General features: G+C 41.0%; 1 protein-coding gene across 6 annotated transcripts; it reads left to right on the top strand.

Moving 5' to 3' along the window:
• The first annotated feature begins 471,928 nt into the window (after window positions 1–471,928).
• Window positions 471,929–1,042,858, top strand: fne (found in neurons). Of its 6 annotated transcripts, none has more exons than XM_067140918.2 (9): window positions 471,929–472,062; window positions 654,071–654,336; window positions 654,582–654,617; window positions 827,707–827,810; window positions 950,651–950,804; window positions 1,031,981–1,032,019; window positions 1,033,287–1,033,542; window positions 1,035,215–1,035,256; window positions 1,035,603–1,042,858. In XM_067140918.2, the coding sequence occupies exons 2-9, from the start codon at window positions 654,090–654,092 to the stop codon at window positions 1,035,925–1,035,927; spliced, it is 1,203 nt and encodes a 400-aa protein (XP_066997019.1). In that variant the 5' UTR covers window positions 471,929–472,062; window positions 654,071–654,089; the 3' UTR covers window positions 1,035,928–1,042,858. The 6 variants fall into 6 exon arrangements, with proteins under 6 accessions (XP_066997019.1, XP_066997020.1, XP_066997018.1 ...); XM_067140919.2 differs by lacking the exon at window positions 471,929–472,062 and adding an exon at window positions 652,423–652,578 and having other exon boundaries at window positions 1,033,287–1,033,515; XM_067140917.2 differs by lacking the exon at window positions 471,929–472,062 and adding an exon at window positions 652,423–652,578.
• The last annotated feature ends 110,575 nt before the right edge of the window (window positions 1,042,859–1,153,433 follow it).

Below are 1,153,433 nucleotides of genomic sequence, written 5' to 3'. Positions count from 1 at the left end.
AATTAGCTAGATAGGAAACCGAGGGAGATGACAGGTTTTATTTTGATTTTTATTTGTGTGAATTACGCATGTTATTTATTTAAGGTTTTACCTTTATTTTTTTATATAGTTGGAAGGATTAGATAGCTGAAATCATCAACATCCGGTCACACACTCGCAGCGTCGAGACTAAATATTTATTTAATTTTTATAGAGAGACTAGCAAGATACCCGTGCTTCGCTACGGTATTATACTGAAATTTAGAATTGAATGTTTATTTTTTTATATATAATCCGTCGAAATTCGCAATCTGACTCGTTTTCTGAGAGAATCCCCAACAATTCGTGATCTGACTCGTTTTCTAATAGATTACGGCAAGTTTCCTCCCATTTTTCAATCTTTCTTTCCAGCAATCGATTTCGTAATACGCGGGCTAGGTCCAGGTATTCCACCCGGTCCGTTGGGTCCCTATATCTTTGCCATCTTTCCCTATAAGCATTTTTAATGTGGATCAAATCCTTCAGGAGATCCAGCGTGCTGTCGTATTGGGTGCCTTGGCGGTACTGACCCCGCGGCTGGACTGCTTTCTTAGACATTACCCCTCCAGGACCCGTTTCCAGCGCGGTCCGCACATTTGACGACGGTCCAAAACATTATTATTATTATTATTATTATTATTATTATTATTATTATTATTATTATTATTATTATTATTATTATTATTATTATTATTATAGATGTTCTGGACCCCACAGCAAGATGCAAGACCGCTACTTGGCGGTAAATTGCATCTGCTGTCATTGTCATTGTTGACAATGTGACCAGCACCATTGTCGCGCGTAGGTAAGTATACGAGATTTCTGGCGATACGAATGACATACTTCCGTGCATTATTGACCTTATTATAGAGGTGAACAATTGGACTGTCAATCTCATTCCTATAGTTTACTTCAAAGGTGTTTACATTTTTTATGCCAGGAGAATCTACCGTAATCTAAGAACGTTCTCCGAAGGAAAAGATGGCTCTTGAAATCGAACCCAGGAAAGATTAAAAATGATCGGTTTATGATCAGAATAAGTACAACGAAAATCTACAGCCTGTTTCCAGTCATTCGACAGGGTCAGGAATGGAATGAATAAAGCCCCATCTAGCGGAGACAATAGGAATCGTGCCGCCAGCCGAAACCTGTCGCACTCCTCTGGGGCAATGATTAATGGATGGCAAATGAAATGAAATTATTTTGGACAGTGATGCTGGAATGAATGATGACAGGAAAAACCGGAGTATCCGGAGAAAAACCTGTCCCACTGAAGAAGACCAAATTTTGTTTTAAAAGAAAGTCCAAGTTATGCTGTTGAAATAGAAATTAATTGCAGAAGGATTTACAAACAAGTTTTCTTAGATTGGTTTGATCCAGTTTCAAAATTCTTTGTAGTAACTTTTGATGTAATGTCCTTATGCTTGTAGTAGTTGAATTCAGAAGGAACACTTTTACTTCTTGAAAGGAAAAAAAAAATTTCTAAGTCCACCAAATATTGTAGTTGAATTCCAAAAATGTAGTAATTGTTGTTATGAAATGTCCATGTGGCTGATTAAGTACATTCAAAGTTGATTAAGTTTGACGGCCAGACCAGCCGCCGCTGCTTGTGTCCAGAGGAGGCAGCTCGGACCCCACAAGTACCCTGAGATACCGCTCGCCCGCACCATGAGAGGGGTAGTGGTGATGAAGCACGCCGCACACGCGGCGAATGTTAACAGACCGCGGGCAAGAAGCAGGTGGTGCGCCGCACATCAGCCTTGGCTGGGAGGAGGGCTCCGGCTCGCCGTACACTGGTTGACCTCACTGAAGTAGATCGCGCCCGTGCTCTGCTCCAGGAGAGGCACTGCGCCGCGCGGCTGCGGGGGCACTGAAACATTAAGATCTCGGCGGCAGAATTTGTTGGACCGTAATGATTTTCGGGTACAGAACTTGTGGTGGGGCTGAGGGGCCAGCGGCGTGGAAATATTTATTTCATTTAAATAGCCACTGAGTGTAGTTAAGCAGGAGACGGGAGCGTGGTAATGGCCATGGTAAGGACAGGATGGCAGTTTAACTGGTCGGGGATGGTTTTACAATAAATGCTTAAATACAAAGAACCAGATTGCAAGGGCAGAAGGCCTCAAAATGAAACCCCCACAAAGAAGTATAACCTTCCGAATACTTTCAAAATGTTAAAACAAATATAAAATCAGCTACATTAGCGCGGAAGTTACACAGGTTTCACCTGCGACAGGTGAACCCTAAATATCCTCTCGGTGGCTGGATTGCTTAATAACAACGTAACCGACGTAAGAAAATCAAGGATTATGCACGGTCCATGAAATCTGGGGGCAAGCTTGACCGCGGGAACAAAATTCTTGACCATCACCTGGTCACCTACGTTCAATTTGGTGGGTCTCCGTCCACGATCATATCTTCCCCTAACCTTTTCATGAGACACTTTAAGATTGGCTTTAGCCTTCTTCCAAAGATCTTTAATATTATCAGGATCTATTGTCTCAGGTAGAATGTCACTCAGAGACCACAGGTTAGAGAGCGGCGTGTTTGGAACAAACTTGAACATCAAAGAAGCTGGAGTAAACTTATGGGATTCGTGAACCGCCGAATTCAAGGCAAAAGCTAACCAATGTACGGAAGTGTCCCACCTAGAATGATCTTCATGATGATAGGCAATCAACGCGGACCTCAGATTACGATTAACCCGTTCAGCCAGAGATGGTTGTGGATAATAAGCAGAAGTTGTCACATGAGATATGGACAGATCAAAACAGAATTTACGAAAGAGATTGGAGGTGAAAGCTTTAGCATTATCAGACACAATATATTGACACGGACCAAAAGAAGCGAAAATGGAATTTAAACAAGTGATGGTGGACTGGGCGGTAGCCAGTTTAGTTGGAAATAACCAAGAAAATCTTGTAAAACCATCTACACATACAAGGATGAACTTATTGGCATTCCCCTTTGACTAGGGGAAGGGTCCTACGTAATCGATGTAGAGACGTTCCATGGGGCGCGACGCTTGATGAGAAGACAAAAGGCCTACCTTGGTGGACATGGTTGGTTTACTAAGCAAACAAGATTTACAAGCTTTAACTAGTTCACGAATTTCACCGTCCATACCCTTCCAGATAAACATTTCACGGATCTTTTCCCGGGTTTTGAAGATGCCTAAATGCCCCCCTAATGGGGTCTCATGATAGTACTTGAAGATCATTGGCACAAGAACAGCTGGAACCACTACCTTCATCTCCTTATCATGCCTCGATGGGCAACATAGAACACCATTCCTCAGCACGTAAGGGACAACATGTTCCCCGGAAGAAAGGGTTTCCATAATGGAAGCCAGCGTCGGATCTTCCCGTTGATATTTCTCAAGATCCCTAAACAATATGGGAGCATCAGTTAAAATGGCATTAACCTAGGGCCGTTTGGACTCAGGAGGTGAAGAACTATCAACCGGTTCATGGGTCTCGACTTCATTGGAAAACATACGTCTGAGACCGTCTGCAACAACATTTTCAGTACCTCTGATATGCCTAACGTCAAATTGGAAGGCCGAAATTCGGATGGCCCACCGGGCTATACGACCAGTACGACGCGGCTGACCTAAGACCCAGCTTAAGGCTTGATTATCAGTCTCCAAGTCGAATCTAACATGTTCCAGATAGAGACGGAACTTTTCTAAGGCAAATAAGACTGCCAAACCTTCGAGCTCATAGATGGAATACTTGGCTTCTTGAGCCGATAGAGTCCTAGAGGCATAGGCGATGGGTCGCCTCCCTAGTTCAGTCTCTTGAAGAAGGACTGGAGCTACCGCCGACGACGACGCGTCGGTTTGGACGATGAATTTTTTGGAGCAATCGGGCATAGCCAGAACAGGGGCATTACACAGAGCTAATTTAAGATCTTCAAAAGCGGCTTGTTGAGAAGGTCCCCACTCAAATTTGACGCCTTTCCTACGAAGTAAGTTCAAGGGCGCCGCTCTATTCGCGAAATTTGGAATAAATTTCCTGAAGAAATTCACCATACCAATGAATCTGGCAATACCTTTGATGTCCTCGGGAGGCTTGAAATCACGGATGGCCTGTGTTCTAGAGTGATCGACTGCAACACCGTCGGGCGACACAATATACCCTAGGAATGACATTGAAGGCTTAGCGAAGGCGACCTTGGACAACTTCACAGTTAGCCCAGCCTTACGAAGGCGATTGAGAACTTCCTTTAGATGATCTAGGTGTTCTTCAAACGTTTCCGAAAATACGACGACATCATCAAGATAGTGGTACAAGTACTCAAATTTGATGTCGGAGAAGACCCTATCTAGCAGTCTCGTAAGTACAGCTGCTCCCGTGGGGAGCCCGAAAGGCACGCGGTTGTATTCATACAAATTCCAATCCGTGGCAAACGCTGTAAGATGTTTAGATTCTTCAGGCAGAGGAATTTGATTATAGGCCTGATTCATATGCAAGATGGTAAAGAACTTAGCTTTACGAAACCATCAAAAACAAGAATGAAGGTCAGGAAGGGGCACAGATTGTAACACCACCTTCCGATTGAGAGCCCTATAATCAATGACAGGCCTGAAGCCACCTTGGGGTTTCGGGACTAGGAAAATAGGCGAAGAATACGCCGACTTAGAGGGCCGAATAATACCGTCCTTCAGCATCTGATCAATGATTTCTTTCAGCGCCTTCATTTTAGGTGGAGATAGCCTATAAGGTGGAAAACGGACAGGAATCGAATCCGTGACCTCAATTTTGTATTCAATAAGGTCAGTAACACCAAGAGTATCAGAGAACACCTCTGGAAACGCCTGACACAACTTACGAATACTATCAGCCTGCTCCTCAGGTAGATGTCTAAGGTCTAATAACATCTCATCCTGGGTAGGCGAAATAGATGAACACGATACGGAATTACACTTTAACAAAGGGATTTTACCATTAGAAGCAAATTTGAATGTGCACGACCTGCTCTGGAGGTCGAGCACTAAACCAGTAAAAGACATGAAATCCGCTCCCAATATAATGGGGCAAGACAAGTGCTTTGCCACAAACAATCTAACTTTCCAAGTGAATTTAGAAATACGAATTTTGGCTTTTAAGGAGCCTAAAATTTCTAATGGAGAAGAATTAGCCGAAACGTATTGAACCGACGACGAACAATAGTCAGGAAATTTACAAACAGATTTCAATTTCGAATACCATGCAGCCGAAATAATGGAACAAACACTGCCAGAATCTAATAGAGCCGTTACAGGCTCATTATTCAATTCAATCTTAAGAAATGGAAAAGGTGCGGGGGTATCCGCCGCAATCCTAAGACATTCTTTAGGGCCTTCAAAAGCTAAATTTGAAGCCTGAGTTTTCCCGGAAATTTTGGTATGTTTACTTAGGGCTGAGCCTCGAGAAGAAGGGTTCGCCGACTCAGCCGACGCCACTAGTCACTTATTACTATTGGCATTGGTGGAAGTTGCACCAGAAGTCGAGCAGGAGGGGGTGCTATTAGAATTTGGGCAATTCTTGGCGATATCTGAAAACGCGCCGCATTTAAAACAGCCTCGAGATGACACTGCTCCATTCCTTGTCCCACTAGACTTGATTGATGGGCACTTGTTCCGAAGATGGTAGGGCGACCCACAAGCGTAACATTTACGGAGTGTGATGTGTCGGCGAGGTGGAGGCCGAAAACTACTAGAGGATGGAGGGGGTTCTTTCGCGACACGCAAGGTATCGGCGTATGTAACTCCTTCCGCTGAGACGGCCATAGCCTCTAATTCAGCAAACGTTTGAGGACGCGACGCAAAATACAAATATGACCTTTATGATGGAGAAATACCCTCCACTATAGCCTGAACAATCTGGTCTTCAGGAAAATGAAGAGCAAATACCCTAGTATAGAACTTAATATCTTGGATGAAATCTGCCAAGTTTTCATCCAACCGCTGTACACGATAATAGTACTTCTGAATTAGTGAGCACCTTGCCCTAGCCGGAATTAAGTTAGCTAGCAAGTGGGCGTGGAAGTCTTCAATAGATGATTGTTCAGCAATGGCTCTTACTATTTTGTCTGAGAGGACACCAATGGAATAGGGGTAAATTATCTGCAAAATTTGACACTGAGAAAGAGAAAAAACGAGGGCATGATACTGAAACTCAACCAAAAACCTTAAGAATGAAATTACGTCACTGGTAGAATTAACCGAAAACTTAGAAATACCTCTGAGCAACATTGTTAATGGATGAGGCAAACTGCTGAACCCTGGAGACATATTAGGTAAAGGTTTAAGTGGCGAAGAAGCTAATTCAGAACGTGCATTGTTCAACGAGGTACGACGCTCAGATTCGTTGTCTAATGGGGCGGAGATTTGTTGAGCTCCAACAGCTTTCCTATTTCCTTCTCCTTTGGAAGACTCTTCCTCTTGAACTACGTTTACCGTAGCGGGTTGATCAGTTTTGGGAGGAACTTCCCCAGTTAACAATTGGGTAACCTTACTGGACAATTCAGAAAGATTTTCAAGAACCACACTAGCTTCTTTCCTCTGAATGTCATTCAACTTCAGAGACAACAGATCGTTAACTCTATTAGAAAAATGAAATAACCTGGCTTGCACACGTTTAATTTGATTAGGAGAAGGGTCATTTTCTTCAAAAAAGGTAATCACAGATGCCAGCACAGTAGTATTATCAGTGATCGTGGAAAGAGAGTCGTCAATTTCTTTCTCTCCCAAGGTGGGGATGGAAATGGGCAAATCAAGGGACTCTCTAAGCTTATTGGTGTCTACCGCAACCGTGCCTCCAGATTGCACATTTCTAATTGTTAATTCATAAATCAACTCCTCCCTGCGCAAATAGTTGAGATGGAGGACATCGCGAGGGCCGGGCATGATGACCAGAATTTAACAGCTTTGAAAAACGAAAAAGAAAAGTCCAGCGACAGAGAAAATTGTTAGAGTTCGAAAGCAAAGCAACGTTTAGCCATCAAAAGGGGCTAATTTGAGACCCATTCAACCACGCTCTGCTACCACTTGTTACGGTGTATTGTGGATGTGCAGAGGTGAAAGAAGGTGCTGGGATGAACAGGTCTCAACTTACGAAATTAAAGTTAATTTAAAATTTTACAAGGTTATATTTTCTTTTCAAGATCATGAAATAACAAGTATAACAGGAACTTAGTTCTATAGCAACAAGGTAAGAATGTACAATTACAGTTTATTAATGTATTTTGGGCTTCGAGTTCCAGAAACACAATCCCTGAGCAATGAGCCCAACTTTGCTTATACATAAGGTTTAACAAAGGGGCAGAAAACCCCAATCATGCCCAGGAGCACTCGCTCCCAATTACTCGGTAAAGCCTACTTGAGGCACACAGAAACCCAATTTAAGGAAGAGCAACCGCTCTCAAAGTTCAAGCCTATCAAAGGCCACACCAAACTCCACTTTCAAGCTGACCTCCAAACACATGAAAACAGGGATAAAAATACCCAACCTACTGAGGCCTATTCAGTAAAGAAACAGGACAATGACATGGCCTCAAAATACCAACTTGAGAGGAGGCGTAACTGCACTCCTAATACACTTCTTTAAAACCTACTTGGCACTAGGCCGCTTATGCAAGGGCTAATCCCATACTACGGAGGTGACACGGTTGAAAAATGTTATGACATTACGAGTAGAAGGGAAACAGTTATAAAAACGTAGTCACCTCAAAACAAAATGAATGGGAGCTCGAGAGGGTTAGGCACTCTCTATCCCACTTTGTAATTAAAGAGACAGAATATACCAAGTGTCTTTTACATTTTAAATATAGGTTACAAGGGGAAAGTTTCGAACCCGCCCCGAGGGTTAAACTGCTGAGCTGGCAAGAAAATAAGTTATAAAACGGCCATTACCTGGTGGTTGAACAGCTGCCCGAAGAAAGAGGCGCTTCCTGCCCCCTGCTACATAATTACACAATGAGAGATGATACTGAAGTGGCACCGAGACCCGAAAAACAGCAGTTTATATACCCTCGCGGAAAATTCGAGACGTTTCTTGAATGAGAACCCACACCCCCCCTCACTTATTGGCTAGGGTCAAGCAACATATCCATATTGGAGAAGATACACCTGATTGGTCAAAAATTAATTAAAGAAATTCGGGATTGGCTAAATTCAAAACTGGCGGAACGAAAGGATTAACATTGCCAACTCAAACAATGATTGAAAGAAATTTAAAAAAGAGCAAACTTATACATACTAAATTTCTTTTAAAAAAAGTTCCTTCACTTCGCACTAGGGTGCACAATTGTAGTTCTTCAGTAGTGCCATCTGGAAGAGAATGTTCACACTTCTTACTACGGAGCAAACATAAATAAATCGAAAAAGACACAGTTCAGAACTCTTCAAAATTTATAGTAATGACATCTTCTGAGAAATCTTAGCATTAATGTGGAAGTTAAAGTTCAAGCTTCCTCCAGTAGAGGAGTTTCAACTGGCGCAATGTTTGAATTAGCGGCGCGGTACAATTATTATTATTATTATTATTATTATTATTATTATTATTATTATTATTATTATTATTATTATTATTATTATTATTATTATTATTATTATTATGTTCTGGACCCCACAGCAAGATGCAAGACCTCTACTTGGCGGTAAATTACATCTGCTGCCATTGTCATTGATGACAGTATGACCGGCAACATTGTCGCCCGTAGGCAAGTGCGCAGGACTTCTGGCGATACGAATGACATACTTCCGTGCATTATTGACATTATTATAGAGTTGAACAACTGCACGGTCCATCTTATACCTATCGTTTATTTCAAATGTGTTTAAATTTTTAATTATAAGCCAGAAGAATCTACTGTAATCTAAGAAGGTTCTCCAAAGGAAAAGATGGCACTTGAAAACGAACCCGGGAAAGATTAAAAATGATCGGTTTATGATCAGAATAAGTAAATTGAAAATCCACAGCCTATTTCCAGTCATTCAACCGGGTCAGGAATGGAATGAATAAGTCCCCAGCTAGCGGTGAGGATAGGAATTGTGCCGGCTGCCGAAGCCTGTCGCACTCCTCTGGGGCAATGATTAATGAATGACAAATGAAATGATATTGGAGAATGTTGCTGGAATGAATGATGACGGGGAAAACCAGAGTATCCGAAGAAAAATCTGTCCCGCCTCCGCTTTGTCCAGCACAAATCTCATATCGAGTGACCGGGATTTGAACCACGAAACCCGGCAGTGAGAGGCCAGCGCGCTGCCGCCTGAGCCACGGAGGCTCTTTATAAGTACAATTAGGAACAGTAAAATCAATTGGTCTCACCACCGTTTTCACCCCACCGCGGTTAAGTTGACTTACGCCCCCCCCCCCCCCTAAAAAGAAAGCGTGTTTCTTTATGTTTAAAGGAGATTCCAAATACCAATATTCACGTGTGTTACCTTCAGTTTTGAGATATAATTATTCCCAAAAAATAATTCACGTTTTTTCACTTACTTTCACCCCCCATCACCTTAAGTGAATTTTCCGACAAAAAGTATTTGTTTCATTAATAGTAAAGGATCTTCTAAATACCGATTATCTTCAGTTTTTGAGATATGTGTCCTCATGAAACGAATTCACCTCCTTTTCACACCCGTCCCCAAAGATGATTCTTCCCCCCCCCCCCAAACGCGTCGTTTTATTCTTAAAGAAAATTTAAATACTAATTTTCACGTCTGTAACATCTTTCGTTTTTATTGGATGTAAGTATCCTCATACAATTAATTCAATTATTTTTTCAATTTTTCACCCCCCCCCCCCCCCTTCATTGGATTTTCCGAGAATACCGGTTTCTTTGCTTTAACAGGAGATTCCAAATACCAGTTTTTACGTCTGTAACATTTTACGTTTCTGAGATACACTGTAGATATACTCTTTCTAAATATTCACTACAATTTGTCACTTCTGCTTAACCCCCATTAATTAGATTTTCCAAAAATAAAAAATAAATGTTTCTGTATTTTAAAGGAGATTCCATATACTAACTGTCTGGTCTGTAATATCTTCAGTTTCTGAGATATAAGTATCCTCATTAAAGACAATCAACCTCTTCTTCACACTTTTCACCCCTCCTATTGGGATTTACAGAAAACAAAAAATACGTGTTCTTTCATTTTTAAAGGAGATTCTAAATATCAATTCTTACATCTGCATACTTTTGAAGTTTTGATATATAGATACACTCATTTTAAAAATTCACCCCCACTTTCAACCCCCCACTCTTTGGATTTTCCAAAAACAAAACATACATGTTTCTTTGTTTATAAAGGAGATCCCAAATACTTATTTCCAGGTCTGTAACATCTTCAGTTTCTGAGATATAAGGATCCTTATTAAAGGCATTCAACACTTTTCACCGCTTTTCACCTCTCCTATTGGGATTTTCAGAAAACAAAAAAATACTTGTTTCTTTATTTTGAAATTAGATTGTAAGTACCAACTTTTACATCTATAAACTTTAAATGTTTTGCTATATGGATACACTCATTTTAAAATTTCACCCACTTTTCACCCCCCTAATTAATTTGATTTTCCAAAAACAAAAAGATACGTGTTTCTTTATTTTTAAAGGAGATCCCAAACACCAATTTTCAGGTCTGTAATATCTTCAGTTTCTGAGATATAAGTATCCTCATTAAAGGCATTCAATCCATTTTTCACCCCTTTTCACCCCTCCTATTGGGATTTTCCGAAAACAAAAAAATACGTGTTTCTTTCTTTTTAATGAAGATTCTAAATACCTATTTTTACATGTGTAAACTTTAAAAGTTTTGAGATATAGATGCACTGTTTTTAAAAATTCACCCCCCTTTCACCCTCCCATTACTTGGATTTTCCTAAAACAAAAAATACGTGTTTCTTTATTTTTAAAAGAGATCAAAATTACCAATTTTCAGGTCTGTAATATCTTCAGTTTCTGAGATATAAGTACCAGTACCCCGATTAAAGGCATTCAACCAATTTTTCACCCTTTTTCACCCCTCCTACTGGGATTTTCTGAAAACAAAAAATACGTGTTTCCTTATTTTTAAAGAAGATTCTAAATACCAATTTTTACATCTGTAAAGTTTTAAAGTTTTAAGGTATAGATACATTCATTTTAAAATGTCACCCCCCTTTTCACCCCCTTAGCGACGGAATATCCAAAAATCTTCTCTTAGCGAGCACCTACATCTTAGTATGAATGTATCCCCAAAATTTCATTTCTTTATGTCCAGTAGTTTTGGCTCGGCGATGATGAATCACTCAGTCAGTCAGTCAGTCAGTCAGGACAAGTTATTTTATATATATAGATTAGCGATAGACAGGCTGCTTGCATGAATTTCAGATGCTGTAAGACGTGTGGAGCTACATAGACACCGTTGAATTACAATACTCCCCACGGCACTTACGCACTTGAAAGGGCTTTGGCCTACCCAGCGACCGCTGCTCAGCCCGAATTACAATAGGATCCTTTAAAATGGATTGAAAACCTTTTTGGACAATGGTTAGGCAGGGAATCGAACCCTGATTTATAATGAAAGGGCTGATGAGAATACAGGATATATATATATATATATATATATATATATATATATATATATATATATATATATATACTAGCAAGATACCCGTGCTTCGCTACGGTATTATACTGAAATTTATAATTGAATGCTTACTGTCTTAGATATATAATCCGCCGAAATTCGCGATCTGACTCTTTTTCTGCGAGAATCCACCAAAATTCCCGATCTGACTCGTTTTCTATTAGATTACGGCACGTTTCCTCCCATTTTTCAATCTTCCTTTCCAGCAATCGATTTTGTACTTCCCGGGCTAGGCTCAGGAATTCCTCCCGGTCAGTTGGGTCCGTAAATCTTTGCCATCTTTTCCTATAACTTTTTTAATATGGATAAAATCCTTCAGGAGATCTGGCGTGGTGTCATATTGGGTGCCTTGGCGGCACTGAACACGCGGCCGGACTGCATTCTTAGTCATTACCCGTCCAGGAGCCGTTTCCAGCGCGGTCCGCACATTTGACGACGGTCCGGAATATTATTATTATTATTATTATTATTATTATTATTATTATTATTATGTGTTGCTGGAATGGCTGATGACAGGGAAAACCGGAGTATCCGGAGAAAAACCTGTCCCGCCTCCGTTTTGTCCAGCACGAATGCCACATGGAGTGACCGGGATTTGAACCACGGAACCCAGCTGTGAGAGGCCGGCGCGCTGCCGCCTGAGCAACGGAGGATGCTTATAAGTACATTAATAACAGTAAAATCAATAGGTCTCACATCCTTCTACACCCCACCGCCGTTAAGTTTATTAACCGCCACCCGCCCCCACCAAAAAAATTAAAAGAATGCTTGTTTCTTTATGTTTAAGGGAGATTCCAAACACCAATGTTCACGTCTATTACCTTCAGTTTTGAGATATAAGTATCCCCATAAAAATAATTCACTTTTTTCACTTCATTTCGCAATAATCCCCCCCCCCCCCGTCCTTAAGTGAATTTTCCCGCAAATAATACTTGTTTCTTTAATAGTAAAGGATCTTCTAAATACCAATTATCACGACTCTAACTTCTTCAGTTTTCGATTTATGTGTCCTCATGAAAGGAATTCAACTCCTTTACACTCCCGCCCTCCAAGATGGTTTCCCCACCAAAACGCTTTCTTCTTTGTTTTTAAAGGAGGTCCAAATAAGAATTTTCACGTCTGTAACAACTTTAGTTTTTATTAGATGTATGTATTCTCAAACAATTCAGTCAATTAATTTTTCAATTCTTTACCCCCTCCCTCCCCCCCCCTTCATTGGATTTCCCGAGAATACGTGTTTCTTTACTTTTAAAGCAGATTCCAAATATCAAATTTCACGTCTGTAACATATTCATTTTTGAGATATCAGTAGCCTAATTAAAAGAATTCAACACCATTTTCAGTCACTTTTACCCCTCCCCTCCGCCCAAGTGGTATTTCCGAAAACTAAAAGTACACGTTTCTTTATGTTTAATAGAGATAAAGAATACCATTTTTCACTTCTGTAACATATTAAGTTTTTTTAGATATACTGTAAACATTCTCATTTTAAAATTTCACCCCTTTTGAGTTCCCCTTAAGTGGAGTTTCCAAAAACAAATCACCTATATTTCTTTACATTTACAGGAGATTTACACCCACTCTTTACGTCTGTAACATTTTACGTTTCCAAGATATTCTGTAGATATAGTCTTTCAAAAAATTCACCCCAATTTGTCACTCCTGTTTAACCGCCATTAATTGGTTTTTCCAAAAACTAAAAAATACGTGTTTCTTTATTTTTAAAGGAGATCCCATATGCAAATTATCAGTTCGGTATTATCTTTCGCTCCTGAGATATGTGTATCCTCAATTAAGGCATTCAACCCATTTTTCACCCTTTTACACCTCTCCTATTAGGATTTACAGAAAACCAAAAAATACGTGTTCCTTTATTTTTAGATGAGATTCTAACTACCAATTTTTACATCTGTAAATTTTAAAGTTTTAAGATGTAGACACACTCATTTTAAAAAATTCACCCCCCCTTTTCACCCCCCAATATTTGGATTTTCCAAAAACGAAAAAATACGTGTTTCTTTACTTTTAAAGTAGATCCAAAATACCAATTTTCAGGTCTGTAATATCTTCAGGTTCTGAAATATAAGTAGCCTCATGAAAGGCATTCAACCCATTATTCACCCTTTTACACCCTTCCTATTGGGATTTTCCGAAAACAAAAGAATACGTGTTTCTTTATTTTTAAAGGAGATTCTAAATACCAATTTTACATCTATAAACTTTAAAAGTTTTGAGATATAGATACAGTCATTTTAAAAAGTCACCCCCTTTTCACCCCCCCCCCATTAATTGGATTTTCCACAAAAAGAAAAATACGTGTTTCTTTATTTTTAAAGGAGATCCCAAACACCAATTTTCAGGTCTGTAATATCTTCAGGTTCTGAAATATACGTAGACTCATGAAATGCATTCGACCCCTTTTTCAACCTTTACCACCCTTCCTATTATGATTTTCCGATTCAAAATATACGTGTTTCTTTATTTTTAATGGAGATTCTAAATACCAATTTTTACATCTATAACCTTTAAAAGTTTTGAGATATAGATACAGTCATTTTAAAATATTACCCCCTTTTCACCCCCCTTAATTGGGTTTTCCAGAAAAACAAAAAATACGTGTTTCTTTATTTTTAAAAGAGATCCCAAACACCAATTTTCAGGTCTATAATATCTTCAGTTTCTGAGATATAAGTAGCCTCATTAAAGGCATTCAACCCATTTTTAACCCCTTTTCACTCCTCCTATTGCGATTTTCCGAAAACAAAGAAATACGTTTTTCTTTATTTTTAATGAAGATTCTAAATACCAATTTTTACATCTGCAAACTTAAAAATTTTGGTGATATAGATTCACTCATTTTAAAAATTCACCCCCTTTTCACCCTCGTATTAATTAGATTTTCCAAAAACAAAAAAATACGTGTTTATTTATTTTTAAAAAAGATCAAAAGCACCAATTTTCAGGTCTGCAATATCTTCAGTTTCTGAGATATAAGTACTGGTGTCCTGATTAAAGGCATTCAACCCATTTCCCCCCATTTTTCACCCTTTTTCACCCCTCCTATTGGTATATTCTGAAAACAAAAAAATACGTGTTTCCTTATTTTTAAAGAAGATTCTAAATACCAATTTTTGCATCTGTAAACTTTTAAAGTTTTGAGATATAGATACACTCATTTTAAAATTTCACCCCCTTAGCGAAGGAATATCCAAAAATCCTCTCTTAGCGAGCACCTACATCATAAAATGAATATATCCCCAAAATTTCATTTCTTTATGTCAAGTAGTTTTGGCTCGGCGATGATGAATCAGTCAGTCAGTCAGGACAAGTTACTTTATATATATATAGATATACTGTATATATGTGTGAATTTTGTGCGTGCTGAAATATATGTGAAGTCAATGATACGGGCAGTGCGCATGCCTGGAAATATTTTTAAGAAATATGTGAAGTAAGAATCGGCCTGTGATTTCGTCATGGAGAAACATTATTGAGAATTTGAGATGCAGCGAAGGAAATGTCAGGCCAAGATATTGGGTATTACATATGTAGAGGAATATGCTAGCATGCCGGCAATGTGTACGTCTGAATGCGAGCTTCGACCGGTTGTTGAAATATTAGCTCACTATGAAGGTCAATTTATCAGCAAGAATTATTGCCTTGTTGTGAAGCGAAGAGTAGCTTCCGCAATGTAACCTTGTCAAAACAGTGACCAAGTTCCGAAAGTAGTCTGGTGTGTTAATATTCTTTACAGCTGATTGCCAAGCAGGAAATCTGGATTTGACGAAGGGCGTTAGCCTGCGCTCTGATGCAGTAAGATGAACGGGAGTGTTGTCCGTTCCTTTCCTTGTGTATATTGAATTATGTTGTTGGTTTCCTTTACAGGATTGTGCATTTGTGTGATGAATTGTGATTTTTGTGTGATGTCTTGTTGTCAATGGGGAACAGCCCGAGTCCTGAGTTGATGATTAAAGTCATTCTAGTTCCGACTAAATATTTGGTGAAACGCGTTTCAAATGTCGAGTCAGTGTAGTATGTAAGTTTTTCACCAACCTGATCCAGTGTAAATACTTTGATTATTTTAGCCCGTTATGACTGATGTATGTATAGAGTAGGATAATGCCACTAGTATTTAACCGTATTTCATAACGCCATGTCCCACTACTTACGGAATCAGATCTCGTGTAGATTAATTTGATTTTTACTTTGTGGATATTAGTATGGTTCGAATTATTTTGTGCAATAAACCTATCTTACCCTATATCAGTATTTCTCATTCGATATAAACCTCCATTATTCCCGTCATGATACTTAGAGATAAGTTTAGTCAGGAAATGGAGGCATCGTCCTAGAGGGTACCTACCCCTAGGTACGGTGCAATATATCCTTGTAGATGTGTGCCTTACTCTCCGAATGAAATCTTAATCGTCTCCAAATTCTCTAACACTATTCAAAACAAAATTTTCTCGACAAAGAAGTTTAAGTCAGTATTAATCGTTGGCTACGAAAATGAACAACGTTTTTCTATATAATGCGAGTCAAGTAAGTCCTTATATAAAGAATGTTTATAAATGATAAGTCGTCAAACAAAAGGAAGACAGTTCCATAAGTGCTCACAATGGAAACAAATCGTTCTCCTTTTCAGAATATTTCCGGCGTGACCAATATACCTGGCGATGACACAAGGCCAAGGCTTGTTTAGAGTCTTTCTTTAGCCTCCCATTGTGAGATGGATATACGTACAACCACTAAAAATAAAACACAGGGTATTATAAGTTCCTCTCAAGTACATTTTTGTCAGAAACAACTGAACCTACAGATATAGTGTTGGTTGTGGGTATCTAGAGGATTCGCATCTATGTAGGAGGTAAATTATACTTCGATAATTATTGAAATTAAGTCCTAGAAAGTATTACATGAGATAAACATACAATACTACGTGCTAAATAATTTTTACTACTATATATACAGGTACATAATTAAGGACTTATACTACTGTAAATGTCGCCCTACAGATATTCCCGAACGTAAATTAACTTGCATGATTATTTTCTCACTATTTAATTATCCAAATGAATAGATTACGTCATCTAAAATATATTTCAGAACTAAGGAGTTTTCATTTACATTACTGCTGGTATGGAGTAAGGATGGTTTGCTTGGAATTAAACACGTAGTTCTTATTAAACCGGGCGAGTTGGCCATGCGGTTAGGGGCGAACGACTGTGAGCTTGCATCCTGGAGATAGTGGGTTCGAATCCCACTGTCGGCAGCCCTGAAGATGGTTTTCCGTGGTTTCCCATTTCCACATCAGGCACCTTAATTAAGGCCAAGGCCACTTCCTTCCAACTCCTAGGCCTTTCCTATCCCACCGTCGCCATAAGACCTATTTGTGTCGGTGTGACGTAAAACCACTAGCAATAAATGTTCTTAATAAATTCTTTACGACGGAACTTTAACACTTAACGTACTGTAAAAAGGCATATCATTGTTTCGTACTTCTGCTTAAAGTGCCAGTAACCATATATCGTTGTATAACCAGTGCGCTTACCAGGTGCTTTTAGGGTGGTTATATTTTATGCGATGTCTCCACAGAGGAATGAAGGCATTTGCCAGCTGAAACACGTATACTCGTTTCCCCGTAGTGAATTCTTAAACTTGATATTTTTCACTGACTACGTAGCTTCCCTATAGTTCTGTGAGATGGTAGATGTGATTTTGCTGTTAATGATTTGGCTGAATTAGATGACAATATAGATGACTATGAGGACTGTGTAATCTCATATGAATACTTAATTCCTTCATCATACGATGAGGAGAAAGAAGACAAAACAGTGATAATAGCATAGAGTGATTGATAGTGACAACATTCCTTATTGTGTTTACGTTCAACATTAAATAACTTCCGAACAACTTAACATTCGAGCGTTTTATTTGTTGTGATTACCCTCTTAGTTGATTATTAGTTGGAACATTTTATGGAGAAATTAAATTTCGATAATCATTTCTTTATTCTTTTGAAGTTTTATTTTTCCAAATCAACAAAATGTTTTAAGTTTACTCATGTTTAAGATTGTGACTCCAGATAATTCAAATTCGGTTGTAAATTCACTCTTTACATCTCGTGGCTACAGTACATGTTGTACGTGAGGAACGTAATGTACAGTTCTTCTTATTCTTATTCTCCTTCTTCTCCCACTTTTACCCACATCTATGGGGTCACGGGTGCGAACTGAGTAGCACATGTGGATTTGGTCCTGTTTTACGGCCGGATGCCCTTCCTGATGCCAACCCTATATGGAGGGATGTAATCACTATTGCGTGTTTCTGTTGTGGTTGGTGGTGTGGTATGTGGTCTGAATATGAAGAGGAGATTGTTGGGACAAACAGAAACACCCAGTCCCCGAGCCACAAGAATTAATCAAAAGCGATTAAAATCCCCTACCTGGCCAGAAATGGAACCCGGGACCCTCTGAACCGAAGGCCAGTACGCTGACCATTCAGCCAACGAGTCGGACGAACGTAATGTAGACTGCTGTTCATTAAAAGCTCCTGGCCACAAATATTCATTTCAGGGAAAGAAATCAGTACAGCCTTTAGAACCGCCCAGTACCAGCTTACACTCTCTCTCCCTCCCATTGATCAGATCCACGCAGAAGCGTAACACATGCACACACCTGAAGAACAGGTGGACATGGAGACAACGAAGAACGGGAGATCTAACATGAACCAAACACGCGCAGAGGGGAGGGTACTTGCTTCCCCATCTGCCCACACGCACCCCAGGCTCGACCTTGAATATGTGCTAGAGAGGGGAATGAAGGGAGGAACCACACGGGCTCCTTGAAGGTAACGGATGTACTGCTGTATGCCAACTAATTGCGGGTCGAATTCTCTTATTTCTTTGTAATTATTTTAAACGAAAGCTGCCTGAAATGTCAGTGGTCTCGACCATGACCTTATTGTGGAATAGCATCAATTCAACAACTGTAAGAAAAAATGACCCTTATGACCCTTGACTCATTCTGCAATAATAATTTTTCAAGCACAATCAGAAAAAAATTATATATTTTGTACTAAAATATGTACGGATATCAAATTTCACTAAGAACATAGTAAAGCGATTCATGTTTCATTTAGAGACATACTCTTATACTGAAATATCCTAATATAAATATGGGAAATGGGAGAGAAATTACATGCAATAAAATGACGTAAAAACTAAAATACAGAGACAATGCTTACATTAAAAGACTTATAAATGAAGAATAGTCTTCACAATCCAAAGGATGAACAATGAATAGGCGAGTTTTAATAGATACAAATAAGATACTCTCACATCATTATGTATTAAAGAAAAAAAGAAGTGCATATTTAAAAAAAAGTAAATTAATATAATGAACGCTTAAGGCACACAAAATATTGTATCTGCATAAAATGTAAATTAGAGTATAGTCTTAAACAATGCACTACTTTTCCACAAATGTATTAATTTTATAGTCATTCAAATAATTGGAGGAAACTAATCTGTGTAAAAGGGAAACTGAATGGTTCTTCATTACTTTGTTAATAGGAGAGGATTTTCATCTGTGACTTCCAAAAAAACTGTCCTGCCCCTACTTGTCTTCTTAGGTTGCCCCTATTTTAAACGAGTTTTAAGCCTTTCCGTGCCCTCTTCCTGCTATCTTCTTATCTAAAACCAAACTTTCTTGTAAGTGATCGATCGCTTCAGCAATATTTGATATCGGACGACCACATTCCCACTTACAGTCAGTACGCATTCCCACTTATAGTCAGTACATCCTCTGGTCACCTCGGACGTATACGGTCGGTTGTGTCCGTGCCATCCCACTCCCCTTTCCCCTTGCCCACAGAATGTGAAGAGAGATGGCAGTAAGGTGGAAGAGTGAAAGCATTGAAAACTTACAACAGCCGCCGATTACCGAAGCATTTCAACGTCTGTATGCAACACCGGTGTTTTAGCATAATGGTAACACTGAATTATGTCAGATATCCGTATTCATGCGAGACGGATCATGATTAGTATTCCAACGGCTCGAGATGCTTAGTGCTATTATTACATTACCGCAAATATATTACAGCTCCAAAAGTTACTGACAGGCGAAAACGTGTTATGTAGGTCAATCTTTACTTTTCTCTCCGTTTATGTACACGAACTGCCAAGTGATATAAAAATATTCCTTGTTATTTTGACCATTTTTCCACCTTTATATCGCGGTTGAATTCTAAATAACTGATGGGTTTATTTCCATAAGGACCGGGCGAGTTGGCCGTGCGCGTAGAGGCGCGCGTCTGTGAGCTTGCATCCGGGAGATAGTAGGTTCGAATCCCACTATCGGCAGCCCTGAAAATGGTTTTCCGTGGTTTCCCATTTTCACACCAGGCAAATGCTGGGGCTGTACCTTAATTAAGGCCACGGCCGCTTCCTTCCAACTCCTAGGCCTTTCCTATCACATCGTCGCCATAAGATCTATCTGTGTCGGTGCGACGTAAAGCCCCTAGCAAAAAAAAATTCCATAAGGATCAATAATAATAATAATAATAATAATAATAATAATAATAATAATAATAACACGTTATCGTCAACAACCAAAGTAAAATCAGCCTGGCATTAAATACGTATGATCATCAAAGACACAAGAGATACAGTTCCTATGGAGTTATCATGAGCGCTCCTCAAACACTTCAAATGCCATACGTATTGGCGCGGGATTATACACTGAGTGGCGAAAATTCATGGGAAGGCACTGAATGTGATGTTAATAACGAGTTGATCCCCCGTGAGCCCTCAAATGGCAGCAATACGGCGAGACATCGACTCTACAAGGAGTTAGAATCGTTCTGGATGGATCTGGAACCACGCATCTTGCACTGTTACCCACAATTGATACACCGGCGTCAGTTGTGGGGTCATGTGAGGCGAAGGGAGGAGCATAGGTTACATAAGAGAATAACGGACTTGGTCATGGAGAGTAAGAGAAGTAGAGAGAGACCAAGAAGTATTTGGTTAGACTCAGTTTCTAATCATTTAAAGATAAGAGTAAAATAACTAAAGGAGTCCGGAAAATGAAGTTACAAATAGAGGATTGTGGCGGCGCTTAATAAATTCACACAGGATTGCAGACTGAATGCTGAAAGGCATAATATCGTACAATGAATATTTTATTTATTTATTTATTTATTTATTTATTTATTTATTTATTTATTTATTTATTTATTTATTTATTTATTTATTTATTTATTTATTTATTTATTTATTTATTTTCTGAAGGGTGGGATTAAAAGCATATTCCAAAAATGTTCACAGAACTGTATCAATTGTGGAGGAAGCTACTTTGAAATGAACATGGAGAAATGCTTCTATATACTGATCTCGCTGGTCATATGTACGAATACATGCATGTGCAATGGCAAGCTTGATTTAGAATTACTTAAACTCTAAAATACTTTTTCTTAATAAATCCTGATAAGATGACCACCGTCCTGAAATCTATAGAGTTCGCTATGTAAATGTTAAAGTAGCGCCGGAAAAGGAACAGTTCTGATTAGGTTCATACTTGCCCCAGGCTGGAGAAAATGTAAACTAATGATAATAAATCGCATTTACTCTGCTCCCTCCGCCAAACATTTCCCAGCTGACTTTCCTTCATTATCGCGTGGAAATAAGATAGCATGGAAATGAACGCTCCCGCGATATCCATAAATCTCTCCAAATTTCCAACTTCTCTCTTGCTCTGGTAAAGTGACGCACTCGCCAGTTTGTGACGACACTGAATTATCGCTGGGTGAAGCTGCGTGTTAGAGCAGCCCAGTTGCAACAAGCTTTCAGCAAAACGTGGTACTGGACGACTTCAGAAAACGTCGCACTTTCGGACCTATTTAGTCATTGCTGTTTAGGAGGTGGACATCTCACGTTCACTAATATGCGTGGAAAAATACTGCCTTTTAACTTCTTTTATGAAAAAGTTCTTCAGAGCTGGGACTACGATAAGGGTTCACTTGAAATAACGTAAAACCACAACATCTGATAATAATGCTACTAGGTTCTACGAGACGTTAAGAGCCAATTAACGTCTTACGGATTCGATGCCGCAATTGAACACAGGAGACGAGCGCATCTCATCTGCCCATGTTTACCATAGTAAAACATTCCCAGGGGAAATAGTGAACGACTGTGTGACAGACCACAGTCAGTGGGTTAATATCATAACTGGAACCCCAGATCTTCAGAGCAACGGTAGGTAGCTAGGGGTAATATTTGTAGCACCTGATGAGCTTTGCCAGTGGATGTCTTTCAAGTGCTTCACTGTGCATCGTACTTTAAAAAATCCTCACTTTCGTTCCATAAGGCAATAGGCATTATTTTCACGCTCATATGCCTGAAACGCATGCTGAGGGTTTGAAATTAACATTCTTCAAGATTTATTAATTGCAGAAATATTGCAGAAATAAACTTGTGCGCATAAATACCCAAACACAATCAAAGTTCCACGATAAGCATCTGATCACGAGACAGGTACCCAGTAACTTACCCGTGAAATGCTTAGTACAGCCTTTTCCTTGGTCCAAGCAGAGTGGCTTTTGACCTATCGAGCGTTCCAGCATCAAATGGCGTAATGGTATATCAGCGTGTACGGCAGCCCTACAATACACTTGCTCAGTTTCAAATGTCACATTGTTGCCGTACAAGAGTGCAAAGCGTCGTTCCTGGAACCTAAACGCATGGGGGACATGGAGAAGTGAAGAAAGTGTAGAGTTTCTGCTGCACTGATATTGTGTAGGAAATTATTTGAAGAAGAATATATCAAGTAGAGGGAATCATCTGAACCTCCAAGGCTGGTATTTGCTAGAGTCTGTCTTGTGAGGATGACGGTAAGTGGCAATTCTGCTTTATCAAAGTCTTTGGTACAGCTTGGGAAAACAGAAATACTTTATTCAAGTCAGTCCATCACTGCTTTATGTTTGATGCCTTCTCTCACGGCTTTTGTCGACAAATCATGATAAGCCATCCATACAGCAATGATACATGGAACGGCGGCAATGGTTGGAGGTAAACCAAAACATCGTGATTTCTTTTACGCGAACCTGATGGGCCAATCATCGTCAGACTATGACACGGTGAGTGGTCTCAATCGTGACTGTATTCTCACATAGTATAACCAGTCATGTAGATAGATAGATATGGTTTATTTTAACTGGCAAAGTTAGGGACACGTGTCCCTGTCTTACACTTAACCAGTGTCCGACTCGTTGGCTGAACGGTCAGCGTACTGGCCTTCGGTTCAGAGGGTCCCGGGTTCGATTCCCGGCCGGGTCGGGGATTTTAACCTTAATTGGTTAATTCCTACAGCACGGGGGCTGGGTGTATGTGTTGTCTTCATCATCATTTCATCCTCATCACGACGCGCAGGTCACCTACGGGTGTCAAATAGAAAGACCTGCACCTGGCGAGCCGAACCCTTCCTGGGATATCCCGGCACTGAAAGCCATACGACATTTCATTTACTTAACCAGTGAAATACATAAATAACATAAAAATATAGAAAACGCTGAATAAATGAAAAAAGAGACTGAAACAAATTACTATGGTATTGTGCTATCCTGCTGTACATAAAAATAACTATCATAATACACAATATAAATTAACATTTTGCTTCCTACGAAGAAATTAACATACAACATACAACGAATTCCAGTTTCAATAATAATAATAATGATAATAATAATAATAATAACAATAATATAGATAAACCTACTAATATTTACAATTAATTTGTCCAATTCCGGAAATATATCACATTGACGAATGTTACAGTTTTCGTGTGTTTACTGTGGGTGAAAGACATTGCAGGTCAACCCTCGAAAATTTCAGTGTGATATGTAATATCAAGTCACACGTAGCATCCTTCTTAAGGCAAAATAATTCCCCACTACCGCTAAATCACCACAATTGTCACTCACTGAAAGTATCTGAGACGTGATTAATTGACGGGTGCACCATTACATACAACTGCCATAAGAAATGATCAACAATTCCTCTGGATAATATTAAAGTATCATTTGCTTCAAGACGCAGACAATTGCACCTTAGGCCAATCACAACACTCATTGATTTCCTCAACAAATTGTATATATACGACAGATAAATGTAAATTATTTTATCAGTACTGGATGAAAACATGTCCTGAGAAAATTTGACTTGAACCTTCCCCGCTCAGAGTTGCATATTTAAACGTGCCTCTCCTGAGGGCACCTGTTCTATACTTTCCATACATTCACTCCAGGAAGCGATTTCTAGTCACTGATTAAGAGCTTAGTCAGAGTTTATCGATCAGTGTGGAACTCCACAATAATGCTAAGTGCTACCAAACGTTATAGGCATTCAGCGAAGAATGTTTGCCGTGATTTTAGAAAGTCTCCGACCGATGGGTGAAATGGAGTTACACTTTCATTTGATAGGTCAAGGATATTAGATTTCAAATTGGCATTCAATGGATTATTATAAATATCGATGAAGCTGGCAGAAGGTGAAGTCAACGCTAGCACCCTCCGACGCGAAAATGATTGCAGTTACTATTTATAGAACTCCCCCATTGTATCAAGTGTACAGATAAACTCACCTGCTTGATTCGCTATGTGATGTACTTGAAATGAGTCGATTTAAGTAATCAAACCAAAGCTCTGGGCTTTATATCCCAAGAGAACTTTCTACCTTCCTTCATAATGTATATTCAGTCTTCAGCCCTAAGGCTGGTTGGATCCTCAACAGCTCTGACATCAGCTGTCATAGATGGCCTAGGCATCACTGAAGAGGCGTACTAGGGAAATGAGGAGTGAGGTAGTTTCCCGTTGCTTTCCTCACCGAGCCAGAAGTTGCTATTACATATCAGTCTGCCAAGCCCACTGAAATGCATACACCAACCGACCCTATGAGCAACATTTTCACACCATTCATAGCAGGGACTGGCTGCACAAGGAATGGCATTACTAGCTTCGCTCATACCTCAGTCACTTTCCTTTTGTCAAAGCCAAGGATAAAGCTGAGACAGATCAATGAAAGTAACAAAATTGCTCTAGCCCATACCAGAAGACATAGTGCACTGTAAACACTAGGTCCCACCAGCAAAGGCACACCTTCCTTCATAAAGTGAACTATAACGAGGTTACAGCTCATCTGCACGGCACAATCATCGTGTACAAACCGCAGTTGTGTCTTGATATTGTAAATGAGGAACAGAGAATTGCGTTAAGGCGCTCTTCGCACAAGGAGGGACGTGACTGACGAACACAACAATCATTTATTGATTAGAGGCATTCAGCTTGCTTCGCGAGAGGGAGTCGTATCGCCCCAGCTAGTCGCTTTATTCACTTCTACTGGCGGTGCGTATTAACAAGACGGGTCCCATGTCCCGACACACTGATACACGCACCTCGCGATATACTGGAGAGTACACAACACAATGTTGCAGTTGTCCACAGAAACACTTGGGACAACTATGCAGACGAAACTAGACAACTTATGAAGTTCATTTTCCTTTATACGGTTGGTATTCCAGCTTCCCGCCCGGTTGCTAATGTTCGAATTACAGCTCTTGGGATTGTAAATAACCGAATAGATCCGACAATAGATCTTATAGAAAATATTATTGATAGAAGGGCAAAAGATGTGAGTTCATGGGATAGGGCTGCCAAGAAATAGTGGGTAATGCATTGAAGAATGCAGAAAAAATGAAGGAAGTAACAAAAGCATTAAATTCACATAGGAAGTTAGGGAACCTGATACAATAATATTGCATTTTGTAGTAAAGGAAAAGAATAGAGAGCACTATTGGTAAACACACAAAATATTTATGGCAAAAGAAACAAGCTGACAAACTAAACAGGGATTGTAAAAGTAAGGGCACTAAGAAAGTGTGGATTAGAATAAACGAATTCCGTAGAGAAGGAAAAAGCATAACACAAGTGAATATAAGGCGTGATGAAGGGATCAAACATTTCAGATGGATACTGAAAAGTTTATCATTATTAAATATTGCCGGGCTGAGTGGCTCACACCTGCCAACTTGGCAGGTTCAATCCTGGCTCAGTCCGGTGGTATTTGAAGGTGCTCAAATACGACAGCCTCGTGTCGGTAGATTTACTGGCACGTAAAAGAACTCCTGCGGGACTAAATTCCGGCACCTCGGCGTCTCCGAAGACCGTAAAAGTAGTTAGTGGGACGTAAAGCAAATATTATTATTATTATTATTATTATTATTATTATTATTATTATTATTATTATTATTATTATTATTATTATTATTATTATTATTATTATTATTATTATTATTATTATTATTATTATTATTATATAATTCGCTGGGGCCATCAAGGACCACGTTAAGTCTTGTTGCATTTGACACTGAACTTGGCCTTCTTTAGAGCCCAAATTTCCCTCATTCTTTGTGAGTGGGCCTGCTTACGCTCCTCTGTCCAAGGGGCACCGTGTCTTCTCTTCGGTTGCTCGTCTCGGTTTAGCCCGTTCGTCAATATTTTCTTGCGGAAGACATCTCTGTTAAGGGCGTCTTCAGCTGAGATATGTAGCATTTTCAGGTCTTCTTTGGTATTTCTAAACCAGGGAATTGTGGTTTTGGGGTTTGAATCAAAAAAGTGAAAGATTTCTTTAGTTAACTTTCTTCCGTCCATTCTTTTCAGATGACCGTAAAATCGCGCCCGTCTTTTTCTGATTGTGTCGGTAATTTTCTCTATTTTGCTGTAGACTTCCTTGTTGGATCTCTTTTGATGGATTCCATTTTTGTACTTTGATCCCAAGATTCCTCTCACAATTTTGCGTTCTCTTTTCTCCAGTTCTTCAAGGAGTCCTTTGTTGGCATTTAGAGACAGGGTTTCGGCTGCATATAGAACTACTGGCTTCAGAACTGTTTCATAGTGACGTATCTTGGTGTTTTGGGAAAGGCATTTGTTGTTGTTGATTGTGCGGGATGTTTGGTAGGCTATTTCCAGTTTGCGTACTCGCTCCTGAAGTGCTTCTTTGTCCAGTCCACTTTTCATGATGATCTCACCCAGGTATTTGAATTTGTCTACTCGGGTGATGTCCCCGTATTTTGTATGGAGTTTTGGTGGAGCCTCTTTGATGTTAGTCATTACTTCTGTTTTCTCAAACGATATCTGCAAACCAGTTTGTTCGGCAATTTCCTTTAAAATTTCAACTTGAGCTCTAGCGGTTTCTATGTCCTCTGAGAGAACAGCAATATCATCGGCAAATGCTAAGCAGTCTGTTGCGATCCCCTTGGATTTGGTTCCTATTCTCAATGGACTGTAGTTGGCTTCCTGTAATCTCACCCGCCAGGTTCTGATGATCTTTTCAAGAACACAGTTGAAGAGTATCGGGGATAGCCCATCACCTTGTCGGACTCCTGTTTTGATGTCAACGGAATGCGAGAGACATCCGTGGAACTTCACCTTGGATTTTGTATCGGTCAGGGTGGCTCTAATTAATGCCAGCAGTTTCAAATCAACTCCAAATTCATTTAAGATGTTTAGCAGGACTTCCCGGTCAATGGAGTCGTACGTTTTCTTAAAGTCCACAAAGACGGACACATACTGCTTGGACCTTAGTGTACAATATCTGATGATCGTTTTGAGATTTTGGATCTGTTCAGCTGTTGAGCGACCTTTTCTGAACCCTCCTTGGTATTCACCTATTTGATGTTCGACTTGTGCTTCAAAACGCTCCAGGATGGCAAGTGATAGAATTTTGTAAGTCACGGGTAGCAAAGATATTCCTCTGTAGTTGTTGATGTTCTTTATGCTGCGTTTTTTGTGTAGTGGATGGATCAAAGCTATTTTCCAATCTTCTGGTAGGGTCTCCTTGTTCCAAATTTCTTCTATTTGCTTTTGCAAGATATCAAGTGATTCCTCTGGGGCATATTTCCATAGTTCTGCTACTACTGAGTCTTCACCCGGCGCTTTGTTATTTTTGAGACGGGCAATGTGGCGCTTAATTTCATCTCTGTCGGGTGGTCTGGAATCTGAGTACCTGAGTAAGGGTTCCTTGGTCTCAGTGGCGCTTTGCGGTTTAGAGCAATTAAGTAAATTCTTGAAGTAATCTGCCAGAATGCTGCAATTTTCTTCATTTGACGTCGCCAGTGTGCCGTCCTTTCGCTCAAAGCATAGGGATGGTGGTTTATAGCCAGTGAGTTTGCGTTTGAAGGCTCTGTAGTACTCTTTGCTTTCATTCTTCCTAAAATTTTGTTCTATCTTTTCAATGAGAGATTTTTCGTATTTACGTTTCTCAATTCTGAACACCCTAGCTGCTTGGGCACGTTGGGTTTTGTAGGTTTCCCAATCATTTTCTGATTTCGTAGAGTAGTACTGTTTCCATGCATTGAGTCTTTCTTGGAGGACTGATTCGCAGGTACCATTCCACCAGGCATGCTTTTTGCTTCTCTTGATTTCTGCAACGTCTTTGGCAGCCTCAACAAGGAGACTTTTTGCGTTGTTAAAGTCACAGTCATTTGGTCTAGCCTTCTCCTGGAACTCCTCGACCCTTTCCCGAAGTTTATCGTTGTCGAAGCGTGTGATCTGTTTGCTTGTCTTCCTTGTATTTGCGGGAATTGGTTTGAATTTGATAAGAGACATATAATGATCTGAGGCCACACCTTTCTTTACCTTCACATTCATAATCTCAGGGCTGTTTCTCCTGGAGATTGCAACGTGATCAATTTGAAACTCTCCGAGAGCTTGGACGGGAGAACGCCAAGTCATTTGCTTTCTGGGTAGATGACGAAAGTGGGTCGACATGACCTGCAGGTTGTGATTTTCGCAAATGGACACCAGTCTTTTGCCGTTGGGACTGGTTCTTTTGTGAGCAGGGTAATTTCCTATAACTTTCTTGTACTTCTGTTCACGACCTAGTTGGGCATTGAAGTCGCCCAAAAGAAGCTTGACATGGTGTTTGGCGATTTTGTTTAATTTTTCATCCAGTAGGTCCCAGAAATTATCAACTTCGTCTGGATCAGACTTGTTCTTATCGTTTGTAGGAGCATGTGCGTTAACTAGGGCGTAGGTTTTGTTCGCGCATTTAATTGTGAGTATAGACAATCTGTCATTCACAGGTTCGAAATTTGCAACCGATTTAAGGATCTTGGTTCTAACAGCAAACGCGGTTCCAAGCATCACAGCTCCATTGAGGATTCCTCTTTGCGCTTTGCTCTTGAAAAATCGGTAGCCTTCGGATTCAAAAATCTCCTCATCTGGGTACCTTGTTTCCTGTAGGGCCATTATGGATATCTGATTTTCGTGAAGAGCTTTGGTGAGGGTTTTCAGCTTGCCAGTTTGTGTAAGTGAATTTATGTTGAAAGTTGCTAGAAAGGTTTTAGATTTTGGCCTGAGTTTTTGACTCTTCGGGGTACACTGAGACGCTCCGACTCGTCTCTTGCATGATGTCGAGTCTCCCCCAGAATCCGAACGAGACTCGTGCGCCGTGTCATTCACGACGAGGGATTTATCCGAAGCTTTACCCCCTGGGGTATGTTTCTTGAAATGTTGTGCCATCATGCTTTTTGACTTGACTTTGCTTTGGACGGGTACCCATCCTTTTACAACTAGGGTTGTTAGCCCTAGAGGTTGCCTCAAGATGTTTTCTGGCTTCTGGTCATTTACCAGTCTTCGCCGTAACCCTGGCAAGGGACCAGTTTTTTTTTCACGGTGGTATTTTATTTCCCTACTACCCTCTGACTCTGCTGGCGGCAGAGCCAGCGAGCTTCCCCAATTCCAATGGGACGCGCCCGATGGAGGTAATCGGTAAATCCCCACTATTATTATTATTATTATTATTATTATTATTATTATTATTATTATTATTATTATTAAATATTAAATACTTCAGACGAGGAAATTTCAGTTGGTGAAGATAATAGAGAGAATAGGCGAAAGGGAAAGGCAGGAAGAATTTTAGGTATCAATAATAATGCATTTTGGAAGAAAGTAGGTAATAATAACTTTATACCCGAAATCATAGTGAAAATATTCAATAAGATATTTGAGCCATGTGACCTTGTCGTGGTGGGGAGGCTTGCGCGTCCCAATGAAGCAGACAGCCGAACCGTTGGTCAACCATATCGGATAGGTATCTGTCGAGAGACAAGACTAACGAATTGTTCATCGAAAGGGAGGTTGCAGTCTTTCGGAAACTGCAAGGGTGACAGTCTGGATGATTTATTGATATGGCCTTGTAACAATATTTAACATGGCTTAGCTGTGTTGATACTGCTACAAGGCTGAAATAAACGGGAAACTACGGCCCTAACTAACACCGGAGGATATACAGCTCTCTCTGTGAATGAATGATGTACTTATGACGGCTTTATCCTGAGTAAAACATTAAGGAGGTAAAATAGTAACCCATTCGTATCTCCGTGTGGGGACTAAATGAAAAGGGGCAATCATCAGGAAGATGAATACTGACATTCTGCAAGTCGGAACGTGGAATGTTAGAAGTTTGAATCGTTGTGGTAGGTTAGAGAATCTGAAAACGATAACGGATAGACTAAAATTAGATATAGTCGGTATAGATGGAGTACGTGGCAGGAAGAGCAGGAATTTTGGTCAAGCAACTACAGAATTATCTACACAGTATCAAACATGGGAAATGCAGGAGTTGGTTTAATCATGAACAAGAAAATAGGCAGTGGGTAAACTACTACGACCATCATAGTGAACAAATTATTGTTGTCAAGATAGCCATCAAGCCAACGCCCACCACAGCAGTGCAGGTCTACATGCCTACTGGTTCAGCAGATGAAGAAATCAAAAGAATATATTTTTTTGCTAGTTGTTTTACGTCACACCGACGCAGATAGGTCTTACGGCGACGATTGGACAGGAAAGGGCCAGGAGCGGGAAGGAAGCAGGCCGTGGCCTTAATTAAGGTACAGCCCCAGCATTTGCCTGGTGTAAAATGGGAAACCACGGAAAACCATTTTCAGGGCTGCCGACAGTGGGGTTCGAACCTACTATCTCCCGAATACTGGATACCGGCCGCATTTAAGCGTCTGCAGCTATCGAGATCGGTAAAAGAATATATGAGGAGATAAAAGATTTTATAAAACATGTAGGAGACGAGAATCTAACTGTGATGGGAGACTGGAATGCAGTGGCAGGCCAAGGAAGAGAAGGTAATACCATAGGAGGCTTCGGACTGTGATGAAGGAATGAAAGAGAAAGTCGGCTAGTTGAATTAGGCACTGATCATAATTTACTCCTTGCTAATACTTGGTTCAAACATCACAAACGACTGCTGTATGTATGGACGAGGCCCGAAGACACAGGAAGGTATCAAATAGATTTAATTATGATACTGCAGAGACTCAGAAACCAGGTGCTGGATTACAAGATATTCCCAGGAGTAGACGTGGACTCCGACCACACTTGGTGGTCTTTAAATGTCATCTGAAGTTGAAGAAATTGAAGAAAGAAAGGAATGCAGGAAAATGTGATCTAGATAAGTTGAAGGAAAGGAGTGTGAGTGATTGTTTCAAATAACATATTGCACAAGGTCTAAATGAAAAGGCTGATGCAAACACAATGGATGAAGTTTGGACAGTATTGAAGTATGAGATCAGAATGGCTGCTGAAGAAAGTGTACGAAGTGAGGTAAGATCAAGTAAGAATCAGTGGATAACTCGGTAGATAATAGACTTGATGGACGATGCGTGAAAATACAAGAATGCAAACAATGAAGAGGGCAGAAAAGAATACAAGCGTTTAAAGAATGAAGTAGATAAATGACGCAGTTCAGCTATGGAATAATGGCTGAAAGTGAAGTGCAAGGATGTTGAAGGTTGCAAGTTTGTAGGAAAGGTAGATACTGCATACAAGAATATCAAGGAAACCTTTGGAGAAAGGAAAACTAGGTGTATGACCATTAAGATCTCAGATGAAAAACTGATTTCTAGGGAGAGAATACAAGCCAAGGAGATGGCAGGAACATATTAAACAATCGTATTAACGGAAAGAAGTAGATTATAAGGTTGTGGAACAAGAATAGGCTGTTGATACTGATGAAATGCGAGACACAATTTTGAGGTCAGTATTCGGCAGAGATTTGAGATACCTAAATGGATACAAGCCACCTCGAATTGCTGACATGCCTTCAGAATTACTGACCACCTTAGGATAAACCAGCATGATGAGATTATTCAATTCAGTGCCTAAGATGTGTGATACAGGAGACGTGCGATCGGATTACAGACAGAATGTTGTTATGCCTATTCGCAAGAAATCAGGTGCTGACAGGTGTGAAAACTATCCCACCGGTAATATAGTATCTCATGCTTGAAGAATTCTAACACTTATTATTTACTGGAGAATGAAACGACAAGTTGAAGCTTAGTTGGGAGAAGGTCAGTTTGGCTTCAGAAGTAATGTAGGAACACGTGAAGCAATCCTGACTTTACGTCTGATCTCAGAGGATGGTATTAACACATACAAGCCCACGTACATTGCGTTTGTAAATCTGTAAAATGCATTCGATAGTGTTGATTGGAGATTTGAGATTCTCAAAGCAATCGCGATCAGAATCCGGGAAAATAATGATTTACAAACTGTACAAAAATCAGTCTGCGGTGATAAGAACCAAGGGCTTTGAAAAAGCAGCAGCAATCCAGAAAGGAGTGAGGCAAGGCTCCAGTTTCTCTCCTCTTCTGTTCAATGTTTACATAAAACAGGCGGCAAAGGAAATCAAAAAGAAATTTGGAAAGAGAATCACAATCCAAGGAGAGGATGTAAAAACTCTGAGATTTTCCAATGATATTGTTATTTTATCTAAGTCTGTAGAGGATGCTGAATGGTATGGACACAGGAGAAGGAGCACAAGATGAAAATAAATCAATCCAAAACAAAAGTAATGGAGTGCAGTCGAAGTGATGCAGAAGATATCAGATTAGGAAGTGAAGTCTTAAAGGAAATAGATGTATATAGTTACTTGGGTAGTACAATAACTAACCATCTCCGAAATAAGGAGGACATAAAACGCAGACTAGTAAAAGAAAAGAAATTTGCTCACTTTAAATAATGATTAGAAAGATTTTATCGAAGAGTTTCGTCTGGAATGTGGCAATGTATGAAAGTGAAACATGAATGATATCTTATTCAAGAAGAAAGAGAATAGAAGATGCAAGGTAGGATGGACAGATCGAATCACAAATAAATAGATACTCACTCGAACTGATGAGAGGAGGACGATTTATGGAAACTTGACCAGAACAAGCGATAGAATGATAGGAGACATCTTAAGACAACCGGGACTTATATACTTAGTTTCTCAGGGAAGTGTAGGCGCTAAAAGCGACAGAAGTAGTCCAAGCTATGAATATGACAAGCAGATTAGTGTATATGTAGGATGTAGTAATTACGTACAATTGAAAATGTTAGCACAGGATAGGGTAGCATGGAGAGCTGCATTAAACCAGGCTTTGGACTGATACCCCCAAATAACAACAACAACAACAAATATGTTTGAAGGAGGAGAATACCAAAATCATGGCAGAATGGAGTTGTGTCAATTACCTCGGCTAAGTGGAAAGCATGTATTTGTAGAATCTTGTGGTCTCAGGATGATAGCGGGCTCTTCGTCATTTGCAGACGTGATTGACGGCATCAAGAAAGACCTAACTAATTCTAAGTAAACGCAGGAATACTCTAAGATTTATTGATAATAGAACAAAATTTATGAACAACGGAAAGGAATTTTAACACAAAAATATTGAATCAAAATTAATTCAATTACATTGAACAATTAACATGGTGGTCGCAAGGCTTCTCAAGGATCTCTGCCAGTTGGGTAATTTAGTATTTCCTGACAAAGGGGCTAAACAGCAAGATGGCAGCCACGCGCAACCACCTAGTGCTAGGGCTCCCGAGGCAAGATGGCCGCCTTATATTGGTTATATGTGACTAACATTAAGAAGCTGGGCTACGGGCTGATGGTGATACATAGTTCTTATAAACCTAACTTTGGAGAACTACCTCAAGGGCTCACAACTTATAACATATGACCTATTAGTCTTATCAGCCTAACTTCCGGGAACTGAGGCAAGGGATACTGGGCAAGATGGCAGCTTTACTCTGTTCGTATAGGTCTAACTAGAGAGCTACCTCAGTGGCTCACAACTCGTAATTCATGACCTTTTAGATTTATCAGCCTAACTTTCGTTAACTGAGGCAAGGGTTACAAATCAAGTTGGCTACTATACTCTATTCGTATAGATCTAACTCCTATATCAACGATCCACAACGTGTAACTTATGACCTATTAGTTTCATCAGTGTAATTTTCGGGAGCTGAGGTAAGGGGTATTGAGTAGGGTAGCTCCTATACTCCATTCTTATGGACCTAACTCCTACCTCAGGGGCGCACAACTTGTAACATATGACCTATTAGTTATATCAGCCTAACTTTCGGGAACTGAGGCAGGGGCTGCTAGGCAAGATGGCCGCTATACGTTGGCCTTATAGTGCTAACTCTGGGGGAGCTGCGTTAGGGCTCCTGAGGCAGGATGGTTGCTACACATTGGATTTATGGGACTAATGATCATAGGCATGGTACATCTTCCTAACAGCTTGCCCTTCCCCACACCAGACTGTTACGATCAATACTCCTTATTTGGTCTTATAGGACTAAAGCTGGGGAGTTGACACTGGGGTATAGCGGTTACGTTTCTCTAGTATTTGCAGTGTATCGCCTCGTTTATCATGGCTTAAGTCCGCCCTTACAGCTACAGGCGAAGTTGACGCCATAAGGATTGGAGGTTAGGAAAGACCCTATAACAATATAGCTACTAGATCTACCGTACGCTAGAAAAGGAGGACTTAGGTGAATGTGAGGGTGGTGGGTGGGAATGTAGGAGGGTGCTGTACTGTCGAGAGCGAGAGCTTATAGGTGAAGTCTTCATTTTGAGGAGCTATTACTCAATAATACACGCACGATGTAATTCTTGCTCTATAATAGATTGTGGCCCCCGGGGAGACTCTTGTGCAGCTCGACCGCAATACCCCAGTGTCAGCTCCCCAGCTTTAGTCCTATAAGACGAATAGGCCTTAAATAAAAAATTGTGAGCCTATGAAGTAGATATGTATTAGTACTTACATCACCTCCCATCTCCTATAAGAGCAATGTAACAGATACCCAAGTATAATTCCTTTTTGAATCGTGCTACAGGTAACTATTATTTCTTGAAAGATTATGTTCTAGTTTTTCTTGTTCAAGTTGTCACCCATGAGCAATCTGCACGTCTGTAAGTGTGGGGCTTTACCTAGGTTGGAATATAATATTGAAGATGGTACAAAAACCCGGTCCACGAGCCTGAGGAAGTAAGCCATGAAGGTTGAAATTTTTAATCGGGACCCTCGCATGCAAACAGCTATGTACCGATGGAGCATCAGGCTTGAGACTTTGACTCCACGCTATGATCCCAGTCTCATTATTCCATCTCCTCCTCCACTTCTACCTCCATCTCTATTACCCTTCCTGCACATCTGAAAACAACAACAAATTCCCTATAATCATAAGGCCTACATTCGATCGTAGGAGTTGGCAATATAAAGTGGATATGGACACGCAATGATACTACAATGGTACATGCCTTGCCTCTCTGTTGTTGCATAATGGAGCTGTGCGAATGAACGCGTGGTATGGCATACGGACATGAGAAGGTTCGTCACACTCTCTAATCCAGTGCATGTTATTGCGACACGACACAGAGGGAGCTGCAATAGAAATTTTACTGCAGATGAGAGATTGCAGAGGGAAGGATTTCCACTATGTCGAAGAGTCATTCAAAAAAACAGGAAATCGCCTGCAGCTGTCGATAAATTTTTGCCGCTTGTTACTTACATGGGCCACCCAATAACTAGGTTCGTGGATGCATTAGATGACTAAATTTTGGAACTTGTTTCCGAAACTTCGGAGATCGGAGTATGGGAATTAGCACGTAGACTTAATAACTTCTGTAATGTGGTGTTATCTCGCACAACGTGCTTCGCCTACTCCTGTGTTTCGTGGAGGCCGGCGGATGACACACATTACACGCACGCATTTCCTTCACCAGAAATGCTTCGAACACAGCCACTTGTAGGTATTGCGCGATGTTACCGAGTTAATAATTTGTTATCAAACTGCACATAACATAGAACATGGAACATTCGCGAATTTCGTGACTGATGATGGTAAAAAAATCAAATACGATGGGAAGATCAGCAGCAAGCAATGCTTACTGTACGAATTTTAGCTGCTCATAGTGGTAATTATACATGCTTAAGTTAATAAAAGAATAAAGAACTTGACAGGAAACTCGGCTATAAATAATAATGATCTACTCATTTTAGCTGCACTTACATAAACTTAAACATGTTTGTGAGTCTTGATGTAGAGATTTGTTAAGCATAAATTGTAAATGCCATTAACAACATTGGATGAATGATGCATTTGTGCATTTTGGAGTTAAGCAAATACAATATTCAGTGTCCCAGATAACAATGTCGGGAGCATCAAAGGCATCCCTTTCTACTGGAAATGTAGCTTTCTTCCAGGTATGCTTGATCATGTTTTTTGAAAATGGTGGCACTGAACTGATATGGATAGGCGCATGGAGATTGATGTTAGCGTCACGTTTTTGGAGAACAATATCACTGTTGTCGATTGAAACTCACTGCTAAAAACGTTTAGCGAACTTCCATTGATGAAAAAATCATACATGCAAAGGTTGAACAAAGGAGGTTGCAACAGATAGAATGCCTGTTATCTGTAAGTGTTTAACCGTATTACGAACATATTTTATTGACGGAGTGAAAATTAATCTATAACAACACAACATTTTGTTCCAACATTGGAAGGAAGACACCCCATTGCCTGATTTCTGACAAGTTATACACAGAGTGTTCCCAAACATGTGGGATGTAATCGGGGCGTGGATAGTACACCCGAACACAACAACAAATTCCCTATAAATATATGGCCTACGGTCAATCGTTTTCGAGTTGCAGATGTTTCAGCTTTGCACGGGAAGTGTTGGTAATAGATTTACCTACCGGAAAAATCCCATGTGTAGTGGCTGTCCCCATGTTGGTGTACCAGCAGGGATTCCGCATTCTAATATAAAAAGTCCTTAACATGTCCACCACGCACTTGAATGCACGCCTCATTGATTGTCGGACATACAACACTCCACGCATTGCACGTATATGATTGCAACCTTATTCCAAAGGCAGGCAAAGTACTGAATTGTCCGCACTCCTGACTCCACATTTAATCCTAAATACGAACTCTCTACCCATTACAGCTAATAACTAAAACACATGAAGCTCGTAAACGATCGACCGTAAGACATAATATGTTCATAGGGACATTTTGTGTTGTTTTGGGATACAGTCTCCGTCCCCAAATAACTTTCCACATGACTGTGAACACCCTGTGCTTTTTAGGAGATCGGATCATCTTCCATTACACTAGGGGAACAAATCTGCCACTTGGTTCTCGTAAGACAAAAGGAAGTGGTGATAGAAGTTTAGCCTCCATGGATACAGTGGGCTGAATTGTGTACGAATGTGATATTCCAGACGTGGATTTCACTCCGACAACCGTGTCCTCTTCTTTCACGTTGCTAGGTAATGTGCGGCCTCGGTGAATTTCAAAATGGTCGGTATTCAGAATTTCAGCTGATGAAACTAGTGCAATCTTGTCAGTGAACTCAATACCAAACATATTCGCAGAATTCTCAATCTCTTCTTGCGATTAAGCATGTTTGTAAGTTACAAAATGCGTAATTTTGCAACTAACAATCTTTTGAACTGCCTTGAAATTTCAAACCCAGGTCGATCTAGCTTTGAAATCAGTCAATCCAAGCGCTCTAGCTTTCGTGCGCGCCCATCGCCTTATATCAATATGATGCACAGACATTAGATTAGCCACTGCCTCTTGAAAATTAGACGACCGAGCTCGATAGCTGCAGTCGCTTAAGTGCGGCCAGTATCCAGTATTCGGGAGATAGTAGGTTCGAACCCACTGTCGGCAGCCCTGAAAATGGTTTTCCGTGGTTTCCCATTTTCACACCAGGCAAATGCTGGGGCTGTACCTTAATTAAGGCCACGGCCGCTTCCTTCCCACGCCTAGCCCTTTCCTCTCCCATCATCGCCGTAAGAGCTATCTGTGTCGGTGCGACGCAAAACAACTAGGAAAAAAAATTGAAAATTAGACGAGACCTACTCCGATATGAACTTGAGTTTCTCACGGTTTTTCCTTGTTATTCATAACATCTCTGCTAACAAGATATCTAGCTGTTTTCAATGGCTATCCTTCGTTTTTACCTTCAATTACATTCTTTACATAATCGAAAGGAGGATTATCTTTAGCTACATCACAATCCAAAGGCTCATAAACAGGATCAACATCGGTGGTTTTCTAGTTTTCTTGGAAGGCATTTGTACCAGTTCTTCATCCTTCAGGATGTCAGTGGAACTTGCGTCTTCAAGTTTCTTGACCAAACTGAAAAATGTTTCTAATATCTCCTTGCTCCTCATGTGCTTCAAGCTAGGGATGAAGACAGTAATTCTCTGGCTTTCTGCTGGGGAATGACCTCCAGCTGGCTACTCCCAGCTGATCCACCGCCCATCGGGCAAAAAGCCTGAGGAGTAGCAAGACAGCTAACAGCTAAGGAGGCCGGCAAGTTATTAGGTAGACCGGGAGATGGTCCAGTGGCGGGGGGAATAATTCACTTCCTCGTCCCCAAATTCTTAGCTGGACTGGAGGGATGGTCCACGGTGGAAAGCCCTCTACTCTCGAATTCGGTCGCTAACCTGACCGATAGGGCTCTTCCAGGGGAGCTTGTAAGTTAAGGCTAGCGATCATAGGCTAGGTTAGGTTATGACGTTATCATGGCATCATAAAATTGATGGGGGTAAGAGATCATTGACCTTGCACGCACGGGCAAAGTGCTAACTCAACAAAATTTAAACCGCCCACCGTGGTCTTGAACCAGCCTTGCTCCTCTACTGGCATGGTTCATTTCCTAGGAAGTGAGTCAAATCTTCACGAAACAAGAAGTTTCCCAGCAGTTTGCTTCCTTTAAAAGTAATAAGATTAACAGATATCTGTATTATTATTATTATTATTATTATTATTATTATTATTATTATTATTATTATTATTATTATTATTATTATTACCAAGCGGAGTGGCCGCGCGTGTTAACGCGCTATGGGTATGGAATCAATCATTGCATTCGAGAAACGCGTGGGTTCGAGCCCCACCTTCGGCTGCCCTGAGTGTTTTTCTGTGGTTTTCCATTTTCACTTCGAGGAAAATTCCTGGAAAATTCCTATTCATAGACCACAGACGATTTTTTCCACCTCCTTAGACACTTTCAATCACTATTGTTCATTTAATCTTCACTAGCTCCTCGACTGATAAGGGAAAGGTCCATAGTTTCACATCGAAATTGGCAACGAAATTCCGCAGAGATCACGAGGAGGCCCATAAAATAGCAATGTACATACATTTAGCTGCGATTTCGAACTAGAAGGTTTCGCAATCTTAACACAAAATTCGTGTGACAACGCAGCTTACTGGACAACCCTTGTTTCTTGCTGGCTCACGCGGCGCACAGCGGAATGGAGTTGTAGTTGTGCTGGAGAGAGAGAGAACGAACTGGCAGGCTGCCCCACGCCAAGGTCACTTTATTGTTAGGGAACGAATGTGAAACATAAATGAGGTGCGTTAATCGCATGATAAAAACAGAAATATTTTTGGCACCATGCACAACAAATATGCACTTTGAGGCCACATTGTGCTTCACAGTTATCTTTACTTGTTTGAAGGCAATATTTCGCAGGCACTTCGAACTCGAGAAATCTCTCCGTTGTTTAATTGGTTGCAAACTACGAATACTTTAATCATGTTCCCGAATCGTGGGGAAGAAAATTGAAAATGAATGAAGGACTGCATTTTCAGTATGCTGTTTCTCTGATAAACATCAGACTGAAAGTCTTCACAAGTCGACACAATGTCTGTTAAGCGGCGATACAAAGCCTTCCACTGCCGGAAGAAAAACTTGTCCAAGGGCTGTATTTTCCCTGTAGTGCCGGGAGGAATCTGGAGAATTTCTATACCGTTGTCTGGAGGAAAGTCTTCAGGACAGCCCTTATCACTATAAGTAGTCCAGGAATCTAGCAGTAGCAAACTCCTGCAAATGGGAAGAGGGGTTCTTTAAACCAATAATTTAATTCCTTTTTCCCCATTTACCCTGATTCTGTGGCTGTTACAATTATTTCTGGCATGAAACATTTCTTTGGAAACTCTCGGACCGAAAGTTTCAGTTGTCGCCTGTAGGACAATGAATAATTTCGGGAAAAGAGTTGCTAGTTTCTTTACGTCGCACCGACACAGATAGGTCTTATGGCGACGATGGGAGAGGGAATGGCTAGGAGTGGGAAGGAAGCGTCCGTGGCCTTAATTAAGGTACAGCCCCAGCATTTGCCTGGTGTGAAAATGGGAAACCACGGAAAACCATTTTCAGGGCTGCCGATAGTGGGGTTCGAACCTACTATCTCCCGAATACTGGCCGCACTTAAACGACTGCAGCTATCGAGCTCGGTCGGGAAAAGAGTACCGGCCATACTAATTGTAGGCATAATTGTGTACGAATGGGTGAGTGCACTAACCGATTGAGCAACTGTTTCTGTATGTTTCTCACCCACAAACGATAGAGTCCTTTTCGCTTTCATTTCGCGCACGAAACCACTCTGATCAGTATTATATATTGAAGAAGGGGTGTATTATAAAATCGCTCTGTAGTTGCTTCCACAAAATTTCTTTGCGACTTCATCTTTTTCGTCTTCTTCTTGCAGATACATACGGGATACAAATTTCGTAATTGTTCTACTTTTTATTCTGTACCTTTTCTTAAATCGACACAACCAACTAGCACATGCGCTGAAATTAGTTTGCCCCATTGAAAACTCTCTTGAAATTTCCAAGGCCGACAGTCGCAGGTCTTCATCGCATACATTCCGCTTCAGTCTTCTTGCTTCTGTGAAGCGAGAAAACAATTTTGTATGTATCAGTTTCCTGTGTTCAATGGGACCTACTGATGTAGATTCCAATTGGTTCCTCCACCGGTACAGTTGTAGTGATGTCACCTTACGACAAATTTTGCGGACAATGGTTAATAAAAGCCGCTTCTTACACCCCTTACTTAACCATAAATTTTCAGCTTTTCTCTTGTACGCAAGATCTACAGTTTGTTTTTCTTTTTTTCTGTGGACTGGAAGCATAGCTTGAAATAGTAGATTTGCTAGGTGACTGCGGTGTCTCTTCACTGGATTGACGGGAATCAGACTCGGGGCTCAAAACCGGATCCATAACACATCTTGCTCCTGAAAATGGTGTACTGCCTTCTCTTTCAGATAATGCAGATAATGCATGAGATGTCGCTGCTTCCACTATCACTTTCGCTATCACTCTCCGGACACGACTCCGAGACGATGCTGGCACGAATCAGTTCGATCACATGTCGACCCATCTCCCTTTCTTCCAAAGTTATTTCACTGGAAGGGGAAAACCTTTTTCTCGGAAATAACGAAAACCGGGTTACCTGGAACATTAGCCGGACTCATGACTGCTTTTTCACAGGAACATGTGTCAACTGGCCTGCGCAGAAAACTCAAGGTTAATGATTTTAATTTCGTGTGACTATTTCTTGCCGGGTACAGCCCTTGTAGGGCAGACCCTCCGATGAGGGTGGGCGGCATCTGCCATGTGCAGGTAACTGCGTGTTATTGTGGTGGAGGATAGTGTTATGTGTGGTGTGTGAGTTGCAGGGATGTTGGGGACGGCACAAACACCAAGCCCCCGGGCCACTGGAATTAACCAATGAAGGTTAAAATCCCCGACCCGGCCGGGAATCGAACCCGGGACCCTCTGATCCGAAGGCGAGTATGCTGGCCATTCAGCCAACGAGTCGGACAGTTGCAGGGATGATCTGGACAGCACAAACACCCAGCCCCTGAGCCATTGGAATTAACCAATGAAGGTTAAAATCCCCGGCTCGGCCGGGAATCGAGCCCGGGACCCTCTGAACTAAAGTCCAGAACGCTGACCATTCAGACAACGAGTCGGACAAGCTCAAGGTAACCCGGTCGCTTCAGCTGGTCACCAGGGCTGTCCACGTCGAGCTATACGCTAACGCGTGCAATTCTATTAGATATTTCCGTATCGATCTCAGGGCCTTACAGATCGAAATGGCAGCTGAATTTTTGTACATTGATTTATCATGGACCCCTCATCCTCTCTGCCAAATTTCATTGTCGATTTCGATATGACAGTATGGACAGTTCCCTTGTGAGATTGGCGTCAGGAAGGGTATCCATCCGTGAAAACATGCCATTTAAATTCATCTCACCTCATTCCATACCCCTTGTCAAGAAACGGGACCAATAGGAAGATATTATTATTATTATTATTATTATTATTATTATTATTATTATTATTATTATTATTATTATTCACTGAGCGAGCGAGCTGGGTGCGTAGTATGCGCCACATGGCTGAAAACGTGTATTCGGGTTTCGAACCCACCATTAGCAGCCCTGAAGAAGCTCGGGCTGTACTTTATGCTAAGGCACGTCCGCGTCCTTCCCTATTCTTGCTCATTCCTCTCTATTCATCGCAAGAAACCTTACTTAGTGAGATAGCAAGAAAAAATTCACTTAATTTTTTCCGTAGAAACAAATGTACCCATAAAATGAAACATCGTATGGCTTTTAGTGTCGGGAGTGTCCGAGGACGTGCTGGGCTCGCCAGGTGCAGGTCTTCCGTTTTGACGTCCGTAGGCGATCTGCGCGACGTGATGAGGATGAAACAATGATGAAGACGTCACATACACCCAGCTCTTGTGCCAGCAAAATTAACCAATGATGCTTAAAATTCGCGACCCTGCCGGTAATCGAATCCGGGATCCCTGCGACCAAAGGACAGCACGGTAACCACTTACCCACGGTGCCGAACGCAAATGTACATCATAATAGCAACATATGAAAGGGATACTTCGTACACCCCTGATATATAAAATTAATCCAGCGTTGCCATTGAACAAGAAGCTATTGTAAAGGATATAATCTCGCAGTAACCACTGGGATACAAATGAATATGGCTTTATTTAGAAGCCACTGAACTAGACGCCAGTGATCTCCGAACAATGGAGCTGCATTCTGACCTTTAATACGGGTAGCGTAACAAATTAACTGTATTTAGTCCAGTGAATTAGTTGGCAAATCAATCAATGTAATTTATACTCTGTTAAGCCATTACACAAATAAAAATACTCCTACACTAACAGTCACGTAAATGATGGCAGTAATAAATGACCAAGTACGACATTCTGTCCGCAGAATACAAACACGTAGGTGACGCACGGAAATATAGAAAGGGAAAACCAAGGCGAATTTCACGGCTTAATACACATCCAACATTCCATGTAGGGAAATAATAATAATAATAATAATAATAATAATAATAATAATAATAATAATAATAATACGGGTGTGGGAAACTGCGTGTTACCGTTGTGTAGATTATTGTGGTGTGTGAGTTGCAGGAATATTGGGGACAACAAAAACACCCGCTCCCCGAGAGTATGGAATTAACTGTTCAAGATTAATATTCATCGACCAAGCCAGGAATCGAACCCAAGGCTCCGAGGGCCGAAGATCAACACGCTGACCACTCAGCCATGGAGCAGGGCGTAGGCTAGTAATAGATAAGTGATGTATTTTTCCAATTATGTGAGTGACAAGTGGATAGATTTTGAAAATTCAGGCACCTTGCATCAGAAGATTTATTCACACCTCATTGTATTAAATGCCAATAAGAGACGTTAAGACGCCGGAGACGATTACAACAAGGTGAATCGCATTAAAACAAAAGCAGAATGATCCACATGTGTCGACATTAACGACTCCATTCTGCTTGAGGCTGTGAACTGCTTGAGACAAAGTGAAATTTTGGCATGTCTCTTATTTACTGTGAAGGTTGTATGGAACTATGGCACTCAAACAGGACGAACAATATTTTATTAATCTGTAAAGTTGCTTGCATATGCCGGCGACGTGGGTTTCGTAACTAGAATATCAAAGAAAGTTAAAGAAGCTTTCTCTGCTCGTATACGGTACTGCACTTTCAGCAGATGAAAAATCCACAGCCTGTTTCCAGTCATTCGACCGGGTCAGGAATGGAATGAATGAAGCCCCGATCTAGCGGCGAGGATAGGAAATGTGCTGGCTGCCGATGAATGATTAATGCAATTAAATGCTATTGAAGAGTGTTGCTGGAATGAAAGATGACAGGGAAAACCGGAGTACCCGGAGGAAAACCTGTCCTGCCTCTTCGTCCAGCATAAAACTCACATCGAGTGACCGGGTTTGAACCACGGTATCCAGCGGTGAGAGGCCGGCGCGCTGCCGCCTGAGCCACGGAGGCTTCACTTTCAGCAGAAGATATGGATCTAAAAGTTAGTCGTTATAAGACCAAGTACACGGCGTGTTTCAGGAGTAATAGTAAACATTTCGGGATGCAGTAATATAGACTGTTTCAAGTGAAAAGATGTCAGATAAACGTGTCCAACATGCAATGTATGAGGAATTACAGCTCTTTGTACGGTTCGCATAAGAATAGCCTTGCAAAGTATTATTATAGACACATTTACTCATGTGTTTTTTGAGCAATCCTACATCCTTTGAACAGTTCATATTACATGTTCGAGAACCCCACCATCGACTTCAATGTGTTTTTCAGCAATCCTGGTAATAGTGCGTGAAGCTCTTCGGAGGTCGTCTTGGTGTTCATATATGAGGGCAGAACTATCTATAGTCCGCCTCTGTGGTGTAGTGGTTAGTGTGATTAGCTGCCACCCCCGGAGGCCCGGGTTCGATTCCCGGCTCTACCACGGAATTTGAAAAGTGGTACGAGGGCTGGAACGGGGTCCACTCAGCCTCGGGAGGTCAACTGAGTAGAGGTGGGTTCGATTTCCACCTCAGCCATCCTGGAAGTGGTTTTCCGTGGTTTCCCACTTCTCCTCCAGGCAAATACCGGGATGGTACCTAACTTAAGGCCACGGCCGCTTCCTTCCCTTTTCCTTGTCTGTCCCTTCCAATCTTCACATCCCCCACCAAGGCCCCTGTGCAGTATAGCAGGTGAGGCCGCCTGGGCGAGGTACTGATCATTCTCCCCAGTTTCATCCCCCGATCCGATGTCTGAAGCTCCAGGACACTGCCCTTGAGGCGGTAGAGGTAGGATCCCTCGGTAAGTCCGAGGGAAAAGCCAACCCTGGACAATAAACAGATTAAGTAAAAAAGAACTATCTATAACGGATTGTGATTCCCATTACAAATTACTGTTTGATTTCCTGTGTACTGCTTGCAGCGTGGAGAGGAAGGGCTGATACGCTTCACCTGAACAACGGCGACACAGTGTACCGACAGAGTGCGCTCAATTTTTCTGACAGTATGCTGGTAGTATAAACTATTCTATTTTGACTAGAAATTCAAAATGCGTTATAGTGATAATGTCAATAAATTAATGTATACGAAAACAAAATTGTATAACATAGTTAAATCAAGGCAGCAAAAATGTTTGATTTCTAATTAAATTTAATTGACTTATAGTAGCACGAAACGTAGAACATTAACATATGCAAATAAGACTGCGGAACTTCTATAAATATACTTCAAGTATTACTGCAGGTGTTTTCCATTTGAAAACTGAGGTTTTATTTTTTATACAAACTGATCTCTTCAGCACTGCGCCCGTGAGTGTTCGCAGTATTAAAACTCTTCTGATCGAGCTCGATAGCTGCAGTCGCTTAAGTGCGGCCAGTATCCAGTAATCGGGAGGTAGTGGGTTCGAGCCCCACTGTCGGCAGCCCTGAAGATGGTTTTCCGTGGTTTCCCATTTTCACACAAGGCAAATGCCGGGGCTGTACATTAATTCAGGCCACGGCCGCTTCCTTCCAATTCTTAGGCCTTTCCTATACCATCCTCGCCATAAAACATACCTGTGTCGGTGCGACGTTCAGCAAATAGCAAAAAAAAAAAAAAAAAAATACTCTTCTGCTTACTCGGCCACACTCTTTCCGACTGACTGTCCCTTTCTTTCTTCAAAATTGTGCAGCTACTGTCGGCCATTGTCGTAGAGGCCATGAAGGTCCCTGGAGCACTGGAAGGTAGCCACGACATCAAATAATATAGTTATTTTTTGCCTGACCATCTATGCCCTAAGAAATAACCAGCGAGTTTGTAGGATGAGTGAAGACAAAAGCCATGTAAATCTCTAGATATAGCAGCATTGGCACCAAATTCTCGACTTCTTGATGGGGGAATCGAACCCACGTCCACCTGGATGAACAGAGCACTCCTTTATCGCCCCATCTAGGGTGACACCTGTATTAAATAATAATAATAATAATAATAATAATAATAATAATAATAATAATAATAATAATAATAATAATAATAATAATAATAATAACTGCTACGCAGGACACAAACGATCAATACAAGTGGCCACAAGCCACACTGAACAGTGTCTTCGATCATTTTAAGTCACACATTTCAGCGTTCTGAAACTGAAAGTTTCCTATTGCCGCATCACTTCATTCACCGGTCTAGGTGCCGCAACAAGGGAGTGGACTCGGAGATGACACCTGGCTGGCATGTTTCCTGCATGCAAGCGACGTTATCGCCTCCATGTTAGCATACTGGGCTAGGACAGGCTTCTTTGAGAGGTAGAGAGAAACAGATGTCACAAGTCAACACTGTGGGGTGTAGAGCAAAGATCCTAAACCTTGTTGAGCTTGTACCATGGGAAAGTGTCAAAAGAGGAAAGCTTTTTTCCTAATGTCCTGCGCCTTTCATTATGTAAACACGTTAGTTAAGATGCGAAATTGCCTTCGATGAGTTAATTAAATAATAATAATAATAATAATAATAATAATAATAATAATAATAATAATAATCCTCATCTGCACCCTCACATGGTGAATACACTGAGACAATTCTCGTTCTAATTGCTCCAACTGCCAAATCTACCCACATCTTTCGCTCATTTAGGAGCCTAACTGAAACTATGTTGTGTGCAGTAGTATTCCTGATAGACAGCCCTACCCCACACTCTGCCTTCCCTTTTTATCACCCGTCAAGTACACTTTATAATCTCTTCTCTTCCTTGTTATCTCCCCTTACCCGAATATCAGTTAATCCTAGCACATCGAGATGTATCTTCTTTGCTGACGCAGTCAGTTCTACTCTCTTCCTTCCATAAGCCCCTTTAATATTGATAGCTCCCCATCGAATTTCATTTTCGCCAAGTTGCTTCCAAGTAGTCCCTCGCTTGTCAAATGGCAGTGGAACTCCGTTACTCCCATAGGTCCGAGGCTTGCTTAAAATGTTCTGAGCTCGGTAAATTCGTGAAGCAGGATGCTACACTACTTACACATAGTCCAAGTGAAGATCTCCCTTCTAACGGGTTAGGGACCACAAGTGGATTGTATAGTCCTAGCCGCCTGAACACAATGAGGGCCATGACTCAGAGTAGGCCTACGTCCGAGATGCCCACTCCCATTCCACAGCAACTGGTATCCCGACTCTGAGAACTACTTATTAGGGCCATTCAGCCGTTGTCCATGATTCATGAACTAGGACGTGACTACAGTAACCCACACCATAAACCATCATTCCATGATTTCAGTAACATTGTTCTGTTTTGCAACAGATTGAACAATTATTAATGTATATGGAAAAAATTGTCTGGTCTAGAAAGCCAAAAATAACGGCCGACAGGATTCGCCGTGCTCACCACACGACACCTCGTAATCTGCAGGCCTTCGAGCTGAGCAGCGGTCGCTTGGTAGGCCAAGGCCCTTCAAGGGCTGTAGTGCCATGGGGATTGGTTTTATGGAAAAATTTGTATATGGTTTTCCAGTTTTATGCTTTCTGTTACTATGAGCGAATAAGAAAACGGCATTATTGAGTTCAGGTTAACTCGTGGCGTATCACGAATTTATCAATACACTGTGTATCATGAGTTTACCTGAAACATCACGGGATTATCTGAATGGCTACATTAATAGCGAAACTGTTTGTGCTGAGAAACATTCATTGTATTTCACCCATATATTGAAAATTAAAAAAGACTGAATAATGAATTTTCTTAGCTTAAACGAGGCAATCAACGTGAATATCATACTTTTGGAAGTATTCATTTGAATTTATCACTGTTTTACTCGTGTTCACTATAGACTTTTCGTTTTCGCTTTTATCATCAGAAATATGTGTCTCGTAACACGACGCGCGACAGATTTCTTGGCTGTTAACAACTGTTCAGATGTTGGTATCATCATTGTTTCCATGAATGGAAAAATTCATTCGAAGGGTATACAATTTACCAATCATGGCATGTCGTAATTAAATAAACCTTCAGGTAGACGATCAAGAACGCACACACAACGTATCAACCACGCTCTGTTGACATACAAACTTATTCCTCTTACTTGTGCAAGCTTTGTGTTCATTCTGCTGTGTCCATTGATACATTGTGATAAATACGATTGTTGAGACATTACAATAGATAACTCAAGAATAGGAAAGTGAACCGAATACTTTAAGGTATATTGGCTTGTTGGATGCAATATCCCCAAGTTGTTGAGAATGTTTCAACACATTTCAAAGAAGTGAGGAACCAATTAAATTAAGACATTTTCTTCAATTGTCAGTATAGCAACCTGTGTATTTGTGTTACTCTGCAACCTGTGCATACGATGATATTTACTATACCGTGTCACCATTATAGCCTTGGCCAATCGTTTCGTTAATGACAACTATGCATCTGTTAGAGCCTTCATCTGACTGAAAGCCACATGAGTAAAGACGAGTTAGGCAGATAGATTCTCGTTTTCATAAAATTATGGCCTTAGGATATATATATATATATTATAGTTATGGCAAATGCTAGTCTTAATGTGAATTGAAACTTTGGCATATGTATTGTACATTTGGGTCAGTAGATATCAGCTTTATTCTACCTCTTAAGAACCCTGTATGAACGTCGGGATGAAAAATGAATCCCCTAGACCAGGGCCTCTCAGGGCGCATGCGCTTGGTGCATGCACTGTGCACGGTGCAAAAGGCGACTTCGCTCGGTCGACCAGAGTGCAGACCCCCCACTCCTCGATTTGGAGCAATAGCGCTGTCTCTCTCTTTCCCCACGCCTGTCTCGCTCGCTCCCCTTGTCTCCCTCTTCCACACTCGCTCCCTAGCGCTGCAAATCCGAGCTGAGTTGAGCCGAGTTGAGCCGAGCTTAGCCGAGCTTGGCCGAGTAACCCAGAGACGAAGCGTTGGTCCGAGCGGAGCCGAGTGGGACCGACGCACAGTGCACGGAGCTCTTGCGCCTCGATTTGCACGCGTAAGATTTTGGGCGTTTGAGAGGCCCTGCCCTAGACGCTTCCAGATATTTATCCATTATCCGTAAGATAAAAATTATATCATTAGCATCAGTGAGACTGCACGAATTTTCGGAACCAAGTAAGCTAAATCTCAAATTGTAAAACGCTGCAGACCAGAAAGATGCCTGTTAAGCACAAGGCTATGCGGGAAGATTTGGCGGCATCCAAATATGCCTATAAAAACAGATCGTAGGAGGCTCTTTAGTCATTGAATCGCGGCCGCGTGTAGGCCTACTGTGTCTGAGGCAGTCATTATCTCGTTATTGTAACACTCCAGAAAATTGATACATGAAAACTTTTCGGCGGTGTTTAGTTAGAACTCTGAAGTTTGACAGAGTGGACAAGGACTCTGTTATATTTTACGAAATTGTTGCATGCACTTGTATTAATTCTCGAGGTGATATCTTCGGACTTTAAAAATTGTCTAAGTATAGCGTCAGGTAAGAACTTAGATAACTTCGAATGAGGTATTCAAGAGACTTGGAGTATTGTACGCACCAGTGATGAATTTTAACTTTTCATCTGTGATATAAGAATACACTTGGCTGAGAATTATATTCATTGTTGAAGACGTCAGCACAGTGAAGCAGGGGTAACAGATAGCGTTTAGCCAGACACATTTGTTTCAGTCGAGACAAAGTTGTCTTGGTTGAGAGGGGAGATCTCATTTTTTATTTCCTTTACATCGTACCGGCACAGGGAGGTCTTATGACAACGATAGGGGAGATCTTATCTGAAATGAGACACCTGGGTGATACACGCAAAACAGTTGGGGATCACTGTCCCTCCAGAAAGAACGTGTATAAGAACCTCGGAGAGTTTAGTAAATAACTGCACTATAAGACGATATCGTACTAAGGCGATCGCGAGTGGTAGGAGAATGTGTTTTATGATTAACCCTCGAGGACTCGCGTTCATTTTCATCACTCAAGCACTCGCGTGGCGCACTATGTGCTTCATTACGTATTGTAATGTCTCCTTCGAAGTTAATTAAATGAAATACCTAAATTCTACTTTACATCGTTGATCAATTCTTTAAATGTTTTACATAATATTAACTTCATTTTGCCTCGCTATATTATATAAGAATATAATATTATGTCATGGAAATTCACTAAGCTCATATTTAAAAGTTGTGTTTACCTCCTGAACTAACATTAACAAGTATATTTATTAAGGCAATGAGTGCATTCAGACCTAACGTCAGTGCAGTCTATTTCGTGTGTCAACCGTCAGAAGTATAATTATTACGGTATATTAGAGCGCATAAATTTAAATCTGGCTTCATCACAGTTCAGTTTTGTTCCGTTTATTCCGCATCAATGACAGCTGCACCCTTTCTGAGTTTATTTATTTATTTATTTACTGTAAATTATTTGCTCATTTTCAGTTTAAGAATTGTCATTTCTATTAACACAGTCATCCGTTATGTCGAAATCTGGATCATAATTCTCATATTCCACAGCTGTGGACTTGACAGATTTCCTACAGACCTAAATCAACGGAAATATTATAAGACACTTCCCGTAGAAGGCAACAAACAATGCACAGAATACTAATGGAAGACAATTCTATTGAAAAATAAAAATATACTTGCATGATGACAAGCGCAGCGTAACAATGTGAATTTCAGGCGCGGTTTAATTAGCTTCTGTTGGAGAAATATTTATTTGACTTCTCACGCAGATAGCTAGAAGTGTACTGAAGGAATAGCTAATAACACAGGTTAGCAGATTGCTGGCACAACAATGCACATCAGTTTTCTTTGTAAACATGGCGCACTCAGGGCGCCATCGCGAGTACTTGAGGGTCAAGGTGTAAATAGTAAGTGTTAAATATACCAAAATGAACATGAAGATGAAATTGTACCCCTCAAGAATGTGTATTGCGTTGGTGTATATGTTAAATAAATCCTATGGAACAGCCGGTGAGCTGTTTATCAAGATGTGTTTTTTTTTTGCTAGGGGCTTTACGTCGCACCGACACAGATAGGTCTTATGGCGACGATGGGATGGGAAAGGCCTAGGAGTTGGAAGGAAGCGGCCGTGGCCTTAATTAAGGTACAGCCCCAGCATTTGCCTGGTGTGAAAATGGGAAACCACGGAAAACCATTTTCAGGGCTGCCGATAGTGGGATTCGAACCTACTATCTCCCGGATGCAAGCTCACAGCCGCGCGCCTCTACGCGCACGGCCAACTCGCCCGGTTTTATCAAGATGATGGGGTCACCACATCCAAGGTCTAGTGTAATTTGATTTAGAAGTGTTGCAAGTTTCAGCGCATATATATCCAACAGTTTCATTTCGTCTCAGGGATGGTGTAAAAAGTAAATTCGAAATGAATAATCAGTTACACTAATAATAAGAATATATTGTGTCCCGTAAATAAGTGAATCATTCTTAAGGAAAAGGTTATCAAAGAATATGGAATTTATGGATTTCAAATGATGTCATTTGACATTAATTTGGGATGGATTTGAGACCCAAGTCTACGTATAGATGTTTGAATTTTTACCAACAAATTTGGAATTAGCGGTAGTATTACTTATTTGGGGGATCAGAGTTTCAGACATAGTTGTAATTGTTCCAGTGAAAGGATTTTTGTCCAGGTAACGCCTGCAATGCACCGGTGAATTTCAATGTGCGAACGACTTCTCGTATAGGATGTAGCGAGATTTGAGCCCCTTGTAGTATTGTACGTGTCGTTTACTTTGGAGTCTTACCCGTGGATAGCCGGGATAGCTCACGTAGATTTTGAGATGTGCAAGTTGATTTTGTAAGTTTTAGTCCCTGCTTCCGATATTACGTAATAACGAAGGTCCGTGAGACTTTCCCCACAATTCTAATTGTAGCTTAATGGATACATATCATTCTTAGACCCCAGTGATTTGAAATTGAAGGGAAGATGGAAAGATTTGTAATCTCTAATATTATGCCTAGTTTATTTACGATAACTTCATGCTGAGTTCAGTATTTCATTTGGGAAGTCGTAGGTTGATCCAAGGTCTTGTATGAAAATGAATGAAAATCCACAGCCTTTTTGCGGTCATTTGACCGGGTCAGGAATGGAATGAATGAAGCCCCCACCTAGTGGCGAAGATAGGAATTGTGCCGGCTGCCGAAGCCTGTCGCACTCCTCTGGGGCAATGAATGATTAATGAATGACAGAAGAAATGAAATGATATTGGAGAGTGTCGCTGCAATGAAAGATGACAGGGAAAACCGGAGTACCGGAGAAAAACCTGCCCCGTCTCCACTTCCTCCATCACAAATCTGGAGTGACCGGCATCCCACCGGTGAGAGGCCGGCGCGGTGCCGCCTGCGCCATGAGGCATCCAAGGTCTTGTACAAGGGGAGTAAATATTATGTTCATGGAAGGAGAGGAGACATCTGTTTTTGGATTAGTAGAGCTTTAGTTTTATAGCTTTCAATCTCACCAGTAACCAATTAGTTCATATTTTTGTATTCTTGCAAGTAACCGCCAACTTTGTAGGCAGATTGAATCCTCACAAGTAACCACCAACGTTGTAGGTAGGATGGATCCTCACAAGTGACCAATTGGTACTAAGGTCGATTTAAGTACCTAATTAATGATCGTGATGTCACTATCTACTGCACTTGTTTAGATTTCAGTTGCATTTAGTTGGACATTCACGCGATAGGACTGCCTTGGTCATTTTCTGGGTTTATGATTAGGCTATTATTATTAATTTTTAATATACTTATTCCAGAGTTTGTTTGTATAGTCCATGTGTTCTATGCTGTTAGTGTTTGCGCTTAGATCATGGAAGGATGTTTAGTCATGGTAGGTGTCGGAAACTAGGTCAGCTGGGGTACACATTCAGAGTATTGCGTAATCTACAGTAGTTAGACGTATTTATTCCTACCACATAAAATCCTATCTAATAGTGATTGGCTCTGACCAGTAGTAGACGCTTAGTGGTTTTTTTTGTCATATTCCGTTTTCTTTGCATTTTAAGGGATCAACTGATCTGACAGGCTGAGTGGTTCAGACGGTTAAGGTGCTTGCCGTCTGGCCCCAACATGGCAAGTTCGATCCTGACTCAGTCTAGTAGTATTTGAAGGTGCTCAAATACGTCAGCTTCGTGTCGGTAGATTTACTGGCACGTAAAAGAACTCCTGCGGGACTAAATTCCGTCACGCTGGCGTCTGTGAAAACCGTAAAAGAAGTTAGTTGGACGTAAAGCCAATAACATAATTATTATAGCTGATCTTGACGAATTTATGCTTAATGTTTATTGTTGGTTAGCGTTGTAAATATTCTGTTACATAGCATGTCGTTGTAACATTTCGAGTGCGGTTGGACTCGTTGGTCGTGAAGACTTAGAATACGTCCACTTGTAGAAAGTTATTTCATGTTGTATCTTTTTTTTTGTGTGTTACGGAACGTTAAAACGACAGATCTTTCAAAATAAATTTCTTCACACCCAGGAGTTCATAAATGGCGCCCATCTGCGCATAAAAAGTGAAACATTGCCTTGAGTCAACGTAGAATTTATAAAATGATATTCGAATGCTTATTTTAAGCGTATATTTTCAATTTTTTTCCTCACGTCATGAACCTGAAGATTTTCCTCTTATTATTAATTCAATAATAACAATATGAGAGTAGCTCAGAGTTTTGATATCGTTGGCATGCTCATTTCAATTTTTTCTTATGCTTACTTCAATTATTTTCATTTGACATGGTTACGATGTCAGTTTGTATTGCAAATGATGAAATTATTTTTGTTTTGCTTTTCGTCCTCAGTTATTTTAAACTAAAATTTAGAGCATTAGGCTTCTATGAGGAGGGCATTTGACTTAACCAAAATGTTGGCTACGAGTTAGCGATTGGTCCATGTTATATTGGAGGTTATGTCGTATCAGTTAATTCGGAACCTACTATCTCCCGGATGCAAGCTCACAGCCGCGCGCCTCAACGCGCGGGATACTACAGTAGGCTGTGAATCTAGCAGTCACAAAGGAACTTTCCGTGGTTTCCCATTTTCACACCAGGCAAATGCTGGGGCTGTACCTTAATTAAGGCCACGGCCGCTTCCTTCCACCTCCTAGGCCTTTCCTGTCCCATCGTCGCCATAAGACCTATCTGTGTCGGAGCGACGTAAAGCCCCTAGCTAAAAAAAAAGTTAATTCGGTTAATAAATAAATACCGTGATTGTCTCTCTTACCCTGTTTGGGAGTTTTAATCGGTTGACATCCTTACAATAGATGAAAATTTGGAGAGCGTCCAAGAAACCAAACGTTTACAAGCATACAACTTAACCTACAATTTAATTTGAAATCTGCTCTTAGTTTTCAAGTTCCTTCCTTTCATTCAACATTGGTGTTTAAATAAATGCAACCTCAGGAGGCCGTTGAGTTAATTAATAAGGATACAATGCATTATTTATATTCATTTCACAAAGAGTTTTCGTCGACACGAAACGTGATTTAACTTCATTTGTTTATTCCTTCTTTCTCTTTTGATTTTAAGGGGCCGATGACCTTCGATGTTAGGCCCCTTAAAACAGCAAGCATCATCATCATCATCACTCTTTTGATTTTCTAAATAAATATCAAGTCAGTAAATCTCTATTTCTTATTTAAAGCGGTTAATTTTTTCCCTATTACCCACTTGATCATAAGACGAAGTGACTACAGCTAACAGCAACCACCCCTGAGATGAAATGAAATGGCGTATGGCTTTTAGTGCCGGGAGTGTCCGAAGACATGTTCGGCTCGCCAGGTGCAGGTCTTTCGAGTTGACTCCCGTAGGCGACCTGCGCGTCGTGATGAGGATGAAATGATGATGAAGACAACACATACACCCAGCCCCCGTGCCATTGGAATTAACTAATTAAGGTTAAAATCAACGACCCGGCCGGGAATCGAAACCACGACCCTCTGAACCGAAGGCCAGTACGCTGACCGTTCAGCCAACGAGTCGGACACCCCTGAGATAAAAGAAAAAGACTCCGTGAGTTAGTGCTCACGATGCCGAGGTCCTGAATCGACAACAAGTAAATATATATATATATATTGCACCCATAAGCGAATTTACGTAATTAATTTACACATTAAAAGTTGAATATTTCGCATATTGGGATACTACAGTAGGCTGTGAATCTAGCAGTCACAAAGGAACTTTCTGGCGCCAGTCTGACGGCAAGGAAAATCCTCGAAACACTTCTTAGAGCACGAGCAACTTGTAAACCGCCCTGAGTACTGCATCCAATAAATTTTATGGTACCGCCTAGGAGTGGCGACTTTCTAGTTGTTTCCCACGAGAAAATCACGCGTTGAGGCCTGACCCACTTAGCAGAACAATGAGACAACGATAGCACCCACCAACCCTCGGGAGGAAATGGAAGCATCCACTCTGCGAAGAGCGCGAAAGTCTCAGCCAATCACAGAATTCTAAATTTGAATGTCCTGTCATAGCGGGAATCTACAGTCAGTATTTCGCTATCTGAAGCCCGGTGTAGTGGTGAAAAACAGTGTCCTGACTTCCTAATAATATTTGAAAATTAATCAGTGCGTGGGTGTGGTTAATTATTGGCTAATTAATAAAATTTTAACTTCACACGGAAGTGTAGTATCGCCCAGGAAATGAAGTGTCATGGCGGGAAGGAGCCATTCGCTGGAAGAAAATAACGCCGGTGACGCGCGCCGTCGTGTGAATTATCCTGTGATCGTTTCCCACGGCGCAATATAACAAGTAAGTCAGACCAAAATTAGGAAGATTTTGTACATAAATTTTGAAACGTTAACCTACGGATGTACGATAAAGCGCTCCCAAGGGCTCGATCACTACGCCACATCCCTTCCACAGAACTATTTTCAAGGTGGGGGGAGAACTCATTATAAAAAACCAGCGGGCAGGGTGCTGATTCTTCAGTTCTCAGTGACAGAGGCAGTGACAGTGTGTGACGGTGTGACTCTGTGTTTCACTGTGTATCCTGTATTCGTGGGTTAGTTGAATCTTCAGTGTGTTTAGAGTATGTCAGCTAATTCAGTTAGTCAGCTTTGAGCTTTACTTTTGGCTGGTAAGAAAGCGATCAGAGACACTTGTTGGCATTCCGAGTGAGCCATGTATTTTACTTGGGAGAGTAACATTTTAGAAATGAACACTTTAAGAAACTTTACTTTGCTTTGAATTTTATGCAGAGATGACAGGCAATAGCTTCACTTTCAACACTTGGCTTAAATGAACTCACATTACGAATCGAGAGGGACAAGGCCATGTTTTTCAGCGTAGCTGCATAAAACCTTTCTAATCCACGTGTAGTTTGACATTTGTTTGAAAGCTATTTTATTCTTCATTTTGGGAGGACGATCAGCATAAATTTCTCCACATCATTGGAAACTGTACTTTAGCTTGCTTGTACCACTTATAATAAACTGTTTTGGCAAGCGAGATGTTTGCGGGGAGAAACTAGTTAAGGCAGACAGGGAGGAGAATGACTTTTCTTTAATGAAGGCCGCAGTGGTAAAGACCTTGAGCAAACTGTTATGTTCCGAAGAGGTGAATAACCGGCCAGCCACTAGGTAAACAAAAAACTGAGAGAAGGTGTGCAGACCAGCAGGTGATTTCCAGGCAGGTAGCGGACAGGAACTTCCGTCTTCACGTCAGGAGTCCGTGCACTGCTATCGTCTAATCTTCACTGGAGTGCGAGAAATGCGAGTGTTTATGTTAATGTAAGCGTGTGTAACGCCATGATAAAAATGTGTCAAATTTGCGTGTGTGAAAATTTGGAATACCACATCAGCTTCAAGATGGAATTCTAATTCACCATGACCGAGCCCGGAGGGTGAAACAACATGCCTCCATCACCCAGGTATGAGCATCAATAAATAATGTAAATTAATATGTAGGACCGTGCCTAATCGATGATCAATGTAGCTTAGACTGTTAGGTAGGATTGTAAAGAATTCACATTTTAATAATCATTATGATAATAATAATAATAATAATAATAATAATAATAATAATAATAATAATAATAATAATAATAATAATAATAATAATAATAATAATAATAATAATAATAATAATAATAATAATAATTGTAATAATAATAATAATAATAATGTTGCACTATCAGCTAGGGTCATTTGCGTACATCCTTTATGTAGATGTGTTTGCGTATTGTTATGGATTATTCTGTAGTATGTCACTTTGACAGTTTAGGATGCTATATTATTTGATCTTATGAGTGTAATGCCGATTTATAATTATAATAATAATAATTATCATGTTATTATATCGTTGGTTTTGAGTGATATTTCTGTTGGCGTTGTGATCTTGTAAACGCCGCCTTGTTGATTTTAATGCTTATTTTGCTATTTTGCGCATTCAGCTTGTTTTATGTTTTGGAATCATCCTTCAGAGGATCGTTTCTGGTAGCTCTTATCCCGTGTATTTTGCAACGATTTTTGGGTGGACACGAGTATTTATTTCTGTGTAGTTGCGGTTACATATTCTTCAATAGTTGTGTTTTGAGGAGCAATCTCGTCATTTTAGTAAACAGTCAGTGACAGGATGCCATTGATGAGTCAGCTCTGATATTTTGTGATATGTGAAGCAGAGAATGATCGAGAGATCGAGCTAAATGAACAATATCCCTGATGATCTACGTTGATAATGGAAATGTGATATTTTGGACCATGTCGTAAGAAATAGAGATGTGCACGACAGTTATTTCGCCCGCCGGATACGAGCGAGGCCGTATTATGAAGTACTACGTCGAGATTAATGATGAGTAAATAGAATTGAGAGATGAATAATTTAACCAAGAGTGTTAAATATGTTGCGACATGGGTTATGATTGTAGGCAGAAGCCTGTATTGAACCCTTTAGGTCCTTATTGAGGGATACCTACCTTCCTTACCTATCAGCAAAGTTCATGAGATCTGTCTCTTGGGTCGTTTCGGGTTCTTCGTCACTTGCTGAGGTAAAGGTAGGGTTCATTAATTCTAATCTATCTACTGGAATGAAAGGTCTGTTTAAAAGATTCCTATTTATTCAGGAAATTCTGAAGCAATCTGTCACTGGTATCATAGAAGTCAACTGTATCCACTGGACACCACAATCATTTTTACATAATGGTCAGAACACTGGTGTGAGACTTTAACGTAATTGCCTGATGGGCATTCTTATTAGAAACCATTGTCTCAATTATTAATCATTTAAGAAAGGAAAGTCTGGAAATCCTTAAATTCGGCTTCCATGTGAGATCACATGTACCATCATAGTGATTCGTTATGGTCCAGCCCTCGTAACACGAACTCTGGACTCTGGTTATAATTAAGGCCGTCCAATCGGTGTGTGCCACACAGTGGTTCTACGGCATGGACCCTTAATTGAATCGATGTGACCTGCGTCTATGTCATGGACCGACATCTAATCTTCTAAGTTACTTTAAAGTCATTGTGGATGATGACCGCAAGGAAATGATGCTACAATGGCATATGGCCCTAATCTAAGTCACTGAGGTTGATGACCCCCTGACCATCCAAGTTTCTGAGCTGAAGGCTAAACACAATTAAGTTACATCGGTTGATGACCAAAGTTCCACTTTACTTATCCCCAGCACATTCACTGCTCAATCAATCAAAGTTCAATAATTACAACAACAACAATGCTCACAAACTTTGTGGCAGAAAATCCATTTCCTTCGGATATGTCCCTTTTATCTTTACTTTTTTTTTTAATATTCCCCAGACAACAAATTAAAATTTCCAGAATGCATCTCCAAGTTATTCGCTTGATTAAAGTTATTTCAAAATGCGGTTTCACTGAATTTAATAATTTAATAAATTTAAATGATTTATCGAAATGTTAAAGAACAGTAAATTTTATCTCCGCGGACTCTGGTTTCTTCACAACTTTCTACGCAGCTGTGATGTGAATTCAATATTGCGATGTTTATCTGGCTGGAAAAGAATTTGTTACATCATTCATGTCCAGCTATATATCTCATCTCGTGATATCACACTTTAAAATCTAATCTAACCCTAACCGTTATAAACACTTGGATATCCTAATAATCTACGTACAAACCAAACAACTCGCCATATAATTACGATGTCATATCTCGTCATTACCATTATGAATTTTGCACACCCCTCACAGACAAACCGATCATCATGACCATCGCTCTATATTTTGGACAACCCTGAAATTGGGTTACTCTGTTCCTTATACTCAAAGTTCATGATTTCAAATGTTCATTACGTCCCCATTTACAGTATTTCACAATACTTAGATCATTACCGGCTATGAATTTTCAACTAAATCCAGCATTTTAACGTTTTCCCTGGCCGAGAAATGCAGTACAATCTCGACTCCACTCCTATTCCCGTTATTATCCCCGCTGTCCGCTTAGGTCTCTCACCCCAAGCTCGCTTGGCAGTTACAGGAACCACCTGGTTTATTCACAGATGACTGACTTCTCAAAATGCTCCCTTTAAACTCTGCCGACATGATTCAACAAATACGATATTCTAACCAACAAAATGCACAGATATGCTTCAAGATGCCCACACTAATTATACGCGTCGCCAATTATACCGCTATGGATTTCTATGAATTTCTTTCCATTCTCAACATTATAAAATATTCCTCGGGCTATCATATCCCGGTTTCAATGACAGGACTCTAACCTGATTCGCACATCTCATCTCAACTCATATAAAACATTCCTCGGGCTTCAGTGTCCCGGCTTCAATGACAGGTCCAACCTGATTCACAAAACTAACCTCTGTTTCCCAGCTCCACAATTATCATTGACAAAGAACTGGAATAAAATCCTCACTAGAAATTCCGACATCTAATATCGCACAATGCATTACTCATGAATAACTTCGCATAAATGATATCGTATTTAATAACTTGATTTTTACGAGAAATGACTGAAACATTCTACTAGATCCTTTTATTGTCAGTCAGACACAGTTTAAAATGGGCATAGAAAAACGTTTCTCTCCGTGACCAAATTCATCTCCCTTGGCTCTCACCCGACAGCGCGCTTCCTCTCGATTGAAAATGAGTAACCATGGATTATTATTATTAACGTCAAATTGCAGACAGAAGAATTTTACATCGAATGAACATCTTACTTCGACATCACAAAATACAGGCAGTACACTCACACGGATGACGATCTACATTGGACGTGATATCACTTCAGAACCCTTATTCAATAACCTTTTTACAACATTATACGGCCCTCGCAAGACTTCAAAAATTTATCCAAGTGGAAAATAAAACAAATGACTCTTTTAGTCGTACTCTCACATTTACAAAACTTAGTAGGGCGACCACTGCGTCGTAAATCCCCATTCAAATACAAGAAATCACGAGACGAGATATAAGAGGTAGTAAGATGGAAAGCCACCTACCTCATGTCGTCACGCCAGTATTCGTCTTAGGGCTCACCTGTGACCCTGGCATTTTATTTAGCCATCTTTACATTCTGGCTGTACATCTCATTATGTTTCTTCAGGTTTCCTGGAATAAAGCATAAAAAAAAGAAATACCCTTCACTTGTTTGCGGAGCGCACACGATGGACTATAATTATTCCCGCACACGAATTACTTAATCACATTAGAATATTTCAGTACTTTGACCGTCCTATCTGATACACTTATTTCTCTCAAGAAAACTATCTCCCCATGGAGTCAAGACTTAGCCGCAATGGCTAAAATCTGCAGTCGAACTCAGTCTACTTTTGTTGGTTTGATTTCGCAGAGCAGCTCAACAAATTTTCGTCCGCTTTGTATCACAAATGCCGGAGAAGGAAGCTTCGTCATGGCGTCCCTTCATATTTATAGCAGTTACCCCCTCTCTTCGGATCTCTCCCTTTGCCGCCAGGAAAAATTTTATAAATTTTCTGACTTACCTAAACTGTAATTTCAAGAGTTTTGAAAGTGACTACATGCTTGCTACATTTCTGGCGGTAGTGTTCATGGACATTTAAAAATTTTACGGGTTCGATTTGTGAGATGATTGACCTCCTTTGATAGGCACTATATTTTTTTGACTTGGCGTGGTCACGCCGTGTACACGCGCTTTGAAATAGTTCATAAAAATGACTAGAGATTCTTCCGCCGTCGACACGTGTGGTTGACGTCACGTACCCCATAGCGTGGGACCGAAGGTAATCACCCCCTCGTCACGTGTCAAATCCATGCTATCAAGAACCCAACTTTTAGTTTAATTGTTACACTATGCATAATGTTCTTAGGGCACAAAGGTCATGGGTTCAGTATTTTGTTTCAAATAATTCCAGGGAAAGTAGATGCTCGGCAAATATGTTAGCCGTAGTACATGTGAGCAGAGCGACGAGTCAATGTGTTTTTTTTGGATAGTCATGTAGTGTCATGGATGACATGGAATAACAGTAATTATTGTCCATAAAGGTTAAATAGTATCATGGCCAGACATTTGTCGTCTGAGGTTAGAGATTGCCGTCAAATTCACAATATTTTTTTTTTTGCTACTCGTAGCGGGGTAAAATTTTCCTGTAAGCTCCGACATTTTGCGCATTTCATCTTTATTTAATTTAATAGGCAGCGACGTTGGGATCTAGTTTGTTTATTTGTTTTTCTTTCTAAGTGTACCTTTTATTACCGTTTATTGGTAGGATGTGATCGTATGTGAATTATTTATATTTGATTTGATGTAAATAGATAGGTGTGGTTAGGCTAGTTTTGATTTCTGTATTTTCTTTTGTTGGAGCAGTGTTTCTCCATTAACAGATTTAATTATGTAAATAAGATTTCATGTGTTAGGATAACGGATCATCGATTAGGTCACAGTCAAAACCATAGTAGTGGTATGCTCATACCAGGCATTCAGTAATTACCAAACCTTTAAAATCCACTACATTTTAATTAGGAAATGAAGCGATCTTTAATAAACCAGGTGTATAGAAATTGCCGCAAATGAATGAGGTAAATAAGATGGCATCTGCCTCCATCTAATAGTGGTACCACAAATAATGAATCCATAATGAAATACAGTCAGCGGCAAATTAAGTAAATTTTAATGTACAAGGATCGCTTTCATTTGAAATGTAAACATGAGGCACTTGGCCTAATGATTATTTATATTTTTTTTTAAAAGTCCAGGCTATCACAGTCATGCAGGTGAAGTTTAAATAATTAGATGAGTGGTTGTAACACTCAGGTTCATGTTTCAATAATTTCTTTGGTTTAATCACGAGGTGTTTGAATATGGCAGTGGTTACCTGGTAAATGAAGTACGATGTTCATGGCTGTTTTCTTTGAATTATTCCTTATTTGTTACACTTGGTTAGTGCAGTCCATGATTATTTTAAAGCTGGGTGTTTCCCAACTAACCACATGTTTTAAAGATTTGATAAACACCTCTGAGTCAGTGTTGATTTGATGACGTAATTAATTAATTAATTATTCGACTACATTAATTTATTTTTGAGTGACATTTTCTACGTAATACAATTCTGTATTTCAAATGATGGTGATATTTCTGACCAGAGTTTTTGATTTATTCACGTCATCGTCTTGAAGACAGTGTCGACATAGCCTGAATATTTAAAATTTTGATCGACTTTCAGTCAGTTTTATTAGGCAGACATTTGTGTTATTGTAAGGCAGATCTTCAATCTTTCTTTTTAATTTCATTTATTTCACTTTGTTTACATTTTCACCAGTTCAGTTTACTTTCATTTTTGGCACTTTGCACTTTATTCAATAAATCAGTTTGTTATTTAAATTTTAATACAGTCTTTGGGTACCGTCATTTATAGTTAGTTTACCCCTACTTTTCACTTCCTCACTCCCTGATCGACGGGTGGCCTATCTTCGGGGATATCCGGACGGTCCGCGACTGAGGAAGAAGAGTCTACATGCAGCGGTGAGTATCATTAAAATGTCATTTATTACAGGAGCAGCCGGCGCACAGAAGAAGGAAGAAATCCACCGCAGTTGTTGCCTTGAAAAGGGCACAATATATATATATACAGTGGTGGTCAAAATAATAGAGCCACCTGGCAAAGGTTTAGAATAAAGTGCAAATTTATTACTAGACATGTTTGTACTATGATGGAAACAAAATTTTACGTTGTACAGGAACCATTACAACAGAGTCACATTGTACCACAGTCAGTTATATAGATAACACAACTGAAACTAATCAATAATATTCAAAATAATACCAGACCACAGGGTCAAAAAATAGAGCCAATTGACACAAATATTTTGTACTTGATCTAAGTCTTATGAAATTTACAGGAACAGTCGTTTTTTCATAGGAGTGCATTAGTACTTTGTAGTGTAACCCTTATTTTTGAGGATTTCCCTGCACCTCTTACCCATAGAGTCGACTAAACGCCGGCATTCGTCGCTGCTGATCGCATACAAGGCTCTCTGGATTTCTTCCCAAAGTTTATCTAAAGACGTAGCTTTTGAGCGGTCAATTCTGTTGTCTACGATCTCCCATAAGTTCTCGATGGATGATGCGTCAGGGGATTGAGGTGGCCACTCTAATACTTCGATATGGTGATATTGAAAAAACTGCCTTATGATCCTTGCAGTATGCTTTGGATCGTTATCGTGCTGAAATTTCCATTTCAGCGGCATTTCCTCTTCAGCATAAGGCAGCATCACATTTGCTAAGATGTCGTTGTATATTTCTGCGTTCATTATGCCGTTGATACGGTGTATTGGACCAAGGCCATACCATGAAAAACATCCCCATACCGTAACATTTCCGCCACCGTATTTCACAGTTTTTAAAGTGTACTTGGGATTAAATTCCTGGTTTGGTGGGCGGCGCACATAGACTTTTCCGTCTGAGGCAAACCTATTATACTTGGATTCATCGGACCAAAGGATGTTCCTCCATCAAATATTGGGTTTGTGTTCATTTCTCCGGGCGAAGGCCAACCTTTTCCGAACGTTAGCTTTTGAAATATGTGGCTCCTGTCTAGCAATGCGCCCATTCAATTTTGCGGATCTCAGTCGTCTTTGAATCGTTGAAGTTGATGGTTGAACATCATTTTTGTCGCTAAACAAAATGGCTTTCAGTCGTGGTGGTGACAAAAATGGGTTTCTTTACTTCCCTCGTGATGAGTCTGTCTACGCGAAGAGTAGTTACACGAGGTCGCCCCCTGTTCCCCACCTGCGGCATTGTTTGTTTTGCCAGTCTAATGGCGTTCTGGACTCGTTTTCGCGAAACGTGTAAATCTTTGGCTATTTGATTCATGGATATCCCACTTTTGAACATCCGGAACATTACTATACGACCATCATTACTTGTATGGTCTGCTCTGCCCATCTAGAAGAATGTAAACAAAACCAAACGTCAGTTTACATACAAAATAATATTGAGTGGAGGTTTGTTGACAAATTATATCGCTAGCCCCCAAAACAACTGCAAAAAATCAATTTGAACGGGACTTCTGTAAAACGGCTCTATTATTTTGACCCATAAGATTCTTACCTTTATGCCTCTTTTCGAACGTCTAGCTCAAACGCTTCCTTTCGCACGACTACAGACAGCAGCGACGTCTTCCCTGATATTGTCTAAAAGGGACTGACAACACGGCACTCGTGGAGATTTTGCGAACTAGTAGATATCCTAGTTCTTAATATCGTCAATAGAGGTGGCTCTATTATTTTGACCGCCACTGTATATATACAATTTGCTATACGTCACACCGAGACAGATAGGTCTTATGACGACTATTGGATAGGAACGGGCTAGGAGTGGGAAGGAATGTGCCGTGGCTTTAAGTCTGGTGTAGAAACCATGGAAAACCGTCTTCAGGGCTGCCGACAGTGGGATTCGAACCCATTATCTCCAGAATGCAAGCTGACAGCATCGCGATCCTAACCGCACGTCACTTGCTCGGTTTTATTTATTTATTTATTTATTTATTTATTTATTTATTTATTTATTTATTTATTTATGCCGGCCCCGTGGTAGAGGGGTAGCGTGCCTGACTCTTACCCAGAGGCCCCGGTTCGATTTCCGGCTAGGTTAGGGATTTTTACCTGGATCTGAGGGCTGGTTCGAGGTCCGCTCAGCCTACGTGATTACAATTGAGGAGCTATCTGACGGTGAGATGGCGGTCCCGGTCTATGAAGCGAAGAATAACGGCCAAGAGGACACGTCGTGCTGTCCACACAACACCTCATAATCTGCAAGGCTTCGGGCTGAGGAGCGGTCGCTTGGTAGGCCATGGCCCTTCGGCGCTCTTGTGCCATGGGTTTTATTTATTTATTTATTTATTTATTTATTTATTTATTTATTTATTTATTTATTTATTTATTTATTTATTTATTTATTTAAAATATTCACGGACATTTTAGATTTTCTATCCAACTGCAATGCTCACGCTTATTTTCTTCTAGATTTTAGGTTAACTTGTATACAAAAAATGAGAACATATGAATAATTAATCATTTCACAAACAAGAACGAATCGACGTACTCCGCGATAATAAGATAATAATGTTATTGGCTTTACGCCCCACTAACTATATTTTCGGTTTTCGGAGACGCCAAGGTGCCGGAATTTAGTCCCCAGGATTTCTTTTGCGTGCCAGTAAATCTACCGACACGAGGCTGACATATTTGAGCACCTTCAAATACCACCGGACTGAGCCAGGATCGAACAAGCCAAGTTGAGTTTAGAGACCAGCGCCTCAACCGTCTGAGCTACTCAGCCGGGCCTGTGTTAATATCTCTACTACACTTCAAGGTATAAAATAAAAAGGCAATGTATAAAGAACACTAAACACAAAAATACAGTTGACATTTTGGCATCAATGTTAAGCCATAATTCAAAATGAATTAATAAACGTTATGTAATTATCTACTAGATGTAGTTTGTGGTTACTAGCCGCACTTGACGGCAATAACATGAGAGATGCTACGATGAGAAATAACTCCCGACACACCAATAACTCGGGAAAACTTGATGAGTGTGTAAATATCTGCCGATTTACCAATGTTCTAATTATTACCAGGTGAATTAATGCCCATAAAGAGAACTGGCTACCATTCAAGATAGCACTGATGAGAAAATGGAGCAGATCGCGTGTGTACCATCCGTGATACATGACCAGCCGTCGTATTCTACCAGTGCAACATGAAATATAGGCGAAAAAGCCCCGAAAATACAATCTGAGCCCTGTTCAAGAGAATGTATCCTTCTAATATATTCCACAAAATACGGAAGATGAAAAAATTTTACTTACAACAAGAGGAGGAGAGTAATATCGACCTATATCGTGCCGGTGTTAATGAATATCAGATATTTTAATATTTTTTAATTAATGAAAAATTAGCTGACCCTGTGGTTTAGGAGGCCCCGGATTGATTCTTGATCTGGAATAGGATTTTTACCCGGATCTGAGGGCTGATCCGAAGTTCACTCAGCTCACCTGAGAAGCTTTCTGACGGCGAGAAAGCGTCCCCGGACTAAAAATGCAAGCATAAAGGCTGAGAGGATTTGTCTGGTCGACCACGTGTCACTTCGTAATCTGCAGGATTTCTGACTGAGCAGTGGTCAGTTCAGGACTCTAGCAACATGGGCTTCGTTTGTATGTTACTTTTTCCTTGTTTGTTTGTTTGTTTGTTTGTTTGTTTGTTTGTTTGTTTGTTTGTTTGTTTGTTTGTTTGTTTGTTTGTTTGTTTGTTTGTTTGTTTGGTCCTTGCGTGGTTTCCCACTTTCACACTAGGCAAATGCTGCGGCTGTACCTTAATTTAGACCACAGTTGATTCCTTCTCACTCTTAGCCCTTTCCTATCCCATCGTCGCTAAATGACCTATCTGTGTCGGTGCGACGTAAAGCAGGTTGTAAAAAAGACCATTATTTGTTCGCTTGCATTCTTGTTTTTTCTTCCTTGCTCTTTGTGTGTTTTATCTGTCTTTGTTGGTTTGCTTGCTTACTGTAAGTTAGTTAGTTTGCTTGAATGTTTATAGAACAAATCCCCGCTTTTCCATACTGAAGTAGGTATATCATAGTCACGTGGATTATCAGACAATTCTAAACACACGAAGTACTGTTAACCACAGTTTCAATATCCCCTTACTGGAGCAAAAACAATCCAATTGAGAGGTTTTCATTCCCCTCCTCGATGGGTCACTCAGAAGGTGACGCCTTCTCTCTGACCAGGGCAAGAACAAGACTCATATGGGCAGTGTGAGGAGGTGCAGAATATACACCCTACATTTGCTACGTTTAACGCTGATACCGCTGACACAGGTTTTCCCCTGCTGTATCTAGCGCGAACGTATTCCGAGCCGTACATGAATGACTGAGCTGCTTTGAATGTTATCAGACTACAGCGCGAGGACAGAATGAAGTTGACAGCGCCAAGAAACAGTTCCTTGTACTATTATTGGATACACAGACTCGCCCAGCTCTGCTTGTGATGCGCACAATGCAGCCACGATTTCTCTTCGCTATGAAGGTCTTTACTATCATAGTGCATATGGAGATGTAGTTTATAATAATTTTGTGTTTGTGGTATGTAAGTACATACAAACACATCTGTCCTTATCTCTGATACTAGTAAACAGACTCGATCAATTTAAGGTATTCCATTGCACTTCTCAAACCTAGTTTCACCGACATTCTTAGCCCTCTCAGTGGATCAGTGGTAGAATGTCAATGTCTGCGGTTTCAAACCCAGCAGAAGTAGTTCGATTTTCGAAGGGAGGATATACTGTAAGTCAATTCCATGTGCGTTATTTGGTACACGAACAGTGACAGTCTTGATGAGAAGCCAGTGAGTATACCACTCGGTTATCAAGCTCCCCTTAAGTGACAGCTTTTTGAACATCATTTCTAATAGCGATTCACACTTGAGAATAGAAAAGCTTCTTTACTGACACGGATGGCAGGGTGAAAAATGAATGACCCCAATGCTTATTTCGATAGGGGCTACTGTTACCGTTGGAGGAAGTATTGCAGCTGGGGGTTTGCATCTGTTGTCTTAATGTTTCTCAATAAATTAGTGAAGTGTCTACAAACCAACCATGCACTAGACCAGGGCCTCTCAAACGCCCAAAATCTCACGCGTGCAGATAGAGGCGCAAGAGCTCCGTGCACTGTGCATCGCTGCCGCTCGGTATGGCTCGGATCAACGCTTCGTCTCTGGGCTACTCGGCTAAGCCCGGCTCAACTCGCCTATGCTCGGCTCAAGTCAGCCTGGATTTGGAGCGCTACGGCGCAAGTGGGGCAGAGGGAGACAGGCGGAGCGAGCGAGACAGGCGTGAGGAAAGAGAGAGTAAGCGCTATTGCTCCAAATCGAGGAGTGGGGGGTCTGCACTCTGTTCGACCAAGCCAAGTCGTCTCTTGCACCGTGCACAGTGCATGCACCACGCGCATGCACCCTGAGAGGCCCTGCACTAGACAATTAACATCATATTGGGCGCAACTGTGCAACCATATTAGCTACCGTACATCGAAAGATAGTGTTATCCAAACTGCGTTAGATGTAAGTACGGAAGGAGTTAACGTTAATATAACATCCATTAACCACTTGTTCAGTCTGGAACAAAGTGATGGAGAAATACTGTAGGAGAGGTTTTAAGGAAGATGTTTTGTTGAATAAGGTAGTGAATAAGAATCATTAATCTTTAGACTATTGTTTCATCAATAGTTTCATATATATTAATGTAAAATTCTGTGTGTAACTGGATGAATATTCATTTGAAGTTCCACAATGTAAATATAATTACTTCTTTTAAACGGCTATGTATTGCATACGGCTGCCTTTTCTTCTCTTAGGACGGGAGACAAGTTTTATACACTTAACAGACTGAAGGATGCTTAAATAAGCTTCAAGATATTGTAAATTTCTTCTATTGCACTATTTGTTCCTTTCTCCAAAATGTAGGCCTATATATTTTATTGCAATGCAAAGCAAAGTCACCTCCGTGCAGGCCATGAAGGCCCTTGGAGGAGTGGAAGGTAAAGGCTTCCATCATTGTTAACCTCGGTACGTGATGGGGTAAAGTGGTTAGCTCTACGCCCGGCCGCCTTTGCCCCCAGGAATTAACCTGGTACTCATTTTTGGTGTAGGCTGAGTGAACCTCAGGACCACATGCACCTCCAGAAGTGGAAATCTCGTTTCTTAAATTTGACGACTTCCTGACGGGGATTCGAACCCACGTCCTTCCGGGCGAACCGACCACGCCTTTACCGCCTCGACCAGGCAGCCCCTATATATTATATTGGGTCTATTGATATACCGGGTGGTACAGCTGCCCCTATTCACGCAGTTTTATGCAACCCGCAGATTATAGTCGAACCTAAAAATATTGACCTTGACTACTCACTACAATGTCTGCTCTTACAACGCTTTCCATAATTCGTTTATTCGTGTCAAGCAAATCAGCATTAATGATAAAATACCGATTGATGGTAAAGAATCGTGAAAATTATGTGTCGCAGAAACGTCCTGTACAGAGAATATTATTGGTGAATGACAACAGCAACACAACAGCGCTAAACAGCAGCACATGATAGCCGAGCTTGCTAAAAGTTAGAAAAGAGTACCGCTGTTCGTTAGTAGGCGGTTCGAGTCCTGTATACGACGAATATTTTTATTGCGTTGTTGATGTTCTTGAGAGTCGTGTTGTTGACGACAAATCTAAATCATGATCAGTTCTCATATTGCAGGTACTCAACTATGTTTGTTTTTTAAGGAGCTCTTAAAAGAGCTATTTGCAATAAAGTGAGATTGTACCGACAGCGGTGCGATGGGCTTATACATGGCCATTCGATTAATGAAGCAAAGGTTCAAAATGACCACCTGCTTCGTTAATGCACATCTGAGCACGGTGGAGGAGAGACATTCTTGCTTGCTGCAACATATGTGGTGGAATCTGCCTGCAGGCTTCCGTGATGCGCTGCCGTAAATGATTCGGGCTCTCAGGCTCCTGCTCATAGACTCTTTCCTTCAAATAACTCCAGAGGAAAAAGTCGAGTGTAGTAAGGACAGGTGATCTAGCCAGCCATGTGACCGGACCCCCTCGTCCAATCCATCGTCCAGGATATGTCCTATGCAAGTGGTTCCGTACTGCCAACGACCAGTGTGGGGGAGCTCCATCCTGCTGGAACCACATCCGTAACCGTGTCATAAGGGGCACATCCTCCAATAAGAGTGGGAGGTACTCACGAGGAAACTCTAGATAGCGTCGTCCCGTGAGGTTTCCTTCGAAGAAATATGGTCCAATTTTCTTGTAACCTAGTATCCCGCACCACACGTTGACGTCCCATTGTACCTGAAATCGAGCTCCCCTGATCCAGTGAGGATTTTCAACGCTCCAGTAATGGAAGTTGTGACGATTAACAGTTCCGTTGTTGTGAAATCTGGATTCATCACTAAAGAGAATGTCCATTAAGAAATTCGCATCAGCTTCAACTCTTTGTAATATCCATTGCGAAAATTCTATCCGTTTTGGAAAGTAATCTCCGTGAAGTTCCTGGTGCAGCTGTTGATGGAAAGGGTGGAATTTATGGCGGTGCAATATTCGCAGTACAGATACATGACTGATGTTCAGTTCATTTCCTATGGCCCGTGAGCTTGTGTGCGGGTTGTATGCAATTGCATTTTGAACAGCTTCGTCGTTATTTCCAGACGTCACTGGAGCATCCCGAACGGGGGGTAATGTATGAAATGACCCCGTTGCACGCAACCGTCTTTCAACACGTCGAAATGTATCTGCAGTTGGCAGCCTTCGTCCAGGAAATCGTTCTTGATACAAGCGTCTGGCTTCCCGTGCATTTTGCCTTGCTTCTCCATAAAGTAGTACCATATTCACATAATCATCCCGTGAATACATAATGTTTGCTTTCGTGCTAACCGTACAGTACGTGCTCACACGTTGCTGCTAGGATTACGATATGCTGTTTCATGTGCCCTACGTATGAAGTGTAGACCGCTGTTAGTTGGTCTTCGAGTCGAACGTACGCAGTTGCTTGGTTGAATGGGTGGGTCAGAATGTTGACAACACGTGCACTGTGCTTCAATCCCTGTAGTCATTTGCCATATGGAAGTCGCATGTTAATATTCCTTTCGTATGTATGCTTTCCTTGTAAAGGTGGCAAATTACTTTTGAGACTTAAGAATGTTAAATATTTATTACGAATGGCCTCACAAGTATAATATAAAAATAAAATTGAAAAGCTCGTAACTAGATTCGAACTCTAAATGCCTGCTAACACATCGTACGTTCGCTGCGATTGGTGCCATGTAGCCACTGCACGCGACAAAGAATTGGTCTCGTAGCTCTGTACTAATGGAATTACCGAGGCTATCGCTTCGATACTGATCGTTGATGTTAAAAGTTCAGAACTCGAATGTGCAAACACCACAGTGAACTAAAGAATCGCGTCTCTCTTACGCCCAGATAGTTGCAACCATTTTCTACGCGTTACTTGGTTGAATGAGTCCAGCGTTATGTTTCAGGTGGTATTCACAATCGGTGCGTATGTGGCGATATTTTTGATACCTGTTTATTATAACTTCCGTAGAAGAATATCGGAGACTTCAGAAAGGTCTTCGTAAACGATGCCTAGGCGAATACGAAATGACATAAAAAAATGCATGACTCAAGAATGGTTGGAACCCTTCCTGCTTCAAGTAACCTATCGAGGTACGTCTTCCATACGTAATTCCGCGCAGCTATTTGCAACGTACAAGCGCCATCCTTGTAACTCTGCATTCACGAGAAGAGCGGAAGTTCCCGCTTCGACAAGTTACTGATGAGTTACAGCCTTATGGTCCCGTTTTATGCCTTTTTTGATCGCTCTAACGGTAGTAATTACATGGCGTAAGCTATCACATCTGCTGTACAGCATTTGCGTGCCACAGATTATAAACTACAGTGCAAAACACGTTTCTATCAATTTCGATGTGATGAAACATTACAAAATGGTGGTGCATTGACATGTCTGTAATTGGTCTTCCCTATCACGTTTTCTATGATACCACGACCGCCCTTTCTATCAAAAGAAAATGGCCTCTTGGACCAATCAGGTGCACAATTCTCTACCGACAGCTATAGGCGTGTTTATGGTTTGTACAGTATAGTAACATTTCGTAAAAATTAGTAAAGTATTGGACACCGGTCTACATAAAATGGTACAGTGTTTTTGAGATGGACCTCACTTACTGCCTCTTGTACCATTTTTCCATTGTGCGGAGAAGTCTACATCGGGTTAACTGCACATAACATTGCTGTAAGGTGTTGCGCAAGATGGGACTAAGAGGCATTTACGTCCTAGCTGGTTGCATATATTCGGGAAAAAATAGGGGCAGCTGTACCACCCGGTATACTCACAGACAAAAGAACGTTAAGTTGGTCCGATGTCGACATAATTTCGTACACGTGCTCACGATCGGTGGGTATGTAAATTATTAGAGTTGCAATGATCGTTGACGGCTATAACGGCCACCAGAGTGCATTGATGTTGTCACCACGTGACCGTGTTATTAGACTTGATGGGGTATAAGTTATAAGGGGCGTGCTCAGCGTCACATGGTTAGTGAGTACTGTAAACGGTCACGGAGAATGCCGTGTGCTTGTGCGAGACGACATTACCAGCACTTGACAGATATTGAAATGGGCCTCATTGTGAATGCACATGGCTGGCTGCTCTAATCCTGCAGTATCCAGGTATGTGGAGCATTGAGGTGTGACAGTGGCCCGAATGGGAAGGTGAGGTATACCGCGCGCGTCAGCAAGTTTCCGGTAGACCAAGTCTGAAGGGAGATTTGCCATACTGTGCGCCAAGCTCATCGTAACAGGTAATGGACTCGCTCCAACACACCACGTCATCCCGGACCATTTGTCGGAGACTAGCAGATGCCGGACTACTGAATCGTCGTCCCATACGTAGGATGCCGTTAAAACCAGAACACATTCGGCTACGTTTGGAGTCTTGCCGAACGCGGGAAGCAAGGGCTGCTGCCGAGTGGCTTCGCATCATTTGAGCGATGAATCTCCGTACTGCACTGCTTCAGCTGACCATCGTCTGCGAGTATGGCGGCTCGAATGGGAGAGGGCACGTTCTGCCAGTCCGATGTTACTCCTGGCGTCATGGTGTGAGGAGCCATCGGGTATGACTGAAAGTCACCACTGGTGGTGCTCCAGAGAAATCTGACGGCTTGACCATAGGTCATGGACATCCTGGGTCCTCATTTGTTACCTCTTTTGAGACAGTATCTTGGTACCATCTTTCAACAGGACAACGCTCGTACACACGGCACGTGTGTCTGTGAAATGCCGCCTGATGTAGAGGTACTCCCATGGCCACCAAGATCGCCTAATCTGTCCCTGATTGAATATGTGTAGGTCCACCTCAGACGGCAAATTGTCCCAATGTTAATATCTATCCGAGATATCGAGTGTCATTTACATGTGTTGCGGATCAAATTGCCTCAGGAGATGATACAAAACCGAATAACTGCATGTATCCATGCCCAAGGGGAATATCCTACTGACAAGAGACCAGGATTGTGCTCGTACTGTCAAATTCGTTGTATGTTGTCCGGCGCCATGCCTAAATGGTTAGCGTGCTATCCCTTGGTCACAGTGGTTCCGGGTTTGATTTGTGGCAGGGTTGGGAATTTAACCTTCATTGGTTAATCCGACTGACACGGGGGCTGGGTGTATTGTAATCTTCATCAACATTTTATCCTCATCACGACGTGCAGTTGCATACGGGTGTCAAATCAAAAGTCACCTGACGAACATGTCCTCGGACACTCTCGTCACTAAACGCCATACGCCATTTCGCGATATGCACGATCATTAAGAGAATGTAGTAGGCAGGTAATAATGTCTAAGTGACTAGATTGTCAAAAGACCGATGATAATCATGATTCCGAATGTACTGGCGACATGTAGGCTACGTAACATGTTGTACGTACCGCGAAATATGAGGTATCTACTGACGTCGTCATGTTGTGTTTCGAATAACATTTAAATCCGTGAAGGAGCGTTTTCCTCAATGACGAACACTTTGCTCTCATTTTCTTCTAACAGCTGTCTACCAGTCCAACAGTATGTCAGAATTTTCGGTGGCATAATAGTTGCACCAGTTCTGGTTAACTTCATTGCAGATACCGTCCGTCTAAATCGGAGTCGATTGGAGAATTACAACCTGGAAACGGACAGTATCGCTCTGTGTACTGACCAGCCGGTTCCACGGATCTCAATCCAAATTAAATGTGTTGGAGCTCCTCTTACTGCAGGACGTTAAGTACGTTCATAAACATTTCAACAACCCGTTACACAGTATACTGCATTCCATATGCTCACATCGTGTTTATTCCTTACCGCACAACCCCACTTCAGTAGTATGGCATGGATCGTGTTAGAATTCGGCCTGTTCCAATTCCTCCACCATATACTGGAAATCTACAAGCAATCTCCAGTGTTGATATTTTCTGGAATTCAACTTGGCTGAAACTTAGGGTGAGGCAAATATAACATCCTGTAGTGCCACTCAAGCGATGAGTACAGTTCGTCGCAGTACAGAAAAGTAGTAAAGCGAAGACCAAGGCAACATAGTGTCACAGAAGTACGCATGCACCGCATCCAGAAGTTGAAACATGTGCATTTGCTCTTTTTTTACGTCAGGTACGTCACTTCATAGGCACTGACTAACTATATTCCGGCTTGCAGAATTGCATGAACACTTTTTGTAAAAGAAAGACAAATTAAAAACTATACAGTACACACTAAACACAATAACAACTGCTGTAGGACAAATCCTATGTGCAAAAATGATCCTTAGATTATTATTATTTCGTGTGGCTATTTCTAGCCGAGTGCAGCCCTTGTAAGGCAGACCCTCCGATGAGGGTGGGCGGCATCTGCCATGTGTAGGTAACTGCGTGTTATTGTGGTGGAGGATAGTGTTATGTGTGGTGTGTGAGTTGCAGGGATGTTGGGGACAGCACAAACACCCAGCCCCCGGGCCACTGGAATTAACCAATGAAGGTTAAAATCCCCGACCCGGCCGGGAATCGAACCCGGGACCCTCTGAACCGAAGGCCAGTACGCTGACCATTCAGCCAACGAGTCGGACGATCCTTAGATAAAAATACAATAGTATTTTTGTTGAAAGGGTTCACAACTTCAGAATGTCATCACAGATGACGATATAGTGGCCACCACATTCCCTGCCTTACATAGTATACAATGTCAGTGTGGCTGAAAGTAACATAACGATATCTTGGAAAAAATAAAGCCCACACACTGTCACTCGGGTCTTACCTAATATTTTAGAAACGATTAAAAAGTTATTAACTCCACGTAGGTTCTCCAATAACTTCTCCACTGACTATAAAGTGACTAACTCTATTCCGGCTTGCACGAGTGCATGAACACTTTATGAAAAAGAAAGACAAATTAAAAACTATAGAGTACACACTCAACACAATAACAACTGCTGTAAGACTATTCCTATGTGCATAAAATGATCCAGTAATAAAAACAGTGGGAAGCAGCAGCCAGGACTGAACTACCATTTGTAGGTAGCCCGATGACTAATAATTTACAATACCGATATATTGCCTTTAACTGTTTCTTTTTGTATTATCACAAATTGTAGACTCTCCCCAAGCCACATGATATAACACTTTTTAATGCACCTCTTTATACACTGACTGAAACACGTGGCTTAATTATACTTTCGCATGAGCAAACATACGCTGTTGATCTATGCCTTGACACCAGGCTGGAGATTACTGAATGTCTGAAATAAAGAACATAATCACCGAGATATTTGACAAAATACAGCAGCACACCATAGAACGTACTAGAACGCCATACAGCCATGAGACGTTGAAGACCAAGTACATGTACTAGGCCAGTACACTAGAATAAGAATCGTTTAAGTCTCAGTAAGTAAGAACGAGTAAGTAAGTTAGAAAATAATTTCATTGGACCGAGTCCTTCACACACATACAGAACCCATGATTTTGTGCCCTAAGAATTTTAAGTATGAAAAGTTACTACATTTCTGAAAATTTCTTGATATCGCGGGAGTGACACTTGGCAAGGGGGTAGCTACTTTCCGTCCCACGCTCTGGGATACGTGACGTCATCCGCACGTGTCGTACGTGGAAGGATACAGAAGAATGTTTGAGACTGCTAAGCCATTTTGGTGGGTTATTTCAGAAGAGCGCGTGTGTATAGCGTCCCCACGCGAAGTCGACAGAAAAGTAGTGCCTATCAAATGAGGTCATTTAACCGGTTAAATTAATAAATATAAATTTTAAATGTTCAGGATCACTACTGCTAGTGAGTTAACAAATACATGGTTACATCCAAGACTCTTTTAAATACGGTTCATTTAAGTCAGAAAGATTACGAAAATTTTCTTGGCGGCAAAGGGAAAATGCCTGGTGAGAGGGGATAATGGCTATAAATATAGAAGGGACGCCATGATGAAACCGCCTGCATGGTGTTATTGCATCTTGAGCGAGAGAGTGAGACTGTTCTGTAAATCAAGCAACAAAGTAGACTAAGTCCGACGAACAGATTTTGGCCGATGTGGCTGGGGTCTTGAATCCAAAATGGATTTTGTTTGAGCAAAGGTAGTCTTATAAAAAGGAGGTCAAGATATTGCAGAAGAAGTATAAAGCTGTAAAATATTTTTGTGTTGTATAAGTAATTCGTGTGCGGGCAGTAACTACCATCAGTCGAGTGCGATCAACGGAGACACGTGTGAAGGGTATTTCTTTTGTTATATATGTTTTATTTTCCAGGAAAATAAACAAATATGATGATGTACAGCCAGAAATGTAAAATGGCTGGATAAAGCGACGGAAGGTCACTGGTGATCCGAAGGATGGAATCCGGCGTCGATTTAAGGTAGATGCCTTGCCATCTTACCACCTACTCTATCTTGTTTTGTGATGTCAAACTTATGTGCATTTGAAATGGGTTTTTATGACGCAGTTGGTCACTCCTATGTTTTTTGGCGAATGTCAAAATGTGACGAAAGGTCATTTGATTTATTTTCTGCTTGGATAAATTTAAAATATTGTGAGTGCCGTGCGACATGTAAAAGCTATTAATGAGGGCTTCGAAGTGATATCACGTCCAGAGTAGATCGTCAATTCCGTGAATTTATTGGCTATACTTTGTGATGTTTATTGATATAATTTTATCTGATGTAAAAATGTTCTGTTTGAATGTTGACGTAAATAATGTAAGAAATCCATGGTTACCTATTTTCAATCGAGTGGAAGCGCGCTATCGGGTTGAGAATATAGAGTGGTGAATTTTGTCACGGAGTGAAACGTTATTCTATGTCCATTTAAACTGTGTCTGACTGACAATAAAAAAATAGTAGAATTTTGACAGTCATTTTGTGAAATCCAGTTTTGGAAAATACGAGATCATTATGCGAAGTGTTCATTATTAATGTATTTGTACGTATTATGCGTCGTGGATTCTAAGTATTTTTATTCCAGTCTTTTTGTCAGTGAGAGCCGTCGAGTTTAGACGAGAGTTCACACAGTTGTCGTATGAGTTGAGATAGGATTTGTGAATCAGGTGATTGGAAGCCTATAAATGTTCCGGGATATGTATAAGCCCGAGGAAGAGTTTGTGTAATGTTTGGGATGGAAAGTAGAACTAGAGAATCCATGCCGGTATTAATTTGCGACGTGTACAATTAGTGTAGAGCATTTTGAAGTATAATCTATGTGCATTTTGTTGGTCAGAAATATCGTATTTGTTTAATTATGTCGGCAAAGTTAAAGGTTTCATTCTGAGAGCCCAGTCAGGCAGGACGAACAGATGTTTCATATCACTGCAGGGAGAGAGTCGTGTCTCGATGCCGTCAGCTGATAGGAGTTCGCAGCTCGGGTAACGGGATTTGAGTGTGTTAGAATTGAGATCACATTTCCTGGCAGTGGATATTAATAATTACGAAATCTAGTTGACATTTTCATCCGGGAATAACGTGTGTGTTATTAGATACTGTAAATTTGTTTAATTGAGATTGTAATGTACATTTGAGACCACGAACTTAGAGTATAATGAATAAGGTTAGCCAATTTCAGGGCTGTCCAAAGTATAGAGTGATGGTATTGAGACTGTTTTGTTTGTGAGGGGCGCACAAAGCTTCACGGAAATTTTACGACAAGATATGACATCGTAATCGACCTTGTACGGCGAGTTACTTATGGTTTGTACTTAATTATCAGGGTTATCCAAGTAGTAATAATGGTTATTATTAAATTAAATCAAAGTGTGTTATCACGAAACAAGATAAATACTGGAAATAAGTGATGTAAATTTTTTCCAGTTACCGACGATAGACATCCAACATGATTAAAAATGAATTACGTCAAGACTTGTGCAGGGACATGTGAAAGAAACCATTCGTCCGCGGAGACAGAATTTGTTGTTCGTTAAGATCTCATTAAAACATTTAAATTTATTTAATTATTAAATTCAGTGGAAACGTATTTTGAAATAACTTTAAATCAAGCGAATAACTGGGAGATGCATTCCGGAAAACTTAGTTTGTTTTCTGGGGAATATGTAAATGTTAACGTAACGATTAAAGGGACATATCCGAAGGTAATGGATTTTACTGCCACAAAGTATTGTGAGCATTGTTGTTGTTGCATTATTTAACTTTGATTGATTGAGCAGTAAATGTGCTGGTGTTAGTGAAGTGGAAACTTTGGCCATCAACCGATGTAACTTAAGTGTGTTTAGCTTTCAGCTTAGAAACTTGGATGGTCATGGGGTCATCAACCTCAGTGACTTAGAGTAGGGCCATATGCCACCGTAGCATGATTTTCCTTGCGGTCATCATCCACAATGACTTTAAAGTAATTTAGAAGTTTAGATGTCGGTCCATAACATAGTCACAGGTCACATCGATTCAATTAAGGGTCCATGCCGTATAACCACTGTGTGGCACACACCGATTGGACGGCCTTAATTATACCCAGAGTCCAGAGTTCGTGTTACGAGGACTGGACCATAAAGAATCACTATGATGGCACATGTAGTCTCACATGGAAGCTGAATCTAAGGATTTCCAGAATTTCTCTTCATTAATTAATAATTGAGACAATGCTTTCTAGTAAGGATGCCCATCAGGCAGTTATGTCTAGGCTCACACCAGTGTTCTGACCTGTTCAAAATGATTGTGGTGTCCAGTGGACACGATTGGATTCTAATCATACCGACGATAAAATTATTAACTCTTCAGAGATTACTTGAATAAATAGGAATAATTTTAAACAGACCTTTCATTTGAGTAGATAGAATAGAATTACTGAACCCTACCTTTACCTGAGCAAGTGACGAAGAACCTGATACGACCCAAGAGACAGATCTCATGAACTTTTGCTGATAGGTAAGGAAGGTAGGTATCCTTCAGTGTGGACCAAAGGGTTCAATATAGAGCTCTTCTTCCTCCACTCCGTCTTCACATGCCTTAGCTCACTCGAGCTTGGCTATCCAATCATACGCGAAAGATTTGCCGCGCTTAGATACCAACATGGCCTCCCGCGACCACAGCTTGAATTGCAGCTTGCTATGCGGTCCGTATGCACGGGCTCGTCAGACTCAAGACTTGGCGATCCGTTGGCTTCTCCATGAGTCATCGAAACTTTCCAGTTTGTGTTTCCCAACTACCTGTACAAAATAAACTACTAGGATCTAATTGGTGGATCTTCCAGCTTCAGATATTAGTATATTCATTTTTGATAGAGCAATGTCATCCCCGTACCGGCCATGAAGGCACTGGGGTGAGGGTTGAAGGTAAAGACCTCCACTATCCGTAACCTCAACACTTACTGGGATAAGGTGGTTACCTCGGCCGCCTTTGACCCCAGGAATTAGCCCGCTACGCATGTTTGGTGTAGGCTTAGTGAACCTCAGGGCCGATCACTGCATGGTAATAAACAAATATAAAATGTAATAATATCTTAATAATGTCCGACTCGCTGGCTGAATGGTCAGCGTACTGGCCTTCGGTTCAGAGGGTCCCAGGTTCGATTCCCGGCCGGGTCGGGGATTTTATCTTCATTGGTTAATTCCAGTGGCCCGGGGGTTGGGTGTTTGTGCTGTCCTCAACATCCCTGCAACTCACACACCATACATAACACTATCCTCCACCACAATAACACGCAGCTACCTACACATGGCAGATGCCGCCCACCCTCATCGGAGGGTCTGCCTTACAAGGGCTGGACTCGGCTAGAAATAGCCACACAAAATTATTATTATCTTAATAATAATGCGTTGTAATGAATGTATCTCGGGGAAGTGATATGCGCAGCCTACTATCACAGTCTTCTTATTTCTCTTCGTCTATGACTTTTTCCAGACCATGTGGGGTCGCGAGTGAGATCTATGTTGCACTTGACGATTTGGACCTGTTTTACGGCCGGATGACCTTTCTGACGCCAGCGCTACGTGGAAGGGTGTAATCACTATGTATTGCGAACTTCTGCGGTGGTTGGCAGTGTGGTGTGTTGTCTGAATATGAAGAGGAGAGTGTTGGAACGAACACAAACATCCAGTCCCCGAACTAGAAAAGCTAATCGCACGCGATTAAAATTCCCGACTTGGCCGAGAATCGAACATGGGAGCTTATGAACCGAACGTCTGAAAGCTGACCATTCAGCCAAGGAGTCGAACATACATACTATCATAATGCCTTACTGAAAATGAAAACATACAACCTGTTTTCCAGTCATTGACCGGGTCAGGAATGGAATGAATGAAGCAGATATAGGCTATTAGTACGATGGTGTCGCCACTCCCAAAGTGATTTATTAATGACTGATAGATGCTATGAAACGAGAATGGAGAGTGTTGCTGGAATGAAAGATGACAGGGAAAACCGGAGTACCTGGAGAAAAACCTGACCCGCCTCCGTTTTGTCCAGCACAAATCTCACATGGAGTGACCGGGATTTGAACCACGGTATCCAGCGGTGAGAGGCCGACGCGCTGCCATCTGATCCACGGAGGCTCCATAATGCCTTACTAAATACCACTAATGCGTGTGATTTGTAGACATTCGTCCCTCAACTTTAACTTCTACCATGTCCATCCACAATATGTTAACATTTCTGGAAGTTCTGAAGACAATATAGACTAACACTTACGTCAAGAACCGTTACGCTGGGTTTGGAATTCAGCCCAGAAAATACAAACACTCGCGCAGTAAACTACAGTACATCCAAAAAATGCCATCACGCCTACTCAGAAGGCAGAATATCCTAATTTCTTTAGGTTAACGCTGTTTCGTATGAAAATAAAATTCCTCGTTAAAATCCCTTTTTACAAGTTGTTTTACGTCGCACCGACACAGAGAAGTCTTATGGCGACGATGGGACAGGAAAGGTCTAGGAGTGGGAAGAAAGCGGCCGTGGCCTTACTTAAGGTACAACCCCAGTATTTGCCTTGTGCGAAAATGGGAAATCACGAAAACCATCTTCAGGGCTGCCGACAGTGTGGTTCGAACCCACTATCTCCCGAATACTGCCCATGCTTAAGCGACTGCAGCTATCGAGCTCGGTCTTTAAAATCCCGCAACACGAATGGATGAAACGCAAAGATGATAAATGAATTCATGGCAAAGTTTGTAACCACATCTAGCAAATGATCTTGTTGGCAGTGCCCAATCTGGTTGGTTGGTTGGTTGGTTGGTTGGTTGGTTGGTTGGTTGGTTGGTTGGTTGGTTGGTTGGTTGGTTGGTTGGTTGGTTGGTTGGTTGGTTGGTTGGTTGGTTGGTTGGTTGGTTGGTTGGTTGGTTGGTTGGTTGGTTGGTTGGTTGGTTGGTTGGTTGGTTGGTTGGTTGGTTGGTTGGTTGGTTGGTTGGTTGGTTGGTTGGTTGGTTGGTTGGTTGGTTGGTTGGTTGGTTGGTTGGTTGGTTGGTTGGTTGGTTGGTTGGTTGGTTGGTTGGTTGGTTGGTTGGTTGGTTGGTTGGTTGGTTGGTTGGTTGGTTGGTTGGTTGGTTGGTTGGTTGGTTGGTTGGTTGGTTGGTTGGTTGGTTGGTTGGTTGGTTGGTTGGTTGGTTGGTTGGTTGGTTGGTTGGTTGGTTGGTTGGTTGGTTGGTTGGTTGGTTGGTTGGTTGGTTGGTTGGTTGGTTGGTTGGTTGGTTGGTTGGTTGGTTGGTTGGTTGGTTGGTTGGTTGGTTGGTTGGTTGGTTGGTTGGTTGGTTGGTTGGTTGGTTGGTTGGTTGGTTGGTTGGTTGGTTGGTTGGTTGGTTGGTTGGTTGGTTGGTTGGTTGGTTGGTTGGTTGGTTGGTTGGTTGGTTGGTTGGTTGGTTGGTTGGTTGGTTGGTTGGTTGGTTGGTTGGTTGGTTGGTTGGTTGGTTGGTTGGTTGGTTGGTTGGTTGGTTGGTTGGTTGGTTGGTTGGTTGGTTGGTTGGTTGGTTGGTTGGTTGGTTGGTTGGTTGGTTGGTTGGTTGGTTGGTTGGTTGGTTGGTTGGTTGGTTGGTTGGTTGGTTGGTTGGTTGGTTGGTTGGTTGGTTGGTTGGTTGGTTGGTTGGTTGGTTGGTTGGTTGGTTGGTTGGTTGGTTGGTTGGTTGGTTGGTTGGTTGGTTGGTTGGTTGGTTGGTTGGTTGGTTGGTTGGTTGGTTGGTTGGTTGGTTGGTTGGTTGGTTGGTTGGTTGGTTGGTTGGTTGGTTGGTTGGTTGGTTGGTTGGTTGGTTGGTTGGTTGGTTGGTTGGTTGGTTGGTTGGTTGGTTGGTTGGTTGGTTGGTTGGTTGGTTGGTTGGTTGGTTGGTTGGTTGGTTGGTTGGTTGGTTGGTTGGTTGGTTGGTTGGTTGGTTGGTTGGTTGGTTGGTTGGTTGGTTGGTTGGTTGGTTGGTTGGTTGGTTGGTTGGTTGGTTGGTTGGTTGGTTGGTTGGTTGGTTGGTTGGTTGGTTGGTTGGTTGGTTGGTTGGTTGGTTGGTTGGTTGGTTGGTTGGTTGGTTGGTTGGTTGGTTGGTTGGTTGGTTGGTTGGTTGGTTGGTTGGTTGGTTGGTTGGTTGGTTGGTTGGTTGGTTGGTTGGTTGGTTGGTTGGTTGGTTGGTTGGTTGGTTGGTTGGTTGGTTGGTTGGTTGGTTGGTTGGTTGGTTGGTTGGTTGGTTGGTTGGTTGGTTGGTTGGTTGGTTGGTTGGTTGGTTGGTTGGTTGGTTGGTTGGTTGGTTGGTTGGTTGGTTGGTTGGTTGGTTGGTTGGTTGGTTGGTTGGTTGGTTGGTTGGTTGGTTGGTTGGTTGGTTGGTTGGTTGGTTGGTTGGTTGGTTGGTTGGTTGGTTGGTTGGTTGGTTGGTTGGTTGGTTGGTTGGTTGGTTGGTTGGTTGGTTGGTTGGTTGGTTGGTTGGTTGGTTGGTTGGTTGGTTGGTTGGTTGGTTGGTTGGTTGGTTGGTTGGTTGGTTGGTTGGTTGGTTGGTTGGTTGGTTGGTTGGTTGGTTGGTTGGTTGGTTGGTTGGTTGGTTGGTTGGTTGGTTGGTTGGTTGGTTGGTTGGTTGGTTGGTTGGTTGGTTGGTTGGTTGGTTGGTTGGTTGGTTGGTTGGTTGGTTGGTTGGTTGGTTGGTTGGTTGGTTGGTTGGTTGGTTGGTTGGTTGGTTGGTTGGTTGGTTGGTTGGTTGGTTGGTTGGTTGGTTGGTTGGTTGGTTGGTTGGTTGGTTGGTTGGTTGGTTGGTTGGTTGGTTGGTTGGTTGGTTGGTTGGTTGGTTGGTTGGTTGGTTGGTTGGTTGGTTGGTTGGTTGGTTGGTTGGTTGGTTGGTTGGTTGGTTGGTTGGTTGGTTGGTTGGTTGGTTGGTTGGTTGGTTGGTTGGTTGGTTGGTTGGTTGGTTGGTTGGTTGGTTGGTTGGTTGGTTGGTTGGTTGGTTGGTTGGTTGGTTGGTTGGTTGGTTGGTTGGTTGGTTGGTTGGTTGGTTGGTTGGTTGGTTGGTTGGTTGGTTGGTTGGTTGGTTGGTTGGTTGGTTGGTTGGTTGGTTGGTTGGTTGGTTGGTTGGTTGGTTGGTTGGTTGGTTGGTTGGTTGGTTGGTTGGTTGGTTGGTTGGTTGGTTGGTTGGTTGGTTGGTTGGTTGGTTGGTTGGTTGGTTGGTTGGTTGGTTGGTTGGTTGGTTGGTTGGTTGGTTGGTTGGTTGGTTGGTTGGTTGGTTGGTTGGTTGGTTGGTTGGTTGGTTGGTTGGTTGGTTGGTTGGTTGGTTGGTTGGTTGGTTGGTTGGTTGGTTGGTTGGTTGGTTGGTTGGTTGGTTGGTTGGTTGGTTGGTTGGTTGGTTGGTTGGTTGGTTGGTTGGTTGGTTGGTTGGTTGGTTGGTTGGTTGGTTGGTTGGTTGGTTGGTTGGTTGGTTGGTTGGTTGGGGAACTTACAAATGACCTTTTACGGATAATTCTGGCCTGTGTAATAATTAACACATCCAAGTCAGATTATATCCTAATCGTAAAGGAAGTCACAAACACTAAAATGAAAAAATAATAGAGGATAATTGAAGAGCACGGCTAAGAACTTGGCCTAATTTTTAAAAGTTTAGAGGACACAAACAACTGAATAAATTCCATGTACAATAGATACGAACAACAGTTACATACACATTAATTTAGACATTACTTTACTCCTCTCAGTTTAAGTATACCCTCATTTCATTTCATTGTATATTAAACTTGATTTGTAATCACTGAAAGAAAATCACATAACGTATGAACACCGAGCGACTTGGCCGTGCGGTACGAAGCGTACACCTGTGAGCCTGCATCCGGGAGATAGTGGGTTCGAACCCCACTGTCGGCAGCCCTGAAGATGGTTTTTCGTGGTTTCCCATTTTCACCCAGGAAAATGCTGGGACTGTACCTTGATTAAGGCCATGGTGCTTCCTTCCCACTCCTAGCCCCTTCCTGTCCCATCGTCGCCATAAGACCTATCTGTGTCAGTGCGACGTAAAGCATGTACCAAAACAAACAAAACAAAGCTTTTATCTCAAGAAGGGCGGTATGCTTGACGAACGAAGCTGTACCACCACAGATCTAGCAGTGTTCTGTTATTTTGGCATTTCTATGGGTGACAATCATATCCAACATGTCCTCATCAAAAAGCAATTGCCAATATACACGTTCATTAGACTGAACTGCCTTTGCTTCCTCTCTGAGCTGAGCCAACTTTACCTTGATTATATTATGCTGTCTTGTTTTTGAGCAGCAAGGAGGCAGGATGATACATCTGAAACAATTATTACCGTAAAACATTTTCCCTTTGGCTAATGTAATATCTTTTGACACAGGACGTAACTCTGATCTATAATCCTGTTTATCGGTCTGTTCGGGGCATATACGTAGGAGGAGTTCATTGTTCTGTAAGATTTTCACTCAGGCGAAAATTACTGGATACTGGAAGTAACTGTGATATCTCATCAGCATCTTCACCCTGTATTTCTTGTTCACTCTCAGTATCATGCACACTAAACACACTTCCATCATCACTAAAATAGCCTACGTCTTCAACATTAAGCCAGTCGTCAATATACTTATCACTCATTGCGCATACATTCTGTTTAACAGCCAATTAAGAAATTAATTGACAAGTAGGCTACGTTCCACTACGTTCCACTCGTGACCCGATGTATTTGTCCAGCTCAAATCACAACTTGCTGAGACCGAATTCTGTTAGTAACTGATAAAGGAGACAATAAAAGAGGAATACCTGCAGCCACAACAATCTACAAGTAAATTGCACACAAATATAACACCATGAAATTTGATCGGGTCAATGCTGACCCGACAATAGTAGTTGAGGGTTTATTATTTTTTTTTTCTAGTGGGTTTACGTCGCACCGACACAGATAGGTTTTTGCTGTTTTGCTACTTGCTTTACGTCGCACCGACAAAGATATGACTCATACCGATGATGGGATAGGAAAGGCCTAGGAATGGGAAGGAAGCGGCCGTGGCCTTAATTAAGGTACAGCCCCCAGCATTTACCTGGTGTGAAAATGGGAAACCACTGAAAACCATCTTCAGGGCTGCCGACAGTTGGATTCGAACTCACTATCTCCCGAATGCAATCTCACTGCCGCGTGCCCCTAACCGCACGGCCAACTCGCCCGGTGGTTAATACTACTAACCATCAAATCAGTGGAGCTATCTAGTTTTTGCACAGAGAGATAAGCATTCGTTCATGAGAGCTTACAGTAGAAAATCGAAGTGGATCGAAAACTAGAGTTGTCTGGTTCTTGCTAAAGGCTCGCCAATTTAAGAAATGCCCCTTTACAAGGTACAATGCATTTGACTTCCACCTGCATAGTTTCCATCATACGACGCCTTCTTCTTATTATTCTTATTCTTGACCATTTTCTAATTATGTGCGGTTGGCACTTTATATGAATTTAGTCCAGTTTTAAGGGCGGGTGCCTTTCCTGATGCAAACCCTATATACGGAAGGATATATGCACTACTGCGTGCTTCTGTGGTGGTTTAGAGTGTGATGTGGTGTATGTAAATGGTGATGTATATTGGGCGAACACTAGTACCCAGACTAGAGGAATTAACAAGATTAAGTTAAAATCCTCAGCCTTGCCAGGGCCTCTGCCTATTCAGTGAAGGAGCAGGACCGTACGATGCGTTCTTCAGTACTGATTAAAGCTAATATCCACCTTGCCTCTAAGAACGATACAATAATACTTCTAAAAGGACCAAAGTGTATGCCGTGCGCGTAGAGGCGCACGGCTGTGAGCTTGCATCCGGGAGATAGTAGGTTCGAATCCCACTATCGGCAGCCCTGAAGATGGTTTTCCGTGGTTTCCCATTTTCACACCAGGCAAATCCTGGGGCTGTATCTTAATTAAGGCCACGGCCGCTTCCTTCCAACTCCTAGGCCTTTCCTATCCCATCGTCGCCATAAGACCTATCTGTGTCGAAGCGACGTAAAGCCCCTAGCAAAAAAAATATATGATGAATTCCTGGCGGTATGGCTGAGTATCGAGTGGTCATGGCTTGCTACAATCTGCTCCTGTGAAGCGCCAACGCTGGCAACCCGCGTTAGCGAAATGTGTTGCACGTTTCATAACATTTGAGGCGCTCCCCAGTTCTTCAGTTTGGTCATTAGCGAGTACCTGAACCGGTTTCACGTGCACTGGACGGTGTTATGTTAAATTGAGTCAAGGGGCATTCTTTAAAAACGGGAGTTAATGACACCGAAATAAATCTTAAATCACGCTCCTTCCTATGTCAGAGAGAATCATGCAGTACAGTATTTATATTATGACTTCCGTTAAAGAGATATTTTTTGCCGGGCTGAGTGGCTCAGACGGTTAAGGCGCTGTCCTTCTGACCCCAACTTGGCGGGTTCGATCCTGGCTCAGTCCGGCGGTATTTGAAGGTACTCAAATACGACAGCCTCGTGTCGGTAGATTTACTGGCACGTAAAAGAACTCTTGCGGGACTAAATTCCGGCGCCTCGGCGTCTTCGAAAACCGTAAATGTACACTGACTGACAGAGCAAATGCAACACCAAGAAGGAGTAGTTCGAAAGGGATGAAAGTTGGGGGAAAAAACAGAGACGGCACGGACGAATAATTGATGTTTATTTCAAACCGATATGCAGGTTACACAATGCGCACGGCATCGACTCAGTAGGATGTAGGACCACCGCGAGCGGCGATGCACGCAGAAACACGTCGAGGTACAGAGTCAATAAGAGTGCGGATGGTGTCCTGAGGGATGGTTCTCCATTCTCTGTCAACCATTTGCCACAGTTGGTCGTCCGTACGAGGCTGGGGCAGAGTTTGCAAACGGCGTCCAATGAGATCCTACACGTGTTCGATTGGTGAGAGATCCGGAGATTACGCTGGCCACGGAAGCATCTGTACACCTCGTAGAGCCTGTTGGGAGATGCGAGCAGTGTGTGGGCGGGCATTATCCTGCTGAAACAGAGCATTGGGCAGCCCCTGAAGGTACGGGAGTGCCACCGGCCGCAGCACATGCTGCACGTAGCGGTGGGCATTTAACGTGCCTTGAATACGCACTAGAGGTGACGTGGAATCATACGCAATAGCGCCCCAAACCATGATGCCGCGTTGTCTAGCGGTAGGGCGCTCCACAGTTACTGCCGGATTTGACCTTTCTCCACGCCGACGCCACACTCGTCTGCGGTGACTATCACTGACAGAACAGAAACGTGACTCATCGGAGAACACGACGTTCCGCCATTCCCTCATCCAAGTCGCTCTAGCGCGGCACCATGCCAGGCGTGCACGTCTATGCTATGGAGTCAATGGTAGTCTTCTGAGCGGACGCCGGGAGTGCAGGCCTCCTTCAACCAATCGACGGGAAATTGTTCTGGTCGATATTGGAACAGCCAGGGTGTCTTGCACATGCTGAAGAATGGCGGTTGACGTGGCGTGCGGGGCTGCCACCGCTTGGCGGCGGATGGGCCGATCCTCGCGTGCTGACGTCACTCGGGCTGCGCCTGGACCCCTCGCACGTGCCACATGTCCCTGCGCCAACCATCTTCGCCACAGGCGCTGCACCGTGGACACATCCCTATGGGTATCGGCTGCGATTTGACGAAGCGACCAACCTGCCCTTCTCAGCCCGATCACCATACCCCTCGTAAAGTCGTCTGTCTGCTGGAAATGCCTCCGTTGACGGCGGCCTGGCATTCTTAGCTATACACGTGTCCTGTGGCACACGACAACACGTTCTACAATGACTGTCGGCTGGGAAATCACGGTACGAAGTGGGCCATTCGCCAACGCCGTGTCCCATTTATCGTTCGCTACGTCCGCAGCACAGCGGCGCATTTCACATCATGAGCATACCTCAGTGACGTCAGTCTACCCTGCAATTGGCATAAAGTTCTGACCACTCCTTCTTGGTGTTGCATTTGCTCTGTCAGTCAGTGTATTTAATGGCACGCAAAGACAGTAACATTATTTGTTTGTGGCCTGAAGTTAGTAATAATAAACTTGATATTTCACAGGGAACTACCTACGAAAGAAAGTTGTTTATTCTTTTTATTTCGGCTACCGTTGTTTCTTATGGCGTGTAGTGTCAGTCCACAAAAATTGAAGGATGTCGAGTGTCTTCTAAAACTTGCCCGGACAGTACTTCCCTTATTTTATGATAAACCGAAAGCAATACCAGAGGGAACTGAATTAGAGATGGAAGATGATGGACTCGCTAGTGCAGATTAACCTGAGGTTTCATGACGGAAAAATGTACTTGACAATGTTCAAAGACATTTCAAAACGCAATTTAACAACACTATGACAGTTTTCATTTTCGTTTTGTTTGATTAGTAACCTCTTTGCATTGATAGGAGCAGAATATTAATACGTAACCCTCAAAATAACGGTAAATATGAACACTAATCCTCAGGCGATCTAGTTGGTGTACTGAGCCAACCACTGTCCGTTCCATTCTTCGACGTTCCAAACGCTCATTGTTGTGTACGTTTTTACCTCTCTATCTATCTCTAGATTGCTTGTTTACTCATGACGAGCTTGTAGAAGTCACACATTGATAGATATTGTAGTGTATCATTTAGTTAATGCTCAAGCCAACCACGTGATCAGTAATGTAATTTATCTCGTGTGACTTCCTTACGTTATCTGAAAGTTACTTGATAACAATTAGCAGCAATTTCTCACTTGTGCTGTAACTCGTTTGCAAGTTAAATTCCGAATATAAGTAGGCCTATATTAAGGACGAGGTACTGGGAATGATTTTTTCGACTCATTTAATTTATGACTTCAGTTTACCGAAACAAACTTTGAGTAAATACATTTATAAACTACCTGGAAGAGAAGACATCTGGTAACAGTATTACAACAGAAGAATAATCAACTTAATAAAAATAGAACGTCATGTTTCTCTCTTAAAATGACATCATCAGATTCTATCAAATCACGATCCAATATTTATTTCTATATTTTCTCATTCAGGTACTTTATAAACGTATTTACTCAAAGTTATTTTCGGTCGACTAATGAGCCTAACAATTATAAATGAATGAACTGGAAAGGTTCCTAACTGACGTAGATGTATAAAATCCCAGCGGAATAACTAATGAAGAGACTCCCATTGGTCGGATGGGGAGGAAAATAAAATAGAAATTAGTGGCCATAGTAGTGATACAGAAATATAATATGATCGTTGAGAGTGGAATAAAAATGATCCTGGAAGTGATGCCGAACGTAGTTTCTATGTCTGTAAAAACGGTACAAAACATCATCTAAAACTATCTAAAACTGCTAGAGGCATCACACAAGAAGTGGTAGCATTCAACAAAATGGTAAGTGCGTATATAATGATGATGCAAAGTAAACCAATTTACATATTCAAGGTATGTTATCTCAAAACAAGTATTCTAAATGACAGGGATGCAAAAGAAACGTATAGGGAAGAAACGTGCGGTATCACTGGAATTCTTCTTACGATTGGCTTGATGGGAGGAAACAAAACAAACGTTCAACAGCTATGGAGTAATATAATGGCGTGTGGCCTGCGGAGAAGCCTGACGCAGATCTTTCGATTTGACGCCGTATAGGCGACATGCGCATCTTTGAAGATGGGGCCCTACCTGGGATAACTTCCACTGCTGAAGAAAATACACACACTCAGCCCCAGATCCATCGTAATTAACCAATTAAGGTTAAAATCCCCGACATAACCGGGAATTGAACCCCCTGGACCAAAATTCACTATGCTAATCATTTAGGCATGGAGCTGGACACTGGTATGATGATACCTAGAACAAGCATATCATGTAGAAGGTTTCTATTTCTGATAAGAAGCGTGAGATTTGGCGATAAGCTGGCAAGACCTTACCGACAAGAAACAGAAAAATTAGCGGCCCTAAGATCATATCTGAATAAGCTTCTTCTAAACTGCGTTGGCAAGTTCATGATAATCCATGAAATGAAATTTAAAGCTTTGCAGTCTAATTACAGCACCTATAACACTATAACATACCTGGCAAATTACACACTAGTAAACAAAGAATGACATTTCTCGTTATTGAAATAAAATCATCATATTCTAACAAATCACATATTATTATTATTATTATTATTATTATTATTATTATTATTATTATTATTATTATTATTATTATTATTATTATTATTATTATTATTATTATTATTATTATTATTATTATTATTCATACATACATACATTCATTATCATTACAGACTGTTATGCCTTTCAGCGTTCAGTCTGCAAGCCACTGTGAATTTACGAAACGTCGCCACAATCCTCGATTTACAACTAGTGTTGTGGCCTCATTTAGTTCTATACCTCTTTTCTTTAAATCGTTATAAACTGAGTCTAACCATCGTCGCATTGGTCTACCTATACTTCTCTTACCCTCCATAGCAGAGTCCATTATTCTCCTGGGTAAACTATCCTCCTCCATTCGTCTCACATGACCCCACCACCGAAGCCGGTTTATGCGTACAACTTCATCCATCGAGTTCATTTCCAAATTAGCCTTTATCTCTTAATTCCCAGAACCCTCCTGCTATTGTTCTCACCTGTTTGTACCAGCAATCATTCTTGCTACTTTCATGTCTGTTACTTCTTCTAACTTATGAATAAGATATCCTGAGTCCACCCAGCTTTCGCTCCCGTAAAGCAAAGTTGGTCTGAAAACAGACCGATGTAACGATAGTTTCGTCCGGAAGCTCACTTCCTTCTTACAGAATACTGTTGATCGCAACTGCAAGCTCACTGCATTAGCTTTACGACACCTTGATTCAATCTCACTTACTATATTACAATCCTGGGAGAACACACAACCTAAATACTTGAAATTATCGACCTGTTCTAGCTTTGTGTCACCAATCTGACATTCAATTCTCTTGAATTTCTTACCTACTGACATCAATTTAGTCTTCGAGAGGCTAATTTTCATACCATACTCCTTGCACCTATTTTCAAGTTCCAAGATATTAGACTGCAGGCTTTCGGCACAATCTGCCATTAAGACCAAGTCGTCAGCATAGGCCAGACAGCTTACTATATTTCCACCTAACTGAATCCGTCCCTGCTATTTTATACCTTTCAGCAGATGATCCATGTAAACTACGAACAGCAAAGGTGAAAGATTACAGCCTTGTATAACCCCTATATGTTCCCTGAACCAAGAACACATTCTACCATCAATTCTCACCGAAGCCCAATTGTCAATATAAATGCCTTTGATTTATTTTAATAATCTACCTTTAATTCCATAGTCCCCCAGTATAGAGAACATCTTTTCCCTCGGTACCCTGTCATATCCTGTCGCTAGATCTACGAAACATAAACACAACTGCCTATTCCTCTCGTAGCATTTTTCCATTACCTGGGGCATACTGAAAATCTGATCCTGACAGCCTCTCTGTGGTCTGAAACCACAATGGTTTTCATCCAACTTCCTCTCAACGACTGATCGCACCCTCCCTTCCAAGATACCAGTGAATACTTTATTTATTTATTTATTTATTTATTTATTTATTTATTTATTTATTTATTTATTTATTTATTTATTTATTTATTTATTTATTTATTTATTTATTTATTTATTTATTTATTTATTTATTTATTTATTTATTTATTTATTTATTTTATTTAAGGTTCTGTAAATATGCATATAAAAAGGTCTCCAAATTTAGTTCTATTCTATTCTATTCTACTTGCCTGGTATAATAATCAATGAGATACCTCGCTAGTTGTTGCAATCCTTCCTGTTTCCTTGCTTATAGATAGGTGCAATTACTGCTTTTGTCCAATCTGAAGCTACCTTACCAACACTCCACGCTAATCGTACTACTCTATGAAGCCATTTCATCCCTGCCTTCCCACTATACTTCACCATTTCAGGTCTAATTTCATCTATTCCTGCTGCTTTATGACAATGGAGTTTATTTACCATCCTTTCCACCTCCTCAAGCGTAATTTCACCAACATCATTTTCCTCCTCCTCATGAGCTTGGCTTTTCGCAACACCACCAGGATCACTTCCTTTTAAATTGAGAAGATGTTCAAAATATTCCCTCCACCTCTCCAGCGATTCCCTGGGATCTATTATGAGTTCACCTGAATTACTCAAAGCACTGTTCATTTCCTTTTTCCCTCCCTTCCTAAGATTCTTCATTACAGTCCAGAAAGGTTTCCCTGCTGCTTAACCTAGCCTTTCCAGGTTATTACCAAAATCTTCCCACGACTTCTTTCTGGATTCAACGACTATTTGTTTCGCTCTGTTTCTTTCATTTACGTACAAATCCCTGTCTGCCTCGGCCTTGTTTGGAGCCATTTATGATAAGCCTTCTTTTTACGTTTACAAGCTGCTCTCACTTGATCATTCCATCAAGATATTCGCCTTTTCCCATCTTTACACACAGTTGTTCCTAGGCATTCCCTTACTGTTTCTACTACAGCATCCCTGTATGCCACCCATTCACTTTCTATATCCTGAACCTGCTTACTGTCTACTGCTCGAAACTTCTCACTAATCATATCCATGTACTTCTGTCTAATTCCCTCGTCCTGGAGATTTTCTACCCTTATTCGTTTGCAGACAGGTGTCACTTTCTCTACCCTAGGCCTAGATATACTTAGTTCACTGCAGATCAGATAGTGGTCTGTGTCATCGAAAAATCCCCGGAAAACTCGTACATTCCTAACAGATTTCCTGAATTCGAAGTCGGTTAAGATATGGTCTATTATGGATCTGGTATCCCTAGCCTCCCATGTGTAGCGGTGAATAGCCTTATGCTTGAATAATGTATTCGTAACTGCTAAACCCATACTAGCACAGAAGTCCAGCAAACGCTTCCCGTTCCCATTAGCTTCCATATCTTCCCCACATTTACCAATCACCCTTTCGTATCCTTCAGTTCTATTCCCAGCTCTCGCATTGAAATCGCCCATTAGCACTATTATATCCTTGCTGTTGACCCTGACCACGATGTCACTCAATGCTTCATAAAACTTGTCAACTTCATCCTCATCTGCACCCTCACATGGTGAATACACGGACACAATTCTAGTCCTAATTCCTCCAACTGACAAATCTAGTCCTAGCCGCCTGAGCACAAAGAGGGCCGAGACTCAGAATATGTCCGAGATTCCCACTCCCATTCCATAGCAACTGGTATTCGGACTCTCAGGAGCGCTTGCTAGGCCACTCAGCCGTTGCCCATTATTCGCGACCTAGGACGTGACTACAGTAACCCACACCATGAACCATTATTAGTATTATTATTATTATTATTATTATTATTATTATTATTATTATGTACGCCTCTGTGGTGTAGTGGTTAGTGTGATTAGCTGCCACCCTCAGAGGCCCGGGTACGATTCCCGGCTCTGCCACGAAATTTGAAAAGTGGTACGAGGGCTGGAACGTGGTCCACTCAGCCTCGGGTGTCCAAACAGGTACTTTCTTGACCAGTTCTTCAGACACTCACCCAGTCCAGGCAGCTCAAGGATGTTTGTCAGCAGGTACATGGTTCACGAATGGAATGTACTTATAGCCGTAGAGAGTCGAAATTCAGGATACATAGGTTGTAACGTATCCACGTCACAAGTACAGAAACTCGATAGCGGCAAGGTTATACCAATGGTCTTTAGCAATCACTATAGTGTCTTAATAACGATGAAGACAGCAAGGAGTAAAAGATGCTTTACTGGGAAGGAACGTGGAAGTTTAATAGGTCTTTTTCAGTAATAGTAAGGATGTTAAACGTTTCACAGAATGTTATTACAGATGAAAATGAGCGCAAAATCGACACAGTTGCGTTATGAACTGGTGGACGAGCAAACTTAAGCCAGCAATTATATCACTAGCAAGATCAATAGCGTATGGATGCAGCCAGGACACGAGTAGGAAAACAAAATTTTCTGACAGAGTATTTATGATCTACGTCGCAATGAACAGCAAGGCCAATATTAAGCTTCTTAATTAAACTCTGTAAAGAGAATTATTTTGAAGATTAAGAAAAGCAGCTTAGGACAACTCCATCAGCACGTGAAAGGCGCTTCCTTCTTAGAAAGAGAGAAAATCTCACTCTATCACATTGTCAAAATCAGATCAGCAAATAGACAATTTATAAATCGATGGTATGATGGGAAAGGGAACATTTTCAGTACAAAGGAACAACTACTGTACTTGAAGAAAGTGAGAGATACTTCCGTGAAATGTTTGCAGAAAAAGCATGTCAGAGTTGGACATTGACAGACACCTTCAGCACCTCCAGTGACTTCTAGAAGAATATGACATCACATAGAAGTGAAGCAAGCTTTAGACCATACTGCTCCCAATAAGACGGCAGGCTTCCGTATGAGTGGTATAAGGAATTCTGGAACATCATCGGTAGCGACATGACACAAGTTATTAATTGTGCCTTCAGTTACACCGTTGCACGGTAAATAGATGGAATTATCATTATAATTCATAAACTCTCTAAGGACACGTATGGATGGTCTAGAACTGTGTTGTTCCAAGTCCCAATTATCTCATTTTACAGTAGAAGCGATTTCATTCTAGGGCAGTCAATTTATACCTCATTTATTATCATGGGCTGACCTTGTGCCTTAACTAGTTTCCTATATAATTATAAGATATATTAATGAACAAACCCTTCCAAAAATTGGAAATTAATAGGCCACAGGATGGTGATAGTGATGGACATAGAACAAAATGGCACACAGAAATAGATTTATTTCAGAAATGAAGGACATAGAACATTCATATTAGTTATACTCATTTTAACAAATAATTGTTATACACTATTATTCTCAGTTTCTGACATCACTGATAAAATTTAACTTCAGCAAACAGTTTCATACCGCTTTGTCTACTAATGAGAATTATTTGTAAAGTGACTTAATGTCCTTTATAATTTTGGATCAATTTTATGGCTTGCAGTGCTAATTTTGGTGTAGTTAATTTCCTGTAGAATTAGACCTCGTCTTCGTGTGCACGGATATGTTAACTCCCTTAAAATCACTATCCAAAAATGAGCATTTGTATTTCAGAGAACTACTACATTTATCATATTGTATATGTGTACCGGGCGGTACACCTCCACGCCGCTAATTCAAACATTGCGCCAGTTGAAACTCCTCTACTGGAGGAAGCCTGAACTTTAACAACCATGTTAATTCTAAAGTTTCTCAGAAGATGTCGCTATTGTAAATTTTGAAGAGTTCCGAACTGTGTCTTTTTCGATTTATATTTGTTTTCTCTGTAGTGAGAAGTGTGAACATTCTCTTCTAGATGGCACTACTGAAGAACTACAATTGTGCACCCTGGTGCGAAGTGAAGGAACTGTTTTTTGAGAAATTTTGTGTTCATAAGTTTGTTCTTTGTTAAATTTCTTTCAGTCATTTTTTGGGTTGGCAGTATAACCCTTCTCTTTCCGCTGGTTTTGAATTTAGCCAATCCCGAATTTCTCTAATTAATTTTCGACCAATAACGTATGTCTTCTCCGATATGTATATGTTGCTTGATCCTAGCCAATTAAGTTGAGGGGGTGTGGGTTCTCATTCATGAAACGTCTCGAATTTTCCGCGATGATATATAAACTGCTGATTTTCTTGTCTCCTGGCCACTTCAGTAACAATATTCCTAGTGTGATTATGTAGCAGGGGGCGGGAAGCGCCTCTTTCTTCAGGCGGCAGTTCATCCATCAGGTAATGGCCTTTTAATAACTTCTTTGCTTGCTAGCTCAGCAGTTTAACCTTTGGGGCAGGTTCGAAACTTTTATCATGTAACCTTCCTTTAAAATGTAAAAGACACTTGATATAAAATTCCGTCTCTTTAACTACAAATCGGGATAGAGAGTGCCTAACCCTCTCGAGCTCCCTCTCATATTGTTTTTGAGGTGACTACGTTTTCATAACCGTTTTTCTTCGTTTCATAATGTAATAAAGTTTTCCTATCGTGTCACCTCCGTAGTATGGGATTAGCCCTTGCGTAAGCGGCCTAGAGCCAAATAGGTTTTTAAAAGGTGTATTAGGAGTGCAAGTTACGCCTCCACTCATGTTGGTATTTTGGGGCCATGTAATTATCCTGTTTCTTTACTGAACAGGCCTCAGGAGGTTGGGTATTTTTTTTACCCCTGTTCTTGTGTGCCTGGAGGGCAGCTTGAAGGTGGAGTTTGGTGTGGCCTTTGAATAGGCTTGAACTTTGAGAGCGGGTTGCTCTTTCTTAAATTTGGTTTCTGTGTGCCTCGAGCAGGCTTAACTGGGTAATTGGGAGCAAATGCTCCTTGGCATGATTGGGGTTTTCTGCCCCTTTGTTGAACCTTGTGTATAAGTAAGTCGGGCTCATTGCTCAGGGATTGTGAATCTGGGGCTCGAAGCCCAAAATACATTAATAAACTGTAATTGTACATTCTTAACTTGTTGATATACAACTGAGTTCCTGTTATACTTGTTATTTCTTGATCTCGAAAAGAAAATATAACCTTTGTTAAATTTTAAATTAATTTTAATTTCGTAAGTTGAGACCTATTCATCCCAGCACCTTCTTTCACCTCTAACTACCACGGATAACTCCGTAACAATATGTTTTAATTTTGAGTATGACTCTTTGATTAAATTTCATTTAAGAGGAACTGATTTAAAATCAGAAACAAAAGCATCTTTTGGCATAATTTGGCTAACTTTGAATTTCTTATTCGACCTACAGTTCAGTATAACCCTTATCACAGGCAATGGACTATGGAGTTCCATATTTCTAATGTGTAGTTCTATATCTGCATGCATTGAATCGACCTCTTTAACAGAACTATGACCAGGTTCATGGTATTTATGTTCCATAACGTTTATGTTACGGTTGTCGCTTTCCAAAAATTTAGTTAAGGCAATGCACATGGTGTGTCTGACATTACGTTGGTACTGTGATTCTTGGACATGGAATAGTATGGTCCGGAAGTTAATAAGAAATACGGGCATAGATCAAAGCGCTTCTGTCGATATCGGGTGTTTTATATGCATCTCCTCCCTCCCTGTAAATCAGAGCATAGCTCTGGACATGGACCATTCGCTGAGCTTCATAACTAATATTTTAATAAAAATGGACTTAGAACAGTATGGTTCTCCACCATTGGTGTAACAGTTACAGTAGATAAATTACAATATTTAATACGGAGTAGGCTATAAGCCATTGGCCAAGATCTTATCAAACATAATTAGAACCATTCTCCCTTTATTAATTAATAATTAACAGACTTGTACTATACCTGGGAAAACATACTGCATAATATACCGGCAATTTGCGATGTAATAATGTATCATTGAATTTGTGACAATGCTCCAGGAGCACTGGCTCTCATCAACCTCAGCAAAGCATTTGAAAAGATAGTATGCCCATACCTTTGGAAAGTAATTTTTAAGTTAGGGTTCCTAATAGTCTTAGCAACAACACAGCGAATATACCGCAAGGCCTCTTCACGAGTTATGATAATGGCTTCTTCTCATCAAAATTGTCAATATATATATAAATTAGGCAAGGATGCCCGTTATTCATGGCACTTTTTGTCCAAGCAATAGAACCCCTGATCCTTTAAGCGGACTAAATACTAACAACGAACGCTTCACAGTACGCGCATAACATCACCGTACTCTTAACCAGTGACGAGGTTTCTTATAATGCGCAAGAGACACTACAAGCCTTCTGTAAGGTGTCAAGGGTAAATAATAACAAATCCTCTTTATTAGGAAAGGCCTAGGAGCAGAAAGGAAGCGGCTGTGGCCCTTATTAAGGTACAGCCCCGGCATTTGCCTGGTGTGAAAATGGTAAACCACGGGAAACCATCTTCAGGGCTCCCGACAGTGGGATTCGAACCCTCTATCTCCCGGATGCAAGCTCACAGCCACGCGCCCCTAACCGCACGGCCAATTCGCCCGGTATTACCATTATTATTGATATTATTTCAAAAAACGTTATTCAAAATGTTGGTAAAGCTGAATGGAAAATCTAAAGAATTTGATGAGAAAATGGATATTAATAAAACAAAAGTCATGATGTTTAGTAGGAACCCACGTTCATTGCACGTGATGATCAGTGGTGAGCCTGTACAACGGGTAGCACAGTTCAAATACCTTGGCCAGATCATAATAGAAAACATTCAGTGTCCCACTGAAATAAAAACACGAATAGCAGTAGCAAAGCAAGCCTTCTGAGGTCAACATTCCTTTCTCTGTCAGAAAACAATGCCCCTCACCTTACGTAAAAAAATAATGAAATCTTACATTTTTGTCTGTTGCGCTGAACTGTGCTGAGACCTGGACGTTAACCAACAGCGATATTAAGGAGCTAGAAGCCTTTGAAATGTGGTGTTGGCGTCGAATGCAACGGTTAAGTTGGGTGGAGAAGAAGACCAACACTAACGTATTGAACATTGTCCAACTAAAGAGACAACTGCTGAGTCAGATTAGGAAAAGACAACTTTCTTGGATGGGACAGAGGCTTGGACATAGGAATGAGTTGATGGAAATTTTGAAGTGTAAAATACCAGGGCAACGCCCTCGTGGAAGACCGAGAAAGACATTCGTGATGACATTTCTTGTGAATTGTCCGGCTCCATAGTTAAATGGTTAGCGTGCTGCCCTTTGGTCGCAGGGGTCCCGGGCTCGATTCCTGGCAGGGTTGGGAATTTTAACCACCATTGGTTAATTTCGCTGACACGGGGGCTGGGTGTATATGTTGTCCTCATTATAATTTCATCCTCATCTCGACGCGTAGGTTCCCTACGGGAGTCAAATCAAAAGACCTACACCTGGCGAGCCGAACATGTCCTCGAACATTCCCGGCACTAAAAGCCATACGCCATTTCACTTTTTTCCTTGTGAACTCACGATACAGCAGCTATGCAGACGCTAAGCGTACTTCACAGGATCGACCCTATTGGATAATACTCTTGGCAATGGTAAACCTGTCATTAGACTGAATTACACAAAGATGGAGATTATTACGAAACTGCTCCATAAATTATGTTATGTGTAAAAGGTAAGTAAATCTTTCTTTTAGAACAGAGGTGCTCAGATGGGCGCCTGTTGAGACTAGCCCAGTGCGGTCGGGCTGGCCTTACGTAATTGCGGGCAGTTTACGTAACAAGCATACGTGACACTGAAGCGAGAGAGTGGACACATTTTGCAGGGAAGCGAGGGAGCATTGACAATGTTCAATTGTGATTACGAAGCTCTCCTCCACTACTCAGCGAAATGCTGATTGGGGTGCAATGTTTAAAATAAAGCGCTATAATCGCAAAAAGCCCTCACCCTTTCAAGATATTGCGATTTGATTTATACTGCGCTCGATATAAACAGTCAGGTTTATCTTCTTATATTCATTCGTTCATTCAAAGAAAACTAACACGTTATATTTTTTATTACAAGCCACAAAGGTACATGGTTTTAGCGTACAAGATACGATTCGCAATTCCTTGGATGGACATGGCAGTATTTCCGTTAAAAAAAGTAAAATTCCTGTTATTCATTACGCAAAAAGTAATATCTATATATATAAAATAAGAGTTTCGTCTGTACATTGCTCAGAATTTGAAAAGAATGGTATTTCTGTATCGGTCGTGTCCATAGTAGCAAGGAAATCCACTTTTTAATTTTCCGTAACGTCTGTCTGTCTGTCTGTCTGTCTGTCTGTCTGTCTGTCTGTCTGTCTGTCTGTCTGTCTGTCTGTCTGTCTGTCTGTCTGTCTGTCTGTCTGTCTGTCTGTCTGTCTGTCTGTCTGTCTGTCTGTCTGTCTGTCTGTCTGTCTGTCTGTCTGTCTGTCTGTCTGTCTGTACACGCATCATGAGAAAACGGCTGAAGAGAATTTAATGATAGTCGGTATGTAGTGTCCGGGAATAAATAAGAAATGGTAGTTTAGGGGAAGGCCTAAAATTGAATTCTCAAATATTTATGTTATTAGTGTTTCTACCTTAATGAGAATCGATATTCAAATTTTTGAAATAAGTCGCTACAGTCTAGGTCATAAATAATCGTATTCACGCTGAAAGAAATGGTACTTTAGGTGAAGGCCTAAATTTAAATTCTCAAATGTTTATGTTATTAGTGGCCGTATCTTATGAAAATCGGTATGCAAAGTCTGGAAATAAGTTGCTACAATCTTGGCCATAAGTAATTTTATTCACGCGGAGTGGAATGATAGTTTAGGGGAAGACCTAAAATTTAATTCTCAAATATCTGTGTTATTAGTGGTCCTTTCGACAAATACTACATGACTAAAGTTATATAGTATTAAATTTCCGATCATTTATGTCTTATACATTTTACCGTACCGGCTATGATAATAGAGATATTCATGAATTTGGATTTTTGTCGCTAAGTCCATATCAGCACCAAGTCACGAGAAAATGGGTAAACAGAATTTAATGAAAATCATTATTTAAAGTCTGGGAATGAGGAACTACAGCCTACGCTATAAATAATTTCGTAAGACGCCCTAACATCACAGAGTCGAAAGAAACCTAAATGTGAAGGTCTACAATACAGAAAACTCATAACATTGAACGACAATAACATTACATTGACCATTGTTTGTTGTGATATGCATTGTGTCTTCTGTTGCCATTCATGTCCGATAGATGGGATTACTGCTGTATACCGAGTATTTTTTTTTAAATTTGCTTTACGTCGCACCGACACAGTTAGGTTTTATGGCGACGATGGGATAGGAAAATGGGAGACCACGGAAAACCATCTTCAGGGCTGTCGACAGTGGTTTTCGAACCCACTACCTCACGGATACAAACTCACAGCTGCGCGCCCCTAACCGGACGGCCAACTCGCCCGGTCGTACCGAGTATAACAGCCTGTCTGAATATTGGCGGGAAGTAGCTGGGGAGTTACATAACTTTCTTCTTAAGCATGCCATTCCTTTGGTTTATCAATTTTCTGATACTAGTGGTACGTAACAAACTGGTTCATCATAGCATTCGAGCTATTCAATCCCTACCCTGAGGCACTGATTGGAATGAACAGTGTGTATATTTAACGGAACAATGGCAGAGGAGTGTTCACGGCTGTCTGCTGCCTGGTCATTCCAGCACTGGAACTTTGGACTGTTAGATCGACATAGTAGTACTGCTACATGTAATAAATTTCATAATGGAATCGTATTGAAGATGATATATTAACAAATTATATTATTTTTTATTTACGTACTATAATTCAATGAGTATATTGTAATGTATTGAATAGGTGGTTGTAAATAAAATAATTTTATTAATTTTAATAATCGTAGTACTGTTCGTTAAAGTGAGAAAATGTGCGGTTTTTCATTTGAGAGAGTATTTTATATGACAACATTGCTTTTAATCCCTACATTCCTACTGACGTTTTTGTAATGGCCTAAGTTAACTGTAGTTAGGGAAACCATAAAGGCAGTCTTTATGAGAATCCCGTAGCGAAGCACGGGTACATCAGCTAGTAATTACATAATTCAACAAGTCTACTGTTTGATTTTGCACAGTATTGTAGTACTGTGTCAATCTCTCTGTTCACTAAATTTCTGAACATAGTATTTAAAATTTAGCAGGCGTCCAAAGATTATAGCTAGCCTCCAACTGACGAGGGGTATTTTCATCATGGGCGAGGACACAGATATTTACTATACAGTATGCCTTCAAATAAGTAACCTAACAGATATTATTCGCTGTAAGCATGATATGATTGTTGGTGAGTTTATCAGATAATTTAAACCGAAACAGCCAGAAACCACAGCTTATCTACCTTAACTCTTTATCATATTAAAATGTTGCTAAAGCACCTGTTAAAATTATATTTGAGTTTGTAGACCTAACTTTTTATTGTATCCGGTCAAAATACATAAACTGAAATAAACATAAATAAGTTATTCCTTACAACGTAATTTGAAAATTACGTGGATTTCTGCTCTCATTCTTTCCTTATTTTCTACCTCAACTTCAAACTCGGGTAACCCAGCAGTGACTGGGAGAACTTGGCCCATACTTCACGGCCTGTGACGTAGCCACAACGTCACTGTGGTTGAATAGCGTACGCTCATCGCCTGCCAGCCTGCTGGGCGCCCGCGGGACGGAATGCCTAGCGTGAGCACCTCTGTTCTACTACTACAGCCATGCAATGGATTCATGCAGTTTGTAAATTAGATATAGGAATGCCCCAATATTTTATTAGTTTTTCTCGAAATCATGTTAATGCCACTTGGCTCTCAAAATACATTTTCAACTTATTAGGTTTTGAAAATTGTTTTATGAGCACCGTGAGAGCAACTGATGGAAAATCCGATCCAGAAAATGTAACTTTGCCAGTCTAGTAAACTGACATTAACGATGATCGGATCAAAGAAATGTTAAGTTCAGGATAAAATTCCCAAGCGGTTACCAGTGGGATCCGAACATACAATCTGCCAATTTCACGTACGGTGCCCTACCATTGAGCTATTTACTGAACGTACTGAACGTGTCCTATTAAGTTGAATATTTATATAGAGTAAAATGCGATCGTGAAAGTTAAATATTAATTTGGTTCTCTTTAGAGTTAGACCATTCAATTTATGTCAGGAAGAAATGCAACCGCACACAGCGTCTGTTCCCTTTCACGAAGCTTGGCTTAAGATTTAATATCAGAACGTCGTATCTTGTTAATGCTTCCCCTTCCTTCTGTGCATCTCGCGAATGTACACCCCCAAGGGTGCCTTGTATAGCTCGCATGTTTATTTTGTGGATCGATATTAGCGAGCGTCAGAAATAACAATTCATTCGTGCGCTGTTGTGAACGTGCAGGCGTGCTTCCAGAAGCAGAGTAAGGCTGGGTTCGAGAACCATGAGGGGCGTATTGCCTCCCTGGTATATATGCTGGACAGAAGTGTCATTAGTTACCGGCATTAAAAAAACTCCTTCGAGGTCTGAATTCCAGCACACCGGTAGGCGGCTAATGAAAGGATATTAAACACGTATAATTCCTTATGTATGTATGTTTAGTCATCAGCCCGAAGGCTGGTTGGATCCTGAACAGTTCCGCCATGAGCTGTCATAGATGGCCTAGGCATCACTGGAGAGGCGTACTAGGGAAATGAGGAGCGAGGAAGTTTCCCGTTGTTTTCCTCACCGAGCCAGAAGTTGCTATTACATATCAGTCTGCCAAGCCCACTGAAATGCATGCACCAACCGACCCTATGAGCAATATTTTCACACCATTCATAGCAGGGACTGGCTGCGTAAGGAATGGCATTACTAGCATCGCTCATACCTCAGTCACTTTCATTTTGTCAAAGCCAAGGATAAGACAGAGACAGATCAATGAAGGTAACAAAATTGCTCTAGCCCATACCAGAAGACTTAGTGCACTGTAAACACTAGGTCCCGCCAGCAAAGGCATTATCATTTTTTACAAACTGATATTCAATGCATCCATGACCCACGCCCTAGAATTTAGCCAGACTGAGAGAATGTATCCACATTAACGATTGATTGGTTTCATTAATAGCAAAGACATATGGAGTATTTGGAACAGAACATAAATGACACACATATTATCTTTCCATTTCTAATTTGAGATTGGTAGGCAAATATACCACCCACTTGGTATAATGATAAGTGAAGTAAGCTGTACCACAGGAAGTTCCAAATTCAATCTCCGGTTCTGCCATGACTTTATAACCAATCAAAAGATCTTGAAAATTGTTTAATCAGTCCAGTGAGAGCAATTGAACGACAATGTGATCCAAGAAATATAGTTTTCCCAATATAATTATCTGGCACTAGCTGTGATGGAATGACCACAATGCATCTAATTTTGCCTCACTGAAAGCATCCGTCATAAGTAGGCCCATTCATGAGCACTACAGAACAAGAAAATTTGAATGGGGTATACTAAATGTTAGTGTAAAATGTTTCCTATTATACTTTACATGGTATTGGAGCAACGTCCCAGCACGTTCAAGGGTCTTAATCATTGTCCCAGTATTATAATGGGCCATACACTGGCTACTGAGGTGAATGAAAGAGTTTGAAATGGGCGTATTTATTTATTTAATGTGTATCTGAACATTACTTATACCCATTAGACATCGGAATATGCATCCTTTTAATATTAATGACACTACCGGAAAGAGGTACGAATGTACTAAATTCTCCGCATCACAACAATAACCTTCCCACTGTTGAACCAATCAGCATTTGGGGTGTATTTTTCCAATGTTATTTTATTTTATAAATAATTTAATAAAAGTCTCCTTTCGCAGCAAAACCGTGTTCCCCTCCCTTACTGCGTTCACGAACAAGGTGACTCTAATATTACTGAATGTTACAATAGTAAAATATTGACGTGTAAAGACATAGGCTAAATAATAAAACATACTAAAAACCATAGACAGAAGTATGATTCCTTCAACTAATATACTTAAATCAGGAAAGTAATTTTATGACCCAGGCAATTCTTTATAATGGCAGTTCTTAAGATAGTACTTTACAGAAATTCAGCACTGGGTAGGGTATGAGCAACGAACAATATAATAATAATAATAATAATAATAATAATAATAATAATAATAATAATAATAATAATAATAGTAATAATAAAAGTGCACCTCAGTTATCGTGTGCAGTTATTGCTTTCTGAAGCCATTTAGGATACCTGCTTGTCAATTTCGATGTCGAAATACTGTATTTACCAGAGGACAGAGTAAATCGGATATCTGTAGGGCTCACTGCGGCTGAACTGTAATTAATTTTGTCGACATCGTACGACATGGAATTTCGAATGGAATTAATACCACTCGGCAAATGTCCGACGACATCTACTGAGTTTGAACCCGCTGACACCCTACCAATGACCAACAAATTGAGCCATACAGGAAAGTGCTTCATACCTTTGATCATTTTGATTTACACTTCGCTCATGATCTTAAAAGTGTTACAGTAGCTCCAACAAGAATTCGTCGCACTGTAACTACACACTGTAAGAATATATTTATTGAGAAGAAAATGTAGGTGAAGGCATGACGGTATCAAAGTGGGCGGTGGCATTCCTTTAACATTATGCAAAATGTAACTCATATATTCAGATTCTAGAATTGGTGCTAGCCTCTCGAAGACTAAATTGATATCAGTAGGTAAGAAATTCAACAGAATTGAATGTCAGATTGGTGATACAAAGCTAGAACAGGTCGATAATTTCAAGTATTTAGGTTGTGTGTTCTCCCAGGATGGTAATATAGTACGTGAGATTGAATCAAGGTGTAGTAAAGCTAATACAGTGAGCTCGCAGTTGCGATCAACAGTATTCTGTAAGAAGGAATTCAGCTCCCAGACGAAACTATCTTTACGTCGGTCTGTTTTCAGACCAACTTTGCTTTACGGGAGCGAAAGCTGGGTGGACTCAGGATATCTTATTCATACGTTAGAAGTAACAGACATGAAAGTAGCAAGAATGATTGCTGGTACAAACAGGTGGGAACAATGGCAGGAGGGAACTCGACATGAGGAGATAAAGGCTAATTTAGGAATTAACTCAATGGATGAAGCTGTACGCATAAACCGGCTTCGGTGGTGAGGTCATGCGAGGCGAATGGAGGAGGATAGGTTACCTAGGAGAATAATGGACTCTGTTATGGAGGGTAAGAGAAGTAGAGGTAGACCAAGACGACGATGGTTAGACTCTGTTTCTAACGATCCGACGTTTAGTAAATTCTCAGAGGCTTGCAGACTGAACGCTGAAAGGCATAACAGTCTATAATGATAATGTATGTATGTATGTATGTATGTATGTATGTATGTATGTATGTAGAATTGGTGCAATTTCGTAACAATTGTTACTATTCCATGAGAAACATGTAATTAAGTAGTTAAAATTTCATACTTTCTCTACGAAACAATTAAGGAATATAATGACACATGTTGACCTTCAATTAATTAAAGGATTATCCGAGAAGAGTATATTTTATTTTATTTTACCCTTCCAACGAAAGGGTCTCAAGAAAAGTGTGCTTTACAAACAACTTTCAACTTCATTTAACTCCGTATTGCACCCTTTGCACTCCTTCCTCTGCGTTGATTTCTTCTTTCTGGATCCTCCACGGCTGCCCTGTAACAAAATATACGCACCGCAGACGTCTCATCTCTCCAGGGTGTTGTAACGTGTGCGGCGCGATAGGAGGATGTCACGCTATTAGGCTACAGGCTAATCCATCCTACTGAAATAAATGAAACACTGGCACAGACTGAGTTTTAAATGTGTTCTAATTCAAAATGATTAATAAAATGAATCAAAAATTGAGGAATTCAAGTAATAACATATAAATCTTATTCAAGCATGTGTGTAACAACTGTGATCGTCACAACTCATTGTGAACATACGAAGAAAGGTGTCTTTATCCTCCAAATCAACCAATCTGATCTAATTAAAAGGGTAGCTCGGATAGACAGTGGCAGGAGAAACAGGAAGGGTGGTACAATAAGGATTGTGACGAGTTGCGAAAAATGGTTATCAGGACGCTAAAAGAGTACAGAATAAAAGGCGGGAGTGCAGAAAGAGCAGTTTTCTGTAATTTGAGGAAAGGATACAAAAGGAAAATTATGGAGGGGAAGAAATTATGGATGAAAGGACAAACGGAAGCTATAAATAAGGAGTGTAGGATGAATCAAATTGAGAAAATATAGGAGAGAATAAATAAAATTAACAAGGGTGGGAGGAAATTTGAGGAACCAAGTATCGAGTACGATCATTGGGTGAACTATTTTCGCAAATTACTTGGGGGGAGGAGAAATGGTATAGGAGGAGGAAGAAAAAGTTGTATGGAGAGATATAGAGATATCGATATCTGAATTGGACAAAGGAATTTCAAAAGAAGTAGTACTGGAAGTGATAGACAAAATTAGGGGCAGGTCCGCCCATGTGAGAGGCCGCTTAGTAGATTTAGTATGTATGATTTTAATTCTGTTTAGGGGTGGCGCCTTGCATATGGACTGGTATTCCACCCGTGTGGGGGGCCACCAAGTTAATTGTCGGTTTAAAGGGTTGTAGGGGTGGCCCTTAAATATGGCCTGGTTTTCCACCCATATAAGATGCCGCTTAGTAGGTTAATTTGTGTGATTTTAATTTTGTTTATAAGTGTTCAGTGTCGATGGTTGTAGTGGTTCTTTCTGTTTTATTGGTATTATGAACATGTATTTGGGAGAAAACACTGTAATGTTCAATAAATTACTCGTATTACTCGTAAATAACCCAACACCGTTAAATTAAAAAAAAGATACCTGAATACTAAAATTGATTTCATGTTAGACCGGAGGTTCAGACCGTCCTTTAATGTAAGGTTATCCACTGATTAAATACCAACGCAGGGTACCAGACAATCACCGAACGGTCGCTTAATTAAGACAAAATAACCTCCAGCTCAGCCTGGACCTGTCGTTAACTACCAATCAAACATCTGATAAAGTCAACTGTGCTCATCAATGAAGCAGAACATTCTGAAATTCAGTTTACAAGAACTGAAAGATAAAAATAATGATTGCATTACTTGAGTAAAGCTGACATCATGAATGTCCACGTCAAGATAAAACAAGCACAGGAACTATCTATGTTCAAAATGAACAAGTAAACGATTTACATAAGGTAAACTCATGTCCTCATCCCGAGGTGGTGCAGCTCTTTTCAGGCACTCCCCATTGGAGGCGAGCTGCATGTACCATTTCAACCACATGCCAGCCCTCCTGCCGTTCATAATTCCTGGCAGTACAGAGAATGGAACCCGGGCCTCCTAGAACGGCAGCTAATAGCGCTAACCGTTACGCGCTACGGAGGCGGATATCAAGCGACTTAAAAACTGAAAACTACCACTGATTCACGTTTAAATTTTAAATATAATTAACTTTCAGGTTGATGACAAGAATAATTAACTGAAAATATGCTTTAATAAGCGCTCGATTTTATGTGCGCAAAACTAACATTGACACACATAAGTTGTTCACTTTTAATTAACGGAAATTAAATTATTAACTCCTTGGTCTGGAAAAAATAATAATGCATATTTTTTGGTTTCTGCAACAAAAGGTTAATAAAACTTTAAACAAATCATCACATAAATCATTGCATGTGGACTTCTACTAAAATAAACAGCTTCACTGCTGATAAATCCAGCCGCATTCACATAACATACCACATGCAAAACAACGAAGGTTTCCAATTCCGACTAACAATAAACATTAATCACAAACAGTCAAGATAATCTATGACATGAAAATACAAAATAAATGAAATACGACTATCATCGTAGGCTAGTAGTCGAGGCCATTCAATGTTAGATGGGGCTTCATGTGCTTGAGATACCTACATCCGACCAGGTTACGTTGCGCTAGGTCGCAATGGGTATCCCAGCCGAATCAGTTAAGACACCTACCGTGATCATCCTTGACATAATCCAAACCAAAAACACATTGAATACACCAACAAATCCTTGGATAAGTAAATCTCAATAATTATAAAACGAGAGAAATATCTGGGCAGTCTTATTACATCTATGTCCAACAGTTTAAGTGAAAGATGAATATGAATGGTAACCGCACTAGTATTACGACACAATCACTATTCAAGGTGCAACCGATTTGCATTACAAATAATAACTCGTTAAGATCCAAACGAGCTACGATACTGATGGTTATTAGTGAAGATAAAAACGATCTGTGATACAGTTCATCAGTTTGTGAAGATCCAAACGACCTACGGCACCGATGGTTCCTAGTGAGGATGCAGACAATCTGTGATACAGAAAATCACTTCGTACCGATCAAGTGCCTGCATGGTTTGGGTCACGTAGACATCAGCTTGCATTCGGGAGATAGTGGGTTCGAACCCCACTGTCGGCAGCCCTGAATATGGTTTTCCGTGGTTTCCTATTTTCATACCAGGCAAATACTGGGCCCGGTTGTGTCCAAATTATTTTTTTAGTTCATAGACTGAATATTTGCATATAGGTGTGTTCAATATGGACTGCTACTGACATAAATATGAACTGAAATAGTTTAGTTCGAGAATGAGGGTGTGAGATTTACCGAAAATTTCACCAGGCAAGAATTTATGTTTTACTATCATACGTTGCCTTCTTCTTCTTTTACATTTTTTCCCCTCATATGTGGGGTCGCGGGTGAGAAATTTGTATGACATGTGGATTTGGCCTAGTTTTACGGACGAATGCCCTTCCTGGCTCCAACTCTATATGGACGGGTGTAATCACTATTGCGTGTTTTTTGTTGTGGTTGGTAGAGTTGTGTTGTCTGAATATGAGAAAGTATAGTGTTCGGAATTATGCCCACTCCCCGAGCCAGAAGAATTAATCAGACGCGATTAAATTCCGCAGCCCGGTCGAGAATCGAATCCGGGACCCCTCTGAACCGAACACCTCAACGCTGACCATTCATCCAAGGTGTTGTACACTAACAACGTTGTATATAGTAAACAAATTAGCACTTTCACATAATAATGGTTCCAGAAAACGAATATTTTGATCGCAGAACACGTAACTAGATCATATAGACAACACTCGAGTTCAGATTTCCTTTTCCAAGAACATTTTGTTCGGAGAACATACAAATAGATCACATAGCCAACACTAGAATTCAGATTCGTTCATCGTACCGAAAATTGCAAAACAAGTATTAGAAAAAGGAAAGTGCACATGCTTTACATCTACCATTACCACAAATTTTGAATCAGCCTGGGTTGGTCACTTTTTAGGAAATGACTATGATGCTCTTTCCTCTCGCGCTCGTTCGTAACTTCTATAGAAGTTGACCTCGTTCCTTTGGGTTTGTTCCTCATTTATACGGAATTACCTTTGTAACTTTTCGGGAAAAAATGAAATGAAATGGCGTATGGCTTTTAGTGCCGGGAGTGTCCGAGGACAAGTTCGGCTCGCCAGTTGCAGGTCTTTCGATTTGACTCCCGTAGGTGACCTGCGCGTCGTGATGAGGATGAAATGATGATGAAGACGTGCCACCGAAATTAACCAATTAAGGTTAAAATTTCCGACCCTGCCGGGAATCGAACCCGGGACCCCTGTGACCAAAGGCCAGCACGCTAACCATTTAGCCATGGAGCCGGACTTTTCGGGAGAACTACATACCATCTTGATGAATTCCATAGCTGTAATTAGAATTCAGGCATTATTCATGCAGAAATCCAATAAACAACATTTGCATCCACGTAATCTAGATAGTCATCATCATCATCATCATCTGTTTACCCTCCAGGTTCGGCTTTTCCCTCGGACTCAGCGGGGGATCCCACCTCTACCGCCTCAAGGGCAGTGTCCTGGAGCGTCAGACTCTTGGTCGGGGGATACAACTGGGGAGAATGACCAGTACCTCGCCCAGGCGGCCTCACCTGCTATGGTGAACAGGGGCCTTGTAGGGGGATGGGAAGATTGGAAGGGATAGGCAAGGATGAGGGAAGGAAGCGGCCGTGGCCTTAAGTTAGGTACCATCCCGGCATTTGCCTGGAGGTGAAGTGGGAAACCACGGAAAACCACTTCGAGGATGGCTGAGGTGGGAATCGAACCCACCTCTACTCAGTTGACCTCCCAAGGCTGAGTGGACCCCGTTCCATCCCTCGTACCACTTTTCAAATTTCGTGGCAGAGCCGGGAATCGAACCCGGACCTCCGGGGGTGGCAGCTAATCACGCTAACCACTACACCACAGAGGCGGACAATCTAGATAGTGCGGGTCGAAAACCAAACTTTTATCACGACCGCGAAAGATAAAGGGAGATATAGCATGGCATTTAATATCCCCTATTTCCCCATAGAAAGAGTATGATGTACTTCTACATTACTATTACTGCTGTTAGCTTTTCCACAATCTGATACTGAAACAGGAGGGCCACTGAATTCGAGAGGATTATCCAAGATGATGCTCTCGTTTACTGGTACGTACACCGTTAACTCTGCTTCAACTTGAAGCTAGACACAATTTAATCTATGGGATCTGCACAGTCTTCATCACCAGAAGCTGCATCTGTTTTCCTTGCTTTATCTTCTGGCAGTCATACAGAAATACTGAATTCAAAGTCCGGCTCCATGGCTAAATGGTTAGCGTGCTGGCCTTTGATCACAGGGGTCCCGGGTTCGGTTCCCGGCTGGGTCGGGAATTGTAACCATCATTGGTTAATTTCACTGGCACAGGGGCAGGTGTATGTGTCGTCTTCATCATCATTTCATCCTCATTACGACGCGCAGGTCACCTACGGGTGTCAAATCGTAAGACCTGTACCTGGCGAGCCGAATATGTCTTCGGACACTCCCGGCACTAAAAGCCAAACGCCATTTCATTTCATTGAATTCAGAGTCCGGGATACCTGAGAAATCAACTACTTCAAGCTCATCTAGAATTTCTGTAACCTTAGTTGTTTTACGCCGGCCTCGTGGTGTAGGGGTAGCGTACATGCCATTTACCCATAGGCCCCGGGCGATTTCCGGCCAGGTCAGGGATTTTTACCTGGACCTGAGGGCTGGCTCGAGGTCCACTCAGCCTACGTGATTAGAATTGAGGAGCTATCTGATGGTGAGATAGCGGCCCCGGTCTAGAAAGCCAAGAATAACGGCCGATAGGATTCGTCGTGCTGACCACACGACACCTCGTAATCTGCAGGCCTCCGGGCTGAGCAGCGGTCGCTTGATAGGCCAAGGCCCTTCAAGGGCTGTAGTGCCATGGGGATTGGATTGATTGATTAGTTGTTTTACTCGGCTATGAAAATCAAACTAGTCAGCAAATGGTAAGCTTATGCAACCCTTTGTAGGAGATTATGAGCAATGCACAGAGCTTGCACATCTTTCATCTATGATACTCTTGTTTCGACTATCAAACACTGCAAAGTCAAAACGGAAATGTTAACGTGCAGTACAAATAAGTCTCCTAATATTCTTCTTTCTAGTGCAGACAGCTGACAATCCATATTTATGGTATGAACTCCAAATTAACTTCGATAGCAACAATTAAACAGCCTCCCGCGTAATTATCATGAACAATTTGAAGAGGGATACTGATATGATCTAATTAGAGTAGACAATGCAACATTTTAATGTAATTATATTAAATAAATTGTATTAATATAATATATATTCGATGGGCCGTAAACGACCTACCTGGGCATAAAAGGGTTAATTAATTCCACGGTGGCTTCCTTCCCACTTCTAAACTTTTTCTGTCCAATCATCGGCATAAGGCCTATCTGTGTCGGTACGTCGTAAAGCAGAATGTAAAAAAGTCACTTCGTGAACATCGAAACTACCTACGGCACTGGTGGTTACTAGTGTAGATGCAAAGGATATATGATACAGTTAATAACGTCCTGAAGAACAAAACCATGAAACGAAAATTCTTACTTGATAACAAACATGTCCCAACCTTCCACAAAAGTCTGTCTCCTCATCTCATACATACAGTCTGACTAATCCATGACGTTCTGAAACGAAGCAATCAATAAACACGATGTCAAGAAGCAAATCTAGACATAATACCCAAAATAAACCTTCACTTCTAATCTCCAAAATTCAAACCTTTGGGGCCTGGGTGTTATCTGCTCTCAAAAAACATTTTTTTTTTTCAGAATCGTGGGACAGGTCTACCACTTAAAATCGTGGACTTCCGCCACGCGAAATATTTACAAAATGGGACCAAATTATTCTTCACAAATATCACTTCAGACATCTACACTGGCACTCTCGGCTCTTCCTGGATAAGGTTCCAAACTGCATGACACATAAAACACAGGGGCTCAACCTGGCTACACCCTGTACCACTTACGTGTACACAACATTGCAATATCAAAATCCACAGGGACACTTCACGGCTTTACCATGGGTAAAGTTCACTCAGTGAAACCTCACAGTTTTGCCTGAATAATCATTCGACAGTTCAGCAATAGTATAGCCTAACCCAATAATGATGACTATGACTTCTGATATTTTCACTTAGACTCTGGCCGCATATACATCCCAAATTAATGACAAACTCATTTTAATTCTCTGAATCCATTAACACCCAGTTCCTTAAGGATTATTCATTTTTTACCGGACAAAAATATGTTTTTACAATTAATGTTATAGATAATACATTTCAAAGTAACGTCTGAGACAATCCCGAAAATCACAAATAGAATTTCTGGACATAGCTGCTTTCAAATATTGCAACCGCATAGCAGATACAATTATTCCTGATGTCCACATATCAACTTCAATTCCGTAACGGAGATCCACTTGATTACATTATTTGAAATGTGGCGTCACTTAAACAAAAAGGAAACAAAACAGAACATTAAACAACAAAAATGTACACTTACATAATAGAACTGATTACACAGCTTTGATATGTGATGTTCCTTCAGGTCCTTCCGAATCCGCTGGCTGCCCCAAATGCCTAAGAAGCCATACCTATAATTCTTGATGAACTTCTAATATTACACATTATTAACGGTACATCTTATATTTTATATTCTCTACGATATTAAAATATTTCTAAGTTTTCACACATCGTTAACTTTTCTAAGTTCCAGTTGCTTAGGAAAACATTCAGAGTCTTCGCCACCGCCACACCGGTGAAAACTGTTCAAGTACTTTCAGATTTTTTAGACTAATTTGATTAAGTTCCAGGTTATCGATTCGAAATTATTCAGAGTCCTCACCACCACACTAGTAAATGTTAAAGTCTCGGAACACTCCGGCATTGAGTAACGCTGATTCCGTCTTCGCGACCCTTGATTATTGATATGGCTTCCCTGTAGCTTCGTATTTTTATGCTAAATGTTGCTCCCGACAAAACTTGTGCTATCTTTCGTTGCTAAAAGAGCATTTTCTTCCACCACATGATTTCACTGGATTCCTAAAATCGAGGTCATTGTACAGACATTGCCAGATAAATTGTCAAAGCAATATGAATACGCGAAACGTTTAAGGCAACACATGCAGTAATTTATGCCCTAGGGTTTGCCGGGCTGAATGACTCAAACGGTTAAGGCGCTGGCCTTCTGTTCCCAACGTGCCAGGTTTGATCCAGGCTCAATCCGGTGGTATTTGAAGGTGCTCATATACGTCAGCCTCGTGTCGGTAGATTTACTAGCACGTAAAAGAACTCCTGCGGGGCTAAATTCCGGCACTTTGGCTTCTCCGAAAACTGTAAAATTAGTTAGTGGGACGTAAACCAAATAACATTGTTATTATTGTATAGGGGCCCTTAACTGCAGCATCACCCATGACGAAATTTCTGACCACATGTTCATAGTGAACGGACATGCATGCTTTCTTCAGATAAGTTACATTACATTCATTACATTATCATTATAGACTGTTATGCCTTTCAGCGTTCAGTCTGCAAGCCTCTGTTAATTTACTAAACGTCACCACAATCCTCGATTTGCAACTAGTGTTGTGGCCTCATTTAGTTCTATACCTCTTATCTTTAAATCGTTAGAAACCGCGTCTAACCATCGTCGTCTTGGTCTCCCTCTACTTCTCTTACCTTCCATAGCAGAGCCCATTATTCTCCTAGGTAAACTATCCTCCTCCATTCGCCTCACATGACCCCACCACCGAAGTCGGTTTATGTGTACAACTTCATCCATCGAGTTCATTCCTAAATTAGCCTTTATCTCCTCATTCCGAGTACCCTCCTGCCATTGTTCCGACCTGTTTGTACCAGCAATATTTTTGCTACTTTCATGTCTGTTACTTCTAACTTATGAATAAGATATCCTGAGTCCACCCAGCTTTCGCTCCCGTAAAGCAAAGTTGGTCTGAAAACAGACCGATGTAAAGATAGTTTCGTCTGGGAGCTCACTTCCTTCTTACAGAATACTGTTGATCGCAGCTGCGAGCTCACTGCATTATCTTTACGACACCTTGATTCTATCTCACTTACTATATTACCATCCTGGGAGAACACACAACCTAAATGCTTGAAATTATCGACCTGATCTAGCTTTGTATCACCAATCTGACATTCAATTCTGTTGAATTTCTTACCTACTGACATCAATTTAGTCTTCGAGAGGCTAATTTTCATACCATACTCATTGCCCCTATTTTCAAGTTCCAAGATATTAGACTGCACGCTTTCGGCACAATCGGACATTAAGAGCAAGTCGTCAGCATAGGCCAAACTGCTTACTACATTTCCACCTAACTGAATCCCTCCCTCCTATTTTATACCTTTCAGCAGATGATCCATGTAAACTACGAACAGCAAAGGTGAAAGATTACAGCCTTGTCTAACCCCTGTAAGTACTCTGAACCAAGAACTCATTCTACCATCAATTCTCACTGAAGCCCAATTGTCAACATAAATGCATTTGATTGATTTTAATAACCTACTTTTTAATTCCATAGTCCCCCAGTATAGTGAACACCTTGTCCCTCGGTACCCTGTCATATGCTTTCTCTAGATCTACGAAACATAAACACAACTGCCTATTCCTCTCGTAGCATTCTACAGTTACCTGGTGCATACTAAAAGTCTGATCCTGACAGCATCTCTGTGGTCTGAAACCACACTGGTTTTCATCCAACTTCCTCTCAACGACTGATCGCACCCTCCCTTCCAAGATGCCCGTGAATGCTTTGCCTGGTACACTAATCAATGAGATACCTCGATAGTTGTTGCAGTCCTTCCTGTTCCCTTGCTTATAGATAGGTGCAATTACTGCTTTTGTCCAATCTGAAGGTACCTTACCAACACTCCACGCTAATTTTACTACTCTATGAAGCCATTTCATCCCTGCCTTCCCACTATACTTCACCATTTCAGGTCTAATTTCATCTATTCCTGCTGCCTTATGACAATGGAGTTTATTTACCATCCTTTCCACTTCCTCAAGCATAATTTCACCAACATCATTTTCCTCCTCCCCATGAACTTGGCTGTTTACAACACCACCAGGATGATTTCCTTTTAAATTGAGAAGATGTTCAAAATATTCCCTCCACCTCTCCAGTGATTCTCTGGGATCTATTATGAGTTCACCTGAATTACTCAAAGCACTGTTCAGTTCCTTTCTCCATCCCTTCCTAAGATTCTTTATTACTGTCCAGAAAGGTTTCCCTCTTGCTTGACCTAGCCTTTCCAGGTTATTACCAAAATCTTCCCATGACTTCTTTTTGGATTCTACAACTATTTGTTTCGATCTGTTTCTTTCATCTACGTACAAATCCCTGTCTGCTTCGGCCCTTGTTTGGAGCCATTTCTGATAAGCCTTCTTTTTACGTTTACAGGTTGCTCTCACTTCATCATTCCACCAAGATGTTCGCCTTTTCCCATCTTTACACACAGTTGTTCCTAGGCATTCCCCTGCTGTTTCTACTACAGCATCCCTGTATTCCACCCATTCACTTTCTATATCCTGAACCTGCTTACTGTCTACTGTTCGAAACTTCTCACTAATCATATCCATGCACTTCTGTCTAATTTCCTCGTCCTGGAGATTTTCTACCTTTATTCGTTTGCAGACAGATTCCACTTTCTCTACCCTAGGCCTAGAGATACTTAGTTCATAACAGATCAGATACTGGTCTGTATCATCGAAAAATCCACGGAAAACTCGTACATTCCTGGCAGATTCCCTGAATTCAAAGTCTGTTAAGATATAGTCTATTATGGATCTGGTACCCCTAGCCTCCCATCTGTAGCGGTGAATAGCCTTATGCTTGAAGAATGTATTCGTAACAGCTAAACCCATACTAGCACAGAAGTCCAGCAAACGCTTCCTTTTCCCATTAGCTTCCATATCTTCCCCACATTTACCAATCACCCTTTCGTATCCTTCAGTTCTATTCCCAACTCTCGCATTGAAATCGCCCATTAGCACTATTCTCTCCTTGCTGTTGACCCTGACCACGATGTCACTCAATGCTTCATAAAACTTGTCAACTTCATCCTCATCTGCACCCTCACATGGTGAATACACGGAGACAATTCTAGTCCTAATTCCTCCCACTGACAAATCTACCCACATCATTCGCTCATTTACGTGTCTAACAGAACCTATGTTGCGTGCAGTGGTATTCCTGATAAAGAGCCCTACCCCAGACTCTGCCCTTCCCTTTCTAACACCCGTCAAGTACACTTTATATTCTCCTATCTATTCCTCGTTATCTCCCCTTACCCCGAATATCACTTACTCCTAGCACATCCAGATGCATCCTCTTTGCTGACTCAGCCACTTCTACCTTCTTTCTTCCATAAGCCCCATTAATATTGATAGCTCCCCATCGAATTTCATTTCGTTCGCCAAGTTGTTTCCAAGGAGTCCCTCGCCTGTCAAATGGGAGTGGGACTCCATTACTCCCATAGGTCCGAGGCTTGCTTAAAGTGTTCTGAGCTCGGTAAATTCATGAAGCAGGATGCTACCCTACTTGCACATAATCCAAGTGAGGATCTCTCCTCTAACGGGTTATGGACCACCGGTGAATTGTATAGTCCTAGCCGCCTGAGCACAAGGAGGGCCATGACTCAGAATATCTTCGAGATGCCCACTTCCATTCCATAGCAACCGGCATCCCGACTCTCACGACCACTTACTAGGCCACTCAGCCGTTGCCCATGGTTCACGAACTAGGACGTGACTACAGAAACCCACAAACATGAACCACTCAGATAAGTTATCTAAATGATATTTTATGTATGGAATTTCTCATGAAATCTCACTATTATGCTGTTTTAACTTGGGCTTTAAAACGTGCCGAAATAGATTCTTTTTCCTCTAAAGAGTTCCCGAAGAAACGTAAACTCACGAAGCATCTTCAGTCATGTTGAGCTCGGAGAACGATGTTTCAAAGCGTTTCACTCGTCCAAGGAGATGGCAAACCATTCCCCTCTCTATGACGAGGGACAGTAAACAGATGACGGTCGGAAAAGTATTGATCGCTTACTGCTCTGACAAGGAAAAGCACTCGGAGAAAGTAATACCCTCCATAGAGACTATAATTATGACGCTCGTGCTTCAGTGACTAAAATTAATGGGTTCAACAAAGAGTTTAGTTATCAATATTCTATATTTACTTATCTATAAAACTTCCTATGTTTCTCTTGTAATTTTTGAATATTCCACCACCAAATTATAACCTTCATATCCGTTGTACTAAATATATCAGTCATTATGATTCTCTGACTTGCATTGTAAATTTCTGTTTATATTCTCTTTTTGCTCAAACAATTTATCAATGTTAATGCCTTTTTCTCGTTATATAATCGAACTATTTAGAGTAACATACTCACACTGGAAACATCCTCAAATTTCATTTTAAACATCATGATATTTGTAATGGATTGTAGGTAACAAACCTTCGCCTTTGCAGCAGTCTACAGTAGGAACTTTCGTAAGCAAACGTCTTGTGTTTGCAGAGTAGAGAGGGAGTCCAGCTACCATTGAAATTCTTCGTCAGAAACAGAGAGCACTCGACCTAACTTCCCATCCTAGGGCGTTCTCTCTAATGACGTGGAGCTACAAGAAACGTCAGAGCTGAGCAAGATAACTGAACTTCACAACAAAGCAATCCTGTTAGTAAGAACTGAAAATATTAGGCTGGATTCATCATCCAATTCGTGGTCCTCGTGAGCAATTAGCTCATTGTAAAGGTTCATTGATGAACCAGTTATTGCAGTCTTTCGAAGACGAATAGATGAAACTCTCCACAGCGTAGCAAAGCAAGAATTGTTCGCGCTAATTAAGAATGCTATTTTGTAGTCAATACCTGCTAATTAAACTTTCATCTTCATCCTTCCCTTCCTCGTGGCGCCTCCAGGCCTCAGCTCAGTTCTGGAATGTGCTATACGTCTCTATCGTTACTACTCGTGAGTAGGCTGGTGCATCATACAATTACTGTATATTATGAAGATTTATGTTTTGACGATGTATCTTAAAATAAGTCCTGCATCTTACAGAATTTCTTATAGTCCGCCTGGTGGCCGTGAACATGTCTCTATGATCTGACACCGTGGTTAGCCGGTTCAAGACCCCTTGGTGGAAAAAGTATTTACCATCAGAATGTTGGCTGGCAAGGTAGGAGCTGTTGTAATATAAAATGTCTGCGTACCAGAAGCCTGGGTTCAGTTCCATACTCTCCACAGTGAACATATGGAATGAGGGCATATGACGCTGCTGATGGTGATTCATCCGTCGGATGGAGACGTTAAGCCATGAGCAGGCGCCTCGGTGTAATTCGACAAAAGTAGGCTATGTGCCGGCACCGGGTTTCACCCTCTACCTTCCTACTATAATATATTAGTTCATTAATTTCATCTCGTTAACTCTTCTAATGAGGTTGACGACAAGAAAGGCATCTCATATCAAACCCGAGCCCATACAGAAGCGGGACAAGTGTTGGACTCATATGTTACAGTATTCCTTACCCCATACTTGTTTTATAATTATGCTAGGTCATTGTGAGATGAGCGGAGTATATGGCTAAGGAGCCAAGCTCTGTCGGCTGTCCTGAGAATGGTTTTCCGTGGTTTCTCATTTTCACTTCCAGGCAAATGCCAGGACAGCTCCTACTCATAGCCCGCAGCCGATTCTTTTCTCCTCCTCACCAAATCTCATTCACCATCATTCATTTCATCTTCGTCAGCTCCTCAATTAAGGTTGGTGTCAGGAATGGCATTCGGCCATAAAAACACGCCCTGTGATTTCACACCATCTCATCCCCGACGCCGCATCATGAAACGGAACTAGGGAGTAGATACACAATGCGAGATGTGTTTTGTTTCCTCGTTGTTTCCTAATTATTAGTCTGCATTCTGGTAATCAGCACTGAGTAAGTGTGGTTTATCCTTATGCTCCATTATTAGGACGTTTCTTAAGAAGAAGAAGAAGAAGAAGAAGAAGAAGAAGAAGAAGAAGAAGAAGTCATAAAGCGTATAAGTCATTGATTCCTCTGGCACGCCAAAACGATTAGTGTCCAGTCAGACAGCTTGCAGATATTGGAGTGCACGTGGCCAGCGTGACAAAATCCTTTGTCGTATTGCTTAGCTTCTGTGACCAGGTACGATACCTGTCGTATCAACTAGATCTTCTGTTGGTCACACGAGGTTGAGTGATTTTTCCACCCCTCACCCCGAATTACAATCTTTGGACTGGCCAGGAAACGACTCCCAGGCCTCCTGGTAAGCGGCAGCTGCACTACCCATACCGTACACCACGGGACTGGCTAATAATAATAATAATAATAATAATAATAATAATAATAATAATAATAATAATAATAATAATATCAAATGAATCAATGTCCCTTTAACAACTGATGGTCTTGCAAAGCGTCAGAATACGTTTCGGTTTTCTGGAAATGGGTTTCTGCTACATTTTTTTCGGATTTAAGTGCTCTGAAATGCAAACCAATTGCACGGGCATTTCATTCAGAACCATAAGCTCGGGATACAAGAGTTTAACCAAAACTGCTTCACAGTACCATGGTTTATTATTTGGATTAAGACTAGAGATACATATGACGTGTTTCCCCACCTTCAAGTAAAATACTACACGTACTTCCTGAAGTAGCCCAGCTGAGTGGATTAGACGATAGAGAAATGGGTTTCTGAGACCATGGTGATGGGTTCGAGTTTACGTCAGTCCGATATTATTTAAAGTTGCCTCGTATCGGAAGGTTCATCGGCACAGAAAAGAAATCTTGCGGAACAAAATTCCTGCAACTCAGTGCCCCCTAAAATTGTAAAAATAGTTAGCGAAACGTGAAACTAATATCAGTAGTAGTTATCCTGAAGCGATTTAGAGAACTAATTATACTCACAAGGGAAGTAACAGGTATGAGACGTCGAAAACCATCTTGGAACCTTGTTGACAAAATCTCTGTACTACACTGAAGAAAATGGAAATTGCAACACACGGAAGAAGTGGTGCTACATTGCTGCAATTGAACATGCAGCACGACTGTTCGGTTGTGCTTCGATGATTATACTTTTAAGTCCCTCTGACCGCAAGTTTGGACAACAATCAATACAAGATGTGCCCACCACGAGCTGCAATACAATGATGAATTCGTCGAGGCATGGAGTCAATAAGACAATGGATCGCTTCCTGAGGAATTGTGGCCCATGCTTGCTGCACTGCACGGGACAGTTGTTCCAGAGTTGTGGGTGGCTGAGGACGGTTGGCCAGTTGTCGACCCATCATGTCCCACACATGCTCAATAGGACTGAGGTCCGCGGATCTGGCGGGCCATTCTAAGGTTGTGATGTCGTGGAGAGCTTCTCTGGAGATGCATGCAGTGTGAACCCGGCCATTGTCCTACTGAAACATCCCATTAGCAATGTTCGCCATCATAAGGACAACCACTGGATTGAGTACCCTATCAACGTACTGTCGAGCAGTCATAGTGCAGTCAACAAGCACTAATTGTGATTTCACATTAAAACAAATAGCTCCCCAGACCATAATGGTTGGTGTTGGCCCTGTGTGCCTCTCAACAATAAGATCTGGGCGGCCCCTCTCCCCGGTACGTCGGCGCACACGATTCCGGCGATCACTGCGAGCAAGACAGAAGCGCGATTCATTACTAGTATCGTACATGTACATGTTGGTTGGCGTGGACAACCCTAACATCCCAGGTACGCAAGGCCAGTGATAACAGAGCCGCAAGCGCTAGTCAACTGCGGGGTGTTTTACTGCATCCAACAATAATATAACGGTTGTTTTGAAGAAAGCAAGACAGCGAAAATGAATTCCTCGAAGGAAGACGTTTTAAATCCTACTAACGCAGCGGAGTGTGTAGTGAGTTATTTCCGCCAAAAGGGTTTTCTTTTTCCGGAGAAATTAGCTCGAAAGAAAACGAAATGGCACAATATCTGATTGATTTGATGGAAAATAATTGTAGAGGAGTTGAACGTATTGAGGGAGTTTCTCTTGATGTACACAGTGCAGACAATGAAAGCAACTCAAGTGATTCCGTTTATCTAAACGTTTTGTCGATCGCAAGCGAAGTTCTGGGGCCGAGTTCAAAACTAGAATATGACTCCCCAGAATCTAGTGATGCAACGAGTGCGCCACCATGCAAATCGTCCAGTTCTAGTTATGTCCCTAGTCCCGTAAAATGTGTGCGAGAAAATATCAGTATGGTGTACAAGAGATAGAATGTAAAATTCTGGCCTAACAAAGGTGGTAAAAGCGGTTATGACGTTCACACGTCCGCAAATACTTTAGTGAAGCCGGAGCGATATATTGAATTGTGGAAGAAGCAGTTGGAAAATACGGGTATGTCGGCAAGTCTAATTGAACATAAAAGAAATATGTATTAAAAAACTCTATTCCCGTTTCCAGGAGGCAAGAAGTGGAAGGCGAAATGTAAGTGATGAAGATTTACGACTGTCGCCTTTGAAAATTGCACGTGTACTATCTATAAAAAAAAGTGAATTCTCCGCCTCTCGTACAAGAATCAGCCGTTTCAAGAAACAACACAGAATTGGGAGTATGAAAATTACGAAATGTGTATCCCGTTCGCATATTCAAGACGAAAATCAAAATAATAAGCCTGCAGAAGAATTTTTGGAGACGGATCGAGAGTGATTTCTCCATTACACGCCGCCCTCTATTTACAACACAGATCAAATTGCAATCAAAAGGGGTGCTATCTTTTGGAGGTGACAAACACACGCACACGATAGCCCAATTGGTTAGTTCACTCACACATTCATACACCATAATGCCAACAATCAGCATGGGCGGTTGTTTGTTCCCTACATTATTTATTGTACGGTATGAATCGACCGGAACCTTCGGTCCTCTAGTTTCAAAGATATCTTTAAAGTTGATAACATCGTTGTCACTGCCACAAAATCAGGAAAAATTGGGAAAACAGAACTGAAATGAAATGAAATGTCGTATGGCTTTTAGTGCCAGGATATCCCAGGACGGGTTCGGCTCGCCAGGTGCAGATCTTTCTACTTGACACCCGTAGGTGACCTGCGCGTCGTGGTGAGGATGAAATGATGATGAAGACAACACATACACCCAGCCCCCGTGCCATTGGAATTAACCAATTAAGGTTAAACTCCCCGACCCGGCCGGGAATCGAACCCGGGACCCTCTGAACCGAAGGCCAGTACGCTGACCGTTCAGCCAACGAGTCGGACAACAGAACTGAAAATGTGGTTTAGATAAGCCTGTTTCCCGTTCTCTCAAGACAAATGCGCCCGGCTTCTTGATTCGCGGACCCTATAGAGTGATACAACTTGTGTTGAAGACATCCCTTCACGCAAAACAGATTCTCCAGGTACCACGAGCATAATCATTTCTCAACCGTTAGGAAAATTCTTCTTCCGGCAGTGGAAATCCTTTTACCGCCGATTAACAGAAATTTTGACTTCTCGTAGTGATGTTAATGTTGAGCTGAACCCATAATTCTACGGTGAGAAAAATATTTTTTTTCTCCAATATTTATTTGGTATTAAGAAAGTACTTTTATGTTTGAAGGCAGCCATGTTGCGCTCCTACGAGCCCCGATGTCGCGTGGGAAGGTTCTCACTCACGGCGAGCTCGTGAATTGCCGGGACACCTCGGTGGGACTCGAGTGCCCGACAATTCTTTAAATTCATGGAATTCTGCACAACGAGGGATTTTGACAATATAGTAAATAAAGAAATAAATAAGCAAAATTATTCGTACACCCTCCGTGAAGACAGAGACACCAGGGAAAAACTTAAATGCAGTTAAGCCTAGGTACATGTTAGCGTGAGACCAGCGAACCAGCTACACGTGCCAAGGTCAGGGGAAGAAGAAAACGCGCGAAACGCACGGGCAGAAATAATTTATTTCCCCGGTTATGAGTGTAGAAAAATTATAAAATTAACACCTAACATAAGTGCAAGTCTGTCCGGAGTTCTGGGACAAGTCTCATCAAAATTGGTCTATTAGACGCAAATTTGGCAGATTACACAACCAAGCCTCATAGAGGGGATAGCGTCCTTCATGAGATTATAAAAGAAACCCCCCACCGTATAATTTTCAGTGTCGATCTGGAACTTGAAGCCGCGGGAGCTTGCGCCCGTCGCCATTGGAAATTCGCGCCAGATTGACCGACCAATAATTAAATACATGTCCGTGGCTAAGGTCCATATACCTGGTTAAGAAGAAAGTGATTGGAAAAGTTCTGAACGTTTGCCGACGAACTAGGAAAAGTGTAGGCTGGTTGAAATATACGCAGCAGGTTTTATTTATATCATCTCATGTACACTTGAAAGTGAAGCAGAGTCTTGGGGGAAGCTATTCAGAGTAGTTCTGCTCCCTTATCGGCCGAACACCTGTTTTATTGAGGTAACGGAGAGAGAGACCACTCTGGGAACGCATCGGACAGTTGTAGTCGACTGCAGGACGAGGGAAGTTCGTGGTGCAAGTTACAGAGAAAGTGCCTGATTTATATGGTAATTTTAATATCGTGTGTGTGAAGGGTAGTGTTTGTATGAGTGAGATTTTGGAAATGAAAATGTTATCTGTGAAAATGAGCGGCTAAGCACGAGGTTAGCTGCTGACGATGTAATCAGAATGCTGGGAATGTCACCATTGTGCAGGTCTGTCTATTTTATATTATGTTGTAGTTAGTTGGTTATTGTCTGTCCCAACCAACTTTTCAAGATGATTGTCGGGTTGATATTCGTAATTATCAGGCGAAAGGCGTTGTAATTTTTGGTCAGCGTGTGAAAATTTCAGTGTGTAAAGTTCATGTCAAGAACGGTAAAATGCGACGCTTAAAATTTTGTGTTGAATGTTCGATGAGATATCATTCAAAGCGTGGATTTTTGGAACGTTATAAGTGTAAATTTGTCGTGGCGAATATCTCAATCTCAGATGTCAGTTGAATTCAGAAACGTTGGTCGATAATAATAATAATAATATTAATAATATTAATAATAATAATAATAATAACAATAATGTCTACCACGGGATAAGGAAATTTTTCTATGTTAAAGTGCATTTAACCAGTATATTTTTACAAGGATCGCAGGCATATTTAGATGATTTCGGTGAAATTTGTTAGTCACAGTCAGTAATGGGGAGGAAATTTTGGGACATCGTGTATATCAATGATACGGAAAGTCGCTGGGTGCTCTTGGACTCTCGAGGTTCGAAAGTCGTAATAATAGTAAAGTAAGAGATGTGTTTAATAATGGTTGTCGTTTCCACCAGGGGATCGAAGTATGAAAAAGGGTCTTGAAGGAAAAGGAATTTGAGAGCGACGAATTTATATGTATGTGGAGATGAGAGAGATACCGCTGGAATAAAGCGAGGAGAAAAAATGTTGAGACAAGCTATATTTTTGTAGAGGAAGTATTTAGGAAACAGGCTGTGTTGAGGCAGGCTGTACTGTTTTCCGCAATCAATCCGAATTTGAGACGACTATGGTGTGAAGCATCGTAAATTCATAAAAAGATTCCAAGTGAAAACGATTCTAGTAAAATGTTAAAGTCTGGGTAGTACACATCCAGTGATTTTTGGTTACGGAAAGCCCGTATGGATAATAAGATAATGAGCGACCTCAAGGATCAAAGAGCACTTTGGACCCATGGTTGGATTGTATTGAATTTGTTCACTGGAGAGGTCATTGATAATATGGTTGGAATTGATGATAGACGATTTGAGAATTTCGAATGCGGTAGTGATGATTATTATTTTTGAAGGTATCCACTAAATGGTAAATATGTGTTGGGAATTTTCATTTGCTTCCCTAACACTTCAGTGCACAAGCTGAGAGTGTGTTCGAGGTGGAGAATCGTTCGTCACGTATATTTATTTTTGAGTTCATGTATTGTAATGGTAGAGACTTACTGTGTTTTTTTTTCGACTTGCATTCATTTGATAGTAAGAGACGTGGTTCCGTCGTGCGTATTTTGTCTGACCAGATTTAGTACTAAAAGTCAGAGTCTGTTTGAAATTGCTAGTTCGCCTGATATGTTAAGGGAGGCGTAGTACGACCCACCTTGACGCCCGACGATAGATTTAGGACGTCACATGTTATTCTTGGAGTTACTGATGATGAGACGTCCTAGGCCACGCCCGACGATAGAATTTGGAAGGCATCATGTACATAATGATTAGGGTTAGGGTGTACAGATTTCAAGTGAGCCCGACGATAGGTCTGGGATGGTAGCTGTACACACTCAAGTCTCAGTTTAGATGTTTCTTTTGTTTTTTGTTTGGTGAAGCGGCCTGGATGAAGGTAGCAGTTACAGTACGATATGATTTATGAAGAGGGTCAATGCGTAGCTCTCCATTGAGATAACGGGACAGCTGTTGACGAGCGAGGGGTGTCCATGTGTTGGATATCGGCTCGATATAGATTTATATTTTTACTTGATTCTTCGTGCGTGTTAAGCGTTAATGAATTCGAGATGTTAATTTAATTTACGGACTTTATTGTTTCTCGTTTTAAGGTCCGTTTTCGTTTGATAGTGTGCATATTGACACTCAGTGTATTAGTGTGAGACTTGAGTTGCGAATGCGGTTTCGATTCGTCAGCCAGTATTTATTTTATTTTCAATCTTGTCGTACTTTCATTTTTATTCATAGTTAAAGTAAGTAAGTAATCACTTTACAAGTAGTGTGTTGGGACAGACAGTAAATAGAGAGATCTGTACTGGTAGCATTGTTTTTCAAGGGAAAGAATTCCTTAAAGTGTAGTAAATTTTAGCGTGGACTGGTAATTTTATTAAGCATAACAAATCCATTTCTAACCTGAAAATCGGTTCGATAATAATACTTTTCAAGTGACTTTCCACTTTTTAATTAACTTCAGTGTTTGGCATTTCTTCTAAATGCATAATTAGTAATTGTTTCCTGCATTTCGCAGTTTTGTTCCTTTAGAACGACATAACGTAAGATCCTCTCGGATCATGTTGTTGTTGGTTCCTTCCGAACAGCTGTTTGGGGTGATGCACATTTAGCATCGGGATTACCTTATCACTTAAGGGTGTCATGAATGACAAATACATGGTGGGATTTTATTTCAATTGTGAATGATGCTGTTAACTTGTAGTGAACACCATGCTTTCCCATAATATTTCGCAACCTATCCAAAGCAACTGATAGTCAGTTTGGTTCGATTAAGGGTCCATTCGGCGGGTGTTCCGTATCCGTTAAGGGTATTCGACTGGTGGATAACCTTAATTGAGAGAAAATCAGGCGTTCTACTTGTTGAAAGTCAGATTTTCCACGGATCGTGTGGATTAACTCTCAGTTCTCGTTTGGAATAATAGGTGCCCGGTTTTCAGGTCTTCCCTTTTTCAGTTTTTCAGTTTCGTTGTCCACTAACATATTAGCTTCTCCGAAGCAACTCTTCGACATTGTAAGAAACAAAGTGACGTTATGTAATGTGACTGTGTTTGGAACATTCAAAAATCAATAATTTATATTTTTTTACCTTACAAGAATGCATATTAAATTAATGATGTTATCGTGCTCTTTCAATTTAATAAAGGTTAGTAAGCACATTTTTGGCTCCTCATTTCAAGTAGTTAGGCTCTCTTCTGAACCCCATCGTTTGGTTAAGATCGTGACCGAATTTACTCCCGCAATGACCCAAGATTTAAGAGTTCTAAATTGTTCTACTATAGCAGCCGTGGCCGACCAACGATGGAATGGTAAGTTCAAGGGTTCAGAGCGTCACCATAGAAACACAATCATTAAGCTGCAGTCTTTCATACATACATGATAACATTTTCATGGACCTCAATGAAATACACAATAGAGCGACCTTCCGAGTTCGTACTGGAGAAGATTATAGAAACGTGTGAAAAACCGTACGAAAATTCTCTTTGCTTGGTGTACTAAAGCTTGTGTTATCATCAAGCAACGGATACCCGTCGTTTCTGCTATACTTCTGTGAGTGACTGACAAGTGAGACTTCAGCTTCCTGTATAAAATACAACTTCAGAATTGGTCGAGAAACTGCACGAACATATGCCTCGATACACCACAACTGGGCCATCCATCATGCTTGCGTACCAGGTTTCCAATTAGTATTTCGGAGTATGTCAGTTAAATCCTGGAGGCCCACGCGCTATCATTTTACAGTACAACGAATTTTCAAAAAAAATTCAAGATAGGTTTCGACCTGTCTTACCTGTCCCTTCCCTTGCCAGGATAACGACCTATAGTGATGATGATGATTGCTCTTAGCGGACAAGAAGGTTTCCAATTTCCGTCCAGGAACATGGCTGAACGTGCAACCCTGTTGGTGCATGTATCTAGATATTAATAATAAGAACCTTCGGCATTATTTGAATTTGCAAAAGAAAAAAGGGTACCACTTTTAGAGGGAGTTTCACAGCTCCTTCTAGCAGTATGAGCCTTTCTAATTTGAAACAAACCCAAACAGAAGCTACTCATGTGCGTTCTGAATAAGAAAGCAGCACGTCCCTGATTCGGTGACTGATCTGTCATATCTCCACAGTCCATATAGAGTCACTTATAACATCTTCGGATACGTTCATATCGTACATGATCTGTGAGCGGTGGAGACTACTCAAGGCTTTGATCGATAGCGTCTGAGGAGATAGAGGCTTATAGTCTATGGTCTCTTCATTTCCCGCATGTCAAAAATTTGTGTGAGATGACGATATTGTACGCTGATCCTCTGTAGAACGACGTTCATACCCTTCCTGCATTACCATGTTTCATTAATTTACCCATTGTTGTAAAGCGTTGTGAAGTGTGAAGTGTATTTTAAAGACCAAATTTGTTCATCTCTCTCACATTCTTGGTTTATAAATTGCAGGTAGTTCGCAACAGAAGCAATGCTGATTCACAAAAACAAACAAAAAACTATTTCGTACATACAGCATATATCCTGAGTAATACGGTCATATAGAATGATTGTCAAGCAAAATGTATGGTTCCTATTAAATCAACGAAATTTTCATACTGACCTCATCTCTTTAATTCATTTGGAATTATTGCCTTATCTCATTTTTACGAAGTGACTTCAGCTTCCTGTATTAATGTCCTAATGTTAGACGAAATTATCGTTCTTGACATGGCTTACTTTATCTGGTTATAATTAATATTTTCTCCAGCGGTGATGCACATATAAGCAGTTCTCATTGTTCGCTCGAAGTCTGGGAAGTACGGAGCACGGTAGAGAGCTGCCTTATCTACAAAGCTGGCAGACTAAGCTCTGGCAAGGTCATGACATTGCTCGGCTTTTGTGATGGATAGGTATGGTGCTCGTGTATTGAAACATGGAAAAACTATTTTATCTGTACGTTCATGTTTATTTGCACGGTATTATTTGCTCAAATATCATATGAACTGTCAACTTGAAAAGAAGGCAAGTTATATAAATACAGTATCATTGCCTGCAGTACTTGCAATGATAACTAGCTCCTACGAGCCGATGTCTTAATCAACATTATTCTCAGTTACTGTTAAAGAAATTATAATATAAATGATAGTAAACAAATAACAGAGCAACGAGTGTGTGAGTGGAGCAGCAATGGGCAGCTGCGAGCGAGCGAGCGAGCGGATCACCAGACCTTCAACACGCGCTCTTGCTCCTAGAGCCCCATTTTGTGCGTCTCCACTCTACAGCACCAGTCAACGAATAGTTCTTCATTATGTCTGCACGTTGCATTAACGGATCAAAGGTTGAAAAGGTTATATTACATTCTAGGAAACTATTTGCTTGAGTGTGAACATGTACCTTTTATCACTCATTTACTTAAAGTTTTCTACCTTAAAAACCTCCATACTGCTTATGAATGAATTTGTTGCAAAAGTTATTACGAGATCCTTTAATTCCTCTTAAGTCAAATCAAATTACATTTGTTCCCTTAAGTACCTTGGATTTTTTCAGTAATAATTAATTTGTGTATTATGAAGCTCCTTCGGTGCAGAAGCTGAATTAAACTGCAGGAGCAGAGTACATGTTCTGCTGCGAAATATGATGTCTCTTTACTTTTCCCCTTCTGTCACATTTCCTCCATGAAGAGCTATGTCAACATTCCTTCACAAGATGTGATATCCTCATTGCACCTCACATTACTCGCCGTTTGTAGTTAGTCCTTTAAGAAAGCACGAAACTAATATGTGCCTCTCTCTACAGATTCGTTGGTTTACACTGGTTTCTTCCGCGCAGATTATATCCCAATAGCAGTATTAGACTAGAGTACCCGTGCCGCTCCTCAGCATTCCTTATAAATAGGACAGATATCCTCCTTGCACAGCGCGAGTATTTCTGAATGTGTCTTTTAACCCTAATAACCCCATGGCACTACAGCCCTTGAAGGACCTTGGCCTACAAAGCGACCGCTGCTCAGCCCGAAGGGCTGCACATTGCGAGGTGTCGTGTGGTCACCATGACGAATCCTCTCGGCCATTATTCTTGGCTTTCTAGACCGGGGCCACTATCTCACCGTCAGACAGCTCTTCAATTCTAATCACGTAGGCTGAGTGGACCACGAACCAGCCCTCACGTCCAGGTAAAAATCCCTGACCTGACCGGAAATCGAACCCGGGGCCTCCAGGTAAGAGGCAGGCACGCTAACCCTACACCACGGGGCCGGCATGTTTCTTTTAGGACCTGTATTTTCTGTTATTACGTGCCAAGTGAGTATTTCCAGATTTCATCATTGTGTCGTTGATTGATATTTTACGAACTATTTTGCAGCTTTAGAGTTATTGCTATGTGTTTAACTAAAAACTGTAGTTTAAGATATTTTTGTTTCGCGTGGAAGTTTGTTCCTTGTTACAGCCCATATTGTCTGGGAAGTAGCTGATCCTTTAAAATACACTGACTGACAGAGCAAATGCAACACCAAGAAGGAGTGGTCAGAACTTTATGCCAATTGCAGGGTAGACTGACGTCACTGAGGTATGCTCATGATGTTAAATGCGCCGCTGTGCTGTGCACGTAGCGTACGATAAATGGGACACGGCGTTGGCGAATGGCCCACTTCGTACCGTGATTTCTCAGCCGACAGTCATTGTAGAACGTGTTGTCGTGTGCCACAGGACACGTGTATAGCTAAGAATGCCAGGCCGCCGTCAACGGAGGCATTTCCAGCAGACAGACGACTTTACGAGGGGTATGGTGATCGGGCTGAGAAGGGCAGGTTGGTCGCTTCGTCAAATCGCAGCCGATACCCATAGGGATGTGTCCACGGTGCAGCGCCTGTGGCGAAGATGGTTGGCGCAGGGACATGTGGCACGTGCGAGGGGTCCAGGCGCAGCCCGAGTGACGTCAGCACGCGAGGATCGGCGCATCCGCCGCCAAGCGGTGGCAGCCCCGCACGCCACGTCAACCGCCATTCTTCAGCATGTGCAAGACACCCTGGCTGTTCCAATATCGACCAGAACAATTTCCCGTCGATTGGTTGAAGGAGGCCTGCACTCCCGGCGTCCGCTCAGAAGACTACCATTGACTCCACAGCATAGACGTGCACGCCTGGCATGGTGCCGGTCTAGAGCGACTTGGATGAGGGAATGGCGGAACGTCGTGTTCTCCGATGAGTCACGCTTCTGTTCTGTCAGTGATAGTCACCGCAGACGAGTGTGGCGTCGGCGTGGAGAAAGGTCAAATCCGGCAGTAACTGTGGACCGCCCTACCGCTAGACAACGCGGCATCATGGTTTGGGGCGCTATTGCGTATGATTCCACGTCACCTCTAGTACGTATTCAAGGCACGTTAAATGCCCACCGCTACGTGCAGCATGTGCTGCGGCCGGTGGCACTCCCGTACCTTCAGGGCCTGCCCAATGCTCTGTTTCAGCAGGATAATGCCCGCCCACACACTGCTCGCATCTCCCAACAGGCTCTACGAGGTGTACAGATGCTTCCGTGGCCAGCGTACTCTCCGGATCTCTCACCAATCGAACACGTGTGGGATCTCATTGGACGCCGTTTGCAAACTCTGCCCCAGCCTCGTACGGACGACCAACTGTGGCAAATGGTTGACAGAGAATGGAGAACCATCCCTCAGGACACCATCCGCACTCTTATTGACTCTGTACCTCGACGTGTTTCTGCGTGCATCGCCGCTCGCGGTGGTCCTACATCCTACTGAGTCGATGCCGTGCGCATTGTGTAACCTGCATATCGGTTTGAAATAAACATCAATTATTCGTCCGTGCCGTCTCTGTTTTTTCCCCAACTTTCATCCCTTTCGAACCACTCCTTCTTGGTGTTGCATTTGCTCTGTCAGTCAGTGTACGTAACAAAAATAAGTGTTAACTGTATGTACGTACACGTCGCGGTATGGATATTATATTCACGATTCCACCCGTCATTACCAATCAGCCTTGCGAACCCGAACACTGTGGGTTCAACAATATTCTCTGTCATTTTGGACATTTTATATTTCACCTCTTCTGACCCCCATGCCGATGGCATCCAAAGTCTCACAATTCACCTCAGTGACCCCGAAAACTATGGATTCGACTCTAATGTTTGTCCTTTTCGATTAATTTCACATGTCATTACTTCCCAGCCCACAACCGTAGGGGTGCTAGGAGTGTATTTCTTCTCCATGTAGTATTAATTCGTGTGTACCAAGTTTGGTTCAAATTACAGGTTTGCCTACAGACGCCTAATCGTTTAGCCTCGTCCATATCTTTACCTAAAGGTACGGTGTGCAACCCGCCTAGTGCAGTCATTTAGTAATTTGATTTTGGGATTATTCAAACCTTGAACTTAGAGACCTAGCAATGCCTGATGATTCACCGACAGGTAATTACGGAGAGAATAAAATAATTCGGGAGATAGTAGGTTCAAACCCCACTGTCGGCAGCCCTGAAAATGGTTTTCCGTGGTTTCCCATTTTCACACCAGGCAAATGCTGGGGCTATACCTTAATTAAGGCCACGGCCGCTTCCTTCCCACTCCTAGCCCTTCCCTGTCCCATCGTCGCCTTAAGACCTATCTGTGTCGATGCGACGTAAAGCAATAGCAAAAGAAAAGAATAAAAGAAATTAAACAAATCCGTCCAGTCGAACGACCTGACGGACTGATCAAAGCTGTTTTAGTAAACTTTTTGTATATATAAATAAACAGCGACTAATACCATTTACATTGGCGAAACAAGTACACAGGTATGGATTAATTGATTAATATAATCTTCTCCTCCCTTAATGCGAAGGACCGATACAATTTATGGCTTTCAAATTACTTCAGTGATAACACATTTATTATCAACATTTCAAATTGCTGTACTGTAAATGCAATATTGTGCACTTAGGCAAAAGGACTTGAATACACCAAAATGGAGTATATTGCTGAGACATCCATTTCATAACTTTTACCAGCTCTTCCAGCAATTCTGTCATCTGGAGCGCTACGTACGTATTGAGTCCTATTTTCTCTCTCAAGACTTATGGTAGCTTATATATGAGCCTTTGCCTGAAACATACGATATCATACTGCAATTTTGTGTGCGATAGCATGATGTTGGCTTCCCCTGTACAACGCAAAAACCGTACAAGATGCATTAAGAGAGGCCTACCTAAAACACTGCCCCCATTAATGTAGAGTGGAATCTACTTCTCTAATCATATTTACTGTACTGTACAAACCATATCCACCCCTATACTGCCGATGGGGAAACGCGTATCTGATTGCTACGACGAATGAGTTCTCAACGGACCGACGACATACACAATCAGGGAGGCAAGGAAAAACCACCTGATTATCATCCCATGCTGTTATGATAAACACGTGTTGTGGAAGCCAAGCAATACCAATGAAGTGTCATTACGCTGACCACGTGCCATTCCAGTACCTAGAGTCCATCTAATTGGGTAGCATCATCTTGACAAGTAGGTAAGGGTTATTCTGCCCGAAGGCAGGTCCGAACCTCCGCAGAGGTGTTCCTGAGCCGGAGTTTCCGTGCGGTATGGTGGCCAGTACCTTTCCGCTCCTCCATTCCCTTACCCCCCACCAACAGCGCGTGGCAACCCATCCAACTCCTGACCACGCCCAATGTTGCTTAACTTCGGAGATCTGACGGGATCCGGTCTTTCAACACGGCTACGGCCGTTGGCTCTTGACAAGTCTAAGGTCTTTAATGACTGCGCTCATTCCCTCTGTCTTACGTTCATCGGAAACAATAACAACCTTGAGCATTTAAAGATAGGCTACCGGCTCTCCCCAGCCAAATAGCTGATGTCTCGGGTCGTGTTGCAAAATATTCTTCCCAGTTCGGAAAGAAAGTATTCATGTAACTACTCAACTCCATTAAGCGTACATTATTGTTACTCAGACCATTAACATGTTAGTGGAGAATACGCACATGTGGCACAAGTTATAAGACTTTAGCATTGACTATGCAAATGTTACTAAGTCGTTTACACGTTCCTTGAAATAAAATTAAGTCCAGTCCAACTCTATAGACTTAAAACATTTGGAGTCCTGATTTCACATAACGAACGCGATACCGTGAACGATCATGAACACTGACAAATGAAAAATGACAAAGTAATGACTTTTCTCCCACGGTCGCTCTTTTGTAATAATCCAAGTGACATATTGAGCTGGCCTTCAACACAGAAAAATCTCCACTTTTCAGCCAAAAACTAGTTCGCAGAGCTCATAGTTCCGGAACTACAGTGTCTCACAACTCCCCTCCAGGCACATATCGTGTATATAGTGCATAGCACTGAAGATTTTGATGAAAACAATCTTAGTAATTATTTCACCACAAACGTCACCAAGACTGTATTTCGTTCCACCACTATGCGTTCCTTCCAGATGTTCAACATATGGCGCCTTAGATACGAAGTGCCTGCTCGATGTCATCTTTTTACACAATCCACGAAAGATGTATTCCTCGTGCCAATAAATTATATTAAAATCTTACTGGATTTGTGGCAGTGAAATTGTATTACATTTCTATTAAATAGCGCTATGTATGAGGATAAACAGTTCATACGCGAACAAAATAACATCAAGACTACTGCCACTGGTAGACCAAGCAAAGAGAACAGAATGTTGGATTTATTTAGACAGCCCAGAGAAAAAACAAAATGTTGCACACTCTCTTTCTTACAATCCATAGAGAGTTGTGAAATGAACTATGTTTTCTCTTGGTTGCAGCCCAGAGACATTTGGTGCAACACATGCATACAGAAAGAGAGAGAGAGAGAGAGAGAGACCCAGACAGTATACAGAAAACATGACGGAAATTTAAAAAAAAACATTTCTTTCTTAATAATGTTATTGTTTCTACGTCCCACTAACTACTTTTTCGGTTTATGGAGACATTTCCTTCTGGATGATACCAATATCAAAATTCTGACCAAGGTAAAAAAAAATATTTGATTTACATAGAAAGTAGTTTTTTTTCTAGGGGCTTTACGTCGCACCGACACAGGAGTAGATATTTTAACATGGGGTTGTCCAGCTCCATGGCTAAATGGTTAGCGTGCTGGCCTTTGGTCACAGGGGTCCCGAGTTCGATTCCCGGCAGGGTCGGGAATTTTAACCATAATTGGTTGATTCCCCTGGCATAGGGACTGGGTGTATGTGTCGTCTTCATCATAATTTCATCCTCATCACGACGCGCAGGTCGCCTACGGGTGTCAAATTAAAAGACCTGCACCTGGCTAGCGGAAGTCCTCGGACACATCCCGGCACTAAAAGCCATACGCATTTCAAACATTGGGTTTACGAAAGGAGGTGTGTGAAGCGCAGTTAACTTTTCCTATAAAGAAAATAAGTCATTGGAGACGTCACACTTAAGTTTCTGATGATTGATTTTCAAGTAAACCTTAAAATACTTCTTAACGACAAACAAGTAAATACATAACGAATGTTTAACGTCACTTATGGGAAATTAATATTGATGTGTATGCGCATAAGCACTTTTATTCAATGCAGTCTTGCCAGGCTGAGTGGCTCAGACGGTAGAGCAGTGGCCGTCTGAGTTCAAGATGGCGGATTCGGTCTCGGCTCAGTCTGGTGGTATTTTGAAGGTATCATATACGTCACCCTTGTGTCGATAGATTTACTGGCACTTAAATAACCCTGCGAAACAAAATTATGGCACCTCGGCATCTCCGAAAACCAAAAGGGTAGTTAGTGAGAAGTAAAAACATTAACATTATTACCGAATGCACTCTTGGTGTCCAAGGTATGTTGTTGTTTGTTTCAATACAATTTGCTTCACGTCGCACCGACACAGATAGGTCTTAAGGACACAGTGGAGTATGAAATGGCTTTATTAAGGTACAGTTTCGGCTGGGAAACCATCTTCAGGGCTGCCGACAGTGGGATTCGAACCCACTATCTCCCGAATGCTAGTTGACAGCTGCATGGCAGCATATGTTTTCATTTTGAGGAGTAGAGATGGCTTGTAAATAGTAGAGGAAGTGATTCAATGAAGAAAGATCTCCAATATTTGTACAATAACGTTGTTACTACCAAGAGATTTCACTTTGGGGTACGGGTCCTATAGCTGTTAACGTGTATTCGGAAGATGGTGGGTTCGAACACCACCGTCGGCAGCCTGGGAGACAGTTCTTTGTGGTTTCTTGTTTTCACAGCAGACAAATGTTGAGGGTATACCTTACTATATACTACTTTCTTACCAGTCTTAGTCATTTACCATCCCATGTTCCCGTGAAACTTACATCCGTTCAACTACAGTGACGATGAAGGAAAAGCCAGACTACATTCCTCCAGAACCCTACCGTTCCTTCTGCTGGAGACAGCCGCTGTTCTCTTCAACGGGAAGTAATTTGGAAACAACTTGATTATCATTTATTTAAACGTCCGATTCGTTGGCTGAATGGTCAGCGTACTCGCCTTCGGTTCAGACGGTACCTGGTTCGATTCCCGACTGAGTCGGAGATTTTAACCTTCATTGGTTAATTCCAGTGGCTCGGGGGCTGGTTGTTTGTGATGTTTCCTACATCCCTGCAACTCACACACCACACATAACACTATCCCCACCTCAATAACGCGCAGTTACCTACACATGACAGATGCCGCCCACCTTCGTCGGAGGGTCTGCCTTACAAGGGCTGCACACAGCTAGAAATAGCCGCATGAAAGTATTGTTCCAATAGCCGTTCTGTTTCAAAATTCCCCATAAATAAAAGTCATACATCCTGAGATCTGGAGATCGAGCTCTCCATAATCCCCCATTACTTATCTGATCACCGAACACATTTCTAATTGCAGCCATAGAATTACGTGAAATGTAGGCCGTAGAATTAACTTGCTGAAAGTAGGCGTAGTCTCTCTCTTCTTCGGTCAACATGTTAAAGTAGGGATGAAAAGGAGTGTCGAGGTAACGTTCGGAGATCAGTGTTTCATAAATAAACGTGGGTCCAATGATTCTTCGTCTGCTATAACTGTTCACCGAACACCTACGCTTGTGTCACGAAGAGATTCCTTGTGCATCGCATGGGGATTTTCAAAGCTACAGTGTCGAGTGTTCTCGGAATTAACGTACCCACTCAGGTGAAACCAAGCTTCGTCAGACATGATCAAAAGCGAAGGATCTAAATCTCTGTCATGCACGGATTGTGGTACCCACCGGGGAACATTTAACTTGGGCACTACGCAAGATTCTTATAGGGAATAAGTCTCAGAATTTTAAGCCCTTTTGGCATAGAGGAGGTCGAGATACCACACTCCTGTGCCAAACGGCTGGATGGTTTACAAGGGCCAACCTGATGTGTGGCTCGTATATCTTTAAGTTTTTCGTCAGTTAACACCCTCTTTTTATAATGTCTTTTTCTGTTTAAGGCGGATCAAGTAGCAAGTACGGACATATGGCATTGATGGTATAGAACGTTTCCGAAGTCAATGGCAGTACCTCCGCAACCCACACACCTATCGTATGACACATTCGTTGCTCAGTGGTTTAGTTAACCATGATGGTTAATTGTTACTGTGTCCGCTTCCGTAGTGTAACGGTTAGTACCATTAGCTGCTATCCTGGAAGGCCCGGGTTCGATTCCCCGTACTGCCACAGATTTAAGAATGGTAGGAGGGCTGGTACATGCAGCTCACTTCCTTGGGGTTGTGCCTGAAAAGAGCTGTACCACACGAATTTACACTTACGTTGTCACTGTGCGGTTTACAATCACAATCAACGAGCGCAACAAGAAAGTTACGTATCTCTTCTTACGACCGAGCCTTACAGGACTATATTTATAACTTGCTTTACGTCGCACCAAAACAGATAGGTCTTATGGCGACAATGGGACAGGAAAGGGCTAGGAGTGAGAAGGAAGCGGCCGTGGATTTAAATAAGGTACATCCTAGCATTTGCCTGGTGTAAAAATAGGAAACCACGGAAACCATCTTCAGGGCTGCCAACAGTGGGGTTCGAACACACTATCTCCCGGATGCAAGATCATAGCTGCGCTACCCTAACCGCTCGGCCACTTGCTCGGTCCCTGCAGGACAGAGGATGGGACAAGGAAGCTGTTGTCTTCAGCCAGATAGCTCCTCGCTCGCCCCTTGAATGTGGGAACACACTCTGTCCATTCCACCAGCACACTATAAGCACTTCGCTTGAGTTTGCAGTTAAATCTTGTAAGGTGGTCACTGTACTAGGAATAAAATATCATTATGTTGTGCTTTCTTATGATTTGGAAGACAGTAAACGACTAACGAAGAGACGAAATTGTCTCGACTTAAACTGATACACTAAACAGAACTACGCAGAAATATTTAAAGCTAGAAATGTAGATATTAGAGAATCAACATGAGACAAAAGAACCGAAATAACCTAAGCAGAAAATAGGGAATCAGTAAAGGGACTGGAGCGATATTTTGAGTAGGCCTACATATCACTTGAGACATTCTCTTCCTAGAGCCCAGGAGCCCACCCGAAATGTCAACAGGAGAAGAAATTGATTGCCTTCAGAGAATGTTTGCTTTGAGGAAGAGATGAAAATATAATTCAGCTGAAGTGGTTCGTTTGTGGCGGAAATGTAGGTTGCTAAAGAATCTTGCAATCGTTTGTGTGATAAACTACTAGGATACTTTTACACTTTCATTCTTAAAGTACTATTCTATTAATAAGTCACTAAAATTATTGGTAAATAAGTTAATCTGGAACGACAGCTGGATTAGAAAGTGATGGAAGCAACTAGAGGCAAAAATATTTAGACGTTTTGCTGATAGCTACTAAATGTTTTCATTCTTCCCCTGAGGGGGGGGGGTGAGGCGGCCTGTCGTTATTAAACCAGATGAACTTTATAGAGAAACTGAAGTGATAGTTAGTATAACTGGTCCTGAAGCTGTTTTTGTAGTACATAAAAGTAAATGCGATAGAAAGGAAGTTTATATAAGTAGGACTATCAGACAATACAATATGGATGATAAGAGAGGCATTGGGGAGGTTTTAAAAAGTGTATATGATCAATGGAAAATGGTTAATAAAAATGTAAGCAGCCTATGGGATTGGTTTAAAGCAGTTGTTGAGGAGTGTGAAAACAGATATATACTGTTAAAAGTCATAAGGAACTGGAAAGACACACTATATTACAACAGAAAAATAGAGATATTCAGAAGGAGATGCAGCTTAAAAAGAAACAGAGTTTAAGTAATAAAGGAAACTTACTAGAAAATGGAATGTAGTTAAAAGTCAACTAAGTACAATATGATGGCAAACACAGTTGGCAGTCATACGAATTTTAGTGAAAAATGGAAGGGTTCGTATAGAGCCCAGGAGATGATCTGGGAGAAACCACCACTGAATCTCTTTTAATATGAGAACCCCATGGCTTTGCTCACTTCTAAATTATCTTGAACTTCAAGATCCCAAGTCGGATCTCCGGGGTGGGAAAAGGTTTGAGTGAAGTCACTAGATCAACGCTAGAGTGAAAATTATCCCTGCGCGTTGTAAGAAAAATTTCAACATGGAATGTTTGTTATATAGAAAGAGAAATGAGCACACATGACCTGGATATTCCTGGACTTAGTGAGACTCACTGGAGAGGAAGTGGCCATTTTTTGACCCAAGGAAGGAACTCTGTGTACTTTTCAGGAAGTTGTGATAAATGCAGGAATAATGTTGTTATAGACATTCCTAGAAATCTGAACAAATGTGTTCTAAGTTACGAACCCATTAACGGTAGGATTATCTCCATCAATTTGGATGCTCTGTCTTGTAGACACAACATCATTCAGATCTATACTACTACTGCTGTAGCGCCGGACGAGGAGATAGCGGAGTTTTATGCTTAGTAAGTTCCCTAACAGAGAACAGGTAAAAATTCAAGGAGATTCCAATGCTAAAATTGGAGATAGTACTAAAGACACATATTTGCACTCTGTAGTTGGACTTTATGGCCTAGGTGAGAGAAATGAACGAGGAAGGCACTTACTCGATTTCTGTGTGAGTAACGACATGGTTGTCTGTAACACTATGTTCCAACATCATCCAAGACAGCTATATACATGACAATCACCTGGCGATAAATTCAAAAGCCAGGTTGACTTTATCTTAGTTCGAATACGTTGGAAGACTTCGGTCGAGAATTGTAAGACCTTTCTTGGAGCTGACTGTGGAAGTGATCACAATCTGCTGTCCATGAAGATGCAGATTAAGCTCAAACCTACCAAGAAGGGTGGAGAAAAACAGCTAAGACTCACAAACAAGAAGGTTCTTCGGTAATTTGGTGACCTTGCCAGACGGAAACTCCAGGACATCAGCCTTGATAATGGTGAACCAGTCTTGCAAATATGAGATCGAATGATAGAAGCCGTTTCTTCGTCTCTTACGGAATCAGAACAACGATCGATAACTGTAAAACAATCTTGGATATCACAATCCACATTACAATTAATTGAACACAGAAGCAGTCTCAAGATAACTGGGATCTACACCACACAGGGTCAAGACTTGTTGACGTGATAGAACAAAGTTCATTAACAGTACCTGTGAGGATAAAGAACTACACCAAAATCAGAATCAGGTACGCGAGCTATTCCAAAAACTTCAGAGCATCACCTGCAAATTTGAACCTCGTACGCTGGTGGTAGACGGCGAGAATGGCAACCCTATCGGCGAAGAGGAAGATGCTGTTGCAAGATGGAAACAATACTGCGAAGAGTTGTATTCTAGAGATAACAACGGTGCAGTACTCTGAAGAGTTGTATTCGGGAGATAACAACGGGACATATCATCTAGTAGATAAGCAACTTACATTGGATTCTGCAATCTTACGCAGCGAGACAGAGAATGCAGATCAATATCTGAAGAGTTACAAGTATTCCGGTGAGACGTTATATCTGGGGAGGTGATCAAAGAGATTTGAGAGGAAGGCGTTGATGTACTTCATTCACTGGTAAAAGATTATCGGAAACTGGGGAGTGGCCAGAAGATTGGTCTAAGTCTCCCTTCATCCCCTTGTACCCTCGAGAACTTTAGTATCTCGTGGCCAGAAATATTCATTCCACGCAAGAAATCAGTACAGCCCTCAGAACCGTCCAGTACCTGCTTACACATTCTCTTTAATTGATCACATTCATTAGACACGTAACACATGCACACATCTGAATATGAAGAAGAGGTGGAGAGAGTGAAGTGCGGGATATCTAGCATAAACGAAACACGCGGACGGGAAGGTACTTGCTCCCCGCTTGCCTGCACGTCCCCCTGGCTTGACAACGATGAGAGAGGGGAATGAGGGGAGTCCTTGAAGGCAACAGACGTACTGTGTATATCAACTCGTTGAAGGTCAAATTCTCCAGTTTTTTTGTAATTCTTGAGTGCGAAGGTGGCTGAAATGATAGCGGTCTCGACCATGACTTCATTATCATCGCACTCAACCATTGTAGGAAAGAATGACCCATATTTTCGTCAATATTGGCCCTATTAAATAAAACCACCTTAATACTCATGCAATCATTGTCAAAAGAAGAATTAATATTCCTTGCACCAAAACATACACGGATATCAAATTTGAACGCAAGAAATTAAGATGAAAGGAGGCAACTGTTTCATATGAAGATTTAGGGCCTACCATTTTACTGAAATATTATACCACCCGTTTTTCTTGACGTAATTATGGGGAATGGGATAGAAATTAAATGGGATAAAATGACGCATAAAAGTACAAGACAGAAACAGTGCTTACATTTAAAAGACATTTAAATGAAGAATATTATTCACAATCCAAAGAAAATAATGGTAGGTATTAATAAAAATAAGATATTCTCATAATATCACAGTAAAATGTCTTGAAAGAAACAAAGGAGTGAATTTTGTAAGAAAAATTTAAATGAATAAAATGAACGCTTCCTGCACACAAAAATAATTTTATTTGTGTAATCTTAAACAGTGCACAAGTTTTCCATAGAAATAATAATTTTCTAGCAATTAAAATGATTGGAGGAAACTAATTAGGGAAAAGCGGAAAGAAAGTTTCTTCGACACTTTGTTAATAGCAAGGGTGTTTGGAAAACCGTTCCTATGGAGTAATTGTCAGCCCTGATCAAATAATTAAATGCCGCACGTATTGGGGCGGGATTGCATCGAGCACATTTTTTCACAAGTAAATTACAGTTACCTAATTAATTATTTCCTTGATTAGGAGAAGCCAGTATTGCCAGAATATTTAACCATAGAAACATCTTAATCAGTTCCCGAGAAAATGGCATTGAGAGTGACCTCTGAGTGCGTAACGGGAAAGGCCACACCTCCTGGACGACGAACACATGTGACGTTGCCTTGTTTACTTGTTCTTCATCCTCAGGGTTGGCCAAAATCTTCGCCCTAACGTTACCTGTTTCCTTTTTCACCCGAAATTCTTGTGATCGCGATTGTACAAGAAACGGTCAATAAGGATCTGCTTCAACTATCCAACTATTGCAGTCATACCCCATGCAAGCAATATCTGCCTGTACATCTTGAACCAGCGTTTGAGGCTGTACATCCTACTTCACTTAACCACAACAAGCAGGTTTTGTTGAAGGAAAAGGAACTCGAGAACAAATATTTAACATAACACAAACAATTGAGAAATCGCGTGAATGCTGTGCCCCCGTTTTCTTCTGCTTCCTTGACCACAGGACAATCTTTGACTGTGTTGTCTGGGAAAAATTGTGGCAGTTGCTTATGGAGTTCGGTGTCCCACCACACTTCATAGCACTCATCAGAGGTCTATACAACAATCGCACAGTAGCTGTAAAGACAAGTGCCGGCACCTCCGAGGAAAGCTCTTGATGTATGGACAATAGGTATATCATTCGGTGAAAGAACTATTAATAAACTCCGATTTTCCTATGGCACTGTGCTTGTAGCCAGCAGCTAAGATTAACTTGCTAACATATTAACAAAAGTAAAAGATGTTAGTTTATAATATGGATTAGACATCAATCTTACCATGTCGATACTTATGATAATTGATCTAGGAGCATAGGTCCAACTCATAGATCGATTAAGGGACTTGGATGAGATGCATTCATCCGTGTACCTTATGCCAAACGTTTTTGGCACGGAAAATTGTGGAAATGAATAAGAGAACGGATCACGCTAGGACGGGTATCTATGAAGAAGCTCACCAAGATCTGGAAGAACAGGGTGATCACAAACAGTACAAAGATCCGCCTTGTTGAAACACTCGTGTTTTCCGTCTTCTTATGCGGTTGCTAAACTTGGACTTTCAAGGCCGGAGAGAAGCTGCAAATTTATGAATTCGAGCTTTGGTGCTGGCACAAAATGCTACGCATAAAATGGACCGAAGAAAGAAAATAATTTCATTGTCAAAGAACATGATATCTTCAAGCGCCTCTCTTCCCGTATCAGCCAAAAATTTCTCCAGTTCTTTGGACGTACTGTGAGAAGAGATGGAGAAAACCTAGAATAATGAATCATGGAAGGGAAGTTTGAGGGCACGAGACCGAGGGGGAGAACAGCGAGTAGGTGGATAGACCATGTCAAGAAGATAAGCGGTTTACCTCTTCAGAAGGCTTTAAGACAAACTGGTAACCGTTCGGGGTGGCGACCCATAGTTCATGGGGTCATGATGCTCAGCAATGTGTCGAACGACTTGTTACGATGATGATGATGATGATGATGTATAGGTAGCCAAAACAGTTTTGGGAAAGACACTCTAGGGATCATAAATGAAGAGGGGGAGTGTGTTTGTGAGGACTTACAGAGGGCAGAAGTATTCAACCAGCAGTATATAAAGACAGTTGGATATAACGATAATGTCCAGGAGGAGACTAGACAACTGTGCTTTACGTAGCACCAATACGGATAGGTCTTATGGCGACATTGGGATAAGAAAGGGCTAGGAGTGGGAAGGAAGCGGCCGTGGCCTTAATTAAGGTACAGCCCCAGCATTTGCCTTGTGTGAAAGTGGGAAACCACGGAAGCCATCTTCAGGGATGCCAATAGTGGGGTTTTAACCCACTATCTCCCGGATACAAACTCACAGCTGCGCGCCCCTAACCGCTCGGCCACCTCGCCCGGTGTGTGCAGAAGAGGAGGTTACTAACGCTTGCGAAGTACTGAAATACCTATGATAGTAGATATATTTACAAAAACGTAATGAAGTTAAAGCTAGAAAAGCAGCTGGGGAGATAAGGTTGATACGGTTGATAGGATTTCTAGAGACATGCTAAAGGTAGCGGCGGGTTGGGATATAGTACCAAATCTGAAATATTCGTTTGATTACTGTTTGCAAGAAGAAGCTATACCAAATGAATGGAGAGTTGCTATAGTATACCCAGTGTACAAGGGAAAATGTTGATAAACGTAAGCAAATAATTACAGGCCAGTCAGTTTGACAAGTGTTGCATGTAAACTCTGGGAAAGCTTTGTATCTGATTGTATTGGACACGTTTACAAAATTACCAATTGGTTTGACAGAAGACAGTTCACGTTTCGGAAAGATTATTCCAGTCAGGCCTAACTTGTGGGATTCCAGCAAGATATAGAAGGTATTTTAGATGCAGGAGATCAAATGTACTGCATCGCTATTGACCGATCTAAGGCTTCTGATAGGGTAATCATGAGAGACTGCCGAGGAAAACAAGGGCTATTGGCCTAAACAAAAGAGTGGTTGAATGGGTGGCTACATTTCTAGAAAATAGAACGCAGAGAGTTAGAGTAAGTGAAGCATTATCGAATCCTGCAACAATTAACAAGGGGTCCCATACCGTAGTGTTATTCGACCTTTATATTTTCTTACGTATTCAAATAATATGCGTAATGAACTGGAAATAATTATAAGGCTTTTCAGATGATTTTATATTCTATAGCAGGGCCTCCCAAACGCCCAAAATCTCACGCGTGCAAACTAAGGCGCAGAGGTCCTGTGCACAGTGCATCGGCCCCACTCGGTTCGGCTCGGACCAGCGCGTCGTCTCGGGGCGACTCGGCTAAGCTCGGCTCAACCCGGCTCGTATTGGAGCGCTGCGGAACAAGTGAGGAAGAGGGAGACAGGCGGAGCGAGTGAGACAGCCGTGGGAAAAGAGAGAGACAGCGCTATTGCTCTAAATCGAGGAGTGGGGGCTGCACTCTGGTCAACAAAGCAAAGTCGTCTTTTGCACCGTGCACCACCGCGCAATGCACTGGTGCCCTGTTCTATAGAGTAGTAAAAAAGACTTCGACAAGGTAGTGAGATGAACAGCAGACAGTGGTATGATGGTAAATGAAATGAAAAGTCAGATTATAAGTTTCACCAAGAGGAAGTTCACCCGATTTCAATTACTGTATTGATGAAGTGAACGTACCTCACAGATTACTGTAAGTCTTCTTTTCCTTATACCGCATTTCCCACATCTGTGGTGTCGCGTGTGCGAACTGTGTCGCACTTGTGGATTTGGATCTGTTTTATGGCGGAATGCCCTTCCTGACGCCAACTCTATATGGAGGTATGTAATCACTATTGCGTGCTTCTTTGTTGGTTGGTAGTGTAGTGCGTTGTTTGTATGTGAAGATGAAAGCCACAGATCACTGTAAGTACTTACATTTAATATAAGGAAAAAAGTTCATTGGAGAAATCACATAAACGATGTTTTCATGTGGTTATGAAAGTATTCAGTAAGGACGTAAAAGAGAGGGCATACAAGTCTCTGGTAAGACCTCAAATAAAGAATGGTTCCAGTGTATGGGAGACACACCAGGATTACTTGACACGAGAACAGGAAAAGATCTAAAGGAAAGCAGCTCGATTTGTTTTGAGTTATTTTCAGCAAAAGAGTAGAGTTACAAAAACGTTGCCAACTTTGGGCTTGGAAGACTCGGGGGTAAGGAGACGAGCTGCTCGACTAAGCGGGATGTTCCGCGCTGACAGTGGGGAGATGGCGTGGAGTAGCATTAGTAGACGAATGAGCTTGAGTGGAACTTTTTAATGTCAGAAAGTCATGAAGATAAAGTTGTAATTCAAATGGGCAGATTAGGGAAAATAATTTATAGGACGAGGAGTAATGGATTGGGATAATTTAACAAGCGAAATATTCGATAAATTTCCAAGTTCTTTGAAGTTATTTAAGAAAGGACTAAGTAAACAATTAATAGGAAAACTGCCATTTGGGCGACAGCCCTAATTGCAGATCATTGATTGATTGATTGATTGATTGATTGATTGATTGATTGATTGATTGATTGATTGATTGATTGATTGATTGATTGATTGATTGATTGATTGATTTACCTGCATGATATCTCTTTAATTTTGCACCCTAATGTCATTACTTCAAACTTAAGTCTCTTAAAAAGAATGAATAAGTTGGACAATCACGAACTGTTTCCCTAGAAAGATTCTTTAAAGAGTTATGTAAGACTCAGTAGATCCATCATACGTCTATATACATTCGGGCTCTGAACGAATTAAATTATATAATAACTAGCAAGATACCCGTGCTTCGCTACGGTATTACACTGAAATTTATAATTGAATGCTTATTGTTTTAGATATATAATCCGCCGAAATTCGCGATCTGACTCGTTTTCTGCGAGAATCCACCAAAATTCCCGATCTGACTCGTTTTCTATTAGATTCCGGCACGTTTTCTCCCATTTTTAAATCTTCCTTTCCAGCAATCGATTTCGTACTTCCCGGGCTAGGCTCAGGTATTCCTCCCGGTCAGTTGGGTCCGTAAATCTTTGCCATGTTTTCCTATAATCATTTTAATATGTATAAAATCCTTCAGGAGATCCGGCGTGGTGTCATATTGGGTTTTTTGGCGGCACTGAACCCGCGGCCGGACTGCATTCTTAGTCATTACCCATCCAGGAGCCGTTTCCAGCGCGGTCCGCACATTTGACGACGGTCCGGAACATTATTATTATTATTATTATTATTATTATTAATATTATGTGTTGCTGGAATGGCTGATGACAGGGAAAACCGGAGTATCCGGAGAAAAACCTGTCCCGCCTCCGTTTTTTCCAGCACGAATATCACATGGAGTGACCGGGGTTTGAACCACGGAACCCAGCTGTGAGAGGCCGGCGCGCTGCCGCCTGAGCAACGGAGGATACTTATAAGTACATTAAGAACAGTAAAATCAATTGGTCTCACCTCCTTCTACACCCCACCGCCGTTAAGTTTATTTACCGCTACCCCTGCCTCCCCCCCCCCAAAAAAAAATTAAAAGAAGGATTGTTTCTTTATGTTTAAAGGAGATTCCAAACACCAATGTTCACGTCTATTGTCTTCAGGTTTGAGATATAAGTATCCCCATAAAAATAATTTACTTTTTTCACTTCATTTCACACTACTCTTCCCCCCCCCCCCCCTAAGTGAATTTTCCCGCAAAAAATACTTGTTTCTTTAATAGTAAAAGATCTTCTAAATACCAATTATCACGACTCTAACTTCTTCAGTTTTTGATTTATGTGTCCCCATAAAAGGAATTCAACTCCTTTACACTCCCACCCTCCAAGATGGTTTCCCCACCAAAACGCGTTTTTCTTTGTTTTTAAAGGAGATCTAAATACGAATTTTCACGTCTGTAACAACTTTAGTTTTTATTAGATGTATGCATTCTCATACAATTAAGTCAATTAAATTTTTAATTCTTTCACCCCCCCCCCCCTCCCCCCTTCATTGGATTTTCCGAGAATACGTCTTTCTTTACTTTTAAAGCAGATTGCAAATATCAAATTTCACGTCTGTAACATCTTCATTTTTGAGATATCAGTAGCCTAATTAAAAGAATTCATCACCATTTTCACTCACTTTTACCCACCCCCCACCACCCAAGTGGTATTTCCGAAAACTAAAAATATACGATTCGTTATGTTTAATAGAGATAAAAAATACCATTTTTCACTTCTGTAACATGTTAAGTTTTTTTAGATATACTGTAAAAATTCTCATTTTAAAATTTCACCCCTTTTCAGTTCCCCTTAAGTGGAGTTTCAAAAAACAAATCACCTATGTTTCTTTACATTTACAGGAGATTCCAAACACCCACTTTTTACGTCTGTAACATTTTACGTTTCCAAGATATTCTGTAGATATAGCCTTTCAAAAAATTCACCCCAATTTGTCACTCCTGTTTAACGGCCATTAATTGGATTTTCCAAAAACTAAAAAATACGTGTTTCTTTATTTTTAAAGGAGGTCCCATATACAAATTTTCAGTTCTGTAATATCTTCAGGTTCTGAAATATAAGTATCCTCATTAAAGGCATTCAACCCATTTTTCACCCTTTTACACCCCTCCTATTGGGATTTACAGGAAACAAAAAATACGTGTTCCTTTATTTTTAGAGGTGGTTCTAACTACCAATTTTTACATCTGTAAATTTTAAAGTTTTAAGATGTAGACACACTCATTTTAAAAAATTCACACCCCCCTTTTCACCCCCCAATATTTGAATTTTTCAAAACCGAAAAAATACGTGTGTTTCTTTACTTTTAAAGTAGATCCCAAATACCAATTTTCAGGTCTGTAATATCTTCAGGTTCTGAAATATAAGTAGCCTCATTAAAGGCATTCAACCCATATAATAATAATAATAATAATAATAATAATAATAATAATCGTATGGCCTCAGCTACCGTGTGCAGACATTTCGATTTGACGCCATCTGGCTGTCTGCTCGTCAATTTCGACGTCCCGTTTTACTCTAGGTCCGCTAGATGGCAGACAGAGTAAACCGGATCTCTCTTGGGCGTCTATGGCTGAGATTTAATTAATTTTGTCGGGTAAATACCAAATGTATCACCAGAGATCTTTTACATGCCGACATCGTACGACATGGAGTGTCGAATGGACTTTTTTCCGCCCTTCAAAAATCCGACTACCTCTGCCGGGTTTGAACCCGCTATCTTGGGATCCGGAGGCCGACACTCTACCACGGATCCACAGAGGCAGCTATTCAACCCATTATTCACCCTTTTACACCCTTCCTATTGGGATTTTCCGAAAACAAAAGAAATACGTGTTTCTTTATTTTTAAAGGAGATTCTAAATACCAATTTTTATATCCATACACTTTAAAAGTTTTGAGATATAGATACACTCATTTTAAAAAGTCACCCACTCTTAACCCCCCCCCCCCTAGTAATTGGATTTTCCAAAAACAAAAAAATACGTGTTTCTTTATTTTTAAAAGAGATCCCAAACACCAATTTTCAGGTCTGTAATATCTTCAGGTTCTGAGATATAAGTAGCCTCATTAAAGGCATTCAACCCCTTTTTCACCCCTTTTCACGATTCCTATTGCGATGTTCCGAAAACCAAAAAATGCGTGTTTATTTTTTATGAAGATTCTAAATACCAATTTTTACATCTGCAAATTTTAAAAGTTTGGAGATATATATTCACTCATTTTTAAAATTCACCCCCTTTTCACCCTCCCATTAATTGGATTTTCCAAAAACAAAAAAATACATGTTTCTTTATTTTTAAAAGAGATCAAAAGTACCAATTTTCAGGTCTGTAATATCTTCAGTTTCTGAGATATAAGCTCCGGTATTCTGATTAGGCATTCAACCACTTTTTCACCCTTTTTCACCCCTCCTATTGGGATTGTCTGAAAACAAAAAAATACGTGTTTCCTTATTTTTAAAGAAGATTCTAAATACCAATTTTCACATCTGTAAACTTTTAAAGTTTTGGGATATAAACACACTCATTTTAAAATTTCACCCCCCTTTTCACCCCCTTAGCGACGGAATATCCAAAAATCCTCTCTTAGCGAGCACCTACATCTTAATATGAATATATCCCCAAAATTTCATTTCTTTATGTCCAGTAGTTTTGGCTCGGCGATGATGAATCAGTCAGTCAGTCAGTCAGTCAGTCAGGACAAGCTACTTTATATATATAGATAAAGGACAAAGAAATAAACATACGGTACCGTAGTAAAATATCCGCCCCGCAGCCAGCTGGGCGCAGTAAAAGCTAGTGTCGCGCTGGCAACAAGAATCAGCTTCTACCCCCGTGATATTCACGATTGTGTATGATAGACTATGGCGTTACTAACAAATTAAATACGCGATCTACTGAACAGAACAGCCCAGTAGTGTAGAAGTAGCAGTGTCCCAATGTTCGATTTTGGCTAGTCCAAGCATGTTAGTTGCAAGAAGAGAACTAGAAAGGGTAACTCAGCTTCGTGGGACCAAATGAGGAACTGTTTGATAGGAAACGGGGAAAATCTCTTAGCACATTCTAAAAAGCCATCTGACATATCAACAAAAGAAGAAATTGATTGGTACTCGAATATCTGTGACCATCTGATTGGGTGGCAGTGGTCTTGGTAGGTCAAGTCTCTTAATGATTTGTGTTTTGTTTTTGATCTGCTGAATAATGGGTCATTTCCTCGTTAAGAGGTATTCCACTCCTGTCATAAGACGTTCCATTGGAAACTTCGAAATTGGTGGAACGTTAACAGGGATAAGTCTGATTCACTTCACAGATTAAGCCTATCTATTCATCGATGTTTGATGAACGTTGTAACAAACACCCTTACGTCCCGAGTGGGTACCTATAGATTTCTTCTTTATATATACGACACTTTGAAAGACGACACCATTTACAATGTGAAATAATGCGAGAGAGCTTACAACAGCGCATTGTTCGTCAGGATTTCTCTAGAGATTTTGCGTCTTGTTAACCAGTTATTATTGGCACTGTTTGGAGGTAGAGCGCAAGTGCTTCATAGAGTAGACGTCACGTTTTCCTGAAGCCCGTGGCACGTAGGTCTACAGCACTATTCCGGGTCTTGCTTTACTAAGAAAACTGCTGGATGACCTGGAGGTACTGGAGTTTCAAATGATCATGTGTCTGAAAGAATCGTGTACCAGACATTGGAAGAACCAAAAGCATTTGGAAGAGGGCTAACTAGCTTAGGCGGTAGAGGTATCAATAACTTGACACGAAGAATGTGAGTTGGAGTCCCTAACAGGTAGTCGATAAACGTAAAGCCGATCCTGCAAACACTGCAGAGATACGTAACCTTGGAAGTCATTCAGCCTGCAAAAGAAATGAGTACCATATTTATTCGTGGTATTAGAGTAAACTCGTGTCATCCTTCCGAGGTGGAGAAGCTCTTTCATGCACACTCCCAATGGAGGTGACCTGCACCAGCCTCCCGCCATTAAACTCGTGTTCTCGTCCCGAGATGGAGCAGCTCTTTTCAGGCCAACTCCCAATGGAGGTGACCTGCACCAGCCTCCCGCCATTAAACTCGTGTTCTCGTCCCGAGATGGAGCAGCTCTTTTCAGGCCAACTCCCAATGGAGGTGACCTGCACCAGTCTCCCGCCATTAAACTCGTGTTCTCGTCCCGAGATGGAGCAGCTCTTTTCAGGCCAACTCCCAATGGAGGTGACCTGCACCAGCCTCCCGCCATTAAACTCGTGTTCTCGTCCCGAGATGGAGCAGCTCTTTTCAGGCCAACTCCCAATGGAGGTGACCTGCACCAGCCTCCCGCCATTAAACTCGTGTTCTCGTCCCGAGATGGAGCAGCTCTTTTCAGGCCAACTCCCAATGGAGGTGACCTGCACCAGCCTCCCGCTATTAAACTCGTGTTCTCGTCCCGAGATGGAGCAGCTCTTTTCAGGCCAACTCCCAATGGAGGTGACCTGCACCAGCCTCCCGCCATTAAACTCGTGTTCTCGTCCCGAGATGGAGCAGCTCTTTTCAGGCCAACTCCCAATGGAGGTGACCTGCACCAGCCTCCCGCCATTAAACTCGTGTTCTCGTCCCGAGATGGAGCAGCTCTTTTCAGGCCAACTCCCAATGGAGGTGAAATGCACCAGCCCTCCCGCCATTATACGCGTGTTCTCGTCCCGAGATGGAGCAGCTCTTTTCAGGCCAACTCCCAATGGAGGTGAAATGCACCAGCCCTCCCGCCATTATACGCGTGTTCTCGTCCCGAGATAGAGCAGCTCTTTTCAGGCACACTCCTAATGGAGGTGACTTGCACCAGCCCTCTCGCCATTAAACTCGTGTTCTCGTCCCGAGATGGAGCAGCTCTTTTTAGGCACACTCCCAATGGAGGTGACCTGCACCAGCCCTCGCGTCATTAAACTCGTGTTTTTGTCCCGAGACGGAGAAGCTCTTTTTAGGCACATGCCCAATGGAGGTGACCTGCACCAGCCCTCCCGCCATTAAACTTGTGTTCTCGTCCCGAGATGGAGCAGCTGTTTTAGGCACATGCCCAATGGAGGTGACCTGCACCAGTCCTTCCGCCATTCTGAAATCTGTGGCAGTACCGGAAATCGAACCCGGACCTCCAAGGACGGCAGTTACTGATTCTAACCGTTACGCTAGCGAGGCAAACATTCTTGGTGTTAAAAGTGGACGACCATAGAAGTAGATGCGCTTCCTCACTTAGTACACAGGTTAATAATTAGTGGAGGCTTCCACCTTCAAAACTCCTACCGTGGATTAATGGTAGATTGTCGGTTACCGAATCTCAAGGTCGCTGATTGAAGCCCGACAGCGGTAGCCGGATTTTTTGTAGGGTGGAGAAAAGTCAACTCAGCAATCCATGCCGTACGATGAAGCATGTAACACTTGGTGTTTCCCGACAAAACCATTACAGATCTCAGCCATAGATCCCCAACAGAGATCTGTTTCTCTGTCATCTGGTAGAGTAAAACGGAACGTCGAAATTGACGCGCAGGCAACCTGGATGACATCAGTTCAAAATGCCTGCTCATGGTAGCTGAGGTCATATTATTAGTAGGAGTAGTAGGCCTACTCACTTTCCACTTCTCGAGGATCTTCATGGCCTTTGTGGAGATGTATGAGCCTTTAAAGTCATCTGTAGTACGGCTTGCTCTCGTAATCGGATCATCCGTTCGGAAATTAATAATCTTAATTGTGCATGTCACTGTTCCTCTCAGATCCCCGATGCTGCCCTGGAATAAACATAGGATTGAACTGCAGAATTCCTTTGAATTATATGTCTGCCAAAGGACAGACACACATTTCAATATCTCTGCTAGTAATTTATGTTGGAAAATAAAGCAAAAATCGTTATTGATTAAATTGTTCCTACCGAGATCGATAGCTGCAGTCGCTTAAGTGCGGCCAGTATCCAGTATTCGGGAGATAGTGTGTTCGAACCCCACTATCGGCAGCCCTGAGTATGGTTTTCCGTTGTTTCCAATTTTCACACCAGGAAAATGCTGGGGCTCTTAATTAAGGCCGCGGGTGCTTCATTCCTACTCCTAGCCCTTTCCAGTCCCATCGTCGCCGTAAGACCTATCTGTTGAACACATAATTCTACGGAGAGAAAAATACTATTTTTCTCAATATTTATTTGATATCAAGAAGCTACTTTTATGTTCGAGGGCAGCCAAGTTGCGCTCCTAAGAGCCCCGATGTCGCGTGGGAAGAAGCTCACTCACGGCAAGCTCGTGAAATACCGGGACACCTCGGCGGAACTCGAGTGCCCGACAATTCTTTAAATTCATGGAATACTATACAACGAGGGATTTTGGCAATACAGTAAATAAAGAAATAAATAAGTGAAATTATTCGTAAACCCTACGTGAAGACAGAGCCCCCAGGGAAAAACATAAATGCAGTTAAGCCTAAGTACATGTTAGTCAGATCAGTGAACCAGCTACACGTGCCAAGGTCAGGGGATAAAGAAAACGCGCGAAACACACGGGCAGAAATAATTTATTTCCCCTGTTGTGAGTGTGGTAAAATTATAAGATTAACATCTAAAATAAGTACAAGCCTGTCCGGAATTCTGGGACAAGTCTCATCAAAAATCGGTCTATAGGACGCAAAATTGGCTGATTACACAATCAAGCTTAATAGTGGGGATAGCGTCCCTTCTGAGATTATAAAAGAAACCCCCCACCGTATATTTTTCAGTGTCGATCTGGAACTTGAAGCCGCGGGAGCTAGTGCCCGTCGTCAGTGGAAATTCGCGCCAGATTGATCGACAAATAATTAAATACATGTCCGTGGCTAAGGTCCACATACTCGGTTAAGAAGAGAAGGTGATTGGAAAAGTTCTGAACGTTTGCCGATGAACTAGGAAAGTGTAGGCGTTGGTTAAAATATTCACAGCAGATTTTATTTATATCATCTCATGTACGTTTGAAAGTGAAGAGGGTTGGGGAAGCTATTCAGAGTAGTTCTGCTCCCTTTATCTGTTGAACACCTGTTTTATTGGAGTAACAGAGAGAGACAACGTCGGGAACGGGCCAGACAGTCGCAGAGGACTGCAGAACGAGGGAAGTTCGTGGTGCCAATTACAGAGAAAAGCGCGTGATTTATGTGGTAATTTTAATATCGTGTGTGAGAAGGGTAGTGTTTGTAAGAGTGAGATGTTCAAAATGATAATGTTCTTTGTGAAAATGTACGGCTAAGGAGCGAGGTCAGCTGGTGACGATGTAACCAGAATGCTGGGAATGTCACCATTGTGCAGGTCTGTCTATATTTATATTATGTTGTAATTAGTTTTATTTGTTCTGTCCCAACAAATTTTTCAAGATGATTGTCGGGTTGATATTCGTAATTATCAGGCGAAAGGTGTTGAAATTTTTGGTCAGCGTGTGAAACTTTGAGTGTGTAAATTTCATGTCAAGAAACGGTAAAATGCGACGCTTAAAATTTGGTGTTAATGTTCGATGAGATATTGTCCAAAGCGTGGAATTCTGGGGAAGTTATAAGTTATAAATTAGTCGTGGCGAATATCTAAATTTCAAATATCAGTTGAATTCGGAAATGTTTGTCAATAATAATAATAATAATAATAATAATAATAATAATAATAATAATAATAATAATAATAATAATAATAATGTCTACAGCGGGATAAAGAAATTTTTCTATGTTAAAAGTGCATTTAACCAGTATATTTTTACAAGGATCGCAGGCATATTTAGATAATTTCAGTGAAATTTGGTAGAATTACAGTTATTCATGGGAAGGAAAATTTTGAGACATCGTGTATATCAATGACACGAAAAGTCGCGGTGTGTTCTTGGATTCTCGAGGTGTGAAAGTCGTAATAACAGTAAAGTAAGAGATGTGTTTTACAGTGGTTGTTGTTTTCACCAGGGGATTGAATTATGAAAAGGGGTCTTGGAAATATAAGAAAAGGGGATTGAGAGCGACGAATTTATATGAGAGAGATGGATGAAATGAAGCCTGGATTTTAAGTGATACCGCTGGAATAAAGCGAGGAGAGAGTTTGAGACAGGCTATATTTTTGCAGAGGAAGTATTTAGGAAACAGGCTGTGTTGAGGCAGGCTGTATTGTTTCCCGCTACCAATCCGAAATTTGAGACAACTACTGTGTGAAGCACCGTAGATTTCTAGTAAAATCCCAAGTGAAACGACTCTAGTAAAAGGTTAAAATCTGTTACTTAAAGCCCGTATGAATAGTAAGATAATGCGACCTCAAGGATAAAAGAGCATTTCGGACCCATGGTTGGGGTGTATTGAATTTGTTCACTGGATATGTCATTGATATAAATAGTTGGAATTGACGATAGGCGATTTGAGAATTTCGAATGCGGTAGTGATGATTATTATTTTGAAGGCATCCACTGTGGTAGACGTGCGTTGGGAATTATCATTGCTTCCCTAAAACTTCAGTGCACAGGCTGAGATTGTGTTTGAGGTGGAGAATCGTTCGTCACGTATATTTATTTTTGAGTTCACGTATTGTAACGAGGTAGAGACTTACTGTATTTTTTTTGACTTGCATTCGTTTGATAGTAAGAGAGGTGGTTCCGTCGTGCGTTATTTGTCTGACCAGGTCTAGTATTGAATATCGGAGTTGTCTGAAATTGCTAGTTCGCATGATATGTTAAGGGAGGCGTAGTACGACCCACTTTGACGCCCGACGATAGATTTAGGACGTCACTTGTTATCCTTGGAGTCACTGATGATGAGACGTCCTACTTCACGCCCGACGATAGAATTTGGAAGGTATCATGTATATAGAGATTAGTGTTAGGATGTACAGATTTCAAGTGAGCCCGACGATAGGTCTGGGATGGCAGCTGTACACACTCAAGTCTCAGATTAGATGTTTCTTTTTTTTTTTTTTTTTTTTTGTTGAAGTGGCCTGGACGAAGGTAGCATCTACAGTATGATATGATTTATGAAGAGGGTCAATGTGTAGCTCTCCTTGAGATAACGGGACCGCTAGTGAGTGAGGGTTGCCCAAATGTTGGACATCGACCTGATCTAGATTAAATATTTTTACTGTGATTCTCCGTGCGTGTCGAGCTTTAGTGACTTCGATGTGTTAATTTATTTTACGGACTTTATTGTTTTCTCGTTTTGACGTCCGTTTCGTTTGATAGTGTGCATATTGACACTCAGTGTATTAGTGTGAGACTTGAGTTGCGAATGCGGTTTCGATTCGTCAGCCAGTAACAATATTTTATTTTCAATCTTGTCGTGCTTTCATTTTATTCATAGTTGAAGTAATTAAGTAATCACTTTATAAGCAGTGTGTTGGGACAGACAATAAATAGATAGATCTGTACTGGTAGCATTGTTTTTCAAGGGAAAGAATTCCTTAAAGTTGTAATAATTTCTAACGTGGACTGGTAATTTTATTTAGCGTAACAAACCATTTCTAACCTGAAAATCGGTTCGATAATAATACTTTTCAAGTGACTTTCCACTTTTTAATTAACTTCAGTGTTTGGCATTTCTTCTAAATGCATGATGAATAAGTGTTTCCTGCATTTCGCAGTTTTGTTCCTTTAGAACGACATAACGTAAGATCCTCACGGATCATGTTGTTGTTGGTTCCTTCCGAACAGCTGTTTTGGGTGATGCACATTTAGCATCGGGATTACCTTATCACTTAAGGGTGTCATGAATGACAAATACATGGTGGGATTTTATTTCAATTGTGAATGATGCTGTTAACTCGTAGTGAACACCATGCTTTCCCATAATATTTCGCAACCTATCCAAAGCAACTGATAGTCAGTTTGGTTCGATTAAGGGTCCATTCGGCGGGTGTTCCGTATCCGTAAAGGGTATTCGACTGGTGGATAACCTTAATTGAGAGAAAATCAGGCGTTCTACTTGTTGAAAGTCAGATTTTCCACGGATCGTGTGGATTAACTCTCAGTTCTCGTTTGGAATAATAGGTGCCCGGTTTTCAGGTCTTCCCTTTTTCAGTTTTTCAGTTTCGCTGTCCACTAATATATTAACTTCTCCGAAGCAACTCTTCGATATTGTGAGGAACCAATCAACGCTATGTAATGTGACTGTGTTTGAGACATTCAAAATCAATAATTTATATATTTTTTTATTTTTCAAGAATGCATATTAAATTAATAATGTTATCGTGCTATTTCAATTTAATAAAAGTTAGTAAGCACATTTTGCTCCTCATTTCAAGTAGTTAAGCTCTCTTCTGAACCCCATCGTTTGGTTAAGATCGTGACCGAATTTATTCCCGCAACGACCCATGATTTAAGAGTTCTAGATTGTTCTACTGTAGCAGCCGTGGCCGACCAACGATGGAATGGTAAGTTCAAGGGTTCAATACTACGTAGTTCATTCCTTGTTTTTATAAATAGTTATTACGTGCGTCCATCAATGGTCCCAGAAGAAGTTGCGGAAATTATCTGAGAGGCTAAATATTTTCAATCGTTTAATATAAACATGATGACGCCTGGGGATTTTTATGACTTCGCCATGGAAAGCAAGAGAGATTTAAATACTTAAGACTAGCACCGTGAGCTGGATAAGGATTTCTAGAGCTGAACTTCCATCAGCCAATACAAGGCAATCATTCAAAGAGTTAGAACCGTGGAATGAGCCCAACATCCTCAAAAAAGGGCGGACCTATCACGCGTTCTTACAACCACTTGGAAGGGGTCCAACCATCAGCGAACCGAAAGAAAAGGACTTATTGGCCAAGCTGGGTATCTTTGATGACACATATCTAACGTTTTACCGTGAAATTTGTGCTTGAATCATACACATTAACTGACAAACTGATTATACTGTGATTTATCACAATGTACTTTATCACATAATTTGTGCCTGAAACATAATTAGAATAACTTTGCATGTTGAACCGATAAATGGAGAACTCCTTGATTTTACAGTACATGATATTTGTTCAATATCATCTGATTCACAACGCTGGAAAGACTATATTTTCCTTCACCTGTAAACTTCACGTTTTATGACTTACTACCTTTCCCATGTCAATGCCTCAATTTATTGTAATCACCTAGGCTGAGTGGACCTCTAACCAGCCCTCAGATCTAGGTCAGAAGTCGAACCCGGTGTCTCCGGGTAAGACACAAGCACGCTACCCCTGCTTCGCGGGGCCGGGAACGCGCTAAAATACTCCCATATATATGTTCAATAATTCAGTGGAAAAATTTGTATAGGGAAGCTGCACCATGCCGGTACTCTTCATATACTTGCCGGATATCAGATAGAGATTTGCGTTTGAGAATGGAGCTCTGAGATCATTACACTGATAATCACATTGATGATCAATACGGATAGGATCTGGGCATGGAGGAGGCTACAAAGGGCACTAGGATAGTTTTGCAATACGCGAAAACGGTTGGCTGGACACCCCTGTTATGATGAGGGATGAAGAGGGGGGTGAAAACCAGTCTAGAAGACAGCAAGGAGCGACCTTCACACCAGTTGTTACCAAGCAGTGCGATTGAAAGCAAGTTAAGATGTCAGTGTGGTCTAAATGTAAATATCGCGCAATTATCCGCTACAGTTTTGCTTGTGGATTAACTGATGACCAGTGCCTGGAGGCAATGACTCCTGTGCTGGGGAAAGACTGTCCACATCAGACAACAATTTTCCGCTGGTACAAAGAGTTCCAAAGGGGAAATTTTGGGGTTGAAGACGATCCTCGTTCTGGGCGACCGTCTGAATCAGAGACTGAGGAAAACATTGAAGCTGTGAGGAAAATGTTGCAGCATGAGAGGCGGTTGACATATCGGTGGGTAGAAGAGACCCTCCACATCCCTGCACCAGCTAGTCATTCAATTCTACACGACCATCTCCATGTTAGAAAGGTTTGTTCCCTTTGGGTGCCCCATTCACTTTCAGAGGAACAAGGCACACCGAATGAAATGATGCCGAAAAATACTAAATCAGTTTGAAAATGGGACTTCGCGTAACGTCAATAGCATCGTTACAAGTGACGAAACATGGCTTTATTATTACTATGTCCCAACAAAATCCCAGAACAAGGTGTAGCTGTGTGAAGATGAGGGTACTCCTGTGACTGCGCGAAAGTCAAGGTCAGTGAAATAAAGGATGATTGCAGTATTCTTCACAAAACGGGGCATCCTGACTCGGGTTGTGTTAGAAACATAAAGGACAGTTACTGCGAACGGGTACAGTGAGACTTCTCTGCCTCAGGTCATCCAGGCTCTCAAGGAGCTCTGTCCAAGGTCACGGTTCAACACTTGGCTCTTGCATCACGACAATGCTCCAGCAAATCGTGCTAATGTAACAATGGATTTTCTTGCCAGATCAAGGTTGACTGTGCTTGATCACCCTCCATGCAATACTGATTTGCCCCATGTGACTTCGCACTATTTCCAGAAGTTAAGATGAAGCTGAAAGGGCGGCGTTTTGCATCCGACGAGGAGCTTCTGGCGGCATGGGATCAAGAGTGCGAAAATGTAACCGATGAAAAGTGGCAGAGTTGGTTCAGTGACTGATTTCGACGTATGGAGAAGTGTACTGAGTGTAGTGGAAATTATTTTTAAAAAGTCTAAAGCGTTCACTCACATTGCAAAACATTCCTAGTGCCCTTTGTACAACAACTTAGAAAACCCATGGTTTTGTTCCTGAGACATTGCATGAAGGCTTAGGCTTTGTATGAGGGAGGCATGAGGGAGTTTTCAAAAAGTAATTTTGACCGGTGGAAAACGGTAAATAAAAATGTAAACAGACTCTGGGATGAGTTTAAAGCAATTCTTAAGGAATATGAAAATAGGTTCGTACCTTTAAAGGGGTTAAGGAATGGTAAAGATCCACTACATTGTAATAGAGAAGTAAACAGACTAAGAAGGAGGTGCAGGTTAGAAAGAAATAGGGTTAGAAATGGCTGTGGAAGTAAGAAGAAATTGAAGGAACTTACTAGGAAATTGAATCTAGCAAAGAAGTCAGCTAAGGATAACATGATGGCAAGCATAATTGGCGGCCATACATATTTTAGTGAAAAATGGAAGAGTATGTATAGGTACTTCAAGGCAGAAACAGGTTCCAAGAAGGATATTCCAGGAATCATTAATGAACAAGGGGAGTTGTATGCGAGGATCTTTTTTTTTTTTTTTTTGCTATTTGCTTTACGTCGCACCGACACAGATAGGTCTTATGATAAACGAGGATCTTCAAAAGGCAGAAGTATTCAGTCAGCAGTATGTAAAGATTGTTGGTTACAAGGATAATGTCCACATAGAGGAGGTGACTAATACTAAAGAAGTATTAAAATTTACCTATGACAACAATGACATTTACAGTGAGATACAAAAGTTGAAAACTAGTAAAGCAGCTGGAATTGATAAGGTTTCGGGGGGTGTACTAAAGACAATGGGTTGGGATATTGTTCCATATCTGAAGCACTTATTAGATTATTGTTTGCATGAAGGAGCTATACCAAATGAAAGGAGAGTTGCTATAGTAGCCTCTGTGTATAAGGAAAAAGGGTGATAGACATAAAGCTGAAAATTACAGGCCAGTCAGTTTGACATGCATTGCATGTAAGCTTTGGGAATGCATTCTTTTTGATTATATAAGACATGTTTGCGAAATTAATAACTGGTTTGATAGAAGGCAGTTTGGGTTTAGGAAAGGTTATTCCTCTGAAGCTCATTTTGCAGGATTCCAGCAAGGTATAGCAGATATCCTGGATTCACTAGTTCAGTTGGACTGTATCGCGATTGACCTGTCTAAGGCATTTGATAGGGTAGATCATGGGACCTACTGTCAAAAATGAGCTCAATTGGACTCGACAAAAGAGTGACTGAATGGGTGGCCATGTTTCTAGAAAATAAAACTCACAGAATTAGAGTAGGCGAAGCTTTATCTGTCCCTGTCATAATTAAGAGGGGAATTCCTCAAGGCAGTATTATTGTACCTTTATGTTTCCTTATATACACTGACTGACAGAGCAAATGCAACACCAAGAAGGAGTGGTCAGAACTTTATGCCAATTGCAGGGTAGACTGACGTCACTGAGGTATGCTCATGATGTGAAATGCGCCGCTGTGCTGCGCACGTAGCGAACGATAAATGGGACACGGCGTTGGCGAATGGCCCACTTCGTACCGTGATTTCTCAGCCGACAGTCATTGTAGAACGTGTTGTCGTGTGCCACAGGACACGTGTATAGCTAAGAATGTCAGGCCGCCGTCAACGGAGGCATTTCCAGCAGACAGACGACTTTACGAGGGGTATGGTGATCGGGCTGAGAAGGGCAGGTTGGTCGCTTCGTCAAATCGCAGCCGATACCCATAGGGATGTGTCCACGGTGCAGCGCCTGTGGCGAAGATGGTTGGCACAGGGACATGTGGCACGTGCGAGGGGTCCAGGCGCAGCCCGAGTGACGTCAGCACGCGAGGATCGGCGCATCCGCCGCCAAGCGGTGGCAGCCCCGCACGCCACGTCAACCGCCATTCTTCAGCATATGCAAGACACCCTGGCTGTTCCAATATCGACCAGAACAATTTCCCGTCGATTGGTTGAAGGAGGCCTGCACTCCCGGCGTCCGCTCAGAAGACTACCATTGACTCCACAGCATAGACGTGCACGCCTGGCATGGTGCCGGGCTAGAGCGACTTGGATGAGGGAATGGCGGAACGTCGTGTTCTCCGATGAGTCACGCTTCTGTTCTGTCAGTGATAGTCACCGCAGACGAGTGTGGCGTCGGCGTGGAGAAAGGTCATATCCGGCAGTAACTGTGGAGCGCCCTACCGCAAGACAACGCGGCATCGTGGTTTGGGGCGCTATTGCGTATGATTCCACGTCACCTCTAGTGCGTATTCAAGGCACGTAAAAAATGCCCACCGCTACGTGCAGCATGTGCTGCGGCCGGTGGCACTCCCGTACATTCAGGGGCTGCCCAATGCTCTGTTTCAGCAGGATAATGCCCGCCCACACACTGCTCGCATCTCCCAACAGGCTCTACGAGGTGTACAGATGCTTCCGTGGCCAGCGTACTCTCCGGATCTCTCACCAATCGAACACGTGTGGGATCTCATTGGACGCCGTTTGCAAACTCTGCCCCAGCCTCGTACGGACGACCAACTGTGGCAAATGGTTGACAGAGTATGGAGAACCATCCCTTAGGACACCATCCGCACTCTTATTGACTCTGTACCTCGACGTGTTTCTGCGTGCATCGCCGCTCGCGGTGGTCCTACATCCTACTGGGTCGATGCCGTGCGCATTGTGTAACCTGCATATCGGTTTGAAATAAACATCAATTATTCGTCCGTGCCGTCTCTGTTTTTCCCCAACTTTCATCCCTTTCGAACCACTCCTTCTTGGTGTTGCATTTGCTCTGTCAGTCAGTGTATATCAATGATATGTGTAAAGAAGTGGAATCAGAGACAAGGCTTTTTGCAGATGATGTTATTCTGTACAGAGTAAAAAATAAGTTACAAGATAGTGAGCAACTGCAAAATGACCTCAATAATGTTGTGAGGTGGACAGTAGGCAATGGCATGATGATAAACGGGGTTAAAAGTCAGGTTGTGATTTTCAAAAATAGGAAAAGTCCTCTCAGTTTTAATTACTGAGTTGATGGGGTAAAAGTTCCCTTTTGAGATCATTGTAAATACCTAGGTCTTAATATAAGGAAAGATCTTCATTGAGGTAATCACATAAATATGATTGTAAATAAAGGGTACAAATTTATGCACATGGTTATGAGGGTATTTAGAGGTAGTAGTAAGGATGTAAAGGAAAGGGCATATAAGTCTCTGGTAAGACCCCAACTAGAGTATGGTTCCAGTATATGGGCTCTCACCAGGATTACTTGATTCAAGAACTGGAAAAAATGCAAAGAAAAGCAGCTTGATTTGCTCTGGGTGATTTCCGACAAAAGAGTAGCGTTACAAGAATGTTGCCAAGTTTGGGCTGGGAAGACTTGGGAGAAAGGAGACGAGCTGCTCGACTAAGTGGTATGCTCCGAGCTATCAGTGAAGAGATGGCGTGCGAGGACAACATTAGACGAATACGTTTGAATGGTATCTTTAAAAGGAGGAAAGATCACAATATGAAGATAAAGTTGGAATTCAAGAGGGAACATTGGGGCAAATATTCGTTTATAGAAAGGGGAGTTAGGAATTGGAATTACTTACCAAGGGAGATGTTCAATAAATTTCCAATTTCTTTGCAATCATTTAAGAAAAGGCTAGGAAGACAACAGATAGGCACTCTGCCACCTGGGCGACTGCCCTAAATGCAGATCAGTACTGATTGAATGTAAGCGGGCGCGTTATCTGACTGGAAGGTACAACATAGCTGAGAACAACTTTTTTTGCAAGTTGCTTTACGTCACGCCGACACTGATAGGTCTTATGGCGACGATGGGACAGGAAAGGGCTAGGAGTGGGAAGGAAGCGGCCGTGGCCTTAATTAAGGTACAGCCCCAGCATTTGCCTGGTGTGAAAATGGGAAACCATGGAAAACCACCTGGAGGGCTGCCGACAGTGGGGTTCGAACCTACTATCTCCCGAATACTGGATACTGGCCGCACTTATGCGACTGCAGCTATCGAGCTCGGTATAGCTGAGAACAAACTATCACCGTTAAGAGATGATCTTCGCCAGGAACGACGTTCCATTACAATTTACGTGTGAATTTATGAGTATTTTCAACACTTCACTTTACCGTTTTCACCAATAAGACCGTATGCCGCCAAATTACAGGGGCTCAGAGATTCCTGAGGCTTAGTTTCATCTCCCAATTTTTTTGCCTTTCATAATCAGGGTGCAATAAGAAAGTGAAACGGTAAGGTCTATACTTGGCAATTAAGTTCCTAAGTTCCAGGTCTCCCTTGCTGTCAGTACCCGATTTGGCCTTCATCATCTAGGATAAGATGAGACTATGTAGTTTTTCTCTTTTCTTTTCTGCCCACTAAGATTGAATTCTGATCTGATTTGTGAGATTGCGGCCTGGCAGCTTGTTTGTGCAACTGAGGACTTCCTCCTCAAATCCCACCAACAAACAATAATCTACCATAGCAATTCCATCCGCCAGTTCGGATGCTCTCTTGAAAGAGTAATTTCATGAGAACTGGCGCTATGTATATACTTCACCCAGACGTTCCTCACGTTTCTTGTTGCAGTTTGAAGTACACAAACAAAGTGGTAATTACTAGACAGCTTGTTATGCTGCACTTCTCTACACAGAAACTGAGCGGACTGTCATACGGAGGAAACGTTATATAGGGCCACCTCCTTCCGTGCTGTGCGCCTTCGTTATGAAATATTTCTTGTCGTAATCTTCAATATAAGTTTGTCCAACACATTTTTCCAATAAACTTGCGTACATCCATTTTGTTTAGAAAAGTAACGGGCGATATTTAGAGAAGTTTGAAACGAATGTTACCATTTAAATGTGTTCGAAAATGAGAGAAATTCACCCTTTAGTTGACAATGTATAGGAAAAAATTCGTGTCTTAACTCGTCAAGAGACGTTATCATAATGTGCTCCTTCCTTTCAGTCGTGCCTTGTACATGGAAATATTCAGTCAAACACTTTTTGTGCCAGAAAGTGAACCACAAACGTGAACACACGACCTCCTAATTGGACCACCCATTTTTTTCTACTAAAGGTATATGTCTAATAGAGATGGGAGTTACCTATCGTAACATGATACTCTATCCTAATCCATAACAGTACGCTGTTCCAGAAATATTATGTTCCTCCGGAGACCCTAATACAAAAGTAACTGTCTCAGCGAAAGCAAGGGAAGGGTAGGGAGTTTCTGATTGGCTAACGGATACTAGGAAGCATAGCAGCTGCGCAGGCACGAGCGATACCTTTGTAACAGTTTACTGGCAGTACTGATATTCCTATCCTGTTACTTGCTGGTCGGTTACAGGTATTCTTTAGTTATTCGAAGTGCTTTGTACACACACAGTTTGCATCTCGAGTTTCACTCCGTGTTCTGGACAATGTGTGGCTGCATTGCATCCGCCAGGATTTATGTGGACAAAAACTCAATTACAGGAAAACGGTTCCTTAAAAACTCTGCTTACACCTTGCCTGGTAGGGTTATTTCCTCATGAACCATTCCGGCGGTATCTGAAGTGTATATTATGACACTCGTTCTTCAACATCTATACATATAAAATAAGAGTTTTGTCTGTACATTGCTCAGAATTTGAAAAGAATGGTAATTCTGTATCGGTCATGTCCACAGTAACAAGGAAATGCACTTTTTACTTCTCCGTAATGTCTGTCTGTCTGTCTGTCTGTCTGTCTGTCTGTCTGTCTGTCTGTCTGTCTGTCTGTCTGTCTGTCTGTACACGCATCACGAGAAAACGGCTGAAGGGAATTTAATGAAAATCGGTATGTAAAGTCGGGGGATGAGCCACTAAAATCTAGGATATAAATAATTTTATTTTCGCTGACTGAAATGGCAGTTTAGGGTAAGGCCTAAAATTTAATTCTGAAATATTTATATTATTAGCGGCCGTACCGATAAATACTACATAACTAAAGTTATACAGAATTACATTTCCGATCATTTATGTCTTATACATTCTCACCGTACCGGCTATGACAACGCAGATATTCATGAATTTGTATTTTTGTTGCTAAGGCGATATCAACGCCGAGCCAAGAGAAAATGGGTGAACAGAATTTAATGAATATCCTTATATAGAGTCGGGGAATAAGAAGCTACAACTTAAGCAATAAACAATTTTATTCACCCTGGACGAAATGGTAGCTTAGGGGAAGGCACCTTCAATTTTATTTATAAACTAGCTGATGTACCCGTGCTTCGCTACGGAATTCTACATTGTATACAGCATTCTAGATTAGGTAGTGTACACGTTGTGAACTGTTGTAAACAAGATAAGGTTTACAAGAACACAACTTATTTATTTGCTTCACACAGAATTTTACAGTATGTACAGGAATAAAACATAAAATTGTCTTGAAGCAAAGTAGATGATTAATCTTGAGAGTTCTGTTTCTATACACTATGTACACTCTGAATGTATTTACACTCACTGCTATCTTGAAAAGATAGTTCTTGGGAAAGATATAGTTCGTGATAGTTGAAAACTATCATTTGCACTAGCATAGATTAGCTAAGAGAGTTCCTTCTAACTTGAAGTGTCTGAGTTCATAAGCTTGTACTAAATGAAAGCTATGTTCACAATTAGAGAATCTAATGTGTGTGTCGGAGCTTGAGTGAGCTTGGGGATGTGTGGCATACAACATCGGGGCTCGACATGGATGAAGGAACGGGAAAGTGGAGTAGTGACCTGAGGTGAAACCTCATACTACCAGAATTCCGTCCACCTGGTCGAGACACATTTTTAAGAGGAGTAGCCTCCGTGTTCGACGTTCAGTGTATTCTGGAGCAGAACACTGAGGAGAATCCTCATGAGTGACAGACAGGGAGCTCCTTATATACTGCACACGACGTAACAGACACGCGCACTGAAGACTGCGCGTCGAGTCTCGAATGTTCCACGCTTGCGTGCGTGCGGCTGGCTGGCGCTGAGCGAAGAGAGCGGAGGACATACAACACCCTCCCCTCCTAAATACGCCGATACGGCGTGAAGCGGCGGCGGCGCTGGCGGCGGCTACGATGCTGGGCAGGAGCTTCTGACGTCTCTGTTGTACTGTCCGGAGCTGTGACTGGGCGGAGTGGCGCTGTATCGTCCTGAAAGGAACCCATGGTTATTAAATGGTCTAAAGCTCGTTCAGCAATAGATTTATCTGGCTTGACAAGAGAATCAATAGCCGGATATGGACGGTAGCGCAGGCGTATCTGGTCCTGGTGGCGGCAAATGCGTTTCTCAGCAGTCTGAATCTCGTAGAGATGATGGCCCAAAGATCTGCGGATGACACTAGGTAACCAGAGAGGGTTTGACTTGAATGTCCTTATGTATACCCTGTCGTTGACGGTGAACTTTGTTGGCGAGGTCTTAGGCTGGGCCGGAAGAGGCTGCAACAGAGAAAGTAAAGTTCTGTGAGGTTGTCCATGGAGCTTTTGTGCGGGAGCGACATTATCAGCGCCGGGCAGAGTTCTGTAGTTGCTTAAGAGTTGTAACAATGCTTGGTCTTTAGTTAAGCCTGAAGAGACAGCTTTTTTCATACTTTTCTTAAAAGTTTGTACAAAGCGTTCAGCTTCACCATTAGATTGAGGGTGAAAAGGCGGTGCTAGGATATGGCGAATGCCATTAAATGTACAGAAGTTCTTAAAAGCAGTAGCTGTAAATTGCGGTCCATTGTCAGAAATTAGGACTTGAGGTAAGCCTTCAGTTGTAAATATTTTCTGAAGAGCACGATTGGTAGCTTCTGTAGTAGTAGTCGAATGCATATCCACTACATAGGGAAAGTTCGATAGAGAATATATGACTATGAGCCACATGGAATTGAGGAAAGGACCTGCGAAATCGATGTGAACTCGTTCCCATGGAGAAGTAGCAGGAGGCCATGAAGCTAGATCAGAAGACGGGGCGTTCTGATTAATTTGACATTGTTCACAATGGCGGATGAGCTTTTCGATGGCGGCATCAATACCAGGCCAGTAGCAGTGTTGACGTGCCATTTGCTTAGTGCGGGATATACCCCAATGACTTTGGTGTAACAAGTCGAGAACGTGTGTCTGTAGACTAGGTGGGATAACCACTCGGAAGGTGGTGCCGGTTTCGAGGAGTAAAACTCCGGCACGAGTCGTAAGACGATGCTGAATACGATGATAAGGCGCAAGGTGGGCAGGAAGTTTGTTCTGAAGGGGCCAGCCATTGCGGATGTAAGCACGTACCGTAGCAAGTGTACTGTCCTTATACGTAGCTTTAGCAATGCATGTAGCGTCAATAGGAAAGGTGGATACGGTGTCTTCGAGTTCTATGTCTAACTGAAGACATTCGGATTCTTGAGAATCGAAGGCGGTATCAGGACCGACTGGGAAGCGAGAGAGGGCATCAGCATTACAATGCTGGGATGTGGCACGATAGGCTATCTGATAGGAATAATCAGAAAGGAACATGGACCATCTTTGAAGCTTTCTGACGGAATGCTCAGGGATCTTATTACCAGGATGGAATAAGTGTACTAGGGGTTGTTTTTTTTTTGCTAGTTGTTTTTTACGTCGCACCGACACAGATAGGTCTTACGGCGACGATGGGACAGGAAAGGGCTAGGAGTGGGAAGGAAGCGGCCGTGGCCTTAATTAAGGTACAGCCCCAGCATTTGCCTGGTGTGAAAATGGAAAACCACGGAAAACCATTTTCAGGGCTGCCGGCAGTGGGGTTCGAACCTACTATCTCCCGAATACTGGATACTGGCCGCACTTAAGCGATTGCAGCTATCGAGCTCGGTTGTACTAGAGGCTTGTGATCAGTAATGATCAGGAAATGGTTGCCATAGAGATATTCATTGAAACGGCGAATACCAAAGATGATTGCTAAAGCTTCTTTTTCTATCTGGGAGTACCGACGTTGATGCTCATTAAGTGTCTTCGAAGCAAAGGCGATGGGGCGTTCTTGTCCATGACGATCCTTCTGGGAGAGAACGGCGCCGACGCCGTAATATGATGCGTCAGTAGCTAGCGTGATGAGCTTGCCAGGCTGAAAATGAGTGAGTTTAACAGCTTGAACAAGGGCTTTGTTGATCGTTTGCCAGGCCTGTTGGCATTGCGGAGACCACTGAAGTTTAACACCTTTTTTGCGTAAGGCGTTTAATGGAGCTGCAACTGAAGCGAAGCGGGGAATGAACTTGTTATAGTAGTTCGCTTTGCCTAGGAAGGATTGGAGCTGCTTGATGTTCTGTGGTACAGGCATGGTTACAATCGCCGAGACATTCCGTTCTCTAGGTTGAATGCCGTTTTTATCGAGGATGTGTCCCAGGTAGTGAACTTGCGGCTGAAAGAAAGTGCATTTAGCGAGGTTCGCTCGTAGGCCATTGTCTTTCAACTTCGTGAGAAGGAGACGCAGATTATGGAGATGTTCTTGATGATCTGCGCCGGTCACAATAATATCATCAAGGTAGCTAGCACAACCGGGAATGGAGGCGGTGAGTTGAGCTAAATAGCGCTGAAAAATAGTAGCTGAGAAAGAGACGCCGAACGGGAGACGCTGGAGCTGGAGCAGTCCGATAGGAGTGTTGAGTGTGAGAAATTGCTTGGATTCTTCGTCTAAAAGTAGCTGTAGATAGGCTTCTTTAAGATCCACTCTAGAGAAGAATTGTCCACCAGCTAGACGACGGAATAAGTCCTCTGGACGGGGAATTGGAAATATATCTGTGTCGATTTGTGCGTTGATCGTAGGTCGGAAATCACCACAAAGTCGTACATTGCCATCAGGTTTCTTGATTACAACTAGTGGAGTGGCCCATTGACTGAAATTGATTGGTACCACTATTCCAGCTTCTACCCATCTTTCTAACTCCTTAGTGACCTGGTCTTGAAGTGGGTACTGGACGTGCTTTGAAAAAGCGCGGCTTAGCTCCTGATTTCAGCTGTATGTGAGCTGTATAGTTTTTGGCGGTTCCGAGCGTAGAGTCGAAGACTTCAGGAAACTGCTCGAGGAGAGCCGTAATATCAGAAGTAGGTTGCAAAGTAGATACCACGTTGATATTGTCATGAATCTAGAAGCCGAATAAATTAAAGAGATCCATGCCCATAATGTTCGATGCGGTGTAGTTGTTGACTACGAGTAGTGGAATGACCTTCCGAATTCCTTTATAACTGGCTGGAAGCGTGATTTGGCCTTTAATGTCAATCTTCCGTTTGTTAAATGTAACAAGCTGGATGTCAGCTGGAGAGCATGAAGGTGAACCTAAGTCGTGATATGTAGCCAGGTTAATGATAGAGACAGGTGATCCAGTGTCTAATTGAAAATCGACAGAGCGATCAGAGAATGATAGAGGAACGATGATCTTGTGAGAATTCTTGGTGGGAAGAATAAGATTTATCTGATCATCTTCCATGTCCTGTCGGGGCTGTATATGCTTCGGGCGCGCTGCAGGAGTCTTAGCAGGGCGGAGCGAACTCTGACATACAGTCTTGATGTGTCCGACTTTATTACATCGTTCACAAGTGGCTTTGAAAAAACGACAGGCACGACGTTCATGATGTTTGAAACATCCTCTGCAGGAAGGCAGGAGTTGCGACTTACTCTTAGAAGTGGGCTTCCTTGGAGAAGAACGAGAGGGAACCGGGCGAGAATGCTTGGAAGAGAGCGACTTGGCTGCGCGGTTCAGGGGAGCCGAGGACTGGCGGGCTGGAGTAGAGACTTGAGTGACTTCGTGTTTAGAAGCTATTTCTGCCACAGTCTTGGTAGTAAGTTCGTATACCGTAGCAATACGCTGGACGTCTTCTAAAGAAGGGTTACTCTTCTTGACAGCGTCAAAACGAACTTTGTCCTCAGGAGTATGCAGAATGACCATATCCCGAATGAGGGAGTCGGTATAGGGCGTACCACAACCGTCCTTGGAACATACAAACTGGCAGGGTTTAGCTAAACCTCGCAATTCCGCTATCCATTCAGCATGAGTCTGATGCAGTTGCTTCCTGCTCTGAAAAAAATTGTAGCGAGCGGCCACTATGTGCGGGGCTTTAGCATAGTGTTCAGTGATACGGGCCAAGAGCTGTGCGAACGGCACTTCAGATAGTTGCTCCTCTGGACTTAATTTTTGTAGTAATTCGCACGTAGCATTGCCAACCGAACTGAGAAATAGTGCACGTTGGCGCTTGTCATCCGTGACGGAATGCTATTTTTTTTTGCTAGGGGCTTTACGTCGCACCGACACAGATAGGTCTTATGGCGACGATGTGACGGAATGGCATATGAAATGTTGCTGTAGGCGGGCGAAATAGACTGACCGTTCTTCCTTAGCCGGATCAAAAGCAGAGAACGGAGGAATTGCTGAGGGCTGTGTGGAAACAGAAAGAGTTTGCATGGCTGTGAGCAATGCCGCTTGTTGTTGCTGCATGAATTGCTGTTGTTGCTGCTGTAGAGCTTGCAATACGGCAGCTAGCTGCTCGACTGTAGCCATGTTGAGATGCGTGAGAGAAAAGAACTTGTCTAGCAGCGTGTACTAAGCTGGCTGTAGGCGAGACCTTCACCGGAACATCTGGGAGTGTGTGAGAGAGCAAGCAAGCTGAAGCGTGCCGAACAGGTGCTGCGAGCGAGAGAGAGCCTTGGAATGTCGGCTGACTGTCCGTAGTTCGACGGAGGCTAATAGTTGCACTGTAGAAAAGGCTAACTGCTGGTAGAGGCCGTACAGGTTCCAATGTGGAGTGGTGATAGTTACGGAGTATAGTGTCACTGGGCCAATGAGTGGACGATATCCTGTAAGAGTTTGTTGCCCTGTCGCGAATGAGTTGACGACAGAATGTAATCAGTTTTGTACCTCGTTTCTAATGAGTGGGCGACACACTGACCACTGTTTGACTTTGTCGCCAATGTGTTGGTGGCAGATGGCACGTAGTTTCTTTTTACCTCGTCGCCAATGAGTTGTGTTGTAAACAAGATAAGGTTTATAAGAAGACAACTTATTTATTTGCTTCACACAGAATTCTACAGTATGTACAGGAATAAAACATAAAATTGTCTTGAAGCAAAGTAGATGATTAATCTTGAGAGAGTTCTGTTTCTATACACTATGTACACTCTGAATGTATTTACACTCACTGCTATCTTGAAAAGATAGTTCTTGGGAAAGATATAGTTCGTGATAGTTGAAAACTATCATTTGCACTAGCATAGATTAGCTAAGAGAGTTCCTTCTAACTTGAAGTGTCTGAGTTCATAAGCTTGTACTAAATGAAAGCTATGTTCACAATTAGAGAATCTAATGTGTGTGTCGGAGCTTGAGTGAGCTTGGGGATGTGTGGCATACAACATCGGGGCTCGACATGGATGAAGGAACGGGAAAGTGGAGTAGTGACGTGAGGTGAAACCTCATACTACCAGAATTCCGTCCACCTGGTCGAGACACATTTTTAAGAGGAGTAGCCTCCGTGTTCGACGTTCAGTGTATTCCGGAGCAGGACACTGGGGAGAATCCTCATGAGTGACAGACAGGGAGCTCCTTATATACTGCACACGACGTAACAGACACGCGCACTGAAGACTGCGCGCCGAGTCTCGAATGATCCACGCTTGCGTGCGTGCGGCTGGCTGGCGCTGAGCGAAGAGAGCGGAGGACATACAACATGAACAAAATTGCATTAAATTGCATGGCTCTTAACGTTACCTTAGAAATGCGACGGGGAAGTCACCAAACATCTTTTCTCATATGAAGACTGAGTTAGGGAATTTTCACTGTAATGGTAGACTCACTTTCATACCATCAGTCACAATCAGGTTGGGGAGTTTCCACTATAATGGTAGACACTCTCCACCTACCTTTTTTACATCCTCAGAAAGACTGTCTGAGTGGTTTTCCCAACTGAAATGAACATACATTACAATGACGTCAGTAGAAATGGCGCGATTAAAAGCAATGCTTCCGTATGAAATACTCGATCAAATGAAACACCACACATTTTCTCACTTTTAACGAACAGTAGTACGCTGCCGATCTAACAGTCCAAATTTCCAGAGCTGGAATGACCAGGCCGTCGCAGACATCCGTGATTCGTGAACAGGGCAACAGCTATGCCCGTTTACTTATCTGTTTCCTATGAGTACCCGATGAGTCGTAAAATCTCAATTCACTGCACTGGCGGGGAAAAACTATCTGACTTGGAGGCAAATTTTTCCTCCAAGCCACAGGAGAAAACACATCTTCGCTGCTAATTTGGAATAAAATAAATAAAATGAAGAGGAAGAAGCTTTTCTTAAGAAATAGCTCTTTTCAGGGTTGAATTTTGAGTGAAATTATAGTTTAGGGGAAGGCCTAAAATTTAATTCCCAAATATTTATATTATATTATTAGTGGTCGTTGTGCCTTTGCTGGCAAGATGTAGTGTTTACAGTGCACTATGTCTTCTGGTATAGGCTAGAGCAATTTTGTTACTTTCATTGATCTGTCTCAGCTTTATCCTTGGCTTTGACAAAATGAAAGTGACTGAGGTATGAGTGATGCTAGTAATGCCATTCCTTCTGCAGCCAGTCCCTGCTATGAATGGTGTGAAAATATTGCTCATAGGGTCGGTTGGTGCATGCATTTCAGTGGGCTTGGCAGACTAATATGTAATAGCAACTTCTGGCTCGGTGAGGAAAGCAACGGGAAACTACCTCACTCCTCATTTCCCTAGTACGCCTCTTCAGTGATGCCCAGGCCATCTATGACAGCTGATGGCGGAGTTGTTGAGGATCCAACCAGCCTTCGGGCTGAGGACTCAACATACATACATAGTGATCGTATCGATAAATACTACATGACTAAATTTATACAGAATTACATTTCCGATCATTTATGTCTTATACATATATGGGATAGGCCTAAATTGTAATTCAGTTCATACTACTACTTTTTTGGTAGGGGCTTTACGTCGCACCGACACAGATAGGTTTTATGGCGACGATGGGATAAGAAAGGCCCAGGAGTTGGAAGGAAGCGGCCGTGGCCTTAATTAAGGTACAGCCCCAGCATTTGCCTGGTGTGAAAATGGGAAACCACGGAAAACCATCTTCAGGGCTGCCGATAGTGGGATTCGAACCTACTATCTCCCGGATGCAAGCTCACAGCCACGTGCCTCTTCGCGCACGGCCAACTCGCCCGGTCATACTACTACTACTACTACTACTACTACTACTACTACTACTGAGTCTCTGTCTTAAGTGTGCACACTGCTAATTCAAAACAGTGTGTCCGAGTAGGTATCGAATAACTGGAATACTATGAAGAACCAGTGTGTTACGTACCAGCAGTATCAGAAAAGGTATGAACCTGGGGAATGGCATGCTAAAGAAGAAAGTTATCTAACTATCCAGCTATTTCCCGCCAATATTCAGTCAGGCTGTTATATTCGGTACGCAGCAGTAATTCCGTCTATCGGAGTTGAGTGCCAGCATAAGAGACAAAGAACATCACAACAAACATTGGTCAATGTAATGTTATTGTTGATCAATGTTATGCGCTTTGAATATTGTAGGCCTTCACATTTAGTTTTCTTCCGACTCTGAAATACCATTCTTTTCGTAGTCGGTACGGTAAAACGGAATAAAACATAAATGATCGGAAATGGTATTCTCTATAACTTTTGTTATGTATCACGTGTCTATAGGCTACAAGAGACAACAGGTATAAGGAACGTTCCTTCCAAAATTTGACCTGCAACTTGTATTATGTTACTTTTATATCCTAATACTCCAACCTAATACTACTTTGTAACGGATACACAGGAACATGATACTGGAAAGTAACCACTTGTGCCATACCTAATGTCTAATAAGTTAGCGAGTTGGCTATGTGATTCGCGTCGTGTAGCTGTGAGCTTGCATTCAGAAAATGGCGGGTTCGAATTGCACTGTCGGCAAACCTAAAACTGGCCCCTAAAAAACTACTAAACATGGCTTTCCGTGGTTTGTCATTTCCAAAAGAAGTAAATGCTGTGGTACCTTAGTTAAGGTAATGGTCATCATCTTTCCGTTCCTAGCCCTCTGCTACCCGGAGAAAGTAATTCAGTAGCTTCAAGATAAGTAGGTCGAGTCATATGTCAAGGCAACTATTTTTTTCTCGCGAACAGGAGACAGCACGGAAAATCTAAGATATGCATTTGGAAACGTACGGTATGTACTTGTGTATGATGCCACTAGATGGTGCATGTAAACAACGGTGTGGGTCTAATGTAAGCATGCCCCCATGTTCAGTGTGTGAGTGAGAGCGTCACATAATGGAAGTAAACAAGCAGGAGCAACGATCATATATTAAGATAACAGTTCTCCGCGCAGAAATGCACGCCAATGCCATGCAGAGCTGCGGGAAGCATTAAGTGTGCATACCATGCCTTATACAACAGTGGCGAGGTGGGTGGAGACGTTCAAACGGGGTAGAGTGTCAACTGGCGATTTGCCTCGCCCAGGCCGTCCAGTGTCAATGGACAAAGATGTTTATAACAATTCTTTTTTGTTGTACCACTTGCGCCGTGCAGTGTGAGCCAAACGTCCAGATCTTTTGGACAACGCCATAATCCTACACGATAACGCGACAGCTCACACAGTAGCCATCGTGCAGCGTCGCTTACAACCGTGGGGATGGGAGGTTCTTCCTCACCCGCCTTATTCGCCTGATCTGAGCCAATGTGACTATGATCTAATCCCCAAGGTCAAGAAGCCATTACGTGGACAACGGTTTGCTAACAAAAAGGATATCGTAACTGCATTTCGGAGAGTGGTGTCGATACACATGCAGCGAATGGTATTCAGCGCCTGCCCCACCGCTGGCAACGCACAGTGAAAACCTTTGGTGATTATTTTGAAGGTCTGTAACCAGTGGAGACCTGTCCTTTGTACGTGGTCTTGTGTATTTGCTGTCTATACCATAATAAAACAATGTTTACCAATGGCCTGTGTTCTGTCACTTTCCTACGAGAATCTCCTGAAGTCAGAATTTGTCTTCAGGCACTGTGCATAAGTAAATGCCCTATATTTCCAAATGTATATCTTAGATTTTCCGTGTTGTATCCTGTTCGCAAAAAAAGTAGTTGCCATGACTTATGACTCGACCCTCGTATTTTCCACCAAAAATGTCTTATAACGACATAAGGTCCTAACAAAAATGTTCATATAATAATAGTCCATCGTTTAAGGTTATGTGTTCAATTATGCAGCAAAAGGAAATTCCTACTTCTAAGTCGTCTGCCATTAAAATAATGTCCTACATTCGAGAAAGTCCAATATGAAGAAACGTTCAGCAAAGAAAAATGATTCAACTATACTTTGAAATAACTTCTAAAATATTAGTGAAATTGAGGCAACACCTAAAGTGTCCGACTCGTTGGCTGAATGGTCAGCGTACTGGCCTTCGCTGCAGAGGGTTCCGGGTTCGATTCGCGGCCGGGTCGGGGATTTTAACCTTCATTGGTTAATTCCACTGGCTCGGAGGCTGGGTGTTTGTGCTGTTCCCAACATCCCTGCAACTTATACAGCACACATAACACTATCCTCCACTACAATAACACGCAGTTACCTGCACATGGCAAATGCCGCTCACCCTCATCGGAGGGTCTACCTTACAAGGGCTGCACTCGGCTGGAAATAGCCACACGAAATTATTATTATTAACACCTAAAGTTATCTTCAGTCAGAAGAATAAACCCATACTGACAATAGTATGATCTATACCAGTATTAGTATTCTAAGAACCGACCGAAATAGACACTTTTTTGACGATGCTTCGAGCGGAAACTCTCATGGTTATTAGAAATTATACAGGGAACCATCTGCATTCACCGAATGTCACCGAATCAAGGGAGTTACTTAGTTGCTGTTGTTAGTAGTGATGAAATATTAGTTACTCTTCCACGAAGAACGCACACATCAGAAAGGTTTCTTACCATCAAAATCAAATTTGCTCTCCAATTTTGCAGAACTTGTAGAGCCATACCAAAATTTTATTTCAGGAAAAGTTTTTCTGTGGTTTGATTCAGGAATTAATAACGAAGCACGAAAGTTAATATTTTCCACCAACTAAAATACATAACTTTTAGTCGCAAGAGACACAACTTGCAGTGATGGAACGTTTAAAATGGTCCTAAATCAATTCTTTCAACGTTTCACTGATGATGTGATCGTTCCTGGGTTTGATGGTTTATGGGCCAATATATCATGAGATTAAACATTACGCAGTACATCTTAATGCCACGTTACACCCTACTTATGCAACTGTGATTATGAGCTCGCCAATATGAACGCTTGTCGACTAGCATTCCCACAGGCAAGAGTCATTGCGCGTCTCTTCCATTTCAATCGCACTATATGGAGAAATGTGGTCAACAAAGGTCTATGGACAAAGCAACTGGACATTGATCACCCTGAAATAAGAAATAAAATACATCAAATTATAGTACTGCCGTTCGTTCCACTAAACAACAAGCAGAGGTTAGGGAACTATTAATGCTAGATCTGTTGAAAATGTCTAGATACTTGCATCATATATAAAGGTAACATACAGTATAGATCATCCAACAAGAGGACAAGGCGAATAATTCCTCCTAGATTTCCTCCTGAGATACAGAATGGAAAAAAATTAGTATTAAATGAAATATAGCGTACCAATAATGTCCTTGAAGGATTTCTTTCTCGTTTTCACCGACTTGTGGTGTCCTATCATGTCAACATCTTGGCGTTCATTTACTATCTAAAGGAAGAATTAACCCAGAACAATAATTTCACGCCACGCTTTGGCCGGTCATTCCAAAATTAAGCAGCCTGTGAATCAAAGGTATGGTAACAACTTTAATATATTCAGAAATTTCCAAAATGACAATGATGAAAACGATATTCCATGATATCTACAGGCCACTTAAAACTTTTTTCCACAGATGACACTACCAAAACTATGGCCATGCACTCTGGTGCAAGGTGAAAGAACTTACAACTTAAAAAAAGTTTCATATCTCTAGGTTTTCCATAACTGAATCTATGTTCACTTATTTTTGGATTGGCAACACTTCCTCTTCTTTCCGCCAGTTTTGAATCGGACCAATCATAAATTTTGGTAATTAATTTTCAACCAATCCCGCATTTCTTGTTCATTTTGTATCTACCAATAAAAATTAAGAGGGTGTGTCCTGATTAGTCTTGAATTCTCTCGAACCTTCCCTGAGAGTATAAAAATTGCGGCTTTTCATGTTTCTTGGCCAATTGATCTTTCTGAGTGTGTGTGTTTAAGCAGGCGGTGGGCGACCTCTTTCGTCGGCAGCTAGAACATCTAAAAGGTAATCTATATAAATAAAATTGTAGGGGGTCCGCTGTCTGTAATTTCTTCTGTTTAGCCAATTTTTCAGATATTTATCCGTTTTAGGTCAACTCAAGACCGAATCGGTGGTTTTTACGTTTCGTCTCTGTTTGTTTGTCTGTTTGTCTGTTTGTCTGTCTGTCTGTTTGTCTGTTTGTCTGTTCCAGCATCACGTCGAACCGGCTGGATAGATCTCAACCAAACTTCATATTTAGAGTATACTCATCCCGGGGAAGGTTTCGATATGCATATCGTTTTAAAATCTTTGAATACACGGGGGGTTTATAGGAAAACCAGAATGGTTTTTCCACCATCACGTCGAAACGGCTGGATAGATCTCAACCAAACTTCATATTTAGAGTATACTCATCCCGGGAAAGGTTTCGATATGCATATCATTTTAAAATCTTTGAATACACGGGGGATTATAAGAAAACCAGAATGGTTTTTCCACCATCACGTCGAAACGGCTGGATAGATCACAACCAAACTTCATATTTGGAGTACACTCATCCCGGGGAATGTTTCAATATGCATATCATTTTAAAATCTTTGAATAGACGGGGGGTTTATAGGAAAACCTGAATGGTTTTTCCACCATCACTTCGAAACGGCTGGATAGATCTCAACCAAACTTCATATTTAGAGTATACTCATCCCAGGGAAGGTTTTGATATGCATATTATTTTAAAATCCTTGAATAGACGGGGGGTTTATAGGAAAACCCGAATGGTTTTCCTCCATTTTCTCTTATACTATTGATTTTCAGTAAACTTAGTTTACCGTACGTGAAACGTCTCTTCATTATAAACAACTTTCGTTATGTTCATAATTTACCTTACTCTTCACATGACGGAGAAATTTACAATTTTCCGCTGGTATCATGCTCTGCATTGAGTGACCGACAGACCGACAACGAACCTACAGGTTACCATGGCAACGTCTCTGACTGCATGCCAGCAGGGAAGTAACGTATTGCCATTTTCCTCATCATGCTTTTAAATTCGTGGTTGTTCCTTGGGTAGAAGGCAAGAGAGGCGTCAATCGGCCTATCTGCGGGATATTGGCGGAATATCGTTGGATGTTATAACCGCCCTCGAATAGATTAAGTAATAACACCATTAGTCATCTTCTTATTATTTGTTTACCTAAGAATCACTGGACCTAAATTTCTCCTCTGTTACCGCTTTATTATATCCATAACACACACTAGCATAATTTATTGAGGGGCATTTGATTTTCCAATACATTCACTTGGCATTTAAATATTTGTCGTTATCCGGCTGTCCTCAGTTATAATCCATTTTCTATTACTTTCAACTTTCTTAACTGTATTATTTTCTTCCTTAATTACGCCGTATGTACGCGTGTGCTACAAACTACTGGATGTATTTCCACCAAGACTCACATTTAGAATACACCTGTCCTTGATAGGTTTTGGGCAAATATTGTTTCTAAATCTCTGAACTGACTGGGGGTTTATACGAAACCGAAACAGTGATTTTGCACTTCCACAAAATATACACAACCAAACTTAATGGAAATCTACTTACCTTGGTAGAAATTAATTTATAAACCTTTTTCCTCATATGCATCATTTCGATACGAGGATTAATAAGGGAGATATCATTAACGGACCGTTTTTCTGTACAAGTCCCATCGGACTTAACTCACGAGCGGGTGCGTGTAAAGCGTATTCCTTACAACTTGAAAACTACTGAAGACATTCGAACCAAACTTTGTATTTAGCATCCACCTGTCCAAAGGTAGGTTTTAAACATAAATAACATTTCATTTTCCGGAATGGACTGGCGGTTTATAGGGAACCGAAATGGTTATTTTACTCTTCCACAATATATACAGAACAAGACCAACCTGACGAAATCGACCAAACGTGATAGAATTCCACCTCTAAACCCTTTTTTTTCATGTGCATTTTTTCGTCAGTAGGATTAATAAGGGAGATATCATGAATGGTCAGTTTTGCAGGTTAAGTCCAGCGGACATAGCCCAAAAGGTGTTTTACATGGAACAGATTCCTTAACTATATAAATGAAATCGTAACGATTGTGTGCCTTTACACTGACTATTTTGGCGAAATTTTCGTACAGCTTTCCGTTTAAGGGGTAATAATGATCAACTCCATAATTTTTGGTTTAGTTACCTGGAAGTCCTAATTTTTACCCGCCTCGCCCAAAATCCAGATTGCGGCATAATCTGCCAGAAGAAAAAGAAGATAATTGAAATTTGACAAAATTATACGTTTTAGCCTGTAACGAACGGAAAACATCCTAGATCATTAAATTTTTCACTTTTTATCCCCGAAGAATATCGAAATATGCAGGCAATTTTAATGATGGTGCACACCGTCGGAAATTCCTATCACATAACGGATTGCACAATCTCCGTTCAATTTGGAATGATCTACAACCTTGGTCTTATGACTTTTTGCCGTATCTCTATCCCTTTTACGTTAGATTTTTCTCTATTAATCGATGTTAAGTCAATTTGGAATTTTCACATGCATAATTCATTCTTTCAATTACTTATATCAAATACAGAATCATCAAACTCTTGGCCCACTCAGTAGCCATATGTGAGCCAAATGCTATGTATGTAGCTGTCACATAATTATCCGAAAAGTAATGTAATGCGAGATAATCTTACAAAACCTTTACCCTGTTCCACGTTTCTAACTCAATCTGACCCAAGGATAGATGACATATCATAGGACCAGCCATTTAGGCCACTAAATCCGGCGTGTCTTATGGTATGATCTTTTGTCGATATGACGTACGTTTAGTAGCAGTTTATCTGTAAATGAAGGTCTTCAATATTGTAAACACGCATATACTTTTGTATGTCGATCTATATATATTCACTGATGTCGATTTTTAGCGATCGAGAAAGGGTGGGTCTGATATTGTAATCAGTACTCCCCACACCGACTTTGACTGGCAGTAGGAAACGGTTCCTTCTCCAACTCCTGTGTAAGGAAGGCCTACAATTGTAATGAATAGTTCCCTTCTCGATGTGACTTGCAGAAGGCAAGTGAGCATGCAGTTTTGTTTAAAACTCCTTTACCCGATTGTGTTTGGCAGTAGGCAAGGGTGCCCGCCATTATAAAGAAATGTCCTCATCTAAAATGTGACTGGCATTAAGCATAGTGGCCTGCTATTTTGATGGAAACTCACCAACTTGGTGTGACTGGCAGTAAGCTGGCTGGCAGTAGGAAAATGGGCCTGGCATTATAATGATAACTGCACAACTCAATTTCGAGTGATAGTAGGGTAATTGCCTGCCATTATAATAGAAACTCCTCAACTGTAATCTGTCTGGAAGTAGGAAAGGGGGCTGCCATTTTAACGGAAAATCCCCAAATCGATTCTGTCCGCGTAGTAGGCAATGGGGCCTGCAATTATAATGTAAACTTCCCAACTCGATTGTGAATGGCAGTAGGCAAGTGAGCCTGCCGTTATATCACAAATCCGTAACAAACACTTTGCATTGGAAACAACGTACGGGGTCCTCCCCATGCTCTTTCTCGGATAACGCTAAGAGACATGCAATTTTAAAACAATCTTATTTACTGCATGTACACTATTTACTTCGATATTCGAATACAATGTAGAATACCGTAGCGAAGCACGGGTACATTCGCTAGTGGACACATAATTCTATCTTTCTTACACAGTGGCACTCACTCCCACATACTGTCTACGGTCATGAACATGTTACATTTTGTTGGATTACTTACATCGTGGATGTCTGTTTTGCGACTGTTTTTATCAGTCTAACCACAATGAAAAATGTATCGCCTTCTCTTCAATTCAATACGTTAATGACAGCGATAGAAGTAATGGCTAATTTTCATTCTATTTCAGTACTTATTTTATTCGCTACTGTGTTTCAGGAGTAACCAGGAAGGATGAGTGTAATCTCGAGTTTTATACGGGTGTGTTTCTGTCAGAACACATTAGAATGCAGCTCGCGAGTAGCCCGCACTCTACCCAACTGGAATGTAATGAGCCACGTGTTCATTATTAGGTCCTTGCTTTAGGAGCTCCAACACGAAGCTTCCAAAAGTACGGAGAGTAGCAAACAACCTTGCCATTTCGAATTGTGAAACTTTTCCCCTCTCTTTTAAATTAATAATAATAATAATAATAATAATAATAATAATAATAATAATAATAATAATAATAATAATAATAATAATAATAATAATGCTATTTGCTTTACGTCCCGCTAACTACTTTTACGGTTTTCGGAGACGCTGAGGTGCCGAAATTTAGTCCCACAGGAGTTCTTTTACGTGCCAATAAATCTACCGACACGAAGCTGACGTATTTGAGCACCTTCAAACTCCACCGGACTGAGCCAGGATAGAACCTGCCATGTTGGGGTCAGAAGGCCAGCGCCTCAACCGTCCGAGCTACTCAGCCCGTCTTCTTTTAAAATGAATTAATTTTGTATGGAAGGCAAATGACCAGCAGTTATGAAATGTAGCTTTTGCACCAAAGATGAAACCCAAATGCAGTTGCTGACGTAAGACTTACAAATCTCCAAGGGATAGAAGTATCTCGTGAAATAATAATAATAATAATAATAATAATAATAATAATAATAATAATAATAATAATAATAATAATAATAATAATAATAATAATTGTTACCGTGTTTTTGTGGTAGTTATGCATGAAAGAAGGTGCTGGGTGGTGAATAGGTCTCAAGCTACTAAAGTGAAATTAATTTTAAAATTTAACAAGGTTATATTTTCTTTTCAAAATTAGGTAACAACAAAATAGAACAGGTACTTAGTAGCCGAAACACGATTGAAAAATACATTTACATAGGTACCCCATTTGGGGCTTCAAAAGTCAGAAACATAATTCTTGAGCAATGAGCCCAACCTTACAATGAACACCATACAACAAAGGGGCCGAAAACCCCCAAACATGCCAGAAACATTTGCTTCCAATTACACCCAAAAAGCCTCCTTGAGGCAGAAACACAATTTTCAAGAAAGGGCAACTTCCCCCTAAAATACAAGCCTATCATAGGCCACTCCGAACTCCACTTTTAAGCTGTCCTCCAAGGACGTATACACAGGGGTAAAATACCCAACCTACTGAGGTCTGTTAAATGACAAGAAAGTTAATACATGACCTCTAAAATACAATTTGAGAGGAGGCGAATTTGCACTCCTAATACACTTTGCTTAAGACCTACTTGGCACTAGGCCATTAATACAAGGGCTAATCCCATACTACAGAGGTGACTTAATAACAATTTACATTACATTACGGAAGAATTGGTTGAGAAAAATAAGTTCACCTCAAGACGATGTGAGTGGGAGCTCGAGAGGGTTAAGCACTCTCTATCCCGATATGTCGTTTTAAAAGAGAATATATGAAAAGAGTAGTTACATTTTAGGAAAAGGTTACATGGTTGAACGCTTAGAACCCGCCCCGAAAGTTAAACTGCTGAACTAGCAAAGAAAGAAGTTATTAATCGGCCATTACCTTGTTGTTGACCGCTGCCGAAGAAGGAGGCGCTTCCCGCCCCCTGCTATGTACTTAACACACTGAAAGATGGAACAGAAGTGGCCCGGAGACCCGAAAATCAGCAGTTTATATCCTCTCGCGGAAGGTTCTAGGCGTTAGGGGAAAGAAAACACCCTCCCACAAACTCTTTATTGGGTAGGACCCCGCAACAGATTCAAGTTGGGGGAAGATACACCAGATTGGTCAGAAATTAATAGAAGAAATTCGGGATTGGATACATTCAAAACAAGGGGAAGAAAGGGGTAAATATTGCCAACTTAAACAATGACAGAAAGAAATTTAACAAAGAACAAACTCTTGAAATTAAATTTTCTCCAAAAAAATAGTTCTTTGACTCCGCACTAGGTTGCACTATTGTAGATCTTCAGTAGTGTCCTCTAGAAGAGAAAGTTCACACTTCTTACTTCAAGCGAAACAAAACCACATCAAAAGTGACACAGTTCTAAAACTCCAAAATTTACAGGTAGTGACATCTTCTGAGAAGGTAGAAAATTAATACCGTCAATAAAGTTCAGACTTCCTCCAGCAGAGGAGTTTTAACTGGCGCGCATTTAAATTAGCGGCGTGGAGGTGTACCACCCGGTACAGACCTCCCCCCCCAAAAGTTCCTCCAGGGGTGACACATGAAATCTGTTTGAAACAAGGTCCAAGTTATGCTGTGGATATGAAGATTGATTGCAGAAGCCTTTATAAGATTTCTTAATTTGGTTTGATTTAGTTTCAAAATTTTGTTGTTGCAGATGAAGTAAAGTCTTTATATTTGTAGAAGTTGAATTTCTGAAGATCACTTTTTATACTTGAAAGTGAAGGAAAAAAAAAATTTTCAAAGTCCACCAAATATTGCAGTTGAATTCCCAAGTGTAGTCATTACTTATAGTAACTGTTCATGTAGTAGATGGTGATGAAGTGGGATGGCCAGACCGGCCGTTGCGGCTTGCGTCCAAAGGAGGCCGCTCGGACCCCTCAAGTACCCTGAGATACCGCTCGCCCGCACTATGAGGAGAGCAGAGGTGTTGAAGCACGCCGCGCCCGCGGTGAACATATACAGGCTGCGGGCAAGTAGCAGGTCGTGCGCCGCACATCAGCCTTGGCCGGGAGGAGAGCTCCGGCTCGCCGTGCACACGTCGTCCTCGCTGGGGCCGAGGGGGCCCGTCCTCTGCTCCAGTTGCTGCACGGCGCCGCGCGGCTGCGGGGGCACTGAAACATTAAAGCTTGGCGGCAGAATTGTGTTGGACCATCATCTTTTTTTTTAAGGGCACAGGCTTGGTGAGGAGGTTGAGGGGTCAGCGGCGTGCAGATATCCATGGCATTTACTCAAATCAAGCCACAGTGTGTATTGAAGCAGGAGACGGGAGCGTGGTAATGGCCGAGGCAAGGACAGAATGGCAGTTTAACGGATCGGGGAAGGTTTTACAAGAGGCTTACATATAAGAGAAAATATTATAGAAGGGGCAGAAAGCCTTAAAAGTTGAACTCAAAAAAAAAAATATAACCTTCATATCCTTTCAAATTATATGAAGCAAGTTGACACAAAATTTACTCTGGTTTCACCTGTGACAGGTGAACCCTAAATATCCTCTCGGTGGCTGGATTGCTTACTAACAACGTAACTGGCGTAAGAAAATCGAGAATGATACAAGGCCCATGAAATCTGGGGGCAAGCTTGCCCGCGGGAACAAAATTCTTGACCATCACCTGGTCACCTACCTTCAAAGTGGTGGGTCTCCGTCCACGATCATACTTTTCTCTAACCTTTTAATGAGATACCTTAAGATTGGCTTTAGCCTTCTTCCAAAGATCTTTAATATTGTCCGGATCTATTGTCTCGGGAAGAATGTCACTCAGAGACCAGAGGTTAGAGAGCGGCGTGTTGGGAACAAACTTAAACATCAAAGAAGCTGGAGTAAACTTGTGAGATTCATGAACCGCCGAATTCAAAGCAAAAGCTATCCAATGCAGGGACGTGTCCCACCTGGAATGATCTTCATGATGATAGGCAATAAGCGCGGACCTGAGATTACGGTTAACCCGTTCAGCCAGGGATGGTCGAGGGTAATAAGCAGAAGTAGTTACGTGAGAGATGGACAAGTCAAAACAGAATTTACGAAAAAGATTAGCTGTAAAAGTCTTAGCATTATCAGATACAATATATTGGCACGGACCAAAAGAAGCAAAAATAGAATTTAAGCAAGTAATTGTAGACTGAGCGGTAGCCAGCTTAGTCGGAAATAACCACGAAAATCTTGTAAAACCATCTACGCATACAAAGATGAACTTGTTGGCATTCCCCTTTGACTGGGGGAAGGGTCCTACATAATCAATATACAGGCGTTCCATGGGGCGCGACGCTTGCTGCGAAGACAAGAGGCCTACCTTGGTGGACATGGTTGGTTTACTAATCAAACAGGATTTACAAGCCTTTACTAGTTCACGGATTTCACCGTCCATACCTTTCCAGATGAACATTTCCCGAATCTTTTCACGAGTTTTAAAGATACCAAGATGCCCTCCTAATGGGGTCTCATGATAATACTTGAAGATCATAGGTACAAGAACCGCTGGAACAACAACTTTCATCAACTTATCATGCCTCGAAGGGCAACATAGAACACCATTCCTCAGAACATAAGGGACAACATGTTCCCCAGAAGAAAGGGTTTCCATTATCGGAGCCAGCGTCGGATCTTCACGTTGGTATTTCTCGATATCCCTAAAAAGCATGGGAGCATCTGTTAAGATGGCATTAACACCAGATAGTATGGACTCGGGAGGTGATGAACTGTCGACCGGTTCCTGGGTCTCGACGTCGTTATGAAACATACGGCTGAGTCCATCAGCAACAACATTTTCGGTACCTCTGATATGTCTAACATCAAACTGGAAGGCGGAAATACGAATAGCCCAGCGGGCTATACGACCAGTACGACGCGGCCTACCTAAGACCCAGCTTAAGGCTTGATTATCTGTCTCCAGGTCGAATTTGACGTGTTCCAGATAGAGACGGAACTTTTCCAAGGCAAATAAGACTGCCAAACCTTCGAGCTCATAGATGGAATACTTGGCTTCTTGAGCCGACAATGTCCTAGACGCATAGGCGATGGGGCGCCTCCCTAGTTCAGTCTCTTGAAGAAGGACTGCAGCTACCGCTGACGACGACGCGTCGGTTTGGACGATGAATTTCTTCGAGAAATCAGGCATAGCAAGTACAGGGGCATTACAAAGTGCTAATTTAAGGTCTTCAAAAGCGGCTTGTTGAGAAGGTCCCCACTCGAATTTGATGCCTTTCCTACGAAGAAGGTTTAAGGGCGCCGCTCTATTAGCAAAGTTAGGAATGAACTTTCTGAAGAAATTCACCATACCAATGAACCTGGCGATACCTTTAATGTCCTTGGGAGGTTTAAAATCACGGATGGCCTGTGTTCTAGAATGATCGACTGATACACCATCGGGTGACACAATATGCCCTAGGAATGACATAGAGGGCTTAGCAAAGGCAACCTTGGACAACTTAACAGTTAACCCAGCCTTACGAAGGCGATCGAGAACTTCTCGCAGATGATCTAGATGTTCTTCAAAAGTCTCTGAAAATACGACGACATCATCTAAATAGTGATATAAGTACTCGAATTTGATGTCGGAGAAGACCCTATCTAGTAGCCTAGTGAGCACAGCTGCTCCCGTAGGGAGCCCGAAAGGCACGCGGTTGTATTCATATAAATTCCAGTCCGTGGCAAACGCTGTAAGGTGTTTAGACTCTTCGGCAAGGGGAGTTTGATTATAGGCCTGATTTAAGTCCAAGATGGTGAAGAACTTGGCCTTACGAAACCATGAAAAACAAGAATGAAGGTCAGGAAGGGGCACAGATTGCAACACCACCTTCCGATTGAGAGCCCTGTAATCAATGACAGGCCTGAAGCCGCCTTGGGGTTTCGGGACTAGGAAAATAGGCGATGAATACGCCGACTTAGAGGGCCTAATAATACCATCCTTCAACATCTGATCGATAATTTCTTTCAGAGCCTTCATTTTAGGTGGAGATAGCCTATAAGGTGGAAAACGGACAGGAATCGAATCCGTGACCTCAATTTTGTATTCAATAAGGTCAGTAACACCAAGAGTATCAGAGAACACCTCGGGAAACGACTGACACAGTTTGCGAATACTATCAGCCTGCTCCTCAGGTAGATGTCTAAGGTCTAACAACATCTCATCCTGGGTAGGCGAAATAGAAGAACATGACACAGAATTACACTTTAATAGTGGTATTTTACAACTAGAAGCAAATTTGAATGTGCACGACCTAGACTGGAGATCGAGCACAAGACCAGTGTGAGAAATAAAGTCAGCTCCCAATATAATGGGGCAAGACAATTGCTTGGCCACAAACAATTTAATTTTCCATGTAAACTTAAAAATACGAATCTTGACCAGTAAGGAACCTAGAATTTCTAATGGAGATGAATTAGCCGAAACGTATTGAACAGGAGAAGAGACATAGTCAGGAAGTTTACAAACCGATTTCAATTTAGAATACCATTCAGCCGAAATAATCGAACAAACACTGCCTGAATCTAAGAGAGCTGTTATAGGCTCGTTATTTAACGCAATCTTAAGAAAAGGAACAGGTGCGGGGGTATCCGCCGCAATCCTAAGACATTCTTTAGGGCATTCAAAAGATGAATTTGAAGGCTGATCGTTCTCTGCATTTACAACCTGTTTACTAGGGGCTGAGTCTCGGGAAGATGGATTAGTCGACTCAGCCGAAGCCACTAGTCACTTTTTATTATTGGCATAGGTGGAATTTGCACCAGAAGTTGAGCAGGAGGGGGTGCTATTTGAGTTGGGACAATTCTTGGCAATATGTGAGAAAGCCCCACATTTAAAACAGCCTTGTGATGACCCGGCTCCATTCCTTGTCCCACTTGACTTGATCAGCGGACACTTGTTGCGCAGATGGTCAGGCGACCCGCAAGCATAACATTTACGGGGATTGACTGGTCGGCGAGGTGGAGGCCGAGTGTTACTAAAAGAAGGCGGGGGTTCTTTCGCGATACGCAAAGAATCGGCGTATCTAACTCCTTCCGCTGAGACGGCCAATGCTTCAAGTTCAGAGAAGGTTTGCGGGCACGCCGCGAAACACAAATATGACCTATAGGGAGGTGAAATTCCCTCTACAATAGCCTGTACAATCTGATCTTCAGGAAAATGAAGGGCAAACACCCTAGTATAAAACTTAATGTCCTGTATGAAATCAGCCAAGTTTTCATCAAAGCGCTGTACCCGATAATAGTACTTCTGAATAAGGGAGGACCTGGCCCTAGCAGGGATGAAGTTAGCTAGCAAGTGGGCATGGAAATCCTCAATAGATGATTGCTCGGCAATGGCTCTTACGATTTTATCAGAGAGAATACCAATAGCATACGGATAGATAATTTGCAAGATTTGGCATGGAGAAAGAGAAAAAACAAGGGCATGATCCTGAAATTCCACTAGAAATCTTAAAAATGAAATTACGTCACTGGTGGTATTAACGGAAAACTTAGAAATACCTCTGAGCAACATTGCCAATGGATGAGGCAAGCTGCTAAACCCGGGTGACATAGTAGGTAAAGGTTTCAATGGCAAGGAAGTTAATTCAGAACGGATGTTACTCAACGATGCACGGCGTTCAGATTCGTTGTCCAATGGGGCAGAGATAGTTTGAGCAGCGATGGTTTTCCTATTTACTTCTCCCTTAGCAGGTTCTTCCTCGCTACCTACATTCACTATGGTGGGCTGATCAGATTTGGGAGGAACTTCCCCAGTTAACAATTGAGTGACCTTACTAGATAATTCGGAAATATTTTCCAGGAGCGTACTAGCTTCCTTCCTCTGAACGTCATTCAGTTTTAGAGACAACAGATCGTTAACCCTATTCGAAAAATGATATAGCCTGCCTTGCACACGCTTAATTTGATTCGGAGACGGATCATTTTCATCAAAAAACTAACTACAGAAGCTAGCCCAGTAACATTCTCCGTGATCGTGGAAAGAGAATCGTCAATTTCTTTCTCTCCCAAATTGGGGATGGAAATAGGCAAATCAAGGGACTCTCTAAGCTTGTTAGTGTCTACTGCAACCGTGCCTCCAGATTGCACATTTCTGATATTTAATTCATAGATCAACTCCTCTTTGCGCAAATAATTAAGATGGAGAACATCGCGAGGGCCGGGCATGGTGACAGAACAATATTGAAAAAGTCAAAAAATTCCAGCAGCTGAGAAAATGGTTAGAGTTCGGATCAAAACAATGTCTAGCCGTCAAAAGGGGCTAAATTGAGACCCATTCAACCACGCTCTGCTACCACTTGTTACCGTGTTTTTGTGGTAGTTATGCATGAAAGAAGGTGCTGGGTGGTGAATAGGTCTCAAGCTACTAAAGTGAAATTAATTTTAAAATTTAACAAGGTTATATTTTCTTTTCAAAATTAGGTAACAACAAAATAGAACAGGTACTTAGTAGCCGAAACACGATTGAAAAATACATTTACATAGGTACCCCATTTGGGGCTTCAAAAGTCAGAAACATAATTCTTGAGCAATGAGCCCAACCTTACAATGAACACCATACAACAAAGGGGCCGAAAACCCCCAAACATGCCAGAAACATTTGCTTCCAATTACACCCAAAAAGCCTCCTTGAGGCAGAAACACAATTTTCAAGAAAGGGCAACTTCCCCCTAAAATACAAGCCTATCATAGGCCACTCCGAACTCCACTTTTAAGCTGTCCTCCAAGGACGTATACACAGGGGTAAAATACCCAACCTACTGAGGTCTGTTAAATGACAAGAAAGTTAATACATGACCTCTAAAATACAATTTGAGAGGAGGCGAATTTGCACTCCTAATACACTTTGCTTAAGACCTACTTGGCACTAGGCCATTAATACAAGGGCTAATCCCATACTACAGAGGTAACTTAATAACAATTTACATTACATTACGGAAGAATTGGTTGAGAAAAATAAGTTCACCTCAAGACGATGTGAGTGGGAGCTCGAGAGGGTTAAGCACTCTCTATCCCGATATGTCGTTTTAAAAGAGAATATATGAAAAGAGTAGTTACATTTTAGGAAAAGGTTACATGGTTGAACGCTTAGAACCCGCCCCGAAAGTTAAACTGCTGAGCTAGCAAAGAAAGAAGTTATTAATCGGCCATTACCTTGTTGTTGACCGCTGCCGAAGAAGGAGGCGCTTCCCGCCCCCTGCTATGTACTTAACACACTGAAAGATGGAACAGAAGTGGCCCGGAGACCCGAAAATCAGCAGTTTATATCCTCTCGCGGAAGGTTCTAGGCGTTAGGGGAAAGAAAACACCCTCCCACAAACTCTTTATTGGGTAGGACCCCGCAACAGATTCAAGTTGGGGGAAGATACACCAGATTGGTCAGAAATTAATAGAAGAAATTCGGGATTGGATACATTCATAACAAGGGGAAGAAAGGGGTAAATATTGCCAACTTAAACAATGACAGAAAGAAATTTAACAAAGAACAAACTCTTGAAATTAAATTTTCTCCAAAAAAATAGTTCTTTGACTCCGCACTAGGTTGCACTATTGTAGATCTTCAGTAGTGTCCTCTAGAAGAGAAAGTTCACACTTCTTACTTCAAGCGAAACAAAACCACATCAAAAGTGACACAGTTCTAAAACTCCAAAATTTACAGGTGGTGACGTCTTCTGAGAAGGTAGAAAATTAATACCGTCAATAAAGTTCAGACTTCCTCAAGCAGAGGAGTTTTAACTGGCGCGCATTTAAATTAGCGGCGTGGAGGTGTACCACCCGGTACAATAATAATAATAATAATATAATTGTTACGGGGCTACGCGTGGAGCAGAAAGAGGTTAAAGAAGGTGCCGGGGTGAATGGGTCTATCTACAATATCAAAATTAATTTTAAACTTGAACTGAAAGTTATATTTCTTTTAGAATTTCAAACTTAACAATTTTTTCACTGAATAAACATTACAATGAAACACCAGGTACAATGACAATTTCAAAAATTGGAAAATTCAAGCTTCAGACCTTGACAATTCAGGGCTACAAGCCCCTAGGTTAGAAATTTACAACTGAAAGTGGTATTATTTAGTTAAGGGCAGAAATCCCCTAGTTCAAGAGCACTTGCTCCCTAAACATAATATCTAGCCTCCCAGAGGCACATTTTACTGTTACATAACTTTGAAAAAGAGCTAACAGGCTCTCAGTTTCTTTTCAGCCCACTCAAGGCAACATTATATCAAAATTTACAATCTATGGCCTCTCAAGCCACAATTTTCAAATTGAACTGATTTTTACACAGGGGTATCTAGTACCCAACCTACAGGGCCTTAGCGAAAAAAGAACAGGATAAATAAACGGCCCGAACACAAACTGAACTGAGGCGAACACTGCGCTCCAGATAAAGAAATATTAAAACCTATAGGGCTCTCGGCCGATGAAACAGGGGCTATTCCCAAACTACTGAGGTGGCCCGCAAGGAAATTACTTTAACACATTACAGGAGAACACAGTTACGAAAACGTAGTCACCTCAAACCAAGATGAAGGGGAGTTCGAGAGGGTAACTCACTCTCTATCCCCAATTTACAATTAAAGATTTTATGAAGTTTTTACATCAGCCGAAAGAAAAGTTACATTTTAGAAAAGTATTGTTACATAATTAAAGACTCGGACCTTCCCCTCGGATTGATTAGCGGATACAGCAAGAAAGATAGAATTATGTGGCCATTACCTTGTAGATGTTCTAGCTGCCGACGAATGAGGCCGATCGCCTCCTGCTTAAACACACACACTCAGAAAGACGACGATCAATTGGCCAGGAAACATGAAAAGCCGCAGTTTATATACCCTCAGGGAAAGTTCGAGAGAATTCAAGACTAATCAGGACACACCCTCTTAATTTTTATTGGTAGATTCAAAATGAACAAGAAATGCGGGATTGGTTGAAAATTAATTACCAAAATTTATGATTGGTCCGATTCAAAACTGGCGGAAAGAAGAGGAAGTGTTGCCAATCCAAAAATAAATGAACATAGATTCAGTTATGGAAAACCTAGGAATATGAAACTTCTTTAAGTTGTAAGTTCTTTCACCTTGCACCAGAGTGCATGACCACAGTTTTGGTAGTGTCATCTGTGTAAAAATGCCCAAACTTCTTGATGAACGGCAAACAAAACAAGGAGAAATTCAGTCACTTTAGGAAACTTCACAATAACAAAATCCCTCAATATTTTAGTGGTGACATCTTCTGATTAAAGTTCCAAGTTCGTGTAGTATCAGTTTCACATTGTGAGCAATAGAGGAGTTTATTAGGGCGGTTATTTAAAATGAGCGGTGATGAGGTGTACCTTCTGGTATAATAATAATAATAACAATAATAATAATAATAATAATAATAATAATAATAATAATAATAATAATAATAATAATAATAATAATAATAATAATGCATTCGTGTGGCTATTACCAGACTGATGCAGCCCTTGAAAGGCACATCGAGGGCGGGTGGCGTCTATCATCTTGTAGGAAACTGGGTGTTATTCTGGTGGAGAATATGGTTGTGTTAGGTATGTCAATTGCAGGAAGTTTGGGAACAACATTAACACTCAAGCCCGTGCGACGGGAATTAACTACCCACGATTAAAATCTCACGGCTTGGTCGGGAATCAAGCCCGGAAACCCGGAAGCCTAAAGCCAAGACAAAGCGGAACTCCACATAATAATAATAATAATAATAATAATAATAATAATAATAATAATACGAAGAAGAAGAATATTGTGTGCTCCATGGCAGGATGGTCAGCACTGAGGTCTTCGGTCAGAGGGTCGCCGGTTTGATTCCCGGCCAGTACGGGGGTTTTAATTGCGTCTAGTTAATTCCTCTGGCTCTGGGACTGGGGTTTGTCTTCACCGTAATATAAAACTCTTCAATTGCACACAACACACCACACTACCAACCACAGCAGAGACGCGCAATAGTGAGTATATCGCTCCTCATAGTGTTGGGCGTCACGAAGGGCACCCAGCCGTAAAAACCGTGTCACGTCCTCAAGTGTGACATAGGTCGCACTCGCGGCCCTACCATCTTGTGGGAAATGTGGCATAGTAACCATAATAACAATAATAATAATGAAACTGGTTGAATAGCGTATTTTGTAAGATATTCGAGTCCATTCTGAAGTTTATGGATTGTATTCGACTCCCGGCGTAGTCTGAAGACATTTAAAACTGCTTAAATACGAGATGTTTATCGGTAGATTTAATGGCACATGAAAAAATTGCATTTCAAGGCAAAATTGCGATAGTTCGGTTTCTTCTGAAATCTATAATTGAAGGGACGAATTATTATTATTATTATTATTATTATTATTATTATTATTATTATTATTATTATTATTATTATTATTATTATTATTATGCTAGTTGCTTTATGTCGCGCCGACACAGATAGGTCTTACGGCGACGATGGGACAGGAAAGGCCTAGGAATGGGAAGGAAGCGGCCGTGGCCTTAATTAAGGTACAGCCCCAGCATTTGCCTGGTGTGAAAATGGGAAACCGCAGAAAACCATCTTCAGGGCTGCCGACTGTGGGGTTCGAACCTACTATCTCCCGAATACTGGATACTGACCGCACTTAAGCGACTGCAGCTATCGAGCTCGGTATTATTATTATTATTATTATTATTATTATTATTATTATTATTATTATTATTATTATTATTATTAAACGTCGTTTCAACTATTATCGTTATTATGAGAAGCTGGAGTGCCGAAATTTGCACGAGAAAAGAAATATTCTATAGTTCCAGAATTTTTTTTGTTACATCCTGAAATGCAAAGTGACTGTTCTGGGATACGATCTAGCCGCTTTAGGCGTCTGATAAATTGTGATATTCAGTCGACCTCTTCGCCATGTTGTTCACCACCCAAGAGACTGAGGTGTCACCATTCAGACTATAACCGAATGAGTTGGCCGTGCGGTTAAGAGCATGCAGTTGTGAGCTTGCATTCAGGAGATTGTGGTTTCGAACCTCACTCTCGGCAGCTCTGAAGATGATTTTCCTTGGTTTTCCATTTTCACACCAAACAAATGCTGGGGCTACACCTTACATACGACCACGGCCGCTTCCTTCCCACTCCTAGTCCTTTCCTATCCCTTCATCGCCATAAAACCTACCTGTGTCGGTGCAACGTGAAGCAAATTTTAAAAAAAAATCAGACCACCAGCAACAATCACATCAACCTGCATAATTATAGTCCCAGAGTGCTGCCAAGAATACACACTTCATCTTCCTCAATGTTACAGCGATCTAGGATCAGAATAAGCAGCGCAGTGCTGATATAGGAACTGCACAAACACATTTTTTTAAGTTTCTTCCGTAATTCGCAATGTACACTGTGATCAGTATGTTGAACGTAATTTTTACATCCGTACTTTCGACCGTATTATACAATGCATGATCATCAAAGAATCAGGTTTTGGAGTCTGTATTCAGGAGAGACGTGGTTTCTAAGCCATAGTCGGTCAGTAATAACATGAGGTACAATTCAAAGTTCATATCACAAATATTGAGGAGTGTCTCTTCAAAAGGCGTTATTTCCACCATAAGAAAGTTATGGGAAAATGCAAGGCACATAGAACGTACCCATGGTCGGGTATGGTACTACTTTTATAGAATTACTACTTCCTCCTCTGGTTTGCTCGTAGCATTCTATAGTATTCGACAACTGTAATGTATGTGGACGAAATGCTAAAAAACAGAAATTTGATGTGGAAATAGAACCTTTTGAACAGAGACTCCTCAATTATGCTTATGTCATATTAATTGCAAAATCGTTCCCATTACACCGTGCAGTAATAAGTTATGTGGTATAATCTACATAACATTCGGTTATTAAACAGGGCATTGTTCGATGCTAGTAAGATGTATCATCTACTTACTGCCTGTTAACTTGTATACTACACCCTTAAAAATTTCGGTTTCATGTTGACCTGGCTAATGTCTTGAGAACGATTTACCAGTTACTTTGAAACACAGTAAGCCAAATTTGCCATTGATAGTAACACTAAAATTATTTTTTCTCTAATACTGCATCCAATACATGACAGGAATATGCCTTTAATCGGTAGAAAATAAATCCCAGTAAATGTATAACTTTCCTAAGTTTCATACTGTACGTAATCAAACGAGTAATTTAGGTCTTCTTCCGGGTTGAACCGTGTTGTTGTTTTCTGTACATTCCATACAGCAATCAAGCTGCATGGAGACCTTTTTTTTACAATTGGCTTTACGTCGCACTGACACAGAGAGATCTTATGGCGACGATCAAGAAAGATCAGGCGTGTTGGCCGTGCGGTTAGGGGCGCGCCGCTGTGAGCTTGCATCCGGCAGATAGTGGGTTCGAATCCCCCTGTCGACAGCCTTGAAGATAATTTCCAACTCCTAGGCCTTTCCTATCCCATCGTCGCCATAAGAACTTTCTATTTCGGTGCGACGTAAAAGCCACTAGCAAAAAAAAGAGAACAAGAAAGGGCTAGGAGTGGAAGGGAGCGGCCGTGGCCTTAATTAGAGTATAGCAGCAGCATTTGCCTGGTGTGAAAATGGGAAATCACGGAAAATCATCTTGAGGGCTGCCGACAGTGGGGTTCGAAGCCACTATCTCCCGAATACTGGATACTGCCCGCGCTTAAGCGACTGCACCTGTCGAGCTCGGTGATTGGGAGACTGATTACCTCGGATCGAGTGAGGTATTTCAGCCGCCTTGACAAGAAACACTGTAATATACTCCAGACGTCGGCAAACTGTACGGAATGTGCAGAAAACAACAAGTTTCATCCCGCAAGAAGAACTACACACCGCGGAAGCTCCACTTCTAGGAATCAAACGAGTAGTTTTACGTGAATTTTGATATCGAGGCAAAAGTCACAGGACTTTCAGTTTTACGTGGGATCTGAACCATTGGAATATGATTTTTTATCTTCAAAATTCTAGCGTACACCGGCCAGGATTCGAGCCGCGGCTGTTTTGATGAGACGCCAGTGACTACACAACTCAGCTGTCACGTCCCTGGACCCAATGAGAGTAGATATCAATGATTACACGTTCTACATGTAATAATGGCCAGTTTATTTTAGTTATTATTCTTCGAATTATTCAGTTTTTTTTTTTTTGCTAGTTGCTTTACGTCGCACCGACACAGATAGGTCTTATGGCGACGATGGGACAGGGAAGGGCTAGGAGTGGGAAGGAAGCGGCCGTGGCCTTAATTAAGGTACAGCCCCAGCATTTGCCTGGTGTGAAAATGGGAAACCACAGAAAACCATTTTCAGGGCTGCCGACAGTGGGGTTCGAACCTACTATCTGCCGAATACTGGATACTGGCCGCACTTAGGCGACTGCAGCTATCGAGCTCGGTAATTATTCAATTATAAAGCAGTACAATTTTTTAGTTATCTATTCTTATTATGGCTAAAAGGCGAAGAACTTTTATGTCTATCAGTAATTGGAAGGACCGGTATTGTTTTGTTTAACGGTGGAAAACCTGTGTGTTTATTCCATAATGGTAACATATCTGTTCCTTCAAATACCACTTGTTCATGTTTCCACGAAGATTCTGGAAGTTTTATCATTTTTGCTAACCTATGTTAATTTCTCTATATTTCTCTTTAATGCCTAACTTTGATACATATTTATCGATACTTTCCATCAAAATTCAGTGTTATTTAAGGGAGGAAAGTCTGCTCTTTGGACGACTACAAGAAGAAATGAGTTTGGTACCTACCCTTGTGCTTCAGAAGTATTTTAAATGAAAGAGAAAAAAGACTTAAATAATTCTAGTGGCAGTTACTCGATGGATTAAAGGACTTTTGAACGAATGTATTACAATCACTTCCCCACTATTATGACACTTTGCCGTTTGCCTACTTTATGCATGTAAATAATAACGTGATTAAGGTTGTGTCCGTTCATTTTTGAATGCTTACTATTTTAATATTTGCAACATAATGTTGCCTTTTGTATGCAACTTTTGTCTTTGCCAAATTATGGTTTGCAACCTAATGGTGCCTTTTGTACTCGACCTCTGTCTTAGCCAACTTATGGCTTGAACGTTTCTTTTTTTCTTTCTTAATCTATTACCCTCCAGGGTTGGTTGTTCCCTCGGACTCAGCGAGGAATCCCACCTCTACCGCCTGAAGTGCAATGTCCTGGAGCGTGAGACTTTGGGTCGGGAGATACAACTGGGAAGGATGACCATTACCTCGGCCAGGCGGCCTCACGTGGGGGATGGGAAGATTGGAAGGGATAGACAAGGAAGAGGGAAGGAAGCGCCCGTGGCCTTAAGTTAGGTACCATCCCGGCCTTTGCCTGGAGGAGAAGTCGGAAACCACAGAAAACCACTTAGAGGATGGCTGAGGTGGGAATTGAACCCACCTCTACTCAGCTGACCTCCCGAGGTTGAGTTGACCCCGTTCCAGCCTTCGCACCACTTTTCAAATTTTATGGCAGAGGCACGAATCGAACCCGGACCTCTCGGGGTGGCAGCTAATCACGCTCACCACTACACCACAGAGGCGGACATGGCGTGAACTTAATGTTAATTTTCGCAACCTAAGGTTGCCTCTTCTATCAGACCTGTCTTTGCAATATTTATTGGGGTATATCCAAAACTAACCTTTGCAATCTAGCGCCTTTTAACTTAAGACTTTTGGTCTTATCTTCGTTAAAAACACCTATAGATGATCGGTGACCATCAGCTCAAGGTCATGAGAATGTATAAAATAGCTCTTCTTTAGTTAATACATACTTGTAAATTATTTATTACATTGTACACTTTTTGGTTATATGTATGGTTTCAGCATTCCACTTGCTTCTCCACCTATTGTCTGCTACTTGTTTCTTACCCGATGGATCTTCCATTATATACCCTAAGTGATGTTTGGTCCAAACCTATACAAACCTCTTTACTAATGGTCTGAGTCGGGATCGAACCGGCGAACTTGGGCTCTACCCGGTGTCTGTAAAGTGGGCTGTGAGAATTATGTGAGGTTCTTTATATAACGTGTCTGGAATGAGTGTGGGTGTAGCCTCGAGAAGCGTGTGCAGGTATTCTTTCCTAGGACGGGTACTTCTCACGCATGGCTATGGCTACAAAAGCCAGTTCGTATTTCAGAGAAGGCCTTAGCTCTTTAGAAGCTTCACGCCCGCTCCGATGAATGTGATATTTCTGTACCACGAGTGACCTTTGCTCTATTGGGTGACACGATGGCCCTCGTTCCCCGGACTGGAGCGCGCTATTGATTCGCCGCTGCCTGAGCACAAGCACAGCCGCAGCCTTGTTTCACACCGCAACTCCACTTCTCACAAACGATAACCTTGCGAAAAGCAAATTAATCTTGACGGTGGTTTCTCCCGCCTCGCACATTACCTGGAGCGGAAGTGAAGAATCTCGAATCTGAGAGAGATACCTAATTACATGTATCCAGAAAATGAGTTAAAAAGAGAAATGAAGGGAGAGTTTTGTTGTATGCCGATTTAGCACACTGAAACACTAGGTGTCGGGCAGCAAACTGCATGGTGTCTACCTCAAGAACACTTCCCAATCCCAGCCGTGTTGAACCACAGAATTCACACAAGTACAAAAAGGTCCGGACTGCAGAAAGTATTGCATACTCACCCACAGCTATGGAGTCACCGATTTCGTTCAATCTTTGGATGGTTTATTGACGTTAAAAATGACTAACACGTCCGAGGGTTTGTCCTATTGGTCCTTATTTAACGACAAAAGAACTCGTGCGGGAACAAATTGCGACACCTCCAAAATGAAACGTAAAATTAGTTAGTGGGACGTAAATACAAGTAACATTGAATTGCAAATCGTCGTATAATTTGAATAGCCTGCATACATGTTGGCAGTTCGCCTGTTTGGCTGAAAAGTTAGCGTACTGGCCTTCGGTTCAGAGGGCCCCGGGTTCGATTCCCGTCAGTGTCGGTGACTTTAACTTTGTCTTGTTAATTCCTCCAGCTCGAAGGCTCGTCTTAGGACACATGTTCATTTACGTACAACACAACACGCCACATAGGGTTGGCGTCAGTAAGTATAATAATATTATTGGCTTCTACGTCCCACTAACTACTTTTACGGTTTTTGGAGACGCCGAGATGCCGGAATACGGACCAGTAAATGTACCGACACGAGGCTGAAACAACCTACAACCGGACTGAGCCAGGATCGAACTTGCCATGTTGGTCTCAAAAATCCAGCGCTCTATCGTCCGAGCTACTCAGCCCGGCTGTCAGTAAAGAAGCCCGACCATAAAAATGGTCGATATTCAAATCAATTGCCAACCCCGCACAAATGGGAAAAGACATCAGCTAGTAATTTACGTGCGAGTATCTGTAGCACTGCTGACCTAGTGGTCGGAATCCCTGTTTTCTAGGTTCGCTTCTCGAGTTCGAAATTAGCCAGCACCTCATTTCTATATTCTTCTCCCTTCCGCTTTTTCTTTTATCTTTTAACTGATTTTATCTTTGCCAATTTGGTCTAGGAAATACCCAGATTAGGTATAACCTGAATCATAACCACGTTTGCTATCTACCCGTTTTGCCATTGATGGTTTGACAAATCTTCGCTGTTGCTGTCATAACCAATGCTGCAGTTTTTACAATTGGATTTACGTCGCACCGACACTCATAGGTCTTATGGCGATAATGGGAGGAAAGGACTAAGAGTCTCGATGTCTCGATTTAATTTTTACTTCTTTCATAAAGCACATTCAACAGACATGTAAAGTGTAATGAATATTTTCAAGAATGTAACTGCACTAAAACGTCATTATGAGGAGATATAAATTTGTGAATTCCAAATATTTTATATTCCAAACACTCCATTAAAATTTAATGTATTTTTCAGATTTGTTCGAGGAATTACACTCGACGACCTCGCTTTTCAAGATTCAAAATTTAACATTTTTAAATAATTGCGATTAAGAAAACAAATATATATTCATAAAGACACTCAGAATTGTAGGGCAAATAAGTCGAATGTACCATCCCATTTGTTTGAATTATTTTTATGTCACGTTAAGAATCATCAGTAATTTAGTTTGACGTAGCAATCATTTCTCATAATCAGAGCTATTCAGGATGGCAAAAATATATTTATTTTTGAATAAACTATGTTATAATTCCCTTTAATATTGTTTATTTTCTTATTTCCGAACCTACTGTTTAATCCTGCCATTTGTGTTTATTCAGTCAGTCATGTCATGCACCCCTGGGGTGTCTCTTGTTCTCCGACTTGTCTATACGGGCGCAGTATACATATCTGCATACATACAAGTGACCTGATGTTGCAAAAGACTTCAAACTGTGCATGCAGAGCCTGGTTGCTGTGCAACGCACGCGAATTCTTGAGTGAGTGTTCGTGATGTGACTGTACGATCCATAACAGTCCTGCGCACAAGACGTCTGCCCTCTAGTTCGGTGGTGTGAAGGGGTCCTTGAGATTCCTCACGTTTGTGATTTCGTCCTTTCTCGATCCATCGATTCCGTATTCATATCACTATGACACCACTCCGTCCAACACGAGCACCGGCGTCTCGGAAGGAATATGCACACTTCCGATATATCACAATTCCCCCACGATCTCAAAGTCCAACACCTGTGACGAGGTATACTTACATCATCTTTTTTCCCATTTACACAGCCTCCCGACGGTGTAACCAACGCACGTGATAACCCCCTAATCATACCGATATCCACCAATGTTTTCCGCATTCTGCACATTTTGGATCCATCCGCCAAGTCCTTACTGGTGTTACATATTTAACGGGCAATAATGTACTAAATAACGTTCATAGACATCGAATGAGATGTTCTCTTCTTAACAAGTTCGGACGAAGAAGTTGTTTGTAACTGATAGAAAAGTAGAACATTCAATTATTTGAAAGCAGTAGGTTTATCTCCAATTTTAGAACTGATATAGCCATAGAATATCTACAGCGCGTAGAACGATAACATTCAACCCTGAATCATTTATGTTTTGCAACACCATAAAACTGAAAGTCGTACAATTGAGTATCCATGTTTAAACATCACATTACCAAGAATTTAACAGACGACACACACAAGCATACATACTTACACTACGTGATATAAAATATTTCCAAATCAGTTTCGTAAGTAGCCTAAATCCCCCTTGCATCTATGTACGTACGTAACTTCTGGTTGCGTGACAGTCTGGTCACCGCCTTGACCATTGGGCCTTGGTGTCCCGGGTTCGATTCATTATCATCGTGAACGGTTAAACGGTTAATTACCCAAACGCCGTCAACCTTATCAGAAGGACTGAGTAAAATAATAATAATAATAATAATAATAATAATAATAATAATAATAATAATAATGGTAAATCCCACTAACTACAATTACGGTTTTCGGAGACTCCGAGGTGCCGGAATTTAGTCCCACAGGAGTTCTTTTACGTGCTAGTAAATCTACCGACACGAGGCTGACGTATTTGAGCACCTTCAAATACCACCAGAATGAGCCAGGATCGAACCTACCACGTTGGGGTCAGAGGGCCAGCGCCTCAATCGTCTGAACCACTCAGCCCGGCCGCGGGTTTTTACTCACCCCGCTGCAGTGGAATCTTTTTGAGATACGTGCACAATTTGTGACGAACACATTACGCACCGGTTCAAACCAGAATCCAGAAGAACCTTCTTGCTCCTCAGCACCCATATTCAGAGTAATACAGTATATCAAAACGAAGTCATTAAATAGGACACCCGTGCATCATAATGCACAGCCAAAAATTACATTATCCTGTAATCGGGAGATAGTGGGCTCGAGCCCCACTGTCGACAGCCCTGAAGATGGTTTTCCGTGGTTTCCCATTTTCACACCAGGCAAATGCCGGGGCTGTACCTTAATTAAGGTCACGGCCGCTTCCTTCCACTTCCTATGCCTTTCCTCTCCCATCGTCGCCATAAGAATTTAAAAAATTAACAGTCAGTGGAGTCATCATACTGGTTGGCCAGACTCTGAATATTACAACGTAACATCTGATTGGTTACTTTCAATTAATAGCAGTAAAGGAGCAATGAGTGTCTGTTTAAAAGGAGGTGAAACTTCCTTTAGAAAAAAGCATAAAATTTGTGAAAATCTGTGCCTGCCTATTACATCTTGAAAGAACATATGAATAACCGAAAAATGACTCCATTGAAAATATTTCAAGTTAAATAATAATGGCGTGTGGCCTCAGAAGAGGCCTGGTGCAGGTCTTTCGAGGTGACGCAGTATAAACGACCTGGGCATCTGAGAGGATGGGGCCCTACCTATGAAGAATTCTAATCCTATCCCGAAGCCATCGAAATTATCCAATGAAGGTTACTGGCGAGAACCGAATCCAGGACCCCCGGACCAAGGGCCGGAACCGAACATTTCAAGTAATAAGTCACATATGAATGTTAACATTCAAAATGATATGATGTGGATGTTTTATTGTTACGAAACATTATTTACTCCTAAATTAATATTTTCCCTTCTTCACATTAAGAGATAAATACTGATTAAGGTCAGGCAGACTTCTCTCCGAAATATTTAGAAATCTAAATAAGATATGAGAACCGTAAAATGATTAAAGAATGTAATATAAAGTGTTTCCTCGACAAACTAATATTATGGTAATAACAAAGAAATCGGCATCGGAATACGTCCCTTCACTGTGTCATGGAATAAAGGCTTTTATTTTATTAATGCATTTGTCTATCCTGAAAAACTTGTAAAGTGGGAAACACATCTCTCTGATTATGAATTCCTGATTCATTCATGATTTCTTAATCAGAAACAGGTAAATGCACTAACTTCCTTTTTGGTAGTGGTTTTACGTCGCACCGACACAGATAGGTCTTATGCGACAATGGGATAGGTAAAGCCTAGGAGTTGGAAGGAAGCGACCGTGGCCTTAACTAAGGTACAACCCCAACATTTGCCTGGTGTAAAAATGGGAAACCACGTAAAACCATCTTCAGGGCTGCCGACAGTGTGATTCGAAACCACGAACTCCCGGGTTCACTATCTTCAACACATCGTTAAAACATTAGCTTCAAGATAATAAGAGTGAATAGTGAAATGCATGATACATTTATGAAAACCATAAATCATGAATTCAATCAATACATTCTTACAGTTCAATTCTCTGTTAATTTATTTCAAACCGAGCTCGATAGCTGCAGTCGCTTAAGTGCGGCTGGTATCCAGTATTCGGGAGATAGTAGGTTCGAATCCCACTGTCGGTAGCCCTGAAAATGGTTTTCCGTGGTTTCCAATTTTCACACCAGGCAAATGCTGGGGCTGTACCTTAAGTAAGGCCACGGCCGCTTATCTCCCGCACCTAGCCCTTCCCTGTCCCATCGTCGCCATAAGACCTATCTGTGTCGGTGCGACGTAAAACAACTGGCAAAAAAAAGTCATTTCAATTACCTTTTTAGGCGTACGTATACAACTATTGGAAAATATTTGGTTTTATTCTACAGTAGAAATACACCACATTTTTCACAAGAAATTTCGACTGACCGACAAGAAATTAGCGAGAATTATCTAATAGTGGAGTTTTTTAAAAATCCTCCAGAGGCTGATGATAATAGTATGACAAATATTCCACCATGGGCAACGAGAAAATAGCTGGTGATTTGGGCTTGTAACTTCCAATAGTTTTTGAGAAAAAATATGTCCCGCAGGGTGTAAATTGTACGTTCACCATACACGAAGTAGAAGTTTTCAAGTTCATGCACACATTTATACGACATATTTAACACTCGGTTTTTAAGTACCTTAATAACACACTAATAAACACAAGCGTGTATCGGTTAGATAGATACTACCCACACAAAATGAAATAGATAAATTTACTTCGCCCACACATTGGCCATCGGTGCTGTGGAGTTAACCATTTGGTCATGAACGTTGAGTGCTATGTCTTATTGAATTTATCCTCTTACTGCATACTTAACTACAAAATATGGGTGATATTAGTTAGGTGAGGTCATGGCAGGTCAGAGTGTGGCCTGGCGCCAGGCGCTGGTGTTTAGTCTAGCAGAGACTTTAGCTTTCGCGCTGTGCCCCTTAGTGTCCTAATAATAATTCCATGTGGCTATTGCCAGCCCAGTGCTTCCCTCGTAGAGTAGACTCTCTGATGAGTGTGGGTGGCGTCTGTCGTGTATAGGAAATTGTGTATTTGTGTGGTGGAGGATACTGGTGTGCGTGAGTTATAGGAATGTTGGGAACAGCACAAGTACCCAGTCCTAAAGCCAAGTGAATTAGCCGTATATGATAGAAATCCCTTGGCCCCGCTTGGAATCGATCCCTGGGTCCCAAAGACCGAAGACCAAGACAGTAATCACGTTGGTAACTACTATTAAAAGGTAACTTGTCTTACAAGTTGACAACCATCTTCCTCTGTTTCGCAATTAAGTGTCTATGTGGCACTCTCTCTTTTGGTCATAATCGTAATTAGGTTCCTACCCGTAATAAGGCGAAGTGCCCGGTTTTACTGGCGTAACACCCAACCCCGCTACTGATCCCACTACTTCAAAACTGCAAACTTCATTTAGATGAAAAGAAAGCACAGAATATGCACAAAATGGCGATAAATTATTCACCAGTCCTGTGGTGTCAAGGTGTCAAGCACCTGCCTCTTACGCCGAGACCCGGAATTCGATTCGCGGCCAGCTTAGGGAATGTAATTCTGGACCGAGGACTGGAACGGAGTTCACTTGGCTTCGTGAGGCCAACTGAGGAATTGGCTGATACGAGAGGCAGCGAATCCAGTCATGACTGCTAAGCAATATGATTGAATAATAATAATAATAATAATAATAATAATAATAATAATAATAATAATAATAATAATAATAATTGTACGGGGAGGTACACCCGAACGCCGCGCATTTAAATCTTGCGCCTAAAAGAACTCTTCTACTGGAGAAACCGTAAACTTGAAACTAGACCTACTTAAAATTTTACTCACAAGATGTCACCACTAATATCCGACGGAATTTTGTTATTTTGAAGTTTCCTGTACTGTGTGAATTTCTACTTGTTTTGTTTGCCCTTCATCAAGAAGTTTGGATATTCTTCCATAGATGTCACTGCTAAAAAACTATGATCATGCACCCTGGTGCGAAGTGAAAGAACTTTTGATTTAAAGAAACTTTGTATTCATAAGTTTTTTTTACTAATTGATGTTCATTTATTTTTGGGTTGGAAAAATTGATCTTTTCTTTCCACCAGTTTTGAATCCAACCAATCGAGAATTTCTGTAATTAATTTTCAACCTATCACAGGCTTCTTCCTCGATTTTGTGTGTAACTTTTAAATCACCCAATAAAAACGAGAGGGTGTGGCTATTTTAATCTTGAATGGTCTCGAACTTTCCCCGAGGGTTTATAAACTCCAGATTTTCACGTCTCTTAGCCAATTGATCGTCAGCTTACTAAGTGTGAGTGTCAAAGCAGGAGGCGGGCGGCGCCTCTTTCATCAGGCAGCAGTACACCGACAAGGTAATGGCCACATAACATCTTTATTTCTTGCTAGCTTCGCAGTTTAACCTGAGGGAAAGGTCCGAATCGTTAACTATGTAACCTAGTTTTCCTAAAAATGTACCGGCTAATGTAAAAACTTCATAAAATCTTTAACTGTAAATCGGGGATAGAGAGTGATGTACCCTCTCGAGCTCCCCTTCATATTGGTTTGAGGTGACTACGTTTTATAACTGCTTTTCTTCCTTTCCGTAATAGTCTAACTTATTCTTATACGAGTCACCTCCATAGTTTGGGAATAGCCCCTGTTTCATCGGCCTAGTGACCCTTAGGTTTTAAGTGTTCATATCTAGGAGTGCAAGCACTCGCCTCCTTTCATTTTGTGTTCGGGCCATTTATTTAACTGATATTCCTTTCTATACACGAAGGCCCGATAGGTTGGGTACGAGATGCCCCTGTTTCAATTTGGTAGTTGGGCCATGGAAGGCCAAAAGGTGTAAGATATTTTTGGTGTTGCCTTGAGTAGGCTTGAGAACTGGGAGAACGTTAGCTCTTTTTGTAAAAGTGCCTCTGGGAGGCCTGATATTGTAATTGCTGGAGCAAGTGCTCCATGTATTAGGGGATTTCTGCCCTTGAGTAAATTTGTGCTCTTTTGTAAATTTGAGCTGAGTGCTCAAGAATTGTAAAGCGAGGGGCTTGAAGCCCAGATTTTTAAACAGTCACTAAATTTTAGATTTTCTTGTCTTGTCTAAAGTTTGTCAGCGCACGTGACGTTTCATTGTTATAAAAATTTGTTAAGGTGGAATTTCAGAAAATATAACCTTCAGTTTAAGTTTTAAATTCTTTTCTTGACATTGTAGTTAGACCCATTCATCCCGGCACCTTCTTTCACCTCTGCTGGTCCACAAATACCCCGGAACAATAACAACAACAACAACAACAATGACAATAATAATAATAATAATAATAATAATAATAATAATAATAATAATAATAATAATAATAGCTATAGTCACTTAAGTGCGGCCAGTATCCAGTAATCGGGAGATAGTGGGTTCGAGCCCCACTGTCGGCAGCCCTGAAGATGGTTTTCCGTGGTTTCCTATTTTCACACCAGGCAAATGCCGGAGCTGTACCTTAATTAAGGCCACGGCCGCTTCCTTCCAATTCCCAGGCTTATCCTATTCCATCGTCGCCGTAAGATATATCTGTGTCGGTATTCACATTGAATTGCGTCTTTCCCGTTCCTACTAATCACCAAGTCAGTGGAGCATTCTGGTTCTTGCACCTACAGATAGATAATTTCTTCATGGTACCTCACAATGAAAAACGAACCGGTGGAGTTGTGTGGTTCTTGCACCGGGCTCTCACATTTAAATCGTGTTGTCTTGACTTTTTGACAGGTCCAATAAACATGATAAGGAAAGGTGGCCGATGAAATGCAAGAGCATAATGATAATGCTATAGGATTTTACGTCCCACTAACTACTTCGACGGTCTTCGGAGACGCCGAGGTGTCAGAATTGTGTCCCCCAGGAGTTCTTTTACGTGCTAGTAAATCTACCGACACGAGGCTGACGTATTTGATCACCTTCAAATACCACCGGACTGAGCCAGGATCGATCCTGCCCAGTTGGGGTCAGAAGGCCAGCGCCTCAACCGTCTGAGCTCAACCAGGCAAATGCAGGAGTAGTTAATGCGAAGTTTTGTATCATAACACAGAATTCGATATTTAGAAAGAAAGCAGACAAACCATCTACAAATGTGTTATCTTTACAGATTTTTCTCTTAGGCCTACATTTCACCGCTTTTCAAGAAACAAGTTGGCAGCGACAGCGGAAGGATGTACTGTACATGCTTCCCGCTTAGTCACTCTTCTCACAAGGCTTATCAGTACTTCCAAGTACAAGTCAGGCAACCTGTACTTATCAGTTCAGTCCGGAACAGCTTCTGCGCCTGTGCACTTTGAAGAGTACTATGAGAGCTTTGTCTATCAGTGTACTTACATGTACACTTGAAGAGCATTTTCAACTAGCATTTCTCAATGCTACTTCTCTAGTCTTTTTCAGGCATCAACAGGAGCGATAGCACACTACAGGGAGCCAGAGACGGACGACGAAGTGCGCTACTACTTCAGGGAAGGATGTGAGCCTGCAGACGAATTCATGTTCAAGGAGCGCTACATAGACTCTCGGATGCCGGTTCTCCTCGTGTAAAACAGCACGGAGCTCCCAAGCCACACAGGGAGAGACCTGGTCATCGACACCCTATGCCAGCCGCTTGAGAGCTGGAGTAGGACGTCCCCGTCCCCTACTGCCAGGAGGCCTAATTATTAGGCACAAGGACGTTGAACGCCTCAATGAGATCGAAGAGTATCTGTCTAGAATGTTTCAGGTAGTGCAACTTCCCGGCGCCGGACAGAAGCCATGCCGATGACAGCGCCCGCCTGGTAGCCATGATCGTTAATCTTTATCATCTGACACCGTGGTTAGCCGGTTAGAGTCCTGTTGGGGGATAAATAAAATACCAACAGAATGCTGACACCAGGGATACAATTTCTGATCACTAGGTTGCGTGCCAAAAGCCTGGAATCAACTCCAAACCACCTGGCGAGATGGCCGTGCGGTTAGGGGCGCGCAGCTGTGAGCTTGCCTCCGGGAGATAGTGGGTTCGAACCCCAATGTCGGCAGCCCTGAAGATGGTTTTCCTTGGTTTCCCATTTTCACACCAGGCAAATGCTAGGCCTTTCCTATCCCATCGTCGCCATAAGAGCTATCTGTGTCGGTGTGACGTAAAACAAATAGCTCAACTCCAAACCTCTCCGCACTGGCCGTGTGGAGTGAGGGCATATGACGCTGCTGATGGTCAGATGATGACGTTAAAGCCTTGATCAGACGCCTTGGTGTTATTCGACAGGTGTAGGCTATGTGCCGACACCAGGTTTAACCTCTCACTCCCTCATTATTATCATTATCTTACGCACAAAGGCGCAGGTCGCCCATGAGGGTCAAACCTGCACCAGGCGAGTCGAAAATACCCTCTGGCACTCCTGGTAAAAAAAAGCCCTATGCTAAATAAATATTCTATTACAGTGTGGCAAACGTGAAACACTGAAGATATTTAATAAGGTTCAATTCAGTCTCAACTAAATGATGCTAAAATATTACGTTACAAACTGTAATGTATCCACCCTTGAACTGATAAAGTTTCAACATACCGAAATTTGTAAACCGCTGTTCACGAAGTTGTTCTAAATTGTGATTCTACAGATAGAATTTTTTTTTTACTCAAAAAGTGTAAATAGGTGGGGGAAGGGGTACCAAAAGCCTGGATTCAACTTTATTTTACAATTAACTTTACGTCGCACCGACGCAAATAGGTCTTATGGCGACGATGGGATAGGAAAGGGCTAAGAGTGAGAAGGAAGCGACCGTGGAATGAATTTAGGGCACAGTCTGCTGTGAAAATAGGAAACCACGGAAAACCATCCGCAGTGGGGGTTCGAACCTATTATCTCCCAAAGCTACGCGCTCCTTACCGAACAGCCAACGCATTCGGTGGTTTATTCGTTTCCCTTGAAACCAAAATATCATCGAAACAAGGTAAACATTACGGTTGTATGGTAAATTCCTCGACTAGCCACGTAACTCATATAATTTTGTTGAGACAAAACACACCACTGAGTTATTGCAATATGACCACCTACCTAATACGGTGTAAGACCAACTTTAGCCCTCAGAATCGCGACCACTCAGTGAAGCATCAATTCGGGCAGGTGGCGGAATGTATCCTCGGATGTCTGATACTATAACAGTAGGCCTTCCAGTCGGCATAAATTACAGGACATTGGTGATGTAGCTCGAACTCGCCTGTCCTAGATGAACCATAAATGTTCAACTGGGTTGACATCTAGGCTACTTGGGGGCCACTCATTAAAGCAAATTCACTGACTTACTCTCCAAACCAGTCCTGGCAGTGTGGCATGGAGTATTGTCCTGTTGGAAGTGGCCGTCACCAAAGGCGAACACTGTTGACATGAACGGATGAACTTCGTTCCAAATAACGCCCAGATATCGGATAGCTGTCGGGGATTAGCGTGCCGGAGTAATGGGCCCTAGTGTGTCCCAAGAAAACATCGCCCAGATCATCACACCTATTCCACCGGCCTGGTTCCGTTCAAGATTGCAACCGGGTGCCAAAGCCTCCGATGGTATATGAGCACAGGCGCTTAGCCATCAATGAGATGAACCAGGAATCCAGATTCATCGGTCCAGGCTGCTTCCAGTCATCCACAGCCCAGTGTCTTAGATTTTGTGCCCACCGCTTGCACTGCTGTCGGTGAAGTACGACTGGGTCTTCGACTTCGCAATACCATGCGGAGTATTGTTCGCTGAACCATGTGCTATGAAACATTGTCCTGATCACCACTGTTGTACCTCTGGCCCTGCCTTCGTTCCGTGCAACGGTCAACGCTGGCCGCTGTCGACAGTGTGTCGTTGTTTGCCCATCGTTGCACACCTTTCGACACTTGCTCAGCAACAGCGGGACGAGAGTAGCCAACAAGCCAAGCTGTTTCAGAGATGCTGGTACGAATGCCCCAAGTCATCGCAATTTGATACCTGTCAAATTTCGAGGGATCACCCGTTTTTCACATTCTAACGCCAGGGACACAACTAACTGTGAGTCTGCTGACCTGCCCTATGCGTGCCATGCTGCCAGCTTTTCACGTTCATCTCTCTACGCTCCAGGAGTACTAAATGTCCCTGGGTCGGCATTGTAATAATTTAATGGCCCATCGCTGTATGTGATTTAAGTAACAGTAGCCCAGTATTGCTCCATTGCGTCATTCTACCTAAAATCGCGAATTCTGGTCTCCACAGATTACGCAAACTTCCCAGTGGGTATTTATGTCAGTGACGCTCACTTGGCCTCTATCTGTTATAACGTGTGTATATTCAATACTTATTCCATGCAAAGAACGTTCGATCGAGCGAGTTGGCCGTGCGGTTAGGGTCACGTACCTGTGAGCTTGCATTCGTGAAATGGTGGGTTCGAATGCCACCGTCAGCAGCCCTGAAGATTGTTTGCCGTGGTTTCCTCATTTTCGCACCAGTATAATGGTGGAGTTATACCGTAACTTAGGCCAAGGCTACCGTACCTACCTTCGCCTTCCTAACCCTTTCTTATACTTGCGTAGCCGAAAACCTTCGATGAGTTAATAAAACGTTACGCAACTAGCAAAAACGCAAGAACGTTACAAGGAGTAACACCATCCTGTAGTAGGGCCTATGTCAAGGACGGGAACGCTCACGTACTAATTTATTAAGTGTTATCAGGTAATTCTCGGTGTTAAATACCACGTATCCCACCATGGCCATTGCAAACTTGTACTCTAATTAACCGCTGATGATTCCTTATCGAGCGAGTTTGCTGCATGGTGCAGATCGTGCAGGTGTGAACTTCCATTCGGGAGGTGGTGGGTTTGAACTCCACCATCGGAAACCCGGAAGACGCTTTTCGTGGTTTCTCATTTTCACATTAGGTAAATCTTAAGTAAGTCCAGGGTGCTACTTTTTCAAACCTATACCTTTCCCATCGCAGCGTGATCGAAAACCTGTTTATGTTTGGGTGACGATTAACTACTTGCAGAAAAAATGACGATCCTTTACCAACCAACACTAGTAGAGCCTACTTCAAATGACATGAATAGCGCAAATTTGCGCAGGATTCGTGGTAAGCGTTTGGTTTGTGTTCTGACGTTCAGACTTGGACAAAATCATTATAAATATTAAAAACAGTTTCTAACAATCTCCTTTCACAATTCCTATTCTTTGCCCTAAGCTTGCTCCATCTCCCAGAAACGGTCGGGTGAAGTATCAGGATTTTTGTATCTCTACACCATGCCGAAATTTTAGAGAGGTGTTTAATGTATTGGAAGTTCTGGCTGAAGATTAAGCAGCTTCGATTTTGGATGTGAAGTATCTTCCAGATCTTCCTACAGATTGTAAACGTCTTCTATCATAAACCTGTGTTCCCAGCAAAACGTACATATAACTGAAGAAATTCGGTGAAACAATTTACTTCTTGAAAGGTGTAAATCAGCGGGTCGTTGAACGTTGGTGATCACAAAATGTCATATATCGGTACTTATTAAGAACTAGGGAAAATAACAACATAGGCAGTGCTCTCGAAGAGAAAAGTAAAACTATTATGCACATTCCACAGCGTGATCATTTTACCGCAGTGGATATCGATTTATCGACTTCTAGATTAAAAACTATTTTCTGAACTAAGGATGACAAATTATTCTCTAACTTCTCCAGCAAAATGTAAATTCGTGTCATCGTACCGAGGTGATGCAACTTTTTTTTTACGTAGACTCCCAAACCAATTTCCGTGGTGCTTTCATAGATCTCGAACCTATGAATTATCAGAATTAACTGACCAACAGCCCAGCCAAGACTGCTTACTATTTAGGTATATATTCACACAAGTGACAACATAAAAAGCATTCAGCCAGGCTGAGTGGCTCATACGGTTGAGGCGGTGGCCTTCTGACCCCAACTTGGCAGGTTCGATCCTGGCTCAGTCCGGTGGTATTTGAAGGTGCTCAAATATGTCAGCCTCCTATTGGTAAATTTACTGGCACGTAAAATAACTCCTGCGGGACTAAATTCCGGCACCTCTGCGTCCCCTAAAACCGTCAAAGTAGTTAGTGGGCCGTAAAGTAAATAACATATCCAAAAAGCATTCTAGCATAGACTGTACGCTAGTCACAAATTTTGCCGCATTATACATACAATAATACTGGAGGAATCCGTACTGCAGGGTTTTCACTTCACTGATACGCTCTCGTGCAGTGGAATCGTTAGCAGCGGCCTCTGCGTTATGTGATTAGGGCTGTTTCTACTGTGGCATGCTAAGCTCTGGCCATGGCGTGTTCTGCACTGCCGTAATTACCTACCGGAGAGCACTGACATTCTACACTTCTTGCAACAACAAGGAATCGATTCAAGATTCATCAACTTTATCAGCGATGCGTGTAATGTATGTGGTGTCAGCTGAGTAGGAAACTCACAAGGGATCTGCTTTGGTTGGACCAGACATTTCTATGAAACTTGGCGCTCATGATTCCTACTGTCTTCTAGCCCGTTACTATACATTTCGTCACATTACCCCGGTTTAAGGGTAGGGACCGATGTATTTCAGAACTGTAGTAAAAGCGACGGGATGCATAAAACTAGATCGCAAGGAGCTGGTGGACCACCCGGTAGACACTTGCTTTTAAATATTAATGTATTTCTCGCTTTTATTTTTACTAAGTTTTCAGCATGTGGTGTGAGGGAGTTGGGGTTCATTACAAGACCCGAAGCTCAACACTGTTTATCAGGAAGGTGTGGTCTTAGTCGAGGCTTCATAAGTTTAATAAGTGGGACGCAGTGGGGGGGGGGGTTTCACGTGTAAGGGTCACTGTAACAAACAAGCAGCGGAGCGAGGAATGTGTGAATGAAGAGCCAGTGGATAGTTACGGACAGGTAGGAACGTGAGCTCGCACACGCACTCATGCTTCCAGAAACACGTTTTGTACATCTCTGGTCTATACAGGCGCCTTGCCTCTTCCCCAAAAATGTCCCCGCAGATGAGCTTCTTAATCTTTCCAGTTCGTGAGATAACTGCTGAATTTGGACCGCTCCTCTGGATTAAGGCAATGTCGCGAGACTTGGCGAGGCTGACGCAATCTGTTAGCGGCTAAGAGTAAATACATCTTCAGCAATAAAACAGACATATCTATGTCTTACATCTATATCAGGAACAGGCCTTCTTAGTACCGTAGATAGTAAAATGTATTAATAGTTGACGCTGTGCCAACCCAATACTCACTACATTCAGCTACGTGCGGAATGACTGTCCTTTGTTTACTTCTTGCGGAGGACGTGGTCGGGCGGTTTAAAAAGCTACCAGTTTATTTACTTAGAAACTAAGATCATTTTGTAGATGAATTAATTTATCATTGTGGCTAGTGATAAAACCATTGGACTGCGACCAAGCAAAGGGGTTTAGTAGCTTAGGGCTGCGAAGCGCCTCTTAGGTTCCTAGCATTCTCTACGGCGAAAGCAGCGCATTCTATATTGGACAGTAGCGAAAAGATGAATTCATTTATAATTCGAGTCAGTGACAAAGCTATGGTTCTGGATTTGTTAGATCAGGCTAGTCACAAAACCATTGGTCTGGATTGGTTAGGTCCGGCTAGTGACAAAACCATTGGCCTGCATTAGTTAGGTTCGGTTAGTGAAAATGCCGTAGGACTGAGAGCAAGCAAAGCAGGTCTGGACGCTAAGCAAACAGGTTAGGGCTGCGAAGCGGCTTTTAGGTCTCTAACATTCCTTAGGGTGATAACAGCGCATTCTATTTCGCCTAGGGCGATAACAGAGCATTCTATGTGGGCGAGTGCAGTGCATTTGATTTGACACGTTCCCGCGAATATTTGCTCTTCTGTATTCAACATTGTTTCCTTTACATGTTCTATTTATTTGTGCTTTTATTCTACCGGGGTAGGTAACGCAACCTAATTATCACCATTGATGGGAATGACCTCACATCCCTTTTCACGTTGACCAATAGGAATTCAAGTAGCTACATCAGCAGTGGACACTGGCGGGTTCGGTTCTTTATTAGGTTATCAAAGTAAATGTACCTTTGGGGAAGGACTGGTGCGTTCCTAGATATCGCAATGAACACATCTCTCCTCTGTAAGGAATTTCAAGTAAGATTAGCATTATATTACAAACGCTGGGTGGCAAGGTGGCAAATTTTGCCTAAAATTTCACCTTGAGTGATCCACAGTAACGAGGTCTAATAAAAAATCCTGTAAGCTAATAACGTCTATCTTTTTAATTTAATGGCATATGGCCTATGACTGAAATATCTTAGTAAAAATTACTAATGTCCTTTTATATCGAGTACTGAAGTTATTTAGCGTAATCTACATGCATAATATTGTACCTATCATTAGATCACGGTCCAAATAGCATCAATTTATATAATCGGAATATTCGAATATAGCACAATACAGGGCTCGAACTCCGTGCTTTAGGAGGAGGGGACCCCGTTGCGCAAGCTGCAGTCCTTGCGGTTAATTGTGCATACCCCAACGGCAAACAATATTTATTTCGAACGTACTCGTGTAGACCCCGCAGATAGCGTTACCACGCAGGGAGAGCAAGAGAAATGAGATCGCGAGACAGTGACAGAGAGGTTTGAATATGTCACGTGAAGCGAGTAGTGCCAACTACACGTATCCAAATATGAGCACTTCAGGCCTGACAGCAAGCCTTTAGATCAAGTTATTTCCATACGAGTGCCAGTTCCATTTTTTGTTGAACACTAGCATAAGTTATATTGATTTGATTTATGGAGGACTGTTTGCACCATCGCGGTGACAAGCAAGCAAGTTAATGGTTTCCTCACTCCGTTCAAACAGCCGTTGAGGAGACGCGGATAGTCTGTAGAGCGGCCGGCGATGTACTGACCCTAACGGACACGAGCAAATACTATAAAGGGAAGCCAGTCGTGAGAGCATGAAGCTAGTGACTGAAAAACCGGTGCGGAGTGCATGTCGCTCGTGTCGAACCTCGATACAAAGTACCTATAACCAAGTGCCTCTAACACAGTATTTTGGAAGTTTTAGATAGGAAATAGACTAGTTCGCCCGAGAATGTAATGTGAGTAGATGATATCTGAACTAGGTCAAGTTTACCAATTGAGTGCGGTTCGCAGAGATTTAGCTGCCAAATAAACTTATTGCGACCGGATTTTCATACCCTAATAGGCTCTACTCGTGATTGAATTCACATCAAGGGGTCTCAGGGGCCGATGACCTAGATGTTAGGCCACTTTAAACAACAAGCATCAACAACTCACATCATAAGCAGGAGATTTAGATCAACAATCTCGCCTAGGTCACGGCATAAAAGGCAGTGAAGAAGAATATTTGATTGCAGCATCCAGTTTGCGGAGCGTGCAGAGCATCAACAAAGAAGAAGAAGACAACTATAATGGCGTTCACGCGAGTCGAGTGCCAGGCTTGATGATTCAACGCCCCCAGCTCCAGATGGTATGCTGAGGCAATGGCAGAAGATATCAGATGATTTAAACTGCAATTTAAGCATGATATATAGTTATAGATTCGACTCAGGGCCCTTCAATAATGGACATGTTTAATTATGTAAGTTTCAATGCCTTAAGCATGTTTATTTCAAGTGTAGATAAATTAATTTCACTTGGGACCGATGGCACGCGCCAGCCATGTGTTTTATTAGCTTTGCTTAAAATGGTTTGAGGATAATGATAGTGTAATAGTTTTTACGTGTTTTCATTGTAGATTCCTTAAGCGCCATTTTCGACGTTAGGGTTGTATTGATGCCATCGTCTTCAGAGAGATTTGGAGGTCAGCTCACCTCTAGAGTTTCGAACGGGGAACCCGGTGTGGAGTACCAGATAGTTAATACCGTTAAGATGTGCATGATTTGCATGGAGCATGTTTTTCAGCTTAGAGCGAGGCCGTCGTAAATTAGGGAGGGTCTTTTAGATCACACTGCAACAGATTGATCCGCACCCGAGTGTGAGATTAGAACCCAGAGATGGTAGATGCGACGCCAGAAAGAGCCCAGATATGTGTGTGTAACACCGAAGTGAGAAATTAGTGGAATTAGCCGCTAGGAGGCTTAGATAATAGGCCAAGAGAGAGCCAAGATACGAACCTGCGTAATCTAGATGCGAGGTATCAGGAGCCCTAATGAATGCAGGCTATCCTCAAGAGAAATGCGATATATGTGTTAAGTACAGGTTAATGTGAGCCCTGAATGCGGATATTATGTGAAACAATTTTGCTTGTGCGTCAGAACGGGATACAAATGGGGCTTAGTGTGCCGCTTTCTTTGTCAATGTGATGGCAGTTGAATCTCGTTCCGTAAGCCAAATGGAGAAAGGTCTGTTAAGGGAAGCAAATAGAGGGAGACCTTCTATGTCAGTTGCATGAACCGCTGTGAATGAATTGGCGTATACACACGATCCCGTTATTTCTGACAGGGCCAAGGGTGGTCTGTTCCCATTTAATGATATCTCCGCTGGTCACTATCTACCCACAGCTCAGCTGGTCTTGCAAAATTTTAGCCGGCAAATACCTGCACTACGTGCGGAGCACAGCTGGTGACATCCAGAGCCAAAGAGGTCTTGGGTTTGAGACCAGGATCTCAGACGACGACATCAAATGTATTTGTTTGTTTTTCTTTTTCTGGATGTGTTTTATTTCCTTGTGTGTTTGTCCTGTGTATTTATTGTCCATTGTTATTGTGTGCGAAGTTGTATAAATGGGTTACAGAGCGAGCTTAATGTTTGGTTGTGAGGTTCCAATTCTCTTCAGTTTATCCGGGCGGATCCCGTGATAGTAAATTCAGTGTTCTTTTGGGGGTATATGTGTCAGTACCAAGTCAGTGTCTTACTATTTCTTTACCAATCAGATCGGATTTGTTTAACCAGGCCGAGATGTGCGAATCTATAGTTTTATGTCATGCAAAGAGACTGTTAAGATCGAGGCTTCGTCCCACCCGCAATTTAACTAAACTGATTCCTTCGTAAAACACAATAATTCCACCGTATTTCCACACACGATGTCTGTAATTTAGGTTCGAGGCCCGTGTTTCGAATAACAATTTGTGACGATGAATTTTACTGTAATCTTTTGTGAATTAATATTTTATTTTGGAAATTTATCATTCTTATCATGCTATTTTGTTAATAAATTGTTCCACCCATTATTTCTGCGAGTTCTCATTCACGAAATATGAATTCTAGAACATGTCCTATTGATTGAAATTAATTTTAGGTAGACTTTGCGAACCATTTATTTCAACCGAACGCTCCACGCAGCTATTCCGATCAGGTAGGTAAAATTCGACAACGGGGTATATATATAATTTGAACATGAAACACAACATTTTGCGAGAACCGCAATACTAACGCCTATGTGTTATACATCAAAGGAAAGGCCTCCTTCTCAGGATTACTAGAAAAATATTATTAATTTCATTAAGTCCTCTATTGCGTAAAATAATCATGTATTCGAATAATACAATGTTTAGGTCGTTGCAGTTAACTGTATCCGCTGGCAGATGGCTCTATGAAAGTTGTCTATGCAGACATGCTCTGCACGTCAGTCCGACAGATGGCTCTGTAAAGTCAAGTCAGAACTTGTTTTTTATTTTTATTTTTAGAACCTCCGAGAGATTATGGGGAAACATTTGTTTATTCAAATTCAAGCTGAGGTGAGATTGCAATCGCTGCTGGATGGGCAGGAATGGAAACTTTGTTAATACCAGGTGGTATGAAAATTCACAAGACGAGTGGTTCCAGTAACAGAAAGATCAGTTTCGTGTATAAAATTGAACAGCTCACAAGCGAACGTTTTGCGAAAATAAGGCGTTATTATTACTGATGAAGCTTCGATGATTCCTTAGCAGTAAATTGCATTGATCGTCTACCAAAGGACATTATGAGATGTGAAAAATAAATGGGTGGTAAGATTGTCATATTTAGGGGAGATTTCCGCCAAGTTCTTTCCGTGATATCCAAAAGTGGAAGAGCTCAGGTAAATGAGGCATGTTTCCTGAATGCTCAAACATAGCCAAAAACTAACGTATTGCACTTGGAAACAAATATGCGTGCAAAGCCTTCCGAAAAGGAATTTGCGGCATGGCTACTACAATTAGGATATAATGAAATTAAAAGTGAAGTATGAAGTGATATAATAATGGTTCCCATTGACATCACAAGTAACGATTCATTAGTAAGTCACATTTTCGGCAATTGTATAGACCTTCATTCTTCAGTTTACTTTAACAGAGTAATTGTAAGTCCCTTCAATGTTGAATGTAACAGCATAAATTAAGACGTTCTTCACCTACTCTTAGGAAGTTTGAAGGAATACAACAGCGTCGATACTTCGTTGTCAGATGATGATGGTGACACAGATTTCGTAAGCAGCATACCCATAGTATATCTACACCCCATTATGCCATCTGGAATGCCCCCAGATGTACTAAAATTTAAAGTTGGTGCATTTGTAATGCTTACAAGTAAAATGCACATGCCTTTGGTGTAGTAAACGGACTGCGTATGATAGAGAAATGTATGCCACGATTATAAAGTTAGAAGTCATTACGCGTGCTTCCAATAATCAGGCAGATTATCCACCTAGGATTGATCTTGTGTCTACTGACAGTAACGTGCCTTTCACATTTAAAGAGACTGCTCCAATTACGTCTTGCTTTCGCAGTGACAGGGACAAAGTTTTGACAGAATAGGTATTTCCTTTTCTCGGCGCATCGGTTTCATTTTTAGCCTTTGTTCGCAGCTATTGATGCGACAGGCCACTGGTGATATACCAAAGCAGAATTCTATAGGCTACTTCTTTCCTTTAGATAATCAACGAGCTTAGCTTTAAAGTTTGGCAAATAACACCAGGAGGCTATTTAAAAATTTGAGAGTGTAATGCCACAAAGAATTGTGCCATACTTAGTAGACTTTGATGATTTACTGTGTAATTTGGTAGATCCTCTTGCATGTATATTATAATTCAACTTTCATGGAGTGTTGGAATGGGCTTGTTTGTTTTTCACTGTAAACGATGTAATAGCTGAAGCTTTTATACGAAGACCGCCTAGTGATAGCATATTACAATACTGGTGGACCTATGTGCTTTGTATTAAGGTGGGTAAGTTGAAGAGCATTTCAAGTGCTCTTCTGTGCAAACTGTTCTTCACTGCAACACTCCCAGATATAAATAATCTAACTCAGGTGGTTTTCAGTTGGAGATTGATAAATAATTTTTCAACAGTCCACAAGGCGTTTCGTATTTTAATTGGCTGGGTACACCAATAGCAGGAGTTATTCTATCACAAAGTGCTTTGATGTGGTTCCCCCAGGTTAGCGACTTAAGTTTAACTTAAGTTTATATCAAGAGTAAATTTACATAATGATTTGAGAAATATGACATAATTTTAGTATAATTATTTTTTAGTCACTTACTTTGCCGTGTCCAAACTTACTTACAAGAATGTCACTGATGTAAATCGTATGGTCTTAAGCACTGAAGTCCAAGAGTCTTGTCTGTACATTGCTCAGAATTTGAAAAGAATGGTATTTCTGTATTGGTCAAGTCCACAGTAACAAGGAAATGACTTTATTTTTACTTTTCCGTAATTCTGTCTGTCTGTCTGTCTGTCTGTCTGTCTGTCTGTCTGTCTGTCTGTCTGTCTGTCTGTCTGTCTGTCTGTCTGTCTGTCTGTCTGTCTGTCTGTCTGTCTGTCTGTCTGTCTGTCTGTCTGTCTGTCTGTCTGTCTGTCTGTCTGTCTGTCTGTCTGTCTGTCTGTACACGCATCACGAGAAAACGGCTGAAGAGAATTTAATGAAAATCGGTATGTAGTGTCCGGGAATAAGCTGCCAAAATTTAGGCCATAAATAATCTTATTCACGCTGAGAGAAATGGTAGTTCAGGGGAAGGCCTAAAATTTAATTCTCAAATATGTATATTATTAGTGGCCCTATCTTAATGAAAATCGGTAAGCAAAGTCGAAAAATAAGTCACTACAATCTAGGCTATAAATAATCTTATTCACGCTGAATGAAATGGTAGTTTACGGGAAGGTCTAAACTTAAGTTCTCGAACTTTTACGTTATTAGTGATCCTATCTAATGAAAATCGGTATGCAAAGTCGGGAAATAAATTGCTACAATCTAGCCTGTAAATAACTTTATTCACGTTGGGTGGAATGGTAGTTTAGGGGAAGGCCTGAAATTTAATTCTCAAATATTTGAGTTATTACTGGCCCTATCGACAAATACTAAATTACTAAAGTTATACAGTATTAAATTTCCGATCATTTATGTCATACATTTTTATCGTACCGGCTATGATAACAGAGATATTCATGAATTTGAATTATTGTGGCCAAGTCCATATCAGCGCCAAGTCACGAGAAAATGGGTATACAGAATTTAATGAAAATCGTTATGTAAAGTCGGGGAATAAGGAACTACAGCCTACGCTATAAATAATTTCGTAATACGCCCTAATATCACAGGGTCGAAAGAAAACTAAATGTGAAGGCCTAAAGTACAGAAAGCTCATAATCATAACATTGACCATTGTTTGTTGTGATGTGCTTGGTGTCTTCTGTTGCCAGTCATGTCCGATAGATGGGATTACTGCTGTATATCGAGTTTTTAAAATTTGCTTTACGTCGCACCGACACAGATAAGTATTATGGCGACGATGGGATAGGAAAGGGATAGAGAGTGGAAAGGATGCAGCCTTGGCGTTAATTACGGTGTGAAAATGGAAGACCACGGAAAAGCATCTTTAGGGCTGTCGACAGCGGTTTTCGAACCACTACCTCCCGAATGCAAACTCACAGCTGCGCGCCCCTAACCGCACGGCCAACTCGCCCGATCGTACCGATTAGGCCAATAACAGCCTGTCTGAATATTGGCGGGAAGTAGCTGGGGAGTTGGATAACTTTTTTCTTAAACGTGCCATTCCTCAGGTTCATAAATTTTCTGATACTACTGGTACATAACAAACTTGTTCATCATTGCATTCGAGCTATTCAGTCCCTACCCCGAGGAACTGATTGGAATGAGCAGTGTGTATATTTAACGGAACAACGGCAGAGGAGTGTTCACGGCTGTCTGCGGCCTTGTTATTTCAGCACTGGAACTTTGGACCGTTAGATCGGCATTGTAGTACTGTTCGTTAAAAGTGAGAAAATGTGCGCTTTGTCATTTGAGCGAGTATTTTATATGATAACATTGCTTTTAATCCCTACATTGCTACTGACGTTTTTGTAATGGCTTTAAGTTAACTGTACTTAGGAAAACCACAAAAATAGTCTTTCTGAGAATCCCGTAGCGAAGCACGGGTACATCAGCTAGTTACACCGTGAAGTGCTAGTATTTTGTCCACCGCAGCCGATAGACCCTCTGAGCGACTTTTCACGATTCCTGGAGTCCTCGTATCCCCATCTGTTGCACCACGCATCTGTGGTTATTGCTGCGCCAATCTTTCCATCTCTTTGATACCGCAGCTCTTTTGTTTGATTTTACACGTAACCTCAAGCAAAAATTACAAACTTAATACAGTTTAACACTTTGTTTAGGTAAAATAAATTATAGTTCTTGTTCTTCCGTGACAATTTTCACATACAGAGACCGTTGTTACGCAGAACTAAGCCACCAAGAACCACTATTATCCATATGAGCACAATAAATTTTAGAAAAATCACCAATGCTCTCTTACTCCGTCGTCATAGCATTTAATTTATGGAAAGTGTATCCTCCTAACGAAACACAGAAAGTCATGTTAAAATCATATGCAATCATGATTTGAATAGTTTCATTTATTATATTTTTAGTTTCATATTTATACGTATTTTATTCATTAATTAATTTGATACAGTACTTAACATATGAAACATATTAACACGTTCACCAGGTAAAGCACAATATTCATGTCGTGTTGTTTATCCTCGTATGTACGCCCCTTGTATTTTACTTTCATTTGATGTCTGCATGGACATTTTGGAGGGCGAAACTCGAATGTTCCCCTTTCGGCCGAGCCCCGAAAATTCTAGTACTCCATCGCCAGGTACGTAAAACGAGGCAGGCCAGAATTCATAAAATCACTGAATAAAACCATTCGCCACGACAGCTTGGTGTCCTGAGTTCGCGACCTGTCAGTTTCACTGAAAAATACTAACCGTTTCACGACTCAGGCAACAAGTTCTCTCACAAAGCCCTGTCTGCACATGTCCAGGAGTCTACCCTGGTGGATCTAGTTACGGGACTCTGATAGCCCAGACGAGTCACAAAATCTCCACCACAACAGGCAAAATCAATTTCATGAACGGCCTTACTAGAGAAGGGGCAGTTCCCAAGACGCTGGCCACATAGTCCACAAAGTTGATTGCTTTACCATCTCTCGCCACCACCCTCCAAATCCCAAGCGCTCAGTCAGCAGAGAAGAATTACAGAGCCATAAAAACCCTGCACCTTTATCTAAATATCACTGACGAAATAGTAAACTATACCATCTTCCTCTTCCCAAATGAAAACCAACAACTTCACAAATTTTCCCAAGCCCTCTCCAAAACCAATAATCCGTCTCAGAAAACGTACTGACCCAAGAATACAGACGCCCCTGTATGCCGCATCGCATCAAAAACAGAAAGCGTTAAGACTGAATTAGACACAGCCGACGCATCCACTTGCACTACAGGCAAACAGCGGAACCTAAACAGGTAACACTCTGTATCCACTCCTTCCCCATTACTAACACCCAAAGCACGCAAACAGACCTGGGGACTGAGACGGGTGTGAAATCGACCCCTGTCACAGCACAAAAGACTGATACCTCCATATAAAACAAACCTGGGACTTAGACTGTACAGGTAGTGAACCCCGCCCCAAAACAGACCTCCATCGCCACATAACCCAGACATAGAGATTCTGTCCTTAAGCCTGCTCGAACACTCATCCACATCTACGAATAACTCACGCTAACACAAAGCTCATAACACAATGCTATAATGATATAACATTAAATTATTCTGCAGCTTCCTGCTCAGCAACCACCCGCTGTAACAGAAGTGGGGGGGTCCAGCTCCACACTGATTTTAAGGAGCGTCGGTACCAGGCGAAGTGCGGCAACTGTCAAGGCAACCACATCGCTTCGTCCCCGGCTGCCCATACTTTAAAAAGAAAATTATACTCCAGCACAAATGCAAGCATAAACAAACACGCCGGTCCCACACCATATCTCCCCTCTCTCCTGAGCCCACGCACCAGTCTCCCTTCAAACCTTGTCACCTACAACCTCACCCAGCTATTCCAACCTACCTCGCTAACACGGTATTCCTCACATCCAGATCATTTCAGCCTTCTTCACTCACTTCTAAACCTTTAAGCGAAGCACTGGAATTAAGGGCTGCATCCAAGAAACAACACTCTCCATTAAGTCTCAACTAACAATGCAGTATCCAAGAAAATATTGTCCCAAATATTGAAACTAATCGACCACTTGCACCAAGCAATAATCCTGCCGTCGTTATGGGACAAAGGGCCTAAAAAAGTCGGTGGTCCCTCCTGAGTTGGAATGATTGCTACTCCTGCTAAAACAAGGAGACGGTGTGGACTGTTGGAGTGATGTTAGAGATTTCTTGCCGTTGAGTGTACTGGATTCATTGTGTTGGAGTTGGTGTCGGCCGAGAGTGTGAAAGTGTTGTCGTTGTTGTTGGTTGAGCTGTGTTATTATCGGGTGGAATGAGTTGAGTAGCTCACTGTGTAAAGCATTCACGTTGATTGTGAGTCAATTGAGTTAAGTTGATTGTGCGAGTTATCGGCCTTGTCTGGAGTAAAGGGAAAAACCTTGATGTCTCTAACCAGATTCGTCTCGCATTTCGATTTGTCTCGATTCATAATCATGTCACGTCCAATATTCGCGAAGCTAAACGAACACTTAAATGTAAAATTTGTTTGAAGACAAGCCAAGTTAATAATTATTTCTAATAGGCAGTGGCATGCAATATTTCGTGGCGAGGGGCCAAATAGTACACACGGGACCGCGACGCAAAGGGTCATGTAAGGATTGCATAAATAACGAACGAAGCTGTGAAACCTTGTGGTACCACATGATACTGAACACATCTCGAACTAAGATACGCGATTAGGTACGTAATGTACAATTCAAGTCACTTTAGCTGTTGAATATTGAACGAATTTTAAATTATGATAAATCGAAATATTAAGGAAGAAGTATATTCCCCGTGACAGTTATCCTGGAACCGATACTGGTAGTACTGTCTTCGAGTTGAATATAATAATAATAATAATAATAATAATAATAATAATAATAATAATAATAATAATAATAATAATAATAATAATAATAATAATAATAATAACCGGACTGAGCGGCTTAGACGGCTGAGGCGCTGGCCTTCTGACCCCATATTGGCAGGTTCGATTCTGGCTCATTCCGTTGGTATTTCAAAGTGTTCCAATACGTTAGCCCCGTGTCGGTAGATGTATTGGCACGTAAAAGAACTCCTGTGGGACTAAATGCCGGCACCTGGTCTTCTCCGAAAACCGTAAAAGTAGTTATTGGGATGTAAATCAAATAATATCGTTTATTTAATAATAATTTAATAATAATTCTATTCCTTAGCATTGTTTCATGCCAACTTGTTTTACCACCAGAAATTTAAACCACTTCTCAGAGTATATTTCAGAGCATTTGGACGAGAGAGGCCGAGTTGACGTTGTATTTCCAGACTTTCAGAAAGCTTTTGACATAGTATTTCATGATAAACATTTGAAAAAAATGATTTCTTGTATTTTTATCAGGGCTTTTACTGCTCGATAAGATCTTACCTTGTTAGCAGGACACAATATGTATTTTATAAAGGATACTCATCTCAAAATTGTCCGACTCTTTGGCTGAACGGTCAGCGTACTGGCCTTCGATTTAGAGGGTCCCTGGTTCGATTCCCAGCCGGATCGGGGATTTTAACCTTAATTGGTTAATTCCAATGGCACGGGGCTTGCTGTATGTGTTGTCTTCATCATCATTTCATCCTCATCACGACGCGCAGGTTACCTACGGGTGTCAAATAGAGAGACCTGCACCTGGCGAGCCGAACCCGTCCTGGGTTATCCAGGCACTAAAAAAAAGCCATACGACATTTCATTTCATCTCAAAATTTTCTAGCTATTCAGGTGTACCTCAGCGCTCAAATCTAGGATCTTTACTGTTTCTAAATGTATGTTAACAATGTTGTTAGTGTCGTATCCAACTCTGAAGGATTACTTTTTGCCAATGATCTGAAATTATTTTCTTCAATTAAAACCACTGATGACTGTAAGAAATTAAAAAATGATGTTAAGTGCTATATAATTGAGAACTAAAAAAATAAATTACCATTCAATGTAAATAATTGTGTTAAAATGTATTTTACAAGATGTCGCCAGCACGTCCGGCATACTTATTACATCAATGGTTCTATCGTGAATGACGTCAAACAAAATATGGATTTAGGTATTCAGTTCAACATTGATCTGAATTTTGAAAGTCAAATTGTTAATCAGGCCTTTAGGAATTTGAGTTCCATATTTCGAAATTTTTTATTTCAACGTACAACATTATTTGCCTTACACAACTCGTCAGTAAGACCGAAAATAAAATATGGTTCTATTATCTGGAGTCCTTCAGACGCTAAGTACATAAAATTAATTGATAGAGTACAAAAGCAGTTTCTTAATATACTGTATATATGTACTGGAAACAGTCACACGAGTACCCGAGATTTCAGTCATACTCCACAATCTTATCACACTTCCGTGTTAAAGCTTTGGGACAAAGACGTAGAAAGTGCATGATTTTATTTTCGTACAATATATATGTATTAATATATATTAATGACGAGGAGTTACTTGAAAGTATACCTTTTTTCGTTTCTTAAAAGACTGGCAGGTTCAAGAAATTATTTTACATTAATAAGTGCCACACAGAAGCCCATAAGAATTCTCCTCTTAATAGAATTCTGAAACTTTGTAATAAATTAAATACATATAATGTAGATATATTTTCCATGAATCAAATCTGCTTTGATTTGGGATGTGATATTTTCCTATAAAACAAATACTGTTGAATATTATCTCTGTTTTGGGTACATGTCTGATTTTATTCTACTAGATGTTCTTTTCTTATCTCTACATTCTACTATTAAATTTATATTCATTTATTTGAATCCACAGTTTTTAAATTATCTGTAAATTAAACACTCTATACCTCTTCTCAGAATATTATTTTGGATTTTGTGTCATGTTTATTTCGTACTCTCTCTTCTAAGTCAGTTCGTATAATTTAACTTCATAGGTTACTTTGTATTATGCACCACTGTAAAAATAATATTTTGTATTAAATGTATATTTTTCATTGTATTGCCAACTTTCTCTTGTTTGCAATCTTAAAATTAAAATTGGGTACTTATTTGTATTATTCAATTTGTATTTGATTTGTTTGTATTCAGTTAATGAGTAGTAGTGTAATTATTACTAGTATATTGTGAACATTTTAACTGGGCGAAAGCCTGTTATGTTCATTCAATAAATGAATGAATGAATGAATGAATGAATAAATAAATAAATATAAATCAATAAATAAATAAATAAATAAATAAATAAATAAATAAATAAATAATAAAGGCGTGCGGCCTCCAAAGAGGCCTAGTGCAGGTCTTTCTAGTTGACGCCTTAAAGGCGACCGGCGCGTGTGTGAGGATCGGACCGTATGATGAATTCTAATAATTCTGAAGACGGCCACCAAGCCACCGAAATTAACCAATCAAATTTAAAATCACCAACTTGGCCGGGTATCGAACCTGAGGTCCCTTAACTATTCAGTGATGGAGCCGGACATAGTAATAATAATAATAATAATAATAATAATAATAATAATAATAATAATAATAATAATAATAATAATAATTGTGACTGTGGTTGGTGGATCAGCAGAGGTGAAAGAAGGTGCCGGGGTGAATGGGACTAACTACCAAATCAAAGTTAATTCAAAACTGTAACAAGGTTATATTTTTCTCTCTTTTTTTAAAATAAACAAGTAACAAGGTAAAAAAACGAGTCTAGGAAAGACAAGATTGGTGGAATAAACAGAACTTGGGCTTCAAGCCCTCACTTTACACTTCCTGAACTACACGCTCAACCTAATAACCTTACCTAAGGGCAGAAATCCCCTAATGCCTGGAGCACATGCTCCCAAAATGTCAATATCAAGTCTCCCAGAGGCACCTTTACAACACTTGAAAAGAGCTGACACGCTCTCAGTTTTTCAAGCCTCTTAAAGGCAATACCAGACTTTACAATTAATTGCCATTAAGGCACAACTTACAAAAATGACACGGGGGTATCTTGTACCCAACCTACTGGGCCTCAGCAGAAAAAGAACAGGTTAAGTAAATGGCCCGAAATACCAAAATAAACGGAGGCGTGTACTTGCACTCCTAAATACTCATTCTAAAATCTAAAAGGCACTAGGCCGATGACACAGGGGCTATTCCCAAACTATGGAGGTGACTCGTATAAGAATAATTTAAGACATTACGGAAAAGGAAAAGACCAGTTACAAACGTAGTCACCTCAAACCAATGTGAAGGGGAGCTCGAGAGTGTACTGAACCCATAATTCTACGGTGAGAAAAATATTTTTTTCTCCAATATTTATTTGGTATTAAGAAAGTACTTTTATGTTTGAAGGCAGCCATGTTGCGCTCCTACGAGCCCCGATGTCGCGTGGGAAGGTTCTCACTCACGGCGAGCTCGTGAATTGCCGGGACACCTCGGTGGGACTCGAGTGCCCGACAATTCTTTAAATTCATGGAATTCTGCACAACGAGGGATTTTGGCAATATAGTAAATGAAGAAATAAATAAGCAAAATTATTCGTACACCCTCCGTGAAGTTAGTGACACCAGGGAAAACTTAAAGGCAGTTAAGCCTAAGTACATGTTAGCGTGAGATCAGCGAACCAGCTACACGTGCCAAGGTCAGGGGAGGAAGAAAACGCGCGAAACGTACGGGCAGAAACAATTTATTTCCCCTGTTGTGAGTGCAGAAAAATTATAAATTTAACATCTAACATAAGTGCAAGTCTGTCCGGAGTTCTGGGACAAGTCTTATCAAAATCGGTCTATTAGACGCAAAATTGGCAGATTACACAACCAAGCCTCATAGAGGGGATAGCGTCCCTTCTGAGATTATAAAAGAAACCCCCCACCGTAGATTTTGCAGTGTCGATCTGGAACTTGAAGCCGCGGGAGCTTGCGCCCGTCGCCATTGGAAATTCGCGCCAGATTGACGGACAAATAATTAAATACATGTCCGTGGCTAAGGTCTATATACTTGGTTAAGAAGAAAAGTGATTGGGAAAGCTCTGAACGTTTGCCGACGAACTAGGAAAAGTGTAGGCTGGTTGAAATATACGCAGCAGGTTTTATTTATATCATCTCATGTACACTTGAAAGTGAAGCAGAGTCTTGGGGGAAGCTATTCAGAGTAGTTCTGCTCCCTTATCGGCCGAACACCTGTTTTATTGAGGTAACGGAGAGAGAAACCACTCTGGGAACGCATCGGACAGTTGTAGTCGACTGCAGGACGAGGGAAGTTCGTGGTGCAAGTTACAGAGAAAGTGCCTGATTTATATGGTAATTTTAATCTCGTGTGTGTGAAGGGTAGTGTTTGTATGAGTGAGATTTTGGAAATGAAAATGTTATCTGTGAAAATGAGCGGCTAAGCCCGAGGTTAGCTGCTGACGATGTAACCAGAATGCTGGGAATGTCACCATTGTGCAGGTCTGTCTATTTTATATTATGTTGTAGTTAGTTAGTTATTGTCTGTCCCAACCAACTTTTCAAGATGATTGTCGGGTTGATATTCGTAATTATCAGGCGAAAGGTGTTGTAATTTTTGGTCAGCGTGTGAAATTTTCAGTGTGTAAAGTTCATGTCAAGAACGGTAAAATGCGACGCTTAAAATTTTGTGTTGAATGTTCGATGAGATATCATTCAAAGCGCGGATTTTTGGAACGTTATAAGTGTAAATTTGTCGTGGCGAATATCTTAATCTCAGATGTCAGTTGAATTCAGAAATGTTGGTCGATAATAATAATAATGATAATAATAATAATAATAATAATAATAATAATAATAATAATAATAATAATAATAATAATAATAATAATAATGTTTACCGCGGGATAAGGAAATTTTTCTATGTTAAAGTGCATTTAACCAGTATATTTTTACAAGGATCGCAGGCATATTTAGATGATTTCGGGGAAATTTGTTAGAGTCACAGTCATTAATGGGAAGGAAAATTTGAGACATCGTGTATACCAATGATACGGAAAGTCGTTGGGTGCTCTTGGACTCTCGAGGTTCGAAAGTCGTAATAATAGTAAAGTAAGAGATGTGTTTAATAATGGTTGTCGTTTCCACCAGGGGATCGAAGTATGAAAAAGGGTCTTGAAGGAAAAGGAATTTGAGAGCGACGAATTTATATGTACGTGGAGATAAGAGAGAAGTGATACCGCTGGAATAAAGCGAGGAGAAGGAGTTTGAGACAAGCTATATTTTTAAAGAGGAAGTATTTAGGAAACAGGCTGTGTTGAGGCAGGCTGTACTGTTTTCCGCAATCAATCCGAATTTGAGACGACTATGGTGTGAAGCATCGTAAATTTATAGAAAGATTCCAAGTGAAAACGACTCTAGTAAAATGTTAAAGTCTTGGTAGTAAATATCCAGTGATTTTTGGTTACGGAAAGCCCGTATGGATAATAAGATAATGAGCGACCTCAAGGATCAAAGAGCACTTTGGACCCATGGTTGGGTTGTATTGAATTTGTTCACTGGAGAGGTCATTGATAATATAGTTGGAATTGATGATAGACGATTTGAGAATTTCGAATGCGGTAGTGATGATTATTATTTTGAAGGCATCTACTAAATGGTAAATGTGTGTAGGGAATTTTCATTTGCTTCCCTAACACTTCAGTGCACAGGCTGAGATTTTGTTCGAGGTGGAGAATCGTTCGTCACGTATATTTATTTTTGAGTTCATGTATTGTAATGGTAGAGACTTACTGTGTTTTTCGACTTGCATTCATTTGATAGTAAGAGACGTGGTTCCGTCGTGCGTATTTTGTCTGACCAGATTTTGTGTTAAATGTCGGAGATGTTTGAAATTGCTAGTTCGCCTGATATGTTAAGGGAGGCGTAGTACGACCCACTTTGGCGCCCGACGATAGATTTAGGACGTCAGATGTTATTCTTGGAGTCACTGATGATGAGACGTCCTAGGTCACGCCCGACGATAGAATTTGGAAGGCATCATGTACATAATGATTAGTGTTAGGGTGTACAGATTTCAAGTGAGCCCGACGATAGGTCTGGGATGGTAGCTGTACACACTCAAGTCTCAGTTTAGATGTTTCTCTTTTGTTTGTTTATTTTGTTGAAGTGGCCTGGAGGAAGGTAGCAGTTACAGTACGAATTGGTTTATGAAGAGGGTCAATGCGAAGCTCTCCTTGCGATAACGGGACAGCTGTTGACAAGTGAGGGTTGTCCAAGTGTTGGATATCGGCTCGATATAGATTAAATATTTTACTGTAATTCTTCGTGCGTGTTAAGCTTTAATGACTTCGAGATGTTAATTTAATTTACGGACTTTATTGTTTTCTCGTTTTAACGTCCGTTTTCGTTTGATAGTGTGCATATTGACACTCAGTGTATTAGAGTGAGACTTGAGTTGCGAATGCGGTTTCGATTCGTCAGCCAGTATTTTATTTTATTTTCAATCTTGTCGTACTTTCATTCTTATTCATAGTTAAAGTAAGTAAGTAATCACTTTACAAGTAGTGTGTTGGGACAGACAGTAAATAGAGAGATCTGTACTGGTAGCATTGTTTTTCAAGGGAAAGAATTCCTTAAAGTTGTAGTAAATTTTAGCGTGGACTGGTAATTTTCTTAAGCATAACAAACCCATTTCTAACCTGAAAATCGGTTCGATAATAATACTTTTTAAGTGACTTTCCACTTTTTAATTAACTTCAGTGTTTGGCATTTCTTCTAAATGCATGATTAGTAATTGTTTACTGCATTTCGCAGTTTTGTTCCTTTAGAACGACATAACGTAAGATCCTCTCGGATCCTGTTGTTGTTGGTTCCTTCCGAACAGCTGTTTGGGGTGATGCACATTTAGCATCGGGATTACCTTATCACTTAAGGGTGTCATGAATGACAAATACATGGTGGGATTTTATTTCAATTGTGAATGATGCTGTTAACTTGTAGTGAACACCATGCTTTCCAATAATATTTCGCAACCTATCCAAAGCAACTGATAGTCAGTTTGGTTCGATTAAGGGTCCATTCGGCGGGTGTTCCGTATCCGTTAAGGGTATTCGACTGGTGGATAACCTTAATTGAGAGAAAATCAGGCGTTCTACTTGTTGAAAGTCAGATTTTCCACGGATCGTGTGGATTAACTCTCAGTTCTCGTTTGGAATAATAGGTGCCCGGTTTTCAGGTCTTCCTTTTTTTTCAGTTTTTCAGTTTCGCTGTCCATTAACATATTAGCTTCTCTGAAGCAACTCTTCGACATTATAAGAAACAAATTGACGTTATGTAATGTGACTGTGTTTGGAACATTCAAAAATCAATAATTTATATTTTTTTTATTTTGCAAGAATGCATATTAAATTAATGATGTTATCGTGCTCTTTCAATTTAATAAAAGTTAGTAAGCACATTTTTGCTCCTCATTTCAAGTAGTTAGGCTCTCTTCTGAACCCCATCGTTTGGTTAAGATCGTGACCGAATTTATTCCCGCAACGACCCAAGATTTAAGAGTTCTAAATTGTTCTACTGTAGCAGCCGTGGCCGACCAACGATGGAATGGTAAGTTCAAGGGTTCAGTAAAGCACTCTCTATCCCCGATTTACGGTTAAAGATATTTACATAAGCCGGCAGAAAATTACATTACAGATAAGTAGGTTACATCGTTAAAATTTCGGATCTCTCCCTCGGGTTAAACTGCGGAGCTAGCAAGAAATGAAGATGTTAAACGGCAATTACCTTTCTGAAGACCTGCTGCCTGATGAAAGAGGCACTTCCCGCCTCCTGCTTCACATACACACACTTAGATAGATGTTGATCAAGTGGTCAAGAGCCGTGAAAATCCGCAGTTTATTAACCCTCGGAGAAAGTTCGAGACTTTTCATGAATAATCAAGACACACCCACAAAATTTTATTGTAGGATACTAAGTTTACACTCAAAATCGAAGAAGAAAGACGTGATTGGTTGGAAATTAATTACAAAAATTCTTGATTGGTTAAATTCAAAACGGGCGGAAAGAAAGGATAAATATTGCCAACCCAAAATGAATGAACGAAATTTAGTAAAGGGAAAACTTATGAATACAATATTTCTTCAAATAAAGTTCCTTCACTTCGCACCAGGGTGCATGATCATAGTTTTTGTAGTGACCTCTCTGAGAGAACGTCCAAAATTTCTTGATGAACGGAAAACAAAAACAAGTTTGGAATTCACACAGTACTGGCAACTTCATAATCACGAAATTACGGCAGTGACATCTTCAGAGGAATCGTTTAAATAGGTCTAGTTTCAAGTTCAGTGCTTCTCCTGTAGAGGAGTTTTAATTGGCGCAAGATTTAAATGTGCGGCGGAGAGGTGTACCTCCCGGTACAATAATAATAATAATAATAATAATAATAATAATAATAATAATAATAATAATAATAATAATAATAATAATAATAATATACTGGGCGAGTTGGCCGTGCGCGTAGAGGCGCGCGGCTGCGAGCTTGCATCCGGGAGATAGTAGGTTCGAATCCCACTATCGGCAGCCCTGAAGATGGTTTTCCGTGGTTTCCCATTTTCACACCAGGCAAATGCTGGGGCTGTACCTTAATTAAGGCCACGGCCGCTTCCTTCCAACTCCTAGGCCTTTCCTATCCCACGTCGCCATAAGACCTATCTGTGTCGGTGCGACGTAAAGCCCCTAGCAAAAAAAAATAATAATATTATATTATTATAATATATAATATTATTATTATTATTATTATTATTATTATTATTATTATTATTATTATTATTATTATTATTATTATATAATGCTTGCACGGCCCAGTAATATGCGCGGTACCTTCTGAGACTTTCACACTGCAAGAACCAAACACGTGATTATTCATCAGCCCATTGTTAGCACATTTGACACACAATCCAACCGTCGCCACGCACAGATCGTATATAGGTATCATAGCAATAAATGCATTCTGAATTATCATTCTCATCATATGTTTTGGAACTCTCATTTCCAGGTAACTGTTTCGTCTTTTTACCATGTCCTTTCGTAATGATCCATTACGTTGGTTCCCTCTGATTTGTTTCTTTTCAAGCTGCTTTCTTCTCCTTCTCATCCCTCTTTCTTTTTTTGATCCAATAAGGAATTTTTATGGTCAAAACTGAAGCAACACCCTTTTTTTTTTTTACGTTAAGGTCACTAAATTGTAGGAATGGGTCTAATGTCAGCTGGCGATAATGAACCAAATGATGCCAATGAGGCCTAGATGTTCCACTCGATACTGGTTGAGGAGAATCGTGATCTGGAAGGTCAGGTCCCTCAGCAGAAGTTCTAGTTCGTGATGCAGGCCTTGCTGAAGTCTCCGGATTAGTGTAGAGTCATCTATCCAGGTCCGTCTTGGTGAGAGGCGAAGCAACTTGAGCGCTGTGCAATCACACCCTGTTCCGGGACTCTATTGTAAGAAATAATGATAGTAATAATAACAGGACATTACGATCCCCATGGCGTATAATGATCCTTTTACTGATCGTTTTTCCCAAATTGCTTCTATCACAGAAAACACAATGCAACGACTAAATGTCATCTAGTGTGGACGAAATGAAGCATCTTATCAAATGCTCGACACATACGTACCCATGAATAAATTCATTTATACACTGTGAAATACAAAAAAATGGAAAACAACCACTTAACCTAGATCAAGATGACTTGAAACAACGTTCTTTATACCTAACTAGCTGATGTACCCGTGCTTCGCTACGGGATTCTCAGAAAGACTGTTTTTGTGGTTTTCCAAACTACAGTAAACTTGAAGCCATTAAAAAAACGTCAGTAGGAATGTAGGAATTAAAAGCAATGTTATCCTATAAGATACTCGCCCAAATGAAAAACCGCACATTTTCTCGCTTTTAACGAACAGTACTACGGTGCCGATCTAACAGTCCGAAGTTCCAGTGCTGGAATGACCAGGCCGCAGACAGCCGTGAACACTCCTCTGCCGTTGTTCCGTTAAATATACACACTGCTCAATCCAATTAGTGCCTCAGAGTGGGGACTGAATAGCTCGAATGCAATGATGAACCAGTTTGTTACGTACCAGTAGTATCAGAAAATGTATGAACCAGAGGAATGGCACATTTAAGAAGAAAGTTATCTAACTCCCCAGCTACTTCCTGCCAATATTCAGCAGGCTGTTATAGGCCTACACGGTACGACCGGGCGAGTTGGCCGTGCGGTTAGCGGCGCGCAGCTGTGAGTTTGCATTCGGGAAGTAGTGGTTCGAAAACCACTGTCGACAGAACTATAGATGGTTTTCCGTGGTCTTCCATTTTCACACCGTAATTAACGCCAAGGTCCGCCTCTGTGGTGTAGTGGTTAGCGTGATTAGCTGCCACCCCCGGAGGCCCGGGTTCGATTCCCGGCTCTGCCACGAAATTTGAAAAGTGGAACGAGGTCTGGAACGGGGTCCACTCAGCCTCGGGAGGTCAACTGAGTAGAGGTGGGTTCGATTCCCACCTCAGCCATCCTAGAAGTGGTTTTCCGTGGTTTCCCACTTCTCCTCCACGCAAATGCCGGGATGGTACCTAACTTAAGGCCACGGCCGCTTCCTTCCCTCTTCCTTGCCTGTCCTATCCAATCTTCCCATCCCTCCACAAGGCCCCTGTTCAGCATAGAAGGTGAGGCGAGGTACTGGTTATTCACCCCAGTTGTATCCTCGACCCAAAGTCTGAATCTCCAGGACACTGCCCTTGAGGCGGTAGAGGTGGGATCCCTCGCTGAGACCGAGGGAAAAACCGACCCTGGAGGGTAAGCAGATTACGAACGAATTAACGCCAAGGCCGCATCCTTTCCACTCCTAGTCCTTTCCTATCCAACCGTCGCCATAATACTTATATGTGTCGGTGCGACGTAAAGCAAATTTTAAAAAAATACTCGGTATACAGCAGTAATCCCATCTATCGGACATGACTGGCAACAGAAGACACCAAGCACATCACAACAAACAATGGTCAATGTAATGTTTTTGTTGTTCAATGTTATGAGCTTTCTGTACTTTAGGCCCTCACATTTAGTTTTCTTTCGACTCTGTGATATTAGGGCGTATTACGAAATTATTTATAGCGTAGGCTGTAGTTCCTTATTCCCCGACTTTACATAACGATTTTCATTAAATTCTGTTTACCCATTTTCTCGTGACTTGGCGCTGATATGGACTTAGCCACAAAAATTCAAAGTCATGAATATCTCTGTTATCATAGCCGGTACGATAAAAATTATAAGACATAAATGATCGGATATTTAATACTGTATAACTTTAGTAATTTAGTATTTGTCGATAGGGCCAGTAATGACACGAATATTTGAGAATTAAATTTCAGGCCTTCCCCTAAACTACCATTCCACCCAACGTGAATAAAGTTATTTACAGGCTAGATTGTAGCGATTTATTTCCCGACTTTACATACCGACTTTCATTAAGATAGGACCACTAATAACATAAAAGTTTGAGAACTTAAGTTTATTCCTTCCCTTAAACTACCATTTCTTTCAGCGTGAATAAGATTGTTTATAGCCTAGATTGTAGCGACTTATGTTTCGACTTTGCTTACCGATTTTCATTAAGATAGGACCACTAATAACATAAATATTTGAGAATTAAATTTTAGGCCTTCCTCTAAACTACCATTTCTCTCAGCGTGAATAAGATTATTTATGGCCTAGATTGTAGCGGCTTAAACCCGGACACTACATACCGATTTTCTTTAAATTCTCTTCAGCCGTTTTCTCGTGATGCGTGTACAGACAGACAGACAGACAGACAGACAGACAGACAGATAGACAGACAGACAGAAATTACGGAAAATTAAAAAGTGCATTTCCTTGCTACTACAGACACGACCGACACAGAAATACCACCATTTTTAAATTCTGAGCCATGTACAGACAAAACTCTTATTTTATATATATATAGATTATTACATTTCAGGCTTCCCCTAAACTACCATTTCACTCAGTGTGAATAAAATTATTGTTGCCTAGATTATAGCGACTTATTCCCCGACTTTGCAAACCAATTTTCGTCAAGTACGACTACTAAAATAATAAATATTTGAGAATTAAATTTTAGGCCTTTCCCTAAACTACCATTTTTCTCAGCGTGAATACAATTATGTATAGCCTATATTGTAGCGACTTATTTCCCATCTTTGTCTACCGATTTCCATTAAGTTACGACCAATAATATTATAAATATTTGAATTTTTTTTTTGCTATTTGCTTTACGTCGCACCGACACAGATATGTCTTACGGCGACGATGGGATAGGAAAGGCCTAGGAATTGGAAGGAAGCGGCCGTGGCCTTAATTAAGGTACAGCCCCGGCATTTGCGTGGTGTGAAAATGGGAAACCACGGAAAACCATCTTCAGGGCTGCCGACAGTGGGGCTCGAACCCACGATCTCCCGATTACTGGATAAAAATTAAAATTTAGGCATTCCCCTAAACTGCCATTTCACTCAGCGTGACTAAAATTATTTATGGCCTAGATTATATAGACTTATTTTCCCGACTTTGCATACCGATTTTCATTGAGACACGACCACTAATAACATAAATATTTGAGAATTAATTTTCAGGCCTTCCCCTAAACTAATTTATAGCCTGGATTGTAGTGGTGGATCACCCGACTTTATATTCCGATCAAGACGGTGGTCTCGCAAGACAGTATTACTGGACCTTTTTCTTACGTATATAAATTATATGAGTAAAAAACTGAAATCACAGATGACGTTATAATGTACCGAGTAACAAATGTTACAGGATTTTGAGCGACTACAAAAAAAATCGATATTATTGCGAGATGAACAGCAGACAATTGTATGACGGTGAATCGATAAAAAGTCAGGCTGTATTTATCAATAAAAAGTTTTAAATACGGTGTTGATGGGATTGAAGTGCCTCACGGGGATCACTGTAAGTACTTAGGTGTTAATAAAAGAAAAGACCTTCATTGGTGTAAGCACATTAACGAGGTTGTAAATAATGGTTTTGGTGGAGGATGTTAAGGAGAAACCCCCAAGTAAGGGTATGCTTCCAGTGTTTGTGTCCACACCAAGATTGCCTGGTACGAGAGCTGAAAATGATCCAAAGAAAAGCAACACGATTTGTTCGTGGTGATATCCGACAAAATAGTAGTGTTAGGAAAATGTTGCAAAATTTGAGTTGGAAAGACTTGGAAGAAAAGAGACGAGCTGCTCGACTAAGTGGTATGTTCCGAGCTGTCAGCGGAGAGACAGCGTGGAATAACGTTAGTAGACGAATAAGTTTGAGTGGCGCCTTTAAAAGTAGGAAAGATCACAATATGAACATAAAGTTAGAATTCAAGAGGACAAATTGGGGCAAATATTCCTTTATAGGAAGGAGGAGTTAGGGATTGGAACAACTTACCAAGGGAGATGTTCAATAAATTTCCAATTACTTTGCAATCATTTAAGAAACGGCTAGAAAAACAGCAAAGAGGGAATCTGCCACCTAGGCGACTGCCTTAAATGCAGATCAGGACTGATTGATTGATTGATTGATTGATTGATTGATTGATTGATTGATTGATTGATTGATTGATTGATTGATTGATTGATTGATTGATTGATTGATTGATTGATTGATTGATTGATTGATTGATTGATTGATTGATTGATTGATTGATTGATTGATTGATTGATTGATTGATTGATTGATTGATTGATTGAGGAAAGTCTGCTTAAATGGAAAACTTGCGTTCACCAAGATACATTTTCCTCATTAACATTAATCTCCATTTTTCGCCATTTATGATCTTGTAATGGTCTTGTTATAGCTTCTCGGGCGATCTTAAAACACTTTAGGTTTCATTCGTCTTGAATAATTTAATTCATTTGAAATAATATATGCACATTATATGGTTATTACAAAATTAAGTTCTCAGATGGAAATCGTAAATGAATCTCACCGATTGCGAATATTAAAATACTGAAGATCATAAGGATTTTTCATTCTTGATATTACCAGCCCCACTGCCACACTGGGGCGACCTAAAGAGCTTGAATACTTTTTATCGTAATAGTTGCTGCTATTGATGCTTCACTTTGGGATGCTATCTTCGTGATTACTTTCACCACATACTGTAGCTACTGTGTGGGAGCAGTGTCTGATAACTTTTGCTATTCTAATGTCTCCTCTGATATGCAGTATGTTTACTTCCTAACACGAAAAGTGATCGACTGAAAATTTTGTCAATCAATCAATCACCACTGATCTCGCCCAGGTGGCAGATTCCCTATAAGTTGTTTACCCAGTCCTTTCTTGTATGATTTCAGAGAAGTATGGAATTTATCGGACATCTCCCTTGGCAAATTATTCCATTCTCTAATTCCACTTCCTGAAAACGAATATTTGCACAATTTGTCCTCTTGAATTCCAACTTCTTATTACGATCTTTCCAACGCTTAAGAACTCATTTCAAGCTCATTGGCCTACTAATGTCATTCCACACCATGTCTCCGCTGACAGTTCGGAACATACCGTTTAGTCGAGTAGCTCATCTCCTTACTCCCAAGTCTTCCAAGCCGAAAATTTTTCATCATGTTCGTAACATAACTCTATCGTCCAAAATCATCCAGAACAAAACGTGTCGCTTTCCTTTTTTCTTTTCCAGTTGTTGAATCACGTAATCCTTGTGAGGGTCCCATGCATGGGAAGCCTTTTTTTTTTTTTTTTTTTTTTTGCTATTTGCTTTACGTCGCACTGACACAGACAGGTATTATGGCGACGATGGGATAGGAAAGGCCTAGGAATGGGAAGGAAGCGGCCGTGGCCTTAATTTAAGTACAGCCCCAGCATTTGCCTGGTGTGAAAATGGGAAACCACGGAAAATGAAGAGATCTGTAACCTTTTCTTCTACAACCCCGTTCATAATAATGGCATTTGGCCTCCAAAGAGGCCTGGTGCAAATCTTTCGATTTGACACCGTACAGGCGACCTCAGCGCTTGTGAGGATGGGGCCCTACCTGTGATTAATTCTAAAGGCGGGATTCCACTGAGGCAACATTTGGGCGACAGTGAAGCATGCTGCAGTCGACTTTCAATTGAAGAAACACGGCACGACATGTAGCGTGCGGCTGTGTGGCATGAGACATGTTGCCATCTGTCGAACACTCTCTGGTGCCGCATGCCTCAAAAATATGCTTGTCGCACAGTGTCGCCCGGGATCCAACAGTGTGTGGATCGGTGCTACAATTTCCGTGCGACAAGATGAAGTGAGCTATTGAAAACGCTGCGAATTTAATTGGGGATTATCACAATGCTCCGGAATTGCGGAATGTAACATTGAGTGATTATAAAAACAGTAGAAAAGAAATCATATGTCAAAACGGCCCCCAGAAAAATATGACTGCAGTGTCCACGAACTTAAGAAAATTTTAAAAATGCGTTCAGCTTTCCACCGAGTGCATAAAAAATTCATAAAATGAAAACTGGTGTTGCTTCTCCATTGAGAGGAAATCTGTGGTTCTCGTATAATCTAGATACCTTTCTTCTTGACATCGATGCTCCCAACGTCAGGTTACAATGAGGAACGTGAGATGAATTGATTTTATGCTACTGTTATCCTCTAATAAATGAAATAAGTTAACGGCTTATGAACTTTTGTAAATAAAATGCCCAGCGGGCTGAGTGGCTCAGACGGTTGAGGCGCTGGTCTTCTGACCCCAACTTGGCAGGTTGTATTTGAAGCTGCTCAAATACGTCAGCTTCGTGTCGGTGGCACTTAAAGGAATTCCTGCGGGCCTGAATTGCGGCACCTCGGCATCTTCGAAAACCGTAAAAGTAGATAGTGGGACGTAAAGCCATAATAATAATAATAATAATAATCAGTTCCTGATTTTATCCTTATTAGTACTGGCAATAGTTTGCATTAGAAATAAATAAATTAGAGATAACTATTAAAATAGAATTTAATGGCATCATAGTACTAACTACAACAACAATAATAAACTTGGCAGGTTCGATTCTAACCCAGTCCGGTGGTATTTGAAGGTGTTCTAGTAGACCTACGTCAGCCTCGTGTCGGTAGATTTATTGGCACGTAAAATAACGCCTGCTGCACTAAATTCCGGCACCTCAGCGACTCAGAAACCCGTAAAAGTAGTTCGTGGGACTTGAAGCCAATAACATTATTGTACAATAATAATAATAATAATAATAATAATAATAATAATAATAATAATAATAATAATAATAATAATAATAAATTCTACATATCAGTATATTATGGCATTTCCATGCCTATGGATTTCTCGTAAACACGTCGTTTAATAGCATAACAACAAATTGTTCTCTTTTCTACACTGTTAACACACAACAATTAATCTACTTTTTAATCGGATATTCTTCGCCGCTACTCTAATTACGCAGTCTTCCAACACCGTTTCATCATAGTCTTTTTCTCCCTCACTATGTCTACTTATTGCCGGCCCCGTGGTGCAGGCGTAGCGTGTCTGCCTCTTACCCGGAGGCCCCGGGCTCGATACCCGGCCAGGTCAGGAATTTTTACTTGGGCCTGAGGGCTGGTTCGAGGTCCACTCAGCCTACGTGATTAGAATTGAGGAGCTATCTGACGGTGAGATAGCTGCCCCGGTCTAGAAGTCCAAGAATAACAACCGAGAGAATTCGTCGTGCTGACCACACGACACCTCGTAATCGGCAGGCCTTCGGGCTAAGCAGCGGTCGCTTGGTAGGCCAAGGTCCTTCAAGGGCTGTAGTGCCATGGTATTTTTGTCTACTTATTGTCATAGTTGCCACAAGTTATCTTTCATTAGCCTAGTATAACTGTATTAGAAATGTGAACTATAAGGGGTTAAAATAATCAAGATAGGGTTAGGGTATTCTGCTTAAAACTAATACATTTTAAATTTTAAAATATCATAAAATTCCAGTGAACAATAAGTTTCTAAATCTTCCCGTACCTCTAGGCATACAGATTCTGTAATGGTACACGACCTTCATCTGACAAAGTATTCCAAAAAAATCATCACTAATGGCTTTCGCCTCTTGAAAATTCCGACGTGGTTCGTTTGCCAAGGGCTCCATGCCTTATCAGCTTGGATCACTCCGCGCCATGCACATTTCCGGGATGATTCGTGAGATGATAGGTTGAGAAATTCGAAACAAGGATGCATAGCTGTCACCAGCCGGTCAAAGTCGAGTGAGGAACTGTTGTCTTGGTTGCCTTGATGGAATAACGTTTGTAGTTGGCGACAAGTCTTCACAAGTGACGCATGCTACACCCGGCAACACATGTAGCATACCACATCTTTTGTGCCCGACTGACAACAAGCCGCATGCTACAAAGAGCAACATTTGTTGCCAGCCGCATGCTCCATGTCGCCCAAATGTTGCCTCAGTGGAATCCCGCCTTAACGCTTAAGACGTCACACACACCCAGCTCCCGAGCCAATTGACCAATGTAGCTTAAAATCCCCGACCCAGCTGAGAATGAAACCCGCGACCCCCTGGACCAACGGCCAGCACACTAACCATTCAACCATGGAGCAAGACAGCCTCACTAATGTTATTATCCCAATGAAGATATTTCCTTATAGTAACACCTAGGTACTTACAACTCCATCAACGCAGTAATTAAAATTGAGAGAAATTATTCGATTGAAAAATTGTTGGTGGATGCATGTGTGAATATTCAGATCGTACTCTATTTCAATTATACTTTTCAAAAGAAAATGATATTTCTTGAAGTCCCCGAGTACAAGCGCGACCGAGCCCAGATGAGTGCTTCAAACGCATAAGCGCTGGACTTCTGAACAAAATTGCTGTGCCTTTGGTCCCGGCTCAGTCCTGTGGTATACGCCAACCTCCTGGCGAACTCCCATGGGACAAAATTCCGGCAACTTGACGTCCCTAAAGACCGTAAAAGGGTGATTATTTGGACGGAAAACCATTATTATTACTATTATTATTTCCTAACATAGTAGGACTACACAAGTTTATTAGACAAACGTATACTAAATGTTCAGTTGAGTCTCACTAATCTGAATGCCGATAATCCATAAATTCGGTTTATCCGGACTAAAATGTTTGAAGTTCCAAAGTTGTTAAGCAAAGAAAATGCATTTCTGAACGAAAATTATTCGATTTTTCATTATTCGTGTATGAAATCAATAGAAAATTTCACTACCGAGAGAATTGGCCGTGCGGTTATGGTCGCGCAGATGTGAACTTGCATTCGGGAGATAGTGGGATCGAAACCCACTGTCGACAATTTTGAAGATGGTTTTCTTTTTTTTCCCATTTCCACCAGGCAAATGCTGGGATTGTGCCTTAATTAAGGTCACGGTCGCTTCCTTCTCACTCCTAGGCCTTTCCTATCCCATCGTCGCCATAAGACCTATGTATCTGTACTGGTGCGACGGAAAGCAAACAAAAATCACTCTGTATTGCGGTAGAATTTTTGAGGCAGAAATCGAAGTAAAAGAACGTAACTTATTACAACGGGTGTCTTACTCTTTGCTTACACGGAAATTAACAAAACACAACCCTCCACAAGTATGAATCTAGTTATTTCTCGTTACAAAATCTGTTATACCTGTTTGGTTATTACGCGCCAATCTTCGCAGTTGAAGTGCAATGTTGAATTTCGGAAGAAAATTCTGATAATCTGAAAGTTTGCCAGTACGAACAGTCCCCAAGCCCTGTTAGTTCGGATCAGTGGGACTCTGCTGTATATTAAAGTAACGGGACTCCCCTGCATGTTAAAGAGTAAGACTACAAATATTTTATTGCGAAAGACCACAGCACGGGACGAGGTAGACTACACAAAGTATATCGTTGATTATTCTGTACAGAAGTCTGCTCAGCATTTTTGTGCCATGAAGTGCACATTTGGTTAGTCGTGACTGTAGCTGGAGAAAGTACTTTGGTACTTGAAAATAAGTCAATGAATAGCGTGGCAGAGTTAATGGACCTGCAAACATAGCATAGTGCTCTATAGAACGCCCTCGCCTGTGAACAATCCGTGTAGCACGTAAACCAGGGCTGTACTGTCAAGTTCCATTGCCAGTGGGAGATCAGTGGGGGAGCTACAGCAGACTCTCAGCAGTTGGAGATCAATCATAATCACCGATAATGTATTGTCAGTCTGTATCCGACCACAAACATTGCACCAAAATGGCAGGAGTCACCAACCGTCAGTAATGTGGGCACATCCTCTTCTTCAATATATTTCCTTCAGGTTGAAAATTCTCAGACCTAATCGTTCAATCTTCAAACTCTGTATTGCATGTCAATATTTTTCCGCTTCGTTGGCGCTTGACTGTACCTGATATGTTGCATTAAGTGCAGCAGCTTGTCTTAAAGAAGAATACATGAGTACCGAGTAAGTTGGCGATGCGGTTAGGACCGTGCAGCTATGAGCTTGTGTTCGGGAGATAGTGGGTTCGAACCCCACTGTCGGCAGCCCTGAAAATTGTTTTCCGTGGTTTCCCATTTTCACACCAGGCAAATGCCACGGCTAGTTCCTGCCCATTCCTAAACCCTTCCCTATCACATCGTCGCCATAAAACCTATCTGTGTCGGCGCGACGTTGAGAAAATTAATAAAAAAAGAAAAAAGGAGTACATGTGAGTAATAGTAGTACCGGGCGAGTTGGCCGTGCGCGTAGAGGCGCGCGGCTGTGAGCTTGCATCCGGGAGATAGTAGGTTCGAATCCCACTATCGGCAGCCCTGAGGATGGTTTTCCGTGGTTTCCCATTTTCACACCAGGCAAATGCTGGGGCTGTACCTTAATTAGGCTAAGGCCACGGCCGCTTCCTTCCAACTCCTAGGCCTTTCCTATCCCATCGTCGCCATAAGACATATCTGTGTCGGTGCGACGTAAAGCCCCTAAGTGGTAGTGGTAGTGGTAGTGGTAATGGTGGTGGTGGTGGTGGTGGTGGTGGTAGTGATTATTGTTTTAAGAGGAAGTACAACTGGGCGACCATCCTCAACATGACTAATGAAAAAGGAGACGAAACACAAATTTTTTACTACCGTTACTACTATTTACTATACGTAAATACATCTTTACTAACTGAGCCAACTAGCTACACAGTTCGAAGATGTGAAATTGTTAGCTTGCATTCGGGAGATAGAAGCTTCATACCCCACTGTCGGAAGCCCGAAGAGGGCTTTCCGTGGTTTCTCGCTTTCACACTAGGTAAATGCTTGGGGTGTAGGGCCTACCTGAATTAAGGCCACGGCCGCTTTTTTCCGAATCCTAGCCCTGTCCTATCCTATCGTCGCCATGAGACTTGCCTGAGTCTGTGTGACGTAAAACAAATAGCAAAACGGGAAAACCAAATCTTGTGCTTTTTCTGAGAATACCTTGCCATCAGATAATCATCATCATCATCTTTACTATAGACAGTTATGCCTTTCAGCGTTCAGTCTACTACCTCGTTCACGATTCTAAAAGCAAAGTCACCTCCGTACAGGCCATGAAGACCCTTGGAGGAGTGGAAGGTAAAGGCTTCCACCATTGTTAACCTTGGCACGTGATGGGGTAGAGTGGTTAGCTCTACACCCGGCCGCCTATGCCCCCAGGAATTAACCTGGTACTCGTTTTTGGTGTAGGCTGAGTGAACCTCAGGGCCATATGCACCTCCGGAAGTGGATATCTCGTTTCTTAAATTTTACGACTACCTGACGGGAATTCGAACCCACGTCCTTCCGGGCGAACCGAGCACGCCTTTACCGCCTCGGCCAGACAGCCCCTCGTCAACGATTCTACATCTGCATAATTACTGTGTTCCCGCACTTAACATTAAATAATTATAAATTGAGTCTAATCATCGTTGCTTTGGTCTCTACACATTCTCTAACTCTCCCTCCATTATTATTATTATTATTATTATTATTATGTTTATTATTATTATTATTATTATTATTATTATTATTATTTCCTGTAGTGTTCTGAAAGTAACGTGGAATTCTACGTCAATATTATGGCAATGGACCAAATCTTGTGCTTTTTCTGAGAATACCTTGCCATCAGATAATCATCATCATCATCATCATCATCATCATCATCATCATCATCATCATCATCATCATCATAACAACAATAATAATAATAATTGTGTGGCTCCTTAAGGGAATGATCGGTGTTGCAGACTTCATTTTAGAGGATCTCGTGTATGATTTCCGGCCGAGTTGAGGATTTTCAGCCCGTCTTGTTAACTCTTCTGGCTCAGGGACTCGGTGCTTTTGTTTGTCTCAATACACGCCTCTTCATATTCACAATACCATCCATCTCAGAAACATGCAATAGAGAACATATTTCTCCACATCCGGTAGGCGTCAGAAAGAGCATCCGGCCGTAAAACAGGGCCAAGTCCACATGTCTAACACACAGTGTAAGGGAAAGAAGCAGAAGAAGGTAATAATAATACTGTCGATTTTAAGTCCCGCTAACTACAGTGTGCGGCAAAATAAGCCGAACATGCTCTGAACATCAAGACACGTCATTACAACATGCAAAGAGACAATGACAGCAGCACGTGTCTGACTGCGTCAGTACAGCATGTGTTCTAAATGTGCAGCCTCACGTCTCACGCATTGCTGACAACGGTCCTATAGATTGTTGAACATGCTGATGAACACAGTTTGCCATAATGAAACAAAGAAGACTGTATCATCTCTTGTAATTCAGGAATTTTCCTAGGTGGGTAATCTGATAGGGGAAAAAAAAGTAAATTCGTTCCCTCATCCTGAGGTGTCCCTTTTCAGGCACTCCCCACCTCCTCGCGCACCATTTTAACCGCATACCAGCTCTCCTGCCATTCTTAAATCTCAGGCAGTACCGGGAATCAAACCTGAGACTCCGAGGACAGTAGCAAATCCTGCTAACCGTTATACTACGGGGGCGGACAACCGACAGGAAAAGAGACTCTTTCAGCATGCCCCGAGTTATAATACACAAATACGACATAATGACTAAAGACTTTGTGAGTAATGCTGAACTACTGTAATATGTATATTCTGAGGAGGGAGATGTTTCTCAAAATTACTTACAGTACACTTGAAACATAATGTTATGCCAAAATAACTCTCATTTTGTAACCAAATGCGGTATTCTTCCATTTAAAATTCAAGATTTGACATTAACTAAGTACAGAGCATTCTAGAACCGATTAATCAAAATGGTTATTATTTATTCCATAATGTTTACGCCACTTTAATATCAAGATATTTTACCTCGAAATGACTGAAATAGGTTTCGACCCGTCAAATTATTCGAATCAAATCCACGTTACAACAAATAGTTTAATATTATAACTATTATTCTGAGATGTATTGCTCATTGCTGATAAATAGAGCCCGAATGTTAATGACATGTCATATTTTATTTCCTTATATTACTGTATTTCCATGGAAAATACAAATTAAGCATGCTTTTATCAACGGTCACTAACATTATGCAATGTTCATGAGTCATATAAAGTCATATTTTGGCTTTTTTAACGTTTTCCGTTATTTTCTGCTAATTTTTCATATGATGGTAATATTTCCCCGTGAATTTTCGTGTTTCTGTCATAATTTTCTCTTTTTATTCCATTTTCGCATACCTGCTCTCAGTCCTCTCAAAGGCGGATTTTTCACATCTCCTAATTGTTGTCTAATTTCTTACAATTATCTTTCTTAGAATTATATGTTAATGTGAATTAGGAGGTTATGCTGCATAGAAAGCGACAGAAAGGTGAGCCTCAATTGAACTCTAATGATTTGACGTATTTCATATATTCGCCAACAACATCCTGTGATGTTCAGCTGTCTTTTCTCCGCTACAAGTCAATGTTTGCGTGAAAATAGAAGATCGTTCCTGTTTGAAAACTTTAAAATATACGTAATTTGCTATTGTAATTATTTCTGATCGCTCATTAAAATGCAACGTTTTTTTCATTCTTTGCAGAGTCGAAAGTTACCTCTGGAATGAGTAATTAAATAAATTCAAAATATAATAAAAATGTAATATTATTACGTATTTACTATTATTGAATGTTCTAGATTTTAAAAGTACATGTTCAATATATAATTTAAACAGCGACAAGATTTTGAAGATTTCAAAAATGTGACCAAATACTTTTAAGTCATATTTATTGTCATATTTTAATACATTTTTAGATTATAAATGCTTGGATATTTAAAAAAATTAGGTCATAAATATCTGGTGTAGTGGTTAGCGTGATTAGTTGGCACCCCTGGAGGTCCGGGTTCGATTCCCGGCTCTGCCACGAAATTTGAGAAGTGGTATGATGGCTGGAACGGGGTACACTCAGCCTCGGGAGGTCAACTGAGTAGAGGTGGGTTCGAATCCCACCTCAGCCATCCTGGAAGTGGTTTTCCGTGGTTTCCCACTTCTCCTCCTGGCAAATACCGGGATGATACCTTACTTAAGGCTACGGCCGTTTCCTTCCCTCTTCCTTGCCTATCCCTTCCAATCTTCCCATCCCTCCACAAGGCCCCTGTTCAGCATAGAAGGTGAGGCGAGGTACTGGTCATTCTCCCCAGTTGTATCCCCCGACCCAAAGTCTGAAACTCCAGGACACTGCCCTTGAGGCGGTAGAGGTGGGATCCCTCGCTGAGTCCGAGGGAAAAACCGACCCTGGAGGGTAAACAGATTAAGAAGAAGAAGAAGAAGAAGAAGAAGAAGAACAAGTGGGCTCTACTGATAAATCTGATTACATTATAGCATCTACCCCGTAGTCCCGTTTCTCGATACGGGATAGGGGAAATGGTCAGATGAAAATACGATGCATGCTTTTACGGCCGGATTCCGTACCTGACGCCAATCACAGTTGAGGAGCTAATGAATATGAAATGAACGATGGTGAATGAAGGTTTGTAAGGAGATAGAAAGTATAGGCTGTGCCGGCATTTGAAAATGGGACACCGCAGAAAATTTTTACTATCATTATTATTATTATTATTATTATTATTATTATTATTATTATTATTACCGGGCTCGATAGCTGCATTCGCTTAAGTGCGGCCAGTATCCAGTATTCGGGAGATAGTAGGTTCGAACCCCAATGTCGGCAGCCCTGAAAATGGTTTCCCGTGGTATCCCATTTTCACACCAGGCAAATGCTGGGGCTTTACCTTAATTAAGGCCACGGACGCTTCCTTCCCACTCCCACACTCAGCCCTTTCCTATCCCATCGTCACCATAAGAAGTATCTGTGTCGGTGCGACGTAAAGCAACTAGCAAAAAACCATTATTATTATTATTATTATTATTATTATTATTATTATTATTATTATTATTATTATTATTATTATTATTATTATACAGCCGTAAACTCAGAAAACTGCAGGGGACTGTGCTGAGGGTAGTAAAAGATAGGACTTATAAAGGTGAAGATAAATCCACTTACTCTCCAAATCTTCCTCAATGGAACCAGGCCGCCTTAACTCTGGAGTTCACTTTGAGATGTGGTATACAGAGAGTACATAAGAGAGCATAATTACAAATTCTGAATTTCCAGCATTTAGTGCAGTCATGTAAAATGTCCGACTCCTTGGTTGAATGGTCAGCGTTGAGGCCTTCGGTTCAGAGTGTCCCGGGTTCAATTCCTGGCCGGGTCGGGGATTTTAATCGCTTCTGATTAATTCTTCTAGCTCGGGGACACGGTGTTTGTGTTTGTCAAAACACTTTCCTCTTCAAATTCAGACAACGCATCACACTTCCAACCAGCACAGAAACACGCAATAGTAATTACTTCCCTCCACATAGGGTTGGAAGGGCATCCGGCCGTAAAAATGGGCCAAACCCACATGTATGACATTGTTCGCACCTGTGACACCACAGGTGTGGGAAAAGCGGTGGAAGGAGAAGAAAAATCGTGGTTCCTTTTTACAAGTTGCTTTACGTCGCACCGACACAGATAGGTCTTATGGTGACGATGGGATAGGAAAGGGCTGGGAGTGGGAGTGAGAAGGAAGCGTCCTTGGCCTTAATTAAGGTACAGCCCCAGCAATTTTCCTGGTGTAAATATGGGAAGCCACGGAAAACCATCTTCAGGGCTGCCCACAGTGGGGTTCGAACCTACTATCTCCCGAATGCAAGCTCACAGCTGCGCGCCCCTAACCCCACGGCCAACTCACTCGGTAAGAAGAATAGTAATCATGTAAAATATTGTTCGACCATACTATAATACACTTATTACATTTGACGTGTCCTGGCTCCATGGCTAAATGGTTAGCGTGCTGGCCTTTGGTCACAGGTGTCCCGGATTCGGTTCCCGGCAGGGTCGGAAGTTTTAACCATAGTGGGTTAATTTCGCTGGCACGGGGGCTGGGTGTATGTGTCGTCTTCAACATCATTTCATCCTCATCACGACGCGCAGGTCGCCTACGGGAGTCAAATCAAAAACCTGCATCTGGCGAGCCGAACTCTCCTCGGGCACTCCCGGCACTAAAAGCCATACGGCATTTCATTTTTTCATTTGACGTAACTGTATCTCAACGACATACATTAAAGTACTATTGTTATTATAACATTCGATAGGTCCTATCCAAATAACCACATCCGTTATCGATTAGTATCGTACGCGGAGCAATCCCCATGTCGTGAAAGCAGCAATCCAAAATGGTATTTATGGCTATTATATTTGGCATCATGTATTGAAAAGTAAAATATAATCATACGCTATACGTATTCATTCATAACAAATGAACACTCGTGACTTTATTTCTTGTGTTACTTCTGCAGCTCATCGCAACTACTCCCTGTTCATTTCCTGTGCATCCGGGAGATAGTGGGTTCGAACCCCACTGTCGGCAGCCCTAAGCATGGTTTTCCGTGGTTTCCCATTTTCACACCAGGCCGTAATTATGGCCACGACCGCTTCCTTCCCATTCCTAGGCCTTTCCTATCCCATCGTTGCCGTAAGACCTATCTGTGTCGGTGCGACGTAAAACAAATAGCAAAAAAATGTCCATATCCTGTGTTTGAGTGTATCATGCTCTCGAAACTGCAGCGCTCCTCCGTGCAGTCCATGTATCCCTGGGAATTCCATCTTCCTCCAAGTCAAATGAAATAGCCTGTCTTATCCAATAAAATACCGTATTATATCATTTCTACTGCCGTGGAGTTCGTATTATGTTTTCTTTGTACAAATGTCCGGCCCATGGCTAAATGGTTAGCGTGTTGGCCTTTAGTGACAGGGTTCCGGGTCCGATTCCCGGCAGGGTCAGGAATTTTAACCATAATTGTTTAATTTCTCTGGCAAGGGGCTGGGTGTATGTGTCCTTTTCATCATCATTTCGTCCTCATCACGACGCACAGGTCGCCTACGGGTGTCAAATCAAACGATCTGCATCTGGCGAGCCGAACTTGTCCTCGGACACTCCCGGCACTAAAAGCCATACACCATTTATTTATTTATTTATTGGTACAAATCAGGCAGTCGAACATGTGTTTTCTATGACGAAATAGATATGGACATACTGTATCATAAAACTCAAATTGAAGCACATTGGTTATTCTGAAAGTATTTCTGATCGACAGGATGAATTTGAAACACAGTTGGTTAGAGTTACATGACTTTTAAAAGGATACAAATCACTTCTGAAAAAATATTCCTCACAAAATTGTTGGGGAATTGGGGGTAGAATTCAAGTAAATCACAGAAGCTACTTACAGTTGTTATATAAAAATAACTGCAAATGATACACTCATAAAAAAGTAAACATATTTAGCCACCAATGTCTACTATTTATGGTTAGATAGTACCTGAAGTACGCTGTTTAGCAACCCTAGCTTCACAGCTGGGGCATTCGGCCCACGACTGCTAAACAAATCCAGTACACTAGGGATGAGGTGACGTCCGAGCAAGCTTACCAGTGTGCCTCCCTTCTATGCACTGTGCACAAAAATGCGTCGTCACACGCCGTCTATAGCAGATCGCATCAAAATCGTCACTTTGACGCAACAGAACACGAGACAGGTAGGCATTGCCAACATTGTTCACATGAATCAAAGTGTTGTCTCCAGGTTGTGAAAAATGTTCCAAGACGCCCATTCAGTAGCAAATCGACATCGCGAAACAGCAGCAGCTCTGTACTGGTATATGAACATATCAGTACACACAGCTACTATTCTGCTACGGAATAGACTCCATGATGGAGAGTGTATTCAAGAAGACCCCTCAGGACTCCTCCACTTCGACGATATCACAGGACGGCTCGTCTCTGCGCATATGGAGAGAACGTTACAATGAATAATTCTCAGCAGAACTTCACCAACAACTTGGAGGTTGAGCACTATTCTAGGCAGGTATCATGTTCGGCCGCCGTACACCACTGGTTCACATTCAAGGAAACATGGCGGCCGCAACTTTCTTCATCCCTTAATACGTGGTATTACTGAGACTGTAGGAGGAGGGTTCACCCTACAGGACGATAACGCTTTCTTGAAAGACCAATTTCCAACCGTCAATATACACCACTAACGATCAGGCCCTAAAACATGCTCCCATTGAGGAGTGGAATCGTTTGCATCAGGAAATAATGCTCAATGATTTGTTCGCAATCAAGAGTTCTTCGGGGCTCGTCGAGGGCCAACACTTGTTGATTCATGTGACTGCATTGAAAACCGTCTTTATTTTGTGATGTTCTGACTAAGGAGTTCCCTTAATTTGTCACATACTGAGATTCCTTCATTGTTTTCATACTGGGTTCAAAGTTACCGAGAAGAGTACATTTTCGTTATATTTACAATTCTGGGATTCGCATTAAATAATATGATGTGCGTAGTCACTGTGGGCTGTAATACTACGATTTTCTATGTTCTCACACCATGCTTAACTATGTCTTGTTTGTCCAACCCTTGCCCCATTTCTCTACGGGGTCGGGTTTGAGGTGTGATGAATCTGACGAGGCGGTTTCTTTATGACCGGATGCACTGCCTGACATCAACCTCATCAGAGGAGTTAATGACATGAAATGAATTACGTGATATATGATAGTAGGAAGGGAGAGACTGAAACCCGGTCCCGGCACATAGCCTACTCCTGTCGAATAACACCAAAGGGCCTGCCCAAGGCTTAACGTCTCCATCAGACGGACGAATCACCATCAACAGCGTTATATGCCTTCACTCCATACGAGCGCTGCGGAGAGGTTTGGAATGTAATCCAGGCTTTTGGCACACAATCTAGTGTCCTATTTCATCGCCGCTGAAAGACCACTCTGTGTCGGTGCGAAGTAAAACAGATAGTAAAACAAAGTTGTCTTTACCTCAACGACCTTTGATCTTTCTAATACACACTGTTTTAAAATCTATTTTGCTTCAAAACAGCTTGTATGAAAATAAAGCATTTCTTCCTATTAGAATAGTGGCAGGCACTGTCCGTTTCCGTGTTGTACGGTTTCCATTATAGAATAGATAACAATACACCTATAATTTTCTAGCAAAATGAACACGAGCAGAATCGTGCAGCGAGCCGAACTTATCCGACTGCCTACCAATATTAGTTGCAGACCCGTATATAAGGGTACGGAAGTGAACTGTTAGTAGACCGCTACCTCAGCTCACATGATGCACAATGAAACCCGTCAGCTGAGCAGTGCTACGCATGGCCTGTTCCACAGGAAGCTTACACAAAAAGAAGCGGTACAGAATGAGGCACTTGATACCCATGGATAACCACAACACTTATCTCCAGATCTGGAGGGATCTCTAAGGAAAGTGTTGTAAATTGGCAAGTTGTGTGATCGAAATGCTGGGCTGAAGAGAATATTTCAGCTAGCAACACGCACTAAAATTTAGTAGTGGGAAATTGCAAACCTCCTGACTTGACAGAACAGCGGAGCTGATATCACTTCTGTACAGAAGTAACCGGGTCCCAAAAAGAAATCCATTTTGAACAAGTTTTCGTATTCTTCAGGTAGAGTAGAATTGAAAAATGGCATCTCATCAATATACCTGAGTTTTACCGCAATTGAATTGAAGAATTATATCCCTTGCTCTTTGTTTCTCCTTTTCCCTAGACTCAATAAATTCCATCGTATCACTTAATGATAGAGCCACGTTTCTACGCAACATTATTGATCACAAGAAGCACTAAACTGTTCAAAGGTTATTGTGATTTGTAAGTTTAGACTACTGCGACCAAGTGCTTGCACTTGTACTGCTGTGTTGAAGGGTATAGACGGACGTAGGCGGAAAAGTTTCAGCTCTTGAGTATGCCTACGCCTTTAATAATGTTATTTGCTTTACGTCCCACTAACTACTTTTTAAGGTCTTCGGAGACGCCGAGGTGCCGGAATTTAGTCCCGCAGGAGTTCTTTTACCTGCCAGTAAATCTACCGACACGGGGCTGTCGTATTTGAGCACCTTCAAATACCACCGGACTGAGCCAGGATCGAACCTGCCAAGTTGGGATTAGAAGGCCAGCGCCTTAACCGTCTGAGCCACTCAGCCCGGCGCCTACGCCTTTGTCCCCCTTCCTGATACGGTGTTGGGGATGAGATGTGATGACATGATATGGCATGTTTTACGACCGGATGCCCTTTCTGACGACAACGTCAGATGAGGAGGCAAAGAAGATGAAATGAATCATGGTAAGTGAAATTGGGTAAGGGGTTGGAAGGAATCGAGTGTGGACTATGAACAGTAGTTGTCCCGGCATTTCCCTGGAAGTGAAAATGAGAAACCACAGAAAACCATTTTCAGGACAGCCGACGGTGGAGTTCGAACCCACCGGCTTCGCGGCCACTCCGCTCTGTTAAATGAGGGTAAATAATTATTTTCAACATCTGTGCGGAACTACTGATTTTGTTTCTTATTCTAGTCTTTACAGTACTCTCCCCAGTCGATCAGACAACAGGCTGTGGCAGTAGAGCTTCTAGTTCTCTCCCTGTAGTTAACAGAAGACAACTTCCTCCTCTAGTCAAGAAGGCTCGCCCCGCGACCACTGCGCTGTGAAGAAAACTTGTTTTTTTTTTTTCTTTTCTTTTTTTTTTTTTTTTTTTTTGCTAGTTGCTTTATGTCGCACCGACACAGATAGGTCTTATGGCGACGATGAGACAGGGAGGGGGCTAGGAATGGGAAGGAAGCGGCCGTGGCCTTAATTATGGTACAGCCCCAAAACTTGTTTTACCGAGCGAGTTCGCAGCGCCGTTTGTTTTACGTAACTGTGGGCTTGCATTCGGGAGATAGTGGGTTCGAACAACACTGTCGGCAACCCTGAAGATTGTTTTCCGTGGTTTCCAGTTTTTAAATCAGGCAAATGCTGGGTCTGATTTTTAATTAAGGCCACGAACGTTTCCGTCCCATTCCTATCGATGTCCTATTTCAGCACCGCCAAAATACCTCTCTGTGTCGGTGCGATGTCAAACAGGTAGCAAAACCAACTTGCTTTTACCTCATTATCTTTGAAAATACACACTGTTTTAAAATATAATTTGCTTCAAAACAGCGTGTATGAAAATAAAGCATATCTTCCTATTAGAATAGTGCCAGGCACTGCCCGTTTCAAAGTTTGTACGGTTTCTCTTATACTCAGGAAAAGTAGCATATAATCGATACGATTTCCAAAATGGACTGGATTCAGAATTGTTCAGGTTCCGACTTGAGCACGTTTTTCCGTAATACACCCGCTTCCGACTGGCTTCGCCGCGCGACTTTTTGAGGACACTGGCAGAAATCCCTGGAGAGAACAGTAACAGGATAGTAAGTTACTCCCCATTCCTATGTTCTTACGTATCTAACTCGTGTGACTGATTTCAATCCCTTCTACATAATCATCGTACCGCGTTGTTATTCCAACCCCAAGATGTAACGGTTTTTACCCCTTTCACTCACACAGCTGCCTACCAGAGTAGGCCAGCCCGGAGCGGTCATTGTCAGCTGAGGTAAGCCTCCATATGGACTGTTACCGCATAATATGCGCCGATTCCCTAGCGCAAATATTTTGTTTAGTGTGCCTGAAATCATTAATAAGTTGATAAAAAATATTTAACGTTCTGATACACGTCGCATGTACTAAATAAATAAATAAATGATTAAGTGCGCGGGTGAATAAATAAAATACAAGAAGAAGAACTGGATGCGGTTTATTTTACGTATTGTGTAAATGGATCTTGACTTCCTCTAACTGTCTTTTCTCGAGTCCTTAAATTACTGAAATATTAACGTAAATGAATTTATTCGATTCGTTGATATATACAATTAATGAATTGTCTAACGTTACCAATTGTAAATTTAAATTTATCAGCGATATCCCTACTACACGAAGACCGACACCTTGGCGCATGATGCCATGATCAGCCTACTTCCCTTCTGTTCAGAGGGTCCCGCATTCGATAACCGGCCGGATCGGGGATTTTAATCGCTCCTAATTAATCCTTCTGGCTCGGGGACTGGGCATTTGTGTCTGTTCCAACACTCTTCTCTAAATATTCAGACAATACACCACACTATCAACCACCACAGAAACACGCATTTACCGAGGTCGATAGCTGCAGTCGCTTAAGTGTGGCCAGTATCCAGTATTCGGGAGATAGTAGGTTCGACCCCCACTGTCGGCAGCCCTGAAAATGGTTTTCCGTGGCTTCCCATTTTCACACCAGGCAAATGCTGGGGCTGTACCTTAATTAAGGCCACGGCCGCTTCCTTCCCACTCCTAGCCCTTTCCTGTCCCACCGTCGCCTTAAGACCTATCTGTGTCGGTGCGACGTAAAACAACTAGCAAAAAAAAAAAAAAAAGAAAGAAACACGCATTAGTGATTACATCCCTTCATATAGGGTTGGCGTCAGGAAGGACATCCGGCCATAAAACAGGGCGCACCGGGCGAGTTCTCAGTGCGGTTAGGGGCGCGCGGCTTTGAGCTTGCATCCGGGAGATAGTGGGTTCGAATCCCACTGTCGGCAGCCCTGAAGATGGTTTCCCATGGTTTCCCATTTTCACACCAGGCAAATGCTGGGACTGTACCTTAATTAAGGCCACGGCCGCTTCCTTCCAACTGCTTGGCCTTTCCTATACCATCGTCGCCATAAGACCTATCTGTGTGGATGCGACGTAAAGCCACTAGCAAAACACAGGGCCATGTCCACATGTGCGACACAGTCCCCACCTGCGACCCCACAAGTGTGGGAAAAGCGGTAAAAGAAGAAGATCCACACTACACAAAACCATACAGTATATACCTTATTTGTGTAAACATTCCATGTACATTCAATGCGAAATTGCGTCTCTACTTGTGCAGTCTCAGTTTCTTCGCTCTGTGTCAGCTCAACGCCAGCGTCACGGCCTTCGGTTCAGAAGGTGCCGGGTTCGATTCGCGGCTGAGGCGGAGATTTTCGCCGCATCTAGTTAATTCTTCTGGCTCGGACAATGGGTGCTTTTGTTTGCCTTTAAACATACTTCGTCATTTACAAACAACGCACCGCATTACCAACCGCCAAGTCAACATGCGACAGTGAATACATGACTCCACAGAAGATTGGCGTCAGGAAAGCCATCAGGCAGTAAGCTTAATAGAAGGCTAAAATGACATAGACGGCACAGATTGCACCCACGACCGCATAGAGTGTGGGAAAAGTGACGGGAGGTTATTATTATTATTATTATTATTATTATTATTATTATTATTATTATTATTATTATTATTATTATTATTATTATGATTATTATTATTATTATTATTATTATTATTATTATTATTATTATTATTATTACATCTTCATTATAGATACAAAGGCACCTCGAAAATAGAACTCATCCTACAATAAATTCTCATCGCTATTTTTCTTTTTTTTTTCTAGTTGCTTTACGTCGCACCAACTCATAGAGGTCTTATGGCGACGATGGAATAAGAAAGGCCTAGGAGTTGGAAGGAAGCGGCCGTGGCCCTAATTAAGGTACAGCCCCAGCATTTTCCTGGTGTGAAAACGGGAAACCACGGAAAACCATCTTCAGGGGTGCGTGGGAATCGAACCCACTATCTCCCGGATGCAAGCTCACACCCGTGCGCCTCTAAACGCACGACCAACTCGCCCGGTAATTCTCATCACAATTCTACCCGTAATTCCATACTACCCCAGTATGGCGAACACCTTTTCCCTCGGTACCCTGTCACAAACCATCTCTAGATCTTCTTCTTCGTTTTAATCTGTTTACCCTCCAGGGTCGGTTTTCCCCTCGGACTCAGCGAGGGATCCAACCTCTACCGCCTCAAGGGCAGTGTCCTTGAGCTTCAGACTTTGGGTCGGGAGGTAGAACTGGGGAGAATGACCAGTACCTCGCCCAGGTGGCCTCACCTGCTATGCTGAACAGGGACCTTGTGGAGGGATGGGAAGATTGGATGGGACAGGCAAGGAAGAGGGAAGGAAGCGGCCGTGGCCTTAAGTTAGGTACCATCCCGGCATTTGCCTGGAGGAGAAGTGGCAAACCACGTAAAACCACTTCCAGGATGGCTGAGGTGGGAATCGAACCCACCTCTACTCAGTTGACCTCCCGAGGCTGAGTGGACCCAGTTCTAGCCCTCGTGCCACTTTTCAAATTTCCTGGTGGAGCCGGGAATCGAACCCGGACCTCCGGGGGGTGGCAGCTAATCACGCTAACCACCACACCACAGAGGCGGACTTTTCTAGATCTACAAAATATAAACACAACTGTCTATTCCTCTCGTACCATTTTTCAGTTACATGGCGCATGCTGGAATCTGATCCTGACAGTCCCTCTGTAGTCCAAGACCGCACTGGTTTTCATCCAACTTACTCTCAGCCCTGATCGTACCCTCCGTACGAAAACGCCAGTGAACACCTTATATGGTATACTGTTCAATAATTATTATTCTCGTGTCAGATACATCAAAAAAGAAAACAGTTACAATAATTTCAAGTAACATTTAAATAATCTTGGACCAATACAACGCTACTTCGGGTCCTCTCTTCGTAGCTCGATGCAGGTCATCTTGCGTGCACAAAGATGGACATAGCGGACACTGAAGCATATGCTGGATGGTTTGATCTTCTCCGCAGTCACACTTGGTGTTGTCGCCATTGATGAAGCCCCATATTGCCAAATTAACTTTGGACCTTCCCACTCCTGATCTCAACCTATTGAGAGATTTCCAGATTGTCCAGCTCTCATTGCAACCGGGTAGCAAACGTTCCTCAACCGCCATCTGCTCAGAGCCTTGGGGGATCTTCGTCTTCCATAGCTGTATCCTTGCCTTCTCAGCTGGTACTATAAGTTCCTGAGATGTTCGTAGGAAGCTCTTCCTAGACTTCAGTCTCTGTACTGGAAGCTCATGTCCATGCAGTAGATGAGTACTTTCTTGCTTACCCTTTGTCCTTTCCTTATTTGCAGCTACTTCTCTTCGCACACCGGGTGATGCTATCCCTGCAAGACGATAGAGTTTTTCAGTTGGAGTAGACTTTAGACAACCTGTAACAAGTCTGCAGGTCACATTAAGTGCTATGTCTACCTGTCTGGCATGAGATGAGTTGTACCAAACAGGGCAGGCATATTCCGCTGCAGAATAACATAGTGCCATGGCGGAAGCACGAATAGTTTTTGGTTGACTGCCCCATTCTGATCCAGATAATTTACGTAGAAGATGATTCCTGGTGGAAACTTTAAGTTTAGTGTTCATGCAGTGTTTCTTGAATGTAAGAGCTCTATCAAGCGTCACTCCTAGGTATTTTGGAGTTTCACAGTATTGTAACTCAACACCTGACCACACTATATGCAGCTTACGATGAGCTTCCCTATTTTTCAGATGAAAGGCACAAACTTATGTTTTCATAGGGTTAGGCCTTAATTGGTTTGCCTTGTAATAGGATGACAAACTTTCGAGGGCGATGGTTAGATTCCTTTCCACTGTCTCCAAGTCTGTACATTGTGTTGCCAGAGCAAGATCATCAGCATACAAGAAACGTCTGCTATTTGGAGCTACCGGCTGGTCATTCGTGTATATATTAAAGAGGATTGGTGCCAGCACACTTCCTTGAGGTAAACCGTTTCTTTGTGTCCTCCACCGACTGCGCTGCCCTTGGAAGTCCACAATTACTTCTCTTTTACAATCCGTTTTACATCGCATTGACACAGGTAGGTCTTATAGCGACGATCCGAGAAAAAAGAGTAGCGTTAAAAATGTTGCAAAGTTTGGGCTGGGAAGACTTGGGAGAAAGGAGACGAGTTGCTCGACTATGCGGTATATTCCGAGCTGTTTGTGGACAGATGGCGTGAAATGACATTAGTAGACGAATAAATGTAAGTGGTGACTTTAAAAGTAGGAAAGATCACAGTATGAAGATGAAGTTGGAATTCAAGAGGACAAATTGGGGCAAATATTTGTGTATAGGAAGGAGAGTTAGGGATTGGAATAACTTACCAAGGGAGATGTTCAAAAAATTTCCAATTCCTTTGCAATCGTTTAAGAAAAGGCTAGGAGGGCTAGGAGTGGGAAGGAAGCATCCGTGGCCATAATTAAGCTACAGCCCCAGAATTTGCGTGGTATGAAAGTGGGAATCCACGGAATACCATCTTCAGCGCTGCCGGCAGCGGGGTTCGAACTAATTATCTTCCGAATGCAAGCTGATAGTCACATGGCTCAAACCGCACGGCCACTTGCTCGATGGTGTAATTACTGCTTTTGTCCAATCAGAACGTACTTTACTAGCATTCCATGTTAATCATTAATCTATGAAGACATTTCATCCCTGCCTTCCCCATAATATTTCACTGTTTCAGGCCTAATTTCATCTATTCCTGTAGGTTTATGACACTGGAGTTTATTTATCACACTTTTCACTTCCCACTTACTCAAGCGTAATTTCACCAACACCATTGTCCTCCTCCACATGAGCTCGGGTGTTCGCGACGTGAGCAGGATTTCATTTTCAGTTCAGAAAATTTTCAAAGTATTTTCTCCACCTGTCCACCATCCCGGCAGATGGCTGAAGGAGAAGTGGGAAACCACGGAAAAGAACTTCGAGGATGGCTAAAGAGGGAATTGGACCCACCTCTACTCAGTTGACCTCCCGAGGACGAGTGGACCCCGTACCAGCCCTCGTACCACTTTTAAAATTTCGTGGCAGAGCCGGGAATCGAACCCGGGCCTCAGGGCGTGGCAGTGAATCACGCTAACCACTACACCACAGAGGCGGATTTTCCCGATCTAACCGGACAAATATATGTTTGACTTTTTGACTTGCGCCGAAACACAGTATGTAGTGACTTATGTTCTCGACTGTATAAGGATTGTTGGGTTACATGACTTTTAAGTCATCGCCAGCTAGTTTTATTATTTTTATGAATAGATAGAATAAACAAAGCCCAACTGTTTCGCTCGCTCGCTTTCATTCTCCACTCCCAGTGAAGCTCGCTTTGTTAACAGACCCGCAAGTGATGCTAAATAGGTGATCTATGTATGTGGAAGGCGTGGAAATAAATAATACAGCTATGTAGTTCTGAACTGGGTGAAATTCAGTGTTGTCGGCAGTAGTCTGACCCCCGCAAAGTATTTTAAGATGTAAATGTAAGATTATTCACTTCTAATAGAGTTATCAAAAAGACTCCATTCGACCATATTAATATCATATATGACTATATCCGTGAACACTACACTTTTGAAAAATGCATATGCTAATAATTTATTTCAGTGCCGCTGCATACGCTATCCATGCGGTATCTCTTCAAGTACGGTAACGGAGCAACCCGGAGTCGAGAAAAGATGAAATTTTCGGGTATATAGTACATCATTGAAGATTACAACGTATTTCAGCTGATCTGGAGGAGACACTTAAAGAATAATTTCAGGGAGATAGTGGGTTCGAATGCCTTTGCTGGTGGGACCTGGTGTTTACAGTGCACTATGTCTTCTGGTATGGGCTAGAGCAATTTTGTTACTTTCATTGATCTGCCTCAGCTTTATCCTTGGCTTTGACAAAATGAAAGTGACTGAGGTATGAGTGATGCCAGTAATGCCATTCCTTCTGCAGCCAGTCCCTGCTATGAATGGTGTGAAAATATTGATCATAGGGTCGGTTGGTGCATGCATTTCAGTTGGCTTGACAGACGGATATGTAATAGCAACTTCTGGCTCATTGAGGAAAGCAACGGGAAACTACCTCACTCCTCATTTCCCTAGTACGCCTCTTCAGTGATGCCTAGGCCATCTATGACAGCTGATGGCGGAACTGTTGAGGATCCAACCAGCCTTCAGGCTGAGGACTAAACATACATACAGTGGGTTCGAATCCCACTGTAGGCAGCCCCGAGGATAGATTTCTATAGTTTTTCATTTTCACACCAGGCAAGTGCTGGAGATCTGCCTTAATCAAAGCCACGATAGCTTCCTTCCCATTCCCATCTCGTCGTCGCCGTAAGAACTATCTGTGTCGGTGCGACGTAAAGCAAATTGTCAAACGAAAAGTAAAAGATAGCTACATAATTTTCTACATTTTTCGTTCTCACTTTATCTAACACGCCTCCATCGTAGCTTCGAAAATTCTTCGGTATTGATTTCCAGTTGAAATGTGCTCATATCGAAGATGAAATAATTCTTTGCTCTGTTATTTCTTTACATACAAAACGCTGCATGTACTGAATTGATCTGATCTCTGAACATGAATTTTTAAATACAAGACTTTACATGTACTGCAGTGATGTGATCTTTGAACTTGAGTGTTGTTTACATAAAATATTCAGTACGTACTATAGCGGTCTGAGCTTTGAACGTTTCTTACTAACTAGTTTCCACACAGTAAATTTAAAATTGTCCGCCTCTGCGGTGTAGTGGTTAGTGTGATTAGCTGCCACCCCCGGAGGCCCGGGTTCGATTCCCCGTTCTGCCACGAAATTTGAAAAGTGGTACGAGGGCTGGAACAGGGTCCACTCAGCATCGGGAGGACAAATGAGTAGATGTGGATTCTATTCCCACCTCAGCCATCCTGGAAGTAGTTTTCCTTGGTTTCCCACTTCTCCTCCAGACAAATGCGGGGATTTTACATAATTTAAGGCCATGGCCGCTTCCTTCCCTCTTCCTTTTCTATCCCTTCCAATCTTCCCATCCCCCCGCAAGGCCCCTTTTCAGCATAGCAGGTGAGTCCACCTGGGCGAGGTACTGGTTCTCCTACACATTTGTATCGCTCGACCCAAAGTCCCACACTCTAGGACACTGCCCTTGAGGCGGTAGAGGCGTGATCCCTCACTGAGTCCGAGGGAAGAACCAACCCTTGAGGGTAAACAGATTATGAAAGAAGGAAAGAAAATTTAAAATTGCGCTAATTTTGTTCTGTAATACTTTCATCTACACTTCTGCACCTTTTTGGATTGAAATACGGTACATATGGCATTTATGAATGTACCGGTATTTACATAATCGTATTGTTTAGTTTCCAGTCGAAAAGAATGCTGACCACCTGGTTATTTGTGAGACCCTGGCAGTAAGTAGGCCTACATGGTAGAGATGTCTGAAAGAGATGCTCACGTATATGATATCTGAATATGAGGGGTACAGGGAGTTGCAACAAATGCTGTTAGTCTTAGCTTCATTTGAGAAAATTGCTCTGATAATTATTTATACCCCTACGCATTCTGTTACCCAGTTATGGCAGTTGAATTTCCATAGGAAATTCAGAAAATATTTTGTTTATAGGAGAATAAATTGTAAGAACAAATCTCATGACACACACAGTACTACATCTGCATCCATGGATGCACCACGAACTGCCGTGGCTCAATCCCAAATTCCCGCATTTTAGGCACCCTGCCATGCGAACTGGCCAACATACGTGTACAATGTCAGGGCTGTCTCCTACAGTGTGTAACAGTAGGACTGTGCAGACACATCACACGGGCCGCCCGTGATTAATGCCAAAGGACAATCTATGCCAGTGTAATTCATCATGTCTCCTGGCCACTGGCTGTTGAACTTCTATTAGTCTAGTTGACAGACTGATGATGTATGGGTTAAGGAACTAAGGATTAGATCGTCTGAATCATAACTTTTTGAATTTACATCTGAACTAATTCCAGAACAACTTGGTGGTCCACTGCAAAAAGAGGTAACATTGGAGAAATGGTCAAGTAAATATATTTACCTGCATAGTGTATCAACGTTAGGTATTGCACAAACATAGGCTAAGTGAAGTAGTCAATTGGCCGTTGTCCTACGGCTAACGCAGGTAGCATTTGAGGCTCTTTATCGTAAAAAATATCAATGGTCTATATTTTCGATCGCCCCGTCCACTCTGTACTACCTGAGTCGAAAAATTCTATATTTAGAATAATGTAATTGTTTTTACGTCCCACGAACTACTTTTGACGGTTTTCAGAGTCTATATTTAGACCGATAACATTTCTTTGATTATCAGGGTCATATAGTGGCATGTTAAGCCCGGTTCACACTAGATGTTCCAATCAGGACCGATCAAAAATCGCTTAAAATAAATTCAATGGAATCGTCCTCACTTCATGTTCCTAGCCGTGCAAGGAAAGATCAACTGGAAAATCTCATCGGTCTCCATCCGATCTGAGACCGGAACGGCTCGGCTGGGATTATCAATGACCGTCTAGTGGGAACACGTGAAGAGCCAAGGGCGAAGAATAAACAGTATTCGAGAAATAGTGGGTTCGAATCCCACTGTCGGCAGCTCTGAAGATGGTTTTCCGTGGTTTCCCATTTTCAGACCAGGCAAATGCAGGGGCAGTATCTCAATTAAGGCCATGGACGTTTCCTTCCCACTCCTAGCCCTTTCCTGTCCATCGCCGCCGTAAAACCTATCTGTGTAGGTGCGACATAAAGCAACTTGCAAAAAAAAAAAAAAAAAAAAAAGGACTAGGCGTTTCTCATGAAGATATTTAAAAAATTACATTATTTTGCAACATACCAAGGAAGGAATATCGTTAAGGACCTCGACTCTCACAAACGTATCCCACGCGTGACTCATATATTATTATTAATAATAATAATAATAATAATAATAATAATAATAATAATAATAATAATAATAATAATAATAATAATAATGTTATTGGCTTTACGTCCCACTAACTACTCTTATGGTTTTCGGAGGCTCGTATTATTAATATTCTTTTTTTTTTGCTATTTGCGTTTCGTCGCATTGACACAGATATGTCTTACGGCGACGATGGGATAGGAAAGGCCTAGGAATTGGAAGGAAGCGGCCGTGGCCTTAATTAAGGTACAGCCACGGCATTTGCCTGGTGTGAAAATGGGAAACCACAGAAAACCATCTTCAGGGCTGCCGACAGTGGGGCTCGAACCCACTATCTCCCGATTACTGGATACTGGCCGCACTTAAGCGACTGCAGCAATCGAGCTCAGTGCTCGTATTATTAATACGGTCTTGAAGCATGTTCAGAATGAATTAGTTTTAAATGAAAATGTTCCCGATGCATTCGCTGTTATACACTCAGTAATGTCTCCGGTTGTGTACTTTAAAGAACGAGGCCTATGTGCGATAATTCATTAATCTATCAAAAAGTATTGTTTTTTCTCGGTGCAACAGCCGTTTTGACATGCCACTCCCGGACGGTTTGCTTCAGAGAATGAGAGTGCCTATGATAAAATGTTAGGTTATGATCAGGAGATGACAGCCCAGCTTACAGCGTACATCAGTAGCGAAAAAAGTTTTGAACATACCCGGCACGAGTGCCTCCAGCGAGAGAGCTTTCAGTTTCTTGGGAGTTTTAAATAACGAAAAACGTTCACAACTTCATGTAAAAAGATTGGTCTCATAGTAATACACACAGGCGGTAGTTTGTAATGATAATATTAATGATATAATGTTATTGGCTTTACGTCCTAATAACTACTTTTACGGTTTTCGGAGACACCGATGCCCCGGAATTTAGTCCCGCAGGTGTTCTTGTACGTGCCAGTAAATCTACCGACACGAGGCTGACGTATTTGAGCACCTTCGAATACCAACGGACTGAGCCAGGATCGAACCTGTCAAGTTGGGGTCAGAAGGCTAGCCTGAGCCACTCAGCCCGGCACGGTAGTTTGTACATGCATTAAATATTAGGATGCTATATGTACGAGTCGATCACAAACTAAGAAAGCAAGCAGGAACTTACACTTCTAAAATATGTGCTTGGATTTACATGTTTTCTGTTCTGTTTATTGTTAGGCCCTATTTATTTTTGTTTCGTGGGAAGGGAAGCCAAATTATGTAATCTACTAAAAGAAAGTTCCCTATAACGTGCATATTTTTAGAGATATTTATCAATTTTACCTACAACACGCATCATTTTAAAACTAAGCCTCTCCAGCAATGCCTTAATAAATTAAAATTATGGTCACATATACAGCAATGTCAATTATGCTCATTTAAATATAGAAATATTTTGTTCGGACAGCCTCGCTTTTATTTACATACATGCATACATTATAATTATAGACTGTTATGCCTTTCAGCGTTCAGTCTGCAAGCCTCTGTGAATTTACTAAACGTCGCCATATTCCTCAATTTGCAACTAGTGTTGTGGCCTCATTTTATTCTATACCTCTTATCTTTAAATCGTTAGAAACTGAGTCTAACCATCGTCGTCTTGGTCTACCTCCACTTCTCTTACCATCCATAACAGAATCCATTATTCTCCTAGGTAACCTATCCTCCTCTATCCGCCTCACATGACCCCACCACCGAAGCCGGTTTATGCGTACAGCTTCATCCATCGAGTTCATTCCTAAATTAGCCTTTATCTCCTCATTCTCAGTAACCTACTGCCATTGTTCCCACCTGTTTTGTGCCACTTAACTACTTTCATGTCTGTTACTTCTAACTTATGAATAAGATACCCTGAGTCCACCCAGCTTTCACTCCCGTAAAGCAAAGTTGGTCCGAAAACAGACCGATATAAAGATAGTTTCGTCTGACAGCTGACTTCCTTCTTACAGAATACTGTTGCTCGCAACTGCGAGCTCGCTGCGTTAGCTTTACGACACCTTGATTCAATCTCACTTACTATATTACCATCCTGGGAGAACACACAACCTACATACTTGAAATTATCGACCTGTTCTAGCTTTGTATCACCAATCTGACATTCAATTGAAGACATGAGTGCAAGAACTAGAAAATGACCACATTTAGCGAAAATTAGCTTTTGACTTCTATTTGTAGCCATAACTGCCCTCTATCAGTTACTATAGAAGTTAATTTCAGAAAGTGCATATGTTTCTCGCTAGATGGCCTTTAAATTTCAACTGGTTCCTTTCTGAGTGCAAGACTTGGATAATAACCGGAATTATCCAGTTCTTGCTCTCAGTTGCCCTCGTGCTGAAGAAGAGTAAGGAAGGTGGCTGAATGCAGTGAGTTATTGAGTGCTGCAAATGCAAGCTTTAATTCAGAGGTAGGTTCCATTAAGAGCTCTATTTTAGTGATAAATATATAGAATGTATATTACAGAATATTCAGTTTAATGTTACATTGTATTATACAACAATATTTTAGACCAAAATATTATATTCAAATAAATGTGGAAGTTTGAAGCCCACACTTTATGCTTTTATAAATGATTGTCATTTTTAGATACCGCTACCAAGTTCTACTGATTCTTCTCCAGTAAAGAGTAAGAAAAGCACAAGAAAAGAAGATAACTGGCAAAGGAATGCCAGGAAATGAAATATTTTGAATGGAGAAGAATATATATCAACAGGGAAACTTGTGCCTGCAAAGAGAGTTGCTCCAGATTGTTTTTGTAAGAGAAAATATACAGCCAAGTTTTCCAAAGATATAAAAGAACAAATTCTTAGGAATTTCAATGAAATGAGTGATAATAATGCTCAGGATGCATATCTCATGGGCTTAATAACCTCACATAATATTCAAAGGTAAGCTTTAAATAAATATTAGTTGTAGACATATATTTTGTAGGAGCATTGAACACACAACAATGCAATATATTTTTGTTGTAGAAGGCGCCCTGATCTCAGCATGAAGTGTAGAAGGAAGAAGAAGCTTGCTGCAAGAAACAATGAAACTGAGAGTGAAGATGAAGATGAAGAAATAGTGTATAACCATTATGTAGAGAACTACATTCCGCATGAAATTAAAACTCTGCACATTTTTACTGACAACTGTGCAGGGCAAAACAAGAATATTTTGATGGTTCAGTACTTAAGTACACTAGCGGCTTTGGGCAGATTTGTCAAAATATATTACCATTTTCCAGAACGTAGACATTCGTTCATGCCCTGTGATCTACCTTTGCACAGATTGAGAAGCTAAAACGCAAGAAAGAGTGTGTGTTTGTCCCTCAGGAATGGTACAATATTGTTTCATCTGCTTCCCAAATATTTGCTGTGGTGAAAGTACACCAGGACATGGTATTTGATTTTAAACATCACTTGGTGTCACATTTTAAGAAAATGATAAAGAATGGTACTGAATCATTCAGAATAAGTAGGTACTATAAATTTGTTTATGAAGGGAGAGAGCTGTCTGTTTCTGCTGGTCAAAACACTTTTGTTCATTCAAAATTTTGTCTGTTCAAGACGAAACGTACTCCAAAATTACATCCCTCCAAGTTGTACCAAACTCCACTGCCTTTGAATAACAAGAAGTACAGAGGTGTGATGAAATTGGCACAGAAGTATATTCCTCCTGTACACATGAAATGGTATTCCGATCTCAGATGTGAACGCGAGGATGAAGAATATGACTCTGAAAGTGAGGCATCATACCACTAGTTCTAAAAACTGTTTTCAACCATATTTTACTTAATACTTATTATGTATGTAATGCACTGGCCTTTCAAAACTCAATATTTCATCATTAAAACATTAAAACATGTAATGGCATTCATTTTCCAATTTCTATTCCCGTTTTTACATTCCTTAAAACATTTGAGTGCAAGAAATGGATAATTCCATCACACATTTTCTCGTTTTTTTATTATTTCTAAATGGAGTAGAGGGTTAAAAATTGAAACAGTAGTGCATATTCATATATACTTTCACATTAAACTGAAACCTTTAATGAATTATAGGATTTATATAGTTTTAAATGTTTTTCTCGTTTTTCTCAGAACTTAACTTTTGGTTATTAGCTAGTTCTTGCACTCAGGTCTTCAATTATGTTTAATTTCTTACCTACTGACATCAATTTAGTCTTTGAGAGGCTAATTTTCATACCGTACTCATTGGACCTATTTTCAAGTTCCAAGATATTAGACTGCAGGCTTTCGGCAAAATGTGCCATTAAGACCAAGTCGTCAGCGTAGGCCAGACTGCTTACTACATTTCTTCCTAACTGAATCCATCCTTGCAATTTTATACCTTTCAGCAGATTATCCATGTAAACTACGAACAGCAAAGGTGAAAGATTACAGCCTTGTCTAACCCCTAAAAGTACCCTGAACTAAGAACTCATTCCACCATCTATTCTCACTGAAGCCCAGTTCTGAAAATAAATTCCTTTGATTGATTTTAATAATCTACCTTTAATTCAATAGTCCCCCGGTATAGCGAACATCTTTTCCCTCGGTATCCTGTCATATGCTTTCTCTAGATCTACGAAACATAAACACAACTGCCTATTCCTCTCGTAGCATTTTTCAATTACCTGGTGCATACTGAAAATCTGATCCTGACAGAATCTCTGTGGTCTGAAACCACACTGGTTTTCATCCAACTTCCTCTCAACGAATGATCGCATCCTCCCTTCCAAGATGCCAGTGAATACTTTGCCTGGTGCACTAATCAATGAGATACCTCGATAGTTGTTGCAATCCTTCCTGTTCCCTTGCTTATAGATAGGTGCAATTACTGCTTTTGTCCAATCTGAAGGTACCTTACCAACACTCCACGCTAATTTTACTACTCTGTGAAGCCATTTCATCCCCGCCTTCCCACTATACTTCACCACTTCAGGTCTAATTTCATCTATTCCTGCTGCCTTATGACAACGGAGTTTATTTACCATCCTTTCCACTTCCTCAAGCATAATTTCACCTACATCATTTTCCTCCTCCCCATGAGCTTGGCTGTTTGCAACACCACCAGGATGATTTCCTTTCAAAGTGAGAAGATGTTCAAAATGTTCCCTCCACCTCTCCAGTGATTCCCTGGGATCTATTATGAGTTCACCTGAATTACTCAAAGCACTGTTCATTTCCTTTCTCCCTCCCTTCCTAAGATTCTTTATTACTGTCCAGAAAGGTTTCCCTGCTACTTAACCTAGCCTTTCCAGATTATTACCAAAATCTTCCCATGACGTCTTTTTGGATTCATCAACTATTTGTTTCGCGCTGTTTCTTTCATCTACATACAAATCCCTGTCTGCTTCGGCCCTTGTTTGGAGCCATTTATGATAAGCCTTCTTTTTACGTTTACAGGCTGCTCTCACTTCGTCATTCCACCAAGATGTTCGCCTTCTCCCATCTTTATACACAGTCGTTCCTAGGCATTCCCTTGCTGTTTCTACTACAGCATCCCTGTATGCCACCCATTCTCTTTCTATATCCTGAGCCTGCTTACTGTCTACTGTTCGAAAGTTCTCACTAATCATATCCAGGTACTTCTGTCTAATTTCCTCGTCCTGGAGATTTTCTACCTTTATTCGTTTGCAGACAGATTTCACTTTCTCTACCCTAGGCCTAGAGATACTTAGTTCACTACAGATCAGATAGTGGTCTGTATCATCGAAAGATCCCCGGAAAACTCGTACATTCATAACAGATTTCCTGAAATCGAAAACAGTTAAGATACAGTCTATTATGGATCTGGTACCCCTAGCCTCCCATGTGTAGCGGTGAATAGCCTTATGCTTGAAGAATGTATTCGTAACTGCTAAACCCATACTAGTACAGAAGTCCAGCAAACGCTTCCCGTTCCGATTAGCTTCCCCACATTTACCAATCACCCTTTCGTATCCTTCACTTCTATTCCCAACTCTCGCATTGAAATCGCCCATTAGCACTATTATATCCTGGCTGTTGACCCTGACCACGATGTCACTCAATGCTTCATAAAACATGTCAACTTCATACTCATCTGCACCTTCACATGGTGAATACACGGGGACAATTCAAGTCCTAATTCCTCCAACTGACAAATCTATCCACATCATTCGATCATTTACGTGTCTAACAGAAACTATGTTGCGTGCAATGGTATTCCTGATAAAGAGCCCTACCCCAGACTCTGCCCTTCCCTTTCTAACACCCGCCAAGTACACTTTATAATCTCCTATCTCTTCCTCATTATTCCCCCTTACCCGAATATCACTTACTCCTAGCACATCCAGATGCATCCTCTTTGCTGACTCAGCCAGTTCTACTTTCTTTCTTCCATAAGCCCCATTCATGTTGATAGCTCCCCATCGAATTCCATTTCGTTCGCCAAGTTGTGTCCAAGGAGTCCCTCGCCTGTCAAATGGGAGTGGGACTCCATTACTCCCATAGGTCCGAGGCTTGCTTAAAATGTTCTGAGCTCGGTAAATTCATGAAGCAGGATGCTACCCTACTTGCACATGCAGTAGTCCTAGTGAGGATCTCTCCTCTAACGGGTTATGGACCACCGGTGAATTGTGTAGTCCTAGCCGCCTGAGCACAAGGCGGGTCATGACTCAGAATATGTCCGAGATGCCCACTCCCATTCCATAGCAACTGGTATCCCGACTCTCAGGACCACTTACTAGGCCACGCAGCCGTTGCCCATGGTTCACGAACTAAGACGTGACTACAGTAACCCACACACCATTTTATTTACGCACCTATTGTTGATAGAGTAAGGCGTCTGTATTACGAGAGAAGTGCGAACATAACTTTGTAATTAATGACTAATATAACACTCAATAACCATTACGTCCGCCTCTGTGATGTAGTGGTTAGTATGATCAGCTGCCACCCCCGGAGGCCTGGATTCAATTCCCGCTCTGCCACGAAATTTGAAAAGTGGTACGAGGGCTGGAACTGGGTCCACTCTGCCTCGGAGGTCAACTGAGTAGAGGGGGGTTCGACTCCCATCTCAGCCATCCTCGAAGTGGTTTCCCGTGGTTTCCCTCTTCTTCAGGCAAATGCCGGGATGGTACCTAGCTTAAGGCCGCGGCCGCTTTCTTACTTGTCTATCCCTTCCAATCCTCCCATCCTCCCACAAGAACCCAGTTCAGCATAGAAGGTGAGGCCGCCTGGGCGAGGTACTGGTCCTCCTTCTCAGTTTCATTCCCCGAACCTAAGTGTCGCGCTCTATGACACTGCCCTTCAGGCGGTAGAAGTGGGATACCTAGCTGAGTCCGAGGGAAAAACGAAGTAAGAGGGAAAGAAAGAAATACAGAAGAATAATCATTACTTAAATGAAAGAATATTTGTGTTGAAGAATTGTAAATAAGCTCAGGGGAGTAACCACTTACCTGTCTGCATTCACACGAGTCTTATATCAACACAACGAAGAAGCAAAATATAATAATAACTGCTACGTTGATTAGCGGAGTAGGAAAAGAACGCGCACAGCAAGCAAGCAAGTTAACCTGGGCAGGAGTGCAGCAGTCTGCCTGTACGGCTGTTTATGTGAGACTACAGTACTTGGCCTGCCTGTTCTCTAGGGAAGCAAGGGCAGGTTAAAAGCGGAATTTCTACATGTCTGCGAGAAGTTCAGTAAAACAGACGAATATTCCCCTTCGTTATCTTATTTCTTCTCAAAGAATATGTATTCTTAAGCAAGACTAAAATTTTGAGTGTTAGGCTTCTTTCTTGCATATTAATATAGGCCTACTTTCCTCGCTCGTGTGTATGAGACAAGGACCCTTGAAAGCAGGAGGGAACAAACACTAATTATAACGATTTAGCAGGAAGGAAGGTGATAAAACATAGCAAGGTAGTTATAACGACAATCTCTCCACTTGATCAGAATATATAAAAGAAAAATCCCTTCAAACATCATTTTTTTGAAAGTTAAGACTACTTAATCACATTTTCCTACGACTTCTGTTTCATGAAATGTAGACACCATGACGAAAAAGGTATAGAAAATTCTCCATGTGTTACGTTGTATAAATCCTGTAATAATAATAATAATAATAATAATAATAATAATAATAATAATAATAATAATAATAATAATAATAACAATAATAATAATAATAATAATAATTCAATCTCGGCTCAGTCCTATGGTATTTAAAGGTACGTCTCGTGTCTGTAGATTTATCGCCACGTAAAAGAAGAACCGCGGGACAACATTCCGGCACTTCGGCGTGTCCATACACCGTAAACGTAGTTAGTGGAACGTAAAACAAGTAAGATTAATAAACAATAATAATCATTTTACCGAGCAAGTTGGCAGCGCGATTTGGATCGCGTAGCTGTGAGCTGCCTGGCCGAGGCCGTAAAGGCGTGCTCGGTTCGCCCGGAAGGACGTGGGTTCGAATCCCCGTCAGGAAGTTGTAAAATTTAAGAAACGAGATTTCCACTTCCGAAGGTGCTTATGGACCTGAGGTTCACTCAGCCTACACAAAAAATGAGTACCAGGTTAATTCCTGGGGGCAAAGGCTGCCGGACGTAAAGCTAACCACTCTACCCCATTACGTGCCGAGGTTAACAATGGTGGAAGCCTTTACCTTCCACTCCTCCAAGAGCCTTCATGGCCTGTATGGAGGTGACTTTGCTTAGCTGTGAGCTTGAATTCGCAAGATTGTGGATTAGAACCCCACTGTCTGCAACCCTGAAGGTGCTTTTTCTCATGTTTACACCAGGCAAATAATGGGGCTGTATGCCACGGTCGCTTTCCACCGTGTGTGAGCCAATGTGACGTAAACCAAATAGCACAACAGTTTTGGTAGCTGGTTGTGTTTAATCCAGTCACTACTGGAAACACGGTATATTGCATATGGGCCTTCATATTTTATTAAAGGATAACCTACTGTATTCCTGCATCTGGGCGGGAGATCGAAACGCGCGACTGGATTTGACCGGTAACTTGTTTTTCAAGAATAAACAAGCCTTTGAAACTTCAATCTACGCTTTAAAATTGCATTCATATTACCAGACGTGAAGGTAAACTAGCCACCTGGTGCAGATCTAGCGTGCTTGCCAATTGCCAGGTGGCCCCGTGTTCGATTCCCGCCCTCGTCAGGGATTTTACCTGGATCTGGGGGCTGGTTCGAGGTCCACTCAGCTTACGTGATTACATTTAAGGAGCTATATGACGGTGAGATGGCGGCCCTGGGCTAAAACACCAAGAATAACAACCCAGAGGACCACGCGTCACCTCACGACCTGCTGAGCAGTGGTCGCTTGGTAAGCCAAAGGCCAGTAGCGTTGGGATAAGATATATCACTTGAGGGTAAAGAAAATAATCTCTAGTTGCAACAAAGCATTCAAGTGGTACGTCGTTTCTGCAATCTGCCAACGTTGACTTATAAACATCAGGTCTCCATTTTGATTTACTTCATGTAAGAGAGTTGAAAAATGTTTTGAAAAACTATGACTTACATTCAAGTAGTAGAGAAAATCATCTTATTTCATTACGCCATAAAAAGGTTTTTCTATATTTTTTATCTAGCCTTTAGCTCCCGTTTTCATGTTGAGCCACAGAGAATGCTAGGGATCTCTTAAGCTATACGGAATTAGTGGTAGCACTGGTGTTTTGTGCGCTTCTCTTCGCCTTTGAAGATGAAAGGCGACGGTTTTCGTACCGTCTTTCAAGGGATGCAATATCCCGGTTACTCGAAGACTGTAGAAATTACTTTGCTGCAAAAACAACCACTTTTGGAGTGCGGCTCTTTTGTGTTATACACTTCCTTTGTTCTTCCATTCTCCAAATTCTATTTTGTCTTTTCCTCTCTTCGCCGTAATGACGTGGAACACGGAGATTCAACCTGTATCGAGATCATTAACTAAATGCTGAAGGCTCTGCTATACCCACGCTATATTATCATGCTTATTGAAATTATGGTTAAACGATCGACCGACATATTGTTTAGCGTTCGTTGGTTTGACACTCATCTCTTGTACTCAAGGTTTACAGGATTGAACCCCAGCACATTCAACTGGCGTTTAAGGGTTGTGATTAGAGAAATTAACTTTCCAACTTTTATAATTTTCTTGACAGCATATACTTTTCTCTTTAATCTGGTGAAAAAGATTATCTCCACTACTTCAGAATTTATGTTTGCAAATGTCCATGTATAACACTTGCCAGATGTTTGTCGCTCATGTTCCGTAATTTTCAGTTATTAACACATGATGTTTATCAGAATTAAAAAAAACGATCGATCAATCAATCAATCAATCAATCAATCAATCAATCAATCAATAAATCAATCAATCAATCCAGCAAGCAAGCACGCAATACTGATCTGCATTTAGGGCAGTCGCCCAGGTGACAGAATCCCTATTTTTTGTTTTCCTAGCCGTTTCTTAAATAATTTCAAAGAAATTGGAAATTAATTGAACATCTCCCTTGGTAACTTATTCCAATCCCTAACTCCCCTTAGTATAAACAAACATTTCCCCAATTTTTCCTCTTGAATTCCAGCTTTATCTTCATATTATGATCTTTCCTACTTTTAAAGACGCCACAAAAACTTATTCGTCTATTAATGTAATTCCACGCCATCTCTCCGCTGACAGCTTGGAACATACCACTTAGTCGAGCAGCTCGTCTTCTTTCTCCCAGTTCTTCCCAGCCCAAACTTTGCAACATTTTTGTAACGCTACTCTTTTGTCGGAAATCGCCCAGAACAAATCGAGCTTCTTTTCTTTGAATTTTCTCCAGTTCTTGAATTAAGTAATCCTGGTGAGGGTCCCATACACTGGAACCATACTCAAGTTGGGGTCTTACCAGAGACTTGCATGACCTCTCCATTACATTTTTACTACAATCCCTAAACACCAGCATAACCATGTGCAGATATCTGTGACCCTTTATTTACAATTCCATTTATGTGATTACCCCAATGAAGATCTTTCCTTATATTAATACCTAGATACTTACAATGATCCCCAAAAGGAACTTTCACCCCATCAACGCAGTAATTAAAACTGAGAGCACTTTTTCTATTTGTGAAACTCACAACCTGACTTTTAACCCCGTTTATCATCATACCATTGCGTACTGTCCATTTCACAACATTATAGAGGTCATATTGCAGTTGCTCACAATCTTGTAACTTATTTCTTACCCTATACAGAATAACATCATCCTCAAAAACTATTCCAGATATGTGCACGATATGTTGCATGGTAGTGTATTTCATTTTTGTAAACTACATAATTAGCAGAGAAATAATTAGACAAATTGATATGAAAGGTAACAATTAAGGGAAAAAGAGTTTTTCTGAAGGAATATCACAGAGATTCTAGATCATGTTATAAAATAAAGGCATGTGGCCTCAGAAGAAGCCTGGTGCAGGTCTTTCGAGATGACGCCGTATAGGCGACCTGGGCGTCTATGAGTATGGGGCCCTCCTACCTGTGTGAATTCTAATGATGAAGACGGCAAACACACCCAGCTCCCGAGTCATTGGAAATAATCAATGAAGATTAAAATCCTCGACGCGGCCGGGAATCGAACCCGATAACCCCTTGACCAAAGGCCATCACGCTAACTATTTAGCCATGGAGCCGGACAAGTAAATTCTTGTCCTCGTCCCGAGTAGGTGCAGTACCATTTCAACCACCACATACCAGCCCTCCTACCATTCTTAATTCTCTGGCAGTACCAGGATCGAATCCGGGCCACGGAGGACGACAGCTAATAGTGCTAACCGTTAAGTTTTGGAAGTGGACATCAGGTTGTTGATATAAGAGTTAAAAATATGTGAATTGTGTAATACGGTGCCGACGCCAAGACTCCAGCGAGCAAGGAGATTTGGCATGTTATAAAAAGGAAACTACGCTATGGAGTTCCGAGACAAGTGCCCGTCGGAGAAACGGTGTACCAATAAATCACAGACAAGGGATCACTCGAGGGACGTGTTGTGGGACATAGTATGAAAGCATCCGGGAAAGATACAAGAGATACCGCTTAAATTTTCAGACGAAGCCATTCTTCGTCGGATAAGCCAGGAGCTGGGACACAATACCAACGTGACTATTATCATTCAGGTCTACCATCACAAAGATGAGACCTGAAAATTGAGATATCTTGGAATATAAACGATGTAATTAGAAGTGGAATTCAGAATTTTGAACTGAGGAATGATTAGTAGCTACTGAATATATATTATGCCATAGGCCCTACTTTATACACCCAGCTAAGTAGGTAAGTGCAACAGTTTGCGAGGAGAAACTTCACAGCTGGTTACAAAGGACAACGGACATAAGACACGGGATTCATCTAGACTGGAGGGTATTTCAGTAGTCAGTGGGGGTAGAGAAGATACTCATTAATAATCTAGGTATCGTAGGATCAGTTTCCAGGCACGATATGCCAGAAGATAAAAACTAGGTCAATGAAATGAAATGGCGCATGGCTTTTAGTGACGGAAGTGTCCAAGGACAAGTTCGGCTCGCCAGGCGCAGGTCTTTTGATTTGACTCCCGTAGGCAACCTGCACGTCATGATGAGGAAGAAATGATGAAGAAGATAACACATACACCCAGCCCCCGTGCCAGCGAAATTAACCAATGATGGTTAAAATTCCAGACCCTGCCGGGAATCGAACCCGGGACCCCTGTGACCAAAGGCCAGCACGCTAACCATTTAGCCATGGAGCCGGATACTAGGTTAATAACGGAGTGACTTAAACGGAACGTGTGTTTCTTTTTGTCTACCCCTAGCGAATAAATAGGCCTAGGTGGGAGGCTAAGCCACACCACAACAATCGCAGAAGAGAAGCGGAGAAGAGAAGGCGTTACTTTGTCAAAGAAGTCAGTCGGAGTAGAGGGGACGTTGTTCTATTACAGTCATAGATCAGTTTTGAAAATTAGAGGAGGGGAGACAGAATTTTACATCACATCACAGTAGGCATCTGATTGAATTAGAAACGAGATACTGCTATCTAGCAAACTTTCCTAGAGAGCGATTTGTATCAGAGGTTTAAATTCAGACGAAACTAATATCAGGTAGATTATAGACTATGGACGTTTCAACATAGAGACATAGTCGTCAGTAGATGTATATAATTTATGTACGGGAGATTTGTTTGTTTACAGAGGTATCAGTTATCATACCTGTCATGTTAAATATCGTGGTACAGGAGTGCTTATCTACCCCTTTACCGGGCGAGTTGGCCGTGCGGTGAGGAGCACGCGGCTGTCAGCTTGCATCCGGGAGATAGTGGGTTCGATTCCCACTGTCGGCAGCCCTGAAGACGGTTTTCCGTGGTTTCCCATTTCACACCAGGCAAATGCTGGAGCTGTACCTTAATTAAGGCCACAGCCGCTTCCTTCCAACTCCTAGGCCTTTCCTATCCCTTCGTCGCCGTAAGACCTCTCTGAGTCGGTGCGACGTAAAGCAACTAGCAAAAAAAAATCTACCCCTTAATTGCGATTTTCAAGTAAATGCGACTCACGAATTGAATGTAAAGGTTCCCAAAGTAAATATCCATCAAGTTACAAAACTACTGGGAGGTGTGACTACGTAGTCGTATTTGTTTACCGGGCGAGTTGGCCGTGCGGGTAGGAACGCGCGGCTGTCAGCTTGCATCCGGAAGATAGTGGGTTCGAATCCCACTGTCGGCAGCCCTGAAGATGGTTTTCCATGGTTTCCTATATTCACACCAGGCAAATGCTGGGGCTGTACCTTAATTAAGGTCACGGCCCCTTCCTACCAACTCCTAGGCCTTTCCTATCCCATCATCGCCGTAAGACCTATCTGTGTCGGTGCGACGTAAAGCCACTAGCGTATTTGTTGATTTCGGAAAAGCATACGACTCGATTGATCGAGGGTCCTTATTGAATTTTCTTGAAGAGTTTGGAGAAGATTATACGTCCAGGAACTTGATTACGCAGACTCGCACCAACACAATGTCAAAAGTAAAAATCATGGATGAGATTTAAGAGCCCTTCCTGATAAGGGCTGGGGTCAGAGAAGTAGATATACTTTATCTACTTATTTTCAAATGTATCTTAGAAAAAATCATTAGAGACTGGAAAAAGTTGCTGAAAAAAAGAAAGATCCAGAACGTAAAGGATTAATTGTTGACTGTCTGGCTTTCGCGGATGACTTAGCCACTTTTGCAACAACATCCATTCGACATTCAGCAAGGTGAACCATCTTAAAGTAACAGCCGAGAAAGTAGGACTGCACTTCTCCCTTTGCGAAGACAAAGTACATGGTGAACATCAGTGACGGGGCGGAGCGGATGAAAAGTGACCACAGAAAGACTGAAAGAGTCAAAAGTTTCAGTGTCTGGGTGAAGTGATCCAAGATAATGGCCTAGAACAAGAAGCGATAAGTATCCCGATCAGTAAATTAGAGCGGGCGTACCACTTGATTAAAACCATCTATAATATGAAGTATAGGAACCAAACTACGATATTACAGCATGGTTGTTAGGCCAGAAGCTTTGTATGCTTCGGAGACTCTATGCATGTATCGAAAACGATAAGTTACTTAAAAGATAATGCAGTCTACTACGGATGATCTTGGGCAACAAATGAGCTGAAGGGCAGGTTCGATTAAGGTCCAACAGAGAAGTATACAGCAGGATAAAACTAATAACATCAATTAAAAAGAGAAGACTGCCGTTGTGCGGGCACATCTTCCGTATGAATAACGAGCGGATCACGAAGAAAATCAGGAATTTTCTGAATCCGAATGCATCCGAGTTAAGATCGTTCCAAGAGTGTGAGAAAGATCTGCGAAAGGTAGGCATTGCAGAGGATAAAATCTATGACCCGGGAAGTTCCAGGAGTATTGTGAAAAGTCATCAAAGCTTTATGGTGGAGTCAGAACCTGTTGAAACTACAGCAGCTCAGCATGGAAGGCAATTTATTGTTATGGGTGAAATTCTTTTTCCTGGAGGGTCGGACCCACGGTGTGGTGTACAGAGGTGCTCAATTACAGGCTGTTCCAGTAATTTATGGAGTAGTATCAGGTTCTATGATCGGACCTCTCCTCTTCACTAACTGCACGATCTCCTAGATTGTGATTCCTCCTCAGTGTAAATAAGCCTGAGTATAAATGCAAATAACTATAAATATGTGAGAACAGTGAAAAATATCATTCCGTGGTGCACTAATTTTAAACTACTCGGACAATTCAAATTACTGTGACAATTCAAAGTGGAATATACATTTGAAGAGGCAAAGACCTTTGTAAGAGGTTTCAGGCCACGAGCTATAAAGTCAGCTTACCTTTGCATGGTTCGGCCCGTACTGACGTATGGTCTACCTGTTTGGTATTCCACAACAGCGTAAAACATAAGCAAGATACATTGAGTACAGCGCCGCGACGAAAGGCTAATTAACCGTCACTCTCATCCAGTAACAATAAGGTAACTTTCCATCGAGACAATAGCCAAACAAACTAATCTGATCTTTCACCGGAAATCACTCTCTGCCCTTCCAAAGTCTATCAATTTACCTATCTGCTCAGAGAGGCAAGAAAGATAATCTTTTCCCGCCTTTCTTCCGTACATCTGTCTTTCAGAAGGTTTTTAGTGGTGTTCCGTAACACTGTCAGGGGATGTCAAGAACTTGCCTCTTGCACAGTTTCAGTTGTACTGCGCAGAAAGAAAAATGTAATTTAATGCATGTGTGTGGGGGAATGAGTTATTGACAGACTGGTGGATTGAAAGTAAGTATGTGACCACAGGAATGAGTGAGTGATATGTGATTAGCTACCTGTCGACAGAAAACAAGAATGGACAGTGAGAAATTATGTACACATGTATATCTTGTACAGTGTTACCGTAATTAAGAATGTTGTAAACCATCTAAATATTGTAAATAACATTTCATTTAAAATAGGTCTAGATAACATTTTAAATGTACATGGGGCTCACCATTTTTGTGTAGATCTCCCATAGTTTTGCTCATAATTGTGATAAATAAATAGCACACTCATGTTCATAAAATCCAGAACAGTTTGAAAGACTAGAGATAGGAACTTCATATTCACATGACCTGTGCATTAGTATGTTCTGAAGAAATTATTAGCATTTGAACCCTGTCGGCCCTCAGGTTCAAAGTCCACGTCAATATCTCGGCGCACCATCACCGACTGGTAAAATGTGCGTGCGGCTCTCGTTGTCGCTATAAACCGAAGGTAATGGATCAGTGTGACCGTAGCAGACGGTCAGGATGCCTCGCAGACGTATGCGACAACCGTACCGTCAAATGAGTGAGTCTGAAAGAGGGCGAATTATTGGCATGAGAGAAGGTGATGCATCCATCCGTGAAATTGCTGCTCGTTTAGGACAATGTGTGTCCCCCCCCCACTCAAGAAGATCGACACCTCATCCGAATGTCATTGCAGGACAGATCTGCGTCCTCGTCGACTCTGGCGCAACAGTGGAACAGTGTAGCACGTCGTACACTATCAGGAGTGAGAGTCAGTCGCCGTTTATTACGGTCTGGGTTACCGGCGCGTCGTCCACTTCTCCGCCTGCCTTTGACTAATGTGCATAAACATGCTAGAATGAAATGGTGTACCGAACGACGTCAATGGGGACAGGAATGGCAGCAGGTAGTGTTTTCGGACGAATCCAGGTTCTGTTTGAAAACGATGGCCGCATTTGGGTTCGCCGCAGACAGGGGGAGAGGCAGCACATTAACTGATTTCGCACAAGACATACAGCACCTACCCCAGGCCTTATGGTGTTGGTACAACCAAATATCACAGTTGGTGCGTGTCTAGGGCACTGTGACCAGTTTGACCTACGTGAATGACATCCTGCGACCCGTAGCCATATCCTTTCTCCACGACACCCCAGAAGTCATATTTCAGCAGGACAATGCGCGACCACATGTTGCTCCACGAACACGTGCCTTCTCGTTGTCACATGATGTCAGAATGTTGCCCTGGCCCGCCCGATCACCGGACTTGTAGCCAATCGAAAATATCTGGGATATGATGAAACGACGGGTGCCAATGCCAACCACCAAAGATGAACTATGGAACGAGGTGAATGCAGCATGGATGGCTATAACCCAGGAAGCCATTCGCGCCTTATACGCGTCGATGCCATCACGCATGGAACAAATTATCAGTGCCCATGGAGGACCCAGTGTGTACTAACGCAATAGGGCACATGCTGAAACTAGGCGACTGAAATGCTAATCGTTTCTGCAGAACATACTAATACACACGTCCTGTGAATAAGGACTTCCTCTCTCTAGTCTTTCAAGGTGTTCTGTTTTTTATGAATATGAGTGTACTTATACTTTCAAGTATTGACAGTCCTGCTGAAAACTATTTGGGTGAAGGTGGATCCAAGAATGCTGGAACAGAGTTCACTCTGCCTCTTGAGATCAACTGGAGAACTGTTGGTACGAGGGCAGTGGACCCGGTTACGAGGGTCAAGCAATACGGCTAAGGATATCGTCACGCCGACCATATTAACTCCAATATCTTAACGATATCTGGGATAAGTAAGAGCTGTCTTAGCAGGCTAAAGCTCTTAATTCAGTGTATGATGCAAGAGTCTGTCATGTTTAATATTCCTTGTCTTTATTCTTGGACATTGTGGAAGTCTGAATAGTTCATCCTATTGAATAAAGGCTATAGTGAGTGAGGAATATTATATTATATTATATTATATTATATTATATTATATTATATTATATTATATTATATTATATTATATTATATTATATTATATTATATTATATTATATTATACTAGCAAGATACCCGTGCTTCGCTACGGTATTATACTGACATTTATAATTGAATGTTGTTTTGGATAAATAATCAGCCGAAATTCGCGATATGAATAGTTTTCTGCGAGAATCCGCCAAAATTCGCGATCTGACTCGTTTTCTAATAGATTACGGTAAGTTTCTTCCCATTTTTCAATCTTTTTTCCAGCAGTCGATTTCGTACTTCCCGGGGTAGGTCCAGGTATTCCACCCGGTCAGTTGGGTCCCTAAATCTTTGCCATCTTTTCTTATAAGCATTTTTAATATGGATCAAATCCTTCAGGAGATCCGGCGTGGTGTCGTCTTGGGTGCCTTGGCGGTACTGAACCCGCGGCCGGACTGCATTCTTAGTCATTACCCGTCCAGGACCCGTTTCCACCGCGGGCCGCACATTTGACGACGGTCCAGAACATTATTATTATTATTATTATTATTATTATTATTATTATTATTATTATTATTATTATTATTGTTGTTGTTGTTGTTATAGATGTTCTGGACCCCACAGCAAGATGCAAGACCTCTACTTGGCGGTGAATTACATCTGCTGCCATTGTCATTGTTGAGAATGTGACCAGCACCATCGTCGCGCGTAGGCAAGTGTGCGGGATTTCTGGAGATGCGAATGACATACTTCCGTGCATTATTGACCTTATTATAGAGGTGAACAATTGGACGGTCAATCTCATTCCTATCGTTTATTTCAAATGTGTTTAAATTTTTATTCATATGTCAGGAGAATCTACTGTAATATAAGAACGTTCTCCGAAGGAAAAGTTGGCTGTTGAAAACGAACCCAGGAAAGATTAAAATGGATCGGTTTATGATCAGAATAAGTACATCGAAAATATACAGCCTGTTTCCAGTCATTCGACAGGGTTAGGAATGGAATGAATAAACCCCCATCTAGCGGCGACAATAGGAACTGTGCCGGCTGCCGAAGCACTCCTCTGGGGCAATGATCGATGAATGACAAATGAAATGAAATATTGGACAGTGTTGCTGGAATGAATGATGACAGGGAAAACCGAAGTATCCGGAGAAAAACCTGTCCCGCCTCCGTTTTGTCCAGCACGAATGTCACATGGAGTGACCGGGATTTGAACCACGGAACCCAGCTGTGAGAGGCCGGCGAGCTGCCGCCTGAGCAACGGAGGCTCCTTATAAGTACATTATGAACAGCAAAATCAATTGGTATCACCTCCTTTTACACCCCACCGCCGTTAAGTTTATTTACCAACCCCCTCCCCCAAAAAAATTAAAAGAAGGAGTGTTTCTTTATGTTTAAAGGAGATTCCGAACCCCAATGTTCACGTCTATTAGCTTCAGTTTTGAGATATAAGTATCCCCATAAAAACAACTCACTTTCTTCACTTCCTTTCACACTTCTCCCCCCCCCCCTTTTGGCGAATTTTCCGGCTAAAATACTTGTTTCTTTAACAGTAAAGGATCTTCTAAATAGCAATTATCACGACTCTAACTTCTTCCGTTATTGATTTATGTGTCCTCATGAAAGGAATTCAACTCCTTTCCACTCCCGCCCCCCAAGATTGTTTCCCCCACAAAACGCGTTTTTCTTTGTTTTTAAAGGAGATCAAAATACCAATTTTCACGTCAGTAACAACTTTAGTTTTTATTAGATGTATGTATTCTCATACAATAAAGTCAATTAATTTCTGAATTTTTCACCCCCCCCCCCTTTCACTGGATTTTCCGAGAATACGCGTTTCTTTATTTTTAAAGGAGATTCCATATACAAATTTTCAGTTGTGTAATATATTCAGTATCTGAGATATATCTATCCTCATTAAAGGCATTCAACCCACTATTCACCCTTTTACACCCCTCCTATTGGGATTTACAGAAAACGAAAAAAATACGTGTTCGTTTGTTTTTAAAGAAGATTCCAAATACCAATTTTAACATCTGTAAACTCTTAAAGTTTTAAGATATAGACACACTCATTTTAAAAATTCACCCCCCTTTTCACCCCCCATTACTTAGATTTTCCAAAAACGAAAAAATATGTGTTTACTTATTTTTAAAGTGGATCGCCAATACCAATTTTCAGGTCTGTAATATCTTCAGGTTCTGAAATATAAGTAGCCTCATTAAAGACATTCAACCACTTTTTCACCCTTTTCCACCCTTCCTATCGGGATTTCCCGGAAACAAACAAATACGTGTTTCTTTATTTTTAAAGGAGATTCTAAATACCATATTTTACATCTATAAACTTTAAAAGCTTTGAGATATAGATACACTCATTTTTAAAATTCACCCCCCCCCCATTAATTGGATTTTCCAAAAACAAAAAAAATACGTGTTTCCTTATTTTTGAATGAGATCCCAAACACCAATTTTCAGGTTTGTAATATCTTCAGTTTCTGAGATATAAGTATCGTCATTAAAGGCATTCAACCCATTTTTCACCCCTTTTCACCCCTCCTATTGGGATTTTCCGAAAACAAAAAATACGTGATTCTTTATTTTTAATGAAGATTCTAAATACCAATTTTTAAATCTGTAAACTTTAAAAGTTTTGAGATATAGATGCATTCATTTCAAAAATTCACCCCATGTTCACCCTCCCATTCATTGGATTTTCCAAAAACGAAAAAATACGTGTTTCTTTATTTTTAAAAGAGATCAGAAGTACCAATTTTCAGGTCTGTAATATCTTCAGTTTCAGAAATATAAGTACCGGTATCCTGATTAAAGGCATTTAACCAATTTTTCACCCTTTTTCACCCCTCCTATTGGGATTTTCCGAAAACAAAAAAATACGTGTTTCCTTATTTTTAACGAAGATTCTAAATATCAATTTTTACATCTGTAAACTTTTAAATTTTTGAGATAGAGCTACACTCATTTTAAAATTTCACCTCCCTTTTTCACCCCCTTAGCGACGGTATATCCAAAAATCCTCTCTTAGCGAGCACCTACATCTTAATATAAATGTATCCCCAAAGTTTCATTTCTTTATGTCCAGTAGTTTTGGCTCGGCGATGATGAATCAGTCAGTCAGTCAGGACAAGCTATTTTATATATATACTAGCAAGATACCCGTGCTTCGCTACGGTATTATACTGAAATTTATAATTGAATGCTTATTGTTTTAGATATATAATCCGCCGAAATTCGCGGTCTGACTCGTTTTCTGCGAGAACCCACCAAAATTTCCGATCTGACTCGTTTTCTATTAGATTACGGCATGTTTCCTCCCATTTTTCAATCTTCTTTTCCAGCAATCGATTTCGTACTTCCCGGGCTAGGCTCAGATATTCCTCCCGGTCAGTTGGGTCCGTAAATCTTTGCCATCTTTTCCTATAATCATTTTTAATGTGGATAAAATCCTTCAGGAGATCCGGCGTGGTGTCATATTGGGTGCCTAGAAGGCACTGAACCCGCGGCCGGACTGCATTCTTAGTCATTACCCGTCCAGGAGCCGTTTCCAGCGCGATCCGCACATTTGACGACGGTCCGGAACATTATTATTATTATTATTATTATTATTATTATTATTATTATTATTATTATTATTATTATTATTATTATTATTATTATTATTATTATTATTATTATGTGTTGCTGGAATGGATGATGACAGGAAAACCGGAGTATCCGGAGAAAAACCAGCCCCGCCTCCGTTTTGTCCAGCACGAATGTCACATGGAGTGAACGGGATTTGAACCACGGAACCCAGCTGTGAGAGGCCGGCGCGCTGCCGAGGATCCTTATAAGTACATTAACAACAGTAAAATCAATTGGTCTCACCTCCTTCTACACCCCACCGCCGTTAAGTTTATTTACCGGCACCCCCCCCCCAAAAAATAATTAAAAGAAGGCTTGTTTCTTATGTTTAAAGAAGATTTCAAACACCAATGTTCACGTCTATTACCTTCAGTTTTGAGATATAAGTATCCCCATAAAAATAGTTTACTTTTTTCACTTCATTTCACATTACTCCCCCCCCCCACCCTAAGTGAATTTTCCCGCAAAAAATACTTGTTTCTTTAATAGTAAAGGATCTTCTAAATACCAATTATCACGACTCTAACTTCTTCAGTTTTTGATTTTTGTGTCCTCAGGAAAGGAATTCAACTCCTTTACACTCCCGCCCTCCAAGATGGTTTCCCCCCAAAATGCGTTTTTCTTTGTTTTTAAAGGAGATCCAAATACGAATTTTCACGTCTGTAACAACTTTAGTTTTTATTAGATGTATGTATTCTCATTCAATTAATTCAATTAATTTATCAATAATCTTTCACCCCCCCCCCCTTCATTGGATTTTCCGAGAATACGTGTTTCTTTATTTTTAAAGCAGATTGCAAATATCAAATTTCACGTCTGTAACATCTTCATTTTTGAGATATCAGTAGCCTAATTAAAAGAATTCAACACCATTTTCAGTCACTTTTACCCGCCCCCTCCACCCAAGTGGTATTTCCGAAAGCTAAAAATACACGTTTCTTTATGTTTAATAGAGATAAAAAACCATTGTTCACTTCTGTAACATGTTAAATTTTTTCAGATAAACTGTAAAAATTCTCATTTTAAAATTTCACCCCTTTTGAGTTCCCCTTAAGTGGAGTTTCCAAACACAAATCACCTATGTTTCTTTAGATTTACAGGAGATTACAAACACCCACTTTTTACGTCTGTAACATTTTACGTTTCCAAGATATTCTGTAGATATAGTCTTTCAAAAATTCACCAAATTTGTCACTCCTGTTTAACCGCCATTAATTTGATTTTCCAAAACTAAAAAATACGTGTTTCTTTAAAGGAGATCCCATATACAAATTTTCAGTTCTGTAATATCTTTCGTTTCTGAGATATATGTATCCTCATTAAAGGCATTCAACCCATTTTTCACCCTTTTACACCCCTCCTATTGGGATTTACAGGAAACAAAAAATACGTTTTCCTTTATTTTTAGAGGGCATTCTAACTACCAATTTTTACATCTGTAAATTTTAAAGTTTTAAGATGTATACACACTCATTTTAAAAAATTTAACCTCCTCCCTTTTTACCCCCCCCCCCAATATTTGGATTTTCCAAAAACGAAAAAATACGTGTGTTTATTTATTTTTAAAGGAGATTCTAAATACCAATTTTCACATATATAACCTTTAAACATTTTGAGATAGATACACTCATTTTAAAATATTACTCCCTTTTCACCCCCCCCTAAATTGGATTTTCCAGAAACAAAAAAAACGTGTTTCTTTATTTTTAACGGAGATCCCAAACACCAATTTTCAGGTCTGTAATATCTTTAGTTTCTGATATATAAGTAGCCTCATTAAAGGCATTCAACCACTTTTTAGCCCCTTTTCACTCCTCCTATTGCGATTTTCTGAAAACAAAAATATACGTGTTCCTTTATTTTTAATGAAGGTTCTAAATACCAATTTTTACATCTGTAAACTTTAAAGGTTTGGAGATATAGATTCACTCATTTTAAAAATTCACCCCCTTTTCACCCTCCCCTTAATTGGTTTTTCCAAAAACAAAAAAATACGTGTTTCTTTATTTTTAAAAGAGGTCAAAAGTACAAATTTTCAGGTCTGTAATATCTTCAGTTTCTGAGATATAGGTACCGGTATCCTGATTAAAGGCATTCAACCCATTTTTCCCAATTTTCACCCTTTTTCACCCCTCCTATTGGGATTTTCTGAAAACAAAAAAATACGTGTTTCCTTATTTTTAAAGAAGATTCTAAATACCAATTTTTACATCTGTAAACTTTTAAAGTTTTGAGATATAGAGCAACTCATTTTAAAATTTCACCCCCGTTTTCACCCCCTTACCGAAGGAATATCCAAAAATCCTCTCTTAGCGAGCACCTACGTGTTAATATGAATATATCCCCAAAATGTCATCTCTTTATGTCCAGTAGTTTTAGCTCGGCGATGATGAATCAGTCAGTCAGTCAGGACAAGCTACTTTATATATATACTAGCAAGATACCCGTGCTTCGCTACGGTGTTATACTGAAATTTATAATTGAATGCGTATCGTTTTATATATGACCCACCGATATTCGCGATCTGACTCGTTTTCTGAGAGATTACGGCAACGTTCCTCCCATTTTTCAATCCTTTCTCCAGCAATCGATTTCGTACTTCCCGGGATAGGTACAGGTATTCCACCCGGTCAGTTGGGTCCCTAAATCTTTGCCATCTTTTCCTATAGCCTAAGCATTTTTAATGTGGATCAAATCCTTGAGGAGATCCGGCGTGGTGTCGTCTTGGGTGCCTTGGCGGTACTGAACCTCTACTTGGCGGTAAATTACATCTGCTGTCGTTGTCATTGATGACAGTATGACCAGCACCATTGTCGCCCGCAGGCAAGTGCGCAGGACTTCTGGCGATACGAATGACATACTTCCGTGCATTATTGACCTTATTACAGAGGTGAACAATTGCACGGTCAACCATATATCTATCGTTTATTTCAAATATGTTTAAATTTTTGTTTATATGCCAGAAGAATCTACTGTAATATAAGAGGTTCTCCAAAGGAAAAGATGGCTCTTGAAAACGAACCCAGGAGAGATTTAAAATGATCGGTTTGTGATCAGAATAAGTACAGTGAAAATCCACAGCCCTTTTCCAGTCATTCAACCGGGTCAAGAAAGGAATGAATTAGCCCTGCCGAAGCCTGTCGCACTCCACTGGGGCAATGATTAAATGAATGACAAATGAAATGAAATGATATTGGAGAGTGTTGCTGGAATGTATGATGACGGGGAAAACCGGAGTACCCGGAGAAAAACCTGTCCCTCCTCCGCTTTGTCCAGCACAAATCTCACATGGAGTGACCGGGATTTGAACCACGAAACCCAGCGGTGGGAAGCCAGCGCGCTGCCGCCTGAGCCACGGAGGCTACTTATAAGTACATTAGGAACAGTAAAATCAAATGGCATCACCTCCGTTTTCACCCCACTACGGTTAAGTTGATTTACCACCCCCCCCCCCACAAAAAAAGGAAACGTGTTCCTTTATGTTTAAAGGAGATACCAAATACCAATGTTCACGTGTGTTACCTTCAGTTTTGAGATATAAGTATTCCCATAAAAATAATTCACTTTTTTCACATACTTACACACTCCCCGCCCCCCTTAAGTGAATTGTCCGGAAAAAAGTACTTGTTTCTTTGATATTAAAGGATCTTCTAAATACCGATTATCTCCAGTTTTTAAGATATGTGTCCCCATGAAACGAATTCAACTCCTTTTCACACTCGCCCCCAAAAATTATCCTCCCCTCCCCCCCAAACGCGTCGTTTTATTTTAACGAAGATCTAAATACCAATTTTCACGTCTGTAAGAATTTTAGTTTTTATTAGATGTAAGTATCCTCATACAATTAATTCAATAAATTTTTCAATTCCCCCCCCCCCCCAACCTTCATTGGATTTTCCGAGAATACCTGTTTCTTTACTTTAACAGGAGATTCCAAATACCAATTTTTACGTCTGCAACATTTTACGTTTCTGAGATATACTGTAGATATAGTATTTCTGAAAATTCACCCCAATTTGTCACTCCTGTTTAACCCCCATTAATTAGATTTTCCTAAAACAAAAAATAAATGTTTCTGTATTATTAAAGGAGATTCCATATACTAACTGTCTGGTCTGTAATATCTTCAGTTTCTGAGATATACAGTAAGTATCCTCATTAAAGACATTCAACCCCTTATTCACACTTTTCAACCCCTCCTATTGGGATTTTCCGAAAACAAAAAAAATACGTGTCCTTTATTTTTAAAGGAGATTCTAAATATCAATTTTTACATCTGCAAACTTTCGAAGTTTTGAGATATAGATACACTCATTTTTAAAATACACCCCACTTTCACCCCCCCCCCACTATTTGGATTTTCTGGAAGCAAAAAGTACATGTTTCTTTATTTATAAAGGAGGTCCCAAATACCGATTTTCAGATCTGTAACATCTTCAGTTTCTGAGAAATAAGGATCCTTATTAAAGGCATTAAACTATTTTTCACCCCTTGTCACCCCTCCTATTGGGATTTTACGAAAACAAAAAAATACGTCTTTCTTTATTTTGAAAGTAGATTCTAAGTACCAATTTTTACATCTGTAAACTTTGAAAGTTTTGAGATATAGATACACTCATTTTAAAAATTCACCCCCTTTCAACCCTCCACTATTTGGATTTTCCAAAAACAAAAAGTACATGTTTCTTTGTTCTTAAAAGAGATCCCAAATACCTTTTCTCAGGTCTGTAATATCTTCCGTTTCTGAGATATAAGTATCCTCATAAAGGCATTCAACCCTTTTTCACCCCCTCCTATTAGAATTTTCCGAAAACAAAAAAATACATGTTTATTTATTTTTAAGGGAGATTCTAAATACCAATTCTTACATCTGTAAACCTTTAATGTTTTAAGATGTAGACACACTCATTTTAAAATTCACCCCCCTTTTCAGCCCCATTATTTGGATTTTCCAAAAACGAAAAAATACCTGTTTCTTTATTTTTAAAGTGGATCCCAAATACCAATTTTTAGTTCTGTAATATCTTCAGGTTCTGAAATATAAGTAGCCTCATTAAAGGCAATCAACCCCTTTTTCCCCCTTTTTCACCCTTCCCATTGGGATTTTCCGAAAACGAAAACAAATTTGTGTTTCTTTATTTTTAAAGGAGATTCTAAATACCAATTTTTACATCTGTAAACTTTAAAAGTTATGAGATATAGATGCACTCATTTTCAAAATTCACCCCCCTTTTCACCCCCATTATTCGGATTTTCCAAAAACAAAAAATATATGTTTCTTTATTTTTAAAAGAGATCAAATGTACCAATTTTCAGGTCTGTAATATCTTTAGTTTCTGAGGTATAAGTATCCTCATTAAAGGCATTCAATCCGTTTTTCCCCCCTTTTCTCCCCTCCTATTGGGATTTTCCGAAAACAAAAAATACGTGTTTCTTTATTTTTAATGAAGATTCTAAATACCTATTTTTACATCTCTAAACTTTAAAACTTTTGAGATATAGATGCACTGTTTTTAAAAATTCACCCCCCTTTTCACCCTCCCATTAATTGGATTTTCCAAAAACAAAAAATTGCGCGTTTCTTTATTTTTAAAAGAGATCAAAAGTACCAATTTTCAGGTCTGTAATATCTTCAGTTTCTGAGATATAAGTACCGGTATTCTGATTAAAGGCATTCAACCCCTTTTTCACCGTTTTTCACCCCTCCTATTGGTATTTTCTGAAAACAAAGAAATACGTGTTTCCTTATTTTTAAAGGAGATTCTAAATACCAATTTTTACATCTGTAAACTTTCAAAGTTTTGAGATACATATATACACTCATTTTAAAATTTCAACCCCCTTTTCACCCTTTTAGCAAAGGAATATCCAAAAATCCTCGCCTAGCGAGCACGTACATCTTAATATGAATCTATTCCCAAAATTTCTTTTCTTTATGGCCAGTAGTTTTGGCTCGGCGATGATGAATCAGTCAGTCAGTCAGTCAGTCAGTCAGTCAGTCAGGACAAGTTACTTTATATATATAGACTAGCAAGATACCCGTGCTTCGCTACGGTATTATACTGAAATTTATAATTGAATGCTTATTGTTTTAGATATATAATCCGCCGAAATTCGCGATCTGACCAGTTTTCTGCGAGAATCCGCCATAATTCGCGATCTGACTCGTTTTCTAATAGATTACGGCAAGTTTCCTCCCATTTTTCAATTTTTCTTTCCAGCAAACGATTTCGTACTTCCCGGGCTAGGTCCAGGTATTCCACCCAGTTAGTTGGGTCCCTAAATCTTTGCCATCTTTTCCTATAAGCATTTTTAATATGAATCAAATCCTTCAGGGGATCTGTCGTGGTGTCGTCTTGGGTGCCTTGGCGGTAGCCTACTGAACCCGCGGCCGGACTGCATTCTTAGTCATTAGCCGTCCAGGACCCGTTTCCAGCGTGGTCCGCACATGTGACGACGGTCCAGAACATTATTATTATTATCATTATTATTATTATTATTATTATTATTATTATTATTATTATTATTATCATTAATATTATTATATGTTCTGGACCCCACAGCAATATGCAAGACCGCTACTTGGCGGTAAATTACATCTGCTGCCATTGTCATTGTTGACAATGTGGCCAGCACCATTGTCGCGCGTAGGCAAGTGTGCGGGATTTCTGGCGATACGAATGACATACCTCCGTGTATTAGTGACCTTATTATAGAGGTGAACAATTTTACGGTCAATATCATTCCTATCGTTTATTTCAAATGTGTTTAAATTTTTATTTATATGCCAGGAGAATCTACTCTAACCTAAGAACGTTCTCCGAAGGAAAAGATGGCTGTTGAAAAAGAACCCAGGAAAGATTAAAAATGATCGGTTTATGATCAGAATAAGTACATCGAAAGTCAACAGCCTGTTTCCTATCATTCGACAGGATCAGGGATGGAATGAATAAAGCCCCATCTAGCGGCGACAATAGGAATTGTGCCGGCTGCCGAAGCTCCCCTCTGGGTCAATGATCGATGAGTGACAAATGAAATGAAATATTGGACAGTGTTGCTGGAATTAATGATGACAGAGAAAGCCGGAGTATTCGGAGAAAAACCTGTCCCGCCGCCATTTTGTCCAGCACGAATGTCACATGGAGGGACCGGGATTTGAAGCACGGAACCCAGCTGTGAGAGGCCGGCGCTCTGCCGCCTGAGCAACGGAGGCTCCTTATAAGTACATTTTGAACAGTAAAATCAATTGGTCTCACCGCCTTTTACACCCCACCGCCGTTAAGTTTATTTACCCCCACCCCCCAAAAAATTAAAAGAAGGTGTGTTTCTTTATGTTTAAAGGAGATTCCAAATACCAATGTTCACGTTTATTACCTTCAGTTTTGAGATATAAGTATCCCCTTAAAAATAATTCACTTTTTTTTAACTTCCTTTCACACTCCCCCTCACCCCCTCACAAAGTGATATTAAGGCAAAAAATACTTGTTCCTTTAATAGTAAAGGATCTTCTAAATACCAATTATCACCACTCTAACCTCTTTAGTTTTTGATTTATGTGTCCTCATAAAAGGAATTCAGCTCCTTTTCACTCCCCCCCCCCCAAGGTTATTTCCCCCCAAACGCGCTTTTCTTTGTTTTTAAAAGAGATCAAAATACCAATTTTCACGTCTGTAACAACTTTAGTTTTTATTAGATGTATATATTCTCATACAATTAAGTCAATTAATTTTTTCAATCCTTTAACCCCCCAAACCCCCTTCATTGGATTTTCCGAGAATACGTGTTTGTTTACGTTTAAAGCAGATTCCAAAAATCAAATTTCACGTGTGTAACATCTTCATTTTTGAGATATCAGTAGCCTAATTTAAAGAATTCAACACCATTTTCAGTCACTTTTACCCCCCCCCCTACTTCCCAAGTGGTATTTCCGAAAACTAAAAATACACGTTTCTTTATTTTTAATAGAATTAAAAAATTACCATTTTTCACTTCTGTAACATGTTAAGTTTTTTAAGATATACTGTAGAAATTCTCATTTTAAAATTTCACCCCTTTTTAGTTCGCCTTAAGTGGAGTTTCCAAAGACAAATCACCTATGTTTCTTTTCACTTACAGGAGATTCCAAATACCCACTTTTTACGTCTGTAACATTTTACGCTTCTCAGATATTCTGTAGATATAGTCTTTCAAAAAATTCACCCCAATTTGCCACTCCTGTTTAACCGCCATTAATTGAATTTTCCAAAAGCAAAACTATACGTGTTTCTTTATTTTTAAAGGAGATCCCATTTACAAATTTTCACTTCTGTAATATCTTCAGTTTCTGAGATATATGTATCCTCATTAAAGGCATTCAACAGATTATTCACCCTTTTACACCCCTCCTATTGGGATTTAGAGAAAACAAAGAAATACGTGTTCCTTTATTTTTAAGGGAGATTCTAAACACCAATTTTTACATCCGTAAACGTTTAAAGTTTTAAGATGTATATACACTCATTTTAAAAATTCACCCCCGTTTTCACCCCCCATTATTTGGATTTTCCAAAAACGTAAAAATACCTGTTTCTTTATTTTTAAAGTAGATCCCAAATACCAATTTTCAGGTCTGTAATATCTTCTGGTTCTGAAATATAAGTAGCCTCATTAAAGGCATTCAACCTCTTTTTGACCCTTTTCCACCCTTCCTATTTGGATTTTCCGAAAACAAAAAATACGTGTTTCTTTATTTTTAAAGGAGATTCTAAATACCAAATTTTACATCTATAAACTTTAAAAGTTTTGAGATATAGATACACTCATTTTAAAAATTTTATCTCCCTTTTCACCCCCCATTATTTGGATTTTCCCAAAACGAAAAAATACCTGTTTCTTTATTTTTAAAGTAAATCCCAAATATCAATTTTCAGATCTGTAATATATTCAGTTTCTAAGATATATGTATTCTCTTTAAAGGCATTCAACCCAATTTTCACCCCCTTTTCACCCCTCCTATTGGGATTTTCCGAAAACAAAAAACTACGTGTTCCTTGATTTATAATGAAGATTCTAAATACCAATTTTTACATCTCTAAACTTTAAAACTTTTGAGATATAGATACACTCATTCTAAAAATTCACCCCCCTTTTCACCCTCGCATTAATTGGATTTTCCAAAAACAAAAAAATATGTGTTACTTTATTTTTGAAAGCGATCAAAAGTACCAATTTTGAGGTCTGTAATATCTTCAGTTTCTGAGATATAAGTAATCTCTTTAAAGGCATTCAACCCATTTTTCACCCCCTTTTAACCCTGCTATTGGAATTTTCCGAAAACAAAAAACTACGTGTTCCTTTATTTTTAATGAAGATACTAAATACAAATTTTTACATCTCTAAACTTTAAAACTTTTGAGATATAGATGCACTAATATTAAAAATTCACCCCCCTTTCACCCTCGCATTAATTGGATTTTCCAAAAACAAAAAAATTTGTGTTTCTTTATTTTTGACAGCGATCGAAAGTACCAAAATTGAGGTCTGTGATATCTTCAGTTTCTGAGATATAAGTAGCGGTATCCTGATTAAAGGCATTCAACCCCTTTTTCACCCTTTTTCACCCCTCCTATTGGGATTGTCTGAAAACAAAAAAATACGTGTTTCCTTATTTTTAAAGAAGATTCTAAATACCAATTTTCACATCTGTAAACTTTTAAAGTTTTGAGATATAGACACACTCATTTTAAAATTTCACCCCCCTTTTCACCCCCTTAGGGACGGAATATCCAAAAATCCTCTCTTAGCGAGCACGTACATTATAATATGAATATATCCCCAAAATTTCATTTCTTTATGTCCAGTAGTTTTGGCTCGGCGATGATGAATCAGTCAGTCAGTCAGTCAGTCAGTCAGGACAAGCTACTTTATATATATAGATAGATAGATTATATTATATTATATTATATTATATTATCCACACACGCAATACGTATCACGTCACCGATGACTGTAACTTGTGAAAATAGTCCAACCAGGTGCAGTCATGAGTATGTATTACTGTACTGTAGTGCTTCAATTTCTTACGTTGCGAACATGAGAATACATTAAGTCAAGAGGAATAAGGAATAGTTTCTTGGTCAGCCGCACCAATTCCTGATTTAAATCGTTTCACCTTTTTTTGCCAGTGGCTTTACGTCACAACGACACAGATAGGTCTTATGGTGACGATGGGATGGGAAAGGCATAGGAGTTGGAAGGAAGCGGCCGTGGCCTTAATTAAGGTACAGCCCCAGCATTTGCCTGGTGTGAAAATGGAAAACCACGGAAAACCATCTTCAGGGCTGCCGACAGTGGGATTCGAACCCACTATCTCCCGGATGCAAGCTCACAGCCGAGCGCTCCTAACCGCACGGCCAATTCGCCCGGTCGTTTCACCTTTGAAATATGCGCAACTTATACGCATGTGACCAAAAGAAACCTATTCCTCCAGTTTCACGAATCTCAAATTAAAACTAAAGGATTTATCGTTCTATTTCCCGTCCCTTCGCCATACTTAAGCCTGGATCACTACATAGGACAAGAAAAGAAACGGTAGAATCCCATTCTACGTTATTTAATGTGGTAATAAAAGTGAAATGAAGCGAAATAACCGGCAGTTCTTTAGCTGAGCGCGGCTGTGCTCCGAAAGCGATGATGAGGACAGGATATCGAGCAGACGCTTCCAAGTAGTCTTAATCTGAACGGCTTTCTGTGTCGTTATGTCACTCGGAATATTGCAAGGATATGAAGAGGAAAAGCGGCTGTTCTATGCGTGCAAATTTTACTTCAGTGACTTGCATGTGACCCAAGACTGGACCAGGTAAGTGCGCAAGTTATTCATCAGGTCTAGGAGGGAAGGATTTACAAAATAAGGATATCTATATTGCTACTAAGTCTACCACAAAACAAAACAAACAAACCCATGGTGCAACACCCACTGAGCGAGTTGGGTACGCTGCATTCCGGTGATAGTGGGTTAAAACCCCAGTGGATCAGAGGTGCTCAGCTGGACGCCCGTTGAGGCTAGTCACTACGGCCGGACTGGCCTGACGTAAATGCGGGCAGCGTACGTAGCATGTGAAGCGAGAGAGCGAACACACATTGAAGAGAAGGGAGCAGTGACGTTCGATTGTGGTTACGAAGCTATCCTTCACTACACAGAGAAATGCTGATTGGGGTACAGAATTTTTTTTAAAGGATATACAATCCAAGGAGAGGAAATGAAAACCTTGAGATTTGCCGATGATATTGTTATTTTATCTGAGACTGCAGAAGATCTCGAAAAGCTGCTGAATGGTATGGACGAAGTCTTGAGTAAGGAGTACAAGATGAAAATAAGTCCAAAACATGCTTGCTTGATGATGCTTGTTGTTTTAAGGGGCCTAACATCGAAGGTCATCGGCCCGAGTCCAAAAAAAAAGTAATGGAGTGCAGTCGAACGAAGGCAGGTGATGCAGGAAATGAAATCTTAAAGGAAGTAGATGAATATTGTTACTTGGGTAGTAAAATAACTAATGATGGCAGAAGTAAGGAGGACATAAAATGCAGATTAGCACAAGCAAGGAAGAGCTTTGTTAAGAAAAGAAATTTGCTCACTTCAAACATTGATACAGGAATTAGAAAGATGTTTTTGTAGACTTTTGTGTGGAGCGTGGCATTGTATGGAAGTGAAACATGGACGATAACTAGCTCAGAAAGAAAGAGAATAGAAGCTTTTGAAATGTGGTGTTACAGAAGAATGCTGAAAGTGAGATGGATAGATCGAATCACAAATGAAGAGATACTGAATCGAATTGGCGAGAGGAGATCGATTTGGCTAAATTTGATGAGAAGAAGAGATAGAATGATAGGACACATCTTAAGACACCCAGGACTTGTTCAGTTGGTATTTGAAGGAAGTGTAGGTGGTAAGAACGGTACAGGTAGACCAAGGTATGAATATGACAAGCAGAGTAGAGCAGATGTAGGATGCAGTAGTTACGTAGAAATGAAAAGGTTAGCACAGGATAGGGTGACATGAAGAGCTGCATCAAACCAGTCTATGGATTGATGACTCAAATACACACAATCGCAAAAAACCGAACTTTTCAACATATTCCCTTTTGATTTATACCGCACTCGACATAAACAGTCAGTTTTATTTTCTTATATTCATATATTCAAAGAAAACTGAGACGTTATAATTTTTGTGTTTCAATTTACAATGATACAGGGTTTACACCAAGCGTACAAGGTACGATTTACAAATCCTTGGATGGGAAAGACAGTATTTCCATTAAAAAAAGGAAAATTCCTGTTACTCATTCAACAAAACGTAATATATTTATGCAATTCGACAATCAAGCAGTAATTTTGCACAATGTTGTATTGTAACTTTCCCTGCTCATTCAATTTCTGAAAATACTATATTAAAATTTATCTGTTAGGCGTCCGATGTTAATAACTAGCCTCTAAAGTCTAAATGGTGAAGCATTTTAACGTCGCACTAATACAAGAAGGTGGAATAGGAGAGGGCTAGAACTGGGGGAAGATAGTGGCTATGGCGCTAATCACCGACAATGTGAGGCTTGGAGTACCATCGTCAGCGCTGCCGAAGGTGGTGTTTGAATCTGCCATATTCTGAATGTGAGCTTACAGATGTACGACCTTTACCGCGTAGCCAATTCGTTGGTGAAGTTAAGCAACCGTACAGAACGCCTCATGATGTTCTCAGTACGCGCACATATCGCTTGCTTGGTAAGCAGGCCCTATTTTATAACTGAGCAAGCTGGGCAAGTGTCTAGGGCGCAAAAGTTGGTGGGACGCAAGATTATTTTTAAAATCGCATTTTGAATATTTACTTTAAATTCACAGCTGGTGCTCTGTTAATTGGCCGACTGGTAGTGGGTTACATTCTCACGCTTCTAAAATGCCCGCCTCTATATGTGGTTGTAAAAGCTGCAGTACCGGGCGAGTTGGCCGTGCGGTTAGGGACGCGCAGCTGTGAGCTCGCATCCGGGAAATAGTGGGTTCGAATCCCACTGTCGGCAGCCCTGAAGATGGTTTTCCGTGGTTTCCCATTTCACACCAGGCAAATGCCCCATCGTCGCCATAAGACCTATCTGTGTCGGTGCGACGTAAAGCCCCTAGCAAAAAAAAAAAGAAAAAAAAGCTCAGACGAGAACAGTTTCTTGCATTACTTAGTTTTTGTAGTTTTCTCCTTGTAGTGGCCGTGCGTGTTAATGAAACCCGCCGTTGGCTGTCCTAAGAATGGCTGTCTGCGGTTTACCATTTTACTTCGAACCAAAGGCAGGGACGGCTCTTGTTCATAAGCCACACCCGATTCCTTCCATCTCCTTATCCAATTTCATCCGCCACCATTCACTTCATCTTCATTTGCTCCTCAACTGAGGCTGGCGTTAAGGAGGGGAACCGGTCGTAAAATATGACATGTAAATTCGTCTCACCTAATCCCTGGCCCTATATCAAGAAACGGGTCTACGTTGTACATACAATATTTTCTCCCTGAGCATGTAACATGCCGAGAAGTTGTCAAAAGTTACAAGATTGTGAACAACTGCAGAAAGACATCGACAATATTGGGAGATGGACAGCAGACATTGGTATGATGATAAACGGGGTTAAAAGTCAGGTTGTAAGTTTCACAAATAGTTTTAAGCCTGTTTTATCAGCCATATGGTACTGCCTAATAGTCCTACTTTTAAGAACTTCCTCTCACATTTATATTTATCTTCAACAAAAACAGCTTCGTGATCACTAATACCATCTATTACATCGGTTTCTCTATAGAGCTCATCTGGTTTTACTAGCACCACGTCCAGAATATTCTTCCCTCTAGTTGGTTCCATCACTTTGTGAATCAGCTGTCTTTCCCATATTAACTTATTTGTCATTTGTTGGTAGTGTTTTCTGTCATTCGCATTACCTTTCCAATTGAAATTTGGTAAATTGAGATCACAATGCTAAAAAGAGTGATGTTCCACCTATTCGATACAATAATAAACTGTTGCACAAATTAATGTCGCAACATGTTTAATATGGTTTGGGACCGATTTCGACACATATCTATGTCATCATCACCTGATAGAAAAAACATGGCAAGAAGTCAACACACAAAAAACACTAAAGCGTAACTGTAACACTTATGACACTTTCTTGAAGAAATTAATAATCGAAGTTCATGTAGCACTTTTCCATGAAGATAATTTTTGTAGACCTACAGCAAGAGTGCTCAAGAACATCACACTGCTTATGATCTCTACAAAAATTATCTTCATTGAAAAGTGCTACATGAACTTCGATTATTAATTTCTTCAAGGAAGTGTCATAAGTGTTACAGTTACCCTTTAATGTTTTTTGTGTGTTGACTTCTTGCCATGTTTTTTCTATCGGTTGATGATGACATAGATGTGTGTCGAAACCGGTCCCAAATCACATTAAACATGTTGTGACATTAATTTGTGCAACAGTGTATTATTGTATCGAATAGGTGGAACATCTCTCTTTTTAGCATTGTGATTCTCAGTTCAATACGGAACAATTGTGAAGTTTTTAACTTTAAATTGAGATCACCTACTACAATAATGTTCCTTTCCATATCGTTTCCCACATAGCTGATTATCTTATCAAATAATTCCGAATCTGCGTTAGGCTACACTTTCATGGTCTATACACTCCAGAGACATCAACTTGCCTGTTATCTTTAGAGATGAGCCTTCGCCTGAACTTACGGCGAAATACGAGATATACTACGTAATTCTATCTTTCATATATCGAATAGTATGAATGAAAGTGATTAACTTCTCAGGAGTAATTTCTCAGAAGCAGTGGAGAAGTGGCTCACTCGAATGAGTAATTGCTTCATTTCGTATAAATAAAAAGTTGTTTTCAACTGCTGATACTTTGCTCTGCGACTTGAGCAATCGCTTAGCTACTGCTCACTTATAACATCAGCTTAAGTGTACTTACTTCTAACTGGATCTGTGTAAGCATAAGCAACACCAGGCGGCAGTCAGGAGAATTTAAAAGCTCTTAAGTTCGTCATCATTCTGGCATGGACAGCAGCTTTGAAGAAGAAACTGGCCGAGAGGCCCAGGCTTCATTTCTGTCAATTAGTAAAGGTCTCCCAGTTTTGTTTGGAAAGTCGCAGTTACCAGAGTCTAGTAAGTAGAAATTTGCAGCCTTAAAACAATTTGTATTGATGTATCAGTCAAAACATCGTGTAGGAATTACAGAAGCGCAGTTATCTAAGAAAATCTTCAGTATGCGAAGTAGGCTGGAAAAGAAGACATACCTGTAGAAGGCCGGAAACAAAAGGATAGTGCTTAAAGACTTGGAAGAGACAGCAATCCATCAGTTCCAAAATTAGATAATTTAACGTCATTATCTCAATTTGAAGTAATTACATATTTCTACAATTAACAAGGGTGGTCGCTGGTGGCACTCGGCAACATCGTCATCTACAGGTGTATGTGGTGGTGGTGGTGGTGGTGGTGGTGGTGGTGGTGGTGGTGGTGGTGGTGGTGGTGATCCTGAGACTTACTACTCTGCAAGTGACAGTTCACATCCAGCTTATATGCCCATGTCCAGCTCTGGAGACTAACCTAAGAAAGCAGACGAAAAATGTACGACCAACTTTGAAGAAACAGGGGACACAAAATCAGTGTCCAATAACAAGCAGCAGTGATTAGTTCTTCTAGAGTAACTAACTGTGCTGAGGATTTTAGAAATGGAAAAACTCTTGTGCGGGAAACAGGAAATAGAAAATATTACAAGTGCTGACAGTGTCGCAAATATTAATCCCAGGCACTTCCTTCAGTGATAACATTCAAGTGCATATAAAGTAGTGCATTTTGATTTTATTTTATGTAAAAGGTGAAGAAGTGCTTATATACTGTCGCAAACTACCTACCGGAAAAACCGAGCTTGATAGCTGCAGTCGCTTAAGTGCGGCCAGTATCCAGTATTCGGGAGATGGTAGGTTCGAACCCCACTGTCGGTAGCCCTGAAAATGGTTTTCCGTACTTTCCCATTTTCACACCAGGCAAATGCTGGGGCTGTACCTTAATTCCTTCCCACTCATAGCCCTTTCCTGCCCCAACGTCGCCATAAGACCTATCTGTGTCGGTGCGACGTAAAGCAACTAGCCTACCGGAAAAAGAAGTTGCTTACTTATCACCGATATCCATATACAGTCCTTGCAATGTCATTTCGCCTTCGTTTTTCTCTCTCTCCTACACGCAAATGTGGTGCAGCTTCATCTTCCCCAATGATTTCGTTTTACATTTTTGTCAATTTCGGGCACATCGTAATCCTGATTATTTAGATCTTTAGCAATATTATGTATAACAAAGCGGCACGGGACAGCTGAAGGTACTTCCTCTGCAGCTAGTCTTACTTTACTCTGTAGTATAGGAAAGAGTTGTTTTTCTTGACCGAAACAGCTTTCAATTGTTACTCTTTCCTTTTTATGGCAAATTTTATAAGATAGGAACTCTGGAGTTGCAGGGTCCTGATACGCTGTTATCAGCCAGGGCACAACTACATATGCAGCATCACCAAGTAGCACATCATTAGCTGTATTCTCATTTTTGTCTTAGAAATTCTTTTACGTCGCACCGACACAGATAGGTCTTATGGCGACCTTCGGATAGGAAAAGGCTAGAAGTGGGAAGGAATCGGCAGTTGCCTTAATTAAGGTACAGCCCCAGCCTTTGTCTGGTGTGATAATGGGAAACCACGGAAAACCATCTCAAAGGCTGCCGACAGGGGGGTTTGAACCCACTATCACCCGAAGCAAGCTCGTAACTGCGCGTCCCTAGCCGCACGGCCAACTCACCCTGTGCTGCTATATTCTCTCCTAGTACTCTAAACACATGGAAATTTCTCCAGATGCGGGAATCGTGTACAGATACAGGCCCAGAAACAGCTATGTTATTAAATTCCTTTTTGCGTTACATGTGGCTTGGACGTTAATGCTGGTGATTCCTTTTAAAGGAATGTATCCATCTTCGAATATACTAGGCTTTTATTAACACACGAGTACAATCTAGAGCTCCAATAGCTGCAAGTAATATGTACTTTTCTTGGCATTCGACTTTCACGGCTTCGAGGACATCGTCAGTAACCGAAAATCGTATCCATTGGTCTGCACTTGCTAAGATGGCATTCGATACCTTCTTATACGTTAGAGATACAGTGGTCTGATCCACTCCTACACCTCGCTGAAAATCGTGATTCAACCACATAATGCAAGAAGATTCGCATTTTCTCTTCTCTATGCAAATCTCCCGTCTTCTTTCGTTGGAGTCCTCCAAGAAGTGCTGTGCTAACCGCCGAACATTCTGCTGCTGAAACCTACAAAGCTCATTATAGTTAACCACACGTGACTCTGTAAGGTTTTTATGGATCTTCCTGCGCTGTACCGCAAACACATACTCCGTCATTTCACGTTTCCATTGTATACTCCTCGATCATGAGTCACCTACAGAGGTAACTCCAAAATTCACGAGTAGTTACTCCATCATTATTGAGTAAATGCTCAGCGAATGAGTAGGAAGCGGGCGACTGCTCAAGATGGAGAACTTGTTCACAAAATGAGCATGTACTACTGGGTTTTATTCATGCCAGTACGAGTAAGTGCTTCAAAACTGTGAGCAAAGAGTACTTACTTTTATTCATATGACCCATCGAGCGCTAGTGCAATAAAGGTTTCAAACAACTGACGAAACAACAAACGTCCACTTATTGTTCGGTAAGGTCTCCAGGACCAAGTGCATTGTTCTCGCCAGTCGGTAGGCTGCTTTCTTCTCACAAAACCACCCAGTTAAATATAAATCAATATAAAATCAATAATTGAATGCTGGAAAAAAAGCCGTTTTAATTTTAACCTGACTATCTCATGAGCTTCATAACAAGCCGAATTTATTACGGCCATGATCACCCAGTAATGAGAAAATATTGTTTCACAAAATTTACAACAAACTTTTTGACACATATCAGATGAAATAAAAACTTGGAATACAGATTAACAATAAGTTACTTTAATACGTACTGTATTAAAGTTTGTCATGAATTTTCAAAGGGCGTGCTCTGTTGAAATAGAAAATATACCGACACGTTTTTGTACAACCTGCGTTAAAATTTTAACTGGGTACGATAAAAATTTCTACTTCACATAATTAATCGTTCATAAAATAATCTAAACTTTGGTGTAGCTTGTTTCTCTTGGCGACAAAGGATACACTTTTTATTAACGAATTGACTCGGGTGTCTATTACTTTTGTTCCACGACAGTAGTGACACAGATTCAATTTCTCAGTGTATAGACCGTCAGTAATAATGCCTTTCTTACTTTCTCTCTATTAATTGTGAATTCCACCTGTAGCTTAATGCCTTAAGTTTTGTTCGACCCAATATGAGAAAAATCTCAGCAGAACATTCTCCGGAGCGAAATGGAGTCTAATCTTTTGAAAGATCAATATCTCCGTTACGCATAAATTAAAAAATGTTTTTATGTGCAGAGAGTTTTCTCCGCTGCGCAGTAGGAATTTACTCCGCTTATCGCAATCTCACAGCTCGCACAGATGTACAAACAAACGATAAGTAAAGTTCGGGGGTAACATAAAGAAAGAATGTAGTAAGATTGCTATTTAAGTGTCAAAGTCACCATGTGCAGTTTGTAAGAATGTGAGGTTGAATTGCTAGCAAGTTGCATAGACAATCAGAAAGAACATCCTATAGTCATGGAAAATTACATTTGCTTGAAATGGTGAAGAAAAAAGCAATTGCTTTTAAATAAGTAATAATAAAGTACCAAATTAAATTTTGAACAGATATAAACGAATCAAAACTGACAAAAAAATTGTGAACATGAAGGGCAATAAACATACATACATGCATACTAGTGGCGTGCATTGTTCGAACTTGAGACGGGTAAAAAGACAGAATATTATGTGCCTTGCTGCATATGCAACCAGTATCACGCATTAGTGGAGCGTATAAGCTAAAATGCCCGAGTTTGCTCCAATTCATTCGACAGGGTGTTCGAAGCGAAGCTTGCTGACTAGGGAGGATGGCCTTGCTTGCTTTACTGACGTTTCGAGCAATGTGGTTTCTCCGGATATAGGGAAGCCCTTGTTTACATAGAGCAAAACCCGGGAATTCGGAGGTATAAAAGGGCGAAGAAATGGTTGAGTTACCCGACACAAGGACGAGCTGACTGTCGTAGTGAAAGGTCGTACGTGCCTCTCGCTGCGCTCTCTCTCTCCTTGTCAGGCGCTCAGTGATTCTCAAGTGCTAACCAGGCAGCTGTACTTATTAGTACGACTTCGGAAGAGCATTTGTCTGAGCTGAGCACTTCTCAGTGCTCGCTCTTTCTCTTCCAGAGTTTATTACAGGAGGACCAGGATGGACAACCAGGCGGATTCGATGACGACCCAAGAACGGGCGGTGGCGATCGGGCTCCTGCTCCGAGATCTCTTCACCGGCAAGACACCGACACCGGAGAGCAACACGGAGCCGCAGACGCTGGAACCTGAGCCGGAGACCCCGGCACCCGAGCCGGAGCTGCAACAGGAGGAGCCGGAGATCGAGGTGGAGACGGAGCAGTACAGGGACGGGTGTGACTCCCCTAACGGCTTCTTCTTCTCCGAAGGCTACACCGACCCGGCGTACGAAGCGCTGCTCGTGTACTACAGGCCGGGGCGCCCTGTAACTTCTGGACGGGGCCTCGTCTTGGACAGAATGCGGCGCCCTCGACGAGGAGGCAGGATCATCTCGACAACCATGGCCGTCGAGAGCTTCCTACCAGGAGGCCTCATCATCCGGCATCACGACCAGGAGCGGATGCGCGACGCAGAGAAGGAGCTTTCTTCTCTGTTCCAGGTTATCCGTCTACCAGGGAGGGACGGAGTGCCAGGGATGAACACCGGCGCAGTCAGGGCCGCGACGGAGACCAGGGAGACGCTGAGGAGGCTAAGGAATAGGGCGGTTAACACCGACCTAGTCCTGACCACTCAGCCGGCGACCAGCGACGCCACCACGGAGGTGGGGCATGACGCCCTCTGGCGCTGCGACTGTGCGACTTCAGTGGAGGAGGACGCCCCCTGGCATTCTGAGGCTGCTGTCCAGGCCCAGCCTGCCAGCACGTCTATCGAGCTGCAGACCTCGATGTGCGCCTCACATGACAGGGAACGCAATCAAGTGTTAGCACCGACCGACGCCGCCGCCGCCCCCAGCCAGGAGAAGGAAGAAGACGGCGACGCAGCGCAGCCACCAGCTACCCCGGGGTCACCAGGCCGGGAGAAGGGTCACAAGGACGAGGCCTCTTCCCCTGCCGAGAAGACACACCCGGGAAGAAGAAGAAGACGACGCCGGACCACGAAGCAGAAGGCGACGCCGGCCCACCAGGAGAGGGCCGCCCAGCCGCAACCCAAGACTGCTCTCAGGACAGCAGTCAACCGAGGAGCCAATCAGGAAAGGACCTCAGCGGTTAGCGGCAGTCAGGTGAGAGTAAAACGTCCCCCTCAGCAGCTCTTTCAGTGTTTCGCTGTTTCAGCTGTCATGTCAGCTGTGGGCTCGAGGTGAGGTGCAACCGCTGTGGTGGTGATCACCACTACACGGCCTGCGCAACACTTAGGGAGGCGCCAGTGTGCGCCAACTGCTCGGGGGGCCACCCGGCCTCCCATCGCAGTTGCCCTATCTACCGGGCCATGGCGCGGGCAGAGAGGAAGGAGACTCGGCGCCATGACCCACCCCCTTCCAGGAGGTCCCCGCCTCGGCGGGCTTGGCCTCATTCTCCGGGATTGGAGACTGGGTACGAGGTACCCCAAGGAGGTGGAGCCGTGCGACAGGCCCTAGTGGTACTCGACGCATGGCTCCGCAGCCGGAAAGGACCGTGCTAGTCACAGCAGTGCCCAGACGAACTGATCCCCAGACGATGGAATGGCGAGGAATGGTTTTATGTTTTGTGCATGTTACCTGTTCCTACCTAACACAACCTCTGGTCTTTTTCCAGCCCACATCCTTGCATGTGCTATCAAAAGATGTCAGGTTTTACATGTAGGCTCTTTCTTCTTTCTGCCTATGTGGTTTTTTCCCTGACCCTTCAATACCACACATTAACACTATCCAACCAACACAAACTTTTCTGTGGTAGCGAGTCTGACTCGGAAACCGGCAGATACTCCTTGTATCACTTCCCACTCTACCCAGCTATCTCTTTTCTTCTTAGAAATTAATAGCATGTCGGAGGCCATGTAGATTGAGTCGATGGTCACGGCGGGGTAGCGGGCTACGGGGGCCCCCCGTATAAAAAAAATTAGTTACCCGTTAGTTTTGAGCTGAAGTTCACCATGGCACGTGGATCAACGGACAGCGTTATGGCTGAAATTCAAAGCAGTGAATATAAACTAATCAAGAGAGATGGGCTCAGTTCCGATGTTTGGAAACAGTTCCTGCTTGTGGTCACTGCAGATAGTCACCAGACAGGGTATGTTTCCTGCGAAACGTGCAATGCACTGTTAACATATAAATCCGGTACAACTTATTTAAAAAATCACGTTTGCAAATTAAATGCTGGCCTTTCTCGCCAAGTATTGCGCGGCATTACAAAGCAAACCATAACTAGAGCGTGTGTTTTCATGTGTGCCAAAGATTTCTGACAGTTTAACACTGTTGCCGGAGATGGCTTTACAGAATTAGGGCAAGAACTGATTAATATCGGTGCTAATTTTGGAAAAGTAGATATTGTTGATGTGTTACCGCATCCTTCCACCATCAGTAGAAACGTCCAAGCAAATACGAAGCGAAATAATGCCGCTGATTATTTCTGCTATGCACGAAAAATGTTGCTCGGCAACTGTTGATATGTGGGCTGACCAATACAATCAAACCCATTATCTGACGTTGACTACGCAACTTATAGACAGAGAGTGGAAGCTGATCAGTAATCAAAATTTCAAAATACAAAGAAAACAAGTATAGTTGAGGAAGTTCACAGAAGAATGTCCGAGTTAAAAATTCCTAAGTGTGATTATAAAGACATATGTTTTGTAACTTATCAAGGTTCAAACATAAAGACAGCTTTCGAAGGTCATAGAAGTCTGCCTTGTGCTGCTCACTGCATAAATACAGCACTTGCGCACGTATTCGATGAAACGAGATTCCTTGTGGATGATGCTCTAGTATCTGCAAACACAATAAACGCGGCAAAGTCAGTAGTGAGGTATCTGAAGAAAGCGGTCTTGCTGCCCAGCTTCAAAGAACGGTGCAGCAAGAAGTAATGACGAGGTGGAATAGTCTCTATACGATGTTACACTCTGTTTTTAAGCAGTATGATCAAATTGTTGCGCTGTTGCGAGATCATAATGCCTTCCAAAATTTAGATGGCTTCAGTTGTAAGGTTGGAGAAGAGATGGTAGGTTTCCTTCAACCATTCAAAGAAGTAGCCGGTGATCTGGAACATGACACAGAACCAACAATTCACTTAGTACTCTTGTGGTTCCATAAACTGCGGCAGCACTGCTCAGTCAGTAAATCAGACAGTGAGGTATTTGTTAATGATTGACTTCTTCATTTTCTGTCACTTAAGTAATATGCATATAGTCATTAATATTATGTTGAACCTAGATTTTACTTTCAGGAAATACGTAAAACAAAAATCAGAGCTCACAAGCTATTAAGTGAAAAGGTACACGTCTCAACTGTACACAAAATAGTCACATTTTTATGGCCTCCGTTTCGTCACTTGAAAATGTTAGAATAAGATGTGGAGAAAACAGTGGAAAGCCGGAGGGCTGTTTCCAGGGTTTCTCGGGAAATAAGAAAGGAAATCAGCAGTTACAATGTTTATTAAATAAATAATGTAGAAATGACAAGAAAATTTAGGAAAATTCTAACAATGATTAATATATTATATTTCAGCACTTGGCCTTGAGCTAAAAGTTGCCACAGGCTGTGCGAACAAGAACAAATAGGTAAGACTGTGTCTTACGATAGCTGTGAAATGAGATTACAATCTCCAAATAATTAATTTACGTTGAAGGCTGGATAAAAAACCAGACCGAATAAGTGGAATAATTATAAATACTTGAAAAGTAAAATCAAAACAACAAGGTTAAAGATAGGAATTTTGAAAAAATTACAGTGTAGCACAACAGTACTGAAATTGAGTCTTAACACACAAGTCTCCACCGGGGAGTAATAAGTTCAAGAAAAAGGGGACCTTTTGTCCAGTATCTTCATTATTCGTTTAAGAGCTGTAGTAAATGAGTTTGCAGACGAACCATCCGACATCTGAGAAAAACATGTCCATAGACACAAATTAGGTAAAACCAGTCATTAAAAAATAATTCAATAGATACTGGTGCGAAGACCAAGCCTAAGCCGGTGTTGTTATCATGTTCAAATGTAAAGTACGAGGCCGACAAGTCCACGTCGTTGCAGCTGGCTGGCTAACATGCTTAGAGCAAACCAGACCTGAGCGATGAAGGCGAGGTAAACAACCTCGAGTTGACTGTAGCAAGGATGCACGCTGAAGAGAAGTTGCTATTACATATGCGTGCAGCGAATATGTTTCTCAAGAAGGTACAGCATAGTAACTGCTGCGGAACACCAGGCTGCGATTCCGGCCAAATCCGGAATGATAAGGCGAAGCATACAGGCAGGCATGTCGCTTAAATAGCACAAAGGAAGATTCCAGATGCGACGCAACATAGTACTGGAAAACTAACAAAAGTAATTTACAAATTGTGCATGGAAATCTTAACAAAAAATAACCAAACAATGAGAAAAGGTGAACCCAGAAAGAATATCCTTAAAATTTACAATTAATAAATATAATAAATACTAAATGCAAATAACGAAAAGAACCAATAAAAGAACAAGAAAGCGCGGAAGGATACACTTTCGGTACCAATCAAGAGAAAAGTTGCCAGTGACGTAAGCAGTCATGTTAAGGTGCTGCAACCAATCAGAAACCAAGAAGGAATGACGTAGGGCAGCGCAAAGTGAAGGAAAATATGTGCACAGAGTTCCTTTAACCGGTAACATGAGTGCACGTCGAGGGAAACTTGTAAGCAATCAACGAAAAGTAGCCAGATCGAAAAAGTAATTAAGGTAAGAACAGCATGTAACTTAAATTTAGTGAAATATGAAAGGTACCGAAAACAGCGAAAATTATCATCAAATGGTACGTTCATGAACGCATGAACCAAGATGAAAGGAAGGGCGTAATGGACGAAGTCAGACGTATCTGTATAACATCTGATTTATCAGGTTCGTAATATAATTTTCTGTGTGTAGTTACTTAAGCGATTGTATTACAACGTCCATCAAACATGTTGTTAGTTTCTTTATTTCTAATTTTATATTTTTCTCGCTGTAGATCCATCACGTCGCACTGTGCGTGCATCGACCAGCCTACAAGAGCCTCCGAATGAAAGGAACAAATTCAGTGAGTGGATAAGCGACAGCTCAGCTGCTGGCGACGAAGTAGGGATGTACTGCAATATGAATACTGGTGAAGATGATGACGACCCACTGCGTTGGTGGAAGGGACACGAAATCAGTCTGCCTACTCTGTCAATAACTGCCAGACGTATGTTGTGCATCCCAGCAACCAATCCAAGCAGCGAAAGAAACTTTAGTAAAGCTGGAATGCTCTTAACGAGTCGTAGGAGTCAATTAGACCCAGACCAAGTCAATGACTTGTTTTTAATTCATAAAAATCAGAACAATACATAATTAGTTTGCAATTAATACCCAGTTCGGAGCTAGAGTTTGTGCACTAGCCATAGCAACCCTTGAATAAAGAGGAATTTTTAAATTACTTTTTAGGTTTATATTTAACTTTATGTGTTATAATGACATAACTTGAACAGCTAATATAAAATGTCTTTGGTATGGTCTGTAGTGAAATATATAGCTTATGCATTAATACTGTGTATTTAGTTTCCGTTTAAAAGCAGTAAATTATGCTAGCCAGGAGAAATACACGTAGCAGCACCTCAAATTCATTAACTTTCCTCCGACAGGAGTGATATTTACTACATCATTTCCAGTATTGCTTATATACGAGGCCGCCCGGGCTCAGTATATTGCAGAATCACAGTCTACAAATACGAGTTTAACTATTGACAGTTACATGCCCAGTCATAAGTCCACCATTGAGGCAAAAGCAAATGTTTCGGTAGATGAAGGTGTGCGAGACACACAGCGAAGTACGGCTAAACAAGAACGAGGGCAAGCGAGCACTTCTGTGCTTCTACCTGTGCCTGAGGAAACGCGGGAAGGAGCGAGTATGAAGGGGCAAGGTCGAACGAACATAGCTCGCCTCGCCTGTGAGAAGTGAGGTTCGGTCATAGCCATACTCGTGTCGTGCAAAACACGCTTTATGCTCGTTTCATATTTGTCGAGTACGGCTATGACCGAATTTGCTTTTCAAAGGTGAGGCGAGCTATGTTCGTTCGACCTTGCCCCTTGATACTCACTTCCTAGCGCGCTATCTGAGTCACAGGTAGAAAGAAGTGCTCGCCTCCCTCCGTCCTTGCTTAAGGAGCCCATAGACGTGCAATATTATTGCGCAAAATGGATTGTACAATATATCGTTAGCTGCCCATAGACGTACAATATAATTGCACAACAATCGGGTTTGTGTAATAAATATAATCGTGTGGAGATAATATTGATGGTTGTGCTTTATTTGCTATTGGTTTTACGTCGCACCGACACAGATAGGTTTTATGGCGACGATGGGGTAGGAAAGGGCTAGGAGTGGGAAGAAAACGGCCGTGGCATTAATAAAAGTACAGCTCCAGCATTTGCCTGGTGTGAAAATGGGAAACCACAGAAAACCATCTGCAGGGCTGCCGACAGTGGGATTCCAACCCACTATCCCCCGGATGCAAGCTCACAGCTGCGCGCTCCTAATCGCACGGCCAACTCGCCCGCTGATGGTTGTGCAATATGTTGTGAAAGCGGTCATAGACGTACAATATGCGTTGCAATATTATAGTCAGTCCATGCTGGTATTTTATTTGGTGATCATATTGAGTAACACTGATCTTTGCTGCGTTTTGATCGCCGTGGGCGTAAGTGCCAAAAAGAAGCAGAAACGGAAAAGAAGGATAAGGGCCAAACAGTGGTTTCTAGACAGAGAAAAGTACACTCATGAAAATTTACTCAATGAACTGAGAAAATGTGAGCCAAATGATTTTCGGAACTTTCTGCGCATGAATGGTGAATTGTTTGATGAACTACTCACTTTGGTTACTCCTCAAATCGAGGAAAAGGATACTATTATGCGAGATGCTATTCCCGTAAGTCATTGTTTGTCTATAACCATACGTTAACTCGCCAGCGGGAATACCTTTGAAGACCTGAAATTTTTAACTGCTGTTTACCACACACAATAGGTCACTTTATTATAGAAACGTGCACAGCTCTGATCAACAGACATATACAGTATATTAACATTTAGACATGTTATTGAAAGGTAGGAAAATAGGAGCTTATGTTTTGCGGACGGGGTTCTTATGTGGAATCATAATCAACGCACGCAGGAAAAGACTGAACACTGTATGGGGTGGAAGCACGGGAGGCGTTAATTTCCACAGAATTACGGTGTAACGTCCCCATTTGTCCCTGGAATATAATATCGTTAATCGCCTTCTTTGCAAACAACTGCTGTTGTAGATCCATTTTTTAGTTCGACTGCCCAAGCTGAAGCTATATTTTGTAGTCACCTGGTTGTCTCTTAAGGCGTTTGCAAGCCATTTTCACGAACTCCTCATTCGAATCTGCTATCTTGTTTTCCTTCTTAGCAGGTCCATGCTTGCTCTGAGACTGAAAAAATAAAAAAAATAAAAAAAATTAATAAAATACAAAAATAAGATAAAATAATTCATAAAAATTAAAATTTCCTTTTCTCTGGAAGAGTTCAATTTTTTTGTTTCAGGCATCAACTTCAGAAGAAGAATGGAAAGAAATTGCTCAAGAACTCAATGATCTGTGGAATTTATCAAACTGCTTGGGAGCAATAGATGGAAAACACGTGGCAATAAAGAAGCCCCGTAATTCAGGATCACTCAACTTCAACTACAAAAAATTCTTCGGTATTGCGATGATGCAGCATCGAATGCGAATTGAGTTCATCATGGTTGATGTCGGAATAAATGGGCGAATATCAGACGGTGGTGTATTTAGCAACACGGAGTTCGGGAGAGCACTTTCAGATAATTCACTTGCAATTCCGGAACCTTCACAATTGCCGAATAGTCAAGAGACTAGAGCCATTTGTTTTGTTGTGGGATGAGGCTTTTACACTGACAGACAATCTCCTGAAACCCTACCCACAAGCAGTACTCCAAATCTGCTGACCAAACTATCAAAGGCATTTTCGATAACACGACGTGTACGACTTAATCGATAATTGAAAATTATTTTCTCCAAATTTAATCCTGCTTTGAAACGTGCAGTGCACTGCTAACTTATAAATCCGGTATAACTCATTTAAGAAAACACTTTTGCAAATTTAATTTTGGTTCTTCTCGCCAAGTATTGCCCGATAATACAAAGCAAACCATAAATAGCCCGAGTGTTTTCATGTCTGTGTCAAAAATTTACAACCGTTTATCACTGTGCCGAAGAAAGATTTGGGCCTAAAGAATTAGGGCAAGAACTGATTAATATCGGTGCTAACTTTGGCAAAGTAGATATTGTTGATGTGTTACCACATCCTTCCACCATTAGTATAAAGTCATTATTTGCTGGTAGAAACATTTGGTGAACACGCTCCATCGATTAGATAAACAGATCTGTTTTACAGATGCATCTGACTTCGTCCATTACGACCTTCCTTTCATCTTCTAAATTTTTCAGGTGACGAGACGGAGGCCATAGTAATGTGGCTATTTTGATTACAATTGGGACCTGTACCTGTTCACTTAAGAGCTTGTGAGCTCTGACCTTTATCTTACGGTTTTCCTGAAAGTAAAATCAAGGTTCAACATAATGTTAATATAATGACTATATGCATGTCACTTACTAGACAAACTGGAGAAGTCAACCATTAAAAAATACTTCATAGTCTGATTCACTGACTAAGCGGTGGGATTTGCAGTTTATGAAACCGATGTGACCGTTCACGACGTTACCTATGGTATGCCATGATACCCAGGAGATGAAATATGCCGTTTTCCGCGTCATTCTACGATAAAAACTGCCCAAGTTAGAATTTTTCCACCCGCTCCGGGACTCGATTTTCAGTATCCAGAGTCACGCGACCCAGCTCTAGTTGCTGGTAATTAGCAGCGAGGCAGTGCAAGAACGCTTGTACGTGAAGTTTTCTCACTCCAACCGCGAGCGAGATGAGAAGAGACGCGTTATCACGTGACACAGAATCTAGGTCACTAGCCGAGCCCAGAGAGTATATCCAACGTGAGAACAAACATTATACCCTATTTCCCTAATTCTTTCACCACTGCCAACTCATCGAATTCAACTGTTTTTTCCCTGTTAATTTTTATAAATCGCAAGATACTCAATGGATATTCAAGTGCAAACACTCATTTGAATCAGGGAATTTTACGCATAATTATGAGACCGACAAGTGCTCTAGTTAACTGACAGAGTGATAACTACGCCGTAAACAAGGGCGCGTCTTAATGGTTAACAGATGTTGAGCCCCAACCGCGGCAACTAACCCGAGGATTCCCCTAGCGCTCGTCATCATTCACCGACAGAGACAAAAGGACGCTTTTAAGATTGCTTGAAAATCTACGAAGCTATTTCAAAAACATTCACTCAGTGAAAATGGGAATACAGGAGCTATATTTTGATACCCTGTTCGTCACTCTACGTTGCGTATTACCGGAGCGAACTCTGAGAAGGGGTTGCATTTTCCCCCACTCTAAGCATCCGAGCATCTCGCCTATATAGGAAGAAGCTGAGAGGCAGACACTACCAGTTCATTTTCAGTGCAACGCCAGTTCTTTAGTAGTTCGTCGTGATTTGTGTGTGAGTCGTTTATGAAGAAATCATCCTGTAATCTGAGCAGTGCAATGCAGTGATTTATTAGTCTGTGAATATATGTGGAAGTAATCACAATCTGAGTAAGATGTTTGCGCATACAGTGTGCCGTTAATTGATATAGTACGAACGGTACGAAACCGTAATAACCGCTGTCCGTGTGTAGAAGAGGTCGTGCATCGAGGCCCGTATAGAGCCTATGCCTAAACTGGGACGGCTCAATTAACATAAATAGGTATGTATCTAACTAAGTGCGTGGAGTGTGTGTGCTCGATATAAATGAGAAATATATAGAAGGTGAGTGAACGGTTCATTGTCGGCATAATTAAGGGCAGTGTCACGTTATATAAATCCATAACGTAGTAGAGAGCTTGACTTACGCATGCCTAGGTGAAATAGAATATGCCTGAAGTACGGTCGTGTGACACGAGAATTTTAACCCAGTAGTGGCCTGACCAGTGACATTCTTTATTCAGGGCCTAGAATAGCTGTCTGCTGTCTATAAAAGGATAGGTAGATGAGAAGGGAACAGTGTCGGACTTCAGAGACATTACCGGCATTGGGTTGGAATGCTCGTGCTATTGAGCAGATCCAACCATATATTTAAATTGTGATGTGTAACAAAATAACGCACTCACATGAGATAATTTCCCCTCATTTACATAAGGAGTCTACAAGAGCGTCGGAGTGGACGGGATATCCAGCTGTATGCCAGAATGTGCCTGTGTACCAGAAAGAACGAGACATCTAGCTGTCTGCCGAAATTTTGCCTGAGTAGCGGAGACCATCTGGAACGTCGAACGAGGTCAAGCCATCATGTTCGTGACCTGCCAGTTGGTCACCAATGAACTTCAAGCCGCTGAAGACGTCATGAATTCCGAGTAATTTATGGATGTGCCCTCCTGTAACGCTGTGAACGTGGCATCATGAAGGCCGAGTACATTTCCAAGTATTTATATCTTTGAAGGTCGTTACCCATTGTAAATATGTAAATTTGCATGTTGACATAACGTAGATCGCTAGTATGCCATTTCAGAGGATAATAATAATAATTTCATTTTTATTTTGGGTCTTTTATAGATTACTTTCATCATGGTTTTGGGACGACCATATTTTACTTCCATCCTTTTATAAGGGTTCGATAATGCATGACGTATATTTAAGGACCTTAGATCAATTAAATGTGAAGTACTGTCAAGTAAAGAGGGCTTCATATTCTGTAAAAACGACTCCAGTTATCATCTTTCTATAGCAAATATGAGTCATCAAAGATATCTCAGTAATGGATTTTTTGTGCTTCACAAGCTCTTAGGAAATCCTCCTTACTAGAAATTAAGACTGCTGAAACAACGGATGGAGGCATGAAATTGGCGTATATATCTCGTCGTATTATTAGCTCGTGAATGCGTAAGTTAATTGGGCCCGTGTGGCAGGAGTTCATCAATAAATAGCATGGTATTCGAGGTATCGAGAGGGGAAACGAGATGGTTGAACAGGATGTAGCCCTGATATATACTGTGAGATAAAAGGGTGAAGTTCCCTTGGAATCTAGTAGTAATGTACGCGAAGTGGATATCGCGTTATGAATATGTTGATTATGGCCGGACGTAGATCCGATGTGTAATGTGCTGGTATTGTGGCCGGCAGTGAAAGGATGAGATGATTTTACCGTGAAGCAATTGTCTGAGAAGGCCTGGTGGCCCGCTAGCTGGAAGTGTGTCACGAGCAGTTTACAGCTTGATAATTTATGACCCCCATTCAGGAGGGGAGGTAAAAGTGTTTTCTTCAGAAAAGGGAATAGAATACAAGTAGCCGGTTTCTTTCCTCTCGACACAACGATTACGTGCATCAATTTAAATATTGCCAACGTCGCACAGATTCCAATATGCATTAAAAGAAGGATCCCTCCAATTTATTTTCCTTAATTATTCACAGCGTGTAGGGAATTCCAGGTTAGATATACCCCGTCTCCGAAGATCCTGGGTTCATTCCAGGAGACAGTGAAAGCTTACTGTCACCAGCGACAGATGATATAGGCCATCTGTGACTCATTGTGTATGTTTATGTTTATGATGTCTGGTATTGAAGTCGCTTATGTTTGTCCCTAGGTAGCAACGTTGTGTAAATAGTGTCCTGTTATGTCTATTGATAAAAATCCTAATGAAATGAGTGTGTTTATTACATGGCCAATTAAGCAATGATTAAGTTAGGGAAATGTTGTGGTAAGACTTTCAAATGTTTGGGAGTGTACACTTAGGTAACCTTCGTATATTTCAGTTCATAAGTGTTCGTAGGCCTATATCACAACCTGATATAGTTTGAGTATATTAATTCTCGGCAAATAAACAGGATTACAGCAGGGTATGTCCATAATGAATAGATTTGTGCGTAAAGTGATCAGTGTAAGTTTAAAGTGAAATAATTAGAGAGAAAACGTCTCTCTAAGTCTGAGATAGTGTAAATAGTTCAAGAGGGAACGCCTTTTAATTTTGAATAATTGAACGTATGATGAAGTGTAGAGAAAGACTACCGAACATTAACGTCAATATAACCTTCCATATCACATGTACAGTGTTGTATGGCATATCCATGTAAATAAGGTGTGTTTCACTAGTATAGTAAAAATTGTTATACAAGATATAGTTTCTCTTCTCATTAGTAATGAAATAGTGTTCCCCTCACAATTAATATTCCCCTACTATAGAGAGTATTATTAAAGAAATTACCGCCCCATCGGACGGTCTACTGACCTCAAATGCGATACCGACTTAGCTAGCGAATCATTCTAGTAGGGGAAGGTGAGGCTTCGACGACCGGGCTGAGTTCGAGGCTCACCGATGGTGCTCTATTCTAACGTCATATTTATGAACCACGGTAACTTGTTCATGTACTGAAGCCTTGGACAGATACACCACAAGAGTATTAAGTTAATTCTTGGCGCTGATTTATGCCCCAGGTCTTCTGTTCCTTCTTTGAATGCATTAAGGAAAGCTACCATTTGTTCTGCAACGTCATAACTGAAGCCATCTAACTTTTGGAAGGCATTAGCATTTCCCTACAATGCAAACATTTTATCATACTGCTTAAAAATGGACTGTAACATCGTATACAGACTATTCTACCTCGTAATTACTTCTTGCTGTACCGTTGTTTGAACTGGGCAGCAAGGACATTTTTTGCAAATACTTCACTACAGCCTCTACGGCGTTTATTGTATTTGCAGATACTGGAGCATCTTCTACAAGAAATCTCGTCTCATCAAATATGTGCGCAATTGGTTTATTCATGCAGTGAGTAGGACAAGGCAGACGTCTTTGATATTCAAGAACTTTCTTTATGTTTGAACCCTGATCTGTTACGAGAAAAACATGTCTTTGTAATCACACTGAGGAATGTTTAACTCGGACATTCTTTCGTAAACTGCCTAAATTATACTTTCAGTTGTTTTCTTTGAATCTGAAAATTTTGTAGTGAAAAGCACATTACTGGACAGCTTCCACACTCTATCTACCAGGTGTATGCATAAATTCTTGCTGGTTTTGTGGTAAAGAAAACACGTAATTTTCAAGGAAAATTTATTTCTTGTTTATTCAAAATATTGGCTATCGTCTTCTGCACACTTCGCCCATCTTTCAGGTAAGTTATGGATACCATGCCAGAAAAATTGCTAGTTTTTTGCGGCAAAGAATTCATCGAGCCATTTTCCATTTTCCAACTTCCTCGAAATTGCTGAAATGCTGCTCTGCGAGCGCGCGCCCCATTGATGCGAAGAGGTGATAGATGGTGCCAGGTCGGGGCTGTATGGCGAGTGCGGAAGGATGTACCATCCAAACGTTTTCAAAGCGTCTTTCATTGGTTTTGCTGTGTGAGACGGCGCACTGTCGTGTAACAAAATCACTTTGCCATGTCTTCTGGCCCATACTCCCAAACAGTTTGGAAAATTCCACAGATCATTGAATTCTTGAGCAATTTCTTTCCCTTCTTCTTCTGAAGTTGGTACCTGCAACAAAAAATGATGCTATTCCAGGCAAAAGGAAAATATTAATTTTTATTATTTATTCTGTTCGTCTGACATTAACCTACCAGCATACACAAGTTGAGTCCGCCAAACACTAGCGTCTGTGTTGTATCGTTCAGTGATCATGTCGACGTTTATGCCTGAAAAAGAACATTTGCGGCAAGCATTGCTTTTCTTATATAATGGAAAGGAAAAAGCTGTGGAAAGTCATCGTTTGCTGGTAGAAACATGTGGTGAACACGCTCCATCGATTAGAACATATAAGACACGGTTTCGACAATTTAATCGTGGTGATTTCAATGTGAAAGACTATGTCTGGTGGGACCAGAGCGGTATTATGAACTCTTGAAGCCCGGCGAAACCGTTAATGCACAACGCTATCGCCAACAAATGATTAATTTAAATCACGCATTGATCTGCCACACGTTGAACAAAGATTTTGTGTCCGAAATCATACATTCCAAATTTTGTGATTTAGGCTTAGATAAGACGGAGGGACGTATTTAAATGTAAATGAAGGGTTTATTGCTTAAGTAATGTTTGTTCTTGTATGCAATGTAATTTGAGATTTACAATTTGCTTACTTGTTGTGCTTGGAGGAGAGTCATCCCCGCAATGTAAATATCCAGTGTCTGACTTACCTGCGCGCTGATTTGTTTGTCATACCTGCACGACCACGTTGGTCAGAGTTTATTTGCCTTTCTTATGGGTATAAATAAGGCATTTTGTTTTATTAAGTCTCGCGATATGAGAATACCAGTGAAGTTTAAAGAACGTGTTATATATGTAGAAGGTCTGTTAATAATAAATATAACTGAGATGCCGAGATTTTGCCGGTTGTTATAGATGGAGTAAATTGTCGGGATTTCAATATGATATTTAAACGTAAACCTTGTCAAAGCTTGAATCCTATATGGATAAAGGTTAACATGACTAGAAGTCACTACTGATACACTAAATTCTCGAACTGGTTTCCAAATAACGTGTGAAATAAAATATGTGTTAATTAATGTGTTCTAAATAATGACCTAAACTTATGGTTTAAATCGCAGTTATAATGTGTTCAAAATAACGACCTAAAATGTTACTGTTAAATTGTGATTTCGGACCATGAGATAGTAACCAGTATTCACGCTCATCAAAGTTTATTGAAAAATAAAATCATACCATGGAGTCAGTCGTGGAAAATTATCTTAGGAAAACAAGTCAAGTGGTAAAGGAATCAATTGGAAAACACAACCGACATAGATGTGGATCGTACTGTGTCACTGAGAGTACATTATAACATGAAGAATGTTAATAACTTTCTCTCCTCTCTCCAGTGTTTAAGAAGGTTCCACAGCGCTCCACTTGCTCCGCCCCTATTTCCCCCTCCCCTTTCCACGGCACGGTATATTAGATTATAACATCCAATAGGAAGGATGCACAACGTTCCACACGCTCCTCCCATGCTTCCCCTCCCCTCGACGCAAGCAGTGTGCTATGCCCAAAATTTTCCATTTGCCTCTCCATGAACACAGTTTTGAAATATTGTTTGGTGACAACGGACTTTGCATCGGCAGTCTAGATAAGTGCAGAAGTTTTTTCATTATATTAATAATTTTTATTCATTATTTTGTATTACTTGTTCATTTTATCAGTAAACTCTCTAACACTGACAAGTTTACGCAACGCAAACAATACTGTACATACATAACGTACACATGTTTTAAGAATTTTGATGGAATCTGAGGATATTCTTGTAGAACGAAACATGCCATTCTTCGTATAATATTGTGTATTTTTCAGGTATGTTTATAGTGTTATAATTTATATTGTAATTGTTGTGTGTTTGACAGAATGGAAAGATTTTATGTTACATTGTGTTACGTACGCTGAGAGAATATAAGCAGTCTTGAACGTATGAATAGTAATTGAGGAAATGATGTTTTGGGTGTCAGAGGGAAAATGGATTCCCGCACCACGAATATTCATAATAATAATACACATTAATAATAATAATAATAATAATAATAATAATAATAATAATAATAATAATAATAATAATAACAATAATAATAATAATGAGGTTCCTACGATCATAAATTAATAAACATAACAGTAATATCACATGACTGTGGATTTATGATCGTGAAGATAACTGAACTGAAGAACACTTGTAGTAATAATAATAATATTTATGGTTGCCACGCGTCATGATTGTATGAAGTTGTAGACACCTTCGAAGGATTTTCTGTGTGTAAATAATAAATACAGATCATTTAGGCGAGCTGATTCTAGCCTCCTCATACATCTGTTTGGTTAGCCTAGGATCTCTCCGTCGAGTCCCCTCTGATTAAGGATAGCATCTCTTGGGTAGGTTTTCAGGCTGATTTATGTATAAATGGCTCTAGCGGAATCTCATCTCGGGAGACGTGAGGGCAATCCAAAATCATTCGTTCCGTTCACGCCCACGGCTTCCAAATGGATAAGGGTTCGACCCATACGCGTCAATGGTTCGAGCGGCACAGGCCTACGTGTCACAGTTTAAGAGTCGCTGTTCGACCACATATGGTTTCTGTTTAAACCATCATAATGACTGATGGAGGCTGTATGATTAATGTATTTACTTCAGGTTTGAATTTGTCTGGTAATTGTTCAAATCATCAAACATTTCTTTGAGTCAAATTACTAAACTGCTCCTTTGAGATTTCTAAGGAAACATTTCCATTTTATTATTCTTGTAGCTAGTTTGTCCTGTCCATGGTAATGAATGATGTCATTTTCTAGTCTTTCTGTGGAGTCTTTCTTTTGAGTTATCAGGGAAGAGCCCTTGCACCTATGTTAATTTGCATGTCCCGTTCACCCCTGTAGTTTACCTTAGCGCCTTATTACTATATAACTTAAATATTTTATTTTAGAATTTAAAGATGAACCAAACACGCCTGAGATAAATGCTAGTCTGAGACTCAGGTGTAAGAAGGTGCAATAAATAAATAAATAAATACATACATACATACATACATACATACATACATACATACATACATGCATACATACATACATACATACATACATACATACATACATACATACATACATACAGACATACATACATACATACATACATACATACATACATACATACATACAAAATGTCACGTGGAGGGAATGGTAAATGAACACATAATACTGGTAGCATTAAATTCTCTGACTAAGGTTCATTAATTACTACTAATTGCTTACACACTACCCAGACATACCAGACCTCAACTTACACTACACAGTACACACGATTACAAACGTTTGCGCGCTATCTCTCTCTCTCTGCTCTAACTACTCAGTCACACTAGTTGTTCATTCTGTCGCTCACAAACTAAAACAATCACATTACACACTCTTCCACTAGTGTCACCTAAAGTCTAAGTTAGTTCCATAGTTATTCTCGCTGTACGCTATCTCAGCCACTTAGTTCGCAGCTCACTCACCACAGACTCACAACCCAGTATTTTATACACTGTCCGTACACTCACAGCAGGCTTAATTTACTGTATCTTGATGATTTCTCAAACACTGCTCCATGGGCACACACGTTCACTCACAGCAGCTGGATACGAGAGACTACTCCTCGACGACAGACAGAACAAGACGAACACTCATCACATGGACAGAACTCCATTCGTTGCACTGCGCTGCTCAGCGGCACTGAACCACTGACTTACTGACTGTGAACTCCACGGGAGTACTCTCACACACGATATTTCATCCAGTGCTCTCACACAGCATTCCCTCAATAGCACTAACTAATTCTCTGACTGAGTTGAACAGAACCAATAGAGCACGTCCAGCCCGCATTAAACAAGGAGGCCGTTGATTCCAGACACTTCGGGAAAGAACAAGCCCCCAGAGTCCTCTCGAATCCAAATGATCTGGATTCACTTTCTAGGTTTTTCACCCATGTCTGGAGGCTTCAATTGGGATAACAGAGTGGTGGCAGAGAGCGCTGGCCTTGCGCTCCTGGCTCGCTCCTGATGGGTTCGTCACATGGCGAGTGGCAGGGCCCTAACTCGGTGACGTTACTCGTGACCGAGGCCAAGGGAACTTGCTCCTCCCCAGACCTTGCAATAAAAGGGCTGGCACCATGACAATAAATACATACTGCAACATATCATGCCCGAAATATGACTTGTTAGCCCGTCAGGGATGGTATGTTCGTGAGGAAATAACTAAACGGATCTCTAAATGATAATGGGAATAGTAGAAGGTGCATAAACTAATTGGATGAGAACTATAATATCAATGGTTAAGGAGAGATCATACTGAGTTTTTAAGCCGAAATGGTCTGAAAACGAAGTTTAGTTTTTGTCCAATAATTACCCCATTCCTTGGGGCATATGGCAATATCATGTTTTTCGTTTGCGGCTGATTTTAAATGTCCTGATGAGGCACTTAAACGTCCCTTCAAAGGGATGGATACTTTCGTAATTTCACTGTATTTCATATTTCCGCCCTTGAATTTGTACCTATTCCTGGAGTATTTGCCTGTGCTGGCATTTGTGGAATGTTTACGTAGTTGTGTGCACAAACGAACATAAGGAATCGTCATATTAACCTGTCTCCCTTTATAGACGACAAATCATTTCCGACTAGAAAATGCCCACGGCACATGCCTTGTAATTTTGTTTGCATTTGCTAAGGAATATTTCAAGCTTTAAAGTTCAACTTGGGTTCAGCGTGTTAGGTTTAACAATCATTTCTAACTGGAGCTAATACCTTAACACTCGTATATGATGTGATCTATTTATTTACCATGAAATTTTTACATAGTTTATGGAAGGCCATGGTAAAGAATAGACCCCCGAAATTTAGTGCGTCCTGACCAGTTGAAATACTTAACTAAAGTAAAACAAATATATACACTATTTAGAGGTTAAGTAACAAAGTATAATATATAAATATTTCTTAACTCACTCCCTGATTCATTCTTCCACATTTCACATACATTTCCTCATCGCATGTGCTTCCTAACATAACATTTAATCAGACTTACATTTTTACATTTACTGTCGGTGGGGAGATCGTTACAAAGCCGCGCTAAACGAGCAAAAGAACCTAATATGAAGTATTCATTTCCCGCAAAGGGGAGTATAAGACACACCACTTTCTCCTGCGTATGGAGCTGTATGATAAGGACAGTCGAAGGAATGGTGAAAGGCGAATGGCTCCTTTGAGAGACTTGTGCATGAAGGTGACGCCTGCTTGTTTACACACGTAGGCGACTGACAGGAGGGAATACTAACAGCTGTTCTTGTTAATTAGTTGTTCAGCGCGACGTTGGATTCCTTCTAATTTGTGAAGGTTAGCTGCAGTACTAGGATGCCAGTTAGGTAGACCATAGGTTAGTATAGGCCTCACTAGTGACAAATAAGCAGTCGTATGGCATTCGACTTGCACGCACGACACACGTTAAATGAGACAAGAATAACACAACGGCCAAAATACGTCTTTCGAAAATTAACTCGTGCGACCTACTGACGCTTTACCCCCACCACTACTATTACTATTAATTACATTCTAAAAATTGCTCTTTAAATTAGTTGAGTACCAGCCACGGTAATAAGCGACAAGTTCGGAGAGCATACCTCTTACATTTATTATTCTCAAGGCGTGGGGTGATAAACTCACACACCTGGCAATATACAGGAATATGGATCAGGACAGATGTAGATTGTGGTCGCATTTACACAATTGGAAACTGCCAATTACTATTATTACAAGAAAAGTGAACTCATGACTACACATTACATCACAACTAACTTGCATTACTTTAATTGCATAATATAAAAGTACCCTATGAGATTTGTTGTTACATACAAAGAAACCTGATCTAAATTTATGAAGCTATTGACATTTTACGTGAATTAAATTTGATATCGCCGCTGATTAATTTATTCTTCATATTATTTATGCATAACATGTCTGATGCTATAATTACCTCATGTCTGCAACCACCACTGTTGAACTTCTTACTCCAGGAAACCTCATCCGGTTTGTAGTTGGAATCTGTAGTCGGTTATCTCATCTTCCTGCGTTCTTGGAGTTGACCTACTTTCTCTATCCGACTGTAATGACCTCCATGTGGTCACGTCTACACATATTCATTGTCAGAAATTGGAAGACTTTATTGAAGAACCTTTAATATTCAGGCATGCTATCTACTCTAGTTCTACACGTCCTGATAGCTAATATAGAGATTGTTGATATAAATACAAGAGTTCTAGGTGATGATAGGTGTATCTACGTATGATTCAATTCTCGAACAATGTTCGCGATTTACATAATAGAATTCAATAAATAATTCGAAGTACACTGACGACTGTTAAATGTATATATCTGTTAAGTTCGATATATGCTGCCTTTACATCTACAGTAAACGGCAACAAGCTGCTGGTGAATATACTGAAATAAACTTGCATTCGGCCGTTCTACCTCGCAATTAGATGCTGCTGCTTCTCCATCAGATCAGTACAAATTACCACTCATATTAGACGACTCTATAATTCATACATCGACTTATATAAACTCATCATGTCCACACGTCTCCCTTCCACAGCTTCATCCCTTCCACACCGATACACGGTAGCTAGCGAATACGGAAGCAAGCTCGAAGGCAAGTGGCCATGCGCCATACAAAATTTGTCATGTGGCTTACTAGCTTCCACACACGCAAGAGCGGTTACAAACTGACCGTGTCAATGGAAACTTTCTTGCCTAAGGCAACATCGGTTAAACATAGCCTTGGTTGCACAATGTCAGTTACAATGCTTTCAGTTACAAGTTAATATATGACTTAGTTTTCAAATAAACAAATCTCACTTATTTACATTCATAATAATTACAAACATAATTACCTTATCGAATGATTAGATGACATACGATGGGTGATACCTAATTAATACTACAATCTAAATGATGAAAAACAGAATATAAAATCGTGTCGATAATGATAATAGTTATAATGAATGCCTAATGAAGTCTGTAACCCTGTTGTACGGTTACAGAACACCTCCCTCACGAAATAATCGACTAACTGAATCGATTGATTTATGAAATATTTACATCATTGCCTGAAATCTGGTACCCACTCTTGATACATGTCTAAAATACCCCTTCCAAATTACATACGTAGTCTTATCCATCTGAATGATCATCATTACACACTTTGTTTTGTTTTTACATATATGGAATGTCATCTTAACATTGATTATGCAATATTATTTACATATATGTATATATTACATTGAAAATTTTTATTTTCGTTTTCCTTGAAATGCTGTTATTCTTCCATACTGCTTACAAATGTTAAATCAGTCCTTCTATATGCTTGTGAAACTTGGAAGTTTACACGAACTATCACTAATCTCTTTCAGACATTTACAAACCGTTGCTTACGGCGCATCATAAACATCAGATGGTCTGAAATTATATCCAATGACGAGCTATGGAGAACAACAAACCAAGTTCCAGTCGCAGTGGAAATCAAGAGGAGGAAATGGAAATGGATAGGTCATACTTTGAGGAAGCCAGCAGGGTCTATAGAACGCACAGCATTGGAATGGAATCCGCAAGGGGCACGGAGGAGAGGTCGTCCTATGAAGACCTGGAAGAGGATTGTAGAGGAGGAGGCTCTTGAAGCAGGGAAGACTTGGAAGGAAGTTAAAGCACTGGCAAGTCGACGGCCACAATGGAGACGTTTCGCGGATGCCCTATGTTCCAGTGGGAACGAGAGGAATTAAGTCAAGTAAGTCAATATATTACATTCTTTTTCACTTTGGTCGTTCCAAACGTTCATTCGTGTCCAATAGTAACTTTCTTAGACATTATATTATATACATTTTCTCCAGAGCTGGAGTTTATTGCACTGCCGGGCTTCACAATACACACGCTAATTGCACTGAAGTCCTGTTCAAAATGCCATCTTCATAAAACATGATGAATAATAATGAGAACTACTCAACAAACTCACATTATATATTTCTTAAGATTTCTTATATTGTATGTGCCTATGATATTTCCTTCCTTGTCTTTTAATGAATAAGCACATTTCCCAATACGTTTCAACACAGTGACATATCCCTGATAAACAAGAAAGACTTAGAAAACTGTCCAGCTTCAGCTGATGATGGCAGTGGTACCTTGAGTAAAACCATGTCACCAAGCTCAAATTTATCCAATTTAGTTTCCTTCTGCTGGCGAATTCGTTTATATTCTGCTTTCTTTAAATTCTGCCTAGCCAACTGTATATAAAAATCCTTAGTTTTCTCATCTCCCAAGTCCAACCCTAACATACTCGCAATTTCATAGGTAGGTCTCCTGCCGTGATGAATTTCGGAGGGCGTAAATCCAGTGGACTCGTGCAACGTGATATTACACCAACGTCCGACATCACTCAGCTGTGAAAACCACGAGTTTTGTTTGTCATGCACATATGCCCTAAATATACGTCCAATTTCACGCATTGTCCTTTCAACCATATCGTTTTGCGGGAAACGTACCGACGAAAATATAGTTTTGATCCCCAGTTCATTCAGTTTTGTGTTCCATATCTTTGATATAAACTGGCTGACATGATCAGATAATATTCTGAGGGGACATCTGAACTCAGGAATGTATCTGTCCACAACTTGTTTGAGACAACTCCTCCCTGCTGCTTTCCTGAATGGGTACATCTTTACATATTTGCTAAAAACAAACTGGTAACCATATCGGGATTTAATTAAGGTCCAAACAGGTCTATACTATCAAGCTGCCCAGGTCTGTCAGCAATGACAGCCTGCCTAGGCCCCTCTAGGATTCTAGTCGGGTACTTAGAGGTTTCGCATAGATCACACGTAGCGAGTATTTTCCTCATGAGTATATTCTTCCACACAAAGTTACCCTGAATAGCACATAAGACATTATTTGCTCCAAAATGTCCCAGCTCCTTATGATAATACCAAATCATGTCCTCTTGCAGAGCTTTGGGTACACAGACTTTAAACTGCCCAGAATAACATTTTCTAGCGAGAAAACCATTTATACATAAGTTTACCGTTCTCTAGAACAGTACTCGGCTCTTTATCTCCAAGCAAGGCCAACAGTGCAGACAACTCCTCTTCCTTTCTTCCTCGACCAAAAGATGAAGAAGTCTATTCCTTCCAGCTGTATTATCAGTCATAGAACCAACACAAATCAGAATACCTTCTTAAAACTCTAAGGAAACTGTATTTTCCTCCTTAGGGAGATATCTGCTGTGAAAGACAGCCATCACATTATCTTTCCCTTTAATATGACGTATCTTAAAATCATATTCACTTACGGCTAAAATCCAACAAGTCATATGATTATTAGTTTTTGTACGTATTTAAGAATACTAGGGCCTGACGGTCAGTCCATATCTCGAATTTGTTCTCTAAGAACAACATTCTAAACTTATTAATGAATACATGATTGCAAGAAATTCAATCTCTGTAATTGTGTATCGCTTCTCTGCTAAACTGAGCCCACGACTCCCCAAGGAAACAATACATAAATTGTCGTTATCATGTCTCTGACCTAAACATCCAGCAACTTCCTTCTCGGAACCATCATTCATGAGAATAAATTCACGATTTGGCACAGAGTATCTCAACATAACTGCTTCATTAAACCCGTCCTTCAACTTCTGGAAAGCCTCATCGTGTTCTTTCTTCCACTTCCATTTCGCACCTCCCGTCAATAGCTCTCGAAAAGGCTCTAACAGCGCTTAATATTTACCCACAAAACGTCGAAAGTAATTACACACTCCCAGAAAAGATATAAATTGTTTATCATTACGTGGAGTAGGAGTGTTGTTTATCTTGTCTAATTTCGACTGTTCCGGTTTTACCCCCTGTTCTGATACAGTGTGTGCCAAAATGTGATTTGTTGTGAACAAAAGGTAGATTTACCCAGTTTTAATGTAAATCCACATTTCCTGATTTTATGTAGAACAATCTGTAAGTGTTCCATGTGTTCCTCAAACGTGTGGGATGCAGTCAGTATGTCGTCTATTTATATCGTCACAAAACTATCCGTGTCCCTCCTTAATACTTCACTCATGGCCCCAATAAACGCTGCGGATGATGTGCCCATTCCAAACGGAACTCTGGCGAACTGATATAGCAATTCATGTACGCAAAAGCATAAGTGGACGGTCTATTTCTCTAAGTGGAATCCGTCAGAAAGATGAGGACAAATCAATACTGGAAAACGATTTTTACCTTCAAATCGTTGAAAAAATTCTTCTACCGTCTCCGCCGTTTGCTGATCGGCTTCAGTTCTCGTATTAATTAACCTGACACCAATGCAAAGACGCACAATGTGATATTTCTTAGATATAATCACAAGTGGATTTAAATTAGGACTACATGACGGTTCAGTTATATTATACTCTAGCATAATGACGATCTGCTCTGCAACAGCGCTGGCGTATTTTAATGGAATGGGATATTTCAGTCGTACAAAAGTTGAGTGTTCATGAACATTGAATTTGTCTTCGTAAAGATGTGTTCTACCTGGCCGATCACAAAAGGCATCTCGATGTGATATTAACAATTCACACAATTCGTCCTCCTGACTTTCCTCTAAATTACATTTCTCCACTGTCTCATACAATTCATCTCTAGGATCTCTCTGTATAGACACATGGCAGACATCAATATTTTTCCTCACATTAGGAACTTCATTACATTGTTCCGTACTAAAACTCACTTTATTCGCACTTATTTCTGACATAACATCATATGGTAACCTGACGTCCCTGCTACCCTCCCCCAAATGAGACTGACATTACCTAGATCAAAATTGATTTTTGCCTTGTGACATGTTAACCCGTCGGTACCTAAAAGAACGGAATAAACTAAATTGGTACAACTAAACATGGCTGGAAAATACATTCTCCACCGATGATAATGGGGACAGCTATTTGTTTGCTCACCCTTTGTGACTTGTTTCACCTGGCGAGTTGGCCGTGCGGTCAGAGGCGCGCGGCTGTAAGCTTGCATCCGGGAAATAGTTGGTTCGAATCCCACTGTAGGCAGCCCTGAAGATGGTTTTCCGTGGTTTCCCATTTTCACGCCAGGCAAATGCTGGGGCTGTAGCTTAATTAAGGCCACGGCCGCTTTCTTCCAACTCCTAGGCCTTTCCTATCCCATCATCGCTATAAAATCTATCTGTGTCGGTGCGACGACAAGCCACTAGCAAAAAGAGTCTTGTTTCCCCACAGCTGTTATGATGAACGTATTTCTCACAGGAATTTTCGCTACTTGATGCTTCTCTCTCAGTACTTCTTCATACAGCTTAGAATTAATGCATGAGATATCACTTTCTGAGTCCAACAATGTCTTAACCTTCCTGACTCATATCATAAGTTCAATCGTCAGTTTTACAGTAACACTACTTAAATTATCCTCGTTACATACAATTAGATCGCTTAACAAATCTTGCCTTATATCTAAATGTTAATTACACTTACAAAATGTATGTTCTACGATTAAGTCGTTACTTAAAACATTAGAATTATTGTTACTTAGGTCACAATCATGTTCACTTACAACTATTATCTGGTCGACCTCACCTGACTTATCTGCCTTATTCGTGAACTCACCATTTTCGGACTGTCTCAGTGACCTGTTTATATAGCTGTTGGCCTTGCTTATTGTATGTTGCTGAAATTTCCCCTTGGAACAGCAAAAAACGTGGATATGCAAAGCTAAATAATCTGCACACTGCTATTGCGAGGCACGAGAATTCAGATATTCATATCCACGCATGGATATCCTTAGGTACCTTTGGTAAAACTAGGATAGATTTGCAGCTGGATAAGCAGAAGCAGGAAAATGTTCTAAGGCACAAGGAAGCCGTTAAGAAAAATAGGCATGGGTGCATGGGTGTGTTTGTATACTTGTGGAGTGTATCGAGCAGTACATTTGGAGCTTACATCTTCCCCTGCAACTGACAGCATCATTCAGAGTTTTAGGAAATTCATTGGTAGAAGAGGTCAGCCATCTCTTGTATACATTGACAATAGTACTAACTTTTCCGGCACTGATAATGCATGTAAGAAATTGAACTGGAATGCTATTAACCTTTACAGCAATGCCAGAAGAATTAAATGGAAGTTTAATCCGCCAACTGCATCCTGGTTGGGTGGTTGGTGGGAGCGACTTATCGGAATAATGAAGAGGCTACTGCGTCTTGTCCTAGGACGAACATGAGTTGACTACGAGCAGATGCAGACAATTTTGTACGACTGTGAAGCCGTCATCAATGCTTGTCCCCTAACTTATATGTCTCGAAATCCCTGTGATTTGACTTCTCTAACACCCAGTATGTTTCTACAGGAACCTGAAGAGATCGGAGTTCCATAGATTTCTAAGGTGTTCACCCTGGAATATTGTTCACAGTCAGTAATCCTCTCGCTTACGTTTTCAGTCCTTTTCTTCAACTCATTATTTTCATTTTTCAGGGACTCGATCATGAGTAGAAACGAGTCAGATTTTCTCCCATGCTCAGCAATCATAGCAGAGTTACTATCTAGCACTTCATGACTGTCATGGAGCCGGTCTTGCACACGTCCGTCGCCCATGTAGGTGGATTCACAAAGCTTATAATGAAATTATGATAAAATATCAATTGATATTTTAGGCGCCAAAAATAATAGAGCATTTACTAGTAAAATTGGCAGGTTTAAAACACCATTAATTCAGATGATACCGGAAAAGTATTAAAAATACAATATATTCTTTTTTTTTTGCTATTTGCTTTAAGTCGCACCGACACATATAGGCCTTATGGCGACGATTGGACAGGAAAGGCCTAGGAATTGGAAGGAAGCGGCCGTGGCCTTAATTAAGATACAGCCCCAGGATTTGCCCGGTGTGAAAACGGGAATCCACGGAAAACTATCTTCAGGGATGTCGACAGTGGGGTTCGAACCCACTATCTCCCGGATGCGAGCTCACTGCTGCTTGCCCGTTCGCTTTAAATTTAGTTTGTAGACTATATGCTCAAGAATTCTACATTAGGTATACAAATACTTCCTAAAAATAATTAAAAATTGAAAAACGTCATGTACATTGTCCTTCTAGCACCAATTTTTAGGCCTATGATTTCAACAGGTGTTAATTTATATTTTTCTCGATAGTATGGGATAGTGGAGTTGCATGTACTGTTGTGCTGATGGACTTTTGGAAACTTACAACATAGAACACAATATCCTTTTAGAATAATTCCATAGCTAGGTAAACTTATGAAATCTCTCACATTCCAGTTAACGTTGAGTATTATTGCCGAGTATAATAATCACTGAGAAGCAAACATTCTCTCTTCCTCCTCATTGTGGAGAATGGTTATGAATAATGATACATTTTCTTTGTAGTAGGGCAGCACGGGTCACGATAAATACAATCACAAAGTGACAAGCAGTTGGACTGAAATAGCGGTCTCCGTTGATGCTAACGTGACCCTGTTGCTTTGACTTCAGCAGTGGTACAATAGAGGTGATGCACATTTACTGTACCGACTACGAAATGCTATTCACATCTTTCTCACCGACTGTCTCCGCTGATAACAACCCCTGGTAGCTGATTACAGAAATACATGGGAAACGGTAGTGAAATGTGTAAAGAAATTCTGTCCAAGTAATAAAGAAGTTCGCAGAGTAAACCGTCAAGAGAATACGCCACATTTTACCTTACACACTCTTCAACTGAACAATGAAATCATGCCAGGTTTTGATTCCTTTGTATTCATGGCCCAAATGATGCTGTGGACATAAGACGAGTTAAACCTGCATCCTGCCTTAATTCTTAACTCTCCCCATTCACACTTACGAGGGGTGTCTACAGTGTGGGCGGATAACGATTTTATCGACATATAGTGCGAGATAAATCTACATCTCCCTAATGGGCTTTAATTTTAGAGATGTCGGTTTTCAGTTTCCGAGCGCTAGTTATACGCTGTCACATAAGTCAGCAATAATAGAAGGGTTCTCGTAGCAAAATGATCAAGGCGCTGGCGCTGTAGGTTTGAGTATTCATCGTACGTTCCCTCCTCTCCACCCCTATTTCCTTATTGTTTTCCTTTCTTTCGCTTATATGTATTTCCATAAAGTTATCCATAGTTCTTAATCTTTTCTCTTTACTGCATGTTTATATGTTATTTGTGATACGAATCTTCTTGTAGTAATGTACTGTATATCAATGCTGCATTAAATGCCAATCTAATCACATCTTGTACCATAGTAGGTAGTTTGTTGGTTGAATGAAAAGCAAATTATTGTTGGTTACGTTATCAATCATTTCCTTTTCTCTGACAAAGATATTTGTTTCACTAACCTGGAGAAATGGTACTTGCACATGTTTTCCTTTCTTGTATTTCAAGACAGTCTATTAGAAGAATGCTTTCTGTATGTGTTACTCATAGAAAGTGATGTTATGATTAAACAGTATATTGAAATAAATTATCAATAAAAGGTTGTATGAAAAAAGTCATGCAGTTAGAATTAATAACTGCGAGAAAAAGTAATTTTAAAATCAAATACAATGAAAGGAAAAGACTTGAAGGAGACCGAAACCTATGCGTCTTATAATGTACCCAGCGTTTTGACCACTATATCGGTAGGTTTACCGGCACGTTTAAGAACATCTGAAGGACAAAATTATGGCACCACGGCGTCTCTGAAAACCATAACAATGTATTTTGTGTGACGTAAAACTAATAACGTTATCGTTATTTACCACAATGCTACTAATGCGTTTCCCTTGAATACAGCCTGATAATGATAAGCTACAATTGGTGTTTGAAACGTAAAACTTTCAATTCTCTATGTAGATTAACTTTGTGCGTGTTAATTTTTGTTGCACACAGTACACACGGGAGTCTCACCATCCGAACGTCTTCAATATACTGTATTATAAATGTTCCAAGATAGGTTTCTCTTTCAGAAGTGTTTCAGTGTTTCACTAAAGAATGCATAATAATAAAAATGGGAAATTATCACATTTTAAAGGTACACGCTCATACGGTATTTAACATCATTGCGAATATGAATAGAAAATAGTTTGATGATGACGATGATGATGATGATGATGATGATGCTTGTTGTTTAAAGGGGCCTGACATCTAAGGTCATGGGCCCCTAAGAAAATAGTTTATAAAACATTGGGAGTGTTACTATAATAGTATTGCTCCATTTCCTGTCATTTGTGCCGACTAGACTCAGGGTACGGTAGAGCGACGGTCCTGTTCGTTATGTACTGGCAATGCGTAAAATAATCTAGACGTATGCAAATGAGTATATTGACAGGAAGAATGGACATATACCTGGAAATGAGAAACTAATTGTGGAGTAAAATGGATTTATTGATCCCGAGAAAATATAGAAATGGTCCATACTAAATGCAAATACGTATCAAAATATATCAATTCGACCTCAGGTTAGTCGTATAAAAAGGAGAATGCGATAAACGCTTACATGGAAACGTTATCATAACAAATAAGCTACACAAGGTCGGGTTACAACTTGTAAAATTTACATAGAATTTATCGTGTACATACAGGGGATAAGTCATAGATAAAAATTACGTAGATTAATGAACACTTGACAAAATTACACTTGACCAATTGAGAGTTGACTAATTAATAATTGACCAGAAAAGAGCTGCCTACTTAAAAAATCGAACAATTAAAAATTTGACTGATTAAAAAATTGACTAGTTAAAAATTGACGAAGAAATGTTGACTTATTAAAAATTGACTAATTATAAGCTGAATAATTAGAAGCTGATCCATAGTATTTGAATGTTAATTGCGCCAGATAAGTACAATAAAATCCAGTAATATTGCCCGTAAGCATCGTCGTATACAACGTCTTTATAATGAACCGGTAGTACTAATACATTAGTACAATATCTAAGACAATATATTTACAATCCGTCTAACTGCAGATACAAACATATAAAAACACTATGGCTTAGAGTGGTGGTAGTATAAGTAGATGGTTTTAGCGCCTCCTCCTCCTCAGGCCCTCCTTAGAGGCCTTCTCCTCCCGCGGGAAATTTGAATTTTAGCGGGAGATTTGAATTTTGGCGCGAGATTTGAATTTGTAAACAAAGCCACGTGCTTTTTGACAGCTGTCATCCGCCATCCTTAAACAGCAACGCATCGCTAACACCAGTGCTGCCATCTTGACGGGGCTAAACCTTATTGCTGTCATCTTTACGGCACTAAACCTCACGGGCGGGAAATTTGAATCTTAGCGCGAGATTTGAATTAGTAAACAAAGCTACGTGACATTTTTGGCAGCCACGTGCTTTCTTGACAGCGGCCATCCGCCATATTGCATCGCAAACCTCAGTGCTGCAATCTTAACGGCACAAAACCTCAACAAGAACAACAACAACGCATCGCTAACCTCAGTTCTGCGATCTTAACGGCACTAAACCTTACAGGCACGTGGTGGAGGACAAATTCCCAGTGCATTTTGAAAGCTGTCATCCACCATCTTGCATCGCTAACCTTAGTGCTGCCCTCTTTACGGCAGTGCGGGCAATTTGAAAAATTCCGTGTGCTTTTTGACAGCAGCCATCATTAATCAACAGAGCACCGTGCTGCCATCTTTAGCTACTACCTCTGAAATATGGTGGCGGCAATTTCCACGTGACAGCTGTCATCCGCCATCTTTAATTAACAGAGCAAACAAAGCCACGTCCTTTTCTAACAGCTGTCATCCGCCATTTTTTATCGCAAACCTCAGTGCTGCCATCTTTTGCTCCTATCTTTGAAATGTGGTGGTGGTAATTTCCTCGTGCTTTTTTGACAGCAGCCATCTTTAATCAACAGAGCACCGTGCTGCCATCCTTGGCTACTACCTTCGAAATGTGGCGGGGGCAATTTCCACGTGATAGCTGTTATCCGCCATCCTTAATTAACAGAGCAAACAAAGCCACGTGCTTTTCTGACAGCTGTCATCCGCCATCTTACATCGCTTACCTCAGTGCTGCTATCTGTAGCTACTACCTTTGAAATGTGGTGGCGGATAATTTAAAAAATTCTACGTGCTCTTTTTGAAAACAAACCCACGTGCTTTTCGACAGCTGACAAGCTGACAGCAGCCATCTTTAATCAACAGAGCATCGTGCTGCCATCTTTAGCTACTACCTTTGAAATGTGGTAGAGGGCAATTTGAAAAAATCTACGTGCTCTTGTTTGGAAACAAACCCACATGCTTTTTGACAGCAGACAAGCGGCCACCTTTAATCAACAGAGCACCGCACTCGCGCACACACATATCTGCTTTATGTGAAGTAGTACCTATCAATACTACTACGCCCCTGCAACGTGCTGCTCTCTTTCCTACGAACTTAAAGTCAAAGCAAGCAGCTTTTCTGCTTGCAAAACGGAAGTGACTTAGCAAAAAATAAATCCCGGTATTGTTACGTCAGGAAGGGCATCCGACCGTAAAACAGATTCTTGCGACTTAAAATACCGGTCCTTTGGCGTCAGGAAGGGCATCCGGCAGAAAAACAATTTTTCGTGATGTAAGACACTGGATACTACAATTTAAAATCTTAGTTCTCGCGTCAAGAAGGCCATCCAGCTGTAAAACAGATTCTTGCGATTTAAAATCTTAGTCCTTGCGTCAAGAAGGGCATCCGACTGTAAAACAGATCCTTGCGATTTAAAATCCCTGTTTTGCGTCAGGAAGGGCATCCGGTTGTAAAACGGATTCTTGCGACTTTAAATCCTAGTCTTTGCGTCAGGAAGGGCATCCGGTCGTCAAACAAATTCCTAGGGCTAGGAGCGGGAAAGCAGCTAGCCGCTCCCTAGCATTTACAGTGTAGTTCGGTCGTTATGGCTTGCGAGTAGGTATGTACCTGCACCGGGTTTCGAAAGAGGACTTGTGCAGACCCTAAAGTTCCGGCATCGGGTTAGAGATGCGTAAGTCCCTACCAAGCAAGAAAAATATCGGGGATATGTTTTACTAAAACGTTGTATTAGAGTGAGCTTGAAGCAAACACACAAGCTGCTTCAAGTCGGCTAGCGCACGGACGTTTGCTGGAATGTAGTGCAGCAGCGAGTTTCGCCCAGTACAAAGTTCACTGCTCGCTTACAGCATACGGCATAAGTAACAGCAGCAAACTCTAAGCCTGCTCTCTCTTGCCGGGTCGGGCTGAGTAGCTTAGAAACGCTAGCATTATAACATAGCAGGTTCGATTCTGGCTTAGTCTGGTTATACTGAAATAGGTCGTGTCGGTAGAACTCTTGAGGGACTAAAGTATTGCACCTCGGTGTCTCCGGGTTCGATCCTAGCTCAGTCTGGTAGTGCTTGGAAGAACTTTTGAGGGACTAAATTCTAGCACCTCAGCCTCTCCAGGTTTAATCCTAGCTCAGTCCGGTAGTGCACGGCAGAACTTCTGAGGGGCTAAATTCCGGCACCTCAGCGTCTTGTGTTGTTAACATAGCAGGCTCGATCCCGGCTTAGTCCGGTAGTGCCAGGCAGAACTCCTAAGGGACAACATTCCTGCACCTCCGAGTCTTCAGGTTCGATCCTGTGGCTCAGTCTGAAAGTGCTTGGAAGAACTTTTGAGGCTCAAAATTCTAACACCTCGGCATCTCCAGGTTTAATTCTAGCTCAGTCCAGTAGTGCACGGCAGAACTTCTGAGGTAGTAAATTCCGGCACCTCAGCGTCTCCAGGTTCGATCCTGTGGCACAGTCAGAAGGTGCTCGGCAGAACTCCTCAGGGACAAAATTCTAGCACCTCGGCGTCTCTAGGTTCGATCCTAGTTTAGTCCGGTAGTGCTCGGAAGAACTTGTAAGGAACTGAACTCCAGCACCTTACCGTCTCTGGGTTCGATCCTAACTAATTCTAGTCGTGTACGGTAGAACTCTTGAGGGACAAAATCCCGGCACCTCGCCGTCTCCAGGTTCGATCCTAGCTTAGTTCAGTAGTGCTCGGAAGAACTCTTGAGGGACAAAATTCTAGAACCTTGGCGTCTCCAGGTTCGATCCTAGCTTAGTCTAGTCGTACACGGCAGAACACTTGAAGGACAAAATTATAGCACCTTGGTGTTTCTAGGTTCGATCCTGTAGCTCAGTCTGAAGGTGCTTGGTAGGATTTTTAATGAACTTAATTCCGACACTTCGGTGTCTCTAGGTTCGGTCCTGTGGCTCAGTCTGAAGGTGCTCGGAAGAACTTTTAAGGGACTAATTTCTGGCACCTCGGCGTCTCTAGCAGGTTCGATTCGGTAGGGAATACCGTAGCCGATACCCTCTTTCTTTACTGCGCGTTGTTGTTAACTTAACGTCGCTTCTTGTTAACAGTCTTTCTTGGGATACTAACACGAAAATGAAGAAGGGCTTTAGTCTACTGCTTACTTTAAAGGCCTGTGTCAATCTGAAGGTGCTTGGTAGAACTTTTAAGGGAGTAAATTCCGACATTTCGGTGTCTTTAGGTTCGATCCTGTGGCTTACACTGTAGGTGTGTTTTCTACCAACCGCTTAGAAAGTCATTACATGGACTTTTGTTACAACTGTAGTGCAGACGTATGCAGATTGCATAGCCGCCTAGTAACAAGTCGCAGTCCACCGGGTGTAGTCTGTGTGAAACGCACGCCAGTTTGCAGTCCCCCGCGCGCGTGTGTGTGTGTGTGTGTGTGTGTGTGTGTGTGTGTGTGTGTGTGTAAAGTGCATGCATATACAATTCCTGTACATTGATTCAAGCTCATTATCGTCTACCGTCTAGTAGTAAAAAAAGGTAGGATTAATTCTTTGAATCATATTATTATTATTATTATTATTATTATTATTATTATTATTATTATTATTATTATTATTATTATTATTATTATTACGATTTCTTTTTCTTTGTTTTTAGAAAATCACCGCCTACTGTTAACATTATTCCAGTAACCATTCTTCAGTTTGCAGCCCTTAACTTAAAGTAATCCTAAACTGTTGGTTAGTGTTTGCATTTTTTCGAAGGCAACTTCTACGCTAGCTAATAAAGACCTGCGAGCTGCATGTATTTTAGTTCAGTAAAGATAGCTGGGCTAGCTGTTGACGATCTAATTTTCGTAAACCTTTCCTATCCTATCATCAGTATGTGCGACGCAAGTGCTCTGTGTGTAAACATTACAATGTGCTAACGCTACCTTCAGACAGACGATATTCATAACAGGTTAGCTGTTAACAAACCAAGTAACTTTTGTAGGCCTTTCCTATCCTAGCATCACAATGTGCGACACAAGTGCTTCTACGCTAGGTAATAAAGATCTACGAGTTGCATGTTTTCAACTTAGTAAAGATAGCTAGGTTAGCTGTTGACGAACCGACTTACCCTTTCATATCCTATCATCACTGTGTGCGATGCAAGTGCTTCTACGCTAGGTGATGAAGATCTTCGAGTTGCATGTTTTTAACGCAGTAAAGATAGCTAGGCTAGCTGTTGACGAACCGACTTACCCTTTCATATCCTACCATCACTATGTGCGATGAAAGCGCTTCTACGCTAGGCAATAAAGATCTTCGAGTTGCATGTTTTTGACTAAGTAAAAATAGCTAGGCTAGCTATTAACGAACCGACTTACCCTTTCATATCCTATTATCACTATGTGCGATGCAAGTGCTGTGTATGTAAACATTAGAATGTGCTAACGCTACTTTCAGACAGACGATATTCATAACAGGTTAGTTGTTAACAAACCAAGTAAATTTTGTAGCCCTTTCCTATCCTATCATCAATATGTACGACGTAAGTGCTGTGTGTAAACATAAGTATGTGCTAACGCTATTTTCAGGCAGTTAGACGATATTTATAACAGGCTAGCTGTTGACGATCCGACTTGCCCTTTCATATCCTATCATCACTATGTGCGATGCAAGTGCTAACGCTACAGACATATATATATATATTTTCGTTTCTTTTTTCTGGGTACATCAAGAATTATCGTCGACATTGATTCGTGTCACAGTTTGAAAGGCTTGAACGTGCACAATTTAAGAATTATCGTTATTCATCCGAGTAACAGTTTGCAGTCTGCAACGTGTACATTTTAAGGTATGTTTCGATCTTTTTTATCGATCTCATATGTTTACATTGTTTTTTTTAATCTAAAAAATAGTATTCCGGTTTTTTGTAGAAATCCCATGGAGAAGATTAACCAAATAAGTCATCTTTCAACTCCAACTACAAAGCCGCTGACAAGTCTACCACTAAATCAGCAATTTGAAGTGATTTCGCTACGAAGATTAAAAACAAAATTTGGGGAAGGAATTGTATGCGTCTGTAAGGACTTTCAAGTTTTTCTACCCAATAGATTTAGTGCTAACTGATTTAGAAATAGAAGAACTAAATCAACGTTCTATTTGCATTATATATCGCGGAATAGAGAACAAATCTTGTGTTATTAGTTTTGTTGATGCGTAATAAATTAGGAAACTATACATACATGTTTTATTGTGTTAGATCGAAATTCTTTGCTCTTATGTTTTGTAAAAAAATTGCTGTTTATGCATATAGTGCTTAATCTAAACCCTAGCCTTGCAGAAAATAACAAATTAGCCGGTTTCTGTGTGCAGCTTCAAAGTAAGTTTCTTATCGATTGGTTTCTTCGATATAGCTTTGTTAAATGCATAGAAACAAAAAATTTGATGACGGAATTTTGTGCGTCTGTCAGGACTCCGAAGTATTTATATCCAGTGTGTTATACGAAATTCAGTTTTTCTTATTAGTCAGCTCAAAACGACCAGATGCCCTTGTTGACGGTCCCCATCCGACAGACCTAGTTATTAGCAAGTGTTGTTTTTTCAATATTCACTACCACACATTCTAAGTTTTCTATCGGTTGGTTTTCGATATGGCATTGTTCGCTGCAGCATGTATAGTAGTGCCAGAATTTTGTCCTGCAAGTGTTATTTTTTAATATTTACTATCAAACATTCCAAGTTTTGTATCGGTCGGTTTTTTGATATAGCATTGTTTGCGGCAGCATGTATTGTACTGCCGGAATTTTGTCCTGCAATTGTTGTTCTTTAATGTTCACTATCAAACATTCCAAGTTTTGTATCGGTCGGTTTTTTGATATAGCATTGTTCGCTACAGCATGTATTGCACTGCCGGAATTTTGTCCTGCAAGTGTTTTTTAATGTTCACTACCAATCATTCTAAGTTTTGTATCGGTCGGTTTTTGATATAGCATTGTTCGCTGCAGCATGTATTGTAGTGCCGGAATTTTGTCCTGCAAGTGTTTTTTTTTCAATATTCACTATCAAACATTCTAAGTTTTGTTTTTCTTACCGGTCGGTTTTTCTGGATATAACATTGCTCGCTGCAGCATGTATTGTACTGCCGGAATTTTGTCCTGCAAGTGTTGTTTTTTAATATTCACTACCAAACATTCTATGTTTTCTATCGGTCGGTTTTTTGATATAGCATTGTTCGCTGCAGCATGTATTGTAGTGCCGGAATTTTGTCCTGCAGGTGTTGTTTTTTCAGTATTCACTATCAAACATTCTAAAATTTTGTTTTTCTTATCGGTCGGTTTTTATATAACATTGTTCGTTGCAGCATGTATTGTACTGCCGGAATTTTGTCCTGCAAGTGTTAGAAGAAAAACATTAAGTATGTGTTCTAGAGTTTTTAATATTCGCAATAAAACATCCCGCAGTTTGAACTTTTTCTGAGAAAGCATGCGTTTTGTTGCTCTTCTTACGTTTTTATATTAGCACGTTCTGCTTAGTCGGTTTTTTGACTATTGCATGTCTATAACACTCAAAAAAAGCAAGAGGTGTACGTTAGCCGTTTACACCTCGCGATGTACTTACCTCTAGAAATTCTGTACGTAAACATTATGTGTATACGATCGAACAAAATATGTTTATTGCTTCCTCAAACGTGTATAGGATAGCGATTTCCTTACTAGTGTTCTATAAGGGGCACAGCATCAGCTAAAGCTCGAACATACAAGAATTGCATTATTAATTGTAGGATAAATCTTGTACATATAAGAATTGCATCGAAACAGGAGAAGTACGCAAACAGCACTACGGTAAAATGATTCAAGATAAAACTTGTACATACAAGATGTAAATAAATAACGTAGAATTGACATATTCTTTCATTTTAGATTAGGTATTACCTTCTCCTCCTCCGCTCCTTCTTTGCAAGATAAAGTTTTGTTCAATACTATATCACTCGACGAAGGAGAGTAAGTATGTTAAAAAAGAAGGTGTTTAGCAGATTCGTAAGTATGTCATCGTCTTAGAAGAGCAGCTCTGTAAGTATTTTGAGAAGATAACTTTTTCTGAACAGTGTTTGATTCTAGTCTTGCAATGCAGTGTTCTACAACATCAAACTATAGTATGCGATTTTGGTGCTCTCAACACTTGTAATATGTTTTGAACAGCAGTATGTGTTCAAGTCTAAACATGCATCGCTGCAGCTACACGATATGCATAAATGTATCCTCAGACATGTTGTATCGTGTATCGTGTTCTATTCTAGTCTTGATCACTTATTTAGTGTTTTGAACACATCAATCAATGTTCTGATCACATGTTGAAGTTAATGACATCGAGTGCAGTGTTCGATTCTAGTCCTGTTGTGTTTCAATCACTTCTTTTGTAATCTGATTTTCCTAGAACAAAGGTATCCCCTGACATGTTCTAAACACATGTTGCATCGATTACAGTGTTTGATTCTAGTCTTGATCACTTATTTAGTGTTCTCAACACATCAAACAATGTTCTGAACGCATGTTGAAGTTAACGACATCGAGTAGAGTGCTCGATTCTAGTCTTGTTATGTTTCTTTTGTAATCTAATCTTCTTAGCACAAAGGTATCCCCTGACATGTTCTAAACACATGTTGTATCGAGTACAGTGTTCGATTCTAGACTTGATCACTTATTTAGTGTTATAAATACAACAATAATTGTTCTAATCACATGCTGAAGTTAACGACATCGAGTAAAGTGTTCGATTCTAGTCTTCTTATGTTTCAATTACTTCTTTTGTAATCCACAAGTCTAAACATGCACAATGATATTATTGCTGCACACTCATGCCTTGGCAATGGATGCTCGATAAAGCTATGGCTTGGCAGAGGAGGAGGAGGTAGAGGAGGCGGAGGAGGTGGAGGAGGAGGAGGAGGAGGCTATAACAGTCGCCGCCATCTTGTGTAGTAGCCTCTAAGCGCTAATTAGCGTCGGGAAGGGCATCTTGTCGTAAACTAAGGATAGTCTCCTTCAAGATGGTAGATGAGAGGTTAGGTTCGCGTATGCACTAAAGTTTTACTGTTTAATGATGATAGCTAACGGAATTTTCCAAATTACATACCTACATTTCAAAGGTATGTAGCTAAAGATAGCAGCACGGTGCTCTGTTGATTAAAGATGGCAGCTTGTTAAAAAAAAGCACATAGAATTTCAAATTGCCGCCACCACGTGTTAAAGGTATGTTGCTAAAGAGAGCAGCACGATGCTTTGTTGATTAAAGATGGTCGCAGCTTCACGTGGAATTTTTTAATTGCCCGCTACTACGATAAAGGTAGCAGCACGATGCTCTGTTAATTAAAGATGGCGGATGACAGCTGACGGAATTTTTCAAATTGTTCGCAGTGCCGTAAGGATAGCAGCAGGGTGCTCTCTTGATTAAAGATGGCGGATGACAGCTGTCAAAAAAGCATATGAAATTTAAATTACCCACCACCATGAGGTTTAGTGCCATAAAGATGGCAGCACGATGCTCTGTTGATTAAAGATGGCTGTTGTCGGCTGTCAAAAAGCACGTAGGTTTGTTTCCAAATAAGAGCATGTGGAATTTTTCAAATTGCCGGCACCACATTTCAAAGGTAGTGCCGTAAAGAGGGCAGCACTGAGGTTAGCAATGCAAGATAGTGGATGACAGCTTTCAAGAAAAGCACGTGGATTTTAAATTACCCACCACCACCACCACGATAAGGTTTAGTACCATAAAGAGGGCAGCACTGAGGTTAGCGATGCAAAATAGCGGATGAAAGCTGTCAAAAAAACACATGGAAATTGCCCGCAACCACGTGCCTTCAAGGTTTAGTGCCGTTAGGATGGTAGCACTGAGGATAGCGATGAGTTGTTGTTGAGGTTTTGTGCCGTTAAGATGGCAGCACTGAGGTTAGCTATGCAAGATGGCGGATGGCAGGCGTCAAAAAAGCACGTGGCTGTCAAAACAAGCACGTAGCTTTGTTTACAAGTTCAAATCTCGCGCTAAGATTCACATTTCCCGCCCGTGAAGTTTTTGCTGTAAAGATGGCAGCACTGATGTTAGCGATGCGTTGTTGCTTAAAGATGGCGGATGACAGCTGTCAAAAGCACGTGGCTTTGTTTACAAATTCAAATCTCGCGCCGAAATTCAAATCTCCCGCCAAAATTTAAACTTCCCGCGGGAGGAGGCCTCTGAAAACCACTTCCAGGTTGACTGAGGTGGGAATCGAACGCACTTCTACTCAGTTGAGAATTAGAGTAGGCGAAGTTTTATCTGTCCCTGTAACAATTAACAGGGGAATTCCTCAAGGCAGTATTATTGGACCTTAATGCTTTTTATATGTATGAATGATATGAGTAAAGGAGTGGAATCAGAGGTAAGGCTTTTTGCAGATGATGTTATTATGTATAGAGTAATAAATAAGTTACAAGATTGTGAGCAACTGCAACGTGACCTCGACAATGTTGTGAGATGGATAACAGGCAATGGTATGTTGATAAACTGGATGAAGAAGTCAGGTTGTGAGTTTCACAAATAGGAAAAGTCCTCTCAGTTTTAATTACTGCGTTGATGGGGTGAAAGTTCCATTTAGTGATCAATGTAAGTATCTAGGTGTTAATACAAGGAAAGGTTTTCATTGGGGTAATCACATAAATGGGAATGTAAATAAAGGGTACAGATCTCTGCAAGTGGTTATGAGAGTCTTTAGTGGTTGTAGTAAGGATGAAAAGGAGAGGACATATAAGTCTCTGGTAAGACCCCAACTAGAGTATGGTCCCAGTGTATGGGACCCTCACCAGGATTACCTGATTCAAGAACTGGAAAAAATCCAAAGGAAAGCAGCTCGATTTGTTCTGGCTGATTTCCGACAAAAGAGTAGCGTTACAAAAATGTTGCAAGGTTTGGGCTGGGAAGACTTGGGAGAAAGGAGACGAGCTGCTCGACTAAGTGGTGTGTTCCGAGCTGTCAGCGGAGAGATAGCGTGGAATGACATTAGTTGACGAATAAGTTTGAGTGGCGTCTTTAAAAGTAGGAGAGATCACAATATGAATATAAAGTTGGAATTCAAGATGACAATTTGGGGCAAATATTAAATTATAGGAAGGGGAGTTAGGGATTGGAATAATTTACCAAGGGAGATATTCAATAAATTTCCAATTTCATGGAAATCATTTAATAAAAGGCTAGGAAAACAACAGATAGGAAATCTGCCACCTGGGCGACTGCCCTAAATTCAGATCAATATTGATTGATTGATTGATTGATTGATTGATTGATTGATTGATTGATTGATTGATTGATTGATTGATTGATTGATTGATTGATTGATTGATTGATTGATTGATTGATTGATTGATTGATTGATTGATTGATTGATTGATTTCTTTTTGCAATTTGCTTTACGTCGCACCGACACAGGTGATCTTATGGCGACGATGGGATAGGGAACGGCTAGAAGTGGGAATGAAGCGTCCGTGGCCTTAATTAAGGTACAGCCCCAGCATTTACCTGGTGTGAAAGTTGGAAAACCACAGAACCTATCTTCAGGGCGGCCGGCAGTGGGGTTCGAACACCGAGCTCACAGCTGCGCTCCCCTAACAGCACGGCCAACTCGTCCAGTTATGATGATGATGATGATGTTGATGATGATGATGATGATGATGATGATAAAGTGTGCTAATTGGAATATACTTGTTAAAGATGAAGGTGAAGATGTTTTTCAACGGTGTCGCTAGGATGAGTGGCTCGGACAATCTGTATCCATGTTGGCCGCTTCGGTTCCGTCCAATTTGATGGTAACTGAAGGAGCCAGTGACAGCCCTGTGCCAGTAAATTTACCAGCACGTAAAATAAGTTCTGTGGAACAAAACGCTGGTACCTCGGCGCCTCCAGATTCGTAAAAGTAGTTAGTGGTACGTAAAACCAATAACATATTTGCAAGGGTGTCAGATCTCGAAAACAATCCCTCCCTTTTGTTGCGCTACGGTGCTAGCCGCAACGTTCACTGGGCAGGTGAGCTCATAGAAGCTTGCCGGCTCTTGCCACTATCCCTCCGAATTTGTAAGAATATGTTCGCTCCACAATATAATTGGTGAATAGATGCACTCAATTATTATCCTCATAAAGAATGTTCGAGCCTAGCGGTTGAGCTGATGGACATCTTACTTTTTCAAAGAAGTTGAGAATGTTTCCTATTACACTAGTGTCCAAAAGTTAAGCACAATAACTAAACGAGGCCATACCGTCTGATAGGAATGTCAGACGGTTGCTGAACAAACGGAAGCTGACACACACATACCATATGTCACACAACGTGTTCAAAAAAAACAGTGTCAGAAAGGTTTCTGATAACTAAGGTAAAACTTTGACAAGAACTAACAAAACTTGGCAATGTCATGCACAACAAAATATGCTGTTAATAGGGTGTATGGTTGCCCCTAAAGGCCACACATGCTTCGCAGCGACCGCGACGTGACATGCTATCTGTCAGATGGCCCAAGAGTTCTAGTGGTAGTCGATACCATTCCTCTGAAAGGGCAATTTGATGGCCTTGGAGGGTACTTGGTGGAGGCTGACTGGATGCAATTCGCCTCTCCAATTCATCCCAGGCATGCTCTATATGATTCACATCCGCAGACGTTGCTTGCCAGTCCATGCGATGAATGTCCTCCCCAGCCAGAAATTCATCCACCAGAGCAGCGCGGTGTGGTCGGGCATTATCGTCCATTAAGAGGAAGTCTGGACCAACCGCATCTCTGAAGAGTCGAACATGTGGTCTCAGTACCTCATCTCTGTATCTCCGGGAGTTAATAGTGTTCCTCGGACCACCCATGAAGATGTACAAATCCGTAAGGCCATTCAACATGATGCCGCCACTCACCATGACAACACCACCATACTGGCCCTGTTCCACGATGTTCCTGTGGTTGTATCGGTTACCCGGTTCTCTCCAGATTAATGTGCGACGGGAATCGTTCTGCAAACTGAAGCGGGATCCATCTGTGAAAAGCACATGCCTCCGTTCATTCATCCAGTTTCGATGTTGATGGCTCCACAGTACACGGGCCCGTCTCTATACTGGAGTGAGTGGGATGCACACCGCTGGACGTCGGGCAAACAGCCCTGCTGTTCTGAGCCACCGGTACACAGTTTACCGGGAAATGGCAACTCCTGAGACGGCTGCAAGCTCCGCCGACAATTGTCTTGCAGGTGCACTCTGATTTCGTCGGGCGGTTAAGGCCAGATATCGGTCCTGCTCCTGCTGTGGGGTGGTTACCCTTGGTCGACCTGGTACTGACCTACGACTAACATATCCTGTGTCTCGAAATCGTCTCCAAAGCCTGGAAATGACACTTTGTGGCACATCCAAGGATACGGCGACTTCGGTCTGTGTCCGGCCTGCTTCCAGGTGGCCGAGTATTCTACCCTGCAAAACGGGATCCAAATGGCATCGTTGTGCCATTATGTTGTCACGTTCACCACGAGGCCACACTCCGCACACTATAACAGGGCAAACACGACTGAGAGAATACTGGGCGCAGGCACTGGCTGGGTTTACCTTGCGGTTACGCCGCTAATCAAAGCAGGGAAAACTCCTTTCCCATACAGAGCGAACACGTAAGGTTGGTAGGTGCATACGTCGTGCGATTTGCGATCTATTTCCTGTTCCCCTGCTTACTCGTAACGTATGCTTAACTTTTGGACACTAGTGTAGCTTGTAGACAGGCAGCATTACGTCAAACAGATTTTCGGTTACTTCTTCCAACTCCGCCTGTGAAATCATCGCTAGCCTGTTTCTATTAGATATTCTTCTTTAATGTTATCTAATGGTCATGGATACAATTTAAAAATATTTTCCTCTAAAATTCTCCATAAATAAAATTCGCAGAGTCTTATGTTGGGAAATCGAAGTGGTCACAAGTCATCGCTAATCAGTCCATTACCGGCTCCATGGCTAAATGGTTAGCGTGCTGGCCATTGGTCGCAGAGGTCCCGGGTTCGATTCCCGGCCAGGTCGGGAATTTTAACCATAATTGGTTAATTCCGCTGGCACGGGGGCTGGGTGTGTGTGCAGTCTTCATCATCATTTCATCCTCACCTTGACGCGCAGGTCTCCCATGAGTGTCAAATCAAAAGACCTGCATCTGGCGAGCCGAACTTGTCCTCGGACACTCCCGGCACTAAAAGCCCTAGGCCATTTCACATTTTTCAGTCCGTCACGAAACACATCAACAATCACAACAACATTCGAGCTCTGTGGGGTATTGCCCCGTCTTGCTCGAATATAGTACATATTCAGTTAAAGAAATACACTGTTCTAAAATCAAGTAAATGTATTGGGTAGTAATAATTTTTCGAAAAAAGAATAGAACCGTTTATTTAAATCGGGCTTATCACTCATCCTAAACTTACTTTAAGATTATTTTTTTTCAGTTTGCTTTACTTTGCACCGTTACAGATAGGTCTTATGGCAACGATGGGATAGGTAGGGGCCAGGAGTGGGAAGGAATCGGCCGTGGCCTTAATTAAATTAGAGCCCCAGCATTTGCTTGGTGTGAAAATGGGAAACCACAGAAAACCATCTTCAGGGCTGAGGACAATTGGGTTCGAGCCCACTATCTCCCGGATGCAAGCTCACAGCTGCGCGCTCCTAACCGCACGGCCAACTTGCCCAGTAAGGTCGTGTAATGAATATTGTTATGTTATGTAAAGGAGTTTCTTGGATTTTCTACTTACTGATTACTTTGAAAGTTAACTAGTCCGTGCACCGATGTCTCGTCATTCAAAATGATTAATTATGTGTGTGAAGAGCCATAATGTACGGATTGAAGAAACTAGTTGTAACAAGTTATTCTTCTCCGAGACTCTCCTGGACTTGAAGCTTACACTTTGATAATCTTATACGGATGAAGAATGTATTGATGTCAGATGTATTTCCACTTGTTGGACTAAACCAGTGAGAAGTTTTCGCGGTGATTGATGTAATCGAGCACGAGGTTCATCGAACTCTTTTTCTCTATAAAGTCGTGACGCTACCTATTTAGTTATTGTTCAGTACGAATCCTGTATTTCTGAATTTGTTTACTATTCTATGAACTGTCGACATGTTAGGTGCATTAATTCCTGGAAAATGCCCACGAAATTCTTTTTACCACTGAATAGTTGATTCGTTTTACAAACCACTGGAACATATAAATATCTTTTGTTCGTTAAAGTATCTATGTGTTATACCTTGACAGCAAAAACACCCGCAGCGGGGAAGTAAACTAAACTGCCGACGTACTGAAGTAGCGTGCCTAATGCACAAGGAGGTGTAGAGAAATGCGAACGGCTACTGACAGTTCTTGGCGGCCCGCCACACCCAGGAAGAACTCCAGCCAAACAAAAGAAAGATATTGCAGATGTACCCATTCTACTTGGGAGATACAGCGTTTTCTCAAATCAAGCACTGGTATTACCAATACATTATTAAAAGTTACAGTGGCAATGGTATAGCTGTCATCATTGCCGTCTAGAAAAAATTTTCATTTTTTTATAAGTTGCTTTACGTCGCACCGTCACAGATAGGTATCATTGCGACGATGGGACAGGGACAGGCTAGGAGTGGGAAGGAAGCGGCGAAGGCCTTAATTAAGCTACAGCCCCGGCATTTGCCTGGTGTGAAAATGGGAAACCACGGAAAACCATCTTCAGGACTGCCGACTGTGGGGTTCGAACCCAGTATCTCCCGAATACTGGACACACTTAAGCGACTGCAGCCATCGAGTTCGGCAAAATTATTCAGATAACAACATTACACTCTCTAAATTACTTAATTTATTTTTGTAAAATTCTGTTTAGCCTTATTGTGTTTCCTACGTTGAATTCTCGTGCGTCTCTGAGGAATATCAAGTAATAGGTAGTTATTTAAAATAAAGTTAAAAATTGAATAAATTAGAGCGTTGTTTACTTTTTAGGTAAAGAAGAAATACTCATCTTAAGCCTTACGGAATAATTTGAGAAATGTTCGGAGTATCATACACAAGATTTTGCGTTAAAGACTCAGTGTGAATGATGAACATCGAATCACTAACTACCGTCGAAACACGCAGCCTCGACTGACGATTTAAAACCTATATAACTTCCTTGAACACTACCAGAATATTTAGTGTGGAGAACAGATAAATTAGCGAATTACCTTCAAGGTTCGAGCTCTGTGAGCACTAACAGCATTTAAAAGACTGCCGACGTAATCCCTTTGACCTGTTATTTTAATGTCAGGATATAAACAGCTCCCTGGTGAGTAAATATCACCTGAAACCGCCTGGGACTCCGTGTTCACCCCAGCGCTATGTCGCAGGGCGTTCAATTCATGGGCTTGATTTACTGTCTAAAAACTGGTGGGTAATAACAGTTAAAATCTGCTTTGTAGAAGAGCATAGTTAACATATCGATGATGTGTAACTTGGAAAAATAAACAAATCAACGTGATGGAGCAGCTGGTATTGTCATCCTTGCAACCCAGCGGCAATTACATTTTAATACGAGTTATTGTGATATATAGATTAGCAAAAACATACGAATAAATCTGCTATAAAAAACAAACGCTTCTCGAGAAGAGATAGGACTCATGAACCCATTACGACCAGGGCTACGCATTTTTAGCACTTCGAAATCAGAATTTTAGCTTTTTAATTTGCACCTTTAATGTTTTTATTGATTTGTAGCGGTTTGAACAAAACCATGGAATATGAGTTAATTCTGATATATAAGCCATGTCTGTGTATCGTGTATCGAGAGAATTGGCCGTGCGGTTAAGGGCGTGCGAATGTGAGCTTGAGTTCAGGAGATAGTGTGTTCGAAGCCAGTGTCGACAGCCCTGAAGATGTTTTCCCGTGGTTTCCCATTTTAACACTAGGCAAATGTTGGGGCTGTACCTTAATTAAGGCTACGGCCGCTTCCTTCCCACTCCTATCCCTTTCCTGTCCCATCGTCGATATAAGACCTGTAAGAAAAAAGGTAATATTGTGAAACTGAAGTTACATCTGAAAATAGGCAATAGTACAATAAAGATGCATTACATATTATGAAACTGTACATTCCTTTTAAAATGATACGGGCAACGTAGAAACAAGTATATTAATGCGAAATCAGAATAATAAAAGAAAATTGTACAAAATTAACTCCAGTCATGTTAATGAATCAGCGACACTTGCTGAAGAAAATGTAGAACATACCTGAACTTTTTGTTCTGTCATTTGCGTTCTAAATCGCGTTTTCTGAAATATCTGTCTGCATCTAAAATCTTGGTAGGCCCCAAATACAACGCAGAGTTACTTGGAAAAACTCTGAATATTTGAGCTTAAGAGCCAACAGCATTTGTAGGCAGTTCAAACTCCTCGGTATAAGTTTCCAGGAAAATAAAAAAGCATAGTTATTTTAAAAATCTTCTGCTTCCCGTTTAAATATCACTTTAGTTTACATCCCCGGTTCTCAGTAAATTTCCCATTTTATCTCGTTTACGAAACACGTTAAAAATGGTTTGCAGGTCGCGCAAAATGAAAATACGGCATAAATGCATAGATAACCATTTAACTTATTGCGAAGTATCACCATCCCTAATTCCGCCTGAATAAATTCTTATTTTTTACAAAAAAATTCCAATCCTTCCGTAAGAAGATTATTTTATTTAATGTCTGTTGTTTTCGGAGATGCCACGCTGAGTGGCTCAGACGATAGAAGCGTTGGGCTTCTGATCACAAGCTGGAGGACTCCATCACGCCCAGTTCGATGCTATTCGAGGGAATTTATCTCATTGACTTCTGACATGTTAGGGAACTCCCATGGTGTGACATTCCGATAGCTCGGCATCACTTAAGACCTATAGCGATTGTAGGTGTCTAGAGCTCTCAGCCCGAAGACTGGTTGGATTCCCAACAGTTCGACCGTCTGTTGTCATAAATAGCCTAGGTATCACTATAGAGGCCTGCTAGGGAAATGAGGAGTGCGGTAGTTCCTTACTAAATCGCTAGGTACTATTACATATCAGTCTGCCATGCCCACTGAAATGTACACATTAACCAACCCTATGATTATTACATCCACATCATATGGACTGGCTCCATAAGGAATAGCATTACTTACATCATGGTTTCCTTTCCTTCTCTTGTTGCGAAATCATCAACACAATTTTCAAAGTCAACTTTCTTTTTTAAATCTGCTTCTATGGGAAGTAGTGCAGTGGCTAACTATCTAGGTCTGCTCCCATGGTGGATACTGAAAGAAGTTTCGAAAATTAGTTTTTAAAATGGAACAACGGTACAGAGGAGAATGTCACAAGAAAGTACTAATTGAAGATAATTTAATAACAAACTGATGTTTTAGTTTATTATTTTATGTTGTTTGAGGGTTCTAAATACTATTCTAATTAAGTTATCCTTTTGAAATATTATAATATATCAATTTATTACTATCATTAAATAGATTTCGACGTTTGTGTACACATCCATTACGCCTTCTTTTTTCATAATCTTACTTAATTCAATTAGGCTAATAGCAGGCTTTTCTTTTCAATAGAAGTTTCCTGTCCCAGGAATGCTTTTAGGTGCAAATATTCATCAATCACGCATTATGTTCAAGATCATCGGGGTAGGCTTTCCACAGTTCTGTAGCTTTCTCAGGAATCTTGGAAGATGAAAATTGCTTCACCTCTTTCAAAAATCCGAAGGTGCTTTGTGAATTGTTATAATTTTTCGCACGTCTCTTAAGCTCGGTACTAGAAGAGACTACCATGACATAGAAGGTGTTAATCCCGAAATTATCAGATCCTGAGAAGAGAGCATCATTGTTTTTACATTCATCAGGAGCATAGAATCACAATTCAAGAAGAAGGATGATTTTGAAAATTATATTAATGATATCACTACAAGAAAAGGAAGATAAAAAACATGATGCAAACAACGAAATACTGTATGTATTCAACATCGTATTTTAGACAAGCTTTTCACGGTTACACTTATGGTTTTAAACGAGTAGCCATATATGCATGGAACATGTGAATACATTGTACTAAATACTTTGCTTCAGTAACTCCTATAATTTCCTCTGACTCTTATAGGCGTAATCGTTTAGACCTGACTTTTCTTTTGCTAAGTTTCGGACCATTCAAAACCATTTCTCATTTCTGTAGTAAAGTCAGCCAAGGAACGGAAATATTATCTTACTTTACGCAAAATAATAGTTTCGTACTGAAGTTTGGCATTAATTTTCTTGAATCTTTCGAAAACACTACAGTAGTATAATGGGAGAGTTCGGCCGCCACCTCCACCTCAGGCTCCCAGTGGCCACCTCCACCTCCACCTCAGCCAGAGGCCTCCCAGTGGCCACCTCCACCTCCACCTCAGCCAGAGACCTCCCAGTGGCCACCTCCACCTCCACCTCAGCCAGAGGCCTCCCAGATGCCTCCTCCACCTCCCGCGGGAAATTTGAATTTGTAAACAAAGCCACGTGCTTTTTGACAGACAACAACGCATCGCAAACCTCAGTACTGCCATCTTGACGGGCCTAAACCTCAGTAGTGCCAACTTAACCTAACTAGCGCGAGGTAAACAAAGCCACGTGCTTTTTGACAACCACGTGCTTTTTGACAGATTTGTAAACAAAGCCACGTGCTTTTTGACAGCTGTCATCGACAACAACGCATCGCAAACCTCAGTACTACCATCTTGACGGGCCTAAACCCCAGTAGTGCCAACTTAACCTAACTAGCATGAGGTAAACAAAGCCACGTGTTTTTTGACAGCCACGTGCTTTTTGACAGATTTGTAAACAAAGCCACGTGCTTTTTGACAGACAACAACGCATCGCTAACCTCAGTACTGCCATCTTGACGGGAATAAACCTCGGTGGTACCAACTTAACCTAACTAGCTCGAGATAAACAAAGCCACGTGCTTTTTGACAGCCACGTGCTTTTTGACAGCTGTCATCCGCCATCTTTAAACTACAGAGCGCTGTGCTGCCCTCTTTCGTCACCTGTCATCGGCAGTGCTGCCATCTTGGCGGGCCTAAACCTTAGTGCTACCAACTTAACCTCACTAGCTCGAGATAAACAAATCCACGTGCTTTTTGACAGCCACGTGCTTTTTTGACAGCTGTCATCCGCCATCTTTAATCCATAGAGCACAGTGCTGCCCTCTTTAGCTACTTACCTTTGAAATGTGGTGGCGGATAATTTGAAAAAATGCTTTTTTGACAGCAGCCATCTTTGAGCGCCGTGCTACACTCTTTAGCTAGTTACCTTTGAAATGTGGTGGCAGGCAATTCCACATGACAGCAGTCATCTTTAATCAAGAGAGCACCGTGCTGCCCTCTATGTGGTGGCGGCAAATTGAAAAATTCTACATGCTCTTGTTTGGAAACAAACTCACGCGCTTTTTTGACAGCCGTCATCCGCCATCTTTAATCAACAGAGCACAGTGCTGTACTCTTTAGCTAGATACCTTTGAAATGTGGTGGCGGCAATTTGAAAAATTCTATGTGCTCTTGTTGGGAAACAAAGCCACGTGCTTTTTTTTGACAACTGTCATCCGCCATCTTTAATCAATAGAGCACTGTGCTGCTATCATGCGGGCAATTTCGTTAGCTGTCATCCGCCATCTTTAATCCAGAGAGAACAGTGCTGCACTCTATGTGGTGGCGGTAAATTCCATGTGCTTTACAAACCTATGTGCTTTTCTGACAGCTGTCATCCGCCATCTTTAATCTAGAGAGAACAGTGCTGCACTCTATGTGGTGGCGGTAAATTCCACGTGCTTTACAAACCTATGCGCTTTTCTGTCATCCACCATCTTTAATCTAGAGAGAACAGTGCTGCACTCTATGCGGTGGCGGCAAATTCTACGTGCTTTACAAACCTATGCGCTTTTCTGTCATCCACCATCTTTAATCTAGAGAGAACAGTGCTGCACTCCATGTGGTGGCGGCAAATTCTACGTGCTCTTATTTGGAAACAAATTCTACTCGCTCTTCAGCTGTCATCCACCATCTTTAATCAAGAGAGCACCGTGCTGCCCTCTTTGTGGTGGCGGATAATTTGAAAAAATTCTTTTCGACAAGCAGCCATCTTTAATCCAGAGAGAACAGTGCTGCCCTCTTTAGCTACTTACCTTTGAGGCGGTTAATTTGAAAAATTCTTTTCGACAAGCTGCCATCTTTAATCCAGAGAGAACAGTGCTGCCCTCTTTAGCTACTTACCTTTGAGGCGGTTAATTTGAAAAATTCTAGCTGCCATCTTTAATGAAAAGGGCATCGTGGTGCTATCTTGCGGGTAATATTTTACGTCACAGCTGTCATCCACCATCTTGCATTGCTAACCTTAGTGCTGCCCTCTTTAGCTACTTACCTTTGACAAGCTGTCACCCGCCATATTGCATCGCAAACCTCAGTGCTGCACTCTATGTGGTGGCGGATAACTTGAAAAAATCTTTTTGACAAGCAGCCATCTTTAATCAACAGAGCACCGTGCTGACATCTTTAGCTACCGCCATCTTACATCGCTTACCTCGCTGCTGCACTCTATGTGGTGGCGGTTAATTCGAACAAGTTTAATCACGCATCGGGCAAGCTAGAGTAAGCACGTGCTGTTGTGATGACGTCATTGTGCATGTTTAAACCCGTTCGTTGACTAAAAGGTTTAGTCTTCGAGAAACAGTGATAGAGTGTAGAGTGCAAACATGACGAAAACATTAATAGTTGATGTGCAAGGCTTTAAAGTAAATGGAAACAAATTTGTGTTTAAAGAGGTGGCTGTGTTAGATTGCAGTGTGTTGTGGGCTCCAAAACTTGTTAGTTTAGTATTTAGTCCACCGTTCCCTTACTGTTTGCAAACAGATGAAGATAAAAAGCAGACTCAGTGGATTGAAAACAATTTAGGTTTGAAGTGGGAAGAAAAAGGAATACCTTATCGTTTTCTACCTTTAATGATGAATGCACATTTGTCAAGAGCAGATCTTGTTCTTTTAAAGGGTTGTGAAAAGAAAGAATGGTTGCGTGATTTTCTACCATCATCGTGTGAAGTTATCGACATGCATGAATTGGGGTGCCCATCATTTAAAACTCTTCCGAAAGAGCATAGCAGAGAAACAAGTAAACAGTCTTTACAACATGTAGGTATGCTCTTTGATTGGTTGTGTCGCAGTGCATGCCGGGAAGTGAACAACATATGTAAAGTGCAGTGTCGAAATAACCTTAGTGTAAAAGAAACATTTGTAGAGTAAAGACATCATGTCATTTCTAACAGATACTAAGTGTAACGCAGTTGAAAAGGCGATCGTAAAGTTTTATGCATGCAAAAAGAAACTAAACACTTTTACTGAAGAAGAGTTAAATGCATTACCAAAGGCATTTTTGGTTAATGTAGCTGCGAATGCTGTAAAGAAGATTTGGGAAAAGGTGCCTCGTGAGTGGACTCAAGATCCTGTTTTGTCAGAGCTTCAAACGTGTAGTTTACATCATGAACACGTGAGTTTAGCTAGAAGACCTTCTGTGAGACAGTGCCGTACATGTCAACTAATTAAACTGTATCACGGACCTAAAACTAACGAGTTGTCTTCGCTTATAAACACTTATCATGGCTGTGGAGAGAGTAAACAAGGAAAAGGTGAAGAAACGTGCAGGGAGAAAGATGAGGAAGCATGTTGGGCGTGGACTCATCAATAGAGTGATTGATCTTCTTTTCTTCGTGCTTCATCTCCCCTGCAGCCCTAGAACACATTCGCCTGATACGTAGTTACATGCTGCCTGCATAGAGTGTAGCTGTTAAAATCTGCTTCGTAAAGTTATGCTGTGTGTGTATGTGTTATTACCTAGTGCTTTAGCTGCTCAGAAGAATATAGCAGCACTTGTTGGTGCAATAAAACGAAAACTGAGTGTCAAAGACCGTAACATAAACAAAGGATAAAAATGTATGTATATAGTCTAAAATAAATATGAATTGCCAAAACATATTACAGGTGTTGTTTAATCCTACAGCATGTCCTAGTGACTTAGAAGAAAGGAAACGTAGAGGATTAAAAGAAAACACACACATAAGATTTAAAGTACATCCTCTTTATTAATCCATGAATTAAAGCTGTTATTAAAACCAAGCCATTTAACATACAGTTTATTACCACGACGTCGAATAACACGTTCAACTAAATAGTGATCAGGATATTTTGTTTTCTGCAGTTCTTCGATGTAGAATCCTCCTTCAATAGGCTGTCCTCTGAGATCGCGGAGTAAATACGTAACTGGATTAGTAAGCTTAACACTTCTGATTTGAAAAATTTCAGTGCTCCAGTTAGGTGTGTATCCTTTCGCAAAGATAGACTTGTGTTTGCTGATGCGAACGAAATCACCTTCTTTAAAGCGATGGCGACGTGGATCAGCTGTTTTGATTACAAGATGAATAGCATCTAGACGAGGTGTATTCTTTGTAACAAGACGTGGCTTTGTTCCGATAGTGCGATGAGGTGTATCGTTGTAGGTAGATAAAAGTCTAGGTAGCAGATCAATCCAACGATATGAACCTTGCGCTGTAAATTCTCGCCACATCATTGTTTTGAGTGTACGATTAAAGCGTTCTACAACACTCGCCTTGAGATTGCTGAACGTAGAGTAGTGTTGAATGCCAAGTAACTTGAGGTAAGAAGAAAAATCCTTGTTGTAAAACTCTTTACCTTGATCAGTTTGAAGAAGCCTTGGGCAGCGTTTCGATTCTTCAACAATATGTTTAAATGCTTCTTTAACTTGAGCTGCTGTTTTAGAACGCACGGGTTGTGCAAAAGCAAACTTTGAGTACACATCGATAACAGTAAGTAGATACTTATAGCCCTTATTACTAGAAGCATATAGAATCATTTCTACTAAGTCTGCTTGCCAGAGATCATCTTTTCCTCGTGTAATAACGCGTCTGCGACAGTAGGTGCGACGTGCTGGTTTATGTAACTCATGCGCGATGTTTACCTTTACAGGTGAGATCTTCTCTTGACGAGCCATTACAAAATAATACCGGCATAACGTAGTTCTCTTTCTATTTCTAGAATTTCTGATCCGTGACCAGTGTGACCAGCCTCTTGCGATGCTCTTAAAAGTTGTAATCGTTCAACGAGTAAGTTTGGGTCATTCCAGTATCTTACATCGACATACGGCAACAAAGGCTTGTAGATAACGTCTAGACTACGTGCAGTCGGAAACAGCTTAGAAATAAACTCACGATACTTGTAACTCTTATTCGCATTTACAGCTTCTGTTCTCTTGTAATTACGTCGTGTTGCATCAGTAGCAAAAAGTATTGCTTTATACTTTTTAAGATCATCTTGTAAAATTATATCCTTGTCAGGTATTCGTGAAAAAAGAAGTTCTAAGAGTCCTTTCGTAGGTTTATAGGTAACACCTTTTACAATGAGTTTGTTGCTATTAATCTTAACATTTGAATTTCCTATCCGGAAACAGTCATCTTCGTAGCGAATACCATAGGTAGTGTCAGTTTGTCCTGTAAAAAGTTTTTCTATATAAGGTGCAAAGAGAGATCCGTAGGTATCTTGAATAAAAGTTCTAAACTGATTGCGATACTCTGGTGTAATCATAACCTCAGACAAAGATGATAGATTTTGCGTCGATGTAGTAGGTGTTTCTGCAATAACATCTGTAGTTAAAAACTCAACACGCTTAGATGGTGATGCATCATTAAGTTCTTCTTCTTCCTTATCTTCCTCTTCTTGATCTACATCCTGCTTCTTCTCTTCCCGTATCTTCTTCATGCTTTTCTTCTTCATGCTTCTCTTTATGATATGATGTTTGCATAGAAGCAAAACTTGAAGTAGACTGCGGTAATGAAGTAGAATTAAAAATTTCTTTGAGTGGTGTACTTAGTTGTGTTTTTAAAAATAAATCCGTGTCTGCTTGAATACGTTTAAGCTCTTTAAATTTCCGTCGAATATTGTTTCGAGCTTGGATGATATGTTTTGTGATCTCCTTGCTAGATGTTAACATGATGGTGGTTTTTAATCAAGTAGTTACTGTAATTCTGTGTTAATGCATATAAAATGATCGAAACCCATGCGATATCGTCCATGCTGTACATCACTTTCTTTATCAATAACTAAAAAGCTGTAACGGTGTAATGACCAACATTTAGCACACATACGTTTAAAGTCATCGAATGTCATATCAGTGTTAACATGATCGTTATACACATGTCGCATGTTGCGCTCATCTTGCCGAAAAAGCACAATAACATTTGCGTTGTCGCGTATCAACTGCTTGGGCACACGAGAATAGGTTTGGCACAAATAGATGCAATCAACATATTTATGTCGACCCATACTAAAGAATGCACGAATAACGTTTTGCTGTTCTGTTGCGACATCATCAAAGATCATTAGAGAATTAGGAAGCACATCGTCTGGTGATGGTACTTGCTCATGTGAATTAAATTTAAAATACCTTATTCCATCTTTAACTAGATCGTGCATTACAGTTTGTAGAATAGTATATAGCGGCTGATAGAGTGACTTTGCGAAAACGTAAATATTCTCGAAGCGTATACCATTTACAGAAGTAATAAGTGTGAGTAAAAGATTTGTTTTACCGCATCCCGACGGACCTGATATAATACATCGAACAGTAAAAGGAAACAACGTTCCATGACGTTTTCTTGTAGTTGTACTAGAACTAGGTAAGAGATGTGGTACAATGTCGGTAACAGGTAGCGTGTCTTGCTGCTTTATAATCTTCATGATAACTGAATCATAAAGTACGTAATAGTAATATATATATTAAACGAAACAAGAGGCAACGGTTAGTTTATGATTTGCTCTTGACTAGTAAAGTCGTGTCCAGCATGGTGAAACAACGATATCCAAACGACATGAAGAAGAAGAAGAAAGTAAAAACTGTTGGATGGAAAGATGTTATAAAGGCTGCGCAAAAAGCTATTCGAGGGGAATACAATCCTCGTGTAGCTATTACTAAGGCGTTACGCGCAGCAAGAGCGAGAATTTCTCCAAAGTGCAGAGCAATATTTAGTAAACGTGCGCGAATTATTCCTGTACCAAAACGAGGAGGATTTCTTCCTGCGCTGTTTGCTGGCTTAGCAGCTTTAGGGTCATTGCTAGGTGGTGCTAGTGCTGTAGTGAGAACTGTCAAAGCTGTAGAAGAAGCGAAACAACAGTTGAAAGAGAGTGAACGTCATAACAAGACGATGGAGGCAATTGCGTTACGAGGCAAAGGTGTGAACATGAAGCTAGCGCCATACAAGAAAGGGCTTGGTATCTACATTTCTCCAAAAAACGTCTACTGAATGCACTGCCATATCGAGCTCTAACGCATGATGAAGTTTTACGTTTGCTAAACAACTAGGAATTCATTATTTTCGAGGAGTATATATGCGTGATCAACTACCAGCACGTCCACGTGAACGTGAAAGTGCCGTAATTAACTTGGACGACAGTCGTGGACCTGGAACTCATTACGTTGCTTATGTAAAACGTAAATCTAAAGTATGGTATTTTGATAGCTATGGAGATTTACCTCCTCCTTTTGAGCTCATACGTTATTTCGGAAGCAGTGCAGACATTGTTTACAATAAAAACCGTGTGCAAAACTTTAATACACGCATGTGCGGACGATTATGTCTTATGTTCTTATATCAAACCCAGACAGTAGAGAAAGTGTATTAGTGTCTACGTGATGACGAACAGTGAAAGAACGTTTGCTGTACGTGGAGAAGGACCTGAAACAACCATCTATTTTAATCCGCCAATCGAACTTGGTTATCAGCCGCATAGTCTTGGACTAGTATCGTTTGAAAGCTACAATAAAATCTATAATGTGCGTGATGGTTTAAACAAGTTCTATTACGATGAGTATGTGCTAACACTACCCTCAGGTAGTTATACAGTAGATGATATTCACGACTATATTGAAAGTACGTTAATTGATCAGTTTGGGGAAGATAGTTTTAGTAATCATAATTACAAGTTCTCAATCACTATAAGCAACATTACGCACAAATGTGTTATTGAATCATCATTTAAGATTGACTTCAAATCACAACCTGATTCGATTGGTCCACTGCTTGGATTTTCATCGAGGGAGCTCCTACCGAACGTACGTTACGAGTCTGATCAACCTATAAAACTCTTCGATGATTATAATGTGAACATTACTTGTAATATTATTACAGACTTGAATAGTAATCTACAACCTTCGCACGTCCTGCACGACTTTATTGTTACAGAGGAACGTGGATATACTATTTGTGAGAAACCAGCAGTAGTTCTTTATCATCTTGTGTCTGTAAAACACATTAGCAACATTACTCTTAGACTTGTAAATAAACATAATCAGCTTATTCATTTAGATCAGCACGCGTACGTAGCTTACAAACTACATCTTAAACCAGTATGAAAACCATCTATAAAACACGGTGTACATTCCGAAGGCATACTACATGTGTGCAGAGACTCATCGAGTTAACAGATACCCATAAGCAGATACTCCAAGATTTAGGATATACACTACTACAACAGAATGGAAGAAATGCTAGACATTACGAATACAGTAGAAAGTCGTGAAGGTGTAGTACGAAGTGAGCTTCATTCTTATCAGCCTTTTACGTTTGGATTAAATAACAATGATGAAATTCATTTTATTATTAATCAACAAGATGTTTACACCTTACCACACGAAAGCTACCTCTATATTGAAGGACGATTAGAAAAGTCTGATGGAAGTGGACCAAGCACTTCACAACTAAACAACCATGCTCTAGCTTTTCTCTTTTCTGAAGCGCGATATGAAGTAAATAATGTTGAAATAGATCGAACGAAGAATGTTGGTATTACAAGCGCAATGAAACTCTACCCTTCTTTTTGTGATGAAGAAAGTAATCTTTTGCGGATGGCTGGATGGTGTCCAAAAGCTACTAACAACTGGATGATTAATGAGGATGGAACTTTTACGGGTATGTTATCACTGAAACATATTTTTGGATTCGCAGAAGACTTTACACGTATTATAATCAACGTAAAACAAGAGCTTATTCTAATCCGTGATCGAAGTGATTACAATTCTCTTAAAGCAGTAGAAACACCTGTAGAATCGAAAATAACACTGCATCGTATACTGTGGCGGATCCCACATGTAACCTTATCTGATCGTGAAAAACTTCGATTGCTCAAGATTGTAGAAAATGATACACCATTACCTATAGGTTTTAGAAGTTGGGAGCTGCATGAATATCCTGTGTTACCACCTACAAACAAGCATAGCTGGGCAGTTAAAACATCACGTTTTACTGAGAAGCCCTTGTACATTATTTTTGGATTTCAAACTAATCGTAAATTCAATCACGAAAAAGATAGCTCACTGTTTGATCACTGCAAATTAAGACACGTTAGACTATATCTCAATGGAATTACGTATCCCTACGAAAACATCGACATTAACTTTGAGAAAAATAAGTTTGGGATGCTCTATGACATGTTTTGTAAATTTCAATCATCGTATTATCAGAAAGAAGATCGTCCGCTATTTACACCTCAAGAATTTAAAAATAAAGCACCGATTGTAGTTATAGACTGCTCTTATCATGAGGAATCTATAAAAGAATCTCCAGTTGATATTCGTTTAGAATTTGAAACATCTGAAAACATTCCTGCTAACACAGCAGCCTATTGTCTTATTATTCATATGAGTGATGTTACTTACCATCCGCTAACGAATATTGTTACGAGACTATAAATAAGAATAGATCTTTATCATTTTCATTAGTGTGTGCTTCGACATCGTACGCTATGGAACAAAACTGTAAATGTGCATGCTGTTTGCATGCTCATACGCAACATCTTATTTATGTTTCACGAGTGAGTGAGGCTATTAAGATGTTCTATAAACGTAGATCGTCGATGCCGAAACATCTTATTCAATACTTACCACCAGGATTTTTATATACGTACGCTGCCTCTTACGTACATAATTTTTGGGACATCCTTCCTCTACACAGTAAGATGTCAATCGAAGTAGCTTTATGCAGAACTTGTGAGCGACATTACAAGCATCGAGGAGAAAATGGTGATGATGATTGGGATGGACCAAATCCGAGGATTGAACACTGTACACAGTGTATGAATGAACTTTCTCTAGTACTTCATGATGATGATGATGATTCCGAAAAGGAATAACAGCAAGGTAAGAAGTACATGATCTTCTCTGTAAAGCATAACATACTTAGTATAATATATTTCTAAATGCTTTGTTTAATTTGAATGTTGCAGGAGGCATTTCGGAAGCATACGTTCTTAAGAAGCACACCAACCTTGTCAGCAGCAAAAACGAACACTGTTGTAGTACATTTGTAAATAAATATTTGATCGCATTCAAAAATGTTGTACTTATTGCATTGCTTTACTCCGACTTACTCTTAAGAAAAACGATCAGGTCTAAACATGCACAATGACGTCATCACAACAGCACGTGCTTACTCTAGCTTTCCCGATGCATGTTTAAACTCGTTCGAATTTACCGCTACCACATTCCTTTACATCAACTTACTCTTAAGAAAACGGACAAGTCTAAACATGTATGATGATGTCATCACAACAGCACGTGCTTACTCTAGCTTACCCGATGCGTGATTAAACTTGTTCGAATTAACCGCCACCACATAGAGTGCAGCAGCGAGGTAAGCGATGTAAGATGGCGGTAGCTAAAGATGTCAGCACGGTGCTCTGTTGATTAAAGATGGCTGCTTGTCAAAAAGATTTTTTCAAGTTATCCGCCACCACATAGAGTGCAGCACTGAGGTTTGCGATGCAATATGGCGGGTGACAGCTTGTCAAAGGTAAGTAGCTAAAGAGGGCAGCACTAAGGTTAGCAATGCAAGATGGTGGATGACAGCTGTGACGTAAAATATTACCCGCAAGATAGCACCACGATGCCCTTTTCATTAAAGATGGCAGCTAGAATTTTTCAAATTAACCGCCTCAAAGGTAAGTAGCTAAAGAGGGCAGCACTGTTCTCTCTGGATTAAAGATGGCAGCTTGTCGAAAAGAATTTTTCAAATTAACCGCCTCAAAGGTAAGTAGCTAAAGAGGGCAGCACTGTTCTCTCTGGATTAAAGATGGCTGTTTGTCGAAAAGAATTTTTTCAAATTATCCGCCACCACAAAGAGGGCAGCACGGTGCTCTCTTGATTAAAGATGGTGGATGACAGCTGAAGAGCGAGTAGAATTTGTTTCCAAATAAGAGCACGTAGAATTTGCCGCCACCACATAGAGTGCAGCACTGTTCTCTCTAGATTAAAGATGGTGGATGACAGAAAAGCGCATAGGTTTGTAAAGCACGTAGAATTTGCCGCCACCGCATAGAGTGCAGCACTGTTCTCTCTAGATTAAAGATGGTGGATGACAGAAAAGCGCATAGGTTTGTAAAGCACGTGGAATTTACCGCCACCACATAGAGTGCAGCACTGTTCTCTCTAGATTAAAGATGGCGGATGACAGCTGTCAGAAAAGCACATAGGTTTGTAAAGCACATGGAATTTACCGCCACCACATAGAGTGCAGCACTGTTCTCTCTGGATTAAAGATGGCGGATGACAGCTAACGAAATTGCCCGCATGATAGCAGCACAGTGCTCTATTGATTAAAGATGGCGGATGACAGCTGTCAAAAAAAAAGCACGTGGCTTTGTTTCCCAACAAGAGCACATAGAATTTTTCAAATTGCCGCCACCACATTTCAAAGGTATCTAGCTAAAGAGTACAGCACTGTGCTCTGTTGATTAAAGATGGCGGATGACGGCTGTCAAAAAAGCGCGTGAGTTTGTTTCCAAACAAGAGCATGTAGAATTTTTCAATTTGCCGCCACCACATAGAGGGCAGCACGGTGCTCTCTTGATTAAAGATGACTGCTGTCATGTGGAATTGCCTGCCACCACATTTCAAAGGTAACTAGCTAAAGAGTGTAGCACGGCGCTCAAAGATGGCTGCTGTCAAAAAAGCATTTTTTCAAATTATCCGCCACCACATTTCAAAGGTAAGTAGCTAAAGAGGGCAGCACTGTGCTCTATGGATTAAAGATGGCGGATGACAGCTGTCAAAAAAGCACGTGGCTGTCAAAAAGCACGTGGATTTGTTTATCTCGAGCTAGTGAGGTTAAGTTGGTAGCACTAAGGTTTAGGCCCGCCAAGATGGCAGCACTGCCGATGACAGGTGACGAAAGAGGGCAGCACAGCGCTCTGTAGTTTAAAGATGGCGGATGACAGCTGTCAAAAAGCACGTGGCTGTCAAAAAGCACGTGGCTTTGTTTATCTCGAGCTAGTTAGGTTAAGTTGGTACCACCGAGGTTTATTCCCGTCAAGATGGCAGTACTGAGGTTAGCGATGCGTTGTTGTCTGTCAAAAAGCACGTGGCTTTGTTTACAAATCTGTCAAAAAGCACGTGGCTGTCAAAAAACACGTGGCTTTGTTTACCTCATGCTAGTTAGGTTAAGTTGGCACTACTGGGGTTTAGGCCCGTCAAGATGGTAGTACTGAGGTTTGCGATGCGTTGTTGTCGATGACAGCTGTCAAAAAGCACGTGGCTTTGTTTACAAATCTGTCAAAAAGCACGTGGCTTTGTTTACCTCGCGCTAGTTAGGTTAAGTTGGTACTACTGAGGTTTAGGCCCGTCAAGATGGCAGTACTGAGGTTTGCGATGCGTTGTTGTCTGTCAAAAAGCACGTGGCTTTGTTTACAAATTCAAATTTCCCGCGGGAGGTGGAGGAGGCATCTGGGAGGCCTCTGGCTGAGGTGGAGGTGGAGGTGGCCACTAGGGTTGGGCACTATGTCCCTGTTTCGGGACTCTGTGCCGGTGCACAGTTATGTTCAGCTGTTCCGGAACACGGAGTGTCAATTGCTCCGAAACATTCTCAAGCGAGACCGAGATATTGACTTGCTATCCCGTCAGAAGCGCCACTACGCACTGCCCTTCCCCTTCGGCTACTAGCTGACTGTCGATACCGGCGGTGTGCACTTTGTTCTAGCGCCTGACACTCAGGAGCCGTCATCGGCTAAGTTAGCGTGCTGGCCTTTGGTCACAGGGGTCCCGGGTTCGATTCCCGGCAGGGTCGGGAATTTTAACCATCATTGGTTAATTTCTCTGGCACGGGGGCTGGGTGTACGTATTGTCTTCATCATCATTTCATCCTCATCACGACGCGCAGGTCGCCTACGGGAGTCAAATCAAAAGACCCGCACCTGGCGAGCCGAACCCGTCCTGAAATCTCCCGGCACTAAACGCCATACGCCATTTCATTTTTATCGGCTAAGTTCGTGCATGATCGTCGTAGCAGGATATTTAGCCACCACACTCTCCCTGTGCTTGAGCTTTTCAGAACTTATGATTTTCACTTTCCTCGAGTTCAGAGTGTATTGTGAACAGAATTACAGGCTCAGTGATATAATTGAACGCTCACAATGCTATCGCGTGCTCAATTTGTAATCGGTTCTAATGCTACATGATACACATTCATTATTTCTAACACCTTAAAGAGAAACTAAGTCGCTAATATTATTATGAAACACATCTACATGACTTGTAAATATCACTTCTTCACCTGAATTTTTCGTCTTAAAATGACGATTCAAGTTTCCCTATAATTAAAGGATGTAGAACATTCTGACATACTGAGCCCACCAAGTTATTCGCAACTACTTGAGAATTAAATAATACACTAGCTTAAGTAATAATTTCACTGAAAATTCTGAAAGAAAGAAACTCAAGTTCACGTTTTAACAAACTTCACCTCATTACCGCAAGCTACAGATTACTTATTGAAAGCATCTCTTCACGCGGGATCTTCGAGAATGCGTACACTATAAGAAAGAAAAGAAAGCCTTGTGTATAATAAAAGGAAGTACGGGTACAACATACTGGGCACACGAAGTTATTCTTGGCTATTTTACAATTAAATAATACACTAGTTTAATTGGTTTCACTTCAAGATTCGCAAGTAATCAAAGGTAAGCGGGACCTGTGACGACACGATGCGTTCGGTACCATGAGTCAAGTGACAGCGGATATAGCCGATGACGGCTCATGACGGCTCCTGAGTGTGAGGCGCCAGACGGAAGTGCAGTGTGCCCGTGCCGCCCGGGCCGCCAGTCCCGCCACGTGCTGCTCGTGTTGGAGTGTTCCGTGTTCTGTCATATCCTCTTTGTTCTGTGAGTTCCGTTGCAGCCTGCCACTGGCCTTCGGTAGTAAATCGGTACATGCGAATAACTTAATGTGTTCTGTTTTGTGTTTAACTGTTCTATAAGTGTGTTTTTATTGAAGTCTAGGAATATATACCGTACAAAAGACGGTAAAGTTTCCATGATGTCGCACAGAAGTCCTGTTTGGGACTTTTTTACTAGAATAAAACCCGACAGAGTGAAATGCAATGTTCCCGCTTTGGATGAACCGGGTTCGGGAGATGAACTTGAGAATGATCCGGACGATGAAGAACGTCGTATTAAAAACTTTTTATCGTCGACATCGTCCTGTAATTCGTCTGCTTTCCACAGATCTCTTTCATTTTTCTTTACTTCCTTCACGTAATTTGCCCAGTTGTCTTATGTTTTTATGGCATAAAAATGTTAGTTCAGCATTTGGAACAAAACCATGTTCATTATCCGCGTGGACTAAGGCAAATCACGGTCCTCGGCTTTTCGGTGGCCTAAGTCCCGAACTCACCCCTTCAATGGCGTCCTGCCGTGCACTTTTCACTGTCGTATCCTTTCATTCTTTTGTCACTGTCTGCCCAATATTTACCCACGATTCATCTGTGTAATTTATAACTTTATTTTGTGCCCTCAAACGTTTTATCTCCCTGAGATATCTGTGCCTCCAATTAATAATTTCATCGGTTTCAATGAAAGCTGCTTTATTACCCCGTCTTAAATAACGGAAGACCGGGCGAGTTGGCCGTGCGTGTAGAGGCGCGCGGCTGTGAGCTTGCATCCGGGAGATAGTAGGTTCGAATCCCACTATCGGCAGCCCTGAAAATGGTTTTCCGTGGTTTCCCATTTTCACACCAGGCAAATGCTGGGGCTGTACCTTAATTAAGGCCACGGCCGCTTCCTTCCAATTCCTAGGCCTTTCCTATCCCATCGTCGCCATAAGACCTATCTGTGTCGGTGCGACGTAAAGCCCCTAGCAAAAAAAATAACGGAAGCCTATATCATGTAAGAAGCGATACAACGTAGTTTTGGAAAATCATGGCAAAGAATCTTCTCCATTTACCCGACTCAAAATCACGTTCAATGTCGGTGGTATGTTAGCAAATAAAAGAGAGTGAACCACCCGACGCACTTCACTTCGCAAAATTTCATCGTATTTAATTTTCCATGCATTTTTCTGCCGTCCTTCTGTTTTTTTGCTTTTTTTGTTGTTGTTGCGGGATAGACTATAAAAAATAATCCAGGACACTCATTAAAATATTGCGTTCTTTTCCCCTGAGTTTACCTACGGAACGTTTCTTTTTCATTTGGCGATCCATTGTACATCCTTCTGCACTTTTTCTTCGAACTAAGAACCCCCCCCCCCCCCCGCACGAGCACGAGCACGAACTGACAACTACACAGACTACACAAACACAATCCACTTGTCCTCAAGAACTATACATTTATCACTGATGTTGTCCGGTTCCATGGCTAAATGGTTAGCGTGCTGGCATTTGGTCCAGAGGGCCCCGGGTTCGATTCCCGGCCGGGTCGGGGATTTTAACCTTCATTGGTTAATTCCAATGGCTCGGGGGCTGGGTGTGTGTGCCGTCTTCAGCATTAGAATTCATCACAGGTAGGGCGCGATTCTTATAGACGCGCAGATCGCCTATGCGGCGTCAACTCGAAAGACCTCCACTCGTCCTCTTCGGAGGCCACACGCCATTAAATATTATATATATATATCACTGACCTTTATTTAATCAATCTTATAATATTGATTAAATGAATACCACTGCACACGACTGTCAGTATATTTAAAAGCTCAGCCAGCCGAGTCACTCGTGAAACGTAAACAAACGAGACGTTCTCCCTGTCATAAATTAAGAGATAACGAGCTAAGGACTTGAGGTATGAATGGTATGATTTAATAATAACTTCCATATCCGACGACCGTTTGCTTTGCTTTAACCACGCCATGATCCTTCTGCACTTTTTCTTCGAAATTAGATCCTCACGCACGAGCACGAACTCACGAACTACACAAACGAAATACACTTTCCCTCAAGAATTGTACATATGTCACTGATATGTATTTAATCACTATTATACATACTACTGACGAAATGGGCACTGCACTGCATGCTGCTGTCTGGAAATGTTTAAAGCGCATGTTCGGGAGATCACTACCGGTACTTCAGCTAGACAGACAAACAGCCAGCTAGCCAGCCGAGTCACGCGCGGAACAAAAATTCAAGGCAGATATTTCTCCTGTCACAAATTAAGAACTAAGCAAGATAAGAACTTCGGGATTGTTTTAAAAATAACTTCCATATCTGAAGACCATTTGCCTCGCTTTGACCCCCCATGCAAATTCAATAGGAAAGACGCTGGCCAGCGACTGACTTTTTCGTGCCTGCACATAAAATTCCTTGAACGTGACTGAAAATAAAAGCATATACTGCATTTTGTTATTATTTAAATTTAAAAATAAACTTATCTACATCGAGCTGAAATGTTTCTTTACCAGTAGTGAAAAAATTAGGAAAGTAATGAATATAAAATAGGAGTTATGACATGATAAGTTCTATGCAATGAAGATTTTGCATTTGGCGAAACTTTCCATTATATTACCATTTTCACACTAAAGTATTTTTTTACATTTTGTTTGTTAACGGCATCGAATGCGCCTTGAAATTCTATACATAACACGATATTTACCCATTTTATCCGATAACATTCTGATTTACGGATATTTGGCAAACCCGCTGCATTAGAGTAGGACAGCGCTATCCGCAAAAGCAAAACATGAGAGAAGGAAAGAGACGGAATTATCCCATTACTGCTATACTGCAATTTAAGGTTGGAACGCTCTATACTGCGCAGTTACAGCCCCGTGTCCCAAGTGCCCACTGCACACAGCCAAGGCCAACTAGCTTATCTAGTGCGGCCTTCAACACAGCACGTTCGGTACAGGCACATTCCAGCTGACGCGGAGGATGTCATGTTGCCTCTCTCTCTCTCTACTATGCAGTTACAGTCCCGCGTCCCGTGTGGCGGCACTCTGTACCGAAACGCTCCGCCTCCAAGCTCCTAATGTTGCGGAACAACTGAATGTTCCGGTATGCCCAACCCTAGTGGCCACTGGGAGGCCTCTGGCTGAGGTGGAGGTGGAGGTGGCCACTGGGAGGCCTCTGGCTGAGGTGGAGGTGGAGGTGGCCACTGGGAGCCTGAGGTGGAGGTGGCGGCCGAACTCTCCCATTATACTACTCACTACTCCGAAATACGGACGAAAATGCCATTTCAAGAGTTTCAAGATTTGATCTCGCAGAAGACGCTTGACTTCGACAAGAAGGCTCTTCATAACTATTATTCTCAGTCAGTTTCAAAGTTTCCAGAATGGCTTCTCAGTTTTCTTTAAGAGCGCTGAGCATCGTGTTTTAGACAAACTTTGAAGTTGAAAGTTACACTTACGGTTTGAAAGAAGTAACCATCTATACGTTGAACAAGTGAAGAAATTGTACATTTCTTGAAGTAGCCCGAAGAAAGAAGCAGTTGAACGCGTGAGCCTTCAGCCAAAGACCCACCCAAATGAAGGAAATGACCAGCGCACGTGTGTATTCAGCCTGAAGGCAGTTCATAACATCTCGATTCGCGCTTGTACGCCTGAGTACACGCCTGAAATATAGACGGCGTTTTCATATGACTAGTCGAAGTATTTAGTCACATCCAAACCAAATTCTTCAAAAACACCTATAATAGTATTCACTATCTCTTCAGCTTTGTGTCCTACATTAGACAAAAAGTACAAAACTTGTTCCATGGGCACGCCTTCACTGGTTACATACCTAACACAAACGTTAGTTGGACAATATGTGACAAATCAGGACTACAGTAAGCCACAATACCAAAATACATTGCTCCATTAACTTCTATGATTTTATTACAAACTATCCAATTCATTGCCACTCGATTAGGTGGAAATATTTTCTTATATTGATTAGATTCTATGATTTTCTCACGAATGTTTTGGACCTTGAGAATAATATTTTTTTCATAAGTTGACTGGGATATGTACGAAGTATATCCACCATCACTATAACACTGTAAATGCTCACACAGGAACGGAGCTGAAAGTTCAATCAAACCTGAAAAGTTGTCCGGATCAATTAATCCTGAATGTTTCTGAGAGCCACGTAAAGCTGGTTCTTTGACAGTCAGATGTTTTACAGCAGCAACAACCGCTCAAGAACGTTTCTCCAATAATCTACTTCCTTCTCTAACTGTTCAACAAGTTTTGTGTCAATATGGCATTTTGTATTACTTCTCATTTTTTTTAAAGTTTCCAGATTTGACTTACGAGAATTTTAATGGTCTTGAACTCTTTGAGTTGATGCAGTGTGACAGTTCCAGAGCCAACGCAGCGATAGGTCCACCAGTTTGATTTTTCCAAGATGCCACCACCAGTGGACGCCACCATTTTGAATTGTTCATGATGGCTGTCAAAGACATTTTGAATTTTAGACGCAAGTATTTTGAATGTTCTAAGATCTGCGATCTATGGTGCCATCTATCCGTGGCGACTTGAACTATGGCTTGATGTCACACTGATGTCTTGAATGAGGTCTAGCACTGAACTAATTGCAAAGGCAAACGGCTGTGGCGTTTCAAAATAGAATGAGCGCGCCATCTGGTAAATATGCAGTGTCACTCGCAGTATTCTGAAGCGTCCATATGCAATTTCCGCTAAAATAGGTTATGGGAGTCTTAGGGCCAATGGTCAAATTTCAGGCTCTATGGAATAACCTTTCCTGAATCTGAACAGACAAAATCTGATTTATTCTGTACTGCCCTCAAATTTGCAAAAAATTTCAAGTATCTCGATCTTTGAATTCGTCATTTTGGATACGAAGCACAGTTGGTTGTAATATTTTTTAATCATTTCTGTTGAACTAAAGGCAAACTTTTATAGTCTATCTATAACACGAACAAGCACAGCAGGTTGTAGGCCCAATTTTTCTAACTTCCTTCTTTTGAACTGAAGGATATTCTTTTATAGTCTCTCTATATAACATGAGGCTTGCACTATAATCACCAGCTTGTTAAGCAGATCGATAAAGCATTTTCCATTTACAAAATAAATGAGCGAATCATCCTGTATTGCCCTCAAATGTATGAAAAATGGTGAATATCTCGAGAACGGTGCTTCCTAGAGCAAAACAGAAAATTTTCGACCCTCCGCCAAATTCTGAAGCCTCCATATGCCCTTTCCGCTAAAATGGCTATAGCATAAGATGAAAGTCTTAGGGCCAATGGTCAAATTTTAGGCTATATAGAATTGCCTTTCATGAATCTCAACAAAGAAGTACTGATTTATTCCGCATTGCCGCCAAATTTGTTAAAAATGGTAAGTAACTCGAAAACGGCGCGTCCTAGAGTAAAATGGACGGACAATTGTTGACCCTCTCCCCAAACTCTGAAACACCCATCATCCCTTTCCGCTAAGAAGGCTATGGCACAAGACGAAAGTCGTACGGCCAATGGTCAAATTTGGGGCAGAGCTCATGCGTAAATAGTTTAGCGAGGTGGTAGTGTGAGTATTCTCTACAAGCAGAATCTTCCGGTGGCGCTGTAGCATAGTGCTGGTTGCACTGTCGCCATATGTCTCTGCCCTCGTAAAATGTCTGCCTTAGCACTGATGGACCATCATCATCGTAATAATTATTACTATCATATTTTATTGTATCGAAGGTGTATTACTACGGGTGAATGTGTTCTTTGCCGGTAAATGAATGGTTTATTATGAGGTAAAGTCCATAGTCTGATTGAACACTTGTAACTAAAATGACTGTGGATGTAAATTACATCAATCGTAGATATTTCACAATCTGATCAATTTTTAAGGAGTGGATATCCATGAGTTAATTATCTTTCATCGACAACGTACATCCAGTCCACAGTAATTACATCAGTTATTATTATTCTTTAAGTCCAGCCACACGCCATTCGCCGAAAATGGCCGCGGGATGCCTCACTCTTAAAAATCGGGGTCAACAGATGTACTGAGCTCAGGTGGAAATGTTTCACCTCAGGACTTGTTAGTGTTCGATGAATCTTACTAAACGAGTTCACCTGAAAGCATTCAGTGCGATTAGCGAGAGTTGTTGTGAACGCTGTCGGTCTTAGAAACTTGTGAGTTAATAGTTATGGTTTGTTAGCTCATTACCGTTAGAACGTGTAGTAAGAAAACAAAACCTTTTCACGGATTAAAGTTATATGTGGTTTTATGGAGCTTACTTTACATTTTAACTACTGGTGTGCGCAGAGAGAAATATCGTTATAATATCTTGTTTGATTTTACTCAGGTTTTTCTGTCTGCTCATCAGGTGGTGATATGAACTAGTTCATCATGTTCAAGCGTAATCAATCTGATAGTGACCTCTCAAGACGAAACAGATTACAGCGGCACAAAAGTTGCAAAGGTGACCCCAAAATTTGTAAGTGTAGTCATTGTCCTGCCACATTTAACAGACGAGGTATTCTTGTACGATATGTAAATGCGAAACGTGTCTACTCCATACCTTCATCAAATGGAGGTTCCTTTCCTAGTTCGGACACCCACATGGTTCAAAAACAGGCATTATCGAGTGGCGTGGATGGTGAATGTAGGAAAATAAATACTCGAAAGACTAAAAGTTCTGAAATGTGTGACAAAAGCTGTGTAGTGAAAAACTGAATTAAAACAATGAACAATCGACAACACACTGCTACCTATGGAATACTGATATACCTTCATCAAACTTTCATGGATATTTACTTAGTAATAATCATAAAAACAATGCCTGTCGTGAGGTAAATTGTGCAAATGTTAAATAAATTACTAGCGTTTTAAAAGTCGAATTGTTTTAATTACAGAATTCATAGTGATGAAACGACTCGAAGTATTGCAACGTTTTTAAGATATGTTCAGCCTGATGTGTTTCGCTTGCTAGAAAGTGCTCTAGTGAAGCGTAAAGCTTTTAAAATAAATTTTGAGTTTTCTTCACTATATGTACAAACTAGAAATGAAGGTGAAATCACAGATATAATGTATTTTAATGCAAAAGGACGCAGGTATCACTGAATCAACTGATATATGTGATATTTACCAAGATATTTGCGATATTATCACCACAAAGAACAAACAGTTCCAAGAAAAGGAGTCAAGCTCTCCGTTAGTTGCAGTACATCATTTAGAAGCTAACGTTAATAAATACAACCTTCTTGGAGGATCTTCATAGATCGATTTACTAAAATGGATCAAAGAAAAAACAACGGTTGTAAAGGTTCAGAACAATGATCAAGCATGTTTTGTGTGGGTTGTAACCACAGCTCTCCAGCCAGAAAAAATTGATAGTCTACAGTACTGAATTGTGAAGATATAAAATTTTTACGGAATTAATAATATAAAACGTTTCGAAGAGTTAAACAATGTCAGTGTTAATTTCTATGGAATTGAAGAAAAGAGTATCGTAGGTGCACTATTGCGCAGAGAAGAAGGAAAGATACACACGTAAAAAACTATTTACAGTATAACAAAAGGCGAAAACGCCCACTATTGTTAGATAAAGAATTTAGGAAGACTAGAGTAAACAGCTATCGGAATATGATGGTAATAAGTTATCTGATGGATGTTTGATAAATTTTCGGAAAGAGGATCAGCTAATTCAGCACCAAAAAGAGGAGTTTGTAATCATGTGCGTAATGAAATAACTAATCTTATAAGTAGCATTCTGAAATTTAACGCTATGGGAGGTAGTTACGAGTACGATTCTCTATATACTGTATGCTGACTTTGAAGCATTGTTAAAACGTTTACTAGATAAACAATCAGACTTACAGACCGAGATCCAGATCCAGACCTAACCAAATTTAAATGCTGATATGATCATTCGCTAGATAAATTCTAGGTCTATAGAGGACATGATGCGCCTAAAATATTTATGAAAATACTTCAAAAGGATGCTATCCGTATATCGTCCAATTTAAATACAGGAACTCTAATGACTCCACTAACACCATCCCAGCAAATGCTACTTGAATCTGTAACTAAATGTTTTACACGCGGTGAAAACTTAGGTACTGATCGGGTTCACGATCATGATCATTTAACAGGAGCATTATGAGGCATAGCTCATAAAAATGCAATGTAAATTACAAAGTACCTAAATTTATTCCTATTTTTCTACATAACGCGAGTAATTACGACATGCATTTTACTGTTTAAAAAAATTAGGAACTTCGTTTGAGAAAATTTATATGATTCCGAATAATAAGGAATGATGCATATCTTTTAGAGAGATTATCAAAATTTATGATAAACGTGAAATAAATTTGCTAATTTTGAACTCGTTTCGCTTCATGCCGCGTAGCACTGATAAGCCTGCTGGTTTCTTAAAATCAGCTTAATTTGAATAATTCAACGTTTTTCCGCGCGCAGCCCAGTTGAATTTAATTCGACAAAAATTAGTATTGCCTTAATCGAGTAGAGCACCGTGAAAAATGCTCTTTGCCATGAAAAGAGCAATTTTCTTGGTCTCTAAATTCAACTGAAATTAAAGATGCCGACTATTAACATGTGCAAATTGTTAGAGAGCAGTTTCACAAGCAAACGGTAGATGAATACTCAGACTTATATTTGAAGACAGATGTGCTATTATTAACAGATGTTTTTGAAAATCTCCATCATCTTTGTAAACTTAAGATCTCGATCCTTGTCATTTTTTCGCCGCTCCCGTTCTCAGTTCGAATACTGTGAGGAAAAAAACAAGAGTAAATTGAGAATTATTGTTTGATATAGACATGATTCATTTTATCAAATCTTCTATTCGAAGTGGCTTAGTCAGTATAGTGGACGCTATTCTAAGGCTAATAATAAATACATTACTAATTATAATCCTGGTGATCAGTCGAACGATATTGTTTACCTCGGTACGAGTAACCAATATGGATGGGCAATGGATCAGAAACTCTCAGTAAAAAATATTCGCTGGCTGTCACAATCTGAAATTGACAACTTACAGATTGTCACTCTAGATGCTGATGCTGATAAAGGGTATATTTTAGAGGTAGATTTGCGGTAGCCTCAGGGGATACATGATCATCATAAGAATCTCCCATTATTTTCTAAAAATATGACATCTCCGTACATGACATCGCAAACAAATATGCTAATTGCAAATGTGAATGATGAATATAATACACTATCGCAATTTGAAACAGTGTCTACAACATGGGCTGAAATTAAGTAAAATTCACCGTGTATTAGTTTAATCAGTCAGCATGGCTGAAGCTGTATATTGATCTCAACAATAATTAAATACTATTGGCAACAAACAATTTAGAAAAAAAGACTTACAAACTCATGAATAGTACCGTTTTCGAAAAAAGCAGTGAAGAATGTTGATAAGGGGGTCGATGTAAAACTAATAACAAAATGGGAGAGTGTTGATAAACGATATGGTGCGAACAACTTAATAAGTAAGCCAAATTTTCATAGCTTCTCAATTAATCACGATGATTTAGTTGTAATACAAATTAATCGGCTCAAAGTAAGATAACAATCCCGTATATGAGCGTTACACCACTCTGAAATTGACAAAAACACTGATGTATTAAAGCCACTATGATTATGTAAAGGTACATTTTGAAAATGCTTAATTACTTCATACTGGCGCTGATTCCTCCATTTATGAGATTAAATCTAATGATTTTATGATGATATAAAAACGAATTAGATAGGTTTGACACAAGTAACTATGGACAGGATAATGTGTACAGTTTGCCTCTAGTAATGAATAAAGTTTTTGGAAAATGTAAGGGGGAATGCTCCAGCGTTGTAGGCACGAAAGCAAAATCATGTATTTACGTGACCATAAATGATGAGGTAATAAAAATGAAATAAATAAAAAGTAGCGTTGTCGAAAATGATGAGGAACTATCCATGCAAGGTTAAAAAAACTGAACACAGAATAACCCACCTATGTCCCGAACAATTTTTTTAAAAATAAAAAATCGTCAGTTGAATACTAAGTCAAATACCGGGCGAGTTGGCCGTGCGGTTAGAGGCGCGCGGCTGTGATGTTGCATCCGGGAGATAGTGGATTCGAATACCACTGTCGGCAGCCCTGAAGATGGTTTTCCGTAGTTTCCCATGTTCACACCAGGCAAATGCTGGGGATGTACCTTAATTAAGGCCACGGCCACTTCCTTTCAACTCCTAGGCATTTCCTATCCCATCGTCGCCATAAGACCTATCTGTGTCGGTGCGACATAAAGCCACTATCAAAAACAAAGGTCAAACAATGAAGACGGCAAATGATTCATAATACTAAACACATACAATACACTTGCTTGGGAAAACTGTCGCATTAAGAGCTATTATTTTACATATGTCCAAAGTTCGTGGCCTATTGTGTTCTTAATAACCTGGAAGGATATGGTGATAAGAGGTATCTGTATCTCATTCAGCGAGCAAGTGAAAACGTCACGTTTATTACTTCTATTCGTATCATGTGAGATAGTTAATAAATGAAAAAGCAGATATGCTCAATCTAAGCATTCAAGTTGCTTTAAAAAGATAAACTGCGGTGCATTCGAATACATATTTCACTGTTTGCTCACAGATGGACGTGAGCTGCTGACCTGAAAATGTCTATTTAACAAGTTTGGAAGTTATGACGTTCCCTTACATTAAAAATGTTACACATAACAAAAGTCAATTAATACATGTGGACAGCTAACAAGGAAATCGGCTTTACTAACTACGAGTCCACGGCATTCAATAACCGAACAACAACATGCTGTAATGATCGAAGTAATTATTTACAACACTTGACTAACAATCAAAGTGAATACGCATAAACTTTCCAGTAAACATTGTCACTGACAATTAGCCCTAAATACGGAAATGCACTTACAAAATATAATAACCGTATGCTAGTGGTCAGAGTCAATCACCATTTCATGGGATTTCATTGGATGAGAAACTAAAAATATCTGACTAGGTTACAAAATACTGACTTTGAGAGTGTACCCCAGTTGACTATGTTACAACACACATAACCTCAAACACTCTAACTTCGTCAAAGGGGCTCAAAACTGGCTACACCTGTCCCAAAAAATCGCATACCTGGATAAAGTTCCACTCACTGGAACAAGTACAACATTGTCTGAAATAAATGGTCCCCCAATCAGAAAAAAATAAATGTCTAATTTTTACGAAAATGTGCTCATTCAAGCGCTCATTCAAGTTTTACTCATCATGCAAGAAGCTGGAAGCATTTACTAAGTGATTTCGACAATCTATCTTTAATCTCTTACGAGAATGCAAATCTCTAATGTTAGCAGGGAGAGTATTTCACAACCTAGCGGCAGTGACTTTGAAGGAGCGATTGTAAGCCCTGGAATGACTGAGTGATAGTGTATCGTGGTTAACATAGGAGGGGAGGTAATTAAAGTTTGATGAAATGTAAATCGGTACACCTGCATTTAGAACTCCATTCAGAACGGACTACATGTGCACACTGCGACACTCGTAAACATAAAGCCATGGCAACTCTATATAATATGATGAAATGTGAAAAATCATATCGCAGCTTAAATGTATCTAATACAAGTGTTTAAACTCCGTTCGAGCATCTTATTACTGTCTTGAGATGCTTCCGTAAGTACAATGTTTAATAGTCTACAACAGACAAGATTTGGTATTGTAGCAGTTGTGTATTAAGATGTTTGGAAATATAGTAGAGTAGCGTTTGAAAGGAAAAAGGGATTTCTGAATTTTATTGCATGTGTTTGTCCAATTTAACGTCTCAATCATTATACCACCCAAGTTCCTATACCATTTACAATAGGACACGACAGTACTTTTTTAATCATAATTGCGGTACATGTCTACTTTCTGACGAGTTAAGGTTTCTTTTGGTACCAAATGCCACAGTCACAGTTTTGTCAGCATTTATTAACAAACTGCTATTTTTGACATAGTCATAGTCAATGAGCAGTCGCTATTTGCTTTACGTCGCACCAACACAGATAGGTCTTATGGCGACGATGGGACAGGAAAGGCCTAGGAATGGGAAAGAAGCGGTCGTGGCCTTAATTAAGGTACAGCCCCAGCATTTGCCTGCTGTAAAAATGGGAAACCACGGAAACCTATCTTCAGGGCTGCCGATAATGGGGATCGAACCCACTACCTTCCGGATGCGAGCTCACAGCTGCGCGCCCCTAACCGGTCAATGAGTCGTTGTAAGTCAAATTTTTTCTCTCAGTGGCTACATGTATGCTTTGTGGATAGGAGTGATACCGGTACTAATCTGAAGATCGTCTTCAGAGATGTGTTACTTGCCATATTTCAGTGCTTCCCCATGTCGTTCACGTTAATGAAAAATAAAGGTGGGCCCAAAACCGACCCCTGCGGTGTATGTATAAACTTGTTATGCCATCCTGAGTACATTGGTCCCACCGATAATCGTTGCCGGCGGTCAGTGTGTAGGAGCTAAACGTTTTTAGTGATGTCACATTAAAGATGAGACTACGGAGTTCGTGCAGTAATAATTCAGGGCAAATTGTGTCAAAGGCACTGCTTCGGACTATAGTGTTACTACAGTCAAATATTTTTGGTCTATTGCATGTCTGATATCGCATGTAACTCGCAGTAATGTTGTCGCGGTACTATGTCCTTTTTAAAGCCAGATTGAAAAGGTTCAACGAGGGAATTCTGGGTCAATTATTCGGTGATTTGTGCATGAATCAGACGTTCGAGTGCTTTTGAGAGGGATGGGAGAATGGGCACTGGGCAGTAATCTGATGGAAAATCCAAGGTATTGTTTTTATGGATAGGATTTTTAGTGCGTTTTTCCAAACGTCAGAGAATACTCCATTGGTCAGGCAGTAGTTGAATATGTGATGAAGTATTGCCAGTACAGCCCCGATGATGTTTTAAATTAATTTTACCTATCGCGTGGAAAGAGAACTGGTCGTGCTCGCGACGGCAATATTAACAGACAGTGGAACAGGTCTTACTTTGGGCTGAGAAAAGTAATTATTTATGCACGGATCAATGTCATTTTTCTGGTGGAATTTTGCCTATCTGAGGAAATTTCAAGGGTATCAGTCACCTGATAATAATGATTCATTTAATGGGCAGAAGGATAAATTAGAAGCTCTGCTTAGTTTCATCAGATGTGAAGTAGAGGGAGAAGAAATAATAACAATTGCTCAAACAGGATTTCGGTTATCCGAGACAAGAAAGCAAGATATGTAGTAAAGGTAGGATTCAGAAATTGGATGTTTACTCTTTGTAAGTTCCCTGCATAGGCTGATGAGAAGAAGCTAAAATGGGCATTTTGCAGCGATTGTCATGGAAGTAATGAGTGCCACATTTCAGCCTGGATTAGAAGCGTGACAAGTTAGCCGACCAAAATTGTTGTTTCTTCGGTCTGAGGTTAGGTCACAGAAGTAAGTATTGGAAGACCTGCCTTCGTTGTCCTTTTGTGTACAATCAACCCGTTATTACGTGTCCTAAATTGAATGTGGAAAATTCTGAATTCGGACATATAGCAAGAATTCATGAAGAGAACGTAAAGGTAAATCAGAGTAGTATATCCATCATCATTCAAAGTGCTGCAAAAGAAGTTCTTCTACAAGCCCCTTGCGTCAAGTTAATAAATAAAAATAAAGTGAATATAGTCCTAGGATAGACAGTGGATCACAAGTATCATACATTTTACAGAGGACGGCTGATGAAAGGCTTATGGAAGCCAAGACTATGATTCACAAGCTACTTGTAGGTAATGAAACATGTGGAGAAGTCTATCATGTATACTGTACAAATGTGAGTAGTTCTAGTGATTATTTCATTACCACATTGCAGTTGATACATCAAAGAGTAATCTGTGGAATATTCCAGCGTTAAAGTTTGGGCTATGGATGATAACGTGAACGAAAAATATATGACTTTCTGACATGGGAGAAAACCCGTCAAACATAGGAATTATATATGGGGCTGATGCTATTAGAAATCTTGTGATGAGTGAAATGCATAAACTTGAATCGGGACTGGTTGCTGTGTGGACTACATATGGCTGGACTCTGACAGGAAAACTGAAGGATTTTTTTTTTTTGCTAGTTGCTTTACGTCGCACCGACACAGATAGGTCTTATGGCGACGAAAACTGAAGGATGAAGAGAGTTACACCTTAGCCTCGTATACAATTTCCCTTTGCATACAGTCTGTTTCTGTAACTGGACTATCTAACCTGGACACCATAGACATTATTATTAATCGAAAATAAGTCGAGGGATGAAATGGAACAAGCTGCACGTCGTTAATACCTATAAACTGTTGAAATTAACGATGATGCGAACTGGGATTACCTTGGATAGAGAATTGACGGTATATACAGAATAATAAAGACATAGCCGAGAACGGATTTTTAAACATCACAACACAGCTTAGGGAATTAAAGTACGAGCAGTATGGTCAAGTATTTGAGGAGTGGTTGCATGAGGGTGTTACAGAGGGGATTCCTGAAGAAGGAAAGGAAAATCTATGTTATTACTTAACTCATCGAGGGATCTTCGAAGAAAATTTGAGAACTAAACTGAGACCTGTTTTGGATGGATCCTGCAAGTCATTCACTACCAGAGAATGAATGCCCTGTAAATGGGCCTAATTTACTGCAACAAATGTCATCGTTTCCGCTAATATTTAGCAGAAATATAGTAGTAGTTTTTCCTGCTATAACATTACTTTCTTTTACAGGCAGCTGTCCAAGAAACATATCTCAATTGCCTGCAGTTCTTGTGGTGCAAGGATTTTGAGAGGTGTGATATGAGAGTTTTTCATCTTTATCGAGTGGTATTGTGCCTGAACTGCATCTTATTTCTCCTGGAAGCAGTATTAGATCTCCCCCCACAGAATAGTACCCATTATTACAAAACAACAGAAAGGTTAATACAGGCCTTCCACGTAGATAATTGCATCACATCTGTGAGTAGTAGTGGAGAATTTTTTGCATTCGTTGAATAATCTATCACGGCATAGTTCGATCTTCAAAACTGGGAGCATACAACCTTAAATTCTTCTGAGAGAGGTTCATTTGATACAAACGCAACGGCAGTGCTGGGACGTCAGTGGAATAAATAATTGAAAGATGTATTTTCCTGTAAATGAATTGACTTGAAGAGATGTTATTCTATAAAGGTGAATTTGGGAAATGAAGCCATATCGACTTTCTACTGGACTGATTTCAAGATTGATTAGGCTGGATCAAGAGAAAGGAAGTCTGGGGAACTTTTGTGGTAAATCGTGTCAAGAAAATATGGCAGTTATCTTACTCTGATTAATGAAAACATCATATAATAGGGTAAATTGGTTCACCTATTCAATACATATATACAATGCCAAATGTAACTAAATTGCATCTTATATATGTCGGCCAACTGGCTGGCGTGTGATGTAAGAGAGACCGTGTGACATCGGAGAGCCCATGTGACGTAAGAGCGCAGAAGGTGGGGAGCCAGTGTCGTAGAGTGACACGAAGAGACAGCCTCGCTTTGTAGTAAACACGTGAAGTGCCATACATGCTGGTGGCTACGGCTTTTATAGACACTTTTCGCAAAAAGGCACACAAATCCTTCTTGTTTACAAATTGATCTCTTAGATCTCTATCACACTGTAAATCTAATAACTCTAATTGTAGGTCTAGATCAACGTTATCTGCAACAACTGAAAATGGTGTGGTTAAAAGTTGAATATAAGTTTCTAGATACTCCAAATTGTTAAATCTAGGATCAAATTCCGAATAAAGGTTTTTTATGTCATTGACATACCTATTGTACCATTACGTTACATTTGAGGCGGTAACTATTATGGAAATACAGCGGACAAATATGGCGCGGAGCAGCTTCTTACAGCAAGTCGATCTTGATCAGTAGGCGGAGGTCGATATTGACCGGCAAAAGAGAAAAGAGTTTCCAAGATTGAACAACTATGGACCATGAAATAATTGAATTGATTCGATTCGTAAATACCTTGAGAAGAAAAACTGCGTGAAGGAAGAATTGTACGTCTTACTACGAGATAGCGAAAGAAAATCAACGAATTATAAATACTAAAGTAATTTATATATAATAAATCGAAGGAATAAACCTCCAATATTTGCAGGATACTTAAGGAATCAAAGGAAAACGCCAAGATATTGAAGTAAAGTGTGACTGCAGCCGAATCAGATACAGACGTAAAAAAGGGGCCGAAATAGGAAAATAAGTGGCCAATCTATACTAAGAAACGCATAAATAACTATCTCAAGTTATAAGCAGTACCTGTTTAGGCGACATAGTTGACCAAAAGCAGACAAAAATTGAAGAAATATATAATTTAAGAGAAATATTTCTATCAGTTATAAAATATATAAACTCAAGTACACGTATTGGAAAACCTGCAATTAATCAGAGAAATATGTATTCTACAAAATATTTGCTGTCTTTTCGTTGCATGATCCCTGGTGACGTAATGAAGCTCGCCTAAACGGATGGAGAAAGACTGCGCAAGATGAACTCAGCTCAATCCAAGACGCCCAGCCGAATCCAGCCGTGACATGATTGACTACTCCGAGATGTCCTAGTCGAGGAAGGAGCCAGCAACGTAAAAGTCGACACGAGATAAGTAATATGGTTTCGAACTTTGCATTATAAAATTCTAACTAATTGCTATGATATATTTATTTGAGTGCAGAAGTGCCTACAGATATATATAAAGTGCCGATAAGTGAATACTATGGTCTGGATTTAAATAATTAACCGCTGACATGTGCTATTTTAAGTAATACAAATGCAGTACTCGTGAGATATTTGTAGGTTGTTATAAACAAGATCAAAATGAGCATATCCATGTTTTAAATGCCAATCTACTTGAGAAGACCAATTTATATCGAACTATTTGTGGTTAAGAGGAATGTATGCGATGTACGTAACGTAACCTAGTTTTTATGAGCACTTGATCGGCAGACATGGCCAGTACGATTATATATTGAAAGGAAATGATTAAATATTAGGGAGTTGCAGTTTATGAATGGAAACTCAGGCTATTGGACTGTTTTGACCGTAACACAGAGGTTATTGAAATGAAGTTGAATGTGTATTATATATGAAGGTATCGGGAAGAATTGAAATATGAGAATTGTATAATGTTGTTAGTCTGAGGAAATGTGTTTTGTTCTCTGCGTAAGCAAAGCCTAGATGAGGTTATTGCGAGTTTCTGTGTCGGTTACGGTTTTTAATATAGAGGTTAACAATGCAAGAGATGGAATTAGGTCATGTTTATGTGAATGTATGTTACAGTCCAAGCGTTGTATGGTCGACAAATAGCATTGATACCAGACATATCGCTAGGTTATTTGAGTATTATATGCAATATAATCTGAATATACGTACAGATTGAAGGAACATCGCATAACTAAATATACGTCTTAATATGTGAATGTAGATCGGTAGAGTAGTTTTTTAACCTAATTTTGGCACAGCGGTGAATAACTTGAGAGTTGGTTTTATATACAACTAGCTGATGTACCCGTGCTTCGCTACGGGATTCTCAGAAAGACTGACTTTGTGGTTTTCCTAACTGAAATCAACATAGGTCATTACAAAAACGTGAGTATGAATGTAGCGATTAAAAGCAATGCTATCATATAAAATACTCGATCAAATGGAAAGCCGCACGTTTTATTACTTTTGACGAACAGTGCTGCGGTTAGATGGAGGTGCCAATCTAATAGTCCAAAGTTCCAGAGCTGGGATGACCAGGCCTCAGATTGCCATGAACACTCATCTGCCATTATTCTGCTAAATATGCACACTGTTAATTCCAATCAGTGCCTCAAAAGAGGGGTTGAAAAGCCCGAATGCTATGAAGATCCAGTGTGTTACGTACCAGTAGTATCAAAAAATTAATAATTCAGGGGAATGGCTTGCTAAAGAAGAAAGTTATCTAACTCCCCTGCTACTTCCCATCAATATTCAGGCAGGCTGTTACACTCTGTACGACTGGGCGAGTTGACCGTGTGGTTAGCGGTGCGCAGCTCTGAGCTTGCATCCGAGAGATAGTAGATTCGAACCCCATTGTCGGCAGCGCTGAAGATGGTATTCCGTTGTTTCCCACTTTCACACCAGTCAAATGCTGGGCCTGTACCTTAATTAAGGCCTAAGGCACTAATAGCCCTTTCCTATCCCATCGTCGCCATAAAACCTATGTCGGTGCGACGTAAATCAAATAAAAAATACTCTGTACGCAGCAGTAATCCTATCTACGGGAGATGAGGGGCAACAGAAGCCACAAAGCACATCACGACAAACAATGGTCAATGTAATGTTATTGTTGATCAACGTTATGAGATTTCTATATTGTAGGCCTTCACATTTAGTTTTCTTTCGACTCTGTGATTTGTAAAATATTTTATACCGTAAACTGTAGTTTCTTATTATCCGACTTTACATACCGATTTTCATTAAATACTGTTTACCCATTTTCTCGTTACTCGGCGCTGATATGGACTTAATAACAAAAATCCAAATTTATGAATATCTTTGTGATCATAGCCAGTACGGTAACAATGTATAAGACATGAATAATAGGAAATTTAATACTATATAACCTTAGTTATGTAGCATTCGTCGATTACACCTCTAATAAGAAATATTTGAGATTTAAATTTTAGGCCTTCCCCTAAACTACAATTTCACTCAGCGTGAATAAAATAATTTACAGCCTAGACTATAGCGACTTATTTCCTGACTTTGCATACCGATTTTCATCAGGATAGGAATACTAATAACAACAATATTTGAGAATTAAATTTTAGGCCTTCCCCTAAACTACGATTTTTCGCAGCGTGAATACAATTATTGATAGCCGAAATTGTTGCAACTTATTCCCCAACTTTGCATACCCATTTTATTTAAAATACGACCACTAATAATATAAATAGTTGAGAATTCAATTTTAGGCCTCCCCCTAAACTACCATTTCACTCAGCGTGAGTAAAATGATGTATAGCCTAAATTGTAGAGGCTTATCCCCCAACTTCACATACCGATTTTCATTAGACCACTAATAACATAAATAGTTGTGAATTCAATTTTAGGCCTTCCCCTAAACTACCATTTCACTCAGCGTGAGTAAAATGATTTATAGCCTAGATTGTAGAGGCTCATCCCCCGACTACACATACCGATTTTCATTAAATTCTCTTCAACCGTTTTCTCGTGATGCGTGTACATACATACATACATACATACATACATACATACAGACAGACAGACAGACAGACAGACAGACAGACAGACAGACAGACAGACAGACAGACAGACAGACAGACAGACAGAAATTACGGAAATGTAAAAAGTGCATTTTCTTGTTACTATGGACATGACCGACACAGAAATACCATTATTTTCAAATTCTGAGCAATGTACAGACAAAACTCTTATTATATATATATAGATTACATTTCAGGCCTTCCCCTAAACTACCATTTCACACTGTGCGAATAACATTATTGATAGCCTAGATTATAGCGACCTATTCCCCGACTTCTCACACCAATTTTCGTGAAGATACGACCACTAATAAATTAAATATAAGAAATTAAATTTTAAGCCTTCCCCTAAACTACCATTTTTCTCAGCGTGTATAGATTATATTGTAGCGACTTATTTCCCATCTTTGTCTAGCGATTTTCGTTAAGACACGGCCACTAATAACATAAATATTTGAGAATAAAATTTCTAGCCTTCCCCTAAACTACCATTTCACTCAGCGTGATTAAAATAATTTGTAGCCTAGATTGTAGCGGTTCAACACCCGACTTTACATTCCGCTTTTCATTAAATTCTCTTCAGCCGTTTTCTCGTGATGCGTGTACATACAGACAGACAGACAGACAGACAGACAGACAGACAGACAGACAGACAGACAGACAGAAATTACGGAAAAGTAAAAAATGCATTTTCTTGTTACTGTGGACATGACCGATACAGAAATACCATTCTTTTCAAATTCTGAGCAATGTACAGACAAAACTCTTATTTTATATATATAGATTACATTTCAGGCCTTCCCCTAAACAACCATTTCACACTGTGCGAATAACATTATTGATAGCCTAGATTATAGCGACCTATTCCCCGACTTCTCATACCAATTTCCGTGAAGATACGACCACTAATAAGTTAAATATTAGACAATTAAATTTTAGGCCTTCCCCTAAACTACCATTTTTCTCAGCGTGTATAGATTATATTGTAGCGACTTATTTCCCATCTTTGTGTAGCGATTTTCGTTAAGACACGGCCACTAATAACATAAATATTTGAGAATAAAATTTCTAGCCTTCCCCTAAACTACCATTTCACTCAGCGTGATTAAAATCATTTGTAGCCTAGATTGTAGCGGTTCATCACCCGACTTCACATTCCGCTTTTCATTAAATTCTCTTCAGCCGTTTTCTCGTGATGCGTGTACATACATACAGACAGACAGATAGACAGACAGACAGAAATTACGGAAAAGTAAAAAATGCATTTTCTTGTTACTGTGGACATGACCGATACAGAAATACCATTCTTTTCAAATTCTGAGCAATGTACAGACAAAACTCTTATTTTATATATATAGATGGCACGTATTTATGAAAACATTTGGCACGACTTTCCTGACTACAACTGACTGATTATCTTAATGGTGGCACTCAATAGTAAGAATACTTGAGTTAATCTTGCACATATGAAAGTATATAATTATAATAAGCTTGATATCAGTATCGATAGGTACATTTATAGTTGCATTGATATTTTTTTTGAAACCATAATTTAGAAACATATCTCTTGTCGTGAAGAAGTTATAATGAAAATCCAAACCAAAATTTCAAATGAGAATCCACAGGATGTCCCAACGCTAGCCCAAATAATACTAACAGGAAGATATACCACTCCCTCCATGATGAATAAAGAATTATCCCTCTCTTACCCCATGAAACATATGATCGGATGATATTCAGTTTAATGAATATAATATGATGAATTCAATTATGTTTACCATGATGATTACGAGTTCAAGAATGATATTATAATATGAATCCAATTTCTTTTCACTATTGCTAATAATTTAATTCCTTTTTCAATTATAAAATATTAGCATGCTAATAAATTGAATCTAGGCTTATTTATGTGTTTCTTTTCTCGAAGTAACTTGTAATACGTAGTAATAGGATTGTATTAGAGCTATTTAAGGTTAGATATGCTGTATAATGAACATCATATCGGGTTTTTACCCACTTGCGGGGGAATTGAATGATTGATTAGAATCATGACTACCCTTCAACGGAACCTACAACTGTTTTGTATAATTTGAGAGTTTAATGAGATGTTTTACCCTGAGAACCGAATGCATACCTCCGACCATCGTACTTATTCATGCGAGAGACCCCCGTTTACATGATAGATATCTTAGTTTGGGGTCATTTGCAGCCGAGGCATGATATTATGATCGCCCAACGAGAGTTATATGAGTAGATAGGTACCGATGACAGGAGAGTTGATGGTTGGAAAGGTGTACTATCAATATCCTCAGCCGTATGGTGTTAGTGGTACAGTGCAGTACATAAGTATGGACGAACTGGGCACATCACGGTGCGAGAAGCTATCTACGCCTCCGATCTTTTTATCTTTATGAGAAGATCTATATTTATTTTTTGAAAATGATAGGATTGCCACAGCTAAATGTTTAGTTTGTAGAAAAGAGCTACAGTATGTAAAAATATAAAATTTACAACCCCACTACAGTTTGTATCACGCTGCAGATTATGATCAGTATCAAGGCGAGGAAAGGGTACGTGTAATTCTTTCTTTCTGAATCTGTTTATCGTCCAGGGTTGGTTTTTCCCTCGGACTTAGCGAGGGATTCCACCTCTACCGCCTCAAGGGCAGTGTCCTGGAGCTTCAGACATCGGGTCGGGGGATACAACTAGAGAGAATGACCAGTACCTCGCCCAGGCGGCCTCACCTGCTATGCTGAACAGGGGCCTTGGTGGGGGATGGGAAGACAAGGAAGGTTTAGACAAGGAAGAGGGAAGGAAGCGGCCGTGACCTTAAGTTAGGTACCATCCCGGCATTTGCCTGGAGGAGAAGTGGGGAAACCACGGAAAACCACTTCCAGGATGGCTCAGGTGGGAATCGAACCCACCTCTACTCAGTTGACCTCGCGAGGCTGAGTGGACCCCGTTCCAGCCCTCATACCACTTTTCAAATTTCGTGGCAGAGCCGGGAATCGAACCCAGACCTCCGGGGGTGGCAGCTAATCACACAAACCACTACACCACAGAGGCGGACGTACGTGTAATTACAGAACTAAAAGGTAAATTAAATAACCATGTCGAGCATTCGATCAGTGAGTCAGCAGTTTGACCGAGTTATAAAATTTCATATTTAATTGCAGTCCGCCTCCGTAGCGGAACGGTTAGTGTTATTAGCTGCCCTCCTCGGGGGCCCGGGTTCAATTCCCGATACTGCCACAAATTTAAGAATGGCAGGAGGGCTAGTATGTTGTTGAAATGGTACATGCAGCTCATCTCCAATGGGGGTGTGCCTGAAAATAGCTGCACCACCTCGGGATGAGAACACGAGGTGTTTTTTCATATTTAATTGCAAAGAAACTTAAACTGTTCAGTGGTGGTGAATTAGTAAAGGAATGTTTAATTCTAGCAGGTGAGGAGTTTCGTCTAAATATCATTCAAGAGTTCGAAGCTGCCAGCTTGTCCGCCCACACAGTGTCGACAAAAATTCAAGACCTATCTGATGATGTCCACCTACAATTATCAGAACTGACAAAAAGCTTCCGGGCAAACTCCTTAGCAATTGACGACGGTACAGATATTTCTGATATGGCCCAGCTAGCCGTTTTCATACGAGGGGTTGACCAAAAACTTTACAATTTGGGAAGAAATACTGGATTAAATATTAAAAGAAAAGTTTTCCCCGATTGCATAGATTTGCAGCGAGAATGTTGAGTATTTTCGGTTCCACGTATGCCTGTGAACGAATCTTTTCTAAATTAACAAAACCAAAACAGAGAAGCCAGTTGTCAGGTCACGATTTGAAGTGTGCTTTTAAACTTAGTGTTTCCTCAAACATTAACTCCAAATATTGCAAAACTAGTCTACGAAACAAGACTACAAAAATCAAGGAAACCCACGAGTGGCAACAGAGTATCGATATCATGAGGTAAAACGTATGTTTTGAGTTTACAGATTACTCTCTGTACTATTTTTGTTGTAAAACTGTGCTGTTTGTTACTATTAGCACTATTTTTACAGTGGGTGATATTGTAAAGCACAGCAATTTTTTGTTCAGTATAAGTTCCGAAGATTCACCGGAAAAAGCTAGTTTAGTTTGTATATGTAGAAATAAAGTTGCTTTATAACTTTTATGTTAATTCATAACAAAGTTACGTTACAATAAATTATGTGGAGAGAAATATGTACTACACATAACCGCATTGTACTACCTTCAGCCCTCGGGCCTCCCCCTAGGAATGACGTTGTGATTCCCCTCGCCACTCTAGCCTTCACATCGCAGTTACAGTACTAAGTACTTCGTTTCTCTGCCCGAGCAGAGTGTGTGACGTGCTACCTGACATCACACGTACACGCAGTTGGCTGACCCTGGAATAGGTGGACCAATGTACCCTATTATATGCAATTACTTTTTACGAACCGAACATGTATTTAAAATATAGATTCAGAAAAAATAATATAGCGGCTGTCACCACTAGTTTCATTTGGAAATTCAATCCTTCCACAGCTGCATGGTTAGGAGTATTTTGGGAACGCATAGTTCAGATGTTGAAAAGATTACTCAAACATGTGCTTTGAAGATAAACCTGGGTTGCTTCGGATTCAGACAAGATAATGAGAATCGATGATGGAGAATTATCGGCTCCCGTGACTCCCGTACTGTTACCTTTCAATTACAGTGCAGTTAAACGGCGATAGGATATTGCAGGAGTAAGGAGTAAAGACAGAGACACAAAAATGGCGGGTACTATTACTTGTAAATTAACTATGTGCGCTGTTACACTGCTTATTGTGTTGCTTTGAGTTCTGTGACTTGTGTAAACAAATTAATACAACCAAATTTGTCTTCTCCATATGCCGGTTAACCCTAGAACCACACTGTGGGGTCACCCGGTTATTATTTTGGTTAACAGGGAAAGAAATATTGATTTGAGGCAAGTTATTATCTCTAGTTGGCCAATAATAGTACAGCGTAAAGTCTCGGTGTATGATTTTGGCTTTCGATCTTGTTCGACCTTGTCGCCAACCTCAATTTTTATTTTTAATACTTGTTAATACAATCATTTTATAAGGTATTTGCGTCAGTATCTGATTGTTATTAATTATGAATTTGCGTGATGAAATTGGCATAGGCCCTGTACGTTTGAGACTAATACCAATATCCAGGCCCCGAGTCAAATGAATCAACCATTGTTGGCCAATAATCCAGGCCGGGAATCGAACCCGCGGCCTCAGAACCGAAGGCCGTTATGCTGACCATTCAGTCATAGGATTGCTTTATCAACCAATACCAGGCAGTGATGTTCATGATTTCGTACTTCTCGCCCCAACGTGCACACGAACTAAGGGGTATTTTGTAACAAAGTAGCAGACGTCGTTTAAATAATTCAGGTTAGCGACAGGTTTGTTAGATTATTTCCAATTAGCGACAGTTCAGAGAATCTCTGTGACATATTTAAAGTACACTGTAACAAATTTCAGTTTAATTAAAAGCATATATTCCCTTGATTATAAATGAACCACATAAAAGGAATAAATGGAAACTGTATGAATCCGAGTACCTTGCAGTATCAAAAGAGACCAAAGAAGATTATTTCGTGGTAATCTATGATTAAAGCAAAATATCCACGCCACATGTAACTCTTTTTAAGGAATTACATGGGGAACAGTGTTCAGCCTCACTAATCCATGGTTTAATATTTATTTTCATGTTCCATTCAATACAAGGTAGGTTATTTTAATGAGGTTTCTGGTTTCGAAAATAATTTGGAGTTACAAGGGTTTAGTGGTTATGTCCGCCTTTTATTCATGGGTAGGCTATATGAATGTTTCTTCATAACGTGAATTGCTTGAAGCCGTCAACCATACTTAGAATGTTTACATATGAGCTGCCTGGCCAAGTCGGTAAAGGCTCGGTTCACCCGGAGTCAAGGAGTCGAAAAACTTAAGAAAGGATATTTCAATTTCCGGAGGTGCACATGGTCTTGAGGTTCACTCAGCCTGCACCAAAAGTGAGTACCACTCTACGCCACCTAGTGCCGATGTTACGGATAGTGGAAGCCTTTACCTTCCACCACTCAAGCCGCATTCATGGCCTTCACGGAGATGACTTTGCTTTGATTCATTACACGTATTACAAATGAGTAATAACTACAATTAATGCGAAGTCCTCTTATGTACTGGGAAATATTTAAAGGTGAGGCGCCACGAGGTGAATTTTGCTTTTCAATTTGGAACTCACAGGGAAACCCTTCCATCTGTAAGTCTCGGATCTGACTGAGATTTGGTACGAACTCATTAGAGGCGGGGCGGCCAGCTAATTCATGTGTCACGCTCTCGCACAGACACACCTCTGTCTGCATCCCGCCGCTCGCTCCTGTCTACGCATACTTATATTTATAGGCAAATTTTGACACCCCAAAACAGGTTCTAAATATGAGACCGGGCATCTAATTTTGATATGTCTGAATAAAACATTCCTACTGAAATCGTTGTACCAAATGTCAATCAAATCGGAGACTTACAGTTGGAAGGGTTTCCTTGTTAATGAAAGGTTTACATAAAGTGCACTTCTCATGGTATTCATCATATTCATCATGTTCTTGAGCATTTCCTAGTTTAATGTTCAGAAGAAACGAACCAATATGCAAATCAATATTGCCATTTACGTAATTCAGTGAGTTTAAATGTTATGAAGGTAAAGTACACTGTAAACTGCCGTAATTACGCCTACGTATAAAATAGGAATATTAATGATTGTATGGCCTCAGCTACTACGTGCAAGTATTTTCATGTTGTACAATTTAAACTATCTTTCTGCGTGTCAGTAATGAGATTCCGTTTTGCTCCACCGGATGACAGGGAAACCCGAACAGTATTGGGCGACCTGTTGCTGTATTTGTAATTAACATTGTCGGGTTAATACGTAGTACGTCACCAGAAATCTTGTACACGACGGTATTGTACGACATGGAGTGTCGAATCGATGTTTTTCCAGCCTTCAGGTATCTAACTACGTCGATCGGGTAAGAAGCCGTTATTTTGGAATTCAGAGGCCGACTGTCTACATGGAAATATTTATTGCATTACAATGAATTACTTTGTCTTTTTGTCTTTTACAGCTTTTTGCTTCAGTTTATACCAAGCGCATTGTGGTTAAACATTGTTGACATATACTTGCCATGATAGTTTGACATTTGCTTTGACTTCTTGTCACATGTTTTCCAACAGTACACAACTCTTTGTTGTTGTTGTTGTTGTTGTTGTTGGTTTTCACAATGAAACCAGTGTTAAACAGTCATTTTGAGGTTTTTTTTGTTATTTGCTTTACGTCGCGCCGACACAGATAGGTCTTATGGCGACGATGAGGCAGGAAGGGGCTAGGAGTGGGAAGGAAGCGGCCGTGGCCTTAAGTAAGGTACAGCCCCAGCATTTGCCTGGTGTGAAAATGGGAAACCACGGAAAACCATCTTCAGGGCTGCCGACAGTGGGGCTCGAACCCACGATCTCCCGAATACTGGATACTGGCCGCACTTAAGCGACTGCAGCTATCGAGCTCGGTCATTTTGAGTTGAGACTTTGCAACGAGAACATGGGTAGGTCAGTTGAATTAAAGCTTATTCATCTTATGGTCTCGGAACCAGAGAGATAGCCTCTAAGACAGGTTTTAATCAGTTTACGATTTCGAGGTTACTGAAAAATACAGGGAGAAAGGAAATGTTGATCATGAGAACGGAAGAGGTCGAAAAAGGTCGTCTACTGCTAAACAGGACAGGGTACTGAAAAGGGGCTTTCGCTCAAGGATCGTTACCTGTCGTCAACTGAACTAAAGCGAGACTGGGAAGAAATGCGCGACATCTCAGTAACCAGTAGAACTGTAAGAAATAGACTACTGGAAGCTGGACTCTCAGCCTGCCGTTCTTGAAAGAAGCCAAGACAATGCGACAACAGCGGCTAAAATGGGCAAGAACACATGCGATATGGACACCAGAGATGTGGAACAGGGTAATCTTTTCAGACGAGTCCAAATCTAATCTTCATGGCTCAGATGGAAAATTGTTTTGTGAGTCGAAGGAAAGGTGAAGAATTTTTTGCCATCATATATTGTACCGGTAACGGCGGTCCAAAACTAAGTCCCCGTAATAGAAATCTTAAAAACTTACGCGTTACGCTCCAGGCCGGCTGCGAAAGACTGACTAGACGACGAGCAACAGCTGTGTGCGAGTGACGTCACAGCCCGCCTCGCCGCGACACAGAGCCTAGGCTAATGTGGAATGTTCTTCGAGTTTCTATGGGTAGTAACTTTCCCCACAATAATAATTAGACACATTTAACAACATCATTGTGTAACCCGATCCCTTATCTACGTTCCTGCAAAGTTTCACGTAAATCTAACATGAGGCGACGAAGTTATGGAACGAGATGTGAAGGCCCGGATCAGATATAAATACAGTACTGCTTCGCTCAGCAGGGCAGTGTGTGGCCTGAGTGTGTGACCAGAGTGTGTATGTGCACGCTAGGCAGTGGAGTTCATACAGTCGGTTCGCGAGGACCGTGATCTAGCGTGAAGCGGCTATCAATCTTCGAGTCCGTGGACTTGAACCCAATCGCGTCGAATATGGACTAGTACGGATTTCTTTATACTGTGAGTGATAAACTTTTACTCCGACGGGACGTGATATAAATTGTGCTTCGTCTGAACATTATCAAGTGACTGTTTATTCTACACGAGTGTCTAAGACTTGCGAATATTTTCGAGTGCTCGTAATTTGAAGTTTAATGTTATGGACAGGACTTAGAACAGTTTGCTCCTTACAGAGTACTAAATACTTCAAGTTTATGAGACTGTGTTTTAATCCATCTTTACTCGATTGCAAGCATGACTACGTCGCTAATTTACCATTTCATGAACTGTGTAAATATTTGTAGGTCATGAACTGTAAACTGTGCATGTGTGAACTGTGCATTCCAATTCTACTAAACAGCACATTTCAATTCTACGAATATTCAGTTGTGCGTTTCGATTTTACGAACAGTCGAACCGAGGACTGTCAACACATGATTAATTTCGTCTTTTAATTTCATGTTATTATCAATACGTGAATGAGTTCGAATTCACGAGTGAAACATCTTTATTTTCTAATCCAATTAAATTACGTTGAACAGTGCTTCAAACTAAGAACTAAGTCGTGCGGCATTACTTTACATTATGCCAAGTGCCACAAACTTCAAGTGACTCTGTTAAAATTCGACGATAAGTTTCGAGTGGACTTTTATTTTATGAGTATTAAACTTACATGCTCATTCGAGTTTAGTGGCCTTCTTTTCATTTAACACGGGACAAAATTTAGTGACATTTCACCGTGTGATAAACTTTCAAAGATACATTTTTTTTCGTGTTTGAACCTTGTTAAAACCATTGATAAACTTTCCTCTCATCTGTGCAGAAGCAGTCTTTGCATTAACTCGCCCCAAGGCTTAACAATGTTCATTCACGTTCATCGTTCACGAGGACTACCTCAACGCCCTTCATTAGCACCGTATGGATCTTCAAGACGTCGAATGGATCTTCTAGAACTTCCATCGGGGGAGGAATGGTGGTTCACTGGTATGGGAAAAGGAGGAGCTGCCGGAATCCAAGGACATCGCCAGCCCTAGGACGAGGAACATTTTCTACTGTATATGCTGTACAGAGGTGACATGACTTTGAATTTATTAATAAACTCAGAGGAAAAATTTTAAGATTTATTTCTAAACAAACCCTCTCCCTCTGTACGCACTTCAACGAATGGTACACGCCCTGCGTCCCATGTCTACCGAAGTACCACATTTGCTGTTACAATATAACACATACAGTCAAACGCCCACAAGGACAGATGGTCTGGGGACGCATTTCCAGTCACGGAGTAGGTCATCTGGACTTCATAAATGGCACTGCCATTGCTGATGCCTACATAAGCATCCTATAAAAGAAGCTTATTCCAACAATAAGAGACCAATTGGGAGATTTTGCAGTTGCTTTTTTCAGGATGATTCCGCTCCTTGTCACAGAGCTTTGAAAGTGAGTCGCGTCATTAATATTTGTACAGTACGCGACCTTTTCTTGATACCTGAGCTCCCTAGTGCTGAATCGAACCTTGGTATCAAGAAAAGGTCCGCTTACTTACGAAGCACGAAGCAGATGACGTTTGTGGTCAATTATCACGTATTTCTACATTAAAGGTAAAATCGTTCCTTACACAAAATGGGGTTCGAGTGTTAAAATGACTTGGAAACAGCCCTGATCTCAATCTTATTGAGAATTGTTGGAAGGTTATGGGAAGTACTGTCCCCAAAAAGAAACTACGGAATAAATAGTAACTGTTGGAGACACTAGTGCGTGTGTGGTTTCATGCACTGAATGAAAAAGTTAATTTTTCAATGCTTTCACGATGCCAAGTGTGACTAAGGCGCGTGGTGGAGCAACAAAGTGTTTAATGGCAACACTGCATTCATATGAGGCAACTGTGCATTTACAAACACTAAAATCGATCAGTGTTATGTTACAACATTAATATGCAATGTTTGTTTCAAAATTAGTATTCATATTGCGCCCTACAGCATCCAGGTTCTTTCGAAAAAACGCCGAGAACAAACAGGAAGTGCTGTAGTTGGTAAAATACTCACCTAAGTGGTTCGTAAACCCTGGCACATAGCTTACCTTAATACCTGACTTCCTCTTCTACAGCTCCAGACTACACAGCCGGCGAGTACGGTGGGTTAAATAAGGGCGTCGATAAATTAAATTGAAGAGGAATAGGATATTTCGGGGTTAAACTACCTTAAATTGACCTAAATAACGTGAGCTGCAAACAAAAATATCAGAATCAAATAACAAATTATATTTACAAAAAGAGAGATATGAAATGCAAATGCTATCTGGATAGTTAATGAATTCCATAAAATTTTACATGAATTTTACAAATGGTACTGCCAATAAGGGGCCTCTTCAATATTGTCAGATTTTCCAGCAAAGGAAGTCCTGTTTAGTCTTCATTATCGTAGTTTGCTGAGTGATTTTCCTTACTGCTTTCTCACGGTGCAGACAGATTCTATGTGTAGCGTGTTCGCTTAAGGGAGTTTTAAAATGTAGCTATGATCGGTGAAAAACGATACAAAAAATGTAAGCAGACTCTGGGATGGGTTTACAGCAATTGTTGAGGAATGTGAAAACAGGTTTGTTCCTTTAAATGTGGGATCCACAAGTTGCTTTTCGTCGCACCGATACAGATAGGTTTTATGGCAACGATGGGAGAGGAAAGGGCTAGGAGTGGGGGGAAGCGACCATGGCCTTAAACAAGACACAGCCCCAGCATTTTCCTGGTGTGGAAATGGGAAATCAAGGAAAACCATCTTCAGGGCTGCCAACAGAGGGGTTCGAACCCACTCTCTCCCCAATACTGGCCCTGCTTACGCGACTGCAACTATCGAGCTCCGTCCTTTAATGGTAGTAAGGAATGGTAAAAACCCACTATATTATAACACAGAAGTAAAGAGGTTAAGAAGGAGGTGCAGGTTGGAAAGAAGCAGAGTTAACAATAATGTTATTGGCTTGACGTCCCACTAATTACTTGTTTTGGTATTCGGAGACGCCTAGTGCCAGGATTTGGTCTTACATGGGTTCTTTTACGTGCCAGAAAATCTACCGACACAAGGCTGACGTATTTGAGCACCTTCAAATACCATCGGACTAAGCCAGGATCGAACCTGCCAAGTTGGAGTCAGAAGGCCAGCGCCTCAACCACCTGAGCCACTCAGCCCGGCAGATGTAGAGTTAGAAATGGCTGTGGAAGTAAGGATAAATTAAAGAAACTTACTAGGAAATTAAATCTAACAAAGAAGTGAGTAAAGAATAACATGATGGCAAGCATAATTGGCAGTCATATAATTTATAATGAAAAATGGAAGGGTATGTAATAGTGCTTCAAGGCAGAAACAGGTTCCAAGAGAGGGCATTCCAGGAATCATTAATGAACAAGAGGAGTGCGTATACGAGGATTTTCAAAAGGCAGAGGGATTCGTGTGAGCGTGAGCGTGTTGGTTTCCGGATACAAGGGTCCCGGGTTCGATACTGGCCAGGTCATTTAAATTTACCTTCACTAGGGGCTAGGTTATAGTGCTTATTCGAAGTGAAGTTGGCCGGTGTTAGCGGTGAGAGAAGGTTGTCTACTCCGCATTCTCCTGCTAGTCGCGCGTGTCACGACGAGTGTACTTGTTAAGTAAACAGTAAGTTTTTCCGAGTTCTACTTGTGTGAATTCGTTTAAGTATTAACAGTGAAACGATAAGTAATATCACGGCAACAAAATTTGCACGGAGAAATACTCTAAAGTGCATCTTTTAACGTGAGAACAAGCCATCGGCGTGGGATGTTCATAACTGGATCCAGTCACTGCTGAAACTCTCATCCGACCAAATCGACAAGTTTCAGCTGGACAATCTGCAAACCGCAGCACTGTTGAAAATAACAGTGATTTATGAACGATTGATATGTAACTGTCAAGGGATTCAAAAAATAACCTTATGTGATGGTCGTACAGGGAAAGTTCCTGTGATGCCAGCTGACACGGTACAAAAGAATTTGCGAATATTGAATGTTCCCCCGGAAGTGCCTATAGAGTCCATTACACGGGAAAGTGGTAGAACAAAGGGAAGAAGAGTGGTCACAGCAATACCCCTTCAAAGTACGCAACGGTATACGTGCTATTGGAATGGAGTTAAAAGACCCAATACCTTCCTTCTCATATATTGAAGGATTTCGCGCACGGGTGACGGCCAGACTAGGACATGCCTTGCTTGTAATTCGCCCAGTCTCTTAAAGCCGGACTGTCCGTTACGCCAGAATCGCTTAGCTGAAAGAAGGAATGTAAACACTACAACAGACACACCGTCAGTGAGCATGGCCCCGCTAGACTACTTTCAGCCTCGCTAAGCGAGCCGCACAACACAGCCAGTTAACAAGCCCCGTGGGCAGATACACACAATGTGTAAAACACATCACACATCCCGGTTATTGATATGAATGAATTTCCTACGGCCGCGGAGAGTCATGATAAACGTCTGAAGACTGAGTTAGAACCTAGCATTTCCAAATCCCTACCTCATGAAAACTTGCCCAGGAGTCCGAGAATTACGTGCTAGGTACACCAAGGATCCCCTTAATCCTTGATCTTAGCCAGATACCGAACAACATATCCCTTCCCTCTAAGAGGGAAAATGAATGTATGGAGGGCGCAGATACACCCGACAGGGAAGTAATAGATACCGAAATGGCTGAGGACGGTATGGAAAACGAAGAGTGTAATGCAACTGAAAAACTGAAAAACATGAATAAAACACACAGTACGTCATCCACGGAAGCCAAAAGCTTGAAGAAGAACAGTCAAATATTTCACACTTCCTTAAGCCATAGGGACCCATGTATACACACAAGAAAGAAGAGTGCCGAGCGGAAAGGGTCTAATGCTAAATCATCTGTACCTAACTGACTCTGCACCAACCACTAACTGCTGTGCCTATAAATAACCACCTACGAAAAAACAAATATAGCATCTTGGCCTTCGGCTCTCCCTCTCTGTCCTTTTATGGTGTGTCTTATCTCAACTTTAATATTAATGGAGCAAGAAATGTTACAACCCAAGCCCTGCTTAGTTGGTGCGTGAATGAATATGATATTGATATCTTATTCCTCCAGGAAGTTAATGAGACAAACTTCCACTTCTTACATAACTATGAGTATATAACGAACGTAGATGATAACTTCCGAGGAACTGCAATTGTATACAGGAAAGGAATTCAGCTCACAGATATCATCATGGACACTGCGGGAAGGTTTCTGTCTGTCACCTGTGATAGCAAAAGGATGATAAACGTATATAGCCCATCGGGATCACAGTACAAACAGGAACGAAACCTATTATTTACCAATGAAATAGTGCCCCATTTAGTGACATCTTATCCAATAGTTCTAGTAGGTGATTTCAACTGCACTCTTCACCCACGAGACCACACAGGTACTTTTAACTTTTGTCCAGGCCTTCAGACACACAGTCCATGCAGCTCAAGTACGTTTGGCAGCAGCTACACGGCTCACATGTCGAATTCACATATTGCCGTGGAGAGTCTAAATCCAGGATAGATAGGATGTACGTATCCACGTCAAGAGTACAGCACCTCGATAGCTGTAAGATGATTCCAGTGGCCTTTAGTGATCACTATAGCGTTCTAATAATTATGAAGACGACAAGGAGTGAAAGATGCTTCATTGGGAAAGGAATATGGAAGATGAATAGGATTCTTTTCAATAATACTGGGAATGTGAAACGTTTCATAGAGTGTTATCATCAATGCAAATTAGCGCAAAATAGCTACAGTAGTATTATGGACTGGTGGACATATAAAGTTAAACCAGCAATTAGATTGCTAGGGAGAACAATTGCGTATGAGCACAACTAACAGATAACATCATGACGGTGAAGACGATAATAGACAAATACTTAAGTAGGGAAAAAGGCTGTGTGGATTTGGCGGCCATAGATTTTGAAAAAGCATTTGATACGGTGAGTAGGGAAGCACTGTTTGAAAATTAAGCAGGCTGGGAGTCTCTAGGAAGATGATAAGGGCGATCGGGGTGATATACAAGAAGGTATGTTGTTGTATCAAGCTAGAAAAAGTGTAATCAATGACCTTATAGAGTGTACGATCGGATTGAAATAAGGATGTAAACTTTCGCCGCTGTTATTTCTGTTATTCATTAATAATATTTTGGAAGGGCATGCGGGAGCAAAATGGGCAGTACTGGTAGTACAAAAGTTAGAGATCTCAGGAATGATATTCGCAGATGACGTCATCCTAATGGCCTTAACAGGAGGGGGTTTACAAAAAAGTTTGAAGGAGTTGTCGGAGTTTGCGGGGAAGTGGGCTTTAAAAATTAACGGTAATAAGTTGAAGGTGATAACTATTCAAAAGAAAAAGAGGAGAAATAAGGAGAGGAAGTGGATACTACAAGGGGAGAGAATAGCAGAAGTAGATAAAATAGAGTATACTCAGGAGTGCTGTTAAATAGAAGAGGAGGGTGGGAGGATCACATTAAGACGGCAAAATGGAAAGGTGTCGCAGCACTACCTACGATTAAAATATTAGTGGCAAAATTCCGGGGTTAAATTATAAGATTTTGAGATTAGTATTAAACACATTAGTGTTAATCAGAGCATTATATGGGGACTCGATCGGAAAAAGGAGACATTAAACCAAATTATTTATAAATTTAGTAAGTTAATTATGGGTCTGCCTCAGTGTACAACGAATGTGAGGGCGTTACTATTATGCGGAGAATGTATAGAAGTAGAGTGCGTCAGAAGAGTATTGAACTAATGGATGACACTGAAACGGAGGAAAGGTGGCAGAGTGGTACAGGAGGCATATAAATAGCAAGAAAAATATATGTATATTGAGAGTTAGTTGTCCAAAATCAAAAACTATCTTGAAAATGTAGGAATGGATTATATCTGGTTTGAAACATGGAAAGGGAAGGGAGGCAGCGGTCAGAGAGCGCTGATAGCTAGAATAAGGGATATACAAAGGCAGAGATGGTTGGAAGAATGTACGAAAAGAGCTTCTCTGAGTTTACTTTATGAGGTAGTCCAAGTCTCCAATATTAGCATAAGGTTTGGAGATAGGAGGGGGAGAGGGGGCTTAACTTGGTGACTCTTGGGGCTACACAAGATTAAGGGTTGGGTCAGGAGAAAAGATAATACACTGTGCATTCTATGCGGGAACAGGACGGATGACTTAACACTTAGTAGGGGAGTGTGTAGAAACAGGAAGCTGAGGAAAAGTTCCTAAGTGATAAGCAGCAAGAAATGTGTAGAATCGGCGATAAACCAAAAGTTATTGCATGGATCTCAAAAGAATGGAACATCAAGGGCAATTTGAATATATTCCTAAGTGCTGTATAGAAACTATGTAAATGAAAAGTGAGATCAGCAGGTGGTGGTGAGGTAAGAAATGATTATGTAAGCGCACAAGTGGATAGGAGTTTAAACGGTAATGAGTACAATCTTGAGCCAGCAGAAAAAGACAGTTCACTCAGCGGAAAATGTGGTATTGTCAGAGTTCGTTAGTAGTGGTATATCGTAATACCAGACTAGCCACCTCAGGCAGAGAAGTTGTGGATCAATGCCAGGTGTCGCTTGAAGAAGTCGATTGCCTGAGTTTAAGTTATTTTTATTACGTAACCTGTTGACAGGTCACGTCTTATTTGCCAACATACCCAATTAATACCGTGATTTTAGAGTTTCTATCTTGTTTCATTTTGTTTCTTTCATTAGACGCTTATCCTGGTTTTGATTCGCTCTTTACCTTTAATTCAGAGTCTATGAAATGCTGTTTTTGAGAGGGCTAAATAATATAGGGAAAGTCTTGAGGTAATGAATAAATTAGTGTGTGTAAGAGCCAAGGTAGAGAAGTTTAGAATAAGTTAGCCATAGGGGTGGCGTTCACATGAGGATCGGTATCCGCCCGTGAGAACGTCCACATAGTAAAATTTGTATAGTGGTGGAGCTCACAAGTGGATTGGTTTCCGCACTTGTGAGCATTCACCTTGTAAACTATGTATATTTGTTCTTTTTATATTATGTTATTTTCTAGGAAGTGGGAGGGAATTACTTAAGAAGGGATAGGGCGGGCCTATCCCAAAGTTGGTTGGCAGAGGTGAATTGTTAAAGGACAAAGGGGGAAAGGGAGACGGGGCACCTGGGGTGCTGGAATCCAGTACGCGGGTGGCCTGTAATCCAACGGAATGGTGAGGATATAGCTTTGTCAACACTGTATATGGCCGGACGTGTCGTTCCAGCGGGGCGGCTCCTTTTTACCCCACCAGGGGGGGGGACGGCACGGCCGGTCAGTAAGGTAGTATAAGGGTGGCGCTCGGGTGTGGATAGGTTTCCTGGCCATGCGAGCGTCCACATAGTAGGATTCGTTTATTTTCATGTTTCAAGGGGGGCGACTGCATGTGGCGCGGTCATCTGCCCATGTAAGCGACCACATAATAGAATTAGTTTATTTTATTGTGAATTCACATGGTAGATTTAGTGCATATTTTTTCTGTTTCTTTTCTTCTCTTTTGTAACGGGAACATGTATATGGGCTGAAAGCCTGCAATGTTCTTAATAAATGTTCTGTTCTATATGAGCACAACTAGGACACAAGTAGGAAAATTGAATTTTTGACAGAGTTATGTTTGATCTGCATCACAAGGAACAGCAAGGCCAAAGTGTCTCTTCTGCATTAAACTCTATTAAGAGAAATATTTTAGAGATTAAGGAAAGCAGCTTAGAACAGCTACATCAGCACGGGAATGCACTTCCCTCATAGAAAGAGATAAAATCTCTCTCTATCACATTGCCAAGATTAGAAGAACAGCAAATAAGAAATTTAAAGATCGATGGAATAATGGAAAAGACACAATGTTCAATACCAAGGAACAACTCCTTGCAGAAAATGAGAGATATTTCCGTGAAATGTATGCAGAAGAAAGCATCTCAGAGTTCGATATTGACAGTTACCTTCATCATCTCCAGAGTCATCTAGAAGGAAATGATGTCGCACAATTTACTAATAATATTTACGAAGAAGAAGTGAAGCAAGCGTTAGACTATACTGCGCCAAATAAGACGCCAGGCTATGATGGGATCACGTATGAATGGTATAACACATTCTGGAACAGTATCGGTAAATATCTGACACAGGTTATTAATTATGCCTTAAGACACACGATAAGTGATTCATTTACAGAGAGAATTATCATCCTAATTCCCAATCTCTCCAGGTGCACGTATATCAGTGACTATAGACCAATTACAACATTAAATATGGACTATAAGCTACTGGTCAAGATCTTAGCGACCAGAATCAGAACGATACTCCCTTCATTAACTGATAATGGACAGGTTTGCACTATAACAGGGAAACATATATTACATAATCTACTGGCAATTCGAGATGTAATCATATATCATTCAATGTGTGACTGTGCTTCAGGAGCACTTGTTAACATTGACCTCAGCAAAGCATTTGATAGGATAGCACACTCTTATATTTGGAAAGTTTTTAAAAAGTTTCGGTTTCCAGTGTCATAGAAACATACAGCGCATGCATCAGAAGGCATCCTCACGAGGTATGATAAATGGATTTCTCCCAGCAAAATTTTCAATAAACAAATCAATTAGATAAGGATGCCCATTATCCACGGCATTTTTTTTATTTAGCAACAGAAGCCATGATTCAAAATTTGAAAAATGATTTAGCCGGACTAACTATTAACAACGAATGCCTCACAGTACACGCATACGCGGATACCATTTCCCTACTGTTGACCATTGACGAAGATACTAGTAATTCACAAGAGAATCTCGAGGCCTTCGGGAAGGTGTCAGGTGCAAAAGTGAACTATAACAAATTGTCATTATTGCTATTTTCATTGAAGGGCCAATGTTACGAATTTGAGGGGCCTGAAAAGGACCTCTAGGTGTGTTTCTTCTCCGTTTTCCTTGACCGAGAGGTCGTATACGACAGTTCGGTCTCATCTTATTCTGATGTTGTTCACTTAGCACCACGCGGAGGACATGTGTAGGGTAATTCAAGGTTAAACCTACGGACATGAGCAACAGTGGTGATCTGACAGCTGCATATGACACCGTGTGGCAAGATAAGCTTCTTCTCAAATTTATCAGCATCATCCCATGCCTGAAACTCTCCACATTACTCCGTAACATGCTAAGTAATAGGTACTTTCAGATTTTTCAGAAGACTCCAGAATAAAGTACATAAGATAAATGGAGGACTCCCTCATGGCTCTGTATTGGGCCCTCTTCTATTCAACCTGTACACATATGACCCTCCAGTAACCAAATCCAGAAAACTCATCTACGCAGATGATATCGCATTGGTCGTTCAACACCAACGCATCGATGATTCTGAGTCGATGGTTACATCAGAGTTAAAGATTCTAGACAGTTACTTTCATCAGAACAACCTTAGACAAAACCCTCAGAAAACTGTTGTGTCTACCTTCCACTTGCGGAATAGAAGTGCTGGGTACAAACCAATCATACCATTCAGAGGAGATAATCTACAGTACTGTAGTAACCCAAAATACATGGGAGTCACCCTGGACAGGTCCTTGACCTACAAGAATCACCTATATAATGTGTCAGCCAGGAATAACATCCTTCAAAAGCTGGCAGGTACATCCAGGGGTACTAATGCACAAATCCTGAGATCCACTGCTCTTACACTTTCAATCAATCAATCAATACTGATCTGCATTTAGGGCAGTCGCCCAGGTGGCAGATTCCCTATCTGTTGTTTTCCTAGCCTTTTCCTAAATGATTTCAAACAAATTGGAAATTTAATGAACGTCTCCCTTGGTAAGTTATTCCAATCCCTAACTCCCCTTCCTATAAATGAATATTTGCCCCAGTTTGTCCTCTTGAATTCAAACTTTATCTTCATATTGTGATCTTTCCTACTTTTATAAACGCCACTCAAACTTATTCATCTACTAATGTCATTCCACGCCATCTCTCCGCTGACAGCGCGGAATATACCACTTAGTCGAGCAGCTCTTCTTCTTTCTCTTAATTCTTCCCAACCCAAACTTTGCAACATTTTTGTAACGCTACTCTTTTGTCGGAAATCACCCAGAACAAATCACGCTGTTTTCCTTTGGATTTTTTCCGTTCTTGAATCAGGTAATCCTGGTGAGGGTCCCATACACTGGAACCATACTGTAGTTGGGGTCTTACTAGAGACTTATATGCCCTCTCCTTTACATCCTTACTACAACGCCTAAACACCCTCATAACCATGTGCAGAGATCTGTACCCTTTATTTACAATCCCATTTATGTGATTACCCCAATGAAGATCTTTCCTTATATTAACACCTAGATACTTACAATGATCCTCAAAAGGAACTTTCACCCCATCAACGCAGTAATTAAAACTGAGAGGACTTTTCCTATTTGTGAAACTCACAACCTGATTTTAATCCCGTTTATCAACATACCATTGCCTGCAGTCCATCTCACAACATTTTCGAGGTCACGTTGCAGTTGCTCACAATCTTGTAACTTATTTATCACTCTATAGAGAATAACATCATCCGCAAGAAGCCTTACCTCCGATTCCACTCCTTTACACATATCATTTATATATATAAGAAAACATAAAGGTCCAGTAATACTGCCTTGAGGAATTCCCCTCTTAATTGTTACAGGGTCAGATAAAGCTTCACCTACTCTAATTCTCTGAGATCTATTTTCTAGAAATATAGCAACCCATTCAGTCACTTTTTTATCTATTCCAATTGCACTCATTTTTGCCAGTAATCTCCCATGATCCACCCTATCAAAAGCTTTAGACATGTCAATCGCGATACAGTCCATTTGACCTCCTGAATCCAAGATATCTGCTATATCCTGCTGGAATCCTACAAGTTGAGCTCCAGTAAAATAACCTTTCCTAAAACCGAACTGCCTTCTATCGAACCAGTTATTAATTTCACAAACATGTCTAATATAATCAGAAAGAATGCCTTCCCAAAGCTTACATATAATGCACGTCAAACTTACTGGCCTGTAATTTTCAGCTTTATGTCCATCACCCTTTCCTTTATACACAGGGCTTACTATAGCAACTCTCCATTCATCTGGTATAGCTCCTCCGACCAAACAATAATCAAATAAGTACTTCAGATATGGTAGTATATCCCAACCCATTGTCTTTAGTATATCCCCAGAAATCTGATCAATTCCAGCCACTTTTCTAGTTTTCAACTTTTGTATCTTATTGTAAATGTCATTGTTATCATATGTAAATTTTAATACTTCTTTGGCCTTAGTCTCCTCCTCCATCTCGACATTATCCTCGTAACCAACAATCTTTACGTACTGCTGACTGAATACTTCTGCCTTTTGAAGTTCCTCACATACACACTCCCCTTGTTCATTAATTTTTCCTGGAATGTCCTTCTTGGAACCTGTTTCTGCCTTCAAATACCTATACATACCCTTCCATTTTTCACTAAAATTTGTATGACTGCCAATTATGCTTGCCATCATGTTATCCTTAGCTGACTTCTTTGCTAGATTCAATTTTCTAGTAACTTCCTTCAATTTCTCCTTACTTCCACAGCCATTTCTAACTGTTTCTTTCCAGTCTGCACCTCCTTCTTACCCTATTTATTTCTCTATTATAATAAGGTGGGTCTTTACCATTCCTTACCACCCTTAAAGGTACAAACCTGTTTTCGCATTCCTCAACAATTTCTTTAAAACCATCCCAGAGTCTGTTCACATTTTTTTTACCGTTTTCCACCGATCATAGTTACTTTTTAGAAACTGCCTCATGCCTGCTTTATTAGCCATATGGTACTGCCTAATGGTCCTACTTTTAAGACCTTCCTTTCTATCACATTTATTTTTAACTACGACAATAACAGCTTCATGATCACTAATACCATCTATTACTTCAGTTTCCCTATAGAGCTCATCTGGTTTTATGAGCACCACATCCAGGATATTTTTCCCTCTGGTTGGTTCCATCACTTTCTCAATAAGCTGTCCTTCCCATATTAACTTATTTGCCATTTGTTGGTCATGCTTCCTGTCGTTCTCATTTCCTTCCCAGTTGACATCTGGCAAATTCAGATCTCCCGCTACAATCACATTTCTTTCCACGTCGTTTCCCACATAGCTGACTATCCTATCAAATAATTCCGAATCCGCGTCAGTGCTACCCTTTCCCGATCTGTACACTCCAAATATATCAAGTTGCCTATTATCTTTAGAAATGAGCCTTACACCTAGAAATTCATGTGTCTCATCTTTTTCTTTTTCGTAGCTTACAAATTCTTCTTTCACCAGAATGAATAATCCCCCTCCCACCATTCCTATCCTATCTCTACGATACACACTCCAGGACCGTGAGAAAAATTTCTTCATCCATTATATCATTTCTCAGCCATGATTCAACTTCTATTATAATATCTGGTAAATATATATCTATTAAATTATTTAATTCTATTCCTTTCTTTACAATACTTCTATAGTTCAACACTAACATTTTTATGTCATCCCTACTTGATTTCCAGATCCCTGTTCCCTTATCACCGCTCCATAGGCCACCCCGTTTCCCTGAATGTACCTCCCTATTACCCTTCCAAACAAATTTCCTGTTTCCTATACGTACCACTGCGGTTTAAGTGAAGGCCATCTGAGCGCAGATCCCTATCTCCTACCCACCCAATAGGATCTAGAAATTTCACTCCCAGTTTCCCACATACCCACTCCATAGTCTCATTTAAATCCCCAATCACCCTCGAGTCAGTATCCCTCCAACACAGTATTCCACTAATAACAATCTCCGCTTTCTTAAACTTCACCCGTGCTGCATTTACCAGATCCCACACATCTTGGTCTCTACATGCTCTACATGCTTTAACAGTGCTCACACCGGATTAGTAGACACCCAGCTGAACCAAGCAATTCGTATCATTACAGGATGCATCCGACCAACTAACAAACACTGGCTTCCCACAGTAAGCCACATACCACCTCCATCCCTAAGAAGATTAGAGTCACTGTTTAATTTATGGAATAAAATAGAAAAGAATCCTCACCTCCCTATTCATTCTGACATAGCAGCTTCTCCAGGTAAACGACTGAAATCCAGACACCCTTCTTGGCGTACTGCAATGAATCTACAGGACACATCCTTTGATGTATCGGACGCCTGGAAAGAACAATGGCAACAGCAATCCTTGTTACCACATAATCACATCATTGAGAACCCCTGCAAGTGCACAGATGGTTTTTCCATTCCCATACGGCAGTGGAGGACGCTAAACCGAATTAGGTAGATGTGGAGCAACTCTCTTCAAATGGGGATGGAAGACATTACCGCAATGTGACTGCGGAGAAGAGGAGCAGACAGTGGATCACACTGCATTTGAGTGTCCTTTGCGTGCCTATAGAGGCTCTACGGAGGACTTACACTGTGTTTCAAGCGAAGATCTTTTCCGGCTCTCAACTTTTAACATGGAACTTTATTTATGAACTAGAGATGGTAGTTGTATAGATTGTATATAATAGTGTATTCATCATACGCTAAATAAATAAATAAATTATTGCTATTAGGTTCAAATGAAAATCAACAAGTATTTGACAGCTCCAAGATTTAAATTGTAAACTACTGCAAGATATTGGGCATTACCTTCAGTAAGGATTTTTCAGAGACGATAGAGACTAATTGGACATCTGCTCTAAACACTGTACGGTTTCAGTTAAAGGAGGAACTGTGAAGGTGGCTAAACGTTTTCCAAAATGTTTGGCATATTCATAGTTTTGCTCTGTCGAAGCTCTGGTAACTTGACAAATTCTTCCAGCTTCACATGTCATTTACCAACGTGCTGAAATGCCAATTGCATTTTATCTATGGAAAGGCTACAGATACAGAATAAGGAGAGACCAACTTCATCTGACTGAACAGGATGGTGGCTTGCGTCTAATTGCAGTCGAAAAGAAATGCACAACACTCTTTCTGTCACATATCATTAAAGCATTGTAATCAAGAGGAGCTGTATTTGATAGTGCAATGTTAAAATTGTGTGTAACAACAAACCTGATACAAAAAGATCCATTTCGATGCTGCTTGCGAAACGCTTTCTCCATTCTACAACAACTTCTAGAAACGTAAATTACATATGGAAAGTTGGATAAAGCTAAGAATATATACAACTTCAGAAACGCTTTCTCCATTCTACAACAACTTCCAGAAACGTAAATTACATATGGAAAGTTGGACAAAGCTAAGAACCTATACAACTTCAGATTGAAACAATATAAATTTATTCCGACAGTACAACAGAAATACCCACATGCGACTGGAAGCAGATCCGGAAAAATATATGGAACAAATGGATCTCAATTGAATGGAGAGTATCGCTCTACATATCAATCAATCAATACTCTGAAGGCTAATGCCTTGTTGATGCAGCCACTCTTTTCTTTCATTGGCTGTTCGTTTCAGTTCCATGTAATTGACACAACCTAACCTCTTCTTGATGTCGTCCAAATACTTCATCCTAGGTCTACATATACACAAATGAATTCATCCCAATGGGTGAGAAAATGAAAAAATATGGACAAGTATCTGATGACAAATGCCTGGTATGTCATCAGACGAACAATCTCGCGCATCGAGTTACGACCTGCGGCAATGCGGCATTAGTTTGAATATGGACAATAGGACAATAAACGCTATCTACCGGATATCAGAGACAACAACATTCAGTGACAGAGTGAGGGAGATACTGAATCTGGAACTAAATCATGGACAGAACGAGAGCGAAAACGCTTTCATAAGGGTCATGGCTAGAGCTATTCATTACAAGCATACAAGTGTGATATTGACTAGGTTTCTGGATCATCTCAGGAAAGAACGCTGGAAGATAGTCAGACAGAAGAGTCTTCAAGAAGCCGTTAGAAAACATCTTCAGATTCTGAAGTACCTTCCTATTATGTGTTGTGTGTAACATCTATCAAATTTTATGTTAATGTGTACTGTTAAATGGTTATGATAACGAAGATGACAGACATACATTCGCTACTCCTAGTATGAAAACGGGAAGTTATTTCCTTTTTTCAGTTCAAATATTATGTAAACAACTTGATGTTATCCTGTAATGATTATTGAATGAAAACCTACAACCTGTTTTCCAATCATTGGCGGGTCAGGGATGTAATCAATGAATCACTTATAGGCTATTACAACGATGAGGTCGCCACTCACAAAGTGATTTATTAATGACTGATAGATGCTATGAAATGAGAATGGAGAGTGTTGCAGGAATGAAAGATGACAGGGAAAACCGGAGTACCAGGAGGAAAACCTGTCCCGCCTCCGCTTTGTCCAGCACAAATCTCACATGGAGTAACCGGGATTTGAACCACGGTATCCAGCGGTGAGAGGCCGACGCGATGCCGTCTGAGCCACGGAGGCTCTAATTTTTGAGTGGTCTGTGAAGTAGGTGTTTTACAGAAAGTATGATTTCTTATTATTTCTCTATTTGTTTTTAACATTATATAACAAGCTTGTCTTTTTGTAACGGACGAGACAGTACATATGGAATTGCCCAAATACACTTGTTGGAATCATAGGCGCCGACTTTTAGTCTTGAGCACGGGGGCAAGGAGGAAAATATCAAATATTCTTACGGGATTAAAAACACGATTGCGTCCCCCTGTATGGGGGTAAGCGCTCCCGTGGAATCGGCGCCTCTGGTTGGAACTTGTCGATGTTGGTGTCCTGAATTTCATCCTGAACCTTATGGCAACCCCAGGAGAACCCGGATGTCCACAGCGGACAACGAGACGGAGTGGGACGCCTACAGGGACGGGTGTGACTCCCCTAATGGCTTCGAGTTTCCGGAGAACAGTGCGACCCCGGAGAACCAGGCCCTCCTCATGTCCTACAGGAAGGGGTGCGACGCATTCATAGAAAGGAACATAGTACTTTATAAAATGCGCAACCCCTTAAGTCCTGTATATAATGCGCAACCCCTCTACCGGGGTACCGAAGGTATCCCCTTCTCGGTACATCGAGAGCTTTCTCTCGGGAGGCCTGATAATCCACCACCACAGCGAGGAGCACCTGGAAAGCACGGCGGAGGAGCTTTCCGTCCGGTTCGAGATTGTCTGACTACCAGGAAGGGACGACGCACAAGGGGTCAAGGCCGGCGCCTTCAGGACGGAGACCAGATCAGCTGCTACCCAGACCGCCAGGAAGGACAGGTGGCTGAAATATGGTGTTTAATACCGACTTAGTCCTCCCGTCTACGCCGGGGACCAACAACGTCACCAGGGAGGTGGAGCACGCGGCCTCCTGGCGCCGCGAATTTACGACCCAGGCCGAGCGGCCCGGCACTGCGAAGTGGACGAAGACCGCTCCTCCAAGGACCACCTCTGCGAGGTGGACGCAGACCAAGGCCTACCCGAAAGGGCCTACCGCCATGGCGCAATCCAGAAAGGCGCTCCCGACGGCGGACGGCAGCACGGCAGTAGAGGAGGACGCCCCCTGGCGTTCGGAGGCTGGTACACTGGCCCGGCCTGTCAGCGAGTCTATCATGTTGCAGATATCGATGTGCGCCCCACAGGACAAGGAACGCAATCAGGTGTCGGCAACGATCGACACCGCCACCGCCAGCCAGGAGGAGGGAGAAGCCGGCGCTGCAGTGGGGCCACCCGCAACCCCAGGGTCGCCAGGCTGGGAGGAGGGCCACCAGCACGAGGCCTCTTCCCCCGCCGAGAAGGGACCGTCATTGCCAGGAACAGACGCCGCCCCAGGACCAGGAAGAAGAAGACTCCGGCCCGCCTGGACAGGGCCACCTAGCCGCTGCCCAGAACTGCTTCCAGGACAGCAGTCCACCGAGGAACCAATCTGAAGAGGACCTCAGCGGCTAGCGGCAGTCAGGTGAGTTCGAAACGTCACCTTCAGCAGCTCTTGCAGTGTTTCCGTTGTTTGAGGTGGGGCCACCGTCAGGATAGGTGTGGGCTCCCAGTGGGTGCAACCGTAGTGGGGGTGATCACCACTACACAGACTGTGCAGCATTAAGGAGGCACCGGTGTGCACCAACTGCGCGGGGGGGGATCCGGCCTCTCATCGCAGTTGACCTGTTTACCGGGCCATGGCGTTGGCAGAGAGGACGGAGGTACGGCGCCGTGTCCCACTCCAATCCAGGAGACCCCCGTCTTGGCGGACTTGGCCTCATTCTCCGGGATCGCAGAATGGGTACGAGGGACCCCAAGAGGGCGTAGCGGTACGACAGGCCCTAGTGGCTATCGGCGCATGACTCCGCAACCAGTAAGACCCACGCTAATCACGGCAGTGCCCAGATGTACTGATACCCTCGTAACTGGACTGGCGAGAATATGGCTCATGACTTGTGCATGATACCATTTTTCTCAATTAACATTATCACCTGGCCCTATCCAGAAACCACATCCTTGCATGTGCCATCAAAATTTGTCAGGTTTTACACGTGGGCTCTTTCTTTTTCCGCCTATGTGGTTTTCCCTGGCCCTTAATATCACGCCTCAACACCACCTTTCCAACACAAACCTTGCCTGGTAACGCGTCTGACGTGCAAACAGGCAGGTACTCCTGCATTACCATTTCCCACTCCTTTTTTTCTCCGTAGAAATTAATAGCATGTCGGAGGCAATGCAGATTAGTGTCGATTGCCACGCTGGGGAGCGGGCTTCGGGGGCCCCCGGATAAAAATATCAAAGGAATTGGTGCGGCGGTCGTGTCGTGCCGAGATGCGTGCGTTAGATGCGGCCACGTGAACTATGGCGACGTTATTACCAAATGCCTCCAAACAGAACCAACGTGCTGTTATTCTGTTCTTGGCTGCCGAAGGACAAAGACCGGTGGACATCCATCGGAGAATAAATACTGTGTATGTGGCAGCATATCTGTCGTAAACCTCCGTTGTGGAATTGCGTACTACGTTCCGTGCGCGGTCACGTTTCTACACAAAACGCCGGCCGATCTGGGAGGCCAGCCTCATCCATTGCGGACAACAAGAAGCACAACAAGCACTCGCCTTATAGTCCAGATCTCTCCCCATGCCATTACCACGCCTTCGGTCCCCTCAAAAATGCCTTGAAGGGTCGACAATTCCTATCAGATGAAGATGTGCAAGCAGGCGGTTACGGACTTCTTCACGCAACAGGACACGGTGTTTTACCATACGGGGATCTTCAACCTGGTGCGTCGGTTGGATAAGTGCCCCAATGCTCACCGTGATTTTGCCTGATTGGCATCCCCATTCAGGACTGTACGACCGTCGAACCGAAACTTGTGATCACCCACTTATACTAGCAAATTCAACATTAATTCTCATCCGACGTCTTTGGGAATGCAGATCTTGCAAGCCTATAATTTGCTCTTGAAATTCCAACTTGTACGTGGGGATTTATAACTACCCTCAAGCATCGTAACAACAACACTAGTGTTCTCACAGTCGCTCATACGATCACTTGTCGGTAACTGTTAGGTAGGCTAAAAACCAAAGAGCGGTCAGAGAAATGGCATTGATTTTACAATCCACAGAGTAGTTTTACGGTTTTTGAAGCCGCCTAGGTGCCACAGGAGTCCCACAGGAGTTCTATTACGAGCTAGTAAATCTACCGACCCAAACTATAGAGTGTCAGCCCCGTGGTCTAGGGTAACGTACCTACCTCTACTCGGAGGACCTGGGTTCAATTCCCAGGTAGGTCAGGGATTGTTCCATGAATCTGAGGACTGATCCGAGGCCCACTCAGGCTACATGAGAACAATCGAGGAGCTGTCTGGCGATGAGATAGCGACCTCGGTTTATAAAGCGAAGAAAAACGGCCGAGGGGATTCGTCGTGCTGACCACGCATCACCTCGTAATCTGCAGGCCTTTGGGCTGAGTTTGATAAGCTAAGGCCAGTCAGGGTTGTAGTGCTATGGGGTGAGGGGGTGACCATATAGCGCACACCCTCTAAAGCAGCCTCATACTAACCCGACCAACCGAGCGAGTTGGCCATGAGGGTAGGATCTCGTAACCGTGAGCTTGCATTCGGGAGATGGTGGGTTCGAATCCCGCCGTCGGCAGCCCTGAAGATGTAGGCTGTACATTAATTATGGCCACGGCCGCTATCTTCCCCATCCTAGTCCTCTTCCACCCCTGCGTCGTCGAAAACCTGCGATGCTAGTGCGACGTTAAACCCCTAACAAAATAAACGTAAATAACCCGGCCGACTCAGCGACTCGGTCAATATCGCTTCCAGTTTCCCACGGTCACAAGCTTCGAGTATACTGAACAACAAGGAGAAAAGTCTGCTATAGGTGTTATGTATCTCATTCCTGCAAACACTTAACACGTTTTATTTACAGAAGAATGGAAAGACAAGTTGAAACTTAGTTGGAAGAAGATTAGTTTGACTTCAGAGGAAATGTAGGAACACGTGAAGCAATTCCGACTTAACGTCTGATTATTTACAATCTGTATAAAAATCAGTCTACAGTGATAAGAATCGAGGGATTTGAAAACGAAGCAGCAATCCAGAAAGGAGTGAGGCAAGGCTGCAGTTTGTTCCTTCCTAACCCCTCCTTTTCAAGGTGTGTATAGAACAGGCAGTAAAAGAAGCCAAAGAGGAATTTGGAAAATAAATCACAATCCACGGAGAGGAAGTCAAAACCCTGAGATTTGCCGATGATATTGTTATTTTATCTGAGCCTACAGAAGATCTGGAGAAATTGTTGAATGGTAAAGGCGGAGTCTTGGGGAAGATGTAAAAGATGAAAATAAATAAGTCCAAAACAAAAGTAATAGAGTGCAGTAGAACGAAGTCAGGTGACGCAGGAAATATTAGATTGGGAAATGAAGTCTTAATGGAAGTACTGTAGATGGATATTGTTGCTTGGGTAGTGTTACCGTGTTTTGGTGGTAGGTAGAGGTGAAAGAAGGTGCGGGGTGGTGAACAGGCCTCAAGCTACGAAAGTAAAATTAATTTAAAATTTAACAAGGTTATATTTTCTTTTCAAAAGAAATATCAAGCATGGCAGGTACAGAGTAGCAAGTCAAAAGGTAGTTACAATATTTACAGGATTTGGGCTTCGCGCCCCGACTTTACAATGCTTGGGCAATCAGCCCAACCTTACTTCAAAATAAGTATTAACAGAGGGGCAGAAAACCCCATTCATGCTCAGGAGCACTTGCTCCAAATTAAACCGAAAAGCCTCCCCGAGGCATACAACACTTAATTTTCAAGAAAGAGCCCCTCGCTCTCAACTTTAAGCCTCTCAAAGGCCACACCAAACTCCACCTTCAAGTTGTCCTCTCTGGACATAGACACAGGGGTAAAATACCCAACCTACTGAGGTCTATTAAGTGAGAAAAGATTAATTACTTGACCTCTAAAATAACAATTTGAGAGGAGGAGAACTTGCGCTCCTAATACGCTTTGTTTAAACCCTACTTGGCACTAGGCCGTTAATACAAGGGCTAATCCCATACTAAAGAGGTGACTTAAGAAGGAAACAATTTACATTAAGTCGAAGAAGAATAGGTTGAGAAAAATATAAGTTCACCTCAAAACAATATGACTGGGAGCTCGAGAGGGTTACGCACTCTCTATCCCAATATGTAGTTTAAAAGATAGAATAGATACAAATTTCTTTACATTTTAAGGAAGGTTACATAATGGAAAAACTTCGGCACCCGCCCCGAGAGTTAAACTGCTGAGCAAGCAAGAAAAGAAGTAATTAATCGGCCATTACCTGATTGTTGACTGTCGCCGAAGAAAGAGGCGCTTCCCGCCCCCTGCTATGTACTTTACACACTGAAAGATGGAACAGAAGTGGCCCAGAGACCCAAAAATCAGCAGTTTATATCCTCTCGCGGAAATTTCGAGGCGTTTAGGGGAAGAAAACACCCGCCCACAATCACTTTATTGGGTAGGGTACAGCAACATATCCCAGTTGGGGGAAGATACATCGGATTGGTCAGAAATTAATAAAAGAAATTCGGGATTGGCTAAATACAAAACAAGGGGAAAGAGAGGGGTATACAGCCAACTTAAACAATAACAGAAAGAAATTTAACAAGAAACAAACTTTTGAAATAAAAATTTCTCCAAAAACAAACAGTTCTTTCACTCCGCACTAGGGTGCACTATTGTTGATCTTCAGTAGTGTCCTCTAGAAGAGAAAGTTCACACTTCTTTCTACAAGCAAAACAAAAATACGTCGAAAATGACACAGTTCAAAAACTCCAAATTTTCCACGTAGAGACATCTTCTGAGAAATTTGAAAATTAATACCGTCAATAAAGTTCAGACTTCCTCCAGCAGAGGAGTTTCAATTGGCGCACATTTTACATTAGCGGCGTGGAGGTGTACCGCCCGGCACAGACCTCCCCCCCCCAAAAAAAAGTTCCTCCAGGGGTGACACATGAAATTTGTTTGAAAACAAGGTCCAAGTTTTGATGTAGATATGGAGATTAATTGCCGAAGAATTTATAAGATTTTCTTAATGTGGTTTGATTCAGTTTCAAAATTTTTGTTGTAACTGGAGAAGTAAAGTTTTTATGTTTGTAGAAGTTGAATTCAGAAGATAAACTTTTAATACTTGAAAGTGAAGAAAAATTTTGCAAGGTCCACCAAATATTGCTGTTGAATTCCCAAGTGCAGTAATTGCTGACAGTAAATTTCCATGTAGTTGATGTTGATGAATTTGGATGGCCAGACCGGCCTTTGCAGCTTGCGTCCAGAAGAGGCCGCTCGGACCCCTCAAGTACCCTGAGATACCGCTCGCCCGCACTATGAGGGGAGCAGTGGTGTTGAAGCACGCCGCGCCCGCGGTGAACAGATACAGGCTGCGGGCCAGTAGCAGGTCGTGCGCCGCACATCAGCCTTGGCCGGGAGGAGGGCTCCGGCTCGCCGTGCACATGTAGTCCTCGCTGGGGAAGAGGGGGCCCTTCCTCTAACCCAGTAGCAGCACGGCGCCGCGCGGCTGCGGGGGCACTGAAACATTAAAGCTAGGCGGCAGAATTGTTGGACCATCATCATTTTTTTGAGGGCACAGGCTTTGCGGAAAGGTTGAGGGGCCAGCGGCGTGCAGAAATTCATTTCATATGCGAGCCACTGTGTATAGTGGAGCAGGAGACGGGAGCGTGGTAATGGCCGTGGCAAGGACAGGATGGCAGTTTAACCGTGCGGGAGGGGTTTACAAAAAACTTACATATGAAACAAAATATTATAGAAGGGGCAGAATGCCTTAAAAGTGAAAACTAAAAAAAAAAATATAACCTTCATATTCTTTTCACGATTATATGAAGCAAGTTAACCCAGAAATTACACCGGTTTCACCTGTGACAGGTGAACCCTAAATATCCTCTCGGTAGCTGGATTACTTAACAATAACGTAACCGGCGTCAGGAAATCGAGAATGACACACGGCCCATGAAATCTGGGGGCAAGCTTGCCCGCTGGAACAAAATTCTTGACCATCACTTGGTCGCCTACCTTCAAATTGGTGGGTCTCCGTCCACGATCATACCTTTCCCTAACCTTTTCATGAGACACTTTAAGATTGGCTTTAGCCTTCTTCCAAAGATCTTTAATGTTGTCCGGATCTATTGTCTCAGGTAGAATGTCACTCAGAGACCAGAGGTTAGAGAGCGGGGTGTTGGGAACAAACTTGAACATCAAAGAAGCTGGAGTAAATTCATGTGATTCATGAACCGCCGAATTCAAAGCAAAAGCTAACCAATGCAGGGACGTGTCCCACCTGGAATGATCTTCATGGTGATAGGCAATAAGCGCGGACCTGAGATTACGGTTAACCCGTTCATCAGAGATGGTTGAGGGTAATAAGCAGAAGTAGTTACATGAGAGATGGACAAGTCAAAGCAGAATTTACGAAATAAATTAGATGTAAAAGCCTTAGCATTATCAGATACAATATATTGGCACGGACCAAAAGAAGCAAAAATAGAATTTAGGCAGGAAATGGTGGACTGAGCGGTAGCCAGCTTAGTCGGAAATAACCAGGAAAATCTAGTAAAGCCATCTACGCATACAAAGATGAACTTGTTGGCATTTCCCTTTGACTGGGGGAAGGGTCCTACATAATCGATATACAGGCGTTCCATGGGACGCGACGCTTGATGCGAAGACAAAAGGCCTACCTTGGTGGACATGGTGGGTTTACTGAGCAAACAAGATTTACAAGCTTTTACTAGTTCACGGATTTCACCGTCCATACCCTTCCAGATGAACATTTCACGAATCTTCTCACGAGTTTTAAAGATTCCAAGATGCCCTCCTAATGGGGTCTCATGATAGTATTTGAAGATCATAGGCACAAGAACAGCTGGAACGACAACCTTCATCATCTTATCATGCCTCGAAGGGCAACATAGAACACCATTCCTCAGAACATAAGGGACAACATGTTCCCCAGAAGAAAGGGTTTCCATTATCGGAGCCAGCGTCGGATCTTCACGTTGGTATTTCTCGATATCCCTAAAGAGCATGGGAGCATCAGTTAAGATGGCATTAACACCAGATATTATGGACTCGGGAGGTGATGAACTGTCGACCGGTTCCTGGGTCTCGACGTCGTTGGAAAACATACGGCTGAGTCCATCAGCGACAACATTTTCGGTACCTCTGATATGCCGGACATCGAATTGGAAGGCAGAAATACGGATGGCCCAACGAGCTATACGACCAGTACGACGCGGCCTACCTAAGACCCAGCTTAAGGCTTGATTATCTGTCTCCAGGTCGAATTTGACATGTTCCAGATAGAGACGGAACTTCTCTAAGGCAAATAAGACTGCCAACCCTTCGAGCTCATAGATAGAATACTTGGCTTCTTGAGCCGATAGAGTCCTAGATGCATAGGCGATGGGTCGCCTCCCTAGTTCAGTCTCTTGAAGAAGGACTGCAGCTACTGCTGACGACGACGCGTCGGTTTGGACGATGAATTTTTTCGAGAAATCAGGCATAGCAAGTACAGGGGCATTACAGAGAGCTAATTTAAGATCTTCAAAAGCGGCTTGTTGAGAAGGTCCCCACTCGAATTTGATGCCTTTCCTACGAAGAAGGTTCAAGGGCGCCGCTCTATTAGCAAAGTTAGGAATGAACTTCCTGAAGAAATTCACCATACCAATGAACCTGGCGATACCTTTAATGTCATTGGGAGGTTTAAAATCACGGATGGCCTGTGTTCTAGAATGATCGACCGCTACACCATCAGGTGACACAATATGCCCTAGGAATGACATAGAGGGCTTAGCAAAGGCAACCTTGGACAACTTGACAGTTAACCCAGCCTTACGAAGGCGATCGAGAACTTCTCGCAGATGATCTAGATGTTCTTCAAAAGTCTCTGAAAATACGACGACATCATCCAAGTAGTGATATAAGTACTCAAATTTGATGTCGGAGAAGACCCTATCTAGTAGCCTAGTGAGTACAGCTGCTCCCGTGGGGAGCCCGAAAGGCACGCGGTTGTATTCGTATAAATTCCAGTCCGTGGCAAACGCTGTAAGATGTTTAGACTCTTCGGCAAGGGGAATTTGATTATAGGCCTGATTCAAGTCCAAGATAGTAAAGAACTTGGCCTTACGAAACCATGAAAAACAAGAATGAAGGTCGGGAAGGGGCACAGATTGTAACACCACCTTCCGATTGAGAGCCCTATAATCAATGACAGGCCTGAAGCCTCCTTGGGGTTTCGGGACTAGAAAAATAGGTGACGAATACGCCGACTTAGAGGGCCTAATAATACCATCCTTCAACATCTGATCAATGATTTCTTTCAGAGCCTTCATTTTAGGTGGCGATAGCCTATAAGGTGGAAAACGGACGGGAATCGAATCCGTGACCTCAATTTTGTATTCAATAAGGTCAGTAACACCAAGAGTATCCGAGAACACCTCTGGAAATGACTGACATAATTTACGAATACTATCAGCCTGCTCCTCAGGTAGATGTCTAAGGTCTAACAACATCTCATCCTGGGTAGGCGAAATAGATGAACAGGATACAGAATTACACTTTAGCAAGGGAATTTTACAATTGGACGCAAATTTGAACGTGCACGACTTACTCTGAAGATCGAGCACAAGACCAGTGTGAGAAATGAAGTCCGCTCCCAGTATGATGGGGCAAGACAAGTGCTTAGCCACAAACAGTTTGGTTTTCCATGTGAATTTAAAAATACGAATTTTGACCTGTACAGAACCTAAAATTTCTAATGGAGATGAATTAGCCGAAACATATTGAACAGTAGATGAGCCATAGTCAGGTAATTTACAAACAGACTTCAATTTGGAATACCATTGGTCCGAAATAATTGAACAAACACTGCCTGAATCTAATAGAGCTGTTATAGGCTCGTTATTTAACTCAATCTTAAGAAAAGGAACAGGTGCGGGGGTATCCGCCGCAATCCTAAGACATTCTTTGGGGCATTCGAAAGATGGATTTGAAGATAGAACATTCCCTGAATTTTCGACCTGTTTACCAGGGGCTGAGCTTCGGGAAGAGGGATTAGTCGACTCAGCCGAAGCCGCTAGTCACATTTTATTATTGGCATTGGTGGAATTTGCACCAGAAGTTGAGCAGGAGGGGGTGCTATTTGAGTTTGGGCAATTCTTGGCGATATGTGAGAAAGCCCCACATTTAAAACAGCCTTGTGATGAACCAGCTCCATTATTTGCCCTACTAGACTTGATCAGTGGACACTTATTGCGAAGATGGTCAGGCGACCCGCAAGCATAACATTTACGAGGTGTGACTGATCGGCGAGGTGGAGGCCGAGTATTACTAAAAGAAGGCGGGGGTTCTTTCGCGACACGCAAGGAATCGGCGTACCTCACTCCTTCCGCTGAGACGGCCAACGCTTCAAGTTCAGAGAAAGTTTGCGGGCACGCCGCGAAACACAAATATGACCTATAGGGTGGTGAAATTCCTTCTACAATAGCCTGTACAATCTGGTCTTCAGGAAAATGAAGAGCAAACACCCTAGTATAGAATTTAATATCTTGGATAAAGTCTGCCAAGTTTTCATCCAAACGCTGTACACGATAATAGTACTTCTGAATAAGGGAGGACCTGGCCCTAGCCGGGATGAAGTTAGCTAGCAAGTGGGCGTGGAAATCCTCAATAGATGATTGCTCGGCAATGGCTCTTACTATTTTATCAGAGAGAATACCAATTGCATAGGGATAGATAATTTGCAAAATTTGACATGGCGAAAGAGAAAACACAAGGGCATGATCCTGAAATTCAACTAAAAATCTTAAAAAGGAAATTACTTCACTAGTGGTATTAACGGAAAACTTAGAGATACCTCTGAGCAACATTGCCAATGGATGAGGCAAACTGCTGAACCCGGGTGACATAGTAGGTAAAGGTTTCAGTGGCAAGGAAGTTAATTCCGAACGTATATTATTCAACGATGCACGGCGTCCAGACTCGTTGTCCAATGGGGCAGAGATAGTTTGAGCAGCAACGGTTATCCTATTAACTTCTCCCTTAGGAGGCTCTTCCTCGGAACCTGCATTCATCGTGGTGGGTTGATCAATTTTGGGAGGAATTTCCCCAGTTAACAATTGAGTGACCTTGCTAGATAACTCAGAAATATTTTCAAGCAGCGTACTAGCTTCCTTCTTCTGAACGTCATTCAACTTTAGAGACAGCAGATCGTTAACTCTATTTGAAAAATGAAAAAGCCTGGCTTGCACACGCTTAATTTGATTAGGAGAAGGATCATTTTCATCAAAAAAACTAACTACAGATGCTAGCCCAGTAATATTCTCGACGATCGTGGAAAGAGAGTCGTCAATTTCTTTCTCTCCCAAGGTGGGGATGGAAATGGGCAAATCAAGGGACTCTCTAAGCTTGGTTGTGTCTACCGCAACCGTGCCTCCAAATTGCACATTTCTAATAGTCAATTCATAGATCAACTCCTCCTTGCGCAAATAGTTAAGATGGAGAACATCGCGAGGGCCGGGCATGATGACAGAACAATTTTGAAAAAATCAGAAGATTCCAGCAACTGAGAAAATTGTTAGAGTTTGAATCAAAGCAAGGTTTAGCCGTCAAAAGGGGCTAAATTGAGACCCATTCAACCACGCTCTGCTACCACTTGTTACCGTGTTTTGGTGGTAGGTAGAGGTGAAAGAAGGTGCGGGGTGGTGAACAGGTCTCAAGCTACGAAAGTAAAATTAATTTAAAATTTAACAAGGTTATATTTTCTTTTCAAAAGAAATATCAAGCATGGCAGGTACAGAGTAGCAAGTCAAAAGGTAGTTACAATATTTACAGGATATGGGCTTCGCGCCCCGACTTTACAATGCTTGGGCAATCAGCCCAACCTTACTTCAAAATAAGTATTAACAGAGGGGCAGAAAACCCCATTCATGCTCAGGAGCACTTGCTCCAAATTACACCGAAAAGCCTCCCCGAGGCATACAACACTTAATTTTCAAGAAAGAGCCCCTCGCTCTCAACTTTAAGCCTCTCAAAGGCCACACCAAACTCCACCTTCAAGTTGTCCTCTCTGGACATAGACACAGGGGTAAAATACCCAACCTACTGAGGTCTATTAAGTGAGAAAAGATTAATTACTTGACCTCTAAAATAACAATTTGAGAGGAGGAGAACTTGCGCTCCTAATACGCTTTGTTTAAACCCTACTTGGCACTAGGCCGTTAATACAAGGGCTAATCCCATACTAAAGAGGTGACTTAAGAAGGAAACAATTTACATTAAGTCGAAGAAGAATAGGTTGAGAAAAATATAAGTTCACCTCAAAACAATATGACTGGGAGCTCGAGAGGGTTAAGCACTCTCTATCCCAATATGTAGTTTAAAAGATAGAATAGATACAAATTTCTTTACATTTTAAGGAAGGTTACATAATGGAAAAACTTCGGACCCGCCCCGAGAGTTAAACTGCTGAGCAAGCAAGAAAAGAAGTAATTAATCGGCCATTACCTGATTGTTGACTGTCGCCGAAGAAAGAGGCGCTTCCCGCCCCCTGCTATGTACTTTACACACTGAAAGATGGAACAGAAGTGGCCCAGAGACCCAAAAATCAGCAGTTTATATCCTCTCGCGGAAAGTTCGAGGCGTTTAGAGGAAGAAAACACCCGCCCACAATCACTTTATTGGGTAGGGTACAGCAACATATCCCAGTTGGGGGAAGATACATCGGATTGGTCAGAAATTAATAAAAGAAATTCGGGATTGGCTAAATACAAAACAAGGGGAAAGAGAGGGGTATACAGCCAACTTAAACAATAACAGAAAGAAATTTAACAAGAAACAAACTTTTGAAATAAAAATTTCTCCAAAAAAAACAGTTCTTTCACTCCACACTAGGGTGCACTATTGTTGATCTTCAGTAGTGTCCTCTAGAAGAGAAAGTTCACACTTCTTTCTACAAGCAAAACAAAAATACGTCGAAAATGACACAGTTCAAAAACTCCAAATTTTCCACGTAGAGACATCTTCTGAGAAATTTGAAAATTAATACCGTCAATAAAGTTCAGACTTCCTCCAGCAGAGGAGTTTCAATTGGCGCACATTTTAAATTAGCGGCGTGGAGGTGTACCGCCCGGTACAGGTAGTAACATAACTAAGGATGGCAGAAGTAAGGAGGACATCAAATCCAGACTAGCACAAGCAAGGAAGTGTTTTCTTATGGAAAGAAATTTGCTCACTTCGAACACTGATATAGGAATTTGTTTTCGATGTTTTTGAAGACTTTCTTCTAGAGCGTGACATTGTATGGAAGTGAAACATGGACGATAACTAGCTCAAAAAGAAAGAGAATATAAAAAATTTTAATGTGGTGTGACAGAAGAATGCTGATGGTGAGATGGATCGAATCACGAATGAAGAGATACTGAAGCAAAATGATGAGAGGAGATCAATTTGGCTAAATTTGACGAGAAGAAGAGATAGAATGATAGGGCACATCTGAAGACATCCAGTACTTGTTCAGTTGGTCTCTGAGGGAAGTGTAGGCAGAAGAACGGTAGGGGTAGACCAAGGTATGAATGTGATGAGCAGATTAGAGCAGATGTAGGATGCAGTAGTTACTGTACGTAGAAATGAAAAGGTTAGCACAGGATAGGGTGGGACGGAGAGCAGCATCAAACCAGTCTATGGACTGATGACTCAAACAACAACAGACGTTGTGATTCGAAGAAATGACGTGACTTCGCCTTCAAAAATTCATTGGACACGAAAAATAAAAAACCATTACATGTTACTTTAAGTAAATTCAGTTTCATGTGTTAAGTTAATTTTATTGCTATTCTAGTTTTTAATATTTTAATGATAGAACTACTTTTTTAAGCTTACATTAGTGAATAAATGAGGCCGGGCTGAGTGGCTTAGACGGGTGAGGCGCTGGCCTTCTGACCCCAGCTTGGCAGGTTCGACGCTGGTTCAGTCCGGTGGTATTTGAAGGTGCTCAGATACGTCAGCCTCGTGTCGGTGGATTTACTGGCACGTAGAACTCCTGCGGGACTACATTTCGGCACCTAGGCGTCTCGGAAAACCGTAAAAGTAGTTAGTGGGACGTAAAGCCAATGACATTATTTTTATTAGTGAATAAATGATTGTGTTACGAAGTGAAATATACAACTGTTTGATCATGATCTGGCTCTAATATTTCGTGTCTTCACAGACAGTAATTCTTATAATATTTTTCCACGTTTAAATAATTTGTAGTTACTGTAACTGAACAAACATTATAAGCCTAACATGTTTCGAAATATTGTTTAAAATGTGATGAAAATACTTCAGATTAAAGTACAGCACTATAAATATCTGGATAGCCCCATTATTTTAATTTTGTCGGTTTAACCGTCCAATTCGTTGTCCTACCACGGGTTCGATCCTGCACATGCCGGTTAAGAGGGCCTCCGCTGCACTATTGTACGCTCCATGTACGTCATCTCAGTGACTTCGCTTGTCACTATAGCAGTAGAGTTTACTGTTATTTCATACAGGCGCTTGTAACGTTGTAATGAACTGTCTCGTGCGCTTTTATTGAGTGAAGACTTTGCATCATGCAAGTAGGCCTATTATGACAACTATCCTTTCTTGATAATGATTTGACGTCGCTCTAACATGCGGGGTTACGACGAAGCTGGAATATGAATGGGATAGGACCTGGAAGGTAGCAACTTGGTCTTAACTCCATTTTTCTATGAAGTCTTCAGCCCACAGACTGGTTGGATCCTGAAAATATTACCACCATAGATTATGGGGCTATAGATAAACCTCAAAACCCGATGGTGGCGCCGTAATAAGGCGTAAAAGATATGGCGAGGTATGGCGAGGAATGAGATATTTTGTCATTGCTTCCCTCGCCGGGTCAGGAAGTGCTATTGCAGCACGACTGGCCCCAAGAGAAGCCCCATCCATAACATGGAAACACATTAATCATACTCCGAGCAATCTTTCAACAGCTTCCATACGTGCGCAGCCAAAAATGAAACTGAGACTTCTGTAGAAGCTACATTTTGCCCTAGCCTGTGCCAAGAGAATTGAATTTTGAATTGAATTGAATTTATTGATCGTGATTTACATGCCGCTGAGGCTGAAAAGCCCCTTTATGTAGCGTCTTCTTATAATACAATACAGGTTTATGAACACTGTAACTACATTTTTATAATATTAAAGTATTAAACTAAACATGAAACTTAAAAAAAATGAAAATACAGATACCAAATCCAGTAAGGTTAAGGCATATATTATAAAATAAGTAAGAAAATAAATCATTAAGCCCTTCTGTTATTTTGGACCACATGGATTTAAAGAATATAAAGCTAAAGCAGAGAAACAATTTTCTTCGAAATATACATATTTCTGATTGTTCGACACAAGAATGCCTGATCTCAGCCTCTTGCGTACTCCTCCAGAAAGATTGATGTTAAGAACTGCTTAATTGGGTACAGTTAGTGTTATTTGCGAAACGGTGAAGATTAAAGACATTAAAGATACGTGATGCAGTGCAAACAAAGGATTTGTTAAATTTAGTGGTACGATGAAGGGGAATTTGAAGGGTGGTTTTTTTAAACCTATTATCTCTGTTATGTACCGACTCCATAGGTTTAAATGCGTTATGAAGGTAGGATGGTTTCTTCAGTTTGAGAATTTTCTGCGTAGCAACAGCTGCTGAGATTTCCCGACGTTCATGGAGTTTCAACCATTGTAGCTGTATGTAATAGGGTGTTATGTGTTCTTCACGCCTGGCATTTGTAACGTAACGAACACATGCATTTTGTACCCTCTGTAGTTTTATGTTCAAAGTTTCAGATAAGTCGTTGTATACGACTGAACCATAGTCAATTATTGGAAATATAAGACTTTGAACAAGTAGTTTTCGCATGAAAGGTGGTGTACATGACACGTTACGTTTCAAAATATGCATGGATGACAACTTTTCGGATTACATTTGACGTATGATCAGACCAGGATAAGGTTCTGTCGAAAATTAGACCTAGATTGTTAACGGTGTCACTATAATGAATATCTGCCTCTGGAATTCTTATTGCTGAAAGGGATTTGAGGTCAACAGTTTTCAGGAGTTTTGTGTAACCTATGCAAATAAGCTGGGTCTTAGCCACATTTAATTGGAGGTTATGATTTGCGCTCCATTCAATCAATCGAGAGATGTCATGGTTAAAATGCGTTATACAAGAAGATGCGTTAGTGGGACAAAAGTGGAAGTAAGCTTGTAAGTCATCCGCATACATGTGAAAGGTACTGCTTTTAAAGACTTCAGATATGTCATTAAAATAAATAGAAAAACATAAAGGACCCAGGACTGATCCTTGTGGTATGCCACAGTTTACTGATTCCCAGCTAGAGAATCGACCGTCAACGAACGTGACTCTTGGTGATCTATTTGACAGATATGATTCAAACCACGACAGAGCACTCTGGGAGAAGCCAATTGACTTCAGCTTAGCAAGAAGCAACTCATGATTAACAGAGTCAAATGCCTTAGAGAAATCAAAGAGACATAAGATTGTAAGATGCCTCTTATCGGTGGCCGCGCGTATATCATCTGTAACTTTCAGAAGAGCAGTAGTAGTACTATGGCCCTTCTTGAAGCCAGATTGGTAGGGATTTAGAATGTTGTATTTAGACAAATATTCACATATCTGCTCATAAACAATTTTTTCTAGTGCCTTACTAAGTGCGCAGAGGATGTTGATAGGCCTAAAATCACTACAGACTGTTGGTATTTTCCTTCTGGGCACAGGACGTACATTGGCACGCTTCCACTCTGAGGGATAAACTCCATTCTGTAGAGAGAAGTTAAATAAGTGCACAAGGGCAGGAAGAAATATGTCCATGCAGGTAGAAATCATGGATATTGGAATATTATCTGGACCTTTAGCTTTAGTTCGTATTGATCTGGCTGCTTTTTCTACCTGTGAATGGTGTACGTACATGAAATAGAATTTATCTCTGTTACTTGGAGTGAGATGTCTATAATGTTTGGCAGTCTCTGATACTTTCGGAGAGTTGGAGTTAGATACTGATGTCATCTAATATTCACTTAATACAGATGGAGTAACAGGCATCTGGCTATCTAGAGAGTGACTGACTCCAATACCAAGAGATTTTGCAGCACGCCAAGAAGCTGAGGTGGTCTTACAATTACGGAAGATGTTGTACGTACACTTCACTTTAGTGTTCCTAATTACTTGTTTTGCCTCGTTACGTAAGATCCTGAATTGCTCGTAATCATCTGGACGTTTAGTTTTAATAAATTTCTTCCTAGCTCTGTCCCGTTTACTTATCAATTCCTTAATACGCTTATTGAACCATGGTGTTGACCGATGTTTTACGAGAATTCTTTTTTGGAGCGCATGCTTGTCACAGAGTGAAAGTACAAAGCTGTTGAAGAGAGATGCTTTTCGATCTACGTCATTAGACTCAAAAAACATATTCCAGGGTAGTAATTCAGCGTCAGCACGAAAATTGTTCACGTCAAATTTACTGAAGTCTCGAACAAGAATAGTTTTAGGAATTTGTTTTGGCGTGGATAAAGAGAATACAACATACAGCAAGTTATGACCAGAAAAACCGGCAGCTGGTTCCTGTCCGTATTCTACTACCAACTCATTGCAGTTCGATGAGATTATGTCAAGAGTGCTATCGGAAGTGGCATTATGAAAGGCTGGATTGAATGGAAGGCAGTCGAGGTTACAAGCGTTGAGCACATCACGTATATTTTCGCTTTCAAACATCCCAGTTCCGAACCGAGCATTAACATCGCCCACAACGAATATATATTTATAATTCATAACATGAGAATACATATCAGAGGTGAAAAGAAATACTGCATCCTTAATAAATAACAACATTAATTAAATAAATATGTGTAGGCCAACTATGTATGTATTTATTTATTTATTTATTTATTTATTTATTTATTCCGGGAAGAATTTGTTTGCTAGTGGCTTTACGTCGCACCGACATAGATATGTCTTACGGTGACGATGGGATAGGAAAGGCCTAGGAGTTGGAAGGAAGCGGCCGTGGCCTTAATTAAGGTACAGCCCAAACATTTGCCTGGTGTTAAAATGGGAAACCACGGAAAACCATATTCAGGGGCTGCCGACAGTGGGATTCGAACCCACTATCTCCCGGATGCAAGCTCACAGCCACGCACCCCTGACCGCACGGCCAACTCGCCCTGTCCGGCAAGATTACGGCCAGATGTCCTTCTCATACATTGAACCAGATTGATTATTTATTTTTTTTGCTAGGGGCTTTACGTCGCACCGACACAGATAGGTCTTATGGCTACGATGGGATAGGAAAGGCCTAGGAGTTGGAAGGAAGCGGCCGTGGCCTTAATTAAGGTACAGCCCCAGCATTTGCCTGGTGTGAAAATGGGGAAACCACGGAAAACCATTTTCAGGGCTGCCGATAGTGGGATTCGAACCTACTATCTCCCGGATGCAAGCTCACAGCCGCGCGCCTCTACGCGCACGGCCAACTCGCCCGGTATGATTAATTAATATATGGATACTGTTATATTTACAAACTATAACAGACCATTCCTTTTATCTTTTTCCTTTATTTTTCTTTCATTCTTCGCACCGACACAGATAGGTCTTATGGCACCCATGGAATAGGATAGAGCTAGGAGTTGGAAGGAAGCGGCCATGGCCATTGCGGCCAACCTGTTTGTACACAAGTTACAGCCTGGTGTGAAAATGAGAAACCACGGGAAACCATCTTCAGTGCTGCCGTCAGTGGGTTTCGAACCCACTATCCACCGAATCCAACCTCACAGCTACGCGACCCAAGCGCATGGTGAACCTACTCGGTACATTCCTAATTAAATAGGTCTATACGATAACTGAGTTGGAAAAAGAGTTATTAATATTATATAACTAATTTGCACGGAGGATGTAAACTTACACAGATATTAAAATCAGTCCGTTTAAACGATTACTAAATAACATAAACTATAAGCGTAATGCTGTAACTGTTTAAATGAAAATAGGCCTACTTAAGAATCATTAGTGGGAGGTCGTGATTAGCTCAGTAGCTTAACTGCTGCCTTTCCACCCAGAAAGCTGAGGTTCGCCTCCCAGTCAATTCTGGGTTGAGATTTTACCACGTGGCGTCAAGAAGCGCAGTCGGCCTTAAACCCCCAACCAAAATCAAAATGGGCCTGGACTGTTCAAGTGAAACCAGAAAAAACTGAGATAAACTTAAGAAAGTGTAAGGTAACTGGGAAAAGAACGGGAGGAGGAGGATTTATTAAGTAGGAGAATGAATGATATAACAGAGAAATAATAAAGCTGTATGTCTACAATAAGTTATGTTGAAAGATGTGCCCTCTGTGGTGTAGTGGGTAATGTGATTAGTTGCCACCCCCGGAGGGCCAGGTTCGATTCCCGGCTCTTTTTTTTTTTTGCTAGTTGCTTTACGTCGCACCGACACAGATAGGTCTTATGGTGACGATGGGACAAGGAAGGGCTGGGAGTGGGAAAGAAGCGGCCGTGGCCTTAATTAAGGTACAGCACCAGCATTTGCCTGTGAAAATGGGAACCACGAAAAACCATTTTCAGGGCTGCCGACAGTGGGGTTCGAACCTACTATCTCCCGAATACTGGATACTGGCCGCACTTAAGCGACTGCAACTATCGAGCTCGGTGATTCCAGCTCTGCCACGAAATTTGAAAAGTGGTACGAGGGCTGGAATGGGGTCCGCTCAGCCTCGGGAGGTCAACTGAGTAGATGTGGGTTCGATTCCTACCTCAGCAATCCTGGAAGTGATTTTCCGTGGTTTCCCATTTTTCCTCCAGGCAAATGCCGGGATGGTACCTAACTTAAGGCCACGGCCGCTTCCTTCCCTCTTCCTTGTCTATCCCTTCCAATCTTCCCATCCCTCCCGCAAGGCCCCTGTTCAGCATAGCAGGTGAGGCCGCCTGGGCGAGGCACTGGTCATCCTCTCCAGTTGTATCCCCGACCCAGAGTCTGGAGCTCCATGACACTGCCCTGGAGGCGGTAGAGTTGGGATCCCTCGCTGAGTCCGACGGAAAAACCGACCCTGGAGGGTAAACAGATAAAGAAGAAGAATAAGAAGAAAGATGTGCAATATGGATGTGCACAGTAATTTAAAAGATGCATGTACGCGAATTTAACATTGAGTCAGTCAATAATACTGTGACTTTTTGTCAATTAAATACTGTAATATCTAACATTTCCTAAAGTTCACCCAGATTAAGCCACACAAGAACGCCTACACATCTGCTTTAAATGTATTTGTGCTCTGTATAGCCCAGAAAATGATAAGGAATTAGATTCCATTCACAGATGTGAAAACTGTAAAGAAGTTGTCATACATGATAGATCTGTGGACACGTAAGGCTAGGAGGCTGGTAGTGTGGGAGCGAGTATTTCTGTTATGATATGTCAAGGTCCTTGGCTGAATGGTCAGCGAAGATCTCTTCAGTTCACAGGGTTCAGAGGGCCCCGCTTTTGATTCCAGACCGGGGACTGGGTGTTTGTAACTGTCCCCAACATCCCTGCAAATCATGCACCACACACAACACTGTCCTCCACTACAATAACACGCAGTTACCTATGCCCACCTTACAAGGGCTGCACCAGGCTAGAAATAGCCACACGAAATGTTAAAAATCATGATACGAGGAAAGGTACTTAATGAAAATTCTCAAGTGTATAGGTAGTGAATTTTGTAGTACTTTGTGAGGAGCATTTTATGTGCGGTAAGCGTCTCGCGCGTCTCAAGACTAGGTCATAACAGTTGAGTATACGATGGCGATACATGTTCAAAATGCTGTAAGTTACAGATTATTGTATACATGCATTCTGATCTTGTTGCAGTTGACTTTGCAGGCCTGTTCCATTGACCCTGTATATGACGCCACAGTAATCAAAGAGAGGCAATACTGCTGCTTCAATTATAGATCTCTTGATGTTTACGGAAAACATATATCTATACAAATAAGGAAACATAAACATTTTTTGAAGTAATGAGCAAGGGTGATATGAGCCAACCTCGGACGTTAGATATTAAAGGAGTAATATATGTTTTACTTTCCAACATATTCTATCAATAACAGAATACTGTATCTCCATCGATGACATTGTAATACATGTTGGGAAGCACAAATTATTTCGTTTATGTAACTATTCATATAATAACAACAAAAGGAAACCTATATCGTCGCCTTACTTCTAAAACCTCGTATGTTACAATGTTCTTCCTACCCATTATGTTGCTTAAGACTGGTCACGCCTCCCAGCCACATATTCATATGCAATCCATCAGAACCTCTTTCGCAGTGCTTATTGTCCTGTGCAGACATGTAAAGGAAAATGGACCTTACCATACCGTATTGTAGGGATGTTGTTTTCATGGCGAATTTAAGCATTCAAGGTTCATTTTCCTTTACACGGCAGCATAGGAAAATGAGCTCAACGAAAATTGTTCTGATGGACTAGACATCCATATGTGGCTGGGAGGCGTGACCAGTCTTAAGGAAGAAAATGAATAGGAAGTGCATTGGGATATACGAGGTTTTAGAAGTAAGCCATCGATATGTAATGTACACTTGAGAACAACCGCTGAATTTGTGCTGCCGAAAGTATGGAAAATTAAAAAGATATTTTAAGGCGACACTCCGGAGATAAAAATATATTTTTACCTAATGCTTGGATTTTCAAGAAACTTTGTGGGAATGTCACCTACGCAAAAGTAGAGATATCACGAACATTTCATTCATATACAATTAATAGCTTTTTTCAAAATATTTTCTTGAAATGTTTAATTCCATTTTTTCATGAAATTTAATTAACATGTTAATGTAAATTTGTAATTCGGTAGATAAAACTTATTTTAAAAGCACTACGTATCGATTTTCTGTATATAATGTATATTAGGAAAAATGAAATGGCGTATGGCTTTTAGTGACGGGAGTGTTCGCGGAAATGTTCGGCTCGCCAGGTGCAGGTCTTTTGAATTGACACCCGTAGGCGAACTGCGTGTCGTGATGAGAATGAAATGATGATGAAGACGACACATACACCCAGCCCTCGTGCCAGCAAAATTAACCAATTATGGTTAAGATTCCCGACCCTGCCGGGAATTGATCCCGGGACCCCTGCGACCAAAGGCCAGCACGCTAACCATTTATCCATGGAGTATATAAGGAGATATATCGTACTAAAGTACAAATGTTGTTAAATTTGGCTGAATATTGTGGGAGAAAATGGGATTTAAATGTAAAATTACAATTAGCAAACAAAGCATTATTACAGAGAAAAATTGTTCAAATTCAGCGGGATAATTTCGTGACAAGGAAAGAGAAACTCAACCCTTTCAATTTCAGTCATAAAAAATTTCACCAAAATGACCAAAATATAGTTTTTTATCTCCGGAGTGTCGCCTTAAAGGCGCCAACCTGTTTATGCGTTGGCGAACAAATTACGAGTACCACGCTTATTAATGATAATCAAGCACATTTATAGTCAAAATAGCATCAGATCATCATACTTTGTACGATTAGTAATAAATTGAGTAATTGGTCCTTGATATGATTATTAAAATAGAATTAAGACTCTGTTTTCTAAATAGGACAGTAGGATTTAATGGATTAGTCAAAACAATAGCCCCAGAAAACCATGAAAAAACATCTTCATAACTGCAGATGGTGGACCCGACATTCGAAACAGCTTACAGCTATACGACCCGTACCGCGTTATCCAGCTCACTGGTTTTCTCTGTTCTGGTGTTCAGTAGCCCAAGTATTGACGTAAACTGAGGCTAGTATCCTTTGAGAAGATGCCATCCCATTATTTGACTTGAGATAATATGAGAGAAACAATTTGAAGGGAAGACTGCACCGAGTCCATGGCTACACTCCACATCTGCCAGCTCCCCACCGTGCTGATCGATCGGTGGCAGGGCTGAAGCCTCTCGCTGCATGTTACTGTAAAGCTACAAAGAAACGAATCATTAAATTCTCTGCCTAGTTCCAACATGAGGTGCCACGAGGGCTTTCGCTCCTAAGCAACCGCGATGTAAACGACGGAAACTACAACACAATTTTAGGAGCTCGGTAACATGGCAAGATAGCGTTTCGTGAAATTCTGTTAAAGAACGATTTTTGCAAATTGAGGCTTGAGTTGTCTCAGCTATTTGTTGGTCATACCTTTAATAATAGGTAATTGAAGGTACAGAGAGTGATATTGAGAATGTCAAGGCTATCTGCTGACGCCAAGACGTTTTGGAGAGTGAATGAATAGTACTCAAAAGAGTTTTGCACCGGGCGAGTTGGCCATGCGGTTAGAGGCGCGCGGCTGTGAGCTTGCATCCGGGAGATAGTGGGTTCGAATCCCAATGTCGGCAGCCCTGAAGATGGTTTTCCGTGGTTTCCCATTTTCTCACCAGGCAAATGCTGGGGCTGTACCTTAATTAAGGCCACGGCCGCTTCCTTCTAACTCCTAGGCCTTTCCTATCCCATCGTTGCCATAAGACCTATCTGTGTCGGTGCAACGTAAAGCCAGTATCAAAAAAATGTTTTGCATATTATTTCACATGGTTGATGTCACGATACCTCAAACATGTTTACACTATGCGCTGTATGGCAATGTGTGAGACACATAGTTATTTTTGTCGGTCAGTTTAACAACCTCACTTGTAAGGTTGATGATGTATAGAGAGTACGTGTACGACTGAGTAAAACATGGTGAGAGAACCCATTTCTTCTACTCACCACATTTCAATTTTGACTTCGCTGCAAAAAGAATTATAGGCCTAATACAAACTCGTGTCCTCACACCGAGGTGGTGCAGCTCTTTTCAGGCACCCCCCCCCCCAATTGGAGGTGAGCTGCATGTACCATTTCAATTACATACCAGCCCTCCTTCCATTCTTAAATTGCTGGCAGTACCGGGAATCGAACCCGGACCCCCAAGGACGGCAGCTAATAATACTCTCCGTTACGCTACAGGGGCGGACAAAAGAAGGATGACAAGTGGAGATCGCCGCTCATGTTAGAGTGAGTCAGAGTAATTTCTCTAGAGTAGGGAAGAAGTTCAGGAAGACACAAACCGTTGCTACTGGACAACGGACAGGAAGTCTATGGGTAATAACTTGCCAGGAGGATCGGTATTTGTTGCTTTCAGCTCGTAGTAGAACCACTGCTACTGCCACTTCGTCCTGCCAGGATTTTCGGAGGACCACTAGAGTAAATGTGTCCATCAGCTGCAAGATGGGGGACTGATATCAAGGAGGCGTATGCAAAAAGCTCCACAAACACCACACTATAGGGCGCATCTCGTGTGAAGTGGACATCAAGTCATAGCCCATGGTATCAGAAACAGTGGAAGCGTACGCACTTTTTTGAAGAGGTCACCATAAGCTTGTATCCATACAATAGGAGCATTAGAGTCTAGAGACGATGGAACGAGTCCTTCATCCTGGAGCGCCATTAGCAGCAGGAGGGTTACGTGATATATTTGGGGTGGGACCGTCCAGGGTAACATGACTTGTCTGCTATACAGAGACAATATCCTCCATCTGTAGTTTCAGGATTTGCAATGGGCGAGGACTGTACACTAGTGGATGATAATGCTCGTGACCATCGAGACAGTTGGGACGCATGGCATACAGCGAATAGTGTGGCTGGCATATTCTGCGGACATAAACTGTGCACGGTGTGAACTTAAGAAAACAAATGTCCACCGTACTAATCCTCCTGCTAATATCTACTGTAGTAACTGTCAAGATGTTTTCCAAGAGATGGCTAATTTGTCCCAAAACAAGTTGAATTATCCGGTGCTGAGAAGCAAGCCTTAAGGCACACGGCATTGATCTGCCACACGATGAACAACGATTTTGAGTCCTAAATCACACATTCCCAATTTTTTGCTTTTGTTGCGTTCTGTTGCCTTTGCGTGGCTGACTACTTGTTGTTTTCCATTATACACACCCTTCGTAATGAATCGAATAATGCACGTGCATACATATAGCAAAATAAAAAGTGCAATAAACCAAAATATGCAAAACATTTGTGAGCACTGTAAATAGACTTTACCCTGCCGGACAGTAAAATCACCCTGCTTCATGTGTAGGAACTCATCTCTTTCTGCATTAAGAAATACTCTACTTTGAGTTATTTATTATTATTATTATTATTATTATTATTATTATTATTATTATTATTATTATTATTATTATTATTATTTCTCGGTCTTTTCCCATTATATACGGTCGGTACTAACGTTAATAAGTCCCGTTTAACGACCGAATGCCCTTTCGGACTCTAACCCCATGTGAATGGACGTATTTATTATGGTGTGTTTCTGTGGTGGTTAGCAGAATGATGCGTTGTATATATGTCAAGAGAAGAATGTTAAGATGAATACAAATGTTCTGTCTCCGACCCAGAGAAATTAACCACACACGGTTAAAATTTTCGACCCATCTGGGAATTGAACCCAGGGCCCTCTGAACCGAAGGCCAGTACACTGACCATTCAATTTACAACTTAGGTTCTTCAGTCTGTCGAGACTAATTTTGAATAAATAAATGTATATAAACTACCTGAGAAGGCTATTTTTTTGCTAGTTGCTTTACGTCGCACCGACACAGATAGGTCTTATGGCGACGATGGGACAGGAAAGGCCTAGGAATGGGAAGGAAGCGACCGTGGCCTTAATTAAGGTACAGCCCCAGCATTTGCCTGGTGTGAAAATGGGAAACCACGGAAAACCGTCTTCAGGGCTGCCGACAGTGGGGTTCGAACCCACTGTCTCCCGGATGCGAGCTCACAGCTGCGCGCTCCTAACCGCACGGCCAACTCGCCCGGTACCTGAGAAGGAAAACATATGGTAACAGAGTTATATCTGAAATAGAAAATCCAAACCAAACGCCATGGCGCAAGAGTCCCGAAGGACCATGGCCTACCAAGCGACCGTAGCTCAGCCCGAAGGCCTGCAGATTACAGGGTGTCGTATGGTCAGCACGGCGGGTCCTCTCGGCCGTTTTTCTTGGCTTTCTAGATCGGACTCGTCATCTCACCATCAGATAGCTCCTCAGTTGTAATCACGTAGTCTGAGTGGACCTCGGACCAGCCCTCAGATGCAGGTGAAAAACCCGACCTGGCTGGGAATCGAACCCGGGTCCTTCGGGTAAGAGGCAGGCACGCTATCCCTACACCGCGGGGCCGGTTTTAAATAGAAAATAATTAAAATAGAATGACATGTTTCGTTCTTGAAAGAACATCGTCAGATTCTATCAAATAACACTAAAAAATATTTAGAAATTATAAGCATTTACGTTTATTTCTCTCAGTGGAGATCGCTGCGAACTTCATTAAGATAAGTTCCAAAATTCAAGTCTTAAGAACTATATAAATATATAAGACTGTAACACACATCCGTTCGTCGATTCCTGATTCCACCAAAGCGCTGTCCTCAAATAGTACCGGGTTAATGACCTAGAATCTAGGCTTCTTAAAACAGCAATCAAATAGTACCACGTGGAAATGGGGTCTTCCTCATTCACTTCTTTCTTTTCCTTTTCGCAAGCAATTTAACTTGGCACTAACACTGAACTGCTCCTACCACATGCTCCGCTTGCTGTATATCCTACCTGAGACGTACAGCATTTCAGAATTCTCTCCAAATACGTTGTCGACAATATTATATTCAATACATCGCGTCATTCATCAGTAAACAAAATCTTCCGTCAATACTAAACGGCTACCGAGCTCGATAGCTGCAGTCGCTTAATTGCGGCCAGTATCCAGTACTCGGGAGATAGTAGGTTCGAACCCCACTATCGGCAGCCCTGAAAATGGTTTTCCGTGGTTTGCCATTTTCACACCAGGCAAATGCTGGGGCTGTACCTTAATTAAGGCCACGGCCACTCCTAGCCCTATCCTGTCCCATCGTCGCCATAAGACCTATCTGAGTCGGTGCGACGTAAAGCAACTAGCAAAAAAAAGAAAAAAATACTAAACGGTGGTCTTGCATGATGTTCTACCCATCTGTAGGGGATGTCGAAATCGTCGAGACCGAAGTTCGGCATCATGTAATCTGACATGATGTCCTACAACCGGAAAATAATCATTCTTTAATGAGGTATTATTGGCCTTAACGTTCCTCCGAATGAACAGAAAAGTCATGGACAGCGGTCACAGATGCAGTTGAAACCGGTGGACGACTTTTACGGGGCAAGTCCTTAACACTACCTACATTCACGTAGCGAGCCCATGTCAAACCACAGAACTTGGATTCATACTTATTCCTTTAGCAACTTTTGTCGTGAATTTACCTTCGTAAGGTAAAGGGACTATGTGTATACAATCCAATTTCAGCGATGATCATTTCGTTGCGGCGTAAAGTGTTCGGACTAAACCCTAATGAACATGACTGGGATCAATTAAATCAAACTGGTTTTGAGCACCCTGAAATACCACACCACCACTGAAAAGTGATACATTTTGTACTGACAATGGCTTGACGGGCTGGCGGTAGGATATAAACATACATTACTGCAAGGGGACGCTTTCCCATATGTTAAAGGTCCTGAGACTGGCACGCGTAATGCAGTCTGGGGAACTAACGTTCTGGACATCTCTTGCATAACGTGGAGTGTTCTGGTCTCCGGAAAGGCCTGGTGCAGGTCTTTCAAATTGTCCCTGCGCGTCTGTGAAGATGGGGCTCTACTTATGATGAATTCTAATGTTCAGGACGACCACGTCCCCGAGCCAGAGAACTGAGCAATTAAGGTTATAATTCCCCAACACGGCCGGGAATTGAACCCGGGACCCCTTGGACCAAAGGCCAGCAAGCAAGCCATTTAGCCATGGAGGTAACAATGATGAAAGCAGCGAGACTGATAGCTGGCACAGGCAAATGGCTGTGGATACTCAAAAAGAACAGATACATTCTAATTTATTAGTCAATACTTCGAGCAAAACTGTACCTATGAACTAGTTTGGATGGTGGAGGAAGGTTTACAAAGGAGAATTTAGGATTCGTCCATGAAAGGTAAAAGAAGTGAAGGGAGATACATTCTAATTTATGAATCAATACTTCGGGTAAAACTGTATCTATGAACCAGTTTGGATGGTGGAGGAAGGTTTACGACGGAGAATTTAGGATTAGTCCATGAAAGGTAAGAGAAGTGGTGGCAGATGTGGATATTGAAATATTTCAAATTAAGAAGTATAGAGGTTTATAAGTTCAGAGTGCTAACTGCACACAGAGGATTGAAGGTAAACACTAGAAAATATACGAGTCTAAAACGAAAGTATATTATTATTATTATTATTATTATTATTATTATTATTATTATTATTATTATTATTATTATTATTATTATTATTATTATTATTATTATTATTATTATTATTATTATTATTATTCGGTAAGAGGATCCAACTAGCCTCTTTAACTCCAGCTCCAGCATGTAACCTACAAGAGGTGCCCCTGTTAAGTCGAGCAACTCGGTGGAAGGTTAGGAAACCAACCCCATCGGGAAGCTGGGTCGACGACCCAATCAGTGAACTCCAAGGGGGTAGTATAGAGAAGCCAGAAAACATCTTGAGGCAGCCTCTAGAACTAACAACCCTAGTTGTAACATGGATGCGAACGCGTCCAAAACAAATTCAAAGAAGATTGAAAAACGGCTCTGATCCAAACATAAACGCAGCATGGAAAACATCAACAACTACACAGGAATATTCAAGAAGCATCATGGCACAACCGTTCAAGAAAGTTACCCCAGAGGGTAAGTCCTTGCATGAATCCCTCGTCGTGATAGCCGCGGCGGACGAGTCTCGTTCGGATTCTTGGGGGAGACTCAACATCATTCACCATGTAAAAGACGAATCGGAGCATCTCGATGTACCCCGAACAGTCAAAAGCTCAGAGCCAAATCAAAAAACCTTTCTAGCAACACTCTACACAAACTGGCAAGCAGTAAACCTTCACCAAAGCCCTATACGAAAATCAGATGTCCATAATTGCCTAACAGGAAACACGGTACTCAGAGGAAGAGACCTTTGAATCCGAATGTTACCTTTTCTTCAAGAACAGAGCTCAAGAAAGGATCCTCAATGGATCTGTGATGCTTGGAACCGCGTTTTTCATTAGAACCAGGCTCTTTAAATCGATCGCAAACTTCGAACCAGTAATGACAGCTTATCCGTATTAAAAATCAAATACGACCGAAAGACCTACATCCTAGATAACGCACATAATCCTACAAATGATGAAAACAAGTCTGACCAAGGCGAATTGGATAACTTCTGGGACGTACTGGAAGAAATACTAGATAAAATTCCCAAATACCGTGTGAAATGTTATTTTGGGCGACTTCAACGCCCAACGCCCACAAAAGAACCAACCAAAACGGCAAGAGATCGATCCCCATTTGTGAAATAACAAAACCCGCAGGTCATATCGACCCACATTCACCATATACCAAGAAAGCAGGTGTCATGGCGATCTCCCATCCAAACCATCGGAGAATTTCAAATAGATCACGCCGCAAATATGCCTGGTGAAATTATACCTGCGAATAAGTCCTCGAGAAAATGCTCGTGCAATACGAAATCGGAAACCGCCAGGGAAACTACAAAATCTAATGGGCCCAAACAGCTATAGTGATCAGAACTCATAAACGTAAGTACGAAAAATTAATTATTAAAAGGATAGACCAATAATTTAAGAGAAATGAAACCAGAGAGTACTACAGAACATTCAGGAGGAAACTCACATGCAATAAGCTTTCAGCGAAAGGATGGTACACTATCGACTTAAAATGAAAAATTTTGGAACATTCTAGTAGACTTCTTTAAAAGCTACTAAAATGCGATTAACCCCAAAACCCCATGGTGAATAAGGAATCCACATTAATGTGCCCGGAGTCCAGACCACCCGACAAAGATGAAATCAAGCACCACATTTCCCGTCTCATTAACAACAAAGCGTCTGGAGAAGACTGAGTAGTTGCAGAATTGTGGAAATATGCCTCTTAGGAATCAGTCGAAATCTTGCAGAAGCAAACAGAAAAGTTTGGATTGAGGAAACCCTACCCGAAGATTGAAAAACGGCCCTGATCCAAACATAATCGCAGCATGGAAAACACCAACAACTACACAGGAATTTTCTCTCACTTGCCACCCTGGAGGGTTTAGAAGCCCAATTCGGGCACCAAATTTGTGATTACCAAGGAGGTTCAGAACAAGTCGCTCAATAGCCGAACAAGACCCATAACCATGTCCTCTAAGGTCCAAACAGTACGTATCAGTCTTTGTCGACGTGAAGAAAGCGTACGACTCGAAAGACTGCGAGGTCTTGCTAAACATCCATAATGAATTCGGGGTTGACCTGAAACTGCTAGCAATAATTAGAGCCACCATGATGGATACAGAATCTGAGATAAGGTTCCAAGGATATCCATCGGATTCCATAGAAGTCAAAACAGAATTCAGACAAGACGATGAACTCTCTCCGGTGCTTTTCAACTGCGTTCTTGAGAAGATCATCGGCTCCTTGCGAACGAGATCAATGGAAACCGACTATAGCCCACTAAGAAATGGAACGAAATCCAAGGTGATCATGGTAGACTGTCTAGCTTTTGCCGATGATATCTCCATTCTGTCAAGCGACGTAGAAACCACTAGGACCCAAATCGAAAAGTTAAAGGAAATCATCGAATAAACTGGCCTGCAGACATTGTTTGAAACAACAGAAGTAAGGACTAACATGAAAGACGCCCCACCAAAACTTCAGATGAAATACAGGGACAAAGCCGAATAGAAAAATGTCAGTCTCTGGGTGAAACCATCATGAAAAATGGACTGGACAAGGAAGCATATGGGGAACGAATACGCAGACTTGAAATAACCTACCAAAGTACACGCACGATTTTCAACAAAAACGTTTTTCCCAAACACTAAAGTACGTCACGTTGAAACGGTTCTGAAGCAAGTGCCTATGTGTGTAGAGAAAGCCCCTATCCCTATGCCAACAAAGGACTATTTGGCATAGCAGCCGAACAACCTATTTCAATATCAGTGCAGATGAAACGAAGAACACATCTTATTTTATAAACCAAAATATAAATACTCATTTTATTCAAAACCGTATACACTGGCACGCCAAATGTCATCGGATAGCAGTATCTAAAGGTAATAGTCGATGACGCCACCGTACCGTGACGTCTTGTAAGTATCTAGTCCTGTGTTAGGTGTGATCTGACATCTCGAGAGTGAGTGTAAACACTGTCTTTGCTGGACTTGGCAAGGCGACATGAATTATCGTCATTCGAACGGGGCATCATAGTGGGGGCAGCTGAATGGAACATTCCATTGTCGAAGTTGGGTCGACATTTAACATTCCTCGATTGACGTTGTCACGTGTGTATCGGGAATACATCATTGAAGACATTACCGACTACAGTGAACAGCTCAGTGACGACCACGGATGCTTAATGATCGCAATTAACGGCGTCTGGCTATGAATTGTCCGTGGTAACTGTCAAGCTACACTGGCTCAAATCACATCCATATTCAATGCAGGGGATACAAGACGTCAGTGGGGTGTGGGAGCAGAAGTCATACCAAAGTTAACACCACAACACCCGACACAGCATCTGACCTGTGCGCGTGACGTTGCTAATTGAACACTGGAGGACTGGCGACATTTAGCGCTTAGTCCGATGAGTCACTGTACAAGTTGTTTCGAACTGATAGTAGGTTTCAGCAGCTGTGAGCTTGCATCCAGAAGATATTGGGTTCGAACCCTACTCTCGGCAGTCCTGAAGATGGTTTTCCGCGGTTTCCCATTTTCACACCAGGTAAATGCTCGGCCTGTACCTTAATTAAGGCCACGGCCGCTTCCTTCCCACTTCTAGCTCTTTCCTGTCCCATCGTCGCCATAAGACCTATTTGTGTCGGCGTGACGTAAGGCAACTAGCAAAAACAAAGTAGGTTTTCAGTGCTCGGTGAGCAGTCGTGACTTACAGGAAACGTAGCATTCTACCTGATATTATGATTTCAACAGGTAGGAGAACAAAATTCGTATGAAGTTTAACCAGATGTTCCTGACCTCCTGAGCAGGGAACCCATTCTTAAAACATTATGAGACATCGAGAGTCCTAGTCTAATTTTTAAAATAATTTCAGCATTGGGCTTGATTACTAAAATACTATTGTCTCAGTTAACGGAAGAAAAAATCGCGTGGGTGGTTTCAACAAGATTCAGTCCTTGCTCATACAACAGAAGAAGATTCCCTTCTTACAATCTTGAAAGTGTTTGCAGTCAGAGTGATCAGTGCTGGTCTATTTAGCCCTCGTTTTCCAGATCTAACAGTGTGTGTTTTGTACATGTGGGGTAAACCGAAAGAAAAAGTGTATCGAACAAATCTTCACACATTGGAGTAACTGAAAGAAAACATTACGAATGAAATCAGAAACATTACAGTGGCAGAACTCACTCGCCCAGCCAGAATGTGGCTACCAGACACAATGTCTGTATAACCCAGGAAGGACGACACTGTCAGCATATTGTATAAGGTAAGATTTCATATAAGATTGTATACACGCTTAAAGCAGGGAGGCCGCGCGCAACGTAAGTTGGGCTGAGGCAGCTACTGTAGCGCAGAGTACAAACACCGTGCGCTCGGTCTGGGTTTATAAGAGAACCTGTAAGTGCATACTTAAGTGGATATGTCACCACTTTGTGTGGCATAGTTGCATTTTTATACGGGTGATTTATGCAGCATATAAATCCAATGCATAATCATGACTGAGAAAGACCAGCCATGGTGCAAACGCCAGCAGTCCGCAATCCACTGCTGCAACAGAGTTGACCTACCTTGCGCTGCACTGTAGGTGCACTTCGCTCGGACATGGAAGAACTGAGTTGACGTCATCTTCTCAAGCGGCATTCATGAATTGAACGGAGATGGCATAGCTTGATTACCTTTTATCCACGAGAAAACATAACGTTGATATTCCTTAACAGATCCGAAGATATTTGAGCAATAACCTCCCATTGGTAATTAATAGGGTCCAGGACGAAAATTGTCATGGTCTTCAGTATACCATAATTTCAATACAGGAAATTAACAAAGAAATTCATCCTCGCTTGTTCACTGGGCAGCTTCACACTGATAAGGTCAATAAACGGACTGATTCAGATTAATGTGGTTAATACATAAATGTTTTGTTACAGAACTCAAATTCTCGCCATAAGGAGCTAGTGCATACAGCTGGAAGAGGTCTATTGTATGAAGGAAAAAAATTACAAGAAGCAAGCATATGCAACTTATTGAAGATACCCTCTCATTTCACCTCCATAATCACAAAATCAGCCAGAAAGTCTGCTTCTATTCTGCAACCATGGCGCCCTTCCAGAGAGCCTGGTGGCTCACTTCACATCTGACTCAAATGATTCTACCCCTTCTTCAGTAAAACAGACTCTGAATAACAACTTTTGTCTTGGTAAGTTCTACACCGCTATGTAAACATGTTTTCGTGATGCCTTTAACCGACTGAAGCGCTTTATTCACGCCGATACTATGTCCGCCAGTTGACGAATGTTCTACATCTTTCCGGTAAACACGTATTTTGGTGAATACTTTTGCTTTTCGAAACATCCCTCTACAGAAAACTGGATTGAATAACATTAACCAATACCCGTGAGTACAGTGAGCTTATGACGAAGATATTCTTAGAGAGGAACAATTTTAAATTGTCAAATGTTATAAGTTTACTTTCATTTCTATTGTCCATAGCTGAGAGGTCGTCGTATGGCTTTTAATGCCGGGATATCCCAGGACGGCTTCGGCTCGCCAGGTGCAGGTCTTTCTATTTGACTCCCGTAGGCGACCTGCGCGTCGTGATGAGGATGAAATGATGATGAAGACAACACATACACCCAGCCCCCGTGCCGTAGGAATTAACCAATTAAGGTTAAAATCCCCGACCCGGCCAGGAATCGAACCCGTGATCCTCTGAACCGAAGGCCAGTACGCTGAGCGTTCAGCCAACGAGTCGGGCAGCTGAGTGGTTATGGAGTCGATCACGGTAGATTTCCGTACAGAACTGCAGGCTGGTTTGATTAGCTGTCAGGCCACAAATTGGCTTCAATCCCGTCATCGGCTGCTATTTAGTAAAATGTCTCTGGGGTTTCCCACTTCATCTTCAGGTCAGTTCCTTTCTCGAGACCATGGCTGATTTCTCCTAATCCAAGTGTCAGTAACATACTCAGTGTCCTAAACTTCTGATCAATTTGAAATTTTAATTGCTTTGTATTGCTAAATTTGCCAGCACGCGGTCAAAGGGTAACAAGCTTGCCTCTTAGCAGGAGACCCTGAGTTCGATTCCCGGCCAGGTCGGGGATTTTTACTTTGATCTGAGTGCTGGCTTGAGGTCCACACATCCTACAAGAGAACAATTGAGGAGTTACCTGACGGTGGGATAACAGTCCCTGTCTAGAAAGCCAAGAATAATAACCAAGAGGATTCGTCGCGCTAGCCAAATGCACCTCGTGATCTGAAGGCCTTCGGGCTTAGCAGCGGTCGCTTGGTAGGTGAAATGAAATGGCGTATGGCTTTTAGTGCCGGGAGTGTCCGAAGACAAGTTCGGCTCGCCAACTGCAGGTCTTTTGATTTGACACCCGTAGGCTACCTGCGCGTCGTGATGAGGATGAAATGATATTGAAGACGAGACATACACCCAGCCCGCGTGCCAGCGAAATTAACCAATCATGGTTAAAATTCCCGACCCTGCCGGGAATCGAACCCGGGACCCCTGTGACCAAAGGCCAGCACGCTAACCATTTAGCCATGGAGCCGGACGCTTGGTAGGTCATTGGATTGTTTTTATTGCTTACTAAATATATCTAACACATCAGGAAAAAAGTGTAGTATTTTCATATAAGGGGCTCGGAATATCTGACTATCAGCTCCGGGTATTTTTTCTCCTCTCTCTCTCTCTCAAAGTCCAATAAATATTTTATTTGCTGTGCGGCACGAATATACAATATTTACAAATTATACACATAATTATGATCAGTCACCGTGCTTCATTAGTAAGGAGACACCTTAATAATGTTCTAATCTCAGGTTACACATGATAACTTAATTAAAAACTATAATTCTTATCTGTCTCACTGTGATCTGTCCTATACTTTCCTTCTCCCCTTATTACGTACCCTACCATTACAAATATATATGTACTTGTTACGTGAGACAGCATTGTGTGTGACTTGAGAATATCCGTAGGTTATGTATGATACTTTTCTCCCTTCCCATTCATGGTTTGATACATAGTTTTTACTAAGGTAGTACATCATGGAGTGTATCATCCTTATACAGGTGGTCCTGGTATATGACCATTAGAGGGTTGGTCATACTGATAAATAATGTGAAACAAATGATTCTATACCTCGCACCGTTGTAATTTTATGAGCTGCTGAAGTTAGCCAATTAATACGCTTTGCGCCCTCGAGTGATAAAATCAATATAACGCTGGAAGGTCTCACTAGCATTGCATAGTCTAGAGGGTATTCTGACAAATTCAAACAGTCCAAAAGGGGTTGGTATTGCTGCTCTGACTATGTGCTCAGGATTAACGGGTAGCCTACTTGGAAGTATGCCTTGTTAAGATCCAGAGTGGGCTGATGATCTAAATATAAGGCCCCTTTAAACAACAAGCATCAGAATAGAGAATGCCGTACAGCAATGAAAGGGTAGGGTGCAAATATTGAATGTTAGGGACGGGAAAGCTGTCCGCAACGGTTTGGGTATTCAGTGTCCGGTAGCCACCACATGGACTCCTTCCCCTGATTTATTTTGGACGAGGTGGAGCGGGTTTGCCCAACGGCTCTGCGATGACCTATATATGCCTTGTTTCATCATGAACAGAAATTCGTCCTTCGCTGCTTTAGGCTTGTCTGGCACGAGACGTCTAGGACCAGTAGTCTCGATGTAGTGATATACGTTACATTCGTCTGATGGGTGGTAACCAGTGAGGATACTGTGGGGAACGTCATGCTTACCAATGAGTTCAGTGATCTGTAGCGGGAGATTATCATTAATGGCTGTGATACATGTGGGTGGATGGAGCATCGATTGGGATGAAGTGGAAAGAGAAGTAAGGGGATCAATAACTTGCTTCCTGCGAAGATCCACTATCAAACCGATGTGATAAAGATAATTAGCTCCCATTATAGGGTGAGTGACATCTACTATCGTGGAAATGAAAGGAAATGATCGCTTAAGGTTGAGGCTGATGCTCAGCAAAGGTTGTCTATAGGTTTTTATGCAGGTGTTGTTTGCTGCATAAAAGGTTAAGGTATAATTGTTTTGGAGACTATGTGGTGAAGTGAGAATAAGAGAAATACCTGCCCCTGAGTCGATTAAGAATGATCTAACAGTCTTGGAATCATTAATAACCAGAGAGCGGGCTTCCCCTGAATTATCAATTGATGTGTTGTTGGGGCTTAGGAGCTTTTCTACTGACGGTTGGTAAAAGAGCAGGGTTGAGTGCATTTATCAGCCTTCTCATTGGATATTCTGTGATAGTAGCAGATGACTTGAAATGGGCTGTAATCTCGTGTGCTGGTTCTAGAGCGTGACGGAGGACGTTTTCCTGGTTGCCGGGATTGTTATCTGGGCATCTGAGCAGAAAGTTGTGCTACTTTTTCTGCTTAGATATTGAACTATCCTACTGAGGTTAGAAATTTCATCAGTGACGTGGGCTTGTGTTATGGGTGCGAAAAAATGTACCTCAGATGACTGATTTTTTCGGCCATATCAGAAAATGTTGACAGCGCAAAAGTCTCGCTCACTTGCAGGATCAGTTGTATGTGAGAAGGCAGCCCTTTTAGCCATAACACACGAATGATGTTGAGAGGAATGGTGGTGCCAGCCAATCGCTGAATTTCCCGGGGAAGCTGGGATGGGGTGCGATCTCCGAGTTCCAGAGTGCCTACTAATTTATTAAATTTCTGTTCTGCAGATTCACTGAATCTCATGAAATGAAATGGCGCATGGCTTTTAGTGCCGGGAGTGTCCGAGGACATGTTCGGCTCGCCAGGTGCAGGTCTTTTGATTTGACTCCCGTAGGCGACCTGCGCGTCGTGATGAGGATGAAATGATGATGAAGACAACACATATACCCAGCTCCCGTGCCAGCGAAATTAAAGAATGAAGGTTAAAATTCCCGACCCTGCCGGGAATCGAACCCGGAACCCCTGTGACCAAAGGCTAGCACGCTAACCATTTAGCCATGGAAACGGACACTGAATCTCATGATAACAGCTAACTTCAAATTGTCGTAAGTACGCGACTGCGGTTCACTCAGAACATCAGAAGCCTCACTCACATATTCCGCCTCAATCGTAGCAATTAAATTGGCTAGCCTTGTTTGCGGAGATGTTATGCTAGTCAACTCCAGCTGCGCTTCCATATGAATGAACCACATGTTAGGATCCGCTTTCCGGAATCTTTTTTTTTTTTGCTAGGGGTTTTACGTCGCACCGACACAGGTAGGTTTCACGGCGATGATGGGATAGGAAAGGCCTAGGAGTTGGAAGGAAGTGGCCGTGGCCTTAATTAAGGTACAGCCCCAGCATTTTCCTGTTGTGAAAATGGGAAACCACGGAAAACCATTTTCAGGGCTGCCGATAGTGGGATTCGAACCTACTATCTCCCGGATGCAAGCTCACAGCCGCGCGCCTCTACGCGCACGGCCGGAATCTTGGATGTGTCACACATACATGACTATAAGGTGCAGTTGGCACTAAGCTTTCCATACCGGCGGCGTTAGATGCAGCGAACGCTAGATTTTCATTCATCACGTTGAGATCACCAGATATGGTTAATGAATACGTAGAGGAATAAATATCACCATTAAAGAAAATATAATATCTAATTACTTATCACTGTGATGCTGGAGCAAAACAGCAGCATATCGTGATGCAAGGTACATATAAAAACACAGAGAGTTTACACAGAAGGATTTCTATAACAGTCAAATAGATTAACATGGTCACTCCACTCTAGAAGAGGTAATGAAATGTCGTATGGCTTCTAGTGCCGGGATATCCCAGAACGGGTTCGGCTCGCCAGGTGCAGGTCTTTCTATTTGACTCCTTTAGGCGACCTGCGCGTCGTGATGAGGATGAAATGATGAGGAAGACAACACAAATACCCAGCCCCCGTGCCATTGGAATTAACCAATTAAGGTTAAAATACCCGACCCGGCCGGGAATCGAACCCGGAACCCTCTGAACCGAAGGCCAGTACGCTGACCGTTCAGCCAACGAGTCGGACTCTAGAAGAGGTCATACAGCAGTACACACTAAAATAATACAAGCGATAAAAACAAGTAACTGTGTTTGCATACAAGGTCCGGCTCCATGGCTGAATGGTTAGCGTGCTGGCCTTTGGCCACAGGAGTCCCGGGTTCGATTCCCGGTAGGGTCGGGAATTTTAACCACAATTGGTTACTTTCGCTGACACAAGGGCTGGGTGTATGTTTCGTCTCCATCATCATTTCATCTTCATCACGACATGCAGGTCGCCTACTGGAGTCCAATCCATAGACCTGCATCTGGCGAGCCGAACTTGTCCTCGGACACTCCCGGCACTAAAAGCCATTTCATTTCATGTATACAAGAAAAAGAACTACTGCATAATGTTCACAGAAAATTATTGTGTTATACAGGGAGGCAAAAAGCGGTCTGTTTACGGAAGTTCAAAAGCAAAGACTATGAAAAGATCATCCTGAAAAGGGTAGACTTGTGATCTGATGCCTTCAGTTCAAAAAAACTTAGAAAAAATTGTAACCAACTCTGCTTGCAGTGCAAGGTTCGTGTTATATAAATGGACTAGCAAGATACCCGTGCTTCGCTACGGTATTATACTGAAATTCATAATGCTTAACGTGTTATATATAATCCTCCGAAATTCGCGATCTGACTCGTTTTCTGAGAGATTACTTCAAAGTTCCTCACATTTTTCAATCCTTCTTTCCAGCAATCGATTTCGTACTTCCCGGGCTAGGTCCAGGTATTCCACGCGGTCAGTTGGGTCCCTAAACCTTTGTCATCTTTTCCCATAAGCATTTTTAGTATGGATCAAATCCTGAAGGAGATCCGGCGTGGTGTCGTCTTGGGTGCCTTGGCGGTACTGAACCCGCGGCCGGACCGTATTCGTAGACATTACCAGGCCAGGACCCGTTTCCAGCACGGTCCGCACATTTTGACGACGGTCCAGAACATTATTATTATTATTATTATTATTATTATTATTATTATTATTATTATTATTATTATTATTATTATTAGATGTTCTGGACCCCACAGCAAGATGCAAGACCGCTACTTGGCGGTAAATTACATCTGCTGCCATTGTCATTGTTGACAATGTGACCAGCACCATTGTCGCGCGTAGGCAAGTGTGCGGGATTTCTGGCGATACGAATGACATACTTCCGTGCAATATTGACCTTATTATAGAGGTGAACAATTGCACCGTCAATATCATTCCTATCGTTTATTTCAAATGTGTTTAATTTTTTATTTATATGCCAGGAGAGTCTGCTGTAATCTAAGAACTTCTCCGAAGGAAAAGATGGCTGTTGAAAACGAACCCAGGAAAGATTAAAAATGATCAGTTTATGATCAGAATAAGTACGGTACATCGAAAATGTACAGCCTGTTTCCAATCATTCGACAGGGTCGGGAATGATATGAATAAAGCCCCATCTAGCGGCGACAATAGGAACTGTGCCGGCTGCCAAAGCACTCCTCTGGGGCAATGATTGATGAATAACAAATGAAATTAAATATTGGACAATGTTGCTGGAATGAATAATGATAGGGAAACCCGGAGTATCCGGAGAAAAACCTGTCCCGCCTCCGTTTTGTCCAGCAAGAATGTCACATGGAGTGACCGGGATTTGAACCACGGAACCCAGCTGTGAGAGGCCGGCGCGCTGCCGCCTGAGCAACGGAGGATCCTTATAAGTACATTATGAACAGTAAAATCATTTGGTCTCACCTCCTTTTACACACCACCGCCGTTAAATTTATTTAACACCCCCGCAAAAAAAAAGAATTAAAAGAAGGCGTATTTCTTTATGTTTGAAGGAGATTCCAAACACCAATGTTCACGTCTATTACCTTTAGTTTTGAGATATAAGTATCCCCATAAAAATAATTCAGTTATTTAACTTCCTCTCACAATCCTCCCCATCCCCCCTAAGTGAATTTTCCGGCAAAAATTACTTGTTACCTTAATAGTAAAGAATCTTCTAAATACCAACTATCACGACTCTAACGTCTTCAGTTTTTGATTTATGAGTCCTCATGATAGGAATTCAATTCCTTTTCACTCTCGCCCCCCCCCCTCAGGATTGTTTCCCCCAAAAACGCGTTTTTCTTTGTTTTTAAAGGAGATCTAATTACCAATTTTCACGTCTGTAACAACTTTAGTTTTTATTAGATGTATGTATTCTCATACAATTAAGTCAATTAATATTCAATTCTTTCACCCCCTCCCCTTCATTGGATTTTCCGAGAATACGTGTTTCTTTACTTTTAAAGCAGATTCCAAATATCAAATTTCACGTCTGTAACATCTTCATTTTTGAGATATCAGTAGACTAATTTAAAAAAATTCAACACCATTTTCAGTCACATTTACATCCCCCCCCCTTCCACCAAAGTAGTATTTCCGAAAACTCAAAATACACTTTTCTTTATTTTTAATAGAGATTGAAATACACCATTTTTCACCTCTGTAACATGTTAAGTTTTTTGAGATATACTGCAGAAATTCTCATTTTAAAATTTCACCCGTTTTTAGTTCCCCTTAAGTGGAGTTTCCAAAAACAAATCGCCTATATTTCTTTACATTTACAGGAGATTCCAAATACCCACTTTTTACGTCTGTAACATTTTACGTTTCTCAGATATTCTGTAGATATAGTCTTTCAAAAAATTCACCCTAATTTGTCACTCCTGTTTAACCGCCATTAATTGGATTTTCCAAAAACAAAAAATACGTGTTTCTTTATTGTTAAAGGAGATACCATATACAAATTTTCAGTTCTGAAATATCTTCAGTTTCTGAGATATATGTATCCTCATTAAAGGCATTCAACCCATTATTCACCCTTTTACACCCCTCCTATTGGGATTTACAGAAAACAAAAAAATACGTGTTCCTTTATTCTTAAAGGAGATTCAGAATACCTATTTTTACATCTGTAAACTTTTAAAGTTTTAAGATGTAGATACACTCATGTTAAAAATTCACCCCCCCCCCCCCTTTTTCACCCCCCATTATTTGGATTTTCCAGAAACGAAAAAATGCCTGTTTCTTTATTTTTAAAACAGATCCCAAATACCAATTTTCAGGTCTGTAATATCTTCAGGTCCTGAAATATAAGTAGCCTCATTAAGGGTATTCAATACCTTTTAAACCCTTTCCACCCTTCCTATTGGGATTTTCCGAGAACAAAAAATATGTGTTTCTTTATTTTTAAACGAGATTCTAAATACAATTTTTTACATCTATAAGCTTTAAAAGTTTTGAGATATAGATACACTTATATTTTTTAAAAACCTTTTCACCCCATTTAAATGGATTTTCCAAAAAAAGGTTTCTTTATTTTTAAAGGAGATGCCAAACACCAATTTTCTGGTCTGTAATATCTTCAGGTTCTGAAATATAAAAAGCCTCATTAAAGGCATTCAACCCCTTTTTCACCCTTTCCACCCTTCCTATTGGGATTTTCCGAGAACAAAAAAATGTGTTTCTTTATTTTTAAAGGAGATTCTAAATACCAATTTTTACTACTATAAGCTTTAAAAGTTGTGAGATATAGATACACTCATTTTAAAAATTTACCCCTTTTCACTCCCCCATTAATTGGATTTTCCAAACACAAAAAATACGTGTTTCTTTGTTTTTAAAGGAGGTCCCAAACACCAATTTTCAGGTCTGTAATATCTTCAGTTTCTGAGATATAAGTATCCTCATTAAAGGCATTCAACCCCTTTTTAATCCCTTTTCATCCCACCTATTGGAATTTTGCAAAAACACAAAAATACGTGTTTCTTTATTTTTAATGAAGATTCTAAATACCAATTTTTACATCTGTAAACTTTAAAAGTTTTGAGATATAGATGCACTCATTTCAAAAATTCACCCCCCTTTTCACCCTCCCATTAATTAGATTTTCCAAAAACAAAAAATTACGTGTTTCTTTATTTTTAAAAGAGATCAAAAGTACCAATTTTCAGGTCTGTAATATCTTCAGTTTCTGAGATATAAGTACCGGTATCCTGATTAAAGGCATTCAACCCCTTTTACACCCTTTTTCACCCCTCCTATTGGGATTTTCTGAAAACCAAAAAATACGTGTTTCCTTATTTTTAAAGAAGATTCTAAATACCAATTTTTACATCTGTAAACTTGTAAAGTTTTGAGATATAGATACACTCATTTTTAAATTTCACCCCCCTTTTCAACCCCTTAGCGACGGAATATCCAATAATCCTCTCTTAGCGAGCACTTACATCTTAATATGAATCTATCCCCTAAATTTCATTTCATTATGTCCAGTAGTTTTGGCTCGGCGATGATGAATCAGTCAGTCAGTCAGTCAGTCAGTCAGTCAGTCAGTCAGTCAGTCAGTCAGTCAGTCAGTCAGGACAAGTTATTTTATATATATAGATAATACCGAATCAGAATCTGCGCCACCCGTTTCAGATTTGTACACTTCAAAAGCATCAAGTTGCCCATTACCTTTAGAGATGTACCTTACACCTAGAATTTTATGTTTGTTACCCTTAACGTTTTAGTAGCTTACAAATTTTTCTTTCACCAGAATTAATACTTCCCCTCCTACAATTCCTATCCTGTCCCTACGATAAACACTCCAGTTCCATGAGAATATGTCTGCATTGACTACATCATTTCTCAGCCATGATTCATGTCCTATTACAATGTCTGGTAAGTATGTACACTGCCAGAAAAAGAAACATGCAACATCCTCAAGGACAAGGTCATTTTTATTCAAAAGCGATTTGACAGATAGTTCATCGCTACATGATTATGTTGTCGTTTGAATCGTCAGTCCATAGAATGGATTGATGCAGCTTTCCATGCCACCCTAACCTGTGCCAACCGTTTCATTTCTACGTAACAGCTACATCCTATATCTGCTCTAATCTGCTTGTCACATTCATACCTTGGTCTACCCCTACCTTCCTTACCGCCTACACTTCCCTCAAAAACCAACTGCACAAGTCCTTGGTGCCTTAAATGTGTCCTATCATTCTATCTCTTCTTCTGGTCAAATTTAGCCAAATCGATCTCCTTTCGCTAATTCGATTCAGTATCCCTTCATTCATCATTCGATCTATCCACCTTACGTTCAGCATTCTTCTGTAACACCACACTCCATAAACTTCTATCCTCTTCCTTTCTGAGCTAGTTATCGTTTATGTTTCACTTCCATACAATTCCACGCTCCACACGAAAGTCTTCAAAAACGTCTTTCTAATTCCTGTATTAATGTTCGAAGTGAGCAAATGTCTTTACTTAAGAAAGTCCTTCTTTGCTTGTGCTAGTCTGAATTTTATGTCTTCCTTATTTCTGCCATCGTCAGTTATTTTACAACCCAAGTAACAAAATTCATCTGCTTCCCGTAAGACTCCACTTCTTGATCTAATATTTCCTGCATCACCTGACTTCGTTCGACTGCACACCTTAACTGTTGTTTAGGACTTATTTATTTTCATCCTGTACTACATACCCAAGACTCTGTCGATAACAATCAGTAATTTCTCCATATCTTCTAAAGTCTCCGACAAAATAACAATATCATCAGCAAATCTCAGGGTTTTGACTTCCTTTGCTAGTGGTTTACGTCGCACCAAAACAGATAGGTCTTATGGCGACGATGGGATAGGAAAGCCCAAGGAGTTGGGAGGAAGTGACCGTGGCCTTAAGTAAGATACAGCCCCGGCATTTGCCTGGTGTGAAAATGGTAAACCACGGAAAACCATCTTCATGTCTGCCGACAGTTGAATTCGAACCCACTATCTCCCGAATGCAAGCTCAAGCCGCGCGCTCCTGACCGCACGGCCAACTCGCCCGGTAGGGTTTTGATTTCCTCTCCTTGGATTGTGATTCCCTTCCCAAATACTTCTTTGATTTCCTTTACCGCACCTTGTATATAAAAATTGAAAAGGAAGGTGAACAAACTGCAACAATGCCTCACTCTTTTCTGGATGGCTCCTTCTTTTCCAAAGTCGTCGATTCTTATCACTGCAGACTGATTTTTATACAGAGTGCAGATAATTCTTCCTTCTCGGTACCTGATCTCGATCACCTTCAGAATCTCAAACAGCTTGGTCCAATAAACATTACCAAATGCTTTTTCAAGATCTACGAACGCCATGTATGTGGGCTTGTCCTTCTTAATTTGATCCTCTAAGATCAGACATAAAGTCAGTATTGCTTCACGTGTTCCTGCATTTCTTCTGAAGCCAAATTAATCTTCTCCCAACTCAGTTTCAACTTGTCTTTTCATTCTTCTGTAAATTATACGTGTTAAATTCTGCTTCTTGATTTTCCTGTATGCATGATCTACCTTTCCTAGGACCATAACCTTCAACATCCTTGCACTTCTCCTTCAGCCATTCTTCCTTAGCTGTCTTAGACTTCCTATCCACTTCATTCATTAATCGTCTGTATTCCTTTCTGCCCTCTTGATTTTTTCTTGTACTTCCGTCGTTCATCAGTCAAGTGTAGTATCTCCTGAGTTATCCATTGATTCTTAGTTGATCTTTCACACTTTACACACTTGTCGGCACCGGCTTCCTTGGGAAAAGGCAAAACGACATTCTGTCCAAAATCGGATTGCACTTCTCCTCTCCCATGCATCTTACATACTAAATGGAATAACCTAGCCATGCTGGTTTCCCCTCAGGCAGTCAGTAATTCAGAGGGAATGTCATCAATTCCAGGTGCCTAGTTCCTGTTTAGGTCTCTCAAACCTCTGTCAAATTCCGGTCTCAAAATTTGGACTCCCATTTCATCAGAATCAACAGCCTCTTCTTGTTCCAGAACCATATCATCCACGTGTTTACCTGGATACAACTGTTGGATATGTTCCTACCATCTTTCCGCCTTGTTCTGTTTTCCTAGAAGTGGTTTCCCATCTGAGCTCTTAATATTCATACAGCTAGTTTTCCTTTCCCCAAAAGTTTCCTTGATTTTCCTGTATGCATCATCTACCTTTCCCAGGACCATCAACATCCTTGCACTTCTCCTTCGGACATTCTTCCTTAGCTGTCTTGCACTTCCTATCCACTTCATTCTTTAATTGCCCGCATTCCTTTCTGCCCTCTTCATGTTTGCATTCTTGTACTTCCGTCGTTCATCAATCAGGTCTAGTATCTCCTGAGTTATCTATAGACTCCTAGTTGATCTTTTCTTTCTTCCTAACATACCTTCAGCGGCCTTACTGATCTTATTCTTCACGATTGTCCATTCTTTCTGTATTACGTTTCCCTCAGCTTTTTCATTTAGTCCCTGGGCAACATGTTCCTTGAAACAGTCCCTCACACTCCTTTCTTTCAATTTGTTTACATCCCATCTCCTTGCATTCCTTCCTTTCTCCAATTTCTTCAACTTCAGATGACATTTTATGACCAACAAGTTGTGGTCAGAGTCCATGCCTGCTCCTGGGAATGTTTTGCAATCCAGCACCTGGTTTCTGAATCTCTCCCTAATCATAATGAAATCTATTTGATACCTTCCAATGTCTCCAGGTCTCGTCCACGTATACAGCCGTCGTTCGTTGTGTTTGAGCCAAGTATTATCAAGGACTAAATTATGATGGGAGCAGAATTCAACCAGACGGCTTCCTCTTTCATTCCTCCGTCCCAATTCGAATTCTACCACTCTACGTATTACCTCCTCTTCCTTAGGCTACCACTGCATTCCATTCTCCCATCACAATCATATTCTCGTCACATTTCACATATTGTATTAAATCTTGTATCTCTTCATACATTCTTCCGATTTCGTCATCATCTGCTGAACTTGTAGGCATACAGATCTGCACTATCGTGGTGGGCACTGATTTGGTGTCTATCTTGACAACGATAATCCATTCACTATGCTTGTCGTAGTAGGTTACCTGCTGCCCTATTTTCTCAATCATTATAAAACCAACTCCTGCATTTCCCATGTTTGATTTTGTGTTGATAATTCTCTAGTCACCTGACCAAAAATCCTGCTCTTCCTGCCAACGTACCTCACTTATACCAACTACATCTAACTTTAGTCTATCCATCTTCCTTTCCACATTCTCTAACTTACCACCACGATTCAAACGTCTAACATTCCACGCTCCGACTCGCAGAATGTCAGTATCCATCTTTCTGATGATTGCCCCCTCTCCTGTAGTCCTCACCCGGAGATCCAAATGGGGGGCTATTTTACCTCCGGAATATTTTACCCTGGAGAAAGCCATCATCAGTACAACATTCATACAGAGAGGTGCATGTCCTCGGGAGTTAGTTACGGCTTTAGTTTCCCGTTGTTTTCAGCCGTGCAGCAATATCAACACAGCTAAGCCATATTAAGTATTATTACAAGGCCATATCAGTCAATCATCCAGACTGCCGCCCTTGCAACTTCCGAAAGGCTGCTACCCCCCTTTCGATGAACCATTCGTTAGTCTGGTATCTCGACAAATACCCATCCGATATGGTTGCACCTGCGGCTCGGCTATCTGCTTCATTGGGACACGCAAGCCTCCTCACCGCGGCAAGCCTCCTCACCTGCAGGGGAGTTGCAGGATTACATGATTACAAATTCGCACCAAATGAACCACACTTGTGACAGTAAAGGATGCCCAAGCATTCGCATCAATACATAGTGTAACCCTCGCCCCCTTTCCGCTCTGGCGGCAATGCAGGCGTGTATACGCGCATGCAAACCATCAACAAGTTGTCGAATGGCATCTTAAGATACACTGCCCCAAGCATTTTGCACCTTTTGATGCAATTCAGCAATGGTTCTTGCAGGCTCTGGAGAACGCGTAATTTCCCGCTTTATCATGCCCATTTGTGTTCAACTGGCGAAAGATGCTGTAACCTTGCCGGCCAGGGCAATTGTTGTACACCACGTAGAGCACGTTGCGTCGCAGCAGCTGTATGTGTGCATGCATTGTCCTGCTGAAAAAGCACATAACCTCCCTCTCGAAGAAATGGCGGTAGCACGGGGACGAAAACCTGTGCAATGTAGCGGGCACTGGTTAAATTACCCTTGCAGAAACACCAGCTGTGACCACGAGTTGTAACTGATGCACCACCCTCCGCCATTCCTCACCATGAAACCTGAGGTGGGACCTTGGCGTCTTGGGCGAATGCACTCTGGAATAGGCCGCTCACCAGGTCTACGTCGGACACATGTACGTCCATCAGTTGCATTCATACAAAACCTACCTTCGTCAGTGAAGACAACAGAGTGTCAATCTCCTCTCCTGTCGAATTTTTCATGACACTAGAGTAGCCGTGCTTGGCGTTGTCGTGGTGACACTGGTAGCCTGGCCAGAGGCACACGTGATCGTAATCCTGCTGCAAGCCGACGGTTTCCATAGACCTTGGTGACACGGCAGCTGCAACATGTGACCGGATTTCGTTCTTGGATGATGTTCGATCGGCCATTGCCACTGATCTCTATACATGGATCGCTGATGGCAGCTCTCCGCTGCAGGAGAAAGTACGCCAAGTTGAGCGCGCGGTCCGCCATGTTGGTATACCTATCCTAGAGCTCCCCTTATGGGGAAGCAATGATAATATAATCAATTTTAAATTGCAATGAATGGCGCACTGGAATAATTAAAAATATAGGGACATGTTCACTCAAATCATATGAACATTGGGAACACTGACACGTCATTCCGAGGTCAGTAAATCTCTGGGATAGGAATAAAAATGAGTGTATAATAACGGTCGACAAATATTAACATAGGTGCTGTATACATGCGATTAGCGATCGGTAACACAATACGTGTGAAAAACAGTTTCTGGAAACATTGCTGTAAACTGTATACATGTATGCCACGAAATTATGCATTAAGGGAAGGTATGACTGAATTTTTCGTATTTTGAGCCAAAAACTCGGTTTTTCTCTTTATTCATACAAAAATAGCCCAATTCTTCCTCTTTCAGAAAATGTTTTTATTTTAGTCATTCTGGCTTGTTTAAAGCTTGTAGCAGCCGTTTAATATAAGCCAGCAGGACATTTAAAAGCCCAGAACCACACCCACTTCTCCTGTAATGGCATAATGATAGTTTACTGTGTGTTTTTCACTGGATATTCAAGTATTCCGCGGCGTATTTGCCGTAGAAATACTCCTGGGCATGCTGGCAGTCACTTGTTTACTACGTAATCAATAAAATTACGTTATGTTAGGAAATATTTTAATTTGCTTATTATTTTCTAGTTGCTTTACGTCGCACACCGACACAGATAGGTCTTATGGCGACGATGGGACAGGAAAGGCCTGGGAATGGGAAGGAAGCGGCCGTGGCCTTAATTAAGGTACAGCCCCAGCATTTGCCTGGTGTGAAAATGGGAAACCACGGAAAACAATCTTCACGGCTGCCGACAGTGGGGTTCGAACCCACTATCTCCCGGATGCGAGCTCACAGTTGCGCGCTCCTCACCTATTTTAATTTGAACTGACGGAGAGAACGTTGTACCTCTTCCAAATAGTATTCAATTTATATCTGTCACACATGTATACTTCGATAGTTTAAATATATTATGTACCGTATTTGTATTATTTATTTACATTTAGGAATTCGTATTCGTAGTAGTACAAGCATGGCTCTCTTATTTGTTTATATTTTACTAACATGCAGAAGTAACATGTGGTTTCAATTCAGCGAGTGAAATATCTAAACTAGTGAATTTTCATTGACGTGTTTCATCTTAATTCACCGAGCTCGATAGCTGCAGTCGCTTAAGGGCGGCCAGTATCCAGTATTCGGGAGATAGTAGGTTCTAACACCACTGTCGGCAGCTTGAAGATGGTTTTCCGTGGTTTCCCATTTTCACACCAGGCAAATGCTGGGGCTGTACCTTAATTAAGGCCACGGCCGCTTCCTTCCCACTCCTAGCCCTTTCCTGTCCCACCGTCGCCATAAGACATATCTGTGTCGGTGCGACGTAAAACCAATAGCAAAAACAACATGTTAATTCCTTTGTAAATGTGTGATTTATATCGTAGAGTTCATAGTGTGTCGTTTTAGTGTATAGAAAAGTGGTAATTATAGTGTTAAGCACGTAAGGCCTAATCACGCCGCCACCGTAACGCTTAACTGATATGTAAACACATTCAAATATTACACATATATAGTGATACTTAACACTTTTCATACAAAAAGGAAAGGAAATATTCCAAGGGAATAGCATTTGTCACCATCTTGAATGGTTTAAATCAATTAATCATAAGGAGCACGCTTAAATCGGGATTTAAAAACACTCCGCAATGCGCTTCTTATGGAATACCGCCTTGTTTTGCCCTACATCAGCTGATCGCTAAGAGCTTGATGTTGGTGCCACGCTTGGCCGGATAGAAACATAGGGAACGACCTCTCTATCTGTTTGTATGCTCGAAGAAACTAAGCATAAACAAAGCAAGCGCGCTCCTCATTGTCTACTGCACCGTGCGCTCGCTGCCATCTTACTACGCCAGTCATCTTCTATTCGGCTTACTGCTACCCAAACTACCAGCCATCCATGTATAGAGATCAGTGGCCATTGCTGTTCGCACAATGCGTCGATCTTGACGTGCGTCTGTACTACGCGGACGTCCGGAGCCTGGTCTACGAGAGTGGGAATGTTCCACAAACCACTGCTGACAGCAGCAACACACCAACGATATATTACGCCCAACATGTGCAGCACTTCGTCGATACGCCCATCCAGCTTCCCGCATGCCCACAATGCGATCCCGTACAAATGGCTGCATAGTTACAGGAGCACGTACTCGTCAGCGGAGCATGGTTGTAACCTAGAATGAATCTTGCAAACACTGTTTACGTTTAACCTCAGCAGAGTTACTGCCTGCAGAGTTAAAAATGCGTGCGCACGGACAGGCCCCCTGAGCGCCATCTGATCACCGACGTCCGTGACAAATGAATCACTAAAAAACAACCCCTCATTATGCACATATTATACCCTGGTGCCACTGAACACTGTCCCTGAGGATGTTGCATGTTTTTTCAGCAGTGTATCTATTAAAGTACTTAATTCTGTTCCTTTCTTTACAATACTTTTACCGGGCGAGTTAGACGTGTGGTTAGGGGCGCGCAGCTGTGAGCTTGCATCCAGGAGATAGTGAGTTCGAATCCCACTGTCGGCAGCCCTGAAGATGGTTTTCAGTGGTTTCCCATTTTCACAACAGGCAAATGCTGGGGCTGTACCTTAATTAAGGCCACGGCCGCTTCCTTCCAACTCCTAGCCCTTTCCTGTCCCATCGTCGCCGTAAGACCCATCTGTGTCGAGGCGACGTAAAGCCACTAGCAAAAAAAACAATACTTTTACAGTTCAACACTAACATTTTTATGTAATCCCAACTTGATTTCCAGATCCCTGTACCCTTATCACCGCTCTCTAGTCCACCATGTTTCCCTAAATGTACCCCCCCCCCTATAGCCCTTCTAAACAAACTCCCTAACTTACACGTGCCACTGCGGTTCAAGCGAAAAGCCATCTGAGCGCAGATCCCTATCTCCTACACATCCATTGAGATACAGAAATCTCACTCCCAGGCTCCCACATACCCACTCCATATTCTCAATTAAATTCCCGATCACCTTCCATTCAGTATCCTTACTACACAATATTCCACTGATAAAAATCTCCGCTTCGTTTAACTTCGCCCATGCTGCATTATCCCACCCATCCCCAGCTACGTTTGTACTTATACCTGCTTGCCCTACGTTTTAGGTATCAGCGTGAAACACTACCACCTTCTCCTTTCCCTCATAGTTCTCTTCTAGTTTCCTCAACATCTGCTTTAACCTTATTCCTCGATAACACTCTACCTTGGTTCTCTTTCCTCCACACACTTTCCCCCACATGTCTAACTCTCCCAATGAGCTTTATCACTTGGAGAGGCATTTTTTCATGTTCTTCCAACATCTGAGACATCACGGTTGATCACACAGACAATATCATTAACTTTCTTTCCAATAATAATAATAATAATAGAATGCTATTGACAGGCTGTTTCTTTTTATTTAAAAAATCACCCCGTTAGCCTTACATTTCCCAACTATATGCAGGCGATAAGACACCCGGGTATATGCGATGAAATTTACTACAACATATTTTGAAAGTTTTTCTTCACATACGCAACATTCAGGAATATTCTTCGCTTTAAACTACAGAGTATCGTAATTCACGCTACGTGTCCATAATCGTTAGAGCTGAGAGAGTGCTGTTTATCTTACTTGAGATGAACTATCTGCACACAGCTTGCGTTTCGTTTTAGGCAAGTAAGCATTTAGCGGTCTGCTAGAATTATTTGCGATGAGCAGGGTCTCCTCCAGAGGCATCTATCGTTATGAGCCTTTATGTTGAGTTTGTGCGATTGAAGTTTTTTAATAATAATGTTATTGTTTTCACGTCCCATTAACAACTTGACGGTTTCGGAGACGGCGAGGTGCCGGAATTTTGTCCCGCAGGAGTTGTTTTACGTGCCAGTAAATCTACCGACACGAGGCTCACGCATTTGAGCACCTTGAAATACCACCGGACTGAGCCTGGATCGAACCTGCCATGTTGGGTTCAGAAGGCCAGCGCTCTACTGTCTGAAATTACAGTTTTAATTCGGTATCATGAGTATTCATAGCCAGAAGCTTGTAGGACCGTGATAAAATGTAGGCAATAAATTGTTGTTGAACTCCAAAAGAAAGTTCAAGCGTAAAGAGCTGTTGTTAAATCTTTGCGGTGCCACAAGCCTTTCGTGTGGTACGGTGCCGTCAGCAAGACAGTACGGCTTGCATTCCCGAGCGTACGTACTGTGTATATTAGAGGGGAGAGAGAGAGAGAGTGCATGTATATCGGGGAGGGGGGTGATGTAAAAAAGTTCGAGTAATTAATAGACAGATGACTGAGCAGGAAGGAAGGAGGGAGGTGGTAGTTCGCTGGTCTCTCACCGCTGTGTTCCGTGGTTCAAATCCCGGTCACTCCATCTGAGATCTGTGCTGGACAAAACGGAGGCCGGATATTTTTTCTTCGGGCACACCGGGTTTCCCTGTTATCTATCATTCCAGCAACACTCTTCCAAGATCATTTCATTCATCTGTCAGCCATTAATCATTGTCCCGACAGGCTGCGGCAGCCGACACAGTTCCTATTCTCGCCGCTGGATTCATTCATTCCATTCCTGACTCGGTTGAAACAGGCTGTGGATTTTCATTTTTTGGAGGAAGGAACGTGGCCGCGTTATAGCGTGAATGATTCATCGATGAGTTATTATTTAATGTTACATTTTGATTGAAATGAAATGAAATGAAATGAAATGAAATGAAATGAAATGAAATGAAATGAAATGAAATGAAATGAAATGGCGTATGGCTTTTAGTGCCGGGAGTGTCCGACGACAAGTTCGGCTCGCCAGATGCAGGTCTTTTGATGTGACTCCCGTAGGCGACCTGCGCGTCGTGATGAGGATGAAATGATGATGAAGACGACACATACACCCAGCCCCAGTGCCAGCGAAATTAACCAGTTAAGGTTAAAATTCCCGACCCTGCCTGGAATCGAACCCAGGACCCGTGTGACCAAATGCCAGCACGCTAACCATTTAGCCATGGAGCCGGACTTACATTTTGATTAATTGATTAACACTAATGAATCATGTAAATCAGTGGTTTAAATTATGATGGAACTCCTCCAGGTGTTGCGTCTGCGAAGAGAAGAATTCATGTTTCAGTTTAAAACTCGCTTGCGATTTCGTAGCTCGGAGACAGGAACATTCAGAATGGAAAACTAATTTCATTTAAAGTAACGCTTACTACAGGATTTCGATCCCAATTACAGTAGCATTGTTTGCGATATAAAATAAAATGACAAGTAATTGTTACTTAATATTACTCAGCCTAATGAAATTAAATTGAATATATTTAACCTAATCCTATCTATCTTATTATTATGGGCTTGGGATCACAAGTCATTGTTCCAAGAGAGTTTAATATACGGTACATAGTACAGTGTTTTATCATAATTGTTATCTGTGAATGCTAGTCATGAATTCTTTTCAAAATGTTGTCATGTTTGTACTGAAATCAAGAGCATTATTCTTCCGAGATGCACTGTTATAGATACTGCATGGTCTGTTAAGTGGTGAATTTTGATAGGCAGACTTTCTAACTTTGTATTTAAGAATGTTAAATTGTATCTTGAATTTTGGAGCTGCAGATAGAAATTAAGGAGGGAAAGGAAGTCAGGATTCTCAATTCGCGAATTTATTGTTTTTTACTTGAGCATTACTTCTTCTTTCTGCCTTTGATCTTCTAAGCTCTCCATTTCTAAATGTATCAGAAGCTCGTTGTTCGAAACCTATGTGGATATTAAGATGTTCTTTTAAAGTGTAAATATTTCAAGTAACATATTTCTGTTTCACCCTTTCAAGTTGACACAAATGCATTTTGCACCTAGAGCTCCACACCAAGCTCACGTATTCCAGTTTCGCCCTGACCAAGATACTGTACAACTTAATATAACTTTTTTATGTTTTTAAATGGCTTCACATGTTCTAACACACATCGTAAAGTTTTACATGCTTCAGCGACCACCTCCTGTAACTGAGGAGTGAATGTGAGCTTCCGGTCTAGTAATAGTCCGAGGACTTTCCATTCTATTACGGCTCTCATGTCATCGGGTTACATCTCAAAACTCACGAGTCTCAAAATTCACGGGCTAAAATTAGTAGAAAATAGTATTAAAACTCACGAATACAAACTAGTACCTAAATTAACATTCTAATGAGTCTCAAAATTCACGACTCCGGGCAGCAGGAGGGTTGAGGTGCGCGGTGACTCACGCTGTCGATATCTCATGTATTGTTACTCAGTTATTCTGCGTGGTGGCATCGAGCGGTGCACAACATGGAATTCATTACTTCGCAAAATGGCAATCTAAATTGAATGCACAACGGTAGTATAAGCAGAGAGAAAACAAGTCGCGTGAAACAGTATCTTTTTCGTCCTGTCGTCCGCATGTGCCAGTACAGTTATACAACAGCTTTTGAGTGAAACAGCAAACCAGTGTGTACCTGATGTCCTGACCTCCTGTGCGAGGCTACACGATAAGCCCACCTCTTGATGAGAGAGGTGCCAGTTACAAGAGGGCACGCAGTTCCGGCTGGCGCTAACAATGGGCCTTTTTGCACAATTCCGATTTTATTTTCAAATATCTGCAATGGTTATGTGGGTAGGGTGGGCATTTATCCATTCTGAAAACTGGCCCGGCTCATGAGTTTTGAGACTGGCCCAGGTAAGGAAACCTACTCTTACTAATCCTCTTCTTGGAATTCGTGAATTATGATACTCGTGAGTTTCAAGACTCGTGAGTTCAGAAACGACACGGGTCATCGTACCCTAACTTGTAAGTGAAGAAAGTTGGTGATTTATTTCGGGTAGACGACATGAACACACATTTTGGAATGTTTAGGTATAACTTATTTTCTATCGTCCAGTCCGTTATGTTATTTCGGCCTAATTGTAGACATTCACAGTCGTCAATGGTTGAAACGGCTTTGAATACGTTGAAGTAATAATCAGCGTATAGGAGGCAATCAGAATAATTCACTCGATCTAGTAGATCATTGATAAATGCGAGAAATATTAACGAGACCAAATTACACCCTTGAATTCTCCTGGTTTTACCGCGTATTCGTCAAAATTATATCTTCCATACGACATATGTTGTTTCCTTCCAGTCAGGTAGGAACAGAAGAAACAACAACTTATTTAATTTATTTAAAAATATATCAAGTTTAATGTTGTCGAAAACTTTCTTGAAAGCCGTGAATTTCATCCATCTGATCACTGCTGTCTAGAGCTGTGGATAGACTGCGTGAAATCCAATACTCCACAATATTATACTTGGTAGGGAGATGCTTTCGCAGACACAGTGCTTCGTTATACTTACCAATCCAATTACATAGCCGACCGTGCTATGTCACGCTCCTCAGTAGGAATGGGAAGTCAATTTCCGAGTTCTGAGTCCAAGATATAATGGCGTCAAGGGTTAACCGAAGTATCCCCTCATCCCCACTGGGTTTTTCCTCGCCCATTCAAGGTAAGTGCTGGAGTAGTACCCACTTATTTGTATGTCCATTAGCGTTGTTCCATTCGTTGCTCTACATAATAATTGTTGCAAAAACAAACACAACACTACAACAGGGTGAGTTATCAGTTTCTGTGTTTAGAATTCCATACAGCTGATGACAAATGCTATACCCCACCTAGTTTTTCAGTATGTTAGTACGTAGCTCTTACCGTTACCCACTCTAATGGATCTCAGGAAGACTAAACGTGCAGCATAACAGAGATCCACTGTGAATACTAAGATGGAGTTATGAACACGAGGCTACAAGGATGTTTTACTGAACCGCAATTTACTTGCAGTACGATAATCAACTTCTTCCCTCTCCTTCACGCGCCAACAGGTCGATCACTTACAAAATATGTGAATTATAAATAACGTCTCGATGCATGCATATGAATAAAGAACAACGTTCAATGCACGAAACGACAGAGATGCTTGCCTATGAAGCAAAGAGTGGAAAAGTACTTACCTGGTGAGTACCAGAAGTATCCTTTTTCGGTTTCATTATATGGCAATTGTCATTGTACATTGAATATTGCAGAGGATTTATCTACACTTGTAGAAAGCAATGTAATTCAAATCATGGTGAAATTGAAGGACAACCGTCGTTATGCACACAAGACAAGAACGATCGATGATTAGAAACTGCGATCCTGCCTATGTCAAGTATTATAAACTTCAGCTTAAATTTAACTTGAACTTTTCCTCATTTTGGAATCTCATGTAATTATAGGTGCTCAGTTTGGTCCTACGTACATTTCCAAACAATACACCAACACATCTGCCGTTATATACGATGTATGTTAATACGGGCAAATGATTTCTGTAGCTCTTAGCATTATCTATGAAATAACTTTTTACCACATGTTCAATGCCGATACTTAGAGCATGTTGATTGAAATTGTTATTTCTAATACTAATAATAATCATATTATTACAAATGATTATTTGACAGTCGATGCAGGATGCCTTCTCCGATGGTAAAAGTAGAATATTCAAATCATACATTTCAACTTGAACGATCAGTGACTTAGTAAACAACGGGGAAATAATGAAGTACGAACCAGAACGATTCTACACTTTTAAAAAATAACATTAGTTAATTAATTAATGTAAAAATATCTTATTAGTATATTAAGTATTAAATTATCTACCAAGGTGCATAAGGTTTGTTACTTCCAGGAAGAAGTTGAAAGAACGTTTTAAAAACGACGAATCAGGTTGATAGTTGAAGCGGAGGGAGATGGATATTTAAAAAATGGTGGCAGGAAAGGGGGCTAAATATTTATTTTACTTTATTAGGTCATTAGTTGTAATACATTGTAGCTGATACTCTTGCATCTGGGGAGAGGAATAATTGAAGACGGAAGGAGTTTCTTCCGATGCTTCATTTTCACGTTATATTCTGTATATCGAGAGGTAACATCAATATAGTCGGCCCTCTGCACTAGTATGAATGGATGGCCACGTGCTCAATAGCAGTGCATTTCTTTCGGAGTGGTCACGCCAAGGAAGCTATTCCGTGCCACGTGACTGCCGCATGTACCCCTTTCAGCGTGCGGAATAGTCCCTGGCTTGCGGGTAATCCCAAGTTTTGAAGTGTTGTGAAAAAGGTGAAAAAGAAGAAGCAGAATTGCGGAAATGTGATAAGAGACGTAGGTTAACAAACCTGAGTCGAAGTCTCCCATGCTCCAGGCTGCACCAGGCACTATGGGTCTACTTCACTACTGCTACACATTCCACATTTGAGCTTTCAAATGGTGCGCATCGCAACGACAATGGCGACCAGCCGAACACAAGTCCGCGACCATTCGGCCGATCCCGGCTCCACGAGAGTACATGCATTGGGGAGACGGGATCGATGCGAGTTCAAACCGACCCGCCCGGAGTCCTCCGCCACAGCACAGATCCACTACGCTCCGCGAAACAGATCCTGCACAAGAATTGATCTACTTTCCTGTCTTGTGAGTATGAACCACATTCTCCAACAGTAGGCATTAGGAAAACATATCTAGTTGTATGTAACACCGCATACCAAGCAGTGGAATGGCCAGGAAAGTTATTGATATTTATGATAGCGGAGGAGGGTTACAAATCGTGGGCCCCGTAATGCGGCCCAATATTCCCTCGTAGAGCCCGCTCAGCGCTGTCATTTAGTTCCCGCACTGTCTGACTGCAACTTGTGTTCCGTTTGTAGGAGTCCGTCGCAGATTTGGTTGCTGTTTTCCTTCCGTTTTGATCAGTTTCGGTCTGGTTAGATTCTGCATTTTCTAACTGGTCCTACACTACATAATTTTCTTCAGATTGGTAGGTGTTTTAAATTATTTTGTTTTCAAACTTTTATTAATTATTTATTTCAGCACGTTATTCGTCGGATACCCTTTTGATTTCGATAGCACTACGCATCCTGGGATTTCCCGTTATAGCGCCTTATGGCTCCTCCCTATTTCTTAGGAACATTTGTATCGTAATTCAGTGCTTTTCACTCATAATCCGTCAGTGCAAGACTTAGGAATAATTTTATTTTGACACATTTTATTTCTCTCTTCCTTTCTTATTTAGGAAAGTACTTTATGATAAGAATTTGGCATGCACATATTTCTTATTTTGAAATTTTTATGGTCCCGATGTAAGTATTACCAGCGTGCATGAAGAAAATATTGTATTTGTAGCTGCACCACAGTTTGTGTTTGCTCTCAGGAGTGTACCTACCTACATTCGACATTCTTTTAACTACAAAGGAGCTGTTTAAACCCTCAACATTAAGATGTTAGGCACAGACAGAACTCAAATATCGCAACTTGCCGGTCCCATTGTTGAGGTACATACGGAAAACTACGCCATTAGCGTGCCGGCCTCCAAGGGATTTAAACGTGGACACGCATATCGATTGCTCTGGTTTTCGTTACAACATGGCGTGCTTTGATATGCAGTGAGAGATACAGCACAAATTATTTCCTGAGCTACACTTCTGTTAATTGCTTATGTCACATATCCAAGCCTGTCTCAACCACAGGAGTGGAAAAATCAACGTAACTCCAAGTTGAAAAACAATTGTCATAATTATAAAGTAAAAATCTAAGTACATTTTCGGGAACTATATAAGAAATGTAGTTAAGAAAGAGTCAAATTAGTATGAAAAAATCGTTTTCTGCTAGTGTAAAAATATAGTTCTATACTGTTGTCTTTACATAGATTACACGTTTCATGAAGTGGAATCTTGGCAGTAACGTGTAGATCGCTGATCCTGACTTAGCAAGAAAGAGTTTGCTATCGCCCTGTACTATCTCATGATACAGTCAGTTTAAAATATGACCGAACGCAAAAAGTATGTTGTTAAATAGATGCGCTTACTGCACTGCCACACAGCGCACAAAACGCTGTAGCTTTCGTAATGTACAGTGTTTCAGAAAGGTTAGTCTTTTATTTACGATCAGCACACGGTTGGAAAGACCAAGAAATTTGTGTCATATTGGCCAGTTATGTACATGTGGTGTGTTCCAAGTAGTACATTCAGTGGCATTAGAACGCACCACATGACTTTAATTTCTGGTTAATACTTATTGATATATTATTTATTATATTATTGGTTGGTGAAAATATTACTTGGTCTCACGAAAATCTTTCACATCATATTTCCGTGTTATGTAAAATAATTGTAGGTAAGTGATCTGTGTTCAGTCAACAGTAATAATGGTTGAAAAAATGCATTATATCAGGTCCATGTAAAATTGGCCAGAAAGGCATGCTTATCACAGAAAATATGATTTCCGGAAAGATACTCTAGTCATAGCAAGTCATCAAAGTAAAATCAAAACAAGAAGACAGGGCATTAGGAAGCAGAAGTACTGTTATTTTACTGAAACGACATGTTGCATTCTCGAGTTGACCGTCAATAAAAATGTGATCCGTTCTGTATCTAATAATTTCAATATACTTAATGTAAATTTTTCGACAGAATATCACTGCGTGTTTCTCGTTCCGTGGCGTACATAATATTTTATGGAAACTTGCAGTCCATGTTAACTACGCCAAAATGTTAACCTTTTTTTTTTAGGATTTCATATTGTAATTTCAATTCTTCAGAGTTTTTCAATTCTTCTTTACGTCCTAAATCTTTGAGAAACTAAGACAGTTTTAATATTAATAAGCAAAATGAGCAGCCTTTTTTCTCGTTAATTTAAGATGTAGAATCAATGGATGGACAAGCAATGGTGCTCGCCAAGGACCGTCACATGTTTATCCGATGTTCTCGCTTCTATCAACACTCGATTATTTTCATTGACATTTCTAGTGCCGGAATGATATCACGCAATTCCTGTCGTAATAATTGTAGTGTAATAGTGAGGAACGCGACGAGTATATTGAAGCAACAATTTCTTTCACAGTACTACTTCGTAAAACTTAAAAGATTCGCTATTTATATTCTATATCATATTACAACACGATTCGGCAAGAAACTTCACGATAAATATGCAGTGTTAATTAACATCTTTCATTCCGCCTTTGAACGTTGCCATATTCCATCTGCTGTGCTCACATTATTTTATTTTCCTGTCATGCAATCACGGATTATCTTTAAAGTAAATCATAACTGTTTGTTGGTTTTTTTTTTTTTTTTTTTTTTTGCAAGTTGCTTTACGTCGCACTGACACAGATAGGTCTTATGGCGACGATGGAACAGGAAAGGGCTAGGAGTGGGAAGGAAGCGGCCGTGGCCTTAATTAAGGTACAGCCCCAGCATTTGCCTGGTGTGAAAATGGGAAACCACGGAAATCTATCTTCAGGGCTGCCGACAGTGAGGTTCGAACCCACTATCTCCCGAATACTGGATACTGGCCGCACTTAAGCGACTGCAGCTATCGAGCTCGGTATCATAACTGTTGCCACGATGGTATTATTAGTTTTGGGAAGTGAGAAGTTCCAAAGTATGAATTAAACACTAATTGATCCGTCTGAATGAAGTAGGCCTAACTGTCCCAGAGACAGAAAAAAATACCTTATAGGAATTCATGTGCAAAACATTCTCTCAATCTCGATATATTTTAGGAGTACAGCTGGAAATTATTTAATCACTGTACCACGAAGGGTGCCATAAATCTCGAAGCACATTCATCGTCTTTTTGTAGTAGTATCACACATCTTGGCATTGCTGTAGCTTAACACATCTCCGTTTACTCGTTATGTTGGTATAGTACCACATATCTAGATATACTCACTGTATTGGTCAGGAGCTACATTACTTAGTATACTCAATCACTATAGTGTTACAAAGCTACATAACTCGGTATAATTCATCATTGTAATGCTACATAACTCAGAATGATTGCTGGTACAAACAGGTTGGGAACAATGGCAGGAGGGTACTGAAACGAGGATATAAAGTCTAAGTTAGGAATGAACTCGATAGATAAAGCTGTACACATAAAACGGCGCTGGTGGTGGGGTCAAATGTGACGAATGGAGGAGGATATTTTACTTAGGAGAAAAATGGAGGGCACGAGAAGTAGAGAAAGACCAAGGCGGTGATGGTCAGACTCCCTTCTTATTTAAAGATAAGAGATAAGGAATTAAACAAGGCCATGAACCTACTGTAGTTGCAAATAGAGGATTGTGGAGGCGCATAGTTAAGGCAGACCGTTGTACCATGGAACACTGTTTACATGCTTTTATTTTATTTTTTTTAATTTTGCGTAGAAATGCTGCCAATGAGTGCCGAGGTTTCCTTTATAGCTTCCTGTTTATATTCTCCTGTTTTACAGTTCTATTACGGGTAAAAAAAGTAATTTATAGCAGATATACATTGCACCTTGGAACTCGGGGAATATAGATGGAAAACAGCAGTAAGTAAATAATTAAAATCAATTTTATATGTATTTGTCGTCATTAAACATAGTAAAAAGTCTATTCATAAATATATAAAAACATTACTTTGCTAAAATCATACATTTTTGTAAAATATGTAAAGAAAACTATTTCTCAGTTCCACTTGCCCACAGTTGCAGTTGCAAAAAATGGTAGCTTTTCCATCCCTTTCGCATGCATGTAGAATTTGCTTTACGTCGCACCGACACAGATAGGGTTTATGGCGACGATGGAACAGGAAAGGGCTAGGAGTTTAAAGGAAGCTACCGTGGCCTTAATTAAGGTACAACCCCAGCATTTGCCTAGTGTAAAAAATGGGAAACCACGGAAAACCATCTTCAGGGCTGCCGACAGTGGGATTCGAACCTACTATCTCCCGAATACTGGATACTGGCCGCACTTAAGCTACTGCAGCTATCGAGCTCGGTATCCCTTTTGCCGAGCAATTCCTTGTTTATTCCATAACTCAGGTGATTCTTATTGTTGGCACGGGCAGTTTCCTAACACACTTTTTGTGAAAGCATAGTGCACTTTTGCGATAGTTCTTATGGACTTCAACAAACAACTTTCTTCAAGTTTCTTTCCTGCTATCGATCTTAGATTATTTCAGAAACTTTCAGCTTCAGAGTTTCGACTTTTGACAAAAATGTCTTGACAGAGTAGCTAACTTCACCTTGTACACTTAACAGGCTTCTCTGATATACGATTGGTTTTTGGAGGAGGCATCTGTTTGGAAGGCTTGCTTCAGAACATCCGTATCAACCGGAACCCTTTAGTCACCAGAATTACTTCTCGGCATGATCTAAAACAACGAACAAAGAAAGAAGTATATGTGTTCCTAGGTGCCATGAAGTTAGCATATGCATTTACTCATTAGGTGATAAGAAACACGCAGCAAAAGGTTATTGTAATAAACACAATTTATTTCTGTGTTACAAAGCATACAAATAGAAACGAAATATTTGTTTTCGATGCTAGAAATGTTGGCTTATCTTCTGCATCCCTGCTTGTTAACATAACACATCAGACCGTTAGTGCTACCTACTTGTACTTTTTACGGTTTGCTTGTGTTTGATCGATAGACAGCAGCAACAATAAGAACAAAAATTCCGAAGTACAGTATACTGAAGGTACGACACTGTCCCCTAATTCACAGAGGCTTGCACTCTGAAATCTATAAGGAAGACGTAGTCTGTGTTCTGTCTATGTATGAATGTACATAATTCAGTGTATTTCATCACTATAGTGCTGCAGTGCTACACAAATCGGTATACTCAATCACTTGAGTGTTGTAGCTCTACAAAACTCGGTATATTCTTGAAGTGCACCGGTAATCAGTATATTCTTCTATCACTATATCATTTTAGTGCTACGTAACTTGGTATACTCTATCACTATATTATTTAGTGCTACACAGCTCGGTATACCCTATCACTATATTATTGCAGTGCTACACAATTCGGTATATCATATTGCTATATTATTTTAGTGATACATAACTTGGTATGCTTCATCACTACATCATTTTATTGCTACACAACTCGGTATATCCCATCATTATATCATTGCAGTGCTACACATTTCGGTAAATTCTATCGCTATATTATTTTAGTGCTACATAACTCGGTATTCTCTACCACTATATTATTCTAGTGCTACATAACTCGGTATATTCCATCAGTATATTCTCATACTACTCCATAACCCGGTATATTATAACACTGTACTATTTAATATCGCATAACTCTGTATATTCTATCGCTATATCATTTTAGTGCTACATAACTCGATATATTCTATCACTCTATTATTTTAGTACTACACTACTCGTTATATCCTATCACTATATTGTTGCTGTGCTACACAATTCGGAATATTGCACCACCATATTATTTCAGTGCAACGTAACTCGGTGAATTACATCACTATATTCTTGTAGTGATCTATAGTGCTCCATAACTCGGTATATTACATTACTATATTATGATAGTGTTACATAATTCGTATATCACTATATTATTTTAGTGCTTCACAACTCATATATCCTATTACTACATTGTTGCAGTGCTATATAATTCAGAATAATCTGTCACTGTTTTGTTGTAACTCGGTATGCACGACCACTATACTATTATAGTGCAACATAATTCGATGCGTTCAATCACTGTATTGAAGTAGTCCCACATGCTTGTACATTGTATCACTATATTCTTGTAGTTTTACAAAAACCAGTATATTCCATCACTAGATTATTGTAGTGCCACATAACTCAGTATATGCTATCACTGTATTATTGTAGTGTTCATATATGGGTATATCCCATCACTATAATGACGCAAGGGTGCTACATAAACCAGTGTACTCTATCACTGTATTCTTTTAGTGCTACACAACTCGTTACATTCTACAATAGTGGTACTATACCATTATAGTAAGCGAGTATACCAAGACGTATGGCACTATACCACTCTAGTGAGCAAGCATACCAAGACTTGCTGCAATATAATAATATAGTGATGAAATATACCAATTTACGTAACATTACATCATTATAGTGATGGATTATACCGAGTGATGTAGTAGTACAACAATCTAGTGATAGAACATACCGAATTATGTAATACTACATTAATATCTTGACGGATTAAACTGAATTACGTAGCACTATACAATATAGCGATAGAATATACTACAGTTAGCGGGTAAACCAAGAAGTGTGGCACTTACCACTATCGTAAGCGAGTATACCCTGACGTGTGGCACCATGTTACTATAGTGAGCAAGTGTACTAAGACGTGTGTGGCATTATACCACTATAGTGAGCAAGTATACAAAGATGTGAGGCACTAAAATAATATAGTGATAGAATACAACGAGTGATGTTGTAGTACAACAATATAGTGATAGAATACACCAAGTGATTTTGTAGTACTTCGACATAGTGATGAAATATACAGAGTGATGTTGTAGTACAACAATATAGTTATAGAATATTTCGAGTTATGTAGCACTACTATAATACAGTTTTTTAATATATTGAGTTATGTGGTGTTGTAGTGCCACGGTTTGGTAAACTCGTTTATTGTGCTTTTATACGATTGAAATCATGCATGGTATGAACTAAGCCTTTAAGTTATCCGTTTGTAAAAATGTCATTTACGTTAACCTCATCTTGAATATGAAGCACAGATTTAAAAATTAGTACATGTAGAATATAATAAAATAATTGACGGGCAAATATTGAGTTCGATGCGAATCAGAAGTGTCCGAATTCCTTATAAGTCGTGCTTGCCTTGTATTTCACTACACCGTGCAAGTTGGCCTTGAGGTTAGGGGCAAGCAGTTGTGAGCTTGCATCCGGGAGATAGTGGGTTGGAACCCTACTGTCGGCAGCTCTGAAAATGGTTTTCTGTGGTTTCCCATTTTCACACCAGACTGTACCTTAATTAAGGCCATGGTCGCTTCCTTCCCACTCCTAGCCCTTTCCTATCCCATCGTCACCATAACGCATGTTTCCATGCGAAGTAAAGCAACTTAAAATAAGTCACTATATTCATGTTACATAAAAAATCCGACTGGTAGATTATGATAGTAGTTGATATTAATACTTCTGTTTACTTGTACTGCATAAATAAGCTGTTAAGGTCTAGCAGTTAGGTAAAGTTATATACATTAGATTCGGTGTTCAGATGTTGGGTAATTTATGCCTGGCTGCTACGCAATCAGTTGAATAGCTGATGGAATATATGAGAGATTCCTGTTTTTCACTCGATCACAAATGGAAGTAGAATTTTGAGATTATCCTTTCTTTGTCTGTCTGTCTGTCTGTCTGTCTGTCTGTCTGTCTGTCTGTCTGTCTGTCTGTCTGTCTGTCTGTCTGTCTGTCTGTCTGTCTGTGTCAGCTTTACAAACATTCATGCGATTTCAAACATGTATGGTGAAAAATGAAATGGCGTACGACTTTTAGTGCCGAAAGTGTCCGTGGACATGTTCAGCTCGCCAGGTGCAGGTCTTTTGATTTGACTCCCATAGGCGACCTGCGCATCGTGATGAGGATGAAATGATGATGAAAACGACACATACACGCAGTCCCCGTGCCAGCGAAATTAACCAATGATGGTTAAAATTCGCAACCCTGCCGGGAATCGAACCCGAGACCCCTGTGACCAAAGGCCAGCACGCTAACCATTTAGCCATGGAGCCGGACCATGTATGGTGTTATCGTAGTACGATTTAGGAAAGTTTCAAACCCATACTTTTTCTAATTAGAACGCTGTTGATCGCCGACTAATGGTTTATCATAATTGTAACCCCTTACTCGATGTTTCATAAACTATACATGATAAGAATTTCGAATTTGATGCGAAGATCGAGTTTTATTTACAAAAGTAAGCCTATAGAGACTTGCTGTTACCAACCCACTGCTCTGGACTATCGTATCTTCCAACAAAGACGTTTCTGAAACAATACTTGACGAATTTTCCCGAACATTTATGAACTACAAATCTTGTGGGGTTCTCAACTCTTTATGCATTTTACAGACTTCAGCCATTATGCGAGAGGTCACGTTCATATCGTAATTATGTAGTCAGTTCATTGAAAAATCTCTAGGCTAAGGAAGGAGAAACTATTCCTTGCGTGAATGATATCACTGATGAAATTATAGGTTTGACGAGGCATGTAATTCAGATGCTGTACAAATCTCGATCGTCAAGCCCCAACCCTGCCTTTCACTCTAGAAACTGAAAAATATATCAGATCTGCGTTCGTCAGATGGAACGTATTCCTAACTTTCATGCTATTGTACTCCAAAGTACTTTATATATGACTGATCTCTTTGACTCCCAAAAAGAGCGAAGTTCCATACATTTAAACAGCATTGGTGTAAACCTTGTGATTGATGTTTCTTCACTCCAATAAGGAGGACTACAGAAACTCACGTCTCTATCTGTGGTGATTCAATTTTCGTCGGTAAATAATAAAAATAATTCAGTGGGAGGGAACCACTGATCATGATAAACATCATCAAGAACTAAGTACAAAAGTTGACCTCGGTGACGCAGTCGATTAGTGTACGTCCTTTTGTTTTCAAGGGAGCGGATTCGATTTTAGTCGCATTCAGGTTGTTCAATTGCAACAGCTATATGACCCTGGCTTCCAGCTCGTAATAAAGCTCTTGCGGTACAAAGTTCCGGCAATTTGCATTCGCCTGACAACCATCAATAGCATACAGTGCGATCAAATTCCTCAAGAATTATCAGAAGTACTTAAAGTTAATATTAATAATAATAATAATAATAATAACAATAATAATAATAATAATGTTATTCGCTTTACGTCCCACTAACTACTCTTCTACCGTTTTCGGAGATGCCGAGGTGCCGGAATTTTGTCCCGCAGGAGTTCTTTTACTTGTGAGTAAATCTACCAACACGAGGCTGACGTATTTGAGCACCTTCAAATAACACCGGGCTGAGCCAGGATCGAACCTGCCAAGCTGGAGTCAGAAGGCCAGCGCCTCAACTGTCTGAGCCACTCAGTCCGCCAGTACTTAATATATCATGATCATTTGTTTCTTATGCTTTAAATATATGTGTCGACAATAATAATTGCCTCAATTTGTTTAAAGTATGCTAATTCCTTTGCATGAGATAATTGGAAGTTAAATTTTACACACACTGATGTCAGTCTCTCCTGTTATTAAATGCTCCACAGTAAGCCTATATATCACGTGCAACATCTTTTATGGATACTTTAGTCCCAAAACGGCGTCTTTTTCTTAAAATGCGAGAGCTGTCATATATCACAGTAAATCTTAACTTCATAAAGTAGCGTACCGTAATATGTAAGGTTTTTCAGCGTGGACATCAGGTACAAAATAACGAAGGAAGGTATTTTAAATGAATGTCCCGTTTGGATTCACTTTTTAGCTTCGGCCAAATGAGTCCACTACAGCTGTTCGTATACGCAGTATCTGTACGTGGTAGTTGGATATGGTCAAGCGTGTTTTCTCATTTGTTCTCTTGATCAGTGGTTTGCAGCCTGTACTGTACAGCATCAGTTATCATCAGTCACCACTGATCATGTGGCAGATTACTTATCACTTGTTTACCCAGTGTTTTCTTAAATGATTTCAAAGAAGTTGGAAAGTTATCGAACATCTCACTTGGTAAATTATTCCAATCCCCAATTCCTCTTCCTCTAAACGAAAATTTGCCCCTATGTGTCCACCTTTATCTTCCGAAGCACTAGAGCTACCAATTTGTATCATGAAGAGTGAGTTAATACATTTGTCAATGAATATTGGTTTCATAAATTTAGACCGTTATTTGCTCTTACAGAGGAATAGGAGCAATGAAAGGTACACGAAGGGCGTTCTCAACAGTGGTAACAAGGTAGATGATCAAACTAACGTATTGACTGTATGTATGTCCCGTATCTCTGCGTACGAAGTACGAAGTAAGATGAATCTTCGTAGCGAGCTTTAACGACTGGAAACCCTCTTGACGTCAACCTCATCAGAGGAGTTAATGAGATTAAAATCAATGACGTTAGGGAGGGAGAAGATGAAACTCGGTGCCGGTGCATAGCCTACTCCTGTCGAATAGCACCAAGGGGTCTGCTCAAGGCTTAACGTCCCCATCCGACGGACGAATCACCATCAACAGCATCATATGCCCTCACTCCATATGAGTACTGCAGGGAGGTTTGGAATTGAATCCAGGCTTTTGACACACAATCTAATGATTAGAAAAAGTATACCACCAGCTCTCCTACCCTGCCGGCTAACATTCTGATGGTGAAAATGTTTTCTACCAAAGGGACTCAAACCGGCTGCTACATAGACTTGACACCAGGCGGGCGCTCTCCTCTTGACTGCTTATTTAAAAGTACAATGAAATATCTGCCGATTTCAGAGAGATTGTCCAATCGTCCACCTCTTAGTTCACTAGAACAAAGAGCACTGTCAGATCTAAATACATAATCCGCTGTAGTGAGTATCCGTTTTCTTACAAAGTATTAATGTTGTTGATGTTGTAATTTTGGGTCCATCAGTCCACAGACTGATTTGATGCAGCTCTCCATACCACACTGTTCTGTACGAACGTTTTCATTTCTACGTTACTACATTCTTCATCTATTGTAATCGTTTGTAATATTCACGCTTTGATATACCCCTAGCGTTCCGTACTTATCCCCTAATCTTCCACCAAATATGAACTAAACTAGTCAAGGGTGCCTCAAGATGTGTCCTGTTAATGTCTCTTCCTCTAGACAAACTTCGCTAAAGCGGTGTCTTCTCACCATCTCATTTCAGCATCTCTTCATTTGTAATCCGATCTACCCATCTCACCTTCAACATTCTTCTGTAACACCACTTTTAAAAATCTTCTACTCATTTCCCTCTCCCTGTGAAGCAGTAGCCGAGCCGTAGGAAGTGTGTTTTACAAATAATCTCATTGTCTAACACGCTCTTCATGTGCTATTGATTTTAAGAAGCACTTATCCTTGCGATGCCGTCTTGGCGATCATCGCGGCTATAGGAGTCTGCCACATGGAAAAGAAACATCGTGTTCATCTCAGCGATAGTATACCTGAAATTTGCTATGCAATAGGAAGGACTTAATGTGTCACTAAATCCACAGACCCAGATCTCTCAGATTTGAATTATATCCCACAACCTTGAGTACGAGAAGGAGTGCTTAACTGCGCTGCTAGACCGGCCTCGACAGATGTTACTTTTGGGCAAGGAAGACATCCGGATGACTGGTAACCACATTGCAACTGAAGTTAAAATAGCAAAAACCAATCTGGGATTCAGATGGAGCACAATGAACGTATAAGACATGTAGTGTCCTGAACACACAACACTGTAACATAGTATAATGTAAATATGCTTCATCCTAAATCGAGCCCCAGTAATCTACCAACTTAAAATTTTGCCCCTACTCTTCAAATTTTTGCCTCACACTTAGTTCTTATCTCAGATTTGGTATACGAAGTCGAAAGTAGGTTCAGTTCAATGTTTGTTTGTTTGTTTGTTTGTTTGTTTGTTTGTTTGTTGCGACGTCACTGTGGAACACCCGAAAAGAATTTCTTGAAACTTGATGTCCAAGTACAAGGATATCCAAGTTGTGCACTGTTGTCATATTTTGGGGACATATTTCTAACAAAAAAATTATAACATTTAAAACATTTAAAAATGCTTACTCTGAGTTATTAAGATGGTGATCCTTGTATTGACCCATTAAATTAAATTGCTTTCCTGTTGAAATAACTGTTTACACTCATGTTCATAAAAACCAGAACACCTTGAAAGACTAGAGATAGGAAGTTCATATTCACAGGAAATGTTCATTAGTATGTTCTGCAGAATGTCCGGTCCCACGGTTTAGGGGGCAACGTGTCCGCCAGTCACCCAGCGTCCCCGGGTTCGATTCCCGGCTGTGTCAGGGGTTTTCAATTGTAAATTATTAATATCCCTGGCCTGGGGCCTGGGTGATTCTGTCGTCCTTAACGTTCGTTTCCTCACATTCAACACTCTACACTTCCGCAATTCCACTTACACGCAGGTTCATATCATATGGTGAAAGTAGTGGCAAAAGATCTACAGAGGTCGACGCCACGAACAAATATCATTTTTTTAATGTTCAGCAGAAACAATTAGCATTTCAGTCATCTAGGTTCAGCATGTGCCCTGTTGCCTAGTAGGCATTAGGTCCTCCACGGGCACTGATAAGTTGTTCCATGCGTGATGGCATCTACGCGTATAAGCCACCATGAGTGGTGCCCTGGGTATAGCCATCCATTCTGCATTCACCTGGTTCCACAGGTCATCTTTGGTGGTGGTTGGCATTGGGTCACAGCGCCGCACCCGTCGTTTCACCATATCTCACACATCTTCGATTGGCGACAATTCCGGTGATCGGGCGGGCCAGGGCAACAGTCTGACATCATGTGACAACAAGAAGGCACGTGTACGTGCAGCAACATGTGGTCGCGCATTGTCCTGCTGAAATATGGCGTCTGGGATGTCGTGCAGAAACGGTATGGCTACGGGTCGCAGGATGTCATTCACGTAGGTCAAACTGGTCACAGTGCCCTGGCAAAGCACCAATTGTGATGTGGTTGTATCCAATAGTACCCCACACCATAAGGCCTTGAGTTGGCTCTGTATGTCTTGTGCGAATGCAGCCAATCTGATGCCTCTCCAACTGTCTGCGGCGAACCTAAATGCGGCCATCATGATCAAACAAACAGAACCTGGATTCGTCCGAAAACACTATCTGCTGCCATTCCTGTCCGCAGTGATGTCGTTCGGTACACCATTGCATTCTAGCATGTTTATGCACATTAGTCAAATGTAGGCAGAGGACTGGACGACGCGCCGGTAACCCAGACCGTAATAAACGGCGACGGACTGTCACTCCTGATAGTGTACGATGTGTTACACTGTTCCACTCTTGCGCTGGAGCCGAGGAGGAAGCAGATCTGTCCTGCAATGCCATTCGGATGAGGTATCGATCTTCTCGGGGGGCGGTCTGGGTGGTGCGACCAGCCCCATCTCAACGTGCTCTACGGCCTTCTGTGAACCGTTCTGTACACACCCGTTGCACTGCCGACACACTTCGTCTAACACGAACAGCAATTTCCCGGATGGGTGCATCACGTTCTCTCATGCCAGTAATACGCCCTCCTTCAAACTCACTCATTTGACGGTATGGTTCTCGCATACGTCTGAGAGGCATCCTGCACGTCTGCTCAAGTCACACTGATCAATTACCTTTGGTTTATAGCAACAACGAGAGCCGCAGGCACATTTTACCAGTCGGTGGTGGTGTGCCGAGATATCGTTGTGGATCTTGAACCTGATGGCCAACATGTTTCAAATGCTAATCATTTCTTCAGAACATACGAATGCACATGTCCTGTGAATATAAACTTCCTATCTCTAGTCTTTCAAGTTGGTCTGATTTTTATGAACATGAGTGTATTTAGACCAGAACTAGCTTTTTTCTATTTGATTGACTTTTCCTCACATGGTTGTTTGCAGGTTGTTTGTGGTAACAAAAGTGATTTCAATGAGTGAAACGACAGATATCCATTTCTTTTGTGGCCTTGCACAAGGTATCTGCCTTTTGGGGTACCTTTCGGCATGAAGTTCACGTGCACTTACGCATTCCTATCTGAGAGACCAGGTACACTCTCGTATTCCCAGTATTTACTTTCAGCGAATTAAAAATACTATCATCAACATGGCCTTCTGGACTGTATACCCTATTCCGGATTCACCACAAGTATTCTAATCTTTGTTCGAATGGTAAGGTAAACAACTGGTGACGATGCACACCGCACTGTATTCATGCTATGGTAAGAGCGTGGTACTTCTCAAGCGGAAAATATTCTCTGAGTGTTCCAAAGCAACACACCGTCCGCTCGATCACATTCCAACACGATGTCTTCCGAACAGCGCGTAGTCACGCTGACACAAGCAGGTAGACTGCCCATCTCTCCACCGCGGGAGATTCTATGACCCCTCTAGCATGGCAACAGAACCCCAACAGCCGACAGTACTTACTTCTCTAAATCTTATTCATAAGTTATAAGTAACAGGCATATAATTAGCGAAAAGGATTGCAGGTGCAAACAAGTGGGAACAATGGAAAGAAGGTTCTAGAAATTAGGGGAGAAATGCAAAACTAGGAATGAACCTTCTGGATAAAAGAGGGTCAGAAACGTGTGGTTTGGCACCTTCGGATATGCAAATTGCCAGAAACGCATATGTGAGTTCCCACAAAGTTATACGTAAATTGCAACAAACATATAATAAAAGACAAAATTTCCCCTTATACAACGTGCAGAATTGGGAATGTACACGTGTGGTTAAATTGTGTGTACAGTCCCTCAAAAATGAATGAGCGCATGGTGTTGTAGAAGTTCTTCGCAGGTACACTTTCTCGGGAACAATTGAACCTACAGATATAATGTTTGTTGCAGGTATCCACAGGGTTTTTATCTACACGAGAGGTGAATCACATTTTGATTATAATTTAAATTAACATTGGTAAACTATTACATACGAGGTACGTACGATACCGTGAATTCATTCTTTTTTGAGCGACTATACATCTCCTAAGCAGGCAGGTGGATGGTAAATGCAGATGTAGTCCTGTAATTTTAATTAAAATATGAAGTCTTATTTCCTTTTTAATATAGTGTTTCCGTGTGATACTTCGTTAATAAATTCAAGTCGCTTTATTTATCTACTTGAATACCCAATCATGGCCTTATCTAAAAATTCTTGGGTTTCTTTCACTAAGAGGACTTCCTTCTTGAATGTAATTTGTTTCATGAAACAAGTGTTCGTCTGAAATGTTTTAGCAATTCTGGAAAGGTCAATGTACGCCTATATGCAGGGTTATATCAGAAATACCCATTCAAATCTCGCAGGCATTTTTAGTATGCAGTAAATGCAATGGAAATGTGACCACATTTCCGATGCACATTTTCGGTAGGAAAGTGTTTCCACTTGTATTAATGTTCAACCAATAGTCGTTATATTTCTTTAGAGCAGACATTAAGTACTCGACGAAAGAATCATTCACTTCTTCCAGGCGAGGAAACTGTAGGCCACACCACCACATTGGCAAATGCAGCATGGTACCTGTATGATAATTCAAATATTCCGATGCTAATATCTTGTGGAATTTCACATTTATCCATTTTACGAATACCTAAACCTATTCGAAGAATTGTTTGGCAATTCACCGGGCTTGGGATGAATCAGTACGCGTCAGTGCTGGAGCCATGTGTGGCGAATGGAGTTGGATGGGTTACCTAGGAGAATAATATACTCGGCCATGCAGGGTGATAGAAGGTAGCCAAGGCGGCAGTGGTTAAGCTCAATTTTTAATTAAATATGAGAGGTTTCGATGTAAACGGGGCCAAAGTGCTAGTTGCAAATAGAGTACCGTGGAGGCGCTTAATTAATTCACAAAGACTTGCAAACTGAACGCTGAAAGGCATTATGTATGTATGTTCTATAGAACGTATCGGGGATAGGGGGGGAATGATAGCTGTTGCCTCGCAGACGACCAAGGTTGAAGCCTGCGCCGAAGCCATGAACCAAGGTGCCGGATTTGAGTAGTTCAGACGATAAGAGTGCTTGACTTCTGAATCCAATTGGCAGGTTCGATCTCGGCTCAGTGCGATGGTATTTGAAGATGCTGGAAAACGTCAGAACTCCTGGAGAACAAAATTCCAGCGCATGGCGTCTTTTAAAATCGTATAACTAGTCGGTAGGACGTAAAACCAACATTATTATTATTATTACTATTATTATTATTATTATTATTATTATTATTATTGAAATCGAGATGAGTTAGGGTGGTTTCAAAGACCCTAAAATATCCGGGGAAAGCTGAAGAATTATTACCTTTCCATAGAAGTTAATTCACAATGCGCCAGACTGTTGAAGAACGATACTGATCATTTATTGCTGAGTTGAGGTGTTCTGAGGCACAGCGATGTTGAAAATATCAACCTAACTATGTTTTGTCAATTAGTTGTATGTGGTATTCTTCCATACTTTGGAACTGTACAATTCAGGTAAGTTATTTAAACTTTCACTATAATTGCTGTGCTGTATGTGGTCTAGCAAACAGGCAATAGATAAATGCCACACAACTGGTATAGTACTACTTTATATTCCAGTACAATGATTTACCTTTATTAAGGTGCCTGAAATATAAATAGCAGGAAAACGATGAGGTAGGTATCTAATTTAATTTGATGTTCCTGTGTTTTCAAACCACTGAAGGGCCTAAAGGAATATATGGTCAGGACCATGTCTATGGATGTATGAAACCTTATCTTATAATCTGTATCAGGCCTATTTAATGTCTACAGAACAGTATGTAATCCACTTTTCCCACAACCTGGCGAGGTCGCAGATGTGCACTGTTTCACACATGTGGACGTGGCCCTGTTTCACGGCAGGATGCCCTTCCTTACGTCAACCCTACGTGGGGGGATATATTCACCATTGTCGGTTTCTCTGGTGGTTGGTAGTATGGTGTTTTGTGTGTATATGAAGAGATGTGTATTGAGACAAACATAAACACGCAGTCCCTGAGCTATAGGCATTAAACAGGTGTGGACAAAATTATAGGCCTAGCCAGGAACCGAACCCAAGGCCTTCAGAACCAAAGGCTCAAACGCTGACCATTGAGCCAAGAATCCATATTGTATGTAACATCAAATATTTGAGCTTAATATAAATACTGAGTTATATACATCAGACATTAAATAACGTAGGCCTAATTATACTAGACATTAGTGAAAGTGAGCGCGAAAAAGTCCACGAAAATTCACACTCAAGACGACAGCTAACTTCCGATGTCGTTGTCTCGAAGCGAACCCCTCACAACTTGCTTTTATTCATGTAACGTACCTGAGCCTTCTTAGTCATGAAAGTAAATAACATTTACTCTCACATGACTGTGAACACGATAATAATAAACATCAGAAAATATATCTTAAAACCAGAAGCACCTTGTCTTTGAAGTAGACTGGGCAAATGCAAGGAGAGATTAAAGCTAGAGCTCAGTCATGCATAGAAAGGTGAGAGAAACACCTTACATTGCTACGGTTTTAAACTGAATTCTTTCGAAGTTTTAGATTTTGGAAAGTTCACTGTCGGCTGAGCCTGTAAAGTACACCTCGGTTCGTACGTCAAACGGTTTTGAAGGAATTATTTATTTTCCAATTTAACTCATATTTGAACCGCATAGAATTGGAATGTTTTAAAACCCTATATTCTTTGACATCCAGCGACCAACCTGTGAAATTTTGACTTCGTACGTCGAGCAGTAATGGAAGAATGAGTAATTCTTATTAGGAGTACAACGTTATAACAATATTTCTTATTTTACATCTAGGACATAGAATACCAGCCTTCATTTAAAATTCAAGTTCGTACGTGGAACGGTTTCGGAAGAGAAAATATTGTGATGTTCAGAGTCAAACTACATCTAACACCCTTAGGGGAGGAATATTTTGAAGTATATAGTACTTGGACCGCCGACTCCTTAGCTGAATGGTCTGCGTTGAGGCCTTCGTTCATAGAGTCCCAGGCTCGATTCCCTGCCGAGTCGTGTAGTTTCATCTCATCTGATTAATTCTTTTCACCTTGCAACACCAATGCAGCGCTGGTCGGGAACGGCACTTGTAGACAACATAGTTCAGATAGAAAGCGGTTTCGAGAAGCATCATAAAGGCCACACTTAAACAAAGTGTAGTTAAGATCTCCATCCTCCGCATACTGACATCGACAGCGCAGTGAATCCAAAATCCCTATGCGATGTAGATGTGAAGGGAACGATCCTTGATTTAGACTCATTCGGATTACTGAAACCGTTAGACCTCGTAACCGATGAAACTTATAATACATGCCTTAGGAGGGATGTTGGGTTGTACGAGAGCATAAGCTCTACCCTTGTGCATTTGAGATGTTTCCCATTCCGTAGAACATTTGTGACGAATTTGTTGTCGAACAGTGAGAAATAAAGTCCATCCATGGGAGTTGCAGCGCTGCGCTGTAAGTAGACCTTCCGAAGCACCACGTTTGGCTAGTACGTCAGCCTTTTCATTGCCAAAAATTCCACTATGTCCCTTGACCCAAGGAAATGCTATGGAGCAACCTGAAGAGTAGGTGTTAAATGCTCGCTCCACGGTGTCACACAAGTAAGCATGCGTTTGGAGATTCCACTGGAGATTTTGTAATTTCTTCATAACACGTTGGGAGTGCGTAATGATGAGAGCGGAATCGAATCGCTTGTTTTGACAAAAAACGAAGCGCAGCACATATAGGTAAAATTTCTACTGTACGAATAAAGGTTTCGGTCGGTATTTTGAAGATAAAACATTCTCCCACCGAGTCATCGAATTAGAACCATCCGTGAAGATGTAAGTGAAATGTCGTGTGGCTTTTAGTGCCAGGATATCCCAGGACGGGTTCGGCTCGCCAGGTGCAGGTCTTTCTATTTGACTCCCGTAGGCGACCTGCGCGTCGTGATGAGGATGAAATGATGATGAAGACAACACATACACCCAGCCCCCGTGCCATTGGAATTAACCAATTAAGGTTAAAATCCCCGACCCGCCGGGAATCGAACCCGGGACTCTCTGAACCGAAGGCCAGTACGCTGACCGTTCAGCCAACGAGTCGGACAAGATGTAAGTACTATTGGGCCACATGGAGCGAATCAAAGCCGGAAAGTAGTTATGTGTATGAGCTTCTGTGGTGAGATATCTATCGAGATAGTATATAGTCAGTCGATGTGCAGAACACTGATTGCTGGCTTCAAATCCGGACATGTTTCGTGTTGTGAGAGTTGGTGAAAAAATCGTTTTCAGTTCGTTATAGCAGCGTAACAGAAGCTGTGGCTTGTATCGTGAGCGTCGTCCATGTCTGTCCTGGATAACGGTCAATAGTTGAAGTGCGATAAGAATGGGATGCTGTGATATAGCAGAACGTTGTAACAGAAATTTCTTGCCTATCATTTCACGGCGCATTTCCAAAGATACTTATCTAGCTTCTATTAAGAGAGGATTTGTTGGTGTGGATCGCATAGCACGCAAACAGATGCGGATCGCCCGTAATTGTATGGTATCGAGTTTCTTCGTGACGTATGCAGGAGCATTCCCATACAAAAACTCCCATAATCGATCATGGAGCGTATCATAGAACGATAGAACTATACAGAGTCAAACGTATAACAGGATCAGCTCCCCACCAGGTACCTGTCACAAAGCAGGGAATATTAATCGCTCGTTCAAGAACGTGACCAATATGGCAACTCCAAGTTAGCCGACTATCAATGTACATACTCAATAGGCGTAATGATGATTTCACTGGAAATGCGAATGGTCCTAAATGGATATCACCAAGCTGAGGCAAAGTCATCTTCCGGGTAAATGTCACCATAGTAGATTTCGATGGAGACAATTCAAGACCATTAATTTTACTAGATCGCAGGCCACATAATGTAAACGAAGAGATGTAACCTCGAAGCTAGAGGAAGTAGTGTAAATACACACATCGTCCGCGTATTGTAAAACGTGAATCGAGGGGCTAAACAGATGCTCAAGATCAGCAGTATAAATTGTATATAAAAGCGGGCTGAGCACAGCGCCCTGTGGTAGACCTTTACACACGCGACAAGGGCCATGTAAACGATTGTGTCCATCTCCTACGTAGATATATCGTTCTTATAACAATGTCTGAAGACCATGTATAAAATCTGGAGGGATATTGAATGTTTGAAGCTTACTGAGGAGAACTGGCATACTGACGTTATGATAATCTGAGCTGATATCCAGTGAGAGAGCCGCAAGGTATCCATTAATCGCAAAACCATGTTCTATTGCAGAAGTGAATATGATGAGATGGTCCAATGTTCCTCTCTCACGGCAGAATCCATACTGTGACTGAGAAAACAGCTGCTGGTGTTCTCTAACCACCACTCGAGTCGTATTTTCACCATACTTTCCAGAATCTGCATCACACACGAGGAAAGAGAAATTGCTCTATAAGAAGAAGGATCACCAGGGTCCTTGCTAGGCTTCAGAATAGGGATGAAAATTTGAGTAAACCAGTCCAAAGGTAATTCTTCCTGTATCCACATGTTGTTAAAAATGTCCAGTAATAGAACATGCGCTGAGCGTGGGAGATGGGATAACATCGAGTACTGGATGTAGTCCTTACTAGGGGCAGTGCTGTTGATATATTTTAACGACAGTTGAAGTTCCGTGTAAGTAAATGGCCGTATCAGAAAATAAATGCGATCCCACTTGGGTGAAAATCGCCAACCAGGCAAATGCGGCACAGTCGGTGGAGCAATATGACTATGAAAAGCTTCGACGCAATCGGACAGAAATGAAGAACGTGGGGAGCTACTCCCTACCCCTTTTAAGGCCCTTACTTTATTCCAGATTGTAATAATCGGTGTTTCTCTGCTAATTTCTTCAGAGTATCTATGCCACCTGGACCGCTTTTTCTGTTTTAAAATTCTTTTGACCTGTGCGTTGATACGTTGATAGTTAGAATAATTTTCCCAGCAAGTAAGACGTCTATATTGCATAAAAGCAAGTTTTCTTCTTGCAGTCATCCGGGAGCATTCTGTGTCCTACCACGGCGTAGGGGTATGTTTCGGAAAAAGGAAAGGCTGTTTCACTGGTAAACACCGAAGCTGCAGCATTTATGATGTGTTTTAAACAGTCGTATTTTTAAGTGGGTCGGTAGGGAGGGTTGCAGTACGAAGTTCGGATTCTATTTCCCGCTGAAAGCAATCCAATTTGCTCGTTTGATGTTCCATTTTGTGGTGGGGTAGAAGGTTGTAGGTAAGGCGTAGCTATTTTGTAAATGAATTTCGATTGGAAGATGATCAGATCCCAGAGAGTATCGTCGTGCTTCCAGGGTTAGATTGGCAACAATTGCTGGAGAACAAATAGTTACATCTACTGCCGAAGGTTGATGTCCAGGCCGAGATATAAGTGTAGGACTACCGTCGCTAAATATAACCAGGTGGTAGTCATCCATCATATATTGAAGGGCTATTCCAGCACGGTCCGTAAAAGCACATCCCCAAGCTACACTATGGGCGTTAAGGTCCCATATATAATGTATGGAGGTTCCAGTTTGTTAAATAAACTGTCCCATTCTCCTGGTTGAATTACAATACGCGATGGACAATAGATATATATTAATGTAAATGCCACCGTGGGGAGGAAGATACGAGCCGCTACCACTTGGAATGAATGAACTCCGGGAAAAGTAAGGGATATTGCACCGTGACGAATAATGTTGCCTATTAACAGACCACTGCCTCCAAATCCATTATCTCTGTCTGAACGCAGAACGCGATATCCAGGATATATATCTGGTATACCAGCGCGAAACGAAGTGTCAGATAATGCTGCTAAGTTGATGTGCCGATCGTGTAATTCTTTTTGAAGACTATGTTTATGAGCTAGCGCTGCTTGGCTATTCCACTGCAATATTTTCAATTTAAAAGCTTCCATGAATGTTTTATATTATCATTTCGCGAAGTTCCGATGCCGAAAGGATACCACGATTTGATAGCAGACTACCATATAGAAGCTGAGTAACTAGGTTCAGGATGCCAGTAATAAGGGATTCTGATGAGGTAAGTGGTGGTTGAGAAGAGCTGCCAGGCAAGGTACTTTCACAACGGAGTGCTATTAAGTGCGGCTGAAGTGGATAAGGGTTTGGGCCCAATGGCCCCCACTGACTTCATGGGGATGATAAAATACCAGTGGGTGGGGGATACATGTTCCGGGTAACTCCGGAGGAGGTCGCCGACGTTGAAAAACGGTAATTTTGTGATTTTGTTCTCTTGGTAAGGGAGGAAAAATTTGCTCATGTGTGAAAGGTAATGGCTAAACCACTTCAGCTTATTATTTTTTCATAACAGTTTCCTTAGCTTCCTTGAATGGTATGTTATATTTGGCCGAAACCTCGTTTATCTCTAATTGTTTGTTATATTCGGGGCAATCTTTACTGAGGACATTGTGTTGACCTTGACAATGTACACACTGAGGCTGAGGCAGTGAGCAGGTGTTTGGATCGTGTGACACACCACAGTAAATGCATCTACCCTGAGAGCGACAGTGTTTACTAATGTGTCCGAAGCGCAAGCAATAGTAGCAAATACTTACTGGCGCCTTGGGCGGGTGCAGATTGCGTATTTCGAATTCAATGAACTACGACCTATATTCGCTTTCCGTCTCGGCATGACGGGTTATCATAGATTTTATACAGGTAAAGAAAAATCACTGGAAAATATTGTTGTATCGTAGCATGTGCAACGAAATGTTCACAGACGGAATTTTAAAATGTCGAGGTGCATGAAATTAACAGCAAAACTCCAAACACAAACCCCACCCCCACCAGTCTCAACGGTTTATCCTGAGCAAGGAAATGTTCACAGATGGAATTCTAAAAAGCCGAGGTTCAACAAATTGCCAAGAAAACTATATATGATATTACGATATACGATGGGGTCGCCACTCCCAAAGTGATGTATATTAATGACTGATAGATGGTATGAAATGAGAATGGAGAGTGTTGCTGGAATGAAAGATGACAGGGAAAACCGGAGTACCCGGAGAAAAACCTGTCCCGCCTCCACTTTGTTGAGCACAAATCTCACATGGAATGACCGGGATTTGAACCACGGTATCCAGCGGTGAGAGGCCGACGCGCTGCCGTCTGAGCCACGGAGGCTCTGCATGATTAATACTATCGTAATTAACACTAAATAAAGCAAAGTTACTTAAACACAATCAAAACATGTTATAACTTATATAAAATTCCACCTCAGTGAAACGTACTTAGTTGTACGATTGTAAAATTAATAATAATAATAATAATAATAATAATAATAATAATAATAATAATAATAATAATGTTGTAATAACACCATCAGTGAAAGACTAGAACTGCACAGTTCACTCGCATCCTTCTGTACATCTTAACGCTGTTTTCATTGACATTGTGGTTGGTATTCCTCTGACTTATTCTTGTAAACGATTCCATTCTCGTGAGACAGACACAGAAAATGAGTAATATATGTAGCAGTACGATGGCGAGGAATGACGAGCAGGTTTGATGTTCGAGCCCTCGTATCTCTGTTATGAACATTCGAAAGGTAATGGAAACGCGAAGAAGAAAGATAAGATGTAGTAAGAACTCGGTGAAGGACAGACAAAGTATGATGGTTCCGACGGACATGGAATCGCGACCACTCTTTATTCTCGGAAAATGCCTTGTAGAATGGCCAAAACCGCATCAAAATCCATCCAGCAGTTCTCGAGATTAGCCGTCACGGACGGACAGATAGACAGACAGACAGACAGACAGAATGGAGTACTTTATTTTGTACTATGAAGAGATCTGCTTTACGTCGCACCGAGACAGATAGGCCTGATGGTGACGATGGGATGGGAAAGGGCTATGAGTAGGAAGGAGGCGTCCGTGGCCCTAATTAACGTACAGCCCCAGGATTTGCCTGGTAAGAAAATGGGAAACTACAGAAAGCCATTTTCAGGGCTGCGTCAATGGGATATGAACCTACTATCTCCCGAATGCAAGCTGACTGGCAATTACGTGACCCAAACCGCGCAGCCAGTTGCTCGGTCTATTTTTTTATTTTATTTTTCTTGCTAGTTGCTTTACGTCACAGCGACACAGATAGGTCTCATGGCGACTATGGGACAGGGAAGGGCTAGGAGTGGGAAGGAAGCGGCCGTGGCCTTAATTAAGGTACAGCCCCAGCATTTGCCTGGTGTGAAAATGGGAAACCACGGAAAACCATTTTCAGGGCTGCCGACAGTGCGGTTCGAACCTACTATCTCCCGAATACTGGATACTGGCCGCACTTAAGCGACTGCAGCTATCGAGCTCTGTTTGCTCGGTCTAAGACTGACTTATGGCCCCTCTGTGTTAGATTCGATCTTCCACCTGGGATGTATTAACATACATACATATATAGATTAATTTTTTACAAGTTGCTTTACGTCACACCGACACAGATAGGTGGGATAGTAAAGGGCTAGGAGTGGGAAGGAAGCGGCCGTGGCCTTAATTAATGTGCAGCCCCAGAATTTGCCTGGTGTAAAAATGGGATACCACGGAACACCATATTCAGGGCTGCCAACAGTGGGGTTCGAACCCACTATCTCCCGGATGCAAGTTTACACCTGCGTGCCCGTAACCGTACGGCCATTTCGCTCGGTACTACATACGTAGAATGTTATGCCTTACGGTGTTGTCTGAAAGTTCTTATGAATTATCTAAGCGTCTTCCCAACCCTCTGTTTAAAAATAGTTCTTTGATCTCATTTAGTTGCACGCATCTTATCCTTAAATCATTAAAAACTGAGTCGGACTATAGCAGCCTTGTTCTCCCTCTGCTTCTCTTACCCTCCATGGTCAAATCTGTTACTCTGCTACGTAACCGATCCTCCATTTTTTTTTCTATTATGCTTAACGTCGCACCGACACAGATATTCTTATGGCGACGATGGGATAGGAAAGGGCTAGGAAGTGGAAGGAAGCGGCCGTGGCCATAATTAAAGTATAGCCCCGGCATTTGCCTGGTGTGAAGATGGGAAACCACGGAAAATCGTCTTCAGGGCTGCCGACAGTGGGGCTCGAACCCACTATCTCCCGATTACTGGATACTGGCCGCACTTAAGCGACTGCAGCTATCGAGCTCGGTCCATCTTCCATTCATCCAATATATCTCATCACTGAAAACTGTTTATACACACAGCTTCATCCGTCGGATTCATTCCAAAATTAGTTTTTCTCATTATTGCGAGTATCGTCCAGTCATTGTTTCCATCTGTTTGTACCAGCAATCATTCTTGTTATCTTCATGACACTATATTCCACACGGCTATGGACACCGGGGCACACCATATGCAGCTGACTGTGCAATATGCCCCCTTCCCGATTAAACTCATTTGTGCAAATAATGGGGTTGAATGAAGTCAACACCAGATTAGATAGGACAGTGGCACACCAGGTGCACGAAATCTTCTGCACTGAAGTTTTCCCTCCAGTGCTGCTTGTTCGATTTATACAGGCCTTCCAGGCCCTAAACAATAAGCCAGACTACTCAAACATCAGATGAATTATTTTAAAAATGATCAATCACAGTATAATTTCAGTATCTTTTACACGCTAAATTGCATCTCAACAAATGTGCTTATTTACAACGCATTAAAAACAATGATGAAGAAGAAACCCACACACACAGCCCCAGTGCCATCGGAATTAACTAATTAAGGTTAAAATCTCCGACCCGGCAATAATTCAGCTGTAACACGGAGAACGCAAAGAGTAAATGTCTACTTTTATGTGACTTAATCCGCGAACATGTTCAAGCAACCACCAGTTTTTCATGAAATATGAACTGAAAGGACGTAATTCTTCATTTCAAAAAACCCACATGCACTGTCTGGGATTCAAACTGCGGCCGCTTCTTTGTGAAGTCAGTGACTGACACTCGGCTATCATACCCCACAGACAACGTAAAGGTACTTTTGCACATGTGGGTTAAAACACATTAGGCTACATTTTTAAACCCCTAGTTGCACCTCAGTTATGAGCGGAAACATGTCCCCCATTTCTGTGAAAACACACGGATGCAGGCTGAAAGCACACGTTTCCTTCCTGGAAATAGTATCCAGGTTACGAAGAGAACAAGCTACTAGGTCAGTGGGGCAATGTTTACAAACACATATCGTCTGCTTCTTAAAGGGAGTTACATTGCACAGAACTACTTTTTTTTTTGCTATTTGTTTTACGTCGCACCGACACAGATAGGTCTTATGGCGACAATGGGATAGGAAAGGCCTGAAATAGGAGGGAAGCGGCCGTGGCCTTAATTAAGGTACAGCCCCAGCATTTGCCAGGTGTGAAATTGGGAAACCACGGAAAACTATCTTCAGCGCTGCCGACAGTGGGGTTCGAACCCACTATCTCCCGAATACTGGATACTGGCCGCACTTAAGCGACTGCAGCTATCAAGCTCGGTCATTGCACAGAACGACTCAGATTGGGTGATATTTAAATCACAATAATATGCTACATGTACAGAGTAAGACTATTCTACAGTATTTTAATGTTCTGTTAACAAGCCTTCCTATTTACAATGCCTTTACGATAATAATAATAATAATAATAATAATAATAATAATAATAATAATAATAATAATAATAATAATAATAGTCCGCCTCAGTGGTGTAGTGGTTAGTGTGATTAGCTGCCACCCCCAGAGGTCCGAGTTCGTTTCCCGGCACTGCCACGAAATTTGCAAAGCGGTACGTGGGTTGGAACGGGGTCACACAGCCTCGGAAGGTCAGATGAGCAGAGGGGGGGGGTTCGAGTCCCACATCAGCCATCCTCGAAGTGGTTCTCCGTGGTTTCCAAGGCCGCTTCCTTCCCTCTTCCTTGTATCTTCTTTCTTTCTTTCTTCATCTACCGTTTTCCCATAGCTGTGGGGTCGCGGATGCGAACTGTGTCACACATGTGGATTTGGCCCTGTTTTACGGCCGGATGCCTTTCCTGAACGCCAACCCTATATGGAGGAATGTAGTATAAACACTATTGCACGTTTCGGTGGTGGTTGGTAGTATAGTGTGTTGTCTGAATATGAATAGGAAAGTGTTGAAACAAACTCAAACATCCAGTCCCCGAACCAGAAGATTTAATCGGGCGTGATTAAAATCCCCGACCAGGAGGGAATCGAACCTAGGATGCTCTGAACCGAAGGCCTCAACGCTGACCATTCAGCCAAGGAGTCGGACTCCCTATTCCTTGTCTATCCCTACCAATCTTTCCATCCCCCACAAAGTCCCTGTTCAGCATTGCAGGTAAGGCCGCCTGGGCGAGGTACTGGTCATGCTCCCCAGTTTTATCCCCCGACCCAAAGTCTCACGCCCCAGGACACTGCCCCTGAGGCTGTAGAGGTGGGATTCTTATCTGAGTCCGAGGGAAAAACCAACCCTGGAGGTTAAACAGATGAAGACAGAAAGAAAGAAATAATAATAATAATAATAATAATAATAATAATAATAATAATAATAATAATAATAATAATAATAATAAATAGAGTTTAATAATAATCGGGCGGGCTGAGTAGCTCTGACGGTAAAGCGCTGGCCTTCTGAGCCCAGCTTGGCAGGTTCGATCCTGGCACGGTCCGGTGGTATTTGAAGAAGCTAAAATACTTCAGCATCGTGTCGGTAGATTTACTGGCACACTAAAGAACTCCCGCGGGACAAAATTCCGGCACTTCGGTGTCTCTGAAAAACCGTAAAAATAGTTAGTGCGACATAAAATCAATAACATCATTATTTATTTAATAATAATCGGGGCTGATAATCTCAATGTTTGGTCGTCAGGCTGAGTGGCTCAGACGGCAGAAGCCTTCTGAATGCAGTGGACTTCAGTTCAGTTCCATGTAGCAGGATTCGATCCTGGCTTCGTCGGGTGGTAGATGAAGTTGCTCACATACGCCAGCCTCTTATCGACAGATGTATCGGCATGTAAAAGAACGGCTATGAGACAAAATTCCGGCACTTCGCCGTCTCCGAAAGCCGTAAATTTACTTAGTGTGATATAAAACCATTATGTTTATTTAGTAGTAGTAATAGTAGTGTCCGACACCTTGGTTGAATGGTCATCGTTGAGGCCTTCGGTTTAGAGGGTCCCGGGTTCGATTCCCGGGCGGGTCGGGGGTTTTAATCACTTCTGATCAAGTATTCTGGCTCGGGAAGCGGGTGTTTGTTTTTTCCAACACTTTCCTGTTAATATTCAGATAACATACTACACTACTAACCACCACAGAAACACACAATGGTGATTACATCCCTGCACACACGGTTGGCGTCAAGAAGGGCATCCGGCCGTAAAACAGTGCCAAATCCTCAAGTGCGACACAGTTCGCACCCGTGATCCCACGGGTGTGAGAAAAGCGGTAGCATAAAAAGAAGAAGAAGAAGAAGAAGTAGTAGTAGTAGTAGTAGTAGTAGTAGTAGTAGTAGTAGTAGTAGTAGTAGTAGTAGTAGTAGTAGTATTCTATATTTGAATCCCATGAAAGAACATCATCGTCATCACGATTGCTGATTTGAGGAGCCAAACATCGAGTCATCGGCCCTTACCATACACTTAATGACAACGCCGACGTAACATCTAAAAAATATTAATGTACTGTTATTGAAGCAACATTTTATCGTAACCGCATTTGGAAAGTAAAAAAGTAAAAAGAATGGGAAGAAAAACTAAGTCATCACCTTACAGTTCATGAATGTTTGTGTTCGTAATCTGGGCACTTACATTACAGTAGTGAGGCAGAGGGGTTAGTTCCATCTCCGACTGCCTTTACCCCACCACCACCACCAAAAATGTACTAATGAATGTGGGCTGAGTGGACCCTATGGTCAACTGCCTCTTTAGAAGATGAAGACTTGTTCCTAAATTTCTCAACTTCCTGACATAAAATTGTACACACAGCAGTGGCGGCTCGTGCTGAATTATGTTGGTGATTCTGAACTGTGGCGCTCAGCCCATTGCAGTAAGTGTAAAAGACAAATCTAAATTCATATTGCATAAGAGAAGTGCCATCTGAGCTCGCGTACATCCGTCCTCCAACCCCGCGGAACGCCTAATGAGTCTCTCTCTCTCTCTCTTTCTCTCTCTCTCTCTCTCTCTCTCTCCATGTCATCTCTGGTTTGAACTTCCAGAAAATTTACAGAAAAAATACAGGTAAACATACACCTCAATTTTTAAGACCTCCAGGTTTCGAGTGGCTTTGTCTTTATAAACAAATGACTTGTAAAAAGGGTTATAAATAAGCATTTCTTCCCCTAATCGAAAATAATTTTGATCTAGTATAGACATACTAATATTTAGAGAACTTCCGAGACCTGTATACTACTTTGGGAGTCGGCTTTCTTAATGAAGGGGAAATCATCATCTGATGATATTAACGTTCCTATTTTCATTTTCGTGACAACTTCGAAAGAATTCACCTTCACCTGTACCATTACGGAGAAATATCTTCATGATTATTTGTCAAATGTTCATTCATGTATTGCCTTCACGGGTTGTCTCATCTTGTCAGCTGTATTACGAAGAGTGAAAGACTACCTATTGAAACGTTTGTCGAAAGAATGTCAGTTTAAACCCTTGAAATAATTCTTCCCCAAAGCGTGATTTAATAGCAAGATGACAACCCGGAGCAATACAAATCGTCAAGCCGGGTTTAAAGGCCTTTCATTCCTTTCACATCATCCAAGACATGGTCGTCCCAAAGAGGGTGATAGTCCGAGAGAAGAAAGGGTGTGATTTACAGCCGCGCTTGGGAGGAAAGTGTCAACGATTCCAAGAATTCGGACGTCTCAGCGACACACCTCCTCCAACACACACGAATAGGCCTGCCGTGCTGCAAGGCGTGCAGATCGTACAGGACCTTACGGGCGACTCTAACTGCAGCTTTCTGCGATAGATGGCTAAGTGTGCTCCCATGCGTTCGTCCTTATGTGCTGTCGTTCACAGATCCAAGCCAGTTTGCCAGATCACCAGTAGCTGAATGGGTATCGACATTTGGGTCGACAACAACACAGAGTATGAAGGATGGGATCGCTCATCGCTGTATATTGTATCTTTCGTTCTGGTTATTCTGCAGCTTTACAGATCGTATTATTAAGGCGCGCCTGACTTACAGTACTTACACGAGTGAACCGACCACGCCTTTACCGCTTTCTTTTGGCAAACCTTCATATACAGTAGAAAGGTATTTCACTTAAATGTATACATATATTTTATTTCCAAAATGTTGGTTTCAATTCATTTTAGACTTGAGACGTCTTTGGAAACAATTACCACCATTCCCAGTTGTTATGAATATACAGACTCTACCGTAGTGCATGAATATGTAATATTGTTTGTGACAAGGACCTGGGTAGGTACTTTCCAACAAAGTCTGGAGTTTTTGAGCAAAATCCAAGAGAAAGTTATCTCAGGATAGCCACCAAAAGACCACGTGACCTGAAATCGAACCACTCAGGTCTGTATGCCAGTAATGTGCTGTAACGTGGCTCAAGTTGTGGCCTTACTAAAATGTCACCAAGTTATAAGAAAAGGTGCAACACAAAAACTGAATAACGCACCTAATTTCAGTTAAGTTACCTTCAAGATATTTTTTAAAAATTTAATCCAACATTGAAATTTACTTTTCTGTTCGTTTAACTACTGCTCAATACCACTATACAAATATTAGTTGTTTACGCCCTTGCATATTGATCATATTCCCTTTCCCAAAAACCGAGCTCGATAGCTGCAGTCGGTTAAGTGCGGCCAGTATCCAGTATTGGGGAGATAGTGGTTTCGAACCCCACTGTCGGCAGCCCTGAAGATGGCATTCGCCTTTCCCAAAACTCAGTGCTTATTGCAAATGTTCAAAAGGTTCGCCTTCAGCTCTACTGTAACATATCTGCATGACGTAGGAGAGACTAGAGTTGTGCGCGAAAGAACACCTGAGTCGCAAAAGTGGACTTCCTCGACGCCAGAGGTGGAGTCGGTAGTCGGCTCCGAGCGCTTAGCGCGTCATTTGATTGTGAGCGAACCGAGCGAGCTGCTTTCACCGTTCGAGCCGTGTAGCTTTTAGCTTGCATTCGGAAGGTGGTGGGTTGGAACCACTCTGTCGACAGACATGAGGAGATGGTTTCTCGTGGTTTCCCTTTTCATGACAGCTTGTAGTTTTACCTGACTATCGACATCGTGAATAATGTTAGTGGTGTTATGTCCCACTAAGTGCCTTTACGGTTTTCGGAGACACCGAGGTGCCAGACGTACCGTTGACCTAGATATTAGGCCTTTAAAACAGCAATTAATAGGTGCCAGACTGCTGTCCTCTAAGAGTTATTTACGTTTCGTTAAATCTACCGGCAGTTCTTCTTCCTGCCCTACTTCTCAATTCATTCGTAAATTTACCGACATCGCATATTTGAGCACTTTCAAATATCAGCGGACTGAGACTGATACTTTCTAACTTGGGTTCAGCAAGCCAGCGCCCTATCGACTGAGCTACTCCTCCTGGCTGTCGATATTACGATCATAGAGACGGGACCACAAGAATGTGAGTTGTCATTTCAAAATCTCTCGTGCATTAACCGGGATTAAAAGCACGACCGTCTTGGCGAGAAGCCAGTAACGATGCGTTTCTTCTCGCTCACTCACACACTGTTTATCTCGTGTTTCCACGATATTGTATTAACTCCTTATATTTCATTAATAAATGCTGTTGACTTGAATCGAACCAGCAACCTCTTTCACATGAGACAAATAAAGCATTTCGACTACCAAGTGGGTGTAAGAAAAACTTTGGGACCTTTTCTTATGATTATGCATATTTAGAACTCTTCTTCATAAGGTTGAAAATAACATTTTCCCAACCGAATATTTCAATTTCTTGTTGGAACTTCTTAGTACCGTATATGGTTACGGAGTTAAGATAGGATATGTTGTAGCTCCCTGGTTATTTTATTATTGTGCCCGTGGCGGAGAGTCATGAGTTGTTCGTTTATTCCGAAAGGGAGTTCATCAAGGTGGCCAAGGAATTCGTTCTTAGAAAAAGAAGACAATTTTATAATATTTATGAACTCAGCAGCAAGGATTTGAAAGAAAGCTTTCAGTTTTGCGCGACTGTTAACATCGTGTTCATAGCCACGGGACCTCCAGTTCCACATGGACTTTACAACTTGATATTTCATGTTCAAATCCTATTTGCATTAGCCGAGACATAAACCGTAGCCGCCTTCTTGAGAAGCCAGTTATGATGTCATTCAACTACCACTGCCTCCGGTCAAGGAAAAAACTCCTACATCAATGATCCCCGGTGTGTTCCCTTCTTTCGTTATCACGGAGCAGCAAACCAATGTAATATACAGTGTATCTGAAAATAAATTTTGCATATTGTAAGACAACCTGCTGCAATGAACCAAAAACATATTTCCAGCATTTTATTTCCTCCGAGTGAAAGCTCACCAGAAAATGTACAAGGAAACGTAAGTTAAATCGTGAGCAACTTCTGCGTCAGCCTGTGCAGCGTGTGGCCGGCCGAGCTTGTCTTCCTGGTATTTGGATGAGCACAATGCAGTTGTTTTATGAAAAGAAATCGTTAAATACAGTACATTTCGTGCGTGTCAAACTCCGCAACTTAGAAACATCTGCAAAATAATGAAATACCCACGTAATGTAACTTATGTAATAAAAGTAAACATTGCAAACACGTCTAGTGGTATTGACAAATATTGTGTTAAAGGCTAAATTTAGTACATAGTATCCCAGTATATAGGATGTTTATGTATCGTACATACTGGGATCATTAACATTTTTGTAGTGTTCTTCACCCGGCACAGGGTACAGCCGCGAACACTTATGGAAATGCTGCTTTGCATTTCTCCTTCCCGATGACCTGCTTGTTTTCTTCCTCCCCTACATGAGTTGAGACACACAATGCACTCTACAGTATTGCTTGTCAACTGCACAGCACATGAAGACAGCTCATACCGTGCGGACTTCAAGCACGAGCTCATGTCTGCACTCCGTTTACTAGTAAAGAATGTGATCATTTCTGCATACGCCACGCATCTTCCTTCGGAATTTTAAATGATAATATTAACGCCCTTCACCGCTAACATTGTGTTGCGAATGAATTGCACAGTGTCTCAGGAGTAAGAGCTATGAAGCAGATACTATTGGCGATTAACCAAACAGTTTAGTAAGAAAATAATGACGGATCCTATCTTACATTAATGGGGTATTATGTCAAATACTTATCCGTAACTTATTTTCAGACATTCTTTGTACATATGCGAACTACTCACTCACTCATCACTGGCTAAATGGTTAGCGTGCTGGCCTTTGGTCACAGGAGTTCCGGGTTCGATTCCCGGCGGGGTCGGAAATGTTAACCATAATTGTTTAATTTCTCTGGCACGGGAGCTGGGTGTAGCCTATGTGTCGTCTTTATCATCATTTCATCCTCATCACGACGCGCAGGTCGCCTACAGGAGTCAAATCAAAAGACCTGCATCTGGCGAGCCGAACTTGTCCTCGGACACTCCCGGCACTAACAGCCATACGCAATTTCATTTTTTTTTCACTCATCACGATATCTCAGGAACGATTAAATGCGGCACAGGGCATACAGTAGGTTATAAGTAACAGCTAAGAAAAATTTAATCCCTAAGATAAGAGCGTGCACAACTCGGCTCAATGAACAGCGCTCCAGCTCAGGCAGGTGAGTACTACGCTCTCTGACCGAAAGTGCAGCCTGGCAGTTGCATGGGTATCAGACTTGATGTTTCTTGCAGATATAACAATGCACCTCAACCACATGAATACGCCATTGCAAGGAAAAGATCTATTAATCGTACGTACGTACGATAAACTCAGAGCGTTCACACAAAAGATCCGTTTGTTTGAGCGGCAGATTCGAAATAGAGATGTAAAGTTTTTCACTCGTCTTGCCACTTTAAACATGCCTCATGAGAGCCCTTTGTACTAGTATCAAAAGAAGATCATTAGGCAGTAGTATAATTGGATGGTTCTGCCGCCGCCTCCTCCTCCGGGCTCCCAGGGGCCCCTGCGCCTCCGCCTCACGGGAGGCCCTCCCAGAGGCCCCCTCCGCCTCCGCCTCACGGGGGGGCCCTCCCAGAGGCCTCCTCCGACTCGGGCCTTCCCAGAGGCCTCCTCCGCCTCCTGCGAGAAATTTGAATTGGTAAACAAAGCCACGTGCTTTTTGACAGCTGTCATCGACAACAACGCATCGCTAACCTCACTGCTGCCATCTTGACGGGCCTAAACCTCAGTGGTACCAACTTAACCTAACTAGCGCGAGATTTGAATAGGTAAACAAAGCCACGTGCTTTTTGACAGACAACAACACATCGCTAACCTCAGTACTGCCATCTTGACGGGCCTAAACATCAGTAGTACCAACTTAACCTAACTAGCGCGAGATAAACAAAGCCACGTGCTTTTTTGACAACCACGTGTTTTTGACAGACAACAACGCATCGCTAACTTCAGCGTTACCATCTTGACGGACCTAAACCTTAGTGGTACCAACTTAACCTAACTAGCGCGAGATAAACAAATCCACATGCTTTCTGACAGCTGACATCCGCCATCTTTTATCAACAGAGCACAGTGCTGCCCTCTTTAGCTACTTACCTTTGAAATGTGGTGGCGGATAATTTGAAAAATGCTTTTTGATAGCAGCCATCTTTAATCGACAGAGCACCGTGCTGCACTCTGGTGACAGACAATTCCACGTGAGAGCAGCCGTCTTTAATCAAGAGAGCACAGGGCTGCACTCTATGTGGTGGCGGCAATTTGAAAAATTTCACATGTTCTTGTTTGGAAACAAAGCCACGTGCTTTTTTGACAGCTACCATCCGCCATCTTTAATCAAGAGAGCATCGTGCTGCACTCTCTAGTTGAAAAGTGGTGGCGGCAATTTGAAAAATTCCACGCGCTCTTGTTTGGAAACAATGCTACATGCTTATTTCACAGCTACCATCCGCCATGTTTAATCAAGAGAGCACCGTGCTGCACTCTCTAGTTGAAATGTGGTGGCGGCAATTTGAAAAATTCCACGTGCTCTTGTTTGGAAACAATGCCACATGCTTATTTGACAGCTGCCATCCGCCACCTTTAATCTATAGAGCACAGTGCTGCCCTCTTTAGCTGAAATGTGGTGGCGGATAATTTGAAAAGTGCTTTTTGACAGCAGCCATCTTTGAGCACCGTGCTGCCCTCTTCAACTAGATACCTGTGGTGGCAGGCAATTCCACGTGACAGCAGCCATCTTTAATCAAGAGAGCACCGTGCTGCCCTCTTTGTGGCGGTGGCAAATTCCACGTGCTTTACAAACTCTCGTGCTTTTTTCTGACAACTGTCATCCGCCATCTTGCATCACAAACCTCAGTTCTGCACTCTTTTGCTAGATACCTTTGAAATGTGGTGGCGGCAAATTCTATGTGCTCTTGTTTGGAAACAAAGCCACGTGCTTTTTTGACAGCTGTCATCCGCCATCATTAATCAATAGAGCACTGTGCTGCTATCATGCGGGGAATTTCGTCAGCTGTCATCCACCATCTTTCATCCACAGAACACCGTGCTGCCCTCTGTAGTAGCGGGCAATTTGAAAAGTTCTGTTAGCTGTCATCCACCATCTTTAATCAAGAGAGCCCCGTGCTGCCCTCTTTAGCTACTTACCTTTGAAATGTGGTGGCGGCAAATTGAAAAATTCCACGTGCTCTTGTTTAGCAAACAAACTCACGCGTTTTTTGTCAGCTGTCATCCGCCATCTTACATCGCAAACCTCAGTGCTACACTCTTTAGGTACATACCTTTGAAATATGGTGGCGGATAATTTAAAAAGAAAAATTCTACAGCAGCCATCCCTCGACGCTAATTGCATAAGGTGGTGGCTATACATGACTCCTTAAGGGTGATTACGCAAGATGGTTGCTATACACAGGTTCTTATGAGACGCCCTTGGGATGCTTGCGCAAGATGGCAGTTATACATGGCTCCTTATGAGATGCCCTAGGGATGCATGCGCAAGATAGCGGCTGCTCTTATGGGACGACTTAAGGGTCCTTGCACAAGATGGCTTGAGACGCCCTAAGGATGCTTGCGCAAGATGGCGGACACAAGATGGCGGCTATACACAACTCCTTATGAGACGCTTTAAGGGTGCTTGCGCAAGATGGCTGCCGCTCTTAGCTTAGAGGCTAACGTGTCGTGCTAGTTCGATTCATTAAATTTGGGGCTTAAATGCAAAATGTTAAATATCTCGAAAACGGTGCACCGTAGAGCAAAACGGACAAACTTTTTCTGCCCAGTACCCAGGTTCGCAGTATGAGGAACAAGAAAAACATAGTCTAATGATGGAATCAACGGTTCGGTTCCTACTTAGGCCCTTTGGCATTCGCTCTGTTTTAGCTTGTATTGAAGCGAGTCTTCGTAACATGATCAGGTCTAGCTATGGTAGAGAGTATAACGTACCGTGCTGATTCGATTCATTAAATTTGTGGCTTAAATGCAAAATGTTAAATATCTTGAAAACGGTGCATCGTAGAGCAAAACGGACAACATTTTTCCGCCTACCACGCAGGTTCGCAGTATCAGGAACAAGAAAAACATAGTCCAATGATGAGATCGACGGTTCGATTCCTACTTAGGCCCTTTGGCATTGGCAGCTATCTAATTCTACAAGATGGCGGCTATACATAGCTTCTTATGAGACAGCTTAAGAGCGCTTGCACAAGATGGCTGCTGCTCTTATGAGACGCCCTAGGGGTGCTTGCGCAAGGTAGCAGCGACTAGACGGTGACTATACACAGCTCCTTATGATACGGCCTAGAGGTGCTCACACAAGATGGTGGCAGCTCTGATGAAGAAAGCTAGCTTTGCATCGTGCAGGTATCTTTACAGCACTAAAGGTGGCGAGAAATTTGAAAAATTCGACGTGCTTTTTCTTAACAGCAGCTATCTTTAAACAATAGCGGCTATACATAAGCTGTTAAGGCCTCCTCTTATGTCAAGGCATAGCTCTATCGAACAAGTTTAAACCTGCATCGGGATAGCTAGAGTAAGCACGTGCTGCAGTGATGACGTCATTAAGCATGTTTAGACTTGCAAATAACAAAAGAAACGTAACAAGACTAGAATCCAACACTGCACTCTATGCCGTGAACTTTATCATGTGATCGGAACATTGATTGAAGTGTTTAGAACACTAAATAAGTAGAACCGAACACTGTACTCGATACATGTGTTTAGAACATGTCAGGGGATACCTTTATTCTAAGAAGATTAGATTACCGCACATTCCTTGAAGGGCTAATAGGCTAAAGGGCTAATGGGCAAAAGGGCTAATGGGCAAAAGGGCTAAAGGGCTAAAGGAGCAACAACCTCATCGATCGCTATCAGCAAGAACGCTTGTACTTTGTTAAGTGTAGAAAATTAATCTTTATTTGTAAATGGTTTCATGTCAGAACAATGAATGGAACCTAGGGGTTACGTCTTACCTAATAAAATCCCCGAGGAGCGATGAGTTACGTTTTTCGAACTAGTGTTTGGAACACTGAACTTTTCAAGATGATAGCAGAGAGCAATGTTCTGTGGTTGGATTATAAATTCCGTGCTACAACATGCATAAAGTTTCAGCCTTGAGGTTTACCGCCGTAAAGATGACAAGAGTGAGGTTAGCAATGTTCCGTTGTTGGATTTTAAATTCCGCGCTATAACATGCATAAGGTGGCAGCCTTGAGGTTTACCGCCGTCAAGATGGTAGCAGCGAGGTTAGCGACGCTCTATTGTCCTTCAAAGTGAGGTTAGGGTCCGTCAAGACGACAGCTGTCAAAAAAGCACGTGGCTTTGTTTACTAAACAAGAGCACGTGGCTGTGACGTCACGGTCACGAGGTATGCTGCGTCAGCATGCAATGTTCAATGTCTACACCTACGTAGTTAACATTCTGCTATGTTCACAAGATTTTTTACACATAACTATTCTTTATGCTTTAAGTTCATGTACATAGGTTATGTTAAGATAGCAGCAGATTCAAGCGATGTCCACGTGATCTAGTAGAAGATGCATGCATTATCAAAAGGTGGTGTGTACACGCTTTAAAACCTTGCTATTCTTACCGCTGTCATGTTCACAAGATTTTAAACATCGCTATTCTTTGTACTTTAAGTTCATGCACATAGGCTATACTAAGATAGCAGCACAAACACATGCGAACTTTGTACATTCTAGTGGCATAAGTTTAGTACTGCGTGCATCATGGATACATGATGTGTACACACATTTAAACATGGCTATACTTAATGCTGCTGCTTTGTTTACAAGATTTTTATACATTGCTATTCTTTATGCATCAAGTTCGTGCACACACAAGCGATAGTCGTACGCTCTGGCAGGAGAAGTTTAGTACGATAGTCAATACATACATTATCGATAGGTGATGTGTACACGCTTTAGAACATAGCTCTTCTTTGTGCTTTAAGTTCGTACACATGGGTTAGGGATACACAAAAGCGATTGCTATATGCTCTAGCGGAAGAAGCCTAGTACGATAGTCGATGCATGCAAAATCGATAGGTTATGCTAAGATAGCGGCACACTTACACGATTTTAGCATAATCTAGTGGAAAAAGTTTAGTATGATAGTCGTTTCATGCAAAATCATTAGGTAATGTGTACACGCTTTGAAACAAGGCTATTCTTTGTACTTTAAGTTCATGCGTACAGGTTAGGCTAAGATAGCAGCACAATCTAGCGTAAGAAGTTTAGTACGAGAGTCGATGAATGCAAAATCTATAGGTGATGAGTACACGCTTTGAAACATAGCTATTCTTTGTACTTTAAGTTCATGCGTCTTAGTTATGCTAAGATAGCAGCACAATCTACCTGAAGAAGTTTAGTACGAGAGTCGATGCATGCATGATTGATAGTTGATGTGTACACGCTTTGAAACATAGCTATTCTTTGTACTTTAAGTTCATGCGTACAGGTTAAGCTAAGATAGCAGCACAACCTAGCGCAAGAAGTTTAGTACGATATTTGATGCATGCAAAATCGATAGGTGATATGTACACGCTTTGAAACATGGCTATTCATTGTACTTTAATTTCATGGGTATAGGTTATGATAAGATAACAGCACAATCTACCTGAAGAAGTTTAGTACGAGAGTCGATGCATGCAAAATCGATAGTTGATGTACCCCCTTTGAAACATGACTATTCATTGTACTTTAAGTTCATGGGTATAGGTTATGCTAAGATAGCAGCACAATCTAGCGGAAGAAGTTTAGTACGATATTTGTTGCATGCAAAATCGATAGGTGATGTGTACACGCTTTGAAACATGGCTATTCTTTGTACTTTAAGTTCATGTGTATAAGTTATGCTAAGATACCAGCACAATCTAGCGGAAGAAGTTCAGTACGAGATTCGATGAATGCAAAATCAATAAGTAATGTGTACACGCTTTGAAACATGGCTATTCTTTGTACTTTAAGTTCATGTGTATAAGTTATGCTAAGATAGCAGCACAACCTAGCGGAAGAAGTTTTGTACGATATTTGTTGCATGCAAAGTCGATAGGTAATGTGTACACGCTTTGAAACATGGCTATTCTTTGTACTTTAAGGTCATGCGTATAGGTTATGCTAAGATAGCAGCACAATCTAGCGGAAGAAGTTTAGTACGAGAGTCGATGCATGCAAAATCGATAGGTAATGTGTACACGCTTTGAAACATGGCTAGTCATTCTACTTTAATTTTATGGGTATAGGTTATGCTAAGATAGCAGCACGATCTAGCGGAAGAAGTTTAGTACGAGGGTCGATACGTGTAAAATCGATAGGTGATGTGTACACGCTTTGAAACATGGCAATTCATACTGCTGCTCTGTTCCCAAGACTTTTAAGCATAGCTAATCCTAATGCTGCTCTTAACGACGTCGAGCTAAGGATTGATTACATGACCGTGACGTCACAGCTACATCCTCTTGTTTACTAAACAAAGCCACGTGCTTTTTTGACAGCTGTCGTCTTGACGGACCCTAACCTCACTTTGAAGGACAATAGAGCGTCGCTAACCTCACTGCTACATCTTGACGGCGGTAAACCTCAAGGCTGCCACCTTATGCATGTTAGAGCGCGGAATTTAAAATCCAATAACGGAACATTGCTAACCTCACTCTTGTCATCTTTACGGCGGTAAACCTCAATGCTGCCACCTTATGCATGTTGTAGCGCGGAATTTATAATCCAACAACAGAACATTGCTAAACTCTCTATCATCTTGAAAAGTTCAGTTTTCCAAACACTAGTTCGAAAAACGTAACTCATCGCTCCTCGGGGATTTCATTAGGTAAGACGTAACCCCTAGGTTCCATTCCTTGTTCTGAACATGGAACCATTTACAAATAAAGATTAATTTTCTACACATAACAAAGTACAAGCGTTCTTGCTGATAGCGATCGATGAGGTTGTTGCTCATTTAGCCCTTTAGCCCTTTTTCCCATTAGCCCTTTAGCCTATTAGCCCTACAAGGAATGTGCGGTAATGTAATCTTCTTAGAACAAAGGTATCCCCTGACATGTTCTAAACACATGCTGTATCGAGTACAGTGTTCGGTTCTACTTATTTAGTGTTCTAAACACTTCAATCAATGTTCCGATCACATGATAAAGTTCACGGCATAGAGTGCAGTGTTCGATTCTAGTCTTGTTACGTTTCTTTTGTGATTTGCAAGTCTAAACATGCTTAATGACGTCATCACTGCAGCACATGCTTACTCTAGCTATCCCGTTGCAGGTTTAAACTTGTTCGATAGAGCTATGCCTTGACATAAGAGGAGGCCTTAACAGCTTATGTATAGCCGCTATTGTTTAAAGATAGCTGCTGTTAAGAAAAAGCACGTCGAATTTTTCAAATTTCTCGCCACCTTTAGTGCTGTAAAGATACCTGCACGATGCAAAGCTAGCTTTCTTCATCAGAGCTGCCACCATCTTGTGTGAGCACCTCTAGGCCGTATCATAAGGAGCTGTGTATAGTCACCGTCTAGTCGCTGCTACCTTGCGCAAGCACCCCTAGGGCGTCTCATAAGAGCAGCAGCCATCTTGTGTAAGCGCTCTTAAGCTGTCTCATAAGAAGCTATGTATAGCCGCCATCTTGTAGAATTAGATAGCTGCCAATGCCAAAGGGCCTAAGTAGGAATCGAACCGTCGATCTCATCATTGGACTATGTTTTTCTTGTTCCTGATACTGCGAACCTGCGTGGTAGGCGGAAAAATGTTGTCCGTTTTGCTCTACGATGCACCGTTTTCAAGATATTTAACATTTTGCATTTAAGCCCCAAATTTAATGAATCGAATCAGCACGGTACGTTATACTCTCTACCATAGCTAGACCTGATCATGTTACGAAGACTCGCTTCAATACAAGCTAAAACAGAGCGAATGCCAAAGGGCCTAAGTAGGAACCGAACCGTTGATTCCATCATTAGACTATGTTTTTCTTGTTCCTCATACTGCGAACCTGGGTACTGGGCAGAAAAAGTTTGTCCGTTTTGCTCTACGGTGCACCGTTTTCGAGATATTTAACATTTTGCATTTAAGCCCCAAATTTAATGAATCGAACTAGCACGACACGTTAGCCTCTAAGCTAAGAGCGGCAGCCATCTTGCGCAAGCACCCTTAAAGCGTCTCATAAGGAGTTGTGTATAGCCGCCATCTTGTGTCCGCCATCTTGCGCAAGCATCCTTAGGGCGTCTCAAGCCATCTTGTGCAAGGACCCTTAAGTCGTCCCATAAGAGCAGCCGCTATCATGCGCAAGCATCCCTAGGGCATCTCATAAGGAGCCATGTATAACTGCCATCTTGCGCAAGCATCCCAAGGGAGTCTCATAAGAACCTGTGTATAGCAGCCATCTTGCGTAAGCACCCTTAAGGAGTCATGTATAGCCACCACCTTATGCAATTAGCGTCGAGAGATGGCTGCTGTAGAATTTTTCTTTTTAAATTATCCGCCACCATATTTCTAAGGTATGTACCTAAAGAGTGTAGCACTGAGGTTTGCGATGTAAGATGGCGGATGACAGCTGACAAAAAACGCGTAAGTTTGTTTGCTAAACAAGAGCACGTGGAATTTTTCAATTTGCCGCCACCACATTTCAAAGGTAAGTAGCTAAAGAGGGCAGCACGGGGCTCTCTTGATTAAAGATGGTGGATGACAGCTAACAGAACTTTTCAAATTGCCCGCTACCACAGAGGGCAGCACGGTGTTCTGTGGATGAAAGATGGCGGATGACAGCTGACGAAATTGCCCGCATGATAGCAGCACAGTGCTCTATTGATTAAAGATGGCGGATGACAGCTGTCAAAAAAGCACGTGGCTTTGTTTCCAAACAAGAGCACGTAGAATTTGCCGCCACCACATTTCAAAGGTATCTAGCAAAAGAGTGCAGCACTGAGGTTTGTGATGCAAGATGGCGGATGACAGTTGTCAGAAAAAAGCACGAGAGTTTGTAAAGCACGTGGAATTTGCCACCGCCACAAAGAGGGCAGCACGGTGCTCTCTTGATTAAAGATAGCTGCTGTCACGTGGAATTGCCTGCCACCACAGGTATCTAGCTGAAGAGGGCAGCACGGTGCTCAAAGATGGCTGCTGTCAAAAAGCACTTTTCAAATTATCCGCCACCACATTTCAGCTAAAGAGGGCAGCACTGTGCTCTATAGATTAAAGATGGCGGATGGCAGCTGTCAAATAAGCATGTGGCATTGTTTCCAAACAAGTGCACGTGGAATTTTTCAAATTGCCGCCACCACATTTCAACTAGAGAGTGCAGCACGGTGCTCTCTTGATAAAAGATGGCGGATGGTAGCTGTCAAAAAAGCACGTGGCTTTGTTTCCAAACAAGAGCAGGTGAAATTTTTCAAATTGCCGCCACCACATAGAGTGCAGCCCTGTGCTCTCTTGATTAAAGACCGCTGCTGTCACGTGGAATTGTCTGTCACCAGAGTGCAGCACGGTGCTCTGTCGATTAAAGATGGCTGCTATCAAAAAGCATTTTTCAAATTATCCGCCACCACATTTCAAAGGTAAGTAGCTAAAGAGGGCAGCACTGTGCTCTGTTGATAAAAGATGGCGGATGTCAGCTGACAAAAAGCATGTGGATTTGTTTATCTCGCGCTAGTTAGGTTAAGTTGGTACCACTCAGGTTTAAGTCCGTCAAGATGGTAACGCTGGAGTTAGCGATGCGTTGTTGTTTGTCGAAAAGCACGTGGTTGTCAAAAAAGCACGTGGCTTTGTTTATCTCGCGCTAGTTAGGTTAAGTTGGTACTACTGAGGTTTAGGCCCGTCAAGATGGCAGTACTGAGGTTAGCGATGTGTTGTTGTCTGTCAAAAAGCACGTGGCTGTCAAAAAGCACGTGGCTTTGTTTACCTATTCAAATCTCGCGCTAGTTAGGTTAAGTTGGTACCACTGAGGTTTAGGCCCGTCAAGATGGCAGCAGTGAGGTTAGCGATGCGTTGTTGTCGATGACAGCTGTCAAAAAACACGTGGCTTTGTTTACCAATTCAAATTTCCCGCGGGAGGCGGAGGAGGCCTCTGGGAAGGGGCCCCCGTGAGGCGGAGGCGGAGGAGGCCTCTGGGAAGGCCCCTCCCGTGAGGCGGAGGCGCAGGGGCCCCTGGGAGCCCGGAGGAGGAGGCGGCGGCAGAACCATCCAATTATACTACTTGAGGCTTCTCCAGTCTTTTGAAATGAGGTTCCAAGAGCTCTATGTTTGTGTAAAAGAAATGCGATTTTTCAGCACTCCTTTCTCAATTACGCCTTATGAATACCCGCCGTCAATGCAGTTGGAAATAATAGACTTACAGAATTCTACCCTACTAAGAGCCAGACATTACAACACTCTGGATCTGTCACAGTGGTATCGTTCACTGCACCAAGAAACATTTCCCAGGCTGCACAAGAACGCACCACAGCTCATGTGCACGTTTGGGTCATATACTGCCACGAGCAAATTTCCTCGGCCATGAATCGAATAAAATGCAAAGACAGATCAATGCTCGGAGATCTAACATTAAAGAATGCTCTGCGCATATGTCAGCAGATGCACTGACTCACGATATATCAGCACTTGCGTCTGCAGGGAACCGTGTACCCTCTGATACTCAATAAATATATTGTATTCTGTATCTTGAATTTTGTCTTATGAATCTCTCCTATATCCCCAACTCCACAGGCATGTATCCCCATTCAACAGTATTCTCCGTCACAGATCTCCCCCAGTATCCACTGCGCTGTGACGACAGCTTCTCCCAGAGCAGTCCGGCTCCATGGCTAAATGGTTAGCGTGAGGGCCTTTGGTTACAGGGGTCCCGGGTTCGATTCCCGGCAGGGTCGGGAATTTTAAACATGATTGGTAATTTCGCTGGCACGAGGGCTGGGTGTATGTGTCGTCTTCATCATCATTTCATCCTCATCACGACGCGCAGGTCTCCTACGGACATCAAATCAAAAGACCTGCATTTGGCGAGCCGAACTTGTCCTCGGACACTCCCGGCACTAAAAGCCATACGCCATTTCATTTCATCCCAGAGCAGATATGTATTGCATGTTGTAGGCTTACTCACACAAGGCGGCGAGTCCGCCGCTGCTCACTGGTAAGCAGCTCGACTGGAACAGCCTGCCCTAAGGGGTAATAATAAGGCCGTAAAAGACAATAAAATGGACACGGACTGCTATGATAGATAAATTTTATGCCGCTTGGAAGCGTTCCTATCTCTTCCTGTATGTCAATCAGACCATACTTTGAGACGAAACAGTCAGCAACATTACGTCTTGTTTTGTTCTGCTGGTTGAAAGTTGCTGTTGAAGAAATGTGATAATCCATTATCGTGGTGTTCCTCTGAACATCCCATAAACCAAGGGAGGTGTTTTATTTTATTTCTCTTGCATGCAAAAGAGAAAAGCAGTTTTACGATCAGAAACCCCTGCGAAGAATGGGTAATTTCCATAGTGTATAATAAATACTAGCAGAGCAGTAAGTACCTTGAATTTGTGATATCCCACAGAGGAAAACGATGTGTTCAAACATTTCCTGGTATCTGCTCCTATGGGAAGAAATAAATATAGGTACAAGATTATCAATAATAATATCCAACTTCTTGACTAAATTGTCAACGTTGAGGCCTTCCGTTCCGAGATCCATGGGTTAGATTCCCGGTCGGTTCGGATATTTTAACTTCTTCTGGTTAATTCCTCCAATTCGGAGGCTTTGTGTTCATCTTAATAAAATTATGCATGTGCATAGAAGGTACAACACATCACACTATTAAACCCACCTTAAACATGAAGTAATGAATACATTCCTCACAGAAGATTGGCGTCAGGAAGGGCATCTGGCCATAAAACTGCCCTTCATACACGTAATTGCTGACTCCAGGTAACTGGCAAAAAGCCCAGAACGAATAATAATAATAAATAATAATAATATTTCATGTCCCTCCAATTTCTGAACATGTTAAGAGACGTGGAGTGCCGGCATTTTATCTTAAATTAAACTAAATACAAGGGTGACCCGGGTGTCTCGCATTTAAGTTATCCTAAATGCCAACTGCCTGCACCAGGATTCGAGCTCGCAACCTTGAGCACAACAACAAGCGTCCAACGTACTACACTTCGCAGCGGGTGGGTACAGGATCAACGAGGCCATCGAGACGAGCGTGGATCGACGCAATCAAACGACTTCATTCGTGCGCAGTATTTTCTTTAGACTCAGACCGTATAATCGTGTGAGTCAGGAGAGAAAAGGATAAGTCGGCTTCAAACTAAGTAGCACTCATGAAGAGAGCTCAGGGTGAGCAAGGCTCAAGGTAGAATATTTCATCGATCCAGCCACGTTGTCTCCTAACATACCAGACGAAAGGAGTCTGGCTCCTTGGCCCTGAGGCCATGCTTGTGTCTGCGGACGTTCATACATGCCATACTGAAAACACAATAGTTTTTAGTTCTTGACTCACCACAGTCATGATCAGCGTTAGCCGTCGTCATAAACTTAAGTTCTTTCTAGTATGTCGGTCCGAATATAGGGAATTCCATTCAATAAATGCAATTAACAGGAGGAATTTTTTCAACAATTTTAGATACCACAATTGTAATTACCCACAATTCTGTTGACCGCATTGGCAATGAATCTTTGAACCAGGAGACGTAGGTTCGAGTCCTATCGTCGGCCGCTCATAAAATAATTTCGATTTTCAGCTCCAGGTAAATTATGGGATGGTGCTTTCCTAATAAGTGCACGGCCCACGATTTGTCAATTCTCCACGTAACTCATTTTTTTCTTGTCCCTAAAATGCTCTGTATCTGGAGCTTTCTTGTATAAGTTAGCTCACTGACCGACTTCTCTATTTTCTTTGTTCCGAATCGAAAATATAAGTTCCAGGCTATTGCTTATCACTATAGAATGCATCTGTGTTAAATTCCACCAAGACTAGGGAATATATGAATATTTGTCCGTCCTACTGTCTCTTGATCAGGAAATTTATTCTCCGGTATACAGACTGATGCCTTAAAGAGCGATGAGTTTATTGTTCCTTCATGAGCGTTCTCGAGACGACAACGTCATATCTTCTATGCTGAAAATTGGAAGATGGTCGGGTAAATGTAAGGACAGGGTCAGAAACACGCCACAGCTATCACTACAAACACTAAGAGAGTCCTCCAAATAGGGGCTTGATAGCCGAGTGGCACAGTCATAGGTTCCTCACCAAGACGCAGCAATTCGAATTTTAGCTAATGAATGTAGGATTTTTGAAATTTTTGGTTCTGATTTCACTTTACTGTGATCATGGTACTGTATAAACAGTCACCTGAATCTACAAGCTTGCTTAATCCTCCAAGATAGCACGGTAAATGTGAGGGCAAATGTACGTCTGTTCCATAAAATGTTCAGGACTGATCAGTCAGAGCTGGAAAGCCGCTATTTCCTGGATTTGCTTTTAGAGTTGTTTCATCCTCATTTTAGGCAAGCGTTGTATGAACTTCATTTAATAGCATCGCTGTAGAATAAACACTAAAAAACAGAAGAAGGAGACTCACAGTTTTGCGTAAAATCTTGTAAGAATTAGTCGCGATACTTCGCGTTTTATGAATAATGCGATCCATCAAAATATGATTTTCTCTTTCAAAACTAGTGAATAAACTAACCGGGATTCGAACTACGATAATTTTGATAAGAAGATGGTGACTATATTACCTGATGTGATAGTTCAACGAGTACTACGATGACACAAGATAGAGGTTACATTAATTTTTGCTAAAACCACAGTGCTGATGACAGCGTAAATCTCAAGAACTCAAATACTATACACACTACTCACACACACACAAAACGGGCAACTTCTACTAGGTACCACTATTTAAAATGAATATCTCTAGCTGTGTCTTCCTTGAATTTCCTACTACCGAGCGAGTTGGTTAGGGGCGCGCGGCTATGAGCCTGCATCCGGGAGATAGTGGGTTCGAATCCTACTGTCGGCAGCCCTGAAGATGCTTTTCCGTGGTTTCCCATTTTCACACCAGGCAAATGCTAGGGCTGTACCTTAATTAAGGCAACGGCCGCTTCCTTCCAACTCCTAGGCCTTTCCTATCCCATCGTCGCCATAAAACCTATCTGTGTCGGTGCGACGTAAAGCCACTTAAAAAAAAAGAATTTCCTACTGGAAACATTAAAATACAGCGATGCATATGAGATAAAGTGGCCCTGAAGTTCACTCAGCCTATACCAAAAATGAGTACGAAGTTAATTCCTGGAGACAAAGGCGGCCGGGCGTAGAGCTAACTGCTCTACCCCACCAAATGCTGAGCTTACGGATAGTAAGCCCCATGGGCCTTCATAACCTCTTGGGAGATGGCTTTGCTTTTTAATATTTTCACTCTGAGACTAGACCATGTTAACAATGTGACTAAAGCTACAAATACAAGTATAGTGATATTACCGCTTCGAAATCGAGCTGTTTTGTCTGCTTTGCAATAGGGCAGGGAAGCTTTATTGCACAGCATTTCTAGGTTCATAATCCTAGCGCTAGCCTTAATAGTGACTATCCTGGGTTCAGTTTATCGCCACTTTTCTCCACATTCTCTCCAAGCAAATAATATCCACTAGTATATTTCCTCTGAACTCGAAGATTTTTCTCTAGTGGTTTACCGTCGCACTAACACATATTTTCGGCGATGCAAGGATCGGAAAGGATTAGGATTGGGAAGGTAGCAGTCGTAGCCTTAAATAAGGTCAACCCCAATACATTTCTAATGTTAAAATGGGCAAACAACGGAAAATCATCTTAAGAGATGCCGATGGAGGCATTCGAACCAACCATCTGCCGAATGCAAACTCCGCGACCCGGACCGCGTCTCCAACTCACTCGGTGGAAGACATAAATAAGGAAGAGATGTAATAAAGGCTTAAGTCAGATTTCCCAGCAATAGCCTATGAATCGAAACGATATTACTCAGGCCTACTTGTCATATCCAGGAATCGATCTTTACCGATCATCAATCAATAGCGTAGTTCATCAGTCAAGTTTCATACAATAATATATGGAGCTGATGACTACATACACAGTTATATACTTAACCCCTGCTTTCATACTTACGTACGCGATACCCCGATCTGAATACCTGTACCACCATGTTAGACGAAGCACACTACGTTCGACAAATTCGCAAGCTCTTTGAAAAAAATTAAGGAAAGGCTAGGTAAACAGTATCTGCCACCTGAACGACAGCTTTAAATGGAGATCATTGATTGATTGATTGATTGATTGATTGATTGATTGATTGATTGATTGATTGATTGATTGATTGATTGATTGATTGATTGATTGATTGATTGATCTTTTTTTACTTCTAGGAGTGAGAAAGGAATAATAATCACCCTCCATGGCATAAGACACCTAACCAATACATGCCTCAGAACTTAAGCAGAACATTGCCACCCGCAATGTGCTATATGTAGATTAAGTCATTACTCCACAGGACTGGGTTAGATGACAAGCCATATTACGTAGGTATAATATTTCCCTCCTAAGAACTGCTAACAAAGTCGGAGTGAAATATATGGGCCATTGAGAAACTTACCTGCGGGCACCCTGGACTAGTAATTATTGTTAGAAAAGCTCATTAGGAAATCAGTAATAAAGTAGCCTATCGGTAGCCACTGGAGCTACGAGGTTCAGTAATGCCACCTACCGACTTGGAGAACGAACTTCCACCTCAGATGATATCCAATGTACTGGCGTGTATGTGTGAAAACCAATTTCCTGTACGCATTAGCTGTCATCATTTAACGATCCATTAAAATTGTACTTGGTATGGCTGGTAAAATTCTGATAAGTAAAGCAAACAGTCACACCTGGAGCGAGCACGTGTCCTCAATGAAAATATCACACTAACGTAACAGTGCATAACAGTCTTGTTTGTACACCCCACTTAGCAGATATAGTGTCTTTATAATTTCAAAATAGTACATAAACAATTTACGAGACTGGGATAAGTTATTGCACAAGGTGTTGAGAACTTGATGTTAGCGATCAAAAGTCTCGGTACACCATTTTAAAAGAATAGGAGTGAAATATATCGTGTAGTGGTCTATTTGCTTGCAACAGTCTTGTTTGTACATGTACACTACATCGTCTTCGCTGGGAACACTCTTTAGGTGTGTATCTGTGCTGTGCTAGTATGTACAGTATAGTTTCTCAGTTAGTGCACCAGGCCGTGAGTTACATAATGGGTAAAAGTACAGAGTTAAGTGGCGAACTGAAAAATGTAATTGTATCTTTCGGATTGCAAGGGTATTCTCTGCGTGAAATTGGACGCAAAGTAAATAAACCGAATTCCACAATACACTATATGTTGATCAAATTCAGATTTAGAGGCACCACAAAGAATTTGCTAAGGAAGACAAAAGAAAAGTTACTGAATAGGCGAGATGAACGTTATATTGTGAAAAAAGTAAACCAGAATCCACAATTACGTGCGCCTAAGATCCTCGTAATGCTGGAAGGAAGTACGAAGAAGAATGTCAAGTCAGACAATTCGTAGGGTATTGTGGAAATATGATTATCACGATAGACGACCACGGAAAAAGCCGTTTGTCACTAAAAAAATCGACAAGCCAGAATGATTTTTTTTCAGAGAGTATGAAAACAAGCATTGTACGTTCTGTAACAAATTATTTGGCGAGATGAGACCAAAATATCTCTATACGGTTCGGATGGAACAGTTATGTATCGATTCAAGTACATACAGCCAATAAACCTGCAAACACGCTACCCACCGTAAAACATGAGGTGGATCAATTATGTTTCGGGGGGGTGCATATCGTCTTGTGGAGTGGAAAATATGGAAATCATCAAGGGCATCATGGACAGATGGAGTTATTTAAACATTTTAAAGAGCAATGTCAAACAGAGTGCAGTAAAATTGGGGTTGGGGTCTCGCTACATCGTTCAGCAAGACAATGACCCCATGCACACAGCTGATATTTGCAAACAATGGCTGATATGGAACGTACCAACGCAACTGCGAACTCCTGCCCAGTTCCCTGACTTGAACCCCATAGAACATTCAATTTTGTGGGTCGATCTAAAAAGAAGGTTTCATGCAAGGAAACTTCAATCACTTGAGCAGTTAAGAAGTACAGTCAACGAAGAACTGGGTAAAATTGACCTAAAAAAGACGCGAGAAACTGATTCATTCCATGCAGCGAAGGTGAGAAGAAGTCCTCAAGGGCAGAGGATAGTCATTAAATCCAAGGTAACACGTATTTCTGAGTGAATTTTTCATTTTCTTCTGTAAGTGTTACATTGTTTATTAGTGTACCTATTAGGATATGGGCAATAAAATACAACACAATAATTGTATACAAAAGTTTTACCGTCATTTCGTTGCAATAAGTTGGTGTGCAAACAAGATTGTCAGGCATTGTATGTGGATACTCCTAGTTTCCAGGGGTTATGTTATTGTTGGTTAATTTTGTGACTATACACATCATTGGCATACATCCCTTTGCAATTATATGTACAAAACTCAACTTATTTTAGGAGCCACTGTAGTACTAAAATACTGTAGGTCCACCAGAACACGACATTCTACGTCATTTGAACAATAATCGAAAGAGGAGAAATATGGAGAAAAGTTCCATTTAGTATAGCCGCAGAAAGTTGGTGTGACCCAGGTTCGAGCCTTTCTCAAGGCATTCGGGTCTGGAAATTATTTTCCAGCCAGGAGAATGAGAGAAATACCCAGCCATTTGACTAGTCGTTGCGTCAGTGTATACTGTACGTTCATTTGAAGGTGTTGAAATACGACAGCCTGGTGTCGGTAAATTTACAGGGCACGTAAAAGAATTCCTCAGGGAGAAAGTTCCTGCACATCGGCGTTTCTGAAAACCGTGAAAGTAGATAGTTGAACACAAAACCAATAACGTTATTCATGACTGTAATACATTAATGGGAACATACTGGGGTAGAGAAAAACATTTCTAGTATCAAAATGTATATTTTTGTGAGCAGAACTCTCTTGCACAGCTCGACAATAAGAGTGTCAAACTTGGCATCTGGTCAACCTCAATTACGCAGTAGAACTTTCTGTTTCTAACAACCGGGCGAGCTGGCCAAGCGGTTAGGGGTACGCAGCTGTGAGCTTGCATCCGGGAGATAGTGGGTTCAAACCCCACTGTCGGCAGCCCTGAAGTTGGTTTTCCGTGGTTTCCAATTCTGACACCAGGCAAATGCTGGGTGTGTACCTTAATTAAGGCCGCGGCCGCTTCCTTCCCACTCCTGCGCCTTTTCTATCCCGTCGTCGCCATAAGACCTATCTGCGTCGGTGCGACGTAAAGCAGATTGTAAAATAAAATGTATGTTTCAAACATAGGGGATTCGATGCCGGCTGAGGTCCGTGGAATGTGAGGGTATTTAAAAGCAGCCCGGTCACGAAAGCCAAGCTTAAGGACGTCGTCACGCTTACCACATGGCACTCCTAAATCTGCAGGCCATCCGGCTGGGCAAGAGCCGTCTTAGCAGGCCTGAGTGTTTACTGGGCTGTTGTGCCATGGGTTTAAATTATAAATTATATAAATTATAATAAAGTAGACTGACAGGAGAGACCCGCCATAGTAGGCTACCGAACATTTTTTTTTGCAAGCTGCTTTACGTCGCACTGACACAGATAGGTCTTATGACGACGATGGGATAGGAAAGGGCTAGGAGTGGGAAGGAAGCGTCCGTGGCCTTAATTAATGTACAACCCCAGCATTTGCCTGGTGTGAAAATGGGAAACCACGGAAAACCATCTTCAGGGCTGCCGACAGTGGGGTTCGAACCCACTATCTACCGAATACTGGACTGGCCGCACTTAAGCGACTGCAGCTATGGAGCTCGGTTAACAAATCTTTACTTAAAACAACTGCCACTTTCTCAAATGATGTTGGCAACTGAGGTACATCCCCTGAAATAAGTAATGAAAACATCTTTCGCCATAAACCGCAATGTGGAGTGGTCTATGTTAACTCCAAATGATAACAGTGGCACATATTACATTATACAGACACAAATCTTCAGCAGAATCTTATATAATACTGTGTGTTCGACTCCATGGCTGCCTCGGGGTTCCGTATTAAATTCCCGATTGAGTCCTGGGATATTAATCTTAATTAATTTCCTTGGCTGGAGGACTGAGTGTTCGTGCTGTCCTCAATATTCCTGCAAATCACATACATCGCACAACATTATCCTCTACCGCATTCACTCGTAACTTCCCACATACGGCAAACGCCGCCCACACTTACCGTAAGTTAATATATTCTATTTATCATACAGCGTCTTCTTCTATGTCCTGGCCTGTTTTCAGATTTAATGGGGCAATAACGTTACATTATTTTCCCGGTTTTACGGCTGGATTCCCTTCCAGACGCCAACGCCATGTGGAGGGATGTATTCAATATCGCGTTCCCCGCGGTGGCTGATAGTATGTTGTGTTGTACGTAGATGAAGATAATTGTCTATGGCCTCAGCTATCGTGTTCAGTAATTTTAAGTTGATGTCAGCTAGGATGCCTGCGCGTCAATTTCGACGTTTCATTTTACTCTACCACATAGCAGAGAAAACCGGATCTCTATTGGGCGATCTACGGCTGAGTTTTAATTAATATTGTGGGGTAAATACCAAATGTATCACTAGAGAGCATTTAAAGGCCGACGTTGTATGACACGGAGTGTCGAAAGGATTATTTCCACCCTTCAAAACTCCCATTACCTCTGCTGGGTTTCGACCCGTGATCTCAAGATCCGGAGGTATTCTCCCACTGACCCACAGAGGAAACTGGAAGTGTATTAAGACTAACACAAACATCCAGTCCAAAAGTCAGAGGAATTAACCAGATGCAGTTAAAATACCCCACACGATCGGAAATCGAACGTACGGCCCTTTGAACCGAAGGTCAGTACTCTGAATATTCAGCCAAGAAGGTATTCATATACGTTTGAAATGACGTGTTTGGACGGAATTTTTACTTTTTCACTTTTGTTTCCTGATGAAAGATTAATTCTTCTACTTTAAGAAAATGTATAGTTCTTACATGTTTCGTGCATAAATATGCTCAGAAAATTGATTTAAAGGGAACAGTGCACCCGTGTCTTGGTCTGAGGTGGGCGTGGCATCGCTTCACGGAGAATTTCATGGTTCCTTTCGATGTTTTAAATTCAAGTTTGGCACTCGTTGTTGCAGAATAGCTCTCCACAGATGGCTCCATGTGCGTATTCTTTGTATTCAGCAGTAATGATAATGGCAGCTTCCATGGTTTCCATAACTGCGTGTTTTGAGTGAAAATATTGTCACGTTGCCTGTTTGCCTGTGTGCATTTGGATGCATATTCGTTGTCATGGGCTATAAATATCGAAACGTTAAAAAGAAACTACGCAGTTTTCGTGGAACTGGTATACAAAACCCAGTCAAAACGAAAATAATGTAAATGTCGTAAGTACTGAACAAAGTCGTGCATCACAATCGAAGATTATTAGTGTTTCAGATGACTGTGACATACCCGTTGATAATTTTAACATAATTATTGACACAAATTGTCTTCAGAATTTAATAATTTTTTTTTTTTGCTAGAGGCTTTACGTCGCACCGACACAGATAGGTCTTATGGCGACGATGGGATAGGAAAGGCCTAGGAGTTGGAAGGAAGCGGCCGTGGCCTTAATTAAGGTACAGCCCAGCATTTGCCTGGTGTGAAAATGGGAAACCACGGAAAACCATCTTCAGGGCTGCCGATAGTGGGATTCGAACCTACTATCTCCCGGATGCAAGCTCACAGCCGCGCGCCTCTACGCGCACGGCCAACTCGCCCGGTTAATAAATATTGTAGCATGCCCTAGCTGCTTTCTTCCTTGAAGGTTAAGAATTTCGAAAATCAAAGATTTGGATGGGGTGTAGTTCTTGGTTTGGTATGTGAATTGTGTGGTTATGAAAGCAAGACAATTTGCTCTTCAAAAAGGCGGGCACACGTTCCCGAGGTAAACAGACACTTTGTTTATAGCATGAGGTTAGTAGGTTGTGGATACAGTGATGCCAAAAAGTTTGCTTGCGTCATGAACCTCCCTCCACCACCCTTGCCTGGGGCTTATAATGAGCATGTGAAAACTTTATCTTCTGTTGTGTCTTCCTACGCCGAAGAATGCATGAAGTCTGCTGCCCAAGAAGTTCTGAAGAAGAAAGTAAAGAATGTGGCGTTTCATTAGATGGTACATGGCAGAAACGTGGCTATTCTTCATTGTCTGGTGTTGTATGTGCAATATATGTTGACACAGGCAAAGTTCTAGATGTTGAGATAATGTCCAGAAACTGTATTTGATGTAAGAAGCATTCAAATGATGATAAGCATTTCCCATCCTATTTAGGTTGGATAGCTAATCATGCTGCAGTCCGTGCCAAAAATTACAGTGGGTCTTCGCCTAATATGGAACCTCATGGAGCAGTAAAAATATTTTCTCGCTCAAGTGAGAGTAGAGGTTTGGAGTATGTAGATTTCTATGGGGGTGGGGATTCCAAAAGTTACAAGGCAGGGTGTGATTTCAATCCATACAATGGTAAAGAAGTCAATAAACTGGAGTCTGTGGGCCAGTCCCAGAAGCGTTTAGGAACAGCTCTTAGAAAAATTGTACAACATAACAAAAAGATGGGTGGTAGAGGCAAATCAACTGGGGCACTGATAGACAAGTGTCAGAATTATTTTGGAATTGCTTTGAGTTCCAACTGCAGTTCCATAAAAGATATGACAAATGCTATATGGGCAAAACTGTATCATTTGTCTGCCCATAAAGACAGGTCTTCACATCACTGGTGCCCTATAGGAACAGACAATTGGTGTTCATACCAACGAGCCAAAGCTGGCAATCTACTTGACAATTATAAGCATAAAGCAGGAATACCACTAGAAGTACTACATGCAATGAAGCCTGTGTATGAAAGGCTCTGTGATCCAAAAATGTCATCAAAATATCTTCATGGTTTGACTCAAAATATCAATGAGTCATTCGACGCTACGGCATGGAAGAGGTGTAGAAAAGATACATATTTGGGGTTGTCCACTCTCAAACTGGATGTCATGGATGCTTTTTTTTTTTTACACTTTAATTGTGGAAACAAAGTTGAAATAGAGGTTTTAAGAAGAATGAAGATTGTGCCTGGTATGTACTCAGCATCAGGAATGTCACAAGCTGATGAAGGCACGTCTACGCAGAAGTCAGCTTCAGAGCACTGCTGAACAAAGACAGCGAAGCAGGTACCTCAGGAGAAGAAGAAAACTGAACGAGGACAAAAACTTGAAGGGGAAGGTCCCACCTGCGCAGTGGGAGAATTCTAATACTGTCAGGTAAAAAGAAAGAGGCCTAATCATAATATAAATCTTTGAACTTAATTTACTCAAAACTAAGAATTGTTTTCTTTTCAGGTTCGAACAACAATAAGTCGAGTTGTATTTCAGATATCTACCTCAAAAGGTCTCAAATTGAAAATAATTTAAGAATGTCCTGTACTAGAACTGAGAAATGGCGTCTCCGAAGACCTTAAAAAGTAGTTAGTGGGACGTAAAAGAAATAACATTATTATTATTATTATTATTATTATTATTATTATTATTATTATTATTATTAGAACTGAGAAAAAATATATCCCCGTTCAAAAACTGTGTACGAAGAACATACATACATACATACATACATACATACATACATACATACATACATACATATATACATACATACATACATACATACATACATACATACATACATTATCATTATAGACTGTTATGCCTTTCAGCGTTCAGTCTGCAAGCCTCTGAGAATTTACTATACGTCGCCACAATCCTCGATTTGCAACTAGTGTTGTGGCTTCATTTAGTTCAATACCTCTTATCTTTAAATCGTCAGAAACCAAGTCTAACCATCGTCGTCTTGGTCTCCCTCCACTTCTCTTACCCTCCATAACAGAGTCCATTATTATCCTAGGTAACCTATCCTCCTCCATTCGCCTCACATGACCCTACCACCGAAGCCGGTTTATGCGTACAGCTTCATCCATCGAGTTCATTCCTAAATTAGCCTTTATCTCCTCATTCCGAGTACCCTCCTGCCATTGTTCCACCTGTTTGTACCAACAATCATTCTTGCTAGTTTCATGTCTGTTACTTCTAACTTATGAATAAGATATCCTGAGTCCACCCAGCCTTCGCTCCCGTAAAGCAAAGTGGGTCTGAAAACAGATCGATATAAAGATAGTTTCGTCTGGGAGCTGACTTCCTTCTTACAGAATACTGCTGATCGCAACTGCGAGCTCACTGCGTTAGCTTTACTACACCTTGATTCAATCTCACTTACTATATTACCATCCTGGGAGAACACACAACCTAAATACTTGAAATTATCGACCTGTTCTAGCTTTGTATCACCAATCTGACATTCAATTCTGTTGAATTTCTTACCTACTGACATCAATTTAGTCTTCGAGAGGCTAATTTTCATACCATACTCATTGCACCTATTTTCAAGTTCCAAGATATTTGATTGCAGGCTTTCGGCACAATCTGCCATTAAGACCAAGTCGTCTGCATAGGCCAAACTGCTTACTACATTTCCACCTAATTGAATCCATCCCTGCCATTTTATACCTTTCAGCAGATGATCGACGTAAACTACGAACAGCAAAGGTGAAAGATTACAGCCTTGTCTAACTCCTGTAAGTACCCTGAACCAAGAACTCATTCTACCATCAATTCTCACTGAAGCCCAATTGTCAACATAAATGCCTTTGATTGATTTTAATAATCTATTTTTAATTCCATAGTCCCCCAGTATGGCGAACATCTTTTCCCTCGGTACCCTGTCATATGCTTTCTCTAGATCTACGAAACATAAACACAACTTCCTATTCCTCTCGTAGCATTTTTCAATTACCTGGCACATACTGAAAATTGATCCTGACAGCCTCTCTGTGGTCTGAAACCACACTGGTTTTCATCCAACTTCCTCTCAACGACTGATCGTACCCTCCCTTCCAAGATGCCAGTGAATACTTTGCCTGGTATACTAATCAATGAGATACCTCGATAGTTGTTGCAATCCTTCCTGTTCCCTTGCTTATAGATAGGTGCAATTACTGCTTTTGTCCAATCTGAAGGTACCTTACCAACACTCCACGCTAATTTTACTACTCTATGAAGCCATTTCATCCCTGCCTTCCCACTATACTACACCATTTCAGGTCTAATTTCATCTATTCCTGCTACCTTATGAAAATGAAGCTTTTTACCATCCTTTCCACTTCCTCAAGCGTAATTTCACCAATATAATTTTCCTCCACCCCATGAGCTTGGCTGTTTGCAACACCACCAGGATGATTTCCTTTTACATTGAGAAGATGTTAAAAATATTCCTTCCACCTCTCCAGTGATTCCCTGGGATCTATTATGAGTTCACCTGAATTACTCAAAACACTGTTAATTTCCTTTTTCCCTCCCTTCCTAAGATTCTTTATTACTGTCCAGAAAGGTTTCCCTGCTGCTTGACCTAGCCTTTCCAGGTTATTAGCAAAATCTTCCCATGACTTCTTTTTGGATTCAACAACTATTTGTTTCGCTCTGTTTCTTTCATCTACGTACAAATCCCTGTCTGCCTCGGCCCTTGTTTGGAGCCATTTCTGATAAGCCTTCTTTTTACGTTTACAGGCTGCTCTCACTTCATCCTTCCACCAAGATGTTCGCCTTTTCCCATCATTACACACAGTTGTTCCTAGGCATTCCCTTGCTGTTTCTACTACAGCATCCCTGTATGCCACCCATTCACTTTATATATCCTGAACCTGCTTACTTTCTACTGTTCGAAACTTCTCACTAATCATATCCATGTACTTCTGTCTAATTTCCTCGTCCTGGAGATTTTCTACTCTTATTCGTTTGCAGACAGATTTCACTTTCTCTATCCTAGGCCTAGAGATACTTAGTTCACTACAGATCAGATAGTGGTCTGTATCATCGAAAAATCCGCGAAAAACTCGTACATTCCTAACAGATTTCCTGAATTCAAAGTCCGTTAAGATATAGTCTATTATGGATCTGGTGCCCCTAGCCTCCCATGTGTAGCGGTGAATAGCCTTATGCTTGAAGAATGTATTCGTAACAGCTAAACCCATACTAGCACAGAAGTCCAGCAAACGCTTCCCATCCCCATTAGCTTCCATATCTTCCCCACATTTACCAATCACCCTTTCGTATCCTTAAGTTCTATTCCCAACTCTCGCATTGAAATCGCCCATTAGCACTATTCTATCCTTGCTGTTCACCCTGACCACGATGTCACTCAATGCTTCATAAAACTTGTCAATTTCATCCTCATCTGCACCCTCACATGGTGAATACACGGACACAATTCTGGTCCTAATTCCTCCCACTGACAAATCTACCCACATCATTCGCTCATTTACGTGCCTAACAGAAACTATGTTGCGTGCAATGGTATTCCTGATAAAGAGCCCTACCCCAGACTCTGCCCTTCCCTTTCTAACACCCGTCAAGTACACTTTATAATCTCCTATCTCTTCCTCATTACCTCCCCTTACCCGAATATCACTTACTCCTAGCACATCCAGATGCATTCTCTTTGCTGACTCAGCCAGTTCTACCTTCTTTATTCCATAAGCCCCATTATTATTGATAGCTCCCCATCGAATTCCATTTCGTTCGCCAAGTTGTTTCCAAGGAGTCCCTCGCCTGTCAAATGGGAGTGGGACTCCATTACTCCCATAGGTCCGAGGCTTGCTTAAAGTGTTCTGAGCTCGGTTAATTCATGAAGCAGGATGCTGCCCTACTTGCACATAGTCCAAGTGAGGATTTCTCCTCTAACGGGTTATGGACCACCGGTGAATTGTATAGTCCTAGCCGCCTGAGCACAAGGAGGGCCACGACTCAGAATATGTCCGAGATGCCCACTCCCATTCCATAGCAACTGGTATCCCGACTCTCAGGACCACTTACTAGGCCACTCAGCCGTTGCCCATGGTTCACGAACTAGGACGTGACTACAGTAACCCACAAACATGAACCATGTGTACGAAGAATTAAAATATTATTTTTGATATTTTGCATTTTTGAAAGAATATGTTATAATTCTTCGTTTAATCGCGATAAACTAATACTTTTAGTAGGGGACATCAAGAACACTAATTATAATAGTCGGCGAAAAAAAAGTGCATTTTTGTAGTTGCTAGGTAGTCTCAAAAAGTGCCATTTTTAACCAAAAATCTTGGACACCCCTTAAATAATAAATTGGGCAGTCTGATAGCATAACAGTCTTCATTTACCTTCCTGTTAACTACTAATAAAATTTTAAAAGTTTTGGTGTAAAATTATGGATTTTTTAATTAAACATATATGAATGCCTTTTAAGACGAACACAAACATCCATTCCACATGCCAGAGGATTTAACCACATGCACTTAAAATACCCCAAACGATCGGGAATCGAACGTACGGCCCTTTGAACCAAAGGCCAGTACTCTGACTATTCAGCCAAGAAGCCGGACTATGTATCGTGCTGTACCATTATCAGTATAATCATCGTTCTGTGCAGTCTCCGTGTAAGATGATTAGAATGAAAACGAGCATGTTCATATGTGCCATCTCTACATACGTACATCATACATCTTCATTATAAACTGTTATGCCTTTTAGCGTTCGGTCTGCAAGCATCTGTGAATTTACTAACCGCCGCCACAATCCTTTACTTGTAACTAGTTCTGTGGCCTCGTTTAATTCTACACCTCTTAAGTCGTTAAAAACTGAATCTAACCTGTACTTCTTACTCTTCATAACAGAGCCCATTATGCTCCTAGGTAACATATGCTTCTCCATTCGCCACACATAAGCACACCACCGAAGACGGTTTATGCCCACAGCTTCACCTATTGAGATCATTCTTAACGTATCCTTCATATCCTCATTCCGAGTACCCTCCTGTCATTGTTGCGACCTGTTTGTGCCAGCATTCTCACTACTTTCATGTCTGTTACTTTTTTTAACTTGCTTTGCGTCGCGCCGACACAGCCAGGTCTTATGGCGACGAAGGAATAGGAATGGCCTAGGAGTGTGAAGAAATCGGCCGTGGCCTTAATTAATGTACAGCCCCAGCATTTGCCTGGTGTGAAAATGGGAAACCACGGAAAACCATCTTCCGGGCCGCCGACAGTGGGCCTCGAATCCACTATCTCCCAGATGCAAGCTTACAGCTGCGCGCACTTAACCGCACGGCCAACTCGCCCGGTTTCTGTTACTTCTAACTTTGAATAAAATATCCTAAGAGCTTTCTCTGCCGCAAAGCAAAGTCTGTCGGAAAACAAACCGATGAAAAGATAGTTTCATCCGGGAGCTGACTTCCTTCGTACAGAAAACTGTTGATCGCAACTGCGAGCTCACTGCATTAGCTTTATTGCAACTTGATTCAACCTCACTTACTATACTACAATTCTGGGAGAACACAAAGCACCGGGCGATTTGGCCGTGCACTCCGAGGCGCGCAGCTGTGGGGATGTTCCTTAATTAAGGCCACGGACGATTCGTTCCCACTCCTAGGTCTTTCCTATCCCATCGTAGCCATAAGACCTCTCTGTGTCGGTGCGACGTAAAGAAAGTTTTAAAAACATAACACACATCCTAAATACTTGAAACTGTCTACCTGTTGCAGCTTTGTATACCCAATCTCACATTTAATTATCTTGGATTTTTTACCTACTGGCATCCATTTAGTCTTCGAAAGGCCTATTTTCAAGTTCCAAGATATTAGACTACAGGCTTTCGGCACAATCTGCCGTTAAGTACAAGTCGTCAACATAGGCCACACTGCTTACTTCATTTTCACCTAACTTAATCCCACCCCTGCCACTTAATATCTTTCAGCAGTTGATCCATGTAAACTACGAACAACAAATATGAACGATTGCAGCCCTGTCTTACCCCTGAAAGTACCTTGAACCAAGAGCTCCTTCCACCACCAAATCTCACTGCAGCCCAGTTGTCAACATAAATGCCTTTGGTTGATTTTAACAATCTACCCTTAATCCCATAGTTCCCCAGTACGGTGAACATCATTCCCTTCGGTGCTTGGCCATATGCCTTATCTAGATCTACGAAACATAAATATAACACTCTAATCCTCTCGTAGCATGTTTCAATTACCCGGCGCATACTGAAAATCTAATCCTGAGAGCTCCTCTTTTGTCTGAAACCACACTAATTTTCATCCAACTTCCTCTCAACCACTGATCGCACCCTCCCTTCCAAGATGCCAGTGAAAACCTTGCCTGGTAAACTGATCAATGAAGTACCTTGATAGTTGTTGCAATCTTTCCTGTTCCCTTGCTTATAGATAGGTGCAATTACTGCGTTTATCCTATCAGATGGTACCTTACTAATACTCCATGCTAATCTTATTACTCTATGAAGCCATTTCATCCCTGTCATCCCGCTATATTTCACCATTTCAGGTCTAATTTTATCTATTCCTGCTGCTTTATGACATAAAATAAAGTCCTCAAGTCTGGCTGGCTGGCTGTCTGTCTGGCTGGCTGGCTGGCTGGCTGGCTGGCTGTGACGGGTAACCTCGAGAACCACTGGATGGATTTTGATGCGGTCTTTGCCTTTCTATACGGCATTTATCGGGAAAGGTTTATAAATAGAAACATTCATCCATGACTAAAGGAAGCTGAACAGTAACCATTTCAGTGAAGCAAGTCGAAGGAAAAACGACCATCCGAGCGCCTTTTTTTTAGCTTACGCTGGGTAAACCGTTAAATATGTATCTATACTATGAGGGTAAGAACTGTTCAGCAGAAAATGTTCTACAAAAGAAAAAACACCGCGACAGCATATAACTATTTTTGACACATTACCCACTATAACTATTTTTACGTTACAGTTTGCAGAAAAACGTCAAATTCAGAAACAACTTTTTAAATTAATCACTCATACTTTATCAAAAATAAATTGCAACTAATGTACATTAAAATGTAATTTACAATATGTGAATTTCATCTAAACTTCAGGAGTTATCGCCGTTTTCATTTCTCCGCGTATTCTCCATTCTGAAATATGAAAAGTAACGATTTAAGTAAAGCAAATCGAAGAAAACGCTGTCGACCGCGCGTCTTTTTAGCTTACGCTGGCTAAACATTTAAAGATACGTTTTTACTATGAGATTAAGAATGGTTCAGCGTATTAAGTTCTACTAAGAAGTTCGTGAAAGCATATATTTATCCGTGATACTTAGACCGCTATAACATTTTATGTTACAGTTTGTAGTAAAAAACAATCACATTTCAAAACACAGTTTTAATTAATGTGTTAATCCTTATCAAAATAAGTTGTTTATTCACCTCAAGTAACAAATGTAGATTTAAATGTAATTTACAGTATGTAATTCTTGTGTGTACTTTCGGAGATAATCGTCGTTTTCATTTTATCGCGCAATCTCCATTCTGAAATATGGAAATGTAAATGACAAGCGTCAGAGCGGCTGCAAACTTAGCGAGCCAACGCGCTAGCTTCTCTCCCCGGGTATCAACAGCTTAGGCCAGCAGCTAACGGTCGAGTTAGTCTTCAGAGAAAAGTGGATGTGTTGCGAGTTTCGCTATTCATTCCATTCGCTTTGCCTTTTCTTTAATTCGTCTGTGAACATTTAATTCCACAGTCTGTTTGGAGTGTCCGTGGTAATTTGATGCACCACGACTTTTCTTCATTCAGACTGCGAACATTTCGTTCCGCAGGCTACACAGTTGAGTTGAGACTGGGGGGAGGGGGGTGTTTGGAGCTTTCCTGGTGATTTCATGAACCTCGGCTTTTTAAAATTCCGTCTGTGAACATTTCCTTGCACAGGATACACAGTCGAGTTGAGACTGGGAGAAGGGCGATGTGTTCATGAGTTTTGTTGTTAACGTCATGCACATCGGCTTTTTAAAATTCCGTCTGTACGTTGACGATGCATGTACATTTCGTTGCACATGCTACAACAATACTTTTCCAGTGGTTTTTCGTTATCTATATAAAATATATGATAACCCGTCATACCGAGACGGAAAGCGTATATACGTCATACTAGAGTGCATTCGAAGTAGGCCTACTCGTACGTAATCTGCACCCGCCTTGTTAATGCAATGTGACGCGACTGGTAGTGGACACTTTGAAAAACCGTTTAATTGAAGCTACTATTTTAAATGGATAAGGCACAAGAGAAACCATCTTAATGCCAAAAATCCCTATGCTCCATTCATTTGCTTTTTGATTTTAAACGAGTTCAATGTCCGGGAAGAATCTGTTTTTGCATGACAAGAAACCAAGCATAGGGTCAAACGCTTAGTGTGGCTGGAGTTGATCTCGGTGGGGAATGCCATTCTCACGAACAACTTTAGATGTCCCTTTCGCATATTATATCAAAAATATATCTTTTCGTGTTCACCACTGAAAGAAAAACGATTAATACCGTATACAAGGAAATGTAAGTCCTCGGTTAGAAGTAGTTCATCGCCTTAAAACTGCTCACGTGCAAACCTGGGGCGGGTAGCTAGTTGTTACTTAAGATAAACCATCTTCCTAAGGCCATGTAGGAGTGGACTGCAAAGGCTTCTACTGTTAGTAACATCGACGGTGTAATGTTCAGCCCAGTGTCCGACTGCCTGGTACGCAGTTTTGGCGTACGCTGAGTATAAATCTCGTTTCTTACTTCCTGACGGACGGGAAATCGAGCGCACTTCCGTCCAGGTGAACCGAACACGCCTTTACCGCCCCGTCATTGGTATCACCAAGTTATTGAAATCCTGAAAAATCAAATATACTTTTTCTCATCAGATCTGTTCTCCTTGGGAACGTTGAAGAATGACAGCAAGTTTTTCCCAGGAACATCGCAGCCTGCAGTTGTTCACCTCCAACTTGCCACCTGCTTACTGCACACGGGCGAGCTGTTCCGTGTGAAACCTCACTAGCATCGAACACCTGGATAAAACAGCAGCGACAGGGTTGCACAATAAATTTCTTTGTTATACAAATACCTAACAAAATTTGACCAGGAAATCACATGAGTATTAGGAATAGAAGGCGGCTTTTGTCGAACCTAGAGCACATTATTTTGTTCTTCACATCTTCTTTCTAACAACCAAATGGAGATGCATTAACTAAGAGTTTTATATACATCATAATTCGAGAGCTTAGTGTGAAATTCAAGTAACTACAAAAATGATATTTTCAGATTTTTTCACCAATCGGTAGTAAATTCGTTCTTATACTTGGTAACAAAAGGTCGTAACTAAGTTCAGAAGAGTCTTGTATATAATACAGTTCATAACTACAAAACATGACGGTATATTCATGCGAGATAAACGCATTGCCTGTTAACTGTCTTGTGGTCAATAAAACTTGAATATTTTAATATGAAACAAACGTATGTACCCTTACAAGGCCAATACCATCATTTCTACATGTCAATGACAAAACAGAATCAAAGAGTTAAGGAAGTGATAGCAGTGAAGAAGTTGATTTTTCGTTTTTTTACGAAGACAAACAAAACTTGTTCTTGCATATCTTCTGGTCTCCGCAGTATATCTTTTTCGATTGGAATTTATAAACAACGATTTGCTGTCATTTGAATCTGGAGATGTTCTTAAAAGAGGACGAAACATGTACTACGTTAATATGACTGAGTTTCATTTGAATCTGGTGGATGTCAGGATGTCATTTTTTGTTGTAGAAGGGGGTAGTGGGTGGAGCAATACATCTCTTAAAAATGTATTCTCAAGGACAGGTGGAAGGATTATATTTTGAAAATCCTCTCAATTTAAAACGAACAACCGAGCTTATGGTCAGGAGAACAATAATATCGATGAAATTACTTTCAGGAAGTGGTAATAACGGTAAATTAACTCCATTGTCATAAAGCAACTCTTCCTCGTGTTACTCCTTGTTACTCTATAAAGTCATATCAATCCTGCTTTCCTATTATTTTCACCATTTCAGGTCTAATTTAATCTATTCTTGTTGCTTTATGACAATCAGAGGAAGAGAACACCCAAGAAAAGAAAATATGGCTACATTACTCAGTGTACACAGTGAACTTTGAAAAGGACCAAGGTCGTCGAACCATGTTCCTCTGTGTATAGGGCGCTTAAGGGCCCTGTCACAAGTACGTGTAAACAATTAAAACCTCAACTAGAGTCCAGTGGCAGCCACCTCATGCTTCCAAGTTGAGATGCCCGAGGGTCCACTTTTAGTCGCCTATTCCGACAGGAATGCATTCTAGAGCCCCCACCCAGACGGTGGCGGGAGTTCTATGAGGGTTTTGAAGAAACCGTCGGAACCTTGAAGCTGGTATTTATTTATTTATTTATTTATTTATTTATTTATTTATTTATTTATTTATTAAGAAGAAAGCCTTACTTTCCTGTGTCGACTTATTCAATGTAACTTAAAAGCTTTTCAGTCTGTCGAAAAGACTTGTTCAAAACGCAATATATAACTGTAAAATATACCTTTAAAAAATACACACTGTTAATCAAAGAATGACATGGTTCATTCTAAGAGAACATTCTCATATACTATCAAATTAAATCATGGGCATACTTTCCCATACAGGAACGACAGGACGCTCATTTCCTTTATCCACACTTATAAAATGTAACCTTGTGTGGGGGACAAAATAAGGTGTCCGAGTGAACACAATGTAGTGAACACAAGGAAGTACAAAGTCACATGAAAAATTTCTCACACTAAACTCTAGCAAGTTGCTTTACGTCGCACCGACACAGATAGGTCTTATGGCGACGATGGGACAGGAAAGGGCTACGAATGGGAAGGAAGGGGCCTTGGCATTAATTCAGGTACAGCCCCAGCATTTGCCTGGTGTGAAAATGGGGAAACCACGGAAAACCATCTTCAGGGCTGCCGACAGTGGGGTTCGAACCAGTCCCCGAGCCAAGGGAATTAACCATTTAAGGTTAAATTCTCCGACCCGGCCGGGAATCGAACCCGCAGCTCTCTGAACCATTCGGCCAAGGAGTCGGACTTTGGTGGGGTAGGATTGCGTTACGTCAAAGTAATTTAACCTTACGTTGTTAGGACGTTGACTGGGTATTTCAGGAATGGTGTAATAGAAGTTGTCATGAGGTTACCTGTTTCACCGGTACGGGAGGGAGTGACGTTTTCTTTGTTTTGATGATTCGTTTGTTTACTTGAGACTTGCTTGTTTTCATTATTTTCATTCAGTGAGTTAGACAAATCTTGCTGACCTCCATCAACAGAGGCGGCCATTATGGGCCAAGTAACAGTTAGGTTGAGGTTAATTATGAAATTGGTCGTTTGGTGCAAGATAACCTCCAAAATGCAGATTAATAACTCACTCACTCACTCACTCACAAAAGTGCTTACTAGCTTTACTCTGACGTTACAGACGGTAAAATTCAGCTTAGAATTACTGATTATTGTATAGTTCTGAACAACAAATTACACGCAAACATCATGTACAGTCGCTGTCATCTTAATCATTCCCTTAAAAATCTTTGATTCTATGACAAAGTTTTCTCTTCAATTCTAACACAAAATCACAGGCTGCAGACAGTGACATCGACTCTTTGGAGTATGAAACATTTGATGGTTGACAAAGTGGCGAGTTTTTCTTTTTTGTTATTTGGTACATTTTACCATTGTCATTTATAGTTCATTTTACAAAGAAATTATGGAGACAAAATAATCTGTGAAGAGAGTAAAAATGTATCGTATGTATGAAAGTAAAGCGATAACAAAAATTGTATTCTACGATCCTCCGGGCGAAAATACAGTTCATTATTATCTCGCGTGCAATTTTCGCATCTTCTGCGGCTGGCAAATCTGTAGATAATTGGCCATTCAGTACGAAGAGGTGTTGTGTAGCCCTAGATCAGTATTATATAATCTTATAGCATGCCTGGTCCCGATGGAGAATATCAAACAATAACAGCGACTGAGCTAGCCTTGACTCATCCAATTTTGTCTACACGTTAGACAGCACGCGTGCAGCACTCCCGAGGTCACCAACCCAGTGCAAATCAATAACATCGACGGTGAATTTTTACAAGCTTTTTAGCGTGCTACAAATGGGCATCTCGCCAGACTGCTCTCAGGCTGGGGGTGGGGGGAGTAGACAGGGGGAAGGGTTGACCAGGAGGGGCGACAGTCAGCTGCTGGTAGGTGCTGCAACTTATCTTGATCTGTGGCAGTCTAGTATGTGCACGGCATAAAACTTAATTAATCAAGCCCTTCGTCATTTTTGTTGCTACATGAGGGAGAATATAAGAAACAATACCTTATCAATGCTCATGAAAATATCGATAAGTAACACTTTTCGTAACTTCGCAACGGAAAATGTGCTTTACTGAAATAGCGTGGATTCACTGAACCTATGTACTATTTCCCGGAAAGGTTCCAGTATTTTGTACTGAAGGGAAGACCTCCAGAATATTATTACACATCGCTTTGGTTTAATGCTTAGTCTATACATTGCATTAAAATATTATGTTCAGGACTTTGCTGACATTGAAATTGCAACTTCTGCATAACTACGAATTTCCAGAATGCTAAAACTCATATCCTCCCTCTGGCTTCGAAATTTGATTGGTGAAAGACTCGTACAACGAAGATAAAGTAATGTAACTTGCTGACATTGGGTACGAAGTTTCAAACCTAATCAAACCAAGTCCGTCAGAGCTAACTGAAAACTCCCAACACCCATATAATAAAATACAATTTTTTCCGCTTAATGGGCTGACTTGCTAATATCTATTTTTCAGTAGCCTATACTAGCCTGCTAGCAACGTGTTAATTTAACAAGTATACGCTGCATAGCATAATTATTACATACGAGCGGTGCTATTATTATTAACAAATACATCGCAATTGGGAAATAGCCTGGTGGCAATGATCACTTACAATAGTGTGATAATAAAGTAAATTTAAAGCATAATTACCCAATAACAACAACAACAACAACAACGGCAACAACAACATGTATGTATTTTATTATTTCGACTAGGTTTTAATTTTTAAATGTTGTGTCATTTTACAACTTCCTATGTACAATACAAAAGATTAAAGCTGTTAGTTATAAGCTGCTGAGCCATCTATAGTAAATATTAGTTCATAGAAGTTTCAATCTTTACACCCTCATGTTGGATAAGTCACTCTCAACCAGAGAGGAGTAGAGAAGAGACCCAAGCCTGACGCACTAGGGTTTTTCGGAATCATGAATTAGAGGAAGTGACCCAGGGACCTTAGCTTTTAAATATTCAAGAATTGTTTAGGAAATGGTTTTACTTCACAAAGTTTCCAGCTATTATTCCCGTTTTCCATGGCTCGAGTCCCCTAAAGCAGGGATAGCTGAACTGTACCTGTGTGTCTTCAGCAAAACTCAGATCATCAGTGACAGGGCTGTCATCGACAAAATTAGAACAACTCTAAATTGTCTGCTGAATTAAACCCAGATCCAGAGAGAAAAAACAGATCACAAAATACCTATCAAAATGTAAAAAAGTAACATATGTAGCGATGTTCAGAAAAAGTCGTAATATTATTGAAGTAATGGGACTTAAAAATGTTTTTATGATATCAGTAAACTACAGCAGTACCCCTACTTTAAAATTCTGAACATACTACTTCTTTATCATTGGTGATGAACTTAAATCACTCATATTGAAAAGGAACAACGTCACATCTAATAAATAAGCACACTTTACATTGTTAAAAATATACTTTAACATCTCTAAATGGCCATGATCGTTAGGGCGTGAAGTCTTTGTAGTCTGACGCCGTAGTTAGCCGGTTTAAGTCCGTTGGTCGGAAAACAATTTCACCGCCAGAATGATAGGAGAGGTGGTGGTATACAATTTCTAATCATGAGATTACATGCCAAAAGCTTGGATTCAATTCCAAACCTCTCCACAGTGTCCATAGGCCTATGGAGTGACGGCATATGACGCTGTTGATGGTGTTTCGTTCGTCGGATGGTGATATTAAGCCTCGGTGCAATTAGACAGGAGTAGGCTATATGCTAGCATCGGGTTTCGTCCTTTCGCTTCCTACTATCATATATTAATTCATTCATTTGATCACATGAACTCCTCTGATGAGGTTGACGTCAGGAAGGGCATCCTGTCATAATATCTCGCTACGAAGAATCATCCCACTTCATACTCGACCCCGTAGAGAAGCGTGACAAGGGCTGGACGTACACATGCTTGCAGATACATGATGATGCTAAATGCGTGGTGGAGGGCAAGTGGAGAGCTCGACCGGCAACTGAACGAGGAACGGTATAAGGAGCAACTTCCCCACACCAGCCATAAGATAAGAGCCCGTTGACGAAATGAGCCATATCAAATCATATTAAGCTATTTGGTCATATTTATTGCCATACGAGTGAGTTGGCCGTGTGGTTAGAGTGGCGTAGCTGTGAGCTTGCATTCAGGAGAAGGAAATCGCATAGAGTAATTTTCTCAAATTCTTATTTTTAAAACTTAGAAACCCAGCCGCAACTAAAAAACCCAAATATTGGTGGAAAATCCCAGGAATGGCAGCCCTGGTCTATGAGGCTAAATTTAGACTGTGTGATGACCGCAACAAGGTTTTCAAGGCATTGCGTTTCTCGACTGCCATCTGATCTTGAAAATATTGTTCTCTTTCATCAATCTTCTATGAGAATCATCAATCTTATTTCTGAATGGTTTTCATCGATTATGTCTGTTTTATATCTATGTCTTAATATTTTAGTTTCCAAGCTAGGTTTCATACTTACGTTGTGCGTGAAATCCTAACTCTACCATCTATATGCATTGTCTTGGAACTGAAGCGTTCGAGTCTGAATTCACCTGAGAGAAATGATTAGCTTGTTGATCGAGTGACGGCGTTCGCTATGAGGAACCCATAACTTCATAGAGACGGAAAATTGAATGAGTTAAACAGGAAATTTGTAAATTAGCCCCTATGGTCACTGAGGAAGGAACTTTCTTCTATGATATACTTGCAGCTGAAAAGTGAAGCCATTGAACATTACTCCTCCGAGGTTGGCCGACGAAGCGACCCGAACCTATCCTGTCTACAGAGTTCACTGAAGCCAGCGTCTAAATGTTCCAAACGCTTCTGGTCGATAAATTTACTAACCTACATTCAGAAACACTGTTTGTTTGTTTCTTTCTTTCTTTCTTTCTTTCTTTCTTTCTTTCTTTTCATTTTATGAGTATTTTCTTGTTCAGAACTCCCAAAAACCTCACAGTGAGCTTGGATTTCTGATGATGCAATACGTGTGCAGAAATGAGACTTCTTCTTCTTCTTCTTTCTCCGTTAGGGTCTTCTAGGGACCACGTGACAATTTCAATGCTTCATCATTTGTTGTTCTTTGTTCTTTCTTCTTCCTCCTATACTCCTTCATCTGCTCACTATGCCTCCTTTTCCTCTCCACGGACCATTTTGAGCCTATTTTCTTTCCCTCCCGACCTTAGAACCCTTCCGTTTTTAACACTTTCTTTCTAAAAATCTCTCTCTCTCTCACTGTTTCTTCTTCTTCACTTATGTTGTTTATTTCCAAATCTTTCTTGACTTCATGAATCCAGGTTGTTCTTGACTTCTTATTCCTTATTATTATTATTATTATTATTATTATTATTATTATTATTATTATTATTATTATTATTATCACGAACAGAACAGCTCGAAGTTACTTGGCAACGTCGCATCGTGGTGTAAGGGTAGCATCAGCGAGCACGTGCCAGGCAGCAGGAAGGGAAATGATTGCTGGGGAGCGGCTTGAGGGGAGGAAGGGGAAACAATGGGAGAGTTTCTGATGCTTCATGCTTTATTCCCAGCTGTTCAGCCACCCTCTTGCTGTCTTGCAATTCATTTTAGCTTGTACAGCAGAAGATAAAAGTATTCATTTACCAGGTATGAAGACGAGGTTTTTACTCGATTCCTTGTTATCAGTTACTTCGCTTATGACTTAAACTGGTTGGTAGTCTCCTGTAAATCAGTATAGTAGGGACAGTAACCCTCCCTTGAGTTTGATATTCTGTGCAAATTATCTCTGGGTTTGATAGCATTCTAGTAATATAAAAGGTTGAGGTGTATGGGTGCTAATATTCCTCGAGACTTGTTTCAAGCAAATTGAAGCACACAGAGAAAATATTTTGGTTGCAGTGGTTCGAATTTGCTGGAGGAACGTTATTTACGAGTAAATCTTATAAATCCCATCGCAAAACTTGCTTGAAGTGTTGAATGTGTCTCTATAATGATTAATTACATATTATACTGTAGAATGGATCAGCTGAAACTCGTAAACCGTTAGAGATATCGGAAATCTGTTTTTACTTTTAGTGATGGGACCACGAGGCTCATAATAAAACTTGCAGTACTTTCACGGCGAAATAGCGAAACTTCATTCTTTTAAATGGACCTACATTGTTTCCTCACCTAGCATTAAATTCAGGGGTGTGATCATTTTCAAAATCCGACAAGCACTTCTCGGGAAAATGGGATGTCTTCAAACAGGCTTCATTCGCCAGCCCTGTTAGCATGAATAATGTATGTATTAATCTTATCTTACATATTTATAAGGCTTTATATTTAGAAGGCTTCGAACCCATTACCTTCCGAAAGTAAGCTAAGAGCAACACACCTCGAAGCGCGTAGCCATCTCGCTTAAGTTTCATATGTAGTGCGTGCCTTGACCGCCTGGTTAGTGATTTACTCGAATAAGATGGCCCACGACTGGCGAATAAAGCACGTTTGAAGATACGCCATTTTCTCTAGACATATTTGTCGGATTTTGACAATAATTACACCTCCTTAATTTCCGAAGTCCAATGCTGGGTGTAAAAAGCAGTGGAGTTCCGTGTTTAAAAAACGCGTCATTATCTCGGCAGATATCTATAAAAGTACTGAAAGTTCGATTTTGAGCATCGTGGTATCCTTACTGAAAGTGAAAACAGGTCTCCGATGTCTTTAACGGTTTACGAGCTATGAGGTGAACATTTTAGGTGACTCACCCAGGATAACATATTCACACACGATTGCCCTGTGTGAAACGGTGCTGATATTTGTTTATTGCAGCCGGTAGATGGCAACGGGGTGAGCAGCGAGCACGACATTGGGCTAGGTGTGAAAATGAGAAACCACGGAAAGCCTTCTTCAGAGTTGCCGACAGAAGGCTTCGAACCCATTACCTTTCGAAGTAAGCTAACAGCAACACGCCTCAAAGAGCGTAGCCATCTCGCTCGGAGGGACCAACTACAGTCATCACATGAGTCTTGCATTACCGATAAGACAAGAATAACTTAGAGAAGAATTTTTAAGTGCTACATATACTAAATTGCTCTGTTGTGGACAATAAATACACTTCACGGTCTTTAATTAATGTTACAGAGAGTTGGCAGTGCGGTTAGGCTAGCGTAGGTGTGAGTTTTCATTCGGGAGATAGTGAGTTCGAAACCCAATGTCGGCAGCCCTGAAGATAATTTTCCGTGGTTTCCCCATTTTCACACCAGGAAAATGCTCGGCCTGTACCTTAATTAACGCCACGGTCCTAGCCCTTTCCTACCCCATCGTCGCCATAAGACCTATCTGTGCCGGTGCGACATAAAGCAAATTGTAAAAAATGATGTTGAGGATACCTCAATTATTTCATCCTGTCACAGGACACAATCTCCTGCATTAAAGTATTTTTTCAATGATCACGGACTCCCATTGCATCTGAGGTAGCATTTTATCCTGTAAAATTGAACTTTTCTGCTAAATTCTACTATCTGAAATAGTTATTGAAATTGGAATACAGTAACTCTGAAGTACCGTCGAGACTTAGCTTCATCGCGCAATAAACATTCAAATAAGTTTAAATACTCTTCTTTCGGCTCTCTTGTTAATTTCATGCACCCAGAAACTTCTCTGATCTCTCGTAATTTTTTGCCTCCTCACATCTTCTATCAGACTGTCCATTGTAAGCCTGAAGTTTCCCGTAGAATCCAGTTCGATTCTGTTCCGCTAGATGTTAGCGGTCGAGTGGAAATTTCGGTTGTTCAGTTCGATTCGATTCCACTAGGTGGGAGCGAGCCTAGAGAGCACCGGACGTAAACAACCAGAAGTTCCCGGTATAGTTGAGTGTAATGAACACGAAATGGTATAGGCTTATGCATTCAGCAACCACACAATGTAGAGCAGTGGTATTCAAAGTGTGGTACGCGTACCACTAGGCGTACGAAGGGTTGCCTCAAGGGGTACGCAAATTTATCGTGGCTTCTGTTTTCAGTGAGTTCGGAAAAGTTCAGAGAGCCGTTGAGCCTGCTCATTTTCATTAAAATCTTGTTTTCATTTAATGTTTTTTTATCTACCACTACAGAGTTTCTTTCCGAACTCTTCATTCTAAAATGTGTGTCATTTCGAACCTCCCATTGCCTAGGTATGTACACATGCTTACTTATGCTGCATTGCTCTTTTGTTAATGTTTTGTTTCTAAACCCACTTCAGCTTTTTCGGTAGCAGTGTACATAGTACAATAGTAATTGTTGTATTAATAATTATACTCGTGTGTATATATTATCCTTGGTAGGCAATGAAAACTTCGTAATTCCACTCAAAAGAAAACCACGTTTCTCCATCTGTCTGTTGAAGGTTTCTCGCGTTGCCTGAGAAGCAAACAGACCCCAGTGCTAAAATAATTGGGCTATCGTAAAGCGATGAAAATTAAATCGGTTCTAAGGCCATTGTTGACCGATCAGTTTTGGGCTTCTTCTGTACAATTTACTCCGAATGAGTTACGAGGTTTTCTTTGCCCAGCGATGATTATATACAATATATTATTGTAATTATTGGGGAACAGGGTGGCGTAGCAGCTTAGCTGCTTGCCTGTCATGCCGGCGACCGTGGCTTGATTTCTGGTATTGCTGGAGTAGGATTTTTAGGTGAAAATCCCATGGTGTCAGGAAGGGCATGCGACCATAAATCCCCGATCACGACTCTTTTATGGGGCCGATGACCTAGATGTTAGGCCCCATAAAACAACAAGCATCATCATCATCAACTCTTTTATGCCTCAGTGCGCTCAGGAAGCCTGAGCGACCGGAATAAGCTGAGAAAGATGATTATAGTTAATATTATTTGACATCCAGCAACAATTATTTGTTATTTCTGGTATAATCGTATTAAACTCGTACTTCGGGGTACGAAGGTAAAACAATTGGATTGTAGGGGTACGTCAACCAAAAAGTATGAATACCACTGATATAGAGAATCGAAATGAAATATATAAGTACTCTCAAGTTTTCAGAAATCAGACATTCAAGTTTACACGATTTTGCTTGTTAAAGAAAGAAAAACTATGTTCTTGGACACAAAATCCTAAAAAGCATATATTACTTCATCAAAAATAAAATGAGGATTTTGAAAACCTGAAATTCCTGTTCGTAACAAAAAAGTTTAGGAGTAAATTGTTAAAGTTGTAAACTTTAAACGACGTCTCCATGTACAGAATTACAGGCAATGCACAACTGACGGAACAAGAGTTCTGCTTCCTTTCTGTTATCTACTAGTGGAACAAAAGCATTAAAACAGAAGTGAATATTAACACTTATTCAGATTGTTTAATAACAAGCCTATCGAAACCTCTGTTTTCAAAGTAACTTCCAGACTTAATACGATGTCACTCAGAGCTCATATGCTTCTAAGTGTCTTCAAACGTTTTGAACTCTAACTATCTGGTGTATACCCATTTCCTCTGATGCAATGAGGAATATTTACGTTATTTATATTTCTTGTGCATTAAGTTACGTATTTGCCAGGAAGAAACTGAAATTCGTCAGATATCATCAGACAATTAGAATTTTCGGCTCTGTACCCAAAACCAGTGAAAATAATCATGTGCATCACGAGAGGCACTATAAAGTCAATACTTTTGGTTACCATCCTAAATCGCATCCACTACCCCATCCCTTGGGAAAATATTCTCTACACCATTCATCTACCAATACCAGAAGATGTTCCTGGTGCTGAGAGAAAGCTGCAAACGAGACATCCTCCAGTCTAAACAAGTAAGATACAGCCTTCTAGCAAAATAATTTCAATCTCCTTTAAATTTAGACTCCGTAATGAAATAAAAGTTCTTCACCATGACATAAATCTACGTCAACTGAAGAACACCATCCATGTTGGTGTTGTCCCGTAAGAATTAGTTACATTTTTCAAGAGAATAGAAACCAATCATGGTGAATGTGCTAATCAGTTTCACAAGTAGTGAAAAGTTCCCTCCCCAAGATGCAACTCCGGCTACTTATTCGGCACATTGACGAAAAACACTAAGTACACGTAAAGGAAGCAGTGGAAATTTCATAGATACCACACTAAATTCAATAGAATACTTTAATCATTTGATTGTGAAGATGTAAATACACTATGTCAGGTATTGTCAACTGGCCTGTAGTTCTGTTTTGTTTGCCACGTCGAAGTCTGAATAGTGCCGTTTGTACATGCAGGTGGACGCAGCTCATTCATTGCAATGAACAGAGGTGGATTGGTTGACAGAGCAATAAGTAAAGCAAAGAATATTGTATTAGTAGGACGACAATTATAATTATGAGCTATAACAAATAGCACTTTATTAATTTTTATTAGATGTAGCATTTTTGTCTGCATTTTAATACAATTTACCTATGCCGATGATATATGCATAGCCATGCAACACACAATATTCAACAGCCTTGAGGACACGCTAACGAAAGATCTGTGCTTACTTACAAATTTCTTTCAAAAGTGGCGCCTCACACCTAGCACAACCAAAACAGAAACATCTCGCTTTCATCTTAGTAACATACTGGCTCAGACCACCTTGAAAGTGACTCTCCATGACAGCATTTTACCATACAACCCAAACCCAAAATATCTCGGTGTAACACTGGACCGACACTGTCATACAGTAAGCATCTCTCCAACCTGCAGCCAAACAAGTACAAGAAACATCTTATCTAAGCTATCTGGCAGCATTCGGTGATCCACAGTGGCAACTTCACGTACTTCTGCGTTAAGTCTGGTGTATACAACAGCTGAATACTGTTCTTCGGTCTGGCTGAATAGCACCCACACCAAGAAAATTGATACCGGTCTGTATCAGACAATGCGGATTATCAGCGGTGTCATCAAAACAACTCCATGGAAGAAGTGGCTCTGCGATGCATTCTTGGAGCCTTCCACCTTCTCCAACCTGTGACTGTGGAGAAGAATTTCAGACAATGCGACATATCACCTTCATATGTCCACATAGGCCTTCCACGGAACTTTCGATGACCTTCTGACAGCTTCAATTATGGCTATTCAGTGGCTATAACAACTGGACATCCTAGTTTAGTTTTCATTTTTCATTCTTTCGTTTCATGCAATTACTTATATTTTGTATCATATCTGTGTTCTTGTATTTTGTATTTTTTCTTTCTATTTTTCTCTGTTGCACATATCTTTCTCGATTTCTACTCTGTTTTATATTGATACCCAAACACAAAACTGTTTTGCTACTTCTTTCAGAGTACACTTCCTACCTTTAACTCAGTGAATTTATTTCTGCAACAAGATGCTCCAGCTATACTTCTTCTTAGGAGGAAATTTACTGGTCTTTTAACTGACCTATTGGTCAGATTTGTTCAGCCATGTTCTATTCAGTCAGAATCTACATACTTTTGAGTGTTGAATTCAAGAGGAGGAGGTACCAGAAAGCCAATGAGGACTTGGTAATTGGAACACAAGCCAGGGCATACTTGAAAGATAATGACTGTGATGAAGAGAAGTTTTGTAATTCTGTAAAAGAGTTATGTATGGCAGCTTGCAGTTACTTTATCAGGAAATTTCCCCTTGGTGATGAATTTCTTCATCATGCCGAAGTTGTAAACATCTCTCTCAGAATGAAAGTTTACTATTAATCTCTTGAACATTTTACTCGAAAATTCCCAAGTTTGGTCAAGGAAATTGAACTTGACAAACTTGACAAACTTGAAGAGGAATATTCAGTTTACCAGTGTGATACTTTCCCTGAATATATTGTGCATGGACCTAACATTGATGTGAAGTGGGGAAACATTGCAGAGCTTAAAAATGAAAGATGACAAATTAAGTATAAAACCTTAGGTAATGTTGTATTTGCAGTATTAAGTGTACCTCACAGAAACTCCCCCACAGAAAGAGTTTAAAATATTGTTAGGAAAAATCAGACAGAATTCAGGCCTACATTAAGTAAATCTACACCGGAATCGATTATGGTTTTGAAGACGAAAATGTAATCTCAAGGGGAAGTATGTTTCAAGAAAACCTACACTGAAAAGCAGCTGCTGGGTGCGAAACACGCTACAAAGATTTCTTTTATCATAATGAGTAACTTTTATTGTGTAATCCATCTATATACAGTATCTATATATATATATATATATATATATATATATATATATAGAGAGAGAGAGAGAGAGAGAGAGAGAGAGAGAGAGAGAGAGAGAGAGAGAGAGATAGTAGCCTATCTACACTAGTGTCCAAAAGTTAAGCATAAGTTACGAGTAAGCAGGGCAGCAGGAAATAGACCGCAAATCGCACGACATATGCACCTACCAACCTTACGTGTTCGCTCTGTGTAGAAAAGGAGTGTTCCCTGTTTTGACTAGCGGAGTAACCGCAAGGTAAACACAGCCAGTGCCTCCGCCCCATATTCCCTCTGTCGTGTTTGCCCTGTTATAGTGTGCGAAGTGTAGCCTCGTGGTGAACGTGACAACATAATGGCACAACGACGCCATTTGGACCCCGTTTTGTACGGTAGATAAACTCGGCCGCCTGGAAGCAGGCCAGACACAGACCGAAGTCACCGTATCCTTGAATGTGCCAAAAAGTGTCATTTTCAGGCTTTGGAGACGATTTAGAGACACAGGAGATTTTATTCGTAGGCCAGTACCAAGGTCGACCAGGTATAACCACCCCACAGCAGGACCGATATCTGGCCTTAACCGACCGACGAAATCAGAGTGCACCTGCAAGACAATTGTCGGCGGAACTTGCAGCCATCTCACGGGTTGCCGTTTCCCGGCAAACTGTGTACCGGAGGCTCAGAACAGCAGGGCTGTTTGCCCGACGTCCAGCGGTGTGTGTCCCGCTCACTTCAGCACAGAGACGGGCCCGTTTACTGTGGAGCCGTCAACATCGAAACTGGACCATGAATGAATGGAGGCATGTGCTCTTCACAGATGAATCCCGCTTCAGTTTGCAGAACGATTCCCGTCGCACATTAATCTGGAGAGAACCGGGTAGCCGATACAACCACAAGAACATCGTGGAACGGGACCAGTATGGTGGTGGTGGCGTCATGATGTGGCGTGGCATCATGTTGAATGGCCGTTCGGACCTGCACATCTTCATGGGTGGTCCGAGGAACACTATTAACGCTCGGAGATACAGGGATGAGGTACTGAGACCACATATTCGACTCTTCAGAGGTGCGGTTGGTCCAGACTTTCTCTTAATGGACGATAATGCCCGTCCGCACCGCGCTGCTCTAGTGGATGAACTTCTGGCTGGGGAAGACATTCGTCGCATGGACTGACCAGTGAGGTCTGAGGATCTGAATCCTATTGAACATTCCTGGGATGCATTACGGAGGCAAATTGCAGCCCGTCACCCTCCACCAAGGACCCTCCAAGACCATCGCATTGCCCTTTCGGAGGAACAGGGTCGACTGCCACAAGAGCTCTTGGACCATCTGATAGAGAGCATTCCACGTCGTTGTGAAGCATGTTTGGCCGTTAGGGGCAACCATACACCCTATTAACAGCATATTTTGTTGTGGAAGACATTGCCAAGTTTTGGTAGTTGTTGTCAAAGGTGTGCCTTAGGTATTAGTACCTTTCTGACACTGTTTTTTTGGACACGTTGTGTGACATATGGTGTGTAATTCAGCTTCCGTTTGTTCAGCAATCCGTCTGACATTCCTATCAGGTGGTATGGCCTCGTTTGGTGATTATGCTTAACTTTTTGGATACTAGTGTAATTGACTTCACAATCCCCATTCATTTCTAGAACACTCAAGAACAATGAAATTGGAGAGGCTTGTTATTTTGTTCATTCAAAAAGACATCACCTGCAGTGAATTACTACAAGGTTCTTGAAATTTACACAAGTTGGGGAAAACGTGTGAAACGAAGCGTTTGAGAGATATTGATTCGCATTCAGTAATAAAGGTTCTGACACAAGAATGGACGCCAATAGTGGAGGTGATGGTAGAGTTAGTCCTTGATTATGCCTGTTAAAATTTTCTCCTGTGAGCTTGCATCCGGGAGATAGCGGGTTCGAATCCCACTGTCGGCAGCCCTGAAGATGGTTTTCCGTGGTTTCCCATTTTCACAACAGGAAAATGCTTGGGCTGTACCTTAATTAAGGCCACGGCCGCTTCCTTCCAACTCCTAGGCCTTTCCTATCCCATCGTCGCCATAAGACCTATCTGTGTCGGTGCGACGTAAAGCCACTAGCAAAAAAAACTTTTCTCCAGTATTATTATGCTGGATCTTAAGGAGATCCCACGTATACTGTATGTCGTCACGCTACATGTACTGACTTTCTCTCGGGAACCAAGTCAGTTCCAGAATCTGAAAATGTTCAGATACCATATACTCGATCAATCTTCCTGGAATTTCTCGATATATAAAATATCTGCCCGGTATGCACGTAGCGCTCTATAGCGGCAACTGAATGTTAAATACGGTATATGTTTCTCTCTGAGTTGTTTTGGATATATCTCTGAGAAGCAGAGAAAGTAAAAAAGGCAAACATCGGGTTCACGTAACTTACTTTTATATTGCAGTATTGATAAGGAAGTGAAAATACATTATTCGCAGCTAAGCTTTCTCAGGCTCTCTAGCAAACTTTTCTGCACTGCAAGAAAAGTAAGGGAGTGAGTATTATAACTTCCCTTCTCTTGTATTGTCCGTTTCTTTGCCATAACCTTTAAAAAAGTTTTACTACTGTCTTTTGAAGCTTATCTAGTACAACATAACCGTGATAATGGCTTTAAACTCAGGTGAAATGTAATCCCGGAATTTGTATTTAATAGTACTATATCAGGTTTTATTATATAATGTACTTATATATTACCACCTGTGGCTATTTTTTTGTGAATGCAATTTCTTTTTTGCATCAGTCTCTGTGTACAGGCCAGAGCAAAATGTAGCTCCTACCGAATTCTCAGCCTCCTTTATGGCTGTGACAATATGAAAGGAGGAGATATTTACATGGATAACCTCCATCGCCCAAAAGATACCCATTAGCTATTTCTCTCGCCTCGAGACTCGCTCTCAGCCGAGATTCGTGAAATATAGTGCTATCGGAGTCGAACCTGGGCATCTTGCTACTATATCTCTTATCATGAGGTTCGAATGGCTCATAGTTTGCACGCTTAGAGAGAAATAAACTTTCCTGTTTCTTTTTTTTTTGCTAGGGGCTTTACGTCGCACCGACACAGATAGGTCTTATGGCGACGATGGGATAGGAAAGGCCTAGGAGTTGGAAGGAAGCGGCCGTGGCCTTAATTAAGGTACAGCCCCAGCATTTGCCTGGTGTGAAAATGGGAAACCACGGAAAACCATCTTCAGGGCTGCCGATAGTGGGATTCGAACCTACTATCTCCCGGATGTAAGCTCACAGCCGCGCGCCTCTACGCGCACGGCCAACTCGCCCGGTTTTCCTGTTTCTAAATACTTCCCCATTTTCACCTCCGGGAGGCTGTATTATCACATGAGTGCAGTCCAGAGCACCCAATACACCAGCGAACCCAGCTATTCTGTGAAAGCCTTCCATAACCTCTCTTTGTTTCTTTTGGGTAAGTGGGAGGTTAATGAAATGTGGTGATAACAAGGCAACTATATCAGAAACCTGCTGTCGTTCTGTCAACATCACAGAACGTGACCGATCGCCCCTTGAAATGGTCCACTTGGGTAGAACCGCAGTACTATTAGAAGGTGATTTCTAGGCGATATGTGATAGTTTCTCCCAATAAAGAATTTCAATTGTTCATTTATTATATCACTGTTTCCTTTCGTAATCGAAATCTGTCCTGGAGCTAAGCATCGCTTAGTTCTTCAAAAAATCCGCCCCTAGTATAACTCTCCCTTCATTCCTTTCATATTGATTAAGATACTGGAAATATAACCTGTATTTGTTAAGCTCCATTTTGGAATCTTTACCACAGAACACAAATAAAACTTTACTCCAGTTTTCATAGATAACCGCTCCTTCACGGGCGATAAATGTTATACCGCGGTAAAACGACGGTAAAAAAAAGAAACCGAGCTTGGTGCAACAGAAATACGACTTTACCCTCGCCACTTTTGACCCGATTGTGTCTTGTCGCCTTTTGAATATTTAAATCCTTCAAGAACTACTAACTTAAAGCCTCTCTCACTTAACATGGAAAATATTTTACACTTCTACTAGTACTACAGTGCACTGAAACTGTCTAAGAACTCACACTGAGTCTAGAGAAATGAGGCAGTTTTTGAGGGATGGGGGGTTAGATTATTAACCCATTCTGGAATTCCGGCCTCTACCTGCCAACTACCCGTGGGACCAGTTCAACCGTAACATTTCATTGAAAACTTACAACCTGTTTTCCAAGGTGTCCGGACATTTGCGATCACGGACATTTGCGGTCATCACAAAATCACGGATATTTGCGGTCACTGAGACAAACTTGTGCCCACTCAGAGAAATTTCCCAGTTGGCAGAGGACATTTGCGGTCACTGCAACAGGGAGTGGGCCTCATCACCTTAATCTCGGTGTACCCCCCGCTAACCTGCCTGAGTTCCTGCTCGCTCCTTGCAGATCAATATCGAAACTTCCCGGTGTAAGTATTTACTGCTGTGTGCTGTAATGGATTTGACAGTTACTGATAAGGTAAACGGTTATATGCACAGAAAGTATAGGGAAAGTCAACAACAAATCGTCACCTGGGTGTGTCTGAAGGAGAAGAACAAGTCATGTCATGTTGTTGGTAACATACAATTCTGTGGGTGATAAATAAATATATTCCATTCTATGTTCCATCCGGCCTCTCTTAGTCAACTCTTGTTCTCTTCCGACCCCGACGGTACGATGTTTGCCAAGCCCGGACAGTCTTATATTTTCACGTCCTTCGTGGCCTTTCCCTTCTTTTCCCCTAAAAGAGAGTCGGACCTATTCGAATTGTTTTCTGGTTAGTTTTAAGGGAGGTTGGTGGCACCGTTCTACTTTCTCACAAAAACAGTAATCACTACCATCACGGAAAGGTCCCGTGGCTACCACGATATAAACAGTGACGCAGATGCACAAGCACGTATATTTGATATTTAAACTCTAATACACCACAAAGTGAATTTTTATATACAAACATCGGAGGCTAATTCAAAAAAAATCCTATTTATTTATCGACGAATAATTAAAGGTAGGTCAAGGTAAAAGACACTGTTTCATTCCACACCAGTACTTCATTTTTAGAAAAACAAAAGTTAATCCATCGTTAATTAATTAATTTCTGGTAGTCGAACGTCACGCTAACATATTTTTCAGAGAAAATGGGATCGTAAGCGTCGTTATAATGTTGTTCCTTTGTACATGCCTATTTACATTAGGATTACTTGAAGCAGCAAGAAGAATACGCTAGTTTTTCTATGTAAGAAATTGCCTTTAAACAGGGCCTGATTTCATTGGTTTCTTCGTATTTCTTAAGGGTTCTTTAAATTCTGTCATCTTTCTTCACATATTTCGTCTTCCTCCTCTTACCTTCAAGATTGAGCTACAGCACACAATAGCATATACAGTACTCACACCAGGAAGTTTCGATATAGAATAGTGTTTGTGACTGAAGGCATCATTCTCTAAATAATGCCCGCGAAAGAAAAATGTTGATCTGCAAGGAGCGAGCAGAAACTCAGGCAGGTTAGCGGGGATACCCGAAATTAAGCTAATGAGTCCCACCCCCTGCTGCAGTGACCGCAAATGTCCTGTGACAACTGGGGAATTTCTGTGAGTCGGCACAAGTTTATCTCAGTGACCGCAAATGTCCGGCGACCGCAAATGTCCGTGACCGCAATTGTCCGGCAACCTTTTCCAATCATTGACCGGGTCAGGGATGGAATGAATGAAGCAGATATAGGCTATTAGTACGATGGGGTCGCCACTCCCAAAGTGATTTATTAATGACTGATAGATGCAATGAAATGATAATGGAGAGAGTTGCTGGAATGAAAGATGACAGGGAGAACCGGAGTACCCGGAGAAAAACCTGTCCCACCTCCGCTTTGTCCAGCACAAATCTCACATGGAGCGACCGGGTGTGAGGCCGACGCGCTGCCGTCTGAGCCACGGAGGCTCTAACATTTCCTGATAGAACAAAAATATCTTGGGAATGTTTTGACCGTCGGACCAGTTCGGTACTACCCGATAAGATGTCGAAAAATGTGTTTATTTTATAGAGAACCACAACATCGGAATTCCATTGACTCATAGGAGGAAACGCCAGAGTGAAAATGCAGCCGAGAGGTAAACACGTAAACACGAAACGTTCTGCGTGTCCCAATCAACCACGCAACGTCTCACGGCTTTTCCTGTACCGGCCAGCTGTTGATCCATATCATTCTATCCAATAAAAATACAGACTGATGTAAGAATGTGAATTCATTTTCGTATTTCAGAGTCATACACCTTAACCACTGGATATATAAAAATTACAACGCAACCAAGAATTCAATTTTCCAACCACCCCGAGCCGAGAAAACGTTACCTTACAAAACTGATAACAGCTCTTTTTCTGGGTAAAATAAAATTCTGAAACTTATAAACGATATATAAAACTTTCTAATATACAGTATATTGTGTTAAAATTTGGATTTGATCAGACAATGAGTTTTTGAGAAACAATTTCTGAAATATGACGCATTTTTGAAACGCGTTTAAAAACGAAAACTTATTACGTTCCACCTGCGATAAAATAAAGTTAAACGTTCCAAATTTACATGACTGAACGTGAAATTAAACGAGGAAAGTGATTTAAGAATCAGATGCATATAATTCTACCCAGAACAAATACAAACTGACATAAAATGTGAATTCGCTTACGGAACGTATTTCAATTTTGTTATTGAATTTCCTGTAGGCCTATTTTTTTTATTTCATAAACAACCTCCAAACTTGAGTGGACTTAATATCTCGATCGACAGTAGTGCCTTTACTCGGATAGCTCGTGCAGCACCCAGCAAAGTGTCCCGCCAACCTGTGCTCTCCTAGCGGAAGACAGGCTAAGATTAGTGTTAATACCAGTTCCAAAATATGCCTCAAACTTTACAACTATCAGAATTTATGAATTTGTCGACTGATTCTCTTCAGAATGTAACCATATACATTGCTTCTTCTGAGAGGACTTTCTGTACAGAGGCTAACATTCTCTGAATTCTGTGGGCCTTTGACCTCAGATGTTAGGCCCCTTTAAACAACAAGCATCATCATCTAAATTCTGTAACGACTAAAAATACCTCATCTATTCGAATATGATTCTTCGATATGCATAAGCAATCACGTCCTAGTGATTTCGTGGGTTTTCATTAACTTATTCAAATATTCTAATTCTTAATTAATTCTAGCAGTACTTGTAGTAAAAGTATCTACAGAAGTGGAATACAAACACAAACAACATCATATCAACTATCGAAATTGATGCATAGACTCTCACAATTACATAGTGAAACTTGATCCCTGAAATAGGAAAACTGTGGAAGAAATTCAATATAATCGTTGAATAGGTAATTTTAAAGTATCAGGTATTATTAGTGTATTATAACCCCCGTACAGATATTGGGCGCTTGGAGGTACGTACCTGTAATACAAGAACAAATACATTTCAGATTTTAGGAAGTGTCAAATGTTTTGAGATGCCAGTTCTGGTGAAAGGCCTTAGTTTACACATACATGAAAAGGAATCGATGTGAATCTTATAAAACGTTTCCCCTGTTTACAGCAGTGATCACACATTAAATACATACATACATACATACATACATACATACATACATACATACATACATACATACATACATACATTATCATTATAGACTGTTATGCCTTTCAGCGTTCAGTCTGCAAGCCTCTGAGAATTTACTAAACGTCGCCACAATCCTCGATTTGCAACTAGTGTAGTGGCCTCATTTAGTTCTATACCTCTTATCCTTAAATCGTTAGAAACTGAGTCTAAACATCGTCGTCTTGGTCTCCCTCTACTTCTCTTACCCTCCATAACAGAATTCATTATTCTCCTAGGTAACCTATCCTCCTCCATTCGCCTCACATGACCCCACCACCGAAGCCGGTTTATGCGTACAGCTTCATCCATCTAATTCATTCCTAAATTAACCTTTATCTCCTCATTCCGAGTACCTTCCTGCCATTGTTCCACCTGTTTGTACCAGCAATCATTCTTGCTACTTTCATGTCTGTTACTTCTAACTTATGAATAAGATATCCTGAGTCCACCCAGCTTTCGCTCCCGTAAAGCAAAGTGGGTCTGAAAACAGATCGATATAAAGATAGTTTCGTCTGGGAGCTGACTTCCTTCTTACAGAATACTGCTGATCGCAACTGCGAGCTCACTGCGTTAGCTTTACTACACCTTGATTCAATCTCACTTACTATATTACCATCCTGGGAGAACACACAACCTAAATACTTGAAATTATCGACCTGTTCTAGCTTTGTATCACCAATCTGACATTCAATTCTGTTGAATTTCTTACCCACTGACAACAATTTAGTCTTCGAGAGGCTAACATTCATACCATACTCAATGCACCTATTTTCAAGTTCCAGGCTTGTGCAGGCTTTCGGCACAATCTGCCATTAAGACCAAGTCGTCAGCATAGGCCAAACTGCTTACTACATTTCCACCTAACTGAATCCCTCCCTGCCATTTTATACCTTTCAGCAGATGATCCATGTAAACTACGAACAGCAAAGGTGAAAGATTACAGCCTTGTCTAACCCCTGTAAGTACCCTGAACCAAGAACTCATTCTACCATCAATTCTCTCTGAAGCCCAATTGTCAACATAAATGCCTTTTATTGATTTTAATAATCTACCTTTAATTCCATAGTCCTCAGTATAGTGAACATCTTTTCCCTCAGTACCCTGTCATATGCTTTCTCTAGATCTACGAAACATAAACACAACTGCCTATTCTTCCCCTAGCATTTTTCAATTACCTGGCGCATACTGAAAATCTGATCCTGACAGCCTCTCTGTGGTCTGAAACCACGCTGGTTTTCATCCAACTTCCTCTCAACCACTGATCGCACCCTCCCTTCCAAGATGCCAGTGAATACTTTGCCTGGTATACTAATCAATGAGATACCTCGATAGTTGTTGCAATCCTTCCTGTTCCCTTGCTTATAGATAGGTGCAATTACTGCTTTTGTCCAATCTGAAGGTACCTTACCAACACTCCACGCTAATTTTACTACTCTATGAAGCCATTTCATCCCTGCCTTCCCACTATACTACACCATTTCAGGTCTAATTTCATCTATTCCTGCTACCTTATGAAAATGAAGCTTTTTACCATCCTTTCCACTTCCTCAAGCGTAATTTCACCAATATAATTTTCCTCCACCCCATGAGCTTGGCTGTTTGCAACACCACCAGGATGATTTCCTTTTACATTGAGAAGATGTTAAAAATATTCCTTCCACCTCTCCAGTGATTCCCTGGGATCTATTATGAGTTCACCTGAATTACTCAAAACACTGTTAATTTCCTTTTTCCCTCCCTTCCTAAGATTCTTTATTACTGTCCAGAAAGGTTTCCCTGCTGCTTGACCTAGTCTTTCCAGGTTATTAGCAAAATCTTCCCATGACTTCTTTTTGGATTCAACAACTATTTGTTTCGCTCTGTTTCTTTCATCTACGTTCAAATCCCTGTCTGCCTCGGCCCTTGTTTGGAGCCATTTCTGATAAGCCTTCTTTATACGTTTACAGGCTGCTCTCACTTCATCATTCCACCAAGATGTTCGCCTTTTCCCATCTTTACACACAGTTGTTCCTAGGCATTTCCTTGCTGTTTCTACTACAGCATCCCTGTATGCCACCCGTTCACTTTCTATATCCTAACCTGCTGTTCGAAACTTCTCCCTAATCATATCAATGTACTTCTGTCTAATTTCCTCGTCCTGGAGATTTTCTACCCTTATTCGTTTGTAGAGAGATTTTACTTTCTCTACCCTAGGCCTAGAGATACTTAGTTCACTACAGATCAGATAGTGGTCTGTATCATCGAAAAATCCGCGAAAAACTCGTACATTCCTAATAGATTTCCTGAATTCAAAGTCGGTTAAGATATAGTCTATTATGGATCTGGTACCCCTAGCCTCCCATGTGTAGCGATGTATAGCCTTATGCTTGAAGAATGTATTCGTAACTCCTAAACCCATACTAGCACAGAAGTCCAGCAAACGCTTCTCATTCCCATTAGCTTCCATATCTTCCCCACATTTACCAATCACCCTTTCGTATCCTTCAGTTCTATTCTCAACTCTCGCATTGAAATCGTCCAATAGCACTATTTTATCCTTGCTGTTGACCCTGACCACGATGTCACTCAATGTTTATTAAAACTTGTCAACTTCATCCTCATCTGCACCCTCACATGGTGAATACACGACACAATTCTTGTCCTAATTCCTCCAACTGACAAATCTACCCACATCATTCGCTCATTTACGTGCCTAACAGAAACTATATTGCATGCAATGGTATTCCTGATAAAGAGCCCTACCCCAGACTCTGCCTTTCCCTTTCTAACACCCGTCAAGTACACTTTATAATCTCCTATCTCTTCCTCGTTATCTCCCCTTACCCGAATATCACTTATTCCTAGCACATCCAGATGTATCCTCTTTGCTGACTCAGCCTGTTCTACTTTCTTTCTCCCATAAGCCCCATTAATACTGATAGCTCCCCATTAAATACTAGTTAAAAATAAATTTGAGGCAACTTATATCTGACATAATAGAATCCATAATTTGCTTACATTTACTTGTTAATTTGTCCAACTTTCCTGTCTCTTTTCTACAGCACACCGCATCATTAATCCGGTCAGGAATCAAGTTATTTATGAACCTGATATTGATGTAATACAAAACGGTTTATTCACTTATGTAATATCATCCATCTGCCTTGGTAAAAATCTCCACGTTCTGAAGGCATTAATGAGTGTATGGCACTCGACAAATTTGATGTATTACCAGTAATATCTGTTTTCTTTAAGAAATGAAACATGAAACCCACAAATGGGCTTGCATAGAAATTGAGATATTTCCGTGTAGCAAACATTGAAACTGATGTTATATCTCTCCTGGGCTGACAATGTGGCCTGTTATTGTAGGCTGTCCGAATAAGAAGGAACAAAGGAAATATTACATTAACTTATCAAATTATGTGATGAGTGCAAGATATTGGAATGGATATCAGTAACAGTTAACTACAAAGAAACCAAGCAGACTGATCATGACATTTAAATTGCAACATGTGCTCTTGGCGATAAATCAATAAAATCATGAGAACTCCTCACGTAGTTATGTTAAATTTAACCCACAATAAATATTCTTACATAGTGAAACCGTATTCTTAAATCGACTTTATTATCATAATGATGCATCTCGCGCAGAGTCCTACAACTATGTAATTGAATTCTCTGAAACATGAATCAGCCTACGTATCTACACTTTCTTAGATTATACATAGATATAAAATCTTTATGTTACCATATAATAATAATAATAATAATAAGAGATTTACACATGTGTCAACTATTACAATTTTATATTTTTGGTTATGTTCATATTCTCCTTGTTCTTTTTGGGGGCTTTGCATAAGAAGGGTTAAAACTTCGCTGCGTACATTTTTCTCTCTTCAAGACAAGCTTTCAGGAAGAAGAAAATTACATATACAAATTATGGTTTTATTATAATTCACTAATTTTCATAGGGGTGCTTCACGGCACGAAACCACACAAGAAACTTAGCTTTATTGAAGAGCGGCCTCCAGAAGGAGCATCCTGCGAGCGAGCTAACATGTCGGGCCTAGCGCTAAGCGGATCAATATGCAATGCTACTAATCTGCATGTAGTGCGTTGTATGGGTGGCCAAGATGGTGGCCTCTTACTGCCCTATATGTTTACACCCACCTTGGAGTATAAAATCGTCTAGCTGAGTCAGTAACACAGAGAACACTATAGTCAAGTTTCAAAGACTCACCACCTGAAGATAGTTTATACCAATGTCTAGTTTTGCTGAATGTAATAAACAATAAAATACACTAATATAAAAGCAGATCATTTTAATGGTTTAACTGACAACATACTCTAGTGGATTTTCAATGAATATTAAGTTAATTAGGGCTGCTTTAAAAGGCGAATAAAATGTTATTTCAATGATTTGCGCTTTGCCAGTTGAAGACCTAGGATGTTGGTTATCGGATTAGTGTTTGTAAGTTAACCCAAGCTATATCAGGTTGTATTCAGTCGGAGACGGTAAATTGCCTTTTCAGGTTAAAAAATGACAAATTGACTCCTGTTTACATGAGCTGCGGAACGCAAATTGCCTCCTCATTACCCGACGGAGTGATCGTTCTTCCCGTTTATAAGCACCCCATGAAAACCTACAACCTGTTTTTTAGACAGTGACGGGGTCAGGGATGGAATGAATGAAGCCCAATCTTGGGGCGAGGATAGGAATTGTACCGGCTGCCGAGGCCTGTCGCATTTCTCTGAGGGTAATGATTAATGACTGCCAGATGAAATGAAATGATATTGGAGAGTGTTGCTGGAATGAAAGATGACAGGGAAAACCGGAGTACCCGGAGAAAAACCTGTCCTGCCTCCGCTTTGTCCAGCACAAATCTCACATGGAGTGATCGGGAGCAGTGAGAGTCCGACGCGCTGCCGCCTGAGCCACGGAGGCCTATATAAACACCCCATCGTGACCACACCTTCCTTTCCATTTGCAACCGTAGGACTTTCAATAAAATATGCTTGCGTGAATAATTCGCACAAATTACTCGTATGAATAAACATGCGGTTAAATGTGGTTGAAATGTTGGACAGTTTCTGTTAGAAATACCTTGTCATAAAATTTGAAATACACTGACTGACAGAGCAAATGCAACACCAAGAAGGAGTGGTCAGAACTTTATGCCAATTGCAGGGTAGACTGACGTCACTGAGGTATGCTCATGATGTGAAATGCGCCGGTGTGCTGCGCACGTAGCGAACGATAAATGGGACACGGCGTTGGCGAATGGCCAACTTCGTACCGTGATTTCTCAGCCGACAGTCATTGTAGAACGTGTTGTCGTGTGCCACAGGACACGTGTATAGCTAAGAATGCCAGGCCGCCGTCAACGGAGGCATTTCCAGCAGACAGGCGACTTTACGAGGGGTATGGTGATCGGGCTGAGAAGGGCAGGTTGGTCGCTTCGTCAAATCGCAGCCGATACCCATAGGGATGTGTCCACGGTGCAGCGCCTGTGGCGAAGATGGTTGGCGCAGGGACATGTGGCACGTGCGAGGGGTCCAGGCGCAGCCCGAGTGACGTCAGCACGCGAGGATCGGCGCATCCGCCGCCAAGCGGTGGCAGCCCCGCACGCCACGTCAACCGCCATTCTTCAGCATGTGCAAGACACCCTGGCTGTTCCAATATCGACCAGAACAATTTCCCGTCGATTGGTTGAAGGAGGCCTGCACTCCCGGCGTCCGCTCAGAAGACTACCATTGACTGCACAGCATAGACGTGCACGCCTGGCATGGTGCCGGGCTAGAGCGACTTGGATGAGGGAATGGCGGAACGTCGTGTTCTCCGATGAGTCACGCTTCTGTTCTGTCAGTGATAGTCACCGCAGACGAGTGTGGCGTCGGCGTGGAGAAAGGTCAAATCCGGCAGTAACTGTGGAGCGCCCTACCGCTAGACAACGCGGCATCATGGTTTGGGGCGCTATTGCGTATGATTCCACGTCACCTCTAGTGCGTATTCAAGGCACGTTAAATGCCCACCGCTACGTGCAGCATGTGCTGCGGCCGGTGGCACTCCCGTACCTTCAGGGGCTGCCCAATGCTCTGTTTCAGCAGGATAATGCCCGCCCACACACTGCTCGCATCTCGCAACAGGCTCTACGAGGTGTACAGATGCTTCCGTGGCCAGCGTACTCTCCGGATCTCTCACCAATCGAACACGTGTGGGATCTCATTGGACGCCGTTTGCAAACTCTGCCCCAGCCTCGTACGGACGACCAACTGTGGCAAATGGTTGACAGAGAATGGAGAACCATCCCTCAGGACACCATCCGCACTCTAACTGACTCTGTACCTCGACGTGTTTCTGCGTGCATCGCTGCTCGCGGTGGTCCTACATCCTACTGAGTCGATGCCGTGCGCATTGTGTAACCTGCATATCGGTTTGAAATAAACATCAATTATTCGTCCGTGCCGTCTCTGTTTTTTCCCCAACTTTCATCCCTTTCGAACCACTCCTTCTTGGTGTTGCATTTGCTCTGTCAGTCAGTGTATATTTAAACATTGAATGATGGCATTTAAACATGCTGAAATTTAAAACAAACAGCCATTAAAACTCATATCGAGTGATCTGTTCTTGTCGAAGTGCATGCATTTTATTTTGTAAAAATAATTATATGCTCAAAACAGCTTTTGACCATGTTTCTAGGCAACACACAGGTAAGTAAAGTAAACTCGTGTCCTCGTCCCGAGGTGGTGCAACTCTTTTTAGGCACACAGCCAATAGAGGTGAGCTGCATGTACCACTTTAACCACATATCAGCCCTTCGGCCATTCTTAAACTTTGGCGTACCGGGAATCAGATCCGGGCCTCCGAGGACGGCAGCTAACAGTGCTAACCAGCCGTTACACTACGGGCCGGCAACGCACAGATGTCGCTCTGTATTTGTTTAAAAACTTCAGTGAAGTGATAAATATTTGGATGACTGACGACGAAAATATTATTTAGCCTTCTATGGAAGGATTAAAATTTGTTAGTGGTGCGTCTAACGGGAGCCAATCTGTGCATATCATCCCTAGTAAAGAGGAGGCAATTTACATATTTACAAAAAGGTAAACACCCACCTGGAGGCAATTTACATCACCCCGCATTCAGAACCAGAGTTGGATTGTATTAATTTCCCGCCCTGCCACCAACTTTTATATTCAAATAATATATTTTAAGATTTTAACTGCTGACATGTACTGAATATTCTTCGTATTGAATTCGGTGTAGAAGTTCGAGTTAAAGCACTGACATTCACGGAATGTATAATAGATGAAATGGTGTTCTCGTGTTTAATGAGTTAAACGAACCAGAAACTTCTCTCAGGTTAATGTCGAAGAAATGTATTGTAATGTTTACTTCATTTTTTATCTGATCCCTAGCAATTGCAAAAATATTTAATTTTTCAATTTTGGAGAAGTACTTTACATCTATGAATGTGCGGGACAATTATTCCTCTTCCTAAGTAAACTATTTCGTAGCAGCCTTTCGGTAGTTGCAAGGGCGGCAGTCTAGATGATCGACTTATACGGCCTTGTAATAACACTCAACAAGGCTTAGCTGTGTTGATACTGTTACACGGCTGAAAGCAACGGGAAACTACAGCCGCAACTACCTCCCGAGGACATGCAGCTCTCTCTGTATGAATGATGTACTGATAATGGCTTCCTCCCGGGAAAATATTCCGGAGGTAAACTAGTCCTCCATTCGGATCTCCGGGTGGGGACTACACGAGAGGGGACGATCATTGGGAAGATGGATACTGACATTCTGCGAGTCGGAGCGTGGAAATTTAGAAGTTTGAATCGTTGTGGTAGGTTAGAGAATCTGAAAAGGGAGATGGATAAACTAAAGTTAGATGTAGTTGGTATAAGTGAAGTACGTTGGCAGGAAGAACAGGATTTTTGGTCAGGCGACTACATACAACACATCGCACTACAAACCACAACAGAAACACGCAATAGTGAAAACCCTTTGCATACTGTAGGTTTGACGTCAGAAAAGGTATCACCGGGCGAGCTGGCCATGAGATTAGGGTCGCGCTGCTGTGAGCTTGCATTCGGAAGCTAGTGGGTTCGAACCCCACTGTCGGCAGCCTTGAAGATGGTTTTCCGAGGTTTCCCATTTGCACACCAGGCAAATGTCCTGCTCCATGGCTAAATGGTTAGCGTGTTGGCCTATGGTCACAGGGGTACTGGGTTCGATTCCCGGCAGGGTCGGGAATTTTAACCATCATTGGTTAATTTCTCTGGCACGGGGGCTGGGTGTATGTGTCGTCTTCATCAACATTTCATCCTCATCATGACGCGCAGGTCGCCTACGAACGTCACATCAAAAGACCTACATCTGGCGAGCCGAACATGTCCTCAGACACTCCCGGCACTAAAAGCCATACGCCATTTCATTTACCAGGCAAATGCTGGGGCTGTACCTTAATTAAGACTACGGCCGCTTCCTTCCCATTCCTAGAGCTTTCCTCTCCCATCGTCGCCATAAGACCTATCTGCGTCGGTGCGACGTAAAACAAGTACCTTTCTTTCTTTCTTTCTTTCTTTCTTTCTTTCTTTCTTTCTTTCTATCTGTCTTTCTTTCTTTCTTTGTTTCTTAATCCATTTACCCTCCATGGTTGGTTTTCCCTCGCACTCAGCGACGGATCCCACCTCTACCACCTCAAGGGCAGTGTCCTGGAGCGTGAAACTCTGGGTTGGGATATACAACTGGACGGGAAGACCAGTACCTCGCCCAGGCGGCCTCACCTACTATGCTGAACAGGGACCTTGTGCGGGGATGGGAAGATTGGAAGGGATAGGCAAGAAAGAGGGAAGGAAGCGGCCGTGGCCTTAAGTCAGGTACCATCCCGGTATTTGCCTGGAGGAGAAGTGGGAAACCACGGAAAACCACTTCGAGGATGACTGAGGTGGGAATCGAAACCCCCTCTACTCAGTTGACCTCCCGAGGTTGAGTGGACCACGTTCCAGCCCTCGTACCACTATTCAAATTTCGTGGCAGAGCCGGGAATCGAACCCTGGCCTCGAGGGATGGCAGCTAATCACACTAACCAGTACACCACAGAGGCGGACGTAATGGTAATTTATTACAATAATTAATGTAATAATTTTAATAATTTAGTAAATTCATTTAAATCTATGATCTCGCGGAGTCTTTAACCTTTGGACACGGTTTCCTTGATGATGATGATGATGATGATGATGATGATGATGATGATGATGATGATGATAATGGAGAGAGCATACGGCTTGACAAAAAACATCTACAATAAGAAATGCTTATCCTGAAATTCCAAATTAAAACATTACAACACCGTGGTCAAAACAGAATGCTGGAGAAGCTAGAGGTCCTGGAAAGAAGAATCATCAGAAAAAATATGGTCCAAACTGAAAGCGGATGGAAACTTTGGAGCAACAAAGAAGTTTACCCGAAGGTGGAAAGGATCTGAGACCATGAAGAAAAGGAGGCTGACGTTTCTGGGACATCTGTACAGAATGAACGTAAACAGACTTACCAAACAAATATTTGATTACTTCTGAAAAAAAGAAAACACTACAGCATTGATTAAGGAAACGAAGAAGGACATGGAATGGTTAAGCATCTTGGAAGTCCAGCTGTTAGAAAGGAATACGTTTATAAACACACTGAAGAATTTGGAAGGTGTTCAAGCCGCAGGAAGAACTAAGAAGACCGGAAGAGCCTGGACAGATGAAAAACGGAAGCAGGCCAGGTAACGCATGAAGGAATGTTGGGCACAGAGAAAGAAGTGAAGTTGTAGCGTGACCCTTAGTGGTCCATTCGCTTGTATAATAATAATAATAATAATAATAATAATAATAATAATAATAATAATAATAATAATAATAATAATAATCTAAAATTTGCATAACTTACCAGAAAGGGTGCATAGGGCCTATTCAATAATAATAATAATAATAATAATAATTATTATTATTATTATTATTATTATTATTATTATTATTATTATTATTATATAAATTGTATATCACCGAGCAAGTGGCTGCGGGCCTTCGATCACGTAGCTATCAGTTTGCATTCGGGAGATAGTGGGTTCGAACCCCACCGTCAGCTGCCCTGCGAATGGTTTTCCGTGGTTTCCCATTTTCACACCAGGCAAAAGCGGGAGCTGTACCTTAATTAAGGCCACGGCCGCTTCCTTCGCACTCTTAGCCCTTTCGTATCCCACCGTCTTCATAAGACCTATCTGCGTCAGTGTGACGTAAAGCGATTTGTGATTTAAAAAGTACATCACTCTATTATAATAGTAAAGTCGCTGCAAAATTTATTATGATAATGTTGTCATATAGTGTGTTTTTAATGCCATTGTAACTGCTCACTATATAATACTTATATGAAAATCGTGTTTTTATAGATGAAAAAGTATATACCTTAACATTATTTCACAATTTCGCAGTTGATAGGAAAACTATCAATTACATGTAATCAAAGGTAAAATACTAATTTTTACATTATTTGTGTTCTTAAATCCATTTTAAAAATATGAAACTCGCCTATGTGCAACATGGAAGTGCTGTGGGGAACGCCAAGACTTAATCCCAAAATGGTGACTCCATAAGTACCATTCGTGTCTTGACCTTAAGTACATAGACCTTGGGTAGTATAATCGCTATTAGCGCTATAGCGGGAGAATAATCAGTTTCAAACAGTAGCGTATTAGCATAGTCTACTGTTAAAACGAAAACGCAAAGTTACTATGAGCTGTGGCTTGACGGTTTGTTGTTACGAACTTAGCATGCAAATCAATATACCACTATGTCTACGTGGGGACGTCCCAGTAGACGTGACGGATCCCATAGAGACTCGTCTGAGAGACATCTGCGGAACACCGTAGGGAATTATGCTGCGAACTGCGTCAGTCGTTCACATTTATTCATACTACCCACTGCTGTCGGAAGAGCTCAAAACAATCGGGATAAACATTTAAATTCTGTGGTGTACCAGTTAGCGTGATTAGCTACCACCCTCGGAGGCCAGGGTTCGATTCCCACCTCAGCAATCCTCGAAGTGGTTTTCCGTGGTTTCCCACTTCTCCTCCAGGAAAATGCCGGGATGGTACCTAACTCAAGGCCACAGCCGCTTCCTTCCCTCTTCCTTGCCTGTGCCTTCCAATCTGTCCATCCCTTCACAAGGCCCCTGCTCAGCATAGCATGTGAGGCTGCGTGGATGAGGTACTGGTCCTCCTTCCCATTTGTATCCCCCGACCCGAAATCTCGCAATCCAGGACACTGCCCTAGGCGGTAGAGGTGGGATCTCTCGTTGAGTCCGAGGGAAACACCGACCCTGGAGAGTAAACGGATTGAGAAAGAAAGAAAGACATTTAAATCTATGTCTCATTGTAACTTCGATCGAAATGGCGTAAACGAAAGGAACTTCATTACATTCAAGTGGTGGTGCAATATTCTGTAGAAACCTCGGTTAAAGATCCCGACATCGAGAAAGTTGGTTACGCGATAGAACTCGTTGAGTTGTACGCTTGCTCTCGAATCTCACCTTCAGCAGCTTTGAAAATGATTTTTCGTGCTTTCTCACTTTTCTTTGCTAGTAGTTTGACGTCGCACTAACACAGCGAACGTTTTCGGCGACGCAAGGATGGGACTAGGATTGGGAAAGGAAGCGCCCATGGCCTTAATTAAGATACAGCCTCAGCATTTGTCTGATGGGAAAACGGGAAGCAATGGAAAACCGTATTCGGTGCTGCCGACGGTGGTATTCGAACCCACCGCCTCCAAAATGCAAGCTCACAACTACGCGACCGTAACCGCATGGCCAGCTCGCTCGGTGGTTTAATTTTCACATCAAGCAAATGCTGGGACGGTGTCTTGATGAAGGCCAAGGCCTATTCCTTCGCGGTTATAACCTTCCCCGATCTTACCTAAATGTATCAGTGCGAGCATAGCGAATAGGAAGAGGAAGTGAGAGCACGTCGACTCACTTCCCATTACAGCAATGGAGAAACTAGTGGCTACGGTGCGGAGATTTGCAACTGTAGCGCAACGATCGCTTTGGATGATAATAATAATATAATAATAATAATAATAATAATAATAATAATAATAATAATAATAATAATCCTCAAAGCATTTATCAAAGAATGTAAAACTGAGACACTATAATGAAGTAGTCAGACCGTCAGTCCTCTATGCAGCAGAATGCCTATCCCTAACTAAAAAAACCCACTGAGAGCCCTGGAAGTGCAAGAACGGAAATTCATGAGAAGAATAATAGGGCCAAGGATCCTACCAGATGGAAGGCGATGGTACAAACCCAACAATGAGCTCTACCAGCATCAAGAAAACCTCATAGATGCCATCAGGAGAAAACATCTGACTTTCTATGGACACCTATACAGAATGGATCCTAATAGATTATCCCATAAGATCTTCAAGGTTTCTAACAAAGGCAAAGCTACTGGATTCCCCTGGACCAAACAAGTGGACAAAGATCTTGCAGAGCTTAATATTAATCAAGCCGCCATTACTGACAGAAATGCATACCGTTTAATGGTCAAAACTAAACCTTTCCTAACATCCCTTACATCATCAGCTAGCCACAAAGGAGCCGGGAATTGGTCAGAGGAGCGCAGGAAAGAATTCAGCGAGAAAATGAAGGAATACTGGGCCAACAGGAAGGCTCAAGAGGCCACTAAGAACACAATCCAGTATGCTAAAAGGGGCAGACGAAGACAAAAACACAGCTAGAACACAAGCACCGTGGTCCACAGATGGCCTAAACGCAAAGAAAATAATAATAATAATAATAATAATAATAATAACTTCGTGTGGCTATTTCTAGCCGAGTGCAGCCCTTGTAAGACATACTTTCCGATGAGGGTGGGCGGCATCTGCCATGTGTAGGTAACTGCGTGTTATTGTGGTGGAGGATAGTGTTATGTGTGGTGTGTGAGTTGCAGGTATGTTGCGGACAGCACAAACACCCAGCCCCAGATCCACTGGAATTAACCAATGGAGGTTAAAATCCCCGACCCGGCCTGGAATCAAACCCCGGACCCTCTGAACCGAAGGCCAGTACGCTGACCATTCAGCCAACGAGTCGGACATCGCGTTGGATGAACATATGGCATTGTTTATACTGGGTGTACGAGTTTTTTCTTGTAGCGGGAGTGATTTTTTGAGTATAATAACTTTATTTTGGAATATAGTGAGTGTGAAAATGCCTGAAATGAGGACCATTTCTCTGAGTGGGCTAGAGCGATCCCAAGAAAAGACGCGCGGCTTACGCGTCAGTCTAGGATTTGTGAGTGCCATTTTTCGGAAGATCTTATTATAAAGGTAGACTCGTTTATTATTACTGGGGAAAAGTTAAGCCTGGAGCTGTCCCTCACATTTTTACAAACTTACCGTCCTATTTAAACAATTCCCTGAAAATTCGAAAAACCCCACTTAAACGAGAGTTACTCAAAGAACATGTTGGCAATGACAATATTAACAGTAGTAACTTAGAATGTAATGAACTAAATTTTCCCTCTACATCTAAAATACTTAATAGTGACGATAATGTAAAAATAAAAGAACCTGGTCTCAGTTTGGCCTGTAAAGTAGCTGATAGTGACATTGATGCTTCTATAACTAGTCTAAATTTGAGGAGACAAGTTAAAAACTTTGGTAGGAATTTAATTAGAACCAAAAAAGAAATTAGTTGCATGCAGAGCTAAATTAAAGCAGATTGAAAATAAAGTCAATGTGTCAAGTGAAGCTGAAGACAGTCTTAAGTTCCTTAGCAAGAAACAAAATGTAATTTTGGACACAATGCTCAAAAAATGTAACACCAACCCCAGAGGTATGCGCTATTCTAATTAATTTATATTAGATTGCTTTTGAAAATCAAATCCCTAAGGGTTACAGATAATTGTTTGAAGTAAGAGTTTTTCCTCTCCCTACGAAGCTCATTTGAGACGACTGTGCGAAGGATTCAAATGTAATTATTGTGTTAATGGAAATGCCGTGAATACAATTAAAGATCTTTTATTTAAACGAGCAAGACGAAAACAAGCGACTAGGAATCGTGATTTTTTTATCAAGTGAAAGTGAGAGAAGACATTAGATTTAATACAACTACACTGATAGTTGATGGGTTTGTTGATTTAGGAGATGAAACTCCCAAGGAAAAAAAAGAACGTCCTTGCCAATCACGCGCTTGTATTTATGTTTGTCGCTTTGTTGCACAGCTGGATCCAGCTTGTAGCAGTGTATGCTAGCAAGAATGTAACTCCTGGAGAGCTATTGTCAATAATAATAATAATAATAATAATAATAATAATAATAATAATAATAATAATAATAATAATATTTCATGCCTTTGCTGGCGGGAAGTTGTGTTTACAATGCACTTTGTCTTCTGGTATAGGCTAGAACAATTTTGTTACTTTCATTGACCTGTCTGTTTTATCCTTGGTTTTGACAATATGAAAGTGACTGAGGTATGAGCAATGCTAGTAATGTCATTCCTTCTGCAGCCAGTCCCTACTATGAACTGTGTGAAAGTGTTGCTCATAGGTTCGGATGATGCACGCATTTCAGTGGGCTTGGCACACTGATATGTAACGGCAACTTCTGGCTCGATGATGAAAACAACAGGAAACTACCTCACTCCTCATTTCCCTAGTACGCCCCTTCAGTGATGCCTAGGCCATCTATAACAGCTGATGGCGGAGCTGTTAGGATCCAACCATCCTTAGGGCTGAGGACCGAACATACATACAATAATAATTCAGGTCATAATTCAATTGGAACAAGCTGGGGTGAAAGTAATTGGCTTTTGCGTGTGATTGAAGTCTGTGTAATAAAAGGACGTGGATGAATTTGGGAATTTCGGAGAAGAATTATAAAATAATATGCTCCATTAAAAACCCGACAGATCGTCAAAGGCGAGTGCGGGCATTTTCTGATTCCGTGCATATTTTGAAGTGCATACGTAATTATTTCCACGATAACGTTATTTTGCTGTATAAAGGTAAAGAGGTGAATTATAACTTTTATAGACAGTTATATCAAATTGACACTTCTCCTGAGTTCGCTGGTCTTCGAAGTAGTCCTAAGATATCATCGTTTCACATAGACCTAACCTCATTTCAGAGGATGAACGCCAGGTTAGCTTTTCAGTTATTCAGTAATAGTGTAGCCGACGCAATTAAGCTGTTCAGAGAAATTAAGCCTAATGATTTCAGTGATAGTGAGCACACAGAAATTTTCACACGGGAAATCAATATAATCTTGCATATACCCTTAACTCCACATTGCCCGTAAAAGGGCACTATAAATGTTCTCCGTCACACAAAATATTGGTTGAAATTTTAGAAAAAATCACATCTCAGAAAAACACATTTGCATCTTTAAGAACTTTGGACTCATTACGAGTAACTTTGAAAAATACTCTAGAAATGGCACACTACTTGTGGAGCAGAGGATTTAGGTATGTCCTGACGGCAAAATTTAATCAAGATCCTTTGGAGCGCCATTTCGGTATTTTGCGTTCCCTTAGTTGTGACGATCACCGTTGCACTGCGGACTTTTTACATTTACACATGCCGCAGTCTGTGTATATACCTACCAATCTCGCCTTAAATTCGACCGCGAATTGCGAGTCAGTGATAGATTCGCCCCCTCACTTCATTTGTTAGTCATATCCGTGCATGGCTAAAGAAAGTGAACGTAAGAATAAAGAAATTAAAGATTCCGCAGGGGTCAAAATTAACGAAAAAATAGTACTCACGGACTGGGAAAATGAAAGAACAATTCCTTACGACGGAAACCTCACAAAACAGAATTTAGTGTTTCACTTGGCAGGTTACATAGTAAGAAAAAATAACGAATATGTTGACTGCTTAGATTTTGCTCGCACCCTTCGTAGTGAACAGCCACCTGAGCTTCCACTGGCAACATTTACCCTCATTAAAAATTATGGCACGAAGAAAGGCTTGCGATACTTGACATACCCTTCACCGTGTGTATTTAGGTTGCTATTGCAAGTAGAAGAGGTCGTCTCTGAAAATTGCGATCAGGACAAAATTTATGGGGTGATATGTATGCATGTTTGGACAGCATGGACTCTGCAGTTGTCCGACCCACAGACTTTAGATGCAGCAGTGATCACAGAGTTGACCTTGTGGGAAAATTAGTGTTTCATTACATTAAGTGCCAATTCTTCTTCCGTCCAAATAAGCGAAATCGTCCCGGAAGTTCTCCTAGGTTTCGGACAACTAACGCTTTCGAGGGTGAGTTAAAACTTTTTGTATATGTCTTAGATAATGTGAAATGCATAATCGTTTCAATTATACCTCAGTACTTTGTAAAGTCATTTCAGAATGACTGATGTTCAAATCTTTTCAGAGGATAACCTAACATTAAGCCATTAAATTAGTGTGTTTACCAGCTTCCTCTATTCAAACATTCCTGGACTGCACACACATGGCACATGAAAGGGAATAATTCAAGGAGCATTCTGGCAACTGGAAATCTTAGAGGATTTATTTCGTGTACGGTCTGTATATTGCCGCGCCCGCTTATTGTATTAACGCGAGCAGCGCGGTTCATCCATAGCTACACTAGCACAGTCTGTCGCCAGCGCCTATTAACTACGAGAGAGCACTCACTTCCTCTTTCCATACGCCATGGTGCGAGGTTATACAACTAGTAAAAAAAGGAAGTAATGTTTACTGTATCGCAGCTTTGTATGTGATATATCAGCGTGCAGGTTATATCATAGATGACCTTGTCAATACCAGTTACAATTGACCGATATTTCGCGCATGTTTCTCTGCTACACTGAACTTATCCGTCGTCATCGCGGAGGGAGAGAGAGAGAGAGAGAGAGAGAGAGAATGGGGGGAGAGAGATGAAACACTTTTCTTGACTAACAGCTGAATAAACATTTTTAGTCTTCTTGGTAGATGGGTGGCACCAGGCCAACGCATTTTAATCTCATATGGACCTAACCTTGTTCTAAAGGAGTAAGCTTCATGAACTGCTTCCCAAGGCTTTCTTTGCTTGCCTGCTTGTTCATTCAGCTCTGAATTGTGGAAGTTTGTCGCATATTGTGATTCCGGCAATCAAAGTGAAGTTGAAAGGAACTTCGCAACTTATAAAAATATAAATCCATGCAAATAATTGTGAATAGAACCGCCGCGGTGAGTTTGGCAGTTGCGTGCCGTTAAGCGTCTAATTAATGTAGCACTGGCCTTCTGAGCCCAAGATGACGGGCTCGATTTTGGTTCAGTTCGGCGGTAATATTGTTGGTAGATTAACCAGCGCATAAAAGAACAGTGGGACAAAATTTCGGCAACTGGGCTAATTAACAAATTGAAACTGTCTACCACATGGACAAAATCGGGTCATATGAACTAAATCGATCCCCCTGTTCACGAAAATGACAGCGAATGTATTGTGTGACAGATGTGACATAGATTATAAAATTGAACGACAAATGTATCTTTTTTCTAACATGAATTCTAATATAAACGAAAATGTAAAAAGTTCAAATATGAAGTCCAGCCAGTTAACCGAGTCTATTCACAACAAAATTAACATAGAACACAAACACGCATGTTAATATTAAAAAAATGTCCGTACATTTGTAATTTGTATTCAGGAAAAGGTGTATATTTCCGTAGTAATTTAAAAATCCTTTTGAAAATTAAAATAATTAAAACACATTTGGAATTAAATGCCTAATAATGGCAAGTGAAGTATTCAGTTTAAAGAGACCTTTTGGAGAAATAAAAAATAATTTGTTAACACTCACAGTTATCTTTTCCTCTTGTCGAGCTTCCCATCTTCTCTAACCTAATCCAACAGTACTGGCACATCATGTTAGGATCCGTCTTCCATGGTATCTCTGTTCCGAATTTTTTAATATCCTGATAGAATCTTTCTTCTTGTTCATCGCCGGGCTGAGTGGCTCAGACCGTCGAGGTTTCGGCCTTTTGACCCCAACTTGGCAGTTTCGATCCTGGCTCAGTCCGGTGGTATTTGAAGGTGCTCAAATACGTCAGCCACGTGTCGATAGATTTACTTGCACGTAAAATAACTCCTGTGGGACTAAATTCCGTTAACTCAGCGTCTTCAAAAACCCCTAAAAGTAGTTAGTGGGGCTTAAATCAAATAACATTATTTCTTCTTTCTTTTTTGCGAACCGGCCAAAATTAGGACCATGCCAATACCACTTCACTTCTTTCTTATCATCCCTTCTTCCTTTCTCTTTATTCACAGTGCCTTCATTCTTTCAGAATGTTACACTTTTCTCTCTTCAGTCCATCTTCCCCCTCTGCGTTCTTTCTTCCACAAAAAAACGTTTATGTTGGAAAGTTTTTTCATGAATTGGTCTCTATCACGTTCTTCATCTGCAATTTCTAACCTCTTGAGTTCTTCCTTCATCTGCTTGGCATATCCCCCCCCCCCCCGGCTCTTCAAGTAGTATATTTTATTAAACATTTGTTTATTTAACCTTTCTGGATCCATTCTGACCATGTGTCCATAGAATCGCAACCGTCAACGTTCATTTTAGGGGTTGGACATAGTCCAACATTGTGCAACTAAGGTTGTTAGCCTTAGAGGGCCTCGTGATGTTTTCTGGCGAAAGGCAGGCATTTCCTCCTACCTTAAATAGGTATGGTTTTCTCGCCAATACTCGGGTGGCTAATTGCAGTGGTTACCCACTGGGCGATGGGGTCGCCACATCCCTACGCCTATTATTATTATTATTATTATTATTATTATTATTATTATTATTATTATTATTATTATCATCTTGTTCACCACTAACAGCACCCACATTTTCAGGGAATGGAGGAAGTGAATTTTTAATCACATTCCACAGCCTAGTTCATAACTGCGAAGGAGTTCTTGTATTAGCTGATGATAATTTTCATCTGTATTACTAGTAAAAAACGTAGCAAACACAGCATTAAAGGCCTTCGAGGCCATTAGTGCCCCAATTGCTCAACTATTTCTCAAAATCCTCATCCTTTAGAAGTTTCCTAATTTGGGGCCAGCACTCACTTTTGGAAACTGGCTTCCAAGATACGTAAAACCTTCTTCTCTCTTGTTTATGGCTTTAACAAAGTTCTTCAGAAACAAAATTTGATGTGTAGATGATGAAGAAATACTTTGTTTGGATTCATCAATGTGTCGAACTTAATATTATTCTGAAACTGTGAAGTGTGACAGCAGCCCTACTGTCCCACAAAAAAGTAAACAGCAGTTTTTAGTTATTCTTCCTTGAAGTCGGAGAAATAATACGCCAACGATTTTAAAATCACCACAAATTTCCCAGCGGTACATGTTGTATTGAATTACACCTAATACCTGAGACAGATTTTCGTACGTTTCCTTCGTTTCTGTTGAATATGCCACTCGTGCAGATGGTACAGAGTTCCCGTTATACAAGAGCACTTCTTTCAGACTTACTTTAGAGGAATCGATAAAACACTTCCATTCCTCAGGGATAAGTTGGAAACCTAGGTCATCCATTAAGTCATCTACATAGGCGCAAAGGAGATTTTGCATAGTATAATATATTACATCTCGTTTATGTCCCATTTCGACATTAGAATTCCTGCATTCAGGACGATTGTCGGAGTGAAATCAGCTTCTGAAATACCACATTCGTATACATTTTAACCCACTGTGTCCATGGAAGATAGAATTCTCTCTCCACTTTGTATTGCCAACGTGCCAAGTGGCAAGAGAACACGATCCGACGTCCCAACATAACGAGTTTAAAATCAGGGGAAGTGGACAAGGGAATCCTTCAACAATTACGGGATAACCGTCTCTCTTCCAACATTGGAACAAAAATAATGCCTGGTTCTAGATTCATTTTCACTCCGTCAACAAAATCTGTTCGTAACTGCAAATAAACATATACAGGTAACAACCATTCTACCTGGTGCAGCTTCCTTTGTTCAGCCTTTGAATGTATACTTTATTCATCAGTGGAAGAAGTTCTCCAAACTTTTTTTTGTGAGAAAATTTTGCTCAACAACATTGATACTAACCTCCAGAGCAGTAACACTACCGTTAACCTTCTTGCGTTAATCCATAATCAGTTTAGTGCCTCATATTCAATAACATGATTAAGCACGCCTGGAAGAAAGCTACACTTCCAGCTGAATGCGATACCTTTGATACTCCGGACGTTACCTCGGACACTGAAGATTCCAGTTGCTCAACTGCCAACTGCACAAATACATCATTCATTCATTCTGCCGCTTAAATTTTTATTTAATAAAGTTCTGCACCAACGCCCACAATGTGGCGCATTTGGTCCCCTTGTATGTAAGGGCAACTAAAATGAGTGAAATAATAATTATTTATGACTTATTTTGCTGTCGTATCCATTATTATACCATTGTTTATCTAGACTCCTAAACATATATAATTGCCGCTATGGGAAGCTAACATTGGTACAATAAGCATGGATTAGAATTGAAATTTCGATCGTATTCGATTTTATACCATAATCAGTCAGGCACTTCGCTGATGTTCCTTGTAAGTAGCTAAGTCTGTTCTGTTTGACGGGAATAGTTATTTTCTTAGGTTTTTGCAATATTGTATAAAGGTATTCTTCATTATGCACTTTACGAACGGTACGGTAAGACACGTTATTTAAAGAGTAATAATGGGGTTAAAATGCTTCACTAATTAACAAGGTTTTTGCGACATGAGTAGAAAAGGCATTTTAAATCAGTTTCGCTGTGGCGTTAATTAATTTAAACATGAAAATATTCCATCGCCAATCAATCAATAAAATATGCATATAAATGCATAAGAAATGCAAATTACACTTAAAATGTACTTACCTAAAGCCATTTACCATCTGGAATTTTTCCGCAGGCTACTGACACATGCGTTTACACGTATTTTCACTTTCATTGAGAGAGGACTCTTAGCCATTGTTTCCTTTGTGTACGTGCGATTGCATTAAAGCTTTCTTTGTGTCAATTGCTTTTCGTCGCACCGACGCAGATAGGTCTTATGGTGACGATGGTATATGAAAGGGCTAGGAGTGGGAAGGAAGCGGCCGTGGCCTTAATTAAGGCACAGTCTGGTGTGAAAATGAGAAACCACGGAAAACCACCTTCAGGGCTGCCGACAGTGGGGTTCGAATCCCAAATTGCATAAAAGTAAAACATTTACTACTTTCATTGCTTTATTACTACAGCCGGCGTCAACTCAAGCCCTGAGAGGTCCCTTGGATGTTATACCGGTAGTCATCTGAATAACTGAGGAAAACATCCTTCTTGTGAGCACTTCTCCTCCCTTCCGTTCTCCGTCTCGGTTCTCGTCCTGAACCGGGCGGGTATTGTAAGCGGTTTTTAAATAACATTTTACTCTTTGGTCCACTCTGAAGGATACCTACCTTCCTTACCTATCAGCAAAATTTCATGAGATCTGTCTCTTGGGTCGTTTCGGGTTCTTCGTCACTTGCTGAGGTAAAGGTAGGGTTCAGTAATTCTAATCCATCTACTCAAATGAAATGTCTATTCATAAATTATTTGTATTTTATTTTGGAAAAATTTACTGAAGAAAGTAATAATTTGAAATCCATGTATAATTCGGACTCTATTTTGTCCACTTAACACCACAATCATTTTTACAGAGGGACCGAACGCTGGTTTGAGCCTTTGACTTAACTGCCTGATGGGCATCATTACTAGAAACCATTGTCTCAATTATTAAATAAAGAAAGGAAAGTCTGGAAATCCTTAAATTCGGCTTCCATGTGAGACTACATGTACCACCATAATGATTCTTGATGGTCCAGCCCTCGTAACACGAACTCTGGACTCTGGGTATAATTAAGGCAGTCCAATCGGTGTGTGCCACACAGTGGTTGTACGGCATGGACCCTTAATTGAATCGATGTGACCTGCGACTATGTCATGGACCGACCTCTAAACTTCTAAGTTATTTTAAAGTAATTGTGGATGATGACCGCAAGGAAAATGATGCTACCGTGGCATATGGCCCTAATCTAAGTCACTGAGGTTGATGACCCCCTGACCATCCAAGTTTCTAAGCTGAAGGCTAAACACAATTAAATTACATCGGTTGATGACCAAAGCACTTTACTAACTCCAGCACATTTACTGCTCAATCAATTAAAGTCAAATAATGCAACAACAACAACAACGCTCACAATACTTTGTGGCAGTAAAATACATTACCTTCGGATATGTCCCCTTAATCGTTACGTTAACATTTAAATATTCCCAGAAAAATAAACTAAGATTTCCAGAATGCACCTCCAAGTTATTCGCTTGCTTTAACGTTATTTCACAAATACGGTTCCACTGAATCTAATAATTAAATAAATTAAAAATGATTTAATGAAATCTTAATGAACAACAAATTCTATCTCCACGGACGAATGGTTTCTTTCACAAGTCCCTACTCAACTTTTGACGAAATTAATTTTTATTCGCTGTACGTTATCGTCTGTTGTTATCGTGCAGCTGGAAAAAAATTACATCATTTATTTCCAGTGTTATATCTTGTTTCATAACATCACACTTTAATCTAATCCTAACCATTATTAATACTTGGATAACCCTAATAATTCCGTACAAAACAAAAGTAACTCGCCGTATAATGTAAGCCGATTACGATGTCATATCTTGTCATAGCATTTCATAAAGTTTTGTGCATCCCTCGCAAACAAAACAATCATCAATACCACCACTCTATATTTTGGACAACCCTGAAATTGGCTAACCTCGCTCATTACACTCTAACTTTATGATTTCAGATATACATTACGATCTCAATTAAACAAATTCACAGTATCCAATAACCTACACGTTATTTCCGGATGAAAATTTCAACTAGTTCCCGCAAATCATGATTTCCGTTGCCAAGAATGCAGCCTCGTTTCAATACATAACACTCCACACCACTTCCGTTACACTAAACTGTCCCCTATCGATCAGCTGGCGGCATTGAATTGAATGAAACTCTAAGAATGAAACCCTTTGACTTCGCAAAATAGAACAAAATACGATATTCTGACCAAACAAATATGCACGTAGATTTACTGTCGCAAATTAATTAATACCGGCGTGGATTCTCGCACTCTACCTTCCATCCCAAACATATAGAATCTTCATCGGGCTCACACCAAAGTCCCGGGTTCACTACAGGCCTCCAATCACCTGATTCACAAATCCTATCTCAACTCATACGGCAAATCTAACTCTTGCCTCAACTCGACGACTCTCACTGACAAAAGAACTGGAATAAAAATCCTTACTAGAATCCACGACGCCTAATAACGCACCATACTTGAAGAATGAACAACTTCGCATAAAATGATCTCGCATTTTAAAACTGGATTTTCACAAAAATGACTGAGAAATTTTACTGCTATTATTGTCACTCAGACACGGTTTAAACGGACATAGAATACGTTACACTTCGTGACAAAATTCACCGATCTACATTACTCAACACTACATACAGCGCTTCCACCCGATTGAAAATGGGTAACCACGGACCCCTTTTGCACCAATTCCAACAAAATTCCAACTGAAAAATTTACGTCGATTAAACATTTTAATTTGACATCACAAAATATAGGCAATAAATACACGAAAATGACGATGAAGTTTGGACGTGATATCACTTCGAAACCCTCATTAATAACTTTTTACAACATTACACGGCGCTCGCGATACTTTAAAAATTTATCCAAGCAGAAATTAAACAAATGACCTTTCGTCATATTTATGACATTCGCCAAATTATATGGGTGACCAACTGCGTCATAAATACCTATTTCAAATACATATACAATTTTGACATCATAAAACAAGATATAGTAGGCGGTAAGATGGCATGTCACCTACCTTATTTTACGTCAGCGTTCATCTTTGGGCGTATCTGCGACCCTCTGTCATTTATTTAGCCATTTTACATGTCTGGCTGTACATAGCATTTTTCTTCATGTTTCCTGGAAATAAAGCATAAAAATAAGAAATGCCCTTCACTTGTCTTTTTTTTATCGCACTCGACTGATTGTATTTATTACCCGCACACGAATTACTTTCTTTACCACACAAAAATATATAAATACTTCTTCGGTATCTTAACCGTCCTATTTATACAATTACTTCTGCTCAAAAGAAAACTATCTCCACATAGAGTCAAGACCCCAGCCACATCGGCTAAAATCTGCTGGTTGGACTTAGTCTACTTCTTGTCGATCGATTTACAGAACGGTTCAACCCTCTGTCTTCAGCCTCAACGATCCAAATGCAGGTTTTTCAACATGGCGTCCCTTCTTATTTATAGAGAGTACCCTCTCTCTCCAGGAATTTTCCCTTTGCCGCCAAGAAAATTTGCGTAACTTTTTCGACTTAAATGAACTATATTTAAAAGAGTTTTTCATGTAATAACCACATACTTGCTACGTTGCTAGCGGTAGTGTTCCTGAACCTTTAAAATTTATTCTTATTAAATTAACTGGTTAAATGACCTCATTTGATAGGCACTATTTTTGTCGACTTAGCGTGGGTAAACTATACACGCGCGTCCATCCGAAATAATCCACAGAGATGGCTTAGCAGTCTCAAATCCGTCTTACTAAATACCAAGTGTCTTATAGATAAATACAGGACCCTCATTATATTGCGTTCACCACTAATTCTTGCATTTAAATATATTTATTCAGCCTAAACTTTCTTCTGTATCCTTCCACTGTCGACACGTGCGGATGACGTCACGTATCATAGCGTGGGAAGGATGTTAGCCACCTCCTTGCCTTCTGTCACTTCCGTGATATGAAGAAATGTTCAAGCTTCTCATCACAATTGACATGGGGCCTCATGTAGTAACTTTCATACTTAAAATTCTTAGGGCACAAAGGTCGTGGGTACCAAAGGGACAGCTTAGGACTTAAGTTGACACCAACAGGAAATAAAATAGGGTAAGGAATTCACATTTGGGTTTCAGTTTAAAATTGGTTTTGTCTGTGAGAAATTCTTGTAAGTGTTGTAAAGTGAATTTCGCAGGAGATTGCTCATTAATATAGAAATACCGTCGTTCGTGTGTAAATTCTCCGGACAGTTTCTGTTATACTATGAAAAATCAGCGTCCATAATTAATAGGAAAGGTAATTCAAGCATACTACTCTTATTTTGGATATCACGTGGGCGACCAAAACAAATACTGGGCACCCATTATTTGCTGCATAACTTGTTATTCAAATCTTATTAGGGGGAGATTGTACCTTGTATACTAACAATGTTAAAATGTATGTACATTTATCTCAAGAACTGTACATGATTAGAATTTAATTTTTCAATGACTCGTAGAGGAAGGTTTTATCTTCCAACAATTTTTTAGCTAGATAGTTTAGATAGTTTGCGTCAGTTATTTTTAGAAGATAGTTTGTAAGTTATTAAAGAATTCCATATTTTTAAGTTAATTAATTCATAATTACTAAAATATTGAACTCGGACACGCATCAATAAAAGGGGACGTGTTACCCGGTATTAAAGATACTGGTGTGTGTTGTATTCGGTAATACTTAAGAAAGGAAAGCTGTTTTGTTGTAGAGGCTCTCATTTGTTGTTTTCTTGGGGAATAAATAACGCTGATATGTTACCTCTGTATTTCTCTCGTTTTTTTGAAGAGTCAGGAACTGTTTGGTCCGAGGCATTGCGAAACATTTTTATGTCTGCAGTTAAACCGCGTTTATTTAGTTTTTACTTAAAGTTATACTGGGAATGGATAATGTAATCCCTTTATCATTTGTTATCGATCATACGATGAATAATTAAACACTGAACACAATACTTGAAACAAGACGTAACTACGTTGTTCTTTTCACTCTCTTAATCAGTATAGTTCAGAACTTACAAGGGAACTATTCGGGTTGGCCTAGGTCGATTGCAGTGAAACATCGTAGGATGACCAGTTACGAGATGTTTAACTTATTGGTAATAGTCAATCCGCCGTAAAATAAATAATTTACATACTTCAACAATATAATTTTGCTACAGTTTTAAACAGAACGTCGTGTGTCGAAGGCATCGATTGGATAGAAACTTGGTAGGATGATCAATGAAAACAGGCCTGTCCAAAGAGCGCCCTACGGCCGCGCTCACACCTTGCGTGCTGAACGTTGGGGTGATTTGGAGTAAAGGGGTGAGGAGGAGGGGAAGATTAGCAGTCTGACCGCATCACAGCAACAAGGCCCTATACCGCTGGCTGCGCAATAGCATGTATCCGGGGAAGAGATGTCCATGCGCATACCGCCATGCTGAGGGAGCTTCTCAGCTCACCGAGGAGATCGTCGTATGGAATTGATTCAAAATCTTTAAAATAGTCGCTGGGGCTTTTTTGGAAAATATTGCGTAACAATGGGTTCCATTACAAAACGAACCCTTCTAACAGAAAGTTTTTATGGACGCACTGATATCGTAGCCAAGAGGAAATAATTTATATATAAAATGAAAGACGAGAGGGAAACAGAAAGGCCATAATGTATTTAGATGGAACTTTTGTTAATGTTAATCTCATGTGAGACAAAATGTGGATTATTGATTAAAATAAAGTTTGAAAGTTCCCATTCGAAAGGCATTTCGTATAATCGTAGTTCATGCCGGCAGTGAAGATGGTTTCGAAGAAGGCGCACTACATTTTTGGGGTCTAAATCTACCAAATACTACCACGATGAAGTGGGTGGTGATAATTTTTAAAGTGGTTCAAAGAGCAGTTAATCCCCAATATACCTCCCAACTGACGAAGCTTCTTCGTTATTTAGTTAGAAAAAATCAAAATTGTCTGCGTAATACACTACTGCTTCTAACCATATTCCCGAACGAGTGCCTGTGGATCTAGGTGCATATTTCGATGTGAATAAGTCAGTTCTCGCTGGAGCTTTCACAAACATTTGTTTGCTGTTCGAAATTAATGTATCCACTTCAGGATATAAAGTACATACCTACTCACATACTCTGTGTAAATCCTGTATTATATAAGTTACGTGTATCATGTTTGGAAAGCTTACGGAAGACTTTCTGCTTCCTTCTAGACATACGGAGCAACATCCGTAAGTAAGAGCAAAACATTTTCATATTTGAACCCATTCGCCTATAACTGCAGAGATTATTTCAATAAGCCAGTCATTATTGCACGATTCGATAGTGATATTTCTCTACATGCTAACACAAAACACCGCTTGGAAACTATTTCATTATTTTCTAGCACAGCTGCCACAATATTTTCCTCTTTTCTACCACTAATCCGGTGATTCTTTCATACTTCCTCATATTACGTATGTTTACATTCCACCCTAATCTTTTCCAGTTATTTATTTACTTATCGTATGACAAGTATACAAAAGAAAAAGAAAATATAGACTATATATAAAAACAAGAATGTTCGTAGCATTCACATTTACAAATCGATGTCCAGTTGTTGTAGCCAATCTAAGAAGGGAAGTTTAGCATTGATGACATCATACTTCCTAAGGGGACACTCGTCAAGATTGTGCTCAGCTGAGTGGGAAAGGGATCCGCAGTCACAGAGACGGGATTCTCGAAGTCCCCAGTTATTATGTAGCGTGGCCTGTTCTCAAACGGGAGTCCAGTTCTGGGGTTATGGACGCCTTGGTGTTTCACAGATGCCGAGTTCCATCTATGATGCCATTCTTTTTCTGCATATTGAAGACAGTTCTGTCCTGCTATATTGGGTTCCTTGACTTAAGACAAGAAGTGGGAAGGGCATTAAGGACCTCATGGATTGGGAGAACCTGTGGATGATAAGGATGGTGTAACTTCCTCCACTCATGTATAGTTGCTTCCTGTCGTCTCAGTTCTGGAGATGGTATCCTACTGATGGTATGTAACCATGGGATTGGAGTGGATTTTTGTCTGCCTGTTATGATTCTCATACATTCATTCAGATGGGCGTCGATCGTTTTTGTATGAACGCTACGGTGCCACACCGAAGCACAATATTCAGCCACTGGATAAACCATGGTTAGGGCGGCAGTGCATAGTGAGGATGCATCAGCTCCCTATTTAGTCCCGGCTAGTTTCTTCATGATGTAGTTCCATGACTTGAGTTTCTGACGTATTTTCAAGGTGGTTTTTGTATGATAATGAACGGTGTAATGTGATGTCAAGATGCTTAGGGTTGAAATTATGTTTAACTCTTTGTTGGAAGAACTCAACCTTCAGCTTTTGGTCAGCTATTTGGTTACGCAGATGGTACTCTAAGAGCATACTTCTGTTTTGGTCGGATTTTGGCAAAGTCTAAACATCATGTAGTATGCATTCAAGGTTTCCAAGTCATTCGAGAAAATGCTTTCCCGTTCTTCTAATGTGACAGTTTAAATAGCGATAGCTAAATCATCAGCATAGCAGAATTTGTTGCTCATGGTGTTAGACATGTCACTGGTGTACAAGTTGAAAAGTAGTGGGGCTAATACAGACCCTTGAGGTAGTCCGTTTTTTTTTTTTGTTCTGTAAAAGACTTGCTTGTCTTTTGTCGTGTGGTGACCGTGAAGTACCGAATTTTCAGCACGTTCTTCAGAAGTGATGTAAGTTTTCGACAGCGTGCATGCTTTTCGAGTTTGAATAGTAGGCCGTCCAGCCAAACTGTATCATATGCCGCTGTCAGGTCAACAAAAGCGACGGATGTCTTTAGCTTTTTCTAGAATCCTACCTCAGTGTATGATAATGCTAATACTTGTTCACAGCAGCTTTGTTTAATGCTGAAATCTGGCTCTCATGTTGGTGTTCTGTTATTTCCTGGATTCAGTTGAAGATGAGGTGTTCCAACAATTTGTAGCAATATTGCAGTAGCTTGCGGCCTCCTTAATTTGCGGTAGCTTGAGGGGTAATTTTCCGGTTTTCCTGGTTTGAAAATTGCCATGGTGTGAACCATATTGAACTCTGGGGGAACGATTGCAGTCTCTAATACGTCACTGAAGAAGTTCTTGAGCCTTGTTTTCCCATGCTCCCTAAGATGTTTCACGAATTCAGGGAAAATGCCATCTAAACCTGTGGCCTCCTTAATTTTTAGCATTTTGACGGCTTTCTTAATTTCTTCTTGGCTGAATGAATTAGAAGGAGTAGAATAATTATGGAGGCTATTGTCCAATTCGTTCATTTCTCTCTCAATCTGTTTCTTTGTAGTGGGGTCTATTGGAATTTTGTCAACTCTTGATTTGATATGTGATGCCACTTCATTTGGCGTTGTTCCCGGCTCTCCTTTGCATATGTTTAAAGCAGCGCCAAGCTTGCTAAGAGGTGACCATCTTTTTCTGATGGAGTGAGTAAAGCTCAGTTGAGAAGTTAGATCTCCCCATTTTTCTCTTCTTCCTTTTTCCCGTTTTAGGATCACCAGTTTTCTGTTAACTTTCATACATTGACTGGGCAGTTTTATCCCAGCTTCCTGAATCCTCGGGGGATGTTTTGCTTAGCTGCACCGATCACAACGCCTATAAATATCTTGTAGTTTTCTGCCGTTGGGAGAATCCATCGCATATTACTGTTTACTTCTGATCTGTATTGGTCCCAGTCTGCCTTCTTGAATTTCCATTCTGGTTTATGTATGGATCTGACAACTGTTATTTCAAGACCTATAATGATAAGAGTGGGTCTGTGTTGCCTTCTTGGGAAATGTTGAAGGACTCTTCTTGTGTGGTCTAGGTGTAGTTTTCTATCATCTGTGGAAACAATAACCAGATTAGGATTGGTGTCAGATTGCCATCTAGCAGAATGGACTGTTTTCTCTGCTTTAGCATGAAAACTGAGTTAGAGGTCTTGGCTTTCACACCGCATAGCAAGTTTTTCTGCATTGTCATCAATGTATGGTTCATGGTGTGGGTTACTGTAGTCACGTCCTAGTTCGTGAACCATGGGCAACGGCTGAGTGGCCTAGTAAGTGGTCCTGAGAGTCGGGACACCAGTTGCTATGGAATGCGAGAGGGCATCTTGGACACATTCTGAGTCATAGCCCTCCTTGTGCTCAGGCGGCTAGGACTATACAATTCACCGGTGGTCCATAACCCGTTAGAGGAGAAATCCTCACTTGGACTACGTGCAAGTAGGGTAGCATCCTGCTTCATGAATTTACCAAGCTCAGAACATTTTAAGCAAGCCTCGGACCTATGGGATTAACGGAGTCCCACTCCCATTTGACAGGCGAGGGACTCCTTGGAAACAACTAGGCGAACGTAATGGAATTCGATGGGGAGCTATTAATATTAATGGGGCTTATGGAAGAAAGAAAGTAGAATTGGCTGAGTCAGCAAAGAGGATGCATTTGGATGTGCCAGGAGTAAGTAATATTCGGGTAAGGGGAGATAATGAGGAAGAGATAGAAGATTATAAAGTGTACTTGACGGGTGTTAGAAAGGGAACGGCAGAGTCTGGGGTAGGGCTCTTTATCAGGAATACCATTGCACGCAACATAGTTTCTGTTAGGCATGTCAATGAGCGAATGATGTGGGTAGATTTGTCAGTTGGAGGAATTAGGACTAGAATTGTCTCCGTGTATTCACCATGTGAGGGTGCAGATGAGGATGAAGTTGACAAGTTTTATGAAGCATTGAGTGACATCGTGGTCAGGGTTAACAGCAAGAATAGAATAGTGCTAATGGACTATTTCAATGCGAGAGTTGGGAATAGAAGTTAAGGATACGAAAGGATGATTGGTAAGTGTGGGGAAGATATGGAAGCTAATGGGAATGGGAAGCGTTTGCTGGACTTCTGTGCTAGTATGGGTTTAGCAGTTACGAATACATTCTTCAAGCATAAGGCTATTCACCGCTACACATGGGAGGCTAGAGGTACCAGATCCATAATAGACTATATCTTAACCGACTTCGAATTCAGGAGATATGTTAGGAATGTACGAGTTTTCCGGGGATTCTTCGATGATACAGACCACTATCTGATCTGTAGTGAACTAAGTATCTCTAGGCCTAGGATAGAGAAAGTGAAATCTGTCTGCAAACGAATAAGGGTAGAAAATCTCCAGGACGAGGAAATTAGACAGAAGAACATGGATATGATTAGTGAGAAATTTCGAACAGTGGACAGTAAGTGGGTTCAGGATATAGAAAGTGAATGGGTGGCATACAGGGATGCCGTAGTAGAAACAGCAAGGGAATGCCTAGGAACAACTGTGTGTAAAGATGGGAAAAGGCGAACATCTTGGTGGAAAGATGAAGTGAGAGCAGCCTGTAAACGTAAAAAGAAGGCTTATCAGAAATGGCTCCAAACAAGGGCCGAGGAAGACAGGGATTTGTACGTAGATGAAAGAAACAGAGCGAAACAAATAGTTGTTGAATCCAAAAAGAAGTTGTGGGAATATTTTGGTAATAACCTGGAAAGGCTAGGTCAAGCAGCAGGGAAACCTTTCTGGACAGTAATATAGAATCTTAGGAAGGGAGGGGAAAAAGGAAATGAACAGTGTTTTGAGTAATTCAGGTGAACTCATAATAGATCCCTGGGAAACACTGGAGAGGTGGAGGGAATATTTTGAACATCTTCTCAATGTAAAAGGAAATCATCCTGGTGGGTGTTGCGAACAGCCAAGCTCGTGGGGAGGAGGAAAATGATGTTGGTGAAATTACGCTGGAGGAAGTGGAAGGGATGGTAAATAAACTCCATTGTCATAAAGCAGCAGGAATAGATGAAATTAGACCTGAAATGGTGAAGTATAGTGGGAAGGCAGGGATGAAATGGCTTCATAGAGTAGTAATATTAGAATGGAGTGTTGGTAAGGTACCTTCAGATTGGACAAAAGCAGTAATTGCACCTATCTATAAGCAAGGGAACAGGAAGGATTGCAACAACTATCGAGGTATCTCATTGATTAGTATACCAGGCAAAGTATTCACTGGCATCTTGGAAGGGAGGGTGCGATCAGTGGTTGAGAGGAAGTTGGATGAAAACCAGTGTGGTTTCAGACCACAGAGAGGCTGTCAGGATCAGATTTTCAGTATGCGCCAGGTAATTGAAAATGCTACGAGAGGAATAGGCAGTTGTGTTTATGTTTCGTAGATCTAGAGAAAGCATATGACAGGGTACCGAGGGAAAAGATGTTCGCTATACTGGGGGACTATGGAATTTAAAATTGATTATTAAAATCAATCAAAGAGATTTATGTTGACAATTGGGTTTCAGTGAGAATTGTTGGTAGAATGAGTTCTTGGTTCAGGGTACTTACAGGGGTTAGACAAGACTGCAATCTTTCACCTTTGCTGTTAGTAGTTTACATGGATCATCTGCTGAAAGTTATAAAATGGCAGGGCGGGATTCAGTTAGGTGGAAATGTAGTAAGCACTCTGGCCTCTGCTGACGACACGGTCTTAATGGCAGATTGTGCCGAAAGCCTGCAGTCTAATATCTTGGTACTTGAAAAGAGGTGCAATGAGTATGGTATGAAAATTAGCCTCTCGAAGACTAAATTGATGTAAGTAGATAAGAAATTCAACAGAATTGAATGTCAAATTGGTGATACAATGCTAGAACAGGTCGATAATGTCAAGTATTTAGGTTGTGTGTTCTCCCAGGATTGTAATATAGTAAGTGAGATTGAATCAAGTTGTCGTAAAGCTAATGCAGTGAGCTTGCAGTTGCGATCAACAGTATTCTGTAAGAAGGAAGTCAGCTCCCAGACGAAACTATCTTTACATCGGTCTGTTTTCAGACCAACTTTGCTTTACGGGAGCGAAAGCTGGGTGGACTCAGGATATTGTATTCATAAGTTAGCAGTAACAGACATGAAAGTAGCAAGAATGATTGCTGGTAAAAACAGGTGGGAACAATGGCAGGAGGGTACTCGGAATGAGGAGATAAAGGCTAATTTAGGAATGAATTAGATGGATGAAGCTGTACGCATAAACCAGCTTCGGTGTTGTGGTCATGTGAGGCGAATGTAGGAGGATAGATTACCTAGGAGAATAATGGACTCTGTTATGGACGGTAAGAGAAGTAGAGGTAGACCAAGACGACGATGGTTAGACTCGGTTTCTAACGATTTAAAGATAAGAGGTATAGAACTAAATGAGGCCACAACACTATTGGCAAATCGAGGATTGTGGCGACGTATAGTAAATTCAGAGCCTTGCAGACTGAACGCTGAAAAGCATAACAGTCTATAATGATAATGTATGTATGTATGTATGTATGTTATGTATGTATGTATGTATGTATGTATGTATGTATGTATGTATGTATGTATGTCATCAATGTTTGGGCAGCCCCAGGATGTGTGACGGCTGTTAAAGTCAAGGTGTGGGTAGTGGAGGCAGTGGTTTAGTTGGTCACTTGGAGTGAGGTGGTATGTAAACTGATGCAATGGCAGTGATTATTTATATGTCTTCAACTCTTTCAGAGTTCACTTCTGATTTTTTTTTGCTATTGGCTTTACGTCGCGCCGACACAGATATGTCTTATAGCGACGATGGGACAGGAAAGGGCTAGGACTGGGAAGGAAGCGGCCGTGGCCTTAATTAAGGTACAGCCCCAGCATTTGCCTGGTGTGAAAATGTGAAACCACGGAAAACCATCTTCAGGGCTGCCGACAGTGGGGTTCGAACCCACTATCTCCCGAATACTGGATACTGGCCGCACTTAAGCGACTGCAGCTATCGAGCTCGGTCTTCTGAAATTTTGCAAAGATTACTTTTGGTATACATAATTGAATCAACATTAAGAAAATTGTATGTTCCTGCGTGTTACGAAGAAGCACTGGAAAAGATGGGGTGCGACGTGTAGATTATCTCCTCGTGGTGTACCCTGGACAATGGACTGCTTATGCAGGACGGCTGATAGTCTACACAAATAGGCGACCGAACTAGATCTTGGATCTCTCACGGACAACCAAAGCTACATCAAAAGATGAAATCAAAGATGAAACCTACCAAGAGCCAACTGGCAAGAACGCGTGGAACCAGAGCTCACATTCTACAGGTAAATGCGGAAGGCCTGTCAAAGGACAAATGTGAAAATCTTAGTAAACTAGCTACTGACCTCAAAATTGGCATCCTAACAATACAAGAAACTCATCCGACAGATGAAAATTTGGAAAGCATAGGTAAGATTGCAGAGTACAAAATGAGAGCGGGTCTTCCCTCACCTTCTTTAATTCTCCTCCTAGTCACAGTTGGTGGAAATTCTTTCAGTTTCCTGTCCTCTCTGGTTCCCCTAGTCATTATGTTATGAAGTCGGATGCCCTCCTTTCCTTTGTTAGGCTATAATAATCTATCAGATTCTGCGACATACGAATGTTTGATCTTTTCATATGCTGTCGGAGTGTTTGAATATCCATTATATGACATAACCGCTTGTAAAGTGACTTTTAACCACTTCTGAATAGTTACGATACAATTATATATAAGTATCATAAACTGGTCAAATACAATTGTTAATGCAAAATGAGTTTTCGTGCAATTTGTGCTGATGTGTACCTTGAACTTGTGCATTAAAACACTTGATGCATTATAACCTATTTCTTTTTACAATATTTTATTAATGCACAATAAGTTAACACTGCAGTAGCATAGGCTTATATGTCACTTCTAGCATGTGGCACATTGACAGAAATATGCATGATTGATTTCTGGGCAAATATATCAACCACAAATATTTCGCAACTGATCTTCCTGTACACATAGTCCAGATGCAGTACTTCATGTACCATAAACCAAAGCAAACCACATGGCGCTAGAGCCCTAATGGGCGTGGCCTACTAAGCGACCGCTGTCTTCTATATAGCCTCTATCTTCCATCCCAATCAAATATTTAAAGAAAGTATAGCTCAATATTCGAAGCAGCTTTCTTTCACAGTTCAAATTACATAATCCGTACCAAACGTGACTGTAGAAGAAAAGTCGATTGTCAGCAAACCTGTAGTACGTAAATAATAAGGAACCAGCCTGCCAAACCACTAAATAAACATCAAAGTGGAATAAAGTGGAATTGTTTGTGTGTGTGTGTGTGTGTGTGTGTGTGTGTGTGTGTGTGTGTGTGTGTGTGTGTGTGTGTGTGTGTGTTACTGCAACCATCAGAGAAATCACAGAAAAATATTCCATGGAACCCGTAAGATATCGTGGAAAAAAAGGCTTTGTGTTTCGTTAAGACAACAATTCGCCTCATACGCATTTGGTCAACTGCAGAATATTGGATAAGATTGGCTGGGATATCCTATTACACTCACTATACCAACTATCCATTGTGCTGTCTGAGATTATCTTGTTTATTTCCCTGTAGCCCACCTCTGTCGTGTAGTGGTTAGTCTGATTATCTACCAGCCCCGGAGGCTCGGGTTCGATCCCCGGCTCTGCCTCAAAATTTAAAAAATCGTAGGGGCTACAAGGGCTGGAACGGGTTCCGCTCAGCCCCGGGAGGTCAACTGAGTAGAGGAGTTTCGATTCCCATCTCAGCCATCCTCGAAGTGGTTTTCCGTGGTTTCCCACTTTTCCTCCAGACAAATGCCGGGATGGTACCTAACTTAAGGCCATGGCCGCTTCCTTCCCTTTTCCTTGCCTATCCTTTCCTATCTTCCCAGCCCACACAAGGCCCCTGTTCAGCATAGCAGGTGAGGCCGTCTGGGCGAGGTACTGGCCCTCCTTTCCAGTTGTATTCCCAACCAAACGTCTCACGCTCCAGGACACTGTCCTTGAGGCGGTAGAGGCCGGGGGTAAAGCAACCCTGGAGGTGAAACGGTTTAATAAATAAAGTAAAAAATATGTTTCTGTAGTATTTTTCAAAGTAAACTTACTTGATGACTTCTACGCCGTGAGAAAGCACTTAAATTACTTCTTCGATGCCCGCCCCCTAGCGTAACGGTTAGTGTTATTAGCTGCTGTCATCGGGGGCCCGGGTTCGTTTCTCGGTACTGCCAGAAATTTAAGAATGGCAGACGGCTGGTATGTGGTTGAAATGATACACGCAGCTCACCTCCATTGGGGGTGTGCATGAAAAGAGCTGCACCACCTCGGGATGAGGAAATGAGTTTACTTTACTTCTTCGATTCCAGGTCAACTCAGACTGTTTGACAGAACTTTTAATATGATCAAAAAAATTCGGTTAATTTATAAGAAAAATGGAAGACACTTTCAACTAGACGAATAATTTTTTATCCTTAAACACCGAAAACTGGTTTCATTTCTACCTATCAATCAATCAATCAATCAATCAATCAATCAATCAAAGATCTGCATTTAGGGCTGTCGCCCAGGTGGCAAATTCCCTATCAGTGGTTTACCTCATATTTACATTTATTTACAGTTGTTTACCTACCTTTTTCTCAAATATTTTCAACGAACTTGGAAATATATCAAACATTTCACTCCTTGATAATTTATTCCAGTCCCCTACACCTCGTTCTATAAATGAATATTTGCTCCAATCTGTCCTCTTGAATTTCAACTTTATCTTCATATTATGATTTTTCTACTTTTAAAAGCTCCACTCAAGCTTATCCTTCTACTTATGTCATTCCACAATGACAGCCCGAAACATGCCACATAGTTGAGCATCTCTTCTCCTTACTCCCAAGTCTTCCCAGCCCAAAGTTTGCAACATTTTAGTAACACTACTCCTTTGTTGCAAATTACCCAGAACAAATTTTTGAATTTGAATTTTTGAATTGAGTTTTTTCCCGTTCTCGTATCAAGGAAACGTTTGGAACTTTGTAGACAACCCATTAAGCGTTAAGGAGTGCGATACAAACATAGAAACTCCCCGCGTAGCGTACTGTATGTTAAGTATTTCATATTAATATAATTAAACCTCACGAACATAGTTTCACATTTTCTGGTTAAGCAATAATCATTCATCATACTCTCTCGACTTTTGAGACAATACAATACATGTGAGATGTTTGAAATGAAAATTCACACCTATGTCTTTCCAGTTCTGGGTGAAGTGGGTTCACACTGGCTTTTGTCATAAATGGTGAAGTGCTTCTTTTTTCAATAATACAAGAAATACAGGTTTAAATACAGGTTTCCATCAGTAGACTTGAGTGATTAGTCTTGTATTTTTGATTGTTATGATACAGTTCTCCTAAACTGAGAGAAATACTGAGAGAATCAAAAACCAAGAAAGTAGTCTGAAAAATGGGTTCATCTACAGTTGTATCAGTGAATGAACACATGCACACCATGTATGCAAACATGTGTAGGTAATAAGTGGAAACAAACTCGTTCACATATATTGTATGGTCGCTCAAAAAAATTAAGGAATGAGCGCATGATATTGTCTGTTCCTCACATTTAATACCGATCAGATAATTTTAATTATTATCAAAATATAATAATTAATTCACCTCACAAACCCTGTGGTTATCCACAACAGTCATGTGTATAGGGTCAATTGTTCCTGAGAAAAGTGTACCTGCGTGGAACATATACAATAATATTAGCTCATTTCTTGAGCGACTGTACATGCTAACATGTCGATTGTGAAACGCATGTTTATACACGACTTAGCACATACAAAATAAGCACACAAAGAAATCCCTACTCTTTAAACTACAGACATGGAATTTTTATAATAAGCTTTCCCTTGGTATGAACTTTACAGAGAATTCAAAAATAATTTGTTTAAATGTCAAAATATAAACAAACAAGCATTTAAGGCTAATTAATTAATGGCGTGTGGCTTCCGGAGAGGACTGGTGCAAGTCTTTTGATTTGACACCCGTAGGCGACCTGCGCATCGTGATGAGGATGAAATGATGAAGACGGCACATACACCCAGACTCTGTGCCAGGGGAGTAACCAATTATGGTTAAAATTCCAGACCCTGCCGAGAATCGAAACCGGAACCCCTGTGACCAAAGGCGAGCACGCTAACCATTTAGCCATAGAGCCGGGCCAGTTTACGCTTAAACTTTTGCAATGAACGCTAGACAAAGACAATGATTTCGGCAGCAGTATTCCAACTTAAAAGCCCGTATCCCAGAACACATGCTGTATCACTTCTACTACTCCGAACACCTCATGTCATATGAGACTTAGACCTAATTTGCACAAGAGAGAGAGAGAGAGAGAGAGAGAGAGAGAGAGAGAGAGAGGAGATGAAAGTGAAATGATCCGACAAAGGATTTTCGTGTACAGTATATGACAATGAACTAGCATTATTATTAGATGAATATAGGCCTAAGGTTCTAAAGACGTTCCGTGTACGGTGTCACAGACTTTTATTACATAACTCTGATTTTACTCGAATTTAATCAGAACACGTACAGAGACGTTTCCTTAACTAGGCATCAACTTTGTGGTAGTTCACGATAGAAGAGGGGAAATAATAGTTTTGACGACTATTTGATAACGAAAGAAAACAATTCTTAAAATGTACTTAGTATATTGGTTTTACTTCCCACTAACTATTTTTACGGTTTTTCGGAGACGCCGAGGTGTCACAATTTTGTTCCATGGGAGTTCTTTTACGTGCCAGTAATTGTAGTGACATGGGTCTGGCGTATTTGAGCACCTTCAAATACCAACGGACAGAACGGGGATCGAACCCGCCAATTTGAACTGATAAGGCCAACTCTTCTACTGTCTGAGCCATTCTACACGGAGAAGAAATTTGAGACTTACCATTCAGTCTAAAGCCTCAAATAAAACAAAAACAAAGCCGTGGTGGAACAGTTCATATGTCCCTTGGGCCGCCAAGACAACTGCCGCCCAGTCAGATGGCCTGCAAATCCCGAAGTGTCACATGGTCATTGTAACGACATTCTCATCCGCAATGCTTGACTTTCTTGACCGCGTACGCTGCAACTCGAATCAGATAGTTCTCACGAACCTGAGTCCAGAATTAAAAACCCTGGACTGGCCTGGAATAGAACCCGGAATCTCGAGGCAAATTGCAGTACATTTTATTTTCCGCCTGAAATTAATATATGCCTAAACGTTCTCACAGTTACTGCTGGATCTCTCTCTTCTTTCTTTCTTTCTTTCTTTCTTTCTTTCTTTCTTTCTTTCTTTCTTTCTTTCTTTCTTTCTTAATCCGTTTACCTTCTAGGGTTGGATTTTCCCTCGGACTCAGCGAGGAAAAAAGCAACCCTGGAGTGTAAACGGCTTAAGAAAGAAAGAAAAAAAAAGAAATGAGAGAAAGAAATAATAAAATAGTAATATTCGATAAAACACGTAATTCCGGGATTTTCCCGTCCCAGAGAATGAAAAAAAAAATCTCCGGGACAACGCTTTCAATTCCAGGTCAAAGCCGTCCAAACCGGGACGGTTTGGAACCCTAGCCCCAGGTAACATTTGTGATAGGCCCGTTCTACAAACTGTTCTTGCAAGACGTTTTTCATCCAAAGTTTCGACAAGGAAGGTCTGACCATGGTCGCAGCTGTTAGATCATATGTTGCCGAAACAGTGCGAGAAATTTTAGAAAAGAATGGAGGGTAAGCACTTTCCTACTCACCGGATAGTACTCACCATACAGTTCGTCCCCAGTACAGCAGCAACCAGTCCGTACAATTCGAGTAAGCTTCTGGTGAGATGAGCGGAGTAATCAAACAGCTCGATAATGAAGGCGTCCTGTCCAGAATACAAGACTTAATAATAATAATAATAATAATAATAATAATAATAATAATAATAATAATAATAATAATCATAATGTTATTTGTTTTACGTCCCACTAACTACTTTTTAAGGTCTTCGGAGACGCCGAGGTGCCGGAATGTAGTCCCGCAGGAGTTCTTTTACGTGCCAGTAAATCTACCGACACGGTGAACCCTTGAACTTACCATTCCATCGTTGGTCGGCCACGGCTGCTACAGTAGAACAATATAGAACTCTTAAATCATGGGTCGTTGCGGGAATAAATTCGGTCACGATCTTAACCAAACGATGGGGTTCAGAAGAGAGCCTAACTACTTGAAATGAGGAGCAAATATGTGCTTACTAACTTTTATTAAAATCGAAATGACACGACAACATTGTTATTTTAATATAAATCCTTGAGAGAAAAAAATTATAAATTATTTATTATTGAATGTTTCAAACGCAGTCACATTGCATAGCGTTGATTGATTTCTCACAATATTGAAGAGTTGCTTCGGTGAAATTAGTACATTAGTGGACAGCGAAACTGAAAAACTGAAAAAGGAAAGACCTGAAAACCGGGCATCTATTACTCCAAACGAGAACTGAGAATTAATCCACACGATCCGTGGAAAATCTGACTTTCAACAAGTAGAACGCCTGATTTCCTCTCAATTAAGGTTATCCACCAGTCGAATACACTTTACGGATACGGAACACCCGCCGAATGGACCCTTAATCGAACCAAATTGACTATCAGTTGCTTTGGATAGGTTGCGAAATATTATGGGAAAGCATGGTGTTCACTACAAGTTAACAGCATCATTCACAATTGAAATAAAATTCCACCATGTATTTGTCATTCATGACACCCTTAAGTGATAAGGTAATCCCGATGCTAAATGTGCATCACCCAAAACAGCTGTTCGGAAGGAACCAACAACAATATGATCCGCGAGGATCTTACGTTACGTCGTTCTAAAGGAACACAACTGCGAAATGCAGGAAACACTTATTCATCACGCATTTAGAAGAAATGCCAAACACTGAAGTTAATTAAAAAGTGGTAAATCACCTGAAAAGTATTATTACCAAACCGATTTTCAGGTTAGAAATGGTTATGTCACGCTTAATGAAATTACCAGTTCACATTGAAAAAATATTACAACTTAAAGGAATTCTTTCTTTAAAAAACCAATGACTACCTTTACAGATCCGTCTACTTATTGTCTGTCCCAACACACTACCTAAAAAAATGATTACTTAATCGAATTCAACTATGAATAAAATGAAAGTACGACAAAGATTGAAAATAAAATAATATTACTGGCTGACGAATCGAAACCGCATTCGCAACTCAAGTCTCACGCTAATACACTGAGTGTCAATATGCACACTATCAAAACGAAACGGACGTCAGAACGACAAAACAATTAAGTCCGTAAAATAAAATAACATATCGAAGTCATTAAACTCAACACGCATGGAGAAGTACAGTAAAAATATTTAATCTCCATCAGGTCGATATCCAATATTTGGGAACCCTCATTCACCGATAGCGGCCCCGTTATCTCAAGGAACACCCTTCAGCTGTTGGAGCTACGCACTAGTTGGCCGCATTATTGTCGATTTAACCCTCTTCATATTCCATATTTTACTGTAGAGGCTACCTTCGCCCAAGTCACTTCGCGAAAACAAAAGAAACATCTAATCTGAGACTTGAGTATGTACAGCTGGCATTCCAGACCTATCGTCGGGCTCACTTAAAATCTGTACATCCTAACACTAATCTCTATGTACATGACACCTTCCAAATTCTATCGTCGGGCGTGAACTAGGACATCTCATCATCAGTAACTCCAAGGATAACATGTGACGTCCTAAATCTATTGTCGGGCGTCAAAATGGATCGTACTACGTATCCCCTAGCATATCAGGCGAACTAACAATTTCAAACCAACTCTGACATTTCAATACACATGCAACCACGTCTCTTACTATTAAACGAATGCAAGTCGAAAAATGCATTAAGTCTCCATCTCATTACAATATGTGAACTCGAAAATAAGTATACGTGACGAACAATTCTCCAACTCAAACACAATCTCAGCCTGTGCAATGAAGTTTTTAGGGAAGCAATGATAACTCCCAACACACGTCTACCATTTAGTGGATGTATTCAAAATAATAATCATCACTACCGCATTTAGAAACTCTCAAATCGCCTACCATCAATTCCAAATATTTATATCAATGACATATCCAGTGAAACGAAATTCAATACAACACCAACCATGTATTCGAAATGCTCTTTTATCCTTGAGGTCGCATTATCTTAATATCCATACGGACTTTACGTAACTAGTCACTTGACTTTTACTACCAAGATTTTTAACCTTTACTAGAGTCGTTTTCACTTGGGATCTTACTAGAAATCTGCGATGCCTCACACAGTAGTCGTCTCAAATTTCGAATTGGTAGCGGAATACTCTACAGCCTGTCACAATACAGTCTGTTTCACAAATACTTCCTCGGCAAACATAGCCTGTCTCAAACTCATTCTCCTCGCCTTATCCCAGCGGTATCACTTAAAATCCAGGCTTCATTTCATCTTCAATGTTCCTATCCCTCTCATCTCCACATATATAAATTCTTCGCTCTCAACCCATTTTTCTTATATTTCCAAGACCCCTTTCATTTTTCAATCCTCTAGTGAAAACAACCACCATTATGAAATACACCTCTTTATTTTACTATTACTACGACTTTCGGACCTCGAGAATCCAAGAACACATCGCGACTTTCCGTATCACTGATATACACGATGTCCCAAAATTTTTACACTTCCCATGAATAAATATAACTCTATCGAATTTCACTGAAATATTCTAAGTGCCTGTGATCCTTGTAAAATATACAGGTTAAATGCACTTTTAACATAGACAAATTTCTTTATCCCGCGGTAGACATTATTATTATTATTATTATTATTATTATTATTATTATCATTATTATTATTATTATTATTATTATCGACAAACATTTCTGAATTCAACTGATATTTGAAATTAAGACGCTCGCTACGACTATTTTGCAATTATAGCTTTCCTAAATTTTCTCGCTTTGGACAATATCTCATAGAACATTAACACCAGGTTTAAACGTCGCATTTTTACAGTTTCTTGACGTGAAAATGTCAAACTAAAATTTTCACACGCTGACCTAAATTATAACACTTTTCGCCTGATAATTACAAATATCAACCCGACAATCATCTTGAAAAGTATGTTGGGACAGAACAAAAAATCTAACTACAACATAATACAAATATAGACAGACCTGCACATGGCGTCATTCCCAGTATTCTGGCTACATCGTCGCCAGCTGACCTCGTGCCTTTAGCCGTACATTTGCACAAATAACATCATCATTTCCAATATATCACTCTTACAAACACTGCCTTTTTCACACGATATTAAATTACAACACAAATCACGCACTTTCCTCGTTATAATGTGTACCACGAACCTCCCGTGTTCTGCAGTCAACTGCTACTGTCTGCTTTCGTCCCAGAGTTGTCTCTCTCTGTCACCCACAAACACACTAGGTGTTCAACAGATAATGAAATCAAAACTACTCTGACTAGCTTCCCAATTCTCTTACCACTTTCAAGCGCACATAAGGTGATACAGTAACATTTGCTGTGTACTTTAACAGACGCCTATACTTTCACAATTTGTCGGCAATAGTTCAGAAATTTTCCGTCACCTTCCCTTTCTAACCGACTGGGTGGACCTCAGCCACGAACATGTACTAAGTCGTTTGAAGATCAATCTGGTACAATTTTCTGCTGACGACGGGCGTAAGCTACCGCCGCTTCAAAAACCAGATCGACACTGAAAATTATGCAATGGGGGGTTCCTCTTATAGTCTATAGGAGGGACGCTACACACACTACTAAGCTTGATTGCGTAATCTGCTAATTTCGCGTCCAATAGACCGATTTTTATGAGACTTGTCCCAGACTTCCGGACAGACTTGTAATTATTTTAGATGTTAATCTCATAATTTTACCACACTCACAACAGGTGAAATAAATTATTTCTGCCCGAACGTTTCGCGCGTTTTCTTCATCCCTTGACCTTGGCACGTGGAGCTAGTTCACTGATCTGACGCTGACTTGTACTTAGGCTTAACTGCATTTATAATTTACCCTGGGGGCTCTGTCTTCACGTAGGGTTTAAGAATAATTTAGATTATTTATTTCTTTATTTACTGTATTGCCAAAAATCCCTCGTTACGCAGAATTCCGTGAATTTAAAGAATTATCGGGCACTCGAAGACCGCCAAGGTTTCACGAGCCTGCCGCGGGTGAGATCCTTCCCACGCGACATCGAGGCTCTTAGGAGCGCAACATGGCTGCCCTCAAAAATAAAAGTAGCTTGTTGATTTGAAATAAATATTGAGAAAATAAAAAAAAATTCTCATCGTGGAATTATGGGTTCAACGGGGCTGTCGTATTTGAGCACCTTCAAATACCACCGGACTGAGCCAGGATCGAACCTGCCAAGTTGGAGTTAGAAGGCCACCGCCTTAAACGTCTGAGCCACTCAGCCCGGTAATATACAAGATTTGCCTAATGTTGGGAGGGGATAAAGAATAACAGGCATTACTGTAAATTAGTTTTTTTAATGTAATCATACAGTGTGCAAAACTTCTGAAATGACCTTTAGGAGGCATTTAGTCCTACAGCATATCATTACGCAGTTTGTCTTTGAAATTGCCGGCGTTTGACAGGATCATTTTTGTCATACTTTCTTGCGTTGCTGATGAAGCAAGCTTGTAGTTTTAAGTGCATGTTGATTGCGTGATAACATGAACAGGGCCTCTTGTTTTACGAACCTCAGGGACGTGACGTTTCATTTGTTTAAATCCCACGTGCATTGGCCGGGATTCAAACCACGACCGCCTTGGTGAGATGCTTCTTGCTAGTTGTTTTACGTCGCACCGACACAGATAGGTCTTGTGGCGACGATGGGACAGGGAAGGGCTAGGAGTGGGAAGGAAGCGGCCGTGGCCTTAATTAATGTACAGCCCCAGCATTTGCCTGGTGTGAAAATGGGAAAGCACGGAAAACCATTTTCAGGGCTGCCGACAGTGGGATTCGAACCTACTATCTCCCGAATACTGGATACTGGCCGCACTTAAGCGACTGCAGCTATCGAGCTCGGTTTGGTGAGATGCAAGTGACAATGCCATTCGGCTATCACGCCTCGATGTTGATGGCTTTACCAGTCAAAATATGCAACAGCAATGAAAAGAAGTGACTGTCTGATGTTCTCCGCCAAATACGTTTCATTCACAGCTCCATCACCGCGCTACCACTACACTCATATCACCACTGAAAGGAGTTACCTTGTTTTCAGCCTAAATAACGTATACACAGTATCTTACCGGGCAAGTTGGCCGTGCTGTGAGCTTGCATCCAGGAGATAGTAGGTTCGAACCCCATTGTCGGCAGGCCTGAAGATGTTTTTCCGTGGTTTCCAATTTTCACACCAGGCAATTGCTGGGACTGTACCTTAATTAAGGCCATGGTCACTTCCTTACCACTCCTAACCCTTCCCTATCCCTTCGTCGCGATAAGACCTATCTGTGACTGTGCGACGTAAAGCATAATTGTAAAAAGGAAAAAAGTATCTTACTCGAACTCGAGCTGGAATTAACTCACGCACAACATTGCCGTTCCCTCCGACCTCAGGAGTATTGATCTGGTGGGAACGTCTAGCTCCCTCTTCTCTGTGACTGCAGGATTAGCGTTAGATGACTGTGTTTAAGAGCGTGTGTTACTGTGCACTTTCTGAAAACAAAACGGAGTGGTCTCTTGTACGAAGTTTCAGCGTCAAACTTCGTATATTTCGTTCCGTGCAATGGTATTTCGTAGTTAAGTAACTTCATGTCTTTGTCTTTGATACAGTCCACATCTGTCTAACACACACTTTGCCAATAAAGTTGTATAGTTCTATGATGTTAGGAAGGGACAACCAAGCAGACTGATGTACATTCGCTACGGCTATGAAGCCAAGATCTGCATTCGTGAGACGCGTGGGCTCGAACCCCACCGTTGGCTGTCCTGAGAACGATTTTCTGTTGTTTCCCATTTTCACTTCCAGACAAGTGCCGGGATAGGCCACAGGCGACTCCTTCCACCTCCTTACCCAATTTCATTCGCCATCATTCATTTTACGTTCTTTAGCTCCTCAACTGAAGTTGGTGTCAGGAAGGGCATCTGGCTGTAAATCCATGCCATATAAATTCATCTCACCTCATCCCCGACCTGGCAACAAGAAACGGGATTAAGAGGTGTAACTACATGTTAAGAATGTGACAAGCGGAGCTTAGGGAAATTTGTAGTGAATATGATCAACTGGGTCGTGGATTTTAATCTCGTCTAGTTAATTTCTCAGACTCGGTGACTCGGTGTTTCCGTTTGTCTCTTCATACGCACATAACACAACACACCACACTTCCAACCACCACAGAAACATACAATAGTGAATACATTCCTACACATAGGGTTGGCGTCAGAAAGGGCATCCGGGCGTAAGCAGGGCCAAGTCCACAAGCGCATCACAGCTCACACCTGAGACTCCATCAGGGTGTGAGGTTGGCGTCAGGAAGAAGAAGAATGTGTTCCTTCCTTTCAACCGTGCTTGTACTCGGGAACTTACAAGTAACTCATCCCACTTCGAGGTCAGGAAAGCACAATGTTGTGGAAATCGTTAGAAAGCACCACATAACGTCTAGTTCACTTGCGCAATATTAGTTGCTAATGGAAAACCGTTTCCACTACCTGTGGGTGCTGAATAGGAATCTGATACGTAGGAAACGGGAGTAGATTTCAAAAAGTAGTCATTTTCATTGTCACCAACCTCTGAATGTCTTCTCCATGTAAGTAGAGTACCAATAAGCAAAAGCTAACCATTAGTTCACATGACTGTTGATATCATCATCATCATCATCATAGTCACGAGACATCCGGTTTTCTATGGACAACAGGGACGGGACTTTTAATTTCTATAAACCTCATAATTGGCTGCGATTAGACCCGAGGCTACATGATTAGAAGCTAGTGACTATGCCACTCGCTTATCACGCCTCCCCATTTAGTCAAGTACAATACAACTTATCTCCTACCAAATATATAGTTCTTATTTTTAAATTAATTTCTGGAGACCTTCCATTCAATCAAAGGAAAGGTGGTCCAGAGCACATTTTTGCTAGTGGTTTAATGGCACACCAATATAGACAGACCGTTTATATTGCGACGTTGAGATAGAAAAGAGCTATGCCTGAAAAGGAAGTGCCCGTGGCCTTAATCAAGTTACAGCTCAAGCATTAGCTGGTGTGAAAATGATAAACAACGGAAAAGCATATTCACGGTTGGCGATAGTGGGGATCGAGCCCCAACCGAATACAAGCAAACAGCTACCTGGCGCGAACCGCGCAGCCAACCCAGTAGAGTACTTCCTAATCAAAGAGTATACTATTCAGTAGAGCAATGCTATTCAAACTTTTTGATTGGCGTATCCCTCAAAATGCAATATTCTTTTACCTTCGTACCCCGAAGTACGAATATATTGCGATTATACCAGAAATAACAAATTATTGTTGCTGGATGCCAAATAATAATAATAATAATAATAATAATAATAATAATAATAATAATAATAAGTAGGGTAGCATCCTGCTTCATGAATTTACCAAGCTCAGGGCATTTTAACCAAGCCTCGGACCTATGGGAGTAACGGAGTCCCATTCCCATTTGACAGGCGAGGGACTCCTTGCAAACAACATGGCGAATGAAGTGGAATTCGATGGGGCGCTATCTATATTAATGGGGCTTATGGAAGAAAGTAGAACTGGTTGAGTCAGCTAAGAGGATGCATCTCGATGTGCTAGGAGTAAGTGATATTCGGGTAGGGGGAGATAACGAGGAATAGATAGGAGATTATAAAGTGTACTTGACGGGTGTTAGAAAGGGAACGGCAGAGTATGGGGTAGGTCTGTTTATCAGGAATACCATTGCACGCAACATAGTTTCTGTTAGGCACGTAAATGAGCGAATGATGTGGGTAGATTTGTCAGTTGGAGGAATTATGAAGAGAATTGTCTCAGTGTATTCACCATGTGAGGGTACAGATGAGGATGAAGTTGACAAGTTTTATGAAGCATTGAGTGACATCGTGGTCAGGGTGAACAGCAAGGATAGAATAGTGCTAATGGGCGATTTCAATGCGAGAGTTGGGAATAGAACTGAACGATACGAAAGGGTGATTGGTAAATGTGGGGAAGATATGGAAGCTAATGGGAATGGGAAGCGTTTGCTGGACTTCTGTGCTAGTATGGGTTTATCAGTTACGAATACATTCTTCAAGCATAAGGTTATTCACCGCTACACATGGGAGGCTAGGGGTACCAGATCCATAATAGACTATATCTTACCGACTTCGATTTCATGATATTTGTTAGGAATGTACGAGTTTTCCGGGATTTTTCGATGATACAGACCACTATCTGATCTGTAGTGAACTAAGTATCTCTAGGCCTAGGGTAAAGAAAGTGAAATCTCTCTACAAACGAATAAGGGGAGAAAACCTCCAGGACGAGGAAATTAGACAGAAGTACGTGGATATGATCAGTGAGAAGTATCGAACAGTAGACAGCAAGGAGGTTCACGATATAGAAAGAGAATGGGTGGCATTCAGGGATGCTGTAGAAGATACAGCAAGGGAATACCTAGGAACAACTGTGTATAAAGATGGGAAAAGGCGAACATCTTGATGGAATGATGAAGTGAGAGCAGCTTGTAAACGTAAAAAGAAGGCGTATCAGAAATGGCTCCAAACAAGGGCCGAGGCAGACAGGGATTTGTACGTACATGAAAGAAACAGAGCAAAACAAATAGTTGTTGAATCCAAAAAGAAGCCGTGGGAAGATTTTGGTAATAAACAGGAAAGGCTAGGTCAAGCAGCGGGGAAATCTTTCTGGACAGTAATAAAGAATCTCAGAAATGGAGGGAAAAAGGAAATGAACAGTGTTTTGAGTAATTCAGGTGAACTCATAACAGATCCCAGGGAATTACTGGAGAGGTGGAGGGAATATTTTGAACATCGCAACGTAAAAGCAAATCATCCTGGTTGTGTTGCGAGCAGCCAAGCTCATGGGGAGGAGGAAAATGATGATGGTGAAATTACGCTTGAGGAAGTGGAAAGGATGGTAAATAAACTCCACTGTCATAAAGCAGCAGGAATAGTTGAAATTCGACCTGAAATGGTGAAGTATAGTGGGAAGGCAGGGATGAAATGGCTTCAAAGAGTAGTAAGATTAGCATGGAGTGTTGGTAAGGTACCTTCAGATTGGACAAAAGCAGTAATTACACCTATCTATAAGCAAGGGAACAGGAAGGATTGCAACAGCTATCGAGGTATCTCATTGATTAGTATCCCAGGCAAAGTATTCACTGGCATCTTGGAAGGGAGGGTGCGATCAGTGGTTGAGAGGAAGTTGGATGAAAACCAGTATGGTTTCAGACCACAGAGGGGCTGTCAGGATCAGATTTTCAGTATGCGCCAAGTAGTTGAAAAATGCTACGAGAGGAATAGACAGTTGTGTTTGTGTTTCGTAGATCTAGAGAAAGCATATGACAGGGTACCGAGGGAAAAGATGTTCGCCATACTGGGGGACTATGGAATTAAAGGTAGATTATTGAAATCAATCAAAGACATTTATGTTGACAATTGGGGTTCAGTGAGAATTGGTGGTAGAATGAGTTCTTGGTTCAGGGTACTTACAGGGGTTAGACAAGGCTGTAATCTTTCACCTTTGCTGTTCGTAGTTTGCATGGATCATCTGCTGAAAGGTATAAAATGACAGGGAGGGATTCAGTTAAGTGGAAATGTAGTAAGTAGTCTGGCCTATGCTGACGACTTGGTCTTAATGGCAGATTGTGCCGAATGCCTGCAGTCTAATATATTGGATCTTGAAAATCGGTGCAGTGAGTATGGTATGAAAATTAGCCTTTCTAAGACTAAATTGATGTCAGTAGGTAAGAAATTCAACAGAATTGAATGTCAAATTAGTGATACTAAGCTAGAACAGGTCGATAATTTCAAATATTTCGGTTGTGTGTTCTCCCAGGATGGTAATATAGTAAGCGAGATTAAATCGAGGTGCAGTAATGCTAATGCAGTGAGCTCGCTTTTGCGATAACAGTATTCTGTAAGAAGGAAGTCAGCTCCCAGACGAAACTATCTTTACATCGGTCTGTTTTCAGACCAACTTTGCTTTACGGGAGCGAATGCTGGGTTTACTCAGGGTATCTTATTCATAATTTAGAAGTAACAGACATGGAGGTAGCAAGAATGATTGCTGGTACGAACAGGTGGGAACAATGGCAGGAGGGTACTCCGAATGAGGAGATAAAGGCTAATTTAGGAACGAACTCGATGGATGAAGCTGTACGCATAAACCGGCTTCAGTGGTTGTGGTCATGTGAGGCGAATGGAGGAGGATAGGTTACCTAGGAGAATAATGGACTCTGTTATGGAGGGTAAGAGAAGTAGAGGTAGACGAAGACGACGATGGTTAGACACAGATTCTAACGATTTAAAGATAAGAGGTATAGAACTAAATGAGGCCACAGCGCTAGAAGATTTTGGCGACGTTTAGTAAATTCACAGAGGCTTGCAGACTGAACGCTGAAAGGCATAACAGACTATAATAATAATAATAATAATAATAATAATAATAATTTATAAACATGTAGGCTAGTGTTGACTGAATATTTTAAAACATATCGTGTGAAATCTGGCTTCGCATGTCCGCTGAAAGTTAAGGAGAAATATTGCACCTCACATTCACTATTAAAACTGTAAGTTTGTAACCATTTTGTAGGGATTGGGATCATTGCACAAAATAATAATGCGAATAAATAACTGATGTATACTTTTCGCAGTCAACATAAATAAAAATTTGGATCGTGAAAATCCAGTTCTTCACTGAACATAAAAATATCTAAAAGAGAAAAGCAACTAAAATTCACTTATAAGTAAAGAGCACTCCTCTTGTCACGATACAACCAGAATTTAATTGAGGACTCCATGAAACTACCTATTGTTACCGAGCAAGTGGCTGTACGGTTTGGGTCACGTAGCTACCAGCTTGCATTCAGGAGATAGTGGGTTCGAAACTCACTGTCGGCAGCCGTGAAGATAGTTTTCCGTGGTTTCCCATTTTTGCACCAGGCAAATGCTGGTGGGGATGTACCTTAACTAAGGCCACTTTCGCTTCCTCCCCACTCCTAACACTTTCCTATTCCATCGTCACCGTAAAACCTCTCTGTCGGTGTGACGTAAGGCAATACCTGTGGTACGGCCGTGAACAGCAGATACTTTGTAAGAATGTTGAGAAGGGAGGATGTATGAAACATTCTCAATAGAATCTGTAGCAGATTTTAGAAGGCAGTGAAAGACAAGAGACAAAAGAAATAACAGAAAAAAAGAAAGTAGGAACCCGATATCTGGTAGGAAATCTTATCACTCTACCACTACGTGTAGTCTTGACTCGTTCACTGTCCTGGAAGGTATTTTCCTGTTTCTGGTCGGCATGGCATTTTTCGGAAACAGGGGGTGTTATAGGAGGTAGATTAGGATTCCTCACTGTATCTCGTTCTGTTTCTTCATCTGCTAGTATATAAGCAGGTTTGAGTCTATCAATGGAAACGTTTACATCTTTGCCCTTGATACTGATGGTGAAATATTTGTCCTGCCTCTTTACCACTCGGAACGGTCCTTCATAAGGTGGCTCGAGGGATTTTTTAACTTTGTCTGTCCTCAAGAACACATGTGAACTACAAGAGAGGTCTTTGTGAATAAATGTAGATCTGGATGTCACTGTTCTAGGTTTAGCAGGCTTAAGATGCTTTATGTGATCCCAGAGTTGGGTCACAAAGGTATCTGGATTGCACTGTAACTGTACTGAGTGTTCGAAAAACACTCCAGGAAGTCTGATCGTGGTTCCATACATCATTTCTGCAAGTGAGTAGTTGGAGTCTTCTCGAATGGCTGCTCGTAGACCAAGTAGAACTGTCGGTAGGCTCTGAGTCCATCTGGGGTCCTTGTGTGCTCTAATTGCTTCTTTAAGAGTACGATGTAGCCGTTCTATTTTTCCATTTGCCTGGGGATGGTACGAAGTTGTATGTTGCACTTTCGCTCCGCAGAGCTTTGCTAAGTCTCCAAATAATTCCGATTCAAATTGCTTCCTTTGGTCCGTAACAATTACTTCTGGAACTCCAAATCTACTTATCCAATTGTTGTAGAATGAACTTGCTACTGACTGGGCGGTCATATTGGCCATTGGAATGATTTCCATCCAACTGCTGAATCGATCAATGCAAGTAAGGCAGTAAATGTTTCCCTCTGATGGTGGCAAGGGTCCAATTATATCTACATGAACCACTTTGAATCTATCATCTGGTTGCTCGAAATTTCCAACTGGAGACTTAGTGTGCCTTGTCACTTTGTTTTGTTGACAACTAATGCAAGATTGAGCCCATTTACGCACATCATTTCTTATTCCTGGCCATATAAACTTGGCAACAACGTTTTTGACTGTTGCTTTCACGCCAGGATGTGCCATATCGTGAATCTGTCTAAAAATTTTTGTGCGAAATAACTTTGGAACAAAAGGGCGAATGTTATTAGTAGAGACATCACACCACAACATGTACTGAGAACCTAACTGACACTGTTTGAATTTCAGTGATGTATTGTCTTGTCGTAACTGCTTCAGCTCTTCATCATTTTCTTGATGCTTTGCTATGACTTCATAATCAATTACTGAAATTTCATGAAGTCTTGACAGAGTATCGGCTACCACATTATCTCTGCCACTGACATGACGTATGTCAGTCGTGAACTGCGAGATGTACTGCAGATGCCGTAGTTGCCGAGGGGATGCCTTCTCATTCTTTTGTTGGAATGCGTAGGTGATTGGTTTGTGATCCTTAAAAATGGTAAGTTCTCTACCTTCAATGAGTGCCTGAATTGTTTCACGGCTAGGTATATTGCAAGCAATTCTTTATCATATGCACTGTAATTCTTCTGCGCACTGCTAAGCTTTTTGGAGTTAACGTAACTTAGTTACTGGCAGGAGAGTGATGTAGCAGATTTTAGAAGGCAGTGAAAGACAAGAGACAAAAGAAATAACAGAAAAAAGGAAAGTAGGAACCCGATATCGCGAATTCATTAAGATGATGTCTTTTTTTGCTTGTAAAATCTGATTGTTGTACATACAGCAGTGTAAATAAATGCATTAAATATTGATTAGTGACCAAGAGTTATAAGCAGTAACAAATCGTTCCCTGAAAGGTGTTCTAACTGGGAATTACCAACTGTCAACATATTCATTTCAAAATCAATCACTCTTTACAACGCCTAGCACTCACCAGTAAGCAGGGGTTTAAATGTAGAGTTGTCACAATACAGGATGTAGGCCCTACTTCAAAAGCACACAGCACCTCAGAGAATACTCTGAAATATCAGAGGGTGTGGTCTGTGGAATGAGTAGGCCTACTGCTAAAACTAGGAAAAGAAAGAGGTGAATCATAATTTTGGGAATGTCAGCTGAAAATGTAACCAGTACTTGTATGTTCAGAAATAATCCTTATCTTTCGGCTACGGTTAATTTTGGTACAATTAAATCTGCACTTGGAGAACGCAAAAAATGTATACCAGGGGCGCCATGGCGCCCGCGGGTTCCGTAAGCTGTACAACAAATACACTATCTTGAAATAGTGGTGTGACATGTATGTACGTGAAGCACAAACTAACAGCTGAGAGTAAAATATATAATTTCTTTCTTTCTTTCTTTCTTTCTTTCTTTCTTCCTCCTCCTCCTTCTTCTTCTTCTTCTTCTTCTTCTTCTTCAAGGCCTACGATGGTCCACGTAGTTCTTAACTCTGGTGAGCTATTTTCTTCCTCTTAGCCCAGTATTCTTTCATTCTAGCGCTATGGATGTCTTTTCTTTCTTGAGTCCATTTCTTTCATTTATTCAGTTATGTTTATTTTCAACTGGCGCTACTTTGTGTTATAAAATCATTATTGAAGTTGTAATATCAGTATTGTTGTTTGTTGACGTTGTTCTCTGTGGAGCGTTACGTAGCTTCCCAGCTGATGAACCGCATTTTTCTTTTATTCAATCGCTGGCGCTTATTTTGTGTTTTGATTAATGTCATCTCGTGGATACTGCAGAAAATATACTTCTATTAGAAAATTATTTATGTAATTAACCGTTACAGTCAAAGATGGTTTTTATGATAATTTCCTGCGCACAAATCTGCACTAGCTTCTAGAACGATTCATTCTGCCATTACCGGGCGAGTTGGCCGTGCGCGTAGAGGCGCGCGGCTGTGAGCTTGCATCCGGGAGATAGTAGGTTCGAATCCCACTATCGGCAGCCCTGAAAATGGTTTTCCGTGGTTTCCGATTTTCACACCAGGCAAATGCTGGGGCTGTACCTTAATTAAGGCAACGGCCGCTTCCTTCCAACTCCTAGGCCTTTCCTATCCCATCGTCGCCATAAGACCTATCTGTGTCGGTGCGACGTAAAGCCCCTAGCAAAAAAAAAGCATTCTGCCATTTTTAATATTTCCACCAGTCACCACTGATTTGCATTTAGGGCAGTCGCCCGGGTGGCATGTTCCCTATCAGGTGTTTACGTAGCTTTTCTTAAATAATTGCAAAGAATTTCGAAATTTAACGGTCATCTCCCTTAATAAATTATTCCAATCCGTAATTCCTCTTCCTATATACGAACATTTGTCCCAATTTTCCTCTCGAATTCCAAATTTACCTTCATATTGTGAGCTTTCCTACTTTTAAGAACACCACTCAGTCCGACTCGTTGGCTGAATGGTCAGCGTACTGGCCTTCGGTTCAGAGAGTCCCTGGTTCAATTGCCGGCCGGGACGGGGATTTTAATTGCTTCTGATTAATTCTTCTGGCTCGGGGTGTATGTGTCCGTCCCAACACTCTCCTCATCATATTCAGACAACATACTCCACCCACCCCCTACCCATAGGGCCTCCGGCGTAAATCACCAGGGTCGCTTACTGGGTTGTAATCAGGTGGGCATCAAATATATAAAATAACTTAGCGGCATAAAGGGTAGGAAAAGACGGGTGTCATAACTGCACTAGAATGAGAACAAGCTTTTTAAAAGTTTAAAACTGATCAAAGGGGTTTATTGAATCCTGATGATAATACAAATGATACACATATACAAGGCGAGTACAAGAATAGCTTTTTTACATCGTTGAGGGTTAAAAGAAATATGTTTGCGGTATAAGACCGAGTAATACCATATTAAGCAGCTATATCATGATTTGACGTGTACGTAAACATTTAACATAAATCACTGAAGCTATTCCCAAATTACTGGGCAACAAAATCAAAACAGTCAATGTAAACAAATCTGAGTGACACCTATCCTATCACAAATTGATTTCCCAATGGAATGACTTGACATGATATGATATAAATAATACAGGCATCATAGGTCTTGGGCTCGAATCGAACTCTAACCTGTATACACACATTCGCCGCACCAATGGGGGACAACATTGTGAGTACTTGGAACCACGTTGTCGGTGGTATCGACACACTGCTCCTACGCCAGGGGTTATGGTCTGGGGAGCTATTTTCTTTGACAGCAGGAGCACTCTCGTCGTGCTTGACAGCGGATTTGTACGTCAGACGGGTGATTGAACCGGTTGTGCTGCCATTCATGCACAGTATTTCGAGGGGTGTTTCCAACAAGATAACTGTCATTTCCATACCGCTGCTGTCATCCAACGTGCTCTACAGAGTGTCCACCAGTCGCCTTGGCCAGCGAGATAACCAGACCTTTCGCCCATATGGCACATTGTAGGACGATAAATTCAGCGTCGTCCAGTACCAGCATTAATCGTTGCTGATTTGACTGATTAATTGCAGCAGGCATGGGACTCCATTCCACAAAATGACAATACGGCACCTGTACGACACAATGCATGTTTGCATACTGGCATTCAAAATCGTGGCCACCAGGCAAATGATGGGGCTATACCTTAATTAAGGCCTTCCCACTCCTAGCCCTTTCCTATCCCATCGTCGTCATAAGCCCTCTCTATCGGTGCGACGTAAAGCAGATCGTAAAATAATCGAGCGGTTATGAATGTATCAACATGACACATGTCTTCTCGCGCATACTTGAATCTGTGACCTGAAAACTATAATAAAATAAATATGCTACCTTGACAATTGCTTAATGTAAATTGCATTCCTCCAACCTAATGTCTTCTTGGTGTTGGAATTTCATTTTTTGCCAGTTTAGTTTATTTCATGAGCTTATTTAAGCGTTCTCAGTTAACATATTTCATTGAGTTAATTTTCGTTAAAGGATACAGTCACATTTTCATGTCTCAGTTATTTAGACTGAAATTTGAATACTATGATTTGTTAAGGAGCACATTTTACTTCATCAGATGATGACTAATAATTTCACGACTTATTCAAGTTGGATTGGAGGTAATTGCGTCTAAAATTCCCAGTCCATTCGGTGCTTGTACGCTATCCTACTGTGATATTTAATCGGTGGACAACCTTATGCAGAAAGGAATGTTTGGAGGTCGTTCGCGAGAAACTAAGCTTACCTGAGTTGAAACAATTTGAACTAGAGTTTCGCTTGAAACATGCCATTTGTTTTCAGGTTATATTTCGTGTAGTGATGCTTTAAGGACGAGATCATAAAAGAAAATGGCCTGGAAAGCAAACGTTCGAAGGAACCATTGTTTATAATAGCCATTTTAGATAATGATTAATGTATTTTATTTGTTGTTTTTCTTTTTTTATTTAATGTAAATGTCATGAAGTTCCTTCTACAGTTTTAACATTTTAATATCCTTTAAATTTCAATACATTTTTACATGTGTATGCATCGATAAAGCCTTTTCTTTCATTTAAGTAGTTATGATTTCTTTTTTCTTGTTTTTGCTATTTGGTTTACGTCGCACCGACACAGATAGGTCTTATGGCAACGATGGGACAGGGATGGGTTAGGAGTAGTAAGGAAGCGGCCGTGGCCTTAATTAAGGTGTGAAAATGGGAAACCACGGAAAACCATCTTCAGGGCTGCCGACAGTGGGGATCGAACCTACTATCTCCCGAATACTTGACACTGGCCGCACTTAAGCGACTGCAGCTATCGAGCTCGGTAGTTATGATTTCCTTCGTACCATATCGGTCATTCGAAGAAGTGACTACAAAGGACAAGACCACCCTCTGAGATAGATAAGAGTCCGTAAGTATTTGCTTAGGATGCCAAGGTCCTGAGATAAGATCGACAACAAAGGGTACATTCAAGGCCACACTAGATATATAGGCCGTACTGCTCCCCTACCACCTCAGAGTGTGCAGACCACATTCTGGTCAGCGCGATTTAAATTTCACAGTTCCACAAACTACACAACAGAAATGCAATACTAGATAGAAATGTAAGGAAAAAGCACTCAAGGCCCTAACCGGGTCGAAGGGCTAAAATTCCTCTCCCGGCACCGCTGAGAATTGTGGCTAGTACCACCTCAGATGCCACGTAACCACAGAAGATGGTGCGATCGAGTGCCTTGCTTCACATCCTGCCATTTACAGTTATTATAAAGTTACTAATTCGTCAAAGGCATGCATCAAACGTTTTACTGAAAGGTATATCGCGCGGGAATATTCGGTGACACGATCTGATGGTTCTCTGCTAAGTTTCTACAAAGAAGAAATTAACTTATCCATAGCAAGAGCTATCATATACTGTTCAACTTTGATTTGGTTTGCAACAACTTTTTCTCCTTCCCTGCTGCTTACAAAAGTATTAGATAGTCAAAATTGTTAACTATGCCACATCCTCGATATTTGAAAACCTTTACTTCTAACATAGGCTGTGGACGCTCTGGAATAGATTTATCTCGTTTAAATTATTTAAAGAAGAAAGTATCTGCATTGTATGAACAAGAAGGACATTGTAGTTTGCTGTTGGATGAAATTTATATTAGGCCTGGAGTAACATAAAAAGGGGGGCAAGCTAAAAGGTTTAGCTGTACAACCCTCCAATGAATATTCACTGAATCTAACTACAACTATAGGCCCTACAGACTTCTATGACTCTTTACTGTCAAACAATAAAGATTTAATCTTATTTCCTTGCAGAGATTTAACAGATCAGTTATGAGAACAGGTCTTGAAGGTTTTGACCGAATTGGAATATAAGGATTTTAGCATTATTTCAGATAACAACCACATTAATAGGTCAGTATTTACGAACTTCTGTGGCGGAACTTTATCTTCTAAGTGTGCTATTTTTTTTTTGCTAGTTACTTTACGTCGCGCCGACACAGATAGGTCTTATGGCGACGATAGGACAGGGAAGGGCTAGGAGTTGGAAGGAAGCGGCAGTGGCCTTAATTAAAGTTCAGCCCCAGTATTTGCCTGGTGTGAAAATGGGAAACCACGGAAAACCATTTTCAGGGCTGCCGACAGTGGGGTTCGAACCTACTATCTCCCGAATACTGGACTTCTAAGTGTGTTAATCCCTACAACATTACTTACAATACTTTAGTCATTTGACTCAGTACACATTTTTAAACGTATTAGAAATAACTGGTTAAATCAGACTGATAGTTAATTGACATTTTGTTTCCCAGATATTACAAATCATAATGCCACTTTTACTGCCAATGAGTCCCATTTAAAATGCTACAACAAAGTGAAAACATAATGTAATTAAATTAGCACCCGTTCTCGGTTAAAAAATGTGTTGTTCCCGTCTTCCTCAGAAAGGCAGAATATAAATGTGCCAGGTACTTCGCTGTAAAAGTGTGGCTGCTCTCAAACAATATCAACTAGAGCGTAGGGAGTACAATGCTCAGCGTACTACTTGTTTTTATAGAAGTTATAATAAAATGGTGGAAAATAATGAATGTAAATCATGCACTTAAAGGGGAGAGAAAGACATTGTAATTTGCTGCTTATGAAATTTATGTTAAGCCTGAAGTAACATACAAAGAGGGTAAGCTTGAAGGTTTAGCTGTTCAACTGTCCACTGAATATTCACTAAATCTAACTACAACTATACAGACTTTTATGGTTATTGATTATAAAGAAAGGTTTTAATACATATTCTCAAATTGTAGAGACCAGTAATCGTGTCTGTTATGTTTAATATCCTTGACAGTTTTGGACTTTGATGTATGTCAATCATGTGGCAAGGGTACAAATACGTTTAAAAAGTTTATATTTACGTTCTGCAATGTTTTACTGAAAAATTATAGTACTGTAAGTTAATAAAGCAAACGTTAATTGATGAAGGTAAGAAAGCCACAAAAAGGAGAAAATTGGAAAAGTTTGCTAATAAGGAATAAATCGAGACTGGAGTTTACTGCGTCTTACATCCTACAGTTAGTAAATATTCTAAAATCGTAAGGTTGTTTATTTTTACCCTTCTTCTGTATACAGTTAAAGAAGAAAATACTAAAATATTTACAGTTAATCACACCTAGAAAAGATAAACAGTAATCGGAACGGAACTAGGTAACACAGCAGTAGGCAGTGGGAGCATATTTTGTTGTGACGTCACAGAAGCAGGAGCACGGCCTCTATAACCAGTACAGTGCAATAAATCATTACATTTATTTTTACACCGTCATAACGCAAAAAAAACCTTCCTATGAACAGTTAGATGTTTTAGATTTTTCTGAAGCTAACCAAATCCGACTTACATTCGGTCATACACAAACTGTCAAAAGATACACGAGGAACAAGAAATAGCTTCCAGACAAAATCGTGCGCTAGCAAATTTAGTGATCCGTTTCTATCATGAACCTCAAGCAGATCTCCGGAGGTGTAACTATCCTATGTGTTCTGAGGTAGCGGCTGTTTTTGAGTCATCCGATGGTTCTCCGCCCTCTCATAGACACATTGCCGTTTATGCTAAACAGGATGGATGGACTTTGAAACATAGATTTTGACAGTGTGCATCGCAAACCTATGAATGCGTACTTACTTGGCCATGTTGACAGACATGATGGCATATTTCAAGGCCAGATGGAGGAGAACGGAAAACTCAAATCCGCCAGAATATCACAATTTCATACGGACGGACATGAACTCTGCAACTCAGAAAAGGTCGAGGAAGTGTTCACTAATCCCCCTACCCAAATTCCGCAATTTGCCCTTCAGGCAGGAAAACGGGTGCACCTGGCTAGCTTGTACCTGGCAGCAGAGAAGAACTGGCGCCGAGCAAGTAAGCTACTGAAAAGGGCTGCTGGATAGTGTTACTGAATATGGAGAACAATTGAAAAGTAATGTATACTGAAAGGGGTCAAACATTCCTACTTTTTTTTAAACTGTACATTCAAGCACTGTAGGAAAGTGAAATCTGCTAGTGATCAGGGTTGGAGACGATCGAAGAAGGAGAACTGTAATGGCAGCCTTTTAACACTGGCGAGTGATCATGTTTTGTCTACGCGTGTGGGAAATCACACTCATTATCCGTACTGAGAAGAATACAACAGACTTTCATTCGGATATACACCTAGGTAGTATCGGCTCTGGTCCGTACTAAAAACTGACACGAAAACCAAAGAATTTTTTTTTTGCTAGTGGCTTTACGTCGCGCCGACACAGATAGGTCTTTTGGCGACGATGGGATAGGAAAGGCCTAGGAATTGGAGGAAAGCGGCCGTGGCCTTAATTAAGGTACAGCCCCAGCATTTGCCTGGTGGGAAAATGGGAAACCACGGAAAACCATCTTCAGGGTTGCCGACAGTGGGATTCGAACCCACTGTCTCCCGGATGCAAGCTCGCAGGCGCGCGCCTCTGTCCGCACGGCCAACTCGCCCGGTAAAACCAAAGAACAACATCCCGAAGAAAATGGTGCAATGGTAAAATGGTGAAATAGACATATTGCAGTTTTTTACATGTGTTTCATGCAAAGTTTAAATGCTATTGTTAACTTAAAAATATGTTCTCAGTAAAAGTACCTGCAGTTTATTGAAGCTCGTTATTAAATGGCTTAGAGATGTGTTGTGGGAAGTGGCCAAGAGAAAAGCACAGGTCTGCTGCTAGTTGTGGAAATCGTGGATTGGCGGTAGGGGAAGTGTTGGACAAGTTGCGCAGTTGCGGGTGTTGAGCAGGTAAAAGTTGCGGAGTTCATGTGAGCCGTTTCGTACTGACTTCAAGTCAGAGGTCATTCACATCAGGAGGCTTTAATCCTATTATTAATGCTGGGAAATTAACTCAACAGTTGATTGTTGATTACCATTGTAGCACCCGAGCAAATCGGCGGTGCGGATAGGATCGCGCAGCTGTGAGCTTGCATTCGGGAGATAGTGGATTCGAACACCACTGTCGGCAGCCCTGAATAAGGTTTTCCGTGGTTTCCCATTTTCACCCCAGGCAAATTATGGTACTGTACCTTAATTTTTTTTGCTAGGGGCTTTACGTCGCACCGACACAGATAGGTCTTATGGCGACGATGGGATAGGAAAGGCCTAGGAGTTGGAACGAAGCGGCCGTGGCCTGCTACCTTTAATAAAAAACAAAGTCATTTCCATACAGGCCATGAAGGCCCCTGGAGGGGTGGAAGGTAAAGTCTTCCACTACTCGTAACCTCGGCACTTGACGGGTGCTTCATTCAATACATTCCTGGCCCGGATAAAAATCCAAAAAGGTTGTGGATTTTCATTGTCACATCGAAGGCGACATGCTGAAATTTTTCCATAATCAACAGACACGACCCCGAGTAAGTACATACGCAGGTCTAGCGAATGCATTGCACGCAAGAGCTGCAAACGAGAATTTAAGGGTCGGGCATATGGTTTTATTACCTTCTTCTTTTTACGGGAAGCCCTCGAATATGATGCAAAATTACTAGGATACAATGGCAATGGTAAGAAAATTTGGAAAGCCAAATATTTTTTAACTTGTACTTGCATTCCATTAAGGCCTGAAATCACTATAAATTCATATGAATGTCCCAACGATAGGCCCGATAACACCGTCTATGTATTCCACGCAAAACTTAACTGAATGAACTGCTACCTTTAATTTTTTTTAAACCAAAGTCATCTCCATACGGGCCATGAAGGCCCCTGGAGGGGTGGAAGGTAAAGACTTCCACTACTCGTAACCTCGGCACTTGATGGGGTAGAGTGGTTAGCTCTACGCCCGGCCGCCTTTGCTCCCAGGAATTAACTTGGTACTCATTTTTGGTGTAGACTGAGTGAATCTCAGGGCCATGTGTACCTCCGGAAGTGGAAATCTCGTTTTTTAAATTGTACGACTTCGTGACGAGGACTCGAACCCACGTCCTTCCTGGCGAACCGAGCAAGCCTTTACCGCCTCGGCCAGGCAGCCCCTTACGTTTAATACACCAAAAAGAAATATTTGGTGAGGTAAAAATTTTATGTATACTGTTGAATTTCAAAGCAGATGTTTGCCCCATCTTCATTTTTTGCTGCGCCTTAAAGATAATTCTATGTTCAGGGACATCTCAGATACTGATAAACTCATTTTTATTAACTGATGATGGACCTAAGTGTCCGAAAACCGGTCTTGAACTGAACACTTGTGTGCTGATATGACTGTTTGGTTTTAATAATAATAATAATAATAATAATAATAATAATAATAATTATTATTATTATTATTATTATTATTATTATTATTATTATTATTATTTTACAACCATCAGCACTGTTTTTGACATAACATGTAAAACAATTCAAATTTTTGAGAAGACAGCTTGTCTCTCCGTTCTTTCAAGATACGTGTGTTCTCATTCAAGCTCTAGTACACGCATGTACAGAAATGGTGTCCCGACATAAACAATCAAAACTACCCCACACCAGTACTGAAAAGGAGCGGAGGGACTGAATGGGTTGTGTGAAAGACCACTCCAGTACCAAAAGGGGGGGGGGGACGCCATGCTTTGTTTACATCGGGACACCATTTCTGTGAATGCGTGTACGAATAAAATTCAAGAAATGCCTGAGATGAAATAAATGTGTCGGGATACTTGCGTTGAAGTAAGTGCTGCGGTTATAAGGTCACGTACTATCTTAAATAGACCACAATTTACGAACTCAATTCAGAATGCTGTTGGTTTTGGAGCGAAATATGATAGTGTTGATACTGTTGACGTTTAAAGTGACACTAGATAATATCACGCGCCTGTACGGCCCGAGCTGTCGTGATTAAAGAGGAAATAATCCCAGGAACTGGTTTGATAGAAGGTAGTCCCGTGTTTAGGAAGAGTTATTCCACTCAAGCTCAACTTGTACGATTCCAGCAAGATATTATATATAGATTCAGGTGGTCAAATGGACTGCATCGCGATTGACTTATCTAAGGCGTTTGATAGAGTATATCACGGGAGACTATTGACAAAAATTAGTGCAATTGGACTAGTCAAAAGAGTGACAGAATGGGTGGCTATATTTCTAGAAAATACAACTCAGAGAATTAGAGCAGGTGAAGCATTTTCTGATCCTGGAATCAAAAGGAGAATTCCTCAAGGCAGCATTATTGGACCTTTATGTTTTCTTACATAAATGATATGAATAAAGAGCTGCATTCAGCGATAGGTTTCATTTGTGGTTGATGTTATACTGTGTAGAGTAATGACTAATAAAATAAAGTAACGATCAGCTCCCGTGATAAAGAGAAGTGCCTGGTTATGGACAACTTGCATCTTATTTAGGTAACTGTCGGCGGAAATGCCCCATGCAGGACAGGCATCTTCGAGTAACGGCCTGATCATAGTGATAAAGAAAGGGAGTTTGTTTTCTGTGAAAAGGTTATTGTTAGCGTTCAGTAGCGGGAATAATCGTGATACCCTTCTATGGGCTATGGCCGAAATTTCCGTTATATCCTGACGAAACGCCAGTCCTCGGTCCAGGGTGACCACCTTCGAGTCGGGACCGTCGTTTCGAGAATAGCGTCGCGTGGCACTTATTCGCGTTAATTTTGATTCTCCACTGCTCAAAGCAGGGTTCGAGAGCGGAGAGGTTGTCCTGTGAAGGCATTGTACGAATCTGGTTGCCTGCCATGAGACCGCGGAGACTGCGTAGTTCGTACACGACACAGGAATGGAACATGTGCATGATGCTGATCTTCGTTCTCGACGACCTTGGCACAATCCAGATCTTAACTTCGATATTAAAGTACACATTACAGATAGGCACATCATGCTAGATGGACTGTTCAGTATTTACTCAATGTATTATTTTAACGATAAATACACTACCTGACAAGAAAAGTTAAGCACCCAGAAGGAGTGGTCCAATATTGTCCCACTTCGGTATAGATGCATACCATTGATGTGTGAGTAAATGACTAGATTTGTAAGGGTCTGTAATGTTTAGAACTCCCACCAGAGTGCATTCGTGATGGGACTGTCCTGTTGTTAAGTTGTTACCAGTCAACTGCTTTGAGTCAGACAGTTAAGCAATATTGTGCACAGAGGTGTACGTACAGTACGAAGCACCCGCGATGCCTCGCAGACACGCTAAACAGCCTATCCACCAACTGACAGCATTTGACAGAGGCCGCATTGTGGGACTGCATGAGGCTGGCTGGTCGTATCGTGCAATTGCCAGGAATGTGGGCCATTCAGATGTCACAGTAGCCCGATGTTGGACTCAAGGGTTCACGAGGGCATCAAATCACGTCGTGCAGGTTCGGGTCGACCAAGAAACGCTACCCCAAGGGAGGACCGTCGTATGGTGCGCCACGCATTGCGGGATGTAATAACTTCGGCACCCGCCACCCGCGAACATGTACTGGAGACTGTACATCATCCTGTGAGTTCCCGCACAGTGTCTCAACGACTCGTATCCGCAGGATTGGGGTCCTACCACCCCGTGTGTCGATTGCCATTGACACCAGAACACAAACGCCTGCGTTTGGAGTGTTGCCTTGCCCGGGAGGCATGAACAGAGGACGACTTGCGTCGCATCGTGTTCAGTGATGAGTCCTGCTTCTCCATAACCTCCGATGACCATCGGGTACGGATGTGGCGGCGTCGAGGGCAGAGGGCAGATCCTGCCAATATTGTGGAAAGACACACAGGCGTAATCCCTGGCATCATTGTGTGGGGAGCCATAGGATATGTGTTCAGGTCACCTCTAATAGTGCTTCGGCAGGCTTTGACGGCGCAGTGAAACGTCAGACATTCTGCGTTCGCAGGTCCTCCCCCTTATGTCACAGCACCCTGGTACAGTGTTCCAACAAGATAATGCACGTCCACGCACTGCACGTATGTCTATGAGGTGCCTAGAGCCTGTTGAGATCCTGCCGTGGCCAGCAAGATCCCCGGACCTCTCCATCATTGAACAAGTGTGGGATGACATTGGAAGGGGACTTCTTCCCAGTACCAACCTGCGGGATCTTGACGGAAAGCTGCAACAGCTGTGGACGAAGTTGCCTCAGTGGAGGCTGTTTGACACCGTTCCGAAAAGTATAAGGACATGCATTTAGGCCAGAGGGGGGGGGGGGGTCGGTAGGGGCGGGTGCGACATACCACCTGTAACTACCAACGGCCTTGTCTCTTTCATCCCATATTGTAACTAGTTCAATAAAGGCACATGGTGCTTCAGCGTGTGTAGTTTGTTTCAACCGCTCTTTCTGGGTGCTTAACGTTTTTTGTCAGGCAGTGTAAGATAGCCTACGTCGGTTTAGAATCTTCGGAAATAAATAGTTTGAACAATTACGCTGCCCTGGGGCAGTGGACAGCGCCTTTTCTCACGGAAATTTTGAATTTCCTTTCTGAGAGGTAGCTCGTAATGGGAGCGGTCAAATGTGGTGGGAAGCCGAACTGTTTCATCTTATAGATTAGTCCGTGATGCCAGACCTTATCGAAGGCTCGTGAGATATCTAGAAACCAGGCTCCTGTATGCCTGTTACCGTTGAAGGTTTTGATGATATCTTCTGTCAGTCTTAGAAGTTGGTGAGTCGTGAAGTGCTCTTTTCTGAAGCCAAACTGTTCGTTTAATTCAAGATTGAGGTTGCTAATAGCCGTTTGGACAGGGGATAAGAGTATTATTTAGAATAGCTTCGAAATGATGGATGGGAGTGAGACAGGCCTGTATTCCTGTGGGAACGTCCGGTCAGACTGGTGTTTGGGGAACATGATTACATTCGCAGTTTCCCAGCAGGCTGGAAAAGTGCGAAGCGAAATACTGTAAAGCATTAAACAACTTTGTGAGGAAGGTTATATATAGCCTTCTTTGGGAGGTGCATGAGGAAAACTGCTGAAATGGAGTCTAGGCCAGGAGATTTCCTGTTTTTCAACCTCTTTATATGAGGCATGGCATCATCACTAGTGACGAATTTAAATTCCACAGGCGGGTGCGGGTCATCTGCTTCGAGCAGATTTTCCTCCACCTCGGCATTAGGAGAACACTTTGATTCCAACGTGACCGCCATTGCTTCAGCCTTTTACTTTTCAGTAGGAAGCGTACTTCTATGTAATTGTGTTATAAAATGATGCTCATAATTTCATTTTACGATTACCGTATTGTTTTTAACAGTGTATCTAACGCCATAAATCTGAATGTTGTGGCTATTTATGGACTTCCCTGCCAGTTCAAAGACTTGTTGGTCACTGGCTACGTTGTTACCTATAGACAGCGATTTCATTTGCTTCATTAGTTGTATCCCTCCATGACTGAGTTAATTGGCATTCTAACTCGATCCTATTAGTCTTCTCGATCGGGTTCTGATCACAGGTTGTTAGCGAAAGGCAATCACGGAGAGATAAGATGACGGAGATACCGTATATTAAACTGCGCTCTGGGGACTGGGAATATATTCCCCCAATAGGAGGTAGTGGGATTGTGTCACTCTTAACAGCAAAGTTAGTTGTTCGCGTCCATATATCCTTCCCGCAGTCCTGTGATTTTGTCTGAATTTCTAAGAGAGAAGATATATTTCCTTCAGTGGCTGTTGTTATTCATTTTTTTTCGAAACAGTGATTCACTGTAAATGCGAAACCTGCGAAACAATGCTGAACGTGAAGTCGAGTACAAAATTGCGTCTTCAACAATACGTACGAGTAGGAGAATTGTAAAACATTTTCACAACCGATGGAAAAGTATTATTTTGTCAACCATGTAGTAAAACTGTTTTTTTTTTTTGCTAGTTGCTTTACGTCGCACCGACACAGATAGGTCTTATGGCGACGATGGGACAGGAAAGGGCTAGGAGTGGGAAGGAAGCAGCCGTGGCCTTAATTAAGGTACAGCCCCAGCATTTGCCTGGTGTGAAAATAGGAAACCACGGAAAACCATTTTCAGGGCTGCCGACAGTGGGGTTCGAACCTACTATCTCCCGAATACTGGATACTGGCCGCACTTAAGCGACTGCAGCTATCGAGCTCGGTAATCGATCTGTTTAAAGAGAAAAACCCAGGTCTTGAGCATGCCTACTGTCACGCGGTGGGGTACCTGGCTTAGCGCTGTGGTATATAAAACCATAAACAAAACAAAAGGCAAAAGTCATCTCCGTACAGGCCATGAAGGCCCTTGGAGAGGTGGAAGGTAAAGGCTTCCACTATCCGATACCTCGGCACTTGATGGGGTAAAGTGGTTAGCTCTACGCTCGGCCACCTTTGCCCCAGGAATTAACCTGGTACTCATTTTTGGTGTAAGCTGAGTGAACCTCAGGGCCATATGCACCTCCGGAAGTGGAAATCCCGTTTCTTAAATTTTCATGACGAGGTTTCGAAACCACGCCTTTCAGGGCGAACCAAGCACGTCTTTACCGCCTCGGCCAGGCAGCCCCTGTAAAACCATAAACATACTTGAAAAATCCACCAACCTGTTGTCCGAAACAGTGAAGGAAGTGCGTGCTGTTGAAAATAAATTAGATTCACTCTCGACTTCGCAGGTACAGGGATTGTTAAAGGTCAAATATCAAAATTCGTTCTGAAGAAACCAAAGAGTTTTAAAAATGTGCGAATTTGCTAAAGTATTGGAGGGTGTTCATGTTGGTGAAATTGATGGCGTTAGTGTTGGTGACATTCTTCTCTTTAATTATGCACGTCGGGCGTCCTGTGAGGTGGAGCGGTCATTTTCGCAGTATACGGCGTTCTTTAGAGATAACCAGCAAGCATTTGTGATAGACAGTTTGGAGATGATCTTTTTGTTCTCTGCAATTTTAAAATTACATCAAGCTACTAATATTCCAGGGTGTGATTGGTGAGTAGTACGAACTGGTGCAATTTGTTCAAAGAGCATAGGTTGTTTTGCCACATTTAAACAAACGTTTCTTATAAATACCATAATATCTACACTGGCACATCAAAAATGAATATACCTTACTGTACTTTTCCATACACGGACTTCCATTTGCCTTAAGGAGCACGTTTTCCAGCACTCTATTTCAATACATAACGCTATACTTATTTACCTCTTGAACGCGAGTGATTGTGTGATACTCTTCTTTCTTAATCTATTTACCCTGCAGGGTTGGTTTTTACTTCGGGCTCAGCGAGAGATCCCACCTCTACCGCCTCAAGAGCAGTGTCCTGGAGCGTGAGACATTGGTTCGGAGGATACAACTGGGGAGAATGACCAGTACCTCGTCCAGGCAGCCTCACCTGCTATGCTGAACAGGGGCCTCGCGGGGGGATGGGAAGATTGGAAGGGATAGACAAGGAAGAGGGAAGGAAGCGGCCGTGGCCTGAAGTTAGGTACCATCCCGGCATCTGCCTGGAGAAGTGGGAAACCACGGAAAACCACTTCCAGGATGGTTGAGGTGGGAATCGAACCCACCGCTACTCAGTTGACCTCCCGAGGTTGAGTGGACCCCGTTCCAGTCCTCGTACCACTCTTCAAATTTCATGGCAGAGCCGGGAATCGAACCCGGCCTCCGGGGGTGGCAGCTAATCACACTAACCACTACACCACAGAGGCGGACATGTGATACTCAATGCAGAATATTTTTAACTTTTCATCAAATATTTTTAGGTTTATTAGCACATTAAAATTAAATATTTTTCACACTTTTAGCACATAAAAATATGCTCCTTACTCATCAGTGCAAGCTAATCGCCTCTGTCCGTGTAACGCGGGTATGCCTACGCTTTAACCAGTAAACCTGCGAGTCGTGCGATAGACGAAACCGTCTGTTGCGCTTAATTCGGATAATTTCGACTGTAATGAAGATCTACGATGATGTTCTAGTAGGATATGGAGGTTGCACCTTTGTCTGTTCCAGAGCGCCTTCATGCGTAGGTCTCTGGTGTTCATTCACACGGCTCGAACCCTGTTCGTAATTTTAATGAGCCGGAGCACCGCCGCAGGGATGGAGCTCTTCACTGGTTTACGGGTTGTAGGTCCCACGGTGAAAGTTTCAGCTGTATTCCTGATGGCCGTCGTAATTACTTCCGCTTGGAGGTCTATGTCCTCGGCTGAGCGAATGCTGCGATTGCCTGTGATTGATGCGCTTAGGGTACTGCGATAACGTTTTCAGTCAATAGAGCAAGCGTGAAGCGGGATAGTATCCGGGTCGTGCTGAGGGAAGGCATCTAGTGTGAGTAGGACTGGTTTGTGGCCTGAATCGAGGAAGTCTTGAGTAGTGAGACAGGGGAATAGGTTTAAGCTGCGTGATGAGGATATGTCTAGGTAGTCGGAAAGTACGTTAGATTTATAGGAGAAGTAGGTTTATCCGTAGAGTGAACTAGGACGTTGTTTTTATCGCAGTACCTGGCGAGGATATGACCTCGCTGAGTAGTGAGGCAGCGCTTCCGTCTAGAATTCTTGGCAGTTTAAATCTCCCGTGAGGATTACTCTTAGTTTGATTCGTAGTAATGTGTCGAAATTATCTGTATAAAGCTCAGCATGAGGCGGTAAATGGCACGATGGAACAGCTAGGGGTCCGCTCCTGGTCTCTACTATTATTGTTACATCGAGGGCTGTGAGGCCACCAGGGGTTGATAAACGAGTGTGTCTCAATGTGTTTTTAAATGACAATTCACGCACCTCCGCCAGTTCGATCACCGGGGCGGTTGTTTTTTTAACGGAATGTAATTCTGTATGTGTGTGCGTAGATGAGGTTTAAGAGAGTTTCCCCAACTAAGATAATGTCTGCGTGGTGTGTATGGAACTCGCCTATTTTATGAAGTAGAGAGTCGGCGTACAAGAAAAGGATTCTTAAGAGTTGCGGACGTGCGTATGACCTAGTTCCCAGCACCGGACCATTCGAGTGCTACGCTGAGCATAATTTCCTTCATCTCGGCCTTGGAGGACGCAAAGCGGAGATGACGGAGCAGGGAAAGAATTTCCATTAGCTTGGGGTCCGCAAAGTGTTCAGGAGGACGAAGAGGTCTGAGCTAGGGGAGGAAGGAATAGGTTGAGAGGGTGGAGTGGTGCTGGTGGGCGTGGAGGGAGGGGACGTTCTGGGGGGGGGGGAGGTTAGGGGGCTGGGGAGCTGAATATATGCTGGGGCGGGAAGATTCGAGGTTCGACCCCATAGCCTGTGCGAAGGTAAATCCGCCCTTCTTGAGGGCCGGATTGCGGATGGTGGTGGGGGTGAGTTCGTCCTTCTTGGAGAAGGGGAGACGTGGTTTCTCCCTCCTGAAATTCTGAGGTTTACCTCGCACCCCCTGTATCTCGCTGTGATAGGTTTCCTCATGCCCGCACCTAGGACAACTAGTAGAGACGATATCGAACCTCTGGCAACGGTAACATTGAACTGTGTCCTGGGGTCCGCGGTAACTCTCAGGGGTGACGACTGTGTTAGCCAAGTGTGTGATTAAGTAGACAGAACTTTCCTGGCATTGGTCCCATTATAGGTGACCAGGAAGAGTGGTGCTTTCTGTCTAGACCTCTAAGAGGTCACCAGGCTGATAGAAGCAATATCATAGCCGCGGAACATGAAGTCACATTTGACACGCTCTGTGTCTTGAGTGTAGTGCAGCCTTCTAATGACTGACTTACGGCAGCGCTTGTCGCGAATAGGGTTGGTGAACTACTGCCACTCGAAGTTCTCCACTACTTGTGTCAGCATCTCATAGTCTTCTTTGGTCCTCGTGTCCACACGATCCGTATAGTAGGCCTGATCCTCAGCAAGGAGCGACGTGCACTGGCTTACATCGTTTATGTCCTTGACATAGACAGGTGGGATTTGAAGCATGGCCTTTCTTGCTTGAGCTCGCTCTTCACAGGGCTGCGGTGATTGTTGCCTCGGGGCCTGGGTTGATGGGGATGAAGTGGGTGCTGGGAGGGGAGAGTTAGACTTTTTGTGGTTTAAGAATGTTTGAATATGTCGTATATGTTGCTTGTAATGGTAGGATTCCTGGGAAGGGCAGGATTTGCTCTAGGGTTGTCGGATTGGGAGACACTTCGGTTAGTTTTCTTACAGGTCCCTATCTTGTATCCGTTAGAGTTCATAGTGATGGTCTTGGTGCCGGCGTTCATGAGGCTGTCGGAGCTTTATGAGCCTATGGGGCTAGGGCTGGCTAGAGTGTCAGGGCCCTCGGAGCGCAGTGGAGTGGTTGGTTGTGAGGCCCTGGGGGCAGCGCTAGTAGTAGCAGGAGTTGGGTGGGCTCGGTGATGGGGACGGAACCGTCTTAGCATGGCTTTGTTTCGGGGTAGGGGTTCTTTCGGTCAACCAAGAGCGCCTTATAGTAGTGGGATATTGTGGCTTGTTAGGAACTGCTTTAGGCGTCTTGGTTGCGCGGCCTACTTTGGACTGCGAATGAAAGATGACGATCGAAATGTAGAAAATAGCTTAGAAGCCTGCAAGTGAGATCGGACGTTGCCTGATAATGCCTTGTAAGCAATGCCATCACATCCCTTCGCTAATGTGCGTAAAATTTGTATGGGCTCCGAAGAAAGTGGGAGAGTGGGTGGGTGGGTGGGGGGGGGCAGTCTAATACGACAGTGGGTTGACACAAGGAGGAACACGACGGGTTGTCACTGTGAGAGGTTTCGGCGAGTCTCACAAGCGGGGCGTCTAACAACCCAGACGAGTGCAAGGTATGATGGTCACTAATCGACTGAAAATAGGGGTCCTACTTCAGCTCCTAATACCACAGCCTCGCTCTAAACCTAAGACCTACTCCACCCGCCGGGCTGTAGGGAACTCCCACGATGGCGTGGTGTACGCCAATCAAGATCAGCATAGGGCAGACCAAGTAACTTAGACAGAAAAAGTTTATTGCTCTTCTATTAATGGTTTGCTCTTTTAAAGGAGCCACTTGGCTGGGAGTCTATTGGTTGGCGTCTACCTCTCCGTTGCTGATGAATGGTGGCTGGCCTCAGTGAATGCTCTGTCGATCGCTGTTTATGTAGCCATACAGTGGGTAACGTGAATCACTACCTGTTCATGTTGCATCACTTTTTCTTTTATGATCTATGGGATTCTTATGATCGCTTTGAAAACGAGCCTGCCGGGCTGAGTGGCTCAGACGGTTATGGCGCTGTCTTTCCGAGCCCAAGTTGGCAGGTTCGGTCCTACCTCAGTCTGGTGGTATTTGAAGGTGCTCAAATACGTCGTTCCCGCATCGGTAGATTTTCCGACACGTAATAGAAATCCCGCAGGACAAATTCCGGCACCTGACGTCTCCTAAAAACGTAAAAGTAATTAGTGGGACGTAAAACCTATGATGTTAATATTATTATTATTATTATTATTATTATTATTATTATTATTATTATTATTATTATTATTATTAAAACTAGCCAGTCCTTTAGGTACTGTTATTGTCTATTTTATTACATTCCAATTCGTCCCCGAGATAGTCCGACTCGTTGGCTGAATGTTCAGCGTACTGACCTTCGGTTCAGAGGGTACCGGTTTCAATTCTCGGCCGGGTCGCGGATTTTAACCTTAATTGGTTAATTCCAATGGCTCGGGGGCTGGGTGTGTGTGGCGTATTCAGCATTAGAAATCGTCCTAGCAGGGCTCTCATCTTCGCAGACATGAAGGTCGCCTAATAGGCCGTCTATGAAAGAAAGACCCGCACCAGGCCTCTCTGGAGGCCATACGCCATTATTATTATTATTATTATTATTATTATTATTATTATTATTATTATTAGTTGCCGAGATATTAAATGAAATGTGTTTAAAGCTGGTTGTTGATGACGGGTAGCTTGTAAGCGGGAAGTGACATGGCATACATTACTTGGTCCACATTGGAAGTAATAAAGCTCTTGTACTTTGTGAGAGTTGGAAATACACCACAATATTAAGTTTTAATAATTGCTGTACCGGCGTTACTGGTACAAAATATATAAATAATTATAATATTTATTTTATTAATAAATACTGTATTTATATACATTGCGGTACAAGAAATCCACAATACTAATATTTTATCTACTATTTGCAAGTAAATGGTACTTAATAAATGTATTGTATAACTCTTGTGTTTTTACAGAATCTCTACAGTTTTCGAGTTTTAGCACATGATTTAAGACCATTTTTTTGACATTTTTGACATGATTTCTTTTTTTAAGTCTTAATGAGACAATTCGGCAACAAATCAAAATTGATATCAGTAAGTATTTCTTTCAATTTTCGACTAACACTTTGTTTCTGAAGACGCTTTTGCCCCTTTAACACAACTCTTATCACATAATACGCACGGTACACATGATTAAGAAAAGAGTACAGTATTACCCACTCTAGAATCTGAATCCCCACATCTTCAAGTTACTGCCGGACGCAATGGGTTGTTATATGGACGTGCATTGTCATGCATGAGAAGAAGTCTATCACCAATGAAGGGAGAACGTGATCTTTTAACATATCTTCGACGTACCTTTGAGGAGTGAGTGCGCCATTCTCCACAAACGCAAACTCCGTTATAGCTTCTAGACTGACTCCTCCGTAAACCATGACACACCCACTGTGGGACGCTATTATTTTTCTTTTTTTTGCTATTTGCTTTACGTCGCACCGACACAGATAGGTTTTATGGCGACGATGGGATTGGAAAGGCCCAGGAATGGGAAGGAAGCGGCCGTGGCCTTAATTAAGGTACAGCCCCAGCATTTGCCTGGTGTGAAAATGGGAAACAACGGAAAACCATCTTCAGGGCTGCCGACAGTGGGGTTTGAACCCACAATCTCCCGATTACTGGATACTGGCCGCACTTAAGCGACTGCAGCTATCGAGCTCGGTACCAGGCAAAGTATTCACTCGCATCTTGGAAGGGGGGGGTGCGATCTGCGATTGAGAGGACGTTAGATGAAAACCAGTGTGGGTTCAGACCACAGAGAAGCTGTGAGGATCAGATTTTCAGCATGCGCCAGGTAATTGAAAAATGCTACGAGAGGAATAGGCAGTTGTGTTTATGTTTCGTAGATCTAGAGAAAGCATATGACAGGGTACCGAGGGAAAATATATTTGCTATACTGGGGGACTATGGAATTAAAGGTAGATTATTAAAATCAAATAACGGCATTTATGTTGACAATTGAGCTTCAGTGAGAATTGATGGTAGAATGAGTTCTTGGTTCAGGGTACTTACAGGGGTTAGACAAGGCTGTAATCTTTCATCTTTGCTGTTCGTAGCCTACATGGGTCATCTGCTGAAAGGTATAAACTGGCAGGGAGGGGATTCAGTTAGGTGAAAATGTAGTAAGCAGTCTGGCCTATGCTGACGATTTGGACTTAATGGCAGATTGTGCCGAAAGCCTGCAGTCTAATATCTTGGAACCTGAAAATAAGTGCAATGAGTATGGTATGAAAATGAGCCTTTCGAAGACTAAATTGATGTCAGTAGGTAAGAAATTCAACAGAACTGAATGTCAGATTGGTGATACAAAGCTAGAACAGGTCGATCATTTCAAGTATTTAGGTTGTGTGTTCTCCCAGGATGGTAATATAGTAAGTGAGATTGAATCAGGGTGTCGTAAAGCTAATTCAGTGAGCTCGCAGTTGCAATCAACAGTATTCTGTAAGAAGGAAGTCAGCTCCCAGACGAAACTATCTCTACATCGGTCTGTTTTCAGACCAACTTTGCTTTACGGGAGCGAAAGTTGGGTGGACTCGGGATATTGTATTCATAAGTTATAAGTAACAGACATGAAAGTAGCAAGAATGATTGCTGGTACAAACAGGTGGGGGCAATGGCGGGAGGGTACTCGGAATGAGGAGATAAAGGCTAATTTAGGAATGAACTCGATGGATGAAGCTGTACGCATATACCGGCTTCGGTGGTGGGGTCACGTGAGGCGAATGGAAGAGGATAGGTTACCTAGGAGAATGATGGACTCTGTTATGGAGGGTAAGAGACCAAGACGACGATGGTTAGATTCGGTTTCTAACTATTTAAAGATAAGAGGTATAGAACTAAATAAGGCCACAACACTGGTTGGAAATCGGGGATTGTGGCGACTTTTTGTAAATTCATAGAGGCTTGCAGACTGAACGCTGAAAGGCATAACAGTCTACAGTATAATGATAATGTATGTATGTATATTTCATTTTCACTACTTGTGATCAGTTCGTCGTTACGGCAGTTGAACACCTACCCACGCACACCTCTGGAATTCATCGAACAGTATTCACTTTTCGATTCTTCAGCTTAATCTTTAGGCTGTTCTTAAGTTCACGGGCAGTAATAAAACAATACTACAGTGTGAACGTACATTTTTATTCTAATCTAGGTTTTTAAAGTTTGCTTTCATTATTGTTGTAGTTGTTTCATGTTATGGGCTTGAGAGACATTTTTTGTTACCAGGTACATACAATTCTGTGTCTGTGGGTGTCTGTAGTATTGTGTGTTATTTAAGTTACGTAGGAGTACTGACCTTTGCATTGGGTACAGAGACCGGCAGTTAATACGGCGAGGAAGAGTGTACGGTCAGCATGGCACCCATCAGCGCCGAAATTTAAATCTAGGTTATCCAAACTGTTCAGATTACCTAGTCTTGTTCGACTAAGAACATCATCCTTCCTTAGATCTTAAAATTTACCTTAAACGGAAACTCGGTCTGCAATAAATGCAGCTGGTGAATTGGAATTGTAATCGCCTTCGTCCAAAGACTACGCCTGAATTGAAGCAGCAAATAGGAAACGACCATTTCAGTGTGCCGATGGCGGCTTGGGTAGCTGCCATGTATCATGAAAGCTATTTTGAGTGTTGGGAAGAGTTCAGTGGAGTGTATAATCAGTAGCCAATACAGTAGACTACTCTTTTACTCCATCACTATTAAGGAATCTCTATTAAAAGAATATACTGTACCTTATCGAATGATTAATTATCCCTCATTTATCTCAAACATTCTCCGTTCCATCTGATGTTTGTCACAGTAAACGCCTGATTACCAAAGTAATGGTATGCAATTGCTCATATTTTTCAGAAATACTCCGGAAACACGCGACTTTACACAAAACAATACAGCAGTGTCTAGAATCTTTTACAGTTCGAGTTGTGGTCATTTCATTTAAGGAGCTATAGTTCGGTGTTTTACGTAAAGAAGGAGGAGATGATGATGATGATGATGATGATGATGATATGCGTTTAAGGTCTACCACTATTGTTCTAAGGAGACGTCGGCGTGCCAAGCCTTGACATAAAATTGATTTTTTTAACTTACCAGTACATCTACTGGACGAGTTTCTCGCATTTTAGAACTCTTCAGTGCCAGCCGACTATGTCAGATTCGATCACGCAAATTTGAGCAAAGGGCAATTACATCTACACAGCACTCCACGCAGCCGCACAAATAAAAAAATGAAGAAGGGGATGAAAATTACTACTACTACCACCACCACCAATAATAATAATAATAATAATAATAATAATAATAATAATAATAATAATAATAATAATAATAATAATAATAATAATAATAATAATAATAATAATAATAACAATAATAATAACAATAACAATAACAATAACAATAACAATAACAATAATAATAATAATAATAATATTAATAATAATAATATAATAATACTTCTAGCTTAAGTCGGGCCAAAGTAATGGTACGCAAATGCTCATATTATTATTTTTATTAGTGGCGAATTCTCCCAATATTGGAGGACGTTGAGCAAATAACTCAATCATTTCCTCTGTGGGTTCTTCTTGTTTTTCCAATAGGTTTCCATTCGTTCCGAGAAGGCTTGTTTACGTTGTGCCGATCACTTTGATTTGTACTGTTGCTTGCTTGTTGTTTAAAGGTGCCTAACATCAAGGTCATCGGCCCGGTCTGTACTGTTTTTGTTGTGGGTGCTCTGATGTAACTTCCCAGTTGTTTACTTTGTGTCTACAGATTTCTCTTTCTAGGATGTCTGTTGAACTTATGTTTGCGTTTATGAGGTACTTTCGAAGTTCGTTAAGCCAGGGTGTTGAGTTCTTAAGCGAGGTTACATAATCTATTATCCTCTTTGTCAATCGATTTTCTGGTAATCTAGTCAGATGGCCGAAGAATTTCATTCGTCTTTCTCTAATGTCAATTTCGATGTATGAGAACTTTTCAGTTGTTTTGATTGATTGTAACCTGTAACCTTCTTGGGTGTAACTTGCTCCTAAGATTTTCCTAATGATCTTCCTTTCTTCTTCTTTGATTCAAGTTATTGCTTTCTGTTGAGTGCAAATGCTTCACTTTCGTAAAGGACTGTTGGTTTTATGACTGTGTTGTAATGCCGATTTTTCGTACGTCTTGACATGGATTTTTTGTTGTAGATGTTTTGGACTAACCCTAATGCTCTTTTAATTTTTTGGAAACGATTTTGTTACGAGATCTTTTCAAGGTCTGTCGGTTCGATAAATTCTCCGAGGTATTTACAGTAAGGGACTGTCAATTGTACCATATTTTGCTCTCAGGCTCTTGAGATCTATCTTTGAACAAAAGAATTTAGTTTTCTCTAATGACATCTGTAGTCCCACCTTGTCTGCACTTGCTTTAAGTATTTCGAGCAGTTTAACTACAGTCTCCTCATCCTCTGTTAGTATCGCCAGATCATCTGCAAAAGCGAGGTATGGTATGTAAAGGTTTGGAAAAGCCCTGTCGGATTGGCTTCCAAAACTCATATTTCTTGAGTTCTTTCTCCCATTCTTCCATAATCTAGTCTAGGACGATGTTGAATAGAATAGGAGAGAGTCCATCACCTTGTCTCACGCCTGTTTGAATGTGGAAGGTTTCTGAGATTTCACCCATAAATTTCACTTTAGATTTCGTGCCAGTCACTGTTCGTTTTATAAGTTCCCGAGTTTTGGAATCTAGTCCCCTCTCTTCTAGAATTTGGAGCAGTGAGGGTCTGTTTTTTTTTTTTTTTGCTAGGGGCTTTACGTCACACCGACACAGATAGGTCTTATGGCGACGATGGGAGAGGAAAGGCCTAGGAGTTGGAAGGAAGCGGCCGTGGCCTTAATTAAGGTACAGCCCCAGCATTTGCCTGGTGTGAAAATGGGAAACTACGGAAAACCATCTTCAGGGCTGCCAATAGTGGGATTCGAACCTACTATCTCCCGGATGCAAGCTCACAGCCGCGATATGAGGGTCTGTGGATCGAATCGTAAGCCTTTTTGAAATCTATAAATGTGCATACGAGGGGGTTTTGTCTGAGAGCTCACATTTTGAGTATGGTTTTGAGGTTAAAAATTAGTTCGGGGCATGACCTAGTTGGTCTGAATCCTGCTTGATATTCAGCTCATTTAGGCTCTAAATGCTTTTGTGTTCTTTGCAAGAGACATATTGATAAAATTTTGTATGTGACAGATACAAGAGAGAACCCTCTATAATTATTTACGTCTGATTTGTCAACTTTTTTTATGTAGTGGATGGATTAGAGCAATCTTCCAATCATCCGGGAGCTTTTCAGTTTGCCAAATGTTTTGAATTATTTGTGTAATTTCTTTGAGTGAATTTGGGCTTAAATTTTTCAAAATTTCAGCTGCAATTCTGTCCTCCACTGATGCTTTATTGTTTTTAAGTTTCTTGATGTGTGAATACATTTTTTTTTGCGTTGGTGGTGATGAATTTTCTAGTGTGATTTCTGGCTGTATTTTCGTGAATCTCTCTGTAGGTTCTAGACAGTTTAAAAGCTGTGAAAAATACGTTGCTAGTTTCTGGCAATTTTCCTTATTTGTTAAGGCTAAGGCTGGTTTACCAACTTTTTTCCCGCAAGCAAAGGTTCTGTGAAGAAAACCCTTCAATTTGGTTCGCGAAGGTCTTGTAAAAAATCGTGTGTGTTGTAATTTTTGAAATCGTCTTCAATTGACTTCAGTTCATCGTTGACGTATTTCCGTTTATTTTGTCTTAGAATCTTAGATGCTTGTTTCCGAACTTCGAAAAATTTCTTCTGATTTGTTGCAATTGTAGTTTTGAAATGCCTTTTTCCTTTCTTATTGTGCGCTCTCACATTCTTGATTCCATCAAGGGTGTTTTGGTTTCTTGTGAAGAGGGACGAGATCTTTTGCCGTTTTGATAATCTTAGTTTGAAATTTCTCCCAATTCTCTGAAGGTCGTTCTTCCCATTCTTCTGTTATTTTGGAGTCCTTGATTTTGTGTAGATCAAATTTTAGGATCACCGGCGTTTTCCTTTTGAATTTTCTTTCGGGTGTGAATTTAATTTTGATCCTGGTTAAATAATGATCCGAATCCATGGTAGCACCTCTGCGCACTTGCACTTCGTGAATTTCGTTTTGGTAATCGTACAATATTGCCACATGGTCAATCTGAAATTCTCCTAAAAGGTGATCGCCACGTCTTTTGTATTTTTGGTATTTTTGTGGAGTGAAGTTGACATAATTTTCAAGTTGTTTTGTTGGCACAACCCAATGAGACGTGTGCATTCTTATTGGTGAACCTGTGTGTCGGATAGTCTCCCACTGTTTTCCTGTATTTGCGTCCCCTGCCAATTTGTGCATAGAAATCACCGAGTAGAATTTTCACATCGTCTTTTGGGATTTTGGCCATCTCTGTTTCAAGTTCTTCCCAGAATCTTTCCATTTTTACTGCCATCATTTGTTGGTGCATGGACATTAATAAAGGTGTACATTTTGTTGGTGTGTTTGATTCTTAAAGTCTTAAGTCTTTTGTTGATGGGTTTCCCCACTTTTATGGATTCTAAAACGTTTTTGTCTACAATGAAAACCATTCCAAATAGTGCTGCTCCTTTGCCAATTTTCTTGTTTGTTATACTTTTTAACATTTGTCGTTATTGTAGTCTATCGTTTCTGAATCTGGGAAACGTGTTTCTTGCAGGGCCAGAATTTTGATTTTCTGCTTCGTAAGTTCTGTTGTGAGAGTGTATAGTTTTCCTGTTTGAATCAATTTCTGAATGTTGAAAGTGCCAATGCAAGTGTGTTTTCCGTGGACGTTTACCAGAGCACTCCGACTTGCTCTCTCGTAGAAGTCCATGCTCCCCAGAATCCGAATGCTTGGTTGCCACTTTAACGTGGGTGGATCGCCCATTTGGGGTAATGTTGTCTTTACTTATACGAGTCATGATTGCTTGTAATCAATCTTCTAGCTTTCGCCAGTGGTGTAGATCCAGGGACTGTTATTTCCTGCAGCATGTTTACAGCCGCACCGCTGACCACTTTGCCGCTTGCTACAAGTCAGACGCGAAGTGGTTTTGAATTGGTTCTTCCGACTTCTCTGCCATTGGGATATACCCGGTTCCATCGTCGAGGCCGTTGACCATTTTTTCCTTTTACCTCAGGTGATCCGCGAGTGTTTATTTGGCTAAGCCTTATTCACACCTGCCCTGCATATCCACAGGAACTTCCCCTATCATCCACTGGGACGCGCCGTGTCGGTGTTGAGGTGCCCCCACCCCAGTGTCTAACACAGGGTTGTGCTTAGTTATTACTCAATTCGGAGCCAAACTAATTCTCTGGGTACGGAATAATAAACAATAATAATAATATTCTTTAGCTTAATCCACGGGGCCAAAGTAATGGTACGCAATTGCTCATATTTTCAGAAATACTTCGGAAACACGCGACGTTACACAGAACAATAAGGCAGTCTCTACAACCATCGATGATGGAGGAATCTGAACTATAGGGACGTTTATTATCATTTAGGAAATCTTTCATTGAAATGTCTAGGACTCGAGTCGGGGGCACTTTGATGAATATGTAGTAACGAAATGACTGGGTTATACATCCCAAACTAAGAACCAGCCTTTGCATAAAGTGTGTATAAACCCAAGGAAAAACGACCCTCAAGGGAAGCACCGAAAATTACTGTGGACGAATTTGAACCACTCAGACTTACAAGGGAAGTAACAGGTAAAACAGGTCGAAACCTATCCTGATTTTTTAACACAATCGTTGTACTGTAAGAGGACAGCGTGCCGAGAATCGGCCTCCAGATTTAACTGCAAGGCTCCGAAATCGTAACTGGAATCCTGGTACGCAAGCATGACGGGTGGCGCAGCTGGACATTCCTGAGCCAGCACGGAGTTCTGGTGTGGCGGGCCGTATATTCATGCAGTCTCTCGACCCACTCTGAAGCTGTATGTTTCACTCACTTCTCCCCCAAATGTATAGAAGAAATGACTGGTATAAATTGCATGATGATAATACAATCTCTTTATACACCAAGTACAACGAATCAGAACTTCATTGTCGCACTGTTCTTCACACGCTTCTTTCTTCTTCCTCAGGCAATATTTAGTGTGCACTACGAATTCGGGAGGTCGCTCTCTTGTGTAATTCGTTGCAGACCATGAATATTTTATCATACCCCGAAATCGTGGTGATGAAACCTAAACGTGTATGAACGACTGCAGTTTAAGGATTGTGTCTCTGTGGTCAACTTCAAATTTAACATCATTAAGAGAAGTTAGAATTTCTGTTAATCAGCGGTAAAAAGCTTTTCACTGCCGGAAGAAGAATTTGTCTAACGGTTGAATTATGCCCCTGGTACCTGGAGGAATATGAAGCAGTTCTATTGTTTTGCGTGGAGGGATGTTGCATCGCTGTAAGCGGTCCACGAATTAAAAGGCAGGGCACAGTTGTCTTCGGGGAACCGGAAAAAATGCTTCTCTAAACCATATTTTCAGTTCTTATTCCCCACTTTTTCAGATTTTGTGGCAGTGACAATGATGTTTTCTACTTTAATATTTTTTTTATAAAACCAGAGGACCGAAGGTTCAGGTCGGCTCCTGCAGTACAATAAATAATTTAGGGAAGAAAGAACCGTCCATTTGGCATTATGGTGTATCAATATGTGAGAGAACTAACCGATTGGGCTATCTTGTGTGTGTGTTTCTCACTTACACAAGATTAGAAGCCTTATAGAATCCTTTTCGACCGCATTTCGCGCTCGAAACCGCTTTAATCAGTGTTGTAAATAGAGGACGGTGTGTAATGAAGAAATCGCCCTCGATCCCTCTCCAGAAATGATTCTGCAGCCTTATTCTTTTGTTTTGCATCCTGAATATGCGAACGGGATACAAATTTTGTAATTTTCCTACTCCCAATTTTGTTTTGCTTCTTGACACTGCTGATCCAGGTAAAGTAGGCGGAGAAATTACTTTTCTCGGTAGATAGTTCACGTGCAATTTCCAAAGACTGCAGCCGTAAATCTTCATCACTTCTTGCCTCTTGGAAACATGAATAGAGTTTTCATTATAGTATTTTTATGTTCAATTGGACTTGCCGACATACCCCTATTTTCCAGCTACTTCTTTCACAAGTAAAGATATCGCTCCGACTTCACTAAACTAAAGTATTTGCGGACGTGTAAAAGTGATAATAGCTTTTTACAACTTTCGTCAAGCCACAATTTTACAGCCTTTGTCTTGTACTCCATACTGATATTTTCTCGCACACATTTTACGTGACTAGGAACATATCTAGAACTGGATTATTTGCATGGCGACGGACTCGCAGAATCACTAGATTCGGGGAGTCATATTCTAGTTTCGAACTCGGACCCTGAACTTCACTTGCGATCGGCAGAAGGTTTTCACGAGCGGAATCACTTGAGTCGCTTTCACTGTCTCCACTGTGGAGGCTACATCAAGAGAAACCTCCTCAATACGTTGCATTCTTTTACGAGTATTTTCCATCCAATCAATCAGATATTGCGTCATTTCCTTTTCTTTCGAGCTAATTTCTCCGGAAAACAAAAACCACTTTTCATGGAAACAGCTCATTACAAACTCCGCTACGATCCGAGGAACTCATTTTCACCGTCTTGCTTTCTTTAAAACAAGCATAAAAACTGTTATTTTATTGCTGTACGCAATGAAACATTCCAAAAATGACTAGCCCGTGCGGCTCTGTATATCACTGGCCTTGAGTACCTGGGACGTCAGGGTAGTCCACTCCAACCAACATGTACACGTACGATACTCGCGCTACCTCTCATTGATCTACATGAGAAATTCGGCACATGATTTCGCAGACTTGTAGTTACATCCGGAGGCTGATTTTCCGCACATTGTGCTCTTAAAGTACAACGATTGTGTCAACAAAAATTCAGGATAGGTTTCGACCTCTCTTACCTGATACTTCCATTGTTAGTTTCAAAGTCGTCTTCTCTTGGACCGCACAATAATGATGGTAGAGTGCTTAAATGCAAGAGAACCATGTCAGTAGATTTATTGGGTTAGGGGCTAATGCGCACACATTGCTCTTATGGGACTAAATCTGGAGAGCTGGGCCAGTTGCTAATGCGTTTACATTGCTGTTTTGGGACCAACCCTAGGGAGATGGGCCAGTCGCTAATGCGTATACATTGTTCTTATGGTACTAACTCTCACAACTTGTAACTTAGGACCTATTAGTCTTATCGGATTAACTTTGGGGAACTGATGTAAGGGCTACTAGGCAATATGGATGCTATACATTACTCTAATAAGGTAACTATGGAAAGCTACCTCAGGGGCTCCCAACTTGTAACTAAGGACCTATTAGTACTATCGGTCTAATTTTGGAGAGATGACGCAGAGCTACTGAGCTAGATAGCTGCTATGTATAAGTCTTATATTACTAACTCTAGGGAGGTGGCACAAGAGCTAATGGTGATATATTACTCTTATGGGACTTACTTTAAAAACGTAGAAGAAGGCTACCTCCGGATCTCGGAGATATACTAGGACTACTGAATTAGATGGTGGCAGCACCTTGCTCTTATGGAACTAACTCTGGGGAGCTGGCAGAAGGGCTAAAGGTTATATATTTATCTTATAGGACTTATTCTAAGAACTTGGCACAGCTCTACCTAAAGGTCTCGGAGCTGACTCAGGGCCACAGGACACTTCTTGGCGCTGTGTGGTGCTATACGACAATTATGAACGCTAAGTGGCCCCTTTGGGCGCTATGGGTCTCTTGTGGGTGCTATGGTGGCTCTTATGAGCGCTACGGAGCTTCCTTTGGATACTACGGGGCTTCTTTTAGGGCGCTGTAGTACTCTTATGAACGCAGAGTTTTCATGAGTTAATAGGGAAACGGAGGGTTTGTCACTGTTGCAGATTTGAATTCTTCCGACTCAGAAGCTTAATTCCTTGTACTATTTACTAGCGTCTACTGCTAGGCTCAGATGGTGAAGCGCTGGAATTGTAAACTCAAGTTTCCTAATCTAATATTTCCTGCATCATCAGACTTCATTAGACTGCACCACATTACCTTTGTTTGGATTTATTTATTTTCATCTAGTACTCCTTCACCAAGACTATCATACCATTTAGCAATTTCTCCAGATCTTCTACAGTCCCGATAAAATAACAATATCATCGGCAAATTTTAGGGTTCTGATTTCCTCTCCATGGATTGTGATTCCCTTTCCGAATTCCTCTTTGACTTCGTTTCCCGCCTGTCCCATATAAACATTGAAAAGGAGGGGGCAAACTGCAGCCTTGCCTCACTCCTTTATGGATTGCTGCTTCTTTTTCAAAGCCAATGATCCTTATCACAGCATAATGATTTTTATGCAGGCTGTAGATAATTTTCCCGTCTTGGTATCCGATCCCGATCACCTTCAGAACCTCAAATAGTATGGTCCAATCAACATTATCGAATGCCTTTTCTAGATCTACGAACGCCATGTACGTGGGCTTGTCCTCCTTAATTCGATTCTCTAAGATCAGACGTGAAGTCAGGATTGATTCACGTGTTCGCACATTTCTTCTGAAGCCAAATTATTCTTCTTTCAACTCAGTTTCAACATGTCTTTCCATTCTTCTGAAAATAATACGTGTTAAAATTTTACAGGCGTGACATACTAAACTAATGGTGCGGTAGTTTTCATACTTGTCAGCACCGGCTTTCTTTCTTGGGAATAGGTACACCTTTCCGCCAAAAATCGGAAGGCACTTCTCCTGTATCATACATCTAAAACCTCGCCATGCTGATTTTTCCTAAGGCAGTCAGTAATTCTGAGGGAATGTCATCAATTCCAGGTGCCTTGTTCCTATTTAGGTCTCTCAAAGCTCTGTCAAATTCTGACCTCAATATTGGGTCTCACATTTCATCCACATCAACAGCCTCTTCTTGTTCAAGAACCTTATCATCTAAGTCTTTATCTTGATACAACTGTTGGATACGTTCCTGTCATCTTTATGCCTTGTCTTATTTCCCTAGAAGTAGTTTTCCATCTGAGCTCTGAATATATATTACACCTATTTTTCCTTTCTCCAAAGATTTCCTTGATTTTCCTGTGTGCAGTATATACCTTTCCTAGGACCATACAATCTTCAACATCCTTGCGCTGTATTCTTTTCTGCCCTCCTCATTTTTTGTATTTTTATACTTTCGTCGTTCATCAGTCAGGTCTAGTATCTCCTGAATAATCCATTGATTCTTAGTTGATCTTCCCTTTCTACTTAAATTTTCTTCAGCAGCCCTACTGATCTCATTCTTCACGACTGCCCATTCTCCCTCTATTGAGTTTCCTTCAGCCTTTTAATTTAGTCCTTGTGCAATATGTTCCTTGAAACAATGCCTCATACACTTTTCCTTCAGCTTGTCTATATCCCATCTCCTTGTATTCCTTCCCTTTTTCAGTTTCTTCAACTTCAGATGGCACAGCATGACCAACAAGTTGTGGTTAGATTCCACGTTTTCTGCTGGGAAATTTTTGCAATCCACCACCTGATTTCTGAATCTCTGCCTAATCGTAATGAAGTTTATTTGATACCATCCAGTGTCTCCAGATATCGTACACGTATACAGCCGTCGTTTGTGGGTTTGAACCAAGTATTAGCAAGGACTAAATTATGATCGGTGCAGAATTCAACCAGCCGACTTCCTCTTTCATTCCTTTGTTCCAATCCGAATTCCTCTATTGTGTTACTTTCTCTTCCTTGGCCTACCACTGCATTCCAGTCTCCCATCACAACCAGTTTCTCGTCACCTTTGACATATTTTATTAAATCTATCTTTTCATAAATATTCCTTTGATTTCTCCATCATCCGCTGAACTAGTAGGCATATAGACCTGCACTGTTGTGGTGGGCATTGGCTTGGTGACTATCTTGACGACAATAATTCGTTCACTATGCTGGTCATAGCAGCTTATCCGCTGCCCTATTTTCTTAATTCATTATTAAACCAACTCCTGCATTTTCCTTATTCGATTGTGTTTTGATACTTTTGTAGTCGCCTCACCAAAAATCCTACTCTTCCTGCCAACGTACTTCACTTATAACAACTACATCTAACTTTAGTCTATCCATCTCCCTTTTCATATTCTCTAACCTACCACAACGATTCAAACTTCTAACATTCCACGCTCCGACTCGCAGAATGTCAGTATCCATCTTCCTGATGATTGCCCCCTCTCATGTAGTTCCCACCCGGAGATCCGAATGGAGGACTATTTTACCTCCGGAATATTTTACCCAGAAGGAAGCCATATTCTGCACATCATTCATACAGAGAGAGAGCAGCATGTCCTTGGGAGTTAATTGCGGCTGTAGTTTCCCCGTTGCTTTCAGCCGTGTAACAGTATCAACATAGCTAAGCCATGCTGAGTATTATTACAAGGCTATATCAATCAATCAATCATCTAGTCTGCAGCCTTTGCAACTTCCGAAAGGCTGCCAAACCCCTTTCGATGAACCATTCGTTAGTCTGGTCTCTCGACAGATACCCATTCGATATGGTTGCACCTTGCGGCTCGCCTATCTGCTTCATTGGGACGCGCAAGCCTCCCCACCTCGGTATGGTCACATAGTTCGCAGGGGAGGAGAAGACAGGAGATGTGATGTCCACACAGTTAGCATTCAGATTTTTTATTCTCAATGCAAGACATACACAGCTCACTTAGGACAGGGTTCAAGTCTTTATCTCTTAACTCGAAGATTCAGGGTTCGATTCTTAATAGTGACGAGGCTTTTTATTAGGAGGAAGACATTTATTTTTAATCTTAATGGATGAAGTATAACGTTTAACAGCGATTACATTCGGTATAATTGAAAGAATGTATGTTCGGTTGTCTGTTAGGAAGTCAGAGAGATAGCTCTGTAGCTGGACTTCCAGATATACTTTTGTTTACACAATGTTAAATGCTTAGTCTCAAATCTTTCAGCGTCCTAGAAGATTCGCCCCCAGTGGTTGTCGCACATTTATGCTTATATATAAAAGTTAATTATTTTTAAACAGTTCGTGGTGGTCATAATTGATAAGTTCATAATTTTGAATTTTCCTTAGCATAATTTAGTTTTTAAAACCATTAGCTGAGTCAGTCAATTCAATAACAAAGTAATGTTATTATTTTTACGTACCAATATTTCTTGACGGTTTTCGGAAACGCCGAGGTGTCAGAATTTCGTCCTGCAGGAATTATTTTGCGTGCCAGTAAATCTACCGACACGAGGCTAACTTATTTGAGCACCTTCAAATATTAGCGGACTGATTCAGGATCGAACCTGCCAGGTTGGGTTCAGAAGGCTCAGTCGATTCACATGAGGCCATTTCCTGACTTAGAAGCTCGAAAGTAAATGCTCGCAAAGGGAACCTGTAACATGAGGAAAACCCAACAGATCAGAGCCGCAGAAACTTGGGGGAAATCTCAACAGCTGTTGGGTATCTCAATTTTCAGTAAATAAATGAAGAAATAGAGTGACGTTAGTCTAAAATCGTATTCGGACATCAAATGTCTCACCATAGTATCGTTCTGACTGCCAGTTAACTTGTTAATTGTTGATAGTTATAGTTCAATCGTGATATCGCGAGTTACTTATTCGAACATTACAACACAACCGCAAGTCTTATGGGAACCTATTTTAAACTATATAAATTGCAATAATAAACGTTATTATAATTTATATTTATAGTGCTGTACTGTAGTTTATTGGCATGTGAGGATTAATTGATCCTAAACTGATTGTATGCAACTATATACATATATAAGTAGAAGTTAGAAAATAGTTAAATTTGCTGGATAATAATATACATTTATTTGGGTACAAGATTGATGAAATATTAACGTTTTCTTACAGAAGTTTCTTCTAATGTACTAATTTGTGAATATATTTATACTTAAATCTCAAAATAGGTACGAACAAATTATTGCTTACAATATTATGTCACTTAGGAAAGAAAAAGAAAGTGAATTGTCCTCATCTACACACTGTTTTAACAATTAATTCGTTACATATGGACCTGAAGAATGAAGTGAAAATTAAATGAGTCAAAACGTGTGCAGTGGCCCCTATTTTACCAGCATTACCCAAATCAAATTGCATATAATTTAGTAGTAGTTAATTAAATATAATTAGACTATAGGTAACATTTGCAAATTCATAATATAATAAAAATTGCAAACAAATTATTTTTATTCAACGTTTAAACAATACATAAATCATAAATGAATGAAATTCACAAATAATATATAAACAAGACCAAACTATTAAATATCACACACAGATGTCATTACTTTTAGGATTTACCGGGCGAGTTGTCCGTGCGGTCAGAGGCGTGCGGCTGTGAGCTTGTATCCGGGAGATAATGGGTTCAAATCCCACTCTCGGCAGCCCTGAAGATCGTTTTCCGTGGTTTTCCATTTTCACACCAGTCCTTAATTAAGGCTTCCTTCCAAATCTTGACCTTTCCTATCCCATCGTTGCCATAAGACCTATCTGTGTCGGTGCGACGTAAAGCAACTAGCAAAAAAAAAAAAACTTTTAGGATTTAAATAATCACTTTTAATATACATACAGAAATATTATCATGTTATCGAGCCACTAAGATTTTCCAAAAATATGTCAAACTTGTAAATATCTCTTATAATAATTATAGTTTAAAACATTGGTTTTCTCCCACTTTGAAATAAATGACAGAACTCTTTGTCTCGCGCTGCACGCTTGCGATATAGTGTGTGCCGCTCACTATTCCGCCGTTTGTTTACATTTCCACCTAATCTGTTGTTTTGTAAATGGTGCTGCTCTAAAAACGTGGACTTAAATGGCATCCAGAGCGTCACTATTCTTCTCAGAGACACATAAACAACGAATTTGACAGTAATATCAGTACATTTCGTTTATTCTTTAAATTTCATCACCTCCGCTAGGAGTGCTAGAGATGTTGTACTCAAACAGTATTTTTTTCAGATAGTAAGTCATATGTGTACTAATTTTGTATGAGGGCTCTGCTGGAAGAAATACACATATGTGTGTAATTTTGGTCATTGTTGACATTTTCTTTTCCAACCCTTCTCATCTCCACTCGGATGGGGGTTGAACATGGACTTCAACTACGTCCGGAGTGTCACTATTCTTCTCAACGACCCAGAAAAATATGGATTCGACACTATTTTCGATTATTATTAATCCCACCCCCTCCTACCCCACCCCTAGGGGTGCTGGGGTTATCATACCTCCACGCAGTTTGTCTCCTCATAGTAAGTCATAAGTGTACAAGTTTGGTTGAAATCACTCCCATAGTCCAGAAAAGTATGTATGCAACATTATCATCGGTAGTTTTTAGGTATAATTATATTTCGCCCCGTTCCCTATTGCTTCAAGGGGGGTCTTGCCCCCACAGTGCTTATTACAGATAGCAGGTAATATTTGCACAAAATTTAGTTGACAGCTACGCTGCAAAATACACGCATACATCCTCATTCGAGGTCATTTTGTACGTTTTATTTTTCCACACTTTCTTCCCCTTATGTCGAGGGGGCTGAACTTGGACTTAAAAATTCCGAGGTGTCACTCTTCATCTCAGCGACCCCGGAAAGTTTGGATTTGACACTAGTTCCGATTGTTTTTATACCTGCCCCCATTCGCCCCCCAACCCAAAGGGTGATGAACTTGGACTTAACAAATCCGGAGTGTCACTATTCATCTCAACCACGCGGAAAATTGTGGATTCAACACTATCTTCGATTACTTTTATATCTCATACCACTCGCCCCAACCGTAAGGGATGAAAATTCCGGAGTATCACAAGTCATCTCAGCGACCCTGAAAAGAACGGATTCGACACTCTTTTTTATACCTCAACCCTCTCGCCCCCCCCCCCCCCTCCCTCAAGGCTGCTTATGGTGTCTGAGCCCCACGCGGCTTGTCTCCTGTTGTAAGTCATAAGTGTACCAAGTTTGGTTGAAATCGCTCCAGGAGATGTAATACATACATACCCATACAATGATATATATATTACATAGACTCGCCTTTGCTCGTTGGGAACTCCAAATTCTCTTCGTTAGGAATAGGTGATAACTCGTGTATTCCACTGTCGATATTCTATATTATTCACAGTTTCTTAAATAATTTACACATGTAATCCTTCAAACTTGGCAGACCTATCAAAGTTGGTCCTATGACATGAAAGTACATCTCGATCACGGCATGTTGGATTGTTATTTTCAAATAACAGGCATAAGAATGAACCTTATATCAAGAAAAGTACTTTACAAAACCTGGCAGCGTGTTCCCTTCCTCCTATATACAGCATTTAATACCGGACTATCATGATCTAGCGTAAGCTGCTGTCGCCTAGCGACAATCTGTCCATGAAGTCGATCCAATCTTGGTGCGGCTTTGCAATTAAGTAAAATTACCTAAAATTACTCATCCTTAAAAACTACCCATCGGATTTCGTTCATACCAATTTCATAAACTCTCTCAGAAGTAATAAGAACAAACTGTGAAATTTTCAGCGAAATCGGTCCAATAGTTTTCTAGTCTATTAATCTCAAATATACCAACATCCAATTTTTTTTTTTGCTAGGGGCTTTACGTCGCACCGACACAGATAGGTCTTATGGCGACGATGGGATGGGAAAGGCCTAGGAGTTGGAAGGAAGCGGCCGTGGCCTTAATTAAGGTACAGCCCCAGCATTTGCCTGGTGTGAAAATGGGAAACCACGGAAAACCATTTTCAGGGCCGCCGATAGTGGGATTCGAACCTACTATCTCCCGGATGCAAGCTCACAGCCGCACGCCTCTACGCGCACGGCCAACTCGCCCGGTACATCCAATTTTATATATAGATTCATCTTAGGTATGGCGCTATCTTCACAGACGCGCAGGTGTCCTATAGGGCGTCATCTCGGAATACCTGCACCAGCCCTTTACGAAGTCAAAACCTTACTAAACCCCATGGTGCAACAGCCCCGAAGGGCCAAGGCCTACCAAGCGATGGCAGCTCAGCCCGAAGGCCTGCAGATTACGAGGTGTCGTGTAGTCAGCACAACGGATCCTCTCGGCCGTTATTCTTGGATTTCCAGACCGGGGCCGTCATCTCACCGTCAGATAGCTCCTCAATTGTAATCACGTAGGCTGAGTGGACCTCGAACCAGCCCTCAGATGCAGGTAAAAATCCCGGTCCTGGCCGTGAATCGAACCCGGGAACCTCTGGGTAAGAGACTGGCACGCTACTCCTACACCGCGGGGCCGGCTTACGAAGTCCACACATTATTATTAATTATTATTATTATTATTATTGGGCAACCAGTCCCTATTAACGGTGATCAGAGGGAATGTGGTAGAAGAATAAAGGCATCGGCGAAAAGAAAGGGAAAGGCCATATAGGGGTGAAAATTAGACTCCTTAAGTCTTGCAAACGTAATAACTTTGGGGTCGGAAGAGAACAAGAGCTGACCAGTGGTGGTTGGGTAGGAAATATAAAAGTGAGGAGACTGACACAGGTAAGTGGAAGCAATGCCAGACTCAGCTAGTGGAACCGTGGTTGTCGATCGACGCTCCCAAGCCGAGAGCCCCAGGTCCCCCTGTTAGTCTCCTCGTACGACACGCAGACGGTACCGTGGGTGTATTCTATCATCCCCATCCACAGGTTTGATTATTATTATATTTTTTTGTTTTGGAAGTTCCCCACTCACACCCTGGAATATTCCGACCCACCCTACTCTCCGAAAAATTTCCTAGGTACGCCCTTGCATATCGTGAATCCCTTCGCGTAGCCTACGTAAAATCAGCTTGGTGACAATTTCATTACGCTGACAACCAGACCAGATGCCCCAGGCATGCATTTTTGGGCACGTTTCTTCTCTTTCGTGTGAACGACTTTGATGAGCTAGAAAAACAGTAGGGTTGCACATTCATTAAGATGAAAAAGATTTATTTTAATGTACTTTCAATCATTAACTTATTAAATTATTAATATTATAATTTACACTAACTCAATTTAAATAATTCACTTATTTGAACTCATACACATTCACATAACCTTAGTTTGCATACATGGTCATGTAATTCTAGGTATGAAACCCAGAAGAACGTTGCCAATCAATAGAATGGGTTAACAATATGAGCCAATGTTTTCAAAATTACAAGTATTTAATATGAGGGTTGTAGTGCTTCCAATTAACGTTGTGGGATTGACAAGTGTTATCTGCTTCTATGATTCATAACAACAGCATTTAGTACAAATAAAGCTAAATCGTGGAATATAGAAGTTCAATAGTCTAATTCAAATACAACCTAAAACCCTATTGGATGGCATGTGGACGGAAGCGAAATTATGTAATTTTCTTAGATTTTGGAATTACCTCTGATCAAATTCGAAACGGTAATTTAAAAGATTTTCAGTCTGTCAAAAACTCAAATTCAAAATATAATAGACTATATATATAACATTATAACATACCGTGCCTGTAAAAAATGCACATTATTAAACTAAGAATGACATGTTTCGTTCTAGAACATCATTTTATATCAATTCACTTAAAACCATGTGCATATATATTCGCAAACTAGTCAATGATTATGAACTGGTTTTGTTATGAACAAATGTGTACAAATATGGAATGCATTGGTCCTCTACTGTTACTTTCGTTAAGTATGGAAATTTTCCAGTACTGATCTTAGCCGCTGTCGTCCGTTACCTTCAGCAACTGTCTCTGGACTGGAAAATTTCCATAATGTACTAAAGTGACAGTAGAGGACTAATAAATTCATTATTTGTACACATTTGTTCATAACATCACCAATTCATAACCATTGACTAGTTTAAGCAACGTAAACAATATTGGTGATGACGCTTGTTGTTTAAAAGGGCCTAATATCTAGGTCATCGGCCCCAAAAATATTGTACATACAGTATATGCACATGGATTTAAGTGATTTGATAGAATCTGAGGATGTGCTTGTAGAACGAAACCTGTCATTGTTTGTTTAATAGTGTGTATCTTACAGGTATGTTATAGTGTTATATACCTGGGTATTCTATTTTGAACTTGTGTGTTGACAGACTGAAAAGCTTTTAAGTTACATTAACTAAGTCGACACTGGAAAGTATGGCCTCCTTTTTAACCTGCGAGTGGTCGCTATATGAGATTTTCTCTCACATAATTTTGTATTGGGAGTTTACTTCTCAGCGATGAAAGGGAGACGACTTCCCTCTTCTAGCTGAGTTGATAACTGTCGTGAGTAAGGCGATTCACATTTGAAGAGTAAGCATCCCCTCCTCTAGTCGGAACAAAGATTCGTATGACTTCGTGCGCCCTGTGTGAGAGGTTCTCTCATCGCGCGACCAGTGGCGTTGGTGTTACGGTGAAGTCGAGAGGGAAACTTTCTGCTGTTGTAGGCGCTAGCATTTGACTTAAGTCGTGCGCGTAACGTTCTCCATTTGCAATTACTGATAAGCAAGTCTTCAAAAATTATTGAGTTGAGGAAGAATGTTGGGAAATAAACGCTGTTACAAACTCCAGCGAACTCAAATGTTGGAGAGAAGACCTATTGCACTTTATTTTTCCATTTGTATTGTCAGAAAGTTCTGTATTAATAACAATGCTATTGTCTTTACGTCCCAATACCTACTTTTTACGGTTTTCGCAGATGCCGAGGTGCCGAAATTTTGTCAAACAGGGGTTCTTTTACATGCCAGTAAAGCTATGACTGACGTATCTGTGCACTTTCGAATACCATCGGACTAAGTCAGGACCAAACCTGCTCAGAGAGCCAGCGCCTTAATCGTCTGAGCCATTTAGCCCGGCACTCTTGTGAATATTAAGTACTTACATGTAAATGAACTAATGATTAATTTCCATTAAGGAATAATTTGTTTCTGTATTATACGGATAATCTTTTTTTTTTTAGTCTAAACTGTATATACGCAGTCTTTACGTCTTATTTCCCTAATTTGTTTCACAATTGTAGAAGATGTATTTATTTTAAATGAAGCTTAATTTTAGAGAAAGTCTTACGTGCGACCACTCGTGTTACAATTCGGTTTGCGACTACTCGCGGGTTAACAAAATTCAAAACAAAACGATATAAAGTGCTCCACAGCACAACCAGAAACTTAAAGGTAAATTAGAATGAAAGTGAATAATTCGAGGTAACTTACAACTTGGTAAAAGAAGAGGAAGGTTGCACAATCGAGAATTAGTACGAGTGATTGCCAGATCATTGAAACTTGTCATCCTTTAAATTATTCTTAGTCAGAAAAATGTATCTCATTACGATATTAATGCAGCTTGTTTTAAATAACGCACTCTCGACGGCTCTCGGAAGGCGATGTGCGTTGACAACTGAATGAATTGAGCTCTGCTAGTTTCAACGGGATCCGCGAACGATGTCGAACTTTGCCGAATAACAAAACGAATTCTCCCGAGTAACGAGATTTTGGCTTGGGCTGTAGGACGGCGGCACGAGCCACGAGCCCGTTCATGGCTTAGAGGGCGGCGGGGGTTGAGTGGGGTAGATAGGAAAGGAGTGGGGGCAGGGCAGCTAGGGGAGCCAGGGTGTAGCTCTGCCGCGCACTGCTCCCGGGCTCAGTTGCAGGCGAGCGCTGGTATTGATGGGTTGCGGACGCTGCGTAGTGCGTGCTGTATTGTGAGGTTAACTGTGTCGTTGTCATTTTTCAAGTTTTATCACAAGATACAGCTACGATATAGCTGTAAATTACTCATCACCGCTTACGGACTGGAATAATTTATAGGTAGGCATTTTACTGTTCGAGTAAAGAACAGAGTTGTACGTTGATATATATATATATATATATGAGTTTTGAAGTTTGCGCAGCCCACGGAGAAAGGGCTGTGTGCAGCATTTTGTAACTTCGTAGTGTGCTGTATAGTGCAAAGCCGATTGATCAAATATTCTTCACGCATAAATGATTATTATTAGTACGTAGGATGCTTGGTGGTTTTTTCGACAAGTCTTGCGGTAACCTAGAATATTACGTGTAGCTCACTGTATCTTAAATAAATTGTTTATGATTAGGAAGGATGTAAGAAGTTTATCTGAAGCGTAAACGCAATAGTGTTCGCATTGTGGATGAAGAATCCCGTAGTGCCATTTAACTTACACTTCACGAGCTAAGGAGTTTACGCATGATTTTATCTGATATCACGGGCTGGTGTCTTTTTAACGTGATCTAACTCCCGAGAACATTTCTTAAGTGCATGGTGAATGTTTATTTTAAGCGAAGTGGTGTTCTTGTTGGTAGCGGGAAACTATGCGGGGGCATTTATTATGTTGTGCTCCTATTTAAGAACTTGTTACTTCATTATGTACCTTACTGTGATGACTTGTAGACTCGTGATTTGAGGCTCATATTTAAACAGACCTTTGAATTATCAGCAGATGGGGGAGTTTGTTCGAGCAGCTGCATTCGAATCGTCTCCCCTGCCCCTTCAGCACATTGCAACTCCGTGCTCCCCTTAGCTCGTTTACCCTAACGCACACTCCAGTCAATCCCCACCCCTTTGCCCCTAGCGACTAGTACGAACGTTGCCAAGCGGTGTGAAGGGACAGAGGGGAGAACGTAAATGTTCCGCATGCAACGTGGTTAAGGTTTATGAGTTACTTCGAGGTCTTCGATTATGGAAACTTTGAGATATTTCAAGGAACATTAAAAAGCCGGACGGAGCGAATATGTATTCGCTTAATTTCCCGAGTTTTGCGGTAGGCAGAAGATAACGTGAAGATCCTTAGTGTTTTATGGTATTGTGGAAAACGAATATAAAACTATTGTTTTCACCAGGTGTTAAAATCACAACGGATGGCACAATATCGATCGTAATTCGAACAAGGTGGAGTTTTGAGTATTGTGGGTGGAGCTATCCCGTTCTGAAACACATTTTCTACACTACCTCCCCGCTCCTAAACCCCTGTTCACCCATTATTCGCCCGCCGCCTGCTGTAAGCGAGACTGGGAAACCCATTGCTTGGATAAAAAGTACAGGAGTTGTCCTCCGTTCTAAATGGAGACTTCCATTTAATTGGTTATTCGCTTGTCTTAAGTTATGTGAGTAGTTATTTGTAAATATCTCAGTACGGAAACAGCGTCTGAATATTTTGGCAAGATATTTTGTCCTCTCAGCAATAGATACCTTTTTTCAGGGTGACTGTGGTTTAAACAGCATTTACAAAGAAAATTGCATATCTCTGATGAAATTGCTAACAAATTTTATTTCTTCGTATTTCAGGTTTGAAACAGTTTTCACAATGATGCAAAACGGCATGGACACAGTGCCTCAACAAAACGGCACAATGCATACCAACTCAACAACTTCATCGTCAAACTCCCACAATTCATCATCGCAAACAAATACGGGTGGCCAACAGGAAGAGAGCAAAACAAACCTTATAGTAAATTATTTGCCACAGACCATGACACAGGAAGAAATTCGGTCGTTGTTCTCGTCTATCGGCGAAGTGGAGAGCTGTAAGCTCATCAGGGACAAAGTGACAGGTAAGGGATCTTTCAATTTCTCTAGTAAGATAGTATCGTACAGTCCGTCAGATGATTGTCGTTTTCCTTTTGAACATTAATTTGATCAATAATGTTAGGGTCTTAGGGATGGGCAAAATTTAGGATTTGATATGGTTGTAACTTATATTTGGGATTTTTTCGTTCCGCGGTATTTGTTTGTTTAAAGAAACGCTTTTTTATTACTGTCTTCGTCTTAAAAAGAATAATTTTCAATTTCTTTTTAGACACCGACTCAGAGCAGTGTGCCAGTTTGCTTGGCCGTGAGTATAGTTACAGATCCTGCAAGGTTGCATTCAACACATCACGGTTGTCCTGTTGTCATTGTTTTGTATTTTTTTTATTTTGTGTTATTTCCTGAACACTGCCCATCCCTATTATGAGTTGCCTTCGTGCATGAGGAGCCAACTTTTGTAAGCAGTGTTGAAGATTTGGAAGAGGCAGAAAAACAGTTGCAGTTTCATACTTCGGTGTCCTTCTCACGCATAGTAGTTACATACCATTTTAATTTTACGTACGTTTGAACTGTACGTGTTAATTTGCTGAAAAAGTTTGCAAGATTTTTTTTCTTCAGTTTAGAGTAATTAGAGCAGTTGTTGCCTGCCTCTTGCGTGAAATAATTTAACTAGCTACATAAATGTACATTGTGCTGGATTTTTTAAAAAGAAATTAGCATGCTTTTTGTGTGTCACTAACACATCTAGGATTCGTAAAGATTTGTTTAGGGAATGACAAAACTACTGTGCTTTGTTTTCAAAGATTACTTTCCGTACAAAGGTTCGTTCAACTGGACGTCCTGAAAATAGTGGTATACTACCAGGTAGTAGGTACCATTTTATAAACAATGTTGCACTCGGTTAATACAACGGGACATAGTTTCTGGTATATTTTCCGAAGTTTAAGTACGAAATATTTTCGTAGATATATTAATGTAATGCTAGAAGATGCGTACTCGCTAAGAACCACGCATTTCACAAAGTTGTGTTTATACGTTGCTCCTCTAAACGCCTCACATTCGTGTACGTTCATTGTCGTTAAATCTGCTGAGATAAATTTACGGGAAGAGCACTGAATAATCTTAACATGAGTCGTGAAGAGCAGGTCGTTCCTTCGGAAAGTTTCTGATATGTATATTTCAATGGATGTTGTCCGGCTCCTTGGCTAAATATTTAGTGTGCTGGTTTTTGGCCTGTGATCGATTCCTTGCCGGGTTGGGGATTTTAACTTTCATTGGTTAATTCCTCTGACTCGGCGCCTGGGTGTTTGTGCTGTCTTAATCATTAAAATTAACCTAAGGTAGGGCCCCCATTTTCACAGACGCACAGGTCGCCTATAGGGCGTCAATTCGAAAGACCTGCACCAGGCCTCTCCGGAGGCTACACGAATTTACTTACTAGTGTGTTGATGGATTCCCGCCGCATTCTTTTAAAAATAGTAGCCTATATGTATTTAGCAGCGAGTTAACTTGTTAATTATTATTTGATATAATTTTCCAATCAGATTACTTTCGTGTTAGGTATTTTGCGACTTGATTTACGTCGCACAGACACGTACGGGGCTAGGATTAAGAAAGAAGCGCCCGTGTCTTTAATTAAGGTACAGCTCCAACATTTCTCTTGTGTGAAAATGAGAAACCACGGAAAATCTTCAGGGCTGCAGACAGTGGTGTTCGAACCCACAGCCTCCTGAATACAAGCTGACAGCTAACCAGCTCGTTCGGCCTGTTAAGTAATACTCGTTTTGAAGAGGAGTCATTCGCCCTCCGAATTTGGGACCTTCTGAATTTGAAAATCGCCTGCGGCGACTGTTTTTATTTCCCATTGGTTCTGTCGAATCAACGTCGTCTTAATTTTTAAAAATACGTGGCGAGTTAGCCGTGCATGTAGGGGCGCGCAGCTGTGCGCTTGCATCCGGCAGATGGTGGGTTCAAACCCCACTGTCGGCAGCCCTGCAGATTGTTTTCCGTGGTTTTCCATGTTCACATCAGGCAAATGCTGAGGCTGTACGTAAATTAAGGCCACGCCCTCTTCCTTCCCACTCCTACGCCTTCCCTCTCCCGTCGTCGCCATAAGACCTATTAATGTCTGTGTTGGTGCGATGTAAAGCAAATTGTAAAAAAATAAGAAAAGAGAATTATCACGCTTTTCCCCTAAATTGCTTATAAACTGCTTTATTTCTATTATCTTCATAGATTTAGAGTGAGTTTCATAAATTTACTCATTACTGTTATTTGTTTGTTTTTCTGTTTTTATTATTCTTATAAATATCCTTGCAGCCATGTTTGCAGAGTACACCAGTGTTTCCCTACTCGGTCAATTATGTCACTTTATTATTCTACTTTTTGATGCCTCCTAGTCAAGTGAAAGTGTATTTTGGCCTCCTTAAGCAAAATATCTTATTGGCGGAAGATCTTGCCAAATACTCTTGTACTTGGCCAGAACCAGCGGTCGGTAAGGAGTATATTAGTTTGTTGCTCCGAATATGTTGGTTTCCCTCCGCTACACCCCGCCTTCCTCTCCATGAGTTTTATACCTTAACATACTGAACGACACATGCGTAATATAGCCTAGAAAAAAATCTGTGCTATTTACAAATGGTACTTCCCTTGAAGAACGCGCGCATCCTGTTTTAAATAGTGGGTTAGAAGCATGAGGGTGTGCTGTATAATGTTTCTTCCTTCTATGTTTTGACCCTGTGATTACTTCTCGTCATTGAAGCGAGATTTTAGTAATCGGTGTAGCGGGCATCTATTTATAAATATTGCTAGAGTCTGGAAGTGGATGAATTTGGCCCAGACACGTACGACACTGCTACGGACCATAGCTGGAATACTAAAAGAAGTAAAGAAGCCCTGCTTGGTCCACCGGTAACGTGCATGCAGCTAACAAGACAATTCTGTTTCTGTATTTATAATGTGTGTGTGTTCTTACCTTATATCAGCTTCTCGGCGAACAGCTAATGCGATTTTCCTTTCGGATCGAAACTCATTGACAAGATATTTTCTGAAAAGTTAATGTCTGATATAAATCTCAGGCGGTTGTTTATACTCTTGGTTCATCCTGCCGGTGCCCGGCTCCATGGATGAGCGTTCGTAGTCTTTGCTTTTGATCCTCGGGGGTACTGGACTCGACCTCTGACTGGGTCGAGAGACCTTACTCTTAAACGCTAAGTTCCCTTGGTTCGGGGACTGGGGTATTTTACTATCCCCTAATATTCCTGCTACTCGTGCACCACACACATTATCCTCCACCTCACTAACATGCAGTTTCCCATGCGCGATATATGCCCTCTACCCTCGAAGAGGGTCTGCCTTAAATGGCTGAACCAGGCTAGCTATAGCCACAAGAAATTATCCCATCGTTCATCTCGACATTTGAACGATATCCGAAGTATAGTTCTACCTCCAGCTGAAGTGTAAGTCAAGGACTGATGTTCTTCGATTTTGACGTACCTACTGACTTTTTTAAAATTTTCCTCTAAATTATGACAAACCCTGAGGCAATTCTTTCTACGTCGATCATCTTTTCACATTCTTATGTAGGCCTATATTTTTCATCATTGTGATGAAGTCCTAGTAAATACAGGACTATAAAATAATTATGTTGTATGCCATAAAAATAGCGTTCATACATTCTCATTTAGTTAACAGGGAAATACCCTGTAACCAGCAATCAGCATTGTGAAAAGTTAACACCGGACATAAAATTGTACCAAGTGGAATTTTGTTTTCTGTGCACAATTTTGAATGCATAGGTTTTGAGAAATTGAATGCTCGGGTATTTATTGTTCACCTTACAGAAATAGGAATAATGCGTCACGAAGCCTGTTCGTGGGGTAATGACTGGTGGTGTTTCCAGGAAGGTCTATAATTAATTATCCGTTACAGGCGTAATAGCCCCACAACCAGCGGTCCGCCACTGGATGCCAGTTGTAAATAATCTTCACGGTATTCGGTGCTTTCTCGACTGGTATTATTTCATATTTTCCTTTCGGATCGAAACTCATTGACAAGATATTTTCTGAAAAGTTAATGACTGATATAAATCTCAGGCGGTTGTTTATACTCTTGGTTCATGAACTTTTTGTTCATATTGCAATCTGCTCCAAACATCAGCCGTTGCTCTTGCGTTGATGTCGAATTCACTTACCTTTGCCAAATTTTAAATTGCTTTTTTGGACTCGTTTAGTGAATTTGTGAAATTGACAGCATGTTTGATGGCATTGAATTTGCCCAAAGATGAGTCCCGTGAATCGGTATCGCTTAATACTTCACCAAGACAAATCGCCGCCCTAGAGCATGTTTTGCATGTGCACGTTAAACTCTCGGATTGATCCATTCGTTTAGCTTGAATTTCGATGGACAAATTCTGACTAACAGAGGAACAAATCAGAAGGTCTTTTCATATCCTGCATTATTCATTATGAACCACGATAAAAACAAATTCCCCTGCGCTCTCCTCCTCTACCCCCACCTGTATGACTAAGTAAAGGCCCACATTAAGCAGTGTATTGAAGTGCAAAAATCCTTATGGCCAGCGTGCATGAGGAAAGTTTGATTAATCTTTTAAAATTGCTTGTGATAAATGCCACATTAAAGATAGGTGTGTTGCTCCGTAGCTGAGTGGTCAGTGTCGTGGTCTTCGGGCCCTGGCCCGGTTCTCGGCTGTGTTGTAGTATTTTAATCGTAAATTTCCGTGGCTCGCGATTGTATGTTTATGCTGTCTCTAAACATCCCTGCAACTCGCACAACACTCGCCCTCATTGGAGATATTCATTAAAAGTGTTGCTTCCGGCTGTAATTATTTATCATACCTAAGATACGTCATGCTTCGATAATAACCAGTTTTATTGGCTAACCTGGGTAAAAGAGACGAACGTTTAAATTTGCCCCATCATTCATTCTCCTGTAAGGCTGTATTTGCCTGCATTTAAGATATGTTTCCCCGCTATTATTATTTTGATTCCGTTAATTTTTCTCCAAAGGAGGAAACTTGTCTGGAATATCGACAATAGAAAGGTCAGTTCCATTCATAAAACCAAACAATCTCTATTATCAGTTTAAAATTCATTGTTTCCTACTTTTTACTTAACAATTTTCCCCACATTTGTTTGGAAAGCTCAACTATCCGTTTTTGGGTGTTAGCAATAGTTGCAGCAATAGGCTATATTTTGAACTAAGTTGTACGCTTATTTCTGATAGGCTTACTTGTAATAATTGCTTTGAACAATGTCTCCATATAAGGTAAATGAAAGGGTTTCTTAACAGGTAAAACTAATTTTCTGAACGTCTGGCTGTGACGTTCCATAGATTGCTTCACAATACTCACATCATTTCTTAGAAAAATCTAGTATGTTGTAATATACAGTTCTTCTTCTTACACTTATGGGGTCGCGGGTGCGGAGAGGAGAGGAGAGGAGAGGATAGTATTGGGACGAACACAAACAGGCAGTCCTCAAGCCAGAAGAATTAATCGGACGCGATGAAAATCCCCAACTCGGCCGGGAATCGAACACGGGACCATCCAAACCGAAGGCCTCAATGCGGACCATTCATTGAAGATGCCTATGTTGTAATGCACAGTCTTATTATCTATACTTGGAGATCTCTTGCTTTAGTGTGAAAGTTTAAATACTTCTTGATTTTATATAAAAAATGTCTCATGTTTTCGAGTGAAAAAAGTACAGTTATGTCAACGTTACATTCGCTGCAAAACGTTCGTACTTTATATGGGTGTTAATTTAAAATATCGCTTTTACTATTGTTAAGTAGTACCATTTCTGTTAGGGTTACTGGCCAAGGTGATAAAAGTGTGCTCGGTTCACCCGAAAGGAGGTGAGTCAAATATTTAAGACACGAAATTTCCACTTCCGGAGGTGCACATGGCCCTGAGGTTCACTCAGCCTACACTAAAAGCGAGTACTAGGTTAATTCCTGGAGGCAAAGGCGGCCGGACTTAGAGCTTACCTCTTTATCCCATCAAGTACCAAAGTTATGGATAGTGGAAGCCTTTACCTTCCACCTCTCCAAGGGCCTTCCTGGCCTGTACAGAGGTGACTTTGCCTTTGCTACTTGTAATAATTTCTCTGAAAAATGCTTCCATATAAGGTAAATGAAAGAGTTGTTTTTTAGAGGTAAACCTCATTTCCTGAACGTCAGGCTGTGACAATACTTAAATTAATTAGAAATATGTAGTATGTTGTAATATATAACCTTCTTCTTGCGACACCCATTGCACTTGTAGATTTGGCCCTCTTTTACTGCCAGATGCCCTTCCTGACTTTAGCTCTTCTGTGAGCAAAGAGGGGGAGGGGGGGTTGATAATGTGGTGTGTTGTCCGAATATGAAGAAGAGTGTTGGGATAAACAAAGAGCCAGTCCCCAAGCTACACGAATTAATCAGACGTTCTGCCGTCACCTTGTCCCTTTCTGTTATCTTCTGGGATGTCAGGCTCCATGGTTAAATGGTTAGCGTGCTGGCCTTTGGTCGCAGGGGTCCCGGGTTCGATTCCCGGCAGAGTCGGGAATTTTAACCATCATTGGTTAATTTCCCTGGCACAGGGGCTGGGTGTATGTGTTGTCTTCATCATTTAATCCTCATCACGACGCGCAGGTCGCCCACGGGTGTCAAATCAAAAGACCTGCACTTGGCGAGCCGAACCCCTCCTGGGATCTCCCGGCACTAAAAAAAGCCATACGCCATTTCATTTCATCTTCTGGGATTTTATGAAGTCTCGTAAGACCGTTGCGCAAAATATGTTAGTCTTTTTCTTGTGGAATTTCTGGTCAGGAATTGAGGCACCGAGGTTATGAGTAAATGTATTCAAAGGGTGTTAACTTGAAATGACGAAATAGTTTCGTTTGACAGGATTGCCTGATAGGTACAGTAGAAATCCTAGAATTTTAAAGAACATACAATGCGCATTTAAAGTTAATCACATCTACTGAATGAACCATACGCTTCATAGTCAGATGGATGATTCAAGTCTACCTTTTATGATAGCGTGCACATTTGCCCAGTATGTATTTTACCTGTACTAGTGGGGTGTAGTGTCAGTGCAGAGTGTGAGCGAAAGGATGTAGCGGAGTTGGAGCAGAGTATGATCATAATTACTCGACTGGCATGTGAAAGTTTTCCATACAGTATTACGAGGGCACACGGTGGACTATTATCACTACGGACCTTGGGAAGGAGCGGACCCCTGACGAGTACCCGGCGCAGTTTGCGGTCAAAAGTTCGGACCTGCCAACCCAATTCGACCACAGCCTAGAAGCCCGAAAAATAATGTATCGTGTATTCAGCCATCCATTTTGTTTCCTGCGAGATTACTAAAGTACAGTATACTGCAAAGGTAGAAAACAAACCCCTCAGCGTAATCACATCTTCTCGTACCAACCTTACCATGTTCAGCGGAAAAAAATAACTTCACTTACAATCAACTTAACCCTCCACTTAACATACAGTGTATTTTATCATCCCAGTAACCAGAAGTGTATGAACCAATTGCCAAGTTCATAAAATACACAGATTTGAAGTCTCCGTGTCTCAGGTGGCAGCGCATCGGCCTCTCACCGCTGGGTTCCGTGGTTCAAATCCTGGTCACTCCATGTAATATCTGGGCTTGACAAAGCGGAGGCAGGACAAGTTTTTCCCCGGGTACTCCGGTTTTCCCTGTCACCTTTCATTCCAGCAACACACTCAAATATTTCATTTCATCTGTCAGTCATTAATCATTGCCCCAGTGGAGTGCGACAGGCTTCGGCAGCCGGCACAATTTCCATCCTCGCCGCAAGATGGGGCTTCATTCATTCCATCCCTCACCCGGTCAGTAACTGTAAAACAGGTTGTAGGTTTTCATAAAGGAAACAGATTTAAGAATATAAGGTCTGCAGTGCTATAATATCAGCAAAACAAAACAAAACTTAACAGACTGTATACAGTTTCGGGATTTAAAATTGTGTGTGTTTTTTCTGTAACAACTCAAAAGCATTAAAACTACAAAATCTTAGTCCACTATTATGGAATACTTAATATGTGTGTGTGTATTGTGGTTCCTACTCACTGACTTAAATGTGAAACAGTATTAAAATATTCATGAAATAAAATATTCAATCGTCCATCTATGTACTCACACTTGGTACTTACCTGATCACTTACACATACAATTGTTGATGGGCACCAGCTACCAATAAATGTGTCCGACTCTCTGGCTGAATGGTCAGCGTACTGGCCTTCGGTTCAGAGGGCCCCGGGTTCGATTCCCGGCCGGGTCGGGGATTTTAGCCCGGGGGCTGGATGTTTGTGCTGTCCCCAACATCCCTGCAACTCACACACCACACGCACTATCCTCCACCACAATAACACACAGTTACCTACGCATGGCAGATGCCGCCCACCCTCATGAGAGGGTCTGCATTATAAGGGCTGCACTCGGCTAGAAATAGCCACACGAAATTAAAAAAAACCAATAAATGTAACTATAATAGAATGGGAGTCTTGAATATCTCTAGGGTGTGAGGTAATAAGCTTACTCTGACAGTATAACATATCGGTTCTTGGAAAAGGACATTGAAGTTTGGTTTCCCCATTAAAATTTGAGGTTATCTGATCTACTATTGAAATAAAACAAATTGTATTTGATACCAAACAAAATATCTTCTCAGACGGTTGAGGCGCCGGCCTTCTGACCCCAACATGGCAGGTTCGATCCTAGCTCAGTCCGGTGATATTTGAAGATGCTCAAATACGTCAGCCTCGTGTCGGTAGATTTACTGGCACGTAAAAGAACTCCTGCGGGACTAAATTCCGGCACCTCGGCGTCTCCAAAACCGTAAAACAGTAGTTAGTGGGACGTAAAACAAATAATAATAATAATAATAATAATAATAATAATAATAATAATAATAATAATAATAATTAATAATAATAATGGTATTTGTTTTACGTCCCACTAACTACTTTTACGGTCTTCGGAGACGCCGTAAAACAAATATTATTAAATATTGCCTTTAACGGGTGAGACCTGCTGCGATAATATCAGTAATAATATAAAACTCTGACATTATAACTGAAAGAAACTCTACGCATTAAATTTGAAATCCTCTTGACCGGACATTTAAAAGTTGTACAAGAAATTTATCCCTCACTGGTTCACTTAACAGTACCTTCAACACTTCGAGTGTTATTACGACGTATTCCTTTGAGTTGGTATCAGCTGTAGGTATCTCAAACCTAATTTGGTGAAGTATCCTTTTAGTTCCACAAACGAGATATAGCATGGCTTGAACCTATAATCACACTTCAAGTAATTCACTGATAACTGTTAGTCTGCATTACGACGACTCAATATTCGGCTGTCACCGAGCTGACAAAAGAACTCGACAAACCAGATACACGAAACACTCCGAACACATAATCCATTTGGTCACTGACTATTATGTATCCATATCACTGCTCTATCTTCAACTGACGAACTGACCAACTGTGGCCTCACTCTCCAAACGACTGACTATCTCACTGTTCACCATTAGTCTCCTTCCAGTTGACTCTTAATTGACTTGCTACTATAGGATACAGACCATTATATAGACACTAGCAAGATACCCGTGCTTCGCTACGGTATTGTACTGAAATTTATAATTGAATGCCTAACGTTTTATATATAATCCTCCAAAATTCGCGATCTGACTCGTTTTCTGAGAGATTACGGCAAAGTTCCACCCATTTTTCAATCTTTCTTCCAGCAATCGATTTCGTACTTCCCGGCCTAGGTCCAGGTATTCCATCCGGTCAGTTGGGTCCGTAAATCTTTGCCTTTTCCTATAAGAACTTTTAATGTGGATCAAATCCTTGGAGATCCGCGGTGGTGTCATCTTGGGTGCCTTGGCGGTACTGAACCCGCGGCTGGACTGCATTCGTAGTCATTACCCGTCCAGGGCCCGTTTCCAGTGCGGTCCGCACATTTTGACGACGGTCCAGAACATTATTATTATTATTATTATTATTATTATTATTATTATTATTATTATTATTATTATTGATGTTCTGGACCCCACATCAAGATGCAAGACCGCTACTTGGCGGTAAATTACATTTGCTGCCATTGTCGCCCGTAGGCAGGTGCTCAGGATTTCTGGCGATACGAATGATATACTTCCGTGCATTATTGACCTTATTATAGAGGTGAACAATTGAACGGTCAATCTCATTCCTATCGTTTATTTCATATGTGTTTAAATTTTTATTTATATGCCAGAATAATCTACTGTAATCTAAGAAGGTTCTCCAAAGGAAAAGATGGCTCTTGAAAACGAACCCGGGAAAGATTAAAAATGATCGGTTTATGTTCAGAATAAGTACATTGTAAATCCACAGCCTGTTTCCAGTCATTCAACCGGGTCAGGAATGGATTGAATAAATCCCCCAGCTAGCGGCGAGGATAGGAATTGTGCCGGCTGCCGAAGCCTGTCGCACTCCCCTGGGGCAATGATTAATGAATGACAAATGAAATGAAATGATATTGGAGAGTGTTGCTGGAATGAATGATGACGGGGAAAACCGGAGTACCCGGAGAAAACCCTGTCCCTCCTCCGCTTTGTCCAGCACAAATCTCACATGGAGTGACCGGGATTTGAACCACCGAACCCAGCGGTGAGAGGCCGGCGCGCTGCCGCCTGAGCCACGGAGGCTCCTTATAAGAACATTATGAACAGTAAAATCAATTGGTCTCACCTCCTTTTTCACCCCGCCGCGGTTAAGTTGATTTACCACCCCCCCCCCCAGAAAAAAGTAGGCGTGTTTCTTTGTTATAGGAGATTCCAAATACCAGTGTTCACGTGTGTTACCTTCAGTTTTGAGATATAAGTATCCCGATGAAAATAATTTTTTCACTTACTTTCATACTCCCTCCTCCCCCCCCTTAAGTAAATTTTCCGGCAAAAAATATTTGTTTCTTTAATAGTAAAGGATCTTATAAATACCGATTTTCTTCAGTTTTTGAGATGTGTGTCCTCATGAAACGAATTAAACACCTTTTCACACCCGCCCCAAAATAAGATTACCCCCCGCCACAACGCGTTGTTTTCTTTTAAAGATGATCTAAATACCAATTTTTTTGTCTGTAACAACTTTAGTTTTTATTAGATGTAAATATCCTCATACAATTAATGGTGATTGTTTGCGAAAATGTTTTCCTTAGAAAGGGGTTCAACATGCCAGGATTTTGTATTTAAGCTCTCTTAAACTCTAGCTGACGTCGGCATTCGAACCTTTAACCCTGAGCAAAGTAGGCAAGCGCTTAACCGAGGTATCTGACCGAACACTAGATCAGGAGCTTCGCAGAGCCACTCACAGGAGACCTTCGAACACACTAGCCATCGGAGAATTATTTTCGTGTCTCGCACAATTATTGAATAGTTCAGGAGTGCTGTATTTTCAACCTAGAGAATGGTCTACTCATGTGTTGTAAACTTTAACCTGCGTGTTTTCCGTGTAAGTCATTTATTCCTTGTAGATATTCCTGAGACCTATTGATATATTGTTGTGATTCGAGAGCAGAGGAGCTCAGTTATATAGCTAGCATACGTCACAGTGAAGCGAGAGGGCGAACACACTTGGCAGGGAAATGTGACTACGAAGGTTTCCTCAACTACTCGGCGAAATGCTGATTAGGCACAGTATTAAAAATTAAAAAAGACGCTATAATCGTGAGGAAAAGCAACCTCTTCAAGATATTCGTTTGATTTATACTGCGCTCGATGTAAAGACAAGTTTCATTTTCTTATATTTATACACTAGCAAGATACCCGTGCTTCGCTACGGTATTATAATGAAATTTATAATTATATGCTTAACGTTTTATATATAATCCGCCGAAATTCGCGATCTAACTGGTTTTCTGAGAGAATCCGCCAAAATTCGTGATCTGACTCGTTTTCTGAGAGATTACGGCAATGTTCCTCCCATCTTTCAATCTTTCCTTCCAGCAATAGATTTCGTACTTGCCTAGCTAGGTCCAGGTATTCCACCCGGTCAGTTGGGTCCCTAAATCTTTGCCATCTTTTCCTATAAACATTTTTAATATGGATCAAATCCTTGAGGAGATCTGGCGCGGCCGGACTGCAATCGTAGTTATTACCCGGCCAGGACACGTTTCCTGCGCGGTCCGCACATTTTGACGACGGTCCCGATTATTATTATTATTATTATTATTATTATTTATTATTTATTATTATTATTATTATTATTATTATTATTATTATTATTATTATTATTATTATTATTGATGGTCTGGAACTCACAGCAAGATACAAGACCTACAAGACCGCTACTTGGCGGTAAATTACATCCTCTGCCATTGTCATTTCTGACAATGTTACCAGCACCATCGTCGCGCGTAGGAAAGTGCGCGAGGTTTCTGGCGACACGAATGATATACTTCCGTGAATTATTGACCTTATTATAGAGGTGAAAAATTGCACGGTCAGTATCATTCATATCGTTTATTTCAAATGTGTTTAAATCTTTATTTATATGCCAGGAGAATCTACTGTAATCTAACTTTATGTACTCCAATGGAAATGGTTCTTGAAATCGAACCCAGAAAAGTTTAAAAATGATCAGTTTATGATCAGGATAAGTACATTATGAACAGTAAAATCAATTGGTCTCAACTCCTTTTTCATCCCACTGCTGTTAAGTTGATTTACCCCCCCCCCCTAAAAAAAACAAGAAGGCGTGATTCCTTATGTTTAAAGGAGATTCCAAATACCATTGTTTACGTCCGTTACCTTCTGTTCTGAGAGATAAGTATCCCCATAAAGAGAATTCACTTTTTTCACTTCCTTTCACACTCCCGTTAAGAATACTTGTCTCTTTAATAGTAAAGGATCTTCTAAATGCCAGTTATCACGACTCTAACATCTTCCGTTTTTGAGATATGTGTCTACATAAAAAGAATTCAACTCCTTTTCACCCCCGCCCCCAAAATGATTTCGCCCAAAAACGTTTTTCATTTGTTTTAAAGGTATTCCAAATATCAATTTTTACGTCTGTAACATCTTCAGCTTTTGAGATATCAGTATCCTAATTAAAAGAATTCAACGCCATTTTTCAGTCACTTTGCCCCTCCACCCAAGTGGTTTTTCAGAAAACAAAAAATACACGTTTCTTTACTTTCAATAGAGATAAAAATACTATTTTTCATTTCGGTAACATGTTAAGTTTTTGAGATATACTGCAGAAATGCTCATTTTAAAATTTCACCCCCTTTTTAGTTCCCCTTAAGTGGACTTTCCAGAAACAAATCACCTATGTTCCTTTACTTTTACAGGATATTCCAAATACCAATTTTCACGTCTGTAGCATTTTACATTTCTGAGCTATACTGTAGATTTAGTCCTTTTAAAAATTCACCCCAATTTGTCACTCCTGTTTAAACCCCATTTATTAGATTTTCCAAGAATAAAAAATACCTGTTTCTTTATTTTCAAAGGAGATCCCAAATACCAATTTTCAGGTCCGTAATATCTTCAGTTTCTGAGATATAACTATCCTCATTAAAGGCATTCAACCCTTTCTTCACCCTTTTCCACCTTTCCTATTGGGATTTTCCGCAAACAAAAAATACGCGTTTCTTTATTTTTAATGAAGATTCTAAATACCAATTTTTACATCTGTAAACTTTTCAAGTTTACAGATATACTCATTTTAAAATTTCACTCCCCTTTTCACCCCCTTAGCGACGGAATATCCAAAAATTCTCTCTCAGCGAGCACCTCCATCTTAATATAAATGTATCCCCAAAATTTCATTTCTTTATGTTCAGTGGTTTTGGCTCCGTTGATGATGAATCAGTCACTCAGTCAGGAAAAGTTATTTTATATACTAGCAAGATACCCGTGCTTCGCTGCGGTATTATACAGAAATTTAGAATTGAATGCTTATTGTTTTATATATAATCCGCCGAAATTCGTTTTCTGAGAGAATCCGCTAAAATTCGCGATCTGACTAGTTTTCTAATACATTACGGCAAGTTTCCTCCCATTTTCAATCTTTCTTTCCAGCAATCGATTTCGTACTTCCCGTGCTAGGTCCAGGTATTCTACCCGGTCAGTTGGGTCCCTAAATCTTTGCCATCTTTTCCTATAAGCATTTTTAATATGGATCATATCCTTCAGGAGATCCAGCGTGGTGTCGTCTTGAGTGCCTTGGCGATACTGAACCCGCGGCCGGACTGCATTCTTAGTCATTACCCGTCCAGGACCAGCTTCCAGCGCCGTCCGCAAATTTGACGACGGTCCAGAACATTATTATTATTATTATTATTATTATTATTATTATTATTATTATTATTATTATTATTATTATAGATGTCCTGGACCCCACAGCAAGATGCAAGACCGCTACTTAGCGGTAAATTACATCTGCTGCCATTGTCATTGTTGAGAATATGACCAGCACCATTGTCGCGCGTAGGCAAGTGTGCGGGATTTCTGGCGATACGAATGACATACTTCCCTTCATTATTGACCTTATTATAGAGGTAAACAATTGGACGGTCAATCTCATTCCTATCGATTATATCAAATGCGTTTAAACTTTTATTTATATGCCAGGAGAATCTACTGTAATCTAAGAACGTTCTCCGAAGGAAAAGATGGCTCTTGAAAACGAACCCTGGGAAGATTAAAAATGATCGGTTTATGATCAGAATAAGTACATCGAAAATCTACAGCCTGTTTCAAGTCATTCGACATGGTCAGGAATGGAATGAATAAAGCCCCCATCTAGCGGCGACAATAGGAATTGTGCCGGCTGCCAAAACCTGTCGCACTCCTGGGGCAATGATTAATGAATGACAAGTGAAATGAAATTATATTGGACAGTGTTGCTGGAATGAATGATGACAGGGACAACCGGAGTATCCGGAGAAAAACCTGTCCCGCCTCCGTTTTGTCCAGCACGAATGTCACATGGAGAGACCGGGATTTGAACCACGGAACCCAGCTGATAGAGGCCGGCGCGCTGCCGCCTGAGCAACGGAGGGTTATTCTGCCCGAAGGCAGGTCCGAACTTCCGCAGAGGTGTTCCTGAGCCGGAGTTTACGTACGGTAGGGCGGCCAGTTCCTTTCCGCTCCTCCATTCCCTTACCCCCCCCCCCCAACAACAGCGCGTGGCAACCCATCCAACTCCTGACCACGCCCAATGTTGCTTAACTTCGGAGATCTCACGGGATCCGGTGTTTCAACACGGCTACGGCAGTTGGCATAAATACACTATGAACAATAAAATCAATTGGTCTTACCACCTTGTACACCCCACCGCCGTTAAATTTATTTACACCCCCCCCCCCCCCAAAAAAAACAACTAAAAAGACGTGTTTCTTTATGTTTAAAGGAGATTCCAAACACCAATGTTCACGTCTATTACTTTTAGTTTTGAGATAAAAATAATTAACTTTTTTTCACTTTCACACTCCCCCCCTCCAAGTGAATTTTCCGGAAAAAAATACTTTTTTCTTTAATAGTAAAGGATCTTCTAAATACTAATTATCACGACTCTTAACTTCTTCAGTTTTTGATTTAGGTGTCCTCATGAAAGGAATTAAACTCCTTTTCACTCCCGCCCCCCAAGATGATTTCCCCACCCCCCACCCAAAAGACGGGTTTTTCTTTCTTTTTAAAGGAGATCCAAATACCAATTTTCACGTCTGTAGGCGCTAACAACTTTAGTTTTTATTAGATGTAAGTGTTCTCATACAATTAACTCAATTACTTTTTCATTCTTTCACCTCCCCCCCCCCATTCATTGGATTTTCCGAGAATACGTATTTCTTTACTTTGAAAGCAGAGTCCAAATATCAAATTTTACGTCTGTAAGATCTTTTTTTTTTGAGATAACAGTAGCCTAATTAAAAGAATTCAACATCATTTTCAGTCACTTTTACCCCCCCCCCTCCACCCAAGTGGTATTTCCGGAAACTAAAGATACACGTTCCTTTATTTTTAGTAGGCATAAACAATACCATTTTTCACTTCTGTAGCATGTTGAGTTTTTTTGAGATATACTGTATAAATTCTAATTTTAAAATTTCACCCCCTTTTAGTTCCCCTTCAGAGGAGTTTCCAAAACAAAACACCTATGTTTCTTTACATTTACAGGAGATTCCAAATACCACTTTTTACGTCTGTAACATTCTACGTTTCTCAGATATTCTGTAGATATAGTCTTTCAAAAAGTTCACCCCAATTAGTCACTCCTGTTTAACCGCCATTAATTGGATTTTCCTGAAACAAAAAAATAAATGTTTCTTTATTTTTAAAGGAGATTCTAAATACCAATTTTCAAGTCTGTAATATCTTCAGTTTCTGAGATTTAAGTATCCTCATTAAAGGCATTCAGCCCCTTTTTCACCCTTTTTAACCCTTCCTATTGGGATTTTCCGAAAACAAAAAATACGTGTTTCTTTACTTTTAAAGAAGGTTCTGAATACCAATTTCTACATCTGTAAACTTGTAAAGTTTTGAGATATAGATACTAATTTTAAAATTTCATTCCCCTGACCCCTTTCACTCCCTTAGTGACGGTATATCCAAAAATCGTCGCTTAGCGAGCACCTACATCTTAATATGAATGTATCCCCAACATTTCATTTCTTTATGTCCAGTAGTTTTGGCTCGGCGATGATGAGTCAGTCAGTCAGTCAGTCAGTCAGGACAAGTTGTTTTTTATTGATTGATTGATTGATTGATTGATTGATTGATTGATTGATTGATTGATTTGCCGGTGTGAGTAGCTTAGACGGTAGAGCGCTGGCCTTCGGAGCTCAACTTGGCGGTTCCATCAGGGCTCACTCGGGTGGTATTTGAAGGTGCTCAAATACGTAAGCCTCGTGTCGGTAGATTTACTAGCACGTAAAAGTACTGATGTAGCTCGCAATTCCACGAATGCTGGATTCTATGCATCGTTTTATTTTGCTTGCATACTGTACATACAATGCACGCGAAATTCTTTTGTTTAGAGTACATGAAATTATGTGTTGTCAGATCCTGGCGTTCAGAGTTCTTTCTTCTAGTGTTTTTTAAAGTCTCACTAACATTTGGAGAGTTTTTTGGTGACGCAGGATAGGAAAGGTCTTGGAATCGGTAGGTGGTGTTCGAGACCTTAAGGTGCAGCAGCTGGTGTGAAGATGGGAAACCACGGGAAACCAAAGAAAACAATCTTCAGGGCTGCCGACGGTGGGTTTCGAATTCACCGCGTTCCGCGAGTGCAATCTTTGCGGGTACAAGACTCGAACCGCGCAGCCAATTCACTTGGTCGTTCAGAAAACATCTAGGTCCAGTTTGTGCAATTCGTCACCGGCAATCCTGCATACGTCTTGGAGCTTATGTTGTGACACAAGACCTCTATATACAGCTCGGTTCTGTTTATCCCTGATATATCCAGTGGGGGTTCATGCACGCTGCTCATGTCACTACCTCAACGAAGGAAGTCGTTAACCAGTGGCGGCTGCTAGTCGACAGACTGGGAGGGGTACGAATGATAGGTATCAGAGAACGGTGCTCGAACTAAATACATCGATTGATGTTTCAATGAAACGTCGGTGATAAGGTTTGTGTGTACTTGCGGAGTGATCATTGTAAGTACTAGAGGTCTGCAAACTACCCAGTCCGTTCGCTCACGCTCATTCCACCCTCATAGGTCGACCGCATCTCGGTCGACTCCGAGCGGGTTGGCTAGCAGCGTGTGGTCTGCGGTAAGGAGGCTGATAGGCATACGGATATTATCAACGAAGTTAAGACGAACGAACTTGAAAGGAGCGAGGAAAGGTGCGTGGCTGTCTATCAAATGTACGACATCATGCAAATGTGTATTTTCATTGAAGTAATTACAAACATACTATAAACACTTTGCGTTAAAATTGTCATGTTAGTAGACACAGAACATTAGCTTTAACTTATACCATATTTCACAGTCACAATCATTCACAATTATTGTTCTGTGTGATTCAGCACAGAATAATCAAGAGAGCGTAATATACTCTATCTAGGTTAAATGAGCTCCTTTTGTCACTAAATTGGTTACCATCTGAACTGAAATTTCTTTCACTTGCCGCTTTGTAGGCTGGAATAGACATATTTTCTTCGCTGGCAGAGCAGGTCTTACATATTCTGTGCTGTTGCGGGGATCGTCAACGGAAAGGTGATCGTTTAATATATAAATTGTTATAGGAGAGATATCGGCAATGTTTATTCGTCTGCGCCAACATTAACTCGTTTTTGACATGGAACCCTCCTCCCGAAACAACCGTAACGGGGCGAAGATCTGTTGCACACATTTTGACACACTTCCGTGTAATGCTTTGATATGATGCTGAATGAGGCCGCACTTAATACACTTTCGCTTTCATATGTGAGGTAGTAGATGCAAACGTCAGTAACGAGGCAAAACTTTTATGAGGCATAAATCCTACATGTTCACCATTCGCAGTTATTTGTAAGAAATATTCCCACACTTCCCTCTTCATCCTTTCTTACTGCAGAAATCCATATTCTATCATCAAGTTTGGCTTTCACCCTGTATTTGGACTCCCCTTCCATATTCTCTACGAATTCTACTACGAAAATTGTTTTGCTAGCTGCTTTACGTCGCACCGACACAGATACGTCTTATGGCGACAGTGGAACAGGAAAGGGCTAGGAGTGGGAAGGAAGCGGCCGTGGCCTTAAAGTACAGCCCCAGCATTTGCCTGGTGTGAAAATGGGAAACCACGGAAAACCATTTTCAGGGCTGCCGACAGTGGGGTTCGAACCTTCTATCTCCCGAATACTGGATACTGGTCGCACTTAAGCGACTGCAGCTATCGAGTTCGGTGAAAATAAATTAGTCGGGCGGAATGTGATGCGTTCGTTGACTGTCTAGTGCCATGTGGTCGGACACTCACTATCAGTGTAGGACTTAACTACAAGACTACCTTCGTTCGACCGACCGTAAACGGGGAATGCAGACATTTAGTAAGCACCTGCGTAGACCTTCCCCTGCCCCATTTGGACCGTCCGCATATGGTGTTAATGTTAACGATATGGTGGACACAGGAATCATCGTCCATTAAGATGAAGTCTTTTCTCCGAAATTCTGGCGATACGTTTCCAATATTTGTTGAGGCCGTCCCTGTGCATTGGATCGTTCAGTATGTCTTGGACAACCACGGGATGTGTACAGTGACCCCGTATAATGACACTCCAGAACATCATCGGGCCACCACTACGCTGCTGTACACGTCGAGCATAGTGTCTGAGGCGTGCGGTTATACCTGGTTTTCTCCTAACCACGGTTAGACTAGACGGTGGAGGTCATCAACTGGATGCGCAGTAGCAAGCCTTCTTCCTGACTTAACGCGGTACGCCAAGCCGAGCGCTATTGCTGCTCTGCACACTAGTGTTGGGGACGGAGCGGTGCGGAGCGGAGCAGTTCTGACGTCATCACCCGGTTGTACCGAGTGAACTACCGAGTGAATGTCATGTGGCGGCACGTTTAAATACGTTATTGGTATGGCAACGTCAATTCAATGCCCTTTTCTCACAACATAACTGTTTTGCTGAATACAGCAATGTTTTCTGCTGTAGAAGCCGACCTGCTCAGTTCATCCTTGTGATGCCTCTTGATATGATCCTATAAATTTGATACGTCACCACCCGTCGCGTAAATGTGGCCGAAGAATTTGCATTTTGCTGATTTTTATCATTAGTAATTTCAAAGAAATACCATGCATCCGACGGTTTTTGTGGAATTTGTAGTACAAATTTCTGTAAAAATGTATTCAATTCCTTAAATATTCTAAAACATGAATACCATGTAAAATGGGATTAAATATCAAGCTAATACCACAATTATTATCCAATATACTTTGCATTATCTACAAAACACAACAAGCGGAAGAAATATAGACGCAAATTAAGAAGCACAGACTGAATACAGATACAATACTCTTACAAGGGGAGGCCACGACGTTTGGATCACGGAGTATCTTCAAACTTTGTACACATTTAGTAGTCCATTAGGACAAGATAATGTGCAAGAATTAAGTTGTACTACTAAGGCGTTCTCGAGAAAATCGCAGAGAAGTTTTCGCGTCGAATATGTACCGGTGCGTTGCGATCATGAGCACGAAACGGCGGTGGTCGAGTTGTTAGCGTTCAAGCTCCGTAATCGCTGGTTTTAAACACTGGGTTATATTCTTTCATATACTGTATATTACAATTCAAAGGTAATATAAGGAAAAAGGTGTATTTGCATGAACTTTTATTGGATTTCGAATGTTATTTGGCTCTTTACTAATGTTTATCATTAAAAAAATATATTTCTTTATTTCTTCTTTCTTAATCCGTTTACGCTCCAGGGTTGGTTTTCCCCTCTGACTCAGAGAGAGATCCCACCTCCACCGCCTCAAGGGCATTGTCCTGGATCGCGAACTTTGGGTCGGGGATACAACTGGGAAGGATGGCCAGTACCTCGCCCAGGTGGCCTCACGTGTTATGCTGAACAGGAGCCATGTGGGGAGATGGTAAGATTGGAAGGGATAGGCAAGGAAGAGGGAAGGGAACGGCCGTGGCCTTACGTTAGATAGGGGCCTATATTCCGGCATTTGCCCGGAGGAGAAATGGGAAACCACTGAAAACTACTTCGAACATGTCTGAGGAGAGAATCGAACCTTCCTCTACTCAGTTGACCTCCCGAGGCTGAGTGGACCCTGTTCCAGAACTCCTACCACATTTTAAATTTCGTGGCAGAGCCGAGAATCGAACCCGGGCCTCCGGGCATGGCAGCTAATCACACTAACCACTCCACCACAGAGGAGGACTACAAAAAAATATATTATTTATAATTAACAACAAGTGAACGACCAAATGCATAAAGTTTTCCTGAAAATGTATGCTGTCGTGATTTGCGAAATCCCTCATACCTGACAGTGAAATCGGGCAAGGTACCCGGAACTGCTTTGCACCTGGACGCTCTGACCTGCAAGATACATGAAAAAATGACTAATGTTGAAAAACAAAAAAGCGATGAGCGGGACTCGATCCAGCGATTACGGAGATTGAACGCTAATCACTCGACCGTCGCCATCTCGTGCTCGTGACCGCAACGCGCCGGTACATATTCGACGCGAAAATTCTCTTGCGATTTTCTCGAAAACGCCTAAGTAGTACGCCTTCCTATTTGAACATTATCTTGTCCTAAAGAACTACTAAAAGTGTACACAATATGAAGATAATCCGTGATCCGAACGTCGTGGTCTCTCCTTGTTAAAGATGTGTCGTGCGCTACACTGTGCTCTGGTCCTCCGCGAGTACTTGCAATTGTAAGCGGAGGGGATCGGTAGTGCGCTCTACCGCTACAACCGGATTACTCATCGGTATTACTCGCTCCGCTCCCAGCTCTACTGTGCACACTTGAGTCGCCTTATTGTATGTATGTATGTATGTATGTTTAGTCCTCAGCCCAAAGGCTGGTTGGATCCTCAACAGCTCTGCCATCAGCTGTCATAGATGGCCTAGGCATCACTGAAGAGGCGTACTAGGGAAATGAGGAGTGAGGTAGTTTCCCGTTGCTTTCCTCACCGAGCCAGAAGTTGCTATTACATATCAGTCTACCGAGCCCACTGAAATGCATGCACCAACCAGCCCTATGAGCAATATTTTCACACCATTCATAGCAGGGACTGGCTGCAGAAGGAATGGCATTACTAGCATCACTCATACCTCAGTCACTTTCATGTTGTCAAAGCCAAGGATAAAGCTGAGACAGATCAACGAAAGTAACAAAATTGCTCTAGCCTATACCAGAAGACATAGTGCACTGTAAACACTAGGTCCTGCCAGCAAAGGCACGCCTTATTGTAAGCGAGGTAAATTCAAACGTGCAACGTATTGTGCTATTTTACATAGTTTATATGAAAGTATTTTTAAACAATACTCGAATGACTTTTAGTTCCTAAAAGTTAGGAATTCATGTACGAGACCTTCGCGATAGTATAGGAGTTAAATTTTTCTGTGCTGTGCAGTCACCCGTTGCTCTAACCACGTTAGACACCAGAGGGACGTTTTAGACATTACATTTCATCGCACCGGGCGAGTTGGCCGTGCGCGTAGAGGCGCGCGGCTGTGAGCTTGCATCCGGGAGATAGTAGGTTCGAATCCCACTATCGGCAGCCCTGAAGATGGTTTTCCGTGGTTTCCCATTTTCACACCAGGGAAATGCTGGGCTGTACCTTAATTAAGGCCACGGCCGCTTCCTTCCAACTCCTAGGCCTTTCCTATCCCATCGTCGCCATAAGACCTATCTGTGTCGGTGCGACGTAAAGCCCCTAGCAAAAAAAAAATTTCATCGCTTTCGGAAGAACTGATACCCGAAAGTGAATTATGCCTGAAATCGGTCTGACAAATTTACTTTTGAGAATGCTCGCGTGTGTGCTCTGTACACACAGCCAGTATGTACGAAATCCAAATCGTCAACATTTCTTCTTTACCTAAGAACTGTCTGGAAACTATTTCAAGGGGGTACTTAATGAAACTCCTGGACGAGTGCGTTAATCATTTTATTCAAATGGAAAACTAATTTAGTCCTTCCCCGGAAACTCTGTTAAGAAGTGTCCAGGAGTTTTACGTTGTTAAAGAAAAAAATATCCTCATCTTCACGATTTTTTGTTTTGTTTTTTATTAGAACCAGGACGTTTATAAGGAAGAAAAACGCCGGGCTGAGTGGCTCAGACGGTTGAGGCGCTGGCCTTCTGACCCCAACATGGCAGGTACGATCCTGGCTCAGTCCGGTGGTATTTGAAGGTGCTCAAATACGTCAGCCTCGTGTCGGTAGATTTACTGGCACGTAAAAGAACTCCAGCGGGATTAAATTCCGGCACCTCGGCGTCTTCGAAAACAGAAAAGTAGTTAGTGGGACGTAAAGCCAATAACATTATTATTATTATTATTATTATTATTATTATTATTATTATTATTATTATTATTATTATAGGAAGAAAATCAAACTTAGACGCTAGAGTTCTTACAAGATGTGTAAACGTACTACTAACAAACAAACGAAAAGTGTGAAAAAAATTAGGCAAGTGGTTAAATGAAATGAAATGGCGTATGAATTTTAGTGCCGGGAGATCCCAGGACGGGTTCGGCTCGCCAGGTGCAGATCTCCCGTAGGCGACCTGCGCGTCGTGATGAGCATGAAATGATGATGAATATAACACATACACCCAGCCCCCTTGCCAGAGAAATTAACCAATGATGGTTAAAATTCCCGAGCCTGCCAGGAATCGAACCCGGGACCCCTGTGACCAAAGGCCAGCATGCTAACCATTTAGCCATGGAGCCGGACAAGTGTTTAAATAAAAACAAGCAAATGATTTAGAGAAACGGACAGTTACAATAGGCAGTGTACAGTGAAAGCCCAGCGGTGGGATCCAACTGACGTCACCAGCAAAGAGGTCTTGCGCGTGACCCCTACCGTCTGTACTCCAGACAGGCTGTATGCGAACCTCTATGTTCAGACATACGCGACTGTCGTCGGTAAACAGCACCTTTCACTAATTATAGGGACTCGGTTCAGTAGAATATTTGTCCATCTGAAATGGGATGCATAATGTCGAGGTGTAATGCCGCGACCTCACAATGGCCATAATGCAGAATTACGTCATGTAACCTGTTAAACAGTATGATTCTACACACGTATCCGCCACGAAGGTTGAATTGAGCCCTGTGGCACTCAGCTCCGGTTTTTCTCCGAGTTAGCGGTTGGAGATGACTTGTAATCGGCTGTAGTAGAACGCAGACGGCATGTATAGAAGTGTTGTGTCGCGGTTTCGCAATTTTACGTGTTCCGAAACTGTTCCATGTATGAACCGCACCACTTAGATTCACTCGTACAAGTCAGACAACTTTGTTGCTGACTATCTTTGTTGACGTAGTAATTGTAATTATGCTGTCACGATCACTTGTTGACTACATGTTCACTACGTTGTTCGGAACACTTGTATAATGCTTCATTACTCATCATACACCTCCCACCGAAATGCTGCTCACCGTGTTAGTATAACATTGTCTGTACTCTGTGTGTCATTTTTACCAAGAATATAAGGTTTTGCTTTCCGGGGACACATGAATATTAGACAACAAATCATTGACACTGTTTGCAAGGATGATTCCGAAAACTTTTTATGAATGTACTTATACATTGTTTGAAATCTATTCTTCGAAAACTGCTACCGTAATACAGTGGCGGAAAAAATCAAATCACCATGAAATAAGGAATGTAGAATACGGGAATTTTTTCAGTATATGTGTCGAGGTAACATATTTAATTAGCTGTTACCCGCGGCTTCGCGCGCCCAAATTTCAAGGAATATTGCAGGCAGATGAACCATGCGTCCTGATCTGGTGATGGTCTAGTCAATCCTACCATTGTGCTGTTCCTTTGTAGGTGTGGTACGTTGAGGGACGGTGGTGGTATTGATATAATAGGAAAGCCGGTTTCATCCGGTCTACTGAATTGCGCTTAGTTGATCCATCGACGCCATTAAGTGGATTTTCCGAAAACAAATACGTGTTCTTTATCCTTAAAGGACTGAGCTCGATAGCTGCAGTCGCTTAAGTGCGGCCAATATCCAGTATTCGGGAGATAGTGGGTTCGAACCCCACTGTCGGCAGCCCTGAAAATGGTTTTCTGTGGTTTCCCATTTTCACACTAGACAAATGCTGGGGCTGTACCTTAATTAAGGCCACGGCTGCTTCCTTCTCACTCTTAGCCCTTTCCTGTCTCATCGTCGCCATAAAACCTATCTCTGTCGGTGCGACGTAAAGCAAATAGGAAAAAAGTAGTTAGTGGGACGTAAAGAAAAGAACAAAATTATTATTATTATTATTATTATTATTATTATTATTATTATTATTTACAGTTTTTTGAAATGGTGCTTGTATAAGTTCTCAGCGGGTACATTTTTCTCATAAACGGCTGAACCTATAAAAGTGTATTGTGGGCATCCACAGGGTTTTCATCTACATGGAGGGGATGGATATATTTTGATAATAATTAATGTTAAGTCTGATAATATATTAAGTGCGAGGAACATAACAATACCATGCTTTTTTTCTGTTTTATCAGTCTAATATTGTAACGCAAACATTGTAACGTGTCGGTTTTCCGTGAATGTCTAATATAGGAAAATGAAAGAATGCTTGTTAATATTGGGCGCAGTATAAATCAAATACGAATATTTAAAAACTGTTTTTTTCTTGCGATTATAGTGTTATTTTTTATGCTGTTCTACAGTTAACATTTCGTTGAAAATGGTGCGAGGAAAGCTTCGTAGTCTCAATCGAACGTCATTGCTCCTGTGCCGTGAGTGTTTTTTTTTCCGCTCTGTCCCTTGAGTGTGACTTGCGCTTGGCACGAAAGCTGCCCACACTGAAGTCAAGCCAGCCCGGCCGTACGGGCGCCCAGCTGCGTAATTAAAACTCACAAACACTTCTATTTCCAATCTTTGACTACTGTCTATTTCCAATCTTTGACTACTGTGACAGTATATTGATCGACCTAACCTGTGAACAAGCAGCAAAATTACAACGTGTACAGAAATCTTGCATTCGATATGCCTTCCAGCTCCGACCTGATGCTCACATAACACCATACTAAAAAAGTTGGGATGGTTACGTTTAAATGACCGTAGAGAAACCCACCAAGTGACCCTCGTCTATCGGTTACTTTCTACAGACAGCCTCACCTATCTATCGTCCAATTTTTGGTTTCTTTCTTCATTTCACGAAATTAACACTCGTTCTGGATCACTACTTAAAATAACTCCGCATCGTAGAAATACCTACAGCCATTCATTCCTTGTCTCTGCTTCGAGGTTATAAAATACGATCTTGGAAGATATTAAAATGTCTTACTCGTCTAGGACATTTAAAACAGCCTACCCTAAATTCCTCCTGAGTACATACAGTTGACTCGAATGAATGTAGGAGTGAATGATGTGTGAATGAAACAAAAAATTACGTACTAGATTTTAGTATCTTAGGCTATCCCATGTACGTTTTTAATCCTCTCATTTAAGGCTGTGTAGTGTTCCTAGAAATAGATTACATAGTAACATCGATTTTAGTATACTCAGATTGTAACATAGTAATATTCAGTTAATTTATTTTTGCCTTAGATTAGAAAAAGTTGTCCTTTAAGCTAGTTAGTAGATCTATTCTTTAGGTATTAAGTTGATATATTTTTGTTATTATCCCCTCTATTTATCGTATGGTTTTTCATCAATAATAATCTTAATTGTATTATTATTTTTCTGACTTATCTCAACTGTAATTAATTACCATGATATTTTAAATTAATACTGTTAAAATCAAACAAATTGTATGTGGTTAAGTATAAGAGAGGGCCAAGAGCCCTAATTTCGCCACGTAATAAATAAATAAATAAATAAATAATAAATAAATATTTTGTTAATAAAATAAGCTAAGCAACATTTCATTATCAATGACCACAAATAGAATTTGACGCTGATTCTTCCTTACAAGAGTCTCCTCCTCCCCCCCCCCCCCCGTGTGTGTGTGTGTGTGTGTGTGTGTGTGTGTGTGTGTGTGTCAAGAAGAGTAATTTGTTGAATTTTATTTGGTTCTAAATTCCGAAATATGATTTCTCATAAGATCATCACGAGTTAGAGCAACGTATATTTCAGACTACTACTCCTGTCAGGGTATTGGCTGCACGTGGTCTGTTGCTTCCATGCAAGGACATCAAAGTCCAAGTTGGCGGATTCAATCCCGCCTCAGTCCGGTGGTATTCAAAGATTCTCATATACGCCATTCTCGTGTCGTTAGATCTACTGGCACGTAATAGAAGACCCGTGGAACAAAATTGCGGCACTACGTCTTCGAAACCCACACAATTAGTTAGGTCGTAATATCATTCTTTTTGTTGTTGTCCATCCATAGACTGGTTTGATGCAGCTTTCCATGCCACCCTCTCCTCTACTAACCTTTTTATTTCTACGTTACCACTACATCCTACATCTGCTCTAATCTGCTAATCATATTCATATATTGGTCTACGCCTACCGTTCTTACCGCCTACACTTCCCAAAAAAACCAACTGAACAAGTCCTGGTTGTCTTAAGATGTCTTAGCATTCTCTCTTCCTCTCGTCAAGTGTAGAAAAATCAATCTCGTCTTACCAATTCTATTAAGCACCTCTTCATTCGTGATTCGATCTATCCATCTCACCTTCGACATTCTTCTGTAACAGCACATTTCAAAAGTTTCTTCTCTTTCTTTCTGAGTGAGTTATCGTTCATGTTTCACATCCACACAATGCAACGTTCCAGACGAAAGCCTTCAAAAACATCTTTCTAATTCCTATATCATATTCGAACTGAGCAAATTTTTCTTAAGAAAGGCTTTCCTTGCTTGTGCTAGTCTGTATTTTATATCCTCCTTACTTCTGCTATCGTTAGTTATTTTACTATCCAAGTAACAATATCCATCTACTCCCTTTTGACTTCATTCCCTCATCTAATAATTTCTACATTATTATTATTATTATTATTATTATTATTATTATTATTATTTACACGATTGTCCCCCCCCCCCCCCTAAGGAGAGCGATTGAACTTAAATACACAATGTCATCTTCGAGCGCTTTTCCTCTTTTCTTCCCAAAATCTCGTCATCCTCTCTGAATGCTTTCTCTTCCGCTCCTCTGTCCATTTTTTCTCAGGTTGTCGTGACATTGACTCAAATTTTACATTTGTGATTTAAATTCAGTGCTCGGTGCGGTCCTCGAGATTTGCTATGTTGATCTGTCGTAAGTCCCTCTGAACCTCTTTTAGCCATTCCGTACCGCATTTACTGTTTGTTACGTTGAGTAGTTTCTTTGTCGTTCTGGAGTTGTCCATTCTGTAAATGTGCGTAAAACTTTGCTCGGCGTTTTCAGATTTCATCCGTAATGGTATTTATCTTTTCATAGAGGTCGTTCTGCGGTCTCTTCATCCAGATATCATTTTGTCTTGACTGTCCCATAAATCTTCCGAAGAAGTTTTCGCTCCTGTTTTTCTATGTCCGTGATTTTAGAATGACCATCGATCACCATTGTATTGGCTGCATAGGTTGCTTCTGGAAGAATTATTGGTTTATAGTGCCGTAATTTTGCATCTATCGAAATGCTTTTCTTGTTGTAGTGAGCCCACGTTAGCTTGTAAGCCTTCTGTAGCTTGGTGATTCTTTGTTCATTGGCGATTCGGTGTAGTCCCGAGGACTGTATAGTTTCACAAAGGTATTTAAAATGACTTGTGCGATTTTACCGTATTGTGTGATTAAAGAGGTTTTCTTTTCTGGCCGTCTTTCTATATACTAGGTTTTCTCATAAGAGATTTGTAGTCCGGTTTTATGCGCAATTTCATGTACTTTTTCCCCTTTCGTGTATCGCTTCAGTTGTGTTTTCTGTAATAATGGCAATGTCGTCCGCGAAAGCGAGACACTTTATCATTCGGTTCCCGTTTATATATACCTAGTTGGATGCCCTTTAAACGAGGTTCTCATTCTCTAATGATCTTTTCTAGGACAATATTGAAAATGATAGGGGATAGTCCTTCCCCCTGTCGGACTCCAGTTTTTATTTCAAAGGTCTCCGATATTTCGCCCATGAATTTCACTTTGGACACTGTTCCTGTAAGTGTCTGTTCAGTGATGTTTAGAGTCTTTCTGTCTATCCCGAATTCTTCCATGATTTTGAAGAGGGTTTCAGGGTCTACTAATATGCCTTTCTGAAGTCGATAAATGTAATTACTGTATTTCTGCATTACCTCATTTGTAGTATCGTCTTCAAGCTCCAGGTCTGTTCAGCACATGATCGCCCTTTTCTGAATCCGGCTTGATAGTCGCCAATTAGTGGATTATTATTATTATTATTATTATTATTATTATTATTATTAGTTCATTCAAATATAGACTATGAATGCTATGTTTTAACAAAGCGAGTGTAATACAATCGAGGTGCATGGAAAGACTCATGTTTGATGTGATTTCACCTCTCGGCATTTATGTACAGCTTCAAATGTGGACAAATTTAGTTGAACATGTTCAGTTGTAATGATTCTTAGATGTAAATACTAGACATGCATAAGCTGGTTTAGATTCATCTGAACTCTCTAATACCAGGTAAGTTACGTCGAAGAGCGCTATAGTAGAGATTCAGGAAGACATTTTCAGCAAACGAAAATAATCCTCGAAATATTCTCAGTTATAACGGTCGTGCATGCTATTGTATCCTTTTTGTAACATCTTCGTTGTATTCGTCATGTTTATTGGAACTGTTTGTGAAAATGTGTATGTTGCTACTAGACGGCTGTAGATATGTATGGTGAGTGATCTTTGTGCACTACATTTGTCTTGCTTCTATATTTCATTTCTGAGTCGGATTTCCTCATTAGCCTTTTTGTGGTGTGATTGTACTGTGTGTTTTTTACTATCTAAGAATTAGTTGTAATCTCTAAAACACGAGAGTTCGAGGTACGACTCCGCGAGGCCAGGAAAGTGTGTTGCTGTGTTTTCCCAAGCTTCATTGTGGAGGCTAATTCATCATATGTGTATTGAGGGTGCACGCTACAAAGCATCTGAATGCTAACACTAGTAGGAAGTCGCACGCATTACGTAGAGATTTAATGGTACAAGGGTTGAATGATTGTGTTTGCATTTTATTTCGAAGTGCGGAACGTGCAAATCAATCTCGTGGAGACAGTGTGCTACGCTAAGAGCTTTTAGGCTACGGAGCAAATGCAGGAAGGAAGATTGGACGTGTGTCTAGGGTAGTGGTATTCAAAGTGTGGTACACGTACCACTAGAGGTACGCAAATTCATCGTAGCTTCTGACCGTTTTCAGTGAGCAGTCTAGTGCTTCTTCCCTCTTCCAACCTTTTTCTCTTAGATCCCCTTCTACCTTGTTTTTCCATCTCATTTTCTGTCTTCCTTTCTTCCTCGACTCTTCAATTTCCAGATTTCCAACTCTTTTCCCCATGTAGTCTATCCCTCTTCTCTGCACATACCCATACCTTCTTAGTCTACTTTCTGGAACCGTCTTTCCTATGGGTCCCACTTTCACTGATCCTCTATTATAATCATTCCTTATTCTATCCTTTCCTGTAACTCCCGTCTTCAATCTTAACATTCTCATTTCTGCTACTCCCATATTTTTCTCTTGGGCTTTTGTGATCTGCCAAGTTTCTGCACTATAAAGCATCGCAGGTCTCACCAGAGATTTGTATAGCTTTTCTTTCATCCTATAGCTGAACTTATCACACAGTACTCCACTAGATTTCTTGCAGGTCATCCATCCGTTATTTACCCTGTGCTGTATTTCAGCCTCCAGTCTTCATCGCTTTGTAAATATGAACCCAGGAATGTAAAATTCCTGATCAAAGGTAATTCTTCCTCTTGCAGGTTACTATATATATTGTGCTTCCTTGATACACATATGTTTTCATCTTGATGATCCTCATTTCTCTTCCTTCCAGATTCACCTTGATGCTCCTCATTTCTCTTTCTTCCAGAGCTTTCCTCCATTGTTAAAACTTCTCTTGTTTCTCTAGAGTCGGTTCGCAGAGCACAGCGTCGTCGGCAAACAGTGTTCCATGGCGCCGCCTTTCTTACGTCTTTAACTAGCACATCCATTTCCAGGTCAAAGAGATAAGGGCTGGGAGCAGATCACTGATGTAGCCCGACTCTCACTGGAAATTCCTTCGTTGTACCTACACTGCTCCTGACTTGCGTCATCACACCTTCGTAGATCTCTTTCACCACTCTCGCGTACTTTTCTGGCAGACCGTTACTTCTCACACTTCTCCATAACCTTGCCTATGCACTCTGTCATACTCCTCCAGATCAGTGAAGGCTGTACCTCTGTGTCTCCAATCAGTTGCCTTAGTGCAAATATTGAGTCGGTTGTTCCTCTTGCTGGCATAAATCCAAACCATTCTTCCCAAACTTCGGTTTCTAAACGTAACCTCGCCTGAGTGATCCTTACCAATGTCTTCATTAAGTGGGACATGATCTTTATCCCTCTATAATTGCCACAGTTTCGGATATCAACCTTCGGCTTATATATGAGACAAGTACACTACTTCTCCACTCGTGTGGCATCTTTCTCCTTCCCAAATCTTCTCCATTAAATCCCAGAGAATATCAATGCCCCGTTCTCCCAGGCTTTTCTATTCTTCTACTTGGATTTGATCTGCGACGACTGCTTTTCCATTTTTCATTTCATTTACCGCGTATTCCACTTCTTCCGTACTTGTAGCTTGGGTCACTCATCCGTTTACCTCTTCATCCCCGTACTTCTCACCTTTTCGTCATTCAGTAGTCTTTCAAAGTACTTCAGCCATCTTTTCCGTATTTTTTTTTCCTGATCGTGTATTATTACACCTGACTTACCCTTCATCTGCTTCACTTCATTCCAAAATGTGGCAGTTTGTACCTCCCATTAACTAGGTATGTAAAAATGCTAACTTTAGTTGCATTGCTCTTTTTAATTTTTTGTTTCGAAATCCACTCATTCGCTTAATTTTTTTCAGTAGCAGTGTATAGGCCTATAGTACAATAGTAATTGTTGCATTAATATTACTCGTGTATATATATCGTTTCTAAGGAACGAAAACCTCATAATTGCACTCACGAGAAAGCAACGTTTCTCCATCTGTCATGCGAAGGCTTGCCGCTTTGCTTGAGAAGGGAACAGGAGACTCAAATGGTCAAATAATTGGGCTATCATCAGGCAATGGAAATGCCAGGAACAGTTCTCTGGTCATTGCTGACCGCTCTGTTTTGGACTTATTCTGTAAACTACCGAGCTCGATAGCTGCAGTCGCTTAAGTGCGGCAGTATCCAGTATTCGGGAGATAGTAGGTTCGAACTCCACTGTCGGCAGCCCTGAAAATGGTTTTCCGTGGTTTCCCATTTTCACACCAGGCAAATGCTGGGGCTGTACCTTAAGGCCACGGCCGCTTCCTTCCCACTCCTAGCTCTTTCCTGTCCCATCGTCGCCGTAAGACCTATCCGTGTCGGTGCGACGTAAAACAACTAGCAAAAAAAAATCTGTAAACTCGACTCAGAGAGAGTTACGAGGTTTGGGCCGATGACCTAGATGCTAGGCCCCTTTAAACAAGAAGCACAAACAATTTACGAGTTTTCCTTTCCCCAGCGACGATTATATAAAATACATTATTATCATTGGGGAACAGGGTGGGATAGTGGCTTAGCTGCTTGTCTGTCTTCCCGACGACCGTGGTTTGATTTCCTGGTGTTATTTTGGGTGTCAGGAGGGCGACCTTAAATCATCGGCCACAACTTTTTTCATGCCTGGGTGTGTGCAGGGACCTTGAACAAGCGGGATAAGCTGCGGATGATGATGATGATGATGATGATGATGATGGTAGTTATTTGGCATCCAGCAACAATCATTTGTTACTTCTGGAATAATCGCAATATACTCGTACTACGGGGGTACGGAGGTAAAACAATTGGATTTTGGCGGCACGCCAACAAAAAAGTTTGAATACCACTGGTATATAAATCCATGCGACTTCGACACATCGCTAGTCAAGCGTTGTATGGCCATGGAATAGACGTGTGTAGTACGCCACAGGTGTAGCGAACAAACAGACCCGCAGACCAAGGAAGATTGGTAATATTGTGGCCTTCCAGGGATTGTAGAAAATTGGTCTTTTCTTAAATGACTCCAGGCAGACTCTGACGTTACGGAGCAAGAAAGGACTCTTAATAAATATGACTTGGCACAGTAACGTGTAGATGATACGAGAATGCGTACTAGCCGTGGGACTGGAATCAATTTGTACTATGCCATAGCAGATGACAAACAAGTATGGCGGCGCATAACGTAGGATTAATAATCTTATTGTTCTTTACATTTACTAACTACATTTTCGGTTTTCGGAGACTTCGAGGTGCCGGAATTTTGTCCCGCAGGAGTTCCTTAACGTGCCAGTAAACCTATCTATACGACACTGACTCACTTAACGTAAGGTTCGCTCAGTCTCAGAATACTCTTATACTCCATCTCCGAGGTCATTTAATAAAGCCAGTCACTGTGGTGCAGTTGGTTGTCATTGTCCTTGTGTTCCCAAAGTAGCTGACAATAAAGGGCTGAGGTCGGTGGCATTTTGAGTGTGTTGAAAAATGATAACTACGGGTCTTTGGCTTCCAACATGTTAAAGAAATCGCGCGTGCCGAAAATTTCAGCTAGTTGAAGGGCTACTAAGCAATAACCACCACCACCATTGCTCAGAATTGTAAACTTTGTTACAAACACAGTACTTTAATTGGTACATTTGCACTCGTTTTCATCTTCACGATGCTATAGTTGGCAAACACATTCTGAAGGTACTGTTAAAATTATAGTACGCGAACATTTTCTTGATACCAATTTCCGATTGAGCACTAGGGAGCTCAGGTATGAAGAACAGGTTCGCGTGCTATACTTGCCGTTATGTCGAACAGGGCTCCGGTTGTACTCGTACTGCGTTTTTTACTTTTTATACTCGTGTTAACTAGCAAATATTTTCAGACAAAAATTCGTGACAGTGAAATGTAAAATAGCTTAATTCCTTCATTAAGAATAATTTAATCACTTATTTATTGGTGAACTAACTGATCAGTTTATTTTCATTTCAAAGTAAAAGAAAGTATGTGGCTAAATACTTCAATAGAAGGGTTAGATTAATCCACAAGTTGTTGCATTGGCAACAGAGATAAGTTCATTCCTCTTCTACCACCTGGACAGTACCCTGACAGCAAGGCGCCTTCGCAGTTTTTGAAATAAGTGAATCACCGCAACGGAATTTTTCAGGCGTCACACCGTAATTTTAGTGTGAACTAACCAATTGGTGGATAAGCCGCGGAATTTTGAAATTAACTCATCATATCATAGTAACTTTATAAGTGGTTATCCATAGTTTTCAAGAAAGCCGAACGGTGGGCAAAGTGTTTCAAGAAAGAGGATAATATGCAATCTTTTGTAATGTAAATAGTATTTGCGATAACTCTAGCCGAATTATGAAGATTCCAAACAGCTAAAAAGTAACTTAAATTTTTATTAAAGATGAAAGAGGGTATTTTTTGTTCTGTAATTTCTTGACGGTTCGCCAATCGCGAATTTTTATTTATTTATGTCTATATGGCTTACCGGCCCAACTATGGCACTCCGCAGGTGTCTTCGCTAATCAGCTTGGACTTCTCTCCGTACCGTCACATCTGTACAGTTTTAATCATCGGCAGGGTTTTCTTTTTCACGGGCATCCACATAAGCCAAACTGCTAACTTAACGATTTCCGCCCAACCTAAGGTTCCGTATAAGCCATAGTAATATTGATGAATGATCAGAACTTAGCCCAACTTGTATAGGCTACCTATTTTAGATCGTGAACTCATTCTACCACAAACGTGCACTGTGACCTACTTACCACCATACATCCCTGTAGTAATATTTCCTTGTGCCCATTGTCCTTCAACACTTCTATTCTTATCCCCCAGTTACAAACGCTTATCTTATCATCGTAACTGTGTATTTAACTCGCTCTCCACGATGTAATGTAAATTCGTATCCTCGTCCCGAGGTGTTGCAGATCTTTCCAGATCTTTCCAGGCACACCCCCAGTGGTGAGCTGCATATACCTTTTTAACCACATACCAACATTTCTACCAATATTACATTTCTGGCAGTATGGGGAATCGAACCCGATCCTCAGAGGTCGGCAGCTAATAGCACTAACCATTACACTACGGAAGCGGACGCACTGCACGGTACTGTAGGTAAGGTGCACTATTCGAAGTTCTGTGATTCGAATCCCGACAGTGGTTGCGATTAGCATCAGTGTAGTTTGTTTTATCTCATTTTGAACTCCCACATGCGTGCGCGCAAGTCAAATACTGAAATAGAACCAATTTCAAATCATGATATTCCTGTTCTAGAAACAAGCAGTCGCACACATTACTACAGGTATTTTATTACTATTATGCAAGTATTCGGTTTCTTTATTTAAAGAAAAACGCATATACAACCCTTACTTCAAAGTTTCCTGTTTTCTGTAGTTCACCGAAAATCGAAGTAATCTTCCTTAGCAAATAAGTATTTTGAAGCCATCTTTGAGTAAGCCTTCATTTTGCGATACCCTCCAATAGCGTGAAGAGCTACATCGTCCTGTACCTACATTATCCCCCGTTCTTCCTAAAGAGTAGGAAGGGTTCTTGGAAGTTGTTACATGAACTGGAACAGTGTGGAAGGCAAGGAAGGAACTCGACTCAGATAAACCCTGTCAAGTGTAGATGTCTTACAGAAGTATTGTTCAACCAGTTGCTATATTTTACTAACTCCTTAAAGACTGATTCAAATATTGTACCTGCGTGCTGCTGGAGAACAGTACCTAACCTTTTTTCAGCTACACACAATTGCCTAGACGAGCGTGCCTGCGTCAGTCAGGTGGGATTTCCACGCAGCCGCAGCACGCACACAGCTCCCTGCACAAACGAATATTTCTGACTAGCAAGATACCCGTGCTTCGCTACGGTATTATACTGAAATTTATAATTGAATGCTTAACGTTTTATATATAATCCGCCGATATTCGCGATCTGACTCGTTTTCAGAGAGATTCAGCCAAAATTCGCGATCTGACTCGTTTTCTGAGAGATTACGGCAAAGTTCCCATTTTTCAATCTTTTTTTCTAGCAATCGATTTCGTACTTTCCGGCCTAGGTCCAGGTATTCCACCCGGTCAGTTGGGTCCCTAAATCTTTGCCATCTTTTCCTATAGGAATTTTTAATGTGGATCAAATCCTTGAGGAGATCCGCAGTGGTGTCGTCTTGGGTGCCTTGGTGGTACTGAACCCGCGGCCGGACTGCATTCGTAGTCGTTACCAGTCCAGGACCCGTTTCCAGCGCGGTCCGCTCATTTTGACGACGGCCCAGAGCATTATTATTATTATTATTATTATTATTATTATTATTATTATTATTATTGAAAATGAAAACCTACAACCTGTTTTCCAGTCATTGACCGGGTCAGGGATGTAATGAATGAAAGAAATATAGGCTGTTATTACAATGGGTTCGCCACTCCCAATGTGATTTGTTAATGAGTGATAAATGCTATGAAATGATAATGGAGAATGTTGCTGGAATGAAAAATGACAGGGAAAACCGGAGTATCCGGAGAAAAACTTGTCCCGCCTCCGCTTTGTCCAGCACAAATCTCACATGGAGTCACCGGGATTTGAACCACGGTATCCAGCGGTGAGAGGTCGACGCGCTGCCGTCTGAGCCACGGAGGCTCTTATTATTATTGTTATTGTTACGGAGTTATCCGTGGAAGTCAGAGGTGAAAGGTGTGGGCTGGAATGGGTCTAACTACAAGTCCGAAAGATGAATTTAAAATTTAAGTAAAGGTTATATTTTCAATAGACAACAAGAGTTAACAAAAGTTTACATAGAATTTGAAAAACTTAACAAGTCAATCAGGTACAAGACAAAAAAGCAAGGATTTAGAGACAAATTAATGATCTGGGCTTCAAGCCCCACCTTTTACAATCTCTGAGCTCTCAGCTCACAACCATAAAATACCAAAGGGCAGAAAACCCCTAATTACATGGAGCTCTTGCTCCCGCTTAGTAATGTCAAGCCTCCTAGAGGCACCTTCCAACATACCAGAAAGAGCTGACCTGCTCTCAATTTTACAAGCCTATCAAAGGCCACAACAAACTTTACTCCTAACTGCCCTCAAGGCACACTTACAGTGAAACAGGGGTATCTTGTACCCAACCTACAGGGCCTTCGCATGAAGAACAAGAAAAAAACAACAGGTTAAGTTACTAGCCCAAAGTACAGAGAGGACTTGAGGCGTGAACTTGCACTCCTAAATACACATTTTAAAACCTAAGTGGTGCTAGGCCTATGCACAGGGGCTAATCCCAAGCTAGGGAGGTGACTCGTATGAGGAAACTTTAACACATTAAGGAAGCGTAGAAACGGTTATGAAAACGTAGTCACCTCAATTTCAAAATGAAGGGGAGCTCGAGAGGGTAAAGCACTCTCTATCCCCGAATTACAGTTCAAGAAATAATAGTTTTTACATAGAGTGAAAAGGGATTTACATTTTAAAGAGATGGGTTACATATCAAAGGTTTCGAACCTTCCCCGAGAGTTAAACTGCTGAGCTAGCAAGAAATAAAGACGTTAATAGGCCATTACCTTGTTGAAGAGCTGCTGCCTGAAGAAAGAGGCGCTTCCCGCGCCCTGCTACATATCCGCACACTGAGTTAGATGTAATACGAGTGGCCCGGAGACAAGAAAATCAGCAGTTTTATACCCTCGTGGAAAATTCGAGACCTTTCAGGAATGAGTAGACACACCCACTCAATTTTTATTGGTTGACTAAAAGTTACACATGGAAATTCGAAGAAGAAAGCAATGATTGGAGGAAAATTACAGAAATTACTGATTGGCTTAATTCAAAACAGGCGGAAGGAAAGGATTAATACTGCCAACCCACAAACCACAGAACAAAATTTAGTAAAGACAAAACTTATGAATACAACATTTCCCCAAGAAGGTTCATTCCTTTACACCAGAGTGCGTTATCATAGTTTTTGGTAGACACATCTGTTAGAGAATGTCCACACTTCTTGATCAATGGAAAACAAAAGCAAATCAAAAACACACAGTGACATATTCTGATAACCAGTAGAGTTGATTCCGTTTTTAAAGTTCAGAGCTTCTCCTGTAGAGGAGTTTCAATTGACGCAAGATTTGAACTTGCGTCATAGAGGTGTACCGCCCGGTACAAATCGGTACAAATTATTATTATTATTATTATTATTATTATTATTATTATGTCCGACTCGTTGGCTGAATGGTCAGCGTATTGGCCTTCGGTTCAGAGGGTCCCGGGTTCGATTCCCGGCCGGGTCGGGGATTTTAACCTTCATTGGTTAATTCCAATGGCCCGGGGACTGGGTGTTTGTGCTGTCCCCAACATCCCTGCAATTCACACACCACACATAACACTATCCTCCACCACAATAACACGCAGTTCCCTACACATGGCAGATGCCGCCCACCCTCATCGGAGGGTCTGCCTTACAAGGGCTGCACTCGGCTAGAAATAGCCACACGAAATTATTATTATTATTATTATTATTATTATTATTATTATTATTATTATTATTATTATTATTATTTCATATTGATTTACCTTAACTTCCCCGACAGTTTGAATTGCCGATTAGGACAAAGTGTTCCAATATACATTACACTTTAAACACTGAAGCTTTTGTTAAATGAGATGAGAAAAATGGAAGCAACAATTCAACGGGAAAGGGACAATTACATGAGACATAGTTATATAGGTGTAAGCGACTTGTCTATGCTAGGGAAAACGGAAACAGCCATGGATGCTGGAGGAAGGTCATATTTACTTTCTTTCCTGGTCTTTTCATAATCATCTGGCGTTAGCACTAATGTGTATTAAGCCCAGTTTTACGGCCAGATGCCCTTCCTGGCGCCAACCCTATTGCCTGTCTTTGAGGTGCAGTCTTGTATGTAGATGTGTGTTAAGATGATCGCAAACATCCAGTCTCCGAAAACTACTCGGCCAGACCGGGAATCGAACCCGCAACTCTCTGAACTTGGAGACCAGTACTCCGGCCATTCAGCCAGGCAGCTTGACAAGGTCGTATTTACTGAAGAAAATAAATTTAACAATCTTTTCAAGCCAGACTAGCAAGTAATAGAGTAATGTGGTGAACAAACAGTGAAATAGACACGAAAAATCTGTTGCATGGGAACTTGTTTGGGGTTGTATTATACTAATGATGTAGGCAAGTTGTTTCATCGATAGTACTATGTACCGTGAACATAGACCCTTAACATTTTGAAGTTTCATCTTCCCAAGAGAGCCGGCGATATGGGTAATCGTGGGGACTATGGCTTTACCTAAGAAAACTATCCTAAACATGTAGCCCTAAACATAACACTCTGGTCGCTATGCTACACTCTCCGTCGGATGACAATACTGCTACATTCATCTGATATCAGTCTCATTGAGGCTTTGTGATATTTTCTGGAAGAATGAGTCAGAAAGCACAATACATCTACAATTACCTCGCAGTCCTAGGGAGGTTACGATAAACAGTAAAGACCCACGGGGTATTAGGACTGTAAAAGATGACTTCAAGAATTTCTTTTTAACAAAAATATATCTTAGAGCTGGGAGTCGTCCGAAAATTTGTGTAACGGAATAGTGTCACGTAACAAAATGTGTGACGGAACTGTAAACTAGCAACCGTGCAGGCTATGTCGTATGGCTGGCGATCATCTGAAATTAGCTGTTGTCGATGGATGGCCTTGACCGAGAGACATGAACGCATATTTATGGATGATTCGATCTTCCCATACGAAAATTTGTCACAAGTTTATAAATTTTAAACTACAGACGAACACGTCTTTGCTGTGAAATGATGTGTATTTATCTGTTTATATTGTTGTTCCTGTAGTTTGAACATGTTAAAATAAATAATTGTGTGCTAATGCAATCACCATATTATTATTATTATTATTATTATTATTATTATTATTATTATTATATTTTTTGCCAGGTACATATCTTTAAACTAGAAGCCTGTAGAAAAGCGAATACACTGTAATTATTTCAGTTTGTGGCAATTTACTTCTGCTGCAATCTACAATGAGAGGGACTCTCGCCGAATCATTCATGGTCTAGAAATATGATGGTCCGCCCCGTGCACTTCGTGGAATGTAGTATTGTGAAGTCTGTTCAGATGTGCTTATACTAACTAACTGGTACTAAGACGAGGAAATGTGTCCCAGGGTTATGCTATCATCTGGTTGTACAGTGCTCCAGTAATAAGAGTTTGCATATTACGATTTCACATTTTATATGTCACGGTAACGTAAACATGTTTACACTATGCACTGTAGGCGAATGTCTCAGACACACAGTGGTGCTAAACCCTGATAAAGTTAGATATTCCAATAGGAGGCGTTTGTCGTACATCGTATCGGTCTAATATAATCAGGTGTAAGGTCGGCGGTGTAGTGACAGCACGCATAGGACTGAGGTAAACATGGCGCGAGTACCAGTTTCTGCTAGTGACCGAATGTGAATTGTGACATTGTTGCAAGAAGGACGGCGACAAATGGACGTCGCCGCTTGTGCTGGAGTGAGTCAGTGATGTCTTCAGAGTTTGGAAAAACTTCGGGGAGGTACGTAGTACAAACTGTTGCTGATGAACAACTCGCAGGGAGGATCGGTATTTGTTGCTTTCAGCACGTTGTAGGCCCACTGTTACTACCACCTCGTTCTACCAGGATCTTCGGAGGGCCACCGGAGTGGATGTCGGATTATACAGTGCGAAATCGGATCGGCTGCATGACGTAGGACTATCAAGGAGGCCTCTGCCAACAAGCTCCTCTTCAACCACACCATACGGCAGCTCGTGTGAGGTGGGCAACAACTCGTACCCCGTGGTATCAGGAAGTTTTATTTTTATTCTTACGACTTTCTGTACGTCGCACTGACACAGATAGGTCTTACGACTGCGATGGGGTAGGAGTGAGAATGAAACGACCGTGACATTAGGGTACAGCCACAGCATTTGCCTGGTATGAAAATGGTAAACCACTGAAGCTCAGGAAGAGTGTAAGCGTACGCTCTTTCTGATGAGGTCACCATTAGCTTGCCCCCCAGTACAACAGGAGCATTAGTCTGGATTTGATCGGTGAGAGATGGAATGATCCCTTCATTCTAGAGCGCCATCAGCAGCAAGGGGTTCCATCATGTTTTTGGGAGGGATCATATTTGGTCGACGTACGCCTCAATATCCTATCAGAATAAAATGACTTGTCTGGTGTACAGAGACAACACCCTCCAACCTGTAGTTACACTGTGGGCGAGGGCTTTACACTAATGGATAATAATGCTCGTGCCCATCGAGCCAGAGTGCTTTACCAGTTCCTTGAGACGCATGGCATGGTGTGACCGGCATATTCTGCGGGCATGAACTTTATCATGCATGGCGTGAACTGAAGAGAACAATTGCCCACCTTCTTAATCCTCCTGCTAACATTTGGCTACTGACCGAAGCTGCTATCCAAGAGTGGGATAATAACCTGCCCCACAAAAAGGCGGATTCTTTGGTGCTGGGTATACCTCGTCGTATTCAAGCATGCCTCAGGACCCGAGGTGGCTATCCACGGTATTGATCTGCCACACAACGAACGGTAATTGTGTGTTCAAAATCCTCCATTACGAATGTTGTGCTGTTGCGTTTATGTTGCTTTTGCGTAGCCGACTGAATGTTCACACTTCGTAATGTATAATGTACGTACATACACATAGCAAAATAAAAAGTGCACTAAACCAGAATAGGCAGAACTCTTTCAGGGCACTGTAGTATGGAAAACTCCTGAACGAAGAATTATTGCTAAGGATACGTTTCGAAAGAAACGGTGATTTTAAATTAAGCCACTCAACTTTAGGTTCCTTGTCTACCGTTGGCTTGTGCTCCCTACTACATGGCTGTGAAGAAATCTAGTATAAAGTGGTACATCACTCTTTAACGTGCCCCCTGTGGGTGGGGTACGCAGATGAAGAATACACCCACGGTATACCCTGCCTGTCGTAAGAGGCGACTAAAAGGGGCGACCTGGGCGCGGAGACGTACTGTGTTTTGGTACAATGTTTTGGACCCCCTGTGGATGGGAGGCGTTGAGTACATCCACAAGTAATCCCTACCTGCCGTAGAAGGCGACCAAAAGGCTCATGTGGCCATCAGACCCCTCTTTATTTTTTTTACTTTCTGAAGGTTAGTTGTAGACCGATTCAGAATTAATGTGCGTGCTGCTCGTAGAGGGACCTCTTTTACGTGTGCGAGTACGCTCGAAAGCCCGCTAGTGACCCCGAGAATCCAGTAGAGTGGGAGCGTCATGTACCCGGTCAGTAGTATCCGCCTGACAACACAGGTCCCCGCACAGCCGAATGCCAGGACATACTATTATTGTTTTTTACTTATTTTTCTCTTATTACTCTGTACACGCTCTGGGGCTCATGCTACTGCGGGTGACTGGAGGAAGGGAGTCCTAGTGCTCATTGCCTCAGTCATCGCTTATTCTTCTAGGCATCGTAAAACAACGTACCCCGGGCAATACCTGTTACGACCAGGTGGGCATTGCCTTGGCTGCTTGGTTCGGCCACAGAGGCCCCTGATCGGAGTGAGTGGCATTCGGGAAGGATGATTTCGGGCACGACGTCGAAATATCTTCAGCCTGCAGCGGGTGGTTCGCTACCAAAGTCTTTAACATTTGACTCCCTGAGGGAGGGGGGTGGGGGTGCAATCCCTGAGAACAAGTGCAGCGTATTAGTTTGGGTTCCAGCTTTCCTAGGTTCCTGGTTGCTACCAGAACCGATGGGCAAGATTTTAAGCTGGTTAAATCGATCCGTTTCAGTCGACACATCGAAGGTGTATACTGCGAACTTGAGGATCTTATGAAAATGCGCAATGGTGGTTTGCTTTTTACTACGAGTACGGCGCTGCAAGCAGATCGGTTGCTTAAGTGCGACCACTTTCAGGAAATCCCCGTCCAAGTGGAAGAGCACAAAACCTTGCATCTCGTTCGTGGAGTTATCTTCCACCGTGATCTCGTTCTGAACACTGACGATGAACTGATGGAAGACATGAAGAAGCGCCGTGGCGTGGCACACGTTCGGCGTATCATGCGCTAAGACAACGGTGAAGACGTTGTCACGGATGCGTTCATAATCTTCTTCAAATTGTCAAGTGTTGCCAGAGAAAGTAACCTATCGTTGCAATGTGAGGCTGTACATTCCGCCTCCTATACGGTGCTATTAATGCCAGAGATTCGAACGCATGTATCTCGTTGTAAGACTCTTAAGTGGAAGAGAAGCTCATGGCACGGAAAAGTGCAAAACTCCTTATAGGTGCGCTAACTGCCCTGGTCTTCATTCTCCTCGAGATCGGAACCGTGCGGTATACCTGAGTGAGAAGATCCAGAAGATAAAGACCCTGGATGGTCTTTCCTACCAGGAAGCTCGCCGTAAGTTCAATTCTCTGAATGTACCGGCCGCAGCTATAAGAGAACGCCGTCGCGCTTATAAACGGTACCGTAGGCAGCCTACTCTGGCCAACTTGGTAACATTTAATAAAATCTGCGCTAAGGTGCGAGTTCTTATTCGACAGAGTAAGAAAAGTTCCTGGGAAAGGTATGCGTTGTTATGACGTCACACCGTCATCTCAAGTGTGGACTAAACTTCCAACGTATTTCTGGAGTACAAGGACCATCCTCAGTACCGGGAATTTCCATTGCAGGCCGCATTGTGACTCATGCACCCTCGGTTTCTAACCATCTTGTAAGCCATTTTGCAGATGTATCTGGTTCCGGGAATTACCATCGTGATTTCTTACCTCTGAAGCGAGAGGCAGAACGTCATAATCTGAGTTTTGCCACTCAAGCTAAGCTACAGAGGACTATAATGTGCCCTTTACGGAGTGAGAACTCCTCAGAGCTTTAGTGCTTTGTTGGGACACGTCTCCCGGACCAGATAATGTCCATAACCAGATGTTGAAACACCTTAGGGAGGATAGTCTTTACTATCTCCTTGGGGTGCTCAACCGAATCTGGATAGAGGGTGAGTTTCCGTCACAGTGGCGAGGGGGTATAGTAATTCCTCTCCTCAGGAAGTTACAGACCTATTGGCCTGTCTGTCTGTGTAAGCTGCTCGCTGTATCTGGTATGCCGTCTTTACACCTGTGGTGCCAGCAAATGCTTCTGTCCTATGCTGAAATTTCGCGAAAGATTCCACTTCACCCAAGCTATCCTTGCGTATTCCACAATGGAAACCGTCGGCTGTACGCTGCTTACCATCGAGCAACGCAGCCGGTTGGAATACGCTTGGATAACAGTCGCAGATTGATGTACCATCGGTTCCTTTTCTTTTCAGACGACCAAGTAGGGTACCTCCTTGGATAATACGACGACCTGAAATCATTCTAGATTTGCACACTGGCCCGAAGGAGAACACGGACCCCTCCATTTATCGGAGACTCTTAAGTCTGTAGTGTGTACATAGCACTGCTCTATGCTATCTGTGAAGCTCTGCGGTACACACTGCCCGATGAGCGCCGACAATTTCTGCTGTATTCAGACTCTTCGAACGCGCTATAATCTATAGATACGTGGTTTCCCTTGGCACCCTCTGGTGCAACGGATCCAGGACCTGCTGGCCGGGTGTTCGGATGCCGGCACCAGAATTACGTTTATGTGGCTTCGAAGCCACATTGGTGTAGACGAAAACGAGTTAGCTGATAAGGCTGCCAAGCGGCTGTTACATTGCCCCCGTTGCCTTACAGGGTTCCAGCCAGTGAGATTCGCTCTCAGCAGAGACATTTGGTTATGTCCCGTTGGCGAGTTGGCCGTGCGCGTAGAGGCGCGAGGCTGTGAGTTTGCATCCGGGAGAGGGCCGATGACCTTCGATGTTAGGCGCCTTAAAACAACGAGCATCATCATCAGCATCCGGGAGACAGTAGGTTCGAATCCCACTGTCGGCAGCCCTGAAGATGGTTTTCCGTAGTTTCCCATTTTCACACCAGGCAAATGCTGGGGCTGTACCTTAATTAAGGCCACGGCCGCTTCCTTCCACCTCCTAGGCCTTCCCTATCCCATCGTCGCTATAAGACCTATCTGTGTCGGTGCGACGTAAAGCCCCTAGCAAAAAAATGTCCTGTTGGGAGATGGAGTGGGAGGCCGAATAAGCTGAGAGTGATAAAAGGAACTACGAAGGTATGGAAGACTTCTCTTCGGGCTTCTCGGAGAGAAGCGGTGGTATTGTCTTCGGATCGGTCACGGCATTGTAACGCACTCCTACCTACTGAAGGGTGAACGCCCCCAGGTGGTGTGTACTTGCGGCGGTCATCCATCTGTGGAACACATTCCTATGGAGTGCGTGGACCTGGCCGATCTGCGCCGTGGTCTAAAGTAAAACTTCCGAGTGCCATTTCCCTTATCCTACAATATTGCGAGCAGTCAGCAGACTTCATACCTTTTGAGGGATAGTGGTCTTTTTATCGTGCGTAAAAGTGTATATCAGTGTATTTTTGTTAACTACGCTTTTATCCCATTGACTCTATTTTAGTTCGTGTTTGTGTATTCTAATGTGTTATTTTAACTTCTAACTTGAATGATATATATATATATATATCTACGCTGCAAGGCAATGCCTTACTCCATTGTTATCTATATTTTCTGTAAGTTTATCAGAAAATAACGCATTGCGAATTAGATCCACTGATTATTTTAATCTCATAATCATTTTTTTCATCATCGTTTGTTTTCATTTTTCATAATCATTTGCTTTAAATACTAGTCAGTGGATATATTTCAAAATTCTAATTATCATTCCTTTTCGTTCCATCTCGTACCAATAGGGGCCGATGACCTAGCTGTTAGGCCCCTTTAAACAACAATAATGATAATCATCACTCTTTAATGTTGTGTTAATTCTGTAAGTCAAAATAGGCTTAAGAGCGTATTTCTATATTTTCAAGCATTTATGAAAATTTCGAGGTTGTAATATGTGTTCCTCTTTGACGCAGTTGCTTAGTCGCTGGCCTCCTATTTCGAAAGTAACAAATTTGTTCCAGGCAGAGTTAGGTGGCACTTATGGATCTTTAGATGCGGACAAGTCCGCGGTCATCCTTCAAACACGGTGAAGCAGCCTGGGGTCCGTGAACGTTAAGTTCGAGCGGATGGTAACGTTATAATATTATTATAATATTTCCCTTGTACGAAGACTGAAGTTGAATTGTGTAACTGCAGGGCGTGGTCAGTATATTTTCCTCTTACTATAACCTAAGATTTTCAAAAATATAGTCAAGTGTTTATAGACAGTTGCGATCGAACTTGTTTGCACTATAAATCAGTACTTCAGGTGATGACTAGTGCGTGATAGCAAAGCGGCGGAGACCTGTATGATCCCCAGTTTCTGTAGAGTTCCCGCGAAATATCTTCGCAGATGTATCGGATAAGTAGGTCAGTAAAATTCTACACTTCTAAGAGGCTGACTTTCCAGGACACAGGAGGCACCAAAACTCCAGCTTGTGCTTGCGAGGGAAGACGTGCGGTTGCAGTATTCTATTTTAAGACTGGAATGTGAAATGACCGTCAACTTAACGAGATTAACGTGTGGCATATGGAGGTATGGCTGCTTGTAAGTGGGCGACGTGGCGTTAGAGCTTTGTTAACTTACTCTAACGATTTGTGTTTCTCCATTTCTTAGCATCAAGTCAGTTTCAATCGATATTACTCGCTGCTGTTGGTGATATAAGGTGGATTGTTTCATTGCGTGTGTATAGACGCTGTTGACTGCAAATACGCTGAAATTCCGGTTGCAGTTAAGAAGTTGTTCTTGGTGTAATAAAGCTAAAAACTCCTATATACTCAGGCAGAACCATTTCCAGCAATTGAAGGTAATCTGTGGTTGGACAGCGAATAGCTGTTCCGCAATGGAGCAGCTAAACTTGTTCATCGTTCTCATTGTGTAAATAAGCACTCAATTGATTTGATTAGTCTGTATTTCTTTATTTGGTCGTATCGGCAGAATCTGCACCAGGACAGCCAATTCAGTCTGAAGGTACGAGTAGGAGCTGCATATATCCGAAAAATATGTAATAAATGGAATAATACATTTTAGTTATCACTTCTGAGAGTCATACTCCTTGGCTGAATGCTCAGCGTTGAAGCCTTCGGTTCTTTAGGTCCAAAGTTCGATTCCCGGCAGGGTCGAAGATTTTAATCGCGTTTGATTAATCCTTCTGGCTCGGGGACTGTGTGTTTGTGTTTGTCCCAGCACTCTCCTCCTCATATTCACATAGTACACCTCATTACCAACCACCACAGGAACACGCAATAGTGATTACATCCCTCCTCAATAGGGTTGGCGGCAGGGAGGGCATCCGACCATAAAACAGGACCAGATCCACATTTGCGGCTACCCACAACATTTTAATTTTAATATCGCCTACATCGAATTGCAATATTTTTTAGTACTCAGGATTCAGTTCCCATACTTCCCGTACTTCCCATATTTACCGAGGGCAGTACTAAGAAAATGCCAGCCGACGTTTATGTACGCAGTTCATTATCAGTTTTAAAGAAATATTTTTAGGTAGGAAACTAAGTTTTCACCCCGATGTGTTTTGGGGTATATTATATCAGTCTATTTAATGAGTTCGTTCATTATATTTCAGTTGTGAATATACCGTAAAATTTCCTTGATATTTTTGTCTGACATTGTTTCACACTTGTGAGTTTTTAAACAAATTGCGTTTATAGAATAACAGACCTTGAAGTGGGGGTGACAAATCAATGCACCCAGTCACGCCTGCTTTTGAGGCTTAGGCCGGTAGCCTAAGTTAAATCAAAGAACCGAAACCAGGAATAGCCGGGTGGATTCTAAACATAAGAGCTCTCAGCATAGAACCAGAAGACGAAACCTGACCTCCAGGTGTTTAAGGAAATAAGACACACCTGCTTAACAAGATCCTGGATGTGAAAGGACACGTCATTGTACCTCTTACATTATTGTCATGCAGTCGTGGCTCGGTACATCATCACCCCATACTCTACATCAGAAGTGTTCACGTTGGGTATTTCGTCCCGCGGGCACACAACATTTGTATACGGGCGAAATGCCTACTATGAGGGCAGTCTGTTATATCGAAAAGTTATAATGTAGACCGCCACTACAAAGCGAAACAAGCTGATTCGCTTGATACTGTTGTAGGGTATGTACGAATATAAATAGTTTTAAAAATCAATTCTCAACCATTTTCAAAAACTCAACAAACAGGTAAAGTCACAAAACACTAGAGCACTTGTTCAAAATCAAGTATAAAACTTTTTGAATTGTGTATTGCGTTTTTCTGAACGGGTAATAGGGATTTTACTTTTCTTAGTGGAAATTATCAAAGTCCCATCCAAGAAATCGTAAATCGTAGCTTGCACGTTTGAACGCTGTATTTTTGTACAGTCGCTGAAACAAAAAGTGCACGGTGTTGTAAAAGTTCATATATATGGGGCAAAAGTCCCTGCAAATATTTTTTTTCTTGCATATGTGGGAGCCATGCAGGCATGTTGTGTCTTAACAACAGATGGTATGTGATTGCTGGTAGTAGCACAGAGGGCGCTATGAAATCAATTGTCTGGCGATCGCCGTGCGAGATGGAAGTAACCCGTGTTGAGCAGCGCGCATGTATCAAAATGGCCGTTCCGTGGCGGAGGGGAGGGGGGGGGTGGAGGGGAGGAATTGGTGGAAGCGCTCGGGAATAATACCCTCCCATAGCGTACAGTAGCACGGTGGGTAGGAAAGTTTCAACAAGGGCGTATGGCAACCGGTGATCAACAACGATCGGGACGACCTGTAAGTGTGCGGACCGACACGTGGCGCGTGCCGTCATCGAGCAGCTCTTGGAGGAGGAAGACAGACGGTGGCATCGAGAAACGCACCGTCTGCAGAACGTTGCGGACAATGCTGCGAGTGCGCAAAACCCCATCGCGGTGGCTACCGCAACCACTGATGGAAGTTCAACGTTGGATACAATATATAACATGCTCCGAACACCTGGCATGTATCATGTATCATGTGGTCCAGGATGGCGACCACTTGCTGTCACGAATAATTGCCATCGACGAATTTTATGCCAGCGTATGCGAACCGGAACTGACTTCAGTCCGCGGAGTGGCGACATGCCGGATCACGAAGGCGGCAGAAGTTCCGTCAAAATCCTTCCCCCGTGATATTGACGGTGATCGTCGCATATGACGTCAGGGGTACCATTGTGTGCCACTTCGTTCCGCATGGCAGAACAGTGAGTGCAGAGAACCTCAGAGACGTCCTGGTGCAGCAGATACGACGTGGCGTCCGGATCTTGCGGACAAGGCAATCTTACTGCTCGACAACGCAAAACTACATAAACTAGAGTGTGTACGGCGGCAACTGCGGCGCTGGGTATGGGGAGAATTGGAGCACGCGCCGTACTCTCCTGACCTTTCGCCTTGTGACTTTCATGTCATACGAAATATAAAGGAACCACTTCGAGGTAGGCGGTTTGCGACACGAGAGGACATTACCAATGCTGTAATTATTTTGCACCATGAAACAAGTATTGTCCTGTACACTACCGTAATAAATATGTGAGGCACAATGTTAGTGTTCTTCAATGCTCACACATGTAGTTCCCACCTCGCCCTTCCATCCATGTATGTCGCATTTTCCAACCGGGCTTTTTTGTTTGAGTGACTCTATTCATTGTAACAAGAATTGTAACGTTAGTTTTCTCTGAATGTGTAAATATGGGAAAATAAAACCATGTCTGTTAATATCGAGCACAGTATAAATCACAATGGAATATTCGAAAAAAAAAACAGTATTTTGGCGAATACATTATCTTTCTTTATTCTGTACTTCAATCAACATGTTAAGAATTGTGCGAGGAAAGCTATGTAGTCACAATCGAATGACACTCCTTCTTTGCCGTACCAAATGTGTTCTGTCTCTCGCGTGACCCTGGCCACGGCCGACTTGATGCGGTGCTCTAGCTAGCTCCTTACCGGTCCACGCACTGTAATCGGAGTAGTTTCGTAGCTCAACACGTGGCGCTGGCGACCTCAGTTTTGCGGTAGAAATACATACTCTTCTGTGGAAAAGATATTGACTTTGATTGCCGAGTTATAGTAATTTAGAGGTATGGAAAATGATCCATCCATCCATCCATCCATGGGGCTAAACCTTGTCGCTGCAGTGGAAAATGTAACACAGGTTAATACTGTTAAAATTATTAATCCTAAAGGCTACTTTCATTCATATTTGCAAAAATAACGTGAAATGAAACTGCGGAGAGATGGAGTAGTCCAACTGACGTTCCTTACCTGCGAGGAGTAATAGTAATCACTTTTATTATCCATAGCATTTAGACACATAGCAGAACTTACCACAATACTTCTGTCTTCTGATGTTAATCTTGAGATTAAGTCATTCTTCAATTAGTTTTAAAATTCTTAAAGTGCTGCTGTCAGAAAAGGGGATGGACAAAACATGTCTTACCCCTTTAAGATTAAATTTCATTCATACCTTGCACTAGAATTTTAAATACCGGGCGAGTTGGCCGTGCTGGGGTGCGCGCAGCTGTGAACTTGCATCCGCGAGATAGTGGGTTCGAACCCCACTGTCGGCAGTCCTGAAGATGGTTCTCCGTGGTTTCCCATTTTCACACCATGCTGTACCATAAGGCCACGACCGATTCCTTCCCACTCCTAGCCCTTTCCTATCCTACCGTCGTCATAAGACCTATCGGTGTAGGTGCGGCGTAAAACAAATAGCAAAAAGAAAATAATAAGAAACTCGGCGAGAGAAAAGTATTTTCAGTAAATACATTATAAACTGTTCATTGCACAGGTAGCACTTCATACGTTAGCCTTACTGTCATAACAGTAACGGTTCCTACTTATCAGTGTTTAAATGTTAAAACTTCAGATCATCTTGGATAAAAATGTGTTGTGTTGCTGTCATGTGACAAATATGACTCCGTCTAAAGGATTGTTAAATGAAAGAAAATGTAGGGGTATTAAATACCCGATTAGCGTGATTAGCTGCCATCCCCGGAGGCCCGGGTTCGATTCCCGGCTCTGCCACGAAATTTGAAAAGTGGGGTCCACTCAGCCTCGGGAGGTCAACTGAGTAGAGGGGGAGATCGACTTCTACCTCAGCCATCCACGAAGTGGTTTTCCATAGTGTCCCACTTCTCCTCCAGGCAAATGCGGGGATGGTACCTAAGACCACGGCCGCTTCCTTCCCTCATCCTCGCCTATCCCTTCCAATCGTCCCATCCCCAACACAATGCCCCTGTTCAGCATAGCAGTTGCGGCTGCCTGGGCGAGGTACTGCTCAGCCTTCCCAGTTGTATCCCCCGAACCGAAGTGTCACGCTCCAGGACATTGCTCTTGAGGTGGTAGAGTTGGGATCCCTCGCTGATTCCGAGGGCAAAACTAACCGTGGAGGGGTAAACAGATTAGAAAGAAAGAAAGACAGAAAGAAGACAAATACCCTAAATAGAAACGGAAAGCTAAGATGAAAGTGCTAACTGCTTTGAGCCACTCCGTAGTTTTGTCCCGGTCTACAGAGAATTCGTGAAATGATAAGTGTCCCCTTGCTCTTGTTTTCCTGTTCGAAGTACAAGAAGGCACACAATATCACATATTCCAAGGTTTGTAAATACAATTTCTAAAATCAAATCATCACACTGCACAGTAAAAAAAAATAAACTGATTAGCGCATAACTATCAGTTCTCAATATCAAGCCAACAAACGCTTCATTGCGAACACATTGCCAACATTTACGACAGCAAAACAGTATAAATAAAACTGGAAATGCAGTAATTTGCGGTATACAGCTTCCTATCGGTGATTTACGAGGCCAGTGCTCCAGCGGCATTATGGTGAAACTTTTCGTCTACAGTTTTAAGGCCACCACACATAGAAAGCTAGGCTAAGCTAAGCTACGCGGTGTTGTGAAAAATATCGCTCCCAATGCATTTAAGTACGATGACACACACAGGCCGCTATGCTATGCTAAGCTATACTATGCGAAGCTAAGCTAGGCTAAGCTAGACAGATCGCTAGGCAGGCGATTTTCGTGGCTGTAGCTGGCCTGGCGCATGCGCTTTTCATTTCTGAGCAGTTGGTCTGGCGGGCTGTCGTGTGCGTTTAGTCGTGTCGTGTGAGTCTCTTCCGGTAGTACTTCGATATTTTAATACAATGGATAACGAGCCAAAAGAAGAAGGACTGAATGAGGAGGTGAAAAGATATCCCTGCCTTTGATACGTCATCAAATTACTACAGACTTGATAAGAAAGGAAAACTGATGGCAGGAAATAAGTTCAATACTTCAGATTGAATGCAAGTAGGCTACCATTTATAAATTAGCTATATAATCACAATTTTGACAGTTGTAGCTGTTTGAGAAAAATACATTTTTCACTTGGCTTTACGCACATTATTTACAATTTAGTAGATACAGTTGAAGCGCTGGTCTGCAACTGTATGCCATATTCTTAAATATATCAACAGTTACTAAGAACGTGAAAGGTAAAATAGCATATATTGTTTTAGGTAGAGAACTTAAAAACTTATGAACTTTTGAAAAACTGAGAGGGTGTTTTAGGGAGGCACTAAAGAGACAAAAAGAGAGTAAAAGTGGACAAGAAGAGGAAAAAATGAAGGGATTCCACAAACAAATGGAATTCCTTCTGCCTTATATTTCTACACGAAGGTGAGCTGTCATTTTAACGCAGTATGACTAATATTTAAAATATTTTTAAATGTTAAAAATCGATAAAGTTATAAGTGAATTTATATGTTGAGTATATTATATTTTAAAACGCATGTAATTCAGTCTAGGTTTATACGTTATAAGAAAATAGAAACGTCTAGATTTGTTATGTTTTGCAGCTAAGACTTTCGCTTATAAAATGAACAACATGAATAATTGCGAAGCACAAGCACCAGGACAGTTCAATATGCTCATTTTCCATAAACAGATCTCCATGTCATTTGTTAATATACGTTTGGATGTGTATTAATAGCTTAATTTTCCTTACAGCACACATTCAGACATTGACAGACAGAAAATATATCGACGTCAAGAGATAATTGAAGTAGCCACCCAGATTACTGAGAGTGCGGAATGTGACGACCTACACTCCTTATCACATATATCTAATTCATCATCGTTCCGTCCGCCCCCACACCTACACAATCTCAGCCAGTCGATACACTTTGGAAAAAAAATCATGCCACCGAGCAGTAGTGCAGAGATTATTTACAACAGCGAGACAATACAAAGTGCTGCCTAGCGTAGTTTAGCTTAGCTTTTTATTCGTGTTATAGCACACCATAGTTTGGCATTGCTTAGCGTAGCATATTGTAGCGTGTCTTAGCTTAGCTTTCTGTGTGTTTGTATGCTGGCTTCACAAGCGATTGTCAAGGCCGGTATAAGGAGCGTAGCGAGGGATACAGTCGGCCGTGCTCTGACATACGCATAACATGCGAGCTGCCTGCGTTTACGTCCCAAGCCTCCCAAGCCTCCCCGGCCGCACTAGGCTAGTATCAACAGGCGCCCAGCTGAGCAACTCTGCTTTTCATCTTACAAAGGAAGTAACAGGTAAGACAAGTCGAAACTTCACCTGATTTTTATGACACAGTCGTTGTACTATGAGGACAACGTGTGGAAAATCAGCCTCCAGATGTAACAATAAGTCTACGAAATCATGTGGTGAATCTCTCATATAGATCAATGGGAAGTAGCGCGAGTATCGTACATGCACATGTCGGTTGAAGTGAACATCCCTAACGTCCCATGTACGCAAGGCCAGTGATAAGCAGAGCCGCACGCGCTAGTCAGCTGTGTGGTGTTTTACTCCATACACCATAACATAAGTTTTGATGGTTGTTTTGAAGAAAGCAAGCAAGACTGTAAAAATGAGTTTCTCGGAGAATGATTTTTTAAGTCTTATTAACGTAATGGCGCAATATCTTATTAATTTGATGGAAGATAGTCGTAGAAGAGAGCAACGTATTGAGGTTTCTCTTGATTTACACAGTGGAGATAGTGAACGCGACTCAAGTGATTCAGTTTAACGAAACCATGTGCCGATCGCGAGCGAAATTGCGGGTCAGAGTTCGAAACTAGAATATGACTTCCCGGAAACTAGTTGTGCTACGATTCCGTCGCCATGTAAATCATTCAGCACTAGTTATGTTCTTAGTCCCGTAAAATGTGTGCGAGAAAACATCAGGGTAGAGTACAAGAGAGGGGGGGGGGGGGTGGCTGTAAAATTCTGGTTAACGAAGGTGGTAAAAAGCGATTATCACTCTTACAAGTCCGCAAATAATTTAGCGAATTCGGAACGATATCTTTATTGTGGAAGAAGCTTTTGGAAAATACGGATATGTCGGCAAGTCCGATTGAACATAAAAGAAACATGCATGAAAAACTCTACTCCCGTTTCCAGGAGGCAAGAAGGCGAAATGTAATTGAAGATTTACAACTGTGGGCTTTGTAAATTGCACTTGAACTATCTATCGAAAAAGTAATTTCTCCGCCTCTCATGCCTGGATCAGCCGTTTCGAAAAACAACACACAATTGTGAGTAGGAAAATTACGAAATTTTTATCCCCTTCGCTTATTGAGGACGGAAAACAAAAGAATAAGGTTGCAGAATAATTTTTAGAGATGGCTCAGGAGTGATTTCGTCAATACATCCCGTACTCTATATACAAAACTGATCAAAGCGGGTTCGAGCGCGAAAAGCGATCGAAAAGGACACTATCTTTTGCAGGTGACACGCACGCGTGCACGCACGCGCGCGATAACACAATCTGTTAGTTCAATGGTTTCAAAAAAATTAAAGCAGATAACATAGTTGTCACTGCCACAAAATCAGAAAAAAGTAGGGTAAACAGAACTGAAAATATGGTTTGAGAGAAGCCTTGTAACAGTTCTCTGAAGACAACTGTGCCCTGCTGTTTAATTCGTGGACCACGTACAGTGATACAACTTATGTTGAAGACATCACTCGAAGCAACACAATAGAACTGTTTGATTCCTTCAGGTGAGTGAAACAAACAGCTTCAGAGCGGGTCGAGAGACTGCATGCATATACGCCACAACTACGAGCTGGCTCAGGAATGTTCACCTGCGCCACTCATCATGCTTGCGTACCAGGATTCCACGTACGATTTCGGAGTCTTGCAGTTAAATATGGAAGTAGATTCTAACGCTGTCCTCTTACAGTATGAATGTGTATGATAGGGGAAAAGGTGTTTGGTGTGCTGTTAGTGCAAGACGAATGATTGGGCCTATTTCTTTCGAGACGATATTAAATTCAAAGAGGTACCAAGACGACATTTTGACACTGTTCTTCCATCAGTTAACGGAATACCATTCTCGTCGGTGGTTTAAGCAAGATTCAGCCCCTGCTCATACAGCAGAAGATTCCCTTATTACAATCTTGAGTGTTTGCAGACAGAGTAATCAAGTACTAGTATATTTCACCTTCGTTCTCCAGATTTAAAAGTGTGTCTTTTACTTGTGGGGTAAACTGAAAGAAAATATGCACCGAACAAATCCTCACACCTGGAAGGACCTGAAAGAAATCATTGCGAATGAAATCAGAAACATTAAAAGTGGCAGAACTCGCTCGTGTCAGCCATAATGTGTTTATCAGAAACAATCCCTGTATAACCCAGGAAAGATGACACTTCTAGTATCTTTTACGCGGTAAGATTTCATATAAGATTGTATACACGCTTGAAGCAGGGTGGCCGCGCGCTACTTAAGTTCGGATGAGGGAACTGCCGTAGCGCAGAGTACAAACACCGTGCGTTTGATCTGAGTTTATATGAGACACCATGTGCGTGTCATCTTACATAACTTGACTGAATGAAGGACATTTGTTCCTGTTTGTTTTACGTCGCACCGAAACAAACAGGTCTTCTGGCGACGATGGTATAGGACAGGGATGGAAGCGACCGCGGTCTTAATTTAGGCACATACCCAGCATTCGCCTGGCGTAAAAATGGGGAAAACACGGAAAATCATCAGGGCTGTTGAATGTGGGGTTCCAACTCTTCTCCCGAACGCAAATTCACAGCTACGTGTCGCAAACCGCGTAGCCAACCCGCTCTGTGAATGAAGGACTGTAAGGACAATTTATTGCAGTCGTAGCAGTAAAATGAAATGGCGTATGGCTTTTAGTGCCGGGAATGTCCGAGGACAAATATTCATGTACATACAACACACAAAACTAAATCCATCGCACCGATAGAGTTGGCCGTGCGATTAGGAGCACGCATCTGCGAGCTTGCATCCGGAAGATAGTGGGTTCGAGCACCATTGGCGGCAGCCCTGAAGATGGTTTCCCGTTGTTTCCCATTTTCATACCAGGCAAACGCTGGGGCTGTACCTTAAGGCCACGGTCGCTTCCTTCCCACTCTTAGCCCTTTCCTATCCCATCGTCGCCAAAAGACCTATCTGTGTCGGTGCGACGTAAAGCAACTTGTCAAATAAATAAATAAATAAATAAATAAATAAATAAATAAATAAATAAATAAATAAATAGTTGGCGTTAGGAAAGGCATCTGGCCGTAAAACTGTTTTATCCAGATATAATGCCCACCCCAAGTAATGGCGGAAATAATAATAATAATAATAATAATAATAATAATAATAATGTTGTTCACCAGTTTAAAATGTTATCATTATCGTATGCCACTTAAAAATTTAAAACATCGTGTAAAAAATCTGTTTATGCCACAATATTGTTGGAAAGGTCTCTCCGATCATGTAATAAGCACGAGTATACCAAATTGTGCAGCGTAGAGGAAATAGCAACGCAGTTTGGATTCTTCTGTAAGCTGGTATAATACTACATGGCAATTTGCTGGATTGCTTACAAAAAGAGAGAGAGAGAGACGGCAGTACTTAACAAAATACCCGGAAGCCTTGACTGAACTTTAATATGAGAAGGCGAAGTTCAGTGGTTCTATCCCGAGCGGCAGAAAATATTGACAGCTATTGTGTGTGTGGTCTTATCACCAGTTTGTCCACACTCTTCAAGCAAATGCAGGGGCATCTTTTTTGGTTTTGGGCACTATTTATTTGATACTAAATATATATATATGGCGCTACAGCCCTGATGGGCCTTAGCCTATCAAGCGACCGCTGCTCAGCCCGAAGGCTGGCAAATTACGAAGTGACGCGTGGTCAGCGCGACGAATCCTATTCTTGGTTTTGTAGACCGGGCCCGCTATCTCAACGTCAGATAGCTCCTCAATTGTTATAACGTAGGCTGAGTGTACCTCGAACCACCCCTCAGATCCTGGTAAAAAAAACCTGACCTAGCCAGGAATTGAACCCGGGTTTGCTGGGTAAGGGAAAGCTCCCTGTCCCTAGACCGCGAGGCCGGCATTGCTTACAGATACTCGTCGCCGTAAGACGACGGTGTCGGAGAGACGTAAAGCCAACAGCAAAAAAAAAACAAAACAAAAAAAACTTAAAGATACAGAGAGAATGTTCAGGACACAAAGTAGACTTCACGCGCATTAAGTTTAGGCATATGGATTGGTGACCAAGATGTCTCTTAACCCCAGAAGCAACAACCATCAACTAAAATTATATACATGCATTCGAAATGGAACCCGTTTTCCCTAGTTTTTTTTTTTTTTTTTTATATATACTGTGTAGTGAATGTGGTTCAGATAAAATTGTCTTAACAGGTGACTATGAAACTTACCGTGCATAACTTTTGCACGGCCTGAATGACTGAATTTGAGTTTTGGGCAGTATCTGTCAACGGAAGTGTTAACATAGTTGACTTCAGTGACCAGTCGATACGTATATGTTCTGTTGCATTCATTGACCAGTCGACCTTGCTTTTATATATCGCACATTATGTCCCATTCTGACAAAATTAAAGTTGACACTGTTCGTAACTCGGGTCAAGCTCGCCGTAATTAGCGTCAATCCTTTAGATATTGTTGTACATGTAAAATTTACAGCAGTCTGTGAATTACGAAACACTACTTACTTTGTCCTTTAATTCAGATATTTAACCTCGGGAGGTCTTGTTCACTAAAAAGATGACATTGTTAGAAATACTCCTCGGAGTATGTAATTTGAGAGATTATTTTCTCTTAGTGAAGCCTCTGTTATCGAACGATTACGAAAGCACCGCGTAGCAGGACGAAACCTTGAAATGGAGCAGCCATTGGAGCGGATACAACCTTAGCTTCCGAAGGCAAACTGCTGTCTTTCGTCTGGTCCTATCTGTGGCGAGGTTCACACGTCCACACTTGCCTCCCGCGCCGCAGCCAACCTCGAAATAGCCTCGTCGCCCGGCACTGACTCAACACTGCTTGCAGCCTTCTTGCTTGCTCCTCGCTTGAACTTCCGTCACCCATTTCCAAGTACATAGAAATATTAAGCAGTTCCCATTTGTATTTCCTTTCGTGTGAGATTATGTAAGAAGAAATGGCAGCTCTGGTATCAAAGTCGTAAAAAAAGCAACCTAATTCGGTACATCATTTGACGAAAGTATTCATGGACGTTTGTAGGATATGAGTTTTTTTGCATTAAAGCCTTTACGTAACTCCCCCTTCTAATCGGTACAGTTTGGTTAAAATATTTCATTACATTTTAAGGAAGCCAAAGGCAGACTGTGCTGCATGGTATGGAAGTTACGTGTTCCCGTACTCGTCTTTAGAACGCCACGTTACGGTAAATATTAATTGGAGGAATGCTTTTCTACAACTTTCTTTTGTAACCTCGTTATTAGTATTATGGTGCCGTTGGCGAATTCAGGAGTAACGATTTTGTCCCAGATATTGCCGAAACTCCTGCGATTTCGGATAAAATGATCTGTATTACAGAAGTAGCTTAAATGAATGATGATGGTTATAATACTACCTCACTACTGGCTCGTTTACTTAATGTATAAGCTCATCGCACCGTGCAGTAGACTGTGAATCACACAGTAGTTATAACTGCAAAACCAGTTTAATATTTAGTTTATAAAATCCTTGCATTCTCGCTCTTCTGAAACGATCTGTTGATATTTTTGTCAGACTTATAACACGTCACTATATTTATTCGATAATGGAAAGTGTATGGAGTGAACGATATGTTTCCCACGGATAATCTGGTATTTTCCCTGAGCAAACCACCGGACGTTGCATGCAGCTACACACAGTGCATAAACAGAGCAGTAAGCATCAGAAAGTCCGACGCCGCGGTGTAGGGGGCAACGCGTCCGCCTGTCACCCGGCGGCCCCGGGTTCGATTCCCGGCCAGGTCAGGGTTTGGCCTGGGGACTGGGTGTTTGTGTCGTCCTTAACGTTCCTTTCCTCATGCTCAACAGTTTACACTTCCGCAGTTACAATTACACGTAGGTTCATATCATTTGGTGCAAGTAGTGGCTAAAGATCTACAGAGGTCGACGCCACGAAAAAATATCATTTAAAAAACCATTGGAAATAACTGAACATGGAGCGCTGCATGTCGGTGATCACTGGACAGGATCCGGATCAATCGTGTGACGACTGTATCATCTTACACGATGAGGAAGCGTTGCTTTATGGCCCAGCGGAAATGCGTAGTAGGACGTGAGGAATCAGATCTGTTTTTCCCTTACAGATTTCGCTTAAAATAATCTTATTTGCATTATTCACTTGTAATCCTAATAAATTTTCTTAAATTTGAAGGCAGGAAAATCCTAAAAAATTACAGCTAAAAGAGAATAGTTCTTCTTGCTTAAGTCGGCATACTAGGGAGAACGATCGATGAGGATTTCTTATGCCGGAAAGTAGTTTTTCGTCAACCGTTGCATTTGTGAGTGCTTACAATACGTGAAACCTGTGATTTAAACACTGTTGAGAACAAAATTCATGCATATGTCTTCTACTTAGACCATTAGTTTTCGAGAACCATGATCACATAGTCATCATTTCGATTCATTAAAGTCAGGAAATATACTCATGTTCATAAAAAACAGAAAACCTTGAAAGACTAGAGATAGGAAGTTCATAGCCTATTCACAGGACATGTTCGTTAGTATGTTCTGCAGAAGCGATTGGCATTTCAGTCGCCTAGGTTCAGCATGTGTCCTGTTGCCTAGTAGGCATTAGGTCCTCCACGGGCACTGATAAGTTGTTCCATGCGTGATGGCATCTACGCGTATAAGCCACCATGAGTGGTGCCCTGGGTATAGCCATCCATTCTGCATTCACCTGGTTCCACAGGTCATCTTTGGTGGTGGTTGGCATTGGGTCACAGCGCCGCACCCGTCATTTCACCATATCTCACACATCTTCGATTGGCGACAATTCCGGTGATCGGGCGGGCCAGGGCAACAGTCTTGACATCCTGCGACAACAAGAAGGCACGTATTCGTGCAGCAACATGTGGCTGCGCACTGTCCTTCTGAAATATGGCTTCTGGGGTGTCATGCAGAAAGGGTATGACTACGGGTCGCAGAATGTTATTCCGTACGTCAAACTGGTCACAGTGCCCTGGACACGCACCAACTGTGATTTGTGGTTGTACCCAATAGCATCCCACACCATAAGGCCTTGAGTTGGCACTGTATGTCTTTCGCGAATGCAGTCATTGTGAAACCTCTCCCCCTGTATGCGGCGAACCAAAATGCGGTCATCATTTTCAAACAAACAGAACCTGGATTCGTCCGAAAACACTACCTACTGCCATTCCTGCCCTCAATGGCGTCGTTCCATACACCATTGCATTCTAGCATATTTATATACATTAGTCAAAGGTAGACGGACAAGTGGACGACGCGCCGGTAACCCAAACCGTAATAAACGGCGACGGACGGTCACTCTTGATAGTGTACGGTATGTCACACTGTTCCACTGTTGCGCCAGGGCCGAGGAGGATGCAGATCTGTCCTGCAATGCCATTCTGATGAGGCGTTGATCTTCTGGGGTAGTGGTCTGGGTGGTGCAACCAGACCCATCTCGGTGAGTTCTACGGCCTTCTGTGAAACATTTTTTACACATCCGTTGCACTGCCGACACACTTCGTTCCACACGAGCAGCAGTTTCCCGGATGGATGCATAAAGTTATCTTATGCCAATAATGCGCCCTCTTCCAAACTCACTCATTTAACGGTACTGTTTTCTGATACGCCTGCGAGACATCCTGCACGTCCGCTCAAGTCACACTGATCCATTACCTTCCATTTATAGCGACGACAGTAGTATACGCTATGTATGTTCAGAACCACCTCGTCAGCATTTTTCTGCTGAGTCGGTACCAGAGGTCATTGACCCCGCTCAAGGTCATTGACCCCATGACGTCATGACCCCGTGACCGAGACGTCACATTATTTACAAACAAGGCCACGTGCTTAGCCACGTGCATTTGGCAGCTGTCATCTTGCCGGACCCTAACCTCACTTTTTGGACAAGAGAGCGTCGGTAACCTCACTGCTGCCATCTTGACAGACCCTAACCTCACTGCTGCCATCTTAACCACGTAAGGGAGCGGGATTTGAAATCCATGTGCTTTTGCCAGCTGTCAAGGTGACATATCCTAACCACGCTGTCGCGGAGTTTGAACAAATAACGTTGCTAACCTCACTGCTACCATCTTGACAGGGCTTAAATTCACTGTTGCCATCTTAACGACGTGGGGCCCGGAATTTAAAATCCACGTAATTTTGGCAGCTGTCATCTTGACGGGTTCTAACCACGTGGGCGCGGAATTTAGAACACGTGCACGTCGCTAACGTCGCTGCTACCTTGTTGACAGGGCCTAACCTCACTGCTGCCATCTTAACGACGTAGGGGCGCGGAATTTAATCGGCTGTTAAGATGACAGCTGCTATCTTGACAGATCGTATCCACGTGTTTTGGCGTGGAATTTTTGAATTTGGCTAACATCGCAGCTGTTGACATAGTCAAGGGGCTTAACTACAGAGGTTTATAGTTTTAAGGCTAGATGCCCTTCTTGACACCATCTTCTGCGGGTTCTAACCTTGGAAGACATCTCAACATCCCTCTCTTCCCCCGACCCGGGTGCCTAAGGATTATGGATTTAAGGCTAGCTGCCCTTCTCGACAGCGTAACGTTGCGGAGGTCAGCTCAATCCCTCTTCTCAACAGCGTAACGTTACGGAGGTCGGTTCAATCCCTCCTCTTCCTTACAGTTTTACGGACAGATGCCCTTCCCCTCATCGGAAACCTAACTAAACCGTTGCTAAGGCTTCACGCCTCTATCCGACGCGTGAAAAAAATCTCTGACACATGCAACAGAAGAAATCTCTTTTACAGACGTAGATTCGAACTCTGATCTCTCTGATTTGGTCACCGTAACACAAAACCCATAGATTCGAACCCCGTTCTCTTTGTTTATCGTTACAATAAGAAAATCTCTAATACATGGAATCGAACCCTGATTATTCTGATAAATAGTAGAATAAGAATACCAACACAACTACTATAAAAATCTCTGTCTATTACTGCAATGGATTCAAACACTGAACACTCTGTTGAATGTCAGATTAAACAAGTAAATCTCTAGAAAAAGAAAAATCATGCATTCGAACACCCGTTCTTTCTGTTTATGCCGACATATTCTTTAATGTTATACATACCTAACACACTCAATCGTAAAACCGAACACACGCAAAAATACAGAATTGATTGTAGGACAAGCAAATGTTGTGAGGTAGACCTTACACACACATTTTATCACTACGCGCACAGACACACTTTATTTAGCAATTACATTTTGATTATCTGAGATACTTACATTTGAAAAAGGAAGGGAGGTAGTAGTAACACATACCCCTTTTTTTATCGAATAACATTGTGTTGAGGTTAGTCCGACAAACAAATAACTATGGACAGCGTCTTCTCTCTGTGGAGAGGATTTCTTTACGCACACACACAGAATGGTGTATACTTACTCTGTTGCGATTGGACCGCGCTGTCCTCCTTGTCGCAAAAAACTGGTTCTGTCCTGTTTTCAGCTGTGTGCGTAGAGGGAGAGGGCGAGAGGGACTGAAAATGTATTTATATTGAACCCTTTAGGTCCATATTGAGGGATACCTACATTTCTTACCTATCAGCAAAGTTCATGAGATCTGTCTCTTGGGTCGTTTCGGGTTCTTCGTCACTTGCTGAGGTAAAGGTAGGGTTCAGTAATTCTAATCTATCTACTGGAATGAAAGGTCTATTTAAAAGATTCCTATTTATTCAGGAAATTCTGAAGCAATCTGTCAATGGTATCATAGAAGTCAACTGTGTCCACTGGACACCACAATCATTTTTACATAAACGTCAGAACACTGGTGTGAGACTTTAACGTAACTGCCTGATGGGCACTCTTACTAGAAACCATTATCTCAATTATTAATCATTTAAGAAAGGAAAGTCTGGAAATCCTTAAATTCGGCTTCCATGTGAGACCACATGTACCATCATAGTGATTCGTTATGGTCCAGCCCTCGTAACACGAACTCTGGACTCTGGGAATAATTAAGGCCGTCCAATCGGTGTGTGCCACACAGTGGTTCTACGGCATGGACCCTTAATTGAATCGATGTGACCTGCGTCTATGTCATGGACCGACATCTACTCTTCTAAGTTACTTTAAAGTCATTGTGGATGATGACCGCAAGGAAATGATGCTACAATGGCATATGGCCCTAATCTAAGTCACTGAGGTTGATGACCCCCCTGACCATCCAAGTTTCTAGGCTGAAGGCTAAACACAATTAAGTTACATCGGTTTATGACCAAAGTTCCACTTTACTATCCCCAGCACATTCACTGCTCAATCAGTCAAAGTTCAATAATTACAACAATAGCAATGCTCACAAACTTTGTGGCAGTAAAATCCATTTCCTTCGGATATGTCCCCTTAATCGTTACTTTACATGTTAACATTCCCCAGAAAACAAACTAAAATTTCCAGAATGCATCTCCAAGTTATTCGCTTGATTAAAGTTATTTCAAATGCGGTTTCACTGAATTTAATAATTACATAAATTTAAATGATTTAACGAAATATTAACGAACAACAAATTTTATCTCCGCGGACTCTGGTTTCTTCACAAATTTCTACGCAGCTGTGATGTGAGTTCAATATTGCGATGTTTATCTGGCTGGAAAAGAATTTTACATAATTCATGTCCAGCTATATATATCCTGTCTCGTGATATGCTTAAAAATCTAATCTAGTCCTAACCGTTATTCACACTTGGATATCCTAATAATCTACGTACAAACCAAACAACTCGTCATATAATTACGATGTCATATCTTGTCATTACCATAATGAATTTTGCACACCCCTCACAGACAAACCGATCATCACGACCATCGCTCTATATTTTGGACAACCCTGAAATTAGGTTACTCTGTTCCTTATACTCAAAGTGCGTGATTTCAAATGTTCGTTACGTCCCCATTTACAGTATTTCACAATACTCAGATCATTACCGGCTATGAATTTCAACTAAATCCAGCATTTAACGTTTCCCCTGGCCGAGAATTACAGTACAATCTCAACTCCACTCCTTTCCCATTATCATAGCTGAGGCCTCTCATCCCCCCAAGCTCGCTTGGCAGTTACAGGAAACACCTGGTTTATTCACAGTTGACTGACTTCTCAAAATGCTCCCTTTTAAACTCTGCCGACATAATTAAACAAATACGATATTCTAACCAACAAAATGCACAGATTATGCTTCAAGATGCCCACACTAATTATACGCATCGCCAATTATTACCGCTATGGATTTCTATGAATTTCTTTCCATTCCCAACATTATAAAATATTCCTCGGGCTATCATGTCCCGGCTTCAAATGACAGGACTCTAACCTGATTCGCACATCTCATCTCAACTCATATAAAACATTCCTCGGGCTTCCGTGTCCCGGCTTCAATGACAGGTCCAACCTGATTCACAAAACTAACCTCTGTTTCCCAGCTCCACAATTATCCTCGACAAAGAACTGGAATAAAATCCTCACTAGAAATCCCGACGTCTAATATCGCACAATGCATTAATCATGAATAACTTCGCATAAATGATATCGTATTTAATAACTTGATTTTTACGAGAAATGACTGAAACATTCTACTAGATCTTCTATTGTCAATCAGACACAGTTTAAAATGGGCGTTAAAAAAACGTTTCTCTCCGTGACCAAATTCATCACCCTAGGTTCTCACCCGACAGCGCGCTTCCACTCGATTGAAAATGAGTGACCATGGATGATTATTATTATTAACGTCAAATTGCAGACAGAAGAATTTTACGTCGAATGAACATCTTACTTTGACATCACAAAATACAGGCAGTACACTCACACGGATGACGATCTACATTGGACGTGTTATCACTTCGGAACCCTATTCAATAACTTTTTACAACATTATACGGCACTCGCAAGACTTCAAACTTTTATCCAAGTGGAAAATAAAACAAATGACTCTTTTAGTCGTACTCTCACATTTACAAAACTTAGTAGGGGTGACCACTGCGTCGTATATCCCCATTCAAATACACTTTTAGAGATCACGAGACAAGATATAAGAGGTAGTAAGATGGAAAGTCACCTACCTCATGTCGTCACGCCAGTGTTCGTCATAGGGCCCACCTGTGACCCTGGCATTTTATTTAGCCATTTTTACATTCATGGCTGTACATATCATTGTGTTTCTTCAGGTTTCCTGGAATAAAGCATTAAAAAAAAGAAAATACCCTTCACTTGTTTGCTGAACGCACACGATGGACTATAATTACGCACACGAATTACTTAATCACATTAGAATTTATTCAGTACTTTGACCGTCCTATCTGGTACAATTATTTCACTCAAGAAAACTATCTCCTCATGGAGTCAAGACTTAGCCGCAATGGCTAAAATCTGCAGTTGAACTCAATCTACTTTCGTTGGTTTGATTTCGCAGAGCAGCTCAACAATTTTTCGTCCGCTTTGCATCACAAATGCCGGAGAAGGAGACTTCGTCATGGCGTCCCTTCATATTTATAGCAGTTACCCCCTCTCTTCGGATCTCTCCCTCTGCCGCCAAGAAAATTTTTATAAATTTTCTGACTTACCTAAACTGCAATTTCAAGAGTTTTGAAAGTGACTACATGCTTGCTACATTTCTGGCGGTAGTGTTCACGGACATTTAAAAATTTTACGGGTTCGATTTGTGAGATGATTGACCCCCTTTGATAGGCACTATATTTTTGACTTGGCGTGGTCACGCCATGTACACGCGCTTTGAAATAGTTCATAAAAATGACTTGAGATTCTTCCGCCGTCGACACATGTGGTTGAAGTCACGTACCCCAGAGCGTGGGACCGAAGGTAATCACCCCCTCGTCACGTGTCAAATCCATGCTATCAAGAATCCAACTTTTAGTTTAATTGTTACATTATGCATAATATTCTTAGGGCACAAAGGTCATGGGTTCAATATATTGTTGTTAACTTACCTTGTTTATAAAATGGTTTTACCCTTTTAGTCACTACTTACGCCAGGCAGGGGATACCACAAAAATTAAACCGCGTAGCCAATTCTCTCGGTATAGGTGCGTTGCAATGACATCACATAATGCTACTAGAACTGTTGCAGTATAAAGATATGTTTATTACACTAAATGTAAAGCTTACAGCTACGCATCTCTAACCGCGTGGCCGATTCGCATGGTGGGATACCGTTAAAAAAATCTGACCTGGCAAAAAATCGCAAGGCACACAGCATCTCTTTTGACTACACAATTTCAAAGCTAATGAGCTTGAATAAAAATTCTCAATCACAGAACCTTTAAGAAAAACGGGACTCTACCTCGCTGATTTTTTGAATGCCTCTTCAGTATTGCTTACACAATAAAAAGGCAGTTTACTTATACGGCTTGCAACCGCGAGCTATTTAAAACAGCGACAGTCGTGTGAAAGAAAAAATGGATTAGCATGCTGACCATTAGTCAGAGAAGTCCCGGGTTCGATTCCCGACAGTGACAAGAATTTTAACAAATGCATAAAAATTTACTACGATCACAGAACACATTTTAATCGCAGATTATATTGTAGAAAATATACATACACTTAGCTTTGAAGAAAACAATCCCTACTATCATTAATAGCGGATAAATGTAAGCTCGAAGGATTTACTTCCGATAACCTGGCTAGGAATCCAACCCAGCCTCACGAACTAGCTCATAGTAAATACCAAGCAAATGCTAGAACTGTATCGATTCTTATTTTCGTCATTACAGCGTAGTAGTTAAAGTGAATATCTATTATCGCTAACCCCCGGCGCATTAAAGTTCAGAGCCCCTCCTGGATGCCTTTCAGTCGACACCTACAACAGGTGTTTAGTGTTTAGAACACTGAATGTTAGATCGTAACATTTCAAGCTTATAGATTTGAACAAGACACATGGCATTGTCTACTGTAATGTTCACATTACTAGAATCGAATACTATAGTAAAGAGATAGTCGCCTAGTTTTGAGCGTAAGATAGGGGATCGACTACATAATCACATAGCTACTAAGCTTGAATAAGAAAAATCTCAATCACAGGAACCAAAACTTTCTTTGAAGAAAACAAATGAAAGCTACCTCACTGATTTTTCTTCGTATGCCTCTTCTGTGTTGCCTACACAATAAAAAGGCATTTTACGTACACGGCTTGCAACCGCCAGCTATTTACAACAACCACAGTCGCGTGCAATAAAAATAGTTTAGCATGCTGACTTTTAGTAATAGTCACGGAGATGCCGAGGTGCCAAAATACAATGCAAATTCTAAGACTATGTGACGTATCTCCCCTAAAATATTGAGCCCGTCTTCTCGGTAAAATGATTAGCGATGTTACGGACATGTTTATATTGTAAGAATAAAGAAATTGAGAAGTACAGTTGTCTGATAACCTGGCTCGGAACCAAATCCGGCAGGTCTAGTAAGTTTTAAGGATTTATCATGACCACACATTACCTCGTAATCTGCAGCCATTCGGTGCTGAGCATGTACTCTCCGAGCAACGGTCGCTTCAGAGCTAGCGACAGTGGGATTCGAACCTACTATCCCTTGGATAAGGACTGCTCAGCGTACGTAATTACGATTAAAGAACGGTATATAATATAATTCCGTGAGGCTATTTCTAGCCTGGTGCAGCCCTTGTAAGGCAGGCCCTCCAATGAGGGTGGGCGGCATATGCCATGTGTAGGTAACTGCGTGTTATTGTGGTGGAGAATAGTGTTACGTGTGGTGTGTGAGTTGCACGGATGTTTGGGACAGTACAAACACCCAGCCCCCGGGCCATTGGAATTAACCAATGAAGGTTAAAATCCCCGACCCGGCCGGGAATCGAACCCGGGACCCTCTAAACCGAAGGCCAGTACGCTGACCGTTCAGCCAACGAGTCGGACAAGAACGGTAAGATACAGACTTCGGTCTAGTGAATAACAGTCGTTAAGGATTCATTATGCTGACTACACATTACCTCATAATCTGAAGGCCACCGGGGCTGAGCAGCAGTCGCTTGGTAGACCATGTCCCTTCGGGGGTTGTAAGCCACACATAATGCCTGCCTCTTACGCGGTGAGGTTAACGATTTTTCGACAAAGGGGTCTGTACACATACAATTTTTAGCTGTTGACAGTGGAATTCAAACCTACTATTTTCCGAATGCAAGCTCACAAGCCATAAGCTCCTAACCGCACGGCCAACTCGCCCGGTACGATAAAACTAATAGTCAATCGGCAAGTAAGTTGCTCGTGCGGTTATACATGTGTAGCGTGTCGCTATTTTTCTATTTGTCGATAAATATATAGGTGTGTGGTGTACTCTTGCGCGACATTCTTTTTTTGCTATTGGCTTTACGTCGCATCGACACAGGTAGGTCTTATGGCGACGATGGGACAGGAAAGAGCTAGGACTGGAAAGGAAGCGGCCATGGCTTAATTAAGGTACAGCCCCAGCATTTGCCTGGTGTGAAAATGGGAAACCACGGAAAAACATCTTCAGGGCTACCGACAGTGGGATTCGAACCCACTATCTGCCGAATACTGGATACTGGCCGCACTTAAGCGACTGCAGCTCTCGAGCTCGGTAGACAACATTCTAACACCTTAGATAATAACATAAAAATGCCAAACCACGGGAATCTATCCTCAGTGCTAGCGACAGTGGGATTAGAACCTATTATCTCGTGCGTGAGCTGCACAACGGAAAACTACACACACACACACACACACACACACACACACACACACGCATTGATCTACATAACATCGAACCTTATAGCACAAGTAAGCTGTTCTCCCTCGCACACGTACATTTATCACACTGCACAGTAAAAACCATAGATATTGTAATACACATACACATTATTTACATTTATTAGCTTACCTGAGATTATCAATACTTACCTATAAAAATAAAGGAAATTAATCATGTTTAAAATTGATTTGCATTCAGTGTATGAGAGGAGAGAGTTCTTCTCTTAGCACGTTGTTCATCAGAAGTGGGCCGCGACTCGCTGCGAAGTCTGCTTTCTGCAGTAGAAACCGGATGTCGACGCAGTGTTTATATGTATGCATGTGCGATGTCCTTGAATAATCTCTGTTGCATGCGTTAATTCCTGCAGCTTGTTCACCATATAACATTCTCTTTTATACTGTTGCAGTGAAGTACAAAATTAATTAGATATGATTTTACAATGATGCACCGGCTAGGCACGTAGGTGGATCAAAAAGTTAGTTGCACTAACGCACCGCAGCAGCTCGCTGTGTGTCGCAAACGTGGGCACACCGGAGAAAGGGACAGAGACTGCCCACATGTCTGTTAGGCAGGTCGCTGTGGTGTTTCGTCTAGTATTGTGTGAATAGCGGCCAAATGCAATGGCGCGTCAACTGGACGTTCACTCCAAACATGAGTTGCGTGCGACAATCCTATTCCTATGGGCCAAAGGAAGAATTGCACGGACATTCATCATGAAATTAGTGCTGTGTATGGTGAGCGGGCTATTTCCCGACAAGGTATCGTAAAGTGGTGTCAGCAATTCGAAGCCAGACGCACAGATATCACGGACATCCATTGCGAAGGCAGGCCCGCAACGTCCAGGACCCGTGCAAAGGTCAGCAGTGTGAATGCGATCATTAGACAGAACCGGCGCATTAAACTGAGTGAAATCGCGACGCAGCTGAACATGTATGGCAGTGTGTTCGCCATTGTTCACTAGGACCTTGGATACCGTAAGCTGTGTCAAAGATGGACCCCACGTCTTCTCACCGATGAGCACAAGGGATAACGTTTCCAGTTCTCCCTGGCTTTTTTTGCAACGCTATGCCGCAGATGGCAACGGGTTTCTGCGGCGAATCGTCACAGGCGACTAAACGTGGGTCCCCGAAAGGAAGCGAACATCAATGGAATGGGTGCACCCCTCATCACCACAAACGAAAGAAGGACAATGTTCAACCTTCAGCAGGTAAGGTTATGGCGATAGTGTTCTTTGACATGGAGGGTTTGCTGCACGTGGAATTCATGCCGAAACGAGCGACGATCAATGCGGCGTCGTATTGTCAAACGTTGCACCGGTTGCGTAAAGCGATTAAAGAGAAGCGCCCTGGGAAATTGAGCGCCGGTGTGATTTTGTTGCACGATAACGCAACACCTCACAAGGCCCGCCAAAGGACAGAACTGCTGCAGCGTTTCAAGTGGGAGGTCTGGCAACATCCACCCTACAGTCCCGACCTAGCGCCATGTGTCTTTCATCTGTTCGGTAAGCTCAAATCGGAGCTCGGTGGTCGACGTTTCCAGACCGATGAGGAGGTGAATGCCGCTGTCTCCGAGTGGTTGCAGAACGCTGGAGAAAATTTCTATGCATCCGGCATCGACAAGTTGGCTGTGCGTTCGCAGAATTGTTTGGAGTCTTTTGGAAACTATGTGGAAAAGTGACGTTACAGTGTATGTCGTTATAGTAGTGTTGCTGTTGTATAGGTGGTGTAATAAATGGCCATAACTGGGAAGTGCAACTTATTTTCTGATCTGCCCTCGTAGTATAGGGGATGAGATCATTACCTAGACTGCTCGAGGGTCGATTCCCGGCGAGGCTAGAATTTTTTAACCCTGCATGTAAGGATTGTTCGTAGTCGGGAGTTCGATTCCCCGGTCAGGTTATGAATTTTCCGGAGTAGTCTTCTCCTCTAGGCAAAATGATGTTGCAACTTCCTAGTGCTAGCGCTTAGATAGTGGCTATACATAGGCTCTTATAAGACGGCAAGATAGCGACCATATGCAACTTCCTAGTGCTACGACCTTCGATGCAAGATAGCGGCTATGCATAGGCTCTTATGGAGAAGGCTGGCCCCCAGGGGGAGACATAGGACTTAACGAGACGGCCTAGAAGCGATTGCGCAAGATAGGGACATAATGTATGCGCGGTCGTAACCACCAACCCAACCGGTACAGCATTATTTTGTGTGTCATATTATTAGAGACATATTTAAACGTTAAGAGAGCCTCCGTAGCTCGGGCGATGGCTACGCGGTTAGGGATGCATAACTGTAGAATAATAATAATAATAATAATAATAATAATAATATTTTATACTGTAAAGTTCTAGTAGCATTGTGATAATGCCATTGCAACACATCTATACCGAGCGAATAGGCTGCGCGGTTTACTTTTTTGGTGGTATCCCCCTGCCTGAAGTAAGTAGTGACTAAAAGGGTAAAATCATTTTATAAACAAGGTAAGTTAACAGACTATATAAATACATTTCCACTTAGTCTCGTTCTACCTATACAGCTGAAAACAGGATTGAACCAGCTTTTTCTACAAGAACAGCGCAGTCCAAGCCATTCAGCGCAACAGAGTAAGTTTATACCATTCTCTGTGTGTATAAAAAATCATCTCCGCAGCGAGAGGACGCTGTTCGTAGTTATTGGATTGTCGGTTGGGGACTTAAAGCCTTATGCTAACCTGACAATGCTATTCAATCGAAAAAAGGGGGCATGTGTTACTACCATCTCCCTTCCTTTTTCACATGTATCTCAGATAATCAACATGTGATTGCTAAGTAAAGTGCGTGTTTGCGTGTAGCGATAAATTGTATGTGTGTAAAGGCTACCTCACAGCATTTGCTTATCCTTTACAGCTCAAGGATAATATCGTTGGATTGAACTGCTACCTTCAACGATACACCTCACCGCACTATCGGGAGAAAGCCACGTCTTGTTACAAGGAATACACCACGCGTAATTGCTATTCATCTTGTAATAAAGCCGTTGATTCGCGCTGCCATCGCTTTAAAGAATGTGCTTTCGTTCGCATTAGCAAACACAAGTCTATCTTTGCAAAAGGATACACCCCTAATTGGAGCACTGAAATTTTTCAAATCACGAGGGTTAAGCTTACTAATCCAGTTACGTATTTACTTCGCGGTCTCAGAGGACAGCCTATTGAAGGACGATTCTACATCGAAGAACTGCAGAAAACATAATATCCTGATCACTATTTAATCGAACGTGTTACTCGACGTTGTGGAAACATGTGTTTCAATTCATGGATTAATAAAGAGGATCTACTTTAAATCTTGTGTTTTTTATTCACAAGCCTCTTTCTCCCGTTTCTTCTACGTCATAAGACAAGATTACACTTTCAAGTCAACATTATTACTACTAGATAATTTAGGACATGCTGTAGGTTTGGATTAATATTAAACACCTGCTATATGTTTTACAATTCGTATTTATTTTATAATATATACATTTTCTTTCATCAAGAAAATCTGTTTTGTCCTTTCTTTCGTAGATTATTTTTCTGTCTTCGCTGTTTAATACCACTGCCTAGTAAGTTTTCCTTTCATTGCACCGGCAACGACAACTGCTATCTTCTCAGCAACTGAAGCATTAGGTGACGACACACGTTGCATAGCTTTACGAAGCAGATTTTGATCAGCTACACGTCTCTGTTCTGAATTTTTCGACGATTAGCAAGGTTATGCTCTTTGCAGGCAGCATCTAACATATTAATACCAGGATCACCACGTGCCAAGCGAACGCAAAGTCGTGTTCCAGGGCCGCAGTACTGGTAACTGGGAAGATGAAGCTCAAAGGGAAGAAAATCCATCACCTTATTGATGAGTCCATGCCCCGCATGCTTCCTCACCTATCTCCCAGCACATTTCTTCACCTTTTTCTGAGACAATTTTACTCCTGTCGCAGCCATGATAAGTGTTTATAAGCGAGGACAACTCGTTTTTGATACAGTGTAATGAGTTGACATGTACGACACTGCCTCACTGAAGGTCTCCCAGGTAAACTCACTTGTACATGGTGTGAACTACACGTTTGAAGCTCTGACAAAACAGGATCTTGAGTCCACTCACGAGGCACCTTATCCCAGATCTTATTTACAGCATTTGCAGCTAAATTAACAAAAATGCCTTTCGTAATGCATTTAACTCTTCTGCAGTGAAAGTGTTGAGTTTCTTTTTGCAAGCATAAAAATTTTACGACTGCCTTTTCAACTGCGTTACACTTACTATCAGATAGAAATAACATGTCTCTACTCTACAAATGTTTCTTTCACACTGTCATTTCGACTCTGAAATTTACATACGTTGTTCACCTCCCGATATGCACTGCAACACAAAGAGCATGCACACATGTCGTAAAGACTGTTCAGTTGTGTCTCGGGTATGCTCCTTGTAAAGATTTTTAAATGATGTGCATCCTAATTCATGCATGTCGATAATTTCACACGTTGGTGGTAGATTCTCATGCAACCATTTATTCTTTTCACAACCCTTTCAGAAACAAGATCAGCTTTTGAAAAATAAGCGTTCATGATCAAAGATAGAAAGCGATAAGGTATTAGTGTTTTTTCTCACTGCAGACCTAAATTTTTTCAGTCCATTGAGTCTGTTTTCGTCTTAATCTGTTTGCATTTTGGAACGGAAAGGTGGGCTAAATACTAAACTGACAAGAGTTTTGGCGCCCACAGCCCACTGCAATCCAACACAGCTACGTCTTTAAATACAAATTTGTTGCCATTTACTTTGAAGCCTAGTACATCACCAGTTAATGTTCTTGTCATGAAGGAATGAAGCGCTATAATCACTATCACAGTATCTCAGAGACTATAGAAAAATTCTCTCATATCATCTATAAAGGCTTGAGTTTACCAGAGAGTAACCTTGATAACGAACAAGTCTAAACATGCATAATCATGTCGACGTCATCGCTGCATGTTAAAAACAGAATAATCTTAGTATGGCACATGTTCAGACCCGTCGGGGACATTCTGTAAAGCCTTAAGCATAAGATTATGTTGTGATAGTTATGCATGTTTAGACTTTTTCGGTGTCGGGTGGAGACATAAATCTATATGCCCCCTCTGGTAGGAGGATCAAAATGGTAACGGGAGGGTCATCTGACAGTGAAACAGTGCCCTGTGTAGTTAGGCCCCTCCAAGATGACGACGGGAAGGGCATCTGGCCGTAAAATTAGGCTCTGTTTAGAGGGGCTCCTCCATGTGGTTAGGCGTGCTCTCTTATGCGAATCCCCATTGCCCTACTACTCAAGATAGCTTTGCGAGTATCCCCATTGCCCTACCATTCAAGATGACGTCAGGAAGGGCATCTAACCGTTAAAGTTAGGTTAGGCCCATCCAAGACGGCGACTGTTGATGTCGGGAGGGGCTTCTGCCCGTAAAATTACACCCCGTGAGGTTAGGCCCCTCCAAGATGCTGACTGAGGTTAGGCTTGCACTCTTAAGCAAAATCCGCGTCGGGAAGGGCAATCGTGAGGTTAGGCCCCTCCAATATGGCGTCTGTGAGTTTAGGCTCGCTCTATTATGCAAATCCGCGGATCGACATAGCCCTACTTCTAGGGGTCAATGACGTCGCGGTCAGAACCCGCATAGGTATACTACTAGGGGTCAAAGCACTCAGGTGCTGACTCAGCAGAAAAAATGAAGGGGTGCCTCAATACCCCCACTGCTCTACTACTGACGAGAGCCAATGGCACATTTTACCAGTCGGTGATGGTGCGCCGAGATATCGATGTGGACCTTGAACCTGAGGGCCGCCATGATTCAAATGCTAATCATTTCTTCAGAACATACTATTGCACATGTCCTGTGAATATGAACTTCCTATCTCTAGTCTTTCAAGGTGTTCTAGTTTTTATGAACATGAGTGTACCTTTCAACGTCATAAATAGCGGATAATATTAAACTTTAAAACATATACCTCTCTTGTTAATTCTGTCCTGAACTTCGTTCGGCGATCTCCTTGGTAGCTGTCTAATTTCAACTCCCGATTAAATGTGAGCCTCCGTGGTTCAGGCGGCAGCGCGCCGGCCTCTCACCGCTGGATTTCGTGGTTGAAATCCCGGTCACTCCGTGTGAGGTTTGTGCTGGATAAAGCGGAGGTGGGACAGGTTTTTCTCCGGGTACTCTGGTTTTCCCTTTCATCTTTCATTCCAGCAACTCTCCAAAATCATTTCGTTTCCCTCTGTCATTCATTAATCATTGCCCAGAGGAGTGCGATAGGCTTCGGCAGCCGGCACAGTTCCTATCCTCGCCGCTAGATGGGGGCTTCATTCATTCCATTCCTGACCCGGTCAAATGACTGGAAAGAGACTGAGGATGTTCGTTTGTTCATGATTAACTGTAAGCCGTCCAATTTCTCCTCCGAGCTCCCAACAGACCAGAGAGCTACATTTTCAGAGGCTTTAGGTACAAGTTACCTGACTGCGATTGTCCCCAACGCGGCTTTCCTCGGATTAACACACACACACACACACACACACACACACACACACACACACACAAAGTACACCGCTGTAAGGGTTGTGGGAGGCTGCCTAGGCGGGGTGGTGAATGCATGGTTGATTCACCCGAAAATACGTAGTTCGATGCGCTGTTTGGAAGTATTCGATAAATTTGAAAAGTACGTTTTCCACTTCTGTCGAGCGTTATGGTTCTAGAGTTCACAAATAATTCAACAGAGAATAGTAGGCTACTAAGTTCATTCCTGGAGGTAAAGACGCCCTGACATAGAGCTAACCACTCGACCCCACCTCGACTGGATTTTACGAATAGCAATATCCATTACCTTCCACCCCTTCCCTTTATTTTCCGTTCCTCCTAGGATCTTCCTAGCCTATCAAAGATGGTTTAGATTCTTATTTTGCAGCCTACGTAATATTCGTAGAACTCCTAAATCTAGACATACACTGACTGACAGTGACAATGCAACACCAAGGAGGAGTGGTTCGAAAGGGATGAAAGTTGGGGAAAAAACAGACGGCACGGATGAATAATTGATGTTTATTTCAAACCGATATGCAGGTTACACAATGCGCACGGCATCGACTCAGTAGGATGTAGGACAACCGCGAGCGGCGATGCACGCAGAAACACGTCGAGGTACAGAGTCAATAAGAGTGCGGATGGTGTCCTGAGGGATGGTTCTCCATTCTCTGTCAACCATTTGCCACAGTTGGTCGTCCGTACGAGGCTGGGGCAGAGTTTGCAAACGGCGTCCAATGAGATCCCACACGTGTTCGATTGGTGAGAGATCCGGAGAGTACGCTGGCCACGGAAGCATCTGTACACCTCGTAGAGCCTGTTGGGAGATGCGAGCAGTGTGTGGGCGGGCATTATCCTGCTGAAACAGAGCATTGGGCAGCCCCTGAAGGTACGGGAGTGCCACCGGCCGCAGCACATGCTGCACGTAGCGGTGGGCATTTAACGTGCCTTGAATACGCACTAGAGGTGACGTGGAATCATACGCAATAGCGCCCCAAACCATGATGCCGCGTTGTCTAGCGGTAGGGCGCTCCACAGTTACTGCCGGATTTGACCTTTCTCCACGCCGACGCCACACTCGTCTGCGGTGACTATCACTGACAGAACAGAAGCGTGACTCATCGGAGAACACGACGTTCCGCCATTCCCTCATCCAAGTCGCTCTAGCCCGGCACCATGCCAGGCGTGCACGTCTATGCTGTGGAGTCAATGGTAGTCTTCTGAGCGGACGCCGGGAGTGCAGGCCTCCTTCAACCAATCGACGGGAAATTGTTCTGGTCGATATTGGAACAGCCAGGGTGTCTTGCACATGCTGAAGAATGGCGGTTGACGTGGCGTGCGGGGCTGCCACCGCTTGGCGGCGGATGCGCCGATCCTCGCGTGCTGACGTCACTCGGGCTGCGCCTGGACCCCTCGCACGTGCCACATGTCCCTGCGCCAACTATCTTCGCCACAGGCGCTGCACCGTGGACACATCCCTATGGGTATCGGCTGCGATTTGACGAAGCGACCAACCTGCCCTTCTCAGCCCGATCACCATACCCCTCGTAAAGTCGTCTGTCTGCTGGAAATGCCTCCGTTGACGGCGGCCTGGCATTCTTAAGCTATACACGTGTCCTGTGGCACACGACAACACGTTCTACAATGACTGTCGGCTGAGTAATCACGGTACGAAGTGGGCCATTCGCCAACGCCGTGTCCCATTTATCGTTCGCTACGTGCGCAGCACAGCGGCGCATTTCACATCATGAGCATACCTCAGTGACGTCAGTCTACCCTGCAATTGGCATAAATTTCTGACCACTCCTTCTTGGTGTTGCATTTGCTCTGTCAGTCAGTGTACATTAATATGAGTTTAACAGAACATAAATTAGAGGAACTATTCAAGCTTGACTATCGGTACGCCAGATGGTGGTGGTGGTGGTGGTGGTGGTGGTGGTGATGATGGTAATGATAGGTGTTCAGTCCCTTGTCCGCCTCCTTGGTTGAATGATCAGCATATTGCCTACGGTTCGGAGGGCCCCGGGTTTCATTCCAGGTCGGACGGGAATTTTAACTGCATTTAGTTAATTTCTGTACCTGGAGGCTGAGTGTTTGTTAGTCTTAATCCACATATTAATTAGCATTCATACTACATATCACCACAGAAACATGTTATAATCAATACCCTAGATCCCTCCAGGTAGCGTTGGCGTCAGGGAAGGCACTGGGTTTAATCTAGATATAGTGCCGACCCTAAGTAGTTAGGGAAAAGACTAAGAACGTTTTTAGTACTCGGAGTGCTGAAAATTTGCTATGAAACGAGTCATTTTAACGAACCAGTAAACCGGACAAGATTTGTGGGTTTAAGTACTCGTAAATGCCAACAGACTGGAATTTCTATCTCGCGACTTTCAAGCATAGGAAGCGAGCGCCTATCACTCTTGCCGACCCGATCAATGTAGTATCCTTAGCACTTAAACCACAGGATGACAAACATTCGTCACTAAGAAGTTGAGAAAACAAACGAAAACATCCGTGCCTTGACACGAGAGAGAGAGAGAGATTACCTGCGGTTTTTATTAGTCACGTTTTTATAATCTGATCTAGAGTGCAGATCAACATAGTAATAAATTAGCAGAGCTGGGTTGCTCAGATGGTAGAGCACCGAGTTAGAGATTTTTTTTGTGTGTGTACGAATCTGGCTCTTGTCAGTCGGGTGGTATTTGAAGGTGCTCAGATACGCCATCCTCGTGCCGGTAGATGTGCAGACACCTAAAAGAACTGCGGGACAAAATTTCCGGCACTCGGCGTTTGCGAAAACCATGAAAGCACATAGCTGGACGTAAAATAATTAATAATAATTAATAATAATAATAATAATAATAATAATAATAATAAACACTTGTGTAATGGAAGAATACTCTAAATGTGCTTGAAATGAGTCATACAGACGGTAATTAGGATATCAGAATATCAGTGACTTCAGATTACATGCGATGTGAATTTTGAGAAGGTCTATATAGCTTATACAAACTCAGTAGTATAGCAAGGGGGTTATACATCAATGGGAGTTGAATCAGCATTTTCCAACGAGGTCATTGACCCCTTCCAAGGTCATTGACCCCATGGCGTCATGATCACGTGGCCGGCCACGCGCAATTGTTTACAAACATGGCCACGTGCTTTTGACAGCTGTTATCTTGACAGACCCTAACTACACTTTTTTAAGCACGTGGGCGCACCTAACCTCACTGCTGCCATCTTGATAGGTCCTAATCTCACTGTTGCCATCTTAACCACGTGCGGCGTGGAGTTTGAAAAAGTACCAGTTGTTAAAATGGCAGCTGCCATCTTGACAGAACCTAACCACGTACACTTGTTTGACAAGTAAACGTGGCTAACGTCACTGCTGCCATCTTAACTACGTGGGGGCGCTGAATTTGAAATACGTGACAGCTGTCAAGGTAATCAAAATTAAATACTAAAAATGTAATTGCTATATCTGTGAATGAAGTGTGCAGAGAATTGAAACTCGTGTGTTTGCGCGTAGTGACGAAATGTATGTATGTGAGGGCTACATCACAGCATTTGCTTGTCCTACAAACAGTTCCGTATTTTTTGCGTGTATTCGGTTTTACGATTGTGTGTTGGGTGCGTATAACATCGAAGTAGTAGTGCGTTTATCATGTATAGTCTGTTATCTTACACATAAGAGAGTGGCAGTGTTCGATCCCATGCATGCATTTTTTACGGTAACTGTGTTATGAATCATGTGTAGACAGCGTACGGATTATGTGAGGTATTTTTATTCTAGCATTAATCCAGTATGAACAGGGTTCGATTGCATGTGTTGGCTGTATTAGAGATTGTTTTATTCTGACGAACTGAGAGAACAGGGTTCGAATCCATTCCATGCGATCATCTGCCTGCGTGTCAATCTCTCCTTTTTTAAACAAGATACCCCGCCCTCCTATCATATATTTATAATCAAGGTAATTTTTTGATTCAGAACACGATGGAGAATGTATGCTGTCTCTTCAAATCTTTACTGTAAGATTACAACTGAGTATATATGTTCTAAACACAAACACAAATTTTGCTCTGAGTAGAGGGGACACAGCGTGCATTTTTCCGGTCTCTGTAACAGGATTGATTAGAAACATGTTTTATCTTGTTTAGGAGGGGAAGGTCACGCGTCGCATGGAGACATAAAGCCTTTGGGACGGTATAGTTAGGCTTCCTCCAATAATAGTAGAGGGGGAGGGCATCTGTCCGTAAAACTATTAGGAGGAGGAGGGATTGAGCTTACCTCCGTGACGTCACGCTGTCGGATACAGAACGTTCCATTTTCACATCAGTCAAATAAGATGACGTTCGAAGGGGCATCTCGCAAGATGGCGTCGGGTAGGACATCTCGTTATAAAACATACGCTGTAAAGAAAGACCCCAGTGTCGGGGAGGGGCATGTCGAGAAAGGCAGGTAGCCTTAAATCTATAATGCTGAGGTTAGACCTCCCTCTAAGATGGTGTTCGGAAAAGACATGTCGAGAAAGGCAGCTAGCCTTAAAACTAGGTTCTTAAGCCCCTCCAAGATGTAAACGGATAGGGACATGTCGAGAAGGGCTAAATACTGAGGTTAGGACCCTCTAAGATAGTGTCGCACATGACTAAGTCCCGTCAAGATAACAGCAGTGAGGTTAGGGATCGTTCAAAATTCCGCGCCCATAGTGCACGTGGTTAGGACCTGTCAAGGTAATAGCAGTGAGGTTAGCCATGCATACAAATTAAAAATCCGCGCCAAAATAAGTGCATGAGGTTAGGACCTGTTAAGATGACAGCTGGCTGGTTAGCCACGTTCACTTGTTCAAATTCCGTGTCCCCTACGTGCCCGAAAAGTAAGATTAGGTGTCATCTTGACATCTGTCAAAACCACGTGGCCATGTTTGTAAACAATAGCACGTGGCCAGTCACGTGATCATGACGCCGTGGGGTCAATGACCTTGGCAGGGGTCAATGACCTCGTAGGAAAATGCGGATTCAGCTCCAATTGTTTTAGAACCCCCTTGCTATACTACTAAACTCTACTGGAGACTGTACAGCCCATTAGCTACTTGTAAACTACTTACTGTATTTGGCCTTCAGATGTTGAAGTACCTGCTTTGCATATTCCGGTAACTCTGTATATAGTCCTTGACTTAAGGTGTGCGAAGAAACTAAGATAAAACGATTTCCCACTAATACTAATTTAGATGAAAGTGCATTTATTCTACAATTATTTTTCTTTACAACCAAATTAATTATTGAGTTGAACGTTACTGCTGTTGTCCTGGGCGTGACATTGACATACTTACGTAGTACGCAACTGTACATATACGCAGATATGCTAAAATTCTTGAGATGGGGTCTAGTATCGTGTAGGCCCCCTTCTAGCTTTGCCAATTGCAGCAACTCGTCGTGGCATCGATTCCACAAGTGGAAGACACAACTGTAGAGAGATTCTGACCCATGCCGTTTGGATAACTACGCACAACTTTCTGCTGTTTGTAGGTGCAGGGTCTTGGGTGTGAATGACCACCACCACCACGTCCCATAAATTCTCGACAGTGTTTATATCAGGCAAACGAGGTGGTTACAAGAGCCGTTGAAATCCTTCAGAACTTTCCTTGAACAAAATCTGGACCACTTGGGCCCGATTGTACGGTGCACTGCCCTGCTGGAATATCTTATTGTTGTGAAAGCCGTGAAGGGCTGCAAGTGATATCCAAGCAGTTGACGTAGCAGTCACTGGTAAAAGACCTGTTCAGATTGATCAGCGGATCCATCCCATGTCACGTCAACACACCCCACACCATATGGGGCTACCACCATCCTGTATGGTCCTTGTTGACTACTGGGGTCAATGGATTTATAGGGCCTGTGCTATATCCGAACTCTACTATAAGCTCCATGCAACTGGTATAGTGGCTCATTGGATCAAGTTGAATGCCGCTAGTCTTCCAGGGTCCAATTAGCAACGTCACGCGCCTAGATGAGACGCTGTGCCCCGTCTCGTGGTGTTAAAAAAGGGTACTGTGGTATTTCTGCTCCCATATCCCACTGGCTTTAAAGAACGCTACATTGACCTGCTGGATATGCGCCTGGTATAATCTGCATTGAATGGTGGATGTAATTTGAGCCATTGTAGCTTTTCTGTTACCACGGAATATTGTAGCCAGACGCCGTTAATGGCGATCATAAGCATTAATGGTTGGCCACTGCGCTTTTCACTGGGGTTGGTAATGCCTTCCATGAGGAATTCCAAATACACACGTGACATCGTCCATCGACGAATGTTCAATGTCCGCGAAACTTCGAAAATGTAATATTCCATCCATCTGGCTCCACCCGTATGGGTGGGAGACGCAGACGAATACATCCGCTGTGTCCCCTGCCTGTTGTAAGAGGCGACTAAAAGGAAGCACCCTAGGTACGGAAATGGATTGTGGCTTTGGAACCATGAATTGTACTCCCTCTATATGGAAGTAATTGAGTAAATCCACAGGTAATCCCTGCCTGCCGTGAAAGACGACTAAAAGGATCATATGGCCATGGCTCCCCTCTCGGGAGTTAATTGACGATTGATCAAAATGTTTGTGCGTGCTGCTTGGGGAAGCGCCACAACTCTTCGGGTGGGAAACGCCATGTACCCGGCACTAGCATCAGCTTGGCAACTCGGGTCCCCGCACAGCCGAATGTCGAGGCATATTACTCATTTATTATCACGTTCTGTATAAGCTATGGGGTACATGCTATTATGGATGATATGAGGAATGGAGCCGTGGTGTTCATTGCCTCATTCAGCCCATACTAGGTATCGGAGTGGGTGGCATTCGGGGAAGATGTTTTCGGACAGGGCAGATAAACTTCAAAATCCTGTCCAGAGTTGTCTACCACCCAAGCCTTTGAATCCCTCAGGCGGCGACCCCCTGGGAACATGCGCAGAGTCAAAAAAAAAAAAAAAAAAAAAAAAAAAAGAACCCAGCTTCTCTTGGTCCATGATTGCTGTCCGAACCAATCGGCAAGATTTCAGGCTGCCGAAGTCTGTTTTAATCACTAGATACATTGAAGGTGTCAACCGCGAACTCGAAGATTCATAGAAAATGCGCACTAGTATTGTGTTGTTGAAGGTGCGCACTGCAGTTCAGGGTGATCATTTGCTTATGTGCGAACACTTTGGCGAAATACCCGTCAAAGTGAAAAAGCACACGTCTTTGAATCTGGCCTCCGCCCCGACCTCATCTTTAACAGTGTCTATGAGTTGATGGAAGACATGGAGAACCGTGGCGTGACACACATCCGGAGCATTATGCGCAAAGTCAACGGTGAAGACGCCACCGCTGCCTTTATCTCCTTCAAGCTGTCAGTTTTATCAGAAAATTCAAGGTAACAACCATTGTGCGGCCATACATCCAGCCTCCCATGCGGTGCTATCAATGTCAAAGTTTCATACACATGGTACCTCGCTGTTCGAATCAGACTGTATGTGGTACTCGCGGAAGAGAAGTTAATGGTGCGGAGGAGTGCACACCTCCGAACAGGTGCACTAACTGCGCTGCTCTCCATTCTTCTCGAGATAGGAACTGTCCTATCTATCTCAGTGAGAAGATCCAGGAGATACACTGGATGGCATTTCCTATCCCGAAGTGCGCTGCAAGTTTAATTTCGTGAATGCACCTGCAAAGCCACATGACTTAAGCGTAATAAGTCTATTAGGTTCGTCGTTCCTTCCAGCAATGAAGACCCCTGCTCCCAATGTGGCAGTTGCTCCTGTGAGCAAAGCCGCAAAAATTTAAAACTCGAAGGTGGGGAACACCTAATCTTTGACCGCAAAGAAACCTGTTCCGGTTTAGAAACCTAAGCCGGTACAGCAGGGTCCAACCTGGCGGATGTGGCAACGTGGCAACGTCGACTGGGACTGGGAATCGAATTCCCAACCCGTCTAAAATTGGACAGACGGTGGGGAAGAAAATGGCCCGTACCAGCCGCTCCCTCAATCCCCCTATGAAGTGAGAATCGTGCCCTACATCCGGAGGGTATGTCAGTGCCAACAGAGCCACTTGCTGGAAAACCCCCATAGGAGGACTCCCGGCACCGAAAAGAGTCTAAGATCACTCTGCTCACTTAATCTCGTCCGGCGACTAGTTGATGGAGGTCGAGGGTTTATCTCCATCCTCAGAGATTCCATTGTTTAGGTTACTAGTAGTCTTGCAGTTCATAACTTAAAATCAACGTCAGACCGACACTATGGCACTGTTATAGTGGACTTGTAATGGTTACTAAAGGCTTCTCACTGTGCTACGCCAGTTAGTCAATTCGCGGTGAGTATAGTTTATATTCAAGAAACTAATCTCAGACCAGGTGATCATTCGGTGGTGAGAAATTTTTGCACTGTACTCGACCGAACGGGGTTATGCTAACCGGGCTTCCGGTGGCGTAGGTATTTTCACCCGATCAGACACTTAAAAGCGATGCTGTTTGACTAAGAACCAAGCTGGAGGCAGTAGCGATAAGAGTTTCGTTGCCTGTCTTAACTACAGTTTGTAATGTTTATTTCCCACTAGGCTACACCTGTTGATATCAATGATGTAATTGATCTTATAGATCACCTGCCTCCTCATTTCCTCGTGTTGGGTGATTTTAACGCCCATTACGAATTATGGCGCTCTGAAATGTCTCTCCCCAGAGAAAGGGAGTTGAAGTTGATAGAACTGTATTTATGAATTATGAATAATGAGAACCAACACACTTAAGTGTAGCGCACGTTACCTTCTCCCGCATTGACGTCAGTCTAAGCAGCCGTACGCCCGTTTTCTTGCTTCGGTGGGATGTACACGACGACCTCTGTAACGGTGACCATTTCCCCTTATTCGTACTTTGTTGAAAGAGAAATCCTTTTAGGCTCCTCCGATGGATTCTAAAACTTGCTAGTTGGCCAACGTTCACATCACTACCTGGCTTTAACGACCTGAATAGCCCGAGTGCTCGCGCTCATAAGCTTTATCGTAGCTGGCGTACTGTGGCCAACTTGGAAACTTTTAAGAAACTCCGCGCTAAGACGCGAGTTGTTATACAACAGAATAAGAAAGCTTCACGTGAAGGATGTGTCGTCCAATGTCACATACAGTCATCTCAAGTGTGGACTGAACTTAAGACGCATTACGGATGTACAAAGGCCATCGTTAGTACTGGGAATATCAATTGCTCGCAGTGTCGTCACTGATCCACCCACGGTTGCTGATCATTTGGCAAGCCATTTCGCAGATGCTTGGTTCCGACAATCACCGTCCTGATTTCCTTGCTCTGAAGCCGGAGGCAGAACGCAGTCATCTGTTTTGCCACTTTACGGATGATTTCCATGACCAGATGTTGAAATACCTCAGTACGGATAGCCTATTACATCTTTTGGGGTCAACCGAATGTGGATAGGTGAATTTCCGTCACAGTGGCGAGGGGGTAGTTATTCCTCAAGTTAGACAATCATCCCAAGTATGCAGGAAGTTAGACCTACTGTAGTTGTCAAATTCTGTGTATACTGCTTGAGAGGACATTTGTCAGAGTAACAGTGTGGTTTGAGCTGCTCGCTCCACCACTGACCACTTAGAGAGTTCTATCTAGCATATAGTAGCAGTTTTTCTCGATTTGAAATAGGCCTATGACACCACATGCCGGTATGGCATTTTTTCAGCCCTGCATCTGTAGATATTCCGAGCTAACTTGTCGGTTTTCATTGTGATTTTGTTGTCCCTACGTCTATCCCGTGTCCGAGTAGGAAGGGCTTATTCGCAATATCACGTTCAGGAAAACGGAATTCCACAGGGATCTGTTCTCGGTTTCACTCAGTTCGCGATTGCCATAACGGTATTATCGCTGCTGCTGGTTCAGCCGTAGTACCGTCGCTATATGTGGACGAATTTGCTTTACATTATAGCACTTAAAATGTGACAGTCGCAGAGCAACCGTTACAGTAAGCTATCAGGAGAATAGAAGGCGCTTCCAATGAACGTCGGCACTTTCTGCTCTCTACCGACTTCTTGAGCTCGTTAGAATCTCTTCGTTTCCCGCGGCACCATCTGGTGCAACGGATCCAGGACCTGCTGGCTGGGTGTTGAGTGTTAGCGCCAGAATCACGCTTTTGTGGCTCGCAGGCCATATGGGTAGCGGGAAACGAGTTACCTGATAGGGCCGTCAAAGCGTCGGCCACATTTCCCCCGTTGCCTTACAAGGTTCCAGCCGTATTGGTCCAGCAATAAAGCATTTCGTATTGGATGGGTAGGGGTATGAATACTTTTGTCAATGTCTGTAAGTCCCAAGTCACTGTAACCAAACATAAGTCTAATTGCGCTCCGCAAACTCTACAATAAGCGTTTCTACACCAAGGACTCCTCTCTCAACCACAGCAGTTCCATGCCATTTTCGGTGTGCCATACAGCATGTTGTAGAATATACTCTTTCAGCCAGAGTTTCATGCATGTACTTCAGCTATCTGTGAAACGTGTTAGTCTTTTCATAACGTACAGAACAGAAAGTGGCGCGACTCCTGGAGATTTTATGGTTCAGTAGTGTAGTTACCTTGGGTCCAACCTCTAGGAGGCTCTAGCGTCGGCTGGCGCGGAGTGCGGACCGTATCAATACCAGCAGCCGAATGTTACTTATCAACTTCCACAACGATGTATTACAGTATTAGGCAAGATGAGCCAGATATAAAATTATCTACACTGAGTATATAAAATGCTGACGTCCGTTGAGTTCATAATGAAATATCAGTCATCATAGGTTCATATAACAAGGAAATAAAAACATTCTGACGAGAATCAAAATACGATCAAATGTGTAAAATTCACCACGCTACAGGTCATTTACTACTGCACACATACAGTAAATAAACAATAAATTAAATATAATGTAATATAAACTCATCCATGTAACTTAGAGCTATCAGTTGTCCGAAACTTTAGAATGATTACACGTTGATTTTGCAGACTTCGCAGATGACTGCTCTTTCCTAATTTCCATCGTGCGAAAGAAAAACCGGCACTATATGAAATTACGAGTTTTCCAGTAAGGACAAGTTTATGTTCCATGCAGCAACCTGAATCACACGGCCTTAAACCAATCTCATCAATGCTCTCCAAAGACTCAAAAAATATATCACCCCACACTTTTGTGAGAGAACACGGTTTCTTTTCAACGACTACTTCGGCCTGTAAAAGAATGTTGACACTTTCGGACGGGTGAGTTGGATAAATAAGGGCATTTATTGAGGCAAAGTCCTTCATGTTAATGAAAGTTGCAGCTGTTGTTTGACGACCTTTCACTTCGAAGGGTTGTTGCACACTTCAGACAGCTGATTCCTTTCTTTAGTTACTTGACAGTGTACCCTGCTACATTATAAACCAAACATAGTTCGGGGAACGTTATCTTCATATTGAAGGGGGAGATAATTTTCCCTGTCCGCTATCACCACTTTCTTTCTAATTTTGTCCTCTGCAGACAACTTAATGAATTTGTTTCGCTCCTCGGTTTCCTTCACACATAATCGTATTTGATTAATAAATGACGTGAGGTTTGGTTCTGACTTAGGTTCGCAGTTTCCGGACGAAGATATAGCCAGCTTAACTGGAACATACACACGTTGTAACATATGCAAATGCAGAAAATCTACAGTCGATGGGTGATCGTCACAACTTGTGGACCTTAAAATTCCGAAATGACGTTCCAGGGGATCTTGATTAAATTTCGCTGTCAACAAGTACTTCGGACCATAAATACTGAGAAATTTATAATATACCCTTTAGCGTGACCCAGAGATTCCATTGTCCTATTTGATGAAAATGTGTTATTTTTTTTTAACTAATAGTTTCATAAGTCTTAATGTCTTGTGCGAAGGAGCATGCTTGTAGAGTGCGTTTGTTGTTATTCTGGAGTTAAGCGCATCTGCTAGATTATTCATGTCTCTCGCGAATAATTCCGTATTTTCACTGCCGCAAAAAACTTCGGGGTTAGTTTTCCGGAAGAACTTCGTGGCATTCGCGGTCGCATTGCTGAATAATTGGAAAGCCAGTCTCGCGTTCATTCATTGGAAGGACGGAGGGTTTGTGTGCGGAAGTCAATTTTGGACAAGCTCTAACGCCTGCGAACTCTGGGGACGTGTCCATGTCATAAACCTGTCCGTATTAATTAAAATCTATTTCTTGATTTTTGTACAGCAACCTACTTTCATCGTGGAAATAGTTCCTGACACAGTTTAATATATGTACAGTCCGAAAAGGCCCACAGTTTCCTCTCTTGGTTAAATGGATTCTGGATGCTGCACTTCACATTTCCTGATTTTCTGGTTATTCCTAGGTTTAGCCAAGCCTTTTTATTCGACTGACTCCCATCACTTGTGGAACCTATCATTTTCGTACAAGCTTGCTCTAACTGTATAATAATTTGTATTAGTATTTTTGCCAAGAATTTTTTCTGGGATAAATCGCAACCGACTAGAAAAGGGGAACAAACATGAATACCAAAGCATGATTGGCCAAGGTATTTCTTTTTGTCCTCTGGAGTTAAATTACCTCCACAGAACCGTCCCATTTTAGGAAGGAAGAATTAAATCGCCCTTCTTCCCTCAATTCATCGAAAATCACTACGCCTAAACGTTGATTTTCATTCTGTTAATTTTTAAATAATTCTGCAGTGGCATTCGTAGCATTTGTGTTTGCGCCATACGATCATTTATAGCCCTTTCAGAGGTTTCGTAAATGGTTTTCAGAAGGTAGAGGTAGCAAGTCGTGTCGCAGGCAATGCCTGTAAACCTTGCGAGATTTAATTTTGAGAAGCAAGGTTTCCAGAATAAATTCATCTCTATATCGCATACCTCTTGGATTTGTTTGGCACTTCTTAAGCATAGTATCTATAACTTTTACTTCTGACTACGGAAATTCGACTTGCATATACAAAGGGATTGGGATGGAATAACAGGAGCACCTTTCATTTCTAGCAATGTTACCTTTTCCCTCTTTTAGTAGCTTATTCTGTGTTCTCACCAAATTTCCATAAATATTTTCCATTTTGCGTTTCAGACTGGCAAGAAGTTTGCTGGCATCGACCTCACTATCTATATCACACGAAGTACTATAACTGGTGAACTAACTAATGAAATTTGGTAGGCGATTTCGGTAGGTCTCTTTTTAAAATTCCCTTCAGAGGAGATTTGCGTGATATCTGTTGCGTGATGAAATATCTAGGCAAGTTTGGAAAAATGTGTGGGAGTGCTCCAGACTTCAAACTCCATCTTATTTTCGCCATTTCGACTTTCTTTCCTTCTGTAAGAAACGAGTAAGTTATAACAAGGAAATCATCTGTGAAATGCTTGTTACATACATATGACTTATTTGTTAGTTTAATGTCTTTACTCTGAATGGCTTTAACCCATTTCAGTAAATCATCCTTGGCCTTTGGAGATCTAAAAAAGTGCCTACCTGCTGTATATGATTCGTCGTATCCAGATCGACACCCGGGAACAAAACACGGCATATTCACTTACACGGTTTGTTTGATTAAACTTACAAGGTTATAATTCCCTACACAGCACAAATTCTGTGAAGGCTTATAAATATTAAACATCGCCACGGATTATCGGAATACATACATATATATATATTATTTCACTATAGATTTTTGGTCGCATACATTCTTCTACACCAAGAAATAAGGACTAAAATTACAGCAACGATTCTGTGTTCCAAACTCGCTAGCGTTTAGAAAGCGATCAACAACAGTCAACCGCTGCGCAGTCTGTCGGGAGACGCAGCAACTACCCATACTAAAGATATTGCTAACCCGGGAGTCGCGCCACTTTCTATTCTATACGCTATGGTTTTGTGGAAAGGGGAGGTTCCGTAGAACTTGGTGCAATGTTTTTTGCCAACAAAAGTACACGAGTGGGAATTAAATCCTACTCGGAATGCATTCTCACATGCAAAGACTAGGATTTGAACCAACAATCTGATACTCGTATCGAATTTATGGGCTATATCAAATTTGTTACTTTCATTGATCTGTCTCAGTCTCACCCTTGGCTTTGACAATATGAAAGTGACTGAGGTATGAGTGATGCTAGTAATACCATTGCTTATACAACCAGTCCCTGTTATGAATGGTGTGAAGATATCGCTCATAGGGTCGGTTGGTGCATGCATTTCAGTGGGCTTGGCAGACTGATATGTAATAGCAGCGGCTGGCTCGGTGAGGAAAGCAACGGGAAACTACCTCACTCCTCATTTCCCTAGTACGCCTTTTCAGTGACGCCTAGGCTATTTATGACAGCTGTTGGCGGAGCTGCAGAGGATCAAACCAGCCTTCGGGCTGAATACCCAACATACATACAATTCAAGCGAGCTCTCAGCTAATTGAATTATGCTTGTTAGTGCTTAGTATTGTTACCCATTGTATCGTTGATGCGTACTTATTTGGTCTTGATTTGGGTTTGCTTGGCGAATTAAGCAACTTTTGATTACGCCATCTTAGTTTGGAATGCCACCTGCTGCTATTTGTTGATGGATGCAGTATTTTAGCATCAGTCTCTCGGCTGAGGCCAGAGCAAAATACAGTTTCCACCGAAGCCTCTGATATATGGCTGTGATATTGTGGAAGCTGCTGAGGTATGGGCGGTGCTGAATGACATTCAGAGCAAGACAAGTGCATCTGGATGTTACGAAGGTGATACAGGGCCACTCGTGCTGCAGTATCAATGTCTGGCTCCGTGAGGAAAGCAATGGCAAACTACCTCGCTACAAATCATGCCTTACACACTTCCGTTATGCCGCCGCCATCAGTTTTTGCTGTTTCCTTGCGACCGTATAACTTAACAGGCAGTTTGAAAAGAGAGTAATGGAACTATACAATTGTAATTTTTATAATTCCGCAGGAATACTGTTTACCGTGCATGTATTTGTTACCTGGTTATGGCTTGACTTTATTACACACGTGACATGAGGTGTTCCGGATAGCATGGACGAACTCCACAAAGGCTTGTTTTCGGAAAGGCAGTTTAAAATATTTGTGTTGGACGAACTCAACAACAGTCCGTCTACATTTTTATTTATTTATTTATTTATTTATTTATTTATTTATTTATTTATTTATTCTTCGAGGTTTTAACCTAGGATAAATTAAGGAGACAAGGAATTAACATGAAGGAGCAGAGTCGGCCATTAACCTACATTATTGTATAAACCTCAGCACATCAGATGAAGAGATACCGAGAGAAGGGAACTGGTAGGTGTAGCATGACTGAGTTGGAGCTTTGGTGTTCACACTTACTGCTCCCATTCCGAGCGCTTGAAGTCATTGTGTACTTTGTTTAGAACCTTATTTTATATGGGAAAGGCGGGTGAACTTAAAAAAACGTACCCGCAGGCATGTCTGCTGGCTGTCAGATATTTGCTTTGTATTAAAAACTGACCTAATGTTGGCTCGTCTTCATCAACCGGAACTCCCCGTATGTTCTCTGTGAGATAGAGATCAATGTATTACTTCCTGAACGCATGTTACTGCTCTATGAAATACCTTTAATTCTGGATTCTTTTAAATAGGCCCTCGTCAACTAATTTATAGTTTTTTGCATTCGAAGGCTCAATCATTTCTGAAGATAAGTTGTTGAGCTTTTAATGTTTGCTTGCGAAAGTTTTCCTGAGGAGTGTTACGGACTACGGTGATGGGTCTCTATCAGCCTGGATTGTGGTGGACTGCTGACATGATTCGCGAGTTTTTACTTCGTATAGGCGATGTTGTACATACTGATATTCTTGAACGTTCGAAGACCTCGCTGATAGGTGGTGTCAACTTCCGAAAAGATTGAAGTTATTGTAATAGGTTACTTAAAACTTTAGCCCGGCCATTATACAACAAAATTACTACTCACTAGAGTTTACGAAATAAATGGGTGTCCTGATGACGAAACTACTAGATCTGTGTTGGCGACTTCCGACACTACGCGGAAGTTAGGAAAACAAGTTTGTAGTATAGCCATACATACTGAGGTACATTCCTAGGAAGACTAGGAACCAAATTTGGAGGGTTGTACCTTGGTCCACGTCGACTTTGGCGAACAAGTTCAGTTTTCTGTCCACCAGAAATGCTATGCTTATTCCAGGAAATCATCGCAATAACTAGCGAGAAGGTGTCCATTTCAAGATGCCGATGATCTGTCGATAATTGGCGGCCTGTGGTTTTAAGCAGTCAGTTGTAATGAGCGTCTGAATAAGTTCAAACGTAAATTTCCCCTCCTTTAACAAACTAACAAACATCGCCACAATCCATGCCGGAATAGGTCTTCACGTGAATCTGTAATTCCTCATACTATAATGAAACTATAACTTTTCGATTATCGCGCTTGAACTTTCGTTGAGAGCATCTGATTGTAAGCAAGCGGCTAATATTTTAGTTCTAATTTCTTCGGAGCTCAATGGCGCAGGCGGCTAGTCGTTCACCTTCTATTCACTAAATTGTAGGATCTATCCTGGCTGAGGTCTGTGGAATTTGACTCTGTTTAAATGCCACAACTCGGTGTCATTTACTTGCAGCACGTTGAAATGGCGTATGGCTTTTAGTGCCGGGAGTGTCAGAGGACATGTTCGGCTCGCCAGGTGCAGGTCTTTCGATTTGACTCCCGTAGGCGACCTGCGCGTCATGAGGAGGATGAAATGATGATGAAGACGACACATGCATCCAGCCCCCGTGCCAGAGAAATTAACCAATGGTGGTTGAAGTTCCCGACCCTGCCGGGGATCGAACCCGGGACCCCTGTGACCAAAGGCCAGCACGCTGACCGTTTAGCCATGGAGCCGGACTGCAGCACGTTAAAGAAATCTTGCAGGACAGTGTCTCTTAAAATCTATAGCAATTGAAGGAGCTTCAAACGAGTAACGTTATTGGTGATACTTCGTCTTCACCTAAGAAACTGATTGATAAACAGTTTTTTACAGATTACTTCTCTCTTTGCAAGAAATGTACATTTATATAATTTCATCCTATTGGTCTTATGCTAGATAGTGATCAAACAGAATATTGAGGGTAATACTTGGTATAAGGATGATCAGAAATCATCACTGTTTCACCATAACGTACCTAGTAACATGTTGCGATCATACCTAAATGTCGGATAAGTGTTTGAATTGAAACAGGTATCAGTTTCTGGGACACAACTATCTATGACAGTGTCTTCTACTTTGAAGAATCGAAGGGAATGTCGTAAAAGCAATAGGGTGAATTAACAGCAATTATGCTTGAAAAGTGTCGCCGGCCAGGCGGGAGGTTAAATCCGGCCATGACGTCTCGGGGCGAGCGAGCAGGCGGGGGTGGCCACAAGCCTGCGCGGCCAAACTCATATTTCTCCGATCACATGGCTCGAGTTATTCTTAACACTGCTTCCGAAATTCGCGTGATGTTGATCAATCTGGAATTCACCTGGTTGTTCGTTCCGCTTCCATAGGACCTCAGGCATCTTTATCTTACTACTACTACTACTACTACTACTACTCCCGTAGCATAATTCATTCAAAATATTTACAAGATATGTATTATGATACTGAAGAGTTTGAAAATAGAAATGGTTACCACCACTGTATCCAATCCAATCCATGAATTTCTAATAGAACCTGTATCTGGACATCCAGTGCAATCTATTTATAAGCGACAAGCTATAAACTGCGTCTGAAATAGCTCCAGTCTCTTCTTCATACACATTCATCCGAAGATTTTTCAACCTCGAATCGGAGGGAATGCCATATTCTTCTGGATTATAAGGTGAAGTTTTCAGGCTTGAAGATCTCCGAAAACTTCTAGAACTTGCAGAATAGATCTATTTTTTTTCTATTGGCTTTCCGTCGCACCGACATAGATAGGTCTTATGGCGACGATGGGACAGGGAAGGGATAGGACTGGGAAGGAAGCGGCCGTAGCCTTAATTAAGGTACAGCCCCAGCATTTGCCTGGTGTGAAAACGGGAAACCACTGAAAACCATTTTCAGGACTGCAGACAGCGAGGTTCGAACCCACTATCTCCCGAATACTGGATACTGGCCGCACTTAAGCGACTGCAGCTATCGAGCTCGGTGCAGAATAGATCAGCTTTATAGTTACACATAGAAGTGTCATTAAGATTTAAAATCCAAATTCCCCCTTGTACATCGAACATTCATTTGAAGGAAGTTTTCGTTACAGGCTCGACTTCCTTGATCTGTGAAGTTATTTCAAGTGCTTGGCAGGGATACGGGACTTACAGGCTCGTAATGATATATTCCGAATAGTACGATTAAATTGCAATACGTTATCTCTATATTTTTAAAAGTTGTTGTGAACATGCCAAAACAAAGGAATATTCTGTAGACTTAACACGTGCTTTAAATGACTTAAAAACAGTAAATCACAATCTAGTCTTGCTAGGTAAATTGGGATATCCAACAGATAAGTGCATGAAATCGACGTGAACAATAAATGTATTATACACAACAAACCCAGGCCGGGTCAACATCGGAAAACAGCCACACGGGAGGATAGAATATTTCGGATGTAATCAGTTGTTAATCCCTAGAAATCTGCAAGCGAAATCGGCAAGAATTGTTCATGTTCCGGGGTATCTGTGGAACGCAGAGGTGAAAGAAGGTGCTGGGTAGAATGGGTCTATCTGCGATATCAAAAATTGAATTAAAACTTTAACTAAAGGTTGTATTTCTTTTCAAAAAAAAGGTAACAAATTTTCACTTAATGAAATAACAATGACAAATTTGGGGATTAAAATAGAGAACCCCATAATACGGAATTTGAACAATTTTGGGCTTCGAGCCCTTAGTTTACACATTTGCAATTTCAGGAGAGGAATTGTTTAGACAATGATAGAAATTTCCCAAATTTCAAGAGCACTTGCTCCAAAGGTTACAATCTCTAGCCTTTCAGAGGCACCCCTCACTATTACAGAAAACTTAGAAAAGAGATTACATGCTCTCCAACATCAACAAATTTCTTACAGCCTACTCAAGGCAACATTATATCGAAATCTTACCCACTCTGGCCTCTCTAGGCACAATTTACAATTGAAATTACTTTTACACAGGGGTATCTGTTACCCAAACTACTGGGCCTTCGTGGAAAAAAGAACAGGTTAGATTACTGGCCCTAACACAAAATGAATGGAGGCGTACACTTGCACTCCTAGATAATGAAGTATAAAATTCTAACTGGGCTTTCGACCCGATTATATAGGAGCTAATCCCAAGCTACTGAGGTGACTCGAAAGAAGGTTAATTTAATGCATTACAGAAATGAAAACAGTTGCGAAATCGTCAAACCAAGTTGAAGGGGAACTCGAGAGGGTAACGCACTCTCTATCCCAGATTTACAGTTTTAAGACTTTATGAAATTTTACTTTGGCGGAAAGGAAGTTTACATTTTTGGAGGACAGGAGATTACGTAATTAGAAATTAGGACCTTCCCCTCGTGTAAGTCTGCGGAGGTAGCTACAGAAAAATAAGTCTGGGGGACTGCCTGGTGAAGAATGAGGCGCCCCGCCTCCTGTCTTAATACACTCTCTCTCTCTCTCTCTCTCCTTCTCTCTCTCTCTCTCCTTCTCTCTCTCTCTCTCTCCTTCTCTCTCTCTCTCTCTCTCTCTCTCTCTCTCTCTCTCTCTCTCTCTCTCTCTCTCTCTCTCAGAAATACGGCGATCAATAGACAAGGTAGAAAAGCAGCAGGTTATATACGCGAGGGGGACGGTTCTAGAGGGTTCTGGACTAATCCGGACACACCCTCACAATTTTATTGGCAATTTCAAAAGTTACACCCAAAAACTAACAAGAAGCCTGTGATAGGGTGAAAAATAATTACAGAAAATTCCCATTGGCTAGATTCAAAACTGGCGGAATAAGAAAGAATTGTTGCACACCTAGAAATATATAAACAATAAATGAACATTTAGTTGGGAAACATAAATTACTAGTTCTTCCGTCTTGCACCAGAGTGCATGACCACAATTTTTTGTAGAGATATCTATGGAGAAATGTCCAAACTTCTTGATGTACATCAAAACAAAACAAAACAAAACAAAACAAAATAACCTCAATCAGTTTAAGAAACTTAGACATGACAAACTTCTCAATTATTCATTAGTGACATCTTCTAATTAATGTCCCTACTTCATGCAGAAGCAGTTTCACGTTTTGTTGAATAGATAGTTCATTAAGGCTCTTCCTTTGAATGCGCGGAGTTGAGGTGTACCTCCCGGTACAGTTCACAAGAGCACCATGGACTGGGTCTTCACGTTTCCACCGCAAAACGTTGTTAAGCAGCTGTTGATTCAAATGGTAAACGATCTGCAAGAAAACCACTGATCAATCCAAAAAAAAAAAAAAATGGAAAGGCCAGATTTGAGTTTGCAAAGAGGTATATCACATGGAAAGTCAATGGACTTAACGGAGTGACGAAGGTAAGTTAAACCTCGTCTCGTCTGACGGTGTCGAGTATATTCTGACCAACAAACCAGAGAAACAGTATCTCATACAACGTACCAACCATTAAAAATTGTGTAGGTGTCGGCATCATCATGGTGTGGGGTTGCTTTTCTACACACGGAGTTGGTCATCCCGTATGAATAGGAGGGGTAATGGATCGTTTTATGTACCTGTATCGTGATATTCTAGAATACTACATGATACAATATAGAAAGAAGAATATGCCTCTAAATGGGATGTTTCAACAATACAATGATCGGAAGCACTATTCCGGCCATGTGAGGAATTTGTTTTCAGAGAAGAAAGTCTAAGTTCTTGACTAGCCAAGCCAAAGCCCAGAGCTTGAACCCCCATTGAAGACACATTACAGATTAGTTCTTTGTTCTTTGCACCAAACTTTTATCCGTAATTTTACAGAAACTTCAGGATTCTATGCCATGAACATGTGCTGCTGTTATCGGTGCCGCTTTTGTGTATTTATGCATTGTTTTGTCAAAAAAAAAAATAAGTTGATCCACGAAATTCTAAGTTTATCTTTTATGGAAGGTACGGTAGTTACTTAATGTTTAAATAAGTGTTGTGCTAATTCTAAACCGATCAGATATACACGTATTTACGTTGGTAACTGCTGTTTTGTAATTTAAACTCGTTTCATAAACAGAATTCCGAACAAATGCTACCCACAAAACACTTTTGAGCACTGCTGTACCGTAGTCTACTCCCACCATCGATGAGGAGCGAGCATCTCTTCCCGAAGAGTGAGAAAGGTTAAAAATTAAATTTGCTAAGAGTTTCGAGAAGAAACTGTACTCATTTGTACACCCTCATCCCCACTACTTAGTTGCTTGCTCATTGTCTGATAGATTTCTTGACTATGCTTTTATCTACATTTAGCTAATGCTGACACTTGTGCTCTTCAGAACGAGTTTAAATGATAACGTTTGCTACAAATTGCTCTAAACACTGCCCATATTTTCCCTAACATAACAGAACTACGGAAGTTTCTTGATTAAATGTGTAATAAGAAGTGGCGAAAGACTAGCTTGGGACGAGGATTGCGACGTTCGGCACAGATTCTCCCGTACCAAGTGTCCGCTCAGTTTATCTTGAAGTGTAGTGCAGTGCAGTGTAACTATTCACATACGACAGTGGGGCTTTATGTGGCCTTTTCATTCCTGATTCAGTTTTTCCTTAGACATACAGTAAATCTATATATATAAAATAACTTGTCCTGACTGACTGACTGATTCATCATCGCCGAGCCAAAACTACCGGACATAAAGAAATGAAATTTTGGGGATACATTCATATTAAGATGTAGGTGCTCGCTAAGAGAGGAATTTTGGATATTCCATCGCTAAGGGGTGAAAAGGGGAATGAAATTTTAAAATGAGTATCTATATCTCAAATTTGAAAGTTTACAGATGTAAAAACGGGTATTTAGAATCTTCATTAAAAATAAACACGTATTTTTTGTTTTTGGAAAATCCAATTAATGGGGGGGGGGGTGAAAAGGGGGTGAATTTTTTAATATGAGTGTGTCTATATCTCAAAACTTTTAAAGTTTATAGTTATAAAAATTGATATTTAGAATCTCCTTTAAAAATAAAGAAACACTTATTTTTCCTGTTTTCGGAAAATCCCAATTGGAAGGGTGGAAAAGGGTGAAAAATGGTTGAATGCCTTTAATAAGGATACTTTGTGATACTGAAGATGTTACAGACCTGAAGATCGGTATTTGGGATCTCCTTTATAAATAAATAAACATGTATTTTTTGTTTTTAGAAAATACAAATAGTGGCGGGGGTGAAAGGGGGGGTGTATTTTAAAAATTAGTGTATCTACTGTATATCTCAAAACTTGAAAAGTTTGCAGATGTAAAAAATTGATATTTAGAATCTCCTTTCAAAATAAAAGAACACGTATATTTTGTTTTCTGTAAATCCCAATAGGAGGGGGGGGGGGGGGTGAAAAGTGTGAAGAAGGGGTTGAATGTCTTTAATGAGGATACGTATATCTCAGAAACTGAAGATATTACAGACCAAACAGTTCGTATATGGAATCTCCTTTAAAAATACAGAAACATTTATTTTTGTTGTTTTTGGGAAATCTAATTAATGGGGGTTAAATAGGAGTGACAAATTGGGGTGAATTTTTAGAAAGACTATATCTACAGTATATCTCAGAAACGTAAAATGTTACAGACGTAAAAACTGGTATTTGGAATCTCCTGTTAAAGCAAAGAAACAGGTATTCTCGAAAAAACCCTATGAAGTGTCGGAGGGGGGTGGGGGTGAAAAATTGAAAAATTAATTGAATTAATTGTATGAGGATACTTCCATCTAATAAAAACTAAAGTTTTTACAGACGTGAAGATTGGTATTTAGATCTTCTTTAAAAATAAAACGACGCATTTGGGGGGGGGGCGGAATCATCTTTGGGGGCGGGTGTGAAAAGGAGTTGAATTCGTTTCATGAGGACACATATATCAAAAACTGAAGATAATCGGTATTTAGAAGATTTTTTACTACTAAAGAAACAAAAATTTTGTGCCGAAAAATTCACTTAGGGGAGTGGAGTGTGAAAGTAAGTGAAAAAAGTGAATTATTTTTATGGGAATACTTATATCTCAAAACTGAAGGTAACACACGTGAACATTGGTATTTGGAATCTCCTTCAAACATAAAGAAACACGCCTTCTTTTTTCTTGGGGGGGGGGGGGGTGCAAATCAACTTAACCGCAGTGGGGAGAAAACGGAGGTGAGATCAATTGATTTTACTGTTCCTAATGTACTTAACTTACAAGGAGCCTCCGTCTCTCAGGCGGCAGGGCACTGGCCTCTCACCGCTGGGTCTCGTGGTTCAAATCCCGCTCACTCCATGTGAGATTTGTGCTGGACAAAGCGGAGGCGGGACAGGTATTTCTCCGGGTACTCCGGTTTTCCCCGTCATCATTCATTCCAGCAACACTCTCCAATATCATTTCATTTCATTTCATTTGTCATTCATTAATCATTGCCCCAGAGGTGTGCGACAGGCTTCGGCAGCCGGCACAATTCCTATCCTCACCGCTAACTGTGGGCTTATTCATTCCATTCCTGACCCGGTTGAATGACTGGAAACAGCCTGCGGATTTTCAATGTACTTATTCCGATCATAAACCGATCATTTTTAATCTTTCCTGGGTTCGTTTTCAAGAGCCATATTTTCCTTTGGAGAACCTTCTTAGATTACAGTAGATTCTTCTGGCATATAAATAAAAATTTAAACACATTTGAAATAAACGATAGGTATAAGATTGACCGTGCAATTGTTCACTTCTATAATAAGGTCAATAATACACGGAAGTATGTCATTCGTATCACCAGAAGTCCTGCGTACTTGCCTACGGGCGAAAATGGTGCTGGTCATACTGTCATCTATGACAATGGCAGCAGATGTAATTTACCGACAAGTAGAGGTCTTGCATCTTGCTGTGGGGTCCAGAACATCAATAATAATAATAATAATAATAATAATAATAATAATAATAATAATAATAATAATAATAATAATAATAATAATAATGTTCTGGACCGTCGTCAAAATGTGCGGACCGTGCTGGAAATGGGTCCCGGACGGGTAATGACTACGATTGCAGTCCGGCCGCCGGTTCAGTACCGCCAAGGCACCCAAGAGGACACCACGCCGGATCTCCAAGGATTTGATCCACATTAAAAATGCTTATAGGAAAACATGGCTAAGATTTAGGGACCCAACTGACCGGGTGGAATACCTGGACCTAGCCCGGGAAGTACGAAATCGATTGCTGGAAGAAAGATTGGAAAATGGGAGGAACGTTGCCGCAATCTCTCAGAAAGTGTCAGATTGCTAATATCGGCGGGTTATATATAAAACGATAAGCATTCAATTATAAGTTTCAGTATAATACCGTAGCGAAGCACGGGTATCTTGCTAGTCTTTAAATAAAAGGTGTTTAGAATAATGTCGAAATATCAGGGTAGAATAATAACGAAAGTAAACGACTAAAACTAATTTCTTTAGCTTCTTACTGTATTAAAAATGTTTTAAAAGCACAATTGATGATGCTTGTTGTTTAAAGGGGCCTAACATCTAGGTTATCGACCCCTAATGGTACGAAATGAGACGAAATGGTATGACAAATTAAAACTCCAAAATCCTCTACTGACCAGAATTCAAAACGTGAGGACGAAGAATGAAGGGATGAATATGAATTTAAAACTCAGTGGATCCGAACCGCAGTGTTTCGCATTCACAGAAACTGACGTGAAACAATAGTATTACTGACCAAGGGAATGCGTCTGTAGCATAATACTGAATCGATAATGCTTCAAATCTTAAGGGGTCCAAAGTCGAAGTCATCGGCCCCTCATAACGGTACTTATCGCTAGGAAAGTAGAATCATGGTAGGCTATTTGTCATGTTGAGGTATTAATCAAAATTAGCGTAGACTCGCGGCATTCCACACAGTATGGTACTACTCGCAGGTAATGAAATTCGCACATGGAATACAGACCTATGGTGATTCGCACATTGCGCCGCCTTTTACACGCAATGCAAACCTATGGTGTTAATCACATACGTGGACTAACCACAGGGACCCACACTATCCCGTGGTGTTCCTCATATAGTGGGTACTAATCAGAGGCAAGCCAGAACCATGGTGTCGCTCCTAAAATGGTACTAATCACAAACCTCTTTGGTACCTAACATAGTGGTAGGCCCACTACGCGCAAGTAAAAGCGACCCATGGTGTTCCCCGCGTGGTCGTGCTAATCACATGGGCCGATGACCTAGATGTTAGGCCCCATTAAACAACAATAATAATCATCGGTACTAATCACAAGTAGTTTCATGGTTCAAATACAATCATCCCTCGGTCGCCCCTTTTAGTCACCTCTTACGACAGGCCGTGGATACCGTGGGTGTATTCTTCCTCTGCGTCCCCCACCCACAGGGATTGTTTGTTGGGTCCGCGAGATGTATTTTATTTCCCTCAAGTCCACCGGCAAGCTGGTTAGGACCCCCCTATCCGCCACGTGGGAGTATAACCTCTCCCCCTGGTACGCCAGCGTAGTAGGTTCGTGGAAAAAAGTAGGATTGAAGCTATTACAGCATTTAAATGTTATTGACACAATGTGTATTGAAGACAAGATTAGTACTGTAATTAACTATGTATGACGACGCATAACGCGCCTACAATTCTTTCAGCGAGCGAGTTGGCCGTGCGGTGAGGGTCGCGCAGTGAGAGCTTGCATTCGGGAGATAGTGGGTTCGAACCCCACTGTCGGCAGCCCTGAAAATGGTTTTCCGTGGTTTCCCATTTTCACACCAGGCAAATGCTGGGGCTGTACCTTAAGGCCACGGCCGCTTCCTTCCAACTCCTAGCCCTTCCTTGTCCCATCGTCGCCATAAGACCTATCTGAGTCGGTGCGACGTAAAGCAACTAGCAAACAAAAAATTCCATCGTCGCCATATGACCTATTTGTCGGTGCGACGTAAGGCAAATTGCAGAAAAGAAAAAAAATATATCCGGTGAAACGAAGTAGCATCTTTCTGCCATTTCACAGGAGTGACGTTTTGGTGTTAGTTTATTGATTCTTATTCTAGTATTGTTCAATGTTTCACAATTGAATTGATCAAAAAATTTTTTTTGTTAGGGGCTTTACGTCACACCGACACAGATAGGTCTTATGGCGACGATGGGACAGGAAAGGACAAGGAGTTGGAAGGAAGCGGCCGTGGCCTTAATTAAGTTACAGCCCCAGCATTTGCCTGGTGTGAAAATGGGAAACCACGGAAAACCATTTTCAGGGCTGCCGATAGTGGGATTCGAACCTACTATCTCCCGGATGCAAGCTCACAGCCGCGCGCCTCTACGCGCACGGCCAACTCGCCCGGTTTGATCAAAATTACATTAACAATATTTACTTTACAGTTTCTTTTACCCCACCTCCCCCTCTTCGTTAATCTTATGCGCATAAATATAGACTTTTACAATTACACAAACTTCGTTTCCACTGGCGAATTATTTCATCCATTTTGAAGAAGCGTTCTTTTGATTCTGATATTTTCCTTTTGCCTCAGCTCTGATAGTGCATGTGGTTGCTTCAGATATAATACCCTAGTGTGTTTCCTATGAGTCATAGCCATATTTTATTGACGACTTTCAAGCTGACTCCAATGGTTGATAGGACATGCAAGGCAGCTACACAGAACGCAGGAGATTACAAGTTGGCGCATTGCTTTGTGGTGGTGGAGCGTGTTTTGGCTGTTCAGTACTGTGGTTAATGCGCTAGATACCCGAGATGCCTGTCAACTACGAATAGGTCAACATTTTAATTTTACTCCAACACTATAATGTAAATCAAATCTCCTCAAAATTATGGAATACATATTGTTTACTTGGAACATCACGTGTTGTAATCAATCAATCAATCAATCAATCGGTCACCATTGATCTGCATTTAGGGCAGTCGCCCAGATGGCAGATTCCCTATCTGTTGTTTACCTAAAACCACACCCCATGGCACTACAGCCCTTGAAGGGCCTTTGGCCTACCAAGCGACCGCTGCTCAGCCCGAAAGCTTGCAGATTGCGAGGTGTCGTGTAATCAGCACGACGATTCCTCTCGGCCGTTATTCTTGGCTTTCGAGACCGGTTGTTTACCTAGTCTTTTCTTAAATAATTGCAAGGAATTCAGGAAGTTCATTGAACATCTCCCTTGGTAAATTGTTCCAATCCCTAACTCATATATCTACAAACGAATATTTCCCCAATTTGTCCTCTTGAATTCCAATTTAATCTTCATATTGTGATCTTTCCTACTTTTGAAAACACCACTCAAACTTATTCGTCTACTAATGTCATTCCACGCCATCTCTCCTCTGACAACTCGGGACATACCACTTAGTCGAGCAGCTCGTCTCCTTTCTCCTAAGTCTTCCCAGTCCAAACTTTGCAACATTTTCGTAACGCTACTCTTTTTTCGGAAATCATCCAGCACAAATTGAGCAGCTTTTCAGTAGATTTTTCCAGTTCTCGAATCAAGTAATCCTGGTGAGAGTCCCATACACTGGAGCCATACTCTGCTTGGAGTCTTACCAGAGATTTATATGCCGTCTTCTTTACATCCTTACTACAGCCGTTAAATACCCTCATAACCATGTGCAGAGATTTGTACCCTCTATTTAAAATCTCGTTTATGCGGTTACCCCAATGATCTTCTCTTATACTAACACCTAGGTACTTAAAATGATCCCCGTAGGGAACATGCACCCCATCAACGCAGTAATTAAAATTGAAAAGATTGTTCCTACTATTCCTACTAGTGAAACTCACAACTTGACGTTCAGCAATATTCTCTTCAACATAATTCATCCCTCATCATTTAATGGATGAAATGATGCCCGTTTATCATAATATCATTGCTTGCTATTCATCTCTCAACATTGTCGAGGTCTTTTTACAGTTGGTCGCAATTTTGTAACTTATTTATTACTCTGTACAATATAACATTGTATTTTCTTCTTTCCTCGGCGCTTATCTTCTCACGTATGAAGAACTTTGGAGGGCAGAAAGAGGCAGCATAACGATGTAAAGTGTGAAACATTTGCTAAAATTTAATATAATGAAGAGGTCCATGCATTCGATACCATAAGTCGAAGGTTACATTGCTTCTGATGGAATTCAAATAATATGATAAACAATTTGTTGGGCGATACTTGAGCTAGGGTAGTGTTTCTGAAGTGTCAATGAGTATTTCCTAGGGTTTTTGAGAGTTCATGATATTTTTCTTCACATGATCAAGCTAAATGTCTTAATAATTTCATTTATGGATCAGCTTCAGTGGCAATCCTTCAGATCTCGTACACAAAACCCGATACTGAACTTTATTGCAAATATTTTAAAGAGTGTATATAGATATTGCTTTTTTCACTACAATTATTTATTTAAATGATTGAAGTATGGCGAATATTATTATGAAAATAATGCAGCGCGGGACATATTGATAAACTACCTTCTTAGTCGAACTGTTAAATCCACCTCATTCTTTAGACACACTACTTTCAAATTGCGGCGGTTTCAGTGGTTATCCCGAATGCTGTTTGTTTCCTCGGTTTCCCTTCTATCTTCAATTCTTTTACGAAGGCTGGAAGATAATCTAAACTCATCCTAGGCTTAGATATACAGTATGTAACATACGTACACGAGACTCTTATCGACAAATGTCTTTCGCTTAAACCGAAGCAACAAATATTCATTCCACACACAAATGCCCAATAAAGATCTATCCTATTTAAATATTCAGGATTGAAAGTGCTTGTATTCATGATTGACAGATTTTGATTCATCCTGTCTCTACTCCGGAAAGCCTTTCATGGACCCATTTAGCTCTTCCACATGTAGTAATTTTCTAAACATTAATTATATTAATACTGGTATTTCAGTATGCCGCACTTATATTGAATATATTTCTTGGAACGTGATTTTCAGGTTCACAAGGCCGTGGTGGAGCCAGTTCAGTTCTTAATAGACCTCTGAGCTCTTTTACGTTTCATGATTGTATTTATTCTCGCCTGTTGGTGCAGACTTGTGAGAACAATGGCAGGGGCACGAGAGAGAGAGAGAGAGAGAGAGAGAGAGAGAGAGAGAGAGAGAGAGAGAGAGAGAGAGAGAGAGAGAGAGAATATGTGTGTGTGTTAGGAATGAACTCCGAGGATGAAGCTGTGTGTATTGAACTGGTTTGCGTTGTGTGGTCAAGTGAAGCGAATGGAGAAGGTTGCACTAGGAAAATAATGGATTCTGCCATGAAGGGTAGGAGAAGCAGAGGGAGACGAAGGAGACAGTGGTAGCTCAGTTTGAAATTATTTACAGATGAAATGAAATGGCGTATGGCTTTTAGTGCCGGGAGTGTCCGGGGACATGTTCGGCTCGCCAGGTGCAGGTCTTATGATTTGACTCCCGTAGGCGACCTGCGCGTCATGATGGGGGATGAAGTGATGATGAAGACGACACATACCCCCAGCCCCCGTGCCAGCGAAATTAACCAGTGATGGTTAAAATTCCCGACCCTGCCGGGAATCGATCCCGGGACGCCTGTGACCAAAGGCCAGCACGCTAACCATTTAGCCATGGAGCCGGACGGTATTTACAGATAAGAGGTGTCGTACAAAATGAGGCCACAGTGCTAGCTGAAAACAGATGCTTGTAGGTGATTACTTAATTCACAGATACTTGCAAACTGAACACTGATATGGGTCCGTCATGAGTGGAGGTTTCTAAATGTTTTGTCTTTTGAGGTGATAATGCTTGTTTTGTCTGACCATTCTATTTGTCCCAGTTGATTCGATGGCTAAATTTTTCTCTGCCATTACCGAGAGAGTTCACTATGCGGTTAGTATCGCACAACTGTGAGCTTACATTCGGGAGATATTGGGTTCGAAACCCCTCTGTCGGTAGCCCTGAAGATGTTTCCCCGTGGTTTCCCATTTTTACACCAGGCAGATGGTGGAATTGTACATTAAGGCTACGGCTGCTTCCTTCCCACTTATAGCCGTTTCCTATCCCTTCATCGCCATAAGATCTATGTCGACGCGACGTAAAGCAAGTTGAAAAAAAATCTCTGCTAGTCATACGAGCCAACCTATATTAATTTGTCTTCTGCTGTTTCTGAATAAGGAAGAAATTGTTAATATAGTTTCCTGGACGTTGATGACGGCAACGGATACTCATAAAAGGTAACATTCTGAAAAAATAAGGTTCCTAGAAGGAAACGATAATTTTATGATATAAAGTCCAAAGGCAGGCATTTATACAATTGGAGGCACATGCTTCCCCTAGTGCACCGTCACTGTATAGTCCTACATAAGAGGCTTGCAGTGGTGTCTCAACGGCGCACTAACCGCCAGCGTCTTGGAATGATGTAGCAATCCAACTGATGAGCCCATTGGTACACTGGGGCGAAACGCTGGTAATTTCACGATTGAAAAAGCCTAAAGAGCTTACATGTTTTTAACATTCTGAAAGTTAGGCCTTAGGTCCAGCAATTATAAAGGCATGGAAGATCTTAGTAGTGAAGATGATAAACTGACTTCCTTTCAAAATCTTCTGGTTTGAAATAGGATGCATATATTGTGCAAGTGATAAGATACCCCGGCTTTTCACAGTTTACAAATATCGTGTTTCGGGAATGAATAAAATTAAATGTCTCTTCCGGCTAAGTTTTGTGCGGTTGAGTGGTGTTACGTACACCGATTATTGGTAAGCCAAAAGAGTACAAAACTAGAAAGCCGAATTTACCTAGGTACAGTACCTCTGGGAAAGAATAGCTTTAAAGTCAGATATACACTGTCAAAAAGAATTAGCATAATACGTTTCTGTCATACTGCATAGAACTATAATTGAAAATGATGAATACTACCTGATGTCAACGCCGGAATCCGAACAGATAAAAACAAGTTGGAATTACCGCTAATTCTGTCATCCAGTTTGATTTTCTTCCAGAGTTTGAGAGCTTTACTATGGTGTACACGGTCCGTAAACATTTATCGCCTATGTGGCATACTCGTCTACGGAGGACACTCTGCAGTATCCCTTCCCGTTCTTCAATGAGAACCTGTGAGAATTTCTGGAAAGTCTGTGGTGCAACAGGACTACTGCGACCACGTCAGTCAAGCATGTTCCACACGTGCTCAGTGAGGGTTCAGGTCGGGACTCACCGCTGGCTATTCCGTCACTTGAATGTGAAGCCTTCTTAAGACGTCCATGGTGTCGTCCTATACATGCACCCTAGCATTGTCGTATATGAGAGGGAATTCATCGCAAATACCGTATGCAGCAACGACTACATGGTTAACAAGATTTGGTTGATGTACACTCTGTGGGTAAGGTGGCCACGGACAAAAGGATCTGTACGGCTATCGACACTGCCATCCCACACCATCACAGAACCTTGTCCGAATCTGTCCACTTATTATATATTTGGTGACTAACGCTCACCAGGGACTCTCCGTACACGTAATACGGGCCATCAGTGACTCTTTTATTAATGAAAATAAAATAAAAAACCAACCAGCTCTCCATTGTCGAAGTTGTTAGTCGGCGTGGTTGTGGGCGAACAGAAGGCGAGCTGCTTGATGTCGTCTGGGTCGCAAGTTACTTTCGTGTCACCTGTTCCGTACAGTCTGATCGGTTAGTGACTCCTGTTGCCCTTCTGAGATAGTGTTGCAGATCTCTGGCACTGGTGGTGCGATGCAACGCAGAAATGACGAGATACATCGTGATTTTTTGGGTTGTGATGCGTCGACGATCTTATCCACCCTGCCTGGTGAACTGACGTGTCTCGTATCGATTCCTTGCCCGATAAATGACAAACGGGGAGACTCTGAAGTCCTCGGCAACACTACAAGGAGTCCACCTTTCCTGGACTTGAACGTCGTTAAGACCATTGTACGTGCTCGTAGGTATACAATCTTCGCAAATGGCAAATTCAGTCTGTTTACCTCGTTACACACGGATATTGACTTCCTTTGAGGGGTCTCCTAGCACTACACACCAGTGCTAAGACTACAGAGACAGCACGGCTCGGTTGCTTCCTGCTTTGAATACACAAGGTCAGTCTATGTAATTAGGCAACTGGTAAAAATTGTAGCAAAAGTACTGTAACATGCCAGGCTGTAACCGTCCAAGCTACTCCAGCCCTACTAAATTTATATATCATTTTACGCGATATCATTTGATATCAAGTTTATCCGCCATCGGCAATTATTCGTAATACTATATTTATTCAACGTCAATCATTTGTAATCAAGGCCTTTAGGAATCATATTGTATATATGATAACATCGTTTTATTATTTAAATTATTATATTATGTAGGATAGGAATTCATTATGTCGTAAATACGGTCAATATGTTGAGACATAGTTGTTTTCATTTCATCTCATATTTGTGTATACGGAGGGTTATTCTTAAAGCTGGGGATTTTGCGTGACTCATGGGTTTGGGGAAGGCAGTAAACAGCGACCCGTGCGCGAGGCTTGCATACCAGCAGAGTACATCATCGCCACGCCTACTGCACTCCACAAGAAAGAAGAGAAGGGGAGATGATAATGCGATCTATGAATCAGATGTTTCGTTATATAGAGATCTGAGATTAAGCTGTTACCTAGAGTGGGGGAGCCCGCTGATATTATCAAGTGCGGAGCGAGATACTTAGAGATACTCCATCACTACTACTTCTACTGTGAACATCTACTTTGAACGACGTTATTTGATTTTTGAAACAGAGTGTGGTCGCTCCGCGACATAGTTATTTTGTACAATGTGTTGTCGCTCCGATACAGCACTTAGGTGCGGTAATGTTATCGGATCTGCGTGAGACGAAACAAGCTTACGGCTTGTGTTATTTTCAGTAAATATTCTGGACGAAGAACTATGTTTAGTTCAAGTCTACGGAATTCGGTACAAGTCTGTACCGTATAAATAGTATAGCTCAGTTGGATTGAGATTTCTACTAATATGAAAAAAATCATATCTCTGAATTTTCTCCTCATACGATCAACGCTGATCAGTTTTTACAAGTATAGGGCCAATGTCTTAAGTTAAAGACTAGGCAATTAGGGAGTATTAGTCCAGATAGCCCATACTACATCAGAGAAGGAAGGAAGGATGCCCATGCAGCAAATTCTACATCGAGAAGAAGAGAACGAGCAACCACGGAAACCAGATGACTTCAACGGAAGCTGTAATTAATGAGCTTAAATTAGATAAAGCAAGCAACATTAAATTCAGTAAAGTAAATTCTAAATTCCTCCACGCTTTAAGGAAACTTTTCCGATTCATCTCATTTTTTTGTATAATAAATTCATTTGTATTTTATATTGCGTTAATTTTCTTTCTTAAGCGATACTTAATGGTTAATTATTTAAAATCCTACCCCTGTGATTTAAGTGTAAGTCTCTATGCTAGTAAATATAAATTTTGGTTTACAGTTTTGTTTAAAACTGTAACCCTGGCGCCCAAACATTACATAGAGAAATGGGAAACCATGGAATGTTAATTGTTTCTATTTGCGTGGCAATTTGCGGGCAAGCCACAAATAGTTTATTTGTTATTCATGTGTCCCAAGATGATAACTTTCATCTCCCCAAGGGTCTTGATGAGGAGAGAACGGTTACAAGGCGTTAAAAAAGATGTTCCGCTAATTCATTGAGAAATTGCATATCGCATAGCCAAGAGCATCCCTAAATTTTTGTCAGTAAAATTTACACCATGTATAGTTTTAACATACGCATAAAATAGAAAATAATGATCAGTTAGGCCTGTATTAACCGATGGGTAGAAAAATATTACCTGGCTCCACATTTATGTTAACACTAGCAAGATACCCGTGCTTCGCTACGGTATTATACGGAAATTTATAATTGAATGCTTAACGTTTTATATATAATCGGCCAACATTCGCGATCTGACTCGTTTTCTGAGAGATTACGGCAAAGTTCCTCACATTTTTCAATCTTTCTTTCCTGCAATCGATTTCGTACTTCCCGGGCTAGGTCCAGGTATTCCACGCGGTCTTTGCCATCTTTTCCTATAAGCATTTTTAGTATGGATTAAATCCTGAAGGAGATCCAGCGTGGTGTCGTTTTGGGTGCCTTTGTGGTACTGAACCCGCGGCCGGACTGTATTCGTAGTCATTACCAGGCCAGAACCCGTTTCCAGCGCGGTCCGCACAATTTGACGACGGTCTAGAATATTATTATTATTATTATTATTATTATTATTATTATTATTATTATTATTATATGTTCTGGACACCACAGCAAGATGCAAGACCTCTACTTGGTGGTAAATTACATCTGCTGCCATTGTCACTGTTGACAATGTGACCAGCACCATTGTCGCGCGTAGGCAAGTGTGCGGGGTTTCTGGCGATACGAATGACTTATTTTCATTATTGACCTTATTATAGAGGTGAACAATTTGACGGTAAATCTCATTCCTATAGTTTATTTCAAATGTGTTTACATTTTTATTTATATGCCAGGAGAGTCTACTGTAATCTAAGAACGTTCTCCGAAGGAAAAGATGGCAGTTGAGAACGAACCCAGGAAAGATTAAAAATGATCGGTTTATGATCGGAATAAGCACATCGAAAATCTACAACCTCTTTCCAGTCATTCGACAGGGTCAGGAATGGAATGAATACAGCCCCATCTAGCGGCGACAATAGGAATTGTGCCGGCTGCCGAAGCACTCCTCTGGGGCAATGATCGATGAATGACAAATGAAATTAAATATTGGACAGTGTTGCTGGAATGAATGATGACAGGGAAAACCGGAGTATCCGGAGAAAAACCTGTCCCGCCTCCGTTTTGTCCAGCACGAATGTCACATGGAGTGACCGGGATTTGAATCACTGAACCCAGCTGTGAGAGGCCGGCGCACTGCCGCCTGAGCAACGGAGGCTCCTTATAAGTACGTTATGAACAGTAAAATCAATTGGTCTTACCTCCTTTTACACCCCACCGCCGTTAAATAAACTTAACTCCCCTCCCCCCCCCCAAAAATTTTTTTTTTAAAAGTAGGCGTGTTTCTTTATGTTTAAAGGAAATTCCAAACACCAATGTTCACGTCTATTACCTTCAGTTTTGAGATATAAATATCCCCATAAAAATTATTCACTTGTTCACTTCCTTTCACACTCCTCCACCTTAAGTGAATTTTCCGGCAAAAAATACTTGTTTCTTTAATAGTAAAGGATCTTCTAAATACCAATTATCATGACTCTAACTTATTCAGTTTTTTATTTGTGTCCTCATGAAAGGAATTAAATTCCTTTTCACTCCCGCCCCCCAAGATGGTCCCCCCCCCCAAAAACGCGTTTTTCTTTGTTTTTAAGGAGATCCAAATACCAATTTTCACGACTGTAACAACTTTAGTTTTATTAGATGTATGTATTCCCAATTATTTTATCCCCCCCCCCCCCTTCATTGGATTTTCCGAGAATACGTGTTTCTTTACTTTTAAAGCAGATTCCAAATATCAAATTTCACGTCTGTAACATCTTCATTTTTGAGATCAGTATCCTAATTAAAAGAATTCAACACGATTTTCAGTCACTTTTACCCCCCTCCCTTCCACCCAAGTGGTATATCCGAAAACTAAAAGTACACGTTTCTTTATTTTTAATGGAGATAAAAAATACCATTTTTCACTTCTGCAACATGTTAAGTTTTTTGAGATATACTGTAGAGATTCTCATTTTAAAATTTCACCCCTATTTAGTTTCCCTTAAGTGGAGTTTCCAAAAACAAATCACCCATGTTTCTTTACATTTACAGGAGATTCCAAATGCCCACTTTTTACGTCTGTAACATTTTACGTTTCTCAGATATTCTGTAGATATAGTCTTTCAAAAAATTCACCCTAATTTGTCACTTCTGTTTAACCACCATTAATTGGATTTCCCAAAAACAAAAACAAAATACGCGTTTCTTTATTGTTAAAGGAGATTCCATATACAAATTTTCAGTTCTGTAATATCCTCATTTTCTGAGATATACGCATCCTCATTAAAGGCATTCAACCCCTTTTTCACCCTTTTCCACCCCTCCTATTGGGATTTTCCGAAAACAAATACATGTTTATTTTTAATGAGATTCTAAATGCCAATTTTTACATCTGTGAACTTTTAAACTTTTGAGATATAGATACACTTATTTTAAAACTTCACCCCCCTCTTCACCCCCTTAGCGACGGGATATCCAAAAATGCTCTCTTAGGTAGCACCACTGATCTCTATACATGGATCGCTGATGGCAGGTCTAAGCTGCAGGAGAAAGTACGCCAAGTTGATTGCGCGGTTCGCCATGTTGGCGTACCCAACCTAGAGCTCTCCTTATGGGGAAGCAATGATAATATAGTCAATTTTAAGTCTCAATTAATGGCGCATTGGAATAATTAAAAATATAGAGACATGTTCACTCAAAGCATAAGGACATTGGGACGTCATTCCGAGGTCACTAAATCTCCGGGATAGCAATAAACATGAGTGTATAATAACGGCCGACAAATATTAACTTAGGTGCTGAATACATGCAATTAGCGATCGGTAACACAATACAAGTGAAAACCAGTTTCTGGAAACATTGCTGTAAATTGTATACATGTATGCCACGAAATTATGCATTCTTAAAATGATGTACCTATAAAAGTAGCTCACTATATAGGCCTAGATTCGACATACCATAATCGGTGCTTGATAATGAATTCCTGTTTCTATGAAATAACGCGCATATTATCAAATTAAAATATCAGTGAAGCAGATGTACACATTTATAAAACCAGCAAATATTCAAAACTTGTCAATATATCACATTACCTGCAGCTTAATTTACTATTACAGACCTCTTTAATTAAATTCAGCTAGCAAAGCGATATTGATAGTCATCGTCAGATATATGTAACACCAGTTAAGAGTCCCAAATACCACGAATTGTATAATGGGATAGCCGCAAACACCCACCACACTTTCCCTTCTCCCACCCATAATTATTACTGATGTAAATAAGGTCTAGAATTCCCCCAGACTTCATTTTCTAAGATTGTTATAAGGTCACGTCAATTATTTCATCGAAACCGTCAGTTTAATTACGAGAAATAAAAAAATATATAAGTAAATTTTTACTAGCAGTAATTGAAAACAGTTGGCTGTACATCACTTCTAAGGTGTACAGTTTATCCATTTCTATCAAAACAGTCTTCCTCTAAGTGATCCGAGCAGAGAACAGCTGTTTTAGAAGGCTCCCAATTCTCCCGCCTGATACTCCTAATCGATGATCTTTAGATGTTCGGGTCTCGAGAAAGGAAACCTACAAAAATTAATTGCCATTTTGCTCCCGGAATATGCGAAATAAGATACAATAAACCTAAAACTCAAAACACTATCCTAGGCAGATTCTTATGTACAGTATAAAACTCCCCGATGAAATTATTTCTCCTTCTACTGATCGGTTCTGTTTGTACATCCATAAGCTGAACACTGCGGTAGAACCCCGTAGAATGTTTCTTCATTCATATTTCAGATAAACACATCATCATCTGTCGGCTTTTTCCCTCGGACACAGCGAGGGATCCCACCTCTACCGCCTCAAGTGCAGTGTCCTGGAGCTTCAGACTCTTGATCGGGGATACCACTGGGGAGAATGACCAGTACCTCGCCCAGGCGGCCTCACCTGCTATGCTGAACAGGGGCCTTGTGAAGGGATGGGAAGATTGGAAGGGATAGGCAAGGAAGAGGGAAGGAAGCGGCCGTGGCCTTATGTTAGGTACCATCCCGGCATTCGCCTGGAGGAGAAGTGGGGAAACCACGGAAAACCACTTCCAGGATGGCTGAGGTGGGAATCGAACCCACCTATACTCAGTTGACCTCCCGAGGCTGAGTGGACCCCGTTCCAGCCCTCATACCACTTTTCAAATTTCGTGGCAGAGCCGGGAATCGAACCCGGGCCTCCGGGGATGGCAGCTAATCACGCTAACCACTACACCACAGAGGCGGACTCAGATAAACACATACATATTTAAATTGAATCTTGTAATCCACAAGTATACTACAAGGCAACGAACCTAAATTCGTAAAATACACTATTATTTACTTTGCAATAACAAAGCACAGAACACTCGTGGAACTACAATCAAGAGGCCTGGCGTCACTGAACTAACCATAAACAAAGCAAGCGCGCTCCTCGTGGTCTACTGCACCGTGCGCTCACTGCCATCTTACTGCGCCAGTCATCTTCTATTCGGCTTACTGCTACCCAAGCTACCAACCATCCAACGGTATAGAGATCAGTGGGTAGCACCTACATCTTAATATGAATGTATCCCCAAAATTTCATTTCTTTATGTCCAGTAGTTTTGGCTTGGCGATGATGACTCAGTCAGTCAGTCAGTCAGGACAAGTTATTTTATATATATATATATAGATATACTGTACCATTCTGTCATGGTACTAATATACGAGTAACACATAACGAAAACCTGCTACGCTTTAGTCGTGAAAAGGAGCAACTGTCGTTGTCTCTGGGGTAGTTTGGTGTAGTGCTCTGTTAATGACTACTACGGCTTGATCCCCGCAATGAGCAATTAGATATTTGTATAACTGTACGGTATAGTTCGAGAAAATACCACTTGTTGCTCGGTGACAAGTAGCAATTGTCCCGGTCCCGGGGTACTTGTATTCAGGACCCTGTTACCGACCACCTGTGGTTCGATCCCCATGATGCGAGGCTAACTCTGTGCCCCGGTTCGGTTATTACTCGTAGATATCCGCAATATTCTCAAATTTGTTACTATTTGCTTTGGTATATTATTATTATTATTATTATTATTATTATTATTATTATTATTATTATTATTATTAATGAGGAAACCCAACTTAATGCTAAGCGGCACTTGTAACCACATCCTTTAAGAGATGAATAGCTAAACAAGCTTGAATTCACCGGGCGAGTTAGCCGTGCGGTTAGGGGCGCGCAGCTGTGAGGTTGCATCCGGGAGATAGTGGATTCGAATCCCACGCCGGCTGCCCTGAAGATGGTTTCCTGTGGTTTCCCATTTTCACATCAAGCAAATTCTGGGGCTGTACCTTAAGGCTGCGGTCACTAGTCTCCCAACCCTAGCCCTTTCCCATCCTTGCGTTGCTGAAAATCTTCGATGTGTGACATTAAACCACTAGCAAAAAGAAAAATCCCATGAAACGTAAAGGATAGGAAATTATATTCTAGAAAACTTTCGTTATGTACAGGTTTGCAATACGGCTCGTATTAAGGGATAATTGGACATTTGTTGCCTTGTCCTTCTTGAAGTTACTAACAATGATATTATTATTACCACTATAATCTATGAGAACTTCACTCGTTGCTAGGTGCGTCTTATCTCCCGCTACTCTGAGAGCTGAAAACAAGCAATTATTCATTTTCATGTTAAAACCCTTTTCCGATATGCTCCTACATTCATAAGCACAAAACCTGGTGTGATTTTTCTTCAAAACTCGGACCTCAGAAATGCGTAAATTCACACACATTTCAAAACTAATAATCCCTCGTGCTTACCAAAAATTATTTTCGACACTATTAAAGTTAAGACAGGTAGCCCACACTTCACTAAATTGCGGAATAGATACGTTTAAATCAGCTGACGGAATTTGGCTAAAAGATGGCGGAGCTAATCAGAATGAAGCACTCGTTGGCCACACTCTTCATATAGTCACTGTAGTTGTGATCTTACGGAGTTGTTTGAGGAGATCATGTAAGACAACTACGTCCAGGATTACAAAGTTACACCATCAGTACAATGGAAATACCGTGTCTGATGAAAAGTATAGACTCCTACTTCAAACTGAAGAATTCGCTGGTAACATACTCACTAATAGTCGTGGTAGTCGACATTAATATGATGTTGGCCCGCCTTTTGCCTTTATCAGAGCTCCGACTGTGCTGGGGAGACTTTCCACCAGGTGGTGGAACGTTTCTATGGATTGGCATCCCATTCTTCCCGAAGAGCCGTAGCCTGAGAACGTGTTTATGCTGGACGGTGGGGTCTGGAAGAAGTCTCCGTTTTGACTCCTCCCGCGAGTGTTCTGTTGGGTTTACACCCTGGGCGGGCTAGTCCAGTTGTAGAATATTATCCTTACATAATTGGCATAAAGAGCCTTTTTACTCGGAGTTTTATCATGTTGGTATAAACAATGCTCGTCACCGAACAGATTGTTCACGGTAGACAGAAAGAAAGTACTCAAAATATGTTGATATCCTTTTGTGTTGACGGTGTCGTGTAGTCCTACAAGACAGCAGTTTATACCAGGGAAAACCGTCCGCTCACCTAATGTCGTTCCACACAATCTCTCCACTGACAACTCGGAACATAACCGCTTAGTCGAGCAGCTCGTCTCCTTTCTCCCAAGTCTTCCCAGCCCAAACTTCGCAACATTTTTGTAACGCTACTCTTTTGTCGGAAATCACCCAGAACAAATCGAGCTGCTTTTCTTTGGATTTCTTCATTTCTCGAATCAAGTAATCCTGGTGAGAGTACCATACACTGGAACCATACTCTAGGTGGGGTCGTACCAGAGACGTATATGCCCTCTCCTTTATATCCTTACTACAACCCCCAAATACCCTCACAACCAGGGGCAGATATCTGTACCCTTTATTTATAACCCCATTTATGTGATTGCCACAATGAAGATATTTCCTTATATTAACACCTAGGTACTTACAATGATTCCCATGAGGAACGTTCACCCCATCAACACAGTAATTAAAACTGAGAGGACTTCTCCTATTTGTGAAACTCACAACCTGACTTTTAACCACGTTTATCATACCATTGCGTACTGTCCATCTCACAACATTATAGAGGTCATTTTGCTGTATAGAGCTCGTCTGGTTTTACGAGCACCACGTCCAGAATATTCTACCCTCTAGTTGGTTCCCTCAATTTCTGAATCAGCTGTCCTTCCCATATTAACTTAGTTGCCATTTGTTGGTCATGTTTCCTGTCGTTCGTATTACCTTCCCAATTGGCATTTGGTAAATTGAGATCTCCCGCTACAATCACATTCCTTTCCATATCGTTTCCCACATAGCTGTTGATCTTATCAAATAATTCTGAATCAGCGTCAGCGCTACTCTTTCCCGGTCTGTACATTCCAAAGACATCGAGATGCCTATTATCTTTAGACATCTTTAGCATTCCCCTGGCATTCTCCATACCCAAATCCTCCCGTCAGATTGCCACAATTTATAAAATTTATAACGCGATTAATCACTCCACATTAACAGTTTCCACTGTATAGGTGTCAAATGGCATCGCTCTTAAAAAACCACGCCAGGCGGCGCTTTTTATTAAGAGGGGATATACTTGGTTTATGGACAGCTGTTCGGCAATGAAACCCTATTCTTTTCCCTACGCACAGTCATGGGACTGGCTATAATTTGCTCAGCACTGAAATTTCCTGGTGATTCTTTCTACAACGGACGATTTTCTCGCACCACCCTGTTTAATGTTCGTTGGTCCCTGGGTGTCTGTATAAGTTTGTGGCCGACCACATCTTGCTAGTGTTGTGGTTGTTCTCTCGGTTGCAACTATGTTAATTTTCTAATTCCTATGGTCCCTGTTATGAATGAACTATCGGGCGCGCCGGGTTAAACTCTGATGGCAGAGCGCGGGACTTCTGAGCTCAAGTTGGCGGGTTCGATCGCGACTCTGTTCGGTGGTATTTGAATATGCTCATATTCGTCAGTCTCGTTTCGGTCAAGGCCTATGCTGCACCTGCGTGGGGCAAGAGCGTAATTGCATTCAAAACGACCCACAGCAATAATAATAATAATAATAATAATAATAATACTGTGTACATATATTGTACCTGATGCTTTACCCTGGTGGAAATGCCAGGGGCTCCCTTGTCGGCTGAACTGTTGTCGCTATAGTCCTCATAACTTCGGAATTCTTCCCTTGTCTTTCAATCCTGATTCCCTCTGTTTGATAGTATTCGCAAAGGCATATGGTGCAGTTGTGATAGTCCATGCCCCTTTTCGACTGGTTATTTTTCTTTCTTTCCTGACCTGTTTTTCAATTATCTGGGGTTAGCACAAATGTAGATCACGTCTATTTTTACGGCCGGGTGCCCTTCTTGACGCCAACCCTATATGGGTGATAACTATTGCGCGTGTTTCTGTAATATTGTGATATGTTGTATGTAGATGGAGGCTATCACAGGCACCCTTCTCGCAAGGGGGAGGGGAGAGGGGGGAATTAACCATACGTGGCTAAAATTCTAAGCCCTGGCGGGAATTAAACCCGGGCCCTTTGAACCGAAGCCACTACACTGACCATTCAGTCGAATCAAATAATCCTGGCGAAGATCCATTACACTGGAATCGATCCTTATCTCATCTGACTCATGCGCCGCCTCCACCGTTTACGACCTTACATCAATCCCTAAATACCCTCATAACCATATGAAGAGATCTGTAACCTTTTTTTACAACCTCGTTAATGCGATTACCTCAATTAAGGCATTTCCTGATATTAATACCTAGGAAAATCAAGGAAACGTTTGGAGAAAGGTAAACTAGGTGTATGAATATTAAGAGCTCAGATAGAAAACCACCTCGAGGGAAAGAAGACAAGGCAAAAAGATAGCAGGGACATATCCGACAGTTATATCCAGGTGAAGACGTAGATGATACGGTTCTGGAACAAGAGGAGGCTGGTGATGCTGATGAAATGGGAGACCCAATTTTGAGATCAGAATTTGACAGCTTTGAGAGACCTAAATGGCAACAAGGCACCTGGAATTGATGTGACTTTCCCTCTGAATTACTGACTGTCTTAGGACAAACCAGCATGGCGAGGTTATTCCATTTAGTGTACCCAATGATGTAGGAGTCAGAAGTGCCATCCGATTTTCGGCAGAATGTTGTTATACCTATTCCCAAGAAAGTCGGTGCTGACAAGTGTGAAAACTACTGCACCATTAGTTATCTCACGTCTGAAAAAAAATAACACGTATTATTTACAGAAGAATGGAAAGACAAGTTGAAACTGAGTTGAGAGAAGATCAGTTTGCCTTCAGAAGAAATATAGGAACACGGGAAGCAATCCCGACTTCGACGTCAGATCTTCGAGGACCGAATTAGACAATACCACGTACATGGCCTTCGTAGATCTAGAAAAGGCATTCGATAATGTTGATTGGACCAAGCTATCTAATATTATGAAGGTATTGGGATCAGATACCGAGAACGAAGAATTATCTACAAACTGTATAAAATCAGTCTGCAGTGATAAGAATCGAGGGCTTTGAAAAAGAAGCAGCCATCCAGAAAGAAGTGAGCCAAGGTTGCAGTTTATAACCCTTCAATTTTCAATGTTTATTTAGAACAGGCAGTAAAATAAACCAGAGGAATTCGGGGAGGGAATCACAATCCAGAGAGGAAATCAGAAACCCTGAAATTTGATGATGATATTGTTATTTTATCTGGGACTGCAGAAGGTCTGGAGAAATGGCTGAATGGCATGGACAGAGTCTTGGCTAAGGTGTGTGTGTGTGTGTGTGTGTGTGTGTGTGTGTGTGTGTGTGTGTGTGTGTGTGTGTGTGTGTGTGTGTTCAGTCCGTCAGCGATGCCGCTGGTGGGATCCTCAACAGCTCTGCCATCAGCTGTCGTAGATGGCCTAGGCATCACTGAAGAGGTGTGCTAGGGAAATGAGGATTGAGGTAGTTTCCCGTTGCTTTCCTCACCAAGCCAGAGTTGCTATTACATATCAGTCTGCCAAGCCCACTGAAATGCATACACCAACCGACCCTATGAGCAACATTTTCACGCCATTCATAGCAGGGACTGGCTGCATAAGGATTAGCATTACTAGCATTGCTCAAGCCTCAGTCACTTTCATATTGTCAAAGCCAAGGATAAGACTGACACAGATCTATGAAAGTAATAAAATTGCTCTAGCCTATACCAGAAGACATAGTGCACTGTAAACACCAGGTCCTGTCAGCAAAGGCATGGGTAAGGTGTACAAGATGAAAATAAATAAGTCCAAAACAAAAGGAATGGAGTGCAGTCGAACGAAGTCACGTGACGCAGGAAATATTAGACTAGAAAATGAAGTCATAAAGGAAGTAGATGAATGTTGTTACTTGTGCAGTAAAATAACTAACGATGGCAGAAGTAAGGAGGACATAAAATGCAGACTACCACAAAAAAGAAAGCTTTTCCTAAGAAAATAAATTTGCTAACTTCGAATATTGATACAGGAATTAGGATGTTTTTGAAGACATTCGTCTGGTGCGTGGCTTTGTATGGAAGTGAAACATGGTTGATAACTAGCTCAAAAAGAAAGAGAATAGAAGCTTTTGAAATGTGGTGTTACAGAAGAATGCTGAAGGTGAGATGGATAGATCGAATCACGAATGAAGAGATATTGAATCGAATTGGTAAGAGGAGATCAATTTCTCTAAATTTGACCGGAAGAGATAGAATGATTGGACACATCCTTAGACACGCAAGGCTTGTTTAGTTGGTTTTTTTGAGGGAAGTGTAGGTGGTAAGAACGGTAGGGATAGACCAAGGTATGCATATGACAAGCAGATTAGAGCAGATGTAGGATGCAGCAGTTACGTAGAAATGAAAAGGTTAGCACAGGGTAGGGTGGCATGGAGCACTTCATCAAACCAGTGTGAAATGAAATGAAAATCCACTGCCTGTTTCCAGTCATTCGACCGGGTCAGGAATAGAATTAATGAAGCCCCAATCTAGTGGCGAGGATAGGAATTTTGCCGGCTGCCGAAGCCTATCGCACTCCTCTGGGCCAATGATTAATGACAGATGAAATGATATTGGAGAATGTTGCTGGAATGAATGATGACAGGGAAAACCGGAGTACCCGGAGAAAAATCTGTCCCGCCTCCGCTTTGTCCAGCATAGATCTCACATGGAGTGACCGGGATTTGAACCACGGAACCCAGCGGTGAGAGGCCGGCGCGCTGCCGCCTGAGCCTCGGAGGCTTTTTAATCGCCGGTTCAGTGACCGCTGGCTTACCTGAGGGCATATAACTAGGTCGTGGACGTGTAGATTTGGATAAGGCACTTGGTTTGATTGGATCCAAACGTAATTCGTGGAGAAAAGAAGCTTTTTCATTGTCGAATTATAGTTAGTCTCTCGGGCATCTTGTCGTGAAATTTTTGTCGACGTTTAATTTACGAAGGAATCCCTTCCCTTCCCTTCCCTTCCCTTCCCTTCCCTTCCAAAGAATCTAAGCAGGTATAAGGATAGAACAGGATTTGTCCAAAGATATATATTTACGGTGTATATTCTTTTCACACAATTCCCTTCGCAGGTTAATTTATTTTGCGTGCCGATGATACTGTGTGTTTCAGATGAATGAATTCTTCAGTTTTTTTTATAGTAACAGGATGGCCGGGCTGAGTGGCTTAGTGGTTCCCTGAGCCCAAGTTGACGGGTTCGATCGCGGCTCTGTCCTGTGTTACTTGAAGGTGCTCAAATTTGTCAGCCTCGTGTCTGCAGATTTACCGGCACTTAAACGAACTCCTACGGGACAAAATTCTGGCACCTTGATATTTCCGTAAACCGTACAAATAGTCGGTGAACTTTAAAACCATTTAAATAATTATTATTCAGTAACAATGCTCATGCATATAAATTTTTCTCGATGACATTTTGTCTGCGAGATACAAAATCCTATCAGTGTTTTAAGGACACTGGTGCTTTACTATGGAACGTTTCCAAGTACTCTATCGGATACCTCTTCATAAACCATATTATACAATCAACAATGGATACGCACTGTTAAGCGAAACAATTTGCTTATGAACTAAATTTGATTGTTTGATTTGGTTAAAACCACTACACCTCAATTCTGCTGCAGGACTACCATATATACACTGTTTCCCCGGATTTGACAGGAGCAGGTGTTCTCCGCTGCCTGAAACGCTCACAAGCAGCCAAAAATGATGATCTAAATATACTGTTCTAAATTATTCTCATGTATTGTGATTTATCGCCTTCGTAAGTCAGCTTGCCTATTGTTGTCAAGAACGACCTCACATGTAAAAAAATTGTTACAAGGTATCCTTCCATTTGCGATCACTCAGATGGAAGGCAATACTCATTTATTTTTTGACGTGTTAAACACTGTCCCGTTTGCAATCACTCTTATTATTGTGATCACTCTGAGAATGTAATGACGTACACTCAGGTCGCTGTGAGGGAATGCTCTACTGAAGGATTGGTACAGGGAGACAGCCATCAATAAATCGGCGACAACCACGTGCTAGGATACTGATGTTGAAACTCATTAAATTACTTATATTTACAATTTCACTTTGATGCGTTAATACGGGACAGACAAGCAGGTACTAAATAGGACCCATATGTGCATTTTATTTAGGGTTACCAGGTGATTGTGGATGTAAAGGAGATCGAATTAGTTTTTTTTAAAGCAGAGCGTATTAAAACCGTAGACTTCTACACTTTTCAGATTCAAAACAAAGTTTTTTGCTGTAATACTCTGCTTCCTCTACATTGCGATCCTTTCTGAAGCAATTTTAGCTCGTCTCCAACTCAGCAGTAAACTTACTTTCCTTTCCCCATTATACAATAGTGGACACTATTAAATGAATGCGTAAGTAATGCTCAAACTGTTCATATATTCAAACTGACACGTTATGTGAACAACTGCTCAAAATGTCTATTTGTACGTATGTCTACCTTTTTTTGCTTTACGGCAGCCCTGGAGATGGTTTTCTGTGGTTTCCCAATTTTCACACCAGACAAATGGTGGGGCTGTACCTTAAATAAGACCACGGCCGCTTTCTTCCAACTCCTAGCCCTTTCCTATCCCATCGCCGCCATAAGACCTATCTGTGTCGGTGCGACGTAAAACCGCTTGTAAGAGGAACACGTTGAGTATCTACGTCCAAGTAAATGTTTGCAACACGAACAGCGATCATTTTTGCCGGAAATATGGGACGTCCCTTGAGGTAGTGGGTGTTTTTCAGAAGTATTCAGAGTAGGGCAGTGATAAGCATATCCAACACCTTCGATAGTGTTTATTTCATCAGTATGAAGAATTTTGGACCAAATTGACTGAATTAATTCAGTTATTCTGTTGTTCGTTTTACTAGAGTGGCGTAGGTAGTCTAGGAGGTAAATACTGCAGGTCGAGAAAGAGATATTTCATATCGATAGTGAAAGCCTGGAATAGAGGTATCTCTTAACACAACGGGTATGATATAATTATTTCAATTACTTGTAGCTTTTGACGATGGCTGGAGTTCGCTGAATACGTTCTGTTGGACGTAAATCCAGGGTGTCCGCTGTTAGTTTCGCCATTGGTAAGAGACGAAGATTTTTGAGTGTAGCTCGCCGAAGTAGAAACATATTTGATAATTTTCTGAGAGATAAAGGCATTTAATTTGCTTCCGTTGGTGGCACTGGCGTAGCACCGATGCATAGCCTAATAATTCTATGCTGTACTACGTCTAACGTATGGAGAAATATTTTCGATGCATTTGCGAAGATACTGTCGTAGTCTAAAATTGGTCGTATTAGAGCTCTGTACATAATGAGCAGTATCGTTGGATCTGCTCCCCACCAAGTATGTGTGATAGTCGTGAGAACATTCAGTACACGACTAGCCTTCCCTTTTGACATGCTCAGTATGTCTATTCCATGTGAACTTACTGTTCAAAAACTTCCCCTAAACATTCAGCATGTCATCTTAACGGGAATGAAATTGCTATCTGTCCACATTGTAGTCAAGGAATTCGACGAAATTTTATTCTTCTGGTGCTTGCCCGTGGTTATACAGTCAAACTTGAACATTTTCAGAATCGAGAAGAGTAAGTCCAGCGTACATTCGCACGCAGTCTGACGTCTCCACTTTCCTCATATAGTGTAATCATACCAATTCACTGAACCCTCCTCCAGAGACATTGCGTAAAATGAAGAGAAAATAACCACCCATGGATATTAACTGAGGGAAATGTCTGACATTTCAAGTCAGTATATACCATCTCCAATCAGATACTTCTCGTAGAAGCAGTCGTAGCTTTCTTAAATAAGTATATTTCTTTCTGTCGGAAAGAAGAGCAAAGACGACTGGTGCAACGTTAGTTTAAACTTCTGTGCTTCCTAGGTCGAAATGTATGGAGTATATTTGATTAAACTGACTACTGCAGCTTTTGAATGTCTCGTCCATGAAAATAACTTTTCTCTTCTTAAAATATCATTTTCTTTGCCTCCTCCGAACACCAACAACCTACCGTTCACATCATCGGCCAGGAGAAAATTCTCCCTCTGACATTTTTAGGATTTCCTCACGAAGAACAACTTTATCGGAACTTCCTGGTTCTTTTTGTACTCCTTGAGTATAGTTTCTCTTTCGCACTGTTGACCTAGCAGGATCGCTGCTTCGCTCGAAATATAGTTTTCTTTACGTCCAAGTTCGCATCGGCAGGAATACACTGATGATCGATCATTCATTCTCAACACTATCATTTCGACGCACTAGTATTACTTTTTACTGCTTTTTCTTCTGTTTTAAGCATACCCATGTCGCCAAACATCCTGGACTTTCCCGTAACTTTCTGTAAGAGCATCAATAATAAAAAGCCCAAGGCTTGCCTCTGTTCGTTTCAGTGAACTCAATGTTACCGGGCGAGTTGGCCGTGCAGTTAGGGGCGCACAGCTGTTAGCTTGCATCCGGGAGATAGCGGGGCTGTACCTTAATTAAGGCCACGACCGTTTCCGTCCCACTCCTAGGCCTTTCCTATCCCATCGTCGCCATAAGACCTATGTGTCGGTGCGACGCAAAGCAAACAATTTTTTTAAAGGACTCAATATCTGAAGCAAGCACGCAAATAACAAAAACTACATCAGCGATGGATGTCTACAACTGGAATTAGCATGTCGAAAACTATTCCCTGAGTAGCTCAGGCGGCAGGTGAAAACTACACGGGCATCAGCCCAAAAGGCTCATCTACCAATGACAAACAGAAGTTACCTTGAAACATGGCAGCATATACAGTCTTGCACTAAAGGGCGTCCGCCTCTGTAGTGTAGTTGTTAGTGTGATTAGCTGCCACCCCCGGAGGCCCGGGTTCGATTACCGGCTCTGCCATGAACTTCGAAAAGTGGTACGAGGGCTGGAACGAGGTCCACTCAGCCTCGGGAGGTCAACTGAGTAGAGGTGGATTCGATTCCCACCTCAGCCATCCTGGAAGTGGTTTTCCGTGGTTTCCCACTTCTCTTCCAGGCAAATGCCAGGATGGTATCAAACTTAAGGCCACGGGCGCTTCCTTCCCTCTTCCTTGTCTATCCCTTCCAGTCCCCCCATCCCCCCGCAAGGCCCCTGTTCAGCATAGCAGGTGAGGTGGACTGTGCGAGGTACTGGTCATCCTACCCAGTTATATCCCCGACCCAGAGTATGAAGCTCCAGGACACTGCTCTTGAGGCGGTAGAGGTGGGATCCCTCGCTGAGTCCGAGGGAAAAACCGAACCTGGAAGGTGAACAGATAGAGAAGAAGCACTTAAGGGCAAAAGGACACTAAAGGACCTTCAATGACTAGAGCGCTCTGAAGGACTACAGTGCCTGAGCTACTCAGCCTTAAGTTAGTTTCAACGTTAAATCTGTCATTCTTAGATCAGCCTTTTGCACTGATGACCGTGCAGTTTTCAAGAGGCTTGTCCCTCAGCTAGGTCGTTTTTCAAACTCTGAATAGTGTCGGTTATTTGTACCGTATTCAGAATTAATGTCATCTTAAGTAAGACCTCCATCCAAGCTCCGGGTTAAATGCGAAAATATCGACATTGTATTTCCTATCTCGGCAAATTCCTGCAAGACTATTGAGCCTGCTCGTAGACTATTTTTTGCTGAGAAGTAATATACACTGTCATAACCTTGCTATATACTACCGTGTACAATGTCTGTAGCTGTTGGCTTACACTAGTCTTGGGTCCGAGGGAATCCATAGATTTAACATGCTGCTAAGTTTCACCGCACTTCTGTCTAATAACCGTGGAGTTTAAGAAGTTATTCCCTCGGCTAGGCCGCACTCAAGCTTGGAAGAGCGTTGAGTGTTAGAATTGGATTTCATCTTAAGTAATGTGACCAAATGCTCAGGTCGCCTTTGCAGCATCAGTTCAAAAGACCAGCACCAGACCAGAGATATACCGCCCAAGCTACTCAGCTTACCAGTAAAAGATAGTTCATGAGTCAAAAATACACAGCCCTTACAGTTGTAGCGCGAACTTTTCTCACTTCGGAACACACAGTTTTAATCTCTAAGTATACATCACGGTAGGCTACTAGAAGTATCTACAGTTCAAATCTGTAAGTTCAAAAAGTTAGAATATAAAATTGAGTGTTCCAGACATTAAAACATACCGTTACGCATCGGCTCGAACACTAGGACACGTAATTCCGCGGTCACTCAGGTCAGGGTCCCTGAGGTAGAGAAATGTGGTGTTCATGGTTGCTCAGAAGTGAGTTTACAGTGGCGTGTGTCGAGAGGAATTGGGTTGAAATCGGACATGTATTTATGGGCAAGAGGCTACCTTATTTGTCATTGGTTTTTGTTACCGGGGATACCGTGGTTTAGAAAGGTGAAAGAAGGTGCAGGCATGAAAGGTTGGATATAGAAAAATCGTTAGATTAATTTAAAAGTTCAAAATTGGTGCTATATTTCTTATTTTTTTATTTTCAAATTTTATACTTTGCCAATAAAATAATAAAATCATGTACAAATTTAGCTTGTGAGCTCGAAAGACAATCTAGAATAATCAGATAACAATTTTACAGGCTGAGCTTGAAGCTCCCAATTTACAACCGTGACAAGAGCAACCATTGCTCCATTCAATAACTCCTTTAGGAGATTGAGTTCCCAAATTATAATACATTACAAGAGCACTCTTGCTCCACACAATTACATAGGAGACTACTCTCCAAACTTTGCAAGATCCAGGCCTCTTACAGGCACCATCTAAATTTTACCACAAAAACAACAGTCTTCACTGTCTTATCCGCTCAATAGTCTGATTTGCCTTAAACAAAATTAACAAAGAGATATTGACTTTAACAGGGGTAACGAGTACCCATCATACGTGGCCTTATTTAAAAACAAAAGTTTAAGTTACTGGCCGAAAAAGAAAAATATTGGGAGGCGAACACTTGCTCCTTTGAAATTGATATGAAATAATTTAAAACTGTATGGGGGCTTAAGGCCCCTACGTTAGAGGCTGAGCCTATACTGCGGAGGTGACTATATGGAGAGAAAGTTTACAAAATTAAGAGATAGATTTAAAGTTACAAAATTATAGTCACCTCAGTATCAAGTTGAAAGGGAATACAAGAGGGTTCCTCACTCTTTATTTCCTAAATTTGGTTAAGTTCTTTAGACTTGTCTGAAATTTACATTTAAAGTTGAACATTACATATGAGAAAATAATTTAAATTACCAAAGCTTTGAAACCTTCCCCTCGAGCTAGATTTCAAAGACTGTCACATTGTTAATCAAAATCTGCCATTACCTTGAGCTCATCAGCTGCTGGACTTCCCGAAGATAGACGAGGCAGCCCTCGTCTCCGTTACGAACGCACTCTAGACTGGAGCGATCACAAAGACAACATGGCCCGAAATGTGCCAGCTTTTATAGCGGAGAGCAAGGTTCCAGATTTATCTGAGTCGAAACCCTGACACACACCCAATTTTCATTGGACAGTCGAGTAAATATCAAAAACCGTGATTGGTTGCTTAAATAAATGTACATATTTTCTCATTGGCCAGCATCTTAAGTTGGCGGGAAGAGATAGACGTGTTTATAAATTTTGAACGTCAAAAACAAACTAAAACCAATTCAGTTTAGGAAACATCGACATACAAAATTACTTTAAAATCAATAGTTCATCTTCACCCCAGAGGACGCGACATAAGTTGATAGTAGCGACATCTGTTGAGAAATGTTCAAACTATTTCCAAAATGAGTTACAGATTTCCTGATCTAGACGGCCTTCTACAAGGCGCTAGTTTTAAAAGTACGGGGTCGATGTACCTCCGGTACAGCTTGTTTCAAAAGTCAACTAAAACAAAATACGGGCATAATAACTGTATATATCCTGCCGGGCTGAGTGGCTCGGACGATTTAGGCGCTGGCCTTCTGACTCCACTTTCGCAGGTTCGATCCTGGCTCAGTCTGGTGGCATCTGAAGGTGCTCAAATACGCCAGCCTCATGTCTCTAGATTCACTTACACTTAAAAAAAATCTTGCGGGACTAAATTCCCGCACCTCGGCGTCTCCGAAAACCGTAGAATTAGTTAGTTGGACGTGAAAGCAAAATAATTTCATATATAATAATGTATATCAACAGAGATGCAAGTAACAACAAATCACAATTAAAAATTCAAATTTTTACTACTGTATAACTTCAGGTACAGTTTTCACATGAGTCATAATTCTTGTTTAAAAACTTAATAACACTAGTACCTAAAGTAAAGTATTTCATGTGTATCGAACAAGTATTTTACCCTGTTTACGTGTGCTCTCAAAAAAATGTGGTTTGTCATTTAAAAAATTGGAGGTGATTATTGCCGTACTACATATTTTAGGGGGGAATATATATATTTGTAAGTTCTCCTTGTAGATGTTAGGCAATTAAAGTAGTACACTTATATGGATTGCTGTATTTCTTATGGTTCCTGAGGAAAAAGTGTGTCCAAAGATTTTTAAAATGTCGTTTGCGGAAATGTGTTGGCTAACTGCTGTGGTAGGAGTGGCAGTGTTGCCCTCATATTTAAATGGTCGCTTAAAATACTTTACCGGGCGAGTTAGCCGTGCGGTTAGGGTCGCACAGCTGTGAGCTTCCATCCGTGAGATAATGGGTCCTAACCCCGCTGTCGGCAGTCCTGAATCTGGTTTTCAGTGGTTTACCATTTGCACACCAGGCAAATGCTGGGGCTGTATCCTAATTAAAGGAGCTGCCAGGCCGTCACGCGGAAGAACGTGGGTTCGATTCTCAGTCAGCAAGTCGCAAAATTTAAGAAAAGAGATTTCAACTTCCGGATGTGCACATGGCCCTGAGGTTCACTCAGCCGACACCAAAAATGAGTACCAGGTTAATTCCTGGGGCCAAAGGCGTTCGGGCGTAGAGCTAACCACTATACCCCACCAAGTGCCGAGGTTACGGATTGTGGAAGCCTTCACCTTCCACCCCTCCAGGGGCTTTCATGGCTTGTACGGAGAAGACTTTGCTTTTCTTTTTGAATCTTAATTAAGGCCACGGCCGCTTCCCTCCCATTCCTAGCCCTTTCCTATCCCATCGTCGCCATAATACCTATCTGTGTCGGCGCGACGTAAAGCAAATCGTAGAAAAAACACTTTTGTTACCCTTGTATTTTTGAATAGTTAAGCTTACTCCATTCAAGCAAGTGAAATATATAACCTTATATTATAACTTTCCTTAAAGCACGTTTCCTTCAACGAGGAAAACTACAGTTCGGTTCTAACTTCACAGCATTACCTCGTTCTCAAACTAGGTTGAACTTTGGCAATTGGTGGTTTGATGGGTAACGAGATTTCTGTAATCATATATTTTATAAAATCATCGAAAAGAAACTATTTGGGGGCATCCCAGTAGTACCTTATTTCAAGTGGTGGGCCATCGGTTACAGACCGATATCTGAATAATTATCATCTCTTGCAATAACGACAAACAAAACAAAAACAAAAAAAAACACTAGAGTACATGAGTCTACACTTCAAAATTTATCTAACAGTTAAAACGAATCCGTGTTAACGTTTCGTTCGCAGAAGCCCACCCACCACATTGTGACTCTGTGGTGGGTAAGAAATTATTGAACATGCACCTGACTTAATGACATCGCAAGTGCTAAAGGACTTTTTCCATGAATCCGGAAATAGACCTCAAGGTACTGCGGATGTTGACTGCGTGGTCCCTAGATCCTAAATGACCACCACATTTGGTTAGAATCTGACAACACCTAATTGGATTAATCTCGTAACGTACACTCGTCCAAACATGTGTTTTGATCACCTTTAGCGTTAGTGTGTAAATATCGGGGAGGTAATAATAATAATAATAATAATAATAATAATAATAAATGGAGTCTCTCTTCACCACTGCCCGTCTGTGGAGGCCCCACGTCGCACGGTGGAGAAGCCCTTGAGTCCACGCCCACTCGCCACCACCGTGCGCTACTGAATGAGCGAGACTGTGTTCAAAACTGTTTTCTTCCTATTGGAAGCACAAGGCACCTAATTATATCATACTATACTGTACACAAAATAACTTATAAAACCACACATTTGATCAAATTAAAGCCTCTCATAGACCACAGATGGTCAAGAACAAGCATTGCAATCACAGTCCAACTGTGAACATTACTGTCCCTTGAACTGCGTAACTATATTAAATATCTAATTTTTATTCCTTGGATCATTAATTTCGCACTATGAATAAGTGTCTTAGCCAGATGTTGAAATACAGTTGACAAATTAGTCTCGTCAGGTGGAGGACATGATTGTCTTCTACAAACTGTTAAATACGATGTTCACTCAACTCGGTGAAGACAGATTGACGGACAATGCCCTTTAGCCTTTGCGTTGTCATTAAGTCTAGCATATTTCCCATCACTCCGTGGTGGGTAAGATATTATTGAACATGCTCCTAAGGTAAGAATATGGCTTACGGGAGTACAAGTGTAATGGCAATGCAAATTACCGCAGTTCAGGTGAATAACCGTTGCCCTTAGCGCACTGTTCACAAATAATTCCTTGTAAACACCTGAAATATCAGTAAGATGAATAGCGCACTCATTTGTAATTAAACTTTTTGACTTCAGGTCGTGAAATAAAGTTTTCATAGTGGTCGCCTTCTATTTCATCCTAACATTCCTTCTTCGTAAATTTATAATCATTTTCGTACGGCTCAATGAAGCCTTCATTTTACTAGTTACAAGTTTCTAGTTCTTCCTTTTGACGCTGTGCTTGTTTTTATCCGTTTTCCTCGTCCGGGGATTGAACACCCTGAAAAAACAAAATAGAATAGTATTACTTAAAAGGGGAATACTGAACTATGATCGTGGTACCTTCCTTTTCTGCAAACCATTATTTAAAATGTCATCCAAACTTAACAATAAAGCATTTAGTCCCACCGACCGAGTTGGCCGTACGGTTAGGGGCGCGCAGGTGTGAGCTTCCATTCGGAAGATAGTGGGTTCGAACCACACTGCCTACAACCCTGAAGATGGATTTCCGCGGTTTCCCCATTTAAACGCCAGGCAAATGCTGGGGCTGTACCTTAATGAAGGCCATAGCAGCTTCCTTCCCACTCCCAGCCCTTTCCTACCCCTATCGTCTCCATAAGACCTACAGTATATATCGGTGCAGCAACGTAAAGACAATTGTAAAAAAACGAAAAGCCTTCGAGTGATTATTACCTTAGGAACTGATGGCTGTAAGTCGCTGGGATAGGCAGGGAATACGTCCGCGACCACATTCTCTCTCTGTCTGTCTGTCTGTCTGTCTGTCTGTCTGTCTGTCTCCGCCCGAATAAGTACTTATCATTCACTTAGCAAGGGATCAAGTGCTCCGTACAAATGAATACTATTATCACCAGGTTTCCAGTTCTTCCTCTTAACTGCCGTCGTCCTCAGGGCCTGACGGACTGGATTATGAGGGAACCTACACCAATCCGAGAAATTTCGCGTTCATTTTGGAGCTGGGTGGGGGTCTAGGTTCGTCCTAACACATCGAAAGTTATCGGCGATGCAAGGATGGGAAAGAGCCGTAGCCTTAATTGAGGTGCAGCCCCAGCATTCACCTGCTGTGAAAAGGGGAAACGCGGAAAATTAGTCTTCAGGGCTGCCGACGGTAGAATTCGAACCCACCACCTTCCGAATGTAAGCTCACAACTATGGGACCCTAACCATTCGGCCAACTCGCTGGGTCAACCGTTTTTTATTTACAGATCTTATCACCAAGCTAGCTAGCTAGCTTGTAATTTTAAGTGACTGTTGAGTATGTGATCATAGCAATGGGATCTTCCGTTTGGTGTTGAACCGGAACCACTGGGACGTACCTTTTCATTTAAAAGACAGGACGTATGTTGGCCGGGATTCGAACAGGGGACGCCTTGGCTAGAAGAAAGAGACAATGTCACTCAGCTTTGACGCTCCCTTGATCGCTATTCATTGGTGTTGGCTTGCTCAAAATGTTCATCACTACCTGAAGTTCTGAACAGATTATGCAGCTTGCACTGAGGACATCAGTTTTGTTAAAACATACGTGAAATTATATTCCATTGAAAATAAAGCATTCTTAACAAATATCAAATCGTGGGCGTTATTGGAGGAAGCTTTCGATAATTGTTGGATATAGAGAACATAAGTAGTGATATTGATTTTGCCCATTGCGCTCGTAACCTTATTGTGGATATAAAACAGCTGTAGAAATGACTATAATTTTAAAATCTTCGAATCATCTCATCTATTCAAATGATCCAGGAAACTGAATTTTAATGTTTTAAGATTGCTCATGACCACGTTATTCAGCTTGACTTTCTGCTGGAAATATGACGACCACATTGTAATTAAACTTATCACAGTAAATAAGTATGGCACATACCTTCGATCGTCATCTAGTCAAAAAGAGTAAAAGTACATTATACCTGACCATAGTTAATTAGCGAATAATACATAATTATAGTGCATAAGTATGTTGTAGCAGTTTTTTCTTCGTGTTGAAAACTCGCCTGTATCTGGAAGATACAGATTGCTGTGTAACATATTGCACACCCTTCTTCCAATGTATTTCTGGAGGAGGAGCGAGGTAAATCTTTCATTAATGCCAGCATTGTAATGAATGTTTCAAGTTTTTTAAACAGTTTTTTAACCTCTCGTACAATTCCTTCTTTGTATTGTGAAATGCAGTTTAACTTGCTTAAACAGAAGCTCATCAAAATAATATTTATTAAGTCTCTTCAGACTGTTGCCAAGTACGTTCCACGCATTGTTCGCAGTAGTACGAATTAAAGGAGAGGAAAGTGTGACAGTCACGCCGTCTGCTACTGGGCAACAAACATTACTGAGGTTTGTCACTTGGTGAAGGACGGATTTTCTGCAACGAACTTTTCAGCCTAGTCGACTTCAGACCAGGTTGACAAACAGTTTCCTGGAAAGAGTACATATCGTAACTTTTGAAACAATTCTTTGTAACTAGCACTCATGCCGTCAATTTATCACCTTTGAGGCCGGTTGTTCAACCTGCGGGTAAGGTAGCGCGTAACTTTTCCTCCGCGTAAAAGGATATTTCCGTTCGACCACTCCCGCGTAGCGCTATCGGCAGCATAAATCGTAGTTACTCCGCGCGTAATTTATCGCCCACTTCGAGGGTCCGATAAGACTTCACCTGCCGGAGAGCTGAGCATTATTAGCAGTATTGCTGGTGACAATACAGCTTACATTAGCTTAGTATATTGATAAAAGAATGATATCGTAAAAGTGATTGGTATCATACTGCAGGATTTTGAACATTCATGCTTCCCTTGAGTTGCAACTGTCACATCAGACTCTCGCATAGACAGCGCCGGGGACAAATTTTAAATGTCAAGCTCTCGCAAAGGAACTCTACAAGGATATAAAATCGAAAGCAATTTGGAAATAATCTCAAATGGGCTTTAATTTTCCAATTTCAATTTTTCAGTGTTCAGACACCAGGCGTAAGTTAATATATGTACCTGAGTTATCCCAAGCGTTGTCGTAGTCATGGCTAACACGCTCGCCTCGCAATATGAGGTACGCAGGTTGGAAGCTTCATTATGCAAAATATGTCGCTGTTGTATTCATCTGTATGCCTTTCATACCTTCTTTTGTTAATATATCTCATTGAAATGTTTAATCACAATATTTATATCTACTAGGAAAATGCTTTATATGTGTGCTACATATAGAAAGTGATGTTATGATTAATTCCAATCACTGACCTTTATATAGGACAGTCTCCAAGGTAGCAGACTCCCTATCAGTTGTTTACCTCGTTTTGTCATAAATTATTTCAGAGAAATCGGAAACTATTCTATTCCCGAATTTCTCTTCCTATGAATGTATATTTACCTCAATTTGTTCTTTACATGTATTGTCAAACTTTATCTTCATAAAATTAAACATTAGAATGAAATGCATAATCAGTAAATGGAAGCATATGAAACTAAACGAGGTCACAAAGCTAGTTGCAAATAGATGATCGTGGAGATACTCGATCAATTCACAGAAGCCTGAAGATAGAATGCTCAAAGACAACAAGTCCATAATAAAGTGTGTGTGTGTGTGCACCTAAAAGAGAGTTAAGAACAACGGCTCGGAACGAAAATTAATTTGATTTTAAATTAGACAAAGAGAACTTGCGTACCTTCTATTTCGGAGCTACCGACTTCACCAATCTACTACGAGAATGCTTTCCATAACGCTGCCTTACATGACAGGTTATAACTGACGTAAGAAAATGTAAACATAAAAATCTCGAGATTTTAATCCCAATTAGGTATTGATTTTGAAGATCATCGATTAACTTAAATCGTTGCCCATAACTCTTAAAGACTCCCCTTATTAAGCGTGTTGGTGATAATCAGCAGATGCGAGCACTGGAAAATAAGACAATCGAAATGAGCTTAATACTTCTTACGATAGATAGCACCTCAGTCGAAAGCGAGAAGTCGCTGAAAATAAGTCTTTCTTACCGAGCTCGATAGCTGCAGTCGCTTAAGTGCGGCCAGTATCCAGTATTCGGGAGATAGTGGGTTCGAACCCCACTGTCGGCAGCCCTAAAGATGGTTTTCCGTAGTTTCCCATTTTCACACCAGACAATTGCTGGGGCTGTACCTTAAGGCCACAGCCGCTTCCTTCCCAGTCCTAGCCCTTTCCTCTCCCATCGTCGCCATAAGACCTATCTGTGTCGGTGCGACGTAAAGCCAATAGCAAAAGGAAAATACGTCTAGCCAACCCCGTATATCGGTGTCTAGCTCCGGGTAGCTACCTACCGCTTACGCGGAGGTGGTAGCACGCAAGCCAATCAGCTGATTTACACACCCCCCCCCCCCCTGGTAGTTTACCTCCCGCGTAGCTGCCATCCAGTTTACCAGCAGATGGTTGAACCGGGCCTTGATCCCAAGTAGTCCTCCCTAACTGGAAACTAATTACATACTGTAGATCAGCGCGCATAGCTAATGTGCTCATAAAAATATATAACATTTTAAAATTGTAATTCTTCAATTAAAGGTAATTTAAAATTTGATTGTGATTAAGATCTACCTACAACTGGAAACTGTAGAACACCAACGGAATCTAATTGAAACTTTCAACTGCATGTCGAATAACAGAAAAATATACCTAATATAAAACACAATATATTGAAAGTAGTTCATTTTTCTTATAAGATAAAATACAAACCTCATTTTAGCACTGCATTTTGTGTTGCATACATTCTAATGATTTGTTTCTACTAAAAATTACTATTGGCTAGTTACGTGGTATCGCTTCTTAAGAGATTGTATACTTCCGCTACGGAAAATTGTTAGATTCAGACGTCGTAAACAGGGTTCGTTTTTAAAAAAGTTTGATTTATTTGGCTTTAGATCAGTTACAGACCAAACAGCCACTTGGATATTACAATATGCTGGTTTGAACTTTACAATTCATTACAAGTCATTGTCACAATTTGAAATATATATATATATTACATATATGTTGCACATGATTACATTATAATCACATAAATTTCCATAGAAAATCAGTCCGATTTGTAGACAAGTTGTTATTAAATAGTTCCTAATAAGAGTATACACTTTTTTGTCTTTGGTCGCCAGTAGTGTACTTACACAGGTTGGCAACTATTGCTTAGCGTGAAGCAGAGCTGTAATAAACGCATGCAAAAAAGAGATGGTTTAGGTCATGAATCGACTGGCCATCACAGTAACAGTATGGTGTGTCTACTGCGTTGATGCGATAAAAGGTGACTTCTAAAACTTCCGTGATTGAAGCGCATTCGAGTGATTTCGAGATGAATCGTCGGTGAGTGTTCCATTGTGCAAACCAAGGACGTCGCGGAGGATTCTGTTCAATCGTTAAGTAAAATTTACCTTTGTGGCTCTGTTTCCTCCCACTTCTGTGACCACTGACTATAGGCTCTTTGGTACATAATCACTGTAAAATCCATGAAGTTGCTGGGAGTATTCATGATCTGTCCACTGACACATGCTTCCTTCGCTAAGGTTTCGCGATGTTGGCTGGGACCCATTCGAAGTTTACTCTAGAACCGCGTCTTTGGAGTTCATATGTTTTTTAATAATACTGATATGGTAGATATTGGGTTTCTGGAGGATAAGCGGTGTAGATAGTGTGGAAAGGACGCTCAATGAATCGGTAAGGATAGTGATACTTTTACGGTAGAATCGTCTGGCATATTTGAGCGCTTCTATAATGGCAGTAGCTTCTGCTGAATAGATAGAAATATGTTCTGGCAAACGAAAACCTTGAGCTTCATGTTGATCAGGACAATAGAATACACATCCTACGCCACGTATTGGTATTTTTGAGCCTTCAGTATAAATTTTAACAGACGGATACCGGAGAGTCGAATGCTCTTGACATAACTGCGCCGATCTGTGATCTTTTTGTAGATATGTTAGTGATCTATTCACTTCCATAGGACATATGCAGTGCTCAAATGGAGTATATAGTTTGCTATACTCTTTTGACAGTGTCGGGTCAGGAGTGAATCTATATATGTGACACTTTGCAGCAGGAGATATCCTTGATTTAAAGAAAGCCGGTCCTGATCGTCTGCTAAATATTGTAATCTTCGAAGAGGTATAAGAATTTTTGAACTTTCAGTGTGAGTTTGCTTTAGTATGAACTTGTCTGAAAGAAATTGCGCACGGCTAGTCAAGGACATCTCTGCGGCATCTAAGAGAAGAGCATTATTTGGCGTGGTTTTCATAGCTCCAAGGCAAATGTGAATGTACTGAAATTGAATACTATCCAGTTTATTTAGTAGGCGTTTATTGCCACTGGAATAAAACATGCTTCCATATTCCAGCTTCGATCGGACCAGCGTACGATATAGCACTAAGAGTATACATGGGTGTGCTCTCCACAAAGTTCGAGTTAGTGTGCTTAGGATATTGATCCCTTGTTCCAATTTTGGAATATGTTGCATATGAGCAGTCAACATGAGACGGGAATCGTATACAAGTCCGAGGAATTTGGTTTGTGGTTGAACTAAGATGCTGTGTGATCCCAGGATGAAGTTGTAAATTGGTGGTTGAATTCTTCTTTCCAGTTATTAGGATCTCGAGGTAGATATAAGTGCAGCACCAAATATTCCTTTTTAATGCATTACCGTAATTTCATGTTTTGAGTCCAACACACTATAACGAGTATATATATACCCTGCTGATTTAGAGAAGTACAGCGCCTCGACTCTCTTTGGTAGTTGAGGAGATATAACGATCAGAGGGCGCAAGTTGTGTAGCCTATATTGTCGTAGAATTCGTCGACCTGGTCACTTTATTTATTTATTTATTTATTTATTTATTTATTTATTTATTGTGGAATATATAGCAGTGTTGACTTTCCAAGTCGCAAATATTTTGCATCTTTAACAACACCACGATGAGAGAATCATCTGGACGAGTCAGAATAGTTACGATGCCTACGCCGTTGGATTTTCATACGCTTCCCTCCATAACCGTTCTTTTATCAATAGGAGTTTACGTATTGAATGTTGTGCTTCAGTTATCGAATAATGTTAACATTGTGACGTATATTTTCAGAAGATAAAGAATACTAGTACCAGTGCTGTCATGAAAAATCTGTCCACGGGGGTCAAACATTATATAGTTCGCAAATGTCCCGCCCGGTGTAATTTTCTAGTATATCGACATGAAATGGCTTGCAAATAGTCCACAGATCCGGTTCTTCCTCATTTTGACCGATATATTTTTTATTTTCTCTACGTCGCACTGGCACAGATAGGTCTTACGGTGACGATAGAATGGGAGTACAGCCTCAGCCAGCATTTGCCTTCTGTGAAAATGGGGAAACTACAGAAAACCATCTTCAGGGCTGCCGACACTGGGGGCGGGGGATTAAAACCCGCTATCTTCCGAATGCAAGCTGATAGCCACTTGACCCAAGTCGCGCAGTCACTTGCATACAGATATTATGACTAGCATGATCCTGAGCTTGAAACTCCCGGTCAGTTATGCTTTCCGCGCAACTTTGTTGAAGCATGGCATTGTTGGCTGTTAAGTACCTTGTTTCAGACCTAAATGTTCCCTTGATCTCGGGGAAAAAATTGTCCTCCTTGAATTCAGGTTTGGATGAAAGTCAGGGTAATCTCGAGGTGTTGAATTCTTCGAGGTTTGGTGTCAGTAAGGCCTTGGCTCACTTCTGCAGAATTATGATCAGTAGTTCCACATGTCAAGATAGATGAGGCAAACTGTTCTCTCAGCTATCAGACGTGCCCCAGTATTTGCTCAGTAGGACCTGAGGCCGGGGACGTGATTGGTCAATGTGAAGTGGTGATGATGCGGAGTACCAAATGGACTTTCATTCGTCCCTCAAAATTCAGACTACCTCTGCCAGGTTTGAACCCGGCATCTTCGAATCTGGAGGCCGGCATAGAATGCTTTAAAATTTTGCTCACGAATTTTAGGCTTAAAACTTGTTCATCTAGTTTGTTTGATTCGCGCCACTCAAGAGACTGGAATAGCGAGGAATAGCGAATACCGGGTCGCAAAAATAAAGACACGTGACTGAGGGTTTGTGCCATTGGCTCTTATTTAACGAGTAAATGACCCTTCAAATATAACAGCCTTCATATGTGTTTACAGTTTTGGTATATCTGTAGCACTCGAGTCTAGTGGTCAGCGTCCCTGACTTCCAAGCGGGCGTCGCGAGTTCGAGGTCACTAGATCAAGGGTGGTATAGGTACTCACACCCAACGCCTCATCACATATGCACGCTGTTACATTTAATGGGTCTTTAATGGTCCAAATCCACGGAAATGTCTGTTTATTTTTGACGTAGATCAACTTCACTAAGTTTTGAACGAAATAGTTGACCCCTTGGCTATGGTTTCCCATTATGAGTGGCACGAATGGAATAGGCAAGCTGCATTGGCATGTCGTCTATTTTCCTGGTTTCCAGGCTGCTACAGTTTATTGTGAGTAGCACTGTGTGAAGAAAGGCGTAAGTTGACTAAGATACACTGTTTTCTGCATGCTGAAAGTGGTTCGTCCTAAACTAATCACGTGGGAACAGAGCGTATAAAACCTGATTAACCTGAAACCGCTATCGCATAGGTACCTGCAATACACCATTCTTCAAAATAAACACAAACGGTTAGTCCATAGTTGGTGTTGCAATTTCCAGTCTGAGGAGAGTGTAAGAGACTGTATTTTAGTCTTTGTCTAAAGGTTCAATTTCCGAATCTTGATCATTGTTGTAAGCTAGGGAATTCACATCTACCGTAGAACTCTTATTTTCGATATCCGAACAGTGCTATAAAAATACTGAAACAGCACTAGAAACTAACTGTTTGGCCCTATTACTATATACTGTACAGTTAATCGTAGCTTTGTGTACGTTAGAAGCTTCTGATCGGATGATTTTAGACTACGCTGAAGTAAAGTGCTTTTCCTCCTTCATTCAGTGAAGTATCTCTTAAAGAAGGAATAAACATTCGGAAGTTCCAAGATAATTCTCCAAGCCCGCCTCCACACAGTACTTACCTTCCGGAATCACCACTAGCACTTTCCCCGCCATACGTAAGAATATCTTACAAAATTTATAGTTTCACACAAGATTCATACGAATGATTCAAGTCGTACATTCACTCCGTCAGAAATTTACTGCCGACATCCTTAGGAACGAAACTATGGTTTAATCTATAGGAGGCACCACACAATCGCATTTTATTAGTTTTGTTAGGGCATTGCGTTTTGCTTCAGTCAGACTCCTTGGCTGAATGGTCAGTGTTAAGGCCTTCCGTTCAGAGGGTCCTGGTTTCGATTCCTGGCCGGGTGAGGGAATTTAATCGCGTCTGATTAATTCTTCTTGACTCGGAGACTAGGTGTTTTTGTTTGTCCCAACACTTTCCTGGCATATTCAGACAGCATACTACACTACCAACCACCACATGAACACGCAATAGTAATTAAATCCCTCCATATAGGAATGGCGTCAGGAAGGGCATCCTGTCGTAAAACAGGGCCAAATCAACATTTGCTACAGAGTTCGCACCCGCGACCCCACAAGTGTGCGAAAAGCGATATAAGAAGAATATAGCTTTTTGTTTCAGGGGGCGTGATTAGCTCAGTGGCTTAGCTGCTGGCTTTCCACTTGGAAGGTTCGAGTTGCGCTCAATGAGCGTGAAATTCATGAGGGCTGATTCCAACTGTGCTCTCCAGAACGTGTTAAACAATATATAGCGCAGTTTGCAGCCCTGTATGCAGGCCGCATGAGGACTTTTCCAACATCTGAAGAGAAAACTACACTGCTTCACCAATGTACAACTTCAAATTTCAGATGGCAAGTTTCTACTACACAGTTACTTTTGGAACACTGTAGTACAGGCCTTTCCAACTCGAGCACTTAGTGCTGGGGCGCACCAGAGCTGCACTCAGTAGCACCGTTCCCCTACTTCCCCACCTGCCCCGCGCAGTAGTCGGTGCATGTGTGCTAAGAGACAGTACATTCGTTCACATTTTCTCTCTCTCTCTCTCTGCGATAGAACAAACAGTGGAGCAGTTGGTTTCACTTTGTTAAAAATGTCTTTTAATCCTTCGTGGGTGGATTCCTATTTTGTTCTCAATACCGAAGGGAAACCTCAGTGTTTAATTTGTCATGTCATTTTAAGCCTAAGGTCTTACCGTGCGACGACACTACCACAATAAACATGTTTCCACCTATGATGACATTGTTGGCGCAGCAAGAACCGAACAAATTGCTAAGTTAAAATCGGAATTGCTAAGTTCTTTAGAGATACGTAATAACTTACTCATTAGGAATTTGTTTTACATGCAATTTAGGAGATTAGTTTTTCGTTTTTGGTGTTGTATTATTAAGAACTGTTTAGAATTAGACTTAGATGTGTGCTGCGAAGAAAACACACCGGGCGAGTTGGCGACGCGGTTAGGGGCGCTCAGCTGTGAGCTTGCATCCGGAAGATAGTGGGTTCGAACCCCACTGTCGGCAGCGCTGAAGATGGTTTTCCATGGCTTCCCATTTTCAAACCAAGAAAATCCTGGGGCTGTTCCTTAATTAAGGCCACGGCCGCTTCCTTCCCATTCCTAGCCTTTTCCTATCCCATCATCGCCATAAGACCTATTGCAATAAAGAACCCACAAAGATAATCATTTTAATTATTTTATCTCCCTGCCCCACAGACACTTGAACCCAACACTTTAGAAGGCACAGTTCGAGCCCGTTATGGGCTATTGTTGCTCTGAAAATTGCACAAAAAAAAACCCAGATGTTTTCAATTCTGAATTTAAATAAATGGAGAACTAGGACTTCTCTGTCTGATGCGGACTTAGAGGCTGTACTTAGAATTTCTACTGCCAAAACGATTGTACCCATTATTGGTAAATTAGTTGCCGCAAAACGATGTCAGCAATCGACTTAAACGCTAAATGTAGATTAAGGCAAGTGCAAAGTATGTACAGAATAAATTGTGTGTATATGTGTTCACAGAACTGTCATAAATAATATTGTTTTCATAAGCTGCGCGCTGACTTGGCGACCTGTGGTTCTGCCTCTGCCACTTCCCCTCCTTCCCCCTCCACCACAACGGTGCTATAGCACAGCACCGGGGCTGCTGACGGGGCCGGCCGGGGCCGTGGGAGCACCTCAGTTGGAATCGTTTGCTGTAGTATGTGACATAAGTTACACCTTTTCCCAAACGTTAACGTGAAATCCTGAGTTACAGTTTCGATCGGCAATTTTAGAATAATGAAGGATGTAGAGTTTACTTAAACTGTTTGCTCCAAAGATGAGGAAGCCGTCCGTGTAGACTGTGGAGTACATATCTCACTTTGACCAAATTTTGACGTATTCCTTTTCCCCGACAGAACTGTTACTTACGTTAACAACGGTTGGTGTTCGTATATGCCAATATGCCTGAAGACTGAAGTAATAATGCCTGTTCCACCGTCGGCAGCCCTGAAGATGGTTTTCCTCGGTTTCCAATTTTCACACCGGGCAAATACTGAGGATTTACCTTAAGACCACAGACGCTACCATCCATTTTTTATTCTTGCGTCTCCGAAAACCTTCAGTGTTTTAGTGCGACGTTTAACGGCTAGCATATAAAAAATGTCCGTCAGTGCTCGTTTTTCTTCAATTCTGAACCTGAGTATAGGAAATAGCCAGCATATAGAACTTATTGTATGATATTCTTAAAAAAAATCTCAATCGCGTTTAGATATTTATGAAATGGCTATGGCAACTTCAGGAAAGATTTTGTTCATATACGAGATTCCTGTTAGTAATCATTAACGAGAATTGGTTCAAGGTGCGAACAGAATAATATAAGACTTCGATAAGAAATTATAACTCAAGGAACCCCTTTCAGCAGGAGTTAATGATGCTATTTGGCATTTGTACCACCATCCAATTATTGTGACTACATTTCTTTGTGTACTGGGGACCGGCACATAGCTAGGTGATAGGGTAGGCTAGTCTTTTATGATGACCAAATTGTGCAAGTACAGGTAAACCCCGTTATACGCGGATTCGTTATCCGCGATTTCGCATATAAGCGATTTTGCATTCAATGGTAGTGCTACCATCTGTTAACAGTATGTGAAAGCTGTCAGGCTCCTTTTATACTTACATGCCACATGCTTGAGCCAAACATGTGATGTTCACCCTTCGAAAGGACCTTTTTATAGTTTCGTATCAGTCGAGCAGGTACAGTGGCAGAGTTAATAACTAAAGTATTCTCAGCTTCATACTTCTGTGAGATAATGACGAGAAAAAAGAAGAGCAAAAGGCATTTCAGGGGTCATTCACTGAACATTCAAGGATATATGATAGGAGCTTTCGAAACCCTCTACACTGACTTACGAGAAAACGAAAGTGTTTTAAATTATTTTAGAATGACCCCCAAATCACTTGAATTATTTGGAAAAATAGAATGTCAATTCCATATTACAAGAAAATATTTGCCTCTTCGTCCAATGGAGCGGCTCTGTGTAAACCTGAGGTATCTATATTTTCCTTCGGCTTACACAGTAGAAATTACGCTTGAGGAAGTGGAAAGGATGGTAAATAAACACCATTGTAATAAAGCAGCAGGAATAGATGAAATTAGACCTGAAATGGTGAAGTATAGTGGGAAGGCAGGGATGAAATGGCTTCATAGAGTAGTAAGATTAGCATGGAGTGTTGGTATGGTACCTTCAGATTGGACAAGAGCAGTAATTGCACCTATCTATAAGCAAGGGAACAGGAAGGATTGCAACAACTATCGAGGTATCTCATTGATTAGTATACCGGGCAAAGTATTCACTGGCATCTTGGAAGGGAGGGTGCGATCAGTGGTTGAGAGGAAGTTGGATGAAAACCAGTGTGGTTTCAGACCACAAGAGAGGCTGTCAGGATCAGATTTTCAGTATGCGCCAGGTAATTGAAAAATGCTAAGAGATGAATAGGCATTTATGTTTTGATCTAGAGAAAGCATATGAAAGGGTACCGAGGGAAAAGATGTTCGCCATACTGGGGGATTTAAGGTAGATTATTAAAATAAATCAAAGGCATTTATGTTGACAGTTGGGCTTCGGTGAGAATTGATGGTAGAATGAGTTATTGGTTCAGGGTACTTACAGGGGTTAGACAAGGCTGTAATCTTTCACCTTTGCTGTTCGTAGTTTACATGGATCATCTGCTGAAAGGTATAAAATGGCAGGGAGGAACTTAGGTGGCAATGTAGTAAACAGTCTGGCCTATGCTGAATACTTCGTCTTAATGGCAGATTGTGCCGAAAGCCTGCAGTCTAATATCTTGGAACTTGAAAATAGGTGCAATGAGTATGGTATGAAAATTAGCCTCTCGAAGACTAAATTGATGTCAGTAGGCCTAGGAAAGAAATTCAACAGAATTGAATGTCCGATATAAAGCTAGAATAGGTTGATAATTTCAAGTATTTAGGTTGTGTGTTCTCCCAGGATTGTAATATAGTAAGTGAGATTGAATCAAGGTTTAGTAAAGCTAATCCAGTGAGCTCGCAGTTGCGATCAACAGTATTCTGTAAGAAGGAAGTCAGCTCCCAGACTAAACTATCTTGACATCGATCTGTTTTCAGACTAACTTTGCTTTACGGGAGCGAAAGCTGGATGGACTCAGGATATATTATAAGTTAGAAGCAACAGACATGAAAGTAGCGAGAATGATTGCTGGTACAAACAGGTGGGAACAATGGCAGGAAGGTACTCGGAATGAGGAGATAGTCTAATTTAGGAATGAACTCGAGGGATGAACCAGCTTCGGTGGTAGGGTCATGTAATGCGAGTGGAGAAGGATAGGTTACCTAGGAGAACAATGGACTCTGTTGTGGAGGGTAAGAGAAGTAGAGGTAAACCAAGACGACGATGGTTACTCAGTTTCTAACGATTTAAAGATAAGAGGCATAGAACTAAATGAGGCCACAGCACTAGTTGCAAATAGAGGATTGTGGGGACGTTTAGTAAGTTCACAGAGGCTTGCAGACTGAACGCTGAAATGCATAAGTCTATAATGATAATGTATGTATGTATACACAGTAGAGCTAAATTCTACAATCTACAGTTTTATTAATTTTTTTATTTCGTGTGGCTGTTTCTAGCCGGGTTCAGTCCTTGTAAGGCAGACTCTCAGATGAGGGTTGGCGGCATCTGCCATGTGTAGGTAACTGCGTGTTACTGTGGTGGATAGTGTTGTGTGGTGGGTGAGTTGCAGGGATGTTGGGGACAGTACAAACACCCAGCCCCCGAGCCATTGGACTTTACCAATGAAGGTTAAAATCCCCGACCCGGCCGGGAATCTAACCCGGGGCCCTCTGAACCAAAGGCCAGTACGCTGACCATTCAGCCAACGAGTCGGACAGATTTATTAAATACAAAGAACATTATATAACATACCATATAAACAACTAATTGTGAATTATTTCTAACATTGTTTGTAACTATAGCTTTGAGTAATGTATGTCCTTTGTCGATTCATGTATAGTATATTGCTGACTAGTCACTTCGCATTTAAAACTATTCGGTACTTGCTGATTTCCAAGAATGTGTAGATTCATCTAGGCAAATATATGATGACCGGCCTTGATGTGGATTATTATAGTGAATTTGGAATTGACCTGGATCAAAGATGTAGGAGGACATAACTCAATTGGGACAGACTCGAATCGGTTTGGTTTCGAGAGTGTGCATTATATGAATCTTTCTTCATACGTCGGGAAGATAACTCTGCAGATTTACTCCCACGTCTTATTACGAAGATCTCTTTTTTTGTAGTCTTCGTTACCTGGATCCCATAATACCGATGTACACTGCACTTCGCTAATGAGTACTTCCGTATCTAACCCAGCATCCATTGTCCTGGTTAGCACTCGACTAGACCACAAACTATACTGAACCGCCCGGCATGACGTGTGAACTATAAACATTCCCATAATACTTTGGTCCCACCCGTGTGGCATGACATGTCAGGCGTGGCGGCCACCTGGTCGTTCCAACCCGCCTCAGGCGGGGAAAAAAGAACCTCGAGACGCGAGCAGGTAAGTATAAAATGGTCCCATTTAAACAATGTTAATTCACATGCTTGTCATGTGGTGTGTAGCCTATTGCCTTTAAGACGGGTACGGACATGCGTTCCGAACTCTGCAATATACAATACGTCGCGCGCCGAGATTGAACGGGGCAAGAGCATCTCTACACGCATCCTCTGTCGTGTTTGTCGAGACGTGAATAGTCGGTTTCGGTCAGTACAGCTGTGAAGTTGCACTTGACAGGTTTCGTATTTAAAACGCTGGGTAAAAGGAAAGAAAGTGTGCCTGTCGAAGGAAAGAATCGTGTACCAAAGTCGTTTTCGTTCGAAACAAAAAAGTTTTGGATCGCTGTGAGAAAGGTGAGCGTATCGTTGACATTCAGCGTGCTTTGGGACTTGATTAATCCACTGTGAGAACTATTCATGACAATGCGGAATCCATTCGAAAAACTACTCAATCTTCTACTAACTTAGGTGTGACTAGAGTGACCAAATCTCTCTCGGAAGCGATGGAAGGAACGGATTGGATTGAGCATCGCAACCAACACATGTCTCTCTTTGGAACTGCTTTTCAAGCTAAAGCCAAAAGCTTGTATGCAGATTATAGTTTATTATTGTATGTTTCATTGTTAAATTTGTAAGTGTTTAAAGTTTGCATTAAAACGAGTTTCAGAAAAATGATGTTTTTTTTTTTTAAATACTAGGAATCTCTGCTATTTTATACGTAATGTCAGTAAACGGAAACCTAACGCTATATTTTACATATAAAATGACTTTCTGTATGCGCGGAAATTCCGAAGAACGTAACTATCTCGTATAACGAGATCTTTCTGTAATTGCAGTCCGGCTCCATGGCTAAATGGTCAGCGTGCTGGCCTTTGGTCACAGGTGTGCCGGGTTCGATTCCCGGCAGGGTCGGGAATTTTAACCTTAATTGGTTAATTTCGCTGGCACGGGGGCTGGGTGTATGTGTCGTCTTCATCATCATTTCATCCTCATCACGACGCGCAGGTCACCTACGGGTGTCAAATCAAAAGACCTGCATCTGGCGAGCCGAACATGTCCTCGGACACTCCCGGCACTAAAAGCCATACGCCATTTCATTTCATTTCTGTAATTGCATTTAGGACTCTTTCAGGAGACCCCCATTGCTTTAAACAGACCTCTACTGCTGTTAAGAACTTCGTGGTCGTAGTAGAAACAGAAACTTTACGTACGATGTAACTGTGTTCCTAATAAACTATTCGCTAATTCATTTAAGGGGGTTGCGTACCCGAGATGGTATTAGCTTTTCGGTTCACTCGCAAGGGTGTGGATCACTGATCTGAAATGTGGATCAGATTCCTCTTCAGGAAGTCGTCGAAACATTTAGAAAGGAGACTTCCGCTACCGGAAAGGCACATGGCCCTAGGATTCACTCAGACTGTACCAGAAATTAGAATGCTATTTTGCGTAATATTCCTTCAGTTCTTACAGATTTTAAGAAAATCCAGGGCGTGGGTTTTTTGTATGTTTTACATAACATTTTTAACCTGTCAGCAAACAGTAACACGGATCGCCGATCTCGCCCAGGATCGAACCCACTATCTTTAGAGCAGAATGGTAACTACTAACAGACTGGGCCGTTGAGGTCGGCATACCTGAAATGAGGAGCAGATTAATTCTTGGTGGGCAAAGGCGAGAACTAACCACACGAGGCTACGGATAGTAGAATCCTTTACCTTCAATAATTCTTCCAGGGGCTTTACTTACTCTATACTCTACTCTGCGGTTCTGTTCTGCTCTGTCAGTGCTACATTGTTTGTTCCATCTTAGTCGCGGTGCCTTCATTCATATTAACAATCAAACTTCTGTTGATTTTGACAGACAACCATCCACTCAATTGCCTAAAATATAAAGTATATGGCCGTGCGATGTTTCTTTATAAAGTAAAGTATTTAATAAATGTTATTGCATTTTAACTGATTGTCGGCGTTTTACATCCCTCTCAAATGGCCTGTGTCGCTGAGTATGTCCATGTACGTAATAGGTCGGCTGTCATTGCTTACCGGTTTACACTGTGCAGTGGCTCTCTCGTTTCAGGACAAGAAGCGTTGTGCTATTCGCGTGCAGAATATATTCTTTCTATCAACAAATTTGTACGAAGAGAGGAAAAGAGAAGTCTGTACCGTGGTGTAGATATTAGCACAATAGCTTTCCGCGTGACTGACCAGACTTTTAATTCCGACTCGGGTTGATTAAAGGAACGAGAACTAGTTGCACCAAGGTAAACCAGTTCAGAACAGAAAAATCCAACTGTCAGCCATTCTACTGTATAAGTGATTTTCCTCCCCAATTCCAGGAGTACGTCATAATGGTATCAAAAATGAGACACGGCACTACACGTCGGCTATCCTCACAGTCGGAGCCCCAGTTAATAGCACATAGCAGTATTAGCACAGACACCACAGTAACACGGGTTGATAACACCACAAGCAATAGCACACAAATAATTGTACGTGGGACTAATCAACAAATATCTCGAGCTTCATATACGAAATAACAAAACAAGGGGAAGGAAGAACGTCGAAATCGCAAACCAAATGTACTCTACCTCCGGTTTTTTTTTTCAGTTTGCTTTAAGTTTACCTTGTACCGACACAGATAGGTCTCACGGCAGCGATGGGATAGGAAAGGGCTAGGATCGGGAAGGAATAACCGTGGAGCAGGTGCCGTGTTGTAGTAGGAGACTTATTTCTTCAGTCATGCACTTATACGCACCTAAGGTTAAACACGTACCTTCATAGGCAAACGTACGCTTAGACGTCGCACTATGACGTTGTTAGCTATCGACTGTAGTCTAATATTTAAACAACCTCTTCAAAGATAAGTAGTAGGTGGAGTGCAAGATGTTGACGTGAGGTCATGACAGTTCACAAGCTACATGCTAGTTATCTGATGTTGAAGGGCGGACTAGTTTCAGAGGTACGATGCCTCCGCAGCTGCTGTGTCTAGCTAAACAGGCAAGCAGACTGGCTGGCTCGAACCGCCTCCAAAATAGCTCTTGGTGAGCCCGTGCGGTGCAGTTTGGCAGGAAGTGGAGGGGGCAAGGCGGACGGGGTGGCGCGGGAGGTGATCACCTGGCAGCCAAGAGGCACTCGGCCAAATACTTCGGATAATTTTTCTATCAATATTTTACTCCGAAGAAGTGCGTTTGCTATGATAACCTTCTGGAAAAACTTATTCGACCAGGTAAGCTGGACGGAATATTGTACCCTTACGTAAAAGGACAGGCTACGCCATCGATCACAAGAGAAGACCTTTCAGCGCTTATGCCCAAATAAAACCACATCGTACGGATTACGTTATCTTACACTGGGGATCATAATATTCTCTTAAAAATGATATTCTGTTCTCCTGTGTAGCTACCAGAAGTACTCCATCTCCGTCGAATTATCCCCAGATCCAGGGATGTAGGGATTTCATCATAATAAAGTTTATAATTGAATATTTTATTGATCATACGACTGGATATTTTCTTCTGAATTATCGTAACATAGATAAGTAGACAAAAATACACTAATCCATGTACTGTTGTGGAAAGAAAAAAAATATTACACTCATGTTGTAGGTCACTGAAGTCGGCGAAGATCTCCGATTAAAGGTGGGTCCTACATTATCAGAATACTTAATGTTTCGTGGGACGGTTGTCCTGCTCCAAATATTTTATGTAATATCATGGACGTGTTCGTCCATACTTCATTGTAATATGAGGAGACATTTTCGTGATTACGATAATCCAGGCGTTAATAGTGCTTTAGCCATGGCTGATCGTCAGGCAAATAACGGATATTAACTTGGTTACGAAGTCTAACCAACACGATACACGCTCTATTTCGAGCTGCTATGTGTAAAACATATAAAAAATGGCATTTTCAAAGTAGGCAGGATTGAACTACGAAGAAAAAACGCAAGAAAAGCGAACGGGCAGGGCAAAATTCATAAATACACATACAAACGCTGACGAATTACTGCATTTAACTAATATCAGAATTTAAATTACAGTATAGTATCGTACGATTCTTAATTACAACGGGGAGATTATTGGAAGGTGTTGGGAAGTATCCTGTCAAATTTTCAGAACGGCTAATTTTAATGCTTATATTGTGGATAAGTCAAACTGTCCATCTACGTTATTCCTAGTCATTTGATGTGTTTATAATAATTTCGTGTGGCTATTTCTAGCAGATTGCAGCCCTTGTAAGGCAGACCCTCCGATGAGGGTGGGCGGCATCCGCCATATGTAGGTAACTGAGTGTAATTGTAGTGGAGGATAGTGTTATGTGTGGTGTGGGAGTTGCAGGGATGTTGGGGACAGCACAGACACACAGCCCCCGAGCCATTGGAATTAACCAATGAAGGTTAAGATACCCGACCGGGAATCGAAACCGGGGCCCTCTGAACCAAAGGCCAGTACGATTCAGTCAACGAGTCGGACATTTGACGTGTTGCAACTGACAACATATTTTTCAAGTTTTGCTTCCGTACATCTATTAAGTGATAGTGTCTACAGAAATATTACAGATCTGAGATAAATTTCTCTCCATCTTGCAGAATCTGAGCGAGCATTATTTCAAACTCCTCAGCTCGGCTGGATTCAACCCTGTCGAGTATTATACACACATTTGTTTTCCATGAACCATCTCTTTAAGAACTGACACGGCAGTTATTACAACGTTGCCATTTGCAGTGAAATTAGGATGGATTGCTCATTCATGCGCACTATAGAACATACTTGAATGATCTTTCTTTCAGCGAAACTGAAAAATATATTAGCAAAAATATGTAGTCTGTATCAGCACAAATTAAAATTTTATTATACCTAACCGGTTTTCGGAAACTAAATTCTATTATTGAATGCTTGATAGTTATAATAAAAATGTAATTTGTACCGATACAGACTGTGTGTATATTTACTTACTCTCGTGAACCATCAAAACGGTTTTAAATATGGCTTTGTGATATGACTATGGACAACCCGTCAGGAAGTCGAAGATTTTAAGGAAAGAGATTTCTAATTCCGGTTATGAACATGGCCCTAAAGTTCATTCAACCTTCACCGAAATTGAGTATCAGGTTAATTCCTGCGGGCAGAGGCACTGCCTTCGTGATGTCCAGGCCGTACTGTAACGAGCGCGGGAAAGCAATCAGCTGATCGTTAGGGGGGGGGGGGAAGTTTAGCACATGAGTTAGTAGAGTTACACATAGATTTTCGCAGTTTTATTGAAATTTTTAACGATGGCCGCGTGTTCACTCAGATATATGTGAGAATGAGTAGTCATCGACTGCATTATTAAGTGAAAAGTCGTTAATTAGTGAAGAAAACTTAGTGTGATCGTGTATTTATGTGAAGCTATAGGTTAAGAAGATAGTTCTTCAGTGTTTTAATTTTGTAGTTTATTTGTGTGCAGTTATATTTACAGAGTAAAATTAATTGAGTTGGTGCATTCTGTATTTTATTAACAACGAATTGTATATACTTGAATTAAGATGATCAGTGAGAGAAATCACCATGCCTAAGAGTTGCTGTGTGCCTGGCTGCAAAGCCAATTACAAACAAGGAGAGTACACTCCGGTATTAGTGTTTCCTTCTGATGAAGAACGAGTTAAGTTATGGAAGAAGGCTATTCCCAGGGGGAATTGAATAGTTAATCACAACACAGTTATGTGTATTAAGCACTTTCCTGAAAATCACATCCTGAGAGAAATAAGAGTGTCCCGTCCAGGCGGTGAGTTAATTTTTTTTATTATGTCATAAACATGGGTAACATTAGGTAGGCCCTATATTTTTATGTAATCAGACCTACGGCTTATCTGAATTCGGTGTATTTGAAAATGCAAGTCTTATTTATGAGTATCACCGAGCTCGATAGCTGCAGTCGCTTAACTGCGGCCAGTATCCAGTATTCGGAAGACAGTGGGTTCGAACCCCACTGTCGGCAGCCTTGAAGATGCTTTTCCGTGGTTTCCTATTTTCACGCCAGGCAAATGCTGGGGCTCTACCTTAAGGCCAAGGCCGCTTCCTTCCCATTCCTAGACTTTTCCTGTCCCATCGTCACCGTAAGACCTGTGTCGGTGCGACGAAAAGAAAAAAAAAATTAAAAAATAATTATGAGTATCAAACAGCAGTGTGATTTATGTAAATCTTCTGACAGATTCAGATGTTATTTAAGAATTACCTCCAGAAGTAAGATATCTGAATTTCCTAAATCGAGGGGACTTAAAGTATCCATCTGTCAATAGAACTTGGAATTGAGGTGTACAAAGTTTTTTGCTAGTTGCTTTACGTCGCACCGACACGGATAGGTCTTATGGCGACGATGGGACAGGGAAGAGCTAGAAGTGGGGAGGAAGCGGCCGTGGCCTAAATTAAGGTACAGCCCCAGCATTTGCCTGGTGTGAAAATGGGAAACCACGGACAACCATTTTCAGGGCTGCCGACAGTGGGGTTCAAACCTACTATCTCCCAAATACTGGACACTGGCCGCACTTAAGCGACTGCAGCTATCGAGCTCGGTACACAAAGTATTTTGTGTGTTAGTGTCATATACATATAAGATGGTATTTCTGAATTCAGACGATCCTAAGTGTGTCACAAAATCCTTGGCTTTGAAGTCAATGCAGTTGGCAGATTCCCTAGTCATTTGTGACTGCGGGAAGAAATTGGAAGACCTGGCCGGACAGTGTAGGCCTATATATATTTGGGTGAATATATTTTTAAATAACTTTTCCAAAATTCACACGGACTTCTGTATTCAACAAAGTGCTTCAAAGAGAGCAGACCTACTCCATACTGGTGTAACTTCCTGTAAGAGGTCCAGGAAAGCTGCAGTGTTCATGGAGTGGAAACAGTGAGGTACAGAAATAATTTATATTTGTAATAAATAGGCTAGTAATGGTAATTGGCTGCATGTTTTCTGTCAGTGTGTATGATGTGAATGTTCCAGTTGACCAGAAAATGGATAAAATCGCAAGAATATGTCTCAAAGTGTTAAGCTGTACTTACGCGAACGAACGTATATACGCGAGAAATACAACGTTACGGAGAAGGATATGCATTGTATGCCAGAACTAACAAATATTTTAGGATAGGTTTTGGTTTTATAAGGTGTTAAGTTCTTTAAGTAATTTAAACGAATGTGTTATTCAAGCGGAGCTTATGCGCATTGCCTTCAAGTCCCCCCCCCAAAGCGTGACGTCATCAGAGTTACAGTGCGGCCTGGATATTACGAAGGCAGTGGCAGAGGCAGTTGGCATAGAGTAGTGGTGGAGACGGAGCGGAGCCGAGCAGTTGTTGTGACGTCATCACCCGGTAGTACCGAGTAAACTACCGAGTGAATGTAACGTGGCGGCACGTTTAAATACGTTATTGGTATGGCAACGTAAATTCGATGCCCTTTTCTCACAACATAATCATTTCGCTGAATACAGCAATGTTGCTTTCCGCTGGACATGCCGACCTGCTCATTTCATCCTTGTGATGCCTCTTGATATAATCCCACAAATTTGATACGCCACCACCCGTCAAGTAAATGCGGCCGCAAAATTTGTATCACCAGTAATTTCAAAGAACTGCCATGCATCAGACGGTTTTCGTAGCATTTGTGGTACAAATTTCTGTAAAAAATTATGCAATTCCTTAAATTTTCCAAAACATGAATACCATCTGAAAATGGGATTAAATATCAAACTAATGCCACAATTATCTACTATGCTTTGCATTATCTACAAAACACAACAAGCGGAGGAAATATAGACGCAAATTAAGAAACACAGACCGAATACAGGCATAATACTCTTACAAGGGGTGGCCACGACGTACGGATCACGGAGTATCTTCAAACTTTGTACACATTTAGTAGTCCATTAGGACAAGATAATGTGCAAGTAATAAGGTGAACTACCAAGGCGTTCTCGAGAAAATCTCAAGAGAAGTTTTCGCGTCGAATACGTGCCGGTGCGTTGCGATCATTCCGTGAAACGGTGGTGGTCGAGTGGTTAGCGTTCAAGCTCCGTAACCGCTGGCTCGCTGGATCGAGTCCCGCGTGTCGTTTTGTTTTTCAACACTGGTCAAATTCTTTCATATACATTACAATTCAAAGGTAATATACTGAAAAAAGGTATATTTGCATGAACTTTCGTTGGATTTCCAACGTTATTTGGCTCTTTTGTCCGCCTCTGTGGTGTAGTGGTTAGCGTGATTAGCTGCCACCCCCGGAGGTCCGGGTTCGATTCCCGGCTCTGCCACGAAATTTGAAAAGTGGTACGAGGGCTGGAACGGGGTCCACTCAGCCTCGGGAGGTCAACTGAGTAGAGGTGGGTTCGATTCCCACCTCAGCCATCCTGGAAGTGGTTTTCCGTGGTTTCCCACTTCTCCTCCAGGCAAATGCCGGGATGGTACCTAACTTAAGGCCTCGGCCGCTTCCTTCCCTCTTCCTTGTCTATCCCTTCCAATCTTCCCCATCCCCCGCAAGGCCCCTGTTCAGCATAGCAGGTGAGGCCGCCTGGGCGAGGTACTGGTCCTTCTCCCCAGTTGTATCCCCCGACCAAGAGTCTGAAGCTCCAGGACACTGCCCTTGGGGCGGTAGAGGTGGGATCCCTCGCTGAGTCAGAGGGAAAAACCGAACCTGGAGAGTAAACGGATGATGATGATGATGATGATGATGATTTGGCTCTTTACTAATGTTAATCATTACAAAAAATATATCTTTCTTTCTTTCTTTATCTGTTTACCTTGCAGGGTCGGTTTTTCCCTTGGACTCAGCGAGGAATCCCACCTCTACCACCTCAAGGGCGGTGTCCTCGAGCGCGAGAGTTTGGGTCGGGTATACAACTGGGTAGGATGACCATTACCTCGCCCAGGCGACCTCACCAGCTATGCTGAACAGGAGCCTTGTGGAGAGATGGGAAGATTGGAAGGGATAGGCAAGGAAGAGGGAAGGAAGTGGCCGTGGCCTTACATTAGGTAGGGGCCTACATCCCGGCATTTACCCGGAGGAGAAATAAATGGGAATCTACGGAAAACCACTTAGAGGATGGCTGAGGAGGGAATCGAATCCCATCTACTCACGTGACCTCCCGAGGCTGAGTGGACCCCGTTACTGCCCTTGTACCACTTTTCAAATTTCGTGGCAGAGCCGGGAATCAAACCCGGGCATCTGGGGATGGCAACCAATCACACGAACCACTCCATGACAGAGGTGGACTACAAAACAAATATATCATTTATAATTATCAACAAGTAAACGGCCCAATGCATAAAGTATTCCTGAAAATGTATGCCTGTCGTGATTTGTGAAATCCCTCAAACCTGACAGTGAAATCGAGTATGGTACCCGGAACTGCTTTGCACCTGGACGCTCTGACCTGCAATATATATGAAAGAATATGACCAGTGTTGAAAAACAAACAGTGAAAAGCGAGACTCGATCCAGTGATCCAGCGATTACGGAGTTTGAACGCTAACCACTCGACCATCGCCACCTCGTGCTCGTGACCGCAACGCACCGGTACACATTCGACGCGAAAATTCTCTTGCGATTTTCTTGAAAACGCCTTAATAGTACGCCTTACTATTTGCACATTATCTTGTCCTAATAGACTACTAAAAGTTTACAAAATTTGAAGATGATCCGTGATCTCAACGTCGTGGTCTGCCCTTGTTAAACACTTGTGCGCTACACTGTGCTCTGGTCCTCCGCGAGTACTTAGTTGTAAGCGGAGGGGATCGGTGGTGCGTTCTACCGCTACAACCGGATTACTCATCGGTATTACTCGCTCCGTCCCCACCTCTAGCATAGAGCTAACCACAATACCCCGCCAAGTGCTGAGGTTAGGGGTAGTGGAAGCTTTTTACCGCCATCCATCCATATGCCTTAATGGCCCTTGTTTTGCTTTTTTACGGACAACTTTGTCTAAAATGATAAAAGTATAGCCTATTATCACCACAAGTCGTTTACTAAAATCTGACTCTACCATAAGGATTCTCAAACTTCGTAACGCACATCTTGAATGCACATGGAAGGTGAAAAAGCCGATCGTATTTCCGGACGAAAGAATGTATGGCGCGTTGCATCTGCGATTTTTATGAGAGGTATTTCTTGGCGCAAATGTGTTTGCATGTTCACATTTCTTTAACCAGTCAGTATAAGCATAGTACAACCTGATATATTTTTATTGTTTCCTCTCCTTTTAGAAACTTCCCTGTCGCCTTTCGGAGCGTCCAGCGGTCGCAACACCTGTTGTCTTGCTAATGCACCATTTTTGTGACAATAATAATAAAATAATAATATTATTTGGGCGTCATTCGTATGGTTCATTCGCGTAACTTTATTTATGGGACGAAATTCATGGTGCTCATTGCCGCGATTTAATTTATCGGACAAGGCATGAGTGGCGGTGCTCCTCTTGATTAGACAATTGCTCCGGCTGCTGCTGAAAAATAAAAATACTCGCCGCTCACGTAGACTCTCTGCTCGGGTGTGGAACGTCCCTAGATTTTCCTCGTAGTCGATAGGGCCAAAAATAATAATGGGGTGAGGAAATGTAATAACGACGGGTCTAACTACCTACAAATAAAGTTACCCAAGACTGAATCAAATTTAAATGAAAGTAGAATTTATTAACAAAAATTGCAAAAAAGACAGGATTAAAATGAAGTAAAGCAAACTGGATTAAAAGTAAATAGCTAAAATAAAATTAAATAAAAACTGAATATTCTTCCATCAAATATGCCACAATTAAGTTGAATGTAGGTAAAATAAATAAACACCATGAATAAACAAAATATACGTCGATAGACGCTTATACAAATACCTGTGGCCTTCCAAGCTAGTCTCAACACTCGTAAACTTCAGTCTCACAAGGGAATATCGGCAATGGGTAAGTCGCCGATCGCGATGAAACTTGGAAAACACATTGAGGTACACGTAAAAACGATGTCGGCATCAATTTTGGGTGACAACATTCATTAGGACGTTAACTACGGGGCCTAAAAGTTGCGACATTTCAAATTCCGCGCGATCAGCGATGAATACCTGCTGGCCAATGCTAAGCTGGCCCACTTTGTATTTGGAGACACGCCTCTGCATCTCCTCCCCTCCACGCTCCAATTGGTTCGCCACCGCAGCCGGCTAGCGCGGGGAGAAGGGAAACGTGCATTGACCAGCAGGTAGTGATGGGCTAGCGACGGAATCGGGTAGAATCGAGTAATGTGCTCTTAGAATCGGTATTACTCGACTCCAGACTCGAGTCCAAGCATACTGGTGTCGCTATCTGTGGACATGCCTTAGAACTAAAATCTACTGTACTGGAGTGCACGGCATTCAGGGTCACCCACAGAATATTTTTGTGGTGTGGAGTGCAATATGTTTGCTGCTGATGATTGATGTTCAGTCATCGGTCGTCAATAATTCGATTGTTATGATTATCATCATCTTTATCATCATCTTCATAGGCACTAAAGGTTGTGTGTGACTTACTAACAAACTGTCAGCTTGAAAGACAGGTAAGTAGGACCGACGATGCGCGTGGGATGGGGACAATTTTTTAATTGATTGATTGATTGATTCACTGTGTTGTTGATGTTGTTGTTGTTGTTGTTGTTGTTGTTGTTGTTTGCTAACGTGGCACTAAGACATCGAAGGTTTTTGGCGATGGGAGGATGGGAAAGGGCTAGGAGTGGAAAGGAATGGGCCGTGGCCTTATTTAAGGTACAGCCCCAGCATTTTCCTGGTGTGAAAATGGGAAACCACGGAAAACCCTCTTCAAGGCTACCGACGGTGGGATTCGAACCACTATTTCCCGAATGCAAACAGTTGCGCGACCATAACCACACGGCCAACTCGCTCGACGATTGTTGTTTTCAAGGACATGATCATTTCGATAAATCAATCCCGGTGTGGAAGTATGTCCTGCGTACAGGTGTATCCGTGAAGACGTTGCAAACCTTCAGGGATAGTGGAGAACGGCAAAGGGATCAACTTGAGATAAAGTCCGGAAACGATCGACTCAAAAGTTAAGCCTCTTCTACTCGTCGGGATTGTCTCCCCTATCGTAGGCTAATCTAAGCATATGTACCGGTAGTGTACAGTCGGAAGTATCAGACCGCTTTTGGTTTAACTTTTGACTGCCGGCCGCAGTTTGTAGTGGACACGGCGTTGGTCTACTAATACCAAGTTAACGGGTTCAAACCCGACTGAGGTCGGTGGCTTTTATGGGTGTTTAAAGGAGACAACCCCATTTCGTTGGCTTCCAGCACGTTAAAGAATTACTGCGGGACGAAATTCTGACACCTCGACGTCTGTTAAGAACCCTTTACATGTCGTATGGTCCCACCGAGGTTTGAACGCAGGGATTAATTGAGAATGTTTAGGAACAAAAGAAAGCTCATCACTATCCGGAGGGCTAACGGATGAAATAAAATAAAACTCCTCACTGCGCTTAGAGTTAAGGGACTGATCCGACGGGTCCTTTCTACAATATGTTATGGATGTGAATGCTACTGTATACTTCCAAACATATTTCCTTCCAACAGTTATTATTACGATACCAGAACCTCACAATCACTAAAAGTTGAGTTTCGATCCTTGACCTCTGAGTTTGGCTCCTTGGCTGAATACTCAAGCGTTATGGTCTTAGGCTTCAGAGGGCCGTGGTTCAATTCTCGGCTGGACCGAGGATTTTAACTGTGTATGATTAATTCCTCCGGCTCGGGGACTGTGTTTTTCTGAATTTATCTTCGTTCATGCACAATATACTCCAATAATAACCTCCACAGTAACAATAGCGAATATATCCCTCCACATAAGATTGCCAGACGTCCCGGATTTTACGGGACACTACCGTATTCGTGTTAAATGTTCTCCGACCCGGAAAGTTCCTATCCGGGACGGCAATTGTCCCGTATTTTGAACCTCTAGAGAAATACGCCAGTGTTTCCACCTCTGATAAGTACCAGGTGCTTTTTTTCTTTCTTTCAAATAGGACACATTTCTTCACGCCTTGGTTTCTTTATGTGGTGCGAGTTCGTAGACTTTTTAAATTGTTTTTCTGTTTTCGTCTGGACCCGCGGTGTAGGGGGCAACGCGTCCGCCTGTCATCCGGCGGCCCCGGGTTCGGTTCCCGGCCGGGTCAGGGGTTTTTAATTGCAATAATGAATATCCCTAGCCTGGGGACTGGGTGTTTGTGACGTCCTTAATCTTCCTTTCCCTACACACAACATTCCACACAACCGCTATTCCACTTACACGCAGGTTCATACAATATGGTGCCAGTAGGGGGCGAAAGATCCACATGGATCGACGCCCCGAGCAAATAGCATTTTCAAACAAAATGTTATTTTTTTGCAATTCTCGGCTTGTCCATCGTGGTGAATAAGAACGCGTAACAGTGGACAGCTACCTGTGATGTTCGTGTGAAATTGCCAGCTGTGGGAAGTATTACGTTCTGTTGACGTGACTGGGTCCGAGCTGCTCATTTCTGTAAATTTTTCGTCAATTTCATGCAGAGAGTTTTATGAAGTCCGCCTCTGTGGTGTAGTGGTTAGTGTGATTAGCTGCCACCCCCGGAGGTCCGGGTTCGATTCCCGGCTCTGCCACGAAATTTGAAAAGTGGTACGAGGGCTGGAACGGGGTCCACTCAGCCTAGGGAGGTCAACTGAGTAGAGGCGGGTTCTATTCCCACCTCAGCCATCCTGGAAGTGGTTTCACGTGGTTTCCCACTTCTCCTCCAGGCAAATGCAGGGGTGGCACCTAATTCACGACCACGCCTGCTTCCTTCCCTCTTCCTTGTCTATCCCTTCCGATCTTTCCATCCCCCCGCTAGGCAGACAGTTCCCCACTCTTCCCCAACCTTTTCCAACGCCGATAACGGCAGCGTATTATTATTATTATTATTATTATTATTATTATTATTATTATTTCTTGTATTCCTGTGCAAACTGGAAGTAGCCATCAGGGAATTGTTGGTAGCTATGAAATATTATTCCTGCGACGTCCATATAGGAAAACGTGTAATAATTGTGCGAAATAATGACAATGTTACTACCGGCGACATTTATTGCTAAGATGCATGTGCAGGGCGTGCAAAAACATGTATGTGCTGTATTATCACTTACTGGTATTGTATGCAAGCAGGCTGCATAACTAACATGCAAATCACATCTAATTCCTATTGGAGTAAACTACATTAAATATCACGGGCCAGTGGCTAAGAGGGGTGCTCCCATTAATACCTGTAATTGTATATTTCATCAGGCAAGTTACACACAGGATTGGGTTAATATTAACCTTTACATTATACAACAGTAGTGTTGTAGGTGTCGAGCATCAATGCTCTACGCCATGTTTCCTGTGTGGGAGAAAATCGCTGTATTTACAGAACCCTGTTACAACTGTGAGCGCTTCCATGACCCTTGACCAGCAAAGGAAGTACAGTATATATTTTTAATGCTGTAGGAAGACAAATATTGTTATTCATTGACCTAGAGAAAAGTAGAGCACAAAATATTTATTTTAAGTAATAGATTGTTTTATACAATACAGTAAAAAGTGATTTGTACACCAATATCGTGATATAAATTTACTTTATATTACTCCTGTTCGTTTACGCTGTATGTTTGAGAAATGTATCTTCGACAATATTTCTTCAACGTGTAACAGTCCAGGCTTTCCAGCCCCACTAATTTAATATAATATCACTTTACGCGATATCATTTGATATCAAGTTTATCCGAATTCGGCAATTATTCATAACAACATATTTATTCAACGTCAATCATTTGTAATCAAGGCCTTTTGGAATCATATTATATATATAATAACATCGTTTTATTATTTAAATTATTGTATTATGTAGGATAAGAATTCATTATGTTGTAAATACGGTCAATATGTTGAGACATAGTTGTTTTCATTTCATCTCATGTTTGTGTATACGGAGGGTTATTCTTGAAGCTTGGGATTTTGCGTGAGTCATGGGTTTATTTTATGACCAAGGCTAGTAAACAGCGACCCGTGCGCGAGGCTTGCAAGCTGGTCAGCTATATCATCGCCACGCCTTCTGGACTTGTCGAGGAAGAAGAGAAAGGGAGTTGATGCTTCGATCTATCGAATCAGATACTTCGTTGTATATGAGTTTTGAGATTGAACTGTTACCAAGAGTGGGGGTGAGCCCGGATATATACCGATTCTCAACACGAGAACGGAACCTTCCAACCTTACAACCGTACAACCTTACAACCTAACTACGGGTACTCCATTACTAGTACTTCTACTGTTAACATCTACTTTGAACGACGTGATTTGATTTTTGAAACAGTGTGTGGTCGCTCCGCGACATAGTTATTTTTGTGCAATATGTTGTCGTTTCGAAAGCGGTAATATTATCGGATCTGCGTGACACGAAACAAGCTTACGGCTTGTGTTATTTTCAGTAAATATTATGGACGAAGAACTATGTTTAGTTCAAGTCTACGGAATTTTGGTACAAGTCTGTACCGTATAAATAGTATAGCTCAGTTGGATTGAGATTTCTACTAATATGGAAAAATTCATATCTCTGAATTTTCTCCTCTTACGATCAACGCTGATCAGTTTTTACAAGTATAGGGCCAATGTCTATTTTAAAGACTAGGCAAATAGGGAGTGCTAGTCCAGATAGCCCGTACCATATCAGAGAAGGAAGGAAGGATGTCCATAGAGCAGAGTCTACATCGAGAAGAAGAGAACGAGTAACCACGGAAACCAGATGACGTCAACCAAAGCTGCAATTGGCGAGCTTCAATTAGATAAAGCAAGCAATAGTAAATTCAGTAAATTATAAATTCCTCCACGCTTTAAGGAAAATTTTCCGATTCATCTCATTTTTCGTATAATAAATTCATTTGTATTTTATATTGCGTTAATTTTCTTTCTTAAGCGATACTTAATGGTTAATTATTTAAAATCCTACCCCTGTGATTTAAGTATAAGTCTCTATGCTAGTAAATATAAATTTTGGTTTACAGTTTTATTTAAAACTGTATTCATGGCGCCCAAACATTACATAGAGAAATGGGGAACCATGGAATGTTAATTGTTTCTATTTGCGTGGCAATTTGCGGTCAAGCAACAAATAGTTTATTTAATATTCATGTGTCCCAAGATAATAACTTTCATCTCCCCTAGTGTCTTGACGAGGTGGAACAGTTACAAACGTGCATAGGAATTAAGCAAGAACACAATACAGTACAGTGGACAATAATAGTCGTTCACACTTAATACCAGAAAACATAAGTAACATAACTGGACCGTGGAGTAAGCAGCGCCATGACCGTGAACCAATCATATGATATCCTTACGTTGACGAACAGATGGTTAAACGTCCTTCCAGTTCACATTTAAGAATATGATCTTATTGACCATATCACCTGCCAGACGACTTCTCTTTTTTGAAATTAAAGTTCCCGATTTCGAAAACAGACGTTCACACGGTACCGATGTTGCTGGTGTACATAAGTACTATCGGGCAAGTTTGGAGACGGTGGGAAACTTTGCCTGATTCCGCCTCCAATAATCTAATGGATCTTGTGAACGCTTTTCATACTGGTCCTTAAGGTACATTTGTACCTCTACCGTGGCATCTGCCCTAACATTGTGGTGCCGATTTTCCTCCCTGACCTGGGAATCAAACGATTCCCAAAAGGAGTTACCTGAGCTATTTATATTCGAAAGTTCAGTATCAGGATGTGATGGAACGGATGACTGTCTGGACCACATTGTGCAGGATTGGTTAATTAAATAATTCACTGCTTCATCCCGTTTCCCACTTTGGGCAAAGGGCAAGGTTTTAAACCGTGGATCAAGGATTGTAGCAAAGGCGAGGGGCAGAAAACTTTCAACATTGGTGAATTTTCTATTGAATGCCGTTACCAGTTCATTCAGTATTTCCTCTACAGCGGCATCTTGCTCTTTGCTTGTGAACTCGTTCATCTTCAACACAATTTGCCGGTGGAAACAGATTACTTTTGATATTGAAACATGGTGTTCACTAGATAATTCCTTAGTCTTGATGTCAAAGGGCTCGAGGGTGGGAAGCAGTTGTTGGACTGTGACCCATTCCGCTGGCGTAAGGTTTTCTGGTGCGGAGTCAATTGCTGCAAGTGCAGCAGAGACGCATTCCTTCTGCTCTACGAGACGCGACAACATTGCGTAGGTGCTGTTCCACCTAGTTTCTGTCTCCTGCATTAACTTATGCACAGGCTTCCCAAGCGATATTTGCATGGATGTCAGTTTCTCTTTTCCAGCGCATGACGATTTGAAATTACCTACAATTTTCCTGCATTTTCATCGTAAGCCTAACACTTTATCCAGGCTTCTTTTGAGAATGAGATTGTGTGGGCAAAGCAAGGTATATACGTTAACTTAGGGTGCATATTGTCCACTGCACACTTCACATTGGGAGCATTATCTGCTACAATGCACAAAATCTTGTCTTTTATATCCCAATCAGAAATAACTCTTTCAAGTTCTACTGTTATGTTGACCGCCGTATGTGACTCAGGAAATCTGGCCGTTTGTAAAACTAAAGTTTCTAATTTGAAGTCGCTGTTGATGAAATGTGACGTAACGGCCAAATAAGAATCTGTTGATATAGATGTCCACATATCTGTAGTCAAAGCAATGTGTTCAGCCTGCGATAATTTCTTTTTCACCACGTCAACTTCCTCCTTGTATTTATCTTCAACCATCTGTCGCAGTCGCTTTCGGGTCTGAAGAGAGTATCGTGGATCTAAGGCATATACCAGTGACCTGAATCCTTCATCCTCCACAATTGAAAGAGGTTGGAGATCTTTGGTGATCATTTTCACCAGAGCTTGATCTACAGTTTTCTGACGTGCAGTACCCTCTGAAACAGGAATACGTTTATTATCCGCATTAGTACATAATAGTAGCTACCACTCAGTTATACATAAAATGTATGTGTATCTAGTGTGTATGTACCAAAACACCGCAGTCTGAAAATAAATATTTAGACTTATACAGTATTATTCACCTAAGATGTCCACCTGAAATAACTCATGAGCCGTTAAAGATATAGAAACCCGGTTTCACTTTCAGTACCGGTAATGGTAACATGGGGCTCCAAATTGGACGTCCAATACTCTTCCAGGTTTTCAATATCTGCTGAGTTAACGGTACTAATTTTGTTTCTCAAACGGAACTATACTGCCTTCTATACTATACTGCTAGTGCCAGGAAACATTAAACGTACGAACATTAACAATTCAGCGGTGTAATGATTTTGACAATCGGGCAAGTACGTTTCGAAAAAATGGAATATATTCAAACATGCTTCATTTGCCAGCCGGGGACAGTCCTGTTCGATTCACTCTATGTATGGAACATGAGGTAACCGTTGACATACAATGTTCCTGCACCTTCTTCTGACAGCTTGGTATTCGTTGTACTGTGTCCATAAATACATTATGATACAGTCAATGATTAACCATTTTGCATATCGTTGTAGGCGACAGGTAAAGGAAAATCCGATATGCGGTGTGTTTCCTTTCGTACCCGAATTATTTTCCCCTTCCAATTAGTGTTCAGAAGGTATGGGTACCTAGTTTTACAAATTGTAGTTTCTCTTCAAACAATTATCACTTCGGTGACCACCATTACATTCAAATATGGAGGGTAATATTCAAGGCTGTCTCCGGTACTAAGCCCTTTTTTGTTTTGTTTATTCATGTTTCTTGTTGTTTCTGCCACTTTACCAACATATTCGTGGTGACACAGTGACGTTATATGTCATACATGTGGATTTGGCTCAGTTTTACGGCTGGATGTACTTGCGACCATCAACCCTGTACGGTTTCTCTTCAGAACTGGCCTGCTATGAACATCAGAAACCACCAGAAACCATCGTCAGGGATGCTTATGGTGGGGTTCGAACCTACCATTTCCCAAATGCAAACTTTTAAGTGGCCCGCACCACGCAGCTACTTTGTTCGCCCATGTGAGGTTTAATGATCCGTCAGAATAATAATGATAGTAAGTAAACTCGTGTCCTCGTCCCGAGGTGATGCAGCTCTTTTCAGTCACACCCCCATTGGAGGTGAGCTGCGTGTACCATTTGAACCACATACCAGCCCTCCTGCCATTCTTAAATTTCTGGCAGTGCCGGGAATTGATCCCGGGCCCCCGAGGACGGCAGCTCATCACACTAACCGTTACGCTACAGAGGCGGAATAATAATGATATTGTGCTTCAGAAGCCGTCACATGTCAATTGTTCCTTTACTTTTTTTTTTTGCTATTTGTTTTACGTCGCACCGACACAGATAGGTCTTATGGCGACGATGGGACAGGGAAGGGCTAGGAATGGGAAGGAAGCGGCCGTGGCCTTAATTAAGGTACAGCCCCAGCATTTGCCTGGTGTGAAAATGGGAAACCACGGAAAACCATCTTCAAGGCTGCTGACAGTGGGGTTCGAACCCACTATCTCCTGAATACTTGATACTGGCCGCACTTCAGCGACTGCAGCTATCGAGCTCGGTGTTCCTTTACCTGTTAAGCAGGACAATACGAAAGGCTGGCAAATGCAACACGTTTGTATACGGTCCATCTTCTCAGGAAATTCTCGTTCGATTTTCGGATTAGTCACAGCGCTTAATTTATAATGGCCGTAAGTGTAACGCTACGCGTAGACGATAGAGTAGTTTCATTAAAACATGAAAGGTCGTACCGTTATTTCAGCAAATATTGACGCCCTGGAAGAGTATCGCAAGTCCGATTATGAGCCCTTTGGTACTACAACTAAAATAAATGTTAAAAAAGGAGACTATCTGCAACTGTTCTAGAGTTGTTTGAGGTGAGTATCTTAGCCGAATAACCCTGTATAGTTTCGTACAACCTCTTTGGATGAGAGCCTATTGGACGTTCAGTGTCTCATATGATATCCATATGCATGACTGTACAACAGAACCTAGGCACACGAATTGCACTTTATTACCGTGGGGACATATGCAAATTCATACATTTATCATTCTTTGCACAAAGATAAACGCGGTCAGCCACAATAATTTGGTTGAAACTGATTTTCCAGGTGACGTATGTTCAAGTTCTGTTATTAAACTACGTTTACATTGTTTACATAACTATGTTACAGTATTTACCTGGGTATGTACTATGATCCTTGTCAATCCCAGGATGGTGACGTAATTGCCCTTCAGGTATTTTTACTATGCTTGCATGTACTGCATTCAGGTGTTTTAGCATAGTAGTTGTACTTTTGTTGTAACTGAACGCATTGTTACATAAGTTGCATACAACTTTATTGGGAACGGATTCAGACACATCAAAGTAGTCGCATACAGCTGACCTCTTCCTACTTGACATCGTTGATGTTGACAGTACTCCTTAAATCCCTCAACTATTCTTCGCCCTTCGCTCACCTTTTAAAGACTGCAATACACTCGGTTTTGTTCCTTTGCACAGTCATGTCTTGCAATGATAAACGTCAAAACGGAGGGTATGTTTTGTTCATTGCGTTCCATCATCTGTTTAGCTAGAACAGAATGACGTTCTGTCCGCTGATTTGCTGCGTGAACGTACGTCACATTCTGGACGCCTCATCTTAATACCCGACATTATATCTGCCGAAAGTATGATGTACATATAAACTGCTGTAATTCACCTGTTCCCCCGGACGATTGTAGGCTTTGGCGCGGTTAGCAATAGGCTATGGTTACAATAAATCTGTCATACTGCCGATCATATTAGCACATCTATGCCCGTGTATATGCATATTGGCTACATGAGATATAATTTACCAGTAGCGAAGCAATACAATGTGTGCAGAAATACCGTCTATAGTCTACAAATAGCACATGTTTAAAATACACTAATTACAACATACATACCGTGACAGGGATCTGAAACAATAATAATAATAATAATAATAATAATAATAATATAACTTTTACGTCCAAGTACGTACATTTGTATGGTTTTCGGGGATGCCGAGGTACCGCATTTAGTCCCCCGGGAGATTTTTTACGTCCCAATAATTCTACCGACACTAGGTTGACGTATTTGAGAACCTTCAAATACTACCGGAATAAACCAGTATCGAACCGGCCAAGTTGGGCTATGAAGGCCAGATACGCTATATTATCAATATTAGAATAGATGGCATATTCAGTGAAGTGTGTGCGAGACGCCGTAAACGGATATTTTCATATCTTATTATGCGTATTAAGTGGCATTATTATCGTTCTCAAGTAATTATCAAATTTAGGTTATTCCTTGTGCGCATTCATTAAGTTTTTTCATATCGTACCGCGCTGTCGCAATCCCATAAACCCTCAGCGACCGCTTGTACGCATGCTTCATCAATCTACGAGCCGGCGAGTGAGCGAACGTGTGACGTCATGCTATCATCGAGCCTTCGCAAGCGAAGAGAGTCCGAGCCTGGACTCGAAAGAGTCGAGTACCGCGATTCCAGGCATCACTCGCGCACATCACTACCAGCAGGTATTCATCGCTGATCGCGCGGAATTAGAAATGTCGCAACTTTTAGGGCCCGTAGTTAACGCTCTAATGAATGTTGGCACCCAAAATTAATGCCGAATCATTTTTACGTGTACCTCAATGTGTTTTCCAAGTTTCATCGCCATCGGCGACTAACCCATTGCCGATGTTTCCTTGTCAGATTTTAAAAAAAATTAAGATTATAAATAAAATGAAATTGAATAATTAAATTAATTAACTAATTAGTCAGAGACAACTCGAATATTTGCGTATCTATCGACACTTGAATTACTAACCTAAAAAAGTTACCAAAACTGTTAACAAAATACGCTTTAAATAAAAAAAGAGAACCATGAACACTCTTTCAGCTGGATATTATTACACTTTTAATTATACAATATTGCCACATAAATACCTTCAGTGGCTGAAAGAAAGTCAAAGGCAGTGTTTACATAGGAATAAACTTAAATGTAAAAAATTACACATTCTGCCATAATACAACTTAAATTTAATTACTGTGATAGCTCTGGACAAAAACATTACAAAAATAATAGGCTGAATGCCTCATTATTTACATGAGCCAAATGAACTCTCCTTTTAACATAGATCCATTTGCCGCTTGTTACACTTAACCTAAACAAACCAATTGTGATACATTTCATTGTTAATGGCGGCAGATTCCACCTTGTTAGATCAACTTGCGACCTTAATTTCATAACAGTCAACCAAAGGTCTGTTCATTTTAACGTTTATTTCCAAAAATTTGTATTGGTACATTATGATTTTGCGGTGCCTTCATGTAAGCGTAAAGAACTTGCTGTAATTTGACTGTGAATACCAGGTGGTCCTACTCTCCTAACACTTGAAATTTATATTTACAAGATATACGCAGCACTGTCCACATAGTGCCCAAAACAAAAGAAAGTCAAAACACTAATAAACCTAAGCTTAACCTACAATGAATTTTGTATACATAATAATCTGACATCCGCGTACCTTCAATGTAACTACGCTTAAATCACGGTAAATCCAACATAAAAAAAGGAAATCAAATAATATCTAATGAACATAATCCTTGCCTAGATCAAAAATTAAGTACACAATTAATCAAATCCAACCTGATGCACCTTATTAGCAGCTTTAAAGACGCTGAGGTGCTATTGGTGGCAATCACATAACATAAGACATTTATCTAAGGCTGATACACCAAAACTCTAAACTGGAAATACACTTCCACAATAATCACAACATAAGTCCCGAAATCCATTGCTAGCCCGCTCGGATTTATGTTTCAACTCGGCCTCATACTCGGAACATCTCAGAGTATCTCATCATCCCTGGTAATATTTGCGTAATTAGCATTTCCATTCATAATTATCACATGTATTTTACAATAGACTTAAACTCGCATCTTTCGGGCTGATTTTTATCATTCCCCATTATTATCTCATTTTTATCAACGCAGCATCGCTCTATTAAACCTGAGGTAAATGATATCGCAAATTCATCCTGTCGTTCTCATAAGCACAATACGACATTCACTGGATGTGCACATGGTCTTCAAGACTCTCTTCTTTCACCTCATAATTGTTACTATCAGGGATGTTATTTCATACTTGTCTCACATTTCCATATTTCATTCATATTCCACAAATCGCCATACATTTCAATATATCAAACCCGAGCTGGTCAGCAACGATTCCTCACTTAAATCTGAACTTAGAATCATAATTGCCTGCCAACATTTTACTATCCAATTTTAACTATGCACCAAAAGAAATCGCTCATTCAAATCGGTCATCAGCACCACAAGAAATCCATAAACTCAGTCGTGTGCCTGATATTACACTTAGACCTAAATACTCATATAATTCAATAAAACATCAACGAATACATAAATAGCTTACTGAATTATACCACCTCAGCTGAAATTTAACGACATGACAACCTCAACCTTACTAATATTATTATTGTCTTATTATTATTATTATTATTATTATTATTATTATTATTATTATTATTATTATTATTATTATTATTATTATATCCGACTCGTTGGCTGAATGGTCAGCGTACTGGCCTTCGGTTCAGAGGGTCCCGGGTTCGATTCCCGGCCGGGTCGGGGATTTTAACCTTCATTGGTTAATTCCAGTGGCCCGGGGGCTGGGTGTTTGTGCTGTCCCCAACATCCCTGCAACTCACACACCACACAACACTATCCTCCACCACAATAACACGCAGTTGCCTACACATGGCAGATGCCGCCCACCCTCATCGGAAGGTCTGCCTTACACTATTATTATTATTATTATTATTATTATTATTATTATTATTATTATTATTACGGCCTCCGTCACGGATTATGCAACGAAACTAATTTAAACAAAATTCCACTCCATATCAGGTACGCGAATTTACATATTAAAAACTATAAAATCATAACCTAACCGGACCACGTGTTATTCACATCATTTTAATTACATTATATATAAATACAACATGCTCTTTTACCTTGTGTTGAACGTGGGTTGCATCCTCTTAGTCCCGCTTTGGATTTGAATTAATCCATCTTGGACATGGTGATAATATTACACAACACTTCACACGCACTGATTGGATTCATTTTCACTTATGTAGCACTCTCAGGTAGGTTAAGTCACACGCATTCTTCAAGATTAAATTAATACAATTTATATAACAAACAGAATTAACACACACATAGTTTAGTTTCCGTTTGTACTACAGAAACAGAACTGATCTCCTTGACGTGTACCTTCCACGCTGCTTGCAATTAGCCCGACCCTTGCTTGTTTGTATTAGGGATTAGTGTCATTCTCCTGCTACCGGAATAGAAAAGATACGACCAGGCCTGCCTCTCTCCCGTTACCTTCCGTGGCTGACAAATGTCTTCGCCCTTGAATATGTACACCTAGACCACAGACTCCATTGTCTCAGCTAACATTGTCTTTAATGTAACGGCGATCATCTCAGAGTAGATTACTGATCACAGAAACTCCTGCTTAAATTTGTCCTTCTGAGTTTTGTGAATTTCTTGAGCGACTCCTACTACGAAATTTACATGTGAGCTTGTAATTTGCTCCAAATATAAATGTTCTGGCCGCTATCACCCTGGGTAAAGTATAGTCCATCTGAGTATGCCGTGAAATTAACACTTGAATGTCTATTCGTGAGAAATAATAGATAAAATTCTGCAATATTGTGACCATTCTACAAGTGTCCCATCAGTTCATATTCTACGCTAACTCGTAATATCTTAATAGTTCTCCAAGATCCATCTCATAATTTAACTCGCCGACATACGCGACGTGACTGCAAATACCAGGGCGGGTTTAGATACGCTTGTGAACTTCACTTTCCGCTGCTCGTCTGAAACTTGCCAGGAGACTTTGAAGTTGGAACTAAGACTGGATGTTTGGTAAGACTCTATCGTTGGTTTTGTAAATTTTGGTAACCACGCCTCCGGAGTGGTCCTTGGGAGGGGTATGGCGCAGTGATATCACACCCCGACGTTAATTTTTCAAGTGTCCGTAGGTTAATTATTCACTGAATAAACTCTGATGACTCCAAAAATCGGTGTGATTGAAACGTTGCACTATATTATAAGAAGTGATCGTTCATTTTTCCACAGGTTGCTGAGCGTCACTGGGATGATTTTACTGATAAATATGGCGGTTCCCCGCCATGAGACTGTCTTGTGGGTGAAACCATTCTTCAGAAACTTTCGACGTAAATGCGGATAACTTGTTACTTATAAAATAATTTATCACATAACCGCACAAACAATTCCTTAAATTTTAATCGAAGACTGGAGCAGAGTACATTTCCATTAACTCTCTTCTCCAAATCACGAAAAGCTAAAATACTATTTCTACTAAAACAGGGCGGTTAATTTTGTAATTTTTTGATTGGCCGAAAACTGCCTGCAGCTGTAGTGACGTACCTAAACAAGGATTCAACAATTTTCAGAGAGGTATCAGGTATTACTCTGTCCCATGAGCTGTCTCAGTCCCTCATTAAGGTGTGGCAAATTCCAATGTCCTCTTTCTCCTGGGAAAAGTTCAGCGGAGAGTTTCACATTGTCGGGACCATAAAACTTTATTGGAGAGTGCTATTAGCGAAAGCCTTCTTCAGACGTGCTTTTAAACAAGTTGAGGGGATTTATCTTCTCTCCGTGGCGTCTCTTTTTCGCCACTTGTGAAATGTCTGCACTGACTTGCCATTTGCAATGTTCACATATAGAAATTAATAATTTTAATCAATGCATACATCTGGCCATTCGTCCTATGGGTGCAGTATAGCCACCAGCATGTTTGGGAGTAAACACTGGCGGATTTGGTTAAGGCTTATTTCGCTGTGTTTATTTTTAATGTTTTATCTATGTTAGAATTGCATTTATATGACATGGTTTTAGCCATGTTAAATTCATGATGATTTACCTCTGTCTACCATTTTTCTGATCTCGACAAATAAAGACGTGAAGTTAAATGTCCGTGGTCTCTTTACGCAGACACTTATTGACTTGACTCGTTGTATATAAACATTACGCTAGTCATCTTCGCTAACGACAGTTCATTCTACAACACTTAAAATCCAACAGGGAAAATGAGCATAAATATGCATCGTATTAATTCACATTATGTTTCCGCGCTTCGCCTTGCGCGCGGCTCCGCATTGTGCGTCAGGTTAGTCTGGAGTTACGAGGCTACCCCGGTGTTTGAAGTCGGTCTCCATTCCAGGCTTCAGACGCGCACATCCCTAGTCATTGGCCTTCCGTTCTCAACATCCCAACATACATAAATGGGATTTTAGGGCGATTCAATTTAATAACTGTGTATTGTTGGCTTCCGATACATTAAATATTTTATTTTGGACAACATTCAGACATTCCGGCGTCTGCTAAGATCGTGAGGACGGATAAAAAGAAAACATGGAGGAAACTGATGCTGGCGATACATGCCGCTAGTCTGTGACGTGGGATTAAGCAACACAGCTTAATTTCCTATATGGCTCATATTACAGTTTTATGTTCTAGAACATGGAAGGATGTAAATAGAAATATACAGGAACTCTCCTCTTGTTAAGAAATATGCCAAATAGTCGTTCTGTTATGTAGCTTATAGTTTCTAAAAATGACCAAGAAGTCTAGTTATTTTCTTAAATGTTAAAGCGGTGGTGATATTACAACTTCCGCGTACATCGTTATTAAAACAAGTTGAAGGAATACGAATTTCAGCATGTACTTGCAAAATAATGTCGCAGTCATCAAGTATTAAAACAATTATATACCATTTGTCTCACACTCGGTCTAATAGTTAGTTATAGACTCCTAACCAAAAGAACATGGATGCAGTTCCCAGCCCTGCTTAGAATTTGTCTTCGTATGGAGTGGTTCGGGGTTTCCAAGTCTCTAGGTTGCAATATCTGAGATCTTCCAGGTGCGGCAAAAGTGGAAAATAGCATACCTTGCGCACAGCGAGTTTGGATGTAACTTAAGATAAACATCCTGTATCACTAACCAAGTTGAATGTTCTTTTGACTATTTTCCCGGATGATATTATAGTTGTAATGTTAACATTAATTAACTGCATAATATTTGACCAAGACCAACTGCAGTATCTGACCATAATACCAAAAGCAAGATGGCGAAAACCGTAAGTGAGCAGCTGCAGACTGCTTCAGGTTATGGTTAGTGGTGTGATTTAGTGGCGTTTATTTTAACCTCAATTTGGTGCTTGCTTTGTGGAAATACCAGTTACGACAAAACAAATTATAGTATGCAAGGCAAATAGTACAATAAAAAATGTGCTTACTAACCTTTATTATTGTATACCAGTATTAAATACAAAGGTATAGGCACAAGAACTATGGAGTATTTTTGAACGTGGCTCGTAACTTAGTCGTGGTAAGAAAAATATATTGGAAATAGAGGTGAAATGTTAGCTACTGACGCCTAATTAGATAAAAAGATCATGGCGTATGGCCTCCGAAGAGGCGATCTGCGCGTCTGCGAGAACGGGGCCATCCCGACCATGAATTCTAATACAGCCTCTGAGCCATTGGAATTAACCAATGAAGGTTAGAATACCCGACCCGGCCCGGGAATCGAACCAGGGACTCCCTGGACCAAAGGCCAGCATGGCATAGAGTCGAACCTATGAAATAACTTTGTATTTTAAGTAACCCATTGAATTTCAGCTAAATTATTTTTATGCTCGTTTTCTCTTTAAATTTTTTAATTGTTTTGTTTCAGGCCAAAGTTTGGGCTATGGTTTCGTAAACTACCATCGGCCAGAAGATGCGGAGAAGGCGATCAACACGCTGAACGGCCTGCGATTACAAAACAAGACGATAAAGGTAAGGACGCCGTTATGAATTACATGTAGAACAGCCGATGATACAGACCGTTACCTGATCTACAGTGAACAGTGTGTCACTAGGCCTAGGATAGAGAAAGTCTGCAGACGAATAAGGGTAGAAAATCTCCAGCACAAAAGTACAGGGATATGATTAGTGAAAAGTTCCAAAGAATAGTCGGCAGCTTCAGGATATGGAAGGAGAATGGGTGTCATACAGGTATGTTGTAGTAGAAACAGCAAGGGAGTGTCTAGGAATAATTGTATGTAAAGATGGGAAAAGCGAAAATCTTGGTGGAATGATGAATGTAAAAGGGCGTATTAAAAGTGGCTCCAAACAAGAACTGAAGCAGATAGGGAATACGGAACATGCATGATGCGAGAATTTCATTTCAAATGTGTTACCGATTCAAAATGTCCCGTAAAATTCATAAATGTCTTCAGAATGTACAAATAACTCAAACACCTAAATTAAAATAAAGAAATGTCACGCGACGCCAGTACGCGATCTCGCTGGTCTGACGTCATCGTCTTGGTTGACTGCATTAGCAAACGAAATAACACATTGAGAACGTGAACACAGTTCACATATTTCTCTTATTTTAATGTTCGGTTAAGTGAAGTTCAGTTTGTATGTTTTGTAATAACCTGAGTGTTATTTCTTGGACTTAACATTAATCCTGCACAGACAATGAGGCAGATAGCTTAAAAATGGTGTATAGTTCTAATGTGCATTAATGCATTACATACTACCCCGAACAAATTATTTATCAGTGTCCCAAAGACCCCCTAAAACTACGAGTAGGAAGAAATGGATTTTGGCGTGCCGAAGAAGTGTCATTGATATATCGGAGAAGTCTATAGTTTATTGCTGTGAAGATAATTTAATGCAAGTTGAATATGTTTGAACTTTTAATCACTTTTCCATGTCTGCTCTTCTAGTTGTGAAACTTCGAATTTGAATCTGGTTTCTAAAACATACGTATGTTGGATTTATGAAACAGGCTAAATGCTTAAATTAACTTTTGGAATATTAAAATTGATGCAAATGCAAACTCGTGTCCTCATCCCGAGGTGGTGCAGCTGTTTTCAGGCACACCCCCATTGGAGGTGAGCTGCATGTACCATTTCAACCACATACCAGCCCTCCTGCCATTCTTAAATTTCTGGCAGTACCGGGAATTGAACCCGGGCCCCCGAGGACGGCAGCTAATAACACTAACCGTTACGCTACGGAGGCGGACATTAAAATTGATTAAACGCAATCAGAGTTGTGGGCCACCCATGTCAAATTAATAAACCTAAAGAATCAGGAGCATGAATCATTTTATTTATTTATTTATTTATTTATTTATTTATTTATTTATTTATTGAAAATCTTATCCCTTTCTCAGCAAATTTAGGCTACAATAAAAAGTTTAAGAATTCATATAGGTAGCTTATAGAAGCATTTATTTTTAAGATGCTGCAATAATGGTAGCCGTTTTTAATGTTACTGCTTAAGTCCAACTCGATACTTTGGTAATGGTGGAAGCTCGAAACTTCATTTTCTACTATGCGAAGCAATCTGGAAACTAAGTGCAAAGATGATTTAAGTGATTTGTTCTTTTTCTTTCTAAATTATGCTTTGAAATCCTAATACCATGAGTTGCATTACATGTATATGAAATAAGTATGTCTACCCCGTAGTCCCGATTCCTGATACGGGGTCGGGGATGAGGTGAGATGAGGTGAAATTATATGCCTTGTTTCACGAGCGAATGTCCTTCCTGTCGCCAATCTTACTTAAGGACTTTATGAAAATTTAATAAATGATAGTGAATGAAATTGGGTAAGGAGATGGAAGGTATCGGTTGTGGCCTATGAATAGGAACTATTCCGGCATTTGCCTGGAAGTGAAAATGGGAAATCACAGAAAACCATTCTCATGTCACCGGACGGTGGTGGCGTTCGAACCTACTCGTCTCCCGAATGCAGAGCGTGGCTTCATACCCGTAGCGCGTTAACATGCGTGGTCTCTCCGCTCGGTACATATACATAAAATATGCCGCTTACCAATTTGCTTTTGATACACACATTTCCGCAGCAGTGACGTCGCGTGCTTAAAATCTTTGGGGGTTCACACAGCTGACGGATTTTTAAAAAATCCGATGTATAGGTCAAGTTGCTCCTCAGTCGGTCAGTGCGTTTACAGGAGCTCAGTTAGCCTATATTGTGTCGCCTCTTTGGTTCATTAAGCAATATTATGTTACACGTGCGACTCTCGACAGCGCAATGCGGTTAGTCAAATAACCACTCCGGGGTAACAGCTCTGTGCATTAACCACTGCCGCGGACTAAAGGTCAGTCTAGGGAGGTCAAGACTCAAATGTTACCAACGAGCTAGAATAACATAGAGGGGCTGTAAGCCTGTCATCAGCGCTCCCTGCTTGAAGCAAGTTGATAAGGGGCAGCCATGTTAACGGTTGTCAAAACAAAGCGAATTGGCGCGAGAGCATATGTTGAGGTGACAGGGAGATCGTGCATGCCAATTTAATTCCCTAAGTTTTAAGAAGTGGAAACATAGATTCTCGTTTTCAAGAATGCCAGCCGTAAGCTCAGCGTATGGTTGTTCTAATCGGAGTAATAAAACCAAGGATATATCGTACTTTAAGTAAGTATTACTGAATTATAGCCGAGATTCCTTTTTGTAATTTCTGCTTGTAATTAAATCCATTTTATTGTTTACTTAGCGAAAGTGCGGATAGCCACGGTATCGAATTTTGTTTCAGATTTCGTTTAAAGAACAAGGAATTAACGGAACAATGCGCTGTGAGGCGAAAAGAGATATATGGTATCCCACTCAATTCAGTTGCTTATGCTCTGTACATTTCCAGCCCTATTTAATTTTCATTCACATTTACAAATGAAGGAAATGCAGCGCCCACAACCAAGAAAACGTAACCACAAAAAAACACTTATTTCGTTCAAACGTACACTAAGTATGGTAAATACAGTATTTTACTGCTATTTTTGAAATGTATACAGCCTTTATTGTAGATGTCTGTTGCCTTGGTATTTAAAACTATGTCACACTTCATAATGGACAACTTTCAAGCCTACCTTTCAGCTAGTAATCCCAGTATGATATGGTAATGGGAGAAACATGATATCACCTCTATATTATAATAAATAGTTACATTAAACGATTATTGTGGTAAAGTATTCATGGGCCGCCTCTGTGGTGTACTGGTTAGCGTGAGCAGCTGCCACCCCTGGAAGCCCGGGTTCGATTTCCGGCTCCACCACGAAATTTGAAAAGGGGCACGAGGGCTAGAACGGGATTCTATCAGCCTGGGGAGGTCAACTGAGTAGAAGTGGGTTCGACTCCCACCTCAGCCATCCTCGAAGTGATTTTCCGTGGTTTCCTACTTCACATCCAGGCAAATGCCGGGATGGTACCTAACTTAACGCCAAGGCCGTTTCCTTCCCTCTTCAGGGAATTCAATCGTCGCTGAGTCCGTGGGAAAAACCAACCCGGGAGGGTAAACAGATTAAGAAAGGAACACAGTACTCATGAGGATGCAATAATTTTTAAAATATGAACAGAATGAGGTTGTAACCTATTGTAGGTCCCTATGATTTTAAGGCTTCCTGTCATAAATATTTATGTCCATCGCTTTTATTCTAATTTACACTTAACCACAACCGCCAAGCAGGGTAACGCTCTTGTTCCGATTTCGAGGCCTATTCGTATGGCACTGTGCGATGATTTCGAACTACCCTACAATCAACTGATCGTGGTGTTGGCCTCGTGCCGCAATATGATGAAGTGGCGGTATTCGCGTTCATGCTTCAAGCTTTCGGCAACGGACTTTAATTCTCCCCCAGTGATTTCCAAAATGCGTATTTTCTACACTGTTCGTCATTTAAAGGCCATGCCCCCTTGCTTGTGTGACAACAGGAAACATGGCGGACTTTCGTTCTATTAGCTTCACCCAGGCTGCGCTTTCGCCTCTCTATGTTATTCTAGCTCGTTGAATGTTACTTAAGGAGCCGCCATGTTGAATCTTTGAGTGAGCGTAACCAAAGGAAAGTGTATTAGAATTTAGAGGATTTAGGTATCAAACATTGAAATAAAAACAACTATTTTTCATGTAGACTTTAACTGGGAATCTTTTGTTCATGTATATATAACTGTAGGCTATAATTCGTAAATAACATGAATACATTGTTATTTGAATAGGTAACAGAACCTAAATTTCAAATTTTTGGAGAAACAAGAATCGGCAGTAGTGCTCATGTAAACTCTTTACTCCTATACGGTTTGGTCTTACTGTTCTTATTATCATGTGTCAAAATGCGTAACATCATTGACAGAAACATGGAAATTTGTACGGTAGGCCTACCTCTATTACATTATGATAACATGAAATATTGAACTAAAAGTACTTAACGACAGTTCTAGTGAAATACCTTCCGCATTTCCTGTATTAGGAAAGTAGGTACCAGTACTGCGTTTCTAAAAGGTTACTTCAGCATGTTGACAAGCACTGAATGCCTCTCGAGCTGAATGCGTTAAATTATGTTTGCTAACTGTTATCCATTCATGTGGTAAATTCTTTCGGTTTTGAAGCAAAAATTCCCTTCACATATACAACAGTGATGTTCTTAGCTACTCATAACTAGTTTATGGATAACCCATGGAGCTAAGTAGTTAAGTGGTGGTGGTGGAGGAGGTTTTAAGAGGAGGTACAACTGGGCAACCATCCGCTATTAACACTAATCAGAGGAAAAAAATCAAAGAGATCGGACATTTCGAAACATGAAGGTGTCTGCCAAAAAAGGAGAAAGGTCACGAAGTTCATTACAATGAAAGACTCCCTAGGCTACGACTGCTGTAATACCGTCGGGGTTGGCAAAGAATAAGAGTTGACCAAGAGAGGTCGGATGGCGTAGGAAAAACTGAGGAGACTGGCACAAGTGGAAGCAATGCCAGGATGCAGCTAAGGACCCCGTGGTCGCTAACCCACACTCCCCTTTTAGTCTCCTCTTACGACAGACAGGGAATACAGTGATTGTATTCTACCGTCCCCACAAAATGGTATAAAGCCGACATCTGTGTGTTTGTCAACATTATATGAAAACTAGTGATCGAAATTTGTAGAGCTAGTCTACAGTAGGCTTTTCGTGAGAAAAGAAATTCAAGGTATCATCATCATCATCATCATCATCATCATAAGAAGTAGCTGTGCGGTTTGGGTCACATAGCTGTCAACTTGCGTTCGGGAGATAGTGGACTCGAACCCCACTATCGGCAGCCCTGAAGTTGGTTTCACGTGGTTACCCCATTTTCACACCAGGCGAACGCTAGGGCTGTTCCTTAATTTCGGCCACGGTCGTTTCCTTCTCCCTCCTAGCCCTTCCCTATCCCATCGTCTCCATAAGACCTCTCTGTGTCGGTGCGACGTAACGCTGTGCTTATCACTGGCCTCGCGTACCTGGGCAGATAGGGCTATCCACTCCAACTAACATGTAAATGTATTATACTCGCGCTATTTCCCATTGATCTATATGAGAGATCGCCACATGATTTCGGAGACTTGCAGTTACATCTGGAGGCCGATTTGCGCCAAAAGAATTCAGGATAGGTTTAGGCCTGTCTTATCTGTTACTTCCCTTGTCAGAAGATATTGACACCACGAAAAAGTACTGCAAGTCCAATTATGAACCCTTTGGTAACATTACTGAAAGTGAAAACAAAATGTCGATATCTCAAACGGATCACGAGTTATGAGGTTGACAACTTGCTGAATAACCCTGTAGGCCTACATGAATTCTGAACACTGTTGTGGTTTCCGTGCATGTTTTGTAATTAATTTGGGCTCTGTTTTTGAATGAAATAGCCGTGGCCTATATGCTTGGTACTACCCTGGTATTCGTCTGAAACTAAAGTAGAGTACTAGAATGACAGAGAGTGTAAATTCAATTCACTTATCTTTTCGGTCCTACGAGACGGACAAGGGAACTGTCTGGGTTGGACCCGACAGATTTCGACGAGACCTGGATAAATATCCAATTAACATATTCTAATTTAACAGTAATAATAATTTTGCTGCAAAATCAACGGTAGGGCCTCTGAAAATTAGATGGGTGGTTCGGATCAGTTAGCTAATGACGTCAGATGAACTTGCTTATGCACTATAGAAATTACCGATACTTACAGAAATGACACAAAGCACTCTAATCCTGTACCGCAAATGGCATTGCCACAACGCGAACATAAGTTCACGCTCTAAAAATATTTCACTAACACGTAGAGTGTGTGAATATTTCAAAATAGTTCAGCTTTAATATTTCTGTGTCGTTTATGATGTTAGCAAAATATTATGCAGCTTGGAATCCTAGTTATCTGTATATAAACATGCATGCTATTAATATAATCTTTTATTAACACAAACAAGGAAACCGACAGGTTACTCTTCAAAATAGTTTATCTGTGTCATGCTGTTGAACACTTGCGCAGGCGTGCAGCGATATCCTGATGTCTTAATTGATCATCCTGCCAAGGTTCATTGCAATCGGTTCGGTTCAACCCAAACAGTTCCTTTGTGTGTTCACTCTGTTCCTGTGACAGAGCCACCAACCTGGTTGGAAACTACTATGCTAATCCTTTATCATTGCCACCATGTAGGCCAACTGTACAGAAGTGTAACATTTATACTGCCACGGAAGGATCTTTTGAAATATGTTTTACCATTGCGTTTTAATGATGCGCCAATTTTCTCTTCGCGATTTAGTGTTGTATTAGAGAATTATGAACAGGTTTTAATCCATTCTGGAATATGTTTCTCGGTAAATTGAAAAATATCTGTATACTATTGCAGTTTATTTTCGCAAATACAGTATACCTTCTAAATGTATATCTTTCCAAGCATCAGTCGTTCTAAATTATTAAGCTTAAATATTCTCAATTCTATGCGGTCCAACTCATTGGCTGAATGGTCAGAGTTGAGGCCTTCAGTTCAGGGGGTCCCGGGTTCGATTCCAGGCCGGGGTGGTGATTTCAATCGCCTCTGATTAATTCTTCTGGCCCGGGGACTGAGGGTTTGTGTTTGTCCCAACACTATCCTCTTCGTATTCAGACAACATACTACACACACAAACACGCAATAGTAATTACATCCCTCCAAGTAGGGTTGGCGTCAGAAAGGGCATCCGGCCGTAAAACATGGTCAAATAAAATATAATATAATATAATATATATATATATAAAATATATACACACACGTGTGTGTGTGTGTGTGTGTGTGTGTGTGTGTGACACACAGTTCCCACCCGCCACCCCACAGGTGTGGGGAAAAGCGGTGGAAGATGATGATTCTGATTTCTATGCGGATGTAGCCTGTCTGGCATTCCCATCCTATAGTTTTTTTATGGTATCTTGTTTTGTAAGGAAGATATATACTTTTCAGACTTAAACATTATATTGCGATAAAAACAAGTTTTCTGAAGTGTGCGATAAATATAGAATTTACTGTGAAACAATTGATTTATCCCTCAGCTTCTTGAAATCATGCTTCAACGCACAATCATTTATGTTTGTAAGCCAGTTTGAACAATTTCTTCTTCATGATAACAAACATTCTGCATATATTTTATCATTCTTGAATCAGACGGACAGGAAAAGCTTGCTCCTCCATCGAGGCATGTTTCGTGAAATTATCCCAATTTGTGATTTTGCAAATGTTAGTTCCTTTTTTGAAATAGCGACATACCAGAAAAAAGAAAGCATAAACTTGAATATTGCCAGAACTAGTGCCACGTTACGGGAATCTTATAAATTTCACTCCTATACCACTTAACGATCTTTTTTTTTTTTTTTTTTTTTTTTTTTTTTTTTGGGAGGGTGAAAACTTATATTTGGTCCATGATGAGGCAGGATCGTTTAAACGCCATTGCTCTTCTTAACGGCCACGAAGATTTAAACTTGATCTTGATGTCATATGTGATGGCTTCATATGTAGGAATGAACTGACAGTGAGAATTGTTTGCCCCAAAAAGTTTACCTAAGCTTCTTCATATTTATTTATCCATTCGTTTGTCAGTCCGTCAATCCCCACTGATTCGTATTTAGGGCTGTCGCCCAGGTGATGGCAGATTCCCTATCGGTTGTTTTCCTAATCCTTACTTAAATGGTTTCAATGAAGTCCTGTCTAATTAGTAGGTAACATTCCTATAGGACTATTATCATCCTACCGTCCGGCTCCATGGCTAAATGGTTAGCGTGCTGGCCTTTGGTCACAGGGGTCCCGGGTTCGATTCCCGACAGAGTCGGGAATTTTAACCAAAATTGGTTAATTTGGCTGGCACGGGGCTGGGTGTATGTGTCGTCTTCATCATTTCACCCTGATCACGACGCGCAGGTCGCCTACGGGAGTCAAATAAAAATACCTGCATCTGGCGAGCCGAACTTGTCCTCGGACACTCCCGGCACTAAAAGCCAATACGCCATTTCATTTTCATCCTACCTCCCGCCCAATAATTGTTTAAGTCAGCGCCTCTGACGCGACCTATTACAAGAAATCTCCGCACAAAGTTAGAGCACAATACACTTTTATGAAACCCTCACACATTCCCCTTTTCTCAGGAGGTTGGGTAATGACTCCGCCCCCCCCCCCAATCTCATAAATCCCTCATTCCACGTTATTTCAAGCGCTGACTGACAATAATAATAATAATAATAATAATAATAATAAAAGGGTTACTTTTACTCTTTTAGTTAATACGTACGACCTGTCCTTTGGAAAATGCCAAGCTGTATGTCGATTTTCTTCTCTTAAGATCTCGTATTATGAACATTAAGGCGAGTCTTAGGTCTTTAATGAAAGATTCTTGTGTTCCTGTGGTTCACCACCTCACCGCAAAAGAAGCTTGTATACAACATCGCTCCACTGAGGCATGAGCATGCGAGGTGCTGGCGCCCACGACCTGCGCAGGTGGCCGGTTTCCATTTACATAGAGCCAGGGTAGAAGTGCTATAGGAAGGAAGCCCATTGTCATGGACTCACTCCTCCCCACCCCATCCTGACCCATTCTTCCGTTTGAGTTAGACCACCTGACACCAGGACCAGGCGTCCCAAAGAACTGAAATGCTGACAGCAAGGTTTTTGAACAGACAGTTTCTCTGGTAGCTCCAGGGTTTAGTTCGCATCCATCGTAGACCAACCTACATTTTAATCATTCATTTCATATTTATTCCCGGGAAAATATTATACTGTATACTATATTTTGCCAAGTTTTCTTCGCTTTTTTGAACACTCTGGAATAGCGCCAACGTATCCATCTGTTCTTCCCTCTGATAGACTGTCGGCGAAAGTGCCGGCCAACGCCACACATGCTTTCCCGAACCTGTGCTATTGTAGTGCACGTGCCAGTTTCTCTACTCTGATGTCAGAAATTTTGCATATCTGCTGTAATATTAAAAGGCAGTGATGGGAGAGTGAGACGGTGCATGATGTAAAGTATTCCTAGCTATTGCATGGATTGTGGAATAAATGCCGGGGCAAATTACAGTCAGGACCGAAATGAAAAATGTCCGTGGACCAGAACCATACCATGCCACTTTCTTTACAGATCTCTGGATGAAATTCGGTTGGTGAAAAATTGTCTCCCGAAATATCAGGCTCATTTTAATATTAGTTGTCGAAATAAATGTTAAATATCACGATTGGACATCATTTTTGTAATATAATAACTGTGATAATTCTTAAGCAAAGGGATAAAAGTTGCTAGAAGACTATTTTAACCTAGGCTATAATAGAGTGGCAATGCCAAATTTTCCCAGTTCAGTCCTTTGTTGCAGTAATGACTACTTGTCAGCTAACTAGTAGCCCTTCCCCATTCATTGAACAGAAATGATGCGTGGTGTGCCATGAATGCAGCCCTGTGCTCTGGCCCTATAACTACCGCGGTCGCCGAGCCGTGGCTGACAACTGGCATCTTGCCCAGTTCAGGGTTGTTGGCTTCCCTCAATAGTTTTTATCCTCTTAACAGATTTTATTTATTTGGCTACACGTTGGATACAACTTACAAATTAATTGAAACCTTGTAGAACTCAGTTGAATGTGGTTCGTGCCCATCCATTTCGTAATCGACAAGAATGTTTATTGGCTGGCAAGTCTTAACGAAATTATAGCTTTTGTGGGGAAAAAGGTCCCTAGTGAGATACACGTTAGATACTCATGAGAATGCGTTGTAGTTCGATTCAAATAATGGCGGAGTAATATGTTACAGAAAACGATGCTAATAACTTACATAAAGAAGAAAGATCTCCCCCACAACTTTCTTTCGCAACACCTGGCTTGGCTTCTTGGGTTATATATAATAACATAACTGAAATATTGCATTTAAAAATCCGAAACAAATGATGAATTTTCTGTTACATAAACATTAAGGAACAACTTTATATAGTGAATATGAAATAATTTTTATTGTAAATTGAATTATATAAATAATAATATACAACAAACGTGCCAAAACTTAGTGCGCTGAATTCGTAAATGCATTCCTTTTCTCCGCATCACGTAAAGTTTTTAAAAATTATTTTTCAGTAATGAATCCCACTTTCTGTTGATGCTTCGCAAGGGCTGGGGGGCTGCTGCGTGGCTAAACGTAAGATTGCAGACAGACGTTATTGGAAGTTACAGGTTTCTTACCGGTTTTATGACCTGTCCTGATTATTCCTCCACTGCGTATTAATATTGGTAAGAAAACTCTGATAATATATTAAGTAAACTCGTGTCCTCGTCCCGAGGTGGTTCAGCGTTTTCAAGTACACTCGCGGTAGAGGCGAGTTGCGTGTACCATTTCAACCTTATAACAGTCCTCCTTCCATTCTCAAATTCTCTGGCAGTACTAGGAATTGAACCCGGGGCCCCGAGGACGGCAGCTCATAACACTGCTACGCTACGGAGGCGGACAGACAGTATAGTGACTGAATAGGTATTGTGCAGAATGTTTGTACGCAAAATTCTGTGATTGCATTTATTATGAGTTCGGATGTTAATTTTGTGGTGTGTAGCAGTGCTTTTAACACTTGAGTACTTTAAACAGACTTACACTTTGTAAATTCATACAAAGTTCCAACTTAAAACAACGATGTCGCGTCAGTGCGTAAATTCTCCTAATCTATTTTGCTATTTGTGTGGTGAATTCATTGTAATGTCTCAGAGAAAATATTATTCCGATGATCAAGCAAGCATATGAATTGTACTTTGACTCTTAAGTGGACAAGGACAAACATTTTTCACTAAATATTGTTGTATCGAGCTCGATAGCTGCAGTCGCTTAAGTGCGGCCAGTATCCAGTATTCGGGAGATGGTGGGTTCGAACCCCACTGTCGGCAGCCCTGAAGATGGTTTTCCGTGGTTTCCCATTTTCACACCAGGCAAATGCTGGGGCTGTACATTAAGGCTACGGCCGCTTCCTTTCCAGTCCTAGCCCTTTCCTGTCCCATCGTCGCCATAAGACCTTTCTGTGTAGGTGCGAAGTAGAGCAAATAGCAAATATATATACAGGGTTATTCACCTAACATGTTACACGGAAATAACTTCTCAACCATTAAAGATATCGACATTCTGTTTTCATATTCGTGAATGGTACCCAAAGTCTTGTAAAATAACGTGCTACTTAGTCTCATGAGGTGATTAATAACAGAGATATTGATACTAACTCCATATTTTTAAATGGAACGGCACAAATTCATGTAGCTGGCATAGAAGTTCAACTGAGTACAAGTTCAAATATGCAATTATTTTTAAAAATCGGACAATTACTCTTTGAGATGTAAATAAGAACAGCATACGCGATTTTGCTTGCCGCATCAGACGGCGTGAAGTCGGGCAAGGATATATTGACGCGGAAGCAGTTTCCTGGGAGTGAGTTCTGCCACAGAATGGATACCAGGCATGTAAACACCTCGTACACATTGTGACTTCCCCTCTCGGAGAACAATCATCGAATGAGAAATGCAACCATTCAAGCTAAGGGCGCCAATCTTTAAGTTGAGGACTTAAAGATAAAAATTTATAATCAAGCTTGGACGGACTCTTATCACAGGGGTGGGGTGATAGTGCACTAATCATTAAGCAGGAGAATTAGAAATCAAAAGGCTAATTAAGGCAGATTGATTAAAGTGAACTAGAAAAATACTATTTATTATATTTAATATAAATGACGACGGTTTAACGAGAACTGAATTTACAATAGAAAATGAATTTAACAAAAAATTGAATGACTCTACTTCGCGAAAACTTGCAATATCTTTAACTCGCTTGCTCACCATGTAGTCTTGTTCTGCTGGTCCTTGGAAAGCTTCCATCCTTGTAGCGGGAACATCATCGGTCGTCTTTGAGATCTCTTCATCTGCAGCTAAGTACCATTCCTGCCTTGTAAATTGCACCTTCCACTAATTGGAAAATGGCTTCCAAACTAACACTCCCTATTATGCTCTATCCCATATATTGGAGATAAGCCCTAAGTCATAGTTAGAAGAACCACCTTGGGTTATATGGAGAGGATACTCAATTAAGAATCCTTCCAACTTTACTGAAAATGTGCTCTGAAGTTTCATTTCTATCTAGATTAATACTACCTATTGACTTAGACTGGTTCAAACCGGTCTTGTAGCCGAGCTGTACGTACTTTCTGATGAGAGTGGCTATACACCCCTCATTCAGAATTTCCTAAGTATCGAGACGAAGAATCAAGTAGAAGATCAAGTAGAATAATATAGAATAATATCGATCAGAATCACGTAGAAGATTTAGAATATCAAGTAGCGAATGAAGCCAAGAGCTCCAACACGCCCTTTTATAACCTTCTCTGGCTCTAATTACAGGTCGCTACACGTGGTCCAATCAGATGACACGTCTCTCCCCACTCCAGATATTAGAGTTGACGGGTCTTAACCAAGATATCAACTGTTCTTCTATTAGTCCTTTCACTCAGTATCCATGGCAACATGACGCTCCTTTGAAAATATAGGCGGTGATCAGTTCGAATAATTCTGGTCGAAATACGGTAGCTTACGTTACCACGCTTGAACACGTGCTCGCTTTTCCCAGAACTTGGTGTCTAAATTTGTCCTTCCTTCTTCCTCGGTGATGTGGCAAGATAGAGGAAATCTACTGCAAGTTAATTTTAAACGAATGTCGCAAGAATCTAAGTGAATATTAGGATATTCAGCCCTCGTTTACAAGTCGTAGTTACAAAGTAATGAAATGATAGTGAGCAAATGATTAAACATGAATTATAATACAATTACATACCAAAATAAATATCATGACGTTAAATTCCTGGATTAATTACACAATATAAAATTAACATAATTACACTGTAACGTCTGGAACGTTACAACATGTGTTGCGTTTGCAAAGTGTGTATGGCAGGCGAACTCATGATAGGACAAGGAGGGTTGATGTGTTTAAAAGGAATAAAATAAGAACGTTGGCTTGAAAGGACCATAACGAAAGCTATAATTGTCACTGGTTTTAGTGAACAGTACATACTACTGTAGGAATTGAGAAATAAACATAACACAAAACACAGGAAGAGCTCCTTCTAGAAAAGCAAATTTTTTTAATTTTTTTATTTTCAAAATCTTCCTCCACTTGGAGGCTGCCAAAGACAAAGAATACACAAACAATTTCGTTCAAAAATAAGTTATGTCTGTCTGGCGAGTATAGGTGGTGTCTGAATATCAAAAGAGAACCCCTGAGCACTTTCAGCCCCCAGGTACGAGATTAAGACACTCGAAGGGGTACAGAGAATAGTGGTTGTTATTTCATTTCCGGGGCTTGGACATCGTGGTCGTCTAGCCCTATGTGCTTGAGAGAGAGAGAGAGAGAGAGAGAGAGAGAGAGAGAGAGAGAGAGAGAGAGAGAGAGTACTGTATGTATGTCTGTTAGAATGTGTCTGATAACCTGTGTTATTGTGGTGTCTGTACTGTATTTGTAATGCAGGTGGGGAATTGGGACGGAGGCGGCCGTTGTCGTAAGTAAGGAACCATCCCGACATTTGCCTGGAGTAGCGGTGGGAAACCAAGGAAACACTTCCAGGATAGCTGAAATAGGTACCGAACCCATCGCTTCTCAGTTTTGCCTCACGAGTCTGAGTGTACCTCGTTCCAGCCATCCAACCAGAATTAAATTGCTTATCAGAGCCGGGAACTGAACCCGGACCACCGTGGCGACAGCTACGAATGCTAGCCGCTACACGTGATTAAGAAACTCGACAGGCTGCGGAGAAGAGTGGCTGTTATTTCATTTCCGGGGATTTGACAGGGTGGTCATGTAGCGCCCTTAGCTTGCGTGTGTGTGTGTGTGTGTGTGTGTAGTACAAAGTGCACCTCGTTTTGTGCTGGGTTATTTCAGGCGAAGGAGCAGTGTTTACCAATGCTGGATTATTTGGGTTGGGATAGGTAAGACATTAGGGGACAAACAGCTCGACTTATTATGTGGGATGTTCAGAGCTGATCGTGGTGTGATGGCAGCAACACTATCATTTATTTATTTTACACGCATTAATCTCCGCGGAGCTCAAGCACGACTGTAGTAGCGTGCATTCGGGAGAGCGCAGGTTCGAGTCCTGCCTCGCCCAACCTGAAAGTGATTTTCATAGTGTCCCATGTTCAACATCAGGCAAATCCCGGATAGGTACCTTTGGGATAGGCCACGACCGACGTCCTTTCCAAATCCTTCCCATTCCCATCCGTGGGAAACGACTCCAAACTGAGCGCAACCGATTAAACATGGATTTCAAAACAAAACAAAACAACTTTAATCACCCTTCCTCGTTGTGTTCGCCAATCATACAATAATGTTGCACACCCAGGGTATGTTACGGTACATCACATTATGTTTACAGTACATGCCTGGTATCCGTTCTGTGGCTGGAATCAATGCCAGGAAGCAGCTTGCGTGATAATAAGCCATTGGCCGACTGCACGCCGTCTGATGCGGCACGCAAAAGCCCAAATGCAGTTTTTATTGATATCTCAAAAAGTAACTGTCCGATTTTGAAAATGCTTACATATTTGAACTTGTACTTAGTTGAACTTTTAGGCCATCTATATGAAGTTGTGCCATTCCATTTAAAACATGGAGTTAGTATCAATATATCTGTTATTAATTATCCCATGAGACTAACTAGCACGTCGTTTTACATGACCATGGGTACAATTTACGAATATGAAAACAGAATGCGGATATCTTCAATGGTTTAGAAGTTATTTCCGTGCAACATGTTAGGTGAATAACCCTGTATATTGTTGTAGCACAGAGGTGTTCACGTTGGGCATTTCGTCCCGCGGGTGCCCAACACTGTAAGCGATTGGCAGAGAGGCGAGCGATGAGCGTATGTTACTCAACCACAATGACGTTGTGATTACGTCACAAGCCGTGAAGGTTGGGCGAAGTTCTCCCAGTCACTCTCGATCACCACGGCGAAACAAGAGTTCGAAATGGAGGCAGAAAAAATTGAAGAAAGAGGACAAATCCACGTCATTTTCAGTATACCTTATACGAAATATGTTCTTTGCAGTTTACGCATTTTGACCGGACACAGTAAAGAGGCCTAAAACCTCAAATATTTTTGTTAGGTACTTGATGAATTAGTTTTCACCATTACATTTTAAGATGTGCTTTAGAAGCATTTCTAATATCATACAGAGTTAAGGTGGAAAAGCTGTGGCATCTTGAAGTCATACTGCATATCTATTTGGTAGATACATTTACATTGTTTAATCTTGGATAGTAGATACCTATGCCCCCACTCGTGATGAAATTCCCTCGCCATTTAGAGGCTAGCTATTGTCATCGGGCGCCTGATAAATTTTAAATACTATTTTCAAATTCATTGAACAGGAAAATTGAAAAAAACACTGTGCAAAATCAAGCACTAAACTTGTTGAATTATGCAAATACAGTATATTGCTTTTTGCTGAACGAACAGGAATTTTACTATTTAAGAAATGGAAATACTGTAGTCCTTCACATCCAAGGAATTTTAAATCATAGCTGTACCTTTTAAAATTATAACGCAAAAATTATAACACGTTAGTTTTCTTTGAATGTGTAAATATAAGAAAATAAAACAGTTTACATCGAGCGCAGTATAAATCAAACGGGAATATCTCCGAAATGTTCGTTTTCTTGCGTTGATAGCGTTTCTACCGTGTATTGGGAAGATAACTGGTAGAATATGGAGGATACTAGAGTCCCATGGGTGTAAAATCCATATACGGTAGAGGCCAACGAAGAAAATCTAGGAACTGCTAAGGTCTGCTAAAGACAAGCGCTATCCTATCGCCACAGCAGGTATATTTTGGTTAAAAAGAAATAACAGTCCGAGACGTGGTCCTTCTGCTATGTCCATACTATGGGAACAGCAAACGGCATAGAAGGGCGAGTGCCAATTACCCAGCCTGTCAACTTACGGAGACATCCGCTACAACGGAGGTGCTCAGCTGGGTGCCCGTTGAGGCTGGCCCGCTCATCTTCTTTCTCTCTGGTCGTTGGGCGTCTCGGATGGAGTTGCTCGTTGGCTATATTTATGACTACCCGTTGGCGTGTAGGGCTATATTATTGTGATGGCTGAACTGCACGTATAAGTGCTGTTGTTGACAAATTTTTCATGTACGGCCAGCTAGTGTCGTCTTTTCTCCGTATTTTTGGCGTGGGTAGTGGTTGGGAGTCTTTTTCAGATACATTGCAGTACACTTTTGTCCCAAGTTTAAATCAGCCGTCTTCATTACCAGAACATCGAGGAAAGGGAGTTTCTTTCGCTTTTGTCTCCATAGTGAACTGAATATCAGTGTTAATGCTGTTCAGATGCTGTAGAAACCGCAGTGTTAGTCTCTTTCCGTGGCTCCAGATCACAAGGGTGTCATTTACGTTGCGAAGCCGCACTTCAGGTTTCAGTGTTGCGGTCTCAAATACTATTCGCTCGAACTTTCCATGAAGAAATTTGCGATCCTCGGACTCGCAGGACTGCCCATGGTGACACCGTAGGTTTGTTCATAGAAACTGTCATTCCACAGCAAATAATTTGTGGTGAGGCAATGGTTGAACAAGTTGTTTGATGTCATTGGGAAAAATCTGAGTGATGTGGCCAAAGACCTCCTTAACTGGTACTTTCGTGAAGAGCGAGACCACGTCGAATATGACAAGCCGATCTTCGGCTTTCAACTGGTTGTCCTTAAAACTTTCTATGAAGTGGCCTGAATCTCTGACGTGCGACTGTGTGTCACCGATGTAAGGTTGTAGTAAGGTGGCCAGATATTTCGCGATACTGTAGTTCGGTGATAAAATAACTCTCACGATGGGCCGTAGAGGTACGTTGTCCTTTTGAATCTTGGGTGAGCCATATAGTCTCAGGTAGAGCTTCACGTTTGGAGGTTTCTCTCTTCACATTATCTGGCAGTGATATCTTAATAAGGCTATTGGCGTTTCGAAGTATCCAGTTGGTTGAATCTCTCGGTAGAGTGTGGTAGGTTTTAGGGTCTAAAAGCTCAGACATCCTCGTAGTGTAATCATTAGTAGCCTTGATGACAGTGGCGTTCCCTTTATCTGCCGGAAGAATGCGTACACTCTTGTCCATGTTCAGAGTTTATATGGCCGCCCTCTCTTGTACTATGAGGTTGCTCTTCCGTGTTGATGCCTTTTTCAGTATTTACGAAATATTGTTGCTTTTTGTTTTAATGGTACTATCGGGGCATAGTTAACAATTACAGAGTGAACGAGTGGCCTTTGAGATAGTTTAGTACCAGGCGAAAGAAATGTAAAGTTTCATTCACTTGCAGATTCTCCGGAAATTGTATTACCTCCACTACATATAAAGTTGGGTTTAATTAAATACTTCGTGCCGGGCTGAGTGGCTCCGACGGTTGAGGCGCTGGCCTTCTGACCCCAACTTGCCAGGTTCGATCCTGGCTCAGTCCGATTGTATTTGAAGGTGCTCAGATACGTCAGCCTCGTGTTGGTAGATTTACTGGCACGCAAAATAACCCCTGCGGGGCAAAATTCGGGCATCTTTGTGTCTCCGAAAACCGTCAAAAAGTAGTTAGTGGGATGTAAAAACAATAAATAAAATTATAAAATATTTCTTCAAAGCAATGGGCAAAAATGAAAGGTCTTTAGTAATTAAGAAACCGGTTTCCCAGGATATGTGAAGGAAGAGGATATTTTCATTCGTCTTCAGTTGCGCAAAATCCAAGAGGATCCTTTGCGTGCCCTCAGGCGTATGTTCAAAATTCCTGGGAAATTATAGAGCAGATAACTACGTCGAAGTTGTGAAAACTTTGGTAACGGCAAATGAGGCAGTAGGCTACAATTTGTTCCTTAAAATCCATTCCCTACACTCCCATCTTAGGTTCTTTCCACCGAACCTGGGAGTGGTCAGCGACGAGCCTGGAGAAATGTTCCACAAGCAAATATCCAAAATTGAAAGGCGTTATGCAGGAAAATGGTACGCTAACATGCTTGCTGACTACTGTTCGTTTCTTCTCTGAGTATTACTGGCCCAGCTACAAAAGGAAGTCTTCCAGAAAAATCATTCTGAAATTGTAAGTTTTTAATTATTTTAAAGTTGTGCATGTATTAAGTGTGTTTTAGTTTTCTAAGCTCTTCGTCATTGTATCAGTGATCAGCAAATCCTTTTCAAAAATCGATACTTTTATTACCGAAAACGGTACGTGATGGAGGTTTTTTGACTTCAAATTCGAATTGAGGACATGGGAATTAGAAGTGCCATACTTTCATTCCATGACATGAAAAAAATTAAAATTTTGTTGCATAGTGATTATTATAATGATCATAATAATCCGGATTCTGCTACCTTGTGCAGGCATTTTAATTCGACGTAATTTAGGCTGCCTAAAAAAGCAGATCATCATGCTCGTAACTCCGGTAATCAACACAACGGAGATTTTCATAAAACTGGGCTGGTAGTTAGTTGGCATGGAAGCTATTTTTATCTATAAATTTACGATCCAGGCATTAATTGGTATTACTTGTGTAGTATAAGAGAGATCAATCAGTTCTTTCAGCGTTCTTGACTGATAATCCTAGCTAATTACTCAAATTTGTGCAGATATATGCTGGAATGACTCAATGAGGACCTTGCGGATTGTTTTCCGAAATCCTGAACATTATTCTTGTTATACTACGCAGTGATATTTCGTTCATATACACACTTGTATTAACCAACAATTTGGTGCAATAAATGCCGAGCATAAAATACAATTTCCATCGACCGTTGTTCTCAAGAGCTAACTTGCTGTCGATTGCTGGTGTCAGATGCGTCGTCTCTTTCCCTCTTTGGAACAGTTTAATCCTTCAAGTGTTTCCCCTAAATGGCAGACCATTTACTGATGCATTGCACACAGATATTTAAAATTATTAAATTACTCCCAGAAAGAAAAACGTTTGACATGCAGTACACAATTTTACTCGGAAAGCCATACTGTATGTTACATACTTACGCAAGTACTAGATAATTTACGTACATATTCGTTGAGTATCAGACTATCAGCACGTTTAAATGCAGATTTACCAAGCTCGGTGTCTGCAGTTGCTTAAGTGCGGCCAGTATGCAGTATTCGGGGGATAGTGGGTTCGAACCCCAATGTCGGCAGCCCTGAAGATAGTTTTCCGTAGTTTCCCATTTTCACACCTGGCGAATGGTGGGCTGTACCTTGTCATGCCACGGCCTATTCTTTCCCACTCCTTGCCTTTTCCTGTCCCATCGTCTCCATAATACCTATCTGTGTCGGTGTGACGTAAGTCAACTTGTAAAAATAAAATCAGATTTTCATGTTAACTACTAATTTAAAATACACCTATTTTAAGAATTGTTATATACAAAACACGCAGAATTTCTTTTAGCTTTCAAAAATATATAGTTCACCCAGTTTAAATACAGGAAGAAAAGCACAAAGATAATTTAAAGTTCCGGGCTGCGCACAGTTCCGTCGGCCACCGAGCACTACTCGGAAGTCATCGTTGGAGAGTTTCCTTTTTCTCCCAGGACTCGTAGATCTCCAAAGTGTTTTAATTTATGGTAGCATTCACGTTGCACCCTACAGTTTCATCCAGGACACCAGCACTGGCTTCGTCCTCATTTCTTCGTGTATACAATTATGGCTGAAATGAAGAAATACATAACCCTTCTTAAAAATATGAAGACTTAAAAGTAATATTGCAAATTAACGGGATACCTCTGTTTATCAGAGAATGCAGTTCCGCGTGGGAAACAGTCTCTCCTACCTTTAATGTAGTCTTCAAAACACTCTTGGGCGAATCCTTAGTGGCTTTATTTACAGTTCTCGTCAAATATGTTACGCTGTACAATAATCTCTGAGCGAGTGGTAGCTTAGTGTAATTTATTTATTTATTTATTTAATCGTGTCAGAAACATACATTATACTTACAATTATACAGGACAATAACAAATCTGGTACTATAATCATTTCTGATGATGGCAGGTAACGATGTGATTTATGCCCCAGCATAGGTAGTCGGAATTGAATTTCCGTTACCTAACTGAACGTCAGCATTCCAGAAACAATACAATTCATATAAGATGAGCTTAGTGTAATAATTAACCGTAAAAATGGCCTTTTTAGCAGTCTAGTTTTAATCAAAGTCCATAATACCTTTCTCAGAGAAGGGATTATTTATATCTGCCATAAAGTCCTTTCCACTGTACAATTCCACGTGTAAAACTTAATTACTCTGTCTGTCACACACCTTGAATTTTATTTGAAAGCGGGCATGTATCTTCCTGAGCATGTAATGAATGAATGCTCAGCGATTTTTCATTCCTATCATTCTGTCATCTGTGAAGATATTTTGGTCGGGGATGAAATAGGTTTTGCATGCTTCTTTCATTGCGTTCCAAAAGTCCCTTACTTTGTGCCATGGGTCGTATCCCGGCCGTTCTTTGGGAATATGTTGTAGAGTGCGGATATGCAACATTGCAATAAATGGCCTGAAATCTCTTGATACATTTTATTGGAAAACAGAAAACTGCATATATTTTAACAAGAAATATGTATTTCTTCATTTCGGCAAAGGTTGCATCAAACTAATATTGCATCCGAGGCTCCAGAATCTAAGTTTGTATTTTCTTCGCCGCATAATCTTTAGTTTCATTCACCAACGAGTTTCCGAATGAAATCTGTGAAGAACGGATAAAAATACAGAATTTGTATACTGTTCTGGGGAGGGCAGTTCCTAATGCTAGAATTCCCTTACTCGGAATTTATCAGAAATATCGAATTCCTGTTCGGGTGGATACACCCTGCACCACTTTGGTGTTACTACTAGAATATGGTACATTTATATTTGGAGAATATTCATGAACACGCTCCATGGGCCATCTGCAATACGATATTCTTTTAATATCGTCATCCAACCAACAAATAGGAGGTAACAATATAATGGAACATAGCATTATACCTTGAGTGATTAAGTACTGTAAATATACTTCTAAATAGTATGGAATACTGTAAATCTCTTATATTAACATGGTAGCAGTCCGTTGGTTAAATCGAAGGAAAGTACGTGCGGCTGTTTAATGGAAGAAAATATTCTGTGATGTTAATAATGACTGACATTACAATACCGGTGTTTGATGGCGAGAGCTACCGGCACTGGACGAAACGACTTTCAGTGTATTTGAATGTGAAGGGATGTGATGCAGTGATTTCAGGGGCAAAGCTGGACACGGATAAAGAAGATTGGGATGAAAACAATACGAAAACAATAGACTACATATACAGTGATATTACAAAGAAACTGCTGGCGTTCTTGAGTGGTAAAGAAGCGGCGTAAGAAATTATGAAGTTCGATTAACTGTATTCCACAGAATCAACAACACTGCAAATGGTTTGCAGAAACCGGTTAGACAAAATGAGGTTAAGACTACAGTGACACGATGGTATTTGTCAGTGATTTTGGGAAAGCTGTGAATGAATTGCAAAATGCAGGAACTAAAGTGACTGAAAAGGAAAGGATGAATTATATATATGTCAACAACCTTGCCAGAGTCGTTGAGTTATACCAGGACTTAATCGATGTGTTAGAAGAAAGAGACCAAACAGTCTAATATGTGAAAAGTAAGAGAAGAATGATTTGAAAGACATAGAAACTGCGAGTGCAAAATCCAGTACATTACACACTGGAAGACTACCTAGTACACGCAAGCAAGGACAGGGGTATTATGGCTGTGATAAACCAGGGCATTTCAAGAAATACTGTCAGTAGGCCGTGAACGTGGTGTATATTACCAAGGAAGCAGTCGTGGAAATGTAATCACCGTGGAGGTTATGGCAATTGGCAACGTGGTCGAGGCGAGCAGCAAGGTTTGAGTGGAGGTCGGCATCAAGGAGGTCGAATTTATCATCAGAGTAGATGTGGTGTGAACAGCTTTGTAACAGAAATCCAGACTGTGATCGGGCAAAAGGAGATAAGCGGATAACAAAGATGTGATATAGACTGATTGGTTGTTAGACAGTAGTTGCACGGATCATGTAATTAATGAGGAATATTTTTCTGATTTTGTACATTTAAATAAGCATATTAATGTAAAAATTACTGATGGGTAAAGTTTTAAAAGCCACTAAAGGAGGACATGTAATCAGTATTTTTTCTGTCAATAATAGAGGTTCCGATTGAAATGAAAAATGTATTCTGCGTTGAAGGTATGGATAGAAATTCAATTAGACAAATGCAAAGGTCACAAGTAACCGTAAAATTATATCGATAGCAAATAATTAAGAAGCCATTGTCAAAGGTGCTAACTTGATTGCGATTGCTAGGAAAGAAGGTAGATTGTATAAAATCAAGTGTAATTCATTTTGTAACTGTTAGGTTCTTCAGTCTGCAGAAACTAATTTTGGTTAACAAAGTTAAGCTATCTAAACAAGAAAGCATATGGTAACAGTATTATACTTGAAAAAGAAACAATTTATAAATGAATTAATCAAAATTAGTTTCAGCAGACGAAAGAACTTAACAGTTATGAATTAATTTAGTGGAAAATGAAGAGAGATTTCTTCAGATGTTACAAAATAGTGTAATTTATAGCAGAGAGGTTAATGTGAATGCTGTGAGTAGCAGTAAAGACAGTATGACAAAAACGGAGGAATGACATTGGGTTATCGGGTCATGTACATTTTCGTTACCTAAGCACTTTGTGTAAAGATCAATTGTTAAATGATGTGCCTGTGCTATTAGTCAGAAATTATGAAATTTAAAACTTATATTGAAAATAAGATGCACTAATGTACCTTTTGACAATAGTAGAAGTAAAGATAGACCGACTTTAGAAATTATTCACACAGATTTGAATGGGCCTCATGCAACTATTGGGATGAATGGAGAAATATATTTTCGTACGTTCATTGTTGGGTATAGTAAAGTAGCTCCAGTTTACACCATAAATTCTAAAGGTAAAATTTAATTGCTTTGTAAAGTACATGAACTTAATAATTTGACAGGAAAAAACTGAGATGTGATCATGGGAAAGAATACTTGAATAATAAAATATTTATGTTGAGGAAAGGGAATAGTTTTAAACGCATGTCCACTATGTCTGCATAGATTGACCAGTACAGCTGACAGATATAATAGGTCAATTATGATCATGTCGCGATGTTTGTTACCTGAAGCAAGAGTTGATTGAAGGTATTGGCTGGAAGTAGTGTGTGCCGCTGCATACGCTAAAAATAGAACGGTAGCTAATACTATAGAAAATAAAGCTCTTCATGCAATATTGTTCGGGAAGGAACTTGTTTACTCCTGTATGGGTGTAGTGCGTTTGTGCGCGTACCAGAACAATTGAGAAAATCTTAAGTGAGATCGACTAGCTGATTTAGGGATTTTATTAGGTTATACCGTCAACAGTAACTAACATTATGCAAATGGTGTTACATCAGTGGTGGTGATGGCGCTATTGGTGAATATATGTACAGTATTATTTTCGTTGCGTAAACATATCAGTGATACAGAGTTTAGTTATAATATGGTCAGTATTGACAAATAATGAATTTACGAGTATTATCATAGTGAAAAAAACTCCTGTACTTATCTAGACTGCCGATGATAAGTCCGTTATCACCAAACACTATTTCAGGACTGTGGTAATGGGGAGACAAATGGAAAGTTTTTGGGCATAGCACACTGGTCGCGGAGAGGGAAAGGGAAGAATGGGAGGAGAGTGTTGGAACGTTGAGACCTTCCTATCCTATTGGATGATTAAATCTAGTATACTGTACCGTGTAGAGATGAGGGGGGGAAATAGGGGTGGAGCGAGTGGATCACTGTGGAACCTTCTTTCGACATTGGAGAGGGGAGAGAAGGTTATTAACTTTCATGTTAAAATGTACTTTCATGTAATATGGATGAATGCAAGTTAGTGATTTTAGGTAAATAAAGTATGGAATGGAAATAGAGAATATCTGTTAGATGTTACTCTTTAAAATAAACATTTATCAAAATAATAAGTGTTGTCTATATGTTATGTGAGTAGAGCGAAGGGGGGGAATTTAAGTGTGTATGGTCATTTAGGTTGGTTACGTTAGCTATTTTTGCGATGTAAATTTCTATTGCTTCCTTTATATTCAAAGATTTACTCATATTTTCGATGTGTAAGACTTTTAGATCTGTGTTGATGTCTGTGAAATGGTGTGAACTGTCGTATATATGCTCCCCGGAGCTGAATACCGATTATATGTATGTGTATGTTGAGTCCTCAGCCCGAAGGCTGGTTGGATCCTCAACAGCTCCGCCATCAGCTGTCATAGATGGCCTGGGCATCACTGAAGAGGCGTACTAGGGAAATGAGGAGTGAGGTAGTTTCCCGTTGCTTTCCTCACCGAGCCAGAAGTTGCTATTACATATCAGTCTGCCAAGCCCACTGAAATGCATGCACCAACCGACCCTATGAGCAATATTTTCACACCATTCATAGCAGGGACTGGCTGCAGAAGGAATGGCATTACTAGCATCACTCATACCTCACTTTCATTTTGTCAAAGCCAAGGATAAAGCTGAGACAGATCAATGAAAGTAACAAAATTGCTCTAGCCTATACCAGAAGACATAGTGCACTGTAAACACTACATCTTGCCAGCAAAGGCACACCGATTATATATGATCGCGTTTTTGTGGTGTTTGTATCTTGTGTGGAAATCTCATTTTGTTTGACCTATATATATATATATATATATATATATATGTGTGTGTGTGTGTGTGTGTGGCCTTGCAGTTAGGTTCTTGGCACTTGAGTTCATAGACTCCTGACTTTGAGAAAGGTTTTTTGTTTCTTTAGGTTACACTTGCTGATGTGTCCCTGAAGTGTGTTGTACGTTCTAAAGGCTACTTTTAAACCTTGTTTCTTGAAAATGTAACTACTTTGTATGTGTTGTTGTTAACGTAGTTGAGAACCACGTATTTTTCCTCGTCATGTGTGGTGGTGTCCCCGTGAAGTTTGTTAAGTTAGTAGGCTAATTAATCTACTGTGTCTGGAGGGTGGTTTTCTTTCGCGATTTGTTTGATGATTTATATCTCTTCATGAAATCCGTTGTGCTCATTGATATGGAAATAGCTCTGTGTATCATTGTATTCAGTCCTGCTATTTTGTGTGTGTATGGGTGGTTTGACTCGTCAATAGTGTGCAACGTCTGAGTGGGCTTTCTGTATACTTTGTAAGACAGGCTGTCATAATTCCTGCTGGTTGTGATGTCTAAATACTGTAGTTAATATTCTTATTAGTTTCTGGCTCCATTCTGAACCTGTTGAACTTTCGTAAAGAATATAGCGTGTTGAATAACTGGTGTTCATTAGTGATGTCATAATCGGTAATGCATATAAGTCATCTACATAACTGCTCCAGTGTAAGATTCCTTTTGAATGCTGACCTGCTAGAAGATTTTTTCGAAGTTATTCAGAAAACTTTTTTGCTATTATACTTGATAGTGGTGAGCCCATGGCTAAACCTTCTTTTTGGCAATACGTTTTGTCGTAGAATATAAAGCAATTTTGGTGTAGAGTTGTTCTAAGAAGGCTAATAATTTCCTTGGTTTCTTGTAGTGAAGTGTTTTCTTTAAGAAGATTTTCGATAATTTTAATGGATATGGTATGTTCGTGTACATGTCAGTGATGTCAAAGGATATCATACTTGTGCTCTCCGTTATTTGAAGTTTATTTAGTCCTTTAATTAGTTCTAGGCTCTAGCCTCCGTGGCTCAGGCGGCAGCGCGCCGGCCTCTCACGGCTGGGTTCCGTGATACAAATTCCTGTCACTCCATATGAGATTTGTGCTGGACAAAGCGGAGGCGGGACAGGTTTTTCTCCGGGTACTCCGGTTTTCCCTGTCATCTTTAATTCCAGCAACACTCTGCACTATCATTTAATTTCATCTGTCAGTCATTAATCATTGCCCCAAAGGAGTGCGACAGGCTTCGGCTGCCGGCTCAGTTCCTATCATCGCCTCTAGATGGAGCTTCATTCAATTTCTGACCCGGCCGAATGACTGGAAACAGGCTGTGGATTTTCAATTAGTTTTAGACTGTTCTTAATTGATCTTTCTTCTTTAAGTGAGATTTTCTCTTTTATAATTTAAAATACTATTGGCCTAAGATGCGCGCAGTTACAATTTAGGCAATCAGATTAACCAAATTCTAAAAGAGAAAATCTAACTTAAAGAAGACAGATCAATTAAAACAGCCTAGAACTACTAGAAGTACTAAATTAACTTGAAATAACGGAGAGAACACGTTCGATATCCTTTGACATCGCTAACATGTACGCCACCATACAATAGATGAATCCATGAAAATGATCGAAAATCATCTTAAAGAAAACTCTTCACTACAAGAAATCATAGAAATGATTAGCCTTCTTAGAACAACGCTCCACCAGAATTGCTTTACATTCAACGACAAAATATATTGCCAAAAGATTTTGCCATGGGCTCACCATTGTCGGGTATAATTGCATAGATTTTTCTGAATAACTTCGAAAACATCATCTTGAAAATGTTATTGGCTTTGCGTTCCAAACTACTTTTTTATGGTTTTCGGAGACGCTGAGGTGCCGGAATTCAGTCCCACAGGAGTTCTTTTACGTGTCTGTAAATCTACCGACACGAGGCTGACGTATTAGAGCACGTTCGAATACCATCGGACTGAGCCAGGATCGAACCTGCCAAGTTGGGGTCAGAAGGCCAGCGCCTCAACTGTCTGAGCCACTCAGCCCGGCAAACATTTCCATACTTTATTCACCTAAGATCATTAACATGCATTTATCCATACTACATAAAAGTATGGAATCTTACACTGGAGCAGATACGTAGATGACGTAATATGCATACACGATAATGGCATCAATAATGTACACAAGTTATTCAACACGCTAAATTCTTTACACAAGCCAATCAGGTTCACAATGGAGCCAGAAACTAAAATGAAAATTAACTATTTAGACATCGCAGCCAGCAGGAATGACAGCCTGTCTTACAAAGTATACAGAAAGCACAATCAGACGTCGCACACTATTGACAACGAGTCAAACCACCCATACATACACAAAATAGCAGGGCTGAATACAATGATACACAGAGCTATTTCCATACCAATGAGCACAAGGGATTTTGATGAAGAGATACAAATCATTAAACAAATCGCGAAAGAAAAAGCACCCTCCAGGCACAGTAAATTAACTACTAAACATAAAATTCCCGGGAAACCCACCACACATGACAAGGAAACATACGTGGTCCTAAACTACGTTAACAAGAGCACATACGAAGTAGCTAACATTTTCAAGAAACAAGGTTTAAAAGTAGCCTTTAGAACGAACACACTGCAGAGACACATCAGAAAGTGCAACCTAAACAAAAATGATCCTTTCTCAAAGTCAGATGTCTATGAACTCAAGTGCCAAGTACCTAACTGCAATGCCACATATATAAGTCAGACAAAACGTAATTTCCACACAAGATACAAATTAACAAAAAACCGCGATCATATAAAACCGGCATTCAGCCTTCGAGGAGCACATATAAGACAGTTCACACCATTTCACAGACATCAACACAGATCTTAAAGTTTTACACATCGAAAATAAGAGTAAATCTTTGAATATAAAGGAAGCTATCGAAATTTACATAGCAAAAAAGCTAACGTAACCTACCTAAATGACCATACTAAAAATTCCCCCTATCGTCGCCATAAGACCTATCTGTGTCGGTGCGACGTAAAAGCCCATAGCAAAAAAAAAAATTCCCCCTCTCCGCTCTACTCACATATCTAGACAACACTTACTGTTTAAAATTAGCATTTATCATAATAATATCTAATGGATATTCTCCATTTCATTTCCATACTTTATTCACCTAAGATCATTAACATGCATTTATCCATACTACATAAAAGTACATAATAACATGAAGGTTAATAACCTTCTCTGCCCTCTCCAGTGTTCAAAGAAGGTTCCACAGCATTCCACTCGCTCCGCCCCTATTTCCCCTCCTCTCTACACAGTACAGTATACTAGATTATAACATCCAATAGGAAGGATCCACAACGATCCACACGCTCCTCCCATTCTTCTCCTCCCCTCTCCGCGACCATAGTGCTATGCCCAAAATCTTTCAATTTTCCTCTCCATGATCACAGTCCTGAAATAGTGTTTGGTGACAACAGACTTTGAATCGGCAGTCCAGATAAGTACAGAAGTTTTTTTCATTATGTTAATACTCGTAAATTCATTAGTCAGTACTTGTTCATATTATCACTGAATTCTCTATCATTGAGAACTTTACGCAACGTAAACAATACTGTGCATACTGTATATAGGCAAGTTTTAAGTGATTTGATTGAATCTGAGGCTGTTCTTGTAGAACGAAACGTGTCATTCTTTGTGTAATAGTATGTATTTTTTACAGGCAAGTTTATAGTGTTAAAATTTATGTTGAAATTGTTGTGTTTGCCAGACTGAAAAGTTTTTATGTTACATTTAACTAAGTCGACACTGGAAAGTATGGCTTCAGTCTTAACAAATTAGATGAAAGGATTAAGAAGATTGAGCGAAAGGAACGGACACGAGGGAAGGCAGATACGAGAAATATAATAACCTATGGTCTGGTAGAGTCAGATAAAGAGAATGTTAATGAAATTTTGTATACTGTCCTGAAAAGGGAGAAACTGAACTTGGGTGTAATGGCAGTGACATTGATTGTGCAGTTAGAGTAGGGGAAATAATATGTGAAGAAAGCAGATTAATATATTCATGGTACCGAGCTTGAAGGCCCGAAACGTTTTGGAGAGTGCCAAAAACTCGAAACGGTAAAAAATATGGATTAAGAAGGAACTCGATCGAAAAAAATGCAAAATATGAAAACACTTAGTTGTCCATTTAGAAAAGGTGCGTCAATCAAGATTGAAAGGGTGTATCCGCGGAAACAGACTTGTGGTAGGAAGCGATTCGTGGAATAAGCAGTGGTCTGTGGAACATTCCCATACCCGTAGACCGGGCTCCGGACGTCCACATTGTACAGACGCACGTCAAGATCGACGCATTGTAAGAGAAGTGGTGGCCGACCAAACATCATCCAGGAAAGAAGTCTGGTCACATGTTGCACCTGCTGTGTCACAAAGTACCACTGGGAACCGTCTGCTTGCAGCAGGATTAAGATTACGTGTGTCTCTGGCCAGGCTACCACTGACGCCACGACACGCCTGGCTACTCTGGTGTCGTGAAAGTGTCTACTGGAGAGGGGAATACCGCTCTGTTTTCGTCATTGACGAGAGTAGGTTCTGTCGGTATGCAAGTTATGGACGCACACGTGTACGGCGTAGATGGTGAGCGGCTATTCCAAAGTGCATTCGCCCACGACACCCAGGTTCCACTCCAGGCTTCATGATGTCGGGGGCCATCTCTTACAACTCGTGTTGGGGTTTCTGCAGGGTAACGTAACCAGTGCCCGTTACATTGCACAGGTGGTTGTCCCCGTGCTACTGCAATTTCTTCAATAGGAAGGTGATGTTCTTTTTATGCAGGTCAGTGCACGTACACATACAGCTGCTGCGAAGCAACGTAGTGTGCAAAAAACTGCCCTGGCCAGCAAGATCACTATCACCAATTGAACACGTACGGGACATGACGAAGCAGAAACCTACGCGTTCTTCAGAGCCGGCAGAAACCATTGCCGAATTTCATTCAAAGGTGCAAGATGCTTGGAAAAATCCATCGCAAGATGCCATTCGGCACCGTTAGGATCGTTTGCATGCTCGAATACACGCCTGCATTGCCGCCGGAGTTGGGGGGGGGGGTGCACTGTGTATTGATGAGGCTGTTTGGGCACCCTTTACTGTGGCATGTATGTTTCAGTTGTTCTGAATTTGTGATCATATACTCCTGCAACGATGAAATAACCTGTCACATCGCTTGTGAATAAAATGACCTTGTCCTTGAAGGATGTTGCTTGTACTTTCGACAGTGTATCAAAGACATACAGGTAAAGAAATGGGCAGCTTCTTATCATTTCCCGGTTGTTATTCCATTACTGAGAGATGAAGGAATATCGAAAGAAATACCACGTATTAACTATGTACAGAAACAACTGGTCAGGTATAGATGGAGTGAGGAACATAGAGATGAATTTAAAGGCTATTATAGGGGAAAAACTTCTGAAATTTAGTTGAATATTGTGAGCATAATAGAGAATAACAGCACAGACGGATCTATAAGAATGGTTGAAATATCAGTAGCAATAGCTTAAAAAAGTGGTTGTATGAAAGGGAAGGGAAAATAAACAAAATTTATAGTATAATGATGAGTGTAAGAAAAAAGAAAATTGAAGTGGTAAAGGCACTGAAATTGGACACACGTGTGGGATCTCAGAACTTACGGGTAGAGTTCTGCAGAAAGAGGAGGGTACGAAGATTTGACGACTGAAAATAAAAAGAATTGGCAGGCCAAAGAGGTACAATTATTTAACATGTATTGTAAAGAAAAAGACACTAAGAGTATGGAACAGAACAAGCATAATCTGTAAAGTATATAAAAGCAGTAAGCAAGCAATCCTAAGCGATCAGAAGTGGTTAGTATATCTTAAGGGATTGTTAGGGGGTAAAGATACTTGAAAAATTATTAAAACGCAGACTGGTATATTTAAGACAGGTGGGGTACACTCTGTCTGTACTAGACGATCCAATAACTACAGATAAGATATTAAGACACATTGAAAAAAGGAAAGGGGGATAAATCGAGTGCTGTTAGTGGAATTATGAATTCAGGAAAGAGCTAGGTAATAAGTCAGATGTTAAGATCAACTGAAATATGTAGGCCTAGCAAAATTTTTGACTGTAGGAAAATCCCAAGATCTTGGCAAAAATGAATAATATTTAATGATGTATTAGATAATCAACACTGGCGCTCACATAGTTCTAAGTGCAGTTCTTCGGGCTGACACTCTACTTCGCATTTCATGGCATTGTTGAAGAGTTTCACCTGCGATCAAAATACTTCACAAGATTTTTTTTTCATACAGTTGGTTACAACAGAAAATGTGGCTTAAAATGTCTGCCTTCAACATTTGCTGGAATACATTAAACTTCGTGAAACCATCTACCAAAACCAATCATTACAAAAATTGTCCGGTTCTTCCCTTGCAATTAAGTGTATTTAAATATTGTATAATAAGGTAGAAATGCTATGTCTTTCGGTTTGTTTTGAAAGTCAAGTGAATGTGGAACATTATCAGATAGGAATTCAAAGATTTCATTCCTCGGTTCAGAAAATCGTAACACGCCTTTGCCTCGACTGAGTCATCTAACTTCGACATGTAGGCCTAATAGTAAATCATAAGTAGTCAATTACCTCCAAGAACGCAACAAATTTACGATGTGCGAAAAAATGATGTACTCCTTCAAACAGATTTGTTATTTTCACTACAGTACCGAGTAAGTTGGCCGTGCAGTTAACAGCGCGCTACTGTGAGCTTGCATTCGGAAGATAGCGGGTTCGAACCCCACTGTCGACAGCCCTGAAAATGGTTTTCCATAGTTTCGCATTTTCACACGTCGCCGTAAGACCTGTCTGTGTCGGTGCGACGTAAGGCAAATTGTAAATAGAAAATAAAAAGTCTAATTACGTGATTGCATGGCAAAAGCATAGATTCAGTTTCAAACTTCTCCGCGGTGTTCATATGGAGTGAGGGCATATGACGCTGTGGATGATGATGATGATGATGATGATGATGATCAGTCCGTCCGACGAAGAAATTAAGCATTGATTAGACACCTTGGTGTCATTCGACATGAGTAGGTTATGTGCGGGCACCGGTTTTCACCCTTTCCCTTCCTACTAGTATATGCCACGTCATTCATTTAATCGCATTTAACTCCTCTGATGAGGTTTACTTCAGAAAGTTCATCCGCTACGAAACTCGTTACGAAGATTCATCTCGCTTCATAACTGACCCCAAAGAGAAGTGGGACAAGGGTTGGGCACATTTGGACACTCGTATATTGCGAACAAACAGAAACGAAAACTGCCATTGAATGTAAAAGTACTGGGCAAGTTGGCCGTGCCGTTAGGGGCGCACAGCTGTGATTTCGCATCCGGGAGATAGTGGGTTCGAATCCCACTGTCGGCAGCCCTGAAGATGGTTTTCCGTGGTTTCCCATTTTCACACCAGGCAATTGCTGGGGCTGTACCTTAAGGCCACGGCCGCTTCCTTCCCATTTCTAGGCCTTTCCTGTCACATCGTCGCCATAAGACTTGTGTGTGTCGGTGCGACGTAAAACAAATGGCAAAAGAACATTGAAGGAACTACACAAGAATTCAACAAGTAAGCAAGATTGTCTAATAAAATAACTATTCTACAATTCAAAACTGCGCTTAGGCGTATCCTAATTACAATCAGTGAACTGAAACGTAGTTAAAACTAAATACTTATTCGACAGTCATAGCGGCTGTCCGTCCTATAATCTCTTCTAAAGGTACCGAAGTTTTAGAATTCAGTAATGAACTGTCTCGGCTGTACAGAGGATCGGCATGCTGCAGGATTTCGTGCTGCTAGTTCTCTTCCTAGCTTGTGCTAAGTTTAAAATGCGGCTCATGTGATTCACGCAGCTTTATTCGGTGTCCTCCCTCGACGCGCTGCTGATGTTGGCATCGATGTCGTAAGCCGTGGATCACTGGAGTTTGGAACGAGGAAAAACTTGGTGATTTAAGGTAGCCGACGACAAATCTCGAAGTGCATTTATCTATCGTTACTTAATTTCTCTGTCGCGGTGATTATGTAAAGCAACTAGAATTCTGTCGTCTCTGCCATACCCCGGAGATTGATTGATAAAATATTAACATTTTGTTGTGAATTTGTTTTAGGGATAAGGCACATTCTTTCAGAGTGTCTCTCTCTCTCTCTCTCTCTCTCCTCGGTGTTATCGTGAAGCTTTCTTGGCATGCTCGAGCAGGAGGTGTTTCCTATTGTAAGTAAATGGTATCAGTTTATGGGTAAGCCCAACAAGTTAAATCTATATATATAAAGTAGCTTGTCCTGACTGACTGACTGACTGACTGACTGACTGACTGACTGACTGACTGACTGATTCATCATCGCCGAGCCAAAACTGCAGGACATAAAGAAATGAAATTTTGGGGATATATTCATATTAAGATGTAGGTGCTCGCTAAGAGAGGATTTTTGGATATTCCGTCGCTAAGGGGGTGAAAAGGGGGGTGAAAATTTAAAATGAGTGTGTCTATATCTCAAAACTTTAAAAGTTTACAGATGTGAAAATTGGTATTTAGAATCTTCTCTAAAAATAAGGAAACACATATTTTTTTGTTTTCAGACAATCCCGATAGGAGGGGCGAAAAGGGTGAAAAAGGGGTTGAATGCCTTTAATCAGGATACCGCTACTTATATCTCAGAAACTGAAGATATTACAGACCTCAAAATTGGTACTTTTGATCGCTGTCAAAAATAAAGAAACACACATTTTTTTTGTTTTTGGAAAATCCAATTAATGCGAGGGTGAAAGGGGGGGTGAATTTTTAAAATGAGTGCATCTATATCTCAAAAGTTTTGAAGTTTAGAGATGTAACAATTGGTATTTAGATTCTTCATTAAATATAAAGGAACACTTATTTTTTTGTTTTCGGAAAATCCCAATAGGAGGGGTGAAAAGGGGTGAAAAATGGGTTGAATGCCTTTAATGGCGATACTTATATCTTAGAAACTGAAAATATTACAGACCTGAAAATTGGTGTTTGGGATCTCCTTTAATAATAAAGAAACACGTATTCTTTTGTTTTTGGAAAATCCAATTAATGGGGGTGTGAAAAGAGGGTGAATTTTGAAAATGAGTGTATCTATATCTCAAAACTTTCAAAGTTTACAGATGTAAACATTGGTACTTAGAATCTACTTTCAAAATAAAGCAAGACGTATTATTTTGTTTTCGTAAAATCCCAATAAGAGGGGTGAAAAGGGGTGAAAAATAGTCTAATGCCTTTAATAAGGATCCTTATTTCTCAGAAACTGAAGATGTTACAGATCTGAAAATCGGTATTTGGGACCTCCTTTATAAATAAACATGTATTTTTTGTTTTCAGAAAATCCAAATAGTGGGTGGGGGGGGGTGAAAGGGGGTGTATTTTAAAAATGAGTGTATCTATATCTCAAAACTTCGAAAGTTTGCAGATGTAAAAATTGATATTTAGAATCTCCTTTAAAAATAAAGGAACACGTATTTTTTTGTTTTCGGAAAATCCCAATAGGAGGGGGTGAAAAGTGTGAATAAGGGGTTGAATGTCTTTAATGAGGATACTTATATCTCAGAAACTGAAGATATTACAGACCAGACAGTTAGTATATGGTATCTCCTTTAAAAATACAGAAACATTTATTTTTTGTTTTTGGAAAATCTAATTAATGGGGGTTAAACAGGAGTGACAAATTGGGGTGAATTTTCAGAAATACTATATCTACAGTATATCTCAGAAACGTAAAATGTTGCGGACGTAAAAGTTGGTATTTGGAATCACCTGTTAAAGTAAAGAAACAGGTATTCTCGGAAAATCTAATGAAGGTTCGGGGGGGAGGGGGTGAAAAATTGAAAAATTTATTGAATTAATTGTATGAGGATACTTACATCTAATAAAAACTAAAATTGTTACAGACGTGAAAATTGGTATTTAGATCTTCTTTAGAAATAAAACGACGCGTTTTTTGGGGGGGGGGGCGGAGAATCATTTTTGGGGGCGAGTGTGAAAAGGAGTTGAATTCGTTTCATGGGGACACATATCTCAAAAACTGAAGATAATCGGTATTTAGAAGATCCTTTAATATTAAAGAAACAAGTACTTTTTGCTGGAAAATTCACTTAAGGGGGCGGGGAGTGTGAAAGTGAAAAAAGTGAATTATTTTTTATGGCGATATTTATATCTCAAAACTGAAGGTAACACACGTGAACATTGGTATTTGGTATCTCCTTTAAACACAAAGGAACACATTTTCTTTTTTGGGGGGTGGGGGGTAAATCGACTTAACCGTTGTGGGGTGAAAACGGAGGTGAGGCCAATTGATTTTACTGTTCCTAATGTACTTATAAGGAGCCTCCGTGGCTCAGGCGGCTGCGCGCTGGCTTCCCACCGCTGGGTTTCGTGGTTCAAATCCCGGTCACTCCATGTGAGATTTGTGCTGGACAAAGCGGAGGCGGGACAGGTTTTTCTCTGGGTACTCCGGTTTTCCCCGTCATCATACATTCCAGCAACACTCTCCAATATCATTTCATTTCATTTGTCATTCATTTAATCATTGCCCCAGTGGAGTGCGACAGGCTTCGGCAGGGCTAATTCATTCCATTATTGACCCGGTTGAATGACTGGAAACAGGCTGTGGATTTTCACTGTACTTATTCTGATCACAAACCGATCATTTTTAATCTCTCCTGGGTTCGTTTTCAAGAGCCATCTTTTCCTTTGGAGAACCTTCTTAGATTACAGTAGATTATTCTGGCATATAAACAAAAATTTAAACATATTTGAAATAAACGATAGATATATGATTGACCGTGCAATTGTTCACCTCTGTAATAAGGTCAATAATGCACGGAAGTATGTCATTCGTATCGCGAGAAGTCCTGCGCACTTGCCTGCGGGTGACAATGGTGCTGGTTATACTGCCATCAATGACAACGACAGCAGATGTAATTTACCGCCAAGTAGAGGTTCAGTACCGCCAAGGCACCCAAGACGTCACCATGCCGGATCTCCTCAAGGATTTGATCCACATTAAAAATGCTTAGGCTGTAGGAAAAGGTGGCAAAGATTTAGGGACCCAACTGACCGGGTGGAATACCTGGACCTATCCCGGAAAGTACGAAATCGATTGCTGGAGAAAAGATTGAAAAATGGGAGGAACGTTGCCGTAATCTCTCAGAAAATGAGTCAGATGGCGAATATCGGTGGGTTATATATAAAACGATAAGCATTCAATTATAAATTTCAGTATAATACCGTATCGAAGCACGGGTATCTTGCTAGTCTATATATATGAAATAACTTGGACTGACTGACAGATTCATCATCGCCGAGCCAAAACTACTGGACATAATGAAATGAAATTTTGGGAATACATTCATATTAACATGTAGGTGCTCGCTAAGAGGATTTTTGAATATTCCGTCGCTAAGGGGGTCAAAAGGGGGTTGAATTTTAAAATGAGAATATCTATATTTCAAAAACTTAAAACTTTACAGGAGTAAAAATTGGTATTTACTATCTCCTTTAAAAATAAACACGTATTTTTTTGTTTTCGGAAAATCCCACTAAGCGGGCTAAAAAAGGGGGAAAATGGGTTGAACACCTTTTATGAGGAGACTTGTATCTCAAAAAATGAAGAAAATTGAAATTTGGAATCTCCTTTGAAGATTAAGAAACACGTATTTTTGTGTTTTTGGATAATTCGATGAATAGGGGGTGATCAGGAGTGACAAACGGGGTGAATATTTAAGACTATATCTCAGAACGTACCATATTGCAGATTTGAAAACTGGTATTTGGAATTTCCTGTAAATGTAAAGAAACATAAATATTTTTTCCGGAAAATCCACTCGAGGGGAACTGAAAAAGGGGGTGAAGTTTTAAAATTAGCGTATCTACAGTAAATCTCAAAAAATTTAACATGCTGCACAAGCGAAAATTGGTATTTGGAATCTCCTTTAAAAATAAGGAAACGCGTATTCTTTGGTTTTCGGAAATACCCTTAACCGGCGGGGGGGGGGGTGAGAGAATTGAAAAACTAGTTGAATTATTTGTATGAGAATATATGTACAAAACATCTAAAGATGTTACAAACGCGACAACTGGTATTTGGAATCTCATTTAAAAATAAACACGCATTTTCGGGGGGGGGGGAATCAACTTGGTAGGGGGGGACGGAGATAAATTCCTTTTACGAGGATACATATATCTCAAACTGAGGATGTGACAGTCGTGATAATTCATATTTGCAAGCTCTTTTAAAGAAACGGGTACTGTTTATTTTTGGAAAATTCACTTAAGCGGGGAGTGTGAAAGGAAGTGAAAAAAATTGAATTCTTTATTGTGGAGAAATTTATATCTCAAAACTGAAGGTTACAGACGTGAAAATTGGTATTCGGAATCTCCTTTAAAAATAAAGAAACACGCATTTTAGGAGTGGGGGGAATCAACTTAACGGGCTGGGGTGAAATAGGATTTGAATTATTTTATGAGGATACTTATATCTCAAAAACTAGAGATGTTAGAAGCAAGAACATTTGTATTTGGAATCTTCTTTCAAAGTAAAGAAACAATGTTCTTTAGTCTTCGAAAAATCCACTTAAGGGGGTGAATGAATTGAAAAATTAGTTGAATTATTTGTATGAGGATACTTATATCTCAAAAACTAAGGATATTAAAGACGTAAAAATTGGTATTTGGAATCTCCTTTAAAAATAAAGAAGCACGCATTTGTTTTTTCGGAAAATTGACTTAAGGGGTATGGGGTTGAAAATAAGTAAATAAGGAGTTGAAATATGTTTATGAGTATACTTTATCTTAAAAACTGAAGCTGTTACAGACCTGAAAGTTGGCATTTTGAATTTCCTTTCAAAATAAAGAAACGCGTATTTTTTTGTTTTTGGAAATTCCACTTATGGCGGGAGAGGGGTGGAAAGAAGTCAAGAAGAAAAAGTTGAATTATTTTTATGAGTATACATTTATCTCAAAAACTGAAGGTGTTACAGACTTACAGACATGAAAACTGGTATTTGGAATCTCGTTTAAAAATAATGAAACACGTATTTTTTGTTTTCGGAAAATCCAGTTAAGGGGCTGAAAGGAATTGGAAAAGCGGGTGATTTTTTTAAAAATGAGTACCGGTATATCTACATTATATGTCAAAAACTTAGTATGCTACAGACAAGAAACTTGGTATTTGGAAAGTCCTTTAAAACTACAGGAACATGTACCTTTTTGTTTTCCGAGGAGGCAGTTAACGGGGGGTGAAAAGGAGTGAACATTGTTGAATTATTTTTATGAGGATACTTATATCTTAAAAACTGAACATGTTACAGACGTGAAAATTGGTATTTGGAATCTCCTTTAAAAATAAAGAAACATGTATTTATTTTTTCGACTTGACAGAAGACTGTTTCTCGCATGTACAGTTTTATGTCGCATGGTCGTCTTATCCCCGAAGGGTAATACCACAAACATGGTTTACAAATAATTTCTGGGATAAATGAAACCCAATATTTGGGTGAGTTTTTATACTTTCAGTTTTCAGATAATGTCTTAGTGCAATGCCGAGGAGCGATTACTTTGATCAATGTACGAAATCCACGCGAGCGAAGCCGCGGGTAATTGCTAGTATTCTATATATCAAATTGCAATTTAATTTGTATTCTGTTATTGATTAGTATGAAATGTTTTTATTTTGCATTAAAAGTGAAGTTAGTATTATTTCTTGTTAATAGATTTGTTTCTGTAAAATTCTCCAAGACATTTACGTGGCAAACATTTTTTTTACAAGTTGCTTTACGTCGCACCGACACAGACAAGTCTTATGGCGACGATAGGACGGGAAAGGTCTAGGAGTGGGAAGGAAGCGGCCGTGGCCTTGAGGTACAGCCCCAGCATTTGCCTGGTGTGAAAATGGGAAATACAAGGAAAACCATCTTCATGGCTGCAGACAGTGGGGGTTCTCCCGAATAGTGGATACTGGCCGCACTTAAGCGACTGTAGCTTTCGAACTCGGTAGGCTAACATTTATTAAATCTAAGAGTTAATTAGGAAGACTCACTTTGTCAGTACTGCCTCATTCATGATTTTTAAACTTGCGAGTGCATCCACGTGTTCAGAAATAGACAATATTTCCTACTTCTCTGAATTCGCGTACCAACGAACTGATCTAGCTGGAGTAGAGGGTCTACAGAGTCGTCTAATTCTCCCAAAGATTTGTAGACGTTTGGTTTTGTGGTCGAGGGGTGTTAACGAAGCGGTGTCCTCAGTTTTGTCGTAATTATTTCTTCAAAAATCAATTTTCGTTTTTGGGGGGTAGTTTGAGTTTGTGCATCGATAAAATGTTTGGAAATTATATTCCACACCAGTTCTTTAGCTTCTTTAGGAAGATACATTTAAGCGTTTAAATCTTGGATCGAGAGCCATGGCTTCTTGGTATATTTGTAATTTAGACCAGTTCCCATTGCGGAATATTTAAGTTCATTTAATTTTGATAGTTTATTTTCACACCAGGCAAATGCCGGGGCTGTAGCTTAAGACGGCGGTATCTTCCTTCCCACTCCTAGCACTTTTATATCCCATCGTCGTCATAATATCTACCTGTGTCTGCGCGTCGTAAAGCAAATTATAAAAAAGGTGGTGGTAGGTGGGTTGCTGCGGGGCACGTGACCAGCAAATGTCTTCTCATTGTCGGCATGGATACGTTCTGTTTTGGAGCCAATTTATCCGATGGGATTTGGTAATTATTAGCGTCAAACGTGATTTTCAGCGCCCTTTTCGACACAGATTTGGACACTTTGGACAATCGCCTTTTCTTTCATGGAGCTTCCTACCAACGTATGTTTTCCCTCATTCAAATTTGATTTTTTTAAAATTTGACAACTTTTGGGTATAATCTTTTCAATTGGGGTTCACAGTTGCATGCTTACTTTTTTGGGTGAAATCATTTACATTGAACATACAGAAATAAGTCTGTGGTGTGATATGTTGGCTTCCTCCGTATCACTAGAATGACAAATGGCATTCATGAATGCGTAGGCCTAACATTAGCCTTCCTATTGACATCCTATGGCAATGTATACATCTGTAGTTAGGTGCCAGGTTTTTATCTTTATCTCCACAGTTATCATATTTCCCAAGTGACCCTGTAAAACTGAGTGGTGGGGGTGGGTGATAATCCTCCGTCGAGATTTCGTTCTTTAGTCTACATATAAGCCTACATAATAAAATAAATTACGCGAATTCCTACTACGGTGAATAATAATAATAATAATAATAATAATAATAATAATAATATGTGTATCAGATGGCGCCCTAGATTGTTTAGCCTAATATCTTAATTAGATTGCACATCACTGTGTAAAACGCCACTCCACTATCACAGTTACGAACAAACAATATAACACGATCTGTACAGAATGAGGTATCACAAGTTACGTCTTATTTACAATGGAATCCAACAGCATTCGTTTACCTGAACACCCCTTATAGATTAACAACCGCTGGGAGGGATAATTCTGCGAGAAAGAAGGATCAAGTTATCCTGCTTCAGATAATAGCATCGCTCGCCTCCGCAAGAGCAGTAACTTCGCCACGGTAAATGAAGTATTTAAGTGAAGGAACTCGTGTAGTTCACCGTTCCCACCGAAAGCTAATGAATGCTATTTGCCAATTGGTCCTGCCGCGACTGCATACCGTAATGAAACAGCTGGAGCTTGTCGGCGCTACAGTTACTATATTCGGTGCTAGGCTCGTAGACTTTTGCATATAATTGAAATACAGATCAATGCGCCTGTTTTTTGGGTGATTCGTATGACACACTGAAGTACTGTTTACAGACAGAAATGGAAAAAATTATACCATGCAGAGTACAAACAAACAAACATGCTCACCTCCAGTTGGATGTCAGACTCGTTGGCTGAATGGTCAGCGTACTGGCCTTCGGTTCAGAGGGTCTCGGGTTCGATTCCCGGTCGGGTCGCGGATTTTAACCTTCATTGGTTAATTCCAGTGGCCCGGGGGCTGGGTGTGTGTGCTGTCCCCAACATCCCTGCAACTCACACACCACACAACACTATCATCCACCACAATAACACGCAGTTACCTACACATGGCAGATGCCGCCTACCCTCATCGGAGGGTCTGCCTTACAAGGGCTGCACTCGGCTAGAAACAGCCACACGAAATTATTATACCTCCAGTTGGAAGAAATTTTAAATACTTCTCTTGCTCTCTTCATATTTCCTTCATTTGAAAAATAAATCTGTAGTTACTATAATGAAATACCATTTTGCGCAAATACAGCCTAATAGCAGAACCGCATACATTTGGAAACAATTAAAGTTGTTAAATCGTCTCCATACAATCTGTAAATATATTACCACATAACGTGCCTTTTGCTCTTAGGCCTATCTTTTCTTCCGTTGTAGCACGGCGTAGAAGGCTAACGACGGATATTTGAGGCATTTTGAGTCACTACCGCCGGTGTACCGTAATTTGGAAACAGTGCTTACGTCACTAAGGACAAATTAAATTTCAAACTTTCTAATGATTTAATTACTCTCACCTCACGGTTCAACTTCCTTTGATGCTCTGTGAATCAAGCAGCCACATAAATGATACACTAGATCAGGGATGGGGAAGCTTTTCCAACTAGTGTGCCATTTTAAGTCTGGTTTATTATTCTCAACTGTCTACTGAGCCACTAGTTATTTTCCTTTAAGGAATGTATACACCCCCCCCCCGCCCCGTCTTTCTTTCCTAGTTCCCAACCATGAACCTACTACGCAGGCGTAGCACAGGAAGAGGTGATACTCGCTCGTGGCGCGACCCAGGTGGCGGATAGTGGCGTCCTAACCGGCTTGCCGGCGGACTTGAGGGAAGTAAAGTACCTCTCGCGGACTAAACACACAACCCCCTGTGGGTGGGGGATGCAGACGAAGAATACACCCACGGTATCCCCTGCCTGTCGTAAGAGGCGACTAAAAGTGGCGAAAAAGGGATGATTGTATTAAAACCATGAAACTACTTTTGATTAGTACCACCACGGGGGGAACACCATGGATCGCTTTTACTTGCGCGTAGTACCACTATGTTAGGTACCAAATAGGTTTGTGATTAGTAGCACGCAGGAGCACCGTGCGGTCAGCCCCCCACTTAGATTGCACTGTCGGCTTTTACAGTACCTGTGATTAGTACCACTATATGAGCGACAAATGGGTGAGTGACACCATGGTTCTGGCTTGCCCATGATTAGTACCCACTATGTGAGGAACACCACGAGTCCCTATGGTTAGTACACTTAAGTGATGAACACCATAGGTTTGCGTTGCCTATAAATGGCGCCGCAATGTGCGAAACACCGTAGGTCTGTATTACATGTGCTAATTTCATTACCTGTGAGTAGTACCATAATTTGTGGAATTCCGCGAGTCTACGCTACTTTTGATTAGTACCGCACCATGACAAATACCATGGTTCTACTTTCCTAGCGATAAGTACCATTATGAGGGGCCGATGACTTGGATTTTGGACCCCTTTAGACTGCAAGCATCATCGGTTCAGTACTGTGTTTTAGAAGCAGTCCCTTGGTCAGTAATACTATTGTTTTACGTCATTTTCTGTGAATGTGAGGCACTGCGGGTCGGATCGACTGATTGTTTTAAATTCATATCCATTCATTCATTCTTCGTCCTCACGTTTTGAATTCTGGTCAGTGGAGGATTTTAGACTGTTAATTTGTCATTACATTTCGTCTCATTTCGTACCATTAGGGGCCGATGCCCTAGATGTTAGGCCCCTTTAAACAACAAGCATCATCAACCTAATTCCCAATTATGTTTCACGATGTGTTATTTATTTATTCAGTTATTTATATATTTATTTTATTGATTGGTTGATTGATTTTTTTTAGAAATATCTCTTAAATGTATATGATTGCATGTTCCGTAGTCATAATTTGCAAGCACTGCAAAAATAAATTTTTAAATATCTAAGTTTTAAGAATACCTAAAATTATTTGTAATAACATATAAGCCCTCTTCATCATTAAATATTGTTAGATATAAAAATCAAAAATAGTAATATTGCCAATGGACTTTAAGTGAAATATCGTTCTCACATTCAGTGCGAGCTTGTAGCTGAATCTTAGTAGCCATCTCATTTATGTTCGGTTCATAACTTGTACATTACAGAAAATAGCTGTTCGCAGGCGTATGTTTTTTCTATTGGTTTTACGTCGCACCGACGATGGGACAGGGAAGGGCTAGGAGTGGGAAGGAAGCGGCCGTGGCCTTAATTAAGGTACAGTCCCAGCATTTGCCTGGTGTGAAAATGGGAAACCACGGAAAACCATCTTCAGGGCTGCCGACAGTGGGGCTCGAACCCACTCTCTCCCGGATGCAAGCTCACAGCCGCGCGCCTCTAACCGCACGGTCGGAGGCGTATGATGACCCAACAAAATAAGTAGCGCTGTACCAAGTTTCCTTATGGCCTGAAAACGTCTGTGGGATGCTGTTCCACTGCTCAAGTATCAAGTTCTCTGGCTTCTGGAGTGAATATTCACCATCAACAACACATTCGATTTTCACCAATCCTTAAAGTTGTATGAATTTGCCCGCCCGTGTAGTGCTTTCTTCAAAGCCAATCAACTCCATTTCTGATTGCTCAATATCTAACTAGTTCAAAAAATTGACCTTAACTCATTTGTGCAATATGAGGTTTTCAAATAAACTGCGATGTTTTCTCCAAATCTCGAAATTGGGCAAATCTCTTGGAAACCATTTTAATTTTGTAAGACGTCCACATAATTCATATAAATTCTTATAATACTCTTTGGGTCTTCAAGAGCTAACAGAACCGAGCTCGATAGCTGCAGTCGCTTAAGTGCGGCCAGTATCCAGTATTCAGGAGATAGTAGGTTCGAACCCCACTGTCGGCAGCCCTTAAAATGGTTTTCCGTGGTTTCCCATTTTCACACCAGGCAAATGCTGGGATTGTACCTTCATTAAGGCCACGGCCGCTTCCTTCCCATCCCTAGCCCTTCCCTGTCCCATCGTCGCCATAAGACCTATCTGTGTCGGTGCGACGTAAAGCTACTTTAAAGAAAAGAAAACAAATCTTACAAAAACAACTAACCTTGCTTGTAAGGTCACATCCGTGCTTTCATGAAGACATATTGAACACACATGGCGTGGGGCGTGAGCGAAGCTCGCCGGCAGCATCTGACAATCTTACCGCACTTGTCTTACGGACCTACCGGTGTTGCAGTGTTGCCATATTGAACGTTCGGTTGGTGCTAGAATTTATATTTTTTAAATATTAATTTCTTACACGTGAAACACTATGACTGTTCGTTGCACGAGATATGTATAGACGTATATAAAAGCGTTAATATGTTCATGTAGCGTGCCACCGAAATCGTTCGCCATCCTTGCACTAGATTATCGCCTGCTCTAGCTGGACTGTTACCATTAATAGACAGATCTGTGGCAATGAGGCATCGTTCATTGTCTGTCAGTGTAATAGCGTCCCTTATCTGTTCGTGAATATTGTTTTTACCTTCCTACTTCTACACCTTTCGTCTCGTGCCATTGATTGATCTTACATTCTGATGCGTGAAGGAAAATGGCTTGTGGTCAATAACAGCGAACTGTGAGAGAACTCCTTTCACTGGATTGAGAAGGAAGCGTCCGTGGCCTTAATTAAGGTACAGCCCAATCATTTTCCTGGTGTGAAAATGAGCAACCACGGAAAACCATCTTCAGGACTGCCGACAGTGGGGTTCGAATCCACTATCTTCCAAATACTGCATACTGGCCGCACTTAAGCGACTGCAGCTATTGAGCTCGGTGGTCGTCGCTGCTTAATCCCCGTACAAGACCAAAATGCCTTTCAGCGGGTTCTTGCTTTAATTTCGCAGTTTAATACTTGCATCTTAAAACCAAAGTAAGTTTGCCAAATCTGTAATATATCTGAAATAATATATGAATAAATACACGCCTCATGCTTGGGCATCATTGAATTCTTAATATAATTAAGTCCAACATACAAGAAATAAAATAAATGAAATAACTGAAATATCCGGAATTTGGGAGCCAGAGTTTACCTAAATGTATCCTAATTTTAATAGAGCATGATCATTCTCTCTCACAGGGCGTGTACGTAAAGCTGCGTACTGGTACATCCGCTTCGGGCCTTAAATAACCCTCTGAAAACGATTGAACAGGTAGGAACTGCACCTAGGCTCTAAAATAACTCCAATAATTTAAAATAAACAATCTGCATTCTGACCTAACCACAATCTACATTAGCACTTCAACACACAATAAATATAAAATAGCAACACACTCAATAAATATTTACAACTGCTGGAAGACTCCCTACGTACAGTCAATAATTCTAGAATAAAAAGCAGTGAAAACGACAGCAAGAACTGCACTGCCATTTGTAGTGAGCCCGATGACCAATAGTTCCAATGCATAAATGTTATATTGCCCTTCGCTGTTTGTGTGTGTCAACACAAATTGCCGTCTCTCACCAACAACACATGATGTACCACTTTGATACTGTACCTCTTTGAGCAGTGACTCTAGCACTTCGTTTTAGACTTATTCGCTTGCACAAACATACGCTGTTCGTTTATGCCTTGAAACCGGGCTATAGATTACCGAAAGTTTCCATGAGATATAGGTAAGGTCACGGTCGCTTCATTCCCACTCCTAGCAGTTTCCTGTCCCATCGTCGCCATAAGTGTCAGTGCGACGTAAAAAACCGATAGAAGACAAAGTACATGTACTAAATCAGCAAAATAGCACAAGAGGTGTGTAAGTATTAGCAAGTAAATGATCCATTCGTCAACAATCAATCGTACACTTGTTAATGTTCAATAGTTATAGCAAGTAAATTGCTCACAGTAATGTTCAAAAGTAATAGTCCCTGAATCGCGTCCTTCCGAAGTATAAGTAGACTTGCACGTTCCCACTCCTTCTCGATATCTCAAAGCTCGTGCGGGAATATCTGTCCAATCATGAACGAGAGATTTCCCGCGAAATTTCCCTTGGCTATATCCTGAACACGCCCGTGCCTATTACTTCAGAGTACCCATGTCTCATGACTTGGGCTTTCCGTATGATTCACTAAAGTTTCCCTGGATGATTTTCCAAACCTGAAAATATCTGTGTTTCCAAAGTAAGTTATTAATAATTGACGTGGAGACCTTCCAGCTTCAAATATTCTTACATCATTGCACCAATAAAATAATAATTTAAATACAGTAGGCGGTCACTAATCGGACGTTCAGTAGTCCAAAATTTCCAGTAATCGGACGTTTTGAACGCTTTGCGTGTGGGAATGATCAGCTCTATAATCGAACGGTTCTGATGGGTGACCGCTCGGTAATCGGACAAAAGCAAGTTCATTGCACTCCACCCCTACTACTCCTGTTGCTTAGCGCCACTACATATAGGTTATTATTAGGCAGTGTCAGTCAGTCTTAGCGAAGTGTAGCATCACAACCTTAACGCGTGTGTACTTAACAGTTAAGTCATTGTGTTACAGTTTAGTTCAGTGTGTTTAGTGTTAACGGGAGTTTACGTAAATAAAAGTACAATATACTGTACAGTTAAAGTAGATTTTTGTGAAATGTCAACGGTCAAACGGAAACACAAGACTCTTAACACTGAGTGTTAAAATGGAGATTTTCAGAAAGTTGGACAAGGGAGAGAAGGTTGCTAACATACCTCGAACACACAATATTCCGCGCACTATCATCTACTCGATCGAAAAGAGCAGAGAGAACATTGAGAAATTTGTAAAAGATGCTGAAGATGGTTCTTCTTTACGGAAAACTGTGAAAACAGGTGAATTTTCTAATATGAAAGAAGCACTTTACTCTATGCTGAATTGTTAAAAGAAAAATCTTTAATTTTTTATTACAAAATGTCTGGAAAAGATGATTTTGAAGCAAGTGATGGTTGGTTTGCAGAATTTAAAGTGCGGCATGGTATTCGTCTGTTGACTGACCGGAGAAGACTTGTCCAATGAGGATGCAGCTGTAGAGCCGTTTATTAAACTTTTCTAGAGTATGTAGATGAACTAGGTCTTACAGGTGACCAGGTGTATAATGCAGATGAAAGTGGATTGTTTTGGAAATTGTTGCGCGAAAAAGTTATGTTCATAAAAATGAAGCTTGTGCACCTGGTTTCAAAGTTCCAAAAGACCGAATAACCATTTTACCCTGCTCAAATGCCACTGGAACACACAAATTGAAACTTTTGGTTCTTGGTAAGGCTAAGAATCCGCGGTCATTTAAAAATGTAAATTTGCCTGTAATCCCACTATCGACAGCCCTGAAGATGGTTTTCCGTGGTTTCCCATTTTCACACCAGGAAAATGCTGGGGCTGTACCTTAATTAAGGCCACGGCCACTTCCTTCCAACTCCTAGCCCTATCCTATCCCATCGTCGCCATAAGACCTATCTGTGTCGGTGCGACGTAAAGCCCCTAGCAAAAAAAATATGCCTGTCACTTATAAAGGCCAAAATAAGGCATGGATGACAAAAGAAATCTTCCATGAATGGTTCCATACTGATTTTGTACCCAAAGTACGCTCGTTTCTCAACAAAAAAAAAAAAGGAAATTTGCCTGAAAATGCGCTACTCGTTCTTGACAATGCAACAGGACATGGACCAAATGACGTGTTAATGTCCCAAAACGGACGCAGTAAGGCTCTTTTAATGCCTCCAAACTGCACTCCCCTGTTACAGCCAATGGACCAAAACATAATTGAAATGGTGAAAAAAAGGTTCAAAAAAGAGAAATTTTGCTTGAGGCTGTTAGCCGTAATGACAACATTACTGTTACTTTGAAGTCAACTTCAAAGACGCAGTATTCATGTTTGCAGCAGCTTGGGGTACTGTACCGCAATCAGCAAAAAGGTCGTTGTGGAAGAAATTATGGCCTTCACTGGACTCAGCTGAAGAAGGGCAAGATTCTTTTGATCCAGAAGATTTAATGCCATTAGCAGACCTGATAGTCAGCAGTAAAGCAGGCCCAAGGCACTGAGCTTCGAGTCTACATTCAAGATAGGTGTGACGAAAGTATCGACTTTCAAGAGGCAGTAACTGATGATGAAATTATAGCAGAGCTAGATTCATCAAACAGAGAAGCTGAAGACTCGTTAGAGGTGTTACCGAAGACAACTGTAAAAACTGAAGATGCGCTCTCTGCCATCGAAACTTGTATTAAATGAGGAGAAGGTAACTCCGCAGCAACCAGCACTTTAACTGCATTACGAAAGTTGAAGAGTGATGTACTTGTAAAAATGTGTAAAGGGAAGAAACAATCTACAATAGACAAGTTTTTTTGTTTTCAGTAAAATTAAAACATCTGAGAACAGTACATACAAATAATACATATTATTATTAATTTTAAAAGCATAGTTTTTCAATAAATGTACCGTACTTTATATTAAACTCTATAGTCTAATCAAATTGTGTGTTGTTAAATGCCAGACTCTGATATTTTGAATTACTTCCAATAGTCGGACACTTCCAGTAATCGGACAACTTAATGGTCTAATACACATCTGATTAGCGAGCGCCTATTGTAATAATAATAATAATAATAATAATAATAATAATAATAATAATAATAATGATATTGGCAATAATGATAATACGTTGTTATAAATACAGTGCTGGTGTGTAATACATGCACAATCACAAATCTAGTGTGCACTTGATAGCGACTCCAAGCGATTCTAGAGTTACACTAGATGTAAAAGTGTTATCACTACGTTGGATGACTTCGTGGAACTATTCAATGCGTTTTGATGCGTATCACTGTGGAGCCCCTCAATCGGAAGTTTTAAATCCATAGCATTGAAAACGTTAATATCATGTGTAAATATTCCAGTGCTGTGTTGTTTTCGAAAGCCATGCACACAAAGTTCTATATAAAAGGCCAGTACATCTGACCTACTAAAAACCTACATTGTCAAATTAACAATCTTCTGAAAAACCTTAATTAACTGAAATGTTTGGAATTTGGGCGCCATAGTTCATATAAATTGATCCCCCGAATTTTGAGAAGAGCACGATAATTCTCTCTCTGAGCTTGTACATAAAGCTGCGTACTTGTACATCTGCTACGGGCCTTACCTAACCCTCCGAAAACCACCCCCTTTACTATACTCAGATTTACAACCTGACACAAAACAGCTTGGCATGTTGATGATGATTGCATTTAATAACATCACTGTCATACGCAAACATTTATTTTGCCGCCGCTGGGCTGAGTGGCTCAGACGACTGAGGCGCTGGCCTTCTGACACCAACTTGGCATATTCGATCCTAGCTCAGACCGGTTGTATTTGAAGGAGCTCAGATATGTTACTCAAATAGGTAGATTTACTGAGACTTCAAAGAACTCCTGCGACACGAAATTCTGAAACCACGGTGTCTCCGAAAACCGTTTTAGTTAGTGGGATGTAAAAACCAATATTACGAGTATTATTTTGTTTTCTAATACAGTGCGTCGTGCCTACACAACATTGCATTCAATTGCTACTCTTTCAGACCAACGACGTGTGCAGCGCGTGGTGTTGAAAAAATTGAACCAACTTCTCGGTATAACGGAGCCTTATGGAAGTTCCAACACTTGATATCCACTCGCGCTGCTTTCGCTATAGGTGCGATAGCAATATCTCCGCATTGTTAGGAAAATCTGTATCATATTCACATCCTGTGGGTCCAAAAATTTTGTAGCGTGGAAAGCCGCTGCGTCTGCTATGCCAATGTAAGAAATGATGGGCAACGCTCTCCCTCGAGACTCTCGAGACTGACGTCGCAGATCTCTAGACTCTCCCAAGAATGTCTGTACCGATTCTCCTGTAGTGCGGGCTGTGCGTCGTACTAGTAACTACGAGTGTAAACTTGATAGTATGTCATCAGCATTTATCGCGTGAAATATCGTTCACATGTGGAAACATGTGAGCCAATAATTTTTTCAAAAGCCTGGAAAAGTACTGCATGTTTAACTATGAACCCCTTAATACCATTAACGAACGTAAAAACAGAATGTCGGTATCTTAAACTGTTCACGACTTATTTGGGGTGGACATCTTAGCTGAATAACCCTGCATAATGTGTGAATAACTTTAGATAGGATGTACACCTACTTGGATACTAGAGACGTGCATTATTCGAACCTGTGATGGGGGAAGATGTGCTTTGCTACATGTGCAACCACCATTACACATGAGTGGAACGTGCAATCTAAAATTCCCGAGTTTGCTCCAATTTTTTCGACAGGGGGGTGGACAACGCTCTCGAGACAGATTCTCGTGTGCTGCGAGCTGTGCGAGGTCCCAGAAACTACGAGCGTAAACTTCATAGTATATCATCAGCAGTTCTCATATGGACACGTGTGTGACAATAAATGTTGTCAAAAGCGTAGGAAAGCACTTCATGTTGAACTATGAGCTCCTTAATACCATTAACGAAAGTGAAAACAGAATGTCAGTATTTTAAACTGTTCAGGAGTTATTTTAGGTGGACTTCTTGGCGGAATAACCCGTATAATTTGTTAATAACTGTAGATAGGATGTCCATTTACCTGGATACCTCGTAATCGTTGTCGACAGGGTAGCTTCTTGTGAATGCAGACCGGGCCGGAGGTGTTGTGTAAAGATTCCACTTCATTGATACTATGCGTTTTCAAGTGCCGGGTCATCCCTGAAGTATTTCTGCCGACGTATTTTATTTCTTTTGAACAAGCAACACAGCGGGCTGTGCTATGTGACATCTCTTCAAAATAACAGACATCCAGGACTTACGTTGCGTTTCGGACATCGTCTTCAAGTTGTCGCGTACAGCTAGACACAGTTACACACTGCACCGTCATACATCGAAGTACGTAATTGTGACGCGAATACTATAACATTGTAAGGTATTATTTCCTTCGTCACCAAAATATCGGTAGATACAAGCAGTGGTGATATGATATTGAATGTGGGGTCTGATACTATGTACACCTACCTGTCGAAAGAATTGGAGCAAACTCAAGAATTTTAGATTACACATTCCACTCATACGTAATGGTAGTTTCATATGCAGCAAGGCGCATCTTGCCTCGTCGAATAATGCACGCCTCTAGTATCCAGGTACGTCTACTTACAGTAGCCGTCAGTTTCTATACTTAGCCTATTCATTCGTGTACCTACCAGTGCATAGACTGCCAGGGTGCGTATCTTATATAATTATGTTATATTGCGTCAAAATAGACCTCGGTAGAAATGAACGCCCTAGTCGCTCGTTGACGCATTTACGGAATGGAGAAGGCTTGTGGTTTGCTATACGCATACTCGGCACAAACAGCATTCAGCTCCGACTACCTGTAGGCATACGACACGCTGCTTGCCACACAATGCGGGGACAACGCTCTCGAAATTTCTCGTGAGAAATAGTGCTTGCGCTTGTCTCGAGAAATCTCGAGAAATATTGAGACCTCGTCTCAGACTGCCCATCACTACAGATACAGGAAGGGGCAAGCTAGCCAGGCGCTCGGACGTCACCACAGAAAAAGGCCCACCATCTCCTTATTACCAACACCAGGCGGAGGAGAGCCGGTCGCGGATTGGTCAGCGCTCCCGCCGTCGCTGTCTGGATCTTCCTGCTCCCTCACTGGAGACCTCCGGCGTTATGAAAGAATCTGGACGGTGCGCCGAGTGTTCGTTTTGGTGAAGACTCTGGAGGCGCGTCCCTTCTCGAAGCATCCAGATTGGGTGGGCCGAGGTATATGAGAGAGTAGTGACTTGCAGTGACTTACGTCAGGTTTTACATGTAATCATTTTCCTTTCCGCCTATGTGGTTTCGTCCCGACCCTTATTACCCGATTACACCACCATTGATACCCATCAATACATCTGTCCTGGTAGCATGCTGAGCATGGGGACCGGCAGATACTTTCATAGTATCACACTTCCCAACCCTCCCTGCTATCTCTTCTTAGAACTGATAGCATGTCGGAGGCGATGTAGATTTGAGAGGTGTGGTGTGGCCTTCGGGGGGGGGGGGGGGTGAGCAGTTGGTGAGTGAGTTGGTTGGAATCAAGCTCAGTGTCAGCTCATTCATTCCGTCAGTGGTTGAGTGAGAGTTACAGCCTGTAGTTGAGTGAGGCAGTCTGTTGGTGTGTCCGTCTACAGAACTGAGGACTCGTTCTGTACGTCTGTCGCCGTGAATTATGTCTCTGGGGCCAGCTGCTATGAGCGAGAGTCGCATCACTCAGCGTAGGAGAGAACACCGGATAACGGCATGGGGCTGTGAACAGAGTCCTACCGGAGTGAGGGTACGGCGTACATCATCCTGAACAAGACTGTCGTGTGCGGGCTGTGAACTGAGGACTGCGATAGTTGCAGCGAAATAACTCTGTGAAGCAGTGAGACCGTAGTGCTAGTGAACTAAAACTGAGTGCATTAGTGTGACCGAACATAGATAATGAGAGAAAGCGCGAACTGTGAAATTATGTGCCCGGTGTTATGAGTGTAAGTTGTGATCTCTCTATGCCTGTATGTAGTGATGAGCTTGAGCCCGGCTCGAGCTGCTCGAACAGATGACGTCAGAGTTCGAACTAGTTCGAGTTTTGCTCGAAGAAATTTTGTGCGTGCCGCAACCTAGCGGCTTGCTCATACTAACGCCCAGAAAATTTGAAGGATGTGTATGAGTATTATGTTGGAGAGTACCGGTTCGTCCTCTGTTTACTGTTACTTCCGTGTTTTTGTACGTAATATCACTTCGGCCCGTATGTGTATTTTGGAGACAGAATGTGTTTCTGCGATGATTCATTACAAATGTCTACTCAGAATAAACGAATTGTCTACAAAAATGGTTGCTTGAGCCGTAAACATAGAGAAAAAGGAAAATCAAAGTATATTGTCTTAACATTACAAGTGTCGAAATAATCACATATTTAAATGGTTAAACGACTAAAAATTTGCGATACTTTGTCTTAAGTTGGTGACAAGTTTGTCATCAGCTCATGCGTGTCATCTATACTATTACTGAAAATGAGATAGCCTCTGATTTTTTGTTACGGATAGGCTTGAAACGTCTTGACCGATTGGCCTGATTTTTGGTAATCCCGAGTCGCAGAAGGGATACTTTTACTTTCCACGCAATCGGATAGCTACATTGCTGGATAATAATATTTATACATTTATTTGTGTGGGCGTTTGATAAAATATTAATCCTTTCATACTCAAGTTCTTGTATACGAGCAAAGAGTGCAATTATTTCCGAAGACTGGGATTCAAACGCCGAATATTTAGGATAGCTCCTCGCCAAACGCCGAACATTTAGGATAGCTCCTCGCCTGCCGCGCTACACAGCTCTTAGCCACCCAAAGCATGACGGCGTAAGAATAACATTACCATATTCATTATGTTGGGTCAAACGTACAGTTACTACAAGATACATAAGTACTGCCTTTGGAGGAAATATTTCCGTTAATACGTGAGGAATATTGTCGATACATGCCTTGTCCTTTTTATAGTATATTATAATAATCTAACCCTTCTAATTATATGGACAGTCTTTATTCCCCACAAGATGAGTGGAGCAGATAAACATAGAGTTCAAAACTAGCATTAAAGGAAACCAAATTTTGATATTTAATGGTTAGCGTTTTTATAAGAAATGCGACAACAAATCGAGCAAAGAGTGGATTTGTGCTGCAAAACCATGTGCCGGAAAAAGTGATTTTAAAAAATCGGGAAATGATTAAAGAAGTGGACCATGATCTTGTTCCTGCTATGGCCAGCGTTGAAGTGTTCAAAGCAGCTTCCCTGGCCAGGAAAAGAGCTCGCGAGGAGAATAACACTTCAGTCTCAAGGTAAGAATGAATCATATTACTTTCTTATTGCTTCTCTTTATTTTTTAGAAGCTATTTTATTAATCAAATGCAGAAAATGAACACAGGGTTGTTGGTCTTTTGAGCCAATTTAAATTATTATATTAAATATAAGGCTAAGATTAAAACATGAATGATTAAATAATATAATTATCTTCATCTAATATCCTTAGGAATAATATCATGCTTAGGGAGAGATCTAATATGATGCATGTGATATGCTTACTTATTTAACAATTATTGTAATTTAACAATATTGTAATAATGAATTACATTAGTTACAAGCGGTAAAGTGAACCATGCTAACGCCATGCATTTTTTTTTTCAGATATACGACGAAGAATTCGGACACTTTCATCAGACAGGACACGAGTTAGTGACTCGAATGCCTCAGTTCCAAAGTTTAAAGAGTTCATTGTACAGACAGCGGAGTAAAGCACAAGGAGTGCAGAAAGAACCAATGCATCGAGATGAAGTAAATTTAGCTGAAGAAACTCTGTGTAGGCTATGCCCGATGGCACAAACTTCTTATTGGCTGACGTCTGTGAAGGCGACAGATTATTGATATTTGCGAGCCCTAGAGGCAAAGAAATATTAAAAGAAAACAAAAACACTTCTTAATGGACGGTACATTTAAGTGTCAGTAGCAAAGTGTACACCATTCATGTAGACTTAGGAAGCAATAAAGAAGAGATAAATGTAACGCGTGCTGTTTTCGCACTGCTTCCAAACAAGAGCAAAGCCACTTATGTTCGCCTGTTCAAAAAATCCTTAATGTAATACCCGAATGGTCACCTGAAATAGTAAATATGGATTTTGAGGTTGGAGCTATCAAAGCGATAGAAGTATTTCCAAGAGTCCAAGTGCAAGGTTGTTTTTTCCACTTAAGCCAAAGTATTTGGAGAAAAGTGCAAGAAATTGGGCTTTCGGGTATGTATAAAACTAGCCAGGAAATCGAAAACACAATCAGGTATTCCTCATACCAGAAAAAGTAGAAGACGGTTGGCTACACATTCATGGCATGGTCCCGGACAATGAAAAGTTAAGAGTTTTTTGATTACTTTGTCGAGCAATGTGGAATTGCCATGGAAAGATGCATAGAACGAATGACTCTTTACAGGGTTGGAACCATAATCTGAATTTGAAGTGCGGAAAACCACATCCCCGTGTAAGGAACTTGGTGCTGTCTTTGAAGGAGTCTCAAAATCCAGACAAAAGAATTATGCGGACAGAGTTGAATTTGCAAGCCACAAAATGGAAAAGAAAATATGTTGCAATGTATCACAGAATTCAAAGAGCAACTCAACAGTTTGAAGTGATCGGTGATTTAACAGTATTTTTAAGAAATGTTTCTTTTGCTGTACATATTGATTAGAATATAAAGAGAAGAATAATTCAGTTAAAAGAGCAATTTGACGAAGCTACGTGCTGATTGCTGAGTGACTTGTAAATAAGATTTAAAAAACGTTCAGAGACGAAGCAACATGCTGATACTATTTTAAGAACTTCGTAAATATAACTCAAAACTGATTATTTTGACGAAGCCACATGCTGATACAAATACTGACAAGGCGAAAGCTGCTTATGGGAGCTACCGGTCCACGGCGTTCGCCCTCCCCCCCCCCCTCTGTTAGAGGAGCCAATTCATTAAAGAGGGCACGCACTCCCGGCTGGCGCTAACAATGGACCTTATTTGTTTAAGTAATAAACAAACTACTACAATTTTGCTGTAGAAAACTAAGCTGAAACTCGCTCAGGTAGTGTTCGGAACTGACGGGACTCGCTCAAGTAGTGTAATTGGCAGATAGCCAATTCGCGAAAGAATTCGGAACTGGCGGGAATCGGAACTAATGGGAGGACACGGCCCGAGTCAGACTCAGCCGTTGGTCACGTGACTGCTCGAGCGGATTCGAACAGACTCGAACCTCGGCGCGTATCGGGACGGTTCGATCCCGCTCGAACGCGTGTGTCGTTTACCCATCACTCACTACCTGTGTGTGTTAATCTGTAGATTAAGTAGTTGTTTAACAAATCTTGGAAGTTTAACGCTACCAGTTTCTGGCTACCTCCGCCAACGCGTTACAGTATGATAATTTATGCAATCTTACATTCGTGAGGAATTCAGTATTTTACAGTGAATCGCTCCATATTTAACCCAGTACACATGTTAATATTTTATTGTAACAATTTACAAATATATGTAGTTAGATGGTAGACAGACCTAATTTAATTAATTCATCGAATTGGCGGTGCCGTACAATTTATCTCTAGTTCTTGTGGAAAGTGTACGGTCAGCAAAATGCGCAGAACCAGAGTTAAATTCCTCTAGTATCCTGTTTTCAGAGTTCCCGTATGATCGCAGATTTCTTTGACTTATAGAAACAGTTGTGTTATTGTAGATGATCGCACATAAAAAATGGGCAAAAAAATTGAAATTGTCTTCAGTACGAAGGTCTTAAAAATGTTGACAGGTTTGGGCCCTTAAGGACTAAAACAAAAGGGCATAAATGAGAAACATTGTAGGAATAATTCCGTCTACGAAATAACTTTCTTCTGCCAAAAGACACTGGTTACTTCTAGAGAATACATCCTAATTTGATTTCTCTCGCTGTGCTGTCATCTTTGGGGAATGCATTTGCTCTAAGAAGTCAGAATGATCAACAATCCTCAAATATAGTGTCTCTTAGTTGACTTCTAATTGCCATTAACTTTTAAGCATTGCGTTCGTCTTTATAGTTTCCATACCACACTACTTTCACATCCGTTGTAAAGACTACACATTAGTCTTCATATTTTCGACACTTTCTGCTGTCACAACTAAATTAACAGCTGAGGCCAAACTACTTAAATGGTGTCACGTAATTGAATCAAACCCTAATGCTGTCTACTCTTCAGAGAATGAGATCCATGTTGTAACCGTCCAGGCTTCTCCAGCCAGACTAATTTAATATACTATCATTTTACGCGACATCATTTGATATCAAGTTTATCCGCCATCGGCAATTATTCGTAATAACATATTTATTCTACGTCAATCATTTGTAAACAAGGAATCATATTAAATAGTTATAACATCATTTATTATTTAAATTATTATATTAGGTAGGATAGGAATTCATTATGTACTATAAATATGGTCAATATGTTGAGACAGTTGTTGTCATTTCATCTCATACTTGTGTATACGGAAAAGGTTATTCTTATAGCGTGGGAAATTACATGAGTCATTGGGTTATACTCATGAGCCAAGGCAATAAACAGCGACTCGCGCGCGAGGCTTGCTATGCGGAAAGCTACATCATCGCCACGCCTACTGGTCTTGTCAAGAAGAAAGAAGAGGGAGATGATAATGCGATCTATGAATCAGATGCTTCGTTATATAGAGATCTGAGATTGAGCTGCTACCAAGAGTGGGGAGAGCCCGGTGATATTATCTAACACGGAGTCTCGGATACACACTCACATCGCTACTTCTGCTGAGAACCTGACATCGCTACTTCTACTGTGAACATCTGCTTTGAACGACGTTATTGATTTTGGAGACAGTGTGTTATCGCTTCAACATTTTACTCAGCTGCGGTCATGTTATCGGATCTACGTGAGACGAAACAAGCTTACGGCTTATGTTATATTCAGTAAATCTTCTGGACGAAGAACTATGTTTAGTTAAAGTCACGACAATTGGTATTTAGAATCTTCTGTAAAAGTAAAGAAACACGCATAATTTGTTTCGGGAAAATACACTCAAGAGGAAAGGGATGAATTTTTAAAATGAACTTATCTGCTGTATATCTCAAACTTAACACGTTAAAGACGTGAAAATTGGTATTTGAAATATCCTTTATAAATAAACACGTATTTTGTTTTTGGAAAGGCCAATTAAGCGGCGGAAGAAGGGGGGGGGAGGAGGAGTTGAATGTCCTTTTGTGAGGATAATTATATCTAAAAACCTGAAAATGTTACAGTTAAGAAAATTGGTATTTGTAATCTCCTTCACAAATAAAAAACACATACTTTCTGTTTTCAGAAAATCCACTTAAGTGGGGAGGGTGGAAGGAAGTGGAAATGATTGAATTAAATGTCAAAAACGGAAGGTTACAGACGTGAATAACGGTATTTTGAATCTCCTTTAAAAATAAACGCACAAAAATACAACCCTAAGGGGGTTTGACTGGAGAGCGGTAGCTGACGACATCAATATTCATTTCCCTCAAACATTTTGACATACCAGCTTGAAATTTGACATTATTGTTGTCCTACATGTCTTAGATTTTAAGTAAGAAGTGGTCTTCAAACAATTCACCCCTAAGGGGTTTTGAGGGGGATATCAGACCGATGACACACACATTTATTTTCCTGAAACCGTTTGACATACTAGGTTGAAATTTCACGTTTTAAGTTTTAGATTTTAAATAATAACAGGTCTTAAAACAATACACCCGTAAGGGATTCTGGTGACGTATGACAAAATTATTCATCCCTCCAAACCGTTTGACGAACAAATTTATATTTTTACGAACAAATTTATATTTTTACAAGAACTTCGGATGCCATAGGTGTCAAACATGATACAATTCAAAATATTTCATGCATATAAGCATTGGGACCATTTAGAAATTGAAGTTATAAAACTAAGTCTTCACGACAGGCAAGGTACTCAACCGAATTTCCGATTTCTCTTCTTTATTGCCAAAAATATATATTTGTAAAAATTGAATGTCTACTTTTTAAACATTTAAACATCTCAAATTACTAATCAAATTAGAGAAGATTAATCCATATACTATGCCTAAATATTAATGGAGGTTTCATCTCTATTTTTATCAGAGATCGGTGCTGCCCTGTATAAACATAAAATTCTGTCTTAGATTTTAAATAAACGATAACAATGCAGTACTTCCCCAAGGGGTTTTTATTGGGGGTGAGGAATGATGGCAAAAATATGCATTTCCATGAAGCCATTTGAATTGTGAAGTTCAAATTTCGTATGATATCCCAGGTGTTAAATAACAGAAGGTTTCAAACAAATTTAGCCCCTCGGAGAGTTAAATGAAGGTTAAGATCCCGAAACAAATATATTTCTTCCTTCCTCCGAAATGGTTTAACGTACGAAGAAAACCTTTCAGAGGGCCGTATATATATATTTTAAATCCTAGGTGTGAAATAGGAAATATTTTTAAACGTTTCACCCAAAATGTGTTAAATTGAGGTTAGCTCCGGAAACGAAAGTATTCATCCCTCCAAAACCGTTTGACGTACAAAGTTATAATTTTACGAGAAGGTTCTTCCTTAATGTCCTAAGCGTAAAATATCCTATACTTCAAAATATTTCTCCCCTAAGAGTTTGGATTGTGGTTGACTCAAAAACACAATATACGTTCTTTTGAAACAGTTTGACGCAAGACCTTAAACTTTTACATGAAGGGTGGTCTTCTATATTCTACATGTCCGACTCGTTGGCTGAATGGTCAACGTACTGGCCTTCGGTTCAGAGGGTCCCTCGTTCGATTTGTTAATTCCAGTGGCCCAACATCCCTGCAACTCGCACACCACACAACACTATCCTTCAACACAAGAACACACAGTTACCTACACATGGCAGATGTCGCCCACCCTTATCGGAGGGTCTGTCTTAAGAGGGCTGCACTCGGGTAGAAATAGCCACACGAAATTATTATTATATCCTGAATGTTAATAAATATTTCAAAACATTCATCCCCTGAAGTAACATTCATTCCTCTTATTACTGTTCGACGTACAAAATAAAAATTTCACAGGTTGGTCGCTTTTACGTTCTAGATATTAAATAAGATAGGGTTTAAAACATTCCAATTCTTCTGCACGGGTTTCAAAATGAGTGTTAGGTCATAAAATAGGCAGTCATTCTCACAAAACCGTACCGTTTGACGTACGAATTGAAGATGTGTTTTACAGGCTCAGTCAACGGTGGACTCTCCGAAATGTAAAACTTCGACTAATAACGTTCAATGTAAAGCCGTAGCGAAGCACAGGTATTTTGCCAGTCTCATCTTAAAGCAAACCGTATGTTCTAGTAAGACGGTACTAAAAGCACTGAAAACATAAAACGGTCGCAGACTACTGAAGCATTTTAACGTCTGTATGCAATTCCATTGTTTTAGCAGTTTGGAAGCACTGAATTGCATGTGATATCCGTATTCATGCCAGCCTGATGATAATGATCAGTATTCGAATGGGTCGAGGTGCTGTGTGCTATTCGGTATAGCCGAAAATAAATTACAGGTCCATTAAGTTATTCACAGGGGAACATGTGTTATGTAGGCCAGTGTTTTCCCTTCCCTTTTTTCTTTTCCACCAACTGCCATGTGGTATAAACATATTCCTTCTTATTAAGACTATTTTTCTACCTTTATAAAGCCGTTGAATTTTAAATAACTGCTGAATTTATTTCCCATTGGGTGTATTATTATTATTATTATTATTATTATTATTATTATTATTAATATTATTATTATTATTATTATTATTATTGTATTTTCCTCAATAACGTAAGTAAAAATAACCTGGCATCAAATAATCGATCATCAGAGACGCAAGGGTGTTAGGAAAACCGTACCTGTGGAGCCATTCTCAGCGCTGATCAAACACTTAAATATCATACGCATTGGAGCGGAATTACATCGTGCACATTTCATCACAGTTAAATTACAGTTCATTGTTTTACTTCATTAAGAGAAGCCAGTATAGCCAGAATGTTAACCATAGAAATATCTTTATCATTTCCCGAAAAAATGGTGTTGGGAGTGACCTCTTTGAGTTCGTAACGTCACAGGCCACACCTCCTGGAAGACGAACACATGTGACGATGCCTCGCTTACTCTTCATCCTTAGGGTTGGCCAAAATCTACACACAAACGTTACCGGTTTTCCTTTCCACAGGAAGATGATGTGCTCTTTTAGCAGGACGGTGCACGTACACATACAGCTGCTACGACGCAACGTCCTCTACGTGGTGTAAAACTGCCCTGGCCAGCAAGATCATCGGATCTCTCGCCAGTTGAACACGTATGGAACATGATGAAGCGGGAACTTACGCGTTCTTCAGAGCCTGCAGGAACCATTGCCGAATTTCATTGAAAGGTGCAAGATGCTTGGGACAGTCTATCGCAGGATGCCATTCGGCACTTTTATGATCGTTTGCATGCGCGGATACACGCCTGAATTACCGCCAGTGGGAGGGGGTATTGCGACTATATGGGCATTTTGCTGTGACACGTGTGTTTCATTTGATATTAATTTGTAATCATCTACTCAGCAATGATTAACTACCTCTCACATGGCTTGTGAATAAAATGACCTTGCCCTTGAGGATGTTGCATGTTTTTTATTTTATTTCACCGGGCGAGTTGGCCTTGCGGTTAGGAGCGCGCAGCTGTGAGCTCGCATCTGGGAGATAGTGGGTTCGAACCCTAGATATGAGACCGAACTTAAATAGACCTACTTCGTCGATATCACGGGGAACGTTACAGATTGGCGCGACATAATAAAAGATGGACTGTTCGGCAGTAACGCAAGATGTTCACCAGTGAACGTTCCTTTTCTCCGAAAACCGTAAAATTAGTTAGTGGGACGTAAAGCCAATAACATATTTAACGCTCCGTTTTCGTGACAGTTGTAGGCAATGTGTGTGGAGAACATCCAGACAGAAATGCTAGCTATACGAAGTACAGTGAGCACAGCAAGGAGGAAGTTCGGTGTGGTTTCCGGGTAGCATTATATGCGCTGATCGTATACCTCTTGTGGCCATTCGGGGTAGGCTCTTTCAACTCATTGTGAAACAGTTTCGAAATTTTTTCGGAGGAAAATTAATATTCATGGAGAGCTCGCGCGTCTTTTGTGTTGAAGGTGTTGAAGTAGATGTGAATAATGCAAACTTGTATATAAAGATTGTTGGTTACAAGGATAATGTCGAGATAGAGGAGGAGACTAAGGCCAAAGAAGTAGTAAAATTTACATATGATAACAATGATATTTACAATTAGATACAAAAGTTGAAAACTTAGAAAAGCGGCTGGAATTGACCAGATTACTGGGGATATACTAAAGACACTGGGTTGGGATACAGTACCATATCTGAAGTACTTATTTGATTATTGTTTGGTCGGAGGAGCTATACCAGATGAATGGAGAGTTGCTATAGTAAGCCCTGTGTATAAAGGAAAGGGTGATGGACATAAAGCTGAAAATTACAGGCCAGTAAGTTTGACGTGCATTGTATGTAAGTTTTGGGAAGGCATTCTTTCTGATTATATTAGACATGTTTGTGAAATTAATAACTAGTTCGATAGAAGGCAGTTCGATTTTAGGAAAGGTTATTCCACTGAAGCTCAACTTGTAGGCTTCCAGCAAGATATAGCAGATATCTTGGATTCTGGAGGTCAAATGAACTGTATCGCGATTGACCTGTCTAAAGCATTTGATATGGTGGATCATGGGAGACTACTGGCAAACATGAGTGCAATTGGACTAGACAAAAGAGTGACTGAATGGGTTGCTATATTTCTAGAAAATAGATCTCAGAGAATTAGAGTAGGTGAAGCTTTATCTGACCCTGTAATAATTAAGAGGGGAATTCCTCAAGGCAGTATTATCGGACCTTAAGTTTTCTTATATAATTATATAAATGATATGAGTAAAGGAGTGGAATCGGTGGTAAGGCTTTTTGCGGATGATGTTATTCACTATAGAGTGATAAATAAGTTACAAGATTGTGGACAACTGCAGCGTGACCTCGAAAATGTTGCGAGATGGACAGCAGGCAATGGTATGTTGATAAACGGGGTTAAGTCAGGTTGTGAGTTTCACAAATAGGAAAAGTCCTGTCAGTTTTAATTATTGCGTTGATGTGGTGAAAGTTCCTTTTGGGGATCATTGTAAGTATCTAGGTGTTAATATAAGGAAAGATCTTCATTGGGGTAATCACATAAATGGGATTGTAAATAAAGGGTATAGATCTCTGCACATGATTATGAGGGTGTTTAGGAGGTCTAGTAAGGATGTAAAGGAGAGGGCATATAAGTCTCTGGTAAGACCCCAACTAGAGTATGGTTCCAGTATATGGGACCCTCACCAGGATTACCTGATTCAAGAACTGAAAAAAATCCAAAGAAAAGAAGCTCGATTTGTTCTGGGTGATTTCCAACAAAAGAGTAGCGTTACAAAAATGTTCCCAAGTTTGGGTTGGGAAGAATTGAGAGAAAGGAGGAGAGCTGCTCGACTAAGTGGTGTGTTCCGAGCTGTCAGCGGAGAGATGGCGTGGGATGACATTCGTAGACGAATAAGTTTGAGTGGAGTTTATAAAAGTAAGAAAGATCACAATATGAAGATAAAGTTGGAATTCAAGAGGACAAACTGGGGCAAATATTCATTTATAGGAAGGGGAGTTAGGGATTGGAATAACTTACCAAGGGAGACGTTCAATAAATTTCCAATTTCTTTGAAATCATGTAGGAAAAGGCTAGGAAAACAACAGATAGGGAATCTGCCACCTGGGCGACTGCCCTAAATGCAGATCAGTATTGATTGATTGATTGATTGATTAAACTTGGAAACCAACGCTCTGTTTCTGAACATGAATATTAGTTCGTCTATTGATGCGCAATGTATATTGCAGATGTGTGCCATTAGCATTATAGGCAATGTTCTTTAATGTAATTCTTATATTCTGTAAGTAATAATTACAACATGCACTGCAGGCCCGCGAGTAGCAACGTTCTCTGAAGCTTGGTTTAGCAGAATATGCTCAGTTATCAGTTGAGTGTCTTGGAATTTTAGCCATATAGAACTGCTATTATAATCCTTGATAATCGCTTCGTAAATATGGCACGAACGATTCAATACCTTTTGGCTACTGGCTGAAATAATATGTGGACGTATGTTTAAAGTTTAATTTACTGTGAAACAATGTTCTGAGATGTTGGAGTTAACGAATTTTGTCTCTATGACTGCATTGGCACGACTGTTCAACACTTTTATGTCATCGATCTGTTCAAGATGCCAGGATGTCCCAATCTTCAGTCACTTATCACTCCAGGAATGTTTGACAAGTTAGAAATATCTCGTAGGAGCAGGAAAAATGTAATATGTACGCATGCTCGAATGTTAGTATAATAACTACGATGAACAACGTGGATGTAAATTATATAAAGTCTTTTACGAACCTAAATTTGTAAGAAATGTTTCTCATTTCCTTTGCACTATTTTACCTATGCTAAGTAATTGAAATAAAGTGATATCTTAAATTTCAATTTTCCAACTCCGAGGCTAAATGTTTAGCATGCTGGCAAGATGTTCTAGTTTGGATTTCCGGTGGATTTGGGGATTTTAACTTTCACTAGTTAATTCCTCTGGCTTGGGGGGGGGGTTTGTTTCTGACGTCTTCAGCATTAGAATTAATCTTAGGTAGGGCCCCATCTTCATAGAAGTGCAAGTCGCCAATATGGCGTCAACTCGATGGACCCTGGCCACACGCTATTATTATTATTATTATTATTATTATTATTATTATTATTATTATTATTAACTCAAGTTCTGTTGTCCTAGATGTACAGTAGATCCAAGCGCTATATCAGTCGATGTATTCTTGAGAAAGCGAAAGAGGAAAGAATGAATGTTCAACGCAGCGACCTCCGTCAGTATTGATTTTCAGCCACTCCCGCAGCGTTCCCCTTATTTCCTCCACCCCACCACCTTCCCTAACCCATTTTATCATTCCCTATAGCCTAAAATTCGCAAACCTACATTTTAAGCTCACTTTGAAACTGTGAAAGTAATCCATTTAATTGGCCTGTTCTCTGGAACATTACATTTCTTTCACTGATATTTTTTTGAACCAACTGTGTCGTTTTGATTACGTTTTGCTTGCTATGTAGACTAGCTAGTTCAAACCCAGCTCAGCCCGGTCTTGTTTGAAGATGCTTACATATGTCTGCCCGGGTCAGCTCTTAAAAACTCGTGCGGGACAAAATATTGGCACCTCGGCTTCCCCAAAAACTATAAAGTGGTTAGTAGAGCGTAAAACAAATATTACAAAAATTCAGTTTCCAGAAGGGAATACTAATTTAATTTGAAATTTATTTTTTGTGATAAAACCCAAACGCAGCATTTATGCAAGTAGAGGTGCATTATCTCCGCTGGTGCGCTGTCACTGCATGTGCTTCAGGAGGAGGCTTGCAGTGATATCTCAACTGCGCACTAGCCGCCAGTGCATCTTGGAGGGATGTGGCAGTCCAACTGGTGAGCCCAGTGCCAGTCTGGAACGAAATACTGGTAATTTCACGATTGTTAATAATAATAATAATGTTTGTCCCACTAACTACATTTACTGTTTCCAGAGACGCCGAGGTACCGGAATTTTGTCCTACAGGAGTTCCTTAACGGGCCAATAAAAATACCGCCACGGGGCTGACGTTTTCTAGCACCTTCAAATACCGCCAGATTGAGCTGGGATCGAACCCGCAAATTTGAGCTCAGGCCAGCGCTCTTCGCCTGAGCTGCTCAACCCGGCTTTCGTATATATATATATATATATATATATATATATAAGGCTACTAGTCTCGCTAGTTTCCCAGTGCCTACATTCGAACGATTTTAATTCCTTGAACCATTTCATTATTTATTTCCTGCATTGTTAAGTGTTGACGTCTTTAAACCTGAAAAACAGCGTGATTTTGAGATAGCTTATTAGTTATTACCACAGTTTCATAGATTGTGTATACACAGTAATGCATATTCATTTCTATTTAATATATTTCATTTATTGCTCTTATCTATGAACTAGCGTTCTAGTTCTCTGCCCGGTTTAATTCCAGGTCCTGCCACGAATTTAAGATTACTTCAAGATTCTTCTCTTAGCTTTGCGAAGGTAACTAAGGAAACTCGATGATCTCAGAAGTGTGTTTGTGCGATTTCATCTATACAAATCCTAACGAATGCTGGGATAGTACTTAGCATACATGTCACGGTCGTCCCCTTCCTTATCTCAGTAACATTTAATTGTGAACACACTCAGCAATCCCACCTCAGTCACACTTCTGTTGACACCTCACGTATTGTACACCTGGCTGAATATGATGTCCCAAGCCCATTTTAAGAACCCCCATCACTATAACTAAACATGCGGTACATAATATTAGTAAATTTTAGAGGAAGGGAAGTAACCTCTTCAGGTTATTAGCGAAATCTTCCCATGACTTTTTCTTGGTCTCTATAAATTATTACTTCCTTCGCTCCGTTGCTTTCATCTATGTAAAATTCCCTGTCTGCGTCAGTCATGTTTAGAGCCATTTCTGATAACTTCTTATGTTTAAAAATTGTCCTCGCTTTAAAATTCCACCAAGACGTTCGCTTCCCTAGACATTCCCTTGCTGTTTCCATTACAGCATCCCCGTATGCCACTCATGCTCTTTCTATATCCTTACTCTGTTTGTCTGGAACATTCTCATATCCTTCCAACATCCACTTTGAAATCGCTCGTTAGTACTGCCCTACCCTTGCAGTTGTCCGTAACTACAATACCACTCAGTGCTTCATAAAACTTGTTAACTTCATCATCTGCATCCTCATATATTCCCCTTACCGAATATCATCAACCCCGTAACACATCCAGATGCACCTTCTTTGCTGACTCAGTTCTCCTTCCTTCCAAGTTTTGTAAGTTTTCAGCTGGAAGATATAATAGAATTGGCAAAAGGAAGAATTGATGTTCAGTAGACATGGGCAGGACAGATGAAATCAGCTGATGGTTGTCTTAAATATGGCACTATTCAAGGTGATCCTAGCAATTTTATCAATTCCAATTACCAGTGCAGAGTGTGAGAGGATTTCTTTTAGCTCCACATAGAATTCCATTTCGTTTGCAAAGTTACTTCCCTCGCCTCTCGTGGGAAGTGGGACTCTGTTACTCCTGTAGGTCCGAGGCTTGCTTAAAATATTTTGATCTCGATAAATTCTGTGAAGCCACGGCCATTCGAACGTAGTGTATGTGAAGACTTGTCATAGTGCAATGGAGCAACGTATTTTTACAAATTTGGAAGAAAACTATGATGGAAACGCATCCGATGTTGGTGTAAGTGTACGGAACAGAAGCCGTAAGCAGAAAATATGTTTACGACTGGTTCAAAAGCTTTCGGGATGGACAGGAATCTCTTTGATGCGCCACGTCCGGGAGATAGGATAGTGTCAACAAGAGAAAGTGCAGAAATCTTCGAGTAAGTGGGGCAGATGCTGGTACAAAATTGGTGACTGTCTCTGTGAAGGATATCAGTGGAATTAGGGATTAACAAGGATAATGTGAACACAATCATTCACAACAATTTCGTTGAGCGGAAGATCTCTTCTTCATTTGTGCCGCTCACATTGACTGACGAGCAGAAGTCAACACTGCTGAAAATCGCTGGATATTTCATTGACAAATGCGACTTGAGATCAGTCTTTTCTTTTTCTTTCTTTCTTGCTGCTTGTTTAACGTCGCGCTAACACATTTAAGCTTTTCGGTGACGGAGGGTTGGGAAAGGGCCAGAATTGGGAAGGTAGTGGTTATGGCCTTAATTAAGGAACAGCCCCAGCATTTGCCTGGTGTGAAAATAGGAAAGCATGGAAAACCATCTTCACGGCTGCCGACGGTGGGATTCGAACGAACTATCTCCCGATTGCAAGCTCACAGCTGCGCGACCCTAACCGCACGGCCAACTCGATCGGTTATTGTGTTTAAATGTCATGATCTACACTGATGGAAATATATTGAATATCCGGTGTTCATAATTTGATCCGAAATGGTTTTACAGCACTAAATTGTGTGTATGGAGGGTAAAATGATCGTAGTTTGCCGGGCAACTGGCTATAGTCATGTGACAAGTCGCTTATTGAAGGTCGTTTGATAACATGAAGAGTGTAGTTAGATGTGCGATTCCACTGTATGTGGAGCGCACCGTGAATATGCATAGCCAAGACGAAAACAAAAATCTATCGTGCAGTTAATTGACTGTGAGCATGATCGTATAGAGGGACTGCCCGAGGGCACCTGTGCGTTCTGCAAAATTTTAAACTCGTAGGATCGTTGCGTGGTAGAGACGTTGCAAGGCAGAAAGTTCTCAAAAGCAGACTTTCCCCACCAGTGCCATCTCGAAGCACTGACGAGCGCCAAAACTGAGGGATCGTTAAAGTCTCCTAACTCCAGTGTAAGCATAACCGCAGCCTCCTACCCCCCCCCCCCCCCCAACCAACCCTCCCCCCTACGAGCGCACGTACAATAACCAATATAATGTTGGAAGTAGGTCTACGTTCCACGTTTTTCTGGAACGTTTACCCTTTGTACTTGTTCACCGCCGTGAACGTCTCTGCTTGTGTCAGGAAAGAGTGCGTCGGAGGGCAGAATGGAGAGCAGTGGTGTTCAGAGTTAGTTGTTTCTGTTGTGACACTGCAGGGCATCTTACATGGCAGCTTCGGGTTTTGTGGGGCCAACACACTCGGTGGACTGAAACCTGGCAGAGGACTGGTTGGTTTATTGTTGGAAGTCTTTCATATTCTTATCCCGCATCTTCCTCGTTGCATATACACTGGTGATACAAAGCTAGAACAGGTCGATAATTTCAAGTATTTAGGTTGTGTGTTCTCCCAGGATGGTAATATACACTGACTGACAGTTCAAATGCAACACCAAGAAGAAGTGGTTCGAAAGGGATGAAAGTTGGGGAAAAACAGAGACGGCACGGACGAATAATTGATGTTTATTTCAAACCGATATGCAGGTTACACAATGCGCACGGCATCGACTCAGTAGGATGTAGGACCACCGCGAGCGGCGATGCACGCAGAAACACGTCGAGGTACAGAGTCAATAAGAGTGCGGATGGTGTCCTGAGGGATGGTTCTCCATTCTCTGTCAACCATTTGCCACAGTTGGTCGTCCGTACGAGGCTGGGGCAGAGTTTGCAAACGGCGTCCAATGAGATCCCACACGTGTTCGATTGGTGAGAGATCCGGAGAGTACGCTGGCCACGGAAGCATCTGTACACCTCGTAGAGCCTGTTGGGAGATGCGAGCAGTGTGTGGGCGGGCATTATCCTGCTGAAACAGAGCATTGGGCAGCCCCTGAAGGTACGGGAGTACCACCGGCCGCAGCACATGCTGCACGTAGCGGTGGGCATTTAACGTGCCTTGAATACGCACTAGAGGTGACGTAGAATCATACGCAATTGCGCCCCCAAACCATGATGCCGCGTTGTCTAGCGGTAGGGCGCTCCACAGTTACTGCCGGATTTGACCTTTCTCCACGCCGACGCCACACTCGTCTGCGCTGACTATCACTGACAGAACAGAAGCGTGACTCATCGGAGAACACGACGTTCCGCCATTCCCTCATCCAAGTCGCTCTAGCCCGGCACCATGCCAGGCGTGCACGTCTATGCTGTGGAGTCAATGGTAGTCTTCTGAGCAGACGCCGGGAGTGCAGGCCTCCTTCAACCAATCGACGGGAAATTGTTCTGGTCGATATTGGAACAGCCAGGGTGTCTTGCACATGCTGAAGAATGGCGGTTGACGTGGCGTGCGGGGCTGCCACCGCTTGGCGGCGGATGCGCCGATCCTCGCGTGCTGACGTCACTCGGGCTGCGCCTGGACCCCTCGCACGTGCCACATGTCCCTGCGCCAACCATCTTCGCCACAGGCGCTGCACCGTGGACACATCCCTATGGGTATCGGCTGCGATTTGACGAAGCGACCAACCTGCCCTTCTCAGCCCGATCACCATACCCCTCGTAAAGTCGTCTGTCTGCTGGAAATGCCTCCGTTGACGGCGGCCTGGCATTCTTAGCTATACACGTGTCCTGTGGCACACGACAACACGTTCTACAATGACTGTCGGCTGAGAAATCACGGTACGAATTGGGCCATTCGCCAACGCCGTGTCCCATTTATCGTTCGCTACGTGCGCAGCACAGAGGCGCATTTCACATCATGAGCATACCTCAGTGACGTCAGTCTGCCCTGCAATTGGCATGAAGTTCTGACCACTCCTTCTTGGTGTTGCATTTGCTCTGTCAGTCAGTGTATTTCGATGATGCATTTCGTCCAGACTTAGTTTGTCCAAAACACTTTTCCCCAAGTATCGAATTTATTTCTTGTGAGGGTATTATTATTTGGTGTGTACGTTACATGGAGGAACATAACTGACTCGTATAAAGGTAAAGACAGCGAAGTAGAGATTGAACGAGGAGGTGCAGGTTAGAAAGAAATAGGACTGGGTGTGGAAGATAGGGAAGTTTGAAGGAACTTGCTAGGAAATTGAATTTAGACAAAATGTCAGCTATGAACAGAATGATGGCGAGCACAGTTAGCAGTCATATGAATTTTAGTGAAAAATGGAGGGGTATGGATTGGTACTTCGTGGCAGAAACTGTTCCAGAAAGGACATTCCAGGAATCGTTAACGAACAGGGGAATTATTTATGCGAGGATTTAAAGAAGGCAGAAGTATAGTACGCGAACCTTTCCTTGAGCCCTAGTTTCCATTCAGCACTATGGAGTTCAGGGCTCAAGAGAAGGTTCGCGTACTATACTTACTCAGCAGTGTGCAATGATACCTGAACGTAAGGATAATGTCCAGGAAGACGAGGCGAATAATGCTAGCGAAGTACGGGAATTTACCTATACTGTCCAAAAGAATTGATGGGCCGTGTTTTTTAACGTCTAGTATATTAATTACTGTCGACACTATCGTTACCAGTGATATTGCATAGACTGAGACCTCGTGTATTCAAAGCACAAAACATCTGAATCATACTGTCTGTATCGTCTTGGCCCTACACTTTAGTGCCAGGAGACTCCTCAAAACGGAGCGAATGCCAGTATTTCTGCGTGTCGTAGCGAGGTAGAGAGACTGATATTATCATTTGCAGAATTTGTTCAACTTAGAGTACGTACAAGGAGACATTTTAGAGACGTACAAGTTGCTTGTTTTGATCCAGGAAGCATGGACTTTTCGTAGTGTTCCCGTGGATTACAATGTCTCCCCGTCTGTCTTTTATCGGTTAGCGAATCGATAAGAGACATGCCAGTTCATCAGGCGGGTTGGACAAGGTTGTCGATGAATCACAACCCAAACTGACTAACTTATTGATATCTGGTAATTTCCGCGATGTGTCGTCGTACCGCCAGTGCCGGTGAGAACTGCAACACTACCTCAGAAATGCAACAGGAGCCACAGTATCCGATCAGACATTAAGGGACAAGTTACGTGAAAGGAACTTACGACCCAGGTGACGCGTTCGAGTGCCACACTTAATGCAGCAATATCAGTCAGTGTGTTCGCCCATAGGCACGTCAATTGGCAGCTTCGCCATTGGAGTGCTGTGTTCACAGACGAGTCACGATTTCCCCTAATTCAAAAGTGATGGCAGTGTACGTGTATGGAGAGGCCCTAGTGAGCGTCACTTTACAAATTTTTACAGCAAATGGACACATTCGGACAAGGTTATATTGTGGTGGTGTGGGGTGGCATTAATGTCGACAGCCGTACAAATCTTGTCGTTGTCGGTGGCCACCTTACCGCTAATGTGTACATCAGGGCCTCTCAAACGCCCAAAATCTCAAGCATGCAAACTGAGGCCCAGAGGTCCTGTGTAGAGTGCATTGGTCCCATTCGGCTCGTCTCGGATCAGCGCGTCGTCTCGGGGTGACTCGACTAAGCTCGGTTCAACTCGGCTCGGATTTGGAGCGCTACGGAGCAAGTGAGGAAGAGGGAGACAGGCGGAGCGAACGAGACAGGCGTGGGGAAAGAGAAAGACAGCGCTATTGCTCCAAATTATTGAGACGGGGCTGCACTGTGGTCAACCAAGCGAAGTCGTCTTTTGCACCGTGCACCGCGCAATGCACTGGTGCATGCACCCTGAGAGGTTCTGGTGTAAATCAACCAGAGCTTGTTTGACAATGTGGTGGTTGCTGCATGCGGTATTGGCCTGGAATACCTTCTCATGCACGATTGCGCCAGGGCGCATGTATCGGGCGACACCATGGATGTATTGAGAAGGCTTCACGTTAGTGTTGGAAAGGCCAGAGCTGATATCTGACCTGAATACCAATGAGCATTTTTGAGACCTGATTGACAGAAAAGTTTGTGGTCGTCCCGTTGCACTATAGGCTCCAGGAAATCTCACAGGTACTCATTGAAGTGTGGGATCTGATACCTAAGAGTGATCTACGTAGTCTTATACAGTATATGCCACATAGGTGTCAGGTTGCGATAAATTTTACGGAAGCCATAAACGATACTAGAGTTATGAAACTCTGAAGAAAACCCACACTAGATGACTGGCTATTTCCCCTTTATTTAGACTCCGAACATCCTAAGTCTGTTTTGAAAAAATGTATGTGATAATCAAATAATGCTTCGTTGTGTAGTTTATCAGTAAAGAATGAATGTATAATTGGCAGCATTGCTAAAGGTCAATTATTGTTCTATGCAGTACTTTAAGAAGGAAGCCATAACTTTCAGTGACGATTTAGTTAATGTAACATAAACGTTTTTCAATCTGTCAAACACGTAAGTTCAAAATACCTGAAACGTACACACTACTGTGCCCGACCACCTGTCCTAAAGTTATTTAATTTCGTGTGGCTAATTCTAGCCGGGCGCAGCCCTTTAAGGCAGACTGTCCGATGAGGGTTGGCGGCATCTGCCATGTGTAGGTAACTGCGTGTTATTGTGGTGAAGGCTGGTATTGTGTGTGGTGTGCAAGTTGCTGGGATGTTGGGGACAGCACAAACACCCAGCCCCCGAGCCCTTGGAATTAACCAATGAAGGTTAAAATCCCCGACCCGGCCGGGAATCGAATCCGGGACCCTCTGAATCGAAGCTGAGTGCGCTGACCATTCAGCCAACGAGTCGGACCTGTCCTAAAGTGTGCCTGGCTTAATACTCATTAGTAGAGATTGTGGAGCGTCCGGAATGGGCCACCCAACTCACTATCCAAACTGATTTTAAATATAAAGGATAGGGATCTGAGAATATATCTGTGAACGAGAACTATTCGACGTAGAGGTAAACCAATTTACTAATCTAAAACATAGAAAAGATGGACGGAAATCCACGAAATGTCACTTTACAAAATGAAAGGAACGTTATAGGAATGATAATAGGGTCTCGAACCTTCAGTGAATTTAACCTTACTCTTAGGAACCTGAGATGTCACTTTAGCGCGGAGATGTAATCACAGATAAGCGGGATAAATGCTTGGGCAATGGACCCGAATAATAGTCTGTCGGTATGAAAGAAGTAGCGTACAATTTCGCATTCATGGATAATTAAAGAAACTCCCAAAAATGTAGGCTACACACATACATAAATCAAATACTACGCTAGGTATCAGACCGACCCCTACAAACCCCGAAATGGCAGCGATTCGACACCCAAGGTCGCGGCCTTGGGACTGCACAGGTGAGCATAGAACCTCGCCATTGTGAATTAGTATTCGGTGCTTGTACTCTTAAGCGACAGACACACACAATATGCACAAACAAACAAGACAATAGAAAAACAAGAATCAATACACCACAAAGAATCGGCGTATTCTTGAAGGGAAATACAAAACGCGTACATAGGAAAACACTTGTGTTGATATCTTGAGCGTGGGGCTCGAATTCATGATCCGTCAGGTGCTCGGACGATAGATGCTCTCTCTCTCTCTCTCTCTCTCCCTCTCTCTCTCTCTCTCTCTCTCTCTCTCTCTCTCTCTCTCTCTCTCGTGAAGTGCGTTCGTGGGAATAGTGGTATAAGTCAAGCGGCAAGGCCACGTGGACATGTTGTTCTGTGTTGTTTTACGTGTTTATTCATGCTCTAAAATCAAGAAGTCCGTGCAATTTTGCTAGTAAGTATTAGCATTGTTTCTTTCCATTAGAATTGTAATATCCGGATGTTGTTAAAGCAGATGGTCTTCATAAGGGAAGTTTGCTCATTTGGATAGAAATTGAAAAGGATTCAAGAAATGAAATCCAAATGATTGACCAATAAATTCATGTTATATGGACACTCCTTTCTGCCAAAATATCGGGATTTTGGAGTTAATGATGTAACCGTTCAAATCCCGTTACAGATGATATCTGTATTATTATATGATGGAAATTTTCCAGTACTTATCTTAGCTGCTGTCCTCCGTTACCTTCAGAAACTGCCGTCAGTTATTTATTTCCTTACAGTCTTGGTCTTTATAGCTAATTAGGGGGTGAGGAGGAATGTTGTTGGCAGTAACTCTGTTTCTGGGAGAGGCGAAGGGAAGTTGGTGGGGCGATGTGAATGTGTGCGCAGTGATTCTCAGTAATGGAGAGAGGTGAGGGGGGGGGTCCTGCTTCTTCATATTATAATGTACTGTATTTGTGTGCATTAGGCAGTAAATGTATGTTTATGATTTTGATGAAATAATATATGATATAGAAATAAATGTAACATCTCGACTGTCTAGGATTCTTCGTAAATTTCAAGAAATTACTACAGATAAGAATATCCTAACACACAATCCAGCAATTAAATCAGAGTAGCCTCATGTGGAATTCATTAAGCGCTAAAGCAGTAAAATGTAATCTGAAATTAATTTAGTAGGGCAAGAGAGGTGCATTTTTTAAATGTGTGTTCATTGAGGTTGGTTTGATAGTCAATTTTGCGATGTAATTTTAAATAGCCTCTTGAATGTTAAAAGATTTACTTCTCTTTTAGACGCATAATATTATATGGTTTAAAGTGATTTGATAGAATATGCGGATGTTCTTGCAGAAAAAAATGTCATTTTTAATAGTGTATATTTACAGGTATGCAAGTGTTGTCTGGGGGATATACTATAGGGTATAGGCAGTGGGATGGGCTGTAGTACCATATCCGAAGTACATATTTGATTAGTTTACACGAAGGAACTACACCATACGAATTCAGAGTTGCTGTAGTAGGCTTAGTGTACAAAGGATAGGTTGATAAACATAAAGTGGATAATTATAGGCCAGTCAGCTTGACAGGTGTTGCATGTAAGCTCTGGGAAAGCATTCTTCCTTATTATATTGAACACGTTTGCGAAATTCCTAACTGGATTGATAGAAGGCAGTTCGATTTAGGAAAGGTCATTCCAGTGAGGCCCAACTTGCAGGATTCCAGTAAGATCCAGTAAGATGTACATAATATTCTAGATTCAGGAGGTTTCCTCGACTTCATAGCTATCGACCTATCCAACTTTTTTGATAGTTTAGATATTGGGATACTACTTATGAAAGTGAGCGTTTTGGACTGGACAAGAGTTGCCGAATGGGTGGCTAAATTTCTAGAAAACGGAACTCAGGGGATTAGAGAAGGCGAAGCATAATCTGAACCTGTAATGATTAAGAGCACGGATTCCGCAAGGCAGAATTATTGGATAATTGTTTTCTTATATACAGCATATATAGTACTAGCAAGATACCCGTGCTTCGCTACGGTATTATACTGAAATTTACAATTGAATACTTATTGTTTTAGATATATAATCCGCCGAAATTCGCGATCCGACTCGTTTTCTAATAGACTACGGCAAGTTTCCTCCCATTTTTCAATCTTTCTTTCCATCAATCGATTTCGTACTTCCCGGGCTAAGTCCAAATATTCCACCCGGTCAGTTGTAAATCTTTGCCATCTTTTCCTATAAGCATTTTTAATATGGATCAAATCCTTCAGGAGATCCGGCGTGGTGTCGTCTTGGGTGCCTTGGCGGTACTGAACCCGCGGCCGGACTGCATTCTTAGTCATTACCCGTCCAGGACCCGTTTCCAGGGTGGTCCGCACATTAGACAACGGTCCAGAACATTATTATTATTATTAATAATAATAATAATAATAATAATAATAATAATAATAATAATAATAATATTATTATTATTATTATTATTATTATTGTAAGATGTTCTGGACCCCACAGTAAGATGCAAGACTGCTACTTGGCGGTAAATTACATCTGCTGCCAGTGTCATTGTTACAATGTGACCAGCACCATCGTCGCGCGTAGGCAAGTGTACGGGATTTCTGGCGATACCAATGACATACTTCCGTGCATTATTGACCTTATTATAGAGGTGAACAATTTGACGGTCCATCTCATTCCTATCGTTTATTTCAAATGTGTTTAAATTTTTATTTATATGCCAGGATAATCTACTGTAATCTAAGAACATTCTCCGAATGAAAAGATGGCTGTTGAACACGAACCCAGGAAAGATTAAAAATGATCGGTTTATAATCAGATTAAGTACATCGAAGCTATATAGCCTGTTTCCAGTCATTCGACAGGGTTAGGAATGGAATGAATAAAGTCCCATCTAGCGGCGACAATAGGAATTGTGCCGGCTACCGAAGCACACCTCTGGGGCAATGATCGATGAATGACAAATGAAATGAAATATTGGACAGTGTTTCTGGAATTAATGACAGGGAAAACCGGAGTATCCGGAGAAAAACCTGTCCCGCCTCCGTTTTGTCCAGCACGAATGTCACACGGAGTGACCGGGATTTGAACCACGGAACCCAGCTGTGAGAGGCCGGCGCGCTGCCGCCTGAGCAACTGAGGCTCCTTATAAGTACATTATGAACAGTAAAATCAATTGGTCTCACCTCTTTTTACACCCCACCGCCCCAAAAAATTTAAAAGAAGGCGTGTTTATTTACTTTTAAAGCAGATTCCAAATGTCTAATTTCATGTCTGTAATATCTTCATTTTTAAGATATCAGTAGCCTAATTAAAAGAATTCCACCCAAGTGATATTTCCGAAAACTAAAAATACACGTTTCTATATTTTTAATAGAGATAAAAAATACCATTTTCACTTCTGTAACTTGTTAAGTTTTTGAGATATGCTGTAGAAATTCTCATTTTAAAATTTCACCGATTTTTAGTTTCCCTTAAGTAGAGATTCCAAAAACAAATCACCTATCTTTCTTTACATTTACAGGAGATTCTAAATACCCACTTTGTACGCCTGTAACATTTTACGTTTCTCAGATATTCTGTAGATATAGTCTTTCAAAAAATTCACCCCAATTTGTCACTCCTGTTTAACTGCCATTAATTGGATTTTCCAAAACAAAAAGATACGTCTTTCTTTTATTTTTAAAGGAGATCCCATATACAAATTTTCAGGTCTGTAATATCTTCAGGTTCTGAAATATAAGTAGCCACATTAAAGGCATTCAACCGCTTTTTCACCCTTTTCGACCCTTCCTATTGGGATTTTCCGAAAACAAAAAAAAAACGTGTTTCTTTATTTTTAGAGGAGATTCTAAATACCAGTTTTTACATCTATAAACTTTAAAAGTATTGAGATATAGATACACTCATTTTAAAATTTCACCCCCTTTTCACCCCCCCCCCATTAATTGGATTTTCCAAAAACAAAAAATACGTGTTTCTTCATTTTTAAAGGGATCCCAAACACCAATTTTCAGGTCTGTAATATCTTCAGTTTCTGAGGTATAAGTACCGGTATCCTCATTAAGGTCATTCAATCCCTTTTTCACCCCTTTTCACCCCTCCTATTGGGATTTTCCGAAAACAAAAAAATACGTGTTTCTTTGTTTTTAATGAAGATTCTAAGTACCAGTTTTTACATCTGTAAACTTTAAAAGTTTTGAGATAAAGATACTCATTTTAAAACTTCACCCCCCTTTTCACCCCCTTAGCGACGGAATATCCAAAAATGCTCTCTTAGCGAGCACCTACATCTTAACATGAATATATCCCCAAAATTTCATTTCTTTATGTCCAGTAGTTTTGGCTCGGCGATGATGAATCGGTCGGTCGGTCGGTCGGTCATTTTATATATATATATCGAGCGGGGTGGCCACGCGAGTTAACGCGCTGCTGCTAGTGAGCCAAGCTTTGCATTTGGGAGACGAGTGGGTTCGAGATCAACCATCGGCTGTCCTGAGAATGGTTTTCTGTGGTTTCCCATTTTCACTACCAGCCAAATGCGGGGCATTTCCTATTCATAGGCAACAGCAGATTTCATTCACTTCCTTACCCAGTATAATTCACCCTCATTCATTTTATCTTCATTAGTTCCTTAACTGAAGTTGGCGTCAGGAAGCATGCCATGAATTTCACATCACATCACCTCGCCTCATCCTCAACTCCGTATCAGGAAAATGGATTAAGGGATAGATATGCATACATATAAATAATGAGTGAAGAACTGGAATCGCAGATGAGGATTTTTGAGGATGGTGTACTGTATACAGTAATAAATAAGATCCAGGATTGTGAGCGACCGCAAAAAGACCTCGCCAAAGTTGTGATATGGACAACAGACTGTGGTGCGATTGTAAACGTGGTAAAAAGTCAGGTTGTGAGTTTCACAAACAGGACACGTCCTCTGTTTTAATAACTGTGTTGGAGTGGAAGAACCTCATAGAGATCGCTGTTAGTGCTTAGGTGTTAATATTAGGAAGTATCTTCGTTAAAGTAATTGCATTAAACCGGTTGTAAATAAAGGCTCTAGGTTTCATCGTATCGTTATGAGGGTATAACGATATAAAGGAGAGGTCGTATGAATCGCTGGTAAGACCCCAGTAGGAGTATAATTCCAGGGTATGGTACCCTCATCGGGGTTACTTGATTCGTGAACTGGGAAGGATCCAAAGGAAAACGGCACGATTTGTTCTGGGTGATTTCCGACAAAAGAGTAGTGTAACGAAAATGTTACATACTTTGGACTGGGAATAGTGGAGAGTAAGGAGACGAGCTGCTCGGCTAATAAGCGGTGTGCTCGGAGATATCAGTGGAGAGATGGCGTGGAATGACATTAGTAGACAAATAAGCTTTAATGGAATTTAGAAGTTGAAAATATCACTATGTCGATGAAGTTGGAATTGAAGGGGACAAATTGGGCCAAATATTAATTTTCGAAGAAGAATTAGGGATTGGAATCATTTATCAAAGATGATGTTCGATAAATGTTAGACTCCTTTGAAATACTTTGACTACGTAAACAATTGACAGCGAATCTGCCACCTGGGCGAGAGCACTACATGCAAATCTGTGATCAATGAAGAATATTCATACCTTAATAGGAGACCTCGACTCTACTTTCATGTTATACAGAAAACTGGAAACTGCACTCTGTCCCAGGCCAAAATAATGAAACGCCGGTTGTCTTCGATAAATCTGCTGTAGTTATTTGGCTACACCAGTAAACTTCCTTGCGTATGAAGCGCAGTATTCGAGGAAATGAACCCACACAACGATCGATTTTGTAGGGGTGTCTTCATTCTTTTCGTTGATGGGAGTAGGATGGCGAGAGAAGCAATGGTTGGCATACTGTCTAGTAGGTGACTGGGCAAATCTCCAGCTGGCAGAGCATGCAAAAGTTCTCTTCGTAGTGCTCATTGCCTCTTGAAATTAGTGACGTATCCCTTCACACATGTAAGCGTCACTTTATCAAACAAATCATATGAGTCCGAAGTTGTCACCACCATGACGACATCGGTGAATGGTAATGGACCGGATAATTTACGAATGTTGCTCTGTGCCTGCTGGGTGGCTCTCGACAAAGACATTTTGCTCACAACTAATCCGTGTGTGTACCGAACTCCAGAAGTTACTGAAGTGAGTACGTGTTACTTCTTACTGCTGCTCGTGTTACTATGTCATTTATTTATTTATTTCATATAGAGTCTGGAGATATCGTGGTGTGCAGTTCCCTGTAGTTACTACGTAAGTGAATTCTGTCTTTTAAAAAACTACGTTTCAGTTGTATGTTCTAGTATTTATATTTGAAATTAATTTAAACCAGCGCTGAAATTTAGCTCGTGACATTGAGTTGTTGAATACAGTTCTCGGTAGACCATTTCAAAGATGGTCTACGAAGGGATTCTAGACCACCTGACTCCTAAGTTAATATTGTGTATTCACTGCTCTGTCTAGTTCATTAATGCTCTGTGCTACCGTGATCAGTTGACTGAATTTTAAATATTACAACGTAATTCAACTACACGACGTAAAACATAATTGTTCATATGCAGATCGTTGTCCCAAACAAGTTCCAAAATAAACCCATTGCTATCAAAATATTGTATATCTGCTTAGTTATTTCAAGACATGCGGAACTGACAGAGCGTGACTGGGACATCTGTTATCCAAGGAATTAACCATTAAAATAAAACTCATTTGAGCCCTTAGAATTCTGCAACAAAATAATGTTATGCGTGGTCTCTTCCTAGGATGCTTTCTGAATCCTGTTCTTATTGTATGGGACAGTCGGGATGAGATAAATCCTGATTTGTACTGCATCCAGTTGTAGAACGTGACAAGGATATCGGTACTTGTGGACGGGAAGTATTTATTGTTCCACAAAGACAACGCGAGGCCTCACGTGTGTCGTATCATCCGTAGAAAGGTTCCTTGGGCATTTAAGTATAGTTACATGCCTGCCTTCGGTTTGCTGTTGTTTATCGAAACAAATCGGAGATCGTCGGTAATTGAAAGGGACTCCGGTAAGTTTTCAGCTTCCGAGTAATTATCCAACCCCCTCCAAAGACGAAGCTGTAATATTGCCAGGTGAACAAATTTTCTTCGAATAAGGAGGTATGAAGACGTTTAAACCCATGAAATCTGTTCTACATCTTTCGAAAGAAACTTTCAGAACAGTTTGCTTGGTTTCTTTGCAAAATTTTTATTCTCTTTCAAAAAATGTGGCGGTGGTAGTGGTGGTTATTGTTTTAAGAGGAATCGAAAGACTCCCTTTTCATATAATTTCTTCATCAAAGCCACTTCTTTGTACATTTGTATGCTACTGTGACTACTTTCCGGAACTATGAAGCTATTTTACGCATAACCACCTGCAGAACGACTCAGTGTTCAGTATATTAAGTCTTCGGAGCAGAACCGGTAATAGTAACTTCGAAAAATCCTAAAGTAGTAGCAGGATGGAAAATCGCATGTTGCGCGTGCGATTTGAATTTTGCTGAATACACATTTTTGATTGGTGCAGACGTCGTCAATATCAATAACCTCTGACGTCATAAAGGTCATGACGTCATAACCGGACACCTACTCTAACATAATAGTCCTAAACTCGAAGCCTGAGAGCGGAGACCAGCACTTGGCATGCCAGATGAGGTGAGGTCTCATAGCGGTGTAACCAGGTAGGAAGGGTTAGAGTAGAACCACGGACAGAAATAAAGACGCCTACATGTAAAACCTGACGCAAATGTGTTTTTTCAGGTGTGGGGGGAGTTTGTACCCCCCGCGTGGCGATCAGCTCAAATCTATATCGCCTCCGACATGCCGTTATTTCTAAGAAGAGAGTGGCAGCAGCGAGGATTGGGAAATGTGATACTATGGAGTATCTGCCTGTCCCCATGTTATGCATGCCACCAGGCCAGATGTGGTGATAAGGTATCATAGTGGTATAATCGGGTAGTAAGGATCAGGACAAGACCACATAGACAGAAATAGAAGATGCCTACATGTAAAACCTGACATATTGTAAATAGCATATGCAAGGATGTGGGCTGGAAGATTCCAGATTATGTTAGTGAGGAGTATGTATCATGCATATGTCCATTTTCCTGCAGTGTTCATTTGTTAAGGTGATCAGCCGTCTTGGCACTGCGGAAGTCGGTGCATCGGTCCAGTGGCGTCCGGGTTGTGGTTCTACAGGGTAAGTCCCACATCCGGCTGTCAGTGCTCTCTGGTGGCAAGCCTCCATATACGGAGAAAGGAATGCTATTTGCAATTTGCTTTACGTCGCACTGACACATACAGGTCTTATGGCGACGATGGGATAGGAAGGGCCTAGGAATGGGAAGGAAGCGGCCGTGGCCTTAATTAAGGTACAACCCCAGCATTTGCCTGGTGTGAAAATTGGAAACCACGGAAAATTATCTTCAGGGCTGCCGACAGTGGGGCTCGAACCCACTATCTCCCGGATGCAGCTCACAGCTGCACGCCCCTAACCGCACGGCCAACTCGCCCGGTGCGAATCCTATTAACCAAGCCTTCGAGAAAGCTGGGTCTATCTTCTCCATTTTATTTTTCTCTTCCGTTGGCTTTTCGGTGGTGGTCACTCATGTCACTTCTGTTCTAAGGTATAAACAGACATACAGTGGCGGTGAAAATAATAGAGCCACCTCTATTGACGGGATTAAGAACTAGGATATATATTAGTTCGCAAAATCTCCACGAGTGCCGTGTTGTCAGTCCGTTTTAGACAACATCAGGGAAGACGTCGCTGCTATCTGTAGTCGTGCGAAAGGAAGCGTTTGAGCTAAACGTGCGAAAAGAGGCATAAAGGTAAGAATCTTATGGGTCAAAATAATAGAGCCGTTTTACAGAAGTCCCGTTCATATTGATTTTTTTGCAGTTGTTTTGGGGGCTAGCGATATTATTTGTCAACAAACCTCCACTCAATTTTATTTTGTATGTAAATTAACGTTTGGTTTTGTTTACATTCTTCTAGATGGGCAGAGCAAAGCATACAAGTGATGATGAGCATATAGTAATATTCTGGATGTTCAAAAGTGGGATGTCCATAAATCAAATATAAAAAGATTTACACGTTTCGCGAAAACAAGTCCAGAACGCCATTAGACTGGCAAAACAAACAAAGCCACCGGTGGAGAACAGGGGGCAACATCGTGTACTCCTCGCGTAGACAGACTCATCACTAGGGAAGTACAGAAAAACCCATTTTTGTCAACACCACGACTGAAAGCCATTTTGTTTAGCGACAAAAATGATGTTCAACCATCAAACTCAACGATTCAAAGACGACTGAGATCCACAAAATTGAATGGGCGCATTGCGAGACAGAAGCCACATGTTTCAAAAGCTAATGCTGAGAAAAGGTTGGCGTTCGCCCGGAGAAATGAACAAAAACCTAATATTTGGTGGAAGAACATCCTTTGGTCCGATGAATCCAAGTATAATAGGTTTGCCTCAGACGGAAAAGTCTATGTGCGCCGCCCACCAAACCAGGAATTTAATCCCAAGTACATTTTAAAAACTGTGAAATACGGTGGCGGAAGTGTTACGGTATGGGGATGTTTTTCATGGTACGGCATTGGTCCAATACACCGTATCAGCGGCATAATGAACGCACAAATGTACAAAGACATCTTGGCAAATGTGATGCTGCCTTATGCTGAAGAGGAAATGCTGCTGAAATGGAAATTTCAGCACGATTACGATCCAAACCATACTGCAAGGATCATAAGGCAGTTTTTCAAGATCACCATATCGAAGTATTAGAGTGGCCACCTCAATTCCCTGACGCATCACCCATTGAGATCTTATGGGAGATCGTAGACAAGAGAATTGACCACTCAAAAGCTACATCTTTAGATAAACTGTGGGAAGAAATCCAGAGAGCCAGGTATATGATCAGCAGCGACGAATGCAGGCATTTAGTCGACTCTATGGGTAAGAGGTGCAGGGAAATCCTCAAAAATAAGGGTTACCCCACGAAGTACTAATGCACTCCTATGCAAAAATGACTTCCTGTAAATTTCATAAGACTGAGATCAAGTACAAAATATTTGTGTCAATTGGCTCTATTTTTTTGACCCTGTGGTCTGGTATTCTTTTGAATATTATTTGTTACGGTATTTTTGTGGTAGGTAGAGGTGAAAGAAGGTGCGGGGGTGAACGGGTCTCAAACTACGAAATTAAAGTTAATGTAAAATTTAACAAGGTTATATTCTCTTTTCAAAATCAAGAAATAACAAGCATGGAAGGTACAGAGTAGCAAGGCAACAAAAGAGCAACAAGAGTATTTACAGGCTTTGGGCTTCGAGCCCCGAACTCACAATTCTTGAGCAATTAGCCCAAGCTTACATGTACATAAGGTTTAACAAAGGGGCAGAAAACCCCAATCATGCCCAGGAGCACTTGCTCCAAATTACACAGTAAGACCTCCTAGAGGCACGCAGAAACAAATTTCAAAAGAGCGATCCGCTCTCAAAGTTTTAAGCCTATCAAAAGGCCACACCTAACTCGACCTTCAAGCTGTCCACTAAGGACGTAAACACAGGGGTAAAATACCCAACCTACTGAGGCCTATTAAGCGAGAAAAGGATAATTACATGGCCTCTAAAATACCAATGTGAGAGGAGGCGAACTGCACTCCTAATACACTTTGTTTTAAAACCTAATCTGGCTCTAGGCCACAAATGCAAGGGCTAATCCCATACTAAAGAGGTGACTCTAGAAAGAAACAATTTACATTACGTTAAAGAAGAATTGGTTGTGAAAATAAGTTCACCTCAAAACAATATGAGTGGGAGCTCGAGAGGGTTAAGCACTCTCTATCCCAATATGTAGCTTACAAGAGAATAGATAAAGAGTCTTTACATTTTAGGGAAAAGTTACATGGTGGAAAAACTTCGGACCCGCCCCGAGAGTTAAACTGCTGAGCTAGCAAGAAAAGAAGTTATTATACGGCCATTACCTGGTTGTTGAACGGTTGCCCGAAGAAAGAGGCGCTTCCCGCCCCCTGCTAGGTACTTTACACACTGAAAGATGGTACAGAAGTGGCGCCGAGACCCTAAAATCAGCAGTTTATATACTCTCGCGGAAAGTTCGAGGCGTTTCAAGAAAGAAAACACCCGCCCACAATCATTTATTGGTTAGGGTTAAGCAGCATATCCAATTTGAAGAAGAAACACCTTATTGATCATAAATTAATTAAAGAAATTCGGGATTGGCTAAATTCAAAACAAGGGGAAAGAAAGGGGTATACAGCCAACTTAAACAATACCAGAAAGAAATTTAACAAGAAACAAACTTTTGAAATAAAAATTTCTCCAAAAACAGTTCTTTCACCTTGCACTAGGGTGCACTATTGTAGTTCTTCAGTAGTGTCCTCTAGAAGAGAAAGTTCACACTTCTTACTACAAGCAAAACAAAAATACGTCGAAAACGACCCAGTTCAGAAACTTCAAAATTTCCAAGTAGTGACATCTTCCGGGTAACTTGAAAATTAATACATTAGATAAAGTTCGGACTTCCTCCAGCAGAGGATTTTCAACTGGCGCAAAGTTTGAATTAGCGGCGTGGAGGTGTACCGCCCGGTACATTATTGATTAGTTTGAGTTGTGTTATCTATATAACTGACTGTGGTACAGTGTGACTCTGTTGTAATGGTTCCTGTACAACGTAAAATTTTGTTTCCATCATAGTACAAACATGTCTCGTAATAAATTTGCACTTTATTCCAAACCTTTGCCAAGTGGCTCTATTATTTTGACCACCACTGTACATACTGTACATGGCAAAGATAACAATGACTACAATGTAGAAAGTTAAAGGGTGGGCTTTAGATTCCACTCTCTTGTCTCAAAGGACCACTCACATGTGATTGTTGTGTGTCTGCTTCATGGAGTGTCTTGTCTATTCGCCATTCACGTCACTGTAACAACATTATCGATATAGAATACAACATAGAATATATACGTACTTAAGAAAAGTGTTGAGTGCGGGTGTGTTCTGTGTTTTTCTTCGGTGGGGTAGACGCCTTAGAAGGGGGTAGGGTGGTTTTGAGCCCGTTATATTTTATTCCTGTGGCTGAATAATGTGTGTCTCGGCTTGGAGTACTCTTTGCCTAGATCGGTGTCGTACCGCTCTCAACACTCCTGATTAAGTGATTGATCCAAGGTGGTGTCTAACAGAGCGCGCCGGACTGAGTGGCTCAGTCAGTTGAGGCGCTGACCTTCTGACCCGAACTTCGAGGGTTCGATCCTGGCTCAGTCCGGTGGTATTTGAAGGTGGTCAGATATGTCAGTCTCGTGTCGGTAGATTTACTGGCACGTCAAAGAACCCCTGCGGGACTATATCCCGGCACATCGGCGTCTCCGCAAACCGTTTAAGCAATTAGTGGGACGTAAAGCCAGTGTCATTATTATTATTATAGAGCGAGTGTTTGTTAGGGTGCGAAGGTCCCTTACAGCCGTTTCGTAAGGGAACTTCGCCGCTGCCCCAAAGTATTTATTCTGTATCTTTTCGAGATTGTCAAGGTTAGTCTTGGCCATGAACTGCCATGCTAGAGCTGCATGCATGATAATTGGCCCCATAAAGGCTGTATACATGTTGTCAGTTACCTTACTGTTTATATTGGATCAAGTATTCAGTATTGGGTATAGTTTGACAGGTCTTAAGTGTACTTTTCGCCTTATATCATGGTGTAGCGTTGTAAGCTTTCTGTCTAGGAGCACCCCTATATATTTAGCTTTATCGTGCCATTCTATTTGTTAAACAGGGTCAGTCGTTTGATACTGACGGGTTTGTGTATAAATCTGTTTTTCCTTGTGCACTTCACTACGTTGGCCACGTTTCTAGAGTGTGCGGCGCCATCTGGAGTCACTTTCGGGTCCTCAAGAGCTGAGGGTGCTGGATTGATAGGGATGGGTTACGAACGGAGTCGTGAAGAGGCGAGACCGCTGCCTCTGGAACCGACACTCGGCTCCAGTGTCGACTCCAAATGATGCGTTAACTCCATTTAACAACTGTTTTCAGAACTGCTTGGAATTATAGTTCCACGTTCCTCCCTTGTGATACGATGAATAAAAGGGGATTATTAGCCAGCAAACATTGTTTCGGGTTATCATCTTTATTGTTTATGTTATAGGTCTACTTTAGCGACGATGATAATGAGGATAATAGTAGTGGTAATAATAATTTGACAGTATACTTTTTAAATAATCGGCAATATTAACTTCAATGACGTAAAACAGGAAAAAAGAAGGCGAGTGCTTAGAGTATGATTTTACAATAAATATTTTACCAATTACTGTCCGACTCATTTGCTGAATGGTCAGCATTGAGGCCTTCGGTTCAGAGGGTCCCGGGTTCGATTCCCGGCCTGGTTGGGGATTTTAATCGCCTCTGATTAATTCTTCTGACCCGGGGACTGGGTGGTTGTCCCAACACTTTCCTCTTCATATTCACACAACACACTACAATACCAACCACCACAGAAACACGCAATAGTGATTACATCCCCCATATAGGGTTGGCGTCAGGAAGGGCATCCTGCCGTAAAACAAGGCCAAATCTACATATACATATATATATATATATATATGTGTGACACAGTTCGTACCAGTGACCCCACAGGTGTGGGAAAAATGGTAGAAAAAGGTGATTATTTTACCAATTACTGTGCATCATAACAGCCGCCTCCGCACTCTAGGGATGCCCCGGGATCGATTCCCGTCAGGTCAGGGACTTTTACCTGTATTTGAGCTTTCGTGATGGCGGTGAGATAGGGGCCCTAGTCTAGAAAGCCAAGAATAACAGTCGAGAGGATTCATGCTGACCACACGCCACCTCGTAATCTACTGGCCTTCGAGCTTGGAAGAGGTCACTTGGTAGGCCAAGGCCCGCCAGGGCTGTCGCGAAAAGTGTCTTTTGTGAATAATAATAATAATAATAATAATAATAATAATAATAATAATAATCTAATAGAATAATCTTCGTTAATCGCCAACGTGAACTTGAACTACATAATTCAAACAAGTTTCATTTAATAATGGAATATTACAACAAATTATTCACTGATTATTGTTTATAATATTAATAATATGTTGTGACAGAATCTTAAGTAATCGCCAATATGAACTTCAATTACATAATAACAAAACACCGGCGCGCGTATTACGTATAATATGACAACATATTCTTATCAGTTATTGTTTACAATAATAATAATAATATAATAATATATCTTGCATAAAGTGCAATATTACAAAAATTTTGTACCGTTATTGTTAATAACAATGTGAAGACAGAACTCATAAATAGTCGCTAATTTGGACTTAAATTTTATAAAACAAAAATATAGCATAGAGTACAAGATTACAACAGATTAATTGGTAATAGTATATTGTGACAGAATACTTTGAACCGTCACCAATTTGGATTTAAATGGCATATCTGTGACGAACCTAAAACCAGTTCACTGTAAAATCTTTCCAGGTAACATTCCACTCACAGTGGAAATTAATACCCTATAAATATTATTTGTATACACAAGGAAAAAAACCGGAGAGCGCATACTGTATTTATTTTTAATGCCTTCATCTATGTTCGAACTATTTTAGTGGCTTTACCCAGTTTAGATTTGTTTTCATCTTTTATGTGCAATTCATGATGATTTACCATCGATATATGTTCATCAATTTCCTGATTACGACAAATAAAGACGTGAAATTAAATGTCCGTGGTCTACTATGTCAATACTTTCTGACTTGACACGTTTTATTTTATTTCAACTACATCATTAAACTCGTCGTCTTCGTAAACGATACCGTACTTCATTCTACAATAGTCTTAAAAATCCCAATGGGAAAATGAGCAGAAAAATGCATGTTATTTCAAGTTATTTTCCACGCTTCGACATGCTAGCAGCCCCGCAACGAGAGTCAAGTTAGCTTTCGAGTCCCGAGGCTTCATGCGAACCGACCCCAGTGTTGGGAGTCGATGGAGTTGATACTCTCGATTCCAGGCTTCAGTCGCGCCCATCCCTATGGACTGATATTGCAGTATCATCCGCGGACAGGTACGTTGTAGTGGGCTCCACTGTTTGCGTATCATTTCTATAGAGGACAAACAGGATCAGGCCTATCAGTGAGTCGTGGGCTACGCTCGCTCTGATATTTCACGTACTTGGCAGTGTGTTATGTACGCCTACTTAACATTTCCGGTCTTCTAGATATGACTTGAGAAGTCTTACGTGTCCTGGGTGGAACTCGTAATCTATCAGCTTTGCCAGCAGACCTTCGTGCCATACATTGTCAAAGGCCTTTTGGGTGTCTAGGAAGACCGCGCCCGTAACCCTTCGTTTGTTAAACCCGATGGTGACATGTTCGAGGAACCGCGTAAGGAGACACATGGAGGAATGTCCGTTACGGAACCCGAATTGTTCATTCCTTATTATTCCGTTCTCTGTGATGTGTGCCATGAGCCTCTTTAGCAGTATTTTCTCAAATACTTTGCTGATGGCATATAGTAGGCTTATAGGTCGGTAGTTATTATAGTCCGATTTGTCTTTCCCTGGTTTTACGAATACCAGTATTTTCGCTAATTTCCATTGTTCAGGGAAGTATTGCAATCTGAGTATGGTATTCAAAATATTGGTGACGATTGTTACGGCTTTTCTGTTTGATTTCTTAAGGGTTAAGGTGATCAATAATCCATTTCACTTCGTAGGCATTAGTCTTCTTAACCTCTGGCCTAGGTGCACTGGTGAGAAAAGCCTCGATCTTTGCTTCTATTCGCCTGGTGAATTCGGGGTTCGATGGGTCCAAGTTTGGCGTGAACACCGCGTCTAATGCGTCGGCTGTGATTTCGGCCTTTTCACGGGTCTCGAATACTGGTCAGTTTGGTCCGTTGATGGTTGGGAACGTGCGGTTCGCGAATGAAGCGTCTCGCTAATTGCCACATATGACTATTGTTCGTGTCGAATGTTAGCAGTTTTTTTGTTCTATTCGCTTGACCTGTGTTCCTTTAGGGCTTTCTGAATTTGTATTCAGCTGATTTTTCATTTCCCTGTCGAAATCGTAGTGATACAGAGCCCAACTTCGCCTGTGGCGATTCAGTCTTCGAATGAGGTCTTATTCAGGATTTCTGATGTTTTGCTCTTTATATGAGTGGGTCGGTACGCTCACATTCCATGCATCCTATATTGCTTTGATGAGTGTTGTGACTGCCTCGTCAATCTCCGCTGGGCTTTCAGGGTTGATATTTTCCATTCCCTGCATCGACGTATGGAACTTCTTTTCGAATTTGTCCCATGTGGCTGCTTTAAAGTTTAGCCTTCACTTGGGATTTAGTTCGTATACCTGTGGGTTCGCATCCATTGTTACGAGTACTGGCTAGTATCTTAATCCTGGATCATTTATCATCTTCATGCTGTACTCAAGAGGGATATAGTTGAGTAGGGGAATGTCAAGTATGTCTGTTCGCCCTCTCGGAGCTAGGAATACGGGTTCCTTCGGCGCTGCTCCTGCTACTACACATTTGTGAGCGATCATGTGCTCATACAGCGTGGTACCTAACAAGGTTTTAGGCACCCCCAGCTTTCGTGTTTGCAGTTGATGTCTGATCCTATTATTGTCCCTAGCTAACCCTAACCCTAGGAGTATATCAATGTCCCCTGTGTTAACGGACTTTGGAAGGGGAAGGGGGGGGGCGGTTGTAGGTTGCGATAACAGTAACCAAAAGTCCCGCACACTAGCAGGCGTATTCCGCTTGCTTCCTTTGCGACAAACTCTCACCAGAACTGCCACGCCCCCTTTGGTTGTCAGTCTGTCGTACGCGTGCACTGTATAACCTTTCATTGTTTGTTTCGTGCCAGGAGGGAGAAATGTCTCCGTAATTAGTGCAACATGTGTCGAATGTTTTACGGGGAAGGCTTCAATTCTATTTTCTTGTCTCGGATTCCTTCGCAGTTTCATATTAGCACTCGAAGCCCGCGTGTGTTTTGTGTATTTTTGTGATTTGTGCAGCCATTTTTGGATATAGAGGTGAATGTTTCGGTTAGATTTACCATGATTACGAGCCACTTGAGATTCTCCTCAGTCACCTTTAAGAAGTTAAGAATGGCTGGGATTAGGATGCTGAGTGGCATTTTTATGTCTAGTGACTTCAGTACGTCTTCAGCTACATGGGTCGTTTTGACGTGAGGATCCCGTGGAGTTTGTGGCTGGGTGGGAGGATTTAGGGTACCATGATAGATAGCGGGCTCAGTTTGGATAGCGGATGCTGTGTGTATGCCTATTTACAGTGTGCTTATTGCGAGGGGTGGAGTAGGCAATGGGTTCTCCCTGTATTTCCTGCTAGGGTTCCCCGGCATGGATTGTTTTTCCCAGTTCTTTTTCACTTGGGGTTGGGCCCTACTATTGTTATTTGAGGCTCGATTTGCATTGCCTCAGGCTTGGGGGGGGGGATCTGTTTGTGTTTTAGCCTCGGGGTGTTCGTTTTTCCGTGTTTGTTGTTTCGTGTGTGTTTTGCCTCGGGCTGGAGGGCCTGTTTCCTCATTAGGACCCTGTGAGCCTGATGGGCCTTGTTATCCTGGTTGACCAGGTTTGCCTGAGGGGCCTTGTCTGCCTGAGGAGCCTGCTTTGCTTCACGGATGGTTTTGGGCCTGGGGTGGCCTTCGCCCTTCGTTTTCTTGGCCACGAGGAGCTTTCATAAGCCCTGCGGCTGGGACAGTCTATAATTATGTAGTTGGCCGCGTGCTCCCCTCGCAGTTGCAACATTTTACGAAGTCTCGATCCCCGCCGTTCGGGCAGTCGCGGGAAGAGTGGGGGCCCAGCGCACCACCTGCACCGGTGACAACTCTTCATCTTTTATAACAACGGTGCCAGATAGTGTGTAGTAGAAATGGGAAGGTGGAAGGGGGGATATAGAGATCGTCACTGTCGGTCAGTCGGGAGTTAATATAGAGTGCTCTACCAGAGATTCGGAGTTCATTAGGTAGGTGACAGAAGGCAGCATATATCTTAAGATGGCGGTATACACACATGTTTCGAATGTAAGCGCCTATTTTGAATGTTGACAACCGTCAAAACTACGTGCAAGAGAGATCTTTATTTGAAAATACATTGAAAATACGGAGTGTGCAGATGGAGCATAAGAAGGCGGGTTTTAATGACCACATAGTGGTAGGTTTTACCGTGGGTTTTTAATTTTGTGTGATACACACATGTTTAAAAGGTCAGAGCAAGTGCTAGGCAGATGTCGCTTTTCTGAGAGCCACGTGATAGTAGTTCGACCAAACGTTTTGAATTCGACAGATACGCACAGAGCACGTGGTAGAGAGTCTGACGTGTTTTGACCTGTGGAGACTTGTCGAAGCACATGTTTCTTGATAACTGTAATCACACTGAGACGACGACGACGATGATGATGATGATGCTTGTTGTTTAAAGGGGACTAACATCGAAGGTCATCGGCGCGGTCACACTGAGACGGCTATGTGTAATTGGTGAGAGAAGAGGCAGAGCATGTGACGTGTGACACATACCGAATTCGCGCTGTTTGCCCTGCGGTATTCACGTGGGCACAGCCATGCAAGTGTGCTAGCCATAGGTGCACTCTCACGCGTGGTTCTCGTGGCTAGATCACAAGAAGTGGGTTGAACCTGGTCACTGTTTTCCGTATAGAACACTCCATTTGTGATTGAAACATCAGCTTATACAGTAGATTCGATCTCTTAGAGACCTCTAGTCCGGCTACTTTGGCGTTTAGAATACCCACAGATCCAAGCCTTTGGTTCAAAAATGCAAGAATCGAGCCCTATACGCAACGAGTAGTGGCTGAACTCTCTGTGCGTGGCTCCTGACCGAGCTCGGCATCTTTCTGTGTCCTGTCTTAATGGATACGATGAGAAAGCAGTCACTGCGCATAGTGATACAACCAGGTGCAACATTCGCATTTAAAAAAAGGTATGGGTACTTGTCTTCTGAAAGAGTTTAAGATCACCTCATACATACCGGTACCTGATGTACTTACGACATTCTTGAGTCGCGTAGCTGGAACGTAACATTCATGACCTACGCATGAAATCATACTTCGGACAGGATGCAAAAATTATACTTCATTTGTAAATGTAGCATCTTATAGTCTGTTTATTATAGTCATCAGCGTTTGGTAGAGGTATTAGGATTAGCGGTTCAAAATATGAAAAGGGAGAGGGTTATTGCTACAAAGAAATAAAACAATGTAGTTTTTGCTTATCTATCTATATCTATCCCGACCACCTGTCCTAAATTGCGCCTTACTATGCTCGTCGGTAGAGTTGGTGGAGCGTCCGGAGCGGGCCTCCCAAAAACTAGCCATCGGAATAGTAAATATTAAGGACAGGGATCTGAGAACATAAATATGACTGAGAACTATTTGACGTAGTAGGTAAAATATGTTTATTGACTACGACGACATAGTATAGCGGATCGAAATCCACGGGTATAAATCACTTTACTAATTACCAAATGTCATCGAAATAACGGTTAGGTCTCTAACCATCATTACTTTAAAATTACTCATTGGAACAAGATGTGGCACTATGGTACGTAAGGAAAGTTATCACACAAGTCAAACGAAACTATCATGGCTTAAGACCTTGTCCTCTGGTATCTATTAATGTGAGAAAGTAGCTTAAGTATTCGCATCATAACTTAAGAAAAATCCCGTACATACGGGGAACATAAATATAAAACGTAACACTCGAAATGGAACCGGATTCTACAACCCCCAAAATGACACTGAATTTAAACTCTAGGACGTGGCCTAGGCACCACTGGATGAGGACTGAACTCAAAGTAGGAATTAATTTTCTTGCTTCATAATACTCCATGCAAGTTCGAGGAACATTTTCATCAAAATCGTAGAGTTCTGTCTTCTTCGCACCTGGTCGATGATTACTTGGACCGGAGTTTTGACAGTTGTTTCATGTCAGCTCTTCCATTTTGCCTAAGAATGTTACGCCAGTCTTCTCCCTTAGACATCACCATAATGTGGAACCATCACGCGCCCTACGTCCACAAGTCATCCGGTGTGTAGCTGTCTCGTCTACAATATTCATTGTATCGTCAAGACTCCTGAATGTGGACATTGCAATAAAGATCACTCTGTAGAAGTATGATGCCAAAAAAGTTGCACCGCTGAACTGTTCAAAGTGAAATACGCAGAAGGGACTATTTTTCCGCAGTACTCGTCATTCCTTGTTCAACTAATTATAGGGAAGAATATCCTGGACGTGGTGCTGGTAAAACCAGATGAGCTCTATGGAGACACCGAAGTAATAGATCGTATTAGTGATCATGAAGCTGTTTTTGCTGGAGTTAAAAATAAATGTGATGGAAAGGAAGGTCTTAAAAGTAGGACTATTAGGCAGTACCATATGGCTGATAAAGCAGGCATGAGGGAGTTTTTAAAAAGTAACTCTGATCGGTGGTAAATAAAAATGAAAACACTCTGGGATGGGTTGAAAGCAATTGTTGAGGAATGTGAAAACGGGTATGTACTTCTAAAGGTGGTAGGGAATGGTAAAGACCAACCTTATTATAATAGAGAATTAATGAGACTAGGAAGGAGGTGCAGATTGAAAAGAAATTGTTAGAAATGACTGTGGAAGTAAGGAGAAATTGAAGGAATTTACTACGAAATTGAATCCAGCAAAGAAGTCAGCTAAGGAGAACACGATGGCAAGCATAATTGGCAGTCATACAAATTTTAGTGAAAAATGGAAGGGTATGTATAGGTACTTTAAGGCAGAAAGAGGTTCCAAGGAGGACATTCCAGGAATCATTAATGAACAAGGGGATTGTGTATGTGGGGATCTTCGAAAGACAGAAGTGTTCATTAACAGTATGTAGAGATTGTTGGTTACAAGAATAATGTCCAGATAGAGGAGGTGACTAATACTAAAGAAGTATTAAAATTTACATATGATAACTCTGACATTTACAATAAGATACAAAAGTTGAAAACAAGAAAAGCGGCTGGAATTGATAAGATTTCTGGGGGTATACTAAAGACAATGGGTTGGGATATAGTACCATATCTGAGGTACTTATTTGATTATTTTTTGCTTGAAGGAGCTATACCAAATGAATGGGGAGTTGCTATACAGTACGGTAGTAGCCCCGGTGTATAAACAAAGGCATAATGCCATAAATTACAGGCCAGTAAGTTTGACATGCGTTGCATGTAAGTTTTGGGAAGGCATTCTTTCTGATTATATTCGACATGTTTGCGAAATTAATAACTGGTTTGATAGAAGGCAGTTTGGGTTTAGAAAAGGTTATTCCACCGAGGCTCAACTTGTAGGATTACAGCAAGATACAGCAGATATCTTGGATTCACGAGGTCAAATGGACTGTATCGCGATTGACCTGTCTAAAGCATTTGATAGGGTGGATCGTGGTAGACTACTGGCAAAAATGAGTGCAATTGGACTAGACGAAAGTGTGACTGAATTGGTTGCTATATTTCTAGAAAATAGATCTCGGAGAATTAGACCAGGCGAAGCTTCATCTGACCCTGTAATAAATAAGAGGAGAATTCCTCAAAGCAGTGTTATTCGACCTTTCTTTTCTTATATAAAGTGATATGAGTAAAAAAGTGGAATCAGAAATAAGGCTTTTTAGAGATGTTATTCTGTATAGAGTAATAAATAAGTTACACGATTGTGAGCAACTGTTTATGTTCAGTAAATTTCCAATTTCTTTGAAATCATTTAAGAAAGGGCTAGGGAAATATCCCACAGGGAATTTGCCAGCTAATTGCAGATCAGTAGTGATTGAACCGCTCGTGAACAAAAACGACGTCATGGAACAGATTTGATGAAATGAAGTACATCCTGCTTTGTAACAACAACGAATTGGTCAACTCGGATAAGTTCTCCAAGCTACGACCTTTCTTCAATGTGCTCAATAACATATTCTTACAGTTCAGTACACTTTTTCATAAAAAGTTATACTTATGCTTATACAGCATTTTGGGCGACATTCCGCTAAGATACGACGTGGATTCAAACTCTGATGTATGGCCTAAGCAACAGGATATGTGTATCTGTCAGAGCCTTCTGGAGGAGCTTCGCAGTAGAACGATGAAAATTTGAGTTCGGGTGAGAGAGTAGTTAAGAGATTTGCTGAAAGTAGTCAAAGATTCTGAAAATTATACCATATTTTTTAATAACTTCTTCACAGAAAAGCGATTTTTTTGCAACTGGAACGGTGTAAGAGAATCGATTGGCATCCTGTCTACTTCAGACAGCAAAGGACTTACAAAAGGAGCCAAAAGGGAGCTTGCAGATTTGATGTCAGCAGTTACGTGGCATGATAATTCTGTTGTCACAGGTGTAAAACAATTTTGTGCCAATTTTAGGTACAACGGGAAGGAAAGCACACCATGGTTCCTCAACTAAAATTGTTCCACGAGTACAACCAAGTAATAGGAGGAGTGGATTTATATGGTAATGGCATTGCCCACGACAGGATAAGAATTAGAGGTGAGGAGCGCTGTTGGCCATTATTTTCTATGGCTTCTACAGTGTGATTTTGAATACTTGGAAGATATGTCATCTGGCAACAGGCTTTACTATAAGTGAAATAGACTTAAGATCGCGCATAGTTTTGCCTGCTAAGGAGTGAGGAGTAAGATTTAGAATCGTATCCAAAAGAGCAATCACTTAGAAGAAACGGTAACCTCGGGCACCCAAGCAAGAACCGCATATAATTTTCAATTAGAGAAGACCGAATTACGCATGTTATCATTCGCCACGAAGAAGGTGCAGAGTGTGTAAACGTTGGACAATATATGTATTCAAAAAACTTAAGGTTCACCAGTATACATACTGGCTCTCAACATTCCATGAATAAAAGCTAAGTTTGTTGTGAACTTTGTTTGAAAGGCTCATCTGCATAGACAGAGGTAATCATGTTATAATTTTCCATGAAACAAATATTGTGAGAATGTGCAGGAGGTGTAAGAATAAGCAAATTAGTTTTAAAGAAGCCATTATCATTGTTAAAATTCCATCATTCCAAAAATCATCTTGTGAAGACTAGTGTCGCTGATGAAGTTGTTACATTGTTCGTAAAGAAAAGTATTGTAATCTCATATTTCACTAAGGAACTCCCATCGTTGCGTCAGCGCATGGTCATTACAAAAGGCATTGATATATTTGGCAAATTACCCTTTATTTTATTAAATGTTATTAAAAGTGCAGTTATTAAATTGTCTATGCTCGGGAAGACCATGTGGTGAAGTTTGTGGCCAGTCTCTGACAGAACAAGTCTATAGAAATAATGTAGCACTTTTGGGTGAGACCTTAATATTTAAGTAGCGGGCCTCTATAAAGTTTTATTTGTGCTTTTCTTCTTTTATTTTACTCTGCCTTTTAATTTAAGATTGTTATAAAGCGTTTGGGGTACTTTACATCCTGGACTATCGCTACACTTCCGTTAATTTAAGGAAAATCCGCAGACAGGACTAGTCTTCCTTCCGCCAGAGAATTATCATAATTCCACTTGTTCCAGAAGGATAAAATGTCGAACACAACCCAGTGAAATTTACGCATGACTGAGTGCAGGCGGGTTAGATTTGGTTGGGAACATTCACTTTCCCCTATCCCCTGTAATTCAAGTTATGTTCCACAGTCACTTGTTATAGCTTTGACTTTGCCAGCTGACACGTAGCTATACTTCGGCTGTTGGCTGAAATTTAGTTAAGCTGATCATTAATTTAACCTACAGTATCATTGTGATGTTAAAAAGAACAAACCTAATAGAAACAAAACCAATGAACGTGTCGACTTCTCGAGGCGTCACTGCAGAGTGGTAATCACTAGTATCTTACCAAAGCGGCCGCGGTTGGAATCCCCGCTAATGCATATGAAATTTTTGAAATGGAAATAGACATAAATTTTCACGTGAAACTGCTTGCATACACTACTGGAAACTACGCACCATTTCAGTATCTTGGTAGAGCATATATCCCCTCCGTGTGAACCTACCTAAAGTACCCTAACCATTCCTTGGATTGTACCCCACAAATCGCACATCAAGTACACAGAACTGAAGATCTAGGCGTGCCGAGTACCTAAAGTAGCAAGAACTAGTATGATCGAAACGCTGTCACAAGTAGAATTGTCGTTACATACGGGCCTTCCGAGTACGCGAATCGTATAATGTTACGTTTTGAGTACGTAGTTCATTGATCGAAATTTTATGGTAGCATTCCGCCTTACATTAGTATTTCCGGCAGTAAACACAAAGCTGAGCATTACTTACACTAAATAACTCGTTGCCACGAGTAAAAATGAACTCTTAGTTCAATATCAGCAAGTTGATTTACGTTGCGGCGCACCGTACCGCGCCTCGCTCTGAGCAGTTTCATTATTGATTTCTTGCCCCCATTCGAGCGGCGAGTGGTGTTTATATTCACGGCGGACTGTAAGTCAGTGGCGCTAGAAGTCTGTACAATCTCCTCCACCAAAAGCAATCCGGGTGAGTATACTATTTGGGGAAGAGAGACGTACGTAAAACAAAAATAACTTCTAAATTTCATAAAAATAAATTAAACAATAGGGTACAAATACAGTATACTTTCAAATTACTGTTCCTCTTAAGAAACATACTATCGACGAGAAAACGCAACACCATTATTGTATATGCAAATTGCAGAATTGTGAGGAATCTTCTTCTAAGAAATGCTGATCACGTCCAGGTCAATGATCCATGTCAAAAGCTAAACTGGCCGACTTTATGTTAGCGTAGTTCGTTAGGCGCTCGCCTCCTATGCTGAAGTTTACCGGATTGAATCCTGCCTGAGTCGATTATTTCGGGTGATTGCGGGATCTGAGTCAGGACATTTACTGACACCGTTAAGGAACAAAACTTTCTTTTTAGAGCAAAATTCCTCATCTTTAGTAGAAGGGGCATAAGACATAGTAACGCGTACAAAGGTAATACTGTATGGGGTCATGAAATTCGAGATACCAGTGACTACGGTATAGGAATGGGCTCAGTTGTACGCTCTCAGTGAACTCAGCGGCAAATACTTCACAAACTACATTGGTCCCGAAAGAGTAATGATCTCGCTTGTCCCTGAGACCATCGTCGTAGGTCAGGCATACCAAAGCTCTTTCAATGATTTTTGCGTACAGACTTGCAAGACTGATACCATTCTATCTCTGTTGCACTGGCCAGACATTTAGCGGAGATGACCTGGCAAACCAACGGGCAACTGAGTGGCGTATCAGTATCGAAGGATATAAATAAATAATATACCGGTATTTACGTCGTACCGACACAGATAGGTCTTAAGACGACGACGACGATGATGGGATGGGATGGGAAAGGGAAAGGAGTGGGAAGGAATCGGCCGTGGCCTTAATTTATGTACAGCCCCAGAATTTGTCTGGTTAAAGAAAGAAAGAAAGAAAGAAAGAAAGAAATAATTTACCGACTTTATTTATCCTTGAGGTGAAACCGGATGCACTTGTACAGTATAGTGTGGAAAATGAAGCATGTGGGGAAACCAACGTATTAATTAGTATCACAGAAGGAGTAAGAGTGCATTGTAGAGCTATCCATTGGGAAAACCCTAGAACAGGCCTCCACAACGGTGTCGTGATAGTTCCGCTTACACGTTGCCCTGAAAGTTCCACTCAGCAAACTATTAGCTCAGTGAAATATCCGCTCACATGTCGTCCCGCATACACTCCCGTCGTTTAGCTGAGTTTGATTACTCCCTTATGAATTTCATTAAATTATGGGGTTCCTGACACGGTCGATTGACTCGATAATAGGCTGTGGATTTTAATTTATTCTGATTGCCATCCCTCTTTTACTTGGCCTTCGACTAGCTAAATAATTGAAATATGTTCCAAATATTTAGGCGTGTTTAAAATAAGTTTGTAAACACTTCATTGTTTTCTTACTAGGAAGAGGTCGCTCAGAGTCAGTAGCATTTTATTTACAAGTACACAATATATTCAGACCAAATATCAGGTCATACATCATTGGATGGGACTACGTTTTCATAGAGTATTCAGTTTTTTTATAAGAATAAAATCGCTCTGAGACACATTCTAATGTTGCCTGTATCTTCGTACCTCTTTAGTGTGTTTTCGATTCTTCGGTTCAGCCTTCGATATGTAGTTTTCCTTCTGTTTCCATCGAAATTTAACTACAATCTCGTGTACGCGAAGGCTGATTTTTCCGCTTCTTTTTTTCTTCAAGAGAAGCACCACGTCTCTGATTCCGTGATTTGGCCGTCGTAGTAGATTAAGGCGATTATGCCATCCTTCAAAAGCAGTCGTAGTTCGGGGCCGTCTCTTATAGCATGTCCAAATTTCGACAGGATTATCTTCGTCCTTCTGCCATCTCTCGAGAAAATAATACAAAAACTTCGTTAGCTTTGCGTTGACGGGATCCTGCGATTGGATCTCTAACCAACCATCTATTACGTCCCCAGGTTTGAGAAAAGCCAACGCTGGGCACATCTCAATAGATAACGAATTTCCTTGTTTTCTCGGTATTCTCTCGGTAACAACGAGCTAGAATAACATAGAGAGGCGAAAGCGCAGCCTGGGTGAAGCTAATAGAACGAAAGTCCGCCATGTTTCCTGTTGTCACACAAGCAAGGGGGCATGGCCTTTAAATGACGAACAGTGTAGAAAATACGCATTTTGGAAATCACTGGGGGAGAATTAAAGTCCGTTGCCGAAAGCTTGAAGCATGAACGCGAATACCGCCACTTCATCATATTGCGGCACGAGGCCAACACCACGATCAGTTGATTGTAGGGTAGTTCGAAATCATCGCACAGTGCCATACGAATAGGCCTCGAAATCGGAACAAGAGCGTTACCCTGCTTGGCGGTTGTGGTTAAGTGTAAATTAGAATAAAAGCGATGGACATAAATATTTATGACAGGAAGCCTTAAAATCATAGGGACCTACAATAGGTTACAACCTCATTCTGTTCATATTTTAAAAATTATTGCATCCTCATGAGTACTGTGTTCCTTTCTTAATCTGTTTACCCTCCCGGGTTGGTTTTTCCCACGGACTCAGCGACGATTGAATTCCCTGAAGAGGGAAGGAAACGGCCTTGGCGTTAAGTTAGGTACCATCCCGGCATTTGCCTGGATGTGAAGTAGGAAACCACGGAAAATCACTTCGAGGATGGCTGAGGTGGGAGTCGAACCCACTTCTACTCAGTTGACCTCCCCAGGCTGATAGAATCCCGTTCTAGCCCTCGTGCCCCTTTTCAAATTTCGTGGTGGAGCCGGAAATCGAACCCGGGCTTCCAGGGGTGGCAGCTGCTCACGCTAACCAGTACACCACAGAGGCGGCCCATGAATACTTTACCACAATAATCGTTTAATGTAACTATTTATTATAATATAGAGGTGATATCATGTTTCTCCCATTACCATATCATACTGGGATTACTAGCTGAAAGGTAGGCTTGAAAGTTGTCCATTATGAAGTGTGACATAGTTTTAAATACCAAGGCAACAGACATCTACAATAAAGGCTGTATACATTTCAAAAATAGCAGTAAAATACTGTATTTACCATACTTAGTGTACGTTTGAACGAAATAAGTGTTTTTTTGTGGTTACGTTTTCTTGGTTGTGGGCGCTGCATTTCCTTCATTTGTAAATGTGAATGAAAATTAAATAGGGCTGGAAATGTACAGAGCATAAGCAACTGAATTGAGTGGGATACCATATCTCTTTTCGCCTCACAGCGCATTGTTCCGTTAATTCCTTGTTCTTTAAACGAAATCTGAAACAAAATTCGATACCGTGGCTATCCGCACTTTCGCTAAGTAAACAATAAAATGGATTTAATTACAAGCAGAAATTACAAAAAGGAATCTCGGCTATAATTCAGTAATACTTACTTAAAGTACGATATATCCTTGGTTTTATTACTCCGATTAGAACAACCATACGCTGAGCTTACGGCTGGCATTCTTGAAAACGAGAATCTATGTTTCCACTTCTTAAAACTTAGGGAATTAAATTGGCATGCACGATCTCCCTGTCACCTCAACATATGCTCTCGCGCCAATTCGCTTTGTTTTGACAACCGTTAACATGGCTGCCCCTTATCAACTTGCTTCAAGCAGGGAGCGCTGATGACAGGCTTACAGCCCCTCTATGTTATTCTAGCTCGTTGCTCGGTAAGCAAAGTTCTTGGACTTTCCGCCATGGGCATTTCTTCATATGGAAGTAGCAGCCACTCACTACGACGGAAAGTAACCCTTCCGTAAGAGCTGAAATTGTCGCAGCTTCAAAATCTGCATTAACTATCTTGGGCTTCCATTCTGGCACAGCTTCGAAGATGTTCCGAAAGAGACTTTCATAAGTATCTTTTTCTCTGTTCGGCAATAAAGAACCAAGCAAACACGATCGGATGTATGTTCGTCTCTTCGTTGCTGCTCCAAAAACCAGTATGAATAGTGTAAATTTGGCAGAACTGTTTGCTTGAACTTTTAAACGTTCCGTCCATGAAAACATTGTCATAAATCTGTAAGGTCTCTTCCCTTTTCACCGCAGAGAATAATAATTCTTTCACTTGAAAGACAGAGTTTTAGAAGAAGTGTTTCCATTTGTCATTTGTAACAATTCATCATCAAACACGATCTCCTCAGGAGTCTTCGGTTCCTTCTGGTTGTCTCGTGCTGTACTCTATTGCTGGTATAGGACCCTGTTGGTAGCAGACTGGCTTGGCATTTCGGTCATGAATTCGTATGAAGATCTCCCAGCGCTTCCAAGTAAATGTTTGGTATAGGAGCGTCTCCATCTCTAGCTATTCTCTTTGCCTGTAATCAAATTACGCATTTTAAAAACGTTAAAATGTGTACATTTGCGAGTGGTAAAGATGCTCAATTACTCAGACAGACAAAAAAGACATACCACCTCAATTTCTTTAGAGTAGCCTATACTTAGATTGCTAACCTACATATTCATTGTGATAATTCATTCCTCAACATAAACAAATGTTTGATATGGAGGTTATTACCTCACCTGATGTTAAACTCTTCTCTACTTTGAGGCGCACTTCATCCGGGGCTCCACATAAATGTTCACTGCTACTTATCACTTGACTATTCTTGCCTTTTAGCGCCCCGTAACACTTCTTTGGGCACTCCCTAAGACATCGCCAAGTGGTAAGGTGGTTTGTTGTACCCCAGTACTGCCGGTACACGTAGCCTTCATACACTAGTTCATGCGCGGCTTACCCTTGGTGGTAGTAAGAAACTCCATAGTGGACTACGCAAACTCACTACAGAAATGAAATGAAATGAAATGAAATGAAATGAAATGAAACAAGTAGCTGATGGCGAAGTGGTGCATTTGTAAGTTGCTCCCAGAGCGATAAGTCATGCAGGTGGGCTGCAGAACCAAATATGGGAAAGCCCGCAGGCAACATTCCATTTGAGCGGATTATTCACAACATTCCTTTTGTGCGGAAATTTCACTGAGCTCTTCATAGAACCTGCACAACTCCGCTGCCTTAATGACCGATTCCCTGGTGTGTTCGAAGGAGTATTCAACGGAATGTTTGCAAATGTAGAGAGATGTTTGTGGATAATTAAAAGTAAAGGGTATTGTGACCGTCAGAGAAAGGTGGCTCTTTAATTGAGCTCACTGGAACAAAATTATCGTTGCAAAATTGTATAGGCTACCTATATAGTGTTGATATAAATTATTTCTGTTTTTGTTTTTCTTTTTTTACAAGTCGATTTATGTCGCATAAACGCAGAGAGGTCTTATGTCGACGATGGGACAGGGAAAGGTTAAAATTGGGAAGGAACCGGCTATGGCTGTAATTAAGGCAGAGCCCCAGCATTTGCCTTGTGTGAAAATCGGAAACCACAGAAAACACATCTTCAGGGCTGCCGACAGTGCGGTTCGAACCCACTAATCTCCCGAATGCTGGATACTATCCGCATTTAAGCGACTGCAGCTATTGAGCTCGGTTGTTCAATTTTAACTTCTCTCATCATTCTAATTAAATTGTCGCTAATAAGTTCCGAAAAAATGCTGACGGTTGGGCGCCGAGCGCCATGGACTGCGGGCTGTGACTCTACAAGGGCGTCTTGATGTTCTGAGGTTCTCCTATAGTCATATTTAATGTCTGTTCTGTTTTGCTCCATTCTTCAATACTTTTAATATCTAAATGGTACGCAAACTCTCCACTGTATTCATTGTCTTAGGTTTAATACAGCCTCTGTAGTATAGTGCTTAGTGCGATTCGCTTTGAAAAGTGATGAAAGGAATGGACGTGTTTCACTCAGCCTCGGGAGGTCAGCTGAGTAGAGGCGTGTTCGAATCCCACCTCAGCTATCCTCGAAGTGGTTTTTCGTGGTTCCCCGCTTCTTCTCCAGGCAAATGTCGGGATGGTACCTAACTGAAGGCCACGGCCACATCCCTCCCCCTTCCTTGCCTGTCCATTCCACTCTTTCCATCCTCCACAAGGCCCCTGTTCAGCAAAGCAGGTGATGCCACCCCAGTTGTATCCCTGACCAAATGTCTCACGCTCCAGGTGGTAGAGGTGGAATCACTCGCTGACTCTGGGGCCAACTCTGGAGAGTAAACGGATTTTTAAGCTTTATATATGCCAGTTTGCGTTAATGTTTATTACAGCATTTTCAGTCAGAATGTTATCTTTATGTAGAATATTTGTCAGACTTGAGTAACACTATTTTATTTGTAAGTGTTTTTAATATCTGTTAGATAACTTTGAAGCCACTCTGCCGACTTGGCAGTTTTCACGGACTGACTCTGCCAACGGTATAGGCCCTACAAGCCTATATTCTGTGAAAAAGGATGCAGGATTTCAACTTTTTAGTTCATTTGATTTTACTGAGAAGAATCCTAAAGCAATGCGACTCAAATTACGAATGACCTTGCAGTCCAGCAGTTCGCCCTACAAAGTTGTAAAATCAGTGAAGAACAGGACACCTGAAGTTTTATTCAATCTCAGTCACTATCAGTCACTACTGATCTGCGTTTTGGGGCAGTCGCCCAGGTGGCAGATTTCCTATCTGTTGTTTTCCTAGCCTTTTCTTAAATGATTGCAAAGAAATTGGAAATTTATTGAACATCTCCCTTGGTAAGTTATTCCAATTCCTAACTCCCGTTCCCACAAACGAATATTTACCCAAATTTGTCCTCTTGAATTCTAACTTTATCTTCATATTGTGATCTTTCCTACTTATAAAGACACCACTCAAACCTATTAGTCTACTGATGTCCTCCCACGTCATATCTCCACTGACAGCTCGGAACATACCACATAGACGAGCAGCTCGTCTCCTTTCTCCCAAGTCTTCCCAGCCCAAACTTCGCAACATTTTTGTAACGCTACTCTTTTGTCGGAAATCTCCCATAACAAATCGAGCTGCTTTCCTTCGGATTTTTTCCACTACTTGAATCAAGTAATCCTGGTGAAGGGTCCCATACACTGGAACCATACTCTAGTTGGGGTCTTACCAGAGACTTATATGCCATCTCCTTTACATCCTTACTACAATCCCTAAATACCCTCCTAACCATGTGCAGAGATCTTTACCCTTTATTAACAATCATATTTATGTGATTACCCCAATGAAGATCTCTCCTTATATTAAGACCTAGGTATTTACAATGATCCCTAAAGGGAACTTTCACTCCCATCAACGCAGTAACTAAAACTGAGAGGACTTTTTCCTGTTTGTGAAACTCACAACCTGACCTTTAACCCCGTTTATCATCATACCATTGCCTGCTGTCCATCTCACAACATTATCGAGGACATCTGCTAATTGTTGCCTATTAGCAGATTTTTTTTGCAGCGGAATATCCCTTACTTTCTCCGAAGTTCTTTCCTTCCGGGTCCTTGCTGCTCGTACCACTCGCTGTAGTTGCATTTGTATTAATGTGTCCGTTGTCCATCACTTATTGTAATTCAGCCATCTGAATGGGGCAGCTTATTTCATTAATTGGAGCCTCCATATATACGATAATGCGGAAACCGTAACGCACAAAGCGTAGCTTGGGGATGTGCATTTACGGACTGTGCTGGGACAGCCCTTTAAGCAGATATGATAGACGACCATCACCTGGTTATACCAGACGGCAATCCTTACTTTTGTATCTCGCCGTGGACGTAGACCTTCGGCAGTGGATGTAACCAGTGTGTTCTATAATTGCTTCCAACCTCTCTTGGGAAACATGACAACACTCCGTGAGATGTGATCATCTTCCTATAGAAATTTCGTTTCAGAATAGTTACGCCTTACATAAGACCATTTACCCTACCACAAAATGAAACTTCGAACGTGGAATGTGGATTGTCTTCAACAGGAAAATAGACTTAAATTATGATATTTGAAGAGCAACTGTCCCTAACGATCTGGAAAAAAAAGTGCGAATGTTTACACATTATTGTTAATGATTCTGTTAGTATTCCCGTGAGAAAATCTTTCTGCTTTTCGTACCGTACCCATACTCAGTGGTGGCTAATGATTGCAAGAAGAAAACTTGCTTTTATGCGATATCCACGTCGTTCTTCGGGGACGGGGGCCTGTAATTATTCTACTTATCAACGCACTAGTCAAAACGATTTTTAAAAAATACAAAAATCAATCCAGCTGGGGAAAATACTGGTAGAAAGATAAGCAGAATAACCCCGCTTACTGCAGCCTGGACTGAGGTATGGACTTCAAAATAGGTATGGGGTAGTTCTCCACATCAATTTCCGTCAGATTGTGGCTTTTCAAATTTACATTGTTCCACCGACTGTTCCGCAAGTGCCCTTTCTCCGACTTTGCCCAAGCTAGGATTAATCATTCCTTGCTTAAGTCATTTACATACCCGAAACCTCAATTAGCGTTAAAACATAACATAAACTCTTGAAAGGACTACGTCCAGTACTCGGTTATCCCCTCGCCTCCAATCAGCGTATGAATTGTTATTGGAAATTTTTAGCATGATACGGACACGCGAAAATTTACCCCTGGACTGGATTACTCAAAATTGGCATATCTATTCTGAAACCTGGCAAGGATCCTATTAATCCTTCGTTTGAGGGATCCCATAACTTACGCACCCGCCGTCCGCGAACATGTACTGGAGACTCTACAACACCCCGTGAGTTCCTGCACAGTCTCTCGATGACTCGCATCCGCCAGATTAAGGTCCTACCACCCCATGCGTCGGTTGCCATTGGCACCAGAACACCAACACCTGCATTTGGGCGTGGTGCTTTGCCCGGGAGGCATGGACAGAGGACGACTGGCGTCGCTTCATGTTCAGTGATGAGTCCCGCTACTCCATAACCTCCGATGACCATCTGCTGCGGTTTTGGCAGCGTCGGTGGCAGAGGACAGATCATGCCCATATTGAGGAAAGACGCACTGGTATAATCCATGGCATCATGGTGTGAGGAGTCATAGGATATGCGTTCAGGTCACCTCTAATACTAATAGTGCTTCGGCAGACTTTGACGGCACAGCGATACGTCAGACATTCTGCGTCCGCACGTCCTACCCCTTATGGCACAGCACCCTGGGACAGTGTTCCAACAAGATAATGCACGTTCATGCACAGCACGTGTGTCTAGGGATAGAGCCCTGCGCGGATATAAAAAATGATATCCACATCCGCACTTCCTTCATCCGCATCCGCGAATGCTTATCCGCATCCACAAAATAGTTATCCGCGGATAATTTAAATATTTCACTAGAGTATATTACACCCAAGGTATTGAAACGGATAGATCTGTTAACATAATACAATAGGCCTGATACCCGGCAGCAGAACCCCTACAGTCACAGGTTTATGAGGGATTTTCCCTTGCGACAATTACCGACGTATTGACCTTTGTTCCTTCCTTCCATTTATTGCAGACAGGAGGCAGTTAGGCTCAGGTCAGATTTACGGCTTTATGGTCTCAAAGCTCTTTATATGACACAATTCTTCCATACCAATGCCAAGGGTCGCCTAACCACAAACAAAAAGAAGAGTGTACCTGAGTGAAAATCAATAAACATCATCAGTTTGTATCCACCAAAACACTAACTTCGCGGATATCCGCATCCGTGCAGGGCTTTATCTATGGACTGCCTAGAGCATGTTAAGTTCCTTCCGTGGCCAGCAAGATCCCAGTACCAACCTCCGGGATCTGGAGGGAGAGCTGCAACAGCTGTGGACGAACCTCCCTCAGGAGAGGATCCAAAGGCCGAACGTTATAACGGCATGCATTTTGGCCGGGGGGGGGGGGGGGGGGGGGGAGGGGGATGGGGGTGTGTGGCGGCGACACCTTACTGACCTGGCGCCAACATTCCACCTGTAACTGCCAAGGGCCTTGTCTCTTTCATCGCATATTGTAAGCAGTTCAATAAAGGCACATGGTCTTTCAGCATATGTAGTTTCATTTACTTTCAACCACTCCTTCAGGATGCTTAACGTTTTTTGTCAGGCAGTGTATATGGTCTTCAGACATTGTTACATGAACGACATAATGTGTTAGAGATGAACAGTCTTTTGCATAGCCCTCGCTTGTAACTTAAGGTCTTCCACGGGGTCCTGTGCTCAGCCCGATTCTGTTTACCTCTTATACCACTGAACTTGAGCAACTGTTTATCCCCTCGGTTCACGTTTCATAGTACGCTGACGACGTGTGTATCTACACCAGAGACCGGCAAGCAAGGATTTTAGCCCGCCAAGAACTGTTTACCTCAGTGAATGGTCTCGTGCGTGGTAGATAAACCGCAGTCTCGATGGACGATTGGCGGTGCAGCATAACTCAAAGGAGCGGGCTTCACAGTGACCCGTATGCGCGACACGCAGCGTGACCAGGATACAACACTCCACGTATCCAACATTTGATCATTCCATCAAAGAACATTACACCGAAATTGTAATGGTAATAGTTTTTACTGAGATCACGTAGTTGTTCTGTTCCTTACTGAATGTAATGGGAAGAGTAAAATTAGTTCGAAGTTAATCGATGGTGACGTACTGTAGATGGGGTTTAAATTTTAAAAGTTAGGGACAAGTGAAGTTCGGGGATATGTCAAGGAAGTAGTTGCTTCTGACGGGTGTCAGAAGGTCAATTATGCATATTGCGTAAAATGTTCTATCGTTCAAAAGCGGCATCTAAAGTTTTCTTAGACATATAGCGACCGGGCGAGTTGGCCGTGCGGTTAGGGGCGCGCGGCTATGAGCTCGCATCCGGGAGATAGCGGGTTCGAACCCCACTGTCGGCATCCCTGAAGATGGTTTTCCGTGGTTTCCCATTTTCACACCAGGCAAATGCTGGGGCTGTACCTTAAGGCCACGGCCGCTTCCTTCCCATTCCTAGGCCTTTCCTGTCGCATCGTCGCCATACGACATATCTGTGTCGGTACGACGTAAAGCAAATAGCAAAAAGAAAGATATATAGCGCAAAAATCTTGTTTGTACACAAACTTATTGTAACGAAATAAGTTAAACTTCTTTACACAATTATTGTGTTTTATTGGTGATATCGTAATTGATACACTAATAAACAGTTTAAATAATAAGACATATCTTTGATCTTACAATTTAACACAAATACAATAATGTGCCAAAACCGGGCGTTTCATCTTGCAACAATCTTGTTTGTTCACTTGCAGAAGAAAATGAAACGTTGACTCACAAACACTTGTTACCTGGCCTTGAGAACTGCTTTGTACCTCCGCTGCATTGAATGAACCAGTTTCTGACATCCTTTTGGGTCGGTTTTCACCCCATTCTTCGCTGACTACACTTCTTAACTGCTCAAGTGATTCAGGTTTCCTTGCATGAACCCTTCATTTTAGATCGACCCACAAATGTTCAGGGGATTGGCAGGAGTTCGCAGTTGTATTAGTACATTCCATATCAGCCACTGTTTGCAAATGCCAGTTGTGTGGTTGTGGTCTTGTCTTGCTGAAAGATGTAGCGAGACCCCCAACCCCATTTTACTGTACTCTGTTTGACACAGTTCTTTAAAGTGTTTAAACAACCACATCTGTCCATGATGCCGTTGATGATTTTGATATTTCCCACTCCACAAGAAGACATGCTCCCCCATGTTATAATTAATCCACCTCTATGTTTTGCAGTGGGTAGCGTATTTGCAGGCTTATTGGCTGTGTTTAATTTTCTCCATACATAACTCTTTCCATCCGAACCGTATAGAGATATTTTGGTCTTATCTGACCAAATAGCTTTGTTCCAGAACATACAATCCTTGTTTTCATACTCTCTGCAAAATTTCATTCTGGCTTGTCGATTTTTCTTAGTAACAAACGGCCTTTTCGTGGTCGTCTACCGTGATAATCATATTTCTACAATACCCTACTAATTGTCTGACTTGACATTTTCTTCATCGTACTTTCTTCCAGCATTACGCGGATCTTAGGGACATTTACTTAACTGTGGCTTCTGTTTCACTTGTTTCACAATATAACGTTCATCTCGCCTGTTCAGTATCTTTACTTTTGCTTTCCTTGGCAAATTCTTTGTGGTTCCTCTATATCTGAATTTGTTCAACACATAGTGTATTGTGAAATGCGGTTTATTTACTTTGTGTCCAATTTCATGCAGATAATACTCTTGCAATCCGAGAGATACAATTACTTTCCTGGTTCGTCACTTAACTCTGTTCATTTACCCATTATGTAACACACGGCCTGGTGCACTAACTGCGAAACTATACATACACATTAGCACAGCACTGATACACACCAGCTAACCAGCAGTGTTCCCGAGCGAATACTAGGTAGTGCACGTGTACAAACAAGACTGTTGCAAGCAAATAGCCCACTACACAGTATATTTTACTCCTATTCTTTTAAAATTGTGTACCGAGACCTTTGATCGCTAACATAAAGTTCTCAGCACCTTGTGCAATAACTTAACCAAGTCTAGTACAATGGTTATGTACTATTTATAAATTATAAAGACATAACTGCTATGTGGGGTGTACGAACAACAGTTATGCACTGTAGGTGCTCATTACCCAAGATACATAAGAAATTAAGACAAGGATAAGTGTTGTGTAAAAAAAAAAAAAAAAATATGCGTGCTTTTGATATTCGTCCTTTTGAAACTGTAGCTTCTCAAGATTTTTCGAAGATCTGAACCAGGAACTAATTGGAATGGGTGCTAAAAGTGGTGACGTACTGTTGACGTTAATATGCTACTTCCAGACCTGCTCATTGTTTTGTAACGTCAGAGCCACCGCAAATGGCTTGAGCGATGTCACTTCCCATTCTCCGGAAATAAGACGTTGGCCAGTTTACATGTACCGTTAGGCTACCGCCGATATGTGGAGGGAAAATTTAAAAAAATATAGTTGTACATACCACCACTGCACATCACACATCAGACGAATGGGTTCTTTAGTTATGCGTGTTATTTACAAAAAAATTGTGTGTGTTAAAAAGATGCATGACAATATAAGAAAAGAAATAGACAACAGGTTATCGGCGAAGGGGTTTCCGTTGGGTGGCATACCCAAAATCACTTTCGACACTGATCAAGGAAGGACCATCAAAAACTATCGAGCAATTACAGATAGATATCGTGTGCAGCCAGTTTATTTAATGACTTTCAATACACTTATGAAGAGGTGTAAGTGAACGAGAGCTGGGTGTAGTGTGGGTGTCAATGTAGACATGCAAAGGTGCTACAGCATGCACGAAGCGCTCAGAATTGGTAAGAAAACTTTCAAATCGTTAGTTGAGTTCGACCTTCGTTAGAACTCGCACTTCGCTAATCTCAAATCATTGTAAGAGGAAAGAAATTCATCAGGGTGTGTTGTAAAGGAACGCAGAACATAATTTTTCTGACACAATAAAAATATAATTAGCGATTTCATCGGTTTTCTAACCTCAACGAAGGAGGCGTCGCACAGTGTGCAATCTTCTCGATCTACCCGGAGGAAAGTCATTTTTCGACTTTTTGACTTTGGCCGAAATGTGTACTGACTTCTGTTCTTGACTGTACAAGGTATGTTGGGATACATGACTTTTAATTCTTCGCTAGCTGTTTATGACTAGATAGCATAAACAAACACCAACTGCTTTGCTCACTCGTTGTCGTTCTTTAGTCGCAGTGAAGTTCGCCTTGTTAACAGACCTGCAAGTGAAACTAAATGAGTGATTTTTGCATTCCTCAGCCCTACAGGTTTGTGTATATTTATGCAATACTGTGTAGGGCTAAGTACCTACCTGCCTGTCACCGAGAGGCTCCGAGTTCGAATTCCGGTCAGCCCATAGATTTCAATTCTAAACTGAGGACTGGAAGATGATGTTTTACCAATTTTTTACTCTTTATACTTCCAATAATTCAGCTGCAAGTGCTTGATTTCTAATGTAATTACTAAGAAGTAGGACGAAGAGCTCGAGTGTGACCACTTACATTCCTGTACGGCTCTAGGAACTTCTGCACACTTCAGATAGAAGGGTGATTAACTACTATCAACTTCTGGAATTTACTGTGTCGTACCTCCACCACATTATTGGTTCTGCGTTCGCCGTTTACGACCGCATATTAGACATTCCGGGCTGGTGGTGCGTATTTAGCGGCTTCTGGTCTTCTGTCTCGTCCACGCCTGCCCCTAAAATATGTCCGTTCAACGTATTCAAACAGGTCATCCATATTCGCTTCGCATAGTTTCACGATATAATGAAAATTCTAAGGAACATCTTCGACTGACACAAACGACAACTAAATAATATTGAGAGCGTTTTTGCTACTTACACTACTGAATTTTATGTTCTCTGTAAGCGAGACCTAAAGCAGGTATTTTCCTCTTCAGGGACTTCGAAAAATGGAACAAGCAACCACGTAGGACGAAATAATAGAAATGGAGCATAATTTCAATTTTGAATTTACTAAAGAGCATTAACAAGACAAGAGACAATAGACAACATTTGAAAAGAAAAGAGGGGCCATTTTGTGATTGGACGTTTTTGATGAGTGGACGATTCTGGCTTGGGCATTCTGAGGACATTTTGGAAAGTGTACTTTTTAGAAAATGAACGATTTGTTCGTCATTGAAAACTTAGGTGAATTATTAGTATGATAATGTATGCATGTATATATATATCAAAAAATCTAAAGGTGTTTCAAACGTGAGAGCTGGTATTTAGAATCTCCTTTAAAAATAAACACACATTTGGGGGGTGGAATTAACTTGGTAGGGAGGGGGGGATGAAAACTGAATTCTTTTACGAGGATACATGTATCTCAAAAACTGAATGTTACAGTCGTGATCATTGGTATTTGGAAGCTCTTTTAAAGAAACGGGTACTGTTTGTTTTTAGAAAATTCACTTGAGTGGGGGTTGTGAAAGGAAGTAAAAAAGTTTAATTCTTTTTCTAGAGAAACTTATATCTCAAAACTTAAGGTTATAGACGTGGAAACTGATATTTGGAATCTCCTTTAAAAATAAAGGAACACGCATTTTTTGGGTGCGGGGAAACCAACTTAACGGGCGGAGGTGAAGTGTAAAAGGAGTTGAATTCTTTTAATGAGGATAATTATATCTCAAAACCTGAAGATGTTACAGACATGAAAATTAGTATTTGGAATTTTCTTTCAAAGTAAAGAAACACGTAATCTTTTGTGTTTGGAAAATCCACTTAGGGGGGGGGGTGAATTAATTGAAAATTTAGTTGAATTCTTTGTATGAGGATACTTATATCTCAAAAACTAAAGATGTTGCAGATGTAAAAATTAGTATTTGGAGTCCCTTTTTAAAAATAAAGGAACATGCATTTGCTTTTTTTTCTTTCGGAAAATCGACGTAAGGGGTGTGGGGTTGAAAATAAGTAAATAAAGAGTTGAAATAATTGTCATAAGTCTGTACAGAGTTCTCCATTTTCAGACACTATACATATGTGTATATAACTGCCTGAATGAGTTTTTTTATGAATGATTCCATGACTGAATTAAATTGTCATGCATGCATGAATAAATGAATGAACCCCTCTGTCCCAGTCACGGATAGCCACCAACTGAGGAGAGAGCATTCGGTTCGCAGAATAAATGCATGGATGGGATTATGCATAACTACTGCCCGGTCGTGTCATCCACCCCTGGTGAGAAAAGGAGCCACCTTCCCAGGGATAACACGCCCGGCCCTTTCTCTTGAGGCCCAAACGGAAGACCCCACCTGATCTAATAGCTGTCACACTAATTTCTCACCATTCCCTAATTTGTGCGAGGCACACGTAAGCGGAAATCCCTCTCCCTATGTGCCCCCCTCCCTATTCTTCTTTCTCTGTTGCATTTAGGTCACTCTACATATTCGATTGGGATAGGCCCGTCCTATCCCGTCCTACTTCGGTTATATCCTTACATAAGTGTATGAATGAATGGATGAATGAATGAATGAATTAACTATTTAGCTATGATTCCCTGCCTAAGTTAGTGCCTCCTTGCACAGGCGGATCACCATTCCACATGCAAGGGCCACGCCTACGATTTTATCTACATGAATGTATGAATAAATGAATTAATTAATTACTGATTCCCTAACTGTATTGAGGAAACATGAATGGATGGATTTATGAATGGGTATATGAATTTTCATGCATGCATGATAAGGGAGAAGACTCATCCCTCCCAGTACGGATAACCAGTAACTGGGGAGAGAGCCCTTATTTTGAATTAAATCAATGATTGAATGAATAATAAATGTGGAATGAGTAGTGAATGAATGTTATCAACCTACAGCTACGGATCGCCAGCAGCTGAGGATGAAACATTATATCCATTGGGCCCTGTCTCATTACAAACAGTTTAACAGTTAATTACGTTATGGCTTACTAACATATCGACTTTACAGTGCTACTTATACTAATATTCCTTTTACTACATATCACTGTTGGCAAATTCTTAACTAACCGGTTCGAAACAATTATCCATCCGTAATCTGTCCTACCCTCACTGTAGGCTCTTTCAATACTCTTCTACATGAATTTCGAATTACAATTAACAGTTTACTGAGGTTACCAGGGTTATACCATTCTTTGCTTATCATCTTAATAATCCTATAGCCATTATCATCCTCATTTATCATATATTGTTCCTTGCTATTCAAAATATCTCAAAATTTTCCACAAGCTCAGACACTCAATCATTCCCCAGTTCACTTAATAAGCCTTCTATATTAACAAAACCAATTCTCAATGCTAGTTATTTCGCTTTCCTGCTATCAGAGACACTTCCTGTTTTGCTACGTGTGTTTATTGTTTTATCAATTTGCACTATACTTCCATGAGGAGAACTATAAATTTCCCCTAGCTTGTTTCCTTCCCGTTTATTACCTTTTCCATCTGTAAGCACCCCCTTCTTAGCCCATAAGTATTTCAAGCTCTGTCCATGCTTCTTTTTCTTATACTCCTCTATCTTGCTGCTGCTTTTTTCAGCTACCGGTGTAGTACACGAGCTATTTCCATATTCATCATCAGATGTTAAGCATTTACTTACAGGTCGTCCCTCCGTATTAGTGGCAACGCCCCCACTCTAAGTAGGTGTCAGCAACCTTGTCGGCACGAGCTCCGCTCCTGTTTCCTGCACATCATTCCTTCTTCCGTGTTGCGCTGGTACCGCACTTCCTCCTCGCGTCAAGGCTTCCAGCTGGGATGGCGTGTAGTTCTTTCTCCAACCATCGCCTGTGATGAATAGTCTCTTGCCTCTAATAAACGCTGTAAGGCCCTCTCTTCTTGCTCTCCCCACGTGAAATCGTAGGATTCTCATCTCCTTCCTTTCTTCAATTCCCAGGTCTCTCTGGATCCAGACTGCCGTCCCTTTTAAATTCCTGGCATTCCGAAGAATTTGGTAGGTTTTCATTCCAGATACCAATTGTACTTTAATCGGCCTGTTCCCTTTGGTCCTTCCTATTCTCTGCACGTCGTCCACATCGGATTCCGTGCAATTTACTCTCACTCCTAGCGTAAACACTTCCAACACAGCATCTAGTAATGCCAGTTTGTCCTCGCTTCTATTCTCCTTGATCCCATGTATGACCAGGCATCTAATACGTTGGGCAAACACTGGTCTCCGGACCTGCATCTCCAGCTCCCGTGTGCGCTGCTCCAACACCAATCGGTGTTCCTTAGCAATTTCCATTTCTTCCTGGTATTTATCCAGAGATTCTTTTATACCTGCCATATCACCCCGAAGGCTATCTTTCATATCCTGAATATCTTTTTTCTGTGCCATAATGACCTACCTCGTTGTGTCTGTTTGGCTGACCTCTTTTATCAGCTCCTTGATCTTTGCTATATCTTCCCAATTCAGTGGCCCAGGGCTGCTTTCCACTCCTCAAATTACTAACGCTGCCAGCACGATTTCAGAGTATTTTATATCACATTTTAAACCACATACCTGATATTTTATTCGATTGTTCCATCGGCCGATGACCGCTCGGTAGAGATCTATGCTTATTCCCATTTCGCTTACGCCACAACACTCGGCACTCCGCACACACGTCTGCTCCGTTTGCAGGGCTCCAATCGACTGAAAGAGTTGAAATAGGTTTTTGAGGATACTTTATCTTTAAAACTGAAGCTGTTACAGACGTGAAAGTTGGTATTTTGAATTTCCTTTCAAAATAAAGAAACACGTATTTTTTGCTTTCGGAAAGTCCTCTTAAGGCGGGAGAGGGGTGAAAACAAGTGAAGAAGAATAAGAAGTTGAGTTATTCTTAGGAGTATACATTTATCTCAAACTGAAGGGGTTACCGACATACAGACATGAAAAATGTTATTTGGAATCTCCTTTAAAAATAATGAAACACGTATTTTTTGGTTTTCGGAAAATCCAATTAAGGGGCTGAAAGGAATTGGAAAAGCGGGTGAAGTTTTAAAATGAGTACCTGTATATCTACATTATATGTCAAAAACTTAACATGTTAGACACAAAGGACTTGGTATTTGGAAAGCCTTTTAAAAATACAGGAACATGTACCTTTTTGTTTTCGGAGAACGCACTTAACGGGGGGGGGGGGGGTGAAAAGAAGTGAAAAATAGTTGAATTATTTTTTATGAGGATACTTATATCTTAAAAACTGAAGATGTTACAGGCGTGCAAATTGGTATTTGGAATCTCCTTTAAAAATAAAGAAACATGTAGTTTTGTTTTCGGAAAATACACATAAATGGGGGTGGGGGAAGGACTGATCAAGGGGTTGAATTCTTTTTATGGGGATACTTACGTATATCTCAAAAACTGAAGATGTTACAGATGTGGAAATAGGTATTTGGAATCTCCTTTAAAAATAAAAAGAACATGTATTTATTTTTTCGATTTGAGAGAAGACTGTTTCTCACATGTACAGTTCTATGTCACATGGTCGTCCTAGCTCCATAAGGTAAAACCACAAACATGGTTTACTACGAATTTCTGGGGTAAGTGAAACTCAATTTTTGGGTGAGTTTTTATACTTTAGGAATTTTCAGATAATGTCTTAGTACAATGCCGAGGAACAATTACTTTAATGAAATTACGAAATCCAAGCGAGCGGAGCCGCGGGTAGTAGCTAGTTTTATATATACAGATAACATGTACTGACTGACTGACTGACTGACTGACTAACTCATCATCGCCGAGCCAAAACTACTAGACATAAAGAAACGATTTTTTCTACTTGCTTTACGTCGCACCGGCACAGATAGTGCTTATGGCGACGATGGGACAGGAAAGGGCTAGGAGTGGGAAGGAAGCGGCCGTGGCCTTAATTAAGGTACAGCCCCAGCATTTGCCTGGTGTGAAAATGGGAAACCACGGAAAACCATTTTCAGGGCTGCCGACAGTGGGTTTCGAACCTACTATCTCCCGAATACTGGAAACTGGCCGCACTTAAGCGACTGCAGCTATCGAGCTCGGTAAACGAAGTGTAGGTGCTCACTAAGTGAGGGTTTTTGGATATTCCTTCGCTAACGGGGTGAAAGGGGTGTGTGAATTGTTTAAATAAGTCCATCTATATCTCTAAAACTTAAGTTTACAGATGTAAAAATCGGTATTTGGAATCTCCTTTAAAAATAAAGAAACACGCTTTTTTTGTTTTCGGAAAATACCATTAAGCGGGCTGAAAAGGGGCGAAAAATGGGTTGATTACCTTTTATGAGGATACTTATATTTCAAAAACTAAAGACGTTACAGACATGAAAATTAGTATTTGGAATCTCATTTAAAAATAAAGGAAAATGTTTGTTTTTGTTTTTGGAAAACTCAATTAATGGGGGTTGAATAGGAGTAATAACGAGGGTGAATTTAAAACAAGTTTATATCTACAGTGTATGTTGGGTATTCAGCCCGAAGGCTAGTTTGATCCTCCACAGCCATGCCAACAGCCGGTATAGATGGCCTAGGCAACAATGAAAAGGCGTATATCTCAGAAACGTAACATGTTACATACTTAAAATTTGGTATTTGATATCTCCTGTAAAAATAAAGAAACATAGATATTTTTTCGGAAAATCCACTTAAGGGGAACTGAAAAACGGAGTGAATTTTTAAAATCATATCTACAGTAGGGTAAGGTGGTACAATTTCGATATGGGTACAATTTCGATCAAACTAAGGTTTAGCATATATTTTCCACTTCGGAGTGTTGGTAGTACTTGCCTAAGTGTGGCGTTACAGTGCGGAAGGTGTACTGTGTTGCTAGTGGTTGTGTCAAGAATACAGCAGTTTGTGCTTCAGAGATACATATTTCTTCTTGTAGCAAGGTGAGTTGACTTGCTTAGTTTTGTGCTCTGTTATAAAACTGCCTAGTTTTCACAGGCTGGCAGACAATGATATTGTGAGGTTAGAACCATGCTGTTTATTTCTGCGTGTGCTGGCACTACCACAGAACTCCTATGTAACATGTGCTGCCATCTGTTGGCATGCAGGGATAGTATGTGACGATAGATACAGTAATACCAACAGTACATTTTCGATCAGCAGACAGGTACAATTTCGATACACTAGTACAATTTCGATCGGAGGAAATATATTGGTTTAAGCAGTTAAATAGCAATATTGTGTTGCAGTAAAAGTCTTGTCCGCCTCCGTAGCGTAACGGTTAACGCTATTAGCTTCCCTCCTCGGGGAGCCTAGGTTCGATTCCCGGTACTGCCAGAGATTTATAAATGGCAGGAGAGGTGGTATGTGGTGAAAGTACATGCAGCTCATCTCCATTGGGGGTGTGGCTGCAAAGAGCTGCACCACCTCGGAACGAGGGCACAATCAGATAAAAAGAAATATCTTTATGAAGCAAAAGAGGATGATGTTGTTATTTAAGGATTTCAGAATCTAACTTTCTCCTGACTTAAAAAAAGAATGTTTTAATTTCCTACCCTCTGAGAAACAAACAATATGGTTCCTAACTCAAATTCACATTTATGATTTCATGGTATTCAGAAGCAAACACTGCCTTTATGAACTCATAGGTCGAACGATGTTTGGAATTTTATTCGTTTTCACTCACAAAATAAAATAAACTAGCCTATGCATTAGGTTAATTTATTGACAGGGCTGTATTCTGCACATTCTCATCCGAATGTATTCGTTGATTTCAGATGCCGTGGAAAAGACCAGAAAATAAAATTTATAATAAGTGGAATCAGATAGCGATGGGAGCGGCAGTGAACAGTGTAATTAATGGGCATCTAAGCATTCGAGGTGCATCAGAATTATGACATTCCTTTCAGTACGCTACATGGCAAAATAAAAATTAAAAAGGAAATACAAGCTGGATTAAATCCACGAGTTGGAGACAAAATTGGTCGCCCAACGGTACTCACACTTGAAATGGAAGGGGCCTTAGTCGAGAGGCTTCTATCGCTAGAGCAACGAGGATTGGGTCTGACGCCTGTTCAGGTGAGGAAAGCTGCATTTGAGTTAGCTGAAACGAACAATGTCAAACATCCCTGGAGATTAGATGATAAGATTGCGGGGATTGATTGGTTTCGAGCCTTTTTGAAAAGATATCCTAATTTAAGTCTGAGAAAACCTGAAGGTCTATCACGAGCCAGAGCTGAAGGGTTAAATAAAGAGGAGGTAAGTCATTACTTCCAAAATTTGGAAAATATTTTGGAAGAAAATGACATGTTTGATAAACCTGAGCGCATATACAATATGGACGAGACCGGCTTTCCTCTCAACAACAGACCTCCTAAAATAGTCAGTCGGAAGGGCAAACGCGAGGTTGTTTCATTAACAAATGTGGAAAGAGGAGAAAATGTGACAGTGGTTGCGTGTATGAGTGCATCAGGTTCGTACATTCCACCAATGGTCATTTTAAGGGAGTTAGGAAGCGCCCTGAATTCCATGATGGATTACCTCCTGGTTCCATCGTGGAGATGAGCGATTCGGGGTACATTAACGAAGAACTTTTCATGACCTGGCTTCGACACTTCAAGAAATATAAAATGACAGGAAAGGTTCTAATCATTCTCGACAATCACGGGAGCCATACGAGCCTGCAAGCTATAGAATACTGTCGGGAGAACAAGATAGAACTTTTGGGATTGCCCCCACACAGTACACATGCTCTACAGCCGTTAGACAGAACATTCTTTAAGTCCCTGAAGGCTCATTACCACAGAAATGTAACAGAGTGGATTCATCGTAACCCCAATGACAATCTTACAAAATCAAGATTCTGCCCTATTTTCTCTACTGCCTGGTATCAATCGGCGTCAGCTGGATCTGCTATCAAAGGTTTTCAGTGTACAGGAATAATGCCATTTTCTAAGGACACTGTTCCAGAAGAAAAGTTTGCTCCTGCTGCGTTATTTCAGTCCCCTATTACCTCATCTGTTGCAGCTACTTTCAGCAGTGCGAGCAGTTCATTTGAAACTCCAGCTTCTTCATCCCCTAGCATTCCAACTACTGCCAGCAGTATGAGCACTTCGGAAACGGGACTTGTCACAACATCAAACGAAGTAAATGAAGACAAGATCGACACCATAACGCCAGCATCAAACAAGAACTCACCCCAAGATGCTGTCAGAGTAATTCTGCCAACGCCAGAGAAGAAAGTGTCATTACGTAAACGGAAAACGCAGACATCAGTGCGACTGACTTCAGACGAAAATCTGGAAAAAATCAGAAGCAAGAGACGTCTTTTTCAACAGGCACAGAAGAAAAGTAACGATAAGGGTAAACACGGGTCTGCCAGTGTAGACGAAAGTATTATTCGAAGCAGAAGATTGCCAGCAAACGACGATGAGTGTGGATTTTGTTTGATGAACTATTACTGTGTACAATCAATGAAAAAAGGTGACTGGATTCGTTGCCAGAAATGTAATGTTTGGTATCATGAAATATGTGTTGGTGCAATAGGAAAAAAACACTTCGTATGTGGAAGATGCCAGTGATCGAAGTTGTACCAGTAGGTGATCATAATTGTACCCGGCGAAGTACATTTTCGATCAATTACATTAAACTATGTTTTTTAATCTTGTATCTAAACTAACCATTGTAATATAGTAATACATATAGAAATACATTCACTACATTTCAGAGTATTTGTAACACTATTTAAATTCACTCTAGCTTATGTATTTTTTCCGTGGCAGCGAAATTTCCCTATAGTGATCGAAATTGTACCACCTTACCCTAGGCCTATATCTCGAAAACTTTAACATGTAACAGACGTGACAATTGGTATTCTTAATGTCTTTTAAAAATAAACATGTAATTTTTGCTTTCAGAAAAAAAAAACACTTTAGGGGGGTAAAATGACTGAAAAGGGGGTTGGGGTGAACGTTTAAAATTAGCATACCTTCTGTATATTTCAAAAACCTAACATGTTACAGACGTGAACATTGGTATTTTTAATCTTTTTAAACTCTTTTTTTGAGAATAATGAAACATGTATTTTTTCGGTAAAAGCTGCTAGGGGGTGGGGGTGAAAAGGACTGGAAACGGGGTATTTATTTTTATTAGGATACGGATCTCATAAACTGAAGATGTTGCAGACGTGAAAATTGGTATTTGGAATCACCTTTAAAACAAACGCATATTCTTTTGCTTTCGGAAAATGCACTTAAGGGGCTGAAGAGAATTGAAAGAGAGATCAAATGTTTAAAATGAGTACTGGTATATCTACAGTACATGTCAAAAGCTTAACATGTTACAGATATGAAACTTTGTATTTGAAATGTCCTTTAAAAGTACAGGAACATGTACTTTTGTTTTCGGAAAAGGCACTTGGGTGGGTTTGGGGGAAGGACTGATAAAAGGGTTGCATTATTTTTATGGAGATGCTTATATCTCAAAAAATAGAAGTTTTTTTGCTAGGGGCTTTACGTCGCACCGACACAGATAGGTCTTATGGCGACGATGGGATAGGAAAGGCCTAGGAGTTGGAAGGAAGCGGCCGTGGCCTAATTAAGGTACAGCCCCAGCATTTGCCTGGTGTGAAAATGGGAAACCACGGAAAACCATTTTCAGGGCTGCCGATAGTGGGATTCGAACCTACTATCTCCCGGATGCAAGCTCACAGCCGCGCGCCTCTACGCGCACGGCCAACTCGCCCGGTAATAAAGATGTTACAGGTGTGAAAATTTGGAATCTCCTTCAAAAATAAAGAAACTTGTAAATTTTTGTTATTTGTTTTCAACGTGAGAGAAGACTATTTCTCACATGTACAGTTCTGTGTCGCATGGTCATTTTAGCCCCAAAAGGCAATAACACTAACGTGGTTTACAAAGAGTTTCTGGAGTAAATAAAACTCAATTTTTCGGTGTGTTTTTATACTTAAGGGATTTTCAGATAATATCTTAGTACAGTACCAAGGAACGATTACTTTCATCAAATTACGAAATCACGCGAGCGAAGCCGCGGGTAACTGCTAGTGATTTTCATAAAGATTTTATTCTATAGGGTTGTTTCATACACGGTAATGATCGGAGACAGCGTTTGGGTAACCGTCAGCAGAATGGTCTCTAAAGTGTCTGCCGCTCTAACATTAACATTTTTTAAGAACTGTTGAAGTTGTTTGCTAGTACTTAATAAACACATTTTGCTCTGTTTTCGTTTTCAGGTGTCGTATGCCCGGCCTAGCAGTGAAGCCATCAAGGGTGCTAATTTATATGTTAGCGGTTTACCAAAGAACATGACTCAGCAAGACCTGGAAAATTTATTCAGTCCCTACGGTCGAATAATCACTTCTCGGATCCTTTGCGATAACATCACGGGTGAGTTGAATCAAATCATGTTATTGTTGTCATTATTTATGACGTCGCGACTTATTCTCCGCCTACCTCCTGCCTGCAACGCTTTCAACCTCGAATTACCCCATTGATGAATTAGTGCAGACAAGTTGGGCTCTGGATTTAATGGCTGGAAAGAATGACATTGAACACATTCGGTTTTAGTAATGAACAGGGCGTTGATTACCTCCCCTCTCCCCTGCTTGAATTAAAAAATGGGTTTTACAAGCCTGTGCATAAAGCCAGGGTTGTTCACTTACTTCTTGTTCCCCACGATTGTTTCAAAATTTGCTTGCTGTGTAGCCCAATTATTAAATGGCTGTATTTGTGTGCTCGTTTGAATTTATGAACGTATGACTCAACAGAAATATCACAAAGCCCCTTCATAAACTTAAAGCATGTTTCTGTTTCTTGCGCCGTTCCTAAACAGTACGGTATACTGTACGTTAATGCATTATGTATTTTTGCAGCAGTTTATCTTCAGTATTAGTCTTCAGTCCAGTGTACTTACTGGATTAAAAAAGTTTACTCGGTGATTCAAATTGTGTTATAAACAGTGGAAGTTGTCCTTTCTATTATGGAAATCAAAAGTATACCGGCGGCACTAAAAGGTAACATCAGCATAAGAATGATGGTTAACTGTTATTGGGAAGATTTTGTTTGGCAACACGAGTAGTTTTCGCTATTGTCTGCCATACTTCGTTTCCATAATTATACTCCTATAGCTCATTCTATGTTAAGAAAACGGTATTGTTCTTACGGGCTTACAAGGACTGAACACAACCCGTCTTGAGACACCCACCATTCCTCGTTATTAAGGGATATTATATTGTACTTTATAATGTATTATTAAAGAAAGATAAAATGATAAGGCATTTTGACCTGATTTATTAAAATAACTACACAACATTTTCTTTTTCATAAATACATTTGTACGGAAGAAGCACAATGGCGGGAACAGCCATCGCTTCGTTGCCTTCCTTCATTTTCCGATTTGTGTTGCTCTGGTACAAGCCTCGTGAAGTCCCCCACTCTGTAAACCGTCGGCACCTCACTTACATAGTGAAGTCGTCTACAGTATCTATTTGTTGCATGAGTGCTTTTAGACTTTAAATAAGTGCGTAATTTTCTTGTGTTGAGTAAGAGTTACGCGATAAGCCTACGCGTGCGATTTCTTTCTTTAACGTTAATACTGTGATCTTTTGTAGAGTCATCTACAGTATTTATTTGTTGCGTCCGTTTTCTAGCCTTTATTGCCTGGAGAAATTTATTAAATGCAATTAAACGCATCCCTCACCCCTCGAACCCATAAAAATTTGTCTATTTCCTCCCCCAATTTGCCTTACACTTCACTGCTGAGGTTTGTGCCGTAGTTTACTTCTGATTATGTACAAACCAAAAATAGCCCCTGTAAACCCCCGTCCCATTTAGTTTATAAAAGGAATGTGTAGCTTAGTTTCATCCGCTTTTCATCTTGAAATTAAAAGACTGATTTTCACAAGTGTATGTGCCGCCGTTTTCCCGTGATGGTGTTGAGCAGAGCGGTTCGATATGGCAACCCTGTTGTCGTAAGAGCAATACTGTTTTCTTACCATGGAATGAGCTATAGCTGAACAGTTGCGGGAAGAACATTTGACGGATACTCACATTACCCATCCTTTCCTTATTGATGTGACTGGATAGTCTGACAGTGCATCTCCCAACTCTGGTAATTTCCTTCAGTCTGCCCACATGTGAAACAGCCGAAGATGACTAAGAACCATGTAGCATTCTTATATCATACTTTTAGTAAATAGTACTGTTTACAATGGAGGGGGATATAAACTAATAGCTTAACTCATTTCACTGTAGATCATATGCCTCTTTATCTTTACACTGGGAGTTTATCTAACCAGGCCTACATGGTGGTATGTTTTGAAGTTTCACGTACCTCGTAGTGCATGAGTCAACTGACGAAAATGTTCAGTGAAATAAAACAAACAATTTAGCTTCTACTCCATTTCTACCACCAGACTGTACGAATTTGAGGGCACAATTAAAAAAACTTAATTTCTGAGTTAATACTTTTATTACATTGTGCAGATCCAGCATGTTAAACAGAGCTCTAACGCACGTGTTGATGAATTATTATACCAACTGTGTTTTAATATGTCCTACGAACAATATCAAGGAAATTACAATTTTGACTTCCTGAAATATGACTGTTCTCATACGATGTCTAGACTTAGACGGATAATATAAAACTAATTTTCTGAATGACGTCAAGCCATGTGTTGCCTATAACAAACAGCGATTTTTCCCATGGAACGTAGCATTTTAAGCATGGTGCATGCATAATTCAGAATGGCAAGATGATAAAAAAGATAGTTTACCTGTAGTCTCTTTATACTGTATTCGAATCGCTGCACCTAAATTAATGGTTATCTCTTGCGGCCTTCGCCGACCATCCGTTACCTTCCATGTTGTCATACTCATAATGTCAACGCGGTGGATTTCACCGCCATAATTTACGATCATTAGTCAGATTGTTTTCATTCTACAGTAGGGAACCGACCCATAAGCCACATTGATGGCAGTTTTACTCTAGCAACTGGACTAAAACGATGGTTGAAGAAAATACATTGTATCTGAAATAGAATACGTCCGATTTTTCGTTAAAGCCCGTCATGGAGTTCTGTAAAAGATCATGGCATGGGTTCGCGGCCTAGTTTGTGAACCATGAGCAAAGACTGAGTGGCTTGAGTGATGATGCGTCCGGACCATTATAGGAATTACCGATATTCGTGTTAGAGAGGATAAGAAGGCGTAGGAGATTATAAGGTGTTTATAATAGACGTGAAAGGGTAAGGGTAGCGTGCGGGGCAGGGTACTTCTTCAGATCATACGTAATCTGCAACGTAGTTATTGTAAGGCACATAACTAAACGGTTGTTGTGTATGGATATATTTGGTGATTGCAAGAATTAGAACCAGTGTATTCATCGCGTTCAAGGAGATGGGCATGTGGTAAACGTTTCTTCATGGAATGTTAACATAGGAATAAGGTAAATATATATTCTGACTGCGCACATGTGTCGGAAAAAACTGGCTCATTGCACTGAACTATTATCTTCAGTCTCTGTATTAGTTTATTTTCATTATCATTAGTAAAATAACAAGAGCAATATATAAATTATGGACATTTCAAGACCCTGACAAGTACAATATAACATTTTACACTATTATAACAATTTACCAATTAGTAACTATTACGTCCATCACATCTCGTAACACAGGCTATAGTTCATTATCCGTGAGGAATTTTTGAAATATTACCACCTGCCTCATTAGCGCAGACTCTCGTAAACTCTTATAAGTCTGTGAAATACTCGGCAGATCTGCGCAAAGCTTCCAGGGGACAAAAGCATTGTGCAATGTTGGGGTATTTAAGTGAAGTTGAAAATTACACCATGAATGGAATGATGCACTTGACTTCATAAGCTTCCTCTGGCAGGTCAACTTGGCTTCAGGATGATTGGAACATCTCTCTTCCATTTCGCTGCTATCGAGACAGATTCCCAAGCTACATTATAAGCTCAACACCGGTCAATTGTGGATCTTGATCACTGTTATTAGTAGGGATGGAAATGATTTCTTTGCATACCTCTGATCCAAGAAGTTCTTCAAACTCTGAACTCTGAACTCGGAGGGTTTCTGACAAACTGTTTTGATGACAAGAGATTCCACTTACCTTGAAGCTCTCCATGTTGACTTGTGTGGGCTGCGCTGCGTGGCGACCCTCAGCGCAGCGATGTTTTCAGGAGACCGAACTGCTGGTGCACGTGGTCGCTTTTCTTCCTTCACACTGCCTTGTTCTTCAAAGTTTCTGTATAACCGAAGGATAGTGTTCCTTGCTGGTGCCCACCTACTCTGAAACACAGTACGAAATTTCCTTTGTGTCGCCGTAACCCTTTTTGATTCGCAATAAATGATAACTGTTTTCGCGCGGTGCTGAACGGAGAGTCTGCCATGGCATAAAACTCATTGGAATGCAGGCATTTGGAGAGAAAACAGCAGTGTCACTTGTACAGATATTTCCATGAAACAGGGAAGGTGTGCGCGAAATTTTAAGTTGCATTTTATTTTTGCTCTTCAAATGTGTCATCTATTCGTGCGCCACCCTGTATATGAAGCGCTGCTGGAGTCTTAACTGTCAACATTGAGATAATCGTCACGAAAACATGTCATTATTTTTCAGTATACACGGTAAGGACATAGAGACTGAAAGAGTTCTGCTTATACGTTCATGTCAATCATCAGACTTTTCTATCTCACTCAAAAACAAGATGGCTGTCATTAATGCCCGCAGTTGAGAGCATTCTTAAGCTTTGAATACCATTGAAACAATCTTTTGATGCCGAAGAGAGACCACCTAAAATTATTTCAGATTTTTTCAGTAGTCCGATCAGTAAAATTTACTTCATGTTTCTACACACATACTTTGGCTCTGTTTGAAACAAATATAAAAAGCGTGGAGAAGTATAAAGTCTCGATAATTGAAATAAGAAATATAGTAATCGATACTAAAAATGTCTGAATGAAAGAAAGACTGTCAATTTTATTGGCATGCAAACCATGATGAATGTGAAAAAATTAAAGAATGAGAACCCTAACCAAGAAATAATTGTGATTTTCGAAATTTGAGGAAGACAATAGCTTTCTATACCATAGAATTTGATTACTTAGATACAGTACATGGGCTTTTTCTTTTAATAAATATGAAGTATTTAATTAGATGACGTTATCTGAAACCCCAGATTCTGTGATGACTGAAAACACTATTTTATACCTGCATGAAAATGGTGTGAAGATTTTAGGCAACAAATGTTTCCAGCAATATAGGTATCTGAAGAGCTTTTTAAAAACTAAGAGGGGCTGCCTGGCCGAGGCGGTAAAGGCGTGCTCGGTTCACCCGGAAGGACGTGGGTCCGAATCCCCGTCAGGAAATCATAAATTTGAAGATACGAGATTTCCACTTCCGGAGGTGCATATGGCCCTTGAAGTCCACTCAGCCCACACCAAAAATGAGTACCAGGTTAATTCCTGGGGGCAAAGGCGGCCGGACGTAGAGCTAACCACTCTACTCCATCACGTGCCGAGGTTACGAATGGTGGAAGCCTTTACCTCCCACCCCTTAGAGGGCCTTCATGGCTTTGCTTTTAAAAACTAAGCGTGACTCGGAAGAATGGAAGTCTAAACACTCCGTGGAAGAAAGGTGGATTTACTTTCTTAAAGAAACCGAAAATACGGAACGCAAATGCCAACTGCTAAAATTATGCGAGTATTTGTTTTCTATCCCCGCTAACAACGCCACTGTGGAAAGAGTATTTTCGATGATGTCGCTGATGAAAGAAATCGGCTGCTGCTAGAGAATGTGGAGTCAATCTTACAGTGCCAGTTTAACTAAAAGCTGACTTGCATGGAGTTTTATAAATACATAAAAGGGAAAAATGATCTGCTGAAAAAGGCGAAATCTTCCGAAAAATATGGTTACGAACTAATTCTGCCGCTAAAAGTTCCATGTAATTGTGTTGTAAGTAAAGAGTAATTATATGACTTGTTTTACTTCATTTCTAAAACCCCATCTCACAGCGTCCCGACGAGGTCCCAGCTAGATATGGCAACCCTAAGTAGAAATCACCGGGCGAGTTGGCCGTGCGGTTAGGGGCGCGCAGCAGTGAGCTTGTATCCGGGAGATAGTGGGTTCGAACCCCACTGTCGGCAGCCCAGAAAATGGTTTTCCGTGGTTTCCCATTTTCACACCAGGCTAATGCTGGGGCTGTACCTTAATTAAGGCCACGGCCGATTCCTTCCCGTTCCTACCCCTTTCCCATCCCATCGTAGCCGTAAGACCTATCTGTTTCGGCGCGTTGTAAAGCCAATAGCCGGAGTATACATCGTCATTTCTCTTTTTGTCTTCATGCTCCGGATACACATGGAAAACGCTTTGGGAAGCGAACAGTACGTACATGGACGTTAAATGCAAACAGATAACTGTCTCCTATAGTACACATCATTCGTGGGGATACTAGGAACAGCCAAATTTCTCCCAAGTCGTAGCAAATCGCCTCAAATTCACAAATTTTTATTTCTCCTACGGTCTTTTTCTCAAATAAACTACTTCTGTTCTGCTTAGCTAACCTCCTGTTGCTCGTACACAGAGTGCGACAAGAATACAGTGATCTGCTGCTTCCCGTGCGGGTATGTCGATCAGCCCCTTTTTTTCTCTCCACGCTCCTTTTCTTCAGCTCATTTCTCGGGAGCGAACTCCTTTCACAGATGAGTTGCCCACTAGGAAGTTCAAGTGAACATCAGCAGACGGAGTGAAGATCGCCATATTTCCGAAAAACGCAGTGAGCCCCTTCGTTTCCTGTACCCTTCAGTTGTGATGTAGTACACTACAGGACTTGTTCAGTTGGTTTCTGAGGGAAGTATAGGCGGTGAGAACGGAAGGAGTAGACCAAGTTATGAATGTGACAAGCAGAATAGAGCAGATGTAGGATGTAGTAGTTACGTAAAAATGAAAAGTTTATCACATGATAGGGTGGCATGAAACGCTGCATAAAACCAGTCTGACTGATGACTCAAAAATATCCTCCGTAAACCACGTCTCGAACCAGGCTATAACAGTGAGTGGTAAGTCATATGGCTAGATCCAGATCACGGCATTTTTTTTAAGCATTCACCGCCTGCAGTCGGTCCAATACATAAACACGCAAGTCTTCAAAAACGTCTTGCTAATTTCTGTATCAGTGTTCCAAGTGAGAAAATTCCTTTTCTTAAGAAAGGCTTCCTTGTTTGTGCTAGTCTGCATTTTATGTCGTCCTTTCTTCTGCCATAGTTATTTTACTACTCGTGTAACAATATTCATCTACTTCCTTTAAGACTTGATTGCTTAATGTAATACTGCCTGCATCAGCTAACTTCGTTAAACTGCACTCCATTATTTTTGTTTTCGATTTATTTATCTTGTACTCCTTTTCAAAGCTGTCCATACCATTCCGCAATTTCTCCAGATCTTCTGCAGACTCGGGTAAAATAATATCCTGGGCAAATCTCAGGATTTTGATTCCCTCTCCTTGGATTGTGACCCCGTTTCGAAATTCCTCTAATTTCCTTTACAACTGTTCTATACCGGGTGGTCCACCAGCCGGTTGCGATCCAGTTTTATGCATCCCTTCACATTTACTAAAATTCTGAAAGACATCGGCCCCTCTCCCTGAGTCGGGGTAATATAACGAGATGTGTGTTTACGGGCTAGAAGACAGCAGGAATCGTGAGCTCTACTATTAATTCATTATGGGTACCTGGAATGAACCCGTAAGCCCGTAAGACGAGTACAGATACGCAGAACGCGTACTTTTAAAACCAGGTGGACATACAGACCGGGAGCAGGGTACTGTATAAGCTGGTAAGTGGGCGCCGTAGATAAAGTGTCGCAGTAGCTCACATGGCTAGCGCGCGCTAGGATGTGTGACAGTTGACATTGCTCGAGGGTTAGAAGGTTCAGGCCACATGCAAGTATTTTTAAGCCAGTTGTCTGAAATGTGGCAAGGTTGTATACTTAATATCGGTATTTTTCACAGACTGATTTGTTTATTTGACCCTGAAAAGGGCCGTTGATATGGAGCTGGGTTCATAGAGGGTAGGAAACATATGACGGGATTTAAGTTATCCACGTCGTTTAACGCAGCATCTGCTCGAACTACCTCCGTGGTCGATACAGAGTGGCGCGCGATGTTGTAAGGACCGTCCGGCCCATTACAACATCTCTGGCGAAACGGCTTGGCATGCCTCGGTGATGAGCTGTGTAAGGTGACAAGGACTGGCTGGCTCCTGTGCATACACTAAGTTGTTTTACATAGCCCCATAGACAAAAATCCATGGGCGTAAGATTGGGCGATCTGGCGGGCCAGGGGAAAAGTCCTCCCCTTCCTATCCATTTATCAGGATACGTCGCATGGAGATAGTCCCGGATGACCACCGACGCGTGCGGTGGAGTTCCGTCATGTTGAAACCACATTCTGCAGCGGTCAAGGAGTGGAACATGTTCCAAAAACGGTGGTACTTCATCTTGGAGAAACCGCAGATAGCGTTGGCTGGTCAGATGGCCCTCAAAGAAATGGGGACCGATGAGGTGATCACCCACGATTCCACACCATGCATTCACGACCCAGTGTACCTGGAAAGCTGTCAGTCGCACCCAATAGGGATTATCCACACTCCAGCAGTGCATATTATGGCGATTAATGGTTGCATTGTTTTGGAATCGTGCTTCATCTGTAAATAAGAGAGTCGCTAGAAAAGCAGGATCAGTGTCCACATGCTGTAGGATCCATTAACAGAACGCCACCCGGGCATCGAAATCATGACAATGGACTCCTGGTGTACGTGCAGATGGTACGGGTGAAACCGGTGGGTGTGCAGTATCCGCATAACAGACGCTCGGCTGATGTTCATCTCCTGTGCAATGACCAGTGTGCTAGTATGAGGGTTACGCCGGATAGCGTCAAACACGACGACCTCTTCATTGTCAGCAGATGTCACGGAATGATTTCGAACAGGCAGTGTCCTCCCCAGGGATGCAGTATCTCGCAGGCGTCTTTCCACACTCCGAAATATCATACCCGTCGGTTGTCGTATATCCGGATAGCGTTCTTGCTACAGACGTTGTGCCTGGTATGCCTTCTGTTTAGCTCCTCCATAGATACGTAACATATCCACATACTCGTTGCTTGAATACATCCCGAGGCAGTGAATAAACTTTGTGTTGCGAATTGCTTCGAAGGAGGAGAGTTCGCGCAACTACATATTTGCCTGCCATCGTAGGTTATCGTTCCAATGGGGCATACTTCGCCCTACCTGCGCTCTGCGAAGTTTGTAACATGTACGGCGTAGCTAAATGGCCACAGTCCATCATCTGCTTATCCTCGTCCAACCCAGCACCATACCCAATGCAACGATACGTACGGTCTTTTACAGGGTCAAATAAACAAATCAGTCCTTGTAAGCTATCAAGTATGCAACCTTACCACATCCCAGGCAACTGGCTGTTAAAAAATTCCTATGTGGGATGCGAACCACCTACTTCGAGCACTGTCCACTATCACATATCTCCCCCCCCGCTTGCCATGTGAGCTACTGCGACACTTGACCTACGGCGCCCACTTCCCAGCCTATACAGTAACCTGCTCCCGGTCTGTGCATCTATCTCCTGTTTTAAGTAAGTGTTCTGCGTATCTGTACTCGTTTTACGGGTTCATTCGAGGTACCCAAAATGAATTAATAGTGGCGCTCACGATTCCTGCTGTCTTCTAGCCCATAAACACACATCTCGTTACATTACCCCCGTTTGGGGAGATGGACCGATGTCTTCAGAATTGTAGTAAATGTGAAGGGATGCATAAAACTTGATCGCAAGGGGCTGATCGACCACCCGGTATAAACATTGTAAAGGAGGGTGGACAAATTGCAGCCTTGCCAAACTCCTTTCTGGATTGCTGCTGCTTTTTCAAACCCCTCGATCCTTACCAATGGAAACTAATTTCTGTACAGATTGTAGATAGTTCTTCCGTCTCGGCATCTGATCACCTTCAGAATCTCACATATATCTTCTGAAACCACATTGATCTTCTTCCAACTGAGTTTCAACTTGTCTTTCCATTCTTCCGTAAATAATGCGTTAAACTGATGGTGCGGTAGTTTTCACACTTGTCAGCACCTGCTTTCCTGGGAATAGGTATAACATTATGCTAAAAATCGGATGGTAATTTTCCTGTATCATACATTTTGTATACCACATAGAATAACTTCGTCGTGCAGGTTTCTCCTAAGACAGTCGGTAATTCTGAGGGTGTCATAAATTCCAGGTGTCTTGTTCTTATTTAGGTCTCACAAAGCTCTGTCTAATACTGACCTCGAAATTGCGTCTCCCATTTCATCAGCATCAACAGCCTCTTCTTGTTCCAGAACCATATCATCTACTTCTTTACCTAGATACAACTGTTGTATATATTCGTGCTATCTTTCTGCCTTGTCTTCTTTCTCTAGAGGTGGTTTTCCATCTGAAATCTTAATAGGCCTATACAAAACACCTAGTTTTTTTATCTTCTTCCAAATGTTTCCTTGATTTTTTCCTATATGAAACCTTAAACATCCTTGCACTTCTCTTTCAGCTAATTTTCATCAGCTGCCCTGCACTCTCAGTATTCTTCATTCCTTAATCGCCTGTATTCTTTTCTGCCCTCCTCATTTTTGCGTTCTTATTCTTTCGTCGTTCGTCAGTGAGGTTTAGTGTCTCCTGGGTTATCCATTGATTCTTAGTTGATCTTTCCTTTCTTCTAACCTTTCTTCAGCAGCCCTATTGACCCCATTCTTCACGACACTCCATTCCTTCTATGTGGTGTTTCATTGAGCCTTTTCATTTAGACCTTGTGCAACATGTTCCTTGAAACAATCCCTCACACTCATTTCTTTCAACTTGTCTAGATCCCATCTCCTTGCATTTCTTCATTCCTTCACATTCAGATAGCATTTCATGACGAACTAGTTGTGGTCAGTCCACGTCTGCTCCTGGAAAAGTCTTGCAATCTAACACCCGCTTTCCAAATCTCTGCCTAATCATAATTAAGTGTATTTGATACCTTCCAATCTCCACGCCTCGTCCACGTATACAAACGTCGTTTGTGGTGTTTGAACCAAGTATTAGCCGGGACTAATGTATGATCGGTGTAGAATTCAGCCAATCGACTTCCTCTTTCATTCCTTTGTCCCTATCCGAATTCTCCTACTGCATTACCTTCTTTTCCTTGGTCTACCACTGGATAAGGGAAGAAAGTGTTAATTTGAGGGTTAAATGACCCCTTCGAGAAGCTCTCTTAACATGGAAAGATCAAGCCAAAAGTTAGTGATCCATATAAAAGGGGTGGTTTAAAAAATTAATATTTGTTTCATAGCACACGGATTCTAGTTTTGTTTAGTTTTAAATTATGCTTGAACTATCAGTGTTTAGTTCTGAGACGACAGTGATGTTACCATAGCCCATACGCTACGCCCCCCCTCTCAATGTCACTATCGAACGTAATACTGCTACCCAAATTTCCCGTCGATTGGTTGAAGGAGGCCTGCACTCCCGGCGTCCGCTCAGAAGACTACCATTGACTCCACAGCATAGACGTGCACGCCTGGCATGGTGCCGGGCTAGAGCGACTTGGATGAGGGAATGGCGGAACGTCGTGTTCTCCGATGAGTCACGCTTCTGTTCTGTCAGTGATAGTCAGCGCAGACGAGTGTGGCGTCGGCGTGGAGAAAGGTCAAATCCGGCAGTAACTGTGGAGCGCCCTACCGCTAGACAACGCGGCATCATGGTTTGGGGCGCTATTGCGTATGATTCCACGTCACCTCTAGTGCGTATTCAAGGCACGTTAAATGCCCACCGCTACGTGCAGCATGTGCTGCGGCCGGTGGTACTCCCGTACCTTCAGGGGCTGCCCAATGCTCTGTTTCAGCAGGATAATGCCCGCCCACATACTGCTCGCATCTCCCAACAGGCTCTACGAGGTGTACAGATGCTTCCGTGGCCAGCGTACTCTCCGGATCTCTCACCAATCGAACACGTGTGGGATCTCATTGGACGCCGTTTGCAAACTCTGCCCCAGCCTCGTACGGACGACCAACTGTGGCAAATGGTTGACAGAGAATGGAGAACCATCCCTCAGGACACCATCCGCACTCTTATTGACTCTGTACCTCGACGTGTTTCTGCGTGCATCGCCGCTCGCGGTGGTCCTACATCCTACTGAGTCGATGCCGTGCGCATTGTGTAACCTGCATATCGGTTTGAAATAAACATCAATTATTCATCCGTGCCGTCTCTGTTTTTTCCCCAACTTTCATCCCTTTCGAACCACTCCTCCTTGGTGTTGCATTGTCACTGTCAGTCAGTGTACTTGTCATCTCCAAACAGTATACCTACAAGGTCAGAAACCTCGTCCCTGCTGAGCTTCCCAATTTACCGCACGACCGGGTACGGCAACTCATTCATACCTGCAACCATACGCTCTTGGAATTCCCTTCCGGCTGTAATTAAAGACATACATAGTAGAAATGTATTTTTAAAAAACATGTTATAAATGGTACATAGACTTAAGAAATTAGTATTTAATGTTTTTTTTAAAAAATAGCGACTCTCAGAAATTTACCTTTTGTTTATAACTATTATTTAAGTTTAATTTTATAATTAATTATATGTTACTAGAAATCCTAATACTCTGTAGTTTGTACAATGTAGTACATATGAGATGGTTTGGCATAACAGCAGGCTTCATAGCCTGAGCCACTCCACAAGTCAATAAATAAATAAATAAATAAATAAATAAATAAATAAATAAATAAATAAATATACAGATTCGTGTGGACGTTGGTGACGTTGAATGAACTTGTTACCTAGTTGTTGCCGAATTCATACGGCAGAAAATATGTAAGATAGACCGAAACTTGGCGCAATCAATACGAGATTTCATTTGTTGTAACCAGAAGTTACTGAGATGGCCATATATTTTAGGGTAGAGCTACGAAAGTAGTTGAGGAATGGAGCTAAATCCGTCTCGACAAATTTTCTAACTGTGAAAAGCCACTAGATTGATGTGATAAGATCAGTAGACTGAATAAGTGGTACCTGATAGACATTTTTTATTATGTGGAAATTAAGAGGTTGATCTGAGGAGGGGTTATGATAGATTGGGGATTCATAGATAACTGATAAGAAGGGGTTGGTGGAGGGTATGAAAGTCTGAGGATTGTTGCTGTGCAAACTGATGTTTATCAACTGGAGAAGGAGGTGTGTGATAAAGTGGCTGTTTTGATTCTACAGTAAAAATTAATACTGGTGTATGGCCTCCGGAGGGGCCTGGTGCGGGTCTTTCTCTTAGACGGCCTATTAAGCGACCTGCATGTCTGTGAAGATGAGGGCCCTGCCTAGGGTTATTTCTAATGCTGAATACGCCAACATTGGAATTATCCAATTAAGGTTAAAATCCCCGACCCGGCCGGAAATCGAACCCGGGACCCTCTGAACCGAAGGCCAGTACGCTGACCATTCAATCAACGAGTCGGACTACAGTAAAAATTGAAATATCTAGATAGAGAGTGGTGGTTGGTTGCGGTGGGGGTAATAGGGGTTCGGAAGGTGTAGTAGTGGATACCGTTGTAGAAATAAGGTTGAAGGACTATTTGAATTAAAATTGACGAATGGATTGTATTGCCTATTAGAGAAGGAATTTGGACCTGAAAAGTCAAAATGAGAGTCAAGACATATCTGAAGTTTTAGAAGTGTAAGGAGAAAAATTATCCGAAAAAATGCCATATTGAAGAATATGACTAAGAATAAGTCTTAGGTAAGAGATCAAGCTGAACCTGAGTTGGACAGTGATCAAAACGGTTAGCAAGAATATACATGTATGATAATACAAAAAGATAATGATAGCTAATGGCGGTTTGCTATCATATATACTACTCTGCTACCATTCTGTAATGAGAGTGGGGGGTGGGGGGGAAGACGCCGTATTAATAATATAATGGGCCAGGTAGATTCCAATCACAACTCGGATAGAAATTTCTACTAGCAGTAAAGATCCCGTAAATTATTAAGGCTAGCACCACAGAATTACCGAAGTTGGTAGTATACAATATATATTGTAGCAATCGAGGCCCAGAACTTGTCGAGTGCTAGGTTCAATCCATAAGGGACTTTAAGCAGGCCCTTTAGTTTCAGAACCGAAACTCAAGAAATCGGTGTGCCGATCCACAATGGGACAAGGTCCCCATAACATAGTTTAGCGCTTAAGTGTGATAGGGGATACACCCACTTAATATTTTTACTCTTCCAAATATGTAACTGCATAAGAGGAAATTGAGAGCAAAGCAGTGGAAGCAATGGCTAGGAGTACCAAGGACGAAGTTTGAGGTCAACGTAGGATGAAATCAGGAGCACAGTAAGTAAATGTTGCACTTAGGGGCTCGCGTTAGGTTCGGGTATAGGATTGCCAAGGCAAGATAAGACAGCACAGGTACCTTTGACACAAAAATCTATTTGGAATCCACAGTAACAAATTTACAAGAAGATCTAGTGATATTTACAATAGTACCATAGAAAAGAAAGGAATTCATACAAATATTGTTCATTCCCAACCATCGTCTCTACAATACATACATCGCAGAGAAAAGGACAAATACGAGAAAAAGGTGAGGGGGGAGGGGGGATACGGGAGATACATACATGCTCAAATGCGAAATTGCAAGCTAACCAGAAACACCTAAGACACTTTAGGCAAATTTAAATACCAAACAGAAGAAAATGTTTCATGCGGAAGTTGTCCATTGAACACTTCAGAGTCTTCTAATAAAAGTTCATTGCTTACACATGTTAAACCACCCCGGGTTTGCGGAATATTATCTGGGATAATGATGATGCTTGTTGTTTAAAGGGGCCTAACATCAAAGGTCATCGGCCCCTATATTATCTGGGGAAACATTACACACCTCTTGTTACGAGAATGAAAATGAGTTTTCTGATGCCAAGAAATGCCAGACAAATGATTTGATTGCAATTTAAACCATCATGACATCCCAAGCAGGTCAACCCAGTCGCACGTAACCTTGAACCGTTCAAAACAACGGGTGAACAAGTATATGGATCAAGACCATGATTGATGTATAAATAGTTCATGTTCAAAGTTGAAGACACCAAAAACAATAGATGACACACACACGTCAGAAAGCTTGAAAACATGACGCACCAGGCGTAGACCGGCGAAGATAAATAAAGTCGTTACTAGGAAATTACATGCTCCCCATTAGCCGCTAGGTGAACACGAGTGCTGATATTGTAGCTTTTAAAACATAATTAAATGTCAGTCATACCTCATGTCCATCGTTCCGGAGCGAGAAGAAGATAGATTATAATCACTGCTCCATAAGAGAAAAATAAGACAATCGTAGTTCCATCCTCTACACAGGCTTGAAATCCATCTCAACAGACTATGGCCGAAGCCGCAAATATATACAGTACCACAGTGCAGAGGGGGAAGAAAGACTAGCACTTTCTCGAAGGTGGTGAAAATTACGGGAGCATGCGCCAGTAGAAACAGCTGTCTATCCATGTAGCGTGTGACATTATAGGGATATCAGCTGACATGCAAAACAGTTAGTTGACGATCAGGAGCCGATGCGAGTAGCAGAGAAGATGAGAGAGAGAGAGAGAGAGAGAGAGAGAGAGAGAGAGAGAGAGAGAGAGAGAGAGAGAGAGAGAGAGAGAGAGAGAGAGAGAGAGTGGTATTTTTAGATTTCTTGGAGATATATCGGCGATGAGGTGAGTCCATTAGAGTACTGACTTGACATTTGTATTGAAGATGCGTAGTTTGGTATAGGTGTTAGGTTATCTTGATTTCCAGATAGGTCTCAGCATTCCAAATGCTCCTTTAGCCTTATTTATTCTATTTCCCATGTCGTCTGTAGGTCCCCCCTCAACGATGACCATACTTCCCAGTTAGCAAAACTGCTTGACTTATTCGATCTCTTGGTTTCCTAAAAATAATAGTGCCTTATTTCGGTTATTACAGCGCATCTCCTTGGTTTTCTTTCCATTGATCTTCAATCCCATCTCTGATGCTTCTGTTTTTAAATCATTCAGCTTTGCTCCCATTTCGTTAAAACTGCTGGCTAGCAAACACAAGTCATCCGCGAAGTGAGAGTCCTCCAAACTGTCGGTCATTCCCCACTGAATTCCTCTTCGGCGCTTTATTGCCTTCATCATAAGATCCAGCACCATAAGAGATAGTATAGGTGACATCAAACATCCTTGCTTAACTCCAGTGTTCACTGGGGTGGGCTCAGACCGCACGACCAACTCGCCCTGTCAAATGCCTTTTCGGTTCTGGAGATACAATATTGCAAGGAGACACCTAAAAACCACCATCCGGATGAGGCTTGGACACGGATGCTACCCTCACCACCTCCACCGCATCGGAGTGACTACCACGACAGTTTGCCCACATGACGATTACGATGATGCGGATCTGAATCACATAGTCTTTTTTTGTTCCAGGTATGAGCAATAACGAACAAAGTTATTCGCACAGCTTCGGTCATTGCATATCCCATTCCACACAAATGTTAACCATTCTTCTTCAAGACCACGATAGTAAAATCTACAGAGCATTCATCCAGTTTCTACAAGACACCAGTCTAACTCTGTAAGCCCTGATGCAGAAGCCACCAACTGAAATAATTAATAAAGATAATATCCTAATTGTTACACCCCATTAACTACTACCTTTCTACCATAGCTTTCCCACCCTGCAGCAATGCCATGACTGGCCTTATGGCAAGACGATATAGCACCATCCTTATCCTTATCACTACCAGCTGGCCAAATCGTGTCTAACCAAAGGCCATTCTTGTAAAAAAAAAAAAAAAAAAAAACCCTCCTTTTCGAAGTCTAAGAATAGTAGATATAGTGCCGATTGTGGATCCGTGGATTGTTCTACAATTATGCGCAGTGTATTGATATTTTCTGTACAGGAATAACCTTCTCTAAATCCTGCTTGTACTTTCCTCAGCCTTGAGTTAACTCGCTGATTTATCCTTTCTAGAATTATTCGTGAGAGTACCTTACTTGGTATCGAAAGGAGGGTAATAGCTCTCCAGTTATCACATTCTAATAAATCTCCTTTTTTCGGAAGTTTAATCAACAGCCCTTTCTTCCAATTTGTGGGGATCTTCTCTTCTTTCCAAATCTTCTTGAAAAGTGGGAACAGAATCTCGACTGAAGAACAGATATCCACTTTCAATGCCTCCGGTGCGATATTGTCCATTCCTGCCGCTTTTCCATTCTTTAGTTGTTAAATGGCCTTTTGGATCTCGTTCTTGATGATGGTTCTGTACTGATAGCAACATCTTCCTGCTCTTCTTCTGTCATCACCTCCGTCTCCCCTTCCTCGATTGTTCCACGATTCAAATTCTCCAGAAAGTATTCTGTCCATCATTCTAGCTGTTTGTGGGCAGTAATCTTCTATCTGGCTTTCACTGGTTTATCAGATATAGAAAACTTTTCTGTTAATCTCTCGGTAATGTGGTAAAGGATCCTACTATCGCTGTTTTGTGCTGTCGTCTTTGCTTGTGTTGCAATATTATTGATAAATGCTAGTTTGTTACGTCGAAAACTACTCTTCACTATTTTGTTAAGTTGACTGAAGTCGTGCTAGTTCGTAGAGGGTCCGGCATACTATTTTAGTGTAGGTCCTATAGTAACACTATACAGGGAATGTAAACGACTAGAGTGGTAATTGGACAGTAACCTAATGCAGTTTTATGACACAATAACACAATATTTTTATTTTTTGAAGATCACATCTTTTAGACAAGTCTCTTGCGATGCACAGATGGAGTCGACGAACGAAGCTGTCCATTACTTTCACCAGCATTTCAGGTAGAATTGCTTGGATCTCATCGCGAATGCGTCACCTCAAAGTCTCTATGTTGGGGATACATGATGTAAACACTTGACTCTTGAGATACACCCACAGAAAGAAATCGCAAGCACATAAATCGGGGGACCTGGCCGGCCACGGTATTACACCGAAACATGACATAATTCTTTGCGCGAACACTGTACGTAACATTGCCATCTTGTCTCGAACGGTTTGCGCAGTTGAGCCATCTTGCTGGAAATAAAGGGAAGTGAAATTAACGCCCTGTCTCTGTAACTCCGGAATCAGGAAAGTCGTTACTAGGCTTCTGTAACGTTCGGAATTGACTGTGGCTGCGTTTCCGTGTTCTTCAAACAAAGTAGGGTCCAATAATTCTGGAAGCCGTAACACCGCACCAAACCGTGACCTTTGCACTATAAAGTTTTTTTTATGGAGTTCTTGTGTACTCGCATAATTCCAGTACCGCTTGTTGACATAGCCTATCAGTTCAAAGTGTGCATCGTCCGACATTATCAGGTTGGGAAGAATGTCCCTATTCTCGTCCAATCTATTACTATACATATAAAATAACTTGTCCTGACTGACTGACTGACTGACTGATTCATCATCGCAGAGTCAAAACTATTGGACATAAAGAAATTAAATTTTGGGGATACATCCATATAAACATGTAGGTGCTCGTTAAGGGAGGATTTTTGGATATTCCGTCGCTAAGGGGGTGAAAAGAGGGTGTATTTTTAAAAGGAGGATATGTATATCCCTAAAACTTAAAAGTTTACAGTCTAAGAAATTGGTATTGGAATCTCCTTTAAAAATAAACACGTATTTTTTGTCTTTGGAAAATCCCATTGAGGGGGGGGTTAAAAGGGGGGGGGGGAAGTGGTTGAACATCTTATATGAGGAGACATATCTCAAAAGCTGAATATGTTACAGACATGAAAATTGAAATATGGAATCTCCTTTGAAAATAAAGAAACGCGTATTTTTGTGTTTTTGGATAATCCGATGAATAGGGGGTAAACAGGAGTGACAAAAGGGGTGAATTTAAAAAAAATACATCTGCTAATTATCTCAGACACGTAACATATTACAGATCTGAAAACTGTTATTTGGAATTTTCTGTAAAATGAACAAATATTTTTTCAGCAAATGGACTTAAGGGAAACTGGAAAACGGAGTGAAATTTAAAATTAGCGTATCTACGGTATAACTCAAAAACTTAACATGTTGCAGACGTAAAAATTGGTATTTGGAATCTCCTCACAAAATAAACACGCATTTGGGGGGGGGGGTTGGAATCAACTTGGGGGCGGGGGTGGTGAAAAAGGAGTTTATTTCCTTTTGATGAGGATACATATATCTCAAAACTGAAGATGTTACAGCCGTCATAATTGGCATTTGGAAGCTCCTTTATAATTTTTTTTTTTGTTTTCGGAATATTCACTTAAGGGGGGAGGGTGAAAAGGAGTGAAAAGATGTAATTCTTTTTATGGAGAAACTTATATCTCAATATCTTAAGGTTACACACGTGAAAATTTGTATTTTCAAGTTAACGGGCTGGGGTGAAAAAGGATTTGAAATATTTTTATGAGGGTACTTATCTCAAAAACTGAAGATGTTAGCGGCATGAACATTTGTATTTGGAATCTTCTTTCAAAGTAAGGAACTACGTGTTCTTTTGTCTTCGGAAAATCCACTTAAGGGGGGTGAATGAAATGAAAAATTAGTTGAATTATTTGTGTGAGTATACTTATATCTCAAAAACTGAAAGATGTTACAGACGTGAAAGCTAGTATTTGGAATCTCCTCTAAAATGAAGAAGCACGCATTTCCCCCCGGAAAATCGACGTAAGGGGTGTGGGGATGAAAATAAGTAAATAAGGATTTGAAATATGTTTATGAGGATACTTCATCTTAAAAACTGAAGCTATCACAGGCTTGAAAGTTGGTATTTTGAATTTCCTTTTAAATTAAGAAACACTTATTTTTTGTTTTCGGAAAGTCCACTTAAGGCGGAAGAGGGGTGAAGAAGAAGTTGAATTATGAGTATACATTTATCTAAAAGAACTGAAGGGGTTACGAATGTACAGGCAATGAAACTGGTATTTGGAATCTCCTTTTAAAATAATGAAACACTATTTTTTTTTTGTTTTCGGATAATCCAGTTACGGGGCTGGAAAGAATTAGAAAAGCGGGGGAATTTTTGAGTACCGGTATATACCTACATTATATCTAAAAAACTTAACATGTTAGAGACAAGAGAATTGGTATTTGGAAAGTCCTTTAAAAATACAAATAAAAATACCTTTTTGTTTTCGGAGAAGGCACCTAACGGGGGCTGAAAATAAGTGATAAATAGTTTAATTATTTTTATGAGGGTACTAATATCTTAAAAACTGAATTACAGACGGGAAAACTGGTATTTGGAATCTCCTTTAAAAATAAAGAAACATGTATTTATTTTTTCGACTTGAGAAGACGGCTTCTCACATGTACGGTTCTATGTCGCATGGTCCTCTTATGGTTCACAAATAATTTTTGGGGCGAATGATACTCAGTTTTCGGGTGAGTTTTTATAGTTGAGGAATTTTCAGATAATGTCTCAGTACAATGCCGAGGAACGATTACTTTGATCAAATTACGAAAACTATTACTTTGATCAAATTACCAAATCCACGCGAGCGAAGCTGCGGGTAGTTGCTAGTAAGTCTATAACGTCGGTACAGATTTTTTTTCCGGGAGGCATAGTTACGCTGCGGTAACTTACGAGTCACCTGCATTTTGTACGGGTGATAAGCTAATTCATTGTGGTGAATGAGGCGCACACTTCTGACATGTGCGAAACTGCAGCGTGTTCGTTTACTGAACGCCTAGGACTCTTGTCAATAGCATTTTGTACTCTCTCAATGTTTTCTGGCGTCCGCACTGCCCTTGGCTTTCCCGGCGGCTTCTTATTCGTGCCACTAGCGGTAGCACGAAACTGCTCAACCCACCTCCTAATTGTGTGCCGTTCTGGTACTCTTCCATGTCTCCCAGTGTTGAATTGCTGTCTAAACTTCCGCTGCGTAGCTACCACACCGTCACCACTTTTGAAATACGCTTTGTCACAAAAGCGTGATGTGTCGCAGTCCAACGCTTCATGGTAACTAAAATGGCACCCTTCCTGCTACACGCTACCCTGCTCGGTTTTATCCCCACTGCAGGTCGTACGTGCTACCAACCGTTGAAAGTGGTAGATTGTTTCTGCCGGATCCTGTACCTTCTCTTCTTGTGTTCTTGCGGTATTGAGTCTGTAGGTCTTCGAGTTAGCCTACATGTAACGTAATAACCAAAACATATTTAATTTTCATTTTAACTAGAAATGCAGCATCAATTTAATAAAAGCAGTATCACTAACTTATTCATTCAAAACCATCACACCTTCTTGGTTAATAATAGCGGAAGGTTTCTCGGAAACTATATCAAGTGTCGAAGAATAGTACGTGGTTCCCTACACCACTCCCACTCAGTGTACAACGTCTACGAATCTAGCTGGAAAACGAACCGTTCTTCCACTGCGAGTCCGAGTTTTTCTCCGTGGCTGCTGTTGCTGTGAAGTTCGATCAGCTCTGTCAGAATCATTAATACCAGAATGGTGATTTTGATGATCTGGACGAAGTCTTGGGTGATCAGCCTTTTGATCAAGATCAGCCAGGAGGTAGGCAGGTTTAAGTCGGTCGATTGGAATATTCACCTCTTTTCCCTTGATGCTCAAAGTGAAATACTTCTCGGTCCGGTTAATAACTGAATACGAACAATCATACGGCCTTTCGAGGGATAACTTAACTCGATCAACTCGAACAAAGACGTGAGAGGTTTCGTGGAGATCCTTGTGGATGAATAACGTTGTCTTATTCTTTTGAAGCTGTTTCACCGATTTTAAATTGTTCATTCTGTGGCGAAGTTGGTTAACAACAGTTGGCAGGTCCACCCGTGGCTTAGAATATGGTTCAATAAAGAAATCACCAGGGATTCTGAGAGGTGTCTCATACACTGTTTCAGCTACAGAGAAGTTTGTGTCTTCTCGGACCGTACACCGGAGTACTAAGAGAATGGTTGGTAATACTTCAGTCCATTTGTCAGTTCAGTGCGCTCTCATTGCTGTTTTAAGGGTGCAGTTAAATCTCTCGATTTTGCCATTGTTCAGCGGATGGTAACTGGTGGTTCTTGACAGTTTGAAGCCACATACTTTGGCTAGTGCACAAAATAGTTCTGATTGAAACTCACTTCCTTGATCTGTAATTATTTGATTAGGTGGTCCAAACCGGGTTATCCAGTTGTTGTAGAAAGCTTGTGCCACTGTCTCCGCTGTAATGTCTTGGAGAGGAATAGCTTCGACCCAGTTTGAGAATCTATCCACCCATGTTAGGCAGTAATTGAAACCATCAGATGGTGGTAGTGGTCCTACAAGGTCTATGTGCACTACACTGAATCGTTGATCGACTATTGGAAATTCTGAAATGGGACATTTTGTGTGCCTCGATATCTTGCTTTTCTGATAGGACAGGCAACACCTTGTCCACAATGCTACGTCTTTCTTCATGTTTTTCCAGATTAATCTGGAAGAAATCAGTTTCACGGTGGCTTTAATGCCTGTATGAGACATATAATGGTATTGTTGAAACGCAGCTAAACGAAACTTTTCCGGAACATATGGACGGATATTGCCTGTAGATACATTACACCATAGTATGTTTTCAGCTGGGGTAGGCTGTGGTTTACACTGCAGCGAAGATTGAAGAGTTGAACGCAAGAAGTTAATCACGTCATCCTTCATTTGTGCTTTAGCGATAGAAAGCAGTTCAATTCTGGAAGATCTGCAACTGTATTTTCTTTTCCTGATACATGGCGCAAGTCAGTTGTGAATTGCATAATGTACTGGAGTTGTCGAAGTTGTCTTGGAGAAGCTTTCTCATTGTTTGCTTGAAGGCAAAAATCAGGGGCTTATGCTCTGTGTAGATTGAGAAAACTCTGCCCTCTAGAAGGTCAAAGTAGACTGTGACCAGGAGAACCGATTATATAAGTTTGCAGTTACCTGGCAGTACACTTATTATTATTATTATTATTATTATTATTATTATTATTATTATTATTATTATTATTATTATTATTAAGTTGCTTCACGTCGCACCGAAACAGATAGGTCTTATGACGACGATGGGATAGGAAAAGGCTAGGAGTTTGAAGGAAGCGTCCGTTGTCTTAAGACACAGCCCCAGCATTTGCCTGGTGTGAAAATAGGTATCCACGGAAAACCATCTTCAGGGTCGCCGCATCAAGGGTTAGACCAATTAGAGTAGTGCAGTGTTATGTGCCGAGAGGGACAGGAGAAGGAGGAAAAGGGCAATTTTATGGTCAGCTACATCGAATCCTGTTAAAGGCAAAGAAAAGGGATATTCTGGTCGTGATGGAAGACCTGAATGCGAAAGCTGGTAATGATAACCAAGGAATAGAAAATATGAGAAGACATGGTATGGGTAATACAAATGAGAACGGTGAAAAAACTTATTGAACTTTGTAGTAACCACAGGCTAGTAATAGGAGGCACTATCTTCCCTCATAAAAACTGTCATTAAGTGACATGGGTTTCTCCTGACCACAGAACGGAGTATCAGTTCGCCCATTTCACTATTAGCAAGACATGGCGAACCTCCCTGTTGAATGTGTGGAACAAGAGGCGGGGGGGGGGGCAGATTTGGGAAGCGTTCATTTAGTAGTAGCTACGCTCCGATTGCAGATTACAAGTACTAGGCACATACATCAAAAGAGGAGGATAAAATATAACTTTGATAAAATTAAGGATAAGGAGGTGCAACAACATTTTTCACTAGAACTGAGTAACCGATCCTAACAGGTAAGCGAGGAAGAAGCAATTTTTTTTTTGCTTTTTTAATAATTTTTTTTTTTTTTGCATGTTACTTTACGTCGCACCGACACAGATAAGTCTTATGGCGAAATTGGGACAGGAAAGGGCTAGAAGTGGGAAGGAAGCGGCCGTGGCCTTATTTAAGGTACAGCCCCAGCATTTGCCTGGTGTGAAAATGGGAAACCACGGAAAACCATCTTCAGGTCTGCCGACAGTGGGGCTCGAACACACTATCTTCCGAATACTGGATATTGAAGTGACCGCAGCTATCGAGTTCGGTAGGAAGAAAGACGGGATATTGAACATAATTGAATACTTAACGTTTCATATATAATCCCCCGAAATTCGCGATCTGACTCGTTTTCTGAGAGATTAGGGCAAAGTTCCACACGTTTTTCAATCTTTCTTTCCAGCAATCTATTTCGTACTTCCCGGGCTAGGTCCAGGTATTCCACGCGGTCAGTTGAGTCCCTAAATCTATGCCATCGTGTCCTATAAGCATTTTTAGTATGGATCAAATCCTGAAGGAGAGCCGGCGTGGTGTCGTCTTGGGTGCCTTGGCGGTACTGAACCCGCGACCGGACTGTAATCGTAGTCATTACCAAACCAGGACCCGTTTCCAACGCGGTCCGCATAATTTGATGACGGTCCATAAAATTATTATTATTATTATTATTATTATTAATATTATTATTATTATTATTATTATTATTATTATTATTATTATTATTATTATTATTATTAGATGTTCTGGACCCCACAGCAAGATGCAAGACCGCTAATTGGCGGTAAATTACATCTGCTGCCATTGTCATTATTGACAATGTGACCAGCACCATTGTCGCGCGTAGGCAAGTCTGCGGGATTTTTGGCGATACGAATGACATACTTCCGTGCATTATTGACCTTATTATAGAGGTGAACAATTTGACGGTCAATCTCATTCCTATCGTTTAAGTGTTTAAATTTTTATTTATATGCCAGGAAAGTCTACTGTAATCTAAGAACGTTCTCCGAAGGAAAATATGGCTGTTGAAATCGAACCCAGGAAAGATTAAAAATGATCGGTTTATGATCAGAATAAGTACATTGAAAATCTACAGCCTGTTTCCAGTCATTCGACAGGGTCAGGAATGGAATGAATACAGCCCCATCTAGCGGCGACAATAGGAATTGTGCCGGCTGCCGAAGCACTCCTCTGGGGCAATGGTCGATGATTGAGAAATGAAATTAAATCTTGGACAGTGTTGTTGGAATGAATGATGACAGGGAAAACCACAGTATCCGGAGAAAAACCTGTCCCGCCCCCGTTCTGTCCAGCGCGAATGTCCCATTGAGTGACCGGGATTTGAACCACGGAACCCAGCTGCGAGAGGCCAGTGCGCTGCCGCCTGAGCAACGGAGGCTCCTTATAAGTACATTATGAACAGTAATATCAATTGGTCTCACCTCCTTTTACACCCCACCGGCGTTAAGTTTATTTAACCCTCCCCCCCCCCCCAAAAAAAAATTAAAGTGAATTTTCCGGCAAAAAATACTAGTTTCTTTAATAGTAAAGGATCTTCTAAATACCAATTATCACGACTCTAACTTCTTCAGTTTTTGATTTATGTGTCCTCATGAAAGGAATTCAATTCCTTTTCACTCCCGCCCCCCAAGATTGTTTCCCCCCCTCCAAAACGCGTTTCTCTTTGTTTTTAAAGGAGATCCAAATACCAATCTTCACGTCTGTAACAACTTTAGTTTTTATCAGATGTATAAATTCTCATACAGTTAAGTCAATTTTTCAATTCTTTCACCCCCTCCCCCCCCCCCTTCATTGGATTTTCCGAGAATAGGTTTTCCTTTTCTTTTAAAGCAGATTCCAAATATCAAATTTCGCGTCTGTAACATCTTCGTTTTTGAGATATCAGTAGCCTAATTAAATTAAACACCATTTTCAGTCACTTATACCCCCTCCCCCCCCCCCCGCCGTTCCACCCAAGTGGTATTTCCGAAAACTAAAAACACACGTTTCCTTATTTTTAATAGAGATAAAAAATACCATTTTTCACTTCTGTAACATGCTAAGTTTTTTGAGATATAGTGTAGAAATTCTCATTTTAAAATTTCACCCCTTTTTAGTTCCCCTTAAGAGGAGTTTCCAAAAACAAATCACCTATGTTTCCTTACATTTACAGCAGATTCCAAATACCCACTTTTTACCTCTGTAACATTTTAAGTTTCTCAGATATTCTGTAGATATAGTCTTTCAAAAAATTCACCCCAATTTGTCACTCCTGTTTAACCGCCATTAATTGGATTTTCCAAAAACAAAAAAATACGTGTTTCTTTATTGTTAAAGGAGATCCCATATACAAATTTTCAGTTCTGTAATCAGTTTGTGAGATATATGTATCCTCATTAAAGGCATTCAACCCATTATTCACCCTTTTTTATTTTTTATTTTTTGCTAGTTGCTTCACGTCGCACCGAAACAGATAGGTCTTATGACGACGATGGGATAGGAAAAGGCTAGGAGTTTGAAGGAAGCGTCCGTTGTCTTAAGACACAGCCCCAGCATTTGCCTGGTGTGAAAATGGGAAACCACGGAAAACCATTTTCAGGGCTGCCGACACCCCTCCTATTGGGATTTACAGAAAGCAAAAAAATACGTGTTCCTTTAGTTTAAAAGGAGATTCTAAATACAAATTTTTACATCTGTAAACTTTTAAAGTTTTAAGATGTAGACACACTCATTTTTAAAATTCACCCCCTTTTCACCCCAATTAATTGGATTTTTCAAAAACAAAAAAATACGTGTTTCTTTATTTTTAAAAGAGATCAAAAGTACCAATTTTCAGGTCTGTAATATCTTCAGTTTCTGAGATATAAGTACCGGTATCCTGATTAAAGGCATTCAACCCCTTTTTCACAGTTTTTCACCCCTCCTAGTGGGATTTTCTGAAAACAAATTGTTACGGAGTTATCCGTGGAAGGCAGAGGTGAAAGAAGGTGCGGGCTGGAATGGGTCTAACCACAAGTCCGAAAGATGAATTAAAATTTCAATAAAGGTTATATTTTCGAAACTAAACAATGGTGACAGAATTTTGAGCATACAACAAATAAGTTAAATCAGGTACACAATCAAGAAGTCCAAGATTAGATAAAAATTTAACCAGTTTCCACTAGGGGAATTAACCAAATCAGGTACCAGAGTAGTTTTACAAGGAAAGCCCGAGTTTCGGGTTCTTTACGAGTTCTGGGGTCCGAGTCCCAATCTGACCATCTTTGAGCTTTAGCTCAACAATACCAAGTTACAGAATTACATTTCAAAGGGCAGAAAACCCCTTCATTACAGGGAGCGTTAGCTCCAAAGACACATATTGAGCCTCTTAGAGGCACATCTATCACCTCAGAAAGAGCTAACCCACTCTCAATTTCTCACGCCTGTTAAAGGTAACAACAAACTTTCCTCTAAACTGCCTCTCAAGGCACAATTATAAATACACAGGGGTATCTAGTACCCAACCTACGAGGCCTGAATAGCAAATTAAAGGTTAATTAAATGGCCCAAACACAAAGATGAATGGAGGCAAGTACTTGTACTCCTACACAAAAGCTTGTTAAAACCTATGTGGCGCTAGGCCGATAATACAGGGGTTAATCCCAATCTATGGAGGTGACTAGTCTGCAAAATAAATCTAACACTTTAAGGAGGAGAAAAACGGTTACGAAAACGTAGTCACCTCGAATTCCAAAAACGAAGGGTAGCTCGAGAGGGTTAAGCACTCTCTATCCCCGAATTACAGTTAAAGAAATTGTAGTTCTTACATAGAGTGAAAAGGGGTTTACATTTTAAAGAGATGGGTTACATATTAAAGGTTTCGAACCTTCCCCGAGAGTTAAACTGCTGAGCTAGTAAGAAGTACAGATGTTAAAAGGCCATTACCTTGTTGAAGAACGGCTGCCTGAAGAACGAGGCGCTTCCCGCCCCCTGCTACATATTCACACACTGAGCAAGATGTTACAAGAGTGGCGCGGAGACAAGAAAATCAGCAGTTTTTATACCCTCGCGGAAAATTCGAGACCTTTCATGAGTGATTACGACCCGCCCACAAAATCTTATTGGATAACAGCAAAAACTTATACACAAGGCGATGAAGAAACACCTTATTGGTGGAAAATTAATTAATTACACAAATTCCTGATTGGCTACATTCAAAACAGGAGGAAAGAAAGGATTCATATTGCCAACCCACAAATGACAGAACAAAATTTAGTCAAGACAAAACTTATGAATACAAAATTTCTTCAAGAAAGTTCATTCCTTCACACTAGAGTGCATAATCATAGTTTTGGTAGAGACCTCTGTTAGAGAATGTCCACACCTCTTGATCAATGAAAAACAAAAGCAAATCAAAAACACACAATGACATTTTCTGATAAACAGTAGAGTTAGTTCAGTTGTTAAAGTTCCGGGTTTCTCCAATAGGGAGGTATTTTAAGGCGGAAAATTCAAATGTGCGGCGTAGAGGTGTACCAACCGGTACACAAATAAATACGTGTTTCCTTATTTTTAAAGAAGATTCTAAATACCAATTTTTACATCTGTAAACTTTTAAAGTTTTGAGATATAGATACTAATTTTAAAATTTCACCCCCCTTTTCACCCCCTTAGCGACGGAATATCCAAAAATCCTCTTAGCGAGCACCTACATCTTAATATGAATATATCCCCAAAATTTCGTTTCTTGATGTCCAGTAGTTTTGGCTCGGCGATGATGAATCGGTCATTCATTCATTCAGTCATTCATTCATTCAGTCATTCATTCATTCAGTCAGTCAGTCAGTCAGTCAGGACAAGTTATTTTATATGTATAGATTTCAGGAAAAATAGTCAGAGACCTAATTGTCCCTCCTTCCCCATTCTTGTTAAAGATCGTCGACCATTTGTGCCTTGTCTCAGGTTAGACTTTGAGACAAGCGCTCTCCCATCCCAAGTATAGTATGCGGGAAAACAGTGAATGCTGAAATCACAAACATGCTCTGAACATCGAGGTAAGTCTGTAAAATAACATCCAAAATGACGATGGCCACGTATCTGCGTCGATACAGTGTGTGTTCAAGATGTGCGCTCTCAAGTTGCCACAAGGACACAAAATATGACTGCATCTTCTCTCGTAATTCGAGGCATGCTGAAAGAATCGGTTTTCTGGTCAGATAACCCAGTTCGAAATGTTTCCGAATTAAGAGAGAACATAGTAACTTAATATGCCCTTGCGGTAATCTATATTCAACATGCTCGACAATCCGCAGGACAATTATAAACAATGTGTGAGGGTGCAAATTTTGAACACATGCTGCATGGATGCGGTTCGATTCGTGTTGCCATCGTCACTTTGCGATGAATCACAATGTTCAGAGCATGTTTATAATTTCAGTACTGTTTGTTTTGCCGCATAGGCCTACCGTGGAACGTAAACGCATCCATGTTGCTGTACGTCACTATTTTACAAGAGCATTATTCTATTACTGGTAGACTACTTAGTTAACGCTTGAATACAGTGCATATTTTAATTGGCAATCTTCTCGAAGCACGAGATGTATGTGAATTCATTTATCATGAGACTGGCTGAGTAGTGCTGCTGGTAAGGTACTCTTTCTCTGTGCTCAAGTTGACAGACTTCAATTCTGACGCAGTCGGTTCATGTGTAAGTTATCAGAACTACCGGCACGGTAAAGAATACCCTTTCATTGTGGAATTTCGGCACACTAGCATGTTGTGAGACCAGTGCCGTAATTGAAAAGGTGTGTCGACATTTAATATTACTGTCATTAATTTATGCTGATGTAAGGTTGCAAGAGAAGGTTGATTAACAAGAAAAATGTCCTAACCGAAGGAACTAGTGACTAGTCACAGTACTTCAAAGATTGCGTGACTCCGGAATACTGCAGGGTAAGAAACGTGCATCGTCAACAAGAGATAAAAGCCTTGGACAACGTCAACAATGATCAAAGGAGGAATACTGGAGACATTGCCCGTGAAACTAGTGGCTTATTATGTTAATAATTATTACAGATTGTCCGTAATTATTACGGATGTCACTTCGCGATTACGGCATTACGGTCGAAGGGGAAATTATTACGGAAAAGCAACATTGTCACCATAAAAATTAATTTCTGCGAAAAAAGGAAAGAAGTAAAAAATGTTCAATCCCTTAGAGCATTACAGGTAAACCCTCCTCGTTTCAATGTTTGTAAGTTGGCAACTAAACATATTTGGCAGTTATTTGGTCGTCACTTCGTTTTGTGTCCCGCGAGCGTTGTGAAATCACGGCCAGCTGCATAGAAATACGCTGCTCTCTTGGCTGAATGACGCGGGAATGACGTATCAAGTCGGCCGTGAGGTAGGCTCTACTCCTTGCTCTGCTGTTCTCGAGTGCGCGGTTTGTGGTGTGCGTAGTACGAGTGGTATATTTAGCGCATTTCAGTTCTAATTATCCTAGACATTGGTTCGAAAAGTAGTGATAGGTTTTTTGAAATGAAGCGGAGCAATTGTCAAATTGCATCTTCTAAGAAGACAGCAGTGTTACAGAAATATCGAGACGGTTACACAAAGGAATGGCCGTGCTTACTTGCCTGACGTGTTAGTGAACACCACGTGTTCTGCATTGTGTGTTCGTGTGATTTCTCTGTGGCTCACGGTGGACGAAATGATTGCAGAAGACACATAGAATCCAAGAAACATCAGACATACGGTGAATCAAAATTACCAAACCAGTCTGTTTCATCGTTCTTCGTAAAAAGTAATGAAACTGCGGTGACAAATGCCGAATTATTGTTCACATCATTTCTTTTGGAGCATAATATTCCGTTATCAGTTTCAGACCACGCTGGAATTTTTTTTAGATCAATGTTCCCCAACTCTAAGATATCTCAGAAATACGGTTGTGCAAGAACTAAAACCTCTGCTTTGGTTCAATACACGGCATCTGAGGCAAAAGAGGAAATAAGTGAACTTTTGCAAATAACGCCGTTTTCTTTGGCTACTGATGGTAGTACGGATTCAAATGCAGTTAAACTTTATCTTATAGTTGTATCTTTCTTTAATGCTCAGAGAGGCCAAATATCAACTCTCCTATTGTCATTGTTAGAGAGTAGCGACAATACAGGTGAGGGAATTTTCTCTGTTATTAATAGTGTGTCTTCTTTAGCCATTCCATGGGAAAATTGCATTTCTTTTTCATCTGACAATGCATACACAATGATAGGGGCAAATAAAGGTGTTGCCAAATTTGTGAATGACAGGCATTCTTCTGTTTATGTCCCGTGTTGTTCATGTCATCTCATACACATCTGTGCACAAAAAGCAGCAGCCCAATTTCCAGTCAACGTAGAGAACTTTTTGGTTCAGTTATATTACTATCTTGATAAGAGTTCTAAAAGGGAAAACACGTTGAAAGTTTATCAGGCTGTTTGTGGCACAGAGGGTCACAAAATTTTGAAATGTTAGTACCCGTTGGCTCTCGCTTCTTCAGTCTATTAATAGAGTTCTTGAGCAGTGGGAAGCTTTGACACTCATGTTTTGTAGTGAGACCCACCATAAAAATGAGACCACCAAGAAGTTTGAAACTGTGAAATCTTCCATACAAGACCCACACACAAAACTGTTTTGCTACTTTCTACAGAATTCACTTCCTGTTTTTAACTCTGTGAATATATTTCTACAACAAGATGCTCCAGCCATACATTTTCTTAGGAGGAACATTACTGGTCTTTTAACCGATCTATTGGTCAGATTTGTTCAGCCATGTTCTCTTCAATCAAAATCTACCTCTCTTTTGAGTGTTGAATTCAAGAGGAGGAAATACCAGAAAGCCAATGAGGGCTTGGTAATTGGAGCAAAAGCTAGGGCGTACTTGAAAGATAATGACTGTGATGAAGAGATGTTTCATAATTCTATCAGAGTTTTATGTGGCAGCTTGCAGTTACATTACCAGGAAATTTCCCCTTGATGATGAATTTCTTCATGCCGAAGTTGTAGACATATCTCTGAATGAAGGTTTCCTATTCATCTCTTGAATATTTTGTTCGAAGATTCCCAACTTTGGTCAAGGAAAGTGAACATGACAAACTTGAAGAGGAATTTGCAGTTTACCAGTGTGATACTTTCCCTGAAGACATTTTACGTGGACCTAACATTGATGTGAATTGGGGCAACATTGCAGAGCTTAAAAATGAAAGTGGACAGATTAAATATAAAACCTTAAGTAATGTTGTATTTGCAGCACTAAGTGTACCTCATAGTAACTCTCCCACAGAAAGAGTTTTCAGTGTTAGGAAAAATCAGACAGAATTCAGGCCTACGTTAAGTAACTCTACACTGGAATCGCTTATGGTTCTGAAGACGAAAATGTCATCTCAGGGGGAAGTATGTTTCAAGAAAACCTACACCGAAAAGCAGCTGCTGGGTGCGAAACAAGCTACAAAGAATTTTTTATCACAGAACTAACAGGTAATGAGCAAATTTTATTGTGTAATATGATATACTTTAGAATAGATTGCTGTAGGAAAGGGCAAACGGGGTACTTTGTATTTAACTCGTAAACGTTTTGTCGGGGGGGGGGGGGGGGGGGTGCGAGAGTTAGAAATGGGATTACTGATAACCCACTTCAAAGGTTGGCACCTCTGTTTTATTAAACCAACACTTAGAGAATGGTTGTTATATTCATACTACTTACATAGTTCTTAACAATGATTCTGCGAGTGGTTTACGAAGAAGATCAATCCGAGCAAATTTGGGTTTTCCTAGTAAAATAATTCCATCTGTTGCTATTTTTTGATGGATACAATATTTTCGCATCTGTTTATGGTTTACAGGTCACGTTTGTGGATTCATGAATAATGTATGGAAAACCTAACGATCCCTCAGGTTGATCGTTTACGTTTACTCAGTAGCCTACTGATGAAAATTCAGAACAGTATTTGAAGAGAGAACACCCATTTAGAGTTTCATATATATATACTAGCTACAACACACCAGCAGCCAGATGTTACGCTATTGAACTCCCTTCTATTTGCATCAGTTGTTATAACGACGTTGCTCGGTAATTTGTACCCTTTCTATAAAATCCATTTTTTTAAGCCACCAAAAGAGACAGATGCCCCCTTTAGCAGTAGTGTATAGTACTCGTACTTTGGTTTCAAAATATATAACACCGAGCTCGATAGCTGCAGTCGCTTAAGTGCGGCCAGTATCCAGTAATCGGGAGATAGTGGGTTCGAGTCCCACTGTCGGCAGCCTTGAAGATGGTTTTCCGTGGTTTCCCATTTTCACACCAGGCAAATGCCGGGGCTGTACCATAATTAAGGCCACGGCCGCTTCCTTCCATCTCCTAGGCCTTTCCTATCTCATCGTCGCCATAAGACCTATCCGTGTCAGTGCGACGTAAAGCAAATAGCAAATATATATAAACATCTTACACATAACCACAGCCACAGTATTGACTAATGCCCTTTTAAAAAACTGTTTTCTCTTATAAGATGTATCGAACGAGTTGGCTACGCCGTACGGGCCGTGCAGCTGTAGACTTGAATTCGGGAGATGGTGGGATCAAACCCTACTGTAATGTCGGCAGCCCTGAAGATAAAATTTCCTTGGTTTCCTTTTTCGACTTATCGCCGCCGAAAACTTATCTCAGTGCGACGTTAAGCCACTACCAACAGGGCCAAATAGTTCAGACGGTAGAGCTCAAGTTGGCGGTTTCGATCCCGGCTTAATCCGGTGGTATCTGAACGTGCTAAAATACGTTAACCTCATGTCGGTACATTTACTAGCACGTAAAAGAACTCCTGTGGGGGGAAAAAATTCCGGCTCGTTGCGTCTTTGAAAACTATAAAAGTAGGTAGTGGGACGTAAAACTAATTATTTTAATAATGTAAATTCACAGCCTGTTTCCAGTCATTCGACCGGATCAGGAATGGAATGGAATGGAGTGAATGAATGAAGCCCCCATCTAGCCGCGAGGATAGGAAACGTGCCGGCTGCCGAGGCCTGTCGCACTCCTCTGGGGCAATGATAAATGACTGACAGATGAAATGAAATGTTAATGGAGAGAGTTGCTGGAATGAAAGATGGCAGGGAAAACCAGAGTACCTGGAGAAATACTTGTCCCGCCTCCACTTTGTCCAGCACAAATCTCACATGGAGTGACCGGGATTTGAACCACGGTATCCAGCGGTGAGAGGCTGCCGCCTGAGCCACGGAGGGAACAATTATTATTATTATTATTATTATTATTATTATTATATCGCTAGCAAAAAAACTTGAGGTAGTGTTCATAAAGACGTAATTAAATTTTCATCCTAATTGCTAATTGTCATTTTATTTATCTTATTTTCCCAAGGAAGATACAGTAATGGATTTTGTCAGCTTATAACACTCTGCATTTACTTTGTAACTATTTGTGAATACTAATAAATATAATTATAAGTATCATAAATAAAAATATAAATAAATTAATGAAATACTTGAAATAAATTAATAAACATAATTATTAATCGAAATGTCCGTAGTATGACCGCCAGAGTTCACCAGAATGGATCCCTCTACTTTAGATAGAGCATGATAATTCTTTATCTCCCAGGGCGTGTACATAAAGCTGCGTACTGGTACATCTGCTACAGGCCTTACCTAACCTTCTAAAAACGACTAAATAGGTAGGAACTGCACCTAGGTTCATCAATAACTCCACTGATTCTAAAATATCTAACTATATTCTCAAAAAAATCCGTGCATGAGCACCTCATCAACACACCAAAATACCCTTATAATACACAAACAAAATATTACAGGAAGACTCCATATTTACAACAACAACAACAACAACAACAAAGAAAACAGTGGGAAAACGAAAGCGAGAACTGAGCCACCATTTGTAGTTAGTTCGTTGAACAATGCACAAATATGTAGATAAGAATCCTTCACTGTCTCTGTATCAACACCGCTTGCCGATTCTCGTAGTCGACACGTATAATATCACACAGATACTGTACCTCGTAATACTGTGTTCACTGACTTTAACTCTTGTTGTAAAGATATATACATTTGAGCAACACACGCTTATCCGTCCTGAACATAAATTATGGAAAGTCTGATATATAGCACCTCCCAGCTTTCAGCAACATGTAATACCAGGCCGCCACAAAGTGATACAATACCCAATGCGTAAGCACTCCACAATTTGTCGATCAGCCACTTTCCACGAACATAAGACTACGTTCCACGAACGTTTGAAGTCCAGTCCAGTATAGTGTAGCAGTGTCACTCCAGTACCGCATATCCAGTTTCACTCCCGTGTGTGTTAGCACACCTTCATACCCGTACAGTGTGTGGTTTCCCGCCGTATGATCAACATTTATAGACATCAGCATTCCCCTTCCTCTCACATGATATGCCTAGATTGATCCTGGCCATCCAATTATGAGTAGCTCCTCTAGTCAAGACCACGCCCCGAACTTCTTCCAGTGTCACAAGGCAATCACAAGATCAAAACAACTCTAGGGTGTTTCACATGACTCATCGGAGATTTCCGACTACAACATCAACAAGCTCATGTGATTCTGGGATATACACATGACTCCTGCAAAGTTTCCAAGTTCAATATAGCAATGTTTTCCCAGCCGTTGTACAAAACAAATTACTCACACCTACATATGGAGACCTCCCAGCTTACAAATATTAATGACAAAATATACAATTGAAATGCAAATAATAATAATAATAATAATAATAATAATAATAATAATAATAATAATAATGAAAATGAAAACCTACAACCAGTTTTCCAGTCATTGACCGGGTCAGGGATGGAATGAATGAAGCAGATATAGGCTATTCGTACGATGGGGTCGCCACTCCCAAAGTGATGTATTGATGACTGATAAATGCTATGAAATGAGAATGGAGAGTGTTGCTGGAATGAAAGATGACGGGGAAAACCGGAGTACCCGGAGAAAAACCTGCCCCGCCTCCGCTTTGTCCAGCACAAATCTCACATGGAGTGACCGGGATTTAAACCACGGTATTCAGTGGTGAGAGGCCGACGCGCTGCCGTCTGAGCCACGGAGGCTCAATAATAATAATAATAATAATAATAATAATAATAATAATAATATCATCTCACTTCTACATATATTGCGAGGGTGTGATATATGTACTATCACAATTTTATATTACAATGATCGTCATTTGGTGATCAATCGTTGCAGATAAACTTGTTCCATTGACGAACATTAAACGTAATAAATTCAAGTTTTGTTTCCTTGAACCTGTTCGCGTAATTATGTAAAATATTCAGAAAGTCTGACCAAGTTTCTATCCATATACATTGTGGGGAGAGATCTGGGATAATGTTGGCCAGAAAAGTTGTCGACGTGAGAGAGCATGCTGAGTAGCACGGCTAGCATGCGGTTGGGCGTTACTCTGTTGGAATTGTACGTCGTCTCCATGATTCAAGAATGAGCATAACGGTTAGAACCAGTGGTGGTTCGTGACATTTTACGCCGGCAGGGCTGTACCGCCATCTCTTCCCCCCCCCCCCCCCTGCGCAATCGGCCCAGTATTCACTGACCAGCACCACGATATTTTTAGATTAAGAATAATACAGTAATATTAATAATTGTCCGAATCCTTGGCTGAATGGGCAGCGTTGGGGCCTTCGGTTCAGAGGGTCCCAAGTTCGATTCCTGGCCGGGCCGGGGATTTTAATTGAGTCTGATTCATTCTTCTGGCTCGGAGACTGGGTGTTTGTGTTCGTCCCAACACACTTCTGTTCATATTCAGACAACACATCACACTACTAACCACAACAGAAACAAGCAGTGGTGAGTACTTCTTTTTATATAGGGTTGGCGTCAGGAAGGGCATCCTGCCCTAAAACGGGACCAAATCCACACGTGCGACCGTTCGCACCTGTGACCCCATAGGTGTGGGGAAAAGCGGCAGAAGAAAATAATAATAAGAAGAATCGAAATCTTCTTCCGAGACAGAACGATCACGTGGCGAAAATCAGATAATATCGCAAAGCGAAATAAGTATAAACTTAAAGCAAATGCAGAGGCCCTACAACCTACATACCCATGGAACATGGACAAAAACATGTTCTATGTACACTAATTGGCATCGAATATCTACTCTACCAAATGTAGCATATTCAGTACCAGACTTTACGTGTTATTCGCTCATTTGATGTATTTTCACCTTTACACCAAGGTGCTTTGTCTGAAACCCCCACTGATGTTCATGCAGGATCAGCGAAGTTCATTGTTAAACAAGGGTAACGAAAGAACGCATTCCTTGTTTTACATCCACACAGCCAGTCAGTGTTCTGATGGACTGAATTTCCTGGTCAGTGGCGTGCGGTGCCTTCTGCAACAGGGTAGGCTCTTCGTTTCCATTCTACAGTACTTAGCGACCGTTCAAATATTACCTAAGCGTATTTGTAGTATTTTATAATCCCACCCCTCCCTAAACGTTTTGTGCTTACGTAAAAAATTTCTAATTTCTTTACGTTACATCACTGGCCAAACTACTGGTTTCAATATTTAAATCCATAGTCCACTCTGAAGTAGAAGTGCATAGGTATTAAAATAACAGTAATCACAATTGAAAAATAAATAAAAACGATAATGATATCAAAGTGTCGAACAATTTTTCATTCTTTGTTTAATAATTGGATATTTTCAGTTTTGCCTGTCTTTAATAAGCATTGATCTGTTCTTTCCTCCCATTTGCCAACTGAATAAGCTAAGTTTGATCCATAAACATTTACGTAATACTCCATTGGTCCCTTACAATATCTTGAACACATTGGTATTTTAATATAATTTATGGCTTCTGACATCAAACCAGGGCCATGCTGATTTTGATAGCAAATGAGTAAAATAAACAATTGCCTCCTTTACTTGAAGGAGAACTCCATTCTGCGTCTTGTTTGGAAAACGCCTCAATGACATCGCTGTGGAATGTTGTTGATTTTTGGATTTCCTTCAACGTCGTCTTCTCAGTGGACATCAGTGCAAGGCTGCTCAATCTTGTTGTCCTTGTGTTGATCTTTGGAAGGATTTGATCCGTTTAAGTGCAGAAAATGATCTTTCGGCCGATGCAAATGTGTTTGGTATGGTCAAAGAGAGAAATGTCAATTTATATAACTCGGCAAATATCGTGCAGTGTATTTAGATTTCAAATGTGTTGCCAGTTCGTGAGGATATTTGCCTCAGAACTCCCGCATGAAATATAAGACTGTCTATTCATTTTTGAGTCGAACAATACCAAACATTGAATTGTTTCATTTTCAGCGCATGTAGAGCGGAATTGGGAAAATTTAATTTGTGTACTTCAAATTTGGTTGGATTAAAACAATGAAAGAAATCCCAGTTCGGGTGTGTTTCCAAACCTGTGTGCAGTATGACTTGTCACATTGTCTATTATTTCAAAATATATTCTCCTATATTTCACGACTAGCAAGATACCAGTGTTTCGCTACGGTATTATAATGAAATTTATAATTGATGCTTAACATTTTATATATAATCCGCCGAAATTCGCGATCTAACTCGTTTTCTGACAGATTACGGCAAAGTTCATCTTTCTTTCCAGCAATCGATTTCGTACTTCCCGGGCTAGCTCCAGGTATTCCACCCGGTCAGTTGGGTCCCTAAATCTTCGCCATCTTTTCCTATAAGCATTTTTAATATGGATCAAATCCATATTCTATATTCGGCGTGGTGTCGTCTTGGGTGCCTTGGCGGTACTGAACCCGCGGCCATACTGCAATCGTAGTCATTACCCGGCCAGGACAAGTTTCCTGCGCGGTCCGCACATTTTGACGACGGTCCAGAACATTATTATTGTTAGGGTGGGTGATATTAGTTGAATTTAGGTTATTATTATTATTATTATTATTATTATTATTATTATTATTATTATTGATATTCTGGACCCCACAGCAAGATGCAAGACCGCTACTTGGCAGTAAATTACATCTGCTGCCATTGTCATTACTGACAATGTGACCAGCACCATTGTCGCGCGTAGGCAAGTGCGCGGGATTTCTGGTGATACGAATGATATACTTCCGTGCATTATTGACCTTATTATAGAGCTGAACAATTGCACGGCCAATCTCATTCCTATAGTTTATTTCAAATGTGTTAAAATTTTTATTTATATGCTAGGAGAATCTACTGTAATCTGACTTTAAGTTCTCCAAAGGAAAATATGGCTCTTGAAAACGAGCCCAGGAAAGATTTAAAATGATCGGTTTATGATCAGAATAAGTACATTATGAACAGTAAAATTAATTGGTCTCTACTACTTTTTCACCCCACCGACGTTGATTTGCCTCCCCCCCCCCCAAAGAATAAAGAAGGCGTGTTTCTTTATGTTTAAAGGAGATTCCAAATACCAATGTTCACGCCTGTTACCTTCAGTTTTGAGATATGAGTAGCCCCATAAAAATAATTCACTATTTTCACTTCCTTCCACACTCCCCCCCCTCCGAAATGAACTTTCCGGCAAAAAATATTTTTTTCTTCAATAGTAAAGGATCTTCTAAATACCAATTATCACGACTCTAACATCTTCGGCTTTTGAGGTATGTATCCTCTTAAAAGGAATTCAACTCCTTTTCACCCCCGTCTCCCAAGATGATTTCCCCCCATAAACGCGTTTTTCTTTGTTTTAAAATGAGATACAAATACCAATTTTCACGTCTGTAACAACTTCAGTTTTTATTATATGTACGTATCCACATACAATTAATTCAATTAATTTTTCAATTCTTTCACCTCCGCCCCTCTTCATTGGATTTTAGGAGAATCCGTGTTTCTTTACTTTTAAAGCAGATTCCAAATACCAAATTCTCACATCTGCAAAATCTTTCGTTTTTGAGATAATACAAATAATACAAATTCATACAAATATTTCAACTAATTTTTCAATTTCCTCCCCGATTTCAGTGGATTTCCGAAAACAAAAAGTACGCATTTCTTTATTTTAAAGGAGATTACATATACCAAATTTCACGTCTGTAACATCTTCAGTTTTTGAGATATCAGTATCCTAATTAAAAGAATTCAACCCCTTTTTCATTCACTCTTACCCCCCCCCCCAACCAAGTAGTTCCTCCGAAAACAAAAAATGCATGTTTCTTTATTTGTAATAGAGATAAAAATTACATTTTTCACTTCTGTAACATGTTACGTTTTTTGAGATATACTGTAGAAATGCTCTATTTAAAATTTCACCCCCTTTTTAGTTCCCCTTAAGTGGGGTTTACAAAAACAAATCACCTATGTTTCTTTGCTTTTACAGGAGATTCCAAATACCCATTTTTACGTCTGTAACATTTTACGTTTCTGAGATACACTGTAGTTATAATCTTTCTAAAAATTCGCCCCAATTTGTCACTCCCGTTTAACCCCCATTAATTGGATTTTCCAAAAACAAATACGTGTTTATTTTTAAAGGGGATCCCAAATACAAATGTTCAGATCTGTAATGTCTTCAGTTTCTGAGATACAAGTATCCTCATTAAAGGCATTCAACCCGTTTTTCACCCTTTTTCACCCCTCCTATTTGGATTTTCCGAAAACAAAATAATACGTGTTTCTTTAATTTTAGAAGAGATTCGGTCATTGTTAGAAGGCACTAAGTCATTTTTGTAAGAATTGAGATAATTGACAAAAACTGTTTCTCTCACTTATTTGTAAAGCATAGTTGCTGTCACGTGTAAGTATCATTGCCTGCAATAATGCTGTTCTAGAGAAGTCTATTTGAACAGATTTATCCTTTCAAAAAGTGAGAAAATAGAAAAAGAAATTTATGACTTAGTTCCCTTTAACAATGAATCAGATCTTTAAACAGTAGTTAGTTCACTTTTATGACAAATATACAGATTTATTTTTACCATTATAGCATATTACTATATTTTCAATGCTAGTAATACAGTAGTGGGCAAATAGAACCAAAACGTTCAGAAAGGAAGTTACAGTTTGTAATGCTTAGGTAGGTAATTGCCTAATAACCTTCTGATGATGACGCTGTGGTATGTGTTAAACACTTTATTCATCATTACCGTGTTCCGTTGTTGGCCACACCAATATGTCCTTATAAAACGAAACGGCTTCCTCATCAACTTCAACATACTTGCACACTTTTTGGATATCCACAATCTTTTTCTTGTTAATGGGGACTTTCTCCAAAACATAAGCCTGAGGAATATTCATGCTGAAGGTATCATATACGTGAGGTTTCGCAACGGGAAATGTGTATTTAACAAGTCCGTCAATGAATGGATATGCTTCTATAACACCTGGTTTCTCAACTGAATACCTGAATTCCTTGAATGACATGGGGGCCAAGGTGACCTTTTCACAACGAGGAGCATTTTGAGTTTCATTAGCGATGCAGGTTTTCTTGTAGAAGGAAGGCCAGCAGGCACTGTAATTCAGGATTTCAGACGATTCCACCATGTGCACAAGTACATTTGATTTACTGTTTGCCAGCAGACAACAGTATTCTTGTGGGGTATATATCCTATCGGTCTTCTTGATTTTTCTCCTGAAGATTCCAAAATCCCTATCACAAGGGAGGAAGGAATAGCCTCTCACTGGATACCGGTTAATTATATCCTTAAATCTTCCAGACTGTGTTAAACTCAGGCACATGCGAATGACAGCGTGGTTCTTATTTTGAGCTACGCAACCGTCTGAGTAAATATGAAGTTCCGTGATTTCTGGAGTCAAGTAAGCATTAATGTAGTGCATTAGAAAAGAACAAACCTCATTCGCACCTTTGTTTGCAATGCCTTCGTGGTATAAGAAGAGGAAACTGGTTTTGGATTTCAAATCATGCACGCAGAAGCAATAAACCCATAGCTGACGCAGATAGAAAATCTCCTGCACTGGAAGATGCGGGAGCGGTAAGTTCTGCATGAAATAAAAAACAAGCCCACCAATATGAGCGTTCATTTTGCAAGCTTCCTGTGTTTTCTTTAAAGCTCTATAAAACTTGGCACTTCGACGTTTATGAATGTCTAACTCGGAGGCGGCTGCGCGCTTCACATTCTCAGCCAAGTGTGGAGATTTCATTTTTACCTGTAGCCCTTCACGTGTACTACATACGTCTATCTGTGGCCTTCCAAAGCGGAGAGCTAAGTTTTCATTATAATATTTCAGGTAGAATTTATATTTCACGTTCAAGTTTGGATGTTTCTCTCTGAAAAGATGGTACATCTGCTTCACATCTAACCTAGCATCCAAATATTTTATCTCAGAACCAGAATAGTGAGTTGATTTTACCGGAAATGTTTCAATGTGATTGTGTATGAGTTGCTCCACTTCCAATTGTGTTTTACGGGTACTTGGATGGAACCCACGCCTATCCCTTGGTGTTTCCCCTCTAAGCAGCTGACTGTTAATTCGGTATATTCTCTTTTGTGACACCGCATGAAGACTCAAGAATGCTCGCCTACATACCTCAGTTTTCTCACTTCCAACAAGCACATGATATTTGAATGCAGCTTGCCTTTCATTTGCTTTCCCATTGACATCTATTTTGCGTGGTCTGCAATGTTTCACCTGTTTTACTTCTATTAGACGCTGCAAATGAAGATCTTGTTCGTTTTTAGTCTCAAGGTCATGAAATGCTGTAAGAATATTGATTTGGTTACACTCACTGATACGGAGGAAATATCTCTTTCGGCACCTGTAACAATACGCGAACGAGGAAAATTAATATTGGACACTAAAATTTCCACCACACCTAGTATCTTGATATTATAATATGATGCTTTCCTTGCTCATAACCTATCAGTAAAATTAAGCTTCACCTTACTACTTACCGGCAATCTTCTCCAGTTTTCTTGGCTGGCATTATTTTTCCTGTAGCTGTAACATATTCCGAACCTTTCACTCTTGCCTTCTTAACCGTATTTCTATGGTAATTACCAGTATTTATGCAACGTTTCTTGCTTTTCTTTATTCCCTCCATTATTACGTTGGGCAAACAAGCTTGTACAACACACTTCCGTGTTCTTCTGTGACAGAAGAACAACACTGCTTGCTGCCAACATAATCTGCTTCACTGTTAAATGGAACTAAGTCAGTGACTTAGTTCTCTTTAACACTGAACGTTAAATTCAGCTAGTAGTTTTACAGCATACTGGACGGTCAGACTTAGTTCCTTTTAACATAGCTAGATGCGTCTACATTCATACTATACGTATCCATGGAAATCTCAATTTTGACAAGAATTGACTTAGTGCCTTCTAACAATGACCAATTCAATTTTTAGACCTATAAACTTTTAAAGTTTTGAGATATACACTCATTTCAAAAATTCACCCCCACTTTTCACCCCCTTAGCGACGGAATATTCAAAAATCCTCCCTTAGCGAGCACCTACATTGTAATATAAATGTATCCTAAAAATTTCATGTCAGTCAGTCAGGACAAGTTACTTTATATATATAGACTAGCTTCGCTCGCGTGGATTTCGTAATTTGATCAAAGTAATCGTTCCTCGGCATTGTACTAAGACGTTATTCGAAAATTCCTAAACTATAAAAAGTCACCCAAAAATGGTTTCATTTACCCCAGAAATTCTTTGTAAACCATGTTTATGGTATTACCTGTTGGGGCTAAGACATCCATGTGACATAGAACTGTACATGTGAGAAACAGTCTTCTCTCAAGTTGAGTAAAATAAATGCATGTTTCTTTATTTTTAAAGGAGGTTCCAAATACCAATTTTCACGCCTGTAACATCTTCAGTTTATAAGGTATAAGTATCACCATAAAAATAATTCAACCACTTTTCACTTCTTTTCACCCCCCCCCCCCCCGCGCTAACTGCCTTTCTGAAAACAAAAAAGGTACCTGTTCCTGTATTTTTAAAAGCCTATCCATATACCAAGTATCTTGTCTCTTAACATGTTAAGTTTTTGACATATAATGTAGATATACCTGTTCTCATTTTAAAAATTAACCCGATTTTCCAATTCTTTTCAGCCCCTTAACTGGATTTCCCGAAAACAAAAACAATACGTGTTTCATTATTTTCAAAGGAGATTCCAAATACCAGTTTTCATGTGAATTTTCAGGAAACCATAAGTACCGTACTGAACCCTTTAGGTCCATATTGAGGGATACCTACCTTCCTTACCTATCAGCAAAGTTCATGAGATCTGTCTCTTGGGTCGTTTCGGGTTCTTCGTCACTTGCTGAGGTAAAGGTAGGGTTCATTAATTCTAATCTGTCTACTGGAATGAAAGGTCTGTTTAAAAGATTCCTATTTATTCAGGAAATTCTGAAGTAATTTACTATGTCAACGGTGTCATAGTCAATTGTGTCCACTGGACACCACAATCATTTTTACATAAATGTCAGAACACTGGTGTGAGACTTTAACGTAATTGCCTGATGGGCATTCTTACTAGAAACCATTATCTCAATTATTAATCATTTAAGAAAGGAAAGTCTGGAAATCCTTAAATTCGGCTTCCATGTGAGACCACATGTACCATCATAGTGATTCGTTATGGTCCAGCCCTCGTAACACGAACTCTGGACTCTGGGAATAATTAAGGCCGTCCAATCGGTGTGTGCCACACAGTGGTTCTACGGCATGGACCCTTAATTGAATCGATGTGACCTGCGTCTATGTCATGGACCGACATCTACTCTTCTAAGTTACTTTAAAGTCATTGTGGATGATGACCGCAAGGAAATGATGCTACAATGGCATATGGCCCTAATCTAAGTCACTGAGGTTGATGACCCCCTGACCATCCAAGTTTCTAGGCTGAAGGCTAAACACAATTAAGTTACATCGGTTTATGACCAAAGTTCCACTTTACTATCCCCAGCACATGCACTGCTCAATCTAAGTTCAATAATTACAACAATAGCAATGCTCACAAACTTTGTGGCAGTAAAATCCATTTCCTTCGGATATGTCCCCTTAATCGTTACTTTACATGTTAACATTCCCCAGAAAGCAAACTAAAATTTCCAGAATGCATCTCCAAGTTATTCGCTTGATTAAAGTTATTTCAAATGCGGTTTCACTGAATTTAATAATTAAATAAATTTAAATGACTTAACGAAATATTAACGAACAACAAATTTTATCTCCGCGGACTCTGGTTTCTTCACAAATTTCTACGCAGCTGTGATGTGAGTTCAATATTGCGATGTTTATCTGGCTGGAAAAGAATTTTACATAATTCATGTCCAGCTATATATACCCTGTCTCGTGATATCACGCTTAAAAATCTAATCAAGTCCTAACCGTTATTAACACTTGGATATCCTAATAATCTACGTACAAACCAAACAACTCGCCATATAATTACGATGTCATATCTCGTCATTACCATAATGAATTTTGCACACCCCTCACAGACAAACCGATCATCACGACCATCGCTCTATATTTTGGACAACCCTGAAATTGGGTTACTCTGTTCCTTATACTCAAAGTTCGTGATTTCAAATGTTCATTACGTCCCCAATTACAGTATTTCACAATACTTAGATCATTACCGGCTATGAATTTCAACTAAATCCAGCATTTTAACGTTTTCCCTGGCCGAGAATTATAATCTCAATTCCACACGGGTCCCGTTATATCCCCGCTGTCAGCTGAGGCCTCACCCCAAGCTCGCTTGGCAGTTACATAAAACACCCGGTTCGTTCTACCTGACTGACTTCTCAAAATGCTCCCTTTAAACTCTGCCGACATAAACAAATACGATATTCTAACCAACAAAATGCACAGGTTATGCTTCAAGATGCCCACACTAATTATACGCGTCGGCAATTATTACCGCTATGGATTTCTATGAATTTCTTTCCATTCTCAACATTATAAAATATTCCTCGGGCTATCATGTCCCGGCTACAATGACAGGACTCTAACCTGATTCGCACATCTCATCTCAACTCATGTAAAACATTCCTCGGGCTTCCGTGTCCCGGCTTCAATGACAGGTCCAACCTGATTCACAAAACTAACCTCTGTTTCCCAGCTCCACAATTATCATCGACAAAGAACTGGAATAAAATCCTCACTAGAAATCCCGACGTCTAATATCGCACAATGCATTAATCATGAATAACTTCGCATAAATGATATCGTATTTAATAACTTGATTTTTACGAGAAATGACTGAAACATTCTACTAGATCTTCTATTGTCAATCAGACACAGTTTAAAATGGGCATTAAAAAAACGTTTCTCTCCGTGACCAAATTCATCACCCTAGGTTCTCACCCGACAGCGCGCTTCCACTCGATTGAAAATGAGTGACCATGGATTATTATTATTAACGTCAAATTGCAGACAGAAGAATTTTACGTCGAATGAACATCTTAATTTGACATCACAAAATATAGGCAGTACACTCACACGGATGACGATCTACATTGGACGTGATATCACTTCGGAACCCTATTCAATAACTTTTTACAACATTATACGGCACTCGCAAGACTTCAAACTTTTATCCAAGTGGAAAATAAAACAAATGACTCTTTTAGTCGTACTCTCACATTTACAAAACTTAGTAGGGGTGACCACTGCGTCGTATATCCCCATTCAAATACAAGAAATCACGAGACAAGATATAAGAGGTAGTAAGATGGAAAGTCACCTACCTCATGTCGTCACGCCAGTATTCGTCATAGGGCTCACCTGTGACCCTGGCATTTTATTTAGCCATTTTTACATTCATGGCTATACATATCATTGTGTTTCTTCAGGTTTCCTGGAATAAAGCATTAAAAAAAAGAAAATACCCTTCACTTATTTGCTGAACGCACACGATGGACTATAATTATTTCCGCACACGAATTACTTAATCACCTTAGAATTTATTCAGTACTTTGCCCGTCCTATCTGGTACAATTATTTCACTCAAGAAAACTATCTCCTCATGGAGTCAAGACTTAGCCGCAATGGCTAAAATCTGCAGTTGAACTCAGTCTACTTTCGTTGGTTTGATTTCGCAGAGCAGCTAAACAATTTTTCGTCCGCTTTGTTTCACAAATGCCGGAGAAGGAGAGTTCGTCATGGCGTCCCTTCATATTTATAGCAGTTACCCCCTCTCCTCGGATCTCTCCCTTTGCCGCCAAGAAAATTTCTATAAATTTTCTGATTTACCTAAACTGCAATTTCAAGAGTTTTGAAAGTGACTACATGCTTGCTACATTTCTGGCGGTAGTGTTCACGGACATTTAAAATTTTTACGGGTTCGATTTGTGAGATGATTGACCTCCTTTGATAGGCACTATATTTTTTGACTTGGCGTGGTCACGCCATATACACGCGCTTTGAAATAGTTCATAAAAATGACTTGAGATTCTTCCGCCGTCGACACGTGTGGTTGACGTCACGTACCCCAGAGCGTGGGACCGAAGGTAATCACCCCCTCGTCACGTGTCAAATCCATGCTATCAAGAATCCAACTTTTAATTTAATTGTTACATTATGCATAATGTTCTTAGGGCACAAAGGTCATGGGTTCAGTACTTGTTTTTTTATTTATTTATAAAAGGTCTTCCAAATGATAATTATCACGACTGTAACATCTTCAGTTTTGAGATATATGTATCCTCTTAAAAAGGGGGAGGTTGAAAGGAAGTGAAAAATTTTAATTGTTTTTATGGAGAAACTTATATCTCAAAAACTGAAGGTTACACACGTGAACATTGGTATTTGGAATCTCCTTTAAAAATAATGAAATACTTTTTTTTAATCGACGTAATGTGTGTGGGGTTGAAAATAAGTAAGTAAGCAGTTGAAATATGTTTATGAGGATACTTTATCTTAACAGCTGAAGCTGTTACAGACGTGGAAGTTGGTATTTTGAATTTCCTTTCAAAATAGAGACACGCGCATTTTTTTTGTTTTCGGAAAGTCCACTTAAGGCGGGAGAGGGGTGGAAAGAAGTCAAGAAGAAGTTGAATTATTCTTATGAGTGTACATTTATCTCAAAAACTGAAATTGTTACAGACGTACAGACATGAAATCTGCTATTTGGAATCTCCTAACCGTTAAGTTCATTCCTCCCTTCCCAAATGTGCGTGTTTCTTTATTTTTAAAGTAGATTCCAAATATCAGTTATCACGTGTGTAACCTTAAGGTTTTGAGATATAAGTTTCTCCATAAAAAGAATTACATTTTTACTTCCTTTCACTCTCCCCTTTTAAGTGAATTTTCCGAAAACAAAAAACTTGCTTCTTTATAAAAGAGCTCCCAAATGCCAATTATCACGACTATAACATCTTCAATTTTGAGATATATGTATCCTCATTGAAATTCCTTTCTCACCGCCCCCGCCAACAAGTCGATTTACCCCCCACCCAAATTCGTGTTTCCTTATTTGTAAAGGAGATTGCAAATATTAGTTTTCACGTCTGTAACATCTTTAGTTTTTTAGATATAAATATCCTCGTACAAAATATTAAACTAAGTTTTCAATTAATTCACCCCCCCCCGTAAGTGGATTTTCCAAACACAAAAGATTACGTGTTTCTCTACTTTGAAGGAAAATTCCAAATACGAATTCCCATGACTGTAACATCTTCATTTTTGAGGTATAAGTATGCTCATGAAAATAATTCAACTCCTTTTTCACCCCCACTCTCCTAACCGTTAAGTTGATTCCACCACCCAAAAATGCGTGTTTCTTTATTTTTAAAGGGGATTCCAAGTACCAATTTCCACGTCTGTATCTTTCAGTTTTGAGATGTAAGTTTCTCAAGAAAAAGAATTCAATTATTTTACTTCCTTTCACACTCCCAACTGAAGTGAATTTTCAAAAAACAAGCGGTAACCGTTTCTTTAAAACAGCATCCAAATACCAATTATCACGACTGTAACATCTTCAGTTTTTGAGATACACATGTATCCTCGTAAAAGGAATTCATCTCCGTTTTCACACCCCTCCCCCCTCTACCAAGTTGATTTCCTCACCAAATGCATGTTTCCTTATTTTTAAAGGAGATTCCAAATACCAGTTTTCACGTTTGTAACATCTTTAGATTTTTTGATACATATAGGCTACATACATCATCATACAAACAATTAAACTGATTTTAAAATTCTTACAACCCCCCCCCCCCTGTTAAGGGTTTTCTCCGAAAACCAAAGGATACGTGTTTCCTTATTTTTAAAGGAAATTCCAAATACCAATTTTCACGTCTGCAACATGTTAAGTTTTTGAGAGATACTGTAGATACGCTAGTTTCAAAAATTCGGCCCCTTTTTCAATTTCTTCTAAGTGGATTTTCCGAAAAAAGTGTTTCTTTGCTTTTACAGGAAATTCCAAATACCAGTTTTCAAATCTGTAATATGTTACGTGTCTGAGATAATTTGTCGATATAGTCTTTTCAAAAATATGCCCCGTTTGTCACTCCTGTTCCCCCATTATTCATCGGATTATCCAAAAACACAAAATTGCGTGTTTTTTAATTCTCAAAGGAGATTCCAAATTTCAATTTTCATGTCTGTAACATCTACAGTGTTGGAGATACAAGTCTCCTCATAAAAGGTGTTCAACCACTTTTCCCCATTTTCACGCCCCTTAATGGGATTTTCCGAAAACAAAAAGATACGTGTTTTTTATTTTTAAAGGAGATTCCAGATATCAATGTTTACGTCTGTGAACTTTTAAGTTTTTGAGATATAGATATCCTCATTTTAAAAATTCACCCCCTTTTCACCCCCTTGGCGATGGAATATCCAAAAATACTCCCTTAGCAGGTACCTACATGTTAATATGAATGCATCCCCAAAATTTCATTTCTTTATGTCCAGTAGTTTCGACTCGGCGATGATGAATCAGTCAGTCAGTCAGTCAGGACAACTTACTTCATATATATATATATATATATATATATATATATATATATATATATATATATGTTATTTTATATATATACTAGCAAGATACCCGTGCTTCGCTAGGTATTATAATGAAACTTATAATTGAATGCTTAACGTTTTATATATAATCCACCGAAATGCGAGATCTCGCTCGTTTTCTGAGAAAATCCGCCAAAATTAGTGATCTCACTCGTTTTCTGAGAGATTACGGCAAGTTCCTCCCATCTTTCAATCTTTCTTCCCAACAATCGCTTTCGTGCTTCCCGGGCTAGGTCTAGGTATTCTAGCCGGTCGGTTGGGTCCCTAAACCTTTGCCATCTTTTCCTATAAGCATTTTTAATATGGATCAAATCCTTCAGGAGACCCGGCGTAGTGTCGTCTTGGGTGCCTTGGTGGTACTGAACCCGTGGCCGGACTGCAATCGTAGTCATTACATGGCCAGGACCCGTTTCCAGCGGGGTCCGCACATTTTGTCGACGGTCCAGAATATTATTATTATTATTATTATTATTATTATTATTATTATTATTATTATTATTATTATTATTGATGGTCTGGAACTCACAGAAAGATGCAAGACCGCTACATGGCCTTAAATTACATCTGCTACCATTGTCATTGCTGACAATGTGACCAGCACCATCGTCGCGCGTAGGCAAGTGCGCGAGATTTCTGGCGACACGAATGATATACTTCTGTACATTATTGACCTAAATATAGAGGTGAACAATTTCACGCTCAATATCATTCCTATCGTTTATTTCAAATGTGTTAAAATTTTTACTTATATGCTAGGAGAATCTACTGTAATCTAACTTTATGTTCTCCAAAGGTAAAGAAAGGTTCTTGAAAACGAACCCAGGAAAGATTAAAAATGATCAGTTTATGATCGGAGTAAGTACATTATGGATTGTAAAATCAATTCGTCTCAACTCCTTTTTCACTCTACCGCCGTTAAGTTGATTTACCGCCCCCCCCCACCCCCTCACCCCCCCCCCACCAAAAAGGCGTGTCTCTTTATATTTAAAGGAGATTCCAAATACCAATGTTCACGTCTGTTACCTTCAGTTCTGAGATATAAGTATGCCCTTCACTTTATTTCACTTCCTTTCACCCCCCCCCCCCTTAAGTGAATTTCCCGTTAACAAATACTTGTTTCTTTAGCAGTAAAGGATCTTCTAAATACCAATTATCACGACTCTAACATCCTCAGTTTTTGAGATGTGTCCTCATAAAAGGAATTAAACTCCCTTTTCACCACTGTCCCCCAATATGATTCCACCCAAAAAGTTTTTTCCTTTGTTTTTAAAGGAGATTCAAATACCAATGTTCACGTCTGTAACAACTTTAGTATATATTAGATGTAAGTACCTTCTTGTAATTAATTCAATTAATTTTTCAATTCTTTCAGCCCCCCCCCCCTTCATTGGATTTTCCGGGAATACGTGTTTATTTAATTTTAAATCAAATTCCAAATACCTATTTTCACGTCTGAAAAAGCTTTCGTTTTTGAGATAATAGTATCCTCATACAAATAATACAAATAATTTTTCAATTCCCCCCCCCCTCCTTTGAGTGAATTTCCAAAAACAAAGAATAAGTATTTCTTTATATTTAAAGGAGATTCCAAATACCAAACTTAACGTCTCTAACATCTTCAGCTTTTAAAATATCAGTAACCTAATTAAAAGAATTCAACCCCATTTTCAGTCACTTTTACCCCTCCACCCAAGTAGTTTTACAGAAAACAAAAAATAATGTTTCTTTATTTTTAATAGAGATAAATAAATACTACTTTTCACTTTGGTAACATGTTAAGTTTTTGAGATATACTGTAGAAATGCTCATTTTAAAATTTACCCCCCTTTTTAGTTGTCCTTAAGTGGAGTTTCCAAAAACAAATCACCTATGTTTCTTTACTTTTACAGGAGATTCCAAATACGAATTTTTTACTCTTAACTTTTTACGTTTCTGAGATATAGTGTAATAATCCTTCTAAAAATTCACCCCAACTTGTCACTCCTGTTTAACCCCCATTAATTGGATTTTCCAAAAAAACAAAAAAGGTTTATTTTCAAAGGAGATCCCAAATACCAATTTTCAGGACAGTAATGTCTTCTGTTTCTGAGATACAAGTATCCTCATTTAAGGCATAACCCCCTTTTTCACCCCTCATTTAGGGATTTTCCGAAAACAAAAAATGTGTTTCCTTATTTTTAACGGAGATTCTAAATACCAATTTTTACATCTGCATACTTAAGTTTTCAGATATAGATACACTCATTTTAAAATTTCACCCCCCTTTTTACCCTCTTAGCGATGGAGTATCCAAAACTCCTCCCTTAGCGAGCACCTACATTGCACTATAAATATATCCTCAAAATTTCATTTCTTTATGTCTAGTAGTTTTGGCTCGGCGATGATGAATCAGTCAGTCAGTCAGCCAGCCAGAACATGTTCTTTTATATATATAGATGATACTACTGTCTAGAAGTTTTCTCTTTCGTAGCACTTCTTCGTATTGGACACCATTACAAAAATCCTTCCACACTGCTTCAAATCTCTGTTTCATTCTGAATAATACACTTCGTTTCGTTCACCTCTTCTGCACATTACAGTGTGTCCAAATGCTTTGTCTGAAGAATGTTATATAGAATGTCAGTATACGAATAGATGTTTGATAAAACATAAAGAAGGAATTTGGTCTCAAATTCTGAAAGGAAGGACAAATATCCACATGCAAGGGCTACGGTTTCATTTTTCCAGTCTGATCAGTTGTCTGTATACTTTGAAAGAAATCCGCCAGCAATTCACGGTTCTCTTTAACAACATTTACAACTCTGGAAGAGAAATTCCATCTTGTTGATGCATTTCGCGGAATTTTCTTGTTGGAATAATCAGTAAGAGCATGAGTACGTTTTGTAGACTTAGAGAAGAAGCTACTTAGTCCATTGAGAGTTTGGAAAAAGATACGGCACTCCTCAATACTCATAGCTGACTGAGATAAGACTAGATTTAGAACGTGACTGAAAGAGTGAATAGAGAGAGCTCTAGGGTACGTTTCTTGAACTTTGTTGTGAACTAAATGGACTAAAAAGCAATCACTGCAACACCGTATGTCCGGGCAACAAATTTTTTCTCTGATGTCATAGGAAGTCACTATGTCCATTACATAATTAAGTAAGCCATTAGCGGATCTATCTGCACTCACGTCAACGAAGGAAATAAACGTTCCTTGAACCTGTGCTGTCTGGTGACGAACATATCTGAAGGGGGTGGACAGTTGTGATTTGTTGTTAATATCGGGAGTTTCATCTAAAATAATTGCTACATGCTGGGCCATGGAAATCTCATCCTTTATGGTTTCCGTCATCACGCTACTGATAGCAGCAATCAAGTCGTTTCTAATCCTGTTCGATGTGCCCTAAAAGATAAAGGCTACTCTACATGTTCTCTAAGAATAGTGTCGTATCTGCTCAACAAATTTAAAAGTACTACATAATTACCTGAATGAACCTTCACTTTCGTCGTGTCCTCTGAACGGCAATTCTTGCAAGGATAAGAAGCATGTTGCGTCGATTAGGCGCTGTAATATTTCTCGGTTCTTCTTGATCATTTCATTGTGACGCACCACATCACCTTGCAATATTGTTGATCCAGTTGGATATCAGTGCGAACGCTTCCGAAGCACGTAAACTGAGCAAACGAACGTAAATTACTTTGCGATCGTTCGTGTTTGATAATGGCATTACGGAGATTATTTAAATTACTATAATCGTCCTTGTTCCAAACAGTTTGATTACAAAATAATAAGGATGGCCAGCAAAATAATTGATTAAAACGACCACTTTCGGTGAGCCAATTACTTTTCTCGTATTGATTCACATTAAAATGACGTAAATATTCTCTACTCTTTTTCTTATGAAGAAATGTTAATTTTGGAATCGCTGGCACTGGTTTTCCCGCTGTTTTCACTGAGTGATCGAGAACCAAAATGCTTTTTTAAATGTCTTCAATTATGCAACGATTTTCTGCCATTATGCCGCAATATCGCTCTATTTTTTTTTTTTCACTCACTTGAAATAAACCCTATTAACCACAGTTACTTCACCACCAAAGACGCTTCGAATATTACCTGCCAAAGAACGTTCCACGGCAAGCTGCTACGTATGCAAATCACGGTGTATGCACCAGCCTATGTAAGAAAAAAAAAAAAAACCCTGGCTATGAAGAGGGAACTCTCTGCTGTTACGTCACTTTTTTTCACTAAAGGAACGAGAACCGAAATATTTGTAAAAAGAATAGTCAGCGATATGCTACAACGATATTCTGTCATAATCCGGCAATATCGACTTAATTATTCTTCATTCTGTTGAAATGAACGCTATAACCACAGTCAGATTGCCACCAAAAGCGCTTCCAATTAGTGATGAGATAATTAGATTCATTTGATTCCGTTCACGTTACTGAATCGATACAGTGAGCCGATTCACGGCTCATTAGTCATCGATCCTATTGCATCTGTGTAGCCTGTACAGATAAGACAGCAGCAACAACATTCAATGCTTGCTGTTGCCATCTGGTCTTCATTCTGTGAATTGCTTTCCTATGAGTCATCTTTCAGATTCAGTGCTATAGTTGCTTATCATATTACAGCACAAAACTTACGTAGATAATAATAATAATAATAATAATAATAATAAAAAATTACTGACATAACTCAAATTTTATACACTATCAAATGGTTTTCCACATTTCTCTGAAAGTCACAACTCTTATATACTTATATCTATAGAATTAGACGTAAAAATACCTGTGTCCACAATAAGTAGCCCACATATTAAATATAAATCAAATGAGTTGCTTTACGTCGCACCGACACATGTAAGTCATGGCGACGAAGACATAGGAAAGGGCTAGAAGAGGGAAGGAAGCCGCCGTGGCCTTAATTAAGGTACAGCATCTCCATGTGACTGGTGTGAAAATGGGAAACCACGGAAAACCATCTTAATGGCTGCCGACGGTAGGATTCGAACCTGCCATCCCCCGAATGCAAGCTCATAACCGCGCGACCCTATACGCACGGCGAACTAGCTCTGTCATCTTTGAAAATGCATTTTTCTATCGGCAGAGGATTTTTTAAATCGTATTTTGTATAGGCTACACGAGATGTACAGTAGCCCACTGATTTTCTGATTAAACCTCTTTCTGTTAAAGCTATTGCATCAGTCTGCTCATTTATTCACTGTCAACGTTCACCGGTGATCTCGTGATTCGATTATTGAAGTATTGTGCAATGATGCGACATACGAACTGAGAGAAACGTCGAACGTCACCTAGTTATAAAAATACTGATTGATTAAACTAATACGGTAAATAGAATAACCTAATAGCCTACCTACTTACAAGCTAGGTACTTTCGAATTAGGTTTTGACTACCTTTTCAACACTGCAAATAAATCAGTCTATTATTTAAAACTCCCTGCAAGTGGATATTATTTTCAAATGAGCTGAGCCATATTCATCTTGATACCTATAGAGTTGGCTGAGCTGGAGAGTCAATTATAGCGCACGATTCCTTCAGTGTACCATGGCTCTGTATGTATTGCTTCAGTAGTAGTTCGGCTCTCCGCCAATGTCCAGTGTACCGTGAGTGCGCCACTCAGAACTGTCCGCTGCGAGTCAGCTGAACAGTGTGCCGTGAGCTCGCCTTTCCTGTGAATCGATTCACTCGGTAGCCAACACTACTTCCAATAGCGCCTACCGCGGAATGTCTTACGGCAAGCTGCTACGTACACTAGTCACAGCGTAAGCGCTGACCTATGTAATGTACTGACTATGAAGGGGAAGACTATGCTCGTTGCGGGGCCCATAGGGGGCGCCTACAGCACCAAAGAGGAAGGAGTGCAGCCAAATACAGGGTCATTTTTATGGCTTGTTCCGTGTGTCAGGGGAACACGCACGGAAGGCGATACCGCGGCGGGGTGACTCATTTGCCGAGAGATATATTGCTTCATGACCGGCTAAGATCTATTGCAGTACGGTAGTGATAACTATTGCTTCACAGCAACAGTTCAGTTCATCTGCGGTGTTGGTAGCGTGTTCGATGTGTTCGCTTTAAAATAGCGTCGTTTCTGTAGGAATACTATCGTGTGTTTTACGAGTGATGTATGCAGTAGAACAGCGTGTATTCATTGTTGTGCTATGCGAAGCACTCTTCTTATACAAAATGCCGCTTTCGATTCATTCGCTAATTTTCTGGCATCCTCCATCCCACTCTCCCCATAGGAGTACGGTACGTAAGTTAGTAAAGAAGTTCCGCACCTACGGGTCCATTCTTGTCAAGAAATCACGCAGGAGACGAATTGTTTCAACAGAGGAAAAGCTTGACGAAATACGAGCTCTCTTGGAAAGTACTCCAAAAAAGTCTCTGTCGCGTCTCGCCGTACAAGCTGATGTGTGCTTCTGCCCACAAAGCAAGAAAACTGTTATTGTAACGGGTTGCTTCAGTCAGTTCACGAAGGTACCGGTATGTTGACCCAGAACTTTTATTTTATAGTGATGAAGCATGGCTACACTTAAGTGGCTATGTAAATAGTCAAAACAATCGCTACTGGTTTGCACAAAATCCCCACCAGCTGCATGTCCGTCCACTAAGGTGATGTAAAAATAGGAATTTGGTGCGCAATAAGTGCTCGCAGAATTATAAGGCCTATATTTTCCCGTGAAACAATAAATGCTGATCGATATACAGAGAAACAAGGAAGGAAACAAGCCGAGAAAGCAAAATCAGACCCATACAAAGCGCTGAAAAAGACGACGTCAGTCGCAACAGGAGAAAGTCATATGGAGAAGTGGGAACATCATTTCTAGAACATACCGAATAAGGAAGGGCTGAAGCAAGCATATGGCATAGAAACAGCAGAACCCACACATGCCCTGGAGCCAATAACAACGTATGAAATTAGGAAAGCAATACAAGGAGGGAGAAACAAGAAATCCGCAGGAACAGACAAAATTTACACGGAACACTTAAGACTCACTTGACGAGATGGAAGAACTGTGGAAAGACCTAATGAACAAATGTATACAGACTGGGAAAATACCAGAGGGATGGAACACAGCGACTCTAAAGGTACTATTCAAAGGAAAAGGGAGCAGAACATCACTAGACTCATTTAGAGGAGTAGCACTAGAAAATGCATCCTTTAAAGTTTTCACGAAGATACTAAATGAAAGATTACTCAGTGGGCACATTCCAGAAAATCAATTCGGTTTTATGATAGGCAGGAGCACGGTCCAGGCAGTGAAATACCAATATAAATCAGGTAAAAGAAGCCTTAAGACACAAGGAGGGAAATATCACGCGGTATTTGTTGATTTCAAGAAGGCATTCGACTCAATCGACAGGCGAAAGCTAATCGAGAAAATGAAATTGACAATCGGCGAGAGAGACCCACTAGTGAGAATAGTTGAAGCATGTCTACAGAGGAACACAATCCGAATAAACAACGTAGAAATTTCTGAAGACATAATACAGACGAACGGAGTTATGCAAGGGGATCCCATGAGTCCCACACTTTTCAACATTTATACAGCAGATGTGAACCGCATAGTAGAGGAAGGATCAAAAGCAGAGCTGATCATGTACGCAGATGACATGCTGATCGGAGCGAAAGAAAAGGAGGTGCAAGGGGTAGTCCACAGACTAGAGACCTGGGCGGAGGAAAACAGCCTACAGATAAATGAAGAAAAGACAGTACAAATGACCTTCAGAAAATTGGGAAATCAACGCCCAAAGACAACATTACACCAAAAGCCACTACAAAAGGTACAAAATTACAAATATTTGGGAATAACACTACAGACAACGCGGCGTCCTTTGGTATACATATTCAAGAAAGAACGGCAGCAGCAATCAGAGCCTCATACAGCATCCAAAACATTTCAAACCTATCAATCAGCACGGCGATGAGACTTTTCAAGGCGACAGTAGCGCCAGTGATAACATACGGAATTGAGATCGTGTGGGGAAAAGCTGAAGATCGGAGACCTGATGAGAATAGAAAGAATAAAAGCAACGTTCATGAAGAGGATTACCCGAGTTGGAAAGACAGCGCCATCCCGGATGGTATACGAAATGATGCGGGAGATGTATTTCATAGAAGACATACGATCACAATTCTACCTACAATCAACGGAAGCAAGCAGGGCACTAGTAAACATCAGGGAAAGGAAGAAAAGTGAAATTGACCTAGACTTCTACACCTCACCAGCGATGACGGACGATAGATGGACTAGAGAGTGCAACACACAGCGCCACGTGATAACACGACTCTCCATACATGGGTTTCACCACAAGATATGCGTAAACCAGAAGTTCGATGAGCCAGACGAAGATTGTAAGTGCACTTTGTATGGGCAGAAGTGTAGTAGATACCACATCATAACTTGCACGAAAAGAACCAGGACAATTACAGACTATAGCAAAGACTGAAATGTGAAATTTATTTAATGCTCAAACTTGAGTGTACATTTCTCTATTAAATTATATAGACGTCATTCGCAGACCATTCTTTCAAGAGCTGACTGAAGAAGAAAGGAGTAGTGGTTACTTTATGCACGGCACACACTGCTAATCGGTCTATGGAGGTAATACGGGAAGTTTTCGAAGATCGTATGGTTAATTATCCGAGAACATTACACAAGTTATTTCTAACAGCACATCGGCTGAGATTCGCCGAGTGTCTGCGAACCTATTTACGAGGTGTCAGGCGTGTTTAACAACTGAGGGACATTTTGAACATCAAATGTAATGCCAGGTAGGTTTTAGACTAATAGTTTCACTAGAAATGGATTTCTCTAAGTGTGAATTGCCGTGAGTAGTGGGGGAGGAAAAGCGCGCATTATACCGGCTGGCGACCGAGTGTCATTGCGCCAGCCATGCCGTGTTCTGGGTGGTGCTGCGGAACCAGCTAAAAAGAAAGACCCTGTACTTTGATATGACAATACCGCACAGCTTGCGGTTTTCAGCGAGAAAGTCTATAGTGCTGCTACCTACATGGCTTGGAGTGACCAAATCTTCAATAACATATTGCCATCGGTATGATTCTTGGCGCACTGGCGTTTTGTTCAAAATGTATCAGTGTTTGTCAATAAATGATCTTACATTTCAGTTATATTAAAAGAAAAGTGTTATGCGTTGGACAAATTACCCAGCAAGACAATAACAAGGGAAATAAGGACCGCAAGGATTTAAAAAAAAAAAAGTAATGACCTCGTGTAGTGTACTATCGATATACAGGAAATCGATGTGTGTGTTGTAAGATCAGAGAGAAGATAATTGTTGTTTATGCTTTGGATGTAATGGTGACTGTCAATAAAGAGGTTGTTTATTTCGTACAAATCGCTAATTATACAGTACATTGGCGCAGTCGGTAAAATCCATTGGTTAAATCCGTAAACTAAACCTTCAGAAGATATTAAAATGGAAAGAAGCAGCACTAGCCCTATACCAATTTTCGATGTAAATGGAGATGTCACCAGCCTTGCTTCTAGATGGAAAAAGTGGAAACGTTCGGTCGAACTGTATATTGCCGCAAAAGGAATAATAGATTCTGCTAGAAAACGGGCAATTTACCTACATTCGGGTGGAGAAGGCTTGCAAGACATATTTTATTCCATCCCTGAACACAACACTATTCCTACAGGTAAAGCTGTGCATGAATATACTTTAGAATTGTTAGATAAACATTTTTTTCCGAAAAGCAATCCGCTATTTGAGCGGCATATTATGAAGTCTATGAAACAGGATGTTAGTGAAACATCTGACGCCTTTATATCTAGGTTGCGTCAACAAGTTGTCAAATGTGATTTTAAAGATACCACAACAAAAAAAGAATTAGAGGACATGTTTATATGTGACCAGTTCGTAGAGGGTTGTAAATCAGCTGAAGTCAGAAAGAGAATATTGGAAAAATCCTCTGTCACAGCAGACGATTTGGTTGACATTGGACGGGCTCACGAAATGATAAACATACAGACATCACATTTTAGTAAGGACGACGGTTCTGAGCAAGAGGTGTATAGTATGTCGAATAGGAAGAAATATGGGATTTCACAAAGAACTATTTCCAATAGTGGCAAAAACACTGGTGCTCCGCCGAAAACTAGTTATAATAGTTATCAAAATTGAGGAGAAAGGAAATGTTATCGCTGCGGGGAAACAAATCACTTAGCAAGTGACCCCCAGTGCCCTGCAAGAAACAAAGTTTGCCAGGCTTGTAATTTAACGGGGCACTATCAGAAGTGTTGTAGAATAAAAAGGACATATACGTTAGAATCGGGCGAGTCAAATGTTGATGACGAAATTTCTTACGTGGGCAACGTCAAATATGAAGTCTGCCCTGGATATAGTAGTGATTTAGACTACACCTTTCTTACAAATGACGAAAAAAAAACGGGAGACAACGGGGAGGCCACTTGCCTATTGTCAGGGGTACCCTTCGTTTTTATTATTGACTCAGGATCTACTTGCGATGTTATTGACCAAGGAACTTGGAAGGAATTTGAAAGGAAGCAGGTAACCGATAAAGTAAAATTACTAAATAGTTCGAAAAGACTTTTCACTTATGGTAGAACCGATCCGTTGGATATTTTAGGAGAGTTCGAGGTGGACATAACGCATTCCAATAGAAAAATTAGTACCACTGTTGTGGTTATTAAAGGTAGGGGACCACCTATTTTGGGACGTTCCTCGGCTACAAAACTAGGAATATTACAAATTTCTGAGCAAGTTAACCAGACGGTGGTTTGTGACACATCGAGGGTGGGCAAAATAAAGAATTTTCAGCTTAAAATTACCAATCGATCCGAAAGTCCCACCAGTTATTCAACCTCTGCGGAGGGTGCCATTGGCATTAAAACAAAAAATAGCAGAACGTATCCTTGAGCTGGAGCAAAATGACATAATTGAAAAGGTTGAAGGACCGTCAAGATGGGTTTCCCCTCTTGTACCAATTCCAAAAGGTGACAGCGTTAGATTGTGTGTCGATATGCGAATGGCAAATAAAGCTGTACTACAGGCTAGTCATCCATTATCAACCATGGAAGACCTACACCCTGAAATTAGTGAAAGCAAATACTTTTCAAAGTTGGATGTTAGGTCAGCTTTTCACCATGTGGAGCTGCATCCAGACTCGCGGGAGATTACCACATTTAGCACACATTTAGGCTTATATAGGTTCAAGCGGCTAATGTTCGGTTTGAATCGGGCAGCTCCTGAGTTCCAAAAGATAATGGAGCATCTGATAAGGAACAAGATTCCTAAAGGAGTTTACGTATTTATTGATGACATTCTGGTGTATGGGGAAACTAAAGAAATACATGATTCAAGATTAAAAAAGGTTCTTGAAGTTTTTCGCGAGCACGGTATTGAACTGAATGAGGAAAAGTGTGAATATGGTAAAACTTCAATTAAGTTCTTGGGTCACATAATATCAGCTAATGGCATTAGGCCTACCGAAGACAGAGTGGCGGCTCTGAAGAATTGCAGAAGACCACAAAATGTGTCTGAGTTGAGAGGTTTTCTAGGCCTACTGAACTATGTAAGTAGATTTATTCCGAACATATCAACCATGACAGAACCACTGCGACAGCTTACACATAAATCTGCACAGTTTGTATGGAAACAAGTACACCAAGAAGCTTTTAATAAAATAAAAAAAGTACTTACATCTAGTTCAGTTTTAGGATATTTCAACCCCAAGGACGAAACGATAGTGATGGCAGACGCTGGCCCAAAAGGACTTGGTGCGGTGCTGATACAACGGAACAATGAAGGGATCCCACGCATAATTTGCTACGTTAGTCGCAGCCTGTCGGATGTCGAACAACGGTACTCGCAGGCGGAGAAAGAAGCACTTGGGATTGTCTGGACGTGTGAGCGTCTAAGGATTTTCCTGACGGGTAAGCAGTTTTGCCTGTATACGGACCATAAACCACTACAGGTAATTTTTGGGCCTAGATCAAAACCCTGCGCGAGAATTGAACGTTGGCTTCTGAGACTCCAATCTTTTGACTTCCAGGTTAAGTATGTAAAGGGGAAAAATGACATAGCAGACCCTTATCAAGGTTAAGTGAGAATTCAATCGGTGAAGCCGAGAAGCCAATTATCTGATGCACTTGGCTACGTATTTGGCACCAGTTGCATTATCTTTGGAAGAAATAGAGGAAGCTTCAAAAATTGATCCCACTCTAAAAAAGGTCCGGTCACATTTACTAACAGGGTGTTGGGATCGTAATGACGTTGACCTCCTTCCATTTCGGGCGATGATGTCACAATTATGCGTCATGGACAATATATTACTGAAAGAAACTAAGTTGGTAATTCCGAAAAGTTTACAAACTAGGGTCCTTAGTTTGGTACACGAGGGTCATCCGGGACTTTTGGAAATGAAAAACAGACTCAGATCTAAAGTATGGTGGCCTGGGATGGACAAAGCAGCGGAACGGACAGTGAGAACATGTCTGGGTTGTCAGATTACCAGTAAACCCGAGAAACCCGAAAAAATATCTCCGACAGTAATTCCTAAAAAGCCTTGGGAACGAATAGCTGCTGATATTTTGGGTCCTTTCCCTAATGGGGTACAACTATTGATCGTGATAGATTATTTTAGCCGTTTCATGGAAGTAACAAGACTAAGTAGTACTGACTCTAAAAGCATAATAAAGGCCCTAGATGGTATTTTTGCAAGATACGGATATCCTGAGGTTCTCTCGACAGATAACGGCACGAACTTCGTCAGCGCAGAGACGGAAAATTACCTGCAACAATGTGGAATTCATCACCACAGAGTTACCCCGTTACACCCACAAGCAAATGGCACAGTGGAAAGACTGAACCCAGGGATAACTCAACGACTACAGATTGCCAATGCCATGAAATTAGATTGGGAGTTAGAGCTAAACAAGTACCTACTGATGTACCGGAACCATGAGCACCAGACTACAGGGGTTAGTCCGGCGGAGTTATTTTTAACAGAAAATTGAGGGACAAAATTCCCGGTCTGGCCCCATACAAGACAGAAAAAATATTAGAGGAGGTGGTGGAACGCGACCTTATTCAAAAGTTTAAAAAGGGAGAATACGCGGACATTAGACGTGGGGCCAGAGAAAATAAATTATCAGAGGACGACAAGGTTTTGATGCGTAACCCCAAAGTAAACAAATTTTCAACTACATTTGGACCCACACCCTTGAAAGTCGTCAAGAAGAATGGCAACGCTGTGACAGTAGAGACTTCGGATGGTAGACAAATAACTCGCAACTCTACCTTCTTCCGGCCTTTTCATGAGCTATTGTCTGAGGACGAGTCAGAGAGTGTGAAAGAGCAACCAGAGGAACCAGAAGAAGAAGATCAACCAGAGAAGAAAGAAGAACAAGGAAGTCAAGAATCGGGACCGAGACAAAGTCAACGGGAGAGGAAACCCCCAGGATTTTTGTCAGACTACGATTTAAAGTAAAAAAAAGAAGAAAAAGAAAAAAGGGAGTGATGTAGTGTACTATCGATATACAGGAGATCGATGTGTGTGTTGTAAGATCAGAGAGATGATGATTGTTGTTTATGCTTTGGATGTAATGGCGACTGTCAATAAAGAGGTTGTTTATTTCGTATAAATCGCTAATTATACAGTACACCTCGCATCTGTGCTGAGGCTACCTTCTATGTCCCTTGTATTAAGAAATGAATAAAATACGGTACTGAAATGTTAGTGGGACGTATAACCAATAATATTGACAAATATGGAACTCTAGTACACTCAAACTTGAGGGTCCGCATTGTTAAATAGGGTAAGCTTGGCAAATATGGGCACCAGAAGATGTATCTTAAAAAAAGGAGCACTAAAACAACCTCCATTTTCCTGGTAAACAATCCCTGAAAACTTACAACCATTCCCATTCTAATAAAGCTTGAACCAGCCTCCAATCCATAGTGGTTTACGTACTGTGCAGCTTCGCAGCAAACCCTGCAACTGCCCATATTTGCCACTCTCTTAAGGTGATATGGGCATATTTGTCGGGAGTATGGGCACAAGTTATCAAGTGATAATTAAAGTAACAGATATGATTACATTCCTTGTGTATTGTAACAAGGTGGTTATATTGAACATGCTTATATGAAAAAGGGGTAAATATGTATTATAATTACGCACTGATCATGAACAACTGCTACCAAGGGAGAAGAACTAATACCATTATTAAGTTATCAACTAGGAATCACTTGTACTGTACTAGATAAGTAAATAATATAAAACTGGCCCAAATTTTGTGTAATATAAAAAGAAAAAAATATTAATCTAACAAAACTAATTACACGAGAGCATTCTGAGTCATAAATATTGACAAAGTTTTATTAACTACACTCGTCACAATAGAAAAAATCACCTTCCATCTCTACGCAGTCTTCATGGAACCACTTAGCACATGAACCACAACACTTAGTCCACTTCTGCCCTGCACTTCTGCACAATTTGGGCCAGTTTTATATTATTTACTTTTCTAGTACAGTACAAGTGATTCCTAGTTGATAACTTAATAATGGTTACACACTTCAGGATCACCAACCTAGCAGAGCGCATGCTTCTACTCGCTACCATTGCGTGAAATATGACCAGTTTCTTAAATATGCCCATATTACCTTAGTGCCCATATTTGCCAAGTTTACCGTACCATAAATTTCACAGTTGTGGGCCTGTAATCTAATGGTTATCGCGGTAGTCTTAAAATTGAAAATTGAAGGCCATGAGTTTCGAATACAGTCGGCTTTTTTTTACTGTAAGAAAATATTTTTCTTTACGTCCCACTAACTACTTTTACGGATTTCTGAGACGCCGAGGTGCCGGAAGTTAGTCCTGCAGGAATCGTTTTACATGCCAGTAAATCTACGTACACGAGGCTAACGTATTTGAGAACCTTCAAATACTACCGGGCGGAGGCAGGGTCGAACCTGCCAAATTCGGATCAGAAGGCCAGCGATTCAACCATCTGAGCCACTCAGCCCGGCGTAAGAAAATTATTTCAGTGTATTATTGGCATAGGCTTGAGCACCAGTCCAGCTAATTGAATACGAGTGTATGGTAATTATTCATGCATACATTTGTGAAAGAGACTTTAGGCAATTCTGAACACTTCTTCCTTGTCAGGAACATCGTATATATACATATATATATAAAAATTGTGTATTTCTGTCTTCAGCGGTAAAACAGAAAATTTAAACGACAGCAAAAACGAGATAACGGCGTGAGGTGAGTTCCCCTGTAGAGTTCGGGAAGATCGGCCGTAGAGAAGGAGAAGAAGAAGAAGAAGAAGAAGAAGAAGAAGAAGAAGAATTAATGGACCAAAACTCCTGTTCCTTAATTACACATTCTCTTTCCCTAAATCTTAATAAAGCCTGGATGTTGTTATCTACCCCCTTAAGTGCTTTGACTGAATGATAAGCGCTTCGTGCCCCCCCCCCCATTGATGATACCTCCATTCTTCGGAGTCTTGGACCTCTTCCACCGAGCTCGATAGCTGCAGTCGCTTAAGTGCGGCCAGTATCCAAGTATTCGGGAGATGGTGGGTTCGAACCCCACTGTCGGCAGCCCTGAAGATGGTTTTCCGTGGTTTCCCATTTTCACACCAGGCAAATGCTGGGGCTGTACTTTAAGGCCACGGCCGCTTTCTTCCCAGTCCTAGCCCTTTCCTGTCCCATCGTCGCCATAAGACCTATCTGTGTCGGTGCGACGTAAAGCAAAAAAAAAAAAAAGGACCTCTTCAATTTCCGTTCTGATTAGTATTAATAGACGATGGTTGGCCAGTTGCACTTCCTCTTAAAACAATAATCACCACCATGCATGGTCAGCGTACTGAGTCCCGTCTGAGTCGGATATTTTGATCGCGTCTGTTAATTCATTTAAATCAGGGGCTACGGGTTTGTGTTCGTATTCATATGCATCTTCGAATATATACAACACATCACACGAACAAAAACCACAGAAACACACATGTTTGGTGTTATGAAAGGCATCCTGCCGCAAAACTACGCTAAGTCCATACAAAGTACTGCGCCAGGTAACTGGGAAAAGGCTAGAAAGAAGAGAGAGTATGTAGTTGCTAAGATTCCTCCCAGAGGCTGGGTGGATCCTCAAACAAATTCTGCTCTTAATTTTTAAGACATAGCGAAAGGCACAGCTAACATAATCCTCGTTTCGAGGTTTATGAAGGACGCATTTCATATTTTAAAATTTCATTCTTAATTATGATTTTTCAATTATTTTAACAAAAATATTTCCAATGAGTGTAGATACATTCCTCTAAACTGTAGCATAGACAAGTATGCAGTTCACACCTACACGCTAGATGCCGCCACCATCGCTGTTCGCACTCCACTCAATGCTGTTGAGATAGAGCTGTCCGGTATTGATGTATTAAAGTATTTGGTGCAGCTCACACCTTCATAGACGAGCGGGAGAGGCTCTGTGACTGACTACACCGACTGTTTATTCTGTGCACCACGCAGTTGAAAACAGCCATGCGAAATCGGCACATAACATTGGCCAAAACGAAATAAAATTAAGATTTCAACGTCCATTGTAACTGGCAAATATATTTAGGGTTTTATGAAGTAATGTTGCTTTTCGTACAAAGTTAATTAGGTTCAATTTATTCCTTTGCTGGGTATGCATTTTTGTCCTTATAACCCTTCTTTTTGTGTGCAATATCTAAATTCTGCCGTTGAGGCCCTAATTCCAAGCTGTGTTCAGAACTTAAATTCGCGCCACAACTTAAAATGCTATATACAGAATTATAATCCGCACGGCCTTACTTCTAAATTGAAGTTTCGCAAAACAAATGAGCATCGCCTTCCCTCCGTTGCCAGCGCGTTACGCCTGCGAGAACAGCTGATGCAATATGACCGCGGTAAACAGCCCCTTTAAATTGTAATACATACTCAGAAATACGAATGAATATGGATTGAAAACAAATTCACAAGAACTACACTTTCTAACAATATCTGGCACTAAAAGAGAATATATTATTAACAATAAAAGAGAATGAGGAAATAATACATCACTAACGGCTAATGGCTGGCACAGAAAGGAGGTTATGGCCTACAAAGGGAACACTCTACTGATCTCAGAGTCACTGGAACCCTCCAACAATATGAAAAACACACAAAATATTGAAGGAAAATTCAAAAGAACGCGAACCGTACCGAATACCACACACGCTGAGCGAGATAGGTTAACCACGTGACGAATGTAAATATTAGAGTTGGCAACTGGGTTTCGAGATCGTGCTCTGCCGATATAAATCGATATGAATGGCAGTTTGGGATTGGTTGGATGTCTATGCTTCAGCGCATAACCACTAGACAGAGCCAAAATCTGCTAAAACGTCAATTTAGAAGTAGAGCCGTACGGAGTATAATCTTCCTTATCTGCTTAAATTAAAACTGTAATATTTAGGCTTCAACTAGGCAGATAAGCGCTAAACACACGAATAAAGATATTAACACGAGACTTAAATACTGAAGATAGAATGCACACTGCTATTTAAACTACACGGTTAAAAATATTAGGGGAACATGTTTTGTAACGTCTGGTATGTGAACGTTAATTTGGTAGATGGGGTTCCAATGGTCGTACAGCATACCTTGAGACCTTAGCTACTCGGGGTATGTCAAATCGAAGTTATACTCCATCTGTAGGTTATCCATGCATTAAAGTGTCAGGTGACCCCTCGAAACAAAGTGCATAGCGGTGCGTCCGTGTGTAGTTGTGAGGTAGGGTACACAGACTACTGCCTAATTTGAGCACGTTGTACGTAAACCAGCACATCCCATGAGACATCTTAACGAGGTTCAGTTCGCAAGGGCCGTCACTTTGATCCAGGAAGGATGGACCTTTCTTCGTGTTGCTGTGGATCTCAATGTCTCTCCGTCAGTTACTCACCGTTTATGGAATCGCTACAGTGAGACAGGCCAGTTCACAAAGAGGGTTGGACAAGGTCATGGACGCACAACAACCTCACAGGATGACAGATATCTGACCATCTGTGCGTTGCTGTGTCGTTCAGCAACTGTCAGAGAACTGCAACAAGACCTCAGGAGGGTCACTGGAGTCACGGTGTCTGACCAGACAGTAAAGAACAGACTAAGAGAAGTGTCCTTACGACCCAGACGTTCTGTTTGAGTGCCCCGTTTAACGCAGCAGTATCGCGCAGCTCGCCTTCTGTTTGCCCGTACTTCGCCAATGAAGACCTGTGTTGTTCACAGACGAATCCAGATTTCCCCTAACACAGCGTGATGCAGAAGGTGCTATCCGGAAAGCTATTAAATCAGCTAAATTAACGAACTTCGTGATCCATCTAAAACCTGCTGAGCATGCATGAAACTGACTTCAAGTGGCCATTTCATGGCATCCGAACCCATTTGAAAATATTGATGCCGTAATAAACAGGACTTCTTCAATGCAGCCTTGAATGGAGAGGATTGGTTTGTAGGTCCTTTTTTTCTTTTTCTTTTTTTACCGACAATGAGAGATAAAGTACCATACAACCTAGAGAATATGTTGAGTATTGTTTCAAAAAATGAATGTAAAATGCTTTGTTGTTTAACTCCTCTCCAGGCAAGCTAATTTTATGACATATTTGGGCAAGTCATGTACATCATTTACTACATTATACCTAGGCAAGTCAATAAGTATCTGCAGTTTTGTTCTAATTATCTTTAGGTTGGCTCTATGGCATTTTATGCTCACCAGCCGCTAGATGGCACCGTTGTCTACGTCTGTGGTAGGTTTCAGCGTTATCAGATCCGTACAGCTTGCGCTGTTGCGACGTAAAGATGGCCGCGTCACTTTGTTTGCACCAAGGAAGAACAGCGTTTCGTAATCGTTTTTTGTGGTCTGAGGGTGTACCAGGAGCGGAGATTCATAGACGACTAACAGCACAATACGGGGACAATGTTTTGCCACAGCTAAGTGTTTACCAGTGGACTCAACAGTTCAAAAGGGGTCGCACGAGAGTGAAGGATGAGGAAAGATCCGGGCGTCCATCGGCAGTCATAACTGATGCCAATATTGAACAAGTCTGTGATATGGCCCTGAATAACAGACGAGTGACTGATGACGTGGCAAACCATATGCACATTAACCATGATTCTGCATATGAAATTATGCATAACGGGCTTAACTTTCAGAAAGTTTGTTTCAGATGGGTTCCAAAACAACTCAGTGAATAGCAGAAGCGCAATCGTGTGAGAATGTGTGTGCACCTACTGGACCGTCATGCTAACGAAGGCGAAACGTTTCCAAAACGGATCATCACTGGGGATGAAACATGGGTTCACCACTCGAACCAGAGAGCAAACGTCAGAGCATGGAATGGAAGCATCCGCTGTGACAAAACATTGTCCCCGTATTGTGCTGAAAGTCTTCTATGAATTTCCGCTCCTGGTACACCCTCAGACCACAAAAAACTGTTCACGGATCGCTGTTCTTCCTCGGTGCAAACAGGGAGTGGCGCGGCCATCTTTGCGTCGCAACAGCGCAAGCTGTACTGATCTGATAACGCTGAAACCTACCACACACGTAGACAACGGTGCCATCTAGCGGCTGGTGAGCACACAACGCCATAGAACCAACCTAAAGACAATTAGAGCAAAATTGCAGATACTTATAGATTTGCCCTCGTGTGTGCATATAAGTACCTCTGTTTACATAACCTTGCATAATAATTTAGTGATGAGGGAGGAATAATTATAGCTGTACTACAAACAGCATGTTTATCGCCCTGAAATGCAGAATATGAAATAAGTTCTATACCCAACAGTAAGCTTAGATCACTGGTACATATATATAATAACTGTTAGGCTCTTCGGTCTGCTAAAACTAACATGGAATAGGCCTAAATTAATTTATAAACTACCTGAAAGGGAGAACATATGGTGTCATACCTGAAAAAGAAACTCAATTAAAATAGAATGGCATGCTACGTTCTTGAAAGATCAGATTCTATCAAATCACACTCAAATATTTAGAAATATTCGTTTATTTCTGTTTAAATACACTGACTGACAGAGCAAATGCAACACCAAGAAGGAGTGGTCAGAACTTTACGCCAATTGCAGGGTAGACTGACGTCACTGAGGTATGCTCATGATGTGCAATGCGCCGCTGTGCTGCGCACGTAGCGAACGATAAATGGGACACGGCGTTGGCGAATGGCCCACTTCGTACCGTGATTTCTCAGCCGACAGTCATTGTAGAACGTGTTGTCGTGTGCCACAGGACACGTGTATAGCTAAGAATGCCAGGCCGCCGTCAACGGAGGCATTTCCAGCAGACAGACGACTTTACGAGGGGTATGGTGATCGGGCTGAGAAGGGCAGGTTGGTCGCTTCGTCAAATCGCAGCCGATACCCATAGGGATGTGTCCACGGTGCAGCGCCTGTGGCGAAGATGGTTGGCGCAGGGACATGTGGCACGTGCGAGGGGTCCAGGCGCAGCCCGAGTGACGTCAGCACGCGAGGATCGGCGCATCCGCAGCCAAGCGGTGGCAGCCCCGCACGCCACGTCAACCGCCATTCTTCAGCGTGTGCAAGACACCCTGGCTGTTCCAATATCGACCAGAACAATTTCCCGTCGATTGGTTGAAGGAGGCCTGCACTCCCGGCGTCCGCTCAGAAGACTACCATTGACTCCACAGCATAGACGTGCACGCCTGGCATGGTGCCGGGCTAGAGCGACTTGGATGAGGGAATGGCGGAACGTCGTGTTCTCCGATGAGTCACGCTTCTGTTCTGTCAGTGATAGTCACCGCAGACGTGTGTGGCGTCGGCGTGGAGAAAGGTCAAATCCGGCAGTAACTGTGGAGCGCCCTACCGCTAAACAACGCGGCATCATGGTTTGGGGCGCTATTGCGTATGATTCCACGTCACCTCTAGTGCGTATTCAAGGCACGTTAAATGCCCACCGCTACGTGCAGCATGTGCTGCGGCCGGTGGCACTCCCGTACCTTCAGGGCCTGCCCAATGCTCTGTTTCAGCAGGATAATGCCCGCCCACACACTGCTCGCATCTCGCAACAGGCTCTACGAGGTGTACAGATGCTTCCGTGGCCAGCGTACTCTCCGGATCTCTCACCAATCGAACACGTGTGGGATCTCATTGGACGCCGTTTGCAAACTCTGCCCCAGCCTCGTACGGACGACCAACTGTGGCAAATGGTTGACAGAGAATGGAGAACCATCCCTCAGGACACCATCCGCACTCTTGACTCTGTACCTCGACGTGTTTCTGCGTGCATCGCCGCTCGCGGTGGTCCTACATCCTACTGAGTCGATGCCGTGCGCATTGTGTAACCTGCATATCGGTTTGAAATAAACATCAATTATTCGTCCGTGCCGTCTCTGTTTTATCCCCAACTTTCATCCCTTTCGAACCACTCCTTCTTGGTGTTGCATTTGCTCTGTCAGTCAGTGTACTTAAGAACTTGGAATCAGGACCTTACAGTACCGTATCTTAAAATGATTTCCTCCTTTGCTATACTCCAGCATTTACTGCCAGGTTTTTGAAAAATCGTTACTCCGTCATTGGTGCGGGTCCAAATGGCTGCAGTCCGTTGACCTACTTTCGCCACGTCACGCCCCTCTCCTTGCCTAGGTCAATGACACGTTGTATTTTATTTTTATTATTTAGCGCTTCCTTCATTATTATTATTATTATTATTATTATTATTATTATTATTATTATTATTATTATTATTATTATTATTATTATTATTACTATTATTATCATCTTCGTATTAAAATTCTTTTCGTTTAAACTATGCAAGGGGTCTTTATGAGCATCTAATGGGTTGTCTATTATACCGGTAATTTTCGTTAATTTCATTTTTGCTCACTTCAACTCTTTTGGTACAGTAAATTTGAGTTCATTTTGATTAATCTACCATTATCAGTGTTATCGTAATTTGAATTGTTATTGTAAACTATCTAGGGAGAGTCTGACGAAATTTTTAACGGGTTGGTTAGTTTTCCTTTAATTTTTCGTTGTGTGTGTAGGGCCACTCGAGACGTTTTAGTAGGTTATTCATTCATCAATATAAATAATGCTTCACAATATAAACTTTGAGCAATTTATGAAATGAATTAATCGAATCATTAACATACATCTAACCCTACCCCTCCGCCACACACACACACACACACACACACACACACACACACACACACACACACACACACACACAACAAATTGAAGGAAAACTAACAAAACCATTAAAAAGCTCGTTAGACTATCCCTTGAAAATGTAACTAGTTCTCAAAAACTATTCAAATTAAGATAACAATGATAATGGTGGATTAACGTCGGCCCCCGGTGTAGGGGGCAACGCGTCCGCCTGTCACCCGGCGGCCCCGGGTTCGATTCCCGACCGGGTCAGTTGTTTGTAATTGTAAATTATTAATATCCCTGGACTGGGGACTGGGTGTTGGTGTTGCCCTTAATGTTCCTTTCCTCACATTCACCACTCTACACTTCTGCAATTCCAGTTACACGCAGGTTCATATCATATCATATCAATCAATCAATCAATACTGATCTGCATTTAGGGCAGTCGCCCAGGTGGCAGATTCCCTATTTGTTGTTTTCCTAGCCTTTTCCTAAATGATTTCAAAGAAATTGGAAATTTATTGAACATCTCTCTTGGTAAGTTATTCCAATCCCAAACTCCCCTTCCTATAAATGAATATTTGCCCCAGTTTGTCCTCTTGAATTCCAACTTTATCTTCATATTGTGATCTTTCCTACTTTTATAAACGCCATTCAAACTTATTCGTCTACTAATGTCATTCCACGCCATCTCTCCGCTGACAGCCCGGAACATACCACTTAGTCGAGCAGCTCTTCTTCTTTCTCTCAATTCTTCCCAACCCAAACATTGCAACATTTTTGTAACGCTACTCTTTTGTCGGAAATCGCCCAGAACAAATCGAGCTGCTTTTCTTTGGATTTTTTCCAGTTCTTGAATCAGGTAATCCTGGTGAGGGTCCCATACACTGGAACCATACTCTAGTTGGGGTCTTACCAGAGACTTATATGCCCTCACCTTTACATCCTTACTACAACCCCTAAACACCCTCATAACCATGTGCAGAGATCTGTACCCTTTATTTACAATCCCATTTATGTGATTACCCCAATGAAGATCTTTCCTTATATTAACACCTAGATACTTACAATGATCCCCAAAAGGAACTTTCACCCCATCAACGCAGTAATTAAAACTGAGAGGACTTTTCCTACTTGTCAAACTCACAACCTGACTTTTAACCCCGTTTATCAACATACCATTGCCTGCTGTCCAGCTCGCAACATTTTCAAGGTCACGTTGCAGTTGCTCACAATCTTGTAACTTATTTATCACTCTATAGAGAATAACATCATCCGCAAAAAGCCTTACCTCCGATTCCACTCCTTTACTCATATCATTTATATATATATAAGAAAACATAAAGGTCCGATAATACTGCCTTGAGGAATTCCCCTCTTAATTATTACAGGGTCAGATAAAGCTTCACCTACTCTAATTCTCTGAGATCTATTTTCTAGAAATACAGCAACCCATTCAGTCACTCTTTTGTCTAGTCCAATTGCACTCATTTTTGCCAGTAGTCTCCCATGATCCACCCTATCAAATGCTTTAGACAGGTCAATCGCGATACAGTCCATTTGACCTCCTGAATCCAAGATATCTGCTATATCTTGCTGGAATCCTACAAGTTGAGCTTCAGTGGAATAACCTTTCCTAAAACCGAATTGCCTTCTATCGAACCAGTTATTAATTTCACAAACATGTCTAATATAATCAGAAAGAATGCCTTCCCAAAGCTTACATACAATGCATGTCAAACTTACTGGCCTGTAATTTTCAGCTTTATGTCTATCACCCTTTCCTTTATACACAGGGGCAACTATAGCAACTCTCCATTCATCTGGTATAGCTCCTCCGACCAAACAATAATCAAATAAGTACTTCAGATATGGTACTATATCCCAACCCATTGTCTTTAGTATATCCCCAGAAATCTGATCAATTCCAGTTGCTTTTCTAGTTTTTAACTTTTGTATCTTATTGTAAATGTCATTGTTATCGTATGTAAATTTTATTACTTCTTTGGCCTTAGTCTCCTCCTCTATCTCGACATTATCCTTGTAACCAACAATCTTTACATACTGCTGACTGAATACTTCTGCCTTTTGAAGATCCTCACATACACACTCCCCTTGTTCATTAATTATTCCTGGAATGTCCTTTTTGGAACCTGTTTCTGCCTTAAAATACCTATACATACCCTTCCATTTTTCACTAAAATTCGTATGACTGCCAATTATGCTTGCCATCATGTTATCCTTAGCTGCCTTCTTTGCTAGATTCAATTTTCTAGTAAGTTCCTTCAATTTCTCCTTACTTCCACAGCCATTTCTAACTCTATTTCTTTCCAGTCTGCACCTCCTTAGTCTCTTTATTTCTCTATTATAATAAGGTGGGTCTTTACGATTCCTTACCACCCTTAATGGTACAAACCTGTTTTCGCATTCCTCAACAGTTTCTTTAAACCCATCCCAGAGTCTGTTTACACTCATATTTACAGTTTTCCACCGATCATAGCTACGATTTAGAAACTGCCTCATGCCTGCTTTATCAGCCATGTGGTACTGCCTAACAGTCCTACTTTTAAGACCTTCCTTTCTATCACATTTATTTTTAACTACCACGAAAACAGCTTCATGATCACTAATACCATCTATTACTTCAGTTTCCCTATAGAGCTCATCTGGTTTTATCAGCACGACATACATACATACATACATACATACATACATACATACATACATACATACATACATACATACATTATCATTATAGACTGTTATGCCTTTCAGCGTTCAGTCTGCAAGCCTCTGAGAATTTACTAAACGTCGCCACAATCCTTGATTTGCAACTAGTGTTGTGGCCTCATTTAGTTCTTTACCTCTTATCTTTAAATTGTTAGAAACAGAGTCTAACCATCGTCGTCTTGGTCTCCCTCTACTTCTCTTACCCTCCATAAGAGATTCCATTATTCTCCTAGGTAACCTATCCTCCTCCATTCGCCTCACATGACCCCACCACCTAAGCCAGTTTATGCGTACAGCTTCATCCATCGAGTTCATTCCTAAATTAGCCTTTATCTCCTCATTCCAAGTGCCCTCCTGCCATTGTTCCCACTGGTTTGTACCAGCAATCATTCTTGCTACTTTCATGTCTGTTACTTCTAACGTATGAATAAGATATCCTGAGTCCACCCAGCTTTCGCTCCCGTAAAGCAAAGTTGGTCTGAAAACAGACCGATGTAAAGATAGTTTCGTCTGGGAGCTGACTTCCTTCGTACAGAATACTGCTGATCACAACTGCGAGCTCACTGCATTAGCTTTACTACACCTTGATTCAATCTCGCTTACTATATTACCATCCTGGGAAAAAACACAACCTAAATACTTGAAATTATCGACCTGTTCTAGCTTTGTATCACCAATCTGACATTCAGTTCTGTTGAATTTCTTACCTACTGACATCAATTTAGTCTTCGAGAGGCTAATTTTCATACCATACTCATTGCACCTTTTTTCAAGTTCCAAGATGTTAGACTGCAGGCTTTCGGCACAGTCTGCCATTAAAACCAAGTCGTCAGCATAGGCCAAACTATTTACTACATTTCCACCTAACTGAATCCCTCCCTGCCATTTTATACCTTTCAGCAGATGATCCATGTAAACTACAAACAGCAAAGGTGAAAGATTACAGCCTTGTCTAACTCCTGTAAGTACCCTGAACCAAGAACTCATTCTACCATCAATTCTCACTGAAGCCCAATTGTCAACATAAATGCCTTTGATTGATTTTAATAATCTACCTTTAATTCCATAGTCCCCCAGTATAGTGAACATCTTTTCCCTCGGTACCCTGTCATATGCTTTCTCTAGATCTATAAAACATAAACACAACTGCCTATTCCTCTCGTAGCATTTTTCAATTACCTGCCGCATACTGAAAATCTGATCCTGACAGCCTCTCTGTGGTCTGAAACCACACTGGTTTTCATCCAACTTCCTCTCAACGACTGATCGCACCCTCCCTTCCAAGATGCCAGTGAATACTTTGCCTGGTATACTAATCAATGAGATACCTCGATAGTTATTGCAATCCTTCCTGTTCCCTTGCTTATAGATAGGTGCAATTACTGCTTTTGTCCAATCTGAAGGTACCTTACCAACACTCCACGCTAATTTTACTACTCTATGAAGCCATTTCATCCCTGCCTTCCCACTATACTTCACCATTTCAGGTCTAATTTCACCTATTCCTGCTGCCTTATGACAATGGAGTTTATTTACTATCCTTTCCACTTCCTCAAGCATAATTTCACCAACATCATTTTCCTCCTCCCCATGAGCTTGGCTGTTTGCAATGCCACCATGATGATTTCCTTTTACATTGAGATGATGATCAAAATATTCCCTCCACCTCTCCAGTGATTCCCTGGGATCTATTATGAGTTCACCTGAATTACTCAAAACACTGTTCATTTTCTTTTTCCCTCCCTTCCTAAGATTCTTTATTATTGTCCAGAAAGGTTTCCCTGCTGCTTGACCTAGCCTTTCCAGGTTATTACCAAAATCTTCCCATGACTTCTTTTTGGATTCAACAACTATTTGTTTCGCTCTGTTTCTTTCATCTACGTACAAATCCCTGTCTGCCTCGGCCCTTGTTTGGAGCCATTTCTGATAAGCCTTCTTTTTACGTTTACAGGCTGCTCTCACTGCATCATTCCACCAAGATGTTCGCCTTTTCCCATCTTTACACACAGTTGTTCCTAGGCATTCCCTTGCTGTTTCTACTACAGCATCCCTGTATGCCACCCATTCACTTTCTATATCCTGAACCTGCTTACTGTCTACTGTTCGAAACTTCTCACTAATCATATCCATGTACTTCTGTCTAATTTCCTCGTCCTGGAGATTTTCTACCCTTATTCGTTTGCAGACAGATTTCACTTTCTCTACCCTAGGCCTAGAGATACTTAGTTCACTACAGATCAGATAGTGGTCTGTATCATCGAAAAATCCCCGAAAAACTCGTACATTCCTAAAAGATTTCCTGAATTCAAAGTCTGTTAAGATATAGTCTATTATGGATCTGGTACCCCTAGCCTCCCATGTGTAGCGGTGAATAGCCTTATGCTTGAAGAATGTATTCGTAACAGCTAAACCCATACTAGCACAGAAGTCCAGCAAATGCTTCCCATTCCCATTAGCTTCCATGTCTTCCCCACATTTACCAATCACCCTTTCGTATCCTTCAGTTCTTTTCCCAACTCTCGCATTGAAATCGCCCATTAGCACTATTCTATCCTTGCTGTTGACCCTGATCACAATGTCACTCAATGCTTCATAAAACTTGTCAACTTCATCCTCATCTGCACCCTCACATGGTGAATACACAGACACAATTCTTGTCCTAATTCCTCCCACTGACAAAATCTACCCACATCATTCGCTCATTTACGTGCCTAACCGAAACTATGTTGCGTGCAATGGTATTCCTGATAAAGAGCCCTACCCCAGACTCTGCCCTTCCCTTTCTAACACCCGTCAAGTACACTTTATAATCTCCTATCTCTTCCTCATTATCTCCCCTTACCCGAATATCACTTACTCCTAGCACATCCAGATGCATCCTCTTTGCTGACTCAGCCAGTTCTACCTTCTTTCTTCCATAAGCCCCATTAATATTGATAGCTCCCCATCGAATTCCATTTCGTTCGCCAAGTTGTTTCCAAGGAGTCCCTCGCCTGTCAAATGGGAGTGGGACTCCATTACTCCCATAGGTCCAAGGCTTGCTTAAAGTGTTCTGAGCTCGGTAAATTCATGAAGCAGGATGCTGCCCTACTTGCACATAGTCCAAGTGAGGATCTCTCCTCTAACGGGTTATGGACCACCGGTGAATTGTATAGTCCTAGCCGCCTGAGCACAAGGAGGGCCACGACTCAGAATATGTCCGAGATGCCCACTCCCATTCCATAGCAACTGGTATCCCGACTCTCAGGACCACTTACTAGGCCACTCAGCCGTTGCCCATGGTTCACGAACTAGGACGTGACTACAGATTTTTCCCTCTGGTTGGTTCCATCACTTCCTGAATCAGCTGTCCTTCCCATATTAACTTATTTGCCATTTGTTGGTCATGCTTTCTGTCGTTCGCATTTCCTTCCCAATTGACATCTGGCAAATTCAGATCTCCCGCTACAATCACATTTCTTTCCATGTCGTTTCCCACATAGCTGACTATCCTATCAAATAATTCTGAATCCGCGTCAGTGCTACCCTTTCCCGATCTGTACACTCCAAATATATCAAGTTGCCTATTATCTTTAGAAATGAGCCTTACACCTAGAATTTCATGTATCTCATCTTTAACTTTTTCGTAGCTTACAAATTCTTCTTTCACCAGAATGAACACTCCGCCTCCCACCCTTCCTATCCTATCTCTACGATACACACTCCAGTGCCGTGAGAAAATTTCTGCATCCATTATATCATTTCTCAGCCATGATTCAACTCCTATTACAATATCTGGTTAATATATATCTATTAAATTACTTAATTCTATTCCCTTCCTTACAATACTTCTACAGTTCAACACTAACAATTTTATGTCATCCCTACTTGATTTCCAGTTCCCTGTTCCCTTATCACCGCTCCCTAGGCCATCCCATTTCCCTCAATGTACCTCCCTATTACCCTTCCAAACAAATTTCCTAACTTATACGTACCATTGCGGTTTAAATGAAGGCCATCTGAGCGCAGATTCCTATCTCCTACCCACCCATTTGGATCTAGAAATTTCAGTCCCAGTTTCCCACATACCCACTCCATAGTCTCATTTAAATCCCCAATCACCCTCCAGTTAGTATCCCTCCTACACAGTATTCCACTGATAACAATCTCCGCTTTCTTAAACTTCACCCGTGCTGCATTTACCAGATCCCACACATCTCCAACTATGTTGGTACTTATATCAGCTTGCCTTACGTTGTTGGTACCAACGTGAAACACTACCACCTTCTCCTTCCCCTCGTCCCTCTCTTCTACTTTCCTCAACATCTGCCTCAACCTAATTCCTGGATAACACTCTACCCTGGTACCCTTTCCTCCACACACTTTCCCCACGTGTCTAATGATGGAATCTCCCATGACCAGAGCCTCAACCCTACCCACCTCGTTTGATCCCCTCCCCTCCTGGTCAGCCCTATCTTTCCTGATAACTGCAGAAGCTACTTTCTCCTCCCTTTTCTCCTTCCCATGACCCTGTTCCACCTGTCTTTTCCTATCATCTACTCTACATTTTCCTTTCCTACCTTTTCCCTTCCTCCTACTCCCACACATCTCAGCAACAGTTCCCTGTCCCTCATCTTCCCTCTGTTGTTCTACCTGGAGTGACTCGTACCGATTTTGCACAGACACCTGTCCTGAATTCTGATCCTGAATAGAGCTCTTAGCCTGCAATCTCCTTCCCCTTAGAACATTAAACTACCTGTCTTCTACAACTCCTCCCTTTCCTTCCCCTCCCTCTTGTAATCCTACTGTAACCTGTACGTTGTTTGAGGGAGTCCTATCTTCCTTCCTGTCTTCTGTGAGAATCCTAATTATCTCCCTCAAACTTTCCAACTCCTCTCTCATACCCCTCATATGGTGCAAGTAGGGGCAAAAGATCTCTATAGGTCGACGCCCTGAACAAATAGCATTTTTAAAAATTAGATAAAAAGCAAAAGAGAAATTAATGGAAATTACCAGTATAATAGAAAAGCCATTAGATGCTCATTAAGAACCCTTGCATAGTTTACAAAAAGAATTGTTATATGAGGGAAATAATAATACTAATAATAATAATAATAATAATAATAACAACAATACAGAAGGAAGCGCTAAAAATGTAACATGGCCTGTCATTGACCTAGGCAAGGATAGGGGCATGATGTGGCAAAAGTAGGTAAACAATCTGCAGTCATTTGGACCCACACCAATGACAGAGCAATGGTGTTTCAAAAACCTGGCAGTAAATGCTGGAATAGAGATAAAGAACATCATTAAGATAAGTTCCAGATTTGAAGTTCCTAAGTATTTCAACAGAAATAAACATAAATATTAAGTGTGATTTGATAGAATCTGATGAAGTTCTTTCAAGAATGAAACATGTCATTCTATTTTAAGTTGTTTCTTTTTCAGGTGTAATACGGTTACCATATGTTTTCTCTTTCAGTTAGTTTTATGTATTCGAATTTAGTTTCAGCAGACCGAAGAGCCTAACAGTTATAAATTAACTGAGCTGAAACTGAAAAGAGATGGGCTTCAGATATTACTATATATATAATGCACACAAGAGGAAGAAAGATGCATTATTTCCTTTGCCTTGGTAGAGGTTTCATAACTTTTCTTCCAACATGTGTAAAAATTACTTCAGTGTCTCTTTGATACAGTTTACTCAGTTCCATAACTTTAATACAAATTAAGAATTTTCTTTGCTGCTTATGAAGCAAATTTTAAATACGTGTGATAGCAGTATGTAAGGACAAAAACAGTAACGAACTCTCTGGTTAATAAAATGCACACTCACATCCCAACTGACTCGGCAGAGATTTGATTCCAGTTCCTTGAGCACGGGAGGAGAGTGCCTAACTATGCTACACAGCTGGCCTTTTCCTTTCAAGTAAAAAGTGTAGCAAAGAACCATTCTTATGTTACATTTCTAAGGTCTGATGTCTAGCATTTAAACAACCCTCACATTAATCATACGAGATATAAGGGTAGATTTTGTTATTCCAAACTTTTATTGGGTTGTTTAGACTGAAGTGGATGGTGGATATTGTATCACTGGACAATAAAGCACGAATTATTAGTGTATGAAGATTGCTAATACCTAATAAATATGATTGCTTTCCATTGTACATATTTCTCAGATCTGTTAAACAGTATTAATTTGTCTCGGTGTTTGTATCTCATATAAAGATACATTAGATTTGTTAGATTCTTCCATGGTTACTATAATTAACTAAGAATAACACTAAGTTCTCTAATTTTATCCCTTTTAAATTTGGTGCCCAATTTAATTTCTCAGTTTGTAGAGAGATGAGCATGTGAAGTTTATTTTGGATTATATTTTTAAACTTTCCCCATCTTAACCAACTGACCCTACCTTTTAGAACATGTTAGTTTTTTAGAAAGTTTAAAAAATACCTTGATGTATTTTTACCTTATTGACGTTCAGTTTACCAGTGGTAATAAAGTAGGGAGGGAGGGCCAGATAGAGGAGCTGAGATGATGTGAGGCTGAGGTGTGAGGTCTGGTGTTGGCACAAATTACTCATCCCTGCTGACTGCATTTTATTCTTGTTACAATACTTTTGTTTGCTATGCTTTTTTTGTACCAAATTATTATAGTGAATGAAGTTCAAATGTCTTAAGCTTAGCTCTGTATAAAACTTTTCTATGATATTTATTGAAATATTTCATAAAAGCCAAGAAATGCAGTTTAAATTGAAGGCAAACTTCTCCTTATAATAAAAAACCTTCAAAGAATTGTACTATAGTGTGATATTGTCACGTCACTTCGGAATATATTGTATATTTTTTTTTGGTTTTCTCTTCCCTAGTCCGCCAATTTGTCAGTGGAGCCGGAGACAGTATCCCCTGTACGTGAGTGCATCTGTTTGTTTCTACTCCTCTAGACTAGTGGTCTCCATCGGGCTCTAAACTGCACTCTGCAAATTGCAGATTACTCTTAAAATTTGAGGAAAATTTGGGCAAAAGCCAGAAAAATATTTGAGATTTTACATCTCTTTTGGAGACCACTGCTCTATATTAACCCAAGTAAATATAAGCTGTTTTCTAAACCACTTACCGCTTCAGATTTGTATAACGAACTTTAGTGCACGCATCTCCGTTACATCAATGGTTTGGCTATTTTTATTGTTTTCCTTTGTTAATGTTTTCAGTTGATTTTTAGCAGTAGATAACCTAATGTACTCACCTCACTAAACATAACTAGCTTTAGGTGAACCATCTGGGATGAGCTCTGCGTGTCACCTTGCTGTAGGGGCACAGTCTGGCACTGCAGGGCTGTCCTTGCACTGTTTGCTATGTGTGTGGTGGGGGTTCCTTCTAATTCTTAAGTCTTAGGAATTTTCATGGTAATGCCTATTTTTTTTTCTTTTCTTTTAGTTTGTTTTCCTTCTTGTGTTAATATTTTCAGTTCATTATTTTTCTGTTGTATTACGTATCCTTAACCACTCAGAGCTGTTGGCTAGCATAGCGTCACTTGTCATATTGTCCAGTCCTGCCACGGCTTCACATGGACACCAGGCCTCGCCTTCCGCCTCGCCTTCGCTGTGACCATTCTCGTTAAATGGTCATTGTAGTTGTCTTAAATTCTTTTAAAAGTGTTCTTGTTTCTTGTTTGTTTGATGTATTGTTTGAATGTAGCAATGTGTTTACACCTTAACTAGGAATGTGCTTCATTCACATTTCCCCATTTATAACATTTCACCCATCCAGTGTTGTGGTGTATATCCTTCACTTTACTTCAGTCCACTCCACAAGGAGCCAGAGCACCACTGTGTCTATCTGCTTCGACATTTCCAGTATGTATGTGTGAAAGGGGATTTTCATTACGAGATCTGGGATGAAGCAAAACAAACTGTGTGTACACTTGTATGTATAGTGTCCTCGCATGGCTTGTGCATGCTTGCCTACCTGGTGTTCATGCTCATGGCAGACTGGAGCAGGAGCTGGGGTTTGGAAATTGTTAGGGCGAGATGTCCAATGACAGAATGCCAAGCATTAACACTGGGACGAGTTGGTGGAGGCGGAGAGCAGGGACGTGACAGGTGACGTTATTCTAACTAGCAAGATTTGCCAGAGTAAACTGTGTGTTGCAATTAGACTGGTTTCTTTTTTCAGGTCTTTCTAAAGGTGTTGGATTTATCCGATTTGATCAGCGCATTGAAGCAGAGAGAGCCATCCAGGAGTTGAACGGTACCATTCCGAAAGGCTCAACGGAGCCCATCACAGTCAAATTTGCCAACAACCCAAGCAACAACAATAAGGCCATCCCTCCTCTAGCGGCTTACCTGGCCCCACAAGCTCGCCGCTTTGGCGGACCCATCCACCACCCGACGGGCCGCTTCAGGTACATTCCACTGTCACCACTATCCAGGTACTTGACTTTCCCAGTTGCAGTTTATTGACCACTAGCTTCTCTCCTTTTGGTTTGTTTGTTATTTTTTAAAATTTAAATACAGTTTTTTGTTTTGTTTGTTTGTTCAGTTTTCTTTATTATTTTTCCTTTTAAATTTTTTCAGTTGAGATTTTCTGTTAATTTTCATATTTAGTTCATTTTCTGTAGCATTTCTTCTTTTAGTAGATCATGTAACTTGTGTGCTTCAACTCTTTGAAATGTCCCGTTTGCGTGGAAAGGTATGACCGGCTGGAGGGTGCTAGCCATGTTTTAGAGTAGTAACCCTTATCCTCCTAGGAGAATTGCTAAAAGGTTGTGGTAACACTTATTAGCTATTTGACTTTGGGAATAGCGAGGCAAATTTGGTGATTTGAACTCAACTACATTTTAAAATTGTTGTAATGCGAAACTCTTGGTACTGCTTTGGCAAACCTGTTAGCATAGGCCTAGTTCTTTTCTCTCCTTCTCCAAATATCACGTGATTGTATTGCTACATTGGCCTGCCTTTCCACCAAGCAGCCCGTACGGACTGCCGCTGTGGCCTGACGCCAGAGATTGGTAAGTAATAGACACGATGCTCCACATGCCACTTTCCTCTTCCTAAATCCTTACATTGTACCACAGTTACTTCCTTAAGTCATTTTCCTGTTCTCCAGTTGCATCATTGCATGAAAGCCTCACCAGCCCTATAATTTTTCAGTTGTAACTCTGAGACAGTGCAGTGGAGGCAAGGTGGGGGCCCTTAGCTATTACTTTTCAATGAATACTGTTATCAAGGTAATGGACAACTGGACCTGTTACCATTTCCTAGAATTAATAACTTGCTACTTCTGATTATTTTATTTATTTATTTATTTATCTCTTTTCCCTCCTTTATATTTTGTTCCACTTCCCACCTGCTTGGGTCCTGCATGGTTTGTATGCTTGTTTCTTAAGAGGTCTTGTAGGTTCCCGCAGCTGGATCTTAATTCCAGATCTTCTTTTGCTTTCACAAACTGTTTTTTGTTTCTATTCTTTCCTCTTTCTTTTTTTCTGAACTGGGGAATTAAGACTGTGGTGTACAGTTTATTTTATCTTTAAGACTAGTCTTAAAACAAAATAGACATTTATTTTGAAAGAATATTAGTCTTTTTCTCTTCTCTTTTTATTCATACATGGACATTCACAGAAATACTTACTCACTTACATGTACACATATCCATAAAGACATATGCGCACACACACATACACACACGTAATCACATGCATGCTCACACACACACACACACGCATATACTACATGTGCATACACTTATACTCACGAGAACATATACACGTAATAAGAAGCCATTAGCACCACTGCTTGAAGTGTAGGGAAACATAAGCCAGAAAAGTGTGTATTGTACAAAGCAAGATGACAGCTAACCATATTATGGCTGCCATCTCTGCATTTTTAATATTTTTCAAGATATAGGCAGTTTAAAATTCTCTTGCATTGATAGTTTGATCTATTTAAATTGAACCCAATATCCATAGTTCTGTTTCTAGCTTTTCTTGTTCTGGAATCAAGTCTTAAGAAATTTCCTGTTTAATTTAGACTTACCTTCTGAGCTTCACAGTTAATCAACTTGCTGTTTAATTTTCTTATGTTTGTTTCTGTATTTTGTTTTAGCACTGGCAAGACCATGCTAGCCATAAACAAAGGCTTACAGAGGTCAGTATTATCGAGTTTTTTATCATTACATTACAGTACTTCTTTGGTTTAATGTTTGTTTAGCAGTTTTTGTGTGACTGAAGCATGCCTGTCCACATTTTGTTCTGTCTGTTGAGTTTGTTCTCCTTGTAGCCGCAGAGGTCAGCTGATGCTGAACATTTATTCACGACAGGATTAAACTTACCTGATTGTACAAATTTGTTTATATGTTGCACTTTCCTTCACATGGTTCAACTTCCAGCAAGGATGATGTGAACGAGATGTGTGGCATGCCCCCATCCCATTTCCCACTTCCCAATACCTCTTCCCAGCTGCGGCCCCTTCATGTTGCTGTTTGCCTTTGTAGGTATTCCCCTCTGGCTGGTGATCTTCTGGCCAACTCCATGCTGCCAGGCAATGCTATGAATGGTTCCGGATGGTGCATCTTCGTTTACAACCTGGCTCCAGAGACCGAAGAGAACGTCTTGTGGCAACTGTTTGGCCCTTTCGGTGCTGTGCAGAGTGTGAAAGTCATTCGCGATCTGCAGACCAACAAGTGCAAAGGTTTTGGCTTCGTTACGATGACCAATTATGACGAGGCTGTTGTGGCCATCCAGTCACTGAATGGATACACCCTTGGTAATCGGGTCTTGCAGGTCTCGTTTAAAACCAACAAGAGCAAAGCCACATAAAAAGTTGCTGAAGAAACTGTGTTATAAACCGCTGCCCTACTGGCAAACGCGGTGCATTTCTCTGTGACCATACTAGTCAGAGTCGGCGGAGGACTGGAGGTTGCACTCGCCTGTTCTGTACTTAAACTCTAGAATCGTAGCATTCAGGAAAACGTAGCTAGTTGGTTGGACACAGTCGAGGTCCAAGACACATCAGTAATATAGAAAAGGTATCTTATATATATCCAACTTTCTGCCATTTCCTTGATGCTGCTGCAGGCAAATGCAACCTTCAGAAGAGGTTTATCTTTCCAGGTGTATTTGGTACTCGTACCTTCCAATATACTTGAATGTCATTTGAAAAATTTGAGCTAGTCAAGACTAGTGCAAGTCATGTGTTTCCTAAAGAAACTCTGTAGGGTGCCTAATATTAGGACCCTGAAGGGGAGCCTCAAAATCTTAGATTAATTCTTGTTTTGTTGCTCTTGTTTTGTATTGCTAGTCACTGGAATGTTGCCGTAGCTGTCGGTGATGGCCAGGCATTTTGGCCTGGTACCATATGCCAAAGAAAAAGTCTACATAACTGGGTATGCAGACATTGTCCAAGCTATTTGATATTTGTAGAAAAATACAAATGGAATAGCACATTATATATTGCCTCACTACAGCAACAAAGTCCAGATTTGTAGCTGCGACGTATATATATTTTTTTCTTTTCTGTTGGAGTTAGTCTTGGTTTGATTTAACACATCTGAGATAGCTATTTTATGTGTTTAATGACTTTTTTCATTTGTGTAGTTTTTCATTTATACAGTTGATAAAAACATGTGATTAACAGTTACAATATCAGTCATTGTTTTAGTGTCACAAATAGTGGCACTGGTATGTGGCTTAATACCATTTCTTAAATGTTACTTTTTTTCCCCCCCTTTTCAATATAAATTAAAACGCATGCAAGTTTTGTTTCAAGACATGTGAACTACCGTATCTTATTTTGGCAGAAGTGCAACGTATATGGAGGTAGTAGAGATAGTCCAGAATTATAAAAACTTTTTCTTTTATCATTTTTTTAACTTGGTTTATTTTGGTTATTTGACCCTGAAAATGTTCTCCACAACCCGGCCTGACACTAACAATTTCTTCTCTGTAGTGCACCAGCGTGGTAGTCCCTTGGCCATTTCCTTGCTTGTTTCTTCTGGTGGGAAATCTCAGGCATTGTAAATAGTTCTGAGTTCTATTAATTTTGTTTTTCATTTTGAGAGGTTTTGGGGAATCACACAGACTTGCACAGAACAATAATTCATAATATAATTAAATAAATGATGATAAATAAGTAATGAACATAAATCAGGTAACCTATCAAATATGCTGCCCAACTTGAGATGTCAACTTCCATGAAAGAAATTTATTTTTATAAGAACACTTATCAAATTTAACAAATGCATTCCTAGTGGGCAAATGATTTTAAATGAAAGACATGAAAAAGTATGCAAAAATTTAAATATCTTAACGAAAGAGACTTTGTATCTCTTTGTCTTCTTAAAGTTTCTATAGTGTCAGATAGTTCCCTTTTCATTAGGAGTTAGCGAGTTAGAGCGCGCTTAAGGGCCACTCCTCCACTCCACTCCTCCACTCCTCGGCTCTAGCGATTTTCGCTCACTGTGGAAGGAATCAGGGCTCATGCAATATGTCAGGAGTTTTTGAATACAAAATTTTGATGGACTTTATCTTTCATGGTCACAATTGTAAAGATTTAAAAAATGAAAAATGTATATATATATACTTTGCCTGAGATTAGGAAAGAGATAGAGAAACCTTTTTGATAAAAAAAACTTTATCATGCTGTTGAGGATAAGAGTTTAACTGCAAAAGAGTAGATTATTAAATGAAGTTGAGTCAGCTCGATGCACTTTTTGCCCCTTCATGAATCAACGAAGCAGATGTACATTTCATGTTACTTGTGACATTCCTCGATAACTTTCTCACAGTTTGGCCCTTTATATCGTTACTGCCAATAGAGATGCTTATCATGTGAGATGTATTAGAGTTGCAGCTAATTATGTTAACATTTCTGAAAAAACCAAGAACCATTTTGTTTTCTGGTTTTGCTTGGTTTTTTCAGCCATTAACATACTTGCACTCCCTTCTCCTGTAGAAACTGCAAGGCCACTGTTAAGATTTAACAAGTGGAATATTTTGTATGATACTCAAAACAATGGTGCATACATCTGTTAAATTCTATAATAATAATAAGAATAATAAGAATAATAAAATACTGTACAGAGAACAATTTCCATGAGGACAAATGCAAATACTTAACCTCTGATGTGATGAGATGATGCTAATATATAGTGATTCTTAGAAGGAGAGTCGACGTATATTTTGGGTTGTGGATACTAGTTTTGAAAACTGCTTCTGCATTTATCAAGATTGTGATTGATACCTGTTCTACATTTACAGTATAAGTAACTTTTGAAGCTTTATAGGACACGTTCACCTACTTAACGGATGCAATTTTGCCAAAGTGGTATTGACTATATGTGGATAAAAGAAAATGAATTTGTTAACTTTGGTATTTTCTCATTCTTCATACATAGTGGTTTGCTTGATTATATATTTAAATACTCTTTTAAACATTACTTATGGTTCTTATCCTTTTTATATAGTAGCAAGATCCAGTCAATTGCAGTCTATTTTGACAGAATAATCAGGAGGAACAATCGCAAACCAAGGTTACTCATTGACTTTAAAAGTTTTATATATTATATATATATATATAAATAAATAAATAAATACATAAATAAATGAAATAAATATATATATGTGTGTGTATGTAAAAAAGGAAAATAAGCACAAAATGTCCTTGGAAGGTTCCTCCGTGGTTTGTTGAAATGAGATTCTGAGCTGAGGACGCACTCTCTCTGGCCTAAACGAGCAACAAACCCCCGCGCCTGGACTGCATTGGCGGCTCTTGCTCCCTCTAGAACCTGTATTCATCTTTGTGTGGTGTAGCTCTAGGTTGTAAAACTTTATTTATGAGGGCCAGACTCATGCTGTATGGATGTATCCTCATTTTCCAGCACCAGAGCTTGAAAGCTGTGGTGCAGGACTGAACCATTTTGTGACTAAGCATTCCATAAACTTTTATAGAAGAGACAGGGGGTTTCTGTAATACAGTACCTCAAAAAACTGTAATTGATGCAATAACTTAAGAAGTTCTTAAAGTGTAGCTTTAGATCGAGTGATGAAGATAGCGATGCACTGGCTGTCTTGGCAGGGAGGGGCTGGAGGCCTGTCCCTGGCATGCCAGCTCATGTTGCACCACTTTCCTATATTTTATTCCCTGCTCACTGAAGTAACAAAGTCAAATTTTATGAGTCTCATTTTAGTATTTTGTGAAGTATTTGTTACTTCGTTTGTGAGCGGCCATTCTGGTTACATACTCCCCGCCCCTCCTCCCTACCCCTCTCCCGATTTGCCCAAACTAATAGCTGTAGTCCTTTTTCTCCTTGCATACTAATAGTACGTACCATGGGCTGACCGGTAATGCTTTGAGCACAAGGACATTTTGAAACAAAAACAAAGAAAAATCGACACAAAAAAAAAACAAAAAAAGTGAGTTTGGTCTGTTAAGTACTGTAATTTCTCTCTGCTAAACGTTACGCATTTGTTGAAATGTTCAACAGTGCGGGCTGCCATGCTGCTGCTGCTTCTATCTTGCAGTGCATGCCTTTCTTGCTTCTGTCTAGTGTCACATTGCATTTAGGTGTATGTATTTGATGGGTTGTATTTATCCAATGAAATGATTCACTACTTAAATGATTTTTCATCTAGTTGTAGGTTTATATGGGTAGTTCAGGAGACGTTCTGAGTGTCAGGTGCCATATTTCTAGTTTGAGTAACTTAGCCAAGTGACGAGGAGGAGAAGGAGAAGTATCAGCACTAGAGCTAGAGCCTTTACCTTAGTTGTCTTTGTGTTTTGTGTATAACGGAAACACTGGAGAATGGGTTGGACTTTGGTTAGCTTTTAAGTTCCAGGAAAAGGAGACAGCCAGGGAAGATGCAAGGGAATTAGGTTGAAAGTTAATCAGAAAAGCTGGAAAGATTGCTAACTAGAATGGCCAAATTCTATCCCATTTAATTTATTGTAATTATTGTTAAGTGTAAGAAACTAGTCAGTTTAAAGTATTCTTTTTGTTTTAGAGTAATTTTGTGAGTTGCTTATTTCCAAGCACAAGTACAGAATATTGTGCTATGCGCAGTCATTTCATCCCAAGGATTTCTTGTGATAAGATAAAGCAGTAGAAAGCAAAGCAGTATATGGTATTTAAGCGCTGCAATGTGAAGGTAGACAGGCAGCTGGGCCCGAAGATTTACTGTGTAGGTCCCTGCCTGTCTCCTTGCGGAGCACTGTTGTCGTTATCCTGACCTAGTTTGGGTTGTATTGCAATATTTGTACTTTTCCATGTTGAGAACTCAATACAATAAATTATTGGAAAATAGTATTTATTAATTAAATTTGCATTGTTCTGTTATTACTGTTTCTGATGTTCCTTGATTTTTTTACCAAATTTCACAAGTGATTTGAATATTCAGTCAAATACTGTGGTTGTATGGACAAAATATCCTTGCTACTTCACCACTTCAAACAGAAACATGAAATGCCATGTCGTCTTAAATCAGGAATGATGCCATTATTGCATTCACGTTTGCTTCATTGTTGATGCTATAAGCATAGTTATAAGTAGTTATTTCACAATACTCAGGACTTCTTTCTTTCTTTCTTTCTTTCTTTCTTTCTTTCTTTCTTTCTTTCTTTCTATAAGAGAATTAACAGTACCTAGTAAAATTCTTATTAGGTATGGTAGTGTAGGTAGAGTATTTGCAGCCCCAGTTCATCTTCCTTCGCAGAAGGGACTTGAATAAATAAACCTGACCTTAGCAGTTTATTGGCTACTGGTACTTGTTTGAATTTAAACCTGAGCAAGCCTTTGTGGTAAATGAAAATTTTTAAAAATGAAAATAAAAAGAGTACCAGATGAAGAATTATCCTTGGTGTGAAGTGTCTCATGTTAAAATGAAATAGATTGAAAAGTCAGGGAATATTCCATACATAGGCCTAGGCTATGTATAATTTTTTTCTTTCACATTTCTCTCTGTCTCAACTTCTTACCTGAAAACACTGTCAGATTTACTCTACAATTTTTAGACATTATTATACTCATTGTCATGGCAGTGGCATTTCTAGTCATCTTTCCGATTATCTATTTTTCCATGTTTACATCAATTGTTACAACCTGTTCAATTTTGTAAGCAAGGAATATATTGCCTATTCGTAATGATATTTTAATAAATTAGTGTTGGACTAAATATGATAATGATTCTTGTCCATTAAATATATTGCTTCATAACGAATCTTGTGCTGCTTGTCCAAGCAGCCTCCTGTTCCAGACTCCTGCAATTCTGAGTTCACTCCAAGGAAAAATATTTTTCAAATTATTAGGTGTAATTTTTAAAACTGCTAGCAAATGAAATGTATGGCCTAAAATTGATGTTACTGACTATTACTGGTATAAGTAAGAGTAGTAGTTTTTCAGTAGTATGACCTGTAAAATGACAAAAATATTTGACAAGTGTTTCAGGGGATAACAGCTAGAGTGTGTTTTATATGCATTATTTTTAATCAATAACCATTATAATATGCATCTTTATATGAAGGGCTTGAGAGCGAGTTATTTCCTACCAAAAATATTGCATCGCACAGGCATCCAAAATTCATAAGCTGGTGAATCTAGCAAATTCGTATTGTTCAGAAAGATGCTTTTGATTGCCACTGTTATATATTGTGATTTAGAGCTTTGGTCACTGTGGCAATGGGAAATTGTAGCAAATACTGGCAATCTACATTAATCAACAATATTTCTTTTCTCTCTTTGCACATGAAAGATGAATAGATAGTGGTGGTTCATGCTGGAATGAGCTATTCATAATATGAAATCCATACCACTAATTGGAAAAAAATAAATAAAAAGTAACACATTCAGGAGGTTTTGATTGCTACCAGTGTGAGAAGCATTAAACATATTTTAAAGCTGCTTATCAATTTCATTATTCATGGTTATATTACTAAAAATGGAATTTATATTTCTAATGTTTAAGCAGTACACTTTACTTGGCATTTCAATTAGTAAAATATTGCATATTCTTAAGCAAAGAATAAGAAATATGTAATGCTGAAGTTCAATGGAATTTTTTTCAAAATTAAATTCTTTAGTGTACTGAAATTTGCATTTACTTCAAAAATGCTTTTGAAACCATTAATTGCTAAAAGAACATTACACATTTGAAGAATATTTGAGTCAAGAAGGGAATATTCTGAGAATGTCTTACTTCAAATGAAGATAGTGACATGAATCCTTGTGAAATTGAGCATAAGAAAGTATATTTTGCTCTGTTGTAATTAAATCTTTCATCAGACCAGTCCATTTTCTGCATACCTGCTAGAATCATCATGCAAGTTGCTTACAAATTTGCTATTTAAAAAAATACTGATGTAAATGTTAAGCTTGCCCTTCAGATTTCATCACAGTAATCCTTGAAAAATTGTCATTGTACACGACATATTTGAAAAAATACCACTCTTCATTTCTATAAAAGAACTCTGCTATGTAGGTCAAAAATGTGAAATTAATTTATCTGGCTTCCATTGGGAAGCACGTGTTCCCAAGGGCTACTTGTTGAAGTTGTTAATAAAATAAATACTACCTACCATATCACTCAAATTCTTGCTGCTAGAGAATGTGGAAGATGCAGGGTGAGTGAGGTGTAAAAGAAAGGACAGCACAAGTAAGTACAAAACTTTCTGTTAATTTATGCATATGAAAGAAATTTGAAATGAATATCATGAAATTGCTACAGATACATGTTCAAGATATGAAATAAATTTGCAAATATTGGAATAAAATAGAAATGTTTCCTGTCATTTCATTAAGCTGATTGCCATTAAACCCTCTTTAGACTCTCAGGCATGGCTAGTCAGTGTTAAAATTCACCCTAATACATTTAAGTACAAAGTTTTGTCGAGAATATGTGCATACGTAATGCTAAGGTGTGTATGCAATAATTGGAAGAACTCTACTGTGAGGTTCCCTGTTTATAAATTAAAAGTGAATTGGTCACATGCAAAACGAACCCAAGCTTGGTTTCTTGTTAAATATGAAATCTAAATACCATACAGGAATGTCAAAACGGCTAGAATGCCAAGAAACTCGAAGCAAATAGGTGAAAAATAATTTTGAAGTGTTAAATATTACATTTTGGAACCCTTTCTCAAGATAGCTGAAGGTTTGTATGTAGTAGTCAATAAATTTGTGGACTGGCACCTAGTGTTGGCTGTTAGCAGAAACGGCGAGTATTACATGTTGCTGCACAACAAGGCGCTCAGTTACACAGAATCATATCCTCCCTCAAAATAGCCGTCGTTTGTTGCTATGCAAGTCTGCCAACATTCATATAGCTGATCTGAAACAGCGCTGAAAGATAGTAGCAGGAAGGTCCCGTGAAGCTTCTTTTGTGGTAGTAATGATTCCTCGACCAAAATAAATTTATGCCCATGCAGCTTTGCTTTCAATCTGGGAAAGAAAGAACTATCATAGTGCAAGATCAGGTGAGTATGGAAGGTTTAACAAAACAGTGACCTGTTGCCTTGAGAGTTCCTCTTGGACAAGCACTGAGCAATGTGCCGGTACATTGTCATGTAGCAATAACCAGTTCTTCCTACGCCAAAGCTCAGGACTCTTACAATGAATTGAATCGTGCAGACTGCAAAGGACCAACTTGTAGCAGGTCTCGTTGACAGTTGCTCCTTGTGGGATGAATTCCATGTGAACTATACCCAATGAGTCGAAAAACAGTTCAAGCATCACCTTGTCTTTTGACCTGTCTTGTTGGGGTTTTTTTCAATTATGGAGATGGGGATTTTCAGGTGGCGAATTGTCGCTTCACTTGCAGATTGTAAAGAAAATACCATGTGTTATGATCTGGTTGAGAAACGTCCCATCATCGTCGGCACTAGCGATAAGGTCACCGCAAATGGTCACTCAGTCGTCACATTCTTGCGTCTGGATGCATGGCACACTATGCTGGGTAACATGCAACATGTTCAGATCTTCAGACAGAATTAGTGGCATGTACCATGCCTGATCCCTACTGTTGCTGGAAGATCATCTATCGATTGGGAGCAGTTGGCATGCACCAGCGTACCAACTTCTTAGATCTTGAATTCAGTTCACAACATTGTGGCCAACGATTATGCCCATCATCCTCCAAACTGACTCTCTCCCCTGTGTAAAACCTTTGTGCACCTTTAACACAGCACTGCGACCCAATGCGTCATTACTGTGCACTTGCTTCATCATTAAACATTCCTTCACAACAGAGACTGTACTTCTACAGACACTGTATATACACAACTCTCTCTTGGTAGAAAGAGAGAATGACTCTCACTGCACCATCCTGCAGTACAACCTGTCTGCTGTAGTGCAGAATGAGAACACCATGCGCCCATTCCATGAACTTATTGACTATACTACATAGAAATAGCCTCATTGATTCACAAAAATCACCATTTTTCTCTGCAGGCATAGTTTTTTGCTAATTCATTAAAGTGAATATTGTCTTATGCTAGAAGACAGGCTCAGTATGGGAACACTCTTATTAGTCGCTGTTCATTATTCCAGATGAACCTATGAAATTTGCTTAATACAAAGGTTTCAGTCCCTACAAAATTCCTGAAATCAGAGCAATTAGTAGGCAAGTTGTAAATAATTACTTCAAAAATAATTGAAATAATTGAAATAAATCTTTGATAAGTACAAGAGTGGAATTTAAACAGAAGAAAGTAGTAGGTATTTTAAATAGTCTGCATAATGAATTCCACAAGTCATTTATTATATCATTTTATTCAGTGATAGTTTTAAAACATTTCTACTTAGAATGTTATATTTCACAACTTTCCAATAATGCTTCTGTTGTTTAGGTTCTGTGTTCTCAAGAAGTAATTTATGGTATTAAAAGACATAATGAGATTGTACCTTTCTGCTGATTTATTACTTTTTATTACGTGTAGGTTACTGTAGTCACGTCCTAGTTCGTGAACCATGGTCAAGGGCTGAGTGGCCTAGTAAGTGGTCCTGACAGTCGGGATACCAGTTGCTATGGAATGGGAGTGGGCATCTCGGACATATTCTTAGTCATGGCCCTCCTTGTGCTCAGGCGGCTAGGACTATACAATTCACCGGTGGTCCGTAACCCGTTAGAGGAGAGATCCTCACTTGAACTACGTGTAAGTAGGGTAGCATCCTGCTTCATGAATTTACCGAGCTCGGAACATTTTAAGCAAGCCTTGGACCTATGGGAGGAACGGAGTCCCACTCCCATTTGACAGGCCACTCCTTGGAAACAACTTGGCAAGCGAAATGGAATTCGATGGGGAGCTATCAATATTAATGGGGCTTATGAAAGAAAGTAGAACTGGCTGTCAGCAAAGAGGATGCATCTGGATGTACCTAGGTGTAAGTGATATTCAGGTAAGGGGAGATAACGAGGAAGAGATAGGAGATTATAAAGTGTGCCTGACGGGTGTTAGAAAGGAAAGGACAGAGCCTGGGGTAGGGCTGTTTATCAGGAAAACCTTTGCACGCAACATAGTTTCTGTTAGGCACGTAAATGAGCGAATGATGTGGGTATATTTGTCAGTTGGAGGAATTAGGACAAGAATTGTGTCTGTGTATTCACCAGGTGAGGGTGCAGATGAGGATGAAGTTGACAAGTTTTATGAAGCAGTGAGTGACATCGTGGTCAGGGTCAACAGCAAGGATAGAATAGTGGTAATGGGCGATTTCAATGCAAGAATTGGGAATAGAACTGAAGGATACAAAAGGGAGATTGGTAAATGTGGGGAAGATATGGAAGCTAATAGGAATGGGAAGCGTTTGCTGGACTTCTGTGCTAGTATGGGTTTAGTAGTTACGAATACATTCTTCAAGCATAAGGCTATTCACCGCTACACATGGGAGGCTAGGGGTACCAGATCCATAATAGACTATATCTTAACAGACTTCAAATTCAGGAAATCTGTTAAGAATGTACGAGTTTTCCGGGGATTTTTCGATGATACAGACCACTATCTGATCTGTAGTGAACTAAGTATCTCTAGGCCTAGGGGTAGAGAAATTGAAATATGTCTGCAAACGATTAAGGGTAGAAAATCTCCAGGACAAGGAATTTAGACAGAAGTACATGGATATGATTAGTGAGAAGTTTCGAACAGTAGACAGTAAGCAGGTCCAGGATATAGAAAGTGAATGGGTGGCATACAGGGATGCTGTAGTAGAGACAGCAAGGGAATGCCTAGGAACAACTGTGGGTAAAGATGGGAAAAGGCGAACATCTTGGTGAAATTATTAAGCGAGTGCAGCTTGCAAACGTAAAAAGAAGGCTTATCAGAAATGGCTCCAAACAAGGGCCGAGGCAGACAGGGATTTGTACGTAGATGAAAGAAACAGAGCGAAACAAATAGTTGTTGAATCCAAAAAGAAGTCGTGGGAAAATTTTAATAATAACCTGGAAAGGCTAGGTCAAGCAGCAGGGAAACCTTTCTGGACTGTAATAAAGAATCTTAGGAAGGGAGGAAAAAAGGAAATGAACAGTGTTTTGAGTAATTCAGGTGAACTCTTAATAGATCCCAGGGATTCACTGGAGAGGTGGAGGAAATATTTTGATCATCATCTCAATGTAAAAGGAAATCATCCTGGTGGTGTTGAGAACAGCCAAGCTCATGGGGAGGAGGAAAATGATGTCGGTGAAATTATGCTCGAGGAAGTAGAAAAGATGGTAAATAAATTCCATTATCATAAAGCAGCAGGAATAGATGAAATTCAACATGAAATGGTGCAGTATAGTGGGAAGGCAGGGATGAAATGGCTTCATAGAGTAGTAAGATTAGCACGGAGTGTTGGTAAGGTACCTTCAGATTGGACAAAAGCAGTAACTGCACCTATCTATAAGCAAGGAAACAGGAAGGATTGCAACAACTATCGAGGTATCTCATTGATTAGTATACCAGGCAAATTATTCACTGGCATCTTGGAAGGTACGTTGCGATCAGTCGTTGAGAGGAAGTTGGATGAAAACAAGTGTGGTTTCAGATCACGGAGAGGCTATCAGGATCAGATTTTTAGTATGCGCCAGGTAATTGAAAAATGCTACGAGAGGTATAGGCAGTTGTTAATGAACGTATCAGCCAAATTTCATTGGCCTTCATCAGGGCATGTGAAGTTTTGCCTCTGACAGTAGGCAAAAAATTCTCCCAAGGAGCGTGGAAGTCATGCCCGTACTATCCACGGCCAACCCACTAACTGGACTCGAGGATCGTCGCGCTGTGCTGTGGTGGTTGGGAGGGAAGTTACTGATTCACCGCCTTCTGTCGACAGTTTGAGTGCGTCCCGCTGTGCCATGGTGGTGTTATGCATGTATTTCTGCAGTACAGGTCTCCATGTATTTGATGACTTGAAGCAGTCTTCCCTGTTGATGTTATTTGGGCGCAGCTCTATCTCTATGGCTTCCCTCACAAGACGAGCATAGAAATCGTTTACAGGCACGATGACCTTCGTCTGGTCAAAGAGGATTTCATGGTCTGTACTGCAGAAATGTTCTGCTATGGCAGACTGGCTTATAGTGTTCTCCGTGGAGGATGAAAGAGCGACATTCTTTACCGACGTGATGTGCTCCTTCACCCTGGTGCTAGCAAGCCTTTTTGTCATGCCAACATATGAACAACCACAACCACATGGAATTTCATATACGCCCGGTGTTTCCAGATGTGGTTTTCCTTTGACTGGTCGAAACAGGGATTTGAGCTTCCGGTCTGCAGTGAAAACTGGAATTATATTGTACTTCTTAAGAATGCACCCTATTCTGTCAGTTATACCTGCCACATAAGGAAGGAATACCTTTTTCTTTTTGCTGTAGTCTTGAATGGTACTATCCAAATTAGGCTCCTTGATCTTCGCAGCTCGTGTTGTCTCCATGAAGAAAAATGGCTATACATCAGGAGACATAACACGAGCTGCGAAGATCAAGGAGCCTAACTTGGATAGTACCAACCAGGACTACAGCAAAAAGAAAAAAGTATTCCTTACGTGGCAGGTATAACTGACAGAATAGGGCGCATTCTTAAGAAGAACAATATAATTCCAGTTTTCACCGCAGACCAGAAGCTCAAATCCCCGTTTCGACCAATCAAAGAAAAACCACATCTGGGAACACCGGGCGTATATGAAATTCCATGTGGTTGTGGTTGCTCATATGTTGGCATGACAAAAAGGCTTGTTAGCACCAGGGTGAAAGAGCACATCAGGTCAGTAAAGAATGTCGCCCTTTCATCCTCCACGGAGAATGCTATAAGCCAGTCTGCCATAGCAGAACATTTCTGCAGTACAGACCATGAAATTCTCTGTGACCAGGCGAAGGTCATCGTGCCTGTAAAAGATTTCTATGCTCGTCTTGTGAGGGAAGCCATAGAGATAGAGCTGCGCCCAAATAACATCAACAGGGAAGACGACTTCAAGTTATCAAATACGTAGAGACCTGTACTGCAGAAATACATGCATACCACCACCATGGCACAGTGGGATGCACTCAAACTGTCGACAGAGGGCGGTGAATCAGTAACTTCCCTCCCAACCACCACAGCACAGCGCGACAATCCTTGAATCCAGTTAGTGTGGTAGGCCGTGGATAGTACGGGCATGACTTCCACGTTCCTTGGGAGAATTTCTTTGCTCACTGTCGGAGACAAAACTTCACATGCCCAGATGAAGGCCAATGAAATTTGGCTGAAAGCTTGGCTTTATTATTAAATAAATATTAATCCAGTTCATTTATTTCTTTATGTTAATAGGCAGTTGTGTTTGTTTCGTAGATCTAGAGAAAGCATATGACAGGGTACCGAGGGAAAAGATGTTCGCTATACTGGGGGACTATGGAATTAAAGGTAGATTATTAAAATCACTCAAAGGCATTTATGTTGACAATTGGGCTTCAGTAAGAATTGATGGTAGAATGAGTTCTTGGTTCAGAGTACTTACAGGGATTAGACAAGCCTGTAATCTTTCACCTTTGCTGTTCATAGTTTACATGGATCATCTGCTGAAAGGTATAAAATGGCAGGGAGGGATTCAGTTAGGTGGAAATGTAGTAAGCAGTCTGGCCTATGCTGACGACTTGGTCTTAATGGCAGATGGTGCCGAAAGCCTGCAGTCTAATATCTTGGAATTTGAAAATAGGTGTAATGAGTATGATATGAAAATTAACCTCTCGAAGACTAAATTGATGTCAGTAGGTAAGAGATTCAGCAGAATTGAATGTCAGATTGGTGATACAAAGCTAGAACAGGTCGATAATTTCAAGTATTTAGGTTGTGTGTTCTCCCAGGATGGTAATATTGTAAGAGAGATTGAATCAAGGTGTCGTAAAGCTAATGAAGTGAGCTCGCAGTTGTGATCAACAGTATTATGTAAGAAGGAAGTCAGCTCCCAGACGAAACTATCTTTACATCGGTCTGTTTTCAGACCAACTTTGCTTTACGGGAGCGAAAGCTGGGTGGACTCAGGATATATTGGTCATAAGTTAGAAGTAACAGACATGAAAGTAGCAAGAATGATTGCTGGTACAGACAGGTGGAAACAATGGCAGGAGGGTACTAGGAATGAGGAGATACAGGCTAATTTAGGAATGAATTCGATGGATGAAGTTGTACGCATAAACCAGCTTTGGTGGTGGAGTCATGTGAGGCGAATGGAGGAGAATAGGTTACCTAGGAAAATAATGGAGTCTGTTATGGAGGGTAAGAGAAGTAGAGGTAGACCAAGACGACGATGGTTAGACTCAGTTTCTAACGATTTAAAGATAAGAGATACAGAACTAAATGAGGCCACAACACTGGTTGCAAATCGAGGAGTGTGGCGATGTTTAGTAAATTCACAGAGGCTTGCAGACTGAATGCTGAAAGGCACAACAGTCTATAATGATTATGTATGTATGTACGTGTGTATGTATGTACGTACAAAAGCATCATCTAAAACCACCACCACCACCACCACCACCACCACCACCACCACCACAGCTGTAATCATCAGTTTTCTAATAGGTTGAGGAATGCTAACATGTAGACAAAGAGTGAGAAATGAAACACAAGTTAATTCGTGGTTCATTAGAATGCCTCATTTGTATTGAAACTGCACCGTATTGATAAACTGTATGGCTGGAATGGTTTCATTGCCAGCAATTAACACCTGTGCTGCAGATCGCAAATATGTCAATAGATTTGTTTATTTAAAGTCAAGAATTTAATGTTTGGTCAGTATTGAAGAGAGATTACAAAACAATGAATTAGATTGTACAAAATCCACCTTTCCAATACAAGATTTCTTGTTGATTAAAATTACAACCTCATTTATTTATGGTACCAGTTTCAACATCCATGGACATTATCATCAGCCAAATAGGGTAATTATAAAAAGATACATAGTAAAGTTTAAACACACAAAATTGAACCTCATAATTAAAACTGTCCATAATAAGTTAAAATACAAAGCATAATAATGCTAAATGTCCAGGTTTGAATACACAATTTGTACAAGTTTGACAACTTGTTAGTCAAATGAAAAACTGAAAACTGAGGAACCTTGCAGAAATCAAGTTCAAAATCTTTGACACTCTTTGGAGTTTTTTATAGATTTGGGTCCTTTGTACAGCATTGGTAGCCACAACATATGCAGAGAGCTGTATGCTGAGTGCAGTGCAGTAATAGGTTAAAAGAGTAGTTAGTGTAATTTTTATGCTCAGAGAGGAACACAGTCAATTGGTAATATATATGAAAACTATCTCCATAAAATACGATGTTATGTTGTATTATACTGGAGCGAGTGGATCTTGTGCCCAGAGCTGTGTGTTGAAGATGTTAAAAGACAGGGTGATCACTGGATCTCGCACCTCTGGGGATACGTCAAGTTGTTGGTGTGTGAAACCCCCATAGAAACTGATGAAGGCCTACTTGCTAGGGCCCAAGCTGCCTGTCTCCTGGTACAACAGACACCAGGGATCTTTGAGAGAGTGCGGCAGAACTTCATGTACCATTGCCATGCATGCATTTAGAGTGGCTGTCGTCATTTTGAACAATTACTGTGAGCTACATTGTTGTTATGCAGTGTACGCTGTGGATGTCCAGAATACAATAAATAGGCATTTCCGACCACTGGTTCCCTATCTCAATATAGTCGGTTGTGGACCCACTACCACCTGTTTCAATTTGACCCAAAAGGTTTGAGACACTCTGTGTATTCAAATGAACTAGTAACCACTCTTCAGTTGAGTGGAGAAAAATTACTGAAGCAGGTAGAATAGAAATTTGAGCTCAATATTTTAAAACTAAAGAATTTTGGTTTCCCAATTGACTAGAATAAAAGATAAAAGGGGATGCCAGACAGGCCTATACTTCAGTTATTTATTTCTTTTACTACCCCAAGCCTCTACTTTTTCCTGCCCAAAACATATAATTTAAGGAGTATGAAACTAAAATACTACTGAAGGTTGTTGTTGTTTAGGATTTTCACTCTATTTCTAGTACTCTCATAGGAATGTGTATTATCACTCATGATCATATTCAGCTCAAAATGGGGAAGGGGGGCAGTTTTTTTAATTCAACCTCTTTCATGGGGTAAAAGGGTCCATGGTGTCGTGCTATAACAAAAGGAAGAACATCTTTATAAAAAAAAACATTTTTTGAACAATAGTTTCCAAGGATTAGTTGCAAATTTTTTAACTATTCCTTCCACTAATTGCCCCTTGTTTTTGTGAAAACCCATTGACGGTGACTGCTTAACATGGCTGATCCCCCTTTAACCTATTTTTGCCAATACTGCTTCTTAGCCGCATTTTAATTTGGCAGAGGGAGCTTACTCCTTGTGGGTGGGGTTAACTTCTAATAAGTAACCAGGGGAACCTGACCCCTACAGAGCGCTTCCCCAGGTGGCAGATAGGGGGCCCCTACAGTATGTAGGGCTGGTTGAAATAACCAATACAACCCGCGGACCAACAGGTAGCCCAATTCCTGGGGGTTTTAAAATACTGGGACGCCCTCTCTCCAGGGGTCATAAATATGGAGGGCCCTTGCCCTGGGTTAAGGGTGAAGACCTCAACGGCATCTACGGCGGAGAAGATGGACTTCGGTACGGTGGAGATGACGGAAGAGGCAACCCATCCTTCTGGGGTGTACAGATGGAACCTACTGCCTTGTAGGACGAGGAAGGCATCCTCAAAAGCTAAGGGAGTAAACCCTGAAAGAAAATCCTCTTATGCGTTAGGCCTAGCAAGTCAACAGGAGAGTATTGAGTACAGTTGCTTTCAATAAGAAAAAGAGCCTCGGAAAGAATATTATAGACCGGACTGACACGTCTTCTCAGACAATTGTAAAGTATGATGACTGTAAGGCTGATGATATACAATGTTCTGAAAGGAAACCCCAAATAAAAAAGAGACCCAAATACCGAATTGGAACTATGAACATTCTGTCATTAACTGGAAAGTTAGAAGAACTCCTAGACATGATGGATAGAAGAAAAATATCAATATTGGGATTAAGTGAGACCAAATGGAAAGAATTGGAAGTAAGACACTTCGTGGAGGTTATAAATTATACTGGAGTGGACAGGAGAAGGTAGCGAAAAATGGTGTTGGATTCTTAATTAACGAAAGGACTGATGCTACAGCTGAAGTTATCTGCAAAAGTGATAGAATCATTAAAATGTTCATGAAACTGGAGAACACTAAGTACACCATCATACAAGCATATGCCCCACAGACAGGCTGCAGTGAGGAAGACAAAGAGAAATTTCGGCAAGACCTGGAAGATACAGTTAATGAGGAAAATGTTATTATTATTATTTGAGATCTAAATGCGCAAGTTGGGGTAGACAGACTTGGGTACGAGAACATCATTGGTCCACATGGATTTGGACAAAGGAACCCAGAAGGAGAATAACTATTAGATCTGTGCAGAAGAAATGATCTTATAATCAAAAGTACATTCTTCAAAAAAAGAGAGTCACAGAATAACAAGGTACAGTTGGGATGGCCAGTATAGAACATTGATTGACCGTAATCACAAATAAAGATGGTGGTAGGTACATCACAGATGTAAAGGTCATCCCTAGAGAAAGCATGGACAGTGACCACAGATTGTTGGTAGTAGACTTCAAACTAGTGATGGGTCGCGTGATGCAAAGCTCTCGAGGCATTCTGAGCAAGCGATGCAATACGTGCCTCATAATGCTATCTCGATGTCGTATAGTGACGTCAGGCGCATGAGCTCTTTGTCTCGAGGCAGTGGCTAGGAAACGTATCGAGAGCTCTCGATGCATTTCGAGCAACTGATGCAGTCTGACTCGTAATGCTATCTCAAAGTTGAAGCGGGACATCATGCACATACGGTATGTTATCCCTCAACTATACTTCGCCTGTTGATCAACTAATGACGCCTCCGAAAACCTTAATATGTAGTTAGTGGGACGTAAAGCAAATAACATCATTGTAACAACTAATGACGATACGCCCACTTATTTATAATCTACTCGCAGTCAACTTACCTACCTGTACTTCCTGCATTTTACTTATGGACTGTCCGTTTCCACAGCGAAATGGTTAGCGTGCTGGCGTTTGGTCCAACGGCCTCCGGGTTCGATTCTCGGCAAGGTGAGATATTTTTTCCTTCATTGATTAGTTCCTATGGTTCGGGGACTGGGTATGTGAAATAAATAGTAATGAAGAGTGTGACATATTTTTAAGATTTTATTGAAACCATTTCTTTTACGACGCATCGAGTTGTATAATAATTTGAACAGAAAGGAAAATATACCGGTAATGGCATAAAGATACTGGTACCGGTATATGTGTGCATGTATCTTAAAAGGGACTTGTTCACGGTTTAAGTCTCCTTCTGGACTATCGATACTTTTATATAAGTATGGTAACAAATAGATCGTTTCCATGAAAAGGATCATTCAAGACCAGCTACAATATTATCAGACCTGAAGGCACATATACAGGATGAAGCCGATCACCATCGACAAACTTTCGGAAATTGTTCAGGGAAACCTTCTGTGTATATTGGTACAAGGGATCCGTGGTCTCCAGTGGCTCGTTATAGAGTTGAACCGGTAATTATAATATGATTTATTCGGTTTTATTACCGCAAACAACCTTATTTCTGTGAAAATACCTTCACAACAGAGAAAAAGCCTGCAATATTCAATAACCAAAACGTACAACACAAGACCCAGAGAAGCAAAGCCTGTAATATGTAATAACCAAAACGCACAACATAAAACAGAGAGTAATGCGATAACCCTCTGTCGAATCTCGTACATTTCTATCACAGTGTGTTCAATATCTTCTGTCAGTGTACCTACTGTTTTAAAGGTAACAATTCCATGTCGTTGGTTTCCAGCACGTTAAAGAACTCATACGGGACATAATTCCACACCCCGGCGTCTGTCAAGAACCAGCATTTAGGACGGACGTAAAACAAATAACATTATTATGAGTACTATTTTCAGTGCAATACAGATACAAAGCTAACTCATCTGATAACATGGTCACGAGGTAATCAGGTTTGTTTACATTATGATTGGTTTATATTGCATGTGTTCAAGTGGAAGAGATTTTATTATCTGTTGGTTATTTTATAAAGTCATCAACGTTAGAATTCCTTCTATTAGCGGTTTGGTTGTTTCTGCAAGAACAGGCGTGTGTTTGGTAGCCGAAACTCCGATTGCAGAACAAAAACAAACAAAAATATTTGAAGAGAAGGTTCGAGCCACCACAAAACGTAGCGGAGGATAATACCCAACGATGCCATTTAGCTAACTGAGCCATGCTATCAGCTCGAGTTCAATGTTCACTAATCATTTCTGTTTCTACCATATTCGTCCTGGCTGAGGTCCAATTGGAGCGTGCCTCGAGATGCATCGAGATAGTGACGTCAGGCTCGAGTATCTCAAACGAGAGTTATGCCCATCCCTATGTAGACCTCGAAGATGCATCGAGAGTGGTGACGTCAGTCTCGAGTATCTCGAACGAGAGTTTTGCCCATCACTACTTCAAACATAAGGCAAAAGAAACGCAGAAACTTATTACGAAAAAACCAAGGGTTAAAACTTGGAAGTTGCAAGAAGTCCAGATAAAGGAAGAATACAAACTAAGCAGTGGCGGTGGGCTCTCAGGAGCACAGGAGCACGTGAACACCCAGTTTTAATACATATTTACTCATTCATGGATAATTTAAAACTTTCTTTTCTTTCGACCTGATTTCAACAATCGATCGACAGCATTCGACTTATATCGAAGCTCCGTTACACCGACAGTTGTTCGTTTTGACTGAGAGTGCAGCGAGCACACTGGATAATGCGCTATTGTGCTGAAGACTATACGCATGCGCAAAGCAGATGACGTCAGGGTTTTCTGCACTGATATTCCCATTAGCGAAGAGCACGGCAAGGTATGTGCCTTGTCGTCTAGAGCCACCCTCAACCTAGTGGCAGTATGACAGTTGACCACAAGGGTCCGCCCCCTCCCCTATTACGGTTAGCCACTGCCTCCCAGGAACTACTATTGCATTACATTACCGGCAGATTTCGCTAGTACCCTAATTCTGAATAGGCATTTTCTAGCTCGTTGTGAACAGGTGTTTGTAATCGCGGGAAGAAGTTTGCTTTACCTTGTGACTGGAAAATCTTTTCAAGTGAAATTAATTTAAGTGTTCTGTTCTGCTTCTGTGTTTGTATGGTTTGTGACCATGGTATTCTTTGTGTAAGAGGAAATCAATTCAGTTCAGGTAATTTTAACCAGTGAAATATTAACCTATCAGGATAAGTTAGAATTTAAAAGGCTTGGACCGAACAGACCAGATTTGATTATCGAAAAATTTACAAAAACTGACAAACGCGAGTATAGGCGTAAGTTTAAGAGAGAAGTGTACGAAACACGCAAGTGGCTCTGTGAATGTAGATCTAGGAACGCGCTTTTTTGTTTGCCCTGTTTATTGTTCAACAAAGAAAGAAGTGAATGGAATTCAGCTGGATGCACAGACCTTGCTCATTTGAGTGCAAAAATAAATAAACATGAAAATTCTCATGCACACAAAAACGCGAGTATTGAATTCCCTACGGTAGTATTGTCTATCATTTCCAAGATGAGAATAATTAACATATGGCACAGTAGAACTCTGCGGGCCCCGTGGTGTAGGGGTAGCGTGCCTGCCTCTTACCCGGAGGCCTCGGGTTCGATTCCCGGCCAGGTCAGGGATTTTAACCTGGATCTGAGGGCTGGTTAGAGGTCCACTACAATTGAGGAGCTATCTGACAGTGAGATGGCGGTCAAAAAGCCAAGAATAACGGCCGAGGAGATTCGTCGTGCTAACCGCACGACACCTCGTAATCTGCAGACCACCGGGCTGAGCAGCACTCGCTTGGTAGGCCATGGGGTTTTGTTTGGTTCTACACTAACACCCAGGTGAAGTTCATGCTATTTGAAAACCAAGAATAGTGCTCGCATCCTTCAATATTTGCAGTGTAATAAAGTTATTGTGCATTTTACTTTAGTTCTATACTAACAAATTAGTCTCGTATAACATTTATCCATGGTTACAGGGGTTCTACCAAATTATTTGTGAAGAAGGAACCGTACAAGGAGCTGTTAGGGAAATGATTTTTGTACCTATGTTACTTTTTTGCTGATTTGAGACATGAACAAAAATGTTGTTGTGAACACCCTAAAAATTTTGTCACGAGCCGCCACTGAAACTAAGGATTCAACAGAGTTTGCCGAAGTGTGAAGTAACCAGCATTAATGAAGAATGGAAGGCCTTCAAAGACACCTTTGTGGGAGAAGCCAAAAACCTATGTGGAGTTACAAGTTCTATCAAAAGAAAAAGGGAGACACCATGGGGGAATGATAGAGTGAAAACAGCGGTGAAAGAAAGAAACCAAATAAAGAAGGCACTGGACAAGGAAAAACAAAAACAGGGACAAGAACGAAAAGAACAAGAAATACAAAGACTTCAAGGAGTATACAGGAACAAGAAACTTGCTGTAAAGAACATTGTAAGGGAAGAAAAAGAGAAGAAATGGAATGAGTTTGCAGACAAACTGGAAGAGGACAGTAGAGGAAATATGAAATTGCTATACAGAGTAGTGAAAAACAAGCGAAGGGATCAAGAGACCATAAAAGCAATAGAACGTGATGATGGAACTCTGGCAGAAGAAGAGGGAGAAATTAAACAAGAACTCAAGATCTATTTCGAAAAGCTGCTGAATGGAGATACAGAAAACATAACAACGGATAAAGGAGAGCCAAGTCGAGGAACCACAACTGAACCACCAGTTACATGGCTTGAGGTTGAAAATGCGCTCAAGAGCATGAAGAAAGGAAAGGCAGTGGGCATAGATGAACTAAGTGCAGATGTGCTGAAAGCAGCAGGAATTCCAGGAATCAAATGGCTCTACAGACTGCTCAACAAGATATGGGAGGAAAATACTATTCCTGAGGACTGGAAGATGGGCATCATTGTACCTCTGTTCAAGAAAGGAAGCCAACGAAAATGTGCTAATTACCGTGGTATCACACAACTGTCTCATGTCTTGAAAATATTGGAAATAATAATAGAGACCAGAATCAGAGATATTGTTGAACCAATTTTGGAAGAAGAGCAGTATGGTTTCAGACCAGGAAGGTCAACTACAGACCTTATATTTGCAATTAGGATGCTAATGGAAAAATACTGGGAGAAGAACAAGCCTTTATTTCTAATATTTTTGGACATTGAGAAAGCATACGATAGTGTACCAAGGGAAAGAATTTGGCAATGCATGAAAGAACTTCAAGTGCGAGACAGCCTCATAGACAAAGTGAAAATGTTGTATAGTGGGAACAGAAGCTGTGTTCAAGTAGGATGTGGTTTGTCAGACTGGTTTGAAACAAAGAGAGGAGTGCAGCAGGGCAGCTCATTGTCACCACTTCTATTTATTATTGTAATGGATGTAGTAATGTAATCAATTAAAAGGAAAGAACATGGAGATATCAAAGCCTTCACATTTGCAGATGATGTTGCGATCTGGACTGACTCAGAAGAGGAATTGGGAGAGAGAATACAAAGCTGGAATGAGGAGTTTAAGAAATATGGTTTAAACATCAGCAAGACCAAGACGGTGGTGATGAAAGTGTATGGGGAAGGAGCAGAACCAATAGTCATGTTAAATGAAGCTCAACTGGACAGCGTGCCAGTTTTCAAATACTTGGGTAGCGTTATATCAAATGACAACCTAGCAAAACTTGAGGTGAACAGTCGAATCAATAAGGCAACACAATTTTACCACCAGGTAAGACACCTGCTGTGGGATGAGCAAATACCCATGAAAACAAAAATGACATTGTACAAGTCCTATTATACACAAATTCTTACGTACAGTCTCGAAACCACAACACTGACCAATAGAGATAATTCCAAATTTCAGGCAGCTGAAATGAAATTCCTATGCACTATGATTCAGAAAACCAGGAAAGACAAGATTAGGAATGAGAAAATTAGAGAAGAAGTAGGAATAGATGATTCTCTCCTCAATAAGATCCAGATATCAAGACTGAAGTGGTTTGGTCACATGAGGAGGATGCCAATAAACAGAACTGCAAGAAAGGAATTTGACAGAAAGGTAGAAGGAAGACGACCCATGGGAATGCCACGAAGGAAATGGATAGATTTAGTTAAGAGCGATGTACTGCTGAGAGGTCATGATTGGGACAAGTTGGTGGAGGAAGAATGGTACAAGGACAGGATGAGATGGAGGAGGCGCATATACCACACCCGGGAAACTGGAGATGGTTTAGGATGATGATGATGATGATGATGATGAGAGGGAGCTGAATGAACATTCTATAGTGCTTGTTGTGCAAGGCTGTGAGAGTAATATCAATAGCACCTTTCTAATTAATGGGAAACATAATTTGCTAGTTCTTTAAAACTTCAGTGATGTCTGGCACTTCCTGTACCTAATTCCACATTTTGAACCACAACTCCCCTTCCCCTTTGATGCCTTCCAAATTGTAAAATGTTGCACACAGTGAAGTACTTTGTTACCATTCCTCCAATGGAATATCTCTCAAGTTACTCAGATGGAAATGTGTCAATGAAATGCATGCTATTTGTCTGAAGAAAATTACTTCTTAAGATTGTGTGGCTGAATTCAAGTAAAGAATTAAGAGACCTTCTCCAAAATTTGGCTAGATATCCGGCACGGAGGTTACTTCTATGCTTTTGCCGGCCAGTAGCACAAGTGGTGGTTAATTCGATATTCAAATGCTTTGCGATATCTCGTGCTTCTTTGAAAAAGTCGGCTGTGACATTATCTCCACCTTTCTGATGATCTCTTAGCATGTTGAGAATAATTTGGATGTGGTAGTTGGCTTTAAATATGTCAAGTGTCTTCAATTGGAAGTTTATTTGGTACAGGTTCCAATATAACAGAATAATTCACTATTAAATCTACCGACACAACAATTGAAGATCTGCACACTGCTGCAAGCATTTGGTATGCATTGTTTCATGTTGCTACATTTCCCTTTTCGGCTAATGTGTCTAATGCCAAAAAAATATAGACTAAGATTTCCTTAAAAACATGGATGCTCTTGTACTACTCTGATCTAGTCTCACGCAATTCAGGAATGTTGGCATTAAGCTTGTGTTATAAAACAGACTCTTGAAAAAATATGATTATCATCTACTTGACGGTTCCAATGCAATTTTGTATTTCTGGTGTAACATTTAAGCCCTTCACAACAAGGTTTAGCTTATGAGAGGAGCAATGGAAGTATAAGGCTTTTTCGTACTTTTGCTTAAAGATCACCTGCACACACCCTTCTTCTGGAACATCCGTCAAAACCTAACCCCCACACTTGTCGGGGTAAGGTTTAATTTGTCGCCAAATCATCAATGGCTTTGGTAATACTTCTGGTTCCTTGAAGCTCTACAAAGCCTAAAAATTCCTCATTGATTTAGTTGGCCTTTCATCAAAGAAATATAACCCAGTAGACAGCTGTTCTTCGCCAGAAATATCCGTGCTTTCATCAGCCAGAATGCTGTAAGTATTAACTTCTTTAACCCTTGTGATGATTTACTCCTTGATTGTAGCACCACAGATCAGTTATTCCATTTTGTAAGATGGGTTATCAGTGTGACAGGTTTTTCAGTCTATGCTCAAAATGGTGTTTTAATTGTGAATTGCCTGCTTTGATGCATAAATGGCATAAGTCTAGAAGTACGCATTCATCCAGATTTTTATCTTTGAGAGGTAAATCATGTATGCAGGAAACAATTGATGTATTCATTTTTGTTAACACTGGTGAATTCCAATGGAATGACCTCCATGAATGATTTTGCAGATTCCATTCCAGCCCAGTGTCCCTAGAAAGAACCCCAACCACCTCTTACCATGCTGGCTGATGGCCAAAACAATGCACAATATTAACAAAATGCATCTTTGAGTCTCCTTGAGTAAGCTAACCATTTAAAGTTAAAAACTTCATGATTGTTCCGTATTGAATAGAGAAATAAGATGATGTACAATATTATAGGGAAGGAGTATTGAAAGGTGGATCCTTCCCTATAATATTGTACATCTTCTTAAGCTAACCATGGTGAATGTGTCCAGCCACTGGTGATAGAATGTCCTCTTGAGATGTTTGGCATCTACCACACAATAGTGCTTCTTCGAGGGTACCTAGACATTTTCCATAGGATGTTTCTTCCAGTCAAGTGGTATAATGGTCACCAGGCCGACACATTTTTGCAATATTGCCTTCAAGACAACAATCATCTTCACTTTCACTGTCTGGCACCGTGGTTTTAACCGTAGAAGGCGTTGCAGTGTCTGTAGCAGAGTCTGGTTGTACGTTCTTGTCTTCATTGGTGGTGGTGGTGGTGGTGGTGGTGGTGGTGGTGGTACTTTTCTTTTAAATTCACTGCAACATATAAAATACTGTGTTTTACCAAACTTTTGTGTGGGCACAACATAACAACAAGGTATAGTATGTATACCAGATTTCTTCTCTATTCCACCCTTTCCCTTCCTATACAGAGACCGCACTGGATTTAGGGGAGACGTTGCCCAGGTGACTGACTGATCCCCATCCCAGACTGTATCGTGAGTCCCAGTCTCATAAGCTCAGACACTGTCTACTCGGATGGTAGAGAAACAAGTAATCAGAGTCCTAGGACGAGGCCGACCTTGGAGCGTAAAAAGTAGAGCTGTCTATTTAATCGATTAATCTAAAATACAATTAACTGATCAGTGTGCTTTAGCAGATTAATTGAACAGATTAAAATTGTTGCATAGTGAAGGAAAAAAACTGTTTTGGGTGGCACAAAACCTGTGTATATTATTATTATTATTATTATTATTATTATTATTATTATTATTATTATTATCCATTTGGTATGCTAGCCTCAGCTATTGTATGACTGACAGGTCATTAAAATAAGCTGATGTTTATCTATATTTCAGAAAGGTAAAAGCTATAATACAGCCTTAATTGCTTTCTCCTAAAACGACGGTTATGATTATTGCTTTTACAAACTATTGGCAAAGAAATACCGGACAGGTTATTTTAGTATATTTGTGGACTTTTACAAAACAGTCAGTTAGCATAATGGCTAGGGGTGGGGAAGGTACTTGAAGGGACTGTCATTACGGAATTTCTAAGAATTTCTAGGTAATATGTGAATGGACAGATTAGAAATTACTAAAGACACAGTAGAAAAAGTGGTGACAACAGTTCGTGTGCGGATGTTATCAAGATTATTCAAATTCACTGTGAATTTCACTTGAAAATATGGCCTATGAACTGATGTGAGAAATACTTGGTGGAAGATTTGGATTTAAACTAAACGATTGTGGTAAGTGACAGAGAAAAGTATTTTGTGAGAAATGTGGAAAATCATTCAGTTATTCTGATCCTAAAGTGTATCTGAATCTATCAATACCACTACTAATTCATCTTCTCAATCAACTTTGGAGCACCTAATAGTGAAGCCTGTGTCCTCTAAACGAAACTGAAATTAAAAATAAATTTGTGAAGTGGATTGTGCAGGATAGCAGGCCGATCAACAGTGTCTCTTGTGTGTGGTATTGAAGAGGTTTTACGGGAAGCTCTCAATTCTCACACTTGCCATCTTCCCTCTAGAGACACGGTACCAAAAATAAAATAATAAAAATTGACAAGTTGTGTGACGTAGAAAGATCAAACTCATTAGATGAAATGAAACCAGCAGAATTTATTAGTTTAACGGGAGATTTTTGGTCTTCCGTATCTGATCGTAGCTATGTGGGGGGGGGGGGGTAGTTACAGCACTTAATTCAACATTACAAGTTAAACATGTTACAGAAAAAACCACAATGCCACTAACTGCACAGAAGAGTTAGAAGATGTAGTTCGTGAAGATGAAGTTGTCGCAGTTTGCACTGACAATGCAAGAAATATTTTTCTAGGAGTTGAAAGAGCAAAGTAAGAATTTTTTTTTTTTACTGGGAGAGTTACCCGTGTGGCTAGGGGCGCGCAGCTGTGAGCTTGCATCCGGGAGATAGCGGGTTCGAACCCCACTGTCGGCAGCTCTGAAGATGGTTTTCCGTGGTTTCCCATTTTCACACCGGGCAAATGCTGGGGCTGTACCTTAATTAAGGCCACGACTGCTTCCTTCCCACCCCTAACCTTTTCCTATACCATCGTCGACATAAGACCTATCTGTGTCAGTGCGATGTAAAGCAACTAGAAAAAAAGTGTGCAACCCACATTCTACAATTAAGTTTAAATAAAGCTGTCCAGGATCCTGCTATTGAAACATTACTTTCAAAGTGAAAGAAAAATAGTGGGACATTTCAACACAGACCTTACATAGAAAATCAACTTGATAAAAACCTTAAAGAACAAGGCCTTGATGCATGTAAATTAACAGGACATAGTTACTCAATGGAATAATACATATTTCATGTTCAAGAGCCTTATGTAAGCTAAAAGGGGTATTGTAGACATCCTATCAACCTACTCTTGTAATATCAGACCTCTAACAACAATTGAATGTGACATAATACGGAAAACGATTGTGTGTCTTAAGCCATATTTAGAAATAGCAAATAGGTGACAGGTATGTTGTATTGCTTGCAGTAACATAGTTGAAATTATATTTATGCTGTTCTGATGTCAACCCTAGATTTGATACACACTTTTGTATCATTAAATCATCAATATTAAAATATTTACTTAACTGCCTTTTAAATTTGTTATTACTTGCGTGTCACCAATGTAAGGATTCTTGTACAAGATATAATGGCCAGGATAAATGATTGGTGTAATTTGACTTAACAGGAACTGGTATTTAACAAGAACTGGTATACATCTTAGATGTATTGAGAAAAAAGGACCAGGAATCTGTGTTGAAAAAATAATTTTGTAGAGAAATGTGGACAGAGTAAAAGTTCCAGTAAAACCATGCAGCAAGAAGAGGAAACTAAACTTGGGAACATACGAAAACAAACACGATTCTGATCTACGCTCAGATGGCCTTCACTTAAACCACAGTGGCACATAAAAGTTAGGAAATTTGTTTTAGAATGGTTATAGGGAGGTACATTCAGGGAAATGGGGTGGTCTAGGGAACGTTGATTAGGGTACAGGGATCTGGAAGTCAAGTAGGGATGACATAAAAATGTTAGTGCTGAACTGGAGAAGTGTTGTAAAGAAAGGAATGGAATTAAGTTATTTAATAGATATATATGTACCAGATATCGTAATAGGAGTTGAATCATGGCTGAGAAATTATGTAATGGATGCAGAAATATTCTCACGGAACTGGAGTGTGTATCGTACAGATAGGATAGGAATGGTAGGAGGGGGAGTATTCATTCTGGTGAAAGAGAAATTTGTAAGCTACAAAAAAGTTAAAGATGACAAACGTGAAATTCTAGGTGTAAGGCTCATCTCTAAAGATAATAGGCAACTTAATGTCTTTGCAGTGTAACAACTGGGAAAGGGTACCACTGACGCTGATTCAGAATTATTTGATAAGATAATCAGCTATTTGGGGAAACTATAGGGAAAGGAACGTGATTGTAGCGGGTGATCTCAATTTACCAAATGTCAATTTGGAAGGTAATGCGAATGATATGAAGCATGACCAACAAGTGGCAAATAAGTTGATATGGAAGGGGCATCTGATTCAGAAAGTGATGGAACCAACTAGAAGGAAGAATATCCTGGATGTGGTGCTGGTATAACCAGATGAGCTCTATAGAGAAACTGAAGTAATAGATGGTATTAGTGATCACAAAGCTGTTTTTGTTGTAGTTAAAAATAAATGTGATAGAAAGGAAGGTCTTAAAAGGAGGACTATTAGGCAATACCATTATGGCTGATAAAACAGGCATGAGGGAGTTTAAAATAAGTAACTATGATCGTTGGAAAATGGTAAATAAAAATCTAAACAGACTCAGAGATGGGTTTAAAGCAATTGTTGAGGAATGTGAAAATAGGTTTGCACCTTGAAAGGTGGTAAGGAATGGTAAAGATCCACTATATTATAACAGAGAAGTAAAGAGACTAAGGAGGTGCAGGTTGGAAAGAAATAGTTAGAAATGGGTGTGGAAGTAAGGAGAAATTGAAGGAACTCCCTCGGAAATTGAATCTACCAAAGAAGTCGGCTAAGGATAACATGATGGCAAGCATAATTGGCAGTCATTCCAATTTTAGTGAAAAATGGAAGGGTATGTATAGGTACTTCAAGGCAGAAACAGGTTCAAAGACATATATGAAATCATTAATGAACAAGGAGTGTGTATGTGAGGATCTTCAAAAGGCAGAAGTATTCAGTCAGCAGTATGTAAAGATTGTTGGTTACAAGGATAATGTCCACATAGAGGAGGTGATTAACACTAAAGAAGTATTAAAAATTTATCTATGATAAAAATTACATTTACAGTAGGATACAGAAGTTGAAAACTTGAAAAGCAGCTGGACTTGTTAAGGTTTTGGGGGATATACTGAAGACAATGGGTTGGGATATAGTACCATATCTGAAGTACTTATTTTATTATTGTTTGTGTGAAGGAGCTATACCAAATCAATGGAGAGTTGCTATAGTAGCCCCTGTGTATAAAGGAAAGGGTGATAGACATAAAGCTGAAAATTACAGGCCAGTCAGTTTGACATGCATTGCATGTAAGCTTTGGGAAAGCGTTCTTTCTGATTATATTAAACATGTGTGCAAAATTAATAAGTGGTTCGACAGAAGGCAGTTTGGGTTTAGGAAAGGTTATTCCACGAAGCTCAACTTGTAGGATTCCAACAAGATATAGCAGATATCCTGGATTCAGGTGGTCCAATGGACTGTGTTGCGATTGACTTATCTAAGGCATTTGATAGAGTAGATCATGGGAGACTACTGGCAAAAATGAGTGCAATTGGACCAGACAAATGGGTGGCTATATTTCTAGAAAATTGAACTCTGAGAATTCGAGTAGGTGAAGCTTTATCTGACCCTGTAATAATTAAGAGGGGAATTCCTCAAGGCAGTATTATTGGACCTTTGTTTTCTTACATATATCAAAGGTATGGGTAAGGAAGTGGAATCAGAGATAAAGCTTTTTGCAGATGATGTTATTCTGTACCTAGAAATTGTGAGCAAATGCAAAATGGCCTCAATGTTGTGAGATGAACAGTAGGCAATGATATGTTGATAAACAAGGTTAAGAGTCAGATTGTGAGTTTCACAAATAGAAGTAGTCCTCTCAGTTTTAATTACTACATTGGCTGGGTGAAAGTTCCTTCTGGGGATCATTGTAAGTACCAAGGTGTAAAAATAAGGAAAGATCTTCATTGGGGTAATCACATAATTATGATTGTAAATAAAGGGTACAGATCTCTGCATATGATCATGAGAGTATTTAGGGATTGTGTTAAGGATGTAAAGGAGAGGGCATATAATTCTCTGGCAAGACCCCAAATAGAGTACAGTTCCAGTGTATGGGACCCTCACCAGGATTACTTGATTCAAGAACTGGAAAAAATACGAAGGAAAGCAGCTCAATTTGTTCTGGGTGATTTCTGATGGAGTAGCGTTACAAAAATGTTGCAAAGTTTGGGTGGGGAAGACTTGGGACTTCCACACAACTCCCTAGATACCCCTCCATGGAAAGCTCATTTGCCTCCAGTCAACTGGGAATTGAACAACAATCTTAAGCTGAAACTGACACAGCAAAATCCCAACAGTTATATCATGAAATTTGCAGTAGATACTCTTCATATAGTGCAATTTTGTACTGATGGGTCAAAATCAAAATTCAATGAGAGAAATGGTTGTGTGGTAAAATATAAAGACTATAGTAAGCTATGCAGATTACCAGATCTTTTCACAGTTTTTACAAGTGAACTGTATGCTCTTAAACAGGCCATGATTCATATTTCAAAAGCAAGCTACAATAACACATTCAAAATATTCTCTGATTCCAAAAATCCATTAACTTCAATACAAAATCCAACAACACACCTCATTTTTTAAGAAATTCAAATGCTGCACCAAAAGATGATTATTTTTATGTGGATACCATCTCGCAGAGGAATACCAGGCAACGAATCAGCTGATCAAGCAGCAAAAGAGGCTACTAGTCTTCCAATCAACGACCGTCAAATTGCCACGCCACATTCTGATATCATTGCTTATATCAAAATCGAACTGCATGAACCTAAAAAAAATTAAAATGATTTCTATGAGAATATATCCTCTCCAAAACCTCACCAGACATGAACAAGTCTTAATCTCCTGACTAAGGATAGGAGACACGATGATCACCCACAACTATCTCCTGGAAAAGAAACAACCTCCCACCTGCAGTAAATGTAACTGCTCTCTCAATGTTAAGCATATCATCTCAGAATGTGAACTGTATGACCATTGGTGCCAACACCACAACATACCTAAGGAAATGGAAGTGACACTGGCTTCTCCAGCACTGAGTCATCAAATAATCAACTTCCTCAAGGACACTGGCTTGCACTCCAAAATCGAATTACATTATACTTAATTATATTTTCCTTATACTTTTTTATAAATACAATAATATTATTCTGTAGTCATATGTAAGAGTAGCGATAAGACCTTGGAGTTAAAGCGACTATAAACAACCCTAATAAAAAATAAAATCAGAAAGGACTTCGGAGAAAGGAGACGAGCTGCTCGACTAAGTGATATGTTGGCTTCAAATGGCAAGAGACAACTCTCATGATTGATCCGTATTCAAACTAGTGATGGGCAACGCTCTCGCTCGAGACCCTCGAGACCGATCCTCCTGTAGTGCAAGCTGTGCGACGTACTAGTAACTAAGACTGTAACCTTGATAGTATATCATTGGCAGTTATTGTTTGAAATAACGTTCTATGAAAACGTGTGAGCCAATACATTTTGTCAAAAGCCTGGAAAAGTACTGCATGTTCAACTATGACCCCCTTAATACCATTAACGAAAGTGAAAACAGAATGTCGGTATCTTAAACTGTTCGACATATTTGGGGTGGACATCTTAGCTAAATAACCCTGCATAATTTGTGAATAACTGTACTTGAATACTAGAGGCGTGCATTATTGGAACTTGAGACGGGGAAGATGTGTTTTGCTACATATGCAACCCCCATTACACATGAGTGGAACGTGTAATCTAAAATGCCCGACTTTGCTCCAATTCTTTCAGCAGGGGTGATGGGCAACGCTCTCGAGACGGATTCTCCTGTGCTGCGAGCTGTGCGACGTCCCAGTAACAACGAGTGCAAGATTGATAGTTATCATCAGCAGTTTTCATATGGAAACGTGTGTGACGATACATTTTGTCAAAAGCCTAGATAAGCACTGCAAGTTGAACTACAGCCGGTCGCAAAAATATTCGTCCGCGCTCGTCATGTGAGGTCAATAGCCAACAGCACCAATACAATAAAGAAGTTAATTTTAAACAAGTAATAGTATGTTTTATTTGCCATCTGAACAGCTGAGGACATAATTTATTGCACCCTAAGTACTCGCATTTGGAACAAATAAAAAGCAATCGCACTGCTTGCAGGAAAGTCACATTGCAAATGTATTCGTCCACAATAAGAACTCAAGGAATGTTCAGTCATTTCCTAAGTATCAGTAGTGCGTCGAACGTCCTTTGGAATCAATAACGGCGTGAACGCGTTTTGGCATGGATGTCACCAGTTTTTCTGTCACTTCCGGGCCTATTTTGTGCCATTCTTCCATGAAGTATTGCTTCAGAGCTTCTTTATTAGGAATACGCTGCTTGCTAAGTTTACACTTTAATTCCGCCCATAAATGCTCTATGGGATTTAAATCTGGGGACTGGGGTAGTGTACGCAGCACATGAGGTGTATTGTAAAGTAGCCATTCCCTAACAACCCGAGCAGTGTGCTTAGGGTCATTATCCTGCTGGAAGAAGTACCCACAACCAAGACCTAATTTTGCTACGCTGGGTGTTAAGTGTTGCTTTAATATATTCAAATACACCATCTTATCCATCCGTTCAGGTATTATATGACAGTTGCCTACCCCAGCCGCCGACATACACTCCCATACCATTATGGAACCTCCTCCATATTTTACGGTTGGTTGCAGATTTTGACTTTGGAGCTCGGCGTTCTTCTCTCTCCATACACGTCGCTTTCCAGAACAATTAAATAAATAGAATTTGCTCTCGTCCGTAAACAACACGTGTTTCAAAAAGGCTGGTGGCTTCATAACGTACTGTTTGGCAAACGCCAGCCTCTTCTTACGGTTCACCTCACTTATCCAGGGCTTCTTCCGACTTGTATGCCCCTGCAGACCAGCTCTGTGTAACATACGTCGTACGGTGTCGGTACGGTACTGATGTTCTTCCCAGTGGAGGTTTGTACTTCTGTTCGAAGCACAGGTCTAGACACATGGGGATTTTTCTGGATGGTGCGTATAATGCTTCGGTCTTCGCGTGCTGTCAGCTTCCTCAGCCGCCCAGTTCTTGCTCTGTCTTGCACTGGTCTTATATCGCTGAATGATAGTTGCGACTGTAGTTCGCGGTATTCCGGTTTTCTTAGCAATTACTCGTTGCAAATTACCAAGTTGGTGGAGTTGGATAATTCGTTGGCGTTCAACAACAGTTCGTTCCCTAATCTTACCCATTATATTCAAGGCATGCACTAGATGTTGACTCACCGACACTGTTCGTATCACTGATGGACTGAGCTTGGTTATGTGTCTCACTTCCTCAATGCTGTGTTCGTTATACAAGCCAGTGCACAAGGTGGACGAATATTTTTACGTTGCCATTTCCTAGCCCAACCAAACTCATTATCTTTTATTAAAGAGTATTGACGTGCAAGAGATATATTCTGCCGGTATTATTGTACGAATATATTGCATATTCACTACGTATTTGTTTCTGAACGTACCCGAAGCCTTGTAATGCATTTTTGGTGTTCAGTATATGAAAAGGACAGATGGACGAATACTTATGCGAGCGACTGTATGAGCTTCTTAATACCATTAACGAAAGTGGAGACAGAATGCCAGTATTTTAAACTGTTCAAGAGTTATTTCAGGTGGACTTATTAGCTGAATAACCCGTATAATTTGTTAATGATTTTATTAGGATGTAAACCTATCTGGATGCCTCATAATCGTTGTCGGCATGGTAGCTTCTTGTGAATCAGACCGGGCCGGAGGTGTTCTCTTCATTGATATTATGCGTTTGTAAGTGCCGGATCATCCCAGAAGTATTTCTGTCGACGTATTTTACTTCTTTTGAACAAGCAACACAGCAGGCTGTCTCTCTTCAAAATAATGACATCCACGACTTACGTTGAGTTTCGTACATCGTCTTCACGTTGTCGCGTACAACGAGAGACAATTTCACATTGCACCGTCATATATCGAAGTATCTGATTATGACGTGAACACTCTTATAACATTGTAAGGAATTATTTCCTTCGTCACCGAAATATCGGTAAACACAAGCAGTGGTCATATGTTATTGAATGTGGGGTCTGATAACGATGTACACCTACCTATCGAAAGAACTGGAGCAAACTGAAGTAATTTTAGATTACACATTCTACTCATGCGTAATGGTGGTTGCATATGCAGCAAGGCGAATTTTGCCTCGTCTCGAGTTCAAATAATGCACGCCTCTAGTATCCAGGTTCGTGTACCTACAGTAGCCGCCAGGTTCTGTACTCAAACCACTCATTCGTGTACCTACCAGTGCATGCAATGCCAGAATGCGTATCCTTTATAATTATGTTATACTGCGTCAAAATAGACCTCGGTAGAAATGAACGCCCTAGTCGCTTGTTGACACGTATTTACGAAATGGAGAAGGCCCGTGGTTGACTATTCGCATACCCGGCACAAACAACATTCAGCTCCGACTACCTGTAGGCCTACGACACGCTGCTCGCCGCACAATGCGTGGACAACGCTCTCGAGATCGCGAGAAATAGTTCCTGCGTTAGTCTCGAGAAATCTCGAGACCTAGTCTCAGACTGCCCATCACTAATTAAACTGACTATAAGCAAAATTATCACAAAAATAATTAATTTTATTATCACCACCTATTCAATACAAACCACGTGCTACGTGGTTGAAATCTACATATAAACTTCTCAGGGACAGGTTTTGCCCCTTATTAAGGGCATCATCAGCCTGTAGGTAACTTTAAGGTCAAATGTCTGAAACATTATCTATCTGTACATGGTTTACAATGAGAATTACGTAACATAACGTAATGTTTCAGACATTTGAACTTACGGTTACCTACAGGCTGATGATGCCCTTAACAAGGGACGAAACATGTCCCTGAGAAGTTTATATAGTATTATGTAGATTTCTACCACGTAGCACGTGGTTTGTATTGAATAGGTGGTTATAATAAAATTAATTAATTTTGTGATACTTTTACTTAAATGGTATGTTCCGAACTATCAGTGGAGAGATGGCGTGGAATTACATCAGTAGAAAATAAGTTTGGTGTCTTTAAAAGTAGGAAAGATCACAATATGAAGATAAAGCTGGAATTCAAGAGGATAAATTGAGGCAAATATTCATTTATAGTGAGGGGAGTTAGGGATTGGAATAACTTACCAAGGGAGATGTTCAAAAAGTTTCCCATTTCTTTGCAGTCACTTAAGAAAAGGCTAGAAAAACAACAGATAGGGAATCTGCCACCTAGCCGACTGCCCTAAATGCAAATCAGTAGTGATTTGATTGATTGATTGATTGATCGTGTCCCCACTCCCCCACCGCCACGGTATGCCATGGTAATCACTTGTAACAAAGTAAATGGTTAAGAACCAATCATGAGAGAGAGGGAGAGAAAACTGAGGAACACGACAAATTTCAAATGATAACGAGAGCTGGATGAGGATAGAATGGACAGTTGGTGGGAGTTTGGGTACCGGAAATCTAGATCCCTTACGAACCAAGTGCTCAAACTAATAACCTTCTTGGTTAATGCACACCTGAGCAGACTTTTCAGATATTTACTCCCCATAATATTGTCCCTGCTTTGGCAAACTAGTGAAAGTGAAAAAATAGCGAATCTGCATTTAAGGTATAAATTTTACTATTGGTATATGATCTACCCTCTGGCAAAGTATTGTGTCTGTATCTTATTCTATATGGCCACAATCAACTGTGTGGAATTCACTAATCTGCATGTTAGTATTTTCCACTATGCAGAAGTAGCGAATCTGCATTGTTGTTAGTTTGCCGTAGTCACCATAGTTGAGGTTTGGAACATTCACTGCAGCAGACTAACGAAAGTGCCAGGTGTGCTGTGAAACAATACGCTGCTTTCTGTGTTTTATTTCTGGATGCGTGAGGATTGCTACCAAGTGTAGGTTATATACAGTTTATTTAGAATTAAAATCATTTGTGTTCTACATAGTAGAATGTTTGTTTACTAGTACTAGAATTAACTTTGCCACTTTGTTCACCTGAATTTAGCAAGCCCTCATCAGAGGACAGATTAGGACAGTGCTTCCTTGCAGTAGCACTGTCCACTTGGTAGGAGACATAAACCACCTGCTCTACTTCCCGCCGCCACCCTCAATGAGACAGACAGACACAGTCGTGTGACGAAAGACTGACATTGCACAAATGGATAGGTTCCCAAACACGAGGGGATGGACACTTTTACAACTAGCTTTATGTGCAAATCCATCAAATACCTTCTGCAGTGGTAACGCATCAAATGATTACGTTCAGTCACCAGGGAGTAGCCAATGTCCAAGTTCATCAAAATTAATTCTGGTAAGTTTCTATAATTAAGTTATATTTATTTACTTTCTTAGTTCTGTTACAAAGATCCAACCTCCAAAACATTGTATATGAAGGAAAAAACCCAGCTGAATTAACTGAAAATGAGAAAGAATCATACAAGGAACATGTGGAGAGGAAAGAAGCCGTCCAAAATTTGAAATATATTATTAAAGAGAAAGCAAAGAGTGACGAGACAATGTTGGCATTTCAATTTTATTTGCAAGCTGTGTTGAGTACCCCCAAGGAGCTCAAGGTCCTTTTTTCTATGTATGGAAGCTAGCTGATTATAATTTACCAGTTTACAATGTAGGTGACGCCTCAGCGGAATATTTTATTTGGGACAAGACTGAATGAAAGAGAGCAAACGTGGAAATTTCAAGTAGCATTTACGCTTACTTCATGAAATATCCTAATGCAGAGACAGTAATTATGATGTCGGACAGTTGTGGAGGACAGCAAAAGAACACTAATTTAGTGTGTATGTGTATAGAAGCAATACGAAAACATCCAAAACTTCAGCAGATTGATCATATTTATTTTGAATCAGGGTATAGTTTGATGGGATGTGATTCCATCCACCAAAAAAATATTCATGTCTGCAAAAAAACTCCCAGTACACACTCCAGAAGGGTGGGTTCAACAGATAAGAAATGCACGCAAAAATCCACCACCCTGCAATATTTCGGCATTTGTGCACGATGACTTCATTGATTTCAACCCAAAGAAGTCTAATTTACAGCTGAGGAAGATAATACTTCTTTGCCTTTCCGACAAATGATGTGGTTTCGTTACTTGAAGGATGAACCATGTACGGTTCAGATAAAGACTGGGTATGCAGAAAGCAACTTCAAAAAGTTCACTTTCAAGTGTCGAAAGGGCTGCTCATCAAAGTATGAACCAGTGAAACCTTACTCTTCAAGATTCCCCATTTCTGATGCCAAATGGAAGGATCTTCTAAAACTTTGCGATGACCTGCAAATCCCAAAGGCATACCACGGGTTTTATGAAAATCTTCCCTCATCAGCAATGGCGAGAGATGCTCTACCTGAGCCAAACATTACAGAGGAGCCTGACTTTGAATAGCTTGGAAAAGTGTGTTTTAGTAGAACAATAATTGTCAAATATTTACTTTAATAATTTTGTTACTACTTGAAAGTGCCTTCAGTTCTTAATGTAAAAATGTTTTAATAAAAATATTCGTCCCATATCTTATTTTCTTGAAATTCGTCTTATTCTTAAGTACAATTGCATCTACCTAATAGATCAAGCGATTCTAACTGAGGTGCTCCCACAGTCCCGGCTGGCCCCGGCAGCAGCCCCGATGCTGTGCTATAGCACCGTTGAGGTGGTGGGGGAAGGAGGGGAAGTGGCAGAGGCAGAACTACAGGTCGTCAAGCCAGTGCACAGCTTATGAAAACAATATTATTTATGACAGTTCTGTGAACACATAAATACACAATTCATTCTGTACATACTTTGCGTTTGCCTTAATGTACATTTAGCGTTTAAGTCAATTGTTGATATAGTTTTTCGGCAACTAATTTACCGATAATGGGTACAATCAATTTGGCAGTATAAATTCTAAGTATAGCCTCTAAGACATCAGACAGAGAAGTCCTAGTTCTTCATTTATTTAAATTCAGATTTAAAAAAACATCTGTTCGCATGCATATGTTGTACCGAACATTGACGTAAATTGTAAGGCAACTGCTTGAAGTTTTGGAAAGTCTTGTGGGTGAACACATTTGTAAAATGATATTAAACCACCGCTGTAGTAGTAGTACCTGTCCTTTAGAATTGCGTCGCACTCTAGTCTTATCAGCTCTGTTTGGAAATACGATGGTGATTTTTTTCAAGACATGCTGAAAATGGGGCCATAAATATTTCAAGTTGAGGTGCCATATCATTCATTTCTTTGAATCGGGCATTGAGTTCAGAGTGCAAAGTCTGTAACGACGCCTGATAGTCTACAAGATTTTGATAAGTAGACAAACGTTAAGTTCCTGTACATGATGAGAGATGGTTTGTTTTGACAAGCTTCTCGCCTCAAAGTGAGCCACAGCACGTGGACCCAGTAGTTCCGAGCACTCTATTAAACATTCTTTTACAAATTCACCATCAGTAAAGGGTCGCCCACTTTTTGCAATTTTCAGAGAAACAATATCCCATAACGTACTTGAACTGCGCCTTCTAAACTGTTGGGTTCAAGTATCTGTGGGACAGGGAGATAAAATAATTAAAATAATTACCTTTGTGGGCTTTTTCTTGCAATAGGTCTTATGACGACGATAGATAGATAGATAGATAGACATGATTTATTTTAACTGGCAAAGTTAGGGACACGTGTCCCTGTCTTACACTTAACCAGTGAAATACATAGTTAACATAAAAATATATAACATACTGAATAAATGAAAAAAGAGACTGAAACAAATTACTACGTTACTATGCTATCCTGCTGTACATAAAAATAACTATTATAATACACAATATAAATTAACATTTTGCTTCCTGCGAAGAAATTAACATACAACAAAGAACGAATTACAATTTCAGTAATAATAATAATAATAATAATAATAATAATAATATAGATAAACCTACTAATATTTACAATTAATTTGTCCAATTCCAGAAGTATATCACATTGATGAATGTTCAGTTTTCATGTGTTTACTGTGGGTGAAAAACATTGCAAAATGGGGATAGTGAAAGGCTAGGAATGGGAAGGAAGTGGCCGTGGCCTTAATTAAGGAACAGCCCCAGCATTTTCTTGGTTTGAAAATGAGAAACCACGGAAAACCATCTTCAGTGCTGCCGACAGTGGGTTTCGAACCCACTATCCCCCCAGATGCAAGCTCACAGCTGAGCGCCCCTAAACGCGCCGCCAACTCACTGTTTTTTTTTTCGTAGCAGCACATCTAAGTCTAATTCTAAATAGTTCTTAATAATACAAAACCAAAAACGAAAACAAATCTCCTAAATTGCATGTAAAACTATTCCTAATGAGTAAGATATTACGTATCTCTGAAGAAGTGGGCAATTCCGATTTTAACTTAGCAATATATTTGGTTCTTGCTGCTCCAACAATGTCATCATAGGTGGAAACATGTTTATTGTGGTAGTGTCATCGAACGGTTGAAGACTTTACGCTTAAAATGACATGACAAATTAAATATTGAGCTTAACGAAGGAGAAACCAACTGCTCCATCGAATAGATTCTACTAAGAATGACACACATACAGAGAGAATGAGAAAGAATGTACTGACTCTTACGTACACATCCAGCGACCACTGCGTGGGGAAGGAGGGGAACGGTGCTGCTAAGTGCAGCGCTGGTGCGCCCCAGCACTAAGTGCTTGAGTTGGAAAGGCCTGTAATAGATGATTATTAGTAAAACAGGAACAGTTTTAGTGCAGAATGAACGCCTTACTACACTGATTATCAACGAGAAGTTTAATAAACTCACTCAGGCAAAGTAACAAAACTGCTCTTTCTGCTCTACAAGCTAACAGAAACACAAAATACAAAACTATCCTTAAACATGAGTAAAACAAGAACAAATGTAGTGCAGAATCAGCGCCTTATTACACTGATCATCAGCGGGAAATTTAATAAACTCGCTCAGGCAAAGTAACGAAACTGCTTTTTCTGCCCTAAAAATTAAGAAAAGCACAAAATGCAAAACTACCCTTAAGCATGATGATAAATAAGATGTTTTTCACAAATAAACAAAGTTGTAAATACAAAACTGGATTTTACGTGAGCAGTCAAACTTTCCTTTAGCTCTCCTGAAAAATGAACAATTTGCACAACCACTAGTCTGCCATAGTGGGGACGATATCTGAAATGCTGCTTATCACCCCTAGTAGGAATTTTCAAACACTCCAATAGTGCATATTATAGTGATTCATGGTAGAATTGTTCTAAAAGCATTATTTGTCCAAAAACAAAATTTCTGAAATGAACACCCCATCATTTGCCTCTTGTCTCACAGAAATCAGCCCAAGCTTCCCAATCTGGCTGTGGAATTTTAGTGCAGCAGCAGATAAGAGGTGAACACAATTAGCATGAGTGACGTGTACCACAGATGACTGGTTTCTCTTAGTCTGTTGTGCTGCTGCCTATGTGCTAGTGTATGAATTATCTCGCATAGCACAAAAACCTCTGCGATAGTACTGAACATGAGTGGCACCTTTCTAACAAGGGGTATTCATAAAAGTGGGGCTATTGATTTCAATATAAACAAGCAATTTTTAACTTACTGAAAGATATTTACTGTCAGTTGATATCTGTGTGGAAATCTCTCTTGGTAAATACATGTCTGTAGGGCATTAATTCAAATTTTGCTATAGACAAGGATCATATCATATAGATACTCATTTGTAGAATATATAACACAGGCATGAACAGCACTATTTAGAACAAATTCCGAGTGAGAGCTGTGAACATCCATATCTTGGTTTGCGCATTTCTGTAGTCATTTGTAATGAGATGTGTTGTATGTAAATGAGAGCCATTAGGGTTGCATAGCTGTAAACTTGCATTTGGGGATGGTGGGTTTGAATCCTACATTCGGCAGCCCTTAAGATTGTTTTCTGTGGTTTCCCATTTTCACAAATTGGGAAGTTAAGAAGGGAAGAGGTTTTTGACTTTGTAGGTATACTGTTTGGGGATGACAAGTATTTAAGATCCATTCTGAAATAACTCGGTGTGTCTGTACGGAGGATGTTGTGGATGAGGAAGATCGAGTGAATGTTTCTCCTCTCTGCCAAGTATAACCATGGCAGCTATTCTGTTCAAGACAGGGTGTGATATATTCATGTTTCTCGTGCCTCGTGTGGGCTGAAAACTTATTGTATTATCGCATCGTCTGTCAGCTCTTCCTCGATAGGCACATTTTTGCCAATGTCAATCCATCCATAAATTTCTTCCCTTGAAAGGGCACTTGGTTCATTATTGGAAGCACAAATTATCGCACTTACAGTTTAACTGGTCAGTTGTGGGCTCATAATAATTTTCATCCTTTTCCATCTCTGTTTCTTTGGTACAGTTTAGGTCATAATTTTCTCCAGGCCCTGTGCAATGTTAATATTTTTCACATCAGATCAAACAATTGCAGCTGTAAAGTTAAAAACCATTTTGAAAATCTTTGACGCTGTAATTGAGCTCAGCAGCTTTTGCACAAATATATCTCTGTACTTGCACTTGAAATTTTGAATGACATGTTGGTCCATGGGTTGTGTAAGTGGTGTAACATTGGCAGGAAGATATGTGCAAAAAAATTACCTGACACAAGCTCAGATTCCGAAGGGTGAGCTCGGCAATTGTAGAGGACGAGAACCGCCTTATAATTTTTAGATAGTCAAAGTTTATCAAAATTTTCCTTCACATCTGGAATGAAATGATGAAAGAACCAGTTTTTGAACAACTCTGCTGTCATCCAGGAATTAGTCTGTGAGCATTGTAAATAATAGGCAAATATGTCACATTTTTGAGAGGCCTATGTTTGATACTTTCCAATCACACAGTCTGTTTATGATTGTCTGAAGCATTTTCACACAATAGGAGAGTTCTTCTGTCTTCATTCTTTTTAAAACTCTTTGCGCTGGACTGCTCAACTACCTCTAGGGTTGAATTTGGCATACGCTGCCATAATAGGCCAGTCACATCAACATTGTAAATTTGGGGTGGGGTCAATTTATATTTCATCAATAAGTTTCTGAAACTTTGTTAATATGCAGCAGCCCTTTCAGAGGATTATTATTCCATCAAAAAAGTCTAGTTTATGTATGCCATGATGAATCTTGGAATCATGAAGCCACCCTTTGGAGGATGAAAGAATTTCATCTGCAGTCACATCTAATTCCTTGGCTTTTTCAATTATCATAGACCCTGTTATTGGCTTTCCCTCTGCTCTCTTAGCTCTGAACACTTGTACAAAACTTTATCTACAGTTGATAATTAAGGTATTTTTACACTGTTAACAGAAACCGAGCATGACACAATTTTTTCTATCTATCATTTTGTTTTTTAATACTGTACTAGCAAATGTACCTGTGCTTCGCTACGGTATTCTACATTGTATTCGAATATGGAAGTAAATACTGTACATACAGTAAATAAGATTGTTTTTAAAATGGCATGTCTCTTAGCGTTATCCGAGAAACAGCATAGGGAGGTTCCCAATACGGTGTTTCCAATGTAAAGTGCTTGTTACGGATTTGTGATGATAACGGCAGGCTCACTTGCCTACTGCCATTCATAATCGAGTGTGGAAGTTTTCATTATAATTGCAGGCCCCATCGCCTACTGCGCTGTCACAATCGATTTGGGAGTTTTCGTTACAATGGCAGGCCCCCTTTCCTACTTCCAGACAGATTACAGTTTTCATTAGAATGTTTGGCAACTTCCCTACTACCAGTCGAAATTGAGTTGTGCAGTTATAATTATAATGACAGGCCCCTTTTCCTACAGCCAGCCAGCTTACTACCAGTCATACCAAGTTGGTGAGTTTCCATCAAAATAGCAGGCCACTATGCCTAATACCAGTCACATTTAAGATGGATACATTTGTTTATAAGGGCGGGTACCCTTGCCTACAGCCAAACACAATCGGGTAGGGGACTTTTAAACAACAATGCATGCTCCCTTGCCTTCTGCAAGTCAAATCGAGAAGTGAATTATTCACTACAATGGTAGGCCTTCCTTACTGATGCCAGTTACAAAGGTGTTGGAGAAGGACCCCATTCCTACTGCCAGTCAAAGTCGGTGTGGGGAGTACTGATTACAATAGCAGACACACCCTTTCTCGATCGCTACAACACGACATCAGTGAATATATATAGGTCGACATACGAAAGTATATGCATGCTTAAAATATTGCAGACCTTCATTTATAGATTGACTGCTGCAAAACGGTACGTCATATCGACAAAGGATTGTACCATAAGACGTCAGATTTAGCGGCCTAAATGGCTGGTCGTATGATATCCGATCTATTCATGGGTCAGATTGAGTTAGAAACATTGAATAGGGTAAATTTTTTGTAAGATTATCTCACATTGCATTACTTTTCAGATAATTATGTGACAGCTACATACATAGCATTTGGCTCATATATGGCTACTGGGTGGGCCAATTTTCGTGTAGGGTTTGATGATTCTATTTTTCTTATAAGTGATTGAAAGTATGAATTATGCATGTGAAAAGTCCAAATTTACTTAACATCGAGAAATAGACAAAAATCAAACGTAAAAGGGATACAGATACAACAAAAAGTCATAAGACCAAGGTTGTAGATCACTCCAAATTGAACGGAGATTGTGCCTTCCCTTATGTGATAGGACTTCACGAACATCTGCACCATCATTAAAATTGACTCCATATTTCGATATTCTTCGGGGAAAAAAGTGAAAAATTTAAAGCTCTTGGAAATGTTCTGTCCATTACAGGCTAAAACGTATAATTTTGCCAAATTTCTGTTTTCTTGTTCGTCTGGCAGATTATGCCGCAATGTGGATTTTGGGCGAGGAGGGTTAAAATGAGGACTTTCAGGAAACTAAACCAAAAAATTATGCAGATGGTTGTTATTATTTCCCCTTAAACGCGTAGCTGTGCGAAGATTTTGCCAAAATAGTCAATGTACAGGCACACAGTCGTTAGGATTTTACTTATATAGATAAATAAGGAATCTGCTCCACGTACAACACCTTTTGGTCTATGTCTGCTGGACTTACCCTGCAAAACCGACCATTCATGATATCTCCCTTATTAATCTTTCTGTCGAGAAAATACACATGAAAAAAAGTTTTAGAAATGGATTTCCAACAAATTTGGTCGATTTCCAATCAGGTTGGTCATGTAGCCTACTGCATATATTGTGGAAGAGTAAATTCACCATTTCAGTTCCCTATAAACAGCCAGTCCATTCCAGGAACAGGAAATGTTATTGACCTTTAAAATCTACCTTTGGAAAGGTGAATGCTAAATATAAAGTTTGGTTCAAATATCTTCAATAGTTTTCAAGTTGTAAGAAATACGCTCAACACGCGCCCGTTCTTAAGTTAAGTCCGGTTAATGATATCTCCCTTATAAATCCTCTTACCGAAATGACGCACATGAGAAAAAAAGGTTTAAAAATTAATTTCCATTAAGGCAGGTAGATTTCTATTAAGTTTGGTTGTGTACATTTTGTAGGAGTGCAAAATCACAGTTTCGGTTTCGTATAAACCCCCCAGTCATTTCATGGATTTAGAAACAGTATTTGCCCTGAAACCTACCCAAGGACAGGTGGATTCTAAATATGAATTTTGGTGGAAATATATCCAGTAGTTTCTAAGTTACAGAAAAACAGACACCAAAGCTAAAAGTATGCAGATTGTCATTATTACACCTGAAACGGATAACTGTACAGAAATGTCGCCAAAATAGTCAATGTACAGACACACTCTAGAAGTGCAGACCTTTATTTCGAGAGTTACTGCATTGAAACTCTGCAACATATCTGCAAACGGACCTCACCATCAGACGCCTCTTTCAGTGTTCTACATGGTTGGTCCAATGACATCTTCTCGTATCTCCTATATTTATGGGTTAGATTGAGTTAGAATCATTGGATGTGAAATTTTGTACAGTTTTCGCATACTACTTTATATTTGTGATACTCATGTGACAGATAGAATCATAAAATTTGGCTATCACATTGCCACTGGTCATGCCAATGTGCATGCCAAATGTCATGATTCTATCTTTCCTATAAGTGTGCCAAATTAATGTTAACAATACGTGTGAAAGTACAAAATTAACTTGAAATCGAGAAATACAGCTCTATTTAACGTATAAGGAATAGAAATACGATAAAAAGTCATAGGACCAAAGTTGTAGATCTCTCCAAAATGAAAGGCGATTGTGCTTTCTGATTTGTGATAAGACTTACCAGATTAGCCACCAATTATCCCGAAACGAAGGTGTGCACCGTCGTTAAAATTGCATCCATATTTCGATATTTTCCGGCGCCGAAAGTTATACATTTGCATAGCTTAGAATATATCCTCAAAGGAAAGAGTGTCAAGCTTTCGGGATTAGCACTCGCATACATACGGTGTAATTAAGGAAGAAAATAATTCAGTAAAGAAAGTTGAAATTAATAGAAAATGGATTAAAACTGAGGACATTTTTTTTTTGCTAGGGGCTTTACGTCGCACCGACACAGGTAGGTCTTATGGCGACGAGAAACTGAGGACAGCCGGATGACGACAAATATGTAAATACCAAGTGAATGTATTGGAAAATCAAATGCCCCTCAATAAAAATTCTGGTGTGAGTTTTGGATATAAGAAAGAGGTAACAGAGGAGAAATTTAGACGCAGGCATTCTTAGGTCAACAGATAAGATGACTAACGGTGTTATTACTTAAGCTATTCGAGGATGGTTATAAACTCCAACGATATTCCGCCAATATCCCGCAGAATGGCCGATTGACGCCCTCTCTTGCCTTCTACCCAAGGAACAACCATGAATTTAAAGGTATGATGATAAAAATGGCAATACGTTACTTCCCTGCTGGCAAGCAGTCAGAGACGTTGCCATGACAATCTATACGTTCGTTGTCGGTCTGTCGGTCACACATGCAGACCATGATACCCGCAGAAAATAGTAAATTTCTCCATCATTTGAATAGTAAGGTAAATTAGGAACATAACGAAAGTTGTTTATAATGAAGAGACGTTTCACATACGGTCCACGGAGTTTACAGGAAATCAATAGTATAAGAGAAAATCGAGGAAAACCGTTCTGGTTTTCCTATAAATCTCCGTCTAATCAAAGATTTTAAAATGAAATGCATATAGAAACCTTCCTCGGGGTGAGTATACTCCAAATATGAAGTTTGGTTGAAATCTATCCAGCCGTTTTGCCGTGATGGTGGAACAAACAAAAAACAAACAAACAAACAAACAAACAAACAGACACAAAAAGTAAAAACCACCGATTCGGTCTTGAGTTGAACTGAAACGGATAAATATCTGAAAAATTGGAAAAACAAACGAAATTACAGACAGCAGACCCCCTACAACTTTATTTATAAGATATAGTTGAAGATGTGATATTAAGTTCACTCCAATTCCTTCGGTTCTCACCTTTTTCCAATCTGATGATATCCAGTTTTTGTCATGTTTGTGTTTTGCTGTTTTAGACATTAATATTATTAATATTATTGGTTTTACGTCCCAGTTGCTACTTTTACAGTTTTTGGAGATGCAAGAGGTGCAGGGATTTTGCCTCGCAGGAGTTCTTTTACGTGCCTGCAAATCTAGACATGAGGCTGGCGCATTTGAGCACCTTCAAATACCACTGGACTGAGCAGGGATCTAACCTGTCCACTTGGAGTCAGAAGCGCTCTACTGTGTGAGCTACTCGGACTCACTTCAAATGGAAAATATATTCACTGTATGTACAAACTTTTCACTGTGCTGTAGTCTGTTTGACAGCTAAACTTTGACACAGTACATTGAATTTATTAAATATTTGTAAACCGAGCTCGGTATCTGTAGTCACTTAAGTGCGGCCAGTATTCGGGAGATAGTGTGTTCGAACCCCACTGTCGACCGCTCTGAAGATGGTTTTCTGTGGTTTTCCAATTTCACACCAGACAAATGATAGGGCTGTACCTTAATTAAAGTCACGGCCGCTTCCTTCCCACTCTTAGCCCTTTTCCATCCTATCGTCGCCTTAAGTCATGTGTGTCGGTGCGATGTAAAGCAACTCAAAAAAAATTGCACCACACTGATGCAAATGTAGGGGAAGGATGGGACATACAGCGCATCTAAGGAAATATGTCATTAGTAACTGAAGTGTTATCTATCTTGATGGCATCAGTTTTGATCAAAAAGTCAAGAGGTCTTGCATGTACATGAGCCATAAAGTTTTTGGAATAATACCAATAATTGATAGAAATATTTGAACTACCTTTGCACAGTATTCCCCCAACCATAGGATAAAACCATGCAGAAATTGAGGCAATACTGCACAGACAAAAACGGGGCATCACCATGTGGAATTGATGACAACATGTTTTTAATCAATGAAATATTCACTTAAGAGACATATAATCACAAAATGTAAAAACTCCTAAAATATATTATTATGATTTTTGTAATTTTAATGTATCACTCAAAAATGTAATATAGCATTATTCGTGTGTCAGTACCTAATTTATCTGACTTGTAAAGAAACTGGTAACGTTCAACATGAACGATCGTAAGCTGAAGCAGCATTCCTATTTTACTGTTTCTTCTTATTCTTATTCTCACTAAGTAGGCATAAATCACAAGTATAATTTTCAGCTGAATCCCAGCCACTACATTCCGAATGTGACCACAAAGAGCATATTACACAGCAATACCACAATAATAATAATAATGTTATTTGTTTTACGTCCCACTAACTACTTTTTAAGGTCTTCGGAGACGCCGAGGTGCCGGAATTTAGTCCCGCAGGAGTTCTTTAACGTGCCAGTAAATCTACCGACACGGGGCTGTCGTATTTGAGCACCTTCAAATACTACCGGACTGAGCCAGGATCAAACCTGCCAAGTTGGGGTTAGAAGGCCAGCGCCTTAACCTTCTGAGCCACCCAGCCCGGCAGCAATACCACAGCTCCTTATCCTGTCCACATTCACCCCAAACTAAGCATACGTAGACATCTAAGGGATTAACTTAATTTATAGACATGATATAGGCTTTTGGGCTTATGCTGTGTCAAGAAAATAAGGTGAAATTCTTTATGTTTCGCAGAGGACTTTGCTCTGCATCATCAGAAGAAAATCACGACTAACCGTGAGAAAGGCTTTGAATTTAGACTCTATAATAGAAGTGGAAATGGTACGTTCAATCATCACCATATGGCTCCCCGGAAGCGGTACAGCGCTAGCATTTGAAGCGGAAGCTGACGGAACCATCAGAATCAGTCTGCAAGGGTCACATAACATAACAGGTGTATGCACATATGAAGCTATGACAGTGACACAATCCTGGAATGAAACCTCTGGTGAAGAGGAACGTACAATTTGGAAAACATTGAAATACCAGTAGTGAAGGGACAAGGAAGGGTACTACCTACGTAAATCCTTAATGGCTGGCAACCAGGTATTACTTCATTGATAGCCAGTGTCTCTGTTGAAATTGTTAGGATTTCTACGTATTTCAACTGCTTCCCGTATAATCCTGGACCTGTAGTGTCTAGTGTAGATAAGAGCTTGAGTAGCTTGGAACATGACATCATGACCCGACGATAGAGTGTGCTCAGCTATTGCTGACTTGTCTGGCTAGTGGAGACAAATATTATGTTCATGTTCCTTGATACGAGTACCAATTGACAGGCATGTTTGGCCAATGTATACCTTACCACAAGTACAGGGAATTTCGTATACCCCAGGATGTAAAAGTGGGGATAATTTGTCCTTGGTTTTACCCACACTGTGAGCACTTTTAGTGACGGTGCCAAACACGGTTTTTATATTGTGTTTGTGGAGTACCTTGGCAATTCGATCTGTGGTGTTGTGAATGTGAGGCAGGTAGGCAGTTCCCTTCACTTCTTCCTTCTGTGAGCTTTGCTTGTTCGTTTCTCTGGGACGCAGGGCTCTATGAATCTGCAAATTGCTGTAACCACTACCCTTGAATGTAACTTTGAGTGTGTGTATCTCCACATGGATATTTGATGGCTCACAAATTCATCTCGCCCTCTTGGTGAGTGTCGTGAGAATGCCTTGTTTTTGTGCTGGATGGTGGTAAGACTCTGCATGAAAGTGGACTTCCCATAGCCACTCCGTCCATCTGTTCGTAACAATTCCCACCCCACAAGAACAAGCTGTCAACCATAACCCTTCAACTTAATGCACTTTTGGTGAGTTTTGATGTGGAGTATTTGTTCACTAAAGTACCGATTGACTCGGTCATGCCTCTCATTGAACACCTGTTCCCGGAGGACATTACTAAGCTATTTTACCACCGCATGACTTCCAGTCCACTTTCGCCCGTAGTGGCTAATTTCTTTATGGAGCATTTTGAGGAGGTGGCTATTGCTTCAGTGCCCGTCAAACCTATGATGTGGAGGTATGTTGATGAAACATTTGTGGTCTGGACAGGTCCTGAGAAACTTGAGCTATTTCTAAACCACGCAAATCAGCAACATCCTTCAATTAAATTCACTATGGAGATGGAGTCGGATGGATGGCTTTCTTTCTTGGATGTTCTACTAAGAAAGAAACCGGGCGGCTCCTTAGGACATACCATCTATCGTAAGCCTACCCACAAAATTCGCTATCTTCATGCAGAGTCTCACCACCATCCAGCACAAAAACAAGGCATTCTCACGACACTCACCAAGAGGGTGAGATGAATTTGTGAGCCATCAAATATCCAGGTGGAGATGGACACACTCAAAATTACATTCAAGGGTAATGGTTACAGCGATTTGCAGATTCATAGAGCCCTGCATCCCAGCGAAACGACCAAGCAAAGCTCACAGAAAGAAGAAGTGAAGGGATCTGTCTACCTGCCTTACATTCACAACACCACAGATCGAATTGCCAAGGTACTCCGCAAACACAATATAAAAACTGTGTTTGGCACATTTTACTAAAATTGCCTACAGTCTGGGTAAAACCAAGGACAAATTGTCCCCACTCACTTTTACATCCTGGGCTATACGAAATTCCCTGCACTTGGGGTAAGGTATAAATTGGCCAAACATGCCGGTCCATTGGTACTCGTATCAAGGAACATGAACATAATATTCATCTCAACCAGCCAGACAAATCAGCAATAGCTGAGCATGCTCTATCGTTGGTTCATGATGTCATGTTCCAAGATGCTAGAGCTCTTACCCACACTAGACCCTACAGGTCCAGGATTATATGGGAAGCTGTGGAAATACGTATAAATCTTAACAATTTCAACAGGGACACTGGCTATTAATGATTACCTGGTTGCCAGCCATTAAGGATTTACGTAGATAGTTCCCTTCCCTGTACCTTCATTATTGGTATTTTGGTGTTTTCCAAATTGTACGTTCCTCTTCACCAGAGGTTTCATTCTCAGGCTTGTGTCAATGTCATAGCTTCATATGTGTGTACACATGTTATGTTATGTGACCCCCGCAGACTGATTCTGATGGTTCCGTCAGCTTCCGCTTAGAAAGCCAGCGCTGTAACGTGTACGGGGAGCCATCTGGTAACAAACGAACGTACCGTTTCCACTTCTATTCATCATCATCATCATCATCATTTCCCTTTATCTAGCTGTAGCCGGGTAGGGGCAAATATGGTTCCTCTCCACTTTCTTCGATCTTTCCACCACTCCGCCTCCAAACTGTGTCCCAGTCCAGGTTTCTTTCCATAATGCTGCGTTGGATGGTATCCTTCCATCTCAATCGTGGTCGTCCACGGCCTCTCCTTCCTTGGATTTGCATTTCCATCACCTTTTTTTGGCATTCTTTCGTTGCTCATTCGCTTTATGTGCCCAAACAATCTTAGTCGGCTCTTCTCTATTCTATCATTCATTTTTTCCACTCCAATTTCTTCCCGGATTTTCTCATTCCTTATTTTGTCTCTTCTACTCTTCTGTATCATACTCCTCAAGAACTTCATTTCGGCTGCCTGTATTCGACTCTCATCCTTCTTTGTCATAGTCCAGGTTTCTGCTCCATAAGTTGTTATGGGTACGTAATGCATCTTGTACATAGTATCCTTTGCTTCTGTTGGCACATCTTTGTCCCATAACATGTTTCTTACACTATGATAGAAACAACTTCCAGCTTGAATTCTTTTACTAACCTCAGCATCCAGTCGAGCATTCTCCATTAATTCACTCCCCAGGTATTTAAACGTTTCCACTAGTTCCAGGGGCTTGTCGGCAAGTCTAATCTGACCTTTCCCTTCTTTCTCCCCTCTAGTCATAACAAGAGTTTTACTCTTTTCTACACTTATTTTCAATCCACATTCTTCAATCTTCCCATTCACCACATTCATCTGTTCTTGAACCTTCCTGTCGTCTTCTCCCCAAATCACAATATCATCTGCAAATAACATCATGTTCATTTCTCTTCCTCCATATGCTGCTTTTGCTGTTCTCATGATGTCATCTATTACTATTGTAAACAGGATTGGTGATAGAACACTTCCCTGTCTCAGCCCACTAGTGATTTTGAACCAACTTGTCCTGCCAACTTGTGTTTGCACGCAACTACAACATTCCTTATACAATGCCATGATCATTTTTATTAATCCCTGCCCAATTCCTTTTTGCACCAGACTGTCCCAAACTTTCGTCCTGGGGACACTGTCATATGCCTTTTCAATATCAATGAATGTCATCACCATATCATTCCCGTACTCCCAATGTTTTTCCATTAGTTGTCTCATAATGAAAATGGGCTCTATTGTCGACCTTCCACTTCTGAAACCAAACTGATTTTCCTGTATCTGATTCTCAACCCTCAACCTTATTCTACTTTCCAGTATCCTTTCCATTATCTCAGCAACATGGGATATTACAGTAATTCCCCTGTAGTTCTTCAAAACATTCTTATCACCTTTCTTGAAAATTGGGATGATTATTTCTTTTTGCCAATCCTCAGGCACCTCCTTATTCTCCCAGACATTCCTGAGAACCCGATATGTCCACTGCAGGCATACAGCTCCAGCTGCCTTTATCATCTCCACTGAAATTTCATCTATTCCAGCAGTTTTTCCATTCTTCATCTTTCTTACTGCCATTTCAATTTCATTCATTGTAATTTCTTTATCCATTTCTTGCCGGGCTGAGTGGCTCAGACGGTTAAGGCGCTGGCCTTCTAACCCCAACTTGGCAGGTTCGATCCTGGCTCAGTCCGGTGGTATTTGAAGGTGCTCAAATATGACAGCCCCGTGTCGGTAGATTTACTGGCACGTAAAAGAACTCCTGCGGGACTAAATTCCGGCACCTCGGCGTCTCCGAAGACCTTAAAAAGTAGTTAGTGGCACTGGCGTAGCCAGGGGGGCCCAGGGGGGCCGGCCCCCCCCAAAATATTTTCTGAAACTAGAGCGAGGATTAGCCGTTGTTTTACGTACGGTACGAACAACTTAAAAACGTACGCCGAAATGTTAAATTAACGTAGCGACAAGAATCTATTAGTAGGACTCAATAGGGACATACATAATTCTCCATATTTGTACTGCTTGAATGAAAGGAAGACACTTAGGAGTGTGATGCGCGAGGATATTTCCCTGTAGAGGCCTCAGTATTGGGAATGAAACCGTGTATTGACAAATGTCAAGACATGAAGAAAGGGCCAATTAGCAAGGGATTACTCAGTAGGGGGCCGGAACGTGACCACCGAGATAACGGGGGCCACGTCCAGAAACAGCTGCAAGCTTACAACATCGTGTCAGCTTTTGCAGATCGGTTCCAGGAAACAACAATGTCCTAGGGATCCTCGGGTTGCACCGTGGTTGAGAGATGTGCTGTGTTTGAGTTGCAGCGTTGGGAAGATTGTGACAGGATTGTGATCTGCACGTTAGTTCCTCATTTTGTGCCATATAAGTAACATTTTTTGAAGAGGGGCCGTTTTGCCACTGAAAAGCCAACACTATGTGCATCCTCGGTAAGTTATGAAAAAGTTTTTTTTTTAATTCTTACAGTGCCAAGACAATCGCGGATGCGTGCCTAAGTTCGATAGGTAGGCCTATATATTTTGTCAAATGCCCGGGGACTGATTGGAACCTCAAATGGCACCATCAAAAGTGCGGGTAAATACTTTGTAATTGGCGGGCGTGATAACTCAGTTCCAATGCTTCTATCTTCTCATCAGGACGGCCCAGGCTTGAATCGCAGTCGATACATGAAACATTTTTAAAATGGGTAGTCACGTTCTATTGATACGAATTCTACTTAAAACACTAGATCCCGTTCCTTACCTTTCTTTATACTTTTGAGCCAGAACCGCATCATTTATGGTGGTGTATTTTGAGTATCCAACCATTCTTCGGACTTACCTTGTACCTTAAATGGTGAGTGGATGCAGTGGCGTACCCACAAAATAATTTCAGTGGGTGGGGTGTAAGTCCAGGCCACTAGTGTGGATACAACTTTTCCTTGGAAGGCGTTGTGAAAAGATGTTTTATTTTTTATTTAGATTTTGCTTTACGTCGCACCGTAGATCTTCAATGGCGGCGATGGGAAAGGAAAGGGCTGAGAGTGGGAAGAAGCGGCCGTGGCCTTAATTAAGGTACAGCCCCAGCATTTGCCTGGTGTGAAAATGGGAAACCACAGAAAACCATATTTAGGGCTGCCGACAGAGGTGTTTGAACCCACTATCTCCCGGATGCAAGCACACAGCGGTGCGCCCCTAACTGCACGGCCAACTCGCCCGGTGAATATGAAAAGAAAGCCGGTCCTTAACATAAACCGGCTGCGTTATTGAAACTGTTCGTAAAATTGATAATATCGTTCTTCGTTTGTGAGGAAGTAGAATCTTCATTTAATTTGTCTTCTTAAAAAAAAGGAACCACCGTGAAGGTGACTACCTTCCAGGCCGTATATATTTCGATTACGAGAGACTCAAGGAAAACTCTACTGCACCCAAAAACAAGGCTGTATCCTCCCCATCCCATGCCTTTCTTAACTCTGTCAGTGCCGGGAATCGAATGCAGGATGTCTTAAGTCAAATTCGAAAATAAGGAGACCTAAAAGTACCAGCCGGCCCCACAGTGTACGGGTAGCGTGCCTGCCTCTTACCGGAAGCCCCGGGTTCTATTCCCGGCCAGGTCAGGGACTTTTACCTGGATCTGAGGGCTGGTTCGAGGTACACTTAGCCCACGTGTTTATAATTGAGGAGCTATCTGACGGTGAGATGGCGGCTCCGGTCTAGAAAGCCAGGAATAACAGCGGAGAGGATTCGTCGTGCTGACCACACAACACCTCGTAATCTGCAGGCCTCCGGGCTGAACAGCCGTCGCTTGGTAGGCGATGGCGCTTCGGGGCTGTTACGTCATGGAGTTTGATTTGGAAAAGTGAACAGAGAAGGAAGCGACACCCCTGCAAGGCTCCTTAGCTTCCAGCTAGTTCTTCTGTCCGGCCTCGTGCGTTTAGGACAGTAAGAAAACGTACGCCTTAATAAATGCTCCTCATAAAACCTTTGTAAAAATACTAGCTGCATCTATTTATAACAATAATCACAAACGCCTCCTTTTCATTGGCTCAGTTGGTTGAGTCGCTGTCCTTCTGAGTCTGAGTTCGCAGGTTCAAATCCCGGATTGGATCGGTAACCCTTAAAACGGTGTTGAAATGGCAACAGCTCAGTGTCGTTGATTTCTGGCACGTTAATAAAAATTATAGATACGAATATTAGCGTCACGAAACTCTAACTTTGTATGCATGTATGTTCAGTCTTCAGCCCTAAGGCTGGTTGGATCCTCAACAGCTCTGCCATCAGCTGTCATAGATGGCCTAGGCATCACTGAAGAGGCGTACTAGGGAAATGAGGAGTGAGGTAGTTTCCCGTTGCTTTCCTCACCAAGCCAGAAGTTGCTATTACATATCAGTCTGCCAAGCCCACTGAAATGCATGCACCAACCGACCCTATGAGCAACATTTTCACACCATTCATAGCAGGGACTGGCTGCACAAGGAATGGCATTACTAGCAGCGCTCATACCTCAGTCACTTTCATATTGTCTAAGCCAAGGATAAGACAGTGACAGATCAATGAAAGTAACAAAATTGCTCTAGCCCATACCAGAAGACATAGTGCACTGTAAACACTAGGTCCTGCCAGCAAAGGCATACTCTAACTTTATACTACTATATTCTGTATACCAGACTTGCGTGGAAAAGTAATTAACAATTTACTTTACGTCACACCGACACAGATAGGTCTTATGGCAACGTCGGGATAGGAAATGCCTAGGAGTGGGAAGAAGGCGGCCGTGGCCTTAATTAAGTTACGGCCCCAACATTTGCTTGGTGTGAAAATGGGAAATCACGGGAAAACATTTTCAGGGCTGCCGACAGTGGGGTTCGAATCCACTATCTCCCGGATGCAAGCTCACAGCTGCGTGGCCGTAACCGCGTTGGAAACTAACAGGACAAGGTAAACCCTACATAGCATTTGTTGTAACGTGTATTTTCCTTTACCAACTAACAAAATATCTATACCCATACGTTTTACATTATTTATTTATTTATTTATTTATTTATTTATTTATTTATTTATTTATTAGTGCCTTCAGTACAGTGGCGAAGTTAGGGCTCCAGGCCCTCTTGTACACTTAACCACATACTAATCAAAATCTTAAATAAAATACTGAGATTCTTAAAATAGTTAAAACTACATAAATTAATAGAATTTAAAATAAATTTAAATAAATTACTTACTAAATTAATATTAGAACTAATTAATATTAAAAACTCTTAAACATGGCTAATCCTCAGGAACGCACACATTCATACTTCAACCATTCAGTCAGCTGTCCTCAGCAGGTAGTCTCGGCAGGTGACCTTAAATCGTGATTTAAAAAAGCTAGTTTCTCTGACCTGAACTGGCAGGGAATTCCATAATCTGGCGACAGTCACCACAAATGATTTAATAATTTTATTTGTGCGGTGCAGTGGAATAGAAAGAATGGATCTAGAACGTCTATTAATGTTGTGAAATGATGATAAAAAGATGAATTTAGAAGAAATATACATTGCCTGACTTTCAGCTACCACTCTGATCACCATCGTTAAAGTGTGTAGCTGCCGACGTTTATCAGACATCAGCCATGAGACAGCCTGATAGTATGGGGTGATATGATCATCGTACCCGATATCGTAAATAAATCGCTGGCAGGAATTCAGTGCTCGTTGAAGTTTAAGTGTTTCTTCTCTCGTCATGTCAACAAAAACAACGTCACAATAATCAAGAATAGGGAGAATGAGTGTCTGTATTACTTTGGCCTGTAGCTCAAATGGAAATACATTCCTCTGTCGTTTAAGAGCGTGAAGTACTCCAAAAATCTTTTTACGTATTTCTTTCGTTTGATCAGACCAATCAACTGTTACATTCATCATTACGCCGGGATTTTTAACCGTTTTACTGTAGGGAATAATGTTACCATTCAGTAGGATAGGCGGGATTGCGACATTGTTTGAGAAGCTCAGTAATTTTCGTGATCCAGTTAAAATTGTCTGAGTTTTTTTGCAGTTTAGTATAAGAGAGCTTCGTTGTGCATATACACTGAGTCGTCGGAGGTCCCTGATAATATCTTGTCTTGCAGTGTCGATATAGCCTATTTAAAGATCGTCAGCACAGAGGTCATGTGTGTTATTTCCTGTCACAGATGGTATGTAATTGATATAAATACAGAAACGTAGGGGCCGTAGAATACTGCCCTGTGGGGCAACACTAAGTTTCATTTTCCATTTAGAGGCCTTGTCGTTTACTGTTACACGCTGTTGACGGTTACTCAAATAAGAACTAAAAACCTTAAGCGCAGCCAGGTCGAAATTTAGCAGTTCCATTTTCTGTATCATAGTCGGAATTAGTACAGTGTCAAAGGCGCTACTGAAGTCAAGAAGAATACGTATAGTGAGCAGTCGTTTGTCCATAGCGTTTCTAATGATTTCGGTAACCTTCAAAAGTGCTGTCGCGGTACTGTGACCCTTCTCAAATCCAGATTGCAAAGGGTCCAAAAGAGCATTTTTATTTAGGTATTCCAGAACTTCCTCGTATACTAAACGTTCAAAGTCTTTAGAAAGCGCAGGGAGTTCGGACATAGGACGATAGTCAGAGGGTGATTGTGGGTCTAAACTCTTAGGTACCGATATAATATTGGCTGTTTTCCGTACAGTAGGGAAAGTTCCGTTTAGTAAACAGTAGTTCAGTATGTGCGTCAGTATAGGCGAGATAGCACCCGTAGGCTAATGTTATGTATAAAAGTAATAGAAATATCATATACACCTGTAGTCTTTGATTTAATCGAGTACAAAGCCTTTTAACCTGATTTTCTGTGACACTGTGAAATGTGAATGGCGGATTGGCTGGAGGGGAGGGCGGTGAGTCGGTGCAGTTAATTTGGGTAGGTTGAATATTTATTCTACTAAAGTAATCGTTCAGTTCGTCAAGTGGAATGTCAGGAGTTGTCTGTCTCAGTTGATGTTTTCCTATTCCCAGAGCTCTAAGTTGGTCCCATGCGCGATTAGAATTTAAGTTGTTAGCTAAAATTCGAAAATATATGATTTTTTTAAATTTCTGATTAACTGCTTTGTGCGATTTCTTAAGATGCGGTTAGATTCGAAGTCTGTGTCATCTAGGGTTTGTTTATAATGTCGAAATAACGAGTCACGGTGGGCCATCATTCTCTTGCCTACATCATCTAGCCATGGACAAGAAGGACGAGAAACCTGTATTCGACGCGCGCGCAAGTGCGCGCGTGTGTGTTTGTGTGTGTATCTTTGCCGCATTATTTGTATAAAATGTCACTTCTTTATTGCTTATCACATGACCATTATTATTATAACATTACCGTATTTGTTCTAAACCAGAATATTGCATCCTTACTCAAAGTGTTTATTCTTGCATTCATTTCACTTCTACGCGGAATATATGAAATGCTGCAGTTACGTTGCGATGGGAGTAACAGAGGTAGCCGGGGGTGGGTTGTCGTCCAAGGAGTCCAGACACCCCAGGAGTTATAACTAAAGTTCTTTTATTGAGCATTTTATATATAATGTGCGTTAATATTATCTTCCGGAGTCCGACTCATTGACTAAATGATCAGTGTTGAGGCCTTCGGTTCAGACGGTTCCGGGTTCGATTCCCGGCTGGTTCGAGGATTTTAATCGCATCTGAATAATTCTTCTGGTTTGGGACTGGGTGTTTGTCCCAACATATTCATATTCAGACAACATACTACATTACCAACCACCAAATAAACACACAACACTGATTACATCCCTCTATATAGGGTTGGCGTCGGGAAGGACATCCGGCCGTAAAACAGGGCCAAATCCACATGTGCGACACATTTCGCACCCGCGACCCCACAGATTTGGGAAAAGTGGGGAAGAAGAAGAAGGAAATTACTATTAGCTTCCGGAATCCGCACGAATCCACTACTCTTACTTGGATCCAAGGACACCCATTTCCTTTTAAGGTATTCTACACCACCTAAACTATGGAAGTTTGGACACCTATCAAAATAAAATTCTGGATGAATGGACCCCCCCCCCAAACTGAAATCCTGGCTACGCTACTGGTTAGTGGGACATAAAACGAATAACATTGTTACTATCCATTTCTTCATCAACTAATTGCCTTTCCTGGTCGTCCGTTGAATGCCTGTCATCCGTTCTTATGTTCAGCAGCTTCTGCAAATACTCTCTCCATCTATTTCCCCTATACCCCTCTTCTTGGTCTCGCACAGTCCAAGTATGGCTATATCTTTTTCTATCATGAAGTCAACCAGTTCTTCTGTCTTTCCCGTCAGTGTCAGTACATTTACTGTTGCAATTTTGATGTAGTTTGGTGCTGGTTGCCCATTTTTCACAGTTCCCCCAGCACCTGAAGAGCTGCGCGTCGCTTTTAGCAGGGGACGCCCTAACCTTTTTCGAGGCACCATATCTGCTTTGTCCATATAGGCTATTGTTACGATGGGCTCGCTACACCCAAAGGCATTTTATACCTACTGCCAGGTTCAAAATTAGGCCCCCCCTAACATGGAGACAGACGCCTTTCGTAGCCGCTCCTCTGGAGTACAGACGCTACGGGTATGCCCCTTCCGCCATCTCCGCCGTACCGAAGTCCACCTTCTCCGCCGTAGATGCCGTTGAGGTCTTCACTCGTAACCCTGAGCTGGGACCCATACCAGATGTTACACACCGGGTCAGTGTGCTCTGGGACTCACATAGGCAGGGGCGCCACTCCCTGGGTAGGGCTGCCTCCGAAGAGGGTCCCTACCTGCTACCTACCACTTCTATTATAGAGTCTAAATTCAAAGCTCATTGTTTAAGAAGCCTTTCTCTTGGACAGTGGAGATTTTCTTCTGATGACGCAGAGCAAAGTTCTCTGTGAAACGTAAAGAATTTCATCTTATTTTCTTGACACAAAATAAGCCCAAAAGCCTATATCATGTCTATAATTATGGGCCGTGAAAGCATCAATGGTAACTTCATTTAGTTCATTGTCATCACACAATTTCCTTTTATCAATTTTATCTGACTCGTCACATTCTGTTTCATCCAAACATAACTTCCTTCTGCATCTTCTTTTTGTCTTTTTCTTTTCCTTAATTATTTTAATTGAGATATTTACTTTATTCTTAATTCTGTCAGATGAGCTCTGCTTTTCCTTCGACTTGCAATCTAGTAACTTTTTTCTTATGAGACTGCTGGTCATATTTCTGAATGCTATTTTTTTCTTTCTCCTGGATGCTCTTGGAACACTTGGGGGGGGGGGGAATGGTAAGAATATCTGACATTTTAAGCACTGTGATTCCTTTCTCAGAGATCGTGGGGAGAATGAAGCTCAAGTGATGGTGCTGGTTCTGGCTCTTGCTGTGGTAGGGTGCTGAATGGAGTGCCTTCTGAAGTTCCCGAGTGTACTCCTTCATCATTATCATTTTTAACCACATTTGCAATAACAGAAGAAACTGTGGTTTCGAGTGCAGGCACAAAATCTTGTTCAGAAATGTCTGGGTTAACCGGAGAAAGACCAGCTGCTCCAAATCTAGATGTTCCTTTCTCCACAGTCGCAACTTTGAGATGAGCTCTGCTGAATATTTCTGAGAGTTCATAGTGAGAATCTTCTCTTATCCATGTGTCTTCAAATGTAGATCACATTCTCGATTGAAACAATTTTTCAACAGGCTATAAAATGTCTATTCTAGTAGCTGCAGCCAGTGGGAAATACGAGGATGGGGGTGGGGATGGGGGTGGGGATGGGGATGGGTACCTTAAAAATTCCCATTTCCTTGCGATAGTCATGTTTTAGCAATTAAATATGTCGAGCATGGTTACCTAATATCAGTAGTAGTGGATCGTCGACAGATGCCTTCAGGTACATATTGAAGTAATGGAGCCATTCAAAGAATAATTGTTAATTGAACCATCCAATTTTGGAGCACAAGATGGCGGCGGGTCGACATGTAGTGTTCCAAGTGCTCCATATTTTCTTGTTGTTTATAGTGGTTAAACACGTCACGTGTGGAAATAACAAAGTGATCTTTAATGGTGTGGTGTTCAGTGAGTGTCCTAGCGGTTCAATCCTCCAAGAGAACTTGCTAATTGTGAAAAAATGTACAATATCAAGCTTAACATGGTGCGCGAGTGAAAATGTGTACGTGACCGCTGGTACTGGCAATGCGCTTCAAGCGAGGCACAGGGTTGCCAGACCACCCTCTTCAACATTTCACCTCATTCTCCTTACCATAGCTGCATGTGGAGATGTAGAAACAAATCCAGGACTTCCGAACAGAAATATGAGTAACATAGAATGTCATATTTGCTGTTCTAAGGGCCGCATCAATCAGCTGTACGTGAAGTGTGTGTCGTGTGAAATGTCGACGCATAAGACATGCACAAAAATCTCTCCATCTGATTACCATAAAATTAAACGTGGCCTTTAGTCTTGGCAGTGCTGGAAGTGTTGTCTCCCGGTACCATCGGACTCGTTCTTCGAAGTTCCAGACAAAGTAAATTATGTAAATAACTCTGTAAATAGTAATGACTCAGTTACCAGTGTACAGGGCTCCCGAAACATCACCATTCTCTCATTTAATGCCCGTAGTATAATGGGTTATAGGAGACAGCAGGAGATAAGAACATCACTGGCAAGTATTGAACCATCAATCGTAAGTGTCTGTGAAACGTGGTTGAGAAGTGCTACTTATGACGGTGAAGTATTTCCACAACCATACTTGTTATTCAGGAAGGATAGAACCTGGACATCTGGAGGGGGTGTTCTCCTGGCTATACGACCGGAATTACAACCAATCCGACTTGGATACTTGGAAACTGACAGTGAAGCTCTATGGATGGAGGTGACATGTAGGGGCAACAAATTCTTGATAGGTGTTACGGAGTTTTCCGTGGTAGGTAGAGGTGAAAGAAGGTGCGGGTGTGAATAGGTCTCCAGCTACGAAAGCAAAATTAATTTAAAATTTAACAAGGTTATATTTTCTTTTCAAAAACAAAGAAATAACAAGCCTGGCAGGTACAAAGTAGCAAGTCAAAAAGGGTAGTTACAATATTTACAGGAATTGGGCTTCGCGCCCTGATTTTACACTGCTTGGGCAATCAGCTCAGTTTTACCCCAAACACGAGTTTTAACAGAGGGGCAGAAAGCCCCATTCATACCTAGGAGCCCTTGCTCCAAATTACACAGAAAAGCCTCCACGAGGCATACAACACTTAATTTTCAAAAGAGCCACTCGCTCTCAAAATTTAAGCCTCTCCCAGGCCACACCAAACTCCACCTTCAAGTTGTCCTCACTGGACATAGACACAGGGGTAAAATACCCAATCTACTGAGGTCTATTAAATGAAAAGCAGGTTAATTAAATGACCTCTAAAATAACAATTTGAGAGGAGGCGAACTTGCACTCCTAATACACTTTGATTAAGACCTACTTGGCACTAGGCCGTTAATACAAGGGCTAATCCCATGCTAAAGAGGTGACTTAAGAAAAGAACAATTTGTTTTACATTAACGAAGAATAGGTTGAGAAAATAAGTTCACCTCAAGACAATGTGAGTGGGAGCTCGAGAGGGTTAGCACTCTCTATCCCAATATGCAGCTTAAAAGAGAATAGAAGAAAAGATCGTTACATTTTAGGAAAAGGTTACATGGTGGAACGCTTCGCACCCGCCCCGAGAGTTAAACTGCTGAGCTAGCAAAGAAAGAATTTATTAATCGGCCATTACCTTATTGATGACCGCTGCCGAGGAAAGAGGCGCTTCCCGCCTCCTGCTATGTACTTTATACACTGAAAGATGGAACAGAAGTGGCCCGGAGACCCTAAAATCAGCAGCTTATATCCTCTCGCGGAAGGTTCTAGGCGTTAGGGGAATGAAAACACCCTCCCACAAACTTTTTATTGGCTCGGGTGCAGAAACATATCCAAGTTGGGGGAAGATACATCGGATTGGTCGGAAATAACTCAAAGAAATTCAGGATTGGTTAAATGCAAAACAAGGGGAAGGAGAGGGGTATACAGCCAACTTAAACAATAACTGAAAAAAATTTAGCAAAGACAAACATTTGAAATAAAAATTTCTCCAACAAAATAGTTCTTTGACTTCGCACTAGGTTGCACTATTGTTGATCTTCAGTAGTGTCCTCTAGAAGAGAAAGTTCACACTTCTTACTTCAAGCGAAACAAAAACACATCACAAATGACACAGTTCAAAAACTCAAAGTTTTCCATGTGGTGACATCTTCAGAGAAAGTAGAGAATTAATAGCGTAGATAAAGTTCAGACTTCCTCCAGCAGAGGAGTTTCAACTGGCGCACATTTTAAATTAGCGGAGTGGAGGTGTACCGCCCGGTACAGACCTCCCCCCCCCAAAAAGTTCCTCCCGGGGTGACACATGAAATTGTTTGAAAACAAGGTCCAAGTTTTGATGTAGATATCGAGATTAATTGCCAAAAAAATTTATAAGATTTTCTTAATTTGGTTTGATTTAGTTTCAAAATTTTGTTGTTGCAGATGAAGTATAGTTTTTAAGTTTGTAGAAGTAGAATTCTGAAGATAACCTTTTAATACTTAAAAGTGATGAAAAATTTTGCAATGTCCACCAAATATTGCAGTTGAATTCCCAAGTGTAGTCATTGCTTATAGTAACTGTCCAAGTAGTTGAGGTTGATGAAGTTGGATGGCCAGACCGGCCGTTGCAGCTTGCGTCCAAAGGAGGCCGCTCGGACCCCTCAAGTACCCTGAGATACCGCTCGCCCGCACTATGAGGGGAGCAGAGGTGTTGAAACACGCCGCGCCCGCGGTGAACATATACAGGCTGCGGGCAAGTAGCAGGTCGTGCGCCGCATATCAGCCTTGGCCGGGAGGAGAGCTCCGGCTCGCCGTGCACATGTCGTCCTCGCTGGGGCCGAGGGGGCCCGTCCTCGAACCCAGCCGCGGCACAGCGCCGCGCGGCTGCGGGGGCACTGAAACATTTAAGCTAGGCGGCAGAATTGTGTTGGACCATCATGTTTCTTTTGAGGGCACAGGCATGTAGAGAGATTGAGGGGCCAGTGGCGTGCAGATATCCATGGCATTTCATCTAAGCCAGCCACTGTGTGTAGTGGAGCAGGAGACGGGAGCGTGGTAATGGCCGTGGCAAGGACAGGATGGCAGTTTAACAAATCGGGGGAGGTTTTACAGAAATGCTTACATATAAAATAAAATAGAAGGAGCAGAATGCCTTAAGAGTGGAACTCAAAAAAAAATATATAACCTTCATATTCCTATCAAATTATATGAAGTAAGTTGACACAAAATTTACACCGGTTTCAGCTGGGACAGGTGAACACTAAATATCCTCTCGGTGGCTGGATTGCTTACTAACAATGTAACCGGCGTAAGAAAATCGAGAATGATGCATGGCCCATGAAATCTGGGGGCAAGCTTGCACGCGGGAACAAAATTCTTGACCATCACCTGGTCACCTACCTTCAAAGTGGTGGGCCTCCGTCCACGATCATACTTTTCCCTAACCTTTTCATGAGATACCTTAAGATTGGCTTTAGCCTTCTTCCAAAGATCTTTAATATTATCCGGATCTATTGTCTCGGGTAGGATGTCACTCAGAGACCAAAGGTTAGAGAGCGGCGTGTTGGGAACAAACTTGAACATCAAGGAAGCTGGAGTGAACTTATGAGATTCATGAACCGCCGAATTCAAGGCAAAAGCTAACCAATGCAGGGACGTGTCCCACCTGGAATGATCATCATGATGATAGGCAATAAGTGCGGACCTGAGATTACGATTAACCCGTTCAGCCAGAGATGGTTGAGGGTAATAAGCAGAAGTAGTTACATAAGAGATGGATAAGTCAAAACAGAATTTACGAAATAAATTAGATGTAAAAGCCTTAGCATTATCAGATACAATATATTGGCACGGACCAAAAGAAGCAAAAATAGAATTTAAGCAAGTAATGGTAGACTGAGCGGTAGCCAGCTTAGTCGGAAATAACCAAGAAAATCTGGTAAAACCATCTACACACACAAGGATGAACTTGTTGGCATTACCCTTTGACTGGGGGAATGGTCCTACATAATCAATATACAGGCGTTCCATGGGGCGCGACGCTTGCTGAGAAGACAAGAGGCCTACCTTGGTGGACATGGTCGGTTTACTAAGCAAACAGGATTTACAAGCCTTTACTAGTTCACGGATTTCACCGTCCATACCTTTCCAGATGAACATTTCACGAATCTTTTCACGAGTTTTAAAGATACCAAGATGCCCTCCTAATGGGGTCTCATGATAATACTTGAAGATCATAGGTACAAGAACCGCTGGAACAACAACTTTCATCATCGTATCATGCCTCGAAGGGCAACATAGAACACCATTCCTCAGAACATAAGGGACAACATGTTCCCCAGAAGAAAGGGTTTCCATTATCGGAGCCAGCGTCGGATCTTCACGTTGGTATTTCTCGATATCCCTAAAGAGCATGGGAGCATCTGTTAGGATGGCATTAACCTCAGATAGTATGGACTCGGAAGGTGATGAACTGTCGACCGGTTCGTGGGTCTCGACGTCGTTAGAAAACATACGGCTGAGTCCATCAGCAACAACATTTTCGGTACCTCTGATATGTCTAACATCAAACTGGAAGGCGGAAATACGGATGGCCCAGCGGGCTATACGACCAGTACGACGCGGCCTACCTAAGACCCAGCTTAAGGCTTGATTATCTGTCTCCAGGTCGAATTTGACATGTTCCAGATAGAGACGGATCTTCTCTAAGGCGAATAAGACTGCCAAACTTTCGAGCTCATAGATGGAATACTTGGCTTCTTGAGGCGACAATGTCCTAGACGCATAGGCGATGGGGCGCCTCCCTAGTTCAGTCTCTTGAAGAAGGACTGCAGCTACCGCTGACGACGATGCGTCGGTTTGGACAATGAATTTCTTCGAGAAATCAGGCATAGCAAGTACAGGGGCATTACAAAGAGCTAATTTAAGGTCTTCAAAAGCAGCTTGTTGAGAAGGTCCCCACTCGAATGTGATGCCTTTCCTACGAAGAAGGTTTAAGGGCGCCGCTCTATTAGCGAAGTTAGGAATAAACTTCCTGAAGAAATTCACCATACCAATGAACCTGGCGATACCTTTAATGTCCTTGGGAGGTTTAAAATCACGGATGGCCCGTGTTCTAGAATGATCGACCGCTACACCATCAGGTGACACAATATGCCCTAGGAAAGACATAGAGGGCTTAGCAAAGGCAACCTTGGACAACTTAACAGTTAACCCAGCCTTACGAAGGCGATCGAGAACTTCTCGCAGATGATCTAGATGTTCTTCAAAAGTCTCTGAAAATACGACGACATCGTCCAAGTAGTGATATAAGAACTCAAATTTGATGTCGGAGAAGACCCTATCTAGTAGCCTAGTGAGTACAGCTGCTCCCGTGGGGAGCCCGAAAGGCACGCGGTTGTATTCGTATAAATTCCAGTCCGTGGCAAACGCTGTAAGGTGTTTAGACTCTTCGGCAAGGGGAATTTGATTATAGGCCTGATTCAAGTCCAAGATAGTAAAGAACTTGGCCTTACGAAACCATGAAAAACAAGAATGAAGGTCGGGAAGGGGCACAGATTGTAACACCACCTTCCGATTGAGAGCCCTGTAATCAATGACAGGCCTGAAGCCTCCTTGGGGTTTCGGGACTAAAAAAATAGGCGAAGAATACGCTGACTTAGAGGGCCTAATAATACCGTCCTTCAACATCTGATCGATGATTTCTTTTAGAGCCTTCATTTTAGGTGGAGATAGCCTATACGGTGGAAAACGGACAGGAATCGAATCCGTGACCTCAATTTTGTATTCTATCAGGTCAGTAACACCAAGAGTATCAGAAAACACCTCTGGAAACAACTGACACAATTTGCGAATACTATCAGCCTGCTCCTCAGGTAGATGTCTAAGGTCTAACAACATCTCATCCTGGGTAGGCGAAATAGAAGAACATGATGCAGAATTACACTTTAATAGAGGGATATTACAATTAGAGGCAAATTTGAAAGTGCAAGACCTACTCTGAAGATCGAGCTCAAGACCAGTGTGAGAAGTGAAGTCCGCTCCCAATATAATGGGGCAAGACAAATGCTTGGCCACAAACAATTTAACTTTCCATGTGAATTGAAAAATACGAATTTTGACATATAAGGAACCGAGAATTTCTAATGGAGAGGAATTAGCCGAAACGTATTGGATCGCCGACAAACAATAGTTAGGAAGCTTACAAACAGATTTCAATTTTGAATACCAATCAGCCGAAATAATAGAACAAACACTACCTGAATCTAAGAGAGCTGTTATAGGCTCGTTATTTAACTCAATTTTGAGAAAGGGGACCGGTGCGGGGGAATCCGCCGCAATCCTAAGACACTCTTTGGGACCTTCAAAAGATGAATTTGAAAATTGCTCGTTCCCTGAATTTACAACCTGTTTACCCGGGGCTGAGTCTCGGGAAGATGGATTAGTCGACTCAGCCGAAGCCACTAGTCACTTTTTATTATAGGTGGAATTTGCACCAGAAGTTGAGCAGGAGGGGGTGCTATTCGAATTGGGACAATTCTTGGCGATATGTGAGAAAGCCCCACATTTAAAACAGCCTTGTGATGACCCGGCTCCATTCCTTGTCCCACTTGACTTGATCAGTGGACACTTGTTGCGCAGATGGTCAGGCGACCCGCAAGCATAACATTTACGGGGATTGACTGGTCGGCGAGGTGGAGGCCGAGTATTACTAAAGGAAGGCGGGGGTTCTTTCGCGACACGCAAAGAATCGGCGTATCTAACTCCTTCCGCTGAGACGGCCAATGCTTCAAGTTCAGAGAAACTTTGCGGGCACGCCGCGAAACACAAATATGACCTGTAGGGTGGTGAAATCCCTTCCACAATAGCTTGTACAATCTGATCCTCAGGGAAATGAAGAGCAAACACCCTAGTATAAAACTTAATGTCCTGTATGAAATCAGCCAAGTTTTCATCCAAGCGTTGTACACGGTAATAGTACTTCTGAATAAGGGAGGACCTGGCCCTAGCCGGGATGAAGTTAGCTAGCAAATGGGCATGGAAATCCTCAATAGATGATTGCTCAGCAATGGCTCTTACGATTTTATCTGAGAGAATACCAATAGCATACGGATAGATAATTTGCAAAATTTGACATGGAGAAAGAGAAAACACAAGGGCATGATCCTGAAATTCAACTAGAAATCTTAAAAAAGAAATTACATCACTGGTGGTATTAACGGAAAACTTAGAGATTCCTCTGAGCAACATTGCCAATGGATGAGGCAAGCTGCTAAACCCGGGTGACATAGTAGGTAAAGGTTTCAATGGCAAGGAAGTTAATTCAGAACGGATGTTACTCAATGATGCACGACGTTCAGATTCGTTGTCCAATGGGGCAGGGATAGTTTGAGCAGCAACGGTTATCCTATTAACTTCTCCCTTGGGAGGCGCTTCCTCACTACCTGCATTCGCTGTGGTGGGTAGATCGCTTTTGGGAGGAACCTCCCCTGTTAACAATTGAGTGACCTTGCTAGATAATTCAGACATATTTTCAAGCAGGGTACTAGCTTCCTTCTTCTGAACGTCATTCAACTTTAGAGACAAGAGATCGTTAACCCTATTTGAAAAATGATATAGCCTAGCTTGCACACGCTTAATTTGATTAGGAGAAGGATCATTTTCATCAAAAAAACTAACTACAGAAGCTAGCCCAGTAATATTCTCCGTGATCGTGGAAAGAGAGTCGTCAATTTCTTTCTCTCCCAAATTGGGGATGGAAATGGGAAAATCTAGGGACTCTCTAAGCTTGTTTGTGTCTACTGCAACCGTGCCTCCAGATTGTACGTTTCTAATAGTCAATTCATAGATCAACTCCTCCTTGCGCAAATAGTTAAGATGGAGAACATCGCGAGGGCCGGGCATGGTGACAGAACAATTTTGAAAACTCAAAAAATTCCAGCAACTGGGAAAATAGTTAGAGTTCGGAACAAACAATGTTTAGCCGTCAAAAGGGGCTAAGTTGAGACCCATTCAACCACGCTCTGCTACCACTTGTTACGGAGTTTTCCGTGGTAGGTAGAGGTGAAAGAAGGTGCGGGTGTGAATAGGTCTCCAGCTACGAAAGCAAAATTAATTTAAAATTTAACAAGGTTATATTTTCTTTTCAAAAACAAAGAAATAACAAGCCTGGCAGGTACAAAGTAGCAAGTCAAAAAGGGTAGTTACAATATTTACAGGAATTGGGCTTCGCGCCCTGATTTTACACTGCTTGGGCAATCAGCTCAGTTTTACCCCAAACACGAGTTTTAACAGAGGGGCAGAAAGCCCCATTCATACCTAGGAGCCCTTGCTCCAAATTACACAGAAAAGCCTCCACGAGGCATACAACACTTAATTTTCAAAAGAGCCACTCGCTCTCAAAATTTAAGCCTCTCCCAGGCCACACCAAACTCCACCTTCAAGTTGTCCTCACTGGACATAGACACAGGGGTAAAATACCCAATCTACTGAGGTCTATTAAATGAAAAGCAGGTTAATTAAATGACCTCTAAAATAACAATTTGAGAGGAGGCGAACTTGCACTCCTAATACACTTTGATTAAGACCTACTTGGCACTAGGCCGTTAATACAAGGGCTAATCCCATGCTAAAGAGGTGACTTAAGAAAAGAACAATTTGTTTTACATTAACGAAGAATAGGTTGAGAAAATAAGTTCACCTCAAGACAATGTGAGTGGGAGCTCGAGAGGGTTAGCACTCTCTATCCCAATATGCAGCTTAAAAGAGAATAGAAGAAAAGATCGTTACATTTTAGGAAAAGGTTACATGGTGGAACGCTTCGCACCCGCCCCGAGAGTTAAACTGCTGAGCTAGCAAAGAAAGAATTTATTAATCGGCCATTACCTTATTGATGACCGCTGCCGAGGAAAGAGGCGCTTCCCGCCTCCTGCTATGTACTTTATACACTGAAAGATGGAACAGAAGTGGCCCGGAGACCCTAAAATCAGCAGCTTATATCCTCTCGCGGAAGGTTCTAGGCGTTAGGGGAATGAAAACACCCTCCCACAAACTTTTTATTGGCTCGGGTGCAGAAACATATCCAAGTTGGGGGAAGATACATCGGATTGGTCGGAAATAACTCAAAGAAATTCAGGATTGGTTAAATGCAAAACAAGGGGAAGGAGAGGGGTATACAGCCAACTTAAACAATAACTGAAAAAAATTTAGCAAAGACAAACATTTGAAATAAAAATTTCTCCAACAAAATAGTTCTTTGACTTCGCACTAGGTTGCACTATTGTTGATCTTCAGTAGTGTCCTCTAGAAGAGAAAGTTCACACTTCTTACTTCAAGCGAAACAAAAACACATCACAAATGACACAGTTCAAAAACTCAAAGTTTTCCATGTGGTGACATCTTCAGAGAAAGTAGAGAATTAATAGCGTAGATAAAGTTCAGACTTCCTCCAGCAGAGGAGTTTCAACTGGCGCACATTTTAAATTAGCGGAGTGGAGGTGTACCGCCCGGTACAATAGGTAGCATATATCGGGCTCTGAAATCCATGCCCTGTATAAATAAAGGATTACTGGAATCTCTAAGACGAATGCAACTCATTCAGCACAAGTACAATGCCGTCTACCTCACAGACGACTTTAATCTGGACATAATATGGACCCGTGATTCCGCTCCCATCCCTGGAAATCCGTTGGCAGACACATTCCTAACCGCATTCTACGATCTCTTTCTAGAACAGCTTGTTTTAGAAGCAGCACGAATCACCAAAACATATACAATAATAAAGTTTTATTATGAATCCACCTGTTCAATACATTATAATGTTGTCACATTTACAATAACTTCATTAGTTAAAAAGTTATATATGGGACATGTTTTGCTCCCTTATAGAGCATCATCAGCCAAATCTGAATCTCGAATAATTGTTATTTACGTAAATAAAGACTTAAGAACTATTAGAACATTTTAGACAAACTTAAAACTTATTCTATTAGAATATCATAAAATATAAAATCTTTGTATACATGGCTTAATTACATGTGCTTAAAGGAAGATTCAATAATATTATGGAAGAGAGAGTACTAAAATATAATATAAAATAAAATAATAATATATATATTGTGCCATTTCACTGTTATAAGAAGTTCCGTCCGTAAGAAGAACAAAGATGGAACCCAGGTATCTTAGAATAATTAACGTCAAAAGGTCTGATCATACCGCAAGCGAAGGCGAAAGTATTCACCTCAGGCGGAAGAGAGAAAGAATTTAGATCCAGAAGGCAGTGAAAAGGATCGAACGTGAAGATTGTTACTAACAATTATTTAAAAAATTAGAAAACGAGATTGGATTGCTACTTGAAAAATACGAGTCGAAGACGGAAGTAACTACATCAGAATTTTAAGGACGGTACAACAAGAAATCAGCTCAGCGGGAACAAAGAACGGATTTTTAGAAACTACGTTGCAAATTAAGTGGAAGACTAATAATTTCATTCCACGAACTCCAAGATACGTGGAAAGTTGAAAATAAACGGCAACAAGCTTACGTCACCGCAGTCTCTGCTGACGTATTACACGATATTACCAAAGTTAAAGAGTTACAGAAAGGGAATCCTACAATAACCCGGAATAGATTGAAGAAAGGGAATTTGTTCATTTCAAATCATAAAATTACATTACCCCAAGAAGAATTTTTGACAAGTAGATCAACTCTTTCAAAAGGAAACAATCTTTGCATTAGACAGTTTCTCACAGCTGTTCACGATGGAAATGCTAACTAATCTTATTTGCTATTCTATTCCAACTAGTCCAGAGATGAGCAAGTTGTTCTAAGAAGATGATAAGCCAGACCGCCCAAATGGGTGCCACTGGATAACGTTGCCTACCGAGAGATGACTAAGCCCAGAGGAGAATTATGCCAATATTTCCCGTTCACCTAGGGAAATAAGAGGCGATGTTTCAATATGTCCTGTCAGCTGGACATATGCCGACGACTGGAGCTGCTGAATTCAGATAAGTCTTACTTTTAAATTTGTGTAATAATGTTTATATTCAAATGTAAGTGTAATATGATTTGTTAATTTGTTCCGTGCGAAACAATTAAGCGATAAGAATGGTGTGATGAGTTAGAGCAAAGGTGGATAGGTAATCTTCAGATACGTTTGACAAATCCTTAGATAGGTAGTCAATCAGTGATGAAAGCCTACGTTCGAGATGTGATCCATGTAGTGTGAAGTACTGAGTTCGTTAAGGTGACAGTGAGTTGTATGATATGTCAAAGAGCGATGTAGGTACGCGTGTACATTGGTTATGACCAATGAATGTCAAGATAGGAACCAGCAGTAGGATACGCTTGCTAAATAGACAAATGTGTTTATGATAATTGGAGGTTATGACGGAATGAAGGTCATAGTATCTTGAAATATGTCCATGAACCGTGATTAAAATAATAATGGCCACGATTGAAGGAAGTGAACCCACATTTAGTAAAGGAGACGTAATATATGTTTGAAAGTATAATAATGATATTTTAAGAGAAGTTAATATGTGATTGATAATTTAGAATAGTGGTAGTTATTGATTCTTCGCGAGGATGAGCACGGTGATGTAGTAGTGGACTTAATGGTTTTTCATGTTGAGTTCTGCTAATAAGGAAATGAATATGTAGCAGTTTCATGTACTGCTTATCTTACGAGCAAGCATAAAGAAATTCAAATAAGATCGGAGTGACATCTGTTGGTTAGCGTGCACACTTGGTAGTGTCAACGAAATCTCAGTTAGGAGGATGCACTAAACACATGTACTGTCACAAATGTTTTCTAATTCTAATCTATTCTCAGATGAGAGGAAATGTAGTAACTTCTTAGGCAACATCCTATCACTGATGACTGAAGGAAAATGTAGGAATTATATTCGACGGTCAAGTCTTCACACCATGCACCACTTTAGATAGTATATTTCAGATGAGACTAGTAGAGTAGTCGTTAGCAGGTATAATATCGCACGTATGTTCAACTTAAAATGACGAGAGGATTCGGATCTTAAAATGGTATGTGTATCTTATTGGTACTTATTGAACCTTTTATGAAAATTACATTGATTTAAAAGAGAACTTATCAATCTTTACGCAGAAGAACAACACAAATAAGGAGCATGAATATTCAACATTGTAACCCAATTATGTGTAAAAGTATTAGGGAACTATCCTCCCAGGTTAATATTCCTAGATATCTATTGATATGTTGAGAAAGATAGGAATGATTATATGGCAGTAAATGAATATGAGCTCCGAGGGAGAGCTAATAATTAATTCAAAACCTGATATGCAATAGAGGAGAATTCCAATTCATGAGATATGGTTCTAAATCTCAAATCGCGTCCTGGATACCATGAAAAAGACACCCTCAGTCTATTTTAGCTTGTTAGGACTCATGTTGTAAATATTCTTCTTTTCCTTTGCTAGGGTGCACCCAGATAAGTTTTTCTTTTGTTACCCAAGTAAGTTTTTAGTTAAGTGTTTACGAATTTTAATTACTCACCTATGTTATAAACTATTTCACTAGTTTAAGTATCCAAACATATTTGACTTCGTCGTTTCAATCCATTAATTTTACACGTTATTCCGATTTGATCATTTCTTTAAGGGCCTAAGAGGACGAGTTTTTTATTTTTTTGGACTCATAATTTTTAACTTGATAATTATGGGCTGGATCATAATAATATTCAGCTGAATAATGGCTTATGCGGAATTAAATAATTTGCTGCATGTTATATTCTGTCCCTGATTTGGGCAACCAAGATCTGAGCACTTAGTGCAATAGATTTCAGTAGATTTATTGTAAAGAAGACGAAATCAAGCAACATTTCCTTTAGAATGCATAGTGGGTGCCGGATGTATCAAATACCGGCAGATTATCGATAAACTTTGCTTGCAGACATTTTTACCCGATACCGTCATTTCTTCGATTCTTTCTTTTTACCCAGAAATGTGGAAGTGCTGAATGAAAGAGTGATATGGAGCAGTTAGAAGAAGAAAGGAAATGATTAATTATATAATCGAATGAAGAAATAGGTAGACATATGAGGTTAAGTCCATGTTCACTAGAAATAGGCCAAGTGGTCCGATGATTATGCAGTTTCCTATACCAGATTTTCTTGTGGGAGGATAGCTTAACATTCGACTTCTGGATTGAAACATTTATATAATAAACAAATATGTAAAAATTTTAAACAGTTCTTTCAATGTGTTTCGTAGCGTAGAGACTTAGATTTAAGTGGATGAATGCGGTAACAACTTGGTAGCATAAGAAGTAGAATAAGCAACGTATGAGAGTCGTTTCGATAGGTGATTTAAGTTTTATTTGGCTCCGTATGGTATGTCTTTCTCTTATTCGGAACTCATAGCCCAGATGATAGAATTATATTAGTCGGAAAGGTCATAATTAAGCTAGCCTGGATATTATGCGTCCTCTCAGGGAGCCGGGAACGGCGCAATATCATGTCCAAAATCTTAGAAAGACTTGAAAATCAATCTTAGGAGCTAAATTTGAGGATTTTCTTGGCAATGAGATCTGGTAATAAAGTTATTTATCCCTTGTGGATAAGAGTCTATAAAGATTCAAATTTATCGTCAATTTGATTATTGAACTTGTAACAGGATAAATGTTGGTCTTCAAGAAATGTAAATGCTTGTTGTCATATGACCTCGGCGAATGCTGTTGAAAAGATATGTTCTTATAGATGTCAATGACCGTACGTTGACCCAATGGATTTGATAAGGATGATTGAAAGGGACGTAAATCAACGTTTGTATTGAAAGCTGCTGCTTGGTTTATCTTGTTGAATGTCTGTAACGAGAAAAGGAATCTTGTAAGTAATCGGAATTTGTGTTGCTATTTAAGAGTGTGCTTCTAGAAACTTCACTTACCCCTCCAATTGCTGTTTGTCGGTTTGGTGTTGTCCGAGGTTATGTGGTGACTGTCTGTTCTGTGTCTACTCCTTGTGTTGTAAGAGTGAGGTGGTCGGGGTTGAGGGGAGGGAGTAGGTGTAGGAGGAGAAATGTTTGTGGGTGTGGTTTTGGAAGGGGAATGTCTAGTAGGAGCGCAGGGAGGGGTTGAGTTCTTTAATGTTGGATGATTATTAGTAGTTTTGGGAATGAAAACTTCGGCAAAATTACTTTTTTCTACATTAAGCGTCTTTAATAGTTTCGGTAATTTTTCGTGTAACGGATTTCTTATTTCAATTTCGTCAATTAATTTTTTCTTTATTGAAATACTGGTCTAAGTGGATATAAATATTTTCTAATTCTGTCATTAGTTTACCCTTTTCTATCTTCTTTATAATTTTTAGGTCTTTCTCTATGGTTGTAAATTGGTGGCCTGTCTCTCTCATGTGAGCACTCATCGCAGAATGTTTGTTGTGCTTTGTAGCATTAACGTGTTCTAAGTATCTTGTGAGAAAGTTACGGCCAGTTTGGCCAACATATGAACATGTACATTCTACACATGTTAATCTATAGATGCCAGAACTTAGATAAGGGTTATTGTTGGAATTTATACTATTGTGGTTGAAAAAAATGTTTCTGTTTGTATTTTGTGTTTTGAATGCTACATTCACATCTCGTTTTTTGATAGGATTAGTTATTTGAAAAATATCTGGATTGGTGAATGTAAATGTTGCGAATTTGGACTGTTTAGTTTTTTCGGGAGTAAGATTAGTTACTAAATTTTGTTTTACTTTATTGATGATCCGATTGACTATATTTATTTTATATCCATTAATTGAGGCCAGATCTTTTATAAAATTGAGTTCCTTTTTTAAGTTACTCTCTGAAAGGGGGATTTTGAAAGCTCTATAAACTAAACTGTAAAAAGCCGCCTGTTTATGTGATTTTGGGTGAAGAGAATCATTTTTTATCGTTAGAGGAGCGTATGATGGTTTTCTAAATATTTGACATTCAAATCTATCTCTTATTCGTGTTACATTAATATCCAGGAAGTTTATTGAGTTGTTAGTTTATCTTCTTTCGTGAATTTTATATTTGGGTCAATATTATTTAAGAAACTTAGGATTTTTCAATATCATTTTTTGGCTATCTATTATGACAAAGGTGTCGTCTACATACCTGATCCAAAGGCAAAGTCCATTTATTTTTGTGTTTATTTTGTCTTGCTCCAAATGATCCATATGTATGTCTGCCAGTATGCCCGACGTGGGGTCTCCCATTGCTAGGCATGTTTGATGGTAAATCTTTTTATTAAATGTGAAGTAATTATTGTTTAATAAAAATTTCAGTAGGTTTACGAATTCATCTAATTCACATCTACTTAATTTACTGTATGTAAGGAGATTGTGTTTGATGATATTGATGGTTTCTTTAACCGGTATATTTGGATACATGTTGGTTACGTCGAATGAAACCATTTTATGTTGTGGTCGTAAATTGAATTTTCCTAGTTTATTACAAAATTCTATTGAATTTTTGATTGTCGATTCGTTGTTAAATTTGTAATGTCTTTTGAGGAAATAGTGTATAAATTTGGATGTTTTATACGTGGGACTATTTCTACTGTTTATTATAGGACGTATGGGTACGTTGGGTTTATGTAATTTGGGCAATGCCCTAGCTGTTAGTAACTTTGGATTCATATTTATCATTTTTTGGTGTTCTTGTTCATTAAATAAAAAAGTAGAATTCTTGAGGATAATTTTTAGATTCCGTTGAATCTTATTTATGGGATCCTGGTTTACAACAGTGTAGGTTTTGTCTGAAAAGAATTCTTCTGTTTTTTCAATATAGTCATTTTTATTTAAGAGGTCTGTGGTTTCACCTTTTGTCTGCTTTGGTAACAACTACATTATTTTTGTTTAGTTTTGTTTTTAGTGTCATTATTTCTGTTATGAGAGTGCGATTAGAACTTTTGTTTATTTCCCTTACGAAAGCCGGGAGCTTCTTTTTAACTTCAAATCTGATGTCGTTTTGTATATCTGGTGTTAATTTATTCAAGTTTGATTCAACTTCTGCTACTACATTGATTACGTTTTCTACTTTTTGAGAGTTAGGCCAATTATATTTTGAACCTTTATCTAATAGCTTATCTAAGTTCTGGCATCTATAGATTAACATGTGTAGAATGTAAATGTTCATATGTTGGCCAAACTGGCCGTAACTTTCTCACAAGATACTTAGAACACGTTAATGCTACAAAGCACAACAAACATTCTGCGATGACTGCTCACATGAGAGAGTCAGGCCACCAATTTACAACCATAGAGAAAGACCTAAAAATTATAAAGAAGACAGTGGCGGCTCGTGGATATCAGCAGTGGGGGGCGCGCCTTAGTTTCATAATTCCATAATATACCTCAAGTTCTTCAAACCATGTTATCAAGATACACACTTCGAACACTATACGGTGCAATGCATATGCAATTATTTTGATTATTATTATTATTATTATTATTATTATTATTATTATTATTATTATTATTATTATTATTATTATGCGTGAATGGTCCCTTTCGGAACACATGAAGCTTTATTTATGATTTCGTTTGCGGAGGATCCAGAATGCTTTCATCTGTTGACTAAAGATCCTCTTCCTTTCTTCCGTCCACTTGGTACCTGCTCTTTTTGGTACTTCATTCTCTGGAGTAACTTCCCACTTGTCAATATTATTTCTATATATATTTCGATTCAAAATGTCTTCGGGTTGAATTTGTGCGTTCTTCATGTCCGCTTTTGTTTGTATTATTATTATTATTATTATTATTATTATTATTATTATTATTATTATTATTATTATTATAACATTTGCCTGTTCTTGTCCACGATCGAATTATGTTTACGAATAGTTTCGCTGTAGTGATCACTTAAACAGGACACGACATTGACTTTACCAAGCATTTCAGAGTCCATGGTACTATTTATATCACCCCTGTGGTGATCCATTTATCTCCTTTCCTAGAACGGGAGAATAACAGGCAAGGAATGCAGTAAAAGGTTTCTGAGATATCACTTCCACATATCCGCGCGTTCTTGTTATATACGTCAGGAGAATTAATTTGTCTTTGAAAAGCCCTATTTTCATTTTCCTTGGTATCCGGTTTTTTCAACGAGAAGTGTGGTGTCGGCCTACCACACTCCTTCAGTTCGACTTTCTTTTCGATAGAAAGACAAGAAAACGTTAGTTCTTTAATATGTTCGACGGTAATCATACTGTACGAAATGCAAGCATAACACTGCGCCTACATATAAATCACAACCCTTCTCCTAATTTCACCTCGTCACATTCACCTCACGAGATCATTCATCAACACACAGCTAAATATCGCGCTCTCTAGTGAGTATTGCCAACATGAGTCAAGTGCGAGGAGACAGTAGTTACCGTCGTTACTCGTTTCGTTAGTTAATAATCCTAAAAATTATAAGACTATTTTAAATGTATACCGGCACATTTAACTCAGGTAAGTGACTCAGTAAAATAGTTCCTAGTTTTAGGAGAGAAATGGCACAAACTGACCCCTGTTAAATAGAAATCAAACCAGCAATATTTCGGGTAGGTTGGCTACAACGATAGGTCGCGGCAGAAACGCGCCGGAATCTCCTTTAGAACAGCACATCTCTACTGTGCCTCTGATTGGCTCCCTCAAGGCCAGTCGAGCGAGACTCGGAGTATTTGGTCCGCTATGAGAGAGCGCCCTCCTGCACAGGGCCAGCAGCGCATCGGGCCGCAGTACAGTACAACTCGCGCCCTTGAAAATAATAGTAAAATATTTCCCGTGTTAACATTTAAGATTAAAATTCCCTAATTTAATGGAACTCCGTGGGGGGCGCGCGCCTTGGCGCCTCCCAAACGAGCCGCCACTGAAAGAAGATAGAAAAAGGTAAACTAATGACAGAATTAGAAAATATTTATATCCACTTAGACCAGTATTTCAATAAAGAAAAAAATTTAAATGACGAAACTGAAATAAGAAATCCGTTACACGAACAATTACCGAAACTATTAAAGACGCTTAATCTAGAAAAAAGTAATTTTGCCAAAGTTTTCATTCCCAAAACAACTAATAATCATCCAACATTAAAGAACTCAACCCCTCCCTGCGCTCCTACTAGACATTCCCCTTCCAAAACCACACCCACAAACATTTCTCCTCCTACCCCTACTCCCTCACCTCAACCCCCACCACCTCACTCTTACAACACAAGGAGTAGACACAGAACAGACAGTCACCACATAACCTCGGACAACACCAAACCGACAAACAGCAATTGGAGGGGTAAGTGAATTTTCTAGAAGCACACTCTTAACTAGCAACACAAATTCCGATTACTTACAAGATTCCTTTTCTTGTTACAGACATTCAACAAGATAAACCAAGCAGCAGCTTTCAATACAAACGTTGATTTACGTCCCTTTAAATCATCCTCAGATTTGGCTGATGATGCTCTATAAGGGAGCGAAACATGTCCCATATATAACTTTTTAACTAATGAAGTTATTTTAAATGTGACAACATTATAATGTATTGAACACGTGGATTCATAATAAAACTTTATTATTGTATATCAACAGATTTCAATACGGATTAAAACATGAGATTAGTCACTCACCAAAACATCTCGTTCTATATTAGATCTATTTCTCACCAATCATCCCTCCTCAGTATCTCGATTTGAAGTCATACCCGACTTCAGTGATCAGCACGCCACTCAAGAGACTCTAGCTACCCTAGATTGCAGAAAACCTGTCAAAAAAAACTCCAGGCCTCAATATAACTTCAGGAAAGCCGACTGGAAATCCCTCTCCACCTTACTACTGAATCACCTACCCACTCCAACCTCCTTATAACCTGTGACGTAGACTCTTTGTGGCTCGCCTGGAAAAATACATTTTTCTGGTGCGTTGACCAAACTGTACCGAAATGCACTTTAAAAAGTGGGAAGAAAGCCCCGTGGATTAAGAAAGAACTTTTGAAGTTAATAAGGGAACTGAACAATCTATACAAAATGTGGAAACAGTGCCAAACGGAACAAGCGTGGGAAAAGTACAAATCCGCACGCAAAGACACTAAGAATAGGATCAAGGAGTCTTACGATCAGTACATTCACAAGGCTTGCTCAGGTACCAAAGAGCTGTGGAAGCTGCTAAAAAGGAACTGTGGCAGCGCTGCACCAAGCTCCTTTCAAGCTAACGGGAAATCCATCTCCACGCCCGCACACATTGCCTCAGCCTTCAGTGACAAATTTAAAGAGAATTTCTCCCAGACACAATCTGCTGGGGACATGTATATAACCAACACACCTGTACCACCCCTCCCTCTCACCAGCCTCTACTTCTCGGAACTTGAGGTACTAGCAAGTTTGAAGAGGATTCGACCCCATGCGGCGAGCGGCCCTGATGAAATACCCTGCCGTATACTCCGTGACTGCGCTGAGTCACTGGCACCATCTCTCTGCGAACTATTCAACCTGTCGCTTCACTGTGGATCACTACCCCAAGATTGGAAGTGTGCTGATGTAGTTCCGATTTTCAAGAAAGGGGACAAAGCACTCATTGACAACTATCGGCCAGTGTCTCTCACATCCCACGTATGTAAATGTATGGAACGACTGGTAGCCTCTAATATACGGGAATACTTCCGGGAAGGTAATCTGCTAAGTGAAAACCAGCACGGTTTTCTTCCAGGAAGATCCTGTAATACTTTATTAACAAAGGTTATTGATGAGTGGCAGTTCTCTCTGGAGAAATCTAAAATTGTTCAGGTTGACTGCGTGGCTTTGGACTGGGCTAAAGCTTTTGATCAAATCCCTCATGAACGACTTTTGTTAAAATTAAGACAGATGAATGTTAGGGGAAGTGTACTGGCATGGTTGCGGTCATTTCTCGAGGGAAGAACACAACGTGTTGTGTTTGATGGAGTTCGATCATCGACCGTTAAAGTAACCTCAGGAGTATGTCAAGCCACCGTCGTCGGACCTTTATTATTTAATGCATTTGTCTCTGATTTACCTAAATGTGTGACCTCAACCATAGCTCAGTACGCTGATGACACTGTAATGTACAGGGATATACAATGTGCAGATGATTGTCTGAGGTTACAGTCGGAATTGGACACTATAGCGGTGTGATGTTACGTCAACGGTCTCAGCATTAATGCTGGCAAATGTAAACACATTAGGTTAAGTAGGTCTCGACACCCAGTAGAATGTATATATAACATTAATAATGTACATATTGAGCGAGTTAAAACTATGCATTTGTTAGGAATAACCATTTCTGAACAACTAAAATGGAACGCACAAACAGAGGAAGTGAGATGCAAAGCTGCCAGGGTGCTCGGTTTTATGCACAGAAGCCTCCGTGGGTGCAAGTCGAATGCTATACGGAGAGCTTACCTGACACTAGTGAGACCTATACTAACGTGTGGTCTACCTGCTTGGCACCCTACCACTGCAGCTAACCTTCACATACTAGAAGGAATCCAACGTCGCGCTGAACGACTAATTAACAAGAACAGCTGCCTGTCTTCCCTCCCGTCAATCGCCTCCTTGTGTAAACAAAGCGACATCACCTTCTTACACAAGTCCCTCACAGGGGCCATTCACCTTTCACCATTCCCTCGACTCTCCTTTTCTTACAGCTCCGTCCGTAGAGGCAAAGGTGTGTGTCTTATACCACTCTTTGCGTGAACTGAGTCCTACAAACTAGGTTTCTTTGCTCGTTCAGCGTGGCTTTGGAACGATCTACCCGCCAACATTAAATGTAGAAATGTAAATATAGTTAAATGTTATGTTAGGAAGCACATACGGTGAGAAAATGCATGTGTATATGTGGAAGAATGAATGAGGGAGTGAAAGGTTGTATAAATGAGAAATATGTATATATTAGGCTATACTTTGTTACTTTACCTGTAAATAGTGTATATGACTGTTTTAGTTTAGGATTTGGTAATTATTTCAAAAGTCAGGGGGCACTACGTGTAGGGGGTTTGTCCTTTTCCTCTAGCCTTCCATAGATACTGTAAAGGTTTATGGTAAATAAATAATGAATGAATGAATATAAAATTCCCCAAAAGGTCCATCCTTCTGCAGTTGGAGATTCATGCGGTTCCTAGAAGAAAACATGTGGAGACAAAGACTTTGACCTAGAAAGTAGTGGAGGAAGAAAAGAGGAAAAGCTGGGCCTTATTCACACAGAAATGCAGGGCAGCAAGAAATTATTGTATGGTATCTTAAGAAAAGGAGAGATCAAGTAAACACCAGATTTGTGAAGGATGAAGGCAGCATAATATTAACAAAGCCAGAAGAAATAAGAAATAGATGGGGAGAGTATTTTCAGAAGTTGCTGAACATGAGAACTAATGACAGTCATTCAATGGATGACTAGGAAAGACAATTACTTGATGAAGAAATGGATAAAGAAATTACAATGAATGAAACTAAAATGGCAGTAAGAAAGATCAAGAGTGGAAAAACTGCTGGAATAGATGAAATTTCAGTGGAGATGATAAAGGCAGCTGGAGCTGTAGGCCTGCAGTGGACATAGAGAATTCACAGGATTGCCTGGGAGAATATGGAGGTCCCTAACGATTGTCAAAAACGAATAATCATCCCAATTTTCAAGAAAGGCAATAAAGTATTGAAGAGGATATCGGAAAGTAGGATAAGGTTGAGGGTTAAAAATCAAATACAGTAAAATCTGTTTGGTTTCAGAAGTGGAAGGTTAACCCGCGAGTGGCCGCTATATGAGATTTTCCCTCACATTATTTTTTTATTGTGATATTTTATTGTGATATTACTTCACAGTGATGAAAGGGAGGTGACTGTTCCCTCTTCTAGCTGAGTTTATAACTGTCGTGAGTACAGCGATTCACATTTGAAGGGTAAGCACCCCCTCCCCTAGTCAGAACAAAGGTTCCTATATGACCGTGCGCACTGCGTGAGAGTTTCTCTCATCGCGCGACCAATGGCGTTGGTGTTATGTTGAAGTGGAGCGGAAAACTTACTCCTGTTGTATGCGTTAGTATTTGTATTATGAGCACTTCTTGTTTTTGAAAATGTTGTTGTGTTCAGAAACCTTGCTTTTTACGTAAATATTACTAGATATAATGCATGTGTGAGATTTCTTTTTTACATCTCCAGGATGGAAGTTATTTTTATGTACATTGCATATGTTATTTTAAGTAGCAATTTGTGTCTTTAATAAACAGCTAATCATTTCATATTTATGTTCGGCTCCATGGCTAAATGGTTAGCGTGCTGGCCTTTGGTCACAGGGGTCCCGGGTTCGATTCCCGGCAGGGTCGGGAATTTTAACAGTAATTGGTTAATTTCACTAGCACGGGGGCTGAGTGTATGTGTTGTCTTCATCATCATTTCATCCTCATCACAATGCGCAGGTCGCCTTCGTGAGTCAAATCAAAAACCTGCACCTGGCGAGCCGAACTTGTCCGCGGACATTCCCGGCACTAAAAGCCATACGCCATTTCATTTTCTTTATTTCATTTTTGTCTGAAATATATAAGGTAGAACTTGCATTTGATTTCAGTGGTAAATTTCAGCCTTACGCCCCACAAAACTGAAAAATGTCATATTTATTTTGATGTGAGAGAAAGTCTCACGCGCGACCACTCACGTTACATTTTGGCTAGCGACCACTCGCGGGTTAACAACAGAGCCCATTTTCATTATGAGACAACTAATGGAAAAGCAATGGGAGTATGGGAATGATATGGTGCTGACATTCATTGACATTGAAAAGGCATATGACAGTGTTCCCCAGGACTAAAGTTTGGGACAGTCTGGTGTGAAAAGGAATTGGACAGGGATTAATAAAAATGATCATGGCAATGTACAAGGAATGTTGTAGTTGCATGCAAACACAAGTTGGCAGGACAAGTTGGTTCAAAATCACTAGTGGGCTGAGACAGGCAAGTGTTCTGTTGCAATCCTGTTTACAGTAGTTTTGGATGACATCATGAGAACAGAAAAAGCAACATATGGAGTAAGAGAAATGAACATCATGTTATTTGCAGATGATATTGTGATTTGGGGAGAAGAGGACATGAAGGTTCAAGAACAGTTGGATGTAGTGAATGGGAAGATCGAAGAATGTGGATTGAAAATAAGTGTAGAAAAGAGTAAAACTCTTGTTATGACTACAGGGGAGAAAGAAGGGAAATGTCAGGTTAGACTTGCAGACAAGCCCCTGGAAGTAGTGGAGACATTCAAATGTCTGGGGAGTGAATTAATGGAGAATGCTCGACTAGATGCTGAGTTTAGTAAGAGGATTCAAGTTGGAAGCTGTTTCTATCATAGTGTAAGAAACATGTTATAGGACAAAGATGTGTCAATGGAAGCAAAGGAAACTATGCACAAGATATATTACGTACCCATAACAACTTACGGAGCAGAAACTTGGACAGTGGCAAAGAAGGATGAGAGTCTAATACAGACAGCGAAAATGAAGTTCTTGCGGAGTATGATACAGAAGGGAAGAAAAGACAAAATAAGGAATGAGATAATCGGGAAAGAAATTGGAGTGGAAAAAATGAATGATAGAATAGAGATGAGCCGACTAAGATGATGGGCACATAAAGCGAATGCGTGATCAAAGAATGCCAAAAAGGTGATAGAAATGCAAATGCAAGGAAGGAGAGGCCGTGGACGACCACCATTGAGAAGGAAGGACACAACCCAATGCAGTATTATAGAAAGAAACCTGGACTGGGATACAGTGGTGGAAAGACCGAAGAAAGTGGAGAGGAACCACATTTGCCCCTACCTGGCTACAGCTGGATAAAGGGAAATGATGATGATGATCAAATAGCAACTAAATAATATAAATGGCATCAAACAAATATTCTTTAAATCACTAAAGCAATGATTTATTGTTGACCAGAATACTCCTTATTCAATACATTATGGTTATAGTGAAATTGAAAAAACTTAAATTTCACATTTATCACATCTATACATGTTTTGATCCTAACTGGATCATCTTCAGTAGATTGCTAAAATTGACATTACATATTGTAGTTAAAAACATTTAAAATTGAAGGAAGAATGACGTTAGGAATAATACAATTTTCTTAATAAGAAAAAGTTCATGCTCTTATAAGATTGTGTTAAAATCTTCAGTGTGCACTGTTATCCACTTGTCATGATGTCCTCTTGATATTTCATTAGTTAAGTCTCCTAATTGGATTGGGTAGTATCTGATTAATAACTGATATTTCGTGATTTGTTTGCTTCCAATAAGGATTACCATTATTGCGTATGTCTCAGTGGTATGATTGCCTGTAATTGGAAAGTTAAAGTAAATTGAGTGCCAAAGAAACACAAAAAATGTAGTCTCATGTGTTTGTGAGTAATAAAGTTTTGACAAACCTTCTTTGCCCAGTTGAACAATGTGTTTACATGCATGGTTTTGTGCACACTAACCCGGTTTAGCATATGCTGTAGGCTCAAGGTCTTGAGGAGGAACGGCAGGAGGGGAGGGGACTGAAATTGACGTGATTGGTAAAGGAACTGTAGGCGGAGAAGGTGAGGTTATTATTGGTTGGAGTAGAGTAGAAACAAGAAAGCTGGACCAGCTTTTCGAGGCAAGAAAGCTGGACCAGCTTTTGGAGAGAAGAATTCTGGACCAGCGGCAGCCACTGCGCATGCCCCGTGCGCTTCACTCCCTGAAGGGGCCTCTCACTTAGGCGCCTCTCGCTGTCAAGGCTACACACAAGTGTGGAATGTCGCTCCTTGCGGTAGCTTACTACTGCTATGCGTTGGGGGGGTGATAGGTGACATCACTTGTTTTGGTGCGTAATTGAGTATCTTTTTACTGAAAGGTATTGTAAGAGCAAAACAAGTTCACTATTAACCTTACTCTTCTAGTAGAGATTTAAAAAAAAAACTCTATTGAGTGTAATTAATTATTGTAATTATCAAATATATATATATATTCTACCCTACTTGCCTATGTGATTACCTCTTGAATTGTTTATGTTGGTGACAGGAAAGACATTTAGACAAAAATCATCATGTTAGATATGGTAATAAATTTATATTTTTTTTTTTTGCTGATGTCTTTTTACTTGTTAGGGTGCATGTAGGAAATGTTAACTACACTTCCCCAGAGGTCTTTATGTAAGAGGTAAATATTTCTTGAAAGGCAAGGTGCTGTGAGTAGATTTGCTCCTAAAAGTTACGTGCTGGAGTTCCTCTCACTGCTCAAGGTGAGACAGCTACATGTTAAATAATTGCAGCAACTGGATTTGCTTCACAAGGTTACTTGCGGTCGAAAGGTGAACAGGATATGAGATTTTTTTTTGTAAAAAAGAATCGCTCCTCTCCTCCTGCTCAGCGGAGTGAAGGTTAGGTACTAACGACTCTAACCAACTGGTGATGAGTGAAAGCGCAACACAAAAGTGCTTAGTTTAATTAAATAATAAAAATATTTTTCTCGACTACTTACCTTGAATTATTTTTTCGACAGGATGCACATCTAGCTGTATTTCTTGACGATAGATACACGCATTGTTTACTAACCTTACATCAATAAATGTCATCAATGAAATATCATTGTACTAGGTAAAAAACAAATTTAAAAAAAAACTCAGATAAAGTCTGAAATCAGAGGTTGATTAAGACATTCCGTTGTTACGAACGCGATAGTATGAATTTTTACATACGGAATAAAACACATCTCGCCATTTTTGTTGGATACGTCGGCAACTGTTTGTACTCATCGAGGTCAAACAGCCCATACATGAGAGTGTCATGTCTGTGATTTCTTATTATCTTTGTCCAAGATGGCTAACACAAAAAAATGCATTATGATCTCCGAACGAATAAATTAGTTAGGCTAACACATGATGTGTCATCTCATCAAAAATTATATCGAATATATATGATTAGCAGGGAAGATGAAATAATAAATCGTCTAATGAATCAGTTAGGGGCGCGTGAATTCACCGCAAAGAACAACAGCAAAGAACTTCAGTGACCAAAGACATCAAACACGACAGTGTTTTAACAAAAGAACGTGCTGCCACGTAGCCGAAATATTGGTTGAAAAACTGTAAAGCATGGTTTCTTTTAAAATAAAATATTACGGAATATTTCTTAATCAACCTCTGAATTGAGACAGTGTGTGAGTGAAAGCTATAATTTGTCACACCTACACAGGTTGTTGATTTGAGGATAGAAAAAATAAAATCTGGTAAAGGATTCAAGGTTATAGCATTTGGTTGGTGTAAAAAAAAAATACGTGTATGCATATATAGGTTAGGATGAATTATTCAAGCAACTCGAATAATAAGTGGAACATCACACTGTTTTATTTACCTGTTAGTTCAAAATACATGATTAAATTCTTTCTTACATGCTTCACAGTCTTTAATCATTGGATTCGCTCCGTCAAAACCATCAACCTCGTCTTGTCCTCTGTAGCAATAATGTCTGACACATGGGCTGCAGACTGCTATTTCCAGTTTTGCTTTTACATAGTAGGGTAGTTTCTCCCATGCTTCATCTAAATCTTTAGCGGCATATGTTGAGAGAAACCCAGATGGTAAATAGCGAATTAGATGTTGTGGCATTCGAAGTAAACTGCCATGTGTATAGTATGATGTAATAGCCTCACTTACTAGTGAGAAATATATTGTACGTAAAGGATCAGGTTTAATACTTGGTGTACATAGTTCACATTTACACTGGATGTTACGGTTTCTCTTCTCACCAAACTCATTCTTTACTTGTCGCTCCATGACTGATGACACGCACACACTGTTGTCAACAAAGACATTACCTTAATATTTATTCACACACTTTTTTAAATAGTGTGCTACAGTTTACGTTACGTCACACTGACATGGCGTATACTCCAGTTAGCTTTAAAGTACACTTCTCTTAGCAGTTGCCTAGTGTGAAAATAGCGAACTAGAGAGAATAATTTTATGATTGCCAACGAGGAGGATCGAACTTGTACTCTTCTAGATGTGAGCGAATTCACTTGCTTTATATATAAATTTTAATGCTAGGTGTAAGATAATCTCACATTATATTTACCAGACGCGACTTTATTGTGTGTAAAATTATTATTTTGTAGACATATGTTTGAAGTAGAACATTCCTTTGTAGTGTATATATATCCCGGATGTTTTCTGCAAGCAGCTTTCGCATAAACCGGTTAACGCCTTACTTCTTTCGCGGTCATTGCTGGTCATGGTCGTGCTTTGACCACGGTTTCATCAAGGCTACAAAAAAAAAGGATGCTTGAACTTAAATCCGGGTCGCGGCTTACTAGCAGATGTTGTATCCAGGCAGGTTTTTTTTGAAACTAGTTGTTGTTTCAAATTACATATCGCCGTTAGAACAGGTATATATACTGCGATTCGGTTGCTGTAGGTACGTTAAAGTTTAGAAAAATGACTGCTGTACAACGTAGCCTTGTAGAAAAGCTAGTGGCGCTCAGGGATGTAATCAGACTACAAGAAGAATGTGAATTAAACAATATTGCGGAAGTAGAGGGTGGCTTTGAACGCGCCATTGTGAATAGAATGAGGGAGTTCACTGACGAAGAGTTTCAGCTCTTTATTAGTGTGTACTCCGACATTATATCACGGCGCAATAGCCCTTATTTCCACCTAGTTTTAATTCATAAATTTAATTACTTTCTCTGCTGCGCGTTATTAGCTGAGCTACGAGCGATGATAGAAGAAGAAAGTAACGAAGATGTTATTGGTGAGTTTCAACTTTTGTTTAATTTTAAGAAATTCGTTTACTGTAGGATTGCGAAAGATTTTAATTTTACATTATCTTTTTCTTTAATATAGTATATGAACAACAACAAGTAGAAGAGCCTGTAAGACCAGAAGAATTAAATTTCTTTGAACCGATATAGGTGAGTGTAAAAAAATATTTTTTTTTTGCTTTCATTTTTTTTCTGCTCTTAGGAAGATAAACTAATTAAATATAATTTTTTTTACGTCGCACTAACACAGATACGTAAAGGAGTAGGAAAAAGGATGGAATTTAATATTAAAAAATTACAAGAGGTTATCTTTAGTTAAATTTTGTTTATTATAATTTATTAAGATACATGTTACACAAATGTTTCGAATTAATTATGCAGAGTTGAGGTGGAAATATCTTCTTGCTTGAGGTAATGTCCAACGTTGTCATCAACAAAACAAACAGCACAGTTTCTTGAGCAAGGGAAGTCTGCAACAATAGAGAGAGGACACTATAAGATGGTAAATCTATCAGACATTAGAGTAAAAAATTAAAAATATATTATACTAGCGTACTTACTATTGATTTTTTTTAGAATACATATTCCTTCGGAATCCATGAATTATGCGTGGCGTCGAATCCTAGCCACGATACGAAAACTTTGTCGTTCTTTCTTTTTAAAATTTTATCAATGAGGTATATTTTAGGATGTTTTGTCTTCTGCAGTTCTTGTTCATAGAACGCACCAAATATTGGTTTATTTTGATAGTCGTGAAGCAAGTAAGTTCTCGGTGATGTTTCTTTTACTTTTCTTACAGTAAATAATTCATTACTCCACTTAGGAGTATAGCCCTTTGTAAAATATCGCTTAATTTTACTTATTCGTACTGTGTCACCTACTTTAAATTTTGGTGGATAAGGTGACTTCTTTTTCTTCATTTCCCGTAATTTGTACACAGTAGCAAGTTGTTGTAGATTGTTTGTGACGTCTATAGGTTTCATACCAATCGTACGATGTTTTCGATTATTATATTCATCTAATAGTTTTGGTAGCATGCGAAGCCAGTGGTATGATCCGCACGCCGAGAATTTCCTCCACATCCACTGCTTCAGTGTTCGATTGAAGCGTTCAACTACGCTTGCCTTCAAGCTGCTCCCTGTCGAATAGTGCTTAATTTTTCTTATTGTAATCCACTGTTGAAAAATCTTATTATAAAATTCTTTTCCCCTGTCAGTTTGCAGATGTTTTGGATAGCGTTTACATTTTGAATAGATGCGTTCCATATTCTCCACTACTTCGTTTCCTGTTTTTGTTTTAAGTGGAACTGCCCAGGCATACTTTGAATAAACATCAATAACAGTTAACATGTATTTATATCCACTATTAACTTTCGAAAACAGAGACATATCAACAAGATCCGCTTGATGTAAATCATCTCTCCCCCGGCTAATAACGCTCCGTCTTTCAAAATTCTTTCGCACTGGAGCGTGGAGTTCTTTCGCTATTTCTTCTCTGATATTGTTCATAAAGTATAGGTAAAAGAATTCGTTCTGTGTCGTCTATTCGTTTCTTGAATCGCAGTCGATCTATAGCCAGTTGTTGCCAGTTGCTTCTTCTGTCTTCACATCCAATTTCATAGATTACTGAAATATCCTTTGAGAATCTAACCGCTTTAAATATATTTGCGAACAGAAGTTCGTCCCACCGCGCAGTGTTCATTTATTCGATGTACCTCGACTTTCGAAGTTCTTCTTCGATTGACAAGATTTCGTTTTCGTGTGACGAATGACCAGCACTTCTAGATGCTATTAACTTTTTCAGTCTCTCCACTAGACTGTTTGGATCATTCCAGTGAACTAATTCGATCTTCTTTCTTTGTTCATTTTTCCACTTCGCTACTTTTGATCCTCTTCCTGTACGTTTGTATTTGTGTACACTTACAAATTTTGGTGTGCTCCTTCCTTTTTTCACTTTTGCATCTTCTACTAATGGCTTGATAATTTTTTGAAATTTGAGCGATTTCGTGCCTCTCATTGGCTTGCCTGCGTCATACTGTTTCCTGTGCACGTTAGTGTAATTTAATATATGACTGTAAGCTGACAGATCCTTATCATCATACAACTGTGCGTCCGGATCTTTCTGAAATATTAATTCAAGGAGACCTTCAGTTAAAGGATAGTTAAAATTGTCAATTATAAGATTGTTATCGCGAAACAGTACTTTTTTACTCCCTAAATAGTGTTCTCCATGAACTACTCGAACCCCGAATATTCTATCAACTTTGTGTCTCAATTGTGGGTTAAGATAATTTTGCAGGAGAGTTGTAACCTTTCTGTCCAGAGTTTCTTCTTCTTCTGATTCTTCTTCTTCCTCATCACTTATATAACTATTCAATTTTCGATTTTTCTTTGCAATTAATCCATTCGAGTTAACTGTAAGCTGCTGTAGTTTATTTAATGGTGCAGTTATCGGTTTAAATGTTTCTTCTAACTTTAGTTGGTTTAAAGCCATATCTGCTTTAAGAGAGTTATATTTTTTTTTACATCTTTTCTTAATTTTGCTAGTTTGTCCTTTACACGACTTTTTTCCACTATGTTCGCCTGCATTTTTTAAACTGAAGCGTAACGTCTATTGTTTTACTCATATATAGTATATTCAAAGAGTATATGGAGCGGAAGATCGTTAGTATTCCATTGTTCTGGGTCTTTTAGGCGGAATTGAATTTCATCACCTTCCTTTACAGCAATTGGTGTACCTACTTCTAATTCGATTGGATTGTTCACGTGATTAATCATCGCATATACCAGAGAACCACGTGTACTTGTTAACGGTGTAAGTGTACCCGTGTAGGGAAGCTTATACATAAGACGACAGTTTTGTAGCATATATATTGGTGACTGATTTGACGGTAGACTGTTAATTTGAAAAAGAGCTTTTCTTGGTTTTTTGTGCAGTTCCTTTTTCATCACTTCAAACTCTTCTTTTGCAGTAGCAAACGTTTCTAAATACTGTTTGTTAACAACATCTTGCTCGTGGATAGGTGAATCAACATTTGTAATTCGTTTGTTCTTCATATTTAATTCTCCGTTAGATTCTACTGGTAGAGAATTTTTCTGAAGTTTAGATACGACAAGTTTTAACTCGTCAACTTCTCTCCGCGCAGCTGCATACTGTTCTACAAAGACTTTATTTGCAACATCTTTCTCATTTAACGGATTATGTACGTTAGTAATTCGCTTATTTTCCATACTCAAAGTACCACCCACATCAACGTTTAGTTTCTGTTGATTGCTTATTTCATTCTTCAGTTTTTCGAGTTCTTCACGCGCTGCTGAATGTTTTTCTAGGTATGCTTTATTAATCGCATCCGTCGAATGAATAGGTTTACCGATGTTTGTTACTCGTTTATTTTGCATATCTATCGATCCATCCTCATTCACTTGTAGTAGTCTACCTTTTGTATGCTTTTCTAAAAATAAAAGCGAAATTGCATCTTGTTCCTCTTCAGGATCTGCCACACCCGATATTCTCTTGTTGTTCATGTTGAGGTTATTGTCAGTTACAGGAAGGTGATCATCCACAATATCACGTAAAAGAGAATCAACATATTCTATGCGTGCAGAAACGTCGTTAACTCGTTTCTCTAAATTTCTCTGCACATGGTTAGTGTGCGTACGCATTGTGTCAAGCGAAACTGCTTCGTTTCCATTCATCGCTGGAGCTATTCCTTTCAGCCTTTTGTTCTTAAAATCAACTGCATCCTCTTCTAGTTCACATATGTCATGTATTTCATTTTTAAGATCTAAAATGTCACGTTGTATTTCTTCTTTATTAATACTGTCCTTAACGGTTTTTAACACATAATTTTTATTACAAGCATCCTCCATGTTTATAGGATTGCCGACGTTCTTTAAACGTTTACCATGAATACTTAAGTTTCCGTCAGATGATGATGTTACGTAATTTGTATTAACCATCATTTTTTCATCTACATATGATTTAGTAGCAATATCATGACGTGATGATGGTCGCGTTACATACACGTTACTGGTTCTGTTGTTTGATGCCATCGTGATGTTCTTTCTCTACTCAACAATTCGAAAATGAGTTGGTTAATGTATACACTCTCGTATTTATATCACATAAAATATATCGAATCCATTTCGATATCGACCTTTGCTTATTTCGCTATCCTTATCGATAACGAGAAAGCTGAATTTCGACTGCGACCAACAACGATAACATAAATCAGTGAACTGGTTGTAACTCATATCGGTGTTCACGTGATCGTCGTAGACATGCCGAAGATTTCTTGCATCTTATTTAAACAGAATAATGAAATTAGCGTTGTCTCTAATAAGTTGTTTGGGAATGCAGGAATAGGTCTGACATAAGTAAAAAACATCCACGATATGGTGTCGACCTCTACTAAAGTAGTCTTTCATGTGCTGCTGTTTGTCGCTTGCTACATCGTCAAAAATAAACACGGAATTTCTTTGAGCTTTTTCTGGCGGTATTACTTGCTCACGATCAGAGTAAAACTCGCATTTTATTTCTTTAATAGATTTTAAAAGCTTCTCTAGCTCAATATATTTCTTCTGCGACAATGATTTTGAGTAAACATACACATTCTCAAAACGTAACCCGTTCGGTTGCAATAACAAATTAATCATTACATTAGTCTTCCCTGCATTCGATGGTCCGCATATGAGACAGCGTATTGTGTCCGGCAACAGTTTACTATGTTTATTTTTCTTTCCTACTGAACGTTTTGTGTCGTTCAGATTTGCAACAGGTAAAGATATCGATTGTTTTATTGTCTTCACCATCACTTTCTTTTGATGATGATAATTTTCAACGATCGAGTGCACAGTGGATTTCTTTTTTCTCAAAGTTATTGTTGATTACTAAATAAACACGAACTTTTTTTACCTTCTCTTTTTACTTATCTAGTTCCAAAATGGTTCGTGGATCACACTACACGTAGTATTAAGAAGTGCTGGAAGAGCTGTCCTGTTATAGTGATCTAATACTATGTTGCCAACTTCACAACCTCTCATATACCGACAAGAAGGCGACCATTTTCTATGTTCTGTTAACGGATCATCATCTTTATCCCACGAAAATAATTCGATTCCGCAAAAAATACATTTAACTGCGTCTAGGTATCCCGTGAAGTAAAATCCAGCTTTAGCTAAACTTAAGGGGTCTATCCACGGTACACACCATCTAGCGAAAGTCCTTACCCGATCTACCTCAGATTTTAAATTTAACGGACGAGGAATGTACGCCATGTCGCTGTAAAATGAGGAGAGCAGAAAAATATCTCTCTTATTTATATATATCTTTCTACCTTTCAGAAAAAAAAAGAAAAAGAAAAAAAATAAACTTACATACATTTTTAGTACTCAACAGTTGCACATCGTGTAAAAATGTAATTCGTATATAACAACACACTTGATAGCAGGAGCTCTTATTTGAGTATGCTGCGTCGAAGACGCAACGTTGTAGCAGCTCCATGTAAACGAGTAGGGAAAGGAGGAATAATAGGCAAAGTTCTTAATAAAGCTATAGATAATTTACCAGTAGAATTGCACATACCAGGTTATGAATTCTGTGGACCTGGGACAAAGTTAGAAAAACGACTTAAGCGTGGTGATCAAGGAATAAATCCATTAGATAAGGCATGTAAAGAACACGATATCGCTTACGCTACATACAAAGACCAGAACAGAAGGAAAGAAGCAGATGAAATCTTAGCCTCTAAGGCTTGGTCTCGTGTAAACTCTCAGGACGCATCATTAGGAGAAAGAGCAGCTGCACTAGCAGTTACGGGTATTATGAAAGCGAAAACTAAAGTAGGTGGTGGTAGACGAAGAAGAAAATCAAAACATCGAAGAGAACGAGTAAAACCAAAAAAAAGACAACATGCTGTAAAAAAAAAAAGAAAGGTGGTTTTCTTCCACTCCTTCCGATATTTGCAGCCTTGTCGGGCTTGGGCGGTCTAGCAAGTGGAGCTGCGGGCATAGCATCGGCTGTAAACAAGGCGAAAGCCGCACAGGAAGAATTAAAAGAAATGAAGCACCACAATCGAATGCTAGAAGCGATGCGTGGGAAAGGGCTTTCTACTCGAAACAACGGAAAGGGCATTTACTTAAATCCTCCAGCATACAAAAGATAATGGAAGGTCTGCCGAATAGAGCATTAACTAACATAGATCTGTATCGTTATGCATATCGTTTAAAAATTCCCTACTTCAGAGGTGTGTTTATGCGAGATACGTTACCGAAAATTTCTCGTAAAAATGAGAGTTGTATTTTGAATTTAGATCCGATAAGTAAATCTGGTTCGCACTGGGTTGCGTTCAGTAAACGAGGTGCGTATGTCTACTACTTCGATAGTTTTGGTAATTTACGTCCCCCTAAAGAGGTATTAGATTATTTAAGAAACTGTTACATTCGATATAATTTTCATTCTTATCAAACTTTTAATTCATCAATTTGTGGTCATCTGTGTTTACTATTTTTATACTGTATAAATAAAGCAAGACCTTAGTATTTGTGTTCAGTGTGCACGATGCCGTATGAAAGACGGATTACACTCGAGGGTAGAGGCTCGAAGATTGATGTAGTATTAGAAACTCCGATTTATTTGAATAGAGCTTCTTTCTATGAAATAGGTCTTGCCGCACTATTTACATCTAATAGTATTCGAAATGTCACTAGTAAAAATAATAAGTTTGCTATATATTTGAATGGTAAAAAAATTCTTTTGAGTGTAGCAGAAGGCATTTATGAATTCGAAGATCTTGTTGCCAAAATAGAAAGTTTGCTAACTATTAAAAATGTGAAACTATTTCTGCGGGAGTACACTCCAAAACTTAGTTTTTTTATCTCGACTATTAACAACAAACCTACTATGCATTCTCCGTTTGACATTGATTTCAATGTACCGAACAGTGTTGGCACTAGCTTAGGTTATCTGTTAAATGTATATGAGAAATATGCTAACCATGAATCACAGCTGAATGAAATAGGTAACGTAATCGTTAATAGCACAAATAACCAGATTGGTATTAAAATGAAGGGAGACAAAACAACTGTACTCACATTACCGGAAGGTAGTTACACTTTTTCGGAAATAGGAGCTCTAGTTCAAGAAGCAATAATTAACAACTTTCCTATTCTCGAAGAGGAGAATGATCCTCTAGATGGAGATAGTAAACTTATTACTATTACTTACGAAAAGACCTATCTTCGCTGTAAAATGTCCTCCAACCTAGACGTAGACTTTGATGTTTCCGATTCAATTGCTGATTTGTTAGGATTTTCACGCCGAAAATATGATGCTAATAAATTACATATTTCAGGAGAGATTATTAAAATTAATAACGTGAACTCGATTCGTGTATGTTGTAATCTCGTGTTAGGTTCCGGTTCCTACCTCAACGGTAAACAAACACATTCGTTATACAATTTTAAACCGCTTGTTCCAGCAGGCTATCCTATCGTAGTTCAACCGTCAACTATAAGCTTCTTACCGGTAAACACTAGTGTTATTCAACATATATCTGTCGTACTCGAAGATCAGTTCGAAAACCCAATCGACTTACAAAATGAGGATGTAACAGTAGAGTTAATTATTCGTCCAGTAAAAATACAGTAATCATATATAACATAATGCGTACACTTATGTACTATCATTCGAGTAAGGAACAGTTGAACAACAACATCATGGTAGTAATTTACAACAACCAGTCAAAAAACCGAGGATTAAAAGAGGAAGCAGCTAGAGTAGTAAAATATAGAGTAAAGCTAAAAAAACAATCTCATCGTGTACGCGACAAGAAAAAATTAACCACAAACAATAAAGACTTTTTACAATCGCTAGGCTACCGACTACTATAAGTTCTATTTCTCCTACAGAAACTACTTTACTCTCTTTTCGTGTGCGTAATCAAGGTAACATCACTCTCTTTTTGTGTGAAATCACTTTACAATGCTACCGACTGCCCCCCTAGGATAAAGCATATAAATTCTAATTCTCTACCAAAAACTACTTTAGTCTCTTTTTGTGTACAATCACGCTAACATCAAGGAGAAATATGTTCAACGTAACGGACAAAGTTATATTTGACAACAGAGTTGCTAGGCGGGAAGTAAGGAGCTATCATCCATATGCTGGCACGAAATATGAAAACAACGATGAAATTCGAGTTCCTGTACACAACCAAGAACATATATTTTTACCCTCTGAAGCTGATGTTCACATCGAAGGTGAAATAGTTAGATCAAGCGCAGATAATACACCTTCAGCTACAGCCGTTCCCGATCAAAACTTTGCAGCAAATCTCTTCGATGAAATGCGTATTGAATTGAATGGGAAAGAGATTGAAAGAACACGACGTGTAGGCACAACTAGTGCTATAAAAACTTTCGCCTCTTATTCTAAAAATGAAATGTTAGCGCTGCAAAATGCTGGCTATTTTCTATCAATTTCTACACCACCAAACGAAGCTAATATTGCCCACGCAACTACAAAGCTGTTCCATGCAATTATCCCACTGAGTCTTCTTTGTGGATTATTTGAAGACTACAGGAAACCATTCATAAACTGTAAACTTGAATTTATCTTTATTCGTTCTAGAGATGACAAATGTGCACTGTTTTCAGCCAACGCGGAAGATACAGCTAAGGTTAAAGTACGAAAAATGTATATAAAGCTACCAACTCTAATACTGTCCGACGAGGAAGAAGTTAAACGCATAAAGTTAATCCAAAAAAATCCTTCTATTCCTGTAGCATTTCGATCGTGGAGTTATCACGAGTTACCTACTATTCCAAATTCAACGAAAATTAATTGGACTGTTATGACTACGTCACAAATAGAAAAACCGAGAGTTTTTATGCTTGCTTTCCAAACCGATCGTAAGAAAATTAATGTTTCTTCTTCTCTGTTCGATCACTGTAATATTCGATCCGTTGGCGTATTCTTAAATTCAAACTTTTATCCCTATGAAAAGGCTGTAGCTAATTTTAACAATGGCGACTACAGTGAATTGTATGATATGTTCATCAAGTTTCGTAATGCGTACTATCAGCTTGATGATAATCGTTCCGAACCGAACATATCACGAAGTGAATTTCACTCGCATTGTCCTATTGTTGTTGTTAATTGCATGGAACAGGTTGAATCGATAAAATCTTCATCTGTAGATGTTCGCGTTGAAATTGAAACAAACGAACCTATTCCAGCCAACACTACTCTGCATTGCATTATTATTCATGATCGCATAATAAATTATAAACCACTAACGAATGAAGTATTTTTCTTCCAATAATCTTGCGCGAGTTTTTCTTCCTTTTTTTTCTTTCTAATAGTGTATATAAACGAGAGAGTGAAGATTCTCTGCTTCAGTTCTTCGATATCAAGCACACCATGAGTGCAAAACCCAGAGGAGTGATAGTTGACATTCAGAGGTTACCTACTGGAGGTTACGAGATAGCCTGTTGTAATATAGATTCGTCTACAAATGTGTTATCTACTGCTCTATTAGGTATGAGTGTACCTAATTTAGATTTCACGCTTACGTCGTTTTTCAATCTTCTCAGTGAACAACAATACCAATATCTGGTTGTGTGCAACTGTGTTAATGAGTTACGTCTATTAGCACTGCAAGAGTATCCTCGTACATGCATAATTGACTTGAACACTATAGAAGATGTACCTGATTTAAGAACAATGCGTAACGAGTGTTTCCCTGTTGAGTGTCCGCGCCATTTACCACATGTTGCAAGACATTCAGGCAGCTGTGCTATGTTCAACGTTCACGCAGTTCATAGTTGGCTAAAATCGTCAGATGGTGTGATGAGAATAGTGTGTTCAGTGATAAACAAATTTAAGAAAGAAGGTGTGAGCAGATTCAATAAATTTGAGTGGACTTTCTTCCCTGAAAACATATTATCTATTTACGAACAACATCAGTTAAGTGCGCTCTGGCAGTATCTACCAGATCATCTGAAGGCGAACTTACACCAGGCTTGTCAGGATTCAGGAGCTAAAAACAACGACATCGTGCGAGCTTGATATCAGCTACTAATACATCAATTATTAAGGTGAAAAAAAAAGATATAATACCATCCTTTTTCCTTGCTTGTTTTTTCGGTTTTATTCTGCTTCTAACTAATTTATTTATTTTTTCTCCTCTGCAGGTGTCTCCTCATAGTGACATCAACAACAACAACAACAACAACAACAACAACAACAACAACGTCTGAGATTGATATTAGTTACTATTTCATCAATTATTAAGGTAAAGAAAAAAAAATAGTTTCCTTTTTTCTCCTTTCTTGCTTGCTTTTTCTGTTTTATGCTGCTATCAACTAATTTTTCTTTCTTTTTTTTTCCCTGCAGGACTCTCCTCTGGTGGCGGTCGAAGATTCAGTCTCTGCAGATCTCTCCTCGTGGTTGCAGTTACAAATTCAATCAGAAGTTTATATTTTGAAAAACCTCTGTAGTTTCCTATTCAATAAACTTGATTGTAAAAAGGAAATATGTTCTCTTTTTTTTTTCATTCTCCTACTCCTACTTTAGTTAAGAGTACAAGGAATAAAAGGAGAGGCTGCGCAGGATAGTTTGAAAGAAAATCAACTTTTTGATCATCTAGTGTAGAGTTTTTTATTTTTTGAAAAAGAAAAAAGATTAAATAAAAGGTTTACAATGCACTTTAATATATAAATGATAGAAAATTAACTTACAGTACAATACTAGTTAGTACAATAGTATACAATGTACTTAAACAGCGATATAAGATTCCTTTTTTTTTCATAATTAAATAATTATAATAGTATGCAATGTACTTTAAAAGTAAAAATACAGTACAATACATTGAATGAAAAGAAAGAGCGAGTGAAATGTTTATCTAGTTTGAAATTCTATAAGATTACATTTTTTTTCTTTAATTAATTACAGAATGAAACAAAAGTTTCTCTAAAATAAAAATGATTAAAGTAATCACAGGAGCTTCTCCTCTTATTACTTAATATTCACCTTCAGAGAAAATTACATTATTTTACATACAGAGGGGTAAACTGATGACAAAGTGGAGGAGGTGTTCACAAAAAAAGCAAACCTACTTTGCAAGATAGCTATACATTAATTATACTTCTTTTCTCTGCAAGACTGTAATGTCCAAATGGTAATGTATTAATTTTGTTATCTGTGATGTACCTTTTGTCATCATTAGCTGTGAGTGCTAGTTTGTATTGACGAACCGTGAACACAGAATGAGAATTGGAAGTAATGCACACTTGTAGTTTGGTCACTTGTTCACCTTCATACAGACAACGTCTATACTGATCAATTGTAAGGTGATCGACAACATTTTTTTTGACACCCTTAGCTTTACATGTAGGTTTCTCTTTTTCACACAACTTAATAGCATACATCTTTGGTCGCAAACCTACAAATTCTTCAACAATACTACCACCGTTTTCATCCTTCATCAAACCTATTTCACCTGAATTTTTTCTTTCAATTTGGAAAGGATTATTTTCATCATAATTTCCTGTATCAAACAAAACTGAATTTTCCTTCATAAACTCATATATATCAAATGAAAAATTGTATATCAAACTGTCGGTGTCAGTGTAGAGTAGTTGTGAGTTTGATTCTGTGTTTCTCAAAATAACGTTGTAGTGAAAATCGTTCATTTTCATTTTTGACAAATCTAAAATTGTAGCACCGAGGTAAACCGGTTGATTGTGATGAATTTGAAGTTTCTTCATTTCGATAACCATACACTGTTCGTCTACTATAATACGACGTTTGAAGTTTGCTCTTGAGATCAACGTACCTGCACCAGAACGACCCTTCCACTGTGTGACCCATCTGACGTCGCGCAGCTTCCTTACGTTCATTAATGAACGACCAAAAATTGCGTTATTCATTAATTTATAGAAACTTTTCTCGAACTCATTTTTTGCTAACTTTCGTTTCTCTGTGTTCAAATCAATGTAGCATTTTAACCATGCGCTCTGATTAAACTGAATCGCTCTGTAAATGTGAGCTACTTTCATACCTAATTCTACACACTGTTTTAATAGCCTATAATGAAGAACATACCGTTCCTTGTTGTAAAGAGTGCTCATTAGTTTCGTAGATTTTTCAGGACACAATGGATAATCGGCATGTTTATCATGAAGTTCTGGCGGGTAGATTAAATCAACTTCTACCATAAATCCAACATCTGCTTCATCTCCTACATTCATAATGTCTAAATTCTCAACGTTTTCGACCCATTGAAAGCCGCCCGTTGGAAGAAACTGTTGCATAGCGAATCCATACAAATTGTTCACGTCAAAGTACATTATGTATGATTCCGGTTTGGACTCATCGTATGTTAACATGTACTTGTTATTTGCTACTGCATGCCGCGTAACGCATTGCACATTACCACCGCGAATGGAGCGTTCGAAAAACTGCAGCATGTCCATATCCTGAAGTAATTCTAGCTGGACAGCTGTTATTTTCTTCATAGCACTCCATGCCATAGACGGTACCGTGTAGAAATGAGCGGCATCAATACCATATGTCTCTTTTCCACTCAATCTAAAGTTTTCAAATACATCGGCCAAGAGTAAAGTATCGATTTTCAAGTAAAGATCAGAATATTCACCCAACGATTTACAGTTAAACTTATTCCAAATAAGCTGAGCAAACGCGTAGTTTTCTTCCGAAACAGTTTCACCCTTTAAAGAGCTAAAGAATGAACTCCTTGACGGTAAACTAGTGTCGTCTAACACCTCCATACTAGTAACATATTCGTATGGAAATATCCCCTTCCGAGAAGCGAGTTTAAACTGTAAATCATCGGTGAAATACCGTCTCGTTACAAGCTTTGACTCGTCACTAAGTAATAGCGACATTTTGTCCAGCGAAAAAGGAATAAAGTTATAAGTGTCTATAAATCTTAGTTCAACACACTGTCTTTGGTTATAACGTATAAAGTTTGAAAATCCTTTGTATCGTTCCATGTTCACTGCTAATAGTTTAATGTTCGTTCTGTGATCTGTCACAACATCCCCTCCCTTCCTATGCAGTTCTCTAATTATGAAATGACCATCATAGGCAGTCAAATTATGGAATGCTACCGGCAAGATAGAAATTTTACGATAGTGTAAGTTACACAATTGATGTGCTGATCCCCTGTAAACACCCGTTAAATGACAATGATCGCGAACTTTAATTTCATTATCTGCAATTTCCTTCTCACATATGTGACATAATGTAGACGAAAGAAATTCATTTTCTTGCTCAACAGTTAATGCTAACATTGGTTTCGTATCAAAATAATAGGGTGCAAGCGTGTCCACCAAGTTATACATCTCATCTACGAACCATTTTACACAATCACTACCTCGATAGAGTTTGAAAGAGCACAAATCTCTGTCAAAACTACAGTGTAAATAATATGCTACGCTGTATGGCACATGTTCGTGAATTGGAGTTGAATGTGAGGTGTCATCACTTGGAAAACAAGTAGACACAGGTTTCAGTATGCATTCTGTGTCAGCATACACAATAAAAGGCACTGGCTCTTTAACCTTATACTCGGTAAAGTACACTAGCCGTTCGCTATCCGAAGGCATTATACTTTTGCCCACCGGAAATTGTATACAGTTATTAGTATGCAAAGCTAATTTTTCCTTATTAGAAAAGTAAGACAAACACCGTCTGCAAATATAAATTCTATTATGGTTCTTCGTAAGAGATGTGCGCACAAGACGTGGAAGATTCTTAATCAAACAAAAGTGATACTTCTCACTGTCGCCAATCTGAAGCATTAGAAGATCTACGATCTTTTCACACGTTTTATGTGAAATGTACAAAGGTACAAGAGTAAACTCTTTTTTGACATCATTCCGTCCTATGCACACCCAGTTGTTCTCGTCATACTGCGCTCCGAATACATTCACGGAGATTTCGTTTTGATCTTCAAATTTTCTCATGTATCTCATTTCCATCGGGATTGGTATGTCTTTTAAATTTAAAATTGCATTATAATGTGGATAAGAAGAAATGCGATCTACATGATGTTTAGCTGGAACTAAGCCAGCAACTACACTCCACGCAAAGCAAGCATCTCGTGTGTTCCGCAGATTAATAACTGCTTTCTTGTTACGAATTGCTGTAGGCAACGTTAGACTTGGTGACTTGCCCACGTGAAAACCTACATTTTTATTAATGTTTATCCGCAATTCGCGAATTCGCAGCAGAGACCATCCCGAATCACGAGCCTCGAACTCTGATAATTTTTTCAGAATCGGTCTCGTTACATGTTCGTTGTACCATTCTCTTAAATTAGTACCTTCAGTAATTTCAGCGTTCCTTGAATGAAAATAATTGTTATCGATTTTATCGTGAAGCACATGTTGTGTGCAGAGAACGGTATTTACTTTTAATGCTTGTGTCTTGAGTGCTTCCTTCACGTATTTATTAAACCACACGTAAGATTTATCTAGGAACTCTTCGGGGAGTAAGAAATCATTGTTAACATTTACCACCGCTAGTGTGTACACTCTGCGCCGAAAAGCAGACTCGATTTGTTTACACTGGAAAGAAGAGAAATCTTCTATCTGAAAAGTTAGTCCATTAACAGCGCGAGCGTGAAAATAAATTTCTAACATCTGATTACGCATTTCCTCTAGCTCGTTAAGATTTTCAATCAGCTTGAACTGAGCTTCTTCTCGCTCGTCGCTAGGTTCGAACCGATATGAAATTAGTATTGATCCATTTACCTCCCTCATAAACGCGCGAATGCGTTCAAACGCTCTATCAAAATGAGTTTGCATTCTTCCCGCATCTTCATCTGTCTGTAAATTAATGTCTAGTTTCCTACGTTTGCTGCTCGAAGGATACTCCATGACTACAAAAAAAAAAAATTACGATTTGGTGCTAAATTTTTCAGCAATCTCAAGACAAGTCCAGCAGTTGCTGTAGCAACGACTTATCAAGAATGTACAATCCGTCATTACACAGTATAACCATCGGGCTAGGTCACTACCTTCTGCATCGCGTGAACAGTGTACAGCTTCGCTAGAAAACTCCTCCTGAAGCTTCCCTAGCAATGTATTACGGTAATAGGAAATGTTATTTGAATTTTGTGACGAAAAGGAAAATTCAATTTTATATATTTCTTCGAATGTATTATAGCCAAGAAATAGTAGAAAATGTTCATTACTTGAAAGTTCACTCAAAAGAAATCGCACTACAGCAGCTGTCACTTCCTGCTGGCTTTCGTAAGCTTTACTCAGGTTCGTCACATATACTGTATAATTAAAAAGAGGACCCCCTCTGTTCCATAGTTCAATACAATTAGCACTCACTTCTTGTTCTTGTTGTGCGCTCAGTTGTCCCGCTTCATCTTCAACAGGCTGTGAAGTAGCGACCACATCCTCTTCTCGATGTACTTGAAGACGACGACTCTGTATGCTTGGATATGCTTGATGTTCAGTTCCTGGTTTAATCTCAACTTTCTTCCACTTCATCATATTACCACCTCGGACCTGAAAAGAAACACCCCATACTATTTTCAATTAACAATACAATTATGCGAATACGGCGAAAAAAAAAATTACATTAAGAACGAAAATACTCTCTGCATACTTACTTAGTTAAAATAGATGTCGTAACTGATGACATTCTACTGTAGGAAGCACACTTGATGGTAGCCCCTCTCCATGCCTCTGTACATCATTTTCAAGTTGTTTTTTAAAGAATTTATTTCTTCTATTTCTTCTGCTGTAAGTTTTGAGAATTGCGCCGGCAGGAAAACACTCACAGTCTCCTCATCTTCCCCTTCTATATCAACGATTATTTTCCTCCCAAATCTTGTTTCTACCGCTCTCAGCGCTTTAACCTTAAATGGATGGTTAAGTTGCAACTCACTTAACTTTCTATTATGAAATTGTGGTGCCTTGGCAATTTTGTTTAATTTCATTAACATATCCATTCTGTTGAAACTGGTATATCTTTTTAAAATTAACAAACTAAATAAACTTACACTTACTGAAGAGGAAAGAAAAGTAGTAGTAGTAGAGAACTCTTCCAACTAGATGATAGTTTTCATGTTGCGCTCTGCTCCTTAAATACTCCCTGCCACCACCTTCACTCCTCACCAGTAGGCTGGACTTGTCACTAGTTCACCTTCACTCAAAATTACAACCTACAATAAACATCCTGTTCGTGACAGAGATAACCTTCAACAAGTTAGAAAGCGGATCTTGCCTAGTAACAGCTGCACTGTAGCACTCCTTAGTGTTTCCCCCTCACCCCTCCAGTAAGAGAGGAGTGAGAGATCATTTTTTTTTTTACATAAACTAACATCCTGTTCAGCTTTCACCAGCAAGTGACCTATTAAAGCAAATCCAGTTGCCACATAGTTACTGTACCTTGGCCACAAGAGTAACCTTTCAAGAAAATTAATTACCTCTTACATAAAGACCTCTGAGTGTGTTGTCCTCATTCTACATGTGGTTGACCCCCTTAGCCAGTGAAAGCTACTCCAGCAAAATCCAGTCACAGCACCTTGCCCCCCCACACCTTTCAAGAATTAATTACCTCTCACATTAAGACCTTGCAGTATGTGTAGTTAACATTCCACACACGCCTTGCCAAGTGAGAGGCCCCTTCAGGGAGTGAAGCGCACGGGGCATGCGCAGTGGCTGCCGCTGGTCCAGAATTCTTCTCTCCAAAAGCTGGTCCAGCTTTCTTGCCTCGAAAAGCTGGTCCAGCTTTCTTGTTTCTACTCTACTGGTTGGAGGGCGGGACCTTTCATTATGTAAATCTACAAAGAAGCGGAATAAAAGTTTCAAATAAACAATCCAATGTTTCATTAATTTCATTTAAATTCTATTCAAGGTTAATATATTGATCAATGTGAATATGTATGTTCTCTAAGATAATGAGTAAGGGGCCCTTTTGTGCCCAACTAATAATCTTAAAATTTCGTTCAATTGACGTGTAATCATGGTCGGATTCCTTCATATGCATACTAATAGCTGAGAACCGGTTATATCTATTAACATTTAAGTGTTCTTGATATCCCATTGCAAAGTTTCTCCCAGATTGACCAACATAGGATGCTAAATAAACTTAAAGAATCCAATTCTAGAAAAGAACCTATTTCACCACACATTGACATAAATAATAACTTATTAATTAATTACATACATCATTATAGACCCTTGCACCTTTCAGCATTCAGTCTGCAAGACTCTGTGAATATACATTTTTTTTACCACAATCCTGTATTAGCAACTAGTACTGTGGCCTCATTTACTTCTGTATCTCTTATCTTTAACTTGTTAGAAACTGAGACTAACCATCGTCGTCTTGGTCCACCTCTACTTCTCTTACGCTCCACAACACAGTCCATTATTCTCCTAGGTAACCTATCCTCCTCCATTCGCCTCATGTTACCCCACCACCTAAGCCAGTTAGCTTCAGCCATCGAGTTCATTTCTGACTTAGTATTTATATCCTCATTCAGAGTACCCTTCTGCCATTGTTCCCACCTGTTTGTACCAGCAATAATTCTCGCTGCTTTCATGTCTGTTACTTCTAACTTATGAATGAGATATCCTGAGTCCACCCAGCTTCGCTTCCATAAGGCAAAGTTGGCCTGAAAACAGACCGATGTAAAGATAGTTTCATTCGGGAGCTGACTCCCTTCTTACAGAATACTGTTGATCGCAACTGCAAGCTCACTGCATTAGCATTACTGCAACTTGATTCAATCTCGCTATTTTACCATCCTGGGAGAACACACACATCCCATTACTTGAAATTATCTATCTGTTCCAGCTTTGTATCACCAATCTGACATTCAGTTCTGTTGAATTTCTTACCTACTGACATCAATTTAGTCTTCAAAAGGTTAATTTTCATTCCATACCTATTTTCAAACTCCAAGATATTAGACTGCAGGCTTTCGGCACAATCTGCCATTAAGACCAAGTCGTCAGCATAGACCAGACTGCTTACTACATTTCCACTTAACTGACTTCCTCCCTGCCACTTTATACCTTTCAGCAGATGATCCATCTAAACTACAAACAACAAAGGTGAAAGATTACAGCCTTCACTGACCCCTGTAAATACCCTGAACTAAGAAATTCTACCATCAGTTCTCACTGCAACCCAATTGTCAACGTAATGCCTTTGATTGATTGGTAAATATCTTCTCCCTCAGTACCCTGACATATGCTTTCTCTACATCTACGAAACATAAACACAACTGTCTACTCTTCTCATAGCATTTATCAATTACCTGGCGCATACTGAAAATCTGATCCTGACAGGCCCTCTGTGGTCTGAAACCACACTGATTTTCATCCAACATCCTCACAATCACTGATCGCACCCTCTCTTCCAAGATGCCAATGAATACTTTGCGTGGTATACTGATCAATGCGATACCTCTATAGTTGTTGCAATCCTTCCTGTTCCCTTGTTTATAGATAGGTGCAATTACTACCTTTTTCGAACCAGAAGATACCTTACTAATACTCCATACTAATCTAATTGCTCTGTGGAGCCATACAGTCTCTGCCTTCACACTATATTTTGCCATTTCAGGTCCAGTTTCATCTATTCCTTCTCCTTTATGACAATGGAGTTTATATACCATTCTTTCCACTTCCTCAAGTGTAATTTCACCAATATTATTGTCCTCCTCTCCTTGAGCTTGGTTATTTACAATGTCGACAGGAAGATTTCCTTTTACATTGAAAAGATTTTCAAAATATTCCCTCCACCTGACCAGTGATTTGCTGGGATCTATTATGAGTTCACCTGAATTACCCAAAACACTGTTAATTTCCTTTTTCCCTCCCTCCCTTCCTTTCTTTATTACTGTCCAGAAAGGATATTGTTTGACCTAGCCTTTACAGCCTGTTACCAAAATCTTCCCACAACTTCTTTTTGGATTCAAGAACTATTTATTTCGCTCCGTTTCTTTCATCTACCACTATCTGATCTGTAGTGAACTAAGTACCTCTAGGCTTAGGATAGAGAAAGTGAAACCTGTCTGCAAACAAATAAGGGTAGAAAATCTCCATCGGCCCTTGTCTGGAGCCATTTCTGATAAGCCTTCTTTTTATGTTTACAACCTGCTCTCACTTCATCATTCCACCAAGTTGTTTGCTTTTTCCCATCTTAACACACAGTTGTTCCTAGGCATTCCCTTGCTGTTTCTACTACAGCATCCCTGTATGCCAAAAATTCTCTTTCTATATCCTGAACCTGCTTACTGTCCAATGTTCGGAACTTCTCACTAATTATATCCATGTACAGTACTTCTGTCTAATTTCCTCATCCTGGAGATTTTCTACCCTTATTCGTTTGCAGACAGATTTCAATTTCTCTATCCTAGGCCTAGAGATACTTAGTTAACTACAGATCAGGTAGTGGTCTGTATCATTGAAAAATCCCCCCAAAAAAACAGTACATTCCTAACAGATTTCCTGAATTCAAATTCGGTTAAGTTATAGCCTATTATGGATCTGGTACCCCTTCCCTCCCATGCGTAGTGGTGAATAGCCTTATGCTTGAAGAATGTATTCGTAACTGCTAAACACATACTAGCACAGAAGTTCAGCAATTGCTTCCCATTCCTATTAGCTTTAATATCTTCCTCACATTTACTAATCACCCTTTCGTATCCTTCAGTTCTATTTCCAACTCTTCGATTGAAGTCGCCCATTAGCAGTATCCTATTCTTGCTGTTGACCCTGTCTACGATGCTACTCAATGCTTATGCACCCTCACATGGTGAGTACACTGAGATAATTCCTTCAAATGCCAAATCTATGCACATCATTCGCTCATTTACGTGCCTAACAGAAACTATCGCGTGCAATAGTATTCCTGATGAACGGCCCAACCCCAGACTCTGCCCTTCCGTTGTTTTTTCTCTCTAGTTGTTTAACGTCGCATCGATACAGATAGGTCTTATGGCGAGAATGGGATAGGAAAGGACTAGAAGTTGAAAGGAAGCAGCCATGGCCTTAATTATGGTACAGCCCCAGGTTTTGCCTGGTGTGAAAATGGGAAACAATGGAAAACAATCTTCAGGGCTGCCGACAGTGGGATTCGAACCCACTATCTCCCGGATGCAAGCTCACAGCTGCGCGCTCCTAACCGCACAGCCAACTCACCCGGTCCTTCCCTTTTTTAACACCCATCAAGTACACTTAATAATCTCCTATATCTTCCTCGTTATCTTCCCTTACCCGAATATCACTTGCACCTAGCACATCTAGATGCATCCTCTTTGCTGACTCAGCCAGTTCTGCTTTATTTCTTCCATAAGCCCCATTAATATTGATAGCTCCCCATCGAATTCCATTTAGATTACCAAGTTCTTTCCAATGAGTCCCTTGCCTGTCAAATGGGAGTCGGACTCCGTCACCCCCATATGTCTGAAGCTCGGTAAATTCATGAAGCAGGATGCTACCCTACTTACACATAGTCTAAGTGAGGATCTCTCCTCTAACGGGTTAGGGACCACCGGCGTGTTGTGTAGCCCTAGCCGCCTGAGCACAAAGAGGGCCATGACTCAGAATATATCCGAGATGCCCACTCCCATTCCATAGCAACTGGTATCCTGACTCTCAGGACCTCTTACTAGGCCACTCAGCCATTGCCCATGGTTCACGAACTAGGATGTGACTACAGTAACCCACACCATGAAAGAAAATCAGTTGTAATCGAGCTAGCGAAGCGAGAGGTTGTATTGTGCAGCGAGTGCTGAGTGAGAAGTATGAATATTGCTTTAGAGTAATATCGCGCGGCCATAGGTCGATGGCACGGGCGAGTGAAGTGTGTGAGTACGCCAAGTGATAAGGTGCATTTAAGAAAATCTGGGCTTGAGGGAACTATGATGGTAGCAGCAGTGGTGGCAATTCTTCTGATAATAGGAGGCATAGAAATGAACCCTGGACCAACGGGTTCATTGAGCTGGGAGGACATAGATAAGATTAGGGAAATAGTCAGAGATGCTTGCCAGTTTGAGCAAACGAGGGAGTTAATTCGCGAGCTGAGAAATGACATGACAGAAATGAAAGACTGCATAAAAGAAGAGAGAAGAATTATGACAGAAAAGGTGGTGGAAAACTCTAGGGAAATAGAATTATTGAAGTCGAATATGAAGGAGATTGAAGGAGAAACTGATAAATTAAAGTGGCAACTGAAAATGACTATCCAGGACGCAAAGAGGAAAAATATTTTCATATACGGCATTCCAGAGAAGGAAAAGGAGGATTCGAATGATCTAACGAATAAAGTGTTGGATATTATAAATAACCATATCAAGATAAATTGTAAAGAAGAAGATATTGATGAAATATATAGGCTGGGGAGAGTCAAAGGGAAAAGACCTATTAAGGTTAAGTTGATTTCTGCTTTGAAGGCGAACAAAATTATCCTCAATGGGAAGAACTTGAAAGGAGAAAGGATTTGGGTAAGAAGAGATATGGATAAAGAGACAATTATGGAACAGAGAGTCTTGCGATTTCACCTAGTAAAAGCTAGGAACTATGGACTAAAAGCATACATAAGAGGCAAACGTCTTATAGTAGGTGACAGTAACTGGTCGCGTACCGTATCTGGTCAATTGCACAGCTACGAGAAATGGATAGACAGTTGAGTTCATCACACCAGGAAGTGCAACGGCCTGTAGAGGAAGGAATGTGGCAGTCAGCTGCCTGCACAGTGGCTGATAACGTACAATCTGATGACAACAGCGATCTGCATACTCTACAGAGGAACAGAAGACGGCAGAGGGACGAACACCTAGTGGAGGAGGATGGACAAACAGCTGACTGTCGAGTCGACACGAATCCAGGAAGTAGCGCCACACCTGCTGACAGAACCAAGACTCTGGCTGGGAAAGATCTTCCAGCGGAGTTAAATAACAGTGGGAGGAACGACGAGGCGAGCCGGATGTCAACAGCGGCGCCGCGTGGAGGAGCTGAGGATACTTCCAGGCGTAGGTCAGTGAGTCTAAAAGACTTTTTTCAGAAGAAGGGGATGGGTTCAGGTAGTAGATTAAAACTCACAGAAGAACTGTCTGAGAAGGACGTTATTTGCTCTCCGGAGGGAAGTATAATGGAAGTGGAAAGATCTAGAATAACTAGAAGAAGGTCAGGGAGTTTAGAACATAGAGGTAAAAATAACTAGAGTTAAAGGTATCATGTGTTAACATTGAAGGAGTATGGAGCAAAATAGGTAACGAAGATTTTAAAGAGCTACTGGAAGAAATGGACATCCTTGGGCTTGTAGAAACTTGGGCTGATTACAAGAAAGACTTAAAGATAGAAGGGTGTATCGTATGGAGTCAATATGGATCAAGGAGATCCAATAGAGGAAGGATATCGGGCGGAATTTCAGTGGTTATCAAAAACAACTTAAAAGATAGAATACAGCGGTTAGAATCTGAGTTTAAGGAATTAATCTGGATAAGAATATTAGATAGGGTTAATTGGAGGAATGAAATATGTATAGCTTTTATATACACTGACTGACAGAGCAAATGCAACACCAAGAAGGAGTGGTCAGAACTTTATGCCAATTGCAGGGTAGACTGACGTCACTGAGGTATGCTCATGATGTGAAATGTGCCGCTGTGCTGCGCACGTAGCGAACGATAAATGGGACACGGCGTTGGCGAATGGCCCACTTCGTACCGTGATTTCTCAGCCGACAGTCATTGTAGAACGTGTTGTCGTGTGCCACAGGACACGTGTATAGCTAAGAATGCCAGGCCGCCGTCAACGGAGGCATTTCCAGCAGACAGACGACTTTACGAGGGGTATGGTGATCGGACTGAGAAGGGCAGGTTGGTCGCTTCGTCAAATCGCAGCCGATACCCATAGAGATGTGTCCACGGTGCAGCGCCTATGGCGAAGATGGTTGGCGCAGGGACATGTGGCACGTGCGAGGGGTCCAGGCGCAGCCCGAGTGACGTCAGCACGCGAGGATCGGCGCATCCGCCGCCAAGCGGTGGCAGCCCCGCACGCCACGTCAACCGCCATTCTTCAGCATGTGCAAGACACCCTGGCTGTTCCAATATCGACCAGAACAATTTCCCGTCGATTGGTTGAAGGAGGCCTGCACTCCCGGCGTCCGCTCAGAAGACTACCATTGACTCCACAGCATAGACGTGCACGCCTAGCATGGTGCCGGGCTAGAGCGACTTGGATGAGGGAATGGCGGAACGTCGTGTTCTCCGATGAGACATGCTTCTGTTCTGTCAGTGATAGTCACCGCAGACGAGTGTGGCGTCGGCGTGGAGAAAGGTCAAATCCGGCAGTAACTGTGGAGCGCCCTACCGCTAGACAACGCGGCATCATGGTTTGGGGCGCTATTGCATATGATTCCACGTCACCTCTAGTGCGTATTCAAGGCACGTTAAATGCCCACCGCTACGTGCAGCATGTGCTGCGGCCGGTGGCACTCGCGTACCTTCAGGGGCTGCCCAATGCTCTGTTTCAGCAGGATAATGCCCACCCACACACTGCTCGCATCTCCCAACAGGCTCTACGAGGTGTACAGATGCTTCCGTGGCCAGCGTACTCTCCGGATCTCTCACCAATCGAACATGTGTGGGATCTCATTGGACGCCGTTTGCAAACTCTGCCCCAGCCTCGTACGGATGACCAACTGTGGCAAATGGTTGACAGAGAATGGAGAACCATCCCTCAGGACACCATCCGCACTCTTATTGACTCTGTACCTCGACGTGTTTCTGCGTGCATCGCCGCTCGCGGTGGTCCTACATCCTATTGAGTCGATGCCGTGCGCATTGTGTAACCTGCATATCGGTTTGAAATAAACATCAATTATTCGTCCGTGCCGTCTCTGTTTTTTCCCCAACTTTCATCCCTTTCGAACCACTCCTCCTTGGTGTTGCATTGTCACTGTCAGTCAGTGTATAATCCACCTTTGAGCTCTCCATTTGCGCAGAATGATTTTTTTTGAGAATTTAGCGACAGAAATTAGACGAATGAGAAGTACGTATGATCAGGCAAGCATTATTATTATGGGCGATCTTAACGCGAGGATAGGGGACAAGAAACCAGTTTATAGTCAACTTGAGGACGGGGTATTACTAGTTAATAGAAATAGCCAGGATAAAAAATGTAACAGAAATGGAGAAAAACTACTAGAGTTATGCGCGGTAGAGGAGCTTTATATATTGAATGGGTGGTGGTTTGGAGATGAGAGTGGAAAACTAACCTATATAGTAGAAAATGGGGGCAGTACAATTGACCTAGTTGTATGCTGTAGGGATAGTTTGCAAATTATCAAAGAGATAAGCATTAAGGATTGGGCAGAGGCAAATCATATGCCAGTATCTATAAAATTAATTATTCAAGAGATAGGAGCGCAAGAGATCGTTTACGATAGCGTACAGGAGAGGAAAATAGCTAGGTATCGTTGGAGAAAAGAATTAGGAAATGAATTCAGAGAGTACTTCAATGGAGAAAATTTTGAGATTTGGAAAATAGGTATTGTAAAATTGATAGAAGAGAATAGAGTGGAGGAAGCCCTAACCAGGATAGAAAATTTAATAGGAATGGCAGGAAAAGGTATGAGGCAAAATCTAAGTAAAACGCAGATAAGAGGTGGATGGTATAATACAGAATGTGTAAAGAAAAAGTCACAAGTTATGAAGGCACTTAGGATATACAGGGTGGATGGTGGTCAAGTAGCTAGAAACGAATTTTGTAAAAAAGGAAAGAATACAGAGAATTGTTAAGAAAGACGAAGTTGGAATGGCAACAAAAGTTGGCTGCAGATATAAATAAAAAGTGCAAGGACAATGACAGTAGGAAAGTATGGGATAAAATAAATCAAATAACCAAGAAGAAGTCGGGCTCTGGGGGGACCAATATAAGTTATAGTACATGGGTCCAGTATTTCGAGAGATTATTGAATAAAGAAGACACATGGAGAGCTCAGCATGAGGGGATTACTGTTTCGAGGGGTTTGAGTGTCACTCTGCCTGAATTAGATGAGGCTATTTCCACTCATGAAATAAGGAATCTGTTACAACGAGCCAAAAAGGGAAAATCGGGAGCAATTTCAGGTATCACATATGAATTTTGGAAAGAGGTGGGAGAACGAAGCGGCATGTTGGAAATTTTGACAAAGATATTCAATAAAATATTCGAGAAAGGGATATTTCCAAAAGCTTGGAAAGAGGGGATTATATGCCCTATATACAAAAATAAAGGGGATAGATTAAATCCAGGAAACTATAGGGGAATTACTTTATTAGACACATTGGGGAAAGTATATACGGGTATACTAGCAAATAGACTAAGGAACTGGGCAGAGAGACATTCAATCCTCTCGAAATTTCAAAGTGGCTTCAGAAGAGGGAGAACAACACCAGATAATGTTTTTATTGTGAGAACTCTTATTGACAAATATGTAAAGAAAAAACGTGGAGAGCTCTATATTACATCAATAGATTTAGAAAAAGCATTCGATACTGTGAACAGGGGGGCAGTCGTTACTAGATTGAGACAAGTAGGAGTGTCATGTAAAATGATAAGGGCTATAGAAAAGATACATGCTGAAGTAAAGTGTACTGTGAGAGTCAAAGAAGGAGTAGTAGTAGGAGATATTATTTCTAAAATGGGTTTGAAACAGGGATGTAAATTGTCACCGATTTTATTTTTATTGTTCATTAACGATATACTAGAATTTGAAGTTGAGGAAAGATTAGCACTGCCGTGTTTAGAAAATCAGGATATTCCTGGTCTTGTCTTTGCTGACGACATACTCCTGTTCACACTAACGCCAGTTGCAATGCAAAAAAGTATTGATGGTATCGAGAAGTACTGTAAAGAGTGGAATATGAAAATTAACGCACAGAAAACTAGAGTAATGGTGTGCAAAAACGGAAACAAATTAGCAAAAAAGGAAAAATGGTATCTTGAAGGAGTAAATCTGGAAGTAGTTAATAAGTTAGAATATTTAGGAATTATCATATCAGGAAATGGAAATTGGTCTGAACACGTCAAGAGAGCAAAACTGATTGGTACAGCAGCCCTAGCTAGTATAAGAATATTAGATAACAGGATGCCTAATATTGATTTTAGGGCACAAAGAAATGTATACAACGCTGTGATTAAATCTAAAATGATATACGGTTCAGAAGTATGGGGCACAGAAAAGGAAATAGTAATGCTCGATTCAGTCACTAGTAGATTTATTAAAATAATTACAGGCTTACCAATATGTACAGCGAATAGTGGAGCAAGATTAATGTGTACTGACATTAATATAAAAGTGGATATAATTAAGAGATTAATAAAATATTGGTTTAGGTTAAAAAGGGGAGGAGGGGGAGAAATTCTAGATATAGCTTACCGACACCAAATGAGGTATGAGGATGGGTACTGGGCGGGCAACTTAAAGAAAATATTAGAAGGAATTGGGATGGGGAACTATTGGGACAACGATTTAGAAGAAAGAAAAGTCTGTGGAAGAGTGGCACAGAGGGTAGCAGATATAGAAATACAAAGGCTAAGAGCTGAGGGTAATAATAGAAGAACTCTGGAGGAATTCATGAATATATACCCAGGTATGAAAATAATACATGATAAATTAACCAAAAGGGAATACAGGGGAATGATATGGTGGTTGATGGGAGTTTATAAAAATAAGGCATTTACAGAAGTCGCAAATACATGTTTATTGTGTGAAAAGGAGTTAGGAAATGCACATTTCTTGAGACAGTGTGAAAGTACAAGAGCATTACGGGTTAAATACTTGGAAGCGGAAGAGATAAATAAAATGGAAAGAGAATCTGAGTACTATACTCTTGTCAAATTAATAAACAGGGAATGGAGAAGGCCAGGGAAACTATTAAAATTATTCACAATTATAAAAAGCTTGTGGGAGAAAAAATGAAATTAGTGCATGAGGGAAGGGGCACATGCTGCTGAAAAAAAAGATGAAACAGCGTAATCAGCATGAGTACACATGGTTAAAAGGATATTATGGGACACTTAAGCTACACATACAGGAATGCATGCTAGTATTTCAGGATGAACCAAGTCTCGGCTCTCCTACTTCGGACGACCGAAGTTGGAAGAGGGAGACTCCAAATCGACCAGTTACCCGTACACTGAATAAGAAGTTTAAAATTGATTATAGTCAGTAGAAGAAAACATACGGAGAGTAGTTATCTCTGAAGTATCATCTCTGTATGGGTTAATAATAACGAAGTTTTGTAATCATGTATGTACATAAAACAACTTTGATTCACAGATATGGAACATTATAGAGTTTAACTCACTAATAACTAAGGGCGACAATAATTATAAGTTTAGTATTATTTTCGTTTTTCATATCTGTTCAGTTTTGTTCCCTTGTTCCTTAGGTATTGTTGTTTGTCTGCCTGTTTTATTTTCTTTGGTTTTGTTAGTTAGTTTGTTTTGGCTACCTTCTAATGAGATTGTTGGTTGTTTGTCTGCCCGTTTTATTTTATTTTATTTTGGTTTTATTTTAGTTTGGTTTTGTTAGTTTATTTGCTTTTGGCTGATGACGTACAGTGGAGTTGGAGTCTGCACATGTAAAGTAGAGTAAAGTAGTGAATAGTGTTAGGTTAGAGGAAGTAAGTTGTCAATGAGACAGTGAAAGATGAGCCGAGTTATGGAATCCGTCTCGGCAGTGAAATATAGGTGTGACAGCCTACATGTAGAGCTAGGCAATCCGCACACATGTGGGTTGTTACAGGAAGGAGTGGTGAGGAAATAACATTGACAGCTTAAAGGGTCTATGAGGTATCGGTTTCCGAGCCTCATGAGACATGTCTGGTCGTGACATCCCAGGGAAGGGTGGTAGCAGTTCCTCACCAGGGGTGATGTCGCGGCCAGACAGATTTAGGATAGATTTAGTATATATTCATGTAGTAAAGTAGTTAGTTTAGTTAGGTGGTGTGTTGCATGTGGAGCTGGCGATCCGCCCATGTGCAAGATGCTACAAAGTAGATTTAGAAGTAGTTAAGTAGTATATTCATGTAGTAAAGTAGTTCGTTTAGTTAGGTGGTGTGCTGCATGTGGAGCTGGCGATCCGCCCATGTGCAGGATGCTACAAAGTAGATTTAGAAGTAGTTAAGTAGTAAGTAGTTAGTATCTAGCTATAAACAGTCTGTGAGTGTTTATTTTATTGGAACATTGTAACTGGGCGAAAGCCTGTTATGTTCAGTTCAATAAATTCAATTCATGAAAGAAAATCATGGACAATAATTTACTCATTACCAAGGCAGGTAAAGGAAACACAACGGTAATTGTGGACAAGAATGACTACATTAATAATACCTATGCATTTTTCAACGAGAACCAATTTTGCAGTCGTCAAAGAAGGCCCTAATTCTAGAATACAAATAGATCTCGAAAGCTTATTAAAGAATATCACATTTTTGTTAGATAACCATGAAACATCTAAACTTACAAATATGAATCCAAGGTTACCCACAGCTGAAGCCTTAGCCAAGGTACATAAGGCTGGTACCCCCATCAGACCTAATTAAATCAATTAAGTATGTTATCTCCATAAATATATTATCAAAATTTCCGGATTACATTCCACCAGTGTAGTTGCTGAGGTTCAGTGCTATTCATACTGCCTTGTGTCAATTTTGTGTCTTCTCTGCATATGTACCACAATCTGGCTGTGATGAACTAGAAAAAGTACAGTTTTGGCAGAAGCTACAAAATTGTGTTTCAGTGTGTCCTCAAGATGAGTTCCCACTTCTCTGTGGTGATCTTAATGGGCAAGTTTCTCACACCAAGGATGGTTATATCTGCCAGGGTGTTAACGGCTGTGGTATCTGAAATGATTATTGAACTCAAATTTTGGATTTTGCTGAGGCAAATGATTTGGTTGTTGGTAATATGATTTTTAAAAAGTACATCAATCACCTAATCATGTACACCAGTGGT

The sequence above is a fragment of the Anabrus simplex genome, chromosome 2 (assembly GCF_040414725.1).
Source record: "Anabrus simplex isolate iqAnaSimp1 chromosome 2, ASM4041472v1, whole genome shotgun sequence".
NCBI lineage: Eukaryota > Metazoa > Arthropoda > Insecta > Orthoptera > Tettigoniidae > Anabrus > Anabrus simplex.
Note: the sequence above shows the minus strand (reverse complement) of the source record. Positions and strands in the feature narration are given on the sequence as shown.

Bases quoted from the DNA above. Each gene is read 5' to 3' on its own strand.
- fne (XM_067140918.2), top strand. From the start codon at position 654,090: ATGATGCAAAACGGCATGGACACAGTGCCTCAACAAAACGGCACAATG. The intron at 1,032,020-1,033,286 runs GTACGTGAGTGC...TTCTTTTTTCAG, and splicing joins AGCCGGAGACAGTATCCCCT to GTCTTTCTAAAGGTGTTGGA. The intron at 1,033,543-1,035,214 runs GTACTTGACTTT...ATTTTGTTTTAG, and splicing joins CCACTGTCACCACTATCCAG to CACTGGCAAGACCATGCTAG.